General features: G+C 39.2%; 2 protein-coding genes and 1 non-coding gene across 6 annotated transcripts; 2 read left to right on the forward strand and 1 right to left on the reverse strand.

The window, feature by feature from the left end:
* The first annotated feature begins 31,637 nt into the window (after positions 1-31,637).
* MACROD2 (mono-ADP ribosylhydrolase 2) lies at positions 31,638-941,826 on the forward strand. Of its 4 annotated transcripts, none has more exons than XM_075035490.1 (19): positions 31,638-31,898; positions 36,522-36,638; positions 56,593-56,700; positions 224,334-224,363; positions 309,885-310,001; positions 562,819-562,940; positions 644,585-644,615; positions 673,484-673,557; positions 852,856-852,937; positions 866,958-866,999; positions 874,293-874,376; positions 886,803-886,865; positions 890,284-890,352; positions 899,767-899,844; positions 900,480-900,554; positions 901,177-901,275; positions 930,632-930,715; positions 936,517-936,585; positions 938,526-941,826. In XM_075035490.1, exons 1-18 carry the CDS (start codon positions 31,853-31,855, stop codon positions 936,576-936,578), a joined length of 1,383 nt encoding a protein of 460 aa, XP_074891591.1. In that variant the 5' UTR covers positions 31,638-31,852; the 3' UTR covers positions 936,579-936,585; positions 938,526-941,826. The 4 variants fall into 4 exon arrangements, with proteins under 4 accessions (XP_074891591.1, XP_074891592.1, XP_074891593.1 ...); XM_075035491.1 differs by having other exon boundaries at positions 938,530-941,826; XM_075035492.1 differs by having other exon boundaries at positions 874,296-874,376.
* Positions 136,232-149,109, reverse strand: FLRT3 (fibronectin leucine rich transmembrane protein 3). Its single transcript, XM_075035489.1, has 3 exons — positions 149,031-149,109; positions 140,718-141,480; positions 136,232-139,592 (listed from the first exon to the last, which is right to left on the reverse strand). The coding sequence occupies exon 3, from the start codon at positions 139,545-139,547 to the stop codon at positions 137,598-137,600; it is 1,950 nt and encodes a 649-aa protein (XP_074891590.1). The 5' UTR covers positions 139,548-139,592; positions 140,718-141,480; positions 149,031-149,109; the 3' UTR covers positions 136,232-137,597.
* On the forward strand, positions 444,285-444,474 carry LOC142035126 (U2 spliceosomal RNA). The gene has a single exon (XR_012651799.1). It is a non-coding gene; the product is annotated as a U2 spliceosomal RNA (small nuclear RNA).
* Positions 941,827-996,478: the final 54,652 nt, after the last annotated feature.

Consider the following 996,478-nt stretch of genomic DNA (forward strand, 5'->3'; position numbering starts at 1 on the left):
GCCATGTATTCCAAATTTTTCAGTAGCTGCCATCTGGAATTGAAAACATTAATGATGATTATGAGATTAGAAGGATAAAAATCTACAGCAGCTCCTGCAGATATTATAGCAAAGCTCCTTCCATGTACCCAAGGAAATAGTGCTGTACCATGTGTAAAATATTCTCAGATATTTATTTTTTTTAATTTTAATTTAATTGATTTTCATTTTATGTATACAATGTATTTTTTTGTAAGGAAGAAACAGTTCTTCAAAGCCTTTAAAATGGATGAAGGGGAAAGAGGAGTGCATAATTCATGTACCATTTGCAGCCCACTATCCTGCACAAGAGGGAAGGTTCAGAGGAAAAAACCCCAAACATCTGTACAGTTTAAAAAAAGGTGCTGGGGCGTTAAATAAGGAAGAAATAGAGCTTCTCTTCCACAGTTTGAACGCTGAAATGTTTGTTAAGTATAAAGGAAAAACATTCTGAAGCACTTGAGAGACTTTAGAACAAGGCAGTGGAAGCTTCATAGTTAAGGGTGCTAGTATCCAAGTATGACTGCAACGTGGCACGCTGTTTCTTGCAAAGCTATAACAAACCGCTATCCTAACAAGCTTTTATTGTACAATTGCAGCTTAAATTGTTACCTATTACAGGACTACTTCTTGGTCATGGCGTTCTCTTTCTCTTTAATCTTGTCTACTGTAAAATTACAGGAAATGTCACAAAGGAGTTACAGGAAAAGAAACATACATTTCAGGTTCTCTGCAGGAGACTGGAGCAGGCTGTCAGGCAGAACTTTCAAAAGGAGCCTTGCTATGCGAGATGCTAGGGGAGTGTGGAGCAGCTGAGGAACAGGGAATTAACATTATACAAACCTTCTAGTTCCTGGCTGAACAAGACAGATTTCTTGTAGAAACTGAAGTTACAAGCTGATGCAAATCCCTAATAAGTGTGACAAAGAAGCGTCACAGCAAAGTGGGAAAAAGCATCCTGTGTCAGACCTCTGGTGGGATGAACCCAAGAGGGGCAGCTGCCCCAGGTATCTGTTTGTGGGGTGCATCAAATGAAATGTAGGTGAGTGAAATTGTTTTACTGACAAAAAAACTGCTGCACAGAAAGTGGAATGAGCAGATCTGACTTGTAGGGACAATGGAAGGAGGCCAATGGTGCTAGGCCAACACGTGCTTTTTCTTCTATCCACCTGATGCCATCCAAGGGAGATTGTATCAACTCCTCTGCAGTGGGATGCAGTTATGGGGTAGGTACCAAACTGTGCCAGGTGTGGTATCCCACTCCTTTGAAATGCAGACTTCATGGGGAAGAGTAAACAGAGATCCTGCCAGGGTACTAGGTGGATTCAGTTCAGCCTCAAATACTTGTTTCTTCCATCTTAAAAAGGAAGAAAAAAAGGCAAAATGACTGGAGGGAGAGCCCTGCTTTGGAAAAGAAATTCTTGCTTAATCCAGGAGTGGGCAAAGTTGATACAAATCTTGGTTAGATTAGCATGTATATGAGTAATTTACAGTCACTTATCTGCTTTTTCCCTAGTGCTTTTGTCCTAATATTGTTCTTTTGCTCTGCAAAAGTGAGGCAGCAGTCAGCTGCTTTTCTGTTATCCTCCAAGGGAAGAGTTCTGCAGGTGCTGAATTGCATGCTGAACAGCGGAGTACGATCACCATGATTTACAAGGAGGCTTCAGGTCAATACCCTGCTGAGGGAGAGAAGGAACAGGTTCGGAGCAGAGAAAGATAACTGCTTCTGCCTGAAAGTTAAACAGGTGCCCTTGAGGAGAGACCACACAGGGATTGCAGGTTCAATCAGCTCCAGAGATGTGGTAATCACTAGATGGGTCATTTACCTAAGTAGTCTGGAGGTAGCAATAACTATTCATTACTGTAGAGCTATCAAATTGATGGTTCTCTTTTTACCTTCTTTTCATGGGCTTCCCTTCCCTGAGCATATAGGGAGCAAAACAGGAAAGCCATAATATTGAATAGCTCTTAAATAAGGTGGAACAATGAGCTTGGTTATAAGTAGCCTTTATAAATGGAGCTGAAGAAGAAAAAAATCCACAGGGGACAGTCTACAACTATTAACACAAATGATTTCCACTCATGGGTTTGGAAAGTTCTTAGTCCAAATTAATCTAACTTCCTACATTTGAGTGAGTAATGTCACAAGAGATTGATAGTCTTTCCTTTTGAGCACAGGGGTAAAAGAAGAAGAAAGATGGGCATTCAAATCAGAGTAGCCTGATGAAGGGTAGACTCATGCCAAAGAAATCTGGATGTTCAAACTGCCTGAGACACAACCTGGCACAACAGCCAAAACAAGTTATTCAAAGCTGCATGGTTTAAGAGGATAGGTTATAGAGACCAGACAGCTGATACCCATTAAAGAGAGCTCTGTTCCTGCATTGATAAGACTAATCTGTTCGCTTAGACATTCAGCTGGGATGCAGAAGACTTGTATTCAGTTTCAGGTTTTATAAAGACAGCCCATGCTGCCTGGACAGTTAGTCATTCGACCTCTTCTCTGGTTCCTATATGAGAAATTGGTGTAGTAGTTCTCTTGCTCTGGTAACCAACAGAAAAGATCCCTGCCAAGGTGCGCTAATTCCATGCTCCATCCACTAAAAGACAGTTCAGAGAAACAAGAATGGATGTTTTCCTTCTGTAAGCTTTGCTTATGAAATATGTTCTCACTGAAAGCCATTAATCAACACATAGTTTCATGCATGGTTATTTGCTTGATCTAATGTTTACTGAAGTCAGCAGAAATCTTTCACTGCACGTTTAATGTCTTCCCCTCCCTGCCTTGCTGTGATGCTTTATGGTCAGTGGACCAGCTGAGGAAAAATGCTCTAGAGTAAAAGCCCTTGGGATGAGTATGAGGCAACAAGGATCCAGAAAAATTAATCTGAAGGGTTACTTAGTTTGCAATTTAAAAGCAATCATAGCCCTACAGTTAAGAGATGGTGTTAATGTAAGTACTGTTGCAGCCATGATGGTTTAAAGATGTAAGGGAAATTAGGTTGTTTAACTTAGTTCAAAATCAACTTTAAATGCATTTATTCTTACTTTTATTACACTTATCCCCAGAGTCTGAACTGCAGAACAGAGTGTGCAAAAAGCTGAACACTGACCCAAAAGATCTTCGTATTTCATCAGGTAAAGTAACTGAATTTTGAAGTCGTAAGTGCCATTGTTTGAACTTCTGGAATTCTCCGCTCAAGACATAACCTTCATTAGATAACACCGTCTTGGATTTGCCTTATTTTCCCACAAAGACTGATAATAATAACCTAGAATACAGTCTGTAGGTGAGGAACAGAAGCAGGAGGAGCATGTGGTACAAGAAAGGCTGTGTCCAGCCACAGTCCACCCAGCTTTGCTGCAGGACAAGTAGTGGTTGTCTTAGCAGCTTGCTCATCGAGAAGAGCTCAGTGCCATAGCATTTGAGTGGTTGGATTCAAGCTCTGGGCACGCCAGTGTCAGCTCGATACAAACTTCATGTGCAAGGATGTGGGCAGTTCTGAAGGAAGCTGGGGAAGTAGGGGAATGAGGAGGATTTCAATTTTTGCAGCTCCTGGAAAAAATAAAATTTTAGCATAGTCTCCTTTCTCTCCCACTCCTGTTCTGTGATTCACATATCCTGACTTATTTTATTATATTAAGAGCTACACGATGAACTTCTCTAGTCATCATTTTGGTATGTTCAGCCTGTTTTCACATCAAATGCTTATTTAGTAAATACCTGGAGCACAACTTGTAATTACTGGGACAAATTCAATATGTCCATAGAGTGTTTTAAGGGGATTTATTATAATCTACTTGTGTTATCTTTCTGTTAATAGTTTCTGGAGTGATTTTTGTGCCTCTAAGACAAATTAACTGATGAACCTGGAATGAAAAGTAGGATTTAGACCTAAAGACCAAAATTCCTAAAAGGTCTTAAAATTCTACAGCTACAGGATTTTTATGAATGAAATAAGGAGTAGCACATAAGAGGTCTTCAGATAAGACACTTTCCGTAGCATGTGTAGTAAGTGAAAATTTTGCCCTCGCTTGATATTTATTCTATCCATCATGCATTGCCTTTTAGACTGTATTTTCTATACTGTATTACTGCACAGTGATAAATGGTTCAACAAAATTAATATAATGAAAAATGGGAATGAGATTAGATACTTTTACTATGACTTGTCAGGTTTGTACAGATGAGGGAGTATATGAAATATAATGTTATCAGTTTAATCTATGTTACTTTGGACATTACCATACTTATAGTTCATTAACAGTAACATTTTTGCTGTGTAGGTTTTGTACCAGCTAAGTTGCTTAGCAACCTTAACTCCAAGATAATGATGTCTTGCTGCCTGTGATTAAAGACTGTTTTTTCCTGTATTCTGTTTATGATACATCTAGCTTACTTATTTTCTTGTTTGCAAACTCTGTTCCTCATTTTTCATTCCAAATATAGCAAGGTATATACACAGTCACCTACTCAACTAAATGCAAATAGCACAATAGTATTATGAAAAAAACCCACACTGTACAGTAATACAAAGAACATAAAATGGAGAAGCAATCTATAGAACTACTACTGATACTGCTGAATAAATCCTTAAAACCTTTTCAGAAGTACATTGCTAATAACCGTGGATAATGCTCTAGTTCTATGATTTAATTCCGTTCTTAAATAAATAAATAGAAGGCTATGGGACTTGCCCATATGTGATGCTATACTTTGGAACTGGTCCAGAAAAGTGAAATACTATACTTTAAGTGGTAGGAAATATCTCTTGATACTGTTACTAGATGGATCAATTAGTTCAATAGTATTTACGGAAGCCAGTTGGATCTCAACGCTAACAGTATTCCGAGCTAATATCTGAAGGATGGCACACATTGAAATGGATATTGGGTGACATTATCTATTTAATATATTTCAGATGATTCTGTAATTCCCGCAGGGCTTATCACCATGGTTACCATGACAGGAAATTAAACAAACAGGAAAAATTTTAAATTAATCCATCCTGAATAAGATTCCAGTGGAATCTAAAATCTCATTTAAGCATTGGGAGCCACATTGAAGAGTGACAACTCTTTAGCTAATAGTATAACCCATGCCTGCTGGAAGGAGGGGTTCTGTCCTGAGATTTGGTGTCTCTATCATAAATTATTTTTCAGATTTTAGGAAGTGGTGGTTTTGGAATGGACACCTAGATACAAGCTGCTGATGTAAACTATCTGCTTCCAATAGACTGGAATTAAATCAATAATACTTCATGGTGTAGAGATTTGGAACTGAAGTACTAATATTGGTATGGATGCAATATAAATGGAAATACGTTTATGTGACAGCACCAGACGTTACAGCAGAGTAAGTGTTACAAGATTGGGACTTGTGTTGAACTCTCAGAACACTGTACACTGTAGTGACTTTGAGGAATATGCTGTTTAAATCTCTGCTAAGAGCACAGCACAGATGCTTCCTCAGTGCAAGATCCTCCATCCTAAATCCAGGAGGATGGCAACAAGTTGCAGCACATCATGTATGCCAATCCTTTCCTTTTTGAAGCATACATTTCAAACAAAAAAAAAAGGAAAACCAGACAATGCATAGTGAGCTTAGCTAAGGCTTAGGGAGCTACAGGAGTCAAAAGCAAAGCACCAGCTGTCAAAATGGGTAAATGGCTTGTCTTTGTGCTTCAGTATTACTTTCATTCTAAATTCAACTATCCTCAGCCAAGAGATATGAACGACTTCTGTATTATTATGGCATTTACCTACCATTTTGAAGGGCTTCTAATGTATCAAGTTGCTTACAGTTCTTAACTGTTTATTTATATTTCAACAATTATCATTACTTAGACATACAGAAATTTCTGATCTAACAGCATTTAGAGTAGGTTTTTAGCTACTGAGCTTGACTGACTTTCACTGCAGTGTTGGGTATGCGAGGATATTACAGAAAGCAGGAGGGGAAGGTATCTGTAATAGGCAATTATGTTGATGTCCACAGTGAACTTATTGGTACAGTAGTTTCTTTAGACCAGTGATGTAAAATCTCAGCATTTGTGCAGTGAATTCCTGCTGGATCAGTCAGGTGTTTCTTGAATATTTTTGTAAAGAACACTTTAAAAAACAGATGTATTACCTCAATAGAAGTTCAAAGTTGTCCTGTGTAGGATATAGTCCCTCTACATGAAGCATTTGTTTCAAATGTCTGCCTTCCAGATGTACAACAAATTTGAGAATATGTTTGGTGCTTAGTTTGAACTGGAAACCCTGTCTGCTTCTCCTAGTGTTGCCATAGTTGCCATGGGATCTGAAGCAAATTTAAAAAGTATTCTTCACAAGGAAATTCATGCAACCAAAATGCAAAACCTTGTTGAGAGCAATACCAAGGCATAAAAGGAACAGAGTAAGGTCAATTAAAATACCCTCTTGAGTGACAGGGAATTCTGTTAAGTTTAGTTCACATTTACTTTGCTCTATATCTTACACCAAATAAGCATGCTTATACAAGTAAATCTTTGGTAACTGGAGATCCCCCTTTACTTGAAATCAGGCATCAATTAAAACACTTTAGCTTTTGCTGGACTAAATATTAGTCTGTACAAAACAATACAGTGAGAAACATCCAGGAAGCTGTTAACAGACATACAAGGTTGAGGATCTCATCCACTGATAATTATGAATGAAATTAATAGAATCTGGAGCACCTGATTTCTTTTCGTAATGAGATCCCCAATGGGGAGTTCACAGCAGTAATGTTGGCTGGCTCTGGAGTTGAAGGTACACTAAATGATAGCAGGTCATAATGGGAGGTGAATCTTGTATGAATCATCAGAAAACAGCAACTGGGAATAATGCAGTATTTTTAAGGGAATCCCTAATACCCATGTAGTTAGTGCATATGTAGTCACAAAGGAGTTTTACTCAGCCCAAAATTCTTCTAAATGGTATCTGGTATTTAAGAAACTTGAGCAAATCAGAAAGACTGCATTGTGATAAGTTAAAATATTTTCTGGTTTTTGATTATAGCTAATGTTTTTCCACAGGAAAACATTTCAACCTTGGTAGCACTTAAAGACAGACCTATAACTTCAACAGCTAAATATAGTTTTCAGTGGTAGTGTAAGAACATCTGAGGTAAAATAGTCAAAACATCTCTCATATGATACACTCACTCAAAATTCAGGTTTAAAACCTTCATGGGGACTCATATTTAATATTTAGTTAAACATTGCCAATTATCTTTGGAACCACAGAATAAAACAGAACTCTAGTACTTGTCACAAAAAGTGACATGGAACAGCCTATTGCAATATGAATGAAGCTCTGAACATAAGTAATCCTTTTAAAGAATAAAAAGGAAGTACATTAAAGGTTCAGTGGCTCTCACTAAAATTAGTTACTCCCAACACTTATAAGGAAATGTGATCCTCTTCAAACTATCTTGGAGAGGATACTGTCATTTTGATAATTACACGTGATCCCAATTTATGCTAAGATATATGTAAAAGTAAACTACGTCTTTACCGCTCTTCACATATTTATAAGCTTTTCAGCTGAGTAGTGCTAATTAAAGCTTTATACACTTAAAAAGAAAATTTAAAATAGTACTTTTAGCTTGGCCTTTATAAAATCCTTTTTTTTCCCCCAAGATGTCACACAGCAGCACAGCTGCAGTGGCATTATGTGCAGAAGGCCATCATAACTGAAGAGTAAAACAGGAGCTACTATTTCCATTGCATTCTAATTTCCCACAACTTGTTTTGTTGGCATTGGTAGAGTCTAATTCAGAATTCTTGGTTTCAAATTTAATTATTTAATTTGAATGTTTCCCAAGGTGTCTAAGAGTAGTTATAGAGAGCATAGAGCACTGGTCTGAACACCAGTAGCTGTTATTCTACTGTCTGTGAGCTAACTACAATACACTTTTTTAGCAACAGAGATCTTTTAAGTTCTGTTTCTCTTCCCACACTCTCAGTGCAATAGTTTCAACTTAATGTGACTATTACTTGGTACATTAATATTAACATCAGGTTAGGATTAATAACATAAAAGGAATAAAAAAGATGAACTGGAAGCTAACTTTTAGAGACCAAATGCCCAGTTCAGACTTACATAAAGACTCTGGTGAGAGAGAGAGCTCCTAAAGCCCTTTGCATTTATTAAAGCCAGATTTGGATTTACACTGAAAGCTGCAGAATCATAAAGGAAGCCACCAGAAGTAGGGCCAGTAAAATACTGTCAGGTTACTGATAACCCAGATCAGTTTCTTCGCCTAGATCAACCCTTGTGCCAGTGCAAGGGGAGGATGGCATGGGGTAAGAACAAGGGACCAAGGTAGAGATGATTCTTTCTTTTGGCACCAATGCGCTGCCAACTTAAACTTTATGTGGAACTATAAGATAGTTGTCTTTGGTGTTAAGGAAATTCTGCTTGAGGATTAAGCAGAAGAGAAAAAAACATTTTCTTCCGGTCTACTTAAAGTGATCACCAGTAAGTCCTCTGGTTGGAAATGTGTTGTTCTGAAGCCTGACTTCTGGGTAGAAAGTATGTGGTTTTGGAGACCTTGTTTCTACCAGCCCCACAGAGTTTTCCTTTGAGGAGAAAGAAGAGGGACAGAGTACGTACACATGTGTGCATGTGAATCCGTGTGTGTGCTACACAATTGCTTTGCACCTTGGTAGTCAGTTGGGCTGTCCTGGGGAATAAATGGGGAAGTACTTTTTTAAAAAGGAAAAATACATGCCCTGAAGCTGGTAGTTTCAAATGTTCATCACTAGCTAAAATAAAATTGCTCAGTGTTGTTATTACAGGGGACATTAGGCAACAGTGCTGCAAAAGTGTAAGTGGGGGAATATTCTTCTTCTTGTAGGGTACTACAGCCACGAGCGCTCTCTCTGTGGAGAGTGCTGTGCATCAGACAGCAGATATTTACAGGAAGGTGCCTTAGGTACTGAAATCTTTCAATGCATGCGTCTTGTATTATTTTTGAGCATGTTGGATGCTTACCTTTCCATAATAGAGATGAGTGAGGGTATGCCACTACAAGTTATTTCTTGAATTGTTTAGTAGACGTTTGTGCTGTGAATGGCTGCTAGGGAAGTACAAATTGCTGCCTTATTATGAAGAAGACACTTCCTTCTCAATCTACCTTCCCTCATCTTCAAGTTCTAAATGAGATTTTCAGCTATTTTTATGTGTGTTTTTAAGGATTAAAAGTTAACATTATCTTGCGTATTTCTTTCTTTGTTTTTGTTATGTTAAAACCTACAACTACTTTAAGGAGATGCTTATATCAAAGATTAGTACTTACAAAATCTATTGCAGCTAAATGTAATATTTTATTCAGGTATTGCTGTGCTTACCTTGTTTTTAGCTAAGCTGCATTCTAATTGAATGTCACTGGTTTTTAAAAGCTTTATTTCAATACATAATGTCTTTGACATTTAATGTCTTATTTTATAGAACTATTTAACTTGTAATAGTAATGCATTGATATGATACAAATTAATAGCATTATTTATAATTTGGGCAATCACTTTAATATAATGGCATAAAGTAACATTTTCTTATTGCAATAATATTGCAAAACAATACATGTTATTATCACATTTACTGTACAGTTTTTACTATGTTTGATGTTTGACAATGGTCATACAGTTCAGACCACAGACTGTGTGGTCCCAGACCACTGTCCAGTGTTCATCAGCTTGTGTATACTTGAGGAGAGCAATGAGTACTGTCAAGGGTGGTCTGAATCTCTTCCAGTTCCCTGTTTTTTACTTTTTTTTTTCTTACTTTTTGATTTTCCTTCCACCTTTTCTGTTTCCTGTTTTCTCTAATTATTTGTTTCTTCCTGCATTGCTTAGGGAGGATGCTTCAGCCTTGGGAGCAGACTTCTGCTTGTCCTTAAGAGGAGACTCAAAGGAAAAGTGACCAAAATGAGAATGTTTCTGAAAGATTAAAACCAGGGTAAATACACAGGATATTTTCTAGCTTCCATCAACTGAGTAGCTCAGAGAGTTCTTGACTTAGATAAGGTGTGTGAGTATTTAATAACCCTCAGTGGTTTTATGTTCTATACAGTTGTCCAGACTCCCCTAGTGCTCCTGTAAGCTTTTGGCACTTACCATACCTTTTGGCAAGTAGTTCCTTAAATCTACTCTCTGCTACATGAAGAAAACTTTAATTTGTTTCCAGCGTAGCTCCTAATAGCTTAATTTGATCCCCCGCAGTTTTTGTTTTGGAAGAGGCAATGAGTACTTGGTCTCTATCCAACCTCTCTGTACCACTCATGATTTTGCAGATCTTTGTCATACCCCTTTTTTGTCATCACTTTTTCAAACTAGAGAAAAATATGTATTTGACAAGTTGTTTTTTTTTTTTTAAAAGCTTATAAAAAGGTTTTTAAGACCTTGGGAAAACACTACTGCTAATGAAAGATACCATCCATTCTGTAGAATGATGGGCAGTATTCTGCTTTGCTTCGTGATTAATAGATGGTTGAGCTATCTGCTTTTATGATTCGTATGCCTTTATCATCATTAGCAGGGGACTGTCCCTTCACTTGCCTGGTAGTAATCCTTACCATAATGAGGTTTGCTGCAGTCTGCCAGGCTGTTCTGCAGGCGAACAGAGCCATCCAAATAAATTACAGCACAAATAATAGGTAAGAGGCATTTTCGTCTTCCCTATCTAATATCTTACTGAAACAGGTCTAGTAATAAACAGTTAACAGAAACAGACTTTTCAATGTATTTAAAAAGGACTGTCAATCACAATGGAAGTGATATCATTCTATCTGCTATCTGTAGCTACCATTCAGAAAATGACATGTTCACTGAATCTCCTTGTAGAGACAAAATAGGAGCCTTGCTGAACTTAGAAAGAATCTACAATCTCAGCACATGACAGTAAAGTAGAAACAAGCAAACAGACAACATCAACTTGAAATAATCAGAAGAATTGCACTGGCAATGCACTACTTGGAAAAATCCAGCAGTTAATTTCAGTAAGAGTGGATTATTCTTTTTGGGTACTTCAGTATAGATTAGATTACAGTAAGGGAAAAATACTGTGATTCTGGCTTTTGTCTTTTGTAATAGAGGCAATTGGCTTTGCTTAATTTTATCATAGAATCACAGAATGAATGAGGTTGGGTGGGACCTCTAAAGACCACCCACTCCAATGCCCCTTCTCAGGCACAGTCACCCAGAGCAGGTTGCCCAGGACCCCATCCCATCAGGTTTTTCATATCTCCAAGGATGGAGCCTCCACAATCTCTCCAGGCAACCTGTTCTAGTGTTCAAACATCTTCACATAAATAAGCATTTTCTTACATTCAGCCAGAGTTTCCTGTATTTTAATATGCCTCTTGTCCTGTCTAGATACCACTGAGAAGAGTGTGGCAGTTTTCTTTACTGAAGGTCGGTTGTAACGGGAAAGACTGAAGTGACGAAGGAATTGAGTACATTGGTCTTTTCTGTGTCCTTTCTCATCAGGTCCTCTGCCCCATTCAGCAGCAGGGCCATGTTTTCCCTAGACTACTTTTTGCTGCTGATCTACTTGTAGAAGCCCATCTTTTCGCACTTCCACATCCTTCAACAGATTCAACTCCAGATGGGACTCAGTTTAAACGTAACAGATTATTTTAGATAGATTTAGCTAATTCCAAAGCCTCTTGCAAATTAGTCTGGCTCTAGTAGAGGTTTCAAGACTGAGTTTTACAGATGCTGCTTGTTACTTGAAGAACCAGGAGTTTAAGAAAAGTAGAAATGCAATTCCTAAACCAACACAATTGTTGCTTTGGACCTCAGTTTCCTGAAATATAGGAAATCTATTTATTTTCAAATTAATTTTTGCCAGTAAAGCAAATCAGACTCTCCTGGACCCAGTATAGCTGACAATGCACTTAGAAATGGAACGACCTGTATGAAAACTGAGGTAATGTCGTGGTTTAACCCCAGCCAGCAACTAAGCACCACACAGCTGCTCACTCACTCCCCCCCCATCCAGTGGGATGGGGGAGAAAATCAGGAAAAGAAGTAAAATTCGTGGGTTGAGATAAGAACAGTTTAATAGAACAGAAAAGAAGAAACTAATAATTATAATGATAACACTAATAAAATGACAACAGTAGTAATAAAAGGATTGAAATGTACAAATGATGCGCAGGGCAATTGCTCACCACCTGCCGACTGACACCCAGCCAGTCCCTGAGCGGCAATTCCCTGCCCCCCACTTCCCAGTTCCTAAACTAGATGGGATGTCCCATGGTATGGAATACACCATTGGCCAGTTTGGGTCAGGTGCCCTGGCTGGGCATGAGAAGCTGAAAAATCCTTGACTATAGCCTAAACACTACTAAGCAACAACTGAAAACATCAGTGTTATCAACATTCTTCACATACTGAACTCAAAACATAGCACTGTACCAGCTACTAGGAAGACAGTTAACTCTATCCCAGCTGAAACCAGGACAGGTAACTTGTTATGTTGTTCAAAGTGCCCACTTCTGGTTTTTGCACTTCTCTGTAATTTGCCCTTAAAAGAATCCATAATACTTCCTGAGGAGACAAAATGTCATTGTTGCTCAACTTAGCTGGAGCTTATGTGAAACAGGGAGCTTATTAGAATTAGCTTGTAATTAATCTAAACTTTGCTAACTATAAATATTTAATTGATTTCTGAGTAGGCAGTAAAAATATATTTGGTGTAGATGGTTCAGTGCTCTAAAAGCACTAAGTCAGAAAATTCCTTTGCCTCACAAATCCCTCTGACATGTACCACAGCACTGAAAATTACTATTGACCACAATATAGAACTGAAGTCTGTGTATTTCACAGTTAAAATACATGGAATGTTTACGAGTTTAACAACTCCTCATGGTTTTCCTCTAGCCATGACTATTTCTTCATTTCGATGTGCTGGCTGCACATTTCGCCCCACTGTGTCACTTATTTATATCATGAATCTATAATCTTATTTTTTGAAAATCTTTCTGTAAAATACATAATCTACTCCCAAATGCAAATTAAGTAAACAAAGATGAATTGGGCCTGCATTCAAAAAAAACACTCAAAACTTTAAGGAAATGTTTAAACATTTTACCATATGGAAATCCCTTTAAGCATGAATTCGAAATTAACCCTGTATAGGATTGACATGCTGAACTAGGAAAGCAGGTCTTGTTTGTAGGACAAATATGTGAGCACCTAGAAGTCAAGTGTAACACTTCTATTTACTGACTGATTCAATGTCCTCTTTCACAGCAATAGTAAGGAAGATGAGATTGGGGAATGCAGTCGTCCTTGCTTAGTCTGCAGGCAAAGAGGTATTTATGTCTATACATATGCTTTACTTGCAACTTGCAGTTTTTTGGTGCATGCATGAAAATTTTTTTATACCATATGTGTGAAATGAGAGGCAGAAATGACCTTTTACTATGATTTCCATGGTGACGATCCTCATCTTGGAGTCATTAAACTGTTCATTAATACTGAATTAACTACAAGGGACATCTGGAGTGGACATGATATAACAAGTAAAAGTAGAAGAAAAGTAAACTTTGTTAAAGATTGTGCTTTAAATGTTTTCAAGACATCTGTTTTAGAAACACTTCGCAATTCCATTGTCTTGCACTGTCAGCATGCTTTACGCAAGGCAAACAGCATGTGGGGAAAAAAATTACTTAAAGCCAAGGCTGATAACTTGCAGAGAGGTTGTCTTAGCTTCTTAAACTTTGAATTTCATTCAGTGTGTCCTGGATATGAGAAGAAAAAAATTATGCACCATTTCTTTCAAAACCATTTTTATTTTTGAGGTATACATGCATCTATGTGTATTTCTAGATATCATACATCATTCACATTAGCAATAACTGAGATAAAATGTCACTTAATTCTCTGCTTTTATTCTTAATATATAGGGTGTAAATTAAACAGTCTTGTTATGTTGCTGTGTGAGCTACAGAGCTGTGTTTGCAACATTTGTTAAGACTGAAATCCCATAAATAAAACATCTAAGAATCCAGCTTATCTACTTTTGAGATGGCACAAATATGTTCACATATTGTATGAGCTGAAGGAATCTGGGTTTCTTAGATCGAAGAAAAATAGGTTATAATTGGTAGCAGCAAATAGTGTGATCATCAAGAAAATGTACACTGTATGTATTGACTTTTAATAAACAGGAGTAATGGCCCATTCTCTGTTTAGCAGAAGACACATCAATAAGCATTTAAAGAGTCTGCTTTATTAGCACTAGGAATTTAGTAATAACAGGTATGAGAACTCCAGTGTTACCTATGAAATCTCATATTTAATGATATTTTGTCGGGGGATGCAACGAGCCTACGGAATTCCTGACAGTTCGAGAACAGTGCGACCTTGAGCAGCTTGTAGTGTATCCTTGAGAGTCTGGAAAGATCCGAGAAGACCAGTACAAAAACAAGATAGTGATAAGAAGAACCGTCCTAACGAACTCACCAATCATGAGTTGTTAGTTACTAACCAAACCAATCATATACTAACACATACTCAAAAGAAGGGTATAAAAAGGTGTGTTAGAACAATAAAGTAGCCATTTTGCATGATCTATTACTTGTCGTGTCCGTCTCTACCGCGACAAAATTTAGTACTTGTTACATTTTGCAGAAAACAAAAAGCAAAAGAAAGAACAGTTGAACAGTTGTGTAGTAAACGTCTTCCATTTGTTATGTTAATAGTTTTGCATCTGTGGTTGTTTGTTTGGTTTTTTTCTTCTTGAATTGTTCTCATTTGAGGAGCCTGCTCTTTTCCAGACTAAGTATTTGCTTACATTTACGCACCGCAATTATTTCACCCAAGTCGACCTATGTCGCAGTAGAGACGGACATGACAAGTAATAGATCATGCAAAATGGCTACTTTATTGTTCTAACACACCTTTTTATACCCTTCTTTTGAGTATGTGTTAGTATATGATTGGTTTGGTTAGTAACTAACAATTCATGATTGGTGAGTTCGTTAGGATGGTTCTTCTTATCACTATCTTGTTTTTGTACTGGTCTTCTCGGATCTTTCCAGACTCTCAAGGATACACTACAAGCTGCTCAAGGTCGCGCTGTTCTCGAACTGTCAGGAATTCCGTAGGCTCGTTGCATCCCCCGACAGACCTATTTCTGTAATTTGCAGACCTGGAACCAAAGCATGTGTCTCAATAAGTAAGCAATCCGATAGACTCTTTCCAAGTATAATATCTGTCAAATGTAATGCAAATACAATTATTTTGGGGGGCTTTCTCTGAGGAGGTGGGTTGGTCAGAGTTTACTGTGTAGTAATGTGTTATGAAATGTTAGCATCCCTCTACTAAATTCTAAGTCCCAAGTGAAGCTGCTCCCCACCTCATTATAGCTGAGCCACTGTGGAGGTTCATAGCCCTGGCCACTCACGGCAAACAAGACTTCTAGCCCAGGCGCTTATGGTTAATGTTTGCAGATCTAGAGGACTTCGCTGTTGACCACTCAGCTAAACGTATGATGTGAAATGCCCTCGCTTCAGAGCAAGAGTTTCTTTTGGAGTAGTGTCCAGGATTTCTTTGGCAATTATTAATTTTGCAAAACAGGGTATCAAAATAGTGTATTTAAAAGTAAAGATCGCTTTTGTTATGAACTGTTTTCTTCTGCTTAAAACCACTATGCATCTTCTTTTCAGTACTGTCATGAGTCTCTGACTTAAAGCTGAAGAGATCTTATTTTGAGCCACCATATGCTTGTGAAATATAATTTTTTTAGGTAGGCATTTTTTTAAGACAGAATAACTGAGGTCTAGTCTATTGTTGTTGACTTATATCTGTCCTTACAAGCATGACAGGCACAGCATGAAAGCTGTTTTTTCTTAGGGATGATTGTTCCATCTTGTGCTAACATTGCACACGTTTGGTGACATCCTTCATTATATACTTTGAAGAGTCTTACATTCCTGATTAAAGTGCATACAAATCCGTTGAAATTCTCTCAAATTATTGTTTCATTTAGTGTGTGTGCCATGGGCATCACAATCACCTAAACTTTTTTTCTAAATGTTTGCCCCACTGTATTTCACATTAACCTGACCTAACTTACCCACATCTGAAAGACTGTGTCAGGTTTCATTCACTCTAAGTCAGTATAGCCTCTACTGATAGCCAGGGGATATATACAGATCTAGTGAAAGTGGCTATATGCCTTCAGGTTTTATCCTGCAGAAGCTGTTTCTTAAGCCAAGGAACCCAAATTCTGTTTTTCCCTCTAGTTCTATTCTTTCTCATATATGAGCTGACTACTGAAATATTTCTGTGATTTCTGAAAAGCATACTGTTTTTTCCTTTTTTAAAAAAACAAACCACACACGATTTCCCCACCCCATCCTCCAATTACTGTCTGTGACTACTGATATAAATCTTATTAATGTCCCTCATTGCTACTTTGTATTTGGAGCTATTCTTGATCTACTTTTTCTTCCAGAAGGAAACTCTTATAAAAATCTTTTCTATATTGGGAGAATCTTCTAATTCTTTGAAGAAATAAAATTTCAGCATCCTCATTATCCTTTCATCAGAATTTGGAGCGCAACTTCTTGTGTTCAGGTAGTTCCTTATCCCATTTTAGTTTTCCCTTTCAAGGTATTACTTTTCAATTGGAACTTGACATCACTATTTACCATAAATGGCATTTATGACCATGGACAGTATTCAGTGATCATTAAAGGCAGTGGGCACTTTTGTCTGCAGCAGCCACACTTTGGGACTAAAAACCTATTCAGACTTCTCTCAAATCCTGTTCAGATGCAGAAATATACTACGAGAATCCAACAAGAGTCTAACATCAGACCAGTTTTAATAGTTTTATACAGTTTACTTACATTAGGATAGCATACCAAAAAAAGTCAAGTTAATGCAAATGTTATAAACCTGTAGATATCACTGCTGAATCACAGCAGTATTTCATTTGAATAGCATAATGTGAAACTGCATATAGAAGGTGGTGGCCAATTAAGCACAGAAAGAAAGGTAGAGACAGATCTTGTATGAGACTGGATAATACATATGAAAAAGTCTGCTGGTAGAGTTATATTGGTAAAAGAACATTTTGGCAAGAATTGCTGTTACTGGTTTATCACGCAAAGTCAGTTGTACTAACAAAAGCACTTTTGATATCAGCCTTATTGTGTCTATACTGGAGGGATAGTGGAGAATTAATAAAAAATAATACAAATAAAAATTCACTAGTGTTTCTGAGTTGGAACTTTTTTTAGAGTGGGTTTAAATTGATTTTTTGCTCAATAACTACTGCTAGGATTTCTATTTTCTGGCTTTTCATTACCTTCTCCTATTCATGATTTGCATTCTACTGGCCTCCTTAATCTAGTCTTTAAATCATTTCTATCAACCTAAGATCAAGCTATCTCATCTTGGTATTATAATATTAATATGCTTTGTTGTTTTCAGCTTGGCAGTCTTGTTCAAGAATGTACATCATTTATATTCAGGTAAGACTTTATTTGCGTGAAGAAGTTCAAGCGCAGCAGCATTTCTATTTCCCCTGGAACATTTTTCACATTTTAAACATGTAACCATTCTAGATCACCTTTTCCATAGCTTGAGTAAGTCTATTAAAATCATATTTGCTCTAGGCAATAAACCAGCCTAAAGCTGAAATACTGACTGTGACCCTTTGGAAAGATGTAAAGAATTTTTCAGAAAAAGTGTTGTGTCCCTTTGGCAATGTCACAATTAATTATCCTTGTGACATTGTATATCTAGCACGTATATTGCCATCAAATGGCCAGGGCGAACTAAAATGCATTCTGTTATTCTATATTGCATAAAGAAACTATTTTAAAGTTAAGCAGATATTGTTATTATAGAAAGTGGAACATTGTGAAGACTGCAAAACTCTGCTAAGGCAGATGTAGTCATATATTTCTAAGTCCACTGTTAATCTAGCATTTTAACTTCTCATAAATGTTACGGTGCATAACTTCTGATGCTATCTTAAGCTGTATGTTTAACCAGAAAAACAGAAGTAGAAAACATAATTTATCTACAGGTAAATTGTAGCTGATCTTGTGATTGTTTAAGGTGAATTTTACCTGCTGCATCTAGATATATAGCTTAGTGTTAAGGGATTGATAGAGAGTTGTTCTGTCAGCTTTACTTGAACTAACCTCATTACTCTTGAATTCTTCTTCCCTGAGGCTATTTCTACCCCACTTTGTACAACTAGATCAACATGAAAAGACTGAAGTTTTGCAAAGACTTGAGTCTATGACATGAACTACTAATTTATCTAACTCTTCTTTTTTTTTTTTTGTCAAAGTAGCTGGCTTTTCTTGTACAAGAAACTCACTAAATTGTCCAATTAGATTGTCAGAAGGAGCATTTTATTATTAAGGTCCGAGAAGACATGTCTGAGGAGTTTCTTTTGTGTTTTTAAATCTGTTGTGATTAAACAAATTTTTTTTTTGTAACATTTCATGTTATTTCATTTTTAGGTTGAAGTTAAATATGGAAAATGATCAACAAATAAGATGAGTGTCAAAACCAGAAATCATAATGGAAATGGTTTTGCTACCTTTATGGAGGCAGTCTATAATGATAACATTTTAAAAAGCTAGAATACCTATTTCATACACACAAAGCTGTCACTATTTCATGAACTACAGAAGTCCTTCATGATGAACATGGTATTTTTCTTTCTACTTATCATGCTATTTACCTATCCAGAAAAGTTAACATTGTTTTCAAATCCAACTTAAGCAATGTCCAAAGAAGTAACTGAATTATTTAATAAATACAAACTGGTTTCAGGTGAATTGTATGTTGATAAACCTGTTTATTGCTCCACATGCAAAGCATCAGCAAAAAAAGTCTAAAATACGTGCGAGTCTCCAGGAGAAAAAGATTAGCAATAAAAAGCTTATGCAGAGCAGCCTATGATAATACTGTTCATAGATAAGAACCTTCTTTGATATAGGTTCTTATTTCAAATAAAAACATCAATGTGCAACTGAATTTAGGCATAAAATGAGATATTTCAAAAATTCGCTGCTAAAATAATTACATCTGGAAGCAAATATTTGATAAGCACTTCTTATATACATCACAGCTATAGCTTAACACTTGAAATTGAACTCATTTAATAAGTGGCATCTTCACAAATCACATCTATGGGATATTGATTTGGATACTGGAAATGAGCAGATCCAAAAATAATGACCACTCTGCAAAATGTAGTTGTACTCTGATATTGTGGGGCATCTCTAGCTGTGAATTGGTGAATTTCCATTTCCACCTGATTGCTAGTTTAAGAACCTGGAATGATGTATCAGTCTTAGAGCAAGAAACTGGAAAGTACTTCCATCAGCAGCAACATACAAGACACTGACATTATATGGTATTATATATAACAGAAGCTTATTGCTATTTATTTTTTCCCAATAATAATGATCTATTTCACCACAATAATATCATAATTTTAAGAATTTTATTGAAAATTTTCAACCATCGCATGCAAGAACACTTTGCAGTAAGAAACAGTGTTTAAGACTCAGGATCTAAAACCTAGCTCTCATTTGTTCTACCCATTTCAGATGCTCTGTGTTCAAATGTATTTCACTGACTACTTATGTACTGGTGACCAGAAAGATGGACAGAAGATGGGAGATGTTTGTGGCTCAAGTAATTACTAGTAAATCCATCTGTAGCAAGACATGCACTCGTGGGAGGGAGCATGATTTCTGCGAGGTCCTGGGGACAAATCCCAGGCAATGTATCCCACTGATGGTCCTGCTCCCCCCTTGGCGCATGACACAGTGGCTGGACTTTGCTGCTGTGAAGTACAGACCTGACATCTCCTCCCACTTCTGGTGACAAGTCACTTGGGAACACGTGGCCCTCAACATGTGTGGTGGCCAGCGTAGGACAGCCAAATTGTGAAGGCAGGCGGCTGCCCTTTTAAGTGCACAGGCTTATTTCTTTAGCACCTTCTGCACATGTAAGCTTCTCTGTGGCAGCTGCCCTCTGGAGACTTGTTTCAATTCTCTCCCACTACTCTGGTCCTTTATAACATCTGGGGGGATCTCTGAGGCTATCAACTGATCTCTCTCTTGTTCCTGTCTGCGATTTCCCCAAGTATTATCTCAGTGTCCGGATGGAATAGTAACCCTCCAAGTCAGGGCTCAACAAGAAACACACATCCCTACAAGTGCCCCAGAGAGCGACTAGAATTACTGTCATTGCTTTGTAATCTTCCAGCTGTGGCAGGCTCTGCAGGTCGTTCACACAATCAAGTATCAACCATGCTGTTTGCTGAAGTATGCCCGCATCCAGAAAACTCAGGACCCACGCAGTCACTGACCCTCGCTTCCCGCTGTTGCTCAGTTACATGCATGTGAATGGCGCATGCTCCTTTCTGTCAAGCTTGGCCAACCTCATTACTGTGGCACCTAGGGGACAATTAAACCACGTTCTCGGCTCCTGCTGGCCTCCATAGCATTGCTTTGGGTCTCTCCAGAGACCACTGCAGCCTGCCCTGAGCCTCCTGAAGGCTTCTTCCCAGGTAGGCACTTAATGCCCAGGTCCAAAGGTCCCCTTAACAGTGAATGCGTGGGACTGCTGCCTGTCCGTGATGCCTTTAAATAACTGGGTGGATGCAGCCTGAGTGTTAATAAAAAATAACAGTATTTAAGAAAATTTTTCAAATTTATTAAGAGAGATAATGTCTGCATTTAGAATGACTATGCAACACAGTTTGTGACAGTGTTGGAGGGGCTAAACCTTCATCCTGATAAATTATACTTTGAGATGCATTTACTTGTTTTGAAACATTATTTCTCTGTGGTTTTCAAGAAAGTGTTTTCTGCTTCTGAAAATAAACAAGTTAGCAGTAAGAGGGTACATTTTGGTATAAAACTATTTTGTTTCTATTCAAACAGAAGGTATTTGGGAGATGAACTTTCTTACTTTGCTAACTAATAATGTAATTCTTTTTCTTTAGAGATAATTCTAACACCTTAATAACCCTGTAGGATACTTATTAAAATATAAGAGATTGAATTCTAATGAGGACACTACAGACGTCTTCTTGAAACAGAACCCCTTCCAGGAAGGGTTCGCTATAAGAAAAAAAGATTAAATTCATTTTCCAACCTATAACAAAAGGCAGGATGTAGTACATAGCTGTAACCACCTACTTGAATAACCATAAATGAAGTAGTGTTTCCCTGGTTAGCCAGCCATTTATCCCCTAGACTGCTATGCATGAGCAGGCAGAAAGTCTGCATTTTTTCCAGAACAGATGATTTGGAGACTTTGCTATATATCAGCCTTAACTGTACTTCTTGTTGTATATAAGTACTGAAGGATTTACAATAAAAAGGGTATCAGGACATTTGTGAAGCTTGTAGATAACCTATGGAAGAGGATACACAATGCAAACACCTTCTGCGTTACTGTACAGCCAGAAAATGACCTGATGGAAGACAGCATTGTAGAGCCATGGCAATAACGTGACCAGATCATGGAGATCCTCAGAGGAGGAGGGGCTGTGACCATCATTATAGTCCTATCCAGCTCATAGCAGGAGTGAAACGTCTTATACTCCTTGCTTTCTCTAATACTGTTTGCACCTAGGCTTTAGATTCACTGTAGTAAATAAAATTCTGTATCCATGGTAAATAATTTACTCTCAGTCAAAATAAAAAGAGGTTTTCCTGGTAAGTTCAATACAAGCAGAATAGGGCTCATAATACAGGTCTTGACCAACTTGATGGGGGAAATAAAAACAAACCTGTTTCCTACAGATCAGGAAATACTTTTGGATTATGGTTTACTACTAAAAAGATTAGCACTGATTTGGGCACATTAGGAAAAGCCATTAATATACTAGCCACAAAAAATATTGTAATGAGGTAAAATATACATTAAAGCTAAAGGTGATGAGTACTATAAAAAAATGAAAGTCAGAAGTAAAACATCTAAGAATTGTGATGTAAGTATCCTACTTTCCTAGTATATCTTACACTATAATGTCAATGATACAGTGACGTGCTATTTAGTAACACAAAGCAATAAAATACAATTGATGGGGAGGACATTTTAATTACCAGCATTCAGGCTGAGTATTATTGTGAATCTCCTATAAAACCTGTGCTCCCAAGTTATGAACTAATTTTTACTAAGTGATATAATGAAACTAAAAACAGTACGCACAAACTGTTATGATACCCAGGTGATCAAAGGTAAAGCAGTTATTTACATTACATTACTGTTCTCCCTTCACACCAAACAAATAATTTAGAACAATTTAGCTGAGAGGAAAGTAGTGAAGTGGATATGGGGTATAGTGCATTAAGATGAAAGAAAAATATAAGGAAAATGTAGATATGCTTTCACAGTGCTGGAAGCATTATAAGAAAAGGAGCAGGAGTATGTGTTGTATTTACAGGGGATAAAAATAGAGTGTACTACTAACAGAAAGGGGAGCAATAAACAATATGAGAGGTTAGGCAAAGCAAAAAAATGCAAGAGAAGACAAAAGAGCAAAGTAAAATTAGAAAGAAAAATAACCATGCCATTGCTTCAACAAAGTTGAAAGACACCACACCTTTTTTTTCATGGTGGACTCCATACAAGTAAAAAGATACAGTTCTGTGCCCAAAAGCCATGCAATCTCGCATGAAGTCCAAGGCAACAGACAAAGTGAATGTAGTTCAAGAAAGCGTATAGCATAATGGTGATGCACTCATATCGTTTTATGTATTGTGGTATATCAGTTCCTTGAACTGAAATTCTTAAACTATTGTTTTAAAACTTGTCTCTAGATGAAAATGTGAGAAGGATGGTGATAAACTTCAGCAAAGCCAGCAGAGGTTGGGACAGGTTGCCCAGAGAGACTGCGGATCCACTATCCCCAGAGGTTTTCAGCACCCAACTTGTAAAAGCCCTGAGCACCCTGATGTGAATTCAGTGCAACCTTGCTTTAGGCAAAAAATTGGACTAGAGACCTCCTGTAGGCCCTCCAGCCACAGTGAGTTTGTGATTCCTTTATTTTGTACAAGCTATGATTCTGTATGTATCGCAAGCGCTATCTTGTTAATGTTAATTAGAAGATGTGCTTTTGTAACTGAAATGTGCTTTGAGAAAAGATTTGCCTCCAATCTACAAAAGGTGCATAGGAATTGATGAATTTAAAACAACAGAATCAATCAGAAATGGTGAGAGTAGATAGCCATGAATAGATGGCAGCGTTTGGAGGGGAAAAAAAGCCAAAACCAACCAAGCAAGCAAGCAAAGAAAAGCGATGGAAAGGCAAAGAGTTGAAAAATTAATTCAGTTATTTCTTGTTACATATGAACTAAACATATATTTTTAGTGGTGTAATTCCACCAATTTTGGTGATACATGATATCTGTTAAAACAAAAATAGTAAGATGTATAACATTTACATTCAAGATAGCCTAGGTTTTCATCAATAACTATTTTGTACTAGCTTTGCACTATATATAATGTTAAAATTTTGACTTGTCTTTTCAATTCTTACATCTTTTATTTAGTCTCTGTGTTCATACTTTCAACTCACAACCATAACTCTTAGCTTTTTTTTTTCTGTCTGGCTACAAAGTTGTTGTAAAAGACAAAACAGATAAAATAGCAGAATAATGAAAGTGGATGTCCCATCTGGTGTGGTCTAGATTTCCTCAGTGGAGTATATATGACCTTCTTTCATTTTTGACACTTGAAAGCTTTCTTTAATAATGTCATTTTGGTCTAATTTTATACAGTCAGCATGTTAGATGTCTTTTAAAAGTACTCCCATCTTTTATTGTTTTTAGCAACCAATTAGTTCCCAGCCCAACTAGTCCCAGCTGCTCAGCTGTAGACTGGGGGATTTGGCATAGCACGTTAGAATAAATCACTCGCCTTCTGCCCCTTGCAGTCTTAAAATACAAATCAAAACATAGATGTAGATGTGTGCAATGACAATGGAAGAACCAAACCAACAAAATGCATCCATTTACCTCCTCAAATAGTCACCCCATGTAAACCTTTCTAATGCCAAGATGTTGTTTTTCTGGAAAGAAAAGATGCAATCATTTAAGGAATTTTATAATTAGTAAATATTTCTACTAATACTGCAGATTAATACAATGCTTTCCTCTGCTAGATGTGATCGCATTTCATTATCTTCTGTCCTTGCAAAGCCACTCGATGATGTGACTCTCTTGATTATAAGAAGGTTCTGCACAGCAGAGGTCAACTTCCTAACAGTCGTATAGTACGTCAGCAGTATCGGTTGAAGTCAGTAGAATTACTTTTATGTACTTTAAGTTTGAGCACATGGTTAAGTCCTGCTTTTTTCTCTGTTCTTCTGTATTGAGGTCACTTTGACTGTTTCATTCTATTTGTGTTTTCAATCTCCATTTTTTACTGAGGACATCGGAGGCTGAGCAGGAATTCCACATTTTCAAATGGCATACTGAAAAGTGATTTCCTGCGTAAAAGATTTCCTCTTTATTAAGTACTTTCTGGAATACGTCTCAGTTTGTTCTGATACAGAATGAGTGTGACTAAAAGGTAGTTCTGTTTCCAGCAGCCACTGGCAGAAGCCTGAAAAGGCTTCTTCAAGTGCCGCTGTCACAACTACAAACATCTGAACTGTGGCAAACTCCCTGGTAGCTGGGACCTGGGTGCCAGTTTGGCATTCCACTCCCCGCTCCATTGAGTCAGCTCCAGGGTGCAACACTTCTCTTTTCTTCCTCTTTTCCTCTCTGAGCCAGGAATAGTTCCAGGAGCAGAAGACAGTTTCAGTCTAGATCAACAGCTGGGTTTTTTACCTTGTATTTTTATCTCTTCCATATGATGCTCATACCAGAGAGAAGCCCAAGTTGAACATTCCTCTCTTTTTTTTCTGGGTCTTCTGCTGCACATAAAAATTCACGTCTGTGAGGTTCTTTTGGAAATTCTGGAAAACTCCTTCTCCTTTGCCTTTGCAAACATGGATTTTGATCATAGGATACGACTGGTGTGAACAGTAACATTCACCACATTGCAGCCTTCGGCTACAACACAGTAGCCATTGCAATAACTAAAACATGCACCAGTCTCACATGGTACACATAATTACACCTGATACTTCTGAACTGTGATTAAGTTTTGGGACTTGTGCAAAGTTTGGGAACATGCTCCATTCCTTTACATTGTAAGACCAAACTGTGTTAGGATACTACTGTGTTGGAACAAAGTTTTCCAAAATAGTTGACTGAAAATAGGTCTGACTTCAAAGGATCTATAAATTTCTCTTCCAAAAGTGTTTTTGATGCTCTAACAAATCAAATCAAGACAAGTGTATAACTAAATACTAGAAAATAAGGGTCCCTTAATAATGTGTCTATATTAGATTATTTGAACAATTACCTCAAATTAATTGTTTTAAGTGTTTAATGTTTTATTTCTTTACTATCAAAAATGACCATTTCTAGATACAAGCATAACCTTAGTGGATAAAAGATGTTAAACTGGAATACTGTGCATCTGACTACTCATTAAATAATACCCATAGAAAATCATATAAACAAACTGATCAACAGTACAGAAACATTCTTTTTCTCTTTGTTTGAATAGTTTAGTTATCACATTATTTGACAGACCAAAATGTATTTCCCTGACAAAATGGATTAAAATCATAAAGCTCTAAGACACACATGAGTATATTGACTTTCATCTTTCTCTCCAATCACCCAGTTGGACAAATGGGGCTTGTAGTTACTTGCCTCCTCTTTAGCTCAGTTGCCCAAGGCAACAAACCAGAGAAATTACAGGTAATAGTTTATCAAATGCTTGTAGTCAGTTAACTCCCACTCTACCTGTCACTAGGAATCATTTTATTAACAGAACCTTGACCCAGGTGTGCTAGTAGCTTGAAAGTTCAGAAGGTAGGATGCAACTGTCAAATAAAAGATGGATGATGTGCATTTTATGTTTTAAATGCACATTAGCTTAACTGAGAGTGAACATGCTAATAAAAGGTGACATTTTATCAACAATACTGTGGAAGCCTTGTGAAAAGAACTCAGAGAAGTTTTAGCATGTTACATGAATGGACAGGAGGAAAGACTTCATAGTTAATGTACAAGGGCTGTAAGTTTGCATTCGAATTTCCTGTGGTGGAAGTGTGCATTGGCACACGCTTGAATCAAAATCAACAAGACCATGCATAACAGTTTGCTATACAAGCAAGCTTTGATAAGTAAGAATAATGACAGTTAAGATACATTTTTATTAAATATAAATCATTTATAAATCCATTTTAGATTTTTATATTGCTCTGTTATTGGTATAATACATCATTTTTTTTAATAGCTACGGAAATTATACATTTAAAAATGTACCTTCACATATATGAGGAAGGAGCTTCCTCTCAACATGTGAAACTGTTGTCCATTACATTCTGTTGCCTTTTTTTTTTTTCAGTGATGTAGAAATTGAGGAAATAATCTCAATTTAAATTTGAAGTTAAAATTTTTGACAATTAATTAAAATATTTATATGATGAAAATTCAAAAATATTTAAGATTTTTTTTAGACATCTTAATTTCATCTTTTCCTTTTTCATTGTATTCAATGAAAAGTTGAATAAACAATGTAAATACCGATGAATTAAAGGGCTACTTTCCATTGTACACAATGAAAAGGAGTGCTTACTGTCTTTTTAATTTCTCTTAATTTCATTTTTTTCTTTCGTGCCCTAGCAGTTAACTTTGTAGCAGTATAAGAAGCTCTTGAAATGAATTCATAACCAAGACAGTCTCTAGTTAAAAAAAAAAAAAAAAAGAGAAGAAAATCTCAAATATTTTGTGTTAGATGAGATAAAAAAAATCTTTTAGGTAAAAAGATTGAAAAATTAGTTTATCTATGCATTCTGTTTGCAGATTGTGTACTATTTTGTTGGTTTAGATTTTTATAGAATAATAAAGAAAATGAAAATATAAAATCTGAAAAATGAGGTAAACATGGCTGTACAAGCATTACTGTACATTATTAAAAAAAACCCGCAACCCCAAAAAACCCCAAACCAACCAAAGAAACAAATATACTTTTTTTTTTTTTTTAATAGCATTTACTGCAAATAGAAGAGTTTTATTATCTGTATAAACATGCTTTTTGAAGTGAAGTACAAGGAAGTAAGAATTTACTCCAGGTAACTCATGTTACATGACCTTTGAAACAAACATACCTACTTTACAAGCTATGTGTAGTTCACAGGCCTGTTTTAAACTGTTTTATGGGCAGGAGCTTCTGACAGTTGCTTCTGTGATGAAGAAGATATAAATTTTCTTCTTGTTAAACATTGAGGCTTTTCTCACAAAACTGCTCAGTTTTGCTGCCCTCAGTTCAATGCCCACAAACACAGGCCCTGGCCCTGCATCGTGTTATGTTCACAAAGGTGGCATCAGTTTGCCATGACTATGTGCCCTTCCCTCTTTTGCACAGAATTTTCAAATGTTTTTAAGACTATCAAGATCTGGAACAGCCAACTTCCATTCCTGTCCTCTGCATTTCTCCAGCAACTGATATTTTTATCCTTCCTTTAAGATCTGCATCTCAGACCAACCCTCTCCTTCCTCTCTTCTGGTGTGCCATGTATCCCACATCACAACTGGCACCCACGAGCCACTGCTCATCCAGTGGCCACAACCTGCCTCCTCCAGGGACCTAAATCTGCTTGGCTTTACTCCACTATAGGCTCAGCGTGGCATCTGCCATGACACTGCCTTTATTTTGGTCAAGATGGTTGATGGTGATTGTAATGCTGTGTGTAGGTGCCATAATGCTAGCTTGGTTGAATGATGTGGCAGTTTGAATTGAAGCTTTAGCTCTCCTTTGGTACATTTATTCACTGATGAAGTGTAGTATTCACTCTCGTATTAATTTACATTTCCTATTATAACTCTAACAGGAACTCTCTAACCAGTCATTACTTTATCCATATGTTAAATGTTCATTTTACAGCTATTAGCAGAAATCTATATTCTGCCCAGGCTATATATCTCTTAAATGCTACTTTTTGACATTTCCCAGTTTTCTTGTCTTCCTCTGTAGAATGTCACCAGTGTCACTATGCCTTGGATGGACTAAATACACCCAGATCATTAGACAAACACTAATTTCCTATCAGTCTCATTTTCATGCTCATTGTTTCAACAGAACATTTTTAAGCCTTCTGAGCGTTGCTTTAGCTTGCCGTGTACACAGCTTACTACAGTTTTCTCAGAAAAATAACCTCCTATTTTGCAGCCCGATTGGTTTTCATCCAAGTACAGAAATGTTGCTTTTTATATAAATTTTCCCACCACTTGTGATACTGCCGATCGCTTCTCTCCATTGCTTCTCTCAAAGATCACTGCCATTGACTTCCCTGCTTCCATCCTAGTGCTTCTGCTCTTACTTTTCTGGCCATTGCACTGGTGGTTTTTGTGTAGACTTGTCCTCTGTTCTTCTCCATTAGCATCTCCTGGGATTTCTGTTCATGCTCACTCCAGTCTTTGCTGCAAATCTAGTGTCGTCCTTGAACAATCTCATCTATTTACATGGACAGTTAAGTGTCTGCCTAGAGGCAGAAGTTAATTACTGTATTGTGTGTTATACAAATTAACATTGTGTCTAAGCATCACTCCGCTTTTAGGTTGCTATCTGTTGGGAGACATTCCTTGCTTGGTAACAATGGGCCAACTTTCCACTTCAGGCTAAATTTCTCATCAGTGATGTTATGAAAGAAAAAAAAAAAGTATTTATATTTAATGTTATGCCCCTGTGCCTGTTAGTCTGTTGCAGGAAGAAAAAGACATAGCCTACACTTTGTTCCCTGCTTTCCTTGGAGTTCATTGCAGTGTGTTAGTCTGCTGCCAGCATCCAGGGAGCAGGATTATTATTCTCGTCGTGTGGACATTTTCTTTCCTTCTGAGACTGAGAGCCACAAACTTGTCAGAGAGAAAGTCTGATATATTTGTACCTTTGTCCCTTTAAAATTCATTCATGGCAGGCATTACATGCAGTCATCCAGGAAAAAACATCTTTCTTTATAAAGAAATTGGGTGTGTTCCCCAAACAGCATTTCTAACAGCTGATTTCCCATATATTATTCTAGCTCTGGCTGTGGGAATTGCATCCTTGCAGACAGCTGTCGAACGTTTATTCATGTTTCCTATCTACAAAGCTGAATGTTTTGTTCCTGTTCAGGAACAGTGTGGAAGACCTAGCCCAAGTTAGCTGGGAAATGACTTACGATTTTACTTGACCTGGAAGATCAGTGATCTTTGGAAGGTTTAAGGCCTCCAGAATCAACAAGTGTAAGAAGCAAAGGACAGGTCATGCTCATATTGAAGTCACTGACATAATTTCATACTGCTTCAGTGTAATCAACTGTACCACCAGTAACTGAGGAAAAATAAGTAAAATGCAATAATAATTTTCTTACTGAAATTAGAACATTTGAACATTTCTATTTTTACGTTGAAGAGTTTTCTTCTCATCTTTTATCAGGTCTTCCATTTTGGTGCTGGTGTCAACATCAGGCTTCATAATTTTTTTCCTTTTATATATGTACATACTTGCCAAAACTATGGCTATTGTAGATGCTTTTACATGTGAAACTGAAGAATGCATGCAGATGCCCTTTACAGGAAGAGAGTTAAGTTTTCTCTCTCTCTCCTTCTGGTCCAATAAACATTGATTTATAAAATGCGGAACAGATCCCAAAGGACACTAGAATATTCAGTAGCTTGCTGAATATGCAGTGATCTAGGATATGGGTTCAAATATTTGCTCCACATCATGCAAGCAAGCATGATTTGAAACAAGATCTCTTTTTTTTAATGCCTGTTTACCTGTTGGCTTCTCTATCATTTTTATTATTAAGATGAAAAAACTGTGCTTGGGCTACCAAAGCACATCACCTGGGCCAAGTGAAGAAATCAAGATAGAAGATAGTAACACACCCTTAGGAGGTGATCTAATACGAATATTTAAATATGCTTTGTAAAGAGGAATCTTAGTCTGATTTTTAACTGGTTAAAAGGTAAACTCTAAGTGCTCCCTTGCATCAGTAAGTGTGATAAGACTCAGGATTTTGCTGTAATGAATTGTACTACGACCTAAGACTAATGATAATAGTAGAGGTGCTAATGTGTTTGTTTATCAGAAACTATAAGAAAAGAACTTGAAATGTTGCTATGATGTGCTTCACCTTTCCTTGTTACCGGTCACGCAAAAGAGTGTATCACCAAAGAAAAAACCGTTCTTGACCAGAAGGTGTACATAAGATCATCTCTGTATGATTTAGCTGAAATGGTACCTTTTTCATGTGGACAGATGTGGACACCTTCATACACTTGACTTCAACCTGATGTCTATGTCCCATCGTGAACTACTCTTTATAGGTAAAGTTGTGTTGGTTCGTAAGCATTACGAGGCAGATGAAGGCCGTGACGATGTCCTTTCTCACCCCAACTCCTCGTAAGTCCTGCGAAGCTCCAAGTTAAGCACTTGCCAGCACCTGCTGTGTTCCAGGGCCAAATCCGTTCACCTGCACGAGGAAGGGCCTTTACCTCCACATGGATGCAAGTGAAGCTAAGAGGATCCGTACAGCTGGATGGAAGCTTATATATTTATTTCTTTAGTCTACAGAAGTTTACGTATCTATTTAGACAAGGAGAAAAATTAATCTCGGTAAGGAAAATGGAGGAGAGTGAAGGAGGCGCCCAGGCACGCCTTCCCCAACCTTCGGTCCCCGGGGGGACACTGACCTCAGTCGAGGTGTGGGTCTGAAGTGGCCGTTTTTCACAGCAACGGCGCGGGGAGATCAAAGCCCCTACAGGCGAGTGGAGCCGCCTGCTCCCTCTAACCTCAGCCCGGCACCTATGTTTAAATCGACCGTGGCAGTCGTTTTCCCCTCGTACCGAGGCGCCCGGGCCGGCTGCGCTTCCAGTCCCGGTGCGGCGACGGCGTCCCCCACGCGCGACAGGGGAAGGCCGGGAGACGCTCCGGGGCGGGAGCGCTCGGCCAGGCGGGGCGGGTTCTGCCGGGCCCCGGGCCCCGCCGCGCCCGGCCCCGGCCCGCAGGCCGCGCTCCCGCCGGGCCCCGACGCCGTCGCTTAGCAACGGCTCCCGCCCTCCCGGCCAATCGGCGGCGCACTCGGTAACGGCCGGCAACCCGGAAGCAGAGGGCGCTCTGCCCCGCCCCCACGGAGGGGCGGGGCGGGGGGCGGTTGCAGCGGGCGGGACGGCGACCAGGTGCGGGGGGGGGGGGTGGAACGGCCCGCTCCCGCCTCGTGGGGGCACCGAGAGCGGCGCTGCCGCCGCCGCCGCCACCGCCGCGCAGAGCGGCCACTGTCGCACCCAAGCACTCACCACACCTGCCCGCCCCGGCGGCCCCCCCCCCCAACCCAGCGCCGCCGTCCGCTCCGCCACCGCGCTCGGGCCTCTCCCGGCCGGTACGCGCGCCGGGCTGGGTCCGGCGGCGGCGGCGGGCGGAGGAGGGGGCTGCTGAGCGGCGTCTGCCGGAGCCAACGGGCGGCGGGGAGGAGGGCGGGCGCTGCGGGGGTGTCGGGTTAGAGCGAGGCGTGACCCAGCTGACGGGCGCCGTGCGGAGCCGGGCGGCGGGCGCGCAGCCGAAGCCGGCGGGGAGCGGCGGCAGCAGCAGCAGCAGCAGCAGCAGCCGCCAGCGGCGCGCGGCGTCGGTAGCGGTCGGCTCTGGCGCGGCGTCTCGTCCACCCCCTCGTGAGCCTGGGGAACCTGCAGCTCAAAGCCGCCGCCAGCCACACCACCATGTACCCCGGCAACAAGCGGAAAAAGCTCTGGCGGGAGGAGAAAGGTATTACCGCCCTTCCCGCCTCCCGGTACCGGGCCCGGGCCCGCTTCTCCCGCCTTTACCTCACGTTGAGTCGTGGGGGGAGGGCGGGTAGTGTGTGAGGGGGGTCCCGTCCCCTCAGAGCAGCTGTCGCCTCGCCGGGGGGGTGTCCGGCGGCGCTTCCCGCCGCCTGGGGCTGAGGGACGGGGTGGGGGCGGGGTGCGTGTGTGCGCTGCGTGCTCTCCGCCCTTGCCCCTGAGGTCTCCTACCTGAAACACCCCCAAATCCCGCACACCCGGGGTGCGTCCCTCTGCCGCGTGTGCAGGATTTGGGGGTGTTCCCCGCTCCCCCCCCCCTCGGTTATTGCTGACTAACTTTGCCTGTAAGGAGAGGGGCCTTGGGGCTGAGGGGAGCGAGGGGGGGCGGAGGATAACGGCCCCTCTCCTGAGGGCTTCCCGCCCCTAAGTCACCTTGTGGAAGTCTTTCAGGTCGGAAAGTTCGGCACATAACGTCAAAACGTGCCTTTTCTCATTTTAATGCGCCTGCGTTCCAGGGAAAACGTGGTTTATTGGTATTACTGGTGTAATGCACTTAAGTTTAGCTACTAGCGTTGATCACCCGGGGTGAAATGTTTGGGGTATGGGGGCTCTCAAAGCACATACGCCCCTTGTAGGAAACATGTATTCCTTTTATTTTTTTTTAAGGACCTGCACCCTGTGTAGTCTCAGTTTGTAAAACCCCAACCAAACTCCAAAGCGTGAAAACTGTGGGACAAGCATTTTATGCAGACCTTGCCATTTTGATACTTTATGTTGATCATGTGGAGAGCAACGTAAAAATAAAGAGAAATTTACACAGTGGAAGCATAATATTTACATTGGCTAGGAGGAAACGATTCTTGCCTGGTGGGTTTACAAATAATCTAGAAATATACAAGGAGGAGAGGAAGAACAACAAAAACATATGAGTGGTTTGTATTTTAAGTTTTCTTTCTCTTCTTCCATCACTGCTACGACTGTGTGTGTGTTTCAAGACAAGGAAGCAGAAGACCAGTTCTGAGGATGAGATTAATCCTCTGTCTGTGGCAGAAATCAGATGCACGTTTCTAAGGAAAAATTGTTAAAACACAAATAAACTGATCTCTCTGTAGGTTAGCTGCTCCTGTCAAAGTCTTCTCAAACGAAGTGAGTTTTGTTGCTTACTTTTTTCTTTCAAAAGTGTCTTCCAAAGCATGTTTCTGTAGTTAAGCTGAGGCAACAAATTTCTACCAGATGTTTTAAATTTCTGTTTTCTCCAGGGAAGATACTGTTAAATCTTCTCAGGCATTGCTTATGTGTGATCAATTGTAACTGACTTTCCCTGTGCAAGTCCTTAATGCTGTATGTCGTTACCTTAAAAAAAAAAAAAAAAAATGCTGGTTTTTGTACTGGGGGTAGATGAGGAAAGGTTTCTAGTAGGCTCTGGTGAGTGTTGCCATTACTCCCACTTGTCTCTTCCAGCTCTGCTGTTGTCTGTGTGAATTCATAGCCTGCCTGGCATGTGAACTTGAACCCTTGGTAAGGAAGGTTGAGTGGAGGGCCTGGAGAGTAAGCTTGGAAACCTGACCTGCAGGCACGCTTTTGTTGTCTTAGTTAGCTATGAGGAGGGTGGCCTCCGTCAGTACGGTGATGTTACGAATGCAAACCAGAGCTCACAACTGCTGGTGAGATTTTTTTCTATCCAGGGCAGCATGTTTGTGAGCGCTAGCTGGCCAGAACTCAGTGTCTCTTTGCCTAGTGAGAACAAACAGCATTTGCCAGTCTTCTGCTCCAGTAACTGCTTTCCAGCACCATGCTAATAATGCAGGCCCTGGGTGTTTTGAGTGAGGAGGGCAGAAAAAACTTCCATGTTTGTAGTTGGCATTGCTCTTCAGCTTGTAGCCCTGTGTGACTGTTCTTACCATGTACCTTCTTTACTAGAGAGGAAAACTATAGAAGCCCAACTTCTTTCCTTCCTACAAAGATTGTACATTTTGAAATCAAATCTTTTGTTAGGTTTGCCTTTACCTTTCCCAGGTAATCCTGAACCCCTGTAATGCTGGCTGTGCTTGCTGGTTCTACTCTTCCCAGAAAGTTCTGAGTGCAATTGTTCTCAGCCTTTTATATTCTGAAGAACATTTTTTTTTTAAAAAAGAAAATGCACTGATTGCTAAATATTGAGTTCAAACCCACTGACAATACACTTGCTTTTCTTAATTACTTTCTTGGTAATTAAGGATTGGTCCATGTTCTCCCAGGGAGGATCTTGCTTGAGGACACCTGAAACAGAGTTGCACCAGGACTGGAGTTGATTTCACAGCCTTAGACACAGGACTGGTCTGCCCACAAACTTTCAAAGGCGATTCATAAAGCTACAGGCAGAAAACTGTATTTGCAGCTAAAGCTGTTGGAAGCATTTTCCAGGAGGTTTGTGTATGATTAGAACCCAGTTTAAGTTCTTGCTGCTGACTTGCAAGAGCAAAGTTTTGTAAAACCTTCTTACAGAGAGGAACTTGTGTTTTGAAGGCACAGAATTGGCCCTGTAACCTCTTCAGCAAAAGGCAGTTAAACTTCCTCTGCTTGTCAGTCCCTCAAACCTGACACACACAAGCAAACAGTCTCTCAGGTTTGCCTTTCTGTAGTATGTCTAATGTGCATGTTAAATACTTGGTGGTTTGTATGCTTGAAGATAGTGGAGTTAAGTGCGTTATCTGTTCTGCATAATGGCAATCCTAATCACATTAGCTTTACTTTTGCATTTGTAAATATGCAGTTAAGATACTGAGCCTGAATAATGGGAGAGAAATTTCTTTGCCAACTGAAGAAATCAGTAATACTGTCAAAAATATCAAAATAAACTTATTTTTATAAGGGAACCTGTGCTCAAAACCTGCCTTTGATTATTGGACTGTGCTGATTGCAGCCTGCATAATTAGGAAACTTTATTTTGGAAAAAAAAAAATAAAAAATCCCAAACCCACTGAAAGTGATCTTCTTTTTCTTTCTTTAAAATTTAGATCTGAGAAGCAGTTTCCATGTTCAACTCACTGCTCCTTTAGCTTGAGATGAAAATAATCTTTTCGTGGCCATCTAGTCCTTTATGCCAAAGTCATATAATAAGGGTCTAGTCCTCCCTTACACCCCTAAAAACTCTTGAATTGTCAAAGGGTGTTTATTGCTGATTAATGTGTCAAGAAAAACTATTAGTATGGTAATAGTAGTACAGTGCCATTGGTGAAAACAGATTCAAGAACTTGATTAGTGTGTGGGTGTTGTGATACTCTCTATAGTTTGGGGTTTGTTGTTTTGGTGTTTTTTTTTTTTTTCCTTCCCTTTTGGAAGGGGAAAAGCTCTGCATCCTGTGCTGAGCTAATACTACGCACTGATGGGAAGGGAGAAGATGTGGCTGCAAAAATCGGGTACAGGGTCTTGCTGAAGTGCTGGGGTTTGCAGTGTTGGGTTATTGGGCTGTTTTGTTTTTTCTTATCTTAGAACTTAGTCCATTTATAGCAAGGTCTGAAGAAGAGTGAAGTTGGCAGTAGCCGTCATAATGATACAATCTTCGAGGCTTTGCTTTTCACTAAATGTTTGAAAAAAGATGTGGTAACTTTCTCAGGAGAAAACAACCATCCATATGTGTTTTAGTGTGGTAACCAAGTGTGTCACATTAAAGCTTAAATAAAAATCTCTAAAGCTTAACCCATGCTGCTCACTGTAAACCCACCTTCTGTTTTGCAGCACTTGAAATCCAGCAGATGGAGTTCATGCTGATCCTGGTCTGCTTTGTAGAAACATGTTTAGTCAGTGGATGGCAGTGGGCTTCCCTAACACTTGGGATTATGTTGAACCAAAGTTTGTCAAACTTACATACTTGTGTTACTCCTGGGTACCTAACAGATACCCTAGTATTTTCTACAGCTGCTGATTTTTGGCCCAGAATGGGATTAAATGCCACTGGATGTGTCTAAAGCAAATGACAGCAGTTTTCTCATGCTGAAAATTACATGCAGAACAAAAAACCGAACCAAACAAAAATGCCTTTCTTATCACCCCAGCCATCTAGAAAGTGGCATAATGTTTGCTTTAGTTGTTTTTTTTCTTTTGTCATATAGTAGCACTTTGTTAATTTCATGCCATGCTCCTTGCTTTTACTTGCTGGCATTGGCAAACTTGTTTCAGTAAAAATGTTTTAATTTTGATCTTCCTAACTTTTCTTTTTTTGAAGTTCTGGTTTGCAAATGCAGCATCTACAGAATAGACTTTAATACCTGAAAATTCTCTATAAAACAACAATTCCCTACTTAATAAACTTGCTGTTAGTGCTCTGTTCCTTGAGTTAAAGTGGCAGCAAGAGGCAGAGTAGCGATGTGGGGAGGAAGTCTGGACAGCCACAAGTGCGGTGAAGATGCATTTCTTCTTGCTGAACTGGGATATCCAGAAATAGGTGCATGCAGTTGTTTAGATGCTCCATGTTTAGCTCCTATTACTTGTAACTCATTGAATCATCTGTTCTTGGTTCTCTCAAATGGCATTTAATTGCATCAAGGACACTTAATTGGTCACTACTTGGCTAATATGCAAGAATATATGAAAGCTTACAAAACCTTTTTTATTTCTTTCCCCTAAACAGAGCGTTTGCTGAAGATGACCTTGGAAGAAAGACGCAAAGAGTACTTAAGGGATTATGTTGCACTGAAAAATATTCCAACATGGATGGAAGATTTAAAAAGTAAGAGCGAAAGTGATGGTAAGTGAAACAAGGGAATCTTTTTAAATACAGACCATTCCATTTTTTCAGTCTGAAGTTACTTTCAGGAGGGCCAAGGCTTAGAACCCCTGTTGTTACTAACAGTGGCAGCCTAACATGAGGACAAGAGCACTTTGGGGGCAGGGAGAAGAAATCCCAACACAATTTCTTAAAGCCTCACTGGTGTCCGCTAATTCGGCAAGTAGCCACAGGCAGAGTCATAATAACACTGATACCTTTAAGTGTGTAAAATGGCTATTCTCTGCATAAGTCTTACTTTCCAGATACTCTAGCAGTCAGCCGTGCTTAATGAACTTTGTCGTTGAAACTTAGCAAGCATAATGATATGGGGAATCTGGGCAAAATAGTGTTGTTCTTGTAGGTGGCTGAAAAGCAGAGGGGAAGTGCACAAGTTGTGTTGTTTTCTGAAAATCCAGAAACGGGAGAAGATTGGATTTGAAGCATCTCTTACTTATGGTCCTGCCTGCTTTCTTGGGCTGAGGAATGTCAGCCTGCCTGGATTAACTCCCCTTCTCTTACCCTATGCAGCCTTATCACGGTTATGGTCACCAGTAGAGTTGTCTAAATACTTGCAGTGAAGGCTGACCAAAAATGAGAATCTGATTCACTTGGCGAATTCAGTATTCTGTACGTAATTCTGTAATAGTGCCTTGTTCTTCATCTAGGTCTCTTTCATCCACACAAGTGTGTGGAAGAAGAGGGACTTCTGAGCTGGTTTCCTTTTCCTTTTTTCTTTCTGTGTCTTGTTATCCTACTTGGCTGAAGCTTATGTTTTTTGGAGGAGGATCTAACCGCGAGACCCAAGGTGTTGCCTGCTTCTGCAGATACAGGACTAGTTTTCTGACCCTTTTGTTATTGTTAAGGGCAAATACTGACCTGTGTGGACAGGTATGTGGAGTAATCTTGTGGCTGCAGGTGAACATGGTCTTTATGATAATACTGCAGGTGAGATGAGGCCTGGAACTGATCAGCTGTTTTTAATAAAATGGGAAAGCTGTAACACTTACTTTAGCACAGTCTGGAGGAGCTGACAGATTTGCAAATGCCATTGTCATAAACAACTAATGCTATCATCTACTCCAAAAGGCATCTTTAATGATTTTGAAGTGAAAACATGTCTGAGGTTGCTGAGCTCTTCAATGCTGATGAGTAGTTGTATTACAACAGTACACATTGACCTCTTTCTTCTATTAGAGTAGGTCTTTTATATCTTACAACATCAAGAAGCCTGCCCATCTGGAAAATAAATGCTGCATAAAGATAAAAAAGATTACCTGACTTCTTCAAAGTTCATTTTGGAGGCCTGTGGTATATGGGGATGTGCAGTATATCATGTGGTTTAACTGTGAGACTTTTTATCCATTCTAGCCTAAACTATGTTTTTATTCTAACTACTCTTAGATTCTATATAACATGTTAGAATTCACAGATCTTGTATTACTTGGGCTGCTGAACGTGACAAGGTGTGGATTTATGTTGTGATTGCTGTTACACTTCACATAAGCAAAATGTCAGTGTCTAATATGTGGGTATTGAATCATGGCAGTGGTGAATTTATTTTTTTGTAGCTGCTCTTGCATTCTTTCTGTTAGTACCTAGTACACTGCAAAAAAAATGCTGGAAGGCAAAAGTTGTGCTGAAACACTTCTCTGCTACTTGAAGCTTTTGTTACACAGTACATTCAGGAGAAAATATCCATAGCACTTGTTTTCTTTGATGTATTTGTTGTAAATAAGTCACGTGGAATAGTGAAGTTCTAGAATGTTGAAATGCTTCAACGTTTCAACTGATCAGTACAATTAAAAGAAATATGTATATTAATGTGACTGTTACTGCATCTGTTTCAAACTTTTATTTCCCTTACCTTCAGAGTGGGGTTGATATTTATCAAGAGTGTGTAAGAACTGTCTTTCTGAGCTGAAATACAAAAAAAAAAAATTAGAATTTATGTCGTCTTGCTGATGAGAACTTCTGCTCCATATACTGGGACATACAGAGGGAAACTGGTACAACCTAAACAAGACTCTGGAGAGAGCAGATGAAACCCCAGGTAGTTCTGCTGTTTTCTACAAGTGAAAGGCTACTTCCTGCAGTGACAAACTATAGAGGTCTGAAGGTGGGGGCTGGGAGGGGGGCTGGGGGGGGGGGGGGGGGGGGAGGAGAGAATCCTCTGCATGTTTGACAAGCCAAAACAACAACTGAATGTGGAAAAAATTCTTTATCGTTTTACTTCCAACACTGCATACAGTGAAAAAATGACAGATTGATTAGTAAAGTGTGGAGTGGCTGTTCAGGAAGAGTGAAGAGGAGAAATCAAGAAAGGAACCAAGAACAAATAAAGTGATGCAAGTTCAATCAATCTGCCGCTGTAGTAATAAGCTGTAGGAGAAGGGGAAAGCATCTGGGCTGGTAATAGTCCCTGTAGATACTCAACTGGAGATTAAGGGTGTTCAGTAATGCACAAATTTTTGTACTGACTGTTAGGAAAAATTGTGTGAACAATAGAAAAGCTTTATGGTATCCATTTTTAAATGCGATGACTCACTGGAGGGTGTTAGGAGACTCCAGTTAGGCACATGTTTTTGTTATATGGACGTCTAACAGAAGATTGAGAAGTCTGTGTGCACAACTGCTGAAACTGAAATGACCTAAAAGGTTCATGTTGGGAAGGAACCAACCTGACTGCCATGATATCTCTGCATGCTATTTATTGACAAGTTTGGAGAACATACCTTAGTTTGTGGAGGAAAGTATTTCTGCCTCACCCCTCCTGCACCCTTTGGTATGAAGTTGTGTTCAGAACTAAATTCTGAAGAAAACCAGTAAAGCTTGGAATAAGTTGATATTAAGGTGAATTTTGGTGAGGCTGGAAGCCTTCATAACAGAGGGATGTGTAATGGCGTAAAGGCTTTTGAGGAGTGAAGTTAGGGAATTCTGAATACCAGCTGACAAGGGCTTTGTCGTCTTTTATGGCAGCAAAGCTGTTTGAAAACATTTGGAAGTTGACAGCAGCTGTGTATAGTTTTTGTCTTTGTTTTGCTCTTCTGTGACTAAAAGAAAACCCTATGATTTTTGCAGGACTCCTTGTATGGACATGGTTAGTCATAAGAAATTAAGTTGGTATGTGTTTTGGCATGGAATTTGGTCAATATTTCTGATAGGTTTTGATTTGGGGGGGGGGGGGGTGTATGGAGGGGGCAATGTGGAATTCGGGGATTAAGTCCTGTACCCACTGCTTTGAATTGAGGGAAGCAAGCTGATGTGGGTACATGCATTTCCAAAAGGACTATGTTGTCAACACCCCTGTTTGTTGGATGGGTTTTGGTGTACAACTTGCTAGGCTGCACAAGTGGACCTCAGAGATCAAGTATCGTAACACTATCCCTTTTCCTTCCACTGCTGTTACTAGCAAGTGGCCCTCTTTAATGTCAGAGGGGATGGTAGGAAGGGAAAAAAATTCTTGTTCTTGAAGTAGTTCTGTAAACGTAAGCTTTCTTTGCTTGAACCACATTTATTAAGGAAATGAGGAGCTGTCCACTTCGGAAGCAAAGAATGAGCCTGTCATACAGGGTTGGCTAGCACGTATATACTGTAATCCATCATTCCTCCCACTTCTTATCCTTCAGATACACCAAAGGCAGACACATCTCATCTGTTCTGTTACGTACTTTGAAGTAGAGTTCCTTCCTGACAACATGCGAATAATGGACTTGTTTTCTGAAGCTCTGGAATTTGTATACCTTTATTTCAATGCTATCTATTATATACCACTTTGTTAGGCATTCATGTTGTACAGCAACGGCAGCTTATATTTTGTGATGCTTGGTGAATAAAGTGTCACAACATAGACTAATAACTAGAGTGTTTTTTGAAGTTAAATGCATATATTAGCTTTTTCTTTGGTACACAGTTATTCCCAAAGATGTCTTTACTCTTCAGTGGGGAATGTGAGAGATGACTTCAGAAAACGTTTTCCTGAAAGCTTTTTGAAAAGTTAGGGTCTTGGGAATTCTGTTGTCACTGAGTTTGTATGTCACTGGTAGGAAAAAGTTTTGTCGCATTAACAGGATAATTCAGAAAATGGAATAAATTATATAGTTTAACTCATGGCAGCTGACAGTCCTGCTGACTCTCACAGCCTCTGGGATTCATTGGTATAGCAGGGGTGCCAAGAAAACAGTAAATTCAGGTGATGGTTTAAAGATCTTTGCTAATGGTAAGAACTAGTTTTGATTGGATGAATTTACAAAGGATGGACACAGTAACTGTTGGTTTTTTTTATTTTTGTTTAAGATGAAATGCCATGAAAGGTCTGCAGTCCTTTTTTTTTTTTAAGCAAGTTGAGAAGTATGTTTAGACGTTTTGGCATCCTCTATTTTCTTAATCTGCAATATTTTTAGAAAATTATATGGTTCAACTGTATTCAAATTAATCTACTTTAACACTGAGGGTTTTATGTATAACAATAAGGTTTGGATTTAATAAAACTGTCTTTTGTACTATGAATCTCTAGCTTTCTAAATATTCACGGTGAGTTGACACAAGATTATAGAGACAAAGCATCTAGATGAGCTACTTGAAATGCTTCATCCTAAAAAGAAAATGTGTGGTAATACTGAGCTCAGTTGACCAGCATTTCTTGAGATGGTTAACTAACCACAGGTAATACTGGGTCCTTCAGAGCATCTCCATTTGGCCCTGTTTGATGTGAATATCTGTCCTTCAGGACCAGGAATCAAGGTGATGATCATCAAACAGCCTTTGGAAAGTAATGCCACTGCTAAGCTGCAGTGAAATTAAGCCAGATGTCTACAATTGAGAAATAGCATCTCTTTAAACCATTCATTATTTTCAGTGAGTTATACAGAAAAAGAAATTATGTTCTGCTAGAACATTAAGATTGTCAAAAGTTGCCCGACAAGCAATGAATTGTTTGTAATAGCTACTTGAAACCAATATGCTTCAAGGCTATCCCCCCACCAAAAAACCAAGTCCATCAGCTTGCGTTATCTTTTTTCTTATAGTGACTTTAACAACTGTGTTCAGAACGGATTTCTAGTTGAGTGACAAGGATGAAAGTAAGTCGAGACATCTTAGCTCAGTGTGATCCTTGCTACCTGTCAGTCAAAGAAAACAGTGGTTTTGCTACTGAAACTCTTTGTTTGGTTAAATTCACAGTACAGCAGTTTTTCTGCTAAGTTCACAAAGAAAACCCCAATAACTTGTGTGCCACAGTTCAGGATCTCCTGGTATTAGCTGTGGCCTTGAATGTGATTTCCAGCTTCGCTTAAACTCAGTGCTGTATTTGGTTTTGTCCTTTCTTTTCATATATTGGCATGCTGCTTTGTCACTCACGCTAAAGATTTTATAACAAGGTTTCTTGAAGTCTAGTGTGTTTAAGGGTAGAAAGCTGTGTTATTTAGATGCATGTGGAGATCACTGCTTATTGCTGTGTATAATAGCTGGGGGAGTTCCACTAAAAGACTAACATCTGTGGCTTCTATGAATTGCGTGAAGATCATGGTAATGAAGTATTTTGAATGCTTAGGAAATGATGTGTTTTTTGTGGAAGTGGCTATAAATCTGTTTGCTCATTTCTGTTGCCTGTCCATGTTATACATGTATTAAGGAAGCAGCAAAGGAATTGGAGTGGTACCAACAGCAAGCCATGTTTGCAGCTATTTAGTCTATTCTGAAGGTGTCCAGGAGTTTGCATGCCTGTAGCATAATGCCGAGTGACTTTAAGGCCGAGGTAGTTTGTTTGGCTGCAACAGATATCAAAGGCTGCCAGAGCAATAGGGAGTAACTGGAACCCTGTGTGCTCTGCTTCTCCCAGCCTCTTGGCTGCCCTTTGGGGACCTGTCCTGAACAGATGCAAAGCTGCAGAGTGGTACAAATCTGACCATGTAATCTAGTGACCACACACACCTTTCTGTCTTCCTAAACATACAGCTCAGCTATTCTTTTCCAAAGATAGCCTTGCACAGCACAGAGATGGGAAAAACTCTTCAGGTGCAAGTTTACTTGAGTGTAGACTGAGAAATAACCTTTGGTGGGGTGGGGAAGGGAGGGGTGTTTGTTTTTAGAGGCAAGAATTCCTCTGTAGTTAATGATATCCCTGATACAAGTGGATAAATCAGTGTGTTTAGTATGGTGGGGGAAAAAATCTACAGTAAACAAAAAGAACTAGTATGTATTCACTTGACCTTGTAATTCTCTGGTGAGCTGCATGCATATAATCCTTATAGCATGGATTAGCTGTGAAAGAAATGACGCTTGCATTACAGTTTTCTTTACAATGGTTTTGGGGAAAACATGCCCTTTTTACAAGGGTGTGTAGTGACAGGACAAGGGGTAATGGCTTTAAACTGAAAGAGGATAGATTTAAATTACATGTAAGGAAGCAGTTCTTTACTGTAGGGCTGGTGAGGTGCTGGAACAGGTTGCCCAGAGAGGTTGTGGATGCCCTATCCCTGGCAGTGTTCAAGGCCAGGTTGGATGGGGCTTTGAGCAACCTGGTCTAGTGGAAAGTGTCCCTGCCCATGGCAGGGAGGTTGGAACTAGATGATCTTTAAGGTCCCTTCCAACCCAAACCATTCTGTGATTCTATGAAAAACAAAAAAAATCTTTCTTTTAGCAAGTGAGAGATGATTATTGAAAAGCAAAAAATCAGCTCTGTTTATATAAAGAACACATCATCCAGTATGGCTAATACTCTCTCTAAGAAGGTAAATCACTTGTCTTTGATGTAATTAAGATGATGACTTCTTTTTAAGCTGCTGTTCCATGATTTTTTTTTTAACAAGTTAACTTACACACAGTGTTAAGATTATACAGGTCCTTGATAGAGTTATCATTTTGTGGCCCTTTTGCATGCAGCTGAGAGAACCCTCTTATCTCCAGTGGCAGCCAGCTCCTCGAGGGGCAAGACCTAACTGTAGGAAGGGATGCTGCTCTCAACAATAGATTAGTATCCTTATTGAAGCTTCACAAGCTCTTAATGTGTTTTAGGGAGTAACAGGTGGAGATGCAAAGGCAAGTTAAGCATGTCTTTGCCAGAAAGAATATTTCTAATGTTTAAGTGCTGGTGACGTGAATCTTGACCAGATTAATAACTCCCAAGCTTCTGTCCCATGCAATATGAGAAACGATAGGGGTTTTTTTGTAGCTACTGAACATCACTGTGCACTGAAATTTTGCACAGAGATCCCTAAGGAAGTACTAACCAGAGTTAGAAAGTCCAGATGATGCAGTGTGCTGTTGAGCTGGTAGGCTCATTCAGAGTGTGAGGAAGGATGGCTTTAGCAGTAGTGATGCTTTGTGTAAGTCGGTATTTGCTGTTCCTCAGAAACTGTTGAGAAAGTGTAATGTGTCTTAAGTTCCAGCCTGGAGTTTTTCAGTGGCTGACTTGTCTCATATTCAAGACTACTAAGGGAAAGAAGAAGAGTAACTTTTTGAGTGAGATAGTTTAATATATGTGGGGGAAAAGTAATAGGTTATACATATCGGTGTCCAGTAATTTGTGTTTATATAGATATATCTGTCTTCTCTCCTTTGATTATTTTTTTTCCCTCCTGCTTTTTGTCCATAAAGGAGGAGTTCCTTTTGAGCATGGGGGATTGCAAGATCAAATCCCCAAATTAATTTCTTGCTCTACAAAGACAGTTTCAGTAAGTCAGCTAGCTTTGCTCAATATGGTAGCTTGGCTAAAGCCCTAATCTCTAATTTATGATGGATTATGGCATATGTCCTGACAGTCTTGTGCAGACAGATGTGAGCCAATGTGCCAGCCTGACTAGAAGCCATGTGTCTATGATTAGGTTGAGGCCAAGATCAAACTGTGAAATTGTACCCCTGCATGGCTTACTAGTGTAGACCTTTTGCCATGTTGACTGGCTACATGACTTCGGATTTCTTCAATTCAAGGGTAGGTGGAAAAAGCTGATGTCCTCCTGCAGAAAACTGGGAGCCTCTTTTGATGAGACAGTAAGAGACTGGTATGGCTTGTCTTAATTCACTGTACCTTAGATGTCACAGACATTTATGAAGGTGCTGAACTATTGCTTCAACTAGGATTTGCTGCCTGGAGCTAATAATAATTAGTGATCACACAGACTAGGCCTGTCAACTGTTGCTCTCTGCATGTGGGAGGCTTGTATCAAGTCTGAAAGTTCACCACCACATAAGGATACTGGTTTAACTCTCTTGGTAAGGTATGGGGATCACTGATGCAGGTGAAGCTCACAGAGCTCTCTGTTTGGATCATATTAACCAACTTTCATGCATAGCTGCGTTTGCTTCATGCACAATTAAACACTTGATTATACATGTGTAAAAAACCCAATCACTGGAAACCAGATAAGCTTGGTTCCCCTTTTTCAGTTCACTAGAGCTGAACTGCTCACCATGTAGAAATGTCTCTAACAAACCAAGTAATATCCAAATAAGTTGTTGTAGTACTTCCTATGTGAAGTGATATGTGGCCCTCTCTATGAGAGGACATCTAGCTGATGTGCTGTTGGAAAATCTGGTTGACACAGAATTCCTCAGCCCTGTAGGTAGTGCTGCATACAGACGTGTTTGTTACGATGCACAGAAAATGTTCTTCTGTGCTGAAGAGAGGGCTTAATGATCCAGTTTAAATATAAACTTCTGTTTTGCACTGCTTTAAAAATCATTGAAATTACAATTTTATGTATGACTCCACTTCACTAAGAAATATTTCTTATTTAAGTGAAGGGAGGAAGAAGGGGAAGCATGCTGTTTGTGCAGAGAAAAGGTACTGAGACCAGACTTGCAGCTGTTGTGTGTTGGCTTGGCATGTTTGCCTAAGTGTGTGTTACAAGGGCCTTTACCAAAGCTTCCAGATGTCTTTTTTTTATAGAGAGGATGCTACAGAATCTTGCAAAATTAAACCTCTCAGCCTTGTGTTGCTATAGCCAATACATTTATTTCTGAAAGTGGAAGTAGTTCTCTACATGCAGCTTTGCACTAATAGCATCTCTAGGAATTCATGATCAAACACTGAGTTAGAAAAGACTGCTCTACAGTTTATGAAAGGGATCCTGTCCAAAAGACTTGGTCCACCTATACTGCGGATAGGAAGAAAGTGTAGAACTGGTTGCACACGTGTCTTGCTTTAAAACATTTACCTGCTTTATCCTGCCCTTTGCTTTTTTGCAGAGGCTTGTTTATGCAAATATGGGCCTTTTTGATTCTCTCTTTGGAACTGATGTGTAGTCTTTAAAGGTTTTGTAACTTACTTGTTTTTCATTTGCTGCACAAATACAACTTGAAGTTCAACATGCATTGGATTTATTTCTATATGCTTAATGTCATCTTTTCTGTATGAATAAGGTACTCTTCAAAAAGACACTGCTCTCATACAAACATATTGTGTGTTGCAGTGCTGTCCTTTTGTGGGAATACTTGATGAATCTACATCAACTAAAAGCTATCTCCAGACTTCAAGTAACTGTCACTGAGGGTATGGATCAGTTACCTTTAAAGAAAAAGGAGAGTTCCATTTTTTTTTTCCCCTTGCTGCATTGCTACTGGAGTTCTTACAGGAGAAGGTTTGTAAGTGTTTTGCAAATAAGTAAATCCGGACAGAATAAGCAGCGCACACCAATGTATGCCTATATTGACTTAAGGGCTTTGAGGTTCGGTGTGTCCTTTTTTCCAGGTAGACATGCAGAAGAAGATAAAGCTGTATCTTTCTCCTAACTGCTAGTGAGTTTGTAACTGCTTGTGAGTTTGTATTACTTTCTATTTTTCAAGTCCTTTAAGCAAGTATGACTCACAACACTAACGGGTCTTGGTAGAGTCCTCTTCAAATACTGAAGATTTTCTTCTGTACCTTGCTGTTTGGATAGAAGCCCTATTGTTTCTTAGGGTAGTAAATTACATGTGATATCTTGGGGAGTAGGGGAGGGGAAAGCTACAAGGTAAGCATTACCCACCAAGCCTAATGTCTTCATGTGGAAAACATTATCTTTTGTACTTGCATAAAAACTAACTTATCTGTCCCGTGGTACTAGAAAACTAAAGTTCCTGTTCCCATCTGGTAAGCAGTTGTCACTATCTCATGCAGAGAGGTTCTTGAAAGACAATGCCATGAAATATTTGCTGGCAGTTTCACAGAAGTTTTATAGTTGCTGGTAGTAACTTCTTATTTCCAAGCTCCACAGTAAGTCCTACAAAAGGCTGTAATGCTCAACTAGAGGAGTTGTTGCTTAGCAATGGTGTAGGGAATTCAAAGCAGCAGAGCATGTAGAGTAAAAATTGTCTGACTGCTTAGTAAGCTAATGAATGAAACCTAATGAATCTGTGGTTTCCCACTATAAACTTATTTTAATTTTGCTTGATACTGTATGTGCTGTTCACACCTATTAAAAACGGGCTTTTACTTCTTGGTAAATAAAATAGATGCTGCTGAAGACCAAACACCTGGTTGCTTGTGAAAAGGCTTTTTTTTTTCAAGCCAGTTTCTAAAGCTGAGTGAAGGAATACTGTGCTGCTAGTGTAAATTTTGGATGAAGGTTCGTGATTATCCCAGGAGGTACTAGATTGATTTGAACATACCAGAAATAGCTGTATGAATGCTGTGACATTACCAAGACACAACTCTTGTAGTGAAGGTGATCTGCTTTGTCTTTGAAGGAATCTAGTGAAGTAGCATCACCTGTAGTCTTCTAGCTTTATTGGAAAGGATCAACATATTTCTGTGAGGCAATGAACAGTGGTCTAAAGGAGTGCAATATGTTTTTCCTCTTAATTTCTATACTTCCATTGTTAATCACAAGCTCTCTGTAGTAGAGGGAGGTTATAAAGTAGGAATTGAGTTGGAGATCATGCAGTGTAGTTCTTGCCTCCATGTGACCTTGGCTGACCGTTTAATGTTGCTTCAGTACAACTCACCCTGCCATTCTGGAAGAAGGATTTGTGTTTTGAAATTCTTGGTATCCCTCCGATTGAGGTACTGATAATCAGGCTTGGGCAAGAAGTTAGTAAATATGCTATCCAACAGCATTTTTATTCCAATATATTGTCACAAATTCTTGAATTCCTCTGAAAGCTCACATTAAAAAAAAGGAAAGCCAAGCCTCAACCAAACCAGACAGTGATTGAATGAGTTTCTTCAAATGCACACAGCAGAGCTCCTTCTGGGTCACAGCTCAACCAGCAGCCATTCCTATGGACCCTAAATCATGAAATCTTGAGCCAGCAGAAGCAAGCATAGCGACCGTAGCAGCTGGATGCTGACTCTCCAAGTAAACACACAATACCCTAGGGCCTCAGCCTACTTATGTCATGTCTTTGCTGTCACTATGCATGCCGCTGAAGTGAGAAGACTTTGATTTATGAATTGACAATTGTGTGTCCCTGCAGACCAGGTTGCATCACAAATAAGAATCGAGAATGTATGCCTCTTCTTGTTCTTCTTTGTTATTACTGTTTTCTCAAACTTGGGTTTTCGGTACTTTTGCACTCCATACCAAGTCTTCCCTCATTTTACAAAAACTTCAGAAAAAGGGCAAGTTTCTCCATTCTCTCTCCTTCCTCTTCTCCAAGACTTAAAGGGTTTTTTTACCTCTAGATTTTGTTTTTGGGGGACATACAGAGCTGTGTGGGATAGACTGAGGAAAAAATTGGGACTTAACACTGTAAGGACTATGCAAGACCTGTGTAGCACAAGAATAATTGCATTTTGCATGGGGTTGTGTGGGTTGTTAGGACTGACTACCTATTTTTTATCAATTCTCATTGTACACCATGGCTCTTCCATGGCTCCAATTCAGTCGTGCAGCTGAAAAGTAGAGGCTTATTTACAGCCCTGTTTGTGGGCTGCTGATAGCCATATCACTACATTTATCTGGGGCCAAGTGTGTTAGTTTTGGGCTTTTTGCAGTAGCTTTAGGGGAGTGTGCTATACACTGTTGAACTCGATTATGATGGGGTTTATTGGATGTGGGCTCCTCAGTTAACCACTGGACATCAAGTGATGCTTACTTCCTCAGATGGTGATGTTTCATACCTCCTGAAAAACTGTGAATGGGAGATACCATGGCCTCCTGACCTGGAAGATGCAGCAGAGTTCAACATCAGCAAATTTGTCAATGGTACAAAAGTGGGAAGTGTAGTTGATGCACTAGATGAGCCACAAAGATGATGAATGAACTGGAGCATCTCTTCTGCAAGGGAAGGCTGGGGTTTAGCCTGAAGAAAAGATGCCATCTGATCAATATTTATAAATATATGATGGCAGAGTGTAAAGAAGATGGCTCCAGACTCTTCTCAGCTGTACACAGTGACAGGACAAGGGGCAATGGGGACAAGTTGAAAGCAAGGAAATGCTTTCTGAGCATAAGAAAAGAAACCCACTCGCTTACTGTGAGGGTGGCTGAACACTGGAATACGTTGCTCAGAGACATCATGGAGTCTCAGTCTTTGGAGATACTCAAAATCCAGCTGGGACAGGGTCCTGGACAACTTGCTCTGGGTGACCCTGATTTGAGTGGGGAAGTTAGACTTAACAATCTCTAGAGGTCCCACCCAACCTCATCCATTCTGTCATTCAGGGTGTTTGTATGCCTCACAAGCTTCATACTTGGCTATAGTCCTTGGTTAATCCAATTATGCCACTTTGTAATTAGCTGAAACAGAGCATATTGGCAGAGTGTGCAGCCAGGGAGAAGGTGTTGGTGTTCATCATCAAGTGCCTTTGACTTGTGTATTGTGCTGCATTTTTGGCTAGGTAGAAAGTGGTTTGTCTGCAACAGATGTTTCTTCCTTGTGCTCAGGTTCTGATCTCGTTTAAGTCCAAGAATTGACAGAACAAATCTGTACTACAAATCTGAAGTACTGGAGCGCATCTGTGAATGCTTTCCCCCGGTGATGGAACATATGGAAATAATGCTTATCTTGATTTAGATAAGCAATTGCTTTTCCTGTACAATCATCCACGGTTAGTAGGAGTAGAAGCAGGCACATAATATAGCGGATCTTACAATGTGTCTTTTCTAGCTTATGCAGAAATAAATGGAATGGAAAGCTGTGTTACATGTGAGGTTAGTAATTGCTAATAGTTTGTCATTTTTAATCTGTACAAGACACTAGTAAAAACAAATCATTAAAAAAAAAAAGGCACTGAAGGGAAGAGTGCAGAGTATGTAGCAGAATGATTGCTGCACATTTCCCTGTGGTCAGATGCACTTTTAAAGCTTGCTCAACTTCATTGTTTTTTCAGTAGCCCAAAAAAGTGGAGCAGTGTCCCAGTCCAGCCTTTGCTGAGGATTCTCCTAGGAGTGGAAGGGCTGGCTCTTGTCCGGGGTCGATGTTGGGACTCCTGTGCCTTGCTCGGGTTCTTTTCCCAGTGCTGTTTCCAGATCATGTTACAGACTGCTGCTGCAGAAGCCTTCCTTGTGGGGATACACTTTTCTACTAGTAGCTGTTGTAGCAAGGATGAGATAATGGGCAGACCTACTTATTTTTACCTTGAAATTAATTTACTTCCTTCAGCTGTGAATTCTAAAGCTGAGTATAAATTATGAACGTCTCCCATTTTCAGTGTTGTTTCTTGCAATTCAGTCTGTTACTCTTATTTTTATGAACTAGAGGAAAAAGACATCATTGTCTGACTTGTTAAACAAAATTTCATTTTAATAATGCAAGCCTGTGACCCTAGCTGCTGTAAATCCTTTTCAGTTGTTCTTTGATTTCTTCTCTTACCTGCTTTTGCTCATGGGGTGCCAAGAGCCTTTTTCTTTGCTATAGGTATTGCTTTATACTATTGGGCTTTAATAACTACTTTTACTACTTCGTGTGTGCTCTATGCTTTCATTATCAAATAGATTTAAAATTAAAATGTATTTTTTAACAGAAGCTCTTCCAGCTGTAGGTTTTTCTCCTCCCTTTGGTTGCAAGCTCTTTGGCATTGCTGTAAGGATTTTTGTAATTGGGTGTCTGAGATCTCTTTCAAAAATTAAGATGCTTTAAAGTGTACTAGACTTTAAAATCTTGGATATTTTGGCAGTGATTGAGTTTCAGAGTTGATTTTACAGTGATGTTAGCTTTGTGCCATCCTTTTCCAATGCACCGGCTGAGCATATTCAGGCCCTTTATGGGGGCTCCCTCTAGTGAGCTGTTTTGAACGTCCTTTTTCCTCTTGGTTCTGAAGAATTTCACACGTTTTCTTACCAAGTGCCCTTTTTTTCACTAAATCTAATGCGTTTTTCTGCACACGTGTAAGCTGTAAAGGTCCTTTTCCTTTGGTGCGAGTTGGAAGGAGTTCTAAGTAAAGCTGAGGGATAGGACTGCCTATTGGCTGTATTTGGTGTTAAGACCTCAGCTGATCAATTTTGTCATACTTCAGGCTGTGGCTCTGTGGACTCATAGATGTTGGGAGCATGATTAAAGGCTCAAAGGGTATGACCTAGGAGGAAAAGCTAAAGGAAGTTGGGTTGTATAGATAGAGGGATAGAAGATGATGGAGTGGATCTGTAGGGAAAAAATGGTGGTGGGACATAAATTTTCAACTGTTGATAGTGAAGATTTTCAACTCTAATGTATTCCTGAGGCTGGGGCAAAGGGGTGAAGAGGAGGACCTAGGGCATTTGTGGTGTCTCCACTGTTGTGTGTCTTTAAAAAACAGCCTAAACAAAACAGATTTTGGGAAGGATGTAACAGGATCAACTCTATCCTTCCTGCATGTGGGTGCAAAGATGATTTAGTGACCATTGACTTCACTTCCTAATAGGAGCTACGGTAAACTTGTTAGCAATACTAAAGTTAAAAAAAAAAGCTGTCTTTTTTGCTTTATTTCTGTATTAGATATTTTTCAGTATATTGCTACATTTCCCTAGCAGATGTTGTTTCTTGATATTTTTTTTTCTTCTGTCAAAATCTGTCAAAATCACCCAAGAGAAGGGATGGATAAGATGTGAATGAGGGCTAGGTAGGCAGAGGAGAAAAGTTTGAATTTTTTAGGTTAGAAAAGTGGCAGAGAGGCTGAGTAGGCACTTGGGAAAAAAATCAAAACTTAAGTCTTATGAATTGCTTTCATGTTTGGTGTTTTCTTAGGGTTCTGTTAGGGCCTCACCTGCTTGTGAATATGCAGATTTTTGATGTGCATGTGGGGTTGCTTTATACTTCAGTGTCTCACTTGGCAAATTTAATTTTATTTCTTTCAAATGAATAGATTTGAACTGACTGTAGTTATGCCTATAGTCATTTTACTATAGAGTTTCTATTGTGCTGTGAATGGAATTTAGAAAGGCATTTCAAAAGTTTGTGGATATTCCATTTACCCTCCTCCTCTAATAGTTTTCTTTGTGTGCCAATTAATTCTTCGAATTCATCTGAACCTGAAAGCTCTAAATGGTTTTGAAACTACCTGTATGGGAGATCATGGCTTTACTGCTGGTTTTAGCCCAAGGTCTTGAATTAATTAGGACCCTTTATTCCAGAGGCAGGGCTGGCATTAACTGATCCTGGGAAGTTGTCAGGGATGAAGACTCTGGGATTGCACTGTCTCAGAAATTAGATAGCTAGATGTTACATGAACATACCTTGTAAAATTCACATTAAACAAAAGAAAACAGTTTATTTGCTTTTGACATGCACATATGATTGTATTGAAATATGTGAAATGTTAATGTGCTTGAACTGCAGTTTGAGTCCATTCATAATCCTCACTGTTGACACAATCTACATAACTGTTCGCACAACTGTTGAGATTAGGGAAGAAAAATGACTAATGAAATTCATTGTGTGAGAGTTGGGAATGAGTGAAGATGGCCAAACTAATGCTGATTATCACTGCTTTGTGAGAGCTCCCCATGGGTTTTGGTTTTGCGTGTTTGTGGGGTGTGGGTGTTTTTTTTAAGAACCGTCTCCCAGTAAAAGCTGTATTTTTACTTTTTCAGTGGAGATGGACATGGGGTAGAAGCTGGGGACAGAGTGATACTCGGGAGGGAAGGAGAACACCAGAAACAATCTTCCCAGGGGTACACAAGGATAAAACCCGAAATAAAGCAGAAGCTATTGCTCATATTTAACACTGCCACAATTCTATTTTGACAGCTATTTTAGCATTTTACTAACCATGGCTTGTTTAAAACCGGTGATCTAAAGGCATCCAGACTTTGTGCACAGGTGCTTGCTACCTGTTCAGTTTTGCTTCTGAGCCAGGAGAGCTGTGGTGATGAAGGAGATGGGAGCAGTTCTTCCAGCAGGGAGGGAGCCTTCCTTCCTAGGCAGTCTTCACTGCCCAGCTGGATGATCTTAAAAATCTTCTAGTGCCTCTTAAATTTTACTGTAGCTATGCTGGGATTCCTGTGGAGGTACTTCAGAAAATTCAGTCTCCCTTATTCTGCTTGCTTCTTTGTACTGAGAACTTATCATATTCACAGCCACAGACTAAACAAAATATTTGCTTGTCTTGGAGCCTGTGATGCCTCCATCTAAAACTGAGATGGACTTTGTCATAACCTTGATGTAGTGTGGGTTTAGTTGGTGCGGATTTTTGTTTGGTTGTTTTTTTTAGGACTGGAATATACCTGAATTTTCCTGGCTTTCCAACTGTTCTGCCTTCTAAGGTGCCTTCTGGACAACCCATATGGAGACAGACTCGAAAGTTTGATTTGCTTGGCAAGCAGGCTTTCTTATCTTTAAAAACTTAGGCCTTTCAGTCTAAGGACTCAACTCCTGTTTTGTATCTTGTATTCAATAGTAGGTTACATACCAACCACTTCAGAGGATTTATTTCTTGAGCATGTATGTAAAGCTGTCTCATTAATGAGAGCAAGAAATATTCTCATTGCGCTACATGTGCAAGGTAAACCTGTCATTGCTAGGATTTTATTAATGTGCTAGTATGTACACATGGTGTGTGTCCTTTGTGAAATACATAATACCCTGGAATTGCTGGTTTGTCCTTGCTGAGTTATGGTACCATGAATTACAGCATAATACCTACAGCATTTGAGTTTCTTGGGTGTATTTGAGGACTTACCGTACTTGTTCCCAGACCTGAGATTTATCATTACTTTAGGAAGACACTTTGAAGTAAATGACTGCAGTTTTTTTTAATCTGAGAAGCAGTCAAAAATGTGTGTGGTGAAGGAAGAGATGGGAGACAAAGGTGGGAAGCGAGTTATTTGTCATGGCCAGGAATAACTTCACTGTCCCTGCCAAGATGACTAAATTGACTAAAGGAGAAGAAAATATCCCAAATCAGGTATCCGTTTTGACTTTGTTAGGAAATGTTGTCTGCCAGACCCAGAGATCTAAGAGATGGCAAAAGAAAAACGGTTGTCCCTCCTACAACTATTTGTGTGATATTGGGATTACTTTTGTAATTAGCAGCATATTAGTAGACTTGTTGAGTCTCTTTGACTGTGGACGAGACTTGGCTCTCTATGACTTCTGTCAGTGTTGAGCATCCTTCTGTAACAACCAGAACGAAATAAAGTGCAAGCTCAAATCCTCTGTTAAATTAGACTTTTATTGAAAGAAATGAGGGTGATCTATCAAAGATGTACAAGGCAGCATATGCTTTTACTGCTGAACTGTATTAAAGACAGTGGTGATCAGGGCTCTTCCAAGAACTGTGGGGCAGGTAAGGGGCTTGTTGAAGAGGATGTGGTAGACCATATAGGAGTGGTGTGTGTTTTGGTTGGGGTTTTTGGTCTCTTCTTCCCCGCCCCCCCCCCCCCCCCCCCCCCCCCCAATGAGGCAGTGACTTTATTAATGCTTTTCTGTGAGGAAGGAGTCTCAGGAGAACCACACTCAAATATATTCAGTACTTGCAAAGAGTAAGAACTAGAGGCAAACTTGTTAAGGCTGTGGAGGATGGAAATTTGGGAGGCAGTGCCAGTGTGTGCAACATCGTGTTGTGTGTCACCCTACAGAGTTAGATGACCTTACTGGTGAATTGACCAAGGGACATGTCTGCTTTCCCTCGGACTCAGAAATTAGTGGTAATGAGAATTAGTTTTTTTATTGTGTGGTATCTGTTGTCTTCATGGTTCTTCCTGGTGGATTTTTTTTGGTATTTGTTTTTGTATCGTATTCGCACAAATACTGTAGTGTCCAAGCTGTACTCTCTATTTAAATTTAAATGGTTTTAGTTTGAAGAATTCAGTGTGTTTTGATTTGATGTTAGGTAGTGTTGCAGTAACTTGGGCAGAAGGGGGAGGGGGAGGATGATGGTATCTGGTTTAAATTTGGCAGAGCTCCAGTAGGATGCTCACTGGGGAGGGATGGGGAAAACAACTGTCCTACTTGCTGGGAGAATGCAGTTAACATGAAAGCAGATAATAAATTAGGCTCTAAATCGGTCACAGAGGCTGATTTTTATTTTAACACAACTCGACAGCTAACTGCAATGGTTATCTTCTGTGGAAAAATGGATGAACAGTATGACTTTTAGGTTAGAGTGATACAAGGTTCTTATTATGATAATAGAAACTGGCTATCTTTCCACAGAAACACTCTTTGCTTTGGTTAAGGCACTGAGGGTGATCTGGTGGCAATGGAATAGTAGCTTTAGGAGCCACATACAGAAACTGAACTCCTGAATATGCACACTTGGATACAAGACTACCTTTATGCTAGTGTTATGTCATAGTGGCAACATATCTTTTGCTGGAGCATGTGATAGCTGATTTAAAGTAGAACTGAGGGAGACTAGTTATTTTGGAGTGGTTGAGATAAACGATGATTTCTGATACCAGTCATTTGTGCTGAATTAGAAGAGCAAGATCTAAAATAAATGCAACTTTCTTATTTCTACTTGTGGTTGCTTGTAATGCTGACAAATTTGAGCAGGTATACTTGAATTGCTGGATATTGATTAAAATGAAGGTCAATGTAAATACTAAAGGGCCAAATTTGTTTGGACTGTTTCTACGTTCTCGCTAAATCTTCGCTTGAGATTTTTTTACTTACAAATAAATGTCACTTGTTCTGAAGATTGGGAACTGTTTCCCATTTAAATTGTCACCTTAGCAATTCAGTTCTATTTCTGGCCAATATGTAAGCTCAAGCCTCTTGAGATGCTTGGCTTGTGTTGGAAAAAATTGATTAAAAAAAAATAAATTAGTTAAGCAGTCTTTTTTTTTCTCTCCTTAGTTCTTTGCTAATGATGTGGATGTCTAATAGAGCAAGACTAGGTTAAGCTTTTGGCCAATAAGTGTTTGTAGAAGTGATTGGGGTAACTGAACTGTTATATAGGTTGAGTATGATGCAAATGAAGTGAATTGGTGATGCAGAAATTAAGAGTTTAGCAGAATAAGGGACCTATTTTAACATTGTTTAGTAACAAGTCTTTTGAAAGCTAATGTATGTTGTCTTCACACCCCCTTCTAGTTGAGCAATTTCAGGTAGCAAAGCCAAGTTTATATTTGCTGGTGTTTTCGGGTTTTTCTTCTTCCTACTACCTGCTGCCAGGGCTAGTTCTGAATTTTGGGGCTGTTGGCAAATGGTGTGCTTGCATGTTGTTGTGCGCATTCGGAATAATTCTGGGTTGGGTAAATTATTGCTTCAGTAGGAGGATTATCTTAACTAATTCTTCATATTTTTTTTTTTGTAACTTGCAGTCTTGTGGTTACCAAAGAAAATTCTTTAATGGATCTAGCTCCAAAAAATGTGTGTATTTATACAGTTTTTTAATCAAATGGTATGTGGGCAAGGAATCAGCGCTTCGCAGTAGCTTGTATTTGACAAAAAAGAAAAAGAAAGGCATGTAGTGTGTTTTAGGGAAATGCTGGTATCTTCGTGGGTTACCGGTGCCCTCTCGAGGCAAAACTGAAAGATGCTGCAGTCTGACAGCAGTAGTGTAACTGGAACTGCTGATGCCTGCTCTGGACTTGTAAATAGAGATCTTAGACTGGTGTTTGTAACCAGGTTTTACTGCTTTCTTGCTTTGTAGGTGAAAACACTAAAGAAGATCTGCAAGGGAAGAAAAGTCTGAGTGAGAAAGTTTCTCTCTATAGAGGTGACATTACACTGCTTGAGGTTGATGCCATCGTTAATGCTGGTAGGTGGTTAAATATTTTATATTGTTATGCCTTCAAAATCCTTTATAGTGCCATGTAACGAGTTTGAACTTTGAAAAGTTGCATAAAATTGGTATGTCCTGTGGAAATCTTTTGGAAACAACATATTTTTTCCCCAACTTTTCTATATTGCCTATGTTCATCCTGTGTGCCTTTACTGTGACAAGGATTATTGTGAAACTTTAATAGCATGGTCACCAAGAAAAGAATAATGATCTTGTATCCATCTTTTGACGTAACTTGAGTAGCTGAGACTTCACACTTGACATCGTAGAAGGCTGAATTTTGACACTAAGCTACTGCAGTACATTCCAGTCTGTTTTTATAAATCAAGCCATTTGTGGCCTAGGTAATGTGAAAAGCTCAACAATAAGCTGATAGGAAAACTGAATTTCTGTTTTATGTGGCTTGAATATTTGCTTTCTTGTAGAGAGATTGTATCTTTCAGTTTTTTGGCTGTGACCTACAGAGTTCTAAATAGTATCATAGAATAGGTTGGAAGGGACCTTTAAAGGTCAACTAGTCCAACCCTCCCTGCAATGAGCAGGGACATCTTCAACTAGATCAGGGCGCTCAGAGCCCCGTCCAACCTGACCTTAAATGTTTCCAGGGATGGGATTAGTTTTAGTACCTCTTCTCGCTTAGTGACCATGTCTCCATGTATGCAACTGAGGTGAAGAAGTGCACGTAGCATCCTCTTGTGACAGAAGAGGAGGGGGAAATGCCTATGTAATTTCATTGTGCATTGGGTTATAATAAGCTAATTTGACTTGCTGGGAAAGACTATGGGAAGATTTCCCCCCTGCACACATGCCCCAGCCAAATCTTGCCTGCACTCCCCACCCTGAAAAGAGTATGTTTTGTGTGTCTTGAGGCTGGAAATCTTTTACGCCCCTAGTATTTGGCTAGTGTTGTCCTTAACTGTTAGGAGTATTGATTCATTTTCAAGAACTAATTTTTGGTATTAGTCATTTTTTGGAAGGAAACATACTGCAGTATCTTCTCTGTGGTGGAATAAAGTGCAGAGATTCCCAAGGCTGTGTTGGCCAAAATGAAAAAGCTGTGTGGAGATACTGGCTCACATCTGTAAAGAGTACAGAAATAGTTGCTCATACAGTGTAGAAGTTGGTGAACAGACTCTCTTGGTTTTGTGGAGTACAGGTAGAATCCAGTTATCTCAAAATGCTTTTTTGAACTCCAGTAAGTGATGAGGATGGTATTTCCATGCAGAAGTTTTTTAATTAAAAATCTTCTGGTTTACTGATGTACAAAAGCCTTTCCAAATTACAGACAAACAAACAATATAGTAGCATCCATGTAGTAACATGAACCTCTCCTCACTGTGTTGGCAAAGCCTCTGAAGCTTTAATCTTATTTTTTTTTCCCCCTGATTCTTTGAAGATGACATTTCCAGTAGTGCTCTTGCTGACTTCCTGACTTTATTACTCTACAGTAAGTCAATATTAGCATACTTCTCTTGATTTATATTTAGATTCTCTTTGTTCCTAGGTCTCCCTTGAATTACAGGCTGGAACGGTTGCAGGTTAGCTTCAGAATGGGAATACTTTGCTTTTCTTGATTTAAAGGGGTTTTCTCCCTTTCTCTTGAAATGTCCAAAAACCTATATCTCAGGCTGTCAATGACACTATCTACTTGTAAACTTGCCTGCCATCCTGGTAAGGAATGCATCTATCAGAGTAAGATAAAAAATAAAACCCAATTAAAATCAACACATATTAATGTGTAATTTTGAGGAAAGGATTAAAGATCACTCAAAACCACCCAGTAAAACTGAGGTTCCAAGACCTAAAGAGGGACATAAGACTCTTCAAGTATCTAAAAGGCTATTTGGCAAAAAGAAAGAAGTTGTTTCTACTGATGTCTTTTGTAGGTAAGTTAAAGAGGAGTTGGATTTGGCCTTCATGAGAGATTCAGATTAGATGTTGGCAAAACTACTTATAGGAAGAGACAGCGATACTCTGTGATATCAGGCTGATGTGTAGCAGCAGTCCTAGGTCAGGACATTGGTATGGGTCAGTTTTTGAGATTCTTCTAGCCAATTTCTTCTCTAATATTTTATAGTTCCTGAACTGCATAATGTATTAACTACTATAAATTGCTAATATGCTTAGATTAAAATACTAACCTATAGTTACCTTGACAAATCAAATATTCTTTATATGTCAATGCAGTAATTAAATTTTAAGTGTAAGCCTTTGATTTGTTCATGGTTTCAGTGTTACTTTTTCTTTTGAAGTTAAACCTTTTAAACTTATTGTGGAGGATAGCTGGAAAGCTAAATGAGGAGGATGTTTTGGTTCAAGTACTATATTATTTATGCAAAAAATCCAGTTGCTGCACCGAGATTTTTTTTTTTAAATCAAACAGAAAAGTTTCAGTGAAATTGTAGTGTCTCCTGGATGGTATCTAGAAACATGTTTCTGCACTCTATGATGCTTTTGCAAAGAACTCCATTGTTTTTCCTTCTGCAATTAAAATTATCCAAGCCTTAAAGAGAGAAAGCAAAAAGTAGTCAAGTCCTGTTTCTCCTTCGGAAAGCTCCATCTTGCAGACATTCTTATGGTCTAACTAACACAATCCCCACAACATCAGTTTCTGTCTGTAAGTTGAATTAAATGCAGCCCATCTAACATGGAATAGGAGACAGACTTTTTAGAGGTAAATCTGTGCAAGTTCTTTTCATATTTGAAGCCTTTTGGCTACCCCAAATGTTAATGATTGACACCTTCCCTATCCCAGGGCATGCAACTGCCAGGGGTAAGAAGGGAAGAGACCCTACTGAGACTTTCTGTCTGAATTTAGGAATTCCACTAACTACCTCCTGTAATAAATAGTTTAATACACAGCAAGTCATACACAAAGCAACAGGAAGATACTTACAGTTTGAATTTTAATTTACATTGGCTTATGGAAACAACATAATATGCCTTCAGTAAAGGGAATAGTTTGGTAAATTCTGGGAGCATGGAAGGGTGCCACGTGGTTCAAATTGTCTCCAGATTTGGGTACAAGCATATTAGCAAAAAAATTTGTATTTTCCAATACCTGCCTGTGAGGGATAACTGAGACACAAATGGATTTACTTGATTAAACAGGGGTGTGAGAATATGTGCAGTAATTTGCTTATAGCGCTGACTTCATGCTGTGGTGCTCTCCTTTGGGTAACCAGATAACGACATGACTCTTTGGAGTATGGCCAGGTTTATTTCTGAGCTGTACTATACAAATGCTTCTGTTAAATTTAGTAGCTTACCTTATGATCTGAATTCTGCTTCCCATTTGACTTTTGCACATACAAATGAGACAAAGTGATAACTGAATTTCTTTTGTTAGGCTAACAAAGGTGTTAATGGTGATCTTATGCAGCTAAATACCGAGATATCACTGACTACAAAAGGATCCCTTTTCTCCTAGACTTTAACAAACTGAATGTTACTTACTTCCTCAAAGTGTTTTACAAATATTTTATGCTAAAAGAGGACAACTATGGAAACAGTGGAAGTAAAAGTTTGTGTCTTCGCTTATCGTCAAAGCCATTGCATCATTACAGTCACTCTGAAATAATTCATGATCAGGGTGAGGATCTATTTTCTGGCTGCTGAAGAGAGTGAGAGTTAACCTGAGATGCATTGTGGTGGAGAAGGTAGCTGAAGAAGTGAGCTGATACACCATGTTGCTAAAATCTATGTCAATTATCTACCCCTGTAAATGTGTTATCCTTCCAGAATGGTTCCCTAAAACTTCCTTGCTACTGATTGAATTGCAGACAGGTATTAGTTTAACTTGATGTTTTGCCTAAGGTGCCCTGTTATGTTAATTTTAAGATTTGTACAAAAAACCCCTTTATTTTTACTCCTATATCCTTTTCTGTCCTTTCAGTATTACACTCCTAAGAATGCGAAGAGGCTGTCCCTGAGGCAGGTACTTAGTGCATAAATTCATGATAACTGCCCTTTTTAACAAATTAGATATTCCTGGATGTCCCTTCATCCTCATGTCAAAAGTGCTTCAAGCACCTGGAAGCTAGATAACCACAATTAGCCGACTTCCAAATAACCGGTGGGAACTGAGTTCAGAGTGTGTGTGAGTATTTGGGGAAGGGAGAGGGAGGTTGTTTAGTCCCTCTGCCCCTTTCCTTTCAGCTCTAACACATATTTTATTCATACTGCTGGCATTTCCTAATAGAAAACATTTCTGTGGGCCAAATGGGCTATGTGAGAAAAATCGTTTCAGACAATATTGGAATACTAAAGCCACAAAATGTGTAATGCCACCCCTACTGCTTCGCCAGCTCCCTCTACCTTAATGTTTTTGAGCTGCTTTCTCCAAGGTATGATATGAATTTAGGGAGCAAGTCTTTCCACTGCTGGTTAACTTAGCAGCAGTCCAAAATAAGTGGTGTATGTCCTGTGTTGACTCTAAAAAATGTTTCCCTCTGAGTCTGCTTGCCTGCTGCCTCTGCTTATTTAGTCTGGATGGTATGACATGATGGTCTTCATGGCTTAGGTGTGCCTGATGTAGCAACACTGGTGCTGACTGAAGTTTTCAGGGCCTAATGAAAAAACAAAAAGGATTAGTCCACCAGTCATGGACCTTATTCTGCTTGCTTCTAGGCTTCTTCAAGTATGTTGTTTTTATAAGGCAACCAATCCTAAATACAGAAATAAGCAGTAAAAGCCTCAGTAAGATTTGAAAAATAAATTGTGCCGTATTTATGGTACCAGCTAAGCAGTAAATACTAAATTTCCTCTGCATTTTCAATGAAAATAGGGAAAAATATGTTGCTATTCATATCATATGCAATAACTTTTAAATCTGAAGTAGATAAAGGAGTTGCATTTATGGAGTGAGTGTGTATGTATGTCTATGTACCTGATACACCTTAAGCAGCAGTTCACCACTGCTGACCTCAGGTATTCATTTACTTCTTAATAAATCGTATTGGCCCAGTTCCAAGATAAAAAGGCATGTACTAATGTGCTTGTGAGTGAGTTTTTACTAGGAGTAAGATTGAGGGGAAACGATTGTGGGGAATGGTACTGAGAATAGAAACCTTTAATCTACAGGAAAAAGGAAGGTGATCAGTTCTGTTCAAGTAGTTATTTCTGGGAATAAGTTTACAGTGTTGCTTCTAAATTAGCAATTAGACAGTTGCTACAGTTGTAGCAACTAGGTGGCTCCCTTTAAACAGTACTTGAGTGCTGGAATCCTTTCTGATCCTCCCAAATCTGGGAGGATTAACTATCACTTTTTAAAGGGAATATTTTTTCCATATGAGAAAACAAGTGGAGAGTAAAATCTTACTCTGATAAGTAGTGAAAAGTTAGTGAAGAAAATAAGTAAACAATTTTTTATATCCCTTTTTTACTAACTTCTGATGCTGGAATGTAGTTACTGAACCTCATACTCTTCAAGAAGAGGCTTCCTCTACAGGAAACCATCTACATACCTGCAGTGAGTCACTTCAGCTAGGGATGCTGGTTTGGCAGACATGCTGCACAGGTTTCTTCACTTCCTTGGCATACTCTGCAGTGCTAGCCAAGTGAAGGTACGCAGAGGGGAGGATCTCTTGGTTGCTTTAAGAGGCAGAGGTGTTTTCAGGGAGTGAATTACATTTGAGTCTTTCTAACAGGTTTGTAAGAGTTTGAAATGCTTGTCCTGCTTTAACTCCCTGTCCCAGTACTGGAAGCATGTTGAATTGGAAAATGTTTTGTTTCAAATATGCTGTGTTTGCTTTGCTTGTTGCAGGACTGGAGCCTGTGCATGACTCGACCTAAAGGATGAAATAACCATTTTCATAATAAGTTTCAACTTTCCCCAATGAAATATGCCTTTCCTCCCTCAGGCTTCTGACTTCATGACTGTTTAAGTATTTTAGTGTAACACCAATATCTTTCTTAGTTTTCTTAACTGGACATAGCAACAGATTTTCTTCAGGACTCTTCTTTTCCTGGCCTTGACCTTGAAGTACAATCTGATTGTTTAAATTTGAGGCATCCATTTTTCTCAAGTTCAAAATTACACATCAAGGTAGAAGTACTATGTATTGAAACTGGGAACTGAATAGATTATCAGTGACTTATGCTTAAACGAGTGTGTAAGTATAGATAGTGGCTGAACTATGCCTTTCCACATAAACAGCTTGTTAATGTGCAATCAGTCACTGCAGTTGCCTTGAACTTGGTGCTTAATGAACAGGTGGGGAAAAAGGATGGATTCTAATCTGGAACAGATCTGACATCAGGCAATTTCACTGATTGCTAATCCATTTCATTTGGCAACTTAATTTATCACACAAAATTTTTATCTTGTAGCTTCTGAAATAGAAATTACTTTAGAAGTGGTGTGAGTATTACGAAGGTATTTGAGTTAGTTGCTGGGCCTGAGCTAGTATTGTGTATATACTTACTCTCCCTCTTTTTTTTACGGTGACTGATAGTTCTTACTCTGGAGCTTATTTGAAATTATTCTTCAGCTCTTCATTCACTATAAAAATAAGTCCCTTAATTCAAATGTTCCTGCTATTGAAAGTGGAATCAACAAAACATAAAATCTGCCCTTATGTTGCTTATAGGATTTTTGCATCGGATTTTTGCATTTATTAACTAACATAGATTTTGTGGGGGTTTTGTGTTCTCCTCCCACCCCCAGCTGAGCTAAACACACATCGTTGCTTATGCTGCCAGCTTCTTAGTGAGTTTGGTATCTAGTAGCATGTTTTGTAAGCATGTTTTGAATGTTTTATCTCCAGTGTACACATAGGGAAACTGAAAACTTGTATTGAAATCACTTGCATGGAGTCATCTGGCATCTGCCTATGTAACTTAGACTGTTGTAATTTCCTCTAGGAATAGAAGCAATAATGTTAACAAATTGTTGTTAATTTGGTTTTCGTCTTTAGTGTGAGCAGACTGTGGTCTTAATCAAAGGTTTCTCAAGTTAATTTACAGTTGGTGCAATTACACTTGTGTGTAAAGCCCCAGACTAATTTATATACAGTCCCCACTTACTCATCGGAAAAGTTAATGTTAATAGTTGAGGGAATTGGTCATACTCAATCATGACATCTGTGAGTGAGTTTATTACTACTTTCTGTGGAAAATACTTTAAGTGTGTCTGGTAAGTAGTAGAGATGGTTAAACTTACCCTCTGCTTTTGGTCTGATCTGATATCAATGTAGTTCTTCCCTTTAGTGTGATACTCATTTGGATGAAAACTAAAACTCTGTGTAAAGTGACAGTGATCAAGAGAATGAAACCAAAGAAAAGTACAGCTAGAGGCGCAGTTTAATTTAGGTGGACTACTTTAGCTGCTGTCTCAGTCAAACACCATTTTTTAAGGATGTGGCTTCGTAAGACTGAGGAGTCCAACTCAGAATTGTACTGTAGCAAGGATGGTCACAATATACTTTGAAAATACCCCAGGTGTAATTAGTATAATTCAAAACTTAAGAACAAAAAAAGAAATGATTGGCAGTGCTGCAGACACATGGCAGGAATGAACTTTTTTCCTTGTTCTGGGGTGCTTTGGGAGGGGAAAATTAATTGTGGTGAAATGTTTTCAGTATGCCAGTATATTCTACCAGTGTACTTACAGCTGTGTCGCCTAGCTAACAGAGATGGCTTCTGGGTGGGTCTGTGCCTCGGCCATGGGCCTGGAGATTATCCTGCCAAATCGTGTTGTGCCCGAGAGTCTCACGTGATGGAATGAATACCTAAACCTTGCATGCCTGCAAGGAAGGCTTTGCTGATCAGCCTGCCATGTGGCCAGATTCTGCAAATAGATAGGCACTTCATGTTAACAAGCAGTGGGGTGTGAGTGTTCAATGACTTAATGAGAAGCCATAAAAAAAGCAGTAGAGAAAAAAAAATACACTTTCCATTGGAACAATGCACTCAAAAGGCTCCTTAAACTAACAGATTGGACTGAGGCACCAGACGCACAACAAGTTGAGGTTCAGAGCAATGCTATTTGACTTTGCCTGTTATTCCATGCTGGCCTAGAAGTCTGAGAAGAATGAGATGAGGGTGCAGGTTATCTAACTGTAATACCTAAATACCTAAAACAGGTTGCCCAGAGAAGTTGTGGATGCCCCGTCATTGGAAGTGTTTGAGGCGAGGCTGGATGGGACTTAGAGCAAGCTGATGTAGTGAAAGATGTCCCTGACCCTGGTAGGGGGGTTGAACTAGATAGATGATCTTTGGAGGTTCAATCCAAATTCCCTTCCAGTCCAAACCATTCTGTGATTCTATGAAATACCCTGGCACAAAGTTAGATGGCCAGCTATCTCCTCTGACTGGATTTGGTATAGTCTACTAGTCTTCTGAGAATATAACATAAAAAGGGCAAGGTGGACATTATAGTAGCCTAATCTAACCTGATGGTCTATGGTATGTGGATTTCTTTAACAGTCTGGTCTTCATCAGTGTTGATGCTCTCAGGCCACTGTCTGTTTTACCTACAACAATATGTACTCCTTATTTCTTTGTGCATCCATTGTCGAACCCATTTATTGTGTCTGATTATTTCTAGGCTTCCTGGGGCAATAATTGTCTATATAAACCATGTGTTGCTGATATTTTTGTTCATTAAAAAAAACAAATGCAAACTGCTTAGGAGCTTTATGAATACAAATACAACATTTCAAGTAACTTTGACACTTTCCAGAGTAGGGGGAGAATGGGTGGGAGTTGAGGACACTACTTGCGTTATCTGTGACTTGTTGGGTTTGGAAGTAACTCATTGTATTGCGGTGTTTGTGCTTTCACTTGGTCTCTTTGCTTCTCAGGTTTGTGCTTGGCCACTCAAACTTATCCTATTTTATCTCCCTAAAACCAAGGACTGTACATGTTGCAAGCAGGGCAGTCAGAGCTGCGTGGGCTCTGCTGGAGATCCAGGTTCCTAGCAGTGTTCAGTAACTAAGGGGAATAGTAACAGGCTGTGAGATGTCAAGCCTTTCACTGTGTCATCTTCTCTTTTAACGTTTCTGTCCTCTGACACTGCTTAATTTTATCCTTTGTAGTTTGAGTGTGTGGTAACTTAAAATCCTTGTTCCTGTTAGCAGAACTTCTTTCCTGTATTCCAGGACTCTAACATGGACTTTAACCATCAGACCAATGTGATTATTGATCCTTGATGCCATGGTTACCTTGGATCTTTTTTGCGTGTGCCCTTTCTAGAGAAAACTAGCAACATACAGGCAAAACATGTGCCAAGTTGAATTTCTTGAAAGTCTTTAACTTCCCATGGTTGAGAAGTGCGAGGTGGTGTGGGATGTCATGCATGCTTTCTCACAGCAGGTGGCAATAGTGCCACTGTTATCGTGAAACCATTTTTTGCCTGTATACCTTAATTTTACTAGACATAAAATCAGTAATGACTTAAGCAGAGGAAACAAAATGCATGTATTCTAGGACTGCTTGTTGGATAGGCCATTGATAAGGCTCGTACTTATTAAATGTGTACTCCATTTCATTATGTGTGTTTAGTGTGTGTTTGAAATAGAACAGGAGACAGACGTGGTTTGGAAGAACTGTAAGTATCTGTTTTACTTCACAGAGGAAAATATTTAGGAAGGACCTTGCTATCAGCCTGTCTCATCTTACGTTTGACAGTGCAACTGTCATCTTGAGTGCACTGATGGAGCAGTGTGGTGTAAGAAACTGCTCAAGGACGGCTTGAATAATTATGCTTCATTTCATAATATTAAATCCACTTTTAATCAGGACTTGTAAGAGATTATCCAAAGGATTGTGGGCTTTTTTTTTAAGCCAATAGTTGCAACAGTATGTTCACAGTCAAGATAGGCATGCAACGTGGTATTTTTTTTCAAGGTTTTGCATTTTAAAAAACCCAAACCAGTCAAGCTTCTAGTAATTGTTAAGTGTTAGGACACAAAAGAGAAGACTTCTTTGAAGTCTCCTCTCTCTGCAATACCTATAAAATCTTGGCAGCGGATGGTCAGCTGGTAGGCTGAGATTATTCATGTAGTGTTAATATTCATACTTCTCTGGATGTATGATTGCTCTTTCCTACCTTTATGTTGTAACAATAAACACGTTGGGATGGACTAGGTTGTTCTGGGTTTGTACAGGTATTAGCTCAACATGATCTCAGTCAGTGTAAGTAATACAGTAAGGTTAGCATGGGAATTAGTATTTCTATGTGTAACATAATCCCATTAAATATGTGCAGTTAGGTATTGAATAGGGGAGGGTCTACTTTGGTTGGAGCAAGTAAGCTTCAGGTTTATCTCATCTAACTTGCTAGAAGCAGGAAACAGGATACCTACTCACCAAAATGGTAGTGAGAGTTGTTAAAAAATGCTGTTGTGTAGCAGTCTGGCTAACCCCATCTGTCTCCTCTTCCTTCTCCTTTAGCAGGAGGCATTGCTTTTGCTTAATTCCCTTAGCTGCTGAATAGAAGAGTGATGCCGTGTCTTTTACCCTGTGTTAGGATTTCAGATTTGCCTAGTGGTTTGCCATTTGCTGCAGATTTTGGGGAAGCTTTTTGGAAATGTTAGTCACTTGAAATTAAGTTTCAATTCCTTGTTACATAAATAATTATGGAGTGTGAAATGCAGTTTAGGTTTTGTTTTGACCTATGGCTGTTAGAAACTGACTTTTCTGACAAAAGGAAAACATTTCTGTTGCACACCCAGAAGTTGCTTTCTTAAGGAATTGAGAATGTCTCTTGCTTAAAAATTAGCATTAAGGGTATGGCTTGGCTTTAAAAATCAGAACTCCAAACCCCTTTGTGTGACCTGTCACAGTCATGAAAATTAGTAATGGCAGCTAAATATACATCAAAGCATGGTGGAGGCTTGTGGAAGTGGTATTTGCTTGTTAATCCAAGCACAATGGCAAGCGCTGTTTGCATCATGTGCATGTAATAGACACTTGTATGTTTATATGCTGTTGTTCAGAGTTGTTTCTGAAACATGCTGTGTTGTTTGGATGTATGCGAGAGTTGTTTTAATTATAATATTGAAGATGCTGAAAACCCTTGTGCTTTCTTCACAACAGTAGGGTTATGAGCTACTTCTGCTCCCATGCATCTCTGATTCACTCAGAGGTGACAAGAATATTCAAGGTTCATTTTACTATCTCCTGCCTGGATTTTCACTTGTGCAATGTGCTTGAATGGCCAAGAGGCAACATGGGTCATACTGTTCCTTCCTCCTTTGGGGTACCCTGTCCCAAATACTGGACCCCTGGCTGCAGAGGAGCTATTCAGAGCTCTGCAACTTCTCTCCTGGGCTGTGCTGGAGGGCAGGCAGTCTCATAAAGAAGAGATTACTTGGCTCTTGTTAGGAGCTATGTTGTAATGGCCCTTGTTCTCAGATGGTTTCAGCAGTGATGCCTTGAGGCCTGGGGCTTTTATTGCTTACTGTGTTTGAGTAGTTGAAATTTGTGAGAAAACACTGATTCAGAAAACTTTAGGATTACTGCTCCTTCTCTCTTTTGTCACTTGCATGTCTACGCTGCAGTAACTTTAACCTGGTGTACAACATGAATCACTTGAGTATGTCTCTGTAGCACCTTTGTTTTATGCTTTAAAGTTGGTTCCTGTAGAGTAATAAAAAGTTCATATCTGGTATGCTTGGTTGTAGGCTATCTCAAAAAGATGGTTCTGTCAGCTATATTTGATTTGTATTTAGAATGTTTTAGGTTGCAAATCCACGTTAAAAATGCTTTTAAATTTACAGTGTGAACCATATTGGTTTTTCAAGAGAACTGTACTCTTGTGTCATATGAAATAACTTCTTATTTAAGAAAGAGATGGTATTGCTTTCAACTCTATCAAACCAGGTTATAGAGGAATGTAAGTCTTCCCAGTGACTTGATATGCTACATAATATTAACTGGCAACCCATTTCCTTTACACTTCTAAGAATTTGTGGTGTATAGCCTATTTCAGAGAAACTCTGGTTTTTCATCTTTTTGGTTTCAGTCCACTTTGAAGTGATTACTTTGAGCAGTGTGGTGCAGGTTGCTACTGGATTAGTTCTGAATTTCTGTGAATCTGAGTCCTGATACTAGTCTTTCTGAAACTAAAATCAAGTTTTATAATGACTTGAGAATAGTCAGTCAGTGAAAAATGGTGGATTTTACCTGCAGAGTTCACTGAACTATATTGGGAAAACAGAAATCCAGAATTTATGCATGACTTCTTATTTCTGAGGTTCTGTGAAAACTTTCATTTTAGCTTGACCATTTCCTTAAAAAAAATAAAATAACTGAATCCATCCTGGGGGAAGGGTTGACTAGGAAAAATACAGCAGTACTTAGTTTTCCTTTGATTCCTTGGCTGAAGGTATCTCCAGACACTGGAGGCCAGATGGTTTTTGCTTTGTCACAGCAGAGCTTTGCCTACCAGCAGTTCTAACCTTGGCCATGACACAGCTAATTATAGTGTGGGGTTTTTTTGTTGTTGGTTGTTCTTTTGTTTTTTGGGGTTTTTTTTTTTAGTACTAGGTGACAAAACCTAGCATTTCAGAGAGCTGAGCGACCAGCATTAGGGCTGTTATGCCACAGAGTGATTTCTCTACCTTGCACCTCCCTTCTGGCAAAAAAATGAACCTGCTTCGGAGGCCCAAACTTGGTGTTTTGGTAGGGCTTAGAGCCCAAAGGCTCTTTAGGTCAGGAGTTTACAGCTTCAGAGGCTGCAACTCTAGTTCAGACTAGTCTCCAACACCAGTGATAGATTAGATTAAAATGAAAACTGTTTCTTAAATTCAAAATTAATCCCCTGACAGACAGCACAAGGATTGCTTTCAGCTGGGAGGATTTCTCTCTATTATATACTCTTATCAAAGACAGCATAAGGTTTCGGTTCCATATTTCTTTCTTCATGCCCATGTCCCAAGGGTTGAGTTACATCTTGCTTCTCTTCCTTCATCAGACTCAAAACAAGATTTGAGCCAGAAAGTATAGCTTAGCAATGTCTCTGCTGCCTTCCTCTTGTCTCCCATCCTCCAGTGTTAGCACCCAGCAGAGCACCTTGTGTTGACTGCAGCCTCCCTTTCCACCCTTATCCTTCTTGTGGAGAAGGATGTGAGAGGGGAAGCATACACAACATTGCCTTTTCTCCTTAGAAAGGCCCCTATAAGCTGTTATCAGATGTAGCGTCATAACTGCAAATCGGTGTCTCAGATCATAGCCTTCAACCTTTGGTTTCAGCAGCCATGGGCACCAGCAGTCATGGAAGCTGTGCTGATGTATTTAAAACCACTTTTTCTTATTTAGGCCAGTGCTAATCATCCAGGAAAGCCGAGTTTTGTTCTTATTTCTTGTTGGCCTCTCTTAGAGATCCAAGGCTTTTCTGCTTTGCCTGGGGGTGAGAGAGATGGATGGCTCCTTGGTGTCTTTGCTGTAGACACTGTGCCTCTGGAGTCTCCCCTGAGCGCTGCTGGAGTCACTTCATATTTCATAATCCCCTGCTGACAATTAAGTCAATTTGCTGGTGCAGGCGTGATGGAGCTAAGCTAGGACATGTTCCTTTTTTAGCCAGGATATGGAGTGAAAAGCTTACTCTTCTGCTTTGATTGAATTGAAAACTGAAGCGTATCGTTACCTGTCCCTGGCTTGGAACATGCATCAGATTTATCAGTCGCTTTGCCACCCTTGCTGGACTTCTTACTCATGGATTTGTTTTCATTTTTTTGTTTAAGGGGAGGAGGAATCAAAGCAGGCATGCTTTGAGTTTGGTGCAGAAGATGGTAAAGCATCACTCCTCAGCAAGAAAGGATCCAGCTCTGAGCTGGGGAGCCTGGAGCTCTAAGGACCTGCTTGTGGGAGTGGGGGAAGGACATGGCCTCAACATCCAGGGCTTTAGGAAAAGGGGACAGGCACTTTGGATCTGTGCAAACTAAGTAGTGTCTTTCTTGCCCAGTGTGGTCTCTAACTGGATCAGGGGATTATTTTTTAAATTATCTGGCCAAACACAACATTCCTCTTGCTAGAAATATTGCTTTGGCTTTGATTTTTTTTTTTTTTTTGTTAAACAACATTGTCTTGTGTAGTCTTGCTAAATATATAATTTGGTTAATATTTTCTTGGTCTGCCTTGGGTCTAATTTTTTTTTTTCTCCCCCCCAATCCTGGCATGAATACAGTGTTGCAAATGTGGTTAGTTTGGTGACATGGAGGATGATTTAACATTTAAGAAGTGGAATTTTGGGTGCTTTCTGGTTGTGGTGAAATCAGTTTATGAATTGACTTACATTTTTTTTGCTTGGGGTTGTTAATGTTTTTTAGACACAGGATCTTTCTAGTTCATGTTTATACACTTTTAGCGTAGTATTTCATTCTAGGTGCCTACACTGCAACATGTAATATGTGTGTATATTTGCACTCTTTGTGTTTTGATTTTATTATTTTTTTTATTTTAGCTGCAGTTTTATGTGTTTTTTCCAGACTAGCTAGGTAAATAGTCTGCATCATCAGCAGTCTGCTTGGCATTGTACGAATACTGAAGATAAATCCTATATAATTAGCAAGACTGAAGAGTTGTTATGAACCTGAATTCTGTTCCCTTGCAGTATACCTCTTGTGAATGCATATAATGAATCTATGAATTAGGTAAGAAAGAAAATGTGCATATAAACTGGAAATAAAATCAGCTGCTGAACAGCCCCAGGCTTTTAATTCAACTTTTGTACAAACTGGTCCAGGTATCCCACAGTGGGCTAATTCTTAGTAAGATTGAGGTAAATGTATCAATACAGCTTCAGTGGTCCACACATGAAAGTACTGTCTTTATATTACAGAAGTTTCTTTCAGTTATATCATCTTTTAAATGCTTCCTTCTTTTTCTGTAGAGTATCATAATGGAATATAATGGAATTTCCTGACATGTAACATGTCTGCATGTGTGAAGATAGCTGATGGGAGAAGGGAGTGGAAAGAAAGATGTTTGAGAAGATTGTTTATGGATTTTTTTTTTTTTCTTAATACTGATGCAACTGGTGTCTCACTTCTTCCTTTTGAAAACCTTGCTGGGTGAAGCTGATGTGTTAATGGATGTAGGATGTCCATTCTCAAATTATGTGAACTATTTCATCTTAAGAATCAGAAATCTGAATCTGATACTTTCAAAGCATCTTTCTTCTTTGTCCAAAATGTTTGCTTTTCAGAGTGCAAGGGTGACTTTTTTTGGTACTGACACACTATTCTTCTGAAGCTTAATACCTGCATCGTATATAATAGCTTGCAAGTTTTATGAAAATGCTGATTTTAATTAAGGCAGTTGTGTCACTGACTAGATAGGAGTTTAAGTCTTGAACCTGGAAAAAGCTGCACAAGTTCTTAAATTCTAGTGTATGCATAGTCACATTCACTTTGGAAGGACTGTTAATACATAATTTTAAGGACATATACAAGTCTTGAAAAATGATGTGTTAAAGGGCTATTTCTTATTGAAGTTTTTTTCTCCAGTATTTAATAAAAAGGCACTAAGTTCTGTTCTCTTTAAAAGCTGTTCTCTAATCACTGTAGTTCATAATTTTAGCTTTAAAGTGTAGTCTGTACGGAGAGGCAATGAAGTGTATCCATATCTAAAAATTAAGCGGTAATCATGTAGTTTGGTGTTTCAACAGGCTTTGTTCATTAGTAAGTACAATGATCCATTGTAAGTACTTGCTATAGTCATGATGTTCTTAACAGTCTGAAACTTAAACACTCCAGAATGATTTTGAAATATATATTTCTGACTGAAGCAGTGCTGCCAGGTGTACCAAATGCACTTCTATGTGTCTTGGTATAATGGTAACTGTTCTGTAGAGTCCTTATGAGAATAGTATCAGAAATTGTGTTTTTGTGTGTAATGTGTGCAGGCATATGTATGTGGCTTTGGATTTACCAATAATTCATGCTTGCACTAAGAGCAAGAACAACAACTATAGACATGGCAGTGTGATTGGGAAAGGTTGTTTAAATAAAACATGTTTGAAGAAATTGAAGCAAGAGATGGAGAAACAAAGGCACAGCAAACACTGAGGAAAACAGAGAAAGGGGAGAAATAAAACTGAAGTGCTGCAAGTTAGTGGGAGAAGGAAGTTGGCACTGAAATACAGGTAAGCACACGCAGAAGTTGTTAGTGATTTGATGGGTTTGAATTATTGAAGCTCATCTTGCAGCTCCATGAACCCAGCTCTTAATGATTAAGACAATGCCTACAGATTGTGAAGTTTGATCAATAAGCTGTAGGATGTGAAGAAATGGATGCTTTTAATTTATGAGATGAGGGAATGTTTTGATGTGCTAAAGATGTGAGTGGGAAGGAGCAGGAGAGTGTCACTTGACCAGGGTGTTGTGGGTTGGGGCTGTAATTATACAGCAGTTTGGAAGCTTCTTGGCAATAAAACCGATTAACACTTTGAATGAGAGGGTCTGTGCTTTAACTCCTTCCTGGAAGCTGTCAACCCAGGATTGTCCTGGGCAAGCACATGAAAATGTGGAAGGCAGCCATTCGGTGAAATTTCTTTCACCTTTCCAACCTTAGTGAAGCAATTTAGCTTGCGACTGTATGTAAATAGTTTCTGTTAATAGTGTGTGCAAGGTAATTGTGAAATGCTTACATGGGGGGGGGAAGGGAGAGAAGTAGCCTGTGTTTTTAGTTATTTTTGGTATTGCAAATGGACTGTTTGTTACAGTAACTGAACCACCTGTTAAGAAGCTGCTGATTTTCAGTTATGTTTTACAGTGTCGACTGTACTTGCAACCTAGAAACTGTGTAAGAAGATGCCACAGTGTGCAAAATCTTTTTAATCTGGAGATTTTGGGGCGGGGGGGCTGTCCTGGCGCAGTCCTGCTGGAGCTCATGTGCTGCACATGCTGCTGGGGCTTCTGCACGCAGGTGCAACACTGTTGTCTGCTGCCCATGGGTTCTCAGCCAGTAAGACAGAGTGCAAAGCCATAGCTCGTAAATGATTAACTATCAGTGTGATCTAAAGAAATGGTAAGCTGTATAATAACCACAGTTGCCTTGACGTTATATTGAGAGCCAAAGGTCAGTGATCGCAGACCAACGCAGGTCTATCCTTTGCCTCCTAACAAGCATCAAATGTTTTATAAATGGAGGCAGAGTTCAAATCACTGCTCTTTAGGTTTTTTTTCGGTGAGTGCAGCACTGAATTTATTTAGTTTTTATTGTGGAGACTTTGGGTCGCTAGAGTGTGCTGCAAGCCTAGCCCTGTGCGGCCTGAGCTGGCTGCAAGCTTGCCCCAGCGCTTTCCCTGTCGTTGGGTGACCGTGAATTTTTCATCATGTTGCTTTGCTGTCACCTGGGCAACTTGAGCAAATTCCCCTGCTATTTTCTTTGTGTTACACCCTGCTTCCTTGCCAATGAATGACCTGGTGGCTTGTTAGCCTGGTACCTGGATGCCCCAGGAGAGAGCATCGTGTCGTTAAGCATTGTAACTTCCCTATGGCCGCCTTTATTTTGCCAAATAAGAAGCCCATATGAGGTTGCCACGCTGATGGCTTATAAAGAGTTGGTATCAACAGCATTTAATTAAACCCTTTATAGGTGCTGTGTAGTAATGTTTATGGAGTTGGCCTTTTGAGCTTTGTGGTAGTGAATGTGGGGAAGAAAATGCAGACCTGCTGCATAGGGCTGTGTATGGAAGAAAGCACGCTGTGTGTACAGTGCTTGGAAATTTATTCATTTTCTTTATCAAAAAGTCTTAGTTCAGCCTTTTTGGAATAAATGTGGTCTGTTTTCCATGTTCCTGCAAGTTATTCTTTGATAGAGATGCACAAATTGAAACTAGTAATTTTTTTTGACATTCAATGCTTTTTTGCTTGGTCAGGAAAACTTTGTACAGTTGAATTCTTTTCATATTTTTGGTGAAGGCTGAGGCAGTCTGGATGTCTAGCTTGACGACAAATTCAAAACTGTAGAAATGTAATTAAAAGATTTTTTTATTACTTCTGCTGTCCTGTCTTATTTTAATTAAGTTCATCTCTGATGAAAATAGCACTCTGAAATATAGTGGGAAATCCGTAATGTCTTTTCTTCTTGGATGAAGATCATGGTTGACAATTCTTCTCTGCAGGCATACTGTGGGTTTCTGCTGTGAGAATAAAAGCTCAGCTGTACAGGGAGTAGTTTTCATTGGGACAGGGCTAAAGTTGTGAGCCTTCATACAGAAACCAAGGACAATTGCCTTTCATCTGAAGCGTGAGATTAACCTGTCTTCCGTGTAAGTAAATGTGTGTTTTTGAAGTCATAACTTCCCAAAACCAAAAGCCTGCTAAGAAAAGGCACTATTATGTATACATTTGTCTACCTACGTGTTCTGCAAAGGATGAAACAAATTATTAACTTCTACTTGTTTAATGCTCTACTGGAAGGCATTTTAATACAAGGGCAAAGTCTATCTGAGCACCCCTATATATACAACAGGATTACTTGCAGTTACTAGCATCAGGCTACTGTCAGGGCAACCTCTTTTGTTTTACTCGCAGCTGTGTGTGCTATTGCATGTTTCAGTATTAATCTTGTAACTCATTCTGCAAAGCGGGCAGGCCATCTTGTGCAATTCAACAGAAAACTGGGAAATATGAGCATGGTTTAGGATGGCTAGGAAAAAATACTGCGCTGAGGGGTCCCCTTTCCTGCCCCTTCTGATAATTTTGACTTCATGCAAAAATAAGTTGTCCAGCTATTTGCTGTCTCTGAGCGTGTGGATGAAGTGGCCAAATCAGACCGGCAGAATCTTTAAATGGCGTAAGTGTTCAATGGCAATGTGATAACATTGTTTAATCTGGAAATAGTTATGGCTGCTAATATGTCTGGAATTTGTGCCAGGTGGTCATTTTCTTGTCTAGAGTGATACAAGCTAAACCTGAAAAAAAACCCAAACCCGAAAACCCAAACCCTACAAACAGGTCCAGCAGCCGCACTGTTCATACAGTGCATGGAGCTGTTTTGTCCAGTGTCTTTAATCGAATGTGATGAACATAGGTTTGGCACACCAACTTCCAAAAAGGAAAAATTCTCTTTTCAGGCCAGTGAGGGATGAATGCTTCTTGTTAATTTTTGCTGCACTAATGTGAGAAATAATTTTTTTCTGTTATTTTTGAGCTGTATGTTAAGGTTGTAAATTTCCTTGGAAAGCTAGCAAATGGAACATGCCTATGAAGAGATTAAAGTAATTATACTTGCAATGCTCCACTAGCAACAGAGAACAGTCTGGGATAAAATTATTTGGAGAGACGCCAAAGCCAAGTTTGGTTCCATTTTAAGCTAAAACTAATTAAAGTTGTCAGGTCTTACAGTGGTCAAAGGTTGCTTAGCTGCTACTTGAAATAAATGAATCTTTTTCTCGATCAGTAACGCTAACAGCTACATGTTTGCAGCTGTCTTCATAATAAAAAGAACTTCAAGAACCTTCTAGTTCTTGTACGTATGTTTATCTCTGCATATGTCTCTTTTAGCATGTCAAGTGGTATATTCTGGCCATAATATGGAGTTACTGGTCTCACCAGCTCTACCTCTTAGTCTTTTTGCCTATGCCAGTCTTCTCCCTTGTTATTTTATTTCATTTGTGGGGAGGAATTCTTATGAAGAAACTTCATCAAGAGGCTGCTTTAAGACTTTCTGTTTCAGAAAAGCTGCTTTGGGTCATTCTATATATTTAAAACAGCTGTGCAAGATTCAGGAGAACAAATATGGGTTCCTAGAATATAAAGTCTGATAGAATATTAAATTTTCTAAAATATTCTTAATTTTTCAGATGTCATATGCCAAATACAGTTGATCTCAATTTCTGTTGAATGAGCTGTTGGTGATGAAGTTAGTCATGAGTTTGGCAGTTTTAAGTCGTGTAACCATCCTGAAACTCTGGATTTTTTTCTTTTTTTTTTTATTAATCATGATAAATGTATTTCCTCCCTCAAGCAAGTACTGATAAGTAATCATTGAAAAAACGCTTATGGCACTTTCAAGAATGGAAAACCTATACTCACTGTCAGTAGTAGGTTTTTGAGAGAATCTGTATAGGGGATAATGCTATATATAATGAGGATATATTAGCCGTATGTTCCTAAAAAACTGAAATGGTTAAAAAGAATAGAGTTGGGATTTTTTTGTTTGTTTCTTTGGTTTTTTGCTATTGCATGCACATTGATGTGGAGGTAGGTGTATATACCCAAGGTTTGATCTCAGCATGTTAAAACTGAATTTTTGCAATCTTGCATTTTGTAGTTTGGAGGTAGAAAGTTTGAAAATGTATTTTCCAGTGTCCAACTTTCTGCATTTATGTACCCGGTTCTGACTTTCTGCTACACAAAACAGCATGAACCTTTGGAAGTTGCTTCACTTATGCACCTCTGCACATGTGTGTGCACATATGTGTGTTGAAATAACACAGCCAAGCAGTTCATTCTTTCATGCTTTTGTTATGGATGAGATGTAAAATTGAGTCACTTTTTTTTTTTTTTGCAATCATAGTAGGGCTCAGGAATGGTGCTGGGCCAATATCTGGGTGAAACTTATGTTTTTGACGGAAGAACTACCTAGAAACAAATTTGTTTGCATTACTTATTAGTTCAACTGTTTTCCTTCCAAAAAGAAAAACAAAACCCCCCATGTTGATAACTTTAAAAAAACTCATTTAAAGGTTTATTATTAAATTTACCTGGATCTGTTTGTACATGGGGAGGAAAATGAAGAGAAGACATGGAGTAAAGAGGCTGATATCAGCCAGAGCTACTTGCTGAAACGCTGGATGTGTGTCACTTGTATGTACTATGTCTAATAAATAAACTTTTATCTCCAAAGTTTCCCCTAGCTCTACTGTAGACTTATGATGAAATCTACATGTCAGGCTTGACTGGCTAAATTCCAACTGGGATAATTAGTAATTTGCCCTTGCAAATTCATTTGGGTTTTTTTATTCCTTTTCTTTTTTATTTTACCTGAGCAGCTTTGAAGTGGTACTTCTAGGTATACCGCATGCATGTATATATATTTTACTGTATGATATCCATTGTGCATGAATATAATGAAGAGCATTGAAGAGACAAGCTTGAAAGCATGAGTTGGGATTGCATGTCAGTTGACTTTCTGTACTTTGGATGTCTCAACCCTGATACTTCATTAAAGGTATTGGGTTAAATTGACTTTGCGCATTAGTCTTAGGAAGTGAAAAAGCTTAGTGGATATTGCAGGTTGCAAAGAGGCACTTTATGGAAATTAACTATGTTGCCAAGATAATTTTCATATATGAAAATTGCAAACATGAGATCAAACAGGTTGTGTAAGACTTGCTTTGACTTTATAGCGTCTATGTATAATTTTAGTAATAATGTTTAAGCACAATTACAAAATAATACTGTTTCCTGTGAATTTTTGTTGTTGTAGAGCTTACCATTACAGTGAGCTCATATATCTGTAACTGTTCACAACAAGCTTTCCGCAGCAGCTACACAGAGGAGACATATTTAACTGGGCTGGAATGGCAACCTAAAGCAATGCTAACGAATCCCGTGGGATTGGGATAACTCTTAGTTACAGCAGGTGCTTGCTAAGCTGGGGTTTAGCAATTTGTTGCCTGAAACTGTGAGGAGGGCAACCCGTCTGACCAGAATGTCAGTTTATGAAACTTCCAGGGGGATGACTCTGGAGTGATCAACGTGTGATGTTAAAAACTAACAAAACCTTTTTATTAAAAAGGGAAAACTACACTCGCAGTGAGTGTGTTGAGAAAAGTGCAATTGCTGTACTTCATTTTTCAGTAAAAGAATCTTAAAAGTATTTATTAACAATAAAAAAGTTATAAGTATATTGGACTTGATGCTGTCTTTACGTGTTAACCTACTGAGAAAGTTACCCACGGCTTGGCCATGGCAGTTCCTCAGTGTCTGTTTGGTGCTCCCCTTGTCTTTGCAGGAGAAAGGCACCATTTGACCATAGTGTGCTGTCCCATGTTTATGGATGTGGGGAACTTGGGCTCTAGCATCGAGCAGCAGCCTCTAAATGCCAACTTCCTTAGTGCAAAATGTATTTTAAATTGTTTGCTGCTATTGCTGCAAAATTCCTGCACCAGCTTTTTACCCAACTCCTCTGTTTTGGCCATCTCACTCCCTGCGGGAGGGAGGGCTGGCTGCCCTTAGCCTTTCAGAACAGGGGGTAGCTTCAGTGTTAAACTTCTCTTCTCAACCTCTAAATCTTCTTACTCTAAAAGTGGTTAGACAGATTCATAGTCAACGGGTCATAAATGGATAGTAAAAGGACTGAACATTCTAACATCCTTAATGGAGCAGTTACTGATGCAGGGGGAATACAAGGGGAAGGGACCGCAGGCAGCTGCCGGGCTGACATGTTCTCCCTGAACACAGTTCCCTGTTGCTCCCATCAGGGAGATAATCCTGGGCTAGAAAGACCATTATTCTTACCTAGTAAGGCATTTCTTCCTCTTAATAGTATTATGGAGTAGGTATCTCTTGCTCTTAAAACCTAAACTGCTCAGGCTTCTCAGAACAGACTCATTTTACCCTCACTGCCCCTACCATTAGGAATAAGTTTAAATTTGTGTAAAATATGGAGGTAATGCTTCTGAATTTATTTCCAATAGCACTGATGTCTGGAGCCATTCTTCCCTTGTAGGAATATATGTTGTAAGAGAAGTCCATCTTCTCTAAATATTTATCTTTTCCTTTTATGTTCACAAGTTGCCTTGTAATCAATGACAGTTCAATTATTTCAGTAACATGTAGCAATTTGGGATCTCATGGAGTGGCATGTATGTTTATATATATATACATGCACTCTAGTAGTTAAAGCCAACCAAGGCACTGATGTGAAGCGGTGTGCTGTATTCCTAGAAACAGGAATATCCAAGTGGCTATAATTGAGTGATCTGAAGATGGAATCTGTTGGGGATTTGCTGTTGAGTGCATTAATAAGCAATCATGGTTAAAATAGAGATGTGCATCCACATATATACATATGCTTTTTTACCATGGCATTTTAATCAAGTACAGACTATGTAGGAGAATGTATTATGTTGTTTCTGTGTACATAGCACAGTTAAGACTAGAGTGTTTACTTGTGAAGTTCACAGTGGATTGCCAGATTTTTTTTTTTCAAATCTGCTTTCAAAACTACACCGTGACAAACTGCACTTGCCAGTTTGAGTTGCTAACGATATCTAGAAACCTTATGTTAATCACCAAAACCCACAAGCCCCTGAACAAGCAAACATATCAAAGAAGTCATGGATTAGCTTGTTATGCTGTCCTGGATGACTTGTTTTTCAGTATGCTTATGGGGATTGGTTTCTACTGCCCACCAGTTATTTAATCCTGTTTTTTAACGTGGAAATTTGTTAGAAAAAGCTAGTAAATCTCCTTTTCTAAAACAGAAGATCTTTATTTATTGTTTATTATGGAACAATTAAAATGAATGTGAATATCTGTTTATGAATGCACAAAAGCTTGTAATTGCTTTCTTGTTTGCTCTGGGATTTATTTAGGGTTTTTGAGGGCTACCAATGCCAGGTAGGAGAAGACAACTTGCAGAAACTGTATGCTGGGGTTTTTTTGTGTGTTTGTTTTGTTGGAGTTGTAGGATTAAATTATTATTATAAAGGAGACAGGCCTTCAAATGGTGCCAAAACAGTAACTGTAGCATTTAAATTACATGTCTTGTTTCATCAGTAAAATTCTTGAACTTTAGTCAAGAACTTTGTATATCAAAAGATAGTTGTTGAGTGATAGTATGTATGCATACATGATGGTTTTTTATCACCAAATACTTCAGTGTAAGTATTGAGTATTTCACAATGAAAAATAAAGTGGAACATTTTTGTTTATTACTGGTAAACAGTGGATATGCTCTTCAGGTTTCACACCAGCGCTTGAACAAGTAAGTATCTACTGCTTTACAATGAAAAACCCCCAAAGCTTCCAGGTTGCAGCTGGTGAAAGAGGTCGTGTTTGTATTTGAGAACAGATTGATCGCAACTGTTGGCTCTACTATAATTTGGTTATTACCTATTTGCTGATTGATACTGTGCAAATAGAAAAACTCCCAAGTCGAGGCAGAAGTGAAACTTGCACTTCTCCTGGTCAGCCTTAACTGAACTGGCTGCTGTCCATCTCAAACAGAAATGCTTTTGCTTTCATCTGTGGTCTGCAGTGGAAGCATGAAGGGGGAGACTTGCAAAAGCTATATTGAGAATCAGGACCTGAAATCCCATTGACTTTTAATGAAGGTTAGGGGCAGATGCTGTTGTTGTGCATCAGAAACTTCCCTCCTCTTTCTCAATTGTCCAAGTTACTACTGATGGTGGATGAGATGTGCCTGTGCTACTTCATGGACACCTTTAGGAACAAAAGTTGTCTCGAGTTATGTTGTTCGCTATCTTGCCAGAACTGAAATACAGATCCCTTGTACTTGTTTCCATGAAGAGCAGTCTGTAATCACACACACATCTCTGTCCCTTTCCTCTATATGCTGCAGAGCTATGTCTCTCTATAGTAAAGCCACTTGAAAGATAAAAGCACTGAGAACTTACTGCTTGGTTACTTTGTGCTGGAAAACTGGGTACCATGAGAAAATAGAGTTAAGATTTTTCTGAAGGTATCTTGTGCTGTTGTATGGGAGAAATTTTATCTGTTGACCTGCAGAAGGTGTGGCAAAGGTCTCTTTCAAGCAGTGATGGAAATACCTTCCATGTACCTACATATGGCTGTGCTTACAGCCAGGAAATGTAGTTTAATAAGTTTAAAGCACTTCTTCATTCCTTGAATAAATGAAGAAGTTGCCTCCCTAATTTTTTCTTTGATAATATGTGATGATACTGTCATTGTTTATATATTTTACAGTATTGCCAGTCACAACCTTGGAAAAAATGCTGCTAGCATACAGAAGCTTTTTTTTTTAAAATTTTTTAAAAATATTTGGATCTTCTTTTCCAGGTATGCTTTTCTCATGCTGACGGGATGCTGCTGCCTTGACAAGGACTGGCACACACTTGCATAATTCACTGCAAAGTGTCCAGGCAGCTTTCCGACTGTCTCTCTGGTACTCATGGAGTAGGATCACAGCCTCTCTCTGTGAAGAGGGTGGGGAGAGAGGAATATTGTTGTTTTGGGAAATATATGGGAAATGCAAAGACTGATTTCTTTGACACTTTAAGTATTCCTGGATACAGCTTGGAATCAAACCTAGTGTTACATCTTGGTGTTTGTGCTCTCCTAATTGTCACCTGGTTCTTCTCTTTTTGCCTCTGAATGCATTGTGTACTATAATCTCTGAGAATTTAGGACACAAACAGATTTGTAGTTGCTTTTGTTCTCTCCTTTTGTGTTTGAAGATCTTTGTATTTTGTGTGGTTATTGTAAGTGCAGCATTTGGTTATAAAACATGAAACTACCTGAAACTAATTTAACTATGGGGGGTGTGCAGTGAATGCCTCTATTTTCTGCATTATTTTAGGAGTTGAGAAGGAGATGCATCTGTATGTAATCCTCGCTTCTTTTGAAAAAGGTCTTTAGATGCATTATGGTTGAAGCTAAAGACAAAGTGCTTTTTAAAAAGTTTATCTTGCATAGTCACGCTATATATGAATGTAGAATCTATATTTCTCTTAATGACTACACTGTTGTCCACCTTTTTACTTGTGGCTTTCTTCCACAATTCAATAATAATCTTCTTTATTATGCATATACAAAATGATGAATGATTGCTTTATAAAACTCTGCCGATATAGGGTTGGGAAGTATTGGAAGCGATGTAGGCACGCCATTTGTCTTGAGTTGCATTTCACAAATACCTGCATCTTGTCTGAACTGGTATTTGCCAAAGCTGCTTTTCCATGCGGCCTGTCTGTAGAAAAATGGTGTTCTTGCAAATGCATCTGCTTACCTCTGTGTGTGTGTGGCATATGGATTTTACTTCACCATACTGTATCAGAAAACTCAATATCACAAGAAGCTAACATACTATAACATTATGAAGTAACCTGCATTGGTAGTTGTTCTTCATAAAGGTTAGAATATATTTTTATAACCTGAACAGTTACTACTGGAAAGCTAAGATGAGGTCTCCGATTTTGGCTATTAATATTACACCCTTCAGCTGTTCTGTCTGCATTTTTATAGTTATGTAACTTTATTTTTGGTTTAATCTTTTCATTATATAAACCTTTGTCATTTTTAAGAACAGATTATGAAAGCACGAGTCAGAAGAAACTACTCTTGGGTGCTTCTGGAAAAAACTGAACATAAGGGCAGAAGTATGGTAATATCTTCATCACTGATTTAAAAAAAAAAAAAAAAATTGGAAGGGAGGAGATAGGGAATGCTTTCAGCCGCCTGAGCAATGTTTTCTTGGCTATGACCGGTAGTGTCTTTATGCTGAAAATGGACAGTAACCTTGTGTATTGCCTTCATCATCTGTGTCATATGTAACATTTGCCCAAAACCTAAGCTGTTTTCTGAATGTTTTGATAATTGAGAATGTGACAGAAGGTTATTAAAAAGTAGAGATCTTGAAAGTATCCAGAATAATTAAAACGCATAAACCACAAGTAAGTAGCAGATGGCAAGCAAGTGGTTGAATTAAACCAATAACTCTTTAAATACGTAACCTTAACAGCTAATGTACTGACATGGTAGGTTGTACTACAGTTCCTACTAGCATTGTTTTAATGATGGCAAGAGCTAAAATACAGTTTTAGAGACTATATTAAAAAACCCTAAAAATCATTAGCTTACTAGGTTTTAGGTTTGATCTCATCCTCCCTTCCCCCATTCACGTGGATTTTGTTCTTTAGACTGGTGTTCTGCAAACTGTTACATGGGCTGAAGGATGGAGAGGAGTTGGCACCTTTCACTTCTTGGTATTTGAAAAAGTAAAATGAAAAATGAAAGTAGGTTTGCCCCATGAATTTCAGTAGATATGGTCAAGGTTCAAATCATGTTTGTTGCTTTGCAAAGGGAAGAAGTGTTTAGGAGGCTTTGGAGTAAGTGTAACTGAGAAAGTGTTCTTGCATGTTTTGTAGTGTGGACTTTAACATCATCCCCATCATTTGCTTTCTGTTAACTGGTGAAATTTAGACTTAATGGGTTGGCAGAGTAAGCACTAAGACAGCTTTAGACTGAGGCTTAATTTGCTGCCTTTATGCCCACCTGGTTATAGTACCTATGTTCTTATATGTTTGTAAGTTGAACTTTTTCTAATTTTGACATGAGAAGGCAATGAAATAGATTCAGTTTCAACTGCTAGTGTGTGTTATTTTAGAGTTTATTTTGGTTTTGGACTTTGCACAGTGGCATTACCAGCTCAAAGACATTCTTCATGTTTCTGTTCTTTCTAAGATTGGTCAAACGGAGGGCTTGCTTCCAGCAGTGGTATCTGGTGGATTAATTGATTGCTATGGCAGCATGTATGGTATAATAATTGTTCCCTGCCTCCTTAGCAATGAACATGCAAGCATAACTGTGCTGTATATGTACTTGTGAGTAGGAGAAATAGGGTTTGTTGCTAATTCTTCAGTTTAAACTACAGAATAAACAGGTTAATGGTATTAGAGCCCTTAACAGTATATGTATATTGTCATGGTAACAAGGACACCTGAGAATACAAGTCTAATCTGATTTTTTTTTTAAGAGAAACGGTTTAATGCAGTATTACCTACTTCTTACTTATCTCCATAGCTTATTTACTTACCCTGTAAGAAACTGTGTTTGCTTGGCCTACCTCTTTCTTTCCAGCCTTGCAGACTCCTTTGAGTATCCAAGTCAGGCTGCGTTGTGTTTTTGATCAGTCCTGTGCCAATCTTCAGGATAGATGCTGCACTCATTTTTATGTATAAAACTTTCAGCATGGGGGGAAGGAAGGGGAAGAGTAAAGGAAAGAGTTGTACCTAGTCACACGTGAATTCATTTGTATGTGAGTATTAACTTTCTTACCTTTCTTTCCTCCTTTCAATCACTTCATTTAAAAAAACAAACAAACAAACAAAAAACCACTTAAAGTAGTACTGTAGGTTTTCCTGAAGGCCCTTTTAAGTTTTATTTTTGGTGGTGGTAACTTCAGCTCAGCAGAATTCCTTGGAATGATTCCTTGGTGGTGTTGAAGGTCATAATTAATGGGATTTCTCTGGAAGAAAGACAGGTAGTCAGGGTTTTGGAAGCAGAAATCCTTTGTAGGGGGGAAGTTAATGAGAGGGAGACAAGGAGAAATGTAGTAGCGGAAGTATCTGCTGTAGTTCTTAGCAGTTTTCTTTGTGCTAGGGCTGCTCTTAGCTTCCCTTCCAGTGCAGGCTGCTGCACTAAAACAAAGGAAAAAATATGGTTTAAACCTCAGCTCCCCTCATGTTTCTGCCTCTTCTTAGGGAAGTGGGGAACTGCGTCCGGTCACTTATCCTGGAGAGGGAGTGCCCCAAATTTGTTTTCTAAGTAATGCATTTCTTCAAACCAGCGATATTTCAGTGGAATGATAATTTTGAAGACATTTTTTTCTTAAAGTTTCATATGACTTAATGAGGAATTTAGTATTTCCAAATAAGAACAGGATTTGTGAATACACATGCTTGGGCTTCTCTTAGTCAAATCTTATCTTTCCAAATTCAGACGACTTGGTGCTTTTGCAAGAAATCAACAACAGAAATGTCTGAATAATTTAAAACCATCTTTAAAACAGTATGTGTTATGACAATTTCCTTTTCAAAATTTCTGTAGCAAGGCAAGATCATTCTCTTAGAACTGTAATGCAGAACTTCAGTAGGATATTAAGATGCTGTCTACAGTGTGTGTTAACCAAAAGGTAGCACCACATAGTGCTTTTGTTATGACACACATACTTCCTGTTCTCTCTAATGGAAACTCTTATTTTTCCTTGCCTCACAATAGTAATGCTCAACTAGTCATTAGAATATCATTGCCAGATATTTTGGATAAATTGTTTTCCTTGAGAATGAAAAATTTCTCAACAAATTCAAGAGTGTATTCAGCTATGCCAGATGTACAAGTAATAAATTTGAATATGCATAAATAATTTCCCTTGGATTGCTAATGAAGTAGACAGGCAAGAAAACAAATGGCATGCATTTTTATTCATTAAACTCATTATTTAATTGAAGAATTATTTAAAACTTACTTATGACACAATGACTACTTCTTCAACCTTATCTTTGTATCAGGCTCTTGTTAATTGCTTTTAATTCCCTGTACAACTCCCCCCCCCCCCCCCCCCCCCAGCTTTTTTAAGCATTGTACATGATCTGAATCCACATGTGTGGGATCTAAGTTACGCTGAATCTGTTCTGGTGTTCTCTGTGCTTTTGGCCATATGGGTATCTTTGTTTTTCTTTTCTGAGTCTACTGAAAATTCTTACAGCTTAGTGTAAACAGGAATACTTGCTTTTTTCTTAATGTATTTGTTTTCACTTCTCTAAAGATACTAAAATCCAGGTGAAGGGAGGAGAAAATGGTTATTCCTATGAAGTAAGTTGGGATGAGGTTACATTCCATTGAAAGCCCAGGAGTCCTAGGTGCCTATCTTGGGTAACCCTGGAAATTTCCCTCTTGGAGTTAGGAAAGAAATGCAATAGTTTATTTTATTATAATATACTAAGAAAAGTTATCTGTTGGCATTTCAAACATGAATACCTTGATAAAGCAGCATTTTATTGAGCTTGTTTGACAGCTGTATTACAGACGAGGTTTTCTTCTTCATTCATAGATCTAGAGTTTTCTTCTTGGTCTCTTTTCCTTGGTGTAGAAATGAAGTGATACGTTTATGTATGGCCAACATTGCATTGGAATGTAAATACAAAGGAAAGAATGCGTTTAAGACTGAATTTAGGTTTGAGATTGCAATGTAATGAAGAGGGATAGGAATAGTGGTAGAACTTGGTCTTTCTTAATGACATTAATTTTTCTTTTAGATGCTTTGTGCATAAATATTTTAGCTTGATTAAAATGAAGCTAAAGGTGCTCCTTGATTCTCCTTGAAATCTCTTACTGGGCTCCTGGAAAGCTTTTGTTAACTAATGTTTGGTTAGCTGGTAACAGCAAAATTGTGGCTTTCAGGTGTGTGTTAGCAGGCTGTTAGCTGAGACTTGGTGCTCGGTGATCTGCATCACTAGTAAGCCTCAGGATGAAGTTCCCTGTTGCCTTGGTGGTGATTAAGTTCCCTCTGTCAGGTTTTACTTACCTCTTTGTATCTTAACTGTTTCATACAAGTAACCAAATTCTTTAGAAATACCTGTGTTTTCAATTCCAGGTGTTTGGAAATCACCATGGTAGTTTTATTCCTAAAATATGCAGTTGTCTGGGTGACAGCCTGGAGAGGCGTCCCCTAGATGAGAGAAGGAGGGTGAAGATGTGCTGCTGCTGTAATGAAGCCAGGGTGCACATGCACTCATTTCTGATGACCGTGCCTGCAAGGAGAAGTTATGGTTTGGAAATTGGAATAAATTTGAGAGCAAAAATGTCAATTGTATCATAGGGAAGACTTTGGAGCTCTCTCCTGAGCAAAATAGTCATAGCAGCTGAGCTCAGTAATGCGAAAGAAAATGCAACATACTGCCTGCACCAGCTCTGAGCTGAGGCATGGCCTGACCTCATACAGCTTCTGCCTCTGAAGCAGCCAGGAAGGCTGAGGACATTTGCATTTTCTGCCTTGAATAGCAAGTTACTCAACACACATGTTTATAACTTTGGAGTGCTTAATAGCAATGGAGTCAAAACTTCTTCATGGAACGAAATTTGCAATGAAGGGCTGCTCTTCTAAGGAAGGAAATTCAAATGTGAGACTTTGGATTCATTCATCAATTAACCTGTTACAGAATTGAACTCTTGCTTGATTTAATAGATAAGATCTTCACTAGCCAGGTCTCCATAAAATATAATGGCAAGTGAAGTTTTGTGTATTGTAAGCAGGAATAGTATCCCTTTCCAGATAACTTGCCAGACTTCTTGTGAGTTGCCAGGTTCTTAAATGAGTCTTGAAACAGGGCAGTGCTGAAGGAATTTATGGGATAGGTTTATAATCAACTGATGATTTAATGTAGCATCTTAAGCTTGCTCCTGTTTCACGGTAAGACTTAGCCTATAAAGCAGGAGAGCTCATCTGAAGTCCTGCAAATAGGATGCAAACGAAAACAAGAGCTGTTGAGTTTTCTTTTGCTGAAAACTTTTATTTTAATGTGCTTTTAAGGTTCCTGTGTTAGAGGCATGTGACCTGCTCATTTAGTAGCCTGGATGAGAGCAGACAGTGACTGGGGCAGCTGATGTGAGTGTAAGATGCTTGGCCTGCATCTTTAACAGTCACTTTAGAAGAATTTTTCATTTGTTGTGTTGACTCTATTCAGATGAGAGACTGAAAAGCAGAGTCTTTATGTCAATACCTCAGCAAGCTTTTGCTTTTATAGTACACTATAGAATTACAGGAAAAGTTATCTGCATTTTCTATCCATATGCAAATACTTTTAAAAAAAAAACCAAACCTTTGCAATGTTGATTATCAATCTCAGATGATCTAGCTGCTGTTTCTGTAGTTTGTGTGGCAAAGTGATTTTATTTGTACATGTTTCACATTCTAGAGGAGTAGGTATTAGGACTTGTAAATGGTAGTGCCCAAACCCAAGGAGTAGTAGGAAATGTTTTCCTGAAGTCCTGTCCCAGTGGGACAAGGAAAGTGCTTCAAGATATGTTTAAAGGGTTAATTTAAAAAAATAATAATTCTTTGAAAAGCTTTATGTTAAAAAGCATATTTGTCCATATGTTTTAGATAGGCTATCTATATTTTTGTAGAAAACTGATATTAAATGGAAATTCAAGCCTTGGCAGCTTTCTTAACAAAAAACACTTGTGGTCCGGAGCTCTGAGGTCCCAGGATGATTCCATTACTGTAATTCCACAGCGTGAGCTTTTAAGGTATCTGGAGTTTTTAATGGATCACATGGGAAGTAAATCTCTTTGTACCTGCCTTAAGCCATATGTTACTGAGATGTTGAGCTGCCTATCCCTTTCACTCAGGCGCAGCTGTGCACTTCCATAAGGGTCGGCTTTTTGAACTGTAAAGGGAAGTTTCAGATTCCATTCTTCTCCCCCATTACAGGCGATCTCATGCTTTGTAATTTCAATTGTGTAATTTTATAGATTTTTTTCCAGAAGAGGTAATTTTTTGATACATTTCTAAATCTAATGATGCTTTTAAAAATGCTTTATGACTTTTCAGGTAATCACTTCATTCTTTCGTTTCTTTATGCCTTTCCTGTTGTTGATCAAGTTTCTTTGTTCTTACTATTTAAATAGGATGCACAAAACCTATTTGCTCCCAATTGATATTGCTGAATATCGATGCAAAGCAAAATTAAACATTGGGTTTAAGTAATGGACTTGTTTTTCATACTCCTTGTTTTATTGTTTTCTAATATAACTGTAATCAGTGAATATTGTAAACAATTCATATAACTGTGAGACAAATAAAACAGGATTGAAATTTTATGCATGATAGGACACACAGACTGTTAATGTCTAAGATGCAATTTATTTTTAATAAACTAACAGTTCCCATTTGCAACTCGTAACCACTCTTCTGAATGCTGCTTTTGTTTTACTTGTTTTTCAGAAGTCATACTGGTTACTTCACAGTTCTTTCAGGGACACCTTAAATCGCTGGTTGAACTCCCCACCCTGGAAATCTGAGATTGGTATTCTCCCTCAATAACCAGGGCCTTCTCTGCTGCAATTCCTGGAAAAAATATTTATGGCCAGTAATTAGTAAATCTTTGATAGTGAAGCAAGGCTTCTTCCATCCAGACTATCTTGACAGTAGTTGTAAACCTGTTCTTTCTCTCTTATATGTAAGTGGCGTGGGACTTAACGGCAGTTACCACTCTCTTTGTGCTCATTTTTTTTCACTGTCAGAGGAAGAGTTTATTTAAGAATGAAAAATGGGGGTGGGAAGGAAGCACTGCGGGAAGTGCTTAGAAATACACTCCACAGAGCTACAGGTAGCAGGCAGCTCCTTTCTCAAAAGCATATTTTAAATAGCAGAGAGAAGGAACCTCTATAGAGAAATTTTGAAATAGAGGGAGACCAGTGTGATGACAGTAGAGATTAATTTTTTACTGCTTTTTCTCTTGGTAAGGAGAAGATAGTTTTGTTGAGAAGATATTAGTGAATAGGGACACCCCCCACTCCCCAAACAAACAGTGGTGGAGTGGTGGTGGGTATGATGAGGCAAAAACGCTAAGAAGGACATCAGCAGAACTGAAGGAAGTGGATAAAGAGTGAATGTTGGTGTGGAGATTTAGAGAAGAAAAGTTGATGAAGTTTACTTAATTCTTCAGGATGGGGTTACTCCAGCCAAAGCTGTAAAAGCCCATTTTTGGTATGACTTCTGTTTCAGGGAATAATGACTTGAAACTTTAGTTTCTGTAGAAATCTTAATTTCTTTTAGTATTAAGCAATATGAAGCTTATCCTTTTAAAAAGAAAATTGATTCAGTTATTACTCCTTTCAGCAAGATATAAATTATATGCAGTATTACCAATAAAGTTTATACAAGTTGCTCTGTACTCATTGTTTTGGGTTTAATGAGCTAGGCTAATTATACCATACCATAACTAACCAAGTAATAACAAAATTGATTTTTTTTTTTTCTTCTACAAGAAGCTCTGGGCTTGTAGTTCTCAGATTTAATATACCCATGTAATTGCACAGTGTTGTAGTTCAGCAAATCATCACAGAGTATTTAGATTGTAAGTAGTGTTGCGAGACCATGCAACTTCTTGTCCACTTTGTCCACACTTACAAGTCTGCACTTTGACTTCTGAGGAAAAACCTTGACTTAAAATAAACAGAGTTGCTGAATTTCAGTTGTCTGCATGCAGGAAAGAAACATTTCTCAATTTCACATTTTCATTTCCTCTTTCATTTAAATGAAACAAAGGCATGATGTTTCTGTAATAATGTGTTTCTTTTGTAGATAAAATAGTGTGGATGGAATTTGCCTCCATTTAAACTGTCCAAGTTGGCCCTCTGCTGCTTCTGTAGGTAGTGGAGCAAGAGTGCATCTCCAAAAGGTGGTCCAACCTTTCCTAAAAAAGGTGCCTCACAGCTGAGGTACATTCTCTTTTGGAGTTACTGATGTGTCTCCATTCCCTGTAAACAGAGATGGAGAGTGTTTAACCTAAGAAAAATATCCAATTTAGACCTTAGTCTTGGTCTAAATACATTAAATGTAGCTTGTTTCACTTCTTCATCACCTTTAACAGAAGTTTGCACCAACTGTTGTGTTTCAGACTGTTATTTCCATTTAGTTGAACTGGGCTTTAGTGACTGTTACTACCTGTTTACATTGAGATAAGTGGCTTCTTGTTCAGGAACACAGGCAGCCTTTGAACTGGGACACCTTAACAAGGTGCTTCCCAGCATGTTATCTATCCAAGTATCCAGAGGGTAACAGTGGTGTCCCCAGATAAACCAGGTAGACTTGGCTGAGCAGATATGGAAGGGTCACAGAGGGGCTCAACCAAAGATGTGGCTGGTGGTAACCAGGAAAGCTGACACAGCAGGATTTTGGAGAACTTGAGTCTATGGGGTCATGAGGCTTGTGTGGTTTTTGTCGTTAATCTGGAAGTCTTTGTTAGTTGGTGTGCCTTGCGCTACTGCATGAGACGAATGTGGGGTGCTCAGTCTTGGTTATGTGCTGTTGTGGGGTAGTTCTGCTGTGAGCTCTGTGTGAGCCAACTTAGCTCTTATGATTGCTAACATAAGTCTTTTTTCTGTAGCTTAGATTAAGCTTAATGATTTTGTCATCTCTTCTGTTACCTTTCTTTGAGCAGGAAGTAAAAAAACCAATACCCTGCAAAATAACATCCTTCTTTATTTCCTTTTAAATAAAAGATTTTGTGGAGCAGCCAAGGCTATTTAAAATATATAATAGAATATATCATGCAGGAAGAAAAGCCACCAAATAAGTGGATTTAGAACCATAATTTGACCAGCAGTGGGTTCCTTTTGAATGTTGACTGATTAATATCAGTTTGAAGAGTGACACAAAGCAAAAATTGCTTCCTTTTTCATATTTTGTTTGAAGTGATTTAGGTTTATATTTTTGAACCCACTATATTCCTTCTTGAATGAGATAAAACTGTTAAGCTGAAGGGCAAGTTTGCCATTATACTTTTCTTTTTAATCAGCTGAAGAAGGCTTAATTTTACCAGCAGTATAATTTGTTTGGTTTCTTTTTTCCCCACTTTCTTGAAGAGTCAGCAGAATATAAATGACGGATACTCTGCAAATAGGTACCTGGTATTTCACATCATTAGAACTAATGCTGCTGTTGCCATAATGTTACAAAATTGCCTTCAATGTATCTGTTTTCCTGAGACTGAATTCCAGATGTTAATTTACAGTCTACCATCTGCTTGGTTTTGGTGGTTTTGTCAAGTTGCAGGTCAAAATTACGACTTGTTTGCTGTTAAGAGAATGCCAGCATTTGCAACACCCATATCTTATGCTGAATGCTTGTCTGTAATTGCAGTTCAACTTGTATTTTTGCCTTAACTTGCTAGACAATATGCATACAGAGCATGAATCTGCTATAATTGTACGTGACCCTTCTTGTGTGTATATGTTTTTTGGTTTATGGTGTACAAAACTTACAGGCTAAATAGCTCAGAATTTTATTCTTTCTGAGCTGGCGGAGTAAGTATGGTAATGCTGGGAAGCAGACGGTGACCTCTCATCTTGCAGAAGTGTTGAAACTCCTCCTTGATGCAGTGATCACAAGCTGGGTGTAATCCTGATTCTATGACTGTAGTAAATGTTGGGTTTATTGCTAAGTGAAAACATTTTCAGCTATTAACTATGGAATTGTAAACTGCACCTCTGTGACAGCAAAAATAAATGTCAGCCTCTCACGTTGAAACATGGCTGAAAGATTTGTGCTAACAAATATGCTCGTATGATTTTTTAATTTTTTTTTTTTTTGCTAAAAGCTTGTCTTAGAATTAATGTGAAATTAATGACATCCAGCCTTTTATTTAGAAACTCATTACAGTTCCAATCATCTGGTACTTCAAAAGATAAGTACACTTAATCTCTTCTCAGACCTATGTTGATAGTTGGGGTTTTTTTACCCCCAGAATTTGGTGGGGTGTTTTTTGTTTGTTTGTTTTTATGGTTAGATGAAAAAATAGTGAAGAAAGGGGATGGTTGGAGAACCAGATGCCTCTCTGCTGTCTTTTTTTTTTGCCCTGAGGACACTGTAGGAGTTCATGCTTCTCCAAAAGTGTGAAGTCCTGAGGTCAGGCACAGCAGACGCGCACACATGAGCAAAACAGTGCGTATGCACAACTAATGGGAGTAGTAACAGCTCCTTTAAGTTAGCTTATGGGCAAGTCTTCACTGTAATTTATCAAACTTGCATTGCAATAATTCCTGTTGCTGAAGTTCTTTAAAGCTGTAAAGCAGCAGCTGAGGATGCTCAGTGCTGACAGGTGAGTGCCTGTGTTGTCTCCTGTGTTTTCCACTTGGTAATGAGCATTGTGCTATACGCCTTCTTAAAAAGTAACTGACTTCACTTTTTCAAGATTTATGTTTAAATGAATGTTATTTCTGTGATGTAATGCCACAATAACAAATACACTGCATTTTAAAAATACTGGATTATAAACACTACAGGTAGTTAAAAATACTTTAATTCTTCATTTAGCTTCCAGTAACTTGAATTTGCGACATATCTCTCTTTAGGCATATTGCTTTCTTTTATCCTGGCCAGAAATATGTTCTGATATTTTAACTTAGCTTCCTTCTTAAATGAAAGTTGATATTTGAGACACTCTTTTGAAATGGACAATAGCCTCACTTAAAAGCCCTCAATAGTAATCAGTTCTGGTAGGCACTTTTAACATGTCTTTCTGCCATTGAGTTAGCTTAATTCAAGTATATTGGTGCTGTGAATGGTTGTGTAAAACATTTCTCCTTCTGTTAAAAAGCTTCATGCTTAGTGTTACCATGCAAATGAAATAATGCAAGAAAGAATTTTTTTGCGTGTAAATTTTTTTAAAAAGGGAAAAAGCAGTAGAGCAGTAACATGTGTCTAATGTATTACAGAATGAAAGACTGGGTTGCAATGACTTCTCAAAAGGCAACAAAAAACTTCTGTATCTCTGCTTTTATAACTCAAAATCTGGGTAAGTAAATGTTCAGAACAGCAAAGCACTTCTAGCAGCATAATTAATGTTTACCTTTGTTTCTATACGAGAAACTACAACTTGTTTTGACATAGTTAAAATGGAAATATTTTTTTCTAGCAAGGTTAAAACACAGAAAATAGGACCTTGTTTTCCTTCTATAGATTTGCTTCCATCCTTCAGCTTCAGTCTGTTTGAATTTTGTTGTTCTTGTTGTTATTCCTATTATTAGGAAACTTCTTAAAACTCCTATAACCATAAAATCTTCTATGTTGGGTTTCACTGGCAACTCAGAATCAAAACTTGCTGCAATCTGGCTGGAAGGCTTGTTGGATCTGCCTCCAAATTTGCCATTGGTGTTTATCAGGAGTGGGTCTCTGCTTCCTCTTGCGGGGCAGCCACAGTACGGTGCTCTGGGTCTTTCTCCCTTGGCTGGGATGGTCCCTGCCTGTTGCAGGTTCAGGGTGCGCTTCTGGCTTCTAGTGGTGCATGGTGCTGTGAACACCATGCATTGCCTTGATCTTCTTTGTTTTCCTCCATTGAACCTGTAATACTCACCGTCAGCTTTGCTCTGTTGTACCTTCGTGCAGTGGCATCCTGCTAAAAATGCCTGTGAGTGACTAATGGTTTCATGTTAAAAACCCTTTTATGAAGCATAGCACTTTTGACCCACCATGACTTCGCATGTCCCATGAAGCGGGTCAGGATTATTTGAAATGTATCTTCATATAAACTGTGTACAGATATTGGCGCCAAATTCAGTTCTGTTGTTGTGCATATAGTGGTTTATCCAGAAGTATATGTGCTGGTAATTGGCAGCTCTGACTTAATTGCTTTTTCCAGATTATTAAGAGCTGAAATCCACCTGTAATTCTTAGTTCTGATAGTTAGGATTAAACTGGGGCTGCCAGTTATTGGGCAGAAAAAAAATAATCTGTAAGTTTTTAGTTACGTCTGTTAAACAATTGTATGCACTTGCAAACTCAAGTAAGATGAATAAACTCTCCATGTAACTTACATTTTCCTGTAGTTTTGCAAAAAACCATGAGCCTTCTGGTGCGTGGTTTTTTGTTTGGTTTTTTTTTTCTTCTCTTTTTCTCTTACCATGTGCTTGCTGAATATTGCATTAAGTGTAAGCAATACTTGTTTAAAGAACTGAAAACCCCCAAATCCTGGAATTGGAAAAGATTATCCAGAGAAATGAGAAGCTTGGTGCAGGGAGGACTTTTCTCCTGCCAATTTAGCTCTTTTCTTGAACGTAACTACTCAGTGCTGGATGGCAGCGCTCCTTTGCTTGTTCAGGGTTTCAGAATGGGGATGGTGCTGGTGAGAAATCCAAGATGATGGAGACAGTGGACAGGTGTCCTTGTCTCTGCTTCCCCTTGCTCCAGTTATTTATAAACTTTTTCCCCTGGATCCTAGGGGTCTTAGTCCTGCTGGTTTCTGCCAGTGTGTATATGTGCATTGGCAGGCCTGGTATTTGTAACCTTTTCCATACCTTGTCATGGCCAAGTTTTCAGTCTTGTAATAAAATCTGATAAAGACAGCTTGTATAAGCTTTAAATAAATTCATACACAAGTTGGCATTTGTTCCAAGTATTCAAAAACCATTTGAATAATTTTTTTCCCCTGCTCTTTCTCCATAACTTACACTTGCTTGTTTTCAACAGCTACCAAACACGGTGTTAGAAGGCAAAAGACAGAACTTGGAGGACACCAGAAATCAGGGCTTCAGGGTTATTGTGGAAGCACTTTGCCATGCGTCTGTGCCCACCACTAATTTGTGGGATTTGGTATCAGATGTGAAATAGGAATTTGTTAGTCTCTTGTTTTGTATTTGGGTGCTTTTAATGGCATTTTACTTAGTCATGGTAGTTTTCACAGATTGCATTTAGGTTTGTTTGGCTATTTTGTTTCCTACAGCTATAATGAAATCAAGTTCTCTTCTTCTGTATCTTATTATGTTGCCACATAAGCATAAAAGTTAGTAAACAATTTTCGGAGCGTACAGCTTTTCTCTTGGTGAGCATGAGCAGAAGCTGTCATCAGGAGCTGCTAGAGCTTTTCAGTGGCGACTGTGGCACTTACACATTACTTTGAAGTTTTATATTTTTGGGCATGCCCCCCACCCCTTTTCTGAGACTTTTTACTGATGTCCCTAATGTGCTGCTACCAGCTAGGTAGTCGTGGTAGTAATCCTTTTTGCTGAACCTTCTTCAGATAGAATTTGCATTAGAAAAACCTGTTTGGTTGTAGTGCATCACAGTCTATTGGTTTGTAGGGGTTGGATAAATGGTCCTGTCAGTGATCGAGTGCAGAGGAAGGAAGGGGAACATCTCAGATATCTGGGGTTTAAACTTTGATTAAGGAATATTACTGAGTGCTTTTCTTTAAAGAAATAACAAGGGGGATTGAAGAAACTTCAAGTATTGGTGACTAAATCATATTTGTTATGAAAATGTTTGGTTTGTATATTAATAGAAATATAAAAGAAATTAATTGTTTTTGCATAAAAGCAGTTGGTATTGCTTGATGCCAGAGCTTGGTGCCCAAGAAAAGTGCTAGCAAATCCTATTGAACAAAAACAGTAGGGGAGAGAAAGGATGATTCATAGCAATGAAGAAGTTACAATAGTAAGAAAAAGGAAAGGCAACTCCCCCAAACTTGGGTGAGGACATGTTCAGGCAGGGATGTTCCACATGGTTTGGTGATGCTGATCCCCGGGAAATACCTTAATAGTGTTCAGCTTCCATTAGGATCCCATGGGGAATCCATTTAATGCCCCTGCATAGGTGGATGCAGTATTTATTGTTGAAGGGGATAAGACTATGTAGTATTAAAAATTCCTTGGCCAAACTGTTTGAGCTTTAGGAACACAGTTTACACGTGGTAATGCCAAATACTATTACAGGTATATGTGACTGGCTGTTGTCTGTAAAGAAATGTGTTGCTTAGAGTTTTTACAGACAGGTACAAGAAAGGTTGAAGGTAGCGGGTGTCTTTATAGGGATGGGCAGGGAGGGTACCAAAGTCAGAATTGAATTTTATCAAGATCCCTGAAGACTCAGCGAGGTATTCGTAAAATTTGACAGAATAATCCCGCGTAGGGTAGGTGCTAGCAAAGCCCTCAAGTGCCACATCTAGGAAACTGTGACAAAACATGGCAGGTTTCTAATGATCTATAAAAATAGAGCCTGAGAGCCAGCGTGTGCTCGTGGCTGGATCAGTGAATTTCTCCTTCCTTAATAACGGTGCCCTGAAGGCACCATTCAGCTTGGTTTCAAAATGGTCATGATCATTAAAAGCAGCAAGCTGCTTCAAAAGTATATTGAAATTTAGGAGGCTCTATTTCAAAACAAGAAAAATTACAAGGCTGGAGCAAACGAGCCAGGATATGCAGTATCAGGTTATAACTCTTCTCCCTTATGAAACAGTCCTTGATGCAGCTTTTCAAGTACAGCCTCACAGCATACAATTTCACATAAAGCGTCAGTCAATAGAGAATAGTTCGACAATAATGAGATTATTACCTTACTAGAAATGAAAAATACATGAGGGAAAGTTAGTTTCTGAAAGAAATTGATTTAGAAAAAAACAATTGAATGCATTGTGTAATAGGTGATGTTACACTTGCAGTACAAATGCTTAAATACAGAATTTAGCATGGAATAGTTGTGTAAAACAGATAGGTAAAATAAAATGAAACTCTTAGAGGAAAAGTAAGCTATATCAGTGACACACAAATGACAGCTTATGGAGTGTTTATCTTAGAATTAATTACACATATATGTGTGTGTGTGTATGAAATATATAACCCAATAGTTATAATAACCAGAAATGGCATGATGGGTATGTATCTCAGTTAATTATTTGATTTCACCACTTTTGCAATATAAATTTATATATTTAAATTGTTTTAAAGAGTAAGTCACTGGAATGTTTGTTTTCACACAGTGTACGAGTACTAATTGGTATAGCAAACTTGCAGAGAATTCCTCATATGATGTCAGTATTCCTGTTTAAGGCAGTACTATAAATCTGTAATAGGTATTTCTTGTTAAGTCCAATTACTACCCAGGCTTGCATCATTTGAAGAGCAGTAGCCTTTCCTACTGCATGTAACTTCTGTTGCACATCTAATTAGCAATAACTTACAAACATGATAGTATTTTTTGAAATAAATGCAAATAAATTCCTTTAATACAAATGTTAAAATTTTCTTAGACTGCATAATGAATTACAGTACAAGTTTGTTTTAGAGTTTGTTAATTGGGTAAATAACAATCAGTTGACTAGTCAGAACTATTGCCTGTTATATCTGTAGGGTACCAAAATTACCAACAGCTTGTTACAGCGCTTCTCCTCTGCAAGAGCACACGCTGATGATCTCAATTAAGCGAGATATTTTGGTAACACTTATATAATAAACGTTGTCAAAACCATGTGTACAGTAGCTTATTTTTACGGTGGTGTCTGTTGCTGTACTAAATTTATATGTTCTCTAAAGTAAGTTTCTTATTGGCAAGTAATACATGGTGGTCAAGTGTGACACTGCTCCTGCAGCACTGCTTTTGCATCTTTACACAGGGTATACTACCCCTAGGGACCACTCAGAAGTTGAAGAAGAAATCAAGTATCTTGTAAAAATAATGTTTAAACTCCTAAAAACCATCCTAGAATCCTGTGATATTTTAACTTTCTCAGCAATTTTATTGGAATTACTATTTTATCCTTCTTACAGCATCCTAGGTAGTAGCACCTGGAGTTTATGCTCATTTGATGTATCCTAGACTCTTAAACATAAAGATGTTGATTGTGTGTATGCTTTTATTTTTCAAATGTTTTGGGGTTTGTATATGTAAAGTCAGCTTGTTCTATAAACATTTAAAGTTGGTCAGTCAACAGTTTGCAGTATGTAAAAGGGTGGTAAAATCATGGTGTAATGGGTAATGTAAAATGCTTCTTTTCTGAGAGAAAGGAAGGAGATGAAATAGAAGATTGTTTGGTTGTGTTTTTTTTTTTCTCTCTTGCTGCTGTAGTCACTAAGCTTGGATTGAGTTTTAGATGGCCAAACTTGAAATGGGTTAGTTGTCATGGTACTCTATATGAAAACTTAGTCAAAACTTTGTAAAATCTGGATCTTGATTAGATGAAAAAAATTTCAATAATGATCTTGGCTAAATTGTTTGAACCTATTAAAAGCTTCTGTTTTACTTTTCACTTGAGGGAAAAATCCCTCAAGCATGAAGAATAGTATTTTTTCCAGTTTCATTGTGTCACAAAACAAGAGGAATCTTGTGTGTTTTGTGCTTTATATAGCACAGGAGGGTCACCAGATTTTTTTTACTGACAGTTTTTCATCCCCTTCAGCAGACACTAACCAAGAGGAATAAACCTAATGTCTTTAATAAACTCAGTAGAACTGTGTCTTTGCCTGACAAATTTAGTCCATGCATTGCTGGAAGAGTGAAAACAGTTTTCTGATTCTTAATGGTCTAAAATGTCCAGAAATTCCTCTAGGGAATGTCCATGCAGATGTGCATTAAGGTAAATAAATTCTTATACCCAGATGTCAGAGTGCATTTTTCCCTCCCTGTGTCCCCAAATGCCACTTTTACACCTTTCCTCCCCCACCCCCTTTTCTTTTTCTTCCCCTAGCTACTGGCTGGGCAAGAGGTCTCTGTGCCCTGGCTGGTGCTGGTGTGTGTATGCTGCTTTGTAACACTGCCAAGATGTTAACCTAGGTCTCCATAATCCACACAGACTCACCCATTTTTTGCTAAATATGTAACTAAATACCTTTTAATCTATGTGCATCTGAAGCTGCTTAACAAGCTTTAAAGTTAGTACAGGGAGGAACGAGCACAAAAGTCCCTTTCCTTAGGAAAAAAAGATTACACTTGCAACAGTTTTGCCTGTTCTATGATCTAATAATTTTTAATCAATCAGAAGTGTAACCATTTGCTATTGTTTAAAGTATTATTTTTTAATATATATATAAAAATATTATATATTTATAAAGCTCACTTGGGCACAGATGTTATTTACCACCTTGACTTTAATTTCATGGAGCACTGCGCTATTCAAATACTCTTTTTCTGCTTTTTTTGACCCTGGTTGCAGCTGAACTTCTGAATGTGAAGGCTTGTGTCAGTTCGGACTAATATTGATTGCTGCTGCTTTTGTGTGGTGTACTTGCTTCCAAAGTGAATAAAATAAAGGAGGTTGTTTCTTAGGCCTGGCTTGTATCTCCTAATACAACCATTTTTGAGACCATTGTGAAAACCAGCTGTTCTTAGCTCCTGAGCTGCCTTGGCCAGTATCTTCACCTTCTTACCTTGGACTAACTTTAGAGGATGGGGGTCCCAAAGACTGCCAGTAGCTAGAGTTCTAGAAAATGCAAAAAATAATACAGATTTCATACTCTATTTCTTAAAAGCAAAATAAGGTCAATACTGATAGTTGTTAGTTCTACATTTAAGAACACGGTTGCTGTTTGTGCAAATGATTTTTGGAGAAAAAAACTCATCACAGTTGAAAATGTGTAACAAAATGTGTATTATTAAAAAATCTGCTGAATACTTGATTGTGTATGTGTGTTTTGCAGGAAGATGAGATTTTAAAAAGCTTAATGCTGTAAAGTTCGTGATCTATCCTCTTGGTGTCCAGGCTTTCACTCATGCATTTTGTCGTTCATCAAAATTTCTCATTTCTCTGTAATGTTCTGTAATTCTTGAGGGAATAGGGGATATGGCACTGGCTGTGGCCTGGGGTCTCATTCCTGTACATACACAAATATTTCCATTTCCCTTTCTGAGGGCAAAGTTTATCAGATGTTTTCTGTATTCATTTAGGAAGATTTCTGATACTTAGTACACCAGATTGTATTCTCTTGTATCATAGAATTTCATGGAATCTTCTATCCTCAGATGTTCCTGAGGAGAATGTGTGGGGTTTTTTTTTCAATAGTTGTGTCAATTTGTGTATCTCAAGACCTTGTATCCCTCAAGCTTGCTAGGCTTTCATAGTCATGCCAACATATCTCTCAAGGTAGTTAAGGAATGATTTTTTTTTTTTTCACTTCAGACTTACTTTTATTTTTCTGAGGGAAAATGTGGAAGAAACAAAGCTGAGGAAATTTGACAATATTACACAAACCCCTGAATATAAAACAGCTGCAGCATGTTCATGTGTTATGGGAACTCTTGTCTTTATGAATTAACTCCTTTACCAAACTGTTAAAGCTAATTTATTACCTATGAGAAGTACTGACTGAGGTCTTGTACCTGTAATGCTGTAAAATAGGTGGTTATGAATAAGCTTATGAATTTACCTTCACCCCCCGGGGCATTCAGAGATGACAGTATGTCCAATTACTCTAGGTAGCTTTGTCTGTTAGGTAGCTCAGGGACTGAAATACTTAATTTGTTGGCTGTATGATGTATATAATATCTAGTTTGTCGGAATGGGCTTGTCGATTTTGTAGAAATGGATCCAAGATCATAATTTTTATTCCCTCCCATCTGTTAACCTGGCTTCTTTGTTTACCATGCTATGTCTAGGAAATACAAATATAAGAAGCTAGAAACCGGTAGAAATCTTGGTCGGAATCAAATCAAAGTAACCGAATTCTATTGCTGCACAGGAAATTAAAGCTTAAATCCTGGTATTCCTAAATTGATCAGTGTGAATACGTTTATCCAGGAGCCTTGACTGTAGCAGCAGTAGTGTTGTTGTAGTGAAGATGGGTCAATTCCACCCTCAAGTCAGTGTTTCTTTGGACATATGGTGGGACATATGGGTCTCGCAAGGACTCCGTGCCTGGGTGTTAGCTGGTGATAGGTGACGAGCTCTGGATGTACAAGGGGGAGGTGCAAACTGCACCTCTGATAGCTTTTTCTTTCCCCACATCATCATGGGAAAGTCTTTGACTTGAATTCCTCAGTTGCTCTTTTTTTGGCAAGTTAAGAGAGAAGATTGCACCAAGGTAGCTGAGACCATCTCTGATGTGATGTTGCTGACTGGCTTTGCCACCCCTGTGGCAGCAAGCTCTGGGTGTCCTCTGCCTGCTGTGGTTTTACCTGTCTTAAATGGACTTTTTCCTAGGTATAAATCCCATTAGTTTTCTGTTGTGCTTTCAGCCTCTCCACTACCTGTGCTGCCTTACAAACCTGGATTATGTCTCACCTGTACCTTTCCCTTTCTGGTCCGGAGAGTCCCAGCCTTCCCAGACCTAATGCAGCTGCATGAGGGTATGTTTTCAGCCACGTAGTTTTTAAATTATAGCTTACTATGTGATGTACAGGACTTTGGCAGCATTTACAGCCAGCGTTTGCTGGGAGATAAGCAACACTCAGACTAAACCTTTTCACCTAAGACAATAAATGTCCTTGTAGAGCTATACTTTAGAGGTTTGTAAAGAATTAAAAAAATGCTTTTAATGATAAATTCTCAAGAGATTTCAGATGATGAAAAAGTAATGTAAGAGTGATGCTAAGACGCTCTGTGTGTATGGTTCTTGAGTTATTCTCAAAAAAAATCTTCTGTGGCACTAGAGTTCTTGGAGAAAAACAACCAACCAAACAAACAACAAACCATCTCAAATTCATGGAAGTGGTTGGATTTGACATTAAACCATCTGGCATCTCTATAATTTTCGCTACCCCAACTTTGCCACACAAGTATTATGTTCCTCCGATACCATACATTGCATTATTATGTGCACAGGAAAAGCTACGAAGCTTTTATGGCTGTTTTCCCACGTCTGCTGAAGGTGGACAACCTGCGCAAGTGTGTCTCTGATTCAGTCAGTTGCACAACTGGGGTTTAAATGATTAGTTTTGTTTCAGTCTGAAACATGCCTGCCTTTTGGACAGTTTTATATCAATTCTTACAATTAGCTTTTTTTTGAGAATTGCATTTTTTTCTCATCCTCCTTCTTTAAAAACCACTTAATTTTTTTTTGTGTGTGTGTATGTTAAATTTATCTCTGTTATATCCCAATAACCAGGTGGCCAATGACTGTAACTGGGTAGGCTGCATGAAGAGAGTTGGCAGGTCACTGGGACAGGGGTCTCAGCTCTTTGAGCGAGGCTTGGGTGTCATCCAAGTCAACATCTTCTCAACTTCTAGCAGAGTTCTGGAGCTGTGACTCTGGTCTTAGGGGTTACCATTGCAGTGCATTAGTTTTTACAATAATGTTTGACCTGAGCAGATTAATAAGCATACTTTTAACTTTTTGTATCCACTCCTTGCTTTTTGTACTTTTCTTCTATCTTAAACCATCTTCTATTTGTGTCTCTTTACTTCCACTCTTGTCTAGCTGTACTTATTCCCCCTTCACAGTCTTTTTCTTTGTCAGTGACTTCTTCCATTTTCCTGCCTTCCAAGTTATTTTAACTGGACTTTTCATTCTCTATTTCTTTATAATCTGGCAATTTATACTTCACAATCTAAAACTTTCCCCAGATATGTGTTTGCTAAACCTCTTAACGTTGCCTGTGCTCCTTTCACTGTTCCTCAGGCTTGAACACACTTACATCTTCTCATGTATATCAGTAGTGCTTTTGATTTTCTAGCTCCAAATACTCTTATTTCACTTTGGTTCCCTGCTGCTCTTCTCCACTTCTCTCTAATCTTATAGAAGAGCAATGTTAGATTGGCTTTCCATGCAACCTCCTTTCTCCGATTTCTTCCTGAGAGAGGTTGGGAAGAGCAGAAAGAGTCCAGCCTTTCCAGGAACCTCTGCAACTGTGGAAAAACCAGCTCAGCTTCAGGACTTGTTCTGAAGGTGTTGCTGATCCCCCAAATGGAGAACCTTGCCCTGTACCTCACTTGGTCTGTGAGGTGAAGCTTCTTCCAAACATGCTTGACATAGGAAAATGTGATATGCTTTTCCATGAAGACTTATTTTACATAATGGGATATGAAGGTAGGTTGTAGATGACTTGCATAAAAGTAAAACAAAAACTTGAGAAGAAGAAATTTGCTACCTTTTATCATCCCTTGTTTCAAGATAGGATAGAAATTACTCACAGATCTACATAAATTTTATGTATTCATTGCTAAGTAATCAAGTTTTAAGGTTGTTTCTCTCCCATTTCCTCTCCTATATTCCTGGTGGTGTTCCATCATAAATTTTCATTCATGAAAATCAATCTTTCAGATTTTTGGAGGCAGTGATACTGAGGGACAGGCTAGGTTACACTGGGCAGAAACTGTATAACTAACATTAATTTTTTTCTTCTGGAAAACCTATTAAATGGAAGTTGAGATGCATTTAAAACTTAACCATTAATGTTTGATTTTTGTTGATTTCGTTGTTGTTTGTGGGGGTTTTTTGTTTGTGTTTTGTTTTGGTTTTTTTTCCTAAAGAAGCTGTGGGCTTGTTGGTTTTAGAAGTAGGTTTTAGGAGCCTGCTGCCAGGCAGAGCTTTGAGGTGGGTCTGCACAGACTCCGATGAATGCTGGAAGGCTTTGAAACAGGAAAAAAAAGGCAGGTTTTATTATACTATAAACTAGAATAATTGACTGTTCAGACAGAAGTCAAATGATATGGGGAGGTGTAAAAGAAATCAAGAGGTTCACATACAAATCTTTCCTTGACCGTTGTGTCCTGGTGAGTGAATTTATTCTCGCAGCCTTGATTTCAATTGCTTGCTAACTTTGTGGTGGCAAGCCCTTACCTTGAGATACGGTGTTCGCTTGTTTTAGTCTTCTAGTTTTTAATAAGGATGTGAGAAGGGTTATACTGGTCCATCAATGATTGACTGCAGCAGGATGCTGAGCAGTGAGCATGCAGTATGTCTTTTCCTGCAGTACTCTTTCAGCCTCCTCTGATGGGTAGCTCAGAGGCTGCTTGAGTATAGGTGGTCTCACTGGTTTTAGTATTTGTCATTTTTCTGCTGTGAACTTATCTAGTTGCTTTCTGAGCGTGTTCAAACTGTACTATAGCTTAGCTATATACCCAGTGTTTTCTTTTGAACTTGCTCCTTGCTGGCTTAATTAAGTTTTGCTTAATCATTGCATTGGAAAAGATGGGGAAAAGCAGTCCGTAGTAGTCTCCTCTGTGCCGGTCTTGCCTATAAGATGTTCGCCTTTGCAGGTGGAAGATTTCTCTTAAGCTTTTGAGAGGCAGTTTGTTTTCGATGCATGTTTAACATGAGTTGATCAGGAAATGCAGCCATTTTGAAAGGACTGAAAATTGAGAAAACCTAATGCATTGAGACAGAAAGGAAGGAAAATGAAATCTATTTCTTCTCTTACTTGACTCAGCTTTCTACTTCAGTAGTAAATTGCAATAACAATGTAAAAGTAGGGCAACAGTGCTAGAAAGCAGGAAAACTAATTGGTGAAAATGAGTATTAGTTTTGTAAATAACTGTCAAAGTACAATTCCAAATGGGAAGGGCATCTGGTGTCACAGCAGCAATGGAAGTGGCAGAAATCTAACAGGAAATTACAAGACTTCTCTGAGAGACTTGATCCCTTTTCTGTGAAATGCAGGCTGCTGTATATATTTTCATTGGAGTATTTTATTCTTGTTAAAATAAACATGTGTTTAGCAAATTTTTTGGTGAAATGGCATCCTTATAGGCAGCTTTGCACTTACAGATCAACAGTGTCCATATTCAGAAAGACTATATATTTTGTTGCATTTACTGGAGTGACAGTACTGTAATGTGTCTTTTTGTTCAAAACAGTCTGAGAAGTGCATAATCATATAATTGGTGTATTCAAAGGATAACTGTAGTGCCGAGTAAAGAATTTATTAAATGAACATAACTTTAAACTCTATCAAAAGGGTTTTAGTGAATATTTGAATCTTAAAATGCTAGGAAAAAGAAATGTTTTACTCTAATGAAATTTCTATTTATTTTTTGAAAACTTAGAGGGAATAACTCTTTGGTTTTTACATGGCAAATACATTGTATTCTTTGTAAATATAAATACAGCCTTTCCTATTCTGAAATGGACTCACTGACTTTGGTACTTTAAATGCATGTTTTATACCTTCCCTGCACCTGGAGAGAAACATTTGTGTTTTCAAGTAAAATGGGCAACAGATAACATCTTATTTTTCCTTTAGAAGAGATAACAACCACAAAAACCCCAATCTGTAGGCATTTTTGTTTCAAACTGATTCATATTTGGGAAAGGGGAGAAAAAACACACCGATATCTACCATGTATAGGTGTATCTGATCACAAAATATCAGATGCATTGAAGCAGAACAAGAGGTCATCTGTGTTTCTAGTCAGTTTCTGCCACTCTTCTCTCAATTAAATATGTTAACATGAAAAAAAACTTTGTCATTGACACTTGCTTTAAAAATCTTCAGCTGGAGGCCTGTTCTTATTTCATTAATTTTCCCTTAAATAGCAATGCCTAATTATGAGCTACATTAAAGTTTATATAAAAGGGGAAAAATCTGATGCAGATAAAATCAAATTTTCTTTTCATTTTATAGGCTTTCTGGGGGCTACTTTTGAACTGGCATAACAGTAATGACAATCAAAAAAATTGCTCTGACTTCAGGGGTCTTTTCTCACCACAGGAGCTGGACAAATTAGAGTTGAAAGGACCTCTCCAATTAACATGTCGTCTTCTGTTCATATGTTGGACAATACGCTGAATAGCCAATTAATTACAGATGTTTCAGCTTGTGTGGTTTTAGGTCAGTTCATAGACATGGCTCATGCCTCCTGATAGTTGTTTTTTTTTTCTCCTCTAATAGCCTAATGACAAAATAAGCACTCCAGCGAGAGTAGGGGTAAGTTAGTAAGACAGCCTGGATCTAAATGTCACGTTTGCAGTATTGGACTAAAAGGGGTCTGCAGTGTACGGGAGGGTTTTTGTTGTATGGTGACTTCTTTGCAATGACCTTGTTTCTCTTCTGGACAAATGTTTGAAAAGCAAGAATAGCACTAGGGAAATTAGGATTGGTAAGAATCTGCATATTAAAGTGGATTTTAGAAAATACTACAAAGGGTTATTGCTCAGTTTTCTTAATTGAAAACGTCATATTTTTGATTTTTTTTTTTATTCTAATAATTTAACTTTTGGGTGAAAGAGTTGCTGAACAGATGTAGCAGCTGTACTGCCCTGCCTATTTGCAACCTCAAAACTAGCTGAGCTTTGATAATGTTGACTACAGATTTGGAGAAGAATCCAGATTTCTTTTTGAGGTATGGGGTTTATTTGTCAGCCACTTCAGCCTGAGTTTGTATGTGAAATTTGAAATAACATGAATGAAGATGGTAAGAAAATAGGCTGAATATTCAAAAAGCTTTCTATGTCTTATTGGCATTCTTTCAGAAACTATCGTCCTCCCAAACTGTCTGGGAGCCCAAAATAAAGGCTATTAATCTCTACATATTTATTGTATGCTCTGCCTTAGGAGATATACTTGACTTTTTTTCTTCTTGCAGTATGGTTGTTTGCAAGGCCAGTAGTTCATTTCACTGGAAGCTGCCTATAGTTTTCACTTGGCCTATAAACTATATTTTGCACCCGCAGAGCTGAAATCTGTGCACCGTCTGCACCTAGGTACCATTTCCAACTTTCAGCAGCAAAGACATTGGTTTTAAAAAAAGGCAGCCATGAAATGGGATTTTTGATTTTTCTAACTTTGGTGCTTTATATTCTCCTCTACCCTTCAAACTTTAAGGAAAGTCTCCAGTTGGTGACAGATGGCTGATTAGGTAGAAAATGTGTGCATGAGCCATATTAATAGAAATGTTTGTGGCTGAACCACATTAGTACTAACCTCGGAGAGGTTGATAATGCTTGTTATGAAATGTTCAAGTAATGAATTAGCCATTAGGATTTTATAGCCAACATTTTTATTAAAGGCTTGTTGCAGGGTATTGTGGCCTCAGAAATTGATGTGCTAAGGGTATAATGTTACTGCTGCCTTTAGCCACCCGAGAATGTTATTCTTGGGTTGGGGAGTGGGTGGGAATCAGGGATCATCTAATTAGATGCAACATCTTAAAAGCGGTGGTCAGGATATCAATATATACTTCCAGTTTTGCTCAATTTGAGGGACAGTTACAGCCTGTCCGCTGAAGAGGTGGCTGAGTTTGTTTAGGAGACAGGTGGGAATCTCCTATCTTTCCCTGCAAGATCAAGGACTGTTAGGGCACAGAATGAGGATGTTGAGCACTGGTTCTGTGGTTGAACCAGAAAGAACAAGTGTCAGAGCTGCTTTTCCACTCTCTCTTGTCCCCTGGGCTGGGCAAGATTAGGGGCCAGCAGTAGACAGCTATACTGTCCTTTGCTGACCACTGAAAGCAAAAATATGTGGGTATTTAAAGCTGCTGTGCTCAACAGGAGCCACAAACATATGATTTCCAAAATGTTCATTACTGTGGTGCTGGTGGACATCTAGCGGTAATTTTGGGACTTTTTTTAGTTCCTTTCTTTTAGTGTGTGAAGAGCTGTTAATCTGATGGTTATGGATACTGGAAAAAGCTTGAAGTTCCCAGGTACTAAAAAATGTCTCCTCTTCTCTCCCTGTAGTGGAAAGTCAAGGTAAAGGGCTCAGGAGTAATTCTGGATCTTTAAAATTGTATTGGAACAAATGAAGTGCCTCTCAAGTGCAAAATAATAGGTATATATTGACATCATCTACTGTTAAGCTAATAAAATATGTCTGCTGCTCAAAACCTGTTTCATTTTCTTATATCCGCACCTTCTAAATAGGTCTGGCTTCAATTTATTTTGTTGACTTAAAAAAAAAATTATTTGGACATTAAAAATTGAATTGTCAATTCCATTATCCTCCTTGTGCACTTCAATTTCAGGCTTATCTGAGTTGATGAAAAAGAGTTCCAGGAAATTCTTGTTTTTAATTGAGAAAGATCTATTATTACTTGCAAAACCTATGTAGAAAGTTGCACAGTTGCTAATAATCTGGGATTTCCCTAGTGTATATTTTTTGCTTGCTTAGAGTATTTGCAATTAGAAGTCTTCATCTCAATGGGATAATTAAAAAATAATTTACCACTTGGAAGGAATAGGTCTCTTCAGGCAATCTGCACTGCTATTGGTTAATTAATACTAATTTTTGGTTATCTGATACAGTTCTTCCTGATCTGCATAATGTAGAAGCTAATGAGAACAGAAATTAAGCCTGATAGTTGACATGCCCTCTATTCTATTTGAGAGAGTAAGGTGGAAAGAGATTAAAAATAAAATGGTCCAAGTGGGACTTCAGCATTACCAGAAACTTTATATTACACAGAAAATTTTTATATAGATGGGTATATATGTAAAGAGAGAAAGGCATGCATGTGACTTAGCAACCTGTCAATTGCTTTTTGTCATACTAGCTGAAGTACTGAGTACAAAATCTGAATATTATGGTGTACTCTGCATAAGCTTAATACCTAGTTTGTAGTGGGACTTGCTGTAAAATCAGTTTTCCTCTTTCTTTGCAACAAATAAACTTTCTACTTTTACAGTTGCTAAGGAAATATTTCCATTGCATGATATGCAATGATTTTTTTCGTGTTATTCACTTAATATATCTTGAGTAACATCTCAATTTACAAACTGTGTCAGACTGTCAGACTCCTGTTAGCTATATTTGGTTTGAGAAGGCACGATTCTGCTGCAGCTTGTGTGGGTTACTCCTCTTGCACCACACTAGTTCTTGCCTGGTGTTACACCTAGTGGGGTTTTCTACCCCTCTCTTGGCTCCAGAATGTTTATCTTTGTCAATATTTATCTTTGCCAAAGTTGAAACTATTCATGGTGCTTATATTGAGCCACAGTGGGGGTGGAGATTACGGGATGTAACAATATTTCAAAATACTCTGTGTGTTTTAACATCATAAAAACAGACACATAAATTTGGGTAAAGGGAGAACATGGCTTTTCAGTTGTTAATGGAAATTTTTGTTCAAAGCAAATAGATGTTTTCTGTGGAGTGGTTGGTGTGAAACGTTTCCTCCTCGTTGCTGGTGAGGGGTTTGTGCCCATGCGTGGACATGCAGAATATGAATTTGATATTTGCTCCCAGGTAAATCACTGCTGGTAGCTCTGGGAGGCACTCTGTGCTAACAGTGCTGTGAAGCCAGAACATGCTGGTTTTTCTGTGATTTGGGGGCAGACGAGGGGAAAGGAGGAGGAATGGTCTAAATGTTTGTATCGTACCAATCCCAGCAAACTTGAGAAGTGTCTGTGTGCCATGTCAGCATGAGCTTGGGGAGGGAAATCAGTTTTCTGTGGTAGAGTAGGTCAAGGGCAGAAGCAGAAATTGGGCCCAAAAAATAAATTGCAATGGGCTGCGGTTCTGGTAGGCAAAGGGTTCATCTTGTCCAGTACAAAACTGCTTGAAAATAGTGCAGTGGCACTTTGCTGAGGGAGCCAGCAGGATTACCACGGCTTGACAGATGGATGCAAGGGGAGGAAAGAGGTTTGCAGAGACCAAAATGTTATGGTTTCTCTAAAAGGGACTGCTCTGCCTTGAAACTGATAGCAAAACTTTTTCTGGTATTTAATTTCTGTTTTTTTTATTTAAATTCTTGTTTCTAAGAGAAGTCATCAATGGCTCATGGGCACATGGAGACCAATGACATGAATGGAGTGCATGTGCAAAATAAACTGTATGTGATTATTTTAAAGCCAATAAAGGTGAGATACATGACAAGACCATTAGGGGAAATACTAATCTGATGTTCAGCTTGGGTCTTGCAGCTCTTACACAGTGGTAAAAGGTGATTTTATTTGGGTGAGAACGGGTTATTCCAATTAGTTGTGGACATGGACAGGTTTATTCAGAGATGGAAGGCCACCTAGCACATTTTGGAGGTAGTTTACCCATGTAGCTGTGACCTTTATTGATCCAGAGGCATTATTCTGTTTTTAAAAAATGCTCCATTTTCTTTTGTTGACTGCAGAGCAATAAAATCATGTTACACTTTGAATTTTTCTTAATGAGAAAATAGCCGTATACCAGTTGAGAGGATTATTATGATAAATGGGCAAAATTTGCTCCCATCTCAAAAAATAAACATTTTTTTCTATTCAGCAGCCACACAGCTCACAAAATATGATGACAGATGCAAACAAGCAAGTTAAAAAGTCCATACAATAAGATCGCAGCAGAACTTTTTAAAAAACGGGGAGTGCAGCATATGAAACGAAGCCATCTGTCTCTGTGTTACAAAGCATTCATTCCCTTGGAGAGCATAATTACAGGTCTGGCTTTTCTGTTGCTGGATTTTTATACAAAATTGTCCCTAAGAAAAATAGAATTGATTCAGAACAATGTAAAGTAACTTACTTGTGCTACTGTAAATTCCCTGGAGAACAGCCAGAGAGTTATAACTTCCATTGCTGTTCTCCATCTCTCCAATGGCATTAGGTGAGAATAGTGGTATCTGTGGTAGCGATTTACTGACCTGGTGGCTTGTCATTTAAAAAAAGCTCTTTCATGCTTTATCAATAAAAGAATTTAGTATGTTGGAACAACTCTTTTCAGGATGACAGATAAATTCTCAGTCCTGCTTTAAGTGATAAATTGCTTTTTGGCTTGCTAAATATTAATTGTAACTTTTATTTAAAAGTGAAAGAGCACCTGAATTGTATTTCTTACAAGGGGGAAATTGAGCAAATGTCAGTATTTAGCTTAGAATTCTGTAATATATTTTTTCCTATTTTTAGATAAAATATTAGTATTTTTGAATAATAAACATAAGTATATGTGAATCATTCAAATTAGCAGTCTCATGTTCCACTTAGTCATAAATGACTTAATTAAAAAAAAAAATAAAAATTAAGACTTAATGTTATGGTAGAACTGAATCAGGTTATTTTTACTTGGACCATGGCTGAATTATAGTGCCATCCTGAAGATCGGAAAGGTGGAGTTCAAGAATTTAGCACTGCTCTGTGTAAGCTATTTTACTGCTTATGTAATTTCAATTATTTAAAAATGAGGCTTCTAAAATAAATAACAGCATAGAACAGAATCTTGTTGTGTGGAAATAAGATTGCTTTTACCTCCTTATATTGGCTCTGAACTTAAGTTTCTTGATGGAGGTGGTGTCAAGTATGGAAGCGGTACAGGGATGTGTCTTGGCACAAAAAGTAATAATGCAGTTAAGGGAAACATTAGGAGGAGTGAAGTATGATGATCCTGAAATGTTTTTTGCTCAGAGAGCTTGTGAGCATTCAGCATGTTATTAGAAAATAAGGAAGTTGGTTTATATTTTGTATGTACCTATTCCCCCTGAATAATTGTCATTGATGTTACAGATGCACATCACTCTCCAGCTCTCCTCGTTCAGGCTGCACCGTGTCGTGGTTTTTTATTCCTGAAGTTTAATGGGGTATCCATGAGAATCCTGCTTCTTGAAATAATAATATTTATCTTCTTAAATTCTTGTCAAGCAGTTTAGCAAGGTCAGATTTGCCATCAGTTACCTTAGCAGCTTTTTATCAGCTTATAGTCATGCACCCTCTGTGCATGTTTGCTGGTTTTGCTACAGGGTTAGAGGCACAGTAAGCCCAAAGAGGCTATGTAGGATGGAGGAGGGAGAATGGGAGGCTCCTAAAATATTGATTAACTCTCATCTGTCTCTAACTCCAGTACCAGCCACTGCCTGACTTTGGGTGGCCAAACATCTTTTGGTTGATGTTAAGAAGGAAAATCTCTTTTCTCCCCGTACACTCAATGTGTTGGTTGCTACGAAATCGAGAGTTGGCTTCGATCTGTATTTTAAATACTTGCCCACAAGTTTGGCTCTGAAACAACTTCCAAGCTTTATTTGTTTCCAGTCACTTGTGAAAGGTCTTTCCTTTGGTCTTGCCCTAACTAGGTTCGGTTTTAATGCCCTTGTTAGCTTACAGTGGACGGACAGGTGCTGGTGACCTGCAGCTTTTCTTTTCCTGAGCTACCGTGTTGCTTTGGGTAGCATCTGCTTTTATGTTCTCTTACAGTCTTCCAGTAGCAGATGCTTATTTTAAAAACAAATATTAATACATTAGTATGCAATGCTCAGAGCGGCAATTTGAGAACACAGTTAATGTAATTTTCCTGTTCTGTAACACTTGTTTTCCTTGTATGCAAACTCTGATGGAGCAACTGTTGACAATCTTCTCAGTCGAAGTTTGAATATTAATTTTGCAACGGCTATAGAAGCTGTTACTTTAATGAGGCTGGCACTCAAAAGCATTGATGCATAACTGGCACCATCTTGAGAAAAGATGAAAACTCTCTCATGTCACCAAGGGGCAGCTGAAATCGAAAAGAAGCTTGTCAGCTTTTATTATCTCCTTGACAGTCTCTTCTACTTGGTTTTGTTTTGGCTTGATTGATCTTCAAGAATATGCAGAGTTTCTTGCATTCTCTATTTAAGATTTTCTATGAATTTACCAGTTTGCCTTTAAGAGGCACAATCCAAACACCCTTTGTGAATCCAGTGGAAAGCGGTCCCTTGACATCAGAGAATTTGGATAATGGAGATGCTGGAACAGAGGGTAATTGTTAGGTAGCTTCTGCTTGCTGACAGAAAATGAGATCTTCTGTACCTAAGATGTGTCAGTAAGGATTTTTGGACACCGGACCCCATCCCATGCAGGGAAGGGACTCGTTTGAGATGATAGTTTTTTGTGGTTTTGCACTGGCTAATCTCAATACTTCATTTCTGTGTTGCAAAGTTCATGTTCCAGTTAACTTAGCAGATAAACTGATGCTTAACAGTAAGTTACATTCTTTAACAGTAAGTTTTGTCTTTGATGTGAATTTTCCCTGCAGGTGTATGGGTTTTTTTGTTTGTTTGTTTGTTTTAAATCTTGAAGGTATACAGCTACTAATACAACTGTTCTTAAAAAAACCCAACAAAATAAAACAAGCCCCCTAAAACCCCACCTCTATGAGTAAAGGGCCTCCCCACAGTGACCAAAAGTGAATGGCAAAAACCAAACCCCCAGTACTGTTTGTTCTTCAAAGGATCTTTTGCAGACCTTGGCTGGGAGGTTTTCAGTGCTACATGCAATAGAGATATAATTTTCAGTGCATTAATAGGCTTTCTCTTTTCTTTTCTTTTAAAGAGAGTTAATTGGACAGATTTTCAATCCAGCCAGTTAAAGAAACTGGGGCAACTTCTGCTTGCTTTCTACCATCAGTAATTCCTTGCGGTGACTGGAGCTGCTTATCTGGAGGAAAATGCAAGCAGAATTTGGTCTGTTATGGATAACCACTAAAAACTACAATGAGTCTTAGCAAAACGTGTGTGCTCTATGGACAAGTGCAGTGAAAACTGTTGGGTCCAGATTTGGGTGGGAAAGGGATGGTATTTCCATGATATCATCAACGCATTTCACATGGGGCATTTGGGCTGAGTTGATTCTTACTTTACTGAAGCTTTAGCAATGCTCTGGTCAGTTACAGCAATGCTTGGGAGAAAACTGGAGACGTGAATTCGTGAGAAATCTGTGAAAGGATTCTCAATTTGAGTGGAACATAGTCAGGCCAAAGGATTTTCTGCAGTCTTTGCAGTGTGTATTGATTTACTGCCCCCCACCTAAAACAGGAAATCTGCAGTTATTTCTTAGTTACATGGAGTATTGGACTAAATTCAGAGAAGAACAGATGACTGACAGCAGAACAGAGCTAATCTGTACTCTAACATGTGGCTTGTTCTGTACAAAAACAGGCAGGTAAGTGATCTGGTAGAGTAAGCTAGGAGGATTCAAGGGACTTGGATTACAATCAGCATCTCTGCTTCTAACTTGTGCCACTTGGGGCAAATCACTTCAACTCTGAGTTAAATACTGTTTTCATTAAATCTAAGGTAGACTTATCTTGGTTTTGGTGGAACATGGTTTCATCCTCTGCAGTTTCTTGTGTTTTTTTCAGATATTATACACAGGTGAAAAAATTATATAATATTGAACACATTCAATGCTATTACAATGTTACCAGCAGAGAAACATGCAAATAAAATCTATTGTGACGGCATGCATTAAGGCTTTCCTTACACTGATGCTTTCTTGGTTATTGAACAATTTCGCATTTTCTCATTTCCATTTCTTAAAATCTGTTGATTTTAATGACATTTTATTAACTTGTTACATTTTAAAACTTCTGTTTTCTGACAAATTTGCCTGTGGTATTTACACATATAACATTATTGTACTTATGTGATGCTATCTTGCTCACTGAAAAAAAATCCAGCCACTGAAACATTTTTTAGGAAATACATGTAGTAACTTACTTAATGCTGTAAGTACATAATTAGTCTTACCAATTATCAGAAAAAAATCAACTTTAATACATTCTAATCTCTGTACAAGTGTTTTCGGAATATGACATAATAAACAATAGACTTGGGTTCCCCAAATTGAGATGATTCTAATAAATGGCTATTAAAGATGGTTGAAAAATTGCTGGTGGTGAAGGGTGGAGCTTTGCTTTAGGTTAATTTTACATCAGCTTATATGAACTTATAAATAAAACCCATCTTTTCCTTCCTTGCTCTCCTCCTAGCCTACACTGCAGTCTACGCAAGTCCAACTGGTCTTTTTTCTGCTGTTGCACATCTGTTTTGGGCTTTAGCTAAATATTACAGTATGCAAAAAGTACTTATTGTTTCTCACAGAGTTAGAAGAACAGGTAGAGGGGAGAGGTTTGCAGGTACCAATTTCCAAGTCTTCAGAGTGAAAAGAAAGATGCTAGTTGTTACCAAGGAATGAAACTATAATCTAATTTCCTGTAGTCTGATAATTTTCAGTTACTGCTAACTATGGCCTGATTTGAACAAGCCACTTAGAAGTGAACAATTATGTGTAGGATTATTCACTATGTGCTAAACATCAGTTGTCATATTCAGAATGAAACAGCCACATCATTGCTGGCATGCCACAGAAGAATGCCAGCAGTTTGTATTTCAGCATGATAATATGTTGGGAATTGGTCCATCGCTAATGAAAGAAGTGGGCAGGACTCTAGTTTTATTAAAAGGCTGCTAAGGCAACCTTCTCTCACTCATTGCTTTTTCAACTTTGAAGAAAAACTGCTTTGCTAAGAATATTTATTTGAACCTACTCAGTCTTTATTTTTAAAGTAATAAAGTTAAAACCAACACTGCCAACACAGTTCTAACAAAAGGTAGAATATAGTGTTGTTATATATTTTGTTAAAAGTATCTTGAAGAGGTGAAATGTGTGTTTACTTCAGAGATTGAGTATGTGACAAGGAGGAAAAATAGTGGCAGAGAACTTCTTGGTAGGCAGAACAAGATCTCATCCCCAGCCTCTTTTTCTGGTACTCTTTATAAGGTTCATTAAGGCAGTTGCTTTCCTATAATCATGGCTATATAGAAAAACAGAAGAAGCTTCAGTTGTTTCTGGGCAAATAGATTATTGACCCCCATAGCTAGCAACTACTGTAAAACTACAACTTTCTCACTTCCTTTAATGATTTTTTTGGTTGTAGATGCTTGAGCAAAGAAGAAATTTATTTTTTTAATACGCATCTGTGGTCGTTATGCACATGACTTTCAAGCTATGCTCTCTATTAAATTGCTTACTGGGGTTGACTGTTGCAAAGACACCTTCACCACAGGAGGCACAACTTGTGTCTGAATGCGGAAGTGAGGTTTCTGTAGAGGTCTTCCAGGCAAATGAGTATTTTCTTTTGAAGTGCCTCTTGGGATTAGTGTCTCCTGAAGATGACCTGCTGGAAACCTTCTGCGTGGCAGCTGTAACTCTCACCTTGGGAAAAGGGTTTAATGGATTTCTCCATCCCTAGGGGCTTTTAAACAGTTTTGCCTTTAACTACATCAGCTGGATATAAAATATGTATGAATACGTCTTTATTATGCTTTGTGACAAATTGAATGTATAAAAGTAAACCCTACTCAGATAAGGGTTTGCTATGTCTTTGCTGTAGGGAAATGAGAAGAAAAGAAAATCCATGAATGAAACTAGTGGGTTTGTATTTTTTTTTCCTAATTTAGGCTAATCTCTTTGAATTGACAACTTGCTATCTCACTGAGAAGAGCTTAGTCTTTTTGAATCCAAGTCCTTAGTCTTGGATATGTGTTTTATATAAGTATTTTTCATTTTAAACTATGACTCGAACATTGTAATCTGTCACCTAGAAAACAATGCTGGTGAAAATACTGGGTTTTTTTATAAATACACCTGCCGATATGGCCATATATTGGACTTTTTGTAGAGCAATCCTGTGCAACTTCGGAGTTCTTTTGATGTGCAGCCTTTAAGGATAAGAGTTTAATCTCTTTCCCTGGTAGACAAAGAGTTCTTATTTTTTATCTTTTTAGGGGACCTTATCCAAAAGTCATCAAAGTCTATGGAAAGCACCCTATTTACTTCAATGGGAATTGAATGAGGAACATGATTTCTGTGGTCCAATGTTTAAAAAAAAACCAACAAAAACTTTGCAGTAAAGTCATAATTACATCCAGATGAGTTTCTCTAAGTGGTTGTGAAGCAGCTGGTGGAAATGCCTTGATCTGACCAAATTCAGCATGCCGCTTGTTTCTGTATGTGGGAAAATCTGACACAATCTGGAAGTAATTAGTCTGGAACCAACAGCCCCCCTGAGTGGTCCTTTTAAAATAAGTTACGAATAAAAAGGTTAGAAAATCATTAATCCTTAGGGTATATCATCCACTGTGTGTTGCAGAAGGGGTTTTTTATCAGTGACTTGGCTTCTAGGGTTTTTTTAATGGGCTTTTTTATGTGCATTAAGCTGTTTGTGCAACACATTGTGCAATGATGGTTGTCTTCCTATTCTGTTTTATTCTGTTCTTCTGCATGTAATACACATTACGCAGTCTTCTGGTCCCGAACCTCTTTTTTACATTAATATATAGGATATCAGACTTGAATTTCTAAGCAAGACTCTAGTTTGGTGATATGGGTACAGGAGCCTTTGCCTTGCTCTGGACAATTTTCTGGACCCTAGCTGGGCCCTTTTGTGTATTGCTGCTGAGGAACTAGGAAATATGAATGAAACTCTCATGAATAAAACAAAGAAAAAACCCAGTTAAACAGTGAAATGGAGATAAATGTGTATGTAACGTTCAACAGCAGGTTTATTCCTTGTGGTGCTCCTCTCTCTGCAATGGGGCATGTGGTGATTCATTCCCAAACACAGCAGTCTCAGGGCAGAGCATCATCCTGCCTCTGACAGTGTTCAGTAACAGCTGTTTAAGGAAGACAATAAAAAAAGACAAAAAGCTGGTAATAGCTCACCGGAATTATGTTCCCATCTTCAAAAATGGGCCATAAATGTATTTCACCAATTTAAGTGGAATTATTTATACTGTTTCGAGTAAGGGAAATATGAAGTCAGTGGCCCTCTATCTTTTTTCCCATGAGGTCAGTGCTGAACTGCTGAGCTATTACTGGTTGACCAGAGACCCTGAAAAAACAGGTTGGGGCAAAAAAGAGAAGCAGCTAAAAAATTTAAAACTCCATGATTTTTTGAGAGGCCGTGCACACAAGAATGGAAGCATTCTTTGGTATGCTTTTTAAAGTAGTGATACTATATAGGACATGTATTTCTTAATGTAAAATGTGAAGAGGGAACAAAAGAGGAATTTAAGAAAAATGTACTGATGGAAAATCAGCAAGATGTAATATACTCTCCAGCTTCTGAAACAGAGAAACAAAATTAACTTTTTAAATTCTGTTATGACAAGCTGAGCTGTAATGTAATATAGTAAATCTCTCAGTATTATGTAATACAGTTAGTCAAAAGATGACAAGAGCATAAACAATGCACTAATGAAAAAGCCTTGCAGGACTCGTATTTAAATTGGATTCTGTTTGATTTATGCTGGTGTGTAAGTACACTTGGCTCAAGTGTTTGTGGAAGCATGGACAGTATCCACTCCCTCCATTTGCTGTTCTTTTTCTGTATTTTCTTTTTTTAACGTTTGGAAATACATTACTAAATATTATAACAGCGTTGTCAATTATAGGGTACTGGGAATACATAAGTCTGTTGTGCAGTCTGAGAATATAATTAGGAACAAGCAAAAAGCCATATTTTACTGCAACATGGTAAATGGTGGAATTGCTAGGTTGTCTTGAGCTCACTTGGCTTAGATGCATATAAAACCCATCAGCAGAAAACTTTTCACTTGAGCAATATCAATGCATTTTAAGAGGAAGCATTCCCCTGGTGTCGTTTAGATTGCAGGCCAGAGCTCTGCATGTGTTGATATTTCAGAAAACAAAATACATGCAAATACCCCTTTTTCAGCATCGGTTCTGATGGCATCTCTGATGTTGCTGTGGTTCTAACGATGGTGGCGACTGCTTGGTTCATGCATAACAAGCATAAACCTGCAAGCTGTGCAAACCCTGTTAGCTTCTTTTAAAACAAAGCCAAAACCCAGGTATATGGATGAATATAGATCTAACCTATAGCTGTGAAAAACGAGAGGAAACAGAAGTAGCTTACCAAGTTCCATACCAGTTTCTTTCCTTGTGTCCAAGCCTTATTTCTGCTCCCTGTCTGCTGATAGAAGTACCACTTGATGCTTCTTCAGTGTATTGTTTTCAGCTGTAGCATGCAAATACTGTTAATGTTTCAGTATCCCAAGATACTAGAGCTTAGCTTTTTCCTACTTTGATTCAACATGACAGATAGGTTTGAAACCTCTGTTCTGAACAAAAGCACACAGATATTGGAAGGTGCTCTATAATGCCAGTTATAAAGAAAGTAGCATAATACAGTGGGAAAGATTAAGAAATATATTAAAATTGAGTACTACTTCATAAAATGTAATAAATTTAAATGAGGAAAAATAGAGGATTGAATATAAGCAAACATAATGCTAACTGCTCTGGGATGAAATAGGAAGGACTGGGGGACTCAGATGTGTTCCTGCTTTCAGAATCCTGTTTGCTTCCAAAACTATTCTTGGATTTATTTATGCCTTGCTGTCCAAACAGGCCAGAAGACTCTGTGTGGTCGCAGCAGAACGATTAGGACTGCGTGCTTGTCCCTAGTGATGTGGTACATCTGTAATACTGTTCTCTGTTGAAGAAGGCACATCTGTACTGTCTTTTTAGGGCTGCATCTTAAATGGAACAAGTATCAGACTTGCCTTTTGGTGCTATCTGTTCTGCGGGAGGTGGGGATCTGTCATGCTCCAGCATGCTGGGTGGTGTGGCGTGCTGGTTGGCATGCCCTGGCACAACCTGTCCTCTCGTTGCCCACTGTCAGCAAGGCGGTGACCTGAACAGGAGCGGGTGGGAGGCAGTGTCTGTCTGAAGATGCCTTTCTGAGAGGTGCAGGGATGAGGTAACTTTGTAGGATTTAATGGGATCCATGTGACTCGAGTTGCTGATACCGATGCACTGATTTATGTGCTGATGTATATGACAAGCACCCAGCCTCCTTTGAACCCTCCCCCCGGCCTGTGTTATGGAGATGCAACGAGGTAACGCTTATCTCTTCGTGGTCTCAGCCCACCCACATGCACCATATGCATAATTTTTCCATAAAGGATGACTGTCAGGACATATATTATCTGAATTTGAGATGGTTGCATGTACTCTTATTTTTCACATACAACTGTTTAGCTATATAATTTATATAACCAAAGCTAATTGCTGAACACTCGAACAAGGCTAATTGCTGCTTTTTGAGGATGCATCATGTGATGTTTTTTAATGAAGGTCCTGATATGTGGTATCTGATTTTTCTATTGTTCAATTTCATTAGATATCTTGCATTTGTTAATATAAATGCTCTTACAGGAATTTTTGTTAAGTATGATGATATTGTTGGTATACCAAGTTAACAGATAAATGGTTGGCTTTTTAGAAGTGCTCATTGTTGGGTGAATCTCATTTAAGTCAGTGTTAAATCCTTCATTAATATCAAAACTAGTATAGTTAAAGCAACACGCAAGCACTTCTGGAAATCGTGCACTAAGAAGGTGTCTGTTTGCAGGACTGACAGGATAACAAGCTCATTGCTTCTGTTACAATGCTAGAATTCAGCTATTTGCATAATATAGAGCAGTAACACTTTAATTCACAATTCACAAATAAGCCTTTCAGACAATGGTTTCAGACATGACTGAAATTTGTGAATGCTTCTCAAGTAAATTGCTGGTTTTGAGCACATTTTGTTATTTATTGGGAAGCCAAAATTATACTCAGATGCCCAAGCCTGAAAACAGCACGTAATTTCGCATTTGTGCATAAACAACTCCTGAACAAGGATGGTGGGTGTCGTGGTTTCAGCCCAGCCGGTAACAAAGAACCACGCGGCCGCTCGCTCACTCCTCCCACCCCCCTCCAGTGGGATAGGGGGAAGATGGAGGAGAGGAAAGGAAAAAAACCTGGAACCTTGAGGGTTGAGATAAAGGCAGTTTACTGGGACAACACAAAGGAATTACAACAACAACAACAACGGTACTAATGAACGAGTATACAACAAGAGTGATACACAGTGCAACTGCTCACCACCTGGGACCCAACGCTCCGCCACTTCCCCCACCGAAAGAAGAGACCACCCCCCGGCCCGCTCCCTATATGTATACTGAGCATGATGTCACATGGTATGGAATAGCTCCTTGGCTAGTTCAGGTCAGCTGCCCCGGCTATGCCCCCCACCTCCCAGGTTCCTGTAAAAATTAACTCTATCCCAGCTGAACCCAGGATAGTGGGGAAGCACTGAAATGATTCTGTATTCAGTTGTGCATGGAATAGGTAAACTTGGTGTGGTGGCTTGACCCTGGCTGGACGCCAGGTGCCCACCAAAGCTGTTCTATCACTCCCCCCTCCTCAGCTGGGCAGGGGAGAGAAAATATAACAAAGGGTTCGTGGGTCAAGATAAGGACAGGAGAGATCACTCACCAATTACTGTCATGGGCAAAACAGACTCAGCTTGGGGAGAATTAACTCAATTTGTTACCAGTCAACAAGAGTAGGGTAATGAGAAATAAAACCAAATCTCAGAACACCTTCCCTCCACCCCTCCCTTCTTCCTGGGCATAACTTCACTCCCGGATTCTCTACCTAACCCCCCAGCGGCACAGGGGGACAGGGAATGGGGTTTACAGTCAGTTCATCACGTGTTGGCTCTGCCGCTTCATCCTCTTCTGGGGCAGGACTCCTCACACTCTTCCCCTGCTCCAGCGTGGGGTCCCTCCCACAGGAGACAGTTCTCCACGAACTTCTCCAATGTGGGTCCTTCCCACAGGCTGCAGTTCTTCACGAACTGCTCCAGCATGGGTCCTTTCCATGGCGTGCAGTCCTTCAGGAACACACTGCTCCAGTGTGGGTCCCCCACGGGGTCACAAGTCCTGCCAGAAAACCTGCTCCGTGGGCTCCTCTCTCCACAGATCCGCAGGTCCTGCCAGGAACCTGCTCCAGCGTGGGCTCCCCACGGGGTCACAGCCTCCTTTGGTCACCCACCTGCTCTGGCGTGGGGTCCTCCCTGGGCTGCAGGTGGATATCTGCTCCACTGTGGACCTCCATGGGCTGCAGGGGGACAGCCTGCCTCACCAGGGTCTTCCCCATGGGCTGCAGGGGAATCTGTGCTCCGGTGCCTGGAGCGTCTCCTCCCCCTCTTTCTTCACTGACCTTGGTGTCTGCAGGGTTGTTTCTCTTACATGTTCTCACTTTTCTCTCCGGCTGCCGTTTCTGTCTGTCCCAGCAACATTTTTTCCTTCTTAAATATGTTATCACAGAGGCACTACCGCTATCGCTGCTTGGCTTGGCCTTGGCTGGCGTTGGGTCTGTCTTAGAGCCGGCTGGTATTGGCTCTGTCGTACACAGGGGCAGCTTCCGGCAGCTTCTTACAGAAGCCACCCCTGTAACCCCCCCCGCTACCAAAACCTTGCCACACAAAGCCAATACACGTGGTTATTCTGTGCTTGCATTGTAAACTTACTGGTTTTGTTAATTAGGTGGCTATAAAGAGAAAAGGCTGCAGTTGAGAAGAGTGAATCAAGGTAAACCTTTTTTTTTATTTTTGATCAGTATTTAAGGGTAGTGCTAGTACTGGAAGTACTGGAGAAGCCCTGCTTGCTTTAGAGCTGTAAGAAACTCTGGTGGGTTTAAAACGGATTCCTGGGCGTACTCTACACGACTAGAAGGTATTGCTGGAGCTTTTCCTGTGGCTGCTGTGCTGGTCTTTTGGTTTAAAAGTAAGATAAAGCATGAGGTGGGGCCTGGGAAGTGTCTGGTGGTGGTGTTCATGGACTGCGTGAACCTGTCTCCCAACAGCGGGATTGTGGTATTCCTTGATGCCAGGAAAGTTGTGTGAAGATGAATGTAGGAGTAGTGGCAGATGTGCTGACTGAAGAGCTGCATCAGGAGATGAAGAGCTGAAATACAGATAGAAGGTAAAGTCATGTATGATGTCTGTGATAAACACGATAAAAACTTGCTGAAGAGCAGCTTGGATTACAAAGAACTTTTTGCCTCTTTCATGTCTCAGGATAATTAAATGCTCCATTTTTATTCAACTTCTTTCAAATGGGGTTCTAATTAAGCAATAACTAATGAAATAGGAGATTAAGCATCAGTAAATCTCTGGTGGTCAGGGATGTGCCCAGGGCAAAGTCCAAAACAGTTTTGTAAAATTTGTGTTTGAAACAAAGCAAAAATAGAAGAGACAGAAACAAGAGACAGATTCTATGAGTGTAATTGCAGATTGAGTTAATTTTCTTGGTGTTATTCTGAAGCAAAAAAAAAGTAAAATTAAGTATGTATCCCTTTTTATGTGGTTTCTATATCATCACTGCAAATATATAAAAAAATGCATCTGTAACCAGATAAGAAGATGCTATCAGGCACTTTTAATTAAGGTTCAACCTATTGGAGGAATATGTATTTAAAGAATTAATTAAAATGCTGTTCACTGTATAAGAGATTTCAGTATAGGAAATGAGTTAATTGCAGTATCATAGGGGATCTGTGCTTTGCAAGCTGTTTTGTGTTGCTTAAAAAGCATCTTCACGTGGATGATTGGGACCTCTCGGGAGAACTAGAAGATGATGATGGCCTTGTTTTCGGTTTAGTTTGAATAAAAGTAGTTGCTGGTCTTGCTGCATCTGTGTGTGTCAATCTTATTTCAGTTTCTGTTTTTCTTCAGGGTGGGTGGCTGGCACAAATGCTCAAAATACTTGAGATAATTGGGCATAATTTGATTGCGGCATGGTAACCCTGTATTCTGCAAGAAGGTTTTTTAAGGTGGTTAAAATACCTTTAAAAACTGAAGTCTTTCAACGCTGTCATTCTTCATAACCTTGTACTGCTGCGAGTTTGTTTTTATCGTTCTGCTGAGTGTACGAACTTACTGCTGGAGTTCCTCAAGGATCAAATCATGCCTTATTTAATATTTTCATTAGCAGCCTTTACAGAAGAATTAGAAGCATGCTAAATAAATTTGCCAACTCCAAAGCAGAGAGACATTGGCAAGGCAGAGGAGGACTGGATTATTATGTGAGAAGAACCACTTTCCTCTGCTGTTAATTGGTTTCAGGAGAATGTCATGTTCTTAAGGACGGATGACATTAATTTCTTCTATAAGCTCAGCCTCATCATTTGGGAGCAGCAAAGAATGAAGGTGTCCTACTTGTATTTAGGAAGATGAGTTTAAACTGCCATAGGTCAAGGAAGGGTAATTAGGATGATAGTGGAAGGATTGGCCAGCCTTTTTATGAGTAGCCTGGAAGAACTTGGCTTCAGCCTAGAAAAACAAAACCGGAGTGGAGATAGGATTGTTCTCCATATATATATATGGAAGAAAAAAACCAAACCAAAACACAGTTATTTAGGCTAAAGGATGGTTTTAGGAGGAGGCATCGAGTGTAAATATGGAATACACTTAAGCTGGCAGGCAGGTTCTTTCTCACCCCATTTGGTGCCGCCCCATGGGCATGGTGCGTTGAGCATTAACTAGTCTTGGAAACCCCACGGTCAAGCGTTGGAAGTAACTGTCTTCAGAGCATGTTGATTGGGGAGCTTGCTTTAAAGGATTTCTTTAAAAAGAAAGAGTAAAGCTGCTAGAGGGAAAGTATTTAAAAAGCAAACATAACACATAGGCAGTCCTGTCTTCCTGAAGCATTTACTGTTGCTCTTGATGGTTGCGTGGACGTGCCAGGCTTCTTCTGACACCTCAGAGTAGGTGCCAGTCTGTCAGATTAGCTCAACTAAAAGAAACCTTTCTCCCACTTCCTGCTTGCTATCGGCCCTTTGAGAGAGAATTACCTTTTAAAATGTACTGGGGTGTTCGCTGGACTTTTATTCTGCTGTTTTAAACTAGTTTTTAAATGAGCAGAGGAGGTGAAAAATGTTGGCCACTTTTAATACTGTCATTTAATGATCTCATCCTTTGAGCTAGTGTATGTGGAGAGATAGCTTATCTTGAGCGGTTCTCTCCTTTACTTGCCTGTTTTGCATGAGAGTGTCTCCTATTGTGTTAAGCCAATAACCCTTTTTTTATATAGGTCAGCATATAGTATTAATGAGCTTTTATACTGTGGTTATAAATTTCACACATGTTTCTTAGAGTAGGAGTGGGGAATAGAAAATATTGCCTGGATTTGTTCTTTTTTTTTTCCAGCAGTAGGTGTGTGAAACAGTTGATCTCCTGGTAGAAAAAAATAATTGCTTTGATTAATCAGAGCCTTTTAGCTTTTGTTATTTAAAATGCAGTCCCAAAGACCAAATGTTGTGGTGTTTGCCTTCAAAAGCACCTCTTTAGGAAAATTTAAAAAAAGGAAGTTGCTGTGAGATAGGTGTACCCATAATGAGAGAATTTTACAGGACAACCTGCGAGTAACAGTTGAGAGCTTTTATTTGTCTTGTGAACCCACACTATGTTCAGAAGTGCTTGGCTGTGATGAACCTCTCCTTGCAGCAGAGCCATGTGAGGTTTATCACCGCCTCAAAAGGCAGCAGAATTAGTGCGGAGGGATATAAATGTGGCAGGCTTGGCTTATACCAAGAGTGGTCAGTATATTTGACTCGGTGTAATGTGCCCACATCTTGGTGTGGATGGCAGGTATAAGAAAACATACTGCATAACCCAGATGACAAAGTAGTGCTTCATAGAAGGGAGGTGATAGTGTCTCTCCAAGGCTCTTGCTCCTGCCTTTTTGCTTGTCTGGATTGCAGAGCACCCCAGTAATGTCATCTTTCAGAGTTTCTACTATTTAATTTCCTCCAGCAGCAACCACTCCAGCACAGTGTTACTCCTGGTAAGACGAGGTAGCCCTTGTGCTGTCACGTCCATTTCGTTTTCAGCCACCGTTATGTTAGTAAACAAAGGGTTGAACATCTGCAATTTTGCTTTATCAAATGGTCCTGTACGGCTGCAAACAAAGAAAAGGGGAAGCTGAACACATTTGAAAGTAGCTTAATAAATTAGTATTAGTATTGTAATTTGCTCCATCTTTACTTTAGGATTTTGGCTACTTAGCAAAAACTGCTTAAGAGCTATTAATTTTACTGTAAGAATGATGTTGCTGTATACAGAAGAATATCTGACCATATGTTTGTATCTTTATTTGAAAGAATAATGACTGATGAAATTTCATTTAAAGAGAAAAATTAATTACTATTATACATTATACTTGTGAAGAAAATTGAGAAAAGATGGATTTAGAGCCCTAATTTTCTCATTTGCACTATGGCTGTGCATAATACATGTTTTTGAGAGTTCAGGGTAAGTGTCGTCTGAAGAGCGTTCTTGAATGGAGAAGCAAGTATCACAAATTTTGCAGTTTTACACATTCGACCTGATACGTACTTGTATGGATTTCAGTATTTTATAGCTGTTTTCATATCTGGATAGTACATTTTACGTTCCTCTGGCGTATTGTGCTGATTTGCTTCTATTGCTGCTATAGTTGAGCTAAGAATTACTGTGAAGTTATAAGGTCTCTTTCAAGAGGAGTACAAGAACTTTTAAAATTCATTAGTGAAGAAAGAATATTATAAAAAGGCCCTATCAAGCATACTTTTAAAAAAGATTTTCCTGGACACAGAATACTTCCAGGTTTTTAAAATCAAGTTGGAATATGAAAGTTGGTCACTGTGGGGGGCAGGACTGTGTTTTTGGTTTTGTTTTTTTTTTTTCTTCTTTTAATTTCCTGCCAGTTTTATTCTGATACAAAACACCTGCGATTATCATTATTACCTTCCACCATATAGGGCATGGATTTTTTTCTAGGCAGCTACAATGATTACTCCTTCAAAACTCTCAATTTAACAACAAACCCCCCAGCACTTTGCAATGTTCAAGGAACCTGCATCATCAGCATGTAATCACGTATCACAGGTATTAAGTAGCAAGCGATTATTTTACCATTAGAGAAATAGTCAAATCTGGGTTAGCTCTCAGGAGAATAAGAGTTTAAAGGTCTTGGACAACTTCCTAGCGCCCACGTATCAATCATCCGCCTCACTGTTGTGCTTCAGTGGTTCAAGGAAATGCTGACGGTTTTTCAAGTGCTCTCTTGAGTCCTGTGCTGAGGCCACTCATCTGCAGGCTCACAGTGCTGTCCTCTTTCAAAAGAGAGAGATGCTTCAGGTTGGCATGTAGTATCTTGGGATTGATGACAGAGCTGCTCTTTTGTTGTCTGTCCTGTACCTGAACAGGTGATGTTCCATAAATTCATACCATTTACTTGTATTAGGTCATTGGGATGCATAATGCCCTAAAATAACGTTGGTGCTCCTCTTAATTTTTCTGTTAACAGTCCCAAAAGAAAAAAATACAATTAAGTCTTGTAGGAGTTGGGTTTTCTATCTTGGTGGTGTCTAAAAATTGGAGGAGCTGAGGACCACTCCTTGCCTTCCTGTTCTCACTGCCATTGAGCCTGTGGTCCTTTTAATATAGCACTAAGCTGCCCAGCCAAGTGGTAAATATCATGGAGATATCTTCATGTTTGTTTGGGGTTTTTTGTGTGAGGTGAAGCAAACTTCACTAATCCCTCATCATGGAGAATAAATTTGATGTTGCTTGTGGGCATACTTATTCTGTATCCTCTTTTTATTTGTTTTCAGGACCTAAGTGATGCTAATTTGCACTTGCACAGTTCTTCTATCTTGATTGCTGAGCAGGCTGGATGATGTGAAGATTAGCGATGACATTTTGAAAGACTAGACACTTGCCAGTGTCTTTAAAATTCTCTACTTTTTCTTCCTTGTCCGATCAAGCCCCAGGGTGAGACGTCAGAGGCAGCTTCCTACAAACGCAAAAGCAGTAGAAAATGTGATCCTGGCTTGTTTGTCAGATGAAAGTTCATCCTAATTTATTTTTTTTTTCAAAGGAAGGAGGAAGTGTGGCTGTCCATTGACCAGACCTAGCACAGGTATCACCATCTGCTGGAGCTGCTTCTGGGCAGGGGAAAAAATATTTTCCCCTTCCATACCGGCATTTTAGCAGGTTGTGAGACATATGAACAAATGCCTTGGCAGGTCTCCAACACCTGTTGACGCCTAGCATGGTTATTTCCCTATCTTCAGGAATGCTGTTTCATTCCAGGAAGAGCTCGAGCATGTCCTAGATGGGTTCATCAGTCGATGGTGATGGACCTGAGCATACCCAGACATGAGCTGCTTCTGTTTTAAGACAATTACCTATTTATTGTCTTTAAGCACCAGTTTATGGCAGTACTGTAGAGATTTCTATGAATGACTCTGAGACACTACACATTTTATTCCCAGATTGACTTGCAAACTTTAGAAAGAGGTTGGTGATGTGGGGAATTGACCTAATACCTTGCTAGAGCTAGTAAGCAAAACAGAATAAGAAATATTTTTAAGAGCTAGATTTATTTTGCTTCTCTTGGAAGTATTTTGCCACTGAAATCTCTGCATCAGCCAATTGCTGCAGAAGTTTTTCATAATCCAAACCAGGCTTTTGTTAATACTTCACTAGTATCCTTTCAACCCACTAAATGCATTCTAATTGATTTGGAGGGATTATACTGAAGGATAAAGTTAGTCTTTATTGCAGGAGGAGAACAATAGGTAATTTTTAATATTTTTTTTTTTTAATAAAGCAGCAGTATTTAATGTGGCAGTGAGTGCTTTCAGTAGTGTTAGGTGTTCTGTAGAGGAAAAATAAAATACCTGTCAAAAATGTGCTGATGACGGCAGGTTGCCTAGAGCTGAAGTCATTGTAATAAAACCTCCCAGACCTGAACGGGTTGCCGTTCACGCTATTCACCTCTTGAGTTGTTTTTGCAGTGTGTAAACCCAAAGCCAACAGCTGTCAGGTCACAAATGGCTGAAGAGCCGTGTGGCGAGGCACCACTGAGCTGCGGGGCTCCTGTCATTTGGAGGAGTTGTCAGCTGGGCCCTGGCAACAGTGGCTGGAGCCTGGAGGAGCTGAAAGAGTGGGATTAGAAGAGTTTACATTCTTTGACTTTGTACTGGATCGAAATCACTTTGATAGGTGCTTTTTGAGGATTTTGAAGGGTTGGTTGTTTTTTTGATTTGTTTTGGGGGTTTTTGAAGTCTCTGAAACTATACGCTGGGGTGCTTGCCCTCTAGTTTTGCAGCAACACAAGTACTGAGTTTGAAGTGGACATTAAGACAATCAAGCCTATACTTACCATATCAGCAGGGTGCTCCTTCACAGGACACAGAGTATCACCTTCAAACCAGTATCAAAGAAAGAGACTCCCTTCTCCCTTCCCAACGCGACGCAGTTGCTTTGGGAAGAAGATGCGTTTCTTGCATGACCAGCTCCATAGGTCCTTTTGTCAATATAGCTGGGTTTGTGAAAGTTGTGGGGTTTTTTTTCTTCTGATGAGTAAAACAAGGAATCTACCTGCAGCATATTGTAGCACATTTTTTCCCTAATTAGCATCCTAGTGTAATGTCTCTCCTTCCTTTCCCTCTCCCATCTCTAACACCCTAAAAAACTAAATTGACAAACCACTTTTTGTGCTTTTAATATTTAATGGCTAAAATGATACAAATGTTAAAAAAGCCAGTTGATAACTCAGGGAAAATGGGAAGATGTTGACGAACTGTGCTGTACAAGCTGCCATTTACTTTTGTGCAGAATATGTATTGAAAAATACTAGGGGGGGGAAGGCCTTAATTAAAATGTGCTCATGATAGCTAACATTGGGTATGAATTCAAATAGACCAAATCTTTAAAACTTATTTTACAGGAAAAACTGGGCATTATGTCAAATCATCCTTGTTGAAAGCTATGTCACTTGTTCTTTAGGTTTGTTTGTTTGTTTGTTCGTTTTTAAAGTGTAGCATAAGATAGTAACAGATTTCAGAGCTTAGACCAAAATTTTTTGGACCAAACCAAAAATTTGGGGCAAATGTTTTTGGACAAAACCAGTCCTTGTTACTGTTGTCTGGGTGCATTTGGATCCTCTTAATGCCTCTGTCCGCACCCAAGGAACGCACTGATCAGTGCAGCCCTGTCATCCACTGGGTTCCTAGGCCAGCAGATAATGAGAAAGACCTGTGCACTTACTGACACAAATAAGCTATGATAAACCAGATCGTTATTCTTATTTTCAGTATAATTCAATTTTCAGTAGTAGAAATGTTAGGAAAAAGAATAGAACGAAGAGCTTAGAGGTAGTTATGGTCCTGCTAGTGCTCAACCATCTTGACCCTTCAAGTACTGACAAAAAATTTCCTGTAGTCAAAAGCAGCAAGATACATAACTTGAGAGCTGAGGGGTCTGAGACAGCCATACTTGAGCCATTTGTATCCTCCATACAGTTCATTGCTGCCTTTTCTCCTTTATCTAAGGAAATTGCTTGAGGTCAGCAATTTAGTTCCCCCAGCAGTTTTCTCCTGTACCTGACTTTTCACTTTGGCCGCTAAGTGTTGAGTTTCAGCGACCAAAACAACTTCGAAGATCGGGGAATACTGTGGAGTTTTTTTTCTTAGTTCTTATTTTGGTGTATGTCATTTCTGTATTGAGAAGATGGGGAGAAATGAAAAGGTTTTTAGTGGATGAAGTAGGTAACATGCCATTAAGGAGTTCTTAGAGTAAAATAATTGCTTTAAAGACATCAGGCACAGAGGTTCTGCATTATCAGCTAATGCCCTAAAATTATGTTTACTTGCTGGGTTAGCACTTTGCTCGTAAATGGCTTGCTTTCTGTTAATGATCTCATGTTCCTTCATGGGCAGTGAAGTATTCTGTCAGGCTTCAAAAATAAGCATCTTCAACATTTCTTGGGAAGATCATTGAAACCAGGTAAACAAGCAAAAACCCACAGATTCTGTAGTTCTCCACATTCTTACACTATTCAAAGTGTGTAGAAAGTGAAAATAGACTGAGTTTCTAGTTTATATCCTACTAGAGGAGTGCAGTGCAAATAACTTTTGTTTCTGATTAATGTAGCTTAAATAGAGGATGAGCATATAATACCTGCAATCAAAAATTGCATAGGGTTTATACAGGCTTGGGTTTTGCATGTACTTCTGGGGTAAGAGTTATAATGCGACTTCTTAAATCCTCTGCTTTGTCAGAATATCAGTATTCCTGGGTAGAAGGGTTTACCTTTTATAAAAAATGTATTTACTTTACCATTGAATCCATGGAAAAATAACATTTAAGTTTAAGGAAGCCAAATTAACTCCACTTCACACATACAGAGCGGTAGTCTAAGATAACATGTGAGGTAAGGATGCTTTCTCTTACTCTGAGCTGCTAATGCTTGTTCTAGTCATTTAGGAAACGATGTTAATATAGCAGGTTCAGAGTTGCATGAAGGCTTAGATTTGATGTGGCCTGCTGTGTGTTACCCAGCCTGAAAGATTTCTGCTTCTGGTCCATAACTGCATCTGTAAATACAGCTGCTCGTGTGCATCTCAAAATTAGAAAGTCCCAAATATTGAATAGGATCTTACAGTGGTGAAAATTGATCTCATTACCCTACTGCATTTCTTGCAATTAAAGCAAGACTTCAAGTTAAAATCCTGGACAGTGTTATTGTGAGGAGAGATGGGAAAGTTTGTGGGGAGATCTTCTACCCCCCCAGCACCTGCCTTAAACGTGTGTTGATACGAGATAGGCATTCACTTAAATTCGTCAACCAATTCACTTTTGTATCCAATAAAAACTGAAAGATCTGCAGTGAAATTATTTATGCTTCTTAATTAAAAAAAAGAGACAAGAAAAAAACCCCAAACTAAACAAAACAATCCCCCCACCCCCAGAAAAACACCTGTTTTCCTGTGGAAAGCTGGTTGCCTAGTAGGCATTTATAATGGACTAAGACCACTGGAGGAAATCAGTATTGCATAAATCTGATGTGCATTTCTGATCTAAATAATTATTTAAATATTGTGCATAAATTAAAAGTTAAATTATGCATAATATATGCGTAATTTTATCCTTTTGTAAATTATTTTCTCACAGCTAGTGATTAAAGAACATTGTGTAGTCCCTTGCTTTTGAACAATTAAACCTTCCATGGCTGTGTCTATAGATAGAGAGATATTCCTTAAGCTCAGTAAGGGGACAGGAGCGCGCGCTAGCACTTGGCTATGATCCGCTCCCTTTTTCTGATTACTTAAGAGGGCTGTTCAGGACAGAGCATCAGCCTATATGAATACTATCAACTAGCTTAACAAGTCAGATTATTTAATTAGCCCTATTAAGACGCTTCTATTTTTATAACTTATTTATGAGTGCTCTTGCTAAGCTTAGAAGGTCCACCTTCAGATTTCAAAAAGTGTTTTCAGCTCATGTAGTTGTTGGTAGTCTTGAAGGGTTTTATACTGTGACTCTGCAACATTTTCATTCTAAGAAAACACAAAGGGGCTCTGAAAAAGCTGTTGAAGTCAGGTAATACACTTCTGCAATCCTGGCCTGCAGGTTTCAGGTGTAGGACATTTATGATCTGTATGCACAATGGACATGTGCTCAGTTTCCAAAATGTAATCCAGAGGATGGTTATTTCTTCTAACGCCCGCTTTGTTGAAGTGTTTTGTTTTCCCCCTAGGGCAGGAACGTTCCCCAGCCATCACTTAAAGACTACCATAAAATGGGTCATCTTACTTGATGTCCAGTGGCTGGTAAAATGCAGGTGATGCTTGTTTTGAGCTAGATGCTCCGTCACCGTTTTAGTGAGATCCACATACATTGTGTGTTTTCTAATCTAGATTTAGAGGAGCAGGAAAAGATTTGATGAAATAACTATTAAAATTAAATCAAACATGCGTGTTTCCCAAAAGAAAAAACTTTTAAAGCAATTGTGTCCAGAATCTGATACCTGTGTCATGGTTGTACCTTCAGAGTGTTTGAAAGGGCTCTAATTTCATCACAAGGGTGGGACTCCTACTCTGCCACCCCCCAAATTTAATTCATCTGCAAAGAAAAAAGAAAAGTGCAAAATTTTCATGTCTGAATTCAGTCACTGGGCTTTTCCTTTCTGGTTAAACCACTCTGGGCTAGTTTGGAAGAAGAAATTCCCCAGTTACGGAGTAACATTATGCTTCGTAAAAAAAACTTCACTGTTGGTAAGTGCTGGCTTGTGGCTTGAAGCTTTTGTTGTTGTTCTGGTATCAGTAAAGAAACAGTTAATTAAGGTGATGCTGAAACAATATACGGACTTGGAAGCAAGGTTAAGGTGTTTTGAAAGCAGAGGGTATCCATGCAAATTATGGCTCCATCCAAAACTATCCCAAACAAATGTGGTTTGGATAAATCCAGGCAGATGGCATCTGCCAGCTCATGTTTGAAAATCTTATCCAACTTTAGCTGCAGGTGAATATGCAAAATGGCATCCTCTTACTTAGCAGAGAAGTCTATATACGTGCTTTAGTGCATTATACCATCAGTAAATTATTTTAATAGCAAATAAGTCTTTATTACTTTTGCTCTTGCTTTATTGCATTTGCTGCTCTACATTCAATATGTACAGCATTGGCATAATATAGCTTGCATGCTAGCTAGTCCATTAGCAGAAGAATGGTAACTGTGTTCCAAGACCACAGTACTTTGAATTTGGTACTGTTAAAGCCAGGAGAAAAAAAAAGAACAACCAAAAACCAAACCCAACAGTTGTTGCATTTCAGGCTGTTTTACAAAGCTAGGAAATAATAGCTTATAAATGAAGCAAATTTAGTTCTGGAAGGTACTGAGATGAGACAAAATTAATGTGATTTCCAAAGTACCAGCGTTTTTTTTGAGTCAGCTTTAAGGTTAAAACAGACCTGTGAGCAATTCAGGATAGCAATATAAATAAAAAAAGAAGGGGGGGACAGTACTAAAGAATGTAAAAGATACTTGGCATAGTATTTTAATATCGAGGATGCTGATTAAATTAACTCTGCACATAGGTTTAGGAAACACTGAAAAAAATTCAACCCCATGTTCCACACTTAAATATTGAACAGTACACTGAAATAACATGGAATTAGAAAATTATCTGACATAAATTTAATGTGGATTAATGTTATTTTGATAAGTGTGTTGAGTAAACTGCTCAATGTAGTAATCTGATTTGCCTACATCTATAACTGTCTAATAGAATGGATTTTATGCATGGTGCTAGAGAGCATTGCATGCTATAACTGCAGTGCTGTGATTAGTAGAAGAGTCTTGAAGAGACAGGCATGACATGTAGCAGAATAGAAATTCATATAAGTATCCAATGAAAAAAATGCAGAGTTTAGTTCGAAATCAGTCTTTCACTTGCTGAATTAATCTTAATATTATGGATGTTGCATGAAAGTTGCTGTAGAACCTAAGGAAGATCTTGTATGCATGAATGTGCCATTTTTTCCATTGACATCAACTGCAGTAGGAGGACACCAACTCTCCCCGCGAACCTGGCCTGGCTCTCTGCAGAGGACAGAATCACTTGTCCAGGTTTTTACTCTTTCTGGTGAGGTGAACCAGGAACAACTGGGTCAACTTGTTGAAGTTGCTTTGGATTTGCATACTACTGACTCACAGTACATAAATTTCACATGAAAAGTCCTCATACTTGAGATTCACATCCAATTATCTCCTTCTCAAATGGCAACTTTTTTTATAGCCCATATGACTTTTGTATGGCATCACCCGAGATGGGCAGTAGATGGTATGTACCATTACCAGGCTACCTCTGGTTGAGGTGCCTTAGAGGAGGCATGGGAGAGTACTCAATGAGTGTTATTTTCCCATTTTCACAACACAAATCTGGAGTCAACTAGGAGAGAGGTTTTCATGTAAATAGCTTGAAAATCCAGCAAAACCTATTTAATTTTGTTATCGGGGAGCTGATAGCAACGAAGTAGTAATCTATTGCCAGTGCCCCAGCCATTAAATGTATCTCTGATATAAAAGGTCCCTATATCCTAGCTTAGATGAGAAACAGGTCTGTTTTCTCCATCTGTGTTGGTTTTCCTTTCTCACTTACTGCCTAGGAAGACTTTTGCACAAGAACATAATGAGGCTCCATGTCCTTAGTTGTGGCTTTCTCGCTGTTCCCTAGATCTGTAGCTGATGGGAAAATAGAGCAAAATAGTCTTTAGTGCATTACACTGAGCTGAGCACATAGTTGTGTAGCATTACATGCACCTTTCTGTTACTTTTGGCACTGTGGATCCGATCAATGCTCCACACGCAGGAGGAGACGTGACTTCTGTAAAGTTAGTAGGGAAGCACAGTGCTGCTGTGCTGAGACTCCTCTACTGCTCAGGAACTGCAGGAGGCATTTTTGAAGGTGTGGTTGAGGAGACAGTACCATGGCACAGAGGGTTTGGAGAGGAACTTCCCTGGGCACATCTGGAAAATGAGAGTGAAAACTGGTGTTACTGGAAGTTTTGGGTCTGCACAGTTAGATGGATCCCTGGCAGGAGAACTGTTTGCAGGCTGACTGCTGAAACCATCAGTCTCGATGTCTGCCACTGTTTTTTCTTGTCATCTTTCATCCTTTACCACTCTCAGGGAAACAGACAGGCCAAGCACAGCTAAAATTCTCTTAAAACTGGATTGCATTTGGTACGCGTTCCTTCTTGTCTGAGATATTGTCCAAAATATTAAGTATTTTTCTTTTTTATTTGCTGTTTCTATTGAAAAAACCCTGTATCTCAGAGGGTTGTAACTCCATGCTTTCCCTCCCTTTCATTGTTCACACAATTCAAAGTTGTGAAAACTTGTTTTCCAAGTAATTATTAATAAAGAAACCCTGCAAGCGTAATACTGTCAAGTTGAACAAAGAAAAAGGTGAAGCTCATGACCTGAAAAATAGCTTCTGAGTGGGTTTCCTATCAGTGCATTGCAGTGGTGCAGCATTATTTTCAACTAATTTTTCAACTTTGTTCATCAATAAGACCAGTATTTTTCATAGTTGTTACATATGAAAAAGTGGGTATTTTATTTTTTTTTCCTTTTTTAGTTTTTAAAAGCTTGATACATGTAGTGTTGGATCAAGGCACACACAAGACTAGCCAAAGGCCGTACAAAGCACTTTGGTTTTTAGTTGAAGGAACAAATGATTATGGCAACAAAGAGTGGCTTGGGATTTAAACATGAAATAGCTCATAGTTCAGTAGGAAGGCAGAAAGAAACATGTTACCTTACAGATTTATCAAGGAATTTCTGGAAAACTGTGACAGTAATGGGCAGTATTCCTGACTGTAATGGCAGTATACTGAACACACACCTGTACAGTGTTTGAGTATACCCTTTAAAATAGCTGTATTCCCCAATTGTCTGCTTACCTTCATGACTAAATTTTTTGAGACCTTGCTTATATTGTCTGGGGTTTTTTTGTCCTGCTCTTTTTTCTTATGAAACTGCGTTTTCAGCCTTTTTTCTGTTCAAAGCAGTTTCTAAGTGTTGCCTCTGTCCTCCTGCCCTTACCTCCCAAATACCTGTGACCATCCATCACTGTTTTTCTCTGTAGTAAGCAGACCACTGGCTTTAATAACCAGAAATCTAACCCTAAACTGTACCTACCCACTTGGTTTGTAGAGCCTAGTGCATTTTTAAAAATTCCTTGTTAAGAATTTGGTTATGCTTTTTTCTGGGGATCAATTTTTTTTTTTTTTTCACACGTCAAAAGCTTCAGTCTCACGTGTGTCATTGATTTGATTATTTTCTTTTAAATTAGATTTCACAATTGTTGAATGGATATATCCAGACAGCTGATATTGCCCATTACTACACACATTTTTGTTTACTGAGTATTGTTGTGGTTTACAGATTTAATAGACCCAACATTGAAAGTTCTGTGAGTTTTTGCAACCACTTCTTGATCTTCCTGATTTGCCAGGTTCAACATTGTTTTATTGATACCAAAGTGAAAAATGGCCTGTGCTTACACTTACAAGGAACTCAGATGAATGTTCTGACTGCTCAACACGGCAAGAAAATTCACTTTCACAGTCAACAAGTCATCTTACTCAGTAGAACACAAAAGTTAAATGGTCTGTAACTTCAATATTAGCAAGGAAAATACAGTACAAATTACTAAAAAATACTAAAATATAGAATTGTGGTCAGGTATCCCCACTACATTAATCGCAGCAGTAGCCTGAAATTTGAAACTTTTAATAAAAAGTTCTTAAATATAAATTATATGGCAAATGTACAGTACATTGCTTTGTCAGTCTTTTAATCCAGTGTTTTGCAGTAGAACAGCAACTGTTAAGTCAGTCTTTTCTCGTTTTCTTTAAAAAACAAAACAAAAGCAAAAAACCAACAAAACCCAAACCAGTCTTTTGTGTCCTTCAGTATCATGAGTGCGAATGATCTGAATCTGGAATACCACTGTCTCTGTAGCTTCTGTTACTACTGCTTTCACTGTGGCTGTTCTTGTACAGATTCATGCCATTAGATGGGAAAATGGTGTGTATTACAAATTCCTCCTTGGACGCTTGCTCGTTGGTTATTGGTATCATCTGGAAAGAAGTCTCCCTGATTTCTAGGATGGAGTTATCCTTCTTGGTTCCCGCTTCAGCATAGTCGTCTTTTCTCCGGCGTCCCTTGCTGTAGGCGCAGTTCCGGGAGAACAGAGACCCGTTTCTGTGGATGTACCAGCAGACCAGGGCCAGCAGCGCTATGGCCACCAGTGCCACTGCACCGCCAATGATGGCAGCCAAAGGCAAGCTGGAGTTTTTGTAAGGTTCTTTCTCCTGCTCCCGATTGAGGGTTGTGGTAGGGTTGTACATCTTAAGAGGTGCTGTCTCGGTCTCAATGCATTCAGGCGTTTCGTCGGAGAGATAGATGTTGCTGGTTTCCATGGGAACCATGCATACACGGTATGGTGATTCTGGTTCAAGAGCTGTGAGCAAATAGTCGTTTCTGTCGCCTGTAACTATTGTTTCAGTTATAGATCCAAAGGCAGGGCTGTGACCCATCTTGAGCCAGCTCAGTCTTAAAGCAGTCATTGGTAGTGCAACTTTCCAGGAGATGTGAATAGTCTCCGTGCTTACGGATTTCACAAATATCGTAATGATTTTGCGTACTGGGCTTGCTGTGGTTCTGTAGTTTTTATTTAGGTTGGGAGTCTTGATGTCCGGTTGTTTGGTCACAGAAACCGGCCAGTGTCCCTGGGCCGGGTATAACATGTTTGGTACCGCAGTAGTGATTTGGATGGTGCTTATCATGCCATCGTCCTTACAATCAAATAGTTCTGCGTTGAGGTCTTTGATAGCCATTCCACGTACTTTTTCTGGTGCCTGACACATCAGTCCACGTACGTTAACTTTTAAAGGCAATGACTGTAACCAGTCGCGTACCCATTTCATTTTGCACCCACAGTGCCAAGGGTTGTTACGAAGAAAAAGTTGAGTTATGTTGTCCAGGTCATCAAAGACACCTTGAGGTAAATTGCTAAGATTGTTATTGGACATATCTAGTCGATACAGCTGCCTTAAGTAGGAGAAAGCATTGGGTGGCACACGGTTGATGTGGTTTTCTTGAAGATAAAGCTTTCTTAGGTTTGTTCCCGGCAAGTTTACTGGTGCAGCTGTGAGGGAATTGCGGACCAATGACAGTTCTGTAAGATTGACTAGATTCATGAAGACTTTGTCTCCTAATCCATGATTATTTAGAAGATTTCCATCTAAAACAAGGCGTTTTAGATTTGTAAGGTCTTGAAGGGACAGTTCTGAAATCGTGGAAATACGATTATCATCCAAGCGTAGCTCTTCTATCGTTTTAGGCAAACCCCAGGGAATGGTGCTAAGATGATTTCGAGAGAGAAAAAGAAGTCTGAGATAGATGTTGTCCCGGAAAGCTCCATCCTCAATGCTAACAGCGGAAACGGAATTATCATCCAAATGCAGCTCTTCCAGATAGGGAATTTGTGAAAGTGAATCATAAGTAATGGTCCTTATATTATTCTCCTGCAAATGTAGTTCCTTAACGTACTTAGGGAGGTTAGTGGGGAATTCATCTAGGCTGTTGTGATATAAATATATTCTTTCCACCCTAAGCAAGTTCTTCAGTTCTGAAGGAATCCCAGCATTATTTATTTGATTGTTCTGAAGGAAGAGGGTAGTAGCATCCTCTGGGATTCCTGTAGGAATAGATGTCAAATGGCGATCATTACAATATATGAAACCCACATCACAGCGACATACTGAAGGGCAGGGTTTGGCACTAACAGAATAAGGTGCCATGTCAAGTAACAGCCCTATTTTAGTCCAAACTAGGAAGATGCTCCAGGTTACACTAATCATGGTCAGGAATGATGAGATTTGTATACAGTTCTGATCTTCAACAATCTAAAAAAACCAAACAAACAAAATTATCCAGATCATCAGTGAAAAAACTGCAATGAAAATTCAACTTCAGCATTACAGAAGACATCTGAAACACGCATATTAAACTAAAATTCAAGTTCATAGAAACATTTTACTTTCTTTTCCTTACATCAGTATTTTACTACTTCTTGTACTAATTCAATTAACTTAATAGGTTATTCTGCATAGTAATTGAAAAGAATATAATCAAGTATGTCTGATTTGTGAATTGTTTTGCTTAAGCAAGAAGGTTCTTTCTAAGGATTCCTTCACATTTCATATGTAGAGACAATCTTTGTTTGCAGAGACCAAGTAAGTACAGAGCTGAAGTCACACCAGAGTTCAAGTAAATCACTCTCTATCTGAAAGATAATAAGTAATTCCTAAGTCAGCTAACTAGTCCAGGAGCCCTTAAGTGAATTTTAAAACCCTTACCAAACCTACAAGTTTAGTGGTAGCTATTTTGGAGGTTCAAAAAAGTCCTAATGGCAGAGCATAAAATGCAGACAAAAGAGCAAGGGTCAGCTAAAGACTTTTTTCCGATGTTTTCTGAGTGCTCAATATCATGTTGCGTATCTTACAAATACTGCAGCCTACTTTTCTTGGGTTTTTAAGCTGTAAGGTTTAGAAAGGTGAATGTTACAATTGGTAGGTAGCTAACAACCTGATGTAGCTGGTAGAGCTATGGTTTTCTAGTTGACTGGATGGAATATTTTATTACATGCTTAATTTTATGTTTAAATATTTGTCATTCTCAAAAGTCTTCTTACTAAGCAGTACACTAATAAGAGACTATTTGGCAGGTTTAACCACATTTTCCCATCTTATTAGTTCAAACTGTGCAGGGTAGGATAATATAAATTAACTCTTGACTGAAATTGTACTTTGCATTGGTAGTGTGTTTGTACATTGAGCTCAGGTAATTAGCATTTTTATAGCTTTTAAGACAACATAATTCAATTACCATTGTAATTAGGGTTGTGAGAACTTCTGCAAGATGACCTATGCATTAAGCAGTGTCATGACCTTTTCTCTTGTGGGTTCATATATTAATTGAACTTTATTCTCTGAGGCATGAAAAGGAAAATAAATTAATATTGATCCTACCGTATTTAAAGGTATGAGTAAATTTGGTGCTTGAGGATATCCAGTGAAAGAATGTCTTTCTTGCGAGTCACTCTTACGGTTTACTCCACGGAGCTGTGTTTTTCTCAGCGGTGTTTACTCAGATGGTCCTTCTTGGTGGTGTGTGTTTCCTGGCCCCTGGCATGATACTCAATGAGCATTCCAACCAAGATTTATCATGGTACATAAGCACACCAGGATGGGGTGTAGAAAAGCTTCAGTTTCCCTCTATTTTTGTCCTCATGTAAAGTCTGTGAATGAAGAGCCTCTTTTGTTTGGTTTAATGCCTTTAGCAGGAATTACTTTCTTTGTAACTCTTACAAACTCTTCCGTGCAGTGTAGTAGTCAGAGGTGGTAACTTCAGTGCCACGTGATGGAAACTATTCATTATGCTGAGGCTTGAAGGATGGTAGCCTCTTCAGGAGGTCAGGAATGGGGCTGCTTTTTCCTGTCCACAATTATCCAAGTATAAACTTTGTACAGTAGCTACATCCTGATACATCCACGCATCTTTGAGAGAACCATTTTCTGACTCTCACTTTTTAACACTTCTTCCAAGTTTGTAATGCAGGGAAGAATTCCTCCTGTGCTGCAAGAATGCAAGTTACTCTACCGTAGAAATGCTAGGCAATACAGATGGTTTTCTTCATTAAAAAAACAAACAAACAAAAAAAAAAAACCACAAAAATATGATTTCCTTTGCAGAAAACTCCCCTTTTAAAGCTTTCCTTGAACTCTTAATTTCCTGCAAAAGTAAAAACAAACAAAATATTTGCAATTAATAACAACTAGCGGACGCTAGAATTGTGTTGCATCCCCTATATATATCATGCTATGCTTATTGTATACATGACAGCACATCTTGTTTTCCCAATATATTGGTATTTCAGCAAAATACAGAGCTCTTTAAACAGCAAAACATTTTCTTAGTCTCATGTTTACCGCATTTTTGCTGGAACTATATTTTCCTTCCTTTCAGTAGAAAATAAATTCATCCTGAATTGACAGACAGTAACAAAATATTCATAAATTATGTTTCCCACCTGATTACAAATGTCAGTCCTGCTTCCTTGGAGGAAGCAAAAATGGTTGCTTGCTTTGTGTTCTTGGTAAACTGAGGTAGATGGTGATCCTCTCCTTAGTTTTAAATGTAAAGGGAGCTAATTACCATTGAGTAGTTCCTACATGAAAGGGGAAACGGTTTTGCTAAAATACTGCAGTAATATTTCACATCTGCGACACACTGATTCTGAATTGGGGACTAGCTAGGCATCTGTTATCAACTCTTTGACAACAGAGATTCATATGTGAGTTTTGTCCATGAAATGTGCTTGATTTGCAGTCTGAACTTTTAAGCTATTATATTTGTAACTTTGCACAGTGGAATTGGTGTTGAGATTAGCATTTTATCTGATTTTTCTAATTTAAAAAAAAAGAAGGGTCAGTCTTGGTTGTTTGTATTTCTTGAACTACAATTATTTGGTTATTTTTGAATGGTATTTTTAACTTGGGCTACTTTGTATCACTATTGCACTATCCACTCAGATACCAAGCCTGTGTTCCCCCAGAGCATGTAGGTAGTACCTGCCTGAAATACAAATGGTTAAATCTGAAATTACAAAAATACTTAACGTTTACTTGCTTCTCCCTTTCATTACTGCATGTTGTCCAGAGAACTGAGCACAATCCTCAGAACTGAAATGCTCGGAAGAAACAGCATGCTGAGTAATGCTTGCTTAGCTGCCTTTCTGTGTGCTTAACTAGAGTAGCTTCTGGTCCTTCATGAAATATTAGACCTGAACAGAAACAGTCTGTTTTAAAACTGTCTTTTTCTATTTGAGTCAGGTCCATCATGAAGTAGATCAGTAATACTCCTAAAGCAACAGGAAATTTACACTGGTACAAAATTATTGACATAGAAACAAATTATGCTGCTCTTTTCATAAAAAAAAAAAAAAAGCCCCCCACTTTAGAGATGGTGTGACTGTCTAGTGAGGGAATGGTAAAGCCTTTTCTCTCTGCTGCTTTCATGTTCATCTAAGCTTTGGTTTTGCACCTTGTTTTCAGCAGTTGTGTGATGAAAACAGTAACTTAAAATGAGAGACTCTCACTGTGGCATAAATAAGTATTTTAACATATGCTTTATTTAAGGAGAAAACTCAGCCTGCCTGATCAAATTTTAGAATATAAGGGAATGCATATTTTTTGGTAACCTAAGTAATTTGGGTAAATTATGCAATCCTTATAAAATGGAACAAAAAGACTCCATGTTCTTGCAGTGTCCAGTTTTGTTGGTCTGTTTTACTGAAATGTTTGGGGAAAGAAGTCCAGGCTCTATTCCTGAAACTTTGAAATAAACAGTTGCTTAACAGCTGTAGAAAACATGGTATCTCTTAGGAACCAACGTAAAGTTGTGATAGAGGGTATTTTCTGGAACTATATAGTGAAGTAGGAATATGAATTTCTTAAATAGGTGTTTGAAGGCTACAATAACTTTTAAGTACTTCTGAAGAAAATTTATAGTTTTGTGGTTTTTTTTTTAACTTTTAGAGCTGTAAAAAACACCTATTAAGCAAAACAGAGGTTCTAGTATGCATACGTTACATATATACATACACACACGAGAAAGTAAATTCATTTATTTTACCTTTCTAGCATATAAACTGTTTCCTCTTTGCTCCATTTGATAGTCATCCCTTCATTTATTGCCGCTATTATAATAGCAGTAATGTGTAGGATTAAAATGAAAGCAGTAAAGCTCATTAAGTTCTTGGAATTTTTTTTATCCCTTCTCTCAAAATTACATGAAAATGAGAGACAAAAATAAAAGCTGGTCTCTTTGGAGAAGACAACACTGTTTCAAAAATGTGGATTAAGACTATACCCCCCACTCCCTTTTCTAAACTTAGAATAGTTTTCTTCAGGTCTTGATTGTTTGATATCTTGCACTTCCCTTTTATATCTCAAGCCATAGCTGAAAACAATGTTTTTGCATATCAAAGGCTCCAGTGATCTGTCTACAGAGAAGAAGGGAATCCTGCTGCCATGCTCCAGCTTTCCCCTTCTTGAGCTGTCTCTAAATATTCCCTAACATCAAGTCATTATAGCTGATCCGCCAGGATGAAAAGAAAAGTGACCCCCACTGGTACAGACACTGTGTCCAGGTTTCTGCAACATCAAACTGGGAGGCTTCATGGACACATGGTTTTGAAAGAAGCCATTACTTTTGAACAGAGCAGATTTTAGAAAGCGTGCTAAAATTCATATTTAAATGCAAAAATGACTTTTTTTGGTAACAAAAGTAACGTTGGAACAACTGAACAGCAGCTTCTTTGCTTATCTTTATTCCAAGTTGAATGTTTTCATGAACTTTGCTGAACTGCATGGTTAAATTACTTTTCCTGGGACACTGTGTAAGCAAGTGTATTACTAAAGATAGCGGTAATGTGTGAGCCTTGTGTGTGTACTTATCGCTGTGGTACAGCTAAGCAGGGGGACATCTTATTTTAAGAAGTTCAAAGTAATTTGCACGCTACAAGAAAAATGTACTGAAGAACATAATTGTATTTACTATAAAGTATGGAGTCCAGCTGTACTCCCTGTCCTGTAGGCAGGCAACGGCCAAAAAAAAAAATTTAAAAAAAAATAAAAAATAGTTTTGTTATATTTGAAAAGTTGAGTTTTTCAAAAAATGGTGCCAAAGAGATCTTTTCTTTCCAAGCTGTAATAAAACATGAACAAAATCAAGACCTGCTTCATTTGAGGTCACACAGTGCTTATTTGAATTTCTAATCTACCTCTGTGTTCTCTGGCAGGAACTCTGGTAGTTCAGTAGCTTCTTTCTAACCATAAAAGTAACAGGGGGAAGGGAAACAGCTCAGTATTTTTAGGTTATAAATGAGAAGAGTGTCATTTAAAGTTAACATTAGAATATATGTATTTGATATGTCTAAAATTTTGCTTAATTGGTGTACTTACATTCCAGAATTACCTCTGTATTTGTTTATAATCTGAAATGTATCAGAAACATAAAATATGCTTCTCATGTTTTAAAAAGACTTCTGAAGTCTATCTACTGCATATATTGCCAGTTTAGTTTACAAAGGTCATGCTGCCTCTTAAATAGTTTCACCAACTTAAAAAAAAAAAAAAGTTCCACAGTGCTAATCTACACTTAAAGCAATGCCCATACTTTGTTTTCTTTAAGTGTATTACTCAGGGTTAGTTGACAGTGACAGCAAAATGCTTTCTAAGCACCCTGTCTAGGAGCAGCAATTTCCACGATCATCATATTTCAGGAAGGTGCCCCAGTCTTTTGTTTGGTGCTAGGCAAGCAGAAGGTCCTCTAGCTGTCTTTCCAAGGGGTAAAGAATGCAAAGGAGTGTGTTAAACTGAGAGTCAGGTTGTATCTCTATGTTGGTGAAATTTGGAGTTGTTTTTCTTCTGTTGGAAAAGTTTTTATTTACTTGTAGAAAATTTGCCCCCCCCCCCCCCGTGTAGTAGTTCAATATAATATCGCTTTTGTCTTGCTAGTTCTAACTCAAGTGTCTTAAAAAACCTGCAATTTTTCATGTGATCTTCCCTTAAATGCAAGTGAATCTGACTTAGAACTGGATTCTGAGTAAAAGCTTGTCTGCATGCCTAAGATGAACCAAACCAGCATTTGCTGTAGAGGATGGAAATGAACCAAGAGTTTTTCACTTCTGAAGTTTACTTTTAAAACCTTTCCTGGTTTTGAAGATGCTAGGTTGAAAAGATCCAGACTATTACGCTATTCCTACTTAATCTCTTGTTTTGACTACTCTGCTTCTGCAAAGGTTGCACGTTAAAAAAGCACTTTGAGGGGGAGTGTTTTGCGATGGCTTTTTGTTTGGTGTTTTAGTGCTCTTTGAGTTTTGCCAATTATGGCTTCTAGGTTTTCTTTTGAGAGCTGCTGCTGAGGTAAACTGCCCGTGCTTAAAGTAAAAGAATAGGGAACAAATGCTGCCATTGTTTCGAGGTAAAATCTGGTTTTTTTCCCCTCTTGACAAATTTAGGTGGAATTATACCTGATAGGAAGTTCCTGGCACAAAACATAAGGCATGTAAAAATACTACTTAAATGCTGGATAAAGCTTCAGTAGTTTTGTTTCTTTGCCTTTTGAAACAGTTGGTTGCTCACTTCCCGATTACTAAATTTGCTCCTCAAAAAATAAGACTTCAAAAAACGTGCAGCTGTAAGATTGCTTGAATTCTTGCAGCTCGTGGAAGGAAGAACAGAGTTTGTGATGATACAATGTATTTAATGAACACTTTTCAAGATGCCTGACCCGAGTGATATTTGGTCACTTATTAAAAATAAATGTAAGCAATCACATACTAATTCTTCTGTGCATTCCTGTGCTTTGAAGTGATTAAGGAAAAAACTGCAGAAATAACTAGCCATTAGCATCCATGCTTGCTGCTAGAAGGAGACAAAGATGGCCATCTACCAACTGAAGCCACTTCAAATAATTGCAATGCAAAGTTTGCAAACTCCAGCAATTGCTTTGATTAGTCACCACTGCCTTACATAATATCCTTCAACTTTTAGCTATTGGTTGCAAAGGAAAAATGAAAGAAGAAAAAAAAACCCAACCAAGAAATGCATCTTTATTTTGTTCTTGCTGTAAAACGTATACACTTCATTTCTGGAGATGAAAGCTTGCTGTGAGTTTACTACAGAGTTTTTTGCCCACTGGGGGGTGGTACACACTGCAAAAACTGTGCTTTTAAGAGCCACAAGTCAGATGTTTTCTGCTGCTGTCCAGTTTTCTCTGCTTTAATAACAACAAAGTCTCCTGTTGAGAAAAACAGAGGCAGCCTCCAAAGGAGGGAATTTTAAAAAAAAAAATAAATAAATCACTTTCAGAGAGTTTACAGATTCTTATTTCCCATGCTTGATTGTATTAACTATGGTATTTATCTGGTCATTCTCCAGTTAAAATAAAATGGCATGAATGTAAAAAAAAAAAAGAAAATTAGCATTTTACATATATGCTAAGGGTTGTCACTGTTCCTGGTGTATAGGAGGAACACAGAAGGCAGGAAAAAATACAGCTTTTAGAAGTGATTAAATGTGGATGGAAGAACAGAAAACCTTGATAGCAGTATGAATAGAAGGATTAGAATAGCCTCAGTATATTTTAAGATAATTGGCTTTCTATAAACCCAAGTATACCTTTTGTTTATGAAATATTTGAAAACCTATCTTAAACAAGGCCGTATTGTATGGTTTTGGAATAAATTAAAGGAAACTTGAGGGTGGGGTTTCTTTTTTTTGAGGGAGGGAGGGAAGGGCACTGAAATGTCTTGAGTATGACCTAATGTGTGGCATATATATTGACAAGGAAAACACATACTGATCTTTCTGTTTTATAGCAAATAATTCTTTTCTTTGTACACTTGAATTGACAAATGCATTTTTCACTCTAATTCAGAGAAATGTTCATTAAGACACCATATCCCCAGGCAATAGATGGCGAGCATAATTGATGCTTCTATCTTTTTGGGCAGTATATTTTAGGCAAGGAAACTGGGGTCAGGATAATGAATTGTTTTTTTAAAGTCTGAACATTTTCAGCCTCTTCTTTCTATACTTTTTCTCTGCATAGAGGATTTACATGGAAATGCAAAATGTAAATCTTCTTTTTCTAAGTGGCAATAAGAAAATGCATTCAGTTGCTGTGCTCTTTTGCAGGAATACGATTTAATTGTAAAGTAATTCTGCATTATGGTGTGAAGCTGGTGCACAAAACACTCTACTGTAGTCTGTTAACTGACCAGCATTGATCCCTTGAAGAAGGGAAGCGACTTGCCTTCACTCCAAATTAGTAAGCCATGGCTAACAGCACTCCACGAATTGGTTAATTACAGGCACTCATCGTTGTGCTTGCAACACTCCTTTGCAACTTTGACTGGATGCGCCAGGGTTGTGCTCAAACCCCTTTGCGGTCAGTGAGATTAAAATTTAGGCTACCTCAAAGGGAAGGACTGAGCCAGAAAGGCAACTGTCTGGACAAAAGCCGAGTTTTTATTCGCCAAGGGCCTGATCTTGAAAACTAAGCAGGAACCACCCCTACACACAAAACAAAAAAACCCAACCAAAACCCGAACCAAAAAAAACCCAATCCAAATTGGAAAGCCCGTGCCTAGATGCGGTAAGCTGTGGCAGATGCTGGGGAGCAGGACTGCTGCGTTTGAGCGGTGGTGTGCTGGGAAATGCAGGGACACCCGAGCTTCGCCTTACCAACTAAGTTGCAGATCCTAATTGTGTTGGAAGAAATCGGTAAAACAAAAGACTCTGGCACATCTAGCAGTCGTGAAACGGTTTTCGGGGCGGCGAGAATAACGTAGAGATGAGGAGTGCAAAGGAATAAGTGGACGAAATAGTTATTTGCGAGCCATTTATAAATGCATTTGCTGCACTTGTACGAGAGCAGACAATTACTTAATAAACTGAAAACAGCAGAAAAGTTCATTAAAACTAGGCAAGGACCTTTCGAGTGCTAGGAGGATTATAGGCCAGCTCTTCTTCCCAAAGAAAGTGGGGCGTTTTTGAGAAAATTTGGGCCTGTTGCATTCTTTCTTGACGTATGTGCAACCATTTTGTTCCCTATCTCCTCGTCCGCAGACTTTGTGCGTGAGGAGCAGCAGCGCTGGGGAGGGTGCACAAACCCTCTCGCTTTTTTTTGTTTTGTTGGGTTTTTTTTTTGTTTTGTTTTTTTTAAATATATGCAGCAAGGGGGCCGGGGGGAGGGAGGAGTTTTCAAACCTGGGGAGACAGGCAGGGTACGGGCAGGAAGATTTTCCCCTCCCCGCCCCGTTCAAACGCGGGGCTAGGATCCCAGCACACGCGGGGCGTGGGGATCCGGCCCGCCGGCGTTGCTATGCGGTCCCTCCGGGTTTCCCTCCGCCCCCGCGGAAGGCGGTTTTGCGCTCTTACTCCCGGGGCCGGTGCAAGGCTGGTACCACACTGCCAGTCTGGGGAGCAGCCGGCTTGCTCCCCAAGTCGACGGCGGGTGGGTGGGCGGGCAAAGGCCGGCTGCGGCTGCCACTCTGCCCGCGGGGGTGGCCGCCGCGCTCCTGTGCGCCCTGCCGCGCAGCCAGCGGGGCTCTACCCGCCGCAGCGCCGCGCCCGCACCCCGGGACTAAGGGGGGGGGGAAGGTACGTGTGCGCTCTCAAACTTCCCGCCGCACCCTCCTTCTCTAGCTCCGCATTCCCCCCCCGCCCCGGCCCGCGCAACTCCCGCGGAGAAAGCGCTCATCCCTCGCTTACCTGTGCGGCGCAGAAAGGAGCGATCCCGGCTACAGGGCGGCCGCCGCGGTAATTCCACTCATGGCTGGGGAAGGGCGGCCGGGCGCGGAGCGGTGCGCCGCGCCGGACGCTGCGCTAGCGCGGGGCAGCCGCGGAGCTCGGCGCGCGCCCTCAAGTCGCGGCGGCAGCGGCGAGCTGCGGGGGCGGTGCCAGACGTCACCGGGGGGCGGGGCCGGCGGGCGGGGCGGGGCGCGCGGCGTTGTCGCTAGGGGGAGCAGCAGGCGGCGCCATGGCTGGGCTGGGGCGGGGGAGGGGCGGCGGCGCCTTATCCCTCCGGAGAGCGGGGGGCTGCGGGCCAGGGGGGATGTTTCTCGGCTGTTTTTTTGTTTGTCTTTAGTTCCCCACCCCCCCCTTTTTTTTCCCCGGCAGAACAGCGGTGGTGCCGCCGCTGGCTGTGCTGGGGGGGGAGGTGGCGCCCCCTCGTCCCTTCAGCGCGGCGAGTTAAACCCCGAGTGACCGTTTTCCGTTCCCTGGGTGTCGGTTGGGCTCCCGACGGGGCGGGCAACGCTGCGAAGTTAACCCTGGCCGCCGCCTTCGCCTCGGTTTTGGCCAAAAGGTCAGGGGTCGTTATGAGTTGCACAGGTGCTTTTAAAAAAAAATATTCATCAGTTGGTGTCGCTTTCCTCAGCTTCTCAAAACAAACAGCTGTCGCTCCTCTGGCATCGTCCTCCAAAAGCAAGGGCCGAGCCGTAGTGCCTGCTTGAGGTGTCACGGGCAAGGGTGGCAGCTTCGGAAGGTCTAAGGGTTTTCTTGAGGTATTAACGTTCAATGCCCTTTAAAATCAGCAAGTGGATAAGAGTTGCTTGGTTTTCATGCTCCACCCGGGACGGCATTTGCTTGGAGATAACCTTATCGTGCCTGCCGAGTCTGAGATTGAGGACAAGTGAGGCCCAGCTGGTTTGCAGTCTTCAGGGATTTTTCATTGGAAAACAAACTTTCTACTCTTCTAACAAACCCCTAAATTTACGGTAGTCACAGGGCAAGCTAGAAAATATATTTCTGAGATGTTTTTTCCTAAAATCTAGTTTCCTTTTGTTTGTAGCTTACTAACTCACACAAGTAGCATTGGATTTGGCAGATGCAGTTGATGTTTCTATTCTTGTTTTTTGGTTTTTTTTTTTTTAATTTTCCATCAAAATGGGGGTTTCTTTCCAGACAGACAGCCGCTGCCTTAATGATTATCCTGTTCTCTTCATTAGCGGTGCATAGGTGATCTTGGCCATCTCCTGCAGCGTTTTGACCATGTGCATTCGCCAGCACAAGGAGCTGATGTCTGGGGGAAGGCAAGCTTCCAAAAGCTGTCTCTGCTAATCCCAGTTGTCCTGCAGTTGCACTTCTTGCTGGTACCAGAAGACAGCAAGGCCAGGCTTTGTTAAGTTTAAAGAGAGCTTTATTTCTTTAAGGCCTATGGAAACTGCCAGGTAGTTGTACTTTCTATAGAAAGTTTGAACACGTAAATTTACTTTGTTTACCTTTTGGCAAAACCAAATACAGACAAACTAGAAAGTGTCAAACCTCATCCTTTCTTGAGAGGCATTTTAATAGATTTTTGAACGTTGCTTGGTGTATTTGGCATTTAAGTGTTTGGAATGTTGTATATGTGCTGTATTTATTCAACTAATTTAAAAAAAAATCTTAGACTGATTTTCCTTGACAACGAGGGAAAAGGATTTTTTTCTCTCTATCACTTCAATTCTAATCTTTCCCTGAGGAGAGTAAAAACTAATAATAAATTAAACCGACTTCAAGTTCAGGTACAATTGTCTGTACCTAATCAGCTCAGTATATACAACTGTATTGCATATACATCTTAATGTATATATAACATGTTATATGTATGACTGTATGGATACGCATGTATGTGTGCTATACAAACATAGGTATGCCTAGTATTATAGTGTGTCTGTATCTCGTCATGTGGGACAGGACGGTGGGCTGTGGTAATGCAGAAGGCATTTCGAGATGCTGCAAATGTACTGTAGGTTTTCTTTTTTTAACTGAGATTCTGTTAACATTATAGTAGCATTTTTCAAAAACAGCATGTATTTGGTATTTCTTATGCCTGACTTAGTTGTATTAGTTAACAGATTCCAGCGTTATGTTGCTGTGCCGTGTTGCTAAGCCTTAATGTATATCTATGGGATATTCATAAAAGATGTATATGATACGCATTCAGCTATCTTTCAGTTTTATTCCAAGGCTGGCCCAGTGCTTATGGCACCGGTTAGAAATTACAGTAAATGTTCCTGGAGAATTCCAAAGGGCATGTGAGAAATAATTAGATTTTACCAGGTCACAGCTGCTCTAGAGTACTGAAAGGTCTTTAATGTGCTGTTGCAAGCAGATTTTTGACGGCATTCTTTTATGTAAACTCCATAAATATACTTCTTAAGAACATGGGTAGCTTTTAAAATACTTTCCACAAAAAAACTGTTGTACATGGAGAGCTTGACCATGTTCTCCATCTTCTTCTTAAAATACAGAAATTCAAGGCCTCTTGACTTCCAGGAGATTGGAGGAACTCTGTTAATACTGGTGGAGTTACTCATATGTGGGGAATAAAAACGTGAATATGTAACATAGATGTATTAAACCCTAGGAGTATAATGAGATATTTTAATTTAATTTCTAAGTTAAAATAGTTTTTTACCTGTATTTTGTTTATAGAATTAATTAATGCTTGTGACATGGAGATTAAAGTTCTTGTCAGATCTATAGGAAAATTGCCTTTTGGAAGACACGGCAATCTTGTTAACACTTCATGGGCTGAGAGAGTTTAAAAGGTGGCAGATGGGAAATTCAGAGGACTTACACAACATAATGTGTTCAAAGAATTTTAAGGCAAGTTTATAACACACACTTGTAAGGTACTATTAGGTCAACGTGATAATGATGATGCTTGTTGTTTTTTGGTTTTTTGTTGGTTTTTTTTTCTGAGCACCCTGACGGTATGATAAGAATCACAGTTCTGGAAACTCCCTCAGCCAAAGATTGACCTGAATGACTCTCCCTATGACTTGACAGGCATTTTGGATCTACTTTGTCCTGCAGTAAATCAGGTTCCAGTCATAAACGCTTCTGGGCAGGACATTTATGAAATGTTAAGAAACCAAACACATTGACCGGGAAGTGGAATTGAATCTGACATCACTCACCCTCAGTGCAGAGGAGAGCGAGCTGTCTTCCCAGCATTGAAACTGAACCGTTGCTTCTTCGAGCTTCCCAAGGACAGATTTCTTTTCGATAAAGCTGAGAGTAATAGTTTGATATTCAATGAAATACCCTGAAATGAATGTTAGTGGGTTTTGGCTTTAGGTTTTTATCAGGTTTTATTGATTTTTTCAAAGCAGTCTGTCCCAAATCCAAGCTAGGCATTGGTTGATTTGTAGAGACATACAAGAAAAAAAAAGGCAATATAATATATGAACTTTTGTATGATACGTGTCCTATAAGGTTTTCTGATATTGATTAAGTACAGTTTCTCAGCAAATATGTATTTCAATTTGTATTAGAATTTAATCTTTAAATGATCTGAACCATTTCAAAATTAGAATCCAATTTTGGATACATTCCTTCAAAAATAAATGCCTGTCAAATTCAGCTTTCAACATGGTGTATGTGCATAGAGTACCTTGTCAAAGCTGGTGCGGCAGCTCTGTGTCGAATGCAACAAAAATGAGAATGTAATCATGCAAGACAGTTTACAGTAGAGCTAAAAAGGTATGAAGGGTGTAAAGCTAAATACTTATTTAAGATCAGGTGGGCTCAAGAGTGCTTCTTTTTTTTCCCGACAGAGGAATGTTTGAGAGGTAATAGTTGTAATTGTGCTTATTCTTTTGTTCTGTCTGTAAGGGCCAGGAGATTACACCACTGCACCTGTGTTTTCTGCCATTCCTCTCCTTTCTATCCATGCTCTCTCCCTGTTCTTCTTTCCACCTCTCCTAAACAGCCCCAGGGAAAAGCCCTGCCAACTCAGAAACACCCATGATGCAACCACATCTCTATTTTTCCTAAGGCAAATAAACAGTTTTGCTTATCAGATCATGTGCTATTGATAGCAAAATTAAGTAACTTAATGGGGTACTTGAAATTGCAAAGCCTATGAGTAAGGTATTTGGTTTTTTTTATTTACAGAACATAGAGAAATGGATAAAGAGAGCTGACTGGGTAAAGTCCTAACAAGAAAGTTTGCTCCTAGTGCTTAAGGCTGATTGCTTTTTCTATTTAGAAGTCAGTTTCCTCTATTTGTTAGCTGTCAAGCCATGAAGGCACCACGACAGAGTTTTTAGGAGAAACAGAGCTAACTCCTTCACAGCTATGAAGAATATGGAGTTTTTGCTTGCAAACTTGACAAAGTAAGCGATAGACTTTCCATACACTTGACGTGGCTTTGAAGGTGTAAAGGAAGGAAAAATAGTGTTCCCAGGAAACAACCCTGAAAACTTAGAGATTGTTAGTAACATTTAGTATGTGTGAGGAAGAATCCTGTAGAGGACAAAACTGCTGTTCTTCCCTCAGGGTATTTTTTTATATTTGCAGATTCAAGTTTTTATGAATGCAGCCTATACTGAGCCAAACAAAGTGGTAAATGCATTTTTACACCTGCCTCTGTATAAGGGCTCTCAATAGTACAGAAATACTTTAAAAAAAAAAAAAAAGAATTAAACATCCTGAAATGGTAAAAAAAAAAAAAAATCTGGTGCAGTTTTGGTCTTGGACTCTTTTTCTTGGAGCAGTAGTGATTTGCTAAGAAGGGGCTTGGGACAGATGACTCCTTTCTGTCCACGTTCCTGTTCCTGTTTCGCCTGATGGTGTTTGTGAGCTCTTTGCTGCTCGTCCTGTTGACTGTTTAGATACCAAACGGGCATCCATTTGGTGAAAATTCATGTTTCTTGTTGGATTCTGTGGGTCTAGCAGGTGTATGTCCATTTGAAGATTAAATATGCTTTCGCCATTACTCAAATAATTGTGCAGTTTTCAGGAGACTTTTTGGATGAAAAATGTGGGTGCTGAAAGTTAAATAACAAAATACAAAAATGTTACCGTAAGTGCACTTAGATTACAAGTTATCTTGGAGTTTTAGTTCCCTAGATGTGAGGCGTATTTGACTGAGAGAGATTTTGCTTTACAAAACTAAGACCAGCTTTCACATTAAATATCTTGACTCAAAATGAGATTCTCTCAGACAAAGAAATATTTTCATGGAGGAGTTAATGTTCCCTTGGTGATGTTTTTTATGGAGGAATCTCCCTTCTTCTGAGGTAGAAGTTTAAACAATGCATGTAGCTAAAAGAACAGTCATATTTCCATGTGCAGTTTTCATAAATCTTAGTTCTTCATAGCTATACACTGAAAGCTTGAAGTTCACCTACTTTCTCGCAAGTATATTTGCAGGCCACCAAAATGATTCTTTTCCTGGTCCTTTCTCTTTGTTTTGTTTTACTTCCTGATATCCCCAGAGTTTTTGCTGCCTCTCTCTTTCCTCTCCGCATTGTCAGCCTCTCTGCAGGCTTTCTGCATACGCCCTGCCTCTTACCCACCTTCTCTTCTCCTCCTCCAATGCCCAATAGCTCTTCCTCTGCACATCAAACCCACACAGGAGCGTTTACATTCCAGCTCTTTGTGCATTGATCTTCTGCCATGAGAAGCTGCTTCTGCTGAACTCTCTTCTCTGCCTCATTGTCCTTCTCCTTTGGCTCCCTTTTACATGTTAAAGAGTTTCCTATTTTCTTTCCTTCTCCTATTGGTTCCAAATTAGGTGAGCAGTTTCATGTAGGTCTAATCTTGTAAAATTGCAGTGACCAACTTGTGTGCAGATCTATAACGTATGAAGTTAGCCAATTTGAATATTTAGCATTCTTTGCAAACTTAAAGCAATTGCTTGGATATAGTGCTACTGAAGGCTTTAGGTGGTGATCTGTTATCTCTCAAAAAGCATACACCCCCTGCTTTGCATGCAAATCAAATCAAACCATTCGCATGCTATTTTGGCCAAATGCACCACCCTAGTTGTTTGTGTCTAGTCTGTGTTAACATCTAGCAATAAGCTGGAGTCTGTGCATTTGCTGATTTGCTTGTGTAATACCTGGTTTTGAAATTAGAAAAGGCTATGTGCCAGTGTTGAATATATGAATAACTCAAAAGTGTTTATTCTCAGGAAGGACTAAGTTTACGTTGTCTGAACAGATTTGTTTAGTCGTAAGTAGGGGTGATTATTCTGTCTTTGTCTATTCAGCAAGAGAGGGCGTTTCAGAAATGGCTTTGCACGACAACAGTTAGTGCCATTGGCAGAAGGTTACAAGTTGATATGGTGATTAAAAATGAGTTAACAGGAATTTTGAAATTTCCCTGGCCATGAGGAGTGTAGTTACATTTAACGAGATTCTGACTCAGAAAGAGTATATATATGCAGAAACTTTATCTCAGTTGAGAAGACAAGCCGCTCTTGTACGAGAATCAACTCCACCAGCACCATCTGCGTGAATCAGTGTGGAAGCTGGCTTGTCTTCAGCATCTGCTGGCTGAATGTACTGTGGAAAGCTCCTTGAAGCTAAACAGGAAAAAAAAGTAGTTGTAAGGCATATGTGTGTTCTTTCACATTTGCTTTTGCTAGTTATACATCATTAATACTGTTTTTACTTTTTACCAGTGAAATTTTGTCTAGAATTTACCTCAAATGTATAGAAGATCTCATTTCTAAAATGTTGGCGTGCTCGGTGGAGGCATACTGTTTCCTTCAAGTTGCAGAAGCACATTCATGTTGGAGAGTTTCCCGGCTATTCCTAGTGATCCCTCTTCAGTTTTCACCTGTGTCCCAGTTGCAACACCTGGAGAGAATGACTAGGAACACTGATGAGTAGAGAGAAGCTCTCCCCTGCCAGGTGTTTGCCCAGAGCTTGCTGGTAAGCAGGGAAGTGAGGAGAAGGCCTGAGACCTGGGAATTACTTTGAACAGGTGATGCGCATGCATTATTTAGTTGGTGTGCCTTGCTGCTACTGAGGATGAAGTTAATTGAAGTGGTAACAGACTGAAATTTCATGGGAAACAGGATCTGAAAGTCATTTCAAGCTTAGTATCTAGAGCAATGTTCTACTCTTTTTTTTTTCTCCTTAATCCATCTTTAATCTCCTTCCTCAAAATTTTTGTTCTTTGGCCCTTTGTGAACACGCACTAATTGCTGCTGCCAATCCCAAGGCCTTAGGGGAAATGTTAGGAATCCTGAAGAGAAGCAACCTGTAGAAACCCATAAGAGACCTTCAGCTTTGTGATTCAGGAAAACAAAGGCATTTTGGCTGAGCTCAGGTTGGATGTAGCCATGTATGATGTGTGGCATGCAAGACAGATGTCTTGTCTGAGATGGTGACAGCAGTGGCTTTGTTACTGAAGAACAGAGTCTTTCTGTGACTCTGGGTGGTTCAGAGAAGTATAAGAATCCAGAAGGCAGGATGGACATTTTGAGGTGCAGCAGCTGTGCATTCGCTCAACGCTCTCATCAAGGTCTTGTATTTTATCTGCTTTCCTTGTTTTTCCTCTCACCTTAAAAGTAAGAAAAATAAATGCATCCTACCTTTCACAGGCGTAGTAGAACATGGTGAGAGTGGTCTGCACTGTAGGAGCTTTGTATCAAATTCATTGATGGGGAAAAAGATTTTCAAAGCTGCTTAACAGTCGCTCTCCCACCTCCTCCTCCAACCTAAAACCCACAGGTCTCCACTGAAAGCTTGTGGCATCAATGCCGGAGGCTTCACCTTCATTCCCATTGGAGAGAAGGTCAAAGGCAGGTCTAGGTCTGCTAACCGGCAGGTGATGCAAAAGGCCTGTAGTACAGTCATTACAGTATAAGTGATGTCATGGAACAGAGAGTTCAGTGATATATGCTCTTAGGTGCTTTGGCTTTTCATTTCTTTGCTTGGAAGTCTAGACAGGTTATAAAAACAGAATATAAATCAATTTCTAATTTTCAGGTATTATGACAAAACTTGTAGGTGCAAAACTCAGTTTTACATGTTGCTATGAAAGCAAAAACTACTTGGTGGTGTGACAGGACTAGTTTGACCTATGATCTGAATCAAATATGGTATGTCCGTAGTCCTAATTAAAGCATTAATTTATCTATTTCTAGATAAGCAGGCTTTCAGATACAGTAACGTGTGTGAGAAATATTTAATTTCCACTTATTGATGAAAAAAATAAATCTTTATTTGAATGAGAGAAAAGGACCAAGTAGCCTAATTAAAACAGGAGTAGTTCTTGACCTTAAGAATGGTTCTTTAAAATCATGCATTTCTAAAACCACCAGTGGTGCCTGAACTAGCACATTATTTATAGTTGTTGTTCTCCTGATACATATCTCAGTATGTCTTTTGATAGATTCAAAAACATGCAAGATGCTTGTTAGAATAGTGATGTAGTTTTATATATAAAGCTTAAAACCTTTTACAGATAAAATGATCATAGTATCCCCTGAGATACAAAGTATGATTTTTGGAAGTAATGCTTGAAAGATTTGCTTTTGTAGTTTTAGAGCACTAAAACCAGAAGTTTGCCTTGCAAAATGCCAGCAGATGCAACACCCAAACTACAAGAGAAGCTCAGGAAGAGCTGTTAACAGCTGCACTGGGAAATTACCTTCATATTTAAATATGAACACATCTAAAAATAACCCCAATGAGAAATGAAAACTCTGTTTGTTGTTAGCTTGCCTAGCGTTTGTCTTTATTTCTAGTTTATGTTATTTTACGTTATTGTTCGTGGATATAACAAAGCCTATTTCATTTCTTCTTGATCATTTTTCCCAGGGGATGTAGAGAGGCTCTGATTGCAATTGTAAATTCTTTAGTGAACAAGTCATGATTGCTATGGATTGTTCAACCGCAGTCATTTCAGGCTGGTGCCGGGTCAGCTCTGTACTCTGTGCACACAGTGGAACCTAAAAGCATATAACAGAAGGGATTCAGGTTATTGGGTTCAGTTCCTTGATACTCCAGGCAAGAGCATCTAAAAATGGGTTTTAATAATACAGCTGGGCTGTTATAATGGCTGGCTGCTACCACAGAGGGCAACCCCGTCTCCGTTTTTGCATCAGTACTTGTGTTTGGCCAATCCTTTAGTTAGCTCAGCTGCCATAAATCAGATTTCTTCCCAAAATAAAATATGTTCTGTCGGTGCTGCTTTTCCATCCAGCTCATGATGGAGCCAGACAAGTGCTGGTGCCTGCACCACTGCAAAAAGGGAGCGGGATGGTCCTCTCGCACTACAGTTTGGTGGTTAGGTCAGGTACGCTGCACTGTGGAGCTGAAGTTGGCTTTTGTGGTCGGCTTTAACATCAGAAAGATGAGCAATCAAGTTTTAAGCCTCATTAGGGGCTCTATTTAGCATCCACAGATTCAGTGAACACTCTCTGTGTATGTGCGTGTGGAATGGTTTCAAGTAGAATACATCAGCTGGAAGAGCAGATGATCCAGTTCTGAATGACAGCCAGTGACAGTGCACATCACAAATTACTGCTGGCTCAGTTTCACTTATTTGTTTGTTTACTTCACCGTTCTGTGCTGCCTGCAAAACAACTGCAAAGCCCTGCTGCCTGGTAGTTGGCTGTGGTCTTCCACCCACCATTGCTGTTCAAAACTGACTTCAATGATGCAGCTGTGAACTTCTGCCTTAGAGCTCTCACATAAACTTGTTCTTAGTAAATGTACGAGTTTGGCATATGCAGCTATCAACTTTCTCATGGTTTATGTCGCCTGTCATATTACTACAAAAACAGCTTTCTTCTTTGCTTTTTAATTTCTGAAACTAAAAAATAGTTGGTTCTTTCTGTAACTTGTAATGCTATATCCACTGTATTTTTAAAAGCTGTAGATACCGTAACATGCTGAGGCTGTGGAAGCTGTAGATACCATAACATGCTGGGGCTGTGGAATTACTTTGTTGTTTTCCTGATGGTCTTAAGGTTTTTAATATGTTGGCAAAATGCCTCAGTGAAGGGATTGTGGAATTGGTGTGGAAATTGGCACTTTCATCAAATTGTGTGGCAGCTGTTCATTTTGTCATGACTAGCAGCCCTTTGCTCTCTTGCATTGTGGTGCTTACATTACTTAAGATTTCAAGTAGAAACAGCCCCGTGTAACTATTGATGAAATGTGCAGCATTTATTCTGGTAGTCACCTGAGCTGTGGGGTTGCTGCTACCAAAGACAGTACAATTCATTAATCCTATGCAGCCAATTACAAAATCCACCCGTCTTCTCAACCAAAGTTGGTCTGGGTTCTTTTCCCTCTCACGGATGAAGAGAAGTTATTAACTTTGACCATTAGTTGCTTTTGGAGTGACTGCTGGAAAAACATCACTGTAACCGTGTAAACCCAGGAATGCTATGGAGAAACACAGGGAACTGGCAGTTTGTCCTTTACCATGAGATCCCAATCTGTAGAAGAGTCTATACCAGAGAAGCATATTTGTATATGCTGGGCCAGAGAGCCAGGAGGATATGGGATGTTTTTGTATTCTCATTTCAGCTAGCAAACACGTTGCTGTGTTGTGTTTGCAGCGAAAAGCAGAGGTAGATGGGAACGAAGGCGGTTGTGGCAGCCAAACCATAAGTCATTTACAAGAATAATGATGAGACATCGCTGTAACAGGCACTGACCTGTTGCTGGCCTGTGAAGGATTGTACCTTTCCTCTTTGAAGCTATACAAGTTTAACAGTTTTTACCTGAAAACTTTCTAATTCTGTTGGATATTCTTATGATACTGTAGATAGATTTACATATATTTTTTAATTTCATCTTATAGCAGGAGCATGTTGCCTGGATTATAGCATCTTATTGAAATCACAAATTAAGGTTCCTTTAAAGTTTTAGAATTTGCAGACAGAGCTAAGTCTTTTCGGGATTATTTCAGAATTGGGTGTTGTAAATTTTGCAGGCGTTAGTGTGTTGTTTTGAAAACAGATGTTATTTGATATCTTAAAATCATCTGACTTGTTCTGGGTTAAGAGGGAGAACACCGCAGACAAAGAGGACTTTTAAAACCTGTGCTGTCAATTTGTGTGTCCCGTTGCCTGCCAGCTCCTTTACCTCTTTCTGGATGGCTTAGTCATCCACATAGTGGTGTGTCTACTTTAATGTAGGTACTTGAGGTCAGCGTTTTGGGTCTGTTATTTGAAATGGACTTAATAGTATACGCCTTTTAAAATTTTAGAATAATTACTTCATAATAGTATATTGCTGTGGTCCACAGCATAGAAGACAAATTGGTTAGGAGTACAGGAGTAAATAATCTGCTAGAATAAGGGGAAAAAACCCCACTTAGAAGAATAAAGGAATTATTTTATGGCTTCTAGAACTTTTTTTATACTTGAGTGTGACTGGTTTTCTCCCTGTCTGTGCTCTGTGCACACATGCACGTACATATTTTCCTGACATTCCAAACGTTTCTGATCAGAACAGCTAGTTTCAGGCAAAAATGTTGTTGGGAAAATATCAACCCTGGAAATGGCAGCTATTGAAAGATTAGAAGTGACTGGAAACAAAATCTTGTAAAAGAATTTCTAATGTAATTGTAACATAATTTGTTGCTGCTCTTGCTCTGCTATGGCATGATTAAGTACTGAATTTGAATTGGCTTTTAAAAGAAAATTCTTAGTTTCATTCCACAGTACAATTGGCAACTAAATAAAAGTTCAGACTGGACACCCCCCACCCCCCCCGGCCTCTTTTCACAGGGAAAGAAAAATGTACATAGAGTCTTTTGTATTTTGCAGAGAGGAAGTGTAGCACAATAGACCGTTGGAGGAAAGCAATTCCGATAATCAGTTTTCTGTACTACTTATTACAACTGGTCAGGACTGGGTTTTAATTAAATTTTAGGGATAAAGGACAATAGTGTGTGCTAAGGGTGGTGAGTCAGCTTAAACTTAGAATTTCCTGGCTTTTATCCATTTCTGTGCCAACTCAGTAGTACTTAAATGTATGACTTCAGATGGGATTCACTTGTATAGAAAGTAGTAACTGTTGAGATTTTAGGAGTTTTTCAGAGTGTCTTTTGACTTCCAGACTAGGTATTTGTTCATGGGTGGGTAATAGGAGTATGGCACCTGGTAATGCCCCCCTTCCGTGCCAAGCTTCAGCACTGTGTGTTTGCACAATAAATTGGCAAGTTTGTTAGTTTGTCATTATTTTTAAAATAAACTTAAAATATAGTGATTTCAAAATGGCAGTTTATTAGGAGCCAATGCTTTTTGACTCTTAGGTGTTTCGTGTCAGGTTCAGAGAGGATGAAAGTAACCTGATGTGCCATTATGACATTTAGCATGACCTTCTGTATAGTGGAGCCCAAATAACCTCTCAACATTATTTTTTGGTATCAGAGCTGTCACAAGCACAACTTCAAAAAGCATCTGATCTTTCAAGGTGAAATGAAGAATCTACTGCATATCTTAAGTATTAACTGTTGCATGATTGTCCTCCAAACTGCCCTTGCTATTAAAATCTGTTCTCTCTAGTTTGTGATTTGTCTGGCTTCAGTGACTTTGGACATTCCCTGCAAGAATAGTAATCTACTTGATAAGAGTTCTCACACATTCTGGGTTTTAACGGCTGCAGGTAAATCACTCTTAACTTGCTGTTGGATACATATATTGATTACATTCCTCCACTTGCCCCCATTGAAGCAAATTTTCTAGGTTTTTATTTCCTTCTTGTAGAGCTTTTCTAGTGTTCTTCTAGAGTCATGAACATTTTTTTTCCAGGGTGGCTACAGCTGCAGCAGTGATAGCTTCAGATAGTGCTTTACCAACAGACCATTTGAATTCTTTACTGACAGCATCCCCACTTTTGCATAATTTTTGCCATACTTTCTTGTCAGGCTGGCAGTCTACAGACCTTTTTAAACCAATTTTGTAGAATTCTGTTTCTCAGACACAGCTAGAGTATTAGAAAAATGAAAAGCAAAATGGGCTGTCTTGCAGGCAGCATGGAATTTTGCTTTTGTATTATTTAATAATTGCAAGAATATCTTAGAATCTTGAACTGGTACTCTTGCATGTTTATTAATGAACAAGCACCACTGTTTCAGCATCTACTTCATGGGGCATGGTATTTATTAGATAATTGAATAAAATATATCCATTTTGGAGAAGCCCCAAACACTGTATTGATATATATTTAATTCACCCTCTGTGAAAGAGGACACTGCTTCACAAACTTTCCCTTTATACTTTTGTGGGTAATACGCTCAGCTAAACCGGCATGTTATGTATGTACTGTGCTGTACATATGCATGACAGTAGTTTTTCAGCAATGATGTGAGAAATTAAAAAAACCCCAACATGGTAAATCAATACACAACCTAGATCTTTTGTATCTCACTGCTTTTTAGCTAGTATTATAGGTTACATTTATGGTCCTACACAATATGGGTTGGGATACCTAAAATTTGAAAAGCTTTTAGGCTTAAAAAATATGATCGTAAATTAGCTAATTTTAATCTAGAATTAATTTCCTTGACTAAATTGTAAACCACTTGAAAATGGAGGTGCCTATGAATTTTGCTGACACATCCTTAAAGTGAACATTGCTAGCTTCACAGTACACAATTGTATAAGCAATGTTAATAAGCCTAATTATTAAGACTGTAAGTATTTGGATTGGTATTTGTCATAGCGTTTTGTTAGGGCAAGTCCCTACACTGTATTTATTCTAAGTCTAAGGCATATGCTGCTTTTACACAGATGTTCAAAATCAGACTGCTTATTCCCACTCTCTTTCATGAATAATGTGAAAAGGGAGGATGGAAAACACTGACAATTTTATCAAATGCAATTGCAGAAACACATTAATAAATACTTTCCGCACACCCCCAAAAGCTTGAATTAACAATAAACCCGATGTGAGAATATGAAATTGATACCTGCTACCTATTTTTTCCTGTGTTTGTGCTGTAAATGGTACAGGGAAGGCTATTGAGTAATTTTGCTCAATGATGGGTTATATATTGCTTTTACGGAGACCAATTTTCTACCTTAGACAACAAAAGCTCTTGTATTTTTTTACTCTAGCAGCTGAAAAATTATTTCAGCTAGCCTTGCTTATCATATAACAATAAAGCTTTAGGGCAATTGACCTGCTGACCTTAATTCCCAGGAAACTGTCACATTTCTTCTTATTCCTTTGTTCAGCCTTAACAATGTGACCCAAAATACTACCGAGCTTTAAAGTTTCTCAGCATTGTAAGGTCAAGCTTTGGTCGCCATAGTTACAGTTCAGCTCTGCGGGTCAGAGGGCAAATAGATTAATGATGTCAGACACATCTTTAAATGGTTCTTACACTGCTTTGCCATGCGGTAAGCAGCTGAGCATATTTGATATGACAAAGGCCTTCTTAAGTCTTGCTAATAGGAGGATCTTTGGAGAGGTCTGATGGAAAGGTCCTTTCTGCTGTGAACCGGTGTTCAATATTGAGCGGTGGCGGGCATTGGCAGCGGTCTGTTTCGGTTCACACTGTCTGAAGAATATTGCAAAGAGTGGATAAATAGGCACTGCTCCTCTGTGCCTTTCTTTCTGGGCATCCGATTCCTTTGTCCAGGATTCAGTCCAGTGGTTAAAAGCCCAGAGAGGATGTAAAATAGTAAGCTGGAAGAATATATTAACATTCTTGATGAAAGACGTGCTCTTTCCTTCACGGTGGTGAGGTGATGCACAAGCCAAGATAGTGTGGTTTATGTGCCTGCTTTCTGTTAGTTATTAATAAAAGCCCTTCTCCATACATGTAATAGTTGCACATATATTAAAAACATACCTAGGTTCTTCCTCTAGATAATGAGACTTTTTAAAATAAAAAAGGAAATATGGCTTGCTTGATGAATTATATGGGTTCCTCGTGGAACAGGCCTTGGTGGTTTGGTCTAATGTTGCGTGTTTATATCAGAATTCAACGAGGCTAAGCAGCTATATGATAATTTTAATTTTCAAGAAGCTTTTTACTTTTTAAGGTCCTCTTACTCACACACCTGCACTATTGTGCTTTTTTCAGAGAATGATGCATGTGGCACAATAATGAGAAGCTGGGGATGACCTTACATCATTGCTATGTTAGTTTTAAAAAAAATCACAAACCAACCCCCGCCCCCAAAATCAAGCAAGGTACTTTCATGTGCACTGTGTCTGGGTACCTTCAGCAAGCCCCTGATTTTGAAACACCATCTGTGTGAACCATTAATTTATTCTTAAAATGGAAATCCAACTAATGGCATGTGTAACTCACCAAAATGAATGAAAAGAATAAAAAAGTTTATCATGAAGTATGTAAGTAAAATCAGTATTTTTCATTACATGTATATTCTACTCTTTATCAGAATGCATTGTCAATTCATCATCGGGACAGTTGACAGCAGGAGAGTAGGAACTGTTGATTTAAAACTAATTTAGATGAAGAGTGGGATCAGAGCCTGTCCTCAGCTGAGCGTGCCGATGCTGGTGGATAGAAGAGTAGTGTCAGTCCTGGGAAGGCCTCGGCTCTTGTTACCTGGGCTGTTTCACAGCCTTTTCTTGTGATTGGCAGAACCATGTAGTATTTCCTTTTCAATCCACTGGAATTAACTGTAGTGAAAGAATTTGGAAACCTGATGATCAGCAAAATAAATGCTGATCTGACAGGGCTTACTCTATTGTGCCATGTTAGGGGAATAACAAATATTTATGTTCTTTAAAATAAGAGTCATTAATACATTACTTCTGCCTCTGAAAAATGTGTTGTTAGCTTTTTGGGTAGTTTTCTTAAACCTTTTTTATCTTAGTATTTGGTATTTAACAGAGTCTATTCCTTTCAATTTGAAGTCCCATGAATGCAGAGTTGTCTTTAATACTAATGAAGAATAGACCACTCCAATCGTGTTTAAATATTTTTTTTTTCTGTTGCTGTAAGGGGAAAGAAGGGACTCCTTATTTTCCAGTATTACTTTTCCAGCCCTGTAGGATATATTACAGCCTCTTTCTTTATAGCTCTCTCATTGACTTGGCCCAGTGCAAAGTTTCCTTTTCTTCAAGTACTAATGTAGTACTTGAGAGGTAAGTGTTGTCCCCTGTTTCTTGTGTTCACAGTGCCCTTCTCCCCCAGCCCAAATTGTTTCGCTGGTACTCTCACATCCTCCCCTGTGAAATCATTCTGGTTTAGCACCTATTTTTTTGTCTGAAATAAGTTTTGGTTCCTTCAATTCTTCTGTTGTATAATTTCTTGTAATCTTATTAATGTTTGGAGACTTTCATATATCAGCTGAATTTAAGAAGTTAACTGATACTTCCAAAAAGTATTTCTCTTAAAGAGTAATTCAGTGCGTCTTGGCATTGGGAAAACTGAGGAGTTTCATGTATGTGACATAACTGGATATACTAAATACTGTGATTTAGCCAGTGGCATACAACCAAAGTGGGAGAGGGTATCGAAATGCAGTAGACCAGGAGCAGTGCTGCCAACACAGAAAAACAATTTGCATCAATAGTAAATTGTTGATAGGGCACTACGTACTAAATGAGCGAGGCAGTGCTGGTCCTTGTACTGGTGCAGTCCTGGGACAGGGAGAATGTTTTCAGTGTTGATCTCTTAGTGCCAAGATATTATCTTGCAAGATGAAGAAAAAGCAGCTGCTGCAAACTCTTCCACTTGTTTCCCTACAGCTCTGTGCACTTTCAATGCTTTATTGATAGAACAGGTCAACTAAGGTTTTTCTTAATGTGGCAAGTACTGAGCTCACGGCCCTTGAGTTCTCTGGGAGTTGTCAAGTACTGTTTCTGGAGTTTGATTTGGTTGTGATCATTTGATGATCAGTAATGACAGTATTCTTTGTGGTCATTATTTTGAATCAATTTTTTGTGATTGACAGAATCACATAATTAATAAAGAAAAAAACCCCAAACCCAAACTTTAAACACTAGTCAGCTACCATAATGTGCTTGTGATGTGGGAAAATGTAAGCGTTACCTCCTTTTGTATATGGATTGTTTTAGACATTGAAAATGTAGCGTAAGAGCTCTTGATTCTAGAGCCTTACTGTATGTGCTTCACTAGATAGCCTACTAGTTTTGTTAGGAACTATGTCTAAAACCATGTTATTATTCCATAATACTGGAAAAGAAAAAGGTAAGACTTAGTTTTCATGTCCCAGTGATGAAGTGTATTAAAAGGATTTGCATCTCCTTAGTTGATGAAGAGTGATTCTCCGCTGGAGGCAGGCTGCTGAGATATAATAAAAGAATTGTAAACCTGATAGAACAAATACTCTAAGAGGGAAAAAACATAGTACAGTGATCTCTGGCTACAAATTTGTGTGCCATGTCCTTCCAAGATAACCACTAAACCTAAGGAAATTTGCTAACTTAGTAGTGAATTTGTTTGTTAGATTTTAAGTCACATTTTCTGACACATGCTTTATTGTAGCCACATGCTGTGATCCATTTCATGTCGTTGTTAAACACTCATATCCTTCACTGGCTTCAGTGCAGCCACTGCATGAAAAATGGCAGCGAGCACCTTTGCAAAACCTCCATGTGAAGGGACTCCTTTTGCACTGCTTAGGACATCTCTTGAAATGACTGACGGCAGAGCACACAGGCCTGTGCTTTCTCTCATCTGCTCTCTCCTGTGTTGAACAATATAATCGTCCTTTCTTTTGCAACTATTTTTATTATAGGTGCATGAAACCTCTGTTTTCCTTGTGCTCTCTAAGGTTGTCCCATCAGTAGTTTCTGTGTCCGACCTTTCATTTACAGTGAAACTCGAGGCACTGTTACTGTCTTCCCCTATCTGAAAATAATTCTTCTTCCTTATGGTCTCCAGGACAGCCCATGCTAGTCACTTCAAAGGTCTGGTTTCTTTCAGGGAGATAGTTGATAGGGATGGAAATTTCCACAATCTCCTTTCCTGATGTTAATAGAGGAGCTCTGATTTATGAGAGATACAATTCTTCTAGTTTTAAGTTTTACAGTTCGTGAAGTCACTTGTGTCCAGGATATTATTAGATTAGGTATCCATTTTCTTAATAAAAAACTTGGATAAGAGGAGGCTCAACATGAAGATTCAGAAAGGGAACCATTCAAAAAAATACTGAACATTGTAATTATTTTTTCAGGATATTTGGTTTTATACTAATCTTATTGTGCAAAATGGAACTGCTCAAGCACAACTTACAGTGAATTTTAGTCTACTTCTGAAGGACAATTTTAATGTGTTGTAATTAAGTAACTTCTGATACCTTGATGTTACCAAGCACTGTGATTTTTTTCTTTTTTTTGCCACAGCGAAGCCAATTATCCCTATTTCTTATATAACAAACCACTGCTATCCTCATGACTGCATATAAATAAACCCGTTGAACTGAAGTTTTCACATTTTGTGCGTCTCAAAAAATTTATTTTGGAAGCTCGAAATAAAGACTTCCTTTTCAATGTGAAGCATATCGTAATTGCACTGAGCTTTGAAAGTAGCACAAGAGTAGGTTTTTCACAGTGATGTCTGAAAAAAATGAGGCTTGTGCCGTTGCACGTGAGGTGCGGGTACACAGACGATTGTGTACAACAACTTTTAAGCTGTTTACCAATTTAAGACAAATGTGAATTAAATGATGGGGGAAACTTGTATCCAAATATACTGACATGCTCCTTTTTTAATATGAAGTTTAAAAAAACCCTTGAGTGTCGTGTCTGATCTGATTGTCTGCCATTATAAATGGTGTCTGGCAGAGTGGATGTAATTTGTGTACAAAAATGAAACGAGCGCTTAAGGGTAGAAAGTACTGCAGCTTTTTTAATATAAACACAAGCACAATACAGGCTGCTTGTTGAGACCACTCTTTTTTCTATATTAAATCTCATCATTTACTGTGCACCACTACTTGGGTAATGTTTCATTTTAATTCCAGTCATAGCTAACATCTTCATTTTTGTAAAGCATCTGAGATTTCTTTTTGTTCAAGAACTCTTTTGAAGTGCCTGGGAGTACTACTTGTAGCTGCATAAATGGTTTGGCACTGTAGTTATGATCCCATTTCTCAAAGGTACACAAGGGGAGAAACAAAAGGGGGCTTCCCCTAGTCCTGTTTACATCCAAGAATGGCAAAACCAAATCAGAGACTATAAAAATAATAGTAGCAGATAAAGTCAGGAGCTGGCAAGGAGTTGTGGTAGGTACATTTCTTTCCAGATGTTTAGAGGAGAAAGTAAATAGTGTGACATACCTAGTATTAAAAAAACAATATCTAAAAAGTTGATTGAGAAGCAGAGTAAGAAAGAGGGAGGCATTTTTCCCTTGATAGAACTGGAGATAAGGTAATCATTGTAGAGAAGGCTTGAAAATCAAAATGCATAAACAACGTTCAATTTAGTTGTACATGTATATCCTTTCAGCTGGTAGACCAAATTATTCTGATTGTTCTCTCATCAGATTTTAGTCCTTCTGTTCTGTGCTGTTTATATTAACTTCCATTAACCTACATGTTTTGAGTGAAAGTTTAAAATGGGCTATGAAAATTGCTTTCATCGCTTCTCAATTTTAAAATAAGCATCAACACTGGATTACTCTGTTCCTATGATAGATTAGTTTTAATCCACAATAACGTAACCCAGAATGACTGCATGCTTTTAAATGGAAGTTTAAAAGTTTAATTTTTTATTTTGGTCAGTGATTTTAATAGATTTGCAGCACACGAAGAAAGGGTTGTGTTTATTGAATGCTAGAAATTAGATATTTAGGAGTTTTTGCTTTTGCAGTTGAGGTATCTTGTTGCACTTTAATGTAATGCACTTACAATAGTAAATCTATAAATTGAATAGCCTGAACTTGCTGCTTGTATGTACAGGTTAGCTTCGAGTTTGAGTACATTTTCCGTTCTTTTAAAATCATCAGTGATGAATATAGTCTAAGGATCCAAGAGTATATATATGCATATATTTTAAGCATTGTTGTTCACTGAATAATTCATGTGAAAGCTGCTCATAAAGCTTGGCTAGTAATGTACCTTTGAAAGGTATTACCATCAATATCTGACATGACTTTGATTTCCACTAATGATATGTAACCAGGAAGACTGCTTAATCTGTCACTATGTATAAATCACTGTATTTGGGTGGTCAAGGAGACCACTGTATTTGGTAGTTCGGAAATGTAAATCCCTAATCCATCACTGGTAAACTGGATTTCTAAGTGCTGCTTTATAAGTTCTGTTGTAGGTCTTTGTTTATAACATATTTGATGGGTTTGGAGCGAGTAGGAGGTGAAACTGAGCAGAAAAGCATTTATTTAATGCTAAAATCCCAGCACGTGATGATCATTTGAATAAGGAGAACTAAAATGTAGAGCAACAAAAGGTGAATAAACTATAAATGAGCTATGAACTACTAACCAGCTGTTACATTCCATTTTAGAAGCAAAACAAATTAATGCAAAAGAAAAAACCCAAGGAGAACAGAAAAGGATTTTTGAAGCAAAACACAAATAAACAAGTAGTGCCAAGAAGGAAGCGGGAGGCCAGCTCAGTCACAATTGCAGGCAAGGATGCAGTCATTAATTGTTTCGTAACGCTTTGCCCTTATGCGGTGTGCATGCACACACAGACACAGCGTGTGCATACGTGGTATATTTTATCCTCATTTCCCAGCTGAAGAAGCAAAGATGCTTTACCCAGTGCTACGGAACGACTCGGTACGGAGCTGAGATTAGAATTTAATTTGATCAGCTTTTAGCGAGAAGGAAGCAGAGGCAATTAGAAGGTGATGAAGAGCCTGTCAATACACCTATAGAAGGCTTTGTTGGGTGCAAAAATTATTCTGTGTAGTAAGTGACATGTTTGGGTGACAAAATATCACCAATTTTGTAAGAAATTAGTTCATTTCATGCCATTAGGGCAGTTATCTTTGCAACCACATCCTAGACTGATCCTTTTGCAGGAAAGCAAAGGGAACAAATGGGATTAGGATTTCAAGTTTTATGAACAGTGAAGAAAACAGCCTTAATGTTTTAATCTAGTAAAAACTGTCTTTAGTTTCCAAATAAATATAACAGCTTTTGGGAACGAAAAACCGAGAAGCCAGAGGATAACGGAGATGTGAACAGTAAATGGGATGAGCTTGAAATAATTAAGTATTGCTGGAAAAAAATACTTCTTGAGATTATTACAAAAGTTTTGCACAAAGGAGGTAGGATAGTCTAAATGAATCCAAGGCTTTTGTACGTGTTGCGTGAAATAAGCATCCTGAAAAATAAATTACTAAGTACTCTTTTGCACTCTGCAATGTATTGAAAACTGGTTAAAGAATTATGAGCAGACTAGTTCAAAACAATGCAGTCAGATGATGAATCAATTGGCTATTTGCATTTTATGGAGATTTGTCAGTATATACGTTGTTTCATTGCATCACTCTGAAATGATGGATGATTACTAAACTTGTTTACTTTGAAGATAATACTTAGTTTGAAGAGGTAAAAAAAGCCAATGTACAAAACGAAGTTAAGGAGAGAAAAAGGAAATTATTTTCCTTTGTGGAATGTGCTTTGTGCATCCAGGGGAAAAAAAAGTGCCCAGTAAATAGAAAAATAGGGCAGCAAGTGGTTGTGGTGAAAAGGGATTTAGGCAGTAAATAGTAAAAATGATGGGAGTAACTTCAAAACTTGATTATTCTATGAAGAATTGAAAGTTGGGGTTTTTCTCCCTAGTAGCAAATAAAAGTCAGATACTCCTTATGCAAACCTAGTAGTCGCTTGCTGTGCTGAGATGGGCTACTGAAATGCACATAGGAGTTGGCCTTCCTAACCAGCCAAAACCTCTGTAGCATCCCATCTCTCAGACTGGAAACACCCGGAAATTCAAGCATAGCCCCAAGATCTGCTGTACCATCTTGTCTCTTCCCCCATTTCTCCACAGAGGAAGGGGGTCTGAAGGTAGTGAATGAATGCAAAATTGCTAACTGAAGCGTTCTTGGAAAAAGAGCTTCAGCTCTTGACTCTTTATGTCAAGTTGAAAACTGAAGTTCTCGTGTCAAGAACTAAAAGTAAGCTAACATGATTTTTGTCTTTAGAAGTGAGTGGGTGAGGGATGTTAGACACGGATAAAGAAAAAGTATTGAACAGAACTTAAAAGGCAAACCAACAATGCAGTATCTTAATTGGATCATATAAAAACATTTACTTCAGTATGGTAGTTACCCTTTTATTGTTGTTTTGCATTTTCTAAGACATTATAGAGAAATCATTTAATTTCTATGTTTACTTTGAAATGAACTAATGCATAGTGCTAGGTTTTCTGTTTTATGGCTTGCATTATTGCCTCACTGTATTAAAATCCTATCTAAGTTCTTTAACCAGCACAGATCTGTTGATAATTGAAATTTAAGAATCAGCCCTCTAAACAAAGAAAAGAACAGATATTTTTTTCCCCCTATGCTAAAGTAAATATTAAGTAGTTTGCGTGGCAATAGAAAAGCTAAAGTGAAAAAATGTTTCTGATTTTTAGAGTCCCTTCTTTTGGTGCATAAGGCTGTTTAGCAGTGTGCAGGAGTGGAGATCGTGAGGCTGTATACATGGAAGAAAAACGTGAACAGGAGTTAATTGGTGCTCACACCTTTCTGACTTGAAGTGAAATTATTTGCATATCCCAAAGAACCAAAAATGAATAGACCAGATTTCCTTGGTTTTATTAAGTGAACTGATTTTTTAATTGACTAATCTATGCATATCTCCTATTACTATTATAATAAAGTTAATATTGCTTTTAAGAATCTTTTAAAAATGGAATAATCTTTTCTCTCTCTTCCAAAGCTGCGTTTGGAGGAGCTTTCTGTGAGGTCTTTGAAGCCCTGCTGGGCATGGCTGACCCTAGTCTTTCTACCCTTTGCAAAGCTCACATACTGCTCCTGTTTGCAGCTTTATTTTTGTAATTGTAATGTGAACTTGTCACAGAGCTAAGAATGCAATTTTACACAGATGTTTGGCTGACTTTTTTCCCCTGTTTAAACAGAAACAAATATTCCTTCTGATTTTGGTGACAAGGTGCTGTGTATATCATTTAAGTACTAGTTCACAACAGTAATTGCTACTGTGTGACAGTTTGTGAAATGAAGCTGTGATTTTCCTGATTTTCGTGGATTTTCAAATTACACTGGATCACCAGTCACTGCTGATTATTGCTTTGCAGCGCAGAATTTTAAGAAGAAACAATGCAAAGATGGGGTTTCTTGTAACAGTGAGAGCCAAGCTGCATTAGGTCATCTTTGAGGGATGCTGATGAAGTGTTCTGGAGGAGCTTATTTCTGCCCATGATGAGCTGCTTAGTTGATTGAATAGGTGACACTGTTCTTGACAGCTGTCAGTCTTGATGTTTGCTTCTGAACCTCTGTTTTGCCTCAGTGATCTTCATCTCTGATTTTCTTTTCAATTTTTTTTTGCTTCTGTGCTCATTTAAGTTCTTGTCTCCATGTTGCCTCTTCCTTTAGAGTGGCAAACTTTTCATCACTTTCCCGGAGTTCGCTCCATGTGCAAAGGTATAAGTAGGCTGTTGGGTTTAAATTCTAATTTTTTTAAAAAATACAGAATCTGCAGGAAAGGTGATATATTTTAAAAGCAGTCTAAAGATGAATAATGAAGTTCCCTTTGTCCAGAATGGCTAATGTAAGATAGATAGAGATATATATAAAATATTCCTCAGTTGGCAAGTGGCTGGCTGAAAATCAAGATGAAATGGTCAGAATTAATATGTATGTATCTGTCCAAACAATTTTTTAAATGCACTTTGAATATCACATAAACTGAATTTAGCTGAGTTTTTTTCCAGGAAAAAAAAAAACAAACAACAGGAGAGGGGTGTCTTTGAAAGTTTCCCAGAGATGTAGCCTGAATTAAATTTTTTGTGCACACAAATCACAGAACCTGCTTTGCAGCTTATAAATATTGTTTTTGTTGTATCCAGTTGTGAATTATGAATAGGAATGTCTAAAAAGTGAAAAGCTACAATAGTTTCCAGATTATTGACTGAAATTAGAAATATAAAATACTTTATTTCTTTTAGACTGACTCTCGAAGTACTGTAGTAGGTTAATCTTGCAATTTTTTAAAAGAATTAAAATTACATACATCATGTCATTTATTGAACTGAATGTCACATGCATTGTTTGTATAGAAAACACTACTTAAATATTAAATGTATTTTAAAATGGAAATAAATTTCCTTCAGTGCTAGAACACTGAAGCCAGGAGGCCTCGAGTCCATCCCCAGATGTGCTGTGATTTTGTGACCTATTGCGTGCAGTCTCTTAACGTTTATTTCCCTGGCTCAGGAACATGTGAGTAGGTAGGGAATTTAAGTACCTAACTGAGAAATTTTATTAAAAGAGTAGCATGCTAGTAATTATGTGTGCATATAATAATGTTAATTTTTTTGGTAATACTTTACTCACTATCCTGGATGAAATTTGAATGTTATCAAGAGGGGAACTGGGTGTAAAGCCTTAAGGTCTGTCCATTTATTCCTAATAATTTGAAGAGAAGAGACTGCCCTTTCTATTGCTGCACACAACAGATCAGGCAAAGCATAGTCGCCCTACATTTAATTTTGAAGTTCAGCATAATTTTCAGTATCTCTGAAATACCTGGCCTGGTTCTGATTTATATAAGATGAAATTATCAGCCACACAACAGCACCCAACCCCTGCCCCGGTATTTACTCAAAACTTGAGTATACAATTTAAAAATAAGGTATGTATTCTGTTGTAAGTGTGACAATATTTCAAAATTAATGGAAACCTCTTCTGCCTGTGGAATCTTTGAAATGGGAAAGGAGATTTTATCTCTCCTCCTGTTCTGATGCTTATGCACTCCTTTGTGTCAGATTTGCAAATGTGTTGGATCTGGTACTGTGTGTTGCTAGGTGGCACAGATGATAAAAGATGAATTTTCAGTGTTCCTCTAAATGATTTTCTTTGTGGTTGAACTGTGTGTATTGGTGATGACTTTTTTTTTTTCTCCCTGGGGGTGGTGTGGTGGAGGGGAGGTGCTAAATTCAGGTTTAAAAAGCAAATAATAAAAGATGTTCACACCTTCAAAAATATAATCAAAATGGTAGTTTGGCCAAAAGTGTGGTAGTTTTGCAAATTTTTCTAACATGTTTATTTGAGAGTAAAATGAGTCTTCTTCTCTCAGTGTAAATTGTCAAAACCAGTAGGATGTATTACTGGGATTGCTTTCCTGTACATGACTACAGATTATGGTTTTACAACACAAGATGCTGTTTTCTGAAAGGATGGGCACAGAATACATATGGTTGAAAGGGACTTCTGGAGGCTTCCAGTCCAACCCTGTGTTCAAAGCAGGTCCAGTTAGATCAGATTGCTTAGGGCTGTGTCCAGCTGAGCTTCTGATGTCTCTAAGGATAGAGATTTTACAACCTTTCTGGGCAACTTTTTCTAATACTTAACTGCCCAAATGATGAAAAGTGTTGCCTTATGTCTCACTGGAATTTCCAGTTAATGGAAATCTAAGGTGGCAGGTGCCAGGACGTCGTGCAGAGGGTGGACAAATGCACACTAGGGTGTTTCTTACTGGTACAGTTATATTCTGTGCAGTGTGTGAGGTTTCTTGTCAGCGCAATGAGGTAAATGGTTTGACATTTCATGTTCAGCATCTGCTCTTTTGGCTTCTTTGTTATGGGAAGAAGATTGGTTGGACTCCAGCTAAGTTGACCAGAAATGTAATGTCCTTTTTATTCCTAAAGGCACGACCACCGGGACTCAGGAATCCTGCATCAGGTCCTTGATATGTGCCTGCAAGAATTTTGGGGTTTGAGTGGCAGGATCCGCTGATTATCAGTCCAAGTGATTTTGCTGCCTGCACTATCTATGACAGTCATCAATTGTCAGATCAGATCTTGTTCCTGCTGTAGATGCTACTTCTCCACACTCTTGTTATTTAAACGTAGATGATCTCTGTGTATGTGTTTATAGAAAGAACTTGGTTTTTTTCTAGCAATATGCAGTGTGTTTTCTTGAAACTGCATTTCCACAGGTCTTAAATAGCTTGAGTTTGCTACGGAAGATACCTCTAATCTCAAACTCATGGTTTTGCATGAAACATTTTAGTTCATGGTAAGATCCATCTTACCTCCTCTTACATGTCTAACCTTTAAACACCTAAATGTGAGCTACACATCTCTCAGCTTTCTGTTACAATCAATGGAGAGAAATAAATCACAGAAAGTGATTCAGCTTGATCAAATTAGGAATTGAAGAGAAGTTAGAGTAATTGCTGTCTAAAGCCATCTATTCCTTTCCATTGTCTATAGGAAACTTTGACAGTTAAATGTGAGCTAGTGACATTAACTCATGGAAACCTTACCTTACATGACTGAAATCCCACCTTCCTGTTATTACACTGCACTTCATATATTCTGCTTGCTTAATTATGGATGCTGCTTTTAGCAGACAGCAGTTCTGTCTGCTTAATGTCACAAATTCAGTGACAGATATGCTTTAGAAAGAGATTTTGGGGTGAGCGATGTGTTACGATTTAAATGATTGAATGTATTTTGATGTGACAGTTACGTTGTCTAACTAGAAATCAGTATTTTCTGAGTTCTGAGGAAAAATATTCTGAGGAAGGACAAATGATAGCACTGTGTAAAGGTAGCTGACAGCCCGTGCATGGTGGTCTGGATTTTCCAGACACAAAGACTATGCAAATGTTGACAAGACATAAAAGTAAGTGCTTGTGAAATATTGTACTTGGTCTGGATAGTAATAAGACCAGTTTTAGCCAAGATATTTCCACTTGAGGCCAGCGTTCAAGTGTCTGGGAAGTCACTAGATGACCTGCAAAGAGAAGATGTGGAGTTTTGTTGTTTGCTTGGTGGCTTTTGCTTTTCTTTTTAGGTGGCTAACCTTTTGAACTGCTGGCAGTAGCTGTCAAAAAAATACTTGTTTGAAACATGGAGACTGGCCAGTATTTTTTAGTTAGGATTAAAGGCAGAAATAAAACTTAATGTAGAAGCCTGAATCTATTACAAGTTGTTGAGGAGGTTTTTTTCATAATATTGTCAATTTTTGGATTGATGGCATGGAAACTGTTCTGTCTAAGGAGTAAAAAAATTAGATAACCAGTTGTTCCTCAGAGGTAGAAAGAAGATGCACCTGACGCTGATAATTTATGAGATAATTCCCTGCAAACTCTGGACTCAAACTTAGTACTTGTACTTTCAGATTGGGGTAAAGTTGCGGCAACACTCAATTGTTCAGAAGGAAAGAGATTCTGACTTGTGGTTGGGATTTGATGTTTATTTTAGAGCTCTTCAAGAGCATGATAATATTTGGAAGATCCTTTAATAGCAAGTGAGGCTGTCACATATACATGATAAAATGCATTTTATTATGTGCTTTTGCAATTCCCCAAATGGGTAACCCTATGTTAAGTGTAGAATTTATAGATAGAAAAGCATTGCAAGAATATAGCTCAATATTCAGAAGTATACCATCTATAAGAGGCAATGAAAACATGTCTCAGTGCTTGGAATTGCATTCATTCATAGTTCATCACCAGCAATTGTGAAAGTAACTTTTATTAAAATACTCTGATTTTTTTTTCCATGTTACAGTGTAAGGCCTGTTAAATTTTTATATCGCTTTCTTTTTTTTTTTTTTTTTTTTAGTTTTCCATTCTGTCTTCAATAACTTACAAGGAGGTTTGTTTGTTTTTTTTTATCTCCTGCATGTTTTTTTTTTTCACCAAGAAGGAAGTGGTGTGCTTTCAAAATCTTAACCTTTCCAATATCCCTGTGTGATATTCATGCATGAATATTGTCTCAGTCTACATGGTCCTTATCCCCCTGGAGCTACAGGAAGATGCTGTAAGAACTCGGAGTAAACCTTGAGTCCTTTGTTGTAAAGCTCATGCTCAGGGAGGTAGATGATGCTTTTCTATGCAGTGGCAGGCTTTCTTGGATGAGTCAGGAAATGCTGGTTGCATGAGAAGTGTTTTGACTGGAAACAACTCCAATCAAATAAATCTCTAAGGATATAACTGTTGCGTTTCTGAATGAAGAATGATCAAATAAAAGCTTACGGTGAGGTCTTAATTCGGTCCCTGACAAAGCATCCTCTGACTTCACTGAGGTCGTCTTACATTTCATGTATTGAAAAGCTGTCTAAAAATCTCTACCTTTTTATATATTTTAAAAAGTAAATTGTTAATAATAAAGGCATTTTTATCACCATATCAATATAAATTAGAGATTAGAAAGATTGATAGCATTTCCATTGTATGTTAATATTTAACAGATTTTTGTATAAATAATAAATGAAAGGTGTTGTCTGAAAGATTCAGCTCGGGATCTTCGTAGTTACTCATTGCATATTTTCTATACTTTATTTAATATTGGAAGAAGAGTCCTAAAGTAATTTAAAGTAGTATCAGAGTTTTGCATTGTCCTTTAAATATTTGCAATGATGTAAGACAGTGATGTTTCACTGCTTCAAAAAAAAAAAAAAAAGGTAAAAAAAAAAGTACCACAGGAGAGCAAATGCTGTCTACTGTATTTAGATGTAAGAGTTAAAAAGTCATCCAGGTAGAACAGCCTTCTTTCTCCTCTTGGTCTGCAAAGATAAATAGAAGTTAAACCTGCCAACAGTAGGCTCTCTGAGTTAGGATGGTTAGGCTGGTTAGACCTTCTCAAATAAAAAGATGCTGAAGTGTATTTTCTTATGTTTATTCCTTCCCGACTTTGAATGATGGAAGGAAATATTTTTATTAAGAATTGAAGTGTTGCTTTTGTTGTTTAGTTTCTTTATTGGAGTTGTCTTGTAAACTTGTAGCCCGTGACAATGTCTTAAAAGATGCTTTTTATTTACTAATCAGTGAAATCTGTATCTCCTTCTGACTACCCGTTTCCAGGTTAGTCTGAATTTCATTGGGCTGATTTATTTTACAGAAAAGAAGTATGTTTTAAACAACACACCTAGCAAAGTTTATTTTTTATTCAATGGTTGTGCAAAAAAAGAAAGTATATACAGTTTGGTATATTAGCTCAGTTTTCTAAACAGTTCTGGGCGGTGAGGTTGTGGTAGAAGAGTGCTCCACAATTCTTCTTGGGGGAAAATTATGACCTCTGGGATCAGCAAAGTTACCTTTTCTCTTCCATGCAATCATTAATACTGTTTGGTTATTTTTTGGTAGCATTTGCCTATTTTCTGGAGGTTTTGTATGTTTGTTTTAATTGTAACCAATGGAAGCTTTCCCCTTCTGTTGGTAAGAGGAAAATGTTTACTTTTTACAGTGTTTCCATTTATCTCTTCAGCTCTTGCCTGGGGGTGTGTGTATGTGTATATTCTTTTGCAGATATGAATTATATTTTCGGTCTGGAGATCATAAGTTTTTCTGAAAGCAAAACAAAATGATTAAACTGAAGTCAACTACATTATTTGAAGCTGCTGTATGTGTTTATCCTCATAGTGCTTAATCCTTGACTTTGCCCAAGGCTACTAACCCTGGCTGGTTATTAATTCCTTAAAAATGCCCTGAGCCAATGTTGCTGGTGTTATAACTTGTTTGGGGCTGAAATGAAGTTGACGTTTTTCTTAGCTGCAGCATCTTCTTGCTGTAATGTCATAGGATCAATTGGTTACAGCAATGCTGCTGTTTCACCATGTGCCTTGAAAAATTTATTTCTCATACAGCATCTGTTTAGACTTCTCAAGTTAACTTTTCTTCTACCAGGATGTAACCTATTTTAATGAATGGATGTCAGATCTTTTGGAAGTACTCTCACTACCTCAAGTGGCCTGTTATGAAGAAACCTGTGTTTGTACTATACGAAACAAAAAGAAACTGGTCAGCAAGATTGGAAACTTAGCTTATTACGCTGTAGGAGGAGGAAAACTGTGAAATTGGGGTGAAATACAATACCATTTGAAATGTTATGAACTTCTTTCTATATACATCTTGGGCCTGATTTAATAAACTACTTTAAAACACTTCCAGGGAAAAAATATGTTGGCCCAGTGTGTTTGAGTCTGAGATTTTCCTCTCCTGAATGTGCAGACAAGCTTCTTCCAGGCTGGCGTTTAGACTTTTCTGTTTTAATAGAAGCTTTCCTATAACAATCAAATAACCTGCTGTAAAATTACAGATTAGCTTCGGGAGCAGCAAAACAGCTTGGTGAATTGTCTCCTAGCGCTAAAGCCATTCCCTTCCTCATCAGCTGGCGCGAGCCATATGATAGCCGGCATAGCGCAGACAATTTGTGCTACCGGACGCCCAGCTTGACTCCGACTGACTCAGCGGTGATTGGGGGGGACACGTCAGAGGGAGGATGAGTCTGAAGGATGTAACGGTGCGTGGAGCCTCTGCTCTTCTGTGCCCAACACGCAGCTGAGCTGATGTCCCGGGAAATTCCCGTTGCAGTGAGAAGCCTGTGGACCAGTGTGTGGATCTGTGAAAGCCCTGCAATGGAGAAGGAGCAGAGTGTATGTAGCTGCCAAAAAGCCACCATCTCTTTGCTATGCTTTTATAAATGTACACTTCTTTATTTTGGTGTTAAACATCATCTGTTTCCATGGGTTCTTTGAGATGTGCTTTTGTTTTTCAGGATGACGCAAAACATCTTTAAAAGTGGCGGGATCACTTAAACACCTTCAAAAACCCCTTCCCCCCACCCAAAATTTTTCATTAAAAAGGAAGTTTTGTTTCCAGATTTCTATTTAAAAAATGAGTGCCTTCAAAGCCCACTGCAGAAATAAAATCCCAAACCATTTCTGCTACCTTCCAGGAAACCATGCCCAGCAGACATCATGGAAGAAAAATCACTCGATTAAAAAACAGCAACAGAAGGAGGCTATCCATTATCACCAACAGTAATATTTAGCAATCTACTTCTCCTTTAGTCACAGTCTGAAATATAGAATACTTTCAAGTGTCCTGGTATGTCCAGCTACCAGAGCATCTTCCAGCTCATGTTACAGAGAGGGCAGATAACTCCATTTCTAATGCTCGTTCGAGGAACAACAAAGAATGTTATTTCAATACATCTTTATATCAATCTGTAAAGAAGACTTAAATATTTGAATAATGTAATGAAAACTTTTAGTCTGATACTTTATATTTATTGTGTTTCATTGACCTATTTGCATCTTGTTCTGTTTGCATCACATTATCATAAAGCTTCCTCTGTTCTCATAGTGCCAGAAATGTTTCAAATTACCATTTAAATGGTAGAATTAATCATTATAGATAATTAAAGCAAAGGCTGTGTGAAGAATGCTGAAATTCTGTGAATATTAAGCCAAGAAATTATTTTATGCAAGATTACTGTAATGAATATAATATGAAATAATTTAATCCATGCTAAACAACTTTATTAACCATAATCCATACTTGGTATCTCACCGTTTTCCCTGTTATGACATTTGTAGGAGATGAAGTTAACAAGACGGTCAGCAGTCTATAATTAAGAGGCAAGTGGCCTCATGGCATGGGACTTCCCAAGCAAGTATTTTGAGTTGGTGAATATAATTTATACATCTAAGTTTGTTTTCAAAGTATTACTTACAGTGTTGTTCAATGGCAGTCTAATAGCTTACTGAAGTCAAAATGTGAGATGCATAAGGCCAGTGATATGTAAAGTGCTTCAGAAATTAGATGGAGACATCCGACTGCCTTTTCTCCAGGGGAAGAGAGAAAAGTGTCTCCTTTTGTAGCTGCATAAATTTTCCTTAGACCTGAGCAAGTTACTAGGTTACGTGGGAGGAGAAGGGTCTGGGCTGGATCTGTAATGCTTCCTGAAACTCCTTGTTGCCTAGCACACAGCGTGGAGCTGCTTCTGCCACCACCATTCTGCAGCAAACTTTCTCTTTTGGATGATGGTGATCCCAAAGCAAATTACATTGGGGGAGCCTGGATCGATGTGGTATGGTCTGTAAAAGCAATGGAGAAGCTAATTCAGAGAAGTGTTATTTCTTATGCATTAAAAGCTGTGAATTAAATGCTGGAAATGAAAGATCTTAATCTTGAGAGTCAAACAGATTTAGTTTCCGTGTTGAATTTGGTTCTCCTGGCTGCACAGAGAAATCTGTGAAGATTTTGAACATTTAGCAGAACTGGGCTCGACGTCAAGATAGTCTGGAGTTTGAATTGAGCTACGCTGATCTTGTTTCAGCAGTTCCCTGCCACAAATTGAGGTTCAGCACCCTGAAATGTGCAGCACAGGCTTTGATACGGGAGGGAATTAGCAAAGGGTTAAGGAGCAAGAGTGGTTGATCAGAATAGCTAAAATTTTCATAGTGCTTCTTGTGTTTTCGGAGCCACATATACAGCACTTATGCTGGAGCGGGAGAAGGCAGGGAGCTACTGGCAGGGAGACAGCAAATCACAGCTATTCACAATGTGACCAAACTGCATGGAGGATGGGGGTGGGGGCGATGACATACATAGGTTGCATTAAAGATCTGCTAGTCAGGGGAAAAAAAGAAAAGAGTCATTTTAGTTCCCCCCTCTCCCCAATCTTGCACAGCCACTCTCTGCTCCCTTGCTTCAAGCGCAGCCCTGGAGGCACAAGCTAGTTGTTTCACGGGGAGTTCTGTTCTGGAAAACATCCCCTTTCTTACTCAACAGCACTGCCAAAGATTATTGAAAGCCTGTATCTGCTGACTCCAATGACAATTTCTATTAAGTTTTCCATCACCAATTTCTATGGTGATGCATGAACAGAAAAGAACACAGCTTGACTTTCAGCTCCAGAGCTATTTTTACGAGGCTGGCTGTTAAAGACAAAAGAAAACATTTTCTTTCTAAACTAAGTGTATTTGACATTGACAGTCAATGAGAGATAATATGGCCAGAACTCTGATGTTTATACACACAGTTGCTTATGGAGCAAATTAAATGATTTAATGACCTGATGACTTCCTCTTCTGTATTCCCTAGATGAAATACAACCCTCTTCACCCTTTCGTATGCCTCTCAGCCTGTCCCTTCACCCAAAAACCCTTAAAGGATTTTGTCTGTGAAATCTGCACCTTCCATTACCCTTGCCAGGTGCAGCAACTGGAATTCCTGAAATGAGATTCAGGGGCATCGTGTGACTGCTGCTGCCATTATGCAGATGGTCATTTCTTCCCTTGCTAATTAATACCAAACAACAAGAGAAAGATTAAAAGGTACTGTGTGCCTCAAAGCTTTTTTTTTATTCCTTAAATTCTCTGAAAGAAAGAAAAAAATAATCCTGGAAACCAGTTGGTCAGGGAAATGCAGAGGGTTAGTATCTGTTGATGCTTAGAGCCGCACATGAACCTAGCCCTCCTCCAAGGAGAGGGAGGGAGGGGGAAACAGAGGTGTGGATGTTTTTATCGGAAGGTACTTTTCTCACCGTGTCCAAGATAAAGGGACTGACATTCTTGCAGTGCTCTAATGGGGGTGGAATAGTAACTGGATCCTGAATTAGGTGGTTCACTAATGTGCGTATTTTTTCCAGTCCAAGTAGTTCTGCCTAGCGCCTCAGGCTTCTGGAGCAGTGTTTTTATGCCACTTAAGGTCTCAGATTTGTACTTTTCAAACCAAAGAAGATGTGAGTTTTGTAATTTCTTCATCCTCGGCTTTTTTTTTTTTTTTTTTTTTAAATACTAGGTTCAGTCCAAGTGATGGTTTTGGTTTTTGGGGTGGGTATTTTTTTGGAATCAGTTTAATTGTGATATTATGTGGTTAATTTCATTTGGATGGAAATAATTTAATGCAGCACATAATGTATTGAGATCCTGATTTTTTTTGTTGAGTTTACAGTCTTTTTTCCAATGTGGGCTGCGGTTTCATTACAGTAAGTTCCTGCTTTGGATGCAGAGACTTACGTCAGATTCACCAGCTGCTGCTCCCTCTAAATAGGCAGCATGCCAGTACCAAGGATTAGCTGGGTTACTGTTTGTCCCACCAGTTGTTCTTAAAATCTTTAACTGCAGAAACATCCTTGTGTGTCATCTCTGCAACTCAGTGCCTCATGTTCCCACCCTCCTTTTTTTTTTTCCCCAGGTGATCTGTTTTGCTCGCACTTTTGGTATTCAGTTATTTGCTTTGGAAAATACTTTTGTAAATACATTTGTGTTTTATTATAACCTAGCAACCTTCCACATAAATATCTTTCATCTCTTGTCTTAGATGATGGCTTTCGGGGAATGGGTTTCCTTCGGCTATCGCAATGGCTACAGTATTCAGATGCTGTCATTAAAATGCTTATCATAGGGCGTGAATGACTCGCTGATAATCCAGGAGGAGAAAACAGCAGCCGTAAGCAATGCTTACCCAAACCACAGTTTCCTCGGCTTGTGCAACAATTTTGTCAATAAAATTACCTCCATCCTACAGGGGCCATGGCTTGGAGACAGTGACTTTGTGCAAGTTCTTCAGTCCATCAACTTCACTAATAAAGCTGAACTGAAATCCTAAACTGGCTCCTAATTTAAGCTAAATAGCCATGTTGGTACAGCCGAGGCAGGCAGAGATTTGCCTTACAGGGACTGTCTGAAGTACCAAGAGGGTGTATTTCCCTGGAGGAGCTGAGGCTGTGAGCAGAGGAACCTGGGACTCAGTGGAGTGCCTGTGTGACAGCGCTGGGAGCAGAGCTACACCCCTTTTATTGTTTGCGCGCTATTTCTGTGCTCCCACGAGAGCATCTTGGGACATATCGTGTTTCTTTCTACTGAGATGCTTCTGCTGTCTTCAACTCTCCCCCTTGCCCAAGTTAATCGTGACAGTTTTGGAGCAGGCATGTGCTTTAGGGCAAATAGTGGGAAAGTTATCGGAAGACCATGAACACTTTGATGCATTTGCTGCTGTGCTTCCCTGCAAAGATGACAGGTTTTAGCCCAAGTTTAAAAAAGAAATCTGAATTGTAACCGCAGCCCAAGCCAGAGCAGCCAACCTGGACTTACAGGATCTTTGTACTTGTACCAAAGGTGATGGTACTGGGCCAAAACACATGTCGGAACTAAGGTGAATCATGAGTTAAGTGAAGAGAGACTGCAGTGCTCTTATTCTGCTCTAGGGCAGCTGCTTCCCTCTAGGCTACAGGATTTAACTTCACTAACTACGCTAGGTCAATTGTACCGTGCGTTTTAAGATCTACAGAAGATTTATTCTGGAAAGGAGGAAGAACATTTTGAGGCCTGTAAGATACGTGCTGTGAGCATAAGGAAGAGAGATGTCTGGCAGGAGCAAGAGAGTAGCTTGTCTGGGGAAGAAAACATGGCAGGTTTAAGATTATGGTTTCCCTCTTTACTCCTAAATACCCTTTGGGCAGAACGGTGTGGGTCCTTACTCTCAAACCCTGTTTTTGCCCAGCACTCGATTTTGTCAGGTGGGTACAATTGTGGTGAGAAGTGTGTGTGGAGCTGCATCATTTTCAGTTTCAATCTTTGTCAGCAGCCATACATGATAGTGGGGAGTGTGTATATTTAGGCTATTAGTATGTGTCTTGAGTGAGTGAGTAGAGAAAGCTTTTGTTCAGAACTCGTCTGGATGCTGCAGCCATCGTCAGCTCTTCAGAGTTGTAGATGAAAGTGCCCCGGCAGCGGGTGGTTGAACCAGCTGTAGTATGTACATAGCTATACACTGTATACCTGTGCGCTGTAAACATTTCTCCCACAGTTCTTGCTGCTACTCAATGTGATGAGCTCTGCTGCTCTGTCACCTGCTGCTGCTACACCGCTGATCTGCCCAAGCCATGTTGTTTCTCTTCAAAGAGTTCCATGCCTTCCCTCCCCATGCTTATCTCTTGTGATTTCCAGCAAAGAACTCAAAACCATCATCAGGTGATTTTTTGGGGGCAAGCACACTTCTTTGGCATTCATGCATTGGTTATCTAACGGATGTGTCCTGCCCAGAGGACTGTGCAGCAGTATGCCATGAATGCCCACTCAATTCTTAAACATACTTCTTCCACTGGATTTAAGATCACCTGAGGATGCCAAAGGGATAATAACAGGAGGAGAAAAACCCCCACCCTAATTCTAGTTTAATAAATACTGGACTTCTATACAGTTTAAAAAATGTATATAAATATTACAACATTTCATTAATATGCATATACGTTTTAAGAAGGCATTACTTAACCATTTGAAAGCTGGTAGTTGCCAAGCTATTGAAGATTACCCAGTTGGGGAATTCACCGGAGGGATATGTCTGATTTGAATTTTTAAAAATTATTTTCTTAATATTAGTTTCACAAGTAAGAAAGTTAACCTTCTTTTGCTCCCCTCAATTGACTCTTATGTAGTGCACAAGCCAAAAGATTCCGGTGTTGTTTTTAGTATGGTAACGCATAGGTTGTCAGTACTCTGAATGACAGGAGGAAAAGGTGATTGTCTTTGAAGCTTTGAGAGCTAGAACCTACTTAGCAAGCATCCTACCTAGAAGATATTCTTTCCTTTGTCAAGTACCATGTTTCATTTTGTAAATGGAATGTAACTACGATGGCCCATGTCTTATTGGCTTTCCCTTGAGATAGAAAATACAAAATCCTACAACTTTCTGGAAGCATTTCATTGTCCCATGCACTGATACTAAAGACTGTATAAATGATGGCTGTTTAATTGTTGGATAACTGACATTACCGTGCTACTAAAGGATGTCCTCTGTTGAGGAGAGAAAACTATGCTTTCTGACCTTAACAATTTAACGGATTACCTTACAAATTAACTTAATTTAAGGAAGTTAAAAAGAAGACAGTCGTAAAAGCTCCGCAGTCCAAGGAGTGAAATTTAACTTTAATGGTAGCCTGAACTGTGATAGCTGGATCATGTTAGTTTATGTTTAGGTGCTAGTTAACAGCATGATCTTGACAAAATGATTTTATTGTTTCCCAAAACTTATTTAACTGTTGTCTGTGGTTGGTAAGCCGCTCTTTTGATGATTCAGTGAACTGTCACAATGGTCCATTTTGTCTCTGTATATTTTTTTTCTTATTTTCCCATGCCATCTTCTAAGGCCATGTTAGCACAGAGATGATCAGCAACAGCTTAAGTGCTGATTATGGGTAACCAGCTGTGGACTAGGACACGATCCAGCAAACCACTAAGCATGGACCTTGTTTCATTGATGTCAGTGGTGACTATATGGATTCTTAAAGGTGAACATATGCTTTGGTGCTTTAGTGAATCAGTCTGCAAGGATATTTGTAAGTTAATGTCAGGACTGTCATGAAGAGAAAAAAGGTGGCTTTTTCTTAGCAGTGCTTCTTCGGTGGTGTCCAGCAGAGCTTTTTGGAGACATCACCTGGAAATTATTTCAGGTTTTATTATGGGGGAAAAATCTGACATATTTTCCTGCAGATAAGATTCATGATTCCAGTCTGACTTGACTCAAAATTTAGGAAGAGATGCCTATATCTGGCTTGGACAAATGCTGCTTTGTCCTTGGTTGAGGTTTGTCAAATTATTATGTGAAAAGTTTAGAGGCCTGTGAGAGAGTTTCATGCTGTTTGTGGTTGGACCCATGCTGCTTCTGTAAAAAGAAGTAAGACTCTCTCCAAAATACATAGCTAGTCCTCTGAAAGAATTATTTCTCATGTTATCAAATTTCATTCTTATACTCTTGTAACATAACGCAGAATATTTTCTATCTGCTTATGGCATGTTTGTTAAAAGAAAGCATTCTCCTATTTAAAGGTTGGTGTTTCTGAATTTGTTTGTGCACTGGGTAATTGAGGTAGGCCACCTAGCTCTTCTACTGCCAAAATGTGTGATTCTTCTTAGGACCTGAGAAAGTCAGGGGAAAATAATCCCCTGTTCTCATTGCCTTCCTGGCTGCTGTTTGAATATGTTAGAGTTTGCTGTGTGCTTAGATATAGCCTGGTTCTTGAAATAACATACGCAGGTTAATTAAACACCAGAGAAAGAAAAATGGTGCTCATTGTGTTGGTATCACTTCAGTCTTTAGTTTATTGTGGATATGAAGTTAAAACTCTAGTATCAAAGAGTGTTCTAAAAATACGTGTAAGTTAAATTATTTAATATAATTTTCTTTTTTTAATGTCATACTTATATTAGTATTGCCTAAGTTGTCTGATTTTGTTTCATAGTAGCAATAAAGAAATTTATGTGTGAGTTGATATAGAAAGGATTATTCAAAGCATAAGGATTAAAAATAGATTCCTTCTCAAATGTTTTTAAGAACCCAGACCATATATATTTTAGACAATACTTTAGTAGCATATCCCCTTTTGTAAGAGAATTTTTAAATAAATTAGGATCAGCCTGATTTTTTCTGTTTAAAAAAATAAATATTAACACAACTGTGTAGCATTTTAAAAATACAAAATTCAAATGTCTGAAATCAAGATAGCTGTAATGTTGCCACATATTACAGATGTTAGTATGCAAATACATTAAAACAAGATAATTACACTTTTAAACTGAAATTTATGGGTTTGAATATTATTTGAAGGTAGTGCAGAAATAGAATAGTGCATGATCCATCACATGGTTGGCTGTAATGGCTGCAATTTTTTTCATTATCAGTTCAGTATTGGGAAACTGCAGAGTCCTAGAAAGTTACAGCTTTACGAAAACAGAGTGTTTTGTCTTGCTTTAACGTCTTATGAGAAATGGTTATGCTGATGACTTAACCACTGTGAAGATTCCGCAGTTCTTCTCTCAAGACTAATACTCTTAAAGACCAGATTTCAAGAAGAGGTGCATCAGCTTACGTGAGGGCTGCTTTATAACTACTAAGACTGAAAAGTCAAGTCAGTAACCTGAAAGAGAAGCGTAAAATGGTATGAAAAGACTATTCTGTATATAAGAAACAATCTTGATATTAAGCTTGTATGGCCTATATAAAACCCATAGCTTCTTAGGATAGTGGTGCTTTTGTGCTTTGATAAAACAGCATTACTATAGTGAGTTAATCTTATAAAGTGGACTTTTTGAAACAGCACTTGAAAAAGCCACGTAAAGAGAATCCAGGCGAAGATGTTGAGTTAAATTTGGGGTTTCTTTTTGCCATTCAAGTTGAGGATGGCAATTAATGCAGTCTTCTTGATCTTTTTGCATTTAGTCATTCAGCATAAAGCATGAAGCTCTCAATTCAAGCCTCCATACAGCGAGTGATTGCGTCCTACTATGCTGAATAGGGCTGTTTCTGAACTGCGACTGTATCTAATCAGCAGAGAGTGGGCTGACTTCACACCAGTTATTGAAAACACGTTTTCATAAGGCTTCTTTGCTGATAAATATCCAACCAGAATTCTCTTGCATGTTGTAGTATGCATTGCTATTGAGAAATGTTTAGAAATGCATGTATAATACCAACCGTACAAATATGGGTTTGTAATACTTCTTAGCATATTCATTATGAATTCTTGAAATGTTAAGTTATCTCTGTCCTACAGTATATCTGTGCTGAGCAAACCGTGGCTGGGGGCCAAATCCATTTTACAGCTATCCAAAACAGTCTTGTGACCAATCAATCAAGTTTACACTTACAAAATGCCCATAGTGTAAGCACCTAAGGCACTGCGCAATCCATACTAAAATAAATACGATATACTATCTCTGAATAGTGAAGTCAGGTGAAATTAGACATGTGCTTCTGAGGTTGTAGCAGATAAAGGAATCCGGTTCTGTAGGAGGAGATGATTAACACGTGGTACAAATGCACACAACTTGTAAGGCAGTCACACTTTAGAGAAGTGAATGGAAAATTGATTGAATGTCTGAAGGGAATGAAAGGATAGTGAATAAGAAGGTTTTATAAATGGGACACAATCAAGCCACTGAAACTTCTGCAAATTAATGTTTAGTTCTGCAGAGAAGGCTATCCTCTCCTCTGTCACAATCACAACTCCATGAGCTTCAATTATTTCTAAAATTTACCTGCTGTTTGGTCAGGGGCATTGACTATAAGAGTGGACAGCCCTCAGGCTTATCAGATTTTGCAGTAAGAGCACTGTGTATTGGCAAAATGTGCAATTTGGCGGTGTCTCTTTAAAAAAAAAAAAAGGAAAAGAATGAGGTGAATGTCATGAACGAGAAACATTCAAAAACAAAGTGTGTGAGGGGTAACCTACAGTCTGAAGTCAGTCTGGATACTGTAGTTTATTTAAGAACGAATGAGATTAGAGGCTTTATCCTGTTTGATGAACTTGCACACGCATTGCACCCTCCCAGCGTAACCTTCACTAGGTATCCCGAAGGGAGAAGATTTAGATCACGTAAAGAATCACCGTCAAAGGTATTAGCAAAAGATGATTTTAATGTGAATTTGTAAAAAGTGTGACTTAACAAAGTTTGATGGTAAGGTTCACTGTATTACTTACTACATGGAGGAAATATACAGAGGAAAATCGAGTTAGGATTGATTTAGAATGATTTACACAGCGACTGGAGATGGAAAAGTGTAAGGGAGACCCTCCTGTTGAGTCATGAGGTTCAGCATGGAACCCCTTGGTTTCTAAACTCCTGATGAAGCTTAGGTGCAGCTAGATCCAATCTTAGTCCCAGAGTTGGTCAGCGGTTTATGTCTAATGGAATTAATACAAGGGTAAGGAAAACCTCCCATTGAGTCATGGGGTTCAGGATGGACCCCCTTGCTTTCTAAACTCCATCTCAGAGGGGAGTCTAGGTGCAGCTGGATCCAAACTTAGTCTCAGACTTGGACAACAGTTTATGCCTGGGATAAAGGGATACAAAGGGTAAGGAAATCTCCTGTTAAATTACTATGCAAATTTGCCAGGGAATGAGTGATTATGGATCCTATACGACTTTGATGTAGCAGCAATTTAAGATTTATTAACACTATTACAGTAAATCACAAGATTAGGTTATATGATTTTTAACAATACTTAATCATCAGCCACCTATCAGGGTGATTTAATAAAGTTTGCTATCAGCGCTACAAACTTTCATAAATCAAATCGCACATGCACACAAACACACACAGATGTAGAGGTGAACCTATAACAGAGATTCTTCACTCTTGGCCAACTTTAGTAAATTATTGGTACCAAATGATCTCTAAAAACCTCGTGAAATCGAATTGTAGTGAATTACTCATTGTTCTCCCTTGTCAGCATTTGTCAGCAGATGATCTTTGAGCCCTCTTCTTCAAGCCCCCCATTTTCCTGGTCTAACTGTCCCATGTGCAGAAGGGTAATGTGTGGTCACCCTCCTAGTCTGCGGTTCTGTCTCATATCCATGCCAGCTGCAGCTAGCAAGTAGCAGGTTTGTGTTTGAGCATTCAAAAGTTCAATTTTGCTCCTCCCAGTTACCTGCTGCCCATCAGCTTTCACAATTTAAGTTACTTTTTTTTTTTTTTTTGCCAACAACACCCCAGCACTCGGCTATTAGTAGACTGCTTGTGCAGCTATGAGCATCCAGCCGCTCTGTGTGTGTTACAGCAGTAATGATTGAAAGAAAGTGGTGTTTTTTGAGAAGTGTTGAAATGGTTTAGACAGTGCGGATTTTATTCTAATGCATGAATCCAGTATTTAACAGGCAGGTAGAAAAAATTGCTTCCTGTTCTGCTAATCCTTGGCTGGATAACTGACAGCCTTCTGGAACTTCATTTCTAGCCTTTTCAGCTTTTCTTGATAAAGATGCAAAAAAGACAGACATGTACAAAAGGACTGTATATAGCGTATAATTCATTTTGTGGAGCTAGAACATCTAGCTGAATGTGCCATTGATTTACCCTGGCACTAATTCCTGGTGAGTAGCTCATTTTGAAAGTAGCTACAAGTTGGCATATTTGCAGGAGCATTGAATTCTGGCATGCAGTCACTGTTGTATTAAAAACATGATGTGCAGGGAGTCTGGAGAGCCTTTGAAAGTGAGATATCAAATAGAAGCTGAGTTACATTGTTATTCTCAGTACATACAGCGTAAAAAACCCAGAGTAAGCTATATATGTTACCAATAGTGTGCAGTTTGTGGCATGGATTTTTCCTGCAAAATGTGTTAGTGGTGTTGTGTTTATTAAAAAATGGTACTCAAAGCCACTTTAAAGTCCATATGGTATCTGTTATGATTGCCCTAATAACAATAGGATAATTATGGGTATTATATCTTTATAGGATTGAATGTGCAACAAACATTGCTTGTGAGCAGCAAGTTTTCATAAGGGATGACAGCTGTTTTAGAATGAAAATTATAGCTTATTTATTGTGTGTATACATTTGAGCTGGGCAAAAAATAGCAAAAGAATGAAATCTGCAAAAGAACTATTTCTTGCTAAGTGTTATTTTGCAATAAAAACACTAGTTGTGTACTAATGAACAATAAGAATGTGTTGGTTGGAAATAACATATTTCTGTAAAATAAGATGTTTCAAAAGGGTGCCTCTAGCTGCAGAATCTACCAAGTATCAAGGGGTTTTTTCCCTTTTCTTGGAGGGAGAAGGGGAAGATGAGAAGGGGGAGCTCCTTCAGAATTGGAAAACTTTGCTCAGTAGTAGAAACTTGTAGTGGAAAACATTGAACTAAAAGAGATGACTAATCATCACCTCTGTAAAGTGGGGTGGTTATAGCCCTGATGAGAACAGAGGGGAGAGAAGGAAGGAGTTGTTGAAGGTTCATCACATTTTGCGTGAACCTTGTAATGGAAAGTCTCAGCACTCCAGTCTGGCAGGGACAGCGCTGACCTGCAAGCAGCAGCCCTTGTACGATTACCCCAAGCATTAGGTGTGAGTCTGAGCTGAGTTAAAGGATTGGTTGCAAGAAGGTTAACTCTGGACTAGGGTTCTCTTTTCTGTGCTTTTTCTAAGTCTATGCCTGTCTGAAGGAGTGGTGAGTACCACTCAGAAATTTCAGCTACCTCAAGCCTTCTACAGGCTGTAATCTTGATGTCGGAAATGATGGCAAGGTCTTTAGGATAGGTTACAAACAAACGTATTTTAAGAAGGAGTATTTTAATTGAAAGTTAGCTTTATACTGGTATTTACTTGTCTTAGAAATCTGTATCACTTACAGGTTTTAGGAACTTGTTGAAGGTTACAGAAAATCCAAAGTTTTAGCTTGCTCACTGTTATTGCAGAGACTGTCACCCTCTCACAGAATTGAAGACATGCGAGGTGGGAACTTGTAAAGCTATATTGAGAAGGCTGGGATAGGAGAGGAATTCAGATGGGTGTCTTCATTGCTGCAGATGAGCTAGAGTGTGGTTTCTAAGAAGGGGGAAAAAAAAAGTGCATGCAATACAGCTGAACAGACAGTTCGTAGCAAGTCTTATAAAGCATTAAAATTCAGACACAACTACTGTACAAACACAACCCAGGGCTCTTGCATATACAGAAAGGAACTTTGGTTCTGTGTGAAGGATCTTGGCACAAAAACAGTTTTCAAAATACTGTAAGGTTGTTAAAAACTGGTTCCCCAGCATAAATTAATATAAAATTTCTGGTGTGCGCTGTGAGCGAGTGTCCCATTGGCTGCATCTCACTGAGATCTAAAACTAGGAGTAAGAGCGACAGCTCAGACTTACTCTGCGGTGATATTCTGACAAAGCTGTTGGACAAATTCCCTGTAACAGAGGATAAAGGATGATCAGATATGAACTAGGCTACAAAAAGCAACGTCTTCAATTCTGAAAATCTGGAATACTGTGAGGGAAAAATAATCCTGAACAGAAATTCTGTATGATCCCTGTTTAGGCTGTGTATCGCGTTGCTGTAGGTAATGTGTCTGTGGACACAGTGGATGAAGGGCCATTGCCTAGAAGGCTGCATATATTATAAATTCTATATTACTTTATTCTGTATAATATATTCTGTATAAAGAAAACCAAAGAGGAGTGATGGGGAAAAGGAGAATTCAGGGAGCAGGAAGGTTTTGAGTTGCTTGGAGGCATCATTGCTGGCATGGCCTCAGAGGCCAGGCTCAGGCTGCATCCACATCTTAGGTTTTATCCAGATTTTAACTGTCTTAATGCCTCACTGGCATTTGTATGCAACTGAGTACAATGGGTGTCTTGGTTTTGAGGAGCTTTTCTGAGGGCTGCAGCCATGCAAAGTGAAGGTGAAGGCCTGTAGAAGATGGGGTGCGTAGCCATTTGCACAGGCAGAGGTATCTTAAAAAGCCCTTCCCTGATCTGCTTACTCCTGTGGCTCTGCTGCTGCTTGGCTCCTGCCGAGATCCCCTGGGACTGTGCACAGAGCAAGCAAATCCTCGGGAGTCTCCAGCTGTGCACTGCCGGTGCTTTCGTGTCATGAGAACAAGCGTCTGCTTTGAAATCCAGTGGCGGAGAGTTTATGTGCTCTGACAATTGACATGGGCAGCAGAGAGATCTCTCTTCTGTATGGAACAGATTTTTCCAGATGGCGTTGTGGAAAGACATACCGTGTGATGGCTTGCTTTGAAAATACATCATAAACTCAGAACTCTTCCCAACTTTGTGAAAAAAAACCCAACAACAAAAAAACAAAAAAAAAAACCCCAAACCCCCAAATAAACCACCAAAAAAACCCCCAGTTGTGTTTTTTGGTTTTTTTGGGGTTTTTTTTTGTTTCTTTTTTTTTTTTCTTTTCAGGATCATTGTAAACATAGTGGTATGCCAAATTCTTTGAATGGCAAATACTGGCAGACTGTATCATATCTTTTTTGTGATAGAAATTATTGTCAGCAGTGTGAAAATGTGATGTTGACTATTTATGCAGTGATAGTTGTGTTTAAGCAGCTTTAAATTGTATAGACCTTGTTAATCTCTCTGAAGAACCATTATAAAATGCAGTGGAGTTTAATGGCCATGGGTTTTATTCTGTGGCTGCATAATTTTTTTTTTATTTATTTTTACCAATGCTATGAAATGGTTGCTGGTCTCATAATTTTATGGAAATGCTTTGTAAAATAATAACCATGATACTCAGTTTTGTCTATAGTCTCTGAAGTGATTTAGAGCAAAGTTTTAAAAAAGATTTTGCAAATTGCCAGAGCTCATTACCTAGTGCATTGAATTACAGATGGCAAGAAATGCTGTAGTGGGTTAATACGAGTATAATGGCTGATCCTACTGGGACCAGGCTGCAGTATCTTTAAAAAATGTGTATGTCCTAAGTATAATAGAAATGTAATTTCAAGGCCATACTCATTCCAATGTTGGCACTTGTTTGGAAATTATTCTACTAAATTCCAGAATGCTTTGCATAGAAATGCAACAAATAAGGTTACATTAGACAGGAAAAGTGATTATTTTTTTCTTCAACAGTAACATGAACAGGTTTTCCAGCGGCACGGAAGACCGTTTGCAATTTAAAAAACTGAAGGACTGCTTTTCCTTTAGGAAATTGCTGTGTGGTCAAAAACTTGAGGTTCTGATGGAAAAAAAATATTGGAGCTGATGGGGAATTTTTGCTGGGGGGGGGGCGCGGGGAAATCTCTTCTAGCATGAAAAGTTTGGATCTGAAACAGCTTCCTAGTTCTGATTTTTGCTAACTAAAACTTGTATTAAAATATATATGAATAGAACAAAATGTTACACTGAAACTAAAAAAGTAAAAAGTTTTTTCTTTTTCCAGAAATGAGTTGCAGAAACTTGTGACTGTGTTTTGGCTTTTTTCCACTTCAGAATATGAAGGTGGTTTAGATGTGGAATATTTGGTGTAATAGAAAATATAATTCCAACTGAAATCTAGTCTCTGCAAAGCAGTCAGATAAACTATTGTAATTTGATTTTGATTTTTTTAATTTCAGACTTTGTAAGGTGCACCTTACAAAATGTCATAGAAGCATCTGCTGATTGGGTGTTATAATTAGCACTTGAGGCAATAAATTGTGTTACTTAAAGAAGTTTTGGATTCTAAGCAAAATAATGTATTTCTAAGATTATATGACAGGTCTGCTGGATTCTACCAACATTGGTTTGGCCCTATTAATATTCAAGAGTACTTTGTCTGTCCTGATTTCCCAATTTAGGAGTTACTCCAAGACGTTATAACTATTGCTACTGCACTGTTGCTGTTTGTCTTTCCTTTGCATGAAGCTGGTATTTGTGAGTGAATGAGCCGTCTATTGTGATGAATCCTTTGAAGAATTAAATTAGGAAACAGTCAGTCTTTCAGAGTTATTTTTAATGATGGAACTGACTCAAGGAAGAAAAATTCTTGCTGATTACATCTGTCCAAATTTTGTAGGTGTGTAATGTCATTCATTAGGCTGATACAGGGTTTCCACTTCAGCTGTGACACAGCAACCCTTTATGCCAACAGGAAAGCACATGCAATAGGATCAGACCAGACTATACTGAAAAAAACCAATATTGCATCTGTAGTAAGAGACCCTTGCACCGAGCTAGGATCATTTCCAAAGTGATTCATTATTCTTCCATATTTTTTTATTAAGTCCCAAAAATTACAGAGGAAGTTTATGTTATATAAATTGTACTGGTTTTCAGAAATCAGTTTTCAGGTGAGTATTCTGGTACCAAAGCTTGTCTGCTCTTAAATTTGGGAGTGTGACATGGACAGTTTTGGTAGAACATGAAGAATTACATAGCTGTACTATACCACACATACCAGAAGGGATTTGCACTGAAATGCTGGTAACCACAAAGAGCAGAGAATCTTCCTCCACCAATTTCCATTGCCAGAGATGGTCCAACATGGATTTCAATGCAAGAGTGCCTGCTTGACATGATAGAAGCTGAGTTTTGCTTTTTGCCTTTGTGGCTTGAGATCAAATCAATGCTGTCTTGTCCTCAAGAAATAGATATTGCAAAAAAAAAAAAGTGCAGTATAAAATTATCCATTTTGCTTTGTTTACTTTCAGTTGAATGCCAAAAGTAAAACTTTAAAACGGTTGATCATTTAATGATCAGAATAATCAGTTGAGTTGAAATAGCATGCTTTTAAATCTAAACTGTTTAGGCCAGAAAGGAACTTGAAAATAAAACAACATCAGAATCTTAATGTTTTTGCAGACAAACACCTGCATATTCCTACTGAGTAATACTGCTACTTAAATATTCTTTGCTTCTTCTGGTTCTGTATCTGCCTGTGATCTTCGGGATGATTCCTTGGAGATCAAGGAGTCAAGCAACCAACACAAATATAAAAGTGTTGACAGCAGAGGAGAAATCTGCTGCTTTGCAATCTTAATCTTGGGTTTGTCTGAGTTTCAGCATTGTGCAAGCAGCTGAAGGACTGGGGGTATGACCACTGTTTGCTTTTTTGTTTTCTGAACATAACAATAATGTTGAAAGTAGAAAACCATATCTTAAACTAGTGTAGTCCTTTTGTAATTCTTATTTTTTCTTGCTGGTTGATTAGACTGTATTAGTTCGACTCATAATATTAATTCTAATAATTAACCTGTTTGTTTCTGTTTCTTATTTGTCCAATCAGTGATTGGAATATTTTTGCTTCGAAAAAGAATGTGGATGCTGTCAAGAGAAATGCATTTTTTAATTGTGCTCATCACCTTGACTTTGCCAGAGAGGTTGATAGCCCTTAAACATTGGGAGAAGACAAATCACCATAGTCTTTTTTCAATAGACAAAACAAAGAACCTTGTTTTCTTACAGATGATTATACAGAATATTTAATATAATCTAAATAAATTGCCTATTGAGAGCAGCAGCAATGCATGAAGAAGAGTTGTACAGATTAAAAGATATTTATAAAAGGTAATATTTTCTAATGAAAAGTATTTGTCTTCATATGTTATTCTGCAAGTTTGATGTTCAAAAATTTGGTACGAATATTCAAGTAAGGTTCTTTAATATGCTGAAATGATATGTATATAAAAGTCTTACCTCATATTTGCTGGCTGAGATTTGTTTTCTGCAATAGGAAAATAACAGGAGTTTTCTTAATTAAGTAACGTTTTGTTTGGAATACATTCTTATTCAAATTCATTTGTTTTCATTCTGTCATCAGTTAAAGAAGAGCTTGTCGAGATGAGTTGCATACCTGTATGCCAAGATGATCTGGTCAAAATGCTGTGACTTGTAAAGTCTTTTTGTTATAAGTATATTCCAGCCAACTCTTATCTCTTTTATTCTCATCAGAATCAAATTATAGCAATACTTGCTTTACCCAAGATCGTCTGTTCCTCAAGAGCCCTTCAGCATTACTTTTACTATTACCTAAAAATACTAATGAATTTAAAAATACTAAAAGCAGAATTTAAGCTGATTACATTTAGTGCCTTTTTCTTCTGTAGGTGACGCAGGCTCACTCATCTTTCTTTAGATCGAGCATTTCTGGAGGTTTTTCCATTTGCACACTTTGCATGTGATGCCTTCCAGGATAAGGCCCATGCCACTGAAGGTTTGTCATATTAGTAAAGAAAAAGCAAACTCTTATGTCAAAGCTGAAGCTGGAAAGGATGTAAAAAGGTCTCTAATGTATTTGCTATAAATAAGGCGCACAGCAAAAAAGTCTTATTTACAGAAGGTCAGTGACTATCTCGTTCCTGTCTAATTTTGGGTGGGGATTTACAAATTGATGTGAATGCTCCCCACTGAGTTTCCTTTTTCTGTTGCCTTTGTATTTTATTTTGGTTGTGAATTACAATATATTGTGGAAATCCCTGTTTACAGTCCCCTTCAAACCTTTTGAAGGGGTCTAAAATTGACCACTTAAAATCAGTAATGAGTTTGCGAACGATGGACAAAAAGAAGTGATTTGATTATTCAGTTGTGAATGACTTAAAGGATTCTTTTGGGGGTTGAGACTTTAAATAGAACTGTACAAAGTACAAAACTGTTTTTCACTGACTTTACTTAGCAAAACAAAAAGAGGTGAGGGTCAGAAGTGATTATTGTATTCTTTAAAAACAACCTGGCTTTTTGTTTTCCTGCTCCCGTGAAAAATCCATTTGCTTCTATCACAGATGATAACCTAAGGTTTGGCAAAATTGCTTTGCCTGGACTAGAGGTGACTGCTGCTGTCTTACATGGTTGATGATTGAAACAATGTGCAGCCTAGGAGAGGTGGAGCAGAGAACGTGGAAGCCCCACTGGGGAGGGTGAGTGACTTCTTTGCATCTCTGGAAGAAACCGGAGAGATTCATGCTACAGCAGACTTTCTTGTTGGAAAACCTAGAGGCTGTCTCTGAAGATAAAACAAATATGAAAGAGGTTATGAAGTGAACAGACAAAACCAGCAGTAGCACGTTTCCAGGATGAGGTGGCACTTCTCAAATGTTGTGAAGGTGCTCAAGAATGAAGAAGGTGAATTACTAATGGTGTAAATGGTTGGCTAAAACGGTTTTGGTGTTTAAGGTGGCAGATGTAACGTCATTATCTTGAACACTGCATTGGGAAAGCTGAGGACTGCAAGCCTGCAAGCTTCGTATGTTCTCAGCAAGTTATTAAAAAGTGTAATAAAACCTAAAACTTCTAACACCTGTATAAATAGAGTTAGCGCCAGGTTTGGAGCATGTGAAAGCCAGGCTTAGTACCCATGCAGTGGGTACTAAGCTTGTGAAACTTGTTGCCAAAGGGTATTGCAGGTGCTTATGGTTTAAAGAGAGGCTGGATGAGTTCATGGACAAGAAAGCCACTTAGGATTATTTAGAAACTACAGCCAACTGAGGAATTCCCTAAGCTGAAAGCGTATGTAGTATTAGCAAGAATAACCGTATTCGGGAATATTGTGCTTGATTATCCTGTTCTTGTACTTTTTCTTGGTCATCTTTTCATGACGTCTGTTAGAAGTGGGGTCTCAGGCTAGGTGAATCTTTGCTTTGAAATAGCACTGCAGTTCTCATGGTCTTTTCTTTCAGAACACCATCTGTCACGTATGAAAGGCTAGTTACAAAAATAAACCAGCAAATGGCAGAAAACATAGTCTATTAGAAAAATCCCATGGTGATATGCAGGAGGAGGTCAGTAGACCAGTCATGTATCCATCATGTGGTCTCACTGTACTCCTCTCTTTCTCTCTGCAGAACAACTCTTGAGTTACCAACAAGAGGGCAAAGAAATGCTCGAAGGAAGATTAAGGCAGGGCCTCTGAGTTTGTGCTTGTCTGGAGAGTTGAAAGGAATTACACAGTCTGTTTCTTATCCCATGCTCTGGCTTACAGTACAGAAGGCATGGGGGGGAAAGTCTGGAGGGGAGTGGGAGGTCAAATAATAGTATTTGATTTTGTTTAGCTATTTGCATTCCTTGCTCCTGATTACCTATCATTAGTCCCTGAGTTTGTGCATCGCTGCTCTCTGCGCCCTATGAGAGCGTTAGCTCTTTCTTTGGGGTTGGGGTTACTCTCTGTTCAGTTCCCAGGCTGGTGTACGGAAAGGGGAGGAAGAGGTGGTTCTCCTGAGGGCAGGACCTTTCAGATCTTGTTTTGCTGCTTCTGTTAGAAGTGGCAGGCTGTCTTTTTTCGCTGAGATTAGCGGGCACAAGCTTGTCAGCAGGAGTGCTCATTTCCTGGAAGCAGGATGTGGAAAAGGCAGCTGCAGGGGGGGCAGGATAAAACACGATCCAGTAAGAAGTTGTATCTAAAAAGAAAAGTGGACTTCAAACTCTCTGTGAGCCTCCATGTTACTGCAAAATAAGCCTTACCGAAAAGTATCAAGCATGCTTACCAAATCATCCTTTTGAGAATAAATGGCACATGTACCCTCATTTTTACTTCAGTTAGTTGCCTCATGATACTGGCCCTCTGTCTTGGAGAACTTGAATTTCTAGAACCAGGCTAGGTATTGTTTTCCTTACCTGTCGTCTTGCAAGAAGTGGCTGTATTTTGGATCTTTTTATTTTTCAGTTCCCGAGGCTGTAAATCAGGGAAGTGTTGTATGGAAGTGGAAGTGTGGAGGTCTTTAACTTCCATTTGTCCAGCCACTGGAGTATTAAAATAGTACGATTAGGAAACATCCTATTACACTTCCCATGTTACATTTATATGACTTTGCAAATTTTGAGGTCGTATTAAATTAGAATTTCTACAGAACCTGCGAAGAATCCACACTTCATTGTACAGGCACAGTGCAGTGTGATCTGGTCCTTACACCAGAGAAATGCATGTCTAAATAAGCAGGATGGGGAGAGGGTGGGAAGTAGACTGCAGATTGTATTCAGCTCCTCACCATATTGAATCAGGTGAGCAAGCGTTCTGTTCGGGGCTGCTGCGTCATGGAGGCATCATATAGTGCTCCAGTGGCACTTGCAGAGGATGAAAATGTCATCTGCTTTGTGCATAGATGCTGTCACAGGGGTTTCCTCTTGGTGGAAGAGCAGGCAATACAGTTGCACTTAGAAGGCTGTGATTCTTTTAATTTTAAGCATTAGGTTTGGGTGGGGTTTTTTCCACATCAATTTTTGGCAGTCTGTTAGGATCAATAAGTTGTTTAGACCTCTAGTTAGTGACAGAGGAAGCAGCAGCATTCAGTCTGACACAGGCAATTAGGTATTTTATTTTCAGGATCAGAAAAGCAGGGTTACTTCAGAAAAAAAAATCAGAGGAGAAATATGATTACTGGTGAAGCCTAGATAACGCTTGTAATATTTAAGATAGATATATGCTTGGACAACGACTTGTATTGCAACGATTTATGAATTTATGATTGTTTGTAGAGATGGGTTATAAGCAGGGTTACAATATTTTATGTTCTTAATTACAACTGATAGGGTTGAAGCCAACAGCAAAAAATAGTGTGATGGAAAACCAAGTAATTAGGGTCTTAAAACAAAACCCAAACCCAACCGTCTCCAGAGGCAATATTGTTAACAATTTATCCATTGTTACGGAGTGTGGATTCAGTTTTTAGTCCATAATAAAAGATGCTGAAATAGACTTCCTAGAATTGTGTCTGTGAATAATCATCCTCAGTGCATGTCAAAGTATGGCGGAATATCTGTTTGTAAAAACTGCTCATTCTCTGGCAGTGGGTGTTTACTCATTTTAATTAGAGAGAATTTAAGATTGACTGGCATGTTTTCCGTATCGTATGTTGAAGATTAGAAAAATCTTAACTGTTTATGTGCATAAATAACACTTTTTAATGTCTGTCTTTCTAATTTCTGAACTTAGCTTGTGATAATCCTGAGATTTCCTCAGCAAAGTTTCCACTGAATGTGACAGAACTTGGTTGAAAACTCATTTAGCGACTCTTAAATATTGAGTCACTTGAAGTTAATTGATTACCTGTAGGCACCTGCATTGGAATTCACCGTCTAGTTTTATGTATGTACATTATGTTAATAAGAACAGAATACTTCTTAAATAACATTTGACAATACTTTTAAACAGCTTTTTACCAATGCTACGGGCATAACTTCTGGAATATATCCTTCATTGCATCCAGGATCCCAGGTGTGGTTGAAGGGAGGAGTACCTGCCTTGGAGCAGGAATTTTTATCTCTCCGTGTCAAAGGAGAAAGAAAAGACACAAATTAAAAAAAAACCTAATGTATGGAGCAGGCAGTTTCCTAGGAAGGCTGCTGTGGTTGTTGAGATAAAGATGCTTGCCAGTTCTTAGAAGTTATATTCACTTTTGAATCGCCTGGATTGTGATAGGATCCTTATTTGGTTAAGCAATCCGAAGAAACTGGAATAAAAGGCCTTCACTGCATTTTCACCTAAATCCCTCATCTAAATTAAAAAAAGATATTATTTTGGCCCATGAGTTGTTGGGTTTTATTTTCTGGAAAAGTGAGCCTAGCCAGTTGTGCACCTGAGCACCTCTTCCTTAGCCTGATGTAGTCAACAAGCATGTTTTTCATTGACAGCAAGGATGAGGCAGTGTGATAGCATTAAGAGAAATGGTCGTTAACCTTCTACTCCTTTCAGAGGTAGTGGTTTTGAAATTCATAGCCTTTAAAGTCATGCTTTTTGAGAGTCAAGACATCAGCCAGGAATTCATCCAGCTAATGCTTTTTGTAGTTTGTGGTTTTATTCGGGAAGTACCGTGCTTTGCTTTTGCTTCCCAGTTGTTTAACCTTTGTTTCAAACGAATGGGGTTTCATTGCTGTTGCCAGGTGTAAGAGGCATCTTTTTGTGTTTGTTAAATTGGCAATGATGAAGTGCTTTAAGTGCTCCAGAGGTTTCCCCTTTTTACAATAACAACAACTTCATAGCTACAGCTGAACTTTTTAAGCTTTTTTCTAGCAGTTTTAGCACTCAGGTGAAAATCATTCAAGCTTGTTCTGTGTTCTGTATATGTGACTAAACCTTGTGCGTTTGGGTGCAGGAGAATGAGCTGAAGGCTGGGTGGAGCTTTGGCTTACATTTTTCTCCATGGCTTATTCCTCATTATCGCTCTTAATAGCTCTGAACATGTTCGTGTTTCAGTGGCAAGGGTGCTTGAGATTGCCATGTTTTGTTATGTAAAATAAAGCAGGAGAAAACAGGATGAAGAAGTGAATTTGCCAGTAATTTGTCTTTTTAGTTTTGAGATGCTCTGATCACCTTTTCCACGTCCTGCTCCCCAATGGGCAGCACACAAACCATGTTGATGGAACAAATTACCATTAGAGAGTAGTGCTGAGGAAGGACTAAACTCTGGTAAAAGAATTACTTGGGCCTCAAAATCCTGCACAGAGCAAACATGCCAAACGCCGTGTAAACACAACTTCTGTATTCTCCATTGTGTTGTGGTTAATTGGTGAGAGTTGATAGGGCTGTGGAAAGCAGGAGTTAGCGCGCACTGTTCTGTGACTGGCCTGTCAGTGACTGGAAAGCCGTGCGGTGAGCAGTGGCACATGTCATGAAATACCGAGTTTTTCCCCGTTTGTGTAAGCTGTTTCCATTCTGTTTCATTTTTCTCACAAGTGGCGTTTTGAAAGCATCGTGTTTTGTGACAAGTACCTGAACAATTTTATTTCTGCATGATTTATTTAGGGGAAAAATATCTTTATTCTACCCATTGTAGAAAAAAATAGCTGATACATGTCCACCCACTAAAACTACTTTGGTGGATTTGAACTGAGCCCCCTGAGGACTTTCCATTCAGGATAGACTGCCTCTCCCATAATCATGATCCATAAGCTCCTCTTAGTAAGAGCTGCTCATGTTTTCCTTCAGAGGAACTTCTGGGTTCTTGAATACCTGAGCTCTGCTGACATCCACCAACCAGATCTGCTGTGGCATTTGGAGGTAGTCTGGAGTGGCTGACGATACCATATTCCTACCTGGAGCTAAACTGTGCATGCCATTTTCTGCAGAGTTTGATCTGCACTATTAAGTGCTCAGTATTTTCTTTACCTTCATATTTCAGAACTGTTATACAGAATTATTTTTCAAATATGATTGCTCAGTCTCTGCTTTCCAGATGACATATTATGGTGTTAAATTTCTGGTTTAAACATCACTTGTGATCTTAACAGCACACAGTTACAGAACCCAACTTCACCCCTGAGGAGTTCCAGTAGAGCAGGTGGCAGGATACTGGGAGATTAATTTATGTCGTAAAGCCTCCAATTCAGTTGTTAATTCAGGTTTCCGCTCTCTGCTTCTGTGGGTAGAAAGTAGATGTTGCCATTGATATTCCTTCATGAAAATACAAGATAAAAATAAGACAAACAGTCATAAGAAAAAAAACTTGGAGCTTTAATCTAAATATTAGGTTTCAGTTAATGGTAGGAGAAGGGTTGTTGTTCAACCTACTACAGTTGAAATGCAATTGCCATATAGGATTTTGCTGTTTTATTTGTTGTTAATCGCATAAACAAGTGGAAGAAAGGATGGGGGGAGTAAAGTTAATTTGAGAAGAGATAAGTCTTCTGAGACAAATCTTAAATCTTGCTGAACCAGGGAGGTTAAAATAGTACTCACTGAGCACTAAATTTAACCTTTTGAGTATTTATTTCCTGTCTGATTAAATTGTCTAGTCTCAAGGGAGCAAGTTTTTTCACATTGTGATAATGATTGGTATTCAATATCCAATTTAGGTTGTTTGTTTAAAAATTCAATCTTCGTGATGAATCTTGCTAAGTTAAACTTTTTGCATATACATCTGAGTTGTAGTTGAAAAAAAGGCTTAATATCTAATCTTAATAGTGCATATATACATTTATCTTACATACTTCTGTTTTTTAATAAATAGTATGATTCTGCAACACATTTGTTTAGTTTCATAATTACGTTGCCAACGTTTATGAGACACCAAGGGACAAACTTCAAATGATCTATATGGTGTCCAGTAAAATTTTCTTAAGAGCTTTGTTTCTGAGAGGAAAAAATTACCATAATGCATATGAAAGCATAATGGCTATTGTTCAATCAAGATGCTTCCTGGTCTCATGTGACCCTTTAAGTCCCAAGCTATCAGTCAAGGTTTTCGAGTTAGCAGCTACATTCCCTCTCAAGAGAAAGCCCTGATAAATTAATTTGAATCTGTATTTTTCTTGACCACCCAGGGATGTGTTGTAGGTATCTTTCATGAATGATGACTCTGAAAGATGGAAAGCAGTTGGGAAGTTGCAGGCAGTATTTATTGGGGCAATGAAAAAAGGGTTATTATCTTGAATGTCAGTGTTGCTTGGATGAAGCCTGCTTTAGGCATTTACATCTAATAGGTGCTTGTTTACATATTTGCCTTCTTTCTAACTCAAGTCACTTTAATCCAATTACTGGAAATGGTATGTGCTGAAACTGAAAGGCAAAATGTCGTACTGCAGCGGAAAGCTGGATAGCAAATGGTAAGGTGGCAGCTTGATGGAGAAGCAGATGAAGCAGAGGGTGTAGAAGAGCAAACTGGTTAGGCAACATAGACCTGGGGGGGATGGGGGTGGAGAAAGCAGCTGAGAGAGGAACTGAAGAAGAAGGAAGTAACTGGTAGAGAATGTGGTTCTGAGAAAATGCGTAGAGCCTTGGAAAGAGAGGAGAAATGTAGGGATTAGGTGAGGGGGAGGAAACCATGAGTGGGACTTGAGAGGCATGAGCACTGAGTTGGGATGGCTGTCCTCTGAAAGAAAATCTTGGAGACAAATAGTGCTTGTTGGCCCTGATAACAGTGTCTCTTTTGGGCTCAAGATTATGTCTTCGCTCTGGAGTAGCGGTTCCCAAAGGGTTGCTTTCAGTTAAGTACTGTGGTATTTTGGGCGCAACTGTGTTTATTTAAACACGTGCAGTCATGGAAGCATGAAATGGTCACATAAGACAATCCCTTGCAGCAGTCTGAGGCCAGGTAGAAGTAATGAGTAATGTGAAAGTACAGCTGCTAACTTTAAGTTTATAGAATCTGACTTAAACTTGTGTTTTGGGATGAAAACCTGGTCTGAATCAGTCTCTGATGTATTTCCACTTACTTGTGATGGTATCTGCTGAGTGCTTGAGTTTTCCCACTGTACCTGCTGTGCATCTCTGCTAAGGGCTCACTTCATTTCCAACTGTGGATTTCTGCTTAAGAGTATTACTGTGGGTGAAAACCTGGACTTTTCTACTCTGTTGTTGGACTGTATTGTACCGAAGTGAAAATGCTGACATGCTCCCAAACTGCAGTAACCTTTTACTCTTCAAGATTTTGAAAATTGATATTGGTTGTCCCTTACTGTCCTGCAGAGTGCATATTTCCAACTCTGAATATGCATGATGTGAATGCTGTAAAGCTTATAGGTCAAATGCTGTTTCTGAACCTAAAGAAGGATATTCACTAAAGCTAACTAGATCCATCATACAATCGGTGGAAAGAGGGAGATTGCTCCACAGGACGAGAGTTCAGTGGCTACATCCACGTGTGCTCCAACTTGCTTTCTAGAAGGACTGATGACTATACAGGGAACCAAGGAGAGCAGTACATTATGCTAAAATGATTATTTGTGAACACCCTTTGAAATGTCTTAGTCCAAACACTGTCATTTACAAATTCCCCATTTGCTTTCCACTCATGTGGCTTCAGCAGCATTGGTTAAAGTTGGCTGGTTTAGCAAACATTTTTTGTCATTATGTGTATTTGCTATTACATTCTTCAAGTGTAAATCATGGAAAAGTAAAAGCATTAAGCGGTTGAATAGTAATAAAAATATCTCAACCTGATGTTCTAGAGATATATATATACAGCCATTTACAAAAAGAGAAAATGGAAGAAAGAAGAAAGGAGTATCAGTTGGGAAACATCTTATGTGTTCCTGGCAGTTTTTAAAGCTGCTGTAAGTTTTAGTAGTTCTGTTTTTCAGCAAAAGAAACTAATATTTTTTCAATTTAATGAATGTAATAAGTAGGTGATATTAAACAGAATATTTAGTTACAGCTTTTCTTTAAATGCAGCTGAGTAAATGCTCAAAGTATTTCTTGTTTAACAAAATAAAAGCTGATAATTTAGCTTTGAAAAATATTCCTTTGGGACGTAGAGAGTTTTCTTATAGTTTCTAGACTTCAGGAAGGTGTCCCATGAGTAAATAATAACTTGCATCTTTTCTCATGGATTTTGTTCCTTCTGGTGAGCTTTTTAAACGATTTGTTAAAGTGGAATGTGTGATCCTTTTTCACTGTATTTTTTTAACAGAATGTGAAAGCATGTATGTACGTGTGAGTACAATACCATTCATAAACGGTCATCGTCCATTACTAAATAGATGATGTTAATAGAGGATTCTTAATGCATTCACTAAGCATCTTAATTAAGATTGGTAAAACCTGGTTTATACCTTGGGAAATAATGCAAGATTCAGTTCCAGCTTGTTGGCTCTTGACCAACCCCGCTTAAAGCTGCTGGCCATCAGGGTCTTATGCCTCCCATGCCTGTAGTTAGGGTTTACCTGTTTAATATGATTTGGATGACAATTCTAATGAAATTTCATATATGGAATAATGCTTTTACACCATGACAACGATATCAAAACATTACTGCTCTTCCTGTACTCATTTTCTTTTACTGGCCAGAAAAGTGGTTTGTGACGAGGGACTCTGAGAGACTTGTGAAAGCGGAGAACTGGTTTTTGTTGGAGTTGGGTTATTTTTTTCCACCACTTGATCTATAGGCTCAGTGTAGGTCAAAAGTCCCAAGGCAGAAAGTATGCATATATTAAAATTAACTAGAACTTCCCCTAACTAAATAAGCAAACTCCCCAAATAACCCAGCTTTGACAGAAAGATACGTGGAACTTTCTTCTCCTCTTCTCAATAGTAGCTCTACAGTTCTCTCTCATAGCAGGTTAAATTGAGCCCACAGGGGTCATTGGGACATTTTTCCCTATAAAGGTTGTAAAAACACCTACTTTCCTCTAACGATAGATGGCATTTCTATAAAGCATAAAACCTCGGGCTCAGGAGCCAAAAGCATAACTGGAAGCCTGGTTTCTAAAAGCACAGTTCAGGGCAGATCGGCATTTGCTGAGTCCCACACCGGGCTGTTGCAGCAGATCTTCGACGGCATCGCTCATCCCTTCCCACCTCCTACGGAGTAGCTGGGCTGGTCTGCTCCCAGCGAGGGTGCTGGGTACGGAGACCCATGGAAGTTAGCTGACAGCATGAATAACTGGCTGGAGGGGGAAGGTCAAAGCATCTGATAACTGGGGCTTCTAGTACTTTCCAGCAGTAACTGCAAGAGGTATTAATTTTGTCTGTCAAAACAGACTAAAGCAGTACTTAGGAGCTGAAGATTATTCATTTAAATTATGAAAAGGCTAAAGTTACAGTGATGGATGTTTCAAAGGATGCAAGAGGGGACTAAAGTTATATTTAAATATGAATCCACTGTGAAGCTGTCATAACATCCCTTACAGTAAAAAGTGAAATTGCTGAGCTGCAAGATTTGTTTTCTGAAACTATACTTAGGTCATATCCAGTCTTCTCCTTCTACGGTATTTCTCAGATTAGGGAATTTAATCTTTTAAAGTCTGGCTGTTTAGTCGGTACTGACCCTCATGGTGGTTGTGGCATGAGAGCCTTCCATGCAGCTCTGAGTTTTGGCTGGGTCCCAAGGGAGGTCTGTTGGTTGCATGAAAGGGAACTGAACCTCCACATGGACATCCTCTGGAATTACTGATTTTGAAGAACAGGAAATAGAGGTTAAGTGCATTTATTCTTCTCAAGAGTCCTTTGGGTCCACCAATGGTTGAATTTACCTTATGAAAGTATGTTTTGCGTGCTGGATATAATGCATTTATCCTCTCTGTTATAAAACTAATATGGACTGTTTCATTTCTAGTTCAGCTTTTTTTTCGTTCATTTTAAAAAACTATATTAGGTGCGTCAAACAAATATAGTTTTGTTCTTTTGAAGATTAATTTGGAAATTGTAATGGTGGAACTTATCATCTGATTGCATTAATAACAACTGACTTCATCCTGCCATATGAGATGCAGTCAGTGTGGGTCTCAATAGAATTTTCTTCAATTTGTTACAGAAAGGTACCCATGATGATGATAGTGGTATCCCACAATAACATGTACAACTAATTTTTGTGTTGTTTCTTGTAGGACCTACTACAGCTTTTATAGTCTCTCATAGTCTCTCACAGAAACATTTCAAGAGGTGTACTTAGAATTTGTAATGTGAATTGACAATATAGATACATTGGTGTATCTTCTGAGGGGGAAAAAAAAAGAGACGGCTTTTTGGCAAATCTTTTGTCACAATCTTAGCCTTTATTTGCTTCCTTGTGATTAATGTTTTGTATTTCTTTGTTGGGTTTCTTTGGTTTTTTGTGGGTTTTTTTGTCCTCTGGTCCTCTCTTCTTACTCTGTGTTTTAATTTGATCTCACAGAGGAAAACCAAATTTTATCACGAATGGAGCAGGCAAAAAAGCCATCAGCTAGTAGGGAGTTACTGCTAATAGATCCATGCTTCTGGAATATTTACATTCTTTCCCCATTTTATTCAGTGGTGGTTTTATTAGCACTTCAAAAGTCAGAACCTTCAGGATTTGCAAGGTACTTCTCTACAGCTTTCCCCATCTTCTAAGAGAAGAAAAGTCTAGGAAAAAACTTGGGTAAAAGACTGGGTAAAATATACTCTTCAGTGTTTATGATAAAGCAATTGGGAGTGGGTAAGGATACATGAGGACATCTAAAGCTTTGCTTGAGGTGTATTGTCCTATTAGATATATGTGATCCCACTAACACTACAGCCTTTTAAATGTTCGAAGCCAGGTATTTTTGAACAAAGCTTGTGAATAAGTGACTTGCATTTACCGTAATTATGAGGATTCTCCACCCTGGGAGTTTATATCTTGATATCCTTGATTAGATAGTCCCTTCAGGAGAGCACTGTAGACACAGATACAGGCTTGGTGTGTTTGCTCATCAAGATACTACTGCTTTCTGCAGTTCTTTACAAACTGAGGGGATTTTTAAAGACTTTATGGCTACAGACATCTTGGCACAGGAGGAGACCTTGTGAAAAGTGTGTGTGTTGTCTTGCAACAAAGTGGTCTTTTTTTAAAAGACATGACATATTTCTCTAAGAACATGCATGTTTTGCCTTTTAGTAAATTTTATATAGTTCACCTTTCCATGTTTCTGTGCAGATTCCAGGATGCTAAGTACTGCTATGGTATTCTCCACTCCCCCCACAATTTCCATTATTAAAAGATTGGTGAACACAGTTAGTTAAAAACTTGTCTTGGATTTCACAAGTTTCCTTTTTGGAAGAGGATTACAATTTTTGTCTGTGGCAGCCAGAATTTCTTTTTTCTGCAGTGCATATTATAAAATACAAAGCTGGCTGATCGGTGAATTCAGCAAAAATAAAATAATTTGTTCCAATATGTTTAGACTTTTAAGTGCTGGTATCTCCCTTACTAGCATCAATCCGTGCTTTATGGCAGTTGGTTTTCCACTTTTGACAGTGACCAGTGTCTTCCAGTAAGAGTCATCTGCATACTCCTACCCCTGTCTTGTACAGATCAGGTGGCTTTGTGGTATTAGTAGAATGTAAACTAGCAGTTGAAATGGGATTACTGGAATTAGTCATCTGGATGGAGAAGATTTAAATTGGCCTTGATTGAGGTCCTTACAATTATGAAGTAGACAGTAAAGCCATTATGGTCAAAGAGGAAAAATTATAAAAAGAAATTAAGATGCAATGAAAACTGAAAGAACGGATTTTTTTTTTTATGTTTTGTGTATTTAAAAAGAAATAAAGGCATGATATTACCTTGTATTTTTCTGATCAGCATGGAAGTTTCCTTGTGGCAAGAGATAAGAGAAACGTACCATGAAATAATTACTTTTTAAAAAGGGAATTTCATAGCACTAAGAAATGCTTTTGCTGTGGAAATCAAATGGAGGAAAACACACATACTTAGTCTTTCAAAATATTTCTATATAACTCTCTGTGTGTGCCTAACAGACTTGTTTAAGAGACCTTTCATCTCAGTATCTTTATGTCATATAAAATAGAGCATTTCAATGAGCAGCTTATACTTTTTTCTTCTGCTTCTTTTCTGTTTTAGGGAATCTTTCCTTTGTGTCTCAATCATGGACTTCTTTCTTAGGATCCATTCTCCTCCTGGTGTTATTCTTCAGTTTGCTTTCCACCAGACTGTTTTTCTACACTTAAGACTTTTATCTCCATGTTTTCCCTTGACTTCTCCTTCCTTAGTGTGGACTAATAAAACAATTTTGTTTTAGAGCATGGCAAGAAAAGAGTGTGACTCCTAGCCTAGTTTTCTCTCCATGTGCATGGACAGTTCTTCAACGTGTGAATTATTAGCTTCTTTCTTTTGGTGGGAAAGAGAGAATTAAACCATCCTGGGTGGTGCATGTTTTGCTTTTCCATTGCTCTATGCAGCAAGCATTTGACCAAAAGACTGAGTAGGACATACAGCTTAAGACTCAGTGGAGCTACATAGGTCCTGTGTAATCAAGTCTTTGTAATACTGAAGTAATAAATTCTTCCCCCAATCTCACACCTTGGAAGTAGTCTGAACTGAGTTTTATTCTTGGCCTGTGGCTTGCCATTTCCACCTCCTCAGTCTGATAGCTGTTGTCTAAGGAATAATAGAATTTGTCTTTATTTTTGGTCATTTCCTCTCCCTCATGTACAGTATCAAACTGTTGCCACCCGGTATTCTTGTGCAACCACGTGTAGCTTTTCTCCTTTGTTCTGGTGTAAGAGGTAAGGGGTTTTTTAATTGTAATTTTCAGTAATTAAACTGATTAGAATTAAACTGGTGGGGAAACTGCATTTGATTACACAGGCAATACAGAGGAGGTAAAACTCATCTAACTAGGTTCCTTTCCAGCCTTTAGGCTTTTAATAGCTAAGTTAATTTCCTAGAGGAATATGGGCTGATTGAAGGAAAAACTACAATCATTAATTGCAGTAGATTTAATTTGTTTGAACTATAAAGAAAAGACTGTCTGAGACTTCAGGGGAAGAAAAGAGCCGTGCTCCTGTGCAGTCATTTATTCCAGCCACAGTAGTATGTTTTTTGCTGCCTTTAATAAATTGTGGTAAAATTTTTGGACTGTTTGTGGGTTTTATATGTATTGGTAAGAGTGATATTCTTAGATCACAACATTATCAGAGATAAATTAACAGGACAACTCTTCCTGCAAATCATGACCATAAACTTACACTATGTATTTAGTAGTGTATGTTTCATATTGTAATCTATCTACCTGATGCTTCAGGGCCATAAGATCTTCTCTAGCTATCCACTGAACCATTTCTTTGCTAATGTGGTTATAGAATATGAGATTGTTCTAGTTGCTTTCCAAGAGAAAATAGAATTTTCCATATTCAATAGTGTTTGTTTGGTTTTTTTTAATTGGCATTTAATTTATTTCTCCCTGATGATTAGAGCATGTGACTGGTGTTTTGGGGCCCCTCTCTATTAATTGCCACTAGAGAAGTAATTTTATAGAGAGCTTTAAAAGGTGATTCATCTTTTTCTTTTCTGAGCAGCTATAAAAACATACTCTACCTGCCTTACAGAGGTGCTTATATATAGCATAAGATGCCTGTAATGTCCTTTGACGTTACTGGTCTCTGTATTTGTATAAGCAACTTTTGTACTTTGCCTAATTCTTTGTTTTCTTAGTACATTTTTGAAGAAGTACTCAGCTGACTCATAAATCACACTAGTAGTTTTAGAATAATGAAATGAAGTGTTTGCTATGCACAAATGAGATTACAGTATCCCTGTTGGTGTTTCCTAGATGTGGAATAGATCCCTGTGAGTTACATACTAATCCTGGATGCAGAGGGTCTATATGAAACCTTGGAGCTTAAGATTTTGAATTTTCCTGATATAAAGTATAGAAGGAATGATAACTCATCAAAATACCAACTTACTGAGAAGATGTTTTCAGAAGGTTGCTTTAGATGGGCTGTATACATTGCAGCATTTGGGAGAAAAATGACTAAACTTGGACCACACACAATCATCCTAGTGTGTTTTTTTGTGGTACATGTATTTGTCTCCCTTTTTCCCTTACAGGAAGACAGGTGAACCAAAAGCACAGAAGGGCTTATTTGATCAACAGTTTAAAAATACTCAGTAATAGGAAAAAAAGGAGGAGCATATTTTGAAGTGATTAATCAGCTTTCCCAAATTTATCTTTGGACTAATTGTCTGTAGAAATTGTTTGTAGGATTTTTTTTTTTTTTTTTTTTTTTTTTTGCTTTGCTTCCTCTGTCCTGAGCTCTGATTAGCGAGCCACAGTCCTTTTTATTGAAGCTTTCAGTGAGAATACTTCCAACAGTTAGGTGCTATGGTATACAAAAAAGCTCACAATTGAGTTGTGGCCCAGGCAAAGGGTCAAACTTGTTCACTTATTTGTTTTACATGGTGGTACTACTCTTGAGTCAATGGGCAAACTGTTACTAGAAGCAACAAAAGAAAATGTTAGCAGAAATAGCGAGTACAAGCAGTTCTTGCGGCTTTGAGTAGTGGTTTTAACTGAAATTATTTGTGGTAGAAGTGCTTGAGGTGATGGTGGTAAATTAACCACAAGCATCTTTGCCACCAGAGGGTGAATTCACATCATCTGTCTTGGGTTCACAAAACACAGATGTCCCACATTGCCACCTGACAGTGCGTACCTCTCATCACTGGCCATTTAGGGAAATCAGTCTTCCACATGTGGTCTTCTGATCGATATACAAAAGTCATGTCTGCTCTAGACAGCCGAAATACATTGCCTAACTGGGAATAGCCCTACATGATGAGGTAGCACGAGTCCTGCTTGATATGGGCAACATTTTCATATCTAAATTTGCCTGGTGGAATTAGCAGGAAGCAAGGGAAATTTTAGGGTTGACTCTCTGGTGCATATACTATGAAGCTATTGATTTAGGTGTTGCAGCTTGACGATTTCTCTTTCCGCATGGCGTTATTGGCGTGCAACAGTGCAGCCAGCCAACCCTCCTGTTGTGCTTCAGAGAAAATGAAAGATTCTTGTCCAGCCTAACCTCAGTAAATTTTTCATCAAAGCCTTAATACTGCTTCTGCCAGATATTATCTGCTTGAATGCACAATCTTATAACAACAGTGCCTATTTACTGCATTTTTTTTATAATAGCTTTAATCTCCATCATTAAGAAGTGCCTGTAATCTTAGTGTTAAAGAGGTATCTTGAGACTATAATAAAACTGACTCCTTGCTTTATTTCTCATGCAGCCATGAGGTAGCCAAGGAGCAGGTGTGCAGCTGATACACAGGCAAATCAGGTGCAGGGCAATTTCTGGTAGGCAGGTGACTGAGCAGTAAGGCTCCAACCTGACGATTGTCGAGATAAGTCAACTGTGAGCATCTGCAGCTAGGAAAGATTAGAAACCCCCAAAAAGCTGACAGGAGCAAAGAATTGTCCCACACAATCTGAAATCCTGTCATTGCTTGGGATTTCATCTGGGCTCTTGGCTCTGTCATGCCTTTGAAAATATCTACAGGCCTTCACATCATTTTGATTACTTGTGAGCTCCCTTTTCTTTAAAGTTCCTGAATAGAGTTTTTTAAGTTTTCAGGGCATGTGAAAATGGTAAGTGCACAGTAAAAGTGTTTTTTTTAACTTTAGATTATGTTTCTCCATTTTAAGACATGTAACGGATTGCATGTTGCAGGAACAGTAACATGGAGAAGATAATCAATCTCTCCCTGACTAAGCTGACTTACTTTTACCATAAAAGAGGCAATTTCTGATTTCTCTGATAAAGTAAGTTGATGACTACACTTTACTCTTAATATCTTTTATGGCCTTCTCAAGATTTTTATTTTTAGCTTATAGATGGTAACTTTTTGAAACAACCAGTTAAGATAAAGTATGGATAGTGTATTTGACAACAGTATACAGAAAGATTTGGGACAGTATTTTGATGGACAGTGTGGGATGTCCAGTCCATATTTTACTGTAATAGATTATTCTTGGTTTGACTGAAATACTGAGGTTGTTAAGGTTCACTTTCCCTTATAAAGGAATACATGACCATCATTATCCAAATATTTAGCCCTATAGCAACAGTTTGGGCCTATGTTTGAAAACAAAAAAAGTGCAGTAAAATACATAACCAGATTCTCTGTTTCTTCTGTAATGTGGCTCACACTGACCACAGTGGGAGCTGCTTCTAATTTCAGGCTATATAAAGAAAGGATCATTAGAGAGGTTATACAACACATTCATATGCAGAGCATGTTAACATTCACCCAGTTGGATAGTTTTTAAACTAGACCTTACTTCAGTGCTTTACTTGCAGGCTCTTCACATCCTACATGTCTGCACTAGTTGCTTGCAGGAGCTTGTAATTCATTGTCAAAATCTTCCTTCCAGGCTGCTCTTGGAAAAACAGTGCAGTAACACCTTGCCTTCCTCTAGCTTTGTGGCAAAATTTGCAAGTGAAGTCTTGTCTGCATAGCTGGAAAAAAGTGCCACGGCTGTTTTGGTAGGGCATGAGGTGTGCCTCCCCACCCCCCCCCCCCCACCCCCATTTCTTTTTTCTTCATCTTCTCTTTCTTTTTTTTTTAAAATTAATATTGTTTGTGAGTCTTAATACCCTAAGAAAAAACAGTGGTGTGGCCACTTACTACTTTTACTCCAAAATACGCCCACCGAGATCAGCCCTGCAGCTGTAGCCAGGATTGACCTTGCTTAGACTGCTGTTGAATAAATCAGAAGCACCACAGGGTACGCCTGCACCACAGGGTACGCCTGCACCACAGGGTACCTCTTACTGCTGGTTACCCTATGGAAAAATGCACTGTGCTGCTGTCAGGGCAAGGCCCCAGGTAGCTTCTTTTCAGCGGTGGCCTTTGATTTCATAACAAGTTAGTGGGTTTTATTGTTTTGAAGCCTGAATGTTGAATATTGGCATTTCAAGACTGAAATATGTTAGTTTTTATCACCCTTTGATTTCTTTTTGATTTTCAGAGCATAATTGTTGTAGTAAAACTTTTTGCAATCAGACATTTTCCTTCTTGAAATTGAATATTATGCAATTATTTCCTAGTGAAGGAAATTGAAATGAAATCTTGTGATTAGCTACACCGTAAGTACCATACCAATGTTTTAAAAATAAAAAAAAAAAAAGAAGAAAAAGCTCATAGGGTAATGGTCTTGTGTACAGGTAGACTTTGGGAGGTTCAGATCTGGTTGTAATTTTGAAAAGACAAAGGAAAGAAAGCACAAAGAACTTCACTCTAATTTTTTTCTGTTTTCCAGACAACTTGTTCTAGTACCTTTGGGATACTGGAAAAATGCATGAATAATATAATTTTCACTAATTATTTTGAAATAATTGCTACCAAAACTGCTTTTCTAATTGTGCAGGTAGAACCTAGGACTACCTCTTACTTTATTTTGCTTAGGCTTTTAAATATTGATGATTACTCTACTTAATGGATTAATTATATACTGCAGCACTTTGATTCCCTTTAATGTTACATTTACAAACCACACAAATGGCCCCAATTATGAGACGAAGAATTGGCTGTAGTAGACTTGATGTTTTCTTCCTCATTATTCTGCCCTGAAGTAAGTTCCTGTTGCTTTACGTTTTAGCTCGACTATATTCTAAAATACCTTGATGATCTAGAAGGCAACTTTACATGGTTGAGCAGACCACAAATTGACACACAAAATGGATGAAATCTTAATTCATAGCTTTCCCTTTAGCATCTGGTAGTGTGTGTGACAATTTATCAACCTGCGTTTTAGAATGAAATTATTCCTGCTTTGTGCCTTTCTCACGTTTGCCAGAAACAATGAGAGGAACATAAAAAATGAGCGTGCCTTCTGCAAAGGGGTTCATGCAAAACATGACAATGGATGTTTCTGTGCTTACCAGCCAGTTTTAGCCTTTTCTAGCTCCTTCCCATTCAAACTGCAGCTTCTGATTCAACAAGTCTGTTGTTTTCTCCCTCCCAAGGATGAGATCAGCCTCATCAAACAAGTTCTTCTAACTGTCCTTCACAAGGTGCTGGCGGGAAACCTTTTCCTTTTGCCTCACTTTCTTTCCTTTGATTTGTAATAGATGTTTCTGTCTAGCTGAAAATAATACCAGTGGGTGGGTATGAAGGGTATGAATTTCACTGGTATGAACATGTGAACTGGTGGTTTTGTGGGATTTCACCTAGAAACATTTTGCAGAGTTGTGTTTGGGACTGAAGACCTTCTGATGATGAACACCATTCTTAAAACCAAGTTCATCTGGATTTTTTTTATATTCTTTTAAGTTACATTTTTCGCTGCGGTTGACTGACTTCCCCACCAATTGTGGTGATTTGGAGTCCTCAGGCTACTGTAAAGTTTAGGCTTCTTTTAAAGTTGGAGCCTAATCTTCAGTCCATATGGAAGTTTATACAGCAGCATTTAGGAAGCACTCCAGGCCAAATGCCTTCTCTCATGTGTTTTTTTCAGTATGTGTTAGTCAACTTCAATTTCTGTTAATTTTCTCTCATTCTGCATTAAAGCAATTAATGTATTTCACTGTAAAGTAAAAACCTGTCATTTTGGTCCTTCTACTTTGAAGGTATGCCTCTGACGAACTCTAAATTTTAAATGCCAGACTGACTGCTGTGTGCTTATTTCTATACTGCGTTCACAGTACACTGATGCTCCTGATGACTGCTGCCTTACCTACACTGGTTTTTGTGGGTTTGGTGGGTTGGTTTTTTTTTTTGGGGGGGGGGGGTGTTCACTCTTCATATCAGATTTCAGAGATGCTTTGCATATGACTGATTAAGCTTAATGGGTATAATATGTAACTGTTAAAAATAGCTTTCTTGCACAAATGCACATTATATATTGACTTGGTAACATATTAACAGAAGGAAAATAACTGAAAAGTTATGACAGTTATTGTTTACTTATTGAATTCAGAATATTGTGAAGGCAATTTCCTTGACAGGTTCAACTCCAGAGCACTTAATACTATTGCTGATTTTTTTTTCCTTAATCTACCTATGAAGTATCCTTTACAAGCTTGAAATTGGAGATAATGACTACTTTATTTGAAAAGATGGCAAAACTTAGTTTTAACAATTTGTTCTCTCTACAGAATTTGTGAGGGGAGGAATAGAATAGCACAGGTTGTATGACAAGTAAACCACAAAGCCATTTTATTAGTTCCAAATACAAAACCTGTACTTTTAATTGCACAAAGCCTTCTGTTAGATTTTATTTATCTTTAAAGCAGGACAAATTTGTAGCGTGCACTTTCAGTATTTGGGAAAAAAGTAAGGCATGGAAAATTCAGTCCCCTTCTTTTGTCTCCCACATCATCTGTTTTGCTAACACAGATGATGGAAACTTCATAAGCTGAATTGTTTGGACTCATTAGGTCACACTTCTGGACACCTTGGCTTTTTAGAAAGAGAGCTTAAGTTGGTACTTTTTACTAACAATAAAATAAGACTGGGTAGACATTCACGTCCATTTACTGAGTTTTATTATGGGTGGAAGAGGAGGGGGTTTCTTAATACATGGAAGCTCAAGTCTTTGAGTGTGTATCGAGAATGTGATGTACTCTCGATCACCCATTAAAAGCAAGCAAATCCCCAAACTTTTGGGCTAAACTCAGAAGCATCTTAAGAGCCTTCAGGAGCAGAGTGGTCAAGGCCAGGTCTTTGGCCGATGCAGGGATTGCTCCAGGGAGCTGTGGCATGAGGGCTGGGGTGCGCAGAGCAGCCAGTCCTCTGTGGGGACTGGCCCAGTGCCCTTGCACTCAGGGTGTAGCTGCCTATGTGAGGCTCCAGCTTGTGCGTGAGCCAAAGGATTCAATTCCGGTTTGGCTCTTTGGTGTTAGTCGAGAGGGGTGAAAGCCCTTTCCAGGTGTAGAGAGAAGCAACTTGTTTATAGAAATTTTCTGCACCGTAGAAAACAGTTAAGTAAATTGCTGCTACCCATAATATGGAGCTGTTTCTGGTGGATGGTTGCATGCAGGTTATCGTCACACCCTCCATATTGAGTAAGTATCTGAAGGCTGTATTTACAGAAGTCATATAGGTGTCTGAAGATGCTAATAGTGGTACTGACTGATGTGCCTAAACATTTTAAGTTGATCTTATTTTGTAGGCTGGGTGGTTTTCTAATTTCTTGTAGTCTCTGCTTTGCATCATTAGGCACTTAAATTTGCAAATCTGGCTCAGTCCATTGTTATAATGTTATTTTACCTCTCCTGATTGCTGTGGCTTTGTGTGCAAGGAAGTATTTTGAGTAAAGTTAATTATAGTGGTGACTATATTGCAGTATATTGTGTATGGCTGATTTTATTTACTATATGTACTTTTAAATTACTTGATGTTCTTTAAGCCTACGGCTTTTTACTTAAAGGCACCAAAACACATCTTGTGTTAAAAATGGTTGAATGTACAAGGTGCAGTTGTTAGCTCACTCTTCTTTGTTCTCTCTGCTTTCTTGAGAAAAGATCAAACAAAATGCAGTGACAGGTAAGGATGTTTCACAAAACACGTAGAAGAAATGTAGCTTCCCGTTCCATAAATTACTGGTACTCTGCTCACCAGCTGCCTGTTATGATGTTTTATTGATGGCAAAAAATGGTGTCTGAGGCAATAGAATGTCTTGCATCTTACAACACTGCCAGTTATAAAGATGTCTTCTTGAATAAATTTCACAATTAGAAAGTATTGACAAAAAAATTTAATCTTTTTTACATCAAAATAAGCTCAAAACATCTGCTGCCAAAGTCAGACAATATCAAGTAATCTTTTAAAAGTATATTTTTATTATACTGACAGATGCATGGCTGCATTACATAGATGTCAATTTAAGTTACTAGTGCCATTAATACTTGACAAAGACATGCTCCCAGAAGAATTTATGTTTTTAAAATGTTGTCAGATGAGTATGTGCCAACAAAAAGTAACCAGAGTTATTCAGCTATGTTGTTAACAAAGCTAAAAGCATGTTATCTCCAGAGACATAACAAAAATTCATATTCACATCTTTTCTATTCTCTAAATTCCACAGAAGTGACAGAAGAAAAAATAATTCTGTGTCTGCAAATGTCTGTTTAAGCAACCCATACATGTATCCTTTTTCACTTTTTATACTTTTTGGCTTACTGCACAGAAAGATTCGCAGTTTCATTTGAGGTGAACTTCTTCAGCATTCATTTGATTTCCACAAAATTTAAAATAATCCTACTTCTTGGCAAGGATGCTGTTGTAAAGAGAACATTGAGGAAAATGTTAAGACCTGTGCCAGAGTTTCTGGTCTGCTCATTCAGTCAAAAAAGTATTTGAAAGCTATATGACTTAACTCATTAAGAAGGCTGAGATTTAAAACATTCATGTCCAGTTTTTATTTGTCAAATATGCTGGTATATTCATTATTTGAATTTGTACATTTTGGTAACCTCAGATTTCATTGTGCGTATTCCATAATGAGAAACTAAGCTTACTTTAAATTCTTTCCTTCCAGGTGTTCTATTTTTCTTTTCTTTTCCTATTTTCCTTTCTCCCCACAAGAAGTGTTTTGGAAGGAATTTTGTTTCTTAGAGCGAGAATGGAGTTTTCTGGGTAGACCAGACCAGTGTTCATGAAGTTTGCTTAGTAGTGCTGTCCTGGTGCTGCTACACTATGTTTAAAAGCATAAAAGTCTAGTCCATGGAGGTACCCAGTCATTTGAAATACTGAATTTCTGGTTGAATCTGGGGTCATAAACATCTCATTAAGGGCTAAATTGTTATACTCAGTGATTAGAGACTGTTTTTTCTCTTAAGTGGATTTTTTTTAGAGTGGATTTTTTTCTTAGATATGAGGCTGAACTTTGAGGAACACTTTTTACTGCTAATGCTTCTAATGTATCTAATAAAAAGAAATCTAGAACTAAAGGGCTGAAAGCCATATGACTACTTCTAGAAGTATTTCAGTTCGCTGTACTGAGGCAGACTGTGAAGGTGAGATCTGTCTCTCAAAATGCAGAGTTCAAGACTGCTTTTAAAGCAGTGGCGATGCACAGCACCTCCTGTGCTGTGATTTGTCTCATCCTGAAGCTGCTATTTAAAATACAGCACAGGAACCACAGGTCCCCAAATACAGCTGGTTGTTTTTTTTTTTTTAAATAAAAATTATTATCATCATCAATATTGAAGCCTATGTTACTGGTGCAGGCAAAAATATCTAAAATTAGATGAGCTCTCACCTCTGCTGCCTCTTGTGGGCCATCACCAAGTGAGATGTTTTGGATGAGGTTTTATCAGTGTGTGTTATATTTCAGTCTGACAAGGAAGTATGTAGTCTGCTGGCTGCCTGACCACTCTGTGTAATCACTCCTTTTAGTATAAATGAGTACATATTAAAATAATATTTCAAGGTTTGTATAGTAAATGGATTTTCAGAATTAATGCCCAGGAATCTATTGTAAACTGTAGTTTGGAAGGAGGCAATTTTAGAAAGGTTGGGCGGGTCGACTTGAAAGGGTGATGTGAGGAATGAAATGAGGTGCAAGAAGTCTTTACCTCACATTTCTTTGGAGCCCCTTTTATGCTTGTTTGTTTTCTTTTACTGTTCTTTGCCTTGGTAACTTGGCAGCAATTCAGTCTTCCTCTTTCCTCCCACCCCAAGTCTCCTATGGCTTGAAAATCTTGTGCAGCTCTGGAATAGAGAAATAAGGAGAAGAGGTTAGTCAAGATAGATTTACTAGTTGTCTACAAATGTTGTAAGGTGTGCTACCTAAGGCTGGGCATGCCCTGAGTTAGGTGGGGGAGTTGTACATGCGCACAGTGTAGTGGTGCAACCTGGGGGGTAATTTGGACTGCATCGAGTTTGGAGGTTGAAAGCTCTCAGGGTCCCGCTGCTGGATGCTCATACCTTCCCATAGTTGAACCTCTATAGCAGGAGGCCCTTTCAAAGTGTTTTGTGAGACTTGATCATTTGGGAGCACCGATGGACAAAATGCAGCTGTAAATTAACACTGAGGGACTGAGAAGAGAGGCCATGCTTCCTCCAACACAATATGATGCGATTACAGCCATGGAGCTGTGCTGACCTCCTCTCTGAATCCAGGTGAAAATCCCGAGCTCTGGCTGGGGAAAAGTATTTATTAGGTGCTAAGTGACAAGTTACTTCTTTAATGGTAAGGCTTTTCCAAAGATGGAAAGAGAAGTATATTTTATTGAACCTTTCAGGTACAGTCTGAAAAATCTGAAAATAAAAGTTCTTGCTTTTTGAGTAACACATTATCTTTCTGGAAAGGATACTGTGAATATAATTCAGTCATGTTCTTTCCTGGCATTGTAGGAAAATTGTTTGATTTTCCTTCTAGTATGCAAGCATAATTCTTTTTTAAAAAAGTGCCTATGAATTACTACTGCAATTTCAATAGCTGTAGCAGATGCATTGCAGCCAAAAATCTATTTGAACTGTTTTTGCTCTTTCTGTAGAGAAGTGTGTGGTGCTGACTTATAGTATATGTTATTAACAAGTTTTAGAAAGTATTGGAAAGATGAACATTGTCATGAAAACTTAATGAGAGAAACGTAATTCTCTGAGAAGCCATCAAATGAAAGTTTGCAATGGGGATGTTGGCTTGGTATCAGAAGAAACTTTTTTAGCAGTGGAAACTTTGGTTGCAGTGAGGTATAACAGGTCTTAGCTGTGTCTCTCATGTCTCTCAAACATAATAACTGAAATCCTAGAATTTGACTCATTCAAGAACTAGAATGGTAATCGTAGGTATATTCTATGGTGCCAGAAAGAATAAGCTTGAACAGCAGACTTATGGCAGTAGATGACACTTCATTACTTTTATTTTCTTCTGATATGAAGTATGCTTGTTTTCATCTCAGATAAACTCATTTTACTGCAGGGAAGGTGATGTTACCTGTTGCAAGAGGCCTTTGGAAGCTGCTGTAAAAATATGTGGGGCTATGTTTAATTTGTGTCTATCTTTAATAGTGAATTTCAGTGAGGGGAAGAGCAGGTAAACACAGAAAGATTGGAGTTCAGTGGCACTCTTTGCAATATGTCTGCACACATTTATTATTACTATCATTATGTCTTTTTCAAAGGTAATTTATATATGGCAATATTTGTTCCCTGCTAGCACTTTATAGAGGATAGCCAAGAGTATAAAGCAGAGTCTAAAGCAGTCTTGTTATGCTATGTAAAAGCAAAGTAACTGTGACAGTGATGTCCTAGCAACGCAGTTGATTCATGGGATATAGATACATGAAAGTTAAGGATCTTGAGCTAATATAACAGTATGTGACAGCCAAAAAAGAGGATTTGCACTGTCTTCTCCAAACTGTGTTGCCCCATCTTCTCTTTCCTAGCCACACTGTTCTGCCACTTGTGTATCTCTCCATGAGCCAGTTCAACTCAGTGGTGTGTCAGAAATCTGAAGCAAAAGAAGTAGTGGATAATTTTCAGCTGGTTTACTGAGTTGCATCTGAAAGAGAAATCCAGACAGCAAAAAGGAAGTCAGGCACTTCTTTGAAAATGGCTACAAATAGCTTTGTTTTAGAAACAAAGATTATTTGCCCCATTTTCCTCCATCTAATCTTGCAGAGTATTAGAACCAGACTTGGATCAGGAAGATGCACGAGAACAACCCTCTAGGTCTTGGTCTCAACAATTCACTCACTCGGTGAGTGTAGGAGCAACTAGTCCTAGGATAGATAACAGTCCCTGTAGTTTGCAGTTTATTTTGATTTTTGTCAGTTATGCTGGTTATACACCTGCGTATTTATCTCTTTAAAGAGCATTGTATTTTGAATAATCTAGAGCTACTTCCTGAGTCACTGTAAGATAATAGCATTAATGGTATATGTTGCTTTCAAAATTAGAGATCTTGGATATGCTATTTTGATGGAAAATCTAGCTTTTTGATGAAGACAGTTTCACTGCAGTGTCAGGGAAAGCTGGTTGCAAATGGTTGAGCTGAAAGTGAATGTTAACTCAAAGATGTTTGTAGAATATCAGAAAAAATGAGGAAGACAAAGGTAACTCGATTTTTTGTAGAAGTCTCAAGAAAGTGATGAAATAAAACAACAGCAGGGAATTTGCCGTTCACAGTCTTCTATTTAGGAAGCAGAGGGAAATCACAGAAACAATAACGTGTAACAGTAAAAAGTTTGGATACTGGAAAATACCTAATTTATTCTGTGTATCTTGTCATCTACCCTTGTCCTGGAGCAGGAAATGTTTTGATGTCTTGCTTCTCCTTTACTCATCAGGAAACAATAAGAAATACCTGCGTCCATCCCTTATACTCTTGCTTTTATACTGCGTTTTATCTATGTTATGATATGACAGGGATTTGTTTCCCACACATCTAAAGGGTGAATACTTTACTGAAGGCAGGCTTAGAAACCTAGGCTTTCCTTCTGTTTTTGCCTAGGCTGTGAAAGGAAAATGTTTGGCATGGCTCCAATTGTGCTAGCTTAATTTGAAGGACCATCTTGTATCACCATGCTCTGAAAATTGCTTTCCATTTATCCATTTCTGGCATGGGTGGCCGGATGGTTGCAGTACAGAGGCAATTAAGCATATTGAGTGAAATCCCAACTTAATTGCATACAATGGTAAAACACCCTTTGATATCAATGGGGCCAAAGTTTCTCATTGCCATCCTCAAAGGTCCCATGTCACAGAAAACAAGGAGAGCTAACCCAAAGTGGCATCAAAGTCTATTTAAGTTTCTCTAAAATGAAAGACTTTTACTTCATTTGGTAATCACAAAGGAATGTGGTTTATAGAGTTATAAATTCAAGATTATAATTTCATAAGCTATTCAACACATTATGTTTAATAATTGTATTACTGTTTTATTTATTAGTTTATATGTTCAAAATAGTGCAAAGGTAAAGACTGCAATTGCATTTTACATAAATGCTTGTTTTTGCAATGAATATTTTTGGATAAGCGAAGAGTAGCAAAGTTACTGAAACAATGGAAAATCTCTTGTCAAACATCTTCTGTTTTGGTTCCATCTATATTTAGGAAGCTCAGTGCTAATGATTCTCCTTTTGTTCTTCTTGCAGCTAATTCCAGCCTTCTTGGAGGTGGAGGAGGTGAGTCTTGCCTTAATGCTCTATTTATTCTTAAATAAGTGTGAAATATATGCTGAACAAATGTAGTGTTTAGTTGGTTATAAAACAGTATGTGATAAGTTCAAAAGATGGAAATGTAAAATTATTAGATGGGCAAACTCACCAGAGTCGATGTTTCATATCACCATGAGGCAGGGTTTGTGATGGCTGCTCAATCCGGTTTCCCTTCTGTATTAGACTAGAGTTGAACTGTATATGAGGCTGACTGAAATATAAAGGAGCTGAACTGCCTTATGTTATGTTGTGTTTAAGTATTTAGGATTTTTAATTTACTTCAAGGGAACCTTGAATGGATGTTAAATAAACAGTTTTAAAAGAAATATTAAAAAATTAAAAAGTCATTTTAGTAAATTAATGAGGCTTTATCTTTGCACCTTTTTTTTTTTTTTTTTTTTTTTTAAAAAACTCAGTTGCTTACCCCATTCTGTTTGCCAGAATACTCAAGCAGATTTACATACAAATCTTTGGTGCATGTAAGATAAGCTACTAACAAGTCTGCTAGTAAGACAGAGATACTCAAGTGCATATAGTGTGTATTGTTTCCAAATATATGGATGCTGTTTTATTTTAGTAGATCGATGCTATTTTGCTTTTTGTAATACTGTAGTACTGTGGCCATAAAAGCTTACAGGAGTGTTAACAATTCAGGAAAAAAAAACCATGAAGAGCTTGATCTCAGTTTTCTGTGACTTCCCCTGCCTCCCAGAGGGAAGTAAAAGAGCTCAGTTCTGGAAATTTCACAGTGCAGGAGCAGTACAGGCAGCAACTAATCTTCCTTCCTGGCTGGAGTTAAAAGGACTTGATGATCAGAGCTTACATATGCAAGAGTAAAGGAAAGGGCTCTGTGAAAAGACAGAAGATTGCTGTTGCTTGTGAGACTTGAGGATAAGTCGTCAAAGCTTTTGTTTTAACAGCCTTAACTGAACAGGCCTCCCTTATTTGTGCTCCATGAAAAGGTGCTTGACAACTGCACCCGGGTGTCTAAATAAAACTGTTCATGTTTCTCAGCTGTGTGTCTGGACACTGAAGTACAGGGAAGCCTTACCTGGTAATCCTGTTGGATTAATCTGTTTCTTCTGATTCGAGTTAGTTGTTTGCAGTATCCCAAATTTTTCTTTGTTTAAAAGATAATCCTTTAAAAGGTAATCCTTTGCTAGCCGTTCATGTTCCTGTGGAGCCGTCCGCTTACCTCCTCTCCAGTGCTTGCTCCCAGCTGGTAACGTCAAAAAAAAAAAAAAAAAAATCGATGCAAATGTTCAAATTCCAATCAGGTTCCCACAGCACTGCTACTGCTGAAAGGATTTGGCTATTGACTTTCTGTGGTATTTATTCAGCTGGACTGTACTTCAAAAGTTGATGTCCATTCCGTGTGGCACTAGATAAAGTGTGGCAGATGGGATGAGCCCACACCACAGGTCAAGTCGGGATTTTTCCTATATTTTATGTGTTAAAACTGGGGGAGTTTCAATTGAGTTAATTTATTGGCAATTAAAAACATCTTGCCCCCCCCCCTCCCCCCGCTTCCTGTTCTCCTGCCCCCCCTCAGGGCAGGCGAAGGTAATGGCAGCACAGAGACTGGGGCACCTTCTCTTCTGCATCTCCCCTTTCTCCTCCTGCCTTGGCGTCTTTGTGGGCTTTTACCACCATTTCTTCAATAACTTTCCTCAGCAGCGTTGGGAAGCTGCTGTGGCAGGTTGAGTTTTGGCGCACAGTGGGTCCCGTAGGGAACCAGCTGCAACTGGCTGTGGGCAGCACAGGGCAGTCCTGACGCCCTGTATTGGTTTTATGTGGCAAGGTTTTGGTAGTGGGGGGGGTTACAGGGGTGGCTTCTGTAAGAAGCTGCTGGAAGCTTCCCCTGTGTTCGAGAGAGAGCGAGCCCATACCAGTCGGCTCTGAGACGGACCCGCCGCCGGCCAAGGCCGAGCCAATCAGTGATAGTGGTAACGCCTCTGTGATAACATTTTTAAGAAGGAAAAAAAGTTGGGAGAGTGAGAAACAGCGGCCGGAGAGAGGAGTGAGAACATGTAAGAGAAACAACCCTGCGGACACCAAGGTCAGTGAAGAAGGAGGGGGAGGAGATGCTCCAGGCGCCGGAGCGAAGATTCCCCTGCAGCCCGTGGTGAAGACCCTGGTGAGGCAGGCTGTCCCCCTGCAGTCCAGGGAGGTCCACGGTGGAGCAGATCTCCACCTGCAGCCTGTGGAGGACCCCACGCCGGAGCAGGTGGGTTCCTGAAGGAGGCTGTGACCCCGTGGGAACCCCGCACTGGAGCAGGTTCCTGGCAGGACCTGCGGATCTGTGGAGAGAGGAGCCCGTGGAGCAGGTTTTCTGGCAGGACTTGTGACCCCGTGGGGGACCCGCGCTGGAGCAGTGTGCTCCTGAAGGACTGCACACCGTGGAAAGGACCCATGCTGGAGCAGTTCGTGAAGAGCTGCAGCCCGTGGGAATGGCCCACGTTGGAGAAGTTCGTGGAGGACTGACCCCGTGGGTGGGACCCCACGCTGGAGCGGGGGAAGAGCGTGATCAGCCCTCACCCTGAGGAGGTGAAGCGGCAGAAAATAATGTGTGATGACCGTAAACCCCATCCCTGTCCCCCTTGTGCCGCTGGGGGGGCTTGGTGGAGAAATCCGGGAGTGAAGTTGTGCCCGGGAAGAAGGGAGGGGTGGTGGGAAGGTGTTCTGAGATTTTGTTTTATTTTCTCATTACCTTACTCTGGCTGATTTGTAATAAATTGAGCTAATTTTCCCTAAGCTGAGTCTGTTTTGCCCGTGACGGTAATTAGTGAATGATCTCTCCTGTCCTTATCTCTACCCGCAAGCTTTTTGTTATATTTTTCTCTCCCCTGTCCAGCTGAGGATGGGGGAGTGATAGAACGGCTTTGGTGGGCACCTGGCGTCCAGCCAGAGTCAACCCATCACACGCCCTCCCACAGAGGAGGTCTCCATGCAGCCCCCCCATGGCCAAAACCCTGTGAAACACAATCCCAGATCCTTTAATCTCCAGTAGACGGATAATAACGTACCCCATGCTTGCGATGCAGGTAAAAGACCAAATTTGACCATTATTTTATGGCTTAGAGTTTGACTGCTGATGGTTGAGGGGCTGCGTTTGTGCTCTGGAGGTGCCACGAGCTGCCTTTGGGTAGGGTGGCTGACGTGTCCTCAGAGTGCAGTCGCTTAGGTTTTCTGAGCCTTTTGAGGAAAAATCCTGAGAATTTCACTGCCAAAGTACTCTACGAGTTTGGGCGGCTGCCATGGGGTGCCTGTGGCTCCGTCCTTGGGTGCATGAGTTGGCTGTGCCCTCTTGGAGAAGCGAAGGGTGCCCAGGGTCTGCAGGCTGGAGCTTGCTCAGGGGAGCACAAGATGGCAGCACCCCTGGCTGGCCCACCTGCCTGCCGCAGGCAGATGAAGCCCGGAGCCCCTACCTCTTGGAAAATTGCTTGCTACTGGCAACATGCATTTCTTTGTAGAAGGGATAGTTTTGTTTCCAGTTGAATGGGTTTGGATTTTAAATTCTGGATATATTTTTCCTTTTTGAAGAAGGAAGTGGTGGCAGTGGTCTGTGTGAAATATTGCTAGTGAATTATTAAAACTTTATTATATACATAAACACCAAAGCCTTCTTTTGATTGCAGATGCTGAATATTTATGATAATGCATAATACCAGTGTAGTTTCTCCAATAATGGGATTCGGATCTCTTCAGTAGCGCTTGTTAATTTAATCTCTCTGTCACTGCTGGGGTTATGAATACGTATCTTAGTTTTACAGAAAATGAAACCTAGAAATTTCTGCTTGTCCAAGCTTGTGCAACAGGTTTTGTGATTTTGAGCTGCTTTTCAATTGTTCTCCGTTTGAAATCTTTCAAGAATTGAACACAAATTAGTTGGAAATAGTTATTTGAACACCCTGATCTAACATTTGCAAATTACTCAATATGTATGTTAGAACCAGCTGCTGGAGGAGAACTGTTGAGGAATCCCAATGGGCAACGTTGTCGGTATACATAGTGCCCTTGGTTTTAAATTTAGGTGCTGGTGGTTTTGGGTGGCTGTTTATCATCCCTGCGTCACCTCAGAACCACATCAGTGCATCTGTGTACTTTGATTTCCCAGAGCTAGAGTAATGATTTGTTCTTGCATTCCCCATTTAAATGCTGTCTATTCATTTTCATGACCATTTAGAATGAAGAGATAAAAGCACAAAAGATACCAGAAACAATTATTCACAGAACTGTTTAATCATAAAATCGAGAAACCCATAATAGGGTCTTAGAAGAATCTTTAGTTAAATATAGATGTTGAAGGTTTCTTTCTGTTTTTCACATAACTCTGAAGTTTCCAGGATTTTGTTATGAGTTTGGTGGGTGAGCCTTTTTTCTTTTTCATTCGATACTGGTTTTAATAATTGATTTTTAATTAGGAGGCATATTTCACTTTCAGGTCTAGATTTATCACACATTCAGCATCTCACTGCTGCTATTAACTTGCATAGAGCATTATGACTTATTTGTGCATCGTGTATTATTTGTCCCATTATGTTCAACAGTGCAAAGGTGAAAATTATTAAGAAAATTACCTGCATTTGGAGGGAGTGAGGAAAAAACATTTGATATTTTGAGAAAAAGTGACCCCTTTTAAAAATGTATCATGAAGTTTTGGCTGTTGAGAAATGGAAATGCCCTCTTTTTCTTGGCAATGTTTTTCTTTACATTCTTTAACAGCTGTGTAAAGGAATGAAAGTTTGTGGTTTCATGCACTTTGTTAAAGCAAAGTGAGTAAGAGCTGAGACTTCTGCTCCCCCTTAGGGTTTTGGATAGTCTGTAGGGTTTTTTAGGGTTTTGTGCCCCACTGTCCCCACTTAGTTTTCAGTTATTTTCCTTGGGGTTCATTTTTCCTTTACTTCATTTGCTGACTGCAATCAAGTTCCTGTTGCATGCTGATTTCTGGCTTGGCTTGCTTTCTTTAACCTTAAATTGAGGGTGTATTTAAAATAGCAAACTAGGGATTTTTTTTTTTTTCCTCATAAGATTTTGTTGCCTATGCTAGAGTTGAGGAAGGAGACATCATCATTTAGTGTGTACTGTTATGAACATAATTTTTGTCAGCTGTGTATTTGAAAACTGTAATTTTGTCTTTAAAAACTCTGAGAGGAGACAGGTTATATTCGCAGTCTTTTGGAAGCATTGTTTGGACCCAGTTTAAGTTGGTTGCCCCAAAAGATCTGTTTGCTTTTCTGTTTCTCTCCATGTCCCTCTTTTTTGGCCACTGTAACTATGTCTTTTCTAGGGCTTTTGCTGGCATGGAAAAAATTAATTCCTATATAGCCATAAGTATGTTAGCATATCTTAAATGTAGACCAGACCTACCTCTTCAGTCTGCCAAAATACGGTTTGTAAGCATGTCATTTTAAGCAACTGTTACAGCATGGGAAGCTTGTATTGTGTTCATGATCACAGCAGGGAACTCGGTTTCTCTGTACATTATCGGGTAGACTCCATTTTGAAAGTGGGATTTGCTTGCCTTCTTTGTTCGCCTTTATATCTGTGTTAGATTATAATAGTGGCAAAAAAAAGTGTTTTCTCCTGCTACAAAGAAATTACCACAGGCTGACTTCTATCCTGGAAAACAGGTTTATCAGGAGGGAAATGAGCTATTCAATGACTGGAGTCTTTTGCTGAGCCTAAGCACAAAATCACATGGTGCAGGAGATGGACTTTGTGCAGGGGTCAGTATGCCACTTCAAAATGCGAGCAGCTTATGCTAGTCTATGTGCAAGCATCTAGTGCCATGTCAGCCCAATAGGCTTTCTGAGATAGAGACATGGATCTGGCAGATAGGACCCAGGGTTGGGTGGGGTTGAATGTCACTTTGTCTGGGGCAGCTGAAGTACCAGCAGGTACCAGTGTTCCAGCATCTGGGTGTTACCACTTGGGTCCAAAACAATGGTGGAGTTTGTCTTCAAACATGGGTATAGCAGGTCTGTAGCACAATCATCATGACTGCTGCTAATGCTATAGAAATAGACTATAACTGCTGGTAGAGTGCTGCTGCAAAGTCACTGGCGTTTGCCAGCCACCCTGTCTGTTTGTCACATAATTGCAGGCTAATGAGTTCAAAAAGCCAGTAATTATCTAGTCAGTAGTGGCAGAAAGGAATGGCTGACACAAATATCTTTTCTTGACATCCCTCCCCTTGGCCAGGGATAAAGTTTTTATTCTCACAGCTGTGACTTAGTTACACTACTAACCATTTCCAGCCATCTTCTGATAGTTAAATCTCTACCAAAAAAAAGGAGGTTTTTCACTGTCTGAATAGTAACTTGACATCAACTTACATGGCAAATGAATATTCATGACACTGAGAAGTGAAAGTTGTACAAGAGAAAATTGGAGACAAGTATGAGACAACTTGTAGAGCACCCCATAGCAGTGTAAAAGGAGAATAAATATTAGACTGGCCCTATGCTAGCCCATTCAAAATGTGTAACAGGAAGAAGACAAGCCTGTTTTATCCTGAACCAGGATGAGATGCTCTCTGTTTTGGATTTCACAGGGCTTGGGCTTAATATTTACATAATTTAAATGCAAGTGAAGCAAGGGTTTAAATCCAAAGTTCAAATTTGTGCACGACGTGTGCATAAGATGAATGCATCCCTTGAGAGAAGAAAGAGTTTGGGAACGGAGCACTGACAGGATTCTTTCATCGAGAAAATAAGCATTATTATTTTGTATTTTTTTATGTCGGTCTGTTGGCATTTTCTTGTATCATGTCAGATACGTCTGTTAGATTGGGGTGTGCTTGCAACAAATGGCTTCATGGAACAAATGTGCTTCATCTGGGATTTCAGCTAGCTTCAAAAGCTTTCAGTTGCTTTGTACACTGAGTCATCATATCTTAGGTATTTAGATAATAGCTATGAAGGTACAAAGATTTTCCTAGCGAATAATGATCATGTAGACGAACTGATAATTTAAAGCAAATGGCCGTTAGCCTTTGTTGTTAATTAATCCCTTTCTGCTAGAAGATTGCTGCTGCAATTCTGTAGGGTTGTTAAAGTGTTTTATCTCTTTTTACTGTTTGCATGCTATTCTTTTTCTTCTCTGTAAATAGAGTGGGTTTGAGAGGGCTGTATCCACCAGTTCCCCCACTGTGACAGTACATCAGCCAATTAAAATTTTAATATTTATGCATTTATGTATTTCTTTCTGTACAGCTGTAATACTAGTTCCATTGGTAGCCCAGTAGCTCAGGGTAGACTGTAACCCTTTCAAGGTGTTTGGTTCAGCCCAAAGTCTTGTTATTATTTATGAGCTTTTTGGTGGATCAGATCAAAGGAAATAGATTTCACTGTAATTAACCGCTTTTGTAGAATTTATTCAAACTTCCTATGTAAGCAAAATATTTCTTTACAGGTCAGTTATTCTTGAAATGTTTTTTCTTTCTTTCTTCAATCTGTGTATGTATGTTTACTTTCTGCCTTCTGTTATTGCAATGGATATTTCCATGTTTTAGTTCAGCTTTAATTAAAATTAGTGGGTTTTCTCATTTTGTAGTGCATCTAGAGATATAATGATGATAGCTCTATAAATAAATAAGCATAGTTTATTTCAAAGGACCCTTAACCCATACTGCCATGACTGTATTTAAAATGTGTGCTCTAGTCTAGTTTCTTTTTTTGGTGGTGTTGTTTTTGTTTAAATATGATATGTATTTTGCTCTTTGGGTATATAGGGTGCTAGCTTCATTTCTCCAGTCATTTTATACATTCTTATAGTTATGGGTAATAATTATAAACAGGAAGTCTCTGGATTGATTTTAAGTATTTCTTAGTTGTTGCTTAATTGTATCCTGTTAATTATACTTTCCCAGCAGTTACTTAAAAAAGGAAAAAATTATGGTTTGCTATTTACAGGAACTGATACAGGTATGTGATCAGGTGTTAAGTTTTAAATGTGTGTGTATAGTTGTTGATGCTCATAAATGACTTTCTGTAACAATGACTTTTTAAAAATACATGGTCAGCCTTTGATTCTTTAAAGTGGTGCTCCTATTCCAGCCAGTGGTATAGGAACATGACTGTATGTTTCGGTTGTGAAAATGACCTAAAATCTAGTGTGTCCAGGCATACTTACTCACTGCTGTCCTCAGCCATTTAATGTTGCTGCTGTGTTGACTTAATTAGTCATTAAAAGGTGATGTTTTATTTTTCAGTCATCAGTTAGTGAGTGCTGAGTCCACAACACTCTGAGCTCCCTTGTGAGGCCTTTTTCTTACTCAGACTGTCACACTGACTCTCCTCATTTTGTTTAATTTCGTTATGAGGTAATTACAGTGTTATATACCCACAACTAAAAAATGAACATACACAGTTTCTGCCATATATATATGGCTTTCATATATATATACTTACATATATGCATGTCACTATGTATTTGTGACTGAATCTTGCAGTCGTGTCAGAAAGTCAGACTTAGCGTGCGTGTGTGTGTGTGCGCACACATGCGCATGTGTATAAATAAAAATATGGCATTAGTTTTGTTAGACTGGGAAAGACCTTGTAGCGTTCGCTACATATCAAGGTGCCATGCTTAGATCACTGGTCAGCCCGGACCAGGGAAAGAGACAGATAACACACACAGTGTGAGCGCCAACTTCCCCCTTTTATTGCGCAGTTAATTCCTTTTATACTAACAAGGGGAGGTGGGGTTACAGGTACATCACAAGGCTGCGACTAACCCTCTAACTTTCCGTGACATCGCAAGATCTTCCGAACTCCGAACCCTACATCTCTCCCCTCCCCATGATGAGTTGGCTTCTATTGTTATGAACAATTTCACACAAAGAAATAACTATATAAAATGCCATGAGTAGAAACATATCTCTACAACTACTTTAAAACACTCTATCTTAAACACCCGTAAATGTCCCATTTACCCTGCAGAGCAAAGAGGTCCTTTATAGAAATTCACACAAGAGGTAGATTGAAAGTTAAGACTTGGAAAGAGTTACTTCTATTACTCTATAAGGCCTATCGTTGGTGCGCTGATGTTAAGGCATAATGTCTGAGGCACCTAGATTCCTGGCCGCGAGCTCCAACAGTCAGATCCCATAAAGGCATGTATTGATGGACTCTGAGAAGGATGTCATCTGGATACCCAAGGTGTCACAAGCCAGGACAGGATGACAGCCATCTGTAAGAAAACTCAAACACTACGAGGTTAAGGCAGGACAAATCATACGACTAGGAACCCATTTCAGTAGCCCTTCAGGTGTTTGTACACAGGCATACCCTCGCTCATGCTATGTTTAATCAAAGTATGCTTAACACACTTTTTACCTAAAGCAAGTTCTACATACACTTACTGGCTTTATCAATAAGTGGATTCCGCACTGACTCACAGCATTCTTTAAGTTCTCAAGGACTTTCCAGTGAAACGCCTCCTTTTTTTTTTTTTTTTTTTTTTTTTACTCCTCTCCAATGCCTCTCCCTCTCGTCTGCAGAGGCTATTGCGCCGCAGGCAATGGCTCAGCCACCACAGGCTCAGCAGCCACAGGCAAAGGTTCAGCTGCCACAGGCTCAACAGGCAAAGGCCCAGCAGGCAAAGGCACAGCCTGCACAGGCTCGGCAGGCAAAAACTCAGCCTGCTCTCCCGGCAAAGGTGCCTGATTTCCCTCGCCAGGGGGTGGTTCCCCCTCTACCACAGTTTTTAACCCTCGCAGCTTCCCGATTTCCCCCTCCGAGGGTGTTCTTTCCTCCCATTCCTTCACCTGATGGTATAAATCTCCCTTAACATCCCTGCCTGGAACCCAGTCCAGGAGGCACTCCTCCAAGTCCTTCCGAACCAGCCGCCGCAACCCCCCCCCGGACACTGCGGGGGGGGCTCGTCCGTCCCCGCTGGTACCGTCTCTATCGGAAAAACCCCCATCTCTGCCGCACCCTCCGTGCCCACACTCTCGGTCAGAGACGGCCCGCTCTGTGAGCCCCGCTCCACAGCCGCCCACCCCGCCTGAGCATGACTCCCTGTCCCGGGGCACTGCCTCCCGCTGTTCCTGAGGCGGCGCTTCATCCGCAAACAAAGCAGCTCGCGCCGCCGACCAGCACTCCCCAGCCTTCCGTCCTGCCGGAACTACCCCCCTCACACACACTTTTCCCCAACTTTGCAATCGTTCAGAAACTCCGCGCTCACCTGCGAGCGCCGACTGGAGCAACAGCTCCCGAATCTCTCCCCAATTTGGGGGACTTAATACTTCTGTGGGAGAACTCATCCCTCCCCGGCGCCACATCCATAGGATGCATTCGCCGCTGGGGCCCCTCCTAATCGTTCCGCGGGCACCCACCTCATTAGCCAACTCTTTCAACACCTTAATCACTTGCGCAAGTTCCATCGTCGCCTAGGCAACCGATCACGTCGGGGTCACCATTATGTAGCGTTCGCTACATATCAAGGTGCCACGCTTAGATCACTGGTCGGCCCGGACCAGGGAAAGACAGATAACACACACAGTGTGAGCGCCAACTTCCCCCTTTTATTGCGCAGTTAATTCCTTTTATACTAACAAGGGGAGGTGGGGTTACAGGTACATCACAAGGCTGCGACTAACCCTCTAACTTTCCGTGACAACGCGAGATCTTCCGAACGCCGAACCCTACAGACCTTTGGTTCATGGTCATTGAAAATTTAAGGTGGTCTTGATAAAAATCCAAGCCGAAAAGGCAGGCAGTTATGTAAGGGATGTATTTCTTTTTTTGTTTCATGTTATGGGACAGAGCTGCAAATGAGGATTAGAGATCACAAACCTTCCCTAATCCACAGATACCACATTATGTGTAAGGCAATTCACAGTATGTTTGTTACGTGAATTGGACATAAGCTCAAAATATGTTAAACACTCTTTCCACATATAGACAAATACATATATGTCTCGCATGTATGTCTTGTATGCAGAAAATACAATTATTTTTTCATTTACCAAGGTGCTGCTCGAGCATCTTAGGATACTTCGTTGAGACTCTCCCCCTGTAGTTGAGGGTGAAGAGCACAGCTCCCAGGGTGAAAGTAGAGTCTGGGAGTGCAGGAAGCGACAAGTTGTGACTGTGTGATACAATGAGAATACAGTAGGTCAGACATTTGAGTCTATATATGTGCCTGTCTATAGAAGACAGTTTTTAAAATTAAGCATTTGATTGATTTTCTTTAAAGAAAAAATCTGTAAATTGGGACACCTGTCAAAGTTGTTCAGTTTCACACCTAACAATCTTGACAGTGTTCCTTTTGCTGAGGTAAGAATGAAGCGAGCACTGCAGTAAAGACTTGTTTTGTTAGACTCAAGCAGGGGTGGTGGTGTTTTTAAATCTGTTTTTCAGATTTAAGGTCTACAGCTATTTTCCTGGTCCTGTAACAGAAGTACTGACTACTCAGTAGGAGAAAAACGTAAAATGCAATTTAAAACATTTAAAAAAACCACATTTATTTATTTTTACAGCTGATATTAAAAGAAATAGAACAAATGAAATAAAGGAGTGATGGAGGTACTTGACTTACAGACATAGAGGCACTTTCGAATATCAGCCCATGTATTGAAGTTTTCATGCTGGTATACTTAAATACAAAACAAAGACCTTAATCAGTAGAGAGCTCCTTAAAAGTATCTTTAAGCCTCAAGCTCATTACCTTCTACATCAAGTGTGTATACAGGTGTGAGCAGCAAGGCACGGAAAAATGGCATAGAAAATTGGCAACAACTATTTGCTGATCCTTGTTGCTTATTCTTTTTAAAATGTGTACGTGTCCAATAAAATGAAAATATGGGCATTGCATAGCACTAGCACCTCCCCAGAAGGAGGGAGAAGATAGCCCTAACTATGTCTCCCTGATGTGCTGGGGCATGAAAAGTCACATTCCCCAAAGGTCAGAGATCGGAGGTTGTCATTGTCCTTAATGCCCCACCTCCCATAATGGAAAAAAATTACAATAGTTCCTTCTTGTTATTTCTAATGAAATCAATTACTTCTTAGTCACTATATTTTCAAAGAAAATCTTGAATAAAACTCAGGATTAAACTATAGAGGCAAGCAAAAACCAAGTTTCGAAATTAATGATATTATAGGAAGAGTTTACAATTCTCTTCTTGCCACAAAGAATGAAGGATTATGAAATCAGGTCTGCATTCACCTCTCACCTTCTATATCAAATTTTCTGCTCTTTCCACAGAGCTTCACTGCTCATTTATGAGTCGCTCTTTGCTGATCACATTTTTCCAAAGTTCCTTTGTTCTGTGCAAGATGCTTACAGATTATAGCATGCAGCTTTTCAAAAGCTGAGAAAATCTCCAGCAGAATAGCTGGCAAGATGGTTGAGTCTTGGAAAGAACTGTCCTTTGTTTTCTATGTGCCTATCTTCCTTCCAGTTTTGAGAACCCTCTATCAAACAGACAGTGTAAAGTGGAATGAACTTTCGGCATAATAAAAAAAAAAGAAATGTGGTGATTGCTAATGAAGGATTAAAACTCTTACATAGGTAGAACTGATTTTTAAGAGACATTAGCGGAAAACCTACATGTATAAGCCTGTCTCTGCAGTTGCTCCTCTTTTCTAACTGATAAAATTGGATGGTAATGCGGCTTCCAGTTGCTGATTTTCATTCTAATGTCATACGGCAAGCTCCAAAGTAGACAGCTCCCATGATTTAAGAAACAAATAAAAAAGCTCCCTGCCCTCTCTGGGGCTTCAAGTTTAGCCTGAATGATTTTGTACATTCAATTTAGACTTTATTTTTAAAATCAGTTGTTGTGGGGGAACAGTAAACTGAGGTGTGAAGTAATCAGGGACAGGAACTGCTGAAGAAGGCTTTGATATGAAAGAAAACACATGATGAACCTCATCCGTATGAGCATTATTATCACAGAATCTAAATGCTCCACAGACCTTTGGTGCATTTATCCTAATTGCTCTGTAAACAGAGAAGTAATGTTTTCTCCATTTTACAATTGGGAAAATGAGACAAGGAAACCGTATGTTTTGCAAAAGGTTCAAATAGAAAAGAGGTCTCTGAAGGCAAAGCGTAACTCACTGGGGTTTCATAATGCCTATATCAATTTTGCAAATAGGAATTTTGATTCCTATTTGGAAGGAAGAGGAATTTTAATTTTACTACCAGTTTCATGGGTAGAAACAGGATGATATTTGGAAAAAGAGAAAACATACTCTACTGAGAGCAACTTTCTGACAATTAGACCTTAATTGGTTATACAGCAGATTCTCTAAATGAATGGCAGAAGGACCACCAACTGGAAATAAGGTACTGCTAGATAACCATTTTTACGCTAATGGAGATAAGATTTGAATATAGGAAAAATGTGATGTATTTGAGGCTACCACCATTAATAATTATAAATATACAACAATTCACTCTTCTTATTTGGGACTTTTCTATATTAAGTTAGAGAAGGGCTGTTTACTTTTAATTTGTATTTGTATGGTGCTAATAACAAAGCATTTTAAAATCTTTGATGATGAAAAGAGATTCTTCTAGATTAAGAAAGTATCAAATTTTATTATTGACCAAATCCAGCCTCTTCCAACAGCAGAAGAATTTCAATGATACTCCCATTAAAAATGCTGCCTTATAAATATGTGTAAAACAGTTGGTTTTTTTTCTTTACAAAGTTGCCTTATTTACATCTTTTTCCTTGTTCTTATGTAAATGCCTTGTAATATGTAGGGTTTATAATTCAAGGGTTTTTTTTTTTAAAGCTAATTTATCTTTTTAAAATTCAAAATCATATTTTTGCCATTTGGACTGACAGATCTGTAGTGTTGTAGTTTTGGCTACATATACAGTAGCAAAGAACAAAATATTTTTTGTCACCCTTCTGTTACAGTTCAGTCTGTTCCTTTTACATTATCAGCTTGTTTCTCTGGGCTTCACAGAGGCATCTGTTTTAATTTTTATTGGGGAGGGCTGCAACTTAGCAAACTCATGTAAGCTTCACAAATCATTTACAAATGTGGATGATTATATCAACTATGTCTTGGCTGGGTGATCTATGAATGTATTATATGCACACAATGTTAAAAGAATGCTATTAAGGTGCAAAACCAAGTACTTAAAGTTAGGAAGTGCCAAAATTCAAGTTACCTTCAGGCTCACAGTCTCTATGCATGTATGTCTTATGATATTGCTTCTAACTGTACAATTGCACTGTTTCTCCAGCTGGAACCTCATCTCAGTCATCCTCTTTGTTCAAAGCAAACCCATGTTTTACTTTTTGTGTACTTAAACTCTGGTCTGCAAACCAGTATTTTTTACGGTACTATCAGTTTGGTATATGATTTCATAAGTAAATTAAATATTTCATAGGTAATTTATTTGTCTTCCCCAAAACAATGGTGTTATCTTCACCAAAAGAAAAGAAAAAAAAAGAAGAGATTAAGGTCAGAATTCTAATTTTAAGGCCTAAGCTATGCAACAGGGGACTAATTTCTGTAAAGAAATGGAAGTCCTTACATTTCAAAAAGTAGATCTGGTAAATTCCAAGCGATTCTGCAAACTGGAACTTGCATATCAACTCCAGATGTAATGCAGTATTGTAAGTTGTCAGACTGAAATTCACCCTGGGATTCCCACCTTCATATCTACTTCTTGTTCCCAGTCCCACTACCTGCATTTTACAGTTTACTTCTCCCTTAAAGATATCGATTCAAAAATCTGCTGGCCTAAATTTGCATATTAAAGAGGGAATGGTTTTAGGGAGGGTTTTTACTCAGTTTCAGACTGTGGTCTTAAAAAGGTTTGCTTTGATGTGATTAAGGAGCAGAGAGCTGATTGAGAGAGGAGTGATGGGTGTGGAAACACACGCAAAGGGGAAGAGATGAGTGGTAACTTCCTCTGCTGCTGGGCAGATTGTAATCTGAGACCCTGTTCTCAAACATTTGGGGTGCAAGGAGTGAGTGTCCCCTTTCTAACTTTTTGCCTTAATGTCACTTCTGAAAATTAGTCTCTGTGTCTAGCCAGTCATGGTTTTTCCCTGCTCCTGGCTCACTGTCTGATTTCTTTATTGGGAAATGATTTAGTTTTAGTCCCAGGCCAATTTCCCAGATTCTCTGTCTTTGAATTCACGTGCCTGTGCCCTTTCATTGCTAGCTTCACTCTTATACCATATCCTAATCACAGGTTTAGTCACCAGTCCCTGTTATCTTGAATCATGCCATCTGCCCCTCAATGCAGGTAGTGCCCTGTCTCCTTCCTTTCACCAGTTTGTACTGGGATAAAGGTAAAAGTGTTCTGAACAGGCAGTAATTTGTCGAGTCAAATGAATTCATTACTCAGGAAAATGAAAGAGAACTGCCAATTTCAGAGTTTCTGTAAGTGAAGAAAAAAGTTTATGAAAGCCTGCAGTTACAGTTGTCATCTTTGTTTATCTTTTAATCACAAATTTGATTTAAAATGGTTAGCCCAACCACAGTGGTCACCCCGTCTGCTGTGCCACTGCTCTTAGGAATGAAGGAAGTATTGTCGGTGTAAAAGGATAAAACCCCTGGTGTTAGTACCTTCTTTGTATTTCTTCACCCTTGATGATTGGACAATAATTTCTCCACAGGGATTATTTGTTCAAGGGTGGGGCTTCTCTTCAATCCAGAAATAACCCAGCTGCGGTGGAATTTGGTCTCCTCTCTGGATTTACAAGCAATTAGCACTTCAGCCAGGACTGCCTGTTTTCCCAGAGAACAAAAGATTCAGCAGAAAGCTTTTCCCTTGAAATGACAGCTGGACAAAGAATTGGCAGATTTATCGGGCAATTATTTCAAGTCACTTTTTACAGAGAAGAAAAGTAGCTTGACCTCACCATAGACTGAGATGACACCTCTTACATGTATAAGTTTATATGTAGATAACTAGTGGAACGTGTGTCAAAATCCTGAATCTTCTTAATAACACTGGCTACAGATAACAGTTGTATGTGAGTTTTGGAGGAAATTTGCTCTGATGACAGGTCAGTTTTTCATCAGGAGCTGGAAAATTGCAAACATATGATTATTCAAATAAGATGATATCTGCAAATAGGATATACTAAGCAAATGCTATAAAGTTCATAGGTGATATTATTAACAACTCCCTTGAGAGTTGATTCAGCAGGAGCAGTTGAATTTTTTTAAACATAGAATATGTGGATGTTTAGAGGAAATTGTTTCATTATAAAGGAAAAAAGTACCAATGCACATCAAATATTAAATAGGATTCTCTCTTTTTCAAAATTAATTTCCAGATTTGATGCTATAAAATTTTAACAGTTGTGGGAGAGCTCCCAGAAGACCCTTCATTATGTCTCATTATTAGAGTATACGTGAGGCCATAGTACCCTTGGTTGCCGTAGTTCCTTATTTAATCAAGAAAAATATGTTTCATGGCTGCACAGCTGGGTAACCTTTATGTATCTATAGTTTTCTTAAGAAACAATCATATCTATGCCCCATACTATCTTAATGTGAATTTTGCTTCAAAAATTCATAAACCAGACTTCTTATTCTTTCTTTCTTTACTTGGTAAAGTTTAAGGTCAGATCACAGTTTTGCCTAGTGCTTCTCTGAGTTTTCTTAATAAAGGGAAAGCTTTTTTCCTTTTGCAAGGCCAAATGTGATAACAGGATTTTAGTGTTGCAGCACAACAAAGGCAGAGAGTCCATGCTGGTGGGTGTGACAGGTTTGCCATCAAGCATATAGTTGTATGTTTTTTAAAACAACCTGAATTCTTAATTATGTGTTTTTCTTTCATTTATGTTATTTAAAACCTTATACTTCTTAGTGAACAAGTTGTATCAGGTCTCTTCTGGAACTGCTATCACATAGCAGTTTAAATATTATCTAGCTTTAGATGCTAGCTTTAGTTAAATACCTGCCCTGCCAGGGGAGACACTGTGAGGGAGACTTGTTTAGCTTTACAGTTTCAGTGGTAATGTTTAAATAACTTCGCAGGCATGAAATATCCAGGAAGGCTGCTGTAGTCTCTAGGAGCTTCTTAGAGTGAATTAATGCCCTAATACTCAGGGAGTATTTACAGTTTAATAGTTGAGGAAAGTTGATTAAATATACAAAGCATTTAAATACCCATTTTAAGCTCACATTAATTCCTGACAAAGTATCTTGGCATTTAGAGAATTACAGACTTCTAGCAGTAAGTTTGGGCCTTAGAGCAGTGTGCACATTTCATGTTAAACAGAATATTTGGGTTAACAACCCTATTGATGTGCATGGTTGTATTTAGTCATACTGAGTCTGATCTCATGTGTTGGTGGGATTTTAAGATTTGTGAGTACTGTTCCCCCTAACTAAGATGGTAGAAGACAACTGGAAAAGTTCTTGGTTTATTATAATTATGGGGATCATTTCTTTCCTTCATGTGGCTCTACACACTGGTGTCACAGGTGCTGATCTTTAGCAGGTCTGGGTAAGAGTATTCCAACTATTTTAAAAGATTCTGTATATAATCAGGGGAAAGCAAGGGTGGATCAGACAGTGTCACTTTTGCTAAGGTCACTCCTGGTGGATACTTGTCAAACTCTTCCTTGTGTTCTTGCTTGTGACTCTGCAACTTCTGTAGGCGGTCTTTTCCAGTGTATCACTATCTATACCATTACGCCATTGAAACGTTTTTCCCTGGAATCTTAATTTTTTTTTTTGTTTCAGCTTTAAGCCTGAAATTAAAGGATTCCTGTTGCATTGGGGGGGGCGGCAGGGAGGGGAGCTGTCATGTCATTCACAGTGTCTCATCTGTGAGAAGAGCAGGTGCCTGTGAAGCAGCCCACAAGCCTAATGATGAAGGATCAGGACACAGAAGAGATTTGTAGACTCATTAGTTTATTCCGGGCTGCCCAACCTGGTTGTGCTTTTGTAGCGCAAAATTTCTGTAAATGAAAGTACACCTTCTGAATTTCTGGAGAGAGACAAGATCACAGCAGTACTACTGCCTGCTCGTTTGTGAGTAAATCTCCCCTGGATGCAGTTGCCCTGAAATTACAAAAAGGTGCAAATGGCTGTCTCCTCCTCATCTGTGGGAATAAATCAGACATGAGAGTTGTAGGCTTGGCAGTTAAACATTTCCATTTGTAGAACAGTGACATACTAATGATGGTAATTTTGCATTTGTTGCTGCATGCCTAATCTAATTAAGTTTTTCTTAGGGTACGATTGTTGTTTTCTGTGTTTAATTATGTAAGCACCAGGTGCAAATGTTAACAGTAGCTGAATTCAGAAGGAAGCCTTTTATCTTTGTGTTATGCAAGACCTTTTTTCTGTATCTTCAATTTTGCAGATAAAAAAATGCATACAGTATTTGGTTGTTTCAAGGAGTTATATTAACATTTCTGATTGATACACATAGGAAATACTAATGAGGACTAAAAGTTTATATTACTCTTCATTTAAATGTGTTTAGAACTATTTATGAGCTCTACATTTTCATTTCAGGTGTTGCAACAGTTCAGACTCCTTTTACCAGCTATACTGCTGATTTTGAGGGTTGGCAGACTTCCCACACTCCATGACAGATCTGCCCCTGTCTATTTGAAAAGGTCTGAACTATGTAGGGGTCTGTTGTCTGAATCTGAATTTCATGGAGCACTGGTAAAAACTGCTTCTGTGACTGCCAGCCTAGCTGTGAACTTTTTGCTACCGTTTCATCAATGCCTGTTCAAACATTGAAAGAGAGTTTTCAGTAGAATTCTTTGCCTGAAATAATAAACTCAAGTATTATTTTTAAAGCTCAAGGACCTGAGCTTTGAAATAATGTCAAAGACCGCTAGTGACTCTCAAAAGAGTTTGAAATTATAATATTAATTTTTGAATAAAGTGAACAGGAATTGCAATAGAATTTTCCACCTGTAGATTGGTAATTGTTTTAATCTATTAAGTAAAAATAAGTATAAGCTTGTATTTTCTAGTTTCTAGTCATTCATTAGTAATCTATATTTACATAAATTTGGCATTAAGTACAATAGAAAAATTAAATAAATGATTGATGTGTGTTTGTTCTAAAGCATAAGGTACCCATACAACATTCCCATTACTAATGAATGAAAATTGCCTACAGAAGCATTTTTCAGCCTTTTCTAATTTGTGAATGCCTATACATTTTGTAGTAGAAGTATGGTCTGTATGTACTGTGAGTTTAAGCCTGCTGCCAGCATGCCGCCTTCTATTAGTTACCTTTCGTGGATTCCTTCAAAGTAGAATTTTAAGCCCTCCATGGACCACAAGTCAGTAGTAGTGACCTGAAATATGCTACCTTTCATTTAAGGATCCTGTGTGATCACTTTTCGTTGGGCTGTGAAGTATGATTTTATGGTTGACTGTTGAACCATTTTCGGTATAGAAACATAAAGTTTCACATTTATACTGGTGTAAGATTGACAGCATCGATTGTTTTAACTGTAGATCCAGGTAAAGAAAGAAGCTGTGTCTGATAGTTTTTTGAATTAAGCTTTCCAGTGTTGTTAATGGTTGTGATTTCCCCCCATCTCTGCCATTGTTCTTAGAGACCTCAGTTGTTTCAAGTTCTGTTTGTTTCTTACCCTTTAGGCTTTTAATTCAAACTGCACTCTTTGATGGTTTATCACAAAATTTGTTCAGAGGCTGCCATTTTTTAAGGTAGTCTTTTAACTGCTACTGATTATGCATTGCATCAAAGTGGTTGAAAACTTTAAAACCACAAATAAAATATACATCAATGGGTTACAGTAATGAATGCTAACATACTGTTTCTTCAGAAAGAGCCCTTTAGGGACAGAGCACCATGTTTCAGGTAATATAAAAAATAGTAAGCTTGACTTCTGAGAACACCTTGCTGGAGTTAGTGGTCAGGTTTTACTAAAAATGAATTTTAAAAATATTAAAATAGGTATGTTTAGTATTCGTTCATAGAAGTCTTCAAATTAGTATCAGGATTAATTCTTTCTGGCAGCGAGGCCTGCACACTGATGGGAATAACAACTTGTCACTTAGTTCCTCTACGTGTTTTACTTTTGGATTAATTTGTCCACTATTCCTGTTCCAGGTGTTGTTTTTTTCCTCAGAAGTACAATGATTTATTTGGGTGATAATACACAGGCTGTGATATTTCAGAAGTTGATATCTTTTTCCATGTGGGGATGCTTGGGAAAAAAGAAAATAAGACTATCTTCAAAAAAATATGCTGGCCTCATTAGGTGCAAAAGTGTCTCAAATGGCCGTTAAGCAACACTTTGGCTTCTCCAGCTTTTCAGCATGAAAACATGTCTAAGTAAGTTATTTTATTTCAGGACAGTGAACAGCTTGCTTCAGATCCAGCAACCGTGTTTATTCTTTGGTTTTGGTTTTTCTCCCAAATGAAGAATGTCATTCTGCATTGTTTACATTTACATCTCAAAACAATTAAGCTAAAACAGCTTCATAAGATTTGGAACTGGCTTTCTCTCAGGGAAAGCTTTACATTTAGTTTCCAGAGTCACGCAGTAAATAGACTTATTTTTGTTTTTTCAAGCTGGTACAGTTGCATATGTGTTCATCTTTCTGAAGAGGTTTGAATGCTGTTGATTTTGAATTTTGCATATTGGCAAGGAAACTTGCCATAATTTCTGTATAGTGCTTTAATTATCTTTATGAGAAGAGCAACTAACTGATTTAGTATATCTTTGGGGATATTTTTTATTATATCTTTGGGTATCTCACTGAAATACCTTTTTCATGAAGAAGTAGAGTAGGAAACAGTAAAAGCTTGCTTGCCTTTGATTACAGAACCAGGAACACACAAAATTCAGAGACTTTACTCCTTGTATTTTTCTGTGTCCTTGTACTACACTCATCTGTGAAATATATGAAGAACTTTTCTAGTCTGAACTGAACTTGATTTACAACATAATTGTGTTGTTCTAGTGCTTAGTCGCAGAAATATTACAATACGTAGGGAACTTCAAACAGACATAGTGTTGCTAAGTTTTTAGGGGACCGTCCTGCTCTCTTCCATTCCTACCCCATTTCCAGGTTTCATCAACCTACTCCTATACAATCAAGATACATGTTGCTGAGTGTGCAATCCAATATTTCTTTGCTCCCTGTTAAAATAACTGTCACTTGTTTCTCAGTAGGCAAAGCTTTAAAAGTCATTTTCCCTTATGGCAAGCTACTGGGGTAAAAATTTAGAAAATGCTGTAAAGCTTAAGACCTTCTCAGCTTTCTTGTTTCTGGATCCTGATTCTGTTTTATCCTTATGGGATGAAAGGGGATGCCCGAGGTGGCTGTACGAATGAGCTGCCTTCCATACGCTGTTGCTTCCTCCTGCCATTCCTTAGCAAGGGCAAAGCCTTATTTCAGCCAAGAACACAAAGCTGTTTGTACTAGCTGTGCTATATGGGTCCTGCATGCACGGGACTGAACAGATCAGAACTGTTAATGTAGCTGCTTATATGGCTGTCTGTTATAATGAGCTGCTCTCCAGGGCTGTATGAGGACCTTCTGATGCATGGGTAACATAGGACATCAGTTTTGTATTCTATGTATGTTTTTCCCTATACATATACTGCCTGGGCTCTTTGAAGCCGGAGTAGTCCCTTACAGACAGTGTCTGTCCCTCATCCTCTGACCTGAGCAAGTTCTCTGTGAAGAGTCCCAGAGTGTTTTCAAATCCCTCCTACTTGCCAGGGGACAGAGCAGGTGTGAAGCAGGGCAAATGGGGGCTCAGTCCCTTGCAGACTGAAGCAGACCCTAATTTTCCTTCAGATGCTTGTCATGCCTCTTCCTGAAGGTTGTCCCTACAGAGCTTGGGGGCATCCTGCTCCCTGGAGTTGGTAAATGGTGAGCAGAGACAGGCATCAGGCTGTGAGAAAGGTGCTCCTGGTTCCCAGGGCCAGTGCTATCACCTCTGACGTTCCCTATGCCGCTGCTTCCTCCCCCAGCAGCAACACTTGAGATCAGCGTCATTTCTCCACTGGTTTTGCAAGCGGTCCAACCACAGTTATGAGGTCTGCTGTCAGCAGGGGTTGAGAGGGCACCAGGCGGGATTTAGCCACTGTTGCATATACAGTTCAGAACAATTTTCTGCTCCTTTGATAGTTCTTGATGTGTTTTATTCAGTTCCAGTCTAATCAAGTTAAATGTTTTAGCACATTGTCTTTCTTCAGACTTTTTACAGAAGGCAAGTGTAATCTTTCTTTGAAAGAAAAAAATAATTCCCCTTTCATCTTTCTAGGGAGATCACTTTATTCATGTGTAGTGACCTGGCTGAACATTTGATAACTAGTGTGTCACTGAAAGTTCCTCATTACGGTCCCAGCTTGCAGACCACCTGGAGTGCTTCATTATTAATGTGAACTTCAGGTTAAATTTTTAGATCTGTGCAGGTGCATTTGCACTATTCATTGCAAGCTGGTGACACATGGCTCACGAAGGAACAAGAGTATGTAAGGCTGAAGGCATATGGAGCACTTATTGTTTTGACACCAGCCATATGAGAGTGTAAGGACTGAGGCTTGAGCTCTGTGTTGTTTATAATTTAACTTTTGCTTTCCTTGGCAATCATTCTTTGATATAAAGGCACTTAATCTCAGCACCTGGAGAAAAGAAGTAGAGAAGTCAGAGAGGGGAGGATAAAGGGGAAGCCACACTCTGGTTAAAGCCAGTAACATGGGAAAAGCTTAGTTCTTATTCCAGACATGAATTTGTCTTCGGATGTAGATGATAGTTACATGGCAACCAGACACTGCAGAGCCCTCCAGATTGCTACTGGTTGTAGTGCAGGATGTAAGTAATCCTGTTGATGCAGCTAGGATGCTGTTCAGATGATGAGTTTAGGAAGAATCTTGCCTCTCCTTGATGGAAGCTTAATTTTGACAGTTTTTTGCTGTAGTTGCTTAAACCACCTAAACTCCACCAGCTAGCCATCTTTGCCTCCCAAAATCAAATAAGTGACCTACTGAATTAAATCTCTGATCTTAACTTGTTTGGTTTATAGTCTAAATAAATAAAAAGGCAAAAGATAACAGAGTCTAATGTTGCATACAGATCAATGGAGCTCTGTACAGTTGCAGAGTTATTCATTGTTTTCCCTGAGGGTTTTTTTGTGGGTTATTTTTCTTTTTTTAAGGTGGAATTTCTTTGGGGACTTCTCTCTTTTTTTGTTCTGTTTTAGAAGAAATATGGAAATAGCAGAAGTGGGAGGAGATGTGGATTCATTGGAGCAATGGAGCTAGAAGGACAAAGGGAGATGGGCTGAAAAGGAAGGGGAAAAGAATAGTTGCAAGTGTGTGAAAGGGAGTGGGAAGAACAGGAAATCTGAGTGTGGGATTGGGAGCACTGGGAAATGTGGGCAGGAATAAATTGGACGTGGAAGAAAATTCCTGAAACATGTTGTTGGTTTCTTTAAAGATGCTAGCCTTATTACAATAAGATAGCATCCACTTTACTCATTGAGGGCCAGGTCTTGACATACTGTATCTGTTTAAAACAAGTAATAAAATACATTAATGCTTTTTTTTAATGAAGAGCTAAAGCGCCAAAAGGTATAATTCCTCAATAGCTTAGTATTTTAAACAAACATGTCTCTCAAATGCTGAAGGATTAAGGGTTTTAAAATCTTATACAATTGTATATAATTTGTGTAGTTGAAATATTCCTAGTCATTTTACTCTTATTTAAACTGAAAACATGCTGATTGTTTTTTCTTTGCATATGTGAAGAACAGTGCCCTGATTTTCTAACAGGTTATCATAGCACCTACTTCAGTTGAGTTGAAAATAACATATGGTCTGAAAATGGAAATGTGAATTGCCTGTGGGATAAAATTTGGGTTTAGTGACTAAGCTGGTCATGATAGTCTGCTTTGAGTTGAAAAGCTGATAGAAAATCAACATGTCTGATGACACTGTAACTACCACAGACTAGAATTTCATAGAAATAGCCATTTTTGAAAATTACAATTTTATTCAGAAACCCAATCCATATAGTAGCTCTGTCCAGTTATATCTGAAAACATCAAAGTTGACAAATCAAACGAAGGGGGTTTTAAATTAATGTTTCTGATTCTGGCCAGTAGCACTAGAAGTTGAAATCTCTTTCTGATACGACCCAGCTCCTGAAAATTTTTTTCATTAAAAAAAATAAAATTTAAAAAAGAAGTAAATTAGATCTCTGGGCACAGATTTTCTAAATTTGCTGTTACACAGTGTTTTTGCCTTTTGGAGTTGTTTTTAAATATGTGGATATACCTATCTTGTAGCATTTTAAAGTGCTAAATTGCCATTTAAAAGATGAAAGAAGTCTGGAAATTTATTGAATAGTTTAAAATGAATTAAATATACTAATTAAAGTTATTTATATCTGTTATAATTTTTCATCTACACCTCAAATATTTATGGGAAGACATCCAAGAATTTGTATGGTATATTTAAAATGTGTCTGGTGAATGTCCCACATGAAGTAAATTATTTTTATTGCATTTTGGAAAAGTACATATTTAATAGTGAAATGCTTTGCTTATGTACTTATATAACTCCAGTGTATAATATGGGTCCAAAGGTCTTTAATTTATTATAAATATAGAACTTTAATGACAAAATAATGGCTCTGATGTATCAGTAACTTTGGGATTAGATATTAGAAAGGTATCATATCTTTCAGCTCTTCCTTTTGTGATGTTACATTGCTGCCCCAGACATTTTTTACTGCAGGAGCAATCAACATAAATGAAAACTAGAAAGCATTTATGTTAAGACAAGAAGCAGTGTTACTTTCAATAAGGTGACTTCAGAAAACTGTCACACAGATATTTCACTGGAGACATTCTGGTTTGACCTCTACCTCACCATTCCTTCTCTCTCTTCCTTTTTTTTTTTTAAATGATTAAACAGAGGAGAAGGGGTTTGTAAAAACCCTCAAGAAAACTGACAGTTCCTTGTAGAATGTAGCTCCTTCTAATGTCCATATATTTTCCTGCAGGAGAATGGCTCCATAACAGCATGTTAGCCTTCAACCTTGGCAAATGTAGAAGTAATTCTGAAGTATTATGATTGAAATGTTATACCTGCTTATTCTAAAACTGACATGATAGGTGACAAATGACAGAGGCATTACTGGGTCAGGTGAAGCCTTTGTCATAATCCCTTTTCCCCTAACTTTTAGCTGGTGCAGCAAAGAGAATCCTGTTTCAAGGATTATTAACACCACCTGCTACAAAATTCCTTTGGGAAGGACCAGAGTGCTTTGGATTTGAATGCTGACTTTGAAACATGCAGGAAAATGGTACAATCTCTGGAGATACTGTAATGACTACTTTGATTTTGTTATAAGCCAGTTTTTCCACTGTGAAAATATATTATAAAGGATATAAATGCTGTTTCTCCCATTGCAATGTAAAAATGAATTTTAAATCAATGCCTTAAATACTTGAGTTTCACAGGATTTAGACATGCAGTCTGCTGCAATGAATTGTGCAGCAAGGTTTAACTGATCTCTGGGTTGAGGGATTGCCCCTTAGTTTTGGCTAGCACAAATAGAAAGCTCTAACTACATTACACAGGATTTTTTTACCTATCTTTCTTCTCCAGCACCGTTTCATGTTTTTGTAAGTTTTACCTCATGTCTGGTTCATCCATAAGGCAGACTCTTCCCTCAGGACAGCCTGTGGAAAAATTATTTCTCCCTTTGGTGGACTATTTCTGTCCTCTTCTATAACTCCTATACAATTGCTAGGAAGGAATACAATCCCTCCCTGGCTGGCTATGTGGTATGTGGCTTATCCTCTGCAACAGCGGCATGCTGGAGAGCAGAGGGGACATGTACCTGACAAGAAGCTCAAGCACCAAGTTTGACCCCAGTTCATCTCCCCTTCTGAAGTTGGCTTTTGGACTTTTTCAAAAGCCAGATGAGGGAAAGGTGTGCCTCCTTTTAATTGAAGAGCGGCATTGGTATGGTCCGTTTCCTGCTGGAACTGCCTGAAGCAGAACAGGCAGAGCAGAGGAACAGGAGAAGCCCTGAGCTCTTTTCATCTCAATCTCTGATTGTAGATCCCCCTGGAACCAGGTGGTGAATCTGTCCCTTTGTATTTTTGAGTGAAGTTGGTGCTGATTGATCTGTCAAGTGATTACATGCTCAGATGAGATACTGGAATGTATAGTTTGATTTGTATTCAGTACCACAGCAATGCCTAGGAGTAGCTTCATATAGTACAATGAAGGTTGTAGTCATTGTAGGAGAATGAGTACATAGAAATCACCTTTCTGAATGTCTTTCAGAAGCTTATTCAGCATTGTATCTTTTAGTTTGTTTTCTTTTGTGGGAATTTTTTGACCTTGCACTTGCAAAAACGGAATGCTGCAGTTTAAATGTTAGACAGAAGGACCTGTTTCTCAATAAACAATATCAAAGTGCACTGAAGTTAATTGCCTTTTGAGGGTTTATCTGTCCTTTCTAAACTCAGATGCCATAATATGTACCTAAGCCACGAGAAAGTTTCAACACATCAAGCTGAGCTTTAAACAAATACTTTGGTTGGTTGGCACATTTATACTATGGAAGGTGTTGCTCCTGTGAATATGAATCCTAGAAGATCTTCTTTCTACATAAATGCTCTCTCTTTCTTTCAAAATAAATCCCCTCAAGACCCCACTACTCATAGTTTGTTCTTGGCGGGCCATTTTGTGTTGCCATCCCGTCTGCCCCTTTCCTTGTCACGATCTATTATTTACAGAGTCAAACTTACACCGTTGTGGAATCTGTAAGCTTGCTTAAGACGAGGCTGCTTTCCAGAATTTTAAGCTTTGAAACCTAAAAAAAGATGGTATTTTGCACCGTTTTTAGGCAATACCTAGGTGCTGTTTACTACTGCTACTGGTTACTAATGTATGTCTGTTTCTTGAAAAGTAGTTTTCAATATTTGAGGCACAACATACTATGAGTCATTTTTTCCCTCTTAATTCAGAAGAGGATTTTTGTATAAGAGAATCTTAAGAAGCAATCATTATGATGTGAAGTGAATATATTAAGTTGTGATTTTTGAGCTAATCTTGGAGTCTATTTTAGAAATTAAGAAGTTCAGGCTATTTAAAACAATTCTTATATAGTAGTTGCATTTACTAAGCAGTGGTTCTTCGCTTTGGTGAAAGCAGGGAGTGGGAATAGGGTTTTTGTCAGTATTGTACATTAATCACACATGTTCAACATGAAGTGACTCTCTGATTAAGGACATTGCTTTTTCAGAACAGAAATAATAGTTTTGTAAGTTTTATTGCCATCAAGCCTCTAGTAAAATCAAGCCATTTTAGGAATTCTAGAACTAATAAAAGCTTGAGTTCCTTTGAAGTTGCAGCTTTGAGTTGACTGTGAGCTCAACCAAACCTCTTTGCCTTGGAGTTTGGGCATCTGAAATGTGAGAAATAATTACTAGTTGTTATTTGTTTGGCAGACACCTGACTGGATACTACCAGATTGAAACTTCTGGGTCTGTAAATACAGCAAAGAATGCATGATCTTAAGCTGAGAAAGATGGGGATTGATAAACAAAAGGCAACACAGATATTAAGTATGAGCTTGAGTTTGTTCCCTGTATTCGTAGAAACATCAATGAAGAGGGGGGTTGAACTGGTGTAAATTAAAAACATGACTGCTAAGCTGTAGTGAGTCTAAATGTCTCAATTGTCTGCAAGTCACTTGGTGGTAGTGGTTTTAGGCTTAGGTAATCCCTTGATACTGGCTTTCTTCATGTTAGGGGCATGTGCGTGTATCTGTCTATCTAAATGTGTTTGTGTGTGTGTATATATATATATATAATAAATACAGATATAAAGATACAAATTTAGCAGATTTCAGTTCAGTTTTCATGCTGTCACTTTTTTGACAACTGTAATAGTTGTAAAGGGATGTTGCTGTATTTACAGTCCTAGATTAAAGATGGGTTACCACAAAGATGTTACACATGCTTTATAATACATTTGAGAACTGTTGGTTAAAACTATCTAAAATGGCTAACTTCTGGGACTTGCAAGAAGCAAAAAACACAGTTCAACAAAAAACTTGAGAGTGTTTTGAGGTGATGGATAGACACTAAAATGATTGACAATCCACTCAGCATGGGCCTGATCTTTTGAAGTCTCAGAGCAATATAGCTTTTGGGATGGGACTGTTTTGCTTGTTCATTCCATCTCTAGAAGCCAAGTTCTGGGTTTCTCTGAGAGGTCAAAAGACCACTTTAAACTCCTCTCAGGGCAAAATTACATTGGTGTCATCAATGGGTTATCTTCTCAGTGCTGGCGTGGAACTCACCTAGAAAGCAGAATCCTGTTCTATTCTACTTGCGTTTCATAACAATCTCTCGTAGTACCTCTTGAAACACCAATGGTGGTATAAAACACTGAGATTCTTTCCAGATGGCTGTGGTGGTGTCCATACGTCAACGTACATTATTTAGGAAGCAAGGATAATTCATAGATGAATACTAGAAAATACTAAATGATATATTGTTGCTCTGATTTCCCCAAAACAGAGCAAAGGAGGATAGTGTGTCTTCTGTCTCCTACTCCATGGATAGTGTAAGGAAAAAGGGAAATGTTTGCATGGTCTGAGAGGAAATGGGATTCTTATTGGAAGAAAGGCACGAATAAGATGGAAGGGAGTATGTGTGGTACTTGAATGTTATCTGGGTTGCTGCTGGATCATGGAATGAAGCGGAGGCCTTTTGGGAGGAAGTTGTGAGACAATACAGCCTTTCTGGGCACAAGATCATTGTCTTGTGTCTGGAATGATCTCTGAAAATATATTTTAGGAAGTAATTTTTAAACTTCTTTTAAACATCACTGACATGTTGAAGCAATCAATGTTTTCATTTTGTTTTGTTGACAAACTGTGTGTCTAAGAGTATCTTGTTGCAGTGAAGGCAACCCTGTAGCTCAAACTTGCAACTGGCTGAAATGTGGTATATGTTAAGAATCTATAGCTCTCTAATGACATTCACAAACAATAGCAGGCATGGGTGTAAGTAAACCAAAACCAGTCTCTGCTGATCAGTTCCTATGTGTGTAAAATTTCTCTCTGCGTTGGCTGTGTGCTAAAAAGATAACTTCCTTTGTATAGTACAGTAAATTTCTTTTAACAAATATAGTGTATTAAGAGGATGGCAGACATATCTTCATTGCCAGCCTGGAATTTGGAGTTTTTTAAATGGCAAGAAATGTCTTTTCAGTTGCAAAAATAAAAATATCCCTTGAAACATAGGTAGGGAACATAATTTATTCCTTTACTCCATACAGATATTTTGATGACCAAATCAGATGCAGAATTTCTGTGTGTTTTGTTTTTCATTAGAGTTGTGTGTCTATTCCCTCATCTCAGTGTATAATACTTCATGATACATATGATAATCTGTGTTGGAGTAATTTATTTTAAATCTTAAAAGGTAAAGAGAGTACTAATGCTCACCCAAGTTTCTTTGGCACATACATGTATCTATTCCATAAGTGCTGTAAATAACAAAGAACAAGTCATTCTCCATTTCATTAATGTACCTCAGCTTTATTATTTGAAGTTCCTGTCTCGTATATGTAATAAGTGAAAAGGAAATGAGACTTCAGAGTAGATAATGTAAACACACACCATTTCTGTGGTTTAACTGGAACAAAATGAATGCTTTGTTTTGTAAAAACCTAATTATTGCTATACCTTCTGTATATTCAGACTCTAACTCTGGCCTGGCCAAGCTTGTAGTGCCTCCATTATTTCAGGCATCAGGTTTTAAACAATATAATATCTCATATTGTAAACACAAGACTGTTTAATTCTCTGCTGACTTTTGCTCATCAAAAAAAGGGTTTTCACCTTAGTCCCTTGATGTTTGTTGACTTGGCTATAGGAACAATTTAATTCTTGGTACCTCATATTGCTTTGTGAAAGTGTGTTCTCATTACATGTGCTGCATGTAGGTAAAATAAACTGTGAATTGGGAATAAACTAATTTAAACATAACACAAAAAATTGCAAATCAGTGCACAGGCCTCCCCAGTTGTAACCTTGTCTCTAATTCTTAGCTCTTTTGTCCCAGATTATTTTCCTATTCTTCCAACGAGGAGTTCTACCAAGTTCTTGTTTCTTTCTAACTTCCCTCCCCTGCCCCCAAGCTGTTGTGATTCAGTCCTTAGATTAAATAGTCCAGACATGTTCTTGAAAGTAGTGAATTTTCTTTGCTGAATCTTCTTTTTTTTTTTTTTTTTTTAAACTTGGAAGTGTAATATTTTAAATCTGGTGAAGTTATGAACAAAACCCTGGATCTTTTTTTCTTCGTACTGATGCATTTCATCCTTCTTTGTGTTACAAGTTCCAAAACTGGAAAGAGATTTGTTTCTCTGTTCTATATATCTTGTCTTCGAATACTTCTTTACTGTCAGATTTGACTGCTAACTGTCTGTTTATATTATCATACAAAACTGTGATTCCAAAATGATAACTGTTGCATGTTTTTATCCCTCTTCCTTTGGGCAGTTCTGTGGGTTGAGGGTTGGTAACTAAAGAGCCTGTTCAATCAACCAAATGCCTATCAGTCTCACTTTTATTTTCAGTTCTTGCATTTTATTTTGAAAAACAGAAGAAATATTCTCTTTGGTTTCAAATCTACTAAAATAGCCTAGACATAATCAGTGAGTAGCATATTTAGATTAGCTTCATAATCCTAACAGAAGGAAGTATTTGTGATGTGGTTTATGTGTGTCATCTTTAGATGATGGACCACTTTGCAGGAATTGGCTTTGGTCTCTTAGTGGCAGTTAAGAAGCTTTCTCTGCCCTTGCCAATTGTATAAACTAGGGCAAAGTAAATAAAATACTTGTCATTTTAGAAATTTCACCTACACTGTCAAAGTTTTATGTAGACTTTTTTTTTTTAATTAAATATGGAATTAGTGATATGCTATCTTATTCATGCCTTCACTTAGGAATGATAAATAGTGTATCTAGATCTGGAGTGCTGTGTCCAGTTCTGGGCTCCCCAGTACAAGAGAGATATGGAGCTAATTGGCTTGTGAAAGTTTTCCTGTAGTCTGGAATATCTTAAGAACCTCCACATATTTAAGTAGCATCAGAGAGCAGGAAATGATGGACTGCATGACTTCTTGAGGTCTGTTCTTGATTTCTATGAATTTTGTCTGCAGAAATACCTCCTTATTTACATCAGCATATCAAAAGTGACTTTCTTTTTGGGTAGACAACCCACAGTTTCTGAGAAATCCTTCACTTATTTCAATTTATCTAATTAGGCATCCAAGCATAGGAAGTGTCAGATTATATAATGGAGCTTTATTGCTGCTGGATAAGGAGAGAAATTAAGAGGTTGCCAGATTTGCATTAACTATTTAAAGTGTAGCCTTCTCAGAATGCTTTGTCTGGAACATCCCTAGAGCCATCCACATCTTCAGCATGCTTTTCCAGTGAAATAGAATGAAATGCCTGGAGGCCTAGCAAATGTGTATTAATAGAATACCAGCTAGCTAATCTCTCTGTATAAAATGTATAAAGTTAAGGTAGAAAGCATGTTGATAAACAGCGTAGGCATGTGAGACCACAAACACATAACCTTATTCTCTTCAGCAGTATGTAGGACCAGAGAAGTATTTCGAGACTCTTTTCTTAAGCTGTCCACTACATATAATGGAAGTGGCTGATGTCTCAGTCATCATTCTAAGTATATGTATAATTAACAGTTTTAGTTTCTATCTAAGTACATATACATTCTCTGTGGAGTTGAAACAGTTTTATTTCAATGAATATTAGAAACATTTTGCATAGTCCTCTGGTAAGTATGAACTGCTAATATATGCATAATAGTAAAAGACCTTCTGATAATAGACTATAACTTTGCTAATAACTTTACTGTGAGTTAACAGATAATCACTTGTATGCAAAATTCTTCTGGGAGGTTCTTTAATGTAAACAGTTGCCTTTAAATAAGACAGAAATTACAGTTGCTAGCCATAATATGCTAGGTTTGTTACATTGTAACAATTTTTAATTTGCATTTGGAAACAGGCTTTTGTTATGGATGGAACAGCTGAAGTCAAGCCCATTTAAACACTGCCCTGAAAAGCCTTTTTCTTTGGTTGTGCCAACAACAGGTTTATGTTTTCCAAAGCTGATGAACTAGTAGCAAATTTAGGTGCTACAGAAACATTTGATCTGCCAAAGATATACTTATGTCAAAAAGCCAAAGGCTTGAAAACGTCTGTGTTTCACTTTGTGTCTGCCATAATATTCTTCCTTCCCTCTCTTCCTTTTTATCTTTTGTTTTTCTGTTTTCTTTATGATTGTTAGGCTTAAATTTTAGTAAGTATAAGCATTGTCTTCACTGTATTTACTAGAAGTTTCAGGTATCTGGTGTGAGCTTTGTCAGCCTTTAAATCAAGGAGTAAGGGCTCATTAACAGCTGAGCAGTGTCTTGCAGCTTTCATTGAATATTTGACTTAAGAGAGATTCGGTCATAAAATACTACTAAGTAGCATTTTAAACAATCTGAATGAATGTTGTTTTTCTCAGGATCAAATTTAAATCCTCTGTTATCTGGATTATTACCTTACTACCTTTCCATACTGTTATCTCTGAAAAATGGAATAGAAAAAATTGAGTTTTCTAATTAAAAAAAGAGAAAGCATAGTGTATCTAGAGGACTTGAATGTTCTGTATCCATCACAATAATTTGCATACTGCAAAAAAAATCCTTTTTCTCTGGGAATATCACTTTTAAAGATGACTGATTTCTAGGATGGCCTGTCTAAAGAGATCAAAAATTATGCAGTCTCTAAATATTGATCCTTTGTGTACAAATATGTGTGCTTTTTCTACTACATTGTCAGGAAGACTTGAATGATTGTGTGTAGTATTAGATCGTTGTGTACAAAGAAGAGACATTAGTTTCTTAGTTATCAGGAATTACATAAATTCAGTCTGTGTGCTTAGTGTGGAGTGTGCCCCACAAAAATTCAGAGTTGGTATACTCTGTCTTTGGCTCTGTTGTGCTGTTTCATATATTTTTTTTTAATGTTATAATGCTATTCTCTGTAATAAGGTTTTCATTTGCTTTATATGAATTGAATGTGTTTCCACAAGTAAATTCACCCAAGCAAGTATTTTTATAACTCATACAATGGTGTTACAAACTTCGGTCCTAAATTAGAAGTATGGTTTTAAAAGTATAAAGGTAGTTCAAATGTCCATGAGCTTTTGTTCCTATTAATAACAGTGATACATCCATTTCAAATCTAGACTGAGGCACTAGTTTGTTTTAGCCTCTGTAAGGTGCTTAAGCCTTTCAAAAATTTGGAACTCAATGAGCTAGAAGATTCAGTGTTTCGTTACTTAAGTCCTGAGCCATGCAGATTGCAACCTCAGTTTTCAGGTCTGAAAGCTTTCTGCCAGAGGCACATTTAAAAGGTAACTGTAGCAGACTAGAGAATTTTAATTTCCGATAGAATAGTATGATAGTTTATGCTGTTATTCACTCACAGTGTCAAATGTCATTAATCTTTATGTCAGTTTTAGAGGTTTAAGAAGAGCTGAACACCCAATTACAAAGTAGAAGGTACTTAATGCAACTGTTTAAGGATGGGTGATGGTGGGGGGGTGGGTGAGTGAGTGAAAGGGATGCTTGCACAGATCCTTTCACTAGTGATGAATTATACATAAGTACAAAATTAGTATTTAAACAAGTGATAATTCTTTTACTACTTCAGGTCTTAGTGCATAAAAATATTCATCATTTGAGAGCTAAAAAAAATCCAGTTACACATTTTCTATATGACTAAGTATTCTAGATCTCTTGTATCATATAGGCCCTTTTATTAAAGTTGATCTGTAAAGTGCAAAACACCTTATCCTTCCCTGAAATGGAAGAACTGCAGAAACCTAAAATAATCAGGAGAGGGTTAGAGACTGATGGACTTAATATCTGAGGAAAGTATGCAAACATCATCATGAGATCAAAATGAAAGGGCAAATAAAAAGAGCTCTAGGTCAGCTTTTAAAATGTAATATTCTTTGGCTAAGATCCCACTACTTCATGCTTCGATTTAATCTGTCAGGGCAAAAGGGCAAAGGTCCACATGATTGCTGGGGAGGGTACAAGATGCATGACAGAGCAATTTGCTGAGTTTCTCTGGATGGGTGTAGACAAAGCTTACATGTCTTTGCTCTTTGTCTCTCTGACAGTAGCCTTTAACATAGTCCTTATTGTTTACTTTTTGGGTCACTGAAAGGCATTTATAACGTATTTGTGGTGCAGAAAACACATGAATCTGTTTTCTAATTTGTCTTAATTGCTTGTGTCACTAAATGGTTAATTCAGATTTGTATGTGCTCAGTAGTTTAGAAAAAAGGTGTTTGTTCATATATGAAATCTCTGTAATTGCCGAAAGTCATTAGAAGTGTTGGTGGATGATCAGCATTAGACCACCTAAATGCCTGTATTCTCACTTCTCCTACTTTACATTTAAAAGTGCTAGATGATTATTTTATAATTTGTAGCACTTTACTGAATTTGTACTCAGTCCTTTTTCTCCTTGGGGAAATATTTGGTCATTTGAGATTGTATTTCTTCATTTCCCTTGGTGATGGCATGTGTGTTAACCCTTTGTTGTGCTGTTAAAATCCTGTGCACTCAAATTGGCCTTCAAGTTACAAAAGAGTATGTGTCTCTCTTCAAGTCAATCAACTTGGTAGTAAATAGAGGAAATTATGTGAGCATAGACGCATGTCTAAAAATTTTCTTATTTGATTAGAACACAGTTACTTCTAAGTCATGAGCATTACAAAGACAGTCATCTTTTACTGTTCTGTGCGTTACTACTAATATGCATACCTTCTAAAGAAAATAGAAAACTGCTGGCTTTTCAGGTTTGTAGGTTGAGGCATTCATCCTGCAATTGAATATTCCCAAACAGAAGGACTTTCCAACCAGATGCAATGGTCTGTTTCAGAAATTTGTCATAGATTTGGAATCAAAGTACATGCAAAATACCTTCTTCGCTTAAAGAGTTGAATGCCTTTGTACAGTTTACAGAAATAGGTTCGTGTGTCTTGCTTCATTTAATTCAACTTTATTCTTTTATTACAGAAAGAGAGAAAATGTCTTGCAAACATAAGTTTACCATTAGCAGAACTAATGCAATGTTTTTTATACATCTTGTGTATGGTAGTAGTGTCCAGTAAGTCACCTGTAGTAGCAACAAATGTCTTGGATGAAGGTTAATTTTGTTAAAGAATGGCAAGACTGCTGGTAGCCATGAAAGCAGAGAGGAAAAGATTTGACAATGTATTTGGGCAGTTACCTAAAAGCAGTCTGCTTCAATCTCTGTGCAGATTCATTCTTGTTGCATTTTTGAGCAAAAGAAGAAAATGACTAATGGGACTACAGTAGGTCATTTTACGGTCTAGTTTTGTGTCATCTTATTAAATAATGAGTGCTAGGTATTTAAAGGTAATGATTAAATGCATCATGACATTCTAGATCTGATTAGTGATTACCGACAGCTAATGTAGTCATACATACACGACATGAGTTTGTCAATATTTCAGACTTTGGGGGAAAAAAGCATAATTTGTTGATCATACTTCATAGTCATCTTAGAATCACCCGCTTTTTTTTTCTTTTTTTTTCTTTTTTTTCTCCTTCTTTTAATAACTGCCTGTTAGTGTTTCAGTTGCTTTGTTTGCAGAGAAAAAAATACATTACACAGCCCATAATGCTTTGGACTACTGACCTGTGCCTGGATTGATGTCCAGGCATAGAAAATGACTTTAGCAAAGGTCAGCACCTGGGTAATGGAAACTACATAGTTAGTGAGTGGACCCAGCTCTGAGGCTTAACATAAGAATCCTGACATTAATATTTACTGGTGCCAACCAGAGTTTTGAACAATTTGAGCTGAGTAATGCTTCCCTTATCAGTTGCCTAATTTTGGCTTGTATTTTTGGGAGTTATAATTTTACCAGTTTGCCAGGCATGATGGTGTCTTCATAGCTCTGAACATTTAAGACAAATAACAATTACTAAAGAATGTTAACTTGCTGGATTTGGAAGTAGCAGTTGCTAGCCATAATTTTTGTGAGCACGTCATCTAAATTCAGCCCTGTGTTACATATGTGCCTTTCCCAGCAGTATCATCAGCTAATCTGTGTCTGTACAGAAGCTCCTGCCTCGATGCCCATGAGAAGGTGGGCATGAAGAATCTTTCCTGTTGTATCATTTCTCTGTTTTACACTGACTGAACATATTTCTGTTTCCAAACATTAGCATGCCAATGTTAGGGGTGGATTCGATAGGCCAGCTCGAATGCATCTATGCCAATGCACGCAGCATGGGCAATAAACAGGAGGAGCTGGAAGCCATCATGCAGCAGGATAGATATGACTTAGTCGCCATCACAGAAACATGGTGGGATTACTCCCATGACTGGAGTGCTGCAATGGATGGCTATAAGCTCTTCAGAATGGATAGGCAAGGTAGAAGAGGTGGTGGGGTAGCTCTCTATGTTAGGGAGTGTTTGGACAGTACAGAGCTACACGATTGTGATGACAAGGTGGAGTGTTTATGGGTAAGGATGAGAGGGAAGGCCAACAAGGCAAATATTGTGCTGGGAGTCTGTTATAGACCACCCAACCAGGTTGAAGAGATGGATGAATCGTTCTACAAGTGGCTGGCAGTAGTGTCAGAATCATGTGCCCTTGTTCTCGTGGGGAACTTCAACTTTCCAGACTTCTGCTGGAAATACAACACAGCAGAGAGCAAACAGTCTAGGAGGTTCCTGGAGTGTGTGGAAGATAACTTCCTGACACAGCTGGTAGGTGAGCCAACCAGGGGAGGAGCCTTGCTAGATCTGTTGTTTATGGACAGAGAAGGACTGGTGGGAGGTGTGATGGTCGGAGGCTGTCTTGGGCTTAGCAACCATGAAATGATAGAATTCTCAATTCTTGGTGAGGCAAGGAAAGGGGTCAGCAAAACCACCGCTCTGGACTCCCAGAGGGCAAACTTTGGCCTCTTCGAGGCACTGGTTGAGAGAGTCCCTTGGGAGATGGTCCTGAAGGGCAAAAGGGTCCAGGAGGGATGGATGTTCTTTAAGAAGGAAATCTTAATGGCTCAGGACCAGGCTATTCCCATGTGCCGCAAGTTGAACCACCAAGGAAAACGACCGGCCTGGCTGAACAGGAAGCTTTTGCTAGGAGTCAAGAAAAAAAGGAGAGTTTATCACCTCTGGAAGAAAGGGCAGGAAACTCAGGAGGAGTACAGGGATCTTATTAGGTCATACAGAGAGGAAATTAGAAAGGCAAAAGCTCAGCTAGAACTAAATCTGGCCACTGTCGTAAGGGACAACAAAAAATGTTTTTACAAATATGTTAACAGTAAAAAGAATCCCAAGGAGAATATCTATCCCTTGATGGATACAGAAGGGAACGTTGCCACCAGAGATGAGGAAAAGGCTGAGGTACTTAATGCCTTCTTTGCCTCAGTCTTTAATAAGGAGACCAGTTATCCTCAGGGTACTCCGCCCCCTGAGCTGGAAGGCAAGGATGAAGAGCAGAACATACCCCCCTTAATCCAGGAGGAACTAGTTAGTGACCTACTACGCCATCTGGACGCTCACAAATCTATGGGACCAGATGGAATCCATCCAAGAGTACTAAGGGAACTGGCAGAGGTCCTTGCCAAGCCACTCTCCATCATCTATCAGCGATCCTGGTCAACGGGGGAGGTCCCAGAGGACTGGAGGCTTGCCAGTGTGACTGGCATTTATAAGAAGGGTCGGAGGGAGGATCCAGGGAACTACAGGCCTGTCAGCCTGACCTTGGTACCAGGGAAGATTATGGAACAGTTTGTCTTGAGAGCACTCACATGGCAAGTCCAGGATAAGAAGGGGATCAGGCCCAGTAAGCATGGGTTTACGAAAGGCAGGTCCTGCTTGACCAACCTGATGTCCTTCTATGACCAGGTGACCCACCTAGTGGATGAGGGAAAGGCTGTGGATGTTATCTACCTTGACTTCAGCAAGACCTTTGACAGTGTCTCATGGCATACTCTTTGAGAAACTGGCATCTCATGGCTTGGACAAGTGTACTCTTTGCTGGGTGAAAAACTGGCTGGATGGACGAGCCCAGAGGGTTGTGGTGAATGGGGTGAAATCCAGTTGGTGGCGGGTCACAAGTGGTGTTCCCCAGGGCTCGGTGTTGGGGCTGGTTCTGTTTAATATCTTTATCAACGATTTGGATGAGGGGATCGAGTGCACCCTCAGCAAGTTTGCAGACAACACCAAGTTGGGAGGCAGGGTTGATCTGCTTGAGGGTAGGGAGGCTCTACTAAGAGATCTGGACAGGCTGGATCGATGGGCTGAGGGCAACTGTATGAGGTTCAATAAGGCCAAGTGCCAGGTCCTGCACTTGGGTCACAACAACCCCATGCAGTGCTACGGGCTTGGGGAAGGGTGGCTGGAAAGCTGCCCGGCAGAGAAAGACCTGGAGGTGCTGGTTGACAGCCGGCTGAATATGAGCCAGCAGTGTGCTCAGGTGGCCAAGAAGGCCAACAGCATCCTGGCCTGTATCAGAAATAGTGTGGCCAGCAGGAGCAGGGAGGTGATTGTCCCCCTGTACTCGGCACTGGTGAGGCCGCACCTTGAGTACTGTGTTCAGTTTTGGGCCCCTCACTGCAGGAAAGACATTGAGGTGCTGGAGTGTGTCCAGAGAAGGGCAACCAAGCTGGTGAAGGTTCTAGAGAATAAGTCTTATGAGAAGCAGCTGAGGGAACTGGGTCTGCTTAGTTTGGAGGAGGCTGAGGGGAGACCTTGTCGCTCTCTACAACTACCTGAAGGGGGGTTGTAGTGAGGTGGGTGCTGGCCTCTTCTGTCAGGTGGCTGGAGATAGGACAAGAGGAAATGGCCTCAAGTTGCGGCAAGGGAGATTTAGGTTAGGTACTAGGAAAAATTTCTTCACTGAAAGGGTTGTCACACATTGGAATAGGCTGCCCAGAGAAGTGGTTGAGTCACCATCCCTGGAGGTATTCAAAAAGCGCATAGAAGGGGTACTCCAGAAATGGTTTAGTGGGCATGGATGATGGCTGGACTCGATGATCTTGAAGGTTTTTTCCAACCTAAATGATTCTATGATTCTGTGAAATGTCCCAGCTTAGCACAGATAGCTCCTTAAAAGAAATGCAAAGAACTTATTTCAAAATCATTTGTTTGCAGAAATCACAGGGACAGTGTTTATGTTTAGATCCTTTAAATAAATGGAAATTAAGTAATTTTATTTTTTTTCTTCTAATATTCTGTGCTGCATCTTAGGATAAATCAGTATCCAAGATTTTAACTAGCTTTCTTGTTTGTTATGTCTTTACTATTTTTCTATTATTTTTGGCATGCCTTCCTTTGCTGATGCTTATGTTGACATTTATTCTGATCAGTTTAAATGAAGGTCTTAACCCTGGCTCTATCCTTTTAGATGTCATTGCTTATGAAAGAATAGGAATGGCAATTGTATCTAACCATGCAATGCATTTAGGTAGTTTGTATTTAATGTCTGTTGTAAAAATGTATTTCTTTTCTGAGGTAAATGAACCATGTACATTATGTAAGAAATCCATGTTCCTACCTTCAGTCGTTCAATGAAAAATTATCTCTTTAGGTAGCACTTGTGCTGTACCAAGAAGTGTAAAGCTTTCAATTGTTGGTGCGTTCTGACATTGTACAAGGACTAGGAAAATTGTTCTGTTGCTTCTTTTTCTGCTTGTATGTATCCCATGATATGATTTCAAGGTGGTTGGTTTTTATTTTTATTTTTAATGAAGAATAAGTGATGCTGAGGTGTTCTATTTCATTCTTTCTGGGTCCAGTTTGGTAAGTTATTGGATTTCTGTGACTGTTACTAATATGGCATGAGGTGAGGGCATTCAGCACTTCGAAGATCTGATTCCTTTGCTGTTCTCTGTGTGTTTTCATTATGAAAGTTATTTTCATATCTTTTTCTTGAGAAACAAATTCTTTCATAGACATTCTGTGCCCCAATTACTTGCGCAGCAAAAGAGGAAATCTCAGAAGACATTGCTGCTGGTGGGTTAAACAGTGGATTCTCTTTTGAACATTGTGCTTCTACCTGAGGTGTCTCTTATGTGGGAAGCCAGGGGAATAGATTTGATTATTTTTGAAAATACACTTCCTCCCTGCCCCTTGCTATTCTTAATGTTAGGGAAACTTGCGTGCTTGTGTTTGACAAGATTACAGTATGTGACTTGCTTCTAGCTTTACAAATGTTTTTGATTTGAGTGGTATTTTCATTTGCAATTAGATCCTAAGTGTGATGGTAAATGAGGATCTGTTTTAAAATTATGACATGTAGAATCAAATGATGACATGAAAATCTCATCTTTCATTTGAAAAGTTACTGCTTCTTATGCCAGAGTGTGGCTTTCTCCAAATGGGCTGTAACAGGGAACTTTATCCTACCATCTATAGCATGTCCTTCTCTGCATGGGCTTTACCAATTTCTAGCAAATCCTGAAAATAGGAACCCTGAATAGACAAAATACAAAAATTGTCTTAGTTTTTTTAAAGACCAAAATACGTAAGCTAATTAAAAAACCCTTGAATGCTTGGACTGTAAGCACTGCGAGTTGAAAGTCGTCTTCAGAACTGGCTGCTTCGATTTTGGCTGCTGCCTCTTTCCATGTTCAGTTCAGGGAATATCAGAGAATTTGCACAAAGATTTTGTCTCTGGTGACTCCTACTTGAATGGGAATCTCCTCGTAGGTCAGTGACTCATCAGCTTTCCTGAAATACCGCACTTGAACCTCTTCCTGCATTGTGCCATTCCTGATTTTAAATCCTTCTGTCTGTCCCTCATTTGTGGCTACACATGTTGGAGGATTTCTACCAGCAAAGCTAACATTAAACTTGCCTATAAATGTTTTCAGTGGAATGTAGATATGACCCAACTTTACTTAATTCCTACTTCTTCCTGCATTTAAAGGCTTTTTTAAATTGTCGACTGAAGTATAAACAGTGTGGGGGATTGTTCTCTTTCCCTTTTACAACTGTGATTAAAGAAAAAAGAATAGCACTTAATTCAAGATATTAGTTTTCTTTCACTGGTTTTGTGAGATATGCTTCAGGAAGACATTTGTTCCTACACAACCTGTTTTGTTGACTGGAGAATATAATGTGCCACAGGAAGAGGGAGAGTATGTATTTGTTGGGGGCACACTGTGTGTTTGGTATAAACCAAAAATTTTTTAGGTGCTTGATGTTTGGCAAATGTGTTGATTTGCCTGTCCTTTGAAGAAAGGTTTAAGAAGAACAATAAAGCCAAAGTTGGTTTGTATTTTCTAAGTGAAAATACTCATTTTGATAAAAGCAGATCCTTCATATACCTAGCCTACATAAATGATGTGTAAACTATCTGGATTAAATCAGTAAAAGCCAAGGATAATTTCTGCAGTCTTAGGTATCTGAAAGAGTTGGCATTCACTTAGCCAGGTCAGGCTGTAAGCATTTCTACGGCAGTAAAACCTGGCATTGCAAAGTATCCAAATTAAACATAAAGTTAGCTAATGTAAGGAACGTTTAAATATACATTCCAGTTTATGTGCTTGCTAATGTTACATCTGTTTTCCAACTTGCATTGGATTGTTTTTCAGCTGAAGATGAAAAAAATTGGCTAGACTTGGTTTTAACAGTTGTTAGTATCGGACTTTTTTTGTTTTGTGGACAGCGTGAGAAGACAGAAGAATAAGGAGGCTGGAGGAGAAGTTATGTTCTTGAGAGTAATACCTGATAACTCTGTAATCTTTTTGGTTATATCCCTTTGCAACTGTGAGTTTTGACAGTCTAGTATTGGCTTATTTTATGGTTATGAGCTGAACAGAACCCTCCCTGTACTCTTGTAAATAAATCTGAAAGCTCCTAAAGAAAATAAAAATCTATGTACCAAAAACATTTATAACAACTTAACTTCTGACAATGAAGCATATCTGTCTCCAGTAAAACATTTACTGTTGGCTGATTTGGTTTAGTTAATCATTGATTTGCCACAAAAAAAAATAATGACAAATTATGTAAACCAATCTGAAAACTCAAATTTGTTATGCCAGGCATTTACTTTTCAACTTACAACCCATTCTCCATCATTTTACATTTTTATAGCAATAATTGAACTTGAAAAGTAAGTGGGAACTGATGTACCAAGCCTGCTAGTAGTATGATTTATGTTATCCATGAATCAGGCTTCTATCTGACACTAGATAAATGGCATAGCATGTTTCAGATGATTAAAGCCAATCTACTGTTAAGGCTTGAATTGAATGTTGTGCCATTTTAGAATAGTGTGCATTCAGAATATTGCTTGAAAATGTGGGAAAAACTGAATGATATGAAAGGAAAAGAAACAGAACACCCTCGTGTAATTAGTATCCCCAAGGAAAGGAACCAAAGCTATGTAAGTAATTAAAATGGCTTGTGATAAGCACAACTTTTGAACTAGTTGGTTGTGGATGCACCATTTTGATTTCTTGTGATGGCTGTATTCTGGGAGTCTCACTTGAGAGGTCAGACTGAATCCCAGGAGTTTAGCAAGCACAGACAAATAAAAGCCATGTTACAAAACAGAAAATAATGCATGGAGGATAGAGGAAAAGGACAGAAAAATACATCTGGAAAGGTTAGATATAGTCTTACAAGTACTGGTGGCCAGTTTTCTACTGATTTGTATATTTTCTGTTTTAAGACTGTTTGATTTATTATGTTGTGGAAATAATACCAATTTTATAATAATCTATTTTAAAGATTAATTATTAAAGCCCATTATTAAGGTCGGTATATTCTTAACCTTATCTTTAATTTACGAAGGTCATAAATATATGCAAACAAGGCCAAGACCACTATCTAGAAAGCAGATGTGAGAGCCAAGAGCTTTGGATCTCTTCCAAGTGGTTATTCTGGGCTGTGGACCAGCTCTACATCTAATAGTAAGAAGTGGTTTTCTGGGACCCTTTCACAGTAGAGTGGCCACTTGATCCAGAACTACAGAGAGGAGCTTCCTCAGCCTGCCATGGGCAAGCTGCAAGTCTCACAGCCCTTGCTCTAACCCAAGAGAGTTGCTCTCCTTGCTCTGTTCTGTGCAAAAATGGCCTTTTTTTGGTGGGTTGTTTTTTTAATTTTATTTATTTCTCCCATTGTTGTCTGTCAAATATGCTATACCCAAATAGTGTTTAAAAAACTTGTGTGGAAAAACCTGGTGACTGTCATTTTCAGTGAATGTTTTGAACAATGCTAAAACAATTTGGAAAAACCTTTTAACATACAAATTAATTTGCAATTTTAATACTTTCTCATATAGGAAGCAAAGCTTTGTTTGATAGAATAAAATATTTTATCTCCAGGTAGTCCACATTTCTCTAAAGCAGTAATTGTAGTCTGTGATACAAGGTACAAGGAAGTCTCTGCTATGTTTCCCAACTATGAGTTAGAATGAAAAACATTTTCATGTGTTCTTTTAATTTTAACTTGATTCCTATCTAAGAGTTGGTTCTTGCACTTTTAAACCATTTCCTTCCTGTTATCAGTAGATGCTCCCTAATTAAAAGCTTTTAAAATGTAACATAAATTAAGTATAGAGGAAGGAGGCAAGAGTAAACAAATGTTTATAACTAGCTTGCTATCTGTCTGGGGCGTAGCTGGTTTGGATGGATGGATAGATGGATAAAGCTTAAAAAACAACCAAGCTGTAGAAGTTGAGAAAAAAATTGGAGAAAGCTGGAATACTACCTGAGACAAAAAGCCTTGTATGATTCAGGAACTGGAAATACGGACTGGATCATTAATGATTTATTACTTGCCTTTCTGTCTTAAGGATATTGGGATGACTGAATCTAGATATATCAAAATATTATTTGATTTTTTTATGTTGTTTAAGTGTTATAAAGTGGCAGCCTTCTGACTGAAAATGGTAACTAGCCTTCTTTTTTGCTATCAGGATGAAGACTTCACTGTGTAGGGAGTTACTGCTTCTGACCTAGCTCCTCTTCTGCTCTATAGCACTGAAAGTATGCTGAAGGAGGGGTGAAACATAATAAAGTACATCTCAGTGACAGTAATTCTGAAGCAATTGACACAAATTATTGCTGTACTACTATTGTAGATAGTACTGCAGCAGGCTGGAATTGCTTTTGGGTGCCTTTTAAGTTTCTCCCCTCTTCTCCACAGTTGGGCAGAACATCAGCTCAAGACCCCAAGGGCCATGTTAATTACAGCATCACGTTGCAAATTTATTTCCACTTTTTTTTGGTAGTATTAATGTCAGCAACGTATTTTAATTTTTTCATTGCAGATAGTGGTGATTCTGCCAAAAATAGTTACATTGGAATTTCTTATGGCCAGCTACGTGATGATTTTGCATATTTATTTTTTCTGATTTTTTTCTTACCAAATATATGAAATAGTTTAGCTAGTGGTCCTTGAAGAATAAATCTGTCTTGTTGGACAGTGGCAAATATAAACTTATCACTATCCAATGTATGTGCAAAAGGGAGTAACCAGTAATGAGAAAAGTAACTGGCAAGGATGCAAAAAAAAAGTGCTAATTAATTTTGATGGGAAAATTAGATTTTAATTTATTTAGTGTCTTCATCTGATACATTCAAGACATTTACTATTAGTAATGATAGGGAAAATCAAGAGCAGCTGCACATTCTGAGGAACCATCTATCGGAAACTGAGCTGAGATCACTAAATATTTAGCTCTTCATATTATTTGAATGAGCAGCATCAGCATTTCTCTCTATTTTTCAGGGCTTTTTCCATTCCAGTATTTCAAAAGTTTGGGTGGGATGGGAACTTGACAAATGCTAATAACCATTTATTAAATAAGACCTCTACTCTCAACTATGCCATGACATTAATGGTACTAATATTTAGCATTGCTAAAGGAATTTTCATCATTGTATCTTAAAGGGCTGTGCACAAACAGATTGGAAATGTTATTCCCACTTCACAGATAAGAAAAACTAAGCAAAATAATTCGGTATGTTTTTAATGGCGAGATGTTTGAGGAGCTAGGCTTAGATTCATCAATTGTCTTATTTCCCATCTGTTCCTCTAGCAGCTGCATGTACAGGGATTTTTCTATTTCCCCCAGTTGTGGTAGAAGAACAGAGATTGATGGATTGAAAAAAATGCAGCACTCAGGCACACGTATTTGCTAACACAGGAGTGGGCTATTGGGTGTGGATGGGTAGTCGGCAGGAAGCTGCATGGACCAGTTAGAGCAGAGATAATGCAGAAGGAGAAGACGGAGCAGGACTCTTTGCATGCTGCTTTGCTCTGTGTGATGTGGGATTAGGAAAGAAGAACATCACTGAGATGAAACAGGCTCAGAAGAGAGATTGAGTTGGCAGGAACCTGTAAAACCAGTTGCATGTGAAGCTTTCAGACGCTGGATATGTTCCTGGTCTCCCCATTCCCACCATTTTCTGTTCTAGCCTATCTGATCTGCAGCTATGTGTTCAACACACTCCCTTTCATCCATCTTCTCTCAAGTGCTCTTTTTTAGTCTAATACGAACTTTATTGCTATTTTCCTTTACTCTTTTTCTGTCTTTTTCTATTTCCTTATTTTATTTTCATTCAGTTTGGCCTTCTGAGTATGCCCTTTCTTATGTCATCTTCGTTGTTTTACTGTCCTAATAATTTCCTTGCAAAGCCCCCTTCCAGCTGTAGGGAAGGAACATGCATAGCTCACTCAATATTTACTGACCATCATATTCCCTCTGCTTGTATGGTGTATTAGCAAATCCTTGTCTGTTTTGTCAGCTCCCGGGAACCAGAACTGACTACAGTCTATCAAACATTTAGCAAAGGGAGCTATTGTTTCAAAAAAGGTTTTATCCATCAGTATGTATTTGCGTATTCATAACTCTCTGTCTCACAAGCACTTGAAAAATTCAATCCTGTGCAGTGCCAAGCCATTCCTCCAAAGGCTCAAAGCTCTGTCAGCTCTCCCTGACTTGAGGGCAGGCAGCGGGTTAGACTTGCCCACATCAGATCTCTTCACCGCGATGATTTTTTTTCAATAAGCTTAAAGTCAAATCAGTATAGGATGTTTGAAAAATCTCAGCCATAAAGTTTGAAATGTATTTTTAGTAGTTCAGGTTCCCAAAGATGATCTTGGTCTCATGTCTACACACTGAGTGTTTAAAAATGTGTGTGAGTGTGTGGGTATACCTGTAGGTAGTCCTGACTTGAACTTCTTTTGTCTATTCATTATGTAAACAAAATATTTTTTAAAAAATACTTCTGGGGCATTCGAAGTTATTATTTGAAGAATTAATAATGGAAAAATATTCTAAATATAATGTTTTATAAAGCATATAGTGGCTTTAAAATAAGCTTATTTCAGCATGTAATTTAATAATAATACAATGTTAATATAGGATATAAGTAAAGAACATAGGGGCAGAATTGCCTGACCTTGATTTTTTAACTGTATCACTTGCATGGATGCATTATTCATTTGCTATGGTGAAAATCAAAAAAGAACCTGGAATTGTTTTTATAGCCAAAGGAAAATATGTGAGCAGTAATAAGAAGACTGGCCATGTCAAAATCTGGAATCATTCTTCAAATTTTCTTTGAAAATTAAGCTTTTAACACCAAGCAACTGGCTCTCTCAAATATCATGTTTCAAGGAAAATACAGCAAGCAATAAATTGCAGTATCAAATGGCCACTGTAACTAAATCTTGTTCTTCCTTCAGTGGCCTCAGGACAATTGGTCTAAAGTCTTCTTTAAAGAAAAAGGCTATACTTACTGCTGCAATTGTTTGCTTTACCTCAGATGTAGAAAACGTGCTTCCTCCTTCTTTGTCCTTTTTATGGCTATTTTAGCTTCATCTTTCAGTGTATAACTGTTTATGTCTTAGTAGATTCTCTGTAAGGTTTAAAGACTACAAGTGACTAAAATGTAAATCGACAACTTTTTTGATAAATTGAACATAATCAAAATGTATTAATCCTATAAAAAACAAATTTTATGTTTTGTTATCAATGTACAGAAATTGCAATTTTTACATGATAAGTGAACTGCTGATTATACTTTTAATGATATTAAAAAGCACACACTAATTAAAAATATTAAAAATCCTGTGAAATTTGGTTTTAGTGGAAATTAATACTCAACATTGCAGGACTGGGGGTCTTGGCAGATCTAAGCAAAGCTGTTTCTGCACAGTTGCTGATATTTATAATCTACAATAGAGAAGAGACTGTTTTATGAATGTTGAGAAAAGATCAACACTAACACCTAACAGATGGGTTATATCAGGAGAATATTTGCTAACAATACTTGATCTTAAAGACCTGCTGATACCTTGTGGAAAAGATTTCAAAAATGGTTCAGAATAGATTAAATAAAAAGGCTTCTAATGACACAGATTTCACAACTGTATTCATTGTTTTAATGGACTAATTAAACAGATCTCATTCTCTGAATTAGTTGTTTCACATGTCAGTTTATTTGATTGTGGGTTCTTCTATGGGAGTATAGATTTTGACTTCAGTGTTATGATCTCAAGTAGACTTCTGCTGTATATTGGATTTTTTAAAATGCATATTCAGAAACTTTTGAGACAAATCATTAGATTTACATATTTAATTAAGTGAGTTTAAACAGGAAGCATACTGTGAAAAGGTCACTTCATTTGTGCTGAAACTTTCTGGCATTTCAAGATGGTATAGCTCTGTAAGAGAGGAAAGCAGGCTTAAACAGTTCAGAACTGGAGATGAAAAGGAATTCAAAGGCAGAGAGAGGTGGAAGTTCATTGTCTGTAAAATATTTATTTTGCTACAGTGCATGAAAGTAATGGATTTGGGCGGGCATTAAATCATCCATATTCTCTTTAAAGGGAAACATTCTTCTTGGTGTAATATGAATTATTTTAAAAATACATTTATTGAAATTTACTATTAGCACAGGGCATCTCTCACTATCTTAGATACCCCTGTGGTTCCCATCCCAGACAAATGGAAGGATGTTATTGTCTTGGGTGTGTTAATCTCTTTTGCGCTGGGAACTGAGGGACAAAGCCAATGATGGTTTAAGATGAGGGGACTTAAACTCATTACTAAACAATGGTCCTACCTACTTATGCGATACCAAATAGAAAAAAGGTTAAAATGTTTGCAGTAGTGTTTATTTTTATAAGTAAAGCTAGATACTTATAAACAGCTTGATCCTTTGCATACAATGATCTTATAGCTTGTAAATTTACCCCCTTATTTGTTCAAAAAAATATTCATCACTGGATGTTTGCCAAGCTTATTCATTTTTCATGTTTTTCAGGTAAAATGGTTTTCTAGTTCCCAAGAATAAGACTAGAATCGTTCCTTTCCTTAAGTAGCTCTAGCACTCCTGAGTTTTAGAGTACAAACTTGATATTTGGCTACAGGATGAGCATTTTTCCTGCCTTCTGATAGTATGTTATTACTTGGACAAGTTTTTAAAAATAGTTGAATTTTCAGACTTCTTGGCATTTTAACAAATATATTCAGTAAAGAGTGCATCCATGTGGAACATTATCTGCTTCAGAGATGAAAGAGACTTTTTAGGCAACTATGTTTGCATGTGGTTCACAAATGCAAATAATAGTGCTATTTCATTAGTATGAAAATAAGCTGAGAAACATTATTAAGCATACAGATAATTCCATGTCAAATGTCATGACTCCTACCAGGATATTTTTATAAATTGGTTTCCATGGCAGGTCTTGAGAAGCATCTGAGCAAAAAGTGAACTGAAAAGTAAACAAGAAGTGGCCTCATGCTGAACAGCAAGAATTACAACTTTGAGTAGTTAGAGCATCATCCATTCTTTGTACTGAGTCAGGCAGATGTACTGGGGGAAAAGCAGCCACCCATGTAGTATAATACAATGGATCGAATTAAGGCTATACTGGCATTTTCTAACTCTCAAGTGGTGCTCCATACAATAATTATCTTAAAACATAATTTTTATGTAAAAGATAAACATTTTCTTATGTAGCTAGTGATATCTCTTATCAAACTGTGTGCTGAGGAGATCCATGGTTGAAAGTGTGTGGAATAAGTTGCTGTTATTACACATCTTCAGCTGCTCTGCCCCTGTTCTTAACCTCAGTCCTTTTTCTCTGCTTGCACTCTATATGTAAGTGTTTGTCCTTATAAACCATGTCTGTGAATGTCCTCTTAGTCTCCAAGTGCTTCAAGTTAAGGGTTTACGAATGTTTTCATAGTGTGGACCACGTTTTAGCTGTACTCTAGGTTGTGGATTCTGTGCATTCCACTTCTGACTTTATATACAGCCTTTCTGCTTTATCGATACTTGAGCAGTTGCTCAGAAGGAAAATAAATATTTCAGGAGTATTTTGTGCCTCTTAATGCAGTTCAACAGTTGAAGAGGACCCATTGCTATCAGATAATAGCAAGCTTATCTAGAAACTTCTTTGCTAAGCACTGGTGATCCATAAATGACATTATGAGAATCTGTTCCATAACTGATATTTTTCCCACAGATACTGTAAATTTCAGGTAATGAGCAAAGAGTGCGTTTCCTAACTTGTCTAAATTAGTTATGTGCATCAATGCTTAACAGGAGCTTTTTCATCATCACGAAAATCTGGCTCTGGGAAAGAAAAGTACTCTTCATTCCCGAAGGTAAGCTGCTGTTTGAATGGCAGACTGAGAGCCAAATGTTGCCTCATTGTTGAAAAAGGTTTGTTAAATCAAGCTGAATGTCGCCTCTTGTGTAAGCCTGGAAAAATTAAAATATCATTGACTTTGTATTCAGTAAATCAGAACTTCTGATAACAGAGCCCACAGCAGCATGAAAATGTCCTTTGCTTTTAGAAGAGAAACTGTAACCAGAAAACTCTGTTACAGGCCCTTGTTACAGCTTCAGGGTATAGGTAATAGGCTGGGATGGAGAAAAAATTTCCCTTCCAGGCAAATGACAATTATGTTTCGAAAACACCTGCTGAGGATGAGAAATGTGGTTGGACTTATCGCTGGCGCTTGCTTAACTAGCTCAGTTCTGAAACTTCTTATGCACACAAACTAACCCCAGATGATATATTACTTAGTCTTTCGGTTTTGTTTTGTTTTGTTTTAAACTTTTGATGTTCAAAATGTGTTAATATTTCTGTTTCTTGCTTACCCATTCGTGACTGTTGAGGATGATATTTTACCTTGATACTATATGTTTCCTGGGAGGTGCACTTTCCATTGGTGTTGGATGCCCACTTACGTCACATTGCCATTAGAAATAAGCTTTAAAATTAATTTGAAATAGGGCTTCCATCAGTGGAAATTTGGGAAAGGCAAGGGTTACCAAGGGTGCGAATGGAAACCTCCTCTGGACTATCTTTATATTTTTTTCTGGGTGATCTCCACCATGGACAGAAGCAGGGGACTGCATATTTTTCTCCTCAGCTGGGAGTCTCTCTGGAAGAAAGAGTGAGTCCTTGTGCCCCAGGCAGTCTCCAGCAGCTGTGCTCTCTTCCTTGTTGTGATGGGAAAGGTTAACATGAAGAAACCATCACTTCCTGATAAATCTGTTCTTCATCTTTCTTGGAAGCAGCTACTGCCCAATTTCTCCCATTAGCCCTTTCCTTCTGCAAACAAATACTTTTTGCAATTTTCTAACGGTAAATGTTAAGATTTTTTTGTGCCCCCCCCCCCCCCCCCTTTTTTTTTTTAAATCCCTTGAGGCTCTCACTTTGAAGATGAAATTTGTTAGGTCATCTCTTCCATTTCGTGGCACATTCAGGATCGTCCCCCAAAAGCAGTGATAGCTTTATGTGCAATTCAGTGCTCCACTTCCCCCTGGAGAAGTCCCCAGATGAAAGTCTAATGCATCTCAGTGGCAGCTTTGCGAGACGTGCTATACAAATGCCTGGATTTTTTTAATGCGCTGTGTCAGCTTATGATTCATATTTAAAATAAAGATATTACTTTACCTGTATGAGTAATAACAATTTATAAAGTAAAAAACCCAAAACAACCCTCTTCAATAATCTATTGTTGTGTGTCTTGTTAGAACTGTTTCCAGGACATGAACAGATTAATGGAGTTGGGACTGGTTTTGTTCAGTTTCCCTTAGAGATTCTGCAACACTTGAACTTCACAATTTGTTTGTTTGCAAAGGTTTTGAGGTTTCTGTCTCTTTAATCCAAATTAGAAAAAAAAAAATATCTAGCAGTTACACATTTATAAAAATTCCCCTCTTATCCTTACCTGTTTTGATTGGTAGCTATTTTTTTCACTTTTTGGGGGTCAAAATAGCTTTTCTGTTAGAAAGTTTGAAATGAAAATTTACCAAAAAAATCTGTTTTATATGCTTGTAAGGTACAGCATCCTGTGTCAGAAGCTGTTCCAGCTGCTTAATTGTATATGTTAATTATGAATCTTATTTCTGTCTGAACTTTTCTGCACTCAGATTTTAACCACTGGACTTTTGCTTTGTTTGTTATATCAAAGAGTCTTTTAATGTCAGATATCTCTGCATGTGTTGCAAGGACTGGTGGGAAGACAGCATGCTCTCCATTTCTTTATAATTTTCATGTCCATTGGGGAAAAAGGTATACCAGATTGTTACCCATTTCTCCTCTTGGCTTCAGATGTGGTTTCCAGATGGCAGTCTCTTGGTTGACTCATGCTTAAGGTGATGGTTCCTCTGTGTGGGTCCAGGAAGCCATGCTCCAAGGTCTTGGTTTGTTACTTCCTAAGCAGTAACAACTGATACATAGCACTGGACATCTGAGCCTATCCTAAAGTCATAAGCCTCAGCTGCTAGTTTGGCATATGTTCCTATTTTATTTTTACTTTTTTTTTTTTTCTTTGAAAAGATACTAGAAAACTACCTAGTGTTTATGTGACTATTTACCTAAAATATTTGAGTTATCATTAGGGGAGAGGGAAGGGGCAGTGAGGTTCCTAGATATGTGTTTATAGCACTTAGATCGATGTTTTTATCACCACGTTATGATCTGGCCCCTAAGGAGTCAGTAAATGGCAGTGGCTTCAGAGTTAAGTGATGTTTGGGTAACTCTTGAGTTACGAGTATTGCACGATGCTGCACCCTCGACACCTTCCAGATATAGACCTCCAGGGAATAGTGGCATATGATCTCATCAAAGATTTATAACCTTATGGGAGGGTACAATGCCATGTGATAAAAATGGACAAAAGATGCCAGAAAAACCTGTGGAATAGACTGGAAGCTCCTGACACCTTATATTGTAAGGGACAGAAAAAACAAGGCAAAAATACTTTCACCAGCTCCCAGATGAAGGGAGGAATGACACTTCATGCTGTTTTTGTCAGATAACTCTTAGTGGAGATGAATTATAACCTAACTAAACCATACCCCCTGCTGCTGCTTCTGTGTCCAAGACAAAAGAGATTTTTGTTATGGAAAAAAAAAAGTAGTCTTAGGGTCTGATTTTTTTAATTATCTTTTTTTTTGAAAACAACAAAGGAGTACAGCTGTGAACTGATCTGATGTCAGCATCTGCAGATACAGATAATATACATGCATTTTTTGCATGTATATTTAACCTCAACCTTTAATCTCTTGGCATTTTAATAGCACCTATTTAGATTGTTACACTATTTCTGTAAGGATTCTCACCCTTACAGATACCCACTGTGATTTCGAAAAAGGATACTCAGCTTCACCGCCGACCATTTTAGATTTGGAAAATCTGTGATTAGTTTGAATTTCTGTTCCGGTGAACTTGTCAATATCTCTCCAAGAAACAGTATAATTCCTGTACTACTGAATTCCTTTAATTTGAGTCTATGGGTTTTTCTCCTGTAAAATTATTTTAGATATTAAGGACTTGTTGTACAGGGTCAGTAAAGACATAATCTTAAGAGTAGCTTTGAAGTCAAATCACATTTTTCCAACCAACTTAAAAAAAATAATCCTACAAATACAGTTTTATAATCAAAATGCTGGCAGGACTTTATTCATGGCTGTATGAACATCACTGCTAAGATATAGTCACGGAAATATAGCACTACCTGTTTGTGATTTTAGATGCAGTTAGATATATTTGTTCTGTTTGTGTCATGTAATGAACTGAAGCAATGCTGCAAGCAGTTAATGAGGTTAGGTCCAACTTCTAAATAGAATATTTGCAGAGTTCTGCGTACGTTATGGCATTTAAATATTGTTATGATATACTGCTACTGACATTGTTACTCTTAATAAAATCAAAATGGGTGGTGATTGCTATTTATTTGAAGTGGGGTTTATATACATTTTTATGGAGATTAATGTTTTTTACGGTGTCTTTTTTCAACCTGAAAGATGTAATTTCTTCCTAATATCTTTACTCTGAAAGATGGAAAATGTATTTCCTTTTCCCAGACTACCGATCTTCCACTCCCAGTCTATTCTGTGTTATTTGGGCTTTTTTTTCTCAGGGGCAGGATGTCAAGGGGACTTGTAATGTCTAGTGTTGTGGTCCTTCTCCTAGGTCTGCCTTTCCCCTCATAGGATGAGGCTCCTTTTCCACTTTCCAAGGCATAACAGTTCCTTGGACAGCAAAGTACAGGTGTAAAGCAGGTTTGCTTGGGTTGGAAAGATGCTTTGCTCCTGGCAGCTTTCCATTTTCCTGTTAGCCAGAATTTCCACCCACTGACCGACATTTAGTATGAAGTTGCCCTTCACATTACAAACACAGCCCACCTTCTGTACCCGCTATGAACTTCCAGACTGATGCCAAATGGCACATGCTGGCTCTCATGTTTTGCCCAGTAATGCATTAGAAAGACACTGGCTTGCAAGCAGTAAGTATTTTCTGGAATAGAAGAAAAGCTTGCACAAAGAATAGTGCTTTTAAGGTTGGTGAGATACCCTAAATAATTTTGTGGTCATGTAAATTGGATTACACCAGGGGAAGGGAGAGGTGAAGTTGTTGCAAGACTTTGAACTGGCCAGAGCTGGGAAGGGGATCTGCCCAGTGGCAGAGCCTTTAAACTCAAAAAGCCACATTGTATTTGGATGCGAATTATCTCACATCTTAATCAGAGAAAACTTGAAGTGATTAGGCAAGACAGAACAAAAATAAAAAGGGTTTATAGACAATCTCCCCCTTTGTCCTGGCAGGCAGCTTCCTGCTTTCAAGCTGTTTCAGTCAAATCGGTGCCCTTGGATAGCAGCAGGGTGATGGGAGGAAGCTTGCAGAGAGCAGGCCGCCAGCCCCATGCCTCCTGTGGCAGCCTCTGTTGGAGCTCTGGCTCCCCACGTCTTGCTGGGGGTCCTCCGTTTTCTGTTTGCCGCAGCCGGCCGGGGGATCCTTCTGCCACGGGCAAGGGCCAGCTCCTTCCAGCCAGAGAGCCCGTCTCCACCTCTCCCTGTGACCCTTCCTAGCCTTTTTAGGCAACACACCGTAACTGTAAACTGAGAAGTAAAACAAAATAAGATACTGCTTCTCAACGGTGTTTCCTTTCAAACCAAAGAAAAGATTGGGAAAATGCCACTTTCTAATATAAAACTGCTTTAAGGTTGCAACAGTTTATCAGAATTGTTCTCCAAACAGGATGGCTTTTAAGGTTTGGATTAGATACTAAAATTTCTGGCAAAATCAGTTTCTTCTCATAACACAGTTGTGGTTTCCCTTTTTCTGCATTAAATCTGCCATTCTTGCCTACTTCTGTGGATACATGTGGACTGTGGTCACTGCAGATCTTGTTTGGTCATTAGCAATAAGCAAGAGCTCCTGGAGCCTGGTGTCCAGCGTAGCCTGCAAAACCCTCTGAAGAATAAACACCAAACTCATAATGTACGCCTAGCTCTGGGCTGCCATAGGGATTTTAAGACTAGCACAGTTATCTGTACACTGCACTGCAGCATAGGTACAGCAGCACAAGTTGGCTACTAAATTAAGTCCAAATCTTTCTCACTCAGTTGTTTCAGAGGACAAGCAGCCTCGATCGTACGACGTACCCGTTTGCAGCTCCCTTTTATCACAAATGTCCTCCTGCAAGAGCCTTCTGCGAACCTAGCATTGCTTCACTGCCCGCCTGCCCCAATTTCAGTAGTTTCAACCTACGTGATTTTGAGCAAATTCAATGCTGTGAATTCTAATTTTCACGTCTAGTGTCTGTTCTTCCTGTACTTGTGATGTGCCAAGTGAACGTGTGCAATTTCAGAGTTTTCTTCGCTGTGTTCTTGGCTTGTGTGTGTTGCGGGGGAGGCAGACATTTCTCCTAAAGCATCTCAAATAATTAGTCTCCTTTGGTTATTTTACTGTTTTGTTATATGTTGCATGAAGCTAATCCTTACTAAAACATATTTTTACTTTACTGGAGAGATGGAAACTCATTAGTTCACTATTAATTTCTGTGTCTGGCTGCTTTGTTACATCTGTAGTCAGTAGGAGTTTTGCCCCAAAGCATATAATGGCCATTATATCTTCTGCTACCCCTTACGAATGACGTCCAGATTAAACTTCCAGCACTGTGCCTTGTTGAGGACTATTAAAAAGCATCACTGTACTGATACTTTTCATAGATGCAGCTCCCCCAAAGTGCTATTAATGTGACTGAAGGATTTCTGCAAGTGAGCTGAAGGTGGAAGGGCTGTAAAAGAAAGAGAGAGGAGTTTTGACATTTCTACTTATTGTAATTCAGACTTTAACTATTGCCATGTACTGGCCTTTGCTTGGCCTTACAGAGCTTTTCGCTCCTACTGTGTTCTAAGACAGTACTATATAGCTTCTCATAATATACCCATCACTGATCCCAAGTTTTACGATTTGTTACATGCCGTATGTTTTGACTACTTACAGATTTTCATTATTCCTAACTTGCCTACATTTTAAAATGAGGTGTGGCATTCTAAGACAGAATATTCAGGCACTTACCTAGATTTTGAATCATAAACTAGATAATGATTTTTTTTTTGAAAGTAGAAAAGAGAACTTTATCTACAGAAAGAATTGTATTTATGGGCTCTTGGCAGCAGCATGTGGATGTCTTGCTTTTATACCTATGAAACTAAATTTAAAAACATATATTGGGTTTGTTCAGTGTTGCACTTTGTTTATAGAGCTTTTTGGTGAAAATTATCTACCCAGATGTTTGATCATCAAGAGGAAGCCAGTTTAAAGCACAAATGAATGCTGTGCTCAGTTTAAGTATTTAGTTCTCAGAAGTGGGCCATTGCAACAAGTTTTGTTTCTTTGTACAATATAGTTAGGTATTGATTAAATAGAGGGTTAACTTATACATGAAATATATATTTATAATATACTTGAAATATGAGAAATTGGTAAGTCATGGCAAGGAAAAACAATAGGAAAAAATTACTGCAAGTAATAAATACAAATTATATTAGGTATCTTTTAGTGTCTGATGTTGAATATGGCTTTTCTATTTTTGCTGGTGGAGGCATTGTTAGGCCTGTCTCCAGTTTGTTTACAGAATGTGCCTGTGTCCATTTTTGTTGTGAGCAAAGCTGAAGCATGCTGCAGTGGCTCTGAAAGCCCTGGGCCACTGACAAGTGTCAGCTCAGACAGGTGTGTTAAAACTTTTTCAGAATGGGGTCTGTGTTTGTATCATCGGCATGAGTTCTGTGCAGTGTCACGTTCAAGAGAAAAGGCCTCGCAAATCGGTAACAAATTGAAAGTAGGACTAAAATCCAACTAGTTCACTTGAATGCCATTTATTTATGACAGCCCCTTCACTCCACGCTGTTGCGGAAGCTTGTTATTTTCTGCAGAGTCACAGGACAAACAATGATGTGTCTTTGGGGCATACGTGCCCTTTCTGTGTTTTTATTACAAGGCCAGGCAGCAGTATCATCCTAATAGGGTACATGCCGCTCCATCGTCCCTGAATCATCAAGGTCCCATGACTCCCTAGATCTTTATGGCATTTTATATGAGGCTTAGTCAGTGACATTGTTCCCTAGTGGCAAAAGCAGAGTGAGACAGATGGCAAACGCCATTCTTTTGTCAGAAAAGCTGAGGTGGAGACAGGAAAATGGAAGGATAAAGTGTTAATATAAATGTGTGCGACAAGGGAAACCAGGAAGGACAGAAAATGATGGCATACATAGGTTAAAAAAACAGGAAAAATCAGTGTCCTGTTTCTTGGTTAATGTACCCCATTGATTTCAGAAGATCTCTATTGCGAATAGTTTTTCTGAAGGCAGGTGATCTAGCGGTAATATTCTCACCGTTTGTATTTCTTTCTAACCTTGTAGGTTAAAATTTCCTGCATGTAAAGATACTGTGCTCTAGTGCATAAAGGTTGCTCCAGCATCAGCCTTTAGTTTTCTAGGGAATGTGGAGCATTTTCCTCAGAAATGGGAAAAGCAGTCAGAAACTGCATTAGTAAGTATATAAACATAATAAGGATACGTGGCTATATAAACTCAGGCAAATTACATTTGTACTACTTTTTCTGTTATCATGGAAGACTAAGTCATAGGTCATCAGGTTAGCAAGTACCTTTGTCGCTTCCCTACCCCCAGACTGCAGACGCCTCAGGCAGATGGTGCTTCATTGTTCTGCAACCTGCCATGGATGTGAAGAATCCTACAGTCAGTACAGCTCCCAGTACCTGCCTTGCTATTCCCCGCCTTGCCTGCCATCTCATCCACCCCATTACAGTCTTTGCCACTGCTTTCTACTCCATCACTCCCTAGTGTGATTTCGTTTGAGATTCACTTTTTCATAAAATAATCCAGGAACAGAGCAGTTATATATACATACACAAAAGAAAAAAATCCTCAGTGATTGCTTAATATCTCCATAAAAAGTCTTGTCACAATCTTTTTAATTTGTTTGCGTGCAAGTAATTTTCAGCAGTGCTGTTGGAAAGTCTGAGCTGAGGTTCAGTATGTTCTGACAGCTGCAAAATTGTATTGCATTGTCTCTTTCTTGATACACTTTTGTCTATCAAAAAAGATTTGGCATTTTTGTTTCACTCCAACTCCTTCCCTGCCACCCAGGGACATACCTGAACAGGTTGGCAGACCAGTTAGCACTAATCCTACATAAGTAAAGTTTGTGAGGAAGACAGCAGCAATTTAAGTGTAAAAATTACACATTTTACCTCTGTGTGGACACAGACTTGCTATTGGTTCAAATATTTTTTAAAATGTTCCCATCAAAGAATGAGCCTGTCTCACTTGAGTCAGAAAAGCAAAACACTGGAAAAGTATACAAGCATCTGGAAACAGTGCATTGCACTGGAAGTCTGGGGCTGTGTTTTTTGTCTACAGTGTTTTTGTCTACATCTATATACATGATTTGAAAATGACTCAAGTCTTATGAAGTCTAATTTTATTAGGTCTTCTAGGCCTTTGTCAACCTTTTTACTTCTCTCCTGATTTCCTTAAATCTGGATTTTTATGGAAGTTATTTCTATTCTATTCTTCCACCCTGCCCTTCCACTGACTTTAAAACAAGTCAAGTTTTTCTAGCACATGTGGCTTTCCGCAGCTCAGCTATGCTCCCTGAAATAGTGATTGCTTTGCCACATCAGTTTTCTTGGAAAGACTTCCAAACAGTGATCTAATAAACCTGATATGTTAAAATACTTAAGCATTCAACAAGTGTTTGGCAAGACAGAAGGATGTTCTTGGAGTTAATATCCAAAGAATATAAAACACGTAGCTTCTTACTGTGCTCACAGTCTTGTAATTCATTTTATAGTTAGCTGTCTGTAGAGGTTCCCCCTCTGTCTTGGTTTTTTTCTTGGTCTGTGATCTTAATTCCTGAAGGGCAAGTATGTACATTGGGCAGGTCAACGTTCAGAAGTGGCTTTCTCTAGCTGTACGCTCTCTGTGCTTGTTTGGCCAGTGGGAATTTCTATTAATACATTTACTTTAACTGGATGCTTAGCTGATTGACTCTGTCAGCACCTGATAGCTTTCTGCAGACCTGGGGGATTTGGGGAGGCTGGTCAGGAGGTGGAACGGCTGTTCAGCAAACCTAAGCTTAGTTCTTCCTCCTCCTTCCCTGAAACAAACTGGTTGTTTCCAAAGTGATTGATAGATAGAAAGGAGGTAAAAATCTTAACAGGACATTAAGTAGTTTCATTGAGAGATAATTTTTCTAGGAACAGATGGAGGCCTAAGGAAGACCTAGGTCTTGGAAAGGACTGTTTTTAGATCTTCCTGGATTTTGTGTGTATGTGTGTGTGCATATACATATATACACATACATATATATATTAAAAAAAAAGATGTCTCTCTTGAAAAAAGGGAATGGATTTTTCCTGCCCCTGCTGTACTGGCTGAGGAGTTGACCCATTGCCTTAGAAAGCCCCAGTTTTTCCTGTCTGTGCCCAGATCTCTTTTTTTGTTCCCTTGAAAGGTGTTTTGCCTCTTCTAGTGCTCATCCCCAATTTGTAGAAAAGTGAGGGTCAGCGATGGTAAGCCTGATAAGCAGGGGATGCAGCTGTTTCTCTTCCAAGACTGCTTCTTACCTGTTGCTTTGTTCTGTCAAGGGTCCTTGCTTTTCTGGGAAGTTCTTGTACCCCGCTGCTCTGCTGCCTGTGATGTCTGAAAATGATTTAAAATTCTTTTTTAAATTGCTGTAGCTCCAGGTGGCTCTAATTAGGACTATAGCACTGCTGTTCTCTCTTGGTGCCAACATGGAACAATAAAAGACCATCCCTGCCCCGAAGAACTCACCATGTAAGAGGAGGACAAGAGACAACAGGCAGATGTAGAAAATAGGCCTAGAAAGCCCAGCAGAACAGATTGGTGATCATGACTATTGGGTTAGGCAACAGACAAAGCATAGTGGCTACCAAGGCACTGTCAAGGAGTTCTTCATGCCAGCAGCTGGAAGCAGCTAGCTTGTTGGAGCAGGCTACTGTCGGTCTTCATTTGTATGCAATCGCTATCCAGGGAAGGGAGCAGGGTCAGACACCTAATATCTTCATTTGTATGGAATCGCTGTCCAGGGAAGGGAGCAGGGTCAGACACCTAATATCAATAGTAGTAAGACCACATGAATCTTGCATGTAACAGTTGCTAGTGCGAGAAAGGAGGGGAAAATGTTTTCTCTGTGTCTGCAAAGTCCAGCAGAGAAGAGGGGACTTTTGCGAGGAGCAATGTGCCGCATGAGGGTGGGGAATGGCAAGAATAACTGGTGCCATGGTTAGGGGAGTTATCTGTACTCAATGTGGGCTTCAGTTACATGTTATACATCATATCCACTCTTTATATAAGCTTATCACAGGAATTGCACCAATTCTGTTTGCATAAGTCAATACAGGCATTGTACTATAAGCAGATTTTAGAAGCAGGGTGAAATATGGTAGTCTAATATTTAATGACTAATTTCTTATATTTAGGTATGGTCCTTAATTTTGTAAGGACCAAAAATGAATCTAGTACTTTTAGCTGGCACACAATGTCTTGTTTAAAAGTGTTCAATTTAATCTGTGATCTATAAGGCTTTTTCCCAGTGTTTTATGGGATTATGCAGCTCTATTCAATTTTCAGAAATAGATTTTTAGGATATGAGACTGGACTGTCTGCTTTTCTCCTTCCTGGTGTCCGAAAGTTTTGGAGTTTGAAAACACTGTTGATTTAGATTGCTTAAAGATGTTCTTCTCCGTTCTCCAGTATTCATCAGTGTTAACATACTGCTCATGTAATACATATCTAACTTAAAACATCATAACAAGATCAAGTGGGTAATAGAGGTTCAAGCTGCCTTGCTTTCTTCCCAGAAAAATACACAAGATGGTGAAATAGAAGCCCAGACAAATAATTAATTATTGACTTTAAAAATAGAATGGAAGAGACAAGCTACATAAAAATAATTAACTCCTGTCTTCAGAGAATACTATTTATCCACACATAAAAGAGTAGTGACCTGTGTTTCTTGTGAAGAAAAGATGATGGCAATTAATGTTTTTCTACAAAGCTTTAGTTCTGAAACATTTTCTGCTGAATTACAAAAAAAAGGTGTAAGTGGAATATTACAGAACACAAAACAAAGTGAATTTAAATTAACAATAAATTGTCATGATCAATTAGTGCTTCCTATCATGTTAAAAATCTACTCTACTAAGTGGAGATTTAAAAAAAAATACTTCCCTTCTCACCCTCCACTCCTGAAGAAATTAAATAACAATGACAAATCAGACACTTGGTAGAGAAAACAACCTGGATGATTAATCTGTTTAGTTCGCTGACTGACATTTACACAGCTAATTGTGTAGTGATGGTGCTTCTTTAATAGATCTGAATATTAATGAAATATTTGGTTAAAGTTGAAACTTGTTTGTTTAGGAATATCACTGGAGAAATAAGAATGCTTCATCAACTTCAGATTTTCATCACAGGTTTTATGACATATCATGGAACTTAAGTGCCTTTATGACTTGTAAAAAACCTGCTTCAATATTTGACATTCTGTGCTTCAAGGAATCCTGATTGGCAGTTGATTAGCCTTTTTCTCAAGTCATTATCTTCTTCAGTGAAATTAGTTGGCTAGAAAATTGCATTGTAATTCATCAAGGGGAAAGCAACGTTTCAAAAGCTCTTGAGAGTATGATTCTTTTTATTTAGTATACAATATAAATTATTTTCCTAGCATGCTCTTCTAAAATGTACTATTCATTATATTATGGCAGTTTGTATTAAATTATTGTATTATTTCTCATTTCAGTCTTTCATTGAAATTAGGTGATACCTGCGTTTAAATTAGCTCCTGAGTAATATTGAAGGATGTGTGTACAAGAAAGAGTTCGGCCTTGAATCAGAAAAGCATTGAAACGTGCATTTAAAAACTAACCCAAATATGTGGAAAACTCCTTTCTTACTATATTTAAGGCAATGCTAGTAGTCAGATCTTTCTCATTCAAAGGGAAAACTTTCTGCAAATATCATGTTAATAAATAATGCACACATGTTATGGTAAGGTGAGGAAAATGTATTTGCAGAAAGAGCACCAGTTTTACCAAGTCCATAGTGTACTGGAAAAAATAAGACAATAGTTTTGATGAGTGTTCCTCATTATCTAATGAAAAGTACAAAGTACGGTGCCTGAAACACATTGCTAATTAGGTGTGTATGGGGGGAGCATGGTGGAGGTCATCTGCTAGAAGGTAAGATTTTCCCTGCCTTGGCTTCAGGGAGATGACTTGTCTCCTCTTAGATGCTTTCCTGCTCTCCCAGTTCACTGCGAGAGCTCATCACACAGATACTTCTGATGTGAAATAAGACGGAGAAACAGCAATGGGACGATAGGAACTGCGTTCTTCTGAAACAGTGGGTTTGTAACCAGTTCCCTTCCAGACACCTGAAATGTCATATGCACAGGTTGACCAGGCCTGGTGTCTGGAGATTGTCCTGCCCTGAGGGAGGCGGTTGACAACAGGACCTCCAGAGGTTTATTCTCACCAATATTTCTGTTTGCTGTAGGGCATATTTCAGTTTGCTTCCCTTACTCTTGGGTTGTGGAATAAAACCAGTTTTCTGTGGTGGTGTGGCATGCAGTGGAGAGCATTCTCTTTTCCTTTTAGTAATTCTCCTTCATTCTCCAGCCATGGCTTAAGGTCATTTTAGGCACAAAGAGATGCTTTTTGACACACTGAGTGTCACCAACTTAATTAACTTCAGTTTGTGATACAATTAACAAGGTGCTTTTTTGGTGGTGTTTACCTGATTTCGTAGCATGCATGTTTTTAGATGCTTTAAAGCAGCATCTTGATATTAAAATTTCTAGATGAATTAAAACAACCCCATGTCTACCATATAAAATTAGCTACTGTGCACTGGTTATCCATGTGTACCATATAAAATTAGCTACTGTGCAGTGATAATCCAGTGGAAGTTAATTCCTAGCTTGCTGGTAGTCTTTTCCTACACAGAAAGACAGAAAACATTTTATCATTGCATTTAGCGTTCCACCTGTGAGTTGAATGTCTGGAAGAAAACACACATGTCAGACGAAATAAGATCATTCTTTGGTATGTTATTTAATACCAGTTAACTTACTGGACATCCTCTAAGACTTTAATTAAAATGATGTTTTTGTATGTGGCTTTGTTCCAGTATTGACAGACGTGTCTGCCCAAGATCGTTTAATGAATCACCTCACCATTGAAAATAATGGCAATCTCTCGTAATTTAAGTGTCTCCTAACTTCTCTGTGTTTCTTCTCTGTGCTAGAATAGGCTTATTCTTATTCCATGCCTTTCCATCTTCACTGCACCATTATCTATTGCTACTATATGCTTGCTGTTGCCCTGTACTCATCTGATAGATGAGTAGCAAAGATCATTTGGGCAGAAACAAGTCAATCTAAATTGTATTTACTGTTAAATGGTCTGAAAAAAGTGTTTCACAAAGTGGCCTCCCTAGTTTGAAAGTCAGAATTTTATGCATTTTGTGTTGCATGTTTTGTATCTTTCCTGCTTTAATTATCGTTGTTATAATAATAAACCATTTTTTTCCTAATGTAAAGTATTTCAATTCCTGGATCGTTAATAAAACATACCCATGTTACACTCTGTACAAAATACTTGTCAGAATGAGTAATTAAAATTAATTAATTATTCTGGTAAAGGAGTAATTGTCCCCTGAAGGCATCAAGCACTGGACTGGAAGATGTTTTTTAAAAGCTTCCAATAAAGTAAACAAAACAAGTTTCTTTAAAAGAAAGACTCCTTTGAAATTCGACCCATATTATTGCAGCTTACCTCACGAGCTTATTGATCGTTTATTGCCTTAATAAAAGGAACTCCCGCAGTCTCTCCAGGAAACATTGCCAGCTACAAGCTATCCCTCTTGGCGGTCATGCTCTGACCACACAATGAAGTATCACTCCTCATGCATAAAATATAGGATGGAGGAATTGGTCATGTCTGTTCCGCCCACCCCCCAGATGTTATATTACGATATGCTTCTCAGGAGTAATGTCACAGCCTTTAATTATTTACAGAAGTCATAGTAGCAGCCAGTATAATGATGATGATACTTTGTGTATCTATAGTTCTTCTATCTGAGGAATGTAAATTACTTTACAAACATTAGTTAAGCAAGTGTTACCTTTCCATCACTACTACTAAGTGGCCCTACTGGAATAATCAGGCTGCTATTAACTGAAGTTTCTCTCCTCTACATTCATATTTAACTTGCTAAAATAATTCACGTATTTACTGCGTGCTCTTATCTCCTTATTTTCCCCGTTCCTTTTACTTTGTGCCTTACTCCTTTAGGACTAGTTTTGGAGCTAGTTTTTAATTTTTAAAAAATGTTTAACCTCTAAATGTGAAACTGAAAAAAAAATCATTTAATAGGAAGCTTGGTTTACAGTTTAAGAATTTGTAAGACTTTGGTCTCCAAAGGCCCTTTCTCAATGCGTGTTGCAGAGTAGCTGGAGAATATGCTGCTTTCTGGAATGTTTGTAGAGTTGCCAGAGTGCCTTTCAGACAGAGGGGGAAATACAATTTTAAAAAATTGTTTGGCAGTAGTTATAGGCTAGCGTGTATAGTTCTAAAGCTTCTTGGCAATATTGTGTAACTCTTCTGTCTAGGAAAAATATAAAAGTTGCAGACAGCTTTTATCTAACCTGACAGGGTGCAGTAAAATACAGTACTCACAGCTCAGGAGGTGCTATCTTTCCAAATGCTGCCAAAATATATTGGTGTGCCACAATACAGTGCTGCTTTATTAAACTCTCTAAATGAGAAAGTGGGATGGGATTTACACATTTCCTGTCCCATTATCCAGAAGTACCTCTGTTCCCTTTCTTCAGGAAAACCATATTCTAACTCTCTTGTAGGATATTCACTTTATGGTCTGAGACCTCGTATCACTCATTTGCATCAAAGGTGTGATAGAGCAGTACCAAGACAAAAGGTTTTCTCTCTGGCTTTGCTGATTTTTGTTGATGGGCATTTCTAAACTTTGGTGTTGATAGGTCAAGAAGTCATCCGAAGGGCAAAGGATATCTTACAGCTATGAGGAGACATGCTTTTCTCCCAGCAGAAAAACAATGCTGATTCTTTCACAGCATATTTCTAATTTCTTTCCCTGGCAGATGTCAGAGTAACACCGTAATACCATGTTTGAAAACACAGAAGGGCGTGGGACATCCTCTAGATTGTAACTTCAATTATTTGTCACCATTACCTGTCCTGGAAGAATTTTCAAAATCTGTCCCTCCACTTTCTGCTGTGTTCCTGAATCTTCTGAGTTAAATTAAGAGTATTTGAACAGAAATAACTTTCTGTTAAGTTCCCATTCTCTAATGTGGTCATTGTGCTTGACAAAGGATACTTATTTTATTGTGTAGCAAAAAAAATTGTACAAGGGTAGGTTTATGCTTATAATTTGTAGTATTTCTTGAGCTTGGTAAAATTGACTAGAAGCATAACAGAAGCTCTGAGGCATAAGGAAAGAAATCAAATTTCATGTTTTCTAATCTTACACACATTAAATTCCTTTTACAGTGATTTTTAAGCTGTACTGTGTTAGGTCAGCTATGTTCCTTGCCTCTTCTGGGGAATCTCTGCATATGTTCCTGAGTGTAATAACATCTACACGTCTCTTTTCTTTTTTTTTTTTGGTAGCTTTCCTTTTCAGTATTATAAAAGAATTACATTTATGCTCTTGGGGACTGTTAATGGTTTTGATATTCAGTAAAGCAGTCTTTTTATGAACAGATAACATTTATCATTTGCTTAATAACTGCCAATTTATGTGCTAATGTTGAATAATCAAAAGTAAGATAGGGAAAACTTATTTGGTTATTTAACAATGCCATTTGACTGTAGCCTTTTAAGAAAGACTATATAACTATATATGTGAGAGATGTTGGCAGCACAGGTATTTAGGAAGAATTTGTTTGTTGGAAAAAGGATTTGTCTGACAAAAGCTTAATTGTTGTTTTCCCATACCTGTTCCAAGGAAAAGTATGTGCTGCAGTTAGCGTGATGCTTTTGTGCATTCACCCAGGTGTCTCAGCATTCAGGAGCGAATGCTCGCAAAGTGCTCACTTTTGAAGAGACCTTTCAGATATCCACATTTACCCTCTGCAGTGTACCATGTGGTATTGCATCCAATTTGGGGGCTTTTGAAAAATTATGCCTTGTTTTGTATATTGTAAATCCGTTTCTGCTTTGCTTTGGAGTAGGTTTTGTTTTGATGTGTAGTGAAGCAGTATGTAGACCAGAGTAACTAAATGGAGCGCAAGAATTGGGGAAACAGTAAGTACAACAATCACACCTTCTGCAGCAGAAATGGGAGCAGAGCCATGAATACCTAATTGACTGCAGTGATGGCTCTGCCCCATACAGACATTATTTTTGAGTGTGTTTTAGCAATACTTCAATTTTAACTCTTTCACAAAGCTCAAGACCAGGATATGTTTACAAAGTCCCCTTAAAGAGTATGCCCGACTGATGGCAACATGGGTGAAGTTTGCATCTGAGTCAAGGAGTCTTGCGTATTGTAAGAAGTTGCTCTCATTGTCTGCTACATCATGGGAACAGTTTATTTTGTCCTTGAGATTAATTTAGGAATGTATTGATGGAAATGAGAATAGTGACACTGACTGCTGTGTTTTCTGGCTCGTCCTAGCATTTATACTCTACAAAAACCTTTACTTACTAATCTACTCTTCTTCCTTCCCCCTACTGCAGTCCCTTTGACTTGTTTTGCTGTTTTGTTGTTGGTTTTGAAGGGGTCAATCCCTGGGTAATATAATTTTACTATTAAAGTACTTCTACATCAGTTTAAGCATATCCTGAGACTAGTGAGTAGAAGGAGGTTTTAAGAGGAAGGGAGGGGCTTTTTTTGGAGCTATTCTGCAATGCTTTTTTATTCTGGAGGCATCTGTGGCCAAGGTGACTAACTGGAGTCCTGTAGACAAGGCGCTGGTCGGACTCCTGAATCATGAAGGCCTATTATGATATACAGATGGTGTCACATTTTGGACTAAATCCATTGTGGAATTACTGAGGAACATTGTCTTTTGGGGAAATGCTGTTAGATGTGTCTCTGTGTTTGCAGGGAAGAAGTATACCTCCTGATCTGTTGGAATTAAAACTTAATGAGGCCAGGTTTCTCTGAGAACCCCTAATAATTTTGTTTTCCTTTAAAACCTGCAGGTTTATGAATAATAGAAGGGAAAGATTGAACACAGCTATCTAAACTTTTTCTTTTCACTTTTTTTCTGTACTTTCCTGGGGTATCTATCTGAAGTACCAAGAGAACATTGTTAGTTTCACAACGATTAACTCTAAGGCATCTAAAAAAAGTGCAAATGCTGTCTCGTGGAGCTATTTTGTTGCTTTCAGGTGGTTAGGCTTGCAGTACTAACTCATCTCATATTTGATAGAGAATTTGCTGAACATGACAAAATGTTCAGACTGTTCAGACTTGGTCAATATTCCACCAATAAATGCTAGAGGTGGAAGTTCAAACCCTGATGTTCACTGAGTCATCTTGTCAGTCACATCTGTGATCTTTGCTGTATTGCATAAATGTAGTGACCACAGGTGCACACACTTCACTTAGTCATTCACAGATGGGCCGATTATTGTAGTGAAACCTGGGGTTCCTTGAAGCCCAAGACAGTTTTGTCAGGGATTTCTTGTCAAACTGGAAAGGAAATATGTGATAGTATCCACTTGTGCTTTGTTTATGCCACATACTATATGAGCAGTCTGCAGATTTTGAAACACTCTTATTCTGGTTTCCTTGTGCTGTCTGTTGCCTACTATTAATTCCCAACATGTTATTTAATGTTATGGTTATTTGCAGATGTGTTTGACAGAGGGTTGCAAGGTGCAAAAGAAGTAGGTTTCTGCACATTTCTGAGGACTCATGTACAGAGAGTAGCTAAAGCCTTTCTTAAAGTGGGGAAATCCAGTGAGACTCAACCATTATATATTTTGTTGGCATTGTGTGGCTGGCCAGTATTTCAGATTCAGTGTAGCACATGTGGCTTTTACCCTGCCAGCAAACCAAAAAGGTCCAGGTTGGAGACGTGGAAGAACTGAGTGTACAGTGAAGGGAGACTGGAGATGTGGGGTTTTCTGTACATACAGGAAGGGTCCGGAAGGTATTGAAAATACCATGCGTTATTTTACCCTCAGTTTCCCTCTGCATTTTCCTATTTGGTGTCTGTCTCCTTTGTGAAGTACATAAAATCGTCTAATAAAAAAGCTGTATAAAGCCTTGAGGAGTTGTTTTGATGTGATAAAAACTCTTGCTTTCAAATTATGTCTGGTCTATAAATCATTGCTCAATGAGATTTCAATTCAAAACAAATATTCTTGTAATATCTGTATCTGTGCTGACATGCACATAAGGCATTAATGGAGAAGGAACAATATATTGGTACTTGACAAAAAAAAATCCTATTAATTTTAAACAAAAAAAATCAAGTAGGAAGTGAAGTTCAATAGCGAAAAATGCCTTTCAGAAGGTCGTGAATGTCACTCACCCTTTTATGACAATTGGGCGCGTAATCAGCTATGTCCCAATGGATTTTATACAACAGTATTTTTAAAAATGCTTTTGTTGGGTTGTTTATGTAAATGCTTTCAGTAGGCAAATAGATTTGTTCAGGCAAAACAATACTTAAACTCCAGGCATTGCATGCCAGTGTGAACTAATTAAAATCATATTGTGCAATAGGTCAATAGATCAGGAAGTTGGCCTTCTAATTAGAAGAGGTAGCTATAAAAAAACTTGTTGAAAGGAAAGACCAAAATTAAGAATAATAATCTGGATGTGAGGAAAAGAAATCAGAACCCCAGTTCTCTGCTGAAAGCTGTGTTAAAAGTCAGCCCTTCCTTTTTTGAATCACACCATGTTATGTACTGAGAGATTTGAGGCTTTAAATTGTCCCTCATTAAGGATCTTTGTGCTCATTGCTATGCCTGCAGTGCCTGCCCATGTTGTGCATACCTCAATCCTCAGATAACAAATAATAGCCTGGCCTCCACAAATGGAGGTCTGATGGGAGTATTCAGATCTGGTTTGTATTTGCTGTCAGCTTAGACCTTTCATCCTCCTTAATACTTTAGCCACACCTATTTTTTGTGGTTCTTGCTATCACCACAAATAGGTGCCTGGCCAAACTGAATAGGTGTCATCTTGGGACTGTTTTTAAGTGAGCCTTTTGGGCCATTTATTGTTCAGCTTTTGTTCTTCCATCTTAATAATTGAAAAACATTTATTTTCAGTATCATAGGTGCTGGGTGTTGTTTTACTCTGGAGCATAAACATAATTAGTAAAAATAATAACAATACAAAGATTTTAGATGGTAGAACAGCTTCTCAACTTTTTCTGTAGATTTTCATCGCTTCAGAAGGGTAGAAAGCAGATCTATTTCAACCATGCTTTTGTTCTGTAATGGAAAGTTGAGCAGGGATTGGGAGTGCATAACCTCCAGGGTCCAATCCAGCCTAAGTTATTCTCTGATTCTGTGTAAGGGTATATGTTGAAAATAAAATACATGAATACTATTACAGCTAGTAAATCTAAGATGTCCATTTATTGGAGTGAAAGACATCATCTTTCCATAGGACCGTGACAAGCTTGTCTTTACCATGTGATGCTGGTAATACTGAAACATGTGAAATACTTGTGGTGTGGGATTGTAAGTTAACCACAGGCCTTCTGGAGACTGTCTTATAAAATGTTTCACCAGCATATTCACATGTTTTGCTTACTCAGTTTGAACTGAGATGTGTTATTCACAAGTACTTAGATGTGTAAAATTTTATGTATAATACTATGAAGGTGGGGAGGATTACTTTTCTCGATCATCTTCCCATCAGCAGTAACTAGAACTATGGCATTAGATTATTTGTGTAAGTCATCTCAATGCTCTGAAAGAGGTTCTTCATCATTCCCTCAGTCTTGTTGCTTCCAGACGCTTTATCCTTAACATCACCACTGCAAGCAGAACGTATTAGTCATTCTAAGACAAGGCTTGTTTATGCTCATACCCTAGGGTGACTGCTGAATGTTTTTGTTCTGCCATTGCTCAGTTGTTTGTTAGTGCCTGTTTGCAACGAAAACCTTAAGGGACTAATATCCTATCGTGCTGACTTCTGTGTGTGGCTGGTGCAGAGTTGTTACTTTGGTCTTTCGAACTTTGATTCATACAGGTTGTTAGGGCTCAGTAACAAAACTGCTGCCCTCTTATAATGCAGAAATCTATTTTACTTGGGTGTGAGAATCGGGGCTTTTCCCCTTTATTTGCAGGTGCACTAACTCAGACATTTTCAAAAATCCTGAAAAATTCAGGTACATTTCAACTAAAAACAATACTTAAAGGGTGCATTTACCTTGTTTATAGTTGGGGCCTAGAATGTGCTTTTGAAGAAAATCCCCCAACTCTCCTCACTGCTTTGGTATTTAGCATCATGAAGTATCTTGGAGCACATGAGCTAGGTTTCTTTTTGGTACAAGTAGACTGGAAGATGTGTCCCTAATGCATTCCACTGGAAAACTGGCATCCAGTCCTAGGACCAAACAAGAACTAGCCCAAAATAAAAATAAAGAAAAACCAAAGAAACACCCCCCCCCCCCAAAAAAAAAAAAACAAACAAAAAAACCCCACAACCAAAAAAACAAACAACAACAAACCCTGAAGTGTGTGTATAGTATTTATACAACAGGTTCTCAACACCAGTTGTTTTACTCCACAGGTGTGCTCTTATTGGTCCTCTGTATTTGCTAATGATGATGTATCCAGAGTGCTAAATTTTAATAGAAAAATGTAGATGGGGCTTATATAACCTTTGTATAGATGGCAGTTCACAATGCCTCCCAAGCTTCCTTGCCAAATTAACTGTAGTCTCTTCTCATAATCCTGTGTACAACTTCCTATTTGCAAGCCTTTAACTATTATGAAAGTAAGTAGCCAAAGCTATTTTTAAAAGTATGCTTTCTGACAGTGGGTGGAGTAATACTAAGAATTATGTTGAAATTTATTCTGCGTTTGACACCACTGACATAAGTTATTAAGATTTTTTTTTTTTTTTAAGTATGGGTAAAGATTCTGTAAATGTTTCCTGAAAGGAGGGCGATCTGGAAATGGAATTTATGCCCAGTGTCCATCACTGATACAGTCTTTGGAGCTTCAGTATCTTCAGCTAGCGTTACATGTCCTCTGACTTTGTCCTTTGACATAGCAGAATGATTACTTCTTTCTAATGGTATCAGGCTGCATTTTAGATATGAACCACGTACGGTTAAAAACCCTGTAAATTTAATGACTTAAAGGTTCTGAAGTAACTTTTCAAAAACAGATTAACTCTTTGTTATTTTTTTTTCTCTGCAAGCTTTTTAAACTGGAACTTTGCATCTTTTTTGTACAATGCTAGAAATATACCTCACTCTACACCCCCCCCCCCCCCCCCATCCCTTTTAAGGAAAGCTGGAAAAGAATATTTGGAGGCCTAAGTATAATACCAAATATCATAGGATATATATTGTTCAGTCTTTCTACTTATATGTGTTTTCTTTAAAAACTGTATTTTTATATATTGGACATATGCACATTTGAATATGTTTACTACAGTTTTTATGGGCTAATGTTGAGCTGCTTTTTCCTTTTAAAGTCATGTCTTAGTGCTGTTGTATTATTTCATTAATATTGCTCAAACTGTGGAGGCCTCGAGATGCTTTGGGTAAACTGTTCAGGATTACCACTTAAAAATTCAGTTAATACATTATGTATCCATGGAACATTGTTATGGAATTGATGCTGTTTACTTGTTAATTACTGTAGACTGCAGCTCACAGTGTTGGCACTGTGGCTTGTTTGTTACATGTGATGATCACTTTATAAATGTCAATAAAATCAAGACAAAAACCTCTAGTACAACTGGAAGTAACAACTCACTATTTTCCTCATTAGTTTTGGCAGCAAAGTAGTCTTACAAAGCAGTATGCAATAAAACACCAGCCAACTGAGTCCCACACTGTGGCTATAATTACATATTTTTGCTCGCTAATCAGTAGAATTTTTCTGTGTACACTATTATACTTTAATGGTTCTATTGCAACACCAGATTTACGACAATGTTCTCTTGAAGAAAATGACACATAATGATTTTGTATTTACTACAAGACGATATTAAACTAAATAATACATAATGATGCTGCACAGATTAACCAGCTCTTTAGTTCTTCTGTTCCTTATGTCTCTTTTAATAGTGTTTTAGGACAAACATGAAGTTATATGGGAGGGAATTACCAGAATAACCGAACTGGTAAATATAGCCATCTGAGTGGGATGTCTTGTTTCTTACTCAAAAACTATTAGATTGTAATTTTAAGCTGTACTTAGTGCTTTAATTTCCCTTCCCACAACTCATGGTGCGTAAGGAGGGTTGCAGCCAGCTCAGGTAAGTAATAAGTTCATTAATTACAGGCTTACCTTTCTTGTAGGTTAAAAAAGCTTGTGTGGCACTTGATTAAACAAGTTGTTGGGGTACGGCCCTGTGGAGGGCTGGATAGTGAACAGCTCAGAGAAGTTCCCAGTGCAACTTTTGGATTCAAAGTCTTTCATTAACTCTAAAGGTCATTAGCTATTATCAGGCTTTGTGTCCTTTTCCTGTTTTAAATTATTTTTGTCCAAAGTGATTACACTGCAAAAAAACCCAAATACAGTGGGAAATGTGGAAGGCATTTTTTTAATCTAATGCTCTTTCCATTATCTTCTTTATATTTCGGACGTTAAATAAATAAACAAACGCTCAAGAGTTTTTATTCCTTTTCTTTTTATTCATGGTTATGCAGTCCCTTAAATTCCACGTGATCATTATGAATATATCTGACAGTCTTAGGTTAGTATAATGCTTTTCCATTTACCTTGGAAACAGAACTTTACTGTCAGAGACAATCTGTCCAGGAGTGGAAACGGAAGGTAGGGACTGATGGTGGCAGCTTGCCCCCTTTACTCCATATACAGTTAACTATGTGTGAAGGTTGTGCTGATGCGATTTGTCAGATTCTGCAATGCAATATGACATATTAGTGAGAGTAAATAGTTTTTCTTCTGTATTTGATTTTCAGTATGACTCTGTATCAGGATATGATACTGGTTTTATAGGGGAAATTCTGCTTAGTGTATGTGAAATTTCTGCATGTTGCTGGAAAACATTTGATATTTCAACATTGCTGAATGTTGATTGTGTCCTAGGTCTTTTAAGTTATCTTTTGGCAAGATCTTTTAAGTTATCTTTCTCTTAGATGTGTTGCCCATATGATTTGTCATAGCCTCCTGACAAAATGAAAAGAATATTTGAGACTTTTTATGGATAATTAGTTCTCAGACTTGTGTTAAAACACTGTCTGAAAGAACCTTGTTCATACATCATTTTCTGGTTAATCTAGTGTTTACCTTTTTCTTCCCTTGTATTATCCCATTTGAATACATTGTCATGTGTTCAATTGGATTTACCTATTGCAAGGCAATTTTTGGTATAATTGATACTGTTAATTAATCTGGCTTGAAACAGCACTCCAAATTGAGAGGATGTTTCTGTGATTGCAGACTGAGAAGTATCTCAACCAGGTTTTCTCCCTTCAGTGGTTCACGATAAAGTGAATTAGCACAAGTGAAAATGGTCCAGGAAATAAGAAAACCAGCTGCTACTCAGTAAATAATTCATAGTATTCCTATAGCCTGTTAAGCCTTACTGCAAGCAAGAGAGTATCTCCTTGTTGATACTTAGTCTTACTCCTTTGTACATTCCAGCTGCTGCCCTAATTCAGAGTTCCTACAATCCCTGTGTTTAAGTCCCTTTTGAAGTATGCCCAGAATGGGACGTACTTTCCTTCTGTAGCTAACCTTTTCTCTGTTACTTACTTCATCTTCTTTCTCTGGTAGATAATGCATCACTTAAACCTGCGTCAAGATTCAGTGCATAGTCAAGCTGAACCCGTATGGGTTAGAGGGGAAGAGATGACTCTTGAAAACAAACAAACAAATTGCTCATAAAAAGTGTTTAGAATGTAATATTTGAGATCATAAGTGACGAAAACTTTTTCTTGGCAGACCTGCCCATCTTTCTTTTGCAAGATTTTTAAGGAAAGTGGAGCTATTCACCTTGCATCACACACCTCCCTCATCTGGCTCAGGCTCAGTGTCTTCTCCCAGGTTTTCTCAAAAGCTTTAATGTATTCTTTTATTATAGTAGTGATGTGTAGTGTTCTGGTACTTGGTGCATCCTATAGCTAAAGAGAAACATCACATTCTCCCGTGTCTGGTTTAGTTATATTTAATTAGAAGTTGTATTTCGCTACAGAGGCCTTCAGGCTTCAAATCTGCAAAGACCTATGTGAGAATGCCTTTGCTTCCCTGTTCTCTGTGGAGAGATCTTAGATCATCTCTCCTTGCATTTCAGTAGGGAAAAAGTGGTTAACTTTAGACTTTTTTTTTTTTTAATATTCATTATATCTTTAAAACAGTTAGGAATGACATGCCAACAGCCTGTTGGGCTGTGAGGATGCACCACAGTTACAAGGCTCCCTTTCACACAGTCATTTTACAACTATGACTTGGTAGCCTGCTCTGTCTAAATCCTTGACCTGTGCCTGACAACTGCTAGCTGATCATAGTGAATAAATTTGTATAATCACTGTGTGATGACTGCTTAATAACTGTACTCCAAATATGCAAATACCTATTGTGGCTTAATACAATTCATCTGCCATGACTGGCCCATGCACTTAGTATTTTTGAAACGTTTGCAAGTAATGGAGCATGCCATTGCAGTCTCCTGTGTTTTCATGCAGAGCCCTAAAATGCTGAAACCTACAGAGAAGGAAATGATGTATTACAAAAAACCCAAAGAAAAATAGTTATCAGACAACACAGAGGAAGTGCTTGTCTGTGTGGGGAAAAAAACAAACAAAAAGCTTCCTTGAAGACTTTGCAGAAGTTTTTCTATTTTCATTCTCTTTTTCTAGGTTAGCAGCATGCTTTTACTGAGAATAATCTGCAGTATTTATGTCCTTGCTAATGGTGCTGTCCACATTACACAGAGGACTACATAAAATTGAAAGATACAAATCCAAATGCTTGTATGAGTTTGAGATGCTCACAAAAACCCAAGAAAAAAACCATGTCCAGAGTGATACAGAAAAGACACCTTGCTCAGGTTTGTGAGTTACCAGTACTGAAGGGTTGGAAGAATATTCAGTGGAAGCTCTTGTAATTTCTTTCTTTGATCGTGCCCTCTTCTTTTAAGCATTTCCTTTGGCCATCATGTGAGATAGGCTGCTGAGACAGATCGACAGTAAGTCTTACCAGTTTGTCCATTTCTGTGTTCTTTATTTCATTTACATGCAGCATCAGAACATTAGTAAATTGCTTTTTTAAATAAAATCTGAGTTTCATTGCCCTTTCTGACAAGTTTTTTATCTTTTTAGATACTTGTTTCTTTACTGTTTCTCAGAATTTAACTTAATGTTTCCAAGCCGTACAGGAGGAAAAATAGACTCCATAGTTCTATGCACTGGACAGAGAATGATGTGACAGTAGTAGCCTAATGTCATGAATAGCTTAATAGCCATCATGGCAAAAGAGAGTTTCAGTGAGATTTTAAAAACAATAATGTGGATATTTACTGTGCATTTCTCCTGTGCTTGAGGGAGGAAGCACAAAGGTGCTTCTTTAAAAAAGAAATAAGTGGGGGGCTGAAGGAGGTTGGCATCTTGGTCCAGTTGAAGGTGGGCATCGACTCTTCTGTGTGGAATTAGAAATAAGTCTTAAGCAGAGCCTAATTTGCAAAGGGCTGTGAAAGTGGGGGGGGGGGGGGGGAAGTTCGGATGTAATCTCCCTAAACATTTACATAATTTAAATTCAAGGTGGTGCAAAACCCTAAATGGTAGGTTAAAGCTTAACTAATAGGATTTTATTTGTATCCCTAAACTGGGTAGTGCAATGAGTGTAACTATCCCTCCCAATTTCCTGCCTTTTCAGAGGGACACAGCTATAATTTTTTTCACACAGTCCTATTCTTAATCTGTTCCATGCACTTTTTATTTTTTTAGTGGGCATAAGAAGAGGCTATGATGCATGAAGTTGGACTTCAGAGTTGTTTTCTTGGTGAAGAATGAGTGTCCTGGAGTAATAGCACACTAACATGAACAGAAATCCAGGACAGAGTAGGCATCCTAGCAATAAAATGTAGATAAGCCTTTTTGTCCTTCCAATCTGTGCAGTGTCCAGCTGGAAAGGAAGTACTAACTGCCCAGGAGGCTGAGGAAAGGATTTTTGAGTCACCAAACCCATTTCTTCATGGTGATACTGCGTGAAAAAAACTTGCAGCTTCTTAGTAGTTAGTTTGGGAAGTTGGGGAAGCAAGTTGAGATGAACATCAGCTGAGTTTGGTTTAATAGCATAGAATAGCCTGAAATTTCACCAGACTTCAGCTTATCACTTCAGTTCTCAATAAACAACAACATGCAATTTTTCTGCTTGCTGCAATGAGGTATTTAAGGCTTAGCTGTCTCATTTCTATCTGCAGAAGAGTGTGGTATGTCAGGTGTCTCAACACTAACGCAATTAAAAGGAAGTGTACAGTTCCTTCACACATGCCTTAATGTCAGCATTTTGGACTGGGAAAAACTGGAAAAACACTATTGGAGCCTCTCCTAGTTCTTTTTCTCCTGCCAAAAGTGTGACATTCAGACAGGTTTATCAGACCCATGTCTCTCTGAGCCCTTATGCTGCTTGAGTGGGCTGACAAAAGTGTGAATCCTATTGACATTATAACTGTCTACAAAATTGGAGTGGAGCACTTGGAGACTAAGAAAGATGACGTCCTAAGTGCGAGATAAAATGAATGCTTTCTTTATTGCTTAGTCGTTTATGGAAGGAATTTACCAATCGTCATTGCTAACGTGACAAAACAACTTTTGCTTGGCTTTGCTTATATTTTTAATATGAGTTTCTGATATCCCAAGATACTTGACTAAAATAAAAAATCTGCCAAAATTTGTGAGTTTACTATTATTTTGTGGTTTTTGTCAAAGTAAGAATGATTGGTTGTGTGCAATAAATGTAGAACACTTAAAATTTAACAGGTCCATGGGTAAGGGAGCTTTACTTTGAATCATTGTTGACTTCTTTATTTCCATATGTCTTTTTGCCTGTTTATAGCATGGCCATTGATTATGTTGGATCTTTCAGCTGCTTTTGTTATGCTTGAATGTGAGCTGCATTCAGATTAAGGACAGCCTTCTCTTAAAATAACCAGTAGGTTTTAAAATTTAATTCCAAGCACTTTTCACCATAACAGGCAATAACTGTGGTTTTTAATGCTGAATTTTGAGGATTTGCGCTAAACAATATTCTAAATTATAAGTTTCCCATGTATGACTTTACAATAAGGCTTGCACGTGCCATTGTTATGAGTAGTTTTGTTCCTTGGAGTTTGTACTGAAATAATAGTTTTGTTGCATCTTATTATTACTTTTCATTAAACTCTCTCTGCAGCATAGGTTGGTAATTGGACCTGGGAGGACCCAGAATTTTAATTCTGGCTGCAATGAGGTCCCTTGTGCAGCCTCAAAATGTTGATTCTTAAAGATAGGCACTATACAGAGAATGTGAATTGACACATTAGGTAATTAGTAGCTTAAGCATCAAGACTTTAAACTCTCAGTTTTGTCTTGATTTAACTCAAGTGTAGGCACTAAGAATTTCTGAAAATAAGAATGTTTAAAGAACTGTAAATTTAGACTGTCTGTGATGAAACGTGAACCTAATTCAGTGAAATAGCCATCTCAAAGTAAATGGTTCATCTGTGCTTTTTGTTTTTAAAATGGAGAATTTTAAGGCTAAAGCAGATCATGCTTTTAAACTCTTTGAGATCTTGGCCAGAAAGTACTGTATAAATGCTAAGTATTTAAAATTAATTATATTGGAGGCCTATAAACCAGTGCATTGATTAAAAATGTTCAGTTCGTTAAACTTCCCAATGGCAGAGGCCATCTCCATAATATAAACTGCTGTTTCTAGCAGCAGCGGCCGACTGGCATCTGTGTTGTAATCTTTTTAAGATCCCCACCTTTGTTCATTAGACCAACAGCTGTTGTCTCTTGCTGGGCAGGATTTATTTCCCCGTGACATCGGTCTCAAAGGTGCAGTTGCAACTTTGGCAGCGTTTGATTCCAATGAACTTCTGAGAAGTACTTTAGCAGCTTTGCAGAATGAGGTTGCTTTTGGTTGTGAGTTTGTTTTTGGCTGTTTGGGGGTTTTGATGGGGGTTTTAGGGGGATGGTTGGGTTTTTTTTGTTTTTGTTTTGTTTTTTTTTCCTTCTGGTTTCCACACGCGTCCTTGCAATGGGCATTTTCAAAAGGTCCACAAGGACTGAGGGTATGTATACCAGAGGTGTGCTACAGTCTGGGTAAAACAGCTTCCTCTTGTGTGTCCCTAGCAATATAACTGATATACTGACAGTTTTCTGGTTTTATTCACTCCTGGCATTTGCCATGTGGAAGAACAGTACTGTTCCATAGATAAACCATGCACAGTTAACTTTCTTAAATAAGTAAATCTCCTGAATTTCCTAGTGAAAATGATAAATAAAAATCTGGAAAAGGACCAGAGAACAGGGATTACTATGGAAAAAAGAATATATAGATTCTTGAAATATAACATGATAAGTCTGCAGGTGTTGTTTACACCATAACTTCAGTTTATCCAGACTCATACACAAGGTCACAAAAGAAGTTTGGGCTTTATTATTCCTGTGGGAATTTGTATTTTTTTTGCTGTGGTGTTTGATTACCTTACCCTTTTTTATTACCATCTGCACTGCAAGGCTAGTTTTGCTGAGTGGTTGTTTTTTTTTTTTTTTTAAGCAGCATCCCATGATACCCTTAATTCTGTGTTTCCTGCGCTTTTGCTTAATTTGCTTTTTTAAGAGATTTTCTGTAAGAAATAGATTTCTTTTATATTGTACATCAGTAATTAAATATTTTTTACTATATAGTTTTAACCCTTTAATTCCAGAGAACAAATACAGTTGTTTTACAATTGTATTGGGTTTGCATCAGCAAGGTTTTGGTTGAGGGGGAGGTGGGAGTGGGGTGGCTACAGGGGTGGCTTCTGTAAGAAGCTGCTAGAAGCTTCCCCTATGTCCCATGGAGCCAATGCCAGCCGGCTCCAAGAGGGACCTGCTGCTGGCCAAGGCCGAGCCAATCAGCGACAGTGGTAGCACCTCTGGGTTAACCTATTTAATAAGGGGAAAAAGTTGCTGCGTGACAGCAACTGCAGCCGAAGAGAGCAGTGAGAACATGTGAGAGGAACAACTCTGCAGACACCCACGTCAGTGAAGAAGGAGGGGGAGGAGGTGCTCCAGGCACCGGAGCAGAGATTCCCCTGCACCCTGTGGTGAAGACCGTGGTGAGGCAGGCTGTCCCCCTGCAGCCCATGGAGGTCCACGGTGGAGCAGGTGGATGCCCGAAGGAGGCTGTGACCCTGTGGGCAGCCCGCGCTGGAGCAGGCTCCTGGCAGGACCTGCGGCCCTGTGGAGAGAGGAGCCCATGCTGGAGCAGGTCTTCTGACAGGACTTGTGACCCCATGGGGGACCCACGCTGGAGCAGTTCAAAAAGAACCGCAGCCTGTGGGAAGGACTCACATTGGAGAAGTTCATGGGAGGGACCCCACAGTGGAGCAGGGGAAGAGTGTGAGGAGTCCTGCTCTTGAGAAGGAAGAAGCAACAGAAACAATGTGTGATGAACTGAGAGCAATCCCCATTCCCTGTTCCCCTGCACCGCTGGTGGGGAGGAGGTAGAGAAAATCGGCAGTGAAGTTGAGCCTGGGAAGAAGGGAGAGGTGGGGGGGAGGTGTTTTAATATTTAATTTTTATTTCTTATTATCCTACTCTGATTTGACTGGTAATAAATTAAACTAATTTCCTCATGTCAAGTCTGGTTTGCCTGTGAGGTTAATTGGTGAATGATCCTCTGTCCTTGACCCACGAGCCTTTTGTTTTATTTTCTCTCCCCTGTCCAGCTGAGGAGGGGAGCGATAGAGCGGCTTTGGTGGGCACCTGGCATTCAGCCAGGGTCAGTCCACCACAACATAAATTAAATAAGAAGGGATTTAACCTTTTAGCATCCTTTGCTGTGCAGTGTTGATAGATGTTGTCAAGGATTTCTGTATTTTTGTTTAACACATTGTTTTTAGTACGCTCTCATTGTGCCTAGGAGTTTTATTTTGATACTTGATTTTGTCCATGTATTTTAAGCAAATACTTTCGGGTGACTTCTTTGTGCAACCAATACCATTGACTGCAGTAGATTTGAAAAGAGTTTTTCTTCATTAACGGCTTCTGCTGAATTGTAGGGAGAATGAAATGCTGTCCCTGGTGGCTCCTAAAACTTACGGATGCATGCAATGAGATTGCTAATAATATTTTTAATGAAAAGATGTTGGAGTAGTAGTTCTAATAGCGTTACGCAAGCATGAATGACTTGAACTGTAGAGCTAAATCTCAAGCTCCTTGAGCTGTTCTTCAGCCCTCAAAATACAGTTCATGTATGTAGGTCTTCAAAAACTAAGAAATCCCTTCCATGTGCTCATCCAGCCAAGCCGTGATGAAACAGTACATATAGAAACCTCATTTGTATGGGGTCTCCACATGTGACAGTGCAGTGAATAATGGGATCACACTTCAGAAGACAAGTTGACCTGCTGAAGTCTTTGCAGTCATCTGAAAGCAGAAGTGTTGTGTGTTTTTTCAAAGCATGTATTTTACCTCGAGGTAGATTGTAGGGATCACTAGGCAGCCTGGCAGCCTGCATGTTGAGAAGGGAACACAGAAGAGAAGAGAGACCATCCTGTGGATATTTGCTGCCTTGCTGGTGGCCCTGGGCAGGACTCATTTAATATTAATGCTTTCAGAAAACCTTAGAAATAGATGGTTTGCAAGTATGAAACTCATATCAAGAAACATAGTATCAGTAAGGATGGTTAGCAGCCCTGCCTTTAGTGCCTTCAATGTTACCAGTACATAGAAATGCCAGTTAATCAGCATGCAGACCGGAGATGGGATTTCTATGATTGATAGTCATGTCTGTGGGATTTTCCCACATCTTTGCTGTAGCTGTGAAATGGCAGGTCCCTTGTGTATATAAATGACCCAAAGTATATATATGATTTCCAGAAACCTGGACAGGAAGGGCAACCTGTAGAAATATGGCATACTGTAAAGCAGAGTGATAGCTTCAAAGTAAAATGACATTTTTCATTGGTTGTAGAAAACAGTGATAATGCATAATTCCGTATCACTGTCACATGACGCAAGTCAGATTTGACCATAAGTGCCTGGGTTTTTCAGCCAGTTGCACAAAGAAATTCCAGGGAAGGAACAGTGGGATATGGTTTAATGTTTTCCAAATCTGTTTTGAAAAACGCAGATGAGTATCTAATATAGCAAACTGATCATACAGACGAAGTATCTGAAACCAATGTATCAAAGACTCTTCACTTTCCTATAAAAGTAATTTGGCAGCATGCCATTATTATCATGTAAATCTCTTCCTCCTTACTACACAATAACAATATATCTTTGGCCATCATTTTTGCCTCCTGAGGTTGTTGCTGTTATCTGTAATTTCCGTAAAGTTTCCATGTTAACAATGCTTACCCCTCTGTACACTTACATTACTAGTCAGTGCACACTTCCAGAAAACAAAGTATCTCACGTAAATGTTTTGTGCATGCCTTTTCCATGTTTTTTTGAATTAATACAGCTAAGACATGTTTTAGCAGAGGCTGAAGTATCATATTTAGATTTGCTGATCTATTCCACCTTTGCCAATTTTTTTCTTTATGTTATGCAGAGTGCTTATATTTGGCAAGATATTTCACTGCTTGAGTTTTTGCTTTAAGAATTATTAAACTTGTGTTATAGATTATATATATTATTGGAAATGTAGAATATTTCCAGTGTGATTTATTGAGTTATATTAAATGGAAAATGCATACGTAGATCAGAGGTCATCTCTGCTCAAGTTTTTAATGAAATATGGTAGAAAAAAGAGGTTATTCAGAAAATTGTGGGTGGTTTGGTGTTTGGGTTTTGGGGTTTTTTTTTGGTGGTGGTTGTGCCCCTGCTCCTTCATTTTTCTGTGTCATCGGTCACTGAAGTTTATCAAATGCTAATGTCTATATTTCCATCTATGCCTGTCTGGAGGATTCAATCATTTTCTGTTATGCCACCTTTATAAGAGAAGTATGCATGTCTGCTTGTTTGGTTTTGGCAGATACCTTTCATTTCCCTTGTTGCATGTCAAAATTGGCTATCATAGGATCATAGAATGGTTTGGGTTGGAAGGGACCTTAAAGATCATGTAGCTCCAGCCCCCCTGCTGTGGGCAGGGACACCTTCCACTAGACCAGGTTGCTCAAAGCCTCATCCAACCTGGCCTTGAACACTGCCAGGGATGGAGCATCCATAACCTCTCTGGGCAACCTGTTCCAGTGCCTCACCACCCTCACAGTGAAGAACTGCTTCCTGATATCTAATCTAAATCTATCCTTTTTCAGTTTAAAACTGTTACTCCTCGTTCTATCACTACACTCCCTGATAAAGAGTCCCTCCCCATCTTTCCTGTAGGCCCCCTTTAAGTACTGGAAGGCTGCTGTAAGGTCTCCCTGGAGCCTTCTCTTCTCCAGGCTGAACAAGCCCAACTTTCTCAGCCTGTCTTCATAGGAGAGGTCCTGCAGCCCTCTTACATCTTTGTGGTCCTCCTGTGGACCTGCTCAAGCAGGTCCATGTCTTTCTTATGTTGGGGACCTCAGAGCTGCACATAGTACTCCAGGTTATGATGGAATCTATTTTCCTCCGTTAAAAATTTAATTTTCTTCAATTATGTTTTCATCTTTCTGGAGGCTGCTTCGATTATAAAGACTGGACAACCTGTGTGGAACCAGCGCCAGGAATCTAGTGATAGACCATCTGTATCGTAGCTGTATGTGCATTAAGAACATGCTTCTTCCGCCATGAGATGATTTATAGAAGGGGAGCTGGGACTGCCTATGTGTTCACTGTCACAGCTGATCTGATCTGGCACGTGGTATGTTAACATATCGGATATGTTAATACATTGCAGGTTTAGAAGTAGTGATAAATCTGTGCTTCTACTTCCTCTCCAGAGGCAGTGGTTCCTTTTTATGGGTTCTGTTGTTTGGCTGTGCGCTGAGCTGGACTTGGGTTAAAAGGAATGGACTTGGGGGGAAAAGAGGTTGATTTATCTAGATGATTTGGTTGAGAGGGTCACTGAACAAATCGCTGTACAGACACTGCTCAAGGGAGGGTGCCTACTTGTTAGGGACAAGAAGGAGGTCAGGCATAGAAATGATTAATCCACTGCCAAGGGAATAATTGCATGGACTTGAGCCCTTGTCCAGTATTCCTGAGGTGAAAGACTTTGTCCTCTGTAAAGAATCATGCAGAAAGTGCTAGTCCTAAGCATCAGTGCTGTTAATGTGTCAGGAAATATTAATGTTGGTAAAGATTGTGGTGGTGATGCTTACAAAAATATACTTGAGGTTTCAACGCATACTGGTTTACTTATGCTGCTTGGTTTGGAAAAACATTTAGTAATTAAGTTAAAATAATTAAATCAGATATTATGAGCACAGGATAGGTTTCAAGCATTCTTTTTCCCCTTGAGGTCACAAAATACTGTTCTTGCATTAGCATCTTGGAGTCTGTTGAGCACAGATTTTGGGTAAGTTAAAACCAAAGCTAAGGTAGAGTAAGAAGACTTGGTATCTTGGCATAATGAGCGCACAACTTGCTTACGGCTGGTGGCTTGGTATCCACATTCTTTTCAAGAAGAAAATTTTAGAAAATTTCACTGAAAGTGCAACATGACATGATTCTCTAATTATCTTTCTGTCTAATATAAAGTACTTCAAAATGACATTTTGAAAATCAGTGGCACCGTGTCCAGGGTGAGTATGGAGTATTACAAGGAACTGCTTATCCAATTTTACTGGGTCATCTGAGTATTAAGTCTGGCATAGAACATCTTGGAAAAGGCAATCAAGTTTTTAACACTTAGTAGAAGACAGCTTCATTCAGATAAAGATGTTATCTGCCCCTCCACTTGGGGATGCCTGGCTTCAGGGAAGTACTCAACACCCTGCAAAAACAGCTATGACTTTAATGCAGAAAGGCCAGTTGTGTTTCCATTCCAGCTTTGAAAAACATCTTGGGGTGAGGGAGTTACCTGGTCTCCCTGCCTCCCAGTGGGCAGTGAATGGTTGGCAGGGATGCTGAGTGACCAAGCCTCACATTGCCCAAATCTTGCTCTGCTAGCCTGTAGAAAGCTACACAGGTTATGCTATGAACAGATTATGTGCATCTCTTGAAAACCCATCTACACTTGGCTTTTCAAACCTTTTCTGGTTTAATTGCTTCAAACATGCTGTTGGGTACTGCTGTAACTTTGAACTGGTTAAATCTGAAATGAAATCTGAAATAAATATTGAATGATATGCATACAGAATCTTCCTTTCTTGTCTCCTTAAGTATTTGTTTAGCCTTCATACTTGAGCTTATTTTACCTTTTTGGAATTGATATTGTACTTTATATGATGATTATTTCTCATAGTTGAACTTCAACATTGCTGCTGACCTAGGGCCTTACTGTGGTTAATATGTTCATGCATACGGTATTTCCCTTGGTTTTTTTTCTTTCCTTTTTCTTAACCTTTTTTGCCATAATTACAGTAAATGATTTCTTTGATTGCATGTTAAGAGGGCAGAAATGCTGTACCAGCAGCCTTTTTTCATTCTTTGCCTCTGCTACTATTCTTTTGCTGGCTCCTGAGGGTAATAAGATCTATTGACTCTACTAATTTTCTTGCATACTAGCTGCAATTGCAACCTTTAGTAATTATTATTTAATTAACTCCAAAGTATTGCATGAATAATGCAAAATTAAAAAAATGTAAAAAAGAATAAAGGTCAAAAAAAGGTATTTTTATATTTCAAATCCATAAGCATTATTTCTTGGAATTTTTGTATAAGGTATTAGTAGGATGATGACATTAAATGGTCTGCATAATTGTAGAAGTATCAGAGGTATGTAGTAAAAGAGAGTTTGGTATTTAGCTGGGGATCAAATTTGTTTTCATAATTTGTATTGAGAATTTCTTAGAGCCTTGAGTAAGATGCTTTCCTAACGTTGAAATTTTAATTCTGCTTTACCTTTTCTAGGTGTTTTCTTTTCAGTTACCAGAATATTATTTTTTGATAAACACTGACTAATTCTGGCAGAAAAAAAGTTTGTACATATTTGGATATCTACTTAGAGATCAGTAGGTCTGAGCTGTGAGTGTAAAAATGAGCAGTAGAGTTTTGTGACTGTATATTTGTGTGAAGGCAACATAAAGACTGGCTTTTAGTAAGTAAGAGTTTCTGGGTTTGCTTTTGTAGTGGATGGCTGTATACACAGAGCTGCTGGGCCCTGCTTGGTTGCTGAATGTCGTAACCTGAGTGGCTGTGAGACTGGACAAGCAAAAATTACATGTGGATATGACCTACCTGCAAAATGTAAGTCAACCCTTCCTCAGTGTTTTCTTATTTTTTTAAGCATGTGGAGCTGGTAGGCGTGCTTTATTTCCCTGTAGTCTAATTCAACAAGGTATTCATTTTACAAAATTAGCAGTGGGACTTAATTAAGCATGTTCTGTAATAACATCTTCCCCTCAAAGCAATTCAGGCTTTTCTAAACGATTGTTTCACCTGTGTTATCCAATGGAAACCTACATGTCTCTAAAATATAAAGCATCTTTCATGTTGGGGTTTTTTTTTTCAAGCTAAAACATATCCTTTCATATGCTGCATAATAAAGGATTGGAAATGCTTTATGAAGTATGAACAAAATATACATTATCATATTTAAGTTCCACGGAGACAGTTTTTGAAACTGTTGCATATTTCATATTCTTCATGCAGATTCCTTGATTGTGAATACTTTGAGAGCTGAGGAGATCAAAGTGATGTATTGTGTTTTCGGCTGCTGCGTTGAGGCTGATTGGCAATTACTGTGAAGGCATCTGTCGCACTTTAGCTTTCGACAGAGCGCAGCTCAGTGCTGGAATGTTTTTGTACTTTGAAAGTGGAATTGTCAAAATTCCCATCCTATTTAAAATAGCGAGACAGCTATTTGACCTTGTTGCATAGATGTTGAGCTTGTCCTGGAAAAAACTAACATTGACAGCATGTTGGTTGGCCAGTCTGTTATGTAAGAATAAAAAGTAGGAAGTCTCTGCAAGTTAGGATCTTATGGAATAATATTTTAAGATATGATGATACAAATACCAAGAAAGCATTGCAAAGAGCATATAACTAGAATTCAAGCTCTCATTTTTATATGCAGTCTGCACTAGGAACATGGCTCATTCAGAAATATTTAGATCTGGTCTCTTAATTTGTTCTACACTTTTTTCCTGTAAAATCAAATGCTTACTGCAGTAGCAGGTATCTTTTTAGGTTCCTGTGGCCCTTAGTGCCTTAGGTAAAGAAGAAAATTGTGTTCCCAGTCATTTGTTGGCACCTTCTATGATGTTGATATGAGCTATCAACTATTTCCTTGACAGTGATAATTGCTATATATGGGAAAACTTTCCCATGTTTTATACCTAGTTTTACCACATGCTGATGATTATTTTTGAAAGGTTAATTTGACTAGAGGTCAGGGAAATTGTTGAGGAAGATTCAATGTGGTAGTTATGTTGGGTTTGTATATGGCCAAAATCTTCACCGGATTCCTATAAAATAGACAGGGTTGTTAGATAACACATTGTAATTTACTGGGGATTTTTGATGTTTAATTCTTCCCCTTTAAAAAAAAAATCTTGGGAGGGACAGAAAAATTGCTCATCCATAGATGCATAATTCCTCCCATGTATTTGAGTGAGATAAATTAAAAAAAAAGGTACCAAAGCCATGAGCACTGAACTGTGTTAGAAAGAGAAAGGGTCATGTCTGAGGCGTGGCCTTCACTTAAATTTTATAGCAGTTTAATGGGTCTTGCTTAAGTTAGGTTTGTAGAACAGGATCCTGTTTGAAGACTATAGGAAAATTTTTTTGTTTGTTCTCTATGAAGGAATAATAAACAAAACAATGAGAAAACCCATTATCACTTGCAGTTGGAAATAAAACCTGTAACCAGACATAGAGAAAAGTCAATATTCTGCTTAATCAATATTCTTAGAAATTGAAATTGCATCAAAACCACATCTATTTGTATTTGATCATGCATCAACATGAGAGGGGGAAAGGATACATTAACTAACTGATAAACAGGCAGAGGGAGGGAAATGTAGTTTGCATGCAGAGGCTGAGAATTAGATACTCTTGAGTTCTTAGATTTTTTTCCTTAAAACATTTGTGTTCACCAACCGTTGTTTTATTTTACTTTTCCCTTTAGAAGCTTTGGTTGTAGGCTTATTAAATTATTGTACCTTTTAGACCATTCATCTGAAAGTGATCAAACAATCAAGACTCTGTTTTTGTATTTTAAAGAGCTATAGAGCCACAGGATATCTTTTGTCACTCTGTCACTTTGTCATAATAGTATGACAATTTAACTGTGGAAACTACTTTACATCTGATTTTTGTGAAGAGAACAGCAACATGATGGGAAGTCTGGACTTCCCCATCCAGATGGGCTGTGATGCAATTTTGTGTGTCAGTAATTTTTTGAAGGTTATAGGTGAATGGATAACTGCCAGCTTTCACAATGAGTTTGCTTTTCACTTATGTATTTGTATACAGGAGACCACCTACAATAATCCATTAACAGTTTGAGTAGTGCAATGATTATTTTGTTGTCTCTGCTCTTCTCATGATTGTAGTTGGATGAATAATGGTAGTAAATGTGAAATGTATTTCCTAGCGTGATGAATTGTTATTTTTTTGTTGTCTAAAAGAATTGTAAAATGTTACAATTGTATTTCCTACCCCTGGGTTTTTCCCATCTCAAGTTCTTGATCCTGAAATGCTTTGCTTGGAAGCAGTTTGCAGGAATCAGCAAAGCTGCTCTGGGATGGAGCAGCCTGCCTGTGTGCTGTATGATGCAGGACTTGGGCTTAAGCAGAGGACTCCATGTTAAGATTTAGTATTCAAAGATCATGCAGCATATTGCTTTGTTTTATAGACAACTTGGAGGAAGTTGGAGTTAAATTTGGCATTTGAAGGGAAGGTATGCTTTGTTAGGAAGCTGGTAGTTGGTAAATAAAAAACTCTGGCAATCTCCTTTATGATCTATTGTATTTTTATTGAATACTTTGCTGTATTTACTTAGGTTAAATAAGAACAGGTCTGACAAATTATTTCTTCACAAAGGTAAATTGAAAAATAATTCTGACTGAAAAATGTAAAGATTTAGTGTATAGGCTAAGCTTTCTGTGATTTGTTCTTGTTGCATCTGTGTCAGAGGTTGGTTCCTGAAATACACAAGTAACAGTAAATGTTCAGGGAGAGAATACATAGAATAATTCATTTTTCCCTTATCTTTTTATCCTAATAGTGTGAACAGACCAAGATTAACATGTCTATAGCCTAGAGATGTTGCTTTGTGAACTTCTCACGATATATATTTTTGAATGCCAAAAAATAGTCTGTATGAAAATAGAAGTGAAATCAAATTGAGCTTTCTAATTACCCGTTAATGTAACGTTCAGTACAGTTTTACAGAAGTCAGTGTAATCACCATCTGCTTTCTGTGCTGCAAAAGCCTACACAAAGCCCCCCCAAATGCCAACCGAGTTATTTGCTGAATACATAATTTGGTTGATGTAATCTATTGTTGTTTTTCAGCAAACACCTATGCAGGCACCCAAGTTTTCATAGCGCTTTGGAGGGCTGAAAAAGGCAGTGCTTTTTGCTCTGAGATATTTTCCTTTAATGCTCTCCCAGACCAATCATCAATTACTTAACTTCTGTACTTCATATTGTTGTTCCATTTAAAGAAAAGTTCATTCTAAATATTATACAACTGGTCTTCAAACATTGAGCAGTACTCTGATACCGTCATGCTTTAAATAACAGATGAACAGTATCTGTTTAAAGCTCTACAAATGCTTGTTTTCTTTCTCATTTGATTAATAGTCTCAGTTGACTCTACTGGCAGAAAATGGTCTGAATGTAAATTGTGTTTATGGCTGGAACCAGGGGTCCATAACAGCCTTATGGCTTGTTATCTGCTTGCAGAGGTTCACTATAAAAAAAAGACCCTGTCAGAACACATTAGAAAATACAGTCCCGTTCTGCAAGGTATTTAACAGGCTTAAAACGAATTGCAGACGTGGTGACGACATCCAACACAGGTAAGGGGTACCCCCACCATGGCAGGAAAGGACCCCCAAACTAACTTTTCTCTATTGTTAATATGTCTAGTAATAATTTCTTTATTTTTCTGAAAAATGTTTGCTAATAAGTTCCTTAAACCTAAGAAAATAAAATCTTACAGCTTCTAATATGGGATAGAGCCAACCATTGGTAAATTAAATCTGAAAGGTGGACTTTCAGTGGAGGTACCTTGCTGGAAATGCTAGGCAGTTTCTAATACATTGGTTTATGTTGTCAATAAAGCTATAATATTTAGAATAATTTTTTTTGTTTGCTTGATATTTTTAGTACTTTAAGCAATGTCCTTTAGGAAATGCCATATATATTGGCACAGTCTTTTGGTCCAAAGTCACTGTGCACATCAATCTGGAGTAATAATGTGAATGTGCTCTCAAAGACAATTCCTGCTGTGAAATAAGTAGTTAGGAGGAGTGCTAGTATTAAACGCAGTAGGAAGAATCAGCCTTTAAAGTTGTTTAATCAGATTAAAAAGTGGAGATTAAAAAACAGAGATTAAAAAGTGTTCTTCTATTATATAGACATAATTTTCTGTATTAAAAGGTGAATATTTGGAGGGTATTATTTTAAAGTAAGGCTGTAAGGGTAGTGATTTTAAATCTCTCCATATTTTCTTGGAGATTGCTTATAGAGCTGTAATTAAAAGGTTGATTATGCAGAAACAGAACTCCAAAACCCTACACCAGTACTCCAGAACTGATCAATTGGAAAAATGGGGCATAATATTCAAGCACATTATCTGAATTTCCAGGGTTCCACAAAGACCTTTGTTTGTTTATTTAATTTTAAAACCTTGGTTGATGTAATAATATGTAAATTTTTTTTCAAATGATTCTATATTTCCGATACACAAGAGTCAGAGATACTTTCTTCTGTGTGGTTCTGATGTGCAGAAGAACATTGTCTTTGCATGACTGTTCAGTTTGCTACCTCCCTATTTCTTCTGGAAAAAGTGTGGGAATTGAAAAGGAAAGCATTAAAAGTGAGCAATATGTGGCCAAGAAAGAGGATTGCTTACAGAAGACTAGCTTGATTACTAGTTTGCTGTTGGTCAGGGTCCTTGATCTTCCTCCACAATTGCTTTTAAATATTTAAGTGAAAACAGGTGTGCCACCAGATGCATAGCTAGACTGAGGTTTGATGACATTTCAGTTGAAAAAGGCTGCTGATAAGCATATGGTGATACAATCATTAATATAATTGAAGCTTCATAAATGTTATGATAGTTTTCCAGGAGGGGTGTCTTTATACTCTTTGTCTTAGCTGAGAAGCATCACATTATTGTCAGCATTGTGCCCAAACTGTGTGACACCTATTGGAAATAAAGGTAGAGCCCGAAAAAGCTCTAGGTAGGTATTTCCTGAAACAGTGCTGAGCTGCATCGGGTAGGTATTTCCTGAAACAGTGCTGAGCTGCAGCATCTGTTTGCTGTCCCTTTTTTTTGTATTTCATAAATCTTTATCATTGCTTAAATATTTAAAACTAACTTAAAATGAAGCAAAGCAAGTTAATATTAATCAAAGGTCCAAGATCCCTTGTTCTTCATATTTTTGTTGCTTAGATTTCTTTGGGAAAGGATTTTTAAATGGTTAACAAACCCACTTACTATGTATTTGTGTGTTTTTCTTATGAGTTGTGTCTAAGTTTCAATTTTTTTTTTTTATAAGCTCAATTTATGTGTTTTATGGCCATTTTGAAAATAAGTGCAGTGTTGTCTTTATTGTGTTTTAATTTGGTCTAACTGGCTTCAGTCATCTTGATGACCTGCTATATTCACCATTAACAATAGCGTACATTGCATATGCTGTAAAAGTGTTGGAAGGGAAATATTAATGATTACTACTTTGGTCCTGAAACCTGCTTAGATTTTAGAGAGGGTTTTCTGGTATATTGTAAAGCTTTATGGCTTGTCTCTCCCTTATGTACACCCCTCCACATACACACACAAAGGGAGAAGTTAGGACCCATGGGGAATGATGGGGAATGCATTTATCAACTTCAACTAAACAAGTTCAAACATCTCCTTCTCTTCCAAGTCTGCTCAGGGTCTGTCATCAGTTTGGGTGGAAAAGGGACAAGTGCTGTAGCTACCAGTTGAAATATGTGGTTATGAATCAGCGAGAACCTTCCAGTACAAGACTATGTGGTCTTTGTCCTTGGATTCAAGCCTAGCTTATATACATTTTTTAATGGATATATTCTTTAAAATTTAATTTGTGAATGGACTGGCGTGCGCATTTGTCAGTGCTCTGTGTAGTGTCGTGCTGTGGCACTTTCAGCATGTACTGCTAGAAACCCTTGTTTCCGATCAAATTGTTCAGTTAACAAACGTGTGTATTGTGGCTAAAGGAAATGTTTTATTATTGATCCTCACTGCTAAATCTAAATCCTCTTCTTCTGGGCATCACTTGTTGCAATCCAGTGACTGAATACTGAACTCCAGGACAGGAGTGGGCACAGACAAAATTAATAGGAGGACTGAACCATTTGCTCAGTAACTGGGTCCACCATTGGCTTATGGTTAATAGGATGTGTTAACACGGTGTAATGTTGGGCAGCAGAAACTTGATGCCATGAATTTCCCACCCTGGTCTTATTATTTCTGTAATTCTGGATATCTACAATTTCTGCAAAACTCCAATTCTTGGTGTTATTGAAAACAGTAAAAGAACTGAGTTGGCAGTGTAGTGTGGTGGTGACAGCAGCTCACTCTGTTTGTTCCTGGCGTCAGCATTCTATGTACTGGCGTTTACCCTCTGGATACCCCCTTGATGAAACAGAGAGTAAGTTACAAGGTGTAAACACTTTCCTAATGCTTAATTTATGTGCAAGTTACTATTTAAAATGTCTCCTAATTCAATGAAAAATAATTTTCACTGGAACATGACTTTCCACACTGGTGGCGTATAGTCATTCCTCAGGCATGTTGGCGCTGAAGCAGGGCGTTGTGCCCCTTAAGGCTAATATATTTTATTTCCTCCATATTTGGGTAGAGTTGGTCCTTTTTACTCAAATAATAATAATAATAATAATAATAAAAGTCTAATGCGTAGCAGAAAAATAAACAAAATTCTGATCGCTACAGTCAGCTGACAAGTAGAAGGGGTTATAATGGGTTATAATGGAGATGTTTATGCTTCTTTAACTGCAGCGGTTGCTGCTGCTCCCACTCTAATACATTCCTCAGTAGCCAAAGCCTACACTCAGTACTTGAAAAATTAATCTTTGATGCATGAGATTTTGTCTGCCTGAATTTTGCTTGTCTCATTTTAAATGGTGATAGAAATTGCTTACTGTAGTAAAACACAACATTAGCCTCATAGTGTGTTGGCACTTTGTGATTTATGCTGGTTTAGTCTCTGAAAAATATGCAGCCTGTCTCCCAAACCTTGATTTACCTTATAAAATATGTTGGCACAGGCTTGGGGCTTGAATTGAAACACTAACTGCTGATACTCCATCTCTCTAGGGTAGGAAAAGAGTTTAAAATTGTAGCCTCTCAGAGGTCATTAACTTCATATCATTTCTTCAGATTAATAATAATTATATTCTTGTAGCTGGAACGTTTTAAAAACAGTACAGCCTGATTTTCTTTCTTGCAAGCAAAGTATATGACTCCTTTTTGTGCTGAATCTGCATATTCCTCAGCCAAAAATATGATAAATTATTTGCAAATGGAAATAATTAGATCATAGATAATAAATAAGGACATAGCTATTTTCATTCTCCTATTTTGAAATAAAGCAAAAGGAATAATATGGACGTGAAAGGTGCTGTGATTTTTTTGAGTTATCCTTCACTCACCCACAAACCTTGCTTTTTACTTGATGTTTAAAGCTGCTAATTTAATTTTTATTTTTTTCTGAATATATTTTGAAAGAATCTTACAGATGAAAAGTGGGACTGTTTTAAGAAGAGTTCTTTACCTGTAATCTAATTCCTTTAGACCGGTCTAAAGTGGATAGGATGGGAGGGTTATGTAAAATGGTTTTTAAAAGATCTTGTTTCACCCAGCAAAGGAATCTTCAGGCTATTTCACATAAACTAAGTGCACAGACCAAAATATGTTTTTTTGGGGGAAAATTGAGGCCAAACACTCAAACCATTTTCTTCAGGAGGAAGACATCAGGTGTGAGACTGCAGGGTGTAAATAATGTTTTAATTGCTGTAGGAAAGAATCTAAATAGTGATTAAGCAGATAGTAAAAAGAAATTTATAAAAATTGGTATTATTTGACATGCTAAAGATGCTGTTTCACTACTGGTGAAAAGCTACCATCATCCAGGACATTTTGCCTTTGAGTATGGGGATCAAAGTCACATGGATTTTTTTGTTGTTGTTGTGCTGCAGTAGGAATTTATGAAAAAATTAGTTTCCTGGTTTTTTTTAGATTTCTCCTAGTGTCCCCCTTTTCGTAACATTGTCTTCACAATCAGATTTTTTTTTTAGTTTTGTTTAAAATATTTCATACAAGTTGAAGAGGATACATTAGGTTTTATTTTTTCATTTCTTCTTGGATTTCTCAGACTCTTTCCTTCCTTTTTTGGTATTTGTGAGTTTTTGATGATGCTTATGAAGATTCTTGAGTTATCATCAATGATATTGTACCTTTTTGCAAAAAAAAAAAAAGGAAAAACAAGTGATGGAGGGGATACATTTATATTACTATATATCTGTAGCTATACATCTATTTATCTATGTGTGTGTTTGTATTTTTCTATGTATGCTAGTCAATCTTGCAGATTATTTACACCGTTGCATGACTTGCAAATGATCTACCACTTATCCTCTTCTAGATTGATGGCAGTATCTTGTAGGTTATTTAGCTGATAAGAAACAACAGGTTCTGGGTGTCATTGAGTTTTGGCCATTTTCAGAATATCTGGAGAAGAAATGTTAGTTTTTAGTGGTTGCAGCGTGGGGCTCTTAGCTTGCTGGATTAGGACTGAAGTTTTACTGTTGAGAATACAGAGGAACTTTGAAATGTGGCATCTAGAGGGCACAGGAGTCACTCTGATCTGGGCCATACACCTTTCTGGATGTCTTTGAATATTAACAAAAAATCAAACCATAACAAAAAAGACCGAGAGGTACTCCAAGTGACTGATAATAGTTCTAGGACCAGGTTTAGGAGGAAAGTGTATTAATGCAAGATACAGGACTCTCATTGTAAACTTTTTTATAGCTGTTTCTGCCCACATGCTGGTTTGTAGGTGAGTATAGTTTGTGTAATATAGTTTACACAGTAAGAAGTCAGAAGAAAGTGTTAATTAAACAACTGTCACCAACTTTGATTTATGTCTTCTTACATACTCTTTCTTAGCTAGCTGTCATGCTACAAATGTCTCTTCTAGCTCCTTGGGAAAGTGAGTTATACTGAATTCCCCGTAACCTCAGACACAGTGGCCTGAATTCTTATATTTTCTAGTGATGTATCAGAGAGGTGGACAGAGAAGTGTCTGACCATTTTAATGTTTCAACATGGCAAAAAAGAATGTGTTTAATAGATCACTGCACACTTCTAAGTATACTTCCTATTTAGTTTTCAATAAAAATAGTTGGTAGCTTTCCAAGGCTTTTCCAGGCTTATAAATAAATAAATACACAAATGAGAAATGCTTTGCAACACTAAAAAGAACCCCTTTGATATCTAATTATATGTCTGTCTGTCTGGATTGCATTTTTTTTTCAACTTTCTTACTATGCTTCCAGTATAATTTTATACGGTGTTTGCATTAGAATTAAAACATGTGGGTCCATTTTGAGAAAGTAAGAACAGTACTTAATATCTTGTAGCCTGCATGGGCTATAAACAGCAGGTCATCAAGACTGTAAACTGTTTAAAGTAGCCATGAACACAACGAAGGAAACAGTTTTTCATTGAAGCTTTTTGTTTTAACAGCTGCATTATTAATTTTTAATTCTCCAGTAGAACTGGGGAAACTCCGCACATGTTATATGTGAAGCAGAGAGGGGAAAAAAACCTTGAGACTGAGAGGTGTCATGGATAGCAAAATAATGTCATATAATACGCTCTGAAAGCCTGCAGTTTTGAAAATCACAATTCATTCAAGTAAGAGATTGCATTTCTGTCAGGTGTAATCCTGTCAGAGGTGTAATTTTGTTTAAAACAACTTTTTTTTGCGAAATGGTGCAGAAATATTTCCAGGGAAGACTGTTCATTTAAAATTAATTTGTTGTAATACAGCCTCATGAGAAGCTGAAATTGAAGTTAATGCAAAATTGACTGGGGAGCCATGAATGTTGTTGGATTTCTTTCAGTTTAGAGAGTTGAACATAAACAAAGATGCAAAACAAGTAATTTTAAATCAGAATCTTACACTTGGCAATGAAAGACAACTTCAGAAAATGAGTTTTGGCTTTGAACGATTGGCCACAACTTAAGAATAAAACTGCCTCCCCATCACTGCCAGGATCCCTCCTTCTTACATGGTTTTTTAAGAGCATAAAAACTCTCCTCTTGTTGTGATTTATTGTTAAAGAATATTTATTACCTGTCTTGCTTAGGGACTGTATAAATGGAGACTGCATTTGACATAAAAATTAGTTTTAGCCAAGACTGGTATTTCCCTCCAGATTACAAAGAAAAGCCCAATAAGACAGAAAAAACCCAAAGTCCCCAAACAACAACAACAAAATCTTGTTTGGGTTAAAATTTTTATAGTGGTTATGGTTAAAATGCTTCCAGTATTGTCGTTGCCTTCCTCACTAGCTCTTGCTTCCGAGTTAAATTAGCTCTTGTATGGCATAGACACCACTTTGGCCTTTCTTGGATTTTTGCTGCTTTTAGCAAGGGAAGAGACCTATCCGACACCCCAGACTGGGATGTGAAAGAAAATCTAATTATGTTTGATCAACTGGAATGCCACTGTGTTAGCCTGGGAACAATTAGGGTAGAAGTAAAGAAAACTTATATACAGGTTTGCCCCCATGGGGAATTCAAAGGTGTCAGAGAAGAGCAGAAGATCTGTGTCGGAGGTCTGTGAAACTTACAGGTACTTGGATGTCCTATTGCAGCTACAGATCCACAAGTCCTCCTTATTTGTGGAATTTTTATTATGCAATTGGAGTATCTGGGTTTTTCTCCTTTTTAAAAAAATTTAAATATGCCACTATATAAGTTCCCCAGACGCTTTTTGTCGAATTAATGTAATTTTCAACACTTCAGGATCTCTAAAAACATAGTAAGATTTCATCTTATTTTTCCCCTGTCTTTTTATTGTCGATTTTAGACAATGCTTTATTTAGCTTTTCTACCAGATGCTTTTATCAAAAAGAGCAGTTAGTTCATGGGTCAGAGAATCTCCTGTGATCATACATAGAGGGTGAGGCTGAAAATGAGAGGACTTTTTTGGTCTTTTTTTTTTTTTTTTTAGTAACAATATTTTAGGGGACCAATGACTGTGAATAAGAAACCAGGGCAGCCCAAATGAGTAAATCCCCTGTATGGCAGACACAGCATGTTCTGAAAGGAAATCCACTAAAGTGGGACAAGGTGGTACCTCATATACCAAAGAGCTTGGGGGACTTTGGCCTTTTTCACATGTTGTGATGCTGTTTGGTGTGTTGTGTGTTCCTGTGGCGTACAAAGAAATTTCAGCTGCAGGACTCCTTCAGCTCCTGTTGATCTCCTTCTCCCAGACAGCTCAGAGCTGCATTCATGCCTGCAGGGATGCAGACTTTTAAGCGCCTGTTTAAAAATAAGAAATAAAAACCCGCTTGTGCGTAACCCACATTAGACAAGTGGGTCGGCATGACAGCAATGGGAAGGAGAAAGTTTCCAAGTCTTGACTTAGGTTGACTATCTTTTAATAGGAGAGGAACATAATTTTTTCAGGTTTTGGAATATTCTGTGCTTTAAAAATATTCTTTGAATTAGTTCCAACTATGGATGTGACTTTTGTATCAGAGTAACGTACCCATCAAGAACAAACTGAGGGTATCAGGGCATTTCAAGTAATCTGCTGAAAAAGCATCAGTTGGTAACAATTTTCTGTCACTGCTGTTCAGTGTTTGAAGCAGAAGTGTATAAGCAAATGGCTCTGTAACCCATTATCTAACCTAGTTTCTCATAAGAATCCTATTTTATTAAATAAATGGTGATTCATATTAGACACAGGTGTAGTAAGTCCCTGTCTTGTGTTTTTCCAGCAGCCTGCCAGTGTGAGCAGCCTGAGATTTCGATGTATTGCTGTAAAGTGAATGAATTGTTTCCTAATCTGCCCAGTCTTTTAGAAGGTGAATTCAGTGGCTTTAAACTGGGAAAGCTTTGGGCAGGTTCAGCTGTACTGAGCCCTCCTCTGAAACGAATGCCTGCAAGGTGGTTGCCTCTCAGTAGTGCCATTTTTGGCCACATGTGAGGTACACATGTTTGTTCTCTCACACTTTCCTCACTTTTCCATATTATCCAACCAGCCAAACATATCTCCCAGCCTATGGCAGAGGAATTCAATGTGTTTCTTTGATACTGGGCCTTGCATTTAACTATCAGCTCCAGGCTATCCTTAATACAAACCAGTGCTAATGCTCATTTGGATTATTGTGTATTTTATTGGAGAAATTGTAACGGAGATGTGCTGTTGATGTTTGGAAAACAATGTGTTTACCTACCATTTTTTTAAAAAGTAAAAGTACCCCTGTTGGTTTACAGTAGCTGGATGTTCAACAGCAGGAGCTGTGATTTGGCTCTAAACCCAGCATCCATTATATCTTGCACCTTTAGCCTCCAAATTGATAAAATGGCATGCATACAATTAACAGATTTAACTACAGTGTCTCTTTTATAAATGCTGTGCCTGCCAAGTATATTATTCCTCCCCTACCCCTGCGTTTTTCTACTTCCTCAAACTTTCCTGCCTCTTTCCACCACTTTCTTGGGCAGTCACTTTTAGTGGTGATCTCTTCATATTGTTATTGTGTCTTTTCACAGACTGGCAGAGCGTCTTCAATCAGATTAGTGTCTTCCCAACCATCTCTCACCCTTTCTCAGCTGTCTTTCATTCTCCATTCATTGTGCAGCTTGCTTCTGTTTGATGTGAACTCTTTTTTGATTTTTTGACTATAGTGTTTACCTCTATTTCTTCCTTCCACCTAATGAAAAGAACACTTCCTCTAAGTACAAAGCTGTGTCTAAATCTTGGGTTTCATGAAAGTCAGACTATTTGAATTAAGGTTTAGGGTTCATTCCTACTAAATGTAAGAGAAGCATCTGAGCTTGGGCTATAGGGAGATGGAAATGCTATCATCCCAGAAGCAAAGTAGCCCTGTTTCATCAGGTATCAGTGTAGCTACACTCAAGAATTTCCAGTTGATCTGGAAATATTATTTTCTCATCTAAACCAATATGTTAATTCAGGCCGTAGTTAAATGCAAGTTCAATAACTAAAGATATTTTATTTTTCATGTCGGTTATGTACCTTGTTTTAATATATGCATTAAAAAGATGATTGACATTTCTTTTACTGCATGAGGTGTGGTATGTGCCATACTGTCCTCTATACATACAGGGAATACCCCTTCATTTTTAAAAATCACAACTGTTGAAACACTGCCTGTATATCATTGATCAAACCATACACATTTTAAAATGCATTCCTTCTGCTTCCTTCCTATCAGATGTTGAGAAATGGTTGATTGCAATTTCTCTAAGTTGCAAGAACTAGTCTAAGCTTGCCTTCTGATCAAATAAAGTCTTAAGACATAATGCTTTATAACAGGCCGGACTCTATGATTAAACACATGGAGTTTTAACTTGTGAATACTTGACCAAATAAATGCCATAATCAACCGGAATAGATGACGTGATGATTTGCTGGGTGTGAAAATCCTCCTTTATTAAGGCATTTGTTACTTACTTTCATGACACAAGTTTCATCTGAGATCAGACTCATAGTACACATAGTATCTATAAAATTATCAGTTTCTTTTTTTTTTCTTTTTTTTTTTTTTTTTTAAAGAAACCGTGACTTTTCAGATGGTTGCGTTACGGGTCTTCATGGAGAATTATGCATTCAGCTGGTGGGCTGAACAAGTATTTCTTTACCTTGCATACTGTAACATGACTCATTACTAGTGATCCTATTAAGAGTGTCTTGAGGCTTTGGTAAAATCATGCTTTTCTCCCTTTTTGAGTGATCATTGTTTTTGAAAGCTAGAGAGACTTCTTTGTTTCTTAGCTTTTAGTCTGAAACAAAATGCGTTACTTCAGTCTTTAAAATGCAAGGTTTCTCTGTAACCAAGGTTTTTTAGATCCTTTCTTTTGTACATTTATGTTTGAAGGTATTCATTTGAGGGTAATTCTAAGTAAAAAGAAAGTCTCTTGTGGCACAGTGGATGTCTGCAAGTGTTCTAGTCTCCTGCTATATCACTGTCTGGGAGATTTCACCTTCATGTTTAGGGAGTTCATTCGGGCTAATCAGGATTGGCAACTCTGTGCAAATTAGATTGTAAATGAAGCTTGAAAGGGGAATTTATTTTAAAGAAAATATTTGGATTAAAGAGACTGTGATATATTTATCATTCTCTTTTCCTCTTCCAGCTGAACACTCTTAACATTTTCTTATTTTGTTAAGTTATATTAAAAATTTAAAAAAATATAAAAGAAATTTTACATGAGGTGGATCATTAATACATCCTGCTGGGTTTTTTCCTGAGTATCAGTCATACTTAATGCATTCAGAACATAATTGTAATGTATGGAGAATTCTATCCTAACTAACAAGCTGAGAAAGAGACAAGTAAATCGGTTTTCCTTCTTCATTTTGAAGTGTTTTCTTGAGAACAATTTTCCAAAGGGAAGAAGGTTAAATTATGGGTCCCAGTTATGTAGCTCTTTTTTTAAGTGCAGTGAGAGATGTTATTAAACACTGTTTCCCCCTGAAGTCCTTGCTAAACTCAGTGAAGCTGGATTGAAAACTGACAGCACTTTGCCCTTCATGAGTAGCTAGCTTATCTTTATGTTTCTGAAGACTTGTGGAATTTACTAAATCCTTTAAGGAATAAATGGGATACACTTTGTATGTACAGATTTTTATCTATTTCCTTTTCTTTTATTGACATTACGTCATGATGCAAGGTCAGTGAACTAGGCATGGGCTTTGTCTGTTACTGCACTATGCTGGCAGTGCTGTTCTGTTCTTACAAGCATGCCCAGTTCTCTTTCTTCAAGTTTCTACTTGACTAATTGAAACATTTGCATTGCTCGTTTGCCCAGTTCCTAACAGTTCCCTGAGGAGCTGTTTTCACTTTCTGTAGAGCATTTACATTTTATCTTTGCAAGAGAGGAGTTTTGGCATCTATTCTTCTTTCTACCCTAATGGGATTGATTTCAGAGTTACCTACACAACCATTCCTACATTCCTGCATAAGTATAAACCTTCAAAATACATGGAACAATGACCTTCACATATCAGAAGATTAACTAAACTGGAGAACAATAAAACTTAGTGAAGCAGGAATCTTCAAATGATGTGGAATGATTTTTGAAGCTTATGTCAGTTTTGTTAGAGCTTTAATTTTACATTCCTGTACTTTTCAGATTACTTGACAATAGTGAGCAAATAGTAGGGTGTACTTTTTTTACTTAGAGAAAGGAATGGAACAATTTAAAAAAATAAAAATAGTGTCTTGCTTGAGAAGAATGGTGCTTATTTGAGACTTCTAAGACCAAGAAATTTCAGTTTGCCCTCTGCTAAAGATTTCATTTCAGCAATGTGAATGAAGTGGTGGTGGAAAATTTTTGCTTGGAAAGCCTTTTTGGGAGCTTAATGTAGTTTGCAGGTTTTCTTGTGACATTTAAAAGTGATTGGTTAGGTTGTGGCAGTGACACAATCCTTAGTTATGCAAGCAGAGATTAGTTTTCTTTCTCTGACTTGTGCCCTTCATGTTAAGATGGTTACTGTAGAGTTAAATATACTGTCTGCGTAAATCTATTTTGATATTGTGGATAGCACTATGATTCTGTATGTTCATGTAGCATATGGTCATGTTCTTCAAATAAGGGAAATCTTAAGAGAAGAAATTTTTCAAGTACATAAATGAGCACAGTTATTTCTGGGGGATAGCAATTTCTGCCATTCAAATAATTTTCCCAATTGTTTTTTTTTTCCTCATTTTTTCTGGGCTTACCCAGACATCGTTGATGTGTGTAATTCCAAAATAATGGAAAGAATAACAGTCTGGAATGAAATGCCCTCCTTTTGGACAAAACAAACACAAAGCTGGAATGCTGGAATTAAGGCTGGAAAAGCTGGGAAGGAAGAAGGTTTGTTAAGAGGTGTATAATTTTGAAGGTATTAATTATTTATAGCTTGAGCTGTCACATTTAAGACTCCTTCCTACAGTAGCATATCAGAAGTTACCAGTTCAGATTGTCAACACAGAGTAAACAGTCAAAATAAATTGAAATTGCCCTATGTGAATCATTGTCCTGAGGAATTTGGAAGAAAGTAGTGTTACTGAGATATGTTATTTTCTCAACAGGGAAAGCAAACTTGCCTTCCCAAGACTTACCTGTCACCTCCTAAATACCTTATTCAAAACCATGCATATATTTTCATTTGTTTGTGATAGGCATAGGAGTGGGAAGTCCCCATTCATCTCTACTGCTCTCAGCACAATATCTAACAAGGTTGACAGGTCTTGTAATTTGTTTGCTTCTTCTATTCTTTCATTTCTTTTTCTTCAATTAACAAAAGAGCCATATTCCAACTCCTGTCACTTTTTGTGTGTTAAACTCACTTCAAGTGAACCTACATTTAAATCTTAAATCTTCTGCTCTGAATTAGGAGGTGGCTGCACTTACATGAATAGATTTTAAGGATGAAAATAATAAGCTTCAGTAGCTTAAAATTTTATTGCCCAAATCTGTTACTACATACTAATTCTAAGCACTCTAGTGCTGATTTAAGATCTTACTAGATGCCTGTTCAGAGAGGTTGCAGAATGAGTGCATGGGTACTAGGCACATAGGAAAATCTGGCCACTAAATAATTCTTTAGATTTAAAAAAAAAAAAAAAAGGCACTGTGGAGCCTGAAGAGTCTTCCTTAAAAGGTGCCTGGTGTCGAGAATTCAGTTCAGCAATCCGTGATTGCTACAAGCATCCAAATGCCTTAAAAAAGGTTGCAGCTACTTAATGGGGTGCATTGCTTGATGGAAGATACTGCTGTCAAACCTCCAAGTATACATTTTCATTGCCTGGGAGTGTCACCCTAGCCGTATAAACTTTAATTAAGGGCTTAAAGCATTATGTTGTGGGGGAAGAGGTGGCAGAGAAGAAGGAGAATTGAGAACTTTGACCAAATACAGAATTTAGGCCAAAAAGTTGCCTCTTGGCTCTGTGCCATTTTTAGTGTTAAAATTCAGTGAGATGTAAAAGGAAGAGGAATAATTGGGTGATGAGTTGCTGCATGAAAATTTCAAGGAGTTGTTTCTGTTTTGTGGCTCTGTGCCAAGAGTTTTCTTACTAGGTGATAGTTTCATGAAATGAGTGGAGAAGTGGTTGAAAATGTGGGTATATTGAAGCTTACTACAGTAAACTATCATTAAATGATCATGATCATTTGCCCTGTATAACACTTCTCTGCCTGTGGTGGTTTTCTGAACACCAAATCCTGTAAGGCTCTGGGTGCCTCTAGAGCACTGCTAAAAATCTCAAGTTGCTTTACAGGTTCTTGGCACCTTTCAGGAGTGGATGGAGGAAGACTGTACCAGACTTGTTGGAACAGAGCAGTCTATGAGTGCACGGAAAAAATTCTTCCACCCATACCATGACTGGGGATAGGGTGTGTCCCATGAAGCTTGGGATGGGAAAGATTGTTTCCCGGAGGCAATCATCGTCCTCCCATTGCTGCCTCTCCCCAGAGTGAGCTCAGAGGCATGTGTAGGAGGCAACCCATTCGTTATGTCTCAGGTCTGTTGTCAGAGCCTGCTTCTGTGAGTGGCTGTAGGGATTGGCCGTGGAGTTGTGCTCCTTTAATGTGTTCACGCTCTGCCCCGCAGCATACATCCTCTGCATTTGACATCACGGTGTGTACTGCTTGGCCTTTCAAGGAGAGGAGCGAGGTAGTCTTCCAGTCTTCACTATACCCCATTTCAATGAGAATAATGAAATAATCCAGTATTTTAAATATTTGAAAGGATTTAGGCCCATTTATGCATTCATTTTGGATTTCCTTATTTGTGATTCTTCAAGGCGCAAAGTTGGAAAAAACCAAAACCAAACCAAATTGGAAGGTACATATTTCCCCAGTAGGTCATTAGTAATGATATAGCAAACTTTATCTTTTAATTTATATTGTTAGTAGATCAGACTTTCAGACATTTGTCTTAATGCTTGTTTCCATGTTTAATAGCTGAGCTAAAGGTTAAAAAAAAAGGGCTGCTTCATCATTCTTTCAGCATTTGGGGAACGTTAGTCCAGCTTTAAGGTTTCTGTACCAATGTGCTCCAATTCTGAGCTACATGATTGGCTTCTAACCAAGGTCTTTGTGAAGCATGGAAGGTCATGGTGTATTGGAGATAACAAAGCATACCACATTATAACATTTCCCTTTCTTTTCCTTTTTTGCTTTCACAGAGCAGAGGAATTTTTTCCCTAGCTTTTATTGAGGGAATCAGTGATTACCTTCCGGAAAATAAAATTATTTTCTTGAAAGATGTAAGTGCTTAAACCTAATACTGAAGCAGCAGGTGAAAAATAATAGTGAGGCTGTTTTTAATGCGGCAAGTGGAGAATGCGTAATTGAAACAGTATGATGATGAAAAGGCATTATGTGAAGCTGTCAGAAGTCATTATAATACACTAATTAACACACTTTGCACTCTTAGCTTATGCTGTTGTGCGCTATTGTTTGTTCCTCTTTTGCCTTTTATATTCCTTAACCTTTTCTGCAGGTATTTGAAGGCAGGCAGTGGTATTTCCTGTATGTTGCTATATTAAATGCCTTGTTAGAGGAACCTGTCACCTGCGTAATATGGATTTTCCTCTTGGTAGCAATTTAATGTGTATGCTTAGGCTTTTGTTTTGTTTTCCTAATATTTAAAAAAACCCACTGTCGTGGTTTAACACCAGCCAGCAACTAAGCACCACACAGCTGCTCCCTCCCTCCCCACCCCCCCCACCCCCCCCAGTGGGATGGGGGAGAAAATCAGGAAAAGAGGTAAAGCTCGTGGGTTGAGATAAGAACAGTTTAATAGAACAGAAAAGAAGAAACTAATAATGGTAATGATAACACTAATAAAATGACAACAGTAATAATAAAAGGATTGGAATGTACAAATGATGCACAGTGCAATTGCTCACCACCCATCGATCAACACCCAGTTATTCCCTGAGCGGCGATCTCCCCTGCCCCACTCCCCCCACTTTGTACACTAGATGTGACATCCCATGGTACGGAATACCCCGTTGGCCAGTTTGGGTCAGCTGCCCTGGCTGTGTCCTGTGCCAGCTTCTTGTGCCCCTCCAGCTGGGTATGAGAAGCTGAAAAATCCTTGACTTTAGACTAAACATTACTTAGCAACAACTAACGACATCAGTGTGTTATCAACATTCTTCGCATACTGAACTCAAAACATAGCACTGTACCAGCTACTAGGAAGACCATTAACTCTATCCCAGCTGAAACCAGGACAACCACAGATTATATTTCAGCCTAGGTGAATAATGTCAGGTTGTAAAGGGAAAACCTTATTCTGTGTGTGCAACTGACACCTTCCTTTGCTTATGGCTTATCTACCTTATGTCATGAGTCTTTCTGGAGAAAGCCTCCTTTTGAACATAACAAATGTAAACAACCGAGTAGTTCTTCATATCTCACAGGACTTCTGGAAATGGTTCAGTGTGAAATCATCCTGCTTAAAATGCCATCATAGGGTTTATGTACTACCTGAGGAAATAACAGCTTAAATGATACATAGGAGAGGAATTGGTTCCACATATGAATTTCATCCATCACACTGAATTTAGCTAATAATGCTTTAGACTGTTTACCATAATCTTTACAGAGTTACAATTGAATTTTGCCAGTGCCACTCTTTTATTCTCCCTAACAGGACTACATACTGTGTAGTTTAAGGCCTGCTACAGCTTTTCAGTACCTTTCCAGGCTCCAACATACAGAGAGCAGAGCATAAGCAGTTGTCCAGCCTTTCCTAACTGGCCCACACTTTGTGAGGCTCAGTTGATGAGTGCTTCATCCCTGAATGTCCCAACTGATTTAAAGCACTGACAAGGCTTCCCTCTACTCAGATATGTTTAGCCATCTGAGTAAACCTTGCCTCAGTTAATATTTTCTGAATGGAAGAACCAAAAATTGAAGATGAAAATGGAGAAAGTACCACATGTTGAAGTAAATCTTGGAGGAGAACATAGTGAAATCAGACCCTTGTTTCTCTCCTCAGTGATGGATTTGAGATGGGAGCAGTTCTTTCATTCCCAAAATATTTAGAGCAATTCTGCTTTTTTTCTGAGGCCAAACATGGAAAACTTTAGTACAGTAGGGTGAAAAGCTCTCAACAGAAGATTCTGTTTATGGAAACCGTTGTGCAATCCATGACTGCCACAGCTTTTCTTACTCCAGTGTGCATGTCCGCATATACATCCCTGCTGAAAATACCATTTACAGTTAATGCCTTAGGCACATCTCCAGTGTAGTGAACATGTATAATTTCTAACATAATATTATGTGGTAACTGTTGGCAAACTGTTCACTCCATGATGGAAGTCAACTTAGATTAATTACTTTTTGATGTTAGGAAACAGCAGGTTTGAAAGGTATAAGCTGTCCCGTATGCTTCAGAGGCAAGTTACCATCATGTTCAGGGTAGTTCCTCCTGTAACTCATCATGTTGGATGATCCAAGAACATAGGAGTTTATCTGAGGATGCTACTTGGGGAAGGGAGTCGATACCAGGCAGGGAACAAGGTCTGAGCTGTGAAGGGGTAGCCTGCAGGTGGGTTGCTTCCACTTAGGGGTACTGCTGAAAGGGTGGTTCTTCCATGGGCTATGGTTGCTGTAATCTATTCCTGAACTTCGATGCCAATTGTGAAATTGCATTTCCCCCTGCTTACATTTTTGCGTAATCATGTGAGAAATCACTAGATATACATCAGTCCTAGTGCTGCTTCAGGACTTCATAATTTCCCAAGATCTTGAGGATATGGTGGGACCTTCTGGCTGAGATCCTGTTCTTCACTGAGTTTCGCAAAATATGTTTTAAATAGATGAAATTTTGCAAAAGCATGAAGGAGTGTTGGCTGTTTGTGAATAGCCATTCTGAAAGCCAGGTCTTTGGCTTCATGAAAGAAACATAGGATCATAGAATGGTTTGGGTTGGAAGGGACCTTAAAGATCATGTAGCTCCAGCCCCCCTGCCATGGGCAGGGACACATTCCACTAGACCAGCTTGCTCAAAGCCTCATCCAACCTGGCCTTGAACACTTCCAGAGATGGGGCATCCACAGCCTATCTGGGCAACCTGTTCCAGTGCCTCACCAGCCCCACAGTGAGGAACTTCTTCCTTACATCTAATCTAAATCTATCCTCTTTCAGTTTAAAGCCATTACCCCATGTCCTATGATTACACTCCCTGATAAAAAGTCCCTCCCCATCTTTCCTTTATGCCCCCATTAGGTACTGGAAGGCTGCTGTAAGGTCTCCCTGGAGCCTTCTCTTCTCCAGGCTGAACAACCCCAACTCTCTCAGCCTATCCTCATAGGAGAGGTCCTGCAGCCCTCTTACATCTTTGTGGTCTTCCTGTGGGCCCGCTCGAGCAGGTCCATGTCTTTCTTATGTTGGGGGCCCCGGACCTGAATGTAGTGCTCCAGGTGGGGTCTCATGAGAGCAGAGTAGAGGGGCAGAATCACTTCCCTCAACTCGCTAGCCACCATTCTTTTGATGCAGCCCAGAATGGGACTGGCTTTCTGGGCTGCAGGCGCACATTGCTGTCTCATATTCAGTTTTTCATCCACTAATACCTCCAAGTCCTTTTCTGCAGGGCTACTCTTAATCCACTCATGGCCCAGCCTTTATTTGTGTTTGGGATTTCCCTGATCCATGTGCAGGACCTTGCACTTGGCCTTGTTGAACTTCATGAGGTTCACACAGGCCCACCTCTCAAGCCTGTCAAGGTCCCTCTGGATGGCATCCCTTCCCTCCAGCATGTTGACCGCACCACACAGCTTGGTGTTGTTGGCAAACTTGCTGAGGGTGCACTCAATCCCACTGTCCGTGTCGCTGACAAAGATGTTAAACAGCGCCATATGAACATAAACATATGAAGAACACTTTCAGAAGTCTTTTGGTTTGGGTATTTAAGGTTGTGTCTTCACAAGAGCTCTTACCGAGATCTGCTTTCTCAGTTTACAGAATTACTTCAGTGGTAAGAGAAGTGCAAGAAATTACTTAGATACTCATCTCCTCTTTTAATGGGACCAGAACGATTTCTGTAGGGAGACTTTCCTGCAATTTTAATTTGGAAGGTATTTGGTGCTCTAAAAAACACACATAATCTGAATTATACCTGTAAATTATAACTGTGTTGGAATGTTTATCTTTTGAAGTGAACATCTGTTTGATGTGCTCAAGTTTCTTTTTAATATAATTTTGATTTCTGTATATGTCATTTTAGATGGATTGATTTGCTTTTCTGTTGTCAAGGCTTGCCACTCAGTTATTATTGGCAGCTCTGGAACACTTTTAAGGTCTGCTCAGTAAACTGAGCACTCATCAAGAATCATTTTCCATAGCAGCTGATACAGTGCGTCATGTCAGTTATTTCCTACTTTAATGAGTATTTGAGTCAGAAAATAATGGGATTTACCTGGGCAAACCTGATTCATTTTCCTCTAGCTTAGTAAATCTGCTCTACCTACCAAACTCAGGATATATTCAAATAAGAAACTGATAAAAAGGACAATAATATTGAATCTCTGAGATGAAACTTGCAGGTATGTAGTGCACTGCCTGATGATAAGCTAACTTTTCGAATGTGCTTTAAGTACAAGAATTGTTTTTTTCCTGGTCAGACTGTGCTATCCACTTGTGAAGGATGATTTATTCCTTCCTTTTTTTTTTTTTTTTTTGGTTGAAAAGAAACTACTTAACACTAACACTAGAAGATTTGCACTTATATAACATAGCTATTAGGCAGTCAAAAAGAGCTTTCTAAATCTTACTTTCTATTACTTTCACTAGCACTGTCAGATATTTATAGTAAAAGCAATTATGTTTGGTGGTGGTGGTGGTGATGGGGACAGACAGGATGGAAAGTGGTTATAAAATGCCATTTCTCACAAATGGTAGATGTCAAACAAAATGTAAAATCTAAAGGTGCCATGTAAGCTCTGTTCTCAGAACCTTTGTTTGGAAGACATGAGTTTTACTGACAGCGTATGACAGAAAGCTTACATTTTTCAGGGTGGGCTAAAATGTATCTGAAACTGATGGCAGTCAATCTCAGCCATTCATATCTCTGGTTTTCACGTTTTGATGCAGCTAGAATGAAATGAAAGAAACACTAAAGAAGCACAAACGAAGTAATTGGAACCTAATCACGCTTAATTATTAGGCATGTGTTTAATTTTAGGCATATAAATAGGCCTGCTGAAAGGAAAAGGACATATTTCTTTTCATTGCCTAATATGACTTTTAAAAAATGTATGCTCTTCAAGTAGTTGGACATTTCTGATATTTTTACAGAAGAATCTTTACAGTCATCCAGTTACAAAGGATTTTTTTTGTTACATGGGCTTTAACTCTTTGTTATGTTTCCCTGAAAATAAATGATTTGAAAATAGCATTAGCAAAATTGAAACTGTAGCCATGTTTCATTGCCTTACTTAAGGTTTATATCCAGGTATACAACTGTTTGCTCTCCCCTTTTTTTTTATATATATAAATTTGCAGTCTGCTGTCTTTTGTTTCTGACTTTTAGAGTCACCTTGCCTTCATTAAATGAGAATGGTTAAAACATCTTCAGTTGTAATGTGTCCTCCACAGTTTTGTTCTAAAACTTTCTAATGATTGTATTTTACTGCTTGTTGTTTCTTTTCCTTTAAATTCTTGCTATGAGAAAGATCCATGCCTGGGGGGCATGACTAGCATAGACCCTGATCCTGCAAAACTGCCTGTAGAAAGACAGTAGAAATTATTATTGCTGGTGCTGTCAATTACTTGAAGTAAACAGCATTAAAAATGAAGCATGCACAGGTTCCAGAGTCAGACCTGCCAATGGATGGACACCTCCATCAACTCCTATTTTTTACAAATAAGAAAAATGTTTTGCTTTTGGCTTTCTGCTGCATTGGTCTGTCAGCTCATCTAGCCCTTCACTTTCATGGGAGGCCAGTTAAGAGTGGCCCACAGAGAGAAGTGGGTTTTACAGATGTGTGATGGCTGCATTTTCAGCTGGCACGCTCTGATTTGAATGAGGCAGTTCAAGAGCTAATGCCCTGAGTTCCCACAGTTTAAGCTCAGCAACAAAGGTCCTCATGACAGCATCTGTAACAGCATCCCTTCTGCATGGCTTACATGTAATTATCCATCACTCTGCACAGGAAGGAGTCTGCTGTGCCTGTGGAGATGCTGAGAATGTGCAAGATACTGATAACACCACTATAGTTTATTACTTTTACCTGCCATCTCTAGAAGGTGTTTTTCCTAATCTTTGCACTCTTCCTGACTGTCCAGTTAGTCTTTTGGATAATCTGTGCGCAGATTAAGTGGTGGAGCTTTCATCGTTTAAACAAACGTTTTGGATTGTGCCACTTCCTTGAAACACTGTGCATTGTGTTTGGCCATATTCTGGGTTTGTATCTTTGAAAACATAATGCCATCTTTCATGTGCCCTGGGTATTGGTCCACATGTGAATGCTGCAAAAAGAACACGGCACTAATCCAAGTGCCATGCAGAAGGACCCCAGCTGACACCCAGCTCAGCCATGCCTCTCTGTGGTTTTGCTTTGTTGGTTTATCTCCGTGACAACCAGTGGCATGAGATGTAACAACTTGTTTCTGCATTTCATGCATTTGTCTCTGTCGTACATTTTTTGTTCCCCACTGCAAAAAGGAGAGTATGTTCCTCACTGTTTGCATTAATGAGCCTTTGATGCCATTGCTAAATGTAGCAGGTGGAGGAAACTTATCCCTGATTTCTGTTAATGATTACACACAGTATTATTCACTTCTCATTGGAAGAGGACCTGTTGATATATTAACACATATATATTTTTCCTTCAGGCTGGATGCTCAATTTTGCTCAAGCTCAATCACTTTTGTGGCACTAGATGTTTGAAGCAAGTAGAGAAGTTTTTGTTCCTGTGTCGTGCGTTGGCGCAGGTAGAACTTTCACATGAATGCATCTTTCAGCTTAGAGTGTGCACATCAGAGTTAGATTACACAATTACATCATTAAAAATATGTACCTTCACAGTTTTAAATGTCTTTCCATGTCTCCGGCACTAACTGATGGTATTTTACATGGATGCTTTCTGTTTGCAGAATGTATTATTAGAGCAGAAATGTGTTGCATTTGAGTTTAGACTTAGGTCTTTTTACCTCTAGAGATCTATAGCATAAGTTTTCACTTCTGAAAAGTTCATCTGTGCTGTCATTCTCATTTTTAACTCATTAGGAGCCCCCAGAGCAGAGACGCTGAGGTATGCTTTGTGGTCCTGAATTTCTGTATCACTGGGGTAACAGTAGAGCCTTGAAAGCTCCAGAGGACTGAGTTTCAAAGAACATGGCAAGCCAAAAGGTTGCCTAATATCATGTGTGCCTGCACCTAACCCCATCACCCCAGTCTTTTTCAATTGTTCATAGTCGTATGCTTTTCAGTCTCATTCAATAACAGGTTTGCAGACCTTTGACATCTCTATTTAAAAATGAACTGACAGCTTTCCAATAACAGCTGGTGAATGGCACTTTTAGCTGTTCATTATGAAATGGATTAAAAAAAAGCACATGGTTTCATATTTCATGGTTTGTCTCTAAGTTCAAACTAATATTTACTACATTTTTTGTTTCTGCTTGACATTGATTTAGCTTATATATAATGTGTGCTTTTTACTTTACTAAACATTTCCTTACGTGGGAAGTGTGAAACCAACAGTCCTGGCATGGTATTTTGGCGTTATGAGTAAATTTTATAATTGATTGAATTGCTTGTAAAATGTTAGCTACGTTAACTTCCTCAGATGCTGCATCTCTGATTTTTCTAAACAATTCAAAGAGACATGCAGTTGATTGCAATTGGAATTGTTTTTGCAATTTAAGCATAGCAAATTGAAATCTAACTTGGGGCATCCCATTGAAATACTATAGCAACTACCAGTAATCTTTCTCTAAAATTTCCTTATAAATACATCAATTTCTCATTAATATTCCTGGTTAATCATAACAGCTGAGTATAGAGGGAAAGTCAGGGTTTTTCTGGAGTCAGCTGGCAAATGTTGTACAGTTTTTTAAACAAGGAAATAATTTCAAGCTCATCCATACATTTACACATTCCTAAATGCAAATTTTAAAGCTAATTTCCATCTCAGTATTCAAATACCTCCCTAGACTGATAGCTGGCATTTTCTTGATAGTTTGAAGTACAAGGCTGTGTGTTTATGAAAACTCTGAAGGCTTACATCTTCAGTGATGGCAGTAACCGTCTTCTAAGCAAAAAACCACTCATCTGACTACTGTGATCTTCAACCACTGCTATCACTCTATTGAAAGCTCCCCAACTATGTCAATTTGCTTTCAAACTTTGATCCCTGACTCTTCTCTTGAGTTCCCCCAGGGTAACATTCCACTTCCCTGAGCATCTTGTATGTAAATTGTTTTCAAACGAGTGAATTAATCAACATTGCAGAACCTTAATTGAAAATACAACTGATGATGCATGTCAGTTCATTCAAGTTAGAAATATATTTTAATTTTCATGTTCCTCAGAGAAATTAGCATCTCATACTTTAGCATTTCAACCCTCCAAAATTACAAAATGATTTTAACCTGAAAAATGCCAAAATTACCATTGTCAAATACCAACTTTTAACTTCCCTTCTATTAAAACCTCCTAAAAACATTTAAGAAATATTAATCAAATTTCAAAGACAGCTGGAAAGTCCAGAAGAAGTTCCTACCAGAAGATAAAATGCCTAATTTTGGTTTAATCTGTGGCCTGAGACATTGAACTTTAAAACGCCAGTTTGGGCATATTCCTGAAAGAGTTTTCAGGTGTTACAGAGAATAATTTCTGCAGTGATACTTTCAGGAAACTAACTGTGGCAAAAGTGGGAAGTCATGAAAATAGACCATATGTTTCTGATAGAGGAGAACTTGATGTCTAGAAAAAGTGCTCAATCGACATTGCAGACCTTTGCAGGTGTGTGCTGTGCCATTTGCCCCTGTTCATTGTTCATGCTTACCCTTTTTGCCTGGGGTGCACAGTCCTTGGTGCTGTGGTGGGTTCTTCCAGTTGGAAGATACCCAACACATTTTTGGGTATGGCTTCAAATAACGATCTAGCAAGACTGGTGAAAGCAAATGACAAAGTTAGTAAGTCCTTTTTTTTACCCCCCTGCCTTTTAGAGGTGGGGCGGAAAGTCATCTCTGTCAGCATGCATCAGTCTCTGCCCCTATGAAACACACTTTGATTTCTGTGCTCAAAATATTAGCCTTTGCATTAAACTCACAACAATTATGTTTAATATTTATCGTGTTTAAGATCTATATGCACTGTTGATTGATCAAATACCCATGGTAGGTATTATGCTGTACCTACTTTTTTCCAGCAAGATCTTCCAATGAAAATAAGAAGCATCCAGGTGGCAGCCGTGCAAAGGAATAGCCTGGTGACTTATCACAGACAAACATTTTAGGTCAAGTATTTTACTTTTTTCCCCTGTACCTCTAGGTCGTTGCTATTACAATTGTTACTGTCAGCTTCAAGCAATTCCTTCCCCCACCTCTGTCAGTATATTAAATGAATAAAGTGGTTCATGTGACTCGAACAGCTGTACTTGGAAGGTTTTTTTTTTAAACTATTCTTATTTTTAAATCGAAGAGCTTATTAAAAAAGAAGTACTTCAGTAAGTTAAATTACTTAATGCTGCATATCCTTGGAACTCTAATCATTTGCAGATGGAGCAATTCATACTTCTAAGAGAGTACTAATTTTAAAGTAAATTCAGGTTTTGGATATAGGCATCTTAGAGCACCCTTGTACATAGCAGAGCCAAAGCCCTTAAAAAATTAAGCAATCTAGTTTTGAAAATAAGTACTTTATTTTTAAACTTTATTTGAGTAGTTCCCATTAAAAATAGATTTTATTTCCTGCTGCTGTTCATGTGGTACTTGTACACATTCTTTTGAAACTGCAGTAAACACAGAGGCAGGAGAGTAGGAAATGTAATTTGGTGAAATACCTTAACCTTACCTCTGGAAAGGTAACCTCTGTGTAAGTGAAAGTGAGATGTCTTTACTATTCAAGGTGTTTCATATTTGCTGTCTTTGCTAAAAATCTTACACTTCTCCTCACACATCTTGTTTTTAAAGTCCGTTTTCAAGTTCTCTTTTTACAGTTAATTACTTTCACTAACTAACCCATTTCTGTTTTTCACTTGCCATTGCAGTATTCAGACATCCTCTCTATAAAGTCAATGCAAAATCACAGTGTCATGACTTGCTTCTTGGCCTCTTGGGGCAATTCCTTACAACATCAACAATTTCATAGTGATCTAAACATGATGCTACTGCATCTTTTCCCCTAACAGTATTACACAGGCTAGTATTCGCTGAAAAAAGGGTTAAGTACGTAGTGGTGTTTCATCCTAAGCTGTGTACTAGCCTAACTTCTTGTTGCTCAGAGCCATAACTGTCACTTAGAGGGGTGCGAATATCTCTGTCTCTGCAGTTGAAAAGAAAACTTAGTAAATGTGAAGGAAATACAACTTCTATAGTCAATTCTATTTGAAATTTTAGATATTTCTAACTGGAAATGTCATATTTATTTCAGTGAGTGTGATTTCAAAAGTTTGATGGTATCACGGTTAGCAGCACTGCTTGTTGTTTCATTGCTTAGCAGAGAAAACGAAAGTAATAGTGTAACTTATCTAACATGTAAAATAAGTCTAGCAAATGCTAAATCACATGTTCATTTTGCCATACAGGTAAATGTAAAAAAATCTTAATGTGGAATTCTGCATAATCTGCCTGATGACTTTTTATGTTGGGGTCAGCAGAGGGTAGGCTGGGAAAGATGGGAAATCATGGAAAATGATAGGCATCATTTTTCTCTTTGTGCTCAGAATTAAAAAGGGGAAGCAGCAAGGAATCTGAGTTGTATTGGGAGAAACCTGGTTGCAAGGACCAAGTGAATCATGCCATATTCACTGGCATGTTGATACCAAGATAACACCAAATATATTTCGTCATTTCTTACCTTGTGACTTTTTCTATCTGTGTGGTGATCTCTTGGACAGCCAAAGGCAGGTTCCAAACATAGCTCCAGTCCCAAATCACACCCCTTTGTCCCTAAAGATTATGTGAATGGCTGGCACTGAAACCTGCCCTGGACATCATATCAGAGAGGTTTTATTTCATAATAAGTCCTGTTTAGAAAAAGAAAAAGGTGCATTTTATAATATTCTGTGCTCGTCAGAGGTGTTTTTCTTTATTTTGAAGTTACTTGCTTGAATCCTGAAACAAGCCTGGTTTCTGTCTGTGCTTTCTCTCTACCCACAGCCTCAGTATTTTATGTAAAGATTTTATTGTTAAATATTGAGAGATTTTAATTATCTGTAAATCTGAATTACACATTTTCCTCTCACAATTTGTCATATTAAAAAATAAATCTACATGTGAGTGGGTCAAAACATAGTGTATACATTTCTCAATAATTTTTACAACATACCATTTTTCTGTATCAGAAAAATCACAGAATCGATCCCGTGATTGTAGGCTAAGAGTGTTTCCTACTATGACAACCATTTTTTAAGGTGTAGATGTGACATATTTTAATGATAAAGTATTAGTAAATAATTTCTGAAAGCTACTGTTTCTGTCGTTACTATGTATCTGTAACAAACTCCATGTACAGTTCGAACGTTTTTCTCATTTTGAAATTGTTAGATGTAACTTGAGCAAATCAGGAAAGATTTGTGATAATTCTCTTGCTACAACAATTGGGTGATAATAACTTTAATATTGTGAAGAGTAAAGGAAAAGAGCAACATTATGAAATATTGCCATTATACAAATAAGCAGCACATCATGAAAGCAAGTAAACCCGTGGTGTTAATGTTTGACAAACTCAGGTTATTGGAAATACCTCTCATGTTTGGATTGTTGTTGAAAGCTGTTTGCTTTCAAAGGCTTATAGCAAAACAGCAGTATGTGCCATGACATATATTTACCAAACATGTATATAAAAGCTGACACTGTAAAATGATACAAAGTAAACCCATTTTTTTCCTGGAACAGATCATACTCTTGGGACACAAGATTTTATAGTTGAGTGTGTTGGTTCAGCATAGAATTTACAGACTTGAAAATTTGCTACTGCTCATTTTATGAAAGCTAGATTACAAATGAAAGACTATGTATTTGTGTGATATGCAAAGTCTAGACCTGCCTTGCCAACTGGTCAGCTGCCAGTTATAAATTATGTTGTAGGTATTTTCATGTAGAATATGGATAACATACTGCAATTTCTGTGTTTAATTTATTAAAGTACAGTGCAAAGCAATATATAGTCAGCATTTGCGTACTTTAACTGCACAGTAGGCATATGCTTTTGTTCTAAATGTAATCAAAATTATGGTATCTCAGATACCACTTAGTGAAATCTGTTGGCAAAGGCTACAGTTTTTATTGTGATAACTATATTTTTACATGTCTTAAAACTAAATGACATTGCTGTAGCTGCTGATTTTGGAGGCAGCGTTCTTTCCCTTGCAGTGCGGTGCAGAGCTGCTATGTGAAACAGGTAACGTGCTAAGGGTGATGGTACTCCCATGTTTCAAGTCCATACTAATGACATAGGGAAAGAAATAAAAATCATTACTCTAATGCTCTTCTACTTATTTCTAGTGCCTGCTCCAGGCGTGGCCATGGATAATTTCACAAGTAGTCCCATGACTCAGATTCAAGTGCCTTCGTGTTTATTGACAGCAGTTTTCTTGCGTTGAGAGGAACATCCCACAGGCATATACTCTCTTGGAAGATCATTATAGCATAGGATATGTGGCTTAGCATAGTTTTAAAAAAATTCACATGCAGATCTTCCATTTGGATTCAGTACAAGTAGAGGGAGTAGAAGATTATTGCATGATGCCAGCCCTTGTTCCTTCATAAATTAGCTTAAAAGTTGATGCAAAGTTATCTTTGAAGATTCAAATGCCAATTAAAGCAATAGCAACATGATCAGTCATTACAGCATACTGTATTTTAATGACCTGAAGAGCTTAAATCTTCTTTTTCATCTTTGACCACACCTCCACATATTTTATTTCCATCTGAGATGTCAGACATTGAAATGGTTTTCAAAAGTTGGGTGTCTATTTTTGAGGGCCAGGAGAATTTCTTTATTTTAGCTATCCCATAAGAAAATCTGAGTTTCAGGAGAAATATTTATGCAATTAATATTTATGAAATATTCATTTATACCAGTATTTATTGGTAACTGTCATTGTCTGATCTCTATTGCCTATACAGAAGGGCTTGTATCACTTTTCACCTTCCTTTAAAATTTGCTTAACGTTCCATTAGAGAGGGTATAAGCCCTGTCCAGAGAAGACATTTTACCCTGTGGTCCTGACACTCAATATAAAAAAAAAAAATAAATCTTTTGCAGTCAGGGCAAATTTTGGTTTCTGAGCCAAAATCTGTGGGCTTCTCTGGACTCTGTATAGAGAATTAAAACCCCAAATGTTTTCATAGCTATAACCTTGAGCAGTTGTTTTGGGATAGATAGCAATAAATATAATGGGTCCACTGGGAAGAGACAGAGCATTTTCAGATTTATGATGGGGAAAAAATCAATAGTCTCCCTGAGGCTGTATAAGTCATGAGTAGTACCAGTAGTTTTATGCAAAGTTGACAATACCATGAAATATAAACCCTTGGTTTGGAATTTTACCAGAAATTAAAGTGGCATTAAAAAGAAAAGTAAATGTTTTGGCATATGTATTAAGAAGGTGGTTTGTATTTCTTATCATTTTGCACTGCAAATTCCTTTCAACTGAGCAATAAAAGATAGTTCAGAGAAGATTTAAGAGTTTGGTTCTCAATCCACATGTCTTCTCTGAATTCTGTCTTTTTTTTCCTTTCTTGATTAAATGTGTCTGTCTCTGAGGAATACTCATTCTGTAAATGACAGGTCACTAAAACTGTTCTTTAGCAAACTGGACGTAATAGAATTAGGAGTAGATGCTGGTTTAGAAAGGGTTGTACATGCTATTCACTTATAATAGCATTTAATTGCAAATATTCCCATCTAAACACACAATAGGTTTGTGAAGTCATCTGGTTGCTCCCAAGTCTCCCTGGCTGATTGTCCTCTGCACTTGCTGGTTTGGTTTCCAGTTTGTTGGGATTTTTTGTCTCAAAAAAAGAGAAAAGAAAAAGAAACTGCACTTAAGTTCTTATATATATATTTGAGGGGAGGGACAGGTTCCTTCTGAGGCAGAAGGAAAAGCAGCTCTTTACACAAAACAGATCAAGTAGAAGTTCAATACACGAGTAGCATGAATTGCATTGTAGCATGAATTGATCTGTACATACTGGAAATTGTATTTCTGTCTTTGAAGTATTACTTCTATAAGGCTGACCTGTATTTGTGAATGAAAGAAAGGGAAAATAATTATCTACTGAAAACATTCTGGTTCAGTGCTGTCCTTATAAGTGCAAGTCCACCTGCAAAACACCTCATCCTGTTAGTACCTCGTCAATATTTTTAGAATGATAATTTTAATTTTCCCATATACATTGTAATATGTCCAGAGAGTAGCACTGTCCGTAGGTGTTTCATTACTAGCTGCTTTTATTGGTATGTTGGTAAGGAATTTTGGATGACTCCCTGATGGTACTCAGTCACGTTGTGAATGCAGTGTGTTGTTTGAAGACCATGCAGATTGCGTTGTGGAAGTTTCGTATTTATTTTCCCTCGGTATGTTACAAATGTAGATACCACAGTAAAGATCACAGAATAAAACTGTAGGGGATGTTAAATTGAGGATACTGGTGTTATATTTCTGCTGCCCACAAAAAAAAGAAAAAGTGTGTTGTTGCTACTGGAAGATTGAGAAGCTTAAGAGCATGTGAAAGATTTTTTTCACTCTTTATCTACAGTGAAAAATACTTGAAGGAGATACTTGTTTTATGTATGGGCTGGAAGAGAATCCTGCTTAGTCCTTGTTAGTTATGCTAATAGAGGTATAAATAAGAAGACCTATGTAATCTATACCGGCATCTGTGCAACAGCTTTCTGGTTGAAGCTTTAGGCTGGGTTGCCTAACCAGCAGCCAGCTGGCTCTGCCCGCACAGGTCGATTCATGTGGCCAGCCTCCTCCCGCTGCCTCCTTTGCCCAGCAGCCTTTGAGGTGGGCAAAGATGGCTTGATATTAGACATGTTCGCCTCCGTGGTCCCAGACAGCTGTGTTGTGCACAGAGGATAACTGTGTCTCTTCCCATGTGAACGGTGTGTTAAAAGGAAGGGGAACCTGTGCTCTGGATACAGTCCTCTTCTTGGCAAGCTGGGCTTTGCAAGGTGGTTACTTTCCACCGAGAGCAGCAAAGCTTGCCTGTCCTTTCTGCCTTGGCTTTGCAGAGGGAAGGTGACAGGAGTTTTGGACTATCCATCTCAGGGTTTGGCTATGTCTATGGTCCAGAAAATTGAATTGTACCAGGATCTGTTTTAAATACAGTACCTGCATGTAATTTTAAAAAAAAAAAAAAAAGATAAAAAGTTTCAGCTGTTTGGGACGTGCACACAGTTTGGATATGCAGAAGTGGAAATAAATTTAAACATGCAGCTCCAAAGTAAACAGATATGACTGAATATACACAGGGAACAGATCAGTTGAGCTTTACATAGTCATTTTTCAAGTTAAACATACTTTAATGTAAGCCATAAATTTCATCATATGAATATTTTTATGAGCCGCATTTCAGCCATTTATTACTCTGGAGTTCCAGATAGTGACAACAGGTAAATACAGTGCCAGTTTGCCCGCATGTTGAGTCACTGGGAGCCTTCTCTCTCCTACACATTGTTTAAGCAGGGGTAACAAATTAGTGGTATCATTTCAGACATATTTCAGTGAGATTTTTATTTGACAGTGCAGCTGCCAAGACTTCTTGTGTAGGTCCAGGCTGTGGTTTTCTGACTTTAGGTTCAAGGTGGAGGTTCTAGTTTTGAGGGTTCAAATGTGGTAGTAATGGCAGCTTCTTCACAGTATTTCCACCTATTTTGGGGCACAGTTTAATTTCACTTAGGATCTAGACTCTTAGTTTGTAAATTAACAATTTCTAAATCTGTAAGACTGTGGTGCTCATGAAGCAATGAAGTACACTAAAAGTAATATACATTAGAATAATTTGTAATAGATTTTCAGACAGATTACTGCACATATGCCATATTATATGCACCTGTGTTATTAGGAAAAAAATCTGATTTACTAAGAATACTTTGAGAAACAGGGTTGTGAAAGGGAGCTCTGACGTAGCTTGCCTCAGGCAAAAAAAAAAAATCTTGATTCCCTAAAAACATTCAGGTGAGGAAATGGAGTCTACTGAAGAGACTGTGGCCCAGATTTGTGCTATCTGTATCTGGGTGCTTAACTGAGGGATCTAAGTTTAGATATCTGCAGATGTGAGTGAAGGAGGTACACTTCTCCTTCCCTCCTTCCCAAAGAGGGACTGCTAAGTTGATAATCTAGGCATATTCATTAAGTGTCTAATGGTAGAGTGGGATAAATGCGACCCATAAACATGGGCAAAAGACAGTTTGTTATTGGAAAAGTCTTTTTAGAGGATGACAATATGTGTTGGACATTAGGTATTTAACCAAGTCTGTTTTCTGTAATCGTTAATGTAGAGTAAAATATCTTTTCTGGTACAGAACCCACCTTGGAAAGATGTCGTATGTGCATCAAAGCATGAGTAAAGTAGAAAGAGCTAATTTACAAGTAACTTCTTATCCACTATGTTGATGCTTTATACATGTAACTACACATACTGTATATTTAGAAGGTAGTTTAGTATTTTTTGTACATATACCTGAGAAGTAACGATCTCTTTTGAAAGTTTTACTGCAGAGAAGTACATCATGGCACAGTCCAAGTGCCAATGTAGGTCCCCAAATTTGCTTTTCCTATTTCAGTCTTATTAGTATTTTTATCACTAACTTAAAATTAATCAAGGAAAACAAGTCTTTGCAGCCATGAAATAAAGTGCTGGAAGCAGTCATTGCCTTTGTGAATGATGTACCATAGCAACCCAATCTGTGGCATGTACCAAAGCACTGCAATTTGAATTTTGGTAGATGAAGGAACTAGCTATAGTATTAGCAGACCTCAATCTACAAACAGTATAGAGCTTCGAATGTGGAGTGACCTTGTTTGCTAGGCATAGCACCGTGCCTGATACCCGTATACTAGCTTTCCAATTCTTTTATTTTCCAAGAGTAATGATATCTTTTACCTGTGTATTGATGACAAAATTGCCGTGTTTCTAGAGAAGGGATTGTACTGTATCATGTAATCTTTTTCTCTGTCTTCACTTGGAAAGAGATTCTATTTGCTTTAAAACATCATGGTAACAAGAAGCTGATTCTGTTGAGAATAACACCCTCCCTCTGCCCCAAATATCCAAACCTTCTTTTTTTGATTGTTATTCATTTCTTTATGCAGGGAAATCCACTGTTGCCTTTGGTCATTGCAGCTTCTTATATCTTTTACTAGTGCTACAGTTAAAGATTTTGTTATACCAATTCAAATAAAAATTATATGCTGAATTGGAGATGCTTTATGGTCCTTACAGTGGATAAAATATGTTAATTTTTGTAAATGCTCTTCTGAGTGCAGATGCTTGCACTGAAAGCATGCTTATCTTAAAAGCCACCTGACTTTCATTCTGGCCTTCTTTTATATGCACAGTTTATTTTTTTAAATACGTGTCTTAATATTTTAGAAGAGTTTTTAAAGGAGACATTTGAAGCTAAGTGAAAAAAAAACCTCCTAGCTTTTTCATAAATATTCATGGTTTCATAGAAAATCTTGTAACTGAATTGCTATTTTCTTTTGAGGTTTTGTGTGTTCTTCCCCTTCCCCCCTTTTTTTCCTTTATGCTTCATTTCATTGCTATAGATTAGCAAATTAAGAATGCTAGGTTGGCTGAGCCATTATATGCTTGACATCAAGTCTGGTATGTGAAGTGTTAGTCTGCTCACTTTTGTTATGGAAGTTTTATGTATCTTAATAACATGTGATAACACACAAACAACTGAATTAAGCAGAGTTAATATAATGGACTATGTAGTTTCAAAGTTTAGAGTATAAGCTGAAGTATTTACTTTATTTGTGTGTCATAGTTATTTAGCTTATAAATAGAAATATATGCAAGTCACATTTGAGGTCAACAACCACAATATTGCATTATATGTTAAGTATGTTATAAAGGAAAATTTAGTAAGAAACATTTTTTGTTAAACTACTTCTGTTTGAATGCTTCTTACTGAAAAAGATTTACTTCAGAGCTCAGCTGTTAAATTCAAATTCTGATTCCAATGGTCATTTAATTTAAGCTAGACGACAGCTTGGTTCCCAGGCACAGATAGGAAAATAGACTAATTCTGATTCAGGGGAAGTTGCTTCTCTTTTATCAGATTCAATAGTTTTGCTCATTGAAGAGATGTCATCTTGCTCTTCCTATTTTTAGTAGAACCTCTTTTACTAGAAGGAATTTGGTAGAAGTGATGCCAGGTAAAGCAGAAATAAATGTCTGGTACCAACAGCTGGACAATACCATTGCAAATACTGACCTGTTAGAAAAACATAACAGAATATATGCAGCAAAATACAATGATACATTTTTCTTACAACAAAATACAGGCATATATAATATTATAATCATTAAATATTCATTTTTCAGGTTTTCAAGTCTACACCTGCAGTAAATCAGTACACTATATAATACATAAAAGATGGACTGTGTAGTGTGATAAGAGTAATGAATTTCACATTTCCTGCTATGAGAGCCACAGAGCCTGGTACCAACTGATCATAAATAAATGCCCAGTCAACAGCAATGTCAGTCCCTGTAAGAAGAACATCGGGGTAAATAAATCAAATGTTGTTTAGGACATTTTGCTCAGTAGGAAAGAAATACACAAGTGCTTTCCGGATGTTATTCACTGCTGATTATTCACTCCACACTTTTATTCCATCTCATTCACTGAATTTCAATGTGTTAGACATTTAAAATTCAGTCAAATGCTGGGGAGAGAGGGTAAAAATGGCAAAGGACTAGGATATTCAAATCTCACTGGAGAAGTGAGTATATAAAGCTGAAAGCTGGCTGCACACTATAATAGCAAAGACCTGTAGTCCTTTTTCCCTGGCCAATAGCTTAGTCAAAAAGACAGCTTTGCATATATTACAAAGATATCTTTTAATAATGCATTTCCCTTTTAAAGATATACCCTTCTTCCCCATCCTTTTTAGCATTTTTTGCCATGTGCAATTTGCATTCATGTTACATATTCCTGTTTAACACATATGCACACGGTCATTTGTACAACTTCGACTGGTCAATGGCTTTCATTAGGGCGAGGGGGAATGGTTTTTAATGTCCCAAACTCACCTGTTACTGGCCACTGTAGAATGCAGTGGACTGAAAAATTATTACACAGAAAGCTGTGTTTTAGTTTTTTGCCGTACTTTAAGTTTCTAACACTATTTCTAGGAAAGCTAATTATAGCAGAAACAGAGGTTTCAAATTCAGATAGTTTGTTATCCTTCCAGTTTCTTATTTTGAGTATGGCCTTGGGAATGGAAAATCTGGTGATTTGTCCCTGGTCACATCTAAGACTGCCATGGAATGGGAAGTCTTGAAGAACTGAGTGTAGGGAAAGGTGAATATAGAAATTTAGCGTGTGTGTAGTAAAAAAAAAGTGTTTGTGTGTTATATATGCTGACCTGAAATAAAAATTAATACAAGTCATCCCTAGAAGCAAATTATTTTTTAAAAAGTATTAAGGACAAGCTTTACAACCTCTGGGCTCATGCAGCCTGTATCCCAGTGGCATAGCATTTAATGATGAAATCAGGAATGAATCTGAGATTCAAATTTCTTCCTCTGTTACAGATGAGCCACAGTGGAGCACAGAGCTATTGCTGTCAAGTCTGAAGTTTGGCCATACGTGTCTGTATTTTCTTACTGTTTCTGTTCATCTGGATTCTTGTTTAGTGCCTAGGAGTTTAAGATTTCTGCCCATTCCTTTTCATTAGCATGGTTGAAGCTAGCCGGGAGCCAGAGAGATGAAGAGCTTCCAAGATGAGTTATATATGTAAAAAGTTGCACCAATGATGGCCCTGTCATCAAGTCCTCCTCTCTTTCAACAAATAGACCAAATTATATAATCAACGTATATAAAGAAATTACCTCCTTCTACTTCTTTCAAGTCCTTTTGGGTAGAAAAGGTCGACCAACATTTATGTGAAAAACTTATATAAAATTGCTCTGGCTGTTTGTGCTCTGTTGCAATGCTACCAAAACAGATGGTGTAGAAATAGCTTTGGAAATTCTACAGATTGTTCTCCTGGCTGTTTAAATGGTAGTTTCTGACTTGCCGAAATGCATGGCCATGCCACAGCAGAGTGGAGGCTCCTCTTCCTTGTCATTTTGGTTGTGTGCAGTATGCATCTGTGAAACAAAGATAATAAAGTTTATGTGACCTAACTCACTGTGAAAGCCAGATCTATGACTTTTTATAATGTTGAAAACTGCAAGCCTCTGGAAGCTACCAGCATAAATTATAATACGAACTTAACCTCCATCTTCTGTTTGTTTGCATTCATGGTTACATCACCTTTACTTGAGTTCAGAGCATGAAAGAAGCATTTCCCTGAAGTCAGAAAATCTTTGCCATGGAGTAGATGTAGGTTATGACCTCCAGTACCCTGTTGTAATCAGTACACATGCTGTTGCTGAGCACAATGTTTGCTGGATGCCGGCATATAATACTACTACTAATAATACTACTAATAATAAAAAATCAACTTTCAGTACAAGGCTTTGAATACTACAGTGATGCTTAGGTTGATGACACAGTTAATCTCTCTTTCAGCTATAATGACAGTATGGGTTAATGTAGTATTAGATAGATGAGTAAAATGATCAGTTGTACTTTGTTTAAATAAAAGGTAATAGCTAAATGTGGATAAGCATAAGCTGGACATAGCCAAAGTGATAGGAAAGGTGAAATGACTTGGGTAGCAACATTCTGGATGTATCTAAAAGGAATGGTAACAGATATGTGGAAGCTCAGGAGTAGGAGGTTCCTTTCATCTTAATAAAAGATACTTAGGACCTTAATGGGAAACTTAAAAGGGTTGAAGAGATAGCTATTACAAATTCTGCAATGGGTAAATAAAGAAAAAACTGTTGAAGAGACTATTGGGAAGGAAAAAAGCACTGAAAAACAAGAAAGCATGAGCTTCAGTTGATAGTGGAGCAGTGGCAATGTTGCTGAGCCAGAAGGGATTCAACAAGAAAGAGGAAAAATTGAATTTTTTCCTGCTCGTGTATTTGAGATACTGGTCGCCTATCCAGGGTAGGATTACTGGAAATATGTAAAGTGGCAAGGAGATGAAGGGGAAATGGATATAAAATGGCCTGAGAATAAATTAGTTGTCATTTATTATGCTTTAGTACAGTACATGTAGAATTAATAAATGAAAAGGAAATCATGATGTAAAATGAAAGAGCAAGGCAGACATAAGTTAACACATTTAAAGGACTTGATCCACTTGGTTTAATGTGTTTAAGAGCTTAGTGTATATCCTGATGCGTCTCAGATGAAACACCCATTGATGTGCGCTAAAAGAAAATAGATGAAAGACTCTCAAATTTTCAAGGCAGGTACTATTTTTTTAGCTGTGAAATCTGACTTCCAATGCATAAAGATTTCCTGTTAAGTGAAAACAGAACAAGGGAAAACAGAGATAAAATCTCTTCCATCAAACTCTGTTCTATCAAAGCATATAAGGCAAGTCTTCCTCTCACACTTGTTTAGTGAATGTTAGCATTTGAATCTTAGAGGAGACCTTGGTCCACAAAATGTCATCACCCTTTATTTTTGCCAATACTGTACTGTAGTTTTCAGGAGAGAAGCGGAGTGGAAGTAAGAATGGCCATATAAGTAAATACCTCACACTGTCATAACCAGCCACAGAAGGAATCATGGAAATGCATTACACTTCGGCAATAAACCACCAAGGCTTCAGAGAGCTTTAATACCTCTCCCCCCAGATCCTGTCATTGCCAACACACTCTTTAACCCCTTTATGCCATGACTTGTGGCTTTGTACCATGGAATGCGTTGACAGCTGGGCAGCTGTCATTTACTGGCTCTCTGCTGCCGGTCTTTGAATCAGAAACGTAATTGGAAACAATGGCAGACTGAGTGGTGCTGTTTGGAGGAAACAGTTCTGACTTCAACGCCTGTTATATTAACAGAGGAAATGCTGTAAGCATTAAGGAATTCTATATTTAATAATATCATACTGTATGCATGTCTGCTTTAAACATCTTAGGCTGCTGAAAATCAGCCTTGATTTTAGATCATAAAGAACTGATTTTATTGACAGAAAATAGATTGCAATTAATATGGGAATATTTGGATATATTGTATGCACACTTTTTTTTTTTAATGTTGTAATCAGAGAAGGAGGAACCAGCTTTATTTACTGCAAAAGTATCTTAAGTTAATAAGGTGCTGAATTTTTTTAGTCAGTAGTGACTTTTTTACCCAGAGTCTCCACCCAGACAATCTTAGTATCTAGGTTAGATATGAGGTGACACAAGAGAGAATAAGAAAATATTAGGCCTGGGAAAGGGAGAGGACATTTACATGAAGTAAATGAAGCTCTTTGATTGCTCTTGGTTACACAAGATAATGGGTTAGTGTGGTCATTTCTTTGGGGAAGGATTTTATTTTTTGTTTATGAACAGATTTAAAGAGCAGAAGACTAATGCTATGGCTCAAACTGTTCAAACTGAAAGGGAGGATTTGGCATAATACAGTTTGATAGAAGCATTGACTAAAATTATTCAAAAGGCTTTTTCTGAATTCCTTTGATCATGTAGCTTTCAAAACATAATCAACCTGCTCTTTGGTTCTAAAGTAGGACGTTGTCAAAGAACATGTGCTGCATAACATCTTGCTTGCCTGTAGTCAACCAACTGCATCACTTAGTCTTCACTTGGAAAGGTGCGACACTAACCCCCCACACTTGGGGGACTGTCATACCACTACCTCTGGGGATGGCATTCCAGTACTGAGAGAAATGCAATGCCACCTGCATGGAAAAGTAACGTTTGTGTTTTCAGTACACCGAGATCTTGGTTTTAGCTGCCTTTTGCATATCATTGTGTTTGTGTTTACAGCTCTGTTCTTTCCATAGACACTTTTTCTATATGCTTCTGCACAGCCTAGCATTCTGTAGGCCTAACCATGTCTTTCTGATACAGCTTTCTTTGCCTTGCTGTCCCCTGGGTTGCTTCCAGCCTCTTGAGAAAAGAAGTGTTTATGCTCCTTATTGCAGATAGCAGTGAACTTTTGCTTAAGCAGCTAGGTTGACTGCTGCTTGTATGTTGTGCGCTTGGAAATCATAGCCATCTGCAGTAATGAACTCAGTGTCTTGGGTGTTTAATTCATGCATTAAATAGGAAGCTTTTCTGCGCTTGCTTCAATTTTGTGATCTTACCACATGAAAGGGATGAGATCCCGTGGGCATTGATCCATAGTCTTTATCTGTGCACATAGTTGCTCTAAGAGAATACAAGAGTTGGAAAGCTTGTCCTTTAATACAATCCAGACTAGCAGGTATGTTTGTGTTCTTGGAGGATGTGTTCGTCTGATTGCCTGGGTGAGATAGTAGGTTTGTAGATAGAGTCTGTATCCAACATTCAAGCATGTTTGCCAGAGATAGTTAGCTGATCCTGCCTGTCTCCAGAGTAAATGAATTGCTTTTCATTTCTTTTCAGCAACAAGGAATTTGGGATTTCTGAAACGGTACGTTGGGCTCAATTTTGGAAATAATCCAATACAAGTTTTTTAATTTGTTAGAACTAGTATGCAAATGGGTGGCTCAGATATGGGTGATTTAGGAAGTGTAGCGGCTATTTTGGTTAGGAAATTGGGGACCACTCCAATGAGAATATTTTGGCAAATTTCAAGAACCACAAAGAAGCATTTATTTATGCTAAACTACTAAGCCATTTATCACTCAACTAAAAATCAAGCATTAATCAAACATGTTAGTCAAGGCTTAGCTGTACAGTACCATACATCTGATGCTGTATTGTTGGCTCTGCTGTCTGCAAACTGTGACGGCTCTTCATCCCTGAGGTCGAGCTGGCTCAGCATGAGAGCTCTTTGACGAGGAAAGCCAGTGGGTGTCACCTTTGTTCCCCAGTCTCCACTGTGCATCACTGGTGTTTATATACACTTTTTCCACGCATCAGGACCAGTCTCATCCAAAGGATTATGTCCTCTTTTCACAGGTCAGAACTAGTCTGTTTCAGCACATCCAGAGGGTTGTTGCCTTCTGAGTGCTGATCCATTTTGGCCTCTTCAGATGCATGTTACCTATTTTCAGACTGGGTCATAGTCATAATGTTTCTTCAGGGCAGTGCAGACTGCGTATGACTTATGACTGGGTATGGTTATCTTAGTCTTACTACTTTTTCTTTCAACTCTGCTAAGCACAGATACTACAAAATATTTCATTTCCTACCCTACGACATGCCCTCTTGTGGTATTTTTGGGGTAGAGGGCAAATGAGATGCATCCCACAAATAGGCCTTATGCTGCAGTTGAATGGGGATGGCCCTGAAATTATATGCACCTCATGTCACCTACATCAGATAGCATTACAAAGGAATTTAGTTGCAGCGTCAGATCCTTTCTAATTGAACAGATATCACTTGGGACTCTTTTCCTTAAAGACTACCCACACATTTTCTTTGAGATCCAATCATGAGATCCTTTACTGAGGAACCACCCATTAAGCAGCTGAGCAGATGCCTTTGTAATCTGTTTGGCTGTCTAAAGTCATCAAAGGCATGAACTTATATCAAAAAAACATTTTGCCTGTGTTAATTTTATAATTGCATGTCTTCCTAGATGAAAACATAACAAAGAATCTCTTATATGGTCAAGACAACAAAACCATGCCAACCCTGAGTTACTCAGACTACTGAGCATGTTCAGTAAAAGGCATGATGTGGGATTTTTTTGCAAAGTGTATATGACTGCTTATGCAAAAGAATTTTGCATTAAAAGTTTAGGAAGGCTCTCTGATGGGTGATACTTTGACTTAGGTTGGTTGATGAGACCCCTTCTATTTTGCTGTCTCCAAAGTATTTGGTGCAAGTGTACAGCATGTTGGACTTCTTTCTGAACATGGCTTGTGAGCAAGGAATGGAGCTCAACAGGGTTCCATCTGAGGTCCCTGAAAGAAAGGGAAACTCTGCATCACCTATCTTCAACTCCACAAAATACAGTTCAAGTTTTATCTAAGCTGTGAGGAAATCCTGTCATTTCTGCTTTCTTGCTTCACTGAAATGGAAAAAAAAAATATTTTCAAAAGCATTGGCAGATATGGCTAAGTTCTGCCATAATGGGGACTAAACTTCCAAAGTGTAGTTTATGTAATCACATGGTGCAACTCCTTGCTTAAAGAGGTAGGTGCTGTATATGTGTCAACATCATGGCTTGCATATATTATTGTCAAGGAGATCTTCCCTTGTGTGGACTTCTCCCCTCTCTGGGGCTGTAGCTTGAGTACAAGTCTAGAGCATGAGTATCAGGATGCAGAATACGTTATTGCAGTCTTACTGTAAAGCACAGACAAAAGTTTTCTTCATTTCTCCCCTTTAGGATAAAATGTGAGAATATTTTTTGAGCAGTGAAGAAGCAAGCTCAATTATGCTGTTCTGCTTTGTTAGTCGCTAAGTCCTATGAAATATTGCAGGACTTTAGAAAAGATTTCCTATCACTCTCTGCTTAAAGAACCCTCACTATTAAAACGTAAAGCTTCTTGGTTATTATTAAATGTTTCAAAATGGAATGATTGAGTGAATCAGAAATTGCTGTTTTCTCAACAGAGTCCTTTGAGAATTTCTGAAATAGAGCGTATCTTCCGTGAATTGGATGCACTGCCATAAATTTGGTTGTTCACTAATCAGCTCTGTGTATGACCATAGATTTCATAAAACTTACCCTCTGTAATGGTTTTTCACAGGATCACTGCTTTACTGAGGCTGTGATACCCTAAGACATGAAGGCAGTGCATATTATAAAGTAAATATTTCCTTTGCTTTGTAAAGAAATCTAACCTGTTCAGCATTTGCATGTCATTACCCTGCTCACAGCTGTTTATGAGCAGTGCTGCTGTCTCAGCTCTGGGAACAAACAGGTTTGGGCATGCATGTGAATGACATGGTTTGTTCATGTCTGTTTTGCAAGCCAGAATTGTGGAAGTATCTCCCATTCTTGGCTTGACTGTTATTCTCTGTAGCAAGCCTTATTTTCCCAGGAAGGTTGTTGAAACGTGCTAATGAGCCTCCAAAGAATATAAAATATGTGCTCACATGGTTGCACATTTTCTAGTTCAAAAGCTACTTCTCGTGGCAGACCCAGGTATAACAATCTGAAGCAATCTGAGGTCATTTGCTATGTTGTTTGCATGTCCACACCCAGAATGCACATCTAGTTTGCTCTTGTTTTGTAACAGTAGTATTGGCTGAGACCTGGATATTAAAATAAAGATTTGGACTGATGTACTTTTTTGATACACACTCATTTTCCTTCCACAGTAAACCAATGCTAATAGCTTCTTCCAAAATAAAACATAATAAACTGGGAAGCAAATGTATATACGTAGCATGTTGCTCCCTAATAATCTTCTTTTCAGAATGAGGTAGCTTTATGTTACAAAGTTAGTCTAAGCCATAGCAACTGCAGTTAGGACCCTATATGCTATACATACAATCATTCCATTTTGCTGTGTACCAGCTTCCTTGCACAGAGCGAGTTCTCTGAGAAAGTGGTCTTTGGAGGTTCACAGATGTCCTCTAAAATTTTTGTTTCAGGAAAAACATGGGTACCCCAGATACAACTCTTCTTTCCCATGCTGCAGACATTATCTCCAGCATAAATGGACACCTGCCAAATTGTCTGTTATCCTTACGATCAGAGCAGCCTGTGTCTCTTAACTTCATGCCTCAATAACATGCGTGACTTGCTTGATTGTGTATCAGCTGGCTCAGTGTCCCAGCTTCTTGAGTTTTCTGGGTCTCTGATACCTGGGGGAACGTGAAGGAGAGGAGAAGGCGTGGCTATTCCCACCACAATGCCTTGAGTCCTCTCAAGCCCCAGATGAGTAGTATACGGTATTAAAATAAAATTTTCAAAGATAGGTGATTTTTTTTCAGATTTCTGCAATCCTAACTTAATCACAAAATAAGTACTGTACTGCTTTCCACTCGTACACTCTTGGCTGTACACAGCCAAGTAAATGTTGCATATACTGGGCTTTGTAAAGCTGGGGACTTTATCTTTGAGGTATTTTGCCAAATTCCTGAATGGAAAAAAGCTAGTGATTTTAATGACAATATCCCATGTCAACTGAGCTTAATTCTTTAGCATTAGTACTCCATTTTTTGAAAAGAAAATTTCCAATGGAAAATTTCTGGATTTTTGATTATGTTATTTTCCAGAAATGCTTTGCCCAGCTCAGTTCAAAAACAAAATGTTCAATAAAATCAAAGACACAGTGGGTGTTTGTACTTTTGTGGTTTCACAGGAAAACTTGATGACTTTACTTTTTGTTGGTTTTGTAGATCTACAGTGCCTTATTTTTACAATGTACCTGTGATTTAGGCCCTTTCTCTGCTTTGGTAGAAAACAAAATTCACAACTTCAGTAAATTGGCAGTGTGGTTCTTATTTTGTCACCTATTTAAAAGTGTGAAATCATTTTTGGCAGAAAAAAAATAATGCTTAAATATTTCTTACAAAGAAGCATTAAACTTCATATATGAAGTATTATGAGTATTCCGTATTAACTAAATCAGTACCATGTGCTGCTACATTGTGGCCTTTTAAAAGCAAGGTGTGTTATTTTTTTCACTGATCACGATGAATTTACCTATATTTTATGAACTCTTTGCTGACTTGGAATGTTGTACAAGTTTTAATTTATAAATATTTTTTATATAACTGTCTTCTTAATTGGACAGAAAGCAGGAAGTGCCGATAGTTGTGCTTGTCCCCAGAAAGTCTGTCCATGTGAATCCAGTTCATTGGAGCATCCATACACACTGGCATGAGGCAATAGCTCATTCAGACAAAACTCAAGAGGTATTAACTTCAGTTGTTACTATTAGGAGTTTTATCTTAATTTTTCCTTTTCCATGATGTCTCTTCTCATAGTTCCCACACCTTGGATGCTTTTTATAGTATTCTTTGAACTGAGTTAGCTACAAAAGGGGTCAGATCACAACCTCATGTGAATCATGCTTGCTCCTTGAAATGAATTAGAGAGATGGACTTACCTGTTTACCATCTGCTTCTTTGCTTGTTGCACATGGAGGAATATGTCTGCTAAACACATTCAGTAGGGTTTTTTGTTTGATTTCTTTGAGTCCCTGATTAATCATTAAATATTGATCTAAAAAAAAAATCTTAAACAGCAAAGGAAGGTGAATTGATTTTAAACATTGGCACAAACCACATTCTTTGCTAACAATTTTAAGTGAATAGGAATGATCTGGGGAGCGGGTCTAACTTTACCTCTCCAAATGTTCTTCAGAAATGAAGGGAGAGAAAAGTTTCCTTGCAGGAGTTGAGTGCTGTCTGTAGTATAAATTTGATGTATTATTATCTCATGAATAAAACAGAGTGACTGTCTAGTGAAAAAATTGCTCTAACCAGACATAAACATACCACATGTTTCAGTTAAGAGTATGAATATCTCCATCAGAGGTCCAATATAAACTCTGTATACATGGCAGAGTACAATGCACCAACAATATGTAAAGGAAAGTAGAATTCTTTTCAGGGATGACTGTCTTTCTGCATTTCAGATTAAAGCAATTTGTTAATATGGCATCTACAGTTAAGAGTATCTTCCAGAGATGTTAGTTCATAATGATTTTGTCTCTCTATGCAATGGCATTATAAAATGTCTCTCCAACAATTCTAGCATTAGAGTATGTGTAGCCTACAGTCAAAGTGCAGTAGCTTGAAAAAAGAAGTGTGATGTTTATTAGGTCTAATTGTGCATAATTTTAAAAGCTGTTTGACATCTAAGAAGAGATAAATGTTTTCACACTTCTAATGTTCAAACACAGCACACTGTCTTCCCACCAATTATGCTGCTGTATCCTATGATGTGACCTTCTCTTTAGTTTTCAAGGTTCTCCTTTTTATTAATTTCCATCCTAGAAATTAAGTAGATACTCTGCTGAAAGATTTTGTAAAGCATTGGATTTGTCTGCATTTGTACTATTTTACTATGTTAAGTAAGGTACAGGTGGTTTTGGAATTAATGTGCCTTAACATCCTCCTTGAACCTAAAATTACATTCACATCTATATAGAGTAATACTTGTGAAGAAAAATTTCAAATTTCAAAGCATGCTTACAGTTGAGGTGCACTTATTATTCATTGTACAAATTATACTTAATGCGCTGGATCATTAAGTGTTGTTTTTATTGCAGAAAAGCTTGGAATTTCCTTCTGTACTATAAGGAACCAGCATTTATTTGCTTTCTCATGCAAGTAGGATCTTTCTTCATCAGATTTTCATATCTGATCCAATAATTTATATTTTAATATCTACATAATAATGTTTCTGTTTAGATTTGTATCTCTTCTAAATAGAATAAAGAATAAGGATGTGATTGTAACATGTTTTACATATGCCATGAATACTTTAAGGAAAGAAGAAAGGATGACAGTTTAAAACAAAACAAAACAAAACGCAACAAAGTGGTAATGCAAAATTTTGTAGTGAAATTTAGGTGACATTTTAAGTTGTTGAATCTGGGTATTAAGCTTCTGAAGCTTAATTTGAGGTCTTAGTCCCTCAAATAAATATTTTAATTCTCACTCACAAATAGTGACTTTTAAGAAAAACTCAAGCACTCTCACATTTTGGCATAACAAACTCCACCGGTCCTTCAGCAGTAATGATTTTCCGAATGGTGTTTCTTCACCAGTTGCTTTCTCATTTGAGTGGGCAGGTGAAATTGAACTAAGGAAGCAGAAGTGACTAAATGCTGTTGGTGGCTGTGGTTGCAGTGGAGAGGGATTTTTAGGAAACAGATGGCTGCCTGCCAGCAATGGAAAAAAAGCTGTGCATCTGAGGGCATAAAGAGTACCTCCCAACTTTGATTGCAGCTGACCGTAAATGAGGGGCAGAGCTTTTCTGTGCAATGGGTAGGAAAAGTCAAACAGCCAGTGAATGAGAACCAGAAATCCCAAAAATGTGTCTTGGGTAGATAGAGAAACCTAGATGAAGTTCTTGGTTTGTATGTGTTAGAATAAGAAGGCAGTCTGAAGAAGAGAAAGGGAAAGACAGACAAATAAATGCAGGAACAAAGAGGTATTCATACTACATACTTAATTAAAAATTCAGCTTCAGTGATAGAGTTCAGATGGAAACCTAGGGAAGTGATGAAGGAAAGACGACTACATGAACATTAAGGACATACCTCTCTGTGTTATCCACTGAAGTATTTGATCAAAAGGCAGGGGAAGAAACTAGTTAGAAGGTGTCACATTTTCAGTGAAGAATGGGAAGAGGAAATTGTGTAAGAGAAAGGATGCAGCAATGGATGCAGAAATACCAAAAGGAAAAGTGTCGCTATAGTACTAATATTGATGAAAATGGCAGGTTAGGTAGTGGAGCCTATGGAAGAATATAAAGTTATTCTAGTGAACAGAAGAACTTTTTCCACTTTAAATGAGCCCAGCGATTTTCCTTATAAGCCTCTTCTTCAAAAATGAAAATAATGAAAGGTTGAAAAGGTTACAGCCTATTCAGAGAGCAGCAGAAAACAGTTAATTTCGGAGTATATCCAAAAAAATAAGGCCATCAGTTTGGGTACATAGTGGTATGGTAGTGGCTGAGATGAATCAGTTAAGGTCAGAAGGAGAAGGGGAAGGGGTGAGGTGGAGGGGACCAAGGGGGGAAGGAAGAGATAGCAAAACTTTTTTGATGGAAAATGCCCAAATTTCTTAGGGCTGCCTGCGGTCTTAGATTTAGTCAGTCATCACACTGAGTGTCTTCAACAAACACTAGATGGAAACCTTAACTGTTTTTGAAGAATAAAAACATAGAAACATGAATCTGTCAAATTGTAGCATCCAATATACTTAAATAAATACCAAATTCCCACAGAGACTGAAGAAACATTTAGTTAAATATAGCACCAATGAATGAAAAAACAGACCCAGTAGATGAGTGCAGTGAACAGCATAAGTTGCATGCCCAAACACATGATCTCAGAAATACAAGTTAAAAATTGCGTAGTTATGAATTGAAGAAAAACTTGAAATCCTCCATCTTCAGTTTGAAGACCTAACGCAGACAGGATGTTCCCATCTTTTTTCTTTGAAGGATAGAAATCTTCTGTTCATCATGACAGAAACGTCAGCTTTGTAATAATAAACCACTGACAAACAAATGGGACTTGCCATGGATTCCAGGGGACCATGAGAAATACTGTTTGCGTAGTCATTTGCTGAAGCAGATATTACGTGATCCATTTCTACTGCTGGTTTCCAGGTGATGTTTTAATGCTAGCCTGTGACAGCTGCATACTTTAAAAAAAAAAAAAATAAATAAAAATCAGTCTTAGTAATGAATGAAAAAATACGGAAGTGACTTATTTAGACCACACAAGTATGAAGAACATCTTGGTTAACAGGAACACTAAATAAAGTGGCACCAGTGGGAGTTAAGAAAATATAAAAAGGATGTTCTTATTGGGTAGCTTGTGGACTAAACCACAATATTTAATAATGCCAAACATAGAAACTTAATGAGGAAAACTTGTATGAAAGTCTAGAAGGGGTTGTTTCAGGAACGTGTGTGTTTTCACACCCCATTCTCTTATTAGATGGATGGCTTTCAGTTATTTTCGTATCACAGAAATGCCATATCAGATATAAATATCAAATATTTTCCTATTAAAGAAGTATAGATGCTAAGAGGCATCTAGAAAAGGAATGGGAAAGACTTAAATAGCTGTTTGAATTCATTTATGCAGTGCTGAAAAGCCATATAGAAAGTCTAGGAAGAAATTATTTACAGTCTTATAAAGATAAGTAAGATTTGTTATTACAAGGAAATTGTTCTTTTATAAGACTAATTCCACACTCCATTTGATACAATTTCAGTACTGTTCTATCTTAATTTCATTATTTCATGGTTAAGAGGGTTCTTAAGCTAAGCCCAGTAAAAGTTGGGTGTGTCTGTACTTTTCCACAGGATCAGTAGACTTGAACTTACCAAATTCTCGGGCCATCACAGGAAGGGACCATTACCTTTTTTTTTTTTTTCCCCCCTGTCTCTAGCAGTTAGAGAAGCATCTAATGTCTTTCATCACATGGTTTTGCTGTAATAGATCATATGTTTTATTTAACCAATTACCTTCTGGCCTGAAACTAGGCAGAATAAAGCTAAATTTTTTTGAAGTTTTTAACTTCATGCACTGAGAGTGGATAGAGCCTGTCAGTGGGACAGGACCAGTTCCCGTCTCTGAATGATTAGCAACTTCTCAGCTAGGAATAATCAGCAGAATGAAGTGCATCTGTACCATCCCTCCTGAAGGTCATCAAGGTTTATTCAAGAATCAAGGGTGTGGAGCAGGACAGTTCCATCAGAAATCTCTGGTTTAAGAAAAGATGGTATAGGTTTTGGGGGGGACCCAGCTGGGCAGGATTCTGGGGTAAGTAGACTGAAACTGAAGTCATCCCTGAATCCTGTCTTTTGTTATTCAGTTTTGAATTTGGGCTTTGGTTGGTTGGGGTTTGGAGAGGTTTTTTGGCTACAATAGAGATTTTTCCAATTTCCTAGTCAATTCATATTACCCTTTGTCTGACCTTTGTTCAAGAATAGCACATGTGCTGTGGTTATGGCAGCAAGCATGGGATTTTTTTTCCCTGAGGGTCTCTGTTAGACCTCTACCCATTGTCCAAAGATTATTTTGACTCTTGTCTTTGTAGATTCATTTGTTTATAATGCTCTATACGTTAGGAATTTTTACTTTCATCTGAAAAATAATTTCAAACACTGAAGCCAGTAGATGTTCTATTTCCCAACAGTATAGCAGGAGAGATTAAAAAGAAAACAAATCAGTATGTTGTTGAGGGACCAAGCTGCTCTTACCTAACTAATCAGTATTCAACCATTAATTCTGTTCATTTCTAGAAAATAAAATCTCTTCCTTCAAGGTTGCAGTTAAAAGGTATTCACATATCCAGATGGCTTATGGGCATTATAATGACTTGTGAATTGAATTAGTCTTTATGTGGAGTTCCATTTTTCTTGTTTCCCGATTTGTATTTGCATAACTTATGGCACGGGTGCGCTGACAATGCACTTCACTTGAAGCCCTCCTTCTTTTTTGTGTGGCATAGCAGTGACCAGCAGTGCCTGAAAACAGTAACAGTATTTCAAGAGTCTGATAGGTTTTCACTGTTTTATGTTATATAGACTTTTCCTCCAAAACCAGGTTTTCATCATTGTTACTTGATGTCACTGATAGGTTGTCAGTGGGAAGAAAAGAGTTCAACATGGACATGATAAATAAATTTGGAAGTCTGTGGTGTTGCCTTAGAAGGTTTAGAAGCAGCATTGCCTGGGTAGATTACACTGTGGATACTGGCATTTTACATGTTATAGTAATAAATGCAGATGCTCCATCTTTATCTGTATTACACACGCTGACATCTGCCATAAGTATTACATTTGCTCGCTGAAAAAGAGCTTTTTCCAGCACCTTAATGGTGCATAGCTATGTTCTGAAATGAGTCTTTTTCCACATTAGCCACATTTATTAATGACTCTGGCAGAACTTTTTTCACATCTACCAATTCAGAAATTTAACATGTTCACCTGCAGCATATTGTAATTCAGATCACTGCAGGAAAATTGAAGCTCAACATTTGCAGATAGACTCTATTTCACTGAATGTGATGGACGTGGATATAGATTCTCTGTACACTGAATAGGTTGCAGGTAAAAGCAAGAATTCTGTCTTGCACTGAACGTGATGAATGTGAGACTTGAATGCCTGGATATTGAAAAAACACATTGCTTGAATGGACAGGTATACTGTATCCACACTTCTGATCTCTGCTGCATACCTATCCACATTAGTAATTTTCTTTGGTGCCTGCTGTGTGCCAGATTGCAAGTCTAGTAGAGGGGGAATTCAGTGTGAATCTAAAAGCTGGGATTTCTGGGCCACTAATTGAGACAACATGGGAAATATCAAGGAGCACCTGTTACCTATGCTCAGATATTTTCAAATAAAAAAGCAGGGGAAGTTTCATCCTTTCATTAGTTTGCTAGCCTTTGGTGTAAGAAATAAATATAGGATGTTTGTTGGTGTTCAGAGTTCATTTTCTTGAAGGGACTGGTTGTTGGCAGGCTCCTCGCAGCAATGCAGGATACCTGCTCTGCTTTTCCTGCTTCCCTGCTGGCCATGTTGATGTTGAATGGGCCATTATTGATTGGTTGTGGTCCAGGAGCTGCTTCAAGTTTCTTACAACTCGACAGTCTGAAACTGAGCAATTTTCCTTGGAAAACACCAGCATAATCTCTCTCACAGCAAGAGGAGACTTGATAATATGAAGCTGTGTGATCTGGTGGACTGAACAAAGGACTAGTTTTTGTCTCTGACGTGGGCTTCTTTTTGTAGGATTTTGAGTCGCACAAGCCAGGCCTTTCACGCTGTACAACGAGAGCCTAGAGAAACTGGGAACTTGCAATTTCCACTGGAAAGACTGAAAGCATAGCAACTCTGAGAAAAGCATTCCGGTTTTAATTTAGGAAAGTAAATAGAGATTATGCGTCTATTTGGGAATAGAAGACTGATCTAGAATCAATATCCGTAGCCTTTCAGAAGGGGCTTTAATTACTGTTAAAATCCAGGATGGAGCAGAAAGACTAGTACTAAAAGGATCTGTAAGCAGGGAATAGCAATCTTTGAAGAGCTATTCAATTTGTCAAGAATTATACTATATATTCTTCTCCCCAGCCATCCTGAGGGCTTTCACACTGTCCCTTTGCGTGCTCTTGCCAGGCAGGTGTCATGACCCTTTAAAGGTAAAAATGGCCTAAACCGAAGACTAGCATTAGCATGGAGTTTGAAGAAGAAAAAAGATAATTGATTCAGAAAAGAAAAAGGAGTTGCAGAAGCTAAGCTGCTCTGAAACAGAATCTCTATTTTATTACATGGAGTAGACTGCAATTCTCACTGACACACCTCTGCTTCTTTTCTGACTTGAGTTTCTACAGTAATTTCTGATAAAATACTAAAAAGTTACTGTTAAGGCCCTCTGGGGGGTGACGAGGGACTATTGGGATTTACAGTGTCGATTAATAGAATATGAACTGTCAAATCCAAATGGCAGCTATCCAGAAATGCCAGGAGGATCCCTCTGACACACAGAGTGTGAATGCATGTGAGTTGCTTGAAATTTTTATAATAATAATAATCATCATCATCATGTAAGGCTTAGTGCAGTGTAGTCCTGTGTTTTAACGTGACAATGTTTTTCAAGTTGTTCTTGACAAAGCGTATGATCATGCATCCCCACAGCACATAGTACTGAGTGAATACATTTCATGACTTAACAGTTGTCTTCACAAGCCTGCTACCTTGTCTTTCTTCCTTCTGCCATTAAAGCAAGGGCCTCGTACATGCATCTTTTTTGGTGTCCCACCACTTCTCATGTAGCTTTTTGAAAGAACTGTTTGGGTTTTCAGACTGTCCCTTCATTTTACGAACAGAATGTGCTTGCTTTCTGAATAGCACAATTCTGAGCTTAAATTTATACCCTAGTGAGATGGGTTGGAGTCATCAGCAGGTGTTTTGCAGAAGACCAGCAAGAGACTAAGTAGGGACCATGCCAGGCAAGTGCACAGGGATAAGAAGTGCTGAGAAATATTTCCTTCTGTACTCTTCAGATTTATGTAAGCTGGTGTTAGTAGTCTAACTGGTGCTGTGCATGTGCAAAAGGATAAAGTTCTGTTGACCTTTCCTTAATTATCCCATAACTTTTCTGTGAACAGTGAGATAACATAGAGTGTTCTCCTACTGATTTCTTCACTAGAAGTCTGGTGGTGTAGTAGAGTATCACACTTGTGACATTCAACGTAAACTTCAGAGCTGCAGATTTAACAGGTCCTGCTAAGCTAAAAAGAGACTTTGGGGCCTGAAAAGACTGCAGACTAAATATACATCCCTTTCCTTGATGGGCCAAAACAGGTATATAAGTACGTTTGACTTAACATAAACATTGGGACTAACCTAATTGTCTATAACTCTTAAAAAACCAAACAACCCCAAACTAACTACCTCGTCCCGCCCCCTTCCTCCCACCATCAGCTTTCTGTAGGTACAGAGCAGACCTATTCAGGAAAGAATTTCACTTAGAAATGTAACATGGATTCTTGCTGTTAGAAATGCAGGTTTGGGGTTTTTTTCTTACACAAATAAGAAAGTAATATAAACATAGGATTATTTTTGCTTTTCAAAACCAATCAATAAAATTTGATTTTGCATACAGCATACATTTGTTTTAATGGCTTCATCTGTGCATATAAGGAACACATGCTATTAGTAATAACTATGAAGTAGAAAGAGGTCTGGGGAACTGTATTTGGCAAAAGTACTTTAGTAGAACTGTTTGAAGATTATACAATTAAATTTTTGTAAATCTCATGGTGTTTTCTGAGGTACTTTAAATTTCCAGTGTAAAAGAGACATTTGAATTATGTGGTTTTAATGGTGTTTACCTAGTGCCCCATGGAAAGAAGTTTGCTTAAGACTTCACAGAGCGAAACAGGAACAGTCCCTCTTTTCAGTTATAATTAGAATAACTGCTGATTTGTCTACAGAGATTTGCAGCTGTAAATGGCTGTCATTATTAAGAAATATGTAACCCGTTGTAAATTGTTTTTCTCAATAAAGTTAGAAGTTGACAGTTCAGTATGTGAGATGTGTGAATTTAAAACAAGAGTGCACTGGGAGGACAGGCTGCAGAAGGTTTAGTAAGTGAAGAAGCGTTAGCACTTTTATCTGTTGTTTAGAGATTGTGCTTTTGAAGCAAAATAACTGGATATCTAAACACATTGGCAAGTACAATTTTGTCTTCAATGTAATATTATTATCCTTAAGCACATTCTATATTTTTAGTAACTTAGTTTGGTGGGGTTTTTTTATTTTCTTCAAATTGTGCTTGGAACCATTTAAAATACATATTTAATGTACTCTTATTTAGACCAAAACTAAAAAAAAAAATAAAAAAAAATCCCCAAACTGAAAATCTCTTACTTTTTGCCAGGCTTATAGATCACAGAAGAGAGAAGTAGAATGTCTTAAAATTTCCAGTAAAGCTTGAACCATAGCAGCTAAATACAGTTCACTTTCTCTTTGCTTCTGAAACTTTTAAGCTGTTTTATGACAGCCATCGCAGTCTGTGCTTCATGCACATATACAGTTTGATAAGAGGGAAAATTACAAAACTGGAGAAGATGAATTTTGCTTTGATTGACCTTGGACTCTTAATTGCTGGTTAATGAAGAAACACTCCTTTGAAGTGCAAAAGCAGTCACTCCATTTAAAGACTTGGAATGCATAAGTGGGAAAACAATCTCTTGGATATTTTTCATTGAAAATTTGATCTGTAAATGATAATCAAAGAGCAAGCTATTCAATAGTTTCTTCTCTTCTTGTTTTTTTAAATACTTTCTCTTATTATTCTGCATTCCTTATGCTGCGCTTTGGCATTTGGAGATGAATACCATCTCATATGGTGACAATAAGGCCAATTCAGTGCCCTTCTGTAGGACATTAGGCTGTATGTCCTGCTACATGTAAGGGATTAATTAAATAGCCGTGAATAGCATATTTGAGACAGAAAGGTCACTGTCTGCACTTTGTGTGCTTATGCTAACCAGTTATGTTAGGAGAATAAAATGATGCATTAAGCATAATTAAACATGAATTTGAGATGCTTCAAAGAAGAACCAGTTATCATCAATTGAGTTGGTGGTGTTTTGTGTAAATGGTTTACTTCAGACTTTGTTAATGACATAGTATTTCCATGTTTTTGACAAGGTTTTTTTTTTCTTAGCAACCTGATTCAGAGTCTCCTTGTCAGGTGGCCATCCTTTAGTTGCTTAATTGAATTTATAACTACTGTATATCTGTCTATATTATCAACCTGTATCTACTCAAAAAAAGAAAATATGTATTTGGAGAAACACCATGTCTAAAACACCTTTTGGAAGAAGGTCTTATCTCAGCTGCTACCATTTTGTAATGTAAAGATGAGCATAAGACGAAGGCAAAGAAATGAGAGAGATGGGTAAAAACTATTATTCCTACACACTGATGAGGAAGTTGACCTCTGCATATATATCTATGTCTTGGCCATATTGATCACGCTGTGATGTTCTCTTCCTTCTTTATTGTCTTGTACAGCGCTTGGGGCAAGGGGGGCAGAGTTGAGGCACAACTGAAACCTTGCATGATTTGTTTCCCTGCTCTGGTCTGAGTGTACTGCAAATGCCAGTAAATCTCTCCTGCCTGCTCTGCCCCACTGCTGCGACCTCTTCTGGTGCATGTTACCTGTTTACTAGCCTTAGGTCAAGAGGTTAAGTAACAGAGGATGTCCACCAAGAAAGGAAAGACCATCTTCTTCATGGCCCCATGTGCACCAGCCTGCTTCTACATGTGCCCTTTCACGTGCCCTGTGATGCCTGTGTGAAGCTGCAGTTACCTGCATAGGTTCCTCTGTACATCTTTATCGTCAGATTTGCAGCCCCCTCTTGGACACCAGCTCTGTGCTACAAACTGGATGCTTTCATTTTGATTATTACTGATATAAATTGAATACCACTATTCTGGGCGCTGTAAGACTGGATAATAAATGGCAGTCTTTGTCAGAAAGGGTTATCAGTCCAGATTGTTTTGTGGGTAAGTGATGAGGCAATAGACTGCTAATGCACAATTGTTCAGGCACATGGGAAATATTTAAGTACTACTGTCATGATGTTTTCTCTGCTCAATTTACTGGTATTATTATGTCATACTGGTGAGTTCATCACCAGGCCCTCATATTGTTCTGCATTTATAATAACTAATACAATTTAGTTTGTGTGCTTTTCTTTGAAATGATTTCATATTTATAGTGTATTCTTTTGGTTTTGTTTTTCTAAAAAGAAGAAATGAAGAGAGCAGAAATCCTGACTGTTGTTTGGGAAGATTGTTTGCCTAAGTTTTTAATATGTGCAGATGAAGATATTTATTACATGTATTCAGCTGGCTTTTTCTCACAACAACAGGTTATCACTTTAGTACTGTAGGGTAAGGCTTTAATTGCATTGATTATACTTGGCCGAGGATAGGCTAGGATAGCCTCTAAGGATTAAAACTGTTTATCTGGGTATGAAAGACTCATTTGGTAATCTGCCAGAGCACTCTTGTTGTAAGGGGAGGTTTTCCTGTCAAATCGAAGAACCACTTGGATAAACAGGCTTTCTGTGCAGCTATCTTTGGTGCATGAGGTCATTAGCGTAGGACACCTGTATCTCAAAACACTTGGGCTACCTGGTCTGCATCAGATACTTGTGCTGACGTATTAAACGTGTATTTCAGTTTGAGGTCAGTTAACATTCAGTCCTTGAGGTCATGTTAACATTCTTTCTTATCATATTACAAATACATCATCAGAGTTTGGTTTGGATTTTCTTTTCATGGTTTTCCTCTTCAGTTGATAAATGAGTCTTTTGACAAGAAGAGCTCATTCAGTGCATAGTAACTGGTAGCTCCTATTGGTTGTAAAACAGCAGCCACATATGTAGAGCTGTCCTTCATCTTCTGGAACTTCATGGGTTACCCAAAAGTATAATTTCAATCAAAATAAATCCATAATGCATGCAGAAAAGTGCCACAAAAGATGTGTTCATCTTTTTTGTGCAAGGGAAAGCAAAGAATTAAAAACAATCTACTGCAGCAAGGAAAAAATAAATGTAACAACTAATTTATGTGTATAATTAAATAATAACTAAATTAATAGTTAAGACAATGGCTATTATTTAATAGTTCATTTTGGTTTTGTGTCGGTTTTGCTCTCAGTACAAGAGAGGAAAATATGTGCTGTACTGTCATGCGATGGGAGATGATTTTGATAGTTTTAAAACTTTAAATGCCTTTTTAGCGGAGGAAGACAGCATTTGATATTAAGCAGGGATGAACTTCACTTATTCAATAAAACACGTTCAAATTTATTACTGCTGATAGACAAGTAAGTTAAACCTTTTTATATAGAAACTTGCTCCTATAGGAAGGTTCTGCAACAGTGCTAAGTCAGGCTCTTGCATTGCCAGCAGAAGGCTTACTGAAGAAATATTATTTCATTTATGAGTTTATGCTGCATCTTTGAGGCACCATGTAAAATTAACTTTTATCTCTAGACAAGATCTAAAACATTTCCAACAGTTCACTTAAAAGGGTGGGAAAAAAAGAACAGTGTGTTAGCTAAGAAGATGACATACTGCCTGAGGCAGTCTGCTTTCCTCTTGGCTCTAGAAGGAATTTGCTGTCTCCTAAAGGTCTAATTATCTGTAAGTGGGTTTTTGGTTTTGGGTTTTTTTTTTCTTTTTAAACAATATGTAGCTGTGGTCTTCTCAGATATTTTATAAGTGCCAGTTGCCAAAACAAAACAAGAATAAAAATAAGCCATATTTCTGGATAAGGTGATCATCTGCTAGCCTGCTTCATCTTTAGTTTAAGTACAGTGTTTGATCCACATAGCTCTGGGGAGTGTTCTGATCCTGAAACAACTGAAATCCATAAGAGAAAATTGATCTGGTTTTAAAACATAGGAGGTGATGTGTCTCACAAGTGCTTTTCATTGAGAAAATGATAATCGAATAAAGTTTCAGTAGCAATCGAGTGGTTAACTATCATGTGTCCAACAGAGAGAATCCTAACAGCTGTCTGCCCCAAACAAAGGGATCCTTCTCAGAGTTTGTTTAGGGTCACCTTATACCACAGGTCTCAGCTTTACAATTGTATTTATGGACAATGAAACGTAGTCTCCTTCATGACACTTTAAGAATAGGGAATGGCAAAAAACTCCTAATCTGTTAGCAAAGAAGTTTTTCACTGAAAAGCGAACAGGTTTTGAATATAGTGTGACTTCATGTGCAGTATGCCTCTCTATTTAAAAGGCAGTCCTAAGGACTTTAATTTCAGACCGTGCAGCTAATCAGAACCCTGATTCTATTTTGAAAATCACCATGGGAATGTCTACAAATAATAACCATTTCTGTGCAAATTAAAATATAAATGAACTTGTACGTAAACACTGTCATCAACTAATGTTGAAAATGCTACTGAGCTTAGACAGATATTCTGCCCTGATTCATTCTCAGGCGTAATACTGGGCCTCAGCATCTATTTGGTCCTCATGTAGAAACTAATCCAAAGCCCACAGAAGTCTTAACGAGTTGTGAAATTTGGATCTGATACCCATCTTATTTTACTGGTTTTTAATGAGGATTATTGGGGGTGAAATTCACTTCCTTGCCTGCCACAGAAAAACATTTTAATTAGGAATTCTGTGTTGTTTTTCTCAGCTTTGTCTTCCATGGCACTTTCCCATTCCCATGAGGTGAGCCTAAGGTTGGAAGAGTGGGACTAGGTCCATGTGCCACATCCTGAAGCCTCCCAAGGTTACGTAGGTGGAATAGACATATGAGGCAGGCCAGCAAAGCTGGGCGTATCTATGATCACAAATTCTACACATCACTCGTGTATGGAAAAGATAAAATCATTTAGTCATCACTTCATCATGTGATAAGAGCTGGAAAAGAGTAGGAAGATGAGGATGTATAAGGGAAAATGGGAGTCAGAATAGGAGTATGTGTACTTTGTCTTCCCTGTGCTTCTGTAGTCCTTAAATCTGACACTTGAAAGGTCTCTTTACTTTCTCAGGTGGTTGAATGAGCCATCACTACATCTCTGCTACACATTTCTACTTGCAGCCTGCTCTGGCTGCTTTGGTACTCCTTCTGAGGCTGTATGTTTGTCTAATAGGTTTGTGTGGCTTTGTTTTAAAATAGGGTAGTATTATTTTTATAATCATTATAGAAGTCAAAATGTTACAGATGTACACAGATTTCTTTAAAATTGGGAATAGTGTTGTTGTTTTTTTTAATTCTAAATCACAGGAATGCCAGCTTCTGGGATTATAAAATCCCAAGTGCACCCAGCACTTCATAATTCCTGTGCAAAATATGCAAGGTTACAGTTGCAGCCAAGTTCTTGTACTCAGGCTCAGTCTTAGTGTCATGAGTTAGATTTTAGGGAAGGCGGTAGCAGAAATGTTGGCATACCTTAAATCAGTATTCAGCACGAAAGGATGAAAAATATTACTGGCCTTGGGAAATGCCTTCTGCTTCCAGTGATGCTGTTCATCATGGCTTAAGGTGTTCTCACAGTGTGAAAGATTTCCCATTCAGTCCATTGCAAAACAGTAATAAGAAAGCATGAAATCAGTAAAAATAATTGCTTCTGTCACCTCATTAAGATTTTTTATTAATTTGACTAGTTGTAAGTGCTTGTTTGTCACCAAGACATTGTTTTTAACTTTGCAACATGTTCTGCAGGAATCTAACCATGCATTCTTTTTGAGTGAAAAGGGACTACCACTATTTTTAAACACTTTTTTTTGAGGGAGACCATTTTCATTGAAAAGCTCTGTCGATCTGAATATTTGTGCTTTGTAATGTATAAAACAAAAATGTTTGTGTATGCCTTTTTTAGGAATGATCCATTAAATGAGATGATTAAACCAACAGGCCAACTTATGAACCTCTGACTTGGCGGTTAAGTGTGGTCTATGTTCAGCATATATACTTAGGACGTTTTTCAAGTAACTGTGGAGCCCTTAGCTGCTTAGGTTATCTATAGCTCAGGATCTCAGAGGGAGCTCTGTTTGTTGTATCTCTATGAACCAAAAGGCCATTAACTGGAAGGGTCAAAGGGTTAATGGAAGAAATAGTCTCCGCTTGCCATTATCTTGCAACGTTCTGCGGGAACCGGGGAAACATAACACTTGCTCCCCTATTTCTGTAGGTGGTTTCTAAAAAGGTGACCTCAGTGTTCTGTGACTAAATAAAAGATTAAATGCAAATGCAGAGGCCAACAGAAATGAACTTGCTCAAACTGCTAGTGGAGAACCACGCTCCATTAAATGACCACTTTGGTAGCATCAGGTCAAATTCTTTTTAGATGAGTAAAGTTCATAGAGATTGTATTGCTTAATTGCCTAACTTTCTCTTTGTATGCACCGTTGTTACCCTTTCATGTACTCCAGGAGAAGAGCACTTATTCTCTCTGGGGCTTGGCTATATGGAAGATAGAACATGGAGACAGATAAAAGGAAAACTTCAGCTTAGTATCGTATCAGTGATACACTGACCAACTAAATAATATTCCAGAGTGTTTAAAAATGCTTGAAAAATACTTGAAAGCATTAAAACCAAAATGTGTAGCTTTCTCCAAGATACACGCGTGGTTCTTTAAATAGACAGGAATATGTGTATCTTGCCTCTGTGAAGGAGATCTGATCAGAAATCTCGTGAAGCTGTTTTACGTGTTATAAATTCTCTTATTAATTATTAATGCTTCTTATAACCTCAGTTTTGATGCTTGGTTAGTCTTTTGGAAAAGTAGAAACAAATACGAATCATAAAGGTAGTCCATGATACATTGTATATAAAGGTCACTCACTGATAGAGCAGAACATAACTAAGTAAGGCGACATTATATCAGAAAATCGGAGAAAATGCTATGTGAGGAAGATTAGATTCACTTTTTGACATCTGCATTACATTTGGTATCAATTCTAGATACCCATGTAACAGTTGTGAGGGAGAATGACAGAGGTGTTCAAAAGCCAAAAAGAATACAGGGACAGTCCAGACTAAAGGTTTAAAGAGATGGTATGCTGATGGTTTGGGTTTGTTATTTTTTTTCTTCTTTAGTTTTAGGCTTGTAAATCAGCTTGGGCTTGTTAAAGCCAATGTGAACTGAGTTGTTAGCCGTATGAGAGAGATTCAGTGTGGATGTGAAAAGTTGAATTCATGCATGAAGTTTAAGTTTCTTGGTCCAAAGGATACCAAGTAGCACTTTTTAATGCAATTTTTAATACTGTGCTGAACGTCAAGATAGTCTTGATAGCCTCAGTTCAGCTTCTGAACTGCATTTCCTTTATTTGTCTCCATATTATTTTAAAGCTGGCTTAGAACTGAATTTGGAGTAAATTAACTGATTGTGACTTCAGATCAGAATGCATATGCAAAAGCAGATGATAACGCATTGATTAAAACTACATATATGCACATATGTATATGTAGAGATAGTTTATCTAAAGCATATTACCAAGGGGAGTCTAAAAGAGGATTGTGTCCTTTGGGGTTTTTTTGAGCCTAAACCAGGTCAGAGTCATCACTGATGTTGTTGTTCACAAAGATATATTCTAAGCTGAATGAAGTACAAGTATTCTTTTGATACTTGTTGCAAAAAATACTTTATGTGCATCGATCTGTAAGGGGTCATAAGGCATAATGAGGCTGACGGACAGGTAACAAACCAAATACCAGTGTTGAGCCTAAGGCATTATGTATTCTGGCCAACTTGGTAGCTGTGTTGTTGATCCCCAGACTATGTCATTTTGAAGTTAGCTTGAGGCTGTTGACAGCGTCAGTTACTGCTGTCACTTGATTTCACTAATTCTGACAAGAGAACCCAGTTTGGATAAAACAAAAGGAAGAATAATTGATCTCGTCTTTAATGTTATCCCAGATAGCTCTATCCTTTTTGCCTTTGGTTTCAGTTATTTTGGGGTCATATAGTAATTCAGTTTTCCGTTTATTTTTTTCATCTCCATTGCAATAAGATGCATTAGTGAACAGGGCCACCCTCTTGTTTGTAAAAGCCCTGCTGTGGAAAATATTTGGCAAAATTCTGCCATTGTCTTTGTCACCTGTCAGTTTTTCTTTCAGTTTCTTTTCAAATTACACTATTTCTTTCCAATGCATCACTTTCCATATATTAAACACTCCAGTTCTTAAAATTGCAAGTGCCTTGACTGTTTTATTCCTGCACAATGAATATGGTGGTTAGAGGGACATGCCACACATGTTAAACTTATGCTAAGCACAGAAGACACTTTGGGGAAAAGCATTAGACCGTTCCCAATTGCAATTAAGAGAGAAGACTTAACTTGTAGAATTTAAACAGTTGTTGAAAACTCTGCCTTCAGTTTGACCCTCATCATATGGTTTCTGAGTTCATTGCACTAAACTAAAATTTCTGATGAGTCCTGTTAAACAATTGTGCTTTTATTAAAAGTTGCTGCAAATTCTTACAACAACTTTCTTTTTTGTTTGCTGCTGTTGTTTTGTTGTTTTATTTATCACTGAATGCTAGTCTTTTTCTTTCAGTATTTTGATTCATAATGTTTCTTTTGACAGGAAATTACATACAGCCTGTGAATAAAAACATGTAAATTCTAATAAATGTTTAGTTTAATTGTAGAAGGGAAAACAGCCTTGAGGTTTTTCTGTCATATTCACATCCATGAGTTACTTATTGCTATGCATGTCCAATAGGAGTTGCATAAACTTGGCTAACAAAATCGTTTTCTGTCTTTTCAGGTGAATAAATACTGTTCATTAAGATAAACAATTGACTCAGTTATTCATTGCAAGGGAGGAAAAAAATAATTTCATGTTGCTATGTTGGTGGTTTCATAAATAAAATTCATGCCAAGGCATTCTTGACTCTTTAAAAAATTTTAAACATTTCTTCCATTCCTCTGTAAAAAATCCTTTCTCATTTATTTTGGTTTCTGTGATCTTAAGCCAGCAGACTTTGTCTTTTTTTAAGGTTGGAGGTTAATTGGACAAAGCATTTCTTCATTCACATTTCAAAGTCTTCTATCTGATTTTTCACTTTGTGGAAAGTCTTTGAACTTCTGTTGGAATGTCTGATCTCTAAAAAGATTTTATTCAGTGAACTGAAATTTTTTTTGCCCTACTTAGGGGTTGGGGCAATAAATGATTTTTAGGCTTGTCTCTGAAAACTGCACAGCTAATTTTACCTACTTCAATTATACTGGCCACAAGTCTCCAATAACTTGCCTTCTCTTTCAATAGGGAGCAGGTGATCTTTTTGACTGATGCATAAATGAAGGAACAACATGCATGAAGTCTGTCAGAAGTATTTGTGTGTGGCCACCAAAGAGGACCTTTCTTGGGCAAATGAGAGAGAGAACTGGGGATTGTAAAGGGCAGTGCTGAGAGTAGCTGCTGGGAATTTCCGTCAGTAAGGTAGACTAGAGTGCTGTGCTTTTGCAGCCCCGTAAAGACTTACTGGGGGAGTAGTGGCTCCTGGAGGATTAGCCATAGTCTACAGTGTGCACTTGAACATTGATACCTGTCAACAGCCTTGGAAGAGGGGCAAGGGATGCAGCACGGTACCTGGTTAGCTTTTTGCAGCAAGAAGTGGAAGAACATAATATCCCTTAAAATGCTGTTGAGGTGATTGCAAGATTAGGCAGGAGTGCAGTAATGACTTTTTTTTATTATTATTTAAATGCATTGCTCTTTAAATGCTAAGATGGAATTTTTAAGACCTCAGGAAATTCAGAATTAATCTTTATTATGTTATGTATTTTTAAAAGCTTATTTTATGAATAAACCCTTTCACACAAAGTTGTCAGTTGTTCTTGTAGGAGAATCATATGTTTTGGAAGTAACTTTTGTTACTACTCAAGGCTTCTTGAGTGAAATACAATGTATTGACTTTCCAAAAAAGAGAGAAGGAGAGCAAACAACTTAGTAATGAATAATCCACTTTCATGTAACTAATGACTTCTTTGCATACCTGCAAGAGTTTTTCTGGTGGTTGGGCTGGCTCTTCGAAGTCTATCAAATGTTTCTTAGAAAATTTATTTTTGTTACATAAGTCTTTCTTTGGATTTAACTGTGACTCTCTGACGAGGGGCTTGTCAGTTATCAAGCCACTAATATTACTATCTGTAAGTTGGTTTTAAAAATTTTTTTTTAAATTAATTGCAAGAGCTCTCACCTCAGGAAAAGAAAACAGTTGGAGAAGAAGGAGACAAAACATGGTGGTTTTGATATATTAGAGGAAAATACTGGCCTGATTAAGAAAACATTCTAAGTTTATTATTTAAAAGACATGGGATATGCTATTGAAGTAAATCTTTACAGGTATGTGCCTCTTAAGCATTTGCTGAATCAAGTCTTTCTTTCACAGAGGCACACAGTACTTTAATTTTGAGTTTTTTCTTAGTATCTGCTTTGAAAGAATATTTGTTTACAATCTTGGATGGTCTTTGCGTGAGTTTAGGTCTGTATAGAAAAATAACCAATCTGTGTTTGGGTTTTCCTGCATCTGCTGATGTAATTTTGTACGCTATAAGCTGTCTTCTAGACATGGCAAGGAGAAGGGTGGATAATAGGGACTATTTGACATGTATAATACATAGCAAACCTGGCCTTTCCTCATTTTTGCCTGTCATGCACTTTGTACTTTGTTGCTTACCTTTTCTTTGTTTCTACAGTTTTATTTTTACAGTTTTTCATTGAGCTCCATTATTTGATCAGACATCAGTGAAGCCATTGTTCATTATTTTCTGAGGGTCAAGAAATGCTGCGAGTCTCCCTACGCTGGCAAAAAGTGATTTTTTTTTTTTTTTTTTTTTTAATCTCCTTTGAGTATCCTCATGTCTTATCCATCTCGTGGTTCCAAAATGTTCAGTTTTGGTAGCAGGAAGCTGCTCAGCGAGTATCACAGGTGGATCTGATCAGTTCAGTCTCTCCTTACTCTGATAAAGGAGGGTGAGACTGCTATCATACAAAGTTATTCTTCAGCAGCCCACAATAATGGGTGCTTACGGTTAAGCCCACTGCCTCTGCACTTAGTGTTTTTATAATGTGAGAAAGATTTTGCAAGCATACAATTAGGTCACAGATTTGCATGGTGCTTTTAAGAGTTTGCAGTAGTACCCTTATCTCCTTGTTTTGATCATTAAAGTAATTTTTAAATACAAGGGGGATGTATCTCTACAACTCTCATTTATATACAGCCATAGTTTTCACCTTGTAAGAAAATCTAAGTTTGTCATAAAATAAGAAAGGGCAAATGTTAGCTTTTAGAGTCTTTGATATATGGTGGTATGATATCTAAGTAGAGCAGCTAAGAGAAGAGGGAAACTTTTAAAAACTCTTGTCCTGAAGTCAAGGCTTAAAAATCCTGAACACACAATTTCTCTATGAGGTCAGAATATGAATTTTGTTGAAAGTCAATTGGACTTGTGCATTTGAAAAAGATACTTTTAAAATTGTATGTGGCATATAATGAAGTAACGTATATGTTGTAAATGCATGCATTAATATGTTTAAGTTGAGTTCAGACTGAAATTGTTAGAATTATTGAGGAAGTAGGGGGGCAATGATTTCTCAAGTTCTTCCACCATTTTTTTTAAATATCCTTGATATTTTTATAATAGACTCTAGCTTACCTTTCTTTCCGTAGTGCTAACACCCTGAATTGCAAATTATGGCATAGCTCAAGGATGAGATAGATTGAAGTGCTTTTTATTACTGACTGTTCCCAGGCAAAATGTTTTAAGCAAACTGGGTAATAGAGGTAAATTACATTATATGGGGTGCTGGCTTTAAAGCGATCTTTCTGTTATGGCTTCTGATAAAACAAAATTGCATTTGAGTTGTGTAAAATGTAAAACGAATAATTGCAGTGGGTAAATGAGGGGAAAAAAAAGTGCATTTTGACTTGTTAAATAAATAAAACAGAAAATCCACAAAGTTGAATACTTCATTTTTACTTTAAGATATTTGATAGAGGACATCCAGTCTGCTGGAAGGCTACTAAAAGAAACTAACTTTTCATTTAGAAGGACTAACTTTTCATTTAGAAGGAGCCTGAAAAACTGACAGATACAAGCTAATAACTCACCAGAAGTCTGTAGCCTTTTCTATCAAAGTGCCTGTGTCACAAATTTGGAAGCAGACTTTAAAGGTTTGAGTCCCTCACAACCATCTACAAATTGTGCTGGCTGTACTGGATCAGATTGAAGATGTGTTTAGTCCAGTGTCATGTCAGGGGCCAATGAGAATATTCCCAAATCTCAGAATATTTTCCCATCTTCCAGGTATTTGTAACAGAGTCTTCCTCAGCCAATGGTAGCATTTTGGTTTGTTTGTGGGTTTTTTTTTAATTAACTCTTTAAAAAAAAAATAAATTTACTGTCCTGAATGTCTCTTGTTGCTTTTGAACTCGCACAATGCTTCACATTTGCAGCATTCTGTCACATTTTTTCCCTGTTTTATTGCATGTTTAATGTAGAACCATGTCCCCTTGTTTTTCATCTGTTTGGGTTTTTTATTAACCTCCCTGCTGCCTGTTATATTTGACTCTGGTTCTTGCATGTGAAGAGGTGGTGAACAGCTGCTACTTAATCACCTCCAGGCCACTCAAGTTACTATGATCCTTCATCAAAATTTTTTAAAGTAATAATTATTATAGTTGATATTTTAAAATATTTTATGTTAATTAATGAAGGGGGGGGGGTTGGATATTTAATGGTTTCTGTGTATTGGTTAGGGCTACATGCTGAGTTCTGGAGCCCTTAGTGGAGTTTGAAGGAGGCCTACTGGAGTTCTCTGTTATGAGAAGAGGGTGGTGTCCATGCCTTCATATAAACACAAGTAATTACTAGATTGCCAAAGGGGTGTGTAGAGCTGCGTTTTCTTTGTTTTGATTTGTCTTTTTTTACAACTCCAAGGTAATACCTTTGATCTGCTCTTGTGGTTTATGTTGTACCCAGGAAGCAGCCAGTCCTCTGTTCTCCAGGGTGAGCTTTACCTGTGCTGCTTTTGGGAGGGAGGTACATCATCTACATAGCAAGCACACTTTTTTCTTAATGCAGTGCTGCTGCATATGTGGTCAGATAACTCATTTTTCAAAGGGCAGTACACTGTAGTTTATTTCCGTCTATTTTGCATCATGCATGTTTTGCTTTACATCTGCCTCAATGTAATTTGCTTTACATTTACCTTAATATCTTGGCTGTAAGAGAGGCAAGCATCCCTCTTAATGTAATTATGACACATCTCTTGGGGTAGTAAACCCTAATAGTTACAGTTACGTGCTCTGTGGGATGGGGTAGTTCTGAGGGCTGGCAGAGACATACTGAAACCTCCATTACTGGATAAGCTGTCCTTTCTAGCTGGCATTGAATAACTTGCACAAGAACCTCTCTTAATAAATTGCACATTAGTCAGTAGTCATAGCAGAGAGGTCAGTGCCACGTGCATGCCTGTCTATGGCCTGTGTGCTTCATCCATGTCCTGACTGGCGTGTTTAGACAGTATTGATAAAAGCTTCACAACCTTCTCAGAGTCCCTCTCTGAAAGGTAAACTTTAGTCACCTGTAGGCGAGTCAATGTGGCTGGTTTTGCAAAGAGTAGGAACGGGCAACAAGATAGGATAAAATCTTCATAACAGATGATGATGGTTTATTTGGGAAGGATGGCAGGCAAAACAGGAAAGGGGGAAACAAAACCACTGAGAAAAGAGAATGCTAGTCTACAGTTCATAAAATGGACCTCAGAAGTTCTCATAGTTGTCTTCCTCATTCTGCAGTACTTCTCTTTTCATAACAGATTGCCCCTGACAAGGATATGGTGTATTATTTCATGGATAAACTTTTTTCAAAAATTTGCAGTATATGTTTTTAAGACTTTATTTATTTATTTATTTATTTTAAAACAGGAACATGATTGATAAGGTGACATGGCCCCAGTTCACTAAAGCACTTAAGCATGGGCTGAAAAGCCCTGGTGAACAAATGGCTGATACAGAAAGTTTTCTAGTGGTCTCATTTAAAAATCCATTTTCCCTTTTGCTGGTATCCCATTTTCCTGCAAATTGCCATGTTTAGCACTAACGTTCCCTTGCCTTCAATATAACATTGTAGCATTAGAAGAATTGGTGTTTGGGCTGGCTTTACACGATACAATTTGGAAGAATTTAGTGCAACTAAGCTGCAGCGCTGTGCACTTTCCTTCTCAGTTTGCTTGTGTTTAACAGTTTGGAAATTGGTCATTGGGCCCCAAGGAGATATATATATATATTTACTCTGTTAATTTTGGGACACCCACATTGTTAGAGCACAGTTAGTCTTTACCACCTAGGTAGAACGTGCTGTATTCAACAAGGCTTGTGAGCTCTATCTTACTTGGACTTTAGGATGTCATGCCATGGTGACCAGATTGAGAGGATCTTCATTTGCCTTTCACAGTGAATTTATGGCCCTCGGCCAAATTAAGTTCATGTACTCTCCTGATGCAATATGTGCATGGGTGTGGAAGCACAGATAGAAGTTCTGGCTTTCCTATAATGGGATAATGGAAAGTCTGTAGGGAATAGGACAATAATTTCCCCATTATGAATGGGCCTAGGAAATGAGTTTTCAGTTTCACTAATGTAAATCTTCTCTATGCCCACTCAATTTACTATCTGCTATGCCTCTGGGTCTGCACTAAGAAGTGCTTCTGCACTTGTCTAGACTGATTAAGATTCATATAAATAGAGGCTTTCTATATGAAATGTATTTTGGCACTGTATTGACATTGAAATATATAACTCAGCCTTTAACAGTTGAACAAATTTAAATAAAATGATGGTTCTTTTTTACAAGGTGATAAAATGAACATAATTGGGTTAATATCTTAATCTGGCAGTCTGGAATTAGATTACACATACCTGTATGCACAAAATTTGATTAGAGAAAATCAGATTTTCCATTCCACTTGCTCCTTTTGTGACCTTTGGATATTCCATCTTGTTGCCTAGAAGGAGCCAGTTCAGACCAGCCAGTCCAAATCCGGTGGTGTCACTCACTCCTCCCCTCCACTGCTTTTTGTCCAGACTGTTTTCTTACTCTGAGAGAACATTTGTATTCCCTTAATATTGCTAAACAAATTTCCTGTAGAAATAGCAGTCACATGAAGAGGGGTTTAGTACTACTTTGGCAGGTGGCTCTCACAATTATTTCCTGACAGAAAAAAATAAAATTGAGATGAGTTTTGTGATACTAGCTGTGGTTAACTTGGCTTCCTAGTATTTGCTGTGTGGACTTATTTTTCTTATCAGTCTTTGGTGTTTTGTTTTGGTTTGGTTTGGTTTTTTAAACCAATTTTCTGTTGCAAATAACACCATAGTGGGGTTGATTGTAAAAGCCTGCCCAGTCACCGTGAGGGCAGCGACTTCTGTCACCAGGGCTTCAGGAACAGAACAAAAACTGCCAGAACCTACTCCTAGACATACTAAAATTATTAGCACTGCTTCCTTGCCTGACTAGAAGCTGCAGTAACGTCACTCTCTGCTTTATATAAAATAAGTCCAGTGACAGAAAATAAATGAGATAACAAAGCACAGGTTGTTGAGCTTTGTGCATGGACTCATAGGCAATGGTCATTTTTTAAGTATTTTATATCACAAATTGTTGCTGACCTGTGTATTACTAGTTGTTTAATCTGGGGTGGGATATGATTTAGAGAAGATATTTTTGTGCTGAGTATCCAGGTTCCACAATAAATACTAGATAGTTTGTTGACTAGAAAAAAGATGTGTAACCTGGCTTGCTGTGTTGCATCAGAGCCTCATCCCGCTCTATAGAAACTCTTACTGAAGGTAGTGACTGGGATGGGTCCAAGAGTGAATGTTTTTAGTGCATCTCTGGGCCTCTGTTCGCTGCTGCTAGATCAAATGGTGAGAAGCAGTGAGTGGCCAGCTGAGAGCAGCAGTTTGGTCCTCCCATGTTAGTCACAGAGCTGGGCTCTCATCTACTCTTTCAGACAACACGAAGTCAGACTACTCTAATAAGACATGTTTGAGTTACATTTCAGTCTAAGGGGACAGTCTTTACAAGAGAAAATTATTGTCCTGTAGCTTCATCATAGTGAATTTGAATTCTATGCAATCTGATAGAGAAGTAAGATATGTGCTTTCAAAAGTATAAAATCTTATGAAAGCAAGGATGCATAAAGAGGCATTTAAAAAGACTTCCAGACTACCTCCACAAAAATCCAAATCTGGTTCCTCCCAGGGGAAAGGGGTTTTGCTATCAATTACGTTTTCTGTTTATTACAGAGCACTGCCTGTGCTGCGTCCACCCAGATCTTACCACATACACTCTCTCACACACTTCACTGTCGACTTCCTCTTTATTCTAATAGTTTATTCTGGTTTTGGCAGATTTAGTATGTCTGTTGAATTGCGCTGCTTTGTGTTGATGTGCCTCCACCACATGCCGCTTTGTAGCCACTCCTTTTCTCTCTTAAAATATTAAAATACTGCCCTGGGACCACCAGGTTACATTTGTGACACGTGCTCATGATAAGGCATAATAAATGAATCCTAATTAATTTATTGCCCCTTCTGGTTGAAACACTTATATATGACTTATTTACATGTTGACAGCAGTTTAAAAGCTTAAATAGCAATCGCTGTTCCAGGAGAAAACTTGTTTTAAATTAATTACTTCAAATTGAATGTAGTCAAGTTTAGCAATTCAGTAGACTTAAATACAGCATCAAATTAATAGATCTGGAAACCTCTAATGTTCGAATGAACAAATTAAGGCACCTGTGCTCATTATTTAGGCTTTTAAGGATAAAATAATGTCAAAACTGAAGGTTGGCAAAAGTTATTTTTTCTAGGAAATGTTCATCAGCCCTTCGTTTTACGGTCAGGAGGTGCAGTAGCCCTTCCCCTACATGATGAATTATGCTGTATTTTCAGTGGTGTGTGCTTGGATGTGTCGCAGTGGCATGTATCATTCAGGTGCTATGTGAAGTTGATCCCTGTGCCCTGGCATGCACAAAAGCAAGTTTATATGAAAAGTTCAGCTTATGTTCTAGTATGGGTGAACTGTTTTCTCCTGTTCCAGGTCTTTTTCTGCCTGTAGGTCTGTAAGTAGCAATTTTATTCTGTAGAATCAGTGATAGTAAAATCCTGTGGCACTCTTCACTTCTGGTTTTATTTTTTAATTTGCTTTTTCTTACTGTCTGTTGCTGCGCAAACTTCGTGCATGGGTATGTTCTATCATAAAACATGTTTCCAATGATTATTTCATCCTTGAAAGTCTAGTCCAGTTTTTAGTAAATACTTTTATTGTGCTTGTTAACACATGATATTATATTATGGTATTACATCTGTCATTGCAACACCTACAAGGGAATGCAGATGAAATTAATCTCAGAATTTCAGACATCTCTAAATTCCTTATCCTGTACAGGTTTGTATTGTTGATATAGTCCCTTTCTATGTAAACATATACTGATTCTCAGATGCCCCCCTTTTTAAAAATGTTTGTTAACATGGACTGTTGACCGATGTATGATTGCACCTAAAAAAATGAACCAAATGTTATCTTGTCTAAGGCATGGACTGCAAGCATGTGCAGAAGATACTGTAATGATGAATTAATTGCGTGTTTGCACTTTGGATGCTTCTAGACATGTTTTCTCAGAGAAAAACTGTCACAGAACTTAAAATGATCCACATCTAGGCCATGAAAATAATTTAGGGGCACAGAAAGAATCTTTTATACAGCAGGACTCAGAAGATTGTTTTCCCTGTAGAGGAAGGCATAAAAAATACTTAATAGTTGTTATATACAACAACACAGAGGTAAGAACTTGGTTTGTTGTGGCACATGAGGACAAAGGTGGGAGAAGCTTAATGAAACAGAACAAGCTGCAGAAAGCAAAAGCTTATATAAACAGTACAGAATGTTATTAGGCCAAGCCTTTAAAAGAAGTAAAAGGAAAAGGTGGGAGGGGAGATGCTGGGATTAGACCTTTGTAGGGTCAATAGGTACACATGGAGGGAAAAGCTTCTCGAGTTACTTGGTGTTCAGTCGAATGAAATCAGGTTTCCTCTGGGTACGTGTCCTTTGTCACCTGAATATCCCAATGAATTAACAGCAGCTCCTTTCTTTCTCCTCCTCTGGACTGTACTAGATATCCTTGCCTCTCCTGGGTCAAAAAGCTTTGGCTTGGGTTAGGCATGATTTGGTGGATCAGCCTGTAAGCGTGATGTGATTGATTGGCTGGCTGCTGCCAAACAGAATGTATAGCTCCAGGCTATGGCCTGTCTTTCCCTCAGCAGATGCATGAATTTAGGTGTTTCTTTAGGTGTGTCAGCTGGCTTTCATGATACTCTGGGAATATAATTGTCTCTTAGACTTTCATGCCCTTTCATTTTAGCTTTGATGAAGTTGGCCAAAAGGTTCAAAAGTCACGTTTTGGTGGTGGAAGAAGAGAAACTGTTATGGCCAGAGCAATCACATTAAGCCTTCTTGCTATGAGAAACTAGACCTAAACAAGAAAACCTGGGTTTTGGAAGTAATTTAAATGACCCTGCTTCAGGGCAAAAGACAAACTCAGATTACGTTCACAATGTGGAGAAAATATTTAAGTATAATGTTATCCCTTAACAGTATCCATCTGGATTTCTTGTATCTTCCTCGGAAACATCTGGTATTGGCCACAGTTGGTGAAATGATACTGAAGAAGTTGAATCACTGAGATTATCTTGTTTGGCAATTCCTAGACTGCTAAGTCTACCACTTTCTCCTAGTTATCCTGATTAATACAGTTTACGAATATTCTGCTTTTTCTAAGTAATTTTGTTGTACGTGTTGATAATTTATAATTTATTTATGTGGTCAAGACATTTTTATTTCTTCCAAAAGATGCTAAAAAGTAAATTTTAAAACAAAATGCTCTTGGATTTGAGAGCAGGAATGGCTTGTGAAGGGATGAGAAAGAGCTACTTTGCTATCTTCCTTCTTAAACATGCCTGAAGAGCACATTGGAACAGGAGTCACTGACGTTTGAACATATGTACTGTGTTGATCCAGCTCTCTATCCCTATTTAAAAAAAAAAAAGGGGGGGGTGGGGGGGTGGGGAGCTAAAGATGATGCTGACAGGCCAGCATAGTTTCTGTGGTGTCTGATATGTGCCAAATTTCCAATGATCCAACAAAGCCATCTGCTTTCACATTTATCAAAGGTCAGTACTTATGAATTCTAGCAGCACAGCTGAATTGATTCACTGACATGAAGGTAATTATGAGCTTGGGTCAGAGTCAGGATGAAGGTTTAGCAGTGAAAAATTCTGTATTTTGATGTCAATCCTTTATACGGTCTAGATCATACTAAGATGAACTGATTTTTAAATCTTGTATTTTCTTCAGGGTATATGGAGTTAGGTGTCCACAAACCCACAAAACTTTTGAGAGAAAATCATTGACTTACAAGAAACATCTATATAATATTTTTTAACAAAACTCCTAGAAATTAAAACAAAAAACTTGGGAAAATGGAAACATTTCTTTGAAAAGGGAAGGATGTGGTAGATGTCTTTATGGCACAAAAACCAATAAAGCAGCTCTCGATTCAGTTCTTAATTTTAATGCTTATAGATAGGCATATAGATTGTATAATTACATTTGTCTGTTAAAATTCACTGATACAATTAATTTTCAGGAGCTTTATGAAACAATATTTTTCCGGTTTAATTTTCACTAACTCCTCATATAAAAGCAGTGGAATCAGTTTTTGCTCCTCTGGTTTGCACATTTGTCTCTAGTTAGTCTAGAATTTGAAGCACTAGAATCTTTTTATGCACATCTTAAAATACAAGGTTATGTGGTTTAGAAGCATCACAGACGTATAAACAGAGCAATTGTAGCTTCAGAGTGAAACATGTTTTAAGACTGAAGGGATATAGTAATATCCAGATATGATCTACCATCCTTGTGTGAGAGGCTGAACCTAAAGGATCAGAAGTTCCATATTATTATTCAGTGATCTCATTCCATGATATTACTCCATTGATATCATTCCCATCTTACAGATTAGGAATGGAAGGCGAGTTTGACCTACTGGACATAACATAAAGGTGAAAGGCAGCATATCAGTGACCACTACGTGACTTTTCTTGATTTAGTCTAATGCTAAGCAAACTAGATTGGTTTCTTGTATCCTTTCCTCAAAGAATCTCCTGTGACAGTTTGCCCACGGATCCTCAGTTAAGTGCTTTGTAGAAGTTATTTTCCCTGTAACACATGGTTTTTTTTCTGGGAGTCTTCAAAGAGTAAGGCCAAAAATCCATTAATTTGCTCTTGAGCTTGAGTAATTATGGCATTTCCCACTTCTGCTTCTTCAGGAGGAAGGGTGAGAGAGTTTTGCTGACACACTAATCTTCACAGTAATTCTTAAAGTTAGAAAGGAAAGATAATTTTTTTTCTATATTGTCCAACATCATACTTTGAAGAAAAAGCTTATATAGTCTTGAAGTTCATGAAGAGCTATTCTTCCATTCCAACTTGAACTCCCATGAGGAGAACAACCTTTGCTAAGTCAGCAACATCCAAATTCTTCCCTTTCAACAAGAAAACATTCAGAGGTATTGATGACTTTTCCTCCTTTATTTTTCTTCTGATTTTCTCTAGTAAGACAAAAGTTAAATCTGTTGCTAAGGCTTATGTTTCCTCAGCAGATTCAGATGCTTACTGTGGTAACATATCTCATCTTGCAACCTAGTCAAACCCAAGAATATTTTGAAAGACAAACACTTTAGCAGGTCACCCATTTTTTGTCCTTTACATGGTAAAAGACTACCCATCCCTCTGATCAAAGTTTTCATTTTGGCACAGCATTTGCCAGCTGACAACATTCCTTTGGCATACTTTAATTACTCTTTTAGAAAACCATTTTACAGTTTGGAAGACATGTCTGTGTAAAACTCCATCAGTCAGAACTGAGTGGAAGTTTTGCTATTGACTTCAGCGAGGTCAGGACTGCATCCATTATTTTCTAACACTGTTAAGTGGAAAGACAGAAACTCTTCTGTCAGTAACCATTAGTTGTGAAAGTGCACTGGAATTATTACTAGAACTTTAATGGCCCAATAAATCAAAGTAGTTCAAGTTATGAGGGGAGCTTACAATACTGCCACAGTGTCTCACAAACCAGGGCATCATGATTCCTTTCAGTGGTTTTCAGCATTTATTTCTTCTCTCGACACAGCTCACTGTCTACCACTTTTGGGGGGAAGGAGAGGGGCACAAAGGGGGAAGAAACAAGCTAAATCTGCACTGCAAAGTTAAAATTCTATCATGATTGGCTTTTGTAGATTTAAAGGGTAACCATTAAACATTGAATTGAATACATTGCTGTAAAATATAGCTATTGAGTGGTTTTGCTTCTTAGCTTTTGCCTTTTCTCCATAAAATTTCTGCTTGATTGGCTAGGATTCAGTGAAACCTCTCATTAGGGCACCATGGTTCATTAGAGCTTAAAGAGGCATTACTGAAAATTGAATTGACTGTGCTATGATTCCCTAGTTGCTGTGATTAGTAGTTGTCTGACATTATGCTATGTCCTTTGCATGCATAAGTCTTTCTAAACTCCATACAACTTGTTAAAGAGTTAATTTGTTTAATAGTTAAACTCTGAATTGCAGAATTGGCAAAGAAATGCTTTATACAGTGACAAAAAATGTAAGCAATGATCTTTTATTCCGACATATTTTTCAGAAATTACTCTGATAATCTGTACAAAACACTAATTTTCACACTTGGATTTTCTTCAGTATTTTTTTGATTTGAGAGATGAGACTCTGACAATTCCTTAGACTTGCTACTGCCATTAGCCAGATTGATAGTCAAAGAGGAACAAATGCCATCATGAAAAATCAGTCTTTAAAACTTTTCTCCCCATCCCCCAATAAGTGGAATAATAAAGCATAATTATGTTTTTTTTAATCAAAGTTAGTCATGTTTGCCAGAGTACCAATGTGATTCTGTATGTGTAATTAATTGTCAGTAAAATTAAGTCTGTCCTGATTTGAATCATGAAGTAAAATATATGGAAAGGGATGGGATCTAATTTAAGAAGCTAATGACTGAATTGCTGAAAAGAGCAACAATGGAAATGTTTTTCCATGTGCAGGCACAGAGAATCCTATTTGTCTCCCTGAGATGACAATTGTACCTATAAACATGGTTTGCTTGTGAAACAGGGAGGGGAGACCATGATATGTGAAATGATGGTACAGATAATAATTGATCTTTGCTCTGAAGTGATGATGATGTGACTATATTTGACCTAGGAGCTGGTTCCTTTTTGCCCTCCAGCTAAAAATCTGACATTTTACGAAGTTATTGCTCCTTGAAATTGCAGTGTTAGTTTTTTTTAAACAGGCAGAAAAACATTTTTTCAAGGAACGAAGTCTTCCCTGCCTTGCTTTGGAGGTGCAGAGGACCTCCGCAGAACTTCAGTGGAAGAGAAACATGGGGTGGCTCCTTCTAGGAGCAGCAAGGAATCTTTTTGGTCTGTTTGTGTGGGACTTGGCTGAATGTGCCAGTCCAGGGCTTGACTCAGATGCTACTGAAATACTGGTAATGAAGGCAATCGTGCCTCACAGTGTCCAGTGGGGCTAAGACATCAATAGCTCAATATTACATTTCACACTTCTGTGCTAGTCGCTAGACCTTGTCCTGCCATTTCTGGAAACTCTTTCCTGTAATAACTTAATGGGTGATGACCAGATTTTCCCCTTTGATATTAAAAGAAATATTCATTCATTCATTTATTTTCTTGCTTTTATGCATATAATAGTGTGTTAATTGCCAAGAAATTTAAGGGTAATACATAGCTGTAGTTTAGCTGGGGAGTGAGGTTTTGAGTTAGATGAACTGGTTCAAGGAGAGCTTGCAAGCATCTGTTGTGAATATCAGTATTGTTTAAATTTGTTATTATCAAGCCTCAGAAAGAATACTGTAGCATTATTGTTGGTATCACATAAACTTGGGTTTATCTCAAATAATAGAGAGCAAGAAGCAATGATAATCTCCATTTTAATCTGTGTACTCTGTGAAATGAAACATAATGCAAAATTACTGGTTTTTGTCTCTGAGGAGCTAGAGCACACTGATACAATGACATATATTTAATCAGAAGGAATATATTTAATAAGAAGGAATTATGTGACAAAAAGAAGTGACTAAATGACATGCAAACTGCTTAGAAATATCAAGACACAAAATTTACACTTTCTATTCCATTCTATGAAATGAGCATTTAAAGGTCAGGAAGAAAGGCTAGTATTTGCATTTAAATGGAGATATTTTAAGTTGAAATGGTGATTGGTGACCTCTGTCCTGACTCAAGTGGATTTTTGTTTTGTTTTTTGGACTCAGAATGAGGCATCAGAAAAAAAAGTGAAAATACTATAAATCAGTAAAATGCTAAAACTAGCTCTCAGGCTCTACTTTATTGCTACCTATTTGCACATATTTGGTCTTCATGAAACTATTCTGTGCTTTGTGTAGTTTTAAATGGATGTTTGGCCTCTATAGCATAGCCACTGTAGAGTCTTCCGAAGGTGAATACAAATTCAAGGAATCTGACTAAGAAAATACTACAGGTAACTGCAAATCCACACGTTTAAGCTCTCTGTTCCCTCAAAGCATGCACATTTCTCAGTTTGTGCATGAAACACCCAAGAAGTTTATGCTGTTTGATAGCCTATGGTTCAGCACATGTACCTCCTGAGAGAGTTGTAACATTTTCATTGTGTATTGGTGGTGCACAAAGTCATGTTCCAGCTTTGGAACTACACAAAAGTGTCTCAAGGATGCAGATTTGATTTGAAGTATATTTTTTTTCTGCCTACTCAATGCTGATGGGTGCGATGTTGGTAACCTTTAGTTGCATACCTCCAGACTCAGCTACGTGTTTCCCTCTGGAGCAAGCAATGCTTGTATTGCACTGTGTGGCTGGGAGCTGAGGCTTGTTTCTCTCATTAATTTGTGTTTGTTACAGATGCACGCACACTCAAATCCAACAGCTGTTAAAGCTCAGATTTATTCTTTGGTAGAAAAGTTAGTTAGAACTCCGGTAACAGTAGTGAACTACAGGCTCAGTGATGTAAGGGGTATTAGTACTACACAGCCAACTTAAGAATCCTTGAGATTTAAAATGATGACTCAAAACGCGTGTATCATCACCTAAAAGCTGAGGGCTCTCTCCTTTGAGGAGTTACCTCGGGCAGTGTCCCGACCCAACCCAAGGGGGAGTCCCCGACGGCAGACCCGCTGCTCCGAGGAGGACTGATTCCAACGTGTCCTCCAGCAGGACCCCGTTTATACCCCTGTCAAATCTGACCGGTGTTCATTTAATCCCTATTGGCCAAGAAGGTCACCTCAGTGTACCTGGCACGTCTCAATTGGCCAGTTCAAATTTCAACCTGTGGCCTCCAGGGTTTAGGGTTTTTTTGGTTTTTTTTTTTTTCCCCCTCTTCTCCCTGCCTGGAGAAGTTTCATTTCCTGCTGGCGGGATGGTGGGGGGGGAGTGTACTGCCACAGTGTTGGGTGGAAATATTAATGCAGCAAAGATTGTTTTTCCCGTTCTCCTCTAGATCTGTGGTAGGTGTAGGCTAGATGAAAGATGATGATACAGCTGTGACTTCTCTGCTAGTTCCAGCTTGGGCCAGGCAGTGTTAATATGGAAGTCACAGTCCTGAGATCCAGATCTGCTATCATTATAATGCTGACACCCATTCTGCTGAGAGCACTTCAGGTAAGACTTGAAGAAACTTGTCTGTGTACAAAGTTCTTGAGGGGATTTTTACTTAGTGTCACACCGCCTACAAGTGTGTGTGGAAAAAGTACCATATTACCTTCTGAGAACTGCCTCTAAGATGTCACCTGCTTCATCTTCTGAGCTGTCAAGATTGGCAGCAAAATTTTCCCTTATTTGTTAAAGAATTTTCTCGCTACAGGGGTCTGCTGCATTGGAAATAACGCACAGTAGATGGGAGAGATGCATATAAAACATACAACCTGAAAGAGACTTAAAAGATACTAATATTTGAACAGAAGCCTGCTATACTTAAAACCTTGATAAGTAACTATGTATTTTGCATGTAATATATTATGCTGTAGATAATCTCTGTAATTAGGTAGCATTTAGATTGCCTGTGTACTTACTCTCTTTAAATACAAGCTATATATTTCAAATTTGCTAAAGAAAGAGTTTGAGTCCTTTCAGGTATTTCACTGATGACATCTTCCAGCAAATTTGTAGTCTTAAAACCACATGGTTGTGGCCTGTCTTTATTATTCTGAAATATGAAATACTCATATGAGCTATTGGGAGCTACCTGGCCATACTGGCATGTGCATGTAGTCAGAGAACTGGAGAAAAAACACACACCAGAAGTTTTTATTACGCTTTGGTAATGACAATGTCTTAATTACTTATTGGTAATAAAATGTTCAGCTAGAAATACAAGTTTTTAATTGATCCTGCCCTTTTAATAAATCATGTCCAGTCTTAAAGACTCCTGTTCCCACAGACTTCAGTAGGGGTGAGGGGTCAGTTCTCTTTGCAACTGCTTGCCTCTTGAAAAAGGAAGAAGTCCTTCTTTGCTCAGTCCCCAGTTAGGGGCAAAACAAGATACTGAATTTCTAGTTTCATCTGTGCTGCCTCATGAGTGACTTCCAAAGCTGCTGGGGTGACTTATGTTTTTTATGAAAATACTGTATTGTGGCATATCTTGGTCTTGTGGTACTGAGGAGTCAATACATTTGTTCAGTCAGAAACACACGTTCTTTTTTGAACATGACTTTTTGAGTCTTGCTGCTCTGGAAGGGAGTGTTTCTCTCCTCATGTTGTTTCTTAATTATTAATTATATTTATTAGTTATGATTAATACTGATCATCCCTCTTCAGTTTCTGATTTCAGTTTTTAACAACAACCCCATCTCCCTACGATGGACTTCCTTTTCCTTATTAATGCTGAGATGCCAGTGCTCATGGCTGAGCAGTCAAGTAAATGAAAGTTCACAGCCTCCCACAGTTGCGTTCCCTAGTGACAAAACTCTACCTAAAGAGGTGCTGGTTGAGTGCTGGTATATTCTAGTTTTGTTTTTAAAGGAATGCGTTTAAAACTAATAAGTTTACTTTGCATGTATGGACCATTACAACTGTATGTGAATAAAGTAATTATTTGATTTTCAGGTGTACAAGTAGTCAATCTGCAGAAGAAATTTAGAATATTTTGATAAATATATTTGAGCTCTTCCACCTTTATTTCATCAAAGATTTGTCAAATTTTTTGATACCTGTTGATGTGGGTTTGGGGATAATATAAAAAAGGTACATGTTTTTGGTAGTAAACGATTCATTGTGCTAGCACCTGGAAGGCAGAATAAGTGTTCTTATGCAAACAAGACTGACATCTCCTGAGTAAGAATTAAAATTAGTTCCACTTTTCAAGTTTTGAGCATCAAACACTTACTTTTGACCTTTGGCTTAACCGTTGTGAGGGTATTTTTCTGGATGTTCTGGATATTAGATGGTCAGTGTGTCTGTAGACCAACATCTTTACCTTAATTGTGTGACAGGAGGTTATACTGTTCTTACTAAACAAGATGTGCTTGTAGACACAAAACCTCTATCTACTAAAACTGTAAGTAGGTGTTTCACCGTTAGGAAGTAACAACGTATTCTGTCTTGGCTGAGGAAGGTGAGACTACTTAAAAAGCAAGATTATTAGTATAGATGCTTCTAAATTCAGGGCTCATTAATCAATTTTACAATCAGAGCAGCAAAAATAAGAAGTGTGTCATCTGGAGCTGTGATTATTTCCATCAATGGCAGCAGTTTAAAATGTGACTTGTGTAACTAAGGTAATAAGTAGGAAGTACAAAAAAAAAAAAAAATTCCTCCAAGACCATAACATTTTAAATTGGATGTTATATAACAAGCGGGAAGCAGTTAGGAAAACCTATCGTTCTTGCTTTTTGCAGAGCGAAGGGTGAACTTTTGATACGCTGACTGAGACTCTTTGTCTGAATTTTCCTAGTTTGAGATACGCTAGCTTCATATCTTGTGACATTCAACTGGGACTCAGTTACCTCTCTACAGCAATGGCCAAATTCCTGAGTCAGAGGAATCCTTCCATTTATTTCAGCCAAACCTATTTTTTACAAGCGACACTAGCATTTTCACATTTCTACTGGGGACATTTGCAAGGGGAAGAAAATAAAAGGAATAATAAAAGTGAGAAGATAATGGGAAAATAGAAAAAGTGATTTAAACAAAAGAAGGGAAAGCCAGTTAGGAATTACTTTCGTTTTCTCCAGTCTACTTTCATTTATGTGGAAACCAGCTTGCTGAAGAAATGAGAAACTCCTATGTTAACCTACAGAGAGGAGAAATAGCAGAATATATTTGCAATGCTGTGAACCTGGTCTTGCTAGCTTCGTTTCGATTTCCCTAGTGGTAATAGCATAGAAAACAGCAATAAACATGGACTGTCTGCTGCTGCATCTTATTAACCATTCTGCTGTTTAAACACGCATTGAGCAGATCTAATTGATACGTCAGGGCACTGAGAGGTTATTCTTGGCTGTGAATGGGGCAGCCGGCATTTCTGGATCCTGTAATGGCCTATAGATTTTTCAAAGGCTGTCAAGGAGACAGTAGAAAACTGGGGCTTCTGACAGCCCCTAAAGTCCAGAAAGGTCCAAGAATCTTATTGTTTTTATGAAAACAACCTAAAGAAATACAGTACTGTAGGAAGAGAGATGTATTTTCTTGGTATCATAGGGAAACAGCAAGGTAGGGAAATTCTTGCTTAGTTTTATCATCAGAAGCAGATTTCTGTCCATCAGCCATAGCTACCCAACAGGCTCCTCAACCTTCACTGGGAGACCTGCCCAAGTCCTGAGATTGTATTTTCTGGAAATTGATTCTCTGTCATGCACCATATAAAGACATATTTTGGGATATATTTTAAAAAGTATTTGAAACAAATGGAGATTCTGATTATTTTTTTGTGTGTGTGTAGCTGTAAGTGGTACATTGGAAAACAGATGACGTTCAAATTGTGCCATCAACTTGTGCTGCACTGAGGTTAGATCTCTGATGACTTGTCTAACGTCAGTGAATTCACTGACTTTAAATTTTGCATATGTGATCCTGTTGAGATTTTGATGTTTCTCTGAATGCTTTTTTAAAGAAATCATTTTTTACAGTGCAATACTTAAGTATTTTCCAGTGTTGGAGATATTTAGGCGCAACACTACCTGTGGTTGGATAAACATGTATACCATTTAGAGCCAACACCATAAACAGCACAAACATAGCAGTCTGTGTGCTTGTCTATGTAATGATGGACAATTTCATAATTTTCTTTTTAGTGATGTTTGAAAACCATAAATATAGCAAAACATAAAGCTATCACAATACGTGATAGTGGCAGCTTACTGGGAAGATAATCATGATTCAATTAAGGGTGTTCTCGGTGCTTTTTGACCACTAACAGTAAATTGAAGAAAGATGCAACAGCAATAGGGACCTCCATGTTCTAAACTCTGTCAAATACGTAGCAAACAATCAGTTCTCCAGCTACCTAAAGTGTGCATGACATGCAGTCACTTTTGCGATTATGAACACCGTACAGGTCTCATTTGCTCTAGATATATTTATCTTTTTGTTAGCTTTGTATGGACGTGATTTTCACAGAGGAGTAGTCATGCACTGTCAAAATAAACCACTGCAAAAATCAGTCCTCTACCCCTCTGCTGAGCTGAAGAAATTCTAGCTGAGTATTCATCTTTATAGCCTTGTATTTCCAGTTCCTTTTAAAATGCAGTTTTAAAAAATTTTGAAAAAGCTTACAGATTAAAAGATAGATGTACAGAGATGTATAATGATGGTTTGTGGTGACAATTTCCCACTATATCATGTCTTCATTGTGCGGTGTCAAGAACCATTTGTGAAAATTTTTTTACTGTGAATGGATTTAGGTCCTATGAAGTTTGAATTCTCCTTTTTACTCCCAGCTTTTAAAAAAAAAATCTACTTGATAATAGGAGGATTCTAACTTAGCCTGACAGATCAATGGAAATTTAAAGTTGTCTTTTCTGTCCTTTTTATGTTCCTTTTCTGCCAATGAAAATATTGCTGCATGGAGATGTCAGTCATCAAACAGCACTAGGAGAGGTTTCCTTACAAGTTCTGGCTGTCAGCAGTGTGTATGGAGCGTTAACATGGAATGGTTTCAAATCCTTCAGTACCCACACATTATTGATTGAAGAACAGGTCTTGATCCCTCCCCCCTTAATTTTAAATAATGTTTTTCCCAGTATGTGCTAGATCTTTATGGATTTGCTTTTAGATTTGCTTACAACACAAGATCTTGATGTGTTCACATGTGCTGTACAGTATTTTCCTATGCATGGCATAAATTTTGATTTAGTAGCTGGTAAGTTGGAATGAGGAGATAAGAATATAGCTAGCAATTAATGTTTAATGTCATCAGAAAGTTTCCTATAACCTTTTTTGCATGGGCTTGCAAGAAGAATGACACACACTAAAGAAGAGATTTAATTAGATGTCAGCTTTGCTAAACTAATTTGTTTAGAGACTTATCTGGCAAAAAGTTGCATAGCCCACTGTAGGTTCCTGTTTGTATCCGACAATTTTAGTAGGGCTGCCTTCATCTGCTCTCCCTTCCTGATCTGATTTCTGTCTGTGGTCGGACTCATCCCTGTGACAGGCATTAGAGCCCAGCCAGAGTTTTTAACTTTTGTCATCTTCACCTTTCAGCTGATTTCAAGGAACCAGACTTCCGTGGAAAAGATACTTGCCCTGGTCATCTGCCACTTGCTAACTGATTTAGTTTAAGCAGCAACATCCTGATCTGCCTGGATGGATACTGAAAGCAGTAGTGGTGCTGGTGGTGATGGTGGGGAAAGGAATTTGAATATGTAAGAGAGAATCATTCTCTATCCTGAGAAGCTCATCAAACACAAGGAAATTGTATCTTACTGTGAGCCTGTGGCTACAAAAGTGGGTTGCACTTGAAAGAATACATATGTGTACCATATATGTTGTCAGCTAGGACAGATGATGCCCTGCCTTACTTAAATCTCTTTCAAAACTAACTAACTTAAATAGGACCTGAGGACATGAACCATTAAGCAGAAAAGGTCCGTGACCTCTTTCATCCTGCTTGACCAGCAACTGCTGCCCTGTCTCTGAGGCTGCGCTAATTATACTTTCTCATTTCAGCTTTGTATTGTGCTAAATGTTGTTTTAATTAAAAATAGATAGGTAAAATAACTCCTTAGAAGTGGTATCCCAGGAACAGAGTTCTTCAGGGTATTTTGCTAAAGTTAGGCTTGTTTTCATCAATTTTGCTGGAGGACCTGGAGGATAGATGTCAGTTCTGTGATCTCAGTTATGTATGTTAAAGCTAAAGGAATAGTTAAAAGGTTACAGCTAAAATTGACCTTAAACCCGTTTGATGTTCAAATCTTTCATGTGTTGACAGGTCCTCTCAAGTGGAGGTCACTGCTTCAGCAGCAGTAGTTTTCCAATTCTGTATAACACTCATCCGCCTCATAAAAATGTTACATTTAAGGTGAAAATTACGGGGCTGTTGACTTTCAGCTTCTGGATGAGTCAAACTGAGTCCCCTTAAATAGTCCATCGATTCATTTCCCAGCAACTATACATTTTAAAGCTGGAATAGGTGTTCAGACTATTTATCAAGACAGGAATTTTGTCCAGTATGTTTATTTTTTCCCTCAAAAGTTATATGAGGACTATTTCTATCCACAGGTGATTTCTTACTTGTTATTAGGCCTAAATTTATTGTTCTTTATTCAACTCAATAATATATACCCTCAGATAAACCCAAATAACTTACCTTTGTCCTTTCCATTGATAGCCTTTACAGTATGGAAACGGTTAAGCCCCACAACTACTTAATCATTCCTCAGCCAAGGAATAGATTGACTTTTTTCAAGAATTGTTAGATGCACTATTCTGTATGGGTCTTGTGCTGCACCAAAGTATGTCAGAAATGTCCAGCATTTCATCAAGCATTGAGCTGAGCAATGTGACTAATTCCTGTCACTCTTGTTTGTTCCGTTATGCTCTTACCAGTGGGAGAAAAGTGTGCAGAGCAGAATTTTGTTTCTGCTGGGCCTTTTGCTGCTTTTCCTTAGCATGCGTGAGTCACTGTGTATCTTAATTAAGTGCTAGGTTTGCTGTGCAGTTACGAGTTTGTTCACTTTATCACTGAAAACCTGTTCCAACCCCACTGGTTTTTTTTTAGATCTCATTTTGTATCTTAGTCTTGCCAGCCTGGAGTCTTAGGTTTTTTTCTTTCTGAACTCCCTGCAGTTTGTCTACATCGTTCGCCGGAGTCAGCATGGTGTAGAGGTTAGGTAATAAATCTGGGTTCCTGGCTCTGGCTCAGACTTCCTGTGTGATCTTGATAAATCATTTACCCTTACTGTCTCAATTATGAAGCAAAAAGAGGTAATATTTACTTACCTCAGAGGCACTGTAAAGTTAAAATGTTTGAAAGCTCCTCCACCTATTTCTCTGGCTAGTTATGTATCTTTTATCTTTTTTTGTTTCCATATTGATCTTTATCTTTGGTGTCTCTTCTTTTTCCCCCTTTTCTCACTCAGTGGCCACTACCCATTTTCTACCATAGTTATTTTCTCCATAGTGGAGGGTAATACTCTCTGGCTCATGATCTGTCACTGTGTGGGTCATCCTGAAACTCTCTTCTTGGAATGTCTTCTAGAACATTTTGTTATGCTGTAATTTTTTGGTGCTTTTTGTCCAAGCTTTGCAAACTTGCAGCTTTGTAAGGTGTTTCTGCTTTGTTAGTATCACCTCAATATTTTCAGTTAAGTTTTTGTGTAAAGGTTCAAAGACACGGTTCCCTTTCATATATTCTACTTGTGCTTTTTTCTTTTACTTAACCTTTTTATAGCACTATAAGAAGCCTCACTAAGAAAGTGTGCTATATTCTCAGTTAGGGAATAGTACATTGTTCAGTAGTAATTACCTTCTTATAAATACAGCTGTATTCTTAAACAAAGTAAAACCTCTAAGTTCTGAGGTAGAGCAGAGATGCCTGCATACCTGAACTACCTCAAAACGTGCACAAAACTGTTTGTGCAGTTGTATCATCAGTGAACACGTATTTTATGTTCCTCCCTGAGTGCCTGTCACAGGGATTATGTAAAAGACAGATGAATAAACAATTGCGTGAAAACGAATATGCTTGAAATTTGAGGACTATTGTTCTTGTTATTTGCACATTTATTTTGCATAATAGATTGTTAAAATAACAAATCCATAAGATTTGCTGCTTCTTTTTGTTTATTTTACTTGGGGCATGAACTGCAATCTTTCAAGGGTATTTTGCAGTAAATCTGGGGCTCCTCTCCCCGTATTTATTTCTGTAATGATGGAGTAAAATATTCCAAATATTTGTAAGTTTTTGTAAGGAGATTAATCTATACTGCCTTGTAAATGAGGGTTATGCCTATTTAAAAGGTACTAATGATACCTAGAGACAGATTAATCAGAATTGCAGGTGAAAACTTCCTTGTTCCTGGTCATTCAGTAAACAGGGTGCACAGTCAGGCAGTTACTGTGAAATAGTCTGTCTTTTTTTTTTTTTTTTTTATTTTATCTCTTCCTACTGCTAGACAACTTCAGACTTCATTTTTTTAGTCTGCACTCCATATGGTCCCTGATATAACTTGGAGAAATGTTTACTTCAAGTCCGGAGCCTGTTATGTGTTGCAGGCCTAATCAACAGACTCCATGAGAGATTACAAGAAAAGTGATTTAAGCTCTTCTCTCAAGCTTTAGACACTTTCTGCAGTCCTTCAGCTTCCAAGGCACGCAGTGGAGCCTCTTCTTAACCCCAGTTCCCTCCATCTCTCTGCTTCACAGGCTTTGGGATCTAGATCGACATACCTTACAGTTTCAAAGGATTTTGAATCTCATGGAGCAGATTTAGACCTATGGGGTACAGAATCATGGCAGGCGCTTTTATTTTTGGTAACAGGTCTGTTCAGAGGTGGTTCATTTAATGATCCTGTCTCTGGCTGGGGTTCCTGTTCCTCTACAACTTTCCCACAGCGAGGAAGTCTGATAGTTTAGCGTTTGGAAGCGAAATCAATAGCATACATTCATGAGGATAGAGATTTGCAAGCATTAGAGGGAGCAGTTCTTGTTCCCATGCCAGTAACTCTTTTGCCTTAAATGCTGAGTGAGAGACACTTGCTTAAACTAAAATGTATGTGGGAGTTCAGTGCTCATAGTTACTCCCTCTTCTGTACTGTTAACTATAAGGTATCAATTAGAATAATGATGATGCTGTTTAAACAGCACCTGTTTTTTCTATTTTGAATTGGCACTTTAAAAGCCAGTGATCAAGTTATTGCTTTATTAATGTAGATCTGGTGAATATACTAACTAATGACTTCAGAATTTGATGTGACGTGAATGTTCTATTAATGCAGAGGAAAAATTAGGCTATCATCCCTGTCAAGCAAGAAACAAAGGAATGATAAATGGGGTGAATAGTTATCCTAGGTGCATGCAGTTTCACGCAAGTTTTAGGTACCACCCTGAGATTATCATTTGAAGAGTTATTTTTAGAAGGAAAAAAGAATAAAGTGAGGCAGCACTTGCCATGTGTTAGATCCCCTGAATGACAATATAAAGGGACTTTCCTAGGCACACAGGACAGGAAAGTCTTGATGTTTCAACTTCAGCATCCATCACTGGTGGTTACTGCAGTGTAATGTTGTAAATGCAAGTCTGTGCCAGGATTTTGAGCTTTGTCTTATTTTTTTGTCATTTAAAAGGCAGTAAAGCCCCCTGCAATGAAATGGCATCTGCCAAGTGATAGGAAGCTGTTTTGTAGCACCTACAGCATTTATGCGCTAAGGACTGGCTTAAGGTCTTCTCTCCTTCAGGTACAGTTTAATAGAATGAATACTGCAACCATTTGTTCCAGAGATACATTCCTCTAAAAGGTTTCTTTATTGCCTTTTTTCAGTGTTCCCTTTCTGTAATTTCTGTGGAGTTTAATTGTTAGCCCCAGGTATCCTGGTTGAAATCCAGACTATAAGAAATGGAGGTTTAAATTGAGACTTGTCTTTTGAAGTGCTGTAGAATAGTTTTAATATAGTCGCTATAATGTATGTTTTTCTGTTTACACTGTTGGGTAAATGAGACAAAAATGATAGCTTCTGTTTGAATTTTGGTATATGAAATCAGACTCCCAGAGCAATGTCTGTGTGATTAAAGTGGTATTGAAGCATTATTAAAAAGCTGTGATTTCAGATATTTTATGGTTTTTTTTGCATATAGTCAATCTACAATGAAGACTAGTTACCTAATGTAATTCTGGTGCTTGCACTCTACTGAAGTCGAAGCAACTTTTCATTGGTCTCTGTTGGCTTTGGATCAAGCCCTTGGTTTAAAGTATTGATTAAAAGAGAAACTCAATATGAATGGGAAGCCAAGACAATTAATACAGTGAATGCGATGAATTAGCAAAAAAATAAAAAAAAAAGCAGCTCCCAAAAGATTGCATCCACAAATGTAATTTGTTCCTTTGATCTGATGATTCTGGTTCCAGGTGTTTATTCGAAAGCTGTTTAAGTAGTGGCTTTGCCTGTACCTACCCAAATGCTTTTTTTCTTCCTCTTTATTCTTTTTCTAGTAACTCTGCTCTTTAATAATTTGTTTTCCTAGTATTTGTTAGATTGCTATGCAGTAAAAAAATATGAACAGAGGAGACTTAATTAAGGACTGCTGCAGCTGGTGAACCTTAAAAGACAAAATACTGTAGTAGTGAAGATTGTCAATAAAAGATGAAGTGCCCATTGGAAGAACCACTGTTGTGACTTAAAATATAGTAGCCAAAGAGGGAAAATCAGAGTGGTTCAAGGTGTCTGCTGTATTCCTGTCTTTCCTAAATGACACTCCTCAATAATATAAATGCATGTTTTTAAAAGGAAAAGGGAAAACAGAATTGAGTAGCTTCTCAAACAGCTCCCTAAGGTCTGCCATATCTAAATACTGTGAATGGAAATTGCTGAATAAAATGAATGCAGCCTCTTTGACAAATCATATGCTGATTTACCTGGGTTTTTATATCCTTGGGAGGATTATGTGGCAGAGAAAACAACTGAAAAATAATATAAATCCAGAAAAGATATTGCAGAACTTTGTTGTGCAAGCATGCTGTGTTTCAAGTCAAGTTGATTGGACAGACCAATGCTTGTGGTTTAGAAACTAAATTTCAATTGAGTAAATAATGTTTTATATATTCCTTAAGGTGTTTGACATTTCAACCATCCAGATTGGTAAAATAAATGCAAATTTGAAGGACATCTAAAATTTCAGTCCAGGTAGAAAGAAGAGTAATGAACGTTATTATTCATCACAGCACTGCTTACTGGGAATATGGTTAGTTTTTTATCTACAGCCAGAAATGCAGAAGAGAAGGATGCATTTCAGGGATGTACTCCTGATCATGGTTAGCTCTCCCTCTCTTACACAACATGGCCTTTTTCCTCTGTACCTTTTTCCTTTTGGCAGACCTACTGTGTCAGGAAAATCTATAACCCTCTTGACAGAGAAGCAGACTGCTGCTGAATCTATGTCTTTATTAGGCTGTAAGCGAGACCCCTTCCTAACACACTGAGACCCCTTCCTAACACACTGAGGCCAAACGATCCTTGGCCTGGTCTTCAGGTAGGGAGAAAATTTTGAAAACTCTCAATGTGCAGAGAAAGCATCTGTAACAGCAGAAGACCATGTATTTTGGCTTTTCATTAGGTCAGCCCTTCCACTGGTGAAACTAAAATGATGGAGGAATAGAGTCTGGGGACAAAGAGAGGAGAAGAGGGAAGAGTTATGTACCCTATGGTTTAGTCATTCTCAAATCACTATCCATATCTTCAAAATGCATTTTATAGGCGTGAAATTCAGTTCTGCTCATATGAAGGGCCAACGTGAGATGCTATTTTACTAAGTGTATATGCTTAACAAATTATGAAACTCATTACTAAAGTGTGGGTCCTAGTATCCTACAGAAACATCCATATTTTGGCTTAATGGAGCCATAATCATACTCTCCCAAACAGATAAAATAGAATCTAATACAGATTTATTTTTCTATCCCTGAGATTAACCTTATTTCCAAAGAAAGAATAAACATATGCGACTAATAGTAGACATGTAGAAGCAAAAGCACAGTGTCAGTGGGTGCATCTATGCTGCTAAATAGAGAGGGCAATGAAACAACCTTGAGTGTTCCCCCAGCTCTGGTTTGCATTGCTCTGACTTGCTCTCTCAAAGACCAATTCTGGGGCTGGCTGGAGACCTAACCTGCTTCAGGAACTGCTCCAAAAAGATAGTGTGTGTAAGACTGCAACAGGTTGGGCTCCTTCTACATGCCATGACAATTCCTCCTGTATCTCCAGAAGACTTGCATTTTATGATTTCCGTTAATCCGCCTTGTTCCTGAGAGAGCTTGTTCTCATTATCTAATGTGTCTGTGAAAAGGTTTTTTGGGTTTTTTCCCATTTTGATACCCAGCATTTGGTGGCTTTCATTTCTGAAAAGACTGTGGCAACGTTTGGTCCTCAGGTTCTGCTTTCTACACAAGCACATACACAAAAAAACAGAGAAAAAAAAAAAAGAAGGAATAATAGGTATTATTTCTATTCAGAAGTTTAGATGAACTCACCTGTCCTTTCAAAAGATTTGTGTTTTAAGAAGCATTTGTGTGTGTTTGCTGGGCTTTAGCTGTTTTGTCATTCCATCTGATCAATTAAGTTTCAGAGTCATAGCTAGAGAAGATATATTCTGTTGATGGTCAGTTATCTTTTAAAAATTTCCTTCCAGTTTGAGTTTGTCCAGTGTCACTGAAAATTCTGGCAATCACATTATATAGTCTGTGGTTTTAGGCAGAGCTTGTCAACAGTTTTCCAAGGTAAAGTTTTTTTCTTCAGAGCTCACCAGTTCCTCAGAACAGAAATGTTTTCAAGAAATGTATTTCATATGTAGCTGATGGAGCTAAATAAGTAACTGAGATTGACCAATTTGCTGCCTGCTCTTTCAAGCTTAATAATTTCTTTATTTTCTACATGTTTATAGAGTTGATCAGTGACTCAGGTGTGTCTTTCAGTTGTCTCGTCTGAGTCTTTCAGTTAACATATCAGCACTCTGTGAAAAGGGAAGAATGTATATTAGTAATAGATTTTGGATAAATACTTGATAGATGAACCAACTTAAAAAGTTATTTAGTTTTTCTTCATATCAACTTCTCAAATCTATACAACAGCAGAAGATTTATTTTATTCAGGAATGAGTGTGTGAAGTTTTGATACGCGATCAAAAGTCTATAGTTCTGATTTTTCTGCACTGTTAGTTTATTTTTATTGGAGAATAAAAGTGTCTCTGTGCATCCCTCATGATGTTGTTGAAAAGAAGACCAATGAGAATACGTCTAATAAATTAAAAAATAAGTTTCATTCCTGTATTCAAAGGGGAGTTTAATGAGTTTTTCACACAGTAAACAGTAGTGAGTTTATGAACAGTCCTACCATGCTTGCAGTGAAGGCTGTGTAAATTACACTGATGCATATTTATTGATGTACTTCTTGTGGGAATATATTTAGGGACCTATAAGCATATATCAGAATTTGTTATAGGGAAGGGAACTTATGAGGAAGGTTTATTATCCCAAGAGTGGAATTAAGGTGAAATTAACAAGTAATTGAAGTTATCTTTGATCATGATTTTTCATTCCCTTTTTTTCCCTGCTCTAAGGAAGTGAATATTTTTGATGTTCAGTAGAGCAGTACAATGCTGCACAGAGAAGCATAATGCTGAATTTTCATAATAATGTTTGTAATGCAAATGAGGGACACTTCAAAACCAGGTTGATTTGCATTTCTTAATAAAATGCCAGTCTCCTTTTTCTTCATTAATTCTATCAGCAGATTACATAGCTAGATTTTAACATTAGTAAATGTGAAGTGTGTGGTGGCTTCTCGTGATATAATTATTTGGTGGCTCTAAATTGTTTCAGATTGTGCGTTTAAAACAGTTCCTCCAGCACTAAAGCATTACAGTGAATTAATGAGCAGCTTGTCACCCCTGGGACCTTTCCTTTGAAATCCAGTCTGGCTTAAAGTGAACTCCTACCATTTCAGGCCAGCAGCTGGTAAAAGGTTAGAAAATGAATGAGCTCCAGGGACACTACTGAACTTCCACAGGAGCATATATTTACTTTAGTGCTGTTTTTCAGAGATCAAACCTGGGGAAATACAGAGCTGCTGTGCAGTTCTTCACACAGACTGTGTCAGCCAGCCAGAGTATTTCCCCATCGCACGGCTCTCAGTAATGTGCTTTCCTCTCCTCTCCTTTCCTCCCCTAGCTTCTGCAAGGGAGTTATGGCAACATAGCAACTTGAGCAAATGAACTGCATTCTCTTTCCTATGTGCCATTTAGGCTTTTTCCTAATTATTTCTTGTCATCTCCTTTTTAATTGCCAAAGCTTCCTCCTGTTCCCTCTTGTCCTTTATTTCATTTTTAAAATAATTTATTCTCTTTCTTATCTCCCAAATCTTGCTTTCCACCAGTGTGTGTGTTTTATTCTCCTTTTCCTCTGTTGCTTCCCAATGGGAGACTCAACAAGCTATCTCACACTCCACACCAGGTGCATCTTTCCTCCCCTGCTAGACACCTGTAAGGAGCTATCTGTTGCCCTTTTTTGTTCCTGTTAGAGAGACTTCAGAGAATGAAATGTTTGTTGTGCTGCTTTGATTTTAGAGGAGAAACAGGAGTCACATTGTATGAACTTTTAAGTTCAGAGCATCACTAAGAGCAGTTGGTGAGCATAAGTCTCTGCCCAGTTTTGGTTCCAGTTCAGCATTGCTTTGCTGGTCAAATTTCTTTTCCTAAGTGCATAAGGCAACAACTGAGTTTTCAGGCTTGGTATTTAAATAGTATGTGCAAGTTAGGATAAGCATTCAGATTGCACAACTGAACTTGGAAATTTAAAAGCCGTGGAATAATAGAATCATAGAATAGTTTGAGTTGGAAGGGACCTTTAAAAGTCATGTAGTCCAACACCCTGCAGTGAGCAGAGACATCTTCAACTAGATCAGGCTGCCCAGACCCCCATCTGACCTGACTTTGGAAGAAATAAAACTCCTTACTGTCCCTGGAGAAGCATTGAATTAGGGATACTTTCATCTGTTCCAATTTTTGTGTCTTAATGCTATCTTGCTAGTGGTTTCTGGCATGGGGATGGATCATTGTGATCAGACTATGTAACTACCTAACATAACTCAACATGTTGTTTCTTCTAAAATTCTGTGCAGGATTTTTTTTTTTTCCCCTCCAAATTTGAATGTAGAAATAATGTATAACACTTGCTTTTATTAAGATGGTCCTGGAGTCTCATCTTTGTTAGTAAATCATCTTGACTATCTTCTTCCTTTCATGTGTGTTGATTTTGATTAGGTAATTCATCAAAAGCCTGTTATTAGCCATTTCTTAGGCCTTCTGTCTTAGATAACCACTTGTCATTTTATCTGGTTGTGGATTACCGCTCAGCAATCAAGCCAAGGCTTGCTGCATGCCACACAGCTCCGTCCTTTGATTTCTCTTACAAGCCTGCAGGAAGTCGTGTGGAATTCTCCTTTTTCAGTAATGGAGTCACTTAAATTTTGCATTTTTGCATTGATTTGTGCTATTGATGACTGCTTAAGCTTTTGCCATTGAGACTGAGTTGGATCTTAACTGTTTTAAAAATAAATGTAGCTCCAACAAGCTGCGTAGTTCTACAGCCCAGCAGTTTAGTTTAGTTTGTGCATGGCAAGTTACACTGATGGCTTTTGCTGTTCTCCTTTTTTATTTGGTTTGAGAGAGCGAGAGAGAAGGAGTTGTAGAATTTAAAAAAGATTGTTGCTAAATGATTTGAGTGAAGGAAATTAATTTGTGGAAATACCTTTACTTAGAGAAAAATGTGCCCTTTGGTTTTGATTTTGAATTAGAAGCATAGAAAAGTCTGAGTTGGAAGGGACTTCTGGAGATCATCTGGTCTGACATGCTGTTGCAGGCCTTAGATTTCAGGCATTAGATTAGGTTATCCAGGACATGACCAAGATGAGCCTTCATTACTTCCAGCAAGGAGATTCCACTACTTCTCTGAGTAATCTATTCCAACGCTCAGTTGCTCTCATGGTGAAGAATTTTTTTCTCATATCCAGCTGTACTTTCCCCTGCAGCAACTTGTGCCTGTTACCTCATGTTCTGTCAAAATGCATCCTGATAAGAAGAGTACCTCTGCTTTCTCTGTAACTACTATTTTTAGGTATTGGAAGATTATAACTAGATCATCTGAGCCTTTTCTTCTCAAGCCCAGTTCCTTCAACTTTTCTTCATAGCATAAGTTCTCCAATTCTCTTATTATCCTGGTGGCCCTTCGCTGGACTCTATCCAATTTTTCAATGTCTCTCTTGAAATGTGGGGGGACCAAAACTGGGCACAGTATTCCATGCATGCCCTAGCAAGTGCTGAATAGAGTGCAGTAATCGCATCCCTTGACCTGCTGCAGTCCAGGACGTGGTATGTCTTCATTGCCTCAAAGGTGATCTGCTGACTTACATTCACCTTGCTGTCTGCCAGGACCTCCAAGTGCTTTACAGCAGGGTTATTTTATGGACTTGTATATGCCCAATTTGTACAGCTGGTCCCTAACTCAACTCTCCTCTACAACTACAGGCATCTCTAGCCTTTTTAGTTTGAATTGTATTGGGTCATCACTATTGCAGTAAGAGGTTCTGGGAGGGAATTACTTTAACCGTGAGTATCTTCTGGAGGGAAGCTAGGATGTGTACACAAACACCCCCACCCCCTTCTACCTCAGTGCTCTGATATTAATGGAAGTGAACTGGTGTTTTAATTTCTTTATGCTTACAGCAACAATCTGGGTTTTGATCAGAAAGATACTATAAGAGCATGAGCTGTTTCTGTGTTGTGTAAAAATGCTTGTCTGGCCTCAGACACTCACTACTGGAAGTTGTGTTTGCAGAATATTGCACTTGCCAGGCTCTCATCCTCTCTGGCTTTTTTCTCCTTCTTTTGCAAGCTGACCTGCTCACTTTGCCTATTCTCCAAGCCAGGCATCCAGAACCCAGCTCCAAATCCAGAGACAGGGGACTATGTTAGCATAACCTCAGCTTCCTCAGCAGGGCTGAAGGGCTCAACATCAGCTTGGGGGTGGTTTCCAGGCCCACCTGGACTGGAGCACCAAGCAATCTCCAGTCTGTTGTGAAAGACCTGACATACTTCTCACAGGGCTTTACCTAGCAAGGCAAAATGAGAGTAGGAAGTGAGAGGATGCACTGCATAGCCTCCCTAACCACCCAGTGTTATGTTTGTTCATTCTCTGCCACTGCCTCCAGCAGCGTCATTACAAAGGTTTTCTTGGGTCATAGGCAGCAGACTCAGCCTTTATGCTGCTCTGTCAACAATTACTTTACAGATGAGTACTGCCAAAATTTTGATCATTTACCAAGTTGACAGTTGAATGCATTTTCTCAGTGGAAACAGGGTTGTGCAGCCTTCCATGTTAAGGTGAAACAGCTGAAAGAGTTACAGGAGGATAAGCTAGCTCAGAGTATGAGGTTGGGAAGGGAAGGCTGCCCAGCCACAACAGAAACTCCACTGGCTGACTAAGAAGGAGCAGTGATGTAGCTTCGTTCTTGCCCATCCTTTTACTCAAAATCTAATGGCTAGAGGTGTTGTAAGGTGTCTGGCCAGGTTTCCAACATGCGGGGGGAGAGGGGGGGATTATTTTTTTTTCTTAAGGAGAAATAATTGCAGTTATTATTGATTGTGAAGTGCTTTATACCTCAACTACTTTCAGAGTCTGTGGCTCTAGCAATGCCCTGTATTACTTGACAACAATTATGTAGGACTCTTGATAGATGGATGATACGGGGCCAACCTTTCTGTTAAGCCTGTGGGCTCTTTGCATGATTGGATTAGGTCAGTTCCTAATGGGATCTTTTTCCATATCACAAGCCAAACTCAATACAATGTAATCAGAGAAGAGCAGCTAGAATGCTACCACGCCTAGTTGTAATAAAGTGAAAAATCAACTTCACTTTTTCTTAGGTTGTTGCAGTAGTTTATTTTAACAATTAAAATTAATTCAGTCAGGAACCTGCTATAAAGAGATGATAGTGTTGCTGAGAGCCAGAGCTGGGAATTTTTCCTAGTTCCCCTTAAAGCCAATGGAGAACCAAGAGATGGTCAGCATGGAGTCTGATAAATTGTGAGGCACTCAACATATTCATAGTCTTATTAGACGTTCAGAACTTGACTCTGAATGGCTTTTTATTTGTATGGAGGGGAAACAAAAAGGGAAAATATGTAAATATGGCAAGTTTTAATTTAGGTTTGAGAGGACAGTATCTTAGCCACCTTGTTAACATTCACCTTTCAGTAATGGTTTGGTTATATGGCTTATTTTAAATAAATCTTCAATGGCTAAAGAAAAACGGAGACCATTTCTCTAGTAATGAGAAAAGGCCAGTGCCCTTTGTCAGTAATGGAGCAGAAATAGCCCTTCTTTTTTTGCCATCACTTTAAGTTTCCAATTACTTTTTCTTTTCTTTTTCCTTCATTCTTAAGTTAAAACACATTCAAAATTGTGCTGACATTGTTCGATGAAGGTGAAATTTCAGAAAGTTAAATGTTCAGAAACAGGACTAATTTGATTTATGTTAGTTGTCCTTTTGGGAGCATTGCTTTTCTTCCAGGTATAAAGGCTAAGGAAAGTCAAACAGTTCCTGTATATTCCCAATATTATATGCCATGTGTCTGACACTGCAACAGATGTTGACCCAAGACCCAAAGGACTGTGTCCTTTGCAAGCTACTGAATTCTAGTCCAACTTTTGACTGGTGGGAAGGAGAAGACAGATGTTGTCATATTCTGATCATGACACCAAAAAGTCCGTGAAATGCCTTATTTACCCTGACCATGCCCTTAACAGAGCCAGACAGGGATCTATTAAATGAAGGCAGTAGCTAGACCAAAGGGGAACGAAAGCATGAAAGTATGGTCATAAGCTTGATCCTGAAGTTACGGGAATGCTGGAATATATTAAACAGTTAGGTGATGGATAGTAAATTCATGCTAGGAATAGATTTTGGTAAGCAAAATAAATCCCTCCAATTAGTTTCCTCCATAATTCATTTAGATTAAATTTTCAATAGGACTTATATCTGGGCTAATGACAGCACTGGAAGATCAGTTTGCTACTGGTGAGTAGGAAATTGTATCTGGAAGGGCATGGTAGGAAGTGGGACGCATTTCATCAATTTCTTAGGAAATTAAGTTTTCAATTATAATAAAATAAAATGAGTTTATCTTCCTAGAGATAGGCCTGTAGAGGCTTACATTTGGGAGAGTATCATCAAACATCCACAAACAGATGGCTCCCATGTTTCTTTACTACCCAGGCAGAGAAAAAAAACCAAACCAACAAATCAGTACTACTGGAGTCTTGGGGAGCTGTAGAATTGACAAGAATTGGGGGGTGGGGGTGGTGTAGGGGATTCCTGCTGTTCACAACTATTGGAGTTACTCATGGAGAGAAAGATCTACAATGAACAGTGGAAGACAACACTCAGCTAAAGGTGAGGTGATAAAAACACTCAGCTAAAAGTGAGGTGACAAAAACACTCAGCTAAAGTCAGCAAGTTTAACTGGTTTGTCCCAATGACATATCTTTTTCACAAAAAGCTACTTTTTTCTGTTGGAAAAGTCAGGTTTTTTTTCTTTTTCTTAAAAAACAACGAACCCCCCCCCCCCCCAATTCCCCCTGCTCCCCCCCGTCTGTAAAATCAAAAGAGTTCCCTGAAACAGTACTGCCAACTAGGATACTTGATTTTACTTGATTGACTTGATTTTACCTCCATTGGAATGAGGGAAGAGAATGTTGAAATAGGTAAGTATATCTCAGTGTTTGATATTTTTAAAAGTTAATATTCTGGAAGCTACTGTTAAAGAAGCTGAATAAACATTTTTTTGAATGTATGTATAAGTGGTAAGTGCTGTGGACTGATTTGGAGGAAATTACTTGATCCCCTGTTGAGCTGGAAGCCCCCAACAGAGCTTGGGAAAGGTGTGATATTCTCCACTTAAGGATCGCTCTGCTCTTCCCCCAAAATGTTCCTATCACTTGTGTTTCCATATTCCTCTTAAAGCATTTGCTAGCATGTGCAAAATTTCCTAAATGTCTAGTTCTACTGAAAATTATCCTTTCTAAACCAAGGTTCAATCTTTTCCCACAGATGCAGAGTTTGCTTTGTGTTTGGGGAGGTAGGGATTTTATAAATGAAAAGTTTATATTTGCTCTCAGTTGGCGCTAGGTAGACATTTGGGAGTGCTCAGACCCTCCCCCTCTCTTCATACCATGCTTTCACTTCCACACAGCTAGAAACACTACAGATATGCCAGACAAATGGAAACTCCATTTTCAAGTGGAGAAGGAGAAAAAAAAATAAATGGTAAGATCAAATAGCGTTCACTTCTGCAATTCAGTGTGAACATATGGAGGTGGCAGACAGAAAATGGAAGAATTAAAATAATCCTTCATTTGCATTCACAAAACTATGGAAAGAGAATTTCTCTTCAAAACTACCCACTCCTGAGATATGTGCAACTAAGGCAGAAAATAAAGATTAGAGGCAAGGCAGAATGGAAGCAAGCACTGACCAAGAATGTCAGTTTGGTTAAAAAAAAAAAAGGAGAAGGAAAAAATAAAGAATATTGAAAGGAAACATGTTAAAGGATAAAAGCTGGCACTGGAGAGCAGTCTAATGCATCGAGGTATTGATCCAAAAAATGCCCTATAAGCTTTGCAAAGAAAGATGTGATGCTATGGTTTCCCTGGAGCATACAGGTATGATAATTCTGAAACAATTCAGATCAAGGGAAGAAAATGTATCTTAAATCTAGTAGAAAGATGAAGCTTCTGTCATTTTCGAAACCCAAGTTGTTATGCATTTCACGATACCTGAAATGCAATCCTAATTTGTGAATCACTAAGATCTGGGACTACAGATGTCGCTTGCTGTGTGTGGTCAGCTACTTTCTGAGAATTGTTGTGCAAATGAATTTAGGAAATGTCCCCCAACTGGCACTTACTGTTTTCTATATAAAAATATTCTAGAGACTAGGACAGATAGAGAAATTTATGTATATAAAATAATACAAAAATATTCTTTGAGTATATCTGAATCCCACATAGTTGCTGAGTATAGATACTGACTTGACGAGAGCAGAGTGGAGCCATTTGCAGTGAATAATGTATTAAGTAGTTGGAATGTGAAGTGTTTACTAAACTAACAGTAATTATACAAACCAAGCTAATGGCAGTGAAGTTGTTAAGAAGCCTGTGGAATGTGATATGTTAGTTTGCTGCAGTATGAATGCTGTGGCTAGTTTTTCGTTTTGGTGGGGTTTTTTACACAATACTGTGGGTTTTTTTGTTTGGTGGTTTTTGTTTTTTTTTTCCTAAATTGCTTCTACATGGGAATGTGGGAACACCAAGTAAAGCATTTTTTCCCCTGGTTCTAATGTCTCTTCATACCATGTTTAAAAACACCCAGACTGTGCTACATGCAACATGCAGAGAGTCAAGATTTCCTTTCAAAAAAATTCTGAATTTTTAAGTACTATGCTGAGATTGCAACTTTTTTTTTTCTAATAAGCTCGCACCACAACATATTGTGATAAGAAGGGAAAATTAGAATGGTTCTTCAGCATCTTCTGTCTGGAGGTAATAGCTAATAATATATTTGATTATGTCATTACATAATTTGCTGTTTATTATAAGGACTGCATCCATATCATTCAAATACAACTAGAAGCCTATTAAAGAACTTTGTGTTCTCAACCGCAAAACTGAACTGTTTCTGTGCCCACTGGCAAACACTGAAGTTTCCATTGACAAATGTGTACGATATGTATAGACTTGGAATTTGTACTTTTTTTACAGCCAAAATTCATGCTTTAATGTTGTAAAGAATATATTAATGTGAAAATGCCCTTTTAATAATTTTATTCATGTCTCTACATGTTTTCAAATATTTAATCTGTCTTTTGCCTTTTAGTGAGACAGTTAATCTGTTATTAATATCTCTTCAGATATACAAATGCTCTTTTTCACAGATGCACACATGTGCAATGGAACAGAGAGTTATTTAACTATAAAACTTGGAATCCAACCCCAAGCCATAGATGCCAAATCAGAATTAGTTTGGGGGTTTTTTTTCCTATGTAGAATAAAGGCAACAAACCACTAACACACCATCTCTAGAAAGATTTTTATGAAAAATGTTTTTACAATTCTAATTGTTCACTATTCCTTGTTTTGTTAAACTATTTAGCAAAAAGACCCCTTGCCCAGATATTGCAGGTAGGATGTGTTGTGAGAAACAAGGTGTTTTTCTTCTAACAACCTGCTTTATTTTGTGCATAATTTATAGAGGAAGACATATAAAGTAAGCTAATGAAATAACTGGAAATGGATTGGCATGTCACATAAAGGAGGGCATACAGCTCCTTTCTGAATGGGCATGGGTCGATGAAGTGGTTGCTTGTGCTCAGTATGATCCATAACCTCAAACTTCAGAAAGCATCCTTAATCATGACAACTATTGAAAAAGCTAGAGTCCTGTGGATAGCAGGGGAAAAAAACCCCTGAGTTTTCTCAAAACTGCTGTTGTTGGTTCCTGAATCCCTTTGGTGTTCTGCAACTAGCTCAAAGCCAGGAGCCATCTGAACAGCTGTCCGGCATCTGTGGGATTTGCCCGGCAGGGCCAGCAGCGGCAGGATCGTCCTGCTTTTGTGGGGGTGTGAATTCAGGGGCCTCCCCTCTGCCCATCTGTTGATTTCTCAAACTGAAGGGAAATAAATTGCCTACTATTTTCCATCCCTCTCCAGCTCTAGTTGAAGCTGACTAATGGCTTCCAAATGCATTAGAAGACAATTTCCATATAAAAAGATGGAGAAGCAAGTAGATGGGAGGAAATTGTCTGGGCCTTATTTATTCTAGGGAGCCAGAATCAAAACAGCCCATATGTGCACTGTAAGAATTAATCTAGGCTTTGGGTCTCATGTAGGGATGAGTCCCTCGCAAACGCTTCCCTCTCCAACAGTATGAGTTAAAACCTTGGTCTCATGACTCCACATTTTGAACACAACTGCTGTAGCCTCAAGTCTTGGCAGCGTATCAGCACGTCCCGTGCGTGGTAGGAAATTCATTCTGAACTGTTTTGTTGTCTACTGAGGGTCAGTTATTGAAAGCTGGGACTTCCAGTGAACTTTGGGTCAGATGAATAAACTGTTCTGGTTACAAGGAAGCATCTAGCTATTGAGGAATTGACTTCTGAGTAGTAGTAGTACTTTCACACTGTGTTTTATTTACAATTTTACTTAGGCTTTAGGAATCAGAGCTTCTCCTGTGTTTGACTACCTGAATACTCCCAGGAAGGGGAAAAAATCATGTATTAGTCATAATCTCAAATGATTCTAGGTTCAGGTAGGCCCCAAAAGAGCTTGAAAACCTTGTTAGTATTTTGTACAGGATTTGATTGTCTCTGGAGTTGTATTGACTTTTTTTTCCACCCTTTGGACTGCATTATGCTTCCTTGCCAAAGTTAACAGATCTGAGACAGACTAGATTGTGCTTGCAGATGTGAAGCTGCTTGGTAGGACTGTTTTTTTTTAATTCAGTTTTGGTGGTTTTTTTTGTTTTCTTTGTGTTTTTTTCCGAGAAAGGACAGAGAATGAGGAAATACATTCAATGAAGTAATAAAACAGCAAACAGGTCCTTTTTCATAGCAGAGTGTCCTGTTTGAGTGTACTAGCAAAAATCATGGAAGAGAGAGAGAAAGAAATATTCCATGAGTTATGATAAGTAATAAATATAAGAAGAAAACAAAGGATTTGGTTTGGTCAAAAAAATTATTTACTTTTTCTCAGTGATGAAAGCTGACCCAGGAAGATACACACAAAATAAGCATATAGGTAGGTATCTGCCTTTCATGCTGCCTGCATACAAAGTACATACAGAATAATTTATTGCAAGTTTCAGAACTGATCATCCACATAAGCCTGTCAAGAACACAACATTAACTGAGCATAGAGGGGAAAATACAGTTTTGTTTTGGATCTTTCCATGACCTTGCTGGTAGTGGAGATAAAAATATAAATTGTGGTTTGGTTTTTTTGTTGTTTGGTTTTGTTTTTGTTTTTTTACATATTTTCTTTTCATTTGGTATCCCTTTAAACAGAGAACAAATGTTCCTATGGCATGACAGAATTCTGAATTGCTAAAACATTGAAACATAGAATCATTTAGGTTGGAAAAGACCTTCAAGATCATCGAGTCCAGCCATCATCAATGCCCACTAAACCATGTTATGGAGTACCCCTTCTATGCGCTTTTTGAATACCTCCAGGGATGGTGACTTAACCACTTCCCTGGGCAGCCTATTCCAATGTTTGACAACCCTCTCAGTAAAAAAAATTTTTCCTAATACCTAACCTAAATCTCCCTTGCCGCAACTTGAGGCCATTTTCTCTCATTCTATCTCCAGCCACCTGACAGAAGAGACCAGAACCCACCTCACTACAACCCCCCTTCAGGTAGTTGTAGAGAGTGATAATGTCTCCCCTCAGCCTCCTTTTCTCTAAACTAAACAGCCCCAGCTCCCTCAGCCGCTCTTCATCAGACTTGTGCTCCAGGCCCCTCACCAGCTTGGTTGCCCTTCTCTGGACACGCTCCAGCACCTCAATGTCTTTCCTGTAGTGAGGGGCCCAAAACTGAACACAGTACTCAAGGTGTGGCCTCACCAGTGCCGAGTACAGGGGGACAATCACCTCCCTGCTCCTGCTGGCCACACTGTTTCTGATACAGGCCAGGATGCTGTTGGCCGCCTTGGCCACCTGAGCACACTGCTGGCTCACATTCAGCCGGCTGTCAACCAGCACCTCCAGGTCTTTCTCTGCCGGGCAGCTTTCCAGCCACCCTTCCCCAAGCCCGTAGCACTGCATGGGGTTGTTGTGACCCAAGTGCAGGACCTGGCACTTGGCCTTGTTGAACTTCATACAATTGCCCTCAGCCCATCGATCCAGCCTGTCCAGATCTCTTAGTAGAGCCTTCCTACTCTCAAGCAGATCAACCCTGCCTCCCAACTTGGTGTTGTCTACAAACTTGCTGAGGGTGCACTCAATCCCCTCATCCAAATGTCTACAATTCTTTTTTAAATCAGAAAATTGTTATTCTGTGTAACAAAATTACTAAAATGAAAGTCTGATGGAGAAGCAAAGGAAATTGACTTAAAGGAGTTCTTTATTATACTCGTGCAAAACCCATTAAGAGAGTAGCTAATTTATATCTCGGTCAAGACACATGCCAATAGTTTAGGTATCTCTGTCTTTTAGAAGTGTCAGGCTGTTTCTTCAACATCCAAAGTGGCAGCTAAATTTTAACTCAACTCTATTATTTCTGAATGCATTAATAATCACTTGCCAAAACAATATTCATGTTAGATTATGGACTAATACTAGGTTCTCTGATGCACAGATTTTTAGCAAAGAGGCAGGAGGCCTAAGTTCTCTTATGAAATATTTTAATAGTTTGCATTCCCTTGTTCTCCCTCGTTGGCACATAAGTATATGCTCCCTCTCTTGACAGTGAGCTGGAAGTGATACTTTTCAAAATAACTTGACAAAGATACTTTCAAAACTGTCACTTCCTTATGATAATTTAATTATTCCTTATTTCTTCAAAGAAAACTTCAGTCTATTTGCAGATTGCCATGCACATTTTTATCTACTGGTTTTGCAATTGGAGCATAATATTACTGAAAGCTAACAGTGTAAGAAAAATCTAGATATTGCCACTTACAAATGTAGGGTTTGGTATTACAAGTATGCAGTTTTTAAAATAAAAAAGAAATATTAAAATCTGACCAAAATGCTGATTTTTGCATTGAAACTGTTGGATAATCATTTAACAATATAAATTGAATTTCCTATGTATTAATGAATAGCATATTCATGAATACTAATAGTAACAGGCTAGATTATAATTTTATAAGAGTTAATATTGTACTTCATAAAACTGTGTTTCAAGGAAATAGGTTTTTATCGTAAAATAGTTTTCACTGTATGCGCAGTTTTGCTTCCTCTAGAATGGCCAGGAGAGAGCATTTTTGACTATTAAGGGAGAGTTTTGATAAAAGTACAGATCTGCTTAACATGGCTTAAGTGTTGTGTGTTTAATGAGATTTTTTTCCACTATTTCAGGTTGATTATGTATAACAGAACTCCACTTGATAGTAGTGAGACCTGGAAAGGTAACCATTTTGATGAGGTAGTTCTCTTCAAGAGTATTATTTATTTTAATACTGTTCTCTGCTTCAGCGACAATATGTACGGCTAAAAGAATATATATTTTAGAATTTCATCCAACTTTAAGGACATCATACTATGGGGAGCCTCTCACAGTCTTCATTGCCCTCCTTGTAGCATAAACTGAAGACCTGCTTTGGGTTCCAGAGCTTGAGCCACCAATCATAGGTTCCTCAAGCACCTTTACCATCTGGAGTTTTGTGATGTAGGCTTTTTGTTCTTTTACATGTATTTGTAGACTGACTGGTTACATTTAGTGAAATATTTGCAAAATTCCATTCTAATTTCTAAGACAAGAGTGTTATTTTGGTGACTTTTTAAATAAGCACCTCCATACTTGGGTTTATCTGTATACACACACACACAAACATGTATATTCACATTACATTCTATATGGAGATAGCTTTATTTTTAACATCAAGGTAGTGATTGTCCTAAAATATGGGGGTTTTTTTTCTATAATATAGACAGTTTTAATTTATAGAGACAAACACTTGCAAATTGAAATGAAAAAGTGACAATTTCAGAAAACAGTAATATCACAGTAGTATGATCTCCACATAGTTTGTAATACTGTAGAAACTGCATTAGAAATATTCCCCTCCAAGGGGAATGGCAATATGAATTTGCTTAAAACTCCATGATAGTTAATGTCTAGTGTAACTGAATATTGTTGCAAAGATCTTTTATACATCTTCAATATTGCAGGACTCAGCTGAAAATAGCTGTGTGACATGCCTGAAACAGATTCAGACGTCTCTGACAAGCGTAAGGAAAGACCTGAATACCAGGATTACAGATCCCACAAATCCTCTGCTCAGTTTTACAGGAGGATCAGACAGTTTATGTATTCAGTTAATCTATTTTCACTTCAGTGTAATGACTTGCAGCTGTAGCCCACTTCGTTGGCAGATCAGAAGCTACACTGTAATATCTGTCCGACCCATACCATTTGTCTTGGAAGGCTAATTGTTTAGCATACAGCATGTTTTATTCTCCCAGGCTGCGCTTAAAAAAAAACAGAGCCCAGGCAACCCGGACCCTGATCCCCTGCGATAACTCTGCGATGTCCATGGCGCTTGCTGTCTGCACTGGAAGAGCAGGCAGAGGAGCCCAGGCAGCGCAGATTTATCTCACCAGGCCCTGCCTGGGTGGTCCGGTAGGTGGTCAGTCCACGTGTGTCATGAGGACTCTTCCGCAGATCCTTTTCAGATGCTTACTAAAGGCGACGCTTGAAAACCCTTCAGCTCACCCCAGTGGGGGATGCTGAGGTGGACTGTCCAGCAGGGCAGACAGGTGAGGCAGATTTTCTGACTTGTTATTACCCAAAGTTAAGAGGATAACCCAGCCTCCAAAACCAGGGTGCCTTGTCGGGTCTTCAGTCTTCTGTTTATTTTTAAAACATCCTTCTCAAGCTGTGTTATTTCATTTAACAAAGAGCAGTTCCCTTTTCTGCCATCTAGTATTTGCATGCATCAGGGCCACGTCTGTCTGGAAGTCTGGCTCTACATTTCAGGGGAATACTGTTATCAGAGTCTGGCTGCTGGTGCGCAGCACCTACAGTAGGTAGGCCATCATTTGTGAACTGTGTTCTGCAAAGTTTCATAAAACTGCAGATGGTCCGATGGCTTGCTGTGCTAAGAGGAAGTTTGTTGGGGAGCTCAATGAACTCTCAAGTTTTCAAGTCATCAAATGACTTGAAAATGAGAATGTTCAAATCTTTCAAAGTATGAAGTGACTGGAACTCACACAATCTGAGGTCCTATCGGCTTCCAGTGATATGTTCACATCTGTGTTGCTTTGGAAGTTGGGACCAAGTTATTTAGGCTCTTAGGAGAATTTTACATCGAAGCCTCAGTATGCACTGCAGCTTTGGTATGCCTACATTGGACTACAGTGGGTGGAGAACAGGATGGGAAGGCAACAACTCGTGTTTTCTGTCAAGAAGCAAAAAGTTTCACTTCCATTGAGACAGTGTGCACCTGAAGGTGATGTGAACTTGCCATATCAAAACGCGATGCCTGATGAGCAGGGCTCGGGCTTGCCCAGTATTTATTTGGGTGGACATTTTAATCAGATCAGTCTTTCAGCCTTTGCTTATGCCAACAGGAGATCTGACTGGTAACAACTGTGAAAATACATGTATATGACCTAATGTATGCACAATATATGCAACCTTGGGATGTGAATTTTATATGGGTTAAAAAAATTACAGGCACGTGTACATATATAGGCACACCATCATGTTTCCTGCTTTGCTGTGCATGTTTTGGACTTCATTAGCTTCCATCCACAAGTAATTAGATGTACAGTCCAGAAATACTTGAGTGTTCTATTTCTTCTCCTATCACTTCAGATTCAGATCAGCTCACTTGGAGTTCAGCATTTAATGCAAGCTTCTGCAATTAAACCCTTCCCCATGGCATTTTACCACATGGTGTCATGCTGCAGCACTGTTTACTTAATCGCCTTACTTTGCTGGATGGCAAGTGTTTAATTAGGAACTGTTATGAATTTGTTATAATGCAACGTAACCTAACAAGGTCTTGTCTCCAATCAGGACAAGTTTGCCTTACTGGTTGATATGATTATGTAGGTAAAGCTTCAGTATAAACTGGACTAGGGAGTCTTTTGCACACACATTTTAAAATACAATTATGTTGTCACTAAATGACATACCTGCAAGAATTGGTAAGATTCGTTTAGGAGCTCAGCTGCGAAATACTGCAAAAGACTTTTCATTTTAAAAGTTCAGACAATTAATTTAACATGTAAACAGTAATTGTTTCGAGAGATACCATGGCTATGTAATGTTAGTGTCATTCTTGTTTTATTGTGGTAAACTTACTTAAATTTAGCATTGTGTTACAAAGGCAGAAGCATGCTTTTAATTTGAACTATAAAAGTAGGTTGAAACATTGCCTTCTGGGTATTTGAACTGGGTCCTTGTCTTTGATTTTACTAAGAGAAAGGTTAGTGGTGGGAATTGTTTTAGAGCGTGTGATTCAAATTCATTCTTTGGCAAGAATCTCGATTCAGGGTTTAATCTAGAGTCTGGCACTGCTAACAAAGGTGAAGTGTAATTATTTACCAAATGGCATTGAAGTGGCACCTAAATTAAGCACTAAGCACATACTGAATTATTTGTATAAAGATAACCCATGCTTTCAGTGTTACTCTGTAGGAAAATGCTGTGGCTCCCCTATGAGGACCACAGGAATTTTCAGCTTTTGTTTCCCCATTGAGTCTCTTTTGCCTCCTTTTTCAGACTTTGTGTAAGTTTTTGAGCCAGATTTACTGTATCTTAATAGGAATGAAATGCAGATTTCTAGGAGACTAGTATGCTTGGCAAATGGGCAACTTAATCTTTGGAAGTGTTTTTACATTTTATTAACTGTATGTCCTCAAGAAACAGAATTTTACAATTTTTTTCTCCTTTCTCTCCCTTTTGTTGACTTTTCTCTTGCCTCTCTTTTGCCCTTTTTTCCTTTCCTGCAGTCTCTTTTGAATTTGCTTCCTTGACTGCAGAATTTTCATAGTTGTAAAACATTGAGCAGTGAATCTCCTTTTGCACTATTTTTACCCCATTCTGTGGCTTGCATATTTACACTCCAATGTACAACTTTATCTGTTACCGGACTCCAACGTGCAGCAGAAGTGGCTTTCCAGATGAAAAGGCCTTGGGAAGGACATTGACTACCACTTCAGCGAGTTCCCTTCAGCAACCCTTTCATGTGTAAAGCTCACACAACCTACTGCCGAGAGAAATGGACTTTGCAAATCCATTTCTCACTGCAGCAGACTCAGCATGCAAAGAGCTGGCAGGGTTTAGCTACAGAGAAACCCAAGTGTGACATGAAGGCCAGAGTATTCATCAGCTGGGCCAGAGTCTGGCACTGCTTTATGGCCTTTTTTTTTTTTTTAAGAAAAAAAGAAAACAAAACCCCTTCACAAAACCCCAACCCCCAAGCCCTTATCTCCCCCTGCCTGACAGCTGCTAGCTCATTTTCTAGAAAAATATCTGAAGTATTTGGTGCTAAACTTCCTTTTAGGTGAAAGTTTGAAGGAGCTTTACAAGATATGTGCAGAAATTAATGTTAGCAACAGATGTTTAAACTTTACCTAAATGAGGCATTCTTTAGACAGATGATATAGCTTGCTGTTACGCTGAAATATTGATCTAGAATTATGAATTCCTAATCCCTTCCTCAGGCTCCCACTGCTGGATTCCAGATGTGGAAGATAATGTGTTAAAACAGTGCTGCCTCTTTTCCATCCCTCTGAGTTTCATTTCTTTTTCTTTTGTACTCCATCTCCTCCTCTTAAGATACGATTTATTGATTCATGATTGATGAACATCATCAGGAGTAAGCAATGTGCTGTCCCAGCACCCTAATTTTTATATGATTGTATTTATCCACAAAATTAACAAGTTTTTAGCAATCTGAACTCAAACTTTTTCTCTGCCCTATACATTTCAACTAACAGGTGCCTTTACTACTTCTATTGTAGTAGTGCTTTTGAAGATCAATTAAAAAAATGCAGTACAGGCTGATTTAAGAAGTATCAGAAGCATTAGAAAGCAGGTATTCTGAAGAGTTTTCCTAGATGAAGGTTCTCCCAAACCTGTGGACAAATTGTTCATTGTACCTATTTGATTCCTGTTTAATATGCAGATTGTAATAAAATTATATTAATAATTCTGAATAATTACTAAGTATGAGGAATACTTATATTTAATAATAAATATATTAGATTGCTATAAATTCACATTTATTTCCCAGAAGATTTCCCCCCAAACAATGGAAATATAATGCCTGCATAGCATAATTATAGGCTATGGATTCCTTCTTTTGATGCTGTTCTAGGGATTGGTTAGTAGGGAATCAGGTGCACCTCCACTCCAAGGATACCTTTGTACTCATGTATGCAAGCAGGTAAAGTAGGATTTGAGAGCTGTTTATATTTGTTTATAGCCCATTCTGCAGCATGCTGCATAGACTAAAGGAGTACATGATATATTTTTTTAACATACAGATTTACAGTGCTAGGTAACTCTCTGTCCTTTTGCTGTTTCCCAGTTTTTCCAGGAAAAAAGCCCCAACCCATAACAAACAGGTGGGAGAAGTACTCATTTGAGTTTCATATTGTGGCATGGATGGCCTTAAAAGGATTTTATAAATTTATGGCCTCTATCATCTGAAGTTCTGCTCTTTCGTAGCATTACAATAGGTTGGCTGCCGAGTTGTGTGTTACTGTGCTCTACTTGAGCTGTTTGGAATATTACTTTGAGAATTGGAAGGGCTCCGGGGTGCTAAAACTGATTATGAGATTTTTCTTTGCTTGACAAGATGAGCAGGTCCATGTGAAGTATAAGGCAGTTATGTGGATTGACGGCAGACAGGTTTCAATCACAGAATCATGTTGTGTTTTGCTCATCTTTTGAGGTGGGATGCCAGTGAAATTGAGTTTCAAGAGGATAATTACAGCCCAATCAAATCCTCAGGTTAAGTTTCATGACTTCTTTTTTTCTATTATTATTCTTAAAGAGACTCCTTCCAGTGACTCAGTGTATTCTGAGAGTTCTTCAGAAACTTTGTTTATAATTTGTCTTCCTGAAAATCAGAGTAAAAGGTAGTAAACTGAGCAAAAACTCCAACTGTCCAAAAATCTACATTTAAAAAGTTTTATGAGTTGAATAATGTCGAGGGTCCCCAGTCCTTATTGGTAAATTTTTCCATCTGTTAGCAAACATTATTATTCAGCATGTTTGACAACAGTTTTGTGTGCTGGTACCTCTGTCAGGTAGGAGTCTCAGCAGGCTGGTTAAGTGATCCTGGCTTGTAACTGCCCACCCCAGAGATAACCTTCTGTAGTCAAGAACCTGAGCCTCTTAAAAAATCAGGAGTTAACTCTATGAATGGGGACTGGTTTGAGTGGTAAAGTAATCCCTTTAGCTGAGCAGGATAAGTCCTGAGACCCGGCAGAGCCCTTTTAGGAAGTTACAGTTATACATTCCCCAACAATAACACAACGTTCACAATTCCCCCCGTATCATTATACAATTTATTGGTCTCTGACCACAGAGGTTGGGTAAGGGCTACGGCTTTTCTTAATCTACTTGCTTGAGAACCATTTGCTGCAGTCCCTGGTTTTCATTTGTACACTAGAAAGTCTCAATTTAGGCTCCTGTTGCTTGAATTGTCCCTCTTGCCAACTGCTTTGCCCTTCCAAGTTGAGTCAACTCAAACTGCCTCACTGGGGATCGGGTTGGGCTCCTGCTCAACCCCAAAATCCAACTCCTCTCACACAGCAGGTTTGTCCTTTCCAGACCTCACCAGAAGAGTTTCTGGTGTGATGGGAATACTCCAGTAACACCCAGACATTCTCCTCGGTCTTCAAAATACTGACGTCTTCCACTGAAGTCCCTGGTAGCTGGCATCCCACCTCTGCTCTCTGGGGCTGGTGTTTATCCTGTCCTCTTTTCTGGTGTTGCACATTAGTACAAATTATTTCACAAGGGGTGGTACTGTGTGAAAGTGCTCCTCACCCTTGCAGGGTTGCAAGTGATGCTTTAGATTTTCATACTGTAATACACAGTTCTGTTGTTTAAGACATGCCCATTATATTTTTGGTTGTAATAGGTGTTTTGTACCATTCTGAGCTTTTCCTACTGTTTCTACTTCTCTGTCGTGGTTTAACCCCAACCAGCAACTAAGCACCACACAGCTGCTCACTCATTTCCCCCCCACACCCAGTGGCATGGGGGAGAAAATAGGGAAAAGAAGTAAAACTCGTGGGTTGAGATAAGAACGGTTTAACAGAACAGAAAAGAAGAAACTAATAATGATGACAATAACACTAATAAACTGACAACAGTAATAATAAAAGGATTGGAATATACAAATGATGCACACAATGCAATTGCCAATCGACGCCCAGTTAGTCCCTGAGCGGCGATCCTCCCACACCCACTGCCCCCAGTTCCTATACTAGATAGGACATCCCATGGTATGGAATACCCCATTGGCGAGTTTGGGTCAGCTGCCCTGGCTCTGTCCTGTGCCAACTTCTTGTGCCCCTCCAGCTTTCTCGCTGGCTGGGCATAAGAAGCTGAAAAATCCTTGACTTTAGGCTAAACATTACTCAGCAACAACTGAAAACATTAGTGTGTTATCGACATTTTTCTCATACCTACCTCAAAAACATAGCACTATACCAGCTACTAGGAAGACAATTAACTCTATCCCAGCTGAAACCAGGACATTCTGTTATTCGTACTTCTTGAACTATACCGTATCTGAGTTGTAGAAAGCTGAGTTTTAACTCTGAAACGTAGCTGATATGATTCAGCAGTGCCCTAGTATATGAATTGATAGATTTCACAATGTTGAAGTTCACTTTTGGTCTGGAAACCAAACTCCCAAGGTGCCTTTGAAGAAATTCTACTAAATTCCTTGAACAAAGTTTTGTTGCTCAGAATGCCATTTTTGTTCCTTTTATATACACAGAAGCACCGTTCATGTACAGAAGGTGTCATTGAGCCATCTGAGCACTTGCCACCTAACTTGAGAACAAAGCAAGGGGTTTTGAAACCAGACTAAAAGAAAAAAAAAATGAGCTGCTCTTTCTCAATTATGCATGCCCTGTGTTTGGGGCTTTGATCTCACCGCAGCTGAAGGCAGCCCTGCTCTTGGCTGACACCCTCCTGGGCATGCAGCTCTGCCCCTCTGGTGGTCCAGGTCTGATGCATGTAGGAGCTGTTTCATACTGCTACGTCAGCAGGGAAGTGTTAGATAAATATTAGGTTTTCCAATAACCTGCCCCAAACCAGTGGGATGGGAGCCTGGCATACTGTCTACAATAGACAGAGAAACTTTTGGTACCTGTGTATGACAATGGGAATAGAAACATAAGATCAGTGGAAAATAATGTAGCTTTACACTTTTAAATAATCTAAGATGGTTGGTATAAACCCTGGGAGAAAATGCAACTGAAGTGTACCAGTCAAGATCCAGTTTAAGTAATTTTGATGTTCTTCCTCCAAATTAATTGTTTGGCACTGTGTAATTCTTTAATACAAAGCAGTTGTTTTCATGTTTTAATGTTAGTTACAGGAAAATTTATGATGTATTTGTACTTCTTTGTAAATATTCAAGTGTTCTTCTGGAAGCAGGTATGCAATAAATAACATTGCTTCATACACAGAGTGGACATTAAATCATTTAATAGTATAATAAGAAAGCCTTGAACTAAAATCTTTGTGGACTTTCTGAAGGTATTTTTATTAGATTTTCCACCTCCTAGTATTAGATTTTCCTCCTCCTAGTATACATTGTCTCCTCTTAAAATTAAAATATGGCAAAATATTTACTGTAACTACAAAGCAGAGATATACAGAAGAAAGAAAATACATCTATATTACATCATTATGCTATAATCTAAAATATTTACATGCCTTTTAAGAATACTGGCAAGTCTGAGTGGCTGACAATATATAGTGCTGCGTATGTTAGTTCAAGTTTGCAAATAATAAATCAAGAAATAGGTTTTTTTTCAGTTTCCAGTGATCACTCTGAATTACTTCGAACTCGGAGTTTCTCAGAAAATGGGTTGTTGGTTTTATTTCTCAGTGCTACTGTTACATAAAACCCCCTTAATACTATAGTTTTCTCCTTAAGTAGGCTTAAAATACACATGGAAGCTTTAAAGTCTAAACCAATACAGACGCATATTCAGCAAGGACTGAGGGCAAGACTGACAGTACCAAAGTCCTTGAGCTGAAGGAGTGACTTCATTAGCTGGCATCACCGGCAGGCTTTTATGATCTTCTTAGGCCTCATCCCATTGAGCAACTGTTTCACACATCCAGGCTATCATCCTTGCAGCCCCATTTTAGCTTAGTAACAATTCACTGCATCAGAAAGCACAGTTCTAAACCTTTTTCTTTTAGGGACGTAGTCATGCTTTGAAAAGTGAATGTAGGGGATACAATTGTAGATGTGAAATTTTAGCGTTTCATTTGTCTCAAGGACTCAGATTAAATGTCATGCACACAAATAAAAATATTTGTTTGTAGCTGGCTATTCGTCAAAGAATTACAGAATTCAGGCTTTCTAACCATCTAACTATCATCTCCCTATCTAGCGTCAGACTAAATACTGAAGGCACATAGAGATCTAAAGATAGGAGGACCTATCTTCAACTTGTCACTCTTCAGGATAAAACTGCACTTACAAATTTTAAAAAACTGAGAATCAAATTACTGTTTCTGCTTTGATTCAAACAAGGGGGGAAGTCCTCTGTCCATTACAGAGAATCTGGTCTCGGAAGAGGGGCAGGTAACAATTTCTCCCCTGCTCTCTGATGGTGCAAGGTTGGGATTGGATTCTGTCCATACATTGCTATATAAAAATAACTTGTCAGAAATGATCAAAATTAGACCAGATTCTTGGTCTGTAGGGATGACATGTCAGAAGATGTGAAATTTCCAGTGACATAACTTGTATATCATGCAGTGAGATATGCCTGCATACATTCTTGTGTATAGTGCGAACACCCACAGATCTGCTCTTATTGCCTACTTTCCTCCAGTTGAGACTCTGTGAAATCCCACTCAGAAGGGGGCAGATTTTATGACTGGATTTTATTTTATTGCTTCTGCTTGTGCATTTGCGCTCAGTATTTTTTAACTTCCTATGTATAACTGTGTATGGTGTTAGAAATTTGGGAATATATTTACAATTAATCTTGAAGAAACCGTTGCAGTGCCACACTTTCCTTCAGGACAGCTTTTTGGTCACATAGTTGCTTTTGTGAAAAAGTGGAAATAGATTTAAATACTTTCAGAAAATACTCTGGTGATCAGTTATCTTGGACTTACTGTTGATTTTAAGCTATGGTTAACAAAAGCATAGTGCCTTATACAGCACAGCAGCTACTTCAGCCATACACATCCACTCTTTCAAAACATTCCACCAAGAAGATTTTTTTTTTTTTTCCTGTGTATTTTACTCCCTTCTTTGTTCTGAAAATGTGGAATGTGGTATGTTTCAATTCCTTTGCTCCCTGGAAATGTTAAAGCCATTTGCTGTTCTAACTGATCCCTGCTTGGAGGGTTTCATTACTGACGCAATCACAAGGTGAGCATTATAAAGTGAAGTATTATTCTTCATCTCAGTGCGAAGAGGTATGGAGTCAAACTGCAGGCAGCCAATGTCAAAATCGCCTCTTCTGAAAGATTTTTTTTTTTTTTTTTTTCCGTAGTGTGAGGGTGAAGTGCATTTAAGTCTGTGTTTGCTGATCTTGAAGCTTGGGATGTAACGAGTAAAATGACAGAAGAATATGACCTTGCAAAGAATGAGAGGGATAAAATCTACATGAGCTTTGGGAATAATAGAAATGAGGCATAGTCCAAATGAATGAGACCTTTAAAGGTTGCCTTTCCCTTCAAAAAGGTTTTTGATATAGTATGAAGCTTCTAACAAACCCTTAAGAAAAGACAATTACGGTACTATCCATAGGGTTCAGAAGTCAAGGTGTTCAGACTGGCTGCAGTTTGACAGCCATAGAAACCATTTCCCATTTGATCTATTTAACAAGAGTGAAAGAGTGTTTTCTTGCTCTTAGTATGTAGAATATTTAGTCATTCATTTGGTCTTACACTGTTTTCACTGCTGAGATTTGAGCATATTGTGGAAAATTAATTATCTTAGCGCATACCACACTTATGAGGTATTGATTTGCCTCTTCCAGTTACAGAAGATCGTACCTTTTTTTCCTCTTAAATTGAATTTATTTCTTCAGAGGAGTTAGACTGGAAAATGCTGCATGAAAAGCCAGTATTTTGAAAAGCAGGGTCTATTGAGTGGATTTTTTGAAACTAATCTGAAATATTTTGGGCAGTATTCTTTCACAACCGCCTAATGTATCAGTCCCCAAAGAAATTACACAGCTGTTACAGAATGAGAAGTGATTATGTGCAGATTTGAAAGACGTTGATGAAGGTGTACATTGAGGGCCCGGTCTGAGGAAAGGCAATTCAACAGTTTCCCTTTGGTAGCTTAGGTCCTACGAGAGGATGTCCTTCATGACTAAGGTAGCAATGAGATTTCTGTGAATAGTTATGTTTTTTACTCTGCTGGGGTAGCTGTCTTTTGCTTTCTATGCAGTCATCTTATCCCTGATTTTTACCATGTTCAAAGCTTCTTCCTCTGTCCCTGCCTTCATGTAACTGAACTGATTTATGTTTTTTTATTTCATTCTAGAGTTGCTGGTTTTGGAAGAAGGAAAGAGATGGGTGTGGGAAGGAGGTTGGTTTGGTATGTGGGGGTTGTTTTGGTTGGGTTTTTTTCTTTTATTTTTTTCTTCTTTCATAATCCCCTTTTTCTTGGAACTGAAGTCAAGTAGTTTTAGGAACTGTGGAAAAAGATACATGTTTATTTTAATTTTTCTGTTGTATTTTTGCTTTCTATGCCTAATGTCTCTAGACACCTCTCATGACTGGCACCAGTTGCACATTAGTGCTCTTCTTGCACATCCTTTTGTAGTTACTCCGCTGCTGTGTGTAATGAACCCTCCCTCTCTCCCCATCTCTGTGCTGTGCTTTTCCTCTCCCCTTTTCTACCAGATTTCAGCTGTGATTTCTTTAGCTGACATATGAATGCTCAGAATTTCAAAACAGCCCACACCTGCAATTAGCCATTTGTCAAGGTGTGCATGAACCAACCAGCCTCCTCGCTGCAGTTAAGTCCTTCAGTTGGTCTGCTGACACACCACAAAATTATCGTCTTAGCTCAATGAGTGAGAAAAGTCCCATAGCAATAGAAGCCCATCTTGGTAATATATAAAAACCCCATTGTGTGCATTCACCTTTCCCCCCCACCCCCTCCCTCAATGTAGAGTTGTTTTTCCCTTTCATCTCAGTGTTTCTAAAGGCAATAAAAGCTTTGTCCACCAGCAGTTATAAATTTCTGGTGTGCCACACCCCCAATTCAGTGCTATTATGTTTAGGCTTGTATGGCTGGAACCCCATGAGGCATTTTCAAGTATCTTCTCCATCCAACTCAAGCAGTTCTCATCACTCCAGAAATGTCTTTCTTTAGCTTATAGGACAGAAGAATGAGCTCCCTTCAGAGCTTAATATGCCTCTGCTTCACACAGAAGCTGAAGGGGTGCTGAGGTAATGTAATGAGAGCACAGGCAATCCAAGTTGGAAGTAAAATACATTTTCTCTGTGATGTGCTCAACCTTTTCTGCCCTGGGGCTTAAAAACTGAAATCTACTCTTTAATTTGGCATTCTCGGCCTGTACACTGAAATGCCGCTAATGATTCAAGAGAGTTAACAAGAGGGTAGCAAAAATGGTATGTCAGATATGTCTGAAACCATAAAAATTCTAGAGGCAAGAAAATTTGACTCATGTCAATGGATTTTGAAAATGTAATTTTCTGTCTACTGGAGGCCAGGGAAGAGAACATACTGAGTTCATTTGTGTCACAGTATTTTTACAAACTCCTTATTAAATCAAACTTGAAGTAAAGGTTCATTTTAACAACAGTTAGTGTGCTGTTACCCTTATTTCTTTAAAACGGCAAAATAGAATAATTTTCAAATTTAAAAAATAGTCTAAAAAATGGAGATCACTTCAAAACAGGGACATATTTTGTTGGGTTTTTTTGTTTTGTTTGTTCTCCCCCCCCCCCCCCCCCCCCAGTTTGTTTTTTTTTTTTTTTTCCTGTACAAGCAGTTCTCCTGGGAAAAAGGCTGGAATTTGTGATTCACCGGCTCAATTATTCTTACAAATGTGTCATATGTGTCAGTTCTTCTGATTATTTTTTTCTTTTTTTTCCATGAGCTTCTACTGGGCAAGCTTGCCATGCGTCGCGAGTGCAAGGTCATGTGTTTCAAGGAGATTAATATCCGTTTCCAGAAACATGGCAATTTCTCATGATTTGTGATTCATAGAGGTGGCTATTTACACCATCTAAAAATGTTGAATAGGGCATCTATTATTTAACCTGCCTAATTTATTTTTAATGTTGTAACCAAGTTCATTTATTCAGTAAGATAGCTGCTTTTCATGACAGTTTAACATCTGTTTTTGAATGATATCTTCAGCTCTGTAGCAAAACTTGCATCTACTTTGGAGTTGGAAGCTAATGCATGTTAGTGATGGCATACAATGCAGTTTTAAGCCATTCACGTGTATTTAAAATAAGATTGATTTACAGTAGTTTCTTTCCTAGGGAGGTACAACTTAAACTAATTCTTAATGATCCAAATGCATTTAAGACTTGTTCATAAAATCCTCAAAAACACAAAACTCAGAAATCTTTCAAAGCCAGTTTACTCCAGCATTATTTTCATGGCTAAAAAAGCACACTCTCCTGACAACAGACTCTTTGGTCGGCTTTTTTTTTTCTTGGCATTGCCTTTACTTAGCTCACAAAATGAGATGGAAAACTGCATTACTGCAGTATATCCTTGTGGTGGAAGTCAGTTGGAGATGCGCTTGGGAAGATACATTTCTCAGAAAATAGGTGTGTTTCTTAACAGAAGGCTGCAACTAAAAGCAAACCCCCCAACTAGCCTGTACGCAACTCTGTGCCACATGGGTATTTGAGGTGCGCAGCCAACTGCCCTAACAGTGCTTTACCACAACCAGTCCCTGGCTGGCTTCTAGCAGTATGGGCTCAGCTCTGGAAACAGTCCTGAACTTTGTCCTCATCAGAAGAGTAAAAATTTTTTTTTTTTTTTTTTTTAATTAAGAAATGTACTCTTGGAAGCTACTCCTGTATCTTCATGGGGCTTATACTCTGCTGGTCATCATATCTATTCCTTGTCTTCTTCTATTTAGGCTGAAAGCCTTTTCAGATGCAGCAAAGCCTCCATTTTTTTTTGGAGTGGGAAGCAGAAAGGAAGAGAATGATAAGTCAGTTAATCGGGCAAGAGATGACCTTAAGCTTTTCTCCTGCGCTGGCTGGTGGGTGATCGTTATTGAAGGTTCTGGTTTTGGAGGGGATATTGCAAAAGTACGAACACAGGATGCTCAGCACAATGGATGATGCTTTGGGAGCAACAGCTTGCCTGGTAACTGCCCAAGTGCTTAATTTTGACCTGCAGCTGGGGTTGAATCCGTGTTGTAACCAGCATTTTACAGATTCACGATGGTGTAAATGGAGTCAAATGTCGTATTAGATCATGTTGTCAAGGCAAAGTGAAAAGTGTATCGGTGCTAGCTGATTAACAGCATAGTAAATTGAATCTGTTAAGTCTAAACAAAATTTGCTTTGGTCCCCGATTTTGAGCATACCTTTATTATTTTTAATGGATTGAAGCTGACAGGAGATTTGTGTAAGGTTTTATATAGTTCTAGTGAGAATCTGAGTCCTTTGTCAGTGTGTGACAAAATCCTGAGTCATTCACAGAATTTTAAGATGGTGTTAATGTTATCCAAGATCATTTAGAAAGTATTTTAAAATGGCTAAATGTTTCTTCATCACATATTGGAGACATTCACAGGCTTTTACACATGGTGTTGCCGACTGAGTTGGTGAACATACCCAAGCCCATCAGCCATCTCTGTTACAGATGGGCCAAGTACACTGTCACCACAGTATTAATGAAGCAAAATGGCAGACTTCAAAACTCCAGTGGAGGTGCTGTCACTGCCTAGAAACAGCTTTGAATGGGGAGAATTTAAATCAGATGTAATTTTTTGACAGTTAAGAAGCTTTGAATCACCGATGCTGGTACTCAGAAGTAAAAGCAACCCCGGCACTGCTGCCTTCTGTAACCCAGCTGTGAGGGAAGCACTGAGCGGGCCCCGTTAGCCCCATCAGCGTCTACCACGTCCTCGCAGCGAGTGCCGGGGCCCCCGCCTGGCAGTCTCTCCCTCAGCCGCCCAGGGCGGCCCCGTCTCCTCGGCCGGCACCTCCGCGGGGCGCCGAGCACTAGCGAATGCGCCCGTGAGCGGCCCACTGCTGCCACAAAGACGGCGGGTCGGGCAGCCCGGCCCGGCCGCTCCTCAGCCCCTCTCCAGCGCCGCTAGGCCGGCTACGCACCTTCTCCGATCGTGACCCGGCCCTGCGGTGGGGCTCGCGGCCCTTACGCAGCGGCGCCCAAGCTCCGCCCCTGCCGGGTGTTGGCGCGCGGTGCTTGTGTCTGTTGGGGATCCGGCTGGGACCGGCTGGGGCAGCCCCTCACCTCCTCCCGCCGACCCCCCCCCCACCCCCCCAGCCGACCCCTGACAGGCACCCTAAAACATCGTGGGTGCTGCACGGAGTCATGGAGTTAGCGGCTCTGGAAGCCCCTGCGGCAGCAAATACTCCCTTAACTGAGAAACGAGTATAGCGAGTCTCAATAAACTGGCAGGAGCCGAGAAGGGCTGTGGTGAGCCTGGAGGCCGGCGCTGTACACTGTGCTCGGGTTGTGCTGAGAAATGGCAGGACAGAGGAAGGAAGCAGGATGAGAGCTTTCTAACCCAAAAATGAAAAGCAGAAGCCTTTGAGGTCCTCTCCACGTTGCCGCCTCCCGCCTGGCCCCTGCACGGCTGGCGTGCCCGTGGTGTCATGGCTGCTCTGGGTACAGCCGTCTGGCTGTCAGTGTCGGGTTAGCCAGCCTCAACAGACCAGTAAATTGGGTCTTGTGCAAAAAGAAGCACATCAGGCATTTCTGTCTGTGAAGGGCAGCAGCAGCTAGGGGTAGCTGAGGTATTTGTGTTGATGGGCATTCCTGCAGATACCTGCTCTTCTCCCAGCAATCACTGACATGTAGTAACCAGGCCTTGCTTGGTTAACTCCTGCTCTTGTCTGTGGGGATAACTGCAATACCCTGTGTGTGGCTGTGAGCAAATGTAAACTTATGCAATGGCAAGTAATACTGCATGGTGTATTTAATGCTTATTACATATGTAGCCTGCTTTCAATATCTTTTTCAAGGCCTTTTCTGTTTTCTTTGAGCATATGGGCACCGCTGAAATAATGTATTAAGAAGGAAACTGAATTTTCCTGCTGCCTCAGTAGTAGGCTTCAATTTCTGGGGTTCATAGATGTGTATAAAATTTATCTTATCTGTGTCTTATGATCTGGTAACTATTTAGTAATAACGGTCACCCACACAGTGTGCCAGGACACCATGCTGTTTGGTAATGAGCACTCCTGGAGTTCTGTGAAGGCCCCAATTAATCATCGTAGTGCCAATTAAAAAGGCCATTAGAAATACTGTTGGTAGCCATCAATCCTGCATAGGTATCCTTTCTTGAAGAGGTGCATGTGTAATGCACTCAGGTTTGCACACATATGCATACTTCTTTTTCCAGGTCGATGTGACCTGGCAGAGCGATTGAGCAAAATATATTGGCAGCGACAATGAATTTATATTCTGTCTTACATCATACTATAGTTGGATCCCAAATTTATTACATTCTGTTAAATCTTAAATCAGCTTTTGTTTTCGTAAGTGGGACATAGTTGTTCATGTGGCACAGTTACACTGAAGCTCTCACTGGAGTTGCACTGCAGTATTATCAGGGTATGATTTTAAGGCCAACATTCATTAAATCCTTTCAGAACAGGGACTTCGTTGTCCCACAGTTCCTGGTGGGGAGTTGTATGACAGTTTGGGTCTTCAAGCAAGCACTCCAGTAATATAAATAATTGTGGGTGGAGTCTTCAAGCAAGCACTCCAGTAATATAAATAATTGTGGGTGGAGCAGGTAGCCTTTTTACTTTACATTGTTTATTACTTTTCACTTTTCTTTTTGTCAGCTGATCATAAGTTCTTCATATTTCACTTTTTTGAGCTGAGAGATTTTAATACCCATTTTGTGCCCTGACATGTTTTTTTTTTTTTTCCTGAAAAGTCCATTTGAAAACAGTTGAAGCATTTATGAGACCAAGAGTAAGTAGAATGCTGTTTTGTCAATAATAAAACAAAAAAAAGGGTTTTTTATTAGGAAGCAGAGCTCATGCTTTGAGCAAGGGTTTCAAAATTATTAAGGGGTTATGGTTTCTGTTTTTTCTTGTAAAACATCTGTCTAAGTTGTTCAAAGTTACAGTAAGGCACTGAAACCCTGTGTTGTCTCATGCTCAGCAGAGGTGTTAACGTTTTACAGCTGTGTTCTGCAAGAGGAATGGAGCTGAGTGGGATAGATCTGTAATAAGTGCAGCACCTTTATCGAGAATCTGGAATTGAACTCAGGATTTTTCTCTGCTGTTAGCAAATACTTTATGAAACACAGTAGCAGATATGTATGTTATTGTCCTGTTATCGCAGCAGATAACCTGCTACCTCTGTCTTTTACTTCAATTGCTTAGGTACCAGATTTTTGATAAGTGGATCTTTGGAATTGATGATACACCTGTCAGCATCAACATGCTGCTTCATAATGGGATATCACTTTGGCTCTCCAGTTTACAGGGGATGGGGGGGGGGGAAATCCAAACAACCAGTTTACAGGAAAAAATAATAATCCAAACAAACCAATTTTAATCTTTTTTCCCAGTCTCCAAATCCCAGAAATTACATACAGAAGCTATGCATTAAAAGAAAGTCAGAGAGTTACAGTTGCTGGCACACTTTTGCTTAAGTCTTCTCCTTTGTGTATGATCATCATCATTCAGTTTTCAATGACGTGATCATAGAGCCCAAAAGATTTTTTGGTTGCAGAAGATGATACAGCTCTAGGAATCAGGCTTGTGTTGTGAAGGAGATCCCTGTCTTGTTTTGTTGCCGAAATCATGAGGTGGGAGTCTTATGAAGGAGAAGAGACCAGCCTGTTACTTGTCTTGTTGCATGGCCACTATTATTGTCTCCCTGTGGAGGACCTGGCATCATCATCATGTCAAGCAGATACCACCTGCTGATGTCTCTGTTTCTGGAACAAAGAGACAGAGGCCTGGGCAACTGCAGTTCTTACAGCTGCCATGGAAATCAGGGGAGTGATGCTCTGAACCCCATAAAACTAAAAACACTAAAACGTGCTGAATACCCTTAGTGTGTGGACCTGACGGCTTTTCACATGGGTGTGCAAGGGTCTTGGAGTCAGTTGACCTTCATCTTGCTGTGCCCCCATATCCCAGCTTTTATCCAGGAAAGGATAAAATGCTTTTGTCAGATAGGAGTGGGAGAGTTTTCAAACAGTAAATAGCCTTGTTTTATTTTAAGTAGTCACATGCTAGTGTGCTGAGCACCATGAAATTAGGATGATACTAAGAATTTTGCATTCAGAGCAAAATCCAGAGGGTTACAAAACAGCCAGAAATGACAATAAAGCCAATTATTAACTAGCTTCCTTTCATTCAGTGGGAGCCAGTGTTTGTCATTTATATCGAGACAGAGGGAAGATGCAGCTTGTGAACAAATGTTGGGCGTTTAAAAGGGTGAAACTGTAAATGAGAGTCTTTGTAATAATAAAGGAACATAAGGCTTGTATCTGTTAAAAGCAAATTTAAAAATGAGGCCTATTTCCTGCCCTTCAACTTAAAATCTTGTGATTATCTTAAATCCCAAAATGTGGCTTCATTGTTCATTTCCTTTTTACCAGAATGTAAAATAACAGAAGCTTGAGCTTTTAGTGTATTAAAAAAGACATAATCCATTTTCATTATAACTTCTGGTAGTATTTTAATTAAAGGTATTAGGAGAACCGTCATGTGCGACACATTTTAAAATTCTTGTACAGTGCGCTAGGAATATCTAGGAAAGGGATTATGCGCATAACTTGTTCACTCGCAGCGAAGTAGACTGGATTTTGTTATCCTTGACTCTTTTATCACCTGCAGCTTGATCATGTATTTTTACGTGGCTAAGAGGAAGGATGTCTTTGTGTGTGTTCTTTGTAGTTCATAATGTGTTTAACAAATCGAGACTGTTTTTAGCAAAGTTCAGTGTTGTTTCTTGATACTGAAAGAAACCTCATTAAAGCAAGCTACATAAAATTTCGAGAAACTGTTAAAGAAAAGACCAAGAAAAATATTTATCTGGTTTTGTGAGTGGCTTTCATTTCTTCGTGGTTTTGCCCCACCACCTTTCCCCACCTCCCTCCGAAGTACGCCTTCATACCATGTTTCAGCCTTTATTTGTATATGTCACCTTCCACGAAGGATTTTGAGGATTCACTCTGACGGGCCGTGCTGTTCTATTGGAATCATATGGTATTATCTGCCTGGCTTCCTGGGCTCACACTGTGCCACCCAAGTGGCAAGGTGCTACCTTTCTGCAAATTCTATGAATTTAAGAGGGTAATCCGACAGAATTCTTTGCAAGCATGCTCTGATCAGTTGATTGATGTTTTATGCAGTGTTTTTCGTTTTGTGTTTTTCTGAAAGAGTTTGTGTTATGTCACTACCCTGTAAAACCGAGTCTAAAGTATATTATGGCCATGACAATGAGCAGTACAGAGCAATGTACAAAAATTGCAGTGGTTGCTGTTTAAGAGTGAATGGTTTTGGGTTTTAACCTCCAAGATTTTGAATGAGAAGAGGATGGCGGAAGGAATTGGGGAGATTGTCCCCAGGTATTATAATGTGACATGATTTGTATAAATTTTGAAAACTGTAAAGTGTAAGGTTTTAGGGAGATTTTTTAAAAGTAGAATGGTGTTTCCACCGACTCCTTAGCCTCTGTGTAAGACAGGAATGTCACCACTTTAACAGCTGCCGGTGCAGCTGACCTGGGTTTGCATAGAAAGATCTTGTTGATTGATGTTTAAACAAAATGTTAATTTGTTTACATGCCATGTGGTCCCAGTGGACTTGTTTAGTTCACCAGATGCCTTGAAAAGCTGAAGTCTTTGACCGTTATAAGGAATTTGTGCAATTTTTCTTTTTATCCTTTGTACTATTATCTTCCTCCAGCAGATGTGATTCACTTGTAAGGTGTCTTTAAGTAGGTCTTTTTACTGTCATATTGAGTTAAAAAAAAAAAAAAAAAAGTTGAACAGGTGTCTAAATTCCGCTGAAGTTACTGGATATAAACACATAAACCCAATTTATTAGGTGAAGCAGGGTTACTGTTCAGAGAGACAAGTGTCCCCCTGAAATAAGAGCATATGTTGGCTTCTCTGCTTGGACAAGAGGAAGAGTTGTGTGGTTTTGCTAGTGTTTTTAAACAGTTAGTGAATAATGTCAGTTAACTTCCTTCTCTCTCTCTCTTTTTTTTTTTTTTTTTTTTGAGTTGTTTAGCTGACAGCTGATTGACCAGCCATTCTGAAAGCAGATGGGAAAATCTGTTCAGGTGCCCTTTTTTTCTTTTTCTTCTTTTAAGTCCTCAGAATCTCACCTAATTACAAGGTGTGTAGAGTGCCTGTAGCCTAATTCCTTTTACCCAAACAAATAACATCCATTCTGGAATCTGGGTGTTCCTTGCATGTTTTCCCCAGATGAAGGATCTCAAGTTTAGTTAGCAATAATACAATAACTCTAAATTTATATTGCTATGAACATATGAAAGGCAGCATAAAATAAATTCATACTTCTTCCCGTCTGTGCTTAGTACAAGTGTTGATATAACAAAAATTAGGTCCAAGTGTTTCATCAAAACCAAAATTTTGTCATTTCTTAGTACACGAAAGCGAAGTATTTATCTTGCAAGTATTTGAAGGTTTATAGAGTCCATGTGAAGAAATTTCTGCTCATTAATGTGTATTATTAATGAATGCGCCTGGATCATTTGGGATTTTTGTATATAGGAAACAATATTAAGAGACTTGTGTGTATGAATTTTTCTAAAGTGCCTGCCACAGTATTTACTTAAGTCCAAATGTCCTTTGGAGGTTTTGCCATACCAGCATTTCAGCAGAAAGCCCAAGGTGAAATTTTATGGGGTATACTTTGGGTGTCTCAACTGATTATAACATTAAATAACTATATAGACCATAATGTAAATATTGGAATTATTTGAAAATCTACTACAGATAAATAATTTTTGTAATTTGTATTTGTTGAGGTGTTATAAGATGCTGAATCTGAAAGGATTTACAATGATGCAGTATGTGAGTGAACATGTTGTCACTGTGTTTAGCGGTGTCATTCTGCTGCACCATCTAATTTATCCGAGAACAGAATATATAAACAACTCCTTTTCAAAGGACCCTCAGTTACATGGTTTCACTCTCACTACTAGAGAATGTGTCTGTGTGTATACACAGACAGAGGCATACTCTTTTTTTCTCAGACATCTCCAAAGACAAAACTAGAGTACCTGTAATTTTTGATTACATGGCCACTGTAATCTCTCAGTTATTAGCAGTTTGGCACCCATCGAGAGCAGTTTTGCAGCACTTCCGGTCATTGAGTGAACTGAAACTCTTGGCTTGACAGAGTATTTCAGAGGAGTCCAGAGCACCCTGTGGGAATTGGTTTAAAATCCCAGATAACTGGAAGAAATGACCCCCTAGGTGTCAAGTGTCCCTATAGTGAATTTAAGCACACTTTTAATTTCTTTGTCAATGAGATGAAAATGGAGCCATTTCCCTCAGAAAGTGGAAGAAAGCAGCCACACAGTGTAATAGCATCTTGCAAGGGAGCTTGGTGAATGTGCCACAGGAAGCGGGAGAGCACGGTGGTGTCTGACACTTTTCTCCCCTTCACAACTGCACATTAAATGTACGCTGCTGTGGATAGGGGGGCAGGCAGGTTTTAAAAGTGGGGAGACCAAATAACTGTCACTGAGTTTACTCCCATTATTCCTTCTGCAAAACAAGGGAAGCCTCTTATAATTCACTCCTGACAAAAACATTTGTCCAGTTTTTACTGCCTCCTGCTTTTTCTTCTGAAACATTGGGCAAAGTGAACAAGCGTAAAATTGAAGCAGGAACAGGAGAGGGGAGGAGAAAAGGAAGGACAAGTCCTAGAGAGCAACTTATACAATGCTAGCCCTTAAAGCCTCGAAAAAAGCTCTATTGCTGAGCATGAAGCAAACATCGCCTGGGTCAGCTTTCCAGCATGACAGCAATAAACACATGACCAGTAATTCAACCCGACACAAGAGGTGTTCAAGAATACAAATATCATGAATGCTGTGTTCTGCTTATCCACTCAAAATGCGATACGTAAGCCTGGACTTCCCTGACAGGGTTCTGTCTCTCCCATCCTCTCATTTGATGAGCGTCTTCTATGTGAAAGCACAGCCTTTCTGATCCCATTAGAGAAGAGAGGCTCTGTCTCTGCAGTCCTTTTTGCAGCCTGTGCACTCTGTGAACCACGCCGTGCATGGAGGATTTGTTAAGAGATGCATTGGTACCTAACATGTCACAGGCAGACTTGTTATGGATGAAACCCAATTGACAGTAAGGATTAGCTGCAACTGAGAGATAAAAACAAGAAGTCATATTTTTAGAACAAGATTATGGTGCAAAATTTTGGTTATATATTGGGCAAGGAGATAGTCAGGGCTTTGTGTTATTAGAGATTCTGTACCGTAGGAAGCTGGCAGCAAATTCAGCCTGGTACTGCCAAACTGTACTTCAGAATCTGAGGTTTCATATGAAAAAGAGGAAAAAAACCAAAACAAACAGAAAACCCTCTATACCCTGCAGCTGCAGAGAAAATACTCAGAAACTCACTGTGACCAGAGCTGTGTTCTTGTCTTGAGTCAGCAATCAGCTTGAAGCAATACCTTTGAGAAGAACGAACTGTGCTGGTCATTTCAATGCATGTGAGCTATGAAGTGTGATATGTTTACACAGCAGCAGCTAGCTCATTTCTGTGCTTTTTTTTCAAAAACCTCAGTGTAATGCATGCTGTTTGAGAATGTATTTTCTTGGGACAGAATAAGAGAACCAGAAGGAAGTTGGTTTTTTTTTTCATGTAAATTAGAATTAATGTTAAACTTCTCTTCCTCTCTTCTTCTCCCCTCCACCCCCCCACCCCCCCCCAAAAAAAAAGGCAAAAAAAAAAAGCAAGCAACTTTTCAAGTTGTGGAGAAACAGAGAAACAAGGGATATTTTCTTTGCTCACCGGAAAAAGCTTTAGTCATATCCGGACTCTTGAAAAAAATCAAAACAAAACTCCCTTCTTCCCACTAACTCCTGCATTCTCCTTAGTGCCATATGCCCCAACTTACAATTATCCAGCTTTTTATATATTCCACTTCTGCACTGACAGCTATACAATGTACAACAGTTGCTTAGAGTCAGAAGGCAAATCTGTGAAGCACAAATAGTAAAGAATTTGGTGAGTTTAAAACAAATGTAGTGAATATGGAAGTAAATGACATAAGTAAAACTGGATAGTGATGGTATTATTTAATTTCTGTGTGTCTGTCTAAACGTCCTGTCTCAAATTTACCTACACAGTACTTTGAATTTCCCTTTTGGCATCAGCTCCACTGAAGTTACATTTAGCAGGCTGCAAAATACAGGGGATCTTGTACTTAGTGCTCATGATCACCCTGAGGAACCTGTTAATCAGTGGAACAATTGTATAGTTATGTGGCTCGCATCATGTTTGAGCATTGGAGCTCAACATTAGAAAAGCACTGTAATTGCTAATAATTAGTACTGGGTAAGCCTCACTAGGTTTACTTAAGAGTCCCCTTGTGTCAGATTCATATCGAAAGCGTATCTGAAGTATCTGAACCGTTTAAGGATCTGGGAGGTAATACTTTGTCATTGTGTAAGGCAGAAGACCTGTGTACGAAAGGGCAAGGGGATTGTGAAATAATTACTGGCTCTGCATTTAATTTGAGTCAATGAAAATGCCAGAATGATTGAAGTGTTTATGCTGAAGATCAAGGAGTTAGATTAGAATAGGATAATCACAACCAGGGACATCTTTCTTAAGTTTTTAAATATTTCCTAGGGAAGAGATAATGGAGGACTGTGAGAATATGGCAAGGGGAGTGTTGGAAGGAACATCAGGATCAGAGGTCACACCTGTGTGAAGCGATGGTTTGAAAATGACAAGTAAAAATAGAATTATGCTTCACTTGACGGTGATGAATGGCTTCCTTGACCTGCGGAGGAAGACTAGAGGTGGCTTTGCACCGTGGAGATGGTAATTTGATAGTGGCAGTTACAGGTGAAAAAGTTTGCTGTTAAAAATACGGTGGAAGAAATGACTGGTCGTAATTATGTATGAATACTCATGCCCCTGGGCCTCAGTTGCAGGGGTAGCTGTGCTTTTCTGCAGCCACAGCTGTGACACTTTCAGTTTGCCGTTCTTCCATACATTCAATGTGATTCTCCCATCCCTGTTTTCTCCATCTGTTCCCAGTATGCCTTTTACTTTGTGTTTGTCTATGCTTCACTTATCTTCAGCGCTGGAGTATTCTGCACCACTCACCTGCCTCTTTCCTCTGGCACCACGAAACTGCTCAACTGGCCTCGTAATGTTGGTAAACATGAGCAAGGCTCATAGAGTCAGTATTGCTATACCTGGGACTGTACATATAGTTTCCACGATGTGGGAGGTGGGATCAGTCATATCTTGCTTCCACATCTCATATCGTAACAGGGCAGGGAAACATTTGCCAATGGCCTATGACTTTGCCTCTCTGCAAGCAATAAATGCCAAGAGTCTTGTCAGCTTTTTACATACTAAGACAAAAAGCATGTTACGGGCTGCTGGCTGCTTCTGTTCAAACATGAAGCATGGATTTTGAGGTTAGTAGAGGTCTGTTTGCTTAAAAGAGGTTCGGATCGAGATGAATTATTAAAATGTCAATAAATACCACATTTTAAAAGATAATAAACTGACTGTTCATGTTGAAGGCAGAGCTCCAGGCAAACATTTGCAACAGCCTGAACCACCTACCTTTATGTACCTTCTTCCTCTATAGCACTCAGCATGAGGAGCCTAAGCAGCCCTGAAGCCCAGAAGGGAGTTCTTAAAGGCCCAAACAGACAAAAGTGCTTCACAGACACCATGTTCATGGGTTTTGTTCCTTTCTGTGTGGGTTTCAGTCACAACTGGCTATGGAAGTCCCTTATGTGCATGTGACATCAATCCACTTGTCAGCTAAAAATACTTAGTACACTGCCGTTTAGTATGGTGCAATTAATCATACATTTGGGCACCATGATGCCAAGTTTTATTTTGTTTTGAAATACTGTGTATGCAAAATTAGAAAAAATAAATAGTGAAATGCCACATTTAGCATAGTTCTCTTCTTTTGCAATTCTTTGTAAAAGCCTGCCAAAGGTTTATTCTAAAGAGTTGAATTTAAAATAAATAACCTGTCATACGTCAGGTCAGGGTTTAATTGGTTGCCCACCCAGTCAGGAGTTACCTGCTAGTTGCCAAGTTCTGATCTGTACGCTATCGTAACACTAGTTTAGAGATTATCAACTCAAATGACCCATTTGAGGAACAGTCTTATCCATAGGTCTTCCCCCTTCCCCTGCACTGGGCTTGAAGTCTGATTAGTGTTTAGACATTGCTTTGAGATAATGATAATGTGCCTTTTAATTAGCATCAATATTTCTAATCTTTTGGGAAATAATAATGTGCTGCTTTTTTAACTCCTTGACTGTTGACAGATGGCCACTTATTAAACATCATTAAATGCTGATATCAATCATTTTTGTGCTCTTTAAAATATGCTTGTCATTTAAATGAAATGATATATTATAGGAGGAAGGTTTTTCACACCGGGTTGTGTAGACTTTGATGCAGTGCTGCAACAGCATTTGGTGGAGGCCTTGTTATTTAAGACTTTCTAAGTATAATCTCTCAGGCCTTGCTAAGTTGTCATTTCAATGTCTATCTGTCTGTTAAAAGGGCCTCTTGTATGGAAGTAGCTGAAATGCTTCTGAGACAAAGCCACTATTTAAACATTTAGCAACTTGAACTTTTGAGAAGCCTGTGCTTATATGCAGAAAACATTTCATGCATTTACACAGAGCTCAAATGCTGTACATGCTGTTTAAAAGGCTGGCAGCTTGTATTCATCACCTGAGTGACAGCCGTTCCTAGCCTTTTGTACTCTTAAAAAGAGATGGGAAGATTAACTCCTTCCATGCTAATGACTGCCATATTGAAGTAACAATTGTTATGTTCAAAATTTAAATTTGTAAATTTTGTCTCTAACAGATTTGCTGATTTTGACAGTATATTAGAGAAAGGATTGGTGACAGTATATTAAAAGAAATTGCTAAACATTTCTCCAATACACTGTTAATTTTTCTGGGCAGAAAAAAAAAAGTCTCTCTGACATTTGATGTCAGAACCAGATCCTCCATGTAAGCTAGAAGAAAAAGAATTAAAATATTGTTAAGTCAGATTTGAACATTTATGGTGAGTGTGGAATCTGAAGAATTTTTCTCCTGGAGTCAAATCCTTTTTTTAATATTTACTGTCAAGGAAAATATTTAGTAGTTGCAATTCAATTAAATGTTCACTTAAGCGATTTAAATGTCACACAAAAGAGTAAAGAACAATTCTATATTTTATATGCTGCATTCAAAGATCATTGAGTGTTATTTGTTAAACTAAACTCCTCCGCATTAGGAAGAAATGGTAGTCTTTGGTAGTAAAAAAAGGGGTTAAAGGCATGCAGGTAATTTAATTTAATTTAATCTGAGAAAGAGTATCATCTGGTATAATGCAGATGTTCATATGCAGGTTTGAGAGGATTACACAGTTTGCCTGAATGATTGAGGAAGTGAGATACTAATATTGGATTACATTCCTTTTTTTTCACAGAGGAACAGATAGCTAAAATATGTATGTTAACTTGATCCCTCCATTCCCTCCTGCCCCCAATCAAAACATTTTAATTACACTATATTTTCTTTTTGGAGGAAACATGAGATAAATCAACAGTTGTCTCCTGTCAAAGGGTATTGCTGAACTACTGATGCCAAACAAAATTTCCACAAAAGCTTTCAGTTAGTATTTTAGGGTAAATTCAAGGGTCTTCTCCTTTTCCTACTTTAAAGACCTATAAATTCTGGTATGTGTTTTGCTACATAATTATTTCAGAAATACGGTTGTACAGTAGAGATGTCATAATAATTATAAAATTTTCATTCACATTTTGGAGGCCCTGTATCTTTAGGGAAACTCAGGGTGGACTTGACTAATGCCTCTGGGCTTTGATTCTGTTCACATCAATTTTTACGCGTTCTGATTCAGTAAATCTCATTAAGCACTTTAACTTCCAGTATTCACTGAAAGTTCTGTTGACTTCAGTAGCAGATTAAGCACATGCTTAAATGTTGTTCAAAGCCTCAGGGAGAGGTGATTAAACCAAAGAACAAAGCAATGCTATTAAAATATTTTAACTCATTAAAATCCAATAGATTTACTGATACTGATTCACTGAATACTCTGTATTGAAAGTAAAACAATTACCTTACAGTTGGCTGGCTCTCTTGTGCAACTCAGAACACCAACATCAGTATATTAGCTGGGTATTTCTGCTGTGACAATACATTTCCTTTTACTTTTGACCTACTGTTCTATTCTTATAAATAATCAGTAATTATAATGAGTGATTGAAAATATAATGGGAAATAAAAAGGTTTCCAAGCTTGTTTACAAAATGTTCTTGAAAATGAACATAATTTAAAAGAAATTTTTGTCTCGCTCCAAGTTACTCAAATGTCTTTTGTGATTACTCATTAACTTCAAAAGACATTTTTAGTTTCCACGCACAGGGATGAATTTTTTAAGCTTTAGCAGTGTTGTCTTACTGTTCTTTGTGTGTTGACATTTTCTGTATTAATTTATTGTGGAGTTTGATGCAGAGTAATTAAAAATCATGCTTTGGCAAGACTGAGATGTAGTCTTTGAATTAGCATGTGAGATGCTCTAGTGAGTCCAGCAAGTGTTAAGAAAAAGCACTGCAGTATGTAATTCTGTCCATAGTATGCTATTTATTAAAAAGTCCTTCAACTTTTTAGAATTTTGTGAAATACTTTCTGTAGGGGAGATGTGTTGCTCTGTAATCCATGGGGAGAAGGTTCTGAAGTAACCCCGTAATGATTCAGAAACCAGAAGATTGCTTAAGTGTTTGGGGCGGGGGGTAGCAGGGCAGCAGGAGGTTAGAGGGAAAGTTGTTGGGTTTTTGGTTTTGTTTTTGTTTGGGTCTTTTTTTTCATTTAGTTTACTGTAGAGGAAAGAATCTGACCAAGTCTGGAATATTTTGGGAGGCTGGACATGGCATCATTAGCCTTCCCAAGTTCCTGTCCTGGAACAGTTACTGTGTGTGCAAAATCATGAGCTCATTGAAATCCTGGAGTGAGTTATTTGGGGTCTGTAGTCTGGCTGCAGCTTCTTGAAATAAATCTGAATGATAAAGCTACATAATTTTTGCTACTGTGGTATTAAAATCTTACAATGATTCCGTCTCAGTGTGCTCACTGAGTCAGACCAAGAAACCATCAAGTCTGCTGATTCATGTTTGCTTCTTGACCTTTTGGCAAAGATCAAGTGTAGCATATGTTTTTATCACTTTAATATCTGCTAAGTCCTCAACTTGAGGATTTTATATTAAATGAGTTTGGGGACTGGGAAATGTACTAGGAGCTTACGCCATCCTCTTCATGCATAAAGCTGGCTATTGCTGTGTTTCTAGAATGGTGTGAAAAGAAAAAGAAAAAAAAAAAAGGCAACAAGCGCCCTAATGACCATAAATGAGTGTGAAGAGAAGAGCAGGAACAGAGCAAGCATAGATTATGCTTCTCTAAAGTATTCTCTTAATCTCCACCTATTTTCATCTCAGCGGTTTTCCTGAGCTTCCATAAAACCCCTGTAAAATTAAAATAAAATTGCACTTCTGATTGCATTTCAATCTTGTTTTCACATCTTCTCAGTCCATATTAATATCCATTTTGTAATGTCCAGTATTGTAACATCAGGTTATCACCTTCAGGTCTGGGCATTGCTTTGTACTTACAGATACAGTGAGCCTACACTCAGTCTCATCGTTGCTGAAGAGCAAGTCATTGCATCACTGTTTATTTTCACTGGTCACTCTTACAGGTTCTGTTTTTCTGAAAAATGAGATAAAATAGCAATCAGAAATAACCGCAAATTCAAAAAGAGAAGATACATACACTACATCATGGTGAAATGGTACATATAGGGTTTGATTTGGTTTGATTAAAGACCATTGGAAAGAAATAAATGTGATTCATATCTTTGAGGAAACACTGCTTTCACAAGTGTTTAAAATATATTCAGAAATATGCCAAAAACTATGGAGAGTTGGTGTTCACTTGAACATTTTTGATTGATTAAATACCAGCTTATGCCATTTTATAAACTGGAGGCCCAGAACTGTTCATACATGTCACAATCAGTGGGTGGCTAACAAAAGCTGGTTTTATTTGGCCTGTGACACAGTTACTGCTGAGGTCTAGGTAATGCAGCAGGTGATGACAAGCATCATTTATGACATCTCTTGAAACAGAATCAAGCCACTAAAGGCCAAGTTGATGTGACAGGGTGAAAACTGGAAGTTGTATTAGAAACAAAATGAGTACAGTTCAGATAAAGACTGATCAAAATAATTTCTAGATGACATAAGAATTTGACCCTTTAAGGATTTCTTACTAAGTATGTGAGGTAATACAGAAGGGAGGAACCTGTGTCATTGTAAATTAGTGTCCTTGAGTTAAGTCTCATTTCCAAGACACCTTCAGTTTTTTAATTATTTGACCTGCCATGGTTAATAAAAAGAAAGTTAATTTGGTGGTGTGACAATTTTGGTGGTAGCTTGGTGCACTACCAAATTAATTGCAATAAAATAAAATAATAGCTTCTAAAAAAACCCCAAACTTCCTGTTCCTTGCATTTTGAATCAGTTGATGATTTCTTAGTCATTATTTATGGCCTCAGTATTTAAATTAGGACATGTTAAACAAAGCTGATGTTTGGGGCAGGGAGGGAGGGGAGGAAATTAAGTGTTTGTTAATGGTAACTATTTTAATGTTGCTATTTCATGGAAAATACAGTATTTTGATTCTTTAAAATTTCTGGATAGAGCCAAAAAATAGTGTCTACAAGATAGAAATCCACTGCAGCAAAATAGCTTCTTATTACTATGCGTGCTATGATGCTTACCGGTTATTGTCAATATACAGTGTCTCCTGGCAAGGAAGCTTTTGTTTGTCATGGGAACAAAATGATTGCTCCTCATTTTTCTTGACTGCTGAGTTCTTTAAGTGAAAAGCATTTTGATCCTGGAATAAATATTGATTCTCTCTTTTCTCTCTCTGAGAAAATTAATTTAGTGTGAGTTATATTCACCCAGGTGAGGTAAGGGCAGCTCAGGACCCCACAGGCTACTTAAACCTGTGACACAGGCTGGCATTCAAAAAGTGTCTTCATTACCCCTAGGTCAGCACATACATGCTAGTTCTTTTGAAGAGTGTCTCCTGGGGCAGAGGAAGGGAGGACTGGTGGGCCACTTGTCTATAGCAATAGGACTGCAGGCTTTTTTCTAGCTAAAAAGTAGTAGAATCTATCTGCCTTCATTCCTGTCCACCTCCCCCCATTCTGAGTGGTTCTGTACCCTAAAACCAGGTGGTCTAGGTGAAACCAAGGGCACTAATGCATTGTGCCTTCCAGAGACAGCCTTTGGAGAAATGTAAAGATCTGTGTTTTCCTGTGCTGATTTTTAGCATGCAGAAATCCTTTTCACAGTGCACTGGGGAGAAAGTAGAGAGGTTGGCAATAGCCAAGTCTTCCCTTTGCAAGTAAGCTAAAAATACGAAAGGATGCAGAAAGATGAAATAATGCATGGGATTACGTTTACAAAGCTGAGCATCCATTGCTATGACCACTCTTCAGCTGACAGGGGACGTGCTCATCCTTGGAGAGGGGCTCAGTGGCATATTCTTGTGTCGTGGTTTAACTTCAGCCAGCAACTAGGCACCGCGCAGCTGCTCACTCACTCCCCCCCCCACCCAGTGGGATGGGGGAGAAAATCGGGAAAAGAAGTAAAACTCGTGGGTTGAGATAAGAATGGTTTAATAGAACAGAAAAGCAGCAGCTAATAATGATAATGATAATAAAAGGACAACAGCAATAATAAAAGGATTGGAATGTATAAATGATGCGCAGTGTAATTGCTCACCACCCGCCAATCGACACCCAGCTAGTCCCCGAGCGGCGATCCCCCGCCCCCACTCCTCCCAGTTCCTATACTAGATGTGACGTCACATGGTATGGAATACCCCATTGGCCAGTTTGGGTCAGGTGCCCTGGCTGTGTCCTGTGCCAACTTCTTGTGCCCCTCCAGCTTTCTCGCTGGCTGGGCATGAGAAGCTGAAAAATCCTTGACTTTAGACTAAACGCTACTTAGCAACAACTGAAAACATCAGTGTTATCAACATTCTTAGCATACTGAACTCAAAACATAGCACTGTACCAGCTACTAGGAAGACAGTTAACTCTATCCCAGCTGAAACCAGGACATCTTGATACACAAATTGAAAGAGTAGGCAAGAGCAATGGGAAGAGTTGGACAGATTACTTTAAAAGAATTGCATGCTTCCACTTCCTTCTCTTTGCAGCTCTCTTAAGAAAACATTGTTGTGAGGTGAGAAACATCTGAACCTTTGCAGATGACTACATGTGCCTGTTGCTATCGTAGTATTTGATATCAATCTGCGTCCATATGCATCCCTATCAGATTCAAAGCATAAGCCCATGTTACTGTAGAAATTATGTCATGCAAGTGCAAAATTTCCACTGCCCTGACTTAAAAATTAACTTTCATTAGTCACTGGACAATTAGTCCAGATTGCTGGATTCCCTTTAGAGAGTGATGCCTATGGTGTCTTGATTTCACCATTATGAAAGCAACAGTTAGCATTCTAAGAAATCAGTTGAGTGGAATTTATTGCAACATGCATGTCTAGCACAATGTTAAGTGTACATCTCCAGCATGATGTTACCGTGTGTTTGTTCCAGTCAGTACTATTGAAGTAATGTTGAATTCTCATTTCATTTCATTTTTTATTTTTGTCTTCTCATACTATTTTTTAAAAAAAACTCCACCACAATAAAAAACAAACAAAAATGAATATATAAATATAACTCACTCACTTCTTATGTGCCTCAGAGCATAATCCTGCCATTGACTTTCTGAAAACATTTAGGATTGTTTGGGAAGGTTTTAAGCTAAAATGGGGACTTTCATATGGCCTGTATGATCTCTCCTCAAGGGAATGCATTTTGTTAAAGTGACAATTTATGACATTCAGTACTAATGTCAAACTTTGTTCTGCTGTGTGAAGTAACATAATTAAAACACCAAAACAGAAGAACACAAGCAGTGCAGCATTGTTGAACTTGTAGATATTTCCACATAGGTGATTTGAAATCTGATGGAACAGTGATATGAGTGTTTGAGGCATGTCCGTGTGAGATGTAAGAAAAACAAGCCTTGAGCATCTTAGTTATTTCCCTCAGAAGGATTTTATCCAGAGAGGAGGATGCAATATTTATGTGCAATAACAGCTGGGTATTTTTAGAATTATTTTAAATTCCTTTATACTATGTCTCTGCTTGATTAGAGAATAGCTACCAATCAGATAACGTAACGGTTTGTCCCATTTGTGTGAAGTGATATTCCAGGATAAAATTACAATTTATTTCCTTCTAAATGTGGTATTCATTTGGGAGTAAATTAATTAAGGCTTAGCTGATAAGTATCTGCTGTTGTTCTGCAGTCATGACATGGCAAGATACTAGGTATCTACATGCAAAACTTACTTGTACATCAAAAAATAAATAAAGTGCCTGTACCTATTGTTTCTAGAGCTGTTATGTGATACTTTAAATAAATTACTTAATTCCATGTTTAAAATACCCAAAGGTATAATGTTTTATTATTGTTACTATTGACTTAGATTGCATTATTGTAAGAGCTCATTCTTCGTTTGAGAGCCTTTTCTCATGAGACAGGAAGGTGGTCTCTGTGCACTGTGCCCTACCTGGTTTCCTACTTTATCCACGCTATGACTTGAACAAATAAAGATGAACAAAATGTAAATAGAGCATCCTAAAAAGACTCTCAGTTTGGGATTCCCTCAGTGATCTTCACTGATGGGGAGGACATATTTCAAGGTTTTATCAGTGGGATCATGATATGAATTGCTTAGTTACTCTGTACGTGCTGGAAAACTGGACAGTTTCCTTGTTTCTCTTTGAGGGGAGATCAAAAATTCATGCAGCAGAAATGTTAAGACTATCAGTGTTTGAAACAGTCAGTTAAGAGAGAACTGCACATGAGCTTTCCATTGAGTTGTAGAATATCGTTGACTTGATGTCTACATGTGTTTAAACACAATTGCTTTCTATACTTATTCCAGTCATCCTGTGTCATTTTCTGTTGACTTATTTTTCTGCCTTAAAATTAAGCTAATTGCAGAATGGTTTCATATAACAATATTGACTGTAGAGGTATGCATTTCTGCATGTTCTTTTGTATGAATTCTCTTCAGTACTATCTCAATGAGGTGGATGAAAAATCAAGTGCTGAATCTTTTAAAACTGCTTTTCAATGCCATCTTCAATCAGATATTAAGAGGAATGAATATAGCTGGAGCTTAATCATAAACTTTTCTCCTTCCTGTCAGTACTGACATTTACTTGTTTCTAGACAAATAGATGAATCATAGCTAACGAGTTGTTTTGATCGTTTCTGGTGTTAATACAAAATCAAGGCTCATGTATTTTGACCCTATACCTCCAAATTAACTCTAAAAGACTAAAAGCCTAAAAGCTGATCTTTTGCAAAGACTTAGAAACTCCTCTAAAAGTTGCTCCATTCAGTAGGCTTCAGCCTGGGGTAACAAACCACTGGTAAGCCATGGGTGACTGCGTGCGGAGGGAGTCTGCAGGGCAATCCCTCATCCAGTGGGCATTTGCTGGCACATACCACTGGAAGCTGAATATTTGGTAACGCTCTTTTTTTTCACATGAAGCTTTACCTGTGGCTCTTGCTGTGAGTGAAAGTGGGCGGTAGCCTGTGATCCCAGCAAGTCTGATTCACAGCAGGCTTTTTAGTTAGAGGGTTTCACGGCACTTACTGTCTGCTTGATTGTATGTGAAAGAACAAAAGAGGATTGAACAAGGAGATGCTAAATATAGAAAATAAAAAGGGAAACCTTGATCAGACTGAAGGTAGGAATACTTATCTGTTCCAGTTTTAGTATCCCTATATTTTTATATGAAGAGCAACGTAAAGGAGTATGGTGTTTTGCACCTGCGACGTTGTTGGATACTGGAACAAGATTTTGATTCTGAAGTTGGCTTCCAATAGTCAGTTTGGGAAGCATATACTGAGTCTTTCTTTGGGGAGCAATATTAGACTTTGCATGTAATTCAGCTAAGGTAGCAAATTTAGACCTTGAGCCTTAATGTTTCTGTGATTTTAAAATTATTTAGCTGTATATAGGGCTTTTTTTTTAGAAGTGAGTATCCAACCCAAAGGCCATGTACAAGCCTTCAAGTTTAACCTTTTCATTTTACTTGACACTCTAGAAGAAGATAAGGGGGAGAATGCTGTCAGAGAGCTTACACAGAGGATAGAGTGGTGGTGGTGAAGGGGATAATGACTTCAGCTCTGACTTTCTTCCTCCTGCTGCAAAAAGGCATCTGTATTCTCTGCCGGGTGCAACCAGCCTGCAGGAAGCTTTCATTCCTGCAAACCCCAAGTAAGTCAGCAGATCATCTGGGAAATTAGAGAGACATCAGAGCTGGACTTGTGATGACCTGTTTTAAAAAAAAGTAAAAAGCGTAGACAGATGCTGAATGGGAATGATGGGAAGAACACGAGGAAGGGCTTAGGTATACTTCCATCTGCAGTATTGTAAAGATACTACTGCTGTGGTATCAGGTGGCATGAGCTGCCAGGCAGCCTTAGCAACAGATTTTTGTCTTCCATTTCACATACAAAGGGGAGAGCTAAGTCAAAAATCAACTTGCAGCTGGCTGACACTTCAGGGGGATCACTGACAGTAGTGAAGGAATAAGACTGAATGTTTCTGGACTGAGATTAGCTGAAGTCTTCTCTTATCATATAATGGTTTATTATACAATAGTATTCAGGCAAATGTGTATAGTGTAACAGTATGTCAATTATTCTGTCTAGTAATCAGACACTTCATTTTGCGCTGCAGAAACAAATGCCTTTTTCAATTGCTTTAATATGTTACATTCTTTAAATTAGATGGTCTATAGGCAGCATATAAACAGCACTCTCCAATATTATTTCAGAAAATGAATAGCACATGTGATGCCCATGCTTATGTACAAGAGCAACTGTGGAGTGACATAGGTTCTTGTTATTTCGTTCCATATGAACAGCTCTGAGTAAGTGTCCGTTCTCAAGAAATACACATTTGCTGCATTCTGGCTTGGGAAGGCTGTGTGTCTGTTTGACGTGCTCTCAGTGGAGAATTGCTTATCCATGCCTGATCCTGACTGGTTTCACCTTCCAGAAGAAACTGGCATAGGTCAAAAGTTGGCAAGATGGATTGAAAAGTGTTTCCAGCTGATAGAAACGCTTTTGGTAACCAAGTGGGGGAATTTGAAATCTAATCTATTCTCGACAGAAAAACAGCAAATAGTCCATGTTTCAACACAAACAAGCTATTCCAGTATCTAAAGTGCTGACATACATGAGTTTTTCAAGCCACGGAGACATGAATCAACTACTTTTGCATGAAAGGTACAAATACAGAGTGTCTTCTTTAATGGACTGCAGTATGCCAAAAGAACTTTTTTGTTCACTAGTTCACTGCAGTGCTAATGGCCACACCTATGCGAATGTCTCCATTCGCCCTCTTCCAGTTCTTATGTTCAAAGATTTTGGCATTCCTAATTTCTCATTTCATTCTCTTTTGAAATTTTTCATATTTTTCCTTCTGTAGTTGAATCTTTCCCTCCCTTATTTGAATAGTTATCATTTCCATTTTTCCTTTTTTCTCATCTGAATTTCTTTTTCCTGTTTACTTTTTTTCAGTCTTCCCTGTTTGCCATGTTTAGGTTCTTCCATATGCCATTTCTTCACAAGTAGTTCCAGTGTTGTCCAAGACTTTGAGGGAAACAGACTTTCTCAGTTGTTACCTGTTCCTCTACGTGAGAGAGTGTGTGCTGTGAGCATAGGATGAGAAGAGTGTGTCTTGTTGAACAAAGATTATTTTATTCCTCCTTGATTTTCTTAGCTGCTTTTCTTTGCCCTCCATTCCTTCCATCTGTCTCTGACTGCAAGCAGAGTGTAAAGCAAAGTAAGGGCCAAGTGTCTGTTAGGTTTCTTGTTGAAATACAGAATAATGATGAGGATGTGAGTCAGAGACTGAGTAGCACTGGGTACAACAGCATAGAAGTATTTTACATATATTTCTTTATTATAATTGTCCTTTTTTTATTCCATTGTTTGTCCTTTTTTTCTCTTTGTACCTCTCCTAGATCATGTAAACAGTAACTAATTGATGTATTATAGGAGATCTTTAATCAAACATTGTTACCTTCTCATTTGCCTGGAACAAGTAGCTCTTTAGGTATAGGAATTGTACCAGGAGGGCTAAGCTGCCCTTCATGGCTTTGCAGGGCTAGTGAAACCTTGTTATATCCATACACCCCCACCCTCCCACTGCCCTTTGCACATCACAGATTTCTTAGCCAAACTGGTATGTGAAAATTTCCAGTGTAAATTCAGAACTAAACAAGGCAAGGAGCCCTCACAGTTGTTTTGGTAAAATCTTTAAAACCAGTTTCAAAATTTAATTTCTTCTGACAAGGGCAATCAGCAAAGACAGATTTCTATAGTACGGAAGCAATCTTGTTTGACTGTCTTGAGCAAATTCTCCCACTACTGACTGACTACTGAGATTAAGTGGAGTTTCTAACAAATCCTGTTACAATGGGTCAAGCACTGTCTCTCTAGTTGTACTTATTGGTTGCAAGCCTCTGTAGAGGTTTATTTTAACGCACCCATTTTATGGTGCTTGGAATATCTTCATACTCTGCATTGCTGCTACTATAGATAATGGATGACCACTTCGTTAATGTTTGATGGCAGTTACAATACACATCTCCCAAAGTTAAGTGTCCTTATGTCTTTATATGAGAACTGACCTTCAGGGACAGTAAACATATTGTTTGGCAACAAGTTAATTACAGACTTTATCTTCCAAAAACATTCATGTCATGGGTGGGATAATTAAGATGTCCTTGCAAGTGAAAAAAGTTCTTGAGTTATGTTAATGTTCCAAAGTAGGTGTTAGAAACCGAGGTCACAATGGTATTACAAGAGCTGTGTACTCCTGTTATTTTGACTAAATAATTCTCCTCTTCAGGCTATAAAAATGAAAGGTAGACTTAACTGATATGTATAGCAATATATTCTGTAAGTCTGTGAAAAAAACAGGGATTTTTTGGGGTTGTGCAGGGGTATCATGGGCAAGCAGACTGATTGTGTTTGATTTACTGGGGGATTGATTGCTAGGGTTCATTTTGTTTTTCTCCCCTTTCCTCCTTTTAAGGCCTGTATCTTTTGTTAAATTGTTAGGATCATGTCAGCCCTTTCTGCTTTTATAATATGAACTTCATGGTGATAAATAGCTAATTATTTGCAATTGAATTGGGCTATGAATTTAAATATGACAGAAACAGATGTACTGGTGATTACCTTCAACGCATTGCTCAGGGAGTGTAAGTCTAACATAGTATAAATACCTTCTAGAAATGTTATTTCTGAAATGGAGCAGTGCAAATATTGAACAATATCATAGAGATGTTAATGAGTTCTGTGGTACATGAATATCCTCCAGACTGATATATCTCAGATATGACGTGTTTCATTTTGTTTTTTTTCCTGGAAGAATTTGGGGTGGGAGGAGAGGAGTGTCCACTGGTGGGATCTGAAGTTTCAGTTCAGGAGTGTTGAATCTCTAAGCTGGAATCATGTTGTTTGGGTGAAGTTATGAAGTATTTTTTTCACAATATGCATTCAAAAGAGGACACTGAGCATTTTCCAAAGATGGAGCCCCTAGAGGGGCACCCTGCAGTGCTATTTTGTGGGTGCCACCTCAATTAAAATCTTTGTTGGCTGGCTGAATTACAACATGATACAGTGGGTTAGCTACCCTGGGATGCCTTTGTATTAATGTGAAACTAAGAATGAATACACACACTAATGTAATTTAAAGATTTGAATTGTAATATCTGAAAAAAGGATGGACTCTGCACATGTTCTCCTTCTCAAAACTTGATTCAGGAGATCGATAGGTCTGCTAAGCAGGTAGTTCTGAGCTACTGTTTTCAGTTTCAGTTTTTCTATTTGGAAACTTACATTCCAGCAGAAATAAGTAATTCCTTTTTTAATGGACAGTATAATTTTGGACAATCAAATAACTCTGGAATGAATTTTATTTTCTTCACTAGAAGAAAAATTGCTTAAAATTAACAAAACATTCCCCGAGTGTAGCCACCATACATAGCAGCTGATGAGTCTTACCGTGCCGAAATATAGCAGGAGTATGAATGATTGAAACGTACACTTGGAGACCTCTTTCTGTGTATCCATTTGTGGTTAGAATGATAATATTTAAGCATCCCAAAATTAGAGAATAATAGAAAAATATGATCTAAGCACAAAGACTTAAAATGATGGAACTGTGTCATTCATGTCTAATGCAGCACTGTTAACACACCTATATCTAATTGATACAGTAATACAGAATGTGTCCAGGCTGTGTTTATACAAAATGGAAGGCAATAGAATAACACCTTCAAAATGGTTAATTTCGAGGCTGTCTCGGTGACTGTCTTGAATGTTAAATCCCTGTATCTTTGCTCTTATGAAAATGTTGTCCACAGATATTTGGGCATGGTGTGCTCAAGAAAAGTCAGATAATCTTTTGAAGATTCCTTCATTATTAAATGGCACTGGAATGTGATTTTTATTGTGCAAATCAGTTCAGTGGTTCCATATTTTGAAATTCATCTCCAGCCCTATCCTAAAAGCTAGTTCATATTTGTTTTACCTTCTGCAGTACATGAGAGTTGAGTAAGTCAGTTGATCTCTCAGGCAGGATGTGGTGTATCTTAAAATGAAGTTATCAATGAACATCGCATGCACTATGTAACTTTTTTATTTTCATGTCAACTAGATAGTTTTTGGTAAGCAAGCTTTTTAGTTTTGCATGTTTTAACTTCTAAAATATGCGGTTTCCTCTTTGATTTCTTTTTTTGGAAACTTCATAGCTTATTCAAGTTGTCTCTTGTTTATCAGGTTTACTTGGGTATTCTACTCAACATAATATGGCTCAGTTGAATTTCATTTGAGGTGATTTTTTTCTGCATAACTGTGTGCAAATAAGTGTTCTGATAATCTCTTTCTTTTTAAATCAACCAATTTAATACTTGCTTCTGTCACTGTTACATAGAGATGAGAGACGACCTATTTTTAAAAATGAGCTTTTTAGCTTTGTAAGCTAAAGGAACTCAGAATTTATTTTTTAATTAGCTGCCATTAGGATTTGCTGGGGCACACGTGGATGATACTTCCCTTTTAATTGTTATCTTTTGCAGTAATAGTTAGTTGAATTTTTTTCTTCTCATAAGCCCCTGACGTTTTCTAACCTAGTGCTCTTCAGCATTTGACTTTGACCTGCTGTATAGGCTTCAGCTTTGTTGCATAAAAATTGCTTGGATACTGCTAGAATGTATAGAATATTCAATTTCATGTGCATTCAAGCAATAAGCATGATAGTTGATTCATATATGATTACAATTATTTCTAATGTGACATTTACACCAGAACTATATTAAGTTTTTAGCCCTGGAAAAAAAAAGAAGTATTTTGTTAATGCTATTCTGTATTCAATGGCTTTGATGGTACTTGTTGCAAATGTTTCAGATTACTGTCAAAACTTCATTATCAGTGATAATATACTAATGCAGTAAGTTCACGTAGGTGCTGACTGAATGACTATTCATAGAATCACAGAATGGTTTGGGTTGGAAGGGACCTTAAAGATCATCTAGTTCCAAGCCCCCTTCCATGGGCAGGGACACCTTCCACTAGACCAGGTTGCTCAAAGCCCCATCCAACCTGGCCTTGAACACTGCCAGGGATGGGGCATCCACAACCTCTCTGGGCAACCTGGTCCAGTGTCTCAACGACCCTCTCAGTAAAGAACTTCTTCCTTACATCTAATCTAAATCTATCCTCTTTCAGTTTAAAGCCATTACCCCTGGTCCTATCACTACATGCCCTTGTAAAAAGTCCATCTCCGGCTTTCCTGTAGGCCCCCTTTAGTTACTGGAAGGCTGCTGTAAGGTCTCCCTGGAGCCTTCTCTTCTCCAGGCTGAACAACCTCAACTCTCTCAGCCTGTCTTCATAGGAGAGGTGCTCCAGCCCTCTCACCATCTTTGTGGCCCTTCTCTGGACTTGCTCCAACAGGTCCAGGTCCTTCTTATGTTGGGGGGCCCAGAGCTGAACTATTACAATATATCATTAAGTTGGTGTAATATGATACATTTCCACTGATCCTACAGAGCCTTTAAATGAAATCTGTTTCAGACTGAATTCCCTTACTGCATTGTTACCATTCCTAGAGTGACTGCTACAGAGTGACTGATTTTTTTTTAGGATTCTTGCAAGCATGTGTGCATATGTTAAATAAACTCCATGTTACACAGCTGCAAATAAATTTTCTTCTAAATTTTCTTTTAATATTGTTATCACTGGAAATAATAGTACCATTATACAGTTAGCAAAACATGTCTCTCTGTCTCAGTCTAATAAATCAGATCAAAATATATTGTGTTTATAGTATATATAAACCATATAATGTATATTACTAGTATTTACAAGTATTAAGCCATTTGAGAGCTATTGCAGTTTCTAACCTGTATAAACAAAAAATGGTTTGCAGAGATGTTTGTCTGCAAAGTGAAAAACTGAAATTTTAATGGAATCCTTCCAATAGCTGTCAGTTTCTTCCTCAGAGTTTGATAATTGAAAAGTTTGTTATTTTTTTAGAAAAAGGAAGATGGTTTCAATTATCCAAAGCTAGTGGAATGTTTTAACTACCCTTCTGCTATCAGTGGACTTGTTTACATTGGGATTTTGACTAAATAGAGATTGCATATATCCAGATGTTATCTGCCCGGGTGACTTTTTCATTTACTTTGGCAAAGGATTGGATGGTATATTGCTACCATCTCTTTGTCAGTTTTCACATTATATATTGCAGGCTACATTTAGACTTTTGTTTTATAAACTTCTTCCACTAAATTGTTAACTCCTAAACTTTTGCTCTCCTTTTCTGAGGGTGAATCCTCATTTTTACAATAGGGTCATCTGAATAAAGATTATAGGATATGGAAAGTTGTATGTTCTATCCTTTGCATGGCTCTACACACAACTGAGCAAATGCTAAGTTTTATTTTTCAGTTTATATAGCTCATTTCTTTTGGTCTTATACACATTGGGAATGTCATTGCTATAAGTCTAGACTGCAGCCTGGCATTCTGCCTCATGTGGAAAGCATGGCATTATTAGGCTGCCCAAGGGGCAGCATGGGAACCATACTGAAATGATAGATGGGATTTTGATCCTTACTGCAAGTTTTCTCATTGGTTAGCAAGAAAAAAGCCAAAGTCCCAGACAAACAAACCCAAAATCCAAAAGAAACTTTTCTTGTTCTTAATTTTTATCTCTGCTTTGCTGTGCTAAGGGGCAGAGATATGTCTGAAATGCATCTACTCTGCAACGTCCTTCAGCAAGATAGGAAAGGCAGAGCTCTCCACCAAGAACTGCTTTCTTCCCAGTGTCCAGTGACCTATTGTGCCAATGGCTTGCACAGAGGAGCAAAGACTCCTTGTACAAGTAGCTTACAGCAGGATAACATTCCACAGAGTATCAGTGGGGAATTGTAGAAAACATTAGCCAGGACTACTCAGAAGTAGAACTATAGTACTGAAAAATAGTGTCGTGTTTCAGCCCAGCCAGTAACAAAGGACCATGCAGCCGCTCGCTCACTCCTCCCACCCCCCTCCGGTGGGATAGGGAGGAGACGGAGGAGAGAAAAGAAAAAAACCTGGAACCTCGAGGGTCGAGAATAAAGGCAGTTTACTGGAACAACACAAAGAAATTACAACAACAACAACAGTACTAATGAAAGAGTATACAAAAAGAGTGATGCACAGTGCAACTGCTCACCACCCGGGACCCGACGCTCCACCACTTCCCTCACCAAAAGTCGAGACCACTCCCCCTGGCCTGCTCCCTATATATATACTGAGCATGATGTCACATGGTATGGAATAGCTCCTTGGCTAGTTCAGGTCAGCTGCCCCGGCTATGGCCCCCACCTCCCAGGTTCCTGTAAAAATTAACTCTATCCCAGCTGAACCCAGGACATTATCCACCCCTTATTCTATACCATCTGCATCATGCCCAGATCTTACATTTTCCAATCAACCACTACCACTTTCCTTGTCTTATATATAAGTATATGGACTCCCCCCCCCACCCCGCACACACACACACATGCAAATGGTATTCCTTTAGCCTATGGGCTATCCCTCTAATATGTCCATCGATTTTATTTAGTCCATGACTTTGGGGCTCCATCTGTTGTAACAGTTCTTCAGGATAAGAGAGATGGTGTGAGATGTTGGGTTGTTGCATGCTGCCTCTGGAACTTGTGGCTAGTACATTTGGTGCAAGCCATGCCCTTGGTCTGGAGGTCGAAGATGTTGATCTTGAGGAAATTGCTGGGTGCCAGTTCAAGGTCTATCGCTGTTGTACTTGGCTCAGTTTCAAAGTCCATCCTGCAGTCATTTGGGTAATTCTTACAGTAATACCCTTGATATGGCATATAGACACTATAGATACAATGACATGCATTGGCAGGTTATTTAGCAGTTAAATATCATACAGCCCAATTCACTGGCTATTCTCTCCCAAAATCAAATCTCCCTGAGGTACACATCGAACTTCTCCATCCTTCTGCATCACCCACCAGGTGTACCCAGGTCCCTGAGCAAAACCAACCCCTTGAATGGGTTTGCCTCTGCTTGAGGGAGGACTAACCCAGACTGTCTTTCCTAACATACTCCTCATGCGCACTACAGGGACTTTATCCCCTTCTACAGTATGTGGAAGTCTTGGTTGGGGCGGGGCCGGCCCGATTGGCAGATCCTCTAGTATTAACTAACCAGGTGGCTTTTGCTAAATGTGTATCCCAACGTTTGAAAGTTCCACCCCCCATCGCTCTCAATGTAGTTTTCAGCAGTCCATTGTATCGTTTGATTTTTCCGGAGGCCGGTGCGTGATAAGGGATGTGATATACCCACTCAATGCCATGCTCTTTGGCCCAGGTGTCTATGAGGTTGTTTCGGAAGTGAGTCCCGTTGTCCAACTTGATTCTTTCTGGGGTGCCATGTTGCCATAAAATTTTCTCTTCGAGGCCTAGGATAGTGTTCTGGGCAGTGGCACAGGACACAGGGTATGTTTCCAGCCATCCAGTGGTTGCTTCCACCATTGTAAGCACACGGCACTTGCCTTGGTGTGTTTGTGGGAGTGTGATATAGTCAATCTGCCAGGCCTCCCACTGTTTATATTTCAGCCATCGCCCTCCATGCGACAGGGGTTTTTGCCGCTTGGCTTGCTTAATTGCAGCACATGTTTCACATTCATGGATAACCTGTGTGATAGTATCCATGGTCAAGTCCACCCCTCGATCTCGAGCCCATCTATATGTTGCATCTCTTCCCTGATGGCCTGAGGTATCATGGGCCCACTGAGCCATAAATAGCTCACCCCTACATTGCCAGTCCAGGTCCACCTGAGACACTTCAATCTTGGTGGCCTGATCTAGCTGCTGATTGTTTTGATGTTCTTCAGTGGCCCGACTCTTGGGTACATGAGCATCTACGTGACGTACTTTTACCACTAGCTTCTCTATCCAAACAGCGATATCTTGCCACAGTGCGGCAGCCCAAATGGGTTTACCTCTGCGCTGCCAGTTGCCCTTCTTCCATTGCTGTAGCCACCCCCATAGGGCATTTGCCACCATCCATGAGTCAGTATAGAGATAGAGCACTGGCCACTTCTCTCTTTCAGCAATGTCTAACACTAGCTGGATGGCTTTCACCTCTGCAAACTGACTCGATTCACCTTCTCCTTCAGCAGTTTCTGCGACTAGTCATGTAGGACTCCATACAGCAGCCTTCCACCTCCGATGTTTTCCCACAATGCAACAGGACCCATCAGTGAACAGGGCATATTGCCTCTCATTTTCTGGCAGTTTATTATACAGCGGGGCCTCTTCAGCCCTTGTCATCTCCTCCTCTGGTGACATTCCAAAATCTTTTTCTGGCAGTTTATTATACAGCGGGGCCTCTTCAGCCCGTGTCACCTCCTCCTCTGGTGACATTCCAAAATCTTTGCCTTCTGGCCAGTCCGTGATCACTTCTAAAATTCCTGGGCGACTGGGGTTTCCTATGCGAGCCCATTGTGTGATCAATGCGATCCATTTACTCCACGTGGCGTCAGTCGCGTGATGTGTAGAGGAGACCCTCCCTTTGAACATCCAGCCCAGCACTGGCAGTCGGGGTGCTAAGAAGAGCTGTGTTTTAGTACCAACCACTTCTGAAGCGGCTCGAACTCCTTCATATGCTGCCAATATCTCTCTTTCAGTTGGAGTATAGCGAGCCTCAGATCCTCGATATCCCCGACTCCAAAACCCCAGGGGTTGGCCTTGGGTCTCTCCAGGTGCTTTCTGCTAAAGGCTCCAGGTAGGGCCATTCTCCCCAGCTGCAGTATAGAGCACATTTTTAACATCTTGTCCTGTCCGGACTGGCCCAAGAGCTACTGCATGAACAATCTCCCGCTTAATTTGTTCAAAGGCTTGTCGTTGCTCAGGCCCCCATTTAAAATAGTTCTTCTTCCGGGTAACTTGGTAGAGAGGACCTACAATTTGACTGTAATTTAGAATATGCATTCTCCAAAAGCCCACAACACCTAAGAAAGCCTGTGTTTCCTTTTTATTAGTCGGTGAGGACATAGCTGCTATTTTGTTGATCACGTCCGCAGGGATCTGACGATGCCCGTCTTGCCATTTTACTCCTAAGAACTGGATCTCCTGCGCAGGTCCCTTGACCTTACTTTCTTTTATGGCAAAACCAGCCTTCAAAAGGATTTGGATTATTTTCTTCCCTTTCTCAAAAACTTCTTCTGCTGTGTTGCCCCATACAATGATGTCATGAATGTATTGCAGGTGCTGTGGAGCTTTACCTTTTTCTAGTGCAGCCTGGATCAGTCCATGGCAAATAGTGGGGCTGTGTTTCCACCCCTGGGGCAGTCGATTCCAGGTGTACTGGACGCCCCTCCAAGTGAAAGCAAACTGTGGCCTGCACTCCGCTGCCAAAGGAATGGAGAAAAATGCATTAGCAATGTCAATTGTGGTATACCACTTAGCTGCCTTTGATTCCAGTTCATATTGAAGCTCTAACACATCTGGCACAGCAGCGCTCAGCGGTGGCGTGATTTCATTCAGCCCACGATAATCTACTGTTAGTCTCCATTCCCCATTAGATTTCCGCACAGGCCATATGGGACTATTAAAGGGTGAGTGAGTCTTGCTGATCACTCCTTGGCTCTCCAATTGGCAAATCAGCTTATGGATGGGGACTGGGGAGTCTCGGTTGGTGCGATATTGCCGCCGGTGCACCATCGTGGTAGCAATTGGCACCTGTTGTTCTTCAACCTTCAGCAACCCCACAACCGAAGGGTCTTGGGAGAGACCAGGTAGGGTAGACAGCTGCTCAATCTCCTCTGTCTCCAATGCAGCTATACCAAAGGCCCAACAGTACCCTTTTGGGTCCTTGAAATACCCCCTCCTGAGATAATCTATACCAAGGATGCACGGGGCCTCTGGGCCATTTGCAATGGGGTGTTTATGCCACTCATTCCCGGTTAGACTCATTTCAGCTTCCAATATAGTTAGCTCTTGGGATCCCCCTGTCACACCAGAGATACAGATGGGTTCTGCCCCTTTATAACTTGATGGCATTAGGGTACATTGTGCACCAGTGTCTACTAGAGCCTTATATTCCTGTGGGTCTGATGTGCCAGGCCATCAAATCCACACTGTCCAGTAGACTCGGTTGTCCCTCTCCTCCACCTGGCTGGAGGCAGGGCCCCTCTAATCCTGGTTAGAATATCCGTTACTCACTTTTTGCACACATGAATCAGAAGTCCCTTCAAGAGGATCAGAAATGAGATCGGCCCATCTACTGCATCCGGGGGATGGCTCACGGGAAACTGGAGCAGCAGTTTTCCAAGAAGAATCCTCTTTTCTGGTTGCTTTTTCTCACAACTCCCGTACCCATGCATCCAAGACTGAGGTAGGTTTTCCATCCCACTTCCTCATGTCCTCTCCATGGTCACGCAGGTAAAACCACAGGTTAGCCCGTCGTGTGTACTTTCTCTCTCCTCTCTCTTGGGCAGAGGAATGCTTACTCCCAATAACTGCGATGCGGGCCTGTACAGGTGAGGAGGAGGACATATCCACTTTGAATTGCTGGAACTCTCGGGACAATTCCTCTACAGCTGAGACACAGGCCCATAGGGAGGAAGAGAGACTTCCTTTGTATTGCCGGAGTTGGACAGCCAATTCATCCACCGTTTGTCCATAGCCTTCTTTCCAGGACATTACTGCCAATGAGTTGGCATAGGTTGGTGGTGCACTTCGTAGAAACTTCCGCCACATCGGTTGTGTGCATTGGACTTCATCTGGATCTGTGGGTGACTGCCCATTTTCTGGATCATTATAAATCACCTCCAGCACGGCTAATTCCCTCAGGTACTGGATACCTCTCTCCATGGAGGTCCACTTGCCTTGGTGACATGTAACTTCATCCCTGAAGGGGTATCTCTCCTTTACACCTAACAGAAGTCGCCTCCAGAGGCTGGGAACTTGTGTTTTTCTTCCAATCGCCTTGTCGATGCCCCCTTCCCTAGACAGAGATCCCAACTGCTTGGCCTCCTTACCCTCTAATTCCACACTACTAGCCCCATTATCCCAGCACCGGAGCAGCCAGGTAACAATGTGCTCACCTGGGTGGCGGCTAAAATCTTTTCACATGTCACTCAACTCACTCAGGGATAGAGATCGGGTAATTATTTCAGGTTCTGCCTCTTTCTCCTGTTCTCGCGATGACCCTGGTTCATCTTCATGTCTCACTAAGAGAACTGATTTCTTTGTGTGTTTCTTTTTCTGTACAGGGGCGACTGATACTGGCACAGGTTGGTTCTCTGGTTTAGCTGCAGCATCTGTCACCGGGGTAGGGGTAGCCACGGTACCTGTTGTCGGGGTAGGGGCAGCCACGGTGCCTGTTGTCGGGGTAGGGGCAGCCACAGTGCCTGTTGTCCTGTTTTCCATCTTTTCCCCCTTTTCCCCCTGAGGGTGCTGCATAATATCAAGCAGTGTTTGGTAGATACCGGCCAGGGCCCAGCACAGTGTAGTGAGTTGTGTGTCTCTGGGATAGGCACAGCATTTTCCTTTCAAAAATTTTATCACTTCATGAGGGTTCTGTAGTTGTTCGGGAGCGAACTTCCAAGTCACTGGAGGTGAGAAGTTCCCTAGATACCTGCCCACATCCTCCCACATGCCGTGCCACCCATGAATATCCAGCTTTGGGGCAGATCTCTGGGCGGTACTCTTAAAGAGCCTTTTTGTAGCCCTAAACAAGACCTGAAACATATTCAGGAGGCATAGCACTAACAGCACACTGGCTTGTGCATCCCAAGGATATTCAAAATTCTCGAAAACTGTTGTAATTAGTCGGAAGGAGAAAAGGGAGGCGAACGGACGGGGGGAAGTATACCCCCCTACCTTCCCCATGGATTGGGTGTAATTACCAATAAAATCCGACAGAAGGTGCCCAAAGTATGGAAATGATATCACTGCCTCATACAGATACCAGCTTAACCTAATGACCAGTGATGTAATCATTTCACAAGTCGACATTGCCCAGTACAGCAAAATGATACTCCCAATCACTCTCCCAGAGATGAGATACGCAACTACAGGCAATACATAGAGCACGTAAGAGCTTACAAAACGCCACCATGTAAACAAATGAATCAACATTGTGACTAACATCTATCTATCTAGTATAAGAAATGCGTAAGACAAATTTGTTTCAACACTCTCTGGCCAGATCTGTCGTTATCTCAACCCTTAGTGCCTCACGTTGGGCGCCAAAAAGGACTGTCGTGGTTTCAGCCCAGCCGGTAACAAAGGACCACGCAGCCGCTCGCTCACTCCTCCCGCCCCCCTCCGGTGGGATAGGGAGGAGACGGAGGAGAGAAAAGAAAAAAACCCTGGAACCTCGAGGGTTGAGAATAAAGGCAGTTTACTGGAACAACACAAAGAAATTACAACAACAACAACAGTACTAATGAAAGAGTATACAAAAAGAGTGATGCACAGTGCAACTGCTCACCGCCCGGGACCCGACGCTCCACCACTTCCCTCACCAAAAGTTGAGACCACTCCCCCCGGCCCGCTCCCCATTTATATACTGAGCATGATGTCACATGGTATGGAATAGCTCCTTGGCTAGTTCAGGTCAGCTGCCCTGGCTATGCCCCCCACCTCCCAGCTTCTTGTAAAAATTAACTCTATCCCAGCTGAACCCAGGACTAATAGGAACAGTTAAACAAGGGTATCATTTAATTCATTACCGTCATGTCATTTTTCAGCACTATGGGGGTTGGGAGCGGGTGGGGAGGGAGAAATATCCTAGCCCAGAAACCTGCTACTTAGGATGTGCTAGGCTGAGAAGCAGCATGAATAAATAATTCCATTTTTTATATCTTTAGAGTGCTAAACATGTAAAGTGGGCGAGTGCTCAAGCTCAGCAGTGATCAGACAGAGGTGCAGCCAACAGAAACAGAGGTTTGAAAGTGTAAGATCCTCATCTATGTTCTAGTGAACCTTTCTGTTGAGTTGTTTTACCTCTTTCAACCTCCAGACCTTCTGGTTGCAAATTAAAGAGCGTTCACGCTGGTGTTCATGTGACTCACAGATGCATACGTCTTACATTAAATCTGAATGTAGCTCCACTTATTAATGTTTATACTGACTGGGTAGATCTAATCCTATTTGCAGGCCTTTAAAATGCCAACTTTTTATTTTAAGCCTGGTTTACTTTAACTGCAGTATTTAACCTCAGAAATGTGTTTGTGGGTTTTTTTCCTCAATGGCTTTTTAAAAAGTGTAAGGCTTTAAATCAGTGAAAGTAATGAAAATTTATATGCTCTTTTGCATGTGTGATTTAAGCAAACCTATGGTGGAACCATACACAGAGGGATTTGAATCAAGCAGATTTAGTTGTTGCTAAGATTGTTTATTTTGGTAATGCCTGAAGACCAGCTTTGCTTGGTAATGTAGAAACACATGGGGACGGGTTTATAATCTCCTGTAGTAGCCAGGGTTGAGCGATATTGGTAGAATTTTGCGGTAAAATCCATGAACAGTTGATGTTCAGCAAATATCAGGCCAGTTTCAGTTTGAATATGGGAGAGAGAAGAGAAAGGAAGAAGAAAAATTGACTATGAAGGTGCAAGATGGTTGAAAGGAAATGTGACACTGAAAAGGGAGAAATGAATAAACAGTGAAACTGAATTGAAGGGTAGAGGCAGGGAGGGAAAGTAAAGATCTGCTAAGCAAAAGAGCAGTTAGCACAGGAAAACACATCAAAACTTCAGAAATTTATGAATCACCAGAAATACCTCTTTTTGGCAGCTTTTGCAGCTGCCTTTACTAGTTGGAGAGTGGCTAGGTTTGTCTCTGAGAAGTGGTCCCCAGGCCAAATCATGGAGAGAGGTTAGGCATCTGCAGTTAACTATCTGCTGTTAATAAATTATTACCAACAATTAGATAGGTTTAGATGTGTGCCTAAAATATACACAGGGCTGTGCAAGAAGTGAATGCAAAATTATTTCCTGTCCAATGACTTCACAGCCTACGTGACAGGTACAGAGACAACAGGTGAGTGTTACAGTGGTGGTGGTGGTAGCTCTTAGTGTACCTCTTTTTCTTCCTTTTTTTGTGAACGAATCATATTTTCAGTAGGCAGTTGACTTACTGTATAATGATCTGATATCTTTATAAGATCTGTGAGATTTAAGAGAATTATTTTTAAAAGGTGGATCTGAAAAATATAACATGAAAATAAGTCTTATGTGTATCTTACAGCATCTGCTGGGTGGGGAGCTAGCCTACAGTGTTAGCTTTTGTATAAATTTGAACAATATCACTTCTAGGCACAGGAGCAATACCAGAGTATCATGAAAATCTGGAAGAATCAATTGTCTTTTTTCCATTCGCCTCTCTGAGGACATGCTTGTTTTGCATAGAATTATTTTTTTGTTGCTTAGAGAATGGTGTTTAAAAGGTTGGAATTTTGTTTTTATAGGATGATTTTACAGAGAGAGAGTTAGGGCTGTCGCTTGTGGGCAAGTGAACATGGGGACAGGTGTTAGAAACCTGTATCTGCCCTCTCCCTTAGGTATTTACAATGGCATTGATCAGGTGCTTTGCATTTAGTTGCATTGCTACATTGGCAGTCATGGCCTGGTCAGAAAGAAAGGGCAAGGGCAGGGGAAAATTTACCAGTGCTGCTTTTTGGGTCAGCCAAACTTCCCTTAGGAGCTCCCAGTAGATCATTCTCCTCTTTGCTCCTTGCCTTGTATATAATTAATTTGGGCTGAATGACTGCTTTTTAACTGAGTTCTGTGTTAGCTGCTCAGGCAGAAAGTGGGGCCAATCAGTCAGCATCTGATCTGTTTACTCTTATCAGTTGTCTTCTCAGTAGCTGGTAATAATTTACTTAGAACAAAAGAAAATGTGTGCTCTGCTTAAAACCTGAGATACCCGTGTCCTCTTCCCCTGCAGAGCTGGGAGTCTTGAGAAGAAAGGGAATTTAGACAGGAGTAGAGCAGAGCAACCAGGATTAGTGGTAGAATCAAAATAGTTCAGAAGTATTTGGAGAGATGGAGCTCTCTGGCTGGAGGACAGAGGGACAGCATTACGTAGAAGGCAAACCATTTGCCAGAGGACATCACAGAGGGTTCTGCTAAATTCCAAAAGGTATTCAGCAGTGAAGAAAGTGAGGCTTTGTGGTGGAAGGATGTTTGTTTGTTTGTTTGTTTGTTTAGCTTCTTTTATCTCTTGGTGTATCTGAAGTAGAGGTTCATAGGACCTCTTTACAAAGCTGGATGGTACACATGTCATCCAACCCTGGTCGCTGGAGACACAGAGGCACTGTAGCCCAGGGTGCCCAGAAGGAAGGAGCTGTGAGAAAAGGGTAGATTTAAGCTATCAGGTTATTTTTTTATATGAGGTGTTGTGAAGGACTTGGGAAGCTGGGGATTATCTCTCTCAGTAACACTTGCCAGAAGAAAGAGACTGAGCTGGTACTAGCTTACACCAAAGGAAACTTGAGAGCACCTGGGTGCATACCATGTCTAGTTATAATATAAGAATTTCAACTGACACTATTTCCCTGAAAACTTGACAGGTTGAAATAACAGTGGGAGACTTATGAAAAGAGTGGAAAGAAATATTGTACAAAGAACTGCATGGCTGATTGCATCAGTGCCTTTATGTCAGTAAGTCTTCACCATGAGACGTGCACGAAGGCTATGGAGCATGTATATGCATATAGTGGCATATACATGTCTTGTGAGGTGTCATTAACAGTAACAGCTGTTTCTTCTAAAGATTTCTAGGAATTATATTCAAATAAAGTGATCAGTATCAATCTCTAGCTGAAGATTTTCAAACTCTAATATTTAACTCACTATGCTTCATTTAATGTTTCATTCCTGTTAACAGGCAGACAGGATACAAACTGTGTATTTGAGGAAAGAGGGTAAATTATACAGTATGGAATGAGCAAAATTCGAAGAGAATTCAAGCCTTAGAATCTCAGTTACTAATTACTGTGCCTCTTGAGTCTCTGAATTGTTACTCACAAAAGCAAAATGAAACAAAACTCTGTTACCAAAACTTTATCAATTCAAACAGAATGTGCAGACGTCAAGGGAGTGCCAGAAAACAGCACCCTTCAACCCATTGCAGATCAGTGAAGTCTACAGATACCAACTGTAGTTTGCTAAGTCCTGCTCCATTGACTTGACTGCTTCCCAGTCCCATGTCACCAAATGAGTTCTCTAGTCCCAGGTGGGCCTTGGTGTGGTTTTACAGATCTCTTCATGGAGATCTCCCAGCCTTTGACAAGGAGCTGCAAAAAACCAGAGGGTGCTCCCAGACGTCTTCCTAGTGTCCCCATTCCCTCCTCTCTCATATTCCTTTAATTTGGGCTTTTAATCAAAATGCTGTTAATCCACTTTCTCTAGACTAGATTCAATAATTGTTTGACCATTTAATAATTGCACTTACCTATATTTAATATTATTTCCCAAAGTAAATTTGAACTCGGAACAGTGTAATGCAAATGCAACAAGGACAAAATAACATCTATAAGTTCACTGGCTGACATTTGCCCTTATTTCTAAAACAAGAGCATAATTTCTTTACCCTTTAATCCTTGTAATTTTAAGTTTCATGCACAAAGTTTTAGCTTTTGTAGAAACTACAAAATCAGTGCATACATTTTGAATGCTTTAGAACCTGGAGTTGTTCTTACTTTTCTCTTGAGTTCAGATCCTTTTTCACCTCTTCCTAAAAGTGTTTCCTTAGTTCAGATTGGCTATGCTTGTCTCAAGCATGTGAATGTTGCCTTGGATCATTTGCAATGAACAGCTGCAAGGAGATCTCAGAAAGACAGAATATGCAAAGTAAATTAGTAGTTTTAACTGCACAGCAGTCAGCAGTCTTTCATCTGTGATATTGTGTGCTTGTCTGTGAATTCAGTAGTAAGTTTCCATAGTTCCAGAAAGCTCCTGTTTTGATGTGTGGAATTCCAATGAGCAGGAACTTGTGACAGCAGCTTTTCCCAATATTTAACCTTCACAGTGTCAGTGAAGACAAGCTCAGATTCCGCCCCCCCCCCCCCATGTCACCTGTAAAATACTTTTTTCTACACAGTTAACAGTCACTGTTAAGAAACTCACTGCCTGAATGTAGGTTTTACTGATGAACTTATGCTCATCCAGAACACCTTAGTATGGAAATAGCATCCCTTGACCTTTTTTACATCAAGAGGGTAGGTGTTACAGAAGCCATATTTTATCCATACAGCTGTTGTCTTGGCTGTCACTCATGCTTTAACACCACTCTTTGAAGTTGGAGAATTTGGGGGTAAAGTAACAGTCATAAATCTTCATATTGGTAACATTCCTGAAATGTAGTCACTACATGCACTTTATTATATATTCTGTACTTCAGCCTGTTACCTGCTGATGAAATTGCAGGTTAGGAGGGGGAGTGGGTGGTTTGGGGTGGATTTTTTTATGTTTTGGAAGTTAAAAGATATTTAATACATCAATGTCATTATAGTATTAGCCATTATTTCAAGGTAATTTTTGTAAGGTAGTAAAATATGTTTGTTCTCAACTGCTTCTCCATTGTGAAGTAGCATGAACTGTTAGGATAGCTATGTGAAACAGGTTTGAAAATGATACCATCAAAAACTGGGTTTAAAATGTGTAGAAAGCACAGCATATTTTGATATTGAGTTCTGTGCAAAATTTCATTGTTCCCTCTTTAAAACACTGAGAACAGAGAAGTTCTGAATTCATTTGACAGATAATGAAAAAAGTCTGAATTGAGCAAAGCTTGTCTCACTACCTACCTTGCATGTTCTATGTCAGGGTAAAGCAAAATTAGTCCCTTAAGAATAAGATGCTGGTAATAAAGATTATATAAGATATATTAATTTGTGCCAGCTTTTAGAAACTTATGAAATGTGCAGAGGTTTTGAGAATACGTAGTAGTTGCCTAGCCACACTAAGAAACGCCACTTTCTTTTGCTAAAAAATATGGGTAAATCTTCTTGTTTAAGTACATGCTGAGCTATAATTTATCATACTACGTTTTATCTGTCATTTTACATAGGAGCAGCAGCATGCTTCCCCCAATATTTTAATCTGTAACCATCAGAAAACAAGCTGATTTTTATTGTCAAAAGCAATATTTTCATTGTGTTGGTAACTAAACAGTACAATATTTCCAATTTCACCAGAGACAAACATTGTTATAAATAAACTTTATACTTATTGAAAAGACTTGGCTTTAATAGAGGGATGTGTTTTGGAAACTTCTCCTAACAGAGTAGCGGATGGGATGGTTCTACATTAGCACTTCTGGGATTTATGCTGTATTTTGCACTACAACTGTTAAAAATTACTCACACAAGCACCTGCATCTGCGGAAGAAGAATTATCTCAGACCAGTAAAAGTTCCAAAATCTGTTATTTTTCTGCTAGGGACCAGGATTTGAATGCAGCATTCCAGCTGCTAAGGGATATTCAGGGCCCTTCCGGATGGAGTCTTGATTAGTAGATGACAGATTAACAGAAGAGCTGTGTTTTATGGTTAGGGAGGTTGCCTTTTGGATGGTGGGGAATCAGGATCATTCAGAGACTTTGCAGGAGTCACGGGATGGGGATGCCATAGTGATTGATGAAGGTGGTCCATTATCAAACATTTTGTGAAAACTTTTGTTTCCTCTAAGTAAATCATATGGCTTGTACAGGGCACAAGTAGAGAATTAATTTTGTTGCATTTTGCTGGAAATACGCCAAACAGTATTCAAGCCAAAATTTAGGAAGGGAAATTGCATAGTCTATTTAAGTGAATCGTGTAGTTGATGTTCCCTTTGAATTTAGCAGCTTTTATTGTTTGGCAAATAATGTTTTGTTGGAAATGAACTTTTTATGTCAAGGTCTTTTAGATTTGTATATCCAGGCACATGAAATAGAGCCACATAAGTTATAAGCTTTTTTCTGTAAAGTAAATCTGTAAATAGGTTGATTATTTTTGTCTAACTGAGAATATTGCAATTTTCTTTTATTCTTACCAAAACGATATTTAAGTATTATTTAAGGAAATTACTTTTTTTCACTTGCTATTAGCATTTGAAGCAGTGTCTGTCCCCTAGGTAAGGAAATCGAAGCTTGGGGAATAATAATTTTGTACATGCCATGCATTGTGAAAGTGTTCTTTTGGACAGGAAAGCTGCAAAGGTGTTCAGGCTCAAAAAATTCATTTGACAAATCCTTCCGAATAAGAATGATGCATGCAGTCGTCTATGCGCTTTACAGACTGCACAATCCCCAAGGAGTGCAGCAGCCTGGGATGTAGAAAGGGATATATTATCCCTGATTGATATAGGTAGGACTTGTTCTGTTGAATGGCCCTAGAGATCAGGATCAAGGTTTTCAGCTTGAACAGATGTGGGCTGGAATCTACTAGGAGCATATGATAATATCGTGAAACAAATTAATCCCTTCTAGTTGTAGAAATGCTAATGAATGTTTCTGAGCAGCCACGTTTTGCACAAGCTTGAACCTTTGTATTACTTCTAGGTATGCCTATATATGGCAGGAGAATCAATATGGTGCATGCCTGAATCACAGTTGAGGGGACCCTGTCTGTGAGTAAAGGATTGAGTTTTAAACCATGTGCAGGCTGGAGAATAGCTTTCTGTAGGCAATTATTTTAGTCGATCATCTTAATTAACTTATGATTTAAGCATGATTCTAAGTTTCCCATCACACTGGAAGGAAGGGTGGGGAAGGTACTAGCTGGAAAGGAAAGACATTCTCCAGGAAGTCTTCTAAAAAAACTATTCACATCAGACTTGTTCAGGTTTATTTTGTGCCAGGTGTTCCTCTGTGCATGAAACTGATATTCCTGGCAGTCCTGAATAATCAGGATTTACACATCTTCTTTTAGACTCTGGTATAGTTTGTGAGACAAAAGGGAGATCAGGCTTAGCTCCTTTTATCTGACACTGTTTCTGTGACCTACGTGTCTTGTGGCAGATAGCTTGAATATCCATCCTAATGCAGTTAGCGTCTCTATAAACTGAAGTGTGCTATCAACTGAAGTATGCTAAACGAAATGTCAGTTACATGGGTGAGCTGTGTAAGAATCTGAAGTAAGCCAGAATCTGGGAGTTGAAGTGTGCCATTGCTCCCTTAAAGCATGTCAACCAAGAAAAAGGAGCCAAAATTCAGGTAATATTCAGCACTGATCCACTGTGCCTCTATACAGAAGTTCCCTGCGTGGCTTCCTGACTCATGTAACACAAATTGTGCTATGAAATCTGAAGTGTTGTAAAGCTCCTTTAAAATTTCAGTCTAATAGAAATGAATAAAATGAAAGAATCTAAGGTTCAAAGACCTCAGAGGCTAATATAGAAATTTTCCTTACGTATATAGGTACTTGAAGATAATCTCGGAATAGATCAAAGTTGTTTGTCAAGAAATCTACACAGAAAATCTGTGGTGGTTAATGAATTAAATATATCTTGTATTTCCTCTTGTAAGAGAGGCTGAAAGGATGAAGGTAGGTAGGCTATTCTTTCCAGTCCCAGTACAAAGTACTCATCTTTTGATTACTTCCTTAAATATGAATGTTCAACATTTTGCTCCAAAATTCTTATGAGAGAGACTCCACTGAGTCATTAACAGCCTGTTAACTGAGTTGGGTTTTAATAGCTATGCTTCTGCCTCAGAAAGAGATGTGTGTTAGAAAAATCTCAAAATTGGAAGATCTGATTTGCCTTTCCTGCTTTTAACTTCAGGTTGGATGTAAAGCCATTTCCTAACCTCAGTCAGATACAGCAAAAGTTTCATAGGGAGAGATTCTACCCTCATATACATAGACAGCATCATTCAGGCTGGAGAATTTCACTGCATTCCTGTATTACCCATAGCTAGATTCAAGGTAAAAATCCCTGGATTTCAGCCCCCAGGAAGTTCAGCAAAATGGAACTGCATTCATACTTAATTCTGTTTGCAGCATAGCTTGCTTAGTTGTATTTTTCTGTCCATTATATTTTTTTCCCCAATTCTTTAATACAGTTTATCTATTTCCTTACATTTGATTTTTCTTGCCTTAATTTACCTTTTTATTTTTCTCCTATCTTTCCTATTTTCCATTTTTTCACTTCTTTGAAAAGTAACTGCATCTCTCTTGATGCTATTCTTTCGCTCACCTCTGTACTCTCCTGCACACTCTGTTGTGTGTTGCTTTTTGTCCAAGTATTTTTGTGTTTTATTTGCTCAGCCTTATCTAGGGCTTTTGCTCTGCCAGGTTTAAACTACATTGTCAAAATGATTCCTTTCTGAATGAATCATTTAATCTGGTCTTGATATACTCAGCCATATTCTGTTGTCTTTCAAAGGCCTATACTTATGTCTTGTAACATTTAAGTGGCACTATAATGCATTAATGGTTAAAGCATCATTAAAGATACTTAAGCAGCTAGCAGTGTTCTTGTTTTCCGGATGGAGAAGCACAGATAAAGGGAGAGGCTGTTCATGACACAGGATTTTTAGGTGATAATTTCCTGTGGTTTTCCCTCTAAGATTCCTCCCTGCGTCTGTTGTGCCTTTGAAAATTTTGCTTGAAACGATTTGCCTAGAGCAGGGTGTAAATAATGCAGTGAGAAAGTACCATGCACTTGCTCAATTAACTCTTCTGGGCTTCATTGTCATGGATGAGCAGCATTGCTGGTGGTCTCCTCTGGTGGGTTGGGAGAGTTAAGAAGATGCAGGCACTTCCTTGACATCAGGCAGGGTACTAACAGACGCAGAATTGGACAGTAGGTGGTTTTCAAGAGACTGGCCTGGGCTTATGCGGCCTAACAAAGGTTTTCACATGTTATTAACTTATATATTTTTAAGGTGCTTTTAATACTTTAAAGGACAGACGCAAAGATCTGCAACAGACATCCCAAAATCAAAGTGGGCCACGGGACCCCCTGTCCCTCCCTGCTCACTAGGAATCCCTAGAAGGTTGGCTGCGTTTGTTTATTTTCAGTCTCAAGAACCACACTCAGGCTGCCTTGCACATGTGCAAATGCTTGGAGTATTTCAGGGTCATCCTGCATGTGGAGTGAAGACATGGAAGGAGAGGATTGCAAAGCAGCCTTTTTTACAGTGCACTCCCTGGTTCCAGTCTGTTCTAGCAGTACAAAGTGCAATAAATGAATCTGAAAGAAGCTTTCGAAGAGGCCTCCATTACAGGGTGATGGACGAGTCCTCTCTATTGTGTTTGATCTTATTTGACATCTAACATTTCTTGGGACTTTATAAATTTAAGTGACTTTGGCTTTTTAACTTTTAATATTTTCTCCCAATTAAGATGACCAGGCCTTGAACTTAAATATCTTCTCTCAGCTTATGCCATTTGATGGTCCTCTGGGTAACTCTCCTGACTAAATTTCCACAAAGGCTTTTGGAGGGGGGGTGAGGAAAGTTTTTTAACTTACCTTTTTCAGTTCTTTTCAAACTGACCTCCCTGTAGAGCTGTCTTAAATTTCAGGAGGCATGCAGCATAAATCCTATGTGGTTTATTGCTTGATGTAGTCAAATTTCTAATGCAAATAGGTTTTCTCTGCCTTTGAGACAAAGTGTAACAGTAAAACAAGGAGCCTGTTGTTGTTATATTATCATTTTGTATCAGTGTGTTACTAAAGATTCCAACTGACTCAGGCCATTAGGACTGTAAAATTACCTGATAACAGACAACACAAGCCTGAAATCTGTGATAAGAAAATGAAAGAAGTTTTTCCACAAATAGATATTCAGAACTTAAGAAGTCTTTTTAAACTCTCCAGCTTTTCTATCCAAACTGATTAAATCTACAACCTACAGAATCTGCAGAATTATGCTGCTTCTTCCCTTTATGACAGGTCTTCATGCCCATACCCAGCCTAACTTCCTTAGGCAGCATAGTGATTTCTTAAAATTTCTCCTGTACCCATATTCCCCACCAATGCCGCTTTTAAACTTCACTGAAATAGCGATACTGTCTTCTGTCTCCCACAACTTCTTTGTAATTCTTATAATTTCTGCTTGGTAGAAAAAGACACCTGGGGTAGGGCTGTAAACAGATTTTCTACAGTGGTCTCCTTATACTGCTTCCCTACATCTTCAAAAAAGATGCTTCCAAGTTGAATGATTTTTTAGTAGCAAAATCAGTTCTCTGTTAGATTAGATTCAAAGTGGGTTCCTCGTCTTTCAAATTCTCCATGTATAAAAGATTTTGAATGTTTTTTGCACCCATTTTGCTATATTAGTAAGAAACTTTCACAAATGGTAATGAAGTAGTAAAAATTCTTGTATAGAAAATGTTGTCTACAACAGAAATACAGATTTTTATTAGTTACTAATTCTAGCACTAAGTAGCTGATCTGTTCCTGGTGCAAGGAATTTTCAGTGTAACTTGATTGTAGGATGATAATGTGCACCTAAAGAAGATCCAAATGTTAGTGCTTCAAATTGCCACCTGGTGGTATTGAATGTACTACTCAGGGCATAGCAAAATCCTTTCTAGACTGAAAATAAAATCTTATGCAGATGATAACTTTGTGAATGACAGAAGATGATCTCGATGTTCATGTGAAACATCATCATCCTGGCTTGTGATTTGAATTTTGTTATGTTCAGAAATGCAAAAATGGCAAAGATTTTGCAAATCGGGGACTGTTCATATTTATTTGCATGTGACATTTGTTTCCTTTGTTTTGACAGCTAGCCCTACACATTTGCTCCTAAATAATTTTAAAAATCAGGTCCATACGACTTCTTTCAGACAACTTCTTTAGAATCTGCTTAACGATAAGCATAAGGAAAGTTCAGATGGTTTGAATATAAGTTCACTTCTGAATAATCATGTATTTAATTGCTCTGCTAAATTGAGCAATGGCTTCCAGTCAGCAGTAGCATGTAAGCATGTCTCTGCTCAACTTCATGTTCAGATGTTTTTTGAGTAGGGCTATTTTGTTGACCGTGGGCCTCCCCATACCCAAAGGAGGTGATTGATCCAAAAGAAGGAGGTGGTATGAAGAATTGCTTTTCAGAAAAGAGCTGTGGACTGTTTTTCAACATTACTGTTGCAGAATGCAATATCTGCACTGGGCACTGTGGCTTTGTACTCTCTCTGTGGGCTGCTTTTTGGGGCCTACAGGTACGATCTGGTCCATGTCCAAACCAGCACCCTCCTGAGTGGTGGCCCAGGTCTCTTTTTGCTTCATTTGTGGCCTTAACATTGTTATTTCAGGGACTGGTTTTGGTTTGCCCCAGAAATGCATCTGACTGGGCCATTGTCCCGAGACTAGAGCTACACCATAGTTTATCATGTTACATTCATGATGATAAAAGTCTTTCCTTTTTGTGCTTGTGCATTTTTCACTTTGACTAATTTAGAGGAAGATGGTTTAAGTACTAGCATGTAAAGAAGTTTGATTTCTTCATAGCATGAGTGTTTGTTTAGCGCAATATCTGCCATTCTTATGAGGGAGGAACAGTTGTGAAGAATTTTAAGACTTTGATGGTAGAAGTCCCACTTTTTAAGGTAATTGAATGGACTCATTTTCAGTGTTTCTTTAAAAATAGATCTTAAAAAAAACAGCAATAAGTTTTTCTCCTTATGTCGAATGATGAAAAGAATGGTGTAGAGGATCTTGTGAAATCAGAGAATACTGGGGTTTTTTTAATTATTTATGACAGGCTTTTTCCATTAATAGAAAAAAAATCAGGGAAAAAAACAGATTTTATTCTGTTACTTTGGGTTTATAACCCGTTTGGATGACATCCATGCAGCTGAGCTCCTCAGAAGTTTTGGAGGGTGTGTGCAGGAGCCTGGGAGTGTCAGGAGTTACATGAGACAAGCTAAACATGGGGGTGACTTGGCAAAATCTGTTACAGAGTTGTGCAAGTAAAAAGAGATAAAGAGGGGAAATGGGTCTTTTGTGGAATGGGGGAATAATAAAAGCTGCTGCCAGTTTGTGGGGAGTGAACTACTTGGAAAGGATGGTGGTGAGAAAGGACCCAGGTGTGCTTCCCTTACAGGTGATTAGCTGAGGAGAAGACAGTGATCAGTAGCTGATACTGTGCAGCTATGAAAAAAGAGTGGGCTGCAGTGTCTCTGAGAGTAACAGGCCAGGGCTAGGGAAGGTGAACTCCTGGAGTATCACGTATGATTCTGATCCTCTGCCTTCAAGAGAGACTCCTCTGGGACAGGTGAAGAGTCATTAATTAGGCTGTTGGAGGAGAGAGAGCGTTGCTTGCTAGCAGAAATGAGCTCTCCATCAGTACAGGACGGACATACATCAGGTAGGGAGGTGGAAGAGAAATGCTGATGATGACATGAGCTGGCCCTATTTGTCTGAACCTGGAAAAAACTCCAAAAATTAGGTTCTGGTGTTGACTTGATGTGCTGGGCGGGGGGGGGGGGGGGGGGAGAATGAAGATGGAACTTGTAAAAGTTTATGAAAGGGTTTATGTGATACTGTCCTTGAACTATCAGATTTTTAGAGGTCCCTCTTCTCTATGTTCCCATATACTAACTGGGTATTAGTGCTTATTACTACTACCAGTTACCATGCTGTTAAGGGAAAACTGCTTTTCAAGAAAGTCATGTGAAAAGTCTTGTACATACTGCAAAATATTTCATGAATGTGCTCTTCAGGTATGTTTTTCTGCTGTTACTTTTGCTGAGGAAACTTAAGCTTGATTTGGTTTGGATACTGTAGTAAGATGGCTTGACTTTACTGAGCAAAAGATAAGGTGAAGAATATATACTAAAAATAATAAATGGTGATTTATTTATTTTTACTAGGTACTCTTTATTGTTGTCTGATATAGTGGTGAAATTAAATTATATATAATCCAGTTCAATGCGGTTATGTAGATTCATCTGCTTTTTCATACTGTACTTAAAGTTCTCAAAAAAATTGTGGACTGTAACAAGTGTTGATTTGAAAAAAAAACCCAAACAAAAACCCCACCAACCCAAAACCAACAACACGAACCACTCCAGCAGAGTTAAATGTGTTGTTATGCCCTTAATTCTGTACTTTTCTTTCTGTGTGCAATAATTTCTGTTATTTGGCAATCATTATGCAGTGTAATGGAAGTGAGCTGAAACACTCTAAGCACAGAGTTGTCTTTATAAAGAGATTTTTAGAAAGAAATGGGTTGTGGCAGGGGATTATTATCTGAAATACATCAGCATACACAGATAGAATATCTTCCATATTTAGTGGCACTACAAAAATATTCATAATTAAATGTGTGATGCATGGACTAATTCTCATGGGAGCCATTTCATATAATTAATTTCCAATAATTGCATTACTATGTAATATTGTATCACATGAGAAGATAAATACTCTGAATAGTAGTTGGAAAATTTAAATAGCTAATTCTTCAGTTCATTAAAGAGAATAGATCCATACAGAAATGGCTTCTTCCAGGGGGAGTAATGCAGATGAAGTGTTGCATGCTCTTTGAGGAAGCAGTGCGGGGCTTCTTCCAGCAAGTCTTTATTAGGAGTGCCAAAAAAAGTCATGCTTTGCGTTGAGGTATACTTTTATTTATGGTTTTGGAGCTTACTGGGTCCAAGTCACAAAAGAATTTGGCTTTTTATTATTTTCACCTCACTTTGAAATCATAGTACGTGAGAATTCTTTGAAGTAAGTTTACTTATGTAAGCTGCTGAATATAACGTTTTTTCATTAAAACATAAGTCTGCTGGCTTACAGTATGTTCAAGTTCCTTGTACATTCTGTAATAACTAATAGGAGGCCTGATTAAAAATGCAGAGGGCTTTTCAGACTCTGAGAGGTGATTTACACAGCTTTTGGGCAGCTTTTCTCCTAGAAAACCGAGACCTTCCTTTCATGGTGTTTTTTAAATCTTCCATTTCTCTCCACCCACTTTTCCATTATCTTCTATAGTGCTAGTAATAACAATGAATATATTGTGAATGTCAGTTAAAAGCCAAGTCTGTGTCTGTTACAACTAATGAAAATATATTGAATTTAATATACTTGGTTGGAGATACTAGTTTCTGACAGTAAATGATTGCTCACACTAATTATGGTCATTATCATGCAAGTAGAGTGCCTTCTTTAAGTTTGAGATATGACTGGTATTTGAAACTCAAAAGAAAAAGGTTTGGGGTTCTTTGGTTTTGTTTTTTTTTGTTTTGGTGGGGTTTTTTTTTTTGTTTGTGGGGTTTTTTGGTTTTGCGGGTTTTTTTAGTTTTGAAAAAGGTGTTAAGTTTATTTTCAATGTTGTTACTTTGTTGGCCACTTCTAAGAGAACTGTGTCCATCACAGCTAAGGAGGCTCTGATGCATTCAGAATTACTTGGTTTGCGTGGGAGTGAGGAGGAAAGGTAGCATATTGACTTGTTGGGTCTTTTCTTTTTCCAAATCTTTTTCTTTTTACCTCTTAATTTTCACCATCTCCATTTCTTATGTGTAGGGAGTATCTCAGGATAAAGGGAGTGTCAGTGCAAGTGATTCAGTCAGGATCACAAAGGTCTTATTCAGACATATGGAAAGAGATGAAGGATAAATAGAGGAGAGAGCTAAGAAAATACAGCTCTTGTGAGCTGTTAGGATCTAAACCAAAATACTTAGGCTTTTTTTGTTCCTGCAGTGGAGATAGGAGCTCCCATGAAAAAATTGCTTTTTTTTTCTTGTGATAACAGCTGGGAAGTCAGGCTAGCCCAAATTTGTGAAAGAAAAGGAAAAAACAGTCTTCCTCTTTTGAAAAGTTCACACTAACGACGATGTCAGATCAGTTCCTTTGGCTGTTGCTTGGCAGACAGGGAAAGCTGCGCCAGTGCCACCCCTGCTCTGTTGATCACAGCAAGGTGGCTGAACTACATCACTGTCCTGCTGAGAGGCTTTTTCCAGACTTAGTTTCTGGACCCTCCCATGGGGAGAGGGAGAAGAAAGCATTTAAAATTCTCCTAGACTGATTTTTTTTAAGTGTATGCTTCTTAAAGTTGGATGGTGCAGCATGAAATAAGCGTGTTGGCTGTGCCTGGTGACACTTGGTATGCAGAGGCTTTTCAGTGTGTGTGCGTGTCGCCAGCACTGCCCCAAGCCTGTGCTGTCCCGTGTCATCCAACCAAAGGATGCTATAAATCTGCTGCTCTGTAAGGCTCGTTCCTACAGTGAAACAAAGCCAAAAAATTTTACAAGCCTATTTCTGTTTTAAATCCAGAGAGAAATAAAGCTTATATATCTGGGGGGGAGGAGGGCAGGCAAAATCTGGACAGTGTTCTCTCTCTTCCCTTCTACACAGCAGCACAGCTGTCAGAGGTTATTATATCTCTAATTATTCCAAATTACTTTATATAGTGGCATTCAAGTATATATGATCAAGTATGCACTTTTCCATTATGCTGCTCATTTTTTTCAGAAAAGTTTGTGTCTCATGTTAGCAGTGTTTTTGCTTTGTGAACACACTGTACCTTAGAAATACTTTTCTATGGTGTTCTTAGGAAAATTTCTATATAAATCTAAATTTCTCAATTACTGATTTTGAAGTGTGTATTTTTAGAACACCAGAGGTACTGCCCATAGGATGCTGCAGCTGTTTGACATTCTGCTCCTTAAAATAAGTTAAATTATTTCTTTCAAAACTGGAGTGGGAAATCCCTGGGGATCAATGGAAAGATGTTATCCTGAAGCTGGATGTAAGCTGGTTTTCTGTTTAAGCCACCTGGCTTAAAAAAAAATAAGGGCAAAACATTTTGCATCATGTGGCCACTCAGTTTTGTGCATCCAGTCGCATTCCAAACAGAATTTCTGTCTTTAAAAACAGCATTGGCTAAAAATACAGCTAAATATTCTGAATTTTATGGAAACCAAAGTAGTATATAATCTATAAACAAGATTTGACTTGATAATGTCGTGTACTAACGATTCTTTGGCTTGATATGAAATCCATTAGAAACTGGTGATTGTTTCTAAAACATTTTTTTCTTTTCTTTTTCCTCTCCATTGAATTCAGGGGCTTTGGAACATTCCCACAGTCACAGTTGGGTTATGATGGGAACGTGTTTGAATTATTTGATATGTCATGTCTCGCGGTATATTTAAAATTCTAGGTATTTGTGAAGACAAGTAGTGGTAAAGACTTGATACATATGCTTCCTGATTGTTTTCTTGTGAGGATGTGTCAGAAGAGAAAATTAAGTCCTTTAGTCAGGACATTTTCACTTTATGTTTTGAGCTTGAAATTATACTTCCAGTGTAGTAATAGATGAAACACTTTAAGAGTAAACTTAGAAAGTATGTGCTCCTCCTGTGATAGTATGTTTAGGTTTCAGCTTCACATGTGGTTGTTTTCCTAAAAATACCATAATACAAGGAGAACTAAAAGCCTTTAAAGCTTAGACTTTTCTTTTTATCCTAAAATAATGGAAACAAATTTGTATATTGCAAAATACAGCTGTTTTCTACAAAACAGTACAAGAGTAGAAGCACAAGCTTTAGCTTAATACACTTTTTCATTGTTGCTCTTTGTTATCTAAGCAGGAGTAATACTTTCAGCTGGCATCACCTGTAACTTCTGGCATAGTTACAAAAGAAGGATTTGTGGGATCATATCTTAAAAAATCCTCATTATCTATCTCAGTTACCAAGACCTGTGGTCCTGGTCTACTCAGCTGCTTAAGACAAATACCTGAAAAGCCCCCCTACACTGGGGCTTTTGACTATAATTTTTTTTTTTCCTCCTTTTTTAATCAGTTCATGATAGCTGTAATTCACTGTTGTGGTTTAACCCCAGCCAGCAACTAAGCACCACGCAGCCACTCACTAGCTCATTCCCCCCGCAGTGGGATGGGGAAGAGAATCAGAAGAGTAAAAGTGAGAAAACTCGTGGGTTCAGATAAAGACAGGTCAATAGGTAAAGCAAAAGCCACACATGCAAGCAAAGCAAAACAAGGAATTAATTCACTGCTTCCCATTGGCAGGCTGGTGTTCAGCCGTCTCCAGGACAGCAGGGCTCCACCATGCGTAACGGTTACTTGGGAAGACAAACGCTGTAACTCCAAATGTCCCCCGCTTCCTCCTTCTTCCCCCAGGTTCATATTGCTGAGCATGACATCATATGGTCTGGAACATCCCTTTGGTCAGCTGGGCTCAGCTGTCCCAGCTGTGTCCCCTCCCAACTTCTTGTGCACCCCCAGCCTCCTCACTGGTGGGGTGGGGTGAGAAGCAGAAAACACCTTGACTCTGTGTAAGCACTGCTCAGCATTGATGAAAACATCTTGGCATTATCAACACTGTTTCCAGCACAAATCCAAAACACGGCCCCATACTAGCTACTGTGAAGAAAATTGACTCTATCCCAGCCAAAACCAGCACATTCATATACAGTAATGTACAACTCAAACTGTCAGACTAATTACATTCTTCTAAAAAATTAAAAGGATGGAAATATTTAACAAGCATAGAGACTATTTTCAGGATACTATTATGCCTTTTTTGATGCTCCCCAATTTGACAAAATATCTGTGTGTGATTAATGGAATAGTTTGCTATTAGAAAGTGAAAACAGAAATGCTAATTTCTTTAGTGTGTTTCAGTTATATATGATAATGCTGAATTCTGCAGTAAGATGTATTGTTTTTAACATACTTGCTTGTGAAAATCTGCTTCTGTCAGCTGCGTCTGATTGTTCAATGTAACTATTGTATGGTAAATGGGACGCATTTTGGCGATGAAGTCATAAGACTATTTTTCCTTGCCACTTCCCTCAAGGCCATGGAAATTCAGAAGAATTTCAGTTCTGAAGTGCAATGGGTGCATGTGTATGCCTGTTCTAGGCACTCAGATTTTAAATAAGTGCAGAATTCAAGATGAAACTGTAGGCCATGCATTTTTAGGTATGCATCATTGGCTGCATTTTTGCAATTTTATTGCTATGAAAGAATGGTTGCCTTGATTATATTTAAGTCATGAGAGCTGAATGATTCTGGCAAGTTAAAAATGTAAAAGTGACGTTTTCACTGTTAAAAAATGCAGGAGCGTAGCCACCGATATATTAAATTAAGGTAACTACATGTAAATGCCCAGTGTGTATACATTTAGCATGTTGCTTGGACTAGCTGTTGGATGACTAACGAGTTGCTTCATATTAGGCAGCAGATATGGATGTGAATAACAGAAGACATCTAGAAGCAGTTTCATTCATCTGTTCATCCAGTCTGAGCAGCTCTTAAAGCCTCTGCAAGGCTTAACTGCCTCTCCAGTTTTCATAATGTGAATAAAATGTATCTACGTTAATTAGTGTTTTTGTTAAGAGGCCAAAAGGAGGAATGCATTTGTTTCTTAATAAGAAAATAATTATTGTATAATTTCTTTTGAATACATCAGCATTTTGCAGTAGTTTTCTTACTAGTTAATGATAATCTCTTGCAGAAAAGTATCTTTCCTCTTTTGGTGGGGAAAAATACCTGCTAGGTGATGTGTTTGTAATGTCTGTAGCACTGAGTACTGCTGAGAATGTACACATTCATTTAGTTTATTTTCCATGCTTTTTAGGAATTCTCTGTTGGTTGTTTACATGAGTAGTTAATGGACCAGCTTTTTTATTCTTAATGGGAATGGCCCCTCCTGATGTCCTAGAAGGTCATCTTCTAATTAGTGCATAATAATAAGTGCATAATTCTAAGAAAATGAGCACATTTGCTGTATCAAACTTAGAATTTGTATAATTTTAATTTAAATATATTGAACTCTGCCATTTTTCCAAATACTACCCCTCCTTATGTAATGGAAACCTGACAGTCTGAAGGAAGGTAGGGAGGTGGCGATACAAGATTTTTAATGACCTTTTTTCCTATAGGTAGTCACAATACTGTCCAAACCTGTTTGATGTTAGATTACTGCTCTTTCTTCCCACTACCCACCTGCCCATTGTTTGTGAACCAGTCATTTAGCAAATGATATCTAAATTCTGTGGCTCTAAAAAAATTAAGAAAAACTGGTTGCTAGGAAAGACTATCTAAATGTAGGGGAATTAAGTGTGTGTTACTATCAATAATGGTCTGGCCATCATAGGGCTGACACTTCTTACTTGACAAGAAGATGAAAAGAAAAGCAAGCATTTAGACCATCTGTATGTCTTTAAAGTGATTTGGGATCCAAGAAGACATCTGATTTCACTAAAGAAACTAAACATTCCCAAGAAGATAGTAGTAATATCAGGAGCTAAAAGGTGATCCTATTTTATTTTTCCTCAAGGATAATGGGAAACAGCTCATCTGAGGTAGCTTCTGTTTTTTTCTAAGAATAGACAAAGTTTACTGAAAATGGAAGAATTAACTGCACCATTCTCTGGGCCTAAAATATTTTAGTTTTCTTTAATGATTTTTCCTTTCTGCTTTTTGCCTATGCACTCATACACTTTGGTTTGGAATAGATCCCAGGGCAGTGTTGCTTTTTGCACAGTTAGCCTTATTGCACCTATGTATTTTTTTCACATGCGTGCTACAAAGATTAAAATTACATTGTTGTTTGGAAGAATAACAAGGAAATTATGCTGTAAAAAAAAAAAAAAATCATTACCTGCACCCACTGAGGGTAAATATCACTACTAAAACTACTGCAGTGCTTTCTTCAGGTCAGAACAAGCTCAAACATTCAATGTATTTTTCAGACTTGCCAAAGATGATTTTGTAGTTGCCTGATGTCGTTAGTTTGCTCTGATTGCAGTGAGATGTTTGGACTCTTACTGTTTGTTTCCAGATTGTGGATAGCTGATGGCTTGGTGTTCAGAGGCTCAAGTTTTGTGAGGAGTGAGGTTTGCTTTGACTTGCTTTCTGCTTATGACAAGGGTATGAGCAGAAAAGTCTGTATGTATTTTTCGAGTAGGAGGTAACTTGCAGGATCATGAATTGGTCATCTAGCACCTAGATTATCTTGTTCTACAAGACTCACGGTAGTGCTTTTTCCAGCAGCACCCAGCAAACAGGAATGATCTCCCTTGTGTCATGTTACCTTAGAAAGTTCATCTCTTCCAGTAGATCACTATGCAAGATGGAAGCTACTGGTGCCTCCTCACCACTGCCTAAACAGTTCAGCTTAAAGGACTGAAGGGTCATCTGACTAGAAATTAAAGAGATATTTAAATTAGAATTGAAGAGATTTCCCACCACTGTCTGGTTTCCTTTGGGTATTTCTAGTTGGTTGACCCATCATTGGAAGATGTTGGCTTCTGGCAGTCTGCACATTCAGCCTTTGTGAGGTGTGTATACATCAGCTCGGAGCTATAGATGTATCCAGTTGTGTAAATTAAAAATCCTTACCTAGCAATGCTTGCTGCTTCAATTTGGGATGTTTCTGAACTTCATGTAGGTGGATAATAGTTTGTGGTTGATTAACAAACAAGCATGTAATTTGTTGTTTTTTCCTGTGCTGGTAGCTGGAGATGAATGAAGCAAATGCTCTGGAGAGGTCACCTCTCAAAGGTGATGACTGCAAATAACTTTTCCTTTTACTCCTAAATTGGTAGCAGTGTCTTTGCATGGGAATGCGAAGAAGTATGTCCAAATTTAGCAATCCTAATAGTATGATTTGGTAAATACAAAAAGTAATATGAGCTAGTGACTCCTTGAATCTGTGCATATATAGTTCTGTAGGTCCTTTTGAAGAGGCATCATCAGTGGGAAAAGACTAGATTTATTTTTTTTTTTTTAATAAAGCAAGCTTTTTTCACCAGTATCTAGGTTACTGCCTTCACTGTTAAAAAATAATGCTTACTCTTGAATAAATGCGATAGTTCCTAGCAAACAGGTTTAACAGAGTTTTTCAATGCAACATCTGGCTGGGAAGCTTGTTGGAACAATACTCTGACTTGTCGTGAATATCACTGTTGGATGAAAGTTGGGTGTTTTGGGTTGGTTTCTCTAAAGACATACTTTTTTTTTGTCACTGGCAAAATGATTGTGGTCATCAACTGGATTATGGTCGTCCCTTGGAAAGGAAAACTAATAATATTAAACTTAATTTTTCATTGCAAAGGAATAATGAAAACATTGCATATGAAGATGAACTAATCTCAAGTTGCATAATGCCATATTTTTTGATGGTGGTTTTTTTTTTTTAATCTGAAGTGCCTCTTCATATGCTAATCTTGTAGCAGTCAAATTGGGTTTAGAAGTCTCTTTATCAGTGTAGGATGAAATAATCATTAAAAAAACCCCAACCTTGGGCTGAGTAACATTCTCAAAGAGCACAGCCTTTCTGAAGATGCCATTTTAAGACACTGTTCAATTTGATACACTTTTCTCAGTTTCTGACCCAACATTTAAAATAATGGACCAGCTACACCAGCAACTTATGAAGGGCTTGCTTCTATCTGTGGCTTTTTTTATCTAGGTCAGATCATTTTTTGTTTACAGTTGATACTTAAAACAGTTTACCTTGTAGTTTAAGAAGAAAGAGCAACCATGATGTTATATGATACTTTAAAACATCTGTAGTTGTGTCCTCATTTTTGAAGGCATAAATGCATTGAGAGGGGAGAACTGCATCTTAGTGAGCTTAATAGTATTGATAGAACTTCTCTAGCCTTAATCAGTCCCTGGAGCAACTTAAATCTATATATAATGAGCATTCTGGAAACAGCATGTCTACGTCTACTGTTAGAAATTGGAGGATACTATTTTTTTGCTATTGTAATTGGTGTAATGTTCAACTTGAGTAAATTTCATTCACGTTAACCTTGAAGTAAGGAGCTTCAAGTTGTTGGTTGTTATTTTTTCAAGTCTTGAGTGTTTTGTTTCTCATTTCTTTGTGCTTTTTATCATAGGAAAATGAAATGGAGTTAGTAAGATTTATTTGTAACATCTTTTATATTCTTTGGTTACAAGGAAGACTTTTATTTCAGTTGCTTGCATAAGGAAAGAAAATTAAAAACAGGTGATATCAGCTCTATTGCTTCCAAAAGAACTTTTAAACAGATGCTAACAAGGCTGCTGGGTTTATAGGCTTATTGACAGACAACAAATGAATTTCATCCCTTTTCTTCTCTTCGCTGCTTCTTCCTACTTTTTCCTCTTAGTTGCACTTTTCTGGGCAGGCGTAATAATTGAAGTGTACAGCATACGAATGTTACTGACTGGCAGTGTGGCAATGTGATGTAGTGTGCACATGGCTCTTGATTTCCCTGCATATGAATTCGAGTCAATTGTTTTACAGCTTCCCTGAGAAAAGATTTTAAAAGGCAATAATTGAGGAAAGGTAGATTACGTTTTACTGTATCATAAGACCCTGTTTCAGGAGAAAAATACTCACACTTCATTTAAGGCTCTGAAAAATACAATAAATATTTTAAATAGAATATAACAAAAAATAGTATGTAACTTTTTGTCACTAATGTTGTCCAGTGGGCTTCATGAATTATTTCTTACATCTCACTCTGAGCCATAACTCAAGATCAGATTCTCTTCTGAGGTTTTTCTTGCTTTTCTTGTAGGGGTTTGGGGGGGTTTTTTGGTAACTAGTCCAGATGTAGGGATTGTGGAGGTTATCAAGAATGTTGGTTGTGTGGTAGAAAGTAGTCTGACTAACTTCACCTGATGCCATGTATGTTTGTTCTGTTACCTAAGTGAATTCTGTTTCCTTCTTCACTGACTTGTTTTCCACTTGCCCTTCTTCTCAGCATTCATTTTCTATGCTTTGGTAAGTTGGTCTTCTCATTAGTAGATGATCTTGTTTTTCTTCATCCTTTTAGGGTTTGTTTGGTTTTGTCTTCTTTTTTTTTTTTTTTTTTTTAAGGACAGTGTTGCAACACAAAGTATATGCATGTATACATACATGAAAAAGATGACCTGTGTTCAGGTAGTTATTTCTACATAGTAAAAACAACAAGAAGAATGCTTTAGTCTCCTTGCAGCCAGCTGTGCTGCAAGGAGACCTGTGCTATGGAGCATGTTGCCATTTCTGAACGTTGCTTCTCTGAAAGATTGCACGTGTATTGCCTTAGTTCTGTATTTTTAGGGCCTTTCATATGGAGGTGGTATTAAGGCAAGGAAGAAAAAAGATAGCTAAAAAGGAGGCAGAGAACATGCTCAATTTTTTTTGTATCATCTGCTAAACAAGGTCTCATTCTGTTGCAGACATTGCTGACCATTTGAGCAGAGACTCATCTAGTATTAAGTATTTTGTCTTGCATACATTCCCTTCACATCTATCACTGAGCTAGCATTTTTCATCACTGCCTCTCTGACTCAAATGCGGGAGGCTCTTGCACTTGTCCTGTTGCAAAACATGCATGCACCAATGTTAATTATCCTGGTCATCCTTTACGCAACAGGAATGATCTCATTGGATTGGCTTATTACCATGTAATATAGGATATACTGTGTTCTCATTTGGTTTTGATGTTCAGTGACAAAAGTACATGGAAGTATGTAAGATATCTAGTATATATATTTCATTTGCAATAGATGCATAACACTTTTTTCTGGGTTTCTCTTGTTTTTGTCAGTTTTCATGTATGTTCTACCAAATCGGTGATCATATTTAAAGAAAAGCGTTAGGTGGGAAGCATTCCTTGTCATGAGTTAAAATATTGCAAATAACGTTTCCATTGAATAATTTGTTCTGAAACACCCAGATTTTGAGGATATGAACTTTCTGGCGTTCCTCCTAATTAACTCTCTGATTATGGAAAATAAGCAGTTGTTTGACCTTCAGAAGAAATACCTGTGGGTAGCCTGGTGCCACTCATAAACATGAGAATACTGCTGAGGTGTCCTGTCCGTTTCCGCACTGTGGGCTGCAGCAACATTAAGCAGCTCCCACATGAATTTGCGATGGAAAACAGAAGATAAGTGGGATGAATGTAGCTGCAACTCATTATTAAAACAGAAGAGGAAAAACCAAAACAGAAAACTCAACTGTTTCCTACAAAAAGCCATTCTTTCATCTTGGGACTCCTTGTCCTCTCTCAGCTCGTAGAAAGCCTGGCTTATTGCACTGTAATTCCTTTTTTTTCTTTTTTTTTTTTTATTTGTTGTGTGTAAGGAACAACCCAATGACATTTTGGTTTAGTTACTTAACTTTTTTTTTTTAACTGTCAGTCAACAGAGTAGGAACATGGCTGTGTCTAGCCAGAAATTGCATTTCATGAAGAAAACTGCAAGTTCCCAGAATATTAAAACCCAATTCTTTACTGTTTCAAACAATGTTTGTTTGAAAATTATAATTAAATAAAAAAATCTAATTGAGAACCTGACAAATTACTGTTCATAAAACACTTTGGAGGTTTAGGGTGCTGTTTCCAGTAGTAGTCATTTAATCTGGTTGGGGTTTTTTGGCATGGGAATACAGGTTTGTGTCCTTATTATTCAGAATAAAGTGTTGCAATCAGAGAGGAGGCGTGCTGGACTATGTGGTAGCTGAGTGCTGACTAACACACACTTGTGCATACTGAAGGTGCTCAGCTTCACCCGGGCGCCTTGCTGCCATACTGGAGATGTGCATTATCAGCACTGCTCTGTCTTGCTGCTTAATTATCTTTGTGTGCAAAGCTGGAAAGAGAACACAGGAAAGAAAAATGTCTTTGCACAGCAATAATCAATAAGACCAGCAGTATTTTAGGCCTCTGGTGATCACAATTTAGTTGTTTTGAAAACAATCACAAGAAAGACTAATGATGTAGAACTTGTCTTTTGCTGATTGTTCCTGACAACTCAGAAGAAATTGTGTTAGGAATGGGATTAATTAAATACTCTGTTATTCCGATTGCATTAGTGAAGGTTTGAAATACTAAGTGTAAATTATGCTACACAGTTTTAAATCAATGGCAAGCTTTACTTCCCTTCCAGATTATATCTCTTGAAGAGCTTGGGGGTCTCCATGCACCCTGCCAGGTTCAACTCCACTGTAAACTAATGGGAGTTGAAGCAGCTCTGCAGCATATGCTTCTGGGATAGTACTGTAGTGTTTGCTTAGAGAGAGTAATGATCTATATTTGAAAAATTACTTTTTTTGTGATGGAAGTGGGTGAGGCTGGAAGTGCTAGCTTTATCTTTTTTCATACTTAGTGTAAGGTTGTAGGGGAAATGCTATATAATCTTCTGTTAGGTTTCTGCTAAACAGAATGGCTGGAGTATTGGAAAGTACTCCAGTTTTAAGTGAACCAGCTACAGTCTCTTTTTTGTTTGGGTTTTTTTTCTGGAGTTCAAATGCATGTATATTTCTGCTAGGATAACTTTTCTTTGTTGGCTTTCTAGGGTGAGTGACCCAGGTAAGTGCCAATGGGTGTTAGTCATCTTGTATGGTAGTGGCAAGTTACAAGGTTTACTTTTGGGAATAAAATGGCTAGATTGAGGGAATTACCTATTGGTTAGCATGCATCTTGTCCAGCAAGTAATATGCTATGTTCAGACCATTTTATATCAAGAGCTATGTGGAAATAAGTTAAAACTCAGAAAACATCAAAGCTGCTTCCTTTGAGACCCCAAATTATATGTCTGAGGACAGAGTTGGGAACAAAATATGATCTCCTTTGTGAATTTGTTGTAAATATAAAATAAAATTTATTAAGAAGTAGTTTAGGCTGAGCTGCTGAACTGCATAGCAGCTGCTATGAGGACAGAAGCAACAGGGATGCGAAGCATAGAAATGTCGAGCTAACTCTCACCTGGTTACTGTGGCATGAAGTCATGATGACTGCCCATAGTCAGGGAGCTAGTGTGTAAAGGTTTCTAAAATTAATATTTTTGGAAATATGTTTTTCTGACCACAGCATCATCAGAATGATGAAGATGCAAAGAAGTGCACAAGGGAGCATATAACTAGGAATTGCATGCCTAAATTTGGGGAGGGGAGCAACAGTTCTGTTTCAGTGCTTCTGAGGCTATTCACTCAGAACTACACTGCCTGTTCCAAAGAATAAATGAGAGGGTGAGGAGGTGTATAAATCGTAACTTAAGAGGAAAAAAAAAAGTAGGAGTTGTTTCCACTTAAAAAAAAAAATAAATGAGACAAGGGCGGGGGTAGGAGGGACAGGTCTTTCATTTTAAGAGATTTCTGTTTAAAAATACATTAATAATTCATTTTCTATGTCTTGTGGGGGAAGCTCAAGAAGCAATTGATTTAATTTGAAGCAAGGATGGGTTTCCTTGCATGTCAGAAAACCTTTTCTAAGTCATAGGCTTAAAATCATTTTTTAATGGAATTTCATTTATAGAAGAGAATTCATATATACTTATCTATCTATCTGAAGCAGCCTTGTAGATATGCAAATGTGTTTCTGTAGGAGTTACATGGAAATGTATTTCCATAGAAGGCTTGGGACTATATAATGTCTTCCAGTTCCATATTTCTCTGATCCTCTGGTGATTTTTATTTTTCTTGCTTTGACCAAGAGAGCTACCTGAAATGTGCATTAGTAGTTATTTCTTGTGGTAGGTTCTTGAGAAAATGCACTGAAATTCATTTTCATCTGCAGGTACAGCAACCTACAATTTTTAAGCCTATTGTAACTTTTGGTGTATCCTAATAAAGAATTGGTTAACAGACTGTTTTAAAAGACAAAATTATAATTAAGTAAACCAATCCTCTTCTAAGAAATTTACTCCTGAACTCACTTTCTAGTCTTCAGGTTGACTGCGATTACCCAAGTAAACAATAAAACTTTAAAAGTAGTTCTTAATAGTAGAAAGAAAAATTGACAGTTTCCTGGCTACTATGTAAGCAAGCATTGCTATAAGCATTTATGATGTGCATTTAGCTTCACTCCCATGCACTGTGTTTTCTAATAAGGCATCCTTTCCCTGGCTGTTTTCTGTTTTCTCCTTCTCTGGTAAGGTATCATCTTCCAGCTATTTGATTCTTCTGCCCCTCTAATAAATCTGGAATGGAGACAGGTGAATAACATACCTTGAAATGTTTCCTGTGCCTGAAATACTAGGAAGACCCTGATATTTCACTGAGAACCTTGGCAACCATTAATTCCCATAATGGGAATTAAATATATTTGGTTGGATCATTCTGGGCTGAGCTGCACTCATTTATGCTGTGCATAGTATTGGGCCAAAGATGTTTTCTCAGATTTTCTGAGTGCCGTTATCAGGACAGAGTGGTCTGAGGTCTATATTATTGAGGGTATGTCTGCATGGTCATTTGCAAGAAAACTTGAACAAGCTCTGCCTATACTCTGAGCTGGCTAGAAGCTCTCCAACAGTGCTAGTTTGTTGCCAGGACCTCATCTAATATCCTTTTCTTCTTTCCCTGGGAAGTCAGCTTGACTCAGAGAGCAAGCAAGGACAGCAGTCATCACTCAGCATGAAGAGTGAGCTCATGTGTACAAAAAGACTTTTTACACTAGTTGTTTAGAGCCCTATGTTTTATTAGTAAAAAGTTTCTTTTTTTCCCAATTGGAACTTTTTTTTTTTTTTTTTTTTTTTAGAATATAGCTCCTAACAGCTGCAGGGTTATGATACTGTTAAATGAGATTTTTTTTTTTTTTTACAGAAGTTTTTATTCATTGACTGAATTGTTAATTTTTTATTTTTTTTTTTAATCTGAAAACTTAGTAGGAGGGAAAAAAACATGTTAGGATTTTTGAGCTGTGATTTTTGCCTTTTGAGATGCTAAAATTCACCGGACCTGGTTGGTAACTTGGAGACTGAAGTAGTGCATAGGGCTGTGCATGGAAATGGAAGCCTCAGGCGACACCCTACTGCTCTCCTAGGCTGGTACTTATGGCTCTTGAGGTGAGGGGAAGAAGGCTGTTTTCATAGATTGTGTTTGGTTCATAGGCTGGGTTTAGTGATCAAAACATAACACATTACTGTGTTTCAAAATGTATTAAGGTACTTGGGGAAAAATAGTGGAAGGAAGATGCTTGATCTAGTGGAAGGTATCCCTGCCTGTGGCAGGAGAGTTGGAACTAGATGATCTTTAAGGTCCCTTCCGACCCAAACCATTCTATGATTAATGTACAGCAACCGACTTTAGTTTACATATGCGGCTTCTTACGCAGCTCTTTGATATCTTATTCTTTCTTCAGAGTGAGTCTTACTGTTATAGGAGCTCTCTGAAAAAGAGGCGCTTTTTTGTCAGGTTTTCAGGCAGCGGTCTTAGATTTTCACTAAAATCAGGCAGTATCCACTTCAGCAGGACTTCCCAGGATGTGGCTCGATCACTCGTTGGGCTAGAAGCGTGTATATCACTCGGCACTCCTTGCAAACCAGTCAGAAGCGAATCTTCCCTATACTTGCTACAGAGCTAATCATTCTAAACAGTGATGCTTTTGTTGCTCCTTATGAGTTTTACAGGATAGCAGTCATTTGCACAGTTTATGAATTACGCTTTTGGGCTGTTCTTACTCCTCCGTTATATAGTTAGAGAGAACCAATAGAAAGGTTTTTTTACTAAAATGCGTCAATATCCTGAGTGAGCTTTGCTCATCACTAAAAGGCTTCATTTCAACACAGTGCATGGAAAAAGTGTTGTATTGGGGCTTTCTCTGCAGTTGTACATGGAACCAAATGCAAATTTGCAATACATGGCATACCAGGAGCTCTGGGATAAGGAGTGGCCTGTGCTCATCTAGGTCAAGAGGCCCATTCTCTGGAAGCCTCAGTCTCTTAGCAAAAACGTTTTCCATTTTTCTCTTAACTAGTACCATTCTAGATATGAGACAGTGTTTCCCTTTACCAGGAAAGACTAGGAACACATTGTATTACAGAATGCTTTAAAAAAAAAAGGGGGGCAGAGACCCTGATAATTATTTTCCAATAATCTGCCCTTAGTATTTTGAGATTTAGTGAGAGAAAAAGCAAGTTAACTTTTTGTGAGATAACATAAGCTATTGAACAATACTTAAATATATGAAATGTTCCATGTTTAAAGCACTTTAAGAGTTGTTATAAGTAAGATTTCTAGAAATTACATACTGCTGTGCATCAAAACTTCTAACTTATTATCAAATTCAATTATTAAAGTTTTAAAGTAAGTGGAAAGAGTCACTGTCAATTCAGCGGAAATATAAATGGGCCTTGTGGCTTATCCTGAAACTTTGGGACTTTTTTTAATTCTAAATGTTTTTAAACTGCTGCTCCTGTCTTCTGTTTCTTGAATACGGCTTCAGGAGGGTAATAATCTATATGGTGACAGTATCTCTGGAGTAAGGAGGATAAACACGGGGTGGAAGAAAGGGCTTTACCATGCAAAAAAAAGTCGTGGTTTACAGTTACTGTCTATATTTATCTGTATGTATGGAAGAAGGAGAGTAAAATTTTAACTTGCCAAATGAAAAGGAAGATGAAAGGCAGGGATCGAATTCCACTGATGGGAAAACGAGGGGGAGGGGGACCACTGGGCTGGAAGACCGAGGGAGAAAGTCTCCAGAGTGAAAACATTAGGAAGCAATTGAAGCCTTGCACCAGTGTTAATGCTTGAGAGTGTCAGTGCTTTTGTCTTGATTTTTCTCTGATACCTGATCTAAGGGTGAGTTCCCTCTCTGACATGTTTATCTTATCCCAGTCCACAGACCCTGAGAACCAAAAGGAGAAACATGGCAGTTACATGCCACAGAGATCCTTCCTTGCGTGGGGTTTATTCCTGCAGAGTTTGGAAACCAGGGAAAGCAGCAGGGCAGTGTTTAGGCCAAGCTGGTATATTTTCAGCTCCTTTGTGCTGCAGCGCTGCTTTGGTGCCTTGGGAGGTGGTTTCTGAGTCTAGTTGGCTTGTAGGAGAACCATCTGCTTTGTTAGTAATCTTGTAATTTAACAGTTATTTTTCGATATACTGTTGTATACTTTGGATTAAACTTTTAGTGAAAATTTTAGTTGGGAATTGTATAGGGGACTTGATGAAATTAAAGACATTCTGTGCACCTCAATTCTGAAACTTCCAACTTGAATATAAAATGTAATTTCCAAGCAATGTGCTGTTGGCTTTGCATACAAATATTTGCCTTTGCAAATATCTTTAAACTTTAATTATTGGAAAGGTATTTTCTGGATTTACTGTTGGGGTTCAGTTAAGGCCAGCCTGCTACCGATATGGAAAAAGATACATTTACATAGGCATCAAGTGTTTGCTTCTGTGCTTTGACATCCATTGTGTGCAATATCATCTATCGAGACAATTAGTTTGTGGGTTGTCAGTTTGTGAAGGCTCATGTTGAATACTAAAAAATATTTTAGGAAGATTCGTTTCAGGTAAAATATTTAATCAGTCACATCTTATGCTCTTTTGTGATAGTCTGTTTTTCCTGATGCACAGGAGGAAAAAAAAAAACAAACCAAACAACAAACCACCTGCTTTTATTTCTGAAAGTTTTCTTGAAGTGTTCTGCTTCTAAACCATGTTTTTCAGAGTATGAAGACAGACAAGGAACTAACTAGTTTCCTGGAAAGTTTGCGTTGATTTTAATTTAGCAACGTGACTAAATCAGGTAAATTACTTCAAGGGATTTATTGTTATTTGCTTAAAAAAAAAAAAAAAAGCTATTGAATCTGAGTGTGCATTTTTAAATCCAGTAATAAGTAATATGGCTGAAAAATGCACACTGGAATTAGCTTTGACACTCTATTTGCTTTATGTCTAGCTTTATCTCATGATGCATTATTCACTGGTAATATACAGACTACTTTATTAAGTCTTAATCAAATGCATTTTATCATAAGTGTCAATTCAATATTTTGCTATTGTATTTCTGTTTTAAAATATTGAGCTTTTTGTAGGGGTATGATAAATGTATAGCAGTTTGGTCAGGAAGGGACAGTTTTATATTGACATTTTGTAAAATTATCTATAAACTGTAGTTCTATATTCTGTTCTAAAATGCCTGTGGATTCAGTCTATTTGCTTATGAAATTGCAAAATTGAGGAAGCAAAGTGGCTGATAACATGTTTATCACATCTAGATTTGTTGGAAAGAGTATTTGGAAGTGCATCTGAATGTGCGTTAAGTCTTTTTGATCACTGCAGGTTGTGTTTGCATTAGAACTAAGAGGAGTTACATGTATGTGGCATTTAGGGTGTGTCCAATGTATGATTTTTGTATGTAAAAACAGGGACCAGGTAATTGTGTATGTTACTGTACATAACTGTAATGCCATAGCTAGAGATACACATGGCTTGCATACATGAGTCTGCTTTTTGGACTCTTTAGATGTTTGGACTTGCATGGATTGTACTCAAAAAGATCACTTCATCTGCCTTGAGTTGACTGGATAATGTACAGCAATCATTAGTAGCTGTTTTAAATCAGAAACTTGGCACTTTTTCCTGCTTTCCTAGCACAACCTAGTTGTGCTCTAAAAATTTAGAGTTGGACAATTAGTCCCATGTAGAGCTGTAAGGAGACTGTAGTTTTGCAGGCAGGTTAAAGTGAAAGATGATAATTTTTAATTTTCAGCATCTCAGCTGAAGGCTTGCAGTATCTTCCTTATGAAATACATACAGGTTAAATGGTTGCTTAACCGTCTCCCATGTAGGAAGCAAGAATTAAGTGGTTTCCATGTCACTAATCAATTTGGTTTGTTACTCTCATAAATACACATTTCTCTGCAGCAACAAAGACTTGTCTAACTACAAAGTATGCTTAAAAGCAACTGTTATATTTCATTAAGAGGGACCAAAAGATAAAGCAAGCCATTGACTCGGGCTAATACAAACCCTTCGTTTTTCTCCATAAATTCTGCATTAAGCTTCACTAATGATGGTAGGAATTAAGCACATGTATGGTAAAGAACAGACCTCTGAGGCTGCAACAAAGTCTTTCACAAAGAAAGTAGATGATGTTCACTGCTGATACTTTTCCCCAGCCTGTCTGAACTGTTTGATCAGAACACACATCATGACAAAACAGTGGTTTTAGAAGCATTAGGAGGTTTATAAGCTCAGAATCAGTGCAGCAGTTCCAGTGTTACAAATTCTGGCTCTCTTGTCTCAGTTTTATGGCCCTGAAGATGTCACATCTAGAAAAAATTAGGACATTCATTCTCGAGGAAGGGTTGGGAAGTGTGTAAATATTATTTCTTATTTATTTGTTTATAGAGTAGAAGGTAAGGTAGAAGATAACTGACCTGCCTAGGGCATGATGCAGTTATGTCACTGAACTGTGAAATACAATCATGTATCTGAGTGCTTCTCTTGTGTCTCAATCAGGCTGAGCTTTGCTGCTGACTGTATGTGTATTTAATGACCAAAAAAAATATAAAAAGCTTATATAAAAATACTACTGTACCAATCAGATTCAGTCCTGCCATTCTCAAATATTTACGTCTGTTTAAATGAAGTGATGCCTGTGTGCAGAAGTGGCTTTTAACTTGTAATAAAAGGTAGTTTAAATATGTGGCCTACTATTTCTTGCATATATGCTATTGGATGTTGTTTTTCCATATGTGCTTGGATGAATGAAATTAGGCCTATATAAAAGAAATACAAGAACCTTGCTTTGAGCAATGAATAGCAGATGGAACAGCGTTAGAGTTGACATACTTTGTCAGCCTTATACACAATAGTCACTCTTATTTTATCACTTTGTAATATAAATTGAACAGATCTGTAGGGTTGTCAAGACAATATAAGCTGTGAGAAACTTGGATGGCCGTAGCTTGAGAGAAGTTAGAAAATACTCCTGTACTGAGAGCATTGACAATATGCTGAAGTTCATTTTCAAAGTTTGAAAGGGTATTTAAATGGTGAATTTTCACTTTGCATTTTACAGCATTTTTTTCATTTAAACATATTAAAATGCATGCCAAAATGTGTTGTGATTCAGATTATAATGTCTCTGACTGTATCCTTTTTGGAAAAAATGCACCTGTAGTTGAATAGGAGGCTTTCCTAAATTCCTACTTGAGCTGCTTGGGTTTAGTTAGTAGGTATAAAATTTTGCTTTGCTGGCAGTGCTATGGTTTGAGTTGTGTGGAAATTCTATGGATTTTCCTTTGTGAAAACAAGACAAAATCCCCAAGCCTCAATCCAGCTGAGAAGCTGCTGTGTTCCTGGCCCGAACACCAGGGATGTACTCTGAGGTGCTTGGTGTGTGTGCCTTTCTGTATTGAACACTGTGGTGCTGAATTTGAGTACTGGGATATGTTGATATCTATTCTGGTATCTATTTGTTTTTGTACCAAAGCTGTGCGGAAGCTTCTCAGGCCTTCATAAAACACGTGTGTAGTTGTGATACCAAAGCAATCCATTCATAAGACTGCTATTTTTGGTGGGTGTTGTGTTCATACTTGATCGTTCTATGAAAAGTCATTAAAGGGAATGGGGAGAGAGATGAACATAACAAGCCATAGAATTATATGGAAAAATTGGTATGGCTTTTTTAGTTACGTATATTGCTTTTTTATCTTCCTGGCAGTCATCAGATCCCCTTGTATTATAAAAAACTTGACAGATGCGATAATGTTTTCCTTGCTTCACCTACTTCATTTTTATAGGTTCCAAAATTCAGTTTCACTGCTTTTTATAAGCTGGCACCACAACACAGTGTTTAAAGTCTCTTAATAGAAGAACATATGAAAGCTACCGCAACCTTTTGTCTGTTTGGGCATTCCTACTAACAACTAATGTACTTTAGCCTACTCATTGCTTTTACTATTCTGCCAGTGGGATTTACAGAAGATTTCTTTAGCTTTTCTTCCTTGACTTGTAGAAAAATATGTTTTCAGATCTAACTGGTTTTGGACTTGAAGGAGCCCCTGGCATTGCCAAATGATTTTCTTTTTCTTTTCTATATTGAAGTAAAAAGTAGTATAGTGATTGACTGAAAATTTGCTAACATGTCAGACTTCTGATTCAGGTTCAGACAACAGAGATCTTTGTAGCTTGCATAAGAGAAAACAGTTTGTAGTTGCATGTGTGTATATAGACATTCAGATTTATTTTTTTTTAAACACGTTATTTTGTGTTTCTCTCTTCTTTATTCTGGATTCATTGTGAAGAAATGAGAATGCTGCTTGACTGTCTTATGGAGAAATCAATATTTCTCTTTTGAAAAATCTATACAATTCCCATAAGTAAGTATTAAGTGTCAGATCTATGCTATGGTTGCACTGGAGGGCTGGGAAGAGAGAGCGAGCTTACTACTTTGTATGTGGCTCTGCCACCATCTGAAGTAGGAGTGATTTTTAGGAATTTTGCCTGTTATTTCAGTACTTTCTGTGCCCTTATCTTCCCTTCCTGACCACAAACTATTTTCCTGTTCTCCACAGTTAGTCCTCTGTGGGAACTGCTCATGTTGCCGTGTACCCAGTTGTGTGACTTGCATGTGCACACACGGATACACACATTTACAAACCACATATTTCATGTCCCCGGTATTATTAATTATCAGTATAAACACAAGTAAAAGACTATAAATATCAAGACTATGGCATTTAAAATAAATCCCGTAGAAAATATCCTTCCTGGGAAGGTAGATGGCCTTTCAGAGCAAGGAATCCTGACCTTGCTTCCAAGTATGTCCTGTGCTGGGGATCTATTTCAGGTCTTCAAAACATGAGCCCTTAGATCGTGGAAACATAATCTATTATAAAATATGACAGTACCGCCCTTTTAAAAAATGGGTCTTAAAATATACATATAAGTCTAGGAGTAATTTGCAAGTGAAGTACATTTTCCCTTTGGGATGTCATAATTATGTTGGAGACTTAATTTGTCATGTATTCCCTGCTGAGATCTTGAAATATTAGTTTGCTTTCTTGAGGTTTCTCTGATGTGCAAGGGCAAATTTGGGTATTTGACCCTCTGGCTATAGATGCTATTGATATGACAAATAGGTCAATTTGTGTTTCTAATCATGCTGATAATGTAGTATTCAAATCCTTGATGACAAACAAAAAGATATGTACATTCTGGAAGACAATAAGAAGTCTCTTCAAAAAAAGCAGGATGTTTATATGAAATTTTTCAGTCATTATACTTTGAAATGTAACATTTATCTTGGCATTCAGTTTCATTCTGTACTCTTGAAGGCCCCTCTCTCATTTATTACTGTTAGCATACCAGAACAAATGTCTTTCAGATGTGAAAAATCAATCATCTCAAAAATGTCTTCAGTAGTTATTTGGGTGGATTAATGCAAGGTGTTGGGAGAGTAAGGTTGAAATGAAATGTCATAATTGAGCAGCACAAGTCACCAGAGAAATAATAGTCAATTGATCATGGTTCTGGCTTGAGAGGCTTTTTAAAAAAACAAAACAGAAAAGAAGAAAAAAAACCCTCACCAAAAGAACATAAGGAAGAAACTTGGATAGTGACACATTAGATGCTGGAATGAGCACACACTTTGTGAGTTAAGCTCATTGAATACAGCATGTAGTTCTTTACTCTTCAGATTTTTCATTGTTGGTCCTGAATCTGTTTTCAGAGCTACTTCATAGTCCTCTGGAAAATAGAAAAGGAAGGCCAGTAATAATAATAATTCTATAATCTCTAATGCTTGAGTGTCAAGTCCAAAATCTTTCTTATCAAGTCCACATAGCCTTGGCACCTGCGAGGGATAAGATGAGTAGTGATGGTCTTGTCAAATAAGAATTGCAGAGAAATAATATTTTTTTTTAATTATTATTTATTTATTTTTAACTAACAGTTTAAATGAGTTGTCTACAAATGCTGAGAGTTTTAGCTGATTTAAGGTAGGATAAATCCTGGCTGTGTAGCTGAGGGGAGGTTGTCCAGATAACAAACAAATTGTAACAAATATTTTTTCCCCTGTAAAATGCTAAAGAATAACTCATATTCATAAGAGATCACCCACATTTACACTATTCTTTGCATAGTCAACTGAAATTATGGAAAATGCATTGCTAACTCCTGCCATGTTCAGACGGTTATCTTCAGTGACTGAAGCTTCCATGAGAGGGAGTAGGTCATTAATATATTATTAATAGAATAATGTATTATTAATATAGCATATTTTGAAAGCAGAGGAACATTTTATTATACAAACATAACCTATTCCCCCAGTATTCTAATGGTCTTAATTTAGTATGTAGATGTTTTTTCCCTTTGCAGCATACAAATAAACTTGGAGAAATGAGAGATGTGTACCCATGTTAGAGTTTCTGGTGTGTTTTCAGCGAAGGAATGTCTGCATTTTCTAGCATGTATGGATCAAACATTGAAGCTGATTTGGGGAGAAATATTTTGGAAAGCTACATGGGTTTGCTTGAGGTTAAGTGCTGATAATGTTTGGAAACCTTTAGGTTTTAGGGCCAGAGAAAACATGTTGGTCTTTAATACATGAGGCTCCACTGTAATGTGTCCATTGCAGTGAATCTTGGAGACCCATGAGGAGGAAGTTTTCGGTTTTGTTTGGAGTTTTTTTCATAATTTATAATAGCCCATGACATGGGTTAGATTAATTTGCATTGTAATGAGCCATTCCTTTTCCAGAAAGCATCAGTAAAGGTAAGTGTCTGTATTCAAACTACCCACAGGTCATATTCTCTGAAATCTGAGTGCTTTTGTGGAAATTGGGAAACTAATTATTAAATGCGAGTTGTCATTGCTGCAAACTCATAAGACTTCAAGAGAAACGAGATTTTAATATAAAACACAAAGCAGGACATGACAGATGTTTCAAAGATAACCCTGAGTTGAAAGGGAGTAGGGAAAAAAGAGCATTGTTTGATAGTATTTTGACATTAAATTAATTCATGGAATTGAGTTATGCCCTGTGACGGTTTTTTAGTGCAGGTGCAAGAGAGGGTATTGAGCGGAAAAGAAAAAGGGGGAGGGGGCGGGGAGAGAGATGTAAGGCAGAGGAAAATAGAAATGTTGATTTGGGGACTCAATATTGTATGCCTTTTTCTAAATACAAGTTTCACAGACCTCTGAAGAACCGTTCTGGGGATGGACATATAGGTCAAAATTCAATGTTTGCCTGGGCCAATAATAAAGTGTTTTGTTAGTGATTACATTGCCAGTACTCTGCTTATAATATTCACCATATTAAGTTGAATGGGGAAAAATTTGGAGTTTAGCAGTATATAAACTGTTTAAGGTCAGGGGTATAAACTAAACTCTTTGAAGTTCCTGTGCTATTTCCTTGTTTTAGCAGGCGTATTCAGGGGGAAACTCTGGTCCCATTGAGTTAAATGGCAAAATTCATGTCACGTCTGAAGTCAGAATTTCATCTGCGGGTTTTTTTTTTCAATTTCTTTTTTTTTTCTTGTTTCCCTCTACAGCCATAGAAAACTGGGCTGTTGAATACACTGTGTCTTAAAACAAAACCATTACAAAAGATATTACTCTGCAGGCTTTCCTTGATGATAAATGATTAAATTAACTAAGAAAGATGTGCAAGTTTGCTAAATGGTGATTTTCTCCTTCTTTGCCCTCAATTCACTTGAATGTGGGTTGGTCCTTTTAACTGTGATATTCCTGCTCTGACTTTGAGATCTGCATTCATTCAGGAACCTCCTCAAAAAGAGAGCAACAAGTGATCTGTATTTAAATTCCATATATTAATTTGGATTCAGCATTGCTCTGCCAGCATGCCTAAACACAATAGGCCTATGCATACACCACACTTGAAAGTACCTCCTTCAAGGTGAACTGTAGCTTCTGTTTATGAAAAGCATTTATAAATTAGCAAAGATGAAACAATAACATACAAAAATGCTAACAAATTAAATGGTTTTGTTTAGATGGTAAGTAATTCAGCATGGATCATTAGAATTAATTAGAACTGTGTGCTTATTTTGAAGCTGTAAGAATTCAAAGCAGATGGGATTTTGAAGGAAAGGATAATCACCCTATCCGTATCTTTCAAGAGCTTTAAAAAATAACTAAGTGACTTTAATAACACTCAGTCCAGTAAGGTTCCTTCAGCTGGTGTGCTAGTACTGTAGTGATGCCTTTCCCTTCTACATAGCATCCCTTTAGATGCCTCACTGAGTTTTCTAACTTGCATTTAAAGGACAAAGCTTTTAAAATATTAATCTTCCAATGAATAAACATGGTATTTCTGAAGTTTATCAGGAGACTCTAATTAGAGAATGCTTACTGTTGTGGAAGAAACCATGGCATGTGAGCTGGAGCAATGATTTAAGAGGTATAATAAGTGTCTAAAAATGTAAGAATATTAAGATGCATTGCTTTGTCTCGGTTGGATTTGGTGCAAACTTGTGCTTGCAGTACACTGTTGCCAAGGCTGGCTCAAGAAGTTGAAGTTGTAAGGTTGGATGAAGGCCAATATGCAGATTACACAGGTGCTTAGTAAGTGAAGAAGAGCAATAAAGAGCATCATTTAGAATACTCACTTAATTGGTTTACATTTTAGAATTCATTTTGCTTCCACTTCCAAATGGCCATTCTGTAATTTTCAGATGTTATCTTGTTCTGGTAACTAGTCTGGCAAAGGGCACTGAGATTTGGTTCTTCATATGGTAGCAAAGCTTGGTATCTGTTATGATTCTTGGAGGTAGCATGGGTGTCTATGGGAGCATGAGGGTCCCGACCAAGAACATCTGGTCATCCCACAGTCAAGCGATGAGTGGGAAGCTGTGTGATCATACTGGAGTACCTTCAGTGGACAGGGTATCCGAGGAAGCCTTTGGTTTGAACCTGGGTTCCATTTGGACTTTGTCCACCAGTTGTTCCCTTTAGTGGTGTTTTAGTTTATTTGCAGAACATTCTTATACTTTCATGATTTTGAATTTGAAATATTGAGCCAATGGAAATAAACATTCCTGTCTTTTGAACATATGCCTCAGCAGTACTGTCTCTGTAGTCTCTGGCCTTTCTAAACAAATAGCCTATGGTCAAGTGTTTTTTAAGCAAGCCAAACTCCTTGCTAGAAACCCAGGTATTTGAAGCTTGTATAGTATTTTCCCCTGTCCTACTTGGTCTTACCTCAGTGACTGTAAAGGAAGCCTTTGCTGTAGGCTGCTGAAGAGGTGAGCTGTCACTACATAGGTACCCACTCACTTCCCAGAGGACCAGAGATCATGAACTAGAACTTTAAAGGTAAATCAATGGCTCCCATAATCTATTAACTGATACCATGTAAGTTTAAAGGGAACATTCTGTGAGTCAGCTAGACAAATGTTAGTCAGGAGCCCTGGGAAGAGCAGTAGACTAGCCCAAACTATTTCTTTTTCTGTGTGCTTGTTCCTTACATGTTATCTTTTTTTTTTTTTTTGGGGGGGGGGGGTGTCAATTATTCTCTTTTAAATAATGTAGGCAGTTAGTACTCCTTTAGTATGTTGGGAAATAAGTCTGCCAAAACAAAGATCAACTTTAATATAGCTTTTTCTAAAAGTAGAATTAAGGTAATTCACTCCAACCGTAGGATTTTTAAGTTACAGTACTCATAACCTCAGCTATCTGTTCAAGCTGTGGAAGTTTACAGGAACTTGGTTCTATTTAGGATTGGTATTTACCAATTGTGAAATGATTTTAAGATTGGGAAAAAGGGATTAGAATTCTATGTGGGTTTTGAGAGTCTATGCTTTGCATAGCATCTTTTTGGGTAGATGCTGGACCAATGCCATATTTCCTTATTGTTTTGTGGGGCATCACAGTGTAAGAATGGAAGGGTATTTGCTTTGACACCCCAACTTCTGTTTCGGTGAGAAGTGTTGAAAGATGCAATACAGCTGGATTGTACAAACTGATAAGAGTCGAGGGTTGGGCATGGCTTATTCCCTATTGATATTTGGTGAATGTGCATCATAATGCATAAACTTGTTCAGTATTTTCCTTAATGACTTGGATGATGAAATGGAGTGTGTGCTTATTAAATCTGAAAGCACTTCAGGCTGGACCGTGAGCACACTGAAAGGCAGGAGTAGAATTCAAAGTTAGCTTAAATTAGGGAAACAAACCCAAAAAGTTGGATGACATCCAGTGTGGATGGGTCTTGAGCTACTAGCTTTAAATAGCAGAAATTGGCCACCCAAATAGTTGATAGGCAGGAGGGCTACAGGCAAGGATCTTGGGATTATAGCAGATCACAAGCTGTCGAGTCAATGAGATCCTGTTGTTAACACAAGAAGACAACTGATTTGAAGGTATAAACAGGGTAATGGCCTGCCAGAGGGTACCCAGTAGTTCTCCCAAACTCTGTTCAGCTTTGGCAAAGTCTCAGCTTAGCATACTGTGATGGTTTGGAAAGAGAATAACCATTTGTAGAAAACCGAAGGAGACTGATCAGAGGTCTGGAAAACATTACTCCACTAGGTATAAATAGGAGCTGTTACTAGGTATGGACAGGAGATATTTAGACTGAAGAAGAGAATGAGATGTAATACTTTGTAAAATATGTAGTCCTACAGTAAAGAAAAAGGGAATAGTATGTTTTGCCTTTGTGAAGAACAAGATGAGCAGCAACAGGGTAAAAGCTAGAAAGTTAAAGCCTGTTTATTAAAACAGCAAGCTAGTGGAAAAAAGCAACGTGGGAAGGTGATGGGTTTTCCATCTTTGGGAATCTTTAAGGACAGTTAGAAAAGCATCTTGTTTAGTTGATGATCTTTTAAAGCTGGGAAATAACTTCCCAAAATCCCCAGTAGCTGTACTCTCAGACTGGTTGTTATATTCTGCTTCCATTTTGTGTGAATTGAATCTATGTACTGGCAAATGCCTGGGAGTGTGAGAAAATGACTGGGCTTAGACTTGCTGAGATTTTGTATATTTGGTCACTTTGCAGGTTAGATGCTGAAGAAATGCACGTGCTTACATCTCTCAAGTGGTAACAGCTTTTCTCACAACTATAGGAGGTCTTCTGTAACTTTGTAGGAGAGCCTTCTGCTGCAGTGGATTACAACCTACTGTATGTGTGTGGTCGTCCTGAGGAACTACAAAATTGTCACATGCAAATGCAGATTAAGTTATGAAAAACTGGCTTTTGAAATATTTCTTTAATGCCAAGAGTGTGTAGCAAGACAGACTTGTGAAGAAATGCTGGCAGAGAATAAATCTGATAGCCGTGCCTATAGGTGAGCTCTTGATGGTCTCTCTGTAGTCAGTCAGATATTCTAAAGATAGCTTGAAATGGATTGTGTTTTTATTTCTTTGAAGAATATGAGGTGAAGTTCATTACAAATACAGCAAGAAAGAAGGTCAGACACCTTGCTGCTTCACTGAAGAGTCTGATTAATCAACTGTTGATCTCTAGTGAGAGAAACAATGTAATTAGAAAAATAGATTAACTGTAATCTTAAATCACACGGTTTAAAAAATGGCATAGAAGGAAATCCTCTCTCACAAATTAAAATAAAAATAAATTTGGTTTTGTAAGCAGGTTACTTTTCCTTTAGAGAGGAAGCCTTGTCTATGTAAAAAAAAAAAAACAAAAAACAACCAACCAACCAAACAAACAAAACAACAACAAAAAAAAAACACCAAAAAACCCCCACAAACCAAACAATATCTTTTAGCTAAGTAAATGTGGTGACAACCATTTCACCATTCCAGAATTCTGCTGTATGGATGTTCCTGAGCTGGTAGGCTAAGTCCTGGCAGGAAGGGGAGTAAGTTGTGTCAGTGTAATGCATCTTTACAGTGAAACCACATCTATTATCCTGGAGATAAAATCATTTCTGATGGGGGGGGAAACTAAAAAGAAAACAAAACAAAACCCCACAAACAAACAAAACCCCTAAAACACCAAACCACCAACAAAGTATCTTCCAGCCCAAACTCAGCAACCAGCAGCAAACAAAAATACAGTGCTACCTCCTATTCGGAATGGTTTGGTGTGCCCGTAAGCGCTGTGCAGCTTGGGAGCAGGAATAATGCTGTGCTGTGGAGGCTGGAGAGCAGCTTTATCTCTGTTCTCTTGAGCCCAGGAAACATGCAGTTTGAGGTTACAGTTTCTTTGTGACTTGAAGTTGCTATAAATGTAGAAGGGAATGTAGTATGACTAGTGCGTGAATAAAACTTACAAATGAGTCTTTCCTTACCTGTTCTCTACCTTACTATAAACCATTGCATCTCCGTCTCCAGCAGAGAAAAGAAGTGGCTCTTTCCTCTGCCTTCTCATTTCTTTTTTTCTCTGCCCTGTTTAGCTTGAAGCTTGCTGGGTTTAGGAAGGCAGATGGGTGTCTCTTACTGAAAGAGAGAAAAGCTTTCATTTATTTGCCTCTTCTGAACAGGAACATGTGGACATAAATGATATCCTACCTAACTGAGAAACAACAGAGAAAATGACATTATGTTTTCTCTCCTCCCTGACCCCAAGGTGATCTGGTACGTTATGTGCTGAGCCCCTCCCTGATGAAGACTGCCATTATGCAGTGAGCAGCCCAGCTGTGGCAAATTTAAAGAGTCACAGGTGCAGCAGTTAAAGCAGTCAGCAGGAACTGAAGCACTAATTTTGCTATATGAAAGACCTGAAGGAATAGCTTGCAAGCCGTTTAAGCTAAAAGCTACAGGAGGCTCAATTGGCTGTCTCTTGTCTCAGGACTTGACTTGTATTTGGTGGTGCTCAGTATTTTTGGAAGCTTAGCTCAACTTTGTTTCTGTTGTCAATAAATGTTTAATTTTGTCCATTTTGCATTTGATATGCATCATCTCTTCTCAAGCCTAACCTACTTACTCAGCCAGTGACAATGTCCAAAGTTTTCAGTGTGTTATTTTCTCAGTTATCAGCACAGAAGTAGCTGTGGACTGGAAAGGGTTTCTGGTTACTAATGTGTGACTGAGCTCTCTCTTTGTGTCTTGCAAAAAATTTTGTTTGTTTGTTTCTGCTGGTCATTTGTTCCCAACTATCTTTCAGCAGGAGCCTTGCTTTATGTGCTGATGATGGGACATCTTCCTCACAGCCTGTTTCCTCATATGCTTCACTTACCTCACCACTTTCCCAGACTCTCTTGCCCTTTTCTTTCTTTGTGTTGCAATGACTTTCTCATCTTCCCCCTCTCACCCTTTTCTATTCTTCCTTTCTCTTCTTTTTGGATTTTTTTTTCTGTTTTGTTGCATCTCCCTTAGCTGTTCCACGCTCCCCAGCAGCTCCATGTGTTTGTGATTGTTTGCCAAGTGCAGGACAACCACTGGGGTTGGCCAACATGTGTTTTTGCAGCTGCTGTGTGAATCCAGAAGGGACGTTTTGGGTATAGAAGCTGCTGTTTGCTTGCCATTCTGTATGCATGAGTTATCATCTCGAGCATAGACCCCCTACGAGAGCCAAGGGAGAATGGGAAAGGGATTTTGAAGCGGTCAGCTCTTTATCCATAGTTTAGGGTTTATGCCCACAGTGGGTGGGTTAGATACACAACTTTCCAGCTCTACAACTTTTATCTCCCCTGTATCTAACAGTGCTAAATTCCAGTAGGATTTCAAACAGTGAACACACTTTTGTACTGAAGTTTAAGTCAGTTATAGGTTAGATTAAGCCATTTTCTGTAGGGAGGGAAAGTATGCAAAGATCTTTAAAGGTCACAGAGTGGGAGGTGATCACTGTTAGGGAAGGCTTTTTTGCAGTTTTGGTTAAATACATCACCTTGTCTTATCCTGACAAGTTAAAGGGGAGCCTTAACATCACATTGTTTGGTTGGGTTTGTTTTGTTTGTTTGTTTGTTTGTTTCTGTTTCCCTACTCTATTCTGTTTCTTGATCATTATTGAAATAGGATTGCTGGGGAAAGCACAGAAATGTCATGTCTGTGCAATGTACACCAAATCTGGCGTATGTCAAAAAAGGTTGAAGTTCTGACATTCTAGTGAGTTAAATTGCTCAACATATCTGTGCAATTATTGCTGCTGCATTGAGGGGGAAGAGGGGAATGTTGGTCTGCTGACCTTGCAACGGCAAGGTTAAATCCCCCTCTGTGCTGAATCAGACATGGGATGGTGGCAGCTGATTAGTCAGTCGTGTGTGCCAGTCCACCTGTAGTGTTATAGCTAGCAAATTAAATCACACTGTGTAGAAATGACAATGGCTTTGTATTTTAGGCCAGCAAACATCAGCTTTAATGGAAACTCATGTGAAAGAAGCCAGGATGTTTGTGTGGATTGTTTTTTCTCACTAATATATTCCTTAAAAAAACTCAAACAAAACCCCTAACCCTATCGATATCCAAGGCTGAAATTGAGTCTGGTTTTCCTTTACAAAAAAATTTGATCAGCAGGTTTTCTAGATAATAGAAGAAAATAGCAATTTTGAATATGCCATGCTGTTTTCAATGTACTTTTGCTCACACACTAACATAGAAGAGATGATAAAGGAAGAAATCAATGCAAAACCATTCTGGTAACTAAATGGATCCCTATTAGTTTTCAGACAATTGATTTTTAGTAGGCATTTGTGTATGTTAGGCACTCTTTTGCTGTGAGCGAGGTGTTATTTCCAATTAGATTTTTAACTGTCAATGATTTAATAAGCATGTTATGTTATTGATTATGTTCCACACAAGGAACAGTTGGGGGGTAGGGGGAAAGAAAAAAGAAAAGGGTCTTTTTCTGGTTCAGGTAAAGGCTGAATTTTTCTGTTATATCATTGTTACAGATTACTTTTCTAATATGTTGATTTTTCCCAGTGCCATTGCTTTTTATGATTAGGTTTGGGTTTCTTAAAGTTCATACTATATAATCAGATTGGCTTCTTGGAAAATTCTGCTGTATCATTTTAGTGAGAAAGCCCATATAAAGCATAGAAGAACAGTTTCAAATTTTGTATTTGAATTTTATTGCTTTTCAGGTTGTAGCATCAGTCCTGATTAGATTTGGTCAAATAAACTCAAAGCTACTGTGTTGGAGCTGTGATGCATAATCCATTTTCTTACTGTAGGGCACAGCTACTAACTCTGTCCCTTTTAAGACTTGTATTTATTATATATCATTAAAACAAAACAAACAAACAACAAAAAAACCCCAACCACTTTGTATTTGTATCTTACCTGCTAAGCCACTTGAGTTTCACCAAATGAAACGGAATTTGTAAGCCACTAAAGGTGACTAAAATGACAGTGGCGATAGCAGGAAAGTCTTGCAATGCAGTAAACTAAGTTTATTGATCTTGAAATGAAAGTTCAGTGGAAAAGCTGATGGAAAAAGTAACAGAGCACAAAAGGACAAGCTGCACAACTGATTCAAATGAACTCACTGGCTGTGAACATTCATGTGAAAGAAATGCTAATGCAAACAATACAGAAGAAGAAACTATAATGGAAAAAAAATACCACCAGTATTGTGACTTCTCAAGTATACATAAGACATGTTTTCTTATGGAAAAAGAAGTGTTAGTGGTTAGTCAAACTAAAGTGTTCTGAGAAAGCAGGAACTGAATACCTAAGGTTTCTCTGCAAAACCCACTCTTGAGTATGTAATGACTGTATGTCCAAAACTTCCAAAATATTTTTAAGAGAAAAATATGAACATGAACATGCTACTTGATCATAATGTGTATTGAAAGGCAAATGCAATCAAAGTCCATTATAGTGTATCACTGGGTACAGTAAAACAATGTCATCTCCAAAGAAATTTTGAAAATAGCTGAAAGGCAGCTGTAGACAGGATGCAAATTTCTGTTACTTGTTACACACCCATGAACATGTGGCTTACAGAATGTAAAGAATTTGACTATGGGAAGGATGCCCTTTAGAAATATAATTTGCTTTCCTGGAGTGAAATGTAGGAAAACGTGACATGGCATCTAACAGTATAGTTCATCACACATTGTCTCTGCTGCTCCTTCCTTCTCAGAGGGAGAAATCCTCACGGTCTTCCTCTACTCCACTGTGGGGTGCCTCTGACGGGAGACAGTCCTCCACGAACTTCTCCAATGCGAGTCCTTCCCACAGGCTGCAGTTCTTCACAAACTGCTCCAGCATGGGCTCCTCTCTCCACAGATCCACAGGTCCTGCCAGGAGCCTGCTCCAGCGTGGGCTTCCCACGGGGTCACAGCCTCCTTCGGGCACCCACCTGCTCTTACTTGGGGTCCTCCCTGGGCTGCAGGTGGATAGCTGCTCCACCATGGACCTCCATGGGCTCCAGGGGAAAGTCTGTCTCACCATGGTCTTCACCACAGGCTGCAGGGGCATCTCCGCTCCAGTGCCTGGAGCACCTCTTCCCTCTCCTTCTTCACTGACCTGGGTGTCTGCAGAGTTGTTCCTCTCACATGTTCTCGCTCCTCTCTCAGGTTTTAGTTGCTGTCATGCAGCAACTTTTTTTTTTTTTTTTTTTTTTCCCTTTTTAAATCTGTAATCCCAGAGGCACTACCATTGCTGCTGATGGGCTCAGCCTTGGCCAGCAGCAGGTCCGTCTTGGAGCCGGCTGGCATTGGCTCCATGGGACATAGAGGAAGCTTCTAGCAGCTTCTCACAGAAGCCACCCCTGTAGCCCCCTCCCTGTGCTACCAAAACCTTGCCATGCAAACCCAGTATGAGTGAATTACGCATGCTTCCTCAAAGATGTACCTCTGAGTTTATAGTCTCTCTATGTGCAAACGGGTGGAGTAGTTTTTCTGCAAACTTGACTGAACAATTGGGAACAATTGGAGGATAATTCTGAGAACAGTCATTGGAGCTGATCAGGGAAGATGTCTATCATGTAAGAGATGCCACATGGGACATGTTGTGGAAGCCTTTCAGAAAAAGGTGACAAAGTGCAAGGAACAGTCAGAGGAGCATTTTTATTGTTAGCATTTTTATCATCAGCATAAACATTCCAAAAATGATGTATTCATTTTCTCTCAAATCGATCATACAACATACCTGGTCTCCTGCAAGACTACTGAATCTTCTGACTTCAGTATCACGGGTAACAAAATATGGAGATAAAGAGAGAGAGAGGGAAGAGGATACCTAGAGTTATGAACAATAAAAAATCCCTAACCCAAAATAAAGATACTGCTGTGTCTGTATCCAGTTGCTAGAAGTCTGGTGTTACACAGACTCGTGAAATTGCATAAATATACACTGCATGAAAAAAGGCTGTGATATAAATCAGTTATTTTGTGAACTGTTCAGAGAATCTGGATCTTGCTTTCAAGTCATATCCAGCGTACAGTCAGAGAGGCCTACTGCATTTGTGATTTGGATTTAGACTATCACAAAGTTTTTAGGTGGTTTTGTGACTGAAGTTTGAATTTTAAGGGAAAAACTTAATTGCAGTTGGGAAAGAAAGAATTGTTCTGAAGTATTTCAGCTTGCCAGTCTTCTGATCACCACGAAAGGCCCCTGGTGCCCCAGGTTTTTTCAAGTGCTGATCTGCTTCTGTTTTTCATAAGTGCTTCTTGATCTTGTATGTATTCATAATCAACTTTGTTTGCACTGTACATAAACTACACAGCCACAGAAAGTGGAGAAATGTGTCAGGATTTATTTTTAAAATGCTTTTCAGTTTTCATATAAACAGTCTGGGATGATTAAATTGAAAGACAAAGCCTAACCCAGATGAAGGGTCAGTATCTGTGTCAACTTGAATGCCAAGCACATCTGTGGCTGGATTATATCCTCCACAGGAATATGTGTTATTTATCATGTGGTTTTACAGCACTTTAAACAAACAAGCAAACAAAAAAAACCCCAAACCCAAAACAACCCCCCAAACCGACCCCCCAAAAAACCCCAAACACCATCCTCCCCCCCCAAAAAAAACCCTAACCAAAACCCAAACCAACCAACCACAAAAACACTAAACCACCAAAAACCATTAACCCTGAATCTTTCATTTTAACTAGTATAAATACATTTGCATAATCAACCATTCAAGGTTGACATCAGATTAAATATAGTCATAAATCCTGAAACAGCTGTCTACATACCCAAGGCTGAATCACACAACTAGTTCCTGGCTCAAGACAACCAAATCAAGAGCAATAATGTGTCCCCTATCGTGTTATAGCTCTATAGTATATATTTAACCCACGCCATTCTGTAATTTTGCTTCTCTGTAAGAATTTAACAGCTGAATAATTAACCTGTGTTTCTGCCTCTGTGTTGTGTATTAATGTAGTCAAGCTGACAGGTTTAAGCAGAGAAAATACATAAAACATATTAGGGAAACATTCTGAATAAATTCTGGTTTAATTGGAGAGAATTGTAGCATGAAAGCATGCCAACAGATAGTTCAGTGCTTTAGTATCTAAAATTAGCTATCACTGTAAGTAATAATTGAGTAGAAATGTGTTTTCAAAAAGCTGCTAGAAAGTGTATGTTCATATGATGACTTTTCCTCATAAACAGCTCTGCTTTTCTCCTTGAAGGGTATTGCATCAGCACAGATCAAAGTCATCAGACATATGTTGCTTTACAAATAATGTATCTATTTTCTTTTTCTTCTAAAAGATATGCCAAATAAAGAGAGTTATTAAGCTTTTCAAGACAATTTAAATAAGATGAAACTTGTCGGTGATGTCGAGCTGCCAAAAACAAATGATATAATGTCAACATTAGAAGAACAAACTATTCCCCAAACAGTCTGTTGGGCTCTTACGCCAATCAGACTGCACCATATTTCATTCTTGAATACGGTCGCTATTTCTATGATAACTCCTCCAGATAGTAATAAAAATACTTCAGGTAGATCTCAAGCACTTTAGCAACTTGGGTTATGGAAGAATAAAGGGTCCACGTTATGTTGGTATAGTTCAGCCAGCATTGCCTTTACTGTCGATGATGACTGCACAGCCATTCTGGCTTCTCGGTGAGCCCAGTATGTCTAATTTGCTGCTTCTGTAAGTACAGATGGACTGCAGGGGACTGACATGGCTCAGATAAGTGTCTGTTTAACATCCAGGCGTATGAAGTATGGGTGGAAATGGATCATAAGAAGATTAAATTCTAGTGAGCTTGCCTTTTGTGTCTCTTGCCATGTACACACAAGTAGCAGAAGAAAATCACGAGCCGTCATCCTTCAGGGTTTTATCCCCCACCCCACCTTTCCCTCCTTGCACTGCATTCAGCTGCAGCGTTCGGAAGAAAACTAAGTAGCTGGATTATGTGCTGTTTACATAGAGCGACATAAAGGAAAATAAAGTCTTTGCTGTTGCTGCTGCTGCATTTGTGAGACTATGCAGTCGCATTAAGGTATCTTCCCTTGTTTAAAATACAAGATTGGAAGTGAAAAGATGAACTGCTGTCTTGAGCAGGGCTGTGCTAACATGGTAAATATGATGGTTGTCCAGACAAATCTCATCTTAATTCTTTGCAGAGATTATAAGGAAGCATAAGGAATTTATAAACTTTCCTGAAGTAATACAGCTTGAGTTTATGATGGTACAAATTGGCAGTTGATGCTGATGGGAAGTATAGCTGGACAGATAAAAAGAATATGACTAGAGGGATGAGGGAAATGTATGGCAGTATGGCACAGCATGTGGTTTTGTACGGCGATGCATTGGTTTAATTTCCCAGCAACAATCAGTTCAGAGAAGCAAAGTATATCAATTACTTTATTATAGATAATGTCTGAAGCTGTCTTTAAAAATTAAGAAAAAAATCTGATTGATTTAGTCGAAGTCCTTGGAAGCTTAAATACAAAATCTGTTACTCTACAAAATTTCCCAACCTCTTTCCTGTGTACATAGTTTGTTAATGTAGGATTTCTGAAGAGATTTGACTTAGTTACTTGACTGTTTTGCAAAGTGAAAGGCGGTGTGAAAACATTAGCTTTTGAAAAGAATATCTAAACAAAATCAGATAGACTTCCAGGGAAAAAAGTAAGAAGAGAAAAATGATAGCCTAGGTTTAATATCCTGAAGGGTATAATGCTTGTTTGGCATTTGGTGTCTGCTTTTTCAGGACAGAAGGCAGAATGGGTTCAGAGAGGGCAGACCTGGCACTTGGAAATCTGACTTCTGTACTGTAAAGGTAGCCTGATCCTTATTCAGGATTACAATTTTTAGTCATAAGTACAAGTTTTTGATATCCTAAAGTTTGGAGATGTTCCCTAAACATGTAAACTAGGAAGGGATTATAGTTTAAATCCAGATTTTTAATGTGTGTCTAGTCCAAAGCACTGTAGCTCCCCTGCTGTTTTTTGCTGTTTGTGCAAGTTTGTACTCTCATTCCAGATAATTAGTTCCTATTTGGCAATAATATCAGAAAGCATTGGGTTACTTTTGTATGTTTGAAATTTCCATCTGAGTCAGTTGCACAGCTTTACAAAACATCCAATCCTGAATCTATGACTGAAGAGTATAATATGAGGGATGAATTGTGATGAGAGGAAAGTCTAGAAATGTGGCACAAAGTATTTTTTTTTTTAAAGAAAATATTATGCATAGCTCAGGTTTAGTTACTTTCTGAAATAGTACAACAGTTTTCAAATAAAAATAGAACTCATATTTTTGCATAGTTTGCAGTTTGACATACTTGGACTCGATAGTTTCAAAAAGTAAAACATCCCAGAAAACCAGTTGAAAGCAATTACTGAGATTGAAGCTGCAGAGGAATTGATTGTGCTTATGTGTCGTAATGTGGGGGCACATCCACATTTTTATTCCAGGAAAGTATGTTTGTGATTACTTTTTTCATCTCTTACTGTGGAAGTGCTTTCTGGCTCTCCAAGCACATGTATATGTGATTGTATATGACCATAGATACCATAGTAAGAACTGCGTTTCTGCGCATAGGGGGATGGATAAAAAGTTTTCCCATTTCTTTTTCTTTTTTTTTTCTTCCTTTCACCCTGAATGTTGATAGGAAGATTCTTGACCCTTTCTGTAAAAAAAAGAAGGAAAAGTCTGAATCCACAACTCGAATTTGGGAAGAGCCATAGGAGTAAAGGAAAAAAAGCAGTTAAGAATTTTCTTAATGCCGTGCATAGGAGAAAGGGATCTGCACTCAGTAAAATGAGTAGGTAGCGTATCCCTGTTCATTGTACTGATCCACTTGCACACAACCTTGTTAGCCAAGGAGTAGCTGTCCTGGGATGAGGACCTGAGTCTTCTCACGTGATTGCATTGTAAAACCAAATTAGTTGTTATATGGGAAGTTAAAAATAAAGGGAATCACTAGCCTTGTGCTCTTGCAAGTGGATAAGCTCGTTCAGGATGGTCCTCTATAAAGTGCGTTTTAATACTATGTTTACTTGATATGCAAAAGAGATGTAAATGTATGCAAATATACACACAGAATAGCTTTGACCCTCAGGCTGTTGGCAAGACGCCAGCGTGGCCGTGGGTACTACAGCACTTTCGATCTCTGTATGCTGGCAATTTCCTGGGATTATGTTATCATTTGATTTTTAATGCGAGTTTCAGCCACTTAGCAGTCTGATCGGTTTCCCTTTTACCACCAGCTTTGCTCACGCAGAAGTAAACAAACATATTTATCACCCCTGGGATCAGTAAGTGCTAATAAAGTTGCTGTTGCTTGCATTTTAGGTTTGGTTTCATGACAGACGCATTGTAAATGAACTAGTAGTGTTGTACTTGCATCACAGCTCAGCAGGAACGGTAAAGATCTGAGCCCAGCGGCAGCCCTGGGGTAAGAGCATCCGCAATGCCTGTGGGTTAGCTCTGCGAAGGGTGTCTCACTGGCCTGGGGAGCTCCTGTAGCTCACAGAAACCAGCTGGGTTGGTAGCACTTCAAGACTGACGTTTCAGATGGCCTCATTTGGTTTTAGTTCCGGTAACTCTGTGTTTACAGGGGAGTGGAAATGAGAGTCTGTAACAAACTTGAACCACTGTGGGGTTTTTGTTCGCTGTTTTTTAAAAGTTGGCTACAGTCTGCCAAAGCTGGCTTCGTTTGTGGAAGGAATACTGCCTGTCTTGTTACATGTGGAAATCCTGTAATTGCATTTTTGAAAGCATAGTGAGATGTCTGTCTTAAGTATGTTCCTCAGGGAATCCATAATAATACATTACCTTTGTTAAAAAATCACTATGGCACATTATATCATCACAATGCAGGAAGCTGTATCATTAATGTTTCAATTTTTAGGTATTCTAACTTCTGGTCTCTGCTATGCCTTTTAAACTAATTGTTTGCTGTTCCTGGCAGATATTTCTAGTGGACATTCTATGTTAAAAGTTTTAGGTTTGGGATTTTTGAGGCAATATTTACAGATGTAATTAATCACTGAAGATTAACAGGATGTTACTTTTGTAACATCCTTTACAGATTGTATTAAAATATAAAAGTAATTGTCACATTAATGTGTGATGCTTGATTTATAGAACAAAATGTTATTGTCTAATTTGCCCATGGAAACTATTTCAATTATAGGCTCCCACTCATGTAAGCAAATATGTAAAATAAATAGAAAGAAGACATCTCTCCTCCCTGTGCTTCAGCCAGGAATTTTAATTCTTTTTAAATTAGCAAGTTCACTTGTATCTTTTGATTTCATAGTTTCCTTTGACAGTAATGTTACAGGGCTAACAACATTTTCTCAACGTTGACTATCACTTTTGTGTATTGAATCATTCTTCTTGCATTTTCATTTCCCTGTTGTTACTGGTGAACTTGCTGTTCATCAGCTTATTACATGCCTTGGAAATATGACCAAGCCTGTTCTCACAGATGTCGGAGTACGTTGTTATTCAGGAACACATACACATGGTGGGTTTGGGAAGCAGAAGGATGATACTGCCTTCACACATGCATTAGAACAATGTCCTTAGTAGCAAGTCACCCAGAAAATACTTAGAAAAACTTTCATGAAATAGTTGTGAGAACAAAAAAGAAAAAAGCTCTTGCATCTCATGATCACGTTTTTCACTTGAGTATACTTCACAGATGCCTTCTTTTCATGTTGGTCCTTGGGTCCTGACCTTTGCTTGTTTGCAACATGGTGTCCTACCCTCTAGTTGAGCAGCTCTGCTCAAAACCACTCAAAGTGTAGAACAGGAGCCTGATGATGATGATGTGGGTGTGCCTCTTCCCAGAGGGCTGCCTCATCTGCTGTCCTCCCTGTGTATATGAGGGATCTAGAGCAGGAATAATACAGTATGGGATTTTCTAGAATGGGTTGTCAACTGACGTGTTGGCTTGTGTTAAGCCTTGTCACACCTGTGATTGGTATTTACAGTGTTGAGATGTCTCTTAGAAAAAAAATTCTTGTGCATACTTTTGTACTTGAATCGCGTTGCTCTTGTGTGTCTAGTAGCTGTAGGTTTTCTTGTTAGCCTTGAAGGTCGCTTTCTAAGTAAGCAGCAGCTTCCTTGTTCACTGAATGGAAAAATCTGTCAATAGAAATGGGGTATGGAAAATGAGAAACCATTTCAAAAAAAAGTGAAAAGTGTAAAGCAAGTAGCTTTGAGCTAAAGATTTTGAGGTTCAAAAAGGCAGATGACAGGATCTGTTAGACTTTGAGCCTCCTGTTAGGCTCATTATGTTTCCTAAATGTTTTCCAAGTAATAATCCATGATGAAATTGGAAACAGTGTTTCTGTCAGGCTTTTAGAGCTCTGATGCTAACAGTGACATCATAGTAGCATTACATTTTAGAGACAAACAGTGCACAGAAGCACAGAACAAAGACTCTGCACAAAAAGAGAAACCCACTTTCGCTGTTTTAAAAGCGTGGGTTGTTTTGGTTTTTGGTTTGTTTGGGGTTTTTTTGCTGCCTTGGACTTTGCAGGATTCTGTAGCATTCTGTGGGCACTGAGTCCTCTGTAGTGCTAAAATATCCTTTGTAAGGAAGAATTTCAGTGCTTTTTAATAAATAACTTTAGTTTCCAGTCTTACTTTTTTAATATAAAAAATATTGAATTTTCTTATCATAATTAGATATTTAGTTTTAGAGTGATTCTTGCAGAAAAAAGAGGATTATCTTTGTGGGGTTTTTGTTGTTTCCTTGTGAGTGAAAAGGCTTACAGAGGTAAATACTTGATAAGCAAAAGTGCCATCTTCCTCTTTTAATGTTGATATGATCTATCTTTGGAGCAATGTTGAGCTGAATCAATTATTGTAATAGAAAAGGGATTATTTAGATTAAAAAAAAAAAAAAGATTCAGTTGTCTTGCCAATCAAGGTTGTCATTGGATCTCAGTGTATAAGACTATTAAAAAGCTGTTGCACTGATCTTTAACTGTAATGCATATCACTCATTTGTAACAGTATTCACGTAGCCACTTAACTTAGCTCTGTGGTTGTTGATGCCAATATATCAGCCACTCTGCCGGTTTCTCTAAACAACAACAAAAAACCCTAGAGCCTCAAACTACTGAGATGGGGAATTTTTGCCTTTTCTGTAGCAGTTTGTTTCATCGAGTCCTCCAGGCACATCTAACTTCAGTGATCTTAGTGCATGGTCTTGAACCCTAGGTTTTCCAAAAACTTGTTTCCACCAAGGATTTTCCCTCCTTCTTCAAGATACTGCTTACCATTGCTTCTATTCCTAGCTGGATAGCATGTGCAGTGCTTGACTCTGGACTCTATTACGAAGGAACACATAAGTTGGCAGTGTTTTTTCTTTCGTTTTCCTATTGATTTGCTTTCATGTCATTCTCTCAGTAGCTCATTTTCTTTTAGACTTCATGTCAGGGGAAATGCAAAAGAGGAGGAGGGAATGTACTCGTGATGAAAACTATGCTTTGCTCTTACTTGAATATTGTTAGGACTAAAAGTTGAGGAAAAAAAAAGAAGTAGTAATAAAAAAAGGTTATTTCTCTGCAGCAGTGTCCTTATGATAACAGCATTTTTCTGGAGTCGTCAGATTTTAATGACCTCAATCAGGAGATGCGTGTAAGGGTCAGCATGTTTGCATGCTCTTGCTTGACTGGTGATTTTTGGTAAAGGCCTGCCTTGGTTCTTAGCTGCAGGGTTTACTTTTTCACCTGTGCGAATATAATTTTATTGTTTACAGAGTTCATCCATTCCTGTTCACCTCTGCCGTGTTGCAGTGTTTGGGCAGGAATGTGGGATTTGGTCTTGAAGTACAGTGGGCAGGATAGTCCAGGACAGGCTCTGGTGAGAGAGAAACCTGAGGGGTAAAATTAAATAGTACGACTTGTTATTTTTTCCAGAGCTGAATAAGTCTCCTTTGAAGTTGGTGTCAGTTGTTTAGTTTCAGTTATTCCTTGTTGTTTATATAGACTTTTCTTACCTGTTAATGTGAGATGATGTGTATTATAAAGAAAAAAAAAAAACACCTCAGCATTTGTTATAACACTTCTGTTATACTCCCAAATTTGCTGCAGTCTGCTCCATTTTATTAAAAAAATAAAATGGGGTATTCCTTGTGAACTGCTGGCAAGCTGCTAATTTGTTTCGGAGACTTACACATCAGACGGCCTTGCAAATAGAAATACTAACCTTCTGGATTTGTTCAGTTGTGGTACAGAAATGTATGTTCTTTAATTGTTCACTTCAGGATCACAGAAACAGAAATGCTGTCTCATCAATATGCACTCAAGGCTTAAGAGCTCCATGCTGTTACATCTGTGTGATTTAGGAAGTTTAAAATAGGCTTTGCAGATGTTGGGAGTAATGGAGTATGTTGTTTACTTTTTATTCATTTCCATCGTATGTCATGCTCTATACATGAATAGTCAATCATTGGAGTATATCTGCTATAAGGATTTCATGTGCTTTCAGTGTGTCCTGTTTATAAATATTTAACTTTTGTCTGTTAAATTTGGGTTAGGCAATATTTCACAAGGGTCTCTTTTGTATGTGTGAAACACAAATGAATTTGTTTTATAGGTACCAAATCCTTGAGTTATTGATGGTTTTACCAATATGGATGTCTTGCAATAGTACCATAATGCTTTTAAAGTAAGTTGGTGTTTCGTTTTTTTGAAATACCTATTGTAACAGTCAGAAGTCGATACCAAAGATCAGCCATTGCAACTTGGCTTGTGTTGCTGTGATTAAATTACTGTTCAGTGGGCTGCAATTTAGAGCTATAGCAATACCAAAAAAGAAAGAAACCTGAATTGTAAACTGTTAAGTTACTGGTTTTCTTAAAAAGAATCTCTTAAGAGTAAGATCAATGTGACATTAATTTTGCTGGGCAGTATGTCTTTTGTAATACTTTGAACTTTGGTTCACCATGGACCGCAATGTGCAAATTAATTATTATTCGTTATACTAAGACAAGTTAGTGTATGTTATGCCTGTTACATGAGTGATTGGTGCTGCTTTCATTACTGCCTGAATGCGCTTTTACTGCTACAATAATGCATTCTTCTTTTACATGAGTTCCTATCGCAGTAGTTTTCCATCTCTCTGTTTTACACACATACATATATGCTGTACTAAATAATAAAAGTGAGATCAAATTCAGTCACAGACTTCGTCTCCAGACTCACTGTCTTCTTGGCCCACCAGCTGTTTTTTGATAGGCAAATTGTCCCTATAGCTGAAGGAGGAACGCTGAAAGGATGCAGTTGAGCTGGTAGGTTTTCAATATAGTTCCTTGTGTTACTTTAGGAAAGAGTAAAATATAAAACTAGCATTTGCTGTAGGAACGATCAAATTTTCTGTACTGATTTTACTAGCAACTGCAGTTTGGGGAAGAAACGTTTCTACCTTAGCCAGCTGGAACTGCATTGGACTGTAACTTAGCTTCATTCCAGATTTTTGGTGTCCATGTGTTCATAACCACAAATCTTGTTAAATTAGATCCAGCACTTGCATTTATGTGTGCGGTATGTTATCTTTAAAAGATAAGCTGTTATGCAGCTACATATTTTAGTGCATAATTAGACTTTAGCATATAAATGGTCATCCTCAATGCCAAATTTTACTTACCGGTTGCAGCGTTAAACTCACTCTAAACCATATTTCTTTTGATTACATAACATTATAGGTATTCAATACGCAGACAAGGAAATATTTGGGTTTGATTTTCCTCTATATGCAGTGCTTTATTCATACATTCTGAAACTAAAATTTGGGGGCTTTTAAACTTCTAAGCAACGTGCTGCTAGCACTTAATATAGCACTTAATATTTACAATAGGCACAGAATGTAAGTAATTGTTTTATTGCCATCAATATATGTGTCTCCATAATTGTTTTGGCTTGTGCCCTGGGTGAGTTAAGAGGTGGCAGCTGTGACTTTTCATATTCTCATCCCCATGCTCCTTTTTCTTTCCCTTTTTTTGTTTTCTTCTGAGTCACAAATAAATTGGGATTTAAAGTTTTTTAGATTAAGCTCTTACTTGTGCCCTACTGTCTCCCAGGGGTTTTGATTGTAATGTGGCCTGGTGAGGGAGGGGAAACAATATAAAATATAAGTTTTGTTCTCCAGTGCAGAAAACAGCCCTAGAGAAATTAGGGGGTGACTGACAGTCTTTTTCCTTCTGAAACCCAAAGAAAACCAGCAATGATACCCCTCTAGTCAGGGACCTAAAAGTGGGGGAGTATTACCTTGAGGTGTATACCATAAAGAAATCCTTACTTGAAAGGAGAAGCCCAATTCCTTGGGCTTACCAGGAGAAGGAGCGGTACTCCAAGTGGTATGGAAAAATGAGAAGGAATTGCCAGCACCTTTAGAAATGAGAGGGGATCAGTGACTGCCTGAAGATTAACAGTGCTGTGTTGCACAGTGTTGTATTCTGCCATTCATAGACTTCCCAATGAAGCTCAAGGAGCGAGTCTTGGCTTCTAACAAATAAGTGGTGCTGCAACTTTCTTGTAATCCCTCCTTTTCCCCCAGAAAATTATTACATTTATTATTTATGTTGTTCAGCAGAAGCATGTCAGCTGGAGGGTGTTTGTGTTTTGTTCTGAGTGTGTGAGGAGGGCTCTGTAATGCATTGCTCTGTCAAGACCCTTGGTTTTGGAGCTGGTTCCCTACGTGGTCCTTCTGGATGTGCTTGAAAAGCTGCCTTTCTCTGAGGCTGGTGAGGGTTTGTTTGGTAAGGTGAGGTTTTTTGGAGACGTGTGGGATCAGAATAGGGGAATGAACGGTGGCATCATGATAAAGCTAATGGTCAAACTGTGCTCCAGCTGTGCAGTTTGCAACATGTGATTGTAAGCTGAAAGGATGAAATATATGGAATTGAAGCTCATGAAAACATTTGTAAGAAGCGATGTTACAGGGAGGTGAGAGGAAGAGAGGCAGACGGCTCTGGGCTGACATTTTTGTCAAATTGACTTTCAAAGCCTACTTGGCATGGAGCGAATACCTGATGTTTCCACTCTGGGCTAGCACTGCTACTGCAGCAAGCACTGCTGGCGGGTGCCCAGATCTGCTACAGTAAACCAGATTGCTGAGGAGACTGCTGTGGAAGTATCCTCCACCACAGGAGACAGAATGTCACCCTTAATATTTGTAATTACAAAGTGCAATAGTGACATCCACAGACAGGAGGCATGGCAACAGTAGATTTGTGACAACTACTTTTGTGCCTTGCCGTGATGCAACTCTGCCCCCAGAAATAGGGAACAATGTAATAATACCAAAGACCATCTTCAGTTTCACTTTCTCCTCTTTCAAGATGGATGACAAAAGAAATGTGTAGGGATGCTACTTATTTCCCCATCATATAAAAAGAAGTTTTATATGAGGGGTAATAATTTCTGGTTTCAGTCTGAAACATGCTTCTGAAGAACAAATATTTCTAATGTGTCTTCAAAAAAAAAAGTTTATTAGTTGCTGGGGAAATGGTGCAAAAGCTCAACTATGCTTAAAATGTAATATATGCCACATTGGCGCTAATCATTTTGTGATAAGTGGCGTGATTCTTTTAATCACCTATGAGAACTTTCAGGAGTTGTTAACATTTTCTTTCATTTGTACAGCAATGTCATTCTCTGTTTTTCTGAGGAAAGAATAACCCTCTGTTGGCTTATGCAAATAAATTGTCTCTTAATGCACTTGAAACAGAATGATTCCCAAAGGAAGATGAGTGGCAAATCAAACTGGCTGCAAATGAAAGTAACCTCTCAGACCGGAGTTACAAATGTTTTATTCAGATTAACAAAGTGTCTTTATTTTAGGGCTTTAATCCATTTTCCTTTTGCTTTTTTCCAAATAGTACTATCATCCTGAAATGACGAGGATTGATCGTTAAATTACCATTGCGTAATTTGCCTCATCACTCCTCTGTAGACAGTGTTTGATTGAAAGTTCAAGTCTTTTGATGGGTATTGCTAATATGGAATTTTTAAAGTTTTGGGCAATATATTACAAGTTTTGACAAAAATGCAAACAGTTTGCTGCTTGGATGATTAATGTTTAATTAATAGCTTTGCAAAAGAATCAAATGTGTTGTTTCTAATTAGTTAAAGGATTGTATTCTTAGTGCATCCCAACATGATAGTTTTTTCCCAAATTGCCTTTGTACCTGCTTATTTAAAATTCTGAGTGTTGCCTTTAATGTGGATAGCTTTTGCAGTCAGTGTTTTCGAAGTCACTTAAGTTTTGCTTCTCTATTAGTCTGCCATGAATTATCTAGGGTATAATGTTTTGTAAACGTTTATATAGTATTGTCCTATTTTTAATGCTATAGGAATGTCATTGTTATCATTAGAGAAAAAGGCACTTTTTTGGTAAAAGTTCGCCAGATAAACCAATATGTTTCTGTGAAACTGTCCTCCGCCGGCTGTCATGGATTATATAACTGTATTTATACCTGCAGTACTTATGGTGAAAGTTTTCTCAGAAAAGAAAAATGTAGCAGGTAAATGTTGTATTGCTTTTGCCAGTTTGCAGTGCTGAATGAGAGAGACAATTGGCTGCTTTTGCCTGTATGCATGAGCTTTTTTTTTTTTTTTTTTAAATTTCTTCCCTGAACCTTGCTTTGCTGAGTGTATTGTTTCACTGTCTCTCTGCCAACACTGCGTGTGTTTCCATGTTCAGGAGGATTTTTGATGATCCAGCTCTCAGCTGCCAGAAGTGTAGTAAATGAACTGATGCTCCCAAGGTCATCCATAATGTCCATGGGTGTATTTCCTCGCTGTAAACTGTGTTCACAGCCATCCCAGGAAATGGAACTGGCTTTGATTTTTTGACTTTGGCCGTAGCTTGACAAATCTGCCTCTTCACCTGAAGCTGTGGAGAGAGAAAGCTGACAAATATAGGGAAAAAAAGAAGTAGAAACAATGCAATTTATAAGGCCAGTGGCTTTAATTAAAATCCCAGTGCAAAGTTTGCCAAATGCACACCGCACAGTTTATGCTAAAGTTTAGTAAAAGCACATTTAAGCACTCATTTATTAAACAGTTGGTTTTTCAGGAAAGGGATAGATGATGCTGGTAATATAAAACATTCTTTTGTATTTCTAGATTGTAGTCAGCTCCTTTGTTATGCTGTTGGTTTTAATGTATTTATAATATTTACTTCTGATGCCAATCAAAGAAAACACTAAATGCAATGAGGGATTTTAAAAAGTGTTTGAAAGCAACAGCAATTCTGTAAATTCAAGTCACTTCTCTGTAAGACAAAAGATTAAGATCCCCAAATATACGTATGTTTGTATATGTGTGAATGTAATGTATTTATATTTATTAAGAGAGAACCTGCATTTTTTTTCTATGAATAGTCATGCAGATGGCCTTTATTTCTTTTTTCTTTTTTCTTTCAAAAGACAAGGTAGTTTTGTATTTGGTCATATTGAGGGCAAGCTTTGTGCTTAGTTTTGCATGAATGGAAGCAGATAGCACAATCATTGTCATCATCTGGTCTGACTTGTTGTGCTGCTTCTATGCAACATAGGAAGTGTTCGGGCTGGATTTCCCTGATGTATAAAATCACATGGTGCAGGCACCACTGTTGACATTAGCTGCTCCATAAAAGAAAGCATTATATTTGTCTGTGTGTTCACAGTGGGTTGCATATAATATACGAGGAACAAGCCTCATCAGCAGGGCACCCAGGCGCTGGCAAGTCACGTTTATCTCAGTGGTGTTTTGGCTACAACCCCTTTGGGAGTCCAGATAAAGCCTAATGTGTCATATACTCTCATGTGAACCTTTTGTCCAGAAAGTAAAAACTACTGAAAGTCCCCGGTATGAGTCTGTAGGTAGCTGGGGAGATGTAACCAGACAACTGTAGGCTGTTTTTATTGATTTCTTTCTTCTTTAAATTGAGGACCTATGACCATGCTATCACCCAGTCAGCGGCACAGAGGGACCATGACCTTGTTCTTGCTGAAGTCAATGGGAGTTTTGCTGTTGACTTCAACAAGAGCACAAGTCCAAGGTGAGAGAACTGGCTGCAGATCTTTAATAGAAAAAGCCTAACATATCTCATTTCTTTTGGGTAATATTTAACTGTTTAAGTTTTTCTCTTTGGCATCTACACAGAAAAGAGAGTTCTTCCCCATGGGAGTTCATTGCAGAACTAAAGTTGAAGTTGTATACCATTGCACAGCATTGCTTGGCTGCTCTCATAAGGATTTTATTAATTGGCATTATTATTTTAGGTGTTAAAAAATGAAGGATACAGAGAAACTGTGAGATTTATTGAAAGCTTTTTTTCCCAGCAACATGGTATTAGTTGTGGTTTTAAAGATGCTGAGCACTGATGGCTGTGTAGTGTTCCTGACAATCAGGCCCATCTCTATGGCAAACAAGTAAGTAGCCAGGTGAATCAGAGGTAAGACACTGCTGTGTCTGTGCTCTGAAGATGTGCATCAAGAACAGAAATTGTCTTCTGAAGGGGGCTTTTAAAGGCTTTTTTCAGGGTATGAGGACAGGCTTACTCCCAGTGATTTGTCCCTGCAGTCCTGTGGAAACTTCTTAACCTGTTAACATGGGGATTCTCTCACATGACCCTGCAGGGGCCTGACTAGCAGCAAGAACCAAGGGTTTTTTTATTTATTTTTTTTTCCCCCTGATAAACTGCTGGCAGAGATATGATCAACTGAGCGAGGAGTTGAGAGCTGGCTAGGTGTTATAGTATTTCTCTAGCTATACTGGCAGTTGTTCATCAAGGGTCTAAATATGCCACCTGAGACTTGATAGAATTGAGAGTAGAATAATTACAATGAAATCATGATTCATCCTAGGTCCTTATCCTGTTGCTAGGGTATGGGGCCACATATGACTAATTCACAGACTGAGGTCCAGACTTACAAATACTATTCGTATTACAGGAATTTTTTTTTAGGTGAAATTCATACTTTCATATTCTGTCTTTGTTTGCCTACATACAGACTTCCTTTCTGAGTTTATGGTGATCACAAAAAAAGGTTTAATATGCAGTCTGATCTGTATCTTGTTTCACTTTTGTTTCATTTCGTTACTTGGTACACCCCTTCCATTGCCTTCACATCCAGCTAGGGCAGCTCCTCAGTGAAGAGCCATCTTCCATGATCAAATACCCTCTTGTATAGTGTGGACGCAGGAGCTTCTACAGCGTTTAAGGATAACTCAGCATTTGGAGAAAAAAAAAAAATAGGGAAAAGCCAACTCTGTTGCCTCGTGCAGTCTATTCATTGGGTTTGTATTTTGAAGATAGCTTGTCAGAAGGACTAGAACTTGATTTTAACAAAAAAAAAAAAAAGCCGGGGGTGGGGGAATACAGGTCACAGGACTGTGCTATACCTAAGAATGTCACGTTAATCTTTCTTACTCAAAGTAGTTTACTTTAATCATGTTTGTCGAGGCTCAGGACTGTAGAAAGCATCAACAAATGTTATATCCTGTTGCTGCTGTGACCTGATCAGTAGAACTTGATGCTGTGTAAAGCACTATTGGGTTTTTCTTTCCTTACTCTTGCTGGTATTTTGAAGAAGGTGAATACCATTATAGTGTTTCATTTATTGGAAGAATAAGCAGGTGTATGCTAAGTGACGTGCCCAAGACATGCAACCTGTTAGTGCTAAAGACCAGAACAATAACTGGATTGTCTTGTATTCTTTATGTGCATATATGTGAAAAGTACTTCCTAAGCTACTTGAAAGGAAATGCAGGGGAGGGGTCTTAGGGACTTGTTTCCCATAATAATCTTTGCCTTTTGAGTACTAATTTTTTCCAGTTTTAATTAATCTAAGAGAAAATAATTAATAGAGTAACTTTTTAAAAAATGTTGTTCCGGTGTTCAAAAGAAGTGGAAAGCATCCTCTGAAAAATTCTGGCTGTTCAGAAATTCGGTTCAGTTTCAGTAGCTGTATCTGATCCACAGCTTTCCAGTTTTGCTTTAAGGATGTGAAGTTATTGACAATCCTACACATCTGTGAAAGGATAAGTAAATGAATTGATATTAAGGAGTGTTGAAAGAAGTGATTGTCATTGAAGAGTTACAAAAATGTTAATGTCAGGATTGACAAGGAAGTAATCATACTTCAGTAGCTTCATATTCAATTGATATTTACTGGCAGGAAATCTGGAGAGTATTTCACAGGCCTATAGCCTGCCTCCTCCTCATTCACATTTTCTGCCTCTGTCTCTTCTCTCTCTTCTGATCTCATTTGTCCCTTTCATGTATGCACACTTGTATGCATATTCTCTCGGAGCAGGGGGGGGTGTGTGTGTTCAAAAGCTGCAACCCTCTTTCTCCTTTCACTGGATGTAAAAAGATTGTTTCATTCTGATGAGAATTGAATTCAGTTCATTGGAAGTCATTATCAGTTATGAGAACAATACAGGCCCTATTCTGACATTTCATGTGCTTTCTGTGCTTTCGGTTGTCTGTGGTTTAAATGGCAGGGGCAAGAGGGAAGTTCTCAGTTTAAAGTATGCAACGTTGGTGTCCTCTCTTCTCAACTTCCTGAGAATTTATTAAGGCACTTGTCAGAAAACTGCAAGGGTTGGGCTTATTTCCCACAAGCAGGTAAAAATACCAAAGAGAGGAATGACTGGGGGAATCGGTGTGATGGTTTTGGTTTTATTTATTGATTAAAATTTTTCAAGGCTGGAGTTTGCCATAACTGGGAAGTTGCATATTCCATCTGGTGCAAAGCTGTAGGTGCTGACATCCCCAAAATCTTGCCAGGTCCTGTCCCTGTGTGTCCAGGAATTCACGCCATTTCCTTCATTACCTAGTAAGAAGGCCATCTTTATAGTATTGTGTGAATGAAAAGGTTTTCCTCAGAGCCATCTATTTACTCCTCTTTTGGAGCTTCTGAGGTTTTAATTTGGAGTACCTTACAGCTGCAAGATGTGCATGGGCCAGCACCAGTAGCAATGGAACTTGGAGATTTTTTCATATATTTGACACCAATATCCCCAGCCTATTTATGGAGGAATTACAACAGTTGAATCTTGCTACTGAACTTCCTGGGCAGAAGATACAGGTAATTGTTTCACTATTTAGTGTACCAAAAATGATGTATTCGCTGTGATATGACGATCCCTTCTGGCTGGGAAGCTATGGGGCAATAGGAATGCCCCTGTGATGAAGGGCTATTTCAGGTGAGGGATGCCTCTCCCAGCTGCTCTCCAAAGTAGCTTGGGCAGAAGAGACCCAAAAGGTCCAAAAAGCTTGAAAGCTGCAGAGCAATTTCTGACAGTGACACCTTCCCCAGGCTGCTGCTACTGCTGCAGAGATGTTTCGGGTGAGTAGAGGGAAGAGCCCATGCTATTGCTGTCCTTCAGTCAGCCAGTCACTCGAGTGCTCCTGCCTGCCTTACACCAGGACCTGGCTTCCTCCTCACAGCACAGAGCAGCTTCAGTTCCCCACTTTAGTAGTACGAGGTCTCCTCTTTTTCCTCAGAGTGCCAAAAATTGGCAACAGAGTCTGTTTGGGTATTTATTTGGTACCAACACTGCAGAGACCATGGAGGTAAAGCAGTTTCAGTCCTGAGGAACTTAGTCCTATTTAGCATGCATCTCCTATGGCAGAGGTTGGTTCTTTCTGTATTAGGTCAGGGCTAGCTACCACAGGAGAGTGTGTTCTTTGCCTTTAGGAACTGGGGTATGAAAAACAAATGCTGGACCATGCTGAGCACCTGTAATTTCTGTTGATGGTGGCAGCAGCTCTCCATAACCAGCTTTACGAAATAATCAGCTGGCAATTTACAGACATAAATAGCTGCACTGCTAATTTTTAGAGGTGCTCAGCACCATCTGCTCTCATAGGACTCACCTTACTGAAGAGAAGGTTAAGTGGCTATTTAATCATGGTCTGTAAGAACCCACTGAGGGATAAGATGTCTGGAGTAAAGGACTCTTTAAGCTAGCAGGCAAAACCACAAGATCCAGCAGCTCTGAGTTGGAGTCAGCAAAGATCAAACAGAAAATGCAAGACATATTTTTGAGTGAGGGTAATTAGTCCTTGGAGCAACTTGCTGGTGGACGTGGTGAAACTGTCCATCACTGCAAGCGTTTAAATTGCGTCTTATGCTCTATTGCAATCACAAGTAGTTGGGCTAGACAGAGAGGCTTGGCAGGGAGAAACGCTGTGACCTGTGTCATGCGGGAGGTCACACAAGATGGTAATGTAATGCTTCCAGCTATAATGCAATACACCTGGAGTCCGGGGTGCTCCACTAAACCCACCAATGCAAGAGGAGGAGAATTTCTTACAACACCTCTCCAACTTCCACAATTGGCTTTCATTCTCCGGTGAACTACAAAAGTCTTTTTGTGTGCAGAAGATGTATAAACACTACAGGCAGACAGTCACATTACTGAGCTGGGAAATAACAACTCAAGTCCCCAATCTGTGTCAAGCAGGGCAAGTTTTTTCATCAGAAGCTGAAAAATTAGACAATGTGTAGAATTGAGTCCAGCTCTCCCACCTTCATAGCTACTGACCTGTTGACTTAAATACTTTAGGTCTACCACCACCGAAAGCTGGTTTGAAAAAGAAAAAGCATGTCTCTATGAAATGATTAGGCTCCAATCAAATGTGGTATTTTCATTTAAATTTCCAATTAGATCATGTGCTCAGGACCTGTGAAACTCAGCTTTGAGTGAACAGGAAATGAAACAATCACATCATGATTCCGGCTGGAAGAAGTTTTGCTATTTCATTGAAAGGATAATGCAGTTCTGCAAGTGGAGGATTAAGCAGGACAAACTTCTTGGGGGATGGGGGGAGATGTTTTGTTGGGGATTCAAAAGAGAGAGGCCAGCTGGGGCAGGCAGTGAAAGGTCTTTCAGTTGCAGGGCATGCTGTGAATAAAGATGTAGAGGATCACGGGAGAGAGTGGCAGAGGAGGGAGAGCGAGCCTTGCGTGCTCTGCCCGAGTGAGCTTACCAGCTGGAATCACTGGACGTGGCTTATCAGGCTGTGGGTTCAGGTCAGCACGTGCAGTGCTCATTTCCATCCAGGAAACGGAGCCAGAGGATATGAACAGAAAGACCGAGATCCTACCCTCTTGCTCCTAGAACAACAGGATGCTTTACACTAAATTAATTATGATATGTTATTACTGGAGTCCACATAAGTGCTTAGATTTGTGTGTGTTGTTCTGTAGGGTGTTTGTAGGGGGTGGTTGCTAAGGCTTCAGTTTTGGTTTGTCTGATGTTTTTTGGATTGCTTTCTTGATGCTGAGAAAACATCTGCAATCCCAACTCCCTGAACCTGTAGCAGGAAGGATACTTTCTGTTTGCAGCATGAGTTTTGGTTAGCACTCTGTTTTTTGGCGTTGATAATGATCACTCTACAGATACACCCGTTTTCTGATGGTGAACCACTGTGTATGTCCCCTGTATCTGAAATCTTTATACACGTGGCTAGCACTTTAATCGGATCCAGTTGGTGGGTCAGCACTGCCTGGGATCTAGTAAATACATCACTAACACAGGACACTCTCCCTTTTCCCCCTATTCTCCCCCAAAAGTGACATGAGGGTAGGAAGAGAAGTTAAAATTCAACCTCAAGACAGGTTGAAAGGAAAAAGAAAAAATTGTCTTGGGCTCCTCAGCATTTCGGGTTTGTTAGGTGCTGCTAATTGCTGCCTGTGGTGGGCTTAGCTCCACAGGCAAAGCATTTTCGTTATCAATGTTGCTACAGAGCACTGGAGCTTTCTTTAAAGCTGTAAAGAAAATCGAGGGGGTTTAGAGATGTAAGCTTCTCCTAGAATAACTGTCACTTGTATGTTGCACTGTTAATACTAATAAGTTAATACTGTATATGCCTGGAAACAAATGCTTTTTCATTAATACTGAGAAAGTCTGGAGGCTATTCGATTTGTATGCTTGCTTGATGAAATTACAATATATTGGTGGTCAAAAGGATGTTACATGGTAATTTACATGACACTCAGGGCAAATTGGCGAGCAGTTTTAGCTGACATGCGTGGTAAAATGTGCAGCGGTTACAATATTTTTTCGTTCCTTAATTTGTCTCTGAAGTATTACATGGGTTTTGATTTTGCATAGGCAATTTAGAACTCAAATATTTAGATTTAGCCTTTTGAATTGTTTGGTATGCGGGGGTTTTTTCTACGTCTTTTAATCATGTCTGAAACCATTTACCAAGTTTACAAAATGATTTATAAACTGTGCAAGGAAAGATATAACCCTCAATAGTGGGATGATTTTGGACAATATTTTTTTGCATACAAGATTTGTCCTGTGATAGTCAGAGAGGAGTCACAGAAGTCCACTCATCACAGGAGAACTCTATTTTGGTCTCAATGTCCAGTCTGAGCCAAATTTGGCCAAATCCTGCTTTTTTTGAGAGCAGCCGTGTTATTTAGCAGCATACTGCTTTGCCTCCTAGTTGAACACAATCTAGCATATCAGTAACATACGATCAAAAATAGTATCCTGAAAGCTTGCACTGGAAGTCTCCGAAGAGGTCTGCAATCTTCTCCCCCCCTGCCCCCCCTCCACAGAGAATAAATTGTTCAAATAAGGTGTGCCCAGGGGAAGGGGGCATTGATGGCTTTGTGTCGAAGAAGAATATACACAAACTCGATTGTGGTCAGGTAACCACAAGTAGTTTGGACTAACATCTGGCATGTTATATGTATGGGCTTCATCTGCAGCTATTATCATCAGGGGATTGGGGTGGAGAGGGAGGGAGAAAGGACAAGACTTGATTGGCTTCTGTGTTTTGGCTAAGAAGATTTAAACGTTGTGAGAGACATCTGCTTTATTTCACAGAAACAAAAAGCAGATGGGAAAGAGGAAATAAAACAGTAAAGTTTATAAAATAGTAAGGTGTAAGGTTAACAGGGATAGCTATGTCTGCTGTTGAGATACCTGTGTATTTCTTTGAATAAGATAATATACCATTTAAAAAAGATTTAATAAGATTTGTATTCATTATCAATAAAGCAGTTGTAATTGTTCTAATATTGCCTATCTACTACATTTACAGGAAAAGATTTATTTTTGCTGACGTACATTGAAAAAAAAAGCTGGATCAGCAGTAATAGGATAAGTGGATCTGTTTTGAAATATATGAAAAAATACTATGACGCTGCCAGTAGCATCATTTAAGTGGGTGTTCCCATTTTAAGGCTGACTGTGTGAGAGTTATTTCTGCTAACGGATGCTCGAGCAGACTTAACCCATCCCCTTGCGAGCCTCATAGCTGAACTTGCTTTGCCTAAGTGCCCTGTGCCTACCACCAGCACTGTCAAAACTCCTGTATTGCAAAGCAAACAGTCCCAGTGAACTTCAGGGACTGTTGGCAAAAGCTTCGCTGACCTTATTTCAGCAAGAATTTTCTCTGATTTGGGAGAGAGAAAGAAAGGTATTTCTAACCCTTTCTGTATTGCAAGACCAAGCAGGCCGTCATTCAGTTGAATAACTATGTGAGTTAAATGAGATGAAAGCAACTGTAGTCATGCTCTGTTTCGATGCCAGGCCAAATACGGTATTGGAGTGACTCAAAGTAATAAACAGCCAGTGCACTGATAATTCAAGTCTGGATTATTTGCACATTCATTTGAGAAGGATCCCTCAAACCTTAGCTGTAAAGCCCTGGGTATTCTTGCAGCTTTAGACATAGTTTGAAGGAGCTCAGAATATCAGGATTTCACAAACATTGAAATAACTGTTGTGAGGTGGTTTCTGTAAACAAATAAACTTTTTGCTGGGTAGGTGATGCATAAAGTTGCATACTTGCCTATATGTTGCCAGGAGGCAGCCCCAGTGCAGCTTTCTCAGGAACACAGGATCTGTCCTACAGCTTAGCCTGTTGCAGAGGCACAAAGATGGCACTTCTGCACCTTAGGCACCTCTGGGACTCAGCCTAGCAGGCATGTTCAGAACGTGCCCAAAGTCCAGTGCAAAACACAGCAGCTGCCTGTGTGTATGTGAGAATCATGGGGAAGGAGGAGAGAAATATCCTGCTGTGTTTTTGGATGTAGCATCCCTGGATTCTGCATGGTCCCAGTTTGACTGGTAGCTCCCAGGCATGCTGAGCACTCTCCATCGCGAAGCTTTTGGGTTATTTATCCTGTCGAAACTGCAGATTTATGGCTCCCAAATGCTGGCTTGCATCAAAGGGGGAACTTGGGTGAGGCTTAGCCGCCTCTGGCCAGGAGTCACACTGTCACCTCCCCGCAAAGCCCAGTGCAATGGTTAAATCCTCCCAGCACCATGGGCAGCTGAAGTCACTGCTCAGAAATTTTGGCAGACTGATGTTTTATTACTGTTTCTGCAGAAATTTAATGGGAAACATTTAGTGTGAACTTTGTGTATTATGTTTGCTCAGTCATATGCAACAAGGCTTTTAGGAAGAAAAGTTTTGTGTATCTTCATAATAAATGTGTGTTTCTGTGTGTGATGAAGAATGAACGCACACATTGAGGCAAGAGCCCAGGCACATACGTATGTGCATATATCTCCTTTCTTTTATGTTCTGATATCATCAGAACATGATGAGATAGACTAGCATGGTTCTGGACTAAATATTTTATTTTTGTTAATGTACTAAGCATATTTATAAATGTAGTCACTGAAGTATGTTTTAAAATTATATCTAAGTATTTATTTATATGTTTACTAGCTTTTAATATGTTAGACTATTTTAATAACAGTTTTCCAGATATATGTGCTTGGCTATTCCTTTTCCAGAAAAATAAGGAGTTAAAAAATTAAAAAAAAAATAAATTAAAAATCTTGTGACATTGGAAATGTGGTGGGTTTTTTTTTCCCAGTACTCCCACTGACTTCAGTTGACAATTTCTAATAAAATGCAAACATCCAGTCCCCATGTTCAGTGTGAGAATTAAATATGAATGTGACATAAAAGCATTAAATTCAGATGCTATTTAAGCTCATCTTGTCTTTAATAGCAATAGAATCAGCATGTTTCCATTGGTTTCCAATGCTTTGTAGCCTCTTTTTTAACAAGTGTAGGTTCTTGGTGTTTATAATAGTAAAATATGTATTTGCCTCTACCAGAAATACTGTATTTCTGGCAGTAACAAAAATCTGAAACATTTCAAGGTGAAACATTTCAGAGCTACGGGAGGCTTTGGAAAAAGCAGTGAAATTTCTTTTTAGGCTTTGTAAACTTAACAGTGGTTTAATGGGAGATATGCTTTGACAGGATATGTAACCTGCATGCGTTTCCTTAGTGAAAGGTATTTTTAGTGGTGGGTGCTAATTTCATTTATATTGTAACAGCTAAATTATAAACCTAGGACTCAATTCACATTAATTATGTCTCAGTTCAAACCATAGTTCAGGTATGAATTGTCAGGATGACAATAACAAATAGAGTGTATGCTTGTTGCATTAAATCTTTGTTGGACTCTGCGCAGGGAACCTGGATATTAATTCTTGACTCACAACTTTGTAGTGATAAAAATGGATTCTGTATGTGTGGCTTTTTTAAACCCAAGAATAACCTGCTCAATGAAAAATAAACTAAACTGAGAGTCTGCCAGAAAATCCTGCAAGTTTGGGAAGGGAGGAGGCAAAATGTCTTTGAGAAGCAGGGTGGGTGGGGTGGGGTGATTACAGATTGAGGTTTTTTGTGTTTTCTCTACTTATGACACGCAAGGCAGTACATTACTAGATATGGCAACTCAGAAAATGATCTTCCAGTAGAAAAAAATGCCACAATTACTGAATATGAGTGAAAAGACTGTCATCAAATTAATCTAATTCTGCACAACACAGTTCATTCCCTTTCAGGAGAATTCCGGAAACTGGCTGGATTTCAAGCTATGTTTTAATGCAGCTTTTTGGCTGCCTGCCTCCTCTGAAAGTCAAGGGTCACTGCTCAATAATTGAGTATAAATACAGTCAGTGTAGTAGGCCTTCATTGCAGTCATGCAGAACCAATTTTTAGTTTGATGGTATCACTGTTGCATACTTTTGATTGAAACCGTTGTGAGAACACTGATGTAAATCTCATTATTATTCTGTTTTTCCTGTAAGCTTATGGCACTGTCTGACTTTGATATTGCTGTGATCACCAGCACTAATATTCAAACATAGATGTATCCCCAAGTTTGGGAACTTGGATGAGAATTACCTTTTGATGATTAAAACCAGAGTACCAGTGTATTCATTAGCCTGTTAATCAAATGCTTCTGCTAATGCCAGTTGTTATAAAGATTTAATAGGTTTAACATGGGGCTGTGGCACAACCCCAGCAGCCCTTAGTGCTCTTACTGAATCTAAATATTCATCCTGGCAAATAGACCTAATGTTTATTTCCTAGTGATCGCTTCCTCCTGCTCCCCAACAAAAAGAAGCGAACCTCTAGTGTATGTTAAACATTTACATCAAAACAATATTTTTAGAATGACAAGAGCTTTCTTTGAAAGTCTAGTTTTCTACCTTGTTAAAATTAACAGTTCTTATTAATAAGTCACTTGTAGAAGAGATTTTTCCCTATAACAAAGCTGGAATTTCAGAACTGATGCAAGAACGTAAATAGTTGAGTTTTATGTTGACTTTTGGGTCTCCTCCCTTTTTTTAAACTGATCTTACTGTGTCTGCTCAGGGCAGACCTGGTTATTCCCTTTACTTTTTAATAATTACATGGCAGTTACCATTTTTGTCACCTCCTACTGCTTCCTCTTTACTCTGTAAATATAATTTAAGATACTAAAATCCATCTGTAGCTGTTCACCATTCTATTCATTTTAAATGGGTGACACTCCCTGTTGGAAAAATAAATTTCCAGGTTTCTTTCTGTGTGCTGAGTGTATTGTTAAATATTTGAATGTTCTCAATATTTAATCACTTAGGTTTTTCAAAGGCACACAAAAAAGCTGACAATCCTTTTGTTTGTTTATAAGTAGTAGGCTCAGGTAGGATGATTATATGTTGTGTCAGTAGCAGCATGAAAGGAATGTTTGGGAAGGCTCTGAAATGTAAATTTGGTGAATAGCCTACCAGGAGAGAACAAAGATGGGGATTATAGGAAAGAATTTGCAAGCAAAGACAGATTAGAGGGACTTCATTTTTCTCATTACTTTCTGTTCCTTCAGGAGATCAGCTACAAATCACCCGAAAAACTCAAGAGTCCACTTGCAGGCTCTATGCACTTGAAACTGTGTTGGGGTTTTTTCTTCCCACCCCTCTCTCCAATATGAGACTAATGGGAAAGAAGTGTATCTGCTGTGTGTGTGCTGATGGGTAGTATAGATCTGCACATTATATAACACATTAACTTTTTAGTTGAGTCTTCCAATATATGAAATTTGTCTACTAAATGGCTAGGAAAATACATATGGATGTGAATTTCATGGATGGACTCAGTTTCTTAGTAGGAAAAGCAGTGACAGGACATGAATAACCTACAAAGGTTGGGGTCTTGCTCTCCCTTCTACTTCTGGCTTCTGGGTATCCCCAGGCTGGGGAACACATTTACCTTCTGTGGTCTCTGTGGGTATGTAGTCTTAAATTGGACCAAGCTTTACTCTTAAAACTAACATTTTTTTTCCCCACTGAAGCCTTCAGCAAAGATCCCCAACATTTGTAAGCAGTACTAGATCTATTCTCTAGGAATTGTTGTAAGCAGCTTAGTTCATGTGAGGAAGGAATTTTGTTTCTAGCTTCAAGGAGCTGCAGAAATCTTCTCTTCTTGGCATGGAAAACCCACCAGGCCTGAAATCTCTTTTCCAGCTCAGCGTGGTGATGAGGCAAAGCCCCGTGTTGATCACTGCAGAACACCCAATTACAGCACAAATTTCCTAATTCCGTCAAAAGTAATTTATCTAATGGCTTGACCAGCAGTTTAATTGCAGCTTGAGATTCACACTAGGTAATCTGAGCAGACAGGTAGAACAAATTAAAGAAATAACATGGTCAATGGGGTAGGTTGTGGAGAGTAGCTTGCTGCTCCCTCATTTCCCCTCCAACTGCGTGAACACCAGTCTGAATTTCTCTGGACCCTCTATCCCTGCTTTCATCAGGTGTCAGTTGGCAAGCAGTTTTTGGGACTTCTCAAAACCTAATCTGTAGGGAGACAGGGGCTTCCACTTTATTTCACTGGTGATGATTTTTAAATGACTGACTCCTCTTGCCTACTGATGTCTGGTGGTGCGTGACTTCCCCCTGCTCTGCCTCTCGGGTTCTGATTTGGCACTGAAACTATAATCCTTCATCACCACAGAAGTTACAAATTTCTCATTATGCGTTCACTGTAGGGTCTGCCAGAGTGATAAGTTCCTTTTTGAAATTGTATGTTGATAAATTTCATGTGGATTGTGTTCTGCAGCAGTCCCTATTCTGATTTTTTCTTTTTTGCACCCTTATTTTAACTCCCGCTGCGGTTTGTGTTGAGGAAGAAGGTCTGCCATTCCGTGCAATACATACACTTGCAAAACCTCTTGTGTCCTATTGTACTTGGACATATATGAGATACTCAAGTTTTGTTCACTAAAAAGCACTTATTTTGAGCAAGCGTTGAAATTTGCAAGGCATAATTAACTTTTTTTAGTTTCTGTGTTATCAAATTAGCACAGCTGAATTTACTATAAATGCAAATTAAGTTTCTGTTGTAAGATATGTAGCAATTTAACTTAGTATTTCAATTCTTTGCTTTCCATTTGGCTATGTAACGTAAGATATAACAAATACATGATAAAATCTGGTGGTTTGGCATAACCAGAGATAATATAAAGGCCAACTGAAGTATTTGTTAGTGGGAAACCAAGTTTTTCAATCTCTCCTTCAATGAAAAACACAGAACAGGATGATTTATATCTTAAGGAACTATAGTTTAGCTTACAGTGGTCATCAGACTCTCCACAAGTTTTTTGCATGATATATTGCCTATAGATTACCTTGCTACTTTGTTTGCACTAGGGAAATTGAGATTGGTAAATATACTATTGTTCTTGTTAGAGAAACACAACTTAATAAAAAGTAAAGACTTCATACAGATTGACAGATCAGTATTGAAAATAGTTTAGCATTCCAGTCCTGGCATGCTTAACTTTTGATGGTTTAAACAAAAAACATATTTTTTTTTTCCTCCAGTTTTTAGCAAGATTGGCTTTTTTGGCTCCTTGTGCTTGAAATAAAATCCTTCTTTATTCTAAATGTATAAGGTTGGCTCTCAAAAAAACCCCAACAAAACACCACAAAACAAACAAACAAAAAAAACCCCAAAAAACATGCTATGAAGATATTAGCTGGTGATAAAAAGGCGAATAAACTTGTCCTTAGGTATCATGTCCTAAGGTATTCAAAAACATTAACCATAGTTTGCCTTAAGCATTGTAGTTGTCATTCACATTCTTTTCTGTTGAAAAGATTTTATTCATCTATTGTATTGACTTTACGCCTGAAAATTATACTTTTTGCTGATAATATACATGAATTCATGAAATCTACAATTAAGACACATATTTGCAGGCAACAGACCTCTGTAATGCTTCAGTATTCCATTTAAAAATAAAAACTAAAAATCAAATAATTGCAGAATATGATAGCATAGCAATTTACATTAAGTATAAACCAGGACTTAGATACAGAGCTCATAAATACAGTGATGTTATTTGGTTTTTAATTGTGTTGGAACTTACTGGAATTTCTACTAAATCTACAGCACTGCCAGAGTGCCATCAGGCCTTGAACTTGCAAACGCACAGTCTTTTATGTGATGTCTGAATTGGAGTGGATCACTTTGGCTTTAGTGACTTTCGACATTTTTCTCTATATGAGTGCATTGTTTTGGTTGTATTTGTAAACTGTTCTTGGGATTTCAGTTTACCCAGTGCTTCAGGACAGAGAGTAACTGGCCAACGTTTCCAAAAAAGCTTTTGCCATTACGAAGTATGGAACAACCCTCTTCTCTGCATGTTGGGATCGTTCAGAGTAAAACAGCATTATAATCAAAGATCACGATCATCTCTCTAGCTCCAATGACAGGGTTTGGGGGATCTTAACATCTGTCATCTAACTCATCCCCATCATTTTGGCGTTGAGCAGGGAGGGCTCTGTACTGAGCAGAAGCATAGAGCAAGACACGAATAATCTGTAATTGTGAGCCATCCAGGCAGCCTTGCATCTAACTCACAGCAGTCCTGTCAGGAACTTGCTATAGTCATTATTTGTTCCACTTATTCACAAAATACATTGTCTTAGCTTCAATGCATCTGTACTGGAAATGTCCACAAAACTTCCTCCAGTGTGGTTAGAACAAGCTTTGCCTTTACACCAAGGCAGCTGGTCCTCTAAATTTGCCTTTCATTGCGGTGCTTTGAGTTTTAAAATGAGAATAAAAAGTCTGCTCCTGACCGCAGGTGGGTGTATCCTCTGGTAACAGCTTGGAAAATTCTGGAGTCTATCGATGTGGCTGGACAGGGTGTGGCAATGTTTTTAAACGGTTCTGCTAAATTCGGTGCTGCTGGTGCACAGTTGTTCATTTTAATATAATATAAAAGCGATCAATAACTACTACTCCAAAATCTTGCACTGAAGGACTATCTTGTTTGGCTTATTTTTGTAGTAGGAAATACTGTTTCTTCTCCTGAAATACTAGTCAGGTTCTTTCAAAGGGATGGCCAATGATGGGGGCGGGGGGGGAGATATTTTCAAAGTCGTGATAGCATAAATATCTGTTTCTACTGAAAGTCAACAGATGTTTAGCTCCTCCCCAATACCAGACATTTTTGCAAATGTCTAACTGAAGTAGGAGAGGGATGAATCCAGCTCGGTTTCCAAGTGGCATGTGTTCACAGCTTGTGAACACACGAACTCATGTAGAGAGCCCTCAAAGCCAATGACATCTGGCAAAAATGCTGCCAGAAAGTCAAGGAGTAATTGGTACAGAATTGAGCTGAGACTCCAGTGCTTCAAGTGATCCCAGCTGGGACATGGGCATGATAATAAAGCAAAACATATTCTGTCACTGGTCATTCATTCTGTGATTCAGCAAAATGCCTCAGTCCTTTTGCAAGCACTGAAGTTCATGATTGCAAATCTTCCCTAAAAATAAGGGAAAGAAACTCTTGTCTTTTGTTTTTGGGTCTGTCAATGTTTTCTGTGATGGTATTTTCAAATGCTTTATGTGTTTACCATACTGGCAACCTTTTATGTGCTACATGGTCAGTCCCCGGTGTCTGAACCCTATAATTAAGCATCTGTCAACCCTGTAACCATGTCGTCATCTCTAGGATGGCATTCTTCTCTATGTGCTCAAAATGTTTTATCTTTAAACCTCATTATTCTAACTGTATAGTTCTGTTTCTCATGATGAAATTGCCACATAATTATTTATAATAATAGTATTCTACAATATTGTTTTGATGTGAGCATAAATGCACAAGAGTTTTTAAAAAAGAGTTTTTATAAACAACCTTAGTATATGTAGTCTAATAAGTCAGATGGTGGGTATCACATTGATCTCAGTTCATTCAGTCAAAAATTGAGAGTCTGATTCTTGGTAAGTGGTGGGAATGCTATAATACTAGCTAGTGCCTGAGAAGAGGAAAACTACTGTTCATCACTGGGTTTAATAATGGCAGTTTGCCTTCTCTCAGGGTGAGTGGTCCAGTGTTGTTAATCATGTCAAGCTTCTCTGATTTATGTTTAGTGTAACACTTTTTTAATGTAAGGCTTGTTATCTAGTCAAAACCACAGTGGTTCAAGGGTGGGTATTAAATTACTAGATGGGTTTGAATGATTTACTCTTACTTTGCTAGAGTTGAACTGCTCAAAAGCTGGTACAAAAATGCTTCTCTCCAGAAACTCATTTTTATTAATACATAGTCCACAAAGGTGTGGGATGTGGTTTATTTTATATTTTAAATTGTATGAAACCAATGTCAAAAAGAAACTTAATATCAAGTTTAAAATCTAGTTCAATATTGAACAACGTCACTGGCAGATACTCGTACTTGCATCTGACTGACTCTAGTAAAATTTAAGTGATAAGACATGGTTACAAGCTCTGCTGGATGTGTATGTGTGTATTTGCAGTTGGGCATTTATTTCAATATGTGGATGTGGAACTGACTGGTTTCCATGTTGCTCGCAGTATCTAATTTTATTTTTTCTTACACATGAGCAAAAGAAAAAAGCAAAGGATTTTTCCCTTTGGTCGTTTTTGTATACAGATGCCTTTTAAACTAACTGGATTAATTTTTTTAATATTAGATCTATGCAAAGAAACAATGTTTTAAAATGCATAAGCCCTGCTGGCTTCAAAGCATCAAAGAAAAACAGTATCATTCCTGCTGCCTTGGTACACTTGCCCTGCTTTTGCCCTAGCACAGTTAGCTTTATTTTCTCTGTGACAGCTTTTTGGGCTAATGTGGGTAAAGAGCTGGTGGAACGCGGCGGAGCATCGGACCCAGATCTGAACACGGTGGCGGTTGCCAAAGAGCTGGTGGTGCCCAGGGTCACTGCTGAGTCCTGCTGGCCCAGGCTGTGCCCCACAGTGAGGCTGTTTTCTCTTGACATGCCAGCCAGGGAATTATTCTGTGGAGGTATTAACTCAGCAAAGAGAATTGACCTCCCACTCTTTAGCAGGAATATCAAGTCGCTGGATAATAGTATTGTGTGCTTCCACTAACAAGGAGGTTGATTTAAAGTCTTATCAGTTGATGTTCCCACGTGGACCTATGCCAAGGAGCTTTCGTTGAGAAAACTACCGAGCTAAAATGGAAATAATATGCGCTAGGGGGGAATAGCAGCTGTATAAAAATATTCATAATGGTTTCTGTTTAAATAACACACTGCAGCATCTTTCGACGGATGCATATTGTGGGTAATAAGGTAAACACATTAGGTTAACTGTTGTAGATGGAGGTTATATGCCAATGAAGCAAACCCTTCCGTCCTTTGTGTAACTTATTTACATGGCAGTGCCTCATGGATGCAATTTCTCCGCATTGCTTCACATGACACTGTTCAGCCCTCAGGAGCAGAGATTCATCTTTGCAGTTAAAAGGGAAGAAAAAAAGCTGCTGTGCATGTGTGGTCCCTCTCACAGGTCACTAGAAGACTGTGGCAGAGCTGTAATGGTGGAAGCAGGACGGTTTGCTAGGCAAGTCTTTCAGAGGAGCTAACCAGTGCGGCAGCTGCTGTGTTTGTCAAAGATTTGTCTGTCTATAATAGCATCCCATATTTGAGAGAGAATGTGGATCTTGGTTTATATTCGATGCCTTTTGGTGCATCAAAGTCTGTGGTGTTTGCTCAGCTGGTATCACTGAGTGCACTGGTACAGGAGCCAGTGGGGCAAAGCTCACCTGTGGGTAATTAGCTCTGGAGGATCAGAGCCCCCAGATTAATTGTGGCTACGGAAGAATGAGTTTCTTCTTTTCTCTGACTGTCACTTCTCACTTGTGTGAATAGGTGGTGACTATTATGATGGCCATGCGCTTTTTCAGTATTCTGTCTAGTTTCTGAATTATTTGCTTAAAAGTATGTAATAGCTTACATCAAGCCAAAAAATAGTTCAACAAATATGTTATTCTGTATTGATGTTAAGTTTCAATTTTTCTGCTTCTCCTCAATCTCCCGCTCCCCTTGTTCCCTCACTTTCACGTAGCTTTGTTATGGTTCCATATGTTTATAACTATCCACTATGTGTCTATTACTAGATGTTCTCAAATATTTCCTAAAATGGTATGTCATTATTTCCTGCTCTTTTTTGTAGGAATAGCAAGGATAGATGGCAAATAATGGCTTGTTGATGGCACTCAGTCCTCTGTGTGCACGTTTGCAGAGAGGCATAGGTAGATGTCCAGATCCATACAGGTGTTCAAACCCCAGACAAGAACAATTGCTTTAATTGCTCACTCTCCTTCATTCATCTTCCTTAAGATACTGATACAAAATCCCATTCCTCTGCTAATCTCCTTACACATCCTGCATTAGATTTCATAACTGCTCCATAACTTTTACAAGAACTAACAGATCATCAGACACTTGTAATCAAAGTGCTGTTTCTTTCCAGTTGGTTACACAGTGGTGTCATACAGCATGAGTATCGTAAAGCTTTTAACAGGCTAATGGAAGAGAAAAGGAAGCCGCAAGAAAACGTGCCAAAAATGCACTGAGTGCAACAGAAGTACACCTTAGTCCAGTGCTGTGAGGGGTAAAATACTGCGCCTTTCAGCTAATAATCTGGAATCCCATTATCACTGAGCCGTAAACTGAATTATTGGTGACGTACAGGTGGGATTATTCTATCTACTTTTTGTACCGTATATCCAAAAGTTGACACTTAATTATTTTGTCCCACAGTAGATCAAGTTTTACAACCGCAACAAAAGGTTAGAACGGTTTTATACTGGGGACATTCAGAGGATAAACAGCCCTGTATTATAGGAGGGAACGGCAGTCAGCTGTGTTGCCATCTGGGAGAGAAGCATTGAAGTGCTATTAATATTTAAACCTTTTAGATATTTTTTTTTAGAGTTGGTAACATTCCTAAAAAACTGATTATAATGCTGTAGTAAATTTTGGTGTCAAAGAATACTGCAAACAGTATTGCAGCAACAATTAACATGGCCAGAACTATAATCTCATTTGCTTTTGAGGTATCTTTTTCAAACACTAGTGCAGCGAGAGTAAGAGATCATATCAGGTTGCGTGTATGGCAATAAATCTACTGTGTTGCATAAACACTTTCCATTTGACACAGAAGAGGACAGTGCAGACTCTCTTCTCCATCTCAGCAGAGCTTATCCATATTTATTTCAGCTAATCTTTTGATTCAATGTGGTAATCACTTAAATATCCTAATTGGCTAATTTTATTATTACATTCACTGCTAATGTGCTAATTGTTTTATTTCTGGGAAAAATGTAAAAAATGCTACTCAATATTGATTTATTTATCCTCTGCTCCATTTGTTTTTATTAAAATATGGTTTGATTTAATTCTGTATTTCAGAAAATCATTATCATACATAAACATGTTAGTGAAGAAGGGTAGGGGCAGAGTGAAAAAGGGAGAGGTACCATTATAGAGAAGAGACATGAATACGCAGTAGAAATTTTGGGTTTAAATGAATTTGTTGTGCGGTCAAAACACGTCTGGCTGCATTCCATTCATCTAGTTTTCCTTGCAATAAAACAGCACAAACTCTCCAGGGCTTTACTGTCCTGGTTTCTGGTCAACAAGGCCCAATTGCCTCTTTACTTTCTTGAAAGCATCATCCCTTTGAAAAGGCTTGTATAGCTGTGCCTAATTGCTGAGAGTGTCTTTCCTGAGCTATGGCAGGGAATTAACTCCCCAGAGCGAGGATGCTCTCCTTTGGGGACAAAGTAGGGGAGGAACAGCTTCTCATCAAGATGATACCAGGTGAAGGTACAGAAACTTCTAAGTCCCATCTGGGAATGGCTCCCTCCATTACAGGCAGAAAATTCATGTGACATTACCGTTTCATCAGTTTGTTTGCTATCTTTTTGCTATGCTAATTATTGTGATGGCTGTGTTAGTTACTTCATAGGCCAGTGCTGACACTTGTAGGGGTCAAAAGCAAATAAATGTTAAGGATGTGCTGCAGTTGTATTTTTGCCTGCTAGTTTATTTCTATTGAAGTCGCAGAAACACTGCACAGAAATAAGATAATGCTTGTGCTTAAAATTGAGCCCATGCTGTGAATGTAGGTCTGTACCATTTTCTGCCTTTGGCATTTACAGCATCAAAACTGTAAGACCCGTGGTTTTGAGTCTCCTCCATTGTAGCTAATTCTGGAAGCTTTATCCCAACATCCAGCTTCCAGTATTTGCAGAAGGTGCTCATGGATCTGATGTCTCTGTAGATAGGTTTCTTTTGGTTCAGAGCTGTTAGTGACTATCAATATGGTTAACAGTTTGTTCTTTACTCTTTCTGATGTGGCGGAGGAAAAAGAGTGTGTTCTGACCTCTATAATTTCTCTATGTTTTGTTGCAATGCAACCTAGACTCTACACATCCTTAATTTATAAGTAATCCAAATTTTCAAGTTTTGAACTTACCTTTTAGTCATGGAAATAAGGAAGGAATTTGAATTCACTGAAACCACAGAAACCATTAAAGAATCAAATAAAGCATTTGGACGGGTCAGCTGTATAAAGACTAGACTTGAACATCCAAATAGCACTGAACGCTCTTCTCAAACACTCTCTTTAAGACGTTACCAAAATGAAGAAAAAGCGTCCTTTAACGAGAAATTATATTTGACAATTTTATTACTTACTGGTTAAATAAGTTTTTGAAGTGTGCTACCTGTTTTCTCATCATATAGCACAGCTGATGCGTCCCCTTTACGTGACCTTAGGGGTGCCTCATTTATTTTCTTGCTGTCAGTGGACTTTCCACGTCATCTCTGATGAATCTCTAAAAATCCTAAGACTTTTTGTGCTCTTCTTAAGGGGTGTTGGGTTCATTCTCTAAAGGAGATGGCTGCCTTCTCTCAGAAGTCCTTTTCAGCATTAAAATGCAGTGTTATGTTTTCCTAGAAATCAAGGAGGTTTTAGGTGAGAAGTTTTCAGAATAAAATAAATTGCACTCTGTGTCTTGATAAGTGTATCTAGCACACTTCTATCCATTGTTTTTCTTTATCATTGTGTCTTTTAATGAAATACTTAGTTTCTGAATTCTCAGATGAAAGGATTTGGGCGGGGGTGCAAAAAAGTTCACTCCTAAGGCTATTGAATCTCTTTGTAAACCTTTCTGTGGCTTTTAGCAAGACTGGAAACCTGTGAAAAGGATATTGTTAGTTCAGAGACATTCAGATGAAGTTGGGTGCTAATAAGCCTTTCCTGAATTTTACAGCACCTTCTACTTGCCCCCCCCCCCCTTTCTGTACTGCAGTATAACAAATCTTCGCTTCCATAGGAACAGTCCCCCAAATTTATTTCCATCCGGGGCTATATACATCATGTGCGTTATCTGTTCCTAATATGAAGTTTCAACAGTATGCATAGCTTATATCCACAGTAGTCATCTATCACTTGAAAGAAGGCTTTAATTAACAGAACCCTAATTTTAATGAGGTACTGAGCCATGATCTTGTAAATTCTGCGGCACAGAGAATCACTTAGTTCAGGTTCACTTGTAACAATCCTCTGCAGCGTGGTGCTTTTTATGACATTGTTTAACAGATTTTGATGTTAATCTAGGAGCCCTTTTTGACGTAACTGTGTTCTTTACCTTGTAAGCATATTTTGAATTAATTGTGTTATGTTTTTTCAAGCTATGATACTGTTGCTTGCCTTCTGAACAAAAATTTCTGGTTCATCTGAACTATTCACCTTGTGTCCACCGTGGACCTCCAAGGGGATTCACCACTCTCAAATCCTTTCCAAAAGCATCTTTGCTGCATTACCTAGGCCAGTCAAATTCCATTATTTTCACAGAAATCACTTATGTTTAACAACTGCAGCAAAGTAAAAGGGTTATGCCACTTCCCCAACCTCCTCATCTTGCGACTGCAGGAATGAGTACTGGGGAGGAAGAAAGGGCAGTTCTCAGTGGCATGCTTAATACCCTGGCTGAAATGTGCTGGTTTAAACATGCTGCGTTTGACATAAGACCAGAAGGTGGGAAGTGAAGCAGGGAAGGTTTGGTGCCAGCTTTCTGTATCTTTGTGTCTGAGCCAGCTGGTTGCCAGTCCTCATCTGACTGCAAGTGACAGCGGCATGTTGAGCTGCTTTAACCTGTGATGAGCTCTCCCCACTCCTGAGGGGCAATTCCGACAGTGCTGGAGATGCTGGGGACAGAAAGACGTATCCACAAGTGCCCTTTCCCTGAAAATGTTGCATGGGGTGAAGATGGTGGCTCTGCAGCAGTGTGTAAATGTTCCCTTTGTGGGAGGGATGGCCCTACGGCAGCAGTGCCTGCTGCTTTCCCTGCTGTTTCCCAGAGCCCTTGCTCACAGAGCACATAGGTGAATTTAAAAGTGAATCCCTATGTGACTTTTTTTCCCTTTTTTGAAGTATCATCACTTACAAGAAGCCATTCAGGTTGTTATGAATGTTATTTTAATGGGGCTATTAGAAAGACAGGGCTCCCCCACAGAACCAAGAACCAGAAATGTTGAAATAGTTCCCTGACAATGGAAAGGAAGAACATCATGCTGACAGATTTTAAGCACTAGGTATGCAATCGCTTATCCATAGCAAAGTAGGAAATTCAGAAGGCTCAAAGCATGGGCCATGCTTTTTCAGATAATAATCACGAAGTAATCCAAATTCTTTATTATTTGATTGTGAATAACCCAAATGCCCCTCTATTTACTGTTCTTTAACTATTTTGGATCTCTAGTAGTATTTTTTAAAAATAAATACTATGTTTTTAACAAATTGATATCTTATTTAATATCATACTGACTTACCATTCATTTTGTTGAGCAGATACCATTATATTCATCTCTATACTGCCAGGATACATGCTAGAAGTATAGATTTTTGTTTGCATTTTTTAAAAAGTGCATTTCTTAGCTTTTGACTTCATCATAATTGTTCGACTTCCCCATCAACCTGTATTTCATATTATCAAGAGCTCCACTTCCAGAATTTAACTGGTGCTTTTGTTCAAATTATTAGTAAATTGTTTTGTACTCAGATCAGCAAACGATGAGAAGTAATTTTGTTTGAAACCAAGTAATCTTCCTATTCAAGGGCTTTTAAAAGAAAACTTAAATCAGCATTCAAGTTACTATTCAGACTCTGTTTATATTCACCAATGATGCATTTTCATTGTCGTCTTGTCCTATTCATGTTGTGATGAGAATGTAGAATTAGACCTTCTGGTATCTGTGGTTCGTACCACAGATAAATGTAATTCTACCTGACTTGTTCATCAGCTGGTAATTGAAAACATCAGCAATGGTTTCCATTTTAGTCTCAAGCTCCAACAGTTTTATTTGTGGGGTTTTTTTCAGAATTTAGCAGAAGTGAACGTGCACTTATTTTGGCAATCCCATTTCAAGCAACATCATTAGGAACTTCTTTTTGGAAGCATCAGTGTGTTCTTGGATGTGAACCAGCATTGAACACTTGTAACTACCCAACTAGTTTTCACAATCTGTTGTCCTGTAAAGTAATAAATGGCCCAAATTTTCTACACACTAATTAAAATTCCATTTCTCATGAATTCCTTAATCGAGAGCAAGTCATTATGTGCTTTGTTGATTCTTAAGTGCAAAGATAATTGCAATGGGCAGCATGAAAGTGGTTTGATTATTGCCTGTCGACTCTTGTGAATTCTAATAGGTCTAATTGCATAGCATCAATTCATCATCTCAGCATCACTTCTTTTTATTATTAGCTCTCTGAATTGTAATGTGCTCATAAAGAAGTGTAGTAGTATATCAGGACTGACGTGGTACCTGGCCTATTGTTATTTTCCTTCCTTACCTAATGTTACTATTAAAATTAGAAGTTTATTATACGGGTCATCTTTCCAGAAACTAGTTTAAAAATTTGTCTCAATGAAGAAAAGGGTACTGTCCTCCTCTGAATTTGCATTTGTAATTTCTCTCCTAAATGATAGTCAGTCCTATTTTTTTACTTTTCCAAATTGTTCACATAAATCCTGACCATAATATGTTGGCTGCAAAACATCTATCAAAAGCTTTATGGCAGAGTTCTTTGTTATTGCTGAACGTTATTTAGATGATGAGGACTCTGTAATGAGGTAAAGTTCCCAACAAAAACTTTATTGGTTGAGAAGCAGGAGAAAAGGAGCACTCAGATATATTAGAATTTCATTCTAGGGGAAATCAGGAAGGGGGATCGGTTTTGTTGGGTGTCCTTTTTTTGTCTTTGCTTTTTTTCCCCCTAAAGCAAGCGTATCAGTTTAGAAAAAGTTATCTTGAAGGTAGCTGAAGATAGCTATAGAGGAAACCACAATCTTGTAACTAAAGGTTACGAGGTTCTGGATTAGTAATTTTTAATAGATTTTACTGAAAACATGCAGAAAAATCCTAGCTTCTCTGATGGATGAAGTTTCTACTAGGCCAGAGTATTACAAATATTTAAATTATAAAACATTAACACCGTCAGCACTAACATGGGCTAAATTATGATTTCTGAAAAGTTTCCTCTTGAGTTTTCTTAAAAATGGAAAGATGTCTTTGTGCTTATGCTAAAGCTTTGCCTTTTTCTAAAACTTTGTGAGCGTAGTGAAATCATCATCCTAGATTCCTCATCCTTCGCCTCTTCCATCTGCTGCTGCAGGACCAGTAGTACCTACAGACTTCTCAAAGCACTAATAGCCGTTGCTGCAAAGGGATCTTCTGAGTCATACCACAGCCCAGGCAAGTTTGAGCACTTTGCTGTGAAAATGGCACTAGTGAAGCAATTGGATTTAGCTTTTTCCAATGGGTTGCTTCAGACATGGGAACTACAGCGAAAACATTTATGTGCATAAGGTCAGGATGTTTGCCATGATTAGTATCAAGGATTTGGCTTGCCTTGAAAAAAAAAAAAATTTGCAGCGGTTTCATGAAAACATATGAAAGCACGTGTCTATGTTTTGTTTTCATTATTGCTGTCTTGCCTAACATGTTTCTGCTTGCTTGACTGTATATTGCTTAGCTGGCAAGGTCAGCCAAATTGTTTGCTGCTTCATGTGCTCTGATTTCTGGCTTTCTGTAAACAATAAGAGCTGACATTATTCTTGAAGCAATTGCTTTCACTGTGAAAATATCAGTATGTCTTTCTGACAACCCACGCAAGGGGAGACGGTGCTGTGAAGTACAACTTTGCACACAGGCTTCTAAAAATTCCACCTAATCCTCAGGCTGCCGTTAAAGTGGATAACGTGAGTTTGCAGACATTTCCTCTTTTCCTGGAGAAATGATGCATTGAGCTTGTGGGCACGGCAGGTGGCAAAATAACCATTTTGCTTCAATAACACGTGCAATAAAATTTACAAATATTTATCTCAGTACGGTTGCCCAGAAATTGAGCAGTTCCCTGTAGCAAAGCACAGCCTTGTGTTTGGAAATGGCATGTTGTTCTGACACTTGTGACCCTTGCAAGCTTTGCCATTGCCACATTAGGTTTTTTCCAAAGGCATTACTGTGTTTACAAATTATTGCTACCATTTCTAGCCCCACTCTTTCTGGTTCCATGTTCCTAAACCACGATAGCCGATTTAAAAGACTTGAGTTTGAAACTCCCCACTTGAGATTATCATGAAATGCTTGTGACAGGCTAGCGGGTTGCGACGATGTTACTTAGAGCATAAGTTGACTGTACTTACGTCTGTGTTTCTTCTACAGCAAGGCTAAGCTCAAGACTGTTCTTCAGCAGCTCTTTTAGGTCATTACATGACTTTCCAGAAGGTTATTTACGTATATTTTATTATTTGAGCTGAACCAAGGTATGACACCAGTGTTTTTCCAAGGGTTCTTCCTAGCAACATCGACATGGAGAACATTAGCAGTGCAATAAGTATCTGCAAGTTGCCAGCAGTTTCCTTTGCAATACATTTATTTTATCTTGACAAAAAATAAGAAAAATAGTTTCCTTGCTTTTTTTCGTATATTTGCTCCTGCTGCAAATTCAACTGTTTACAGCTTCCACTGATGCGAAACACTCTGAAGATGTTTGTCAAAGCTTGTTTTTCACTTAGATCCACATGAGCATTACATATTGTACGGAATACCATACCACAGTCTTCATTACATATCCTCGTTGGATGCATTTCATTTCTCTACTTAGCTTTTCTATCTTCCAGCACTTCTGAGCTCATTTGCTGGAGACTGCTTAGCTCCTTTCCACCTCAGTGGTGCTTACCCGTGTCGTTGGCGAGCAAAGCTGCAATGTAAGCAGGCAGCTTCTGTATTGCAGAGGGCCAATAGCCTGGCCGAGCTGGTCACAGCCCGTGAGAGGATGTATATGCCTTAATGTGAAATACTGCTAAGTTAGATGTTGTGACATGAACGCAATCCAGACAGTAAATGGAGTAAAAAGATGGGTGGTGTTTGCTTGTCAGCGCTTTGTTGCATGTATCTCTCTGAGTTGGAAGGGTGTAGAGATCGGAAGATTTCAATGCAGTGTTTCTGTGGTATCTGTGAAAGCTTGGTTCTGTGGAGGTTTCTGAAAGAAAACTGATAAAAGCAGGGCCAGCATTAAGGAGAGAGCACCGTGTTCAGCTGCAGCCATATCAGCCAGAACAACGGTTTCATTTTCCCCTCATCTGCCATAAGGCACATCCTGCCGCCCCATCTGCGGAGTTATGGACTGAAGTGCAAATTGTAAGCTTGGGCTCAAATCTAAGGAGTCCCAAGACTGAGCAAGACGTGGCTGGAAAGTCATGGCCTGTGTCCTGTTTGCATTGGACAAAGGCTCCAGTCGGCTGAGTGTGCTCAGAACAGTGCTGTTAGGGCAACCGTACCTCAACCATACCCTTGCTCACCTGGGCAAAGGATCTGCTCCCAGTCTCAATGCAAGCCTTATGTTTGCTTAGCTCTGCTAAAATAGTTGCTGGTTTTATTAATAATCTGAATTAGCATGTTTGTTCATCTTGTTAGAAGTATTTGGAGAAGTAATAGCTGTTTATCAATAAAGCATGCAGGTAGCAAGGCTGAGGCACTGAAGTTGTTCTCTGTTATTTTTTTCTTTGGTCTGCATCTACGGTATGGTATAGTCTATGTAGATACATGTCTTTCCATTTTCCCTCCCTCACCTTAGGTTCAGGCTTGCTCACACCCCTAATCATCTGCTGGGTTTGCTTTTAAGATAGGTTGCAGAGCAGTGATTTCCAAGTGCTAATGTTTTTCTTGTTGCTAGCTGATGAAACAATCTTTCAAACTAGAGAGCATCTCTGGGGAAGAGACTGGCAGGAGATGGTCAAAGGAATTTATCACGGATGCTCGGCACGTACTGCATTCCCAAAAGTTAGTATCTGGAATATGTTGCTATCAGGAGGGCACTTTAGTGTGGTTTCAGCCACCTAAAATTAAAATAAAATTGATGATAGAAAGCAAGATTCCTCTTCTAGGCATGAAGTCTTATGTTACGGTTCAAAGAACTGTCCAGTTATTTTTCTTATCACACTTATATGAAACAATTAAAGTGGCACTCCCAACTTGAAATCTAGTCAGCTTTTAAGAATGAGTTGAACTTATTCTTGGGTACTGTATATGTCCCTGTTTCTATTGACTGCTTGTTGAGTGAGTTTGGATGAGACGTAGCAACAGTAAATTTAATTTTTTCCTCTTTCCATTGTTTTGTGACGGGCTTATAGGCATAGCAGGTGAAACCATCTCTAAAGGAACTGGCTGTAGACAAAGGTCTGTGAAGTGCAACTTGCTGAAAGTACAGAAGAGGAATACTTAAAGTGAAGTAAATTGGAGAGACTATCTATATTTTTTCTTGTTAAAATAAAAAAAGTAGTAAAAGTGAGATTTTTTCAGTGATGCCCCTTAAAAGATGGAAGTGATAAAGATGCACTCCTTCACCCTGGAGAGGGTGTGCTGTCACTTCCTTTGCTGGTGTTTGGATCCTTGCTATCTTTGAGCAATGGTCTCACTGATTTCAGTGGGACTGCTCCCAGGCTTGAAAGCAGTTTGCAAGTTCAGAGCTATAAACACTATGTTTATTGTCTATGAGGAAAATACAGTGTCCTCTGTATAAAATGCAGTCCTGTAGCATGGTTCACACATCTCCTCAGCTTTGTCTTTTTAAAATGGGAACATGCATTTTTAAAAATATTTAATGGTTTCAGTCATCTTGTTTCTAACTTTCTCCTCCCTCTGCATCCACTCTGTGCAAGAGAGCCTTGTCTGTATTCCAAGAGCAGTGTGTTTGTGGCAAAGGAAATACTAAACTTTCCTAGCATGGTTTCCTAAGTTCTAAGTGTTCAAACCTTGAAGTCAATTAGGCTGATTTAGCTACCACTGGTTTCTTTAGGAGATACATGGAGAGCCTGTAACTTTATCACCTTTTTCTTTTTTTGTTAAAGAAGACAAGCAAAATTCTTAGCAAAGCATGTATTTTCTACTGTGAAGGTTACATACGTTAGAGAAGTGTCACATGAAAAAGATATATGCTCCAATTTTTGGAGGAGGGACAAGTTTGCTTATTCTCAAGAAAATGTGTATAAAAAGTACATGAAAAAAAGAGCATGGTAACTTTTTGTAATGTGCCACCATCAAGGAATAGATTCACCACAGTGAAGCTATGAATATAGTAAAATTTTCCTTGGAACTCTAAGTCATACTTTATAGCCTCTTTTAAGAAGCCCATACAATTTCCTATTAAGGAAACAATTCTTTCAGTCTGGTTTTTAAAAACCTTTTTACCTGAAGTGATCTGATTAAAAAATTTGTATCCCTTCACTAGGCAGATAAAACCAGTGCTGGCAGTTTCCTCTTGTTTTACCTGAGGTTATTCTGCCGTTAATGTGTGAGTAAGTGTTGTTAAGTTTGGTTTTCTGAAAATGTGTTGCTATAATCACTGGTCCTTTCAAATGAAGATCAGTGCTTTGTAAATGTTTTTGATTATATTCTTTAATCCCATGTGAAGGACAAATAATTTGAGAGATTCCATAATTTTATGAAGGGAAAGAAAGCCTTGAAGTATTGGTACAACAAGCCCTGGTTCTGACACTTGCCCTGCAAATGATCTGGGGACCTGCTTGTATTCAAGACATGGTTCAAGATTTCCCATGGCCTTGGCAACCATTACATGTTGGGTTGTGGGGGGTTTTGTTGTTAGTCCTTTTACTGTAGTTCTCTTGGGATGCCTGCCTTTGTTTCAGTGTCCCTGCAATGATGTCAACCAAATAATAAAAGGTGGTTTAATAAGATATGTTAGTAATGTTATCAAAATGGAATTTGCACAGGAAAAATCCTTAAAATAGGAAATAAAGGGCTTTTGCTATAGCTTGTTGTTAAATTATTAGAGCATTCTGTAGCACTGGCACTCGGAGGAAAGGAGAAGAATTTCAGTTCTGAGTGTTAAGAGTAACTTTTCTGGATAAAATTAGTCTGGTACTATGTTTTGTAGTGAAGCTGAGCAGGTTTTTTTGTGGGGTTTTGTGGGTCTTTTGGTTGTTTTTTCCCTCCCCACCCCCCTAAAGGGCATATTTATGCTCTAACTGTGCAACACACAAGCAGAGCTAACTACATCAGCTTTAATGGAACTGGGCTGGACACTGAAAACAGCCCAAGTGTGGCAAGGGGTCTCTGCTTTAAGAAGGTGAAAGCATTAGCTCATTTCTGATTTCTGTGCCCCTGTAATTAATCCAATTCCAAAACTAGAACTGAAGTTAACTTAAACCCTGTTGGCATATTTTTATGACTTGATTTGTGTTGCATGATTTTTAGGGGAATATTTGCAAGCTTCTCTTTCTGAGTCAAGAATCAAGTGCGGTTAAATATACCTTGAATTTATGTGGCTAGTGTTATATCCTTCACCATGCTGTGTACTTTGGTTCAAAATGTTTGTGGAATGGCAGACTGAAACTCTCAGTGTCTTAAGAATAAGCACTCTAAATTTAAGGGCAAACAAGTTTATTTCTGAATGCTGAAAAAGCCTTCTGACTGAATTATTAGATGAATTAAAACCAAACTCACTCCCAAACATTTTTTTGCTGTTCAATAAAGAGAGAGGTAAAGAATCTTGTGGCTCATGCTTTCCTGCAAGTAGCAAACATAAACCAAAAGACAGATTAAAGCATCTTTGTCTGTAGCCTTGTCCACTTGCAAATAATAGTCAGAGAAAGGTGGAGAGCATTACTTGGGTCAAGGGGGTCACTTGGTATGTGCTTTCTGAGCCACTCAATGAGGATGGTGCTTGGTCGAGCTCCTCTGCTGCTACAGCAAAATGAGGTTTGTTGTAGTGTGATGAGGACAAAATCTGCTTGGAGCAACATAATTTCATTTTATCTGTTTGGTTTTCCTAGGGATATTAAGGTCTTTATTTGGGTAGATGTTATGTGGAGGGGAACAGGGATAACATTTGAGAGTTTCTGCTGCAAATTCTTCAAGTCAGGATTAAAAAAGAAAACAGAAATAGCAAGTCATGGATGTCATAATTTCATGTTAAGTCATGTCATGTTCATTTCATGTTCATTCATATCACATCATGTTATGAATATCCCAAATGGAGCCATTGCCTTTTAGCTGTACATGTAGGCAATTATTTCTATCAAAGTTGTGGGGCCGTCTGTCTAGTTGCTGCTTTGACATCTGTCATCAGAGTACTAAATTGCTTTGTAAAACCTATTACTTTGGAATATAGTATAGTGTCTCTTAACTGCACCACTTGCTTCTGCTGCCTGAACAGAGCCTACTTTTGTTTCCAACGTTAATGGCGAGGCCCTGATGGCAGAATGATACTGTAAGTTCATTGATGGGAGGGGAACAGCTCTGGGACTACTTGGGCATACATGGGCCTTGTATTTTATGACGAGCACGAGTGCCAAAAAGGCTTGGGTTTAGACTTATGTGACTTAATTCTCTGGCTGGCTGTTGAGGCAGTGGTATAACCATTGCGAACAAGCTCTCTGTGTTTTTTAGCTTCCCACGGATGTCGAGTGATCACTCTCTGCTAAATGCTGGCCATTGAGCACAGACTTCTGTGGCTCCCTGAAGGATTTCTCGGGCTTGGCAAATCCTTCACCTCTCCCTTTGGGAATATTGTTTTCTGACTGACTCTGCTGTCTCGTACTTAAAATAAACACCTAATCCACAGAGAGGTATGCTGGTTAATCATTTACAATAAACGTATTCTTTATCTTTTCTTGGGCAGACAATGCTGTTTAGGTGAAAAAAGGCTTAAATTTGCATGAATGACTTCTAGATATCTTAGCTTTTGTGGCTAATGAAACATTTTTTTGGTTTGCCGAAAACAGCTAATTAATCACTGATGGCAGCTATAAAAGGTACAAACTTTAGATTGAGCAGTGCTTACTGCTTCAAGCCTAAAAACTGAGACTGTCTCTCTACCCGCTGATAAATGCAATATATGGCTATATAAAGCAAATAAATATTTCTGAACTGAGGAGCTGTGTCATACGTAGTCATACATAGCATTGAGTGATCTATAAAAGATGTCATCTTGCATTTAAAATATTCAACTCCGCTAATCTAGTTTTGGAGACACATATTAGTAAATAAATTAACTGTGGTCCTGGGGGATTCATTTAAGCTGGACTTAAATTAACAGTTGTTTGTTACACACTGAAAATGCACATTTTATGTTCATGTGCATGTAACTAGAAACAGAAAATGAACAAGCTGAGCAAATTTGTATACCAAAGCATTAGGCTACACACATTCCTTAAGAACAGGGATATTCAGTATGTATGAATATCTGGAGGTGATTCCACTTCCCATCAATTGAACCTCAGCTATCACTTTTCAGCACCAATATGGTGGGTGTTTATTGTGTAAATCAACTGATAAGATTTAAAAATGGAGCCCTAAATGCTGTGAATTTTCATCATTTTTGTTTGTTTGTTTTATTCAATGCCACATGCAATGTGGTAGCTTCCCTCTTAAAATTCATACAGTTCCTGCTGTGATTGACAGGGTACAGCTTCATTATGCAGTTCACTAGATGGGCCAATTATGGCTATGAATGCATGAATGGGATGAATGAGAAAAATCCGTAACTGATTCTAGCCATGGTCGGCTGGTTCATTAATGGTGTGAAAGCGCCACACTTGCATCTGTAAGGGAAGAAATGAGAGAAACTTAATTGTACTTCTTGAGTTGTTTGGAAAAACTCATTATGCTAATATTTTTGCTATCTAGCGTCACTTTTATGAAGAACAAAGGAAGAGTAAATTACATCAAAAGTAAATTACATCAGTCGTCCAGGTTGGTTTTTGAGGCACAGTCACTTCTCTTCATCCTATTGCAGCTGGAAGTTGTGTTTTGTCTTTGCCCATGCTGCTCTGCCATTCTTCTGTAGCAGTGCAGTTAAAAACTCACATGACAAACAGCATATTAAGATGTATGGACTGACTTCTTTAATAAAAAAGACCAGAGAAAACAAGCCTCATTGGTCTTTTCACACATAGATTTTGTATGCCACAGCAGATGCAGTTTCATTTTTGAGTGGCCTCTACAGGACTTTGAGGGGAGAGTTGCTGTGCTTTTGAAGTGTTGATTAAATACGCAAATTCTCTTTATTTTCACTGGTAGTTAAGTAGCAACAAGGATGTTTTAAATGCCCAAGTGCCTGTTATACCTCCAGATTAGGTTGTGGTTTACATGAGATTCAGTTGTCTGCTTTCATTATAGTGCTTCAGGGAAAAAGAGGGGAAAACTGAATGAAAACAAGCACAGATGATACAGAGGGTGCACACACACACAAATCAATGCGTGACTGCCACAGGCCTTGCTTTGGCCACCAGAATTTCTAACCAAATGCCTGAAAGTCAGATGACCAAAAAGAGAGCAGTAGATCCTATAAGCTCTCCTTGGATTAACCATGTGTTGCAACACAAATCTTAGAAAACCCATGTAAAAACAAAATTTTGCTTTAGCCCTAAAGGAGTTTCAAAACATGGTCGTACAGCATAGATCTGTGCTGATGCTTTCTTTTGACCGCCCCTACCTTCTCTTTGGAAGTACTTCTATAGGAAAAAATATCTTCTTCCCTTATAAATGTCGCTTTAAAAACTAAGCAGCTTCATTAGCATTAAAAGCAGTTGATCCATTGCTGTGGCCTGAATCCCAGATGAGAACATACCTTCCTCTGGGGCTTCCCATCTCAGCATACTATTAAAAACATAAGCAAACATCTTTGCTCTGTGTCCACAGAGAAAGTGATTTACAAACATGTGGATTGTAGCTTTCTTTTTAATGAAGTTTCTTATCAATGTGCGTGACTGGAAGACTGACCATAGTAAATCAGAAGCTTCAAAAGAGTGCTGGCAGCTTTATTTGACATAAAAATTAAAATGCTACAAATGGCGAGTGTGGCATTCTCTGAGAGCTGATTGTTTTCAGTTTTACTCTGTTTACCTGGTTTTGAAGAACAAAAAAACATATTAGGGGTTGTTTGGGGGGAATGTTCATATCCCCTGCTTCTGTTTGACCTCATTAAGATGCTCAGACAGCAAATGGGTGCAGGAGTTCCAAGAAGGAACAGGAGCTGTTTGGTAGCGGGGATCTCTACCAGGCTTTTCCAGCCAAACTAAATCTTTTGGGATTTTCTCAGCATTTCCCCCAGTTTAAAAATATTTAGGTGATGAGACCACTCCTGTTTTGCGCTGTTGTGCCTTTGCATGCACAGTGTATCTTCAACCTGTCGTTGTGCTCATCCCCATGACTGGTGCTCCCATCTGTGTTGCCCTCTGCAGTGGGTTTGCCTTGTCCTGCAGTGAAACTCATCACTGCACATGTCCTGGGATGGTCCTTTGCCATCATTGAAATCCAGCCTGGAAGTCATGTTTGCTTCGGAAAGGCCATGTGCTTCTCTAGGGTGGATGCTCGTTCTGGCTGCAGGAAGACTGTTGTGGAAGGTGCTAAGTAGGGCTTGCACATCCATGTTTGTCCTCGCCAGCGGTGCTGGAAGTTTGCATTTGGGGCTGGCTGCTGCAGCCGGTGGCCAGAGCAGCAGGGCAGCAGTTCTGCCCCTTAATTTTCTTGTAGACAAATGCCTATAGACTTCCCCGCTCCAGCACACCCATCCTTCTCCATCTTCCAGTTCTGTAGCGTACAAATTTCTCTGGTTCTGTGCAGCTGGGTGAGGGGGGAACATGTGAGCAGAAAGGAAACTTTATTATGACAGACAAGCTGGAAGATTGACACAGCATTCGTAGATATATTAAAAATAAATGGCTCTGCTTCAGCCTGTGAAATCTGATCCTCGTATATTAATGGCATGGGCTGGGGGAAGAGCTGTTCTATTTTCTGGTTTGTTTGCTTTATGTCTGTATAATCTCAAAGGGTTTTGCCTGCCTGCAAACCTTAACGTATTGTGGAGTAGCTTGAGCAGAATAATGTATAGTTTAGGCAATGTATAGATACACTGATTTTATTGACAAAGTAAAATGATAAAATTATTACTTCTCTGTTTGTCTGCTGACCATGAAACACTGGCATATTATAAATGCTGCTCTACTAGTAAAATCATACTCTAACATGTGTTTCAGAATAATAATGTGCCTAAGAAAAGCCTTTTTTGCCAATGATATGCTGTAAACAATTACAATAGTTTTGATATTTGATAAACCAATTCATAACCATCTTCAGTGTCCTGTCTAAAGAGCTGCCTATGATGGACTTGTAAAAATTAAAACATAAAAGCTAATAACTACATTAAAGGTTACCTATTTATGTGAAGTGTCTGCTGCAGTGATAGAGGGTTGCTAACAAGGCACCATGAAAATGCTAAATCCGGAAGTTCTGAAAAAAAGATGACAAGAAAAACATTTCTCATTTATTGAGCTGAGAATTTTTAAAATTAATGTTTAATAATGGAAGACTAAAGGAATAGAGTTAAACATTTAACGAGTGAAATGCATCTAGAAATTATACCAAGGGGAGTTTTATACAGAAAGACCCAAGCAAGAATTTGGTACCTGGCCTATTCCCCAAAATTCCTTCTTGTTGTTAAGTAATAAATTAATAATTTAAGCTATTAAGCTTCAGCTTTTAAGCAGCTGCACCTTGAAATGCAAGTTAACTCAGCCTTAGCAGAAAGAAGGAAATTTTTATCATTCTTTCTTTTATTCATCTTTTACATTTTCTTTTTCAGTTGGTTTTGTACTCATTACTTTATTTGCTTGTTGGCTGGCAGGTGTTATGAATTTGGAATGCATCATGGTACCTCTGATCTTAGTGTCTATAAATGCAGAATGACCTTGATTGAGGTTCGCTTCACTAGTATATTCCTTCCCCCTTGCTCAGTAATTGCAGCTTACCTCTTTCAAAAGCAAAGAACAAGAAAAAAAATAGACAATAGAAGCTTTTTCTTTCTCTGAAGTTGCCAACAACCAAGCACCAACACTTCCAAATAGAAACCTTCCTTGGAAAGTTTCAACCTGGAGGAAACTGCTGTAGTTGTGGTCTAAAATTATGGTCTTTCCTAATGGAAGTACTCGCACAACTTTATCTCTGCAAGCAGAAGCAAATTTAAACTAGCTATGCTATTTACTTTTTTCTAGGTATTAATAGTTCTCAGTTTATTACAGTAGCTAAAACGTGTATAAAGAAAATAACTCTTTCCTGAACTTCCTGGGTGAAGCTATTCTGCTTGTTTCAATCACCTGCTATCATCCTGCTCATCAGCTAGCAACGGCTCAACACCTACTTGATGGTTCAGTTGCCTGAAATGCTGTAGGGAGGGTTTGCTGGAGTCACTGTCTGGCAGCTGTGACATTCAACAGAAATTATCCAATCTGTCCATCTTGTTCCCACAACTGGAGAAATTACTGTGATCAAAATGGAAAGAAGAGTAGTTAACCTTTTATTTACTTCTCAGTAGGGTGGTTTTCTCTAGCAGTTGGGAAGTTTAGCTTCTGTGGGTTTCACTTTCCCATCACAGCAGATTCCTCTGTGTTTCTGGGCACTGGGATTCTCTGACATGCTTTTATTTGCTGAATTATCAATACTTTCTGGCTAATGTAAAGAAAACTTTTGGAAATGTTCAAGACATATTCCTTAGCACATAAGTCACCTTTTAAGTAGTAGAGACCAGGGCTTGACAGATGGTGTCTGTATTAAAAAAAAAGAAAAAAAGACAGCATGCATTTTAATGTTAGTTTGTCCATTTTCACTTATGCTTTGGTATAGGTTGGACAATCAAAGACAGCTTGGGCAAAGAATAACACTGTGAATTCTGTAGGATTTTTGAGTAAATTAAAATATTCTGGAGTGTTACAACAGCAGATGTCGCGTGGAAACCTGTCCCACATGGGATGGAAACACAACCTAACCAATGGGACCAGTGGTACTGCAATTGAAAGCATCGGCCTAATCTCTGTTTGTGGCAACTTTGCAGAAGATAGTGCCACTGTTTATTGCTGCTGCTGTATATTGCAGGGGATTGTAAGGAAGGAGAAAAAAAAAAAATGTACCTGCCACCCTAACTCATTCTATTGTGTTCGCATGTGCTATAGAAGAATGACGTTTGGAAAGTAAATGTGCTTCCTACTAGTCAAATGAGGGGGCGGGGGGGGAATAAAAAATAAAAATCATGACACCTTTTAGACTGTAGATTTCTTTTCAAGTTTTTTTATTTTACTCCAGGCTTTTTACTTCATTTTTCTTAGAGCACTTTAGAGACTTTGATTGCAGCATCTGACTTTGCTGAGTCCAGAGGCATCATACCTAAGATATTCCTTGACTGTACTTTCTCTTTTTGTTCATTATAAGTTTCTTCAAACAGAATATTTTGTTTTATTGCATGGCATCTCCATCTGGTCTGATGTGAGAGGAAAGCCTGTTCTTTGAATAACTAACACATTCATAGGTCACAACTTTTCTTCTCTTAAAATAATTGCTGAGAAAAGACTTGAAGTATTAGACCAAAAAAGATGATCTGTGTATCACCATCAATGTGCTGAGGTTTTATGTAGTGAACTTTCCTAGTGAGTGGACCTTCAAGGGGTGGGAACAACTATTTCAAATTTGTGCAACATTTACAGTTGTACAGCCCTAAAGATGCAGGGTATTTATGAAAACATTTAATCTATCCTGCATGTGGATTGCAGTACACATATAACTAGGCATTTATTGCGTCTTTTTCATTTTTTCCTTTAGTCTAAATACTTTGAAATTTAGCCTTTACTATTTTTCACTTTAAATTCTCACAGATGTAGCTTATTATGTGATTCCAGTTATAAACATTTTCTTACAATATTATTCCTACCTTTGTGTCTAGGTACAGTATCAGTGCAATGTAGTAGTTCTGCAGAGTCATGACACAAGCAAAAAAACCACCATAGGATCTCTGATATTTTTTTTTTCTCTTATTTTTTATTTCCTGCAGATGTGATCCATACTGTTGGGCCGATTGCAAGAGGCCATCTCACCGACACTCATAAAGAAAACTTGGCAAATTGCTATAAATCCTCTCTGAAACTGGCAAAAGAAAACAACATCAGATCAATTGTAAGTACTGTATGAAAACACATTATTTTTTCTAATTTGGATCTTGGTTTCTTTGCTGTAGAGTAATTATGATGGTAGCTTTCCAGAAGGATTTCTTGCTACATGTGACATGAAAAAGCAAGAAATAATATGTTATTTGGCTAAAATAGTTGCTAGAGGAAAGGGATGTGCTTATTTTAGGAATTAGGGAAAGTTGGCCTGGTAGTAAGGGTACAGACAACTGTCTCATTACAAAAGGGAGCGAGCTGTTCCCCTGGGTCATTCTTATACTGTATTATTTATTAAAAAAGACCTAAGAAGCTACCGGTCAGGAGGATAACTGCATGCAATATTGTCTCCTAAATAGCTGAGAAGAGATTAATTTGTTGCTTATTCTGTCAGTTAATGTTTCTTTGTAAAAATAAAGGTATTGGTCAAGTGGCACTCTTTATAGCACTCTCTCACCAAAATCAATCATAAAATAGCCTGTTATATGATATTCCATTGAATCATAACAGTTCTTTGATTGCTTGAAATACGTGTTACATTTTTGTACCTCAAAAGGCCAGATTTTAAAAGTCCACAGAGAAAAGGAGCTGTTCCCTCTCCAGCTCTGGAGATTTGATTCTGTAGCTCAAACTGTTACAGATGAAGTCTTTAGATATCCATAGGTTAGTTCCCTATATGTTTAACCAAGAAGGAAGTTATCACCTGGGCCTGACTTCACACCTTTTGAGTCATTTTGGCTGGTTGTGTGATAGCACATATGTTTAGCAAGTTAGAACACACACGCTTAATCTAAAAAATGTTAGTTGAACCAATGGTATTATATCAGGGTGAAATATTCAGTAGGGGAAGCTATTAACATGGAAAAGTGTCAAATGGAAAATAAAGCTTTTTGAGGAGAAGAGCAAGACAAGTGTAGGTCTTTGAACCCCAGTTAGATGTGCCATTTGGAGTCAAACCTGATGAATATTATTTCTTTCTTGTTGGTGCAGACTGTGCTCTTTACACTTTTTCTGCTAAAGAAATCTTCTCTGTGCTTCTCAAAATGGTGTCCAGTGAGCCCTCTCTTTGCCATTATCCAGCCGCGAAAGAGAGGTGGTACTAATGTAGTTGTTATTTAATTTTATTTTTTTTATTTTTTCTTTTAATGCTCAGCACATCAGTTAGAACTTAAAGCGACCTTGGGTGTGGGGGGGCATGTTTTGAACTGCTCACTGGGATTGTTTAAACACACAAGGATGTTTCTGTCCTGCTGTGATTCTCATTGGCGCCAGTAAGATCTCTGTGCTGTTGCTCCTACATTCATCTTTGTTCCTGCCTTTAGGCTCTGGGCAATTAAATGCTGCTTCTGGGGCATTCAGGTTAGTGAGAAGAAAGTTCCTAACATGGGAAGGGGAGGAGGGAGAGAAAAAAAAAAAGAAGAAATTGTTTAAAAAAGAACATTGAAATAACAAAGGAAAAAACTGCACTGGGCATTGGTCAGTGCTGGCAATGCTTGCATCTGTAGGGATTCTGTAGTTTTTGGACATTCTAGGTGTAGCTTGGTATTCAACATAGAATAATAAAGAGTGGTCATACTCATGGGTTTCATGAAAACTACCTTGATGTTTTAGTAAGAAAAGATGACCACGGGAGAAATCATCCATGGATTATTTCCTTGCTGGTTAAGAGCTGTTGACTGTGCACCTGTTTGAGATAAAAAATACTCAACACCCATACTTGCAGAACACAGCTGCACAAGCTGAAGAGGGGCCAAGAGACATTCATTCATACCAACATTAAGAAGCTTAGCAAGCAATATGGATTTTAAAGTCCACATGACAGAGCATGGACTGTTCTGAAAAGCCCTAAGTCCAGTGATTTCAGTGATGCTTTTGGAAGTGAAGGCTACTTGAGTGTCTACCCTAATGAACAAATCAAGCCCGGAGCAAAGTAAAATGTGTAATGCATTCAGATAAGGAGCAGTAGATTACTGTGAGTCCGAAGAAAAGAATACAAAATCCAAGTGCGTTTCACAAGGTCCAGTAGACATAGAAGGAAAGGAAAGAAAATGAATAAAAATATCTAAAGACTTCTGAGGCTTGCAGAGACCCTGTAGAGAGAACAGAAGTGCTCAAATCGACTCAAATAGTCAACATCTGAGTGTGGACTGGATTATGGCAACAGATATGTTTGCAATGTGGAGAAGACAAACAAATATGGGGGAGGTGGATGGGGGGGTGGAAGGTTACCTGTTTAAAATAAGGGAGAGAAGATCACTTGTGCTAATCGAAAGCATATTTTGACCGCCTCCTTAACATGGAGACGAAATAAGTATGGGAAAGAGGAAAATGAGGAATTTTAAAATAGGTACTGAATAAAAGCAGTATACTTTTTTTTTCTTTTAATGCTAGGCACATAAGTTAGAACTGAAATTAACCTACATATAAATGAATAGGTATTGATGATAGCAAGTTGTAGTATACTAAAAGAATTAACTAAACCAGAAAGCATTGGAACACTAGCAGTTGTAGTAAGTGAGAAGGAAGCAGGAAGACATTAAAGGATCGTTATTTATCTTCAAAACAGAAAGGACAGCAAGTCTAGAAATTAGTGCAGAAAGAGGAAAAAAATCCCACAATTCAAATTGCTTTGAACATGAATTGTGTCATAGGAATTAGAATTGCTGGAGGCGTTATGAATGAAGAGTAATGATGAATGGCAATGTATCAAGTTGGACAGAAGTGTGCAGGGTGGCTCAGGGTGCACCACTAAATGCAGTTTAACATCTTTATTAATGATTTTTTAAGAGTACATAAACAGCTCATTAATTACATTTACAAATGATACTACATTAGGCAGTGTTGCAAACACTAGAAAAGGACAGAGATATATGATGACAATTGATTACAGAGGCTGCGAATATAACCTCATCCAGCATCCGCTATAGCACCAGAAGGGAGTTTTTGCCTCCACTTTAGTGGAAGATAGGTCAGAACCAGAGCTGACGGCTACAGTGTAACTCGGCATGGGGAAAAGATGAAGTAGCATATGGTGGGGAAAAATAACCCAGTTTGCAAATAGTCAAAGGGAGAAGCGTGCTGGAAAACCAGCATAATGAGGAAATGGTCTTGAATAATAAGCCTCAAATTAGATAGACTTACAGCAGTCACTTGTTTTGTTTTGGTATTACATATTGTTGAGCTACCTATAGAGAAATGATGGATGCCATAGAGGTTGTAGTTTCTGTTCAAAATGGATGGGGAAGAACAGGAATAAGATTCAGAATAGATCAAAATTCACTTATACTTATGTGTATATAGATGTTTCACATACTGAAGAAGGGAAGCAATGATCTTGAAATGCTGTGTAAATTGTGAGATGCAGCTTTATGGAAGGGGAGAGAGAAGAATGTCATTCTGTGTATGACAAAATGGCAATTAAATGGTGTAGCTGATATTAATTTGGGTTGTGTTCGCATCCAAGGTGTCCAGACATGGATAAGAGCAACTCTGTGCTAACTCTTGGGGGAGCACTGAAATCTCATCTGAAAATGTTATAATCTCAGTAGGTGGGGGGGGGAGGAGATACAATGGGTAAAACCAGAAATGAGATGAGGGAATATAATGAAATGCCAGTCATTGTGATTGCCAAGGCTTATAATTCACCAGCAGCCCAGCCATGGGCGAGGATTTGCATAGCCATTAAGGCAGAGAGAAGAGCCTCAAGAACAAATTTGATTGTCCGCAGGATTGTTCAGGGAAATCAAACAGCCCCTGAGATTTGTCTCCTGTGCTCGTTTTCTCAGACCTTTTATGTTCAATATGAGGTTTCAAATACCATATCATCTATTTTCATACAGGAGTTTGTCTTTCTCAGGTCATCTACTCCATCTACCTTTTAGCTTACCAAAGCAAAGTTTATGGTTGTGTTTGTACTTGTTATCTGGCATTCCCAAAAACATGCATTGCTTTTTCCTTTGCACTTGCTTATGTAGCTGTGCCCACTGTAAGACACTTTACCTGTTCTCTGTCTATTTGTGTGGTCATAGGTGCTGGGTGAACCTTTTGTGTTGGATGAATCTTATTTATACAATCCTCTGCCTGGTTAAGAGGATACTTGAGACATTGTTTCTGTTTGTCTCCAGTTAAATTGGTACAGATTAATGGGAGAAAAAAATATTTAAGGTAATACAAGGAATTTATTTTAGGAGTAAATAGTTGGCATTTAAGCAAATTAAGTTCCTTAATTGTTCCAAATAATTTCCTAGTAATGTAAAAAATTGTATTTTGACATTGGTCTCTAACACACTAGTAGCAATTGCTATTCTGCATCAATTAAATCTCTGCTGCCTGAAGCACCGGGATTACATTATAGGCATTGAGTCTTTACTGAAAGAATAAATGGTAAAAATAGTCAAAGAGATGCTTTTTCTATTTTCGTGTATTGGTTTTCTAAATAAGAGTCTTATAGGCCAGTTAATTGTTAGGTTATCAGGCAGACTGGGGGAGTTGTAATCACTGTTTTCAGGGATGAAATTGGTCCCATTTACACATTGTTTGAAATTATTTACTCTGTGTGCTCTTTCTCGGAGGACCTCCTGACCTGCTTTTCTTTGCATACACTGCTTTGAAGCCATCTGATACCCTGGAACTTTTCTGAACATCAAGCACTTCCCTGCCACATACTTCATTCAGACTTTGCCTGTGGTTGAAAAATCTCAATCAATTGATGTCAGTCGAAGCCAGGATTGCGGTTAAACAGAGACTTTATGAACTACACAGAAAATAAAAAAAGGTGCTGTGGATTTTTGTGGGTGGGATCTGAGTCAAAAGGGCTGTGGTGCCTTTGCAGAGAAGGGAAATTGGTGCTGATCCCTCACCCAGAAGGCAGGGCAGGGTCCCTCTGCGATGGTCATGGAAATGGAAAAGTTATATTTGGGACCACAGCTCTGCTGTTGTTCAGGACTCCGTTCGGCACTGCAGTCTTCAGGATCACTTCATGTTGGCAGGGGGTGAATTGTAAAGCTTCAACAAGAAGCATTTCTTTAGACCACGCTCTCTGACCTCCCCCTCTAGGCAGAATTATGGATGGGGGGGGGGGGGCTGGAGGGAATCCTCAAATAATGCAGCTCTGTGAGTTGTAGAAAGAGGTCTGCTTATCACCAACAAATATATTAACAGGGTTAAATACAAAATACAGAAATTTTTCTTTCAGTTCCCTAGAGTCAGGTAGGGAAGAGTACATGCTATTCTGGAGCCTTACTAGATTAGCTTGCTGTTGCATAAAAAAACCACACACCAAAAGTATCAGTATGTCTTTCTGCTTGGATGTTTGTGCTATGAATGCAAAAGGTAGTCCTGCTCCAGGGAAAGCCAATTAGCTGGGCCTTATTTCTCAGCACAACCACGCTGCTCCTTCTGTCTAAAGTATATAAAGGCAATGGCCATTTAGAAATACCTGGGAAGTAAGAGCACCTATTCAAGGGCTGACTTGCTCATCTTCAGGTTGAGTGGAAAAGCCATCACTTGGCGGTGGGATGACTAGTGACCTGTAATGATGGGATATTTCTGGGAGAGCAAGTTGTCTCTTTTGACTCTGGATAAAGTGGGTCCCTCCTGTGCACGCAACTTATGCTGCATTTTCGCTAGGGTTATTACAAAAGTATGCTAAATAAGATCAGGACATGCTTTTTGACATCCACATTGTACCTCCATTTTGGGGGTCCTAAATCAGTGTACACAATGCAAATTACTAGCTGTGCATATGCAGTGCTTTTAAATTAAAGTATTATTTGAGGCTTTGTTAGATATTCCTTTCATATAAATATTAAGTTAATCTACTGGGAGTTTTGACTGATAACCTTTTTGTAGGTGTTTTTTACAAACAAGGGTCATTTACTTCAATTGTATTTGTTGTCTGGGTATTGGCAAAGTTAATACCAATACTAATTAACCCATTTGTACAGAAACACAACCTACAAATTATTCAGAGCAGCACATAAAAATACATCAAGAAAGGTACCTGCCACTTACCCATTTATAGCACTTAAGCAATAACCGAATTGTCTTTTTAATTGTCTTAAATATTTGTCCTCACCTGTAATCGGGGATTTTAAAAATAGACTTTGCAGCTATGCACTGATATTCTTGGTATTTGTATTCACCTTTAAAAAGAAGTTGTACTGCTTATAGGCTGCACTGTTTCTTTGAGCTTCATTTGAGTGGAGACATATTTAGTCTCTGTGACGCCTGAATCTTGAATTGTAACTCATAGACTTAAATTTTTAATATCAGTTTGAAACTCAGAGTGTTCTCAGCTCCTCCTGTTCTGAATTATAAAATTCATGAAAGGAATTTTACCTGAATTGCAGAAAGGCACTTAGAATGGTGTACTGTAACATATTGGTCTAACAGAGTGTTTTACGGTCTTGCCTTTACCTGTCTTGTTCTCTCATGATGCAGAGTTATGTTTTAGGGAAAAGTAAAGCAATTGGGGTTTTTTTATTTGTAAGGAAATTTATTTCTTGCTGAGAATGTTGCCATAGCAATGAGCTGTAAGTCTGAAATTTCTAAAGCTTGACTTTATTCTATCATCTGGTTTTCTGATACAGATTCATATCCATCAATTATAAGAGTTGCTTTGGAAGGAAATTTCCGCAGCATCATAAATCCACTTAATTTGTTTCTTTGAAACACTTGTTTAACTTGTAAGCTATGATATGACTGATCCTACATTTTCAAACTAGTTTTCTCCCCAGCTTAGTCTTCCTTTTTTTTTTTTTTGCTTACTAACTTTCTTCTTCTCTTAGATATTTTCCAGATAATATCTTTAAAAATTAATCTACTACAGTAAGCTTTTAAGTTTGCTTAATTACCACATTGGCTTTTCACACCTGCATCGTATGAGGGGGTTGTGATCTCTCCTTTTAGTTACAGGAATTGCTATAGCTGGCCATGGTTTCATTAACCCAAGGTGAACCTGCTGCTCTGTGTTGCACGTGCTCCCAACCATTACTTCCAAAATGATCTTGGCAGTTTGAATCAAAATCCTCTTTCTTCAATAAGGTTTTCATTAAACGAGATGTATTCAGCAAGGTCAAGTGTAAATCGTTACACCTAAACAGAGATGCTCATTCAACCGAGAAAGGTTGAGGAATGGTTGTAGCCCTAGGCAGAGGTTCCTCAGAGAATAAGCTAGAGTTTGTAGTGGATCATGCACTGGCAGCTGGCAACATTACCCTGTTTTCAGGAAAACTGGGAAAGGAGCAGCTATAGAGTGGCAATTAAACAGGAAGGTTCCGTGAAATTACCTATTGCACTATAGAAGAGTTAGCTGGACTGCTGTGTCCAGAGTGGGGAACTGGAAGACAGTGTTTCAGCCAGGGATGATTATGGAGTTAGAAACAGCACCAAGAGTAGAGTGAAAGAAGAAGTGAAAGAAAAGTCCAGAGAATAGAAGACTAGTGAGGAGAGGAAGACAGGAAAAAAAATTAATGCATAAAAGGTTATCAAGGAGTAAAAGTTAATAAATTGTTGTCTGTCTGGGAACAGGACAAGAACTAACAGTCTGAATTTATAGGAATGGAGTTTTCAGTTAGGAATCATGAGGAATTTCCTAGTTGGAAGGATGGTAAAGTGTTGGGAAAATTGTTTAGGAAAGTTATGGCTCCACCAGTGTTTGTATGTGGAACCATCGCTAGCATTTGTTGAAACCCAGGTTCTTAATGCATTAAGCACTGCGAAAAGCCCAAAGGTTGCAACAGCCAAGAGGTTGAGCTCCAGCAGCAAGGCTGTTGCAGCCTTGGGGAAATTGGCAGGTAGCCTAGTCACTGTGGGAGCTGGCTCTACAGTGCAGAGGCAGACAGATTGTCTTATGCTGCAAACAGAATTCCTTTAAAAAAAAAAACTTGTTTTAATGCTGTTGTGTTTTTATTGTTTTGATCACACAGTTGCACAAATTTTTTTTAAATTTTTTTTTCTCCGTGCCAATTTGTTTTTTCCACCTTGCCAGTTTGTGCTGGGGATGGTTTTCCTGTTGAGATAAATGCCTCTGAGTTTTGTTTCTCCTGCTACCTGGCTACCCTACCTTCTCACCATGGAGGGTTTTGTACAGACACGGAGAAGACAACCAGCTTAGGGTGCACATATAACACATGCAATAACATTCTGAGACTTGTGTACACTTCTGTGGTTTTTTGAAAATCCATTTAAATTTTGTTTCTGCCACTGTACGGTTATATATTCACTACATATTTCCTAGGAGAAAGCGGATTTGTTCTATTTGATGCTTGAAGTGTATTACAGTGTTTGTATTCTATGGCCAAGAGCGGCAGGAGCAGCTCAGAGAGATACATCAATTGGTAGTGAATATATTTCATAACAACGTACCATGTAGAAATTATTTGTGGTAACAGTGATGATGGTGTGACCTGATGTGATTCTTCCTTTTTTAAGTATGATATGATGACTCCTGAATAGGGATATCCCTTTTTTTCCCCCTCCTCCTCCCCCGTCTACCCCCCCCCCCCAATCCTAGGTGTTGGGAAGTGTTTTGAGTACAGACAGGGACAGGCACAGCTTAGATACTGCACCAAGTGGCATTGACAGAGGAGAGGAGAAAAGACCCTATAGTCCTTCCACCTACCTGGTTCATCTTCTGCCTGACCACAAACAGCTGTCTACATAGTATAAAGAAATAACAGCAGTGCTTTAACAAACAGGCTGCATTACTAGGGAGTCTCACTTCTCTGTTTTGTTGTTCTGTGATGTTACTGTTGTAGCTGTTTTGCAACATGGTGATTTTGTGATGGGAAGAGGGAGAAAGGTTAGTTATTTCAGTTGCATTTAATGAAACACTGGCTGTACACTTTAAAAAAAATGGGACTGGTGGAAGTGGCTGGCAGTACTCTCAGAATCGTGTGCCCTTGTCCTTGTGGCGGACTTCAACTTTCCAGACATCTGCTGGAAATACAACACAGCAGTGAGTAAACAGTCTAGGAGGTTCCTGGAGTGTGTGGAAGATAACTTCCTGACACAGCTGGTAGGTGAGCCAACCAGGGGAGGAGCCTTGCTAGATCTGTTGTTTATGAACAGAGAAGGACTGGTGGGAGGTGTGATGGTCGGAGGCTGTCTTGGGCTTAGCAACCATGAAATGATAGAATTCTCAATTCTTGGTGAGGCAAGGAAAGGGGTCAGCAAAACCACCGCTATGGACTTCCAGAGGGCAAACTTTGGCCTCTTCGAGGCACTGGTTGAGAGAGTCCCTTGGGAGATGGTCCTGAAGGGCAAAAGGGTCCAGGAGGGATGGACGTTCTTTAAGAAGGAAATCTTAATGGCTCAGGACCAGGCTATTCCCATGTGCCGCAAGTTGAACCACCAAGGAAAACAACCGGCCTGGCTGAACAGGAAGCTTTTGCTAGGAGTCAAGAAAAAAAGGAGAGTTTATCACCTCTGGAAGAAAGGGCAGGAAACTCAGGAGGAGTACAGGGATCTTGTTAGGTCATACAGAGAGGAAATTAGAAAGGCAAAAGCTCAGCTAGAACTAAATCTGGCCACTGTCGTAAGGGACAACAAAAAATGTTTTTACAAATAAGTTAACAGTAAAAAGAATCCCAAGGAGAATATCTATCCCTTGATGGATACAGAAGGGAACGTTGCCACCAGAGATGAGGAAAAGGCTGAGGTACTTAATGCGTTCTTTGCCTCAGTCTTTAATAGGGAGACCAGTTATCTTCAGGGTATTCCACCCCTTCAGCTGGAAGGTAAGGATGAAGAGCAGAACATACCCCCCTTAATCCAGGAGGAAATAGTTAGTGACCTACTACACCATCTGGATGCTCACAAATCTATGGGACCAGATGGAATCCATCCAAGAGTACTGAGGGAACTGGCAGAGGTCCTTGCCAAGCCACTCTCCATCATCTATCAGCGATCCTGGTCAACGGGGGAGGTCCCAGAGGACTGGAGGCTTGCCAGTGTGACTGGCATTTATAAGAAGGGTCGGAGGGAGGATCCAGGGAACTACAGGCCTGTCAGCCTGACCTTGGTACCAGGGAAGATTATGGAACAGTTTGTCTTGAGAGCACTCACATGGCAAGTCCAGGATAAGAAGGGGATCAGGCCCAGTAAGCATGGGTTTACGAAAGGCAGGTCCTGCTTGACCAACCTGATGTCCTTCTATGACCAGGTGACCCACCTAGTGGATGAGGAAAAGACTGTGGATGTTATCTTCCTTGACTTCAGCAAGGCCTTTGACACTGTCTCTCATGGCATACTCCTTGAGAAACTGGTGTCTCATGGCTTGGACAAGTGTACTCTTCGCTGGGTGAAAAACTGGCTGGATGGACGAGCCCAGAGGGTTGTGGTGAATGGGGTGAAATCCAGTTGGTGGCAGGTCACAAGTGGTGTTCCCCAGGGCTCGGTGTTGGGGCTGGTTCTGTTTAATATCGTTATCAACGATTTGGATGAGGGGATCGAGTGCACCCTCAGCAAGTTTGCAGACAACACCAGTTTGGGAGGCAGGGTTGATCTGCTTGAGGGTAGGGAGGCTCTACAGAGAGATCTGGACAGGCTGGATCGATGGGCTGAGGCCAATCATATGAAGTTCAACAAGGCCGAGTGCTGGGTCCTGCACTTGGGTCACAGCAACCCCATGCAGCGCTACAGGCTTGGGGAAGGGTGGCTGGAAAGCTGCCCGGCAGAAAAGGACCTGGGGGTGCTGGTTGACAGCCGGCTGAATATGAGCCAGCAGTGTGCTCAGGTGGCCAAGAAGGCCAACAGCATCCTGGCCTGTATCAGAAATAGTGTGGCCAGCAAGAGCAGGGAGGTGATTGTTCCCCTGTACTCGGCACTGGTGAGGCCGCACCTCGAGTACTGTGTTCAGAGAGGGGCAAACAAGTTGGTGAGGGGCCTGGAGCACAAGTCTGATGAAGAGCGGCTGAGGGAGCTGGGGCTGTTTAGTCTAGAGAAAAGGAGGCTGAGGGGAGACCTTATCGCTCTCTACAACTACCTGAAGGGGGGTTGTAGTGAGGTGGGTGCTGGTCTCTTCTGTCAGGTGGCTGGAGATAAGACAAGAGGAAATGGCCTCAAGTTGCGGCAAGGGAGGTTTAGGTTGGATATTAGGAAAAAAATTTTTTACTGAGAGGGTTGTCAAACATTGGAATAGGCTGCCCAGGGAAGTGGTTGAGTCACCATCCCTGGAGGTATTAGAAAAGCAAGTAGACAGGGTACTTCAGGACATGGTTTAGTGGGCATGGTTGATGGTTGGACTCGATGATCTTGAAGGTCTTTTCCAACCTAAATGATTCTATGATTCTATGAATAAAAAATGGAAACGGCTTGTTCAGGAATAAATTCTGCAAGTTTGTGTATGTGATAATTCACCAATCACCCTGTGAGAATCCTGTGCTTAAAAGGATGAAACTTTCTGGAAATGTTGCCTGTTGGCTCGATAATTGGGGAACTGTCTTATTAGGGAAGGACAGAGTACAAATCTGTCAGACAGTGGACCACAGTGCTAGTTATTTGAGGCAGCTCGTAAAAAAAACTAGGCATTGCTGGAAAGTCTACGCCTTAAAGTGCAGGGGAAGAGAATGTTTGATGTTTCCGTACAGAGGAAATTGTACTGGGGGAAAAAAAATCTTCATTTTGATTGAAAAAAGAAAAAATGGTAAAAATAGACTAGAGAAGTTCTTATTTGCATGTGAATCTTGGCTGTCCAGAGTCAAGTGTATAAGATGCTTGTCATTATTTGAATAGCAGGTTCTTGTAACGGAAATTCATAGTAAAAGTTGATGGCATGTACAAATTCCTAACAAAGCCCATAGAGCTGGTGGGCTGTGGCCATCAGGCTCTGTGCAAAATCATCGTTGTCCTTCTACTTTACCTCCTTTCATTGGCCTATTCCCTGTCATCTTGTTCACAGTTTGTAGGCTCTTCGAGAGGGCTTCTGTTTGCTCTGTAATGACAATCTGCATGTGCTATGAAGGTGCAGTCCCTGTTAAGACTCATGGGATTCACAGCAATTGCAGTAATGGAAAATAATAGCTGCAACAGGGTCTTTTTTTTTTTTTTTTTTTTTTTTTTTTTTTTTTTTTTTTTTGACACAGACTGCAGTGACTCTGTCTATCACCAGAAGTGGAGTCAAATTCTGCTGAATTTAGAAATTGCTTATTCACAGGTTTTCATGCTGGAGGTACCCTCCATGATGCCTAGAAATGTATGAAGGGTTGTCTGGCAGATAGTGACTTGTCACTACCAGATTTTTTTTTTCCTCGCAATTTAACAGTGAGGAAAAGAACGCATGATGCTGTATTTTAGCACTGCATGATGCTTGCACGGTCCCTGTCACTTGCCATTTTTCATCAGATAATTTTGAGATGCTTTTGTATATCCCATTTGATTTTTTTAAACATTGCCTTAATTTATCTACACAAAGAACAAACTATAGCATGAAATTTGTATCTGCTTTTTTCACTTGAAATCAGTCCATTTTTCAAATAGCAAATTAAAAAATTATTTTGAACTTTGCTTTTTATATTTACATAGCTAATATAAAGCAAAGAAATTAAAATTTAGAACATAATTTTTTTCTGTATATGAGATGGGCATCATAATACTTAACTAGGTTAAAAAAAATGTATTTCATTACCGCATAATATGTATTTAGGATCAGGGTAAATATATTGGAAAGTAGTTCTGATAAATAAGCAGAAGGGGCACACTTTCATAAGCCTTATTTGCCAGCTCATTAAATATGTTTCCCCTGCTTTGCTACCCGTCACTTGGAGCCACATACATTATACAGAAATGATATATTATGTCATAGCTACATATAAAGAAACAGCAATGATCGATAGTTAGCTGCAAAATTTGTACCCTTACCTGAGAGGTTTTTTAATATTATCCCAGTATGATGGTGTCACGTTATCTTTTAAGGCCTGTACATTATAAAACCACTTTAATTTGAGTAATATAAATGAAGTAATATGACTGCTACCTCAGTATTTTATTCTAATTAAATACTCATTTCTTTAATCTGAAAAACTGTTCTCACCTATACAAACTACATGCAGTCCACATTCAAGTAAACAGTTTAGCAGCCTTATTTTTTCAAAGCTGACTTGCTTATCAACTCCTAGGGATGTCTGCCAATTAGGATTTAGAGATTTGTTTATAGCACAGATGAAAACACGTATAACAAATAATTAGTTTTGGTAAAGAAACTATGGTAAAAAAGATGTGTATTGTAGCATGACTTCTGATGGTTTGTCATAGGACATCGCTGCAAAGGGGGAGAATTTTTTAATTTGAGATAGTTATAGATAAATGAATTTTTCATTTTGTCCTGTTATGCCTTTCCTAAAAGTTGACTACCCAAGTTAAAGTTATGAGCCAAGAACACACATTTCTGTAGCCTGAAGTTAGCTTCAGCATTTACTTTACTAGTGGTTTTATTAAAAATTATTTATTCTGTTCACATTGGAATGTAGAATATGCTACATTGCAAATATTTTCTTTTTCTAAGGATATAAATCAGTGTATTGCTGGTTTTTAAGAGTTGTCTGACCTTTCTGAACTTTCTCTGACTTATAGTGGCTGGATTAGATCTTTATGAGTTAAACCTCAACCTGTGTCTATTCCACATAACTGTGCCCTTCCAGAAGAGGAGCAGACTTGAAACAATGTTTTTTGTGCATACCAAATGACATAGTTTGGACAGAAACCTTGGATGATGATCTCAGTCAAGAAGACTTAGACAGTGTTGGGGCAGAATTATCCACTAATGTGTCCTCCTTGAACAGCTGATCCTGACTTTGCACTTCCATAAACACAGTGCAGTTCTTTCTCCTGCTTGTGTCAAAAAGAGGAAAACTGCAAGTGTTTCAGAGCCTATATGAAAAGTGAGAGAGCATAAGCCCAACAAGTTTCTATATTTATTACTTGTTGGTATTCCTTGTTGTGGAATGCATCCCTCCCTGAGTCGAGCATAGACCGTTAGGCTTTGTGCAGGAAATTTTGCTAGCATAGTAGTGATGGGATTGATTCTCCTAGTTCGTAAGCAGATAATGCTGTTTCAATATGACCTCTCTGTGCTCTTTATTTTTGCCTCCCCTGGATTCATCTCTGGCCACCCTCGTAAATGTGCTTCTTTGTGTTTTAGCATGTTGGAACTGAAATGTGCCCCTCCTTGTCACATCCCTGAAGCTGAACATCTGAGTGTTTGCGTGATACAGAAAGCTTTGTACCTGCCTGCCTCTGCAGAAGAAGGAAATGTTGCCATTAATGATTCTAGATTACTAAAATGTTTTTGATATATCTTCAATCTCCATCTCCTATTCAGTTCTCATTTATGCCCTTTCTAAGTCCTTGTGTGAGCGTCTTTTCCAACTGGATCATTGCAGATCAAAATTCGTTTTTCAAAGCAAAATACACAATGGTGCAAAGCATTTCTTCATACGTCAGTTACATGCAGGCATTCCTGTTTGACCTTTTCTTATCTATTCTTCCATTCTCAAATACACCAAGGCTAAGTTTGGTGACAAGGACAAGCTCAAGACAAATGTAAGTCATCAAACTGTCATTTTTTCTTTCTTTCTGCTGAATTAATGTCTCCCTTGCATTCTAATTCCCCTGTATACTTACCGTGGTGCCATATTTTCTTTCTTAAACACAGTGTTCCGAACATTATATTATTACTTACTGCAATCTTGAGTCATTATGTTTGTTGTTGTCTGTAGCTTTGTTCCTTTAAGTGTTTACGTACTTCCCTTCTTTGATCCCTCAAAGTGTGTTTCATAATGTTTAAATTCCATAGGACATTTATTTATCCATTTTCCTAATCTCTCTCCATCTCCCTTTTGTTCTATATTCTCACGTGTCTTCATTATTTCACTCTTTTTTAATCATCTGCAAAATTACTAAGGGTCTTTGACTATCAGAGCTGCTAAGTTGCATTATATAGAAGCAAAGGTGTATCCAGATGTAACTGAAACAGCAGATATGTGAAGATTCTCATTTAGTTATCTCACTAACATATCTTTTCTCTATTGCCCTGGCACAGACATGAGTGTGGCATATAAGCTGGATTTTTGATGCAGTATTAATATCTGAATGTTCATAATTCACCAGTTCAGAAAATGCAGCTGCCTGTTTTCTTAGGAAAGCAAGCAAGCCTATGGCACCATATCCAGGTCTATTTGAAATAAAATACAAAAGTTTTACTAAAAGATGGCAGTCATAAAAAAAAAAACAAAAACAACCCCAAATTAGTTTCATTAGACCCCCAACCATTTGGTGGTCCAAGAAACATATTGCTAAAAACTGCAAGGTGGCAATGCTGTCTGACACTGGTTCATTCAAATAAGCTGCCATTTGAGTGGAAGTGTATCCATCATATTTCATTTCAGGACTTCACCCCCAGAAGCTAATGACATTAATGACAGCTAATTCTACTTAGCCCTGATTGTGGTGGTGACTACAGACTGTAATCAGGCATTAGAAAAAGCCCACTTGATAAATTCAAGGATGCTGAGCCAAATCACCTGCTGCACTGTTGACTTTAATTAAAATTGCTAGTGATAGATGTTTTTAAAAGCAGGAACTGCTGGTGTTCTTCATCACCATTTATTGTGCATCGTTTCAGTGGTACATCTGTTTCTTTCATTTATAGTTGCAGAGGGGGAATATTTTGCTGTTGTCATGTATTTGGCCTAAGTTGGATTTATTTTTTGGAAGGCTTAATCCAGTGTCATCAACATCATCTGAAGGATTTCTGCAGGTACCAGAGACAATCAAAATAATTTATCCCATTCTGGCTAGATATTAGTGAATCTCAACCAAAAAGTGCTCTGTCATAGCTGCACCACCTGTAGTCCCTGAACTGGGTAGCTTAGATGAGTTAGTATGATTTATCATCATACCTTTCCTTTGTAGTGCAAACATACTTTAAGTAAATGAAACCATTTTTCTTTATTATCTCCCTGTTAAGAAGGCCAGGCCTTGCATTTTCCCCAAGTGTACGGCTTCTCTGAATAAATATGCAAAGTATCATTTCACAAAATGACATTCTACTGAATCCCTTTGTACTTAGTTCTGCCAGAGGATGGAGATGGTGAGATGATTTATAAAAAAAAACACGTGCACCTTGCAAGTCTTTACGAGGTAGTTTGAGGAGAGTAATGGAATGCTACACAAGTGTCAGGGAGATTTTGGTTAAATGACAGGCTCCAGAAAAGGCTTTGGAGCTAAATTCTCATTAGTACCTAAATAACAGACTTAATAAAAGCATTTCCAGCCAAATAAAACATTAGATAGTTTGGGCTGAATTGTGAAAGATTTTTTTAGTTAAAGATAACAATTCCATGGTAATTCTGACTTATGAATAGTACCTATTTCAGTGGTTAAATCCTAAAGGGAGAACAGCAAATAGGCAGGAATAGTCAGGCATGAATGCAACATAAGTATAGGTCAGGAAGAGCTTGAGAAATCCTACCCAAAGCAAACTTGCAAATCGTATGAATGCTTGTGGAGGGCTAATTAGAAGCAGATGCTTAGTTCTCTGGAGTTACAGTGGGACTGGAGGCAGGCATTGGGAAGGCTGAAGTCAAAGACTTCCTAAAAGCATATACATATAATACATTGGCAATATAACCATTCCCTGTATTGTTAAGTTATGAACGTACAGGTGATGATGTTTAGTTAAGCTATTCCTACAAAGAGTTACTGGGTGCTTCCTGTTTGTGCATACATGTCCTGGTTTCAGCTGGGATAGAATTAACTGTCTTCCTAGTAGCTGGTACAGTGCTATGTTTTGAGTTCAGTATGTGAAGAATGCTGATAACACTGATGTTTTCAGTTGTTGCTCAGTAGTGTTTAGACTATAGTCAAGGATTTTTCAGCTTCTCATGCCCAGCCAGGGCACCTGACCCAAACTGGCCAATGGTGTATTCCATACCATGTGACGTCCCATCTAGTTTAGGAACTGGGAAGGGGGGGGCAGGGAATCGCCGCTCGGGGACTGGCTGGGTGTCGCTCGGTGGGTGGTGAGCAATTGCCCTGTGCATCATTTGTACATTCCAATCCTTTTATTACTACTGTTGTCATTATATTAGTGTTATCATTATCATTAATAGTTTCTTCTTTTCTGTTCTATTAAACCGTTCTTATCTCAACCCAGGAGTTTTACTTCTTTTCCTGATTTTCTCCCCCATCCCACTGGATGGGGGGGGAGTGAGTGAGCGGCTGCGTGGTGTTTAGTTGCTGGCTGGGGTTAAACCACGACAATACATTTTTTCACCTTGGCATGTGCTGAGGGTGTGACGATGCCAAGGTCAGCAGTGAAGTTTTCACTGAAGTGTTTGCCTGTCACATCCTAGTGTCTTCTAGTATGCAAAAGAGGTTGAATTTCATCAGAGAAATGGCAGCTGATCAAGATTAAGTGCTCCTCCAAAAATTAGTAAGCAATAGTCGTACTGTTAATAGTCCTAAGATCTCTACATCAGTAGGAAGAACTGGTTTATATTGACAAAAAAATTAACTGTTATGAATGCATGTCCAGACCTTTGCTTCAAAAAGGTTTCTGGAAACCTTCTGTGCCTCTGGACTGTAACTTGTTGGTTTTTTTTTTTCTTTTTTTGAATGGCTCAGGATCTTCTTTTTGTAAATCCTGTTGGTCCTGTGGATGTCAGGGAAAGCACTGTCCTGAAAGACTTAGAGTTAGAGCCAATGACCTAAGCTCATGTCAAATGGTAGCTCACTTAGAATAAGGGTGGGTTTTCATCTGTAAAATTTTGGAAGGCATGAAAGCTCTAAGTAAAGGGTATGTGTCCAATGGGCCACTTTCCTATTTTTCCCAAGGTTTTTCTAGTGTTTTTCTAGTATGTTTATTAAACTCTTCTAGAATACATTGTTCTGATGTTTTATACTGAAGAATAAATAAATCAAACCCCTTTAATGCAGCAGGCTCTCTTAATGGTGAAGAGTAGGCTTGCAGCTATATCTCTGTCCTCTTCTCAGGAATTAGCAGGAGAAGTAAAACCTTTCAAGGGTTCTTGAACACAGTGGCATTGAGCAATTGCTGGGTACACATTAGGAAATGTTGGGGTTTTTTTTACAAAACCAAAAAATATGCAATTGTTTGACTTTCAAATAGACTGATCACAAGTGTGCTTTTTCCCAGCCACGGTGGATGAAAAATTTTGACTCAGCCAAAGCTATTGGAGTCAAGCTCCCGCATTGTGTATCTGAAGTAAATCTCGTAATCTCTTGGCACCCAAAATGACTTCAATTGGCATAATGACTGTAATCAATAAGTAATAATCAAATCTTAGACCAGAGAAGGGAAGGCTCTGTAAATGTTCTGGTAAATCATGCATCACCGTGTTGATGTTGGAAAACAGCACTAGTGGAAACGATCAACATGGGGCAATACTCTGCAGCAGAAGAGTGTCAAAAATTGAAGTTTCTGCAAAAAGATTTACATGATTTTCTGTAAATTTTCATTTCTAACATGACAAGTATTATCATATACTTGAGGTTTCACTGCAGAAGTGCTCAGCTGTTGCTGCAAGCCATTTAAATGTGCTTATTGCAGATCGCAGTCCCTGGCTTTCAATAAGTTCAGTGTAACAAAAATGATTAAAGGCTTACAGAAAGTAATAATTTAAAAGACAAAAATGCTGGTATACTTTGAAAGCTAATAGGCAACTTCTGTCATAAGGAGTAGTGATGGACAAAGCCCCAGCAGTGGAAGAGTTGCAAATAATTGGACGTGTACTGAGGGCTAACCACAGGAGTAAGCCTGCCTTGTTCAGTGTGATGCTCTGTCTTCAGGGAAATGTTTGACATGGGTGGATTTGAGATTCATAAACTGTAGCAGGTAATACAGCATGCACAGAGAACCAAGGCTGATTTTATGTTTGCTTTATTTTGCTTGCCTTGGTTTTAACCTTTTTTCCTAGGAAAGTAACATGAAAGCATATCTGTTGGGTTGACAGGCTAGTGTGTGAGAGCTTCATGGAGGAAGCTGTGTCCTGTTTTGATTGACTGAGAGACAGTTAAAAACCTTGGCACACAATGAACTTGGAGACATTCCTGTACTAATGTCTAGCATGGAAAAAGACACACTTAAGGGCATAGAAAATTAAATCTAGAGGGGCTCTAATGGGATCACTGACAGAAATAGAAAGAGTGAAGAATAATGTAATTTAAAAAAAAAAAATTAGGTTATCAAATTAGATGTTCTGGTTGCAGAGCGTAGTTTGAGTCACAGTACCTTGGAACTGGAAGGAAGCAGAATAGATAGCAAGTGTTGGATAATTTTTTTTTTAATTTTTCTTTTTTGAGTGAATTTTGGGTCAAGGTAAAACAAAAGCTTGGATGTTTTAGGAGAAGCATTGGGAGGTGACCTGAAGGTTGCAGCCTTTATGAAAAAGGCCAGGATGAGAGGCTAGTGAAAGAAGAAGAAAAATGGAGGCTCTCTGAAAGGCAAGGGGGAAAAGACAATAAGGTTTTTACCAAGTAAGTATTTTCACCGTACTACTTGGAGGTCTGTTTTTTCCTTGGAAGAGCAGACAGGCAGGTGTGGACAGAGGCAGGCTGGAGGAGAAGGTGGTTCCATGCAAAGCAGCAGCAGGAGTGCCTTGGTGACCCTATAGAGGCCACATACATACATACATAAATAAATATTTGCATGGAAAGTGAAGTTTACTTCTCTCTACATGATGCAGCTGTTGTGAAACAGGTATCTCTGAATCCTAATTACTCACTTTCCACCTGTTACTTAACTGGTGTGGGCTGGAGGAGCGTGGAAACCCACAGGGATGCATGTAAAAATAGTAGGGACTGTCAATAGAAATCATAACCTGGCTCATTAATGCAGCCTTTGTAGCAGCGGGAAGAAAACTGTAACTTTTCCCTGGTACATTCAGAGTCAGTAATTAGCCAGTGACATTGTCAGTGTTACACTAGTATTTTTATAGTAGCTATGGATGTTCTTAGGTGACTTGTCGCTCCACTGTAGAAACTTGTGCTTCAGTCCATGCAGAGTTTTGAAATGAAGCAGATGGGGAAAAATCCTACACTTTTCCGAAGCAGATGGATAGGAAAAGCCTGAGCTAACAGGATGGCATATCCCGAGCATCAAGTACTGCGCATGCTGCTGAGCAGTGGGGCTCAATCTTTGAGTAAGAAGGATTCATCTCTTGGTGCTGCTCATACAAGCCTCAGTACAACATCACGGTGGTGTGCATCACCATCCTCTGCACTTCTAGGCTGCAAGCACCACCAGGCTCTTGGTGTGCAGGCTGGCACGCAAAGCTCACTTCTTAACCTGCTCTTGAGGCTGCTGGAGTGCTGGCTGCTATTTCATAGGGGAAAAATCGTTTCTACCTCCTTGTGCCCCTGCTCCCTCTTTTCTTATGGTTGACGCAGGAGGTTGAAGGAGAGATTACAAATACATTGGAAATGTGTTATTGTGAGACACTTTAATGCATCCTACATGTTTTCCTAACAGATGCAGATTTCCACATTGTTGTTATTTTTGTCATTCTATAGACAATGTTTAAAATAAGGATAGTTTTGAAAAGTCTTTTTATCATATTACCAAAATTTGTAACATGAGCACAGTAGCTTAGCCTGCAGTATTTTTGATTAGGGGTGTTTGGGTTTTTTTACATTGTTACCCAGATAAATGGAACTAATGGAGAAAGGCTGATTGACTTACCTTGCTCAATTTGTTGGAATGCTTTTGATAACATTTGACATCATTTTATTACATGTGATGGAGAAGGGAAAGTGGTGGAATGTTTTGTTCTTCCTGGTGTGTTATTTTTGGTAAGTGTCTAGGGTGCATTTAGATAAACTACAGTGCTAAGTCTGAGCAAGAAAGACCTAAATATCCAGTGAATTACTCCTATTTGCACTGAGAAATTAACCATAATTAGCATTCAAGTTTTAATGGTATTGTATTTGTGAAGCTGATAAGGCCTCTGGGAGTGTGATTGCAAGAAACTTCTATTGTTTACTATATGCAAATCCAGCCACTTAGCTTTAATTAGAGGTTGAAACCTGGAGCAATTATCAGCAGTTGCTTTGGTATTAATGAGCTTGACAGAGCTGTCCATCATGGTGTTTTATATGATTGAGAATTAGAATATTGAATCCCAGTTGGTTCACTGTTCAAAGAACTTGCAGCCTTCGTCAAGCAAAACCATTTCATTTAGTATGCCGTACATTTCGTTAGTTCCAGTTGTTGGAAAGACTGAAGTCCTTATAAATTTGTATAGCTGCTATTTTCTGCATGATGGTTTGAGAATATATGAGAGAATTTCTTCTAAGGCATACATTGCCCATAATTTTTTTTGTAAATAAATGGTTCTAGGAGTAGTTATATGGTTGCAATATAAAATTTAGCTGCTTGATGTCCAAATAATACAGTTTACGATAACTGTTGGCTGATGAATTTCCTCACAGAATTAGCTGAAGTCTCCTCTTATGTGATGGTGTTGGATACTTCCTTTCACATTCTGGTTATAGTAGAGGACAACAAGAGGGATGTAAGGGGAAGAGAGAAGCAGCTTATAATGCCTAGCCCCATAAATGTTTATTTCATTCTCAATGGAGGCACTAACCATTAGTGACTTCTGTTGCTGCTCTTTAATGTTTTTTGTGAACAAAGCAGTTTTTGTGTCAAAGAAGTAAAAAGTTTTCACAGAATATCGGGGGGGGTGGGATAGAAAATGTCACTTGGAATTAGTACTTTCAATAAACACTGTTGAAAATTTTCCTTTTTTTGACTATTTCTTTGTGAAACAATTCCCCCTTCCACAAACCTTTGAACAATTAGAACAGATACTTTATAAAGGTATATTAAAAAATTTACATATAATAGATGCTTTGTATTTGTAATTTTTTTTATTGTAGTTCAATAGATGGCAAAATATAATTGTGAACTTTCTTGGGCTCCGGCAGATGAGGCTGAAATGAAACCACCAACGACATTTTTAGCATCTCTCGGTATTCCTTAGGGTGTAAAAAGCTTTACTGTATTGAATGACAGTGCAATGCTGTCTGAACTACTGACCACTGGGGCATGAAATGCCATTTTAGTCACATGTGTATTTAAATACTAGAGGTTGTAGTTTTTTTCAGCAGATGAAAGACTGGAAGTATTTACAGAACATTATTTTATGATATGCTATTGAACAGCCCCAAGTTTGAAAGTGCAAGGGGGGGCAAGCTCTGGGAATGGCTTATGGCAGTGGAGGAAGCATGTTTTAGGGGTCTTGCCCTGCCCTCAGGACATGCATGTGGTTTCTTGTGTGGATGGGGGCTACTGCCCTCACTGCAGGGTGGGTTTTTCCTTCTGCTGTGGGTTCGGGTTGCCTCCTGTCCCCAGCTGCCACTCACAAGACAAAGCCTGGTTACACACTTAGCATTGGAAGGATCGTATTGAAAAAGAAAGCCTTGTTTTTCAGGGGGAAGGACAACTATAGAAAGTTTTAAAAGGCTAAATAACAATGCATGTTCTAGATCAGTATCTTTGACAGGTAAATACTGCGGGAGAAAATAACGTGCTGAATCTCAGTTGTTTGTAATTCAGAGTAAGCTGGCTAGAGCTAGATGGAGCAGAATTATGAATCAGATATGGTAGTGCTAGTAGCAGTTTTTTCCTCCGGGAAAACACAGCTTATAAACCACGTGCTTTTTAGTGCTTTCTAATTTATTTTCTAGGTGAACTGAGTTGAGGTTAAGGGACTAATGCTACATCACGTAGGCAATCAATTTTTTAAATTATATTGGTTTGTTATGCAGCCGTGTTGTATAGGAAATGTACTATATAGTGTTATTCTTAGCTGTTTCATCTTTGGAAAAAGGCTAGTTAGGGATCATCAAATAAGTAATCCAGATGTCTGATTAGAAGCCATTAATTACTAACTAGCTCTGAAATCATCACCCTTCCACTTCTGGCCTGTTGAGTCACTGCTCAGATTGTCCATAGCGGGGCCAACTTTGGCGTAATCATGTGCAATAATAATCTGTAATTCACACAGCATCTGGTAATTTGATTTAAGCAACAGTCCACACAGGCTACTAAAGGATAAAAGACAGTACATAAGTTACTCACATTAATGAGTCTTTTTTGAGGTGTACTTTGCCAGTTTATTATTAAACAGTGAAAATGGGATCCATTTTGCCTCTCTACCCTCTGGCGTAAGAGGAAATTCAGAAATTGCTGCATATATAATTTTCTTATTGATACTTTCCCTGCTATTCCCTTCATAACAATACCATATGCATTTTTCAATACCTAAATTGCATACAGCATTCATTCTTCAAAGGTTTGTTTTTCCCATGTTGTTCAGCAAAGAAACTGTGATTTAGTCTTGCCCTAATTTGCTCTGAAGGTTATATGTGGTTACAAGAAAAGGAGAAACTGGTTTTGTTGTTGTTGTTTTAAAAGCTGCTAAGCTTTTTAAGTATTTTTGGCATGTAGACCATTTACAATTATTTATTTTTTTGTGTGTGTGTAGCAGAGCTTACAGTAATACATATTTAACATTTGTTATCTTTATTTATGGCTCCTATTAGTTATTATATTCATAAAGATAAAAGATCCATAAATTACCAGTGAATCAAAACCATGTTAAGCTATTTTTGCTCATCCAGTCAGGCAATGTTTCTGTTGTTGTTTAGGCCTCTTGTTCTTCTTCATGTCCCATTACTCTTTTAGATTTATAGGCATTCATCAGCAACAGCTTCATTAAAAGTTTGCAAATAGGTGACACATTTAACATTTCTTACAGCCTTCCAGCAGCAGTATTTTTTGTTGGTGTGTTGTTCCATTTTCATGTTTCACCCACTTCATTTGCACTTTTGAAGTCTTCGTGTCAGGAACCTGGAGAGGGGAGCTTTGGGTATTTTTTTAAATTATATTTTATTTTATTTGAAAATTGGAAATAGGGTTAACATTAACATTTCTCTTAAGAAAGATTTTGCCCACTCTTTGATCAGATGCGAACCGTATCAAACAGTCATCACTCTGAACATAATAAAGTTTGGAAGCAGGGATTTTGTTTACTAAGATGCCATAGGCATTTTACAAGATACAGTGTTATTTGTTCTAGATATAACTCTTTGGGTTTGCTTACATCAAATCTCTTTTGCACTTGCCTAAGTGGTATCTCTGATAAGTTCCCCAGTAAACAATCCAAGGTCATTGCAATTCATTCCCACAAGTCACTTCTCGCTGTGGAGCAATCACTTCAAGGCACACGTTTGTTATTTAGCAAAGAGCAAAAGAGAGATGGGACTGTGTGGCTGCTTTAGAGCGGCTTTGATCTTCTCCTTCCGAACAACAGTGCACAATGGTAATTACAGTTCCTTTTAAAACATATTAGAGAGGTAGGATAATAAGTGAAAAGCGAATTTTCAGTCATTTTCAGTGTCGATGAATGCTTTATTAACTCCCCATGATTTTGCAGATGCTATTTCTGCCAGATGAGCCTGAATGAGTGGCGCTTGCCAGATCAGCTATTTAAGGATCTCTGTCTTCTGCACTCAGCAAGGGATGGTTCCAATCAAGTCTAGTTGTAAATCCAAATGTGGGAGACGGGGTGTCTGTTTTGCCTGCCAGGATATTATGTTACCCCAACTCTGATTCTTTTGTCTAGAGCAGGACCAAGAACCTCGCTAGAAAATTCTCTTTTTGATTAGTGCAGGCTTGGCTGGCTGGCTGGCTGGCTGGCTTATTTCTGCACCATGGAAGGGCAATTAACTTTGCAGATATAGCCAGGCGAGGCGGTGAAACTGAGGAAGGCTGCTAAGAGACAGCCTCTCCGAAGACAAAATGGAGCACCCTGTATGGGTGTTGGTGCTCCAACACCCACGCAAGGAAGTCAGGTGTTTTGTCTTTGTGTGACTGACTGGGGTACCTTCTGGTCACCTTTATGTTTTGCAGTGTGTGAAAATTGAATAAAGAGCTTATGTGTGACTGTGACTTCCTCAACATCAAACTATTGAAATATACCAATCACTGGGCAACTGGTACTTTTTTTTTTTTTTAAAGGAAAAATTTAAACTTTTCAAATGTAAAAAAACCAAGTTTTAAAAATTGTCCTAAGCCATAGGTCTCCATCAGTTTTGTTTGAAATTATTTTGACTTGTTAGACCAATTCCATATTTAGTAAAGGCTGTGATGGAATTCCTGAGCTCATAAATAGTAACACAGCTAAGCGACCAGTTTTAATAATCCACTGACAGTATTGCTTACCAAGAAAATATGTACATTTTGAAATTACTTCAGCAGAAAGCTAATCAAGCTTAGTTACGCTCTGTGAATGACTAACTTCTACCTAGCAATTTTGCTTGATTTGTCACATGCTATAAGAAATGCGGTTTTGTGGTTTCATGGGAGATTATCTAAACTAATACCTTTTCAGAAGAATTCTGCTGTTAAAGAATGTGAGAGGATTTCCATGATCTTTTTTTATTTTATTTTTTTTCCTGGACAATATTGCAGGACTAAATCTGTCTTTCTCTATTTCATTCAGTCTTGACAGTTGTAGCTCCTAGTATGCTTTAGTTATCATTCTTGATATGTCTGTTTGGATATGGTGAAGGAAAATGGCAGCCAGTCAAAAGATTCATGTGATGCTGCAGAGTTTTTGTTATTATTAGGAAGTTGAATCTTAGATTCATAACTTGAAATTTGTGTGCCATAAAATTGGAAGCAATTTCTTGAGCGAACAAATAACATAACAGCACCTGTAGCAACATGATGACTGCAAGCTGTTTCTCATGTTATCTTAAAAATGCTGATTGTTAGAGATCCAGCAAAATCTCTAGTTCCTAAGAGATTTATTTTTTTTTAGTCAGATCAGTTGTTTATGTGAGCATTTCTAAGAGGACTTCCTTGGTTCCTAAGCATTTTCTTGTATATCCTGATGTAAAATATTTGGGGGACAGGTAAATGTAAGGCAAATTCATTTGATATTTCAATTAAGTCAAATAATTGCTCTAAATTTTTTTCAAAGTCAAAATAATACTAAAGATATAGAGTAGGTGTTTCATGAAAAGAAGGCTTTGATCAAATTTCTCCTGTGAAGCTAGTGCTCCTTTATAGGATTCACTTCCAGTATATTTCTACTGAAAGATGACAATCAAAAACATTTTAACAGGACTTAGAGTTGGACCTAATGCTCTCTTCTTGAGTGCTAAGGAGTTTAAGTCCATCCTCCTCTATTTTTAAAATTTTCTTTTCCTGGTTATCTTTGTTTTAGTGTCTCACTCCGTAATGTCTTATTTTACATTATTTCTTTTTTACCCCTCACTGTATCTGAGGTCTAGAATCCGCAGAAGTGATCCAAGGGTTTTATAGCATTTGGTTTGAGTTGATAGCAAGAACATTTACAAGGAAGCATACTTGTTCTCAATGTGGTTGTCTTGAACACCTAATGTCAGAATTGAAGCCATTAAGCTGGTAGTGACAGTTGTACACTGTGGAGTGAGTTATTTTTACTATAGTTTTAGTTGCTTCTCCTCTGTCACAATTTTGGATGTTTTAAATTTTTATACAGGCAGAAAAGTTCTGCCCCTCCCACCTTTTTTTGTTTGTAGGCAGTTCATTAGCTGTTCCTCCGGAGTGGCCACAGTGTTGGTGCTTAGAATGTGATGTTTTCTGGATCTTGACTTGTAGTTGTGAAATTTTGCAATCTGTACTTGAATCAGGAGACTGGCACTAAAATATTATGCGTTCTTCTTGAGATATTCTTAGGTATCACGTTATTGCATAGGGTGGGATGAATGAATTTCCTAAGGTGTGTTGAAGTTGCCTGTTCCCTGTATGTCATTACTATTAACTAAACAAATGTCAACATTGGGGTAGAAGCCCGTTTCATTAATGAGATTTTGCTGTTGACTTCAGTGGGATTTCATTTCAGTCCATATTAAGCTGAAAGTCCTTTTAAAGAGATCTGCAACTGTCCTCTTTATATATATTCCTTATTTTGGTCACCATTAATAGGCAGAGTGTTAGATAGGGTGTTGAGGCACCTTGAAACTTAACATGCTGTATTTTGCTTCCTTTAGACCTACAATGGCACTATACAGTAATAAACCTTTCCAAATTTCTATCAGTTTTTGTTGAGCCATCTGGCTCATCCTGTAAATGAAATATGTAATAATCAGGAAAGCATTTATAGCCTATTTTGTGTTGATGCTGTTAAATTGAAATTCTTTTGTAATTGTAAATTGTAAATTTAATAACATTTTAATTCATAGTGCCTTTGTCAAATTGTACTGTTCTTGCAGCAGGAGCGCCAGCAAGGTGTTGAGTCAGACCAGAGATCTAGCTAATTCCCTGTGTCTGCTCTCAAAGAGTGGCCAATCGCAATTACTTGGAGAAAAGTATAAGCAAAGGAGAAGCATGCAGTGATGTGAAAATTTTTTGATCTTTGTTTGCTTTTCTTAATCTCTGCTAAGCACTGAGGTGGTGTTTTTGTAGAATTACCTATAACTCCAAGCTCTTGTTTCGCAGTTCTAATAGCTAAATTACAGCTTATCATTGTGTAAGTAAAGTCAGGAATGTTTTTTCAATGCGTGTTAATTTACATTTGTCAACATAGTATTTCATCTGCCATTTCATCACCTAAGCAGTCAATTATTGTGGCATCTTTCCACAGCTGTTTGCAGTGGGATTTGCTTTTCGGCTGTCTTGAATAGCTTCGCCCAGGTGCAGGTCCCTGCCAAAGGACAGGGTTGTTGATGGGTGTATAGATGCTTTCTTGGTGGCTGCTGGCAGTCTGTGCTGAGCCTTAGAGGAATCACTAAGCGGGGGTGATGTGACTGTCCTGAGACTTTAGTCTTAAGGGTTATAACTCTTCAGCATATTTCAGTAAGGGCTGGATTGCATCTAGCATTGTTAGAAATGCTTTTGAGCTTTGGACAAGCTTCCTTTGCCTGCTTTCATTTCCTGGCTTAAGTTTTTGAAGTCGTTTGTCGGAGCTTTCTTATGGTATTAGCGGTGGCTCACTGGCTTTTCGAAGTTCTTGTCACTTGACGTGCCCATCTGAATTTGCTGCTGCTTTAGTCTCATTTCGCTTTTCTAGGAAACATGTTTAGGATCAGAAACATTACACCCTTGCAGACATTGGGGGTGGTTTTGTATGGGGTAAGGCTTCTGATAAGAGAGGCTCCTTTTGGCACATCATAGTCGAAATCTGCCACGTTTTACAATTTAACACTTCCAGAAGTTGTACTCCTAGCTGCATTGCTGTTGGTTCTGCAAGATCAGTATGCCTTTTCTGCTCTTCTTAGTGTTTGTGCTGTTGCTGTTGTCTATGCCCTTTTAATGAATGATCCCTTCTCATTGGATTGCCAAAAAAAAATGTCTTTTGGCACATCCTTCTTCCATGGTACTGGCTAAAGGCATCTTTGGTGAGCTGTTTACAGCAAACAGGCTGTGGATTTTGGTAGTAGGAAACTAAACTAAACTGAACTGCTGTCAGCTTTTTTAGATAGATGCCGGTGAAAGACATTAGGACGCTTGGCTCCCAGTGGGGAGCACGAGTCGACAAATGAGTGCTGGTGTGAGGATAATAAAGGAGTTTTGCTTAACATTTCCTTCTTTGTCTTTCATTAGTGTCTTAAGTACATTACTTTCAAAAGATTATTTGTCTCCTGAGAAGAAATGCCATACATTTGTGGTGGTGTATTCTTGGAAAAAAATGGAACTACACGACTTAGGCAGCATCATTAATTTGGGTTGGTTTGGTTTTGGTTTTGGTTTGGGTTTTTTTGCCTGGTGGGTGGGGTGAGGAGGAGTGTTGGGTTTGGGTGCTTAGGTTTTTTGGTTTTGCTTTATTTTAATTAATTTTAAATATGACCCGTTAGATGATCTAGATGTTTTGTGTAAATCTTCTGCTCAGATATGGCTATGTTTTGATTGGTGTGTGCCTGGGGACAAGCAGCACTTTTTGCCTCCTTAGAGAAAATTCCTTTAGTCTGATGAGGATTGTGAGGAGTATTTGTATTTTTCATTATTTTATTATGTGACTTCCAAATAAACTTTCTCCTAAAGGAGTGTTGTACTGGGGGGGGGGTTGGGAAAGCATATGAATGGTGACAGGACATAAAATACAAACCAGTAAGAAAGGATGTGACTGAGATATGGGACAGCATCTTAACTGATCATGTCTTGCTCTTAAACAACTATAAATAAAAAAACCCAAAGCTCCATCCTGCCTCTTCCCAGGCTAAGTGATGCTTCAAAACACTGTTGAAGTGTTGTATGAGATTTTATATGTTCGTAAGTTGTTTAAAGAAATACAAAGAAAGGTTTAACAGAAGATTTTTCTTCGAAATAAGACTTGAGTGCTTTAGTCATTTAAGTGACTACCGTGGGACAGATTATTTTCTCAATAATTATGATACTTTTTTTTTTTGACAATTTATCTTTTGCCAGAGAACACAATTTAAATACCATTTTTAAATAGTAGTTTTAATAATTTTCCTGGTTTTATTCCTGTTCCTGGGAACTTTTAATAAAGATTTTTTTAATCATTAGCAGTTACATTTCTTGATAATTAAATGCAAATTTCATAATCTTACCACTTTTAATTTGTCCTGGAATGATGCGAGAGAATTGGGAGGTTGGTATAATGCTCATAGTCAAGGACACACTGTTCTAAATCTGTCTGTATCTTAGAAATCTTGCAAAACTGGTGATTGGGCAGCTTTCTAAGATGCATATAAATCCTTGCTCACTGTCGGAAAGTGATAGATAGAAGGTTTTGAAGTAGAAACAGGTTGTGACAAAGCGGTTGGCAGGAATATTGGATTCTGGAAGATTCATTAAAATCTCAAAATCTGATCTCACAGGCAGGGAAAAGCTGTTCTTTATTTCTGAATGATTTTTGAAGGACCACAGAAAGATGCAGCAGTTTAACTGCCTTATTAATCACACTTTACTGCTGCTTTACCCATTGGAACTAGGATAGTCAGAGGTGTCTTGCTGTTTCTGCATTACAGGCTCTCGTTTCGCTGGACTTGGGTGTTAACAGTTAACATTTTGGTCGAGCTGAAAGCTCTGGGAGTTTTAACTGCATCGTGATTCCAGTGATGAATAGATTTGCAATTCTGTGTTGAAAGGTTTGGGAGTGGGCAGGTTTATGCAAGCCTCATTATTTTTTAAAATCAGCTATTTCAAGTTCTAATTCAGTTTTTGGAAGGAAAAAAATGGTGATTGAAAATGTCATGCTAGTCCATTGAGGTCTCTTACTGAAAAAATGTGGAGAATGAAAGTGGTTGTCAAGCAGAATAAGAAAGACATAATGAAAATGCTACATGGTGCTATTTCATGAATAAGCATCACAGAAAAAAAAATCTTCTCTACTAATAATGAGAAAGCCCACATGGATTTGTTTCTCTGTTCTGTTCAAATGTGAAAGAGAAACAGCCAGCACTCTATCCCATTTCAGTTCAGAAATGTCATAGGGTTTATTGTTCCTTGCCATTTTGAGTCAAACATTGCAAATACGTTAGATGTTTCTGATTCCTTAGCCTCCCAAAGACACCCCCATCCCTGATTCATTCTCAGAGCTCCCATCTAAACTTGAATCTGACGCACACGTTGTCTCTTACTTAATATTAAGAAAATTCAAGCTTTATTGAAACCATTGGCAAGAAGGCTGTTAAGTCACGTAAATTTATTTCCAAACTGTCCTATGGCAGTGAGTTCCACAGTTCAATCTTACATTATCTAAAAGAGTGTTTGTGGCAACATGAAAAAAGGGGAAATAAAGTCATAATTTGCTTTTCCTGTACATTAATCACCTTTCTGTATTTCAATCCTCTACCTTGTTATGCATCTTCCTTCTGACATATGAGTACACAGGATATTTAAATTCATTTAAAATGAGCCAGCTGGGACACCAAAAGCAGTACAGAAGTGCTGTATGGGCATTGGCACAGGCTGATTTGCTCTGCTTCATTGCATGTAACCCTGTGCGACGTAGATGCAGCCTAAGGTAAATGATTCCAGTCTTCTCAGTCGCTCTTCATAAGAACTTTTTCTAGGCAGTTTAGGAGTCTTTGAACCCTCTCTAATTCTACAAAATATTTCTGGTGGCACTTGGTGTGCTCATATCCTCTCAAATCATCCGTGCTGACACCTGTCTACTGCGTGCCCCAATGTTTCCAGTATCTTGGGCTTTCCTTATGGCAGTGATCCTAGTTAACATTTTTGCAATATCAAAATACATAGGAACTGTTATGAAATATTTGTTATCTTTAACTCTGGGTTAACTTGATTTTATTAATGTCAGTCCATGAACTTTAGTTGAATGCTTAATGTGGTCTAATATCCTCAGCTAGATTATTCCTCTACTTTCTCACCCTTCCTTAAGGCTAAATGTGCTTGCTTTCTTATTCTGCTGTGTCCAACGAATTGTTTGGAAAAGCTGATACTCTTCTATGCTCTGAGGTCAGTGTGCACTCACACATACACAAAAGTCTGCAGGGTAGGACTGGAAATAAAAGGAAGATCTTTATCAAGTTAGGGGGTTTTTAAGTTTTAGAGAAATTTGAAATATGGAGGAAGCCTATGTCACAATTTGCTGTATTTCTAGAATGGGAGTTTCCCAGTGAGCAATAGGTGTAAACCATGATTTAAGTGAGGACAGAACTACCACAGCAAAACTCCTTCACAAATACCATCCCTCTTGGTTTATACAGCAGTAGCAAATGTTGTTAAGCTTCTTGCCCTTTAAAAATCATAGCACAGATTAATTTTCTGTTTAGAGATATATTTAAGTGTACTTAAAATGTAACGGTCATGTTTTGTACTGGGGGAAAAGGTACAGCAAGAGTAACCAAGTAGATGGTCCCACAGCTTCCTTCTTATGCATGTAGGCATTACAATATATTGACTCTTACTCAGAAAATACCATGTTATTTTAGAGCTATGATACTACAGTTAAATTATCAGAGAGCACTTTGTATGGAGAGGTGGAGAGTATTCATCTCAGTTGTTTCAATATTCTAACTACTTTGGAAGTGAGGAAAATGAGGTTATTTAAAATGCTGTAAGGCGTATCCCATAACCAAATATATTTTATGGATTTTTTGATTCAGAACCTTTCAAAAATATAAAAGAAGAATGTAAAATGTTAACACATATGTTTGAAGGATTGTTTGTTTGAAGTTGCAGAGTGTTCTGTATGGATAGATAGTTTGGAAGAATTACGCTTTTAATTATGATTTGTGGCCACTTAACGATATGAGAAACATAAGAGTTGCATCGACTTCATGTTATTGATGATACATGTTAGAAGGAATAGATCACTCTCTTCATTAGTTATACCAACACTGCACAGCTTAAGATGACAGAATAGGACAGAATGACTGGTTGCTGTAACACGGGATGACTTCTGAAGAAGCTGTAGTAGTTCAAAGGAATTGCAGAGACGATTCTTTCTGGGAGTGGGCCAAACTACAAAAGTTTCCATATGTTACATCTTTTCTCCTTTCTTTCTCCAACCTTTTTTAGGCCTGTTTTAGTTTCTTTTGTCTCCTCTAAGCAGCTGATGACTGTTGTTAGATATACCGTGTAGACTAGCTATCCTGAAGCTGGGAGACAGGAAGAAAACTCTTGTTACCTCCCAGTTTCGTTTTGGATTTTCACAAAGGCAAATATCCTAGGCAATCTGTGGAAAGAAAAACAGTGAGAGCTGAAAAAAGCCTTCTTTATAAATACTGCATGATTTAGGTCATGCTTTCTGTTCTGATGCCAGACATAAACGGGGCGAGAATAGCAGGAACTGGAGGCCAAGGTGCTTGCGTGTCTCCTTGTCGTGCCCCAAACCCTTGCTCAAAGTCTTGGTTGAACCAAATGAAGTGCTTAAAGGGTTGCAGTGCTTTTGGGAAGTGAACAATGATTTAGACTCTTGGGAAAGCTCCCTCTAACATTTTGTATTAATTTGTTCATAAATAAATTCTTAAATTCATAGTGGTTTGCTGTAGGCATAACTGGTAACTGTTCCATGGTGACACATTTGGACATGAACAAAGTCACATCACTTTGTCAGTCATGTGGTGTGTCTGCTTTTCGGCACAGTTGATGCATCTGGACATACAATGAGTAAATTCTTACTAGGCAGGTTCGTTCATTTCTCCTCTGTCTTTTGGAGGGGGTGAAGAAGAGGAAGAGAGGAAGCTCCTTCCTATGTAATGCATATAAATACAAATATAGTAAGCAAAATAAAGTGATTGGAGACATAAGATTACACATTATTCACCGCTAATCTAGAAAACATGAATGTCTGCACTGTGGAAGTTCCTCCTCTCAAAGGGTTTTAAAAAAATCCAAAACAGCAGAAGAAAAACAACAAAAAAACCTCACCTCAGAACCAGATTTCTGAATTGACTGAGAAACTATAAAAAACATGGGTGGGATCAAGGTGAAATGCAGATTATTATTATTTTTTCTCCATGTTCCTGGTGACTTTTTTTCCTGTGTTAACTTGGGCGCTGCCTGATTTCCAGTCAGTGACCTCTTGCCTGCATATAAGGAGTGGAAAAAATGAGGCTGGCAGTACAAGGTAGCAAAACCTACTTTTGGTTATCATATCTTACCTACTTGTGCAATATACTACTCTTTCCCTGAGAAAAATCACTTGATTTAATTTGTCACTGTTGTTCTTAAGAGTTTCGTACATCCTCCATGAATAGTTTCAGAAAGCTTACTGAAATTGTAATACTGTTCACTGGAAAACTTAATTACTTATCGCTGAAGGATACTTTCCAGAAAAATGTCATTTTTCAACTCCCAGCTGTTTTGGTACTGAAGAAGTTGAACAAAAGAATTTCTTAAATTATATTTTTATGAAAAATGTGTTTTGACTGTTCGTGCAAAAATGGTTGCATTGATTTCTTCAAAGTACCTAGAAAAATTCGGCTTAGGACACAGCCTGATAGGTGGAAATTTCAGACCATATTGAAACTGAAATAGCCTTAAATAGAAATGCTGGGTTTTTAGACAATCTTAAAGCTGCTGCTCCTCCATCCATTATAAAAAGTCTGAGAGAATTTGGTGTAATATTAATCTGTAAAGATCCATTTAGCAAAAGCATAGGTCTGTGAAGGGATTGTATTAAGCTAAATAACTTGCTGAATCAGGGACTCAAACATTAAGTAAAACTAACTCTTTTAACTTAAATAAATGTGTAAAAAATGAACAAGGGCAGTAGATGATGTAGGGTAAACTTTTAAACTCAAATTTTTAATGCTTTTTGCCCTTTTCCCTTTCTGCCAGTTGCAGCCTGCTGTGAAAATGCCAGTATCTCTTTATACAGTAGTTCTGTGGGCCGTACAGATTCTAGTTGTTCAAATTGTCTGAATTTTTACAGCCATTTTTTTTGTAACTGATAGTTTATTGCTGTTGCTAACACGATATATGTATCCTGTAATGAGTTTGACAGTATGAAGGGATCCTCCATCTCAAAAGCTGAAACTTCATTGGTACACATAGATTTTACACCATAAATCTCTTTAATCGCTAGAAAAACAAATTACTCCCTTTTTTTTACTCCAGTCTGCAGAAAAGGTTCCCCCTCCTGGGGTGTTTATGTTTAGCAACAGTAGCCTACACCACTCATCCCCACCTTTAGAGATATACCCACTTCAGTGAGTAATTCAACCTGAATATACTTCGCTGCTGCCTGACACGTGATTAGAAAAGGACCGCCTGAGCAGTAGGTTGTGGTGTTAATAACCAGTTGACATACAAGAAATACATCGAATCTCCGAAATATTTTCTTGGAGGATCTGCAGTCACAGACAGGTAGTTGCTTTGTCAGGTATGGTTGGACCATTTCTCTGTGCAACTGCAAAAAGCTGTTCTTTAGGAAAAAAGTGAGGTTGACATTCTGGTGCAGATGCATACTTCTGGGAGCAAGAGCTGCAGGCTCCAGCTCTGCTACCTGGTGGATTATGATATCAGTGCGTTTATGAAATGCATCACACCATCCACATGGTTTCAATGCAGAATCATTACCTCACTGTAGATGTTACTGTAAGATCCATTTGAAACGAATGAGAGCTTGTTTAGTCAACCCACATGTTATTTGTATTTGTAGACTTGTCCTCGCAAAGGCACATTACCAGAGTCTTAACAGAGGATACCAACTTTATGGACTGCCAGTGTCAAAAATGCATTGCAGGTCTTCAGAACAGCATTACCTTGCTGATAATTCTCGGCATAACTTGCAGATGTCTTGGGATTGACGTTCAAGGCAGTCTTCCAGCCCACACTGTCTAACATTTTTTCTGTCATACTTTAACTTCTTCCTAATCTTATTTCACTTTTCAACAACCTTCAACACTAACATCTGAGAGATTTTTAAATATTATTTTTATTACTACAGTACAACCAGGCTGTCATAGCTCAGTAGTTGTCCCTCACTCTAGATTCGGTACTGAGATAGGACTTGCCTTAACTGCATCAGACTTGATGTTCTTCCATCCCCAATACTAACACTGGTGTGTCTGGGTGCTTCAGAGAAGCAGTTCTAGTATTGAGCTACTCAAAAGGAGGCAAAAGGCTTTGCTAATGATTTGGGACATCAAGTTGAGTATATTGATGCTTCTTTACTTTTTATTCTTAAATAGAGGAGCAGGGGCATTTTCTTCAAACCTGATGCTATTTAATGTATAGATAACTGGGAAGCTGATCTCTGACAAACTCCTGCTAACAAATCTATTAACAATTTGTCTAAGCCTCTTTGCCAACAATTTCTAGCTCTAAGGTTGGGATATTACTTCTTTTTTTCTCTAATTTTGAAGGTTGGTTAATTAAAACTCTTGGATAATGAAGCGTTGTTAATAATAGAACTGCTTGAAAGACCAATTTTGCAAAGAACTTCTAAGTCTGTTTGGCAGAAACAGAAATCTTGTTATGACCGAACAAAACTTTTCCCCCAAACAAAGCAAGATGTAGCAACCCTGCTTTAGGCCAAGTAAGAGCCTTATAGATGGGGTGATCTCCTGAGCTGTGAAAAATGCATGCTTCCCTGGCACTGCAGCTTTTCTCTAAACCTCAGGTGGTTTTGTCAGCCTCTTCCTCAGCTTCTCCTGATGTCCCTGGTTTACTTATTACATAAAATTAAATATTCATTTGGATGAATATTTGATGCGGATATGGAGAGAGAGACTGATGCTAAAGATTAGGGATTTTTTTCATCATGTGGTAGACCCAGGTTCCATGGAACAGTCTCTCCAGTCCTCTCTGAGCAAACGAATATTAAAGTCGTCTGTATAAACTGGAGCAGCTTCAACAGGACAGACTAAGTGAGAAACCCCAACTCCTCAATCTGCTAGGTAGGAAAGTGTTTTTGAAATATGTGGAAAAAGGAATTTAACTTAACTGCTTTCATCACCTTATACCATATGTGCTCTTCTGTCATACTGAAGGAACATTTACAAAGAGCATATGCAGAAATAGCTACTGGTTCTCACCAGGTTTTAGAAGACCCTTCCTTCACTTTACTTGATTTGTGTATCTAAAGCTTCTAGTCAATCATAGCAGAAAGCTTTATCCTCTGTGTGACAGAAGAGGAAGAAACACATACGAGCTGGAAAGAAATGTCAAATAGGCCACCTCTGAAATCAGTCCGCTTCAATAAACCACCGTATTGATCAGCTGTAAGCTGTTGTTACAGCTGCATCTGTGGCTCGAAAAAAGGTCTATTTTTGGCAAGTTGGATATAATATGAGTGCTTGCTCCATGACAGCTTCTCTTTCTTTAGGCTGCTGAGTTCAATACAGTGTCAATCAAGTATGCATAAGTTTTTTTGTTAGATGTCGAGTTGCTTTTTCATCTGGGCTTAATGGAAGACTATTGCATATTAATGGCACCGTTTTACTCTCTCACTGGAAATTAGTTTTAAGATGCTAAAATGGACTATTCACTATCTCTGGTACTTGTTCAGAGTTTTCCTTTGGGGTGAAAAAACAAGCTTTGTAAGAAGAAAGTGTGTTTCATACAGTGAATCAAATCAGTCTCTAAGGAATGTTAATTAGTCTAATTACTAAAAATTATGTGATGCTTGATTGTTTTAATAATTTGGGAGGAGCTGGTGTTTTATCTTGACTGCAGTAAGCAGTTTTGATGACATTTAAGAAAACCTTTCCTTCAGGGAAAGAATGAATCTAATTTTTGTCTATTTTTTCATTTGCTTTTGGTTCTGGGCAAATATTTTCAGATTATTATCAAACAATTAAGGTAGGATTCTGTTTTGGTTATCACAGAATATTAATTCCCTAAGATATTATTGTACACGAGTAAAGATTAGATAGGTTTGGGTAAAGGGCAAATGTCTTAGTGATGTCTGGCTTTTTTTTTTTTTATGATATACCCTAGAACCTTGGTTCTGATCTTTTCAAATCACATGGAGAAAATATTGAATCTAGGTTAGAGACGGGCAAATAGTTATGACCTTCATTTGAGGCATTAAACCTTTGTTTTGGAACAAAGATTTTGTTAGGCTGAAGGGCTGTGGTTTGAATGTAGAATGATGGTAGCACTGAAGTTCAGAATAAACTAAAGCAAGTACATTAATTCCTTCCACTGTTGACTTAACTCACATCATAGACACCCAAGATGGTGATTCACAAACTTTTTGGAGGAAATGGCTATTTTCAGTGTCTCAGCATTTGAGGAAAAACATTATCGTTCTTCATTGTCGGATGCTTTAGAGCTGAGATGTGGTACTTTCTGGTTAATGTGATTTGCTGGAGCAGCTGTAACCTACTGACTGTGCCTCAACAACCATCGGCTGGGAATCACTGACCCAGCACATGAGAAGCTTTGGGGACAGAGGGAGGTCCTGTATGGTATCCTTTAAAATGAAGATGTAGCTGATATAGTGTATATTCAAGTGCTTCTCTCTGCCAGTGTCTTTGTCTCTTCATATCCTCAATTTCACTGGGTTTCTTTGATCTACTTTTTTATTTGTGAAATCACTTACCATAACTCAGAGATGGAATTAGTGATTATACTTTTTTTTTTAGTTCCCTTTGTATTTTATGCCTGAAGAAGTAATGATTCCAATAGCTAAGAAATGTTTAACAATTGCATGTCTGCAGTTAGCCTTTGACAAATGATATATAACTTTATTTTTTCCTCTCACTTGATTGTGCTTGGGCTGGCTGTTTCAGTTGATGTTATTCTGCTTGCAGAGGCAACTTTGCCGATGTTGCTGCACCTATTTCTAAGGCCACGCATCTTTTTCTTTGTCTTCGCTTACTGTATATCTTAGCTCCGACCTTAACACCATGAATCAGATGCATAATTGTATCTCATTACTTAAATCACCAATCTTTGTTAACTACAAATGCTTTTTTTGCCAGGACAAGACCTTTTGTTATTAGCCATTATCTAATAAGACAAATCTTGACCGAATAACCTGAAAAAGAGGTGAGCTAAAATTTGCATAAGGAGTACCCATAAATTTAGCTGTGTTACTCCTGTGGGTGGACATGGATGGTATTTTAAGCAGAATATTGCAGAAGTAATGTTGGTTCCAAAACTTTCTTGTCCATTTTGAGACCTTCTCTGCCAAAGTTGTTGTAACTTTTATTCTGTTCCTTTTCAGTTATGAAGCTCAATGTGAACCCAAACTTAGCAAAGGCTACATTTTCTCTCTTCTTTTAGCCTTTTCAGGCTGAAAGGATGTCTATGTATCCATGAATCGTTATGTGTGATATATGAATATGAATGTTATATAGAACATGAATGAGATAGTGCCTGACAGATTGGGTTGGTTTTTTGGCTTTTTTTAAACCAGTGTTTTACTTATGTGCCATTCTGACAAATGAAAGGTAACTACTGAAGTATTAAAACACTATTACGTAAAAAAGAATATCCTAGTCTGGTAGCTCAATGCCACATAAGGTAAGGAAATGTTTCAGTGCATACTTGGAGCAAGTTTCTTACCTATTCCAGGTTTTTTGAGTTTACCTCCTTCTCCTTGTTTCAGACAAAGGGTGTGTGTTTCAGGAGCAAACAGAAATGGAAGAAAACATTTAGAAGAAGCTTAGCATGTTTGGTTGACTTGGGTTCCTTTTCATGAAGCATTCAAAGCAGGAAATATTTTCTGGCTTTATGTGGTTATCATTTACCTACATAACATAACATGAGCAGATTCATTCTATGCAGCCAAAACATGGGAGTGATTGCAATATTACTTATGTAGAGAGTGAGCTTGCCACTGGCCAGTCAAAAAGGAGTATTTATGCTCAATTCTGCTGAATTAAATTTTTATATTTCTTCCACATGAATTTTAAGCTATGTCATCACTACATACAAAAGGATAGACTGGGTTGCAAAAAAGTACCTGGGTGTTTCAAAACTTCTTTGGAAATGGCCGGTGGAGACATTCACAGGCTGTTCCTGCACAGTCATGGCAGTTCTAGCCACAACCTACTTCCTCCTTAACTTTGGAGGTAGCTTTTTTAGTAAATACTTTGCTCCAGACTTTCAGAAATGTCAAACTCCCATCAAGTAATATCTAAGCAATGTCTAAACAGTCTTGTAGAAATGAAACACTTACCTTGGAGCTTTGCATGTGCTGTGCTACTTTTAGTCCAGTACTATTTGTTTGAGTGTTTGTGGTGGTGAAAGTAAAAATACTGGTATTTTTATGAACAGTGCCCTTTTCCTTGAAATAAGCTTAGTAGATGTATGTGTACTCTGTGTGTGAGAGAAGTGTTTATGGCAAATGGGGGAAAAAAGGTGCTGGTGAAGTTTTACTTTGCAGCTGTCATAGCACCATATCATTGTTTTCCATTAGATTTAGCTGTGACTGTAATAGTGACAACAAATTGGATTTAGACTTTATGCTTGGCATGTATCCATCCCCAAATACTTTAACCATGTTTGGTGCAAGCACAGTTAGTTAACTTCTGTATAACTGTTTTGGTCAAACTGTTGTAAACACTACAGATGTAGAGAAGGAAGCTTAAAAATACAAAATAATGTACCTGGAATGGGGCAAAAGCATGCATGAACATTATTGTATGTTGCCTGTTTTATTCTGCTGTTGTTAGTGGATGTTAATTTACCTTAGATCAGTATTAGAAAATAACTTCAGTCAAGGGTCTGGTTGAAGGTTTTTCAAGTATGTTAAATTCACTGAAGTCCATTGCAATTCTACCCTGACTTTGTAACAAATGGACAGAGTAGTGCTCTGAAGTTACTGAAAATCCTTCTCATCAGAAATATGGTGTTTTTCAGAAATTCCCTTATGGTTGTGAAAGTAATGCTCTCTCAGATGCTGCAGCTGGACCTCCAGTTCCGCAGTGTTTCTTGCAGGGCTGGGGTCTTCTACATGCTCCATTGTATACTCTGTAGAGATCTAAAGCTGTCTGCGCTTTCCTCATCCTAACGTTAGGCCATGGAGTAAGTAAGATGGGAAGACAGCAGGGTGCATAATGGAGATAAATGGATTTGCTGAAATCTCAAAATGGATTTCAGCAAATCTGAGTTTTAAACTGTTGGAGTGGGGGAAGGAAATCTAGACTTCATTTTTGGCTTGGTTGGTGGTTTGAGCTTTTTATTATCTAAGCGGGTGCCAGTTTCTTACATTCGTGTTGTCAGGCTCACCTACATGTACACGGTAAAGCTGCAATAAGTGAACCGCCCCACAGAAACACAAATATGAACAGGCTTGATTAGCACCCCATCTCAATGATAAATATGTGGCTTGTGTCTTAATATATATTACCATGCTAAATGAGCTTCAAGATCACAGCTCTGACCTCTGGATAAACTATCTCAAATATTTGGGCAGAACTGGTGGGTTTCTGTGTTCATTAGAGGCTTATGCTATGAGCCATTACAAAAGTGGAATTATTTCCCCACTTTACAACAAATTTTCTACAGATCATTATTGAGGTCAATGGCTCGAAAGTTTGAAAAAGTATCTGCAGAGCTATTTGAACTATCTCTCTAAGGGACAGTGAAATTAGTTATGTTGAAAATATTTATGTAACTGTCACTAATGAAAATGGGGGATTATAAAAGGGAGTTCAATGACCAAACACAAAAGTTGGGGAAAAGAATGTTTGTTGTTGAGATAGACATAAGAAATAAGCAGTAGCAAGTAAAAGACTTGCATTCCCCTTGGTCCCCAATACATTAAAACCATAAGATTCATGGTATCATCCAGAAGCAGTTCTGGCACTTTTACTCAAACGATGAGTGTCTGTTTGTGCACTTGGATATTTCCGAGAGTTGAGTGAGTATTCAGAATAAAATTGCTTTTCTCTGGAGGTGATTTTTCATATTAGCACATTTGTATGCTCTCTTAATAATAATATGGGACCTGTGGATTACATAAAAGCCTGATTCCTTAGTGCTGTCTTATTTTCTAAAATAAGACTATTTGTGTTTTATTTTTTATTGCGGGGAAGGGGGGGAGGGGCAGGGGACATGGAAATCACCTCAGTAAAGCATAGCAGAACTGTGCTGACCTATCACAGTATTGTGGTTCATTAACAGAGGCTCAAAGTACTCCCGTTTTGATATCAGTTCTCAGTAATATATTGGAATCTGTAAAAGCAGGTAAGATTTATTATTTAATGATATGACCTTATCCTTTTCAGTGGCATATGAAAGATGTTTGACAAAGCCTTGTTCAGTGTTGACTTTTTTCCTACATGCATAAAAAGCAAACTGGAGTTTTAACTGCATGGAGTAGCTTCTTGATACAAAGAATTGTTTTGTGGTGAGGGGGCAAGATGTTTCTGTGACCATGGGTTTTTTCCTTATGAAATCTGCCTATATTTTGAATTACAGTTAGTTATTAATGAGCCACATGCAGACTAAAATTAATGTGATCTTTCGTAGACTACAGCACAGTGATGTCCTGCTCTATAATTCATGAATATTTTTCACATAATCACAGAATAGCTGAGGTTGGACAGGGCCTCTGGACATAATTTGTTCAAGCTCCCTGCTCAAAGCATGGCCACCTGGAGCAGGTTGCACAGGACCATGTCCAGTTGGGGTTTGAATATCTCGAAAGATGGAGACCCCACAACCTTGCTGGGCAACCTCTTCTGGTATTTGACCACCCTCTCATGGTAAGTGTGTGTTATAGCAGGTAACCAGTGAATTTTTATGCAAAGTTTTTATGGAAAAAAAAAAAGGAGTTTATAAGTAACTCTTCAGAGCTGTATAACATCTCCACTGTGGTCATTCACTCTGAGCTACCTCCAGCTGAAATCTATGAAAAGCCTACTGTCGGCTTAGGTGGATGCTTGAGTGAGATCAGAATTCTTGAGCCTGTAGAGATGATTGAGTTGCTGTAGTCTTTTGGGGTCATGAATCAGGATTACCTACTTCAGCAAGGTGTCATTTAATTTAGAATGGTTGGGGTTTTTTTTCCTCGCACTGGTGAGGCTGATTGATTTTATTTGTCAGAATTGCATTGAAAGAAGAAATCATCAAAACAGTTCTCCCTGAGAAACTTCCATTTCAGATGAGTGACCCGTGTCTTGCTTTTCAAGTCTATGTCAGTGTGTTACAGCCACGGTTTGGGACAGAACAATCAAATACTAGTTATTTTGTCATGGAACGAGTTAATTGATTTCTGATGCAAAACTTATGAGGACCGCAAACTACCAAGAATAATTTTTGTTTATTAGAATGAATCCTTGAGGTCATTCTCAGCATATCAAAGCAAAGATCTTAATTAGGGTAAGTTCCAGGTCTTAAAGAAATTGATTGTGATAGCTTAGGAAATTGGAAAAGATCTGAGGAGTGTTGTGTTCTTAGCATTGTCAGTGCTGAAATTTTTGATTGAATTAGAAGAAGAGTTTTAATGGCTGTTTTGTGGGCAAAAGAGTCAATTTTGTTATGCATTGGTTAAAGAATTATGCTATTTTTTTTAAAAGGCTTAATCTGTTGAAGCCAGCCAAAGAAGTGCACATTATTAAAATAACTCCTGTATTCCTCATCTGCATCAGTCCAAGGCTTTCCAGTTACTGTGGAGCTATAAATCCACACATACATGGATTTTTATGTATCGATAGATTTATGTTATATGTAGACAGAAGCACATTTACTGTAGAATTATAGTGAGACTTGTGCAATACACAGAAATAACCTAGTTCAGGTTTCTGCTTTACATTTAAAATTATTGTGCATAATGATTTTGTCAGTTTGCTCCCGTTTTGTTTAGCTTGATTTTGATCCTCGAGGAGGGGAGAGAGGCGATCAAGCTACCAAAATGATATGCAGTACTGCCAGGTTTTCCAGAAACTTTAAGTTAGTTGTTATTCTTTCACTACAAGAAACTAAATCTTCTTTTGATCAGAAGAGAAAATTAATTCAGTAATGTCAGCCTGAGCCCAAGCTGGCATTTGTTGACATTGCAGAACCACCACCTAGTTTGACATTCTTTGCTTGCCTGATTTGAGAGCAATTTAGAACTGAAATAACGGGTGTACTTTAGATCAAGATTTATATGTACAAGCAAGGCTCTACAAAGAGTTTGCCCATAGCTGCTGGCACTCTGCCTAGGGCTGTGTAGGAACTGCAAGGGCAGATCAGAGCGGGAGTCCATCTAACTCAGAGTTTGCTGTCTTGACAGCTTCTTCAGAAGAGCAAGGAAAAAAGCCTGTGGCACGTGGTTAAGGGATATGCTGCCTGCTACCTACTGTTAATCCTTTATTAGCAGAGGCTAGCTTCAACTCGCATGCAAGAAGACATTGCATGTCTTCTGGAATGCTTATAAGGCTGGATATCTGGCATTCAAATTTATTATTTGATATTTTTTGTATCCTGTTTATCTGTTATTTTCAATTTCATTCTCTTGCAGTTAGTTCCATAGCTAATTCTGTTGCATAAAAAGTAACCAAACAAGCACTGATTCCTTTTGCATTTTCAACTGTTTTTCAATTTCATTCACTGCCAGTTTGATCTCTGAGAGGGACTAGAAATTCCTAGTACATATTTCTTACATAATTTATTCTTATATCATCTTTCAGTTTGTGTGCTTTCATCTTTATGCCTCCCGTGCTGTCCAGCACTATAGTGAACAGAGAAGGGTCATACCAGACTGGAGCAGTGAAAACGATTCCTGGTCTGGCATGCAACTTGCGTCACATATGCAAGTCAAAAACAACAGCAGGAGTCACTTGCAGACAGATCTCTAAGGCAAGAAACTGCTTGTGCTCTCTTCAGTTCAATTACAATAGACCATTCTGCCTATTCCCTGCATCACATTTTGTTGTGTGTGCTGGTTTTGAGATGCAAACCATACAAACTCTTCCGGCATAGTACCACTTCAGGCATGGGACAATGATACTGTGTGTGCATTTTCTAGTTGCAGAACAGACGTGTGCCTGATATGTGGATTTGTCTTTTAAGTGGTATGTCGCCTGGCATGCAGGCGTGGCGACCTGGTTCAGGAACGGCGACCCCCGTCCATCAGCTTGCGGACACCAATGTGGTGGACAGCAAATGGCGTTTATTAGTGGTCGACACGGTGTTATATACCTTTGGTTTACGACGCCACTTCCGTCTGCTTACATCGTAAATTAAACACTATTGGTCATTAGGAGAGGGGCTCTAACTTTCCGTACACCGCGAGATCTTCCGACCGCCAGGCCCTAATTACCTACATTGGTATCTTTCTCATCAATAGCGTATTACAAATGATTACTATTGGCAAGAGAAAAAAAAAAAAGTCGAAGAGTGTAGAGTGTTTCTGTTACTGTTATGAAAGTACAGTCAGTTGCTATGATTATTTTTTACCATAAAACACCTATATTGTCTAGCTTCACTGTATTTTTCTTTAGCTCAGTTTGATTTATGGTACATATTAAGCCTTGTTGGAATGCTGCTATACATTAGTATGAACGTAATTTTTTTTTCCTTTTTGAACTAGACATTCCTTCTTACCCCAACTTGCCACTATTAAATTCTGCAATATTCTTTGCATGTATTTTTCAAGAGTCAAGCCTCTGGTGGCCAGCTACGTTTTGTTCTCATTAAAGGTGTTAAAACAATGAAGGAGCCTCTTCTTGAGCTCTGCTGCCCTGGGTGCATCTCAGCACATGATTGTGTAATGCTTCTCTGGGCCTTTCTCCTCCTCTATAAAAAATGGAGGGGAAATGACAGTATTCTGAACAGTTTATTGAGGGTTCTTTTACAACTGTTTATGTCCTGTCTATGCTGCATCTGAGTGACCATGCAGTAAAGCTAAAAGGGTAACCTGAAAAACTCAAAAGCTTTAAAAATAGTTGGAGAGGAAAAGCTTTTCGCATCTGGAGCAGAAGAGAAGGACAGACTTAACAGACATGTTTCCAGCTTCCTAATCGGCAGTAACAGCATGCTGCTGCTAAACTAGCTTGGTTCTTTATTATTTATGGTTTACAAGTTATTTTAAAAGACCTTCATAATAATAGTCCCATTTCATTTCTGTCTTTTCTATAACCACTTTTCTTCCACCACTTCATTTTCAGCTCCAGCATTTCAATTGCATGGCACACTGAGAACTGCTGTTAGTTGCTGGTTTATGGTGGAATACATTTATGCTCAGTAGCAAAAGTACATTGTGTGTAGATCTTAGGTGATATATTTTGCCTCACACATTCGTTTTGAATATGTCGTTTTTAAGAATGAATGGAGAGCGAGCGAGCCGAATGCGGCATTAGGAGGATGTAGCAGCTTGGCCAGATCTATCACTGACTTTACTAAGTGACAGAGGCAACACCAAGGCAATCAGTGCAACTGTCTGCTGTGCCTGTCAAGTACCTATGAGTTATATTATGTGCCAAAAATACTTTCCACAGCTTGCCATGTATTTACTGCAATGACTTGAGTCAAATGCAGGTGCTGGAGGAAAATATCAAGGAGTAAGAAAACCAGTTTGGTAGTTCGATGTGAAGCTGCCACTTAGAAAGGGATCAAATTCTATTGATGGACCCTCTGTTTATGGTGGCTTTGAACCTTTAAAAATATTAAACAGGAGATTAATGGTTTTCTCTCTTGACCCTCTTCTGCTTCAGCATGAACTCCAAGCTCTTCTCATGCTGATCGTTTGGTCTCTTGTTGGCCCTTCCTTTCCATTTTAAGAAATTTTATTTTTTCCTTTCTTATATTACTTTCCCCCTACTCCTTACAATTGATTTTGTTTGCCTACCCAGTCCTGATGTTGCCTTTCGTAAAAATCAAATGATTGAGGAAGTACTTTTTGATTTTATTCCTGGGCACCTTCCCCAAAGATTTATTACAGTCTGGCTTTAGTTTTGGCTGTAGTACAGAAACAGCTTTCTTCGGTGTTTTATGATCTCCCTCACCTTTCTGGTTATGACAGTCTCCTGTTTCCTCCTGCTTCTACTTGCCATTTGAAAATATGGACTGTTACTTTCTCCAATATCACTGCCTCAGCAATTTCTGGTAGGTTTGCTTGTTTTCTTCTGCCATGCCAGCGCTAGCCAAGAAATCAAGGTGTTTTCCCTTTTGCTGGCGACTGTCCTACCTTGTAACTCCTGGCAGGAAGAAACACATCCCAAATGTGACCATAAACTTCCTTTGCCTAGCTCTTTGCCAGAGGGGCCCAGCCTGACATCCACGTAGGGATGCTTGTCTTCATGCACTCGGTACCAGCAGTCCCGAGCCTAAGCCTGGCAGCTCATGGGGAGGCTCTGCCCGGGCTCCAGAGAGCCATGCAACATGTGCCGAGTGGCAGACACTCCAGGCTCTGTCATTTGGCCTCAGTAAGAGAAGCTGTGACAACTCCTGTGGGATCTGAGGTCTCTCCACCCGTCCCCTGCTTCTAGACATCTTTGCCATCCAGGATTTGTGAGTGAAGACAAAATGCAGTTGATTTGATTACTGTAAGAATTAGGTAACTTGGTAGGAGATTGGAAATAAAGTTGGAAGAAGATGTTAACGTGACATGCTGTTGCTGTCAGCTCAGTAACTGGCAAGTCCCTTCCACGCTCTCAAGGGCATCCTGCTGCTTTGCTGGCTGCGCCTGCATTCTGGCATGTCCACACTGCCAAACCGTGGGCTGAAGGACTTGCAGAGTCGCATTGCTTGCGAGGGACCCCCAGCTGTCACCTAATCAAACTGTCAGCTCTGAGCAGGTCCAGGTAAAGCAGAGAATATAATTTAAGAAGCAAGAGTTATGCAAACAGCTGATTAATATCACGCCCTTGGCACTGCACAGAGATCAAACGTGACGGTTAACTGGAACAAATGCTGGGGCTAGGAGAAGGGATTTTGACCTGCTTAACGCTCCCTTTATGCTGATCACTCGTTCCACGGGACACCGTCAGAGAGTGGACAAGAAACAAGTTGGTGGGGCGAGAGATCAGGAGATTGTTAGGAGAACTCACTAAACTGGAAAATTAAAAACAAACTCTTGTTTGTGTATTAGATACTGTGTGCGAAGGAAATGGATAGGACAATGCAAATTAAGTAAAAAACCAAAGCAATGTCACATCTAATTATTGAAGTCTGTGAGATTTTGCTTTTGGTGCTTGCAGGATTCATTTATCGGCTTGTATTTCATTTGAATGTTTTTTTTTTTATTTGCATTAATCTTGACCACTTCCAACGTTCTCTTTCACTTAGTGTTTAAATTTGCGGGATTTCATAAAATTGAAAAAATACTGATTAATCTCTATGTCTACACATCATAGTCATATCCATGTCACAACGTCAGGGGCATATCATAACTGGGGATTGGTTTTGCTCCATTCCCCGGCATCTGCAGAGTGCACACAATATGATACCAATGCTTTTGTAAAAAAAAAAAAAAAAAAAAAAAAAGCTTTGTGATTGAAACCAACCATACTGCACTTTCTAAATACAGCAAGGGAATCATGGAAGAAAATTACATTTGAATCCATTGATTCATCATGATGTAATGTAGGACCTATTTGCGTTTAAGCTTATTGTTTATTAGAGAATTATATAGCTAGTGCGTAAGAGATAAACACCACAAATTCAGTATAAACACAGGTAAGACCTTGTCAAAACTAGTGAAAGAGAATGACATGATATTTGGAAATGAGGAAGTTCAGCCCACAAAATAATAGCTGCAGTTTTTTATCTTTAATGTCTCCAGTTGTGTTGCAGTGAAAATGAAATCTTTGAGCAAGGAAACAATTTCAATTAACTGTGCTCAGTGTTCTGCAAGGAGTAACTGATTTGAATGAAATACCTGAAAATTACTAATAATCTTCTTCAGATCTCACATAAGGAAAAGAAATACTGCTTCTGCAGTGGAAAGGCACTGATAAGTGCAAGATAAGTTACCAAGGAAATATTCTCCAGCAGGGTTTGGGATCCCTTCTCCTGCTGAGCTGTGGGTGAGAGAGGCGTTTTAGCAGCCAGTTCTTCCATCTGTACTACAGCAGGCTGGAAGCCAGGGGTAGAGCTTGATCAACAGCCTCAAGGGGATATGGCTTACCAGCCAATGAGTAATCTGTTTGGCTGTTTTGTGTTTTGTAGATTGATTTTTTTTTTTTTTTTTTTTTTGTTAAACTCTCAATTGCCAAAGTAGCAGCCCACCTGCCAGCAGTCCAGCCTTTGCCAAATAATTTGTGCTGGCATCCAAATTATCTGGAAAGTCCAATTCAAAAAACAGAGCTGCAGGCAGGAGGAGAGGAGCATTGAAGACATTTTGAAACTGTTTCACTGACAGGAAAAGTTCTTTGGTGGTGATGGTTTTGGTTTTGGTTTGGTTTGGGGGGGGGGGGGGTTGGTGTTTGGGTTTTGGTGGGGTTTTTTCAAAGGAATATGAGTCTGTTTGATTTCTGCCTTCTACATATGCACAGTAGTTTCCTGCCCAGCGTATGGCCTGCTGCAGGGAGTGCAAAGCAGTGATTTAAGCAATCTGAGCTGAAGGAGGCCTTGATGGAAGTCCTCCAAGGAAAAAAACCATGAAGAGTGGGTTGGATGGTTTGGTAGGCAGCTCTCCTTCCTCTGGAGTCTGTCCCCCCGCCGTACAGGCAGCAGGTTTCCACAGCATGCCGAGCTTGGGTTTGCTGAGATCGTGCAGCTTAGAATTGTATATTAATTAATGAGAGAGCAGATTGAATTCTAGATGAATTAAGCAATTTTGCCAGACAGATGAGGTAAGAAATTGGGGTAATGAGAACGTGGGTGTAGAGAGATAAGTAAGAAGTGACATGGAAGGTGGCAGCTGTAGCATCATCCAGCCAGCGCGTGCCACAAACTGGATTCTTTTGAAAACCCAGAGATCCCAGGAGGCCAAGGACTGGAAAGCTTTGGCTTCGGTGATGAAGGGAGTCCAGTCCTGCATTATCTTTAAATGTCAGGAACTTTGTTCTGGTGGTGCTATAAGTCCAAAATGGTTTTTAGAGGAGATGTCTTCTAGCAAATCGTAGACAGTCGATGCCTTGTAGCAAGCAACACTACTCATGTCTTGTATTTCGTTGTTCACCCCTTTACATCAAAGCAGTAGCTCAAGGGATATTTCCCACCTCTAAGAGAGAAGAGGATGATGGCAACCAAGAAAGGTGAAGTGTCCAGGCAGAATTGTGAATTTGAGTCAAGGTCTCCTGAACTGAATGGTGCTCTGACTTTCAGGTGAAATGTCTTCCTTGAACAGGTTCTTGTGCCCATGTGATTTGGTACTAGTAGTCTGCAGGCTACTGACTGCATTTCAAACACCTTCTGTTTCTGTTTATTCTGGACAGAGCCAAAGGCCTTCTGCAGCTACCAAGACCTAGTCTTTGCTACATGAAGTTTTCTAAATAAATGTATAGGGCTCATGCTGTAGCAAACCTTCTTTGGCACATGAACAAAGTTTTATATGCTAGCTTGTACTAGCTTGGCAGTGTATACAATCTTGCGTAGTCGGGCTTAGCAAAACATTGTGTTTGGACTCAGCAAAGTATTTAAGTATGTGCTTAACTTCATTGCGATTTAGCAGATCACATAAGAACCTTAATGCTTTGTTCAGCGGTGGGCCATAGTGCAGGAATTTAAGTCATTTTCACAATCAGAGCTCATGTTGTTTCTTACCAAAAGAAGAAAAATACCAACAGAAACTTCTGTTAATTCACAGTTATTCAGTTGCTAGGGTAAATATAGCCATTTCAAAAGACTTATTACAGGAATACTGAAGTTGATAAAATGCATCTTATTTTTAAATATGGAGAGCAAATAAGATATATTCTAAAGGGACATTTACTTCTGCAAAAACAGTGGGGTTTGGGCTGCAGTGATTACCATGCTCTTTTCCTCATTGCATTGCTGGCTAACATAGTTATTCATTACACCAAAGAAGAATTTGTCTAAAAGAAGATGTATTATTGTATGTTGATTTTGGCAGACAGAGTTGTTTTTAATGATTTCTTTTGTTTGCATGAATTTATGGAGTGCACTTTACCAACATTTCCAATTGCACTCTGTATTGGGTAGTCTTCTTTCAGTGCGTTTCATTTGTATGCCAGCATTTCTTACAAATAGTATAACTTGTGCCTTACTATTCATTATAGGATTGTTTTTAAGATTTGGCATTTTCATTACTTTTTTGTGTGTGGTTTTTTTTTTCTTTCTTTTCTATTTGGCATAATTATGTGCTCATGATTATTACCTGCATAAGTCAGCTAAGCATTTCTTTGCCTTAATGTTAATCTTTCTCAATTCTTCACCCACTAAGTGTGATGTTAACAGTACTGCTAACTGGTTTCTGTGACACTGCATGCTGAAAAACATTTCACATTAACAGAGTAATTGAAACTGTAGCTAATGTATTGGTCAGAGTTGGTAAGCTTTCTAAAGGCTTCTTGCAGTGATCTTATAGAGAGGTCCTGTGGCAATTAGCTTAAAGAATAGACAATGTATGTAGTGAGCTATTCAGACTTGAAATTCAATGCTTTATGTGCCATTTGGGGTAGCGATCCCACCACTCTGCCTCTTTTGGACATTGGAAGGACTATTGGTGGAGTAAAGTCTTACTCAAACAGAATAAAAGGCATGGTAACTTGGTTTTGTCCTGTTATGAATTCAGTGCATGGGTCATGCATGCATCCTGTGGACATACTTTGTTTTTCATATTTTTTGCAACTAGGGTACTTTTTAGTTCATTAAATGTAAAAGTTTTCAACTCAACAGAGAGTAATGAAAATCCTTACATTTAAACTTAAATTTTTAAATTTAAGAGATATGTTTGCTGCTGCATTACTAAGGGTGAATTTGGCTTCCTATGTAACATCCGTGTTTCCTCTGTCTCTCTTTTAGCTGTCTACATCAGCCAGTTGTCTGAAATTTTGCATGGCTTTGAGTTTTTTCCCTTGGGGAAGCTGGGGAAAATGAGAAAAAGAGGTACGATCTGTCCCTCTTAAATTTAGAGGCAAAACTCTCATCATTGTAATAGCAAAATATCATTCTAACCTCTGTGCTGATTCTTTTAGAAGATAGGGAAAATTGGTTGACATAGATTGCAAATTGTTCTGATAGATTTTATAGACTAAGCCCTCATTCATTACATGAGTCTGAATCACTGGGGGCAGCGGCGTGGAAAAAATTGGATGTTGTCCTCAACTTTTCTTTAAGAACAAACCTTAAACAAAGAAAACCCGTGGAATGAAATTGATGCCAGTTCAACTGTCCAATTGCGAGCTTTTACGCCAGACCTCTGCCACTCAAATGCCTGGAAGCCACAGGCTGGTGGGTAGGAAGGAGGAGTCTGAGACACAGAGGTAGGAAAACGGAGGGAGAAACAGTATAAAATGAACTTGGATGGTTCCCTGCCAAAGTTGGGTTTTGTTTTGTTTTTAAATTAAGTGTTGGGTTTCTCTAAGCTCTGTCCATTGAAGTTTTTAAAGGAAGATGCAGTATCTTTCCAGAAATGTCTTCTGGTAAGCTACAATTATTGAGTACATAGTAAATATTACTTGACAAAGTACTATGGATGTTGTGCAGTATGGTCAGAATACATGGTTATAGTGGTTATTTCTGGGTTTGGGCTGCTGTAAACTTTATAGAAGTATTTTGCCTTGAGGGTATGGAAAAAGGAAGAAATTCAAATGTGTGGTTACTTTAGCAACTACGGTTTTCCCCATGAAACTCCTTAGTTTATTTTATGCTGTGGATGCTATATGGATCAGCGCCTGAAGTATCTCAGTACTTTCTTTTGGCGTCCCGTGTGCATACTGAACCAAGATGTGGTGGAGCAGGCTCCCAGGAGCTCTGCACAGAGATGCCTTGAGGATTGCGGAGGTGCCTGGTCCTGTTTTGTCAGGGAGCATACAGAGTCGTTGCAGCAATTGTGGTACTAATCCAGCTCTTCAGCGTGGTAGCATGTTTTGCTGAACTTCATAAAACAAAGAATAATAATCATGTCAGGTACGTGCAGACGTGTCTCAGTGAGCAATAAAGAAAATGAAGCTTCTAGCTCCTGAGTGTTGCCAGGAGGAAGGAGAATCACCATTATCTGTGCATGGGCAAAGAGCCACATGGTATCAATGAGGATATGAAGCCTTTCCATTCTATCTGTAGCCTTTCTCCATAGTGTGAATCAAAAAAGGAGACAGTAGCAGTAGGAAGAGGCATTGGTAAGAGTACAGACTCCAGGATACTACATTTTGAGTAAGGACCAAATGATTATATGTCCAATAACTTCTGCCCCATAGAAAGAAATCAGTATTTTCAATCAACCAACAATAGCCCCAGTAATAGCCTTAAACTTTCTTCTAGCCACAAAGAGCTAGCACCTAATAAGGCCAGAGCTCTCCCAGTACCTTTAGAAGCATATTGAACACAACTTTGTAATGACCATGACAAACATAGTCCTAATCCCATTAACCTTCTCCACAGCCTGGATTGATGGTTGGATGACAAGTAGTTGCAGTCACTAGGCTAGGCCCGAACAGAGGATTTTGATCAACACTTATATGCATTACAGTAAAAGTAATGAAAGATTTCTTTGTCATTACTGCAGTTCTCGGTTGGAGCTCCAAACACTTGTTTTCAGGATTCCCCCTCCCTCTTTCTAAAGATCTGCTTTCAAGAAGTCCCTTCAGAAGAGCTTGGAAAATATGAGTAACAAGTGGTTATTAACTGATTTTCTTGATGGTGAATGCACATAACAGTTTTGGCACTGCAGACACTATATCTTTTCTCTGTCAGTTCCTACAGAAGAGAAATTTGCCTTTACATTAGGCTTAGCAAAGTTCCTTTGACATGTAATTTCCAAATTTCATTGAGACAACACCTCAGATCTGGGATTGGGATGGGAAAACTAAGATGTGGAGTTGTTTTTGCAGTTCTGGTGAAATGCAGTCTTTCACTTTATTGCAGTAGCTTGTCCCATCAAGGTCAAAAAAGCTTACTGCTTGCTGGCTGTTAGCATATCAACTTGCAGCAGAGCTGAAAGGTAATCTTGCAGCTCAATGGGGATTGTACAAGATATTTACAGTATTTTAAGGCAGTTATCAGGAAGAAGGAAGAAGTATATGTTTAAAAGAAAAAGGTGTTCAGGGACAAAAATTGGAAAAGGTAAAAAACAACTCTGCTCCTTAACTAGATGCTATTTAGTTTTCTTTAACTAGTTGTCTTTATCAAATTCAGTATGAATCTTTTTGGAGGGGGGAAGCAGGAATACTTAGAGACAACACTGTTGGTAAGGTAACATCAAGTTTAAGACCCCAAAGTTCAGAATTTCCTTCCATTTTTCACTATTGGTTTCAGCTTCTGTTTTGTGTCAACTTTTCTTCATTATTGCAGGCATCCTTTTGAAGAGCTAATTTTATTCCTAGACATAGCAAAAAAGCAACCAGGATTGTATCTGCTGGCAGATCTTGCCATTAATAAGGGTGTTTTCTGCTGCAGAATGTTACCGGTGGCAGTCAGATACCCAAGAAGCCGCAGCCAGCCACATGTTCTGCTGTGCACTTGAAAAAATAACTCTGGAGCAATTATCCATCAAGAGCTTTACAGGTTGTGCACCAGTTCTTAGTTTCTGCAGTTACTAAGTATGCTAACCAAATAACAAATCCTGAATCTGTTGTGGATATTAATGAATATGTTGTCTCCTAAGATGAATTAGGGTGGCAGTCTAAACAGATCCCAGCAGAATACTGGAAGTTGAAGTCAATACAAAAAGAATGGATATTTATGTTATGCACACTCTTGTCTTTCTCCTGTAAACTTCCCAGCCTGAGTAAACTGTATATTTTAATTATTTATACTACATTTACCTTGTATTTAACTTTTTTGTTTTATTATTAACCAAAATATTGCTGATATTTAAAGAAAACCTAATAGCTGCTTGTATTCTTACTTGATAAGATCTTTGTTGTAAAATTATGTATCTTACGTATCTCCAGTGTTGTTGAATATAAGGTGAAAAACGTGCTAGGTGAGAAGCATGGTTATATATATAAATATACACAGACACAGATATATATATAAAAATAACAATTATATATCATTGTTAATAATATAATATATAATTGTTATTTTATATAGCAATTTATATGATTGCATCAATATCGGGCAGCGGTATACTGGCAAATTAAGTCAGAGAAAGATATACCATAACTGTTTTCTTGCTAACATTATATATAACATAACAATTATGTATTTTATTATTAGCAATGGTATATAATCAGCAACTGTTATATAAAATAACAATTACATTGTTAATAATGGTATATAATTGTTATATATATAGGAACACTTCAGAAGAAAAGAACAGAATGTTATTTTTTGCAAGAGGAAGGTTAGAAAAGGCAAATGTTTTATGTTTATGCTGAGTTAATTTGAAAGCAGCTAGTTAGAGGTCAGGCTTTGTGATCACTAATAATTTCTTTGATTACTTAGTCTTTTCATTATTATTATCTTTCTCCATGTTATTTCTTGTGTGTGTCAAACGCACTTCTTTTACTTGAAAACTGTACTCTTAACTCTCTTAAGACAATCCTTTACCTTCTGCTTCTTTCTTCAACTGCTTTCTAGAAGAACATAGAGAATATAGTGTTAGATTCTCCACGACACAGATTGCATTGTATCGCCCCCTTACTTTTAAGGGACTTCAGCTGACTATTAAAATAATAGAGAGAGTTAAGGTCTTCTGCAGAGACACCTGCTTCCCCAAGTCCAAACCCCTTGCTTTTTCACTAAAACAAAGATAGAATATTTTGGGAAAGGAACTTGAAAGCCTTAGTCATCATCTCTTACCCAGTAGCGGTATAAGGAATTGTTTGATGTGTTTTCAGTAAGCAGAGATTGAGAATGGAAAGGCTGATATGCTAGCAGGTTAGTCAAAAATGCAGTGAGAATACAGAACAAAACAGGTTTGTTATTCCCAGTTAAAATCTCAGACATGATACTTTCAGCAAAGGGATAGACTAGTCTACAGTAATCTGTTACAGCTAAAGACATGTGGGAACTTGACTGCCAATATCACAATTGCTCAAAATATTACCCCGGTAATTATAAATTCCTTCCATAAGATGCCCAGTCTCTCTATGGATCAGCTGGGGAAATAGGATCTCTCTTTTGAGGTTCGCTTTTCAAACAGTTCAGGCAAATCCCAGGCTCTAAACTGCAATTGTATACATTTTTAAGCCTTTTCTGGGCTGCTGTCCTAGTACTTATTTTGGTATCTTTTTAGCTGCCTATTTTCTAGCTTTACAGTTAACTATGAGCTGCAGCAAACAAACCACAATAACAACTCTCTCACTTGTTAGTCATGTCCATCTTGCACCCTTTGCAGACAAAAGGAATATACACGTCACTTCCCCATTTTGTATAATGAGATTTTTCTGTCAGTGTATTCACCACCAGACACCCCTCTGGCTGGTACAGCTGCAATCTGTGCGGGCTGGCATGCAAGGGCTTTGTCATAAGATCTCTGGTGTGCAGGTCTTGCTTCCAGGAAAATGACGTACAGGGTCTTCCCCCCCCCCCCCCCGGTAATTAAATCAGCCCATGATGATGATTGCATTATTGGCCTGAACAAAGAAAATCCATCTTCTAGCAGGTTAGTAAGGTAGCAGGAATGATTTCTGTTGTCCTAGGTATGAACCAGAAAAAAAAAACCTCATGAATTTTGGGCAGTGATATACTGGCAAATTAAGTCAGAGCAAGTTTTGGCATATCCATTTTCTAGCTAACATCCAAGTGGCAACGACACAGTTGATAGAAGAAAGGTAACTCATGTAACCATCTTTAAGAGAAGGGACAACTTAGATTAAACTATCTAAAAATAGCTCCAAGAAGTAACCTACAAAAATAGGTTAATTAAATAGTGAATGGGCATTGGGAGAACAGACAGGAACTAATGTGATCATTAAGTTGACTCTATGCTAAATTTATTCAGTAGCAGAATTCATTTTTTCCCCAAGGTTAAAAAATGATAATTCAGGAGTGCAGAGAGTTGTAGGTCAGCTGATGTGAAACCCTGCCCTCCTCCGCTTCCCAGCACAAAGTCTTTTGGGTTGGTAACTGTGTGTGTGTGTATATATGTATATTTATTTTAGTAATAGTGCATTGCACAATTATAATTGTAGGGATTTCTGATCACTGCCATAATTTTAAAAATTGGTATATCTGTTGTTAAGAGAAGTTATGTCATACAATGGTCAGATTACAAAGATGGGTCTGGTGAAGCCTGCTGTATCTGTAACTCAAAACCATGGGAAAATACTACGGGAGGAACGTCAACATTTTGGACCTATTCCTATATTGCCTTACTCATTGTCAGTTTTTTCTGAGGTATTTTGCTTTTAATGGTTGACGCTGGAGGATGTGAATACATGGATATTAAACCTCAGCTGCGGATATAATACTAGCGATTTTTATGCCTGTTGTTATATTTGAACCCCCAAGTGGCAGATCAGACAAGGGAAATGCCATCAAGCCTAAACAGCCCAACATGGCTGAGCTCAAAGGAAAGAGAAGAATAGCAGGAGATAAATAATTATTTTGCCAGTTTTTTCTTAGCTCATTTTTATTGGGATCTTCTGGTTTTCACTGTGATCCAGTCAGCAGCACATCAGCTTCAGCTTTGCCTTATCAACTAGCTGTGTGCACCTACCCTGCAAGGGAGGTGCTTGTCATGATACAGTTGTGTTTTGTTCCCACATCTAAAACTGAAGAACACATCTGTTATAAGAAAGCTCTCTTACTGGTCTTTCAACTGGCCACAACTCCTGTAAGAAGGAGTAGAAGGAATAACTGGAGTTTGGTGACTCTGGGGCACTGATGATACTCAGTGTTGTAGTTCAGGTACCAGCAAAGCCTGGGAGAATTGCTTAATGCCTCCCAGGGGTAGAGGGGGAAAGCTGTATCCAGAGAGGCAAAAGAGATATTGCAAGTGAGCTTAATCCTGCAGAGATTATGTTCTCCTGAAACCTTGTTTTGCCTTTACATAGTATTGTTAAATAGGGGGAAGAGCTATTTGCAAATGGAGGTGGTGACTGTACTGGTGGTAGACTTGGACATGCTTGGTGAGGAGAGCTGGAGAAAACCTTGTGGGTGTGACCAAAAGTGGAAATAGGCAGGTGGGACTTTTTGGCCGTGGGGTTTAGCAGAGTGGCATCAGGGTTGTGTGGAGAACATCTAATAGTCATCTCTCTGGCAGAAGCCATCACACTCCATTGCTGTGTCACCTTTTAGTGCTTGGCCTGTGACTCTGGCTGTTTCTTTAGGACAGGATCCCCCATCTGCTATGGGGTAAGAGCCAATCCCCAGCTCAACCTTCCAGCCTTGGCTAACTCTTTGCAGGCATGGAGCTGAGAAGTTGCCTGCGGCCGTTTTTCTGCTTTGTTAGGAAACAGGATTTTAATGTGTGGGGTTTTTTGTAAGCTAACAAGATTATGTTAATGATGTGCCCTATTCATGTTGCTGATTTATTACATCATGAACATGACTCTATGAAGCCCCAGCCTTGGGCTGATCTGTGAGGGCAGACTGCTGATAGCAAGGGCGCTCTGAAAAAGCTGCTCGTCTTGATACTTTCAAATACATAAGCTCAGAAATCTCTATCACAGGTAGAGCACACAAGCCTATTTTTGCACTCCATGAAGTCTGATTAGCAGAGTACAGCTAGTGTGGGAAACTTCCAAAAGGATATTAGAGGTCTTTTCCCGAAAGAAACAGTGAAGGAGAAAATCTACAAACATTTGTTTGATAAAACATAATCCAGCTGTGGTAATTAGATCCCAATAGGATGAGTTTTGGTTTTTTTATTTGTCTTCAAGCAAAGGTTGATAAACAGTAAGATGTCATCACTTCAAGGATGTAAATAGAAATGGAATATTTAATAAAGATCAGAGTAGCAAAACCAAAAGCAATTTAATTTTGCACAAAATGCAAATTAATCCTAAAGTTTCTTGCCTGTATTCCGCTAAAAGGTGAGAAGACTTCTGCTTTTTTCCTTTTTTTTTTCTTGTAAATAACTGAATGCTTTTTATAATGCTCTCTAACCAGATATTGCCTGACCAAAAGCTTTTCTCACAGTGAGGGCTGCTTGTGCTTGTATTACACTATTAATATAGGAAGGCAGATTATGTGGCTACCATTAATAAGCAGGTGATAGACATCAAGTTTTACTACTGAAAAAACAGGAAAGTTACAGAGCTTCGCAGACACTTTGGAAGATATGTCTGATAAACTAGATTACTGGTGTTTAAAATTACCAGAAGTACCAGAATTCCAGCCCATACTACACAAGCTGCTGCTTGACAAGCAATGGGAACTGGGCATCTGGAAGTGGGATTTCACACCAGTAGAGAAGCAAAACCTTGAGGAGTTAATGTGGGTGAAGCACGTGTGTGTATGGAGCTGAAATTCTTGTCAAACTGCTGGAGAAAAACTATTGCTTTTAGGAGAAGTTCAACAGAGCAACTTGTTTCTTGTGCTTTTTTCTTAGCTATTTATGTGTCTCATGAATTCACTTTTGCTCTGAAAATCATATTCTTTTGAAAATAGTTTTGAAGTAAACATTTCAGAATTGTAAAGAAATAATTTATTTCAATAGCAGAAAATGGGAAAACTGGCTGTTGTTAGGAAGCAGCTGTATAAGGTAAGCTGAGTGAGCAGAGCTGAGAGCCTGAGCAGTGTTGCTGTTACTTGAAGGCTGCCTGCAGCCTGAGCATTTCCAACTGTGTGATACAGCCAGGTTTCATGAGCCAGGTAGTGTTGGATCAGTGCTCAGACTGTGAGTCTGGAATCAAAACCTGGGGCTCGGCAAGAAGCGTGTTTTCTCTGCATCGCCGCTGTCAGTACACGAGCACAGATTCCATTTCATCACTGCTGGGAGCAGAGGAGTTGGCTGGACCAAAGATCAAGCAGTACAGTCGTGTGACACACTGCAGGGTTGCCTTCTAGGTCAGCCAAACTGAGGGACAGGTGCGTGCTCTTTCCAAAATGTTGTTCGTCTGATCTAGCTCTAAAAGGCTTTATGTAAGGGGAGCTCATCAGTGATCAAAAGAAATGCACAGATTTCTTCCCAGCTATAATAAATCTCTAGTAAAAAAAATAAAAAGAGATGAGTCAGGCAGCTATATGTCTAATTCTGATACTGATTTTTTTCACATGTGAATACCCCACATTAGGAAGTCAAGTTGGTCCTGTTTCAACTGTGGCTTGATGATGCAGTAAATCTATTTGGGGGCTTTCGCTGCTGCGGTAAGGCTGCCACAGCCATGCACTGAACAACACTGTTCTGGCATAAAATCATTGCACTGGCTTAGTTTCGAAAACCTTGTCATATTAGGTGTTACCTCTCTGCATCTCACTAATTTTATGCTGGATTAGAGTCCATCTGCTATAGTATAGCCAGCTGAAAGCGAACATACACTTTCTATCTGGTGTTCTGGCTCCTTCAGCTGAAATGCTGTCATGAGTCCATCTGAATCCCAGTCAAGTTTATACTGCTGATGGATCTAGACTTTCACAAAGCCTTACTACTGAGTGTTGTGTGGTCACGTGCATGCTTTGGAGAGTCAGGAAGGACCAGAGACCTGAGGCACACCCTTCGGAAGATGCTTAAAATGACCTAGTTCATGCTGGTGACTTAAGTTGTGCTTTTTACGAACTGAACAAGGTAGGGGTCAGCAGAATGAAATGCGCTAATCATTAAATTGTAAAAAATGTATCCAAGGGAGAGTATATGAATGAAAAACTGTATAACAAACTTAATTCTAGAGTTTTGTGATTTCTGAATGTCTGCATTGGCAGCCTTAAAAATTATTTTAAAACCTATCTTTATATACAGAGTATTATCACATTAGTACCCAGGAACTAAATGTTCTAACCGGTAGCTCAGAGAGCTTATCTTTCTAAAAGTGTATCTGAGATAGAGACAGCTGGATAAAAATTGTTTCATTTGCTGAAGGAAATACTTTGCAAGCTTCAAATACATTTGTGTCGCCAACACTTGTTTTCCCCTCTATCTTTAATGTCATGGCATGCTTTTATAGCAAAGCCTGTTTATATGTAAATAGTTCCTTGATGGAGAAATTGGCTTAGTCAAGAATATGCAGCAGCCTTCCCGGGGCTTGCAGGTTTTACAGGGCCAATAAAATCTCTTATCATGATATGCTGCAGATAGGTTCATTTGAGTAGCATATTTGTAATATTTAAATCGTTGAAAACATTGACCTTCCCCCCCCCCCCCGCCCCCCCCGCCCTTCAATAAGGGACTACTTGAGACAGTAGCTCACTGGGAAATTGCTGCTAGATAGTGTAGGTTCAGCTAAGCCTATTGCTGTGGTTCTGGTAGTACCCAGAATATGTTTTTGTTAAAACGTGAAAGATAATGACTTATTCGAGGACTATGTCTTGGGTCAGGTTCAGATTTTTATGTATCTGGGTTGAAACAAGATAAGTGACGTCTGCACTGAGGCATCTCTGCTGGAAGTACTTCGGACGATGGCTTTTGTGTGCTCTTTTTCTGTAGGGTTTCCAAATGCTTACAAATTTGGTGTGTTTATTATCCCATTGTGTTTTAACAAAATGTTAGTTGGCTGTCCTTAAATTTTGCTTGAGTATAGAAGAATGCTTACATGAAGCTGATTTTCACGTAGTGTGTGTTATCCACGTTCAACTTTGTTTCCTCCTCAATTGTTCTCTGTCAGGAAAGAAGTGAATCTATTGGTGAGATTGCAAATCATATTTTCTGTGGCTAAGCTACCTCTGTATATTCAATATATGTGAAATGAACATGGTATCGACAAAAAGGCAGCTAAAGTAAAATGTTTCAGTGGTATCAGAAACTGAATACACCACATAGGTGCAGCCATTGACAGTCCCATGTGTGACAGGATTGACTTCATCCCCACAACAGGAACGACTGCAGAGAAGAATATGCACTCCTATTATTTTTATTTGAACAGATCACTCTTTCTACTGCGTAAAAGCCAATATTGCAAAACTTGAACACTTAAGGCTTCAACGCAGCAGCCTCAATGTCAGGAGGGACAAGTACTGGGAATGCCATCCTTCTGCATCCCCGGTTGTTGCATTGCTGATCCTGCAGCCTTTTCCATTTTGGAAAATGTCTGGGGTCCTTCTGAGTGCTGTACTGACTTCCAGCACTAGACTCTGATCACAGTCTGTCTAAAATATATAACCAATAGCAGGTCTCTTATCACACATGAATACTTTCCCTTCCTGGCTTGTGCCAGAGATTGTTGGGGCTTTTTTGTTTTGTTTTTTAAGGCAAAGAGTTGCCTTATTCTAGTTAATGATGACAAAACGTTATCAGTTTATGCCATGTTTCTCATAATAATTCATAGCCTGGACTTGGGATTTAGACCATTATATATGGATTTCATGGCAAAGTGTAGCATCTAGTTTGTGGTAAGAAGTATTGTCTATCAGCTTTTTTGTGGAGTAAAATTTTTTTATTTACTACTTTCCTTTTGCAAGTAATTAGAAAGAGTAGGTAATGGGTTTTTTTTGGCATGAAATGCAAAAGAATGGACCTTTCTACCCTTCATGAAGTAAGGTAAATTATTTTGCAATAGAAAAACATTGAAGTTGCGCTGTAACTGGAATTGTTCATTGGCAGTAAAATGTCTTCCATTGTTAGAGTAGATTTGGAAATTAGAGATGATACTGAGAAAAAAAAATAATTTCAGTTTTGTATACAACCAGCTACTAAATCTGTGCTAATGTACACAATCTGTCTTTTTTGGGGGTAGCTATTTCATGACAATAAGGAAACATAGTGAAACTATTGGGTTTGGCAATTGCTTTTTGGATTTAATTCACTTCCTGAGAATTAAGTTAAAATAATCAGGAAAAGCTGATAATTACCTTAGTAAGTGCTTGCGTTATTTTTTAATGGAAAATGGTGACACGGCAAACACTTACCTGTCTTTGGAGGTGCTTTATAACTGCACAGAAGAGTTTGCAATGCTGGGTAAATTTGACCAGTTGTCATGTTTGGAAAGTTGCAGGGATTGTTGGGCCAGTCCATACATGCTGCTGGCTTGGCTTTGAAGGTAATGGTTAAAAGAAACAACAAAAAAGGCCAAAGAGCTTCTCCCATCACCTTCAAGAGAGCAAAGACTACCTTTGTGGACCGATCCATAAGCATTTAGACACAAGCACGCTTTGAGGCTCATTCTTTGTATAACCAACATGTGTCTGGTATGTTTTTCTTTAGTCTAAGAATTTCAGTGTTCTGGAATAACCATGATCATGAAGAATTTCGGCAACTTCAGTTGCATAATGCAGTAGTTCAGCTGGATTTGTGTATCACCAGGAGTGAGATGGTCAAAACATAACTTAGCAAGGGTATGGCTGTTGCACATTCAGTGTGATTTGCAAGTTCTTAAAATTATAAAGTACTCTGAGTTGCAGAATTTCACAATAATTAATGATGTTTTGAGAGTATAAACATTTATGATAGTTAAAAAGGAAACATGATGTAGCTCATAGTGAAGTTTGCACAAGGAAACAAGTCAAACTTGAAACAAGTCATCTTTTCCCTTACTAATTATATTGCTTTCTGGGAATTTCCTAAAAAGCTTTGAGTTGGGGATGGACCCTTTTCCCCCTCTTCCTTTTATTTGTCCATGCAGCTACATGTAGAGAGGCAAATTATTCTGCAGGAGGGATGTGCTAGTGTTACATGAATTAGGTTCACTACTTGTTTATTCTTGGAGTTTTTGCATTAAAATAAAATACTGGATAGGTTTATGGTGTATGTGATTGCAGCCAAAGGCTCTTTGAATCTCTTTGATCTGACATGTTTTTAGAGCAAGATATGTATCCTCGTGGGCTTTCACCTTCTCCCCTCCATCATCGCCCAATTTTCCTTAATTGGGCATAATATTACAATTCCCAGACAAGGCTGTTCTATAAATGGCAGTCCATTACAGATGTCCTGTAAGCAACCCTTCACTATCCTGAACAATGGCACAGCCACGCCACAGACACTCTCGGGGCTTGGGACCCCATGAAGGAGTATTGCAGCTGTAGGGATGGACATAGAAGTGACTATAATTTGCCAGATCACATATTTTTTTTTCTGAGTCGCATTATGGAGTTGGCCACTTTCTGTTCCATACCATAATGCTAGACTTACGGCTATACTTGTTTTAATACAGTAAAACATATTAGTGTTGATGTTAATTATGGGTGAAGTGGCAGCCAAAATCCTGAATTATATTAAAGTGGGGTTAGCTTAATCTGTATATTTTAATGTTCTGCTTTTTAGTCCATAAAGCATTTATGGGTTGTCTTTACTGACCCCAGCAGTTGAAGAGACCAAATCAGTCACAGCTGATGGTTTTTTTTATTGCTGGTGTATTTAAGAGCACTGCTTAAAGACCAGGAGCCCACCAAAGAGGTACTGTTAGCTGGCATGATTTGAAGTAGGCTCAGCGTAACACCAGGTTATGTTTTGTCAAGTTTTTTAGACACTGATGTAAAAGGAAAAGGTTTTAAATAATAATTCAAATGAAAGAAATGAGACAGCTTTGTGCCTCACTTGTGGTACTTTGTTGGTAGTCAGCCAAATTACCCCAAATATACCCCATGTACAGCTTAAAACACACTATTTTGATACAGCATTAATCAGTGTGCCACTATTTTTCTGAGTGGTGCTTACTGTCATAACATTTATAAAATGAAATCTTTCCTTCTTAAGAAGAAAAGCCAAAGACCTTTAACAGTGCTTTCCATCCTGTGGCCGCGGGATTAAGCAAGCTGAAGTCAGGGTTGCCGTCACAGCGGTCCAGGTGCCAGGGAAGGCAATGGCTGATGTTGCTTGCGGTGTATGGACTAACAAAGGTCGGGGACCACTGCTCACTAATGTGTAGTGTTGAAGCTATTTCTCTGGTTTATTATTAGAACAGGTCAAAACTTGACTGAAATGTAATGTGTTTTCATCTCCCTCTTTTCTGTTTGCTTCCACTTGCGCTTAGTGTTGCTATTTTTGCCCAGCCCTACCTATCTGTCCTGGGCAGTGTGTGCCCCCCTTCACTGAGCTAAGGATGGAAGTCTCGACTGTCTTGTTTGGCAGCCCCAGAGATAGTCTCCTGCTTTATTTCTGGCACCAACTAGACTAGGAAGCCTTGTGCTGCAATGACAACCTCCCTTTCATTGCCAGGTATTGTTGAAGAAATAAGCAGTGTTGTTTATTGACAATAGACAAAAAAAAAAAAATCATGAGATGGAGAAGTTGATAGCCTTTGGAAGTTATGGATTAAAAATCAATTAGCAGATGAGAAATTAATATGAAGAATAAAAAAGCTATTCTCTTGATGAAAGAGGTTAACGGTAGTATTAGGGGGAGCAGTGTCAGGACCAGTTTTGCTCCATATATTTAACAGAGTTTCCCGCAGTGCAGTAAAGAGGGCTATAATTTGATGATGACTCAGAATGACTGACATTTTATATAAACTTAGAAGGCTTTAGATAAAAATTGCAGAATCCACAATGGAATCATGTAAATGAATGAAACACGGATGCGTTCTTCATTAGTTTTAACTCCTTGGGGAGAATTTTTCTGAAAGTGTTTTTAGACGACTTCTTGAAAACAGTGCCGGCTGGAAAGGCAAATAAAATGCTCAGCTCTTAACATGTGGCCAGGGATGATTTTTGGATTTTTTTAGGGGGGTGGATGATGTGAATGCTGCTATCAGGTGGGACACTGAGTTACAAAAAAAAAAGAATATAGCAGAAGTAGTAAAGATCTGTCAAATATTTAAAATATTATGACCATCAGTGTATTCAATACGTTCATGAAAGGAGAGTCTAAAACATGCCTCTTACACATGTTTGTTTTGTCATAAAGCAAGAAGGCTATAACAGTGTAAGATGATGTAGTATTTTACTTTCCTGATTCGGAGAGCTGTTTACAGTGCAGGGATGAAGTCTTTCGAGAAGCCTCCCACAGCAGCACATCGGGAAGAAACAATGAAGGCCAAAGAGAGAAAATCTTCCCAGGGGAATTGAGAAGGCTTCTTTGTGGCTGGAGGCAAATCCAGCAAGGCTATGGAGGGTCAGTAGTCCCTTTTACTATTAGCACTGACTAGTGTGATACATGTTCCTTGCTCATGCCATGGGGAAGCAGAAGCACGTTGCACAGGTGGTCCCATGCCTGCCAGCCACCTTCTTTCTAGGTGAGGGTTCCATGGCAGAAGATGGGATGAAAGGCTTGCTCTCCAAACCCCTGTGGCTTGGGCAGGGCAGAGGAGGCTGGTGGGCTGCTTCTGTGTGATGGAGACATTCCTTCCCCTTGCAAAAGGCACTGCAACAGTCCCATGCCTCTCATATAGGTCCTGTTTCTGGTCCTGGCCTTTGCTGACTGTGAAGTCTTGGTAAAAGGACGAGGAGGCATTCGCTGAGAAGGAAGACTCTCATGTCTCTGGAGAAGGGAGGGTGCAGTGAGCACTAGCTGGTGTCCAGCCAGCATGTGCCATCGTCCTTGCCTGTCAGTGGCGTGCTGACAGCTCTGTGAGCTGCGTACACCTGAGCCAGCGCTTGGCTCAATGATCCATGTCTGCTGTTTGCCGCTTTAGTGGCTCTCCTCCTATTTGGCAATTGTTCTGATGCAATTTGTTATTTTCACAGATTTTAGCCTACAAAAAACCCCCTCATCTTGCCAGCTGGTCCATAATTTTCTCAATAGTTATGCAGAAAGTTTGTTGAAGACTGTATGAAGGGCCCCACTGGGTCAGACCAAATGTCTGTCTCATTCCGTGCCCTGCCTTTGCTTTGGCCGAGAGCTGATGCTTAGTGAGGAGTGTAAGGATGGGGCAAGCATATAATGGCAGTTGTCACAACACTTTCCTAGCCCTGGCTTTTCATCACTCAGGGACTTTATGATCCACAAATTTTATCTTCATGCTTTAAATTCCTCATTGGCTTTTTCTTAGGTGAATTTGTAATATTGATTTTCAACTCCCATAAACTTTTCTCTTTTCTGTGGCATCCATTCTGCTTTATGTGAAGAAGCATCTCCTTTTGTTTGTTTTCAACTTGCAACATGCTGGTTTCATTTGATATCCCCTATTTTTTTGTCCACCTGCAAGTTCGATTTGAAGGAACCTTGGTTCTTATTGTTTAAACGTAATGTGCTGTCACCGTGTGCCACACTATAATAACACAGTTTTATTGTATTGGTTATTTCATTTTAGAGTTTTGCTGATGTGTAAAGGGGTCAGTGCATACACTTCAGCTGAAGAGGTTTTTTCCTTCAATTTTTTTTAACTTCAGCTGTTTGGTTTTTTAACACAGAATTAGAGTCTTGATCATCTGTTAAGTTTAATGTAGTGTTACCTAGTGCTATATTGCAAATGATTTAGCATTTTAATTCAAGTCTACAATGTGATTATTACCCAAATATATTTCTTCTCTCACAAGTGGGTAAGTCTTGACTATAATAGTAATTTGGGAATATTACTTTATTCTTGAACTGATGGTTAATAATGTTAGTTTTTAGAGAAATAAACACTTTGTGGATGTGTCTCCATCTACTGGAAAAATACTCAAAAGGACCTACACATTTTGCCTATATATAATCTCCTCTTTGCTAGCTAATGTGGCAACAATTTAGAAAACATCGGTGGGAGGTCTGTCAGATGTGGGTGTCAGATGAGAGTCCCAGGTGGGGAGAGTAGGGTTTGAGGGAATAGGGACAGAAAGGGACAGAGGGACACTCTTTCCAAAGTAAAATGTGCAAGAGGTCAGAGAAAGTGTGGCAATGCCTATAAGAACAACAATAAAATCCCTTAACTAGTTAAAGGAACATTTAAAGGACTGGCAAAACAGATGGTGCATAAGTTAAAACTGCACAGGAGCAACTTACCTTCTGCGACAATTTCAGCAAGACGGTTATTTCTGTGGTTGTTACTCTATCATTCAATCACAACATGCAATTACTATAGCAAACCTTCTGTCATATTGCACGCGTTTTCACACTTGTCAGAGGAGAAGTCGTAGATTAAACAATATGGTTTAGAGTACTGTTTAGTTATGAATTTTGTAACTGTATTTTAATGCAAGACAGAAGTGTTCTGTTGAAGCAGATCTCAAAAGAACAAGAACTTCGGGAATATGCTCAGGAAGAAAAACAAGTATTGGTGGCCATACAGATCCCATTAGCACAAATGGAAATGTGTCCATATTAATGCCTTTGTATCAGTCTGAAAACACAAGCAATAAGCAATTAGAGCCCCGTTTTGGAGTCACTGCACGTGCAGAACTTTTGCTGAAATCAATGGGAGCTTGGAAAACAGACAGAAAGAACCACCGGGGCCTTAATACTAACATTTCCCTTTTTCTTTTATACAGTCTTTACCATAGCACATGGTACACAACCTTTCAGTTATTTCTTAATTCCCTTCAAAGTATTTGAAAACATGAAATTGTAAAACAGTTTCTTAAACCTTTACTATCTACAGATGCAAGTTCTTAATTTCATTAATTTTCCTCACTGCTTTGGGATTTTTTTGTGGTTTTTTTTTTTGTTGCCCCCCCCCCGCTCCCCAGCCCTGTGTGCTGTATTTGTTCTCCAGAACTGGTATCACTTTGGCATATGTAGCTGTTTAGATATATATATGCTGGTGTTGTCTCTCACACTAAATGGTTTGCATGAATGATAAAGTATTAGTAATGCAAGTGGTTGTTCCTTATAATGTTTCTTGAATAATAATGTGTCTGTGGTTTAGACCTTTTCATGTCTGTCTTTCCTTTAAAAAAAAAAAAAAATCAAAGCAACAGCACAAGGATCTTGATATGCTTTCTTAAAAAAATGAAAAGGGCATCTGGGGGCAACTCAACCAGAAAAGACAGGGAAATCAAAGTGATAGCTATATTTTTCTGTTCCATTTGGATTATTCCGTGCAGTTTTCTTCATTTGGGAAATACGTGTTTTAAAAAAGAGAGAAATCTTTATGCCTTTTCTCCAGTTTTGCTGCTTCTACTGTTTTAAAAGTATATGTACTAGTTATTTCTATACAAAACATTTGAAAATAGGAAGAATTTGACAAGGCATTAAGTGTTACTTGAATCCAATACAAATATCTGTCTGGATCATTATATTAAACAGGAGGACTTAAAAAATTAAAGTCACACTTCCATTTGAAATTGTTAACCTTGTATTTTTGCAGCAGCACCTATCGAGAGAAAGAATAAATGTCTGTAACAGAATGAAAGCTGGAAGAACTTAGAGAAAATATACATATTTTTTCAGGTTTTTTTACCCTTCCAGTATGTGTGATGGCCTTTCTTTCATTGCCATCGAAGTTTTATTGAGACATATCCTGACACATTTACTGATGCCAAGTGAAGCATTATGCAGATTCATTCAACTTGGTAGAAACACTGTTGGAGTTACTCAGAATGAGGAAACGTGTCAGAACCTGCAAACCTGGATTGGCCTTTCTTCAGGACTCCTCATTTTCCAGTGCCACTGATTTTTCCAAAACCTTCTTTCAGGCAGTGTGTTGTTTTCCATTTTCTGAACCAACCCCACTGTACCAGAAAAGAGGTATCCCAAGTTGTTGACCTGTTTTTGGCAATACTGGTGTAGCTTAACTTGTTTATTTGTGTCATTTGACAGCAGTTTGAAAAATGGTAGAAATAGGATTTGGATTGCAGTTCAAGTTGAGGTTTTCTTGCTGCCTGCAATGGCTCTGAATCAAGACACAGATGGTGACGAGGTTCCTGTAGCTGCTGCTCTTCTTGCACACGCGTGCCAGCAATGCTGAAAGCGAGGCAGGGCCTTAGGAAAAATTGTAAAGTGGATCTGAAAACAGATGTGCCACAGCTGTAAGGGACGCGATAATGGAAGCAGTGAATTCAGAACTGGGCGGATGGCAGCAATCTGTCATCTGGGGTAGGGTGGAAGGACAGAAAGGAAAAAGCTAGAGTGGGGTGACAGCAGAAAATAAATAGGGAGGAGAAAAATACTGCTTTGAGGGGACTCACAATAGCTATAGAAACATCTGTAGAGACGATGCCTGGGAACAGTAGAAAATAAGTTAAAAAATACAAATAACCTCCTTGGTCTTTAAAAGAAGTCTCAAGTCATCTTTAACATGATTTATGTTACCAGCTCTCCTCAACAGAATTACAGTTGCGTAATCCACAACTGCTGTTATTTATTCTGGATAAAGAAGACAATTTTGACTGTGATCTCCGTTGACATTTCCCAAGGTCTACTCCTGTCTCATACCTTTCATCATCATGTACTTCTTCAAGGCAATCAGCAGCACACTTGCCTCTCTCAAAAAGAAACATGCATTTCAGTTGCTCACCCTGGACCAGAGTGACACAGACGTTACAGGTTAGGGGAGATCAATTGCATAGCCCTGCTCCTCTTCACCTGGGAGGATCTTTGATGTGTTGACAAGGTTGGAATCCAAATAAGACATTAACCCACTGTATTGCAGTGGCTAAGGTGGCAGGAAGGAAATAAAATAGCATCTTATTCAACAAGGTATCCTCCCTTTTTCATTTTACAATCTGTGTCAATGGCAGCTGGAACTATTAGACCTGCATTAAAATTACATATTACTTATATAAATGGGAGCTATAAATATCACAAATAGTAAAACTAAAATTGCACAGAGGTTCAGGAGACAGTATGTCTAAAACCTACAAAATTAAGGACATTTAGAGGAATGCCTCAATATCCATCTGCCCTTAATTTACCTCATTATTCTTGGTTGTCAGAGAATGATCTCAGTACTGCATTAATGTCATTTAATGGCTTTTTCTTGAAAGGTTGGCTCAGATCTGTATCAGACCACAGTAAAGGTGCAGTGCTATTTTCTTGGGTATGTTGGTTTAGATGAAGCAGTAAGGACAGGCTAACCTAGTGTTAAGGATGAAGCAGTTATTGTCACCACAGTCAGTAAATACTTCTGTTGCTGAATCTCTTTCAAATGTTTTTATATTAATATAGTCTTGTGTGTTCTTACTCCTTTTTCTTTTCATTCGAAAATATTATAAATGTAAAGCTAGTATTGATCTGTGGATGTGACACAATATTGATTTGGATCAGGGCCCTACACACTAAATCTGAGCTCATTAAGAATGTATTAGTAAGTATAACGACCTGTATGCTGGAAATGCTAATGCTGCATTAGGTATGTCCTCCTACCAGCCTGCATGGGCTCAGGCCAGGCTTGCAATGTCTGTTGTCTTCTGAGCACGATGTGTATCTCAGCCTTTGCATCCCCTGGGGTGGAAATCACCCTGGACTACCAGGAGCCTATGCTGGGGCCAGCAGATCTGATTTTCACAGTTGTGCTCCTGGAAATGAGACCAGTGCACAAGACCAAATATGCTGTGTAGTTCTTAATAAACCCTTTTGAGAAGCAGAGTCTATTCACTGGCCCGGAGGTGCCTGCTCAGTGCTGGCGTGTGAGTATTTCTGTCTGAGGCAGGATTGTGCCAGACAGACCTTTTCCTGGACTGTTTTAAGTTCTCCTTTGCCATCACACCCATGAGGCTGACTACCATACAGGATGATCTCATGAAGCTGGAGAAGTCTGGCCCATCATTTTTCATTAGAAGTAATTTTATATTGAATCAATGGAAAGAATATTCCTATGGTTAGGATTCAAGAGAAAGAGAGTTCCTGAATATTGTTTCTGGCAAACATGTATGATTTCCTGTGCTCAGGGAGAGACTGGTTTCACCTAAATTTACCTTAGGTATCTAGCTTCACTCTGTAGTCAGCGGTTCCCCATGAGAGCCATTCATTTCACCTGAAACAGCTGAATTACCCTCTTTATTAAGTGTAGAGCGAACCTTAGACCAGACGTCCAGCTTCAAAATGGCTTCACTGAGATGAAGCTGATCCTAGCTCTCCTCTTAGCAATACACACGTAAGATGAGGTCAGTGGATCCTGCAGTATCTTGTGAGCAGAAATATGCCAGTGGGGGTGAAATGCCCAAACACTGCTGTGAAGATGGCCTCTCTGGCTAAAGAAATGGAATCCCTTAAGATAACAGGTGTTTTTGAAATGAGTATGCTTAAACAGTATTATTAGTCTTCTGAAAATAGTTGATATCCTCCATTTAAAAAAGTAACAAAGGCGGTATCTGTGTTGTTCTTGTGAAAGAAGTTGCATATTCAAGCTCTTCTTGACAAAATAATTAGACACTGATAGTTCAGGGACTCTAGAGGCAAACCTGGCAACTGCTCCATGCTCTGCAGTACCAAGAAGCTGATGCAATATGGGGCGTGTAGGTAAATGTCCCTTTCTCTTTTTGAAAAAGGCAAGGGGATTTTTAATTCTTGCTCTTCAGCATGAAGGAAACTTATAACTGTTCTCTGCTGGGGCTAAAAAACACATCACAGATATGGTTTAAAATCAGTTTGTCATTCATTTCAAGCCTGTTTTGGCATGGGTTGGTATAGAAAGAAAAAACATTTTTAAAAATTAAATCTGTTCTAAGTTCTCATTTGATGTTTTAGTCTTTCCTCATCATCGTCTGTGCTTTTGCTCCTTTAATTGGTGTTTGAACTGCAGTGGCTTCTGAACATACTATGCAGATGCTGTCTTATAAACCCAATTATTATGTTTCTGTCTATATTTTTTTCTGTGTGAGAGGTGGACCAAAAACTGGCTGCGCTGCTGGGATTAAAGGGTTGTGGTCAGTGGCACAAGGTCCAGCTGGAGGCCAGTCACTAGTAGTGTACCCCAGGGGACGATAGTGGGGCCAATAGTATTAAAGATCTTTCTTATTCGCTTAGATGATAGGGCTGAAAGCACCCCAGGGAGTTTTCAGACTATACAAACCTGGGAGAAGCAGCTGATACAGCAGATGGTTGTGTGCTGCCTTTCAGAGGCGCCCCAACGGGTGGGAGAATGGGGCAGAGGGGACCTCATGAAGTCCAGCAGAGGGAAATGCAAAGTCCTGCCCCTGGCAAGAAATAGCCCCAGGCACTAGTACATGCTGAGGGGTGACCAGATGGAAAACAGCTCTGCAGAGGTAGCTTTGGGGGTCCCAGTGGGCAACAAGCTGACCATGAGCCAGCAACACATCCTAGAGGCAAAGAAAGCCACCAGCCTCCTGGGCTGCATTAGGAAGACTGTTGCCACCAGGTCAAGGGAGGTGATCCTTCTCCTCTATTCAGCTTTGTGCTCCCCAGTACAAGAGAGACATGGACACACTGGAGCAAGTCCAGCGAAGGTTCACGAAGATGATGAAGGGCTTGGACTGTATTTCACAGGAAGAAGTGCTGAGAGACTGTTCAGCCTAGAGAAGAGAAGGCCTAGCGGCAAGATGTTATCAACATGTATCAATGCCTGATGGTGGGAGTAAAAATGAGCACCTCTTCCCAGTGGTGCCCATTGAATGGACAAGCGGCAATGGGTACAAACTGAAATACAGGAAATCCCATGTAAACATAAGATGTAGGGGTCGGCGTTCGGAAGATCTCGCGTTGTCACGGAAAGTTAGAGGGTTAGTCGCAGCCTTGTGATGTACCTGTAACCCCACCTCCCCTTGTTAGTATAAAAGGAATTAACTGCGCAATAAAAGGCGGAAGTTGGCGCTCACACTGTGTGTGTTATCTGTCTCTTTCCCTGGTCCGGGCCGACCAGGGATCTAAGCGTGGCACCTTGATATGTAGCGAATGCTACAATAAGAAATCACTTATTTACTCTGAGGTTGGTCAAACAGCAGAATAGGTTGTCCACAGAGGTTGTGGAGTCTCCATCCTTGGAGATATTCCAACCTGACTGGCCATGGTCCTGGGTGACTGGCTTTAGGTGGCCCTGCTTTGAGTGGGTGGGTTAGACTAGGCAATCTCTAGATGTGCTTTCCAACCTCAGCTATTCTGCAGTTGCCTGAAACATACAATTTCATTTCTGAGGATTTCTAAATGTAAATGGTTTCTGATTTTTAAAAATGTGTACCAAACTGCTAGTCTGTAGTTCCCCTACAAACTTTTCATTCTAACTACAAATCTGCAAATAGTTTAGAAAAAAACCAGACAACCCCCACCCCACAACTGAGTATGTACTTGAGGAAATCAAATAAATTGTTTGACCAACTTTCAGTCCAGGTCTTTATCCAGGCAGTTAATTGAGCTATTACTTTTAATTACTGAAAGGTAATAAATTTGAAAATTTTAAAATAAAAATTTGGTGAGAATTCCTCAAGTAGTGAATTTTCTTAAGTTAATTCCATACTAGAGTACTCTACTATCTTGCATAGTTCATTGTAGCAGCTGGTTTCAATGTCTTCAAAAATCTATTTTAAACTCATATAAAGTTAGAATACACAGCTGCTAAAAATGATTTGTAAATCTTGGTAGTGATTCCTCAGTATTTTTTTTTTCCTCATTCTCATTGTTGAATGAATGTTCTTTGGTTGAAGTTTTTAATTATTTCAGTAAAAATTAAACAAAATTATCACTCATTGTGTGAGATGAGACACACAATTTGACAATGAGAACATTGCTGCTTTTGTGGCAAACAGGTCCTCAGAGGAAGAGTCTCCTCCACAGCCCCTTGATCTATTTAGTTCAGTTAACAGGAAATATTAAGGTTGTTCTTTTGGCCCTTCTAACCTCTCAGGTGGCCTCTTTCAGTAACTGCCCTTCTGTATAAATAAACAGACTTAAAGAAAAATTCCAGTCTTTGTGGTAAATATTTATCTGGAACAGTCCTTAAGTGTGACAGGCAGGGGAAATTTGTGGAAATCCTCTGAAAAACTGACACACATTTGTTTTGGATTTCTGTGTTTTCTGAGTTATAGTAAAGTTGTCTATGCACTTGTTGCAAATAATTTTTACTAAATAGCAGTCCTTCAATCAGCTTTCAGTAGCTTTGCGACAGGTCCTCTCTCAATAATCATTTGCCATCCAGCCATTAGATTTTTATTTTAAACTTAATTACTGCTGTGTGTCACTTTCTAAACCCATTGTCCTTCGATTATGCAATATTAACTTACATTTTGGTAAATGAAGATGCGTAGAAAAGTCTTGAGCCACAATACAGAAAGGATGTTTCATGTTGGTTTGGAATCTGAGCTTCAACTGCAGTTGCTTGACCAGCATTTTGTCAGCTATCAGCATCCTTTGAGAATCTTCATGTAGTTGGCATGTAAACTTTTAGGCATGTAAAATAGCTGGAGGCTACCAGAAAATTCCCCCCAACTTTTTTTTGGCACTTGCTTGCCTAGTGTTTCTGACTGTGCTGAACAGCTGGATGTTGTAGCTCATGAACCTGCCAGCGTGTGAATGAGGAAGCTCATGTGAATGCCTAAAGGTTTGTGTGTGATGTGCCGTATTCAAGAGACTCACTTTTGAGGCAATAATTAATTTTGTATTCTTTAAAGACAGATTAATAAACATGCTAATATGGTCCGTAATGAAAACTGAGTTTAAACATTCTCCTATTCAATTCTTCCATTTAATTTTTTCCCTTCATTTTCAGTATAGAGAATTGCATTAGAGTTTTCTATTAATAAGTTTTCCTTGAATGATAGCTACTTGCAAAATTTGTTGTTCATTAAATTACAGTTCAGAATGATGACAAATACAGAATTTATGGCAGGAGATTGACTGGGAAATAACATAACTTTGTTTATTTTTTTTTCTTCCAAATAGTAGTATAAGGATTTTTAAAAGGCAACAGGATAGTATTATAGTTAGTGGTTTATGAAATTGTTTGGTTTATAAGTTTGATCTAGTAAAAGTAGCGAAACTTGACTCTGAATGGCTGATGTTACTGATATCTTAAACATGTATATACGTATTTACCCTGTGTATAGTTTTTGTGCAGATTAAGAGGTACAATAGACCCTGAAGTTTGTAGGTTTATTGTGCTTTTTGGAGTTAGGTGATTTTATAGAACATGTTATTTTGAAAAGCATCTAAGGCACCCAATTTTTTTAGGAGCTTTGTCTGATCAACAGGAATACCAGTGTAGCTGATACTGAAGTTAGTTGATGAGCACTGAAAAACAGTGCTACAACTGCATTCAGACTGTTTAGGCTCACGGAAATTAAGTTAGGGCAGACTCTTTAACAGTCACGGCAATGGGAAAGGAACAGTAATTTGCTGGTTCTCCTCGTGCTAACTTGCACTGTTTGATGCTAGACTTAGGAATGGCTCGTTAGTGCTCTTACATCCCTCTCACTGTCCCTGAGCTCTACAGATTATTCTCCTGTTGAACTGTGGGTGTAGATGGTGCTATTTGCGGTTGCATACCACAAGTCAGTGTCCGCACAACGGAGATGATTTAATTTAAAGCGGGTATGGGACTACTGATGTTAATGCTGCACTGAAATGCTTGACGAGTGGTACTGTTGTGCACACCTGATGTTATGTTAGTGTGTACCAGCTGCCCAGGTGGATGCTGCCAAGATGGGCATGCATGAGCTTGAAGCGTTTCCAGTTTTGAATCCTTCTTCTTGTACATGGAAAATAATGATTACAAGGGGTCTGGAGCATGTGCAACTCATGGTTAAAAGTAATTTTCTGCCACTAAAAGAACTGAAAGGTTAAGTTCATCCAGGACCATGCCTTCTCTGCTTTTTCATATTCCAGCTTGACAACCGTAATTCGTCTCAAAATACCTAGAGGGGGGTAAGGACTACAAAATGCACATCACCAGCCAAACAAGGGAAATGAAAAACACCTTATGTCGAACACACCAAGCTCTCTTGCATCTTCCAATTTCCTGGCTAAGGTCCTGTACATTCCTTGCCATTGTAGCACCTCGACCATGTGCTCCAAATGATACACATACACCACTATATTCCCCACCACACCTCTTCACCACCCACTAGATTCAAATCGTAAAATCTTGTCATGAAAATAAATTATTCATTATTCAAACAATTTACACCATTTAAATTAGTTTACTTTGTGGTTGAGCTGATACTTAGCTTTCATAGCCCTGTGCTGCAGTCTTGATAACAGCACTTCATAATGCCATGATGTACATACCACAGTTTTTTGGTGTTGCATGTTAAAAAATATTCACAGTATGCTGTCTGAACGTGGTGGGATTTTTTCTGGCAGAAAGCATAGGCTTTAGGCAGTAAATAATTTTTTTTTTTAAAGTGGACATGACAAGTCAGAGGCATTAAAGTGCCAATGAAACCATTATTAATCTGTGATGTTCTACAAAGTTATTACAAATATATATTTACATTACAGTGAACTGTTTGAAAACACACATGGAAACTTTAAGGTGTGAAAAGTCCCGTATTATACTCTATGCAGCAGAGCTCGTTCCCACAAATGCAGTTTTACCTTGTAACCCTCTGCTTTACCTCTGCAGAGTCCCTCTGGCATTCACCCTCTTGAATAACAGCAGAGCAGTGTTGTCAGGGCTGTTCTTAAACAAGCAATTTTCTCTCTGCCCACTCACCTGCCGCTTCAGTTCATGAGGCAATCACCAACTGTAAGACAATCTAGCAAAGGTGCTCATGGTACTACTTTTAAGACAAGAATGACTACTGCACAGAGGAACTGATTTTACTGTAATATTTTGATATAAATGAAGGAAGCTGAAAACCAAAAAACTCAAGTCCAACTTTAAAAATAATAAACGGAGGCACTATTGAGAGTGCAGTTTGACTGAGTTTTGGGTCAGGTCCTCTGAGTGGCAGGAGTGGGGCAGTGTCCTGTTGAAGCAAGGACTCAAGTTTCTGCTTATCTGACATGGAGAGTGTTTTGGCACGTAGGTTTTTAGAGCTTTGGGTCTTTCTTTGGTCTGGGTGTTAGTGCTTCTGCAATTTCTTAATGCTGCTAAGGTGCTGTAGGGATAGCCTTTCAAAGTGGAAGGCAAGTTAATTATTTTTGGTCCATAAAACAACAGGCAAAGAGAATTAACTGCACATCATTTTCTTGGCCGCTATGGAAAATAAAATTGCACTGGTGCAGTGCTCAAAACCAAGACCCAAGGCAACTTCCCACTTGCTGGCAAATAAAAGGGAGAAGGTCAGAAAGAGAGGCTGTGGACAGCTAACCCCCTAGCAATGTCAAGGGGATAAAGGCAGGCAGCTCAGGAGCGCATGAGGCTTCGCAGACTCTGGAGGAAGATGATGGGGAAGGGAAGTAGCCCAGCTTGAGCTGATAGAGGAGGGCATCATCTTCATCGAGCAAAGGCTGGCTGCTACCTCAGATTACGGAAAAGAACAGGGAGATGAAGAGGCAACTTCTGGAGATCACAAAGGAGCAAGCTGCTTGTTGAATAAATCTTTTCCCAGTGTCAGTTATCTGCTCCTCCTCTAGCAGAAGACCTCTATCATAGGTCACGGAGCACTGGGGCTACATGGAGGATGTTTGCTGCATGGAGGCTCCTGTACTGCTCCTCAGCTCCTCCAGACCAAGATGCTGAGAATGGTAGTCTTTTTTAACATCCTTAGGTTTGTTCAGTTGCAAGCTTTCCTACAGTGGTGGCACAGGCCCTGGCTAGCAAGGAGAGTGACCAAGAAAAAAGTCAAAGTATAAAGTATATGGCCAATTTTGGGGGGAGGGAATGTTTGTTACTTTGAACTTGCTGGAGAAGCTTGTGTTGGTTGTTTTGTGTGTAACACATTTAACTATCTTCAACCCAGAGATATTAAGAATTTTTTACTTTGTTGAACAATTAGATAAAAAATGTTTCTACTTGCAATTTTAGTAAAAACGACGACTTTTTTAAAAGTTCATGAGTTCTTTGTGAAGATTCAGTAATGCAAGTTGTATGAAGGAATGGCTCTCAAACATGAGTATAAGTCGGTCCACTTCGTGAGGTGATGCAGTAAAATCAGAGAAAGCTCAATTTGTGTTTGATATTATTTTTGTCTGCTGTTATATGCTGGAAGAAAAGTGCTTACCTTATATGTGGCTTGGTCATGGCAGAAATCACACTGGGATGCTGGTGCAGAATGGCAAGCACTTAATTTGAAGAAAGTCCTTGCTCTGTGGAGGCAATTATTAGGATGGCAGTAGGAGGCATCTGGTCATGTAGACATAGCAATTGTATTCATCTAATGTACAACAGTTAATACATTGCAGCTCAGTGTGAACTAGAACCCCTTGTTGTAGAGAAGCCCTTAAGTATTTAAATACCCAGGTCCCTCTTATTTAAATGTCTTAGAGTCCAACTTGGCCTCCGCATGGTGACTATTGTAAATTTTCCTCATGAAACTCCATTACATTTCATCCTAATTAGCACTGCTGCTGTAGCCTTAGTAAAGAAACATTAGATTAAAAAGTACCAGAGCCTGAGCACCCACATCCTCTCCTACAGGAATTAAATCAATTTCAGTCTTACAGTATTCATACAGCTGATTTAATTTGGCCTCTTTCTTTAAATGATGGCAGCAGTGTAGTAGTAGGAAGCTTTCACTGTTCTTACTTGTGTTTCACTCCAGAGTTGTAATCCTTTTTGGGTGCTGTCAGGGTAGCATTTCTTATTACCCCCGAAGTAAAGCAAACACGCTATTTCAGTAGCAAAGGAATTAAAGGTTAGTTAGTCAATAAATAGCAGTTTTCGGCAACAAATTAAGATGAGAAACGTTTTATTGTGGAAATAGGAATGAATGTTTCCTACTGTGAAACTGAATTTTTTATTGAAATCAAATATATAATTAAGACATTATTATGCACAGAAAAGGTTAGAAACCTTAACATCTTTTGTCCATAAGCCAAGTATTGTAGTATGTTGATATCCATGCTGTGAGTTCCCCATTACTGCTCTGCCAGTAATTTCAACCTGGCATCTAGACTAAATTGTCTCCCTAGGAGCCAAGAGGAAACACAGTTGATATGTGATCTCGGGCACGGGCCTTCCTTGAATGAATAAAAGCACTGTCACATTTTATGAAATTACATCTGCTGGTTATATGCTGTGATCATCTCTGAATGAGGGAGAGGGCAGAGCTCATCTAAGTTATCGCACAGACTGGTATTTGGAAGGAGCTTGATGAGATTTTACACACTCTTGTAGGTCCATTCAGATGTGTTTCAGCTGCATGACAGAAACTGAAAGCAAGGTAATGATTATGACGTGTCTACACAGTAATTTTAAAGTAGGTATTAAGAAACACGCACAACACACAAATTGCTAGCTAAAGCTTGCTAAACAGCCTCAGAGCAGCGTATTCTGTGAATGGAGATGAACAAATGCGACAAGTGTCTGCCATGCAATGCTGAAAATGCAGTTGTCTGGTCTTCTCCAAGCAAAGCTGAAAAGGAAGCCCAGTCCCCTAGAGCCCGTTCCCTTCAGGCACTCAGGTCCAGGGGCCCAAATAAATACAGCTGCTGTGCGAGATCTTGGCAGTGTGTGCTGAGCCTGTCCCATAGTGCATTGACAGGTCTTGTAAATACCTCAAGATCACCATCAGGGCTTTAAGTAGATGTATCTTGCTTGGACGCCATATCAGCCATATACCCTTTGCTTTGCACAGATGATAAATCTGCAGAAACATGGAGGGAGCTGGTGCACGGTGCTCTTTCGCTGCCCAGGGGCTGCAGAGCTGCCCCAGCTCGTGCTCACTGAGGTGGGTGGCTTTGCCACATGCATGGGGATCTGAAGTCATCAGTGGTGGTGCTGCTTACTGTAGGTACCATGTGTGGTGTTGCCCAAGGAGCTGCAGGACTGACGGGATTTCAGAGGTGCTGCAGGACTGTTTCCCCTTGCCCAGAGTTGTGGGGCCAGTAAGAGAAGGAACCCTGAATACTCTGTTACTCATTCCCCGTGACCAATAAGAGTATCTAAATCACGTGCTGTTACTCAAGTTGTGGAAAAGAATGGAAAATAAAAGACTTGTTTGGAGAAATTATCTCTTAACATGTGAAACTTCAATAGTTGTGAATTTTAAAATCTGTTGCTAAACTGGACAAAATCATCCTTGATGCCTCTCTCTTATTGCTGGAGCCTCTGTTGCCACCTCAGCTTGAGCTCTGTAACCATGTGTGGGGCTTCCCCCCCCCCCCCATTTCCTTAAAGAGCTGATTTGTTGCTATTTATTGGGTACAAACTACAAAGCTAGGTATTTTTCAGGATGTAAGTTGTAGAGATTGTGAGAAGGAATGACACTGTATTTCTCCCTCACTTTATTTTACTTAAGTATTTTCAGAGGGGAGGGGAGGATGTATTCTTTCCATTAGACCTCTCCTTTCTTAATCACCATTCCCTAATTAATTCCCTAGTTAAATATAAAGCAAGCATTAGCTTTGAATAATGTTTTCCTGTGTGATTAATTAAAGAAGAATTCCTTTCTTTTGTATGATGACTCATTGCCAGGGGATCTGGAGGGAGCCTGAGGGTGGATATTTGAGACTTTGGTCCCAGGTGCTCTTGTACCTTTGAGCTGTGTTTTCTGTCAGTCCAGAGGCGGGAGGCAAAGGTGATACCACATATCAACTGCACACAAAGAAAATTGTCTCTCTTGTGAAGCCTTGTGGGCAATACAGCTTTGGTTTCTTTTGGTGGAAAACTGACTCTGGCTCACAGAAATGCAAATCTGTAGACAACACGTACAGCTAGGAGAAACATAAATTGTTGTTCCTGCTGGCACAGTGTCTATAACCATCTCTTGTTGCATGACGCATTTTCTTTGGTGTCTGAGCTGACCCCAGAATGTACTCTTTCTTTTCACCCAGCATCTTCTAGTTCCTCTCCCTGCACCAGTTTGCAAGCCTATGACTTGTACCAGTACAGCTGTGTTGGGTCACACCATAAACCACATGTCTGAAAGAACTGAGGTTAAAAATGAAAGGCTCTGAAACAAAGAAGGAGGTTATAATGAACGAAGGCATGGCAAAGAGGCCATGGAGGGCAGGGTTTAAGCTGGCCAAGCTTATTTTACTACTGAAGAAACATTGTCTAACTCTACCTAGAGAATATGTCTTTTTTTTCCCTACCATACTAGCTTATGGCATTAATTTTTAGCTCATGGTGTTAATTTTTAGCTCAAAAGGCAGTTTTAATAATGATTCCAGGTTCAAATGTTGCTCATAGCTCAAGATGAGAAAAAGAATGCAGCTTTATTAACATGGCAGCAAGGAAAACATATGGAATATGTTTCATATAGTATGAAAATGCCTGTGAATTGACTGCCGTAAGAATGAAGACTACAATATATAAACTCTGAGTGTTGAAAAACAGGCATTTAAAAATACGCTTGGTTTTGATAAAAAGTTCAGCAAACAGAAATCCCACTGATTTTTTTTTTTTCTTTCATTTGTTTTACAGGCATTTCCCTGTATTTCAACAGGAATTTATGGTAAGTAAGACCTTAGATGTCGCTTACTGCTTACTCAGTTTTTCCTATTATTACTATTTAAACAGTGATATTTCATATCAGATATCTCATCAGTCATTTTGGCTTATGAATCTACTTATCCTCTGTTAAATAACAAGAGACCCAAAGCCTTTGACTGTGACTGGATACTAGTGTGCTGCTAAGTGGGATACTTTTGTGCAACCCTTAGCCTGTGAGCTGAGACCCACAACTGGGATTACACTTCTGCAGCTCCAGTAACTCTTAAACACACTGCTGTGGCTTCAACAGGGAAAAATAGGGTTTTTGCAAAATTTTCCATCCAGAAGGCAAGCAAGCAAGACTCCCCAATGTCCAAGACTGGACAAAAAGTATGCTTTCTTCAAGCAAGCTTACTAGAATAACATGAAGTTGTTTTAGCTCCCTTGAGTGGTGCTTCCACATTTTTAGTTTATAAATTTACAGGCAAATTAATACTGCCTGAAGAACTGGAGGGAAAGGGTTATTATAAAAGTTTGTTACTTGCTTTGTTGTAATCTTAAGGCAATTCATCACTAATAGCTGCTTTTTTGGTTGACATTGTGGAAGAAGTGGGCATGATATTTGAAGGAGGAAAAAGACAAGCTGTTCAATATTTAGAAAAAAATATGGAGAAATTTGAGAGGACATGCAAATTACAAGAGGACAAAAATAATTTTTCATTTAAAAATAATGTAGGCTGATTTTCCTTTCATTAAGCTTCAATAAATGCATACAAATGATGGTAGGTTGGATTCCTAGTACAATTGAAAGGTTTTAAAGAAACATGCTAAGCAGCAATAAATTAAAAAAAATGCAGTCATCGTGTAACACTATAGTATGACAATAGCTGCTGCTGTGTGAAAATAACAAATAGTAATTTTTAGATAAAATAATTTGAGTTTTGACAGATACTGCAGATGTGGGGGGGGTAGAGGGAAGTGACAGGAATATTTAGGGTTGTTTCTTCTTTTTCAAAGACCTTTTATTTAAAATTGATTGTTTGATGATTGTAAATCTGAATTAGGCTTCAGAAAGTAGAATCTAAATTACCTTAAGTGCTGTATCCTTTTCTACTTGAACTGCACTTTCATTATTGCAGAACGTGCAGATGCCATTTCCACAAACACTAGAAGTCACTGGATGTGAATCTGGTTTCAGATAAAGCTCTGCCTTGGTCCTTAGTTCAGGTCCCCCTCTTGAATTTTCAGGGGGGCTCTGCATTTCGGTTCTTGACTCTTTGGCTTATATATTGATCTTTAACATAGACACATTTTTGTTATTAGTTTACAAAACCAGGCAAGACATGGTGTAAGCATGTGGAAATTGCTAGTAATTACTAGTAAGTGGAATGTACAAATAATAGTTCATTTTATTTTAGAATTGGCCTAGGTAATGGAAAAGGTCTCAGCAGGTGAGGAATATGGTTCCCTAAAGTCAGTAAAGTTGGAAAGGATCTCTGGTAGGAATCTTGGGTTTTCTTTTCCTGAGGTAACAGAAGCTCTTCTTCAAGTAAGCATTGATTTTAACTGGAAAGCTGTGGCATTACTGAAACATTGAGTGGCAGATGCTTTTTCAGTAATTGTTTGCTGTTTTCACCTTTGGAAATGAATTAAGACACATTTCTGCTAAAATACTCTGTTTTTCTGATGCTGCTTTTTTTTGTTTGTTTAGGGAACACAATCTCTCATTGATTTTACTGTTTACATTTTAATAAATACTTTCTATTCCTCAATGAAAAAAATACTTGCCTTCTTTCCAGATGCTCAGACATACTGCCTGAGAGTAGTAATTAAACAGGCAACTCTGCTTCAGGTGTCAATATTTTCAAGAATGTTTGATAGCAGTTGCAGCACTAAAATTATGCTGTGTGATGTGTTTGAGGTGTAAAGTACACCAATAACCTGCAAAGCTATGCTTTCATCTTCCTGATTTTGTTGGGTTGGTCCCCTCTATACATGCACATTCCTTTAGATAAAGTTAGCGTCTAGACAAGCAAGTGGATCAACTTCATTCCTGGTGGCCTAGCTGATTAGTATTGCTTCAGGTATTGTGCAGTTAACGCTGGGCTATCCCAATAAAATGTTACTGAAGGAACATACAGCCTTGATTTCTCACCTCAGATCCATACGAAAAACGCTGTCCCTTCAGAAACCCTTGGCTGAGAATTGAGTTTCACCTCCAAATGGAACTGGACAAATTTCCAAGAGATCAACTGAGTGTATCCAATTTAAGAATCTGGATTACATTCTGCTCCAAATTCTTGTAAATGCTTAGATTGCTTGCCTTTTCTATTATTATTATTAGGAGAGAGCAGTCACGCTTCTCTGGAGAGCAATCCTTTCTTGTGTGCATCACTGCAGAGCACTCCTTTTCTCCCATAAAAAGGAAACTGGAAAGAAAGAAGCAAGCAAGCCTTTTTCTGAGGTTTTGGCAAACGGCAGATTGCTTTTCATGAGAAGGGTGTTGGACAGAAGAAAGGTCTGCCTTTCCTCCCCAAACACTTTCCTGATGTTCCATTTCCACCCATAGCACTGTGGATGCTCCAGCTTGAACAAGTTAAAGTCCCGAGAAGGCCATTTGCCATTAAGGCACTGTGCCAGGAGTCAAAACTTTGATTTTAATGTGCTCCTATTTAAAGAGTGCTGGCAACAAATGCACTCATGAAGGATCTTTGTTTTAGAAGTCTGATAGCTTCAAATGAGGGATTAAATCTTTAAAAAATTAAGTAGAAAGCAACCAATGCTGAATGTTTGTAAGGACTGCAAAACAAGTAAGGGTCTACCGACAGGCACTTTGGAAAAGAAAAAAGGAGGTGCTATCTTTTCCTAAGAGACCCCTGTCACCTCTAATATGCTTATAAACTGATGATCAGTCTAATAAAGCAAAGGTTGTAAAGACTCATATCCCCATGGATTCCTGGGTTACTCTCTTCTGTTGCAATAAATGTTTTCCTTGATATCAAGAACTTGAAGTTTCCATGAACAAAACTGCTTCAGGAGAACAGAGGACGTGCGTCACACCCATATCATTAGGGAGGTCCTGGTGTATCAAGCGACAGATCCTCAGTAGCTGTTCAACAATACTCAAACATGAGCAAGAGTGCAATCTTAACCTTATCACAGCTTTTCTGTAGGCCAGCTAGATTTTTAGGGATTTTCTTACATTTTGTCTCTTTTGCCTTTTTCAAAGCAATTTTACTATCTGGTTAAAAAAAAATAAAATTAAAAAGTGATAAAAATAAACCTACAGACAAATCTGTAGTCTAGAGGGTAAAAAGTGTTATTTTAGGCTTTAGTGTGTCAGATTTTCACTTTATACATGGTGAATCACCGTTTACACATCCACTTTCCCCATAATTACCATCTTGTTATGTCTGAGGTACTGCCAGAAGTAGAAAAAAAAAAAAAAAAGGCAACTTTCTTCAGTAGATTTTATGGAAGAGCACCTCATTATCATGTCTTTAAGAAACTATCCACAAATTCTGGTGTTTGCAGCCTGCAAAGTGAACAAGGATGTCTGATAAGGTGCTACAAACCTTACAAGCTGCAAATTTAAAACAAGGCTCTGCAGATGGATATGAGAAGACAGGAATTTTCATGTCTGTCACAATACTCTGTTGAGAGATAATTATGGAGTGGACTACATATGGAAGGAGTTGAAGATGTTACAGTCTATGCACACCTATTTGTTACCTTCTTACTGTGATTTCACAGTAATACAAGGTTTGGCTTCTGTTCCTAGATACTTATGTTGGCAATGTAAGCTGCTCTCTGGCAACATAAGCAAGTATTTAAATGTTATTTTAAACTTAAGGGAGGAAAAAAGAAGGAAAGAGGGGGAATAGATAAAACTTTAAGAGATATCTCCAGTTGCTATTTCTTTTTGTCTCTACATCAGTATAGCTGTATATTTTACCTTAGCTTGACTTTCACTATAAATGATATCATCTGTCCTTTCTGAGAAAAAAGATAATGGCAGCTCTTAGATTTTGTCGTGAATGTATATTTGCACTTCTTCTAAAGACAGAGAGAGAGAAAGGGAAAGAAAAAGACCAAAAACCATGAAGGTGCAGAATGTCTGCAGTGATTTAGGCAGTGGAAACGCACAGTTTCACCACATTTTAAACACCTTTATTACATTGGAGTAAGACTTGTTTCTTTTACAGTCAGGCCACTTATGCTTACTTGTAGCTTTTGGCTTGGTCATGGCAAACCATTGCAAGGTTAAATTTATTATGTGTTGCTAAAGAAGACTCTGAAAAGCAAACTTAGAAAGCAAGGAAAGAAAAAAAAAAGAGAAAAGTATGCAGTGTGTATAGGAAATAGAAGCGTATAATATGTTCTCAAGGCAGGATGCAAGGAGGTATCACAGATCCTCTGCTCTGCTGTGTTTATCTGGGGAGAGAGGTCCCTTGGTCTAGTGCCAGCTCATGTCACAGCTGTTTTGACCTCCAGTGCATCCTCCTCAGTATCCAAAGAATGATTCATCCTGCCAATCCACAGAGGGCTGGGACCATATCTATCAGCTTTTCTCCCTGTGAGGTGATCCAAGATAGATTATAACAAGGGATTAACTGACAGGTGTGCTACTGAAGGATTATAAAAGCCTTCTGAAAATCTGAGTCAGAAGACTAAACCAAATGTTTTCAAAAGCAGAATAAATTCCTGACATGGGGCTAAAGGTTGAGGCAATCTATTTCCATCTTTCCCATCTCTTTCTTCTTATTTTCTGTTGGCATTTCATTCCTAAGATATGTATTTCTTTAATGACTGTCCTGGTTTCAGCTGGGATAGAGTTAACTGTCTTCCTAGTAGCTGGTATGGTGCTATGTTTTGAGTTCAGTATGAGAAGAATGTTGATAACACTGATGTTTTCAGTTGTTGCTAAGTAGTGTTTAGTCTAAAGTCAAGGATTATTCAGCTTCTAATGCCCAGCCAGCGAGAAAGCTGGAGGGGCACAAGAAGTTCGCACTGGACACAGCCAGGGCAGCTGACCCAAACTGGCCAACAGGATATTCCATACCATGGGATGTCCCATTTAGTATAGGAACTGGGAAGTGGGGGCAGGGAATCGCTGCTTGGGCACTAGCTGGGTGTCAATCGGTGGATGGTGAGCAATTGCACTGCGCATCATTTGTACATTCCAATCCTTTCATTATTGCTGTTGTAATTTTATTAGTGTTATCAGTATCATTATTAGTTTCTTCTTTTCTGTTCTATTAAACTGTTCTTATCTCAACCCACGAGTTTTACTTCTTTTCCCGATTTTCTCCCCCATCCCACTGGGTGGGTGGGGGGAGTGAGTGAGCGGCTGCGTGGTGCTTAGTTGCTGGCTGGGGTTAAACCACGACAATGAGCAATTCTAATAAGGGTTGTGCTGTCATCTTTCCAAGGAAGGAGTTAGCTGCAAATTTTTCAGAGCCACTATACACAAATGTATAATAAGTAACCATGAAGCAGTCTTGTCTTTATCTCCAATCTGGTGCTTTGAGTCCCTGTAACCATCACAGTGGCCTAATGCTGTACGTGATCATCAGCATTTGAATACTGTGATATCAATTAATTCTCTGTGATTGGGGGGGGGGGGAGGGGGGGGGGGGGCAGAAAATCCAGTAGGTTCACATAAGGAAAGTTCACGTTAAGAAGATTGTCTCTTAACTAAGCCAGTTTTTTAACCTGACCAGCAGCTCCTCATCCCTCAACTCAGACTGCATCAATTTTTTTGACACTATTATGTAGTTTTAAGTCATTTTTTGGTAACTCATTAGGAAGTTACTTGCATTTTGTTATTTACTCCATAATTCCTGTAATGTAATATATTAGTGAAAATGAAGATATATGAGAACTCATTTTTTGATGCTTCTTTTGGGACTGATCTCCAGTTAACTGAGATTATTATTAAAATTAATAATAGTAACAGCTATGAAATGACTATTATAATATTCAAGTAATCCTAGAAATCTAATTACTACTTGTATAAAAATTTGTTGCATGCATTATTTAACAGTGTTCTTATTTCTGACAGTGTAGTGTCCGTGATACTAATTGGTCTCTTCCCATATTTTAAATACTAAAAAAATTATTACTGGAAAGTGTAAATCAATGAGCTCTCAACAGTCTAAAATTAACATTCATATGATATATTTAGCAAGGAGAAGCTCAAACTTGATTCCAGACAAGAGACTTAATAAGCTCTCTTTTTCGGTGGAAATTGGCGTTTTATGGATATTGTAGCTAGACTATCTAGAATTTTATCTATTCTGAAGTTCTTGCTGGCTGGTCCAGCTTACAGCATTTCTGCTGAATACTAGAGGATAAATCCTGTCCTTCATTAAAATGGCGTTTAGTGATTGTCCTTGAAAATTTCCCTTCGAAAGCTTAGGCTGTTGAACACTGAATACTCAGTTGCGTCATGGCCTTGCTTTTTTGTCTTTTCCCTTTTCATTGTAGGAAGAGATACAGAGTCTATGTAGTTACTTTTTTCTTTTAAATTTGGCAGAAGCATGAAGAACTTAAGGCTTTATAAAGTCTGGAAAGCCTGGCTCCTTCGTTAGGCTCACTGCTCTGAGTTTATATTTGTGTATATTAATTGCCCCCGTCAATCCTGCAACTTTTGCGCGCACTCTTTAACTTCAGTCTTGGCTCTACTCTGCAAGAAACAATTGTGTGCTCTCTTCCTCTTATTTCATAGTCGCTTACATCTTGAAGCTCCTAGCATGGCTTATGTCTAGTTGCTTTTGCAATGACCTATGCAGATACCTGCAGACTGTTGAAGAAAAGCCAGTAACGTTTTCAAAGGCATCAAAACCACATTGTGCTTTGGGTGCTTTTCCCCCATTCCCTTTCACTTTTTGTATTTTTTTTTCCAGGCAAACTATTCTGCAAAGCATAAGAGTTGGAAAAGATCTCTGGTATTCAGAAAACATATTGCTGATATCACAAACAGGGCTTCAGCTGGTCAGATATAATGTTTGTTTTGGTATTTGTGGTTTTCCATTCAAAGAATTAAGAATGTGTCAAGTACCATGATGAAAGTTAAAATTCTGTATTGTTATATACCAACAGTATCACTTAATTCCCTTTTCTAGATTTTCCAGATTGATGTCAACAAGATAATCTTACGTGTTTGTTCTGTGGCTTTACAATCAAGAAAAGCTAAAGCTTTTTGAAGCTAATTTGTTAAGAAATGAATTTAAGTAAGAAAACAAAGATATATGGACCTTGTCTTGGAGACATTAAATTAACATGATACATGAAGTATAAAATACTTCTTGGTAAAAGGCCCAATTATCACTATCCAAAATTTTTCTTTGATGTAATCTTGTCCCTTTCCCCAGAAAACAGCATGTCTCTAAAACTAAACTTGGAGCCCAATAAGTTAATGAATTCCATTCTTTGCATTGGCTTTAATGAGTGTGGAACGTACCACAGCATCGTGGAAGAAGAGAGCAGCGGAAGGATGCCCAAGTTCAAAATTATGCAGTTTCACTTTATTTAGCTTTAAATGTATATAAAGGAATGAACTGGCCCAAGATAACTTAAAAATTACTGTCTCAAAGAGTTAAGAGGCTACTAGCAACTAGTCTAATCATTTGGATACCTATTCAGATAATTAAATCAACCAACCACTCAATTAAATCCAGTGTGTATATTGTTATTCATGACTGCTTCTCTGCATTTATATTTCACCTTGAGAAGTAAAAATTCAGAAGCAAAGACAAAGATGTGCTCTCTTAGGGTTCTCTGAACCCCTGAGCAACCATATCCAATTTTGAAATTGTTCCTGCTTTGAGCAGAAGGTTGGACCAGATGACCTCCAGAGGTGCCATAGCCCTTCCAACCTGGGTCTTTCTGTGATTCCAAGCTTCTTACATGTTTTCTTCATTGACAGGTGAGATTCATATCACAGAATCACACCGTTACCTCATATTCCTTGGTGAGATCTCATCAGGTGCTATAGCAAAGCAGGTTTTCTTTGCAACAGGAGAACATTGTGGTGTTGTGGGTGTCTTTTAACCATATTCACGATTAAATATAGTGTGACAACTTAGTAATTATAAGAACATCTTTTGCATGCCTTCCCCATTTCTACAAAAAATATTGTATATGAAGTGTGTTACCTCCGAGTTTTAAACACATTGTAAAAAGACAGACAGCTAGTTTAATGGTTTCAGGCAAATTTCACGATGCAACTGAGCTTCCTTGAAAGGAGGAACTTAATATAAAATTAATCTAGTTAAAGAAGAATAGGTATCATCTTGACAGCTGTAAAACTGCTCCTGGGTTTGAAAAACTTACACTAGAGCTGATGTATGTTGTATTAGCAGCGATTTTATTTACCCCTGCACTGTGGCATAACTAGTCTTGTATGTAATCTTAGTTACACAACACACATTTTCTATACTTTGGCAGATAGAAAAAGATCTAAAAAGTGCCTAGGGTAAGATTTTTAGTCCTAGATCATCACCCATAATCATTTTAATACTGTACAATTGTTTTATCTGACACTTACAAATGAAAACTGTTAAGTGTATTCAGTTAATATTGAATCCCACTCACAGCTTAAAACTTATTCTATGAGAACAGAATAGTCATACTAGTCTGTGCTTGTGCGTCCTTACATAGCTTTTAAAAGCATTGAGACACCAAACTTGACTAGGAATAATATTCATGGTATGACGTATATCAATTAGTTTTACCGCAAAGGTATTAACTGTATCTTTTTGAACTTCTGTGACTGCATTAGGTAGTAAATGCCTTAGGAAAACAGCTCCTCTTATTCTTTCCTTATTTTTAGTGCACAGTGATAGGCCTGGCCACAGAATATTGTGGAGCTGCCCCTTTTTTAGCTTGTATTTTGTTCTCCATAGCAGACATTGTCTCTTACTGTGTATTTATATGATACCTATTGTAATGGGCCTAGTCAGCGTTGGAGACCCTAAATACTACTCCAGTACAAATACAGAAAGTCACCACATATATAAATTTACTCTATGTTACCAAGTTCATCTCTCATTCATATGTTTGGTGTCTGAAGGTTGCTTCAAGAAGTGTGGAAGAAGTGTATGTGAGAATATTGGGGCTTCTAGGTGGCCCGTGAAAGGTGAAAAAATGTATTGCTGTTAGGGCAAATACTTTCTCTTTCTCCTGAAATGAAAGAAAAGATCAACAGTATAGGCCTGCTATTCTGAGTCTCATCAAAGTACCAGAAAGACAATTTAAAGGTGTCTCTGCCTCCAAGGGTTGTTCACTGTGTTGTCCTTTTTTTCTGCATCTTTGTTAGATAGGAATGCTACCATATATCATTGGAAAGGGCAACTGCTGCTGAGGCAGAAGAAGAATAGCGAAGTCAGATGATTCAGTGTAATGAATGACTAATCCTGTTTCTAAGCCAGGATGCTGTTTATAATAGGTATTCTGCAGTTCTGCATACCACAGATCTGGGTGTGGTTGTGTTAATGGAAGGCCATCTTGAGCCTGGAAGAGAGTTGTGCCCTTTTGTCTTCAGAAGGTGTTTAAAACCATTGTGTGCTGCTGACTGTTGGAAACACATTCACCTTTCTTCTGTCTGAAGATGTGATACCCGAGACAATAGTATAAAATACAGTGAATTACAACAATGGAAGGAAGCATCTATTACAGTGGTCTGAATTTTCTTGAAGTAAAAGGGATTTTTTTTTATTTTTTTAGCTGAATGTCTAAGGTAATAGTTAGATTTGTTCACAGGCTTTGAATTTATGCAACTTGAGTAATTTGCTGGTGATTGTATCAGTGCATAAAATTAATTGCATGCATGCATTGCTGGGACTGCAGTATTATTTCTCAAATTCCATATTAATAATTATTAATAAAAATCAGGTTGTTGTGGAATTGTTTCCTATTTCATTAATCTATCAGAATCTGATTATTCAATTTAAGCTAGTTGTCTATATCAATGAAATATTAAACAGCTTGTGAGAACATGTAAGGTTTACTGCAGAGGAAACGCAGCAAGAGTCAAAATTTACCTTTCTGTGAGTACTGTTCAGGAGGAAGTTTGAATGTTCTTAAGAGCTTCTGTACAGAGCAGAATCATTGCTGGTTTCGTTTACTTAGCAGTAATAGTATGCATATTAAATTCCCCTTCAGGCTTACTCAGGCTGAGGTATTCAGGAACAAATGTGCACCTTGTTGAAGAGTGTTAAGTCAGAAGTTCAGTACGTCTTAACAAGGGGACTACAAAAATAAATGTGGATGGTCTTTTTGTGTACCTGCCAGGCAGGCAGGCTAGAAGTCAACCATTTACTGAAGAGCTGGTTTTGGTGGGGGGAGTCACCTTCTGCTTTAAAATACACATTGGGTCATGTTTCTGCTCAATAAAGCTGAATTCGGTTTATTTCTGAGCTGTCACTACTGCAGAATAGCACTGTTTCGAGGGGTATTCTGTGAGAAGACTAACTGTAATTGGCAAACCATTTCTTCATTTCCATGCTATAGCCAGCCTTGACAAATTAATCACAATCAAATACAGGCTGCGGGAAGGGGGTGACCTATGTAGCACAGAAGAAAAATGAGGCCTCATGCCAGCACTGACAGACTTAATCTTTCAATTCACCTCATTAGACTGAATGAGGGGACTTGTTGGTGTGCCTGTCATCAGCACCACCCATAAACAAACTGTTCACTCTCAGTACCAGGATTTGGCAGGTGTGATAAAGGTTATTGAGTGCCACCTGGCACCTCATTGATCACTGCTGTGGGACCAAGATCACCTGGATTAGTCCTGAGGAGGAAGAGTCACTGTGCAGTGGCTTACAAGATCCCTGGAGAGAGCACAACCTAAATTGTTGTTGTGAAGAGTGATTTTGTGTCTGATCCCACAGACACCAAAATGGCTCCTTGGTTTGGGTGGACATGTTATGGCTACTGCACAAGAAGCCTGTCATAGCAACGGTTATTGCTAGCAGGTCTAAGCGATGATAGCTAGTGTCTGAAGTTGTCCCAGGGAACAGGACCTAGGTTGGTTCCAGATGGAAAGGAAAAAACGTCAGCCTGAAGAACTAGATTTACTCTGTCAGCTATGAAAAAAACTTGAGATCTTTTGGTGGATGTCTTAGCTTTCTTCTTACGTACTTCTTGGAATGGTGCAGCACGTGTGTGGCTTCTAGGGTTATATTTGGAATATTAGACCCAATTTTAACTGAGCTACTCGTAATAATGTTCTTTATACTATCTACTGCTATGATTTTAGGCTTTCATCTCATAACTAAAATGGAAACAGAGCTAAATTCATGCTGGAGTAAGTCAATGTACTTTGGTTTCAGCGAAGCTGTAGTGGTTTGCACTAGCTGTGAAATATTCCATTGTATTTGGAGGAATAAATGTAGCTTTTTGTAATTGACCCTATTCACTTTGACTGTAACTTCATTGACTTCAGCAGAGGAGAAATCTGGTCCAATCTATCATACCTTTCTTATAATATTCATTTTGGGCAGAGAAGACTTTACTATCTTACTTTTTCTTGAAGGAATATCTAGCCCCTTGTAAAGAACATTACTTCAAAGTCTGATCTGTAAACGATTTGTGTGTGTCTCTTTTTATTCCTTTCAATATATTACTTATGAGAGAGTAGAGTGCTTCCTTTCCTATATATTACTAGATGATGAACTGTATCTATCATTTTCCAATTTAGTTTTGGACAATCCAGCGTATAACTTTTTTTTTCCCTTTCCCTTCTCTCTGTGATGTTTGAAAGAACCCTTTAAGAGAAATAATGTATAATACTATTTATAGGGTAATAATTTACTGTATGTGATGCTGTGGCAGTGGAAGACTTTCTGTCCCCTTCTATTTTCATTTCTCTCTGGAATAAGAACACTAAACCTTCACTTTCAAGGAGCTGGAAATATCCCATATGGAAAATACCATGTTTCGTCACACATTGTGACATGTTCTGTCAAAAACCAAATTCTGGTTTGCTTAGTCAAATTGAGTAGCACTTACAGGTCACTTGTTGAAGAAGGTACTGTTCAATGTGAATAATGTTATGCTGATCCTGCATGAGGAGGGCCTGTTTCAGACATCCCTGAGCTAAATAAGAGCCAGTATAAATGTCAGCACGTTGTTCCAGATGGCAGCCAGGTAGCGTGTTTTCTGTATCCATTTCCCTGTTTCTCAGTTTTTATGACGAAAAGCATATTTCTAAAATGGAGAAGATGACAGCATGAACTGTTTGGCATTCTGATGAGAAAAATACAGAATAGGAAGATCTAGAACCTAATCTTAAAAAAAAAAGTTGCATCCTTAGGATAAGAGTAAATCAACTGTTCCAGCGGTGACCAGCATGTCGTGCGTAGTTTAAGCTTTATGTACCAGTTCATTATCCGGTGTTGGAAAAAATGAGTATCAGTTTTATGCAGAACGCATATCAGCCTAAATTGCCCAGTGTAGGCTGTGAGCTGTAGACAGTGCAATCATAATAGCTTTTCAACTGATGCATTTTTATGGCTTCAGAACATCAATCATTTTCTTATGCCTTTAATTACCATAAGGTAGTTATACTTGTGTCCATAATAGGTGCTAAACATTATGCCACTGATAGGTTTTTAACCATTCTTTTTGTTGTAGCTAGTAAACACAATATAGCAGACCATTATGAGTCCAGAACACTTTTTTAGGTGAGTGCCATTAGGAACATTACTGCTGTAAGTCCAATGACATTTTGAGCTGTATTTGCTATCTGATTGAAGTCTTCTGGGGTTTTTTTTCTGGCTTTAGGGATGAGAGAAAAGAACAATTTGGTTGCTAAACAGGCATTGCTTAATTAAGAGAAGATTATTTTTGTCCCTTTTAGAAAAAGAAAGCCTAGTTCCCAAAGTGAGAAAGAAAGGAAAAGTTGCTGCCTTTTCCACAGTACTAAATACAATATAGAAGAAAACATTGATGCTACTTATATGCTGACTAAGCTGGTCAGTGCTCTAGGAATTTTTTTGACTTCATAAATTATAATTTACTCATTTTCAGTAAAGCAATAGTTTACTTATATATAGTAGGTTCTTCACAAAGGAAGATGTGAGATTCAAAGCTCCCTTCTAATTAAAGCTGTCAGCCATGATGCTGGTAATGAGGGTGCATTTTGGCAATGCTTCCATGTCATTCCTAATGAGGATTTCAGGTTGAGGCACCTTATACCAGTCTCGTTATTGTGTGGCCTGATTAATGATTTGTCACCATTTTATTGAATATAGATAACCAGAAGCAGTGATTGTGTTTACCATGCTTGGCAACCAAGAAGTGGAGAATGTACAACTGACAAACTTGAATGTATGAGAATCTCTAGCTGTTTAATTTATGTGCATACACAAGGTTTTATCAACTCCCTGTGTATATTTTCAGCTGATGTTTTACAAAATTGTGCACAAGTGACATGGAAATACTTAACTGCTCTACTATTGAATTTCTTTAATGCCAGCATATTCAAAATTGTCTCACCCAGGGCAGTCAGTGATGTTCTAGCTGTGGAATTTCATGCATTTTATGGTAAAGAATTAACTTCCAAATCCTTTCTTAGCTTGTTTCATGTTTTCAAGATTTCTTTTCCTAGTGGTTGACCTTCTTCTGAGTTTCTGATGTTGATTACATGGCATTTATGCTGACCTTAACTAAGCTGAACATTTTCTGAAAAGGAAAAGATAGAAATTTTTCTCCATCAGCACTTATGCCAATAAAACATAGACTTGTAGTTCATAAACATATATTATGTTTAAATTACATATGATTTCAAGAAATTATCTACTTCAAAAATATTACATTGGATAACGAATTATGTTTACTTAATAGACCAATTTTCAAAATTATTGAAGTTTCACAGAATCAAAGCTTCTGGCTAGGAAGAGGTCACCTTGATATTTGCACTGAATATATTTCTGCCTTGGCTCCACATTTTAACATTCTTGGTGTCTTAAGTTTTCTCTTACCTCCACAATTTTTTTAATCTACTTATTTTTATTATTTGTTTTTATGACTCTTGCTGTCAACATATTTCACCGGTTTTCTACTTACTAAACAAAATGGTTCTGCCTGAATTTCATGCGTAGCCTTAATTTTCTAGCTTTTAATGTATGATCCCTGGTATTCAGGTTACTCTGTATTTATTGCTTGTTTTTGTCACTGCCTACTAAATACATTAATGTCTGTGGATCTCTAAATTTTAAGGCTCCTCTCTTCCCCTAAAATGTCAGAACTGATGATGAAACTCTTCCTCTTCCTTCACAACAAACCTAAATATCCACTAAGTAAATGGTAGGAGGTAATCATGTGCTTCAATCCAATCCTGAATTACCTGTCTATAAGTTTCAGCACTTAAGACAGTATCATCACATTAGTACACATTTGATGCAGTTATTTAAAAGATACTTTTCTTTTAAAAAACAAAACCAAAAACTACCACCAACAAAACACCCAGACAATCCCATCTAAGCACTATTTGGCTACTCCAGTTCCACCTGCTGTGAGAGTGTTCACCCTGCAGATTCCCTCGGCCACCCTGTGTCCAGCAGTCACAGCCTCCCCAGGTCTGTCAGTCTGCCTGCTTGCAAATATATTTCAATCCCAGGGAGTGTGGCTGGGAAAAAACCCAGGTTGAAGCTGTTGAAGCAAACCCATCCCACTAGATTCTGACGAAAACAAAGGGTGTTCACACAAACATTTCAGCCAGCAGGTCTGAGTGTGGAGTTAACTCCTGGGGGACAGAGATGAGCTGCTTGCAGCAGTAGCATCTTCATTTGTTAAAACTGGATATAGAAGGTGATGTTTTTCCACACTCTGAATTTGCTTTGTTAAAATTAGTGTGTGGGCTTCTTTATTTGTTTACTGAATTTTCAAAAGTACTTCAATACTTTTGAATCATCAGTTATTTTCAGTGTGTAGCTGCTGGTATTATCCCAGTCTTACATACACAGAACAATGAGAAAGGTATATGTGGAATCTGATGGGAACTGATAGGATACAAGATCCATATTAAAATTTCAGCACAAGAAATGTCCCAGAAGCTCACAAATTCATTGTTTCCTCCTTTGACTTAGCTCTATTATTGCATGCTAGCTCTTTCTTCCAATAGGGTTCTAAGCAGTTTTGAAACTGTTTGCAAAAGCTAGTCTGACTGCTATCCTTAGCAATTTTTTTCCTCCTTGCTGCTCTTTCAATCTGTATAGAAATTTTTTTCCCAAATTCCTATTGGAGAGGCGGTTTCTTAATTCGAGTTCATTTCCCTTCTTTTGGTGTTTGCTTGGATTCAGATAACTTGAAGCAATTAGTCTTTCTGTTCAAATTCATTTGTGTCTTAGAGGTTTAATTGTAATGTCCTTTTTGCCAAGGAATACAAATCCTCCTTCTTTGACCCTTCTAAATTTTGGAGATCCTTCTTTCATTTGGATGTCCACCACTTTTTTTTCTCTGTTCCTAGAATACTTTTAAGTTAAATACTTAGTGCTGGATGTGTGGTAGTTTTAACAGGGCTTGATTAGTATCTGTTACAGTGTTAGTATAATTTATTTTTATTTATTCTTAACTATTTTAGGTAGCGACTGCACCTTTATTTGGTTTTTTAAATAACTGAAAGTAGGAATGTTCAGACTTTGTGGCATAGCCCTACAATCTTTCAGTCCATTATTCTTTTCCTGTCTCCAGGTAGTTACTGTAAGTTCAGTAACTTTTATTTGCATAAGCATCAAGCTGCATGAGATTATTTTGCAAAGCTCATATATAAATAAATATGTATAATTCAAATAGGCATAGATATTGATCTCATTGGTTTTGACTCATTAGTACTGTGAGTTTTCTTGCTTTGTTGTGGAGGTCCTTTCTTTAGCAGTTGATTTATAAAAATCAACCTTGTTTCTTATAGAATGACAGTCTGTTAGTTTTGTAAATCTAACTAGAAAAATCTAGCTAGAATTGCTTCTCCCCCACTCCCCCCCCAAAATATTTCTTTGATTGTTTTCAAACAAACTCTTATGCTGGTTTCAACAGCATAAGAACACTCATGCCTTAATTTTCCATTCCCTGCCTTTTTTATACTTTTTCTGCATGTTATTGTGACTTCATTTTGCAGGCTTTCAAATTGTGTGTTTCAGTGAAAGAAAAGTAGAATAGTTAGAATATTTTATGACAGAGAAATCTGTAGTAGTGTGGTGGCTTGATCTTGGCTGCCAGACCACTCAGCCACTCTCTGACTACTCCTCCTCAGCAGGACAGGGGGTGGAAATAAGATGAAAAAGCTTGTGGATCGAGATAAAGACAGGGAGATCACTTGCCAAATTCCATAATGGGCAAAACAAACTTGACTTGGGGAAAATTAATTTCTTGCCAGTTAAAATAGGTTTGGATAGTGAGAGACAAAGGCCTTCCTTGCGTCCCCTCTTTCCCAGGCTCAATGTCACCCCCTCATCCCCAAATCCCCTACCCCCTCCTGCAGGAGGAGCTCGCGGGCTGTTTCTCACATTTTCTTTTTTTTTCTCTCCTCACCCCCGAGCCCTGTGTTTCCCTATCTAAAACCAGCTTACCCCAAGGCACCACGGGCATTGCGGAGGGTCTGGGATGTGCCCTGCGGTGGGGCTGCTGGAGCCAGCCAGAAACGGCTGGATCTGGCTGCACCTGGCATGGGGCAGCCCCGGCCTCTCCTCACGGTGGCCCTGCAGCCCCCTTGCTGCCAGTGCCTTGGCGTCTGCACACAATACAAGAGCAAAATCTTAGCCAGAGACCAGGAAATATTACGAAGTTTTAATTTAGACACGTTCTTTGCCGTCTGGTCTGCGATTGCTGCAGTGGGAGGAGGTGAGTTTGTGAAATCCCTTTTTCAGTTTTAAGGCATAGAGCTAGGAGAGGCTCTTTTCCCCCTCCAGGGGAAAGTCTTATGAGGAGAGCTGAGGTAAATCCTCTATAAATCTGCCTTAATTGCCCTAGCCAATCTAGATTTTGTCCCATACAGTGATAATTTTCCCTCCTCCATGCAGTTTTGGGTTTTTTTTTTACTCGTTTCTGTCCCCAGAGATGTGGGGTAGACTGAGCTGTGGAGGGAGGGTGGTGACTGCCTATCAATAATTCACTGAAATAATCCTGACCCCACTCAATGTTGCAGTGGTATTTTTCACAATCTGCAGACGTGCAGGTGCCGTGTTATTACAAGCTATCTCAAATGTACTTGTATGTATAGAGAGGACCCTTTGATAAAATTAATGGAAATCACATTAGCTAAAGCTGCTGCATAAGCTCAACTCTGACACTTAATGTTTGGTTTTGATTATGCAAAAAGTTCTTTTGAACTGACCCACCTTCTTTTTGCGTTTCTGCTAATTAAAGATCTTTTATTTTCCCTGTTTTGTTTCACTGCTTTATAATCAATGAGGTTTCTTTGCCCAATAAGTTTAAATGCTTTTCTGTACACCTGCTGCTAATCTACCTGGGATGTCGTGTTTCTGAGGATTAGTTGTGTTTGGCTGCAGCGTGGCATGTGGAGATCTGCCTCGGAAGTGTCGTTTTCCCCAGGCATAGCGTGGGTCATCTCATGCTGAGCATACACACAAGCTAAAGTTAATAAAGTGCTGGAATAAACCACCCTTTTGCTGCCACATGTCTACATTTACAAGGAAATTGAGGTGGGAGGTCAATTTTCACTTAAAGGCTCAGGTTAGAGATGCCTATTTTTTTAAGTTGAGGGCTTTAAATCTCCCTTGTCTGGCAGGTGGTAAGAAATTTACATTTAAATTGTCCAGATCAGCTTCTTATTTGTACTCGGTTGTTGGACAAAAAAAAATTCTTAGTCTTCCATATCCTTCACTGCTTGATCTAACCAACCATAGCATAAGCTCCTTCTTTTCAAATATGGGCATTGCTTCATCTGACTACAGTAATCATCATTTGCATTGGCATTTCTCTTTCTCCGATATCAATTTGAATATTGTTCAAAATGACACGGAAAACATGTTTGTTGGGGTTTTCCCCCCTGAAGAATGGCATCTTGCAAAATGAAATAATTTTCTTTTAAAGCCAGATTTACCAATGTTGGTCTAACTAGAAATATTGATGTTTGTTACACCTTTCTAAACATTAGGAATTTGAATTACTTGCTAAAGCGGAACACATTTGCTTGTATAATGATTAAAAAAAAAAAAAAAAAAGCCATGCTGACAACTTGTCAGAATACATGCTGAAAATGCTATTTAAAACAAGTGTTAATAAGATCTAAAGTTCATATGAAGACTAAATTGGATTTGAATTTGTGGGATTGGAAGTGCCATTAACTAGTTATTTAATTTCCTTTTTGACTGAAGTATACAAGACTCAGTAAATGCATAATTGTGAGTGAAATGCAAATTAGAGATATTAGCAGAGATCATATTTTTTAAAAATACTTGTTTGACAATTAATGCTGTGATCTTTTGGCACACTGAAGAACCTAATGAAATCTGGGATATTTTGTTGGTGAGTTACTGTTGTTGGGTTTAAAAGGCAACTGATGCTGGGGGCTGATTGTCAGTAATGAGAAGTGTTGCAATAAAGGGGTTCTAACTCAGGTATATATAATTAGCATGTGAGTGAGTCCTTAAAAACAGAAAGAAGGTAGAAGAGTCAATATTTTCTAAGAGATTATGATATTTTTGTATTTTACCCATTAATCTTTTTTCTGTACTCTTTAGCATATGGGGACTTGCTAAGAGCATTGGAAGTATGAGATGCACAGTTGTAACCAGTCAGGTTTGCTGTAATCAGAGTTTTAAATTTCAAGTTCTTCTTATCCTTGCTTTAAACAAGTTCTCCCATTAATCCAATCCCTAAAATTCTTTCTAATCACGTTCCTCCTTTTGTGTATATTGCTGTGATCTCGGGTAACACAACAAGCAAAAAGAGTTTTCAGTGCAGCATTGGGAGGAAGTTTGAATAGCTGCTGGTGGCTTCCATGTAATTTTTGTTCACAAGGTTGCTGCAATACAGCCTGAAATGAAGTTAAATATCTAGAGTAGATTTCTGGTTGCTGATATACACAGTAGCATAAAATCAAATAGGTGTGACCCTTGCTGGACAAAAAGTAGGATAAGTGTTTTCAGATGGAGCTCACCTCTTGCCAGGCAAATGACTTCTACAGAAATGAAGCAGCATCTAGGCAATGAGGAAAAAATGCTTCCTCTTAAAAAATAAATGCATAAAATGTTGAGATAGTACAATGTTGTGTCAAGTCAAACATCCTGCACAAGCACTTGTTCTAGCAGTATTCACGTAGCAGGTGTTGGAAGTAGTATGAAGTGCCCTACTTTACAGCGAAGAACAGAAGCTGTTAAGCATCAAATATATAATGCTCTCCCCTTTCTGATCCTCCAAAATGTACTGGCATTTTTGAACTCCAGATTATCTGGAAATATTTCAGTTTCGAGCTGTTGTACGTTTCCTGAATACAATAGCTGCTGGTCTGTGTGACCCTTTAGTAAGGTTTATCATTGCCTGAGGCAAGAATGGAAAAAAATCCACAGTGAATAATATACACAAACCAAGAATCAATAATGTATTTGTTAAAAAGAATCAACTAGATTAAATATGCCTCACACAGTATCTTGCTTTTTCATCCAACCTGCCCTGTAACTTTTTTCCATATATGTCTTTTGGGGAAAAAGATAAAAGAATATCTTTATATCTTCTCCCCCCCCCCTTTTTTTTTCTCACAAGGAGTAAGTATGTGTTGTTTCAGCTGATTTTCTTTATGTGCTCTTAGGAAATCTTTGATTTCCCTTAGAGAGGAGAAAAGAACTGCGCTTCAGTAGAAATAATGTCAGATTGTTTTGTTTGTTCTTGTACGTGTACGGCCTTCACCAAGTACTCTGTTGGTTTTAGATAATCCAGCTAGGTCTTTGGGTTGCATCTGTCAGAGCAACTGAATGTGGTGGAAGTGATTTAAAGGATAGAGCTGGGCTGGCAATGCTGTCTGTTTTTTTAATGTGGCTTTGTATTTTTGTCCATTGCCTATGTATGTTTTATTCCTCCAAAGTTTCTCAGACTTTTTATACCGTCATCTCCCTTCATTTTGCTGTGGTAGCTTGTCTTCCCTCACGTCCCTTCTATACATGTATATCCCCAAGTCCTTGTACTTGTAACTCCTGTCACAATGTGCTGCCTGTTCTAGTCAAAATACTGAAAGCTCCAGCAAAGCCAACAGCCCTGATACTGTCTCTGCCAGTTTCAGCCCTTCTCCCCAAAACCCTGCACCTTATCTTGCAGCAAGAGGTCCTGTGTTCCCTCCCTCTCCTCCTCTTCCTCCACCCCAACCTGCTGCACTTCAGTATGCTTTCCCGGCTCCCACTGTCTGCACAAAGATCCTGTCAGTAAGAAGAGCAAGCCTCTCATAGCTATTTCTCCCCCTGGCCAGGCTGTAGTGGCAGATGTGTTAATAGGCATCAGGGACTCAGCAAGGAGAGGCACATTGAGAATATCTCAACTTCAGGCGAGCCTTCAATTAGAGCTTGCAATCAATTGCAAAATGCATTTCCATAGGGAAGCAGGCTTTATGAGGTCCAGGATTGTTACTTTATTCCTATTGCTGAACAGCAGATCTCTGGATGCTTAGGTTTCCTTCAGAGCTTAAAGGCACTGTGTGTTAAGGAGGGCCTGGGATAGTGTCAGTAAAGGATAAGCATCACTGCATTGGACCACATTTTTTAGAAAAACTACAAGTTTGAAGTGGAATTCAGAGTGTTGGGGTGTGGGGAGGTTTGTTTGTTTTCTATCTCTTGCAGCATTAGCAAGGGACTTCAGGAACGTAGGATTGATCCCCTACACATTGCTTTAGTTGAGAACAACAAAGCATTTTTATTTAAATCAGTGGGTAAAATAAATGTTTAACCTTGTTGGAATTGTAACTACAATGAAGCCAACATCCCATTGCTGTTCAGTTCAGTGTATGATAGGAGATTTCACAGTTGACTAGTGCTTTACACTTTGTTTCAAATTACTTTTGCCGTATTATGTTGCCACCCTAAAAAAACAACTTGCTTGCTATATATGGATAAGTAGAAGATTAAATACTCTGCATTAAGGAGCTCATGTACACTTTGAAACCTCTTTTCAATTAATGTTTCTCTGTAGAACACTCGTTTCTGGAATAGCAATTCTGGATATGGTGTAGAGTGTTTTAAGAAGAATGATGTACTTGAGGTCATGAACAGCTGTATACATGTGTCTAAATGTCTGTGTAATTTATGCAGACATGGCATATGCAGTCTCATAGGTAGATTTTATAATTGCAAAAACTACCTGTGTAAGTATATCTTTCACTTGCATTTGCATTGTATATGCTTTCTCTTACCATATGAGAATGCTAATTGCCAGAGTAGTGAGATCTTTTTTCCCTTTCAGTGTTGTAGTGGTATCTTTCTGCTGTTTCTCCTATTATGCTCAGCTTGAAGCCTTAATGTTCCACATGGGCGTTAGAAATACCCTGACAGACAGAACAGCTCCGTCACACAGCACAGTAAACAGCACAGCTATGAAGCAGCTTGCTTCCCAGACAGTCTCTGAGTATTGCTTGCTATATTTTTTTACAAGACCATTAGAGAACCCATTTATCCATGATGTGGTCCCCCTGCAAGCATACTCCCTATAAATGCTGGAAAAAGAATGAAACCAAAATTTTGACTTCTAATAAAAATCTACTGACTGCTGCAGAAAAGTGAAATTCTTGCAAATGCGCAGCTCTCCTGCAGAATCGCAGTATAATTCCTTCTGCAACAAGGTACTGATAGGGTGTTCTATTCCTCTTCAGCAGTCTAAGTGTAAATGCATTTTCAATAAAACAACTTTTTTTTTTTTTTGTTCCTCCTAATGCTAATAAATATCAAACAGCTTGGTAAACTTGAAATCTACTTTTTCTTTAGTGGAATCCTAAGACTTATTAGTGCAAGCCTTTATCTGCTCACATGACCTAAATAATTACAGTATATGTCTATATTCAGCTGACACTTTTAACACAGTTATATGGCAGGTATTTTTCCGATTTTATCAATGTAATAGTATGTGAAGTGAAGCATGGTATGACATCATGTGTTTCAGAGAAACAGCAGTGACATGGTATTTCCTGCATCTCAGCCACCTTATTCTTTGTAACTGACCTCTTTGACTGCAGCCATAAGCCAAGTCCAGATCTGCAACTCATACAGAAAAAGCGGCTGAGTTGTAGTTGATGAAGGTGGGTTGCCGTACTGATCAGAAAAAGAGACCACTGTCAGTCAGCACAGCAGTGAACGCACACTGGGCACCTTTTCTGACAAGCTGAGGCTGAGCCAGCCCTGTTGTCAAGAGAGTCAGTGCATCTTGGCCTGCAACTTGTCTTGGTTTTGCTGACTTGCATGAGGTTTATAATGTGCCCTGGTGCCAGCATTGACCCTGGTTGACTTAACCAGGGATCACCCAATGCACTTCTGTGGGTGAAGAAGGGCTCTCCGTCATTTCAGTACTCTACCTGCTTTGTGTCACTGTATCATAGCAGAGACATTCTGTTTCTTGCATTAGTTGTTAGATGCTTCTTTTGGGTTTCTTTATTAACCATATTCTACCAGCTGCCTCTTTATCATGTCAGCGGTTGAGTGCAATTGGCAATCATTCTTCAGGAACTGTATATATTTTTCTGTTGCTGCTGAATTTTTTCACTCAAGGAAAATGAAAAGGCATGTTCCTTGCTTGAGAGGAATTGAGATATAATGATTCCTTCAGAAGAATTGTTTTCTTTATGCATTTTGAAAATCTCTCATTCTCCTTTGACATTTTATATGCATGCTAATTAATTAGCACAGTCTATGAAGGATACAGTGAATATCTGCAGCTTGCTTTCTTGGGGTAACTGGGGTAACAGAAAGGTTACTGGCTTTTCACAGTACTTAATTTCACTGTCTTTCTGAGAGTTACTGTTTGAGTGGACAGAAAATAAGGTTTTCTCTGTCTGAATGAGTTCAATAAGCCAAGGTAGGTTATTTAGTAGAAGATTCATAGCTCTTCTGTTTAGTCTTCAATTCAGCTGATCCAAATGAGGGCACTTCCTTTCCAGGTTGTGTGTCCACAACAATGATCAAGCTAGCAACTTGTCAGCTTGTTTATCCAATCACCACATGACCATGGTTATTAGAAAAAAAGAAAAAAAAAGAGGAGGGGGGGTGGGCAGTGGGGAGAGGAGGAAAAAAGCTCAAGGGTAGCAACAACCTAAGCTTGTTGGTAGAATACTACCATCTCTTCTTCCAAACACGCCAGATTTGCCATGGTAATGGGAATCAACCTAGTGAATTCATTTTGACTACTGAAATATATCTTTGACAAGATGATTATATGGGATCAGTTGCAAGATTATACTGCTAGGTTCACAGCTGAAAGACAAGTGAATATATTGAGTTAACCCTACCTCAGGCATGCTGGGCTGTGCATCTCATTTGTTTGCTTTTATTGTCATAAAGTGATATGGCTGAAGTGTGATGATTAGTGTGTTCTCAATAGCTAGCCTTAACCCACATGACCATAATGAAGCGCAGGTATTCATATCTGTTGTGATTCAGGAAGCATTTGTAGCACCAGTAATAATATTGGGGTTTAGAACGTATATGGAATAAATGCTTAGTGCCTTTTTTCTTTTCTTCTTTTTTTTTTTTTTTGTTTAATACACAAACCTGGGAAATGTCTTTATTTTCCACACCATCTGGTGCTGATGATTGCCACATAGCAAATACTTGATGCATGGTGGAAATACCCTGTCATACTGACTGCAGAGAGGGCCTTTGGTACACTTTCACAGTTTAAAAATGTGACTGTTGAGCTACTATTTGAAGAGCATCCTTTGTATGTTATTAAACATCATTGACAAACATATAAACTAAATAAATGGAAGTTATTACATTTTGACAGTCATGTTGATTAAGCAATGGGACTCGGGTTTGAATTTTAGAACACAGGAACAGTCTGCAAGATGTTGCATCTTGATATACGCACAAACATGCCAGTGTAGATTTTTTTCTGAGAAAGTATGAGAAACACATAATGAGTATTTGTGTTGATGTGCATTTGGTTCTTTTCATGATTTGCTTCAAAATGAAACCATTAAAACTGGGAAATAAGCATATTAAGATTGTGATGAGCCTTTCAGAAACCTTAAGGAAGGGAGCATATTTTAAATGAATAAACACCTCTCTATTACATAGGGTGTGGTAACAAAAACGGTGCAGACCTTTTTTTACCAAGATGAGTTGATTTACAGAAAACATTGGGCATCTCGCTTAAACTGACAAATTATAACACCTCTGCAGCTACTGAAGTGATTTTCTGGATTGACATTTGCTTGTTAGTATTATAACCTAACTGATACAATCTGTTATCATTATCCTCAGCTATATCATATTAAAGGTTGATTATTTAGTACTTATGTTTTGTTAATGGGCTTTTCATGGGGAGGTGGCATTACCTGCTTGTAAATTAGACATTTTTAATAAGATGCAGCATTGGATTGAGCACAGTAAAAGAGACAGATAAAGCTACCAGTGTCTCCATACAATTTGGGAGCCCTTTAAATAGATTTCTGTTAATTTTATCTCACAAAATCCTTCTGGCGCTGTTATTCATTGAAGAACTTCTAGTATATATTTTTCAGATACTGCACAGACAAATTAGGCATATGGTAACAGACACTCACAAAAGTGTGAATGTTTTTCTGCTAAATCCCCCACGCACAAAAGGCTGAGCATTTACACTAGAGTGTCTAACAACAGGGAATTCATTGCATATTTTCCATACGTTGGTGAAACAGGGGAACTTATATTCTTACCAGATGCTTTCCATGAAGAAATACAAAATATAAGGGGAATTTAAACCTGTATCTCTGCAGTTACTATCTTTCTCAGTCCTCCACATTATCCTCTTCTAAAACAGTACATTTATTTAATATCAAGTATTTCAGAATAATTCTGCCAGATCTTATCATGTCTTCTCTGGAAAATTATGGCCACGATGACTGTGAGAACTTGCCCAGTGTACTGCTTGTTTCAGCAGCCATTTCTCAGGTTAGTGTTACAATTTCCAGGAATAAGGTGGTAAAGTCCTAGAAAAAGGTGTGGAAACTCATAAGTTTGAAGACCTTTTAAAGTTTTCATAGGCTGTCACTGTGGGTAGTATCTGTGCCAGGACATGCCAAAAGCAGTAGAGTTCAGATGAGATATATTTTCTGTGATGGTAGTAGGATGGAGTTTTTGTAGTGGGGAGTATGAAGGCATAGTCATTCATGTTAGGGAGTGAATGTAGTAGTGTATACATCTATTAGCAACATGCAAAGAGGAGGAGAGGAAGTTTCAAAGTTTGGCCGTGGCTTGGCTGATGCTGGTACCCAAGTCAGTGTTAAAGCTGGCAGTGACTTTTCTGAAGGTGTATACAAAGGCAGCTGTCCTGTCTAGAGTGACAGTTTAGCTGTGAAGCAACTGGACAAAGATGTGAGAGTTTTCATAACAGTTTCTAAGCAAATTACAAAGATTATGGACTATCAAGTGTTTCTGAAGACACAGATGCAATACAGCCTTTTCCCATATGGTCAGAGGGACAGGCACGTGGAGATGGTCAACACTGACATACTTCCAGAGTCAGTAGTGTTGAACAAGCAGAGCAAAGCTCAGCCCAGGCCATGTATGCACATGGGATCTCTCCTTTATCTACCATGTCTTTCTGATCATGCAGGACTGTCTGCACACCCTCATTCCTACTGACTTATCAGGCTTGCTCCCACTGTGGCATCAGCTGTAACAAATAAAACTGTACTTTAAAGGAGAGTTCCTGAACTGATTGGGGCACAAGAGGTGGTGGCTAGGATTTGCGGTACTTGAAGGGTTGGGAGTAGATCCTGTCAATAGATGGTCAGATGTGATTAGCGGGTACTGCAAAATGCAGAGGGCTGCAGTAAAATTCCCACTTGCTGAAGCAGCTTTTCAGGAACCAAAGACAGCCTGCACCATTTTTGTGGTATAGCGGGATTTGTTGCCAAAATGTTGTCTGCCACTGGAGGATGTAGGAAGCCCAGTTCAAGTTAGAGGCCTGTGTGTATAGGTAGGTACACGCTTCACCCCACACCTATCCATGACATACAACCTGCCAACCCTTCTCTTTTCTCCAGCCAAATAAACCCAGTGAAGTCCTACAGAGGCACTGCTTGCCTGTACCTTATGGCTAACGCTTCTTTGCCTTTTTGTGCCCTTGTCCTTTTCAGTATTCTGGAGGAGCACTCACTGCAGTAACATGGGCCAGTGTCACTCTTATTACTTTACCTGTTTTATCTTTTGTGAAATTGAGCCTTTAGCCAGAATTGCCTGAGCTGCTGCTCCAGCAGTTGGTTAACTGTGAGGCTCCTCGAGCTCATTTCTCTCAAGTAATTTGATTCCCACGTGCTCACTGAGATTGCTTTTTTGCTGTAAGGAAAGTGGGGAAGGGGGATGGGTGCATGTATGGGAGCAGACCAGAAATACTATGGCAGACAAATGTAGTTTAGAGATAAAAACAACACAAAAACGTGTTTCAAAAGATCCCATCTCACTTTATCTCCCTTTAACCCAGTCCTGTAAAACAAGATGTTTTTCTGTTTGAGAATCAGAGACACAGGGTCTTTTGTGCTGGGGTAGGGTATGGAACAGGAGACTAAATTCCATCCTGCTTCTGCATAAAGCCAATGAGGTAATCCTTTCATTAAAATTACCAGAAATGTGTGTAAAATACTAATTAGGTTTTGAGGGGGAGATAAGATGTCATAAAAGACTTCCATAGATTTCAAGATATTTTCTGAAATCATACACAGAATTAAAGGCTTTTTATTTTGGTTGCTGAACTATTTCCTTTACATTGTGGTTACTTAGGAGTAATTGAACACCAGTTTTCTAGATAAGCTTCTATTTAAGATGATTAGTATGACAGCAGTTTTCTAACTAATGTACAATTTATGGAGAGATTCTATAAAATCATCGGGGCTTTATCCCAGTTTTGGGCAAATACCCTGCTGCAAGGGAGTGAAAAACAAGCCCGAAAAGTTAATCTTGCTGGAGGGAGAATTGTTCTGAAAATAAACCATTCAGTACGTAAACAATGGTGTATCAGTTGTCTGAAATATGCATTTGTCCCTCTGCATGGCGTTCATTGTATGTCCAGGCAGATCTACCACACTCAGGGTACAGAATTTCTATGTTACAAAGTCCCGTTTTGTTAGATAGAATATTACTAATTTGAGCAGATGGTCTGCTTAGAGGTCTGTTATTTTATATGATGAAAATGAGGCTGTTGGAAGTGCCTGCTTTGGGTTTTGTTAGTGCTCATTAGTTTGTGTCATAAGAAATATGCCTTGATGATATCAGCAGTGTTATTAAATGTCCTAAGAATATATTTTCCCAGCAGCAGTGGAAGTATTCACAGTAACACTTGTAGGATCTTAGCTAATTTTCCATCTTGGACCTGGAAAAAAGGATTTAAAAAAATTTAAAAATATACTTTATTGAGAAATGTGTGTAAAGGAAACACATGCTGAATGTCAGTATTACCCCAAACATTGACTCTTTTACTTGCTACGCTTGCTGGATAGTTGTCATCTATCTCTTCAAAACAGTACACATGCTGCTGGACAAAATCATTGCGGAGTCCAGGGAGTAATGTTTTGGGGATGTGACTCAGGGTGGAAGGATTTTGTTGGGGTTTTTTTTTCTAATCTAGCAGTGCACAAGTCCTGAAAAAGGGTTAAAGAAGATGCGAGTCTGGAGGATAACGTGCCAGGTCAAAAAGCTGGACACATCTACTAATTTTTGCAGTGTCTGCATTTCAGTTTATGGTGCAAGGGTGATGTATGATCTAAAAAAGGCTATATGTACACAGCTGTATGCCGAATTTCATAACTGTTTCTGTCTAGCCCTGTTGCTTCCTTGTATGCTGTGTCTGCAGCTCCACCTCTTCAAAGACTGTTCTATTAATCTAACCTACTGAGACCTATTCGTACAGCTTATGGGTTTTTATTTTTAAATCCTCACAAAAATGATTTGCTGCCCTCAAGTTAGGAATTTAAAGGAAAATTAAATGAAGGCTGCCTAAGTAATGAAAGCTTCTTTAGATTTGATAGATAGAGACCATCAAAGCAAAAAGTCTGTATCCCTGGAAAGATTTCTGATATTGTTTAGTGCTGGGGGGAGTTACTATTGCTAGTATATCATGCAACATCAGGCTTTAAATTCATATGCTTATGCTTCATGAATTCCTTAATTTCCAAAGTTGTTCATTATGTTTTAGGTCATAAATTAAGAGATTTCTAACTCAACCATTTCTAGCCTTATAAGGCCTATGGCACTGGGGTCATAGTGTGGTATAGTTTTGCTGACAGATGGATTAAAGAAAGCAAGCCTTAAGAAAGCCCTTATGCCTTAAGAAATGTCTGATTTTTTCTTGCATGCCATGAAATGTAAGCCTAGTATTTGTTACTGTGATACATGCGATACGTTGTTGCCTGCCTAGTATGACACATGTATAGCTCTCTATTGCTTCTATACTTCCTGAGCAGTGGAGCTTTCCTAACAAGAGTTGAAAAACAAAAAAAATCCTGTAAAACATCACTGGCCCTATTTGCAATTTGTTTAACTGGGGGGGGGGGGGGGCGGGGGAAGTAACTGGTGTAACCTAAAACCTTTATACAAACCTGTGAAGAAGGGAGTTGACCAACTGTAATCCCAAAATAGTCCAGAAAATGGCAGGGGGGGTGGGGGGTGTGTGGAAATCCAGATTTTTGTTTTCTTATATGTGTAGAAAAATGTATGCGTTTTATTTATCTCTCATTTCTTCTGTCTTTAGGTTTTCCAAATGAGCCTGCTGCTGTCATTGCCCTTAACACTATTAAGGAGTGGTTAAGCAAGAATCATAATGAGGTATGGAATAAAATAGAAATTTCCCAAATTTCTGTATAAGGTTATGGTCTTTGACTCCAAAACTGTGAAACGAATAAACATAGGCTTGAGCCTCAAAGTCTTAAGTCTTATTATTTCGTCTTAAGACCAATGAAATCAGGTCAGGACGATATAGCCAAGGGAAGATTGTTATCTATAAAAGCTACACTAGAGTTGAAGGGAAATACCTTTGTTTGAAACCATACTGTGCATTTCCTGTGCATTGTAGTCTTTCCTGGCAAAGTAAAAGACTATTCTCTTCCTAAACTGTTTCTGAGCGTCAGAGTTTTCATGTAATATTGAGGAGATTCTTGGAAAGGAAATGTATGTAACAGTTGTCAGTGAAAACAGTCACCAAAGGTCGGTGGTGTTCTAGAGGTCACTTTACAGTAAAGAGCTGTATGATAATATTTTCTGGTTTCATAAATTTTTGGTTTGCTTACAGTTAAGTGTTCATTTTCCCTGGAACACTCACTAAATATGATACAACTGTGAATCTTTAACGGGACTGGTTGTCTTCCAGTAACAACGTGATGGTGATTATGCTTAAAAGACAAAAAAAAATGCTTTCAACAGAATGATCTCCATATCTCCCCTTTCTAGTTTTTGTCTTTTCTCTGTTTTGAGTTCTTAGCAGGCTGATAGTTCCTAGTGTTGAGTTGGAGAAATGCAACAAAGAAGTGACAGAGCAAATAAAACAATCATGATGTCTTAAACTAAAGATGTGTCTGTTTCCTCATGATGACAGCCAGCAGATTTCAGACGGCTAGAGTTGTTCAGTATTTTTGTCTGAAAGTATTTGACAAAGCATCCAGTGGAGAAGCACTGGATACAGGGACATAATTAGTAGTATTTCTCCTCTAGCAGTATATTCAGGGGGCCTTTTTCTCACAAGAATCTGATACGTGAGGGTATGAATTTAGCAGTTTTATGTGGTATGTTTTGGTTTTTACCAACTTTGAACTGAAAGGAAGTACTACGATGAGATTTGAATGGTAAGTTGAGGTTTTAAAACCTGAAGGTACACTAAGGATTGCATACATGTTTGGACACTGGTTCTTTGTAGCACTGAGCACTTGGTAGCTTCCTGTGACTTAGAGATCTGAGCAGTGAAGCAGGAGTTGTGGATGGATGGTCTTCAGTCTTCGTTAACACCCTAGGTGCCTAAGTATCATCAGCCTAGCTCTACGCTTACATTTTGGGAATCTAGTCTGTTAGTATGTAATTTTAACCCTTAAGTGTAAGGCTAGAACGTCTATGTGCTGCTTTGCCATCTTAAAATTTCTCTTAGTTGCAATTTTACCACATAATTTAAAAAATAGGCTAAAAATCTTTTTTTTATGCTCCAGAAGTAAGCTTTTCTTCCTCAAAGGCTGAGTATGTATTGTATATACACCCCTTAATTACTTCTCTCTTAGTGGTATTACAAGAAACCTGACTTCATTTGGTAGACTGCCTATCAAAAGTGTAGAAGTTTTCTCAATGAACGCTATTTTCTGAGGTATTTTGCTCTATGGTTCAGCCATTGCTTCTCAACTAAAAGACAACTTCCACTTTCAATACACTTTGAGTCTTCCCTTTTTCTCCTTTTTTCTGCTTCTGGCCTGGAAACTCATATGCCCTGCTTGTCACCTTTCCTTCTTTCTTTCAGTTAGTGTGTTGCTTCCATGTTTTTCTGGTTCCCTCCATAGACTTCAAATGAGTTCTTGCCCTTGTTCTTGGAAAGCTCCAGGTCTGTTTTGGAAGAAGACTTGAGGTTCATAGCAGTTAGTGATTGAAGTGACAGTGTTTGTCATATATGTTCATGACTCTTATCTGAGTTATAATAATTTTTTAATGTATTTTGACCTGTGTTTGCAAAATGCCACTGTATTTATTTTTTTTTATGTGCACGCAGATTAGTGTAAACTATGAACACTGAATATGCATGATTCCTTCTTTCTCACTCTCTGTAACAAATTCCCTTCTAATTCTTGGCCTCCTTGGCTGCCTAGCTCTATACCACCTGTCTTACTCCCCACAAACTCCAATTTAATCTGAATTCTTTTTAAATAAGTAGCTGTAGTTTACAATGTTTGGACAGTGAAAGGAACCCAGGCTATCCTGACTACAAAACAATTGTTAAGAGTTATCCTACTGATTTTACATCACAGCTGTTTTTTGAATTTGGACTAGTATAGCTAGTAGTTGTTATATTAAATGTTTCCCAACTACCTGAATCCCACACTCACCAAGGTGAGGTCCCATGCTATTTGATGCACTTGAAGATGTACGTATGATGCGTTTGATGCAATTAATACATATTAATACATATCCGTGAATATGACAATGCAGAGCTAATCCCCAAGAGCTTTTGTTCGTTTTCGAAGGGAGTACTAGATTTCAGTCTAGATACGTTTTGAGGGTCCACCTTTACATAGCTTTGTACTTTCTTGTACAAAGCTTTCCCTCTTTGTAAGGTTTTTCTGCAACCTACTGGCTTGAGTTTGAGACTATAGCATACTAGCATGTCTTACATGTCATAAACAGGTCAGCAGCAAAATAAAAATACTTAACAATTCTGTTGAAGGTAGCAGTAAGTTATGCAGTGAATGGCATCTTTGAGAAGCATAGTTTTGGGGTTGCTGTCACTTAATGCATATTGGCAAGGTAACCGTAGTTCATCTGGTTTAAATGAATTGACATAGCTTTGTGCCAGGTGTCAATCTGATCCATTTTATATTGTGTACACTTACTCCTTTGGATTGGATTTTGGGCTTTGAGTAGTAATATTATACATCACTCAAACTTTTCCCAAAAGTACCTCATCATACAGCAACGGAAATGAAAGGGACTTTCTGTATCTCAACAATATAGCCTCCCCTTACTGCAGATTGATATAGTCCTTTCTATAAACTTCTTCCATAAAGATAGAGCAATTCCCACTATACCCACTGGATATTTAAATTCACATGTTCTAATCCAGGAGCAAAACCTCTAATGAGTTGCCACGAGGCCAACTTTCAGAGGGCTGCCCATGTTTCACTCCTCTGACACTGGCTGCGCTGTCAAAATGAGTTAGTGTGTCCTGCTAACAGCCTCTCCTGAACAAAAGAGGCCTCCTGCACTTGGCTCTGCCAGAATTAAATGACTCAGTCTGTTTCTTCCCTTCGTTCCTTTTTGTGCAATCTGCCTTACCTTTGAGAAGGTTCTGCTCCTTTAGTCCCAGACATGTTTGGCAGCCAGTTATCCCCTTGGTATGTTTGGTCCTGGTTGTCCTAACTAAGATCTCAAACTCTTTGAGTGTAGAATGTGATTTGATGGAATGAATTCAAGAAGTTTTGGTGCAAGATAGAGACCAAAATGATAGCCTGCTCACTAGGAAATTTGCCTACATAACAATACACTTGGCAAAAACAGATTGGTGAATAAGATGGAAACCTGACAAATTTGTAAGTCTTTTGTTGTGCTCTACAGCAGCAGTGTCTTATCTGCCTTCCTGCATCCCAGGAAACTGTGACAAATTTGTGAAAGATAAGGCAATATTGTTGTTTTTTCCTCTCTACCTTCCTGTAGTACTGCTCTCCTTTTATGCTATAATGAAGATTTTATCCACACTGATATTAATTCAAAATATATATATATATATCAGTGGCTATATTCCTTAGTCAGCCTGGGGGCCTGAAAATATAACCTAAATGATTCCATTCTTGCAAGCTGTGTTAGAGTCCTACGAAGTTCTCCATCATAGTATTTACAAGAAAAGTGATTTGCATTTAATAAAAGGTTTTCTTATCCAAGACCATGGTTGTGCTTGACCCCTCAGGTGTTTGCATTAAAACTTATTAGCATGCTTAACTCCGATGTTGCTCAGATGAATGTCTCATTACCATGCAAATGGCATTAGCTCCTTTCTGAGGTTAATTGTTACAAAGCAACACAGAGAGAGATCTATTGTAATTTACTGAACACAGAACACCAGCTTAGGCAGGGCAGCAGCCATCATAGTCTAGCAGCCTAAAACTTAACTACATAAAGTCCACTAGGGAAAACAACAGCATTGTAAGTAATGGTTTGGACTTAGTTGTATATAACACGCAGCACTGTTCTGGTCTTGAAATGCAACTCTTAGCCACACTAATTTCTGGCCATGTTTTACACCAAGGTCTGCTGACTTGCAGCCAGAGGGCGAATCTAGTTTAGAAGCTGGTAAATGGTGTTATACTGTAAATGTAGAAATCCCTTGGAGCAAACTCACGAGAACGGCCACAGTCAGCAGTACTGGTTAATTTACTGCAGACCACCTAGGCTATCTCTTTAGCAAACTGCATTTTCACATTTCACAAAGTGCTTTAGAGGTTTAATAGAATTCTTCAGAGCACAAAATAGAATTGGATCCCATCCTTTAGGAAATTATACACTGGGGTTCATTTAAAAATGCACGTTAAGCCCTTTGAACAGTTCAGAATGCTTCTTTGTGGGATAATTTGGCAAGGCTTGAGATATTGCCACCTGATTTCCCATAATGGTATCACAAAAGAATTGTGACACCTTTAAATACTGGACCGCCCTACATTTTGGGGGGTAGTGGGGAGAGGGTTGTGTTTGGGTTTTTTTGGTGGTTATCTTCAAACATTTGCAACATTAGAAATTGTTATTTGCTTTTACTTCAGTACCATGCTATGTTTCTCAGAAGGGTGAAAAATAAAAAATGCTCACTGTATTCCTTACCTTATGTTAGTGACATGAAAAGCCTCAGGACTTTTTCACTGCCCAAGAAAAGACTTTAATTTAACAGCACATTTAGTTCAAAGTATTGTTCTTTCTCTTGCACAATATCTCACATTTATTACGCACCCCAGCAGAACAACAACCAGCAAAGTGCGATTGCAATATACGTTCCATCAAAATAATTGGTGCAGATTAAAAGCACATAAATGGAAAATAAATCAATACCTTCCTGATTCCTTTTCATTAGAATCATTACTGAAGAGAGACTTTTTCTTATTTTGCCTGAAGTACATGGGATTTAGGTCCCTGTGTTTTTTAGCAAGTAGTTATGCATCATCCCACTGCCAAAAAAATTTTGTACGTTTCCAGCAAAACAGGACAAGCAAAATCTTGCTACAGCTGAAATTAGTGGAACTCGTTTTTTGGGGGAGGTTGGGGTGGGGGCAGGATCACACTTGCTATACTCTTCATGATAAAAATTTTCAGGAGGAAACACCTGGCTTGTCAAGTTAGGCACACCACAACATGGGTGCTCTGCACCTGTGCTTCATTTTGTACTGTGCTTCATCAAAATCATGGTGATATTTTCCACTACTGAGATAGTTAAAGTGGAATTACCTTTCCTGTGCACTGATTCCCATATGGACTTGTGCCTTCGTAGCATGCAGGAGTTGGGCTGGCCTTGCCTCATCAGCAGGAGCTGTGGGTGTATGAGAGCAGGGAAAGCTGGGGAAATGCTCCCTGCAACAGGACCGTGGATGTGACTGGAGGGGCTTTTATCCTGCTGATAAAACCTGCGTGAGCAATTGAGTTACTAAGGATGGGGAGGGTATGTAGGAATTTGAGGAAGGGAAGATCTGTGATGAGAAAGCAGAGCTTCAGGGATTATACTGTCTTCCTTGTCCTCAGGGAGCTCATTGCCCTGATGCTATGGTAAGCAGGTGTTGTCTCCTGGTCAGGATGGGCCAGAGCAAGGCAGTGAGGGAGCAGCTTCCTCAAGTGTAAGATGCAGCTGAGAGGTCCAGCAGGACTTCAACCAGCTGTGCTGTATGTTGGCCTCCCAGGCCTAAGCCTGCTTGAGACATCTCAGCTCAAAAAGTTATTGTTGCTGAAATAAAAAGAGCACTGGTCTTAGGTGCCTGAGGGAGGACAGGACTGCTGCATGGGCTGACAGATATGTCAGAGGACCCACAGGAGAGCCATTGGCCTCCAGAGGGATATCTGTGTGCCAGGCAGGATATCGCAAGCACCTAAAATGGCGCTTGGTACCGGAGCCTAGTTTGGAGAGAGGTAGATGTCCTGCTGGACAGCCACTGCCTGGGAGGACAGAGCAAAGGGAGTTGCCACTGTTCTCTATTGCACAAGGCAGGGTAGTGCAGGTGTGCCTCAGCGAGTGTTTAAAAGCACTAGAGCTTTATTTTGGGTTAAACTAACGTGATCACAACTTTGTGTCATGTGTAGCTCTCAGCAGGTAAGCATGGCACCCCATGGTATCCATTTGGGTACCACATTAAGTCTGGCAGTATCTATGCTATGCAGTGTTACGTTACATAGGCATATACCTAGCAGGTGTAAGGCAGCAGGGTAGGAACATTTCTCGTGTCTTTCCCTTCAAAATCGGGTCGGGCGGCTAACAAAAAGTTGCTTTTACCTCCTGAGCCCATGAAAACATCAGGGCAACCCAGTTTCACTATTTCTGCAGACTGCCTGAAAGATCATTTCATTATTAATTTTTTGTTGTTGTTTTTAATATCTTCCCCCCTCCTTTTGGTGGTCTTGGCAACTTAATTTTGGCTCTTCATCTTCAGAGGCAATTAAACAAAGTGGCATCTTGAGATGAGGTCTTGTCTTTATCTCTACGGAAGGGTGCAGATGGAGACAGTGTGTCTTGGAAAATGTTGTCTGATGCAGTTTGCTTTAACGTAACCTTAGTTATATTCCCCTAGGCAGAGCAGCTATGTTTCTACGTTTATTCCAAAAAGGAGTGGAGTAGCTAGCTGACAATATTTAATTAATGAAAGCAATTATTTAAAAAAACCCAAACCCTAATGCAAAAAACTCCCCCTAAGATAGTATTACTTTTGTTTTTGCTTGGGTAGTTTTCATGCTTACAGTTTCACAGTTGTCAACAAAACTAGGTGTAATTTTGAAAAAAGTATATGTATTTATTCCTAAGGTGATATCTTCTATGGCAAGTTTGGGCCTGCAGTGACATGTATTTATTTTAAAGTATATTTATTACTCAGAAATAAAGCTCTGAAAATACAAGTTTTGATTGAAGCCACTGACAGATCCTCAAGGACAGTAAGGGTGCTGATAAAAATTCAGACGGCTATTTTGGTAGCTCTTATATGCCAGTATCATTTGATTAACATAATCTCTTCCCCTCCCCCAGCAACGTTCTCTTGGGTATGTTAAAAAATGATCTCCTTTCTATTTCTACATTCTAATTAGGTGGTAATCATATGCTGCTCTGATTGAAATGAAAATCAGCCATCATGCCACTGTCATCTAGCTGAAGTAGAGGAAAAAATGCTTTTCAACTTGTACAAAATTAAAATGATTTACTTGCTCTGTGTAGCTGCTCTCTCACTGGACTCAAAGAGATTCACTGCTGTCCCCAAAGCCCAAACCTAACTATCATCCCAACAGACAAGTCATTTTCTGAAATGATAAGTAAGCTGCCAAGGCAGCGATGCTTCCTTATATGTTCTTCAGACTGCTATTTAGGTAGAAGGCTGATAAAGCAAAGCAAAGCCCATATTCATTACACATGATACTTTATTAAACTTAAAAAGCTTTTGTAATTTTTGATACAGCTATTGAGAGAAAGGCAGGAAGGCATCCTTCTTGGAAAGATATGTTAAAACTCTTGATTGCTGTGAATGTTCCATGTGACCGATGTCCCATGTGACTGGTTTCTGAGTTACTCATTTGTGACCCAAATAAAAATTGGGGGGCGGGAGGAAACATGGCTTCCTGTCAGCCATTCCCCCTAAAATTTGCTGAGGATCAAGAAAATCCACTTCTGTGCATAGTGTAGATGTCTTCAATAAATACATCTTTGCAAAGGTTTATATACACTTAGTGTACTGCATAAATAATGACTCCTGTAACTCCATTACAGCTATTGAGTGTCACTAATACAAGACAGGTCTCCGCATGCAATTTGTCAAAGCATTTATTCTTTTTCCTTACAATTTAATGGCAGTTATGATAACAGGAATGTGAATAGCTTCTATAGGTGTGTAGCTAAATTAACAAAATTGTCACTAGTTCAGGGGTGAGATTTGTCTTGTTTCTTCGATTTTTTTTTTCCTCCTGATACATGTACGTTTGGAGGGGCCTGGGTACTGTAGTGAGCTGTGTGAAAAGACCTTGAAAAACAAAAAGAAACAATATTACTTTTTTTTTCTTTCCTGTTACTTCTTGCATGACAAAAAAAGATCATGGTAACATCCCTTTATTTCAGTACTGGCTTTCAGCCAGAATTTCCAATAATTTCAACTGGCTTGTCAGATCAGCCCAACGCAGAAGAGGTCCAGCCTTCGTTTTGGGAAGATTCAGTTATCGTTGCTACCCTTCTGGAGACTCTTTTCTTATAATTGGCTTGTGCTCCTCACCCCATGGGTACATAGGAATAAATAGACAAAGAAATGAGGAATAGCAATCCTTGTAGTTCTAGCGAAATACATGGATAACATGCTTCATGAGTAACAGAGAAATTGCTGTTACAATCTTTGTTTTGCTTCTGAGCTCTTCATATTAATAAGTCTGCTGTGATTTATGTTTTGCTATACTTTCGCATCCCACTGAACTGTATCTGTGGATTACAGCTGGATCTTAGCAGGAATTGAGCTGAGACAGAGTAAGAGGAAGGAAAGGCAGGAGAAGGTTTGCCTTTTGCTCTGTGGAGGTTTGCAAGGCTTCCATTGTGAAGACAGGGTTTTGGGAGACTCACAGTGGAAGCTGTCTGTAGAGGAGGGGTATGGCCAGGCAGTCGCCAGCAGCAGATAAACCACATGGCCAGATGAAGTCTGTGCCTGATGCCAGTCAGCCACCCAGGCCTCATCAGCTGGCATAAACCAGGGGAGGGTCCTTTTGGTTCGGCCTTGGGGCAGGGAGCCCAGCACTCAGCCTCCTGCTCCACAGCCGTAGCCTACAGAGGATGTCTTTGATTTGGGGATTTCGTTTGGCTGCAGGGTTTTCAGTTCTCTGAACTGACTCTCAGGTGATATGTTCATCGGTCTTTGCAGACGAGAAGCCCATGTGACCTGGGCCTCTCCGAGTGCCCTGGAGGTGCTTTAGCTGTGCAGCCCAGCATGTGCCGGAAGCACCAGCGGTCAGGGCGGACGGCTACCAGCTGACGGCTGTGCTGCCTGCCCAGCCGCAGCGCACAATGCATTACCAAGTGAAACCACTCTGCTGGCATGGGCAGTGGCCCTTCCACAGGAGCCAAGAGCACATGCTTTGTTTTGCTGGCACTTTCCTGGCATCCTGAAGAGCGTATGATGTCTGCTTTTTGGTGTTCTGTTTTCAATAAATTCACATAGCTGTTTTGCTTCTGGAAAGCTGCCCCTTCTGTTTGATTTAAATTCAGTTCTATTGCCAGCAATTTTCCCCAAAGCAGAATGTCCAGCATGCATGTGAAGGTGAAATAATAATAAAATACAAAAATACATTAGGCAAGTCTCATACTGGAGCAAGCCACCCTGCAAGGGACCAAACTGGTACAAGCTAGCTAACTATAAAGGGAATATTTTGTTACGTTTTATTCCATCTTCCCATCTGAGATTTTATCTGGCCAACTCCTACCATTATCTCCGAGCATGTTAGCCATCAACAGTAGGTCATAATCAAATCTATATGGAAGGAAACCAGTGTGGATTCTTACAGCCGGAGTGCATTCCCTGTGAGGAACAAAATGAGTTTATTGCTGCTAGACTACAGCATCTTGACATGTAGTTTGAGATATATGATTCTGACATTTAATAGGTTAGATGATATTGGCCACATACTTCAGAGGTTCTGTATCATACTGTATTCCTGGGAAGGTGAAAAATGGGTCTGTCTATTATGTATGAAACGACAGAACAGATGAGAAGCGCACTGTGGATGTGGGGAGCATTGACAATAAGAACCTGTGGAAGCATGGGAATGACTGGTGGGCTTCCAAGATAAAATACCTGATTATTAATAAAGAACAACTGGCTTAAATTCAAACATGAGCGGAGTTTAAGGCTGTGTATCACCTTCCTACTTAGACTTCAGGACAGATTATGTGATTCTTTCATTTATTTGGGATTAATAAAAAAATGGAGAATAAATTAGGTGAGCTATGAAATTCTTTACTTCAGTAGGTATAAACAGTGCTTTCTGAGAAGAGTTTTTGAACAAAGGCTACAAAAAGGCTTGCTCAGGTTCTCACCTTGCTTCTAACCTGATCTCTCATGAGATAACAGAGTGAAGGTTAATTTTACTAGCATAGGCTGTTTACAGCTACTAAATCTAAATTGGATTCATGTATTGAAGTCTTATTTTCTTTTTATACATTAAAAAAAAGGAATGTACTTTGGGACTAGTAAAATAACTGGAAAACAATCAGTGGTCAAGATGATAAATACTAGCTGAGGGTTAAAGCAGAATTAAGCAGGTTTAAAAGCAGTATAATTTTACAGTTGAAGTGAAAGTCACCATGGCATAGAGCACAGATTTGACTTGCAGTTATGCCGTGTAAATAACCAGGCTGGAGTTGCCCATATTTCTCTGCTTTTCTGTCTGTCTTCATCCTGATTCAGGAGTGCATTTTATATTACCAGAACTGAATTTGGGATGCTTTTCTGAACCAGGAATATTGAATTTTTCTGAGCCCGTATATTTGTCTTATCTTTGCTATTAGACTGAAAATACCACATGCTAATATACTGCTGTACTCTTTAGTACTGCAGTCTGAAATAAAATCCTAAGAACCAGCTGCTACATGTTCATCCACATGATCAATGCACAAGAAATCCAGGGGGATAGGTATATCTCTGTTTTCTCCTCCTTGCAAGAAACCAGGGCCTTTCATGAGCCCATCTCCAAATGTCCTGGATTTGATGAGGTGTGAGGAAGGGATTTTTCAGGTTCTGCATTCTTTTCTAACTTCTTCCATCCAGCTTTTCCACACACTTACAAGGGACTGTATCTTTAAGCCTCAATCCAGCTACATGTTCTCAGGCTGGGGGAGGGGGTTTTATATGTGACTTTCAGCCTCTTCTGCTGGAAATTTCACCTTTCATTTAAAGTCCCTTTGGGTTTTGTAAGCCAAAAGGTTAAAAAGCCTTAGTCTTCTATTTGCGTATTCATAGTCTTATCCCTTTAGTTGAGATGTTAATGTATAACTTGTTTTATTGCTAAAATACGGTGTATTTAATTCTTTTTACTTTCACCTTGTTTTGCAGGAGTCCATGTCAAATGTCTTTTCCATGTGTGGAAAATGTCTTTGAACTTGCACTGCTGTTTACTGTTTTGAAGTGAATGCACAAACCTTGCCCTAATATGAAAGAAACTTATCACATAGCACTTTGACTCCCCTGAGTTTAATCTTGATATCTGTCAGATGATAACCTTTTCTCTGTGGACATTTAAACAAACGTCTTCCTTTGGGACTGCATACTAATAATATATGATCTGTATGATGATAACCTCATGATGGGGAAATGTTTCAAAAGGCACAGTAGAAATTACATGCTTTAGTCCTGCTGACTTTCACTGTGACTCTGTTGCCTTGCTGCTCTGAGTTCCCTGTTAATATCTCTCCCTGCAGACACCATATTAAGTTCATTAATATTTACAAAGCAAATATATTTCCCTTTAGACAATTGAGGCACAACTGCCCTTGATTTTCGTTGCATTATAGGAACATTGACACAGTTTTATATAACATAAGTGCAATATCTAACTAATATGCATACTTATATTTGTAGAATACCCTAGGCATTTTTTTCCAGTGTGTTTTTTATGGGGCGTATCATATGAGAATAAAAATCTCATTATAACTACCGGTTGCTTATGCCTGTATGCTCCTCAGGATGGGGTCCAAGTCTTCATGGGAATTTGGAAAGTGCCTGGCATGTTGTTGGTACTGAAGCTCCTATTAGCAAGGTGGAGCTGCATATATAAGAAACTGCAATATTGCAGATGATCAAAGATACTTGTAATTCAAAGCTCTGAGTGTAAATCCAGAGGGTAAGTTTCTATAGTCTAACACTAGTTCTCAAAGCTCTCCTAAATTTTATCAGTGAAAGAATTTTTGCTTCACAGTTGCTAATGAGGAAGGGCAGGCATTAGTATCTTTAATGATGGCAGTGTTAGTGTTTGTTACAGGAGGTAGATGAAAAGGCTAAATTTGCTCCCTTGTTGAAAGAACAAGTATTTACAGAAAATATAGTTGTGTATTTACTAGTGCTTGTGTTGTGAGCATGGTGTTTCAGATTCTGCGAGGCTTACTTTGAGACAGGGATGTATTAGAAGGACAATCCCATCACATGCAATTTATAGCCGTGGTATTACAAAAATAAATCTAGCTTGTATGATGCCTCCAAATAGCAGAAGCTGAGAGGAAAATAAGTAACTGTAAGATTTTTCAGAGCCTATTAAGAGAATAAAGAATTCTTTACAGACAGATAATAACAAATATAAATATTGCTTCAATGCCAGATTTCTCAGTGAACTGGGATTTCCACGAAAATGGTCAGTAACCTGTCTTTATTGCTAATTTATGGTCACCTTCTATATTTTGTATGTGGGAAAAAGGGATCCTGCTGTGGTCTGATGAGCTAAGGTCTGGCAAAAGAGGGCAGATGTTGAGCCGTGGATAGCCATGAAGTGTGTGTATGGTTTTTTCTCTTTGGTCAGGACTGGGAGTAAGCAGGAGCAAGGTAGGCTGACACTGTCTTTTACCTAGAGTATTGTGGGAACTTCAGGAGTGAAGTGCTGAGAAACTATTTGATCCAGTTTCTTAGTTCCCAGATAGCCTAGTTGAAAAGGAAAGCTGCAACAGGCCTTGAAAGTGCATCGTTAGTTACTGGATTTTCTGAGGCTTGCTGGAAGAAAAAGTTGATTTTGGATGTCCTACATATCCAGAGCAGTTGCATAGAGTAAAAATGAACTCCTGATACAGGGATCTGGCAGGTTCAGTACATCTTGCTCTCCCCTCATTTGTACCTTCTTTCCCTTTGCAATTTTTTCCTTTCAGTTATCCCTGTTCTGCCCCCTGCGTGAGTGGTGAACTTGTCTCTTTATATTCTGCTCTATTGCCTGGGCATTTAACTAAGTGCTTTGGATCAGGAGAGAGGAAACAAAGACTGTACCTCTGCTCTGGGTCTATCTTCTGTGTTGCAGCTGTTGTTTTTAGGTAGGGATTTCAAGTCCAGCTGCTCCTTATTGACCCTGTGGGAAGTGGCAGGCTGAATCAATTATTTGATATGCACATTCTCTGTTGGCAGGATTCTCGAGAGCCTTATAATGGCACAAATGATGTTACTTGCTAGTGCAAAAGAAAGTTACAATTGGATATAGCAATTAATATGCAATTAGGAAGGCATTCTTTTTTCTTTCCAAGTATTTTTTTCCAGTTATTTTTAGATTTGAATTGACTGAATAGTTGAAGAATTCCTTTCGGAAAGGAGGAGGGGAGTAGTATTTTTTCTGCATTAGCTTTGATTTTTCCTCCTGCAGGGACACTGAGAGGCATAGACAGCTGTTATTTAAAACAAAACTGAACATGAAATGCTATCAAACCATTTACTATCTCTGAACTATAACGCAGCAGTCCTACACTTTAATGATGTATTTTTGTTTATTATGCACTGCATTACTGCTCAAACTTACATTTGTTTAGAAAAGTAATGAGATTTGAACGTAATCAGAGTGTATCTCTAGAAACAGTCAATATATGCCATCTAAGGTATTTTGGTAATTTACTGTTTTTCTGCCCAAGGTAGTGACACTGCCCAGCAGGATGCAAGGAGGAAGGGGTTGAAGGGTGTTGGGCTGTGGATGTGTTGAGATGTCAGCATTATCAGAAATGACAACGTCTGTGAGCAAAAGAACAGAGCAATCACAAACCCCCTTCAGCCTTTGGCACCACCGCTGAGGCTGCCAACAAGGGTGTCAATTTGTGCCAGCTCCTGGAGCATTTTTTGTGATGGTGACGCATGTCGCTTTGGAACTGGATTGAGACAATCCATGCATTTCACACAGGCCACCAAGCAGCCCTAGCCCCAGCTGCTATCCGCTTTCAGACACATGACACCTGGGCTGTGGTTGACCTAATGATGTACAAGCAAAAAAGGCTGTATATTTTATAATAGTCTCCAGAGCTGTGAAATCCCAGTTTTTTACTAGATTAATTAGCACCGGTGTGAGTAATTCCACACACAGTCATTTAGAGCAGTTACCTTTCTTCCAGATTATTTTCTTCTAAATGCTCTAGAAAGTGGTTTTGAAGAAATATTCAGTAGTTAATTAAAACATCTATGAATGTAAAGCCATAGATGGTGTATAATTTATGAAGCTTTATCAAATGAAAATATATGACAAGTATAGGGTTTTGCTGGCTGGGTGCCCTCTGGTCAAATTGGATCTGTGAACTTCACAACTGTACTAATCAACGTGATAGGAAAATGTTAGGAAATGCAATATAATTATTCATAGAACTGGGTCATAATTTCTTTTTCAGTTAGTCTTCTAGTATGTTGTCACACCACAGTGCTTTCCATTAATAATGAAGGCATTTTGGAGAAATAGTATTAGCAGCTATTTGACTGTACTTAATTGACATATTATTGTATTCCAGCATGTTCTGTCAGGGACTGCTCTGAGTGGCTTAAAGGCTTCTAGGGAGAAATAAAGCAGAGATAACCAAAGAGAAGTTATTTTAACCTAGCAGTTCTCAGACTCCATATACCCTGATTCTAGAAGGCAATTTGCTAAAATATGTAGAAAATTTTGATTTAGAAAATAATGATGTAATGGACTTAATAAATTCTGTCTGTGGGAATAGCACATAAGCTCCTGTAGGAGTAGGGCAATGCACTGAGCCTTTGGAGTGTTTTAAAATCTGAGTGACTAAACAACATGAATCCATTTACTTATGGATTTAATCCAGGCTGCTTTGTCAAAAATTGGAGTAATGAATTGACAAGGAGTTTAGGAAATGAACCATGTATGTAACTGAGGCATGCTAATTACTGTCCTCCCCCCAACCCCCAAAGTTGACAGAGCTTAAAATAAATGCATCTTTGTTTTCAGAATGAGGACTAAAGAAGTGAGCCAGAGTGAAGCCGGGGAGGTTACTTAGCAAACCTTTCACCTCCAGGTCACTGGTTCAAATCCAGACCATGTTTGAGAGCTTTTCAGCCTTTGCACTAGTCTGGCCTGTGTAGAATGAAATAGAGAACGTGGCTTTGGTCTCTATCACAACTGACACAACTTTAGTTGTACTGATGAACATTATGTATTTAAAGAGTCTTATTCTGTAGTCAGGGCACCCAGCTGGAGATTTTGCTTTTCTCTCCAGAGTAGCTGGGATTAGGCACAAAATAGAAAACGGCAGCCTCTAGTGCTGATAGTTTCAAATGTTCATGGACATATAAAGGAATTTCTTCTTAGATGTGCTTATTGAAGGAAATGGAAAGTGAGTACTTCAAAGGAACTGAGCTATTTGATCATGGAACATTCTATTGTACAGTTAATTACGTAAAATAGGCTGAACTGAGAGCTTTTAGTGACTTTTTTGCTGTGTGTATAATTAGATATACAGAGCTGTTTCCTCAGCTAGTGTGAGTCTGCTTAGCTCTATTTAAGTCAATTTGAATCAGCTGAGAAGCTGGACCCTGGTATTTATGGAACCATTGACTGTTTATTATGCCAGAGTAACACATGGCCTAGTTCTGTACCCTAAGGAAATTTAGGCCAAGATGTATAAATAAGGAAAATGGTACTGTGTTCATTTTTAAAGTAATGATGGGCTAATCTTAACCTTCAGCACTTTTATTTGAAGCTTATTAGAACTTAGAGCAATTAGATATAGAAGTAAAGAACTACCATGATGTTTTGGGGATGTAGTTGCAATTTGGAAGGAAATCTGTGGTGGGGGATTTTGGTCTTTGTAGGCTGTGATCAGAAGGCAAAAAATAGCAGGCATGGAAAAGTTCGTCGGGGGCGGAGGGGGAAGACTGATCTCTAGAAAAGCCTTTATCACTGAGTGATAGAGGAACAAAATAGTTAATGAATAAATGGTAGTTGATAACGAACAACCAGGGTACAATAACAGCACTCCGAATGCTCATGTTTTCTGTTCTTTCAGAAGTGTTTTGCATTTGAAAAATACAGAAACACTCTCCATGTGCAAGCTTCCAGATTCTGATTTTAAAAGACAACACTAAAAATAAGAATTTTCTCATGTTATCAGAATTTAAGTTTGAGGCCAGTGATACTCTGATGCTTCCTACAGCTGAAAACACAGGGATCCCAAAAAAGTAGCAGTCTTCTCTATTAATTAAATGATTTTAAAACAGTTAATCCTTCAAATTGTGCTCAAGCTGTTCATGGATATTTTTAGCACTGTAGGCATTGAAATGCTCAGCTCCTTGCACTCTGCTTTTGTGTTGGCCATAAACATGGTTAACAGAAGCATTAAAATATTTTAGAAAATACCAATGTCTAAATCACTGGTAGTAAAAGTCGTGTTTTGTTCAATTGAAACAAATGTGGCTGTCCTGTCTTGGAGAGACTTTAATTCAGGAATTATGGACTTCCTTCAGCTGAGATGCTTGACTTTGTCATCAATATATACAAGGAAGTGTTTCTGTGGAGAATGTGTGTGACTTTTCTCACCACTCTGCACCCGATGAGTTGCTGCTTTTCTGGGCAGGGCAAGAACTGCAGACTGTGGTCAGTGCTTGGGTCTGTGTGGTGAGGTTGATGCATCCACAAGTAATAGGTGTGCTTATTTTGTTCCGTTCAGAATGAGAATAAATATCATTCCTTATGGTGTAAATAGTCAATTCTTTTGTTAGTTCTTAAATGCTGATGCTTTTTAATAATCTCAGAAGAGTCACACAATTGTCAGATCTGTATTCTCATACACTGGGTAGGAATGGTTCATGCAACTTTTGAAATAATTTAATTTCACTTTCATAATTATGTACGGGAATTCTGTAATATCCTACATTCCTCTGTAGTGTCAAAGCAGTTTAGTTTAAAAGTTTACAATACACTTAATGATTAATGAAGTTACAGTCATTTACCTCAGAACTAATTCTGCTTTGAAAAGATGGTTTGCTTCACACTAATTATTTTCTGTATTGTCCTTATTTGCATCACAGGCATTTCACTGCTCTTCATCTTAACCTATTAAATCCTTCTTGCTCATGCATGAATCTGGACAGCTGGATGCCACTAATGGGGCAGCTAGTGCTACCCAGTGGTCTATAATCAACATTCTGTTGCCACACATTAGCATCACACCGCATGCCTAAAAGGACTAAAAATTTGATTTGTGAAGCAACAGCTGATTAGGGATGATTAACAAAAAGACTAGGGGGTGGTGGATATTGTGTAACACTGCTTCCATCCTTTCAGAATCCAGCAAAGAATGGCATATCTGATATGTCAGTGTGAACAAAAATAGATGAACCATTATCTAAATGTTTTTATCACTAATCATTTCTCAAAGGCTGTTTAAAACCAAACACATTTAATAGCATTTAAATGAAAACAGAGTTGGAAATCATCATAAAACCATGACAAAGAAGATATGTCTGTATATTTTAAACAAAATGTATCAATTTGTTTTTCTGCAGTGTCAAGGCAATACAAGATGCCATGATAAATATATAAAAATCTTGTATTACTAAATGTACCTTAAATGCCTTGCTAAATACAAGAGACTCCCACACATTGAGATTGATCTGTAGTCTGTAAAGAGACACAGATCATTTTGGATGCAGAATGAGATACACTGGAAAAACTGAAGCTGCAACAGGCAATCTTTAATGACCGCTGAAAAAAATATTCAGTGGTTTCAGTGTAACTTGACTATACCTTCAGAATAGCTCTATTTCTTCAAATTGCTCCATATGCATAATCTGCACTGGTATGCAGGACTGTTTCCAGTTTGCAGTTTTGGATGGCAATGCTTTTCTTCATTAAAACAACAATAGTTAAAAATGAAAAACGAAACAAACCAAACAAACACCACCACCCCCCCCCCCCCCAAAAAAAACCAAAACAAAACCCCAAACAAAACGATCCAAAGCCTGTGTGAATCCAACAGTTCTGCTTGCATGTCTTTCCTCATCCTGGGGACCTCAGTATATGTCTCTGTTGATTTTCTGCTCTTCTCATGCTGCAGATTGGCAAGGAGAAGAAACAATTATTTCTGCTCTTACTGCTCTTGCTCAGGTGTGATTTTGAATGGAAAGCACTGATCATCTTTGCTGCCTGTATTCAGCTGTTATCAGTGCTAGAACAATCATTTGCTTGGGAAATGCCCTTTGCTGTGGGATTTTGGCGGTGTTCCCCTTATTTGAGATTCTTGGCCACCCAGACTAAGATTGGATATAAGCAGCAGTTTGGAAAGTGGACAATATGACATTTCCTTGTTTCATTAATGCCGTGAGTCCAGATATGGTCTCTGTTTGCCAGGAATTACTTTTGGATTTTATTTTTGGAACAACAGAAAAGAGGATGTGATATAGCTGTGTCTGGAAATGACCCATCTGGAAAGGGTTAAAAAAACAAACAAGAAAAAATTATTTTGTCATAAATATCAAAATTTTATTTAAAAAAAAGGTATATGTTACCCTCTTCCTTCTGTCATACTTCCACTGGCAACTACTAAAAAGGCAAAAATGTTTGCTTTAAAAATTGGGAAGAAAGTGAAATATTAGTTGCTGCAATCTCAGTAATAAACCACAAAGTGATATGAATTACAGAGCTGTTGGTACACTTCTGAGGTGACCATAGGCAGAGAAACCTAATGCAATCAAAGTGTACATAAATAGCCTACTAACACAGGAACTGCTTCAGTTCATTGTTGTAGTGGACATTATTAAGATAATTATTTTATCCTTCATGACTTACTATTCTATTGTGCTGTTATATGAATCAATCCAATCTAACTAATATGTTTTGAGGGACAATTTTCATCTCTTCTTACAAAAAAGGTTTATTGCAGAAGACAGTCTTATTAAAGACTTGTCACTTTAGAGATCTGGTGACAAGAAATGCTTGACCATTTACTGGCAGGTCACGTTTCAGTTAAAAACAAAAGCAGTGCAGGAAATGGCATGTAAAAAAATTGGTTGTCTAGCTTGGTGCCTTGGCTAGTTCTATTCCTTGTCATTTTGCTTCAAATAATATCAAGTTGGGCTTAAAACAATGTCTTCAGGACATTTTGTTCAACCTTCCAAAGTTCAGGAGGTGCTACTAACATATATAAAATGCAGATCAAGATCCAAGTGGAAATTCATTCTTGACCTGAGTCTTTTGTTTACGTCTTATCTCTTTGCTAATCATCTCTTTGATTAATTGAAAAGCTGAATGTAAAGTTATAAGCTGAGATCATAGTTCTGTGTTTCAGCAATAGTGTGTTCTTTTCTTGCTCCCTGTTCCTTGTGCAGCTTTGAAGTAGTTGTGGATCACCAGCCCGGGACCATGTGCTACTGAGATAGCTGCAGTGATGTACAAAGGCAGGGTTTTTCAGTGGCATATAGAAGTGTTTTCTGGGAACCTTACTTTGCTAGATTCACTCTGAAAGGAAGTATAGATGAGTCTGTGTTTTGCTATATTAGAAACGCATCTTTTGTTTCTTATGGAAAGGAATGCATGCAACCTCTCAGTTGAAGTATTTGTAAAATACAGTTGTTGATGTTTGACTCTTTTGTATGAGACATTGCCTGCTTTGCAGGTCTGGGAGATGCATGAAAAGACGCTCTATGTATTACTGAGTTTAAGAAGCTGCAATCCTCCTTTCCCTAGATGAATGATACTTGTATGAGGACACCTCAGATAAGGATTTGGTTCAGATCAGTCCATTGTAGACTTTTGCTTGTCAAGTGAAAAATGAGGTGGCTCTCTCTACAACCATACTTGCCTTGCAGGGTGTTTGCCAGCTCTTCAGGAGGATCCTGGCCCATGTGGTCCCCTGCAGGGAATCTGTGTCCCTGCAAGACGGGGTAAAACTTCAGGCAAGGTGTTAGAGCCGAGTTTACCCAGAGGCTACTTCTGCTGCAAGAGTGACAGCGCTGTGTCCTGAAGTTACGGAAGCATTTTCAGGCCTCCAGGATATAGTTAATTCTTTGCTATGTATGTATTATTCCTTTTTTCTTACTCTCCCTAGCTTAGCTGCTTTCCATATACCTACACAGTATATACAAAGTTTGGGTGTAGAAGGTCCTCTTGTTTCCTCTTCTGTTTTCACTACATGTGCTGTATTAAAAACCGTGGAAGAGTTCTTAATACTTTGTAGGTGTCTATGTATGTTTTGTGCTTACATGTAAAGAGTTAAGATTGATGACTTGTGAATATGTCATCAAACATGATCCTCCTTTACCTCCAATTAGCAATTACAATTTCAGCAACCTTAGTGTAAGTACTTGGGGGGTGACATATTGTTAAGTATATGCTGTTAAGTTCTCTGTGATGTTCCAAAGTCTCTCTCACTGCTTGGTGTAAAGGTGCCATATGGATGTTTGGGTGTTTTTTTGTCTCAATCCCTAATAGAGCCTTCCTATTTCACAAGAGTATAGAAAAGGGTTTTCCCAAAAAGAAGAAAAAAATCCACATTATATTGTTTCTTTCTGGGTACTGGTAAAGAAATAAATCACAAAACATGGAGTTGTATCAAGAAAGCAAAAAAAAAAAAAATTGACCTAACCGTTTTCCAGATGATTACAACCAACCATCTGTAACTTCCATTGCAAGTACAGTTGAACATCACCTTTCTTGTGGGCACATGGGTCTTTCAACTATTGACTCAGCTTGGCACATGGGACAAGAAGTATGAGAGGGTCGTGCTGATTTTGGAAGGGAAAAAATTTAGTGGAAGTGGAACTCCAGTGAAAATCATGCTGGTGAATGTATACAAATGATTGTGTGACTGAGGTGGTTTGAGTGACGTGCATACACCAAAGTAAACATTGCAGCTCATCTTGGCCTTAGCAAGACTGTAACTTTTTTTTTCTGTCAGCTTCTTTATTTGTGTTTTCTGAGGTCAGTGATATTCAGCTGTTACTTAGAATACAGTAGATATAGATTAGCCATATTGTAGCTTTACTTGCATTGAAAATGCATCAATAGAGAGATCATAGGCTTGTTCACAGTGGAGCGCCGGTGATTACATTTGGTAAAGCCTTTCAGGGAGGGAGTCAGAGGCCTACAGTTTTGGGTGGATTTGGATGAGCACACACAGATACATAATTTTTTTGGTTGTACTAAGCCTCTGGGTGATGGTTTTGAGATTTTAAGGCTGATTATTGCTGAAACAGCTACGAATTTTGCATCTTAAATGGAAGAAAAAATTACAACTTACTATGTGCACAGTATGGCAAGACCTTTAATGCTTTAGAGAAGGCAGCCCTAGAAAATTAGATAAAAAGCTTTTCTCTGAAAGTCAGGATTTTAATAGCAATTTGCATCTTCAGAATGAGAGTGGAAGAACATGAGGTATTGTTTATTATTGCAATTATAAGCACAATAAAAATGACAATAGGCAACAAGTTTAAGGCAGGTCTGCCAGAGTGCTCCATGTGACAGCTCCTTACATTTGTCAGCAGTTCTGTTTCCAGAAGCATTTTGCTTTGATGAACAAATTCAGCAAGCGAACACTAATGTATTTGCATACGGCAAAACAGTAGTGACTGGCAGTTGTTGATGCATCACCCTCTGGTTTTGTTCTTCCTTATCCACATGGAGGTGAACTGGTAATGTGTAGGCTTTTTATCTCTTCCACATGGGTTGTCTTGGCTGTACAATGGCAACACTGCAAAACTGGGCACTCATTTCTCGTTTTGTGAAAAAGTGAAAAGAGTCAATTATTTCCAGTGCTTCAGAGGCTGGTCTTCCTTAAGAATACATAAAAAAGAAGAAAACGACTACATATCAAAGGGCTCAATGGCTTTTCTTCAGTGTTTTTCTATACCTCCCTCCTCTCCCATTTCTCCCATGTAAGTAAAGAAACAAAGCAGCAGCGTTCTGACATTCATCATGAACATTAATTATACTACTATCTTCGGCTTCCAGGACTAGGAGATTATGAGGAATGTATTAGCCATTTTGGCTTTTTGAAAATGGTTCATTATTAATACGGTTAAGTAGGAGTACTGGGTCAGCAAGTGAGGGGAAGTACACATCAAGAGTGTTCATTTGATTTTGGAATAAATATTTTATTTCTTAAAGCACTCCTTAATTACTTATGGGTAAATATATCTGGGGAGTGTGTAGTGGCTAGTTCTTTACCTCAAAACTTCCTTTTCTGATCTAAGCAAGACAAAATCTTTTCAATCTTGAATTAAAAGTTATTTTGGGGAATGAACTGTGATTTGTGTAGTGCACTGTTATGAGTTAGCTTATTGATTCTGTACAATTCTAATTATTTTTTGATGTAGGACAAGATACCTTCAACATTTTGCAGCCGCAACACTTGCATAATAAAAGCTTTAACGAATGCATTAGTTGTAAGGGACCTAAATGCAATCTCCCTTCTGAAGAAATCCTAAATTAAGTCCTCCTGTACTGTCATTATTATGGAAGGATGCTACAACAAATTGATAATTACTTGTCCAGACAGATTTATAATTCAATTCACATACTGATTCTTTCAGAAGCGACACAGAAAATATTTCTAGCAGATGCCAATTTAAAATCATACCGAGAAACCAAGCCTTACTACCATGAAAAAAACATGATGTTGGATATGTCTTTTTGAGTAACATCAAAGATCTCTAAAGATATGTTGACAGGGAAGCTATTTAAATCTAGATGTACCTGATCTACTTGTTGTAATAGAAAAGCAGGTTTTCCAAACAGCGGAAGAATTTGATTTTAAACTCTAGCTGTAGAATAAAAAAGATGAAAGAATAGTTTTAAAAAATATATGGAGACAATACACAAAGGAAGAAAGTTTCTCCCCACTGAAGTATGATTACAATATCAGTGCCACTTCCTAGCTCCTGTCAGTGAAGCTTGGAAGCTTTATCATACATGAAGACCTGGCCCTATGTGTCATCTAATATATAGACTGTACGTACAGCTAGAGGCTCTTATACCCTGTCAGAGTATGATAGTGTCTATATCTCTGCAGTTTCCCATTGTAGAACTCTATACTACTAAACTTCATGAGAGAACTGGATCATGTTGGTGTGTTGTTGGATTGTGTCTTGGAAATTAAGTTTCCTCTAATAAGTGGGTAGGGATTTGCTATTTCTTCTAGTTTTTTCTTGTTTTTTCAGTTTAACCATCTCAGCTTGGGCACGGATAATTTTGCATTTCACATCTCAGAGTATAGAACTTGAATGAACAGTCTTAAGTATTTTTTCTTTTCATAAGCTTGTAAATTTTTTCCTTTTATTTGTAACGAGATATATTTAGGTGTTCAGGGCCATTCTTGAATCAGATTTATGAATTTCATCTGACTCATTTTATCTTCCTTAATGAGTTTTCCTAATCAAAAGGTCAGAGATCAAAAGCAACATAGCTTCTATTTTAAGCTAATGAACAGCTGAGTAAATTAATAAAAATGCAAATTTATACAGCTTAGCACATTTTCTCTTTTTTTGATGATGGTGGTGTACATTGCTTAAGAGCATGGTTTTGAGAGAGCACCCCTTGAATCTGGACGTAGCACTGACAAATTTGCCAACTTGACTTGTACTGTAGCTATTACTGCTATATTTTCAGAAATCCTCCATGCTTCCAGACAAGGCACATAAGACCTTTTGCACTACTAGGCTAATGGTAAGAAGGATGTTGTCTGGAAGTATTTTCTTCCTCTTCATACTTATATCCCTGCAGCATAACAAAAGGTCATAAATGGACAATAGAGTGGAGTCATGAGTGAATTATTGTCTTTTAGCTACAAGTATGTCACACACTAGTTTCCTGAAGGATTATTAAAACATCACTTGAGACCTAGAGGAAACTGCTGAAGTTTTGGGATAGTTTTCTGTCCCTTGTTTCTGCATATGTTTAGGCGGATACAGCTTGTAACTCTATCTGAAAAACACACATAAAACTTAAACTGGATTATATGAAGTGAAGGATGTTGTGGTTTCAGTTCTTTGTTTAAAAATAGTTTATTTTTCTATGCTGAAGGTCTCCATGGATCTGAGTGTGTCGTGTATATGTTTTGACAACTCCGAAAATTGTCTATTATTCTTAGAATATATGTGTATAGGCATGATGCTCCGAAGATAGAGGGCGGTTTTAATAAACATAGTTTAGTTGAAATCAATAGCTGTTTCCACTAGTTCAAGATCTTCCCCAAAACACTCAGTTGCCTTTTCTTAGAATTGGCCAGATGTACACCCATCTCCCTTTCCTGCAGCTAAAGGCACTTTTTGCACAGGTAGAACAGCAGAAGGCGTGATTGCCCACATCGGAGAAGAAAGTTGCAGCTGACATTTTGTATCAGTTCACACTTCAAATAATCTGTTGCGGAGGGTTCAATTTTCACTTGTCTCTCAGAGCGTTCCCTGTTGCTGGGGAGGATTGCACTGAATTGCGCTGTGCAGGAGACTCCCTTTTTCCTGAACAGGTGAACTGCAAGCAAAACTGTGGCCACTGTAGAAGTTTTCCTGAATTGAGTTACATAAGATGGGCATGCAAGCTGTTGAAGGATAATCAAATAAAAGTGTTCCTGCAGTGCCTTCTTTCACCTCTGTTTAGAAGCAATGTGTAAGGTTACCTTGCCGTGGGATGATTTACTTTAAAATACTGTCTGTTTTGTTCCCTTGCCAGATTTATTTTTTTTACACTTTTATCATCTCCATGTTGAGACTAACATGAACTCTAGAAGAATTTCAGTCAGAGAGAAGTCTCTTAGGTAGAGATTCAGGTAGCATCTAGTGTCAACACTGTCCTCAGTACACTTAGTAAAATCCCCACTGGTTTTACTCCATGTTCATTCTCTTATTAGTTTGAGATGCTTTTATAATATTGTCATCATCTTCCAGGATGCAAGGGATGGGGAGTAACATCTATAAAAATACAGTGACTTAGTGACTGAATAAAACTGACTAAAATTTGGATTTATTACCAGAGGTTTTGAAACTTTGCTGTTAGCCCCCAAGTGCAGAATGAATGTGGTGCATACAGGTAAATATTTTACATATGCTTCTGTTACTCAAATTTTTAAGTCTTATGTCAAGCATATCTTATACACCTAGGAGCCAAAATCTCATTAACTTTCAGTGAGAAATCTCAAAAGCTTTCCATGAGAGTTGGTGTCCTGAATGACTAAGGAATCTTTGGAAATGTAACCGAAGCTCCTAGACAGTGAAGTACTTCTGACAGTTTTACTTCAGTTGGACTCAGATACCTTGCATGGAAATACAAACTCTCCTGAACTGCCAAGACTGTGCCTCAGAGTAATTGTCACCGTATGTCCACTGTCACTTCTAGTCTAAGGTTGCTTCCACCAATATCATCCTATGATGGTGCTACTGCATCATAGGCTGGTTTGTGGGCACCGTGCCTAGGAGAAAATCAGCGTACCTTAAAGCAAAATGATAGTGCTATTATTTTAGAAGGTCACTGAACATCTTTTTGGCATCTGGCATTTATATATTAAATGGAGAACCCTTCAAAATGACATCTCAGGTAATGAAAACTAAACCAGTGTGAGGCCTGGTACATACCCATACAGAGCTGAACCAATGCCAAAGCACATCAGTGCTTTTCTGTGGGATCAGTGACATTTAAGACCTGATATTATGAAACCATCAGAGTCAGAAATTCAGGCCTTCCACTAAAGGCAAGTTGGACGTCATTATTTTGTGGTGCTCTAAAAGCAGCTTTTTCCAAATCTTTCAACTTATGTTTGGGTTTACTAAGTGCTTTTCCTAAAATGGTTGTAACTTACAGAGCAGGTTTTGTGGTGAGAGGTACACATTGCCCCATTGGGCCTATTTGGCTATCACAGTGGTTAACGTCCATAGTTGGTAACCATCAGGTCCCTTGGCATGGATGAATGCTGTGGTGTGGCATGAAGCTGGTATTATTTCACCATTTTTGACTGCTTCCATTAGCAGATAAGGCTGGACTAACAGATGTGGCTGGATCATGGATGGTCTCAGAGGAATCCCTGGTGTAAATCTGTTATGTCAGGTTTGTTTCCAGGTTACCCACAGCCCGTTTCCAGTACTGGAACAATCAGTGTTGTTTATATGAAGCAGCTCATTCAAATAGGTTTTTAAAATAAAAGTAAAGACCCTCCAAAGTAGCATGTTGTATCTTTTTGTGCGTAACAATGAAATGCAACTGGAGATTTGACTCAACCAAAATGAATTGTTTATATTACTTAGAGCAGAACAGCTTACTGAGCTATATCTATAAACCTTCTTATTGTTAAACAGCAGCTCTTCAGCAGAATACCTGTAAAATATTTGACAGCTGGTACGCCTTTTAACCAACCACAGTGTACTGCTATTGCACTCTGCCTCTTCCAGGTTTCTTTATGTGAATTGCAGAGGCATCAGTCCATGGATGTTGTAATTTTTATTTTTTTTTAACCAACCATCACCAAATTCAATGGAGCTGTGTATAGAAGTGGAGATTCCCACACACATATATTCTTGCTGTGAAGCAGTTACTTAATTTGTCCTTTGTTTCTAAGCAGGCAGAATTTTAATCAATATATTTATTAATAGGGAGTCTTGAGCTTAAGGAGAAATCCAATCAAATGATGTTCTCTTCATTGAGAAAGCATTTATCATTTGGCTATGCAACTATCCAGGATGCGGGAAAATTATGACTTTTGGCAAAGGTACAAGAAGCACATTGAAAGATGAAAGAATTGCATGGTATGCTCACAGTCCAGTTAATACCTATGTGCCTGTAAATCAGTGGTACAAGGTAAACATTAAGCTGCACATCGGCTATATGAGACCCCTGTTGATCATCTAATGTAATCCTGATAAACTGTTTAGTTCTCTGTTGTAAGCAGATCTCTCTCTTAGACTGTCACCCAAGCTCCTTTTCTTCCTGAGTTTTAAGAAAGAAAATAATAAGGTATTTTTTCATAAGTTTGGTTGCTCAGAGAATTGACCCCCTAGGATTGCTGGGCACATGCACACAGGGGGGAATAAATCTCTTGCCTTTATGAATCCGCGGAGCGCTTGTTGCTTCTTCTCTGCAGGATCAAGCCCTTCAAGCAGGCAAAAGCAGCCAGCCTCTTATATCTGTTTAACTCTTACTTCTCTAATTTTTTATTTAAGTCCATCACTCTGCCAGTGGTCCTTTAAGCTTAGACGAATCTATCTGCTGAATGTGTTTCACAGGAGAAAGTGTGTGTGCATAGATGGATGAACATTTTATAAAGTTATTATAGTTTTCCTCATGTGATAATAAATGTGGATTGGCCCTCTTTTGGGAGTTAGCAACAGAGGAAGTGATGAAAATTCATGATTTAGCAATCGGTGCCCCATTGGCTGCACTAAAGTAAAAAAAAAAAGGTTTGCACATCTTTGTAAATGTGCTTGTAACCTTGAGATGTGTGTTTGTCAAATATTTGGATTATGTCTTTGTATATTATCTGTGCTTTCAAACTGATGGCTTCTATGGATTTGGCATAGAAGGATTTGATTGATTTGTGATGTCACTGTCATAAAGATTCACACTGAGTAACTGATTCTCCAGCATTTAACACCAGTTCAAAAATGTTAACATACAAAGTAAAAGGCAAAGTTATAGTTTTTTAATGAATGCTTTGTTAATGAAATGTCCACAGTCTTAAACATTATTAGAAGAAGTGAAATTATGGAAGCTACCTTGGGAGCTAAATCAGATATAGCATTTCTTGGAGTTCTCTAAGTGTAATAGCCACACTAGCAGTTTCTGTGTCAAAGCATGACCATCTTCGGTGTTTTGCTGTTAACAATCTGTCAGAGACTGTTCCTTTTTCTTTCCGAGGGTTCATACCAAACCTATTTGTTATTACTGGACCTAAATACTTGATATAGACTTCCCATTTCTCAGGAATTTATTACTATTCATTATGCACTCTGTCTTGGAATATATAATCCAATAACATCCATAGCAATTGCATAAATGATCATCTGTAAAATATGACAATAGATTTTTGCATTGGACTTTATCCTCTAAGTTTCCTCCTTCCTTCTGTTTCCAAGTATTGTTTCTTAGAAGGTGGTGTATTCTATTCTGTCTGTCCTCTTCAATAAATGACTTCCTGATACTGAATTTGTTTTGTGTTAGGATAGCTGCATTCCTGTCTTCATCTGAGGTTGTTTCTCTCTGTTTTTCTTTTATCTCGACATTTTCAGCATAGATCTTATATTTTAGTATCAAGTTCCTTTTCCTTTGATACCTCTAGGCCATTGCAGATCTTGAACTGAATTTAAGTTATGGCATTAAAAAAATCCACAGCATTAAATTGGCTTCTAGAGTCTTGAACCAACCCTGGATGTGTGTGGTTTGGGGTTTTGGGGGGTTTTTTTCTTCTTCTGTCTAGATACTGCTTTTAAGGCATGGTACAGAAAGGTCTGACTAGATAATGTTCACTTCCTTCCTCCCAGGCAGACTTCCAGCCAAATGTTTCTTGCCACTGAGAAGACTCAACTACAGATCGTGTCACAGAGAAAGGGGAGCCACAAATGTTCCTACTTGTGTCTTTCCCCAGACTGCAAAATGAGTCAGATTCTTGGATGGAAGAACCCAGAAATTCTTAACCTGAGCCAGAAAAAAAACTTTTTAAATGTCCCCATTCTTTTTAGCATAAATGCAAAATATATTCCACTAATGTTTCAGCCCAACACCCTCCAACCCCAGTCCCTTGCAGAGTCAACTAGCAGGGCTGCACCACAGAGCACTTCGCAACATGATGCCTTTTCCTGCCCACCCCCATTGCTGAAGGGAATCAGCAACAGTTTTAGCCTCCCTCCTACCCATCGCAAAGAAGAAAATGGATGTGTCAGTGGAAATACCATCCTGGCCCCAGAAAGGAAATAACCAGATATTTCTCATCAGGAGCCTTATTAGGGAGTATCTTTTTACACCAACATCTCTGAGTAATACAGGGCAACTTCTCTCTGCATCATCATAATGCGTGAGCTCTCCGCCATGCCCTCATGGCTATTCCTTTGCTGAATCCTAATTCAGTGGTAAGCAACTGTGTTGGTTCAGTATCTCTGCAGGTGTTACCTGGTTACCTGGTTTTATGAAGCCAGTCTTGACTCCTCAGGTGGGGTTGGCCACCACAAGGTATGCTGGTAGGATCCATTGCCATGAGCAGTCCCTGCATCATTGTTTACCGTGCCTTTTTGTTGAATTTGATACCACATTTTTCTCTGCCTATCTTTTTCTTTGTCCAAATATTGGCCTTTCCTTAATTACTCTTTCTGAAAGCAAAATCAGCTTTAGGTGTTTGATGTGAGGAAATGCAGCTTACACTTGCCATCTCCTGACATGCTGTCCTTTTCTGATGGATGTCAGTGCAGTGATTCCTAGACATTTTGCCAGAAGCAGCATTTGGCTCCTTGCCACTGTCTTCAGGCACTATATTTGCAGCTTTGAACTTCCCTCTGTATATATCACACCGTTAACATGTCACTATCTTCCATTAGCCTTCTCGACTGCTGTGCACTTGGTTGGCAGCTTCCAAAGGTAACCTTTAAATTTTCAGTAAATTGTAGTCTCTCTATTGTGGTTTTTTGAGAGTCTGACTTTCAGGGGGGATTCTCTTTTTTTATCTATCATGTTGCACAGCACAGGACTTCAAGTCACATGTTCTTGTGTGAAGTAAATAGAAAAATCTGTTCAGAACCATGGGAACACTGTTAGAATTTTTGCATTGCTTTACATGGTGTTACTTCCTGATAAAAACAGTACTTTTTTTCTCCACTGCCCCCAAATAAATCCAGAAGTGGTCTACTGCTGTATAATATGCTCAAAGGGTCTCAAACTACTGTGTTTTATATCCCTAACTAAACTTAGTAATATACACATCAGTGTTAGTTGTGGCAGCAAAGGCTTTCTGTTATGAAATGCTTGCTTAGTTGTTATAGGCATATCAATAGGAAATATCTTACTGTTTTACTAAATTCTAATTCTGGGTTTATTGCCTTGGCGTGTGCTAATAGGCAGGTATTTTTAAGGAATCACAAGACAGAACTAATATAGTACAGAGTGCTTTGTTTTCTCTACATGAGGATGAGTGTGAAAAATTGCTTTCATTTTTTTATGAAATTTTCATGTGGCTTATTCAGCAAGAGAATTAATGCCTGGTAGCTGTAGAATCATTTTGTTTATCTAAACTGAATTATGCATGAAATTACACCTAATGTAAGAGCAGCACCTGTTGCGATGAGATCAATATCCATTGCGGATAAAATTCAGCTCCATGCTAGCGTCCAGTTGAAGGCCTATGCATCACTTAAGTCCTAATTTAAAGACTTAAATGAGACTGAAGTAGTTCACAGGTTTTATGCCATCCCTCTGCACAGGAATGAATTTTACCCAGTATGCACACACAGAAGATATATGCCAAATGACCTTGATACCTCAGGAGAAAAAAAAAAAAACTTTGTTGCTTCTGATAATATTGCTTTTTGCTAACACGATTTTATTCTGAATTTTGCATTGCTTGCTCAGGTTAAAGCCTCAGGTCCTGGCATCATGTAATCACACAAGAGTCTCAGCTTTCATTGAAGAAACTTTGAAGACCCAGTGTAAAAGGCTAACAAACCAGAGACAGAGAGAAGAAACCCCAGTCTTATAAAAACATGACATAAGAATGTAGTAAAAATGGTCACAATGACTAAAAACGTCAGGCTGGCCCTGTTCTGTTTCTCTGAGCAACCAATGATAGGTGCTTTGAGAAGGAGGGGAAAAAGAAAAAGAAAAAAAAAAGAAGAAATAATAAGCTAAATACTGTAGGGTTCAGCGTTCGGAAGATCTCGCGATGTCACGGAAAGTTAGAGGGTTAGTCGCAGCCTTATGATGTACCTGTAATCCCGCCTCCCCTTGTTAGTATAAAAGGAATTAACTGCGCAATAAAAGGGGGAAGTTGGCACTCACACTATGTGTGTTATCTGTCTCTTTCCCTGTTCTGGGGGTTGATCAGTGATCTAATCGTGGCACCTTGATATGCGGCGAACGCTACAAAATACAGTGTTCTCTCCCACCTCCCTGTTCTTTTCTGTCAGATTCTAGCAGTCATTATTTTCAGTACTTTCTCAGATCTATTTTTGTTGGACTGGCATCACAAAATAATTAACTTTTAGGAAAGTACTAGATGTGCCATGTTAGATTTAAGATTGTCCTTGAGTCTTTTGTCATGGCCCAATCCTGCCTGCAAAAATCAAAGATTGATATGTATTTGGATTGTGTTGGCAGCATGAAATTTATTCATTGCTGATCGGTGCCACTAATGAAGCTTCTTTGATGTAAACAGAATATTAAGTATTTATTTGTCTATGTGCCAGAGCAATCATGGAGTTTTGAAATAGGCAATCTAGATGTGAGCTTAGATAAGCACCAGGAAGTAAACACTTCACACATTTTGTAACTGAAGGTCTCCTGCTATCCCTTACTCTAATTGTAGGGGATTTTCCTGAGTGAATACTGAGTAGTGGCAAGAGCATCTGACTATGAATGTTTATTTTCACAAGCAACCCTTCACACTAATGGATCCTCCAACCTCAACAGGATCTGCATATGAGTTTTTGCACTTAGATGAGTAAATAGAATTTTATTCTGCTTTACTCAATGTGTTATTTTTTGTTTGTTTAATGTTGTTATGAAGTGATCAAATGCGTCACTGAAGCTGCTCACACTTCACTCCTGAGAACTGGACTTTTAGTTATATATCAGCTGATTCAGCATTGAAAGAACAGTCCTTACACAAATTTCTCATCCTTCAAGTTTCATTCTTTAAAGTTTTGCTTAAGGAGCACTGATGGCAAGAGGAGAGAGCAAGTGCTGATACAATTTAAGTAAAAAACAAACACTAATCCCATCAGCCAGCTAGTCTGGGGAATGGTGGTTATATGTGGAGTTCTTCTGCATGGGAAGTAGATGCTCTTATATAGTTCCCGAATTCCTTAGACTTTGTAAAACCTTTAACTGTAAGTCTTATTCCTCTGCCTTTCTTTGATGCCCAGCAGGATGCTAACCCCTCACTAACTGTGAAAGCAAAGTGAGATACAGTCACAAAGCTAAATAGAAATCTCTTCCTCTTGTTGCTTATTATTTATTTTTGTACTTGTTAACATAGCCAGGTCTATTGCTCAGTTAATAAATAGCAGAGAATACTTCTTTTCCCCTGATAATAAAATGACTAATTTCTTAAATATGAAGAGTCATTAAAAACTTATCCTGTATTTATTTCTCAGTCTTCAGAGTATTTAGGAATGGTTCACCGGGAATATTTGCCATTCAGAATTTGTGGAGTGCTAGTTAGACTTAAAAGTCACATGGTGATGTTGATGTTACAGGGCTGAATGAACAGCCGTCTCAGCATGAATCAGAAAGTCAGCACATGACCATACTGTAGATAATTTTCTTCTGAATGTTTTAGTAAGTGAGATCAAAATGTGCTGTTGGTGATTAGCACTGCGAATAAACTCACGTGCCTTGGTTCTTTGTTGGTAATGAGCACAAAATACATCTTCAGAAATGTATCGTGGAATGAATATTTGCAGAGAGTGGTTTCCACCATTACTTATTTCCTACTTTGGCCATAAGAATTTGGGTTGGATTTCTCTGAGTAACATTTCCAACTGTAGAAAGGTAAGTAAAATTATATAATGCAGTTTTATAGTTAGAGTTTATTGCTTCTGTAGTTACAGCTATTCAAAATATAAATTCATTGTGTGATTCTATTAACAATTCCATGTTTTATCAATACTTTAATATAAAACTAATTGCAGCAAAGTAGCCTACTGGATGGTAGTATGAAGATGGTATCATAACCAGCAAGGTTTGCTCTTAGTTAGCTGAAAATAAATTACTGCAAGCATCAAAAGTCCAGTGAGATGGTGATGAGAACTGATGACATTTCAGGTTTATGGCCTATGTTTATCTTGTTCAATGGGAATTCTTCACCCGAAGCAATTCTGCAAATTAATTTGGGTGTACAAGTGTGATTACAGCTCTGTAGAGTGTTCAGATGGAGAACAGGTATCTGTTTCTGACATAAGGTAGTTTACTTGGGATCCAGTGCCCCTGATCTTTATTTCTCAGGAGTCATAAACAGAGCACTCACTTTCATCACTCTGAGACCCACTGCTGAACTATGTCTTGTTCAGTGAAGCATACTGACTTGGATGAGGAAAATTAAAAAGGGTCATACACGTACGTCTGTGTTTTCTTTCAGGCATGTGCTGAAAACAGCCATTCTGGGAACATCATGAAAGCTTTACCCATCTGTCCATTTCAGACTGTTTGGGGAGTCTTCAGTTCTGGCATCTCAATGAATAGTGCTGTAATGATATGATACACGCTAACAAGATAAATTTCTTGTATGCTGAAAATTTGATGCAAGTAGTGGGTTGGTGTCACTTTTTTCATATGGAAACATTCAGATTTATGGTTCTCCTGAGTTAGACTATGAATTCTTGCTTGTTTTTCTGAAGTCCTTGTTTATATTGAGGTGATTTACTTAGAACAAAAATGAGCTTACTGTGTGAGTTGTGTCAAGTAAATAGCAGGTTTTGATATACTGCCCTCTTATAGTTTCCCTATTAAATGTAGTATGTTATTTATGGTTATATGTTTCCTCCTCAGTGATCTTGAGTAGTAAAGTGTGTAGCAGAATGTAATAGCTATTTTTAACTTCTGAAGACCTCGTTTAAAGTTAATGCCCTTTTTCTCTTAAAGTAATTCATTTGTTAAATAATATGTATGCAGATACACAAACACTTTCTAACCTTTTGGAATGTATGATTGTGCACTCTAGAAAGTTGTTTCTGAGGGACAGAGAGTTTTCTTTCAGTTGTTTGGTTTTGGGAGAGGATGGGGCAGCACGGGGAGAGCGCTTTGCTCCAGCGAGCACTCATCAAGCTTTGCATGCACCAGGAATAACAACTGGAAAGCTGGTGTCTTCCCTGGCCTATCACAGTTATGTTCCCTACTCAGCAAAGTACTAAGGCATGTGTATAAATTCTAGCACGTGCCTGGATGCCTTGCGAACCCCTCTGAACATGTGATGGATTACATCGCATAATGTAATATCAGGCTTGCATCATTCCTTTAAATGTTGGATGGCAGTAAGAGCTGAAATCAAATGCAGTAGCTTCGTATGGAGAATCAAAATTCAGCTGCCTGCCCAGCCTTTTATGTTACTTGGTATTCTGGAGTGGCATGAGACACTATTTATTGTTAGAAAACATAATATCCATATATGTAATACAAATATTTATTCTACAGGAGAAGTAGGATATTGAACCACAGCTGATATCTCTCATCTCTGCTAAGCTGTTTGTCTTTTGGGCAGCAAGGGAGGTGTAAATCTTCCGGTTTCTTGATTTGCTCTCATATTACCTTCTGAGCATATTTAGCATACAATTTATTTTTATATGTGCTGTTCACCATGGAGAACATCATAAACTACTTTACAGTCAGAGATAAACCAGAAAAAGAATTCTTTGGTTATAAACAGTGAATTGCAGGCAGCCAAAGAGGGAAAGAACAGTGCATTAAGATGCAGTAAAAAAATGAAAGTTGAAATTTAAAAGTAGTAAAAATTTTAATCAGCATGCTGAAATGATTCATTGTAGCTTCTTTTCAGAGACATGCACTATAGTACACTGCTCTCAATGCTGATATTTGCAAGTATCAGCATATGCTGTATAGTATATGTTCCTAGCTTCCGAATGCTGAGTGTGGACATGAATGAGACAGAAAAAGAAGAGCTTTTCTGGGAAATTGGATTAGATCCAGGGAAAGAAAAAAACCAACACAGAAGTGAATGAAAAATATTAAGTGCTGTATTTATAATGATCACAAATACCTGTTCACGTTTAAGAAATCTGCAGTTTGTTCCATTACAATTTTCAGGTCAGAGTTGATATTTGTGGTAACCTAAAGGCTTTGGCAAGCTATTCATTTGTTTAAAGCATTTGCCCAGATGTATTAGAAGGAAGTTTTCTCTGATGCTGTGACCAAAAAAAATGTTTACTCCATATAAATCAATAAAAGCACCCCACGCTCAGCTTTCTTCTGCAGTCATGGCTTTGCTGAAAAAGACGACAACGGACACTATGCTTAGTATAGCATAGCTGTTATTTTAGTGCAGAGAGTCATGTGGGCTCTTTTATATAAGATGTACTGTACATGATCCACTTTTGATTGTCAGTATTCTGCCAGCTAGAGAATTCTGCCAGATAGTGGTCCCCAAACTACTAGATGTTACTGCTTTTTTTTTTTTTCCCCGCCTGCGGATAGGCAAATGTTAGAGATGTGATTCACACAGAATAAGAATAGTCTTTAAATTTAATCCCCAAAATGAAAAGGAACATCAGGGGAACAGAAAAACATGCAGTCAGTCTCACTTTCAAAGTATGTCATTATCCTACGTGTCTTGAAATTCTTCATTTCTGGGATCCAGCTAGAGCTCAAAGCAGGAGGGACAAACTACATAAGAAGAACTATTCTTGTGAGATTATCAGGCCTGTTCTGTTCACTTCAGAAAATGGTATAAATTACAACTTCTGGGCATTTTCTCTGAAGAAGTTTGGAATGTTTTGGTGCTTATATATTGTGTCAGGCAGGATACACTAAACTATTCAAACACAAATTTCCCCTTATTTCAGAGTATGCTGCTTTTTCAGAAACTAGTGCTTTCAAAAATAAGTCTTTAGTACAGTTGATAATATTCAGGAAGTTTTAATTTCAGAATGCTTGGCTCTAAATGACAGCATATTTTAGAACCTCAACCCAAATAACAGAGTATATAGTTTTACTAATCCAACATATTTTTCTGAAGATGTACTTTTTAAAGTGGAGATTTAAAAATTGCTAGCCGAATTTAAATGCTGACTTTTAAAAATTAACTTTCCACTGTGAGTTATCATCAGCTGCATGCCTCTAAGTAAAGCAGACTTTTATCATGTTTTATTAGTGCGCTCTATATGAAGTTGCATAAAAGTGACATATCTGCCACCAGTAGACCAAAGCTAAATGCTGTCATCACCACAATTGCTTTGTTTTCTGAAATCAGCACTTTTTGCACCTCTTCATCAGTGACAAGGTTTTGCCTTTGGATAAAAATCAAACAAAATCATTTGGCACTGAAATTAAGATGGCAAAAGTGCACAGAATGCTCCTGTGGCATCTTCAGATAACTCTTTAGCCTTTATTGTTTGCAGTAAATTATTTAGCAGTAGTTATCGTTAAACTGGCACGTACAGTGGCTTTGAGAGGCTCTTTCCTTTGTAACAATATAAACCTAGGGGGTTGTTGACGGAATTAAAAGAAATATCAAGACGAGCCATGGTGTAGTAAGAGGTATTGCAACATCTATTCCTGATATCTTTATGTTAAACAAGTACCTGTTTAATGCCCTGAGCAGATATTATTATGTATTATTTTAATATGATCATCATTTAGATCGTTGTGCCATATAGCTGGAAGTCCCTGTTCGAAAGAGGTAACAGTCTAATTTGAAGTGCCAGTGTGACAAATGAAAGGAACAGAAAGGGAAAACAGAGAATACTGCAAACTAAAATTGCACTGTTACACTGGCTATTTGTTGCATGATTGTTTGCAAAAAGCTTTTTTTTTTAATGGGCTATCCCCAGCTACTACTTAGCCATAATTGGTTAGCTGGTGTTTTTTTCTGGCTTCAAAGCAAGGTGAATTTTGAGGATGAATTTGAAGTGGGAGAGAAAAAGTGCAGCTTGATGCAGTTTACAGGCAATTTTCTCTTCTGGCTAGTAATGCTTTGGAAAGAGATCTGTGCTGGACCATGGCATCACTATTTGCTGTGACAGTAGGTTGGAATACAGATGCAATTATCCTTTTGTATGTCTTTGACACATGAAACCGTGACAGCAAATTGGGAAAAGTACTTTGGATTTCCTGTGATAAGGATGTTATTGCACTTGGGAAGGGCTACATATTGACCAAGGCTAGGATAATAAACCCTCTTCAGGAATTTGTTTCATTTGACTACCCCTGTTCTGTTCTAGATAGGCTTCATCTCACAACACTATAGCTAGATGTGGCAATATTGCCTTATTTAGTAGGAGCAACTTCCTGACTTTCTGCTTTTGTTACTTCATTTTTTTTCTTCTCACTTTCTGTCCTCCCTGCCATCGCCAGGCTTTGCACTCCTACTCAGATAGCAGTAGCTCAGAGCCCTCCTACATCTTAAACAGTTTTTTCATGCCATAATGGGTTGGTGTTTCCTGTTTCTTATTTCAACCTTCCTTTCTCAGCAATGGCTGATCACACCTTTCACTATAAAAGTGGTTCTCATCCCAGCTTAGTTCACACATTGAGAAGCTATCTCAAACTGTCAATTTTAGCTGCCCAAGTCGGCAGCTCTCCTTCTGGTATAGATTACTTTCACATTCTCAGCTTAGTATAGATTAGTTTCATATTTCTGACCCAGCAAGATGCTCCCTGTCCTTGGCTGCTGTCACACTCTCTGTTCTCCTCTCTCCTGGGAGAAAAATGGGTGACCACGAGAAGGCAAAGCAAGGCAGAGATGGAGATGCTGCTTTTTTTCCATGAGCAATGCAGTCTGACAGTTGCCCTGTGCTATTTCCTATCTCCGAGAGGTGCAGGCTTTGATTTAGTTAAGTGTCTCTTGTCCTGACCCTTCCTTCGAATAAACTGGCAGAAGGCTCCCTGTTTCTGCTGGCTCTTGTCTCAGAGGTGTGGAGGAAATTACACTTCTGCTTTTTTCTTTTTTTTTTCTGCCAGAGACTGCATTTTTTTTCCTTCCAGGTTAATTCTACAGATGCTCTTTAGCTGGCCTGTTTCTCAGGGTAAGTCTTAAAAGCCTTATGCCATCTCTATTCATACCAAGTATTCTCTCTTCTGTGAGAAATCCCACTGATTTCCACATCACTTTCGAAGTAACACATTCTCAGTGTGCACATGCATAGCATCATTGCACTCATTAATATTGACCACATCAGGGAAATATGCTTTGCTGAAAAATTAAAGCTAGCACAGATATGGTTCAAATAAAGACATTCACAGAGAAGGTAGGGTGGAGACAGGGTGCCTCACAGGAATTAGTATATGGAAATGAATATTTTCATAATGAAGGTGGAAGCCAAGCTCTAAAGTCCTTACATAAATGCCCTGAAGTCATGGGAACCAACATAATCTCCTTTCCAGAATTCAGAAGGACCCGATAATATGAAATTACTTCTCTAATAGCAAGGGATGGTGATAAATCTTTCAAATCAGGGACAACAGATCAAAAGAGGAAGACAAAGTGATCTGGCTGATTACAAACTTGTTAATCTGTTCTGAAAAAAAGCAGATTTTTTGAGCAAGAAAGGAAATAAAGAATAATTAAAGGCACAGAGGTTAATGGAGAACTGGGATAAAATGTAACCATGACTTTGCCAAGATGTTGTTTCAGATATTACCTAATACCTTTTTTTGATAATAGGCTTGACTTCCTATTTGAAGGGAAACCATTAGATCTTACCTGCAATTTGATAAAGCACACGTTGCAATATTATGTAGGAAATTTTCATTAGCTGAAGAAGGTGGAGATCTGTAGAAAATTGTATGATGACTGGCCAAGGTTGTGGAGGTGGTGAGATGCCTACAAGAAGTAGTGGGCTAGAGAAAGGTCATGGTTCTCAAACTTTGGCCGTGGTTTTGATTTTCTTTGTTATTTCCACTGATAGCTTTCTTGTGAGAGTTAGATGAAACCGATAGAATTTGTTGATGAAAGTTGTGGGGCTTTTGCTTTCCATAACAATAACTGATAGCCTTGAAGACTGAGTAACAGAAACATGATTAAATTTGCAGGGCAGTTATAAGGTAATACACACTGTGGTTAGTAATAATTTCTGCTATATCATGTAGGTTCTTCAGCTGGAAATGACAAAGGAAAAAGATTTGGGATTATTAAATCACATAATGACTGAGAATGAGCAATGTGATGAAGCCATGGTCAAGGCAAATGCAGTCTTAGGAGGTATGGTATGAAATACTCTAATAAAAGTGGGGACACAGTCACGATGTGAAAGACACTAGAGAAACCTGGTCTTGAAATCAGCGTACTGTTGTGATCGCTTGTGTTTAAAAAGGATGAACGCAGACCAGAACTGGAAAACAACAGGGAGGGCTTACTTATTGAGAGGAGGATAAAAAAATTTGGCTTGTTAAGCCTAGCAAAAGTAAGCTGAGAGAGGTGATACCATTACTCTCTATAAATACATCAGGCAGGTAAACAACAAGAGCAGCTGCTGAAGCTGGAGGGTAATGCTGGCACAGGAGCAAATGGAGATAAACTGGCCACAAATAAGTTGAAGCTGGCAAGAAGGTGTTCAGCTGTCCGAGTGGAGAAATTGAGAGCAACCTGTCCAACAGGGAACAATATAGATTCATTAGTTTTAAGACAGACCTTAATAACTTTATGGAAGGGGGTTCATGACTTGGTTGCCAGTGGCAAAAGGAGGCTGAACTGGGAGAGGTAGAGTTGCAGAGTCCAAGTTGCTCTTTGTCTAAATTTTCAAACAGGAACACCTAATGCTACAGCGTTAATTCTATATTTAAGCAGCTGAACAAAAATAGTCTAATTTGGGGGGCTTTTGGTTTCTCCAGGAAGTACTGGCATCTGCTTGGATTTACTGAGATACCTGTAGAACTTGGGCTTTCACATAGTTACCTCAGTATTTAAAGACATGGTGGAGGTTAACACCAAGAAGAGCTGCTGCCGCAGCAAAATATTTAAACATCATAAATATACAAAGGCCAGATGTGAGGTTTCAGAATCTGACCTTAGTCTTTTAACAGAAATAGAAATGTTCCATCTACTCTGTGGTTTCTTTAGTTAATATTTATAAAGAAGTGCATCGCTAGGATCTGTACAGAATTGCTAAAATGGGTATGTCAGATTCCCTGTGTTGTTCCTATATATACAGGATACTGGTACAGGGTTGTAGTTTTCAGAGGGACCAATTGCAAGTATACATTGGTATTTCTGAATGGCCATTTTCCACATTCTCAGTATTTTAAATGGGTTTTTAAATCCATGTGATGGGTGACAGTAAAATAATATCTAACTGATAAAGCAAAATATTTTTTATCACTTGCCCACCAGTTCCCCTAAAAAACAAAACACACACCTCCCTTCCCCAGAAAACCCCAAACCCACCAAAAAAAACCCCAGACCAAAACCCAACAAAAAAAAAAACCCACCAGAAAAAAACCCAAAACAAAACAGCTCCCAGAAATACGGAAGTGGTGAGTGGAAGAAATAAGGACATGATTATACAGATAAGGTAATATACTTTATCTTTCCCCAGAGTTTAAAAATTAGCATTGTACTGGACTGGAACAGAATCTCAATCAACTATTTAGACGGTAGTTAGCTAGAAAAAGGGTGCACTGCCATGTATATCCTCCTGGGCTTAATGTGGCAAGAGCAGAATTTTATGTAATCTTCCACTCGTGTGGTCTGGTTTGATTGTTACTGAAACAAAGGACAGCATTTCTTCCTCTTTCCTTTTGTTCCTACATTATCTCTTGGTATTTAAAAAGAGATTTAAGTAAGTTCATTTAAATCAGCCAAACCCTGTGCTTGGACTAGATCCCCCTAAACTTCCTTCTGTGTACATTTATTTCAGATGGTTTACATGTTCCCAGTTTAGTATCAACAGCAAGAGACACTGAAAGAGTATTTGCTACATCAGTTGCTCGGTCAGTCACTATCACTTTAAATGGTAGCAGTAAATATATTCAGTAAGTATATTACAATCCAGCCCCAAACCAGTAATAGTTTCAAATAAAGCATTAAGAAATGTTAGCACATTTTAGTTGCTATCCTTCTAGGTTGTTATATACGATGTAACTTTGACAGGCATTTGACAGAAAGTGCCTGCAGGTCATCTTTTGTTACAGGCTGTAGAATATGTAAAAAAAATTAGAAATTATGAGAAGGATGTATCTTATCCCATGAGGGAATATGAATGAGTCTGCCTTCTTTTTCCTAGTACTGTTTCGCCCTCTGCATATTGAACTATATTTTTATTTTAGACTTCCTTCTACTCCTGCGGCAGCTGATTGCACACATCATGCTGTAATATTCCACAGAAGAAAGCTCTAAACCACTTCACATCCTGTTGAGGATGTTGTACCATTGATACAGCTGGTAAAAACCTGGTAGATGATAATCCTTGGTTAGCAGAGCTACAGATCACAGGAACAAAGAGTAGATTGCTTTGTAGTTTGTAATAAAATCTTTATTTACACATAGTATTTTTACAGTTCCTCTTGTAAATGATACAATGTTTTCCAATTGTCAGCAGCTCCACCTAACCTGTCGGTTAACCTGTAACCTCCTTAATAAAGGTTTCTGAGCAGAAGGCTTAACAAATGCAAATTTCCTTTCAGAATTCTCAAGAGAGGTTGCCTATAGGTGAAAACTGAAACAATGATAAAAGATGCTTCGAGGACAACTTGTAAATCTGCTAAATGCTATAGTAACTGTATGTGGGATTCTATAATCAAGTCTTTCAGAAGAAAAATTGAGACATTCTCATTAAAACGTTTCTATTATGTAGGCTAATAGCTTGGGTGGTGTTCTAGAGGGATTTTATTTGCTTGTTTTGTTTTGGCAGAATTGAGTAATTTTAACAAAAGACTGTTGCAAGTGAATCATCTTGCATGGTAATGCTGAAAAGGGCTTTCTTGTGAATCTGAACAGAACTGGCTCAAGTATTTGAAAAATGGCATTGAGACTTTAATAAAAAATAAATGTCATTGCACAGATATGGCAAAATGTCAAGGATACATGTACACTTAAGCAGCATTAATGAGGATGAACTTTGCTCATATGCAGGGTTTCTTTTATAAAGTAAAAATTTGAAAAGTCATTGTGTTTAAACCATTTTTGTTGAATACAAAAAGCAGTTGGAAAAGGACTATATTTCTTCAGTCTGGTGGTAAAAAAACAGCGCTTTTCACCTTACAGACCTATGTTCCACACTGTTCCTTGGTTCTTACGGACCCATCCCAAATAAAATACTTAAATATAATCAAGAAAAAAAAAACAACAAAAAATAAAAAACAAACAACAAACAAACAAACACGGAGAGAACCTTAGTTACTCTAAAATCCTCACGAGTCTTATAGTTCATTTTCTGAGGTACGCTCTCCCATCCCTTCCTGTTTCACTTTCAGGACTGGCATCAGGAAAACAAATAGAGACTGGCAGGGGCGTGGGAGGGTCTCAAGGCTGCTCCTTCCAGGACCTCTACTTTCAGCTGAGGTGGCTGCACAACCAGTTGTGTTCTTGCGAGCCCCAGGGAGTAGCAGAGCAAATTTATTAGAGCAGTTGGCTTTTTGGCAGTGCTACCTATTTAAAAGAGGAAAGGAGAAGAGAGATGTAATATTGTGACAAGATGTCACATCTTACATTGTTCTCCTTCCCTCTTTGTCATTGTCTTAAAACTTTTTTTTTCTAGAGTTTCCCATGGAGGCTTTTTCTGTAGTGGCCAGAAATCATTATCATTTGACAACTGTTCACCTCTGTGAAATTAGCTGAATAGTCCAGTGCCAGGTATCCATTTCACAACACAGAAAATGTTATTGTCATTGGCAATACACAAGTGTGCCTGTCGGCAGCCTTGCAGGAGATGTGAAGGATTGAATGGTCAGGGGGAATGGTCACCCCTTGAGGTCTCTGTAGAGAGGCATGATGTTGGCAGACCATTAAGCTCGATGTCATAAAAGTGGATGAATAGTATTTCCAGGCTCTTGTCAGTTATTTTAGCTATTTTAATTTTTTAAAATGCATAGAAAATAAAAACCTTGCAGTAGCATTATTAAGTGTTAATTGGGCTCCATTTGCATCCTGAAAGCCTGTCTCTAACTTTCAGTGTTAGGGGGATTCTGTTTTTTTCCCCCCATTTCTATTCTCGGTGAGTGAAATTACTTATGTTTTTACATAGAAGTCTCTCTGTACCCATTAAGGAAGAAGGGCCAAGTCTGCTAGATCTGTGATGGATGTTTTGGGTGTTTGCTGTGTTGTGAAAGGCATTACACCTCTCCAAATCTCCAACAGAGCAAAACCTAGTAGTGATGGTGGTGGCTTGTCGTCTAGATCTGTGGTTTAGATTTGTGCATCACATCAATATGCAACAGCAAAATTAACATATAATGTCCTAGCATGTATAATTTAGGGAGGGCCGATTCAAGATTGGTAGTTGACGTTGTGGAGGAATGGTTAATGGAGCAAGGTCACGAATCTATGGAGACGTTATGTGAGCAAGAAGATATGTGCTGAGATAAGAAGATATGTGCTGAGACAAGAAGGTTTGTGCTGAGATAGGACAGTTTTAGCTGGAATATGTCACCAGCAACCAATGACACTCAAGGGCACAGTGTCCTTGAGGAAAAGAAGGAACTTTGTGAAGAGAAGTTGTGGTTGAAGAAATGTAAAAATAAGTAGTCTGTAACCGCAAGTCTATGAAATATATAAATGTAACTTTTTATCATATAACCAATAAGAGAATGACTAGTAGGCATATGTTATAGAAATCATATAAAAGAACCCTGGTAGAAATAAAGTTTGAAGACGCTTGCAGGATCTCATATTAAGTGTTCTGTGTCTTCCCTGCTCGAAAACTCTCCGCAGACGTAGCCCATTATGTCCCATTTTATGACCTACTTTCCTTTGCTTAAAAGTTTGCCAAGCATTCACTAGCTACAGGTTTGGTGGTTTTTTTTCCAGGATACACAGATGGCATGTGCTTTGAACAAATCACAGCTAAGTAGAAAAAAGATGCTGTTGTTTCAAGGAGCTTCATAAGGATGTTGTGTCACACCATATGTAGCAGAATTGAGGAGATGAAAAAAAAATGATGGATGCTTGTAAAAGAGAGCAAGGATAGTATGGTGGCCAAGAAAGCTGCCTTGAGAACTAGTGCCTGTCTGGGCCTGTGAATGAGTCATTCTGCCTGACTTCAACAGAACTTATTCATGTGTCCAAGGAGAAATGTTAAGATGTGGCTCTCAACAGCTAAACGATTAGAGTCAGCATTAGTGAGAAAGCTAAGTTACCTCAAATAGGATGCTCAAAAATAGTGGACATTTCTTTAGCTCATCCTTCTTGTTGTCCCCAGTTTCCTGTCTGTAAGTTGTATATTGCAATATTGCTTGCTCACCCTGTGGGCATGTGTCCTGGTTTCAGCTGGGATAGAGTTAATTGGTTTCAGCTGGGATAGAGTTAACTGTCTTCCTGGTACCTGGTACGGTGCTATGTTTTGAGTTCAGTATACGAAGAATGTTGATAATGCTGATGTTTTCAGTTGTTGCTCAGTAGCATTTAGTCTAAAGTCAAGGATTTTTCAGCTTCTCATGCCCAGCCAGCGAGAAGGCTGGAGGGGCACAAGAAGTTGGCACAGGACAGAGCCAGGGCAGCTGACCCAAACTGGCCAACAGGGTATTCCATACCATGGGACGCCACATCTAGTATAGAAACTGGGGGGAGTGGGGGCGGGGGATTGCCGCTGGGGGACTAGCTGGGTGTCGGTTGGCGGGTGGTGAGCAATTGCACTGCGCATCATTTGTACATTCCAGTCCTTTTATTATTGCTGTCGTCCTTTTATTATCATTATCATTATCATTATCATTATTAGCTGCTGCTTCTCTGTTCTATTAAACCATTCTTATCTCAACCCACAAGTTTTACTTCTTTTCACTGGGTGGGGGGGAAGTGAGTGAGCAGCTGCGTGGTGCTTAGTTGCTGGTTGGGGTTAAACCACGACAGTCCAAATCCATGAATGTCTGTTAGGCTTGGAGAAACAAAGAGTACTTACCTCTTTAGTTCCTCCTCTTGTTCAGAGGTACAGAATATTAAACCTGTGCTTGTTTTGTGAACGTTAGTATTCTGTGTACTGGTTAAAGAATGAACAATATAGAAAAATATAGTATATGATCATATACTTGTATGATTCAACTTATTTAGCTCTTTCCATCTGAATGCTTTAGCAGACTTTGTGTGTGTTTAAGGAGGTAAATGGAGCAAATGGGAAACTTTACATTTCCTATATGGAGATATAGCATACAGAGGACAATGTCAAGAGCAAGTTACCAAAGGTTTGTGTAGGAGCATTCTTGCAGGCAAGGGGTGGATTATCTTACTTTACTGTGTAGTGTGGGCTGCCAAATAAATGTTATGGTCTTACCAGATGACGAGACATACACAAGGACCGTGTGGCTGCATTAAAACTTTCAGGCTATCATCAAAATGATTTGCTACAAGAATGAGACATTAATTCACTCACCTTGGGGAGAGTCCATATGACATGCAGGAATTTGTTAACAGCATGACAAAGCTTGTGCTTACACATGAGGACAATAGAAGGCGATTTGTGTATTTAATATGTATTGTCACTTTTCCTGATCTGAGTTCTGAATGGCTCCAATTATGTTTAGCTTATTCAACTACAGAAATGTTTTCCTGGATACTTAATGAGCATTGAGTCCTACTTCCCAAGCTACAGGGAAAGGCCTTATCTGACACGAGGGAAGTAGAATGGAGCAAGGATCATGCTTTATACACCATATTCCCCATCAGATCAGCATTGCCCATACAATTAGTTAAACATCCATACCCACCAGGTATCTACACTGAAACTGCTTGTATTCAGTCCCTGGAAACACTTGGAGAAGTGTCTGAAAGATATAATGAATTTGCAGGGTGTTTATTCAAAAGCATGTTTTGTTCAGAAGGAGCAAGCAGATGACTCCTGAGGCAGGTGGGATATATTTTAGTGCTGTTCCCAAAAATGTGAGAAAGGTGACAGGGGATACAAGGTAGGATGTGGAAGGGCACATTTCTGACCACGTCGGCATAACACCAGCATGATTCTAAATATAAGAGTAAAAATAGAATGTAGTATTTAAAAAAAAAAAAGGCACTGCAACCCCTTTATAACCCCAGAGAAATTTATCAGTATTGTGTTTGTCCAGAGTCAAATCAGGAGTTATACATGGTTTTGTAACTGTTAGATGTTTATATCTAATGTAGTTGTAGTGATTGTGACTGCAGTAAGTCACGAAAGGGAAGCAGGGAGAGGTTTCATTCCTTTGTGAAAGCAAGAAGAGTTGCTCAGTAATCACTCAGTACTGGCATTGTGTCTTACAGAGACATTTGCATCTCTAAGGGAGGATAGCAGTGATTATTTTATTAGAAAAAAATAGTAAGACCATCCTCTGGATAAGGAGAGATTATAGACTGCATTTTGGAATGAAAGATCAGATCTGTCTGGACACCTGGAAAGCGTCAAAGCAGAGATTAGCTATAAAAGCTTGCATGGTCAGGGAAGACAGACCCATGTGAGGGTGAGCTCTGACAGGTGCTTCCAAGGGTTTTCTTTTATTGGAAGGTCTCCATGGGGAAACTCCCCCTTACAGGGAAGTTTTCTGACAAAATTCAGATGTAGGCGCTGTCTAACAGATACAGCCTTGAGCATGAACTATGCACAGAGAGTGAAACTGTGCAATGAGCAGAGAGATGTATAAAGGAGACAATATAATTAAAGCATTGCTTTCCTTTCATTTCTTCACCTGTCTTTTATAAAGTTGTGTAACTGTGCTGCTTATTTTGGATATTCCAAACAAAATACTCTTATTTTTGTTCATCTTAAATTGGCTTTAAGCTGTAGCACCATTTTAGCTATGTGAGCCAGATGGGAAAGCTTGGCATCACAGGAATGAGGAGAGGAAGGATGTAACGCAATGCGCCTGGCATGTGTTTCTAAAATATCAGGGTGCCTGCACGAAACCAAAGTCTTCAGGGAGCATGCTGCCCATGCATTCTAAACATTATTTTACTCATCTTTTTCTTGTACTTTAGGAGCACAGTGGGGCCAAACCACTGAGCTGGGGGATATTCTGTGATTTATCTGGATTTGGTTCCAGCAAGTGTGACTTAAAGATGATTAAATGGACTGAGCTTTTGGCCTGCTTCTATTATAGTTCCATTACAAAGTTTGAATTGAATGTAGTAAAAGGCAAGCTCTGCTTTTACCTAGGAGCCTTGTTATGTGGAGAGAGCCATAACCTACAATTCAGTTTGTTAGGAAGGGTTTGGTAGGACCTTGAAGTGAAAAATACATACATGGGGAGAATCCTATCATGCTGTTTTCTGTTTGAATTCATCCAGCCTAGGAAGGCTGAGACAAGCCGCTGATTGTTTTCTAGTCTGCCTTGTCAAAGCTCACTTTGCATGTGTGCAATGTCATTCTGTTAAAAGCTTTTAGGATTTGCAAGCCTTGCTTGCTTGGTGAGATTTACCAAACACAACTGTCCTTTCCTAGTTTTATCAGTATTAGACGGAATTTACGCTTTTCGTGCTTTGATTTGAGTATTATTTTGTGAAGCTGTAAGAATTAATGTAATAAAGTATGTTTTCTTCTTTACTTAAAGGGCGTTTTTAGTTTTATTGGAAAAGGTGTTTGTGCTAATTGCCTGTCAAACCCTAATATTTAATATTTAGTTCTTCTGATAACCTCCTAAAAATGCTGCAAGTTTCCTCCCTATGACAAACAGTAGTATCATTGAATCCAGCACTTAATTTAAAGTAAGAGAGTGGATCTGTAAAACAGTAAATACTACTTTACATACAATGTTAGGTATATGCTGGGGACTGTCCTCACATATTTGTCTTGGTGCCTAGGATGATAATGTACAATATTCAAAGAGGATGAGCAATGTTATTAGGTGCCTGTGGACATGGTAAACCTATGATGGGACTTGGAAATATCCATTGTCCTCATTGCACCATGCATCCCTAGGTTTGTAACAGATATGTATGAGTTAACATCATAAAAATCTCTTCTGCTAAAATTGTCTTTTATGGCAGTAAAACAGATAGGGATGTGGGCTTCCACCATGCAGATACTCACTGCAGTGTGACATTAAGTTGTAGGAGGAGACAATAGCACTATTTTTTTGTTGTAGCAATATGAAAGCTTGCCAAAACCACTTAAATAAATCAACACATGCACAGCTATAAATCCTAAGCATTTAGACCGAATTAGTAGTATTTTGATCAAGTCCTATCATTTCTTTACAATATTAATCTTTTATCAGCCTGTGCAGCCAAACATTTTGTTGAGTCTTTTTGCTTTTCTCCATATTTAATTTTTAAAAAGGACAGTCATTCTTACATAGATCCACACTGCTAGTTGGGGAAGGGAAGACAGCTTTTTTCTTTTTTCTTTTTTTTTTATTCTTATTGGAGGATACTGGGGAAGTTTGGAAAAATATAAAAGGTCAGTTTTTCCCAAAGAATGTGATGTGGTCTGGCAAATTTGCACCTGCACTGTTGCAATGTTACCTTAAAGGCAAGTTTATTGGAAGAAAAAAATATGTGTACATTTTTAAGGCATATTTGATACATACAGAGGAACTCAAAATGGTCATCCAGAAGAAGCCAATGGGTAATCACACTCATACTAAGGTTCCTTAGTTAAGCTGCTTGGAACTCGACTGGCCTCAGGCACAACTTACTCGTCTTATTAAAGGAGGAGGGGGAAAGTCAGTGTACATTTTCATAACCCTGAAAGGAGTCAGAAATCTTTAGGTGTTTCATCTGACCTTAGGGCTAATGCTACTTATTTTGTACTGTATAATCATAGTTACTGTTCCCCAAGGCAGCAAAGACAAACAGTGCAGAAAGTCTGTGAAGTAGCAAAGGCTGAAGTAATGAAAGACTCTAATTTTCCTACTTTTTTAAGGAAATCTCAGAAATTAATTTTTAAGTCTGTTTTCTTTTATAAAGACTTGTACAGAAGGAGCTTATTTTTTAAATTATTATCCGTTTTTTGAAGATTACTTTCCCTAACCTCTGGCAGGTTTTGAGTGCAGAGCATGGATTTTTAAGTGGATTTCACAGGAACATATTGACATATGCCTCAAGTCATGGAAAGAGTGAAAGACATGACTTGAAAAATATGATCCTAAAAATCTACAGGAGACCTTTTTTTTTTATTTGCATCATTTCTGCTTGGAAGCATCTGAAACTAAAGAAGTTGTGAACTACCCTAAGTCTACGGGTTTTTTTCCTTCTGCGTTTTGCCTAATGTTGCATGCATGATGCAGTTAGTAGAATCTAACTTCTTGTGAGGGACAGACCAAGCTCTCCAGGATGTCATGCTTAAAATCTGGAATGAGATTATTTTTATTGCTGGCAAATGCAGCTGAGGGGCATGGAAAAATTTAGTTGTTCATGATACAACTGTTAGCCAGTCTTCCAGATTTCCATCTCCTCATTGAACCAGGCTTGTTTTCTTCATTAAGTTCATATAGTAACTTATTTTAAACTTTCTTCAGCCTGGCATTTAATTAAACTCTATGCTTATAAAATGAAATGTTGGTTGAATCTAGGTTTTGCTAATATGAGGTGCTGCTCCTTTTTTTTTTTTCTTCACCTTGCCTGTAAATATTTTTTTGATCTCAGATGAAGGTAGAATTGTCTGTTGATTTTGTGAACTAGGAAATGTCTCTTGAAACACCACAGTGCAGATTTTTTATATGTCCCTTCAGTATTTGCAAGAGTATAATTATCTTTTCTGAGGAAGAACCTAGTGAAATAATTGCATTGTAATTTGGAAGTTGATTCCTCTTCTTTATAGTCTGCTAATCCAGCTAAGAGGCAGCTCACATTGCACTGAAGGCTTTAGTTTGTATTTCTCTTCAGCTTTTTTTTTGTCACTGCTCACTGTTGATTGCTTTAAATGTTGCTTCTGTTCTTTCATTAAGATTACACGTTGTTTTCCATGTGTTCTTTTACAGCTTTCTAGTATTCTTCCTCATCTTCCTAAGTAATTTTGAGAACCCAAATGCCTTGCACAGCATGTTGCTGTCTACATGAATGCTGCATGCAGGTAGAGGACTTTCTATGAGGTGCATCATGTTTGCATCAGTTTCCATCAGAAAATCTTATGTAACCACTGTCAAACCGCTGGTGGTCCTCTTTGGCCCCAGCCCCATACCTTAGTCAGCATTCATTTAAAGAGACTGAGACTATGATTTTCAGAAGGATGATTGAGACTCTGTTGTCAGGTTTTATTTCTGGACTCAAAGGACCAAACGCTATCTGTATGGAGAGTACATAGGTGGAGTTGTTCTGATTTTACTCATGTGACTGAAATCAGAATCTAATCTCACTTTTTCTACTCTACTGTCTTAATCAGAGTAGAGAAATACTATCTTTGATAGTCATAGGTTAGAGCTCATCTGTCTACATTGGAAAGACATTTTTCACTCCATCAAAAATTTTGCAGGTTTGCAAGTAGGAATAACTGTTTTTTGCAGAGAACGTGGTTATTTTGCAACTGCTGAATTCTCCAGTACTGACCTAGGGCTCAGTGTCTGTTCCTCATCATCTGCTCAGAGTGTGCCAAATATTAGGAACAAGGTAGCAGCTGAAATTAGAAACAAGCTTTGTCAGGAAATTTTTCTTCTCTGAGAAATAGAATTGTTGGAGATGCTTCCTCTCCCACATCTCTGTTCCTTACAAATTTGAGACTTAACATTGTCCTGAGTTTTCATTTATTTGTGTTTTATTAGTAGTAAATGTCTGTTCACAGTTGTGAGATGATTTTCCTTTGTGAGTTCATCAACTTGTATTGTTGCACTGCTGTTTTGATGACTGTCGGAGCTAATGTTTCAGGCCCAGGAGGATGTGAACCAGTGAGTAATCCCAGCTCACTATTTGAATTATGTATGTAGCTATTGGCTGCCATCTCCTATTTAACAGTGTACTTCTGGATAATGATTCTTCTGATTATAGACTTTTTTGATATATAAAAATGTACTTCTCTGACTAGATCGTAATTAAGCCGGGAAGCAAGTGTGTTTAGTTACTTATGCTGATACGTAATGATTTACTATTTGCACTTGTAAACTTGTCTAAGGCCTTCTAATTGAAAGCTCTTCAAGGAAGCTAAGTTTATGACAATCTGTTAATCTCTTGGCATCCTCTGCACCTCTCAATAGTGCCATTAACGCCTTCCATTATATTCTTGCCATGTGGTAACGTATCTCTGTTCTGTCTTCTGCTGGAGTTCAGTTTATTGAGCACGGGTGAGCTAAATGACTACCTATTACTAGTTAACCTAACACAATTGAACACCAGCTTTATTGAAAGTTCAGTTGTATTGGGTTTGTGTGGCAAGGTTTTGGTAGCGGGGGGGGGGTTACAGGGGTGGCTTCTGTAAGAAGCTGCCGGAAGCTGCCCCTGTGTTCGAGAGAGAGCGAGTCCATACCAGCCGGCTCTAAGACGGACCCGCCGCCGGCCAAGGCCGAGCCAATCAGTGATAGTGGTAACGCCTCTGTGATAACATTTTTAAGAAGGAAAAAAAAGTTGGGACAGTGAGAAAAAGCCACTGGAGAGAGGAGTGAGAACATGTAAGAGAAACAACTCTGCAGACACCCAGGTCAGTGAAGAAGGAGGGGGAGGAGATGCTCCAGGTGCCAGAGCAAAGATTCCCCTGCAGCCTGTGGTGAAGACCCTGGTGAGGCGGGCTGTCCTCCTGGAGTCCGTGGAGGTCCACGGTGGAGCAGATATCCACCTGCAGCCCATGGAGGACCCCACGCCGGAGCAGGTGGGTTCCCGAAGGAGGCTGTGACCCCATGGGAACGTCGCGCTGGAGCAGGTTCCTGGCAGGACCTGCGGATTTGTGGAGATAGGAGCCCATGGAGCAGGTTTTCTGGCAGGACTTGTGACCCTGTGGGGGACCCACGCTGGAGCAGCGTGCTCCTGAAGGACTGCACACCGTGGAAAGGATCCATGCTGGAGCAGTTCGTGAAGAACTGCAGCCCGTGGGAATGGCCCACGTTGGAGAAGTTCGTGGAGGACTGTCTCCCGTGGGAGGGACCCCACGCTGGAGCAGGGTAAGAGTGTGATGAGCCCTCGCCCTGAGGAGGTGAAGCGGCAGAAAATAACATGTGATGAACTGACTGTAAACCCCATCCCTGTCCCCTTGTGCCACTGGGGGGGCTTGGTGGAGAAATCTGGGAGTGAAGTTGTGCCTGGGAAGAAGGGAGGGGTGGAGGGAAGGTGTTCTGAGATTTTGTTTTATTTCTCATTACCTTACTCTGGTTGATTTGTAATAAATTGAGTTAATTTTCCCAAATTGAGTCTGTTTTGCCAGTGACGGTAATTAGTGAATGATCTCTCCTGTCCTTATCTCTACCCGCAAGCTTTTTGTTATATTTTTCTCTCCCCTGTCCAGCTGAGGATGGGGGAGTGATAGAACAGCTTTGGTGGGCACCTGGCGTCCAGCCAGGGTCAACCCATCACATCAGTGCTTAATTAATTAGTGAACTTAGGATCTGGAATATGTAAAAGACAACCAGCTCTATGTCAGCAACAGATTCTTATTTTCATTCCAAGTTACCAAAGAGGTACTTAAGGTTGAGGCTGTCCCTTAGGTATTAAAATTCTTGTCTATTTGTTTGATGAAAGGTACAATGAATTTCTGAATGTGATATATCTGCCTAGTAGTAGAAATGTCCTAACACAACAGGCTGAGTCCTGAATGTGGAGAGGAGTGGGACAGGAGTGGCTGATGTTCGAGCAGCTCTCTTTTAGACTCTTCACATTCACATGTACTTGCATGTACAGCTATCTGTATTTATGCTGTTTAGGCACCAATTAGGTTGATTTTTGTGGCAGTGATAATACAGAGTTATGAAGCAGAAGTACTTTCAGGACCCTTTGCCCTCCAGTTCTGTAACTGGGTTCTTCAGTTCATTGCTTCTGCTGTCTCTGCACCCTATATCCTCTGTAAACAAGGGTCATGATCACAATTCTGCCCTGTCAGACCATTGGGGGTGCACATTGCTTGACATTCTAAGCCTTAATGTGACAGTGACCAAACACTTGTGTATCAGTAAAAATCTTAAGTGCAGCTGAATTTTCGATCTAAGGACAAATGTCTCAACCTTGATTTGCAACACTCAGGCTACTTTCATCTTTTTGCCTGCAGTGTGCCATCTCCCCTCCTGCCTATAAAAATGGAAGCACATTTCTGCTATTCTTCAGCTAAACTTATTTTACCTTTGATCATCATGTAAATTTCTGGCCAATTCAGGCAGAGCTTTTCAAACCACAATCCACTGAGCAGGGGTTTTCAGTTGCTCTTCATCACAAAGACTCGCAATCTAGCTCTTTGTTACTGGTGTTCAACTCACAGGCCACGCTCCCTGTAATAGTTACTTGTTCCCCTATAATTATTCACAGCCCTATTTTGGCTCTTTGTGAGGGAATTTGTCGGAGTATACAGCATACCACATCTGTTGCAGATGATACTGCAGTTGCTATGCCTGCTGCCTCAATGGTTTAAGATTGGTGAGGAGCCATATAAGCACCTTGAAACACTTCATTTTTGACCTTGCAAGAGGTTGTAAGGAACAGTGTGAATATCGTTGCTATATCTTGCAAGGTCATTTGGCCATATCCAAGGTTACTCCCTCAGTGTTACTGTCTTCATGATTTGTGTGGATTCAATCTAGGAAATATAGGAGGATTGGGGATTATTTTGCAAGGATTTTAAGCCACATATCAAGGTATACTTTTTTTTAACACTTCATTGTTTCTCATTTCTGAGTGTACTTATGGAGCAGCTGCCCAGAACAGAGTAAGATTCTCTGTCTTCCAGTCAAATGGAATCTCAGGTGTCATCATCCCTTGCTCCTTGCAGACTCCTGTTTGTTAGCATATCCCCTCTTTCCACCAGAGGAAAGGGAAGCAGGGTCAAGGCAGACCGTTCTCTATGCCTACTTATATTGTTGCAGAGGTATAATACCTGGCCTCACTGCTGGTGAGCAGCTGCCAGTGCAGCAATGTGCTGGTGCCCCATGTGGAGTAGTGTTAATGCTACCTCTCCCAGGACACAAGTGCTCCAGGTGGGGTTAGGGCTTGTGAGCTGCAACATGTGTTCAACTCCTTTTTTTCAGTGCAAAAATTTCTGTTTTTTAAATCCAAGTGATATATGTCAGGTGGGCTAATATATTTTGGTTTTATTTTGTGTTGCAAGTAACAGGATGTATAGTTTTGGCTTTTATCAAAAGCCAAGCACTACAGTGACTGGAGCAATAACAAACTCTTACTGCACTGGGACTTAACTGGTACCTGCTAATATGTTAGTTGGATTTAAAAGAATAAAATTATAGGGGGTTTTCACTTCCACAGTGTATGACTGAATAGACATTGACCGTTGAGTTGCAAATCAAGTTATAATACACAGAGTTGTACGTAGGTCTCAGAAGATCTTGTTTTATTATTACAGGCTGTAGCATTGCTAATAGGCTTGACAATCTCTTGTCCTTGTTAGCCACACCATCTCAAACTCCTTTTCCCTCTCTGATCCTTATTTAGTTGTTCCTATAGGGGAAATCTTTTAATTTGGTTTTGCAAGTTAAAATATTTCCATGTGACAATTTGTATGAAAACTCTTCAGGTTGATTTTGTTAACACGTATGGCCCACCTAATGGTGTTTTCTCTATATAAAGTCCTCTGATGATGCTGGTGATGTATCCTCATTCCACATTGGAGAAATTGCTACACTGTTGTTTTTCAACATGAAGCATGACTTTTGCTACTGTTTATTTTAAAATGTTGTATAGTTCAGGGCATTTTAGCTAAAGGTCCCTTCTTTTCTCAGCTCACTATGGAATAGAGTTGTTTTGTATCTAAACTCTGGACTTTCACAAGTCCTGAATTTTATTTCATTGCTGATTGTTTCAGGCTCTTAAAGCTCCTTCTTCCCTGAAATACACTGAAGATTGATGTATATGCATTTTGAATTCTGCCCATACAATCTGGTTGATAAACACTATTGCAGGAGTGCTATTCCTATAGATGAGTATTTTTACTAATACTGAGATAAGTATTGCAATGTCTTTCAGCTATAAGTTAACACAGTTATTTTTTTTCTCTGTACCTCATTGATATCTATGATTGCTTTGACTTTGTATAATAATATACACAAATCCTGATAAGTGAGGGTGGGAGTACTGGGTTCCTGACAAATATTTCTGAAATTAACTGTTAGATTAGATTGTTATTTTCAAAACATATTAAGTGTTGAATCATTTTGTTTCTCATGCGGTTTTGGCTGAGTTAGTTTACCTTCCAAGCTACTTTAACCTCTCTACCTTCTGAGTGGTTCAATAAAATAATTTGACCACTTCTGTAGTAGAGAAACAGCTGCTTATTACTTTCCAAAATGGAGATAATACAAGCAATCATCAGACAATTTTGAAAGAGTTAGAATTGCTTTTGGCCAAGGCTCTAATGCACATTTAAAACCTGTGTTCTTAGAAAACTGAATGTGCGTTACATCGGTTTAGCATCTGACATTTTCATTCTCTGTGTGTGTGTTAGGTAGGCCCTTTGAAATCTCCCAAAGTAACTTCTAAGGCTTGCATGCAAGCTTTATTGAATGTAAGCTTTGAATTGCTCTGCTCCACATCACTGGACTTCTCTCCCATCCTCAAGTGCAGGGAGTGCATGTTTCTCTTAGTTTGCAAATTGATGTAGAAAATGTATCTTTTTGATTTAGACTTTACTAGATGTTGAATTTTATGTCAGTGCTATAAGCTCCAGTGGTGTTTTATCTGCTGATTAGTCTTATAATGTAAAGTGCCTGGTGATGCATTGCATAGAAGATGCTATAAAAATGGTTTATGGTGCAATAGCAAGGAGAAATGTAGGGAGCACAGATTCACTTTATTAGATGAGCAGGAGTCCCCAAGCAATCGTTTGTCAACAGTAGTTAAAGATTAGTTTATCTTCGATCATTGAACCTTTAATAAACATGGTTTTAGCTTGAAGTAAAATAGTTATATTGAAAAAAAAGGTAATTTATATGTTTATGTCGGTTTTGTCTATAGAGAGAAAAAAATTGAATGTATATCTAATTTTCACACTATCTTTTCCAATAACAGTGTTGAGGGAAATAAAAAAATAGTCTTCTCAATATTGTATGAACAAAGTCCTTTCCTTTGACAAAAGCAGCTGAAGTTAAATGTGCTTGTTTAATTCTGTCTGGATATGTGTATTATATTTAACAGTAATTAAGCACAATCATTCTATATAGAGAGATCCTGTTAACTGCAAACATAATTGTGTCTTAAAGCTATTTTTCAAGTGCAGTCTATCATATTGTGGCCTATATGGTAGTGGTCAGCTTTTTTTCAAGCCTTATTTGACTGTGGCCTTGGACAGTAAGAGTCTTGACAAAGCCAGCATCAAAGAGCAACTTTGGCACTTGGCTCTTCACAAATATTAGCCAATGAATTTCTGACCATGCTGGTAGGTGACATTGGTATTATCATCTCAGTTTTACAAATGGGGAACATAAGACTTTGGTTAAAGCTGTCTGAGCATCTGAACTTGTATGTGCTTGTTTTTTTGGTTTGGTGTGGCATTTTTTGATGGACTTCAGAAGTATTACCAGAATTCCTGGATCTTGGAATAAAGCTTGTTCTAAAACCTTTTAAACATTGGCAGTAATTTTACAAATGGCTATCTGTGTGACCACACTGCAACAGCTTGGGTTGAGGCTAGAGCTATGTGCAGGAGAGACACAGTTTTTATATGTGGGTTAGCTTCTGCTGAACATAATTGATGTCTTAGGTTAGCTTCAGTGTGGGTTTTGTGTGAATTTTTTTCACAGAATGTTAATGGCACATAATTTTTAGCTGCAGATGAAAGGATTGTCTTTGGGATGGTTTTGTCTGCCTGTGTTTTAGGGACAGTTTTTCTCATCCACTATTGCTGAAGTCAATGAAATTAAAAGAAATCGGCTTTCAGCAAGAGAAATGTGTGCATTAACTGTTTTTCAAAATATAGAGAGATGTGCTTTGTGTGTAATTAGATAACCAGCACTTGTGGCTGTGACATATGATCTTTATATCAAAGATGTAATATGAGACTGCAAAATAATTAGCATTTTAAAAGTAAAGATTAACGTGGAGAACAGCAACCTCCTGTCTTTTCTCATATGCGTATTGAACTGTGAATGTAACTATGGAAATGTAATTGTGGCAAGATATAGAGTATTCTGATATTACAAACTCGCCTCAAAATTCATTGGTGAATCATATCTTAGTATTGATTTCAGTAAAACAGTTCCCAAAGCTGAAATCTTTCAGGTGGCGCATGTGCCAAGTTTCTGTTGTTTGGACAGTGAAATGCAAAGCGGTGCACAGGCTATCATGTCATCCACAGGCAGGAGAGTCTCACTGGTTCTTAAAGCGAGATGCTAAGGGCAACTCCACCTCCTCCTTCATAGGGGTCAAAGTGCCAAACGGTTCCTGATTCCAGTGGACGTTGGGCATGTACATCCTTTGAAAACCTCTTGCTGGTCTTCACTCTACATACTTTTGGAAATAAATGTGTAAATATTTTCCTACTCGGTTGCCATGCCTCCAACTGACAAGTGGTTTTCCATCAGCTGAGATACAGGATTTCTTTCCTTGGGTCTATTGCTGTACCTGTTGTTAGTAATTTACCTTCAGAAGCAGTTCTGCTTCTAATTAGCTTATGGAAAGGCATTAAACCAACATTTTTTTCCTTTGCAGTTCTAAATATCTAGGGAGGGTGGCAAGTAGAGCAGGGGAAACAATGCTGCATCACTTTCATACAATAGCCATTTAAAGATAACTTCTGCTGAGGGCTTTTAATGACATGGCAAGTATTTCATAGGACCCGTTTATATTGTAGATGTCTAGTTAAAAAAAAATAAAAATGTGCCTATTAATAATTAAAAAGAAAAGACTTGCCATAAGCTACCAAAATCTACAGGAGAATAGCTGAGAAATGTTGAAAATTTTGAGAAGAAATACAATAATGTAAAAAATAGGAACAATTTGAAAAAAAGCCACTATATCATATAAGTAGGCTCTGGTGAGGTTAAAGAAAAAAAAATAGTCCTCTTGCTGTATATGTTCCACTATGTAAAATACAGAAATAATATATGCATCTGTCATTATTCATGTAAAAATATGTAAGTTTCAAATTTTGTTTTTAAGTGCCTTTGCTTCAAATTCTAAGGATTTTAGTGCAATATAAACAGGTTTTTTTCCTGTTTCTGAAGGGAGGGTGAGTAATATATGTTCTTAATGAAACTGAAAAACAATTTTGTGAGTGTTTAAATTGTTCAGTTATCATTTTCTTAAAACAACAATCTGTAACAGAAATTCAGTGCAAGCCCTCCTGAGTGGCATTGTTATAATAATTGAATATCAGAATTAATGAAATATTCAAAAGGTTCCCTTCCTCGTTTTCACTCTTGCCTGTCAGTGAGATCAGCAGTTAATGAATCTTGAGGTAGCACAATTGTTCTGTTACCCTCTCAATATATATGGACTTCCAGTAGAAAGGAAATTTTTAAACCTACAATTTAATATCTTTTCATTGTCTAAGACCTGTCTCTTGCTAAAAAATATTATTTCTATGTATCGAATGGCTTAGAAATGAAATATGCTAATAAAAGAATATCTGATTCGTTATCCAGAGAATAATTTAATGTGGGGGGATTAGAAAAAGTATGATTCATATTAAAACGTAGTTTTCAGTTGAATCCATGACAAATTTTCCTGTTCTACTTTTGCAGTAAAAAATAGATTGTGACTACTATTAAATGGATGCTTGCAAGGCAAAAGAGGAGGAAGTTTTGTAATGGACTCAGATCCGCAGGGCCAAATCAGCAAGACACGCTATGGGATTTGTAAGGGTACATTTATGTAGTTGCTTATTATTCGGTTTACAGTAGTACCTGCACTCCCTACCAAAAGTGTCAGATGCTGCATAGGCACCCATTATAGCAGAAGTCCTGTCCTGGAGGTCTCAAACTTAAGAAAGGAAAAAACTCACATGAGAAAACAGCACTTCTCCTTCTTTTTGTCCTGCTACATCTGTGATAGTTTAGCAGCTCCAACGAGCTCAGGGAAGGATTTGGGTACTGCAGTGGGGTTTCCTGTGTCCCAGCACCAGGGCATGTGGGTCCATCTGTCTTTCCTGTAGGGCAGTGTACAAAAGCAGTGCCAAGTAACTTGAGTTCCTTGTGGGATTAGTCCAGTGTTCCTCATCACCCTATCTACAAGGCAAGGGGAGGCAACTGGTGCTTTTCTCCACCCACCCTCCCCCCCCTTTTTTTTTTTTAAAATTTATGTCTAGGTTGTCTTTGCTCATTATCATCATCTCATGCAGTGAGACTGCACCACCTAATTCTCTCACATTGGGTCCCTCCAGGCAGATTAATAACATAGGCTTGTTTTAATCTTCACTGTGTTAGAAAGAGAATCTCTGATATTTACAGCCATTGTTAAATACACGTCCTGATGAGACATTTGTCCTGTCATTCACAGGATTGATTTCTGCCCTGATTTCTGTGGCAGCAGGAGTCCAGAAGCTATGCTAGAGAAGCTGCCAAGCTAAGTTGCACTAGTTGTGTCATCATCTTCGTTACTGAGAAGAAAAGCATTTTTCTTCAGGAAGTGCTTGCTGTTTTATTGATAGAAAGTACTTCTTATGTGCTGTTCCTCTCATAACACTTTCATGTCAACAGTCAAGTGGAGGAACAAAAGTGCAAGGTGCTCTCAGTGAAGCAGAGAAGAACACCTACCCCCTTTTCCTCCAGTCAGGTTTATTGAAATAATTGTGCCTCTTCAGCTGTTTATTTTTGCCTTGCTGCAAGCGGCAGTGCAGTTGTCTCTATGCTATTAAGAACTGTAAGCCTACAGTAAGCACTGTCCACTGCTACCAGCCTGGGAAGACAGTGCAGGGAATCCATGCTCAGATCTTGCTGAAGGCCAGAGGATTACATTTATGGCCAAGAAATCTGAGTACCTATTGGAACAGTGGGGCAGGCTGACCCTCAGGCACTGAAGCCTTGTTGCACCTACCAGCGCTTCCCTAAGTCATCTGCATTACTAACTCTGTGGAAGATCGAGTGACAAAGCTACACTTGGGCAACAAATGTAGCATAGAAGTATGTGCATCTCTTCACAATCACAGAGCTCATGTAGTTCTGAGAATTTTAGGCATGGTAGTGAAATTTTGACTTAAAAATATCCTTCTAATCACGTTCTTTGCAATAAAAGCTTGTATGAAGCTACTAATCTTGTTCAATGGAGATGTGTGACAAAATTTAAAAATCTTTCTGAGCATTTGTGCAAATTTAAAATAGTTCAAACTTTTAGGGAACACATAACATGTTAATAATAGATTTATGATAAACTTTTTGCCTCTCTCTTTCTCTTTGGGAGAGATTATAGATGTTTTTTGACATGGGTGTCTGAAGTTGGACACCTATAGGAACAGCCTAGTTTTCAGAGGGGTTAAGCACCTACATTTCCCACTGAATATTAAAGGACTGTCAGAAGTCCCAGTGAGAGGCACTAAGGTTTTTAAGAAGCTCTTACTGAAGTGTGCTTGGTAAAATGGTTGTAAGACAGCTAGTACAGCGCTTGTGTAATGAATGGCTCGATCTCTAGGGTGAGCAGCTGGACTCATATTTCTCTATTCAGTGACTATGTAAGCATCTAGCAGTGCCTTGGGGTATATACAGTTCTCAGATCTGTGTAAATCCCATCAGTCTTTAAGCATTACACATGCAAAATGAACCAAGAAATAATTCTTCCCTTGTAGATCCCAAACCAGTGAAGATTCATGAAATGGTGAATGGCCCTCATTACTTCCAAGCTTGTTTCTAATGATTCTGATTTATCTAAATATTTTCAGTATGTCTGTATGTTTACAGTAACAGGATCTGAATTTCCAGCTAGCAACAAGAAAACTGAAGTTGTCACGACACACAGTAGCTTAGTTTTAAGCAACAACCACTTGGTATAAACTAAAGTTTTAAGGTAAAGTAAAAGAATGTGGATAAGAAACCCCACAGAAAATAAGTGTTTTGATAAGCTCTCTAATCCAGCTGTACGAACAAATAATGTATCTTCCACTTGGCAAAGCTGGCAATTGAAAAACATACTTGAGAATGGGGATTTATAGCAAGATGACAGTTTAACGACTTTTTATGGTTTCAGGAGGTTTTCCCCTATTCCTGATTACTATAGTACTATAGTAAACAGAAATTGTTTGCCTAATAATTACTAACACATATTTTATGAACTCCTTCAGTAACTTTCTCACTTTCTAAACACAGCATCATTTAACACCAAACATCTAAATCTTAAAACAAACTGTCAAGACTGGTTGTTTTTCAGAGCTAGTACAAAAATGATTGATATAAGTAGGAAGACATTCTTCAAGTTACACGTTCATTTGGACAACTGAAATGCATAGTGGTGTTTGCCTATTTCAGACTATTTAAAACATGGGTTTTAAATGAGTTAAACTAATGGATAGAAGATGAGAAATGGTGAGAAGGGCTCTATACAGGAATACAGAGCCTCTATACAGGCTCTATAGGAATTTGTAGAAGGAGACTTTTAATGCAGTCATTGTAGTTTCAGGGTCTCTTGTATGCTTGATACAGTTTTTGAGAAAGAAAAGATCAGGCAAAAAACCCTCATAGTATTCCTTACAAGACTGTTGCCATCCTGTCCTAATCCATGTCTTCAGATATTGGTGTGTGTACGTCACCTATGGATGAGGAGCCCAACTAAAAAAAGCGGTGCATTTGCCAAGTTGCCAAAAAGTTTGAGACATCATCCTGTTGACTACAGCAGTTTTCTACCACTTTCCTTGTGTGTGATCAATAACACTTAGCCTAGCGTTTGCCAAATGCCAGTGACCCCATCATCCAAATGAAATAAGCTTTGCTCTTGTTTGTGTGGGTTGTAATAACATAAGCCAGACTGCAGCCAGCTGTTGTGAGACCATCATTTTGGGTGCTTGGGTGAAGGCCTATACAAGTATCTCATATGGGATTAAATGTCACACTAGATTGTGTATTACATGTCTGTAACTTGGCATGAGCTTTGTCCGCTGCAGCGCTTGGAAGAGGTTAGTATATGTTCTATAACAGAGAGAAACCAAATTCTTTGGTTTCCTTTAGGAGCCTTGAGGAAAGAGTTAGACAGTCCTTCAGCTGGATCTGTAGGTCTCAGACAGGACAAGAGCCCAGCAGCTGCTGCGGCAGGCTAGTCTCTGACCCTGGCTCAGGGGCCACAAAGCTGCTACTGCTCTCTCTTACCTCTGACCTTTGACTTTTGGCTGTCTAGCTGCCCTGAGTCCTATTCCCTTAGTTTCCCCTTTCCTCTTGAGCTGTGAGTGTACAAGCTTGCTTTCCCTGTGTCATATCTGTTGTCTTTGTCATAAGAAAGATACCATCCTTGCTTTGGGGCAGGACAGCTCTTTTTTTGGAAAAATTCTTCATGGGCCCTGCAACTACAGACAGCAAATTCCAATCTCCAGTTTTCCCTCAACATTGTCAAGAACAGACAAAAGACTGTTGATTGCTCAGCTAGTCTCCAGATGAGTTACAAGCCCTTCTGCTTGCCTCCTTTCACCTGGTCACCTCTTTTCTGGGATCCTGAGTATCAGAGGGAGAAAAACAACTGACACTGTGACGGTCCATGATCTGTGTTTCTTTCCTGACCAGTCAAATGTCCCAGTTAGCAAAACCATCATAGCCCACAGCCATGTATGTACTGAAATGTGTCCCTGACTTAAGGTGTATTAACAGTTCTTTTCATCGCAATCTGTCAATTCCAGGATCAGGACAGCTTCTTTTTAAGTCTCATCAATGGCAAAATTTAAAATCATAGTGAAAATTAGAATGAAACCAAAAGAAAATATAGTTATTTTTAAAGTTTCCAGCAATAGTGGAAAGTGTAGTTAGCAATGCTCTGATCAAAAGCCAAACTTAAAAGTGAATGCAAGTAAGAGGCAATGAAAGTTGAGGACAATTCTCATATTTATCCTACATAGATACAGCGATTGCTGTGGTGCCTTTAATACTGGGAGACAAGGCCCATACCACTTTCAGCTAAATAAAAGAAACCACAACAATGGGTAACTACTGATGCAGCGCACTCATGGAAGAATTACCTTTTGAAAGGTATAACAAAAGCTTTGTAGACTAGAGGTTTCATTTAATAGTAAAAGTTATTGCTTATTCTTTAGAACGTCCCTTCTAAGTGAGATATAGTATTTTTAGCCTATGACTTTGAAAGGCATGCTATGTGTCAGTTTTAAACCCACCTGAGTGAAAATTATCATAAATACCCATTTCTTCCATGTACTTATGTGCATTTAGTTCAATGACCCTCAGCCTGAGAGTTTAGAACAGGTTTTATGTGTGGACCTGTTTCTCCATATTGAAGGATTACCTGACACTGAGCCTTTCTGAGACTGACTTGCGGACACTCGCATTAAATGGGTATCTGATGGAGTTCAGAATCATTACTGCTGATGTGGATGGAAATTATCAATGAGTTTCTGAAGAAACAAGGAAAAGACAAGAGAAATTGCTGGCTGGGTAAATTACAATTGGAACTAGAAATTTAGACCATAATTTTTTTTCCTGTAAATATTGGATCTATGCATTACTGCATCAAATAGAAGTACAGATTTTATCTGATTTGTATATCAAATTACCTGAAGCATGTGATGTGGAGCTTATGATAGCTTAAATTATTAGGAACGAGGGTGAAAACAGGTAATTCTTAATATGGCTTAATGCCTTCTGTGGGACTGTTACTCCATCAAAAATTTTTTTTATTAGTGTGATCCTGTAGACTAAATTTATTTCAGTCTATCTTTGCATCCTGGAATTGGATACTTTCTTAACTTATTGCTGGGTATTCAAAAATGGGACTTTCTGTATTATTTATTCCACAGCTATCAGGGATCTGTTTACCCAAACTCATTGTCAGATGGGCTCTGTTGCAGGGTTGTCTATCTTGGGACAAGGTCTATGCATCGTGTTTAGTTGAAGGTGACCCCCAGCCCCCATGTTTGGTAGAATTGTGCTGTATGACTGTCATTAAAAGTCATTAAAAGTCATTAAAAGAAGTAGATGTGGCCTTTTAGTGCTATGGTAAGGGAGGTACCAAGATTTTTAGCTTTATAAGGAGTGGTAAAAGGCTTAAACAAACAGACGCATAGCATTACTTAATTGAAATACCTTGAGGTTTTTCTGCTTTATCAATATTTATTTGGTTTTGCCCTGATTTTTCTGTAGATTGCAAAATTGCTAAGAAAAAATACTAATTTAGTTCAATTTTTAATCCTTCATTACTGGCATTATTTTGTTTTTTATCCTAAGATTTGAATCAGATTGTCCCATTTGAATGTCAACATTTAGTCAGTAGAAGTGCTTTCGTCTTTTTTCACTTGTCTGACAAAGGAGCAAAAGACGTTCCCCAAAAGCTAGGGACATCAACTTAGTATACTATGAAGGTGAATATGCTAAAGGTAAATCACTGAAAATCCTACAGGGAGGAATCAGGAGAGGATACTAGGTACATAAAAATATCTGAAGTTTCAGAAGGACTGATGGTGCCTGATGAAAGCATAAGATAAGTTCTACAAGCTAATGTGAGTAATCTGCAGATTTGTAAGCACTACATTCATATCCACAGCTTAGACAGGGGAATCTTTATAACTTCTAAGATATGGAATTGGCTGCTAGGTTGCAGAAAACGGAAATAAAATTTGTTGCCCTTGTTAATGTTGTTATTAAATATCCTTGGCTTTTCGCCTATCTCTTCTTAAACCACATTAAATGGAGCTTAGAGTTATATAGTCATAGTTGAATACCCTTCCTCTAATGCATACATTTAATGCTCAGATTTTGCTTCTTTGTGAGCTGTGTGTCATGTTCATTCATCTCTGTGTGACAGCGTTAAAGTAACATGAATATTTATCAGCTTGATAGAAAGTATATTAGAAATCAGCATCATTATATTAATTAACTTTAAAAAAATTATCAGTACTTAGTCTCATGATAATTTTATGTAAGTCAAATTCCTGTATCTTTTAAAATGCTCTCCTTAATATATTCCTGCTTATTGAAATTATCTATTGTTCTGCATCATACTTTGGCCAAGGAATCTTCCAAGGGTCCTACAAGCCAACATCCAATTATTCTTTAATAATATGCAAACTTTACATTTTAATTTTCATTGGCAAATATCAAACCGTTATTACTGAGGACATCACATGTGCATTTATATGTGTAGTATATGTGTCATTATATCCAGCTTGATGCATACAGCGGTAAGCCACCAGACTGAGCAGTTTAAGATGCCCACTGAGGTGTAAAAAATGAAAGGCTGGTCTTGGCAGTGTGAGTCCAAACACCCAGGTCAGCCATTTCTTTGGTCCCTGGGCAGCAGGCATAGCACTGAAGGGACTTGGATGGGAGGGCACAACCCACCTCAAATCTGTAGAACTCTTCAGAATCTCATTTGACATCAACTCTTTTTCTTTACAGAAGCTTTAAATAAAACCTGAATAATTTTGATTTTTTTTTTTCTTCGAGGGCACGTGTATTTTATTGTATTTATCATCTCTAAGTTCACACTAAGAGCTGCTGGTTCTAGATAAACCTAAGTATACAAAACACAAATACACAAATAATCAGAATGCAATTGCAGACACAGTGTGTTGCAGAGTCCACAGCAAACATTTGCTGACATGACTTAGAAGTTGTCTGGGATGACATGTGCTGAGTAGGATGCAGAAAACCTGTTCATTCCTAAAAACAGCCCTACCTGTTTTTTCTTTTTTTTGTCTTTTTCAAAAACAGAGAGGAGTGTGGTTCTGTTCTGAAGAAGGCACAAGCCATTTTATCCTTTATCTGATAATTGTTCTATATGTTTTCATGATTTATACTAACCTGCAGTCTTTCTGTACTGTGTGAGATAGCGTCACCTTTGGATCTTGAGTTCCACTGAATGCGTGAGTTCCTGCTTTCTACTAACTGGGAAAGAAAGGACTATTTGAAAACAACCCAGACATTTTTCACAATATGGAAGTAATTGCAAGTGGCTAATCTAATTGGCAATCCAATATTTGCTGCTAAAATGAAAAAAAAAAAGTAAGATTCAGACTAAGACACACAGCCTAGTCCTTATCTTAACATGGTTATTGGTTTAGGGGTTTATTTAGAATTTGGCTTGTGTGTTTGTTTAAGATAGAGTTTCATATTGCTATGTAAGGCTGTAAACCAGGTTTCCATTATGCTATGCTATGCTGTTTATATTCAGGACCTTACAAAACTTTTCATGGCCTTTAACCTAGATGACAGTGCCGGGGATTCATTACATGGCTGCCTAAGCACTTTCTTTTTATATCAAAATGATTTATACATTCTGTACTTTTCCCATTTCCACTTTGGAGAATGCCAGAAAAGGAGGACCAGTGCAACAGCCGCTGTGATTGATACTATGCTTTTGAAGACAGATGGGAATTATTTAATGCTAGGGGATTTTCCAATTAGCTCTCTATCTAACCCGTGTTTAGAATTATCAGTTAAGTTTGTATGCTGAGTTAGCTTAGCAGCTCCTGACACAGGCGCACTTAGCAGCACCAAGAACTGGGAAGCTAGTATCAAATACTTTTCAGATGGTTATTGTATTGGGTTTGTGTGGCAAGGTTTTGGTAGCGGGGCGGGGAGGGGGGTTACAGGGATGGCTTCAGTGAGAAGCTGCTTGAAGTTTCCCCTATGTCCGACAGAGCCAATACCAGCCGGCTCTAAGACAGACCTGCTGCTGGCCAAGGCCAAGCCCATCAGTGACGGTGGTAGCGCCTCTGCGATAACAGATTTAAGAAGGGGGGAAAAACCTATGGAACAGCAGTGGGAGAGATAACAGTGAGAACATGTAAGAGAAACAGCCCTGCAGACACCAAGGTCAGTGAAGAAGTGTAGTGGAGGAGGTGCTCCAGGCACCAGAGCAGAGATTCCCCTGCAGCCTGTGGTGAAGACCCTGGTGAGGCAGGCTGTCCCCCTGCAGCCCATGGAGGTCCACGGTGGAGCAGATATCCACCTGCAGCCGAGGGAGGACCCCACACCGGAGCAGGTGGGTTCCTGAAGAAGGCTGTGACCCCGTGGGAACCCCGTGCTGGAGCAGGTTCCTGGCAGGACCTGCGGATTTGTGGAGAGAGGAGCCCATGGAGCAGGTTTTTTGGCAGGACTTGTGACCCTGTGGGGGGTGTACGCTGGAGCAGTGTGCTTCTGAAGGACTGCACACCATGGAAAGGACCCATGCTGGAGCAGTTCGTGAAGAACTGCAGCCCATGGGAAGGACCCACATTGGAGAAGTTCATGGAGGACTGTCTCCCATGGGAGGGACCCCATGCTGGAGCAGGGGTAAGAGTGTGATGAGTCCTGTCCCTGAAGAGGATGAAGCGGCAGAGATAACACGTGATGAACTGACTGTAAACCCATTCCCCGTCCCCCTGCACCACTGGGGGGAGGTAGATAGAGAATCCGGGAGTGAAATCGTGCCCAGGAAGAAGGGAGGGGTGGAGGGAAAGTGTTTTGAGATTTGGTTTTATTTCTCATTACCCTACTCTGGTTGGTTGGCGATAAATTAGGTTAATTTTCCCCAAGTTGAGTCTGTTTTGCCCATCAGGGTAATTGGTGAGTGATCTCTCCCTGTCCTTATCTCGACCCATGAGCCCTTTGTTATATTTTCTCTCCCCTGTCCAGCTGAGGAGGAGGAACTGATAGAATGGCTTTGGTGGGCACCTGGTGTCCAGCCAGGGTCAACCCACCACAATTGTCATATCACCTAAGCTGGAATGGTTTTCCAGATATTTATTCAGGAGTGACCCTTGATATTTAAGATGTTTTACATCAGTATAGGGCCACTGCCCTTGAGTAAATTTCTCCTAAGTCAAGCCATTAGAAGTGACCTTCTATTACTAGCTGATTTTCCATTACTGATGAAGGGAAGCAACGCTAAATGTGATCAATACCCTATCCTCATTGTTCTACCCCAAAACTTAGCAAATAAAGTTGAAACACACAGAAGCAGAGGTTTTAATAACTGGTAAGTGGTCAGAGGCTCTCCAGTCACTGAGCTTCTGAAATGCGGCACTCCAACACGCAAAGTGCAGAGTATGGAAAATCCCAAGATATTTCAGGCAGTTGTGTTCTTTGGCATTATCCCCAGAAATAGTGGCTCCTGAAATTGCCATTTTAACAAATGTGTTGGGTGATGAGTCTGATGCTAGAAAATAATTGCCTTGCTCTTTAAGAAGAGGAGTAAGACTACTGTAAGTGAACACTGAAAATTGTAACAGTTTTTAAACCAGACAGAAGCCTGTGCAGGCAATAGTGAATATTGCTTCACTGTAAACAGAACACACAAGATTTTCTCTGTAATGATAACCCAATAGTTTGCATAGTTTCCTTCTCCAGGTCTACCTGATGATACCATTAAGTCACCTGGCAAGAGCATGCGATTTTAAGAATCCAGCAGCTTGTAACTTTGGAAATATGTAGAGCTTTGAAAGAACCTGAGTACTACGGTGACACAGTGCGGCTTTACATGCTTTACTGGGAGATTATATGCTACTATGCTGGTTTTGTAGTGTTCCTCTCAGCTAAAAAGCTTAGCTTATACTGCATTATCAGTATTATCTCCCATTCAGGTTTACAGTGGCAGAGACGATAGTTTGAGTAAAACATTTTCCTAGAAATACCCTTTCCTGTAGAAGCATATTTAGCAATAATGTTTTTGTTTGCATGTAACACGTTTCTGTAAATTTCTGCAAGAATGTGACTCGTTTCTGCACTTATTCTAGAAATGAAGCTACTATTCATTAGGAACAATGTAATTCTATGTAAGAGGCACTTCTAGTATTTGTGATAAATAGTAGTGATTACTCTGTTTCACTGCTGCATAGCCATTCTGAGAAGAGGCATTTGCCTTTTGCATGAACAGAGAAACACGAACACCACTGCTAAATTCTCTCTTTATTTGCCCTAGGCAATATGTCATTTATATGTAGGTATAGATTGTGAGAATTAATTACATTTTCTTACTTTCTACTAACCAAAATAAAAAGACAGACAGGTAATACGCAAAGAAATTTGTCAGTGTTATTTTCTACATTAGATTCACTGCTATCCTTCGCTTTTTTAGAGCTGTCTCAAGCAACAAATAATATTAAATCATTAAATTCTCATTAGTGAGCAGATTGTTGTGAAAAATCTCACATTTCTTTAAGAGAAAGGGAGAATAAGGGGGATGTGAGTCTAGAAATCCCAGTGAAATAAATTCCTTTAAAAAGAATGCTTCTGCAATTCTAATGAGTGAGCTTATCAAGTGTCACCTACACTTGTGTAGGTATTCAAGATTAATTATTTTTTACCCAATCTTTTTTTTTTCCTTGCAAATATTCATTTTTCTTTTGTTCAGCTAATCAGGTAACAAGTTCTTACCCGTTGTTATCTCTATGTTAACTTGAATGTTGCAATGTAATTGAACACTTTCTTTAACCTTATCACATGAAGAACTTAAGTGAATTGAAAATCTCTTATATCTTCATAATCCATTACTTATCTTTCATTTCTTTGGAGGTAAAATACACCCATTGAACTCAACTCACCTAGAAGATTTATAAAATACTAGTACTCTGAAAATTGCTAGTTTAGTCTATTTAGATTCCCACTTATTGTGCAGACATACTCATTTTACATTCAGCTCATCCCACTGTCCAACCATTTTTATGCCACTCTGTCTACGCTGGTTCACAAGCTTTCTGCAGCAGGGATTGTAGGCTGACTCCAGCACTGTTGACTCCGGTGGGAATTGTGTCATGGGCTCCTGTAGGTCAGGGTTTACTTCATAACCTTTACTATTTTTGTTGTCTTGACAAATAGAATCCTGTGTTGTAGAACACCTGATTACTAGTGTAATCTTGATAAAACTATACCAATATGTAGAAATGTATACATTTCTGGTGTATGTGTAAGGTCATAATTTATATCTACCATGCTGATAGGAGGACACATGCCCCATGGTAGTAAAAGCAGTTTCTGGTTGATTTGTGTGTTTGTGTATGGCAGCAATTGCTAAAATTCTTATTTTCTTACAGTACTTATCATAAGCAGATTTAGTGTGTTGAGGGTACCTGACATTCATCCTGCATTCAGTGTGTCTTATACCTAGATTTTATTTTCACACATTTAGAGATAGCTTGCCTTTACAATAATTTAAAAAAATCACAGAGGAGAAAATGGTTTTTGTGCTTTCATTTGTATTAGTTCATCTCTGGAGTCTGAGAGGGTTTTCTTTCTTGTGCTGCATTGTGACCGAGATGGAATATGAGCCCCTGTTTAGGCAGCTGCTTAATAGTTATCCTTAAAACCATAGCTAATGTTGTCAGTTTTTCAGAACACCTCCTCCTCTTCCACAGCACTGCAGTGTATTTACTCCCACAAATCCTTCCTGTTTCTTCAGCTCCCAGTGCTCAACGCCAGTGCCTGGTAAAGCAGTCTGAGTGCTCTGTAAAATACAATTCTTAAACCCATGCAGCTAGGTTATTTTTCTCTCATTTTTGTTTATTTATCAGAACTCTACATCCTACTTCAGGTTAGTGGAGAAGGTCAAGCAGTAAGGTTGGGGCCTTTTTTTTTTTTTTTTTTTTCCCATGATCCGTCTGTCTCCAACCACTTAGTCAGGATCTGGCTGCAGAATTGCCCTCTGGAGCTTTAATTTAATCTGTTAACGTAGGTCTATGGAGAGCCATGCCTATCCTCCCTTAGCTGCACAGGAGAAAGAAGTAATAGTCGAGCCATGCTCTTGGTGTTGCAGAGCTGCACATGCCTTTCCGAGGGTTCATGGGCAATTACAGGTGCGATGCCAGGTATCAGATTCTGACTTAAAGAGAATCAGGGAATTGATTTCAGTAGCTAAAGGTTTCTAAAAGCACCCTAGGACTTTTAATAGAGCATTGTAGGTAAACTGTTAGGGTTGGTGTGTTGTAGGCTTATTACATTCTGGCTATTGAAATTGGTTATATCTGCCTTAGGCCGTGAACGCACAGAACAGCTATGGCACATTTGAATTGCTTCCCTGGATCAGGGCCTTGCTTGCAGGGCGATGTCACCACTGGTTTTGGTTTTAATGCAAAAGAGGATAGGTCTTTATATATAGACTCTGTTTCAGTGTTGGAAATGTAGTTCTCCTACTTATATGTTTTAACAAATCTTTTTTTCTGGCATGTCTTTTTACTACAACAATCAAGCATTATAAACCCATTCCCATCCAATAATTTTCGGCTTCTCTCTGTTTGCATTGTCTCTTCTATTTGCAAGTTTGCACTTGCCTAATGTCACTCGCAATCGCAAGCAAACTCATGCGGCCTCGGCACTTGTACACCTCCCGAATCCACACATTCCTGGTGGTGCTTATCTCTGAACCGATCGTGATTGGATGCCAGGACATATCCTAGGAGATGCTCTCAGCCTCCCAAAGCCTTGCAGTTTACATTATTAATGGCTGGGTTGTGGTTTGGGATGTTCATACCAACAGAGATCATGCAGGTCCCAATTATTTTTGCACTTGTCTCACCAATTGCCATTTACCACTCCAAGTCAGGTATTTTCTAAAGAGAAACAAAAGCATAGAACAGTTCTCTGTTCCTTGACAGATATTTGAAGGGGGAAAAGTTTTAACAAAGCTTTGTATTGCCAAGCAGTAAATTGAAATCAATTAATTAGAACCAATGCTTTAGAAAGGGATGTTTTCAATGCCTCATCACTTTATATCAGGCGGCCTATGATTTTGAATCATAGACTGAAATCATGCCATCCTACATTTTGCTTAGATCTAACTTTATATAAATGAAGTGTTGTCAAATTGAAGAGAGGATTCTTTTTTTCCCCTTTCCTTTCTCTTGCTTCCCCCTCCTCCTCCTGTGTTTTCAGGGAATGGGTTGTGTCACTTTTTTTTAAAGGTCTGTTTCTTTTAGTGAGTCTGACTGCCACTGCCTTTGTTTTGTGTATTATGGAACCCTACAGGAAATGTATAATTGATTGTTAAAATAGCAGTGGACAAGAAATTGTTTAGAGTCAATTTATTCACATTGAAATAGTTTTTCTGTCTACGCCTTGTTTCACAGGATGTCCTCTTTGCTTTATTCCTGATGTTCGTTATGTCAGACAAATGCTCGTGTACTGAATAGAGGTAATTAAAGATCAGGTCTGTCACGTCACGGCAGTATTTTTTATTTCCTAGAAAGCACTTGTACTTGCTTTGTGAAAATACTGTGCCTGCTCTAAAGCTAGTCAGACTGCTTCATGGTTTTATATCAGCTGCAAGTTTCCCTTTGGCTGCTCCAAACCACGCAAATTGAAATAAGTACTTCTGTTAATGTGACAAGCTGTGATAATACAAGATGAAAGTGCCTTGCGTTATGCTGCCCACCACAGCCAATGTTTGTTTCTGCATTTCCTTGTAAAAATCCCCCACTCCGTTATAGCCAGGCATTTATAACTGTCATATTATAGTAAATTCATTTGTTTGCTGATTTGTATGTTTGGACTGGTATGGAACCACCGTCCAGCAATTTAAGTTGTACCATGTCACAAATAGGGGCTTACTGCCTTGTTGGGAATGCCTGGATATCTGGGGTTTTAATGCAGGTCACCCTTCCCATACTGTTTGCTGTTTTGTAAATAGGACAGATATGTCCCAGATGCATTCAAATAAAGTCCTCCCCAGTCTGGCACAGATGGATGGATGACGCGGGTCATCGCCAGCTCACTGCTTTTGCAGGGAGAGAGAGAGCATGCATTGCAGGTGCCGTTTGCAGCGTGGAGGGTGCACGTGGCTCCTGCAGGGTGCCTGCTGCACGCTCTGGCATTTGGGAGCATAGAAACGTGCCTGAGCTCAGTGGGAGCCCTCACTCCTCTAATAGGCCAAATGCTGCTGCTAAGGTCAGCAGAGGTTCCTGAGTGTTTCAGCTGCCGTTGCTGCTCAGTGGGTTCCCATGGTGCTGATCAGTAGTGCAGGGAGCCCTACTTTGCATCAGTATGTGCTGGTTAGAACAAAACCAGAGGGGATTATAGATGGCAGAGGGCCGCGTACAAGCACATTTTCAGTGCTGTCTTCACCTCTAAAGAACAGGACGAAAGTGGCATCACACAGACCTTGTTAAAAAGTAGAAAAAAAACCACAACAAAAAAAGCATTCAGGATCTGACATATCTGTAGCTCAGTGTTGCAAAGCATTTTAGCATCTCTTGTGAAGTGCTGGCTGCTCTCAATTCTCACTTACTTTAATGGACATTCAAGGCATTTAGCACCTTGCAGGGGTCATTCAGCACTGTTTAGCATTGGTCCCTTCCCAGGTCTTCGCTTATGAAATAACCAACTCTGCAAAGCAGAATAAAAGTTTATTTTGACAACCCACTGTGATGTATGGGTCCAATTACTGAAGTCTCCAAACTCATGTTGGTTCTGGAAGTTTTTGGGGGGGATAGTAGAGGCATAATCTAAAACAAGGAATTCTCCTTTATGTTACATTCCCTCTAGGCAAAAAAGTAAATGTAGGAAGGAAAGGAATTAATGGAGACTATAACTCATACTGGTCTTGTTTGTTTATATACATTACATTACTCTGCCATGCTCACTCACTTTTTCTTATCATTTTTTCTCCACTCCCAGCTCTTCCTTCTCTTATCATATTTTTACATCAGCATAACTTTTGGGATTTCATAGGAACCACTCCTATTTTAATCTAATGCCAACAACATGGATGTTGGAGATGTAATTTATACCATCAAATTGAACTGGGGCCAGGCATTTCTCCAAGAGCTGCACCTGCTTTCTCTAGGCTGTATTTAGTGGAATTTTTCCTTTCATGTTTAATCCGTCTTTCTTCTGGGAAAATATTTAGCAAGCTAACAATTGAAGTTAGGGACAGGGGAACTTTGTACAGCTTCAAGTCCTGTAATGCAGATAAAATATTTTCCAAACATTTTGGATATCACAAAATGAGTTTTGATTTATGTGAATTTCTCACTCTGCTCTTTCTCATTATTAAATCCATGTTCCTTTTCATTTCCATTAAAGCATATATTTTCCTGCCCTGGGGAGGGAAACAGTGAAAAAAACCACAAAACCAACCAAAACCAACACCACCACCAAAAAAACCCACCAATAAAAGCCCATCAGGAAAACCCCCATGAACAAGTAAGCTTTATAACTTATCCTTCTGTTCTGGAGCAGTGCTTGATCACTGGCCCTTCCCTCTTACAGGAGAGAAAGAAAGAAATTTTGTCTTGTGAAGTAATCTGCCATTTGCAATGTACAGCATAAAAAGTGTTTAACTGTATGCTCAGAGATGTATCAATGAACATATAATGAGCTAAAAAAGAGTGTTATTTGTGGGTTTGAGGGTTGCCTGATGAGCACATGTTGTTATCTGAAGTTAATGTAGTTAGTCAAGACAATTGTCTTTTTTCAGTAGTTCTACATTAAAAAACAGCTCATGCTTATTGTTAGTAATATTGCAGCAGCTTCCTTCCTATTTTTGACACAGACCAGTAAAGATAGTTAGATGTCCTAAGGTACGTGGGATTAGGACAAGCTGCCTATACTTAGAAAAGTTGTTTGTTCTCTTGCTACCTAGTTTTTCATCCTTCCATTTTTCAAGAGCAGTTAATCCTTGGCAACAACAATATACTTTTTATTGGGCATGAAACAAGATTCTCTGACCGTTTATTAAGAGCTCAAGTCCTGAGAGACAGCAGATGATAACAAGAGAATTTTCATGGTCAGTGTGTGGGACAGTGAATCCAGCAGGCTAAGGTCCTTTCTGGCTCTCTCCCAGATCTGTTGGGGTTTCTAAATCAGGTAATCGCTGCTTCATTGTTGTCTGTAAAATGGGGAAATAGTATAGACTACACAAACCAAAGGTGGTCAAAGCCCTTTCATCTCTCAACACTGTTGTATCAGTTGTCCATTAGAAAACTCAGATGCATCAAGTTTCAAGTCTTTTTCTAGAAGCCTCTGAGGCAATTTTTGACAGCCTTTTTTGTCTCTTGTATGGCAATGAATGGGAAGTGCTCTGCAACATGTGTAATGCAATCGGTTGGTGGTTTGGACTGCTACAGTAGGGCAAACCTCTTTTTTGATCCTGTAGCAGTACCAAGAAGCTACCAGACTTCTGTTGGCAGATCTAAGAAAATAAATGAGCTAAGCATACTTGTCATTGGATTGCATGAAGACGCCTGGTACAAGTACCTAAAACTCCTAAAACATCGGGGGTCTATAACAGAGGAAAAGATGTCTTTAGAAATTCATTTTGTGATTTATTATCAAAATTATACTCCTATATGGCTGTAACTTTTGCAAGGTCTTGTGTCAAAAATGATAAATGCTCAAATTACTGGTAGCAATCTATGTCTGCTATTGTATTCCTGCTCAGCTAAACATCCACTTAGAGCGTGTACTTCTTGGTGGGAAACATAAGAATTCAAAGGTGAACTTAAAATTTCAGGACAATTTTTTGTTTACTGGTGTAGAAGGAAATAGCTTGTGGTAACTTTAAAGAGCTCATAACAGTAAAGCCAAGAAGGAAAAAGAAAAAAAAAAGCCAAAACCAAACAAAAAAAACAGGAACGGGTTGCTCAGCCTGTGGCTGGACTGGTACAAGCAATCTGTGCAAGATTTCTCCAGAGGAAAAATCTTGAGGCTTGTACTGCTGAGAAACACGGCATAGAGTGGTAAACTGAAAATTATTGAAAAAGCAGAACCTGTATGGGGCTTAAGACAAAAACAGATCCCAGAGCATTCTGCTGTGATTGTAATTCTTCTGTTCAGTCTGCATCCCTCTCTGCAGCATTTTTCTGTTAGAAATGAATATTCTGCTGGGCTAGAAGTGGTATCTGCAAAACTTTTACAACTGAGCCTTTTATGGGAACAACCTGGTCATTTTGTGATTTAACTTTCAGTCTACCACAAAACTTCGCAGCTGCTTGGACTTTGGCTTATCCATGTGTCCCACTTTCTCAATAATTAAGTCATAAAATAATTGCTTAACTGTTAAAAGCCTGTGTCAGAGGTTGTATCTTGGAGTCCCAAACCAGAGGAGTATCATCCTTGTGGCTTTATTGAAAATCACCTGTTTATGAAAACTACATGGTTCCCTTGGTTCATCTTGCAGTGCAGGTGATTCCAGGTGGAAACTTGGTGCAAAATCAATACTACAATACCTTCCTGTTTTCATGCATTAATGTTGTTTACTTCCGTAACCGTAACACTGTCAGTAGCTCTGTGTTCACTTGATGCCTTGCTCAGAAGTGAGGCATTTCCTCTGCTAGAGGAGGCACACAGCTAGAATAAACATAGTGACTTGTGTAAATTGTCTCTGCTCAATATGTTTTTGATAGTCTGGAATTTGTTACAAAATGGGAGAAAAGTGGCAACTAATGATAAAGAATGTTGCAGTTTGGCAGAGTAGCACACTCTTTGCTTGCTGCCTGGGCTGGCAATGGCTAATGCAGTCGAAGCTCCAAGTTATTGGGAGAATCCGCCTAAGAGAGTCAACTCTGGGCTCTCCAGGGGTGTTGGCAGGATGGGGTAGCCTGGATAAAGCAAAACCTAGATAAACCTGTAAATTGAACAGAGGACATCCCCCTTTAAAATAATGGCAGCTGATTTCTGCAGGCATGAGGGCTGACTGAGCAGAAAGGCAGGACTGTGGCTGAATGCCTGAGGCATGTGCTTGGTATCCTAAACACCACAGTGCTGAACCGCCTGTGTGGGAGGAAGATGGGGGCTTGTTTCATTCTCAGCCTAGAAAACATGCTTGCTGATTACCAAGTGCTGTAGGTTAGAGCTTTTCGTTGTTGGTTTCATCTTTCCTTCCTGTTAGATGTTTGCCCAAAGCTAGTTTTTCAGAGCTCTTCCACGGGATGGCAGGAGAAGAGGCGTTCTCACAAAATTACTGGCGGGGTCATCTCTTTCTAAGCAGCATGCAGGCACAGCGTGTTTCTGTTCAATAACATGCCATACCATATGCCAAACAGGATTTTATGTTCTAGACATATCCTGGAACAGGGTTGTTTTGTTGTTTTTTTTTTTTGTGGGGGTTCTTTCCCCCCCCCCCCCCCCCCCCCAAGTTTTTGCCTCTGAGCTAAACAAGATATTCACATTCTTTGGAGAATGAATCAAATAACACCTGCTTCTCATGCCATTGAAAACATATTCCTGATTTTGCCATTCTGTCTTCTGAAATGCCAAGCTATTTACATTATGTACATGGCTTTTGAGTGTGCGCAAGGCATATCACTTGTTGAAAGCCTTATCCTCAAGTGCTTTAAGATTATCTGGATCATTGTTGTTCACCCTGTTCTCAGACTGTTAGAAGAAAATATCACTTTTGTTTAATTAAAATGCCTGCAGATTAAATAGTGTGAGCTTTTGAAAGGCTTCCATAGGGATCTGTGCCATTTGCAGTAGATATTGTCAAAAGAAGTCAATAAGCAATGACAGCTATGTCATCTTGTATCTAATTGCCTGAAGTATGTTGCTCTCCCCTTGCTTTCTTTGTGCATCTTTATGATTGAAGGACGTAAGGCTTAATGCATTAAGGGAGTTTATTTCAGGAAACCATTTCTCATAAGAATAAAGTACTACAATTCTGTATAGTTAGAAAACTGCACCAGTGCTGTCACCCCAATTATTTTTTGAGGAAGAGGGAACAATGGTTTTAAATTATTGTGGGTTTTTTCTGTGTGTGTTATTCAGAAATCTGTTTAAAGCACATACATAAGTGAGGGTGAGCTCTCTCTTACCCAAGCATGAGGTTTACCATTCTTCAAACCTTGCCTCAGCTCCTAAACAGTCACATTTCCCAAAAATAATTCTCTCTGTCTCCTTCACTGGTCATTGCAATCTAAATTGCTGGCCCTCATCCTGTAATGAGGGGCCACTGCTACTTTAGTCTAGGGCATTGCTTCCATGCTGTGTCTAACGCTGGAAGATTTTAATGATAAACACTTTTTTTAGCTAACCACTGAACTGAAACTGTGATCCAAACATCATCAAACATTTGTTTCCAGCTATCTTTATTTTTTCTCTGGCTCTCCCAAATTCAGTTGTGGTCTCTTCTTATCTGTTTGGGATGCTGCTGTAAAGATCATATCCTTATCTCTTGCCTTGGCTATCTTCATTTTTTGCACTGCCTTTTTGTAGCATAACAGGTGGACATGTTAGCTTCTGTGCCCTCTTTTCCTTATGATTCCACACTGTGAAGTCAGCTCCTCAGCTGGGCCAGCCTCCCTGTTATATTCTGAGATAAAACCTTTTATGTATCCCACAAATTATTCACCTTGTTCTCCCTGAAAACATTTGTTAAAATTTTTTAAATCCTTGAAGTTCTTCCTTAAAATATCCTTTGGCATAATACTTGCAAAATAGTTGACGTCTCTCTGCATCCATCTGTTGTCTCTTATCTTATAATGAGGCTGTAAAATTCAGGACTATTTTGTTCATGCTCACAATATTTCTTAAGTGAGCCTTGCCCATGCCAGTGACTTCAGAAGTACTGCAGCAGCTATTGTTGTCAGGGCCAGACAGGCTGTTGATAACTGAAGGAGTTTCTGCCTGTGCATTATTATCACAGTCTTTGCTATTAGCATCCCCTTTGTATAACCTATTTTTAAATGACACTAGGGGGATGTTCCCAGATGGTGAGAAGACTCTGTATCTCCTTATACTTTGCTGACGTATACTATACATAACATCCCTGGCAATCTAGAAAATACACCTCATAGATAACCAGCTGTTCTTCATTCTAAGAGCAACAGGCTGAGATTTGCTGCTGGAAGCATAAAATCTCATCATTATCTATATGAGACCTAGTCTAGTCTACTTGCTGCAATTCAATGTAAGTCTTTGGAAGGAAGAGAAGGAAGAAGTGTGTTCTTGGTGGATATTCATCATTGAGTAAAAAAATTTATTTTTTTTTTATTATTTTTTTTATGCTTAGTTAGCAGCTATTGTGCCCTTTTTATAATAAGCAGGCATTTGTCAGTTACAGGTGACACCAAAATCAAAGTGTTTACAGAGTGGTGGTGATTCTCTCATTCAGAAAACCAAATAACATGAAAACTGCTGATCTCTTTCTCTGAAATGTTGAGTGATAGCAGTGCCATCCATTTGTACAGTATGATCAAAGGCCTTTTCTTTTTACTAGCAAGAGTCACACCTGCATCTTTTCATTAATTCCCAGTAACAGCACACATTCGAGGGAGTTTTGCATGAACAATACAGTTCCTCTGAGATACCCTGAGAACACCAGATTTACTCAGTAAGTGTGGGACAACCAGGCGGGGCATGCACTGGTTGTCCAATGCATGTCCCTCAGTAGTGCACAGCACACAAGACAGTGGTCCTGTTCCTGTATTGCTGCAGTAAAGAAACCATCATGAATTTAAAGTGAACCGAAACTATATTTATTTGTTAAGACCTACTGCAGCCAATTCTGTTGTAGTTATTACAAGAAAAAAAATCAAGTCTTAAACTGGAGTCTGAAATAAACGAGATGTGTTTGCATCATTCATGGTGTTTATGCTTTATTATTCCATGGTGACATTTGCCAGAGGCATGGTACAATGGCACTAGATTAGGGGCAAAGCAACATCATCTACACAGAGTAAAGGCATTCCTAATTCTCTTCTCCCCTATCTTTCCTCTAGTCATACATCCTTTATGTTTATCTGTACACCGAATTTTTCCATCTCCTCGCTCTCCTGTTTTTATTTCCTCTGCCATCATCTTTCACAGTGGAGTGCAGCCTATTGAGTACAGGCTGGCAAAGTGTTTCTGGATTTCTGGTCTGTGGGAGTCTACCTCATTCAGTAATGAGCAGGGAGCGGATTACTAGCTAGGAAACGAACATGTATATTACCAGGATAAAAATAAGAACTTTTCTTCTCTTGACTAAACTTAAAAAGCTAGGCTGAACTCTGATTCTTTTGAAGACAGGGCATCTTTATCCACTGATTTTAGCAGCATTCACGAAATTGTCAGGATCTGCTCTGCTGTTTCTCATTATTATTAGATCTACGTAGCTGTTGGGTGTGTATTATTTTCTAAGACTGAGCAGACTAATATCATCAGCCATAATTCTGTGGGTTTCTCCTGAAGCCATTACCATAATTAAGATAATGATATTTAAAGTGAATGTTTATTTCATACTACTTTGTATAGCAAAATATAATTAGATGTTTGGCTGCATATGTATATGGTTGAAAAGGATTTAGTATTTTGAAAGAGGCTGTAAGTAAGTCTGAGTAAAGCAGTAGTTTAACTCCTAGAGTGACTCTGAAACTTCAAGCAAGTGTGCCATGAGCACACCATGAAATTTGCTAATACAGAGTGAAAAGATTCTCATAATTTGCCTCCACTTGAGGAATTTTGTCCAGACTGACAACTGTAACTTTAAATTTACAAAATTCCCAGAAGTCTGGTGTTAACTGTGCTGAGCTAATCTTGTAAATATTTATCTGCCTTAGATTTGAAGCTAAATAAAGAACATTTTCTTATCATACACTGCAGTGAAATGTGGGCTTTTTCCCAGTAGGAGGTTGTTTATGTTGCCCACGTAGACTCTTAAAGCCTGAGATCCTGAGCACGGAAGCAGATTGCAAGTGAATTAATTCAGTTGGCTATCTTGTGGCTCTAATCCTTCCTTTTCTATTTGAAATGGCAAGCTTTGGAAGTGTTGATATCTTATGGTCAAAGTTGTGCGAAAAAGAAGTTGCCTTCATGTTTCATGCTGACATTTTAGGCTTCAGTTGATGCCATTTTTTTTTTCTTTTACACAGGACTTCTCTATTTTTTGAATGTTAGCAAGGATAAGACACAACCTGACAAGATGAAGTGCACCTTTTCTGTATCTCACTTGGCATGTTAAAAAAAAAAAAAAAAGTGAGTGAAGAAAAGGATGACCTATCTACTAAGTAACAACACTACAAGTAATATCAGAGTCAGAGAGCACAAGAAGAGAAAAAAAGATTCAAGCTTAAGTATGTCAACTTTTTTCAAAACCAATTGAGTGCTTATTTAATAATTTAAATTGATGTTTGTTGCATACAATAGTAATGATTTGAGTTCAATATTAGGTAAAATGTTTAAACCATTATATCTTTGAGGAAACCCTTTCTTTGTTTTCATACTCCTAGGAACTCTTATTCTAACCCATGCTTTCTTAGCCAAGCCCTGAAGAAGGCCTCACTTTTTCAACCATTTTAGCACACACTGCATCCCTCATCCATTTCACCTTTCCAGTTACCTCCCTTCTGAATATTTCTATCAGCATGAAAAATGATTTTTCCATTTTCTGTCAATCAGTGATCCCTGTAAATATTTATCCTTCCCTCTTTTAGCACAGTGTTGAACACTGTGGACCATATCCATTTCTATGGAATGACTCTGAAAGTCAATTTTTGCATCAGCAGTACTCCTTCTCAGACTTTCTAGTTAAAATCTTCATCTCTCATATTGGCTACACCATTCTTCTGTGTCTGTGGAACTTTCTTTTCACCTCCTAGTCTAGTTTACCTAGGCTTTACTGTCTAGTTTACCTAGGTGAGACACTTATTTTTCTATTACAAATCCCACCATGAAATTTCAAATTTAACCCGTTGCCCTGATAGTTTTTGAGATATGTTACTGTTATTTTAGTGTGTCTTTTGTTCAATGTTGAGCAATTTGTAGTGGATACCATTTGGGCTGGCTTTTAAAGATGCTGTCCTCCTCTATGTCTCTAAGTACTTGCTTTACACTACATGAATATTTATTGCTAAGTGTCTGTAATAAAGCACAATTCATGGTTAGCAAACCTAATGTGGCTACCAAAGAGTCTTCTCACTGGCAACACGTACACCAAGCATACTGGCTGTGTGATACCTGCTCTTTGTCCTGCCTGGGTAGGAAGCATGTAGGAGCAGTCATGCCAATTCAACACCAGGTTTAAGCTGTCAAAGAAACAGGTTGCATCCCAGACCCCATCAGCGCAACTGTGCTGAGGATTTGACTCATTCTCTGGTTCAATCAGTGTGAGTCACTGAAATTTTGACCACGTCTCATAGAAATCATCAGCCTCTCTGGTGGGGCTTAGCTGTGCTCTACCGAGAGCTGAAGCCCCAGACGTGTGTTTGAATGGGTGGCTCTGCACATAGCATGGATTTGGGAAAGGTTGTGATGTACCTTCTTTATTCACTCAAAGTTCCTTCTAAGGCTCAAACACATACAGATTTCTTTGACAGAGGTATTGATAGGAAAGTGTAAGAGCTTATCGCTTGGTATTTCACTGGTGTAACAAGGCGAAGCTGATAATTTTTTCTTCCTCAGAATTTTAGTCTCCTGATTGCTGTAACCACTAGCCCTTACTAATGGGACTAGTAAGATAATGAAGCCCTACTTTCTACCACAATTCAAAGCTGTAAAACAAAATATGTAATGCTTGGGATAGGGATGACAGGGATTTTTTTATTTTTTAACTACAGAAACAGTAATTACTTTATGTGAAAACCAACCTGAAATATTAACATGCGGGAAAAAAGAGCAAATGGTGTAAGTCATGTCTGTATTTTGCTTTGTTCAAGTGCACAGTTTTTTTAAATGGTCTTCTTGTGGAAAGATGTGGAAAGACCATTCAGAAGCAAAGGGAAGGATGGATCATTTGCTGTAGGGCTGTGGCTGGTATGCACTAGCAGCTTGGAGAGGAATCCATATTTCTGACACTTTGTTCACTGAGGTCAATTATTTCATTGAGTTAAATTCTCATAGATGGCAATCTCATTTCAGGTTGAAATGGATTCTGTAACCACAACTCTGTTGATATATTCAATCTTAATGAGGAAAAAATCAGCACAAATATTTAATAATTGTGTGTCCTAAGACTCAGTGGTTTTGTCATTTAAGACTCAGTGTTTTTATCATTACCTACTGTTTAGATTCCAAGATAATGGATTATATAGAGCATCTCTACCTGGGCATGTTTGTAGTGAATTTGGGAATCTCTGCAACAGTTAAGAGTGAGGTGAGGAATATGTCAGGTCTGAGCTCCTCACCAACCACCTTTTGTGAGAAATGATCCCATTTCTAACTGGGAAGAGCATGTGAAAGAATGACTGTTTGCTCATGTATACACACGGTATATAGAGGCACAGGACCTAGCAATGAGGTCTGGCAAAGTCTGCTGGTATATTTTCAAAGCAGGTTGGTCAGCTTAGGGATATTCTGTTCTGCTCTCAACTTGGTTTAGTCTTGAATCTCTCTGTGGTCTTAATTTGTTCTCAGTTCAAGGCCTGCCCTTAAACTGAAATCTTATTCCCATTGAATTTTATAGTGAATTCTTTCACTTTAGTGAAACTGTGGTTTTATTTCCTGTGTTTAGCTGTACTCCAAAGCATTTTGCCAGATTTGGCAAAATATAGGGAAATTAAAAATAAAGGGAACTAGGCCATCTGTAAGATTTATCTAGATAATGGACATACATGCCTCCAACCTAAAGATAGTTACATAATTAAAATGACTAATTAATTTGGGCTAAGAAAAGGTGCAATTAAGATTTTTAAAATTAGACCTATGAAGATACTTATCTTAAAAAGATATTTCCAGCCTTGTATTTTGCTGTATTTGAAGTTTTCCTTCAACTGAAGTCGAAGATGAAGTTCCATTGAAAATCTGAAAAGATGTATGAAAAGGACTGTACTATTTTATGGTAGGGAGAGGCATGTCAAATGTTGATCTTTTTCATGTGTGTGAGAGAGGTTGTTCTCCAGTGGCCAAGCAGAAAGGGAAGGGTGAGAGTACCGCTATTATTACCAAATGGAACTAATGTCCTTTAGCTCTGGTGATGGAAAGACAAATGTTTTAGAGATAAAGCGTAGAGAGTCCAGTTCTGGTGACTTCATTAGTGAGTACATTTGCATATGAGCTTTATATCACTTACATATTTGTTAAAAGTAAACATAACCAAAGGGAGTGAATAAATACTGCAATCACAACTTCTTGCATTCCAAATAAGCAGGAAGGCTAGAAAAGTGTTTTTAAAAACTGAAATCAAAAGTGTTCTAATGTTTAAAAAAAACTTTTAAGTGTTTTAACAGATTCAAGAGCATTTGCCAGTCTGTTGTCTGATACTTAAAATCATAAAGCATCAGAAACATTATCCATTTGTTAAGCTGTTTGTCTTCAAAGTTACTGAAATCTGACTTAAATTTTTACTGACCCCTTTGCATCTGATGTGGAATATGCAGGTTACTTGAACTGGCTATATATGTATTTAAGCTTCCTCTATAAAATGTATTGTCTTTGTAGTGTAAAAGAAAGACAGTTTCAGCTGTCTTATGCTGCTTGCTATATATATGCAGATATTTAAAATGCCATGCACCAGGATATATGTTTACAGTGAGATTTCTCTGAGAATCATTCTTGACTGGGGTAATGGGCAGGTTTTAGAGGAAAAATTACTTTGAAATATAAGGCACGTTTAAGATTGAAAAGGCTTCTTTTGTGGAAAGAGCTGTCTAGGAACTTCACTGCTGGTGGTGTTTTTGAAAATATGTAGAATTCAGTGGACCCTAATAGCAGCAAATTATTTTCCAGTACGCATCTTTTAGAGTTCTGTTACTCTCGTTTTCCTACACTTTCCTCCTTTGATTTACTGGCTTTGTGTGTGAGATTCAGTACATTTGGGCAGATGCAAGCAGCTGGAAGTAATAGAGTCAGAGCACTTTGAAAGGCTGAATTTTCACAAGTGGTTTGGGGTTTAGATGCTGGGAGTCATTATCTGGTGCTTCAGAATAACATTTAGAGAACTTGCTTTCATGGCAGAGATTTGAAAGAGGTTATTCATGGGTTGTATTTCACTTCTAAAAAGTTGAATAAAATTATATTGCATTATATTTTTAAATTAAGAAATCTGATTGAGCCATACAGACACGTTTTAGAATAATATATATTCTAATGGCACAAATCACTACTTTTATTCCATGTATTCAGAAAAACATATGCTCCCAGAAGCTTTAGAGAGAACCTTTTTTCTTGCCAACTATATATAGTACAGTGAGTGTTTCCTTTAAACTCAAGCCAACATCCCATGTAAACATGATAAAGTTAGCTATGGCAGTTTTATGGGGGAGCAAGAATTTGTGGTCTTATATTGTGCATTTTTTTGTTGATGTGTTTCTTTCACGGCTATCCTTTCTGTCTCTGGAGGTTGGTTTCATTACTTGTCATACAAACAAGTTTCCCTTGTTTTATCCATGCCTCTCTGTGATTCCACATCCTCCACTTATTTTGTTTTATGTTTGCTTTCAGTAGGGTTTTTCAATACTGACAAAATCTTGAGGGGCACCTATTTATAAGGCACATGGTGCATTATTTCCTCATATTGTCTCCTCTTCTTCTTTATAGCATGTCAGATGGAGTACTTTTTTCCTCACTAACAACATGGGGAATGGAGCCACCATAAAGCAGAATAACAGGCCCAGATTGTTTCAGTGGATGTGTGTTTGTTGTAATTGCCATTCCAGCTACAGTGCACCAGTTCTCACAGCAAATTGCTCTGTAGACATGGGCAATGCGTAGCACATCTGGTGCGATCCTTTCCTTAGCTGTTTCACTGTTACTTCTGCAAGTGAAATACTGGGTAACTTTTCCCACATCTGTCTGTTTCTGCTCATAAGACAGGTTGTAGGAGAGTAATGCCATACCAATTATACATGCTCTTTGGATACTGTTGTACACTGTCACTTTCAAACAGAAAACATAAATGCGTGTGACCTATAAAGGTATGTGAGAACGTGTACTGCATCCTTCTCTTCTGCAGAGCCCAGATAGCACATTACTGGTACCTTCATCCATCAAGCTTTTATTTCTATACATCTTTAAAGGGCTTAATACTAAATTCTTATAATTAAATTTTGGAATAAGAGACCATTAAAACAGTCTCAGCCCCTCCTCTCTCTGAATGAACCAGAAATGACAGTTTGGGCCTCCTTTAAAATGGGCATGTCTCAGTATAAATGAATATCAGCTTTTTAAGAATATGATCATCCAAAGTAACATCTGCAGGGAGCAGGAAGCTAACAGGTCTTCTTTGCTGGATTTACAGAACAAATAACAAAATACCATTGTAGACAGAACTGAAAATACTCTGGGATAAGGCTGTAGGGGATACAGTGAAGTCTGGAATTCTTCGAAAGAAAAGGTCAACTATCATAAGCTACATTTACTTCTAGTAAAAATACGCATGGTTTTAGTGGAGCTGTAGCTGTGTAGGTGTCCATATTTGTAATTATAGTGGCAGTGTGTGTTCAGGACCAGTTTTTTTCCTCTCCAGCTTAAAAAGATGAGATATCCAGGCAGGCTTTGTTATCTAACTCTGTTGTGATCTGGTTTGAACTAATTTCTTTTTTTTTTTTTAAAATCCCCCAGCCATTGAGTGGGTCTGAAAAGGTGATTTTAGAAAGATTATAACCTCCATGCTGTCTTTGTTTAAAGAGAAAACATAGTTACTCATATTCTGTTATTTGAATATCTACTGCATGAATGTGATTTGAAACCCACCTTTAACAGAAGTTGCGTTTAAAAGATATCACTTCCATGTGGTTTCAAAATTATATCAAGATAAATCTTTTACTTCTCTATGTAGACTGAGTACTCTCTGGGGTAATTTCTAGCAAAATTTGGTGATGATTTCTGTAGTTGATATAGTCTACCTAGGGAAATAAAAAATGTTAAGTAAAAGTTGGAATCAGCAGCTGAAATTGTCTCATTTCCTGCCAGACAATTTGCCTTTGGTTTGTATTGAAGTTGATGTCAGTCTAGAAAAAAATAATGCTCTGGTTTTACATTGCAGTTCTTTAAAAATAATTACCCTTATCTTATATTCCGTTCAACTCTACTCTCCCAGTTTAAAAGAAATTGAGGTCAAAAGGCCCATAAATAACCATCTGGTCAGTAACAATACAGAAGAGTGATAGTATTGGTATTTCCTACAAAATTTCAGGTGCCAGCTGCCACTTGATGTCTGCCTAGTCTACTTACACAAACAAATTCATCAGGAATGTTTTGATTTCCACAACATTTTTGTCTTTGCATTTGGAGTATGAAAGCAGAAAGACATTCTTCTTTTTAAAGGGAAAAAATCATATCTCTCTCTCTCTCTCTTTTATATATATATATATATAAAATCTGTTTTCCACTCAATGCTTTTATGCCAGAAAATATTTGTTAGTTTTGTTTTCTGCATCCCCAGTTTAAGTGCATTTACAAGTCACAAAAGGTCTAGCTGACAATGAAATATTCTGTGCCAGATGTCGTTTCTCTTTGGTGCTTCATATTACCATGTTGAAAGAAAAATAAAGCCCAAGTTGCTCAAGTAACAGATGTTTCTACCCATACCCACGGTCCATTTACCAGTGTTACATTAGACATTTTTCTCTTCCAGGGACCAGTCAATCTGAATTTTCCATGATTCCAAATTCTTAGTTTCAGAAAGTGAATGTTCATAACAAACAGACCTTTTTACTTACAGACTGTGAAATTCTCTCCTGAAAGGAAGAATGACTCATTTCACTGTTCAGCTTACAAGTGCTGTGTAGATGGTATTATTTGGATTGATGCAATGCTGCCCAGCAGATTGCAAAATCCTCCCCACTTCTGGGGAAGTGGATGGGAACAGGTTCAGTTTGGGTCCTGGGGAGGCAGTGAAATGCTATTTAGTGGAAAGATTCGAGTGCAGATTAGAGTATGCAGTGTATCCTAGAAAGAAGTGGTCAAGGTTTGGAGGCCTCAAAATGGGTTACAGATAAGGAACATTTCCATGGATGAGTCATCACCACTTTGACTGTTCCATTCAGCTGCTGCTGCTGCCAAGTCACCTCGAGGTCTCAGTGTCGAGTGTTTTTTTGTTGAGAGTTGTTGGCCTTTGGAAATGCTTTCTCCCCAATAATGAAATGGTGTGCAGGGGAGGTACCACTATTGGCATGCTCAGTTCATCCTCTCTTACATGAGCATCCATTATTGGTTGGTGATAAAGGCAATTAATTGGATCCCAGGTAGACCTTTGTGTTGCTCCAGTGTAACTGCTCTTATGTTGGAATTGCGGGTTTATTTGGAATGACTTCAGTGCAGGATTATGCCAAAATGGGTAAAGTCAAAGTTCAAAATTCTGCATTGTTTCTATCAGTCTTAAATTTATACTTTAAAAAATAGCATATAAACAAATATAAATACATATTAAAAAAGCCATTTTTACATAAAAAGTTCCTATTTTAGGGCTCTGAAAAAGCAGTTGTCAATTTGTGCTGAAGGCTGACCCCACTCTGAGCTAGGTATTGATAGCTACCTGGTCAATGCAGGTTAAGAGGCCAAAGTTGCCACAGGGGATAGTAATCGCATTATTCACTGCAGTGCCATTGGGTACAGAAGCTGTGTGCTCTAGGCCAGGCTAGACTGTGGGCTAGGTAAATAGAGGACAGAAATTCTGCTGCTTTCTTTAATCTTTTTCAGAAAAAATGAGATAGATCATGAACAAGGACAGATAGTCAATTTGGTTGTAAGGACAAGTGATTCTTGAGAAGGGCATTAGTGTATTTTACAAATATAATTGTAAAGTGCTAGCACACAGCTATCCTATTTCATATGTGCTTAAATCAGAATTCAGAACTGTTGAAATAAAATATTTCTAAAATCAAGGTTCATGACCAAATAGTTTGTAGCCAAGTTGAGATGATGTTACTTACTTCGAGACTATCTTAAAACACCATGGCCAGGGGAGAGGCAAATAAGCCACCCAAATACTATTAGCTCCAATAATCAATCCCAGAAGACATTTATATATACAATTGGATTGGCTCATTAGAAGTTAAGCTCAGCTGCTGCCAATTAGGGTGTGCTAATTTGCATAAGCAACTTGATTGCGTAGCATTGTTAGAGACTCTAGTAGGATTGCTTTCTGAGGAAGCAGCAAGAAAACCTTACTGTATTGTCAGATGGATTTAGCTGATCTGAAGTCCAAGTGTCTTTGGCATATGTAACTGACTATATATTCATAAATGTTTGCAACTTCTTCATATCATATTTCTACTACATTTAACTTTGAGGTGGGAGATTTTTTTTTTTTGCTGAGAACTGTATATTTAGGAAGATTTCAATCTTCCAACCTACTAGAGGGAATGTGTTTGAGATGTCATGAAATAGAACTTTTATGGGTATGGCTTACTGAGAGGAGAACAGTGCAGCGTGCAATTCCCTAGAAATATGCACCATCTAGAGTTCAAATTTCTCCAAGTTACCTAAATCCCATGGCTTTGAAAATAACTAATGATATAGCTTGTAAGGTTGAGAGACAGCAGAATGGCTCAATTTCAAGAAAATATATATTTCTGCAAGGACTGTCAGTATATTCCCTTTCTTTAAGGACACAGGCACATTAGCCATTAGAAGACAACATGTTGCTCAGCAATAGTGACAGGCAGAAAATCATCATGGTTTCATCCTACTTCATTACCTGAGCACAAAGCTACAGAAAAAAACTATATGGTGCTTCTATGTAATTATCAGATTTTTTTTTTCTTCTGTTTCTGGCTTTTTGAGTGGAATTGTGTCAATTATAATCTACAGAATATAAGAGGACTATATATCAGGAGGTAAAGTACAGAAGTCTATCAGATGTTTACATGCGACTCCAAATTTGGTATTGCTTATTCTGGTTTCCCAGTACTGCATTTCCTCTCACTACCTACTTCTATCCTTTTGTTTAATTGAACGTGAAATTGCAAGTTTTCAAATTGGAGTATGTATTGTTGTTTAGTTCAGTTCCTTTTATGCTTTTTCTAAAATACCTGTGGTCCTCAGTATAGCATTCAGGTGGGAGCAATGTGCTGTTTCTGTGTCACAGAACACCTCAGGCTGGTGAGAATGCTGTCAGAAGTTAAGCAAAATTGTTATGTTTCTGGAGAGCATTAATTTTATTGTAGAAAAAAACTGGTCATTGAAGTTCACACTGTTATATGAAAAAAAACTTTCAAAGGGACGTTTCAGATTTTTTAATAAAAACTTCAGTTGCGATTGTTACAGTTTCTATATCAGGTTGTTCAGAAAGTATTTTTTTGTTTTATTAATCACAGCCAAAGATTAACTTCAGCTTTGAATACTAAAATTTTTTATATGGTATTTTTAGTCTTAGACATGCAAGGGAAATACTAAAAGTTTAGAGGCTTTAGACTTGACCACTCTGAGTGCAGACAGGTAATTAGAGAAAATTGTGATATTGTTGGATGGCCAATTTTATGAAGTGAACAGTCTATTGGAGGGTGGGTACATGCTTTTTTCTGCCCTTCTGTGTTTCCCTTCTGTACAGGTTTGACAGAGGTCAGTGGTGAAATGGGTAGAAAAATCTGGTAATCCTCTTTGCTCTGAAATGTAGTGGCATTGTTAGAAAGTTTGGGCAGAGGATTTCAGGATCTGGGGCCATTAATTTTGGCTTTTCTGAGCAGTGACATTTTAGAAGTATTTAGGAAAAGGAGGAAAAAAAGCAAGGCTAAGACATCTAGAAGAGTGGTTTAGTTTTCACTGAATTTGTCATCGGTTAAACTTTTGAATTTGAGGCATTACTCTAAAAGGAGTTCAGGGGTTTTTTATATAGTTTTTAGTTCTGAACAGTTACATAAAACTTCTTTTTGAGCATTGGCTTTTTTGCTCACTTTGTTTGCATTGTGAGCTCAGCCTGGCTACACTAGCAGCCTTTGAGAACATCCACGCGTATTTATAGACTCTCAAGTTTGAAAACATCAGATCACTGGGTTACGGTGAGGCTCTGGCCAAGTAAATGCACCATTGTTCAGTCCAAATGTTAGCCAGAATGATAACATGCCGTTTCCATCATTATTCAAATAAAAGAGCCATTCAAAGCTTTCTTTTCCTTAAAAAAAAAAAAAAGTCCCCATTAAACTCAAATATGGAGAATATAAGAAGTGTGCAGAAGCGGATTCCAAATCTCCTTGTGAATTGTCAAAACTCATGTTGAAATGAACTGTTAGAACATAGGTCAGAGCCAGGAAGTTGGTTTTCCCTTCCAGAGGCCAAAATGTACTTGATACAAAGGGGAAATTAGGAGGGAGCCTGAGGGAGTGTCACTCTTCGGTGAGTCCTTGGTGCCTGCAGTATGGGGAGGAGCTGAATTTCCCCAGTAATGTTCCCAATTCCTGTGGGTGCTCCCTAATCCCATGGCTCTGACTGGAGGAGCTGAAAGAAACTGGTCCTCCCAGGACTAGGGCTTGGGAACATCTTTTTCCGCATGGCAGGGGCCTCTCTTTGCTGTGTCGTGTGATGCTGGAGGTCCATGCCACGCATAGGAGCTCTGTGGCCACTGGTGAGAGTAGTCCACCATACCAGATTTTTTGTTGGAGTATGGCAATAACAGGTATAAAAACTCTCCTTGTGTTAAGTATTGAGGGTATGTCTTTAGATTAAGAAAAAAGGACAAGTACCAATTTGAAAACTAGGTGCACAAAAAGACTTCCGAGTAATGAAAACGTTGTTTGAAACACCACCAAGTTGACAGCTGTTCATCCTTCTGTGAAAGGTATAGGAGACTTTGCTGATGCATAAAATCAGGTAGGGAGCAGCTCTCTCAAAGAAAATAGCTAGTGTGGCACCAAGGAGTTTAGAGGTTGGATCCCCTAGAGCATGAATTCTGGGAACTGACCTTTGCTGCCTTATTAAAATCTTCATTAATGGTGTCTCACACCTGGCAGGGAATGGCTAACTGGGGACTGTACTTAAAGACTTGGAGAAAGTCTTGGTTTGTGCAGATGCAAATCAGAAGCACTGTGTGGCTGCTGCAGAAGAGCATGCCCTGCAGCCACTGACACATTTGCTTCCTTCACCAACCTGATCCTGGCTGGGCTGCCCACAAGAGCCTTGCGGTGCTCTCATCTCCCAAGACAAGATTGTCCCTGGTTGGAATCTGATCCCTTAAAGGGTAAACCTTCACTAAATACATTGATATGGGGGTTTTTTAGCCAATGATTTTCATTATTTCAGGATGATTATTTTTTACTTCTGTCCAGAAATCAACTGTGGTATGCCAAGGCTTAACTATGTTTAGTCATAGTTTCCCTGTTAAATCACAGATGTGCATCTCAAGATGCATTTTTTAAGATTGGGAGAGCTTCACTTTTAATTAGTAATTTGAAAATTCAGTATTGTTTATATAGTCACAGTTAATTGCTTATAGTTATTTGAAAAAAAAGCCAAACAAAACCTCATGTTTGTGAAACTAGGTATAGATACTGAACATAATCATTTTTCAGAGGGATAGTATGACTACAGAAGAACTTGAATTAAAAACAACAGTGTTTCCAGGCAATTAAATACTAACTTCAGACTTGGTAACTGGAAAACCAGTTAATGAGTGGACTGTGTACACGCCAACATTGTAAATGTTAGCCTTAATAAGGTACAAGGAAATAGCAACTCAGCAACTGTAATATTTAAAAAGGAACGAGTTCCTGGCACATAATAATTTTAAATATTGTCCTTCTGTTTCCTGGGATATACATTAGTGTCACTTTAGTGACAGTTAAAGGGCAGGGTAACAAAGTGAAAAATGACAGCTTGGTCCTCAAAGTGAAAAAGTATTTGGCATGTGTGGCCAAGAAACAATGTGATGGGACACCATGAAAGCCTGACCTCAGCAAACTGAATGGCAGAATTGGCATTGACCTTACCAGAGTATCAGGATGTCATTTGTGAGCTGCTGTCTGATGTGATTGTTTAATTTGTAAAATTGGTTGATCTGCTTCTCTTGTTTCATATGTCTGTTACCTGCTCACATGGCTCTGTAAGTACTATTTATTACAGCATATGAATCAAATATAGAGATTTTTGAAGGATAAAGTATCATTATTTTTATTGTCCTGAATTTATCGAGGTGGTGGACAAGGGGCATTTTTTTTTCTGATGCATGAATCATCATAATCAATTAACTGTGCTACTTTTTGCATTTTTACATTGTTTGTCATATGAGAGAGAGATCTTGCTTTCTTCCCCTTCCCAAAGGGCTACTGGTTTTTGTTGAGAAGGGTCTGGGATCACAGTGAACATGAGTCTGTTTCTAACACTTCAGCTGCTTTTAGTTTTTAAAGTTGGACACTGGTCAGCTATATCTAAAGGTTTTCCATATTTGGGAAGATGGTTTTGCACTCTTTACAGCAGTTATGAGTTATATCAGTTTTGCTCTGCTAGATATAAAACGTGACCTGAAATGCTGCTCTCTCCTGGTTCACTGTAAACAGTGTATTTTAGAGCTGTCAGGTCCATGTATTTATGCTCCCATCCATGCTCTTTTATTTATCTTTATGACAGACCTTTGAAGTTCTAGCTCATAAATCAGGAATGCAGCAACTGGTTTTGAAAAGTACAAATCTCAGCAATCTTATTGGTTCCATAATTTACCCAATCTTTTGGTTAACGCCAACAAAACTGCCTAACTCTGGATGTTTTCTAAGTCAGCTGATGCATCCCAAATATAAACCTGTCTTACAAAGATTGGTGGTAAAATATCTTAAATGCCAAAGGTCCACTCAGTATTTGTATAATTGAACTATTAATTTGTCCCAAGCTTCTAGAGTGGTCAAAGTGAAAAGCACAGTATCGGTACCATCCCCAAAGTTTGATGTTGACTGAGTTTTTTATATATATGTTTAAAACATTAGAGGCCTCACAAATCATTTAAACTAAGTTAGGAGAAGTGAATGCTGAACAGGTGCTTTAATAGCTCACTGTAAAGCATGTCGTTTAAAATACACCTTCTGTTATCTGCTACATTGACCTTCGGGGCACATTGCAAGGCTCATTTCTTTTCAGGGCCACAAGTGGTAAGTAGATGTGTCTGCAGACTGGAAGAGGAGGATGTGGCTCTTTTGTCTGTACCTGTACGTGGTGCTCTTTCACAAACACTTCAACACTGCTTAGCTTTATGCATGCTATTAGTCACAGGGCCTGGAATTAAGCACAAGTGTTTCTGGAAGCGGCATCTGAATTGTTGCAGTTTATATACATGCTTTTAGATGGTTATGATGCATACGTGTAAGCACTGGAGTAAAATCAATTAAAGAGGTAAACTTTCATTTCCTGCTTCATGGTAAACTTGAGGAAAAACTATGCTTCTCTATGACTTCAAAGCTGTGAAAGAAAGAACAGCCAGCAGATAACTGTGAAGACATAGAAATACACTGTAAAAGACAGGCTTTTTTTTTTTCTTTCTTTTTTTTTCAAGCAACATGCGAAGAAACCATTGTAGCCAAGTCAAATTGTGCTCTGTGGTGGCAGTATTTTCGGTGATTGGGGTCTGATGTCTGGTGGTTAAGAATGTGATGTCTATAGCAATACTGTCTGTAGCAATACACAAATCTATTGTGTTTGAATGAAAATTAACCCAGGGCTTAATTTTCTGTCCATCTTCAATTGTGTATGACCTGGAAAGGATCCAGTCTGTCCACTGGCTTTGTAAATGAAGAATCAGTTTCTGGTGTTCTTGATTGAGCAGACACAAGATCAGCTAGAGGTATCAAACCCTAGAGGGTACATAGTGTGGTTTGTTTGGGTTTTTTTTGAGATGGTTTTCGTGGTGGCAAAGGCTCCCACCATCAGTGCTCTCACCTGTTGCATTTTTTCCCAGAAACTGCTGTGTTTTCAGCCGGGGGGGGGTGGGGGTGGGGGTGGGGCAAAGTGATTAGGTAGCTTTGAGCTTAGGGTAAAGTACATTAAAATACTGAGGTATTCTCTGAAGTACAGGACTAGAGCTACAAATACATGGGTATCTGAACTGTTCTGGCATGGGCTGCTTAATCTTGTAGCTGCTTCCCTAGGTGAGGTGGTAAAGGAGCTGCCCAAGATGCACATCCCTTAGGGCCACAGCTATCTGCTGAAATTATGGGCTCCTCCAACAGTCTCAGCTTCTGCCAACCTGTAAATGTGCCTGGGTGTGGAAAGAGTGGTGAAAAGCTACTAACACTGGCAAGTTTTGCATCATTAACTATCCAAAATCTTGGGAGGAGAGCTGAAGCTAAGATAATTGCCAGATGCCCTTGGGGATTGCAATATCACTTGAAAGACTTATGCTGATTTATTACTTAATAATTTTCCAACTTTTTCCTGATGTTTCTTACTTTCCCGCATACCAGCAGAATTCTCTGTGTTTTAAAGTCTGCAGTTCAGTAAAGCAACCCTACAATTCAGTAAAGTAGTATTACCTATAAAGATTGCTCAAGGGAAGTTATAAATTTTTCCCACATTTCTGGGTGGGGACTTGGATGGTGGTATTTAACTTTTAAGGAGGAATCTGTGGATAATTGAAAATGGCTCTTTTTGCTACTGACTGCACCTGGAACAACCAGAGATAATGGTAATTAATGGTTGTTGTATACTTGTGTACAGTAAATCACTATTATGCCAAGCTTTTTACCTGCATTTTTATTAACAAGAAAACAACGCAGTGTTATTTTCGTGAAGTTCTGAAAACCATAGGAACAGAGATTGCCATCTGGACCAAACTAGTAGTCCAGTTTATCTCACTTACATCCCTGACAGCTGCAGAACCTGAAATTAAAGATTGTTTCTCTTTGTAAGCATGGGGACATCAATGCGAACTAATCACTCTCCCTAATTTTGGCTAATATTCAGTGATTCTCAGTGCTGCTTTCCTGCAGGTGGTGTAGCCAGGACCTGGTTTGTCTCAGTGGCAATGACAAGAGGTTTTGTGTGCCATTTCATTGTAATAACAATTTGTACTGACAACCTCCTAGGGGAGGGCTGAAGATTGCTGTGAATTTTTGTTATGATGAAATAAAAAAATGGATGATTAGACAGAGAGCTGCAACTAGTATTACTCAGTCAACAGTTTCACCCTGAGAAATCATTGCAGACATCATCTGCCCTTGCACTTCAACATTGCAACAAAAGTTTGGTTTTTAAGTACAAATAGTGGCCTTGAGGCACTTTGAGGCCACTTATATACTGCCTTTCTATGTTGCAGCTTTTGAGGATTTTTTTGAGAGTTGTAGTATTAATTCCTACTGCTGCAGTTGAGTCAAATATATTGTCTTGACATGCAGTCAGGATGAATTTCAGAAACAGAGATGTTAATGACTTGGGAGTGTTTAAGTATCAAAGTTTTAATGGATTTTCTTCATTTTACAGATTTAATCACCACATAGTAGGCATGTCGTTGATTTTTAAGCATCTCTCATTATTGACTCCAACTGGGAGTTCATTTTAAAAATCAATGGCATGGTATGGCCATGTGTCTTTCTACTGTTTTCTGCAATTTGTGCAGGGCTGTGGATTGGTCATTGGATTGTATTAATTCTATGAAGTGGCCATGGATACAGTTTATATGGAAAATACTCTACTGCCTGAAGTTGATTCATAATTTTTGAGTATCTGAAAGAGAGAAAAAATGTAACTGGAGGTGAATTTACTAAAGTGCTTGTTGATAGACATGGCAGATTGAGAGAAGTGAAATGGCTTTGCTACTGCTGCCATTTAGCTGACAGGTGTTTGTGAAATGGGTGCCGAGTTCATCCTTTACCCTCAGCAATCTACTGTTAACTTCGGTGCACAAAGGGTCAGTGGGACCTTAGTGCAATTTTACGATCTCAGCGAAAGCCCTTTTGATCTCATTTCACCATCATTTATCATTCTCTATAGAGCTGCACTATATGTATTTTTCCCTGATTTCCCCATATGTGGGTGTCTGCCACCATTTCTGACACCAGCAGAGATTTTAGAGATGGAAGGGGAAAAAAAAAACCAAACCACTGAGTTTACTTACTTCAAAGTTATGTTTACCATTTTGGGTAGTGAATTGAGAGAACAAAGCAGAATTTAATTTTTGTGTGTCCATAGCTTTGCTTGGACCTATAAAATATAGATGCAGAGATTGATGTCAATGAAGTGTTGAGTAAGAGAAAAAAATTTTGATAAAATCATTTTGGGTAGGGGATGGTTTGGTACAAAAAAGCCAAGCAAAGAAGTTTGATGATGGATGATTAGAAGCAGAGAGAGAGAGATTTATCCATAGGGCAGGAGGAGGAAATGGGTGGATGTAGAAAATGGTGTGGAGGATTAACTGCACTTTGAAGAAAGGGAGGAGAGGGAAGATAACTGACAATAGTTTGCAGTGATGATTTGTATCACGACAATAGTGTTTCCAACTAATGTTTCCCACCCTGAGGTTTCCAGAGTATGATGTCTGGAAATGATGCCTTTACTTTGTCTTAAATAAAGATGGGTGAATACAAAAAAATACAGAATAATCAGAAAATCATCTGGAATTGATACAGTGATTTTTCTGCAGGCATGTAAATGTACTAGTTTTGTTGGGGGCAGGGTCAGAAATAGGGAAGATTAATAAAATCTCATTCTGTGTGATTTGTGCAGACTGATTAGATCAATGACAGAGGGGAAGGATGTCTGTTTTGGGGTTTTGACATTTTAGCAACAAAAAGTATGTTATTTTATCAGCTTGGCTTTCCCAACAGTTACTACAGTATCTTATAGTCTGGTTTAGGGAGCAACATAAGATTTGGTTATATCATGTACAGCATAGCACTTTGGGATTCATAAAAATTTATTGACTAGATCTTCTGTATTCATATGGGACAAGATTCAAGAACATATAGGTAAGATATATAGTGTTGCTAGTAGCAACACAGTAAAAGGAGTTGTCTAAACTCTGCTACCTATCCATAAGATGTCTGCTTTACCTGTAACAAATTTGTAAGAAACTGCAAGTGCCTATCTGACATTTACTGTTTGCAGTCCAAGGACTGATGCCTCATTAATTCCTCCTGGGACTTCACTGTCCATGACAGTTTTGAGTTACTGTAAACAATATGCTGAAAAATCTGCTCATCGTATTTTACTGTCAGAAACCTTTCTTCTGTAGCCGTTCCTCTTTGTGTTATAGAGGTGTGTAGCAGAGGGCTTACTGGCACTTGTATCTAGCTAAGTTTTCAGAAGAGATCATTATTTTATAATAAGCACATCTAAAATGAAAGGTATTAAATTTTGCAAACTCTGTCATTGCCAACTGTTCTAAATTCTGGTGCTTATTCACATTATTCATCTTATTTAAAGCCATAAGTCAGGGCTTTCTTGTCATCATCTTGATGCCCTATTACTAACTTTTTGCGTCTTTCCTTCTAAAAGTGACCAGTGGAGACAATAATTAGTGGTTTTTGGAGTGTAATAATAAAACTCGTTAATGAACAGTTTATCCCCAATATTTTAAGTGATAGCTTGTATAATATTTAGAAGTCACTGGCTTTGCTTGCCTTGAAAACTAGTATTGAATTTGTTTGAACACCATGGATAAATATTAGCTAGAATGCCAAGAATAAATGAATGGTTTCGTCCATGATTTTTCAGGCAGGAGTGATGCTGCAGCACAGATACTTAATCTCCTTTTAGCTTTTATCATAAAGTCCAGAGCTTCTTGGAGGGTAATTTTGTATTGTAATTGTTGACAAGAGACTTAAGTTGTTTTAGTGCATACATAATTTGGGAATGAATTGTTCAAATGGTTTGGGGGGCGTATGCTACCCAGGATTTAAGAAATTATTAACATCTGGAATACCTGTTTCACAACTTTTATTGCAAGACTTAAATATTATGGGTGCCTTTAGATAGGGCATATGCAGCACAGACAAGACAGCATGAACTAAGACAGACATCAGTCACTGGGAGAATTCTTTATATGAATAGTCCCTCTATTGTGAGGGACTTTTATTTGCCTGAAAGCTGTTTTATTCTAATGGACTTTCCTGCTCAAAGGTGTAAAGAGGGTAGGATTTGGAATGTGAATTTATAGATCGCTAGCAGCTCTCTACTGCCTTGTGGTGTAGACCTGCTCACCTAGGCGCTTTTTTTAGCAGGTGGGGAGTCTTTTGTGGTGGTCGAGAGCAAGGACCTGCCCTGAGCTCTCCAGCAGATGCCTTCTCTGCAAGGGAATATCCCATCTGAGTACAGGTTGCTCAAAGAGACTTCAGGTGCCTAAAATCAGCTATTGTGAATACTCAGCTCCTGAGATCCTACTACCTGTGTAGATTCAGGTACTTCCAATGCTTGACCTGTTCTCAAACACATTAAGCTACACCTGTGAAAGATCCTAGCTGTGGAGACGGAAAATAGCCATAGTGAGATTGGTGTGAAATAGCGTGTTGTAAACTACTGTCCTAACTCATTTTCTGCTAGCTTTCCTGTAGAGAGCAGGCCTAATTTAAAACATCTAGAAACCTGACAATGACATACTACACTTACTACTGCAATGATAGTATGCATGAGTTGTAGTGATAATTTTTTTAATAACTTTGTAACTAATTATTTTAAGCAATGTTTTTGTTAGGTGTGTAAATTGAGTAAATTGTTGGCAGCCTTTTTTTCATTTGTATAGTGTAACACAGCCTGATGAAAGCCCCTTTCTCAGGTGCAGCAATGTTGGAAAGAGAATTGCCAAGAGCTACAACTGAAGAACCAGCAGGTTTCCTAGTGGAAAAAGATATATGTATATATACTTGGGAATTCAGGTGGCTCTCAGGAACCATTACCTTGCCTGATTACCCAAGCTCTTGGTTTTGAACACAGGTCAGAGTATAATTAGCTGAAATTAATGTGAGGGTGGTGTTAGAATCAAGGAAACCAGCTAAAGAGAGAAGAGAAGGGAGGCTGCCCCTCCCCAGTGGAACCAATGGTTTGGTGATAGTTTAAGGCATCTGCATCTCTGAAGGCTATGAAAATGTGGAGCAACTGCTTGTATATATAGTGGGTCTTTCTATTTTGCACATATAACCTCTTCAGGGCTTTCTGGCTCAGAAGGAACCATTACATCTTATCTAAACGCACTGGAATTAGGTCTGACCTTCCTTTGGGCCAGAAGTCTTCTCTTGTGTCTTTCCACATCTGCTGCAATTTGGCCTTACTTTAGCCTACTCTGTTTTCCAAATGGATTACATATGGGGCACACACATAATGTGGTCTCTCAGAACCAGCCCTTTCCCCTTATATTTTCAGCTTATGCCCCTCAACCCATGACATTTTCTTCATCATTTGCTTTCTGCAGACCTGATATTTATTCTATATAGCCCTGTCCCTGATGACCATAATACCAGAAAGAAACTTTTCACTTTAAATTGTTTATAGACACAAATCTAAAATGCTGAAGTGGATTTGTGACCCTTTCTGTGTAAAGCAATCTGTAGAATGGCATGATGATTTTGAAAAACTCAGTCATCTCCGTGGGTATCGGTAATACAAAAAGCACATTTAATAAGTTTTTCAGGAGCCACTTTATTACCTTATCATTGTTCCTAGTGGTAGCTTACTGTAATGGACTGAGCATATAAAACACCCCCGGGAACTCCTGTGATTAAATTGAATTTCTGATAACATGTTGCACTGTGAACTTAAGAGAATCATTTAAAGCCCACCTGCGAACCTTTACTTCCATATTGGAGCAGCTATTTCAGAGAATTAGTACTGAAACAATGGGATGACTCTGGTGAGCAAATGCTTACAGCCTGGACCTTGATCTGTCTCTGCTTGCTTCTATAAAAAGAAATGGGATACTTACTTGTCTCACAAATTATTGGGAGGATCGGCTGTTTGATATTTAAGGTCTGTTAAAACACAATTTTTCATGGAAGAAGAACAAGGGAAAAGGCTAATTACAATAGCTCTTCTTTTTGAAAGATAAAGTAAGCGTGCATCTTTTCTGTCACTTCTGGGGTTTGTGGTTTTTTCGTTTTGCATTTTATTCTTTGGCCAATTTATGTATGGCAGCATATCTTTAGAATTAAGCATGCATATTTTCAAATTCACCAGCCAAATATATAAAAATACAAAGGCAATGGGATGAAGCACACATTTTTGCATTTTTCTGGCTTGATGTCCTACTAATTGTGAGAAGCAGAGAATGACACACTGAAGGCAGGTCGCTGTGTGAGGCAGAGTCCGCTTTGTGCCTGAAAGGGACAACTACATACAGTGAGGTCTGCTTTGCGCTCTGGTTTTGGTTTTTTTTTTCCCCTGGCATAACTTATTCATCTGATAATGAAAATCTGATCCAGAACATTTTACAAACAAACCCTAGAGGCTGCATGTATGCTAAAATAGCACTTTATATTTTGTTTACATCCCTTGCAGAAGATTGGCATGATATAAATTACTGGTTGAGAGATCCTATTTCTGTACTTGCTTTAGACACATTCTCATTTTAACTTCCTAGTTCTGGAATCTTAAAAAAAAAAAAAAAGAAAAAAAAAGAGAGAGGCCTTAAAAAGTTTTGAGCAGAAATAACCATGGCTTTATATTGCTGCCTTTTGCCCAAGCAGGCACAGTTTACAGCACTCACCCTTAGGAGACAGGCTAAGATTTGTATGCAGATTTTGCTGGCTGAACTTGTGACACAAGCTGAAAAAATTCAAGCATCTATTAGTTATTGAAGGTGCCACACCTTTACATTGACAGCCCCACATCCTTTCAGACTTTTGCTTTTTATCAGCCTTGTTGATGTTGAGCTCTTGCCAGGTGTGTTTTGTGATTAATGTGTTTGTCCCATTGAAGTAGGGAATAAACTTGAACATACCAGCTGCTGTATCTGTAACAGTGCTTCAAGCAGAAAGCACAGTATTAGTAAATATTGAGTCCTAGCTGATCTTCAGAAATGGCACTTAATCATGAGACTCGGATCTGAATTTCCCTTTAGTCTGGAGGGGTGTTGTGGTTTAACCCCAACCAACAACTAAGCACCACATAGCGGCTCACTCCCCGCCTCCAGCCCCAGAGGGATGGGGGAGAGAATCGGAAGGAAAATGGTAAAACTTGTGGGTTGACATAAGAACAGTTTAATAGAACAGAAAGGAAGAAACTAATAATAACAACAACAATGATAAAATGACAATAATAGTAAAAGGACTGGAATATCCAAAACAAGTGATGCACAATGCAGTTGCGCACCACTTGCTTACCGATGCCCAGTTAGTTCCCGAGCAGCGATTCCCCCCCCCCAGGCCAACTCCCAACAGTGGAGCAGCTCTGTGCTGGCCATCCTCAAGTATTTTGTTATCCTCTAGATGTTTGGGGTTTTTTTTTTCTCTTGATTAGAACCTTTCTTATTTCTTTTATTGCTCTATAATTTCCTAAATCCTCATTCTATTGATTTTTCCCTTCCTTGCTTCCTACCTGTCTTTTGGGATTTCTGTCATCATCCATGAATTCTTCAGGAGAATGGTCCTGGACTCCCTGGAGCGATTTCATCAGGCTCCACTGACAATTCTTTTACCTAAATATGTTCAAATGTGCTCTTTCTCAGATTTTTCATCCCTTTGTTGATGAAATCAATTATGTTAAGGGTTTGATCACAATGGAATGTGTTTGTGAATAGTGAAGCAAAAAGGCATTAAATGCATCAGTCGTCTCCATTTGTCCATTACTTTAACATTTATAAGTAAAGGACCTTTCCTTTCCTTCATATTTATTGCTCCTTATGTATTTACAAGCTCTTTTCTTACTGCATCTTTTCTTGTAGCATTTTATATGCTCATGCCAGAATGTTGTAAAATCACTGTCAGGCTAATATTATTACCCATTAGTTCAGTAACTGTAACCAAACAGTAACTGTTGCTTATTCTGCATGATAGTCAGGAAAATCTGAAATAGATACGTAGAAGATGCTCTCTACCTCTCTGTTATTTGTTGGCTTGGTATTTTTTCTGGCCTACAAGTATGCTAGAAAACACATGCAAAACAAGTGCACAAGAAAAGAAGGGAAATACGTCTCTAGACTTGCAAGTTTGGCAGTGTTACTCTGTGGAAAACTCTGCTTGGATCAAGCTCTGCGTGTTTTGAGGGTAGTCATCAGCTGTGCTCGTATATACTCCCATGAGGACCTGGAGCACCTGTGTTTTTCTTTGTGGCCTTTCAGATGTTTACTTCTCTGGGCCACTGTTTCCACCCTTGCTTTGGGTTCATCACCTCTTCAGTTTGCCAATTTGCTACTTGTTACAGGGAAGTCATCTCCATTTTATTTAGGAAGGGGATTTTGACTTTGTTTTTCTCCCATCTCCTCTTTGTTTTTCTCCATGTAAGGGGAAACATTTGGCCTGTTAGAAAGTGACATTAGAAAAGTCCTTAAAAAGAAAGTGTTAAGAGAAGTGCATATGGCAAAAACTATATATATTGTGGACAGTACAGAAAGTCTGCTCTGTTGAAATCCAAACCGTCAGGCTGTGTGGGTGGTCAGAGATGAAAGGATGATCCAATAGCAGAGAAAGGATAAAAGATAAGTGTAAATGACAGTTGAGCCTTTAACTATATTTAAAGTGGAAACCCCGTGTTCTTAAGTGTTGAGTGTAGGAGAGGGCAGATCCATATAGGGGTGAACTGGTGAAGCTGCATCAGCTTTCGTGGCCCTATTTTCTGAAAATCTGGCAATACCTTGGAGTTTTATACATTAAATCCATTGAGCTTTGCTTTCATTATGTAGAAAAAAAACAAATAGAATCTTACGATGGAACTGTCTTCATCACAGGAACTAACTTACACACTGGACAAAATCAGTGATATAAAAATGTAGCCTATGCATGAATAAAAGGATATAATTTTGTTATATAAGCTATTAAGTAATGCTGGTGTCAGTTCTGTTTTTAATTTGAAAAGAGAAAGAAGGACTTTGAATATGTAATTAACTTCTTCAAATTGCCTGTGAAACTATGACCAATCATAATTAATTTTATTTTGAAAATTGCATCCATGGACTTCAGTGCATTGAATAACATCATAGATGTTACACAATTAAAAATAAAATTTTTAAAATATTGTTTTCAATGGAGAAGGTTACGAAAGGAGTGCTGTAAATCTTTTCATGTGGGGTGTATAGAAACATAACAGGCAAAGTTTTACTTCCTGACTACGTTATGTGTGTTTTGCAGGTTTTAGTTCTAGTGATTTTTATCTTTAAAGAAAAAAAAAAGTTTCTAACCTTCTTTTAGGTCTAGCAGATGTGTACATCAAAAGCTTATAGGGAAAAATATTTTCCCAAAAAATGAGAACTTGTGAAGTAGTAAGAATTTATATTGTGTCTCTTTATGCAGAAAGCATTTGTTTTCTAAACACTCTGGGCATATAAACATTAAAGAAGTAATGCTGTATATTCACAACATGATGTGTCTATCACTTCTCTTTGTCAGAATTTCTCCCCAAGTGATACTTGCAATTGTAGAGTTCCTAATAGTTTACCCAGCTTTATACTTCTGATGGCATCCTGGAGCAGTGATTTAATGTTCTGCCGGGACTACTTTCAATGTTTGGATTCTTGAATGCTGGAACATTACTCTTGGTTTATTTGCACTGCAGTTGTTTCACCTTCCCTTATTATTTCTTCCTTCCATCACAGGGAAAATAAGAGTATAATTCTCCTAAGAATTAGAAGGGGGCAGGGGGAAATCTTGTTTTCTTGTCAGAGATGCATAGATTATAAGGCTGGAGAAGAGGATTGTGATGAACTCATAGGCCTTCAGGAAGAGACAAGATTTGGAAGTACTCTGACTTGTCTTAATTTTGAGCTGGAATACATCTTAGAAAATCCATCACTGTTTGGTAAGGTCACTAAAGTTCTGGTTATATTGCTGTTAACTTTTGCACCTTACTTCTAGCCTGAATTTAGTTAACTTCTTTTTTTTTTAACACATTTTCTTTAATCTGCAAGGTTAAAGACTCTGTAATGTTGTATTAGGAGCTCATGCTTGGTTGATTATAGAGTCAGAATCAGAGTAATTCAGATTGGAAAGGAGCTCTGGAGACATGCTGTCCAAGTTCCTGGCTCAAAGCTCTGCTCTGAGCTGTGTCCAGTTGCGTTTTTAATCTCTCCAAGACTGCACGTTATAGACCATTTATCCAAACCACACCACAAGAATTTGGCTACAGGATACCATAGCAAGTGACAGTGATGAAAACTTTGCTGAAATGAAGGTCACCAATATCTGCTAGTCCTCCTTTGTCCTCTGAGTCACAGAAAGCATCAAGGTTTGTCAGGCAAGATTTGTCCTTGGTGCATCCCTGATGGTTTCTCCAGTCCTCTTCATGTGCTTGGAGATGCCTTTGGGAGGATTTGCTCCATGATTTCCCCAGGAACTGAGGTGAGGCTGACTGGCCTGTAGTTTCTTGTATCTTCCTCTCCCTTTTTGCACATGGGCACAATTGTCATAAGTTTTTGAAGATGATGTTGCAGTAGCATCAGGTGGCTGCCCAGCACCCTTAGTCATTGTGACAAGCATGTCCTTTTCACTTGCTGCTTTCTAGGTTAAAATCCTTACTCCTTAAATATGGTCTTTATTCTTTGTTTCTGGATTTATGTTCAGTAGCAGTAGGGTAGAGGTTTGGTCCTTTTTGGCCTTTGCTTGGAAAACATCCAATTCAATTTTAAAACCTGTCAGTTAGCAGATCTTTCATATATTTAATGTATTACACTGAATTTGTAGTGTTCTTATTTCTTAAACAAAATATTACACAACACTGAGTTGCATACCTCAGGGAAGTTTATCTTCTCAGCACCTTTAACTTTATTAACTCTATAGTGTGTAATGTCATCAGCACATATCTTAAGTTAGATTGACAAGACCATGAACACTTTTGATTGATATAGTCCTTCTTTAATTACTTACTTAAAAGGGCTGGTTTCCATAATTTTGCCCAGGACTGATTTCAGGTGACAGGTCTCTACCTACTTACATCACTAAGTAGGTACTACAAAAGTAGGTTTGCTACAAAAAGCGAACTCTTTTTGCTATATTAGCATGTTTACTTTCTTCGAAACCTCTTGAATTTTCCTTAGTGTTCAAAGAGTTACTCAAAATTGATGTTGATGGTAAAAATTGCTCCTTGAAAATTACTCTTTGAAGATGTTGGCCTGAAGCTTATGCAGGCCTGCTGCTTTAAAAAAGGTCTAACTTTAGAAGCTTCTCTTTAACATCACTCTCGGTTACTTTTAGAATGAAAGATAAATGTCGTCATCATGAAACGGTATGACTTTATCTTCTGCTTTATTTTCCAGACACAGGAGAGAGACATTTACTGAATGCTTGTACCCTTTTACATCAGTACTGACAACTAATCATTTTCATTTGCTAATAAACAAGCAAAATTGCTGTGACTCATTTTGTTCCTAACAGTTTTTTAAAAAAACCTTTTATTACTCAGATCTCCAATAATTGCCAATTTCTTCTGTCTCCTCTTACTTTTCCTTTAATTCCTACTCGCAGTGCATCATCATCTGTTAAGTGCCTTACTGATATATCATGTAACAGAAGTAATAGAATTTATTTATATGCGTATCTCCACACATTTACATTGCAGGTTGATGCAGGGCCTGTACATATCCGTAGACTCAATCTTTTTTTTTCCTTTGTGTTTTTAATGTCCACGCCTTTTTTTCACTGTTTAAGCCATTCTGAGTATGTGTGCCTGTTTATTCATGGAGGGCTGTTTCCTCTCTTCCTTGTGCCATTTTTTTTTTTTCTGTGTATAGATAGCCTTTCATGATTGTGAGTTATGAGGCAGTTGGTGACATATATTTAAACAGTTTTTAATTATCTGACGTATCTCTTACTCAGACTCCTTATTTTTGTTTCTTGGTACATTTTTGTACCAATAAACAAATAAACATTTTGGGGTTTGGTTAAATCATTCTCCTTAAAAAGCCTCAAACTATTACAGACTATTTTCTTTGTACAATAAAAATAATCACGTCTTGATCATTTCCATGAAGGCACTCATGACTTTTAAATGTGGTCAGTCTATTTTTATTTTTCAAGTTGATATTTAATGCTGAATTTATCTTTGTATAGACTTCCAGAATTTTCACCAGCAGTTTTTGGAAATTCTGAGGAAATTGTCCCTACAGTTTATGGCTGCATTGAAAAAATTATCACAAATCAACTGTGTAATATTAATTGTGAAATTACATTCATCTAGCGCTCACCATTACGCATTCTTTGATTACCTGAGCAGGGTTTATGTCGTTTCCTTAGCCAAGGTAGCCTGTAAGTATTTTTCAGGGAAGCAAAAAAATTTGAAAGGTGGATAGAATTATTTTCTTCATTTTTTCTTTGTACTCTAAATCAAAAGGTATAGAAACACATGCTTTTGATTAGCTAATAAGCAAAAAACACAAAGCTCCAGGCTTAATCTTCTGATATGCTAATTCTTGAAATAAAAAAAGAGCAATGAAACTCTCTGTAAATGGAAAGCACTGAACGTCTGACAACAATACACTTGCCAGAATGCTGAGAACCATTTCTTATCTCAGCAAATCCTTCCAGCCTTGACTGTCATATTAGCCAGTTTTATTCTGCATTGCTTGTCTTTGATCATCTGCTGCATATTCCCATGGGAGAAAGTTATGCCCATTTGCCTGTGAGCTACTTGCAATGTTTAATGAGTATCTGCACGTTCAATCAAGGTTTTAAAAACACTTCTGCTTGGATAAATTGAGCAATCCTTTTATTAACTTTATATATGCAGACTTTCTGTTCCTCTCAAAGACAATAAGGCATTAGAGTATTTATTTTGTGGGTGGACTTGCACATTGGCAAAAATATCCTCTAAAAAAAGTAGCAATGTTTTCATTTCAGCTGGATCTGAAGTCCTAGTTTATACCAGTTTCTGCATTACGGTGTAGTGCTATCTCTGTTGAGTCTTCTTCCAAAGAGACAGCAAAAGATTACATTTGTAAGCACTAGTGTGTAACATGTTACAATAAAAGATATCTTATCGATTGTGACATCTGGCAAGTTATATATCAAGTATTTCCCAAAAGGGACTAACAGTATTTTTTGGCAATGTCTGTCTTAAAATGGTATAATTTTTTGATCAATCCTTACAAGCAAGTGCTTAGAAATTGCTATTTTAATGCAAGTCCTTCAATTTATTTGTTTTTTATTGTCCTAATTTTTATTTTGCCTGGTTTTCCATGTTAATGGTGTGAATAGTATATGGGTGCAAAATTGACCTAAAGAACTGCAGTGTAGGCATGTACTGGGTAAATCTTGTGTCCATTGCATTTTATGTTGGATATTCATTTAGTTTCACTTCTATCCTTATTTTTAGGCTGTCTGCATTTAATTTTAAGTTCCTCAGTGTCTGTAAATTGTTCCAAATGTAATTAAAGCTGTCCATTTGTGACAGCATTACTGATTCCTCAAGAACTGCTTTGTTATCATGGCAGATTATAACTTTAAGGAGGAGGACGTGTACCCAATAGCAAATGGATCCTTAACATTAGAAGGACCTCGGCTTAGTGCTGGTATCTTCATGATAATTAGGAAGAAAAGGGAGAAAGCTGGCCACTGGTCTCTGGGGGAGAAATGTTTCTCAAGGTTGTAAAAGGGAGTCGTGATTGAGCACTATGGGCCCTGTTAACCAGCTGGTTCCTGGGAAGAGTGAGAGTGCTTTTTGTGCCTGAATTCAGATATCGAAATGCATTTGTGGTACAAGCACCGTTTAGAAATCAGGCCAGCCAGAAATGGGAGCATTTTAAAAGAAGATTAACTATTTCTTTTTCTTTCCTTTGTCAGGTTAATTTAATTTTATGCAAAAATTACTTTTTGTTATTATAGAATGATATGAAAACAAATAGTCTTTAAAAGATAAATTTTGTTCTTCTTTAGAAGACTTTTGGAACATGAATGTGAACCAGTTTAAGTTTCTATTTAAAATCAAAACATTAAAGAGGCTTTGCAGTGTTGGCACGCTGGTGGGAACAGAGGCCCCCTCTTTGCTGTGCCAACCTCGAGTGCATTGGAACCTCATTTCTGTGTCAATTCTGTGTGTGCAGAGTGCAAAGAGCTTCTGTTTAAAAGAATAGGCTCATACCTATAGTGAGGAATAAAGGTAAAAATGCTGCTTTCAGGTATGCTGGAGTTAGTATTTCCTCTCTGTGCATCTTGCAGCCTATGAACCAACAAACAATACTGCTTCTTTCTTAATAATTGTGGAAGGCAAATGGGAAGTGGTACAGCAACTTAAATTACTAGAGGGCATGGGCCAAAACTTGCTCAAGATCTTTTTCATTGCTCCAGTGGACTTGGCAGCTTGACTTACATGTCTGCCAGAGAAGGATGTTCTCTAGATATGGCAGACGCCATCCTGGGCTTTCATAGCTTACTCTCTTCCTGATTAACTGAGCAAAGCTCCAGAAACCAAAAATGCACATGGCGGGTGATTTCCCAGCATGTGGGGACTGACAGCCTCCCTCTGCTCTGCTGCTACCTCTTCAGGGAAAGATGAAGTAGTCTTGCAGTATGCAAGGTGAGGATGAAGTAAATTTCTAGGAAATCAGTGACTATATTTTCCAGGTTCCAAGACAAGTAAGAGTTTGGAAGGGTATAACTCAGGGCTTAATACAGACCCTGCTAGCTGCAGGAAAAAGAGCAATATTGCTGTCTACCAGCTGGCCTGTGTGCAGGCAGGGAGCATGCTGATGATGAGAGCTAAGAAGGAATTACTTACCTTGGGTAATAGATACTTTAGTTTTGGATTGAAGATGTCTTTCCTTTGAGAGTTGGATTTACAGGTGAATTCAGTTAGTCTGCAGGAAGTATCTGAGAAAGGGAGGAAAATTTGGACAGTGACACTGGAGCAAGGGGCAGGATTGGGACTGGCAGATGTGTGTCACTGCACAGATGTGAGAGACTAAATGAGAACAAAGGAATAGTAGGATTTTCTGAATACACAGACAAGCAAGGATTTGAAGGGAGACGAGAACAATGAAAAGAAAGAATATGGCAAATCAAGGGGAAGAATTTCTAGAAAGAAGAAAAAGTGATAAATAATGGAATAATTTGGCATATAATAAAGACAAAGAATGGGAGAAAATGCAGAGTGATTAGTCTTAAGTAGTATTATGAGAGAGTCTTTAGTGACGAAATTGTGCATTATTTTCCTCACATTGATAAAGTATTACAAAATAGCTGTTTCATCACAGTAGATGTACATGTTTCATCAACTGCACAAAACTGAGAATCAATAAGCAGAAATATGACATAGTCAATTGAAATAGTATGCATCAGGACTTTTGCAGCAGGTAACGTCACACAGTATGGGAGAAGAAAGTGGGTGACAAAGAAGCCATATTGCAAAAACCTCTTAATAGGTGATGTGTATTTTTTTACTGAAAAATCCACAGTTTAATGTTCTTTACCCACTGAGGACAAACTCAAATGCATCAGTTGCCTAATATTGGATCAGGGTGGTGAAATGCTTTTCAAGAACCTCTACTTTCTTATCTTGAAAACTGGGCAGAAGAGGGCTGTCCAGCATGCTAGTTCCAGGTAAGACATAAGCCTGCACGACCAGCAGTAAGCAGTTCCGAAATACTTGGGAGGAAATAATACACAATTGTTATCCAGGAGGATAAGGTAGATTAGCTTCAGGTAAGAGTATTTTGTTGCAGAGGTTGCATTCCTCAATATTATGAAAATAAAGCAGACACAGCTTTTCCGGCCATGTATGTATTCTCTGGGCATTCAGTTAGAAATCACATGACAGTTTATTTACAGTTTAATTTCATTGCAGTGTGTTTTTTCTTATATCCTAAAATAAAGAATAGAGAAAATGACCACCTCCAGTAGAAAACTATTTCCTTAGTGTGTTGTAGAATGTCACAAATATTAATTATTTGTAAATTAACTGTGAACAGCAGATGCAGTGATAGCCTACTGTAAGATAGGCCCACCAAGTAGGTCACCCCTATTTCCTACCAAGCACATAGCTAGAAAACCCCAATGTTTCCACAGCAAAGCATTCATTTATCACTAGCTGCTTTAGCCCACGACTGCATATTGGCAAAGATTCCACATTGTCCTGGGGGTCAGCTTGTTATTCCTCCAACCCAAAGTGACAGGACCATCTTCTTATACTCCAGCGTCATTTAATGGTTTTGCAACTCAACTGCAGGTTGTAAATCTGCCTTCCAGGCAAAAGAGAGCATGTGCACAGACTAATACATAATCAAAATTCATTGACACTCTCAAAGACTGCAATGTTTAACCACATAGAAGTTTGACAGCCAGAACTTCACCAGGCTGTGATTCAAGGGATCTCCAGTGCTGTGAGTCAACAGAGTCTACAGATATATTTCTGCATCATACAACTCATTTCAGTGCTGGACCCCTTGTTCTTCTGTCAGATCTTATTAACTTGTGTAGGTTTGCGAATTTACCATCATCTAGCCAGTTGCCTGTTGGAACCTGCCCAAAGCATATTAAGTATAGGTGGTGTTGGCAACAGAAAAATTAATTGAACAAAACTCTTCCGCTAAACCCAAAACTTTATTGCTGCTCATGATACAGAAAGGAAAAAGAGTTAGTTCAGTAATTGGAGGTTGGACCGCATAATTCGGAAAATCCAGTTGTCAAATCCTCAATAACAAATCTAAAATCCTAGTTTTAGTGTATATTCATTGGCTGTCCTTCAATTCTGTGATACAACTTAGCCCCTTTCTCATGAAGAAGATCATTTACTAAATGTAGGCTCAGTTATATGAAAACTGTTGTTTGTTACAGCTGGAAATGTTTTTACCTTCAAACTGTTCGGTTACTGTATGTGACAGCTCCTCCAGTTTTATACCACAGTAGATCAGATGTACTGAATCACTTCCAAGAAAAAAGTAGTTTGAATGTGTTCGTGATCTTTAAAAAGGCATGTTCCAGATGTTCATTAACTCCTTGCTACCATCAAAAGAATGATGTAAATACTGATGCACAGCATTTTTTAATGAAATAGCAATGGTCTTCAGCTACTAGCACAGCAAGGGTTAACAAGATCTGTTTTTTCCACATGTGCTCTAAGTTCCATCTATTAACTTGGCATAACTTAAGCTTTATAAAATAATGACAACATGCTGCTCAACAAGCTTTATTTATAACTGTCTCATCCTAATATTGCTCTTTAGTTGTAATTAGTAAAAATAGAAAATTATGTGCTGCTAGTCACTTTCCAATTGCTTTAAAGAAAGATAAATAATTTTCAAAATCTATGAACAGATCTTCTAATAAGATACCCTTAGCACAGACTTTTACTGATGACATTTCTGGCTGTTGCCTCAACAATTCCGTAATTAATTATTAAAAAAAGAAAAATTTCTTTTATTTCTAAATAAATGCAGTGACATAAATAAAACCTGAAGTTAGTGGGTTTGGGTACAAAGATTTCCTGCCTTGATTCCCTCCCTGCTAAAGATGAACATCAGTCTCAGATCCCAGATTCCCCAAGAGAGGAATGGTTGATTTCAGTTGCCCTTAATTGGATTTGTCTACATGGGATGGTTGTGTGCAGTAATTCAAGGTGGGATTTAACAGAACATTAGCTACTCTGCTGTAACTCTCATGTGAACACACTTGATACGGACTAAGAGTGCAATTGGGCAATGTGGCCTGCTGGACTTTGTAAGTTAACTTGGGGGCTTTCAGTTTGCCTCCATCAGCCTGACAAAGCAGAGGAGTTCAATTCTCGGAGGTCTTTGATGTCCGCTGCATTTTGGGCCATCACTGTGGTACCATTGTAATGCCAGACAAATGTGATGGGATCCATATAAAGCATAATATACAAAGAAAATACAAGAACAGTAACAACTGGAGAGATTTCATGGAATTAGGCTTCAGTTCATTCATTTGCATGGAGTAATTCCCAAGACTGTCACAGGAGCGCATTCAGGCAGGCGACAGGCAGCCAGCTAGGGACACTGCTGCTAGCATGGACATTGCACCAGCGCTTTCCTAATGACTTCTCAGTAAAAGCTGTAACTTCCAGAAAACTTTTCCTCTATGGGAGCATCTTTCCAGAAGCAAAATACCAGGGAAAAGGTATCTAAAAAGGAAAAAAACAGCTGGACAAAAGCCTTCCTCTCCTGGTCTGGGAAGAGGGAAAGGAGCTTAATATTGTTGCAGATATGCAAGTTTACTTCTTAACTGTGCTGTATAAACATAATGAAACCACCCTAAGCAGATGCCATAACAAATTCACAATGTATAGCTTGCTGATGGTGAAATCTTTGTAGGGTGAGTAAAATTAAACTGAAGAGAGAACACAGAACTCTACAGATCAGCATTTAAGTTCTTGTTATCCATTCATGACAGCCCACTGTCCCCATGGACATCTTTCTCTTGTACCTTGGTGGGCGAACCATGTATTAGTATTGTTAATGTCAGTATGGCTAGTCCGTAATACATTGATACTTTTTTTACAATTGCCTCATTCCCATAAAACTGCTGAAAGAATCTCTGGGAATGGTTTTGAGGATCTGAGACAAACATACCAATATTAAGGAAATGGTCAAAGTCCTTATCTCATTATACTGCTGGAATGACTATTCTAACAGCAGATAAAGGCAGTTGTAATTTCTTCCTCATGCCTGTCTTGATTTTTTTTTTTTTTTTTTTTTTTACTTCTAAATGATAAAATAAGCTGAGAACAGCAAAAGATTTAATTGGGTCACTAATTAAATGTCAGGCATGAGCTGCCCGTTAAAATCAAAGGTTAACTGGCAGTAAGAGCATTTGTGACAGAGGAGATCCAATGTCTAGAGATATGCAAAATAAGATGATCAGGTTTTATGGAATATGTTGCTCTCCACACATAAAATGCATTTGCAGACTTCTTATCACTATTTTTTAGTTTATGGTATTGCCAAACATAGGGGATCACATAGTTTGTTTCTCAGTAAGTGTGCCTTTTAAAATCAGCATATTAAAAGATGCAGTAATTACTATGCTGAGATTGCAGCTATCTCAGGAGATTATTTTTGTTCAGATTTGGCAAAAGAGATAGGTTTTGTGTTTTAAAGAGAGATGTTAAAACATTAAAGCCCAAAACTTTTTGCATTGGAATCAGAAGTAAGCTTTTTTGTGCAGTGGTACTTAGGAATTTGTGGTTCATGTGACTGAAGAACCTGACACTTTAATATATTACAGACCTCCTTTTTGGCATTGACTAATATCCCCATTTTATAGATGGGGAATAGAGTACAAAGAGATCAACGTATGTTGACACTCCCCGTGGGAGTTCAGTGTAGATAAAAGCTTTAGAGGGGCTATTTAGCCCTAGAAGTGTATGGAGGCTCTGCTTAGATTCCCTTACCCTGGTTTTCATCAAGGTAAATGAACCTTCATGCCAATGTAACTAGGACTGCTAGCTCATGCACGTTTCTGGAAGAAATTTGTAAATCTTACATGCTCTCATACAGAAGAAATATGGATCTTTTTCTTTCAAGAATGAAACTGTTCAGAATGTTTAACTTGTGATAGTGCTGACAGAAATATTGGGAATTATAAACCATGCTTTTGAATACATATTTATAGGTAAATCTTTTTATGTATACACACTTGTGTATGTGTGTGTGTGTATCTAAAACTGAATTTCCTAAAAAAGAAAAGACTTTGAATGGCAGGTGAATTTTTAAGATTTTTAAACAACAGTTTTAAGAAGCTTTGAGCCACAGGATGCTGGAGGAGAATTTATAAACCTCCACATAATAGAAGTGTATTGCAGCATAATATTGGAATTTTACTTCACTGAATAAATTTTTAAAAACAGAACAAAACCACCGTATGACTCTTATCCTGTGCTGAACACTTCATCATCATTATGATGATGGGCAACAAATCCTTGAAGTCCTTGTATTAGCTGGGTAGTGTATTAGTATTAATTGGGTGAGACAGGTCAAGTAATGCCAGAAAACATTCAAAGATGGCATTCTTGTAGCCTCAAGGTAGGTTTATTGTAGGCTGAAAGCTTTTTGCCTTTATTATGTCAGACTTGTGACTAGTTCATCAGTTCATCTATTGTTGATATAAAATGGAGATCAGATGGTCTGTTTTGCAAAGGCGGGTGACCTGCTTTGATCGGGATCCCCAGAGTTTACAGTCAAGCCTGTGTTTCCACTTAAACAGAGAGTCAGCTGTCCTGAGATGTTTCCCACTTGTTTATCACTTTGGGGGCTGCTAGTCTACCCTTTCCCTCTCCTGTCAAAAACTCAAGTTGGTGACTGAGAATAAAGCCTTAATGTTTTATGCCAAACCAACTTTTTTCCAGTCTTCCCACTTCTTTTGAAAACTACTTTTGAGCAGCAAAGAGAAAACTCTTTTGCAAAGTTGACAGTCATCTTCTTCAGTCAAGAGGCAAATTTGTTTCTCTAATTCTTCTGAGCTGTGAAATCAGCAAAGGGAAAAACTCCCCAAACCCTTGCAAAGCAGAACCCAGATTCATGAAGGCACCTTCTCTATTTTTGCATACTCAGAAATAGATGGGGTTTAGTAGTAGTGTCATCTCACTAAAACTGAACTACTCGGATTGCTACCGTAAAGCAAAGCATACCATACATTTAAGTGCTTTCCTGGGTCAGGGTCTACTCCTTCATCATGGTCAAATTGGATCTCAAAACCAATGTGACTGCCAAGGAGTTGTTCCAATGTGTGCTCAAAATGTGCCAAGTTCTCAAACTTTTCAGGGCAAAAGCAGAGAGGAAAGAAGGATGGCTCTTTACGTGAGAAAATTAGTTAAAGCACATATATTAAATATATGGTCATTACATTGTACTGGTCAGATGGATAAAATCAGCCAACCCTGCACCAAAATTGTTTACTTGCAACCCCTCTCCAAAAGGAGTAATTTTACCCCACTTCTTTTGTGCCTTTGTCTCAAAAAGAATGGGAAATGGGGCAAGCCCTAATCAGGGTGATGGAGACATTTTCTCAAACAATGAACTCTAATTTTAATGTCTACTAAAAGAAATGCAAAGGCCTTTTGCACTTTGGATTGATAGAAGTAGCAATCCTGCTCAGGTCCCCATAATGGTCTGAGCATCTGAGAGAGATGGGAAAAGAAAAACAACTACACAAAACCAGTTAACTAGCCAGTACAAGATGGTGTTACCAAATTAAGTTGGCTCTAGGGCTCTACGGCCATATTAATCTCTCTCTGGCTCTGAGTAATAAAGTAATTTAGGCTGAAGATTTAGTAAAAACCTGCAAAGTCTGACAGATTTTACATTAGAGATCTCTCTGTGCTTTATACCTGCTCTGCAGTACTCCATGAGCAGTCATTCAGAAATCTATCTGAGGTCCTATTAAAATATGAAGGAAGGGTGCATCTTAAAATTTAGCATGTTTGGAAACTGGAATTTTTATGTTTAAGTCTGGCTTCTTTCAACCTTCAGATTTTCTCTATAGGTAAATCTCTCTGAAAGTTCATCCTGAAGTTGAACAAAGCTGTTGTGAATAACAGCTCTTGCTAAGAGAGAATTATGGTGTTTTACTTGGAGCTTGCCCTAGAGCAGGTCAGTGTATTTTGGAAGATTCCTTATGCCACCTCTGTGGCCAGTCTTTTCCACCTTTGTTCCAGTGCTCATAGAAATGCAGACTGAGGTTTCTGCTGAAATGTCAGTGGTAGGGTGGTTTGGTTTAGTGGTGTGGAGTTAGCTTTTCAGCTTGTAACACTGTGGTGCATGGTGGCACCAAATGATAGACCTTCTGTAAAGAAGTTTTTGAGACTGGGGGCTTGCAGGAAGAGTTGTTTGGAGTTTTTTTAGTTATGACTCTTAACCAAGTCATCTGTAAAAGCAATTGCTTCGTAATTACTGCAGTCAAAATTCAGTGAAGATTTTGCTGAAACCCTTGTGTAAGTGACATGCATGTTACATATGTTACATAGAGAAAAAAGCGCCTTTTTTTTTTTTTATAATTTGAGAACAAGCTGTCAGTCTTTTTCTAAGCTCTGGTTCTTCACAATGACTAACGGCTCTTTAAAACGCTGGCCAAGTTCTAATCCTCTTGAAGCTTCCTCCTATTGACTTGATTTTCTATGGTTATGTGAATGACTTCAAAATTGCACCAAAAAAAATATTTCAGAAATTTTAATAAAAGAAAGACTTATTCATTGGTGATGAAGTGGCTGCTATATGAAAGATATAGGTTGATTTTTCAGTCCATTCAGGACTGGATGGCTACCAAATATCAAGAAGTGTGTGGGGTTTTGCATGATTAAAAGAAGGTTATGGACTCTGAATGCCATGGTACAGGTCTCAATCTTTCATCTGTGTACAAAAGATAGAAAGCTCCATGTAAGTATTGTTGGCTAATCACGAAGAAGTTATCTGGAGTGTGACCTCTGTTTGGAATACAGATAAAAGACCAAGTATTATACGTATAATGCACACATCATTGAATTGGTTAGTGAAACAAAGCTTGCATTTAAAATCCTTTGGATCTGTGATACCAAGTCTATTTTAAAACTGTGGAAAGGCATCATGTGAAATGTAAGTGAATGCAGCTTCCAACATATTAAAAACAGCTTTTTCCCTGTGTTAAAGTACTTCATTTATTTAAATTACCCTGTTGTGATGTTACAGATGTAGTAAATGGTTTAATTAGAGCTTGTTCAGTTAGCACCTGTGAATTTGAGTGTTGAGCATGTCAGTGCCCTATAGATAATTAAGAAATCAGATGATGAAGAGGAGAGGAATTTGTCATCTCTTTATTTGAGAAACATCAGAGGTCTGAGTTCAGAAGGGAATGTAAAGTGAACTTTCCTCCTGATTCGTGAAGTCCAGCTGTTGTTACTTGATGGGGGGGACAGATATTATAAGGGGTAAATATTAGAATTTGGAAGGGTGCTTTCTGCCTGCAAGAAAGCATGACAAATGAGAATTACAGCATACTACATATTTTATTGCATTACCATGACATCTAACAGATGCTGGAGAAGATGGGATCAATACTTTTGTGTCCCAAGGGAAGGTCAGCTCACACCAGATGTACCAGTTTTCTTCCACCTTTTTATATCATAAAAAATGTGCTGTGAATTGATCTAAATCTTCCTTGAATCTCCCTAGAGAAGTATGTATGTAATAGTATTTCAGCGTTACTGACAATATAGGTACCATTCATTTAACCAAACTCATTCCACCATGCTAATGAGGTAATCTTATTCTGAAAGAACAAGCCATTAGGAGTAAAGTTTGTATACAGAAGCGTAACACTTCTTAATGTGGTATGCGCTGCCTTTTGCTAGTAATCACCAGGGAGTTTAAAGTAGGAAAGAATGCATTTTTGCCAATTTTGTACCTTTTATATGATTTACTTTATCAAAAATGCAAAGCTTAAGTTAAGGTTGGATACAGACTTAGAAACAAAAATGAAAATCACTTTGATAGGAGAATATAAAGTGTAGCATGATGTGTTGTGCAAAATGTCATTACTGTAGCAGTGGAAAGAAAAATGTAAACTTTAGGAAGAGACTCAAAGCTGATGAATGGTGTGTTATCAAAGATTAATTTTGATACCTGCCTATCTTTTGATCTCGAATAAAGCATCTACTCAATACTGAGGGGTTTTTTAATCCTTACTTTATAGGCATATTCCCCACTAGATAGCTGAAACTCTATCTTAAAAATGGCAATGGTTTAAGAAAAGAGGTAATTAATCAGTATGTTCACCTTCAAATTTCAGACTGTTGAAAACAGGGCAAGTTACTATATCTCTGCTTAGATGAAAGTTAAATCTGCTGGATGCTGTCAAACACTTAATTTGATGAAAGAATGACTTTACAGATGGGTCCATCATTTTCGGATACCACCTGGGAATTAAGTGTTATGTAAAGGTCAACTGTATTTGTAGAAATCTGTAGTCTCTTGGTGCTTCGAAAGAGATTTCCTGGAGAAACTGTTTATTAACTCTACGGTGTGGTATGGAGCCTCATACCTTTGATTACACAGAGCAAGTGGCTATCAAAGAGAGAGCATTGCAAGGTCATTAAATTCCTTTTCATGCTGGGTAATCATACCCTCTGTGGATAACCAGTTGCCCTGTACTCCCTGTCTCACAGTGGGGTAAATTACAGAATCCCTACAGGTGCACTTATTGATTTTAGTGTGTCGGATCTGCAGGTCAATTATTTGCATATGGCAAGTACAGGGTGTGTAGCTGGCTATTACTGTGTGTATGTCCTTTCCATCTGGCATCACCAAAATGTAAAGATGAGAAGAACCTCATTTCGTTTCCCTTCTGAAAGGGTGGCTGTATCTCAAGCATTCAGTCTTGTTTTCATTTATGTTGATTAACATTATAAATGCTGCTGGAAGATTCTGTTCAGAAATGGCTGTCCTTTCATGACCATCAGCCTTTAACAAGTTTTGATTACTTATTATTTACTTGATCTATGAAGATGATAAGAATTCAGGTGCAATTGATGAAATAGTAGTAAATAATGTTCCCTGAGACAATTGATGATGTGAACAAATAGAATGTCATTGAAAGAGTCAGGCTAAGAGGTGGGGATACTGAGGATTATCCATGAACCAATGGGTTTTGCCTTAGGTGCAAGTAGAAAAATTGATGGCCGTAATTGCTATATCTAGTTTAATTACTTATCTAAATCTTAGCTTCAATAATGTTCACAGCAGTAATGGGAATCTGATGCTTTCCTGTGAGTTTCAATGTCTTTCCAGTCCCTCACAGAATAAGTACTTGCAGTCTTTATGCAGGGTGAATAGGGAGTTCTCATATCTTTCTTGCAAGAAAAAGTTGAAGACAATTCCTTTAAAACACTGGGGTTTTGGCTTCTGCAACCCTAGCGCAAAGGACGTAGGCAGTATAATAGGTAAGCGAGACATCACCTACAAAAAGGGTAAAGCAGAGCTGAGGTGAAGTTGGAAAGGGGAGGTCGAAGCCACTGTGCGCCACTGTGTGCACTCGATGCATAAGCAATATTCATCTCTGCGTTTTATTGCCAGGTAGTGTCCTTGAAAGATATGGCCTAAATCCATTGTGTCCTTTATGTCTTGTATGCATTTTTTTCATGGAAATTGAAGATATAGCATGTTAACAAAAAAAGCAACCTTTGCAAAGTGAATATTACAGGGTTTTAATAGTTTTACAAAATCATTTCTCAGTTTCGAGCCTACAGCAGAAATTTTATTGACTGAGTTATAGGTGCTCAACACCTCTGACAACCAGGCCCCTTTCCCCATGAGAAATGAGGAGACCATCTGGGAAGACTCCATCATTCAGGGCTTTCCAGAGGGGGTGTATTTGCATGATTTTCAGACTCTTCCTAATGGCTTTGTTGTTGCTCTTTTCAGCAGACCTGGGGAGCAAGTTTTAAAGATGTTCACTTGATGTAATGAATAGTCATTAGCTGATGTTGCCATAAACACATCACAGGGCGTTCTTTGAATAAATGCTTCTTACTGCAAAAACCCACCAGATCTCCCTCCTCCTCCATTTAGTGTACACAATGTGCAAGGAAAGAAAATTAGTTGTAATAATCTACTTATCCAGCCAGAAATATATATAACCCCAAAGCACTTTGAAAATTAATGTTTTCTGTTATAAATGAATGTTTTCCAAATATTTTAGTGGGTTTTTTTGTTTGTTTGTTTTGTTCTGTGGTTGTTTGGTTTTGTTTTTGTTTTAGGAAAAAAGATATGTGAAACATTTTAAATTACTTTTTATTAGATATATTTCTTTCCTACTGCAACAAAGATGAATGGGTTTTATTATTTGAAAGTGTTCTTGTTTGGTTTAATGACAGTTTTCCCATACTTCTCAACTGTACCGGATTAGGACCTTTCAGTTTAATGTATTTTTCTGAGAAAAGAATGAAGTACTGTTAATCTGACCTGTCTGCTTGGAGTTCCTGGATTAGACTCATAATCTGATGCAAACCAATTAACTTGGTTTTACTCTGGGCTCATAAAATATGAATTATGCTGAAGTATTTTGAATAATTGAATAATAGATGTGACTTGTAGCAGTATGAAATACAGGCAAATTATTTGCATTGGTGGAAAAAAAAGCCCCAAGGCAGCATTCTGGGCCTTTGCTGTCCTGCCTGGTTTTTGGTTCACTAACGGTACAAACATTGATTAATGAGTTCAGTAAAGATGTGACAAAGCTGCTGCTGCTGCCGCCTCATGTTTGTTTTCCCTTTTCATGACACATTGAGCAAGATATGGAATCTTGTCCAAAAGATTGTAAGTGATAAAACATTACAGTCATGGGAGAAATGTACTGTAAATGCCATCTTTTAGTTGTGATTTCTGCCTTCCATCAGCAAGAAACGATTGAATCTACTAAATGAGAGGAGGCTGCTAGGCCAGTTAGGGTATTATTGAAATGGATTTTGACATAGACTGCTGCCTGAACAATCAAAGATTTCAGCAGGGATAGGGCACAGTATATATATCCTGTCTATATATAGCATTTAAAGCACCTTGATGTTTTTTTTTCCCATGGCTCCTGACTGTAAGCGTTATCCTTTATGTTTGTGGTGGCTGGAATTGGTATGACTTGACTTTGTTCCTATCTTGAAAAACAAAAAAAATCATATGACACCCCAGAATATTGGAATAAGAACAGAAGTTAGTCTCGTAGCCAAGCTGAGCTTTGTGAAAACAGAAATTATATGAAAGTGTGTGAGTGAGAAAAAAGGGAAGCCAGAAGTAAAAGAGCTGTTGAGAGGGAAGTATCTCATGCTGTAGTTAGAGTAGCCATGGTACTGTACACCTGGAAAGAAAAGGGGCTGTGAATTGCTGATTAAGGAAAAAACTGCTGCAATCCTTTAATCACAATGATCTACTTCACCTTATGTATGGTCTCCTTGCTTATAACAAGGCTACTCACACAGTAGGATATTATTTATTTTGAGTAGCTGTTCCAAAGCACAGCCTTTAAAATGGCAGGTGAGTTGTGAGGGGTTTATATACAGAGAAATCCCTGAGAGTGCTTTTAAAAAAAATTTCAAAGGGCAGAAACAGTCAGGTACATTGAGTGCCACCTAGGTCGTGCAGATGACGTTAGCATTTCTCTCTCCTAAATGCACTTATATCAGCTGTATGAGATCAAAAGGGGTTTATGATAAATCCCATCTTGCCACAGTTGCCTCTGCTGAGATCACTGGGCTAAACTTACTCTTATACCACGGCTCATCGTTTGGCTCTTCTACTGCCCCTGTCTCTGCTCATGCTTTTTATTGTTGTTGCCATTTCTAATGTGTAACTCTAGGAATGAGCTGAATCAATCAGTTGAAGCAGTCTTACACCAGTGCCACAGGCTACAAAATACTTAGTGAAAGGAGTGGTCCGACAGGGAACTTGGCTGGTGTGGATGCATGCCGAATAGCACTGCCATCTGCATTTTATATTGATGCTCAATTCATGGGCTGATCTGGAAAACTGTTTTAGCTTCTTGTAGGCAAAGCGAATTAGGAATGCTTTAAAATGCTTTCAGTGTTTTTATACTTTTTGTGTGTTTGGTACAGTGGAAAAAAAGGTAAATGACAGATTTGTTTTACATTTCTGTGAGACGTAATGGCATTTCAAAAAGAATGCAGCTGGAAATACTACATGGCAAAATCCTGGCACAAAAAGATAACTTTTGTCAGATGGATTTGTGTAGCATTCTCTTAATTGCTATCAGAGCCATGATATATAAAGTCTCAAAGCATCTGGAAATGTGGAGACTTTATCAACAGGAAAATGCTTAAAAATAACATATAAAATAAACACAGCTTATTCATTTATGGTGATTTTTCTAGGAGGATCAAGATTTCTCTTATATCAGCAAGTGAGCAGCTCATGAGGTATATTGTTAGTGAGTTATTGCTTTTGCAGAATCTTTTGGGGGGCAAATCTGGTTTTATCACGATCCTAGTCTAATCATATTCTGCTGATTGGTGGCTCATGGAGAGAAGGTTTCTTTTTCATTACCTTTGTGTCAGCTTGACACTCTTTTTAGCAGTCTAGGAATGGAAATTTACTCTGGAGAGCTTTGGTTTCCCTTTCTCCCAGCTTTGCTTGCGGCAGGTGGTTGTTGGAGTGGCATTGCTGGGTCAGGTTATGTGTCTGTAAGAAGAGATGGGAGGCCTTCGAAGGATTACGGGTAGGCCTGTGGTCTGAATGAGACTGTTATGCAGGAAAGATTTCATGGAGAATTTTCTTTGTGGACAAACAGAATTGTAAAAGTATATTAATTTCAGTGGAACTCCTCTTTTAAAATCCCTAAGCAAAGAGAATGCTGAAGTTGTGAACCGGGCAAATGTGCTTCTTGCTCAGTTCTTACAATCTCTCCATTGCTCACATGGGAGCCCGTGTGCAGCTGGCAGCGCCCAGGAGAAGGCCACAACTTAGCAGGGTTTCTAACCAGCGCCCCAGTCCTGCCGTTGCTCTTGTAAGCTCCTGCCAGGGAAAGTGCGAGGTGACACATCACCACCTCCCACTGTGGCAGGCTCTTGTCAATCCCACCAGTGACTCCATCCATCATTTATATCTGGTGAAAAATAGCAAAAGATTCCTCCCAGGCTACTTGAAGATGATATTATATTTTGTGAACGCAGGACCTGACAGCGTGTATTACAATCTGCAATTTTCTTTTTTTATAATAATTAGCTATCTAATTGCAAGTCCAAGCCAGTTGATGCATTTGCATTTGTAAGTAATTAGGATTTATTTGAAAGCATGCTGGTTTAATGTTTTGTCTCTACTTTCTACAAATGAAATTACAGATAAATTTAATTTGAAGTAATAAAGTAAAAACAAAACCCAAAACAAAACAAACACCAATCAAAAACAAAACAAAAAACCATAAATTACATCAAACATTTTGATCAATCCCAACTCATGCAACACTGGCTTCTGCGAGCTTTCATCGTGGAATAGTTTGCCTTGAATTCTGTTGAACTTAACCTGAGTAAGAGTTACTCTCTTGAGTAATAGCTGGAAGCCCATTGTGGACCCATTACAAATGCAACCACTTTTGTAATAAACATGCAGAACTAAGTACCAGTTACAAGTATGTACCTGCCTAATAATTTGTTCTATCCAAATTATGTCCCACAGTATCTGCCTTTTTGTCTAAATGCCAACAATCTCATTTGTCTTTCTCCTACCCTGTATGCTCAACAAAGATTAGACAGAATAACAAATGATATCATTATCCTTCTAAATGAATATAAGGGAGAGAAAATAAAATTAAGAGTGAGGCAGGAAATTGTTAATAAATTTATAGAATTACTGTTATTGCATTAGTGAAAATAGGTTTTCATCTACTTGTGTCTTTCCCTTTGATTGTAGCAGTCTCATTTGGGTAAAGCAGGATCAAGATACTGCTGGCATTTCAAGTGGTTTCTATGCAGTTGCAGGCAGGTAGATACTACATTCATGAGCAAGAGGGTGAAGACAGGTGTATTATTGTAAAGGAAAGAAATATTTTCAAAGTTCAGTTGTGATTTACCATTTCAGATGATCTGGTTAAAGATCCATCGGCAGAAGTTACTGAGAAAATATGTTATTTGGTTTTGGTTTTGTTCTTTTTTTGTTCCTTTTCTCTGGAGTAAAAGGCAACATCTCAGGGAAAAAGGCTTTGTGTCAGAAAAGTCACTGATGCTTTTCATAACAAGTTTCCTTCAGATGCCTCTTTACTCCATGGCCCTGTGATTTTCATAGTGTGCTATAAAAAAGGGAATACTCTGAAGTGCCTAGGGCTGCTGTAGTCTGGTTTGGGAGTCCAGAGCACAAAGAATGAGAGCAGGAGATGATGAGCAGCATCTCCCTTAAGGCGCTGGAGTGGTGGCTGCTCCGTGGCTTCTTTGGGCTGACGCTTTCTGCTCTCAGAAGAGACATTTTCACAAAAAGTGGAGCTCTACAAAGTGGTTACTTTTGGAGAAGCATTGACTTGGCAGAAAACTACTTTTCATATTCAAGGATGAGTCCAGCCTGAAATACATTCTGACTGCATTCATGATCAGAAGGTCAAAGCCTATGGTGGCAGTAGGCTGTCTCACGTGGTTAAACTACAATTTCTATGAGGCCATGGACATGTGTGCCCATTACAGCTGTGTCGGTAGAGGGGGGTATTTTTGCCATGAGTCTGGAAAAACTTTCTGTATCTTTAGCAAGATGCTGTAACTGTTCTGCCACTGTTTCTCCTCTGCTTCCACCAGCTACTTAATTTGTAGTGTAAAATATTCCCAATTATTTTTATGTGACACTGTACATGTGGTTAGACCTTATGGGATGCTTAAAATATATGTTTTGAAAAGACTGCCTTTTGGCTTTGTGGCTTTTTTTTTGCTGTGGGCAACATCAGCTGGGAAGTAGATTGTTCACGAAATAATATTGCCCACTGGCGGTGAAGGAAGAGGCAGATAGAGTAACTGTTTTCTGTCATTGTGACAGCTTTCAAAGCAACTCATTCCAACAATTTAGTCCAGGAGGAAAAAGCATTAGTGTGTGCCTGAAGGAACTTTATGCTATAAAACCTACATATAAGTTCACAGTAGAAAAGATTACGTACATTGAACAAAAAGGCTGAAGATCTCAAGGGGCTTCAGTTTCACTACCAAGCCTCAGAGAGCAGGTACAACGAATGTAATATTGCACATGCTGTGCTGTAATTATGGTATCCAGAAGCCCCCTACTAAAGAACATAAAAATGGTACTCAAATGTTTAAAAGAAGCAAGCTTTATTATGGCTGCAAAGCAGTCAAAAATTAAGAAATGCCAATGTTAAGAGCATTTCTCCAGTGTGAATGCAGCTGCCTTGTGTCACTGGTGTTCTGGGTTGCCACAACATCTGCATATGTAGAAGAGAGCTGAAGGAAGTTTGTATGGGCCGTTTATTTCATGCATTTCTTAACTTTTTAGTGATGACAGCCTTTTTGGTGTTCTTTTGTGTAGGTCTTTAAATGCAGCTGCCTAGGGTTTTAAAAGAGGGAACTGTGATGAGGCATCTACTTGATGCCTTTTGTTACTCATCAGGGCCCTCTCTACTTCGCTAAGAGTGGAGCTGGTGGCAGAAGTTGCTGTTAGCCTTGACGTGTGTATTGGGTTTGTGTGGCAAGGTTTTGGTAGCAGGAGGGGCTACAGGGGTGGCTTCTGTGAGAAGCTGCTAGAAGCTTCCCCTATATCCCATGGAGCCAATGCCAACCGGCTCCGAGACGGACGTGCTGCTGGCCAAGGCCAAGCCAATCAGTGATAGTGGTAGTGCCTCTGTGATAACATATTTAAGAAGGAAAAAAGTTGTGGGAGGCACAGAGACAGCAGCCGGAGAGAGGAGTGAGAACATGTAAGAGAAACAACCCTGCAGACACCAAGGTCAGTGAGGAAGGAGGGGGAGGAGATGCTCCAGGCATCAGAGCAGAGATTCCCCTGCAGTACGTGATGAAGACCATGGTGAGGCAGGTTGTCCCCCTGCAGCCCATGGAGGTCCACGGTGGAGCAGATATCCACCTGCAGCCTGAGGAGGACCCCACGCCAGAGCAGGTGGGTTCCCGAAGGAGGATGTGACCCTGTGGGAAGCCCATGCTGGAGCAGGTTCCTGGCAGGACCTGTGGATCTGTGGAGAGAGGACCTCACTCTGGAGCAGGTTTTCTGGCAGGACTTGTGACCCCGCAGGGGACGCATGCTGGAGCAGTGTGCTCCTGAAGGACTGCACACCGTGGAAGGGACCCATGCTGGAGCAGTTCATGGAGGACTGTCTCCCATGGGAGGGACCCCATGCTGGAGCAGGGGAAGAGTGTGAGGAGTCCTGCCTCTGAAGAGGATGAAGCGGCAGAGACAGTGTGTGATGAACTGACCGCAGCCCCCATTCCCCATCCCCCTGTGCCGCTGGAGGGGAGGAGGTAGAGAATCCGGAATGAAGCTGTGCCCGGGAAGAAGGGAGGGGTGGGGGGGAGGTGTTTTAAGATTTGGGTTTATTTCTCATTACCCTACTCTGGTTGGTTGGTGATAAATTAAGTTAATTTCCCCCAAGTCGAGTCTGTTTTGCCCATGACGGTAGTTGGTTGAGTGATCTCTCCCTATCCTTATCTCGACCCACAAGCCCTTTGTTATATTTTCTCTCCCTTGTCCAGCTGAGGACGAGGGGAGTGATAGAACAGCTTTGGTGGGCACCTGGCATCCAGCCAGGGTCAACCCACCACAACATGGCACAGCACTAGAGAGGCACCGTAGACAGGCATGGCGAGATGCCACGGTGACTTCTCCTCCAGGCACCCTGCAGGAAAAACTGCCTAGTCTCCTAACCTGGACTTTTCTGGTGTCCCCTAATTATTCCTGCCCTGTTGGTTTTCCCATTGCCTACTCAAGCCAAGTCTTTGCTTGTGCAGCTCCCAACTCTCTTCATGGTCTTTGTACACAGACTCAGTCCTGGTCTTCCTCTCTAGCCTCGTGTTTGTAGCTGCCTTCTTCACTTTTAATGTGATACCAGTCCATCTCACCTGTTTGTTTTTTCCTTTCCCAGCTTACATGTACCCCTGGAGGGTTTACACGGAGCAAGGTCAGCCCTGTCCTCAGAGCTGCTGGCCTGACAGATCCACCTCCCCGCCCTTCTCCCTGTCTCTTCCTCTTTCATAGACTAATTTTCCACATGCTGTTTTAGTTTCTCATCAGCACTTTGTTTTTTAACACTGTTTAAAATGAGAGGCAAGTAGTTATTTTAGAATGACTTATGTGCTGGTGACTCTGACACTGGATAAACCTTCTTCAGTAATCAACATTTAGAAGTAATGTCCTTGGCAGAGATTTGATAAAACCACTGAGCAAAGTAGAAGTGTGAAGCCCGGTGGTGTTTTGATGGTTCAGTGGATTCCTACTGCAGTCCATCCTGTTTGATCTGGATTTATAAATAACAGAGCAGTTAATGCAGAGGAGGTTATTGGCTATGTCCAAATGTAAAGCTGTAGAGTAAATATGAATGGGGATGTAATGTGTAATATGAATAATTCACTTAGACCTAAGTGATCATTCTGCTGTGTGTGTTAGATTAATTGGCAACATCTTGGTGTATCCAAACTTGGATTTCAACTAACAGAGAGAAAGGAAAAAAGTGATTTTTAAAAAATGAGTATGTTATGCGTTTATAGTTGCATCTGGTCTGTGACTGCTGAGGTTAACAGCTGCTCCTTCAATTTTTGCTGATTTTTCAATCATAAAATAATGCCTTATTCCAAGCAGAGGATTTTGAGAAAATACTGGAACAGATGAACAATATTAGCAAGTTGCTAACTAAATATTATAGAGGGGGTATGCATTTCGACGTATTCAATTTTGTGGGATTATGGAGTTGACAGCATTAAAATGGGTCCTTATTATTAAACTATCAGCCACAGAAAATGATTACATGTAATATTATCATTTATTTGATTTCTAATTTGGCTTCAGAGAAACTCTATTACCCAAATATTCATCTAACTATAAAAATTGTAGTCAGTATAAGGCTGCTTCTCACTAGGACTGAATGAATCCTAGGTGTTCACTGGTAATATAAAAGGTATGCATAGTTTGCAGTTGTTAAGTAGGCAGAAAGAATAAAGGATTCTCTTCAGAAACCTTGAAATTTTCAAGCTCCTTTAAACAGTACACATAGAGTAATAATGATATTTTAATTAGAAAAAATTATAGCTCCATCCCACTGCTCAAAGGGACCGCTTAATAATATAAGAAGTGAGATTGCATTTTCTGTAATCCATTACTTTTAAGAACTTGCTTGAACAAAGAATTTCTTTCATTGGTCTTTATAGCTCTACATTGTGGCTAGGGAGGCTATCACCCCACAAATCCCCTTTATTGGGAACCTGCCATAACCACCAACTCAGGGACTGAAAATGTATAGATTTGGTGTGCTTTTCTGAGCACACATTCTTTTTTTCTTTTGCATCTGAAATAAATGACATGATGGAATTAAAAAATGAATGTGTTCTTTACCAATATAAAAATGGAGAGCATACCATGTCAGATATTTGTTATGTCTTGCAGGACCATCACAAGTGTTAATTATGATTTGTAGTTAGTATTTGTTTTGATACTTGGAAAATGCATACCCTAAATAAATGTACAGAAAAATCTGGAAAAATTGACTGTTCCTCCCCCCTCCCCCGAAGTTTAATATTCACTAATATGCTCCATATTTCTAGGCATATTCATTTTTGGTATAACATTCATAGTATTTCAGAAAAGTGCTAGAAGATTTTCTTTTCCGCCAAAGCAAGGAGCTGCACTGTAGTCTCTAGCACTCAATGATAGTGGTTGAGATTTGGGTACAAAGCTGGGAAATGGGCTGACACGACCAACTAGCATCTTACATGCAGATGCCAGAACAGGGCTGTGCTCAGAAGATCCTTAGCTTAGGTAGCAGTCTGTGCCAAATCATGGGGAAGGCTGAGCCAGGTTCCTGCCACTTGCTTTGATGCTGTGCTCCAGCCCATCAAGGTACAGCTGAGGACATGGGCCTGTCAGCCACATGTCAGGAGGGCTCCCCGGGGCAGTGATGCAGGACCAGAATTTGGGAACTGGCTCAGTTAAATAGCCAGGGAATTTACACTCAGCGCTTCAGGTTTGCATTGCTCGTTTGCAGGGCAATAACGTATGGTTATTCCCAGCTCTGGAATAAACATTATCTAAAGAGCTAATGAGATGCAATTATTGTCTTTGTCCATTACTTCCATAAATATTAAATAGTTCTTCTGTGACTGAGTAAACTGTTCTCAAATTGGCTAAATAACGATTCCAGGATTGTCAATAATCCTGCAAGGGTTTATAAAAACCTACAGTTCTGTCCCATACATGCGTATAAAGGTATGGCAATCTTTACTATCATGTTTCTGCAGCCCTAGATGCTTGTCCATGACTACTTCTGTTATTTTGGCTAGAACAACATTCAACAAGATGCTCTCACCTCCCTAAATAATGACCATTCTGTTAAGAATAAGTGTGTATGTGGGGAGAGGGCTGCTTTATCTGGAGAGGGCAGAGGAGATTGCAATCTGGGGAGTGTATGGCCCAAAATGACAGATAGCTTACAAGTAGCATGACGTGACACAAATATTGGGCATCCAGAAAGCATGTTTTTGTTTCAAAAATTGTGCAACCGATGGCAGTTTGGCACTCTTTTTTTTCTGTTTTGGATGAATATGATGAAAAGGGTACATTTTGGTTATCTGTTGTTAATTTAGTATCCATGGATTCATAACTCACAAATCTCACACACTATTTATATTTTTTGAAGGCTGATACAATCCCATTTCCCAGTTGTAATACAATCAGGGCACCAGTTCAGAAGCTGCTGTCATATCCTCTTAATTAATGTACAATTTAAAATCTGGGTGAGAATAATGGATTAGGTGAACACAGATGCAGTCAACTGAGATGTGAAGCATCTATCTAGCACCAAAACTCAAAAGGCAGAAAAAAAAAAATCAATTTCAGCTTCATTTCAAGTGTTTTCTTGGATATTTTATCTCGTGAAGGAATATGTGGGGAAAAAAACACTCGACCATTTGCCAGAGCAGCAGTAGCTGTACACTTAGCACACAGCGACGTCTGCATTATTTCATAGCTGTTGCAAGGGAAAGCATTTTATCTTTTTTCCTATGCTGCCTCAGCATAATAGCAGTGCTTCCCATGTAGGTCAAGAGACCATGATTTTGTTGGTCTCTTTACCCTAACTTCAAAAGCATATAAGTGTTAGCTTATTTGAGTCCCAGTGGGGCTTTCTTTCTGATTTTTTATTTTTATTATTTGGGTGCAGAGAGGGTGAATGAAAGGTCTTGTTAAATATAAATTGGAGCATACAAAGAAAAAAAAGATATGTATTATAAAAAAGTTAGAGCAGTGCTCTGTGTGATAGCTATGTTAAGCATCAGCAGATAACACAGTGCTTTTCACAGTAGATGTCTCTGATCTTTTTGCTTCTTCCCCCCCTCCCCCCCTCCCCTTTCTCCCTGTGATTACATTTTACTCACTCTCTGGTCTCTTCCACACCTCTTAGCCTTTCCTGCCCCATGTGATATTGAAAGTACATTTAGCATCTGAAATGCCCTCATCTCAAGGATCAGTCACCCTAATGCAGAGCACTGCCTTCAGGTTCAGTGATAGCAGAGTTGACTCTCAGACTCTTCTAGGGAATTGCTTCCCTCCTGCCAAAACAGACTTTTAAAGTTTGAGCAGTGGTCCTGTGTGGAGTGAAAACAGAAATGTCCTGGGTAGTGAGGCTGGTGGTAGAGACAAGATAGCAGCTCTGCCTGCTCCCTCGACATTCCACTCAATCTCATCTAAAGATTTTTACATGTCAACATCTAAAATAATCTTCTATATGCTTGCATGAACCAGAAGCCTTGAAATTGAACTTGATCATTGTTGGTGAAGGTTCTGTCAATATGATTAGAAGGAATTGTGGTTGGGTCCCCAAAGGGTGTGTGGGTTGAAGGCTTTGGTCTTTAGGCAGCCCTAGTCTGGTATATCCATTTCCTCTACCTAAGGCTGGAGCAAGGCTTTTTTTTTTTTTTTAATAAGGAAGAATACTGTGATATTTTATGAAATGTCAAGTGATTATTTTGTAAAATTCTCAGCAAAAATTGAGCATCAGTAGCTTAGCTGAACTAAAAAATGAGAGAATCTAATCTTTGCCATAAATAAAAGAAGAGAAAAGCCTAAATAACTCTGTGGGCCCAGATCTCCAATTCATTGTAGAAGTACGTTGCAAAACTTCCCTGTGAGCAGCATTGCACTGAACAGGGAGCTTGAAGTCGCCCCTACATCTGTGCTCTGTGCTCAAGCCTGGGTAATGATGTTCAACAAATGAAATTGTTCCATATATATGATAATATTAAAATCAAGATAATGTTAATATATACTACAGTGCAACTGGGAAATTTGGGGTTGCTGGTTAACTCCACGTGTGGGGCATAGATACCTATCAAAATCTATGAAGAAATGAGAGTTAAAATGAGAGTAGATTTGAATATAGTATACTCATGTCAGATTTTTTATTTTTTTTTTTTAAGTAATTGCAAGATTCTTGCCTATGCTGTGACTTCAGTTGGGGGTTTCGGATCTTTTTTTTTTTTTCCTCTTGTAGAGAAAAGAAGCATTTTCCCTGAGATAGGCAAGGCCAAAATATTGGTTATTCTAAAATGAGAATCTGAAAATGTTCATATCTCAGCAGATATGACTAAGCCATTAAAATTACTGCTTGCATAAAGAATTTGGCCTAAAGGAAAACACAATGTCTGTAGCTGGTCCTTCAGCAAGATTCCAGATACTTCAGCTTTTAGATTGCCAGATTGTAATTTCTGTCTCTGCTGCCCTGCAAAGCAGCAGTTTGACGCTCCTGGCTCCTGTCCGCCCTTGCCCTCACTCCAGCCCCAGGGAAACAGAGAATGGCAGTGATGGAGATTAAAATTAGCCTTTCCGATCCCAAATCAATTTTACTGTGAAACTGCATCAGGGTGGAAGTGATTTGGGAGTAAGGAAGCAGTCAGGGTGGGCGGGAAAGCACAGGCTTCCTTGTTTTAGCTGTGCAACTCTGTTATGGCTTGTGTCCATGAACCCATGGTATTAAAAATTTGCCATCGATCTCCCCTATAGGCTGGGATTAATAATGGTGGAGTGAGCAATTGCAGTTTAAGCTGAGTGCTTAATCCAGGATGAATGTCCCTACATGTCCACAGCTACACCTGTTTGCATGCATTGGTTTTCTTTAGTTAGAATAAGCCAAAATACAAAACCTCAGATAAATAATGAAATGAGCAGTGTTCAGTTCATTTTAAAAAATACCTCCTGAAATAAGAAAAATGCCCAGTATCTAAGGCATCTGATTATACATGTTATCAAAGCAGTGAATGTATGCTTATAAATATATGAAAATATTTTATTTGTATATGAAAATACTTTATTTGTATGTATATATTAAAAATTATATTCATATTACATACGTCTCCATGTAGGCATTTACTGTAAATACTGGATCAAATGCAGGGAGGTCAGCTACACTGAAATTATTTGTAAAAGATTTCAATTTATTTGTGCCGTATGAGAAAAGCACGCTCTTTTCCTTACAGCTGCTGCTTGCCATATTTTTGTATTGACTTGCCTCTCATATCTTGAAACACTCTGATGATAAAGACAAATGAGCAAATAAAATACTCCGTAAAATATTCTGCAGCAGACTTGTCGCTCAGTGCAATGACTTTCTGACCAGTATAGATACTCTTTGAGGGCTAGTGCTTGACATGCCCATCTTTGTCCATTAGTGTAAATTTTAATTTGGTGGATTTAATTTGTATTGTTAAGTGGCAAGAATGTGTGTTATTGAATTACTGTAAAGCTATTTAAGTATTGATTTCCCCAACATAGCGGCCTTGACATTTTACCAGATATAATGAAGGAAAAGATGCACATTAACAGGATGGTTATGGAACAAACAAGCTTTTTCAATAGAGACTTAATTCATTTTAATAGATATACAGTAATTTCCTAGGAAGTAAGACTATTTTCTTCATTGTGACATTAATGATTCAGATGAAGTGACAGAGAGGTAATGTATAGGTATATTACGACTGTGTTTAAAACACCAGGGTTGGCTTATGACAGTCTGGAGGACACCAGTGTTGTCTTTAAAGATGCATAAAACCTTCAAATTTACTTATCTCTTTTCTTTACCACTAAATAGAGTTTTGTAATAACACATATTTACTTCCCCCCTCCATCCCTTTAATCTTTTAATGATTTCTCCATCTCCATTTGAATTACCCAGGAGAAAAGGAATCGACTTTGCTCCTAGTTGGAGAGCACAGGGCCAGGAGGATGCGGCTGGTCTGACACGGCTCTGTCCGGAGCGGCTGGCAGCCCCCTGCCTTTCTCCTTGCTTTAATCTCGGTGAGGGAGACTCCATGCCCTAAAACTCACCCTCTGCAATTTACTTTGCTTAGAAAGCTGAAGGCTTGAGGCAGTCCTGCTGGGGTTTGCATGCGTGATTTCAGTGATCCCCATCCATTTTAAACTTGCTTCGTGGGCTGGCAAGCTATCTTTTTTCACACAAGCATCTGTATTGTAGTTCAGTAATTCAGCCACAGCTCTCCTGGACAAGATAAAAAATAACGGCCCTTTCTCTTGGGAGAACAGCGGTGCATCAAACCCAGAAGCAAACACAGAATGAACACTTCCCTGTGATGGAGAGTCCTATATCTTTGCATGAGAACATTCTGGGACTATTATCTGAGGCTGCCATTAAAGAGAACTTGAATTGCTGCAGATGCTGCTTTTCTCCTCATTTTTTAATATGCTTTTGTTACTTTACATTTCTTGACGTGCAGTTACACCAGAGCTGACTTCCCTAATGCAGGTCCTGGCCCATAAGGCCCGTGAAGCCCGCAGCTGCAGCACAACCCAGGTCAGCTCCAGTCTATGGCGCAGGGAAGGAGCTGAGCTGCCACAGCCCTGTGTGCTCTGCTGCAGGCCCAGCATCCCCCCACACCCGGATATGGGGGATCATCACACAGGCTCCAGCATGTTTCCAAATTAACATGATCCACTTTTAAAAGCAGCAGGAGTGTGGTGTTATGGAGAAGTGTTGTACTTGCTTTGAAGCAGGTTTTAGTCACGTGATAGGCCATAGATAAGAGCACAGAAGGATGCTCCAAGGGCTAAGGTTTATCTAGGATTTGAGAATTTTTAAACTATTAGGATGTATGCATGTCCAGGGAGGGCAAAGACACCTGTAACTACTGTGACTTCCTCTATAGCTGATGGTACCATATAAAAGGCAAACCTAGGTGCCTGCAAAAAAGAAGCAAAGAGCAATAACAAGGAGACGTCAATTCTGATAACTGTTGATGATTGCGTGGTTCTAAAATACAAGTTCCTCCAAGCGACTGGGGCTGTGGGGCTTTCCTGCTTGCTGAACAGCACCTACATCGTGTTCATTTTATCATAGCAACACTAGGCTTTGAAAGAGTTTGGATTTTGTGTTGGGAAGCTGTGGGTAGTCTGTCTCATTTACACAGAGTAGGTAAGCTCTAGGAGCTGAAGGAACGTTACTGAATTGATATCGTGCCATATAGTAAGAAGTCTTTAAACTGTTTGACAGAGACACCTGAAGTTTCAGTAAGTCTGTCCCTTGCTTGACTTTTACAGCTGTGAAAAGAAAACAGGCTGCACAGAGGCAAATGAGAGAAATAAGACAGCTGGTGCTTAGGTGGTTATTTCTGACCCATTGCCTTCTGTGTGTCAGGTCAGTATCTGAGCATGTGTGCAGAGCTCCTCATGGGGACAGGCCACTCTGTAGCCAAGTGGGGAGCTGGCAGTGGGTTGCAGCCTCCTTTCAAATACGCACGTACAATTTCTGCTGGTGTTCAAAACTGCGTAGGTTAACATTAGGAAATACGTAACAAGCTACAGTAGGATTGCCGGCTTCTGCAATTCACGTGGAAGTGAAATGGAAGATTTGCTGGCATCTGCAAAGGTTTAAGCCCTGACTGAGGGAGGCTGATAGTGAAAAACCACTATTATTGTACAGTGCATGGTATAAAGAAATAAAAGGCCAGATTGTAGCTAGGCAAGTTTTCCTTTATCCCTTCAAAGCCAGCTACCCAGATTGTACGTATTGCCAAGGGAAAGAGCGGGCTGCATGCAGCTGCCATGCTGTTTGCAGCCGGGTTTGTAGCCAGCACTCTGCAGGGAATACCCCGCAGAAGGTCTCCGCTTTGGATGGACATCTCACCTTTCCAACCAAAGGGAAAACCCATTTGGCCAGCACAGCCTCTTGTGACAGACGTTTTGCATGCCTGGCAGCTGAGAAAGCATAGTTTTTCCCCATGTCTGTCTTGTGATGGATCAGTTCCCTGATGCCATTCGCTGTGCTTAGTGTGGGCTTACCGCAGAGGGTGGTGCAGTGCAGGGCAGGGCTGGGAGGCGGATGGCAACAGACTTGTGAAATGCTGCCACCAAATGTGAAAAATGGTCTCACAGCAGGGCCGGGATTTGCGAGCAAGCTCGAATGTGTCCCTCAGAGCTTCGAGTGCTGTGGGCAGGTGGGCCCAGAGCTGCAGCTATCCCTGCAGCCTGCCTCGAGGTGAGACACAGCCAGCTCTCAGCTCTGCAGCGTGGAGGTCATGGTGGTGGCTGAGAGGAAGAAGTAGTGAAAATGGGCTTTCTGTTACTGCCACCCTCGGCTTTCATTAGCAGTGTTCAGGCTCTTGGTCCTTTTTTGTTTCCCACACTAGTGGGAAGTGTCATTAAATCCATTAGTTTTTCTCAGGAAAACTCCTTAAAGGAAAAGATGTTTTGTCTCATTTAATCCATGTTCATATTGTTTTACCATACTTTGTGTTAGGCTTGTCTTGCAAAGCAACCTGGTCACAGTGCTAAACTCATCTATTGTGGCTATGCAAACATCTCTACTCAGCCTAGGCCTCATCCTCTAGACCCCACACCCGAGTGCTTCAGTAATGCCGGTATGTGATCAAAACAGTGAATAGCTCAGCAATAACTCCTGTAAGTCACAAAGTCAAATAGTCGGCAGACTCCTGAAAGACTCATGCTAATGGTATGGCTGTCTTGCAGATAATGGAGAGCAGAAACAAGGAGGACGGGGACTCGGTGCTGTTAGTCGTATGCTGCAAGTCAGGGGCCTGTTCTGTCGGTGTCCTGGCTCGTCAACAGCAAACTGACAAACAGTAATGCCCTTGATATCACATGCGCACAGAAAACCTTTATTCATATCCCTTTTTTTCCAGTCTTGAATATTTGAAAATAATTACATTGGAGATTTCATATTGTACTTTCACTAATAATGTGATGATGTCATTCTGAGTGCAGTAGTGACACTACTAGAATGGCAACTACGGTCTCTAAATTTAATTAGATGATGATTTGTTTTTCAACCTATAAATTATGATTTAGTAAAAACTGAAGAAACAATGTAAATATTTGTCGTGGTTTAACCCCAGCCAGCAACTAAGCACAACGTAGCCGCTCACTCACTTCCCCCCCACCCAGTGGGATGGGGGAGAAAATCGGGAAAAGAAGTAAAACTCCTGGGTTGAGATAAGAACAGTTCAATAGAAGAGAAAAGAAGAAACTAATAATGATAATGATAACACTAATAAAATGACAACAGTAATAATAAAAGGATTGGAATGTACAAATGATGCGCAGTGCAATTGCTCACCACCCGCGGACCAACAGCCAGCTAGTCCCTGAGCGGCGATCCCCTGCCCCACTCCCCCCAGTTTATGTACTAGACATGGCATCACATGGTATGGAATACCCTGTTGGCCAGTTGGGTCAGCTGCCCTGGCTGTGTCCTGTGCCAACTTCTTGTGCCCCTCCAGCTTTCTCACTGGCTGGGCATGAGAAGCTGAGAAATCCTTGACTTTAAACTAAACACTACTTAGCAACAACTGAAAACATCAGCGTTATCAACATTCTTTGCATACTGAACTCAAAACATAGCACGTACCAGCTACTAGGAAAACAGTTAAGTCTACCCCATCTGAAACTAGGACAATATTAATTTGTAAGCAACAGATCCTTAGCTGCTACAAATCTACCTAAAGCTGTATCTATACAGGCCTGCTAAGAATAAGGCTAAATAAGATATTATAGTCCACTGGATTCATGCTCAGCATGTGGCTGTTAGTCAAATTGTGGGCCTACAGATACGACTTATAAAATTTCCTCTAATTTCCATGCAACCTAAATTGAAAAACTGTTTGATTACAAAAATGAAAAAAATGTATATTCATGAAGAACACAAATGTTTTGAATAAACATCTCTTTGGTGTAATATTAGTTTTTACAAGTAGAGGGAACAGTAAATTTTATCATTGCAAAGAACTTGACAGGTAGTGTAATAATATTGCCACCTGTTCTGTATATACTTGGGAAATATTAGAAAAAGCCAAGTGCCTTACTCTTTTGTGAATCCAAGTCTGCAGTACGCAAAATAATTGAAAAACTAGGAATATAAAAGTAAATCACTTATTTCTTGCCATCTGTGTGAATGCCATTTTTGAAAAATTATAACCTTTACTTGACTGGGAAAGCTATCTCAGTGCCATAGCTGTATTACACAGTAGTACTCAAGATAGTACACTCTTCTGGAAAAGTAATTCCACATTTTTAGGAGGAAGATCTAAACATATTACAAAAGTTTCTACAATTTTGAAACTTTCTAGTAATTTGAGAGCTAATCTTTGCATGTAAAATGAGCGACCCTTGCTGGATTCATTAATGTTTCCTAGAATGGAAGCAGATAATGCTGTGGACTTGTGTGTAATATACTGCATACTGAACTTCACCTGTGGTTCCTGTAAATTATTAACAAGAAATCCATGAGAGAAAATATAGAGAAACCATCTTCTGTAAATTAGTATCCTCAGATTGCTTTCAGTTGTTCCTTGCCTTTTCATTGACCTGTCTGTGTGTCCGTGATTTAACAGGCATGAAGGGCCAGACTCTCACAGTTTGGTTGCTACAGTTAAAGACAGTTTTTAAAAATGATTCCTATTTAGGAAAGCTATGGAAGATAAAATTTTCATTTGGGGGTTCATACGTATGTATCGCATTACTGCCATTATTTCTATAGACAAGCTTCTTGGTTATTTTTTTATTACAGTAGAGACTGCATCTTCTTACAGGTTAATGCATTTATGGCATAATGGTTATATATGAAGGAAGAGGGAAAGATATGTACGTACTCTTAAAAAAAATTTGGATTTCTGGTTCTAATTTTTGTGTACTAAGTTTTGTTGTGTACTAAGTTTTTGGCCTCTCTGATACGCATAAATTGTCAACAGGAAACATTTGAGCTTTGAAGGTTGAGGCTGGGGCTACTGCCATTGTGCAATCTCTTCTTATGACAAAATCTCATCTACTTGCTCAGTATTAAAGATCTCAGATTTCTTCCTTTCCTTCCTTCCTTCCTCAGCAGACAAGGAATTGTGTTTGAAATGATAAATAGTATTCTTTGAGATGTTTTTCCTCAAATGAGAGTTCTAATGTTCTTTAAACCCTACAATTTTCAAATTGTTCCCGCAATTCATTCATTAGAAGTTCTGCTTGATTTTTTGAACTCTTGGTCACCAGACTGCACCATTTTTCTGTTAAATAATTTAAATGTTATTTAAAAAGCAACAAAGGCAGTTGAATGGTTTGGACAGAAAAATCTTGTGAAGAGGCAGTGTAACACACTTAAGAAACTCTATAACAATAATCACTTTAATGAGCAATCAAATATGCATTCTTAAAGTCTCAAGCAGTTAAAAAAAAAATCTGCCATTTCAAGGGTGACATATCTCCTTTCTGTTTTGACATTCATCTGCATTAGTGTACACTTGTTAAATTTGTGTATCTAAATCCCGCTTGTCAGATATTCTGGAATCTACTTACACTTTCACCCAGGGCTCAAGTTGCACCACTCTCAAACCACTTAACACATTTCAAGTGCCTAATTGCTAACGAAGTCTTCCCTCTGTCACAGAAAGTGCTGCTATTTAGCTCCCCAAAAGTACTTTTAGGCATGCAGTGGACAATTAATAAACTTGAATGCTAATAATAATGAAATAATGCTGCTAAAAGCAAGGTAGGGCTGAAAAGGAGTCTTTCATTAGAATTCACTTAAAACACTTACAATGCACTTCTGCTCGCAGAAGTCACCCCAGACAAACTACCCTGGCCACAGAGGATAATGTTTTCAAACCTACTTTATGATCTTAAACTTTTTTTCTCTTTTTGGATTTTCATCTGAGTTTTTCATCCTTCTGTGGGTTTACCCTGGAGGTTATTTGTATTTCTTATCTTCACGGGATAAGAGGGGATATACTGCATTTCAGAGTGCTGAATTTGCTTTAAGGGAAGAACAGCAACCAATCTTCAGCCTTAGCACAGCTCCGCCTCTCTTCTGTAATGCTGGAGATGTGGTTTCCAGCTAGCACGTGCATACCCAGACTTTTCAGTCACTTAAGCACCGAGCATTAACAACTCTCAATATAATGGCAGCTGAGACTATCTACTGCAAGATCAAGCTGTTTGGACTGAATTCTGGAAATAGTTCTGAATTCTGTAATTAAGCATTTGCTTACAGTCCAGTGGCTTTAAAGACCCTCAGTGCTTAGCTCAGGAGTACGCTAAAGTGCTCTCCTGAACTGGAGCCAGAGTTTGTACCCAAAACCCCTTGTTCCTCTTGCTCCTAGGTCATATATAGAAATGTTCTCTGATTGACAGCTTTTCACTAATTTAATTGTATTGCTGAACAAACATAGCAGTCAAAAGGTTACATGCACCTGAAAGATGCTATCTCTTTTCCTCCAAGAAAAGTAGTGCTGCCTTTGAAATGTACAGTAACCTGATATTGATTTGAATGAGTGGTATTAGACTTTCACAATACTTTTAATAGTGATGGGCAGATTAGTTAACCTTCCTAGGAGGTTGCCAATACCAGTGATGATTAAGAGGGATATGTGTAATACGGTAATGAAAGGTTGTTTAAAACGTTTGCTTAACACCTGAATTCAGTGACCTTAAGATGTGCCTGCTAAAAATCTGATTATCTTTCCTTCCAATTTGTGCTTATAGATGGAGTTTTATTGTGTGTTTGCTTTTGCATTTGGGATGTATCTTATTTGCATTACAGCTAGAATCTGTCAGTGAAAACACTAGGTCACAGTATGAAGGGACAAGATATACAATCCTTTCCGCTATTTGTAGATGTAGCGTACATGGGACCTAAACAGACACTCCACTTAAGAAATTAGAGATTTATATGGATGACCCAGTTCATTAATCGTTCAGAATGTCTGAATATATTTATCCCAGAGGGGCTAACTCAAGATTTAATGTTTTATCTTATTTCATGTCATTATGTTTCTTATGTGTTGTGCATCTCCTTTGGAACATAAATTGCCGTCAGTAAACTAACAACTCGCACTGAGACACCCCAGTGTGTGAACTCAGTCTTTCACCAGTACAGCCAGTTTATTTTCATTGATGTTAAAAACAGATACAAAACAGAAATGAAGGCGTGGTAAATCTGATTAAGAATTTCTTTATGGAAATCTGTGCTTATGCTACTAAAATTGTAAGGACTGCTTATGTTTTTAACTTCAAATACCTCTGTTTCTCAGAATTATTAATTCTTCCATACATTTGTTTCCTTAATAGTAACTGCCATATAAGCAACATATTGTTCATTGTGTATATTTGTAAGGTCTTACTGTGAACCACAATTAGTGGGGAAGTTCTGAATTTAAGCTAATTCTCATGCTTAGCTTAAGTAAGAGTTCCCTTTTATTTGCATTGGATAGACACCAAGATATCTTAGGTATTCACCACACCAAATGAGAAAAGAATTGAGCATTGATGGTGCTTTTAGTCTCTCTTTTCAAGTAAATGATGTTCCAGAGAGGTTACTTAGCCTTAGTGGTTTTGGTCCAGGTGTAAGATTGTGAGTATATTTTTAAAAGTTGTTTAGTTCAACTTTATTGACTTTTGGGGGGCCTTGGAGAAGAGTGAAGTGCTGCTCCACAAAAACACCAAAAAGGCGTGCATAATAATGACTTGCTAGCTCCCTTCTAAAGGTTAATCCAAACTCCATTCCGGTGATGAAATTTTTTTAAAGTTATTTACCTGATTGATAGCTAGACGTCCTGTGCATATGAACTGCGGTGGTTGCTTTCGATTACAGTGAGAGGTTGGCATCATCAGTTAGTCTTTCTGATAGAAATATGTTTTGAAAGTCTGGATTGGGAAAAATGTAGTTGATGTAGCATAACCTGCTTTTATCTTTCACAGAAGCAATTCAGGTGTTGTTATTATAAGGTAGTTTTTGCATTTCTGAGCTATATTATCATGCAGCCCTTATCCCAGTGGTGGATCTAGAGGCTGCTAAAGTGGCCTGAGGAGCATGTGCAGTGATTCTTTGCGTCCTTCTCTTCACAGAGAAGGCAGTAGCTTCAGCCTGATCCTGACCCAGTTGTGATTCAGTTCAGTCCAACCTCAGATCCATGAAGTTGAATTTGAAGTAGAATTTTGTACTCCCCTTTGAACAAAGAAAAAAAACCATCTGATGGTTTTTAGTTTGGGAATAGCAGTGCTCCTTTTTTTCTTCAACTTACAAAAGACCCCCTAAAAAGGTCAAGACCCATTGCAGCTTGCTTATAAAAATGCAACCTCTTCTGGTTAGGTATTGTTAACAGATCACACTGTTAACCTGTGGGATGGTCCTTCTCTGAACAAGTCATGAGATGAAACTGTTAAGGATGAGATGTAACCAGCTCCAGGCAGCAAGCAGCCTTCAGAGCCACCACATCCCCAGTCTCATACTGCTTCTGTTTACTGCTTCACTTCTGGTAGGGGTGAGCGGAGAGTTTGATTCCCATGTTTCTTCCTGCATGAAATTATTGTTAAATTTTGAGATATCAGTGTTCTTGCCTGATAACATGACACTGAATAGAAGTTACATTTTCAGTCGGCAGTCACAGAAATGTATTTACTGTTTAAAAATTATAGTTAGCTCCATTGCTGTTCAGTGCAGTGACTTAGTAGTGGTGGAAACAAGGCAGAAGAAGATGGGACTGTTGTTGTTTGAAGGTTAAGTGCCAGCCTTCACTGTGTTGTCTGTTGTTCTTACAGACTTTTGTACAGAATGAAAGCTGTCTACTCTGAGCAAGTAGAACAAATGCTGTGTGAATTTAATTCACTCTGAAAAGCATATATGGTAAAACACATTTGTTTGCTTCATGCTGTGGAATGGGGCCTTTAAGTCTGTTTCTAATTTATTCCAAGTTAGAAATATGAGGTACATGCAGAAATCATGCATTAATAAAATCTCTTTATGTTCCCAGCTGGCATGAGAAATAGCAGTTGTGGTTCACTGAAAATGACTTTGGGCCAACACTTTTGATGTGATTTTAGGTTTTATTTTCAGTCATGAAGAACTCTGCTGCGATGCTTTCTTTTTAGTGTTTTATGAGCAGCTAGTGTTTTTGTGTGTCACTGAAGAATTACTAAAGAAAAAAACCCCAAATTTTCTTCTTCTATTTTTTTTTTTCTTCCAGAAATAGCATTAGAAAAGCCAGGTCTATCCAATGTTTATCATCAGCAGAAGAACTGGTAAAAAAAAAAAAAAAAAGTAAATAAAATGAAAGCACACATTTGCAAGTTGTTATTTATGGAGCAGACAATGTTAGTGAATTATTTGATTCTATCTAACAGCAAAATTTAGTCATCAAAAAATAGCTTTCATTTCTGAGATCCTTACTTCTGTGCTGAACAGCAGCCTTGTTTCTGTTACCTTTTCCCCTTCATTTGCCACCCTTTCATCTCTCCTTAGAACATGCATCCTTCCACTTCTTTTTTTTCCATCTTTTTCTGTGCCATTTCCTGCTTTCTAGTGTTGCCTAGCATCTTTATTTCTCCACTTTATAAATTTTTCCTCTTCTGAAACTGTCTGTAGCATGAATTCCAGCAGTTCCATGACTATCCTATTTGCAAATTAACGTTGTCCAAAAGAAAGATCTGCTTTAAGCTGTAACTCGACAGTGTTCATGTATTTGTATTTTTAACAGAAACTATTATGCCTTGTCAATTGGTACCACATTTTGCGAATTAACTTGTTCATATTGTCCATTATAGAAGAGGTGCATGATTAGTATGCTAACTGACCTCTGAAATATGAAAATGTACAAGACCAGACTCTCATTTTCAATAAATTGTCATATTTCCACTGGAAATACAGAACGTTAGCTAGGAAAAGAGACAGTTCCATACTAAAGAGAGAATATTATCTCATAATTAGAATGTTCAATAGTTTTTTAGTTCAACCTGATATACAGGCTGTTTTTTATATATGGTAGAGCAAAATATTTGTTAGAAAGTCTGTTTTGCTTAATCTTATTGCTCCTTAAATAAATGATGATGTTGTTTTCTTCTGTATCATTAGAACATTGACATAGGCACTTAGTACATCCTCCACCAAAAGCTCTTCAAAGGCACAAGATGAAGTCTGTTGACTTCAACTAGGTGTGACTTGGTTTTTTCCCTCCTGAAGGAGGAAGCTTTCCTGAATCAGCATCTCTGTTGCCATCCTTATAACTGCTGAGCCTATATGGCTAATGATAGGATAGTCCTTCCTGAAGTAATTCTCAGACATGCTGTAATACTCATCTCTAAAGTCAGAGCCATTCTGGAGTCAAGGGTTGTTTGGTCCCCAAGCATTTCATTCTGCTGCTGCAGCCATTAATGCCACAGATAGTTATTTGTCTTACCGACTGTCAAGTTAACCATTGTTATTTGAAAACATTGTTTGACTTGAGCTTTATGATCTGTAGTGTCTTCTTAAATATCTGTCTACAATCCTTTTGCACTATTTAACTCGCAAATGCAATCTATGTATCAAAATTTGATTTCTTAAGGGCTGATCAGTGAATCATGCCTTTGTTGTTCTTGAACACGTCATGACAGAGGGCAGGATTTTAAAAATAGCTCAGGACTGGTCTACCTTTGCTGTCAGTGAAGTCAGGGATGAAACGCCCCTTTTTTTTTTCGAGCACTGCTAGAAATGCCACACATCTGAGCCAATACTGTTAATGAATGCCAGCAAGTTCCACCCAGAATAGTTATTCCTTGTGCTATTTCATTACTGGATGCACTAAGGGAGACTTTTTCCCCAGCAAAGGAAATTCCAATACATGTAAGTTGAATTCTTTGGGGAAAATCATTTGCTGGAGAAAAAAACTTCTCATAATCAATAAATACATGCTGCATTTAGATATCATTCAGCAAAATAACATAATAATTTTTTCTTTCTTGTTCTTATGTTGAATGACACTTGTCTACCTAACAACACTTTAAAAATGTGGCTTGAATTCTGCAAACATTTCTCACTGTTCAATAAGGCTGGAACTTTTCTAATGTATTGATTGCAGTTCTCTCCAGCTTTACTCCAGACTTCTCACACAACCTTGGCAAGTGGCTTTATCTTTCTACATCATAAATTTCCCATATGTAAAATGAATAGAGCAATTCTTACCCCACAGGGATCCTTGTGGCTTAGTTCATTAATGTGTGTAAAGCACTAAATAGAAAAAGGGCACTACATAAGTTTAGAATATCACTATTGATATAGCTGTTAGTCTACAGGCATTCAGTTATCACAGACCAGAGGATGATAGGATTCACATCAAAGCCACAGTGCAAATTTGTATAAATGCAATCTACATCTGGAGTGAGAATCATTTCATACATTCCCCAAAGAAATATTTACTCAGCTGCACAACATTTATTGTTTTAGTGAACTTCAAAAATGATGGGAGTTTAAGACACTCTACTGGCAGTAACCTAATTAACTCACTCTTGATCAAATATTTCAGATGCCAGAATCAAAATAATTACATCTGCAGTCCCAACTGAAGACAATACATTGGGAAATAACATAGGGTCAGTTCTTGGACTAGGGTTAAATAGGACAGATTTGTTGATTTTGGTGGAGCCACACTGATTAACTGCAGATGAGGGTCTGGCCTGCACTGTTTCAGCTGGAAGCTAAAACAGAGTTGGGCTTTTAAAAAACAAGGGTATTGTTTAGTTGAGCTAAGTCAGAAGGGTTGTACTTTTCACTGGCACTGAGTTTTGCAGAATATGCTGTCCTGGAGGACAAATCCTGATTGTGGAGTGCTGGTGAAGTACTGTGTCAGCCTGTCATTTTGTTCTCTAGGTCAATTAGACTTGGAATACATCTAGCAGAGTATGCTGTTAATTACTCTATTTATTCATCTTCAATGTATATTGTGGGTTTTAATGCTTTAGTTGCTTGCTTTTCTTTCAGCAAATTTAGCATAACACGCTATCAATTATTGAGTGTCTTACGTTTATTTTGCAAGATATACTTAATCTCATGCTAAACTGTGCCAGAAGCTGATTTGATCGAGAGCGAAAATCTGCAAAATCTAGCCAGGGTATTTTGGTCTCTGATGGGGATCCCTGATGTCTCAGGCTCCTTGACAGTGAACTAGACAAAACAAAGCAGAAAGAGGACAAAATCCTGGCTATAGATCAAGAATTTCTAATGCTTAAATGCTTTTTAAAAATTGCTGCAAATGACTTAATTTTTTTAAAAAGCACTTGTTCAAAATATTGGTTAGGGAGCAATCACCATGGATGATTTAGGAAGCAGCTTTGAGAGTGCTCAACATAGATCAAACTGTCCGTCACTGTAAAAGCTGGGTCATGGCTTCATAACTTATTTGCTTACTTAGCATTCCATGTGAAAGCCTCAAATGTCGACTCCAAACTTTTAGACCTTCTGGACCTTTGTTTGTGAGAACATAAGAGCTTCGGAAATATCAACAGCACATTTTGATTGTTTCACTTGTGTTGGACTGCCATCTCTCATCTCCCTGATTCAGTCTTTGGCTGTCGTTCCTTATTCACGTTATTGATTTGTTTGTGCAACTGTGATATTTTATAGTACTACTTCACACTATTAACAGACTTTATATCTCTTGAATATTAAATGATTTACTCCAAACTCTATTGAATTGCTGTTATGAGAGTCTGCAGATAGAGAGGATGGATGCTTAAGGACTGTTTTCCCCAAGAATGATTCAGTGGCAGAATCCAGGACTCTCCTGGCTGTGTGGGCTCTGAAACACATGCTTCATTGCCTTTCATCATTTCAAATGCTCCCCATTCAGCATTTTATTTTGTTTTTTTTACTTTTGCATTTCATTATGTATTTGCTGACTAGAAGGGGTGCTGAGAAAACACCTCAGCATTTTCTGTTTTCTGTTATTTTATGATGTTATAATATTCGTCATGCCTCTTCCAGTGGCAGTCTTTTCAGGTGACACTTCCCTATTGCTCTCTTCCTTTCTAAGGAAGAAAAGACTAGGGAATTTCTAACAGTTACAGAAGTGTCCATTAGACAAAGGTGTTAACAGCACATTTTGTTCCTTTTTTCTTGTAAAATATACTCAGGAATGTGGACGAGCTAGTAAAATAAATAACCCCTGTGTACTTCACCTTAGGATGTGATAGCATCAAAGGGTAATTTATGGTTCTGTTTGCCAGGTGTCAGTTTGTTCACAGGCTAATTGAAGTTGTATGGAATATATATTGGTTCAACAGTGGAAGGATCAGTGAATTGATTTATTGTAAATTGTTGTCAACAATTGAGCCTTTTGCTGCACTTAGCAGGCAGTGTTTATGTGTAGTGGTGCATGAATGACCACTGGAGATTCACACAGGCCAGTTCTGCTGCTAATTCTTTTGGTGTTTTAGAACGGATTCTGCTTTTGGTGTGGTCTTTTCATATTTCTTGGCAATTGGGATTCAGATACAGCATAGAAATTGGCAAAATGTGGAATGGCGTGGCTTATGCTGTCATGGTATCATTCTCATTGGCCCTGCAGGCCCGGAGAAGAGACTTTGCATGCAAAAGAAGTGCCTTTTTTTTGTACTTTGGAGTGCCTCAGTTTTTAATTTTGTTGTGGCAGTAGGCATGGGAACAGGCAAATAAAGAAGAGATTTGCTTGTTTTTAAACCTCCCGTTCTTCCCCCGTGGCCACAGTGCTGTTCAGCACTGATGCAAAGAGCAGTGCAACATAGGCGCCCTATTCCTCTGTGCATGGCAGACATGCAGGGGATTGTAGCAGGGGATTGCTGCCCCATCTACCCAGTTCTGCTGTGTAGGAAGCTGCAGGGTTGGGTACAATGCCCCAACAGGAAGGACATAGGACTGAGCTCTTTGTGTCCACCACAGGCCACAGAGTTGGCTGTCGACATCTCAGCGAAGGTGGTGGGAAGATGGGGTTGTTTCCAGGACTGCTGCCATTCATGGCAATGGCCACACCATGGCATCGTCTACATGATCCCAAGACTTGGCTGTTTGCAGCTGAGTCTTCCTGTGCTGAGCTTGCTCTAGTGCCTCAGTTGATATTTAACACATCTACATATGCAGGCTGGCTGTGAGTATACTTGCAATCAGAGATGTATGTGTGTGAGAACATGACAGGCTTTCCCCTATTTTGAGAATACTTAGATGCACATAAATTATGTATTTCTTCTAATTGATGCATCATTTAATACATCTTTTCAATATTTACTGTGTATTAATCTGTTATTTTAATGCATTTCCAATCAACATATCTTCTGTAGTTGGTCTCCAGTGGCTACTCTGTGCATATGCAATTATCACATTTCCTGGAATGAAATAATTATTGAAATATATTTCTCTTAGTGCCTGCCTTTCCCTTCAGCTCTTTTTTTCAGCTGCACCAACAGTAGGATTTGTTATTAGACCAAAACATATTGACCTTCTTGTCATTGTGTTTTTGCATCTCCCTCCCTGATTACACCTAAGCACTACAGCTGGATATCCATATTCATGTTGCTCTACCGCAGAAAAAATAGTCCATCTGCATAGATTTAGCAGTACATTCCCACCTGAAAAAGAGAGGTTTACCCCATCCATCAAACTGGGAGCATACTTTCGAAACCAGAAGTACATCAGTGACACGCACTGCAGTGTTGTTCTGGGTATGTCATTTTAACATCCTGGGATGAATGCAGTGTAAAAAGAAAACTCAGAGAACAGAATCTGGAGAATTAAAGAAAACAAACCGCCTATATTTCCAAGGAAATGAAGATTCAAAGAGATGAGGTGATATATATGGCCACACAATGAGCAGAAAGAGAGATTTGAGATGTTACATTATGCTCACAGAATTTAATTAATGATACAAGGAATGGATCATCCTGATAAGCTGTACAGAGTAAAAAATAAATAATGAAGTGTCTCTAATTAAAAATAGTGTTCAAAATTAACTGACCTGCATTTCTGATGCATTTCTCACCCTTGCACTAAGCATGAAATATTCTGCCTGTTTGCAGTGTGACTGTTAAAAGCTCTTCATGCCAGGAGAGGAGGTAGAAAAACAAAAGCCAGACTGCCCCAAGGAAGTTTCCCCAAAACTTCTGGGAAGTGGGACCGTGTTTGCTCCGTGCTGGATCTGGCTGGATGAGCACAAACTGTGGACTTGGGAGTCTGCTGGAGAAAGAACTGACATTTCCCATGTTTCTCCTGATGTAGTGGGGTGAAGCCATGGAGGCATGACAACTGCTGCTCCACTGACTGTAAAAAATTGGTGCAGTCCAGGGATGGAAAGACAAGCCGCTTCTGCTCCCTCAAAAAAAGCCCTGTAGAGCTCACAGTGCAAAGCCTGGCTGCCTCTGTTGGTTTACGTCTAGAGCTTCAAGTGTTTTGGCAAAGTTTTCGAATGTCCCTGGGTGATTTAGTATATAAACCCCACTGAAAGCGAGTGGAGCCAAAGGGCTAAGGTTGCTTGAGCACTTTGGAAAATGCTATCCTGTAACGTTATCCTCAAAGATCAAAACACCAAATTGGATACACTAGCTTAAATGAAATTACCACTGCGTGCCAGTCTTTTATCAGTCACTTTGCTCCAGGGCATCATCCGTTGTGGTCAGAAGAAATCTTTCTTATTTTCCCATGCTGTAAATTGTACAGTAAGGGTCAAAATCTGGTCTAGAGCTCACCACTATCTTGGTTTCAGCTGAGTTGATTAATATGTGAATTAATCTTGCTAGCAGCAAAATTTAATCTAACTTGTTCTGAAGCATGTGGCACTGACAAGGATACTGGACCCTCAGTCTATTCTAACATAGCAGTTCCTGTGTTTCAGAACTGAAGTGAAGTTAACATATTTTGGGACCGTGAGCCCACGGTCAATGGCCATCTATTAGCAAGATTGCTGCTCTAACACAAAAATGCTTTAGTTCAGAAATTGGTTTGAACTAAACTCAGGGAATTTAAGAATTCAGAGTTTGGGATTTCACTACCATTAACTCATACACATATGCCTAATTGCAAAGACACATGTAGGTGTGTCTTGGGAGATTTCCTGCTGCACAGAACTCTGCAAATATGATCTGAAACAATCAAAAAGCCTTAATTCTGAATTTATTAGCTTATGGTATTTCACCTTCCATCTTGCATTTACCAGCATTGTCCTGTCTTCCATCTCTACTCCAAACCTGCAGGCCGCAAGAGAAAGAAAATCCCTCCCCATTTTCCTCAGCGGTCTGGCAGAGTGGAGGAGGTGGGAGTGGAGGGCCCTTTGACTGGTTGGCCAGATCAGAAAAAGCAATGTGAAGCCCTTTGGGCTCCTGTGTATTTGGAGGAGAGGGATTATAACCTAGGATGGCCTTCTCTATTTGCTACTGAAAATGGTCTTTAGCATATGTAAATAAGTAATATTTCTCCTTAACAGTCTTAGTTCTTTTTTGTTCTTTCAACGGCTATATTTTCTTTTTCATCTCTCTTTTGATCTACATTTATTTTCCTTCTGGCGCTCTCACTCCTTTGAAATGGGTAGCAAGCATTTCATTTTGATGTACCTTTGTCTCTGTCCTTCTGTAGCTGGTACTTTTGGGAAAGGGAAGGAAATCCTTCCAGGATGCCCTTGCACAGAAGGCACGGGCCGGATGGGAACTACACTCTGTCCCCAGCCACCAGCTCTGTAGATTAGGCCCTATACATCCCTCTCCTCCAGGAAAAGCTGCCGCTGCAGAATATCTATGGCATGGAGGTGTTGTCTTCATTTCCCCGAACACATGCAGTGTCCAGCCATGGCTGGACAGGCTGAGCATGGGGAAAAGCGGTAGCTGTCTCTGCAATGCTTACAGTAATTTTGGCTTAACTACAGGGGACCCTTATTACTAATTACGCTCATTCTGGAAAGAGATCTCCCCCACCACCACCACATTGGCTGGTATCATTGCACAGCTGTTTATCAGGTACGGATGCGTACTCTTACCATATTAATGTGTTTGTGCCTAAGTTAATTAAGTGTAACTTTCATTAGTGTTTCCACAGAAAATGAACAAACCAGATTTACCACTTTTTGCATTAATTATACACCTGAAAGGGAAGTGCTGAATCAGAATCTACTGCAGTAAGAATAGTTTATAGCAGCAAGGAAGAAATATCCCATATAAATATAGTTAACAACTGCCTTATATATCTGTAGAACTTTAGAAGGGTTCAGCTGATGTTTTATTTAGTAATGACATGATGAAAAAGCTTATACAACATTAATAATGCTGAACACTTGGGCCCTGTAAAATGTCTCAGACTACTTGTCTTGAAAAGTGGACTTTGCAAACTGTTTTTGAGAACAACAAACTCCTTTTTTATGAAGTTAAAGGGAATTCTCAAGAACAGTATAACATAGCGTACCTGTTATTGTATACGCTGATGGTCTCACCTGCATGCAGCGTTGAGCACTGAGAAGCTGCGTGCACAGGGGTGCAGGGCCTTTGTCGTCCTTCATCGTTACTCCGTAGCAAGCGAAGAGGTTTGTTGGTTCATGCCCAACACCTGACCCATGGTGTCTGCACCTTTGCTCTTGCAGATGTGTGAGACTACCTTCAGAGTAAGCTGCACAGACTTTCTAGAGTGGTTAAATGCTGCCTTTCATAAATATGCATTAGATATATTTGTGTTTTCCAATTTATTATGTTAGGGAATATGAGTTCTGCATTTTAAAAGCAGTTATGCCTTTCTTGGAACGCATTTGTCTTTATGTCTTCAAGAAGAAAAAAAATCAGATTACCTTGTTTCCTGCACCATGCTGGGGTTGTGTTTTAGTGACATAGTTTGGTATTTAATTAAAATAAACATAGAGAGAAGAGATTCTCCCTAAAGAAAGAAGTTGACTAACTGAGGCTTCTCTACATTAATTCAGAGCATTAAAGCATTAATGCTTTTATAAAACTGTCTTTTTGACCTACATAGGTTCAGGTAAAATTAGAAGCTACTGTCAACAGCTCTAATTTGTCCATATAGAAATAAATGCGGGTGTTCCCATAATGCTCCATTTTAAATGGCTTATGATGCTGCTTAAAAAGTGTGCTTGAATTAAAGTTATGGGGTTAAAGTATTGTGCTGCAAGTTAAAGTGTTTCACTTATAAATGCCTAGTGCTGGGAGTGATAGGTTACTGTGCTTGGGTGAGGAGCTGTAAATTGTTAACTTGCATTAACTCAATCACCTATCTTTGCTTTTAACCTAAACTATCAAATGTAAAATCCCGGCCTCGGCAAAAAGCGTCTTGTTTTATGACTGAAGGGAACTCGGTAGTAAATCACCTCTTGCCTGTCAGCCCATTCCCGCCTGCAGAGGATGCTTTCAGCAGGACACAGTGATGCTGTCTGAGGTCCCCAGATTCTTGGAGGACATCTCTCTGCTTCACTTCAGTCCTCTGCCAGCTTTTCACATGCTGACTGTGAACGCTGAGCTACCCTCTGCTCCTGCTAACCAGGGGGAGAGAGCACTCAATGCCCTTTAGGGCTGGAATTTGGGATTGCTCTCTTAGGTCTCCTTTCTGACCCTGGCAGGACTCATGATGCAAAGCCATGCTAGAGCTAGTGTACAAAGATATCTAAAAGGGTCTTTATCCAGTCTTCATTTATATCTATATTTTTAACAGTGTCTCAGGTGTAGGCTATAAACAATTTGCCTCGATCCATTCTGGGTGGGATTTTTGTTGCACTGTGGCTTCAAGAACTTCCATTTGTTTTGATTCTCCTGTTTTTAAATATGTGTTTCATTTTTTTTCCAGACTAATGCATACACATATAAGTCTTTTTTATGTACTAAAGATTTCCCCAAATGTGAAAAGTGTTTCCCTTATGAAAAATTACTGTAAAATTTAAGAGGTAATGATAATATTTCTGTGGAGGTTTTTTTAAAAAATGAAGCACAAAGTGTTATGCCCGTGGGACAGAAGTCATAAGATGGATCAAAAATATATAAAAAGCTTGTCATTCTCTGATAAATTCTTCAGCTTTTCAGACTATTTTCCTGTTCAACTCAATTAGTTTCAGCTAAAGTCATCTAGAGGCATTTTCCTTATAGGAATTGATGAGACTATCTGGTAATTCCTGTTATTATGTTGTAATTATACATAATGATCAATTTTTCATGCAGAAAGCTTAACTATTTTTCCTAAAATGCATCTGATGATTTTTATCATGATACAACAGTTCTGGAAAAGCCCAATACCACTGAGTAACAATGAAATATATGGTTTCTGTGGACATTTACTACATCTGTGCAGTCGCTATCCTGGAAACAACCAGATTTAATGGTGAATATAGCAATTTCTGAATGACGCTTCTTGTAAGAACATACTGCATTTCATAGTATCGGTCTTCCTGCTCTTGGTACATCAGTGCTCCTCATCAGTGCAGTGTCTGAGAATCATCCTATTGGGTTTTGAATATGTTTCCACTTTTGAAAGTTAAGAAAATATAATCTCTCTCTTCTTCTTTTTTTTTTTTTTTTTTTCAGTGGGAGCCAGGAAACAAGGATTCCCACTTTTAATTCTGAAGTAATGATCAACAAATACAGTTGTTGCTGGGGTTTTGTTTCAGTTTTTTAAGTTATCCTATTTACAGTAATTGCAGGCCTTCTGGGGATTTTGTATGGCTTTTGTCTTTTGTTTTGTATTTAAAGAAATTGATGATAAATGACCTTTAGATCCTTTGGCACTAATGTATTCCAGTTCTAATGAGCTGTTAAAGGAATAATAAGTGCAGTAAACTGTGTTTGTCACCACTAACAAGGATAGAGAGGGCTGACTTTTGAGAGGAGTTGAATTAATTGACTTAAAAATAGTAGAATGGTCCCTGTGGGTGACAGGCTACAGGCAATCTTTTTTCTTACTTAAATCAGAACTTTTAATATGTTTGTACTACTGCATGTGCATAATCTGCCCTTTGCATTAATTATTGGTTCTGTAGCAGCTTCAGAAGAGGGTGCTGAAAGTAATGGCAATCTTCCAGTTAGCACATTTGAGACATCACTTGATTTTAAGATTAAAGAAACTCCATGCCAGTGGAATTCCTAATAACTGTTAGCCTATCCAAATATTGCTGTTTCTGTACTGAAGGCAAATGGATTACAACCTTGGTCCTTATGACTTTAATGGAGCTATGCCAATTTAGATCAATTTAAGATCTGTCGCATCCTTTTAGTTTTGCTTTGTTCTTTTGCATTGTGAAAGCAATGTTAATTTACATCATTTATGGTCTATTAAGTTGAAATGCCATATACGTTCTTGTACTCCTGTGTTTGTAGCAGAGGACAAAAAGGCATGCAATTTGATTTGTAATCTTACCTGTTTCCCTGCTTATGTTTCTGTGGCTCAGGTGTCCTGAGCGTGTGTTTGTTTATATATAAATAAGATCCTTGTCTGTTCAGGCTGATGTGACAACTGAAAATGCACTTTGACATCCTCAAACAGAAGTTGCCCACCTAGTTTAAAGTAGTATCAGTTTCCAGCTCAGGGACCAGTTCCCAAAATGAGAAATCTGCACTGCGAATTTCAGAATTGTGCCAAGCAATTGTACCAAAAGGATTATACCAGCCATACTAGTTAAGCAGTGAAATACAGTGAATTTGTGAGCTTCTGTTACATGGAGTCACAGACCTGGATAGGAGTTAGCCTGCTTTCTCGGCCTGGAGTGAGTTACCAAACTAGAAGTAGCTCATGTGCTGCACTGCACAACCGTTGTGTTAGAATAGTGCATTTTACAGATTAGCTAGAATAAATATCAATAAATATTCATTACAGAAATGTGCTGATCTGCTACATGTAAATACTGAGTTTCTGAATACCTATTCACAGGATGCTGAGTGTCATAAACTCTCCAGAAATCCCTGGGCTGCAGTTAGTAGCTCACAGCCAGTACTGGTTGCTGATTCTTGCAAAACTCAGAAGCAGATTGCCCACAGTGGTGTAGAAATCCAGACACCGAAGCAAGGGCAGGAGGAGAGAGGATGCTGACTGTGTACAGCTATCAGGATTTTAATCTGGAATTATCCTAAATCACAAATATCAGGCATTCATTTTATTTGTAGACTGTTTTTACTGTTAACCCAGCAAATGATGTAAAAGCTAGGCAGGCTCTTTTGGCCTGTGTGTTTAGAAGTGTAAAATCATAATACTCATTTATGAATTTTCCTAAAACGCTGAATTTGGCCTGCATGGTTCCAATCAGAGCGGTTCTAGCAGTTCCCTTTCCTTTGCCTTATGTCAATCCAGGGTGATGGGGGATACGTTTTAGAGGCAGTATGCAGGAGGAACATACACAAGCCTGCTTGTCTGTTAACCAAATTTAAGCGCGTACCTCCCAAGTACCTCTTTGAAATATTACTCTCAATTTAGCTCTTTGCTGCAGGTGTCAAGCAGCAAATTTCAGATCCCACTTGTGCTGACATTTGCTCTTGGGGAGAAGGAAATTAGATTTCTACTAGTCTGAAACCAGAAACAAATGTTAGAACTGAGAGCAGTTTGTTTGAGCTGTAAGTTATAAGACTGCGAAAATAATGAAGTTGGTAGTTGAAGCTGCTTTCTGCCCTTCTGTGCAGGAAAGCTGAAATAATTCCTTCTTTATTTTCAGGCTTTCTTTTTTTCTTTTTCTCTAACATGTAATATAAAGGAGGGACTTTTTTGGTTCTAATTCCTCTACTTCAGAATTGCCTGGTCTTTTCATGTTTGCGTCCAGCTGACACTGGAACAGATCCTCCTTCTTTACCGTGCAGCTCAGCATAAAGGCTGAGGAAAAGCTTTTCCCCAGTTTGCATGGCCAAAGTGCGTTACAGATGGGGGCTGGTTTGGTGCCTGAAGAGAAACAAAGAAACCGTGGTTATGCAAAGAAGCTCCCCCATGAAATGGGGAAATAGGGCCAGTGCAGGTCATGTCAGTGAGTCCCTGGCCTCTGGAGCAAGGCACTTAGAGGGACTCACGCAAGAGCCAGTCCCTCACAAACACATCCCTGTGCAGAAAGAGAGGGGTTCAAAGCGTGCTGGGTCTCCTGCTCTCACGGCAGTTTTCTCCTTGCCTGCACTGGGAACAGCCCAGCTGATCTAAGTGAAGGAAGCCATGGGCAAGCCAAGCTCCTTGCTGGGGCAAGCAAGAGCATCTCATGGGTGTCCTCTGCGTATGCCAGAGCTGCACCGTGTACGTTAGCAAGGATTGGGACCATACTTTCCACTTTAAAGAACAGGTCTTTGCTGTGTTTGTTGATGTTCCTAGTTTATTTATCAAGCCATCTGCCAGGTATGGCATAAAGATTTTGACAACAATATGTTATGAATTACAAGTTCTCTTCCTTCAATCACATCCAAAACAAAGCTATAGCTGTCTAAAAGCAGAGGAATGGGGAGGTCCTACTTTGATTTTATGGAAAATAAAAAGGAATGAAAAAACAAGAGAAAATATTAGAAACCCGTCTCATCTGCACGCAGGTCCTTTAAAGCAGTGTTAAGTTTCATAATTACTGTTTGTTCTCTGAGAATAATTGTCCTGTCCAGCTTGTACTTGTCAGACTGGAATTAATCTACAATTTGTTGAATGTTAAAGGGCAAGTTTAGTCCCAAAGATGAGGGGGGTTTATCTCTTATTTGACCTACAGAGGTACATATGTCAGAAATCTTGTTAGCATATAGGTAACAATACTTTCTTCTTATCTCCTCATCCTAGGGGCTGATTTTCATAAATACACATTTCTGCCAGTAGATTTAAATACCCTGTTTTTCTTCTCCCACTGAAATTCATTATAGTATATTTTCAGTAAAATACACAGCATAATATATGTTTTGTTTTTTCAGTAGTTACTGTAATTAGTCCCCAGCCACAGGCTCAGAGAAGACGATTAGAGAGAGCATAAGTAACGAATTTTAAATATTCTTTAACTGTTGGGAGAAGGCTTTTCTTTGTTTTCCGACAGACATTTCTGTGGTACCAAATGATGACAGAATTTGCTAGACTTAGCCACTGAACGAATTTGACATGTCTCTTTGGAGACACTGCCCTGGATATTGGTTCTGCTGTTTCTGTTTGCAAATCCTGCAGCAGTACCATTTTTGAGACTCACAAATTGGTGCTTTGACTCTTGAACTTAAATATACCTTTAGAAATAACTGATCTCTGCTGGAGCTTTCCTTTTTTGGTCAAAAAATGCTAGAACTTAAATGAAGAACCCCAACAACCACAAAACCCACCAGCATCCTTTAACCAATTTGGATTTGGTATTACAGCTTCTTATCAGCACTGGAGGCTGATGACTACATCCTCACATGGTGACTGGCTTAGCCTTTATGATCCATGTGATGAACAGGATTTCCTGGAATATATGGGACAAACAGTGAAATGCAGTACCAATAAGTAGAGAGAATGTTTCTCTGCCTCATTTGTTTTTATGGAATAAAATCTGTTGTGGAATTTTGTTCATGACAGCCATCAAAATCTCCAGCAGCTTGGGAAAAATAATGAAAAGCATCGAAGGAAGCAGCTTGCTAGTACCAGAGCTTCTGAAAGCACATCAGATAGGTGCTTTGAAATAATCCGGACTCTTGAATATCTCAGATTGTTGCATGCATTATCAGGTAAAATTACAATAGTCCTCAGAGATGATGCAGTAGGAGGGGAGAGCAGAATTTCTGAGGTGCTCTTTGAAAACCTCCCCAACTTTCCGTAGCCCCTGAAGGTGCTGCTCACTCCCGCAACCAGACCTGCAGCTCAGAAATGCCATAGCTGCCTTTGGGCCCCTCACTCCTGCCATGTGCTTTTAGGGTTGGGGCACTTTCATATCCCCTCTGTGAATCACAGCTTATGAGTCTTTTTGACATACATGCTGACACTCCTGCTGTGCTCCAGAGGGACCTCAGACCGGATCACATGCTTGGACATGTGTGTTTCAACAGGATGGTTACCTCTGCAGTAAAATTGTCCTTTCTGGCATGAAGACTCTTTCCCTTGTTACACTCTAGAAGGGCAATGTATAAAATATTTTTTCCCTCTTCCTCTGGCGTTGTGGTGACTTTTACAGGACTGTCATTCATAAGTAAGGAATTTTTCTCAATTTAATTTTATACCTAACCTTCGGACGGGAAGTATTCTGGCCCCTTGCAAATGGATATTAAAATATTTTTTGCCCCTCAGCCTAGTGCATGCATATTATCACCTTTGCAAGATTATATACCCCCAAAAAATGTTGGGTTATTTTTAACGTATTTTCAGTACCTTATAATTATGGATGACTTCATGTCAAATGTCACAGACTTGTTTATAAGCACAATATTTTGAGCAATCTAAGAAACCTCCGAAGGGTGATAGAGGATGCTTTTTAACAGAGACAGTAATGTGATGACTAGAAGAGATGATGAGCCCAATTGCGCTACCAGCCAGTATCACAGTGAACGAGGTGCAGACAAGGTGAGAAATACATATGCATCCATAGCTGCAAAAGTGAACTGATCCATAGGCTGGGCAGCCACTGACATCAGAATAAACCCTCAAGTTACTTCACAGCCCTGGTACTGCTGTAAAGACCGTACTGGTCTCCTACCAATTAAACCCCGAGGTTTAACCATTTGCTGTGGGCAATCTGTGCATTCCCACAGACTAATTTTTGCTTGTCCCTTTCTCTTGTACCTGATTTTTTTTTTTTCCCCCAATGTCCCCACTATGGGGCATCACCACTCGGCTTTCCTAATGGCCATGTGGAGCCACATCTGCCTGTGGTCGGTCATGCCAGGGGCTAATGAAGCTTAGCAAGCAGGACATCCAAAGCATTAAGGTCATCTTAAAACTCTCCCACTGCGCCTCTCTGAGAAGAATGGTGGCAGAAAATGTTGTTTAGGTGTCTTTCTGGTGCAGGGAGTGAAAGCACTAAAAAGGCTGCTGACCAGCTTCAGGACATTAATGAGTCCTTAGTGGAGAACTTGGATATAAATGTGTATATAGGGCAAGTGAGGCGGAACTAGCCAGCCACACGCAGAAACAGGCTGGAGCAGAGGCACAGAAATAGCCCGTTTGTAGGAGAATCACAGATGGAAGATGACTGTTAAGCTTTTTGAGGTAAATTGAGATATTAACAGTACTTCAGATGATAAAAACTAGCCAACGCACTGTGACCTGACTGCTTCAAAAGGCAGGGGGACCATGGAACAGTGGTAGGATCACACCTTGGGCAAGTGGGGAGTTAACAAGACTTCAGTGGGTGGAGCTATGCTGTGAACAACTTAGTTCTAAGTTAGAAAGGATTAAACATAGTAAACACTAAAGGGTTTAGGAACATTGTTTCTTCTTTCAAGGAGACTTGGGGAGCTAAAAATAGTAAGGGATAGGTAAAAGGTAAAGTTGAATGAGGAAGAAATTGCTCACAGGCCAGCCCATCATACATATGACTGGGCTGTGCTGGAAGTGCCACATGGCACTTGTTTTGGGGCCCCACTAAGGCAAGGAAGTTGTTAATCTAGACATATGTGGATTGTATGGACTGTGCATAGCAAGGAGCAGAACACTGCTTCTTATAACTAGTGCTACTTAATATGTAGATTTATTCACAGAGCCAAAAATACTGTGAATATATTTTAAAGTTGATACTTTAAAAATAGGCTGAATGAAGTCAGGAAAAGGTAATGTCAACTTATTTATTTATGCATACTCATTATAGAAACATGTATTTTCATACAGCATACATCAGAGTCTCAGGTACGATGCAGAACCTCAAATAGGCACACGTGCCTTCAACGTGGTGTTTGATCCATGATTTTACTTCCCCTCAGCTACTTCAAGCCCATTAAAAATCATATTCATTAGAGGGTCACTTGACAACACATAAAGTGGTTGGCTTCTAACAATGGTATTTTACTGAAAACTGAAGTGTATATATTTAATTTAAATGAATACTGCAAAGTTGTTAAGATTATTTTATGAATACTTCTCAGCAAAGTGACACAGCTGGGAGGAGGAAATCTAACGCGTAAGTGTTAGCATCTGAAAATTATACAGAATTATTTAGCCCATTAGCTTGTTAACCAGATGCTCTTTGCACTTAGCCTTATTTTCTAAACTCAGGCTATGCCTAATATTTACTTGCAGGTAATGAGGTAATGTTGTTAGATGTAGAGGACACCTAATTCTTTCTTGGACTTCTTCCATTTTCAGGCTTTGGCAGTCTAACAGCTTGTCAGAGAGACATCTGGAATGTGATTGTTGTTGGAGATGGCTGAAAATGTCTGTTACAGCTTTTTTTGTGCAGAAGATGGGGGATTTGTATCATTTAAAATTTGTGGAAGGTATCTTATTTTCTTGGTTAAAAACAAAAGTCTTTGGAAAATGCAGCCTCCCTTCCCCCCCATTCCTTTTATGCCCCTGCTTTGGGGGCAGAGACTAGTTTTGGGGCTGAGAAATTTTAGCTTGGGATTTACAGAGAAAAGTACAAACCTTCCTAAAAAGAGAAAACACTCTACAGCAAGAAATCAGTTAAAATGTCTGTCTGCCCTCATGTACGTTTTCCTTCGTTACCATATCTGAGCATCTAGGAAGGTTTTATATTTCTCAGTACTTGTAATCTGACCTGAACTTATTTCACTTTATTTCAACATTTGTAAAATACAACTTGTTCTTATTTGTTCTTCTTTTCCAATCCATAATTGTGCTCTTTTTAGTCAAGGCTGAAAGAAGTCTTAGCACAGCATCATAGCTGTTCCTTTCATCAGTCCAGCCCTTCTTCTGGCACACTGTGCTGCCTTTCCAAAAATACAGCTTGATTCTGCTCCCCTTATGTGCATCTCGAATAGGCCTTTCCTTTGTATGGAGCCTGAGCCCTGTAAACATGGACACTGCAGGAGTTCCTTTAATAAATTAGCTGTTAGCACATTCAAAACTTTTAAACGATAGGGTGTTTTTCTGCAGTGAGAGAGGAATTTTCATCAGATCAGAAGTTGTTCTCATCACGCTGTGAGTTATAGCTCAGGAAATTGCCACTAGTGTTATTAGCAGCAGCTCCGTAGCATGCCAAGGGAACCTGGAGATCGATGTTTATCCCTTACACTGCCCTTGTTTTCCTAACTGGTCAGCCAAATGAGTGCAAGAGAAATCCATACATGGGGACTGTGCAGAGAGTCAAACTATATTCTCTAATAACAGAGGTCTCAATCCTAAAAATCAAAAAGATTATTTTGGTGCAACTACTCTTGGTACTAAGAGTCAGACCCTGAGGTAGGAGGTCAGCTTGGATATCCCGTATCTGGTTTTATTTGCTTCCCTATATTGTAACCATTGCAGAGCAGCTGTAAACAATGTGCCTGTTGCATCTGATATGATGTGATTGTTGGAAATAGATTCCTGCAGGATTAGAGGTGCAATCACAGTGCCTGACTCTTGAGACTCTTCTGAATAACAAGTCCTCATATTGATTTTCCTTTATGGTGAGAAGTGAGGCGATCAGGGGAGGTGGATATAGATAAGCACATTTCTACTTAGACGAGAACTGGTTTGGGTCTGCTGAAATTCCCATTGCTGTGGAAGAGAAAATCCCTTGTTGCTTTCCAAGCTATTAATCTGTTTTTGATTACTTTATTAAAAATTCCTCCGCTGTTCTCGTAACACTGTCATTTCTAGGGTTAACCACACAATTATCTCCTGGTATTTGCTAGCTATTTTTGTTCCATCTTATTTATTTAAACAATTTGCCATCAAAGACTAAGTGATGCATTTAGATAATGGCCACACGTAATTGCTTTAACAAGAGAGCCACCAGTGAAATTGCTGCTTTAATACCAGCCTGGGATGACCGTTCCCTGTCAGACTGTAAGAAAAGCAGTGTCATATTATGGTAAACCTCACCAGTTTCAGAGGAAATCATGTGAATTCCAAGCAGACAGGAGTTTAGCAGCAAAAGTCAGTCAAAAAACCACAACTATTTCTTTGTAGAAGATCCAGCTGTGTATTAGGTATAATATGCCTAGGAGTGGTCGCCTCTCTAAATGAAAAACAGAAGGGGGAAACGCTGTGTGCCTGCCTAACCTCTGTTCATGCTAATGAGAAAATCCTTGGCCTGTGTTCAGTTGGTGTTGGTGTTTTTCTTGGAAGACACATTGGGCATCTTGCATGGTATATAATGCACAATATCTGTCCAGATGTGGTTTATGAAGTGTTCTGTGTATATCTGTTCTTAGAGTTCAGCATTGTATCTGTGGCTTATATAGTATGTGCCTTTAAAAACAGCCCTCCCCCCAAAAAAAACTGCCAGAAAGCAAAGACCCAAACAGCCTCCCAACACATCAGCATTGGTAATTCAACACCACTACTTCATTCCTTTGCTGTTAAATAGACAAAAGAAGTAGAATGGACCCCACAGCTTGAAAGCTGATGCTATTTTGGTCTCTAACAAAAGTCTTTGCTTTGGAAAAGAAGAGATATTTGTTAAACTACTTAAGGAGTTAATTTTCAGGCACTGAAGGCAGAGTTGACATTAAAAAAAAAAAAAGAAAAAATAATGTTAAAACACGTGTGGCAAGACATTTTTGTTCCTTCAGGAAATTAAAACAATCGTTTGTGGACTCTGATGCAGATTCAGCCCTGAAGAAGAACGCAGCCCAAGGGGCAAATCCTCCACCCTGCAAATCAGGGATGATCTTCCAATTTAATGTGAGGTTCTGCCCTTTCCTGTTTGCAGGCTTATGTGGAGAGAATCTGGGGGTTTCTGCCATCTTTTATTATTGATTTCCCAAAATTAGAAGTCTCTTTCTAATAGAGAAGAGGTTTAAAAGCAATCAATAGTGTTTATCTTAGGAGACAGTATTTCAAACTGCAGTGAAAGGTGGTATAATTCACCCTTTCACTTGTTACTGATTGTCTCATTCCGTGTAGTACTGCACAACAGCTCCAGGTTTTAATGTTGTAAATCCCTTAATTATGCACTCACCAAATGTGTTAAAAATCATTTAAAAGTGTTAGTCGGCATTTCTGACTATATCTTCCTCCTCCCGCACTCATATTCTGCTTGCAAATCACTACAACTTAACTATGGGATTTGTATTGGAAAGATTGGGGTTTTTGGTTCATTTCACTTTATTATCTTTCAGCAGAGCTGTGACATCCACTTAGATATCTTTACTGCAATTGTTTCTTGATGAGATCAGATTGCCCACTGCAGCTATATCACAATAACAGTAAGATAAAATTCAGGCTGCCTTGCTTCCTTTTGATGAGCTGCTGTAGCCTGGCTTCGGAAGCGGAGGGGGGCGGGGGGAGGGGGGAAGAGAAAGAATAGCACATAAAAGAATGATAAAAAAAAAATTTTGCAATCAAAATTGCTTTGAATTAAGGCAGATTGAACCTTTTAAATAAACACAACATGAATAAAAGGGAAGTAGATGGTTCTGAATGTTACGACAGGGTAAAAAACAACATAAAAACTCCTAAAAACAGTGATTTGTATACTTGCCTCATTTCAAAAGAGAGCACGTTTCAGTTCCTTTGAAAATATTTTTAATAGCTACTTTCTGTTGCCAGAATGTGTTTAGTAGCAGGCTTTAAAACCTCTCCATGGCTATACTGTTTACTGTAAAGTGAGTATTTTTGTTTCAACTTACACTGATATTCACTGAAGGAATCCTGTCTGTAGCACTTCCCCACTTACCACCTCGATTCATGGACTCTCAAATCAAGTAACATGCACTCATGGGAGTTTGCAACAGGCAATATTATTGAATTCATTAACTTTCCAGGTAAATTTAATAGGTCAGGTTGAAACTTCATACGGAAACTCCCACAGAAGGCTTCCAAGGCCAAGGGCAGGATCCTCTTAAGATTATTTTGGAGTTTTCTTGCCACTTTCTTCCTAGCGAAGGAAGGTTAGAATAGTGGTAGCTTTTTGAGTGTGAGCTACAGCCAATTGCTGCTACGTTGCTCGCTCTCCGCCTGGTCCTCCATATCATTGGTGTTATTCCCTAGTGCCACGTTACAGGCTCCAGTGGAAGAGCTCTACAGGGAAATGAAGCCTAGAAATACACATCCAAGTGGAAGTATGTCCTGGGGTACATGGTAAGAAAAAGTGCAGCAGAAAAAAAGCTCATTGCCAGAGCTGTTGCTGCTGCTTCAAATCCTCAGAGCCTTTTCTTGGATGTTTCAGGAGAAAACGACGCACTTTAAAAAAAAAAAGAAAAAGCCACCTCCCTTTTCAGCACAGTAAAGAAAAAATATCTATGCAGAGACACTTATATACAGATAATGGCAGGAGGGACGTGACCCATTGTTCTCTTCCACAGAGGCAGAAGTGTGCAAGGGCCATCACAGAAAGCCTGACCCAAGTCCCCTCATAATCCAAGAACCCCAACTGAGTTCAGTAGGAACAGGTCAGAGCCACAGCAACCCTGCAAATCATACCACGGAATTTCAGCTAGGTTGTATGCCTCTGCTTCAGTGGTTTTCTTGTGTTCCTGTACTTCTGAAGAATGGATAGTGCAGTCTACATTGTTGCCAACTCTTGTGATATTTGATGTTTTTCTCAAAGCCTGAGCTTTGAAGGCACACAAGACACAAGATTTTATTTTTATTTTAAGCTATTGCATATGTGTGCTTTTAATGTGTTTTAGTCTTTGTAGTTGGAAAACAGGTGGAAACATGACCTGAGTTCCTAAAAGCTCAGAAACAAGGCAGAAGAGATGCCCACAATTATTAGTTTGTGAAATGCTGTGATTTTTAAGCTGTTGTCATGATTTTGGATGGTTAAGGATGTAAATATGGTGTTTACAGCAACAGTATGTTTTCAGTTCCGCAGACAGAATGAGGCACGTACTAACTGAAAGCTGCTTTAGTCCCACAGAAGCTCAATCATCTATCACTCCAACAGGATCTCTTATTAGTGGGCAGAGTTACCTTCTAAGGAAGAAGATGCCATCTTCATTCTGTACAATAATTGGAAAATAATGAAAGTCTTCCTGCCCCAAGAAAGCATCATCTTGCTGTGGATCAAGAGGCAGTTCAAACCATCATATAACATCCCTTGAAAACTGGCATTTGTAGGAATGTCGCATTTGAAATGTTACAGTTACAGGACTTCCATTATATGTATTATAAATCCACATTTTAGAGGGTTGTAATTTAACTGTATACAGTCATTCTGCTTTGAAACTTGGCATAAAAATCACAGCCCTGGAGCAGGTATTTTTACAACAGAAAATACATGAGAAAATTGATTCGACTTTTTAGAGATTTAGATGTGTTCAAGTTGTCACTTAGCACATTAGACTTAGAGAAGCAAAATTTGTTGGCGAGTTACCAGATAGAAGAACGTGGAGCTTTGGGTGGGTGTTATGTGTTCTGCAGCAAGTAATAATTTGGTTTTGATAATCATGAATAATGCAAATACAGGGACAACCCATGTGGATTTTAACACAGGACTACTGAACGTTAGAGTCAGAAGCTAAATAAGTTGGAGTCGTCTCTGAGATCAGCTCTGCAGATGCTCCATGAGTACTTGCAGGTGAAGTCAGTAGTAATAAATCTGAACAGGGCCACTCGTCTCTGTAGGCTTTGTAGTCAGGTCCTGGCTGTGTAATGGGGAAAAGTGCAACAAATTACCCTGACTAGGAGATCAAGGACTCCTCGTCCTCTTGGTGCTCGAGGTTGCAGAGAACTGGGAATCAGTAGAAGTTATTGAAAAGAGGTGCCTGGTAGACTCATGTCTGTTATGGGAGTTGGTTGTTTGAGTTCAAATGGTTTATTTACAACATTTGTATGAGATGTGCTTTTATTCTTGCTTTTGTTCCCCCTCCATCTACAGCAGAATAAAAGGCAGTGGAGAGTATTATGTAAGTCTGTAGCTTATTATTATTAAATAATGTATATATCTGGAATCCTGACTGTACCATACAGGTTTTTAACACCAAGAATTACTGAACCTGGAGAGCAACTGTATGAAAGTGAGGTGACAGATGAGAGACTTTGCTGTTGTAAATTGCTGTAGCCCCCCAGCAGCTACACTGACTTACACCAGTGCCAGCCCGCTGCATTCTCAGCAGCCAACTGTCTCCTGCCCTCCGTTTTCCCTTTTTCTGTCTAGGTAAAATGAGATAAAGATGTTGCTGTGTGAGAGGGAAAGACTGAGAGCTCACCACGGAGCCAGGCAGAATAAGAGCAGGTGCTGAGCAATGTTTCCAGCAGTTCAGCTCCCTCTCGACAGGCTCGGTGCACCCCTCGCTTTTGAACGCAGGGCCCCTTTGGAGCCCAGCTTGGCAGCTGTGTCGAATTGAGGGCTAGTCCTGCAAGACTACACAGTGCTGGGAGCCAGTATATGGTCTCGCTGTGTTTACCTTATGGATAAGATATGCAGTGTAGCTGCCCCAGAGTGGTTTATAAACTTACGCTGTAAACACTGTAAAATGTTTCATCTGTTCAAAGTCAGTTGGTTCAAATATCCTTTCATTTCTTTAGTTCTAAAAATCTTTACATTAGTTTCTCTATTTCAAGTGGAGAAAATAAGTCCAAGCTTTATAGATCAATGTTAACCGCATCAGATATTTCCCACTATTGTTTTTCTTTCTCCGTTAGCTGGAGAATAAAAAACAAAGCTGGAGAATAAAAAACAATGCTGAATAACTATACTTATCAGCTATCAAGGGTACAGTAGGGTAGTTGTTAATAGGAGATGGGTGCAGTGCATTACAGACAAGTCTCTTTAAAACTTTTCAAATCTGAACATCGGACAGATTTGTAGAAGAGAAATTCTTGGCTAGGTTAATCCCACACAGACTAATGTATATTATGGATAGACATGTGTTTAAACAAATACAAGGCATGCATAAAAAATGTTCTGATTTGAGAGTTATAACAATGATGGAGCATATCACTAGTAGGTCAGCCAGGAAGCCAAACGCTCTGGAAACAGAGGGCTGACCTGACTGCAGGTGGTACTCAGGCCAGCTGTAAGTCATCACTGTTCTTGTTAACTAATCAGGACAGGAGAATGGTGAAGTTTTGTTGGTTTCTCATTATTTTAGACTTAGATTTCCCCCATGAACGTGATCATGGAGAAGCAATTTTGTGCAAAGGTGGTGTAGCCAAGCATATTTTTCTCAAGTTTGATGCAGCAGATGTGCTCGTAGGTATAAAATGTGACCTCTGTGCTCTCACTTGGGAAGGAAAACTCATGGTCATGGCATCTCTTCAGTCACAAAGGGAACAGGGGAAAAAAAAAGCCCAGACACATGGGGTGATCAGAGGAAAGGAAATCACAGAGTGGGGATAGATAATGATGATACCATCTAGTTCTTATGCAATGCTTTTCACCAGGAGATCACAAAATAATTTGAGAGCTACAGCTCTCACAAAGGTGAAAGGGAATCCCAATCCTGTGTTCTATCCATTAAGCCTGTTGCATTTTGTACAGACGAAAGAGGAGGAGTTCAGTCACAGCTGACACTAGTGAGCCACTATTCCCAAATGTTTTGGGCAAATGAGGAGAATACAATAAAATATTTGCTGTCTTGCTATACAGTGTTAATTACAAAGCTGTGAAGGCACCTTATACCTGGTATATATTGTGAAGAACTCAGTAATGAATGTGTTGCAGAAAATTTCCAGCTGAAACATGGACCATTTACAGATGCTTTACTGAACAGAAGTGCCAAATCTTAGGTTAGGTTTTGGCTGTGGACCAAAAATACTTTCCACAGGAGGTGATTATTATGTATGATTCATACAGTGAGTCCACACGAGTAAAAATAATACTGCTTAGCTCTCAGTGTTCAAAGTGCTTTTACATTTTCAAAGTGCTGTGCAAACATTAGTTAATTAATGGCATAAAGTAAGTTACATTTTTGTGCATTTAGCATTGACATTTTGACAATAAATGGTTTTGGAGACTTTATATGCATCAGTGCATTTGAGCAGCTCAGATAAATTGTGCTAATGTTCTCAATTGTATTTGAGCAACTTCTTAGTGATTTAGATGCTTTTTATCTTATGATGAGCAGATAGAGCGAAGGTTATCTGTAGATAGCAACATACCATAAATAAGGTATCTTCTTGTTCTTTCTAATAAAACATAAATCTGCACTTACTTGCCTCTATGGCTTATGCGCCATGATCTGCTGCAGAAATAAAAACACTGGTAGAAGTCAGAAACCACTAAGAGCCATCATTAGTATTCCAGCTGCAGAAACAAGAGCTCCATCCAGAAGATGGATTTTGTAGAATTGGTGTACCCAAGGTTAGACATTGGGACTCAGTAAAGCGCTGGAGCATCTGCTGGCTATTTTCAGAGAACTGTCAGCCTATTACCATCTATTAAAATTAATTTAAAAGTGATCCTTTAGAGATGAATCTCTTTTTTCCCTTCCCGATGCTTGTGAAAAATGTTGGCATACAGCTGACATTTATATCCCCGTGGATTTTTTTTTTCTTTTCTAAACAACCTATATTAAAGTTGCAATATCCTCTGTGGAAGACATTCGTCAATTGTATCAAGCTGGCTTAATGACCTTTCACATGAGGATGTTTTGGCTGAATCACAGACCAAGCTCACATGCCAAATCTATAATCATATCTGCTCTCAAGCATAGATCTTCCTTACTGGTCCCAGACTCTCACAGGTGCAAATATCCCAAAAGCAGGCTCTGAAGTGCAGCCATTCCCTGAGCTGACCCAGCTGCCAGCTCAAGTTCTTGAGTTCTTGGGGAATAAATATTTTACATCAAATTTTCTTGTCTCGCTTCTTATTGTTTCTTCTGATCTCCCTTCTGAGTAGCAAGAAATGCTGCAAAGGTTGCATTTAGATCATACAGACTCCTGACTTTGTTTCTTTCAGGATGCTTGGAATCAACCATTGCGAAATCTTGTGAAAATAATTCATTACTCTACAGTCATTCTTACTTAACAAACCCACACATTATTTTGTCCTACCTACCTAAGTGTCTCAGGCATGAATAGGGTGTAATTGTGACTGTAAGTGACTTTCTAAAAAAAGAAGAAAGAACTTTTGTGTAGGAAGGAGATAAATAGACTTTTTTTTTTAATTACAAATATTTTACCTGGCATCTATCTGACATGCAGTAAGCAAATGATCCTGAGTTGACCTTCTTTTTTGGAAGAGACACTGGAGTGAGCATCCTGGGAATGGAAGTGTTTTTTCGGCAGTACTGGAAATTTAATAGCTTCCTCTTCTGCCTGGTTCTGTCTTTTCTGGATGGGGAAAAAAGATTATCTCTAGCATTAGAATGAGAGACATATAGTATTTGAGAAAATCAGCCTTTGTCCTTTAAAAATGGTCTTTAATAGCTTGCATTAATGAGTTTGATTTGGTCTGTAAGTGACAGATAACTTAATCGTAAAACATTTTCTTCAAGGAGAGAGATAAGGTAATATTTACATAAATGAGATTCAGTCCAGGTTTTAGTATGAGCAATGGTTTCAGAGCTGTTTCAAGTTATGCATTGTGGCCTATATTCTTGGGAAAGCAATAATTTTTTTTTTTTTTTAATTTTTTTTTAGAAGGGCTCTATTTATCTACAACAAACTTTTTGAAGAAGAGTTTTGCAAACTTTGTGTGTATATTGTTCCTTTATAATCTGGGTAGCAGGCATGTTACCCCTTCACTTTGCTTCCACTACAGGAGTTTTAATCCCCTCAGTGGGGAGTAATTATTAACTTTCCACACCACTGTTATCTCTGCCTATGTTCTCCCTTGAGTAAAGAATAGAGAATATATGGAGGTGCTGGGGAGGAGAACCTGCAATACGTTGCAGATGATTGCAGTGGTAGTACTGCTAATGCAGGTTAAGTGAGCACTCTTCATCTCTAGAAGTGCAGTTTTTAGGACACTTGTTGAATTTTTGGAAACCTAGCTGTAGTCAGACAAACTTGGTGTCCAAAATGCTGCTGTTGTCTTCCCAGCAAGGTGGGAAATGCTTAGCTGCACTGATCCAAAACACCTTTGAAGTCAACGGCTTTTGGATAAATGTTCATGTAACTAACATGAACGTTAATGTAGGATGAAGGTGAGAATGATTAAAGAAAATGCCGTGGCAAACAAGGAAATTACCCAGTGCGCGCTTCTTTCAGGAACTGCTCTCGGTTGCATTAGGCTTGAGGGACTTCTACATCAAATGATGTATTTTGCAAAGCTTTCTAAGGTGAAACCTTACAGGTTCTAGGTGTGTGTATAATTTTGTATGTGGGGGTTATCTGGCCTCTTTTGATGAAAATAATTAAGTAAGTTGAATTTTAAACCAACTTTGTAAGAACAAGCCAGAATTTTTTCGTCTGCCAGTAATTTGGAAAATAATTTGAAAAGCTTTAGTGACAGCAGCCAACAGTTGTAAAGTACCCCATCCCTAAGCTGAGGTAAAACCTTTGCTCAACCTTAATGAGAAAATTGTTGCTGAGTGTATCATGGCTGCAAATTTACCCTGCCTGTAACCGCACCCTTAAAAAGTTATTTAAGCCATCATCTGCTTCTTCTACGAACTGTTTCTTCTGCTCTTTTTCTGCAGCTCAAACATTTATTGTGCATCCTCAGGAGGCTGCTCAGGGCTTCTCAGCAGCACAGCCAGAAACAAACGTTTCTGTCCCAGCCAGAAGATGCCAGCACGCTCCTACTCCTGCACCACGAGGGGCTGCCCACCCCGCCACAGGAAAGAGCAAGGGAGACAGAGCTTTTGGGGACTGACAGACACGTGGTTCCCACTGCTCGGGGACCTGGTGACTTCTCATAATGCCTGGAAGTCCCTGCCATCCCCTGCCTCTGCGCCACAGTAGTAGCGAGCTTTGCTTTCCAGGGCGTGAATCCCCATTGCTCTCCCTGCTGGTCCCCAGCCTCAGGCAGCTCTGCCTCCTCCGCGTGCTGGCTTTAGCATCCAAACCTAAGTTACTGGGTAGGAGGTACCATCACTTGGTCTCTCTGTGTGGTTTTAAAATCTGGGACTGTTTTATATTCAGAATCTTGCAGCAGCCACAAAGATGATGGCAAGGAGGAGATTACGTTTCTAGTTTCAAGCATATTCTTTTTTCTTGAGTGGTGGACTCTGAGCAAGTAGTGCTGATTCTCCTTCTCCCTGGGAAGGAGTGGAAATTGTATTGGTAGATATTATGTGGTACTACAACAAAACTGGTAAAAACCTCAAGAATGCAAGTGACACCTCAGTCCCAGGGGATCCAGCAAAGAGCTTTTGGTGTTAGTGGAACATGGCACCTTCTGGGAATTAGTCTACCACAGGTTGGACACCCAAACAGGCTTAGGATGCTTGTAATTACTAGCAATTTGGGGGTATTTAACTCTGAATTGTACTAATAAGATACTGAAAAATTTTCGTTGTAAGGTAAAATGGGGTGCAAAAAGTTGGCCTGTGGAATTACAACACCCTGCTTCACTCTATGCCGCGATACCATCTTATTCAGCCGAGATCCACAATGAGGATATAATGATAACTTTAAGTAAGCTGATGATGTATCTCCTAAAAAACGCATGGTTGTTGTAAAACTGCCTATCAGATATTTTCAGAGTACTATCCTTCACAAGGCCTTATTTAACGCAGTTATATTTGCATGCATACCCTCTCTTCCCATTTGCCATTTGTCACTGAGATAGCAAATTACATTCATCAGAATCCATTCATTCCCCCGGTTTTGCTGAATACAGGATTATCTTGGCTGTGTCAGCTGCCCTATGACTGGTAACTGTGAAAAATGGAGGTCGCCTTCAGATATTCCAAACATGTATCTTCAAAGGACAGTAAGTATTAAGCTGAAAAAGATGAATGGGCTTTATGTCATTGTGTTTTTGTGGCATAAAAGTGAATTGTGCAGATTGATGGATATCTTGGTAAAAACAAATGCATTTTTAAACTACTCTCTTGCCCCTTTCTTGACAAGTTGTAGTGACCATCAAAAGAAATATACTGAGATGTTACCTTAAATCCTAGGCTGATTTTAAAGTTTTTTTTCACCTTTAGGAAACCAAAAAACTTCTAGCTGTTGAGCAAAAAAACATGTGCACTATTAACTACTGGTTATTTTATAGTCTGACTGTGTTTATATTAGCACTACAGGACTATCATGTCTTATTTGTCATATAATCATGCAATATATATGGAGCTGGGACACATACAATTTTGTTGCTGACCATTTGTGAATTCTTCCAAAAATGTTGTCATAATTTCCTGGTTTAGATCCAGATTGCTTCTTTAGGACAGCCACTCTGCTTGTCTGGCAGGTGCTTTGTTCACACGAAAAAGTAACAGCTCAGCACAAAGAGTCAGCAGGTCCAAAAGGCAAAGCTCTACCTGTCCTTGAATAACACACTGTATTAAAAAGGTATTGAAGGGGCAGAGTGGATTCTCTCACGGAGAAGAAGTAACCTTTAAAAAACAACCAATGCATTAGGCAAAAAGAGTTATCAATATTGATTCTCACAATACATGGGTACATTGAAAGGATATGCCAGAGGAAAACTGGTGGCGTGCAGTGAAGCTTGTGAACTTTGCTTATGACCATTGATAGGATTTTTTTTTTTTTTTTTTTGCCCTGTAGCATCTTTGCTTGAGAGTGAACAGGAGAAAAATCTCAGGGTCCTGGTCTAGTTCTACTACTCTTGCTCTCTGTGACCTTGGGCCCATCAAATCTCCATGTGGAGGCAGAGATGTATCAGAACTGTCACAAAATTGTAATGCTTACCTGTGTTTGAGATCTGTGGGTAAAAGTGCTTCTCCACTGGAAAGTGTTATGGTTTTTATTGTGTTTCAGTAATATGGAAATAGGCTTGTGCCGTAGTGATAACTGCAGTGGTGTGTCTGGTACCCATGTGATACCTGGAGTAATTTGCCCTCATCTGCTGAATACTATCTGTGATAAGCATAAATCATTTTATAATTCATGTGTTTTATGTTATTTTTTCTTTCAATGACTGCCTAAGTAATATGATGGTTTAAGTAAGATTTGCTTCTTCACAGCTAGTCCTCAATGGGTATTTGCTCTTGGTGTGATATCATAACATTCCATTAATACTATTACTTGTAGGAGGTTTACAGTAATGTGGATTTTTATTTAGGTTTTTGCTTTGGATTCAAAGAATCTCAAAACTCAAATCCATGAAAATCAAAGAGCTTTGCCCTGAGAGTACATCTTTCTCCCTCCACCAACAGGAATGAAGGGTGATCTAGAGATTGCCTCTTTGCCTGAAGCTGGGCTCATTTGGGTGGCTGCAAGTTCCAAGTAAATGGGGGGGGGGGGGGTGTTTTGACTCAGGTCTGCAGTGGATTTGAAGCTAGGCCAGGTGTAAAGATCTTAAGGGCTAGATGAATTGCTTTGTGAACATCATCACACAGTTCATTGATTGTCAAATTCACCGTATCACCAGTCTGACACCTCTGCCCCGCTTAAATCTTGTTAGGAGGATGGAAGTGGCGCCAAAGCTTTGTATTTGCCTTAAATACTTGACTGAAGTTCTTTTTGAGAGTAATTCTGCAATTATAGACCATGATGTCATGCTGAAAGGAGCAGTCAGCTATGCTCTATGCTTTAATGGTTTCTGTGAAATTCATAGTAATATCAGGAGGCTGAATTTTAATTTACGATGATATGAAATTAGTAGTTTTTATAGGGCCTGAAGCATTCACCTTTCAAAGGAGTGTGTGAAAACTTCTGGCCTCAACCATGGCTCATTCCCAAATGGGATGCAGTCTTCTCTGCTCTTTGTTTTCGGTCAGGCAGACTGCTATCTGGACAGCTGGCCAGATGTGCATTGTGCTTAGGAAAGGCAGTGCCTCTGGCAAAGTGGATCACAGCTGCTGCAAGGGATATGGCAGATGCCTGTGTTATTTTACAAAGCTGGTATTTCCATCTGTTAGTTGGTTGCAACAGGATTACCAGAGGACCAGATTGGGCAGAGGGTAGGCTGAAGGGGAGACTGTCAGCATCAAGAGCATCATTTACCAGTACTTTAAGGGGACAGAAACAGATGTCGGTCTCTTTGAAGTATACCTCTGCATGTAGTCAGTTCAATGCGTCAGCTCAGCCCTGGGCAGGGAGGAACTCTGTCAGAAAACCAGAGAAGAACAAGATGGAAAATGATGAGCTAGTGAGCAAGTGAGATTTGGACTTCAGAACAGCAAACTGAGCCCTCGCCGCAGAAATAGAAGAAATTTTACACAATTTTACAGCGACCAGCTAGGACACTCATAGCCTGATCCTGTGGTGCATTAAAAATCTCTTCCTCCTTATTCTTTGCTTCCCACAACTGAGATTTTGATTCCACGAGAGCATGCCTTGCAAACCTGACTTAGGTGACTTTGTTCCTACTGGTGTCTACAAGGGAAGTCTTGTCAGGCAATGAAAGCCAACGGGGCTGCCCAAGCAGCCACAGTCTGAACAGAGGGAAAATGTGGGATTGCAGCACAGTTGAAGGTTCAGGGCTTCTTCCTTACAGGCATGGTAGTCAAGTAGTCTTAATGGGTACAGGCAGCTCTGAACTGTGACTGTTAAGGATATGTTTGAGAAAGTATCTGAAGATTTAGGGTAATGAAATTTGAATGTCAGAAGAACTTTAATTCTTAAGGAGGTAAATGTTATTTCTGGTGTTATGGAGTATAGGCACCGATCCAAGCACACTGAAGTCAATAAAAAGCCTCTGTTTGGCTTCAATGAGTTTGAATGAAGTCCACAAAATGTTTGATAAACTAAAACTGTTACAGCAGGCTTCTGGTGTTCACCATCGCCTTATGACAATAGGTCCTGGTGGGATCAGGCAAGGGCATTTCATAAAAGGGATTTGCTACACGTACAAAGAACAGAAAGCTGCTTCATTCTCTTTGTTGTTTGTTACCATTAATTTGATTTGGGATTGGGAAACATTTTTTACAAGTTAGCATTGTTTTTCTATTGTGTATTTTCTGGTAAAATTTAAATTATAATGAAACTTGTTATCACACATAATAAAAAGCAGTCACTGCTGGCTGGGTAAATGTCTTGGTACTGGGGATGCACACAAAATACTTGGGAGTGCTGAAATGCAGTTGGATTTAATTTCATTGTGAGCTGTTATTTGTTAGGACACAAGGTGGCAATGACATGGAAACACTCATTAGATAAAATAGTCTAAAATGTCTTTTGATCAGTTTTCTGCTTCAAATTTGTGCTTGATATACACACAGCTTGGCACCTGGGTATACATACAGCTATATGTGTGACAACATTTGGCATGCCCTGTGTATTGTACTTGGCAATACCTCTTTGTAGTGATGTATAAGTGCACAACTAAGTATTACTGTCTGGACAACCTGCCAGAGGCCACAGCAAAACAGCTGACATAGACACATTTTCGATCCTAAAATGTATGTAGGTACAGCTGTAGAGTATAAGCTCCTCCTATATCAGTGGCTGCACACACAGATATGCACGTACGCATGCAGTGTTGTCCCCCACGCTGCAGGAGCAGGAAGGGTCCATTAGGAAACTTGATGTGCACTTTTAGTTTGCAGGGAAGGCAGGGCTTTTTTTCTTCTCAAAGAATCCATAAAAAAAAGAGTGTAAAGTTGCCAGAAGGCGTCAGCAGACTCTTGTTTTATTGTGGCTTTGGATGTGGCGAGGCTTGCAATTATTTCTTCAAGTGGTGCATGTCCGGCTTGCTCCGTTTGCCTTCTGTGGGCAGAGCTGTCTCTGGTTGGCAGTGTCTGTGTGTCAACAGAGCTCGACTGCCATGGAGGGGTGCAGCTCCCAGCTCAGCCATGTGGTTTGTGGGACCCTCGGCAGCTTTTCATTGTTCGTGTGCTGTCGTGACAGTACAGTCCCTGAGCACCCGCCCACCCCAGCCTCCCACGGAGCTCTTCTAGACCATTAGTGGTCTATGAGTGAACTAACCCAAGGTGCATTAACCCATCAGTAAACTTAAAACTCACTAGATGCAAAGCGCTCTCAAATTTACTGGGGAAAAAACCAAACAAAGGCAAAACCCCAATGAACAAAAATCAGGAGGAAATATTTTTGCTAGCTTCTTCGTATTAAGATCAATGCTGCTGCTCTTAAGACCAACAGTGTTTTTATACCCAGTGGAGGGGTTTTCAGTTCATGAGATTTGGCTGTATCCTTGTAGAATCCTGGCATTAATGACTGACTCTGGGCCCATTCCACTGCAAAACAGCCTGAGCCCTGTGAGCCATATAGAGCCCCAGAAGTTTACTGATCCTTATCAGGTGCAGCTAACAAAACTGCTGGGAACATATCCCCCTCAAAATTAAATGGAGCCTGGCAAGGAGAGCAGGGCCCAAGAAAATGAAAAAAAAAAATAAAAAAAAAAAATCAGTGTACTCACAGCCTTGAGCTGTGAAGCTGCCTACTAAGTGAACAGCTCATGCAATTTAACTCCCTTCTTCCTGTGTTGTGGCACTCTTAATTTGGGGGTTCTTTGATCCACCTATTCATAGCTGTGAAGCGAGCAGAATTTAATCAGGCTCTGACAGGGGATGGTTGATTTTAATACCGGCCTCCAAAAAAGAGCTGTCAATCAAGGATGAGCTTTAATACCTTCAACTTGCAGCTCCTTTAAACTTTTGCTGCAGTTGAGTGGTGCTTTGTCAGCTGTGGAGGAGCCGGGCACCTACAAAAGTTGCTGGGGGTTCCCTGGGCACGCTGGGGGATGTACCTGAGGGCTACTCCCTGCCCTCTGTAAAGGTGCAGCATGAAATGTCTAATCAAGTTGGCATTTCCTAGCCACATGAGAGGAGAGATTTCCTCTTTGAGTAAGGAGCGGCTTTCATAAGTGCGCATCTCAAAAGGCCTGCTGAGCTTTTGTGAGCCTGCAGGCAAGGCGAGTTTGGAGTCACTTGGATTAAACCTTTCCTTATTGTAGCTGGAATTGGAACAGTGAGGGCAAGGGTTACTTTCCATACCTAATTTTGAGTTATTTTAGCTGGGGATGTTAGATAAAATAGTCAATGACTGGCAGGATGATAGAATATGGTTTAATTTCAGATTTACTATCTGCCAACACATGCCATTCAATCAGATAAACACAGGATTTCAGCTGTCATTACAGTATCTTATGCATACTTAAAAATAGAGCACTTGTTCAATTTCTTCTTGCTGTGAGAAAAAGTTTATATATAGGAAGTATACAGTCAGGAGGCTAGAAATTTTGAAATAGTCTGCCGCTTTTAGAGAGATTCCCTATCTTTAAATTAAGGAATTATACTAGAAGTAGTAGAAATTCTCAAGATTGCAGAAGTTTTATCATTGTCAACTGCACAGAATAAATAAAAGTAAAGGGAACACCTTGAGAAGTGGAACTATATAAAATGAGGGAAATGTCTGTAGTATTTACAGCAGAGAATATGAGACTATATAGAGAGCAAGATGACTCAGAACTTCTTTGCATGGGAATATCATTCCTCCTCTGGTTTATAAGTTCCCATCCTTGCTTTTTTGTCTGTCCTGGTTCACATATTGGGCCTATCACTGTAATGCTTGAATATCTGCTTGGCTTGGGAGGTGGAGATAGAAGATGACAATCTAGCATCACCCCAGCACTATCCTAAACCAATTTTAACAACAAATGTAATTTAAGCATTCACTGTCTAAAGCTTCCCTCCTGAAAACACACAACTTTACTTGGGTAGAAACTCTCATATACTTAAAATGTGGCACCTCTGGCCACCGGTGCTTTACGTTACAAATTTGTGAGTACACAGATGAGTATGGCTTTTTGGCTTGAGCACTTAACCAGTATTTGGGTTCTTTATTACATCCTTTGTGAAAAGTAGCTGATGACACAGTCCAGCATATTTTTAAGGTCTAGCCTGGCTTGTTTACGAGGGATGCACAAGAAGAGCTTGTTTCTGTGAACATCATATGAGCAGATAGCAACAGGCGGTTTTCTTGCTCATAAATCTGCTGATATGCTTGCCCAGCAAGCAGCGTCCGCCCAAGCTCTGCCCTGCTGCTTTCTCTCCTACTCACAAGCCTCTTTCTTCCTTAACACTCACATAACCTGTACCTTCAGTCTCATATTTCCTACCTAGCTTGCTCTTTCAGGTTTGTTAGTCAGCTTTGATTCAGAGATGTTCTTGTTAGTGACTACTAGCATTTTCCAGCATAACCAATTATCGCCTGCTCTCGTTCCCTTCTGTATTCTACCAGGCTCCTCCAAAATGAGCTCTAAAATGATGTCCTGAGCTGCTCAGCATAATGGTATCTTTGAAGCCAAGACTTGTACTTTGCTTCGAAGAGCAGCTCTAGCAAAAGGACAGCATTTTCTACTGAAGATAAGGGAAAGAAGGCATTTTTTTTAAGAGCGTTCCTCCTGCTGGTTTCCCTGCAGGGGAGAGGCTGGTGCTTTTTCTAGCACGTGCAAAGGCGCTCTTGAGGAGCTCTGCTACAACAGATCAGTTTAGTGCCCATGGAGACATGAGGACAGCATAATGGCAGCCAAGATGCTGAATTTCCTATTGCTTGGGCTTCATCCCTTTCTGGTTAAGCTCTCATGCACTTCAGAAAAAAAATTCATTACTGGGTTGCGGGTCCCTCAGCTCAGCCATGGGAGGGTCTTTTTGACTTCCACAGCTCCCTCCTGGATCTGGGTTTTGGCTGGAGAGGCAGTTTGTGCTGTGCTGTGCAAACAGATAAAACAAAGAAATAGCAAGGCTAGAGTGAAGTCCAGCGCAGGTTTCAGTCTTAAAGGCTTTGGAATTCTGTTTGGTTTTTATTTTGTTTGGCCTTTTTTTGGTCTCTTTTAGAAAAGCCTTTCACATACAATGATCTCCCAAACAATTTATTTGAAATCATTGGTGGGTGGTGCATACATTATGGGCTGTGGTTTCATTGATATGCTCAGCCTCACTAAGTAGATGGCATATTAAATGTTTTATTTACCCCGTGTGCTACCTGTCATCTAATCAGCTTTTGTTTTTGCTGCATTCTGCTTGTATTATAGCAAGAGTAAGTGGTTTCATGTAAATTAAAACCGCATGAAACCTTTTAAAGCCATTTTAAAATACTAAATGGTTTTGCAAATAGGTTTGTCGGACAAGGATTGGAAAAAGAGCTCTTTGCTTATCCATTTACTCTTTTGTATGCTTATTAGAAGCCTCCCATGTGACTCTTTCATCAAACATTGCATCCCAGTACTCATCTAGAATGCCAAAAGTCATTTATACCGTGCTCAAGAGTGGTTTGCATAAACAAGAGGCAGTTGACAAAGAATACAGTTGTGAGCTGTGATTGCAAATGTTACTTTATAAATTACAACACAGACACACAATAAAGTCAAAACATGCATCCCTGTGATGTTTTCTTGCTTGCCTGGAGCATAAAAGCATGTTGGCTTAAAAGTTTCTTTGCTTTTATTAACTATTATTGCCAATGTTTATGATTGCTATCATTACACTGTGAATAATTTTGTTTCTTACAGGTGGATCGTATCATCTTCTGCGTCTTTTTGGAGGTTGACTACAAAATTTTCAAGAAGAAAATGGGCGAGTTTTTTCCTCTAGGTACGTATAGTAATTGAGTGCCATCTGACTTTAAAAAATGATGCAGCAAGAAGACAACAGTTGGTGTCCTTTCTTCTTTCCCTGCCTAAGCCAAATATTAAAATGTGAACTTTCTTTAAAGATCAGCTGCTTATAGAGGCTCTGATCCTGGACAAATGCAGACATTTAAAATTTGTGAACCGGTAAAACTGCTTGTGATACTGCTTTTGCAAAGTCAAGGCCTGCTTTTGTATGCTCAGTATAGCTAGTTTCTTCATTCTCTGCTGTATGCATATCTCGTCCCGAAACCTGGTGTGTGGCGCTGGGTCTCTTGACTCGCAGAAGAAAATGATTTGCACTAATGTATATAGCTCCTAGTGTGTATTGCTTTTCCATGCACTTTGTACATGCTTTGCTCTTTCATTAATGATGCTGGTAGGATTTCTCTGGGTCTGAAAAGATACCGCAGGGGTTAGAGCCCAACTGTGTCTGAATGGGAACTTTAAACTTGAGCTGCCCCTGTGCAAGAATGAATGGGAGAAAGATGGCTCTCACCAGAGCACTTGGGAAATGTTAGCCATTCATCTTACATTTCACACAGGAGGTTACTTTCTAGAATTTAGGAAAACCTGGTGGATAGTAAATTTGTTAATCCCCCTCCCCCTCCATATGCCTGTGATTTATTTTTATCATATATCATTAGAAATGTGTTCATTTTTTTATTAACCCTAATCTTCTCCCATTTTATTTTGTTTTCTGTGACATCAGTCCTGCTATATGAGGCAAGGTCCAGATTTTAGTATTTCGGTTTATCACCCATTTCAGAAGTGGCAGTCACTTAAATACGCCCCATGCCGTCCGTCTGGTGGAAAGGGCCTTTGAGGAACAGAAAGCAGAGCTTTGGTGTGGTTTGTTGTGAGTCTCCATTAATTCTACAGGACCATGTTGTCACAGTAGCCACAGTGTTTTCATTTTGCTTTGGCTGGTAGTATGGAAATTGTGATGTTGCTGTCTCATCTCACTAGAACAAAGCATTTTGCAGACGACTTTGTAATCTCCAGTTCGCAATGATTGGCAGCTGAAACTTAAAGACCTATTGAATTATTCAGGTAACATAGAATGGTGTCTAACCGCTTAATAATATTTTTGTCTGGAGCACACTGAACATGCATTTCAAAGACTGCATTCATGTCTAATCCATTCATTGTGTGATTTTTATTTTTTTTTTGGCAGTGTAACCCAACACATAGGATAAAGTGGCACTACCCTGCCTACTGTTGCTGGCTCTGTCCCTGCCCTTCAGATTAAGTGAGAGTAGACTACAGTGTCAATTTGTCAACAAATTAGAGTATTTAATACTCACCTTCATCGTTAAGGTCTTTGAAATCATGGATTAAAGCCTGGTATTGTTATAAATGTAAAACCCACTTGGGTTTGAAAGCCTGAGAGACAAGAAGATGCTTCAAAGCTGAAGGATGGCAAACCCAAAGGGGAAAAGAGAGTAAGATGGGAGATTTGTGTCTTTTTTGGGCTTTTCAAAACCTGACATTGTTGAACTCCTGTCTACAGAGGACCTGTGTGGTTGGGTGTCATGTTATATAAAGACTTGTAATTGCATTACACCACATTATGTAGATGATCAGTTGTACCATAGTTTTAAAAGTATGTTTATTCTCATGCATGGAAAATTTACAGGTTTTTTGCTTGAATTAAAACTGGGAATTTGATATGTGACCATAGAGAGGTGATCACAGTGGGGACCCTCTAAGGTGCAGCCAATCCAGTGTTTTGCAGGTATGTGACTATGCAAAAGGTTGATCCAGTGGTTACAGAGACAGCTGTTCAGAGAAAGATGTTTTAGTTCTCAGCAGCCACAATTTGGTATAGATTGCTAAAAGATCTTAGGACACATTTTCATAGGCTCCCTGCTGCAATTTTCTTATAACTAATGATTCTGAATACCAGATTTGATATGCCTTAATGATGCTGGTTTCCAGAAGGACCTGAGCACCTGCTGGCTGGTGAGCTGGAGCTTGAAAAGGAACTAGTTTAGCATCTAAAACTTTATCCCTGACTCAGTGAAGGATTTCCTATGGTTAGGTCAGGAGTCAGTGGTTCGGGAGATCTGATTTTAATGCCTTGTATCACCACAGATGTTTGGTATGCCTGTACAGGAATCACTTAGATCTTCAGCTTGTGAGGAGGCAGGAAGGATATGTGCTACCCAAATGACTCTCCATTAGTGTCCCTGGAGAAATGATCAGTGTCTGTGTCTCTCTCCTGGAGCGGTGCCCTAATGATTAATATACGGTCTCAGGCTTTCATTGCTGTCTTGAATGGACACTTTTCCACAGGGTACCACAACTTCAACAGATGTCAGCTGAAGTCATCCCCATCCTAAATTGCCTGTAGCCTACCGGTGAGAACATCAGCTGAAGGTCTGGACAGTGATCACCAGATGACTATCATGTCTGCTATTTGTTCCTTTTTTCTGGTCTCTTGTGAATTGCCATCTGCATTTAACATAGTAGACTTTGACGAGTTATCAGCAGACTCTCCTACTGTAGGGATGTTCCATCTCTCTGCAGGATGGGTTTCTTACACAGAGGACTTAGTCAACATGGCTCTGTGTCAAGGAATTAGCAACTGTCTCTACCTTTGACAATAAATTCCTGATATTTAGACTGTGGAAGGAATTGCCAAAACTCTAGTGGTTTGGTTTTGTTTTTAAGTGAATCTATTAATGTAGTGAAATGATAGTCTTTAAGGATAGACTTGCCCAAAATTTAAATTGATAGGACACTATCTGAACACTCGTAGGAGAGAATAACACTGATTATATTGCTTTAAGCTTAGAGAGAAAACATCAAGACATTTTAAAAGTGTGTCTCGCATTCAGAAACATTATGAAATACATCTACTTCAGTAGATGTGGACAAAAATGCTTAGAAAGAAGAATATAGTCATGGAGTTATATACATAAATAGTTATTACTTTAAACCCGGTGCATTAATAAATCCAAAAAGACATCCAAGTGCTTGAGCTAGTCAAGTGATAATGAAATGAAGCTAGAGTTACACCTCAGTGCATTAGAGTAAGTGGAATATAGATATAGGGAAATTGTTCCATTCGTTGAACATATCATTAGGCCTATTTTGTGAGTAGAATGCCAAAGAAATTAGTCGAGTAATAGTACTGATATTAAGACAACTGCCAAGAGCCTTGTCATTTGCAAACTTTAAATATATAGGGGGAACAGGCAGACTTCTAAGTAATTTCATATCTTAGGAGTGTAGCAAAGCTGTTCAGTAACAGACCAGTTGTCACAGTCTCAGTGTTTCTGATTTAATCTCAGTAATCAGTAGCTTGTACAGAACCTGAGCCAAAGCCAGCATGCTCTGAGGGGGAGCGCCACTTAATCTTTAACTCAGATTTAGGATCTCATCCTAGTGGTTGTCCAGAAAAGCACTGGTTTAGAAAGTAAAAGGTCCTGGTCCATGCAGAATTTTCTGTTGAACCTCTGGAGTTTTGCTGAGAAGTTTTTCTATGTCCCGGTAGAAAAAGACCGAGGGTGGAAGACTGTTTTGATAGAACAACCAACCTTCTGTGCTTGAGATTGATCACTCTTTTAACATATTAGGTGCAACAAACAGTGATTTATTTTTTTTCTTTTTACCAATTGAGTCCTATCTCCTAGTGGAATGAGACAGCCCAGGCATTCTCCCTTCACCTGTGTTGGGAAATTCTCTCTGCTAAATCTGAGAGAATAGAATATCTTGCTACATCTCTTTCATGCAAATAAAATACCCTTGCCTGCAGTCCTGGCTCAGATGTGTAGTTCTTACATTGCTGGATTCATTACTACTAGTATTATGAGTGAGCTTTCCAGGAAAGGAGCTGATATACTATTTTTTCTCTTGCAATTCATTGTTTCTTCTAACAGAATTCTGCATGGAGCCTAGATACTAGGCATTATGCTTATTGCTAAATATATATACTTATAAGACTGGCCAGGAAATGGTATAAAAATAGTCCCCCTTGGAAAGCTAGATTTACCAACATTTACCTTAGAGTGATATGTACTTCTAGGATGCTATTCGTAGAAGTAAAATTAACAGTATTTGTAAACAGTTGCCAGCTGGAGGCAAAGATACCTTTTTTTTTTCCTCCTGTGTACTGTGTATACCTAGCTACTTAATATGTCGGATAGATAATCTTGTAAGGACCTTTAGCAAATGCTTATTTTTCATGGTTGCTGTTGTATATTATGAAAGGTTTATCTTAAATTGTAATGCTTAAAGTATTTCTAAATCTACCACCTGTTATCAGTGGATTGGAGAGGGAATAATTTTTTCTGAAAATGTTCTTTAGGCAAAAATAATGCTATAAAGGGTATGTACAGTGAAGCTGCAGCATTCAAGGTTATATTACATTCTCACTACTTTAAACAGAGTAATAAAATTACTTCACTAAAGCATTGCTAAAATTGTTAGAGAGAGGACAGGTTTGCACTTTTATTAGACCACTTGATAGATGGAAGATGCAAGCTTTTAGACTCCATGTCCTTTCAGAGCTAATGAAAGGATACTGAGCCCAAGAGCTTGTTCATTCTTTTTGAGCCATATCAGTTGGTGTTAGGAAAAAGAGAGAGAAATTGCTTCATCTCGAAAAAAGTTTCTTTCCCCTTTGTTCCAGGTTATGACGTTTAATGCATTTTCTGCTTTTATCCTAGTTGACGAAAACACTGTCTCCCCTACGCAAAGCATAGGGATTAGAACTACTGTCTTATATTAATCCTCCTGTTACTTCAGGAGGATGCACAGCATCCTAGTTGTGCATAATTGTGCAAATATATTACAACTGCAGAGGAAATTCATTGTTAAGAGGTCTACCAGGCTTGGAATCAAATTGGAAATTGTCTAAATGGCTGAATGAAGGGCTTTGTATTAAAAAGGCAGATCCCTGCACTAATACGTGAGTGAACTCTTAAGCAGAGATTGTAATTTCTGTACTGGTATTGAGAAGCATCGCCCTCTCCGCTTAATATGGCAGACTTCGCTGGGGCTGAAGCAGTCCTCAGTGTGAGCAAAGGAATCATAAGTTAGCCCTTAGTAAGTAATCCTGTATCAAATGGGTAATTTGTTTGATAAATTTAGCCTCTCTACTTGCATTTGCAGTGTTCATGAGCCGATTCGTTTCCTTAATTCATCACCTGAATGTACTCCACAAAATATTTTTCATGGGCTTTATTTTACTATGTGGATAGGTGCCAAGCAGTTTACTGGAAGTACCTGTTATCCTTTATCTGAGATTTCACCTGAGTAGTAATTTGTCTTGTAAGTCACGAGGCTCTGGTTCTTCTGACTGGTTCAGGCAGGTGTGCAAAGGCCACGGGGGCTTGGAGCCCCCTGGAAACGGACGTTAGGGAGTAAGAGTTGAGGGAGGCCCTTTGGCCTTCTCCTGATCACTGAGGGCCATCCTGAAGGTTTTGGTTGCAGCTACTTTTCCCGTCTCCATGCAGATTTTTCAGGTTGTCCTGTTCACAGCTGATAACTGCCCGTGTTTTCACAGGTTTAAACTAGAGGCAGTCAGACAGTCATCTGCTTTCCCTCACAAAGCTTTCAAGGCGCTGTGGATGGGCTGGGTCCTTGCTGATGGCACGGAGCCTAAATTTGTGCCCAGACACCTGCTGTGGGTACATGACCATGTCGAGGGCTGAGCAGAAGCTGGGACAGAGCCGCGGCGACCAGCCACAGCAGCAGCAGATTGGGATGTGGTGTCACAGTCTGTGGCCTGTGCCCTGGCTGTGGGCAGGATCACCTGCAACCCAGGCCTGTTTGCTGGAAGGAGCAAAACAAGTCTAGCTTCCCTGTCCCCACAGTTCTGATGAAGCTGCAATCCCTGCTGTTGTATTGGGATGCTCAGGGGACACTCTGGTTTCTCTGGCTTGTGAAACTTTTGACCTGTCACTTTGAGATCCCGCTTGGGTTTTCAGATGGTGAATGTGCAATGAGATGGTGCATGACCATGCATCCCTTTCCTTTCTAGGGCTACATATCAAGCCACTGAGAGCATACCAGGGTACCACTCAGTATTTATGCATTCACAGCCATCCAACTGGCTCTGGACTCCATGCCAGCATTCAGTGTGCCCCCCCCCCCCGACTGGAAATCAGGGCGGGGTGGGGGGGAGTCTTGTGTTCAGGCAGAAATAAGTGAGGATTTTTTGGTGGGTGGAAGGTCGCAGTGGCTTTGGAGAAGCTGTGGCACACTCACATGGGTGTGAAATGCTCTCTGCACTCCTTTGAGCTGTCTTTATATTGGAGGATGTTATCCTCAGATGACTTCTGCAAGACCCCTCGCTGAAGGACTTAATTCAAAACAGCTGGGGATAAGCTGTTTCCCATGATGGTTCCTTGTCCCTCAGTAGTGGAAGCTTCAAAGGAAGCACTACCCATGTGGGGGAGCTGGAGGAGCCTGTGCACCAGAATAGGATGCTGGCTTTGCGCTCTCTCGCTCAGCACCTGCAGATCCTGATAAAGTACACTCCAGCATAAATAGGATGCTGTAAAAATTGTTCTCAATCCAAAAGTTTAATATAGCCATAATGCTTAAAATATCTGTCCATTTCAAAATGTGTCTGAAACAACTTACCTCATAAAATCTTAAGCTAACTAAAAGCTAAAAGTGTTCATAAAACTGTGAAACAAAATTTTTCTATGGCTTTTTGTCTTCATTTGCCATAGCAATGACTGTGCCAGTCCTATCACTCATTGGGGTTGCCTGTCTTAGCCCCTTTTGCCAGTGTCTCACTGTAGTGCAGGAGGATGAACAAGCTCAGGAGCGGTGGTGGGGAGGCAGAGTATGTAACTGATGGCTTAGATACTATTTTAGCATCTTAAGAGACACACAGACCAAGAGAGGGTTCCTAGCACCTTCTAACACAGCAGTGGGTTTCCAGTACCTAGTAAAAAGTTAATGGGCAGTTTCCTGCTCCAGTTTGAATCATAATAAAACTTCCTGGTACAATCCCTTCTGAATTATTTCCTGGCTGGCTGCTGACAGAGCATTGTTCTAGATGTTGGCTGTGTGTTGCAAGTATTGGTCACGTCAAAATTTGGGTTTGGATCCTCTGGTTGTATATGCTTTGACAGAGGCTTATGATGCTGTCTGCTATATGCTCTGGAAAACTGTTTGCCTCCTCATTCCTGATAGCAGCAATGGCACAGCTTGGAGCAGGGTATGGACAGACAATGGGGCCATAACCTATTAAAGCATTGTTGTCAGGAGCTTTTCTTTGCGAAGTGGAGCCTCCTCTTCTTTGCTCCAGTAGCATCTTGTAGATATTTTCCTTGTCTCCTTCTGTGAGACTGATGATGGAGCCTGCAGTCGATCCAGAAGTCAGAGGAAATGGGTGTTCCTACGTATTTGTCTACTCACTTCAAAACCCTGAGCTCTCCATCTTCTGGGAGACACCTGGCTAAGGGCTGCATTGAATCAGGCAATGAGGATGCCCTTGAAGGCACAGGGGTCATGCAGATGCAAGGACCAGGCTGCTGCATATGTTAACAGCATGGGAGAGCACAGGGAAGATGATGAGTGCAGTAAATAGAAAGGTGAATATGGAGCAATTATTTACCATCTCTTGTAACACAAGAAGCGCAAGGTGTCTCAGGAAATGATGAATCAGGATGAAAACAAGCAAAAGGAAATATTTTTTCACCCAGCACATAGTTAGTGTATAAGAATGCTTGTTATGAAGTACTGTGGAGCCTGTAGGTCTTAAATACGGTTAAAAAGAGGATTAGCTCAACCAACAGAGGACTGGTCCAACAGTAGCTATTAATCACCATGGTCTATATGTAACCTTAGGCTCAGGGAGAGACTGGTAGGGGGTGGGAAATGTATTGCTGTTCTGCACTCAGTCTTTCACACACTGATGCCTGGCACCAGAACATGAACAAGCTTCTTCTGTATAATACCTTACGTGAAAACATCTTTGATCAGGGATCTTCCTGCTGTGTTGCATATTGTGGCATCCTATGTAAAACATTCCAAATGCATTTTATGTCATGCTGAAAAATATCCTGTCCTCTCTGGTCACTGACACTAAGTCACTTCATGTGCTCGAGTGCTTCTAATTGCAAAGGGTGCGGATAAATTTGTGCTTGTCCCATTTGATTGCCTCTGCCTTAGGTTACTGTTGAGATTTTGTTAGAAGCTTGTATTTAGAAATGTGTCGCCACGTGCAAAACACACAATTTTGTGTGTGACTACTACATTAGCATACGTGTGGGTGAGAAATCCACTTTAGCACTTGTGCAAACAAAAGTCAGTTGTTTTCAGTATTTTAGGGCAGGGAGGAAATAAGGAAGTTTTGCAATAGGTTCTTTTTTAAAAACTGATGTATATTTTCCCAACAGTGTCTCATTCCTTTTGTGTAAGGTAGAAGCATCTGGGAAATAGAAATCCAAATATGATCCTGGCTATGAGCACCATTTCCTGCACTGGAACAATGTTGTCCAGTTCAGTCTCAGTGGGAACGGCAGCTACCGCGTAGCCTTTATATGCAGCTGAGGCCCATATGGGTATATGTATTTTACAGCGGATTAAGTGATACGGTACATAAAAGAAGCCATCTATGTGGTGACAGAAAAACCAGTGCCTAACTTCTTAGGAGGTTGGTACTAAGGATTTCTATTTGATATGGCTTCAAAAGCTACAAACACGTTTTACATTCAGTGAGATTCCGGTGTTGTGGGACTGGTGTGACTAAGCAACATGGGAAGAAAAACTGCACCAGTGCTGCAGCAAGGCCTGGATGTACAGAGTGTATCAGTGGAAGTTTCTTTATAATCACACTGAAAAATTTGATTAAACTTGCTTAGTGTCAGGTGGAGGTTTATATAGTGCCTCTTTCTCTGTTCGCAGGATTGCATGATTAAAGGATACAAATGTTCAGAACCAAAAGAAGTCCTATTTCTTCTTCCAAAGCAGAAGAATGTGCTTTGTTGTTAAGGATCTTTTTGTTTTACCTTTTCCTTTTCTCCCTTCTTCCTCTTATGAGCACTGAGGATGAGGGAAAGCTTTATGGAAAATATAATTTTTTACAAGTAGATATGAAAAGGCCTGGGTTTAGTTGATCTCATCTGGCAGAGATTTCCAAATCTGCTTTTCCTCAAAGAAAATGTTCCCTTTTTCTGTGCTATTGGCCAGTCTGTTGTATTCTCCCAGTGGAGAACTGAGTTGGAGGGATCAAATCAACCAAAATAGCTTGTGAGCTCCTAGCTTATTGCAAGCCTCGTATGTACAGGGCTTCATCAAACCCTGGGGTGTTTCCGTGTGGTTTACTATGCTACAAAAATGTTGACTCTTTCAGGTTGAGATGGACATAGAGCCTGTATACTATTGTGAAGCTCCTGTTGGGTAGCAGCAGTGGTTGTAAGCAATCAAAAAGAAGTGATTTTTCGGTTACTAAGGATTGAAAATAGACGTGAGACACATGATTATAAAGCTCCCTAAGGATATTAAGATGATCATGTAGACAGATGGGTGAAGCTTTGGGACAAAGTTTTGGAAAGACAAGTGTGATAAATATGGAGTGACTGGTCTTTTCAGCTACTGGACCTGATATTATCACGGTTTAGACAGTTTGCATGAGGCAGGTACCCTGTCCCACACTGCTGGCCACTCAAGATTGGACAGGAGAAGCTTTTCGTTTGAGCAAGCAGAGACTACCCCAAAATGGGATCCATTTTCCTCAATGTTGCGAGACTGTTGTGCCACACATCCTCTGTTTTTCTAGTGGAAACTGTACAGGCAGATCATGGAATACCTGCTAGGCAAATGCTTGACAGCAGGAACTTTTTCAGCTGGACCTCTATTTTTGTATAGCAAATAAGCTTAACAGGATGGCTGCAGCTGTCAGTGCTGAAAAGTTTTATATTTTTTTGGTTTTGGCTTTTTTTAAGGCATCAGAAGTATGATCACCAACTTGTCACTTCAGCCTCCTGTACAGCTCTGCCCATCTCATTGCTCTGTTTGCCAGTGCATGTGTATACAGGCTGCAGAGGGGAGTTTGGTCTGGTCCCACAGTGCCCTCTCAGCCCCTTCCCTGGTTACGCTTATTACATGGAGTTGCACTTGCAAGGAGGAGCAGACTGAGACACGTGGGTTGCCTGGAAATAAGGAAACATCTGGAAATCAGGAAACAGCAGAAGGTGCTGAAAAAGGAACAAATTTTGAAGGATGAGACAAGGCAGCTGAGGAAAGGTTAGAGGAAGGCAGGGAGGAGCTAGGAGTGTGCAGTGCTGTTGGGGGAGTGCTGGCAGCCGGGGATGCAGGCCCTGAATGCAGACGAGACAGCAGCCTCCTGCAGCGTGGAGCTGACTCTTGTGTAAGAGCTCTTCAATGCATGCACAGTTAAAAATAAAAGGTGTTTGTACAGCATTGACTCTCCGCGTGCTAACATGAAGAAGAATGCAAATAGAGGTGTGAGCAACAAGGAGTAGGGGGTTTAATGGCTTTGGGGATTAGCAGTGGCATTTAGAGCCTTTGACCTCTCTGTTCCTAACATAAATCTTAACACAGATTGATGGTTTTGGCCATCTGGTTTGTGTTTGCTTGTATGCAACGACCAGTGAGACAGAGAAAGAACCTGACCAGCAAGGCAAAAGAAAAAAGAAAAAGTATATAACAGAAGAAGGCATCCTCTTCTCCGGTGTCAGTAAGAGCAGGTATGGTGCAATTACTCTGTTTCACAGAGCTCGACAGGTAACAAGGGAGAGGGGAATGAAAGAGCAACAGGCATCACTTGGTACATGACCCTACCAGGGAGTCCATAACTTATACAAATGTGTATGCTCCGAGCAACTTGCTCCCAAATGAAAAGCTCTGTGATCTTTAGAGATATAGTTACCCCAGTGTTAGAGGGCAAGTTTCAATCATAAGTTGACTCTCAACTGTAAATTATTTTATACTTGACTGGAAACTGTTCTCCCATAGATCACCTGTCTAATACCTTAATTTTATATACTATAGCTCAACTTATAAGCTGGAAAATTTTGCACTCTGAACCATATGACACACATTTTGGATTATATGGCTTCCTTGAATGTTAAGCCTTCTAAATACTGATGTGAGTTTTCTTGGGTGTGGGCTGACCCTTGGAGGAAGCCTCTGTTAGTTTTCCTCTCACTCCATGCTGCAAGGTCTGTCATTTCCTTTTCCAGCAAGGTCATCTCGGTAGAGCTTCCCAAAATCCAGGGCTTTAATGGGGAAGCCATGTGAAAGGTCACTGTTCGGCTTCTCCAGCCAAAAGAGTAACCAAGAGTCGGTACATGCGTGCACACACTATAGCATGTTTTCCTAGTCAATTATTTTTCAACAGGTCTTGAGTAAGGTTGAGAGTTACAGAGGACCTCACCTCCATTCTTTCAAATGGGGGAGTTTGGACGAGAAATATTGATGGTACATCTTTAAGGAAATGTTTATTGGTGTCAAAGATTTGCTCTTGGGTTCTGTGGTTTTACTTAATTTTGCTTTGGGATTGACTGTCTGTGGTGCATATTTCAAACCAAAGCAAAACTCTAGAAGGCTTCCTCTATATGGGGTAAAAAAAAAATCTATAGGAAACATAAAAAATCCAAAACATAGGTATTACAAATCTGATTTATAGCAATCTTGGCACTGATTTTGCTTTATAGTAGGCATGTAGAGCTTCAGTAAAAAATATTTTTACTTGCTTTTACTTCTTCAGAACCAGTAACAAAGAAACTGCCTGTAATATCATTCTGCTGCGGGGAAAGTAAATGAATTTTGGATATAGATTTCTACAATACTGTTTTTTATCCCAAATAATTGGTTTTGGCATAGACCTCTGTCAACTAAGCATGGTGTTTATCACTTCAGCCAGCCACACCAAGGTCAGTGAAAGAGACCAATTTATATTTCACAGGGAAGCACTTCCACCAGATGCATTAATAGTGTGAGAGTAAGAATTATAGACACATGAAGTGGCTGGGGAGTGCTGTGTGCCAAAGGGAAACTCAGATTCAGATCTAGATTGGGGTAGAATTTTCAAAGGCTCCACAATGACCTAGAGATCATGTCACCCAGTGGTTGGGAGACCAGCTCCCATTTTAGAAATGATGTAAGGACTTTACTGCCTTTCAGCAAGACTTAGGTTCCTTTTCCCAGAAAAAACAGCCTTTAATTCACAATTAGTTCACAAAAGCGGTCTTTGCCTCTTCATAATTATATTGCATAATGACTTCACTACTTTTTAATAACATCAGATTTCTTGTCTGTGTCCATTATCACCAGCTTAGAAGCTATTCTGTTGCTTTGGGAATTTCATATTCCAAGTCACTTACAGAACTATAATTAAGAACTTCCACAGAAGACCACGTGATTATATATATGTTAAGATATTATATTCTGCTGACTTAGTGTCAAGTCTTAGATTAATTTGAAATTTTATCATGCTGGTTTCATTATAAACACTTCCATGGAAAGAACATGTTATTGAAAACTGAATAATTAATAATCTCTGTGTTAACCAAATGTTTTCTGAGTGGTTTGTTGAAAAATGTCAGGACTTCAGTTGAAAATCCTGGCTCCAAGTCAATGGCAGAATCTCTATTGGCTTTAACAAGATCTTTCATTTTCTTATCTCAAAAATTACTTGTCAAAGCTCCTTAAAGTTTCTGGATACAAATTTATATTTGTACAGTAGGGGTCCATGTGCCTTTTTGATCTCCAAAACAGTTGTTTGCAGAATAAGGAGAAAGGAGGTAAATGTACAGTGACTTTTCAGTCCTGATCCTTTGGGCTAGACTAAAGCGCACTCGAGAGAAATCTGCTGTCGTTTAGTGGCTTCTGAAAGTCCTGCCCTCCAGATCATGTGTGAATGAGATGGAAGGAGGAGAAGGATGAATACAGAATCATCTACTGTAGATTCACAAGGATCCATTAAAATTCTCACACTCATGATTTTAATGCTTATGGCAAACATAGTTCCCAGTGGAGGCCTCTCTTATTAACTAATTGTTATGTCCTCATGCTACTTAAAATAAAGTTTCAGGCTCCAAATCTTGATGAAAGCAGAGCTTAATCCTCATGGTGTGTGTCACAGCATTTGGACCTCAGTGGAATTTATAGTGTAAAGATCTGACCCTGTAAATTAGGACCTAAATACTGCTGTTAGTTTCCATTACCATTGATGGTAATATTGCAAAACTCCCTTGGGTTCAAATGGTGGTCATAATATGCACAAGTTTGAAAGATTTTAAGCTTTAGACAGAAATTGTAGGCTTGCTACAGAATTTGCACATGCCCAAATCCCTTTAAAAGGGTATAAATGTGGTCTATATGAATTAGGAACACAGCTGACATAAACTTCTGTGGTCAATGAGCTCTCCATTAGATGATTAAGGCTCTGGAACATTGAATTGCTGAGATGTTAACTAAGGCTAATAATTTTTTTTTTCCTCATCAAAACATCTTGCAGTAAGAAATTCCTTTGTTACTGGAATGCAACTTTTTGCAAAAGGAATCTGCTTTCTTCATGTATCATGTTAATAATTACAAGTGTTCAATTCTTGGCTAGCCCAAGTTTGGTCTTAAACCAAAGTCCTCTCTGGCAAATTTATAGTAACTTCTTTATGTGGTATGATTTTTGGATAACTAATTCTCTTCTTAAAATAGCCAGTTGCTCCCAGGAAACAAAGCAAACTGAAACTTGACAAGTAAACCAAAAACTCTGCTAGCAAAGAGAATGCAATTTCATTTTATAAAAGTCATAATTTGCAGAATTCTGTAAATTATTTAGAATTTTATTCACTGTCTTTATTGCTTGCATTTCCTGTATCTGGTAGCAACAGTCTAGTATCAAAACCTTCTTCTCCCATCCACCTCCAGATCTCACTGCAAAATGTCAAATGGGAGGAGGCAAACTAAGATATGGGCAATTTGAAACATGGAAACATTTTAGATGTTTCCTGGTATTCTTATTAATAATTTTATTTCTATTTTTTTGACAGATGATGCCAATGAAGAAGGGACTGAGCTGAGTGAAGAGACAGGTGAGTAAACAATATTTTATGCTAAAATATATCATTTCTCCATATCAACAACTGAACTGAAAGAATTCTTGAAACTAATTGGCTTGGTTGTGATAAGCAGTGCTAGTTGTTTATTGCCAATGTTACCACAGTTATCTCTGTTTTTTAACATCACATAGGGTAAACCATCCCTGATAATAAACAGTACATGGTAAGAATGACTGAGACTACCTTTTTAATGTCATCAACTGTTATGAGCCTCTGGGTGATACTTGGTTGCTTTTTATTAATAACTAGTTTGAACATGAATGGGAAATAATTAAAATTCTGCGGTCTCTTTGCCTGTAAAAAAGGTGTGAATACAGCAATTCTTGAGTCATTTGCAATTCTGATTAGTGGCCATGATTTGTTTGCAATGAAAATGGTAGCAAAACTCTTAAATACACTGAACTTGATTGGACAGTATTTCAGAGGACTTTTTTCCTGGTCCTCCTAGTTTACTGTTTAAAACAAGTGTCAATGTTTAGGGTTTGTGGATGCGGATAGACTTGAAATGGAAATGATGGATAGGTATAAAGGAAAGAAAGGCCTAAGGAACAAGAAAAGGTATCTCCCATGAGGACAAAAGCTTCCAGTCAGAAGACTTCTGCTAGTTTTCTGTAGAGATCTTTATCTACGTAATCTTCTTGATCAGGCTTTTTGTAACAGGCTTCCACCACAGCACCCTGTGTTACTTTCCCTGCTGACCTTCACCTAGAGGTTCTCAGTGGACATCTCCTGTACCGTAAGAGACCTCCTTTTCTGTGCAGTGTAGCTCCCCCTACTCTTCTTCTCTGCCTCTCCTTCCTAACCAGCTAGTATCCATCCATGACAGTGCACCAGGCATGTGCACTGTCCCCCAGGTCTCTGTGACACTGATCCCATCATAGCCCGGTGACTGTGCAGAAACTTCCAGTTCTTCTCTTTATGAAAAGATACAGGATCAGAAAGGAGAGCCACATGGAGAAAGGCAGATAAATACCAGCCAGAAAACAGAGGTAAAAGCTTTTGAAGCAGTATCTTGGCTGCTTAAATTGGCAAGATTGTCCTAAAGACAAATGGATTGTGATGATTTATGCAACCAGTTAATTAGCCTAGAAATTAGAAATACTTGAAGAATGGTGTATATACATAGATGTGAAAACATGGATATACACAGATAGATACGTGTTACACTGATGGATTAGCACATTCTTTTATGGCTGTTCTGGCCTGTTGATTTTATTACATATAATTATAATTACTTTTTGGTGTCAAGATTACTGGATAGGAACTTTTACAAATTTTAATACAATTAGTGTGATTGATATAGTTGTACATACATACATAAAAGTAGAAAAATAAAGACCGTCATTATACAACAAACATTTGCTGAAGATTATCCTACTGTTGAATTTGCAGTATTAATCTAAAATATCCAGTTTCATTTTTTACAGTTATCATAGCATGTATACTTTTATAAGCCCAATTATTTTGCATTTTTTATCTTGTTGCTTTTATGGACATTATGCAAATTACATTGGGTTGTTTGGTTTTTTTAAGCATTTTAAATTAGAATTAAAAGGAAGTACATTTCCACTTAATAGCTGGTCTCTTCTTTCTTGCCTTGTATCCTTCACAGTTTCATTAATTTAAGTGAAACTACATAGCTGCTCTGGAAGTTATCACTGAATTAAGTAATTTGAGGAAGGTATTTCCCTACCTGTCTGTTTCTTTGTGCATACGAGATAGATGAGATCATAGCTTCCCTCACAGGTTTGCCTGTAGGGTGCTATGAGCTTCAACAGCATGTACTTGGTTATTTCTTTATCACTTCGAGATATTTTGGGAGTCAGTGATTGGTTGTCAGCAATCAATACCTACATGGCTAAAGAGAAGTATCTTGTATATCTGCTCCAGTAGTGGGGCAGATATGCAAAAGTTATGCCCTTTTGACCTATTTGTGTATGGCCTTTTTAATGATTGTAGGATGCATTTGCAGGAACTATAAATACATACATAAATTCTATATTGAGGGGAGTTTTCATTTTTATACTCAGATTTTTATCAGTTTGAAGGATATAATGCTTTTTACTGTTCTAAGGGAAAAATAGAGTAGGAACTTCTAGTCACCACTTCAAGATATTAATTGAATAATCATTCTTCATTCTGCTTGACTTCATGGGTCGCAACTCCAGCAGATGCAGTCAGCAGTTGGCACCAATATTGATGACCCTTTTTTTTTTGAGCTGTCCATATCCAATCTGCTTTGGGGTTATTTCTCCAATTCCTATGCTTTGGGGGAGGAAGAGGAAAAAAAAAGTTGGATTCCTGGAGAGCACATGTTGCAGACTACACACATGTGTAGGACCTTTGGCAGAGATTCAAATATTCTGAATTTCACCTAAATTCCTGTGCCTCCAACTTCCTCTTGCTAGGTGTTTCTGAGGGCCAATATCAAACAAAGAGAAAACACAGAGAAGTACAGGGACACAAATGAGATGTAGATTCATTGTATCTGTACCAGTTTTTGTTTGAAGAATGTAGTAGAATGAGGTGGAGGTTACAGAATCAGTCCTAATTTAAACCTGGTGGCAAGAGTTAGAGGAAAAAAAAACCTGATCCTGGTCTGGTGTCAGCTGAAGTCAGTGGGAATATGTCCATTGACTTCAGTGCACACCAGATTAGGCCTTGGGAACAGCTAGAGAATTAGCCAGGAGTAAGAAATAACAGATGCCCAAATGTATGTATTATTGAGTGATGGATACATCATGAAAGTAATCTGTCTTGTGTTTCTACCACCCTGAAGTGCAAATATCTCATTACACTCAGAAAGGCCTTTCTTTCTATGATTTCTCTTCAAAATAAATAAGGGAATATCTTAATTACATCTGCCAGATAATATCCATTAATACCTACATTAATACTATAAAATCAACAAGCATGAATGATCATTTTAGTGAGTTAATCACATAACGTCACTGTGTATATTGAATGTACTAGAATAAGAAAAACATCTAAAAATAAAAATAACCTAGTCTTATTAAATATACATACTCAAGACCAGTCTTTTAATGGTGTTAACTCATGGGATTTTAACCCCTCAGTTTGTTATTTTGGATGCTGTATCTTGTAGCAGCTGCTGACTTAATGGCACCATTTAATTCAAAGTGCTTTGATGTTATCATATGTCATTCAGTTTGCTGTTGGAATGGCTTGAGTCAAAAGGGCAGATATAGTAATAGCAGGTACGAACCTGTGCAGTTCTACATCTCAGCTTTCCTTTATGAATGATTTCCTACATAAGCAAAGACAAGGACCAGATGACCTAATAGTCTTGTCTACCTTTATTTTAACTTCAGTGATTTAACACTGCAGAGTCATGATGCTTAATGTTTTAAGCTCCATTAAGGGAAGATTGTTCTAAACTTTAACTTCTGAAGGACTTTGCTTCTATATCCATAGACTCACATATCCATGCACAGAAGCGTGCAAAATAAGCCCTAATACTGCCATAACTGTGTGCGCAATTGCAATGATTGCATGTGGAAATTACAGAAGCGTGTGCTATTATGAGAAGCATGGTCCAGATTCCTACACAATAGTACTGCGTTATTAGGCACTGACATAAGTTAATTCTCGTACTGTTAAAAAACCCAAACCACACCCGCCCCACCCCTCTCCCCCCCAGAAAAGAGTTTCAGTTCTGAACCTGTATTCTGCCTCAACCTGTTCAGCTTCACTCTCCATCAGGTACCAAAACCTTTTGACCTCACATGTATGAAACTTGCCATGCTACTGTCTCTTATTTCCCATCTAATAGTTGTTTGTAATAAATCCTCTGCTGGTTATCCTGTTTCTGTCCTGAGCATCCTAATTAACCACCTATTCATTACTTCAGAAGCTACAGCCATCTCAGAATGGCAGGATGAAGGATCTCGTTCACAGTAACAAGGGAAGCCCTATTATAATCAGTGCTGTATAAGTACAGAATTTCTTTGTATGTTCCACTGTGTGCGCACTCTGATACTTTTTTGGACAGAGACTTTCTCTTTTTTTCTGAGGTGGAAATAGCAATTACTTGTAACCAGGGAGATTTGGAAGTTGCGAGGGATTTGGGGAGTAGCTTACTTGGAGACAGACTGTGAGATTTAAGTGGCTCATTGACCCTCTGAATTAGCCTATAAGGAAGAATTCTTTCTCCTGGTGTTAGACCTCAGAAACGTTTTTGGACAGATGATCAAGATTAGAAAAGCTTTTAATACGATCAGTTCAGACACCAGTCTAGGTGTGCTGTTTTTAAACTGAAATTTGCAGGCAAAACTTCTGTACTATTTTGCTAACTGTTCTGAGAGACATACGTAGTGTTGGAGAGCAGAAAGGGTTAAGAGTTGTATTTTGACCATAATAAAAAGACATTATTTTGAAGCCTGTACAAATCCCTTTCTGTCTCTGGAATGAGAGAAATCTGCTAAAAAGCAGTGAAATTGTGATTGAAATCTTGTTCTCCTGGGACAGTGCCTCTACATCCTTTTGTGACCATTTTAAGGTTCTCCATGGAGTGAAAAAAGATCATTTATTTTGAGACAGTAACAGTCCTGACTTCTCTGAAAGTAAGCCTCCTCCCTCTCCATCTTTGTGCTGTCAATTAGGATGTTGGTTATATTATCTAATGTATTCAGATACTCCTGAAAGACCTGGCTGGACATTTGCACTAAAACTTGATTGACATTTGACTTGTGGGACTGGAGGAAGCCTCACAGATTGGTTAGATGATAAAATTCATCACTAGAAGGGTGAGTGTTGATTGAAACACTCCTATTGATTCAGTCCCCTGATGTGAATCATTGTCAACCAAAAAGGGGAATGTAGCAGGTAGTTCAGAGAGGCATTAGAACCAAAGCAGCCATACGTCAATATGGTCCACTAAAAATATTCAAGTTATTTTTTAAAAGAATGGGAGAATGTTGGCAGGAATCAATCCTTAAGAGCCTGGTTATTTTCAGGATCTCTCTTTTGTATTGAAGTTTTTGTTGAACTCTATCACCGTTGCTCCTGAGCAACCCCTTTAAAAGGATGATAAAGTGTGTCTTTATTTGGCAGGTTTTGCCTTTATTTTTCCCCACAGTATTTCTTGTGGTTACTCCTACATTCTCACCACTCCAGAAATAAATTAATCTTAGCACTTGAAAACTAATTTGTTTTCCTCAAAATATTGTATTTTAATTTCAAATTCAGATGAGCAAATGTGATGACGTGATACGTCCTATGTTAACTACTGTTGGGAAAGGTCTACCTCCTGATACCAAGCCAATCCTGAAAGTATGTTCTGCTTTGCAGTAACTAGCTTTATTTACTGATATCTAAGGGCCCTTCGTGGTCTGAACTGTGTGGAATTCTATAATGAAGCAGAAATTCCATTCTAGAAGAAATTTTTAAGAACAATATTCAGTTTGGCTTTTTTGGGTAATGCTCATTACTTAAAATTAAGAAAGTGAGATGGAATTTAATTACTCACAGATCTCCATTATGGGATATTTTTGACATTTTAAGCTGTTGCTTCACATAAATCCCTGCCAGCTTCCCAATCCATGGCTCTTTTATTTTTTGGACAGTAAGTACAGTAGAATAACCAGTTTCCCAGGAGGGCAGGCAGAGAACATTTCTGAGTTTCCTGGGCTCCATGCAAAGCCAATGATTGACTCTTTTTTTTTTTCTCTTGAACGAACACAGTATTCCCCTTGACCGTGCAAGTTCCCTTTCCACATCCTCGCTTACTTCTTTCACAGCTTCCTGTTTGGAAACTTTCAGCATTTGGTTGCTAGATATCTTCTACCCTTCCACAACTACATATAAAAGGCTAGTATCTACAGCTCTTAGCAGAGCCGAGTTCTTTATGAGAACTGGGCATCTGATCACTGAGAGCTGTTTAAAAATCCACTGACATATAGAATAGATGATTGTGTGGGGTGTGTATGACAGCAGAAGAGACGGGAGTTTTCAGAACACTTAAGCAATTTATAGTACACATGTAGATAGTTTTTTTCCCAGTTGCTAATTAGCTAATCTGTTTGAGGTAATACTATGATTCTTATTTTCTCACAGCACGGCAATAGGGGTAAATCAAGCAAGGTCATATGTCTTCCTAAATGTCCTGGTTACAAGTGGCCAAGGTTTCTTTCCAGCATGCACAAAAGTATTTTTTCTTTAGGCTTCTCCTTCACCCAAGCTGTCAGTTGGCCACAGGTAGTCAGGAGGTTTGACAGAAAGTCAAATGACAGAAAGTCATTTTCCTGTTGTGGTTGAATAGATTCAATAGGTGCAATGAATTGAGTTTTAATTGTCTGCCACTCTCTGCTTTCGTGGTTAAGCAACAGTGTTTGAAGAATGTTTTAATTAGTGAACCTGCTTGCATTAAATGTCTTAATTTACAAATACCTTTTATGATTAGTTCCCAGCTTGGCCTCCCTTTTGTGCTAACAGGCTTTCTGTGCTACCAGTTTTGTGCTATCATACCAAACAGTAATGTCATCCTTTAGGTTAAGGTGACAGGATATTTTTAAAATGTTGTAGCAAAAGTACATAGTTTTTAAAGTTTAACTAACAGATATTAAACGCTCTGATCTTCAGTCCCTACAAATAGGGGAGATCTTAAACTTAACGGGCCTCAGTTACTGTTTTTAGTTTGGAGGTTTTCCTTGTCCTCCATCATCCTGTTGCTCTCTAGCTAAAAGGTTGGAATGGATTTTTTCAACCAGAACATTTCTATCTCGTAAAGCTTTCATTTTCTTAACTTTACTTTGCTATCAGACTTGCTTCCCTACCTTTCATTTCATTACTAATTTCAGTCAATATTCATTTGTTACTGTGTTACAGCATTGAATGGAGAATTGAGCTGAGAGGGAAAAATCGTTTCATTCAGATTATTTCTCCGCAGTTCCATAATGCAGTATAATATATATTATGTTAAAAACTACAAATTAAAGCATTATTAAATTTTTTATTTCTGAAGAGATTAAAAGCTTCTGAAGAAGTACGTTGTTTTAGTATAAGCTGTCTTCACTGCTGTCATATGAAATTTAGGAAAAGTCCAGTCCAAGCTGAAAGACACCTATAATAACTTTTATAACAGATGATGCAGTAATTAATGTAAATAATAGAAAGATAGGCATCAGGTACTAAATGGAGTGCTGAGATAAAATGTACTCACAGTTGTGGTATCATGCATAGTAATATTTGATACAATAAAATAATTTCAAAATAATATGTCTTTTTTTTTTTTTTTAATGTTTAAAGAAGGATTGGAACAAAAAGGCCAGCCTCCATGTCCCACAAAGAGCAAAGCAGAGCAGCTTGAGGCCGTGCAAGATGATGCTGAAGGTAGGTGGTCTGATAGCTTTTCAGAGCTATTAATCAGTTTTGCATTTTGGGGGGAAAGGTTTACTCTGAATTCTTGGGAAGGAACTGGAAAGCTCTCATTTAAGAATGTTGTTTACACACACTTGGAAAGTTCCTTTTGGCCTAGATCATAAGATTGTAGTTCTTCTGAAGTGTATTTCATCTCAAGGTAGATTCAGAATTACAAATGCTATTTTTATGTGGTGGGTTACTGATTATTGCTGATACATAATGAGAAATTGTTGGCTGTTTTATTTCTAACCTGTTCTGACTTCATGTAATTAATAACACAAAATGTAAGGCATGTTGTGCAGGGCTTGGGTCATAGTCTTGTTAGTTAAGTTGTCCAGGTAAATCAGCTACCTGCTGCAAAACATGGAGCAATAAAATTCTTGCTTTCCTTTTCTACAAGAAATTTTTGCTGTATCTCTTTCCACTCCAGTTATGGTGTTTACACCATTATGCAGTGTATTACATCTATCCATGGTCAGAAGTCACAGGTGCTTAACTCTATGCCTATAGTTTTGTTCCTGTAAGAGTGCTTTCCTGCACTTGAGTCTTCACAGGACACCTTGTCCAGGTGTACAGAGGTAAATGTGGTCTATGTTGTTCTAAAATTGGATCAAAGTATCTTTTCTTAATCTGTATCTCATTGGGAGAGTTGTTAAAAAATGTTAACATCAAAGTCTTACTTTCAGAGTGCAGAGTTTCGCGTTGCTCTCCTGTGTGTGGAAGAGCAAAATGTCCCAATGCTGGAGAATTCCCCTTACATGAAATAGTTAAAAGGATGAACCTCAATCTTAAATCCATGACAGTTCCTTATCATGGATTCTCTTTGACCTCAAATGACACATTTGTTCCTCAAATGACACATCTTATTCTGCACCTCAACCAGTGGCTCCACGATCTTCACCATTTTGACCTAGTGCCGTGCATTCAGCTCCTAAAATATTCTGACTGGGGTATAGTGTGAGTCATAAAGGGCGGAAAAATGTTAACATCTATCACTTTAAGTAACTGCTAGTAACATCCTGTGACTAACATTGTGACTGGTTGTTAATGGCAAGTACTTAAAGCAATAGCTGTCATCGCCTGGAAGGTGTGGGGGGGACCCAAGAAATCTCATCCTGACGGGTCATCTTTCCTTTCATGCTGCACTAAACCCAGCTGAAATTAAAATACCAAATTTATGTTTGGATTAGAGAATTTGGTGATGACAAACCACATGTCAATTTGTATGCAGGTTAAACGGCATGTGGGATTGTGGTGTCATTTTCCATATTCCTAAATAAGCGAAACAATAATAGTTTTTGTGATATATTTTTATATAGAGTGTGGCTAAAATCTTTCATCGTATGAGTGTCTTTTTTTAAAAAAAGGGGGGGGGGAAGTGTTGGAAAACTGTAAGGTTTTCCTTCCATTGGAAAAATAACTGATGTTGTTCCACTATTTCTGTGGCTTACTAGATACAGTTTCCTAGTTTACTATGCCTGTCAATGTTTCGTGGTGACCTACAGTTCACTTTGTGGAGCACAAACAAATGCATTGGAAGGGTGAAGTAAATAGTATGGCAATAGAATGATTGCATTACCCTCGAGCTGCAAAATGCCTGAACTCCTTGAATTCGATGCTGTACAGTAGCTTTTGCTGATGCAAAATTGAGGCCTGTAACACATAATCACTGCTGCAGAATTTAATCTAGGCAGTGATGGAGTCGTCTTCTCCGTAGGCAGGAATCAGGCCTATAATGTCAAGGATTGAAAGTCTAAATTAGACTTGAGGGTTGTTGTGATGGGGTGGGTGGGGGGAGGTTATTAAAGTGTTTGCTGAGGGGGGCTGGGGAAGAAACCTGAATCAGATTTCTGTGGCGTTACCTGTGCCTCTGTTTTGAAGAGGAGTCAAGCAGTTGGGCTCCAGACACTGAATTCCTATAAAATTGCCGAGTGGCTAGAGTCTAATGTAACACACCTGTGAGCCATTTCCATTTAAGTAAATGGGATTTGCACACATTTGTCTGAGAATAGGATTTAGTTTCTGCTGTTCTAATTATTAGCTGTTGGTTTTGACTAATTAAAAGAACTTTTAATGGGGAGCCTTGAAGATTATGAAAGCTGTGAATCTGTGACATGAACCAGAACTACATGTCTGAGTAATTTTATTTAGGTAGGAGTTTGTCTTCACTTCCAAAAAGCTGCCTTTTTATTTTTTCCTTTTTCTTTTTTTAAAGAACTTCTGAGTAGCTAATGCATATAAACAGTCTCAAATAAAACACAATAAAGCCAAACTCTGCCTGAGGTCAACTTTGTTGAATTTTCCTCATGGTAAAACTGAAGTGCTTTGTGTTTAGCATATTTTAACTTTGGCATAGTTCACATGCTTTAGGTACCTCAGGTTTAAAAAAAAAAAAGGGGGGCAAACAAAAAAAAAAAACCCAACCCATAGCTTTTAGCAATAAAAGCAAGTCCAAAGATACTTACATTTAACTTAAGATATTATTTTACCCTTGGTAACATGACCAGATATAAAATATTTAACAAATATACACTGAGGCACAGGAAGAACCAGATATTTTTCCCTCTGCTTAGTTGTCAGTGTCCTTTTAGACTGAAGATGGGAATACAACTTGCTATTTTAACAGCCTCATGCATGCCCTTGTGGCAGTCTGTAAAAACTATTCCACTGAGTTCAGTAATATTTCTGCTCTAATATTTTTCTCCAGCACACTAAGCTGGTTCATTGGCTAGAGGTAATGGAGCAATATCTTTTCAGTGCATGTAAAAACCTCCACAGAAGATCAGGGAAAGTAGGCTCCTTCATTATTACCCTCTCTGCAATCAAGGAAAGTCAAATAAGTGCCTGTATGTAAGGAGCTTGTTTTGCAGTAAGCTAAAATAAACACTTGACATGCTAATGAAAGCAATTTTATACTGAACCTCTAAAGTATTAATGGTGTCTGTTATTATGCTATTAGATATAGTTCTCTGCCTTCAGACCACTGATAGAGAAAAGCAAGTGTGAACTGCATAGCAGATACTCCTGTCAATGGTTGTATTCAGTAGTTTTTCGTTGTAGCACAGGTTATTGTCTGGGGAAATGGATAGACTGGATACATGGAGAAACACTCTTTACTCCCAGGTTCCCTGCAGTATTTCAGGTTTGACATGTGCAAACATTCAGTATAATTTTCTTTTTTTGTTTTTCTACCCACCCCCCCACCCCCCAGGTCCTGGGAGAGTAAAATCAGCCAGTGATAATTTTGCCTTTCCCCTCCTGACTAGGTGTACTCAGTGATTGAGTGATTGTAAAGTCTCAGGTGAGAAAAATATGTTTGGCACTAAACAAAACTTAGCATGTCTTACTTCAATAGCTTCCTAACACAATCCTAAAGTAATTACATAGACAAAATGGCAGTACTTGTCACAGCATAGCAGCAATGAGTTAGCACAAATGCCACAGGTCACCTGTTCTCATCCTACTGATTGTCACCAAGCAAAAGCAAACAATTTTTATAAAAGTCTAACAAAACAAGAATTTAAAATGTTCCCTATTTCTCTTAGCTACCTGCCCAAATGTCCTCCTGTATGTACTGAATAGCAAAGTGTGTGCAACAGATTTTCTTGATACTGGGAAAAGGAAAACTGTTTGGCCTTTCCTTCCTTAGAGGATTTCTCAGATATAATATGGAGCCCGCCCAAGAGCTGCCCCATCCATTCTCACCATGGTCTGCAGGTGATCAATATTGTATCAAAGACAACTAATACATCTAATAACAGCAGCACAAATGCCTGATCTTTCTCCTCCTCCAGGAGAAAGATAATCAATCCATGCAGCAAAAGCCATTTCTGTGCCTCCTGAGGTCAGGATCTTCCTTGCCCTCCCTCGAGGGACAGAACTGGAGCTCTGCAAGTTGTCTTTCTCCAGCTTTTCTCATAAGCTTCTCCCAAAATGAATGACCAGATTCTTCCTGATAGATTGATAGGTTGTTGGTCTCATGCGATCACCTTAGCTGAGGTTCAGTGTATGTGCAAGGAGCTGGTCTGTTGGAATTGCTCGTCCGGGATGAACTTTGTCTGCTTCCTCTTCACTTGGTGGGGAAGAGAACAGTTTGATGGATAAGCCAGGCCAGGAAGGTCAAAATGAACACAAATCAGCTTTAAGATAGTGGGTAGAGTTGGTTCCTTTGCCTGATGGGGTCATCACAGTATCGACCCCTTGGCTTTCAAGGGCAACGTCAAATGTCTGAAATGTTGCTTGGCAGTGTCAGGAGTCCGAGGCTCACCAGCAGGCTCCTGCCTCACTCGGTGGATGCTCTGTCCATGAGAGATGTCAGTCTAGTGATTGGAGTAGACAGTAGAAATGAGGCAAAATGAAGTCACAACTTATCTCGACAACTCCTTGGTTCAGCATGTTACGGCGATTAGGTAGGATGCTCACCAAGAGGGAGACACCCTGGCTCCTCATCCCTTCTCCCAAAAAGTTTTTGTCCAATGACAAAAAGTGCATAGTCTTGGGACTAGAAAATAAAACTCATTTTATGGCTTAGTCCTTTAATTGTGAGATTAACGTAAGGCATCCCCTTCCTGGTTCTCCTTTATATACCACAAATTCTGCAGCTTTTCTGCTCTCCCTAGCTTCACAGAGAGGAATACAGTGTATGCAGCCACAGAAGTCAACAGTGCTTGGTTTGTGCTGCTTTCCTCTGAGGTGGGCTTACTCTTCCCTGGGGCTGGGGGGATGCATGCAACAGCTGCTGTGTTACCATTACACAATGATATTCAAAGCATCTTTTCTAAGGGCTTGCTAATACTATGCAGGCTTGATTGTCTCTCTCTTTAAGGTATGGATTAATATTAACTAGATTTGACTTATGATTATTTTTTAAATGTTCCTCGATTTATAGCAAGCAATTCTTTTATCATTTGAGAAATTGTATCTACATTTCTTCTTTGCATCCCACAGGGCAGTAATATTCTTCAGTAAGTTTCTGCTTCACTCATAATCTACTAAAAATGAACATCTAGACACATAATTATACTTCAAAAACACACACCCTCATATTCAGCCTTAAGAGTGCTGCTTCTTATTAAGATAGCTTAGAAGTTGCTGTATTCTTTTTGCCACCAAACCAAATCCTTAAATAAAATTTTAAATTAAGATAAAATACTACAGAATAAATTCCCTGGGAAGCATGTATATCAAACATGTCTGTGAAATGTTTCACCTTAATGCAGATTGGTTATAATTAAAGTGATGCTATTAACCCCTATGCACTTTGGTTGATATCTTCTCTTTTCACTTCTGTTTTGAAGTCCACCATCTGTCTTGACTGATTACAGCTCTCAGAATACTGGGTGATCACCTTCCAGTTAGCCAGGGGAAAAATAGGACGTTATCTGTATTTTTGTATTTGCTGTCTGAGCAAACCCTTCTTAGAAGATGCTTTTCATTGCTGAAGTGGCTTCTACTGTTTCATTCAATTTCTGTGCAGTGGCTACACAAGACAAGTTGGAAGATGCAGCTCATTTTGGCCTCCACAAGTGATGTGCAGTCCTGTTATGTTGACTATTTACCCATTTGGGTTTCTTTTAGCAGCCAAATTATGTGTGTGTAAACTGTACCAGGCAAACAGTTGCAATTCCTGTTTTCACACTAGATGCTTCAGAGTAGATTTTCTTTCTCCTGAGATGAGGTAAGGTGCAAAATACTAAGTTACTAAAGTGACTAATGCAGTGTTGTCAGAGGAAGATTATACACAGTGCAAAACAGCGTACCTGCAGAGGACTCATCTGTCAAGGAATTAATTTCTCACTTCTAACCATGATGTGAATAACAGTAAACCATCCTGATTGTTCAGGTCCAGTGCACAGGGTTAGTCCCTTAATTCTGAAATATTGATGCAAAATAGTGCATGTTTTGGTTCACGTTTTATGCTGGTTTTAACAAGTGTGATCTCCTGTGTGGCTTCCCCATCCATTTCTTCACTTCGTTACATTGCCACGCCACATGATTTTGTGACCTCTATGCAAAAAATTGAAATAGGTCTCCTGTTTTATTTTTTTTTGACTGTGGCTTGGAAAAGAAGCTGTGCAATCCTTAATGGTGTGTAGTTACACAGTCTCTTAGGCACACCAGGAAAGTATGAACGAATAGTAAATTGACATGGTAACGATAAAATTTGTGATCATATTGTGCACCTTCACATATGGGGTCCATTTCTTTCTCTGTCTCTTAGGTAGGACTGCCTGTAGGACTAGGAGTCAGGGCTCCTCCGTTCTGCTCTGAGTTCTGCCTCAGCCTGCTCTTCATGCATCAACTTACATGAGTGATTTCTGTCCACTTTTGTATCCTATGATAACAGTGGTAATACTTGTGCAGCACAGTGTGTGTATTTTTTGCATCAAAATGCCAGTTCTGTCTTTGTCCTCTGTACGGGCTGCATATGATGTCTAGGGTATGGTGTCCATATTCTGCTTATGCTGAACAGCTCAAGCTTCCACGTGATGTCTGCTTTCATTTGTTTTGAACAGAGTTGCAGATTGTCAGAAACAGTGATGATCAGCATCTTTGGCAATGAAATTTTAAATATCTCTTGCCAGGCACCTGTACTGCAAAATCTGAGTCACGCTTGTATGTCAGACAGAAGAATTATACCCAGTGAAAAACCAGCCTAGCACCACGTTCCCAGCAATGTTATGTATGAAGTGGGTTGGGACAAATTTGAGTGCTCATGTCTTCCAAGCACCTAATTTGATGCTGTAACTGTTGTCCCCTGGTTCTTCCCTAGCCAGGAAAAGGTATAATGAAACCGATTTACTTGCCTTGAGATCCATGGAGGAGTGAGGCAAGGGCAACATGCCTAGTGACTTCAGTGGGCTTTAGATTAGGCTCCTGTATTTCTCAGGATGTTAAATAGGTGAAATACAATAATGTTATTTTTAACCTCTGAGATAATCCCCACGAGCTACAGTTTTCTCATTCTTTTCCCACACTCCTTGACAATTCTTGACAAAATGCTGCATGAAAATGAAAACCTGTTATTTATTATGCTGACTACTTCGCTAGGCTGGGTGCATTGACATCAGCGCATTCAGGTCTGCATCTGCAGTGAGGGAAATTGTTGAAGCAGCACAGTGGGAAGAAGTCTCACAACTCCATTAAGCAATTACTGCAGATAACTCTTTACTAACCCTTCTTAAAATTTACCCCAAAGGGGTTATATACAAGTAGTGATTAAAACTGACCTAAATCTTAATTTAATTAAAAGAAATTAAAATGCAAACTGAAAATATTCAGTAACCTCAGGCCACCACCCTAATGATTCATTTTAATGCATTTGTAGTTCTACAATAATGGCCTTTGTGTGTATGTGCTTCCTGTTTTATGTCTGATATCATTTTGCCACTGGAATAGTCTGAAAATGGTTGCAGGCTGTGTGATCTTGAGTGTATATATGGATATACATGTGCTTTCTTCTCACATTTTAGGAGTTTCACTGAAGTCAGCTTATCTACTCATGTGTGCAGAATGTAACAGCTGTAAGATCAAGGCCTATATTTTTAATTTTCTCATTAATTAGTTTCCCTCTTATCCTAGAAGGACCTTCATATCATTAGTATGATTACTGTGGCAATATTTTTGTGCTGTAGAAAAGATAAGTCAAAACTGGCATCCTTTATCTGCCAGATCTTGGTTTGTATTTGCATTTGTCATAGAAGTATGGCCCAGCTTGAAGGCCAGACCGCAGGAGAGATGCATGGTCACTGGCCACCTGGAGAACCAGAGGATGCACCCAGACTTGCATGGCAAGAGCCATGCAGGGATGTAACAGGGTCAAACCTGGTGCTTGGGGATGTGGTACATCCACAGATATGTGGGAGTGGCAAACAAGATGTGAGCCTGAGGCATTGGCCCTCCTCTTTTATTTCTACTTCAGGAAGGAAGAGGTTGTTTGAAGGAACCTTACTCTGACTACATCCATAGTTGACACAATATGGATGATATAAGTACAGCTTTCTCAGTAGTGAAAACAATTTTTTTGTTAATAATGTCTGTGTTGGAGGGTAGAAGTTGGAGAGGGTAGACCGGTTTGTACTGTTCAAGTAGAATTTCTTCCTTTAACTAAAAACGTTATCTGCGATTCTGTTTTCTTCTGGAAAATGTCTTTTTTGCACCAGTTTTTGAGAGATCTTTTTGCACCAGTTTTTGAGACGCTGACTTTAGCCTCAGCTCTAAGTATGTTGCTGACTGCTTGTGAAGAAAGGTACTGCTGAAGAGGAGTAGGTGTATGAGCAAACCTGGCACTTATTCAGCTCTGAAATGGGAAGAGCCAAGAAGCCAGCAGGCTATTAATATTTTTGACTAGCTATGTTTGTTGCAAGAAGAGTGAAAGATCTGAAAAGCCATGTGCCTCCAGACTCTCGCAGAGAAAATGGGAAGAATTACTAAAACCTGCTCTGGTGCTGCTGCTGCTGAGAGTTTGTCCTCTGGACTTTCATAGGGATCTTGTCCCAGCCCTCTCCCACCTGACTGCTGGCTTGTTATTTATCATATCATCTGCTTCATTTGGGGGCTGCTACTGCAGCTGGCATATCACTGTGCATGCTAAATACCTCTCCTTAACATAAAGTGGGCAGGCACTCACAGAGTATCCGGTTTTCTAGTTTAGTTAGAAGTGCTGCTTGCTCTGCCAGCTTGCTGTGTGTGCAGATTGATCACTGTTTTGCCTGTTTTCTACCAAATATAAATGAGGGTATATATCAACTGGGGGGAATTTTCTTGCTGATCTCAAAGAAAAAGGCCAAGAGGACAGAGCAAGCCGCCTATCAGGCAGTAGTCAGCTTGGCGATGGAAAGCAAAATATATGGCCAGAAGTAGGTATTTTAGTGTGTGATGTGCTTATTTTGTTTGTATGGTGCTACTGTAATTCTCAAACTCCTGGTTTTTTTCAACTGACTGCCGTGCTGGGGAACAGGAACAGATGTTCCCATTTGTCTTTTGATGTAGTTCAAAATCATTTACATTTGGTGGCCTAAAATGACATGACATGCCGTTCACCACATTTTCTATCTCTTTTGGAGTGAGTGACAGATTGCTGTGATATTACTAGTATAATAGAAAAGCAGATATTGTGAGGACAGCTTTCACCTAAAGGAAATGCAATCACCAATTGCTGCAGTAGTGGAAAGAGAAGGATGGCAGATACTGTAGAAGCCATCCAGTGGAAAAGACGTTTTTATTATTAATAATGTCACGGGGAAGACTCAAGGGAAATGCACTGGATCTGGCTTTTCTGCCTGAAGAAAAGGAGAGCCGGGGGCGAATAAAAATATGATGAAAAATTGGCTTGCTACTCTTGTAAAATATATTTCCAGCTCTTTGCCTTGAGCATGTGCTACTTAAAGCCTTTCCATTTGCTCTGCACCCAACTGCAATGGAGAGCAATAATTACAGAAAGACTCTTCATCAGTAGAAGACATTCAGTGAGAGGCTCATTAGAAGGGTTTTTAAAAAACTGAAAAAAATGTTTGTCAGATGCTTTGGGATTAGTCACTTCTCCACCCTATAGTTTGCTTTCTTATCTGTGTATTCATACTCCACTTCCTCCCTTTCTCCTGAGATGAAGAGATTCTCCAGGCCAAGCAGAGCTTAACCCTTCCTTCTGCAAGTCATCTACTGGAGGATCACTTGTCCATTCCTGATTTTTTAACATTTCCTTTTCTCTAATTCTATTGAAGTCATTTGGCAGGCACAACACATACTTTCAATATGCTGATTGAGATTAATTTTCATGTCACGATCCAGTCAGTCTGTTGGACTGGGTCAGAGTACAAGAGGTGAAGCTTCTGCTTAAAGTCTTTTACATTTTTCTTTCTAATGGAACAAAATGAAGTGTTAGATGGAAAACATGTTGAGAATCCAATATACAGTGCTGTAATTATTGTTCTATTATACCAGTTTTAAACAGTGAATCTCCAGTGAAATTATAGACCTAGGGTTGACAAAATGTGCTTATGAATATGTGCTTTATCTGATAATCTGAAACCAGAAGATCATTTAAACTTTGTTTTGTAGTTCTAAGTTTGCTCTGAGTAAGTGACTTCAACAAGAGGTGTAGTCCCTTGGCAATAAACATGAATGAATCCTTGAAATACCTGGCTTTAGCCAAATAACTCATGGTTATAGTCATACTTGTTATAATGAATGTAGAAAAAGTATTGTCTAGAAATGTAATTTTATGTTGTGAATGCAGTGAGGTAAACACTGAAATGATTTTCAGTGATATATTGGTAGTTACCCTTTATGCCTGACCTGCTTTTTCTGAATGTAAAGTCCTTCTGTGCAAAGCAAAACATGTTGCACTTGGCCATAATGAAATACTTAATGCTCTGGCACTGCTTATTTCGCAGTGATGCAGTATTCTCTTTGGATCTGACCTAATGGTAAAGATTTTCCAAGTGTCACTGCACTGTTGCATTACAGGATTGTCTTGAACGTACTGTTCCTTTCTGCAGCTCCTGAGCTAGGTGACTTTATCCCTTTGAAACACGTCCTGGTGATGCAAAGGATGTGTTTTCCTGTATTTATTAATTGCTTGCTGCAAAGCTTGCAAAGTCCCAAGTCCATGTTTTAAAAGAAAAGGGGGAGGGAGAGAGAAAAGTTTATCTTCTAGTACAGCTAACTTCCTGTTTTGCATGCAGTTCTCCTGTTGTGCGTGGACAGGCAGAACACTGATTTTTGAAGAGAGCACTATTTGATTTCAAGGTGGGGAGGGAAAAAACCCAGCTAGTTTTATTAAGCCATTTTGGTCATCTATGTAATGCAATTTTTTACAGGTTAGAGCTCACTAATGTGCTAAGAAATCACTATAGCTAGTCATCCATTAAGGCTAGTAAAAATCGGTACAAAGAATTACCAAGCAGGTAGGATGCCCGAGTCCCCGCTGATGGCTATCAGCCGCTCCCTGCCCACGTCTCCCCACTCAGGTGGGGTGTCAAACTGCTGCTTCATCTCCGCTTATCCTGAGAGCAGCTCTGTGCAGGGTCAGCCTGGAAATACTTCTCCACTAGTCCCATCTGCTGGATGCCGGGATGTATTGCCTGCTGGAAAGAGGGAGAGCATTGTACCTCAGCCTTTAAATATTAGCTGAATGCAGTGTGCCACCAGATGCATGTTTGCTTCTGAAACACACACGCTTTCTCTAGTTTTCTTCCATCCACCTAATTGCTTTTGGGCTACTGCCGTTTTCTTCAACCATATGTTAAGTAAAAGCAAGGTGGAGGCGCAAGGAACTTTAACTGTATTGCTTTAGAGAAGCTGTAATCAGAAAAACCCAGGAGCCAGAAAGATCACAGCAAAAATTATGTATATCATTATCAAGCCATTTACAGGCCTGGGAATGAATTTCCTTTCTCCCAGTGTATATGTTCAGCAGTTAGTTTTCCAATGCCTCATTAAGGCTGGTACTCAGCTGTTCTTTCTGTCTATCTCGCCATGCTGGGAAAGAGGGAGTGTAGCCATTGCATCTGATCCAGCATGCTGCACTGCAGCCTCTATTATTATTATGAAGCTAAACCAGCCTTCTCCGTCATTGAAGATACAGACTTCCTGATAAATTTCTAATCGGGCCAAGCAAAGGTTAAGAGAGCTTGATCTCATGTCCATAGATGTTCCCTAGGGTATTACTTTTCTGGGTAGTAATTTGCTGTTTGCTACCTGCCTTCCAAAAGGGAGCTGGAGGGAAAAAAATGGATAATGAATGCAAATGCAAAGTAGTGGAGAAAACTGGGAATTAATATGAATGTAAAAAGGGGAACACTGCATTCAATCCTAGCAATCTTACTTTGGTTTATTTTGCTCTCTTCTTTGCAGTTGTTTGTGGTGCATTTTTATACTTTATGCTAAGTGGCGTTGTGCCTTTTGCTTTAAAATAAAATTTGGGCAATTCTCCCTCTCCTATTCTTACCTTCCATAGACATTAAAGTAGGTTCTGCACATTGGAAACATGGCCACTTCAAGGATCTTGTGGAAATGTTACTGGAGGAAAATAATCCTAGAAAAAATCTTTATAAAATACATAGACTAAGATCGAGCAACAGTTTCGTCTACTGCAGACAGTATTTAGAGGAACATACCTTTATTTGGTATACAGATATTTCCAGTGTGCCTACTGAGATAAAATCTTTAATCTAACCCCCCTTCCTCAGTTTGAGATGTGAAAATGTGACTGGTTTAAATGTAACTGGTTATGTTTGCAGGTTTTTTCAGTTTACCTTTGTATTTCTCCCCTTTTATCATGGCACCTTGCTGTAAATTAGCGGTTTGTGCTGAATTGGTTACAATTAATATTGCTGCTGCTGTTACCAATAAAAAGATATATCATAAATAATTTTTATAAGTTTTCCTTGATAGGTGGTAACCGCACAGAAGAAAAGCAAAACACTGAAGAAACCAAGGCCCAGAGCGGAGAAGCAGGTTTGTGCCGAGTTCCTTAAAGTACTTTCTTAGGTTTTATCCACCTTGGTGAATAATAACCTTAGTCAGTGCTATTGAAGGAGAATGTTTGTACATTTTCACCAGATTAGCTCAGGTCTTGAGCAATTCTCCCATTAGAGACCAAAACTCCATTCATTATGAATGAATGTATTGCAATGCAGGAATGCAGACTTCCCTCTTTAGCTTACCAGCTCTACATTCTCCCTTTAAGGTGGACTAACTCTAGCTAACCCTCTAACTAGAAAGAAATAATTTTCCCTCTGTCTACAACAGAGTAGCCCTCTGCATAGAATAGAAATGGGGGAAAAGGAAATTTGGAGAAGGAGGAAGCAGGCTTCTTTTGATCAAAACTGTACTTCTGATGATTTTAAAGGGTATTTTCAAGTTTTAATAAATTGTCCACACAAGTCTCAGGGGTTATGAAGATTTAAATCCATACAGAAAGATATTGCATATACTGCGAATGAATGTCAGAGTTCATGAGCAGTGGGTTTTGCAGATGGCATGCTTAGAAAGTATAGTGAGTTTCAATATTTTAAAATATAATGTCACTCTATGTTCCCAAGAGATTTTCTTTTTTTTTTTTCTGTTTATGGTTGTGTTTTTCATCCTACCCAACTCTGTTCAATGCAAAAGACAACTAGAATTAATCGGTTATCAAAAGAGCTGAAGTGACAATCAAAATATCTGCAAACCCCCTTATTTCTTAAGGATTTTTTAGTGTAGTATTACATGTAACACAATGTTTTTCTTGTTTGGTTGGGTTTTTTCTCATTGTAGTGGAGAATGTTGCCTACACATACTTAATCCAGAGAGCATGAATTGGTTTTCTTCAGAACTTCTTTTTTTTTTAAAATCAGAATTGAAGATTGTTTTCAATATGTGGAAGATTGAGCTGAAGAAGGCCAGCCAGTAAATGCAGCAAAAAAATTTAGAACGCCTAGATTCTGGACTTATCTTGACTTGTTTACTGCATTGTGGCTGTTTTCCAGATGAGGAGTTCACTTGATAAGGGTCCTTCTTTTTGTCCTATGCATTGGGCACTGCATATGTGGAAGTGCAGCATTTCTCTCTGCACTCCACAGGTCAGTCTTCTGCAGCTAGGTGTTAACAGCCAATGCTGTCCACAAGTGCTTGAAATCCTTCTGTGTTTCATGTTGTCTTTATCACCTCTTCTTTATGTCCTCACGTGGGGCAAACGGTAGGAGGTGAAGCCATAGGCACACAGTATTACAGAATAAAAAAGATTTCCATGGACCTCAGCAAACTTTGGACCTAGGGCCTTTATCCTCCCCAAGATAAGCATGCAGTACTATTTTGTAAGTGCTGGAGGACAACCACATTTCCTTTCCTGGGTTTTTCACTTTTATGCTAGTCATATTTTAAATAGGCGAAGGGGACCAGGAAGAAGGGAGAAATGAGTTACTCTGTCTGAATCTAGAGTCCATTTTGAATGTCTGACTAGGCAGGGGCAAATCTTTGCCCAAGCAATATTGAGCTTTTAACTGTACCAAATACTGCTTGGCTGTTAGCTTGCCTAAGAGCTAGTACTGCTAGGAGCTTCTAGCTCCGCCTGCAGAGTGCCTGTTAAACCCAGTTATACTACTGTCTACAGATGCCAAATACAGCCCATTGTGCTTGTCAGGTGTATGCACTCTGATGGGGTGTATTTCCCTGGTATTTTGATTTGCAAAACAGTTCAATTGAATGAGATACTTTTCATTTTTCCCAAGAGAATTAAGGAATATATACCTCTCTAAATTATTATTTTGCTACTGGAGATGTCTTAAAAGCATTGTGTTTTTCCCAAATCCATCATTATGACTTGCTATGTTACAAGCTGTCAGAGCTGGTTTATCAGAGCCATGATGTACATTCTTTTGCAATCTCATATTGGTAGTCATGTTTTGTTACTATCATGAAGACCATCAAAGAAAAGATCCCGACATTTTAGGTCCCAGATCCAGAAAATGTCATACTTTAGGAACATGTTTTAGGTACATGCCTAAAGATAGTGTTGTGCCTACACATAGTTCATGAATCACCTCCACAGCCACAGGCGCACAGTGTTACAGGAAAAAATTATTTGGCTTAACATTTATCCCTACGGGTTCACACAGTGACAAGAACAGAGAGGTGTACAATTACCTCGACTTACGTTCAGCTAATGAGTTGCTGCTGCTTTCCACTCAACTCCTTGTGGAGACAAAACATCATCAGGAACTTTTAGATTGTTGCTTCTGTGCCCTTTCTTAGCAGTAGGAAATGACCTGATTTTCCAAGATACACAGTTGTATGCCTAAAACGTTTCTAATCACTGTGAATGATCATGGTAAAGAGCAATCCCATCAAATGTTAAAGTTCTTACGTGTATTTTCTAAACCTTCATCTGAGTGTGACAAATCACAGGTCGTATACTTCAATATTAGGAAAGAAAATGTAGGAGAAAAAATAGACACTGTTTTCTTACTCAGTCCATTACATAAAGATTTATATATTCTTATTATAAAGTAGTGAAAAAGCCAGTTATAGTGTACAAAGACTGGCCTGAAATTTTTCAGCTATTACTGTGAGGGTTTTTTAAAGTCTGGCCTCCAGCCTATCATCAGTGAACTTCACAGTTAACACGTGGAAAAACAAAATGGCGGGTGCTTCAGAGGTCTTGTTTCAAGCTAGTTAAAAATACTCATTCACTACGTTAGGAAAAAGATTTTGTCAGAATCATCAGAAGCAAGTTTTTTGAAAGAAATCAAAGGCTAGAAATGAAAACAAAGGCTTATAAATGTTTTAGAACTATAAAAATTGCCAAGAAAAAGCAACAGTGAAAGTTAAAAAACTATAATAAATTCAGGTACTAGTTTTATCTGTTAACTACAATAGTTTTAACTGCATGCTCTACCATTAAAAAACTCAAGTCCAGAGATTTTCAGGGACTTGCTAAATTTCAGGCCTGATTCATGAAAGCTTTTATTTTCAGGAAAGCATTTGCATGTAATCATTTTGATTCCAATGGAATTCGTGGACATGATTAAAGTTAAGAATGGCTTAATCGTTTTTTTTCTCAAAATAGATGGATTAAATGAAAAAAGGAATCTCAAAGCAAATAGCAACACCAGCCTACCCATGAAACTGATAGCTGTTCCTCTCTCTCTATTATGAGAAATTGAAATATAGACTTGATCTGGCAGTATTGTAATGTAATTTTACCCCTGGCTTAGGGAAGACAATCAGACCAGTAATGGCCAGTGAATGCAATGTGAATGGATCGAAGCCCAGTAAATCAAATTCAGGCCTAGTATCTTGCCTCAATAAAGCGTAACACTTTTTTTCTAGTAAAGTGGTTCATCAGTTTACTATCTAATGAATAACTTCTCTTTCATTTCCTTGGTTCTTGTAGATGAGATGAAACCTTCAGCTGTACCCAGCCTGTCATCATCAGAAGAAGCAGAGCTGAGTGAGGATAAAGGTACAGATTATAAATGGTGTTTCAAAATATCCAGTCCCAAGAGGACATTTTATAAAGCCTTATTTTCCTTTGTTTGGAAATGACCAAAATCACAGTTAAACAATACAGAAATAGGTAATTGCTTAGATTTTCATTTACAAATGTCTTTGTAATGAAGTACTTGGCACCAGCTGTTGTGCTGGTAGGAGAGATGCTGTGAATTCCTAAATCCCCTTGTTATAGAGGTAATACTAAAATATCATACATGACATATCAGAAATAAGCCCAAAGCTTGGGCTCGTTGGGGCAACTCACAGGCGGAAACTTAAGCGTGCACATCTACCTCAGCAATATTAGCTCCCTATTTGGTGCTCTCCTGACAGGGAAAAAGAAAAACACAATAGCTATAAACACATCAAGAGGAGACAGGAGGAGATGAAGTCATAATTGAGAGGGAGAAAGCAATGTTTATCTTGTGCAGACTGTGCTGGGCACTCAGATCATTTAGTTTGTGATAAATATTTAAAAGTGTCAGAGGGCCAAATGACAGGGAGTTTAGGAAACAAGAAAGAGAGATGATCTCATTTAAATGTTTCAAGCTGAGATTTTTCCTGTGGAGTTGTTGGTTTGCAGATAGGAACCAGTGCACAGACATACTGGTTTTGATACTCTTATGATATCATGCTATTAATTGCTTGTGCCAGTCTATGGTTTTTGGCATTTTTGTGGGGGTACGTCAGGAAAAAGCGTGGGTGATTTACAAAATGTTCGCTACTGGTAATTCAAAACAGGAGTTATGCTATCTATAATAAATACAGTCCATCAGTACAGGCTTCAAGGAAGACTAATAGAAAGTTTTAATGCATTTTACTGAGATAACATAATTATTAACGTCCATTAACTTATTTATTTTTAAAGATTTAATGTTTAATTCAGCATCGCTGCTTGACTTCTCGTTTTTCTAGATAAGTGTGACAGGGTGTGAGATTTTGCCCTTTTGTTCTGAAGACACATGCTAGAGAGCCCACATACTTACCTGATTATGAGTTCAAAGCCTTATGCAGGTTGATTTAAGTGCTCTCTTAACTGATTGATTGATCCTGCAGGGAAAAAAACCCATAAACCCTTGCTGGAGCCTGGCTTTTGCTTTTGATATCTTCACAGATTGAAGTCGTGGCAAGGCTAGTACAAGGCAGAAATAGTGATAGATTCAGCCCCAGCATAGCTGGTGATTGCCTGCCATTCATTTCTCTTTTTTTGCTGACATTTGGCCTGTTTATGTATCCTGTATCTATAAGATCCCCCATCAGGTGTGTTTTTTATGTTTCGTAATGTGAGGGTCATGGTGAGGCTTTGGAGGTTTTTATTTTGCTGTCTGCAGTCTTACTGAAGATCCCAACATTTTGGTATTGCTTTGAGTGCTTGTTCCTGACTATGAAGCCAGTGTCTTCTGATACGCTTTTCAGTGACCATCTCAATGTGTAACCACTCCATTTTTTTGACCCATTGTATTAGTTGTCTCTTCTCAGGAAAGTAGCCATCTTAGTGGTGTAAGTCTCACTTTATCTATAATATGCTAAGAGTATAGTGTTTTCCTCTTCTCTTGAGAGGTTGACAGAAGAGACAGTGCCCTGAGAAATCCAAAGGGCAGTTTCTCTTTGATGTCCAACCTCTCCTCAAAAGATGGGTAGCATCTGGTAGGGGAAAAGGAGTAAGACAGACTTTCCTCCATATATTTTGTTTGTAAGTCTTACAACTAGAAAAAAGGAATGGTGGGGAAAAGAACATGTTTTGGGATTTGCTTGCTAGTTTTTTAAATGTAACCAAGAATATTGAACGATGAGGCCACCACATCCACCAGGCCATGGTTTTCATCCTTATTTCCATTAGTAGATTTTAAACTTTTCAGATTTTAGCTTTTGAGTCATTTTAAAATGAATACTAGTGTTACAAAAAACTTGCTACCGCTTGGGAAATGGCACTTTTACAAAATCCTGGCATTTCTGAAAACACCTGCTGCTTCTGAAATAAATTTCAGCCTTCAAATTATTTGCCCACTGAGTTAACACAGCTAAAACCTGCCAGGTTCTGGAACATACTCATTTCTGTAGTTTATCTTCAACTAAATGAAGTGGATGTAAAGCATTTAAAGAAATTATGTTTTTCCAGTCCTTTCACCTAATTACTGTGAAAGGAGATTTGTGGCAAGTCAGCCTAGGCTACATATTCCCAAAATGCATAGTTTAAACCACTCAAAATAGGAGGTTTCCAAGCCTGCTATGGAAGTATAGCAGTCTTTAAAATGTCAGTTCTTGTGAGCGTACCAAAAAAAGTATTTTGACTCCAGTTAGAGTTGAGACTAGTAGTTTTTCTGCTTTTTTTTTCTCATATTTCTGGGTTTAGAATATAGCAAACACATTGAAACAGTTATTTATTGCTCTAAAATGTGGTGATATTCAAAACAGAGCACATGCATCTCTGCTACCATTGAAGTTCTAGTATTTTTGTTTTACCTGAGTCATCTTTATCAGATTTCTTCAAAGTAAAAGGGGAAGAATGGGAACATAAAAGAGGATGTTTCGTGATAAGTGCATGGAACAACGCAGGAATCATGTTTTGCGGGGCTCCAATTAAAATGAAAAACCTACTGTGAGATTACAAATCTCATATGAATGTGAAAGTATATCTCTTCTGTTAGTCACAATAGAAGAGACACTGTCCAGAAAAAAAAGTCCACATGGGCCCAGTTTGCATGTGGCCTTTGAGCAGACTGAGTTTTTTGAGTGCTCTGTCTGTCCTCAGAAAAAAAAGCAGCAGAACAGTCATATTGCAAGAATATCAAGATATTTGATGTTATGCTGTGGAGGTATCCTCTTTTTCCACTCTGTGCTGAGTTTCTATTTCCACTGTCTGGAAATACCGCAGAGAAATGTTGCAATTTTACCCTTGAAAACTTGCATGCATAGCTATTAGCTCTTGGGGAGAGAGCTGACATCTCAAGGCAGCACCTTTGTAGCGCTTCATTACTGTGCATATGGAAGTAGATCCTTTATACACAGCATATTTCAAGTTAGAGATGCTTCCCTTTATGAAGTATAAGGGCAGAACAAAGTGATTAAAGTCATTAATGTTTATGCAGCAGATAAAACACGTATCAGACAGGCTGCATTCAGTCTAGTATGCCTGTCCATACAAGATTGTGCTGGGACTGCAAACTCATTTTAAATGGACAATACTGTATATAGCTGTGAATTCGTTTGAACCTGTGATTTCTTTTTGTGAAAAGAGTATGTGTGTGTGTGAGAGAGAGAGAGTTCTGCATCTCCATCTGAAGTTACCTGTCCTACCAATTACTGTGTAACCTGATTTAATGATAGGGCTTTCTGGTAGAAAAATGAAAAAAGGAACGGGCTTTAGTACAGGTGAAGAATGAACTTCCCATTATGCAATCATGGCAAAGTTTCTGTGCACAATACGCTGATCTTAATTCATTAGCACTTGATAAGAACCGAATTTTCATTTGAAGGTCAACTAAATTAAATCATATGCTAATTAATTTTAAAAATAAAGTAGTGATTAATTATTTCCAGGTGTTCACCAAAGTCTGTGCTCCTGTGGGAGTGCCATTTAAAGCAAGTCACTATTTTTCTACATTCTCTGAAATGGATTCAGATTCAGTCAGCTGGAGGGCTTATGTTGTCAGAAACAGAATTAGGTATATGCCTTGGCTAGGGCTTAGCCCTAAAAACTCACTTTGTGCAACCCAGAAGCCTGTAAGTATCCTCACTGTAAAACATAATGGATATAAAATTCTTGTTTGGCCAGCTGTAGTTCTCACCATGGAAAAATCTTGATGTCCTAAAGACATAAATGATTGAGAAGGGATAAACTGAAAGATAGAGCATTTCAAATGCAGGGGACCTGTGCAAATGGATGTAAATTAGACATTGATAAGTGGGTGAAAAAGATTGACTGAAAAGCCAATATGTTCAAAAAGAGGTGTTTAAAATCAGCTCTTAAGTATATATTAAGACATTTAAATGAACGACCTGATTTTCAGAAGTGCTGAGTGCTCAGCAGCTACCAATGAAATGTTTTTACTTCACCCTTGGGCTATGATTAGACCTGGAAAATTTCAGTCTGAAAAATTTCAATTATAGGTAACTGAAAAAGAACCTTTTTAATGGAAGAGTTTTGACACCCCCAACCACAGCTGTGGCTCTGCATGCCAGCCACAGTGATAGCATTTTTCTCTTCCTTGGTTAGAAGCTAAATGGTGTGGTTTGGTTTTTTTTAACCCATGTACATAACAATCACCATCCAACCAAGCGCCTATTCTCCTAACACCCTCCATAATGGCCACTTTGAGCTGTACATAATGTGGGTTATTCACTTTTCCTTTTAATCTGACCTATCTGTGCCATTGCGCATCCAGATGGGGTCCAGCCCATAAAATACTTGAGGTATTTCTGCTCTAGCCTTCACCAGTACAGGCAGCCACCACAGCTAACACTAATCTACTTAGCTGGTTTATTTAGATCCTACTTATTTTTAAATATTAGCTGACCTGGAGCCATCCAGCTGTGCTCCTGTCAGTCCGATGCGAGCACCTTACTCCTTCCATCTGTCCCCCTCAACCCTTACCTTCAGCAGTGTGGCATCTTCTCCTGGGAAGGGTCTAACTGAGGTGGCCAGGTTTTTCTCAGTTTTCTCCTTTCCCAGTGCCCTGTTCAACAGGCCCTGCCCCTGACGGCAGCAGTAGGATGCCCACGGTTATCGTACCAGCTGTGCCTGAGATTTCTGTTGTGGACAGAAGGTGAGGTTAGAGGAGATGCTCTTCTGTCAGCTTGAAGCATGAGCAGGTGGGAGCATTACTCCATGGACCCCACCTGTGGAGATGAACTGCCTGGTCTGTTACCTGAACACTTGCAGAAATATCTCTACAGGTTGTTCCACCTAAAAAGGTCTGTTTTACCAAGCCATATAAACTTGGGCTCCAATAAATCTAATCTGTCATAAAGATAGATTAAAATGAAATCTTGGTGGATATAAAAATAACATTTTAAAGTCAAAGCTCAAGAATATCCCCCTAACTTCTCATAAATCACCATTTTATAGTACTTAATTTTATCACATTTTTCTCGGTTTATGAGGCAAAAGAATACCCTAATCATGTGGCAGCCTCCATGCACACCATTACCTGTAATTTTAGACGCCTGCTTGATTTCTTTCACTCTGGAAATATTCCAGTCATTTTTCACAGTATCATGCTTAAAAAATAAAATGCACTGAACCTGTTTCTTTCATAATGACCAGCTTTTTCCCTCTTTAATCTTCTTACAGCTTCCTAAAACATGGTGATTTATCTATGCTGTGTGCAGGACCCAGGTGTGTTGCACATTAGAAACAACTCAGTAAATAAGCCACACAGAGAGTAGCTGGAGAAGTGAATTTTAAAAGATCATTAAAACCACTTAACATTCAGATCTTACCATTTCTCCTCTTCCTTAGCATTTGCAAAATTTTGTTTGAGCAGCGTTGCTTTATACAGTCAAAAAAAATATGAATGGCATGGAAAAGCATGGGGGTTTATGCAGCATTTAGACGAAATAGTGTCTGATTATTGGCAGGAAGGGTAGGATTGATAGTTTATTGCAAGCTACATGGTTTTCTTGGAGCTGAATTCAACATATGGCTGATATATTGGAACAGTGAATATACTTGGGGAGTATTCTGATCGGCTTACTTAAAGTCCAGATACTTACTTCATGGGTTGTTAAAGGTTGGGGCTAATTCCCAGGTGCATTCAACCATGCAGCCCCATGAGACAGTTGTTTCAATACAATGGAGGGGTGCAAAGCCAAGCGTCCCTGATGTGGACACTGTCACTGCAGCTACCAAGTAAAAGCAGGTTTGAAGGATCCAAGGCACGCTCAGACTTCAATAAGCACTTCAATGCTTGATGTGCAGTAGATAAAAGTGGCCTATCTTTGGTTCATTGATGTCCTTAAGTGTTGTGTTTGGTTCATTCATGTGTGATCAATGATTACATTAGGAACTGTGCTCCAGTGTAGTATCAGAAACACTGATTATTTTCAGTCCTGCCTGGAGGAATGTTAACCTTTACAGTCCCAATTTATGGTTACCCAAGGTAAATAGTGCCCAGCGTGTGTTACCAAAAAACTAAGCATACTGTGCTGCAAAATAGTATCCTGGCTCGGATTCTCTGGTACGACTTAACAGATAAGTAGCAGTCTTAGGAGAAGACTAACACTGCTTTATGCCATTTAAAAAATCAGAGTTAGTTCCCTAGCCAATTAGAGATGAACAAAGGCTTTGGGGATGGCCAGAGCTTTTGCAGACCCTGGAATCGTTTAGGACTGTGATACTGGCTTCTGCCCAGTTGCATAAGGCTCCAAAGGGCTAAGTGATCACAGGGGACCAGCTGAGCCCAAGCAATACCACTACCCTGCTGAAAACTTGCATGCAGAAAGTAGTATATCATCAGCATTTGTGGGATTCCCACCACTGCTTGCCAGCTGAAATGGAGGTGGCACCCTGGCCTTGTATCCGATTTGGGAACAGCTTTTATTGACTGGTGCATTTGGTCTTACACTTTCACTCTTGCTTGGCTCAGATTTTCTTCATAAAAATGTGTTTATTCCTTTATTTTATTCTTGTTAATCCTAAAAGTAAATCTATCTTTGGACATTTTGGCTTGAATATTTGATCTAATATTGGCATTTGAAAAGAAGAAATCTTTGACATGGTCTTGACCTTAAAAATTTTGAAACTCAGTATCTGCGTACTAATGCAAAGACTGATTTCTACTGCTGAAATAAGAGCAGTGGACTCTTACAGCTAGGCTGTAACTCCTGACCATGTTCTGCTCTTTTCAGAAACATGCTTTACAAAAAATAACTTGTGCAACATTGTCATTGTGTATTGCCTGGGATAATTTGGAATTCTGTGCAATTAAATTGCTTTCTTGAACTCGGAACAATTATAAAACTGTTTATGATAAAAATGGAAGCTTAACACAAAATTACAGTCCTGTAAGAATAAACTGTTCAGAGCCAGCTATGGTAATGTGTGAAGGTGTGCCAAATAGCATAGGTGGTCTCTAGCCGTGGTGCCTAATGCTGGCACTCAGCACAGCTGCGGGGTCAGACTGCCAGCTGTGCCAAAGTGTGGGAGTAGCGACAACTCCCCACGCTGTGTGATAACTGTAGTTTGCCATAAGCTATGTGATGCTCCACGACAAACAGCAGTGTGATGGGGCACATACATCAGCCAAGCACGAGGCTCCTTAAACTCCATTTGTTATTATTGACCAAAGCGCGTAATTGTTCCTCTGATGCTGGGGATTGATTTTTGCATGAAATTGGAGTCATTCCTCATTCTGGGAGAAAAGGTGGCACCTGTGAACTGAGATTAAAGGCACAGGTCTTGGACTATGAACTACTGTGCAATACGTGTAGGATAAGATAGCTCTAAGGGTCTGATGGGACAGAGCCACGTGCATCTCTCCCACCCGTAGTAGGTAATATCACAGTTTATCATTACTTTTGGCTGTTAGAAGGGCTGCATGGTAATTAAGTCAGAGGACTTCTGATTCCAGCTTCGTCAGTACAGTTCTTTTTACAAACTTGCAACAAAATCATACAGAAAAAGATTATATTAAATTAGGATATGGGGCTACAGGTGGTACAGATCTTGGCTTGTTTGATATCCTGAAAGCTTTGTCAAAAACTTAAGCAAAGGCAGAATTTCACTCAATGGGTTTAAAGTTTGCTTGAAAAATTCCCTACAGATTTTTAGTGCCATTCCTATTTATACCAAGGGGTCCTTCAACTTGCTTTTTGATTAAACTTGAAATCTGATGAATTTCTCATTTATTTTTGCTCTGATTTGGGCTGATAGGGTAATCCCTTGTAACTCATAGCACAATGTGGTACCCTAGTATGAAAGGCCAGTGCAGTGGTCCAGCTGATAGTGGTGAGTAGTGTTTTAAGTCCACGGTAGGGTGAAAAAAAGTGCACCAAGGGCAAATTTTAGTAAATTGTACATCAGTGAGATATTCTGCTTTCAAACTTGGATTTATAAACTTATTGTCATGCCATGAAAGAAGTAAGAAGCTGTGCAGGTAATTAAATATTTGCCTTGGGGGATTATTTGCAGTTAATTAAAGCCACACACTTTCATTGCATACCTTTTCTACAGATTATTAAATTTGGATCAGATGTTAACAACCGAGCTTTCCCACTTATCCGTCAGAGATTATTCTTGGCAAGTTTCAGGAACAGAGTTTTACAGGGGCATCCTTTGGTATATTGTAAGATTTGCTCTGCTATATTGTAGAAAGAGACCTTGCAGCAGTAGAGCCATAACAGGACTGTCATAGCATAATTTAGTATCATGCACCATAGATCTTTTGGCACTATTACTTAAGGTTTCCATCTAGAAGCATTTCAGAAAATGTTTCACTCTGGAACACAAATACCGATTATCTGTTACTGTTGTTATGACCTCAAGTGTACTTACCCGTGTAGTTTGCAGAATTGTCCAGTTAATCAGCGGTGTTTTTTTAACAAGATTCAAACAGAGCTCCTTATCCAGTGAAAGCTGTGTTATGCAGATGAGCAGAATTAAAATGGGTGGCTGTGTTGCTGTGATTTCCTGACTGTGGTGGAATAATGCATTTCTCCATCCCCATGCAAAAACTAAGGAGTGGCTGTTGTCAGAACATTCGACACAACAAAATAATGCCCTGTGTTTATGAAGACTGCAGATAGGATAGCGATTGGACTTACATCGTCTAATTTAAACCTCACTGTGCCACTGGTTCAAGGTACAGCTTTGGGCAGTTTGTTTTGCTGGTCTCCCCTAAAAGGAAAAACAGTCTTGGCCACGATAATGACCTTGGGAGTTCTGTCACCAAGTGAAATGAGGCTAGGATTTGCACTGGGATTTATAGGACTTAATGTTTGTGAAGCTTGTGGAAGTCCAACCATGAAAAGTGTTGGCATGGTTCTAAATAAATAAGAAATCACTTTATTTATCAAGTAGGTGGTTCGTGCTGTTTCTCATAGCTTTGTGCCACTCCGTTCATTAGAAATAAAATTCTCAGTAGCCCTGCTGATTATTCTTACGGGTCCTTTCTTGCCAGCTCCTTGTTTAAGGTTTGTACTGCAGGCAAAAAACTGCTCAGTAAGTGTACAGATTTTGAAATCAATTTGAATAATTGAAACCCATGAGTATACTTTTGTAGTATATAAGTCTGTATTTAAAAAGATAGAAAATCTGTCAGCATATCAGAATGCCAGATATGAAGCTGGCACCTAAGGGCTACCTGTGTCTGAAGTAACTACCAGACTTTTCCAGCATGAAAACCGCTGCAGGATTTGTTTGTTTGTTTGCTTGCTGTTTCCTCAGACTCCCTGAAAGACTCCAAAGGCACACGGGAGAGTGACCCAGTGCATCCTGTGGGATGTGAACAAGAGCTAGCTGAAGGTAAAGTTTTGTATCAAAATTCTTTAAGACAGAGATAATGAACCAGTTTGGAACCTTAGTTCCTCCAGTTTCAGCATCCAGTGGGTTTCAGCCTGACTTCTACTGCCTTAAGAAAATGCTATTGGCTAATAGAGGTTGTGTGCCAACCAGTTGTGGTGCAGTAATCTCTGGTGTTGCTGGAAAAGACACACATCTCCAAATACGTGGGTTTAACCATATTGATCTCGGGTGCATAGCATTGTTATTATTGTCCTTCTTGGTTTTTTGCTGCTGCTGTTCTAAAAGCCTGTGGGGTGATTCTGTTCCTTCTGCTAAGTCAACTGTCAAGTGCAAGAGCTTTGCAACAGCTCCTGTAAGAATCAGCGTGTCAAGGCTGAGCTACAAAAGAAAAAAAAAAGTTGATTCAGGGTCAGTTTTGACCAGCCATTTAACATACTTAATGCTTAGAGTTTGTTAAGTGATATTTTCACATATAAAATACGTCCAACATTTTTTGTTTAATAGAAAAAAAGCAGTACTCGGCTGAAAAGGACTGTGCTATATGTTGGGTTCATGTCCTGTTTTGACGAACTTGCCATTCATTGCCTGCACACAGCCATCGTGCTGATGTCATTTTCAATTTGTCTTGTTAACAGGACAACAGGATGTTTCTGCAGAGGAAGAGATGAAAACTGGGGCAGATTCCCAAAGCTCCTGCATGGAAATAGGAGGTACTGCACATGCCTTGAAACCAAAGAGCAAGATTAACAGAAAACCTGCTAGTTATTGCTCAGATATCAGTAGTGTTTAAGTTCCCTTTCTTTCTCCATGCCTACTAAGCTAAATCTGTGGAGCTGGATCTTCTTATGGTAACTCTAAATTCAATGCTGAGCAGGGGAGTATCCATGGATTCTCGGTGATAAAAGCTGAGTTTTTAATGATTGTGACTGTTAAAGAAAGAAGTGAACATCGCATTTCTTATTCCTGATGACAAGCACTTCAGCCTTGTATGTTTGGAGCACTGAATGCTCTGTCCCCAGTCCAGCAAGACACTTGAGTACATGTGTATCTGGGCTTGCAATAAGTCCCAATAAAGGCCCATGCTTGGAACTAGACACGTGGGGTTTTTATGCTAAATCCCAGAAAGCTCAGCATCTTGGAGGATCAAGGCCTTGCTCTCAACTACAGCCCCTTGGATTTCCCTGAGACAGCTTTTGTGTCTGTACATTTGGGGAAAAAGATCCTTTTCCTCTGCCAGTGTTTTTAACAGGAATCTCTCCAGTGTATGTTAATCCTTTTATGTCTGTTCTGAAAAGCTTTACTGTTCATCTTCTTTTTATCAAATTTATTCAGAGCCATTGTTGAACCAAGAAGACACAACAGAAGTTGAGATACCTTTGATTCATGGTGCAGGGGAAGAAGAAGAAGAAGGAAAAGAAGAAGAAGGAGGAGGTGAGACTACTTATAGATTGAGACAGAAAATGCTACTGGGCTCATGTTCTCCTTTTCTATTGTGAGGAAACATAGAGCACATAAAAGCTTGCTTCCCCACCCCCCCCCCCCGAAAAATCCTTTGTTGCCTATCCTCAAGTGTTGTTTTGATATATTGGACTTGTATTTACGTAGGAAAATAAGTGCAAAAAAGTGCATGCTCAGGTTCTTTAAAATAACTACTCTTCTCGTTGGTTTTCTGCAATAAAGTGCATAAGGCTGATGAAACAACCAAATTATGTCCATTTAAGTACCCTCTTAATCATGTTTGCTAGAAGCATCAAGAGTATTTACAATAAATGGGTATGATAATTATTTGTGAGATCATTAATAGAGATTTAACTACTGATTAACTAAAACTAGTAACTCTAATAAAGAAACCAATATTTGGAGCAGGAACATAGACTCTTGCTGAAGCAGTATTTTTTTCTGGGAGTAAAGTATTTAAATCCTTAGGAATGCTTTTGCAAAGAAATGTAGAAGTTTACTTCTGGGAACCCTACGTTCAGCTCACCATTTCTAACAGGCATGTGCTTATATAAAAAAATAACATATTATGTAAATAATTCTCTAATTGTAAAGTAACTGCAAGTTAATCATTATATGGTCATTTGTACAGCACAGGGATGAATTTTATAGTTCCAAATTGAAATGCAGACATGATTTTTATTGAAAATTCAGGTCAATACTAACTGTGTAGTCCTAATTATGAACTCCTTTTCCCAGTCACATTGACACCAACTTAATTGCAAACCTATGTTAGCAATATTGACACTTTTCTTCACTGCAAACCCAGGTTAATAGAACCTCTTTGTTCATATACAGCTAAACAACATTTCCTCTCCTTTTTTTTTTTTTGTTTTGTTTTGTTTTATTGCCTATCCAGGTTGAGACTAATCACATCTCTCTATTATCAGTCATGTTAATGGTATTGGTTTTGTGCTTTATTACGGATGGTGAAAATAGAATTGATATAATCCTTACTTCAAATCCAGGTAAATGGTATTGCACTGCCTCAGTTGCAAATCCAGGTTATATAATACAAGCTCACTCTGATTGCAAATACCAAAGTTCTTATGTTACTTTCCTCCTAATAGAAATTATTTATATTTTATTTTATGCCTCATCAAAGGCAAGTTGGACAAAACGTACTTTCATTATTTGTACATTTCCTTCTCGTTAATACTTTAGTGTCCCCTACAGCTAGTGACTGTCATTTAATTCTCAGTGGAGAGATTATATTTCACCATCTGTTCTACCTACTATTAAAATATGCAGCATTAAGGAAAAGAAGGTAATGTCAGAAAAGTGTTGTTCTTGGCACTTTCCTTTTCCTGCCCCTGATTTAATAGGTTCAAGTACTAAGTAAGTAAAAGGTTCTTTCCAAACATTTTGGAAACATGTTCCTACCTGGGGGCTCAGGTATTGCTCCTGTGCAGGATTTGTCTAATCCAAAGCTCGTTGAATTTCATAGGAGGACTCTTATTGATTTAAGTCGGCTTTTGGTCAGTTCAATAAGAGGAGATGATGTGTTGAGTCTGCATGCGAAGTACAGCACTTATGTAACTGCATAGATATTCTGTTTAGCTTTTTCCAAACATACTGTCTGTGGGTCAGGGAAAATAAATGGGTGCTTTTTCAGGGTTTTGAGAAGGATAGGTAATTGAGGCCATGCTTTTTCAGGGTTTTGAGAACAAAAGGAAATTAAGGCTTTCCCTTGCTTTGTTTCATTCTTATGGGTATAAGAACAGGTAAAGCACCCTCAGTGCTCATCTTGCTAGATACTTCCTTTTCTGGTGGGCACATACTCTGCCACATGAGTTTTGAAAGTTCACCACAAATCAAGGTGGATCTGGACAGAGAGGTAAAAAAGAAAATCAGCTGAAGTTCAGGCTGATAAAGTAAGATATATTCCCCAAATAGAGACTCCTCTTAATGGGAAGGGATTACCTGGCATAAAACAGAGATTTAATATGTAACTTTATTTCATGTAACCCAAGTGCTACCTCAGAAACTAATTCAGTTAAATAGTTTTCCAGTAGCATCTGCAGTACATTGGACATATGATGAAATGGCATATTTTTGTCTAAGAACATGTGGGGAAAAAGCTAACATGGGACTGCTAGTCCCATTAAATAGAAATACATGGATCTTAAGTAGTTTTGACTTGTACTAGACCTATATGCATAGCCAAACGTAACAACTACTGCACTGCAAACTACCTGGTCTTTCTGTTCTACATCTGATGATACTTTTTTTTGTGTTACCAAGCTCATCCTGGAGTGAAGGGTAGCATATAGCTGCCTCTCCTTTCTCTCTCTTGCCAGTGAGCCACTAGATTAATGGGAGTCATCTGTGACCTGTGCTGCCCCCAGCACTGGAGCTGTGGAAGCCACTAAATGGCCAACAAAGATCAAAGTCCCTTTTCCAACCTAAAGCCAGATTTCTGCTTAGTTACTGATTGTGGCTTTGAAGAGTGCTAGGAATTTTTTCAGTGATCTGTTTTTCCATTGAAAAATGACTGTTTCTTGCTGGGTTTGAGATGTGACAAACCATAGGCAAAGCTTTTGATCTATTTGTGCAAGTTTTACTACCAGTTCATCTATGTGTTTGGGGGGATTTTAGGGTTTGCAGGGTCTTTTCTATATAGCTTATTTGGCTTCACAGCTCCAGGGTCACGCCATGGTGTGTATTACCAAGGAGTCACAGATCCTGGCACTTCCAAGAATCAAAGTCTTGGCAGTCTCACTACAGTTTCCCACTGCCAGCAGTAAGACACAAGCCAGATTACCCTAAAGAATTTAACAATGTAAGGCACTGTGTGTGTTTCATGAAAAACTGCTGTTGCCTTTTTCCAAAATCAGTAATAAAATATAGCATGTGCCAATTTAGTCCCTTTCTTCCTACTGTAACTTAAAGTTATGTATTACTACGGAGCAACTGAAGAAAAAAGGCAGATGCCTTTTTAATTTTTTTCCAGCTACTATAATGCACTCATTCCAGTTCACAAAAGAATAATGAAAATCTGTGTTTCTTATAAGATTAGGGATATTCTCAAATCCTTTTAATAAAGCAGAGTTAAGTAGTGATCACTGACCTATTTGCTGAGTAGTTAAGTGTACACACTTTTAATAGACTGTTCGGCGGTCCCTTTATATGTACACTTGGAAATATCCTGTCACGTTGTAATGACCGTGCATTCAGCATTTATTTGTAATTTTAGTTAGCACAGTTTCTCCACAACACGATTTTCAGCACACGAAAATAAAACTTGTGTTTATTTGTGTGAATATGTAGCCATTTCCTCGTCTGAGCCTGCTCTCCCCTGTATCTTCTTATTTCCCCCATCTTTCTGTCTCCTTTTGTCAAGACACTAGATATGATGATTTCCCTCACTGGTCATCTCTGGAAGTTGCTTAACTCTTTGGAGAATGGGATTTCTGTCAGAGCACTGGAATATGAACAGAAGTAGCCATTATTTCTCTGTTGGCTCTCTTCTGTATTCGGGCTAAAACATTTTGTCTTATTGTGCTGTTTGGAACATGATTCAGGCTTGACCTGGGATGTTTCTCCGCCCGAGAAACAAACTCAGAGTGGTTGGGTAGCCTCCTCCCTGGGCAAAGGACACATTTATTTTCCATTGGATGAGTCCAGAAATGCAGAAGCAGGTTGTTGCTGAAGCACAATCAAGGAGCAAAATGCCATAATTAATGCCAATATAAAGTCCAGGGATTTAGGTTAAGAGAAGGACACAGCCCTTATGATTAGTATTTCTGTGCAGTTGCATCTTAGCCTGTTTGAATGCCGTGTTTAGGGAACTGTATTAACCATCTTTTTTTCTGTATGAACCGTGCAGCGTTAAGGCAGGCTTGGGAATGGGCTGGGGAAGGTTTCACGGTTTAAATCATTTGCAGTATACATGACTTCATTTGCCAGTCTTCTGGTCAGTGCCTCTTTACTGTAAATTTGAATTCTGCCTAATTTCTGCTCTAGCTAAGCCCAGTTTTGCTCAACAGTCTTTGTTATATGAATAGCTATGTAACTCTGTAGCCATCATTTTGTCTATTCTTCACTTAAACAGCTGGATTTCCAGGACATTCACCCATCTGTACTTTAGCAAGAGATAATTTTATGGCATAATCTTGGAGAGAATTAAATATTCCAAAAGCTGGAAGAAAAGGGCTCTCAATTTTTTATAGTTTCAGTCTCAGGCATTGATAGGATTTTACATGCATTGGTACAGTCATAAATAATGTCAAAATAATGACTTTGTTTGATATGACATTGTGGCTACAGAGTAACGAAATACTTCTTGAGAAAGATCTTTTTGGACAAATCTGACGTCTTTATTCTTGAGTCATGCAATTGTAACTACCTTTTATTTCTCAACCAAACTTCTTTTCAACTTCAAGGGGAGATGGATGAGACATTTTGGAAAAAAGGAGATTTTTAAAATTTTCCTTACATATCTTTAAAAAGATATTTTCTTTATGTTTGGAGGGAAAAGCATACAAAGATATTTTGGACCATTGTGGCTTCTGAAGATCTAGTGTAAAGGCTCCAACTTCTTTTATTCAGTTGCCCAAAGAAGAAAGGAATAAATATCCCGAATCAGATACAGTGTATTTGGTCTTTGATAACAACTCATACTGAATGGATCAGATGACATTTTGGGGGCTGCTACAGAATAGTCTGGCCCTAAATATGAAATATATGTTTAAAATCTGCTTCTGACAGGTATTGATATTTGGCAAAGAAAAAAAAGGTGCACCTTTGGACCTTTTGCAGAAATGCTAGAAATGCTGTGGAACCAGAAAATTGTGAACTGGTGTTTAAACTCGCATGTCTAAATCTCTAAGCTATGCAGAGACATGGTCTGTTGCAAAGCAAGTAGCTGGAAATAGTTGGAGCTATGCAGTGACAAGATTATCACTGGAAAGGCAAAAAGTTCCTTTATCCAGGGGATACCTTTAGGTTTTAAGAAGCCTCACTTTACATGCCTTTATTTTCTCGAGAACTTCACAAAACTCAAGTGAACTTTGCAGTTGCAATATCAGCCAGATGAGGAGTTTTTGTGACCAGATTCTGCTTGCCAGCCTGCTGTGGCCAATCTGTGGTGGTCCAAGGGCTGTTTGGTCTATATCTCCCAGTGCAAAGCACTTTGCTCTTCTGAAGGCATCATAGCTGTGGCAGAAAAGTATATCCAGGTAATTTCTGTGCCTTGTGGAATTAACAAAGGCCATAACTGTAGGCAGGGAAAAGAAACCTTTTAGCCTAGCAAAAGATTGCTTTTGGAAGGGGAGGCAGCACTTTTTTCCAAGTTTGCAAATGGTTTGTTGAACTTCATGAATGCACTTAAAATGTCCTGCACAGGTATGGAATTGGGATAGCTCTGTTAAAAGCTGAAGACAGGTGAGGCTGACCTGCCTGTGAGTGTCTCTGTGTGAGCATGTTCTGTGCTCCACTTGGATGTTGCAGCTTTCAAAAGAGGAGTGGGTTTTTTGATCCCAGTGTCCATGGTTATATTTATGGTGGCTTTGTCAGTTCTGAACTGGAAGGTCTCCAGGCTCTTATATCAGCAAAGGGTAGGTGATACCAGCAATTGCTTCACTAGTGGCAAGTGATCAGCAAGATTATTAGCAGGGAACATTGCTTCCATGTACCAGCTTTGCTATTTCCATGTCCTCTTGCGGGCTGTCATGACCAGTGGTATGCACCAGCAGGACCATGGAGGTGATGGGGTTCATTCATTTTATAAGCATGGGCCGATGCAGAAATCATACCACATCAGGCAGCACATGCTGCCCAAAATGTTGTTCCTCCCTGGCTGTGAGAGAGGCAGCAAATAGGATGCAGACCTCCTGCAGGCCTTCCCTAAGGGAGCTGCCTGGGCCATGCTGCGCAGCACTGTGCCTTGGCAGGATGGGGTGGTTATTATACTGTCAGTAGTCTGCTCCAGATATTGACTTCAGTCTCCTGTGGGGAAAAAAGTCATATTTTTTTTCTGCCGCAGAAGGAATCTGTTTCTTTTCATTACTCTCCATATATCAGATTCTAGCCTGAATGTATGTAAAAAATAGGTGGTGCAAGATCAATTTCAAGTTTTAATTATTTTTCATCTTTCAATGACAAGTGATGTATTTTTTTTCTATATGTTTTTCTAATAAAAATTGGAAAAAGTAAGGAATTTTTCAGCTTAAACATTTTGCCTGCTCTCATAGTCACTTTATCAGGCTTGATGGTAAGGTACAAGACAAAAAGCCAAAAGGAAAGAAAAAAAAAAAAAACCAAGAAAAGGGAATACTTTAACAATGATAGTGTTTAAGGTTCATTGTGCGTATTTGATTGCTTTCCTCATTTCATTTTCAGTAAGCAGAATAGAAATACTATTATGAATCGGCAGGTTTTATTTTGTTTAAAAGTATCATCTCTTTGTTCTCGCTGAAAGTGTTGACAATGCGGCCTTTGTTTAGTTTAATTAACTCATGTTACAGTACTGAACTGAAACACATGCAGCATTAAAGCAAGTAAAATAATTTTTAGAACACTTTCCCATATCCAGAAAATAAAAAGAAATTAAAAAAAAAAAAAATTCCTCTGAGAAGCTGGAGGAGAAACTGGATATTTTTAATGGAATATTTTGAAGTGCCATTTTTGTTTTTATTTTCCATGGTAGGAATGCCAAAAAATATAGTCATGAAATCTCACTGAAAATTAGATGCTATGAAGTCATTGTCCTCATGTGTTTATAATAGTATTACATGATGTTACATGTTTTGTACTTGTGAGCTACAAGGCTTAATGAGCTTTAAGATGTTGATAATGCCCTTTTAGCATATGAAAACTGGAAAGATATTGGAATCCATATTTCATGTGGTGGTGTCCAAGTCTCCTAGGCTTTGGTTTTAGCTCAAACCTCCAGAAATGCAGAGGCACTTTATGCAAATGAAACACGTATCTCTCAAATAATTTCAAATAGCACCCAAGGAACAAGTGAAAGTAATATGGGAGAGACATTGACATCATAGAAACTTTTTCCTGTAACGTATTGAAAAAGTAGGGCTCACTGGCCAAGGACTTGCACTATTACAGATGGCATCATAGTTAATAGTATATCTGGAAATCAGCTTTACCAGAGAAATGGCACCATTTTTAAATATACTGTACAGCTACAGAGCCATCTGTTTGAACAGTGGGCTTAACTCCTGTTTGCGACAGTAAGAACTTCAGTCTTAAATTAGAATAGGTCCAGCAGACCAATGGAGTGCGGGGAGCTACACAAGGAAAGAATTTGATCCCTTGTGGACAAATTTTATGTTCTTGTGCCCTGTCTGCTACAAAAGGAGGCTTCATTTTGTTATGCACTGATTAATTTTGGAATCCTACCTCCTTTAATAAAGTTTCTTTATGATGGAATATGCACAGGTCCAACTGAGCTGGCTGTGGGAACTGGAAATTCTGTGTTCCCCCTTGCTTACCTTATGTATGGATGTACCATGCTGCCCAGGTTGTTGCACTATTTCACAGCTATTTCATAAACACAAATAGCCACACTCTTGGGGCAGCAGAGAAAGAAACTGCACTTAGCCAGTGATTTTCATTAAATAGAGTGAGTGGAGTGCGGTTATAACTAAGTGTGGGAGAAACCCACAAACAGTGGGTGTGGGGAGGGGATGATTTAGGACAACTGTCTTTTATTTCAAGTACAGAACAGGAACAAATTCAGCGAAAGCAGCATATGTGCTCGGATCAAAAGATTCTCTCACTTATTCTTCTGGGGGAGTGGGGGAACAACATTGTTGCTTTGCGGTCAGTAGCTTTATTGCTGTAGTTGTGCCCAATGGTATGGGTGAGTAGTTAACCTTGTTCTCATATGATAAGGGTGGCATTTACTCACTGTGCATACTACCAGCTGGGTCAGGAGGGATGTTTTTTGATTCGGCTCTGTTCTGTTTTCTCTTCTGCGCATCCTCGCAGTGTTGGCTCTGCCAGAGAGGTACACCATGGCTTCATAAGTGCCCTTGCTCCTGGCACTTAGAGAGGAAGGCCAGTGCTGTACAAGGAGGGACTATTACACAGTGAGGGAGAAAATGTAACTTGTAAAGTGGAGGTTGCCTTGATAGGGCATGACCCCAACTGATATTAAATCTGCTTCTCGCTACTGCAGACCCAGAGCAGGAAAAATCCCACCTGATCTCATTGAGATCTTTGAAGCATTACTGTTTTCTCATACCTCTGGATTTTCTCTTCCTTTTTTCTGCCCGTTACCCATAATTTTTTGGCAGCAGGTTTTTTTGTCCCCTCACCTTTTCCTAATGCAGTTGACAGGTGAGTGTTCTCTTGAGCACATCTTGCCATCTGGAACAGTTTTCCTCCTCTTGGTTGGCTTTCATCACATTTTGCCTCCAGATGAGCACGCGGGGTCACCACCAGTCACCTGGCCCATAGTGTTAGCCCAACAGCCCAAGCTGACCCTGGCTCTAGTCACTGTGAATGATCCATCAGGGAGCAAGCTAGCATTTAATCTCGCCTCCTACATCTCTGTGACTGCACCTGTATCTTAATCATGCAGTAGTTGTATCTCAACATGTTGGTGCAGGAGTACAGCTCTTCGGGACTTCCTGTTATTTAACAAAAAGTTCAGCATCTCCTTTTTGGAGTCTTGCATGAGCTCTGGAGGTCCTTTCCTGGAGCACTCCTGTGTGCCGTGAATGTGTTCATAGCTGCAATTAAACCAGGCCAGCAAAGCAGGCGGTCTGGATGATGCACTTTGAGTTGCAGCTATAGACAGTCTATAGGAAACTGCAAAAATGCTTGGTTTTGTTTGAGAGATCCAAGAGAGATATGAAAAGTATGGAATGGCGTTGTCTTTTACTTACCTGTATACGTGCTGGGATGCTCATAGTGTAATTGTTCCATATCCTATTAACACTGTTCTTTGCTCAAACAGTTATTAAGGATTTTTCTCCCAGGTTCAGAATTTACTTGTGACTTCTATCCTGAGTTTTAAAATCCATAGCTTTCTGCAGCCAGCAAATTTCAACCACAAAACACCCTTTGTTATTGTTTAACTGGTGTGGGGTCTTTACCCTGAAATGTTGGGACACATAAGCCTTTTGTCTCATTATTCCCCTTTGCAGATGTGCAGCCTTTTTTGTTTGTTTGTTCCCCAATCACTAGTGTGAAGGGCAGAGCTCTGCCAGTAATCATAGCTACTGCAGAGGCCCAAAACACCTTTATTCCATTTACAGCATCCTGTCAAAAAACACTCAATACGTACATTACTTGACAGCCCTTGAAAGACAGCATGTTTACACGTTCAGCATTTTCTCTGTGGAGGAAATAAGCAGTCACTTACAGGCTATGCCATTCTTACCTGGATAGAAAATCAGTTAAACTGTGTTCTGGATTCTGAGAAGAAAAAGTCAATAATCTTTTCTCCATTGCCCCCTGGTTACAGCTAACAGTGGTGTTATAGTTAGGGGGCCGGGGTGGCAAAGTCACTGTCTCAGTGCCTGGAAAAAATTGAGATTCCTAATTTGTGGCCAGATGCTATCATGGTTACAAGGTGTTTCATCAGTTAAAATGCATTCACTGGATGTGTTTGTATGATCTGTCAGCCTGAAACGTAGCACAAAAGCGTCAAATAAGCGCAAATGGAGATACCTCAGGTGCTTCAAAATAAGATGTCACTGTGCTGAAAAATCAGTACCTAACTCCAGCAGCTCGATTCAAGGAAATTAAATTGGCTGATTCTTCCAGCTGTCCAGGCAACAGTGAAGATTAGCAGAAAAGCTTGCAGACTGAACAGGGAGGTAGTCAGCAGGGCTGTGTCTTAGTATCTCCCCCTCTCTGGGGTGCCTGTACCTGAGCGTGGTGCCTCCATTGGCCCAGGTTCCAGCTTGTCTGGAGAGGATGCAAAACTGAGCAGGACTTGCTGTTTTGAGTGTACAGCAGCTACACTGCCCTTTGTTTTGCTCTTTTCTGAGAGTTGAAAGGGCTCTGCAGGTCATATGTCTTCGTCAATGGTGTCCCAGCATGCATGGAAGGGATGGAGGGGGCTTTCCCTCATGGCTGCCTTGCAGGGAGCTCTAGAACATGAGGGTCAGGGGTTGACCCCTTCCAGCATGGAGAGGGACTCGAATTCAGATTTATTTCCAGCATGCACTGATCAGCAGGAAACAAGGCCAGTGGTAAACATTGGCACAGTCCCTCTCCCTCACTTGTGTTTGGATGGCCATGGCTGCTCTGATCACGTCTCAGTTCAGTCCTGGCCTTGCTTCTTGGCATCTCACCTCGCGCATTCACAGTGTTTTGGTGTGGTCCCTACCAGCACGTCCAGTCCTTCCTTTGGATATCAGGAGCTCCTCTCTGGTGGTCACGTTGGTCTACAAAGCTGGAGCTCCAAAAGAGACCAGAGTTGTGCTCTCATTTTCTGGGGCCTCCTCCTTGGGATAGCAGATACATTACAGTTCCTCTTACATGAGTGTAGCTAACAGGTCCCACACTGGTCTTTGAGTGGCAAAACTGGCACGCTCTGTGGTTTTGTTTATCTTACCTCTCTGTCTTCCAAAGTAGTAACTGTCCAGTGTGTAGTAAGTACAGTTATTGTGGTCACTTTATACAACTGTCAGGTTTTTTGATGCTTGTCTCACCATAAATCTGCTTGCCCATATAAACCTGAGTCTTGAACTGTGCAGTCCACACCAGAGTACTCAGCAACCACACAGTGGTACTGCAGCCCCCGCCGCAGCAAGGGCCAGCTGGAACACAGCTGCTTTTCAGGTAAGTGTCCAAAAGTTTGGATGCTTTTTTAGTTTGGTTTTGAACCTCCTGGCCTTACAACACAGGCAAGTTTGCTTAACAAAATAAAAGAAAGAAAAAGGAAAAAGTCCTTAAACAATATTTCTAATATTACCTGCTTCCAGCATTACGTAGGATGTGGAGGGGAAGATTTTCTGCATGCAGTTCTGCTTGCAGATCCAGCTGGCTCTTGAAGTGAAAAGCAGATGATAAGAAATACATATGTATCTGGTACCTATCTAAAGGAACCCAAGTTATCTTAGAAACTGATATATACAGAGATCACAGAATCTGCTTGTGGAACTGTTCCCTCTGGCATTAAATGCAGCCAATGTTTAACAGTAATGAATTAAAAATGTGGTAGTCTAAGACACAGGAACTCCTTCCAAATGAACCTTCAAGGGGAGCCTGGTGGAGAGAAATTCACGTTGAGATTTGGCTGAAGAACAGGGTTAATGCCATTTGTTCTTATCACAACTGCTACAGGATATTTAACCACCACGTGTAGTCAAGGCCTGGGTTTTATATCTGATCCTGGAGACAGCAGCACAGTGCAATGCCTTGGATTGCCAGTACCGCTTCCTTCTTTTAATGACGTCTCCCATCCAAGGATAGATATAGCCTTCTCTTGTGCAGCTTGCGAATCTGACTGGATCACAGCACACAGCCGAAATAATTGGAGAAGAATCTGTATGTGGGAGGGAAGGAAATCAGCTGCACGTATTCGCATCCCAAAGCAAGAGTTAGTGTAGCGCTGCTTTTTGGCAGGGGTTTGGTCGCAGCTTCTGGTGTCAAAACCAGCTTGCTCTTTGCTAGCCTGCACCTGTAGTCAGCTGTAGCTGTATCCAGCTCATTTAAGAGAAGGCAGGGGAGGGCTCTTCATTTGGATCACAATGGCACTTTCGCAGCTCATGGCTGACAAAGCCATTTAGAGCAAAGATAGCTCAGATTTTGCTCCGGTATGCGAAGTTTGCCCTCTGAATGCTGTGATTTTCTCTAGCTGGTCTTAGAGATGGCAAAACACAGATGAGCCTTAACCAGGCCTGAAGAGGCTGGAGCACATCAGCTGCTTGCCAGATTGATGAAACACCTGGGGCATTCATTTTGAAACCTAAATGCAGGCTGTTCACCTGTATTGCCAAGTACAACAGAAGCTTCCTTCTGGCTGGCGGAGTGGTATTAATTTAAAGAGAGCACCATCTGCAGAGCCTTGGAGAACAGCAATTGGAGGAGACAGGTAGAGAGGTCACTGGGAAAAGTCTTGTTCTGATCTGGGGGCCTCGTCACCCCCATCTATTACCTATCATTTTTAGTTAGCAGACGTATCTTGGGGAAAGCTGCTCTGATTCACTTTCCTGCAGATGCTTTTCTTGCAGTTGCTTTTCTTGCTAAGAGCTGTTGGTTTTGCTGAGCCTCCTAAGCTTGTTTCATGGGCTTTCACAGGCATTTGGAGCGGTAATGGTCTCAGTGGCCCAGTAATTAAAGGAGTCCTGTACCTCCTTGCTGCAGAGAGCTGCCCCTTTGTCCTTCCTCTTTCTTCTCTCTGCAATGCCACTACAGATGGTTGGCGATTTTTCACCCTTTCAAAAGCTTCATGTTTTTCCCATCTCATCAAGCATGTCTCAGCCATGCTTAATTAGCTTAAGGCTTTTCAGCCCCCCCCATCCCCCCGATTTGCCCCCCAGGAGATCAGTTAAGGACCTGAACAATTTCAATAAAGAGCTTGGAAAGCAAATCCTCAGATGCTAGGTATAGCTGCAGGAGAATATAATGTTATTTAGTGTTGGGGACCAGTTGTTTGTTCTTTCTTCTTTCCTTCTGTCTGTCTGTCCTCCTATACATCCTTCTGTCCATCTCTCCTTTTCCTTTCTTATCTCTCAGAATATCTAGGGATGCCCCTTGGTTCTTGGCAGAGTTTGGCAGCATCTGATGGCTGGTGGTGTTCAGAGGAGGGCTGTTGCCCCTAGGCCAGTGCCTGAGTACTGTTGCTTGTAACCTGTTTTAATCTGTTTAGGTCCCCCTGAATGAAAAATGGCAAACATAATTAGTTAAGCAGTGCTAGGAGACTTTTGGGTTGAGGTATTTTAGTTTAGGGGGTTTTGTTTGTTTGTTTGCTTAATTCCCAGACTTGTTTGAAATCCGCTTGTGAGCTTTATTTACAGATCAGAGCAGTTGAGATGAAAGCTTGGTTAATTAACAGTAAAATAAAATTGCTTTGTATTTGACATTGAACAGCATTTGTTTCTGCATTGTCACATATGCACTTTTATTATTAATCTCTGAGCTTTAGCTGTATGACTGCAAATGAGATTTTAAAAAAAAACAAAACACAACCCTTTCCCTTCTTCCCTCCCTCCCTATAAAGCATGAGAGCGAGCTGTTTAAGCATGTGAAGCACAGATTTTGTGGAGGATGTCAGATACCTCAGAGGTACCTGTGGATGTTTGCCACATAGTTGAATTCAGTGGCTTGTGTTTTGCATTTACAGGCAAATGAGAGCACCCAGCGATCAGGTGTTTGCATCACTAGAATTAAATACCTACTAATTTAGCCTCTCGAGAGATAAATATTTAGATATAATTAAAATGGCTAGCTGTAAATACATGAAAGTGTCCGTGGATGATGGAAAAATGTGGGAGGGGGTTTCTTCACAAACACAGAGGACATGACCTCAATTACTGCAGTTTTCTCCCTGACATTCCCCTTCACGGTATATATAAAGTAGATGTTGCTGGGTGCACACTGCCCAGAGGAGAGCAGTGCTTTATATAAGGCTAGATTGAAATGTGGTTCTTATGCTATTCCAATTCTTGGTATTTTTTAAACCATGGGAAATAAAATGCAAAGAGTGTGTCTGAATGAATGCACGATGTAGGGTTTTTTGTCATGAGGAAGGCCTGTAACGTTGCTACCTCCATTTGAGTAACTCAGGCTGTCATTAAACAAAGAGGAGTGCAGCTCCCTGGTGTATTGACATTGCTATTTACAGACCATGTGGTAGTCTTTGAAGTGCTAACTGCCTTTTTTTTGAGAGATGCTGCGATTTTCTTTTATATTTGTTTTCTACAAAAAGGAATGTTAGTATTTTTATGATGGCTGGTGCTTAGTGAAGCTCCTCTGTGTAAAGATAACAAATGAGTTATGCGACCTGACATTCTCCCTGGGAATGTGCTCAGAACGAAGGAAGCCAGTGGCAGTTCGAAGTCTGCTTTTAAAGTACGTTGTTTTCTCTATGTCTGTGTATATATATATATAAGAGTCTTTGGGCAAAGACGCCAGGAACCAAAGGACGCATATGCAGAATGAAATTGCACCACTTGAAGCTGCTCCATGCTTTACTGTATCCCTATCCTGTCTGACAGCTTGAAGGCCTGCTGCAGGCTTTGGAAATGAAAGAGTGAGCTCTAACCCTTCGAGAACAACTGCAGCAGGTACAAATTGCTGGGCACGCTTCACCATTACTGTCTCACTTGTCCTCTCGCTGTGATGCTGCTGGGAGTTGCTGAGGAGACATTGCCTGGAGCTGCAGGGGCTCCCCAGTCACTCATTGAGCAGCCCCACTGCTGGTGATGTGCATCCCCATGTGGGGCATAAATCTGAGCTGGGACAATATGTCCGTAGACAGAAGCTGGAGGAAGTGACAGGAGGCTGGTCCAGCCTTGGCTGTGCTCAGCCAGGGTGGCTGAGGACACCAGAGAGGCTGCCACTTAGCAGACCTCAAAGCCTTTGTGACGACATTTGTGCAAGTTCTGTGTTTCTACAAAATAACTTTGTCTTTGATCCAACACTATATATTACCAGGAATTTTGTTTTGGCAAGAAGGCAACTTTTTTCCCCACATTTCACTGGTTTGTAGTTTCGGAGACTTCACAGTTTTGTTGCTATGAACCATCACGTACTTTGACTGATTGGCCCACTAGCAGCCCTTTGAAAACTGTTTGAAATAAAACCAGCTAAGGATAGAAAACCACCTTTCCCAAGGCCTGATAATCAAATCACTTTTGTGCTGCCCTCAGGAGGGATGGCCTTTGGTTATAAGCTCCGCTCTATCAGCGGAGAGCCTGCTGCGCATGACCACAATGGCAGCACTCCAAGGACTGAACTTTAATGATGAATGTCACAAAATGCTGCTACATGGGCTCACTGTGGGGAAAGTAATTCTGTGTGCAGTATGATATCTATGTCACCTGGAGTCCTTATCATTTCTTTCAGCTATTTGCAGAGTTCTTTTGTGTTTGGGCTGTGGAAGAAGCTGCATTAATTCAGAGTTAGTAAACCTGAGGACAGGCAGAAATAAAATGGATCTGAACTTTTAAGCTTGCTATAGCAAACATGCCATGAGAGTGAAGAGTTGGTAAACTGAACTTAACAAGCTTTAATTTGGGTCTGTTTTCATTATACTTTCCATTCTACCGTAAGTGGTACACTGTTAAGTCATCTCTTGGGTTATGAATTACTACTGTATTAGGGAAATGAAACGAAAATGGAAATGGATCTTTTTAACCATTAGTGTTGTTACTATCATCATCAATCATTACTGCCATGTAGCATGCAACACAGTTCCTAAACTTGAACTGGTAATATCATGCAAGGTGCTATACACAGTTGTCTCTACCCAAGGAACGCACAGCCTGAATTTCATGGCTTTGCATGCTTATCAGCCTACTTGAATCATCCATTTCATGGATTTCCAGCACAGTTGTACTGCTGTCTTATACAGGTATCATCTGTGACCAGCAGGCTTCCTCCAGCTCCTGCTGGTTGAAGAACAGCTTGCTTAGCTCTGCCAGAAATACTTGTTGCACGAACAACCAACACACACACACTCATAAGTGCTTCCTGCTACCTAGTCAGAAGCACTTCCCTCTTGTTCCTCCCTCCATGAAAATTTTTTACAAAATCAAAAAATACTCATTTCCTTTTAAATTTGGGAGGTTTTTTACTTTTTTGTTTTAGTTTTTTTTAACAGAAATCTAATAGCTTCAGTTCATAGTTTTGGCAAGAGCCAGTGTTTGTCTGGAAATCTTAGGCTTCTCAAGCTATGTTTGTATGACTCCCTGAAAACATGACATTTCCCATAAAACTATTTGTTCTTTTAAAAGAGGAAAAAAAAGTAATTTGATTCAGGAAAGGGTTTTGTTAGAAATATTTTGATCAACTCCACATGTGCCTTTCCAGTTGGTTCCCTGTGCAGCAGGACCACCCGCTGCCTGTGGGATGCAGTAGCTGCAGTGGCTTTGGCGTGGTGTTGGGGCTGCTGCCAACTGCCCGGCTGGTCTCCAGCCTGAGCCAAGCACTTTGCAAGCTTTGATCGTGGGAGGTGCTGCTTTAAAAGCAGCCAAAACTTCTGTGAGGTGCCGCACAACGTGGCATGATAGGGAGACTTACCCTCTCCTCCTTCCCCATGTTTGAGGTACGTTTGAGGCTTAAGTAAGGTTTTGTTTTATTCAGCTGTTGCATTTTTGCAAGGCTGCATTCCTTTATTCCAAGCCTAAAACCTGTGGCTGTCATGTGTAAATGCAAGTTAGCCTCTGCCATGCAAATTCCTTGTCAACTTGTAGTGCACAGTACTAAGTCAAAGTTAGTTTTGCACCATACTCCCAAATTATGGCAGGTTTTACCAGGCTGAGGATCAGTGGTACTCTGTGCTTAGGACCGTCATAAGATTTTCAGTCAGTGCTTGGCATTGTCACAGATATTCAGTGTGAACTGAAACAACCCATTAAGGCACAAAGCTTATTTCTCTCCTACCACCCCAAATAATCTCTACACCTGATAACTGAAAGGCCACAGCCTTTACACTTAAAGAACATCTCATGTAGGGACCTCTTTTAGGTGCTTATATCAGAATAGCAGGGTCGCTAAGTAGGCAAGATATTTATCTAGATTTACTGTGAACTATAAACTCTTTAGGCAAAGACCACCTATTTTCTATGTAACAGGCTCTCCCCTTTTAGGGTCTGTACTATTTAAAATAGAATCAATGTGAAAAGAGCCATGCAAGGTGTTTATTTTATTTCCTTATATACCTAAGAAACATCCTGTGCATGGTTGTGAAGTTGTTTGACTCTCCTCAGACTGTCAGATTGATGGTTTTTAGTGCACTGAAGTGTAGTAAAAAATGGAAAATATAAAACAAAATAACATGAATTGTCTAGACCTTTAAACCTACTCAGGAAATCAAGATATATATATATATTTAAAGAAACTCAATAAACCTTGTTTTTAAGATTGTGAAATTTGCTATTGACAGCGCTGAACAAAAACATGGTTCAAGGCCACTGACTAAATTCTAGGTGACACCACTCCTAATCCGTTATGGCTGAATCTTTAAGTTTTATCTGTGACTCTGGGAAACCGTCTGTCAAGGCTGAAGTCACTCGCGCCAGGGGATTAGCACTTTTTGCATTCTTTTGAAAGCTTCAGTAGTTCCCATGAAAGTAACAGACATCGAGGCATTTGTGGAGACTGTGGGCAGTGGCAATCCTTACACTGGCATACAAATTCTTGCAGACCTGGACCATGAGAAATAGTGCACATCTGTAGCCTCTAATTCTGACCCTCATGCCATGTGCTGGCAAAAGCTCTGTGTTGTCCTCCAGTTGTGGGTACTCAAGGGGAGAAGAAGAGGGAAGATGTTGCTGCTGGTTGACCCAAGGGTGGAACCACTGTATCCTTTTTTTTTTTTTTTTATATTAAGCCCAGAACAGTTGAAAGCTGTATGATAAAAAGGTTTTGGGCATCTGCAAGTTCATGAGCTAAAAGCTCTTCATTATGAATAAATTATAAAACATGGTGCAAATCCAGCAATCTGAAGGAGGTTAGCTTGAGGAAATGCTTTTTATGTGTGCATGTCATCCTCCTTCAGCAGGACAAAAGTCCACTGCTCTAAACTGCTAACACAATTATTCTCTTCTGGCTTAATTGGTAGAGGTCTTGACTTTGGTGCTAAGATCCCAAGTATAAGCCTTTAAGTTTTCTGGCACCGCATAGCAGGGGGATAGCATTACGGGAAGGGCTAAGTACTGCAGTATGCCAGCCTGGGTTTCAGTACTTTTATATGGCCTGTGGCATTTCTGAGTATCCCACAGCACTGGCTGCTGTATTCTGGCTGACCTTCAGGACACCTCATTGTAAGGAACCTGTGTTAGCCATCAATTATTAAGAGGATTTGGGGAGATGTTACAGGCTTGCTCAATAGCTTCAAGGAAAATTATAGTTATCTTGTTAGACTTAAGAGTCTGCCAGTTTTCATGATAGACACCAGTTTTATTAGCAGTTCTGTAAATTCTGTTGTGGGAAAAAGAAGGCAAAAGCCATATTGTTAGTTATAATGTCACTGAGCTTTCTAAGCACGGGTTAGAGAGGTGGTGTCAACCTTAGTGCAGTGAGAGTTGGCATTGAATTTTTAAGTCTGTGTTTAGGATCCCAAATAGGTGGCCTGATTTTCAAAAATGCTGAGCACATCCCAAATACCTTATGAAGCGAGACCCTTTGAAGCCAGCTGGAGCTGTTGGGCGCTTGGAGCTTTTGAAAATCAGGATCTAAACTCCGTTTTAAAGAGGTCCTGATGTTAGCCACCTATTTTTGAAAATACTGACCTATGTCTGCTGACATCTAGAACAACCTCTCTGTTAAAAGAGTATTTGATGGAGAGAGGGGATACAATCACCAGTGCTAAAGGGAAAAATCCTGGTCTTTTTGAAAGTATATTCTCTTGAGACAATACGTTGAGACAAACCTGAAAGTTTCCTTTCCCCTCCTTTTTGTTATTAAAGACTTTTGTTCAGACTTTGTGTTATGTGGTTTGTATTTTTGGCCTCCACTTTCTATCTGGTGCCTTGAGATTTAACAGGACTTTGAGGAATCTTCAATAATTTGGAGTGAAGGCAAGATGGCTGAGAACAAAATGTGCCTAAGCTTCCCAAATGAGTTGCTCCAATTTTTACCCAATGTAACAGTAATGATCTAGTCATAAGCCAGCCTTGGTCTAACTTGCTATTTGAATTTATTTTCTTTTGATACAAGTAAGTCTCTGATATGTGTGAAACCTAGAGTAAATTTCTGACCCCTTGTTCTCCTGCCTATAAAGTTGCCAGCACGACCAGTAACAGCAGGATAGACCTCTTCAAACAGTGGGAACACGCTTGTATAAGGGGAAGCGTTATTAGGAATAAAGCTGTTTGGGAGACAAAAAAGCCCCCAGTACTTGCCCCCTCCACCTAAACTGAGCTGCAAATCTGGTAAATCACTGGACCTGGGTGTCAATGTTGGTAGAAATCAGCAATGTTGGTAGAAATCAGAGTTGATGAACCTGACTGAGGACTTCTCTGGAGCAGTTTACTGTGGCTCTGATTTTTGTTTTTTTGTTTGCCCATGACTAGTGAGTCCTTGTGTAGTGTCCTGAAGAAGAAAAGCTGTCTCTCTTAAGTGTCCCGCAATCAGAAAGCTGTTCTTGGGGGTGTCTGCTACCTATTTTTTTAGGTAACTCACAAGAAACAAAGTGGCCTTCCTCCTGTAGTTATCACACTCCCCCACTCTGGGGATGCTCAGGGTCTTTTCCCAAGCTTTTTCCCAGACTACAAACTGGAGCCATTTTCATAGCTAGAGACTAAGTCAGGGCAGCACAGGGAGTGAGACTTGCTAAAATCAAGAAAAAGGGACAGGGGGGAAGTGGGAAACAAAACCCAAAAAAACCCAAACCCACAAAACAAAAAAATCCCTGAATGGTAGGTTACTGGAGAAAGAGAAAGAAATGTTCAGCTTAAAGCAAATAAGCCAGATCCCTGTTTTACAAAGCTGAGGTCAGTTGGGAAGCTCTCTAGAGCTGTTTGGAGGGGGGGGAAGATTATGGTTGTTAGTATTCTTTGCATTATGTTATCTAAATGTAAATTCCTGTCTCTGATGTAACATCCTAGTTAGACCCTAGAATTTATGAACCAAACCAAGGATGACATGTGAAGAAGTTGAGAAGAAAAAACTGCAGCTCTGTCTTTGTGTAATTCTTACTGAGCGCTGATATAAGTGGAAGACAAATCAAAGGCAACAATAGTGCCACACATTTTATCTCACACCCTGTGATGCATATTAGTGTTGTTTCCCATTGTGAGCCAGAAAGAACATTTACAATTTTAGAAAACACTGCATAATGGCTCTCTGCAAGGAAGAGAAGCAAGCGTATGACTGCCAGTACTGACACTTGCTTTTTCCTGGCCTGCAGAATTCCTTTTCTGGAAGCTCTGTTGTGGGCAAAATTTTTCTACCCCACACTAAGAATTTTGAATTTGGTCTTAAGATTTTCTCCAGGAAATACAGCAAATAAACCTCAATGATTTGGTAATCTAAATCCAGTCTTTAGCCTTGCCAGGAAATACTGGCCAAGCCAATCATCATGTGGCGATATGCTGCTATGGTGCAGATGATAACATCCAGGCTGGTGGATTACTTTTTTCTAAAAGCAACCCACAGGAGTCATCTTTTCCATTGTGCTTTTCGGTGGTTCGGAAATACCCTTGGCTTCATGGGAAGAGGTGAGTGTCAGGAGGACGGGTGGGTATTTCAAGTGTTAAACACCAGCTATGCTATGGCTGTCTGGCTCTGCACCTCCCTCACACCCCAAAATGTCAGTGTTAAAAGCTGATTTTTAAGACATGCTACTGAAATGGGTAGAAGAGCATGATTGCCACCATGGAGCTGAAATGCCTGCAGTAGGTTGTTCTTTTAGGCTTGTCTCGCTTTGGGAGTAGGTGGCATGCGATTCCCTCTGACAGTGCTGTGATTTGGGAATTTTGGTTCTATCATGGCTTATTTCTATATGCTCTGTGTTCAGAGGAGGATGTGGTTATTGCCTGCTGGCATTGGGCAGCTGGAGGTTAGACCACCCCTTGCTCTGATGTAGGTATTTCCTGGGGAAACATCTTACTCCACGTCATCATTGTTAAATTTTGGTCTTATATTCATCCAGTTACCAGTAGAAATTAAAAATGGCATCCATGCTTAGGAGGTAATACAGCACTTGCAATATGTTTGCTTTCCCTCCCATGCCTTTGAGACTGGCTGGTGTTGGCTCGCTCACTGCTGTAGGGGAGGGTGCCAGGCTTTCACCGGAGAAATGGGGGCAGCGATCAGCATTAATGACATCCTATGACAGTGAAAGCTGCATGAATCTCCAGAAGCCAGATTTCAGCGATGGCTTCTCTCCACGGGGCACTTGGCACTTCCCAAGCAGAATGGGGAGCATCACCTTGGGTAATACATCCAGCACCGCCATCTATCACTTGGCTATTCGCTTCTTTACAGAGGGAAAACAACTCCCAGCCATTTATTTATGAAAAAGTGCTTACTGCCCTTGAACGTAAATACATACGCAGAAGTGTGCCTCTGTGTGTGTTTTATTTAAACATCTGTTATATTTTGATGAGTCACCATCCAGGTCTGAGACAAGAGCCCTGAAAACTGGAATAGGTGAGGAGCTCAGTAGCAAAATTAGTCCTTTATAGCAGATTTATGTTTATCACCATATAGTTAAAGCTGACTGTAAAATTTTGGCTTTGAAGGAGTCAGAGCAGAGCTCAGTTAAAAAAAAGAAAAGGGTATGGTTCTGTAATTGTTTTTGAAAAATTATCATTATTGAACATGTGTCTCAGTAGGGGAAATAGATACAAGTATCACCTGTGAGGTATCACCTGTGAGGTCATTGTTATTGAGTGCTGCCAATTACCACTTCTTTTCAAGCAAATGAGTTTCATATTATGTTCAGTTTGGTTTTAGGAAGCTAACAGCTTTCTAAAAATTAAAACAGAGTGCTGGGTCAGGAGATGATGAGCCTTTAGAAATGCAAGTACTCTTTCCAAAGAGCAAGACATTTCAGCTGGGTGTGTTGTATACTCTACCTCTGGTTATCCAAGTTTTTATTGAGGTTTGCTTTTTTGGTGTTTGGGGGTTTTTAAATTAATTTTTATTTTTCCTGCTGGCTGTTGTATCTTTATATCACAAGATGTTTAAAAATTACAGCATACCTGCAAGGTTATGTCTATTAGCAGAACTTTGCTGAACTTCATGTGCCTCTCCTTGCTGTGAATATTCTGTTTTAATTTAAGCTGCAAAATTTAGGTTGTGGTCTCTGGATAAATAACAGGGAAGAGTCTTTCTCCACACTGTGTATTGTAACTGCCTTTCAGGTAGGTCCATACACCCTCCTTATTTACCCTTCTGCTGTTGTTCCCTGCTACTTTGAAGCTCATTCTTCATACACTTGGCAATAGTCTCCTTGAAAAGGAATTGAACAGAATATTTTCCAAGGCTACTCTTCGACTCAGCAGTAATCTCTTTCAGAAGCAGTGACCCCAGAAATAAATTGTTGCAGCCATAAGGGCAAGCAGCCCGCCTGCATGTTGTCAGAAACTCAGGCAAAGCCTCCTTTTGTCCTGTGCGGATGGTGCACTTTTTCACCCCATCGTCCTCTCCACTGTAGCTGGAGAGCAGGGACTTCATAAAAGATGAGGGTGCTTGCCTGAAAGGAACTTTTCTAACTGCCAGTTCTTGGGCAATTTGCTATTTGTGTCCTCTCAGGTTCTTACCCTCTCCCTCCCCACCCTTTCTTTGTAATTTCTTTCATAAATATTGTTTCTATTCACTCCCAGCACCCACCTAGTTCTCGCGGAGCTGCTCAGGACTGAGGACTGGCACGATCTCTTTTGTTTGGACTGGCTCCTTTGGAGGGAAACAGGAAGTTTCTTTCCCTTTTCTGAAACAAACAGGGTGTCATTCTGACAAATCTGCCCTACTTGGGAGATACAGGACCTCTTTGCTTTCAGTCTGTTGATTTGCTGCGGTTGTCTCAAGATCATTTGAAAAGCTTAGAAAATACAGTGAATGCAAGATTGAAGTGGAATAGGGGCACAGTATGTGCTGATGGAAAATCCAGCAGCAGCACGAGCTATTAAGTTGTTCATGTTGGAGGGGAAAGCAAAGCCTATTAAAGCCATTGGGCTCCCGGATCAGTTCTTCAAAATTAAGGACTGAGTCCTCACCCCAGATTAGGGGTGCAAAGAGGAATTAAAGTTGCTGTACAAGGACAGCTGGAGAGAGACTAGGTACATGGTAATGAGCATGGTGAGTGTGCGGAGGAAATAATGTGATGGGAGTGGAGGTTCATGTATCATACTGGCAGCCGGCAGTCGTTCAGCAGGCTTGCTCCCATGGCTGTGGAATTAGAAAAATGCCCAACTGAATGCCCAACATCATTCCCCTGGTGAAAGCTGAGCCTTAGGAGACCTGGAAATTTCCTGCGGCTTACGTGCAAGGATCCTTCAGTGCTGTAATTCCTCACACCTATGCAGCTTTTTAGGATCAGGAAGCTAGTGATCAGGAACTGAACCAAATCACTTACGAGTTTCATAAATGGTTGAGGGTGGAAGGAAAAATGACAGAATGGGAAAGAAAGGTAAATAATCTTGCCATTTGTATTAATTCAGAAACCCTTCACTTTTCATAATACCACTGGACATGCTATCTGCATTATTTGTATAGGCAGGGAAGTGGAGCACAAGGGCTTTGGAAGCCATTTGGGACAGGTGATCTACTAGTTTGAGTACAACCAGGCAACATTTTACTTGTGTTAACAGCCAGCGATTGAGGACTGCGATGAAAGCTTCTGGGTGCTCCATTTCAGATATTCTGTGCTGCAGGCTTCTTCTCTGATGAGAGGTTTCACAAAAAGAGCATCTGGAAAACAGCAACATGGCCTCTTGCACAGCTAAGGCTTTTTCAGAATAAAAAATTCAAAAAGGGTTTTCCTTAAAATGATACGCCCTTGTATTCATCAAGAGCCTGCTGTGTGCAGGTTTATCCTGTTGTTACAGAGAGACAAAAGATACAAAGAGCTCCTGATGGGCATTAGCAATTTTAGAGATCCCCAATTTGTATGGGTCTTATGGACCATATTGCTGAGAGACAATCCTCACTACCCTCCCATTCCCACCTTTAGGGAAAAGGAGCCATAATGAGATTTACTAACAGTATGTTTAATAAAGGGCTGGAAGGGGATAGGGATAAGCGGATCTTAGACACTTTTAAATCGTGTTAATAAAAATTGTGGTTCAGCTTGAGCTGGAAATAACAGTGGCTGGAAGCAGTGCGATGCCTTTAGGTACAGTTGCGTACACAAACACAGAAAGCTGAGATGATGCACGCTACACTGGAAGGATGGGGAGCTTCATTGCGCTGGGTTACTCTGGGAGACAAAACCAAAATGCCAAAAGGGAGGGTAAATACTCCATTTAACGATGAAGGGGCTGCAACGTGAATCCTGACAGCCCACGCGTGGCATTAAGAAATAATGCTCAGTGCCTTCAAAAGCCTGGCAAAGCTAGCGTCCTGGCCAGCACACCCCCCTCAGGAATCTGTGTCCTTGAGTTTTCTTTTCATCTCTATGGTGCCTAATTGCTGGGGGGCGGGGACGGGGTTGATCAAGGTAGAATATTCCTGATTTAACAGATGGAGGTGTGTGTTGTTAATGAAGCCACACTGAATAGCGAGAGGCACCTTTGCAGCAGTGCCATTCCTGCAGACTTGGCGCTGTTGTGCTTGACCTATGTATGTGTTGCAGAACGATAGCGAGGGAGAGAACTGCCCTCAGACTTGAACATAACAAAGTACAGACGGACTGTGATTGCTGTGTTTGTTTTAGAGCCCCAAGAGCAGCAGGTTGGGTGGTTTTGCATGTAGAGCCATACAAGAAGACAGCATAAATCTTTTATGTAGTAGAATCTGGTCTGGTTAAAAGGGTCAGTCATCCCAGATGGAGTTGTTGAACAGGAGTCAAACTGAGCCCTTGTATCATGGACAGCTTCAGTTTCTAAGTGAAGCAGCGTTTATAATGCTATTAAAATACAGCGGTAAACAAAGTACATGAAAGCTTGAGAGTCACATTAGCAAAGAGCTACAGTGAAATGAGTGGGAAGAAGGAAAAAACAGCTCTGGCTATTTGCAGAGCAAGAAAAATGGAACTGGTTTTGACACATAAGACAATGCAGCTGTGTGTCAGAAGAGCTTTGTCTATGGTTTTTGTTGTTGTGGATGAAAAATGGTGCCTTCAATTTTTGACCAGAGAAATTTGGATTTTAATGAGCCTCTGTCTCTCAGAGTCTCCCAATTAGGGGAAGTGTATTTACAGCTAAACTCAAAATAATATATTTTATTCAATGGGTATGAATCAGGGAAATCTGGATTGTTCAGAATAGCTGCAATGTGGTTTTCATATTGCATAAGGACAGAGGGGGTTTTTTCAAAATATGTAACATGAGTAGAAGCAACTGCTCTACAAATAATTTATGACTAATGAATCTCCCCTGGTTGCAAATTGCCCATGGGCAGGATAGTATTTTATTGGAATTCCTGTGGCAGCTCCCAAAATTGCTGGGCAGACATGTTATGGGAATAATGACCTTGCCATTTTGCCTGTAAAAATAGTAGTTGTCTGGACTGTTGTATTATTGATAACTCTTTTCTTCCTCAAATATTTAGAATGATCTTAGGGACCAGGATTTCCCACTTAGTTGCAAGACTTCTAAAATTGGGGAATTTTTAAGATTTAAGTTGTCTTGGTGTTGCTTGATTGCACTGACAGTACTCATTTGTTACCCAAGCCCCATGCAAGGACTGCCAAGGCTGGTCTTGAAGGCCGGGCTCTGCAGAGAGAGCCCAGTCTCCCAGGCTCCCTCAGTATTCAGCAAAGAGAAATAAACTCCCTTAAGGTGCGCAGCTCAGAGCAGAAACCCAGTTCAGGTGCCTTCCAGGAATGATTCATCAATTCTAGGGACACTACGTTGGGATTTTGCTTTGAATTACCTGGGAGAGGAGCCTGCCTCTCTCTCCTGATTACAAAGGTGCTCTTCAGTACACAGCAAAGCCTTATGGATTGCTGTGTGTTACAGCTTCTAAGCCTGCATAGTTGCCTGCTTTTATCACTTAAAATAGATGTAAACCTTGTGCAAAGAGAGGAGGAGGAGGGGAAGGGGGAGGGTTACACTTTTTACACTTTTTACTTATTAGGATTTATCAGGGGTGTGGAGAATAGATGTCTGACCTCTGTACTCAGGCACTTTTAAAATTGATGCTAATGTACCAACAACCACCACATCTTCATGTTAATCTTGTGAATCATGTGTGAATCTGGAACCACGTTTCTCTAGAGAAAGAACAGTATATTAGCTGTAACCACGTGGAAATATTGACAGATTGTGACTATAAAGGAGAAAAAAAAATGAAGTAACAGTACAGAGATTTTGATCTTCCTGGTATATTCTTGTCTTATGCATTTCAAAAGGCTGGGAGCCGTCCTTGCCCGTGCCAGAAGCCTGTTGTCACGTAGTGCTAGGCTGGTTGTGTAACCAGACTGCAAAGGGTTCAGGTAACGAGCTCTGTCATGAGCGCAATTGGAAATGGTAATTGAAATTGAAAGTGGTATCTCCCAGGCTCCCTCCCTTTCGGTAACTCTCAGCTCCTGCTGAGAGACCCGAAATGCCTCGCTTGTTTGTGCTCTAACCTGAAGCAATCAAAACAAGGGGGTGAGGGAAGGCCTGTAGAATAAATTGGTTGTCAAGGCGGTTCTGGTATTGACTGAGTTCTGCTGTTTATGTGAATCAGGCTCGTTTCTGTGTGGCACTTGGTTTTACTGCACAGCAGGGAAGAAGCTTTTTGGATAATAACCTTTCCAGTTGCATGGCAGTATAGTGAATGCTCCTGTCGCCGACCCACAATAATAGCAATGGAAGAAATGAAAATTTATATCAACCAAGTTTGAAAGTCTTCCCAAAAATTGGATGATATAATGTGCAAGCCTCCTCCCGAGGTTTGCAGTGGTGCTTAGCTTTGTTAAGGTTAAAAATATCTTCTGCCTTGTTTGTCCCTGAACATTGTTTCCCACTATCATTTTCTTGCTGACAATATCCAACAATCAACATACACTATAAAAAAAAACCAATATGGCCATATTCCCTTCCAAGAAGGGATGGGGAATCAGCTATTCAGACTTGGAAAGAAGGTGAAAAAGCAGAAAACACATTAGTGTTCTTCTGACAATGTTTATGACCCTAAACCTCTCAAAAAGTAATTTTGCAAATTTGCTGCTGCTGCTGTTGCTCTTTCCAGCCTCTCTCTAGGGCTGCCTACCCCAAGAGGCAAACCTGTAGCTTTTGGTATTGAGGGCCCTCAATGCCTTCTGCTTTCGTCCCTGCAATGGCAGTGCTAATTAGCACATGTGCATATGCACACACGCATGTGTATGAACAAAATGTCTTCTCTTTAATTAGGCTCTGTCTTCACCTAACGCTGTGCCAATAATCATTTGCACCTGTCAGCTGCATGAGAGATTTCTGAAGTTGAAAGCGAGAAACCCTTTGGCAGTGTGGTGAAGCCAGGCGTGCCGGCTAGTTAATGGGAGATCTTGGGATAGGGCCTGGGAACCTCACGCAGGCATCTTTAAGAGCTGACAACAGGAGAGAGACTAGCTATCTCTAGCTGTTAGAGAAACTGGGAGCCAAGATGTAACCTGTGCTATCTTATCTGCTTTACTTGGTTAACAGACGATGTTTTAGAGGAGGCAAAGTCAGATTCAGAGGCATCAGCTGCCAGTCAGCATGCATTGCTATTTAGCAGGGATCCCAAATCCCTACATCAGACATCTGAGTGTCTTGGTGGGAAGGGCTGTGTCCGCTGCAGGCTGCACTTGTGGTGGAACAGTCAATTTTCCAAAATCTTGCTTTTCTGCTTCCCCCAGCTAATCAAAATGTAGCACAACCTGAATTTCAGTGTATCTTCCTTGATCAATCAGTGCTTTCATAGTCACCCAAATTTCATATTGATTTTGCTAGAAGTCAGGCAGGGATTTTGAACATACCTTCTCAGCCTTGTACTTGACAAGTTCCTGCCATGTGTGCATGCTTCTGTGATGAAGTGACCTGGGTTTATCCTTTCTGTCAGCCAAAAAGAGAGGTGGGCAAATGCTGGGAAAGCTTAGGCCTGTTGGTGCATAAGAAACCTCAGGAGAAAACCACACTCACTCTCCTGAGTTCCCTGGAGAAGCATCAGGGATTTGACACACCCTCAAAGGGGCCATCTCAGGCATTCACTGACATGCGGGGTTCACAGTCACAGGTGTTTACAGGCATTTTGTTTGTTTGTACAGGGAGATAATTTTAAACCAGTGAGGAAGAGGTAGAGCTGGTGATACAACAATTCACCAAAGGATTTCTGCAGTAATACTAAGATCTATTAAAATGAGGGGTGACATCTCCATCATTGTAAAGTCATCCATCCCACTTACCCCCATGCTTGCCGAGATGGCCAATTCAGCTTTCCAGTGGCTATTGTTTGTTGGGTTTTGTATGTGCTGTGTTCTTGTTTTAGCATTTTGATGCTTGGTAGGACTATAGATAGCGTGCTGGAAGTTGCCTTTGAGAATAGCATTGCCAACGTAGAGAGCACAGAGAAGACTAAAATCTCCATGAAAATGTATTGGCTTGCAGATACGATTAGAAGGAAAAACTGGCTGAAAAATTCAGTGGTAGATACGCGTTTATGGACAAAATATCTGTAGTGCACTGAAGTGCATTAAAAAAAACCCACTCTAGCCTTCCACAGAAAGGGGAGGGAGGTGGTTGTGGGACTGTGAACGTTTAATCTCTGTTGCTGAAAAATTAAATTATTTCAGTTTAAGAGTAAACTGGTTTTGAGATGTCTTGGTGCTTGCTATGCTTTGCTGTCTCATAATAACCACCCAAATGTCTAGATTGCTTAGCAATCAATAGCTTGACACCCTGTAGTTCAAACGCAGGATATGTGCAACAGGCACATAAGTAGAGAAGTAGCTAAATCAGAAATTAACTAAAAATTGGCTTCTTGGCACTCTAAATGTCAGAATATTAGAAGAACTGTGTATGAAAGAGCAAAACCACTTTTTTTTTCCATTTCAGATGTTGTTAGGAGATTGAATCTAAGCTTCCAGACAAGCCTGAGGCAGAAGAGATAGAAATGTTGAATTACAACAATAAAATGCGTTTTCCTAAATTCACATTCTAGTTTGTGTCTGACTACCTGGTATATTTGAACTCTCACTGTATCTATTTTTATTCTGCTAGCTAGAGAAACTTTATAAGTGTGATTACATCCCCATCATATATTGCATTTTATGAGCAGGAGGGATTCTTCAAAAACGATGAGGGAAGAATGGCAGGGAGGCAGAAGCACACACCATGATGTGGTTTTAACAATCCCAGTTAGAAAAGCGTGCAGATTGCTACAAACATTCAAGCAATTATTTTCAGACTATGTTCCTCCCCCTATATCCTCTGCCTTTTTCTCTAATGGCTGCTGCTATACAGCAGCAGAATCTATAAAGGTAAGAGCATGCCAGAAGAAAAGGAAAAAAACCCCAGGCATACGGAGTTGAGAATTATACGTTAATTGGGTACTCTAAGTATTGATTTTTCTCCTTCTTTGGCTTGTCTTACAGGGATGCAAGGGAAAGAGGAAACTTCTGTGGAGCCTGTGAAAGTTGACCTCACATGTGAAGCAGCAGATGTTTCAAATAAGGATGGTATGTTGTTCTAATATTTTAATTGTCCTGAGGCGGATACGAAGGATACCTTTCTGGTGTTTGTTTCTACACTTCCACCCCCCCAAAATAGGAGTTGTATTTATACTCTCTTCAACTGAGTCTTCTTGAGAATTTGTACATCTCTACTGTCTTGGAAGTCTGGTGGAAGTACCTTTCAGTGCCATAGCCCTGCTTTTCTAGTTCTCTGGGTTTATGTGTTCAGTTGTTATGTTCAGCCCACTTGCTTTTTAACTAAATATTTGAGGCCCACCATAATTTTGATCTGAATATCAAATTGGCCAGGATGTGTGTGGTCTCATACAGGATTCATAAGATAGTATTTTGAAAATTCCGGTGCTAGTGCCCGACTCCATCGTGGGGCAAGCATTGGCTGCATAACCACTCTGAGCTCGTATGTTGGCCTCCTTCTAGCTCGGAGCCAATTTCCCTTCCTCCTCCTCATTCAGAGTCCCTGCTTGGCTCAGTCTGGTAGCAGATGGAAGTTCTCTCCCTAGAACATTTACTATTGATAAAACTGTCATGATTTGGTGACCCAACAGCAGTTGCAGTCAGATTTGTGGACATTATCAAGCCAAATCTCCTGACTTTGAAAGGAATTTATTTTTTTTATTGACCTCAGCGAGCAGATGACCCATCTCTCTGGCAAGGACCCAGCAAGTACCAGGATGGTGCGCCAGCTCTGCAGTGCCTAACATATTCGTAAACAACAACAAAAAATGCTTTCTAGGCTCTTTCTGTGTGAAAGAAATACTGGATGGAATCAGGGTCCCGACGCTTGGGTTTGGGTGAGGTAAACCCTTTATTGCTCCTCTAGATAGGCTCTTATAGCTTAACAAAGCTACATAAGGGGCTTTCTTGATTTTTACCCAAAAAGCCCTCTTTACTGCTCCAAAAGGCAGTGCTTTTGGAATTGGGGTTCCAGTCCCTGTTTTATTATTGTGAAGTGGACCCCTCTCTGTAGCAAAGACTGATTTTTGATTCCTTCTTTAACCTCTTCAGCATTGACATAGTATAAATTCAAGGCATACTTTTTTACATCTCAAAGACAAAACAATTATATTATTTTTTTATTTTAGTTACACAAAGAATCTAATGCTGATTTCCTTTCTCTGATGTCAGATCGTGCTGCAGCATTTGAATCGGTGGCTGATTTAGGTACTGGCCTGTAGGGAAGTTTTTGCAAGAATAGGAAAAGAAAGCATGCATAATGGATTTTTTTTTTTTTAAATACTAGAGATTATGCTATTACTAGTGAGTGTGCAGAATAAAGCCAAACCAGCCTTCTCTCCTCATCCTCTGAACAAACAAACCAAAAAGTCATAGTCACATTAAAATATTTGAAATTCAAATCACTGGAATGGTCTGGGCTACTTAGTGAAAACAAATCCAAATTTACTAAAAGAATATCTTAAGGGATTTCCTGCTGGAAAGAAAAATGATCATATAGCTCTTGTAATGTGTGCTGTAGCACAGCACAGCTGCATCAGCTGACAGCTTCTGAAATTATGATCTTGGTAGGTTTCTTTGTTTCAAATCCTGCTTATCATGTAAGGTCACTTACGTATAACTCATCCTGTAACTTCCTTTTCTGTTAACTTTCTAAGTTATATGAAAGGACAGGAAAAGGGTGTTTGCTAAGGCTGCAGAAGAGTACTCTGCTGTTCAGGGAAGTTTTCATTTCCCTCCAGCTTAAATTGCTATTGGGATTATATTATAGGGTGTTTTTTTTCTTGTGGACATTTATTACGTGTTTAAAAAAAGCATAACAGAGGAAGGATCAAACTCCCCATGCTCTGTTTTATCTGAAGGGTTAAGGTTTGCTGAAAAAAAGCCCTAAAATTTTTAATGTACTGGGTACTATTTGAGATTTTTTTTAAAAAAGAAAAAGGTTCCCTTTGACAGTAATTTTTATGTAAATTGCCTATTTTTCTCTGGTCCCCTTCCTCCCGCCCCAGGAGAGCTCATCACTTCACAGCTGAAATCACAAGCATATATCACCAGGTACCCCTTGGCAGCCCAGCTCTTGTGTTTTAATTTCATGTACCATGTCACAGCAAAAAGTGCCTTAGAAATGCAGAGACTTTAGAGAGCTTAGGTGAATCTTCATATTCGTTCATCTAGTAGGCAGAGCTGTAATAGTGATATATTTCAGAAATTATTATTATTTGAAAGCTGGCCGTGATTCTCCGTCAGGAAAGCTGTCAGAGGGTGCTCACATAAACCTGAATAAGGATAGAGATACAGGTTGCTACTGGCAATCTCCATCAGCCACCAGAGCGAAGACCTGTGGATATTAAATTTCTCATACCCAGGACAGATTTGCTGATCAGTATTTTTTAATGATGACAAACCCCACCCTTGGCGATTGGTTTCCTAAACGATGTTTCTCTGCCGGCAGCCTTTTTTTAGTCTTCTTTTTTTTTCTTTCTTTTTTTTTTTTTACGCCACCAAAGCTTTAAAGATTGCTAAGGTGGATGTTAGTTTCCAGCTGGTATTAGGTGGATCAAACTCTTCACTCCTTTTATAATGGGGTTATTCATTCACCTTTTTTATTTCAAGCCTGTGGAAAGCTGTATCCTGACTTGCTGACACAATAGGAGAAAAGAAGATTAAGGCAGTGTCAAACCTGAAATTTCCCATTTTTTTTTATAAGCTGGTGCAGACTGATGAATGTGCCATCAGCATCCTGACTTTCACGTGATTCGCCAAAGCAATATAGAAGCAAGATTTCAATAGCTAACACCCTCATGCTTTTTTGGTGTTGATGTAACATCCAAGAAACAAGTAACTACCAAGTAAACAGGCGCATGTGTTTCATCACTGCAGGGTGGGTTGAGTTCAAGGTAGATGGTTTTCTTTCTAGGCAGTCTGGAGTTACAGCTGAATGTGCTATAGCCAAGTTATGTGGATGCAGAGGGGAAACATTGTTTAGGAAGTGGCTGAGGAAATAGGTTATGTTTGCAAGTAAGAGCCTGACCAAGCTCCTCTTTAAATCAAGATGGTAATATTTTGGTCTCATCTGCCATCCAGGTCTACAGCGTAATATCCTGGGGTGGGGAAATGTGCTCGCTCTCTCGCAGATGACTCTAAACTTGGTTTTCCAGTCTCCTGTTTGCCTGTCTTCTCTACTTAGATGCTGCACTGTGACTTTTGGCTAGCTGACCTTTAAGCACGTAGCTTTCTTGCAGGGGAGAGGCAGGATGTCTTGCTGCCGACACACTGGGTCACCAGCAACTGCAACGCTTTGATGGATGTGAACTATTTGCTGGGTTATTTCTTCTCCTCTTGCGGGGAACTTGCTAGGTTTTGGGGGAGAAATCCTTCCCTGGTCATAATTTGAGAGCTGCTAAGCAGCAGATTGAGAGAGGAGGTGCAGACAGGTCCTCCCCGACAGGCCAAAATTTAAGGGAAAACAGTCAGGGAGAGTGCATAGGAATGTCCATTTCCATTGCACAGAAATGTCCGTTTCTGGCGTAAAAAACCCTGCATGAAGCTGCAGAAGGGGGAGCAAGTAAAACTGAATTTAGGAGATGTGCAGCCTCCTTGAACTTCAGGTGCTTCACTGAGCTGCTGGCTGTTGTAGCGTATTATGGTAGGTACAAAAAGACTGCTAACGTAAGTTAGCAGTTTAACACCTCTAAAAACATTGTTTAGCAGGAAGAAGGCCACTTTTGGCTTGCAATGTGATCAGATGTAGCATGCCCAGGGCTAACAATGTCGTTCTGACACTAACTCGTGCTGGGAGGCAACAAGGGCTGTGAGTCACATCCCTGCCATACCCAGTCGCAGCTCTTCCATCTGCTCTTGCAGTAGATGCTTTGCTGCCGTGTTATTTTCCAGCTAAATATAGAGAATTGTGTAGATGGCCTAGTAGTGACATCTGTTGTCAGGGTTCACCCGGTGGTCTACAGAAGCTTATCCTTCAGTTAGATCTTCCTGTCCCTACCAGCATTAATGCAAAGAGCTGAGCTTAGTCACAAACACATAGGAAAAAGCGAATAGTGAAACCCGCCTGTGCCTTAGCACTTCCAAGACATCTTCCCACTGCGGCGTGCATGGCGGATGCTTTTTGCACCGGTGATGCAGGATGCCTGGCTGCCATTTCCACTGCAAAACAGTAGGATTCAGTGATTCCTCTTGCTTCCCTGCTGGCAGGGGCCCTGGGTCACATGTCTCCGCCGGGGCTCCTCCATGCTTTCACGTTGCCCTGAAAGCATTCCCAGGCAGTTTGCAATTTGACTCCCTCTGTGTGACGTGCTATCAGCACAATGGGCAGGGGTCAACTGCTCGTAGCCATAATAAAAGGAAGGGGGAGGATGTGTACTCATCTGGGATGCTGATGGAGCCTAACCTCAGGTTTCAAATCAAGCTTTAGTTTTGCAGGAGATCTCTGTAAAACATGAGTGCCTTATGGTATTTTCAGAAAACCCAGGCAGTGAAACTGGCCAGTATAATGAGGCAGAGAAAGGCTGCTGTCATCAGTGCACAGCAGCCTCCCCTTAATGATTTTTTATTAAGCATCCTGTCTTTGCTATGCAAATGCATGTAAAGAACACAACATCGCTAAATGTGATGTGCATCAGAGCTCCATAATCAGGAGCGGATACTTTTCTTATTATTCATTGCATACATCCAGGAAGCCATTACGGTATCTGTTCTGCATATAGATGATGAATAATTTACAAATAATTCATCAAAGCCCTAACAGGTGTATTGACATGATATTGACTCAGAAAGAGATCATACTGCCTGACTGGAAGTAGCATAGTTATTGATTTTTGGCTTTTTTCCCCCTCCCCCTTCCCATCTTCCCTTAGTTTCCAAATCTCCCATTCAGGTTTGAGGTTTTTTCTCATCACCCACATCAAATGACTTGTAATCTGCAATTGATACCACAACATAAAGCAAGGTTAAAGAAAGGAAAAAAGTCTTAATATAAATGGCTCCATTCACATTCATTGCAGAGCAAATACTAAATACTAATCTTAAAAATGCACGTGCTGAAGTAACCCTTTTTTATTTAGTCTAGATAGGACCAATCATCTGCCATAGTTTAGATGATATTTTTGACAAAGGTCATGCTGAAATGAGTTTAAGCCTTCTGTTTAAATTATTTCCTAGTTTTCAGTAATTTAAAATGAAAAAAAGAAGATTGGTTTTGTAAAAGGATAGTACACAAGTGAACTAGTATGTGTAGGAATATAGTGATGTTGCCCCTGAATCTTCTCCTAGGCTCCAGCAATTTGCAGTTCAAGGACACCCAGAGGCAGCAGCAGCATCTCTGTAACTGGAGATGGATCTGCATTTGGCCCACAGCTCAGCCCCGGGTCCTGCTGGGAACTTTGTTGGAAGCCTGTGGATGTTTGAATTACAGGATCGAGACCACTTAGCCCAGTGAAACTCTAAATCACCCTTTGCAGATAACTATATCTCTGCCTAGGGCCTACAAAGGCAGAGGAGGATCCTTGAGCTCTTGAGCTAGGCACCTTGGTTGGGTGCCAAAGTCACACTGGATGGATGTGGACCAAAGGGAAAATCTAGATCCAGAAGCTTGCATTTCTAGCGATGCTGAAGCCTACACCCTGGCAGGACTGCTTGTCGGGGTTTCTGTGGAACCGCAGGCTAGGATGGCTGGCCTAAGAGACCTTTTTGCGGATTTACAGCATAGAATTTTTAATGCAATAAATGTCCCCTTTGGGTTAGAAGCGGTTATTACTTGACATGATAAACTTAACAAGTATCATGAATAGAATTTGATGACTGTCTCATATTGGTTTCAGCTGAAATGAATAGTCAAGTTGAAAGTATAAATGATCCTACGGAAACAGAGCAGGAAGCTTAAGTAACAGGTAAGACCTTTATGGCTATTTTTTCCTCCCATTTTCCATTCAGTTTCTGTTTGAAAACTTGCTTTAAAAATGTCCTTAATTAAAGGTAGGCCTTACAAAAAAAATTAAAAAAGGAAGACAGAATACAAAGGAAAAGAAATTGTCTAATATGGCCTATATTATGCAAAAAAATTAGAATACCCAGTAGACTTGATTTGTCAAGTAAATATTATAGTAGCAGTCTGCAACTTAGGCAGCGCACAGTCTTAGATCATCAGAAGGCAAGACAGCACCGAGATAAGGAACAGAAGAGTAACTGAGTGAATGTTTTTTGGCATTGCTTAGCAAAATTACGGGCAATTTATACCAGTTGGAACCGAACTCAGTTCTGTACGATCTGTATTCTGGGAACAACAGGTTCATGTCACAAGGGGTTTATTGCCCTTGGCTGTCTGATGCCTAATGTCACTTGTAGCAATACTACTGAAAAACAAGGCAAAGTCAGCGAGCTGCCTTCTGGAGGCCTGCTGCCTTTTGGAGCTTTTTATGGCTTTATACACTAAATGATACTGCTACGACAGGAGCGTGCAATGGTTGTTGTTGCGGCAGAGTTTGTCATAGGCATAAACAGCTTTGCCCCTAGATAAAAATGAATAATTTGGTAGGAAGACAGAAGTCTGAGACTCATCCCCAATTACAAAAGGCAGTTGCCATTTCTCCGTCAAAAGTAGTTTTTAAGTGTTAATGCGCACCGCTTCCTTTAGCGTAGGATTGTCATGAGATGCCAATATCATATACAGCAAGATGCGTTATTTATGCTTGTAATGGGATTTCATGTAGCTCAAGACCAACTATAGTGGCTTTACAATGGCGGCAGCTGTATCACAGAGACTTAAAATACAAGGTCTTATTACTGAGCGTAGCCCTTTGTCCTTGTCAGCATTATAGACGATGTGCTGCCATACTGCTGGAGTGAGAAATAAGCCTGATGCGGTCCCTGGTAAAAAGTACTGAAGCGAAACTAGAAGGTGCCCTCACCATTAAAATACGGCTTCCGCAACTATTCCTTCCCCCTCCCCTAGCTTCTGGGTTTATGTTCTGTTCAGTCAAAAAAGGAAGAGGAACTAATGAAATCCTCACTGTTAAAAATACATGGAAAGTTTAATACCCTTCCTCAGTTTAAAAAAAGGTATCTACGATTATTACTGCTTTCACGTGGCCCGTTGGAAGTCTGTGTTTCATGCTGCATTTTCACATGGAAATGAGTATCTGTGGATGTTTTGGGCTGGAGTTGTTTTTGCTTTAGGAAGGCAGAGTTCACAGGAATAATACCCCAATTAGCAATCAATCAATAAATCTTTTCAATTCAACTGCTGGCTCTGCCAGCACCTTTCTGAAGCAAAGAGGTGCAAGCCGGGGTGCACCATGTCTTGCCCAGCACTGTAATGGCATGTGCAGGATTAGAAGCAGGCATCGAATCCTTCGCAGCTCTCTATCAAGGTCCTCATGACTCTGTTGCCACTGTTTTAATTGCAAGGAGCGGGTCTCTGGGGAGGATTGATCAGCCTGTTAAACTTCAAAGGGTCTCGCTAGCATCTTTCAGGGCCGAGGAGATCCTTTTGCTTGCTATGTTTAGTATTTTAATATGTTGGTTTTAACATATGTTCTGTGGTCTAGCACCAAAGCACCTACCAGAGCTGGGGGTCTCTGATATCAAGCTAGGTAGCACAGTGCTGTGGAAAACCAAGAAACGCTAATGAGCACAGTCAATTTGCTATACAGATAATAGCGGCTGTTATATATAAACCACATGACATATACTCATGCTGTGTGTGTGACAGAAAGAGAAACTGTAGGCATCATCTGTGCTAGAAAGATGAGACCTGGGTTCTGTACAGACATTTGAAATTTTGCCTTTTTTTGTTTGCTTTTTTTCTTTTCTCTCCCCCGCTGTGGCGAAGGAAGGATGCAGGAGAGGAGAGACCCGAGGAAACCCGACGGGCAGGCGCTGACATCCTACAGCATAATTCTTGGCAGAAAAGAGCACGCAGAGATGCTCCATGGGTTGGGTGGGAGGGAGCTTTGGGGAAATGACTCTTTGCTTTAATTTCTCTTTGTTCTTCATTGCATTTTGTTCTGTAAGCCTGTTGGAAAGAAACATAACTTCCCAGTTCTGACAATGTTTTGCAATTATCCCTGCAATTACAACAGTTTCTTCTGAACTGTGAGTCCCTGTCTTATATTGGATCTCTTTTCCTCCTGCATCATATCATCAGTAGCCTGTTTCCAGGCCCACCCCTTTCCTAGCATCTTTATCTTATTTCCCAGTTATGGTACTATCTGCAGGCAACCTGTGGAGCCCATTTATTCGCCTCCCCACCTCCTTTTTTTTTTTTAAAACTGTTCCCTAGGATATAAATGGAGATTTTCTTCAAGAACACGAACTGCCACAAAGGATTATAATCCACACACACTGATAAACAACTGCCCTCCTTATGCTAGGGATTTGCAAGACTAGATGCTCCATAATCTCAGAAATATTGATAAGCACAGCCCTGCACGTTGCCCACCTCCAGGCTTGTCGATTGGCAGCTCCTGCCGGCACCCACCAGCAGGTCACCGTGTCCGAACCCTGGCTGCTAGAAGAGGCGCTGGCCGGATTCCCTTGAGTCCATGCTGGAAGCAGAGTTTGCTCATTAACTCTATCATTCCAATGCCTCAGATAAATACAGCTCCTAGCTTTAACAACTTCACGCTGTATCTTACGTGAGCCCTCATTATATTTTCTACGGCATATGCATGATTTCTTTTTTTAAATTTTTTTTTTAAAAGCAATTAACAGTTATTTGGATAAGAATGTCTCACCATATGTCAATTGTTCTGCCAGCAAATGCTGCACTGAAATTTTTAGAAAAGGAATAAAAGGGTTTCACATACGTTTCCCAACCATGCTGTAACCAAAACCGATAGACAATACGCTCAATGGAAAAGCACGCAACCTCTGTCCATGGTGTGATGTGCTACAAACTGTATTTTAAAATGCTGCTGATAGTAATTTGATCATGTTAAGCAAGGTAATTAATTCTTTTTTTTTTTTTTCCCCAAATATGCATGAATCCCAAAATAGTTATTTGCTAGCTCGCCAAAAAAAAGAAAAGAAAAAAAATATGTAAAAACCAAGGTAAGACATTTCTCTATCCTCCTGTGATCTGGGTTTATCCCAGCTAGAGTAGGTTTGGTGATAAATCATCTGCTGGTGTAACAGCAAGTCAAATGTGGCCCTAACACACCTAGCACTGGCTACAGCAGTTGATGGCTGCTGTCAGCTGCAGGTTAATTCAAAAGGGTGTCAAGGACAAACAAGGATTAGAAAGGAAAACAAGAAAAGTCCCAGATTTCACCCGGGGAGTACAGCCCCTGGAAAGGCAGCACCGTATCTTCCTATGTGCAGCTCCAGCATGTTTGCTTGTGGTGGGATCAAAAGAGTATTTCTTTGTGCTGGCTCGTGTGGTTTTTTAACCCAGGTGACGCTAGCGCCAGAGAAGATGTCAAGGAGCTGCTTCGTCACCCATTTGTCCCAGAGATCAGTCGATGTGTAACTCTGAATTGGATCGACTGTGGAAGGAGTAAATGAGCTGACGTAAGCCTATGAATTGGGTTTATAATATTGCTAACTTTACCTGAATTTGCTAGGTACCATTCCTCTGGCCCTTGTTCTCCACAGAGCACCCTTGAAGGGACTCCTTGTTCCCTTTGAGGTGTCTCTGTTGCTTTTCTTTCCCATCCCTGGGATCATGCTTGACAGAACATGTTTTTTGGGACATGGATTTTTTTTTTTTCCTGCTGTTCCTTCACCTTGTCTCCAGCTGATTGCAGTTTTGCGGTGGGAAGTACCTCTACATGGTGTGCATCCCATATGTTCCTGTATATTTTCCATACTGGGTGATTATGATTGAAACGGCCTGTCATAATAGGTGGGGCAGGAGTGGATAAATACCTCGGGAGGAAGGGGAATAAATGTCTCTCTCTTCTCAATTCCCCTTTTGTGTGGTTGCTGTGAAAAGAACAGGATTGAAGGGTTCCCTCCATCTAGGTAAGTGAGGGAACTAGCCCCGTAGGGCTGGGAATGAACTCAGTGAGCTCTGTGAAATGTTGAAGAGATCCAAGGCAGCCGGAGTGAACTGAGCTTTGCAGAGCTGCAATAACTTCAGTCAACGGACTATAGCTCTGTTCTTGTTTCTGTTGTGCTCACCCATGGGCAACGTTAATGGAGCTGTAGGCTGCCCTTATCTGCATGTCGGATGTCTGTCTCGCCATTGCCAGCCTTGGTTTTAGCAAGGGAGCGAAAGGGATAGCCCTGCAGGAGGCTGGCTGCCAAGGTGTGATGGTTCAGCAAGGAGACAAAGACTCCTTAAAATCCTTGTGAAGACTGACCAATAGTTTAAAAAAAAATAACTGCAAAGATGTGTCACATTAGACACTCTCTAACCCCTGACAGTAATTTCATTGCACTTTTCATTTAACCTTGGTCCTCGAACAGCAGCGAGTCTTTGAAACCATGAACCATTTGCCCAAGGATGGAGCGGCAAAGCCCAGGTAGGAAGTGTAAAGCAAGGAGACGTAGGAGTTGATTAAGTCCTTACAGGACAATTTGCAGCCACATCTATATCTGTCTGTCTTCAGGTGGGTTTTGGTTTGAGTTGTTGGGGTTTTTCACTAGGCATAAAGTGAGTAGAGTGGCAGCGTGAGTTCTTTTGCTGAGTTAGTAGTGAAGGCTGAACCCATGCCCCTCAATGCAGTCTCCGCCACTCTCGTTGGAGCTGCAGAAATGGAAGGAGCTGGTTTTGTAGAAGAGCAAGTATCAGACCAAGAATCACCCTGCGGGGATTTATGACAAGGATTTTGGTTTAAACCCGCAATGTGTTTGCAGTAGGTGGCGTAAAGGGAATAGCAATGCTTTAGTGCTGACGTTTGCATACAAAGTATCAGGCTCTGCTTGATTGTTGTTTCTCCTGTGCCTGAAAGCACTCATGCCTACCATTAGGCACAATATTCTTTGGGCTGGTGACTGCTCCGATGATGAATGGGTTTCCTTCCATAGAGATATCCAAAGGGGATGTTTGAGACATAGTCAGTAATAATGGGTCACACATTTGCTGCAGCTAATAGTCAATCTTTCTGTAAGGCACTGAGAAAGTTTCTCTGTGACTTAACACTGTTCTGCTTTACGCACTTGAATAAAAATATATGGAAAAAAAAAAAGACTTTTCTCTATATGCAGTGCATGCCAGCTTTGCTGTTAAAATTACAAACTTAACAGAGTATGTGGATCTATTTTCTTGGGGAATAGGGGTTTTTATCACACGATTCATCCAGGATTTGCCTTACCCTGACATTTGTGATATAAAGGAAAATTTAAAAAAAAAAGTACAAATTAAAAAAGGTAATTTTCTCAATCCAAAACTATGTTTTTACTTCTGTGCAAAGAAATGTAGACTGTTGTTTGCAAAATGTCATCTAATAGATAGTCTAGCAGCTATATCGGTTAACACACGCCTCTTCCGTTACTCTGTCATTTACGTGCTGAATTTGCCTCCGAGTCTGTTATTTTTCGTTCTGTCTGTGCCATGCATTGGAAAACTTAAAGAACCAATGCCTTCGTACTATGATGTTTGTTAAAGCGAAACGTTAATAAAGCTTGTCCTGAAGACGAGGCAATGCCACTTTTGTGTGTTTATTCCCTCCTAACCGTGTTGGTCATGCAGCGGTCATTTCGGTTGTCAGTGTTGCAGTTTGGACATGTGATCACCAGCACGTGGAGCCAGGTCCTCGTTTAAATTTATCGTTCACTTGATGGCAGAATCTTGTGAGAAACAGATACCTCGGAGGGATTTTTGGATGGCATTACCGAAAGGTAAGAATGGGGACTTTGCAGCTTAGAGGGGAACAGGTTGGTCCCATCGCTGCATCAGCGATGTTACAAAACCCATTCCCACAGTTGTAGCAGCACTAAATTGCTGGCATCTATCATCTGTCAAAGAATACTCTGATATGTATGCAATCCACAGGTATAATAGACAACACGCAGTGTGCGCTAGATGTTACCTACCCTTTCTGCCGTGACTTATTTCAAGACTGAATGGGTAGAAGATACTGCAAAAAGTGGGAAGGTGGCTTTTTTCTTCCCATGTCACCGGTATAGATGAAAACACTTGTACCGATGTTGCCTTACTCTTATCCAAGGCCAAGCATTTATTTGTCGATAACTGAAGTTAGGGGGCTGGCTCTGTGTGTTCAAAGCTCTCTGAGGAACTGGATTCCCTCTCTGAAATTTGACCTTTCCTTGCCTGCAACCCTTTGACTGCAAAATGGAAGAGGACAAGGCACAGGAGATGCGTGGCAGTGGGGAATGCCTGCCTTTTTGCTGGATGCAGGACCCAGCTGTCATGTATGGTCTTAGTAGTGGCGAGCTAACCTGAGAGAGAGAGCAATACCAGCAACAACTGTAATGCAGCATCTTGTTGGATTCAGTTCATCAAGAACTCTGTTTTCACTGTGTCTCAAGAACTGCACAGCCTAGGAGGAGGCACCCGCTTTCCCTATGCTGTAGCCTGTTTCTGCTGCAAGGGAACATTTTTGTCTATAGCAGGTGTCTGTTTAAAAGGAGAAAAATAAATTAATCTCTCACCTACTGTCTGTCCCACCCTTTTTTTGAATAGCACAGGGTCGAGAGGAAAGCCTCCGTGGTTTTGGAGGATGAAGAGGGGCCTGTGTTTGAGGCTGCTCAGACCCTTGCAGCGATGGGTGTTTGTCCAGATGATGTGGATTAGGCAAAGAGCATTTGAGTCTGTTAGGATGAGTGATAAACTTATCCTTAACTATACTCCTGTTGCTGCTGGCCAGATTGACACCCTCCCCCCCCCCGATCTTGTTCGGAAAAGTGGTAGATTTGTGCCTGGGGAAGTCTTTTGCTGAGCTGATAACTTTGGAGGTCACTATTAAGTCTGCAGAAAAGGAAGCTCGGTTACCACTTTTCCTGCTCAGTCTTCTCGGAGAGATTCTTCCAGGGGAATTGGGTTGTCTTTCAGGATTTCCATGCGAGCCTGCCACTCCTCAGAGGGCTCTGTGCATGCTTTAAATTGGCTTTGATTCCTTGCCTCCTTCTCCTCTTGCACAGAAGCTTCCAAAGGGGTCTTTATGACCTTGATCTATCTTGTAAGGTGAAAACTGTGCTTTGGGATTTTAATTAGTCTTGGGGTTATGGGTTGGGCTTTTTATTTCTTTTTGGCCTGAAATAAAAGTGTCAGGAGACATTTAAATACCCTAATTTCTCGTTCTATTAGAATTATCGGCAACCCCTTAATATAAGCGGCAAATCACTGTTAATTCCTTCGGAATTCACTGATAAAACATTTCTCGTAATGAATTCCTGTAGAAAAAAGGGGGGGGGGGGGGAGGGGGGGGGAAGAGGTGAAAAGACAGCCGGTGGAGGACGTACTCAGGGAGGCTGCTCCATCTGGTGGCAGCTCGGGGTTGGTCGCCTGGGGAGCACTTCTGATTGCATGAGTCAGGTGAGGTTTCCCTCTGGTTTAAACCTACTGAGCATCACCCTCTTCTCGGTAGAAAGGCATACGCATGTGTGCTTGGTTGGTGTTGGAAAGGGATTAGTGTTTGCTGCTGAGAATTTTCACATTCCTATTGCTCCCGATGTGAAGACATGCGTTGCCCAAAGCTGGCTCTGAATCCAGCTTGTCTAGGGTGTGGGATGTCCTCACCCCCAGCAGTTGCATTTCTGTTGTGAGCTGAAATAAGCTTTGTCTCAATGAATTCACCAGGTAAGGTCGTTGGGGCTGTTGTGCAATTGCAGGATGGAAAACAGCACCCAGTAAACCATTTAGGTTTACTGTATAGGTTGTATATATATATACTGTATATATAAGTACTATATACTTACAGTATAGGTTGTATAGTCCATCACGATGTGTCTGGACACATCTCACCTAGAAACAGTACCACCAAGAAAACAAGGTTGCAGTCAAGTTTGGTTTTCACCAGAAAGAAATGGTGTTCAGTAGAGGGCAGCTGAGAAAAGCTCCCCCTACCCCTTAAAAATGGTGTTTAGTCAACATGAGCACTCATGGAAAAGAGCAAGGAAACCAAGCCCAGTGAGAACAACCTTGCTGTCACAAAGTAGCACAATGCAGGCAAGAACAGAGCAAGCTTTTATCAATATTTTTCAGCGCCAGCCTGGCAAGCAGTGCCGCCACTGGGTTTTGCAGAGTCCAAGGAGCTGGTTGGGTCTGTGCCGTGTACTTCCAACTCCTACTCGTTTCACACCAGCTTACGAGCACCTGCTTGCTAGAAGCGTCCTTCTGGATGGGAAATGTAAGCCTAAACTTGAATTTCTTAATTTTTTTTTTCTTTTATCCCCACGCTCTCTAGCAAGCCACAAAATTAGTTTTGAAATGAAAGTGGAAACAGAGAATGACGAAGCACAGAAAGATCAAATCATGAGACAGTCGAACAGTGAAGACCTGTGAACCCCAAAGCAATACAAAGGACATCCTGAAATTAAAATTCCCTCCTCTGCCCTGCGAGTTACATCACCTCCGCACCAGAGGGGTTTTATGTTTATTTTTTGCACAGGAAAGGGAAATTGGAGAGGCTTGGTGCTGAGGAGAGGGCATTTACTGCTTTCCCCCAGCCGAAGCAATTTGGACAAGGAAGGGTTTGGCTTCTGAGTGGTGAGTGCCCCAAGCATGTCTGTGCCGGTACAGGTGGTACAGCGCTTCATCACAGTCCTCGGGTCGGTTCAGGTAGCCTGAGGAGAGCAGCAGGAGAGCTGCAGGGGAACTTGCATGCAACTGGGAGATGTGGGGCTGGGGGCAGCTTGTCCCAAGAAGGCTCCAGGCCACGCACAGGGACAGCCCTGGCGCTGACGTTGACCCTGGTCTGTTGGAACAAGGACGCTCCTCCTGCCCACATCCTCACTTCTGGCCTTCTTTTTTATGCATATATATATTAAAAAATAAAAAAGACAATTCATCTAACATACATGATTTAGATACTATTAGGTATAGTATATATAGTATGTATGATATACACTACATACGTAAGACGTGATGTGATATATATTCCATTTTTACTATATATCAGATGATGTGTAGTTAATATATTTTAGATGGTATTGTGTATGCTATTTTATACTGTACATATAGCATATCTATTTCAATTAGATAAACTGTGTACTCTATAGAAAATGTGGTTTAGATTGAACTCTTTTATACACTCTGTAAACAATACAGGTAAAAGGTGTAGTGTAAAGTAAATATATAATACGTTGTATGTAAATATTATGTAACCTATACACTACAGGTACCGTCTAGTATGGAGATACTCTATACCAGCAATCTAATCTACTACAAATATTGTGTTATGGAGCACATATTAAAGATAACATATCCTATATACTGTTTAATAGTCAATGTATGATATATAACAATATGTATTCTATAACATAATAGTGGCATTTTATGTAGTATATATGTAATTTAGGCACTGTACCTATACAGAACAGAATAGTCTATATTGTGTAGTATATAATCTTTAGCCTATAAAATTCTGATATGTGTACTATTCCTATATATAATTTATTATATTGGTTTCATAGTATATAGTAATTATATCATATTACATTGTCTCTTTGTCTAGTGTATGTCATCAGCAAGATACAATACATTACATAATAGATAATACATACTATAATGAGGTATAATAAATGACATGTAAGCTTTGATATATTACTTACACTATGCATACTATATACTATAAGTACATTACATGTTATGGTGATATACAGTAATTATATAATTGTCTTATATGAAATACAGTCTATATTGCATATATCATCTATGGCACATATGTTGCTGTAAATGCTTTTTACGTAGTATATCTGTTTAATAAAATAACATAAAATATATATATATCTTACCTAGCATCTATAATCTCTCGAAGAATACTCCTATATATATGCAATGTACACTAGATGTTACTGAGGAAATTTACGTAAGAACAATATTTGCTAGATGATACATAGTACAGTTTATTTGTACTATGTAACATAGCATGTGCTGCATAATGTTGTACATACATTAGAGGATACACTGTCATAGCATTTTAATTGTATAGTCTGTGGTTTATATTCTATACAGATGCAGCAAAAATGCTATATACTATACATATAGAATACATGGTGCATACTGTACATAGCTTATACTATATGTATGCACTATATATGTATGTAGTCTGTACTAAATACATACAGCATATACTGAATGCATCAACATGGCACATACATATACTCTGCACATCTATAGAAACTATAAGAGTTGAGAGAGCATGTAAAAGGTATATGATAGATATAATTATGTATATGTATACACACTTTATACATAAACTTTATGCTCAATACATACATATCCTAAATGAATACAGTATTCTTTGTGTATATATGCACATACTTACTCTATAGATAAGCATATAGATAAGCATAAGTGTATATGTTTACATGTATAAAGACGTGCTCACTTTTTAGGTGAGGAGCTCTCTGTGCACACCTCCACACACCCTTCATGGGTAGGGATAGATTCCCCTCCCTCCTAAGTATATCCCCCATGCAGGTTGCAGGGGACATATAGCCTCACTGTCCACATAGGGGGGAAGGGCACAATATCTGAACTAAACCCCCCACTTTGGGAGGGTGGGGAGGGATATCCCCTGAATTTCACTGCCACCCCCCAGCTAAGAATATCCCTCCCCTTATCCCCCATTCCTGGCTCACACTGAGGGGTGGGAGAGAGCAGAGCGCCTGATTTTCTTTGTAATCAGGGGGAAGGAAATGGTGGGGGATGGCAGGGAACCACAGGGGATAGAAGGAAATGGCAGGGAACAGCGGACAATGGTACAGATGGTTGGGAATAGCAGGTAATGGTAGGGAATGACAGGGAATTGCAGAGAATGGCAAGTAGTGGTGGGGAATGGTAGGGAAACGCAGTGAATCTCAGGTAATGGTGGGACATGCCAGGGAATGGTAGGGAATCCCAGAGAATGGAAGGGCATGGTGGGGCACTCTGGGGAGTTGAAAGGAATGGCAGGGGCATGGTGGGAAGGGCAAGGTAGGGATTCTCTTCCTTATGGGTGGCAGGAGATAAGGAGGGGGTAGTCGTCACCCTATACCCCCTCACTTTCTCCTCTCTTTACCCTCAATTCATACTTTTTATTTTTACAGTCTTCAAAGTTTATCTAAACATTAAGCCCAGTGTATGGTTTTACAGTTCATTATTCCACTTATTGACATCATAAACAGCAACTTAGGATTGAATTACATCTGTAGTGGGAGGGTTGTTGTGGTAGGAGTCATAACCACAAGGGTGGATCTCACCATTTCTCTTCTTTGCACAGTACTCCTTCTCCAGAGATTGTACCACGCTGTTGAATCCATCACTTCTGATGAGGTGGAGACATCCTACATGGGGAAAATGCACTTTGTTTAAACAGGATGTCCATTTTCTCACCTTGATTGCTCTCTGAGAGATGAGCTACTTGAATGCTGAGCCAGTACCTTGGCAATAAAGATTTTCATGTTGTTACAATTACTCCATCAGTACCACTCAAGAAATATTTAACAGTACAAAACAAAACATTAACATTTTGGAGCAATTAATTGTACCCCTTTGCAGAGTCACCAATGTGACAGATCTACCCTGCCAGACACATTCAACTGCTGATATAGGTTTCCAGTCCAAGGGTCCTCAGTTCTCCAGTACTGCTGAAAACCTCAATGAAGACAGTGTTTCCTTCCATAAAGGGCATATTCTCATGATATTTCTTAGCAGTTTCCAATGAATGGAAAAATCTGAGAAGCATCACATCCTATGTAACCACCTTTTACAGAACCAACAATGAGAAATCCCTGTTCCTGCTCTGCCCTGGAGGTTTGAGGGACTCATTCATGCTCCTCTGTTGTGAACCAAGAGCCCTGGACCTCATTAGGTCCCTTCTGTACCAGGAGCAGCCCCAGTCAGAAATCCCAGGGCCCCCATGTCATGCCTCCTTTCTTTGCCCGGTCCCTCTGGAAAGCCTGGGAGGGATGCAAGGAAATTTTTCAAATTCAGACAATACATGAGCTTTCATACATGATTAATTTTTCATTATGACTTGAGCATAATTTCAACAAAATACAGCTTTAATTGCCCAGAAATACTTCCTACTTAAAAATAAAAATACAGAGAAAAACCCCACTCCAAAACCAAGACTCCAGTGATTTGATGCAATAGCATTTTCCTTCTTGCATGCGGGCTGGTGGATCATAGGTCTGGTTTGCTGGCTGCACCAATGCTTCCAATGAATCTGCAAACATCCCTTTCCACCCACCCACAGACATAACACAGTAGGAAGCAAAACAGTGCTGTGCAGAGTAGTTATAAGGTAGTGACAGAAAGAGAAAAGATCCTACAAATAGCCCAAGATTCATGTAATACCGATCCAGAGGAGAGCTCTGGGCTGTATGGCAATTCCATGGTCTAAGGGAGAAAAGAAAAAAAAAAAAAAGAAACAAACCACCTTACAAACAGGACGGTGAGGGTTTTTTGGTTTTTTTTTGCACAAAATGGAGTGGGAGGAAGTGTCTGCTGCTGCATTTCAGCCTCTTCTTCACTTGCAGAAATCATCAGCAAGAAAAAAAATCTACCTCTGAATTGATGTCCCCATGACAAGCCCAACTGGAACAAGGAGAACAACCTCTTGCTGTGGCTGAGAGCTGCTCCGTTTCATTCCTGTGGTGAAGCACTTACTGCAAAAAAAATAAAAGTGGCACAGTCAGTGCTGGCAGGCACTCATGCTGCATGAAGCACCCTGCACCAAGGGCTGGGCAAGATGACAAGAGCCAGGTACGAGGCATCCTCGTCCTGCACACTATGCAGGGGGTAATGAGGCCAAAAGGCTTTTGGAAACAGCATAAGAGGCCCCTTGACTGGGAGCTGGGAGGCAGAGGACTTTTGCCAAAGCAGCGCAGTTGGCATATTCCCCATGGTCAAAGGCAGGGACTGACTAGAGGCCCCACCACATCACACATCCCCCTACCACCACTGCCCGGCTTTTCAGACAAATGCATGCATGCCATCAGACAGCAACATTGGCTGGCCACCACCCTGAAGTCCTTGCCATTAGTATCCAGCACACACTGGAGCATGAGTGTGTATGAACACAGGTGCCTCTGTGGAACCACTCTTGACAAGCCATTCAGTGCGCTTGGTCCTTGCTGTCTAGATACCAAGACTTGACTGATCAGGTCACAGTCCAACTGCTTGTCGTGGTTTAACCCCAGCCAGCAACTAAGCACCACGCAGCTGCTCACTCACTCCCCCCACCCACCCAGTGGGATGGGGGAGAAAATTAGGAAAAGAAGTAAAACTCGTGAGTTGAGATAAGAACAGTTTAATAGAACAGAAAAGCAGCAGCTAATAATGATAATGATAACACTAATAAAATGACAACGGCAATAATAAAAGGATTGGAATGTACAAGTAATGTGCAGTGCAATTGCTCACCACCCGCCAACTGACACCCAGCTAGTCCCCGAGCAGCGATCCCCCGCCCCCACTCACCCCAGTTCCTATAATAGATGTGACATCCCATGGTATGGAATACCCCGTTGGCCAGTTTGGGTCAGCTGCCCTGGCTCTGTCCTGTGCCAACTTCTTGTGCCCCTCCAGCTTTCTCGCTAGCTGGGCATGAGAAGCTGAAAAATCCTTGACTTTACTCTAAACGCTACTGAGCAACAACTGAAAACATCAGTGTTATCAACATTCTTCTTATACTGAACTCAAAACATAGCACTGTACCAGCTACTAGGAAGACCATTAACTCTATCCCAGCTGAAACCAGGACACTGCTCCACTGCCAGATGCAGAAATAAGCTGCATAGTGCAGCAACCCTCCTACCAGGCAACTTGTAAGCAAGGCTGCTGCTGCCTACCTAAAAGAAACTTACTCAGCCTCACATCAGCCCAGAGGAAAAAAAACCAAACATCCCTATGGATCCTGGTGCTTCACCAGTCACCCCCAGCTATGCCAGGGCAGTGGGTTGTTGCAGTGGCAAATCCCTCCTCCCTGCCTCGCAAGACCTGCTTCAAGCTGCAAAACCCACCGTTTCAGCTCTGAGGGCTGCTCCCGTGTGTCTCACTGCAGTCCTCATACAGTCCTGGCCATCCCTGCAAGCACTTTGCTCTGGCTGAAGCTGGACCAGCAGATGAACTCCAGTCCCCAGCTGATGGTCTTTGCACCAGGACTTGAATAGTGGGTATTTGAGCTGAATTGGTTTTGTTGCTCTACATCTCTAGAAATGCCTCTGTGTTGTTGATTTGTACCACGATCAAAAGACAGAAACCAAAGCTTTAAAAACCTTGATAACAAGAAGCATTTTTTGTTTGTTTGTTTCCAGTCAAACCTACTGACAAATGTAAAAGATAAAAGTAGAGTTTAATTTAAAAACAAAAGAATAAAAAAATGCTGCAATTTTTACCCTGTCACATAGAGCAAGTGTGACAAAACCTGTGATACAGAGAAAATTGTCTAGCAAAGCTGCACACTTGTTTCTTCTGCTACTGCAAAGGGGAGGCCTTGGAATGTCTTTTGCGGGTTGGTTTCCCCCCCGCTGGGCTGTGTTAGTTAATACATAGTTAGACTTGGGGACAGCAAAAAATTATTTAGGCTGGTAGGCACCACAGCAGTACTTGAGCTCAAGCCAGCCAGCCACTAATCCCATCACAGAGCCAAGGGCTCTGAAACAGCAGCCCTTGCCCAAAATTCAAGCCAAAGGCCCATCAGGAGGCTAGAGAATTTGAGTGGGAGGCAGATGTGGATGGCTGCGTGCCTGGGAAGCACAGGGGACAGTGGAAATGTGACAGCAGCAGAGACATCAGTCCAGCCTTGGAGATTGCATGGCAGCCTCAGCAGTGTGATCCCAAGAAAAAGCAGAGTGTTTTTCATTAGCTATTGGCCAAAGAGAGATTTAGAGCTCCTACTGTTCTAGCCTTGCTGTGGTTGGAGAAAACAGGACTGAGATGAATCGTTGCTTACTTTCCTACAGTTGGCCAGCTACCAGCAGTTTCTCCTGCTGGTGGAGACAACCTGCTAGACCCTCTCTGCCATAACTGACCTCTTGTGTCAAGCAAAGGCAATGCCATAATTGGAATTATTTTTGCTAAAGCTCTGACTTGCATTGCTGAAACCCAGGAAAAGCCCCCTTGGAAAGGGAGACTTAGAGGTGGGTTATGTTTCCAGGCCTGGTGCCTAAGCCATGGGTGACTCCAGCCTGCCCAGTGTAGGGAAGACTCCTGTGCCCTTCCCACACAGCTGCTGTGGAGCTCTACTGCTATTTTACCACCACTAGCCACAAAACTACAGCCAAAATTTTGGGAGCAGTATGTCTTTCACCAACATGTATTTGACTATATCATTTCTACTCAAAAACATGCTTAGCAGACCAACCAGCTGCTTAAGTTCTGGCCCCATGGACTTAGAAAAGTGTCTAAAAAGATGGTAGTGTCACAGGAAAGTAGAAGGTCTCAGCATCTCCCAAGGAGAGTTAGGAAGGGGTTGAAGGCACCAAATGCCAGTTTTGGTCCAGAGGTGCTACAGAGCAGACCTCTTGCTCAAGCCTCCTATCCCCAGAGACCTGTTTGGGTGAGATGATGTCCCAAAGCAATCTGTGAATGCTGGGTTCCTGTGATCTTCTCTTCCTCATCTTGAACCTGAGCTTCTGCAGGGTGGGAGGGTACCTTGTTTAAATCATCATGAAAAGAAAGAAAAGCCTGTCCTGCAGACACACAGTTGACACAACCTAATACTTACAGTCAGCTCAAACATAAACTTGTTGCTCTCAGTGAAGCTGCAGCACCTTACACCAAAATGTCTTAAAGACCCAACCCCCGTACTTTGTTTTACCTGACACTGCCTTTACATCCTTTCTATAATACAGCCTATTTCAAGGCCATGAAATATCCAGGAAACATAAGAGAGATCAGGAGCACCTCTTGGTCCTGAAAAACCATAAGCAAAGATTGTTGAAGCAGTGTCATAATTGTTAAAAAAAACACTCATAGACACCATTGTTATGGACAGGCTAAGCACAAAGTGTCCTTGAGAGCTGTGAAAAGGCACATATTTATGCAAGACTGTGGAAAGCAAAGAGAGGCAGGGATTCACAGGCCCATTACTAAACAAAGAGGGACAGAGTGGGCAAGCTGCATACACACTCCCTTTCTACAGGACAGGTTTGATGAGCACTGCTGCTGGTGACGCAGACTGAGAGCAGCACCAAGGTCAAAGCCACCCCCTCGAACTCCACATAAGCCTCAATGCAGCAGAGCCAAGAGGGGAGCCGCAAACAGCAGCCCCAAACCTGGCTGGAGTGACCCCAATGCACACATTGACTCAGGACTGGGTCCCTGTAAGGGAGGAGGCTGAGTTGCCCCCCCAACATTGGCAGGGATGGGGGCAGGGACAAAACAAGGAAAAACACAAGGGCAGGATCTCAGAAAGCCTGCAAGCATTACAGTCAAGTGCCTGTAGCTGACTTTCCAGCTGAAGCCTCAGTTGACAGCTGCCAGGGTCTATCAGCCAAGTCCCCTGTAGCTTTTGAGCTGTCAAGAGCTCCTGAGAAGGCCCAGATCACTGGGAGGACACGGGCTTGTAGGGCCAAGGGGTTGGCCAGCCCCAACCTACTGAGGGGGCACAGGTCACACAGCCTGGTGTCTGGCTCCAGAGAGAGAAAGAGTGCTGCTAGACCCCAGCTCAGATACTCCTTAATGTACCAGGTGGGCCAGGAGATGTTTCTTCCCTCCCACACACTTCTTGCTTGTTTGGCGCTTTTTTTTTTTTTTTTTGGGGGGGGGGGGGGGGGGGCGGCTAGGGGGCATGACTATAACTCTTTACACTCCTTATCTCTATATAAATAAAAAATTTGAAGGCATTTACCTTAGATCCTGCTAAGCTATTGTCCTCACTGCTTCTGTAGAGCACTTGGTACCACAGGCTCAGCATACCTTGCCAGAGGACATGTTTTCTTTGTTTGGGTTGCATTCACCAGCTTCTCACTTGGTTGGATGTCCACGCTGCAGGCTGAATTCATCATTGTTGACAGGAGAGGATGACTTGAAAATGTCTTGTTTCTTCCTTGGAGTGAGGCATCTTATGGGCTACAAGCATGATAGGAGACACAAAGAGGAGACAGAAAACCAAAACCAAACCATAGAAACAAACCCAGTGGCTGGAAATTACAGCATAGGTATCAACCTTTGGACCCAGCACAGATTGACTGTGGTGTGCATGAAAGAGCTGTGGTCCGTCAAGCAGGTCTACAACATGCCCTTGGATATAAAAAGCATAAGTGGCAGGAATAGATTAAAAATAATGTTAGTTAGCAAGAGAGGTGAAACTGGAGAAGGGCTTGGCTGGCGATCATTTTTCTTTCCCTGGTACATAATGTATTCTCCTCCCTGGGTTTAAAGATGTAACCAAGCATTTGATCTGGTCTTTGCAGGGTCTGTCTGCCCCATGGCAGCCTTGGGGTTGGGCTCCTTCATCTGGAGCAGCTTCTGCTTTGATTACAGCATCAGCTTTACAACTGTGAGAAGCTGCCCTTTGGTAAGGTCATACACTGCGGGCAGAGTTTATTAAGTGTTTGAAACATGGCAACAATTTCTGGCCAGGTTTGTAGTGGCATCAGGGCTGCAGCAGCACAGCCATTCACTGCCACTGCCCCTCATCGGGGCAAGCAGCAAAGCATTGGGGAGGGAGAAGCACTTGACTTGTGTCTTGGCTTTAATATATTCCCTACAACTGAAGGTCATACCATTAAAACCAGCTTCTCTTCAGTAAACTGCACTAAGTGTTTGGCAGGCAATTTTACAAGAACACCATCAATGCAGCATGAAAATTGCTCACAAATGAGAGGCAGGGTAGACAGCCTCCAACTACACTAGCCCAATTTTGGACCTCTGGAAGGGCCAGGTTGGCCTGGACCATGCTTATGTGAGCTGGGAGGAGAGCTGGCTGCAGAGACTATCACTGGTTTGCCCATAAGCCATAGAATCATTTAGGTTGGAAAAGACCTTCAAGATCATCAAATCCAACCATCAACCATGCCCAGTAAATCATGTTCTTGAAGTATCTTGTCCACTTGCTTTTTTGAATACCTCCAGGGATGGTGACTCAACCACTTCCCTGGGCAGCCTGTTCCAATGCCTGATAACTCTTTCAGGAAAGAAATTTTTCCTAATATCCAACCTAAACCTCCCTTGCCGCAACTTGAGGCCATTTCCTCTTGTCCTATCTCCAGCCACCTGGCAGAAGAGACCAGCACCCACCTCACTACAATCCTCCTTTCAGGTAGTTGTAGAGAGCATTAAGATCTCCCCTCAGCCTCCTTTTCTCCAGACTAAACAGCCCCAGTTCCCTCAGCCACTCCTCATGAGACTTACGCTCCAGGCTTGTGGGGCTCCCACAAGCACATCTCTCTGCATCAGCCTGTGTGAGCTCACATACATACAAACAGCCAGGTGTCTCCCATAGCTACTCCATAGGGTCCCTTCTCTTTCCCTATTTCTGCTCCTCCTGTTTCCAGCAACCACCAGCCAACAGCTTTGCTAGGAAGCAGTGAACCTTTGCATCTGATGCCCAGATGGAGTAACAAATACACAGCTTAGGCGTCAAGGACCACAACTTTCTTACCCTCACATCACACCCAGGTCAACTCTTGTTGTTTCTTCTCTCCCCCAATCTCTGGAATAGGAGACAAGTTCAAACATGTTCTCAGAGAAATCAAGTTCACTACTGCAGCAGAAGATGCTCTGATCTAACCCCATGGGCCTTTTAAGGCTGCTGGAGATGCAATGCATGCTCGTGCTAAATCTCCCTCAGCCCCCGTTTGGCCTCACCCTGCCTTGCCAGGTGCTACCTTGTTCGGGGGAACTGCTTGCACCTGTGGGGCATGAGTTCTCCCAGCAAAAACGTGGGGCTTGGTTTGTTGTTTTCTTTCTCTGAGAGGCAGCTCTTCCCTTTACAGCATTACCCAACAGCAGCCAGAAAAAAATGCTGCAAATGCCTCCAGCAGCAAAGGCTGCAAGTACATCCTTGGGGTCGAGAGATCACAGGGTCCTCCACAAATGTCACATTGCTCCAGGAAGGACATGAAATCCTGCAGGAGCGCTGAGGACCCCCCCCCATGTTGTAATAAAAGGGGACCCACAGGAGGATGGGGCTGAAAGGTTTGACTTGTAACTACACAAGGGACAAATAAAACAAAATTTATAAAAACCCCAAGCACAAGGGAAGTGTTTGCTGGCATGGCTTTGGTGCAGACCCAAAAGTAAGTCCCACCTAGCCATTCCCAAGGGTGCCCTGTGCTTTGTCCCTGCTGCCTGGCAGCATGGCTTTGTCTGTAACTAGAGTGAGGTGACAGAGCTGCTGTCATTGAAGGTGCAAGGGAAGCAGGACAAATGGATGTGGATTTTGGTCTAGGCAGCTGCCATATGGGGCCAAGGGCAGACAGGGGTGTGCAGAGCTGAGTTTGGTTCATAATTATGCACCAGATCTCACTGCTCTATAATGGCCTGTGGTGGCATTTTTATCTCTTGTAAGAAAAAAGAATAACCCCCCCAAAAACCCTGGCAAGTATGTTTTTAGGAATTTATCTAAAATAAATGTTAACAAAGAGCATGTTTTCTTCCATAAAATTGCCCCTGAAGACTTTGAAAGCCAAGCACATTTGCTGAGTAGGAAGGGGAAAAAAGATGATACTTAAGCAATTATGGCTTGCTTTGAGTGGCTCTGCTTAAGAGGAGATTAAAAAAAAAGCATATTGAAAAAATCCTCTTGACTCTAACCTCTGTTAGAGTCCATCTGCCACTTAACCCACCCCACCATGTGCAGGGGAGCTGTGTTGGCGGTGCCACTGTAGGGGATTATTCCACGAGGGTGATGGGCCAGCTTTCTCCTCCTGAAGATGGACCTGATGACCCCACAATGTTCCCAGCTGCCCCTCCTGCTCCTGCCTCCCTCCCCCCTGTGCTTTCCCAGTCTCACAGTGAATGCATTTAAATATGTCTTTAGAGTTAAAAATGGTATTTAACCAAAAAGGAACAGGCAGCCTCAGGTGACCAATGTCTTGCGCATTACCCCTGGACCAGGACCATGCACCCAGCTTTGCTTTGGGTCCCCTCAGTTCACACCAGCTTCCACCTGCAGCTAAACCTCCTCTGGTCCCGTGCCAGGACATGGGCTGCAGGAGCCCAGCACATCAGAGAAGATGGGCATCCATCAAACCCATCCTTTGAATCAGATCTTGCTTCCAAGGGAGGAGGACTTCTGATGGTACAGAAGAGCACGTGCAGGACTTGGGTTCTTTAGGAAGTGAACCCAAAATTACTGACCCGGGGCAGCAAGCAACTCCTTATTCATGAGGATCATGATATTAGGGTCCCTCTTACCTCTCCTATTAGGGCAAAAATTGTATCACTTGTGAGAGCTGACAGCCCCTATGTATTTCTCATGCATGTGTGTATCTGAGTATTTCATATATCCAACAGGGAATACTTGACCTTGAAGGGTGAGGGTGTGCAAGGAGTGGTGCAGGCAGAATTTCATGTCCCTGCATACATGTGCCAAGTCTCAGGAGGCATGCAAGAGTTGGTGGTTTATTTATTGCCTGGCTCTTGACACACTTTGAATTTATTTGTTTGGGTTTTTTTTAATCTCATAGTTTTCAGTTAACCTTTTGATTTTTTCCAGGAGCATGGGGGGAGGCAGACAGGATTAAGAAGGAATGCACTGTGGAGGAAACATGTCTTGGGCCAGTTCACCATCTGCCATCCTCTATGGCACCACAAAATCACTGGTACAGAGCTACGTGGCTTTGCAAGACAACCCCCAACCCCATTGTACTGGACACATCCCAGTTTATCCCAGTTTTCCCAAATCACAAATTTATTTATCCCAAATTACTAATGGATAGGGAGCATGTACTCCTTTTTTTGCTGTGTCTGAGTTGCACAAGGGTGAGGTGGGTGGCACTGTAACAAAAACGTGTCTGAAAAAAAAGTTTAAAAATCCCACCCCAAACACTGAGAAGGGAATTTGGTGCCGCAGGATGAAGCCATGCATGGAGTCAGTTTTTACCTGGGTTCGCTCCTCCTGTCTTCCCACAGCTTTTCCTCCACAACAGGGTGGGGAAAAATTGGGTGGCTGATTTTGTTAGGGTCAAACTTCATTACTGAAAGCAGCTGATAGGAAGTGTAGCTTAATGGTTTTAATTTGCCTGGTAATTTATCAAACAACTGGTTCCTCCATGTGTGTGGGTTCCTCATTTCCTACCTCTAGCCCTTTGCCGTGGTGCTCACCTGGGGGCTCATTCCCTGCCCATGAGCCCACATCTCTTCAGCTCATCTCCCATCCCCTGATACCCAGGCTCACCCTCTGCACCCACTATTTTATTTTGGTTTATTTTATTTTATTTCATTTTATTTTTATTTACATAAATCAGCTTAGCAGATGCAATCTTCATTAATTCCATGAACTGGTGAGGAATGCTCTGACTGCAATTATTTTTTTTACATGGAGCACAAGGAAGATACAGACAGGGTAGAGTTACTCCACTGGAAGGTCTGTATCATCGCATGCCCCCTGCATTCATGAAGAGTTCCCAGGGAGTTAAATTAACATCAGAGTGATATTGCATGGTAGGTGCTGCGGTGCGGTTGGACTCCGTTTCCACCCAGCATGGGATTAGATCTGCAGAAGGAAAAAAAGTTCCAGAGCTCATTTCCGAGAAGTTTTCAGTCTGATAGATACCGAGATTGAGCCTTTTCCTGCAACACATGGTCCAGAAGGAAAAATGGCTGCCTGCCCAACACCAGCAGAGAAACATCTCCCAAGTCACCACAGGGGTGGCAATAGCTGAAGACCAATGGCACAAGCAAATGGAACGGGGGAGGAAAGAAACATTTTAACATTAATAAATACAGCCAAGCTACAGAGAACATTAATTTGGAAACAGTTAATGGGGATCTGGGGAAACCTTTAGCTTTTTGCACTGAAATTGGGGAATATGCCTCAGAAAGCACACTGGTGATGCTATGGCATGGTGGTACTTAATGCTGCTGCACCAAGGAGCTGTGCACGTGGCAGGCTACCACACTGCATCCTGCCTTCCTTACATCAGATGCCCTTTTTCTGTGCCAGATGATTTAACTCCTTGCCCCAGGGTAAGAAAAACCCATTTGTGTGCTTTGGTGTTTCTGGAAGGGAAAGGAAACCTTTACAAACTGCAGAAATCCAGAGAAGTTGCAGGCATTTTCTGAGTCTGCAAAGCCTGCGCTCCAGTGTGCTATGCCAGTGCTTATGTAAGCAATTAATTTATGTAATAAAATTTTAATAACAATGCCTAATGAGTACTCAGCTGTACTTTGCCCCTGCGCAACTGGGGAATCTGTGACTAAACATCCAGTGCTAAGTGGCACAGGATTTAAACCGACTCCAGCAGGCCCAAGTGCTGGCAGACCTGGTTGCTGGGCGCAGACCTGGGCACTGGGCTCAGACTTGGCCTTTCCTCCTGTCACCTCAGGCAAACCCCCAGAACAGGGGATGCCAGCACCCGGGAAGCTCCTCCGGAGGAGGGGACCCGCGGGTGCCTGTGCTGGGGCAGGGACGGACGGGGAACCCCATCCCTCACTCAGAGGGGGGACAGCAGCCCCAAGGTCCCTTGCACTCGTCTGCCCCAGGGACCACTATGCTTCAGGATGCTGGGGGCATCTCTCATGGTGTCCAGCTATACATTGGGATGCAGCTCATGGACTTATTCTGCCACATAAATAATCCTCAGAGCACAAGGATGAGGATATGGAACATTCATAAATGCTGTCAAATAGGCCAAGTGGAAACAAATAAACAAATGGGCATCTTACCTTTATTTTATCTTTTGTTTGTTTGTTTTTCATGCAAAAAAGTGATTTCACTATAGGTCAAATAAATTTTTGTTTCATTGAAAAAAACACCATCTTCTTTTGCAGCCATTCACCATGACAAATTAGGCTGAGGTCCACTCGATGATTACCCCACTAACTGACGGTAGCACTGAGGCTGTGGTCCAGTACCTTTCTCAGTCCCCCTCTCCTCTCCTGCCTAAGGACCTCAGCTATGTCCTAGAGGGTTTGGGGGGCCAAGCTGCATCCCCTGCTGCTGGGGAGGCCGTTCTGCTGCGGACACTTGAACATTCACCACAGCACAAAGCAGGGATGCAGTGCTCCACCTCACTCCTGCATGCACAAGTTACTCGCACAGAAGGTAATTTGCTTTTCATTTTTGTCACCTCTCAGTGAAAGCAGTGTGTGCTGGGCTAATGCCTCCCTTCCAAATTTCTCTTGCTCTCTCTCCATCTGCTTTTATACATCTACGGACAAACCAGAACCACCCTCTGGCCATGTTCCCCCTTGCAGCAAGCTGAACAGCTGCGTCGAGTACCTGTCCTGACATGAAATGCTCAGGGAAATAACCAAGTCATCTCTAATTAAGTGCAAGATGACTGTATTCATTTAAATGTGCCATATTGATCAGAGCTAACGCCACACCAATCAATCCAATTCAAACTTCCTGCCTCTCTGGGAATCAATACATGCAAATAAAACCACTAGGGAATTTAGATGATTTAATTCTTACCAAAACTGCTGGGATCAGAAAGATCTCAAGAGGAAAGCCAAGCACAGGCTCACCTGCCACTCCCTGGAGGGGTGTTTCATGATGTTTTTACACCTCGCTTTTCTCAATGGCAGCTTAGGTCTTAGGGTTTGGGGAAGGCAAGCAGACCTACAGGGGTAGGGGGAACGCAAAACAGAATTTCATTTGATTTTGTATGATTTCCTCCAGCCTCGGCAGGAGCTATGCCCTGGGAGCTGTGGAACCTCCTCATGATGGTCTCCGGAGGGACAGATGGAAAGGTCTGGTCCTGCTGGTGGGCAATGCCTGGCAACCCCTGTCCTCAAAAAGATCCATGCTCTCTCCTCCCCATTGCCTTGCAGGCAGCACATGGTGGGGGAAATAAAACATGCTGGTGGATAATGCAGGCAGAGGAGAGAGGTTACAGAGGGGAAGAGAGAAAGAGAAGAAGGGATGAAAGAGAGGACAATTGTATAAAAAATACTCTTAGGAAAGGCTAGTTCGAAGTCTAAATCAGTCATTAAAAAAAACTTCCACAGCTTCACAGGATTTTCAAGCCATTACAATGAAAGAAACATTTGGAAGGCGCCATCATCTCATCATTGCCTATCTCCACTGCTCACCACTTTCAGGCTCGATACTGGTAACCTGTGGGTGAAGGAATTCCATTTTGAAATGAGGAATGGTCTAATTTCTTCTCTTTCTACTTGTGGAATGATGGCAGGCCCTTTCTGATGGCAAGCCTCTCTCTTTGCTTACCTCAAAGTCTCCGAGAGACCGCTGCTTCTCAGGACATCATCATCACAATTATATAGCCCCTAATTAGATCCTCCACTGCCCTGATGCACATTTAAACACCAACAGGAGCCACTTGAAATCTCCAATGTGCTGCTGAGAGGTAATTGGAGTGTTTCAAATTTTGACACCCAAATGGGTAAAAACTTTTTGTCCTTTTCTTTCCTACTCTCCCTTTTCCCTTTCCATGTCTTTTCACAGGCATGGGTAAGCCATCAGGCAGCTCAGGCTGCTTGCTTAGGCCTTTCATGCTGGCTGTTGCTGAGTGCCCCCAGACAGGCTCCTGTTACAGCTTAGCCATGGATTATTGCTCTTTTTTTATTCTCTTTGGAGGAAATATGCCTTTGCAGGGGTTTGGTGATGCTGGGGGAGACTGTGCAAGTGCTCACAGCCAGGGGACAGCTGGACAGACCCAGCTGCTGAGAGGGGGTAAGGCCATATTAATTTTTTTTATATATATACCTACATATAAAAAAAGGCTCCTTTGACCACCAACCAAATATCCTGTTTTGAATTGCTTCTCCAGGCAGCAGACTGGCAGCTAATTGCTAGGCACCAAGCTTAAACAGCCTTGTCACAGGAAAAAAAACTGCGATGAGGTGTGCTAAAAGACTGTGTGATAGGCTGTCTCAGCATGTTCCGGTTGCTGCTGGAAGCATTTGATGCAGATTAACTTCATCTGGGGTGTTATTAAAGACTAGAAGAGTGGACAAAGCCGAGGCTTATGGAGCTCATTTATCTTTGCATGCCTCCTTGGGTTCATTCATCAGTTGCTGTCTTCCAGACAGTGTCTCTGCAAATGCTCCCTGCACTCAAGCCACATCTGTCTCGGCACCTGGGCAAGACAACCGTCAGCCATGCCGGGACCCACTGGATGCCAGTAACTGTGAAAGGAGAGGACCTATGGGCTCATCCACATGGTGATGTGGGTTGCCTCCAGGATGAATTTTTAGGCACCTTCATCTCAGTGTGGCAGCAAAGCTCCGCTTGGGCATCTACACCCTCTCCGTGCTGCCTGGCCCTCCGGTTTCAGCTCTGCAAGACAGGGATCATTCTCCCTGTCCCCTCACTCCCACGGGGTAGATGATAACCTGATTAGGTAGGATGGCAACCACAGAGTGCAAGCATGGCCATGTATGACCTCAGTGAAGACTATGAGCTGGATCTCACTCCCCCCTCTGTGTGAACTCTGGCCTCTCAGTTTCTACATCTAAGAGAGAGGCAGGTCTGCCCCTTCCTCTGACAGATGCAGCTTTAAAAGCAGACGACACTTAGGAAGGATCCACTGTCATCGGTGTGTGGTTGGGAGGGTCGGGGGCACTGTGTTGTCCTGATTCTGGATCACATTGTCCTGATCCGGATTTTATGGAGTTTAGACACCTGAAATTTGTTAAAGTTCTGGTTTGGGGCACCTAAGTCTGCCCCTAACCCTGAAAGTACCCATGACAGCAGGGTCCTTTGCTCCTCCTTCATATGTGATTAATTCATTAGCACATCTCCCTGCAGGGACAGCTGATGTCCTTAGTGGGCACAAATCCCCTTCGGGCACCTGCAGTGTGTGCTGGAGAGCCAGCTAATTGGAGAGGCCGCGGGACCCCCTTTGCTCACCTCGCAGCCCCGGGAGTGCTGAGGGCACAAGGCATGTGCACATCAATCATGTTGCTGTAGGGCATTGCTTGGCATTTTAGTGGCATTAAAACATCGTGGTACAAATGAAGCCCAAAGTAAGGGTTAACCTGGTTTTTGAGATGTTGCCTCTGTAACGGTGTGGATGGTGACAGCTGGTGCGAGTGCCGGAGGCTCCACAGACCCTTGCAAAAATGCTGCCGAAAGCCAGCTCACAGTGCCTCTCGCTGACCGCTGGTGCTTAAGCGCTGGAGTACGATGACCACGCTCCATGCAATTACTCTGTTCTCTTTTTATGTCCCTGTGAGAAAAAAGAAAAATAAGTGTTTTGACTGCAGATTAAGCTTTTATGTCAAGCTCTGCTCAAAGAAAAATTTTGCTCAATCTTAGCTTGCAAAAACACTAAAGCATATTCACAAAAGCAAACAGCATAAGCAAATGCAGAAATAAGGATGCATATGCCTAAAACAAAGCAAAGACCAGAAAATGAGGCAATATTTCCCTTCTTAGGAAATTACAGCATTGACATGATCATTTTACTGATTTGAAATACTAAACAACCGAGTCACCTCTAATTAAGTGGAAAGCTGCAATACTCATCCAAACGTGCCGTATCGATTATGGCGTGCTCTGAAACCAATCAGTCTTTCCATTTTAAGTATCGAGCCACGAGTGAAGCAGCAAACATGGACAATGCTTCCTGACAGCTATTGATAACTTCACACCCCATTTCAAAACCCTTTCAAACACCCAGCGACTGAAGAGGTGTCGATCCCATCATTCCAGTCCTCCATTGCCACGTGCATCTTCCAGTTTCCCCATCTCTCTTCTCGTCCTCCTCACTGCCCTTATTTGGGGGGATTTGCAATGCACCCAATGCTAAATCAGCCTGAAGTGTGGTGAGAAAACACAAGCATGATTACTGGGCTGCATGTGGATGCTTGAATGGCACTTAAATGTGTTTTTCAATATTGAAAGAAAAGCTACAGCTGAAAGCAGCAGATCAGCTCTCAAAAGGGGATTTATTTGTTTTTAAATCTGCTTTGTGCAGTGCGCACTCCCAGCCCTTGAGCAGAGTGAGGGCACAGAGCATCCCTGCAGGACACCCCAGCTTATGGGCATAGGATGGCCTGTGAAGAAGGATTGGCCTTTCTCAGTTTGGGCAGGTCAGGGATTTTTCTGGAGTGAGAAGAGGCCCCGCTTGCTTGCTAATGGTGGCCTAGTCCTTATGTCATTTTGCCTGTAACAAGCAAGTTGCCTTCAGGAAAACAAAGAAGAGTCTTTAATAGTCAATAAAAGGGAGTTTCCATTTCAATCCATTGGGCCTTATTTCCTGGAGACCTACGATCATCATACTTCTCGAGACACACATGCATCTGCCCTGGCGTGGGGAAAAAACAGGCTGATAAGCCCAGTGTTTCCCATCTAACAGATTTCCCCCTTTCTCCCCAAATCACCATTCTTTAAAAAACATATACTAGGGCTTAAAAGAAGGCACAAACATATCCTTTCCCTTCCAGCTGAAGTTTAAGAATGCACATCACAGCATTTCTTGGATGTAGACTAGAGGAGGTCACGCTGCATGTGATGAGAAAACCCAGTTTAGCTGGTGTGGGGTCCAAAGAGGCTACATGTGGGCACGGTTCTCACATTGCCCAAATCTGCTGTCTGCTAGGCAGGAACAGCAGCTCTCAGCTTCCAGGACAGCTTTTGTCACCCATTCTGGTGGAGAAAGAGGTGTTTCCTTTGTGTTTCAAACTGTTCCAGCTCTGCAGATATCAGATGGGGAAAAAAATAAAAAGCCAAACACTCTCATATCTGTCTTTACCGTTTTAGGCCAGCTGCCTTAATTTGGTGGGGAGGAGAATTAACTCCTTAGCCTGAACAAGTGGGAATGGTAATAACAAAAAATCACCTTCCGGCATCAAGAAATAATTTACCATTTGGAACTTTTCTCTACTTCATTTCTCAGGAATTTGCAACCTTATTAATTACAAGACCAGGTTATAATGCCCCAGCATTACACAAGACTGGGGTCTAGATAAACGAGCAGCATGCTATGATTTAACTTAGTGAATACAGTTCTCTCTCAAGAGATTATTTTCTCAGTTGCAGACTTCGATGAGAAACTTGCAGCAATTGTTTAGGAGTGCCAGACAATAAAGTGAAAAACTGTAATTAACCATGTAGAGAAGCAGTAAATGTTTTGCTCGGAGTAAGTAAGGCACATTATCTCCCATTCATGAAGAGCTCAGAACTGAAAAGAGGATTTATTTTTTTATTTTTTCTTTGCTAAGAACCATGTTTGCTGTCAGAGATGAAATATAAAAAAATCAATATTAATGAGAAGCAGATAGTGGAAATGCTAAAAATCTGATCGTGCTGTCTGCACCATCTTCCTGAAATGTTGTTACTTCCTCTAAAATATTACAATGAAGGAGGGGAAAAAAAAACAATCAAAGAAAAAAAAAAAAAGGAAAGGGAGAACAGCCCCCAGCCCAAAGACTTTGCTCACAGATGGGCTGGTCTCTTTGCCGCTAGCTTGGATGAGAGCGGTGCGGCTCTGCTTCCCAGGCTATGAACTTTTCAAACACTTACGCCATATGTGTACTGCTGATTGGATGCCGTCTTCCAACAAAACAAATTACAGAGGCTCCCTCTGGTGCAAATTGGACGTGTTCTCAGCTTTCTTTAGCTTTTAAGCCTTGCGTTTTCAGTCAAAGCTGGTCCTCAAATACTTGGCGTGTGAGCCTGCAGCAGAACAAGGAAGTGAGAAGGCCAAATGGTGAAATGGCACCTCCCCAAAGAGGCTCCTCTCTAAAGAGCCCTTCTGCTTGCATTAGCGAGTGTCTGCAGGGGGCAAAGCCGATGGCTGGAAAAGTGGGGAGTGAAGAGACCAGAGGCCTTCAATGCTAACCAAGTGCAAGATCGTGCATTCAGGGAACCTACAGGAAACAGAAATTGGATAAATTTGCTTAGTTTGGAAGAAAGATCTTGCATGCATTGCCTACGCAGACTAGAAATTCTCACTAAGCTTGAGATGCACTGGAAGGTATCCCGCAAGACAGACCTAATTCAGAGCATCTTGAAAGCAACTGACACACTTATCTGGACTTCACTTATTCTGGATAAGGTCCCTGAGAAAACTTCTTGAAAATGTCACTTAGTTCCAGAAAACTTCTGAGTTCCTAGAAAGCCCTCCTAGGTGTTTCATTTGAAAAATGGAGAAGCTATTGGTGTGCTGAAATGAGACATCCTGCAATGATGTAATGAACTTTCTGCTGGAAAATTCAATCTTCAAATAAAAATATGAAACAGTAAGAAAAAGTAAGGTTCATATTTAAAATATTGTGAAATAGGGTCTGTTTTTCATGGCCTTCACAAAGAGATTCCCATTTCATTCATGATCCTTCCATTAACTGCCTGATTTTGGACAAGCTATAATAACTTGCCACACAAGAAAATGTGCTTAATTGTTAATGTTGGTGAAAGGCTTGCGGAGTCTTCCCTAATGGGAGTTTTGAGTAGGCAGGTTCCTCCAAATCCCAAAGACATCATTGCATACCTTATTACAAAGATGTCAATCCTCAGACTAGAAGCTGTCTCCTCTGGTTCTACAGAAAGCTGTCAAAGCATTACAATATCTGGTGATCCATTTTGGCTCAATTCTAGTAATAGAATCTTATCTCTACTGCTGTATTCTGTGCAAAGTACATCAGATCCAACAACATAGACCCTTTGGATGGCATGAATTGATACAGGTGCATCAGAGACAAGAAGTGTACAAGCCAATATACACCAACCGATGATTGAGTCATGATGTTTTCCTCCAGATTTGGTTATTGAGCCAAGATGTCCGAGAATAAACAATTTTGTCAAGAAAGCACCTGCTTCAGGCACACACCACCCAAAGTCCAGAGGAGAAATCCTGGCTCTGTTGATACTGAAGGCAAAGCAACCCCCGATATCAGCGAGGCCAGACATCCTGTATGAGATCCCTGGATTTTTGGAGTCTTATGGGACCTACCACCACTCTATTAGCCATTTCCCAGGACCTTTTTGTATTTGACAGCTGCTGATTTGCCCAGGGCTCATTTGTCACTAGCTTCCTCTGCTCAGCTCTCCAACAGTGCCAGTGACACACTGCCTGGGTTCCCGTTTATTGCATGCTTTAGGAGCTCAGAACTTCTTTTACCTTTATTTATCCCTCTGTCTGTTCCATCCCCTACTTTGGTAATCCTTATCAAACATTTTTCTTTCTTTAGTTCCCTGCTGCAGACCATTTCATCATTTCCACTCTGCTATGATGTGTATTTTATATCTCTGGCCTGCTTCTTTCTTTTTTTCTTAATTGCTACACAAAAATAATCAACGTCTTATTTCATTCACACAGACATACCTTTTTATTCCCACTGTTCTCCTTTCTGACCCACATGATCTGTCTACAGTGCAATGCTTAAGGATGCAGACATCACTCCTAAGACACCCTTCCTTTCCTCCATGCTTTCTTTTGCTGCTCAGAGTATCTCAGCTAGACATCTGCCTCTCCCTCTTTTCTCTCCTGTGTATATTGAGCGCTAGATCACAATGGTCTGGACTTTTCTCCACTCTAGCAGATATTATTGATCGCTACATAATGGATCTGGTAAATTACACAGGAAGCATTTGGGAGAGTTGGACCCCATTTGAATTGATTTTGGAGAGCTCAATGAGCAAACAAGATAATCCATAAAATGGTAATTGTGGCCCAAACACTGTCCCTTACTCAGACTGTCGCTCATCAACACGAAGCCAATTCTCAAAGACCTACCTCTGGGTGAGGTGGCACCTTGTCAGTAAAATACATAAGCTAAATCTTTGAAGCATGTTGTCATAAACTATGTCATGGTTATACACGGATTGAAGTTTTCCAGTAACTCAGTAAAATCTCAAATCAGGTCCTAGCTCTTTTTTTCCACAACTTTCCCACTTCCTTTTGACTGGCTAATATAGTCTGAAGTGCTAGCACAATGCTTGTTGATATGCAATAGCCACTACCTTCAGAAAGAAAGCTGTCCAGTGCATCGACTAGCGTGACAGTTTTCTGAAGGGAACAGATTTTAATGAACATATTTTACTAAAATATACCTGTTTCCAATAGGCTTATAAAGAGAATTCTGATTTTTGGAAAACACAGGACTTTCCAGGAAAAAAACAGGCAGCTTATTTTGTCTTGGAAAGTGCTTACCCACCTTTAGTATGAAAAATTGCACAGGAAAAACTTCAGTGGGTCACAATGCAATGCTTCTGACCAGCAGCACCAGGAACTGAAATCACTCCAGAAAGGCAGGGGGAGGAAGTTCTCAAGGACTGCAGTAAGCCCACTTTCCTGAAGAGGTAATGAACAAAAGATGATATAGCAAGCAAATCTGCCAGTTTTATCAACTGTTTTGATTATTGCAGGTTGGGACATAAGGGCCACAGCCAAAGGGAAATTTCCAAAGGTAAAAATGGGGCAAATTGAGTTCCTTCGTGTTCCCAACAGGAAGCCCAATGCTTGGAGGTGTAGGATTGTATTTTTCTTCTCTTTTTCTTGGTTTCAGTGTTTATATCATTTTTCTAAAGTCAATTTTAACAGTGTCACTTTTAGACAAGCATGCCAATGCAAGTCGAAGAGACAACAGTGCCGCAGAAACATATGGATGCAAGAGGCCCCATGAGGATGTGATGCCAGATCAATATGCTGGAAAGTTAGTAGGTTATTAAGATAAATGATTATCACGAGATTGTTTTGAAAGTTTGCAATACCTGCAGAAATTTGAAGGCCTGCTTAAATTATGGCGGTAAGATATTACTGTTTCAGAAAAATTCTTTTAACAGAAGGAACACCAGAGGGAGGATATATAGAAACAAATCAATAAATGCCTGTGACCTAAAGCTGGGTTTTCAAATTAGTTTTAAAGAGTTTCTTTAAGGCATTTGAATCCTCAGCTTCTGTTGAATTGCAGTGCTTAAAGCATTAACATAGTGATATCATGGTTCTAGAAGGAACTGTGGGAACAAGGCAAATCTAAGATGTATTTGATAGGAAATTAATCTCTATGAAAAGGGTAAAGAGGTATTATTTTTAAAAAATTTTCTATGTAAGGAAGTAGTTTTTAGCTAAAGGGGGAGTGGGGGTGCAAATTCATGAATCCCAATAGCCTTTTCTGTCCTTGTGGTGCTTTGTGCTGCCATTACAATACCATTGGCAATTAACTATTTTAAGTCTCGAAGCTATTCGACTTGAAAAAAATTGTCATCATTTTGTCCCTGATGAGACATAGGTCAGATTCATCTAAGAAAAGTCTGTTAATCCATTCTCTACTCCAGATATGAAGTACACAGCTATTTAACCTTGTTGCCATGTGCAGTTCTCCCTCTGTTTTGATGCAGAGGTTCTCTAAGTGTTACAGAAACACTGATAACAATTTAAGAAAAAAAAAAAGAAAGAAAGAAGATGTTTTGGTTTACCATGAACAGAGTAAATGCAGCTGGGCAGACCGCTTTGAAAAACATCCTGCTGCTGCTGAAGGCAGTCGGAGATTTGTCACTGCCCTTCCTGGAGGGTCAAGTGTTGCCTTGTGAACACCATGAGGTTGATTTTCCCTATCAACAGAGCAGGGATTGCAACTCTGCCTTCTCCCGGTAAGCCCTCCTCTCTGTTTACCCTGCAGGCTCTTCAGGAGGGCAGCGCTATCTCCAAGTATTTGTCCATAACATAACAAAGTGGGACCTTGCTTCTGAACGGCCTCTCCATGCTAACATGAGTACCAACGGAAAGAAAATACAAAAACCACTACCTGCAACTGGGTTGGGTCTAAACAAATCCCCGGCATGGAAAACCACTGCATTGTGACATACTGTTAAAGGAAGAGGGTATCATGGCTTCCAGCTGTGCAACAAAAATATCTTACTTTTTTGTTGGATGGGATGTGATGTAGCCTGAAGGTTTAAGGTCAGACTGGAAGCCATTGGGTTAACTGGGTTTGCATTGCTTTCTTTTTTAGAGATGGGGTTTCAATACAAACCACTTTTTCTCCTTTGTTTTGCTGGCTTGGTACCTCCCGGCAATGGAAACCCTTTCAGATAACTCCTTTCTTGTGGCTTATGCAGAAACAGCCTGTAATACTTAACATGTTTTGGGTACATCATCTGGCGCAGTGGTTTGCTGCCAGCTCCCCAGCCCTCCCTTCAACAAATTTGCAAATGTGGGCACTGAAGGACATCTCTAGAATCAGCTTTAAAGTGTGCACAGTGGCATCTCCTGCAAGCTCTGGGACGTCTCAGAACATCGTTTCCAGGATGCACTATAAACACTGTCCACCCAGAAAAGATCTCTTCTCTCCATAAAGAGGAGACACAGGAGAGAACTTGATAAAACTTTTGGAGCTAAGTCCCATGTCTTCATCTGAAAAAGAATAGCTTAAAACAGTATCAGATGTGATTGTCATAAATGTTAGAGAGGGCAGTTAGGAAAGGGAAAGCATCACAAAGGCATCCGTTGTAGGTAACTGAGCAGTGCATGGGCTGCACCTTGCAGAAGGAAGAGTGTTTGAAAAAAAAATAGGTTTTGTGGAATACAGAGCAGGTGTTTGCACTGTAATAGTGCCAAAGAAAAACCTGAAATTTAAGTAAGGTTACAGGAAGGAACTGCAGGCTTTTCATGGTGCAAGACCTGCTATTCAAGGTCAGTGATAAATAATTCCTGTCTTTAAGATAACAAATACCATTTAAGACTAGAGATAAAATGAAATTTTGCACAGAAAGTGGACAGCCTTGCCAATCAAGCCCCTATGGGTATTATGAACCGATGGTAACAACAAGGACTGCATTCATGCATCTTCCTGGGGAAAGGAATTAGAGACAAAAGCAAAAAGCCCAGAGATGTCTCTTTGTAATGGAAGAGCCTCCATTTTATATCCTCTGCCATCAAGAGGAAGTTCTTCCTCTTGGCAGAAGAGGACCAGGACTCACCATGGAAACATTGTTCCTACCTGATTAATCTGTCCAGAGGGTCACTTGCTCAACTATCAGGTGTATGAGAGAGTGATGGGAGGTTCTTCAGGACTTCAGATGAGAGGTTGATAATCCACGAACAAAGGGAGGACTGTCAAGGTGAGCATCACCCTGAAGATGGCGAAAGGACATGAGACATTATCACATGAAAACAAACAGAGAAAGTTGAAATAACTTTGAAAACAAATATTTGAGAAAGATTGGGAAGATCAGGTAGAGAAGACAGAGTGAAAAATGTAACCATCAAGGAGATAATGAGGCATAAATGGCTGTCAGAGAATAGGAAGCTCCAATGAGTGGATCAGATGCTCATGACAGAAAAGTGAAAACAGCCAAAGCAAGTGATGAAGGGGGAGCTTAGATCTTCAAAGAGTGCCAGGCTATTCACTGGAGGACTGACATGCTTTGAAGCAAAGGATACAGTCAAGAAGGTATTCCAAAGGGGTGGGGAGTGAGTGGGAAAAAGACAGAGGTGAAGTCAAGGGCCAAAGACAAATGACACAAAGCACGGTGCTGGTGGAGACCAAAGGGAGCCCGCATTTCAGGTGCAGGAGTGGGAAGCGTCACCAAAGCAAGGGGTGCAGCCTTGGCTTGTCAACATCCAGGGAGCAATGGGCATTTCTGCCAGCAGCAAATTCCAGATGATTGTTAACAAAAGGCAGAGCAGAGACTGGAGGGGACCAGAGGAAATGTGGGCTTTGGAGCAGTGATAAAATAGACTGCCTGACTGGTGGCAAATTTTAACAGACCAACGTACAGCTAAGACGGGGGAAAGAGCAACACCAGAAGTCTTGAATTTATTATCTACTTGCCTCTTCTGTTCATCTGCTTTCCCAAGCAGCCACGGCAGGCATACCGGGAGGCCTGGCATCACTATGGGCTTTATGGTCGGTGTAGCGAAAAACTGCTGGAGTTTTCAGAAAGCTGTCCTGCCATCATCCTCTAATGAGACATTTTTACAAGTGTTGATTTTCTGTCCACTAATTTTATCCAGGCTTAATTAAAAGCAACGAGAGGGAGCAAGAGAGACGGGGGGGGGGGGCGGGCGGATAAAGTTATTGGACTTCACATTCCAGGGACCCAAGCATAATTTGGCAAAAAAGTGAGGCTCTTGAGAGTTGGTTTTTTTTTTTCTTTTTTAATGATATGTGCTAAGTTTATAATTATAGAGCTCCAGCTCCCTGGCACTGTCATCTCCAGCCAGTCTCATTACAGCTCTCACAGTACATGGCCGTTAATACTAATTCCATAATGACAGTGGAGCACTGAAGTAAAATTTAACAGTTCCTCAGTTAATCATTAAAATTAGCCTATCTTGGTGGGTGCTGGATCTTCTAATGTTGCGGTGCGATGCAATTTCAGGTAATAAATGAGATGGTGCAAGAGGGGTTTTAATGTGTTATCACCCCATGGAGGGCAGTAAGAGTGCCTCCATCCTGGCTCAGAAATATCAGAGGGGGCTGCATGATCCGATTCCTCTCCGCAATGGTTCACTGGGCAAAATCTATTCGGACACAGCCATGAGGGATTGAAAGGTCAAAGATGGTTAAGCAAATCAAAGACAGCCAGAGAACACGGCAAGCAAACAACCATGCCATATTTTTCTGATGTAGTTTCAGAGATGATGCTAGAGAAAGGGAAATGGAAATAAAGGTGCAACACTGGTCAGGTTGATCTGTGCTGTGATTAACCCCACCAGGCACAGGTTCTTGGGGCTTTTTTCTGGCTTCAATCAGATATTTTTTTAATTATTATTCATTATTTTTTTATTTTATCATTCCTAAATTGGATGGCCTTACCTACAAGATGAAATGCTGTGGCATGACCTAGAAATTGAAGCCACCTCAGAACCTGGACAGGGGACATTTGAAATGGTTCAGGAAAAGGACAGCTGTCTTCTCAGGTTAATGAGGAATTCTTGCTGACAAAGGCTTTTCACGAGGAGAAAAAAAAGAAAAGTAAAGTATTTTATCATGGAAAAGACAAGACTGGCAACAATAAAAGATGAAAATTTCGCTCTTCTTTACGAGTGGATGACAGAAATAATCACTGTTGTCTCTTCTCAGATGTTGACTCTTAAAAGCCACAGACAGGTTTACTTAAATAATGGCTGCAAAATCTTTGCTCCTTTCTAGAAGAAAACCGCCAAGCTAAATAACTGCTAGGCTAATAACTTTAACTTTTGGTCTAGTTGCTCCTTTATGAGCTATGGCTTTAATACCATTGTCTTGAGTGCTGTTGTCACACAAATCTGTCTGTGCTCCATAGAGGGATGATTTTTTTTTTTTAAATCTTAAGGTAATTCACCCTGTGGGGCTAGGGTGCTCACCTCTCCATCCTAATTGCAGATGCTGCCTGTGCTGGTGATGTATGGTGTTTCAAGGCAGCCCCTACAAATAAGGGGTGTAAGTTGGTGTAAGTCAGCACCACTGAATCCATTTTGGTCTTTGAAGTCGATTCGTGGGACACTTGTGGTCCTGCTGCTGTCCTGCGTGTCCTTTTCTTTCTCCTCTTCTTCCTCCCTCTCTGACTCCTGCCAATAACAGCCCAATGCTGCCAGTCAAACCAGGGTTTTTTTCCTAACAACTGCTGTGAGTCCGTGACCAAAAATAAAGCTTGAAATATTTTGAACAGACAGATACTGGTACACGTTGACCAAGGTTTTGAGTGACTGATAATACCACATACTGTGCTTATCTTTCTTCAGCAATGAAGTTGCAAGGAAAAGACAACAGCAGAGAGGAAAGCTGCATTTTCTGGAGTCAGTGTTCTCATCTCTCCTTTTCAGTGTTTGCACATACTGTTTTGTCTGCAAGAAAACAGGATCCGCTCTTTGTAACAAAAGCAACCGCAAGAGCTCATGTAACTTTCCCTCCTGTCCTCAAGGAGACATTTGGGCCCTCTCTTCGTCTCAAAAGACTGCTGAACCAGGGGCATCTCCTTTTCTTAAAAGAAAAAGAAAGGCAAAATAACATTTTTCATGCCAGTGAGTGTCTATGAGAGGTCAAGGCCAACCACAGATCTTGTTTAGCTACATGGCATTGCTTAGTGTCAAAGCCAAGTTATCACCTGCAAATCCCTGTAGCTATTTATTCCCTACCATTAACAGGGCAGAAAAAGCAAGTGGTGAACGGCATCACTGCAGTTTTAAAGAAGCTTTGGGCAGAGAGCGGCTGTACCCACTCCACAGCATGGCTTCGCTAGGGACCCATCCTGACGTTGCTTCTGGTACCACCTGTGTGCAGCCTGCCTTGCTGCCCAGATTGCAGTAGTAAATGCTAATCCCCAGCACAGCCCAGCGTTGTTTCCCACCAGCTTGTCCACTTCTGCTCTGTGTTTTACCCAAGGTCACAGCTCCAGGCAACCCTTCCCTGGCTATTTGCAGGAGATTGTTTATTGCTGGAAATAAATCTTGTCAGGGTGTTAATTGACCTCCTTTCTAGTGTTTATTATCTTATTCTTCTCCATGGTTTACAGAAAGGAGGTGTTCGATGTAATAGATATTGCTTGCTTTCCTTTCAAGTTTCTGGAGGCAAAGCTGGTATTACCCTTAAGCTTTCCCCATAGCATCTGCTTGTAACATATCTGAGCAACTTGCAGATTGAAGCCAACCTCCCCAGCAAGACAGGGGGGTTATTCTCTTCCTTCCAGGTGGCTGCTGCAGTCTGGCAGCGATCAATAGACACAGGGCCATGAAACGAAGCTTTGCAGAAGAGCTGGAGAACTGCCTGCAGGTGGGACCAATTGGTTGGTGGTTGATTTTGCTGCTACAGAAAACAATGGAGATTTCCTCATGCTACTGCCCCCTTTTCCCTGCCCCCCACCACTCTTTCCCTCTGACTGCCAGACACCCAAAATACTTTTTCAAAGCAAAATGATGTTACGTCATCAGGAATGGTGGTAAAATGGTAACTAAACAATGTGTTTAACAAGCAGGGAACAACATCAGAGCTGACTGTGTAGCTGTGAGGCCTTCTTTAGGCAGCAAGAAGAAAACAAAAATATATGGAATAAGGTTAGTTAACTTTGTCCACCTAAATGAACATTATAAGGACAAATATTCTGTTCACATGTACCCTTTCAGCAGCACTTTTAATTTGTCAAGCCCAAGTGGATTCATAAAGTGAGCACCTTTATCTTCATTAAAACTGATGAGAATGAATTGCAAGATGTGGCATTATTATTCCGGCATGATTCACTCTGTGTGCAAGCCGCCAAAGCATTAAAGAGCGCAAATAGGCTGCAGCACGGCCACGTTAGGCTTTGCCATCGCCACCTTGACAAACCTGAGCCGTTCTCTCCCTCACTTCAGGATACATTAAAGTAATGGCGGTCCAGCAGCAGTGGCCAATAAAAAAAAAAACCAGCAAGCAGATGCTGAAACAGCTCTTCAGCCTTCGCAAAATATTGCTTCATGTCCCTCATTATATAACAAAATAGGTACTCAATTTTTGAAACTGCTCTTTCTCAGCTTACAAGGATTTTAATTAACATTTTCTTCATTATAAAGAGGCAGAGCTGTGTCACTTCTTGCTCTTAGATTGCCTGTAGTATGTACCTTTCTTTTGGTCTCTCTCCCTGGCACTGACATTGTTTCCAGAGCTTTTCAAGGCTTTCTGAGAAAGCCCATTATGTGGGCCATCTGTCTAAATTAGGCCAAAAAAGAAATTTAGGAGTAAACAAAGCATGTAGACAGACTGCTCCAGCTAGTGGGTGCCTGTGGGTTGGGCAAATCATCCTTGAGGCTTGTAGGCATAACCATAAGCCTTTCTTGATGCATGTAGCAGAAGAACCAGTAAAGGTCTTACAGGAAACAGTAATGGCCTGTCAACAATGATGCTACATATCACAGCTTCAGGAAAAGGCATGTACGGGACTGTTCAGAAATTTGCTTCATGTGGACACGAGCAAAATGCTATAGATGAAGGAGGAGACAGCTTCTAGCAAACCCTTGCTTTCCTGGTGAAATCCTTTGGTGAAAACCTACATGAATGCCAAAGTTCTTAGAAAAAGAGTCCACCAAGCACTTGGTTTCAGCTGGGCACCAGGAGCGCACCGTCGGCAGGGCAGGCTTCCCTTGCCACATATGCGACCCCAGCAGTAAATTATTTTTGCCTTCTGGGACACTGCTATGGCCTGGTCACCTGAAGCAGCTTGAAAGAATTTGATCTGATATCTCATCAGGACAATAGCCTTTCCAATACTAGTTCAGTGCCACAGCCACTCCCACCTCTGGCTTTCTCACAATGAGCTTGAGTTCATGAACAGATGTCCCAGAAATGGTACGTGCTAAATGCAATGCATCTATAGAGTAAATTAGACCTACTATATTATAGCTTCATTACATCAAATCCATAGCCTCACATGGGCACAAGCAGAATGATTGCCATTTAAGAAAAAGACTTCTTTTCTCTGCCAAAAATATGTCTTACCCCCAAACTCTCAATCAGATCACAATCATGGCATCTTGAATCAAACTATGAACCCCTAATCAACACCTCTATGTACTTTCTAGACAAGGGTGCAACCTGATTATACACTCACCCATTCATCAATCATCTCCTTTTCTTTGACTTGTTGCTTTGAGATCCTCTGGATGAAGGCCAGGGGGAGATGGGGTCTGTGTTGAGTTTTGAACATGATCTGTACATGCTGATGGCCCAGAAGAGGCACTCACCCAGCAGCACTGCTACTGGAGACACCTTTCTGCAATTCAACTAGTTGGTGCCATCCCTCCCACCCTGGATTTGCATCTAGAGAGGGTGATTTCCTCTCTAGGAATTCAGGGAAGCCATGGTCCAGCTTCCTTCAAAGATTAAATTCAAGACCCTGCACTGCAGTAGGAGCATCACTGAGCACAGGGCCCTCACCTGATGTATTTTCAGCTCCTTCAGCTGCTCACAGACATGGCATGAGACAAAGCCACAGTGGGCTTTCAGAAGTCGAAGGAAAATGCCACTGTAAGGCAAATGAAGTAGTGGAGAGCCTGAAGACATGTCTGTACCCAATATTTCCCCAAGAGACACACAGATATTACTGTGCACTGGAGGTGCAGCTGCTCCTTGCGGGCACGTAACTCTCAGTGAGCAGAAACCTAGTGTCAGCAGTGACAAGAACCCAGTGTCTCGGAGGCTTCGGTTCATTTTGCTGTTGAGAGGGCAGGTGTCCCCACCCGATCCTGGTAATCAGATTTTGACTAGCTCCTCTATGTTTCTTTTTCCTTCTCCCTCAGTTTTGTTAAACTCCAGACAGTTGCTGCTTATCCACATGCATGTCGCTGGTGCACGCTGTGACATCTGTTTAATGTGCTGTCGAGGAAGGACAGGGAGTGAAGCAATCCCAGCATATTGGTTATTAGTTTTTGAGGAGCTAAAGGCTCTTTCTGGCATTTCGATGACAGAAGGAGACAGCTCTGTTCTTCTTCAGTGGGACTTATAAATATGGATATTAGGAAAACTTCAGAAACAGGAGGCGGGGAGAAGCAAACAGGCTGTCTCTGACCTTGGGGTAGGCACTTGCTCACTTTGCTGGCTGTATTGTAAAATAGATGTACATAACCAGAGCAAGGCTTTTTCTTCATATGTTTGCTTTTCAAAACAATGGGTAGACAAACCAAATTATTGTTTGGGTGTTTGACCACCTGATGACTCCTTAGAAAGAGATTGGCACATTAAAATCTCTTGTCTCTGTGGGAAAACTTGGTTGTAGCTTCTCCACCAGCACCTCTGGGCAAAGCTGGGTGCAGCCCTCAGGAACCAAGTAATGGATGAAGGTTTGATGATGCCATGTCCATCTGCTGGGGGATACTGAGTGGTTGGCAGGACAGCGGGGAGCGCAGAAACCTCCCGCTCCCTGAGGCAAAAGAGCAGGCAGGCACACAGATTAACTTACAGAAATTAATAGTTAACTCGCTGAAAGACCTGAAGGCAGCACTTAGTATATGTGGGGAGAAGCCCATGCTGGGGAGCTTTAATTAAACTAAGCAGCTTGCAGAATCACGTTGCAAAAAACTGGATAAAAAATGCACGGTGCCAACAAGTTATTACCATAAACCCTCACCTGACATCTTACTGGGAATGCCATCCTTTCCCCGCTGTTGCAGAAGGCCCAGCTCCTAATCCCCCCAAACAGCTGATGCAGGATGCAAAAGATCCCACGCCAGCTGATGGATGAGAAAGCGGGTTGCCAGAAGGGATCCCTGCTCGGGACTGGGCGAGGGAGCGCAGCACGGCCAGGCAGCCGGCTTTCCTCTCATTGCTTCAGTGCTGGCTGATAGCCAGGGCTTGCTGGGAGCAAGGAGCTAGAATCGCTCCATCTTGGATTTTGGAGCTTGCAGAAACGGATTTTTTTTTTTTAGATTGTCTCCTTTTAGACAGCACAGCTCAGCTCTCTCCAGATTGTATAATTTTGTGCCCAGGCTTTTCTGGGCAACATTGCAGCATTTGCCCCTTCTTTGCTGGCTCTCTGAAGGTGGGCGCTCTTGCTCTCATCCAGTTTGGAGCCCCAATCTGAAAAATTTAGGCACTGGCTTTGCTGTTAATTCTTTATGTTCTATGATCACCTCTGGAAAAGGGATTTTCATTTGGAAGCTGCCTCTTTTGCTTATATAAAGAAGGGGGGAAACCCCACAATTCTTACAAATAAAACCTCATGGTGTAAAGTAAACACACACATTCACATGTGATTCCTCTTTAGTACATGGTATCTATAACTTAGCAGTGAACTCGGTCCTTTACACTACAGCACGCTGCAGCTCCTGAGTGAGCCTGTGGATTACTTGATTCCTCATGAGTAGGATTGGACACATGAATGTTTGAGACAAGCCTAAAAAATCGATGGGTGGATCAATGCAAGTGAATATTTTACCTCTGTCACAGCCACAAAGCATCACCTACCTGGACCCATGGTGCCCTGACTGCTGGGGAGGGGGATCCAGGAAACTGGCAGAGGTAGCTGGAGTGAGGATTTGCAGAGGAGAGGGTTCAAAATCCATTTCTGGGTTGTTTTCCCTGGTCTTGATGGACACACAAGGATGAGTTCAGACACAACTGGTTCACAGTCAGCATGCAAATAGTGCTGCTTTCCCCTCTGCTCCACAGCAGGCAGCAGAGTTGACACGTTGCCCTTTTGGGAGTTGAATTTCTGCATTGTGCCAGTGGGCAGATGGCGAAACTCTGCCAGAGGTGTTTCCTGGCCCACGAAAGCACTTGTGCAAGAGACACCAAGTATCAAACCCATCTCCTCTATTAGGCACTGCCGCACCGGGTCCGAAGGCGTAGATCCCGGAGGATGCAGGTCACACTGCAGAAACCCCTGGGCATTGGATGTTGCAATCTGTGAGCTGAGGTTTCTTCCACCAGCACATGGATGTGTGATGTGATGCACATCAGAGGTCGCTTTGGCCGTGACAGGGCACGTCAGATGCAAAGGGACTGTGCCAGGCACCCACTCCTCTGCCGCTTGCCTCCACATGGTCTGTGCTCTGCATGTTGCCAATCCATGGGAACTTTTAAATAATCAATGTTTGAGGGAGGGATAATTACCAGCTTTTAGCTTGCCCACTGACATCAATACTTTCAAAGAAGCTTAAATGCACGCTCTCTTTTCTGAGGAATTACCACCCTGTAACGCAATACCCTTGGCTCATATTGATCCTCCCGTGGCGGATTATGCACAGCTGTTGACAGATAAGACTGAAAATATGAAACAGCCCCCTCGAAGTGCTGGTACCGTACAAAGCCTTTATTGAATAGCAATCTAAACATTCAGGCTGCTCCTCTCAGATAACCTAATCTTTTCCTGCATTAACACCTCCGCACTGAAAGGAATCAATTATGTCTATCACTCCATATAGATTGGGTGCTGCGTTTTTGGAAGCTTAGTCTTGTTCCTTCATTATTGGGTGATCAATAAATCCTTTCAGTAGAAGCATTGTATGGTTATGTAATGAAAAACATCATATAAGTTTTGGCTTCAGCTGATCCTCTGTGTTGTTCTTTTTTGGGGCGTTGGATTTATTTTTTGTTTTATGACTATGAATTAATTACATAAAGCAGTCCTGAAACAGAAATCCAATCTGTGGTTTCACAAACTGGGCATTCTTTTTGCTGCTTATAAGGAAAAAGAAAACTAGCAATAACAAAACAGAAGTCAGCCGTAAATATTTCATATTTTCATTTTCCCTGAATTAACTGTTACTCTGCCCTTATTAATAAGCTACGGAAGAATTGTCATAGCAACAGTGGCAGCTCAATGAGGAAACTACACGTGAAATGTAACCCTGACCATGCAGAGGTGGCTGCAGTAGTGCCCCGTGCAGGTGGGACTGGAGCGATGGTCCAGCCAGACTCCAAGGGTGCTCCATGAAAGGCTGTGCACACTGGCAGCCCAAGAAAAAAGGTGCCAGTAATCTCATTACACCAGTGTTTGGGGCAGCGGATGCTGCTCCATTTTCTCCTGGGGCTTCTTACCTGCTCGCCTTTTCTTCAGAGAGATCTGCCACTGCCTTTTATTCTATGACCCTGCCGAAGCTTCTCCAGCATTGAGCTGCAAAAAAGATGAAGACAACAGTAAATTTAAGTGAGAACCTTCAATAACACATACCCCATTTTAAAAAATCATTAAATCATTGGAAAGGAAGTTTCTAGATTCCCCAGAGAATTTGCTATGTTTCCCCAAGGACAGCATGTGTTAAGCTGTTTTTTTCTTTTGCACCAAAATATGCTGGAAGATGGTATGGGTTTATCTAGTTTTCAGAAGGATGTTCTCAGTTTATGAAAAAAGTTTGCAGGTGAGGCAAAATTGTGCCTTGAGTTTGGATAAAAAGATCAGCATTCCTCACTGAAATTTTATTTGAAAACAAATTACTGTGTATTTATTTGGTATGTTTTTTCACAAATATTTTCTGCAGAAGAAAAATCTGACCAGTTCTGTGTGGGTTGCTTTTACATTGTGTCCAATGGAGTACTGCCAATCCTAAACACACACAAAACCCCACGAGTCAGACATTTAAACCATGTTAAGACTAGCTAAAAAAGAGCTTAAAAGAAAAAAAAAGGCAACAGGGACTAGGGTTGCCACATGGTTTCTAACTTTTAGGATTTATTTCAGTGATGTTTCCAAGTTTTTCTCTGCAAACATGAAGGGTACAAACCTGGGAGGTGCAGCAGACATGGGCCCTTATTTTTTGGTTGCCGGACATTGACGTTTTGTGGGATGAGCTAGCCACTGTTTTCTAGGGCTTTCAAGACATTTCTCTGCCACCCTTCCTCCTCTTTCAGCTGATCACCTCTGTTAGAAGAAGAGATGCAAAATCTGGGATGTTTTCCAGACAGTTTTTTCATATAAGCAAGATGCTCAGTGATGGCAACATCGAATCCATGCCCTCTGCCTGCAGCAAGGCCACCAGCAGCACCGAGGCTGCTCTTTAAATGGTTGCTGGAGACAGGCCAGCTCAGGTGCTGTGAAGAGGAGTTGTTTATTTTTCCAAAGCTTTTCTCAATTTCAGATAAGCCAAGAGAGTATCTGCACGTGTGCAGAAAGCAGTCTGTGGGAAGCATCCTATCAAGCACAAGACTTAGGCTGGTGATCTGTATCCCTGATCTCCATCACTCAGTATTCATTTACAGGCCGGATTCAGTGGAGGCAGAATACCCTCAGCTCCCGTTTCACCTGGTTTGGCTGGTTTATGTTTCCATTTGGTGGCAGGTAGAAGAGGCACTTTGTAAAAGTTTCCATTGGCTCCTGCAGTATGACTGCTCTGAGTGGTTTCCCCCCAACACCAGGTCTAGCAAAGGCTGCTGGCAGCAGCCTGCACCTCCAAGGGTCTGTCATTCCTCCAGAGCCTTCCTTACTATCAGCCCTGGCACCATGCTCTGCCCCAGCACAGCCTGCTCAGCACTGCGCTCTCATGCATGTCGGTGTCTTCCTAATTGCTTGTTTGCTCCCAGCTTATTCATAAAGATTTAAAGACCGCCCTGCCTCCCTTCAGAGGCTGGAAATAGAGGACCCTGTTCAGCTTTTCAAGTGTATCTGAAAGTGCTTTCAGGCTTCATCTTTTGAAAAAAGCCTGTGAACAACTGGATGCACAAAGCTGGTTTTGCCAGTGACATGCCCAGTCATTGTAAGCTGACGGTGACTGCATGCAGATGAACATCGAGGTGTAGAACAGCTATGGGAAAGGATGAATATCAGACGAACACATGCAGCCATAATAATTACATTGCACTAAAGAAAATGTCAGGGAGACTCAATGAAGTGTTAACGAAAACGGTTTTCCAGGCTTTACTGCGCTAAAGCAAAAAAAATTGAAAATGTGGCCCAGGAGTCATCAATGCAATAATAATTTTTTAATTCTCTCAGAGAGCCTGAGAGAATGGCTCTGGAAAGGACTCTGCATCCCAAAGCTCTTCAATGGGTGGTGGCAGAATGCCCTAAACCCTACAAATAGGAAACCTGAGGCACTTGTGCGCCAAGTGAGTAACTGATATTAATATTATATGCACGCTATTTGGAAACACCGTAATGGAGCTTGAATTGAGAGACTGGGGAAAGGTTGTGTAAATAATGCTTTTCCATTACCGCCATCCACGGCAGGCTGCGTGCAGTCACAGGCTGCACTTGCAGTAACAAGCGCTTGTAGTAACAAGCCTGTTGCAAGTCATGTTTTCCAGGTAGGGTGAAACTGCTAGGTGATACTCTTGTGGTGTCTAGCTTTGCAACATGCCATAATGAAGGAGAGGAGAGAGGAGTGAGGAGAGGCGAGGTGAGAATATTTTTAGTTGGAAGGGACCTGCAATGATCATTTAGTCCAACTGCCTTACCACTTCAGGGCTGAACACAAGTTAAAGCATGTTATTAGGGCACTGTCCAAATGCTTCTTAAACACTGACAGGTTTGGGGCATTGACCACCTCTCTAGGAAGCCTGTTCCAGTGGTTGACCACCCTCTTGGTGAAGAAATGCTTCCTAATGTCCAGTCTAAACCTCTCCAGTTTATGCCTATGGCTCCATAGCCCTCAGGATCCCCCTTTGCTAACGGAAGTACTCACCTGTGCCCAGTAGTGTCTTCAACATCTTGCAGATGCTAACATACAAAAGAGAAGCTTCACCAGAAAAAGAGCACTTGAATCAGGAGATAAATAAAAGTGTGTTTGAAACATGGCAACAACTCTGAAGAAGCAACTGAATTCCAGAATATAAATGGAAGTGGGGAGCCCGCAGACAGGGTTCCTCTCTGCAGCACACCATGGGGCCATGGAGTGAAATTGGTATTGTGGGACACCTCAGGGCCATAGGGGAAATCTCAAGTATCGGTGCAAGCTTGGGCAGTTTTCCTGGTTTTCTCCTGTACAGCTTTTCCAATTCTATAATCGGATGCCCAATGTTTTACTTAAGGCAAATAAACTTAATGAACCTTCTATAATTAAAAGGGCTGCTTACAGAGGGATCTGAGACACCCTGGCATCTCTGAGAGCATCTGCCCCCAACTTGGACTGGGACATCCCTGGAACACCTGGCCAACAGGGATTTTCAGCAGAGCCTGATTTCTTCAGTTTTTAAAATGGTTTACATATCTTCCAGCCAGCTATAGTGGCAAGTGGAAGGGCCAGTGAGGAGAAGTGACACGTCAGAGAAAGATCTCCTTTGGCATAGAGAAGCAGGGCCTTAGGTAGTCAACAGAGAGAAAAATGGACCTTAAAGGGACAGCCTGTCATCTTTAGGTTAAATGCCTAAATTAGGCTCTCCCTCTACACACCTTCAAAATGCCAAGGCATCTCTCCAACAGGTACTTCAGATCACAAGTTAGATGCCTGAATTAGATCCAGTTCACGGTATTCTCCCTCACCAACTACAGCACATTTATCAATCTCCATTTTTCTACTGCTCATGATATAATTACTGCTAAATAATGAAATACACAGATATATAATAGGCTAAATATATATATCTATATAAGTATTATATAAAATACAATAAAATACAAGTATTATATTACAGAATTACAGTATTTTATAGGCACTAACAACATCCTGGGCACAAAACAAAATGACACAGTGGTTTCTTTGTGGTTATACAAGACATACTGAATCCTACAGTGGTTCATTGAACTGCCCTTCAGTCCAGAGCGGTTTGGTGCTTTTTGCCCCACACTGGGTTATTGTTTGGCTACTTTGCTTGTAGCAGCTGATTAACTGTGGCATAAAATACCTACAAACCATTAGCCATCTGTAAAGCACTTATAAATGCACTCATCGAGTAATTTGTGACCACTTTGTTGGAGCAAAACCCACCATGTCTACTAGGAGCACTTCTAGTTGCATATTTAAAATTCATAAATTTTTGAGTGTTGAAATTTTCTCTTTCCCAAACTCAGTTGCTCTAATATTCATAAGTGAACTCCAAAAGACTGGAAACAAATTTCTTTTTAGGCAAAGAGACAATTTCTAGCTGTATCTACCTAACTTAACCTCTCTAAGAAAAGGTCCTTCTCCCTCAAGCCTTGCTCACAGTAAGTGTGCCCTCCCAGGGGTCCCTCTCAAGGAATACTATCTTTTAAACCCTCGCCTCTGTGATTCACTGTGCATGTGTACAAAAGCTCAATAAGGAAAGTAAAGTCATTAATATGGATCTAATGTGTGTAATTGTTTCTGTAAAGTAGCTTACGAGTACTGAATTAATTAAAAAAAAAAAAATAGAGGAACTGGCTATACTGCTGTAACATTTGTTTGTTCAGAAAGCCTTGGTCACAAACAAGCCTGACCCCATTATAGCCCAGAATATTTCTTAGTGTATGGGAAATTCAAGTATTGACTGAGTAATGGTTATAGCTCTTGCTGCCATCGGTTGTAAACTTGTCAAAGAGGAAGGACTATATCAAGTTATTAAACAAGTCAACAAGCTGAAAATTTACCTTTTCTTCTAATGCTTCTGGCAATGGCTAAATGAACTACTAAATCAAACACATCATAGCAAATTAGCAAAATATGTTACAGCAAAAATGAAGTTTAATGGCATACAGCAATTGCCAAGATTTTAAATCAATTCTTTGCAGCCTGGGTCCTTAAATGTTTAACAATGGAGGAACATTAGCTCAGAACACAAAAGGAAATTCCCTAGCGAAGTTAGCAATATGGAAGGGATTTTTTTCCCCCTTAAGGACTGTATCTATAATGCTATTGCATTTTCACAGTAATTTCAATTTGAATTTCAGTACTGCTTAAATTAAACCACCAAAACAAAACATAACTGTAAACGAATATTTGCTCGCATTCCCCTACATCTTTAAAGGCATGAAATGGAAAACAGGAAAATTAGTAGGAGATAATCAAATTATGGGCTCCCCTTTCATGCCAGAAAGGGCTCCTCTTTGGAAGAAAACCAACATATTGTGAGGTTCCTAAAATTGCTACAGCTGTTTGCAAATTTTATGTGCTTTTTTTGCATTTCCATTGAATATGTAATTTCTTTAAGATGCAGTTTTTCTCAGAAAAATGTTGACTTTTCTGAACCATTAGGGTTCTCAACTAAAACAAAAGGGTTTTCTGGTGCTGATTTGGCCCATCTGGAACCATCAAACACCAAGGTAGACTTGAGGAGTGCAGGTAAGACACGAGGCCAGACAACGTATCAGTTTTTAAAAGCTGTGTTCAGTACACTTCAGGCCCTTGGTCTTATTTTATGCTACTATACAGCAGAGGATATTAACTGTGTCTCCAGCAATTAATAGAGTTACATTGGTGGGAGCAAAAGGAGGAACAAAACAAGCTGCTGCAGCAGCTGCAGAGAAAGGAGAGAGGTACAGGGCTGGGGGCAGAGGTATTTGTGACAAATCAGGCAAAGGAGAGAAATGATGAGAAGACACATACTTGCAGGGATAGAAACACAGAGATGATTGCTGGGACCATGCTGAACAGCTAAAGACAAAGGCATCCCTCATAGTGAGAAAGGGCTACAAGTGCACCCTTTCTGCACCTGCTAAACTTTACGATCTGCCTGAAAAGCCCAAATTATTAAATTGTCTATGTGATCAAAAGCTGCTACATGAATTTGAATATTGGCAAAACAAAAACGTGGGATAAGAATCAGTTGTTAGCATACATAATGTAGGTCATTAAGGTCATGATAACATCAACATTTGTCAGTAACATTTGGCACTTGCCTGTTCCTCCCGGGATTCATTCTGGCAGATTTGTGTTTGTTTCCATGCACATGTGGCTCTGTGCTTGTGACAGAGGTGAATCAAAGACCTGCCTTGTGTCCATGGAGCAGAGGGTGAGATGTCTGGGGGGGGCTGATGCTCTGGTGTAAGCTCACCCCACAACCCCATGCCAGTGCCACAGGCAGTGTTGACTCCTCTGCAGATGAGTTTTGCCCATACAGTGTTGGCCATTGAAGCTGTGCGTCTCAGCCGCTGTGCCGGGCCCTGGTGTGTTCCCAGACCACTAACTGCCCTCCCTACAAGGACAGGGTCTGCTCATCCTCATGTGTGCACTGGCTGGGGTGTGAATATTGCATTGAGTTCACTGAAGAGTGCTTAAATACAGGCAGCAAGTGTGTGTGTTCTTCTAAGGAGGGGAAAAGAGGTTGCCTGACTTCACCTGTTAATGCTTGCAGGGATGCTACCTGAGGTGAGGGAGCAAACCAGCAAGGAGCCATGTGATGGGGCTGCCACAGCCTGTCCAGAAACTGCAGGTAAAACGCCAAAAAAGGAGAGGAGCGAGAGATCCGAGACTTGCACCTGGCACAGCACCCTGTGGTCGGAGATGAGTCTCAGTGCTACGGGTGCAGTGCAGGATGCAACGGGGCTGTGGAGGGGGGGTCAGGGCTGCCAGGCAGAGGCTACAAACCGTGGCACCCTGCACTTGCAATAATGCATTTCACATTGCCTTTCCTGATGATGGGACCATAAAACAACAGTGGCGTTTCTCTCAGGGATCACTAATCACTCGTTATTAGTTATATTTGTATTATCTCAGTATCTCTAAGCCCTAGGAGCAGGACTGTTATGTGACACTCCCCTGAATATAAAACAAAGTATTATCCCAGCCACAAGGTGCTTACAGTCTGTGAGGTGAGATGCTGCCCAAATAATTCAACACCTTGGAGCAAGGATGAGTTTTGCTACCAGGCACACTTCTAAAGTATGAATGAATGCTTTAATCAGCAAATGCCCAACTGAAATGCAAAGAGAATATAAAGCTTAGCATCCTCCAAGAGATCCAGAGGGAAAGCTCTGCACAGTGCTGGCACTGGGTCTCCCTGGCTGACGTGCTGTGGTGAACAGTACAAAGAAGAAAACATCATACTTTCTCACTTTCTTCTGGAGACATCAACCAGGGTATGTGGCCCTGAGGATCTAGATGAGTACACAACATAAGAAGTCATTTCTGCTACAGCTTTCTGGTTAAAAGGGTCTTAAAGCCTCCTTCTCACGAGATAAGCATTTTTGTTAACTGAAGATTTTCATTCCAGCTCCTCATGCTTCTAAGTTGCCACTGCACAATGTTGGCGTTACTCTTCTGCCACCCTCTGGGGAGAGGGGTCCTTGGCTGAGACTGGTCCCAGCCCAGTGACTTTGGTGTGGGAATAATCCTGGTTCAAGACTCCAAGCTCATTTTTACAATCATGCAATTTACCTCAATAGTGTGCACATGCACGCATGTGAAAAAGCATTTGAAAGATGTTTCCCACTACATCAAGACACAGAAATAGTAAACAAAGCTTAGACAGTGAAGAAACAAACCAACGTCGCTCTTGAAAACAGCTATGAACCAGGGACAAAGGATCCTCAAAGTCAATTTTCAGCTTCTTTAATCTGTTTTTGCATTTGCATGATTGTGGTAAGGAGCAAAACGCTTCCTCCTTCCCTACTGTTGTCCGGAAGAGGACGGGATTGTCTACAAGGAAGGACGAGCACTCATCCTGCCGGCTCAGATGAGGAGGGTGTTTTCACCACCTTTAACACCAGCAACAGACAATACACTGGCATGCACACTACTTTTTTGGTGACACCATTTTAAGTGAAAGGGTGTAGAAGATGCTGACAGAAGACCAGAGCAAAGCTGGAGCATCTCTGACTTGCCTGAGATGTCGCTGGGCTGAGGCTGGACAGGCTGGAGGAGCAGAGAGCAATCAGAGATACTCATCACTGTTCAGACACCCGGCTCTAAAACAGGTTGGTCTCACTATATTCATATGACAATATGTGTAAACATAATTCAAAACACAATACAAGTCCCTTCCAACCTCATCCTTTCTGCAAGTCTGTGACTATCACAGGGTTTCTTCTCCTGCTGCGTCCCCAAGCACATCCTCCCTATCCCTAAGGCTGGTACACCATGAGCTGTTTTAGTGCAGACAGTAACCATGTTCCATGGAGGAGTAAGGCCTGTCTTGAAGGGCACACAACGTTTTTGCTTTTTAACTTAGGTAGGGACCTGGCCCTGTAGCTGTGTAAATCACAATCTCTCAAACAAAAACCAGGAGGTTTCCAGGACAAATGAGGCCAGTAGCTCATGCCAAATTTTTAAGAAGTTGACCTTATGAACTCAATGAAGCTGCCACATTGGGCATGTTATGCCTTGATATGGGAGGCAACATCAGAATGTGTCCCTGGGATTGCAGTAAGCCTCTCCCAGCAGCCAAGAGGGCTGCTCGGCCCCACGATTTTCCTGCTTGCAAGTGGTTGGAAAGGTGCTTATAGCTCCTCTGGGTCACAGAGGAGGTGTCTGATGACAGATTGTATTCTAGCTGCCTCCTAAGCCTGCTCTGGGATGGCACTGAGGCCCCTACTTAAGCCAGCATTGTGCTCTGCAAGCAGGCATGGTGCCACACTGGCAGATTAGCACAGCTGAGGCCACTAGATGCCCTGGGTCTCCTAGCCACCAGCAGACTGCAGCAGGCTGGGGTTAAGAAGACAGAATGTCTGCACTCCATCTCGGACCTCAACTGTGCTGAGGAAAAAGCAACAAACCCAAATGCAGCGCAGGACAGTGACAGTCTGGCTGCAGGGCAAGAGGCAGTTTGCTCTGTGCCAGTCTGGCTGGGGCTGGCTGCACGTGTAAGGATGCACTGGAGCCGCCAAAGAACACATCTGGACATTAAGTCCTTCAGCCACAGAGGCATTGAAATAAAACTGACCCAACAGCTCATGATTGCTGTCCAGAGCTGTATTTATTTTACCTTGGCTAGTGAAGAGTAGCGCTGGGATGCCGTTTTGTCCATCCCTTGCTCTTCATCATACCCTGGACCCACGCTGGCACACAAATTCCCAACCAAGGCGCTGAAGAAGTGGGAAACATTTGGTGCTGCAAGAGAAAAGGAGAAATCAAAACCTACATCTTGGTGAAGCCCATCTGATGATGCCTCCTCACTCTCTGATTAACGTGCACCCCTGGAATGGCAGCTTCATCTTGCCCACCTCTCACTTGCTCATTTTTTCTCCTGTTTTGCTTTTCCCCCATGCTCCTCCCTCCATTTAACCTGTTCACACTGTTTTAAAGCTAGTATCAGCGAATAAATTAATATTTAGATTTTAAAAAGCCATTTTGAAACAAACTCTGAGAGACTGAATTGTTATCTCAAGTTACTTGTCTCAAAGATATTGTTTGTTGTGAGAGACTGGACTGTCATCTCAAGCCATTTGTCTCAAGGATTGTTTGCTGTGACTTATCCCAGAGATGGCTTGTTTAAGCAGGGCACTCCTCTGTCCATAAAGACGATTATCAGGCCACTGAGGCATCCAGGGGAGGAGAAAGGCCAGAGCCAGCAAGGAAAGTGGAGACTACCATTGTCACGGAAACTGTAGTCTCTGAGATAAGCTACTGGTTTCTAGTGTTGATCACGCAAAGGTTATGTGATAGATGAAACCTACAGCGCATGAACAGTACGTATGTGCATGCATCGGACTATGCCCTATAAAAAACTGTGGAGACAAGCCATGGTGTGCTCCCAACGCCAAAGAACTGAAGACTGAGGACCAACGGGATGCCACTGAATCCATGGTGGCGACTATCCTTGCAACTCTATCCCGACTGCTTGCTTGATGCCTTTTCTTCCATTCTATCCTATTGCTACTATTTTCTACTTTCGATACTTTCAGTAATAAAAGCTCTATTGGGTATATGGCATTTGACCTCGTTTGTGCCTTAATCTCTCTCTTGGGATCATATCAAAACCTTCCCCAATATTGGATCAGGACACAAACCAAAAAATTCTTAAGTGAAATAATTCCACTTTTCTTCATCCCCAACTACTCGCCAATTACATGCTGAACATGAATTTTTCAGTGTTCCTGAAAATACTCCTGCTTCTCCCCCAAAAATCCCTCTGAGGAAAAAAACCCCACATATCTGTCTGCTTGTATTGCTTATTTTAACATCATCACTCTTACGTTTGTAGTATTACTGACCGCAGTGCCTAGCACAAGGGAGCAGCATTACACCACAGCTGTGGTCTGCCCCAGAGACACCAAGGGACATCCCAGCCATGTACGGACAGAACCTAAAAGGCCAAATTGGTCCAGAGCAGCTAAAACCCCCAAAGAAAACCAGCTAAATCTCCCTGGATACATTTGTTTTCTCTTTGCCTGCCTCCTCCCAACATATCTGCACATGCCTCAGGCCCCAGGGTGGGCTTTTGCGGGAGCTCAGGGCACGTTTCAGCACGTGGATGCTCCTTCTCCCTCATGGAGCTGAAACCTTCCTTCTACATTCATTTCTTCCACTGCTAATAGCTTTTTTTATTTAAACAAATCCTCAGTTATGCATCCTAATGACGAGTGATGATTCATGAGCAACAGATGTCAGCACTGGCGCTAACAGAGCAGCATTACTCGCTGCATAGTTTCAGGTGCCAAAATAACAACATTTATTAACCATCTAGACTGAGGCCTCAGGAGCTTAAAGGTACGTTTCACTGCTAGCACACCAAAAGGAGAAACAAACAAACAAAAAAGCTAGTGAGGGTATCATTAATAAAACATTTATAAAATATATGTCAAAGCTTTACTTTCCCCAATGCAGAAAATAATAGAGGAGGGTTGTTTAGTGGGGTTTTTTTCATTTTGATTTGTTTGGATTTAAAGACTGTTATTATGAGACTGGAGATACTTTTAAATCAATAAGAAATGCTTTGCTGTTTTTTATTTATTTATTTTAAGGCAATTCTAAAGGTATAATGAAAGGTTTTAATCTTATTTCAGAGATGTAATTAAAAAACCTCAGCTTCTAAGAAGGTCAATATGGCTTGCTAAACAACATTGATTTCTGGAATATTACTGATGCACAGAGTTATTTTTTTTTTAAGATAACTTCCATCCCTTCAAGAACCATGTCAGATATAATTTGATTGGTAAATACCTACTCTAAATTAAACTGGCACAGTAATTACAGGTGCCTCATCACAAGTTATTGGAAAATTATTCAAAATGTTGAAGCAAGTCTGAGGACAACATAACAAATTTTCTTCTACTTCACATTTTGAACTAGACATTTGTTTGTGAGGATTACTGGGGACAGGAAATCCCTGAAGTGGAAACACAGTCCTACTGAAGTTCAAGGGACTTTGACCATTGATTTGCACAGGACAAGGATTTTAGCTCTGGTTTTTATATCAGGTTCTTTTACCAAACTAGGGGTTTCTTGTGTGCAAAGTGGGGCTGGTAATAAGTTGTCTGTCTCGTGTAGCATTACTGCACTTAATGCTTAGCAAGCACTTTGGAAACCTTAATTGAAAGCGTTGGGATGTTTTAATTAATCATCATTGTATTGCCCCCAGAGAATACCAAGCTTGGAGGGGGGACCACTGCTATGGATTAGCTGTCTGATAAATCTACCCCATTGATTTCAGTTTTTCTTAGCACATAAAAGACTTGGGATTAGTCTTCGGCAAGGGCTGGTGTGAGGACAAGCCCACAGCTGGTGCGGAGGGCTTGCTCAAAAGGACTGCTTGGATCTCATTCAAACACCTTTAGTTTCAGCCTACTCTGGTCTATGGGTGGGGACAGAGGGTCTGACTTGACTAAGCCCCACTTTACAACCTGAACCAGCAATTTTCCAGCAGTAAGGCAACCCTGCCAACACAGGAGCCTGCCTATTGCATCTCTCTCTCAGCGTTTTCATTATATGGCTCATTTAAAGGATTCCACATACTTATTCCATGGGAAACGCAGTCACGGCTGTACCTTTGAGGGGAAGGGGAGATGAAAGCATCATTTCCACTGATGTGAGGGATTCCTACTGGCAGAGCAGCCCTCATGCAATGGGGACACCTTGTTAGCAGCTTTCATTAAAGAGTAAAACCCAGCTTTGTCTCCTTTCAGTGATCCTGTGCTGGTGGATAAGGAGCGAAAACAGTTTTATTTACTCATGGTAAATAATGCATATGGCTGTAACAATCCTAAAATAATCATCTATGCTGAAGGATGCGGCCTTCAAGAATGCTGCCTGAGAGATGAGGCACAGCTGCTGTACACAAGCATCACCCCACTGTTTTCCGGGGGCAAGTCTTTTTTCAGCTCTCTTAGCATGACCAAGGATTACCAAGGAAGCTCTATTAGCTTAAGGAGTAGACACAAAGGGATTTGTTCCAGTGCTGCATTTAGGCAAATTCATGGCCATAACCCTCACTTTACAAAGGTGTTAACGAGCATTGAATCAGGCTAAAAAGCTATTCTTGTAGCTATATACAGCAAATGAGGTGCCAATTATTGCTATTATTATTTTCTAGCCAAACATAGCCGTTCTGTTGGGTTTCAGTGAAGCTATGCTGATTTTAACTTTATAATGTTTTTTTCAGCACAGCAGTGACAACAGCTCCAAAGACAACTCCCGGCATGCTTGCAAACATTTGGGTTTCATCCTGCAAATATCTCCTGGTTGCCGTGTCCGGTGCAGGAACAGTTCTTTGCCTGAAAAAGGCTTGCAGGAGGGAAGAACCTCAGGCACAGACGTGCACATGGGTCCTCTCTTCTGGGCCTCACTGGGATGTCCCATGGTGGGGACACCTGCAGTCCTCAGAGATGGGGACTCGAACAGGTCATTCCCAAAGGAGCACCCGATGCTGGGGTTAATCCCAGGTTGATGGGCATCTGCTTACACTCTCACCCCTCCAAACGAGTTTCCTTTGGAAGCCCCCATGCCCAGAGAGCTGACTGTCCTCCCTATGCACCCAAAAGCTGCACAGCACCCAGGGTCTTGCCTGCAGCCCCTGAGGGACCCTATGTCAAGCTGAGCCTGGCTATGAGCCACCTGCAACGGACCCACCTGCACGTGAGCAGCAGGGGAGCACCCACGTGGGACAGGTTTGCAGAAGCTGTTATTCCTGCAAGAAACCAATAACAGCCTTTACTGCCAAGAGTGAAACAAAATCATCGCTTGAGACACAGAGGAGGTGAGACTGCAGGATCGCCCCAGGGCCAGTGAACCTCAGTGGACTTGCAGCTGCGTGCCATCCTTCTCCTACATGCAGCCTCGAAGCAAGGCTGGGGCAGAGTTTGAGTGTGGTATTTCAGAGTCAAAAATCATGTCCCCCTCTCCAGCCAAACAGTGGCAAATATTAGAGAAGTATCAGACATGTTGCTTTGCTGCAAATGGGAACCACTAATAGCTGTGCGCTCTTTGAGGTTCATGAGGGGCAGATGAAGTGCATCAGAAACAAACAAAAAAAAGTAGTCCACATTGTCTAACTCCCTGCGATTCCCACAATAAATTTGAAATAATTCATGTTCCACTCATACATGCATAAAAATGTAAAATATAGCTTGTTATTTGGCATTTCAACCTGCTGTACAAGCACCTGTCAATTTGAATTAGAGAATCTCCATGAAATGCCAGGCAGGAATTTAGGAGGAAAATGACCGATAACTGGGTTTAGCTCATGAAGGGGAAAAAATATTGTCACAATTTGTATGATGCTACTTTCTGCTCATAAAAGGTAAATATTTTTAACCACCCTAAATACTAAGTCTCAGCCAGAGGGATGCACATAGGAATATCGGGTGTGTGCACACACATCTGGTCCTGGTGATCATCCCAGGGAAAAAAGGTTACTCTCCTCTCACATACCAAACTGCATTCATCCTTGTTAATGGAAGAGGGATGAATTAACTTTTGATTGACTTAAAGATTTGAGGCATAACATAGGATATGGCTGTGAGAACTAGCACTGCATCAGACAAAGGGCTTCCATGTCACCCTGAGATACCTGCAACTATCTTTCACTGCTGCATATGCTCGAGCTCCCATTTCCCCCTGAAAGTGCTTGGGTGCCATAAAATTTTTAATCTGCATCACTCCAGCTAACAGGTATTGGATAACAGAGGAGGACTCCAGGAGCAAAGCCAAGAGCTGTGTGATGTGATGGAGACAGAATCAGGATTACCTGCATATGCCCCCCTTTCCTGGGGGGCTGCATGGAGTAGCTCTGGGAAGAGAAGAAAATAGAACCAGCACACGAAACTGGCACAGCAAGGGAAAGCAGTACTTCCATAGGGCAAGCCTAGTCCTAGGTTTATCTAGTAATTATGCTCATCTTTTGCTCTAACTGTTCAGCCTTTCATTCATATTGAGAAAAGAGATTTCTGTCAAACAGTTAGCAGCACTTTTTTTTTTCTCTTTTTGATAAGTGAGTTCGAAGAAAACTTAATCTTTTAAAAGCTGGTTAATTCCCTAATTAAGCATTCGTCTCCCTCTCTCATCAGTAACACCGAAAACGTATCAAGACAAATCACTTGTACTTAGATGCCTGGTGATGGCATCTTTTCTTCCTAAATCCCCTGGACAAATCCAGTTAACTGCAGCACAAAGTAGGAGAGAGAACACCTGAGCCCCCTCCTGACTTGCAGCAGGGAGCAGAGACATCTGTTCTCTTTGCAAAGTTTTCCACCTGCTCCCTTTGATTACAGAGAGAAGACAGAGAGAGAAATGCATAGTGGAGAAGAACAATATCTTACGTCCTTGCATGAGACTCCACTTCCAAATTAGGGAAAAAAAGGAGAAAAAAAAATAGGACCACACACCAGGAGTACAGTTTGGAGTGGTGAGCAGATGCCCTGGCAGGGCAGAGGGATGTGGGCCAGCCCAGGTGCTTGGTGGTTTGGTGCTGGAGGAGGAAAGAGCTTGGGTGGTTTGAATTTTCCCTTGCCTCACTTTTGGTTTATAGCAGGCAGAGGTTGTTCCAGTCCTATACTCTAGATTGGGAGAATAAATGAGACTAAACCCAGGGATAAAGTACTGGCTTTTTTGTAGGTCACAGGCTACCTAAGAAACCCCACTCTCATTTAATTTTGCTGCCTAATTGGTTTGAGTGAGATGCTTCATACAACCAGAAACAAGCCATTTGTATTTGAGACTTTGGTAAACATAATGAAAATCATGCACCAGAACTGGGAGCCCGATGCTTTCGTGCAAAGGCTCTCATCTGACCCCCCTGGCAGGCCATTCCCAGGCCACTACTCAACAAAGGCAAAGTGAGAAGCCGCTGCCCAGCCACAACCAGGGTTGGGGTTCCTCCAGTGAGGCAAGCTCTCAGCCCCAGGGAGGCTCTTTCTGTACCTCCTAACACCCAAGTGGTCCCTAGTGTTCTTGCAGTGGCCAGAGAAGACCACCCTAGGCACTACTAATATACTCTAAATGCCCCAACCCTGCTTACTGCGTCAGGGCAGTGCACTTTCTTGCCATCACATGAAGCTGAGTGCTGTGCATGGGGAGTGGGTCCCGGATTGCTGAGGAAACACGCTGTCATCAGCCTGCAAATCCTTCCCACCAACACTTTTATATCCCAAGCCATGTTTTTATTTAGCATCAAGAATGAAACCCCCTCCCAGCCACCTTTCCCCACTGCAGAAGCCAAAGTTCAGCCAAAGGGCCATAAGATACAGCTACACAACAAAGGAAACACCACGAAGGAGTATGTTTGAGCAGCACAATAGTCGGTGAATACTCTCTAATTATGCCTACAAAAGAGACAAAAAGCACATACCAGCTGACACTTTGCTGCATCTCCACTCTGCTAACTGGTTGCAATTAATAAGATGGCGGCACTGAAGCTAGAAAGAACCCAAGCCAGAAAGGAACCTCACTGATTAATTAAAAACTAAGAAACGCACCCAGAAGAAAATCTCCCCTCACTCCTCCTACTCTGCAGCCAACCTTAGAAAAGCTTGCCAGAGAAGGGTCAGGAGAAATCTGAGAGGAAAGCAACCCCTAAAATTCAAAGCAATGCTTCAAATCTGGCCAGAGAACTCACAGGTTGTCCATCAACTTCATGCAAATCATAAAACCCAGTGGCAGGTGGCCAGTGATGGCCTGAAAATGAATAGCACATCCACGCTGTTAACATCATAGGAGACAACTTGCATAGATTTATGCTCTGCTAATGTTCATAAGGTGTTACAAAGCAGTGAGGATAGATAATACCTTTGATGAGCCAAGAGCTGGAGCAGGGTGGGACCTATGCCAAGAGTAGGAAGGATCCAAGAAGAGGCACACAGCCAGCATAACTTCCCAGCTTCAGCAAAACCCTTGCCCTGAGAGAAGTAAACCTTTGGCCGGGAGCTGGGATACAGAGGGGGATGAGCAGCATTAGCTCAACTCTGATCCTTATCAGGTCCTTTACTGAATCAAACCCCAAAAGAACCATAAACCAGAAAGGAACGTAACATAAATGGGATTGAACTGCCACACAAA

This window comes from Buteo buteo, chromosome 9 (genome assembly GCF_964188355.1).
Source record: "Buteo buteo chromosome 9, bButBut1.hap1.1, whole genome shotgun sequence".
Classification (NCBI taxonomy): Eukaryota; Metazoa; Chordata; class Aves; order Accipitriformes; family Accipitridae; genus Buteo; species Buteo buteo.

What these genes read in the sequence shown, in the direction of transcription:
- MACROD2 (XM_075035490.1), top strand. Translation starts at nt 31,853, where the DNA reads ATGTACCCCGGCAACAAGCGGAAAAAGCTCTGGCGGGAGGAGAAAG. An exon ending in AAAACAACATCAGATCAATT is followed by an intron (nt 562,941 to 644,584) that starts GTAAGTACTGTA and finishes TTTGTTTTACAG; the next exon opens with GCATTTCCCTGTATTTCAAC. An exon ending in TGAACAAGAGCTAGCTGAAG is followed by an intron (nt 899,845 to 900,479) that starts GTAAAGTTTTGT and finishes TCTTGTTAACAG; the next exon opens with GACAACAGGATGTTTCTGCA.
- FLRT3 (XM_075035489.1), bottom strand. Translation starts at nt 139,547, where the DNA reads ATGATTAGTGTAACCTGGAGCATCTTCCTAGTTTGGACTAAAATAGGG.